Here is a 995853-nt window from a genome sequence, read left to right on the forward strand (position 1 = left end):
CCCCTAAGCCCTAAGCCCTAAGCCCTAAGCCCTAAGCCCTAAGCCCTAAGCCCTAAGCCCTAAGCCCTAAGCCCTAAGCCCTAAGCCCTAAGCCCTAAGCCCTAAGCCCTAAGCCCTAAGGGGTGGGTCAGGTTTCGGCCTGATAGTTTCCACTTTACTGGATTTGTGAATTCTGGTTTATCTCGACACATGTTAAACCCGCGTGATAGAAGCCAGTTTTTAATAATTGTAGTGTCTAGCTTCCATTGACTCCATTCTACTCTCTTTTTCAAATGCTACCAACCTTTTACTTTTCAATGTTCCAGTCATTTTTCCGAATTACATTATCTTATCACCCCCAAGGTTGTCATCCTCTGAAATTTCCAACAAGGTCCCCCCGAAGATGAAAAAGCACATTGCTAAATTTTGGGGCTTTTCCTTTCATATCTGAAAAATGCTGAAGATGGCAAGTACCTTCGACAATCATCATATGTTAAAATATCCAAAGTCTACGTCTCAAAGCCACGCTGTGGAGAATGCCGCGGTTTCAGAGGACGGGTATTCCGACCACAATCGGAGAATGTATGATAATCCCACTCTTGAGCCTCTGGCGCCCGCCACAAGGATCCCGTTGATGATTTTGTTGACAAACTAACAGAGCGGACTTTCGAGTTTTGCCCCTTTTGACCCTTGGGTTCGCTAGCTATCAGCTTGACAGAACCAACATTGCAAGCGCACTCACGGGGAACTTTGCATCCATCATATCGGTTAACCAGAACACTATTAACCTCGGGAATCAACTGATGTTCCTGGGTGTTATTGTACTTGAGATACCATCAAATATCATTCTACACAAGGTATCTAGTAACCCTAGTGAAATGATGCTCGATCACTAAGTTGACATAGATTGGTCCTCGTCAATGGATCAGTGCGCAAGTCTGCATATTTGGAATAGTAGCCTGCCTACAAACGCTTGTGCGCAACAGGACAGGTTTCCTACTCACTAGAACATTTTTGGGTCTTTGTGAAGCTGGATATATTCCTGGTGCAATGTACACACTGTCCACTTGGTATACGAAGGAAGAGTTGACAAGACGAATCGCCATATTTTTTTTCGGCATGTTTGGCGGAACGGCCATTTCTCCACTTCTTGGAGCTGGCCTCTTGAAATTGGACGGGAAAGGTGGTCTCTTTGGCTGGCAATGGATTTTCCTCGGTACGAATGGGACTGATTTGCCAAATATCAAATTAAGCTAACAAATCTGTAGTCGAGGGTCTCTTCTCCATTGTGATGTCTTTTTTTCTCTTTTTCTTTCTTCCCGAGCACAAGGAAGATTCTATATCGTCCAATCAAGTGCAAAGTGTGGAGTTTGGAGGGCTTCGCCCGATGAACAAACCATTGGCCCCCCCTGGCAAAAAGCACATATCACTCAAATTGGTCTGGAAGACATTGACAAACATAAGCAAATGGCCGCATTTTATTGCCACAGGCTGCGTCTTCGCTACATGGAGCCCTCTCACGACATATACTCCGAGCATTTACATGGAACTAGGGTTTCCTCGAATTAAGGCAAATGCACTTTGTGCTATCGGAAGTTTGCTCACTCTCCCCGTTATTTTAATTTTCGCGTGGATGAGCGACAAATCGAAAAAACGGGGCCTGATTGTTATGGTTGCTATCTTCGTCTACTTGATCGCGTTAGTAATTCTGAGAATTTTGATGCACCGTGTGGATAAATGGGGCAAGTTCGGACTCTGGACAACAGTCAATGCTTTAGCTGTGGGCTATCATCCCATTCATAATTCTTGGATACAAATTAACTGCAAGAGCTCTGAAGAGCGGAACATAAGCGTTGCGTGAGTGAAGTCTTTCCCACTGGTCGTTCGCTAAACAGATGAGCTAACAATTATCCTTCAACCTGAAGAATGTGTAAGACTACCAGCCCTATTTTTGGCAGACCACTTCTTTCCAAGAAAACTAACCCAAGGAAGTTGTCATGGCAGCTACGGGGGGGCTTATGGCTGGAACCCAGATATTTCGGGCAGACGAATCAGCCATATTGTACGTCCTTGATTTCGAAAATTACGCACATAACAACGCTAACGATCACTCTGTTGACGACATAGTTATCCGCGAGGGGTTTTAATCATGATTGGGCTTGTGATTTTGGGACTGATTTTCGCATTCTTACAAATCTCGATATACTGGATCCAAAATAGGGGTCTCAAAGCGAAGTCTCCCAGTAGGGCGTTAAACATTTTGTAGTGAGCCCAGGGTGGCTTTTTTTGTCAGGTCAAAATTCGCACATTTCTCGTGTACGATCAAATCCTCCATATACAGATCCACAAAATTCACATTGCTGGCATTTAAATGGTCAACGGCAGGAAGCAGAAAATACAGAGATACTAACAACCCTGGATATAAACGACACATTCGCCAAAGCGTCAATCACTACTTGTATTAAGCCTACATTAGGAAATCATGATGGATCTATGGAAAAGCTCACAACTACAGTGTCTCCGTCAATTGACCGACTTTTCTTTTTAGCCAACATGTTCTTCAAGAGACTCACGTTATCAAACAGTTTATCAAATTTATCTTTCACCACATGTCGAGGATTGTCTACGCTTGGTTTGACGTATGAAATCTGTTCACCTTGCGGCAGTCTTCCTCGGTTCCTTGTCAATGCATCAATAGTCCGTAAGCATCCCACTGTTGGCCGCGAGAGAAAATTACTGAGTCCTTATTCGTGGTTCTCCAGCGGCTGTGGTATATCCTAGCACTATGTTGCTGTGATAGTGCGGCCATATCGGCTATCCACCGGTTCGCCGTCATTGCGGCGAAGCTTACCCGCAAATCATGCAATCCTGCCTGAGGATCATTACATCAAGAGCCGAGAAAAAGAATGATACCCTCACTTGGTGATCCAAAGCCTTGGATCTACCCTTTGCTGATCTTAATTAACCCAATGTTCTATCAAGGAAGTGTATACCGACTTATCTTTTAGTTGACTTCGCTGGCACAACTCATTCTAATTACGACTGATTTTTACCTATGCTCTGTATGTTTACATAAGCTGTTCAAGTTTCGTTCTCAACTTGTCGGGCATGATCTCCAACGGTTTTTATCTCTAAGATCAAAAACACGCACCGAACAAGAGATTTCATGCAAGCATTAAACGGAAGTTGCTTGGCTCTCAAAGCTTGGTAAATTTTCAATACGACGATCTTTGCTCCTTAAAAAGAAGTATCTTGACTCTTCAGGATTTAGACATTTTCTTGGCACTGGTAGATTTGAGCTTCGGGCTCTAGGGTTGTAACTCCTGCTTTAAATTTACCAATAAGTCTTGCAAAATGTTTCTGAACCTGTGCTCAACACCAGCCGTTGGATGGGTGATCAGTATACCAATTGTAATTTTTCTTTGAACCACATTCACTTGTCCCGTGACAAAGAACCATCGGGCATCACGGCGAAAGTTCCAACTTAGATATGAATGTGCTGGCAGCCCTCTCGTTGCTTTACAATGCTAGATCTCTTTCATCAGATACATACTGTGTTGAGGTAAAATCCCACTAAATTTACCTTCATACACACCGATTTGAGATTTATGTGTTCCTCCGTTATTGACAATGCGGTTTATGCTGGGCGCGGTGGTCCAGTATCAGATCCAAGAAGTCTTCCTTGTGCCACATCTCTTAATGTTCTCCATGAACCCGAGACACACACGAGTCCGAGCAAGAGCTGTGTGTCTAGAAGAATTCAGCCAGTACTATATGCTTTTAAGGTGCCTGTAGGAGCGCTGGAAGTTGTGGTGAGAGTTCGTACGGATTTTGTGACAACGAAGACGTAGCGCGGCTTTGATGGACGTTTTCAATCCAGCCAACCCTAGACCCGCGACTAATTACAATCACTAGCTTATTGAAATTACCATTTTTTGGCAAACTCAAGTCTGGCCCGTATCCTCCAACGACTTGCTGATATTTTATTGCCAAGTCTCCGGTGGCTAAATTACTGTGATCGACATTTATAGGGAGTCTGAAAGCAGTGCTAGAGCCCATCGCACCAGCTATGGGTATAGCTTGAAATGATGGAGATTTTCAAGTCCAGCAAAGGGCAACCAATCTACCTGGTCAAAAAAAAGGCTCTGGGATCTATCCATTTCGAACAGGATCCACAGGTCAACTTTGATGCAGAAATGTTGTCACATCATCCAACACTTATTGGACTAGAGGCCATTGGACCGCTGCTGTTGCTTCGGTTGTCTTGACTCCAAGACTGTCTAAACTTATGGGTGCAGACATATTCAATAGAGTGTAGAGCTTGAGCACGATCTCTGCCAATTCTCAATCTGTGATCTTGGGTACACAAGTTGCCTCTCTCGTCGCTTTTGGACCGGGGGGGAGAGGTTGCAGTCCCCGCGCCGACCAAAAGCCTCCAAGTCCAACAACGGTTTTCTGGGTGAATTTTCTAGGTTTGAACGTGAAGAAGACAAATTTCATGTATTCGATTAATGCAGTAGGTATGTGATCGACCTCTATATGATGAAAATTACTTGTACAATATTGCCACTCGGGGCCTAACGTGCTATCGTGTCGTGCAAATTCATCCATCTCATGACAAATGTGAATCCAAAATGCAACACCAGTTGAAAGAAGAGACGAACTTGTTGGTTTTTTGGTTTTTGAAAAAGCCTTTGCACTCAAGCGATCTCCGTGTGAAGGGTTCCCTGTGACTTGCGACCATACGGGTTCTCATCCGCGATCCAGTCCTGGTGGCGTTCGGGAATCTGGTAGTCGCTGCTCTTCCAAGGAACAACCTTGTTGACATACATCCAGTCAATCTCCTCGAGCGTGCGACCCTTTCCTTCAATGACGAAGAAGTAGATAACGCCAACAGCCACGAAAAGGCAACCAGCGAAAACGTATCCGTAGGCAAAGTCAATATCTTTGGTGATGAAGGTTGTGAAGAAGCTGAGGAGGAAGTTCCACAGCCAGTTGGTTGCGGTAGCTAGGGCCATACCCTTGGCACGGTACTTGGAGGGGAAAAGCTCGGCGATAATAGTCCAGATCATCGGGCCCCAGGTCATAGCAAATGCCGCAATAAACAGACAGGTGACGACAATCATACCTTTGCCGGCATTGGGAGTGTTGGAAGGTGTTTCCACGTCCAGAACAAAATGGCCAATGGACGCGAAGATCATGAACATGGCAAACATCCAGACCGCTCCGAACATTAAGGACTTGCGACGACCGAAGTTCTCAACAACGTACAAGCCGCCAAAAGTCGTGCCGAAGTTCACAGCACCGAGGATGCACTGGGTCACAAAGCTATCCGAGATACCAGCGCCTTGAAAGATAGTGGTACCCTATCAAAGATCAGTGATTTTGGCCAAGAATAAAAGTTAAAATTGCAATGGCTGTAGAAACTGACATAGTAGAAAAAGTAGTTAGCGCCGCTCAGCTGCTGCAGTGACTGCAGGACCATGCCAAGTGCAATGCGGTAGAGCATACGAGGAGCAGTGAGGAATTCATTCCACTTCTGGTCATCAGATTCGGCTTCGAACTGCTCACGAATCTCCCTCATCTCTTCTATAATGCGGACATGGTTCTCTGGGATGCCATAGAGCTTAGCTAGGGTGCTTTGGGCACTCTCGGCCTTTCCATGGCGGAACTCATACCGTGGGCTTTCCGGGAAGAATGCCATACCGCCGCCGAGGACCAGGGCAAAGAGGAAGGTGAGACCGAGAGTGATGCGCCACTGAGCAGTGCCATCAAGGGTGTGAGTACCCAGGTTGATGCAGTAGGCCAAGAAAATACCGAGGGTGACGAACAACTGGTAGCAACTGATCATGGCACCACGGATGTGACGGGGGGCACTTTCACCTTGGTACATGGGCACGAGCAACGAGCAACCACCAACGCCAAGACCCGTGACCCAACGGCCAATGACCATCTGGTACCAGTGGCCGTCAGGAGAGGTAATTTGAACAATTAAACCGACGTTGAGGATCATACACCAGAGAGTGATGGACCACTTCCGGCCCAACATATCAGCGATGGGAGCTCCAGCTAAGGCACCGATCAAAGTTCCGATGGACAACAAGCCGACAATGAGACCGGATCGCACACTGCTGAATTCGTAGGAACCATCTTTGTTGAGCTTACCATACCGCTCCAGGTAGTTGCTCATTTCCTGGAAGCCGGAAATCTGACCCGTGTCATATCCGAACAGCAGACCACCCATCGAGACAAAGAGGGCCATCACCAAGGATCGCATGGTTATCCGAGGGATTGGGGTATCGATGCCTACAGATTGTGTGGGTTTCTGAACGGCACTATTTTGGAGGGACGAATCGAGGTGCGGCTGTTGAGCTGGGGTGATGGACTCCCCATAGTGGGAAGGCGCTTCGACACCCATGGTATAGCTTGGGGGGAGACTGTTTTGGCCTGTCCAAGAGTTTGGTTTTTCAAGTTGTATTCAAGGGGAAAAAAAGAGGCAGGAGGACCAGCTTGTAAGAATAATGAGAAGAAAGAGGAAGAGAGGGAAACAAGCCCATGGAGAACAAAAAACCTTGGGGAACATGGGGGAACAGGGGTCTTTTTGTAATTCAGCAATCAGAGGGGAAAAAATTGCAAACCCTGGAGTTGATGTGGGGAGAGAATTGTGGAGAGTCGATTCGAGCGAGATGACGATGCCCATGGCTGCTCCTCTGTACTCCGTATACAAAATAGGCTGACAACAGTTAACAAGCCGGCAGAAGCCGACTTGCTCAGACACTCCACCAGGGGGAAAGGCCACATAGGGCAGGTTCCAAGCGATGATCGGCTCTGGTTCACCGTTTTCTGGTGGATAGCCGATTTGTTGGGCGCAAGGGTCGGGAAGTGGCGGGTTCAAGTTCGTAGGCCCAAGGCCGTACCGACGAACTGATTCGGGATCAGCAATCTTAGTCGGGACCGAGGAAGAGGCTGCGAACGATCTCTCCTTCGGTATGTTGTTGCCGTATCAAAGTGCTTTGTGAATAGTCACAGAAGAGTAGATTAAAATTCGAACCTATACAGCATTGAAAGCGTAGTGGGCCAGGAAGAAACTTTAAAAGAAACCCCGGCCATTCCCCAGGCCCGGGTTCTCTCCGGGTTCTCTCCTGACTTAAGTGAAACTCCTTTCCTGATCGGTATGCCGGTGAAAAAATCCACGAATACTATCTACTCTAGACACTGAAGGGGGTTTTCGAGGGAAAATGCGGAGTCTGGAGGGGATATACTCCATAACACTAAGTTGAGACATTACTACTAATTCACTGGCAGAACAGTGTTTTTACAAATGACCTTACAACATATATATTCTCCGTGCATAGCCTGTGTGAGGGCCAATTTCAATCCCGCGAAAAAAATTCAGCAAACATCGACACTGCTTTTGATACCCCGATGCCGAGTCCCGAGCTCGTCAGTGGCGGGCCTCCGGGCGCCACACCCGTCGTCCTACGTCATTGAAGAATTCTCAATCCTCTAATTTTTTTGGGAAAAAAATATTCTTTCATAATTTTATGTAAGTTGTGTGAAAATTTTCACATTGGCATAATAAATTTCATTATTATTATCTTTTGCATTAAAATCCAAAGATCCAGTACCCCTTAAGGATCCATGGACTTCCCTAGACCATTTCCTAAACAAGCAGTTCATGAAGTTCTTCCATCAATCCACTCACCTCCTCGCTCTAAAACCCCGGCTTTGGAGTCAGCACATACCCCCAACACCTATGGGGCAGGTATCGCTTAATATGTCACCCTCCGTGGTTCCCCGTAGTTTCTCCAACCTCAATAGTTACCTACAAAGTAGCTCGGCTCCGTTTGCCGGTTGATCCGCCACCCAAAATCCGGCATCCATGCTGGGATATTCGATGACAAGTCGGGGCATTTTTTTCCACGAACTTTTTCAAACTTGGAAACATGTCCCGCCTAGTCTTTCAGAACAGAGGTACCACAACAGTGGATATGAATGCATAGAAAAGTTAGGTCGCAATTCTGGAGTCAAGCTTGAGAGCTGTAGAATCGAGGCATCCTTCATTCTGTGCAAATCAACAACTCAAATAAGCTTGTGAGAAACATTATGGGAGGGGCCATAAAACGGGTATTTGTTGCGACTTTGTAGCACTTTTTGCCGAATACTATGTTGCAATGCAGGGTTGAAGACAGGGCATTGAAACCCGGAAAATCTTCGGATCGTCATCGTGGCGTACTCGGTATGGAGTAGCACTCCATTGAAATGGAAGGATCGGCGGAGAGCACATCCGTCCTAGTTTTGGAGGGCAAAGGCTCACAAAAACAATAAGAGGTCTTGGCATTTTGGGTTATGAATGGCTGATATCGTTGCTGTGTACCTACAAAAGACAAGGAAGCTCTCTACAGGAAAGTCAGAGTCTGTCACCACAGGGTGGGGGCCTGTCACATGTCACCGCATGTGATAACCGGTCACATGTCAAATACATTATTGTATTACATAATAGCATCTTAGCACGATTTAATAGTTAACTAACTAGTTAACTAGTTGGCAATTGAAACCGGCGGAATTTAGGATTAAAAGCCAATAGAAGAAGAGTAATTATGTGAGCGGTAGGTGTATTTGTCTTGGCGCTCTTCAACTATTGTGTTATCTAGGCAAATCAAGCCGGGAGCGTACCTGTCAATGTAGATCCTGCCGATCTTTCTGCACTAGTAATTTTGATATTTTGTTTTTTTTTTCCGAATACTGCTACTGTTGACGCCGTACTCCGTAGACGTTCTATGCAATACACCGCGTTGGCCATCATTAGCGTGTTCTTGGCGAAGCCACATTGTCAGAATTTTGATTGACTATGGAGCGTTCGGAGTAGATTCTTCCAAATTACTCCATACTAAAGCTTACAACAAAGGTGGGGGGGGGGGGTCCATTAATTGTGGTGTGAGTGTGTTATGTTTGGTCGACTTGGTCCGCACAGGTGGGAAAAGGAGCGGATTTTGTTAATTGAGTTAGAGTTGTACATATTCATTGATCGTGCCATACCGAGGGACAGATGCTAGAGATCTACTATGAAGCATTAGAGAGCTCTGGGAAATCTCTACAACACAGTTGCGCTGAAGAAGAGAGAGGCTATCAACAGATACTAGACTGAAGTACTGGTATGCAGCAATGGTATGACTACACATACCATTGTTGCATACCTGGATTTCTGTCACTTCTTACAATAATCGGCCTACCTAGCCGGTCTTCCATCTATAATAATTGAGTGTCAATGACTTTTCTTCGGCTCTCGAGGACAGCGGCTGAAACGCCTTGACCAATTGAGGCAAGCGTGTGAATACTTCGTCCGCATTTCCTTTTCTGCAGGACTTGCCTCCTCCCACAATTTCAGTTGATCCACGCGCACCCTTAAGTTCTTAGATACCCCGCGTACTAATGCAAGTGGTTTGGCTTATGGACTTTGGTCCTGCAAAGGCCGAATGATCGGTGTTTCGCAAGCGGACTACCGCCTAGATTACTCCGCAAAGAACACGGGGAGCGTGCGGCATAAGCTCGATGAGAACATTCTATGGCCTGATGTATTCTCTAGTCTATGGGATGATTTCAATTTCCTAGTTCACGGCGGAAGTCGTTCCCCGTCTGTAGACAGTCTGCCCACTCCCAGAGAGTGTATATATATTTTTCATATCCTCACACAAACACATAGGCATACAAAGGCGAACGACAGGTGCACTAGAAATCCAAGAACAACATGAAAACGCTAGCAATCTTATCTCTGACTGGCCTAGTCTCTGCCCAAGCTGCTCCATACGCTCAATGTGGTGGGAGCGGTTATTCAGGCCCTACAACATGTGTCTCGGGCTGGACTTGCCGACATCAGAATGACTGGTTTAGTCAGTGTCTCGCCTGTAAGTGTGCTAAGATGTATCTGTTTCGATGCTTTGAAATCAACTAACACAGAACCTTTCAGCTTCTAGTGGTGGTACCACTACTCTATCAACAAAAGTCTCGGTCTCTTTGACAACCACAACTAAAACAGCCACTACAACAAAGGCAACCACCACGAGTGCAAGCAGCACAGGTTTCCCTAGTACCAATGGACTGGACTTTGAGATTGATGGAAAGACAAGCTACTATGCCGGTTCCAATTCCTACTGGATTGGCTTCCTCACAAACGATAACGATGTGGATCTTGTGTTTGACCATATGGATGAATCTGGGCTCCGAATCCTTCGAGTTTGGGGATTCAACGATGTCAACACTATTCCACCTCCAGGGACTGTGTATTTTCATTTGCTAAAAGACGGGACTGCCACCATCAACACCGGTGCAGATGGCCTGCAGCGCCTGGACTATGTTGTTGCCTCTGCCGAGGCACGGAATGTGAGACTGATCATAAACTTTGTCAACAACTGGTCGGATTATGGAGGTATGGCCGCCTATGTCACTGCTTTTGGTGGCAGCCAGACAACCTGGTATACAAATACCGCGGCTCAAACGGCCTACCGTGCTTACATCAAAGCTATTGTTTCACGATATATTGACTCGCCTGCCGTTTTTGCATGGGAGTTGGCTAATGAGCCCCGCTGCCATGGCTGTGACACTTCGGTTCTTTACAACTGGATCCAGTCGACTAGTGCTTATATCAAATCCCTGGACTCGAAGCACATGGTCGCCATTGGTGATGGTATTTAGGCCCCTGAGATCTCTGCCACCTGGTCGGTTGTCTAACCCATTTTCTAGAGGGCTTCGGACTGGACGCTGGGTCGGATGGCAGCTACCCCTACAGCTACGGTGAGGGTCTGAATTTTACGATGAACCTAGGAATTGATACCGTCGACTTTGCTACATTCCATCTCTACCCCTCGAGCTGTGCGTATAGCCTGTTTCCATTACCCTTGTTTTAGACCTTGCTAATTTATTCACGAAAGGGGGAACCACCAATGATTGGGGTAACGGATGGGTCACATCCCACGGAGCTGCCTGTGCAGCAGCCGGCAAGCCTTGTCTCTTTGAAGAGTACGGCGTGACTTATGATCACTGTGCTATTGAGGCTCCGTGGCAGAAGACAGCGTTGGACACTACTGGCATTGCAGCTGATCTCTACTGGCAGTATGGAGACACACTGAGCTCGGGAAAATCTGCCGATGATGGCAACACCATCTACTACGGAACAAGCGATTTTACCTGTCTGGTGACGGATCACATCGCAGCCATTGACTCCTAGGGGCCAGAGCTGTGGGGTTGTACGGAGGAGAGAGTCCAGCAGCGAGTCAGGAAGCGAAGATCTGTTGTACCTACTGAGCAAGGACTAAGGACCATTTGTTCTTTGTCATGATTTTGAATTGGCTGCGCAGTTTATGTTGTGGACAAATCGCGCAGAAAGAACTATTTTGATTGGGTATTTAGGATTGTGTACGAGCAACTCGGTGCTTTTCTAGGATTATTTAGATTGGGCTGGCCCCGGAGGGCGTAGAGAGGTTGGTGTCGCGATGGATGAAGAGTTTCATGTTGCGAGGGCAAGAGAGGTTTGTGTTGCGAGGGCAAGAGGGCTTTTTGTTGCGAGGGCAAGGGAGTTTCATGTCGCGATGGCAAGACAAATTCAAGGGCTCGGTGCCTTCTTGGGGACTTCACCGTAGGCTGAAGGTTCAGGGGAATATTCATCCCGCTCTACGGCATCGGTTGGCGGTCCACGATAATTGTTGTAGCCCCAGACACCATACCAGATGGCAGCAATACCAATGAAGCCAGCGAACACCACCGAGGCATAGTTCATGCTCTCCTTGGTCACAGATTCAAGTGTCGGCATGCAGAAAAGAGGAATCGCAAGAAGACTCCAGCCTAGAAAGATCAGAACGGTTAGCTTGGGGCTTAGGGCTTAGTGACGGGGGGGGGGGGGGGGGGGGTTAGAAAAGCAACTCACAAAGAGCAACAACGTTAGAGATTAGGCCAAAGACCCCAAAGTTGAAGCGACCGTTCTTGATATCCTCACGACCACGGAAGATCAGGGAAACGGCGATCGGGCAGGCGTAGCTCATGGTCAAAAAAATGACACCAACACCCGAGAAGGCATTGTATGCAGCAGTAGAGCCAAAGTAGATCACACCGAGAATAATTTCCACGACCATACCCAATACTAAAGCGTTGAAAGGAATGTCGAGGGTCTTGTGGACAGTGCTCCACCAGGCCGAGCCGGGAATGCCCCCATCGCGGGCAAAGGCCCAAGTACAACGAGAGGTGGCGGTCACACAACCGACACCGCAAATAATACCCAGCACAAGGAGGGGAATAAGCAGACAGAATGTACCTGCGGAGTTGCCGATGGCAGCCTTGAAGATGGCAGGGGTGGGCTGGCCCGAAGCCAGATTTACCAGGTATGTGAGATCGGGAAGCACGAAACAGACGGGAATCAAGAAGAGAAGACCAGCAATAAAGTTGATTATGACGGTGCCGACCATGGCCTTCGGGACCATGACGGCGGGCTCTTGAACCTCCTCGCAGAGACTAACGGGCACCCCATGTTAGCGTACAGGGAACGGCCGACTTAGATTCAGGGTCGGACTCACGAGATAATCATACCGGTCGCCGATGTAGCGTAGGCGGCCTGCAAGAGACCGATGAAGAACGACCACCCCGCGGGCCACCCGGCCTGAGTTTCGAAGTGACCAAAGACCCATGACGCATCGTGACGACCTTGCTTGGCGATAGCCAACAGGCAGACGACAATGGCGAGTAAACCGGCCATAGTCCAGAAAATGGCGAATGTCTAGAAACGACAGTTAGGAATGTTGCTTCCTGGGGACAAGGAGCACGAGCAACGCCTACCTCCAACCACGGCAGCCATTTGTTGCCAAACGCCGAGATGGCGTGCGTCAGCAAAGTGATGGCTAAAAATATGAGGAAGGTCTGATAGGTCTGGAAATCATCAGTGATCCCAACGCCAGGCGATTTTTCGAAGACATCCAGACAAGCCACGAAGAGCAGGGCAGTCCCAAAATTGACAGCGAGGGTGATGGTGATATTCCCCGCCACGTAAGACCAACCACAGATCCACGATGCAACGCGACGACACCACAAGGGTGACAAGACGAATGTTTGATAGTAGACACCACCTGCAGTTGGGTAGACCGAAGTGATTTCCGCCAGTGAGATAGCCACACATAGAATCAAAAAAGTGACGATCACCCAGCCCCAAATGATATTGGCCGGCCCACCTGCGGCGAGTGGGTAGTATAGAGTTGTCGACAAGCCGTAGGGAACCGAGGAGAGAATGAAGCACATAAAAGTGACTTGCCAGATAGATCGATTGCGAGAGAATTCAGGCTTGTATCCCATATCCTCTAGGGTACGATCCGCATTGGAGGTGCTCACGCCTTGTTCGACCATCACCGCGGAAGGGCGACGGAATGCATCATCAGCAGCCATCAGGAATGAAGTTATTGAAAGATGTTTCTGATCTGCATATGGTAGATGCAGTTGTAGATATTAGGTAGGGTAGCTGACTACTCCGTAGAGAGGGTGCAAAAGAGATAAGAGAAGTAAGAGAAATCCCAAACCAAAATTCGGACGAAACAGAAAAAGAGAAAAAAAGAAAACGCCACAGAACGGGAATATGGAAAAAATAACCCAAAAAACATGACCGGCAGATTAAAATGCAAGCGAATGAATGGCATCAGAATCCACCTCGCTCCACCTGGCCCCATCGGGATCCACTGGACACGAGCGCGATTAACTTTGAGCCAGTCAACGTGCATGGAGAGACAGGGTGATTGTTGGTCCGACCAATCAAACTGCTTCTAGAATTCAAAATCTTCCAAGGTTCCTAGTGTCATCCTTGTTTCAAAGCTTTTGGAGAAGATTGGAACATGGGGGTTGTGTTGTCACCGGAGGAACTCTACAACTCTCTCCACGTACGACACAGGGTTGGAGTTGACGGGTTATACAAATCAGTTCTTACCTACTCGGTATCTAGGTACATAGATACACAGGGAGTGGCCCATAATCTATTTAACTCCCCATTGATATGTTTACTAGCTAACTTTAAAACCAGTTTTGCCATGAATGTCGTAGGCGTTGGTCCGCCGGCTCTGAGACCTAAGGAATGTTCTCCAGGCAAAACGGACCCCCAATTGTTTTGCAGACTCTCTGGTTTTTCTTCTGCGATATAGGGTATATTACCGGAAATCAGAAGGACTGATGGAATACGGAGGGGACGTGTGAAGTTGAACTATTCCCCTGACTCTATCAGGTTCCGATACCAGCCGTGTTCTGACAGGCCATCCCGCAAGTATTAGAGATACACCTCATTTAAAAAGGGGCACAGGCCCTCGGCGCAAATTCTCAATTGGTCACAGCTTTCTGGGTTATGACTTTTGAGTCAATTCCCTACGGTGTCCGGAGTAACCCCGTACTTCAGTCCATTTTTGACGAGCCAAAATCAGATGGCAACTGGGAGCGTTTGGTGCTAAAATTTTACCTTCTGAATTGGTTGGGCAGGAATCCAACTGTGCGATCCCTAATTCTCTTTTCCCTTTCATTGAGAGGAATCACATTTATGGGACGAAGAACTGCCCAACTTCATGCTCCATGACGGATCTATGTCCAACCAAACGGATAGCACTAGTGACATGTTGGTGCCTGAGGTGTCGGGCCACCAAGCTTTCCAAGGTGGTCTGGGCTATTTCTCCCAACAATTTCGGGCGCAAATCCACTTTCGTAGTATTGCGCACAACAAGAATCTTCGCGATTCAAGTCCTCACACCCACCATCTTCCGACATGATGGGAACGACTTGAGAGTCCCATCCATTCCAATGACCGAGTCAAATTTTGGTTGCTAATTCTGATCCATAGGTTGCTGCCGAACTTGTGCACCCCAAGCTTACGGGCTGTTGCCAGGTTTGTCTCGCCAATATCGACCGTCACAACTAAAGCGGGGTTGCATAGACGCGTCATGAGGGACCCTCCGGGCAGTGTACGGAGTAAATTTGCACTCAATACACCGCATTCGAGGCCCATGGGCTCGTAACCAACACAGTGCGCGTATGAACAAAACGGATGAGAGCTGGCAGTGAACGGATGGTATCAGTAACGTACTCGTATCCAACTTTTGTGTGCCGTCAATATTATCTCCCAGGGTCCACCCTCCAGTGGTATAGTGTGCAGAGATCCCCCTCTCCCCGCTAGCAGAATTGATCCAGACCGCATAAAACCATACAAAATCCCAACTAGTGGTCGCTAATCTATGTGGTGGGCCAAAGGTTGGAGCAGAGCCCAACCCCTCGGCAACTCCGACTCCTTCCTATCTCAAAACCAGCCCTAGCTATGCGCTAGTTATCTTGACGTCAGGGATGTAGAACTTGTTGCTTCAGGTACAGACATCAAATAGATGGGTGACAGCGTCAGGGTTCCGGGACGGTCCGTCGAGGGTTTTCAGAGTCTCCCACGGTCTTGAGTTTTGTGAAGACGGGCGCTTTGATTCGCAAGACCCTGGATGGGCGACCAAGTACAGATAACAAAGCAATACAGACGGCATTGACTGGGCTGTACATTCCATCTGGACTCTAAATAGGATTTCCACGGGATATGGGGCTCCTGGGCAACACGATGGGCCTCCCCAGTATTGGAAAATTGTAAAGGTAGTCGGGGGCTTAAATGGACTCTTTTTACACGACAATTGAAGCCGGCCTTACGGGGTCGGAAGGACGATTTGCCGCCTTGACGTTATCAAGGTATACTCCGTAGAGTCTTCTCGTCTCATCTCCTGAAGGAAAACACGGATGTACCCTCTCTTCCATAGGGTTCACTCTCTGAATTGGTCTTCTCTATCCAAATCTTGATTTTGATAGATTCAAAAGATGTATGTTGAGTTAAAATTGGGTAGCTGTATATCTGAGATATCAACCATTTTTGCTTCGTGTTCCTATTTCAAAATGACGTCGGTTTTCCACCTGAGCGTCGGCCCCGAAAAGGTCTCGCAAAAGAAAATTTTCGTAGTGGATTAGAACAAGTTCCAGTAGGTCTGCTGCATCAAGGCCTCATACAAAATTGTTATCCAAACCTAAAATTCTCATCGGCAGGAGACAAGAAGAGTTAACAGTATTATCCAACGAAAAATACACGTCGATGCGACAACTCATCACTATGAGACCCAAGTTCAGTATGAAAGCCCGCCAGAACCACCCACCCTGGTGAGACTTCAGGAGTGCGATGTCGAGCTTAAGCTACTCAACATTGAATGCTCCCAACACCTGGAGCGGATGGCAGGAGTCATGGAGTGCAAGCCACCAGGGTGCCTCGTTCATCAGTACACAAAAAGTCTACGGCACAGACCTAAACAGCTCTGGAATGTCGAACGGACCTACTGCCGACTTCGTGGCGGCTGCTGCGCTCGGGAGTGTGGTTGCTGTGAACGGTCTTGGCACACAATACGGAACCCTTCTGGAAAGGTTCGATATATGCACCGCATAGGAAGTTGTGGATGCTGCACCCGCCACTGCGGGTACTCTTCCGCGAGTATAGTGGCGAATAGATGATCTGCCATCTAAAATAAACGAGTTGTTGGTCGATGAACCCATAATAGGGTCCGTTCCTTTCCAGAGTTGTCTCCGACTTGTGAAACGGAGTGAGATTGGGAGGGTGGATAAATTGGTTGTCTTTTTGTTTGGATAACGGGCGGGTTTGGATTACTGGATTCTCGAGAGGATATTGCAAAAGAGGCGAGATGGATGTCATCCAATGATCCGAAACTTTGGAATGTACCACGTGCCATGTGCACTTTTTTGAGTTCCCGGCGCAGCTTGTTTGAGCCAAGTACGCTCCTTAGACTCGCACAGGCTAGAGCTATTATGGAACGATGGACTCTGATGATCCACGGGCATGGCGCCCAGAGGAAGTTGATATGCACACTAGGTTGGATGAGATTATTGGTGCCGCGCAACCACCAAAATCACGTGGGATTGGGTGGAAGTTGCTGATATTTAACATAGAAAGAATCGCCAGCCGCTCATCTTTGTCTTTGACAGTGTAAGAGTTTAACAAAGAGCCCATCGATCCGTTCCTGGATCTTCTTTTCCGATGTCTTGTACGGTGTGTTGTTGGATGTGTACGAAGGCGGCAAAAATCAAAGATTGTACAGACCTAAGGACATTTCTGTACATAAAGAGGGGAATCAATAGAGAGATTGGCCAACCTCAGAAGTACCGACGTATCTACCCATGTATGTAACTATGTAACTGCCAGCGACCCCATTAGATGGAGACCCCTGGACTCTCTGTTTGTCATGTTTGTCATGTTTGCCATGTTTATAAAAATCTGGGGAGTTTGCAATGTTTGGCAACTACTCTGTACATGACGTATCAAACAAATGAGCGGGAGTGTTCTTACCACTCACCCGCCTTATCACCACACTACCCTCCCGTCTATTGTCGACATCCAATGACAACGAAAATTTCAAAGTCTTATTGCTCCGTGTGTGGAATTTTGTTTATCAAAAGACTCGCTGGGGACAATAGCCATTGATAACCGCTTTATCATTCCCATCAATCCAGACATTCTCTCTCTGATTTGGGAGGAACTCGGTATACGCCGTTAACCGTCCACAATCTGGTCAGAAGAACCGAAACTTTAATGATCGGCCGAGAATTATAAAGACTCACTTGTAGATCACCTTATGGGCATATTTTGAGCTGCAAAACTGAAACCCTGAATAATCCGAAACCATGGCCATGCTACCACTTACCGTCCGCCCACTTCAACATCCTCCGGGCTCAAGCATTGATTTCGGTGTTGAGATCGAAGGTGTTGATTTAGAAAAACTCACTGGTTTGTGCACTACTGCCAACTGTTTAGAGCACAGGCTAACAGTCATATAGAGGAGCAGTTTGAGACGATTCGGAAGGCCCTCTACGAGTATCACGTCGTGGTGTTCAAACACCAGCAAGGGCTATCACCTAAAGCCCAGTATGAGCTGACTAAGCGCTTTGACCCAGTATCTGACAACTATGGACATGGCAAGACCATCGATGTGAAAAGAAGCATTCTTCATCCTGATCTCAAGACTATCCCTCATCAGCCACAAGTGCAGGTGATTGGAAATGGACACATTGATTCGTACGAAGGTCTCAAAGACATCACATTACGTCATCCTCACCACCGGACATTTCACCAAGATCACATCCCGGACGAGAAGGACTATGAATTCACCCGGTTCTATCGCTGGCATATCGACGCTGCGCTTTACGGCTTGTACCCGCCCCAGGTGACAACGCTAATGGCTGTCAGCGTGCCCAAAGGCCGCCGACAGACATTACTGTATGATGATGGAACCGGAGAAAAAATGGATGTACCACTTGGCACAACTGCGTTTGTTAGTGGCGAGCGGATGTTCGAACTTCTTTCGCCCGAAGACCAGGCGTTTGTGAAGACGAGCAAAATAGAATATGCCCCACATCCGTAAAAATTCCTGTTATGTACATTGCTTTGATCAAATGAGCTAACTATTTGACCAGGTATATTTGGATGAGCCAAGCCCATTCCCGATCCACGGGGCTCGGTATACACTCAGAAGGCCTTGAGTTATCCGACTCGGAACTGCCGCCTATTGACCCTAGTAAGATTATGGTCTTCCCAATGACCTGGAAAAACCCAGTGACGGGCAAATTGGCCTTGCAGATTCACCCCTCTGCCGTGCGCCGTATTCACTGCGCCGATGGATCCACGATCGATGACTTGGCCCGTGTGCGAGACATTGTCTATAACTTGCAGCGGCCGGCCATCAGTCCTCAGTATGTGTATCCGCATGACTGGGAAGATAACGACTTGGTGTTGTTCAACAATCGTGGCGTACTACATTCTGTGGTTGGTGCGTTCAAGCCTGACGAGGTGCGATTGTTCCGTCAATGTAACTTGGCAGCTTCGGAGCCTCCAGTTGGACCTTAGGGTTTTAGACTTTGATGTGGCAATGCTATGTGTTTGCACATTTGTGGTAATCGGGGGCATTTGACTGGATTTAGCCTAGATGGAAGTCTTTGTACTTGATGACTCCAGAGCTCGAATCAAATCTTAAGCAATGAAAAATTATATATATCGGATTATGTCCATATTGGGTATCTGCAAACGGGCCCACAAGTGTATCGTCAGTAATTAGCGGACTATATAGAACCCGTTTACAGCAACCTGGCTCTCTCTGAGCCCATCGGTGACAGAGCGAACTCCAACTAGGTGCAATGGAACTTGTTCAACTAATTTCTGTCCACGTGTGATGATATCGGTATACCCCTCGACAGTGCGATCAATCCAACTCGAGTTTTGCTGATGGTCTGGCATCGCTGGGTGTTCCGCGGCCCACGCAGGATGAGCCAGAGTATCCTGCACCACGGATGCGTCGTATACATCAGCGAGCAAAGCCGCCTCTGCAGCGGCCGCTTGCGCCTCAGCGAGTTCTTTGCTCGTGATCCCGGTGGGCGGTGGGATTTCAGCGCGAAGGTATCCCAAAACACGGATTTCAATTTTATTTGAATGGAGAGGAAGATCCTCGAGGAGGCGAATTGCGACCACACGTTTTGATAGCTGAGCCAAATTTACTCTCGCCGCCTGGAGGGGATCTAGCGCTCGCACAGATAAAATCGCTGGGCACCATTCATCAGTCGGGGGATCTTTGCTCGACCCAGTATCGAATCGAGCCCAGCCGAAGAAGTAGCCCCTTAACTGCTCCGTCACCCAGTCAGGCATTCTAATTAAGGTCAACTTTGGTGCGCCGTCAGGGTTGTTGCGGTACAAAAGTTCATCGGTTTGATAGCGAGATTTGAATGTCATAGGAAACGGTGGCTGAGGACCGGCATCGATAGAAACCGCGCTGCTTCCGACTATTTCCGGCGCTGCTGGATTTATCTTATATCGCCCAATGGGACCTTTAGGGCCATTGATAATACCGCCCACGCGGTTCTCGATACCACTAGTCGTGTAAACCTTTTGGGCCGCATTCTTTGTCACCCACGATGGACGCAATGCAACAGCTTTTGCGTGAATGGCCATGGCGGCCGGAGCTGCCGTGGTTCGGGCAGCAGTTTGGGCATAAAGGCTTACAACCATAGCCCCGACCTCCAGAGGCAGCGTGCTTAAGCTCGCGCCCCGGATCGAACTGGGGGCAGTGGATGTAGAGAGCACCCGGAACACGGGGCTAGTGCCAAGCACCTTCTTCCTGACCCCTTGGCAGAGAACTAGCTGAAAATAACCATCGCCGGCTTCGGCGGGAATTCGCACAACGGCAGTCTCACGTAGCTGATGTGTATCGCGCGGACGGGGCGGGGCCTTCTTTCGAAATTTCTTGATATCGCGTTGCCAAGCTCGTTCATCATCCGGAGTCACCTGGTCGGCCCTCAACGGCATACCCGGGGTCACGTCTAGCCAGCTATCTCGGAGACGGAGGAACGACTTAAATTGCATCCCGGTCTTCCCGGTCCAACCTTTGCTCTGTAACCATAGGGTATGTTCAGGTGGTAAGGGGGCATCGGAGAAGATCGATATAGCGACCGATGTAGAGGGTCCACGGTAAAAAACCAGTCCATGGGAATGTCGCAAAATAGTAACATGCTTGTTTGATTCTATCGGACGATTGATTAGACCGGTGAGGAAATGCCGAGCTTCGCTGTATGCCTTTTGAACAGACGTCGGCTGCGGAGAAGTAGAGGATGAAGTTGGTCCCGCAGTGCTTGGTCGCGGTAGTGAGCCCGGACTTACAGTCCTGGGAGGTGGCGGACCATAAAGGTCCGTATATGATGGGGGTACAAGAGACTGGGTATTGGTGGCATAGGCTGTTGCTTCCAGCTGATCTGCATGCGCCGTACCTCGCAAGTTCGGGTTTGATACGGGCTTCCGCCTGACGCGAAATGAATCTGGCAGATAACTGGGGCTTAAATATCCAGATGACATATCTCTATATGACCGTCTAGGAGCACAACATACCCGGCCCAGCCGTTTGGTTAGGGGGGGGGGGGGGGGGCGGAGTGGCCAAGAATGATAGATGGCCCGAGCTTGAAAGATGCCCAAGGCATGGAATTGATGCCTGACATTGTGTACAAATAACTCAACCTGAGGTTGTGTTGTCGAAGAATGTACAAAATGCACGCCTCCAATCTTGACAATTTAGATATCAGCCTCTTTATTTTACCATCAACTTTAGATGGACCGTATCTTTCGGGACCAAAATGTTATTTCTTTGACTTAACTGGTACATGGACGAGTAAGATCTCAACCTTGGCGGGCTCTCCCCTCCCATACCGTGTGAACGTCGCAAGAGTTTGACTTTCCAAGGCCCTGTCAACCGCTTAAGCACACATGCACTGTGCTATATCACTTTTTCTATAGTTCACTCCTGTTCATCTCCAACATTGATCCGTTGATTTACCATCGAGCAAATTTGCAGAGTGCTCAATCTCATTGTGCGAGAAACAAATATTCATGATCTTTACCATTTCCGCAGCTGTCACTGTCAGCTTGAATATTTCCAAGCATATAAAAGCAAGCATACCTGACATTCTATCGCCGGCTGCATCGTTCTCGTCCCGTCCATTCATCCGAGTGTAGTGGAGGACAAGGTCGACCCGTGGCCGACGACCCGTTTGATACATTTCAAGTCGCATGGGTATATCGTGCGATGTACTGCCATATGGAAGCAAGGTGGCGATGCTGACAGCATCTTCAATTGCCATGGCTGCACCCTGTCCCATGTCTATCGAGTTGTCAGTACGTGTCTCGCACGCGGTTTGTCAGATTGAAGCTATTCAGTTGCTTACATGGCTGGAAAGGATGTGCTGCGTCTCCTAGAAGAGCAGCGTGACCTCGAGTCCAGGTCGGGAGTGCATCCATATCGTACAGATCCCATACTTTGAGGGTTTTGTCCGCGCTCGCGATGATTTGTTGAACTCCGGGTGAAAATTTAGAAAAGGCCTTGACAATTGTAGCATTATCTCCAACTGTCTGCCAATCTATAGATTCCAATATGTCAGTGGCGTTCTATGTCAGCAACCAAGGAAACCCCATACTGTCACTCTGATTATCTGCGTGAACTTCCTCCAAAGGGACAAATGCACAAAGATTGAGGATTTTGTTATCAGAGCAAGGGTAGGCCACGAGTCGCCGGTCATTAGATGCCCACTCAATAAACAAGCCGGTGTCTCGCACAAAATCTACAGTGCTTGCATTTTGCCTTAATTGATCTGTTGGAAGCAGCCAGCGAAAACAAGACTTGCCGACGGGATATGGGGAGGGAGACCCCGGGGCGATACTGTCGCGAATTTGGGACTATGAAACAGTCAGAACAGGGAGATTCGGACAAACACCAGTGTTTATAATCTAAAATTCATACATGCAGTCCATCTGCACCGAGGAGCAGGTCGGCTTTGAAAGTGCGACCATCATCGAGGGTAACCGACGGGCAAGTCCCTTCCACAATGACCTCGGTGATTCTACACCGGGTATGTAGCGTTGCGGTCTCAAGGGCAAGTTTCTTGAGGTGATTGTGCAGCTCAACTCGATGCACGAGGTACCACTCCTATGATACATTAAATTGTTGTCCCGGCTGAGTCGGCTTCATTTGCCTACTGCTTGCCAATGATGACGAGTGTCGGTGAACTCTCTCTTGCTCATCAACTTCCCGTCAAATCCATACCGGTGTATCTGGATTAAGCGAAAAACGAATCAATTCAAATCACTTTGTTTTGTCATCAGACGAATCTGACCTCATGCAGCAATGTGCCTCCGAAATCAACCGGATCAATGCCCATCCAACGTAGTAAGGCAGTGCAATTTGGTGGCAAATGGACTGCAGCACCTGTCTCCTTTAAAAAAGCAGATTTTTCCAAAATCTTAACGGCGTGAGAAATTGACTTTACAGCAAGCTTGAATGTTGTTTCTGGGAGCATACCACAACGTGATGCCCCTGTTTTCCAAGGGCAATGGCTGTCGAGAGACCAGCAATGCCGGCGCCGATGACGAGAATGTCAAGAGGCTGCTTTGAAGCCGTCATAGGGAAGAAGAACCTGTTAGATCTTCAGATGTATCCACTGGTCTTCTGTCACAGATCTCTGAGATTGGTAGCACTGTGCTCTCTCCTCCTAGGCCCTGATTTGGAAATCTCCGACAATATCTTCGAGTCCCTTGAGGGGAGTGGTTTCTTTAATGCTAGATTTTTCTTGCAATCTTGATTTGCATAACTTTGGGAATGAAACGGAAAAAATTTCGATGCGTAAACATGGGTGCATATTGTTGGGTCGAGGTGATCAACAGTGCATTGTTGGGCACCTTCACCGTCTATGATGATGATGATGATGATGATGATGAATTCATTGACCCGATTTAGTTCGCTTTACATACATGCTGCTATGCGGGGGTTGCGTCCCAGAGCCCGCTCCCGACGATAAATGGTGGTGCATTCCCAGTATGCAGATCCACCCTGTGAGCAGGACTCGATTTCTCGAGGTTCTGCCACCTGAAAAGTAAGGCCACAAACCGGCCGGCGTAATGCAAACAAGACAAAAGAAATGTAAAGAAAGTCAATCCATCTGCCCGGTGTAGATGGTTTCCCGTAGTCCCCGCGGGCGCAGAGTGTCCCCTTCTTTCTCTGCAATGCACCTTCCACTTCTTCACTTCTCTACCTCCACTTCTTCATCCAGCTCCCCGAGTCACCGAGTCCCTGTATCACCAGGACTGCCAGGTCTACTTGCTGCATCACTCCGGCAGGTCGAACACGAATGCCTTCACCGTCTATCCAATCTTTCCCTTCCACCATATACAGGCAAGGGGAAGCGTCACATAAATTTAGGTATCATCAGAGATTTTCACGGCCTACGAAGACCGTTCTTCGAATTAGAATCTCATTTTACGGTGCAATATCCACGACTCCATATTTCGGAGACAGTCGTCGTGCCGCTGTCATTTCAGGTAATGTGTCTAGGTGCGTTCTAACCCAGAGCGCTCTGACCTGCTCCAGGATCGCTTCGACGAGGGTTTCACTCAGGCGTTCTCCGCGAGTATCCTTGAGAACGTATAGACGCTTCATCTCGCACCAAATAGCAGAGTCGCGCTGGAGTGCCACACATCCGAGGGTTGAGGGGAACTCTGGGGGAGATATTTGAGTCGACCCGTTCGAATAGTGTTCTCGAAAATCCGTGCCTACCCGTGCGATCAACAGAGACTCTCCTTTTGATGAGGCATGTTTCCCAAGTAGGGAATCAAGTTCCATTTGGAACGTAAAGGTGAGGTCAATACAGAGGTGTACGGCATGGCCAGAAACTATTGAGAGGATAGAATCGGCGTCTTTGGGGAATTGCGCCAGCTCGATCTGGATTTTCAGGACAGAAAAATGAAGGCTAAATTGGGACGTTTAAACGTCAACAGCAAAGGCTTGAGGTTGATAAGCAACCCTGGTGACTTACAAGTGGCCGTTCACCGTCTCTCGAATTCACTTCTTCACAGTCAACCTCTTAATTAGGCGATAGGATGGTGACCCCCATCTCACGAGACTAACAAGCTGTATACAGCCAGCGGTGTCATTCGAAAATATGCAGAGTTTTCAGTAAATTGAAATCAAAGGAATTCTCCCTGGTTTTTGAAGGAAAATCTTCTCTTGTCTCGTTGAATTTCACCCATAGTACAAAACGCCGAATTTGTCAACTCCTAAATCAAAAGGCTGATTTGTATGTATATACAGATCACTTTATTGGTAGCTAACAGAGAAATGAGTGTCACTCTGGATTTCCACATGGGCCTTCACATCGCCATTCTGCTGGATATCCAGAACGGCAGCGTTTTTGACACCATACTTCGTACCACCAGCCTCGGCCCGGGCACCGGTAAAGTCGACCGTGCCAAAATTAACCAAGGGAACCATGCTGTTACCGGTATTGAAGTCCTCAACTATCCATTCAGCATTCTGGCCAGCAAGGGTTGCGGAGCTGGAGGGAGCAGATAGAGTCTTAGTAGCTCTTTGGCCGCTCGACTTGTTCTCGATAATAGCAACACCCTTGCTGGGTGAATATGACTCGACCTTCGCGACGATAACATCGCCTGCGGACAATTCAAGGTCAAAGTTCTCCGCACTCAATGGATACCACTCGTACCACGCGTCAAATGTCTGTTTGCCATCCTGGAGATAGGAATCGATGCCAGTCTGTAGGATGGCCTTCGTATAAGTATCACCATCAATACCGACCCAGGCGGATACAGCCTGGATATCACCAGAGTCATCGGTGGCTGTAGGCTCGGGGACATTGAACGTTGCAGACACAGCGGTGTAGGTAGCACTGGCAGGTGGATTCGCGCGCACTACTCCAGCCCAATTCTTACTGTATTGTACATTGGCACCTTCGGTTCCCTCCTTGAGTAGAACACCCTTCTTTTCAGCAGGTAGTGACTGACGTGACAGAGCGCCACGGGCCTGCAGGCGGTCAATAAGGCCGCTGCGCGGGGCAGCCAGAGAGCCGCCTGCTAGTATAGCGATAGTCAGGATCGCAATTGTGAACCTCATGATGATGACGGGAGGGAGATTAGGCAGATCTTGGAACGGTTTAGATAGCAACGAAATATGGGCATGACATGATTAGCCTGGTTTCTCTCGCACTTTGCCATGATGGTACTTATACCCTGAATCTCATGCTTGGTGCATCCGGCACGACATCATGCCCAGTCCGCATGGGGAAACGGAGCTTGTGGCAGTGGTGCTGATAACCCAAAGCGCTAGATGAGAGACAAAATTATGGACCCACTCGAGTGGATACATGGAAAGGGAAGAAGAGCAGGTTAATCATAGGCATCTGAGTAGCGTCGGTGTATGACCTGAAATTTGCGCGGTTGTGTTGATCCTCTCTCTTTCCCACCGGTTGCTCATGATCTAAGCCAAGGCCCTTTTTCCGTTATCGTCGTTCTGGGTGAGACTAGAATCTAACGAGCAGCTCAGCAGAACTTGCTCGTTTCTGTGACGGGCACATTCCTGGCGACAGAAACATCTGACAGCGGAGCCACGATTGGATCAGACGAAGACCAGCGACCCCGACATCTGCCACGAGGCTCACCAAATTCAACTGACACGCATCCCATGGAAGATTTGCAATGAACGCTGTATAAAATGCCGACATTCGAAGGTTTTGCGGCTGTTCCATTTCTGTGGGTTTAATGTGACCACTTCGTGCCATTGACCCTAGCATCCTCAACATATCTCTACCGATGTTAACGAGCCTTTCTCCTGGAAGACGTCATCATACATGAAAACTAAACTAAACCGGTGCGAGTAACAGAGCCTTTGAAACAGGAAAACTAGTGAGAGCGTCGTTACAATCTCACTGGGTGCGGTAACGCATACCTAGGTAACAAGCAAGGGATGACAACGTGTTCACATTCCTGTGTCTGCCATAGTCCAGCCTCCGAGAACAGTACAACCTGTTAGCAGTCGTCGCTTGACATGAAGCCAATTAGTTCCGTGCAACAGCTGCCAGATCAAACGGCATGACACTCGTGTGGGATGAAAGTTGACGAGGCAGAAGCAGGTCCCTTGGAAACAAAACACAACCGCCTTTTGCAAGAGCGAATAGGAAATTAAAAAGGTTCAAGCGTGTTCAAAGCGATACACAGATAGTAAATCTTGAGATTAGAGTCAAAGTGTGTTCCTGAAGAGAAATCGGCAAAACTTGCTTTCGACGTTGCCTGTGTTCTTTATCATCACATAGGAAGCCGACACATCTCGGCAAGAGACCAGAATTTGTGCATGTTGGCAGCTCCAAGAGGTTGAACCTCTTGGTCCAAATATGTCCACAGAACCTTGCCAAACCCTTCCATCAGCCGCTGGACCTCTTCACGGCGCAGATCTTCCTCACCGGACCGACACTTGTCAAGATTGTTTTCGAGTTTTTCAATCCCCGCATGAATTTGACTGTGTTGACTCAATAGCTCGAGCTCCTTTCGAAATTCAGGCATCTTTTTCGCCAACACGGGGAAGATGTGCTGCTCCTCGATTGAGTGATGGAAGTCCAACTGCGAGCAGAATTGAAGGCCCATCATGATCACCTGGCGGGCCGAGAGTCCTCGTTTTCCAGAGCTTCCACATGCCTTCCAGAGCTGGTTCCATGTTAAACGGAAATGATTGTGCTGCATGAGAGTTAGTGGAATTCTGCAGATAAAAAGCACCCAAGATGTCCTGATGTGTGGTAGTTAGCTTACAAATCCTTCCATTTGCTCCTCCATGCGATTGTAAGTCCGGAAATCACTTGCGGACAACGGAGAGTCGCCCAAGTCCCTAGGGGAAGAGGCCATCTTGCTGGAACCCATTGGATTGAGAATTCGAGGTAGTAAAGAGGGTCGAGGGATACATGTCAAGAGTAATTGGCGGGGAAAGCGAAAATACATGGGACAGCAAATGGAAGCAATTTACTGCCGAGAAGCAAAAGATGTAAAAGACACTAGCACGAAGTATTGCAGAGAGGTGATCTGGAGTTGCTATCAAAAGCAGAGACTTCTGATTCGGGGCTTGGTTCTCCAGTTCCGTCTAGTGCAAGATATATGGGGAAAGGTCAGGACAAGAGAGTCAGTATCCCAGCGCTGATTGGTTTCATTTCCTATAGTCATTTTTAAGATGCACGAATTGACATAACGGAGTATTCCACATCTTTAACGGATGTTTGACACCTCGGGCGGACCGCTGGACAAAAATCTACAAGCTGGCGGAGGAGAGGATTCTCCATTTCGATATCAGCACCTCTTTGGCAAATTATCGGCCATAAGCGGGACATGTCGCAATCTGACACCCGTGCTACTGAGGCTGGTTGGTTGTAAATGTGAAGGTTGGTAGGTGCGCCAGGCGAAGAAAGAAGAAGAATTCATGTCATTATCAATACACATCGGGGGCACCCGGGTCGGGCAAGAAAATAGTAAGACAATGTGTCGCCGGGAGGGGGAATCGAAAATATCAGACAGTAAAGGTCGTAACGCCGTGGATGTGAGAATAATAAGACAATCAAAGCTCCTGGTGTTCAAGCTGGTTCTTAACAGGCGGCCGGAAGTGGCCGGACATAATTTCCTTGAAGGCAAGGTCGAACCGGGCGCCCATCATCCAGGCGACGAAGACCATCAGACTAGCTATAATAATAACGACAACGCCCATAAGAGCCATTATGAAGTAGACATCATTCTTGTTGTCGTCGTTTTCTTTCTTTTTCTGTAGCTCGGCGGCAGTGAGCTCACCGGAGACCTTACGGTTGGCAGCCTCGGCAGATTGCGTCGGGAAGATGGTCTCGATGAACTTCTCGATCTGTCCGCAGACAATGCTGATCTTCAGGAAATTGGGATCCTTGGGAGTATTCTTCTTGTGAATTTTTCGCGTGTACTGGCGGAAGCTGTCGCACAGGACTGACAAGTTTTGTGTGGACTTGTGCATGAGATCGCATGCATCTCCCTTGGTGATCTTGATATTGCGCTTGAAGATTTCGGGGTTGCGGAAACACAACTCCATTGTAGCGATGGCCATGGACTGTGGGATTGCACAGAAGTTGAAAACACTCTGCTCTCGCATACCAGCCAGGTAGAACAGACACTCCTCGGCGTGCTCCAGCGCGTTCAAGACCATCTCCGAGCTGCAGTTAAGGGCTGCGTCAAGGTGCTCTGGCTTGAAGAGATCCTCAAAGTTGTCAACGTGCTTAGACCAAATTTCCTGGGGCCAGAATCGTCGGTTGTCATCAAAGTCCTCCCGGATGTCACGGATGATATTGGTCTTCTGGAGGAAAAGACCCATGGATTTGTGCAACTTGGGGCGTTTCAACAGAGCCGGGTTACCAAACCCGGCCTCAACAAAGAGGCGAGTGAGGCCTTCGCCAACCAATCCAGCGACATAGTAGCAGTACAGATCATACTCCTCCTTGGTTTTAACGCTGGCATCGTCATTCTCTGCCTTCACGGCATAGTCAGCCATGCCATTACCCATCTTTTCAGTGATGTCCTTGACGATAGCCTGATATTCAGGCTTCATGTTCATGAACTCCGTGATGACGTGGTTGAACCGAACCAGCAGCTCACGGTCCTTCTCCTCCGGCCGATTCCCCGTGAAATTCCAGCCATCCTGCGTGAGGAAATCTTTGAAGTTCCGGAGGAGAGGCTCCTTGGTGGGCAGAGGGATGGAAGTGTCATCCTCAATGGTATCCAGCCCACGGAGGGCCAAATAGAAGATGCAGATAGGAATCAACAGTTCGGGATGTAATTCCTTGATGACAGCACTGAAGCTCCGGCTGGTTTTATCCAAAAACTTTAAACAGATCTTCTGGTTCTCGGTCTCGTTCTTCTCGTCGCGCTCATGGGGCGGGTTGTGCCAGACTTTCCTATACGACGTTGGTGATGAGCTTTACAAGCCCATGATGGATTTCGCGAACTCCAGAACATACCATTGGATGATTGACCTCAACTGCATGGGGTGAAAGGAGTAGTAAATGGCATTGCCGATGAGACCCATTATGGGTGGAGGAGAGGCGCAAAAGCCGAAAATTCGAGGAATTGTTACAAGGCAAAGTAGCCCAATCTTCAACAAGTGAAGAAAGAAGAAAACAGGGCCCCGAAGAAAAGAAACCGAAGCCGAATACTGACAAACAACAAAAGAAACAGAACCTGGGGGAACGGACGGGAGTGGGAAAAGGGGAAAAGGCCAGAGCAGATCAGGTGAAGAAATATGTGTCATGTGATTACAACAAACTATGCATACAACCCCCACATGATATCAGCGCCAACTTCCGAAAAATATCGTGAGGTTCTGCCTGAACAACACAGGTTTCTGTTTTTTCCCTTCGGGCCTTTGACTCTTGAACTCGTATCTTCTCTTAACCCCCTTTGTTCTCGAATTAGGCTCGGTCGCTGCGATGGTTGCCGATACTGCCTACTACGATGCCCTAGGTGTGCCACCTACGGCGACCGAACTAGAAATCAAGAAGGCCTACCGGAAGCTGGCTATTGTCACCCACCCGGGTATTACCACCTCTGATCCAATATTTCTTTGAATATCTTTCTCACCTGGTTCCACAGATAAAAACCCTGGAGATGAAACGGCGCACGAACGCTTCCAGGCGGTATGATTGCGCAGCCACAGAAATCATGCACATAGCATGAGGCTGATATTCTTCTACCATAGATCGGTGAAGCGTACCAAGTCTTGAGCAACGAAGATCTCCGGAAGCGTTACGACAAGTTTGGCAAGGAGGAGTCTGTGCCTGGTGGTGGTTTCGGTAGGTCAATCACATGCCTGCTGCTGTCCCGCACAAAGTTTCTGATTTGTCTTGTACAGAGGACCCGTCCGAATTCTTCAGCATGATCTTTGGCGGCGAGGCCTTTGTTGATCTTATCGGCGAAATTTCCCTTATGAAAGACCTTACCGCAACTATGGACATCACGATGCAGGAAATGGAGGAGGAACAACTGGCCCAGTCTGCAGAAGAGAAACTCAACATCCACGATGAGGAGGTGAAGACTGCAGCTGGTGATTCGGCTTCTCCTCACGAAACCCACGAGGCCGCGGCAGGAGCCACACCTGCAGCTACAGCTGCTGGCCCCTCCGAGAAGCCGACCTCTGACCAGAGCTCTGGTACTAGCACTCCCCGACGGAACTTCGGACAACAAGCTCTTATGGACAAATCCGAAGAAGAGGCCCGCATGGAGGCAGCCGGTCTGTCTCAGGAGGAGAAGGAGCTGCGCAAGAAGGAGAAGAAGAAGGGTCTGTCCAAGGAGCAGCAGGAACGCCTTACCGCATTCGAGGATGAACGCAGAAAGGCCCGGGAAGACCGTGTCAACACACTAGCAAACAAGCTAATCGATCGTTTGAGCGTTTGGACTGAGACAGACAAAGGGAAGGATGTGTCACAAGCCTTCGAAGAGAAAATCCGACTTGAGGTCGAGAACTTGAAGATGGAATCTTTCGGTCTGGAAATTCTCCACGCTGTCGGTCAAACCTACGTCCAGAAGGGTACATCCTTCCTCAAGTCACAGAAGTTCTTAGGTATCTCTGGCTTCTTCTCACGCTTGAAGGACAAGGGCACCCTTGCAAAGGAGACATGGACCACCATCTCCACTGCTATTGATGCACAGATGACTATGGAGGAGATGGCCAAGATGGAGGAACGCGGTGGTGAAGACTGGACCGACGAGAAGAAAGCTGAATATGAAAAGAGAGTCACTGGCAAGATTCTTGCTGCAGCGTGGCGTGGCAGCAAGTTCGAGATCCAGAGTGTCCTGCGTGATGTCTGTGACCAGATTCTGAGCGACAAACGGACCCGACTTGAGAAACGCATTGAGCGGGCGCATGCGCTAGTGATTGCTGGCAATATCTACGCGAAGGTACAAACGCGTCTTCTCCATACACGATCCCATGCTAACCACTGAGTTTTAGGCCGCACGCGACCCCGAGGAAGAGGGTGATTACATGGCCTTCGAGCAACTTATGGCCGAGGCAATGAGCAAAAAGGGCAAGGATGAGAAGGACAAGAAAAAGAAGAAGTCCAAGCACGACTATGATGAGACCCACAGCGGAAAAGAGCCGGTGGAAGAGACCACTGCTTGATTGCCTCCTTCTCCATCTCATGTTTCCTTTCTCATTTTTCTTGGTTGGGTTCCATCTTGAACCGGGCCTTTCTTGATAGCCGGTTTATTATATCCTGGACATACATGTTGGGTTTGCTTTTCACCTTCTCACCTTCTTTATCGGGCTTGACGATTCTGCTTTTTCATGGCGACTGGATGGTTACGGGTTGCGACACGCAGGTTTTTCGAGCGATAGATTGGACTAAGTATCTCTGATGCTATTTGATCAGTCGCAACAGCCCGGCAGCGGTTTGATGCGGGTTATATGGACATAGATGCTCTTCAAAATCACATTGAAATAAACGTTGACATGACATCGCATCAGTGCTGCAAGTGGTATAACGTCGAAAACACGCAGAACCTGTAATCGATTCCCGAGGATAATCATTCGCCTTCCTTACGAAGGCCACGACCATCACCACCGTGAGATCTCGGACCGCGGTTATGCAGGACTAGTCTCAGGCGGACCTGCACGGTGAGTGGGCTAGCACCAACCTGGTGTACACCAACTTCATTCTCCTTCCAGGGAGGCTGATACCCAGCCCAGTCAGAAAATCAAAACACCTGGCAGGTCAAGAATGGTGAGTAAGACAATGGCAACACAGAATAACCTGGATATAATTTGAACGTCAGGTCCGTTTCTTGTACCGCGTGTGGGTTGTCTCGAGACTCCCTGAGGAACCTCGATTGGTAAAAGGCAAAGGATGTAGATCGCTAGGCCCAAAGATCAAAAGGACCATCAGAACGTATGTTTGTCTTTTGCAGCGGTGTACATATCTTAGGCCCTAACATTCGTCAAGGACCACAGTGACAGTTATGAGAGGTCATACGTTCCCTCGGCCTTCGTTCCCAATTTTCGTCGAGTTGAAATGCAAAGTCAACTTTGACACGCTGTCAACGATAATCTCGTCTTTTCTCCGACGTTGATATTCCCGCTTGGACTCGCCAAGCATTTCCCCCACACGTTGGCTATCGAAATCTCGGGATCACCGCAACTCAATGAGGTTAATCTTCAACATCTCAGGACTGTCATAAGATTACATCGTGCCAGATAGAACAGCAGAGAGGAGCCTACGCGATTCCATATAAGGAAAGAGATTTGGTCGATCCTCGTTTCCACTCCCCACAGGGCAGATAACAAGTCTTTTAACAAGTCATCGATTCCTCGAATTGTTTTCGCTACTTTGTCGCATTCATACAACATAGGGGGAAAAAACACACCTCCCCCCCCCCACCAAATTCAAAATGGCTTCACTACACTCATCTGCCATGGTCCTATTGGCCTTTGCAGGCAGCATTGCCGCCATGGCTACAAGCTCCGCGGCCGCAGCCGGCCCCACCGGTCTCTCATATCCGTCGGGGTTTGATATGAAAACAAGCTGGGCTAACCTCAGTCCCTATACCGATGCACTAGGGTTCAATGTCTCCAAAGGGTTTCCGTTGGAGTGTGAATTGTCGCAGGTGCATGTTCTACACCGCCATGCCGAGCGGTATCCGACACAATGGATTCTCGATGGGGAAGGCATGGAGAACTTCGCCCAGAAACTAGTCAACTATACCAGGAAACATCCAAACAAGAAGATCGGATCTGGATCCCTGGCGTTCTTGAATGGTTGGGAGTATTTGCTTGGTTTGGACACTTTACTCCCAATTGGCGCCGCTACCGAGGCCACTGCCGGTGCGCGATTCTGGAGTCAGTACGGCCGATTGCTCTATCGCGCAAAAATTAGTGATGCGGCCTGGGATGCATCGTTGAACGTGTATCCCAATGGTACCGCGCGCCCAAAGCCGACTTTCCGCACCACTTCGTACCCCCGGATTTTGGAGAGTGCTCGCTGGTGGCTGAGTGGCTTCTTTGGAAACACAGGAGCCAACAGCTCCTACTCGGAATACAGTCTAACTATTATCCCCGAGGTTCAAAATTTCAACAACACCCTGTCGTCGACCGAGTCCTGTCCGAATGGTATGGAACCGGGTGACAATGCTGCTCAGGTGTTCGCCTCGGCTGTTGTGAAAAGCGCCCGGAAGCGCCTTGCGGCCCTCCTTCCCGAGGATTTCAAGCTCGATACCGCCGATATCCTGGCGATGCTCAATATGTGCCCCTATGAGTATGCGACTTTTGGCCAGTCCTCGTTCTGTGCACTCTTCACCGAGCAGGAATGGCGCGACTTTGAATACTACATTGATCTCCAATTCTACGGTGACTACGGTTTCGGCTCCCCCAGTGGTCGCGCCCAGGGAATTGGATATGTTCAGGAGCTAGCAGCGCGCCTCCAATCCAAGCTCATCACGAGTAGTGACAGCAGCATCAACTACACGTACGATGACAACACCAAGACTTTCCCACTCGACCAGCCACTATACATGGACATGTCCCACGACGATATCATCGTGTCCGTACTGGCTGCCTTGGGTCTAGAATACTTCAAGTACGGCCCTCATGGCCTGCCTGTCTCGGTGCCACACGCCCCGCCCCGCAACTTCAACCTGAACCAGATGACTCCCTTTGGCGCACGTCTCTTCTCGGAAGTTTGGACCTGCCCCAAGAAGGTTTCATTCAAGAATCTCCAGGTGCAGAAGTACACGAACCCCGATCTGTCATTGGAGCCTAACACTACTGACTACATCCGATTTGTGTTGAACAATGCGCCCGTGCCTCTGGATGGTCTCAAGGTCTGCGATGGGTCTGTGAATGGGTTCTGTAAGGTCGACCGATTCCTTCGCGCTCTGCCTGATCTCAACAAGCAGGCCATGTACCAGGAGGCTTGTTATGGTGACTACAATATCACCAGTCAAGTAGGCAATGGGCAACCGAGAAAGCCTTGAATGGTGATGGGCAGCTTGCTCATAGCGGGACAAAATGCACCCGGCTCTGATCTGGGTTATCTTGAGATATGTACATCTTCTGTTAGATTTCAGCGGTAATCTCCTGCCGTATCTAGATGGCCTGCTCTGGTGGGGTATATGATGGAATGCTAGGATGTAGACCTGTGTGACATTTCTTCCCTCTCCCGTCTGCCACCCCAGAATCAAATGACTTGGTCAATATCATGTAATTAGCGACTAGAAATTTCTGAAAGCAGGCCGTTACAAAGGGCGTGAAGTGGATCAAGGTTGCTTTTTTCATGACGCCCGAGCACATAGACGAAACAGATGAAAGACACAAGAGATGAATGAATCATGCTATTTTGGTTCCACGCACACTAAACCCGTTCGCCATTGATCCAATTTGGTTCGTAGAACAATTCGAGTGGGCGCTCGGGCAACCTTTGCCTGGTAATAACGGCAAAAGGTGTTACCCAGACAGATCTCACACCTGTGATCTAGGAACCAAGTATTTGGAAGGCAAAAGAGACATAGAATCAGAGGGGTTTAAGGAGACACTGCGTCAGCAGTGGACAGGACAGTGTCCATTTCCCTGATGTTGGACTATTGCGGTGAATTCTGTTGATCATGTTGACCACGATATGAAGTTGCAGACTGTGATAGTACCCATAGGAGATTCTGGTCTTTCGTTTCTGTATAATCAAGAAAAATGAAGAACACAACATTAAGCCAGCTTAAACAGAAATCTGGCATCGTCAAGCGTTCAAGTGAATTGGTGCACAGTGAGACAGTGGACAAACACGAGACAAAATTCGAAAATCGGGTATCTTTCAAATTAGCCAAGAAAAAGCGTCCGAGATGGACAAGCTGATCAGGTGTGGAGGTCTATTATTGACCACCCTACCCTGTCTGGTGGAAATGAATGGCAAACGCAATCATATAAATAAAAGCAGCCCAGAGTCGCATAATGCAAGTCGCTAAGCCCAAACGAGTGAAAAAATGGCCTGTATCAATAAAGAAATAAAGGGGCGTAAAGAAATAAAGGGGCGAATTTAAAATGAAAGGCATCAAAAAGGGGTATTGTGTGAATGTATGAACAAGCAGAAAAAAGAAAAAAAAAAAGAAAAAAAAAACCGGATCGTCCCACCGGGAGACGAAGGTAAGAAGTGGCATCATGTACTCGGATCAGCAGATATAGAGGGTGTAGGAGATAGTGTTCCAATAGATGGCGATTCAACAGATGACAATTCATAAGCTTCCACGGGAGAAAAGACGGCGTTATAGTCGGTTGAAGAGCTCAAAAGACCACGGCCACTCTCAGCAACTTCACCCAACTCTTCAGGCGCTAGAACTCGGCCACCCAGCTCAACGTCTTGAACGTGGACATTGTACTCAAGGGCTCTCTGTCCTTCCTTTATGAGTTCTTCGGTCCATCCGAGACAGCGCTTGAGGCTTCGGTTCATTCTCTGGCTGTCCACCAACACCTCCTGATGTCGCGCCAAGTCGAGCATGACGTGTTTTTCATCACTGACACGGTGCTTGGAATCATGCTCGACCAGCGAGCCTGGACTCGAGATGCTTTCGTCCGCTGTTGAATCCTCGTCGCTGATGTCGGACATATCATCTTGTGACTGGTTGGGGATCTCGCTTCCACCTTCATCCAGTTCACTAGTTACTGATAGTGCCGCTCCGGAGGAACGGGTGGAAGGTGCCATTGAAATCCGCCCCGATCGGCTCAGTCGCCGGAACCGCCGAAGCTCTGCTTTCTGTTGCCGCATTTCACGCTCCAGGGTACGATTGATGGCTAGTAGTGAAGAGTTACTGATTTCCAAGTCCATGATCTTGCGCTCGGTACGCGCATTGAGAGCTGCCTCGCTCGGACCGTCGGATTTTCCGGGACTGAGCGGTGCCGAAGGGTAAGTATCAGTTGAGGTGGTGGATACATTGCTTAAGATCCGAGGGCGAAGGGTGATGATCTGTTCAGACATCACGGACGCTGTTCCTTCAGCAACATAGCTCCCGGATAGGATGAATGGACTTGCTCGCAAGCTTTCTTGTGAATAATTGCCATGGAGACCTGAGTCGACACTTGAGGACTTGGTATGTCGGATCGGTTGCAGTCTGGGTTTCTCGTCGATTAAACTGGACGATGGTGAGCCAAAACGGGGGGGAATTCCTAGTCCATTCTCGGCGCTGACGATATATGGCAACCTGAGATCGTCCGGCGGGTGTGAAGCCACATCTGAAAGACCAGGAGAACTCAGGCGTGAGCAGGAAGATGTTGGTTTGCTGGCGGGGAGAGGGCGTGAAATACCGCTCGATCGACGTTTGGCAGAAGTGGATGTACCATTCGACTGTTCCCCTGGTGAATTTCGCTCTTGGTCTCCGTTTGCATATATGAAGCTGGAGGCTGGGGATATTTTTCCCTGGGCCCTAGGGCGAGGGGCATCTGGCGGCTCAGAAGGATGAGATGATCGTGCATCGGACGCATAGAAGAACAGCGGAGTTCCCGATGTCATATCCGAGAAGGAATCGGGACGTGATAAAGGCTGATTCTCTGCCGTCAAGGTCTTCGCCCTCATACTTCGGGATTGTTCCGGCTTGATCCCGCGAGCCGGACTGCGGTCTCGACGGCCGTAACCGATTGTTGACTGGGAGTAAGGTGCATGTGGAGAGGGAGACGGGGCATGTGAGATATTTGTGGGGGAGTAAAATGCGCCATCTCGCCGGGTTGTTCGAGGGCCAGATCGTGGAGTGATATTGGCGCTTAGAAAGGTCGGGACCGCGGGGGAGTCGTCTTTGGAGGGGGTGGAATAGGGGTGGTCGGAATGTGCCAGGCGGCGCGGAAGTCCTGGACCTGAACCTGGACCTGGATTTGGACTTGCAAGTTTTGGGGTGAGCGGAGCCTTGTTACTCCGATGAAATGTAGCGCTGAGGGTGGGTGTAAATGGTTTGGCGAGACTGCCAGTATTTTGTTTATCGTAGGTCATAGTTGCGGGGGGTGCAAATCATGGCATTGCGAGGTGCCACACTACATGAGCATGGTGGCACCGGCCAATTAAAAGAATCTCCCGAGTGGTTTTCGTTGTAACAGGGAATTTGTGGGCTGATGGAAGGGAAAGTCAAGAAAGTCGAGGAGAAAGTCGAGTGACGAAAACAATGCTACCCGATTGGGTTTAGGGCACCGCTTCACCGCAACGTGGAATTCCTTGCTTCGACGAGCAAGGGCGTCGAAAAAATTGAGATTCTGATCTTAGAAAACTTGTGAGACCTCTCTTGTCCGCGAGAAATGGTTCTATAAGGCTCTCGATTGACTTGTAATTGCCAACACGCCCAAAGGTAAAGAAACCCCTGTTTCCTTCTCCCTAGATGTCCCGCTTCTATCCCGAATCTGGCGGTTGTCAAGTGGAGACTTGAAAATCGGTGAGCCTGCAATAAAACAATAATCGCTTCATGCCGCATTAAGATTGGGTCGGTGGAGAGAAGGAGCTCAGGACTATTCTGTTGGAATGACTGGCATTTTTGACACCGAATTTTCGTTGAGTTTCAACCCCGTCCAGGTTGATGGACGAAGACATCTGGGGAAAAGAGTCATTGAAAAAAAAGCCGCTTTTGTTTTGGGTCTATTTCAGGAACACTAGCCAGTGACGGCGTCTTCCTTTTTTTGGAACTGTGGGGTATCAAGGATGTCTCTTCCGAGGTGTGCTGCGCCACTTCCAGAATCGTCTGCCGAGAGAGACAGAAGTCCACATGCTCGTTGAATGAGCGATCATCTGCGACCTGTGGCCATGTACAAATGGGACAATCCCACATCGGGGGTACTTCAATCACTTCTGGGGCCGCAGAGGTCTCTGGCTCACGAACGATAGAAAGATTGGGCGTTTCTTGACTCAGCCGCTCTAGATCGTTCATCTCATCCTGGATTTCTTGGCGAGCCGCTGCCTCGAAAGCCTCCTCTGCACAAATCTCGTGATCTATATTTACACCAGAGGCCAACATAGGAGTGGGCTCAGAAGGAGACTCGGGAGCAGGTTTTGGTTGTGTCGCTATGCCGAAAAAGTTGATCCCAACCTTCTGAGTGCTGACCAAATTCGAGCACCGAAGACCCAGAAGCCGTAGCTTTAGGTTCGGAATATCCTTCTCAAGCTTGGCAAGCATGGGCAAAGCGAAGGAGTACAAGTCTTTTGCCAGGGAGACGGCACGAGATGGAGCTGTCTGACGCGTGAGTACTTCGAAAGTATGCAGTTTGACTTTCAAGGCAAGCGTGCGACCTTTGAACTGAGTCCGCGCCAGATCCTTTGCAAGCTCCTGCGCAGCCCACCATAATTTGGCTCGCAGTTCCTCCTTGTCTCCAATGTCATGAAACGTGGTCTCTGTACTGACACTTTTTCGGACCTGGGTCTCGACAGGTTCAATTTTGGTCCGCCCAAGACCGAGATAGCACTGGGCCAGGAATTGGAAAGCCTTCTCTCCGAATAACTTGGTTAAAAAAGCACGATGATGGAAGATGTCACCACATTTTTCGATGCCTATTGATTTCAGCTCGCGCTCGAATGCTCGGCCAATTCCATTGACTTTGCGGACCGGCAGGTCACACATGAAGTCCATGATTGCCTCTCGCTCATTGGGAACTTGAAATTGCCCGTTAGGCTTGTTGAGGTTGGAAGCAATCTTTGCGATCTTTGCATTAGCACCAATTCCGGCTGAAACAGACACCTCAGTTGTTTCCAATATCTCTGCCCGCAGTCGCTGAACAACCTCATCAGGCTCTCGGTGGTTTTCGTCGCAGTAAGCTGTGATATTCAAATAGGCTTCGTCTATACTCGCACTTTCAAAAAGAGGGTCATATTCGGCTATGATAGCGCGAATTTCCTTAGCCTTTGTGGTGTATTTGTCGTAGTTCGGTGGCAAAAGAACCAGCTGCGGGCAGAGCTTTTTCGCGACAAACGAAGCCATACCACTTCTAACGCCAAACTTCCTCGCCACATAATTGCAGGTTGTCAGGACTCCTCTACCCACCGCCATAGGCACTGTCTTCAACTCGGGCCGGCCAAGCTCCTCAACAGCGGCAAAGAATGCGTCACAATCCACATGAATGACATATTGAGAAAGATCTCGACTCAACTCTAGCTCGGTGAGATATTCATCGGCACATCGTAGATCACTGCTCAAGTCAAGACGTTCTAGCCGTGCCTTTTCTTTTAAAATGCGTTCGATTTTCAGAGTAAGATTTCGATCCCGATCTTGCTCGTGATTAAAGAATTTAGAGCCCTTGGAGGCATTGTAGATAATCTCCGATACCTGGAAGCTCGAGCTCAGCTTTAGCTGAACAAAGATACAATCTCATCAAGCGCACCTTTAGCTGATCTACTGAGTCTTGGCCCGCTTTGGTTAAAGACGGACCGAGTAGCTGATATTTCAGAGTGCCAGAATCCTCACTAGGAGCCGGTTCAGGCAGTGGACCACAGGCAGGACTCTTCTCTGATGACTCCATTCTTTTCCAGTGTCCCATCGATGACTGATGGAGGATCCTTCAGAGGAGAGAGCGCGGCATTTAATTTGACGCGTAGTCACGTGGATTCGTGTTCAATTTGAGCGCGCCTCTCAGCTACGTAGCCTAACGCTGAACAATAAACCCCGGCGGACTCATCGTCATGTGGATTCTCGATTCGACCGGTGATTTTCTGGAAGGTGGGGTTTTAAATCTAAAGGGATCGATCGATCGCTAAATCCTCATAGGGAAGCGTGTGTGGCTGCGCCCTGGAAAGAAGTATTTATTCGGTCGATTCCATCGAGATGGAGGTATGGCCTCATTCAGTTTGATGATCACACCTTTTACCTGACCTCTTATCGAATAGTCCGCCATGCTGTCAATCATACTTCGATATCCCGCAAGCATATGACCATTGAAATCTCACCGGTGAATTCGAGAGATGGGGTACGGTTGATTCCCCCGCGAAAACATACATTCTCTGGCTAATTCGGGCCCAGTTATCACCACGAGCACGATCCACTATTACTATAACCGATTTGGACTCGAAGAAAGGAACGGTCGTTGATGAAAGGAGAATCCATGGAGAATGCAAGTTGGACAAGAGGGATGAGCATGTCATCCAGCTCGCGAAATACCGGCATACGCTCCGGTGTGTATCTCTGTTTATGATTGATTTGAATTCCAGCTGATGATTTCGATAGTATCAAATGGGAACCCGTGATTCTAACTTTGTCAGCCTCCTCCAAGCAGGTTCGAGGTGAGGATCCTCTAGCCCATGTTCGCTCACGTCTAGAGGACCTCGACATTAAGACCATCATGGACTACATTGTCGATCACACAACACATGTGGTACAGCGTAAACGAAATACAGCCAAGGGTCTTCAGGCGCTCGTCAACGGGAAGTATATTGTAGATGATTCATACATCGATGCACTCGTCTACGCGGCTACTCCCGCTGATCTTGAGAACGACGAGTCACTCTGTCCTCTCGAAATCGACTTTAAATTGGCGTGGCCCGATCCAAATCAACATCTCCCTCCTCCTGGAAAAGAGCCAACTCAGCGCCCCGCCGCTGCTTTCGCTCCGAACTCCGCACGTCTTAATGTCTTCGAGGGATATACGTTTATCTTCGGTGATCCAGCCCAGTTTGAGAATCTGCAAGGTCCAATAAACAATGGCCAAGGAAAGACGCTTTTCTACCAGGTTGAAGATGGGGTCACAACTGCCCCAGACATCGTTCGGTTCATGAAAAAGGCAGCAGGGGGGAAGGGCGTGGGAGGTGAGCGGCACGGTTCCGGTGGCGTCGTTCTTGTTCGCTTTCGATCAAAAGGAGACCTCGAACAGTGGTCTATTGACGTCGGTAATGAAGTTGCCCTGATGACGGACCAACGCGTGATAGAGCAACGAGAATTCCTTGACGCCATCCTGGGAAATGATGCATCGCCCCTCTGTCGTGCCTTGCCCGCGGAGGAGGGCTCTAGTCAGATCTTCGCATCTACACCAGCAGTCGAGGCTGTGCAAACCAGCCAACGAGCAATTTCTGTCGTGCCCGTCGTGTCCGAATCGGGATCGCCCCCTGATCCTAAGACTAGTCAGCCCTCAGCAGCTCGGTCCAAGATCCCCCGTGTGCGTGCATACGTCAGTAAAATGAAAGCCTTCGATGACGGATTCGACATGGAATCTGTCCCAGTCTATGCGCCTGAAGGAGAAAACATCAATATCAACTCCACCCAGACCATGGACATCGAAACGCAATCACCGTCCCAAGCACCCCAGTCCCTTGATACAGTAAAGGAAGATCCTGAGGAGGATACGGTCGCTGATCTTCTCCCGGGCGCCCGTGCAATGAAGCGTCGTCGTGCAGAGATGACTCGCCACTACCCACAGGGTGAAGCCGTAGTCACCGAAACGGAGGCCCCGAAACGCAAGCGACCTAAACTCGACGTGCTCGAGGCCGCGCGAAGACACCGAGAAGATGAAGAGCAACAACGCAAGGCCGAGGAAGACACCCATGCAAGCGACATGGGTGATGTGGATGTGGACCAATTGAAGAACCTGGCCATTGTGGAAGAAATGGAGATTCCCGCCCGGAATGCACCGGCCCGCGAGGTTGGCAGCTCGAATCGATGGGACGACCAATGGAACGGGCGCAAGAACTTCAAGAAATTCCGGCGAAAAGGCGAGCCGCGTGGTCGAGCTCGCATCCAGACGGTGATCGTTCCCCTAGAAGAAGTAACCCGCAAAGACTATGGAATCGGCGATCACTACTGGGGCGGCAATACCACCGAGACGAACTCTCGAATCGAGCTTGCGGATCCGGGCTCCGAGGATCGTCGTGGTGAGCTTGCCCCATCATGCTCCGAGCTGTCAACGACTGCACGCACCTCTCCTGAGCCGACTCCAGACCCAACTCCAGCTAGGCGCCCGAAGAGAACCCGCGAGGAGCGCGATTCAGATAGTGATGATGGCCTTCGTTTCCGTTTCAGGCGCAAGCGTTAGCTTCCGCCTTATTTTTCTTTGCAACGGTTTTGTAGCGTCTATTCTGCATCGATACCCTTCCCTTCATTTGCTGATGTGTGCCTTATGTTTTTCTATGGGTAAAGTTTTTCAGAGCTGAATTACAATGACTAGGTAGAGATCATCTCTGTCAAGTTTCTACGGCATGACTGTAGAGCCAAGGGTGCTCTCACGGCCGCACATCGTGTTTGAGACGATAATGTTGCAAATCAATACATGTATAATGTAACATACGATCTATTTGAATCATTCATGTTTTAAATCTTTATCTGCGTTCGTTCTCGTTCTCTAAAGTCAGAATAGAAAGTATTCCTACAGTTGAAAGGGTCCGTGTCGCGCAACGTCTCTCCTCTTTACATTCAACCTCCCCCAATACATCGCCACATCCTACCTATATCTTTGTACTTTTCATCTATTTTCTTCTCTATTAGATGATCTGTTCCATTTCATCTTCTTCTCCTCTCTTCGCTTACGGCCGGGTTCGTCTCTCACCCTGCCAATCCCATCTAATCCGCCTCCCTAGGCTCCCCAACAGCTTGCTGGGCGAACCCCTCCATTTCTGTAACTTATTCCCTTTCCTCGTGAATTTGATCCACTGGAATCTACCGCCTGTATTGAGACCAAATATCGGGCCAATGCTGCTTTGATATCACCACCCAAACACAGTTGTAAGGTGAGTACTGCCGTATATGCATGGCGCCGGCAAGACCTGTTTGCTCACTGACATATGCCAACCTCTAGCCACCAGGCTGCAGTTTCTCTTCTGAAGTAGAGCAAGTCGCACTAATGACCTCTAACTCCCCTGATCATCTCCTATCTCTATCTCTACCGCTCCTCAGCATTTCCGCAATTTCTCCTCTCTGGTCAGTGTCGGTCAATTCAATAGCCACTGCACCCGTTGTATTTCCTGCAATCGTAGGGAAATCAGACTGCAGCCCCGGTGCAAAATTTCTTTGCCGGCATTTCTTTGAAAACCACACCTCCAGTCCTATCCCTGCCAGTGAGGGCCAATCTCAACTCCCCGCAACAGTCCCCGCATTGACTATGTCAGCCCCAGCCCAGTTGGGAAATCAATTCATGGACCTCCCAGTTGAGATCCATGAGATTATTCTGGATCATGTCTTTGGCAAAAGAGCCTCTGCTGGTAATCATTCATCATATGGTAAAACTTCTGCCCAGAACTGGAGTAAGGCCCTGCATCATCCACGGCGGAAGGCCCTTTCCAACCTGGCCTTGACTTGCCGGGTATGGACTGGACTTGTTCAAAGCCGAATCTACCGCCATAGTAAGCTTTTTCTGACTGGGAATCTAAAATTTTAAAACGATTGTACGGACAACTGACTTTTTGCATAGTCAGAATCAAGGGCAGCAGAGAAGAATTGGCCAGCTGTGTGCGGTGGTTCAAGAGAAACCAGCATTTGATTACTTACGTCTGCCACATTGAGATTTGGATGCCTATCTGGGGAGATCGGGCTCTTCAGCCTGACATTTCTCGCTTGAATGCGGAGCAACATACTGCTCAGGCAGCCGCTGGGCGCGTTGTATCGATGCAATTGAACCATGATCATCAGGGAAATGACATGTTTTATTATCACCGCGTGACGAACAATGCTTCCTTGGAGGAAATTTTTGAGCTGATTCGACGATTTTTCCCTACTGCCCGAGTTCTCACCCTGGAGGGTGGCCACTGCAAAAACCCGCCTATGATCCGACACTTCCGCCACAGTCGTGGCATGTACAGTCTGCAAGCTCTCATTCCACGGCGTCTACCTGTTCTTGAACACATACAGACATTTATAATGCGTGGCGCCTGGAACCTGATGCGACAACTAGACGACTGGCACAATATTTCGCGGGCATTGCCAGCTTTGAGTGAATGGCAGTGTGCTTGGGCTCAACCCCATCTGAATGCGTACTTCATCATGATCAACATCTTCACTCGCCCTCCAGCTACAATCCGACACATCAATCTCAGCCTGGAGGGATTTGACACCAAAAATACTTTGCTGACTGGGCTTTCTGGACCTCGAAGCTCACTTCCTCCCATCTGCAGCCTGCTTGGCGAGAGAGCCGCGCACTTGGAATCTTTTGCCTACACCGGTCGTGTATGCTGGTACTTCTTTGAGACACTAAAGCAAGGGGCTACAGCATTCAATTCTTGTTCTCCGCTCAGGTACTTGGACCTTGTAGTCAAGGCGTGCTGTCAGAAGGCGGACAAATCGCATCACTGGTCGCAGATGAGCCTGGGGATAAGCAAAATTACGAGCCTTGCGTTTATTCGTGCGTTCGAGGCAATGGTGGTCAAGGCAATCGAGTGTCTATCTGTACTCCCTGCCCTGGAGTATTTGCGGATCCGTTTCATCGATCTTGACTCAAGATGTCCACCTCTGAACCCTTATTTCCAGCTTGATAATAATAAGTGCACAGGCCTGTGGAGTGAAGACATTCTGGAATCTTTGCGCAGAAACCGACCATCGGCCTCATTTATCGCGCTTACAGATGGACTAGCCGCGGAGTACAGTGACCATCAAATTGTGGGCGCCTTGATGCCCCGGGCTCGCCCCCTGGGCATCCAAGTGAACACGTACAGTCTTCTTGCGGACAGCTCCAACTCTCACTAGGCTCACAGCTTGCTTTGGTCCCCTTTTGGGTATTCTGACCTTTTTTCGCCTTGTACTTTCGTAGTTCACTAATACCCTTTCATCGTTTCTGACATCTCAACGAGTTTCTTGTTCAGCATTCCACACTTGCCCTTTTGTGACATCACGCCGGTGGCTGTCATATTCAAGCACATATTGGCTGCCACTTGCCGTTCTGGCATACTCTTTCTCTCGCTTCTTTGTTTTTTCTCCTTCTTCTTTCTCTTAAAGTGTCAGAGTATGCAATCGTCTGATGGGCTGCAAACTTCTTCGATCCAGAGAAGGGAAACAAAAACTGCGCTCAATGCCACTTTTCTTGTCGCCCGGCTTTTCCGCTCTCGACTAGCCGTCTTCGAGAGGGCAGCCTGCTTTTTGAGTGCAAAAGCACTATCCTCTTTCAACGCCACTCGTGGATAAGAGTACTGAATCGGGGGGGGAATCGGAGAATCGTTCTCTTGTGGTTTTGCCGGTTGGCTTGGTTTTCTCGGTCATACTGACCCATAAAATGTCTGCTGGATTGGGTTGTATTTAATGTACATGGTTCAATGTCATCCTGGTCAATCTTGGTTGCATTTATCTCAGACCCGTCACTGTGAACACATCTCCATTAGATAAATGTAGTTCCCCTCTCATTTTGGTGCATTTGTGATCTCACCAGCATCGTCCCCACCATCCCGAACGATGATGCCCAAAATCCAGACATTCACGGCGAAGAAGAAGAGCCCTGCGAGGAACAGCCCAGGCACAAAGGATGGCAGCCCTAGGAATTCGAGGTTGTACCCTTGGTGCAGCCAAAGGGCCTATATAGTATGTCAGAGCTGTAGTCTGAACATTGTGACATCGGATGGTCAGTAAATAATACATACCTGTCCAGCAATCCATAGCATGGCTGCTGATATGCCAAGAGTGGGCTTGCGAACAAGCGAGGAGAAGGGTAGGTAAAACGGAAGCAGGATGAGGTACCAGAGGAAATACTAGACAGGTTAGCTGCCAGTATGACCAATTTCGGACGAAATCACATACCTGACTAGTACAGACTTTGTTGAAAGTTACAAATGTAAAGGTTTGCGCGAGCATCGCAGTAGCCAGGTTCTTCTTTGCTAGAACAAGAGGCAAAGCAACAACCACAAGGGTTAACTGCGGGAGGAAGGCCAGCGCCTCAAAGCGAGTTTCCGCTCCACCGGCAGCAGACAGATATAGCAGTGTACTATATGGGGAGAAATTGTGGCGGTGATCGATGCGAGTAAGGTGGTGGAAGAATGTGTGGTGTAGGAATGGGTGGCCGTACTGGAGGTACATGACGAGATTCAATGCCACGAAACTGGCCAGTGCTGCGACAGTGAATTTCACCCGGGACGGCGTAATGAACCCGAATACCTTTGACAGCAGACTTGGGCAAGCCATTAAAGACCCATCGCGCTCAGCATCCCACCACCAGAGAATGGAGACACCATAGATGAACGGATAAATTTTGAAATGTACAGCAAAACCCAGTATAACCCCAGCAAGGGTAGGCTTCTTTGTCAAAGTTGCCCATAGAAGCGCCGCAACAAGCACGCCGAGCATTCCCTCGGAACTACCACGGGTGCTGATATTGGCAACCATGGGGTTCCACAGCCAAACAGCGGCCACATATCGCAGCGCGCGCTCGACAGGAAAGCGATAGCATTGGACAAGTAGCTTGACAACAAGCCATCCAGCAAGTACATCAGACAGTGCAAAAAGCGCCTTTCCGAAGGTGAAAGTCAATGCTGACCAAGGCGTGGCAGCCTCCCATGCAGTCGGGAGAAGCATCCATGCCAAGAGTGGCGTGTAGCGGTAAGTATCGCGAGCATAGGGCGACTCGCCATTTGCAACGTAACGGGCAGCATCAGTGAACACCATGTAATCAATATCGGTGTATTTCACAGCGGAATGCGCGTCCTGCCAGCCTCCATAGACGAGGAGGATGAGGCGAAGAACGATTGCGGCGAGGAAGACTCGCGCTGACGAGTTGAAGAGAGCCATTCTCTTACCTTGGACTTTAGGTCTTTCTTTTTTGTACTTCAATAACAACCAAACGAAGAAAATCAAAGGTTGCTAGATTGTCTGTTTCGGCTAGCTCGCATAATTGGGCGTCTTGATGAACCCCTTAGCGGATGTCGTGGGAGGAAGCAAGGAGCTATACATCCAACTAAAATTTTTGGCGTTGAACCCTGTAATGACTGTGAACGTGAATTCAATCACTGGATTTTTATTCCATATGATTCGTGCCAGGTAAATCGGATGTTTCGTGGAAGATGTTGATGCCACCACTAGCCCTGGAGGCCTGATGTCGCGCTGACTCAGCATGGTCCGTGTCCAGTGCGATATTGCCTAATCGGGACGGGAAGTATACCTTCAGGCGATGAACAAAGTACATACAATTAGAGGCATTACAGCCCCCTTAAGACCGGCTTGTCAATTCTTATGCCTTCTTTGGAATTGAAAGTTGGAAATTGTATGTTTTCTGTTGATTTCATAGTGTCCCCCCACAGTTGTACACTGGTCCCTGATTTAAACACTGAGGCCCGGTATTCAAGCAGATAGAAGGCGTACATAGTATGCACATGTACTATGCATATAATCAAACTGAATAGCTCTACCTGAGGTCTTCACCTCACTAAAACAAGTAGTATTTACTGGTCCACGTTGGAGCTGCCAAAAGACGGGGAAAGTGGCCAAGGAATTGCGGGGATTTATAACGTCCCTGCAATGCTTCGTATTCTATACACTAAAAATTCAACCCGAGTAAGTGCCAAATGTCTATCCTTAACTATCCAAAGACTTTGAAGATAAGTTCAAGCCAGTCATATCAGATGCTTTGACGTCTTTGGCTGATGTCGACGTTAATGCTGCGCCATTGAGAGTAGGTTCTGGACAAGTCCAGTGAGACCCTGAGACCAGACTTAAAGTACCTTTTTTCTTTCAAGTTGGTTGACCGAAATGCCCACAGAAGGTTTCACGTAGAAACGCAGAGAGCCCGAGGGAATTTCATGCTTCTAGTCCGGAGTTGCACGTTTATACCCCAGTTCCTGGTCTTGATGTTTCAACTATCCGACATCTGACAAATATCACTACACTAACGCTTTTCAATTGTAGCTATCCATCTTATTATTGTAATGACAGAAACAAGACGTCTGAGGAAATCTCGACAAACGCTGAGGTTGGTGATACTTTTGAGATCGCTTTTTGTGCTGATGATATCCCCGTATCTAAGATTGCATGAATATCACCAGCTGTGATGATCGGAGATCTAGAAGCAAGTTTATTTACACTAAGCAAGCTGATAGCTACCACCCACCCCAGGGCACTTAGATTGAGATTGAAGGCATGTGAGGCTTAGCATACTCCCTGCCCAGTGAGGCACATTATGACACCTCGGACCTGTATTACTTGAATCACTTGGGTTAGAATTCATCGTCCGCTTTTGAAATTTGACTGGCCAAGTTGGGACTACTTAATCTGATAGGTTAGATGCCGTCAGATGATGTGGTCTGATTTTATACCAAATGCAGTATGACACCCTAATTTAAACATGTCTAGTTCTAACCGTGGCCACCCATTTCGTTAGATATGGACTATAAATTTTTTCCAAGACCTATCATTTTACAATAGCATAAGGGGGCGATCCCCCGCAAAAGAAGCGAACCTATATCGTCCACCCAATTATCTCCCAGGTCCATGGTATCTTCTGATAGACATATGATAATTTCATGAGCGTTTATTAAATATAAAGGTAGATCTCTTGAGGTGTTCTTCTCTCCATTACAGAAACTTCAGCATGGCGCTACGCATAGGAAAGTATATTATCGGGGTCAATCGAGGGCTTCTCAGTCCAGGGACCGATGAGACGGCAAAGCTCGAGAAGGTCAGCTCCTCAATGAGCTCGATCTCGAAAAAGAACAAACTTCGCCGGCATTTCAGGAGATTCTGGTGTCTGTACCTCATCGCCAATGTGATTTTCTTGTCGATTTTCTTACCAGTTTTGTACGCCAGAGTGCTCTTTTACTTATTCTCCTGATGATCATCAAACTGACTCTACTGAAAAAGCTTTCTGGTCGCGATTCCTGCTATCGCTCAGCTAGTCGTCAACAAATCGGATCTGCGAATTGTCAATGCCGAAGTGATGCACCCAACAGCAGAAACAGTGCGGATGACACTAGAAGCTAAAGTAAACTTGAAGCTTGCACTGGGCGTTCGACTCGATCCAGTCGTCTTCTATACCTTTGTGCGCTCCGCTGGCTACAAAAATGCATATGCAGGAATCAAGATCCCCGGACAAACTATCAAGGGGAATTATTCACTCGGCGTCATGGACCAGTTGACACCCATCCTCAATGTGACTTCCTGGGAAACCTTTGTGAGTCAAGCCGTTCTCCAAAAGGAAACAGCATTATCGCTCTATGGAGCGACCACTGGATATCTCGGAGTCCTGAAAAACCACTTTGTATTGGATAAAGATGTGACAATGCCAGGTGAGTACGTCACTATTGTCGACTTCCATGGCTAATCTCTGTAGCCTTAAACAGGTTTGCAGGCTTCTCCGTTGCAAATAGCACATTCCTCTTACCAGCAGAGGATGATGGATCCAACCTCGTTGCCAATATTACACTTCCAAACCCCTCCGTCCTCAGCTTTGAAGTTGGCACCATCACACTCGACCTCAAAAGCGGCCATACAGACCTGGTCATCGGCAAAGCAACGGTCAAAGGCGTCACTCTCAGACCAGGCAACAATACATTCCCGTTGACAGGTGTGATCGATATCGGCACAATGATCGGCAACCTCACCGAAGTTCTCAGCTCACAGGGTCCCGCCATCAGAAGAGGCGCACTGAGCCTGACAGCTGTCACCAGATCAATTGTATCCAATGGCACTCTGATCCCGTACTATACAAAGGCTCTTGCATCACTCCCCCTAGTAGCAAATGTGAGCATTGGTGATGTTCTCAGGAACTCGCTCGCTCACCTGGGCTCGAGTGAAACAATGTCAGAACGCGACGAAAAACGCAAGAGAGGCCCCGTGCAATTGGACGGCCCAGTTGGATACGGTGACTTGTATAGCCAGGTTGCAAGTCTGAAACACAACAGACACGTTCAAAAGATTTTTGAGGATGAAGATCCCAAGCGACGAGACGCTATGATAGATTCGCTGGCTCGGTATTATGCTGCACTTTGAATGTCTGATTTGAATTAAATTTAACGAAATCTCCATGACACTTGTTCTGTCTGAGTTCAGTTTTCTCAAATGGCTTGCTTGGGGGTTGACCAACCGTTGAGGCGAATGAGGTAGATCCATGTAATTTGTACTGATCAGCGCAACAGCTTCGAAGCATTCAAGAAAATGTGATGGAGTAGGACCCCCATGTTGGTGTCAGCCATATCATTAAAATAATGGGGAAAAAAATTTGAGAAATTCTACAGTATATTGATATACTTGAAGCGTTGAGACGAAAATAAAAAGTCAAGTCTGTCATACATTCATTTCCCACATATGCCCTATGCTAACATGCTGGATCGAAAACTTTCTAAGTAAATCAAAAGAATAGAATAGAGAGGAGAAGGGAACAAGCTCTCAGTAATAAATTCCACCATTTATAAAATAACCAGGATCCGGCATGGGATCAAAATACGCAGGTTGTTCTCCAAATTTTGGGCCTTTCTCAAAATCGGGGGTCAACAAAGTCACATCGTTCCTCTCATCGGTATCAGTGACAACCCCTGGCCACAAGCTGTTGTCACTCCAGCTCAAATACTCCCAGAGATGCTGGCCCCCTGAATCATCCGTGAAGGGTGTAGCAGCGAGAGGGTCGAGGAATCCATTCTCGCTCATTGCCATGTTACCCTGACTCAGTCCGGGCGCCGGGAGCCTGAGTGACATATCCCGACCAGCGGGATAAGAGGCACTCAGAATACTCGCGGACGAATCAGGATCAGGTAGGTCCTGCCCCCGCTTGCTAGCCTCGTAAATACGCGAGATAGCATCCAGAGATCGCTTCGCCGTATGGCCAAAGGACTGCATACGGGCCAGGGTCATCATGGCCATTTCCACTTGCGCCTGACAGGACTCAATGGAAGCGCGGGGGTCATTTACCGTTGTATCCTTGAGGAACAGTCCCACCAAGGGAACCAGAGAAGCCTGGAAGGTCCACCAGACAGCATTCCATCCGCATAGCTGGTTTAGCTGCGCCGTAGCAGCAATATTCTGAATTGATTCCTCTGCAAACTCACGACATTTTTCGATCGCGGTGCGCTCCTCGGATCGCAGTGCGATATAAGGTACGCGGCGCATGGCGTAGCTGAGCAGTGTTGGGCGGTACAGGAGGATCCGCTGGTTATAGTACCGCCAGCGCATGACTGTACGGACCGTGTTTATTGACTCAGAGCAAGGCTCATGGTCTTTCAGGACGGAGGGGAGATTGTCCCACCACTCGAGGAGCTGTGCATCTGCGTGGGCCATTTCTTGATGTTTAACAAGCGGTGCTGCGGCGAGGGACTCTTGAACTTGGGTTGCGATCTTGGCGAAGCGAACATTTTCCACCAAGGGGAGGATCTCGAGGACGTTCCCCTATTTGAATCTCAGTTTTTAAGTTATCATTCTTTCTGGGGAGAAAAAAGACCTACCTTGTCTCGGCAAAGGGGAGGTTTGACTGTAATATTTGAGCCTATCCGACCCAAACTAGGACGGCCCAGGGTCATGCCAGCCCAGGTATCCATGCAGAACAATGACCACCAGACGCGACGCTTGAGATCCATGGATGCTAGCTTCGCTGCACTCGGTATTTGACGAGTCTCGGTAAACTCTTTATGGAGTCCCAAGGCAGCCGCCATACGCAGCGCAGCGCCCATAAGGGAGTATGCCAGATTCGGCTGGCTAATATAGTGGCAGTACCAACCGCCCATCAGGCCCAGCGCCTGGATAGTCTCAATCTGGGAACTTCCCAAGGAAGTCAGAGTTAGGTGACCCTTGCACCGCAGGAAGTATGTTTGGTGTGTCACATCATCGGGTCCTGTAGCCGCAATGCAACCGAGAGCGAGAACAATGTTCAGCAGAGCAAGCCAATGGTCATCTCTGCGACGACCGGTGCAGTAGGCCTCGCGGAAGGAGCGCTCATCGATCATAGGAGCGAAGGCTTGGAAGTAGAGGAAGTATGCATCAAGCATTTGCATCTCTGAGGGTGGAATGAGGGGTTGTGGGGGTGTAATAGGCCCATGATGTGGCCATCCTGTCGGGTTCTCCGGTTCATTTACAGGAGTTCGCGAAAAGTATGAGGCACAGCCTGGATCCAGCCAGACAATGACCTTGATCACGGCCTGGATAGATGATACTCCAAGGTAAGATGAAGGCTGGCGAGCCGATAGCGATAGCCCATTAACATCATCCGAGACGCTCTCTACTAGATCCGAGGAGTTGGTATTACGGCTATCCGGGATTTCCTCAGGCATAGTTTGCAGAGCCTCGAGGTTGTCGTCGTCATTTGACAACGGTGATACGTGAGCGTCCACGGAAGCCGATGTAGATGGTGAAGTGGCATGATGTGATAATGTTTGCAAGTGAGAGCTCGATGGAACGGTGGTGAGCTCAAGGAGTTTCTCCCGCGGCAAATTTGCCAGCAACTCAGGCGAGAAGTTTGGGAACAACTTTCTCAGGATACTTCGATACTCTTCTAGAGTTGTAGATAGCTTTTCAACATGTCTGTATAAAATCAACTGGTTAGATGGTCGTCTGAAGAAAATGATCGAAGGTCTCACCTCCGCGACGGCCGCGGGTCTGAATAGTGGCACTGGTCTGACTTCTTATACCACCGACAGGCTTCACATGGCTTCTCGCCATCACACTTGATCTTGCGATGGCGACAAGATGTACAAGCACGCAAAGTTGTCACACGGCGACTAATGGATTCACGTCTCTCACTAGTAGACCGGTTGCGGGCAGAAGTTGCAGCCGTAGGGTTCTCAAACCCCTCGAATGTATGGAACATTATTGATGTGATTACAAAATTCACAGCCACCTTGCGGTCACTGAGTGAGCGACATGGATGTGTAGAATAGTGATTTTTCTAATAAATAGTGAGACGGTTGATCCTTCACATTGCTGAAAAGTGGCAAGTCATCCGTCTTGGGGGACAGAACAAAAGTAGATTAAAAAGAAAAAGCAGACTAAAACCAAAAAAAAAGTAGGCTGATCCGCTTAATCCCCTCCCTCCCCCCCCCCCCCCCCCCCCCCCCCCGCATTTTGGTGATGGATTTGGACTTGTGCAAGTCTTTCTTTTCCTGTTCAAACACAGTCAGGTCACAATGATTGGTCGAATACATTAGGGACTATTGTAGGCTAGTGATCTCTGGACGATTCGTTGGAAATGGGAAACCGAAATCTCTCTCTCGGGTCCATTAAGGGGAAAAGAAAGAAGAGAAAAAAGCCCATCAGCCTCCGGTTTGACGTGAAGATACCCCTTCAGTAACCCTCGGCATACAAGACCAACAAGGGACTTCATGTGGCCAAGGGTTTCGAGTTTCGAGCGACCATTTCAGCCGAGAATTGTCACGCATGAACAGGGGTGCAGATGTCTGTCATTCACGGGAAATTTCCTGTTTCGCTTCCAGGTGTTCACACGCCACAGAACCTGCATCACAGGGTACTTGGCGCCCCATACGGAGTAGTGTGGCATGGATTCTCCAAAGTGAGGGGCAATTTCCCCAGACTCACTTTGAAAAAATCATGAGCCCTGCAGGACCAGACGATCATATGGGGAAGAGAACTAGCAGTGCATGCCCGTTGCATGGGGGGATTAGTTCCAGTGCTGCGTAGTCCAGTACCACTAAGGTTCCCCTTGGACCGGATATTCCAACCTGTTTTACCAGTCAAGAGGATTAAACCGTTTCATTTCTATGACTGTCCTCCGTGTCCTCCGTACGGAGCATACCGTAATCGCTCTAAGCCCGACGCCTGGCGCCTAGAATGAGGGATTTTCACAAATCAGGGGGCTGGTGCTTATGTCCACTTGTGCTTACCCCATGTATCAGGAGGGGCAGTGTGCCCATGGAGCACCTTGCCACGGTGCACCTTGCCACTGGGGGTCCGGGACCGAGATATTTTCGCGCCAAGGTCTCTTTCAAGTCAAGGGGCCGAGATAGGGACATAGGGCAGCTAGAAAAGGTTGAATTTCTCTGATTCTCCAGGGGGAAGAGGTCTAGAAAGACAGACTTCGACTGGCAAATTTAATGCACGTCTCTACAGAGCTCCTAGCTCTATTCACTCATCTTTAGGGAGATTATCGGAATATGCAAAGCCTGTGAGATAAAAGGGCGCCGAAGGATGCAGAATGCCCGTCTGGTGTTCGACCGACGTTCAACGGCCATTGGCCCAGTTGGAACTTGTTGTCAAACCTCAAATACGGCCTCCCTGGGCCATTAACAGGAACCTTGGTTTTTGTCATGGTCTAGTGGAAAGCACGCTGTATTTCGTTCAACACTTGTGACCACTCATGCGGAATAACGGCAACTAGTGCAACCAGTGTAAGACTGATTTAAGTCCCTAGACCATCGATACCCGACAGAGGCTGCTGGCGCCAGGGAAAAGTAGATGATGGGTGGAGTACAGGTGAGTCCAGTGAATCACCAAGTTCATGATAGTAGAAAAGGAAGAGGAAGCCAGGTATCAAAAATGGCATGGACCCCAGAGGGTTCGCAGCCGACTCTGAATGGTGGGGAGACCTTGTAATAAAGAATTGCAAATTTTCATTCTTACACTGTATTTGAAGAGCACCACTTGCAAACATACAGAATCACGTGTTGCACTAGTCCCTTTCTGACACGGCCAGTTTCCTCTTTCCCAAAAGGGAAAGGGGCTCTCCGGGCTTATCGATAAGGAGTCTGTGTATAAATCCGGGGACAAGGCTATCTTCGTCTTGCCAATTTCAGAATGGCTAAGCTCGTCCACTCTCTGTCTTATGGCTGGTCCTTCAAGGATTGGGATACAGACGAATGGTTGCCTGTAGCTACGGTTCCATCCGTGGTACAACAGGATCTCATTGCTAACGATAGGTGAGCTGTTTTTCTTCAACCGAAATGTCTCAAATCCAACAAAGTTCACCCAATAGGCTCGATGATCCTTATATCGGGTTCAAAGAATTGGATGCCCGCTGGGTCAACGAAAAGTCATGGGTCTACCGAAAGGTGGTGGAGAAGCCATCCGCCCCCGCCGGTTCTTCAATTGTGCTGGTCTTCGACGGTCTTGATACATTTGCCAAGGTCAAGCTGGACGGACAGGTGATCTTGGAGAGTGATAACATGTTCCTGGGTCACCGGGTGGATGTAACTAAAGCATTAGAAGCAGAGGGCGAACACTCGCTCGAGATTGAGTTCGACTGTGCACTCATCAAGGCACGCAAGCTCCGATACCAGGATACCACACATAAATGGGTCGGTTTCAACGGCGATCCATCGCGCATGGCTGTGCGAAAAGCCCAGTACCACTGGGGCTGGGACTGGGGTCCCGTGTTGATGACCGCCGGCATCTGGCGTGCCGTGCGGTTTGAGATCTATCAGGCCCGCGTGGCCAATCTGTGGCCCCAAACTCAGCTCTCGGTAGACCATCAGACTGCTGAGGTGACGGCTGTTATCAATGTGGAGAGTGTCTGTGATGGGGAATATACGGCCCAGTTTAGCTTAGGCTTAAAAGGGAACAAGATTGCAAGCAAGGTTATCCCAGTGTCTGCGAAGACCGCCCAAGTAACATTCCCGGTCAACAAGCCGGCTCTATGGTGGCCCCATGGATATGGTGAGCAGACGCTGTACGATGTTTCGGTGTCGCTACTTCGCAATGGGGAACAGGTCGATCAGTCATCTAAAAAGTTTGGTATCCGGACCGCTGAAACAGTTCAACAGCCGGATAAACATGGCAAGTCCTTTTTCTTCCGAATTAATGGGATGGATATTTTCTGCGGCGGTTCGTGTTGGATTCCAGCAGACAGCCTCCTCCCTGCTGTAAGTGCTGAGCGATACCGCAAGTGGATTGAGCTTATGGTCGCTGGCAGACAAGTGATGACTCGGTACGTTTTGGTTTCTTTTTGGTCTATTATTTATGTGCATTTAGCTAACGATAAACGATTTAAAAAAAAAAGTGTCTGGGGTGGTGGTATCTATGAAGACGACTCCTTCTATGAGGCCTGCGACGAATTGGGCGTGCTGGTCTGGCAAGACTTCATGTTTGGATGTGGCAATTATCCGACATGGCCCGAAATGCTCGAGTCTCTGCGTCAAGAGACAATCTACAATTTGGAGCGTATGCGCCATCATCCTTCGATTGTGCTTTATGCGGGCAACAACGAGGATTATCAGGTTGCAGAGTCGGAAGGCTTGACTTACAACTACGAGGATAAAGATCCCGAGAGCTGGTTGAAAACAGATTTCCCGGCACGGTACATTTATGAGAAGCTGCTCCCAGAAATAGTGGCCGAGTATTCACCTGGCACATTCTATCACCCTGGAAGCCCATGGGGAGATGGCAAAATCTCGTCAGATCCCACTGTTGGCGATATGCACCAGTGGAACGGTAAGCATTCCCCAACAGAATTGGAATTCTTACACTTATCACCAGTATAGTGTGGCATGGAACACAAGAGAAGTACCAAATCTTCGACACTTTAGGCGGCCGATTCAATAGCGAATTTGGAATGGAGGCGTTCCCCCACATCTCTACCATTGAGCACTTTGTCGAGCACCCGGAGGACATGTTCCCTCAATCCCATGTTATCGACTTTCATAACAAGGCCGATGGGCATGAAAGAAGACTGGCGACGTACCTCGTAGAGAATCTACGGACTGCCACAGACCTCGAGGTGTGACTACCACCACGATGACCATTCGATACAGGCTAACATGTCCAGACCTATATCTATCTCACTCAAGTTGTACAAGCAGAAACCATGATGTTTGGCTATCGAGGCTGGCGCCGGCAATGGGGCGACGAGAGACACTGCGGTGGCGCCTTACTTTGGCAGCTGAATGACTGCTGGCCGACAATCTCGTGGGCCATCGTGGACTACTTCCTCAAGCCGAAGCCAGCATACTATGCTGTGAAGCGAGTCTTGAGCCCCATCGCCATCGGTGTCCGACGCGAGCACCACGACTGGAGCGTGGCGCATGCCCAGCCACCCAAGACCAGCAAGTATGAGCTTTGGATCGCCAGCAATCAACCAGAGACTGTCCAAGGCAGTGTCGAGCTGCGATTCCTATCTGTCAACACAGGCCGCGATATTCGGCCTCCGATCGTGCGCGAAGACATCACTATTGCTGCTAATGGTACCACCGATGTCATTACCGACGGTGTTCTCGACCACGTCGCCGAGCCAGAACCACATGTCCTTGCCGCCCGGTTGTGGGTGGACAACCAGGTTATGGCACGGGATGTCGACTGGCCACAACCATTGAAGTATCTCAATCTGTCTGAGCGACAGGTGGAGGTCAAGAAGCAGACAAAGAAATCTGGTGAGACCGTGGTAGTGATCAGTGTCCGCAAGCCAGTCAAGTGTCTGGTTTTCGAGGAGCAAGAAGGTGTACAACTTGAGGACAATGCTATTGACATTGTCCCTGGTGATGAGCAAACAGTCATAGTTACTGGCCTTGGAAGTGAGCCTCTGAAATACCGGTACTTGGGACAAGCATCTTGCGAAGTCGTTGAATGAGTGGCCAGTACATATGATAGCAGTAAATCCAACTATTTCAATGAGCAAAAGCACTCATACCGGACATAGATTTTTGCAAAATATCCATAGATACAAAAATGTTCGATGAAGTCGACAACCTTGACCCTTGACAGCTAGAAGATCATCTCACAATCTTATCGGGAGATCTGAACTTGACAACCTCCCAACTCCAACTTTTTGCCAATGGGTACCAAACGCGACTGGGAAGGCCAGCCACTCGAGCTCAATCCTCACGACGAAAGTATGGCAGAGGCAGAGGCAGAGGCAGCACCTTCAATCCTGTCAATCTTTGAAAACTTTCGCGATGAGCTGGACGAGCACCATGACCGCCGCGAGCGTATCATCAAGAAAAGCCGCGATATTACCGCCCTGAGCAAGAAGATGTACATACCTCCAGCTTCAGCTAAAGAAGAGTATCACTAAATGAGATTCTTTTAGTATCTTCGCCCTTCAACGAGTCCGCGCAACAAACCAACCCCTCCCACCCAAAATCGCCCAAGAAAACCAAACCCGCTTCGACCAAATCCATGCACTGTTCGAAGGTATCATCCCCGAGCAACTAGGCATCAATGGCTGGCGATACCAGCGCCAAATAAGTGCCGGAATTCAAGAATTTATCGAAGCCATCTCCTTCGACCACTACCTGCGCACGCAAACGCTAATCACCCACGCCGAGTGCTCCGCCCGCGTCCCACCGCAAATCCTCGTTTCAGAAGAAGACTACCTAATGGGCCTCTACGATCTTACAGGAGAGATGATGCGCTTCGCGGTTTTATCACTGAGCTCTGGAAACGCAACTGCTACCCAGGCAATTAAGAACACAGGAACCGACATCGAAAAATCAGCGGTCGCATCGTCGCAGGGCGGCATCGTGGTTGATCTGCGTGCTATGCGCGCAGGTTTCGAGGCGCTCAGTGTGCCACAGCGGCATTACATGTTCCGAGATATGGCGAAGAAGTTGGACGTGATGCAGAACAGTGTGGAGAAGGTTGAGCGAGCAGCGTATGGAATTGTCGTTCGGGGAAGTGAGAGGCCGAGTGGGTGGACGCCTGATATGTCGGGCTCGGTGGAGGTGGCATCCTATTAAGAGTCTACATATCATGAGGTATCCAAAAATGATCAATGGCATTCGAAAGACAGCTGTACATCGATGTGGTTTGGTATGGTTCGGTGGACTTTGCATGGCTTTCCCCCATGGCAGGAGCTATGTTTAATTTGACGATCAAGTCAGTCTCTGTCCTTAGGCCCCTATGTCCCCCAAAAGATTCCCCATGCGTGGCTCACTTCTCCATTTGTTGGAAATTTGCACATCCCATTTGACATTGCTATACATGTGCGTCACAGTGACATCATAAGTTCGGTGAAGACAGAAAAGCCCGTTGCAGAAATATTTCGAATTTGGGTGTAAAGAAAAGGATGAAGCATTTCCAAATGGAAGAATTGAAGAAGAACGCCCTCGTAAAACGATAGTATCGCCCATATTTCATAGCACCAAGAGCCAAAGCTGTGGCAACGTTGACTCAATAGGCCAAAATTATACGGGCGAGCGTGGGTTCTCATCCTCGGAGAGAATACCCTGCGAAATCAACTCTTCAGGCTGTGGCCGATTCTGAATTTTATGCTCGAGGTTATCGGCCAGCATATGCTTCTCGAGTTCACGGGCGTGGGCCTGCAGCGCTGGGGCAGCGGAGGTTGCGGGGAGAATGTTACCTTGGCAGATTGTTAGTATACAACAATTGTGCTGAGAGGAAATCCAGGTACCAGTATCAGGTACAAGAGAAAGTAGGAATCGACAATTGGGATAATCAGAATGAAAAGGAAAAAAGAAAGGGAAACAAACGCTCAACTAGCTCGTCCTTCTCTGGCCTCTTCTCCAGGTTCTTCTTCAGACTGTCTGTAGCACGCTGGCGGTCGAGCTCCTGGCGGGCAGATTGAAGAGCTCTGTCGTTGTTTTAGCAATCATATCTCAAGAAACTTTGGAGTATTCCCAGGAACACCCACGGGGCTACATTGGTGTCCAGCAGGATGTGGCGATTCTTAAGGTCTTGCATTTCCGGGCGGGTTTGGAGGTGTTTCTCCAACGAGTTGCGACGCTCGTGGGTCGGAGGAAGAGATTGTTCGATGGAAGACATTGTAAAAAAAAATAATGGTGGTCGAATTGTAGTCTGGAGGTGAAATCAGTAGAGGAAGGAAATCCTTTTTAGTCCTGGAGAAGGCGAAAGTCAAGTGATGTTCCGTGGGACAGTCACGCGGGGAAAGCGGCGGTCTATACATCTACATCATACTTGGGGACAACTGCGCAACCACACAACCATACAGAATTAAAATCATAAATTCACTTGGAAAAATCTGGAACTGGATTGCTAGTAGATCATAAAACCAAAAAAAAAAATTACAATCCACTATTCTACCATCTCCCAGCGCAAAGAAAAAAAAAGCAACCGTCTCAACGTCTCCGCATTTTGACGACCTCCCATCTCCATCTCCTAGGGAAAGGGTTAATAGGGGGGAAAAAGGGGGGGTGGGCACAGGGTTTCCGAAGTAGACATATCCAAGCAGCGCATCACAGCCGCGGGTTGAATCCACCATGGGATTCATGTCCTTTCGTGTCCGAGATCCGAATATGCCGGGATTTTGGGATGGATTATGCCGGGGAAAGAGGGAAAACACACTCTGCGGGCAATCACGGCAACACAGATCCAGATCCAGATCCCCGCATTGGGGGGGTTGTTGCATTCCACCAAAGAGAAAAGAGACACCCCTGTCCGGATGTGGATGCATTGGTTCACAAAACACTCCAGTCTACTATTATCAAGAGATGACGTGGAGTAGACCGTTCTGCTCGTGCTGATCAAGGGACCCAGAGCTTACCACGGCCACGACCATTGCCTCGTGCACCGCGCGAAGATCCACCACGGCGACCATTGGACGAGCGGCGAGAGGCTCCAGCCTTACCACGGGAGCCACCAGTAGCACCGGCAGCACCCTGTTGGTTGCTTAAGTCCACAGGGGGTGTCTTGGTTGCACCGCTCAGAGACCGGCTGAAAGAGTCCGGGTCGATGGGCTTGGTAGGAACATCCACGATAGCAGTGGGCTCAGCGGGAGGTGGTGCAACCTTTCGCAGACCACCACCACGCGAGCCACCTCGGGGAGTTCCTTTTCCACGACCGCGGGGGACAAACACTAGCTCATCCTCGTCACTTTCTTCCTCGTAAGACAACAAGGTCTTCGGCTCGGCGGGCTGAGTCTGAGTTTTCTCGACGTATTTGCAGCGGTTCTTGTACTCGCGCTCCTCGTACTGGATAGCGGTGCGTAGCTGCAGAATGTTCTTGACACCAATGCCAAACTTCTGAGCCCATAGCTGGGTCGCACGGTCATTGGAGATAAGAATGCAGGACTTAGCAGAGTTTTCGGCATCGGGCCCGGTATGCAACCGCCAGAGCAGGGCGCTCAGCAATGGGCGCAGAGCGGGTGGTGCGGTCGGGATGACGGATCCAGAGGTGGTGCGCCGGTGGCTAGCAGCCTTGCTCTTGGTCTTATCATTCTTGGCTATTCCATTTCTAGACTCACGCTGGGCACACTCAGGGCTAGTGTGGGAGCTGCGAGAGGACGTGCGCGATCCAGGCCCACTGGGAGTGCCGGCAGAGGTGATCGATACAGCCTCCGGGTCCTTCTTGAAGTTCAGCTTGGACAAGAGCATCTGCGATAGATCATCCGAATCGTTCTTGGTCAAAGTATCATCGGCGCTGGGTTCAACCGCTGACTCATCATTGGCAAGGGCCTCGTCAATCACTTCGGGCTCTTCTTCGAATTCCGGTAGGAAGAATTTCTCGGCCTCCTCCCAACGCTCGTACTGCTCCATGGGGCCCTGGAGGAGAACTCGGTCGGCAGCAATATGATCTTTGCCGGATGTGACCCGGTCAAGGAAGCGGACTGCTTCACGGGCGTTGATAGCGACCTGCGATCCGGCTCGTTTCAGTGCATGGAGTCGTTCAAGTGCTAATCGGAGGATGGTTAGATCGGCAAGTCCTGCAGTGAGACAATCATGGTCTCTTCAATTTCCTGATACTCACTGTAGAGAGGAACCACGAGATCGATAGCACCATTAGTGGTCCATTTCTTGATTTCGCTAATATTGGTAGATAGGGCCGTCTCGTCCACGGCACATCGGAAGACCTTGCGTCCGGCCGACATGGCAGATAATTTTAAGGAGTGTATTCGCGTGTTCGTAGTGAATGAAAGATGCAGGGCAGCGTCCGCCCTATATCGGAAGACTGGAAGTGTAGACAACCGCGACTGAATCGGAGCCGGTCAGCACGGGCCTAGGGCTGAGGAAGGAGGTTTGATGATGGAGGGACCTGGAAATGTGGGGGGAGGGGGAGGGAGCAGTGGGATACTGGTTAATGGAGCCAGTGTTATTTTCACTCACGATGAGAATCCAGTTGACAGGGTGTTTCCATCTGTAGCATCTTTGTAACAATACAGTCTGCTTGGGGCCAAAGAACACACACCTTGAGAAATGATGCGATGGGCAGAGATGGAAAAAATGCTGACTAAGCTTGCTTCAGGAACAAGGCCGACTAAACAGATAAGTGAGGGTTTCTATGTATCGAAGAAGGATACAGCCTAAGGGAAGAGAGAAAGAAATAGAGGTAAAAAAATATCATGTTCGTGTAGAAAAGAGTTCCAGAGCCATCATTCCAGCTTATGACTTCACCTTCTTGATGAGGCCATCCGATTCCTTGACTCGTTGCGCCCACTCACTGGTTTTCATATTAGTACTAGTAGCAACGTTTGAATTTCAAGGAACTTTCTATACTTACGTCCAGCTGCCGTCATATACCCGACGCAGGTTTGGGTCCCCATATTCCGCCTCACTCAGGGCTGTCTCAATGATGGAGGCAGTCACACCAGTACCGCACGAGCTGATGATTGTTTGATTTGGATCCACCTTGTGATCCTCAAAAATCTTTCGTAGATCTTTAACAGGCAGGTACGCTTTTGTTTCAGGGTCTAGCAGTTCATGGAAGGGCAAGTTCTTGGAGCCAGGAACGTGGCCCGATGACAGGCCAGGGCGCGGCTCTGGATCGGTTCCAGCCCAGCGACCATAGGAGCGTGCATCTAGGATCTCTATTTCCTCTGCACCTTCTTTGCCATAGTCAAATGCTAACTCCTTCATCTCCCGGAAGGAGATCACGAGTCGCGAGTCGTATGTCGGAACAGGGTACTTGGACTTCTCCACCACCGCTGGTTCCCCACTCTCAGTCGGAAGGCCTTCTTTGACCCACAAACGATAATTGTTGAGTACGTGCACATTGGGATGCCCGAAGACGCGGAGTGTCCAGCCTACACGGGGCGCACTGAATATGCCCAAATCGGCAGTGTCGTAGACCACCACCGAGTCGTCGCGACGAATCCCCAACTCGCTCATAGCATCGGCAAAGGTCTCGCACGTGGGAAGCATGTGTGGATAGGGTGAATCTTGATCTTTAATAGCGTCAAGGTCAAAGAATCTGGCCTGGGGAATGCGTGAGTTGCGGAACGAGTCAATTCCCGTACGGCTCTCTGGGTCGTTCGGCATGAACCATGCTGCACAGAGGGGAATCACACGCGGGGAAGTTGATATTTTCGTCGGGGGGTTCTTCTTGAGTGCTTCATCCAGCTGCTTTGGTGTCACTAAGTACGAAGAAAAAGAGACATTGCGCTGAGTTTGAAGCCCTGTGGAGATGGACATGTTGGGGCGGAAGAGACGAGCAGGAGCAAAATATCTGGCTGCAAAAGCCATGGTGGAGAGGAAAGGAGGCTTTTAAAGACCAATTTACATAACTAGATAGCAAAGCCTTGGGGAATTATGCAAAATGCAAGTCAGACCAACGAGTAAGAGGATGCGGAAAATCAGGGAAGAGCAATAAGAGGAGTACTATTGCGTGTTATGGCGGCATATGTGGAGGTGCGGAGAACATGTGATAAGGCCGATAAGGGATAAACGGCTGTTGACCGATGGATTTCCCTCTCTTCACCTCTTCAGCTTGCCTCTCCACTATCCACTCCACAATGAAGGTCGCCATTAAAGAATGGAATGCCGTCGCTACTTGGCACTGGGATATTCCTGAGGATGAAGTATGTGGTATCTGTCGTGTTCAGTTCGATGGCACTTGTCCAACCTGCAAATTCCCCGGCGACGATTGCGCGCTTGGTGAGTGACCTTTCGACTCCCAGCTCCCTGCTTAATACTAACTATGATGACTTTTATAGTGCAAGGAAGATGTAACCACGCGTTTCATATGGTAAGGCCGCGAAGTGAACCTCTCAGGCTAGGACTGGACTGATCAACAATTCTCAAATAGCATTGCTTGATGACCTGGATTGACCTGGAGTCTTCCAAGGGACTATGTCCAATGTGCCGACAAAGTATGTTTTCTTTGTGATGTCCAGATGATATCGAGCTAACCTGTCTCCAGAATTCGAATGGAAGGATAATGAATAATGGCCTCCTTTTTTTTCTTCTCAATGGCAGTTATTGAGGTGTTGTTAGTCTAATTTGAGATACCCTTTTTTGTTTTTATTGGGCTTGATTGGAATAGTCGGTGGAACTTCTGTCTCGACTGAGCATCAAATTAACATGGCGGTTGGAGCGACTTTGATCAATCGATCGACACGAGATTGGATCACACTCTAATACTTTACTTTTACAAATTAAGGCTATTCCTACTAGGAGGGCCATTATTCATACTTGATTGGTTTAACTTGCTTGATGTTTACCATAGTGGTCATAGTTGCCTCAGCACGAACACATACAGAATGTTCGATGTCATGTCAGATGTATATAATTGCAGATCGGGCAACAGATAGGTCAACATACTTTATACCTTAGCAATCTATCAAATACCAAACTATCATCTTGAAGTATTAAGAACAACAGTAACACCTCAAGGATTAAAACCTGTCCCAACATCCAAGTCACTTGATCCGAGCTCAACTACACCGTTCGCTGCCACTTTTGATCTGATCGTCACGTGGGGCTATCGATAAGAAGCTCTCCGCACGCGAGATAGAACCTCATCTCATCCCTTATCCCAAGCTCTTCTTCAGAATGATGTAACCTCGGCTTATGGAGATGTCTCTGAGCAACTCTCTCGGCCATCCTCCCTTGGCATCTTCCATATCCCGTCAGTCACTACATAAAGAAACACCCTCTCGGCCTGGCACCGCCTCTTCGCGACCAAGTGATCGACACTCAAGAGGGCAAATGCCTGGGGGCCGCCCAGCAACCGAAGAAACTCATCAACTCCCAGGAACAATTGATTCATCTTGCCAAGACGCTACTGTGGGTGAAGCTCAAGACCACCACGAGGAAGGCCAAGAACAACCTCTCTCCCACCCCGCATTCCAGCCGTTCTTCACTTTGATCGAAGATGCTCATACCTCAGACTGCCACCACCCAACGGTTCATTACATATTCTCCGACGATGACACCGATATAGTGACAGAGGCAGCCCTACGTAGCTTGGCTGTGCAGCAAGAAGCTCTCTCCAATTCCAAGAAAGACCAGATCGCGCAGACCCAAGCTCCCAATCTCCAGGACGAGATCAAAGACCTCTCCACTCCAGACCTAGCCAAGACCACCCTACTTCCACCGACTATTGCAGGAGTTCGGGATAACTATGTCATTCTCGATGTAGAGCCCTCACCACATACACCTGGGGCAGCGCAAATCAGCCGGATAACCGAAAAGCAAGCACCAGGCAAAGGCGAGAGTGGAACGAAGTCCATATCATCGTCGCCGGCGAACATTTCCCCAGTCCCACAGTATCAAGGGCAGCTACACCCGCAGTATCGCGTTACCGCAGCGCAGAGTTTCTCATCAACATGGCAGGTCCTCCACACGGAAGTTGTGTCGGCGCCCACTTTCGAGAACAGTAATCCTGGCGAACTACCAGGACATGGGTTGATGCTGAAAATTCGTGGCACAGATGGGCTGCCAATTAAGGTGGGTGGCATGGAGAAGGGTAGTACGCTTGAGGAGATGATGGATCAATTTGCAAAGCGGATGAGCGAGTTGCAGGTTGTTATCGATGCTGCAGAGGCTGCGGACTCATCGAAGGGAGAAAACGACGAGGAAGAAACTATGCCCAATTTCTTCTCCCCAGAGACAGCTGAAGAGACTTTTCAGGGCGACGGGGATGGTGCGGCCTATGCTGCAGAAGTTGGGGTGAAACATTCTTGATTATTAATTAACGCTGCTTTTGGCACATCGAGGAGAAAGCATCGGCGTTTGCATCAAGTCTACGACCAGGCTAGTGCCCGATGAACCTCATGAATATACTTTGAATATAAGACGAATAAATCCAACTCGGAGGTCAAGTATGGTATTAAGATCTATCATCCCTATAGGGATATCAATGTAGTCAAGCCAGAAACGCCAAGCAGAAATGTCTTTCCATGGCGCTCAGACAAAAGAAGAGATACAGGAGGATAACCCAAACCAACCATGTTTTCTCAGCCAAAAACTCCAACCCAGAGTGGAAAGCCGAGCGACTATCGGGTATCAAAAATTGCAAGAAAAAAGAGCAAACCAAATAGGAAAAAAAAAACATGAAACCCATCTAATCAGACGTGCGGTTTCTGAACCTTCGGCCACTGGCGATGGCTGAAGGGGGCAAATTTTCGCGCCCCTCCTTCAAGCCAGTCATCCTTTTTGAGAGCATGGTTTTGGGGAGTTTGGACTCCGTATTGATGTTTGAGTTAGAGCGTCGCCGTTTGCGGGAAGGCTCAGGCTCTTCCTTTTCTGGCGTCTCGTCCAGGTCCGCGGATGTGACCATCGCGGGGGTTTCCCGCTTGGTAGGAGGTAGTACGTCGTCGCCATCAGACACAACCAGTTTGGCGACGTTTAAGTCGACTTCTCTAAGGCCAGTATTGGGAGGTGGGACTGTGGATGGTGGAAGAGAATGGCCTTCCTCTTCCGGAGTATCATAATACACGAATTTCTTGGGCGGTGAAGCCTGGGGTGAATCGCGAGCAGGGGAGTCCTGTTGCTCCTCCTCACTGAATGGCAGAGCAGTAAACTGCTTGGATGTCCGGTGTCGAGTGCGAAGGCCGTCATGAGCTTCCGTTTGGGGCATTTCCAAAGGGTATTCATATCGTCGCTTCTGAGGTGTAATACCTGTTGGGACATACTCTTTCAGGGGGTGGCTCTGGATGTTGGACCGCAAATTCAAAAGTGGTTGGCGGACTTCAGCATGCAAAGGTGCAGTAGTTTGTTCCATGTTCTCAGTATGGAAATCGACATCCTCCTGCAGTTGCTTGACACGTCCAGTAAACCCATTGAGTTGCCCATAGATGTTTGAGCGGGACTCTCGGGCATTCTTAGCCATGGCGTTTAAACTATCTAGGTGTGATTCATGGAAACGGCCATTTTGGAATCGTGCTTTCGCAACAAAGTCATCCAAAGCCTTCATTTGTGTACCCATGTCGCTCATTTGAGCATCAACAATGCGCACAGTCTCTTGATGCACAGACTCCGTTGCGCGATGAATTGAGGCATTACGCTGGTCGAAAGTCTACTATCGTTAGTTTCCTTTCGCAAACCAAATGGTGTCAGTTAGTCTTACCTCCCAATCATTCTGCATTCTGGTTTTAATTTCATCTTTGGATGAAGTGATGTCTTTCGCAAACTGTTCCTCCTTGAAAATCCATTCATCAACGTGTCTGTCGTGCTGCGCAGTTGCTTGCTCAAGAGAGTCGCCTGATGCCGATATGCCGGTGCGTAGGGTATCAAATTTGCTCTTAAGGCGGTTGTTCTGTTTATTACTTGAGTCCTCAAGAAGTCCCCGAATATGAGACATTAGAGTCTCACGCTCGGCTTGTGCACTCGCATGTTCCTCTTCCAGAAACTGTGCTAGATTGGATGAAGCTTTTCTACTGGCCTCTATCGTCTGGCGATTAGCTGCTTGCAGCTGGAGACGTAGTTTGTGGACTTCGGATTTCTGTTCATCAAGGTGCTTTGCCATGTCCTCAAACATGTTCTTGAAGTCCTTGCCTAAGGTGCTGTATGACGAATGAAGTTGGGAGTGGAACTCCGAGAACTCCCCAATAACCTCTTCGGAGATCCGAGCAGCAGCAGCTGACAAGCCATTCAGGCCTTCACCAACTTTAGACTTGACTTCTTCTCTCAGGACCTTGATCTCCTCGAGAACTTCATTCATCTCGTCGTGGGCAGTGGAGGTGTTGTTCTTGGCCTCTGCCTCTGCCTTGTCAAATGAGGCATCAAGATCCGTAAGGTGGGAGCGGGCAAGCTGCACAGTGTCCAATTCATGGTCTACAAAATGGTGTATTTTGCCAGACATCTCCTCTAGCAGATTCGCATGCTGCGATAGGAAGATCTGCATGCGAGCATCCACCCGTTCTGTGACATGCGATACCTTGCCGGTTGATATTTGCCAGGTTTGCCGATTATCGGCCTCTAGGTTGTCTTTGCGATCCAATTTCGCATGCAGTCCATTCACGTCTTGAATGGTACCGTTCAAAGTGGTCACTAGGCCGGCACCGATGTGACGAAGCTGCTTTTCCGTGTTTTGATGGGCTTTCCGCACAATCTTCTCTTCGTCCAACTTCTCCTGGGTGTCCTTCCAAAACTTTTCTGTTTCGTTGAGAACATCACGTGTTTCTTTGAGCTTGGACAGAGTGTCCTCATTGTCATTCTTTAATGAGTTGAAGTTGCCCGTGATAGAAAGTAGCTCTTGGACCTTGTGGCGAAGGCTTGCCTCCATCGACTCGATCTTGGCACGCTGTTCTTCGTTGACGATTCGCCGCGATTCACTTTCCATCGTCATTTCTTCGTATGCATCAGGCGTCATATAGACTCCATTGCGATGTCGGGTGGCAATGAGCTCGCTCTTGAGCTTCTCAATTTCCATACCGATATCACGCAGGAGCTTGGTTTTAGAAATGATAGAATTAATCTGAGGTTTGTTGCGAATGTTCTTGGCTCGGAAGGCATAATCCAGGGTAGAGATTGTCTCCTCTAGGTTGTTGCGGGCAGGCGAAACAGTGGCGATGATACATGTCTTTGTTCGTCCTCCAAGTGAATCTTGTAGCAGTCTTGTGAGTTTTGACTCTCGGTAAGGAATGTGCGAGCTCTTATCTACCAGAGCGTTGATCACTCTCCCAAGTGTGAGTAGACTCTTGTTGATAAGGCCTGCCTCCGTTGCCCGTTTATTCTCTGCACCGCTCCGTCCGATGTTTTCGCTACCTGCGAGATCAACTAGATTCAACTTGCCCGAGCTAACGTAGTCTTCGCCAGATTCGGTCGTGCGCTTTGTGAGAACGGTGATGGTGAAAATTGTATGACTTCGGGAACTCAGGTCGTTGCATTTCGTGGCTGCTACTTGGCGTTTGTGGCTGCCTGTCTGAAGTAGTCTGATTCCGGTGGACGCCGAGTCGATGTAAGTCTCCTCCATGCCCTGAACCATTGTGCTGTGTCCTCCCTTCTTCTCATTTTCGAATATCTTGAGCTTGGTACTATCATCATATGAAAGGAGATCTCGGAGTTCCTCGTTGTAAAGTTCGATAAAGGAGCATTTCACTGTACTTTCTGTGTCCTCGAGCTTGTTAAACAAAGCGTAGAGGGTACGTGGAATAATTCCTGCATCGTCGGACAGGATTCCTAATGTGTCTGTCATGTCTCCTGACATGGTATATGTCTTTCCCGTTCCAGTCTGTCCGTATGCGAAGATAGTGCAATTGTAACCTGCCAACATCTGTAGGGAATTAGCGCGCTCTTTATATGTCATACGCCATGACCATACTAACCTCGTCGAGGACCGGTACAACCACATCATCGTAGACAGTGGTTTGATCGGCGGCCGGGGAGAAGACCTTATCGAAAGCATATGTCTTGTTTGAAACCGCATTGGGTCCCATCGAGAGATCGAGGGTCTTGCCTTTCACACCTTCCGGTGTTGACAAGACAACGCCGTTGTTGTCTTTGATCTCGCGATCGCTGCGGCCACGACAGCGGACCACCACATGAATGCTTGTGTCCTCGTTGATTTCTCGTTCAAAATCTTTCTCTTTCCTTTTGTTCGCGGAGCCCGCCTTTTCGGGACTTCTCGCCACACGGGGTGCACTCATAGCAGTTGACCTCACTGAGGGTGTAGACACTCCAGGTGGTGCATGACGTTCTGGGACTGCTGAACCCGCTCGTCGAACTGGTTGGCGCAAACCCGACCTCCTCGTGCTGGGGAGGGTGGACGGGGGCCTTGGTGGGCCAGCCATGTTGACAATGCGACACTCGAAGATGATGTGCTTAGTAGCAATATCCGAGGGTTAGGTTGAAAGTCGTTTTGATCCTTTCATCAACTGTGTCGGAGTCTTTCAGGGTTGTGCATGTCAGTGGAACTTCATCTCAAACTGGAAAACATAAACAAACCTTACATAATCAAGATACTTCCCCTCTCACATGACTCGGTCGGCTGTGCCATCGTCATCGCCCTCTTATCGCTACCCCTACCCCCTCACAACGTGTTGACTTCCAAGGTTCCCCTATATTTCTAGAGCTCCCACCTCTTTAACTAATAAGCACAGATCGATCATTGCATGGACTGTAGTCCTTCCCTAGTCGCCGGTCTATGAGAACCGACCACTATGACTTCTTCTACTTCTCCGACGCAGCCGCAAATATTCCCTGGCAAAGGACTCGGTTTTATCAGTATGTGTCTGACGGTATTTCCAGCGACTCTCGCTAATACATGACATTGAAAGCCCTGGGCGCTTCACTCCACAATGTCCTCACCCGTGTCAAGTCCTACCCTCAGACCTATCCCGCCATCGACCTCGCCTACTCTCCCGCAGATCCTCTTCGCAAGCCAGTGGTGTTGCAGCTACCTTCAAATGGCCTGCGCCTTCGATTTGACGGTCCTGATCAGAGGCTCCGTTTGATCGAAGTTCTCGAGTTCTCTCGAGTGAATCTGGTTTACAAAAACCAGGAGGTCCTCAAAGGTGTAAAGTCAGCCGAACAACCCTTATCCTCGCATGGTCCCAGCTTCCGGCACGTTTACAATCGCTTGTTTGGTCCCTCATACCCAGGAGAATACGTACCACCGGCAGATCCGCAATCGCCATATGGCACCTATGTGCTCTCGTATCCCGGGGTTGCATTCTCATTTCCTCTTCAGCACTCTGCCTGGTCCGACCAGTGTGATTTTGTAGCATTGTTATCGTCCTCGGCTGCCCTTTCAGCTACATCTATGTCAATATTCCAAGGATCATCATGGCCTGAGGTCCGAGCCAAGTTGTTCACACAACAGGCACAGTACCCACGCTCGTCGGCTTTGATTGGCAAATCACGAGAATCATTGGCGGATGAAATTGAGGAGTGGCACGTCCTGGGTGCTGGGAAACTTGAAGTGATTCGCAGGACGTGCTCTCCCTTATACATAACACTGGGAGAGACGACTCCCCAGGACTTGATTGCAGACTTCGGTCCACCTGACGCCATCTACCGTAAGAACGACCGACGAATCTCGATTCATCGTGCAACTGGGGGTGGTGATCTACACCTGAGTCCCTCTCCAGGCAGAGGAATCGAGATTGCGGACGGCGATCACTCCTCTACTAACAGCGTAACTGATGATTCAGACGAAGAGGTGGCGACCTTCAATCTTGGAGACCCCGCTTCACTGCCCGCGGAATACTTTATGAATTACTTCCACCATGGGTTTGATGCCTTCATCTCGTATCCAACAACGCCTGGACCGGCTTTCCCTGCCTCAGGCCTTCCGGATCCCTCGCCGCAGCCACCATCTTCTCAGCTGACAGTGACAAAGATTATTCTTCATGGGAATGTCCCAGGATCCTATCCATTTAATCGTCATCGCCGAAGTCGCTGGCAAATTTCATTGGATGAGTCTGGTGACAGTTTGACGTCAGAGTCGCCCTACGATGAAGTCTCGGAGCGGCTGCGCACTACTTGGAAGGGATCTTACGCCAGCCCCGCCGAGGAACGTGCTCTACAACGGCCAATGGTGCTGAACCGTGGCTGGGGAGACAGCCCTGAGAGCAGTGTTGAGTTCCTTGGGGGCTGGGAGGAGAGCACGGCCAAAGGTCCTCGGAGTGGCGCTGATGGTCAAGATGGAGGATTAGGCAACACCGAGCTTTTCGGGTTTCCGGGACTTTTATTTGAAGTTCTCAAGAATGGCGCCGTAAGTTGTCTGACAGTGTACTGATTTGAGACTATTGTACGCAGCAAGTTTTTTCAACTATATTTCAATGCATGATGAATCACGATCTTCCTGGCTATGTCCATGTCAGACTGTAGCCGCTCAACACACAGTATTTTGTAAATGTGAATTGTGGAACTTGGCAATTAGTATAGGAGATAGTGAGTTAAGAAGCCGAATTTGACCACTGTGCTGATCGTCACTTTGATCCCTCTATTCCCAAAATTATTCATGTCAGACACCCTACTCCCCCCAGGGCCCCGAAAACCACAGAAGATTTGCTATGCAATCCCATACTACAAACCATTCGTCTACTCATCTTTCTTCATCACATCCTTCACTTTTGCTTGGATAGCCTACCTCTCAACAGGCTGCCAAATGTGTCTGTGGATCGGGTTCGTCACACATTCATCGATCTGGAGAATTTGTTTCGTGTACGTCGTCCACTAGGATCTATAACATCCTTGGACGATAGGTCCCTGTCGGTCAATGTTTTGGTCTTGATGAGTTTTTCTTTTTCTTTCTCGATTCTCTTTTGTTTTTGTTTTTTTCATTTGATATCATTCTGCTTGGGTATTGTTCAAAGATATGGTGTAATCATAAATCAGGTGTGATACCTACAATCCATTGATCACTTCGCAACTTGTGTCTGATACTCTCCTGCGTTCTCAAGGATGGCACACATGTTTTCATCCTTAATCATATCATCTGCTGCTCGACTGATCAAGAACCTTCCAGAACGAGACAATCACACACATCATACACATCATACAGAAGGGTCCGATTCCACCAGAATAAATGCTCGGCATCAGAACCTCCCAAAGCAGATCAAAGCGATAGCCAGCCAATCCTCGTGGCACTAGTGTTGAAAAGCTGGGATTTTACGATCGACTCGTAAATGAGTTAGATAGGGATATTGCTTCATAGAAGAGAAACATCAAAGTTGGAACTAAGCAGGTTTTCTTGCACCGGTTCTTGAGTTTGCTGCGTCTGCTGAAACGGTCTATTTGATCCACGGAGTAGCCTCGAAGGTCCCGACTGCCATCGGATATTAGATGAGACATGATGAACAAAAGGCCACGCAAGGTCACAACGGTCAAATTTCAAGTGGCTTCTCCAAACTGTTGCCACATCGTGTCGGTGTGCTAGCCGGGGGAGAAAATTGCCCTCAGTCTGGCCAATCCCAGTCCCAATCCCAATCCTTTGGGATGTAGGCTCCTAGATTAAAAGTAGATACTTTGACCAGCTATTCTCCAAGACGATTCATACTTCGAAAGAAATAGTAAGCAGGAAATAAATCAAATATGATGACCCTAAGCATACGTTGATGTAGATAATGGTTCGGATTACGTCCCGAATCAGACTTCGATCCCCAATCCTGGATGAAAACACGAAGCTCATCAGAGATATGAGGGGGTTATGGGGGCGTATGTGGATCTGCATAGAATTGAAACGAATAATAGAATCCGCATTCGCTCTCATTGGTGTCAATAATGCACATTGATACTTTCTTGCGGATTATTAAAGGGAATGTGAATCCTCCCGAAAGGACTTCTACTTCTACTCTGTATCAACCTTGAGTATGGACGTTTATGAACCACCAAGAGTCAAGCCGACAGACGAAACCAAAGATGATCCTGCTATAAAGCCCACGCAAAATACCACTCATGATGTTGTGTTTGGAGAAATCACAGAAGAAGGACCAAACTACCGCAATGTGCATATTAACGAGTTGAAATTGCACAACCACTCTCACACCAGGCTGACCTCTCTTTAGGTTGGCTTTCTAGGAACTGTGATTCTGATGTTAAATTCTCAGATTGGATTGGGGATTCTCTCTATTCCGACTGCCTTCAATTCACTGGGGATTGTTCCAGGCGTGATTTGCCTGCTTGCCATCGGTGTGATCACTACGTGGTCTTCAACCACCCACCATGCCACCAATTCGTACTCAATCCTCTCGAAATTCAATGGAGCAGGAGGGTAGCATCTTACTAGCTATCCAGGCCTTTAAGAATCAAGAAATCTCTTCAATTCGTGAAGTGGCGCGCCGTTTTAACGTCCCAAGATCCACCCTTTCTACCCGCCTGAATGGTATACAACACCGCGCGATTTCTCGCGCCAACTCTCGTAAATTAAGTGAGACTGAAGAGGAATCACTTGAAAAATGGATATTCTCTATGGACGCTCGTGGTCCAGCTCCACGACCTTCAATGGTGCAAGAAATGGCGAATGTTCTACTTTCGCATCGCGGAATCAACCCATCATCTACAGTCGGCAAGAATTGGGTCATTAATTACATTAAACGACATCCCAATCTATCCTCGAGACTCTCCAGACGTTACAATTACGAACGTGCTAAATGTGAAGATCCAAAAATCATTAGTGAATAGTTTACACTTGTTCAAAAAACGATTCTTCAATACGGCATTGACAACGATGACATTGATATCTTCGATGAGACTGGTTTTGCAATGGGATTAACCGCAACTGCTAAAGTCATTACGAGATCTGAATACTACGGTCGGCGATCACTTTTACAACCTGGAAATCGCGAATGGGTGACTGCAATTGAATGTACAAATGCTTCAGGTTGGGCACTACCATGCATTATTTTCAAAGGCAAAGTATTCATTGAATCTTGGTTCGACAATATTCCAAATGATTGGCGCTTTGAAGTCAGTCCTAATGGATGGACCTCTGATGAAATTGGCCTTCGATGGCTTGAAAAACTATTCATTCCATCGACTTATTCACGGACAAATGGTCAATATCGACTTTCTAGTCGAGGTAGTGAATGGGAGCCAAAAACACCACCAAATCACATTCAATTATTGAAACAAGCATCCTCAATCAAAGCATTACTTCGTCAAAGATCCCGAAGCCCGCCAAGTCCACTCAATTCAGCGATAAACCAGGTTTTGAAAGCTTGCCAAATGACGATGCAACCAGCAGCGATTCTTGAGAAAGAAGTTCACGATCTACGATCGGAAAACGAGAAAAAGAAGCAGAAAAAAACTCGATCTCGAAAGCAGATACCTGCTACAGAGGGCTTATCAGTTCAGGAAGCTACTGCTTTAATTGTGCAACCAGAGGAAGTGATTGAACCTCCCCGCCCCCAGGTCCGCGCGCACAGGGAAGCACCTTTATTACCAAGAACAAGGGCATTACCGAAATGCGGTGCATGTGGAAATCAGGGCCATAGAAGAGATGCATGTCCAGATAGACCTAGAATTTAGCTGATTGAATCTGATGGAGTTTTGGTTGAAATAAATGCGTTTAAAATTAATAGGCTGGTTGGGGTGGCCAGCTCGCTTGGGAATTACGTTATCCAACAATGTTGTCGATGCAACTGATCCCTGTCCCGGCCCCGCTAACCCGAAGGATATCCGGTAGGGAACCCGGGGGACGACATCCTTTCATATCGAATCGAAAAGCTCAAATTAGCTGGTGAGGTGAAGCATTCGGGCCCTCGGCCCGTTCCATCCTTCAATTTATCTTGAAGTGATGTTATGTCTCTACTTTCCCCTCAATGGAAGCAGGGTGTATATAGCCGATGGTAGCAATAAAGGTATCCAAGATGCAATGCTTCACTCGATCAACATAGAAGCCCATTAGCCCTAACACAGCTTGTAGATAAGAGTCAGCATGGCTGGTTAGAGCCCGTAGTGTACTCGGTGCGATCAAAGAATTGCAGGTCTTTATCATGCCATAGACGACTTGCTTCCGGCATTTTGGGTTCCTTGACTTTCCCCTATCTTTTCCAATTGCTAAAACTATCCCGACTCAACTGCTTCTCCGAGCCTGATCTTGTTGTAGTCAAGTAACGGTACAATCACCTGTAAGTGTTAGACTAGCTGGGAAACTCGACGATGAGATCGTGGATTAAGGCAAGTTTAGCAGCCTGCTATGTCCAAGACGGCTTCTCGAGTGGAGATTTTAGCTAAGATTTTGGCAGTCAAGCCATCACAAGTAGTGAGAGGTACTAAATTCACAACGTGAATATCTCACCAGATTATCCGCTCACAGATGTAGCAAGTAATACGCACATTTTTTCTCAGCAATATCTTTTTCATCTGTTTCCGAACCACAGAATGTCTGCCATTCGTGCGCAAATGATCCGATTTAGATCCTGGATCGGTAAGAAAATGTAAGCGAGCAAACCAAGCTACAGTATCAGATTCACAATAGAGTTGTATATACAAGCGTCCGGATGGTCCCAACACGCCAACACGCTCATGGAGAGGCAGTCCTCACTCGGAAGTCTGATAATTTATAAGAAGAAGATCGCTTATCCAGACCTCCAGGTATCGACAGAGCTACTCCGGGCGCGATTTATATGATGAAAATGTCTCCGGAGATCTCACTCGAGTAATGGATTGACTTTCTTTACGTTATTTCTTTTGTCTTGTTTGCATTACGCCGGCCGGTTTGTGGCCTTACTTTTCAGGTGGCAGGACCTCGAGAAATCGAGTCCTGCTCACAGGGTGGATCTGCATACTGGGAATGCGCCACCATTTATCGTCGGGAGCGGGCTCTGGGACGCAACCCCCGCATAGCAGCATGTATGTAAAGCGAGCTAAATCGGGTCAATGAATTCATCATCATCATCATCATCATCTCACTCGAGTCTCCCCAATCCAGACCCTAATGCTGTCTCGACTTGTTTGTTTGTGATATCTTCTGGTGGGAAGGGAAGTTCTAGTTCCACAGACTGGAAGTCGTGAATAAGTGTAACTATTAGGACACTCCGGTCCTCGAATTCCTTCGATTTTTGGGGATAGTTTGAAGACCCCTCTTCCATTTTGGGGGGGGGGGGGGGGGGGGGGGGGGGGGGAGTTTCTCCTGGAGGACCTTAGCGGAAAAACCGTTCTAGTGCCGCGTAGAAGAACCAGCGGAAGCCTAGCCGGCCACCATAGCCGAGTTGGCTACGGATAATGCACTTCTCAATAATGTGGCCAAAAAGACTCACACTCACACGGAGAGTCAATAAGTAAGTTGTGGGACAATGAACTGACAGTCATGTCGGAAAGATTTGCAAGTCATCCTTGACACTGAGATAAAAAGAATGTAGTCGACTTGCGTCCGAGGATCACTCGAGTCCTGGTCAAAGTTTGGTGATTCCTGAGGAGAAGAGACAGACTGTTTGAAGAGCTGGGCTTGCTCTGCTGGTTATAGCAAGCATTGCCACCTCTGTTAACCTATGCCTGGTATTTAAGGTCATCGTGTGATTCCATCTGATTCAAAAGGAGCCCGAGGCGGGCTGAGTGGGGCGTCGAGCACATGCCCAATAATGAGCATCCCAAGCTCAGATGGAAGATTGAGAAACAGAGACATGAAGTATTCGGGAGAAATAATGACCCCAAAGAAGTTGAGGATGATGTCGAATTCTGTGTTGCAACACAAGGTCGAAAATAGGGTCTTGAAACTCTCGAGAATAAGTATACCACTATTTTAGTAGATCCCTTATTAAAGGACATCTTGAGGGTAGTCGGATGTTCAGTGAAGTTTCTGTTCAAGTCATTTTTGTTGCAGTTGTGAATATTCATTGATCGTACCATACCTTGTCGGATACTGCAGGGAACAGGCACTTGCAAACTTTTACTCCCGCAGGGACGAGGCTGAAATTCACGACCCTCTTGATTACTTGAAAACTACCGTGAACCTCTTGACGAAAGAATCGAATCGACCATACGGTCTGACTGTGTAGGAATGTAGGAGATCAGGGTTATAGACCAGGGCGGAGTCTAAACCCCTTTGGGCAGAAGCCATATCTTGGAAAACGCCAAGACTCTTCTCTTCTTAACCTCCCATTTAGCATTCTCTGGGATATGCTGGACAATGCCCGAACTGGCGCGGTCAATACCCCGCTCATGGACCTCGACGTTGAAACTTCCTAAATCCTCATTCCCTCCACGTGTATCGCCTGTCGATCGGACGAAATACCTGAAACGATGCACCGATGATCTCTACGCCTGGCAACGCCGCGAAAGGCCCGCCGATCAACCATTCGTCTTGCACGATGGTCCACCATATGCGAACGGTGACCTCCATGTCGGACATGCGCTCAACAAGATCTTGAAGGATATCATTTGTCGTATACAATTGGGTCGCGGGAAGAGGGTGCGGTACGTGCCGGGATGGGACTGCCATGGACTGCCGATCGAGCTCAAAGCGCTCCAAGGCCTGCGAAACGAGGATCTCGCAAGCGGATCAGTCAGCGCCGCTGTAATTCGTACTTCCGCGCGGAAACTGGCAAGACAAACCGTGAAGGAGCAGATGAAAGTGTTCCGTGGCTGCGCGGTCATGGCCGACTGGGAGAATCACTGGAAGACCATGGATAAACAATTCGAGATGCGACAGTTGGGTATCTTCCGGGGTATGGTGGACCGAGGCCTCATCTACCGAAAGTTCAAGCCGGTTTACTGGTCGCCTTCAACGAGCACCGCTCTTGCGGAAGCAGAGCTGGAATATAAGGATGATCATATTTCGACCGCTGCCCTGGTTAGGTTCCCTCTTGTCGACATCCCCACACATCTCTCTGAGAATCCTCTTCTCCGTGGAAAGGATGTGAGTGCTGTGATTTGGACCACTACTCCCTGGACGCTGCCTGCCAATGCTGCCATTGCAGTCAGCGAGTCGTTGGAATACACTATTGTCTTGTCGGAAAAACATGGCCATCTTCTTATCGCTCAAGCGCGGTTTGAGTACCTCCAGAGTATGCTGAAAGAAGATCTCTCTGTCATTGTGCCGTCTATTTTGGGATCCGAGCTAGCAGAGCAAACTACGTATCGACCTCTTTTCAAAGGACCCGAAGCTCAGCCACAGCCAATCTTCGCTGCGGACTTTGTGACTGCTGATTCTGGCTCTGGCATGGTTCACTGCGCGCCTGGTCATGGAATGGACGACTACGAAGCATGTCTTGCACGTGGCATTCCTGTGTTCGCTCCCGTCAACGATGAGGGCCAATTCACAGACAAAGCCATGCCTCTCGATCCTACACGTTTAGCCGGAAAGCCTGTCTTGGGAGAAGGTAACACCGCAGTGTTGGAATGGGTGGAATCATGTGGTCAGTTGCTTGCCCAACATAAGTACGAGCACAAGTACCCTTACGACTGGCGCTCAAAGCTCCCGATCATTGTTCGGGCAACCGAGCAGTGGTTTGCCGATGTGGCCGATATCCGCACCAGTGCTCTTCGAGCATTAGAAGATGTCCGGTTCGTCCCCGAGACTGGAAAGCACCGACTCGAGAACTTTGTGAAGAATCGGAGTGAATGGTGTATCTCGCGTCAACGCGCGTGGGGCGTTCCAATTCCTGCAATCTATCACAGGACCACTGGAGAGGCCGTCTTGACTAAAGATAGTGTTTCACACATCATGGCCACAATTGAAGAGCGGGGAATCGATGCTTGGTGGACTGACAGTGCGGACGATGCTGCATGGATTCCTCCGTCCTTGCGGGACGAGGCTGGAGCGGGGTATCGACGTGGAACGGATACTATGGACGTTTGGTTTGACAGTGGGACTAGCTGGGCAGAAATCGATGTTCCTATGGAAGGTCGGAGTCATCCAGCGGACGTGTATCTCGAAGGTACCGATCAACACCGTGGTTGGTTTCAGTCTGGGCTTCTCACATACATCTCACACCAGCACGGCTCGGGTCAATCCACGACGCCTGGTGCGCCATTCAAGAATCTCATCACCCACGGTTTCACCCTGGATGAACATGGGCGGAAAATGAGCAAGTCGATTGGCAACGTGATGTACCCGCAGACCATCATGGATGGAACTCTGCTGCCTCCTCTTAAACCCCGCAAAAGCAAAGGAAAGAAGCAACCGGAGAACCAAGAACCCGTGTACGACGCTCTTGGTCCCGATGCGCTTCGCATGTGGGCGGCGAGCAGCGACTACACGCGCGACGTGGTGATTGGAAAACAGGTACTTCAGACTGTCAACACCAGTCTCCACAAGTTTCGTGTCACCTTCAAGTTGTTGCTGGGTGCCCTTGCCGATTTCCATCCAGGAAACATTGTCCCATACGGACGGCTGCAGCTGGTCGATCGAATTGCACTCAAACACCTTTCGGACATGGTACTCGCGTCGCAGAAGGCATGTGACAACTTCGAGTTCTACAAGGGTGTGAGCACGATGAACCGGTGGGCCAACCTCGAGTTTTCTGCTTTCTACATGGAGGCGATCAAGGACCGACTCTACACCCTCGGTGAAGATAGCACGAGTCGCCGGGCCGCACAAACAACCTTGTTCTACATTTACAATCATCTTCAAGAGGCATTGGGTCCCATCACACCTGTGCTTGTGGAAGAAACTTGGGAACATACTCCCGAGTCCATCCGCACCCAATCTGAGCACCCCCTGCGGCGTATCGTTTCCGCCCCAGCTCCGGAGTGGCAGGATATAGCCCTGGACACCACCTACCAGGAGCTGACCGTGGTCCACTCCGCCATCAAGACCTTGCAGGAGCAGGCCCGTAGCAAAAAGCAACTTGGCTCCTCCCTGCAATCCTTTGTCCACCTTGTGCTCCCTAGCAACTCTGAATTATTCCAGCAGTATCTGTCGGAGCTACCTGATCTCTTCATTGTGTCTTCCATCACCCTAGGATCCCCCAGTGAAGCACTTCCAGCCGAGATTAACAATGCTGAATGGCAATATGAGGAGATATTTGAACTAGGTGGCCAACCGGGCAAGGTGTATGTGTACGCGCCACAGGCCTCCAAGTGTCCACGGTGCTGGCGGTACGCCATTCCGGAGCCGGTGGCGATTGAAAATGCAATCTGCGACCGGTGTGATGCAGTGATACATAAGGCAAACGCCTAGAGCACGGGACAAATCTGTCTACTTACATCTCATGTATTATATCGATCATCCCCTGATAGGACATGGCCCATTCTGCAGCTGCAGTGCAACCGATCATCACCAAACATTCCTAAAATAAGCCAAGCTGAAAGGAAATCATCCATGTATAACATCTTTTTGTATTTAGTCTATTTAGTCCAATGTACTCCGTACTATGTCGTTGAATGTTTTAATTGGCTATGACGACAGTACTCAGTCAATGACGGTTGTCCCAATCATCCCCCTCAATCCTGTTTTGATGTAACAATCGTCATGCCCATATAGTCTTGCTTTTCTTCTCACGGATGTTCAGCCTTTACTCATATTCTCCAATTCACCATGATTCAACCGCCATTTGATCAGTTTGCTACTCTAACGGCCCCGGCCACCACGTCTTCAGTGGCGCCCATTCCCACTGTCATTCCGGGATCGGAGGTTTACCAGGAACTTCATGATGTGGGCAAGAGGACTTTATGGTACGTAGATATTCTCAATGTTTAGTTGCTTAATGGTTCTAACATTTGTAGGGTTGTCACTGTGTTGATGGGCATCTCCTCGCTAGTGTTCTATGCTCTGGCTGCTCGTGCTCCTCTTGTGAGTACTACTCTCTTTCTATGCCCCTATCTTCTCTAATATCGATATCTAAAATCTACTCAGCCTAAACGAATCTTCCATATTTTAACCTCCATTATAACCACCATCTCCTTCATTGTCTACCTGGCCCTTTCAACAGGCCAAGGCATAACAACCAAACACGCCAGAGTTTACGAGTCCCATAAACATGTCCCAGACACTCACACAGACTACATCCGCCAGGTCTTATGGTTGCGCTATGTAAACTGGGCATTAACGACGCCCCTGCTCTTCATCAACTTCGCTCTTCTATCCGGCCTGCCAGGCGCAAACCTGCTCATCGCCATTGTCGCCCACCTGATGATGCTGGTAACTGCTCTATTCGGCATATTTGCAGGCCACGGCCGCGAGCGCTGGGTCTGGCTGACCCTCACGTGTATTTCCTACTTGGTCGTGATTCACCATATAGGCTTCCACGCGCAGCGAGCGGCAAAGGGCAAGGATGCTCAGACAAAACGGTTCTTCGGGTCTATTTCTGGTTCTGCTATTGCAATGCTAGCTCTATTCCCCATGTGAGTTATACATCGACACAAGTGCATCATTAAGTCAACCCAATAGGAATGCTAATGTTGAGTAGTTCCCTTGCGGCGGGTGCTCTTGCGCTGAGGGTGAGCGTTGACACTGAGACCATCCTCTTCGCTATACAGGATGTTTTTACGCAAGGCGTTCTTGGATACTGGCTTTTGTTGGCTCATGAGAGCGCGTCTGGAATGTTAGTTTCAAACCGAACATTTGGATGGAATGATATGCTAATAACTGCAGTGCTCTCTACATGGAGGGATTCTGGTCCCATGGTGTCGGCAACGAGGGAGCTATTCGCATTTCTGACGAAGAGGGTGCGTAAGTATTCATTAACATTCAGATTGGATTTGAGGTGATGGCAAATTTGTTTTCTCTTCTTTTTTAAGTTGACTACCGGATCTCTCACTTGCGGGTCACTTTCACCTCTCTCTTAATTTCATTTCAGCTTTAGTGTGAGTTGTGAGATATGGGCATGATGATGTTGATGTTTCGATTTTGCTCTACTACTTTACACGTATTCCATTTATTCCGTACTCTACATAAGAAGCAAAAATGACTCAATCATCGGTGTTTTTTTTTAAAAAAAAACTTTTGGGGGGAGGGGGGGGGGGGCGTTTTCTTTCTCTTCTACTCGTACACAAACAGATAATAATATTTTCCGGGCGCCACACTCCCCAGAACTCCCTGGGGAAGGCTCTGGTGAGTGTGCCGCCATCGATGAACACAGACACCGTCCGTTCACATCTTCGAGGCCCCCAGGCCTCTCACCGCAGCGGTGAGGTCAGCAAGTTCCTCCTCGCCGAGCTCCTCGGTGGAGCAAGCCCCGGAGGGCCCATCCTCGCCCCGGGCCACTCCGAACTCGTTCGAGTGGCGAACTCGAACGTCTCGCTGGGCGCGAGACAACCAGAAACCGCAGTCGATGCAGTCCTTCTTGAAGTGAACCTCCTCGAGGTTCCGGAACCACATCCCGAACGAGTCCCCATCCACGGCGAAGCCGGTCAAGGTGAGGTGCTTGACCGGCAAGTAGGGAGGAACGGGGCACCGGGTGCAGAGGGCCAGCATCTTTCCCTTCTCGATGCAGTACTTGTCAAGGTACTCACCGTACCCGATTTTGCTCGAGATCTCACCGTCACCTTGGCCACTACAGTTCAGTCAGGTTAGCAAATGTCACATCTCTCGCTTTCACATAACTCTGAGTTCGGTAAAACTGACTAGTAAACGGGGGCGGCACGCGACTTCACATTCATTACCCACCCCTTCTTGATAGGCTCCCAGCCACTTGGACCCTCGGGCTTGTTGATGTCCAAGCCGACTGCCATCTCCAGCTCGAGGGTGGTGAGCTGGGGGTTCAACCACACCGCCTGCCAGATGATGGGCTGGTATGATTTCATCATACCAACTAGCCTCAGCACACGCAGGCTGCGAAACTCGAGCAAGGGCCGCACCTGCTCCAGGGTGAGAATGAAGATTCTGATCTCCCCCTCTTGCTTCTTGGCGGAGTGGTGGGCTCCGTTGTTGTCGGCGGCCTCGGTGATCAGGTGGTCACCGGTAGTCAGCTCTTTGGTAGCACACTCCGTGCTGAGATCAATCTCGACAGGGCCCTTGTCAGCAGGCCAACTTTCGGCGGCAGAACCCAGAGTCTCAATCTCGGCCGTGGTGGCCTTCTCTGTGACAGAGCTCTCGATTTCGAAGTCTGTCATGGTGGCCTTGTCGACCATGGTGGTGTGGGGGGTGTTGGAAGAGTCGAGGTCAGGCTCGGTCATGGTGGACTTGTCAACCATGATGACATCGTCAGTTATGGTAGTTTTATTAATACTCTGGTCATCATTGAGATCAACAAGGCTCTTGCGGGAGGACACCTTGCGGGCATCAAAAAACATGTTCAGTTCTAGGACTGAACGGGTGCGAGAGATAGTATCCCAGGTATCACCATCGTTGAGGTGAGCCATCAAGCTAATGCGGGAACGGTAAGCTAGGTGAGGAGCGGTCACCTTTTCAGTTTCAGGGCGAGGATCACTTTCTCTCTCAAGCCACTCTTGAAAACTGACAATGCTGGGTCGGCTAGGAGAAATTATGGGGAGGGGTTGAGAGCCCCCAGGAGGCCTGGTTAGTGCAATGTCCAAGTCGGCTGCAGAGTTTCCTCTGTAGAGAGACCGAAAAACAGGACGAGGGGCTTTGGGGATGGGAGGAAGAGGAGATTCAGGCCGGAGGAAAGTAGAGGGAGACAGGATTGAAGGACGAGTCTCCTGAAGTAGTTCAACAATGCCCCCAGTTGATGCGATGATGGGATCTCGGCGCTTGAGACTCAGATTCTTGAAGGAAGATAGACTTGGAAGACGTAGGCTATTCTTCTTTGAACTCTTCTCACTCTTTGCGGGACTCTTCTCAGGTGAGGTTGTAGTATCGGTCCCTGCGGGGGAGGTGTCAATGGTGTTTCGGAGCCGGAGACTATTGAAAGAAGCAAGCTGAGAGAGTTGGAAGTGACTAGTCTTCTTTGAACTCTTCTTGGGAGAACTTGTGACTGCAGTCTGAACAGGTTTCTTAGAAGGCGACTGGGTGGGGCCTTGTTGTGGCAGTTCACTAGTTAGGGCTAAATGGAGATGAGATCATTAGCACAAAGCGCACATCAACGGGCACACGCTTTCACTTGAGGCATTCAATGGAACCAAGATGCAGCACATGTAAAAACATACCTTGTCCCTCACTTGCAGCAAGCTCCTGGGCATCTCTTGTCACACGGTCCCAGAACGGCGCTCCCATGAGGCTGGTCTCCCACTGTTCACGCATCGAACGCTCATAGCGGTTTTCCATGTTGATTTAAGATAGAGAATAATAAATTCTGGATGAAAGCAATCGCTAAAAGGATGGTAGGTGTGTGAGAGATGAATGAGGGAACGAGAAGGAGGAGGAGGAAAAGATACTTCTCACCAGTTCTCTTCAGGCGTGCTCTCGTCGCGTTAACGTGTACTCGGCGAAGGTACCATTCTCGCAAGTAGTATCCGCCGAGATTTTGATCGAAGGCTCCGGTTCAATCCTGCGCGCTCGCTCTAGTATTTCTTTTGGTGTCGTCGAAATAATCCTGACTCTCTACGAGCCTTGATTCTGAATGAGCTGGCAAGGCTCGCTTTCTTGAATCTCCGCGCTTAGGATGGAACATATGATGAACGAAGAATTTGTAGACCAGCTCTACTGGCCCCAATCCGTCGACCACGATGGGAAAAAATCTAAACAGCACCCTGCCTTCTGCCATAGATTTGCAGAAGGGTACGGATACGATGCAGACTAGGACATCCTCATGGTAGTATTCAAGTGGGTGAATACCGCATTCTCTAGTCAGCTTTGTAGCCACCAGATAGGATAACAAAAGTTAAACTGGCATCTAATAGATTGATACTGACTTTAAACACCATTTCACCCGAGATGATAAATGTATTCCCAGTCGCGTAATCATCGGCGACATAGTAAGCGGCAGCAACGCACCGGATACACTTCTTGTACAGCTCGCAACGGCCAACGCACTCGCATAGGACCCATACGCGTTGGCGAGATAGTTGATCAGCGCCCTAAATATGCGCCGAAAGTCTTAAAGACATGACCAGAGATTAGCGGTCTCATTTGAGGGCCTAGTGTAGCAAACTTTTCAAGTGTTTCAACCTCCAGAATCATAAGATGATCATAAGATGGTCTATAGCCACAAATCCAGTCATCGTTCTTCCCCTTGTCTTCGGGTCAGAAAATACATCGGCATACAATCCACCTATGACAACAGGTGACGAAGAAGCAGAGATATTGAAAAATAGCCTGAGGATAAACAATAGCCATAATCTTCAGCGCAATAGCACAGGCGAGAGTGAAGATTGTATATCCCAAGAATGTCCATATCATCACCAGCCGCCTGCCGTATGTCTCTGATAATGGACCAAAAATAACAGGCCCGAGAATATAGCCGATCAAGAAGGTAGTTAACGGTATTACGAGCAGTTGCTCATTCTTCCAATTATAGTCAGCCGCGATGGAATCGACGGCATCGTTAGGAAAAGCTGATTTGAGCTTGCTATTCATGACTGTCACCAAGCCGGTGATGAAGACAAATACCTTTTTTTTGTATCAAGTCAGAGTGTAAGCTAGTTTAATACCGAAGGGGATCATGATCGACTATTGTTCAACTGTACGAACAAGGACTGATTTCTTCGATCATATCGGTAGAATGGTCAGATATGCCTTTCAATTCGTCAGAGCTATGTAGAATGTAGAAGCCTTTCGCTTCATCTCTTTAGCACATGCTAACCAAAAACAACGTTCTATGTACCAGAAACAGTACTAGCAACAGTACTAGTTAGCCTGATGTCGCTGCCCAAAGACTACCGTACATAGCCAAACCGACATTGGTTCCTCCAAAGGTGGAATGGTCTAATACTTCAAATCCTTGAGGTAGGACCCGTCGATCTGCTTGTCCGTTTAGGTTTTGGCTAGTGACGGCCCGCGACGGAGGTCCACCCCCAGAACCTCCCCTGGGCAGTTGATCTAAGACTCCGATGTCGGGGCTACAGACTTCATCTGATATGACCTTCTAAACCTACTAGAACTTGGGTGTGTTCGATCAGACTAAAAAAGACGGATAACATAGTACAGCAGCAAGAGCAGAAAGACATCTGGTAAGACAACCTTTGCAGCGAAAAGGTGGCCCCATTCGTTGTAACTTCAACTGAAACGCTTCTTGTCCAGCTAGACCCCAAGCCTACTGGTAGGTCTGTAAATGATAATCTTCAGGCCTAGATAACAAGATCGATGAAATCCTCCATATAGGCTCTGGGTCCCTATGTCAAACGGATTGTGGAAATCGACGGCTCACCTAAAAGAAGACCTATCCACACATTGAGTCGCCTGAAGTCAATAGCCAACTACTTGACCAAGAGTCCGACTGCATAACCGGGAGGTCTGACAAGGTCGTTTCGAATGCTGCCTTGCATTGGATTCTGAGTGAACCTGAAACCAACTCCAATTTCATCAAGGGCTATTTTGAGGCGCTCAAGCCGGCTGGTTTTCTGATCGATGAGCCGGTGCGCTAGGAAATATGGCCGAGGTGCATTCTGCAATAACCAGCTGTTTGGTCACACAAGTTATTCCGCTTTAGCAGGCACTAGAGGCACCGCCGTGGTGGTTCCCATCGCAGCAGGCTCTGAAGGAGCCTATTGAAGGAGCGGGCCTTAACTGGGTCAGGAGGGAGGTCCAACTCAGACCGACAACGTTGACAGGGAATATGAAGGACAGTGCTGAAGGAAGGTAGGTCTGGCACTAATCAGCCATTGACTTGATAATTGATGGCGTCTAGAATTCGTCTGTTTGGTGAGCCCTTTCTTGAACTCTTCCCGACAAATGAGATACGCGATGCAGCGATCAAACCTGCATCAACAGAGTGCGTTCTTTGCCCGAACCATTGATGATGTATTCTGACCCGGAGTGACAAGTCTAGGATATGTAATCCGAACTCTTTAATGGAAGACTTGTGCTGTGGGAGATTGCTTTACTTGGGTCCATTTGGGAACGCTGCCCTCAAAAATCCACATCTAGAAATGAGGCTAAGAGACTTGATTGAGCTGAAGCACAAGGAGACCCAATCCGGCGACCCGCTTAGTGTATATGCACGTGATGTATATATAAAAATAAAAGAGATCACTGTAATCCCATTCATGCCATGTTTTAGATTTCTTGTTGGTCATCTTTCCAAGTGTCTTTCCAAACGTCCACAGGAGCTTAACAAAGAGAGAAAGCTTTGCTTGGATCGTTATTGTAGATATATTCCTGCTTAAATTTGACAGCTCGTGTGCCCCAATGTGGGTACATCAAACATCCCTGCTGGGCTTCTAAGACACCTGGGGTATGAGCTGTCTCTCCCCAAGGTTGCTTCAGGGATACATACGTATGGTGGCATCCCATAGCCCATTCCAGACATGACAGTCTGGAGACACTGGACTAGAATTTGTTTGCACATTGAGCTGCTTGGGTGACCCATCCATACACCTGTCATTTCCATGTCGTAGGGTGCATTTCGAAAAAGTGAGCTTGTACAATGGATTGGCACGTTGCAAAATGAATGCCTGCCACTTGAAATCCCTTACTACCCTACTGCATAAAACTACGGCGCAAAGAACCGTGTGGCTGGCAAATGGCCCGTGGACTTCGCTATTTTGTGTCCCTCCCCGTGATAAATACATCCAGAGTAGTGCGGAGATGCCTCTCGCACACACGAACCATCTTTTAATCGCCAAACACAGAGGGAGAAGTTTTAAAAGAAACCCATTGGAATTGTCGAACAAAAATCATGCATCATCCGTAACCTAGTACTTCTTGCCCTGGCGAAGGACATCACCGAACTCCTCCAGAGGGCTGCGGATGAGCTTGTTCTCAGCCCACAAGTTGGGAGTAAGGAAACCGTAGGTGTTGACGACAGCGACGAAGGTGGCCTTGAGGGTGTTCTCGAGGGTCTTGGTGGAGCCGGAAGAGGAGGTGTAAGCGTCCTGGACACCGGCGAGCTGAAGCAGACGCTTGACAGCGGGGGAAGCGACAAGGCCGGTACCGCGGGGGGCGGGAATGAGCTATCATCCATTAGAAACCATCTCTGCAGATGAGTAGCCCCAAAAAAGGACCAAGAACAGAGATAAGCCACGAGACGAAACTTACACGGACGGAGACGGAACCGCACTTTCCACTCTGCTTGACGGGCAGAGAGTGGGGCTCACCAAGGTTGGTACCCCAGTAACCGCGACGGACGGGGAGAACGGCGAGCTTAGCGATGGTGATAGCGGCACGGATGGCGGTGGCGACTTCCTTGGAGGTCTTGATTCCGAGACCGATGTGGCCCTCGGAGTCACCGATGAGGACGATGGCCTTGAAACGGGTACGCTGACCGGCACGGGTCTGCTTCTGGACGGGCTTGATCTGTGGGTTGAAAGTGACGTTAGTCTTATAGTCTGGTTTCGATGTGTTCGTTGTTCCGCTCGAGCTTCCACTGCGCAATTGCGTAGAATTGTCGCATTCCGGTCGAATCCCGCTGAATCCACCAATTTCAAAATGAGTGTGCCGTTTCGTACCTTCATAACCTCATCCTTGAGCTTGGGCAGGAAGAAGTCGACAATCTGGTACTCCTTGACGGGCAGAGAGTGGAGGTAGATCTGCTCCATGGAGGTGATCTTGCCGGCCTTGACGAGACGGCCGAGCTTGGTGACGGGCTGCCACTCCTTCTCCTCCTGCTTGGGGCCACGACGGCCGCGACGGCCACCACGGCCACGTCCACGCTCACCACCACGGTCGCCGCGCGAACCGAAACCACCACGTCCACGGGGAGCAGCGTCAGCCATATTGATGTTGTTATGGAAAGCGACGGGGAGGGTTGTCGGGATTGAGTTGGTCGTCGAGGTTCACGGCGCTGAGCACTGTTTGCCCGAAATTTGCGCGGGTGGGCTAAGCGAGCGGGCAGCCCTAGTGAAGACCCTAAGCCCTAATATCCCAATCGGGATGGTGGTACGTGCACTTAAGGTTTCCAGGGCGGTGTCACCTGACGGGGCCCAGAAGTATATCGACTGATCGTCGCTGTTCAGAGGAGCATTAAGGCTGTGAAAACGGGAACAAATTGATGTTGTAGTAATTTCAAATTCTTGAGATATAGCAGAATTAAACAGTATCATCGGTTTCTATGCGAAGCTGAGTCCTCGTAATGTTGTCATTTCCCCCCCTACGTCATTCTAAAATCTGCTCCAGGCGGATGCACTTCCTGTTTGGGCAACGCTACAGGACAATCTCGACTCCGCAATTTCAAGATTGTTCCCCCCAGTTTCCCCCCAGTTCAATTGTTTTTCGGCACCTCTCCTCTGCTCCTCTGCTTTTCGTTCACTCTTTGCATTCTTCTCTGCTTGTTGCATCTTTCATAACCATTAAATTGCAGTTATGTTACGCTGGTAAATCTTGTTTGCTACTCATCTCCTTGAATCGAAGCTCAAAACACTCTTCAACCAGGTACCAATCCAACTTGGCAAAGAGGCCCATCCTCACCGCAAGCATCACCAGTGCCGTACAAATCTCTCTTTTCCCCTTCCCCGGGTCCAGCTCCTGATCCTCTTTACAACAGTTTCTATTCGGCAGTGGTGATGTTCTAGCACAGCAAGCTGTAGACCGGAAAGGTCTCCAAAAGCACGACTTTGCCCGCACTGGGCGAATGGCTCTATACGGTGGAGGTGTGTTTTCACTTCTCTGGCCTCTTGTATACTGCTGATCAGCATCTTTTCCTTTTAGCCGTCTTCGGTCCCGCTGCCACTGCCTGGTTTGGCATCCTCCAGCGTCATGTCGTCCTCAAGAGCACTGCGTCCACAACTGCTGCCCGTGTCGCCGCCGATCAAGTCTTCTTTGCCCCGGTCCAGCTCACCTGTTTCGTATCAGCAATGGCTATCCTGGAAGGCGTTGATCCCGTTGAAAGGTGGAAAAATGCCTTTGTTCCAGCTTATAAGGCCAACCTGATGGTCTGGCCATTTGTACAGGGTGTCAACTTTACATTTGTCCCGGTAGAGTTGCGCTTGCTGTTCGTCAATGTTATTAGTTTGGGTGAGTACTTTGCTTCCAAGTGTTGCTGGTTATACTCCTTCAGTCACTAACAACATAACAGGCTGGAACTGCCTCCTTAGCTTGATGAACAGCAGCGAGTAACTAGAATTCCAAGGCGCAAATTGAGATACCCCAAAAGTTTTCATTATCGGCTTTCCTGATTATATATGGTTTTTTGGTTGTCGGATTGTTTGGTCCTCAGGCATTGTGCTCGGGAAGATTTTTTTCTGAAATTTTCAGCTTCGTAGATTCTGGATGGTTTAAAACCCGAATCTAGATATTCCAATTGAAAATTAGAATAAATGTATCAAATGAGATACGAAGTAGAAATAAGAGCAAAGTGAAGATCGGACACACATCTAGTTAGTTAGCACCTGGGCAGGAGATATTGATTATGTTACGGAAGAACCCAAAGAGGCAAGGCAAGTTTTTGTGGCTCGAACTTCAAAACTTCCACTCTTTGCAGTCGATTGTCGCCCACCTCCATTCTCATCTCACACTGCCTGGAGCAGACTATTACTGCTAACTCGATCCAGTCTCGGATTCCTTTTACCTTCTTTGTGCGAAAAGCCCCGATTTGCGCTTTCCCTGAAATTCTCGCCCCTCCGACTTTCCCAACTCGATCGTCCCCCTCCCCCTCCATATCCATTTATCATGGCTACCGTCGCAGAAAACGGTACTCCGGCTGTTGCCGATGAGAACTCTGTTCCTGTCACTGAGACTCAGACTGGTGACGCCGTCACTGTCTTCCACAACCCCGATGACTTCAACGTGAAGCACCCTCTTATGCACGAATGGACTCTTTGGTTCACCAAGCCCCCCAGTGGCAAGGTAGGAGACACCATTTTGAGATACCGACATCAACATTCTTACCAATGGAAATTAGGGCGACAACTGGAACGATCTGCTTAAGGAGGTGGTTACCTTCAGCTCCGTTGAAGAATTCTGGGGAATCTATGTATGTTTAATCTGAAATCTCCCCCGACCGACCATCACACTAACCTCGATCGCTATCAGAACAACATCACGCCGACCTCCGAACTTGGCCTCAAGGCCGATTACCACCTCTTCAAGAAGGGCGTACGACCTGAGTGGGAGGACCCCCAAAACAAGCACGGTGGAAAGTGGTCATACCAGTTCAAGGACAAGCGCTCTGTCCCCATCGACGAACTCTGGCTGCACGCGCAGCTGGCCGCGATCGGCGAGACCCTCGAGAACGACGACGACAACGAAGTGATGGGAGTGGTTGTGAATGTGCGCAAGGGCTTCTATCGTGTCGGTCTATGGACACGCACAGTCGGTAAGAGCATCCAGGGCGATAAGCACACCCGCACACAGGCGCAGGGCAAGGAGATTCTCGAGGCAATTGGTCAGCGTTTCAAGGACGTGCTGCGGCTCAACTTGGCGGATGTGGTGGAGTTCTCCGGCCACACCGACAGTGCACACAGTGGTAGCACGCGTGCGAAGGCCAAGTACACTGTTTAAGGGTAGTAGGTTGAGACGGCGATACGCAGACGAGGATGAAAAACGAAATACAGGGGGCGGATGGCAATGCGCAGATTTCACGATTACGGACGACACACGAATTGAGGTGAATTGACTCGGCTCGATGTGCGGTGCTGGAAACTGGGGGTGATTCACATAGGGACCGAGGTCCCTTTCCTTTATGCCCGCCTTGCTGCATAGTTCTGCAGGGACGACCTGATTGCTTGCGCCTTGTATCTTACTCTACCAAACACATCTTACGGGGCTTATGCCGTGGTTGAGGTCGAGGTCGTGCCAGTATGATGGCATTTTCCCCTTACATTATTCTATACAAATATGACCTGTTCACGGATGCATTCAACTTTTGGCGTTGGTGTGTTAAGTCGGTTTTGGCGACATCAAGTACCCGAGCAGAGCTGCTCGTTTTGGATGGTGCTTATGCTGGGAGGTCTCGGTACATCCGTTGGTGTAGTTCGGCCGCTTAATTGTCTAAACCCTGTCTCATCGGTGTTTGATTCTGATCTCGTCTGATCAGCTTAGCGAGTTGGAAGGCTTTCTCTTCGCCTACTCCATCCATTTTCGGTTCTCGCAACCCCTAATCCCTCCGCCAAATGCTCATCAAATAGAAACACACTCGATGTACGCACTCAGTTTCCCCCAACCTAGTTTGGCCCGAACAGCGAACTCCAGCCCCCAACAGGTCTCCCATTATTTCGCTACCTGCGGCGCTCTTGTGGGATATTCGGCCATCATACCTTCAATACATCATCAAAGGATATCATCACTCTCCGATCAGGATCTTTGAAGGGTAAAAGTGGCCTCAGATGATAGCTTCAGTATGTATTCCGTAAGCAGCACTGTACACCACTGACTGATATATATACTTAGTGTCAACAGTATCTGCACTTGATATTGATCCTCACTGACCCGGATGTTCTTGAGGGCTGGGGAACGGCAGAAACCACTTTTCCCAGACGGCGTGATCTTGGATCCGCAGCGGACCGGCTTCCTGGAGTGTATGGCCACATATACTTGACTAGTAGACATACCAACCATAGAAGCAATTATTAGGGCTCTCGGTTCTATTGACATGTCGGGTGTTGACATCGTTTCCTATTGTGGCCGGTGCAATTTCGGCCATGCTGATCACAGGATTATAGACAGTGATCCAAGTTGAGGTACACAAGCTCGAGATTGATGCTAGTTAGACAATCGAAACTCGTGAGGAAGTTTGTTCAAGCCACGATGCACGAGAAACAGAACGGTTAGATAATGGTGTGCTAGATATATCGAGCCCTCCTTTGGGATTCCAAAGCATAGCTAGCCATAGCAACTTCCATCACGCTTCGGATCTCGATTTGGAAACCATGACAGAGCTTGTGGCATTTCGAGTCTCACATTACGCTCAGCAACCAAAATTAGCCGCCTGTCATACACTGATGACCGCAAATACCCTTGCGGGATGCTGCTGATAGGATCTCCGTGTACACGTAGTCAAATGTGACCTAACCGCCAAACATCACATCATGCCCGGCTCTTGGTTCTAGTAGTCTGTCGTTGACCACCAAAAACGATACGCTAAGGGGGTTGGTGATTAGAATCACGGGTACACATATGTGATCTAACCCCTCCAACGTCTTCCCACTCGGTACACTTGTTACTAGCCACTTATAATCCATCGCTAACCGCCAACAGCCTTAGGGTCGTTGGGTGTTTGGTAACTGAAGGTATGATTGGTGAAAGGAGTCACAGGCACATGTACCACCTCCAACCGTTGAGACCACGCTTACTCTTCCCACATTTTTCATAATGATAAAGGTGAGAAAGCAGCTGGACTGCTTGGGACGTGACCTCGTGGCTAAATATCCAGGAAGGCCCTCGGGGCAAACAGAGCTTGTAAGTTGTCCTCGTTGGAAGGGAATGGAAGGGTTGCTCCTAGGTTTTGCTTTTATATCTGAGAATTGGATATCGATCTTCAAAGATCAGGGGGTTGAGCTCACGCCCACAGAGATGTCCTAATACAGTCGGCTGTTCAAGGGCAACACTGAATTTCATTCTGGCGAAACCCCAGACCTGGCAGTGTTAAATTGATCCTATCGAATGCACATGCAAGACTGGTTAGAGAGACAAAAGGCATCCAATTGCCGGAGTAGTCAAAAGTTGTCTGTGGGTTAGCCAATCGGACACAGTTATCTACAAACGTAAGCAAGCTGCTTTCATAAAATCTCTGATCGGGACTGATACTTCTTCCAAATCTCAACTGGGACAAAAATCCCATGGTCAGAATACCTAGAAACAACACCTCAAGATACGTCCGTATTTCTTCAAGGCAGTTCATGGATGGCCATTCTTATAGCAAATGCTCCGTTCTCTGTACGAAGTCCAGCCACGGGATTTTCCTCGGTTAGCAATAGGATATAGCTCGGATACGATCCATAGCGACAAGTTACGGAGATTTACCGCGCTGCTCCGAGTGGCGCCTTGTGCCGCAATATCAGAATCTCTACTCCGTACTCCGTCTCCTTGTAATCTTGATTGGGGGCCGACATCGCAGCATGTCTTCCGGAATGTTGATAATCTCATATTGGCTCAACCACTCCATACAGAGAGTGGTTCTGGTTACTGAGTAGTTCAATCGGAAAGTCGCAGCCGGATCATATCGGACTTGGATTGAGATGAAGACAATCGAACCCGGGGACCTGATTTTACAAGTCAGGCGCCGATGTCGGGACTGACATGCCAACATCTTGAAGCAGTCTTGGAGGAACTCTTTCAAAAAAAAGCGTTGGTCACTTGGCGGAGCTCAAGGCTTGGAAGCTTACGCCATTTGAGGGTGAATGTTGGTGACAAGCTCTCCTGTTGGTGGACCTGAAGTCCTCCACAAGCGAAGTCGGAGCTCGAAGGGCGTGGATGACTCTCTTGGATATATGAGCGGTGTCCCTCTACTACAGAGTGATCTTTTGATCTTTTCTTTTTTTCACTTTCCCACCTAAAATTGACCTCTTTGATTAGGAGATGACATTTGATGTCCAGAGATACACATCTACACACTAATGAGCAAGACTAACAGAAACCTCTCCTTATCTTTTTTGGTCTTGGCATCGAGCACACATCAGATCCACCTCCCATCTCCTCTCCTTGACACTTTTTTTACGAGAGAATAAATACCCCAGAACCAAGATCAGACCTGACCAGACCACGATTGGACTGAAAATGGTTCCTCTCAGGTCATCGCTGTTAGATGACAGTGAATGGTATTGGATATTGCCAAATGGTGCTGGGGTCAGCGGGTAGCGTCAAGTTTTGAGACACACGCGACGGGAAAACGGCCCCAACGTTACATTTGACGAGAAATGCTGGGGAATGTGAACAATCATATGGTGAATGGTGATGATCATTGACCTTCAAGGGATCCCCTGCTCAAACATGCAATGACTGAAACCGGATTTGTTGCCCCGGTCCAACCCCTGCCTCACCCGAAGACGTTCAAGGTGGCCAACGCGCCAACATATGATGTGAGATCTCGGTCAAGAAGATTAACCGAATATATTCCAACTACACAAGGGCGGAGCATCGACTTGACTCCGGCATGGGAGGAAAAAAAAAAACATACAATGTGAATTTGCCCTCGTGGCGAATTCCACCGGAAACGCTCTCTGGGAAATTTTCCACCTCACCGGCAATCTCCGACTGGAAATCTCAATGTGATTTGACAACACGAAGTGGACTCGGACTGGCCCTTCCAGAAATCCCCAGATGCCAAGATGCAAGACCTGTTTATTCGCTGCTCTAATTGACCCAAACCTGATACAAGTCCACTCCGTTCTTGGCGTTTTTGCTTGGCTATTCGCCTCTTCGTGCCGTCTGGTTGCATTCGTGGGTCATTTTCCTCTAGTTCAGCCATTCGCAGTAGGACGATAACTACTGCCGATCGCATCCACGGTCGACCCGCGCACAATGGCCTATGTTCGACCTTCTCAGATGAACCTTAGTGGTACAGGGGCATGGGGGATGGCGTGCATGTTGAAATTTTTTTTTTTAATTCCTTCTTTTTTTAATTTTTTTTTAATTTGCTCGACAGTGCTCCGGTCCCGCTCAGCAGAGGTTGTTGAGGAAGGAAAAATTGCATATATAGCATTATTCACACCCTTTCTTTTTTGGCCTATTTCTCTACTCTGATTGTTAGTTTTTCTTGCCCTCTTGACAGAGAAGGCACCATCTGGTCTTATAGCCATGGCGTCCACAGACCGTGAGATTGATACTACTGCGTAAGTATCATTTTGTCTGGAAAAGCCCAGAGCGCAGCTAATACTAGCTTTAGAGCTCCATCCTACGATAGCGAGGAGGTCACCCAGCACGTCGTCTTGAATGAAAAGGCTATGGATGCCGATTTGGAGAAGGAGAATCAGATCACCCCGGATGGCGGCGAACCCACCATCTTGGAGAAGACTTCCTTGCGCCATGTCGCAGAGAACCTGCCCCTCTCCGCCTGGCTGGTGGCTGTCGTCGAGCTGTGCGAGCGTTTCACCTACTACGGCATGTCCGGTCTGTTCCAGAACTACGTCCAGCGACCTCGGGATGGTAGCGAGGGACGTGGCGCGCTCGGTATGGATCACCAAGGTGCCACCGGTCTTACGACCTTTTTCCAGTTCTGGTGTTATGTTACCCCTATCCTCGGTGCCATCGTCGCCGATCAATATCTCGGCAAGTACAAGACTATTGTGCTGTTCTGTATGGTCTATATGGTTGGTCTGCTCATCCTCGTCTGCACCTCCATCCCCTCTGCCCTGGATCACGGTGCGGGTCTTGGTGGCTTCGTTGTCGCCATATTGATCATTGGCCTTGGTACCGGTGGTATCAAGAGTAACGTGGCTCCTTTGATTGCGGATCAGTACAAGCGGAAAAAGATGGCTATCACCACCACCAAAAAGGGCGAACGCGTGGTAATCGACCCGGCCCTGACCATCCAGCGTATCTACATGATCTTTTACGGATGCATCAACCTCGGTTCGCTATCCCTTCTCGCCACTCCTTACATGGAATTGTACATCGACTTTTGGCCCGCCTACCTTCTTTGTCTCTGCATGTTCATGGTCGGTACCGTGGTGATTGTTCTCGGCCGCAAGTACTACGTCGTTCGCCCACCCCAGGGCTCCATCATCACCAACGCTTTCCGCGCCCTTTGGATTATGATCAAGAATCGCAACACGGATGCTCCCAAGCCCTCCTGGCAGAACGAGCACAATGGTGTGTCGGCTGTCGACTGGGACGACCACTTTATCGATGAGCTGAAGCGTGCCCTGGTCGCGTGCCGCGTCTTTGCCTTCTATCCGATCTACTGGGTCGTCTATGGACAATTCTCCGGCAACTTCGTAACCCAAGCCGGCCAGATGGAAGGCCACGGCATTCCCAACGATCTAATGCAGAACTTTGATCCCATCTCCATCATCGTCTTCATTCCCATTCTTGAATCCTGTATCTACCCCCTGATGCGCCGCATGAAGATCCCCTTCCCCCCCATCACCCGTATCTCCCTTGGCTTCATCGTCGCCTCGCTTGCCATGATGTACGCCGCCATCGTGCAACACCTGATCTACTCCGCCGGCCCCTGCTACGGCCACCCTCTGTGCGCGGCCTCCGAGGTCGATGGCTCAGCCCAAGGCAACAGGGTGCACATCGCCATTCAAACCCCGGCCTATGTCTTCATCGGTTTGTCTGAGATTTTCGCCTCCGTCTCCGGTCTCGAGTACGCCTACACCAAGGCGCCACCCAGCATGAAGTCCTTCGTGCAGTCGATGTTCCTCCTCACGAACGCGTTTGGATCTGCTCTCGCCGAAGCCCTCACCCCCGCCGCCTTTGATCCCGCCATCATGTGGATGTTCGCCGGTCTTGCCTGTGCATCCTTCTTGTGTGGTTTCATCTTCTACGCCCTCTTCCGTCACCTGAATGCAAAGGAAGACGACATGAACGCCCTTGATGTCGAGGACAACGAGCCAGAAGCTCCGCTCGGTACGGAACCGCGCCAGTCCAAGCCCGAATAAGCATTGTCACTGGTATTTGTGTCATCCTTTGTTTTTGTTGTTCTTTTTGCATTGGCTTTGCAAGTTTCTCTACACTGGGATTGTCCTTTTTTTTTAATTCCCCAATTGCTTGCATCAGAGCAGGACCCTCTGTGTTCTATAACTGCTGTGCAGCTCATGAGACGTGGCATGATGTGATGCTTTAATTTACCTGTAGTATATATAACTCATAAAGATAAATGAAAATATTCAAATTAATCTGTTCCAGGCTCACCAGCACTTTTGTACCTAGTTTTAGTGTCCCTTTATCCGATCACACATTGTTACGAGTTGGTATCTCTTATTTAGCTACATCAAGGGCGTTCATGTCGTCTTCCTTTGCATTCAGGTGACGGAAGAGGGCGTAGAAGATGAAACCACGCAAGAAGGATGCACAGGTAGATGTAGTGATCGAGACACCCGACGGTGAAGGCGACAAAGCCAGCGAACCCTTGAGATGGAATCGGGTTCAAGGACTCCAAAGACTCGGATCCTGCCCAATACTTCTCTAGATCGGGCAATTGCCCAAAGTTCTCATCAATTGGAGGGCCGGGAGTGACCTCTCCGTTCGTGGGTGTCAATCCCCCGACGTAACCATCCCAGGGGTGCGCATGAAGCTCGATCAGATAGTCCGTCATTTGGTGGACCATTTTAGTGCGGACCTCTACGGACAGCGTATGGTAAATCTGATCAATACTCTTCCCGGGAGCCTTTTCGAGCAGCGAGAATTCATGACCGATAATGTTCTTATCGGTCTCATCATAGCGAATGATGGCGGGGATGGGAATGCTAGTATTTTGACGGACCCCGGCCATGACTCCGACGTTGGGTCGAGGTTTTCTCTCATCGTGCCATTAAAGAAGATTGGATCTTGGGCCAATCCATGAGTGCTAAGCCGCCGTACGGACCGAGGAATGGTACTCAGATCGATGGCGTCTATGCTGATTTGCCCTTTGGTAATAGGGGTGAGGTCCATCAGCGCCGCAATGATGGTCGATTTGCTTTTACGCTCTGGGTGAACTTACTAGTTCGACCTTGAATACTAATTTTTGCTCCTGAAAGCACGTCTAGACTAAAAACCTTGTAGCGAAGGTGTGTCTCTTTGAGCATAAGTAACTGTGACATCGGAAAACAAATTCCCCTCAGAAGGCCAGATTGTATGAAGTGTTGCACGTAAGGATGGATCAGCCTCCTGATCAATACCATGAAGATAATGGGCGAGACGCTCGAGTGAGATCATCTCTACCTCTAGATTGATCAGTGCCCAGAGGAAAGTGTCTAGATGTGTTGAAATTGTCATCACTGAGCTCAATATAAGACCAGCTTGTACGATGCTTAGTAAAACCCGTGGTGGAAAGAAGACAGGTACTTCCGAGGAGGAAGACTGAGATAAGTTCGACACAGAGAGTCACCCAAGTTTCGAGGGAGTCTCGAACACCAATTCCCGCCATGGCGAGAGTAAGGGCTTCCTGGTACCTTGATTCAACTGGGCCTCCCGCTGCATACACGCGGGTGAAAGGTCGATCAGACCTGGTGTCGCTAAGAACGGGTGCGCAAGTCAGCTCGGGAATACTGGGAATGAGTGAGCCACGAACAGCCGTTAGAGGATACTTTGGCTCATTTCCAGAGTTCCAGTAGCCCCAAAAGACCAGCAAAGCTGAGTGTTCAGTTCGCATTCCATGACTGAAGCGGTCTACCGACAGAAATCAAAGGTCAAAGGATTGAATGTAGACCTATAGACGCTCTTTCGCGTGGAAGTCATTACGATCTCATCGTCCACGTTGAAGTTGTTTCTCGCCCACCCCGCGTCGGTTTTAAGTATCGCACGACCGTGTTGTTGATCAAAATGCTCTTCGAGATCTAACTGAGTAATTTACAAACACGATGGAGTATATTTGCGGCAACCAAAACAAGCTTGAAGCTTCAGGCTCGCTGTCACCTCGGCAACCTGAAAATGAAGAACAAGCATCCACGCCAGTCGAAAATCATGCCGGGGCATTCTAACAAGAAATCTTATGGAAGGAACTCTGCTGATAAAGATTCGCGCTCATGGTCGAAAGGACACCGACGCACACCTTGAGAGACTGTTGGCGGTCTATGGTGAATCTATTCAAGTTATCACTACACTAGACGAAAGTGGAAGCTTTGATATTAACCAACCATTGTCATCTCTCCAGCTCTTGAGCGAAAACCAGTGGCAAGCCCTCAAACATTTCAGCCAGGGGTCATCTTTTCCAGTAGACCATGAATGTACATCATGGCAGCTTCTCCGTCGCATAGTCGCAACAGTTCCCCGGAAGATTGCTCTCGAATACCACGATCGCCAGTCCACCCAAAGCCTGACCTACGAACAATTGAAAAGTCACGCTGAGATGACCGCAGCACGTCCTGCCACTGCTGTGGTTCAGCGTACAACGCAAATATGTCTCTATCTCGATGAATCAATTTCACTGGTGGCTTCAATCTTTTCAGCACACCGAATGGATTGTTCATACGTCCCATTGGACCTCGAGAGCCCCAGGAACCGCCTGGAACGGCTATTTGCGGAGATTCAACCATCCGCAATCATCACCAGCATGGAACTTTGTGGTCAGCTGCGCAACGGGTTATTTACCAGCGCCGACCATTTTGGAGAGCTCACTATTCCAACAGCATCACCACCTCTACCACCGTCAACGGCAGGATTGGACGATCTTGCAACTATTTCTATTCACTAACGGCACCACTAGAGGCCCAAAGGAGTAGCCATGCCTCATCGCCAGGTAGTTGGATTCGGAGTCATGATGGCACACGCACTGAACTACACTCCTTAGGATCGAATTTTCTTGTTTGCCCGGTCAAGATTTGACATGTCCCAAAGTGACATATTTGGTTGCATCTTTGCAGGGGCAACATTGGTCATGACATCTCACGTAGAGGCAATGTCTCGCTTTTCCATGCTGCTCAAAAATCATGCCATCATCACAATCAGTGTTACACCTTCGGTTTCATCGGGAGACCAGCAATTGGCATGTCTGTGTACATTTTAGATGAGAATTTGCGCCTCGCCTCAATAGGTGCTCGTGGAATGATATGGGTCGCTGGCCGTCAATTGTCTTGTGGATATTTCGGTCGCCCCGATCTGACAGCCACAGCATTCCGCCAAAATCCATTTCGTCAAGGGTTGATGTATAGAACCGGTATGTATTTGGAATGAACCATTTCCCAATTGATTTTGATCAACCACAATGGTCTGACACACTTGTACTAACATTTTTCTGTTTCTAGGCGATTTAGGGATGTGGTCAGATTTGGGAGACCTTCTTTTCTTCTCGCGACAGGATCGTCAAGTCAAAATCAACGGACGTCGAGTGGAGTTGGATGAAATAGAACGTTTCATCTACCTCTGAAACCCAAGTAGCCACTGTGCTGCATACTCAATCAACCGGTAAGACGGCATAAGTGGTATTCTACTCAAATCAAACCTCAAGGGATGCAAAGGTGCGGGTGGTCTCGTTGTCACCTGTCTCTTCTCGATTGGCAGTCCAAGCCCAGCGGAATCTTTCCGCAGATTTCATTCCGCAGCGTATCGTAGGGCTTTCCTGTTTACCTCTAACTGCGAGCAACAAAGTTGACTACCGGCGCCTTCTCCTGCTAGCTAAAGATGTGTCTACTGATCAAACTTCTGCGGCATATATCGCAGAAGAAGTGGTCACTTCAAGCCTACTTCCCGACGACAGATTGGAGGCTGCCCTAACAGAATCATTAATTTCATTCCCAAACATCACTCCGCTATACAACCAAGGTTCCAAGCGCATTCAGCTTTTGCTTCTTTTTGCCGTGACGAGGGTGTCTATTCAATATCGCAGCTTAGCCCAGCACTTGCGCTTATATGAAGTGATTGGAGTGGACAACATCCAGATCGACCAACCCAGTGCGTACTCGTGCATAAGTGCCATGGTGAGAGATCACGCAGCACTGATTCGTCGCAAGCAGCCTCGAGGTCCCTCCAATGAATGTGGCTTCTCGTTTGGCGGGCTTGTCGCGTGGTCTGTGGCAGCCCACCTAGAAAAGGAAGGAGAAACAGTTCGACTTATCCCACTAGACTCTGAAGCCCTTGTGACTATGTTGTTGCATCATTAGGCTAGATCGGGCAGTGAGACTTCTCTTAACATTCTAAGAAGAATCTCCAAAAAGGCATCCGGATTACCGTTCTACCTACGTCCTGAACATGTACATCGTTGATGCCTAACATGAGGCTCATGGACCCTTTCAAACGTCCTGATTGGCCAAGTTTCATCGTTTTTTTCAGTCTTCAGCTCTTGGAGATTCCCCTACGCATACTATTTCCGACTTGCCTCCCTGGCAGCATTGGATGGGACTGGAATATGTTCCTATTGAAATAGTTACATATGTCTTTCATCGTCCATTATAATCATGACGTGCAGACTCGCGTTGCCACAGACCCTTGGTTAAGTACTGGCTACTTCTTTAAAGGTGGGTTCTTCCTAAGAAAGCCAAGTACCCAGTACTCCGTCCCTTGGAAAATAGATCCCACCATGCCGATCCACTTTGGGCCAATCACGATCTAACTGTGTCTTAAATAGAACAGACTCAGCCACACTGAATGGTCAATCTTAGCGGACTCCATCAAATCGCAAGGTTGTATCCGTACTTCGTACTAATGTAGGAACAACGGTGCACTGTCCACTCTGTAGGAAATTATTAAAAAAGGGGACCCCTAAGAAAATCGTAAATTTGAAGACCCATGAAACTTATGAAACCCACGAAACCCCATCAAACCCCAAGCTCATTTAATTCCAACGAAATTAATGCTAAATTTTGCTTTTCAGCGCGACTAACACCCGGACCTTATTGGCTTTGCTGCTCTGACACCGCCAGCGCTTCTGCCGTATCCTCCACTTCTCCCGTCTCACCCTTCCCTCCTTCATCCCTCCCCCCCTTCTATCATAGTCTTGTTTCACGGCTTTGAGAACTTGAGAATCTGCACATCATGAGTGTGAGTGAATCAATGGCAACCTCTTTGATTACCTGAATGTGCTTTCTGACGCGACTTCCCCTAGTACCAGAGCTTAGGGGATTCTAACGCAGGCGGCTACGGCCAGTACAACCCATACGGAAGTCAACAGCAGAACAATCCCTATCAGGACGAGGAACAACAGCAGGGCTATGGATACGGTGCTGGTTATAACCAGGCTGGTGCCGCGGAGCAGGGAAATGGTGGCTATGGTATGCTGACCCGATAACCGCGCAACCTTGCATCGACTCTAATTCCCCGACAGAGATGTCCAACGTCAACCAAGCCTCATCTGGCGGTCCAACTGCGATTTTGAACAAGTGCAAGGAGTTAAACGAGGGCATCAACGAGCTGACCAAGAAGCGCGAGACACAATTGATCGCTGCCCAAAAAGCTCTTTTGGACTCGAGCACCGGCAAGGAAGACCAGTCCTCGCGCCAAGCACTCGACTACATTGAAGATGAGATCAATACTGCGCTGCGCTACCTGCGCGATCAGTTCAAGCGCATCAAGGAGACTCCCGGATCTGGCGACTCGCGTGTGCAGGGCCAGGTCGAGAACGTTAGCCGCAACCTGCGTCGTGAGATTGAGCAATACCAGCGCACACAGAGCGACTTCCAGAAGCGTCTGGAAGAGCAAGTGCGCCGCAGATTCGAGATTGCCAACCCCGACGCTACTCCCGAGGAGTTAGAACAGGGTGTGCAGAATGTTCTCATGGGACAGGAGCAGAGCTTTGTTGTATGTCTTGCCCGAGTCAAATCTTCCTTGGTGGTCTATGGCTAATATTTGAGGAATAGGTTCCCGGTACTCGCACTCGCCAGGCCAACGATGCCCGTCAGGCTACTCTGCAGCGTTCCGCCGCCATCCGCAAGATCGAGCAGGATTTGATCGAACTGAGCCACCTGTACAATGAGGTCGCAGAGCTGGTGCAACAGCAGGAGCCTGCAGTCCAACAAATTCAACAGGGAGCCGAAGAGACACACCGCAACGTCGAGCAGGCCAACACCAAGCTTGACAGCGCTATCGAGAGTGCCAAGAACGCTAGGCGCTGGAAGTGGTATGCATTGCTTGTCATCCGTGAGTATTTACTTGCCTACCCAACATTATGAGGCCGATTCGCTAATCTAGTTATCCAGTTATCATTATTGGTATTGTCGTCGGCGTGGCCGTCGGTGTCACCAGCAGCAACAAGAACAAGAACTGATCTGTTTGTTGCACTACATCTCCTTCCTTCCTCCTCTATGTACGACCTTTCCCGGGGATTGACGCATCTCCGCATTTTCCCATTTGTCTTTGTCCCCTCGTTATACCACCCTTTCGCATTTCCTTGTGTAAAAGCAATGTCTACCAACTCCTGTTTTCTTTGTGTCTTTGCCCACTCGCTGTACCTGCGTGTTTTGGTACAGCTGCTCGCCTAACATGCGATGGCCCTTGATGATTGTCACTTCTTGGCTCGTGATGTCGCGGCGCATGGATGTATATACTAGATTGTTGCTTTCCTCGGCCCCTTGTTTGGCGCTAGAACCTATGTAATACTGTCTAATAATTGATCCCTTCACTCACGAATCTGATATATACCACTGTAGCTGAGTATCGGAACCGCAGGCGCCTTGTGCAGTATGATGTGGTGCATTTCGAGTCATCGTCTGGGGGTATCTGACTTGACAAGACTCATTTCAGAATAACGAGCACCTGAGCGCCCTTACAATCCGTTCTCTATGCCTTCTTCTTCATTTCCTTCTCGCGCTGGTCCTCTGCAGGTGTCTTCGTCTTCAACTGCAGTGCGTGTAGTCCACCCTCACGAGCCATCTCTTCCTTGAACAATGCGTAGACCATGCGATGCCGAGCGGGTTGCATCTTCGATTCGAAGGAATCAGAGACGATTGTCACACTGCGAGAGATTAGATGCTCGCTAGTACACCGTGTCTGTTCATTGGTGGGGGGACGAACTGGAAATGCGTCTCCTTCGACACCGACCCTTCCATTGCAGCGTGGTGCGCATGAAGGTGAGAGTCATTCCGGATCTCGAGTTTCGAAGGTGTGAAGGCGTGAACGATCTATAGAAAGAGGGGAGAGGTATGAGCAATGGCAGTCAACAACATGGAATCGTGGCTCGCCTTATCGCGCATGACATCCTCCAATGGCGTACCGGAGGCCATCCTAGCAGAAACAGAGAAGAGACGGCGAGGGAGGAGATTTGGAAGGCTGCGAGGAAGCATTTAGAAGAAAAAAAGACAAGAAGCGATCAAAGGAAAAAGCGAAGAGGAGAGAAACGTCCGCAAATGAAGCCAATCGGATGTTTTTGATTTCGGAACTTCACTCTGATGACATCAACCGATCTTCTGCTCGACACCTCAATTGCTTCTCTTTTTGAATGTGGTATATGCTGTGAGATGAAAACCTAAAAAAAAATTTATCTGAAATTCAAAGATGTCTGGCAGTTTCCTCTCGCTGCTTTCGCGTTCCAATGCGCGCAATTGCCTCACTCCGCGGCGAACGTCTCTCGGCGCGAGACTCTTGTCGACTCTCCCCAACACACATATCTTCCGCGCACTCCAGAACCATGCCCCTGATAGTTTGGCTGTTGTGCATAGCGCCTCGTCCCGATCATTCACATACGGTAGTCTAATTGCCGATGTCGTCCGCGCCAAGGACGACCTGGAACAGAAAGCTACGACAGCGCAGGGCCAATTGGCTGGCGAGCGGATTGCCTTCCTCGCGGAGAACAGCTATGACTACGTAGGTACTGTTGTCTTGAACCCAAGGATAAGTCTGGAATACTAATAGATACATAGTGACTCTGCTGGCGATCTTTGCTAGTGATGCCATTGCGCTCCCACTCTCGCCGTCTTTCCCGACTGCAGAGCTGAAATACATACTGGATAACTCACAGGCTAAGATGCTGCTGACAACCGAGAGGTATGCCGATAAAGGGATGGAAATCGTGCGAGAAGGATTAGAGCATGGGCCTCTATTTGCTATCCGCAATCAGCTCACAGAGGGCGGCGCATCGAGCCGCGAGGGCGTAACCCTGTATGATCTGAAGCAGCCTTCTTCCGGTGGGATGATGTTATATACATCTGGAACCACAAATCGACCGGTGGGCTCATCTGGTTCCCTGCACATCAGGAGCTACTGCTAACTCGAAATAGAAAGGTGTTCTCATCCCTCAATCGGCACTGGCCGCGCAAGCGTCTTCTCTACTAGAAGCATGGAAGTACACACCAAACGACCGACTGCTTCATTTACTCCCCCTCCATCACATCCACGGCGTGGTAAACGCAATCGTGGCACCAATCGTAGCAGGCTCCTCAATCGAGTTCATGTACCCCTTCAACCCGGATAAAGTCTGGAAACGACTCGCAGCACCCTTCCTCCCATCCAACACTTCAGAATCCGCCATCACATTCCTCACTGCCGTCCCAACAATCTACAACCGTCTCATGGCTACCTTCCCCAAACTAACCCCAGAGCTCCAAGCAGCCGCCAAAGAAGGACTATCTCCACGAAACCTCCGCCTGAATATCTCCGGCTCCGCCGCCCTCCCAACGCCCACAAAAACCGCCTGGACAAACCTCAGCAATGGCAACGTCCTGCTCGAACGCTTCGGCATGACCGAAGTCGGGATGGCGATTAGCTGCGGCCTCGATGGCGCAGACCGCGTGGACGGCAGTGTCGGCTGGCCGCTCCCCGGTGTCGAAGCCCGACTCGCCGATCTCGAGACGGGTGCTATTATCCCAGTCGAAGAAAAGACTTCCAATGGCCGAGAACGCGAAGGCGAGATCCAGCTCCGCGGCGAAACGATCTTCGGTCATTACTGGGGAAACGAGAAAGCCACACGCGAGAGTTTTGTCCCGAGCGATGATGGAGGCAGAGCGTGGTTCTGCACAGGCGATGTCGCGACTCGGAGGATCGTTGATGGAGCCGGTCGTGGAACGAGCGGAGCTTGGGCTCAGGGACCGATGTATTTCATCCAGGGGCGGAAGAGTGTTGATATCATTAAGACTGGGGCTGAGAAGGTCAGCGCCTTGGAGGTTGAGAGGGAGTTGCTTTCACTGTAAGTTGTTTCTTTTCTGTTGGACATTCACGTGGAACATCTGTACTGACGATGGGGCTCTAGTCCTCAAGTCACCGAAGCTGCAGTCGTTGGCCTCCCATCTGAACAGTGGGGTCAGAAGATTGCTGCTGTGGTTGTTCTGTCTCCTGATGCGGCTGCTTCAGGTCGTAATGGCCGATCTTGGAGCCCGATGGATATGCGACGCGCGCTGAAGGGCTCTCTTGCTTCTTTTAAGATCCCGCAGGAGATGAAGGTCTTAGACGCTATTCCGAGGAATGCTATGGGGAAGGTTAATAAGAAGGCCCTTGTGAAAGAGGTCTTTGGTGTTTGAAAATTGAAACAACCATACTGTACAATATTGAAGATATGCCAGAATCTCAGAGTTGAGGCGAGTGATGGAGATTTGCGGGCTTAATACTCTTGACTTGGGAAAATATGTACAACGCTACACAGCAAAGATCATTAAACTGTTGACTCATTTGTAGTATTGAAAAAGCAAAATTGCTAGCTATTAATTTCAAATTCGTGGCATTGTGTCAAAGCCCTTTCTCTCTGGTCCTTCCCTCCCCCCCCCCCAAAAAAAGAAAACCGAGATCAAGTTCTCAAAGTCCCTAGATCTGACGGTGAAGACCTTCATTATGAGCACGGGCAGCATCCGAGTCGACACGGGGATCAAGCTTGTTGGCGATGCTCGAATCATGGGGACCAGTGGTACCAGGAGCTGTTCCAGTGGCAGGGGTATTGTAGCTACTACCAGCAAGAGTATCGTGGTGCCCAGCAGCAAGGCCGGAGCCACCAATTGCCGAGCCAGTGGGAGCAACAGTAGCACCGTGAGAGTGGGTACCGTGGGTAGTAGTACCAGGACCAGTACTAGCGAGACCAGAGTGCTGGACACGGCTGTCACGGTCCGAGTCAACGCGAGGGTCGAGCTTGTTGGCGATGTTGGAGCTATGGGGTCCAGCATTGGTGCTGCTGCTGCCGGGGGTGGCAGTGGGAGCGCCGTGGGTAGGACCAGTTCGAGAACTCAGAGTCGAGCTGTGGGTGCCAGGGGCGGTGGTGCCGTGAGTAGCATGAGTAGATCCAATACCGGTGCCGGTGCTAGCACCGGGGAGACCTTCATGGCGAGTACGGTGGTCATGGTCAGAGTCAACACGGGGATCGGCCTTGTTAGCGATGTGGGAGCTGTGGGGGCCGACATGGGTGTTGCTGGTGGTGCCGTGGGTAGTGCCATGGGTAGTGCCAGAACCCAGGGTCGAGCCGTGAGTGCCTGGAGCAATAGTGGCGTGAGATGTTCCAAGACTAGCACCGGTTCCAGCACCAGTGAGACCCTCGTGGCGAGCACGGTTGTCGCGGTCCGAGTCAACGCGGGGGTCCAGCTTGTTGGCGATGTTGGAGCTGTGAGGACCAGCGTTGGTGCTGCCAGTGGTGCCGTGGGTGGATCCGAGACCAGCACCGGTAGCTGTCGCACCAGATGTGCCGTGGGTAGTGCCAGAGCCTAGGGCCGAGCTGTGAGTGCCTGTAGTGGTGATTGGCGCATAGGGCGAGCCAAGACCAGCGCCAGTCACATCGGTGTGAGCAGCACGGGGGTCACGGTCAGAATCCACACGGGGGTCAGCCTTGTTGGCGAGGTTGGAGCTATGAGGACCAGTGTTGGTACTACCAGTGGTGCCATGAGTGCCGGTCACACCAGTGTTGCCGTGGGTAGTGCCGTGGGTAGTGCCGTGAGTGCCAGTAGCGGTGGCGGTGTCGTGGGTTACTCCAACACTAGCGCTAGTCCCATCAATGTCGGCAGCACGGTGATCTGAGACAATCAGTATCATTTACTCTTGTGAAGGAGGAGGGATGTGAGATGAGGGTGAAATGACATACCTTTATCACTGTCGACACGAGGGTCAAGCTTGTTAGCCAAGTTGGACGAGTGAGGTCCATGGTTGGAGGACTTGGTCGACTCGTGCGACTCAGTCTTCTTGCCAGTCAAGGCCTCTTCGGCCTTGCGTACAAACTGCATGTTGGTCTTGGTCTTGGTGGGTTTGATGAAAGGTGAAGTTGATATCAAGTAAGTGTGGGATGTGGAGGAAAGATAAAGATTGATTTCCCCAGGGGGAAGAGGGGTATTTATACCTCCTTTGTCCTTTGACAGGACTCCAGCAAACATTGACATTCATGACGTTCGCGTATTCCACCCGATGGTGTACAAACACGAAGTATAGCATACGCCTTTTAGGTGCCACGATCTGCGATTTACAATCCACAGAGTCAGCCACTTAGAACAGGGTATGGTCATAAAAGAAGCTAAGTTAGAAACCATCGAAACCATTGAAACCTGACCATCATCCTTGATCTACGTCGATCAAAATCCAAAACAATTGCGTCATGGCTCAAGCCCTGCCAAGAGACATGTGCCAACTATGTACATCTGGAAGTTGTACTGACTACGTCTTAGTTCATTCCATAGCCAACCAGCATATACTGGAATGAGATCTTGGTGGCTAAAATTAATCTTCTTACACCGTTTTCTCAGCTTTGTTGTACGCAACGTTGTACTCGGGACTTGTGGTAGGGCATTGAAGTTGAAATGAACATGACTGATTACTTCAGATCAGTGCAATTACTAAATAACTTGCACTCGAAAACAAATCTACACTGCATGTCTTTCGTTCTGCAGTCACCGCAGACAGTTGTTGGGGTCTACGTCATCGAAGCCAAAAGATATACTTCGCAATCACATGACTGAGATACATGCTCTCTTCACTTCAACCAAGACAGTGACAGGCAAAGAGGGAAGTGTACACATCCCCAGCTCTTTTTTTTTGTTTTGTAACAGTCGTACAATCTGAATCATGTTGCATGGTCCTTTGGACTCACTTGGTGCCTTGGCACTAGGCCCTGTGAAGAACAAGTTCCGAAGACCGATTTGAAGAGCCGCAATCATTGGTAAGACCAATAGGAGGCCTTGGACTTGGTTACCCAATTTCGGTCGTACAAGGCTATAAGGCTACTCTATTTTCGACCGACGAACGGTGGAGTTGGCATTCCCGCCAAAACTTGAATCGGGTCCGCATCGAGACAGGCTCCAAGCGAGATCATCAGCACTGGAAGCTCCAATCAGTACAGTACAAAGCTAAAGACAGCTCAACCCTCTCTCTTCTAGGTCACTTATCCCCGTTGAACTCCGCAATTCCCTGGACGCATTTTCAGCGCTTCTCGTCGCAGGGTCTTTCAAGAAGCACCATGTCCCGACGCCAAGCCCAAGGACTTCTTCACTGAACAAGCAACTAGACTCAACATAAATCTCGACTTGAGTCCGTACCCTTCAGAGGGTTCGGTTTCCCGATGCAAGTATCACATCACCCTCTAGTTCAGGAGTGCACTTGCCGCCGCCATGGAAATTGACGGGCTAGCTCATGCGGCGATGACCAAAATTCTCATCATCACATGTACACAAGACTTCTCAGTTGGAAATCATCTAGAAGAGATAGATTTCTTCCAAGTTCTGCACCTTGATCACGCGACCGCCCTCCGGTCAGTGGAAAATGGGGTTGAAACAAACTCCCCGAGGCCAACGAAGTGCTGATGTCAGCATCCGGTTTATCCGGTTCGGGGTGCGTCCGAGATGGAAGCTGTCTGCGATGAAGTTACATGGAATATCTGAATTCGGTAATTCAGATCTGTGGGGTTGCATTACTCGGTTTGCTGCCAGGCGTGGTAGACCAGCCATTTCTCCCTTGTTTGCAACGCCTGGCTTTTCACATTCATGATTTGGAGCGATATTTAGATTGAACACGTTGAAAGGAGTCTCCCCCCCTGGCAACCAATCATAAAGACAAGCCTCTCCCAACCAACACGTTCTTTTGGTCTGAAGAATCCGACCCCACTGGTCGCACAACAAAGCCACCATGTGGATTCTCTCGTTCTGGGTCTTCCCCGTGATATCCGGGTGCATGTGGATAGGTGAGGGTCAACACACGAGGGATGGGGGCTTGCTTGACTGACAGTCTTGGAGCCACACTAGTAGCCATGCTGTCCACCTGGGCGGCGGATGGAAAGCCAATATATTCCACCATGAGCAATGGGCTCACCATTCCGTGAGTCTGAACTGATCTGCCATCGGCCAACATAGACTGAATCAAGGGAACAACCAGTTACATTTCCCATATCGGAGCCGAGGGACTCAAACCGCTGTTCATCACAGGCAGTGTAGTAACCGTCGTATTCATGGATCTCGGTCTCCTCTCTGAGCGTTGGCTTCGCCATGCCGGGCAACTAGCCCGAAACAAAGGGAGGTTCGACAAGACTTGTGCGGTTGGATCGATCTTTTTCTCGATCACTGGGGCTTTAGGTCTCATTCTTCTGTCCATCTTCGACACCAAGCATCACCATAACCTCCACGACGGGTTTTTGGGGATGTTCATAGCGAGCTATGTGGTCTGCGCCCTCCTGGTGTGTCTGGAATACATCCAGATCGGTCGATTCTACCATCCACAAGCCCGGATCTTGATAGTCAGCTTCGCCATTAAAGCTCTTTTCGTCGTCTGCGAACTCGCGGTCGGGATTACATTTGCCGTATGTGTGAAAGCTGGAAATAAAAAGAACGCCGCAGCCGTCTGTGAATGGGGTACGTTCCAACCCTGGGTGACTGTGCGAGAGGAAAGCTAACCCACGCAGTTGCCGCCCTTATATTCGCATTCTTTGTTTTTTCGTTTGTCATTGATCTCCTGCCATCTGTTCGTACCAAGAGACATGTTCCGCAGGGTGAAAAGTATGCTCGGCCAGGTGTGGAGGAACGTCCAATCGACTTCTAGGCCAAGTCTAGTTTATAATTATTAATCCATAAATACCCATGGGACGTGAGAATTGCTGTTGCCAATAAAAGACCAGTCATGGACTTTGGCCACATGTGGTGATCTCATCCATTTGGGGGGAAACGAAAGAAAACCCCACAACTCCTTGGAAGAGAACCTCGAATAAGTCAAATGCTGGTTGCAAGAAATCGATGAATTCAAATCTCATGCAACATGGGCTTCTTCAAACACCCCTGTGGTTCAATCTCAATCATCACCCATATCATCCAATGCATCAGTTCATTGATCGTCCTCGCCATCACAGCCTGGGCAGTCCGCGACACTAAAACCCTTACAGTGATTTTCTCCTTGGTGGTGGTACATGTCTCTTGCCAGATCTTAATCTCTCAACGTGTAGAAATTCTAAATCCTTACAGGCGGTCCTGACTCCAATTGTCTACGGCACAGCACTAAGCACCAGCTGTGTCAACAGACGTCGCAGATGGCACGTTCTCCCTCTACTGGTGGCTGATGCAGCACTATCTTACCTGTAAGTATAACAATACGTCAATGGTAGTCAATGCTCATCGCTCATCTAGCTGGCTCACGTCATTCATCTTCCTGGCTCTGAATTTTAACAACGTCAGCTGCAACGTCCACCTCTGGAACGGAGAGGAGGTGTGTAGCCGGAAGTATACGGCCGAGGCATTCGGATTCATTGCATTGTAAGCGACATTATTCTGAGTACATTGAGTCCATGGGCTAATTGCATGGCAGCTTCGCGACATTGATGGCTCTGGTATTCGAAGTTTTGTATACTTACCTGCCGAAAAAGGATGCCTCTATGCAGGAGAAGCAAAATGGGGTGACGACCTTGGAGGATAATCTACGGGGTGCCGGGGTGTTAGACCCTTGATCTCAGAATGTCTGCGAACGCTTCATAGGGATGTTCTCCTAGGCGAAAAATCCTTCAATGATTTGATGATTGGCGATGTTGATAATACAGTATTGTACAAGGAGTTACTCAATCTCAAGCCCATTCACCCTTCCTCTCAAATGGCTTCACAAACCCAGTCGCCTCCATAGTCACCTGTAGAGTCGCCATATCGATAGCAGTGATATGGGCTTCAACCATGCAGAAGATATCCAGCTTATCTTTATCTGGGAAATCCTGGGGGATGGTGACCGAGCAGTTCACGCCAAGACTGGTGATGACGCCGGAATACTCCTCGTCCAGATGTCTAGGCTTGGTGCGTGGGGTGCGTAGCAGACACGGGAAGGTGACGGGGAGATTGCACTCAGAGAAATAGAATGCACGGAAGAGGAGCATACAGGCCCAGTGCTGTCTGGAGTATCTGTCAAGATTTCTGAGACGTGTGCGCAGGGGCTGGGAGTAGATGAGGTGGGCGTCAATGTCGGATTTGGAGAAGGGGAGGGGAGAGGTGGGAGGGGTGTATGTGTCATTGGTGGTGATTTCAGTGGCTGCCTCTGCTGGATCTGCCGCTGTTGGATCCGTCTCAACCAGATCGAATTCTGCAGGATCAGGACTATCAACAAGAGCGTCAAACTGACGGCCGTGTTCATGCTCGAACCGCAGTGTTGCCTCAATCTGGTAATGCGCAATAACATCTGTATATCTGCGCAGCGGACTGGTGCTCTTGACGTACGTATCCAAGCCAAGGGTTTCGTGCTTGGTTGGGGTTGAGGAAGAGTAGGCCAACGGTGCGCTGAGCTCATAGAAGCCCTCACCGCCGAAATGGGCCAAGTTTTTGTTGGTTACGCGTCCGTACTCCGGGTCGTACCAGGTGCCGTCGTAGACAACGGGGATATTGCGTGCGGCACAGAACTGCCCAGAGACGTGCCCGGCTAAATTCATGATCAGGGAGATCAAATTGTCCCGCGATTGATCACGAACGTCGTATGGATTATGTGAGTGCACATTGAGCCGGATGACTGGGTCACCGAGATAGTGGCGTCCAGTTATGGATTGTAAATCGTATGGCGGCATCGGGGCATCGCCAGACTGGACTGAGACCGAAAGCTCTGGGCTAAGAGGGGTGAGGTCCATGGCGCCATTCCGTCTGCGGGTTTGGCGGAACGCGAGCATAAGTTGACGCATGATGTGGAATCGATCTTTATCCTCGGGCCGCAGGCTTTCTTGGATTCTTTTGCCGTGTGGCATTGGTGGTTCGGTGAAGTTGCCTCCTACGGTGAAGGATTCCAACTGTTCTTCGGAATCGGGGTCAAAAAAGTCGCGCAGTGTTTTGTGAGTGAGATTGATGACATTGTGAATTGTCCCGTTTTTGATCTCACTATCCAAAATCTCCCCTCGAAGATTCATCTTCGCACTAAACGTGAGTACTGGCCGACCAGCTGCCAAACTGAAGTGGGGCTCCGTGAGAGCTTTGGGAAGCATGGGATAAGTGCGTTCCGGGATGTAGGTGGTGAAGAGTCGTGAGGCTGCATACTGGATGATGGGGTTGTCATGCTTAATGAAGGCTGTTGGGTTCGCGACGTGGACATGCACCCAGAATGTATTACGAGATCCTGGGATGGGCTCCAGCGATATGCCGTCATCAATTTCTTGCGCCGTCACATCGTCCACACAGTAGACTGGCATATCTCCCCAATCTTTTCTCAGGTGTCGCATAGAATCCTGCAGCTGATCAGCAGTAAGTTTAGAGCAAGATTCATCAATCTCTTCCAACTCCATGTCCTTTGCGAGGGAAATGCCATGCCCAGGAAGCATCAGATACTGGTCAAGAGGTAGAAGGTTCTCCCAAGGCGCTATGATGCCGATCTCTTGCAATAAAAGACGTGTTGAAGCCTCACTCAGACCAAGAGTATTGTACATACCCGTGGCACGCATGATATGTGTTGCTGTGGATCTCAAGGTGCCTGACGGCATGACAATGGCAGGAACCGAGTACAGCTGCAAATATTCAATGATCATTTGGTCATCTGCACTGAACTTCTCGGTGGAGAGTTCACGGAATACCAATGGGTTTCCATCCTGACCAGGCGAATACCTGTTAGAGGATGGACCCACGCTGGACATAATAGTCGGAGAGCGGAGCCTTCTGCTAAGGCGAATCAACCGCTGTGCTTTAGTGATAAATCGGTGCATTGGGTGGTCTTTAAACCCTGGGGTATCTTTGCGCATTGTGGCTCGAACACATTGTTCTTGGTGTTCATGAGTCCAGTCAATGACTTGTTTGACAATGTTGGCGATCCGTTTTGGCTGCACAATATACATCCGACTGAACAAGGAGCTACCATCTTTTTCTATGAGGAAAGGGTGCCGGCGAACAGCTTGATGAACAGCAAACAAGTTGACGCTGGTCAGTTCAGATTCGTCAATGCCAAGTGCAGTTGTTGTCAAGTTTTCAAGGCTCAAGTGGAGAACTTCGGTATCGTCTGCCACCGTATCATGAAGATTATCCAGTATCTGGGAGTTTTCTCTATAGAATTTCAAGATGTGACTCTTGAAATTACCCATCATCCTCAGAAGAGGAGCACCAAGCGGCCTCGGAAGACCTCCCTCGGGGGTCAGCTGAATGTCTTGGCTTGCGACAGCCTCGCCATCCGGGAACCATGGCGTGAGAGGCTCAACAAGTTCAGTAGGTGCAAATCCTTTGATAACGTAGTCGAGCTCCGCGTTGGAGCAAATGCGCCAGTTTCCATTGCCATTGTAGAACTGCTTCTGTTTGTGAACAGACCGCACGTAGATTCCATAATTGAACACTCCATCTGCGTTCAACCGGGCGATCAAGTCACCCTGCTCGAGATGTTCACCTTCGAATTCATCTTTATCCATAGCCTCTTGGTACCTGTTCGGGTCACCCCAAGCATCGATCGTGTCGCGACCGTTGGGCATTGTGCCAATCGATTTACCTGGTAATTCCAATGGCCGGTTCTTGGAGTCGGATCGGCGTACTGGGTCCATATTGTTAGGATTTGTATCCTGCCATTTCCGCAGATACGTTCGAATGTCTCCATGCAATTCAAATTGGGACCGAAGGAGGATATTGCCATCGATGGGAACTCTTGGGGGCTCATCTTGCTTGGAAGTTTTCTGCTGAGATAAAACAAATGTTAGCTGAAATTGAAGCCTGTTTTCCCTTGCAACATACCTCACTGTCGGCTCGGACAGCTCCAGCTGACTCCAATGTTCTCGTGGTAGTCAAAAAGCGTCGCCCCCCAGACAACACCGGAAAGTGAGCTGCGGACAAAGTTGACGAACATCCTGCGCGGTTCTGTCGCCATTTACAGTGGACAGGTGAAAAAATTGCACCAGCCCGCTTCTGCAAAGCCCTTATTCTTGTAAGTGCCATTGCCAGCGCTTGAGCAGAAAGAATGCGCTGTTGGTTCGAAAACAGAGTAGATTCTGCCAGCAGTTGCCATACCGCCAAGGGCGGTATGGAAGACTGTCCCGTGATTTCGGAGATAATTTCGCCCAATCACATCGCAGCATAGAAGTATAGAACATGGAATGTTCACAAGGGGAGAACTGTGCTTGAAGCATAACCCAAAGACTCGACTATGATTCTCCTTAAAGCCGTTATAGGCCGCAATGTTAGGATGAGGATTTTTACAAATAATTTCACATGCTTCAAGTTCGTGAGCAGTTTGCTTTCCGAGATTTCCATCGAGATCTTGGTGGTTACATCATTTGACCGTGAGGCCATCATCTGGAGAGAAGGCTACCGACTGGACAAGTTCTAACTTATCCTTCGAGAGTTTTTTTGTTCCCAGCTCCAGAAATTGTTCTTCTGTAATATATGCTGATTGTTCCAGCTTTTTCGCCTTCAAACATCTTTCTGATATTGTTCTCCCTTGACAAAACAAAAAAAGCTGAACAGTGGAATTGAAATAGAGCGATCTCAATCATCTCTAGACATTTAAGGTTAAACAGACTCGTATTTTATTATCATTGCTCAAACTCGTAGCTTGTGTTGCTCCATTTCAAGTCAATTGGCGAGCTTTGCAATTTCGATAGAGGTGTATTTTTTACATTTTTGACGCAGTTTGTCTATTACACCATCCGGTAAATTGAGCACAAAGGGACGTTCATTCAGTAGGACTGATTTTCGCCTCTTGCCAATCAAGAAGCTTTCTAAGGGCATGGGCCGAAAGAAGTGTAGCAAGAAGGATGATCACCCCGACTGAGTGATCCCCCTTAAGGAAGAACACGGGCATTTGCTTTGTGTTGACAGAATATCAAGTCCACGATATGGACTTTCTAGATTATGCTCAGTGATCTGTCTCATGCGAACAACCGGGGAAACATCGCCAATAGCGCTCGGTGAGCCTCCTGCTACGTAGGCGCTTTGCATCTAGTTTCACAGCCCAAAGACATATCCTGTATCGCAGCATTTGGCGTTGACATAAGATTCAAAGCCTCTGATCTTGAGATATTGAGAGCAGAAACGTGAACATGTGACAAACTTCGGCTGCACAGTTACTCCGATCTACATTCAAAACCACTTGATCGCCCTTGCTTTCCCGTTCAGCCACGCAAAATGTTGAAACGACAATTGCTTAACAGCCTAACAGTGTGTCCTAACTCAGTATTGTCATTTTAGCTGAGAAAAGCTGCCCCTTCACGAATCGGCCTAAGCGAGCGTACTATGTATGGCTGATCTTCGCTCTCCCTCGGAACCGCGCGTCTTCCCTTCTTCAGGGTGGGATGCGATCGATCCTTCTTTAAAATTTGAAGAGGAGTCAATTCCAAACTACAAACCCAAAGCATTTTACCCTGTGCATATCGGTGAGGTTTTCAATCACCTATACCAAGTGGTGGGCAAGTTAGGCCATGGATCTAGCGCGACAGTGTGGCTCTGCCGTGACTTACTGTAAGAGCAACCATTTCGTTATAGACTTAAGCTAACTAGCTACAAACCACCGTTACATAGCATTGAAGATTTACATGGCTTCAAAAACAGTGACTCGAGTGGTCGAGATTTATAACCACCTACAAACGATACAATCCAGTCATGCGGGTCAGCCGTGCCTGCGACCATTGATTGAGATTTTTCAGGCCCAGAGTCCCAACGGACTTAGTAGTCACAGTTGTCTAGTATATCTACCGCTTGGTATCAGCCTCGGCCAGCTCACCCGGTTACTCCCGGATGGGGTGGTGAGTAGTACTATGGTAAGAACTACGATACGCAATATCCTTGCAGTTCTAGACTTCCTTCACATGGAGGCACGAGTTATACATACTGGTAGGTATCATTTTGCGCAATAATGCCCAATAACGGTACTAAAGATTAGGGGTTAGTGACTAATGACATGGATAGATCTCCAACCAAACAATATTCTCCTTGGCACTAAAGACGACTCGATCCGATCCAAATTCAAACAGGCCGAATTTGAAGCGTCTGTGCCGCGAAAGATCCTCGATGCTCGTACCATTTATGTCTCACGTTCACTCCCCATCTCTTCTGGGACGCCCGTTCTCTGTGATTTAGGTGAGGCTCGACTAGGCACCGACCAGCAACAGGGCGAAATTATGCCAGATATCTATCGGGCCCCGGAAGTTATCTTAAACATGAGATGGGATAGCAGGGTCGATATCTGGAATGTTGGGATGGTGGCAAGATGACTTTCCAAATCTTTCTTGAAGTTTACTTGAACCCGTGTTGACACTAATCGTCCTAAGATTTGGGATCTGTTTGAGCGTCGCCACCTTTTCGGGGCTCGGAATCCCGCACGCGAATTGGATGATGGAGATCATCTTGCCGAAATGCAGGCGGCCCTAGGAAGCCCACCCGTTGAGTTCCTTCTTCGGAGCGAACGGAGCTTCTTATTATGGGATAAACATGGTTCGTCTGGGCCTCTTTTCCTGTAATTTGACTACTGACTATTGTTGACATCCCTATCAGGTAATTGGAAAGGTACCGCTCCAATCTCGGATGACAATCTTCACAGATTAGAGGAAAGGCTCACAGGTGATGAAAAGGACGACTTCCTGCGTTTTCTCCGACGAATGTTATGTTGGCTACCGGAAGAAAGAGCCTCTGCAAAAGATCTTCTATTTGATCCTTGGTTGATGCATGGTCTCTTCAAGTGATACCAGGTATGGTCATCCTAAGAAACATCAACCTTCAAAAGCGTTTGTTTCTGAAAATGGGTTATTCCCAGCAATATTCACCACTGGCCCTGACACCTCCTTTTCCTGCTCTCAGACCATTTCTTGAGGGTGTCGATCTAAACTCCCGCGATTTGTAAAATCCTCCGTCTAGCCGAAAGGATTGATGGTCGTAATTTGCGGGAAACGGATTCGTCATCGTGTATTCCTGACTTTCGGTGGCGGGTTGGAATGGATTCACATCAGCTCCCGGAGCGAAGCATCCCTCTGAATCAAATAAGATTGTTGACACCCACACGAAAAGCCCACCAAAAACATTAGACGGATCGCGGGTATCAATTCCCAATTGGTTTTGAGCGAGACCTGTATGGAGTACTCCGTACTTCGTACAGCATCAGGATTTCTCGGGATCTCATGTCAGGGGCAATTCTCCAAGTTTTCCGGTTCAAGCCGGGAGAACTTCCACTTGCTGATCTCTTTTATTTTGTCTCACTTGGTTGGACTAGCTTTCTTGATTTCTGTGAACGTCAACTATGTACTCCGGACGGATTCCTTTGTACTTTGTCCTATCTGCACCTTATTGGGTTGGTACTCATAACTTCAAACTAGCCAAGCCCCGTTCGTCCAGAATTAGCGATTGCCTGGGCACACGAAAATCAAGTGATCGGTAGATCACTGGGGCTGAGAATTCGGACAACCTGTCAACATGGGCATGCATAGAGCATTCGAGATTTTGTTTTTTTCCCGGTCTGATGCCGTGTACTTCACTCACTCCATCTGCAGAGTGCGCAGTATCCATTTTCGAGCCAAATGTATCACCGAGCATGATCACAAACTCGCCCCAAACAAGTGTTCGATCTGTGAGCTCTGCTGGAGTCGATCAGCAGGAGTACCTGCCCCATCGAGAATTGTGTATACCGACCCTGGTCTGTATGCAATGGAGTCCCTGAACAGTGCGTCTGCAAGGGATGTTTCTCTTAGGTCTGGTGGCATGGCTTCCGATCCTGCCGGACCCACTATCCAAGAAGAGTGCGATCAATGGCTTGAAGAATATCCTCCGATAATGGAGTTTCCTAATCCGAACCTATCGAAAGGCTATGTTAAAGGAGTCTACGGGCCCGCGCGTTAGAACTGATCTCGAGGATTTACATCGGTCAGGGCATATCTTCCGACTCTTGGCCCATTTCCAGTCCCTTCGTGAGGCCAAATTCCTGTCCTTAATCGATCGTGGCATTAGTAAATAGACATCTTTCTCTTCTTTCGGTTGATAACATGGTCTCCAGCAACGGATGGCGCGCTCTGGCACTGTCACTGGCTCTTGTCCCACAGGCAATGGCAGACATCTGCGCGACACTCGAGGCCGGTGGCATTGACATTGAAAATCGTATCTCATTGGTTTACAATTATGATCTGACCGAGTATTGGTCCACGGCATGCGGCGATCTCAAGCCAACGTGCATTGCAGCTCCATCCAGTGCAGCGGAGATGGCCCAGGTTGTCAAGAACTTGCACAATGTGGATACTCTCTTGTTTGTTCTCTCTTTCCCATCAGCAATGATATCGACTAACCCGAAGCAGTGCCATCAAGAGTGGAGGACATAACCCCAACAATGGATTTGCGAGTATCCAAGATGGATTGCTGATTTCGACTAAGAATTTGGATCAGGTTGACTATAACCCCGAGGATCACACTGCTATTGTCGGTCCTGGGCTTTCATGGGAAGAGGCCCAGAAAGGCCTCGCAGGAACTGGTCGGACTATCGTTGGAGGACGAATGGGAGGAGTTGGAGTTGGTGGATATATGCTCGGCGGTATGTGGTTCAGGAATCGGCGTCGAGCTCACCTCTGATACTGTGTAGGTGGTATGAGTTTTCTGAGTACCCAATATGGCTGGGCTGCGAACAATGTCTTGGACTACGAAGTTGTCCTGGCCAATGGGACCATTGTCCACGCATCTGAAAATGAAAACCCAGGTGACTGATATCATGCCAAGGTAATCGTCGAGACGCTAATACTCGGCAGACCTCTTCAAAAGCTTAAAGGGGGGCGGGAATAACTTCGGAGTCGTCACTGCATACACCCTACAGACGCATCCTCAAGACCACAAGGTCTGGGGTGGCAACTATCTTTTCACGGCCGACAAAGCCCCCGAGATTCTTACGGCGGTGCGCAATTTCACCGATGAGTATCCCGATGACAAGGCCGCGATTATCGTGACATTCGAGCGCGGTCTCTTGCTGGACCTCTGTATTATGTTCCTCTTCTACGACGGCCCCGAGCCCCCCTCTGGAGTCTTCGACGAGTTCACTGCGATTGAACACACCTCAACGGCCAAGACTTTTGACAGCTACTACGACCTTCTCAAGCACAACGACTTTTTTATTCTCAAGTAAGACGAGCAAGCCTCGGGCATTGGATCGCTGTCTAACTAGCTGTTAGGGGGCAACGCTACAACATCGCCACCGAGACCACGCCTCTTCCCAACAGAACCGTGGGCATGGCCCCACTCCAGGAGTACTATGACCATTTCCGCAACGTGACTGAGTCCGTCCTCGAAGTGGCCGGTGTCCTAGGCTCAATTGCCTTCCAGCCCATGCCCACGACGTTCTCCCAGAAGGCCAAGGACCATGGAGGAGTAAGACTTCCCTTCCCTACGAAAATGAGAAACGGGATCACATCACTCACAACCTCCCAGGACCTCCTCGATATTCCCTCGGATCAACCGTATATTATCCTTGAGCTTGACTTCTCCTACGGTCTAGCCGTCGACGACGGCAAGATTGACGCAGCCACCATTGAACTTTACCAAGGACTGGATCACCTGGTCCACAAGAACGTCGACCAGGGCCTTCTTCCAGACGTGCATCGGCCATTGTTTATGAATGACGCATACTACCGCCAGGACTACTGGGGTCGTCTTAGCCCCGAGTCCAAGGCGCTTGCTCTGAAGACCTGTAAAGCGTATGATCCCCAAGGGTTCTTCCAGAAGCGGACCAGTGGAGGCTGGAGATTGAGGGACTAGTGGCTGATAGTAGCCTTGATCATAGTTAACTATCTTTACGAGTGCTTGATCCGTTGATTTTCGTAGACTACTCGAATGAAACAGTGCTGGAAAGTAGATGTGTCTGGGATCCGTCCGTGATCTCTATTGTCGCATGAGCTTGCCGTTGCTCAATTTCCTCGTGGCTCCGAACCACAAACACCCTTGCTGGTTATTAAGCCTAAATGCATTGCTATCTTAGTCCAGAGGTAGATCCAAAGTAGGCACCTGTTTCAGCGTTGCAGACACTCCGGGAACGAGTGACTGAGAGCGACTCGGGGCCAGATAGCGTTTTTCTCCAAGCGCCAGAGTAGATTTCCTCAATGCCCTTTTGTTGGTGATAATTTTATGGTCACTATTCTTCCCGTCTGTGTTGTCTGTCGTAAAGAGCTATGAGCTCCCATCCGGTCTGCAGTTACTGTTATGGAATTAAGCTGGTTGTGGTAAAGATGATCTTATTACTATAGAGTTGTTGCGTAGGATAAGTACGCTGCTTAATAATACGTATGTCATCATCCATCCCTCACAGTTACCCTTCCTGCTGATCGTTGTCTGCGACAGATGGCTCACTGAAAGTCCATTGCAAGCTGGTCGTGCGGGGAAAGGGGCGTCTGTGGTTCAACCACCATCCGGTGGGCTAAGTACCGCAGCAAGTAGGCCCAGGTCATTGTCATCAGCCACATCATCTGTAAGCGAACCGCTGTGATCCTCAACTAGCCTGGATTCATCACCAGCATCAGTTGTCGCGTCCCCGTCAGAGTCCGTGGTAGCGAGACTGCGGGCGCGTCCACGTCCTCGTGTCTGACGTGGGCGACCTCGATGAGATCCCCTTGCCGAGCTTGGGGGGGTTTGAGCCAGGGTTGGCTTCTGAGGTGTTTGGGGAGGCATTGGCTGGTTAATGGGTTGGTCTTGTTGAGGGTAGCTCTGGATAAAAAAAATTGATGAAACAGTGATAGTTCTGATGAAGAACTGAGAGATGTGAATGGAAGAAGAAGTAGCAAGAGAAACACATGAGAGTAATAAAACAAACAAACAAGGAGCGGGCATCAGCAAAGGGTATATCAAATATGAACGCTAATATAAACAAGCCCGCTTCAGATGTATGATTAATTTGTGAACTCCTGCGTATGATGCAGGACGTCTTGGAGGTATTCTAGGACCTTTTCTTCTGCTCCCACCAGGTTATCCTCATCCAGCCACTCCAGGTGTTCATTCCCCACTCCGGACCACCGGACTAGGTACTGCTTTCGTCGACCCCGTCCGCGGCCTCTGTGTCGCATATCCAGGACCGCGTCTACGTCTGCACGATCTGTGTCTTCTGGAAAGCGTGGGTCGAACGTGGAGGGAGGTTCAGCTGAAGAGAGATCGCCTTCTTGAGGGGCACGTTCTAGGTGTTGTAATGATACCACTGGGTGAGCTCCAGCAAGCTCTGGCGGCATCTGCAAGCGATATGCCAGGCGTCCGACGCGTTCAATGACACGGCACTTGATATGTCGCTGGGTAAGTTTCCTTGTGATGTTGCGCGATGGCCATACATAACCTGGCTCAGTCCCTTGCGCAAGACGTAAGTATACGAAGTCATTCTTCTGGAAAAAGATAGGCTTGTGACGGCTATCGTATTGCTTCTTCATCACCATAGCCGCGTACTTGGCACATTCGTCAGCGTCCTGTCGGCTCGCTTGGGGAGATCCGACGAAAGCCTGACGGAGGAGATTCCATGGCATACGTAGATCGACACCGAACATAAGTTTATGTGGTGAGTCGCCAGTGGATACATTGACTGAGGCATTCAGTGAGGCTTGCATTGGCGCGAGACCTTCGTCCCAATCCGCTTCTTGGTGGATATTCTGCCAGTGGCGTAGCCAGATTTCGCCTGTTTGGTTCGAACGTTCCGATTGGCCGTCCGCCTGTGGGTTATACGCCGCCGTATATAGGAGCTTAGTGCGTAGGGCAGTAAATATACCCTTCCAGAAGCCTTGAACAAAGCGCTTGTCCCGGTCGGAGATCCACACCACGGGGATCCCCCAGTCGCCCTTCTGGAGGTCACGGAGGACCGCGATAGCCCATTCTTCACCGCTCCAGGTCTTCTTTCCGGGCGTCGAGCCGATACGCTTTGTGGATTTACATGTGTAGATTGCCACCGCATCGAAACCCTTCTTCGTGCGTGGCAGGCCGGTAACAAAGTCAATTGTCAGCGTATGAAACGGGATCGGTGGCGCGAGAATCGGCTGAAGTGATCCGTATGGTTTGTGAAGATGTACTGCGTTTTTTTTGCACTCGTCACACTGGTCGATATACACCCGGAGCTTTTTTGCTCCCTTGTGTATGACAAAGCCTCGCATCTTCTGCCAGGCGCGATGGAAACCGAGGTGTCCGTCACCGTGTGCCATTTCGAAGATATCATCTTTGATCGCCTCAGGAATACACAGCCACCGGTCGCCGTCGGCCTGCGTTGAATACAGCAAGCCGTCGTCGGTTTCGTAGGGTAGACGTGGCTTGATAGGGTCGGGGTCCTGTGTCACCCTTTGGAGCTCGTTGAGGACAAGGCTCCATTTAGGGTCTTCCTTGTAAGCTGTTCGCACACGTTGCTTGAAATCATCGGAGAGCTGTACGTAGGGTCAAGGTCGGCAAATCGCTCTCCTACTTGAGAGGTACGCCGCTGGCAGAACTGGGCGATACGGATGCTACGTCGTATGCTATGGTGTCGAGGCTTTCCGAGTTACCTTGCTAGTGTCAGTGGGAAGATAGATGATAGTTCCTGGATTAGGGCTTCCAAGGCGATTTGGATTGAGATGAAGGCAATCTGGGGTTTGAGTATTGGGCTTTGGTGAGTGCTGCTTCTGGTTTTTTTTGGGATTTGTGGGCTTTTGCTGACTTTCGGATTGGGTTGAGAGCATTCTCTGTTTCTTCTCTCTTATTTGCAATGTCTACCTGTGGCTACAGAACAGGAAGGCTCTTACGGTGAAGAGTGTAGAAAGAAAAAGGGAAAAGATCAGGTGGTGTCTGAGGCTGGCGGATTGGAGAAGCGTATCTCGGGAGCTAGGGGAGGCATGGGATGGACGAGATGGATCAATGGCGTCGTGATGTCTTTCTTGACGAGGATTCTCGCCACGCATGCATGAATAACCCATTGAGATAAAACCAGACACGTCCACATAAATGAAGCACATCCAACATGCACAGAAGTTTTCAACGGAAAACCTTTGACCTCTACCCCGAACTCACAGGCGGGATAACAGCCACCTCTCCCCCAGCCTGGATGAGAACCTCCTCATCCTCCTGGACATCAACATACTCCCCATTCAGACTGACACCACAAGTGGACAGAACCTTGTGGACAATGCCAGGGTATCGCTGCTCGAGTTCGCCAAACAGAGCGGATAATTTCAAGGGTGCGGGAAGCGATTCGGTATTTTTGGATGTGTATTGGGATGCTGTTGCGAAGTAGTGAATTGTGAATGTTTCCGACATGTTGGGCAAAACTGAGGAAGAGAGCGGAAAGGGCAGTGGGAGAGGTTGTGATTGAAGCCCTGGAAGTGCCGATAAGAGCAGATTGGATGACCAATAGAATTGCCCCCGGCGGGGGAAATGACCAAAGGTTGTCTTGGAGGAGATTCGAGTGGGATCAAAGTCCTGACCAGTGTCCCGCTAGGCATTCGATCTAGTCTACCCTATGTTGTACTTGAAACCATCTACTTCGCAAGCTCATGGAATGCCCTCGCCATGTCGGCCTTCAAATCCTCCCAGTTCTCCAACCCAATACTAATCCGCAATAACTTCCGATCAACCGTCGCATCAGTCATAGTCCTCCACTCAATCAGCGTCTCAACACCGCCCAGACTAGTAGCATGTTGGAAGAAATGCAATTTACTCGGCAACTCACGAGCGAAGCGCATCTCCTTCATGACGATGGAGAAAACAGGCCCAAATCCATGAGGCATCTGCTTTTGCAACCAGTCACCCTCAACCTTCTGCAGACTAGCATGTAAGACCTCACCGAGAACAGCCTGCACAGCCGCCTCATCGCTATTAGGCGTGGGGTGCGGCGCATGCAGGGCAGCGTCAAGCCAAGAAATGAGATGGGCCGCATTCTCGCTCTGGCGCTGCACACGGATCTCCAATGTGCGCAGACTGCGGACGCCGAGCCAACCCTCCATGCTACCCATGACGGTTCCAATGAACAGACGGTCGGATTTTAGCTGAGCGGCCCAGTCGTCGCGGTTCGTGGCGAGGACACCGCACAGCATATCGCTGTGGCCACCGAAGTACTTGGTACCTGAGTGCATGATGATGTCTGCGCCGAACTGGAATGGCTCCTGAAGGCCTGGTGGGGCGAAGGTGCTGTCGACGATAAGGTATGCGCCGCGGGCGTGGGCTTTGGCGGCGTAGGAGGCAATGTCAAAGGCAGTGCCTTGGGGGTTGACGGGTGTTTCGAGAAGGATGACGTCTCCTTGTTCGAGCTGGTCGGGTGAGCAGTCGAGGGGAAGCTTTTGCAGGCCTGTTAAACGGGTGAAGAGGGCGATGACGCCGTGACAGCCGTGGTAGCCATCGCCGACGGAGATGCGGCGAGGGTTAAGGAGGGTCAGGGCGCCGTGCAGGGCTGAAAGGCCAGAGGAATAGCTGATAACTTGACCGTGTAGGAGGGAGGAGAGAATTGTCTCGAAGCGGGTAGGATTCGGTGCGGACATGCGTGAGTAGATATGGGAGGTTGGATCATAGTCGGCCTACATTGGCTATGTGTTAGGCGAGGAGACATACAAAGCGATTCAAGATGCATACAGGGGTGGCATCGGCAGCCGGTACTAGCTGAGTTGGATCATGGGAATAACGAAATGTAGTAGAGAGATGCATAGGAGGAGCGACATCAGTAACGAGGTTCAAGGCATCATCAGCATGCAGGGAGCGCGTGGAGGCGCCAATAGCTTCGCTTGAGTGAGACATAATAAAAAAAAATGCTAAGTTTCGTTCTTGAAATGTATGCACAGAAAGGGCCCGTCAAGCAAGTTACAGTACACCCGAAGATGCGGAATCCGATCTCGGGAGGAGGGGAAGATGGGGAAATCACGTCATGAGCTACGTCACGTGTTGAGAAATCACGGGGAGGATGACAGGAGATGGAGAACAAATGAATCTATCGGCGAATGGAGCCCATGCGAGATGGTTCTCGCACTGATCCAGGAAGAGCTGCCTTGAAGCTTGCACGTGCTACCGAAGAGAAGTTAGCGAGAGCGCAGCACAAGCCAGAGAGATATAACCCACAAGCCTCTGTGTCGAACGTAATGGTGAGATCGTCGTGCTCGATGGGATATTCGGGCATGTCGAGGCACACAAAGTTAGAAGCTGGATCATCGTCCTTCTTAGGAAGTGCAAACTTGGCATCTACCATACGAATGCCGAACTTGCCGGACCGGATGAAGGACTCCATGATATCGGTGCCCTTAAGAACAAAGTTCATACATGTGCCGTGCTGGAAGTCCCCGAAGAAAACAAGCATTTGAACGACTTTCTCTTGTCGAACGACCTGGACTCGTGCCAGGGCAGCTTCCCATTTCTTGTAAATAGGAACCATACTCCGCCGGCGGGAGATGGTAAACGATGTCGCCATGCTAGTTAAGTTAGCAAGTTCTTGATTAGATGGCTAGATATGATAGACTCACCCGTCATACAGTACCTGGAAGCCAGTAACAGCTGCCTCGAAGGCATGAAGATCTACAAGAGGATTAGCAAAGCCAAAGAAAATGGCGAGAAGCAGACTTGCCTTGGATGGTGGGGAATTCCAGCCGGCGAACCATAGGCTTCGTGGCAACCTTCTCGAGGAAGCTAGTTAATTGCCCTGCCAGCTCAGGGCGAATGAGGTTATCCGCAAGCGACAGAGTCAGATCCTGCTGCGCAGGGCGGAACAAGCTCATGCTCGTCGTGCTCTGAACATCCAAGCCAATCTTCAATTCACCAGGCCCTACAAACAGTTAACAACGCGTCTCAAGCCAAAAAGGAAAGAGAGAAGCCCCACCTAAGTTGATACGATCTGTGACAGAGCCCCATTCAGTAGCTACAAAGGCCCTCAAATGTTCCGATAGAATTGTCGGTCCATAACCATGTTCGACGTAAGCATGCTCCTGGTCGATAACGGAAACACTTCCGGCGGGGAACTGAAGGTGTTTGACTGTGGGCTGGCCAGTGAAAGGATCTTCGGGCTGCTCAATGCAGTATGACTTGAGAGCGAATTCGGGCGACTTGGTCTCTCCCTCTCGTGGAATTATACCGAGCAGCACGGAATGGATTTTCGTACGCTCGGCCACCTCATGGAAAGTCATCAACAAAGATCTCGTACGGCCGTCCTCGGTCACTTTAAGGAGAAGAGCAGGAGAACCGTCCTCTCCTCGTAAGAGACCGAACACTATCGGTGAGCCGTTACCGAAGATATGGCGAATGCTACTCAAAGTCTTCACCTTCGGACTAGTCAGAACAGCTAGTCGGAATCCGCGATGCGCATTGCGAGCACCAGTGCCTTCTGTCACAGTGACAGATCGCTCGAACAAACGGACTCGACATCTTTCCGTGGGTTCGGAAGGGAACGCTTTTGGTGTGCCGGGATCCATATATTGGAAAACCTTGAGTGTATTCTCAAATACTACAGTCTCACCTGCCTCCGGATGAAGACTGTTCTCCGATTTCTGGGTGTACTTGACGATATTCCAAAGAGTCTTGAAATCATCTTCCTTGAACGTGACATCCAACTCGAATCCTCGGGGGAGTTTCACTTGCATAGAATTGGACCGTACTTGCCAATCCACATCCTCCCAAGTCGGCCCCTGCTTGCGATCGGACTGAATCAAAATGTTGATAAGTTGACTTTGGCTAGTAATTGCCGCAAACACGTACCAATCCGCTCGTTCGCGGACGATGGTCAATGCGCAAGGCATGGCATATTGCTGCTGTCCATCATCATCACTGGAGCTGACGCAAACTTGTACGAACATGCTACCATAGCTGAAGTATCGACTTGTGTCACCCAAAGGCATCATGTGGACCAAACTTGGAGTCTTGCCCGCGTTATCTACCAGCATTGATCTCGTTGCCGCACCAGATAAGACTGCTGAGACATCGGGCGCATAGAAAGGGTAACGCAGCCAAACGCAAGTATCCACCTGGATGGGAGAGTCTTCGTCTGAGGCAACCACTGCGAGGATGTTGTTTCGTTTGATGGACATGGATAGCGATCGGAGGTGATTGGTGAGGGTTTGATGAATACCCAGAAGATCAGCCAACTCCTTATCGCCGGTCGTACTTACAACGGCCACTAGGGCGTCAACGCCCAAGGCACCGTATTGAGAGAGTTCGTGATGGCTGGGCACAACATTCTCATTTATCCATAATGCCTTTCCAAGATCGATCACGGCTTGCTTGGCGTGAGTGGGTGGCGATGTCGAACGGGAACGAGCATACGCTTCCAATCGTGTCTTTCCTCGCAAAAACCACCAGACCGCAGCCCGAATCCATTCTGCTAGCGATGTTTCTACCAATGGCTTGACTTCCTCTGCTGCGAGTTTTATAGAATTCTCGTATCGTGCGTTGTACTTTTTGAATTCAGAAAATGCGGTATCACCAACTTGGTTGGCAATGTTTCGAAGAGAGAACTTGGGGGGTTGGGCACTGTGTGGCGGCTCGTTGCCTTCGCGACTAGGAGGTGATGTTCGTTCTGATGCAGGCAGTGCCTGGGGTGGCGGTTTGGTCTGTGTTGGTGAGAGCTTGCCGGGGCTACTTGGGATAAGATTCGTGGGCATTCGTGGATCAATGGGACTGAGCTTGGGGGGTGCGCGATGTGTAGAGGGGCTTGAGGGGCTCCGAATCGAATCGACAATAGACTTCATCGACATAGAAATAGACGGCGCGTGCGGAAGCCCCGCGGTTGGGGCTGTTTCGTGGGTAGATTCAGCGTTGTAGGCTTTGATGGGCGGTTCCGGGCTGGTAGGGCTGGGGGGGCTGGGTGGAGGTGAGATATCATCGTCTTCAGCTCCAGGAGACATTATCTCCTCCTCATAGTGATGATGCAATGCACGACCTTCTTCCGCTTGCATCTTGTCGCGGACACGTTCTGCGAACGCAATCGCCTCGGCATCGCCACGGAATGACAATCGAGAGCCGTTGCCGCTAGGCAACGTCCTCAGGAATTCTGCATCCTGAGGATTGCGCATCAGCGGTGGTTTCCAATCCGATGTATCACGCAGAGGCGAACAAGCTGCCTGACGGGATCGCGCATCGCCATCGCCCAACGATGTATTAAGTCGGAGATTTGGCAGATGCGATCGTGAAGGGTCCGAGGGTGACCCAGGGGTGTTGCCAGACTGGATTCCCCTGCTTTCCGACCGTGCTCGACCCCGCGAGATCTCAACTGTTGGCGATTCGGACTCATCGCCTCCTTCACCAATCACTTCTGGAGGTTGAGGGCTGAACCCTACGCGTAGCCCTTTGCCTTTGCGACCACTGCGCTGAGCAGAAGGAGTGGGAGCGGACACGGCAGTAAATTGGTCTGAGAGACTGAACGGTGCATAGTCCTCGCGAGGCAAGACTGGCGCAGATGCTGGAGCCGGCGCAGTTACTGACTTGGGGGGAGGATATCCGGAGACGTCTTGTGAGGAGGGAAAGCGGTGAGCGTCAATGTTTTGCGGAGGAAGGCATCTGGGGTCATTAGGTGGAGGAGCTGGAGTTGATTCTGCGGGGCGAGAGCTCAGAAAGTCTGCGATTTCTTGATTTTGCTGCGACGCAGTTTTGTTCTTATCTTTGGAGAACAGTTTCGATTTCCAATGGGTCTTTTTCGCGGGTTTGGCCTGCTCCGCGGGCAGAAAGGAGAATGGGTCATCGGCAGACATGACAGGAAAGATGGCGAGTAGACGCAGTTCACATCGCACTCAATCACACGCACATCAAGGATACTATTCTAGTCCTCGTAAAATATCCCCTCTCCCTGTGTTGAAGGATCGACAGGGGCTTTAGGCCTGATCAGGATTAAGGTCGAATATCGGAGAAGGGGAGAGGGGAGAGCAGGGAGAATGAGAAGGAAAGTTGAAGGTTAAGTGTGAAGTGCCAAAAGGATTCGTGTGTCTCAAAATAGTCCGAAGTGTCAAGTGTCAAGTGTCAAGAGGAAGGAGGGGTGGCTAATCGTAGCGCCCGTGCTTCCAAAGACTATCTCAGAAACAAGATTAGCCCCAAATTTTAAAGTCGAAAAAAAAGCAACTACTTCGGACTCCGTGGATTAAATTGGTATTGTAAGCTGGACCAGCAGCCTGAGACAGATGGTAAGAAGAACAGAAAGTACCAGGGGGGGAGAAGTAGGCCTGGCGATACTCCGCAGGTACCAGTTGCCGCAGCGGAGTCGGGGATTGAGTGGATCTAGCACATAACAAATATTAACAAATATTAACCGGGTTAAAAAGGCTAATATGTATATAAATAGGAAGGTTAAGATCCGTTTAGGTGGTTACAAGGTGTTGAACATGGACATGTGATCCAGTTCCATATCTATAAATCTATGCAATCCCACATTCCTCAAACACCCAAAGAACGCCTTTCAAGCCACCCAGGGCTAAATATATCCAATCAGCTTAGACACCGCTCTCGTCTCATAATGAAACCCCACTAGGCCCAATCAGAACGTAGGATCCACTGCTGACGAGTTTTTTGGAGCTTTGAAGATCAAAGATATTCCCAAATCACACCACTATGACATGGATAATTTGATATTGGGTTTCCCTACCTGCCATGCTGCGTCGTTGTGCCTCTTCCCCACTCTACAGTGAACACTGTTTAAAAAAAAAAAAAAGGGTCGATTGTTTCCTAATCTATCTCACCTTAATCTCATCTAGGGGCTTCTTAGCGCCCAAAATTTGAGACTAATCTAGTTAATGGGGACTTGGATGATGTGGCTCATTTGTTAATATGCCCTATTTCGTAATTCTCCTAGCCTCTTTCCAGACAGGAGGCTTGGCTTAAAATGTGTCTTCCTCAATTTGGCTTTTGGTCAGATGTTCGTTGGTCAGCTTCCCCCTTTGGTCCTCCCGTTGCCACATAACATACATAGAGTGACATGCAAGATTTCGATTTAGCTTCAGTCTCCATGTTGTAATTTATTATCCTCATCGATCTATGGGATGTCCACAAGCTGGCTGCGAGTTGAATGTCCTTTGCTTACCACCGCTATATTTCTGGCTCTTATCCATGCTAGTCACATCACGTGCGGCTTTTCTCTAAATCACCCCCATTGTCCTATCAAAAAAAAAGAAGTTGCGTCGTCCATGCGACCGTTCGCTCTAGACCTGTCGACCTCCCACTTCCAGCTTTGCTCCCAGGATCATTTCATTAATTTGCCCCACAATGACCCTTCGGGATTAAACCTCTGGTAGGATGATGGCGAGTGTGCGAATCGACTTGAGAGGTCTACAATATTATCCTGTAACAAAATAAACCGAGGGATTTTATGATCAGTACAGCAACGAGATAGATCAGTTTAATACTTCTTCTTTCCAATGAGTGTACAAATGAGAAGGCCTGTCCGAGCGTATACTGTCAATTTGTTTTCGCCATTGTTGAATGAGATTGATTGACCACCACACGCTCCCAGGAGCCTGTGTTGCATTATAATTCTAGAAATAAGGCTCGCAGGAAATTTTCTCAGCCTATCATGTACTTGAGCTAGGGGGGGGAACTCAGAGAACTCCCAGGAGCATCCACCCCTACCCGTCTCACAATTCTGCCTGAAGTGATATCACCGCAAAGGGGAAATCCGCTCTTTTTCAATCTACGCGGACAACGCTGACTAAACATGACATACAATTTGGGTAGGCCACACCAACATGGCGGTCTATGGATTTTCCGGGTACTCCACCCTGTTTTCAACCATGGATTGCACCATGGGTTTCGACAGAATGCATGTTATGGGAGATGCTAAAAAAAAGGATGCTATTCCTATGAGCTAGCTAATGGCAATACATATGGGCAAGGCGGTCGGGGGATGGTCAATTGACCATCCCGTGACAAAGCATTTTGCCGGATGCTACTAAAGGAGGAAACTCTAGCGGTAAAATCATATAGATGTCTTCATAAGCATTCTCAAATCCGGTCCCAATCGGCTGCCGAAGATCTTACGGGAAACACAGGTCGTGGGGGGCCGTGCCCCAATTCACCTTCTAAATGGCAGGTTTCAAGATATTGCATAAATTCGAATCATCCGGCAGGGCTCAGCGGCTTCGTGATGGGCGTCTCGCCGTGCATTGCAACCTGCGCGTGAAAGCTTAACATGTACACCTCTGATATACACTCCAATCAGTGTCAAACGTGCATTTTGGCGCACGGTACCTTCCATGCACGCCGACACATGCAATACCCAACTATTCATGATGAGGTCTTTCGTGTTTCTGTTCAACATGTAAGTAAAGAGACTTGTACGGGTGTAGCAGCTCTCATCAGCAAGACCTCGACAGCCGTTCTTAGTACCACAACATCTTAAACATCTTCAAATAGGTCTTTCAGTGTATACACGGCCAAAGACCTTGGTGCGCCTAGCCATGAGGCCATTTACATTGAAATTAACCCCACCGCCCCACGAATGTCTGAAGGAGGATGTCTCTATCATCTCACTGGAAATTTGCTCCAGGGTATGAAATAAGACCCAAGAGGTTCCTTTAACCCTGAGTTGTCGGCGTCTTCTGTCCCAGCCACAAAGAGATTGAGTGGATCCATTGAACAGGCAGATTTGGCCAGATTCGAGACGGAGTGCTGCAGAGCAGTCGAGGCGCCTCGGGCCCAGTTGACGCTCGGGGGCAAGCAATTGTATCCTGGTACACCCCTTTATCGGTGTGGAGACTGGTTAGGAGATGTTCAGAAATTGGCATTTGAAAAGGGCACCTTGAAGCGGTAGAATGATGTAATTCCGGTAACCCCACTTGTCACGGTACAACCTCTGAAAGAATGAAACCGAAAGCTCGAGTGCTGATTCTTCGGCCCTTGAAAAATATGTTCTTTCTCCACCTGAACTTATCTTCCAACATGTCACGAATCTGAGTTGCAACAGTCTGAGCTCGATTCCGTTGCCTTTCTTCTTTCCTCCTGTCCCCGCATCAAATACGTCATTCCTACCGTATGAATGAGAGCTTCATTCTATTCGATTTCTCATCTCTGATTTGTGACATTCAAAAAAAAAGTCGTGGGGTTGATCCTGAGTGCTAAGAAATTGCAAATGCAGAGAATGAATGAAGTTTTCCCAATCTACCATTAGTTAAAGATCGATGAGTAGATCACTTGCATCGTTAGGTATTCTATCGGGTATTGGTCAAATGTGTCCGGGATGAGCTCGAGCCAATCCGGTTTCATCTGGCAATACAACGCTGAATTACAAAAATCCTAAAACTCGGGGTCCCATCCTGATAGATTCCAATCGATGAGTGTTGCTTTGAAGTCTGCGTCTCTATCACCGGAGACCCCGCTTCGCTCCACAATTATGTTCTTTGATTGCAGGTCTCCATGAGTGAAAATAATTCGAAGGTTCTTGAGGGTGCAGCTAATCATTTCTTTCAACAATCGAATGTAGTGCGGTGACTGCGTTTGGCCCAGTCTCTCTAGTATTCCTTGATTCATCTGCTTCTGATCCTTGAATGGCCTAGAAATCACTGGGTTATTGTCAGGAGTTGAAAGAACACCGTCGATATAAGGCGTCCCATTCAAGTTCCCAAAGTAGTCAGGTGATAGCAATATTCGCAGTTCATTGATCGCCTATTTGATCCTCTTACTGATCGTTGTCTTCTCGATTGGGGTGAGCGACGGCAGTAACTTTTGCAAGTCTATGCTAGGGACAAAATCCACAACGATATATCTTTTCTGGGTCTCTGGGTCGATAAAGTTAGCGTAAACCTTTGGCATAGGAACCTTGCTATCGGCTGCAACACACTTTATGTTCTCAGCTTTCAAAGGCGGGATTGAATACCCAATCTTGACTGCGAAGTGTTTGTCAGAATACCAGGTGCAATAATAAGGTGTGTTGGGCGCTTGGCACGATTGTATGATCTTAGAGGTGTAGGCGTGGACCCGGGGTGGACCCTTACAAGTTCTCTACCGGCATTCCTTCGATCACCTCTTTCTTTTCCCAGTGGTACCGACGCTGGTCAGACACCTACGAGATTGATTCACTGCCGGAACTCGAACTCCGACGACCAGCGCTCCACCGCTGGCTTGCCCTCCGCTCGTCGCATGGCGACTTCGACTGGTACCACCGCAAGTTCAACCACGAAGACGCCAAACTCGACTGCTCATGCGGCCGCCGAAAGTCACCAGAGCACCTCGCTCTCTGCCACAAAACCCAGAGGTCTTTCCGACATTGGCCAAAACGCCCCCCGACATCTCCAACCGACGGGATAGAGGCAGTCGCCTACCTTCGCAGCCTGGACCCCAAGCAGTTTGTTGAACTACTGGAGCTCACAAGCTTCTGCTCGCGGGTCTGCACGAGGTAACTCACTCATTTGTATCCTCAACAAAGTCTCTTGGCACCCGCCAATCACACACCTGGACCCCCCGGGACCCTCACCCCCATGATGGCCGGCTCACACATCGGAGACAGCCGTCACCAACTGGCTACTCAGCCCTCGCATTTACGAATGCATGAACTGCAATCTGTGGAGAAGGATCTTTGTATAATAGAAACCATAGTATTGCACGTCCCAATACCCCATGGGAGGTCGCGGGAGCAAGCGAAAGCTTGCTCCCTGCCGGGCGTTCATTAAATCTACCTACCTACCTACCTACCTCTTTCTTTTACGTGTGTGTTGAACACTTCCTCTCAAAATGCTAAGAGCGCTCAGAAATTTTACTACACATCGATATAGTAGATCTAGATCGTCTTTATCGATAACATGTCGAGGTAAGAAGGGAAAGGGGTTTAGTGCAAAGGCAGCTACTTTCAGTTTCTGATTGTTCAAATAGGTGCATCCATTACATAGGAGGAGCTTTTCGCTTACACCAATGGCCATTTTCTTGCCAACGAAGAATACCAGCTAAACAGAATGTATGTCCGATTCGATGTGGATGAGCTTTGCAATACTACTGCAACAGTCGGCGGAAAGTTTAGTCCGGTCACAGCTATTGACTAAATGAAAGGAGGTTTCAGCAAGGCTTTCTTGATGAGAGAGGAAAATGGATCCGAAGTGATAGCGAAAATTCCTTGTCATATTGCCGGCCCGCCTACCTTAACGATAGCTGGTGAAGTCGGCGCTCTCGAATACTGTACGTTGTATTGGTATAATTCTACTTCTAGTGGCTAATATCCTATAAAATAGTTAGAAAACACACTAGTATCCCCATCCCTCGTGTTCTTACCTGGTCTTCGAATAACTCGAATGCCATCGATGCAGAATATATCATCATTAGAGAAAGCCGCTTGTGTTCCACCACTTTAAGTTTAGGGTAGTATGGCCGAATTTGATTAGCTACAGTTAATTAGAAACTTGACCCAGATCGAGGCTCAATTATCAGCTATTCATTTCCCTGCTTATGGAGGACTGTATCTTCGAACGGATATAGAGTAACTAAACAAGCCCCTTGATGATGAACTTGATCGATCTTTCTGTATTGGACCTTCTTGTGATCGAGGATATAATCCTGATCCAAGTCTAGACTTTGATAAAGGACCTTGTGAGTCCCCTGCGTATTTTGATAGTTTATACACTAACTATTTATAGGGTATTCAATTTCAACCCTCGGGGTTTCTATTGCAAAGTGCGAAATGCTACGAATATTAAAGAACGGCCAGCAAGATTAAGCACTCTATTATAAAGGAGATATCGAAGGGCTTAGGGCTTAGGGCTTAAGCCGATGGTATGGTACGTCAAATTCCCGCGCTAGCTGGGCGATGTTAGGCTTGTTAGCCTGGGAGAAGGCTTTGACTGCAAGCTGGATTTGGGTTTCCATTTTTTTGGTTCGGTCTGACATCGTGGTGTGGTGAAAAATAGGTACAAAAGTGATGATAAATTGGAAATTTTGTGTTTGGTGGGGCGCACCAACTACCCAGGATGGGTGGTTGGGCGCTTGGCACGGTTATGTTCGAGTTCGGCAATTAATTATCCATGACGGGGAAATCTTAAAAGTGGTGACTACACCCCATCTACTGAACAATTAATTATTGCTCTACATCGCTATCTCCAGCCGCGGAAAGCAAATCTCTTATCGAACAAGCGACTGCCTTTCGTTCCTTTCTGAAATAGAACTGACCGCTTTACATCTGCTCCTGGCCTCAGCACCAGCCGGCCAAAAAGGCACAACATTTGTCAGCGACCAAAAACCCACTATACTCGAACTCTGACAATTTCCCCGGGCCGTGGTTGCGACACGGACATAATACAAAACATCGGTTCTAGATTGCATGCCATAGGCCTAGAACTATTGTCCCTTCTCCCACCTCAGATTTCAGCCTGTCTTGAGCTTCCGACAACCAATCATAGCAGCAACGGATCTCGGATAATATCTTTGCCGAAATACGGATCAACTGATAAGCCAGCTAGCGCCGGTCGCACCTGGATAGGTATTCCTAATCCCTCTCTTCCTTTCGACGACCCAATGGCCAATAACAGCCCCACCGATTATAAGAAACTCTTTTTGCAGGAAGAAGAGAGATGGAAGCAGGCTGAAGAGAGACGGAAGCAGGCTGAAGAGAGATGGAAGCAGGCTGAAGAGAGACGGAAGCAGGCTGAAGAGAGACGGAAGCAGGCTGAAGAGAGACGGAAGCAGGCTGAAGAGCGTAATCGACAAACGACATTTGCAGAACTCCTACGCTTCTGCCATAGCTTACTTGCCCCACCATTGAGAGTCGAAACACTATCTCGCTCGACTACAGGGAACATACCTCTTCCCACCGGAAAATTCTGTCCGACACGACTAGCACTATGGACCGATTGTTCATCTCGACAGCAAAAGATATATAGCTCTGTGTGTAACTACCTCCAGCCAACCGAGGAAGCCCGAGCACAATTGTTTACCCCCTTGAATGTGCTTAAGGAGAATGCTAGACGATTCGGTCTCCGCCCAATCAGTAGTGAACAAGATCTCGAGAACTACGAGCAAATCGCCGTGGAAGATCACGTCCGTGATATCATTGCAGAGCTATGCAAAATCGACGCTGCCCGAGACGAGTTCGGACTTGGAGACGGAATTCGGTTCGACCATCACACCAACTTTTTCAATCCACAAGGCGGTAGCGAAGCAAATGCAAACCAACCATCAGGCATACACAACCCCCGACCTGATCAGTCCTGTATCCACCGAGTCAACGGCAACACTGACACCCTCCTCACTACGGTCGAATACAAGCCGCCCCACAAGCTTTCTGTCGAAGCCCTTCGCGTGGGGCTTAGGGAAATGGATCTATGGAAATGCATGGTTAGAGCAAATAAAATCACTACGGATCACGCAGAAAAATTGAAATACAATGCAGAGCGGCTCGTCTGCTCCGCCATTGTCCAGCAATACCACGTGATGATCCAGGAGGGACTCGAGTACTCTTATGTAACGAATGGGGTCGCTCGTGTCCTTCTCCGCGTTCCATACGACGATCCTAGCACATTGTACTACTTTTTCTGTGATCCTAACAGCGAACAGAGTCCCCAAGAGCCGAAGACGTCTATCGCTAGGGTTCTGTGTCTGTATTTGATGGCGTTCCATTCCCCTGTTCGTGACCAGGAATGGAGAAATACTGTACGGTCGCGGCTCCATTTGTGGACAACGAGCTTCGACCACGCTCGTTCTCAGATTCCCAAGGAAGTCTTGCAGCAAATCGCTCCGCACTCCGACAGTACCAACTCAGAGTATGTGAGTCCAGAATCGAGTTCGGACTACCAACCATCGTCGCCTCCACTGGAATCTCCGACAGCGGGTCGCCGTATGCCCACGAGGTCTCAAGCCAGCTGTGCGCCCTCGGATGTGCGCCACCGGACGCAGTCGCCAGACTCGTCAGGCTCCGACTCGAATCAAGCGACGGGACGTAAACGAAGCTTCAGCCAGGTCAGATCTTCCCCTTCTGCGCAACGAGCGGCTCGTCAAATCGAGGCTGCGAAAGACAAAGGCAGCCATTCCAAACGCCATGATGCACAATTTTGCACCCAACGATGCTTATTCGGGTTGCAGACTGGAGGTATCCTAGACGACAGTTGCCCAAACATGAAGCTCCATCGTCGGGGCCAAGATGTCATGAAACATTCCATCACCTCGGAGGATTTAGTGGGGTTACTCAAAGCACAACTGGATGAAAACATTGATCGATGTACGCCCCTTGGAAATTGCGGGGCATACGGCGCGCCATTTAAACTCATTTGTGATAAATATGGCTATGTTGTCGTTGGGAAAGGGACCACGTCGGGTCATTGGAAAGAAGTCTCCCGCGAGGCGCAGGTATATCAAGTCCTGCGGAAGGCTCAAGCATCCGCTGTGCCTGTTTTCCTTGGTACAATCGACTTGAAAAAAATTTATTTTCTTCATGGGGCTGGAGAGATTCGTCACATGCTCGTTATGGGCTGGGGGGGCGAAAGCACAGCAACGATGGAGCTGACGCCGGGGCTTCTCAAACATATTAACAAATCGAATAAGGAAATCGAAGCTTTAGGAATCTTCCACGAAGATTTTCGGCGCGACAATATCCTTTGGAATGAAGAGCTCAGGCGGGCATTGATTATCGACTTTCATCGCTCTACATTGAAATGTCGGCCAGCTCCAAAGCGATCACGAGCAAAGACACGATTTTTGCGAACAGAGTCAGGCGATGTAAAGCGTTAACGTGTTCTCTGAGAGAATCGGTTGCATACAGTCTGTTTTTTTTAATGAGAGATTGCATATTGCATGATAATAAGCGTTTCTACCACTAGCACTGCGCACTTTCAAAGCCTTCGCCAGAACAGACTCGTCTTTCACAATGCCATCTCCCTGATCCACGTCAGCATCGGTCGCCAGATTTCCGAAGAGATGTAGTCCTTAGCAGATTGCCCTTTTGCCCCTCCATTCCGTTCGCCCTCTCTTTCTCATGTTTAACATTCGCTTCCTTGTACCCAAGAACCCTCTCTCTTCATTTATTAGATTATTCGGCTGATTCGAGCAAGAGCAGAAATTTCAAGTCCCCGTAGGGTGTTGGCTATCACCCAAAAAATCTCGGTCGGCAAGTCTAGGATAGTGGCGTGTAACTTAGTGGCGTGTAGGTCATTATTAGTCTCTATAAGCCTTGGTGAATAAGCATAGCTTCTTGGAACTAACGACTATCAGATCATGATTGTTGGTGGTCAGTTCTATTTCGGAAAGGAACGAAAAGGCAGTCGCTTATTCGATAAGAGATTTGCTTTCCGCGGCTGGAGATAGCGATGTAGAGCAATAAAAAAATAGTTCCGTAGATGGGGTGTAGTCACGGCTTTGTAGATTTCCCCGTCATGGATAATTGATTGCCGAACTCGAACATAGGCATTGTCTTGCATAATCTAAATGGTCATTTACCGGCCCTTCGCTCCTAGGGCCCCACCTATAGGTTCCCGGGAGCTTAGGGGCTCCTGGGACTACCCGTGTTGTTCCTAGGAGCATCCATCCGGTTTCTAGGAGCTAGTATCAGGCTCCCGGAGACTGATGGTTCCTGGGGGAGACAACGTCATCTGAGGATGTCTTATTGAATTTAAGCCATTCTCTTTAGGCAACGCAAGATAGCTGGCTTCATAACGTTGGAACCTGCAGCACAGAGCTAATCCAGTAAGCACCCGGGCATAAAGTCAGCTGAAGTCCCCGTTTGTTACGGACCTCTCCGTCACCAACCAGTAGTGACCCACAAGGCACACCGATGGGCCACCGAGAGCCAACCAATCAGTCAGCATTCACGTGCGGTACGACCGGCAGAAAGGGAAGGACTGCAGGAAGGCAGCCAGTTTCGGCCTGCGACAAGCAAATGGCAATTCTACTCGATGAGAACTTGGAGTACCCTTGACCACTCAGATCACATCCAGGACCAACTTCCCGACTCAAACCGAAGAGGACCGTGCCATTATCCGGAAATTAATCGAGGATTATATGACTGACAAGCGTACCATCATCCTGTAAGTGAATCCCTGTCAGAGGGTCGTTGAAGAATTGTAGGGCTTACATATCGTTAGCGCAGTTATGGATGCACGTAATAATCTTGCCAACCAGGAAGTGTAAGGAAGGTGCTCACTTGTACTAGGTTTTCAATGGCACGTGCCGCTGACCCAGCAGGTAAACGTATTGTTGGAATTGTCACCAAATGTGATGCGCTGCAGGCAAGAGATGAAGCTGGTGTAAGTGTCTGATTATGTTGAGGTGAACGCCATGCTGAAAACGCCTCAGGTTTTGCGCATCGCTAAAAATGAGGTTGAGCGTCTCACTCACGGATGGTTCGCTGTAAGAAACCGCTCCACAAAGGAAATTCAAGAGGGTGTAACTATCGAGGGCCGACATTGAAAGGAGAAAGAGTTTTTCTCAATGGTGCATCCCTGGGCGGAACTCAAGAAAGATCGAGTCGGTATCAATGCCTTGAAATCCTTTCTGGGCCACCTTTTAATACGATCACATTCGCTCTGGATTTCCTGCGGTTGTGGCAGATATCGAAAAGCTTTCTCTGGACACGCAAAAAGAGCTGGAGATTCTCGGACCTTCTCGCCAAACCCCTGCCGAACAGATAAGGTTCTTGACACGTCTAGCATCTACTTATCGAAACGAAGTTGATAGAGCATTGACTGGGAACTATAGTGTCGACTTGGAAGCACAAAGCCCGCTCAAGCTTCGTATGCACCTGCGGCAGCATGCAGATGATTTTGCTACATCAATGGCTACAGGGGGTCATGCCAAAGTTTTTCGTACAATTCAAGATGAAAACGATCCGGAATTCAGCAGACCAGCAGGTGACTTGGAAAATATTTACGACTGGATACGACGTTACTACCTTGAATCGCGCGGCTCTGAACTACCTGGCACTGTCAACCCTGTTGTGCTCCAGAATATGTTTCGACAACAATCCAGTCCGTGGGAGAAAATTGCGATAGTTTATCTCGAAAAAAACTGCCTCTGCAGTGCACTCCTTAAACCAACAGGTTTTTGCAAAAATCATCACCGACAACGATGTGCGAGAGAAAATAGAAGGGGTTCTATCTCAACCCGGAGAGGAGACATACCGCCAAGCTCACGACCAGCTGCTGATGATAGTGAATGACGAACGAGGAGGAATCCTTCAGACCGTGAACCACTATTTCGCTGACACTTTATCCTCGATCCGCCAGGAAAGAGTCATAGCCAGACTTGAAGGTCTCGGGCTCCAAGACGGCTTTGGTTTCGATATGAAAATAGTATTGAAAGGTGTTCACTTGAGCAACGATCAACAAGCCGTTTTTGACATACACGATATCTTGAAAGCATACTACAAGGTGGCTATGAAGCGCTTCATGGACAACGTCATCGTTCAGGTTTCTGAAAGATATATAGTAGGGGAGGAAGGCCCAGTGAAATGTTTTCACCAGATCTCGTCGGCGGCTTTGATGATGATATGCTGACGGATCTTGCGGGAGAGAACTTCTCCACAGCAAGCCGGCGAAACGACTTGGTATCCATGGCTGCACGGTTGAGAGAGGCGTTGGACATTGCGAAACGCGCTGTACTATGAGCTCAGGTATACTGAGTGGTATTTAGTGGTTGGGGATCCTCCGGATTTCCACAACAGCGAGGCTGATTCAACATCTCCGTTTCGGGTATTTTGTGTGTAGTTCTTCTGGGCATAGGTTTTTCCCCACTGGGTTTTCCTATCCCCCAGCGCGAATGCGGGAAGATTTTTTTTTTTGTTGTTGTTGTTGCACCTGCGCTTGTCTATTCACGCGGTTTACATTTTTTTTCTGCTTTTTTCTGTTTATTTGAGGTTTTTTGTAATCATCTCCATGAAGTGGAATTTCACAGTACAGACTACTACGCTACGACCTGTGGCTTAAAAATCCCTCAAATCAATTCAGCCGCCGATAATTAGCCAAAGCATTTCCGATGTCCATTTGTTTCAAGTGTGGAGGAGCATTATGAGAATCAAAAGTTACGTGACATGCCGGTTCTTCGACTGCCTCGAAAGAGAAGCCCTCAGTTTTGAGGAGTCACCGTACCACATATCGGTCGGATTACAGTAGAAACGCTCTAGCAACAACCCAGACTATTCAACGTTAATACAGAAGCTATTTTTATCTTGTCATTTGTACAAATGTATTGAATTACTGCCAAGACAGGGGTTCAGGGGAAGAGTAACTGTGATAAGTATAGCGCGTTTATCAACGTATCCGAATTTCGCTCGTGCCATCTCGTCTACGTTGATGAATCTGGATGTGATAAGCGAATAGGATTCAGACGAACTGGCTGGTCTCCTTTTGGTACCACACCTGTCCAAGCATCGAGCTTTCATCGCGATCAACGGTATCAGATTCTCCCTGCATATACACAAGATGGAATTCTACTCTCCCGTACCTTTCAAGGCTCGACAGATGCCTTAGTTTTTGAAGATTCTATCGGGGAACTTTTAGAAAATTGTGGGAGATCTCCTGAGCCTAAGTCGGTTCTCATCATGGATAATGCATTCTTTCATCATTCCGAGAGGATTGAGCAGATGTGTCTTGTCTTGATAAGGGGGTCGAATTAGTGTGTTTACCACCGTACTCGCCGGACCTGAACCCGATTGAAGAGTTTTTTGCGGAGTTAAAGGCGCTCATTCGGCGGCACTGGCAGTCTTACGCAGACGATCCAGACCAAGGGTTTGATAGCTTCCTTGAATGGTGTGTTGGCAAGGTGGGAGTAAGGGAAAAAAGTGCAAGGGGCCATTTTCGAAACGCTGGTCTCGGTATTGAAGAGCTATAACAGGGGAAAAGATGAGTGAAATGCGAGATCGAAGATGATTATCTATGAGAGGCCAGTCGAACAAATCGACCTTTTTGCTGGATTGGCGTGGTGTAAATTTCTAGTGTCTTGCTTTCACGGTATATAGTGGCATAGAACTTACTCGGGGTTGAAACCAGTATTTCCATATGGAAGGCAATAACGGCTGCGACTGTAGCCTGTCAGGATAGGCTCCAAAGTCGCACTCGCCTTGTACCGTGCCTCAATCTGAGATGTGGTCCGTGCACAGGTCAGCCCCTCCCAACACGTCAAGAAGTAGAGACAGCTGTCCAAGCGCGTAACATCAAGTCCCCATAGGCCACGCCCATCTAGAAAGTGATAGAGATACACTAGCGTTTTTAATTCGGTCTATCACAAATTCACCAAATTTAATTGAGAGGTGATCACTTGAAACGAAAACTCGGCCATCTGCCCCTATTTATTAAGCTCCTCTCCACACCAACTAGGACCTGAGTTATACTAACTAGCGATACATGGAAGCATCATCAAAACAAACGTCAGACTGAACAACTCAACGATTATTCGAAAGTACATCTTTCTGTTAAAGAAATGAAATTGCGTATTGCGAAGTGACTATCGTGCCTCTTTATACGACTTGGGTGGGAGATTGAGCTGTCAAGAGCCTCGGTTGCGGATTAATAAAAAGCCGATATAGTTCGGACGGCAGAAACTTAGATACTGTCAAACCTCAAAATACGGCCTCCCTAGGCCATAAACAGGAACCTTGGTTTTTGTTATGGTCTAGTGGAAAAGTACGCTGTATTTCGTTCAACAGATACCAACTAAGGATCTATACATGTCGCTTCCTGAGAGCTTCCACTTTTCATTTTATGGGTGATTCGGGCCAGTCACGCATTTTACAAAAGACCCTCAAGGGTTATTTACACGCCGTTACGTTATACAGTACTCATTGCGTCAGTTTGTGTATTACATCATGATGATGGCATTGCTCTTTTGGCCGTTCGTCTCAGGTGATTTATCTTTCGTAGTTGGTCATCTCACTATTTAAGCAATGATGGAACGACCATTACAGTTGTTACAGTCTTTGTGTTGGAAGGCCACGTGACCACCACTGTTTGCTCCCAGTACTTAGTCTCAGTCATAGCATGTAGATAGTTTCTCTCTCTCTCAACGCATCAAGAGATTTCCAGTTACATCTACATTCATCGTAGATCTCTAGTATCTCTAACACTTTGCTTATCAATTGTTGAATTAAGCCTCAATAACTTTCTACAATATGCCCGACGATGAAGGCACGGGCCAAAATTCACCTCCCACCCAAGCCAGGCAGATAACTCTGCAGGTGGGGGAGCGCCGATTTGTCACTACTCTTCAAACACTAGTACCTGAGAGCAACTTCTTTGCCTCCCTGTTGTCCGGACGGTGGGACGATGCCCGTGCCGACGGTTCCTACTTCCTTGATGCAGATCCGACTCTATTTGAACATATCCTACGTTATCTTCGGCGTAGGGTGCTTCCGATATTTTATGATATCGGCAAAGGACACGACCACGCGCTGTATCTAGCCCTTCTTGAAGAGGCAAAATATTTCCAAATTGCTCGACTCCAAGATTGGCTTGAGAACAAACAGTATCTCCATGCGCTATCTGTAGAGTGTTCTATCGAAGAAGATGAAGGAACCCCATGTCGTACAACACTGTCCACGGATACAAGCGTGAAGTACTACCCTGGATGGGGAACTAAAAAGGTGTATGTATGCCCTAGGGGAATTTTGGTGCATAGGGGACAACCTGGAGCATGTGGTAGGCAATGCTTGAAGGCAAGAGGAGATGCCGATGCAGTCTATGACGAGGAACCAGTGTCGAGGTGGCTGGTGGTAAAAAAACGGACAGTCTTTGATATGCAGGCTTGTGTGGCTGGTCGGTAACTAAGCACTATCTATGAGCACCATTCAGAGGTTTCTTTGTCTCAGCCTAATTTCCAGGTTCGAGATTGACATTGGTATGCGACGTTGATCTCTCGCTCATAGTATACAACCAAACATGTTCGGCTGAGTGGTTTCATAGAAAGCAAACTCTTCTCTGATATCGAAGAAGGATCACATTGGTGCCCAGAGCTCGGTGGATGGTATGACACTGATGAAGAGGTCGAACAAAATAATATCAACGAAAACGGAATTCGTCTCATTGAGGAGAATAGCTCGTAAATCCAGGCATTATTAGTGATGGTACTCATTGATTAATTGCTAAGATTCCTTGATATTTGGCTTCCATCAATCACTTCACTGACATCACTCAGTTTGTGTGAAATGTCATCATTCCCCTTGAAGTCACGGGAGAGTAGTTCTATGGGTGTACCCTATTCAACGCACGCACGGCACCCTCTTTTAGCTTCATAACTGTTCCAGTTTGGATAACGTCTGGAACATTTACATGATTCTTTTTTGCTTCTATTACTGCCAGATATACGACTCTTGCTTCACTATTTTTCGATGATTGGTGAATAAAACCAAATATGGATGTCTGGGATGGATGTTCTCTATTCACTGTATAAAGTCTGACCAAATTACGAAAGCTCTTCATGACTGTTCGTGTCCCATGTGTTGCTTCACCCAATCGCTAATGTCGCTAACAAAACGTCGCGCTGCCCCCGCTTTCACGCCGTGCTTCACAAAAAATCCAGGATCTTGATCTTGGTGGATCTGCTTAAGATCGAGGCAATTTTCAAGGGCCACATCGCGGGCTTTTTGGATATTCTCCTTGAAGGGCTCACTGACCACTCGCAACTGATGCCAGATAGCATACTCCTCGACCGCTTTATCAAGGAGCCCAGGGATATCAAGTGATGCAGTTTGCTGAGAAGCTGGGTTCGTAAGTTCAGAACCGGTGGGAACTGAAACTTGGGAGGACGTGAAGGTGGATCGGAGGACATGTCAATCCGCTTGCAGGGTTATTCGAGCTCTTCTTCTGTCTTTCGAGACGCTGATTCTCCTCGGCATAAAGCTGTTCGCGAAGACTTTCAGGGATGTCATCATGAGTCTCCATAACCCCCCCTTGTTGCACATACTTGACGAGACTCTTCAGGTGGTTCGATCGTAGTTTATAATGCTTCTTTCCGTCCGGGTCCTGCCCAGAGTAATGTCCTTCGTGGCGGCATAGAGGTCCAGGACATCGCATAATTCTGTAAACATCTCGCCAAATTGATTGCTGACCGGAAGCCTGTTCGACGTCAATCTCAGCGTCTCGTACACCGAGCATCCTTTTGGTGACGGATGATTTTCCTCTTTTGTCGACTTTGGACGAATTATCCTCTACATAGTTAATTAATATCTGGAGTAGAAGCTGCTTGCCAAGGCGGTATAGATGGGCCCACGATAGCAGCTGCTTTTCCACTATTGTCCAATCAATACTAGTGCCCTCAAAATTCTTGGTAAGATCTCGTTGGGAACTATCATTTACAGATACGACAACAGACGTATCGTCTAGTCTTACACGTCGGTCAGAGGCGATTTCCCGACGTAAACGATCCGCAGCTTCCTCTTTTATCTTCTGCCAGTAACAACTAGGTGGCAGAGCCGGGCCTTGTTCGGTGTCCTTTTTCACAGCCCGGTTATTCAGAGTAACCTTCCACTCGATTTGGTAGTGAACACAGTTAGAAATTGTCCATCCCATGTTCCTCTATTTTGTTCAACGACTGGCAGTAGTTTGTTGGATTGTGATGGCTGCAGGTGAGATGAACTTTCCTCGGGACCGGGCGAGGGGCAGAATATGGGTGGGGTGCATTGATGGTCCAATTAGCCGGGGGTGGGAGCATACGAGGTAGTCCGTTCCCAAAAATCGGGTAGTTCAGGTCGGTAGGTATCTTCACAACCAGAAGGAGTGTAAGTCATCACCCTAAGGCAGTAAACGCCACTGAGGAGCCTACTCGTGGTACCATTGCATCGAGCAAAACGAATTGGTGTCTGACAAGCTTAGTACAGTGATCAGCTGCAGAATCATGAGTATATATGCTGTAAGCACGTAAGGAATGCAGATCCCAAAGATCCAATCCGTGCAGTTTGGTTCGGAATAAGCGCTTAAGATTGCCACTTGGTACAAGGAAGATGACAGGTAGCCAAGTATGTAAGATCCATTGCGCCAGGTTTTGTTTGACATGGTTTGTATTTAAAAGAACGTTCTAGTCTCTTATGAATCGCTCATACGCTTACGAGACGTAGGTACGTAACTTATCTTCGGTAAGATCTTGTATTCGGAAATATGGAATATCAATATTCCGATAACTTCCTCAATATGGAGTAACACATCTTGGCATTACGAGCGGAGAAAAACTGAAACAGTGCCGGTGGTGACACCAATTTCCGGAAGTGCACCGCTCAAGAAGCCGAATAAAGGTGACTACACCATTGCAAAGGCATGGAGGCCCATCTCACTCCTTGCGACACTCGGAAAGGTATTGGAATCAGTGGTTGCAGAAAGAATCTCACACGCGGTGGAGACGCATGGGCTGCTCCCGACGAGCCATTTTGGGGCCCGGAAGCAGCGTTCCGCAGAGCAAGCCTTGCTGTTCCTGCAGGAGCAGATCTATGCGGCATGGCGTGGCCGACGAGTGCTGGGCTTGATCAGCTTCGACGTCAAGGGAGCCTACAACGGAGTATGCAAAGAACGACTGATCCAGAGGATGAAAGCCCGAGGCATGCCAGAGGTGTTGCTTCGTTGGGTCGAGGCCTTCTGCTCGGAACGAACGGCGAATATGCTGATCAATGGGCAATTATCTGAGACTCAAAGCCTGCCGCAAGCTGGACTGCCGCAGGGCTCGCCCCTGTCTCCGATTCTATTTCTGTTCTTCAACGCAGACCTCGTGCAAAGACAGATCGACAGTCAAGGAGGAGCAGTCGCTTTTGTGGATGATTTTACCGCATGGGTGACTGGGCCCACCGCGCAGAGTAACCGGGAAGGAATTGAAACCATTGTCAACGAGGCGCTCAATTGGGAAAAGAGAAGCGGAGCGACATTCGAGGCCGACAAGACGGCCATCATACACTTTGCTCCCAAGATGCGTAAATCGGACCATTCGCCATTCACGATCAAGGGGCAGACGGTGGTACCCAAAGACCTCGTTAAGATCCTGGGTGTCTTGATGGACACGAGGCTCAAGTACAAGGAGCATATCGCGAGAGCAGCGTCCAAGGGTCTCGAAGCAGCGATGGAGCTTCGGCGACTCCGAGGCCTGTCCCCAGCAACCGCGCGACAACTATTCGCATCGACGGTAGCACCAGTCGTGGACTACGCCTCCAATGTCTGGATGCACGCGTGCAAGGATAAAGCCATGGGGCCGATCAACCGAGTCCAAAGAGTAGGCGCGCAAGCCATCGTGGGGACATTTCTCACGGTCGCGACTAGTGTCGCAGAGGTGGAGGCTCACATGGCTACGGCACAACATCGATTTTTGGAAACGAGCCGTGAAAATTTGGACAGACATCCACACCTTGCCGGAAACCAATCCTCTTCGCCGGTGTACAGATCAGATCAGAAAGTTCAGACGATACCACCGCTCACCACTATATCACGTGGCTGATACGCTCAAGCACATCGACATGGAGACATTAGAAACGATCAACCCTTTCACGCTATCCCCTTGGGCGGAACGCGTGCAGACCGACCTTGATGGGCAGCATGCGTCCCCGGCCGAAGCGGGCGGGTGCATGCAGGTCGCGGTCAGCAGCTCTGCACGGAACGAGCTGGTGGTGTTTGGAGTGGCCATCGAGAAACGACCACCTCGAAATCGAAAGCTCAAACACAAAGCGCTATCCATCACCTTGGCTGCAAGAGCAGAGCAGAATCCATTCTCTGCAGAACTGGCAGCCATGGCACATGTGTTGAACACGGCGACAGGACTGAAAGACTACACGATCACGCTGCTCACAAGCAACAAAGCGGCGGTTCTCACACTCAGGAACCCCCGACAACAATCTGGCCAGGAGTTCGTGTGTCGGATATACAAGTTGATTAAAAAGTTGCAGAGAAACGGAAACCATGTTCAATTGCGCTGGGTTCCTGCCAGTGAAGACAACAAGCTGCTAGGTTTGGCTAGAGAACAGGCAAGAACCTCGACACAAGAAGATGCCCTCCTACAAGAACACGCCCCGAGGATGAAATCGACCACACTAAATCTCGCACGGTCTCAAACAGTCCCCCGGAATACCTTACCGGCGGACGTCGGAAAGCACGCCAAACGAGTAGATGCCGCACTTCCAGGTAAACACACGCGACTGCTGTATGACCGCTTATCGTGGAAAGAAGCGACTGTGCTAGCCCAACTTCGGACTGGCATGGCAAGACTGAACGGATACCTCTTTCGAATCAACGTGGCCGACACGGACCAGTGTGCGTGCGGACAAACTAAGGAAACCGTGGAGCACTTCCTCTTTCGATGTCGGAAGTGGACCGCACACCGGATGGAGATGCTACAATGTACCGACACTCACCGAGGAAATCTGTCCTTTTACCTGGGAGGGAAGTCCCCTTCCGACGATCAAAAGTGGACGCCAAACTTAGAGGCAGTACGGGCCTCAATACGATTCGCCATCGCGACAGGCCGACTCGAGGCCACCTAACCATGCCGACGAGCATAAATCACCCCTTTCACTCTCCTCTCACTCTAGCCTAACCCACCAACCACCTCGTGCTACCCACGGTGGACGCGCTTCAACTGCCGAAGATAGGATGTTGAACACTTGGAGAAACGCCTTCAAGCCAGTCTGCTAACCGCATTACTAATCCACGAGCATCCGCTGCGACACTGCATGCTGAGAATGACAAATGCGCCAAGGTCTTGTGTATGGGCTCCAATGAGTCACAGAATTGTATGTGCTATGACATGTATAGTAGTTTAGCGATAGTTGTGTTATGACCTGTTCTGTCAGGGTGCGGGCTGGCAGGACGGTATGATAGGTGATGACTGGTAGGAACAGGTCATAACAGATCAGATTCCACTTGACAGGTACAGGCAGGGGCAGGCTATTATACAAGACGTAGCTCGAAGAGCTACAACAGGATCTAGAACTGAAGTTCAGATAAACAGGTCGGAGATCACGTGCCGTGATCTTCCTCTAACTAAGCATCACGGTTCGCACCGTGACACTTTAACACTATAATTGAGCTCACTTTGTCACGGTGTGAACCGTAATGCTTAGTAAAAGGAAGATCACGACACGTGATCTCCGACCTGTTTATCTTGAACTTCAGTTCTAGATCCTGTTGTAGCTCTTCGAGCTACGTCTTGTATATTAGCCTGCCCCTGCCTGTACCTGCCTGTCAATGTGAATCTGATCTGTTACGACCTGTCCCTGCCAGTCATCTCCTATCATACCGTCCTGCCAGCCCGCACCCTGACACATCTCCTATCATACCGTCCTGCCAGCCCGCACCCTGACACACTTAGGGTGCTAGACAGGTGCTAAATGCCATAGAAAATGACGAAATAGGGGAGACTTGTATTATTAACTTTCTTAAGTCCATTTAATAGTACGTATTAAACTCTCTAAAGTGGAAAAAGCCGTAGGTTTAGGTTAAAAAAAAGTTTGAAGGATATGCCTCACAAACATTCTTCCGCTCGGCCAAAAAACCATAAAATCAGAGCTCTCGCTCTAATATGCCTAGGACCAATTATATAGCAGCGCACTTGGTTTATCTGTGAAATATAACGAACCCCGCTCGGTCCGATCCTGTGGTCAGTCTAATGCGTCATTGATCAGTTGATCCCTTTCCATGTGCTGTGAGGATCTTTGTCCGTTACACACTAATCAAAGCCTTTAAATCGGAGACTATCAAAACTAGCTTCGGGGCGGCTAGCTTAATACCTTTAATGCTCGATCGAGTGATCTCGAAGCTAAATATTCACCATCGAACCCCAACCCCCCCCTCCGAGTAGGGGAGACACACGGAGACAATCAATGTTGAAAACTGCAAGGGCATGTGCTAGTACACAGCAGTCTTGTCGAGCATTGGAGTAATAGCTGTTAACGCCAGCTAGGAACAATGATAGATCTAGATTCAATGATTGGACCTCATGCTGGATTCTTCACGGCAATGCCGAAGATTCAAGAGAGTGACCAAGGACTGTTGGTTGAGTTGGCACAGTTTGTTTGGAGGGATAGAGAGACAGTGTGCTCCACACTCCGTAGATTTGGCAAGCGGCTTTTAAATAACGGGGCTAGGTTAGTTTAGGTAACGTTTTGGGATGAAAATGAGACTATTAAATGAGAACTCCATGTGGCGTTAAAATTTTGATTAGCAATTTTTCATGTCGCTTATGTACGGAGTAGGGAGTGAAACATCGTATGTTGTATAGCCCTATAAATTGGTTGTTTATTGACTCGGTATGCTTCCAAATTTCCAGAACTATGTTGTACATGCATGTCTTAACCATCTCGAGATGAACATTTAACACCATGGGGTAACCGGGATCTGACCAACCGATTCGATCTTCCGTCCCGGCACCTAAATTGTATATCAAACATATGAGCAGTAGTGCCACCGCACTTGTCTCACTAGAAACCCCCAGGGCCGAAACCACCAGTGGAGATAGGCAGCTAATGCAGGGTACTAGACCCTGAAAGGCTTCCCATCATCTGCAACGTCGTTCTGAGCTTGCCACTCATCTGATGCTGTCCGATTTGTTCGATGAAATCGACCAGGCTCATCCCGTTATAAAGCAATGTGGCAAGTTACAACCTATTCACCACCCGGGACAAGATCACCATATAGTAACCTCCCAAACTCATACTTCTACGGCATAGCCGACGCCAGGTCTTGCCGGAAACTGATCGGCAAGGATAAAAGCCTTGAGCTTCGGGTATAACGGGGTCACCATTCAGCAACTGAGACATTCCATTCCGCCTTGGTCGATTATTTAGAGTCGGCCATGACACATGAGGGGGGAGTGCTTTTACAACACATAAAGATGATAGGATCTTAATATAGAAAGACACGTCTTCCACTCATCGAACACAATATCTCGGTCCATGAGTTTGGCACAAGGAGAGTAGTAAAATCAAGTCGAGAGACTCAGGGTCTCAGTTGGTTGTTTATTTCCCGGGGGGAGTCGGCTTTAACCGGCATAGTGGGTGCAATTACGATGGAATTGAATGTCCTAAAAAAGACTGATTTATCATCTCGTTTGTCCGTATTTAGCTCAAGGTCGTAATTATTTTTAAATGAGTGAAATAGAGTATAGCCTATTATTAGGATGGTCGATTAGTCAGCCGTCAAACTCAGGGCCAGACCAAACAAGGCGCAGCAACAAACCAACCTGCCAAAATTTAGCCACTTTTTCCCTTCCTTTTGTTTTGCTTTAACTTGGACTTTTGATCGTCCTCCGGAATATGCCGTGTTTGATGACTTAGCGGCCGACTTACAACGCACAGATTAACATACCTCCAGGTACCGATCTAACTTCGAACCACACCCCCCCCCCCCCCTTCCCCTCCCTCCCAAACCCATCGCACGAGACTTCAGTACCCTTGCTTCATTCTCTGCAGTGAGATACCTATCAATCTCGAGTGGCTATCGACCCTGAGAAGGGGTGCGGACGGTGGACGAGACCCCGACGCTGACCCATTGCCAACACAACGTGGATTCGATTATTTACGCCGGGGGTTGACCTCCCCGAGGAGGTCATCCCGGATGCCCGAAATAGACATGTACAGCTCGACGGAGATTGAGCTGGATGAAAATTCATCATCTCGACAGAATGGAACGAGGTGGCCGCGACGTAGTGGATTGCACATCTTGCAAGGTCGGCCATGGCGCGACACTTCGAATCGCCGAGCACAACCATGGAGCCCCGCGTGGTGGATTGCACTGGTTTGCTTAATAACTTTTGCGGCGCCAGCCGCTGCTGTTCTATTGGACTTTGAAAACTGTATATCAAAAACTATCCTCGAGTCCGACCCTCTACAACTTCAATTCGTCCCTACCAACGTGTCCGTCAAATTCAACCTTACCAACCCTCTACATCCGCTCACCATCACGGTATATGGGAATGTGTCAGGAACCGTGTCTCGAACCGCACACTACCCCGCACCGGATTCCTCCGTCTGGACAAATCCCAATTGGACCGATGGGAAGATTCAGGATGTGAGCCGCACCAACAACAAGTACAGCACGCTGATGACGGATCTCAATGTACTCAGCTTCACACCCTTCCACAATGCCTCTCGTTTCCGTGACTCGGTCACGCAAGGTACTCTCCCATTAGGCCCAGTCTTCAACTACAACCTGTAAGTTGTTACTGAAACAGATAGGTCTTTGTGCCTTTAAACTGACTCATTCTTCCCGTGCAGGAGTGACTTGGAAACATTACGAGCGTTCACCGTTGAACATAATATGCTTTCAACCTACCGTTTCGGGACCATCACACCGTTATTATCGGTTCGCTCTGGAGATGCATCCGCGGCTCAGCTCGCCTGTATTTCATTGAGCGCTACGCCGGACCTAGGAACGCCTCTCAAAAGTGCCATCACCTATGTGCCTCTTGTAATTTTGATACTTGTGGGGATTGCGACCATCATCGCCGCCATGTATAGCCCTTGGGGCACAACTGATCTATTTCGGTGGACGAGCAATTATGGCCGTGATGAGGACGTTCTCCGGCTCGTCACTCCTGGGTTTGCAGATTGCCTGCAATACCTCCAGTTCGCAGTCTTGACGGGTTCGCTTTCTTTGGATTACCCAGGTTTCTTCCAGCCTGCTGTAAGTCAGGGAGCATGGTCTACTCTCATGTTCAACCAGAGTTTCGTGAGCTCTGGAATGGGCCGCGATCCCGTTGTTGATGGCTTATATGCTATCAACGGAACTTATGGCCTCGATCGAATGAACCATCTGGTTGGTATGGCCTCGTCCCAGGATATCTGGCCTGGGATGATGATATGGGTGCTTATAATTTTGGCGTGTGTGACAGTGCTATTCCAGATTGCATTCGCACTTCGATGGCTGTATCGTGAGTTGGCAAACAATACCGATCAAGATCTTCGTGCCAGAAACATGCCGTTTACCCTAGGTAACCTCATTCGCATTGTCTTCAATTTCCTTCTCTTGCCGATTATCTCCCTTTCCTTCTTCCAGCTGGTTATTGCTCGTCAATCGACCGCTTACAGTGTTGCCTTGGCAGCCGTCGTGCTTATCATTCTCGCTTGCTTCTCCATTTGGGTTATTCGAGTGATTCTTACCACACGACCCAAGTCTCACCTCTTTGATGATCTTCCTACGGTGCTATTGTATGGGCCACTATATAATACATACTGTGATGATGCAGCAGCCTTCGGTGTCGTGCCGATAATCTTGAACATCGCTCGCGGGATAGCCATTGGTGCTCTGCAGCCATCTGGCATTGCTCAGGTGGTAATGCTGGCCATTTGCGAAGTTGTTTCCATACTAACCCTGCTGGCTTTCCGACCTTTCTCAGGACCGACTCACATGAACCTGTACCACTGCCTCTTCTCGATTGTGCGTTTCTTGACTGTAATCTTGAGCGTCATATTTATGCCATCATTGACGGTTTCGGATGCGGCGCGAGGCTGGATCGGATATTTGATCCTTGTGCTACATGCCATGGTTCTAATCTTTGGGTTCTTCCTCAATGCGATGCAAACATTGATCGAGGTCCTGGCAAGATTGGCTGGTGCAGGCGGTACCACTCGTGGTGGCTTGACCAAGGTACTTGGTATGCGTCAGCTGTCCAGGCGCACTCCGCGGCGTGATCTTACTCGCCAGAGCATGGGGTCGGACGCTGCTATGCTTGGCCACAGCGATGACCGTATGTCGTCTCAATTTGATGGATCGCGTCCCCACAGTCTCTCTGGGAGCTCCGGTCTGCTTCTGAACCGTGCCACAGCTAGTGATGGCAGAGCCAGCGCTGTTTATGATTATCCCGGATCGCAAGGGGGCACGCACAGTTGTGCTCCCAGTGGAGGATTCCCCACGCCTACCTCGACTGCCTATCAAGGTGCCGGCTTCTTTAGCTCACCCAGTAGTGGTACGATGATGGGAAAGAACCCCCGCGATCCCTATTATCGACCACCCCGCCCGGGGCGAAGAACCCCCCCGGAAAGTGCTGCTCTCGAGAAGGGGAAGAGTCCGTCAAAGGGCTTCTTGAAATCAAGAGCAAGCCGCCGAGCAGTCAAAACCGAAGACGACCTAGGAGATGGCACCATGTCTGGCCGGGCCACACCTGTCCCAGCATATCTAGCAGCACCAAAGGATGATATGGAGCTCGATACCCCACGCAAGCCGAAGGATTATGCTGTTCGTGAGGTTGATTTCTACTACGGTGTTCGAGGTCCACCGCTCTCTCACAGCGGCACCCGAAAGTTAAAAACTGGCCCAGCTGACCCCACAGGCCCAGTCTCCTCTGCGACGGGCTGGTTCCGAGGCTTGCTCCAAAGGAAAACCAAGGATAATGCCAAAGGATTTGAGGTGGTTCGAAGTGCTCGTGCGCCTCCTCCAGGTCTATTCCCGCGAGGAGGAGACTATAATGATCAGGATCAGGATGATACAGGCACGCCATCTGCCGGCCATTCTCGAAATGTTTCTACTAGCCATGTTCCCTATCAGGATTCAGATAATGACCAGGATCCCGAGCGGTCAAGTGAGACACGCCCGCCAGCACTACCGCCACTTAAAACTTCAATTGGTGGTGGCATCGAGTTGCCGAGTCGAACGGGTTCTCACCATACAAAGGCACCTGGTGAACAAGACGCAGATTTGACTGGGGTTGGTCTTTCAGTTCTGACCGAAACCCAGTCGCACAACTCTGAGGTAGGCCAGCGCTCCGAGCACCATCTCCAGCCAGAAGGCTCCACCACCGCGCGCTTACCTTTCAGTGGGAGTAGCTCGCCATCTCGTGAACGAGGTCTGTCTATGACCTCTACTTCAAGGTCAAGGTCAAACTCCTCGAGCAAGCAAACGGGGCCTCGAGCTGGACGGCCCTCGAGTATGGGCTATGTTCCTCAATACCGGGCACACGACCACATCCACGAGGCAAGCCCCGATGAGATGTCGTTTACAGGCAGCTCAGCAGAACTTGTTGATGAAACTGCGCTGGGCAGGCACGAATTCTAGAAAGACAAAAAAAGGCAGCCACATCTATTTTGAACCAGTACATTCCTCTTCTTCAATATCTACCTCTCTCTCTGTCTCTGTCTCTGTCTCTGTCTCTGTCTCTGTCTCTGTCTCTTGTCTCTCTCACAAACTATGGATTCCCCCCACCTATTTCCCATTTCCCTCTATCGATATCATCACCACGTCTCCTCTCCGAAATACTGGCGAATTGATGCAACCATCACGAATTTCCTTGCTGTCTGTCCGTCTAATTCTTGCTTTGTGTGTCTACATAAAATTGCTGCGACGGCGTTCTATCTCTGATTCCGAGGTACACTTGATGGGGAGTGAGCTATTTGGCTTTTTTTGTAATCTTTCTGGCTGTCGCTAAATTCAGGCCACATGCTGTTTTAATTTTGGAGGCTTTGCATCTTTCTGTTCCTGTCTCCTTTCGCTCTTCTTGTATTAATCTCAGGATACAATAGTTCCAAGGCCATAATTAATTATTGAGTGTTGTTCATCAGTGCTCTGTCTTAGTGGTGATGTCAAGTCTTCGTTAAGTCTTGAGAGATGGATACAAATATTGAATACCACATGCACATGTAGACAAGCAATGTTTCTTTGCATCGTCACGCAGGGCTTCGCTGTCTTTGTGACAATTTTATGCAAGGGTCCTGCGGCTATGCTTATGAAAAACAAAACCTCCTTAGCCATTGATATCGAAATGTAGACGCAGTGAGTTTCTCTGAGATTACTGTAGTAGAGTTGATTGAGTATTTCATTTGAAATATGAGGCCCAGGTCAAAACACTGAGACTTCGAGTAGAGGGCATCAACAAGAAATAGCCGAGGCCGATGACACAGGCAGATCGGGCCGATTCTGTCAATCGCCACCGCCCTCACCGCCCGTCCCCACGATAACAGTTGTATCTGGACCAAGCATGCAATCATCTGCAATGTTTCCTCTATTTTCTCTGTGAGTCAATAGTTACTCTACTGGTTTTAATCTTTTCCTCTTTTCATCTGTCCCTGGTATCGCTATTGCGGTGCTGGCATCCGAGAGCATAGTCACGAGACTCTCAGCCTCATCCATCTCCTAAATCTGACCCCAACAGCCTTGGCTCCATGATAAGCATCATTTTGTCATTCCTTGATGCGATCTTCGGCAAAAAGCGTCAACGTCATTGAGGCTGAGCCCAAGACTGTATGATAGGACTCTCCATCTTCTACGCCGATTTCTTCGACTTCCCCGCCGTCCATTCCCCTCACCATCGCCACCTAGTTCATGAAGACTCTCATCCCAACGGCCGAGATCGATCTCGTTGCCTGTGTTGAACAGAATAGTACAGACGGTCAATACCATTTGACCCAAGAATAAATATGTCTGGATCAAGCACGGCGTCGTCTAGCCCGATTCAGTCAAGCCCCCCGCCGAGGATGCAGGCAAGCACCAGACCAATCGAAAGACCGGAGGGACATGGCACAATCCAATCTGGAAGCTACAGCGGATATGAAGGAGGTAGCTCCAGGGTCAGAGCCTTTCCTATTCGTGCCGGGTCAGAACGTAAAAGGCGGTTGACCAGTACTGGCGAGGATGCGAGGTTGCATTGGAGACAGTCTGGAGGCACGGCTGGCCCGGCCCGAGACAATGGGGGATCTTCCAGGAGTACCTTGCCGCATAGATCTGTTTCAATGGTACTGCCTTCATCCCGCGCCAGGACCTCCATTCCCGCAGCACCTGGCTCTTCGTTTGCAACAGCAATTGCAATATCTTCCTCTCCCCCAGGGACGCCTCATTCGTCTACTTCTGGCGAACAGCTGCCGGGTCTCTCTCGACGGGAGAATCCAACACCCTGGATTAATCAATCCCGCTCCATCACCCCTCTTCCTAATAATATATCTTCGCCATTTATGGATATGGCTCTCCCTAAATGGCAGGCAGATTCAGATGTGTCAGAATGTCCTATCTGTGGGATAGTCTTCAGCTTCTGGCACAGAAAGCACCACTGTCGAAAGTGTGGGAGAGTCGTTTGTGCATCATGTTCCCCACATCGGATCACGATTCCCAGAGAGTACATTGTCCGCCCTCCTGAGTTTGTTGGTATCCTCTCCAATTCTCCGCCAATGTCTTCCCGTCCTCCACCAGTCGTCGATCTCACAGGCGATGACCCTATTCTGTCATCAACGCCAGCAACAGCGACAGAAACAACGACAGTCAATCCTGCTCTCGGTGGAGGCGAAGAAGTACGACTTTGCAATCCTTGTGTGCCAGATCCAAATCCGAATCCCCCTGGCTACAGCACCGTGCGGGCACACAGCCACCAATCCACTCATTCTCTCTCATCCACAATGGCCAACGCGTACCATGCCTCATCAGTTAGTTCTCCCCTAGCACTTTTTTTTTTTAAAAAAAAAAAACCTGGACTGACACGGAAACACACAGGGTTCGAGCCAAAATCCTCAAGGTCGTCAGGAACGACGAACTGTGGGTGCAAATGACCGCCCACACTTATTGAGCGAACTGAACTCGCAACCTCGTCAAGTTCCTTCTGCCACCGGCATCGTGCGGCCATGCCGTTCTTTCTGTAGCCGCGAGGGCAACCTGCCGTGCGGGCCATCCCTAGATGAGAGTGATTTCTGCCCCGTATGCAGACGCCAATTCCTTCCACTGAGTCCCGACCGGCCGCTTGAGGCGCGTCAAGCTCACACCCGGGCATGCATTGAGGGCTATCTGAGACCGACTCCCCCATCACGAACATCATCCGTACAACTGGGTCCTCCACTGCCGCACCTTCCACCAGCAACCCACATGCTTCAATTCGTGGCCACGGAGAAGGACTGCCTAGGTGAAGATGGCCAGGCAGCGGAGTGCACGATCTGCATGGAGGACTATGAGGTTGGGCAGATTCTGGCCCGGCTTGAGTGCCTGTGCAAGTTCCACAAGCACTGCATTGTCGATTGGTTTGAGAGAAAGATGGAGTGCCCTGTTCACAAGCTTTCCTAATAATGTGCACGTCTATTTAGCGTGAATTTTAAAAGATCTTTTTGTTTGCTCAACTTGACTTTTTGCTTTTTCTACTTTTTGATTCACTGTGTCTGGGAATTTTGTTTTTGGTATCCTCGCTCAGCGTCTGACTTGATCTTTACATAATGATAAACGAATCTCACTTACTCTGAATTTAAAATCAATCAGGTGTAAAGTAGATCATCTGCCGAGGTGTCCATTCGTGGCCTGGCTGGATTTTGGTCACGTGGCACTGGACACGTTAGATGAAACTCGATTTTCAAAAGCACTTCGCTTCACTTCCGGCCTAAAACCGACGAGCAATTAAAACAGGACTGAGGGGCATTCTGAGAGAGAGAGAGGTAAGCAATGATTATACATGTGTTCATTCCCCTTGCTTGACAGAACCCACCCCGCTGAGGCATGTTGATCATCCGCATCGGTGATCGGTGTTTGTGATTACCGTTCTCCGTGTGCATCTCCCGTCGCAAAGCCATGCGAGCCGTGAGCGATCACGACAATGAAACAATGGCAAAACCAGTGTGCACACTTACTGGGGAGCGATGCTAATGTGTAACAGTGATCTAGTCCTCGAATCGACGTTTGAACCCCGCGCTGCATGGAAATCGACCCGCAGCTGCAACGCATGCGAGACGGGGGTCCTCAACGGCCCTTTTACGCGCCGACCCGGCCAACAATGGGCACAGGCCCGGAATACCCAGAGCCACCCTCCCATTCACCCACCCACACCTATCAAGGCCAGAGTATAGATAGTGATGGACACAGCCATGGGCTCGGGCATGGGGACATACGCCCACCATTCGAGATGGGTCCAGACAACAATCAATACCCAGAGCTGCATAACGTCCCAGGCGAAGCCAAACGGTCGCGGGCGTGTGAGCCCTGCCGACAGTTGAAAGTGCGCTGCGACCCAGATCCGGCGCACCCGGAAGGGTCATGCAAGCGGTGCGCCAAAGCGCGGCGGACGTGTGTTGTGACAGCGCCGACGCGCAAGCGTCAGAAAAAGACTGACAGCCGGGTAGCGGAGTTGGAGCGGAAGATCGATGCTTTGACAGCGACTCTACAGGCGTCGAATTCGACTAGTGCGCTGTTCTCTGGTGGAGCGAGACAGCAACTGTCGCAGCCTGGGCAGCGGGATGAACAGCTGGCTGATCGGGGGTGGATAGGCGGGGAGTCGAAGATCGCGGGGAGCAAGCGACAGCATACCGGCGAAGTCAAGGATTCGTCTAGCGGATTGCTGGCGCCGCGGTATTCGCGACCGGGTAGTCCATCTGCAGAGCAGATTCCTAGCCATCCGTCGAAGCATTGGCGCAGACCTGTCAGTGGTGATTCTGCGCCGCCACCGCTGCCAAGACCTGAGGCTGGGGATGAGTTTTCTGATATGATCGATAGGGGTATTATAGATTACAATACTGCTAGCGCGGCTTTTGAGAGGTACATTAACCAAATGGCACCAGAAATGCCGTTTGTTGTTTTCCCGCCGGGGACTACGATGGGCGAGGTTCGGCGCAATAAACCATACTTGTTCCTTGCGATCATCGCCGTTGCCGTTGGTCCCTTTAATCCCGACGCGCAGCCGATCCTTGTGAATGAGACGTATCGTCTTATCGCCGAGCATGTTGTTGTCAAAGGCCACAAGTCGCTTGAGCTGGTCCAGACTATAGTTGTCTGTTCTATCTGGTATCTACCACCAGATAACTTCGACGAGATCAAGTTTTATTCTTTGACCCACATGGCTGCGGTTATGGCAATGGAACTTGGATTGAACCGTCCCACTTCCGGAAGTAGACGGGGCTTCAATATGATCCGTGAGCTGATCATGAAAAAGCCGACGGGACCAGCATTTGATCCAGATGGACCGGAGGCAAGGCGGACGTGGGTTGCTTGTTATTACTTACCTGTCCAGTGAGTTTTATGGGTTATCCTGGCGTGGGAATCGGCAACTTACCTTTGGCAGGATGTCGGCGGCTTTGAGGAGAGCACACTTGGTCACCTGGCAGCCATACATGGACGAGTGCCTTGAGATTCTAGACACCCACCCGGATGCCCTTCCCTCCGACCGGGGATTGAAATGGTGGGCAAAGCTGGGACTGCTGATGGAGGATGCTGGACGTCGTTTCTGTGCGGAAGATCCTGGAATCATTGCCACCTTCGCAGACAGTAAGGCGTGGTATAATATCAAGTTGTTTGAGGGTCGATTGGCACAGTGGAGAGAAGAGGTCCCGCGGGATCTTTACCTTGGTAAGCGCCGATCTTGAGGATAGTCTTTAACCTCGTACTGACATTCTCCTAGGTCCAATGATTCACACCGAGCATGTCTTGAATCTTTTCGTCCATGAACCTGCAATGAGCGTAGACTACAACACTGGCAACACCTCTCCAGCTCACGACAATTTGCACAAGTCGTCAATTGCGGCGGTCATCGAGGCGTTGACCACGGCCATCCGCTGCATTCATGAGAGTCTGGACCTCATTTGCGCCATTGAGGTTGACCGACTCATTTCCTTGCCTACAACGACATTAGCGCGGACAACATACCCCGTGGTCAGTTTGATCAAAATATACACATTGTTTATGTCGCCGGACAGTCGAATCAGGCAGATTCTCGAGGTGGAAAGTCTCAAACTCGATTATTATCTGGACAAAGTCATCGCACATTACCGTGCCGCCGCCGCGCGTGATGGCGGCCGAGGAGCAGCGAAATTTGGAAACGTTATGGTTCTGTTGCGCAATTGGTTTATCAAAAAGCGTGACCAGGGAGATCAGGGCCGGGAATTGAAAGAGGCCTTTTCACGCGATCAGAATCCCACCGAGCACCGGCAGACACATCGGAGTCATGATACGCCGACCGTGACGCCTTCCAATCCAAGAACGCATGTGGCACAAGGCATGACGCCCCTCCATTTCCTCAGCGAAGTAGCCATGGGCGACCCAGCGCACCGAGCGAAGAATCCCGACTCTCAACACGCAATACCTGGACAACCTCGTTCCTCAAACCACAGTCCAAACTCAACAGTCAACCGAATGGCAACACCAAGTTCATCTAGTTTCGGGCCAGACCTACCCCAAACCAGCTGGTCATCTGGGGCATCATACTCAACCACTCTCCCGAGTTCAGACTCGAACCCGATCGAGACGAGGGGGTATTACCTACCCTATCCACATACCGACCTCACACAGAACTACCCAGACATACCACCGAGTGCGCAGACTCAGGGATACCCGGACATGTCCACTGTGGCTGGTATGCAGCTCGCTCCTCCGATGGGAATGGCACCTGAGGTAGGCATGGACCCGAATCTTGGGGATCCTTGGTATACATTGGGAAATATGATGGATGGAGGACTGGTTGCGTTCCCGCTTTCTTTTGATGGGAACTTCGGACTGTTTTAGTCTGGATTGTGGTTTGGTTGGGTGTTGTATTTTCTCCTCCTATCTTATACCCGTTTCAGTTGTGAATTTGTATCCAATCTCACTCACCTCGCAATCTTTGCCCATCTTCCCCGCCTTTTCGAGGATTGCTTCCCGATTTCGAGAGATTTCGAGAGGGAAATTTGCCACGTCCCTGCATTGATTACGGGATGCTTGGATCTGCCCTATGACCTCTGGCACTGATCGTACGGGGAACCAGCGGAAGATGTCATTTCTTTCGAGTGGATTCAGAGCAAATCCACCAGGCAAAAAGATGGAGGGTATGAAGACACATGGTACAATGATATGTGATCACCTCTCGAACCCATTGCAACCCAGCAGACGTTTTATTTAAGCCCGACCACGCCCGAAAGCGCAAGGACCTCTCTGCCGCAAATGCTCTTCACAACATAGATAAATGGAAAGCGAAGATCCGCTGACAACTAGGAGAAACGAGAGGCTATGAGAAGATCGAGGAATTCTTGTTTCCTTGTAATCTGCTTAGTTCATTCAACGAGATAATATAATCCGATCACTCTGGTGACATACTAAGGACAGAGGTGACTATCTCTACGATGAACAGCATCCCCGACGTGTTCCGTGGGACTCTTCAAATGACTATGGAACCCCCAAAGCTCAGTCACTCATCAACCCCTTCGCACGAGAAAGCTCCGTTTGATTTGATTACAGAACTGCATGGGCCTCAACAACTTGGTGATGTTGATGTCTTCAAGCATAAGGCACCCATGTGCTACGGGACCCTCCCCCATCGCTGCTGTCTCACGGGTGTTACGGAGCGATGGTGAAGAAGACCGAGAGGAGGAAGAGAAGAGGAGTGGAAGTTTTATATTGTCACGTCCTATATGCCTTCTCAACATGGACCAACACATACCTTCCCTGGTCCAATGTCACAGGTCAATCAATCCCTTCACTTCGATCAACATCTCACTGGAATCTGTGCCCGGATAATTTTATTCTCCGCAGCTCCGCTGTCTGAGCTTAATCCACATACAACATACATCTCAGGTCGAAAATCACAATATCAACGAGAAACCCCCCCCCCCCCCCCCCCCAATAACCGAGATCTGTAGTCATTAATTTGACTTGTCTCCAGTCAAGATGACCTCATATGACCCCAACCGCATCGCCAGCATCATGCTCTCATGGCACTCCCTCGACCTCGTCTCATGCACCAGGCTGCAGACCCTGTGGGCCGGGTACGGCCAAATCTGCGCCCTCACAGCGAGAGCCACAACTTCCCAAGCCGCCGAGCATCTCAGTAAGCTGTGTGGGGTAGAACCAGGCGTTGCGGGAACGACATATCCGCTCATCCTGAAGCTCATCTCACCGCCCCGCAAAAACACCACCGTAGATGAGGGTCATCTACGAAAAATGCTCAGCTACGAGGTAGAGCAGTACTTCTATAGCGAGGTAGTTCCGCAGCTGGGGGACGACATAGCCATAGCCAAATGCGTTGCCTCGACACGCGACATGGACGACGCGGAAGGCCCGTCGGAGCTGAAAGGTATTATGGCTACCATCATGGTCGATTTGCGTCCCGGGTTCCCTGTCGCTGGCGAGAAGAGGGGGGCTCTGAATGGCACACAGGTGCGTGCGGCGCTAGACTGGCTGGCTGGCTTTCATAGTCGCTCAAGAGGACTGTTGCCAGCTAGTCTTGAAGGGTATGTTCTACCGCCGCTTGAAGAAAGCCGTAGACGACAGAAATCGGGCAAAGGTGTTGGGGGTGGGCTGTGGCTGAATGGAGGATATACGTACCTCGCGACACGGGGGACAGAGTACGCATCTCTTGCGCAGGACACGGATTCGGAGTGGTCAGATGCTCTGTGTAAGCTTTCGGACGGGAGCTCCCGATCGGTGGCGGAGATGGTTGCAGTATTTCTAACGCCCTGTGGACGGGCGATTGAGTCATATCTCCATGGCGATGTCAAGTCAGAGAATCTCTTCACGACGACTAGTGGAGACAGTGTGGCGTTCTTTGATTTCCAGTACGTCGGACTAGGTCTCGGAGTCTGCGACCTTGCTAAATTGTTTACCTGCTCGGTTCCGCTGCATATGCTGGTGGATGGCAATGGGATTTTGCCCGAGCAGCTGTCGATGTGTAATGGTGAGAGGGGACTGCTAGAGCGGTATCGGATGAGTCTCCTCCCGAAGGAGGAATCTGATGAATCGGAGCTATTCAAATGGGAAGCGTTTAAACGACACTGGGAGACGGCTTTGGTTGACTGGTGTAGATTCCAGGCTTCGTGGGGATTTTGGGGAAATACAGAGTGGCTGGAGGCCCGTGTAAGATCTATCTTGAATGACCAGGAGTGGAGAGATTGGTTATCTCAGAATATCCGCAGTCGAGTATAGCTTCGCTATTCGTATAGCCCAAAAAAAGGCACGAACCTTTTGCTTTACTTCCACTGTACATCAGGATTGCCTCTACACCGTTAGTTCAGGACTAGACCCAGTCCTTTTTTTTTTAATCCAGGCTATCCTAGCCCCTACATAGTTACTGAGGTAAAACAAAGAGTGCTGTAGTATCATCTAGCATAGTCTGCTCGAGAGATCAAGCAAAAAGTAAGCACGAAACGTAATTAGGAGTACAGCTTGTGTGATTGTCGCCTGCGGAAGAAATACTCCATGTAGTATGATCAGATGTGGACCTGCCTGGGCCTCACAGCACGATCGGCGCCCACGAAGAGCCATTCTAATTGGTCGATCTGATATCTGTAAATCCACTGGGTGTAAGACTACGTCGACCTCCACGCTTGCACAACTTGATTGTGCACATATTCCCACGGCCAGCCATTTTCCCTTTCCGTTCGACGAAGAAGATCAATCAGCAAACCCTGTACGACATGATCTTCCACCCATGAACCGCCTATAGCCTTATTAGTAAACTCTCAAGTCTCAGATTCGAGCGAAACCCACAAGCAAAAAGTGCATGGCAAGCTGTGATACGCAGTGAAGGATCGTCATCGGCAGATATGGCGATTCCGAACATGAAATTCAGCGTTTCGGCGAGATCGTTCTGTCAGAGTCAGCATGGAACAGAGAGGGTTGGAGAAAAGGAGCGGACCCTTAGTTTGACAGGCTGCTCGAAATTCAACATGCTCCGATCATAAAACTCGAGTTCACGAATGAGCATCAGCGATTTGGTGAGACAGATGTGTTGAATCGCAGTAGCTGGACCCGGAATTAGCAGATCATCCACCGCCGAGATCTATCACATACCATGCCACAAACTCGTATACCAAGCAACAGGGAAAGGCTTCCCACTCCCAGGATCCGGCGGCGAAACATGCAACGGCATAAACGTATCAGGTCGGCTCAGCTCCCAATCACGAATTCGATGCCGGAGCGCAGTCTCCCCCGGGCTTCCGAGTCTACCGTCGTAACTTCGGCCCGAGATATTAAAACAGAAATCGATAGTCTCAGCCAATAACCATATCGCCCGGTTTGTCCAGTCTCCATCGTTGAGGGCAGGTTTGGCAGCCCACCATCGTCGCAGGCGGTCATCGAATGGGGCGAATGTTAGCCGCAGGCATTTCTGGTAGGTGAGCGCGAATTGAATATCTTGAATGACGTAGGCCCAGAAGGAAGCCGATGCCAGTCCGCCCGAGATAGCAGAGTCCACGTGGGAGCTGATATACACTGAACCGGCTAGGAGATGGTGTTGTTGGTCATTTGGGGGACTATGGGCTGTTTGGTGGATATTAGCCAGACGAAGTAATTTTGCGTGGAAGATGGTGGTCCACGCACAGGAGATTGATTCGAAAAACCGTAGAATGACCGTTGAGGAGAGAAGGATGTCGATTCCGATTTCGAACTCGGGCTTATCGAGGACCGAGAGCATGATGGAGATACAGCGCTCATGGTATCCGTGCGCGACGTTGTCGGCAATAGAATTTGTTGTTCGGGATAGGTGACATGCAGAGACTGCTAGACATGCATACAGTAATAAGGGAGAGTGAGTTGCGCGCTCAATGACGTCTGTAGAGAAATGTCGTTCGGGGTTAAATGCGTCAAGCTGGGTTGTCTTAGTTTCATAATGGGGAATTGGGTAAAAAAGGGTCAACTTACCCACGGCGCGAGGTATTTTTGAAAATGCCGCAACAGAAAGGCTTCGGTAACATTTGATAGCTTGGACTGGCCAATGGGCGTGTTAGGTGCACATGGGGAATTGATCGAACCCGATCTGGAGCCCAGTTGAGATCCTGCAGTATAAGCAGGAATGAGGTTGGGAGTTGCCAACGAAGAATCCATCGTTGATGGAGGGGTCGAATGTGCAGACGATGACCTCGAAGTTGACACCTGCCTAGTCACCGGTATCACATAGTATTCAGCTGCCGTCTGATCTGTTTCATCCTTGAAGTCGACTATACGAAATTAGTATATCGATCCACAATCAACACGAGCCTAATCCACGTACAGTTGGAAGACGTCTCCACCCAGACCTGGTCGTCCGGAAAAGCAAGATCACTCTCGCCATATCTCGGGGGCCCCTTTCCACGCAGCGATGGATTCTGGCCGTGTCGGAAAGAGACCTCCTCAGATTTTCCGGGGGCAGGTACACATTCGCGGCCAGAGCGTTGACAGCGAAGACATTTCGAGCCAGATTTATCACCTGATTTCGGTTAACATGGACGGTAGAGATGGTAGAATCCATACATTTCAGATGGCGCAGACGACATGTGAGGCTGAAAAGGTGGATTAGTCGAGGTCGAAGATATGGACTTTAAAAGAACTGACCACCCCCTCATTACGCAGTCAAAAGTACAGTCGCAAACGAAACCTCCTCGAAAGCATATTTAGAATGACAGGCGTAGATGGATAAAGAAGAAAAGTCCAGTGTGCTTCAACTCATGATATTCGTTGAAGACCGGAACCGGGGATGGGGAGTAAATTGCCAGAACAACGGATTGCAATTCTCTCTTTTTTTTGGGGGGGGGGGGGGGGGGGAGGGGAGGAGGGGGGTATATCCAGCGGCTACTCCATTTGGATTTGGAGATTTGGAGATTAGTTTGAGAGTAGCGCTAACTGTGATTGAAATGTAGAATAGCGGAGGGGGGATTTTAAGGTAGAAATTCGCTGAAGTCTCAGAAATATAGCTCAACCTGGAAACCATTCACTCAACACGTCCTAAAGGGACCTTCCATGAAGTCTAGGCTGAGTTTCAACTGGGTCGAATTGACACGACTCCACCTATTGGACTAAGATTGAATCGATTTCTGATCTTTTACCTAACCAGAAAAGATCTTGGGACATGTCATGGAGACTGCGGCTTTTATCGGGTTCTCGGCATGGGAGTCGGCCGATGCCAAGTCGTATGGCCGAGACCCCTTTTTCCTGTGTTTTCTGTGTTTCCTGTGTTTTCTCTTTCCTCTTTTCCTCTTTTGCTATAGTCTTCACTCACGGCGTAAAGGAGTGTCTACCCCTGGACAGTGGCCCATCTGAAAAACGGACCGGGACTCCATCCAAAGACTCCAGAAATTGGAAACCGTCCATTTGTCAACTTAAAATAGACGTGAAAAGGCGTTCGACAAGCTTCGGAGTGAAATCAGGAACGAAATTAACATGGAAGTGATTGACCTTTTTTTTTTCCGTTGCCGATTGGGTCTCACCGGGCCTGATTCAGGAACCCGGAAGAAAAAAAAACAAAAAAAACAAGGTGGTCCAACCAGGTGAGAGAGGTCTCTTGAACAGGGACTTGGTTATTATTCGCTCGATGATACCGGTAACACTGTGTCTGGATTGGATTGCCTGGCTTTGTGGGTCAGCTTTTGTCGTGAGATTTGGGGTTTGTTTTTTTTAAAAAAAAAAGAAAAAGACAAGAAAAGAAATGCTTAAATCCGTTGTGTGGAAGAAAGTACTCTGGACTAGCCTGTCGACCTTGAGGTTACTTCCCCGAAGTGTACTTCCGTACTAGGAGGTTAAAACCAAGTGATTTGCATCTGGATATGTGGGGTACAATTCGTTATCAGCTGCCTATTTAGGCCAAGTGCTCCGGAGAACAAGACAGCCCCAATAGATTCATTTGATCAGTGAAGTATCTATCCATGGTTGGAGCGAAGGGAAAGGAGGATGAGTTGTGGGGAGAGAAGAGAGAGGAAAGGACTTGTTTTATAGTGATGCCTGAGATTGATGCCTTGGACGCCTTGAATAGAAGGCATCCCTACATCTCGAGCTCTTCCCAACTTCCAAGGTTCTTGTCGTGGGAGCTCCTTGCTGGCCTGGTAGCTCCTAGAGAGCTTCAAATTACAAACTTACTCGGTTGAGTATTATTGTGAATCTCAGTACCCCATCACTGAATGAGAATGCTATTATCATGTCCCTAAATCGTATCTCCTTCCTGGAAGGATGGGAGCGCAACCCCGCAGCCTTTCTCAGCAACCCAGAATCGGAGGATTCGGATCCGGACTCCTACCAAGATCTGCCCGAAGGATCCGTGGCATCTTCATTTCCCTCCACATACGGCATATTGAATTTCAACCCGTATTCGGGGCCAGGTTGGAATGAGAGCCCGGAGGAGCCACATGAAGATCGATTCTCGTTTCTCGGGCCCTCGTTCCTTGGACTCTCACCGACGAGTACCCGTGACGGACGTGCGGGTGCATGTTCAGCGCAGAGGCTGGGATCTGCAGAGCGGACTGTGCACCCGGATCCAGGGACGACCGTTGCTCGGTCGCCTTGGGTGGATACCACGGGTGCCTATGAAGTAAGCACTGTTAGAAGGATTGGTAGGTGAATAGAACTCTCGCTTTTTATACTTCTTTTAATTATACAGGGACATGCTAACTTGTCAAAGCCCAGGTTTGGACGGCAGTTGTATACTGTTTCCTAGCTGCTGGAGTCGTTTTCGGCTTTGCGGCTCTCAAGCCCATCCTGATTCGAGAGAAAGTATATCGCAACCTCTGCTCCGAAGCGGAGCTGAAGGAAGATGTCGATGTCTGTTATGGACAGGAGATCCGGTATGTTTAATACCCTGATTTCAGAGCTTATATACTTACACGTAACAGATTGAACCTGATGTTTACCATCGCCGCTGTAGTAACCAATGTCTCAGCCCTGCCCGTAGGAACCATCCTAGACACGTATGGACCACGAGTCAGTGGAATTATCGGCAGTCTCTGTCTCGCCATTGGAGCAGTGCTCTTTGGGACAGCCAGCACGCTTCCATTCGATGGATACATCCCAGGTTACTTCTTTCTCGCACTGGGTGGACCATTTGTGTTCATTCCATCTTTCCATCTCTCAAATGCTTTCCCCACCCGATCCGGCCTGATCCTATCAATGCTGACAGGGGCTTTCGATGCCTCGAGTGCTGTATTCCTGATTTTCAGGCTGTTAAGCGACCACACCGGAGACCTCGTATCAATCGACAATTTCTTCGCGGTGTACCTCATCGTGCCAATGTTCATCATCGCAGTACAGATCTTCATAATGCCAACAACATCGTACAAAACCGCAGGTGAGCTCGTGCAACAAGCCGAAGCGCAGGTCGCAGATGAGATGCACGATCGTATAGACGAGTCCAACGACCGCAGCGAGAGCGAGCGCCAGCGTTTAAACCGTCGACTCCATCGCCAAAACATCGTCAGCAATATCCAAAATCTGCTAGACAATGGGACAGCATCTGTGTTATCCGGAAATACCATCAACGACGCCGTCTTCCACACCAACATCGACGCACCACTCGACATCGATACCACTACTAGAGGAACCCACGGGACTACAACCCCTCACTCCCACACGCAAGAACAACAACAACAATCAACAACCCCCAATCCGACACCAGGCGGGATCTGGGGCGTTCTTCACGGCCACAGCGCACTGTACCAACTACGCACACCATGGTTTACACTGATAACAACCTTCACAGTTCTAATGATGCTACGAATCAACTACTTCGTCGCAACGCTGCGCTCACAATACACCTACCTGCTCTCCGCCGAGACAGCCGCACAAATCAACTCCGCCTTCGACATTCTCCTACCAATCGGCGGACTCGTTTCCGTCCCGTTGATCGGCACGTTCCTCGACATCTTCCAGACACGCACTGTGTTATTTATCCTGGTGGTGCTGGCAACTACCATTGGTGTGCTGGGTTGTATACCCCATCCGACCGCGGCATATGGAAATATCATTCTCTTCGTGTTATACCGACCGTTCTATTACACCACTGTATCAGACTACGCGGCCAAAGTGTTTGGATTTGCGACGTTTGGGAAAGTGTACGGGCTTATCATTTGTCTTGCGGGTGTTGGGAATTTTGCGCAGGCGGGACTTGATGCGCTTACGTTGAGGGTTTGGAGGGGGAATCCTGTTCCTGTTAATATTGGGCTTACGGTGTTGGTTGCTGGGGTTGGGGGTTGGCTTGTTGGGTTTGTTGCTTATCAGACGGGTCTTTTGGAGGTAAAGAGGAGGGGTAAGGGTGATCACCCTGGTCAGAGTTCGGATGCGAGGGAGAGGGAGCCCTTGTTGAGAAATGAAGAACGCGGGAGAGGGTATGGGGCTTGAGGTTCTGGGTTTAGTTGATGTAGGAGAGTCTAGTTAGCTGTGATATTTCTTCTCACCAAGTATACAAGAATGAACATGAACATAAGTGTAACCGCGATTGGATGTCGGTATGTATGTCTAGTGTGCGAAGAGAGGGGAAAGACTAGTAACTGTCATCAACATCAAATATCCAATCCTATAAATCTTTAGAATAGAACCTCGAAAGGTTGTGGTTTTTTTTCTTCTTCTTATTAGTTCCAACCAAAAAAGAGACATGCTATGTACGGATGCATCCCAAACATCCAAAGGCGACATCCAGGCGTAAAAAAAAAAAAAGCCACAGCCTTGGTCGGGTAATTTCAAAATCCAAATCTAGATCTCAATTTTTTTTTCACTATATCCATAATAATCCAGGAAAGGAAAAAAGAGTAACGCCCCGTGTGGGGGGAACCAGGTGATACTGTTCGGTGTTCACAACACGGCGGGTCTTGGACAATTTTATACAAATCCGATATCCAGTATGGCCGAATACATTGACGGGCATATCTACGTATGCCCCATCATCAAATTTCAGCATGTCACTGGTGATTGTCATAGTAAGTATCCCAGGGAAAGAAAGCCCAATTTTCACCATTTGTCCATTTCAGAGGATGACAACAGTAGTGAGAATGAGATGGTAGAGACAATGGTAGGGAGGCGACAGGGAGGATGAACTGCGTCATTGCAGCTGACAGCAGACCCGGAGAGGAAGCGAGTGATTCGCGCTTCTAGGGATTTGGAGAATTTTCACAATGCTGGAATCGGAGCTGCTCACTGGATGGCATAGGTATACCTGCTAGCGTTCTCTTGCCAGAGGGCCTCCGCGGCAGAATCGCAGGCAACGTCGTACCATAACATGGATGCGAGAACGGATTTGATGCTTTCCCATGACATCAATCCAGTCCCGCGGGTTATATCTCCCAGAGCAGTGGCGAACCAGGTGCGCTCGCGGGTATCGTTCGCTGCGATACCGCCGAGGGCCAAGACCCAGATAAGAGGGAGCCGCGCGGCTGGGGAAGTCCACAGGTCTGCGGAGGAGGGTTGAAGGAGGACCGATTGGATAAGGCGCGCTAGACGATTGAGGGGGGTGTTTTGTGCAGGGATTGGGAAGAGAACACCCACCCCGAAGACCAATGCCGCTAGGCGGCAGGCTTCGTAGGTGGCTGCGTGCGTGGGATGGGCGAAGAGCAGCTCTGAGGCCGGAGAGAGACAGAGGAGAGTATGTTGGGTTAGGTTGCGCTGGTCGACAAGCAAAGAGACATCGTGTGTGGAAGTCGGGCTCGCTTTGATGATGCCGATGTAAGTGTGCACCGCTTGGAAAGCTTCTGCCATTTGACGGGTGACGCCAATTTCCTGCAAATGGCCGAATCCCTGGGCAACATCTGATGGGCCGAAGCCGAGCAGCTCTTGGACGGACAAGCCCCTTCGGCAATCGGCGAGGGGCCAGAAATCAAAACATGGGTGGACGGAGAGGATACTGCAGCTCATGATATCCGAGCTGTGAAGGGTCAGTACGGTCAAGATGAAACAAGAAATCAACCGAGACATACAAGGAAATCGTCGCGGCTAGGCCCTCTGTGTGGATATTTGCCAAGCCGCCTCGCATTTTGATCAATTGCAACAATCCTTTGACATGGATCATGTTCGGTGGCAGACACCCGTAGACATCTATCCATTGTAGTCGCGGGAACGGCGGATTAAACGGTGTTCTGCGGTGCTGTTGTGCCGATTTCTCCTCTGCCTGATGATGAGCCATGCAAATGACACTGAGGAGAACAGCATCGCTGACCACGCGATCGGGATCGCGAACAGCCTGGTTGATCAGTTTGATCGATTCCATTTCACACAGCTGCAGCGCGCGACGTTCTCTTTGACCAAATACTGTCCCCGGCACCCAATTATTCTGCCATTGGACACGAAGGTGACACAGCGAACCAAACATGAACGCTGTAAACAAAGCCGGGTCCGCCATGGATAGATCGAACCATTTGCTAGCCGCGGCTCTAGTACTCTGTGGCCGCGGAGCGAGTCCCGGCCACACAACACCAGTGAGATAGCGCTCGGATAGATTGATCATATCTGGCTCGAAGTTCCTCGGGGCGGGGTATGTGGCGAACGGGTCGAAGACCCCAGAGAGGTTGCGTTCCAGCCGTTCCGGGGAAGAACGATCATTGAACCGGATGACCGCAAGGGCCTTCGAGGAGAATGTTGTCACAGTACTCGCATCGTCGCTGCTACTGCTATCGCTGCTATCGCTGGCCTGCGACGGTGGAAACGGCGAGTCTCGGTAGTCAGTCTGGTTGGGGCGGGAGACGTGCGTAAAGGTGAAGCTTTGACCGTGGTTTCCCTCACGATGGGAGCTTGAGGGGCGCGAAACGATGGTAAAAGAGGGGCCGAGACCGGCGTGATCAATGGTGGGTAAGGGGGGCACGGCGCTGCGGACGGGTCGGGCGCGTGGGTTAGAGTGGCCAGCGGATCGGTCCTTTGTTTGATCTGAAATCCAGCGTCCGACATGAGCACGCACCAGACGCTGGGCTTTCAATCGTTCAGTCTCGGAGGTAGGTCTAGCATTGACGAAATGGATGCCATCCTTCTTGGAGGACGGTTGTTTCTTTCTCGACGCCATTTCAGATCACATCACCGGCTTGGTAAGCGGTGAGAGATGAAGTATGTGATAGCTAGATGCTGCATGATCTTCAGAAGGGGGAGAGGTTTGAAAGATACAGTTCTAAACAGGAAATTGAAGATGATTTTGACAAGCCCTACACTTCGTATGGACTATCCCATTTCTGTCATCTTGAATTTGACAGCTCTGAAGGTGTTGGAGTGGGGAAAGATGAAGCAAAGAGGGAAGCTTGGGAGCTCGTGACCCGCTGATCTTTTTTTTGTACTTTTTTTTTTTATGCTCCTTTTTTTTTCGTTCTTTGGTCGATTATTTGATTCTGATTCTTCTTGTATTGTACTTTCACTCGATGAGTTGACTCTACAACATACTTCGTTCATATCTACGTATCACTATTCCGTGCATTTCTGATGATCCAGTCGTGTCTGCACTAGCCCTTATGTACATCAACGTACGAAGTACTCCGTACATTGCACGGAGTTTTTTTACCACAACATTCGATCTAAAAAGAGCAGACACCTCTCAAAAAGTTCAAAAACGTCTACTATGGTCCTATTCTAAAGTATTAGGAAAAGAACTCCGTCTAGCCGTTGAAATCCAACTCGACCATCCTAGCATATACGGAATAGTAAAATTGCCAAACGGGGGGCTGCTCCTTTCCATAATCTTGCATGGCCTAGACCGAGTAATATCCCCCTCGTTCCCCAGGAATCCCAGTATCTTGGACACAGATGGCTAGTCCGAGGAGAAATAATCCAGAATGCCGGACTAATACCTCACAAACAATATCTTGCGCGCGATAATACTGTCTGACGTTCCTGTCAGTCCCCGTCAAAATTCTACCAGACTCCCGGATGTGAAACCCCCTGTCCTTGGCAGTGGTATGAGGGTGCGAAGACTGGCCGGCTATACATTTCCACCTGTCTGTCGAAGCTTGACGGGAATATTAACCACGGCCTTTAAGCTTCTCTGACAGGGTCCATAATAAGAACCAAGAAAAGTGGCTCTTGTCGGTGGACCCCGTCGATCATGAGTTTAATTGTTCACAAGTGGCCAATCTGAGTAGGATGGCGACTGGAGGTTATAATTTTATCTAGATGTCTAGTTACTTGGAAACACTATTAAGTGTGTTTGATGGACTCCGTTGGTACAAACTGGATTCATTTGGAATAATTACCGTTAGGGGGCTCTTTTATGCAGCTACTTCACCCGAGTCTGTCAACCTCGATTTCCTTTGTGATGGAGCTGGGGGGAGTTTTTTTTTTTTTCATGCGCGCTAAGCGAAATATGAGACAAAAGCTGTATCCCAACTCAGTATACTTGGCGATGTTCAAGTCATCTACACGGACATCGAGTTAGCCCCGTCGACCGAACTCCACCGCCAACAATAACGATGTCGACATCCCGACTAGTGCACGAAGTTCTTCAGCGATTTTTTCCACCTGTAGACTTCGAAGACGAAAGACAAGGACCTTGCTTAGGGTCTGCCAATCTGCAGCTCACGACACCAATTAAACCCCGATTGACTCCGAAGTCCGAAATTGCGCAGATGGCGCCGAAAATCTCTCATCCCTGCAACACCAAGATGAGTGGGAATCATGAACAATTAGTACCGAACAGAAAGCTTGAAGGCTGGTGGGTGAGTCTAGACAATGCACAGTTCACTAGCGCTGGTTTCGAAAGTCGAACATGATGAATCCATGATGTGTACAGGGGGGTAGGGTTAGCGCTGACAATATCTTGGCAGGGTTTGCCTTGACTAAAAGACAAAGAATGATAGGTCCACTGGCATTGATTTTTCAAGATATCAATTTGGATTAGAGATGATCACATCTAATAATGTTGGTAATGAAGGGGAAATGATGAGACGTGTGTGTGTTGGAGGGGGGCAGATAGACGATTGGATGAGTGGGAATTTCAAATGCAAAAGCTGTCAAGTCCAGACTGGATGTGTAAAAAAGACATGGTTTTCTCGTGCAGATCAACGCAGAAGAAACCCAAGAGCATAATCCCCACAGACATGACCTCAACAAGTAGCGCCCCCCCCCCCCCCCCCCCCCCCCCCCCCCCCGCGCACACTAACACGCATAGCCCTGTTACACCGCAGTCAGCGCGCGACTGAAGAAGTTAGACCTGCAGAAGATACGATAGGGAAGGAAATCATTTGGGACAACTCGAACGGTTTCATGATCTTGGCCACGGCGCAGCTAGGAATCCAATAAAAGTTCAATAGATAAGCATATGCAACCATGCCATGTACAATCGAGCTACAGAAATGCATGTACGAACGGATCATCCAGGAACAAGATACCAGTCCTAGTCCGGAAGAACTACCCGTCGAATCATCGCAGTGCGGGCTAGGCCTACTTAATCAATTTCCAAGAGGGTATACCGACAGCTCTCACCGGTCTGTGGATCGGTGTATTGGTCAAGTGCCTTCTCCACAGCAGCCATGTACCTGAGAACATGCTCTTCCTGCCAGCGGCGACCGACGACCTGCACGGCAGTGGGGAGACCAGCCATCTTGGCCGAGTCATAGTGTTTCCACGCACCGCGAGCAATGCCGTGGTTACAGCCCAGACGCTTAAGGGCGGTTTTGTACGGTGCGGCGAGGGCGTCGCGGATAGGGTCTACATGTCCAACGGGGATAACACCGGCGGAGTAGTCGAGCAGGTTCCAGAGAAAAGTGTAGCCACACGAGGAGACGGCGTCGTGCATGGCCTTATGCGGGAGAGCCGGGGTAGCGTTGACAGGACACAAGATGAAATCGAATTGCTGGGGCTCGGCATCCCACCACTTGTGCCAGACGGCGCGAAAAGCTTCGCGCTGGGCGGTTAGGGTCCACAGCTGAGCGGATGACTTGGGACCGAAGTCGCGGATGAGAGTGGCGGAGACCACGTCGCGGCGGACATAGCGCACGTAGAGGTAGTAAAGGTAGCGGAGCGGAGCGGGGAGGTGAGCGATGCGGGAGAGTTGGATGGCGCCTGGGTCGGAGGGTTCAAAGCTCTTGAGGTTGGCGTTGAAGTGGTGGCAGCCATCTGAGTTGAGGAGTTGCGAGGCAAGGTGCAGGCCGGTTAAGGGGTCTGCATTGGGTGGGGTGGTGATTTCTGAGACTGTGTGGCCTGCTTCGGTGAGGGCGGCTACTGTTGTTGCGATGGCACGCTCAATAGCTGGGGTTGGGGGAACGACGCCTGGAGATCTATGAGTGGCTGAATTACGGGATCGGGGTGACATAGATCATACGTACCATCCGAGGTCATCACTCCGACGCGAAGAGGCTTGTTTTGAGCCTCGGACTCGATCTCACTGCGCCAGGCAATGGGGTGCACAGTGTGGTCGTATTTCCAAGGCTCCATGAGAATTATGGCACGAGTGAAGTATGTCAAATCATCCAAGGTGCGGGCCATAGGACTAAATACACTGGGAATACCCTCCTGACCGGGCATGCTGGTATTCACGCCGCCCTTGGGCCAGCGGCCAGTACTGCAGCGGAGAGAATAAATACCACTCCAGGCGGCGGGAACCCGCACCGAGCCAGCCACATCGGATCCAATACCAATACGGCCACCCTGCGCCAGCAACGCTGCCTCTCCACCGGTTGAGCCACCCGGCGAGTATGCTGGGACATGTGGATTGCGGCATTGACCCCAGAGGCCGTTGTCTGACTCAAAAGAGAGTAGAGTGATTGGGAGAGCAGTTTTAGCGTACGGAACAGCCCCTAGGAAAGTCAGTACTCAATCCAGCGGGTAACAAAATTGCCTCTTCAGAATCAGGATCTTACCGGCATCTTTCAAGAGCTGCACCATAGGCCCATCTTCCAAAATAGGCTTTCCAGCCAGAGCTGCGTACCCCACACTTGCATCGAATCCCTTGACGTGAATAGAATCCTTTAAAGAAACCGGAATACCAGCCAATGGACCCTTCAGGTTGATCTCCGACTCCAGCCAAGCCTCGGCCTCGGGCAGCATCAGCTCGGTAATACAGTTAGTCCGCTCCTGGGCCCTTTTGGCTACCTTTCCATAGGTGCGAAGGACATCAAGTGGAGATACAGCTGAGACTTGGACCTCGTGAACAAGTTCCTCGATGGGCCGATTGATAATCTTTCGGTCCTGGTCAGCAATGCGGAGATGATAGTGGTGTGGAAGACCCGTAAACCGGAGTTCTCGTTCGGCTCGTTTTTGGTTGCTGTAGACATTAGTTCCAGATCAGAATCCAAGAATTTTAACGAACTAAAAACTCACCGTATGCGACGGTAGGTAAGGTAATCGAAGGGAGGCAACATATTGGCGGTGTGTGTTCCAGAAGAGAAGGGGGGGGGGAATCGGGGGTCTTATTCAATGCGGGGAAATGGAGAAGTGGAGAGAGCGAGAGGGCCGGATAGCCCCGAGATTAGCCGTGGATACATCCTTTGATAGTACAAGCTACGTGTGTATTGATTTTTTTTATGACATATTATAGGCCTACTTCACATTCGACCTGATGTCTGCTTTTGTGGAAAAGTCAGGACGTTGAACCAAATCCTTGAAGGCAACCAAAAGACGACGATTTGTCCGAAGAAGAGATGAGAAGCTACAGCCTCAGATACGCCGTGTCTGATACGGCAAGTGAAGCATGTGAAAGGGGAGATTTTTAGATCGACGATCTCCATGAGATAGACATAGAGGGATGCTTTAAATTGCTCTACTGGGTTCTACGTAAAAAGACCATCTATAAAATTTGCCAAATGCCGTGTGCAAGCGTGGCGGGTATATCTCCAATGCCATGCGAACTCCAAATCAACGCTAAACTTTCAAATCAACTCCTTCCACTAGCCAAAACAAGCTATCAAGTGGTACCCGGCCGGGGTTTGAGCCAGTTGTTCTTGGCAAGCCACCATAGAACCACACAGACAATGATAATGAGCACTACGCCACAGAAAATGACGAAGCCCCAGATGATGGAACGCTTGCTCTTTCGTCGTTCGCGGTCAAGCCATGATACCCTAGAGAGGTGAGCTGAGGTTCACCAGAAATATCGTAGCCTTGCAAATGGGAAGCGTCTTACTCATCTTGTTTTGAGTGTACTCCTTTGCCAACTGCTCTGGACTCTTCGTCCTGGTGGACCGCAGTTGAGAACCGTTTCCAGAAATATGGGTCTCGCACAAGAGCCATGATTGTACGTTGTGTGATTGAGCGGAGGTGGATGTGGTGGTGTTTATGGTCAATTGGATGTCACTAGGGATAGCCGCGGGACTAACTGGGGAAAGGCCAATCACCAATGTATGATGCAGGAATGAATCGTATGATCTAAATTCAAGTTTATGTCCAATTCATGAAGGAGATGTGTTCAATAGAAGTAGGGGGTTGAAAATGAACAGCAATTCACCGGCTAGCAGTAGAAAATCGTCAACAGGAAGTAGTTGGGCTAGAGGTATCAGCTGCACTTATCCTCTCCATAGATAGTCCTTAGGGATCAGGTCTTGCGTGTGGAATTCTGACTGTTGACACCTGAACATGCTTCCCCTAGGGCTAGAATACCAATCAAACCAGGATCGGCAGCCTGCCAGTTGCTGATTCGTGTAAAACATGCCCGAGGCTAGGTGATGGCCAAGAAATCAAGGCAGATAGAAACTCCGATGTGGGAATGGAGTGCTAGTACTGTTTATTATTGGGGGTGAATTGCAGTTCAAGCATGGCATGTCGATCACGGAATGTTGAAAACTCAAAATGTGAACGATGGAATTGTTGATCGCCGAGATTAAAGCAGTGAGAGTGGTCGATAGGGGTTTAGGAATGTGGACTTTGATTCGCTGCAACAGGGTTGAAGTTCAATCTTAAACGAAGAGGACCTTGTGGTGGAACTCGAATATGGGGTTGTATCTGAAATCAATTTCCGAAGCTGTTTCGCTCGGCCAACTGAGTGATTTCTAGACGTTGCATCGCAGAATGTTCGACAGCATTGCCCGAACAAAATCATATCACAAATGGGCCATGATCTGTAACACTCTATCGCTGTTGTGTTATCTCTTCATGCAATACAAATGTTGACTTGAATAGACACTGATATGGACGGTCTACCAGAGCTTTTCCATGTACGCAACGGACGAAGTTTTCTTAAGGGCACAACCCAGAGAGACCAAATACAAATCAAAAGTGAGCGAATCTCGTCTATGGGCAGGCAATAACATGCAAGCCTCAGCCGATGTAATGAAGATTGGAGTCCCCTTCTTCTTAGGACTTCCAGTCGAATTTCGTTCCTGAGAGAGGGTATCTAGATGATCTACTATGAAGTTGTACACGGCCTATCAAAGTAACCTATAGGTTTAAATTATGGTTTTGGTTATTTAAAAAAATGAGGGGGTTTAAATTTCATATTATACACTTGGTTTAATAGAGAAGAAGGGACTTTTACTATATCGGACGACTATATACTAGTCATGAGGGGTATTAGTTAGAAGCTCTGTGACTTCCCCGTTTGCTCCTAGTACTTAGTCTAGTAAGTGCCTATAGATAGTTTCTCTTTCTCTCCACGCATTTAGAGATTTTCCAGTTACATCTACATCTTCCTTTGTAGCCTATACATCATCTCTATCACTTTAAGAGAACCCTAAGTCTCTGGTAGCAATTCATTATAGCAGTTTTTTCTTGGTACAAGGGTGCAGGAATACGAGTTTTTTGTTCAGAGGATTTGCATAGGATGTGTTGCTTCCTGATTTTTCTTCCACCCTCTTGCCTTCCCATTTTGTTACCTCAGCGTAGAGTTGATGATGTAGATTATCTACACCACTTCTAGTGACCATAATGTGAATTTTTTTTGGACGTGTTTTTGCTGGATTTGGTGATTAGCGCATTGGTTATGTGAAAGGCTGTGAATGGAAAGCTCCCCGGGGACGACAATCTTGAACGGTATTGGATCACTTTTGCAAGGTTTGAGGGTACTTGCATATCAAAAGTACTTAGGTATTCAAAAAGGGCTTCAAGGGCCGATTGAGGCCTCAATTCATAAAATGTCTATTCGTTGTGGTATAAGTTTCTGGATTGTGTTTGCTCCGTACGTTTGCCAAATATAAATAAATATAAATAAAAGCAAGCCCGGTCTATGTGTCTAAAAGAAGAGGCGGCAAAGCAATTGCCGAGTCAAGCTAGAAGAAAAGTACTGTTTAGTGCAGCTAAAAGGTCTTCACCCGAGATTTGATATGATCTGATGCTCGACCTTTCTGTCAGCATAAGTTGTATATTCTTTAATATTCAGAAAGCTCTCTCTACCTAACCTCTACACATGCAGATGAGCTAGAAGATACTGCCTACAGTTCGTTTATGAACAGACAAGGAACTTGTAAATTGAATAACGAAGTTGTATAGCCTTGGAGACTAGACCCGATGCAGATACTCCGTATAGGTAAATAGCTTTCCCGTTCTGTGTGCAGTGGCATATAGACCAATCCACCATCATTGGGTCAACTCCTTGGCGAAACACACAAGACTGCGTCCGGGTGGCATATGATTTTTTAAAGGCAGGAAGCTCGGAATTATCATAGGGATCCCCGCCAAGGGAAATACGTGGAATAAACGTGGCGTAACAAGGTGTTGCGTAGAATTCAATCACTTCGACATAGGCTAATACATGCTTCTGATTGGTCCCTCTTAAGGTTTTCAAAAAAGAATTCATCTTTTTAGCTCTTAGGCGGCATCTATTTGTCGAAGAACAAAAGGATGGAGGGGCGGAAGATAGCAGTTCAAAGGAGTTAACGCTTCGTTTTTCTTCTTCTTCTTCTTCTTCTTCTTCTTCTTCTTCTTCTTCTTCTTCTAACACCAAGTTATCATGTATCAAAATGCACTCCATCACAGACGCTTCCAACTAAAAAGAGTAGCATAGAATAGAAAATGGAATTCATGTCAGTAGGATGGAAGCATCTAGACTCAAATCCAGTAGGAATGACGGGGCCAGGGCCTTGCTCATTGGGGAATAATCTATAAATCTATGGCCTCGACTGATCTGACATCTATTTCCATTACAAGGATTGAGTCAGGGTAGGTCTAAAACAGTTTAGTCAACAAACTTGTCCTCCCGCAATGCCGTTCTCTCGACTCGTCTAGAACATGCAAGATTTCGGGTCTCCCGTGCCGAGATATTTAGGCTGTTAAAAACTACAACTAGGTATTACCATCTCTTAGCTTATCTCCGGTGCTACCTTTCAACCCCCTCGATCTAGAGGTAATCACATGTCATCACAGTTCCGGATGTACTATCAATAGCACTTTCTTGTAGCCGGCGACCGCCGTTCACCACTACATGACGTGTGTAGCAACTCAAAGAAGTGTCCTGCATCTAGATAGCCCAATCATAGTAGTTTAGAAAGATAATACCTCAAATTCAAGTTAAGGGATAGGTATATAAAGTGACACAATGTCTTCAAAGAATGGCAAGAGGGACAGATGAAAGGTTTTAAACTTCAATTATCAAGTCCTATAAAGATCGAAGTCAATATTTCAACATGGATCATGTGGTGCAAAGTCTCTCGAGTGATATGGAATGCTCCTCTGAAGAGTTTATCGCGACTCTATTGCATGGGAAGCCCGAGCACCAACACTTGGATGTGTTGACCGACTTGTTGACCAAAACTTCCGAAATTGATGAGCGTGTTGCTTCATCCATCAGTGCCGCTTGGCACTGGATCTGTCAGAAAGACCTTTGGTCTACGAGGTACGAGAGCCTCAGCGACTACCGGAAGGCCATTGGATACACGGAAACTGTACGACCGATCGTGCAGCGACATAAGAAATCGGAGCTAGCGAAAAGATCAAGTATCCAAACAATCTTTCGCTACTGGAGAGTTCCATTCGACGAAGCTCTTCCGATTGAAACTCGCCCCTTAGCTTGGAGCAAACACTTGCTCTCACTGACAGCATGTTTGAGCAAGCACAGAAATCATTCAGAGTCACTCTTGCTGCTTGAAAAAAGCATGAAGAACAGACCAGAACGCGGACGCACTAGAAATCGACTCGTGGCAAGTGACGTTCAACGGGCACTGGAAAGCTTAGGGATACCACAGACACGCTTAGCAAAACGGGGATGTAAGTTGTGAAAGACTCTAGTTGGACCCCCTAAGAATACAGCTAACAATGTTTCAAGCAAGATCACCCCGAATCTCCTCAAGCTCAGCTCAAAACACAGGTACCGATCATGCCACCGAGTCTGACTGTTCGCCTTCTACCAACCAATCGACACTTTCTTCCCTTCACGATACACCATCGCAAAGCCAGTCACCGTCGGGAGTCTCACCGACACAAAGGCTACAACTCCACAAAGATTCAAATGAATGGCAGTGGTGCGGATGTATTCCTGTATGCTTGCCACTGATCGCACTAATCACTACCCCCCAAGCGAGATTCGATACGAAGCTTCTACTGGCATTGGTGATCTGGGCATACAAAATATCATGGGGTAGCTTTTGCTCCGAGCATCTGATGCGTTTGGCCCGCTTAATTCCCACAGAAGGCCCACTTGATAGAAGTAGAGCGGATATTATTCAAAAATTGGAGGCTTTCTGCTGCTCCCAGGGTTCCTACCTTTCCATGAGTACGGCCAGTTTCTCCTGTACAACTGACTGATGTATGAGATGTTCAGTCGGTGCCATAAATCTGCTAACTTGACGTTTCTGATAGGCGACCATATTTCTACCTCTACCCCAAACCTTTGTTCAAATACGGAGCTGTTATGTCGCTATACTGGGTCTGCGGATGCGTGGTGGCGTTGGCAAAGGGATGGATATATCCATATCCCCGGGTTTTTTTCCTACATGGAAGAGCTTGGTGTGTTTGAGCGGGTCCAGACATACCTTGATAGAAGCGGTACTAAAGAAGATACAAACCCGGCTATCAATCGAGTTGCCATCCAGCAATGCTACAGGATGATATCTCAAGTGGTACAACGTGACCCGGCGTATTATGCTGTGCTAGCCGCATGCAGACCGGACCAAAATCGAAAACTCATCTATCGTCCACCACAGTACCAACGAAGCACTGTTCCCCAATGTGACGATGTAGGACTCAGTATTTCAATCGATCATACTAAGTCCCTAATGCAAGGAGAAGGTACAAGCGACATCCAGAGTACTATCATATTGCCGACCTGTGAGACTGCGCAAAAGATCCGACTAGTCCCAGTGTTCCATCGGAAATTCAACTCATGGTTGCAGAGCCCGCTAGGAATGAAATATGGGGATGGATATAAAGTATTTGGTAAAGCCCATGATATTGCGGTACAGCCGGGTGATTTGGTTATATGTCTCCCGCACATTCTCCGATGGCCAATGACATTTTCCTCAAACTTTCTCAGTCTGTCACAGATCGGACTGGACAACAGGTTATCCAGACACCTCGAAGAGAAAAATGAGAGTTATGGTACGAATAATTATGACAGGGTCTTGGAGCAGCCAGAGCCACAGTTTCACACGGCCAAAAGAACAGCACACGAGTGGAATTCGACCAAAAAGGACCTCACTGAAGACAGCTGGTGTAGTGCCTCTAGTGCCATAGGCCAGGCAATTGAAGGTCGTCTGGATTGGGATAGTGACAGAGCAAGAGAAGAAATGAATTACGTTCTTGGTTCCAATGAAGCGACAGCGGTCGAATTTGTCGCGAAGTCACGAGCACAATTGACGAGGCAATTTCACAGGCTTTGTGATTCCATTGGGCAGGGCTCTGAGGTTAATTCTGGTATGAAGCATTCTTTGCGGCGTATGTCAAGAATAATTACTGAATTGGATCCAAGATTGCGGAATGAGCAGCTATGAGGAACGAGATGATGCACCGGAACCTTTCCAAGGTCTGAATGAACATTTTGAGACGCCGGTGTCTTTCGTCGATCCTTTAACTTCAATTTCACCGACATGGAACACTCCTTCTTTAGATGATATGATAGCAGACTTGGACCCTACCTTTTCTCGACAGCATTTGTCTTTCGATTTACCTTGAGGCTGCATAATCGTTCAGATTGCTCTCACTTCGGATCACTCCCACCCTATCAAATTAGGCATTTGGCCTTTGGCCGCTCTGCCCCATCGCACCTAGGATCCCCGACTAGGTCGGCACACATGAATCCCAGCAGAATAGCCATACTCTTGTGTGCATTTTCGTTTATGGAGAAATCATAAAGCTGGCTCTTCTTGATCTTCAGACCTTGGTAACTGAAATTCGCTTCAATCACTCGGGCTTTCATCTGACCGAAGATTGTGATCGCCATGGCCTATGTTATAATAGATTGATATTAGCATGGAGGATATAAGTGTATTAAGGCTATACTCACGGGAAAAGTAATGCAGTCTAGAAATGCCTCGCCTTCTAGTCGAGTGATCATCGCTGCGGTGAGGGTCACAACCTCTTCCCGGAACAGCTCTTCGCTAGGCTCCTCTCCAATTACAATGGTAATCATAATGTACGGGGGTACTCCTGACGGACAAAGGAGTGTCCTTGGCACAAGCACATTGCCTGGTGACCATCGAATGGATCCCCAAATAGCTGTGTAGAACCTTCTAGCAAAAACGGACCGCACAATATCACCACGAAAACGCGTACATTAGTATCAGTGTTATATTGTAGAGGCCATAGGTCTCTTACCATTCTAGCCATTTCAATAATTGCGAGAGCTTAGGCGGAACTCTACTATCACCGGGGGTGTAGTACTGTCGAGGGAACTGGAAGAGCATCCACTCCAAGCATGAAAGAACATACGATGCTTGGGCTTGAAGGTCCTGAACCAATGGATTTTCTCGAATGCTCTCCCAGCTTTTGGTGATTGACCTTAGTCGTCTTCCGTGTTCGGTATTGGGAATTAAAGGGCGGACCCACGAACCACCTTGAGGTTCAAAGAAAATCGGGGCGGAAGGATCAGAGTTTGGGGGATCAAGATGGTTTCCAACATCATCTAGCTCAAGTAATCGACAATCAATGCCAAGAACCTCGTGGGAGGAGGGCTTAATCTGAGTGGTGCTGTGAATTTCGACCTGGTTTTAAACTTCACAAATAGCGCTAATCAGTTGGCTGCGGACTTTTTGGTTTTCTGCAGCGCATCGGTGGGAGCGCAACGTGAATGTGGGGGATTTGGTAGGCATACTGGTTGACTAGGGTTACAGATAAATAGCAAAAAGGATGTTCGATGGAATGGTGTGGTGGTTGGTTAAGTGTATCTGGTGTCCTCAATGACCAGGTAATGTGTAATACATGCTGTCTCTCTTTGGCTAGTTCCACTACTCTTAATGTGAATGGTGGCTGTCTACCCTCATCTTCCTCCTTTGGGGTTTCTAGAACCTGTATCTCCTCAACGCCACATCTGCATATTGAAGTATGAAGTACTTCTCAAATATCCCGAGCATCGATGGAGCTGTCAGAAATCAGACGAAGTCCATTATTGACCAGCTCGAGGAGGCCTATCGCGATGCGAGCTTCGCTGATTTCGTATAGGCATGTGAATTCTTTACTATCTCCGCGCTTGGAGAAGCATATTCAGCGCTCTCAACCCCGAGCGTTCAATTTAACATCCTCGGCGTGGCTTATTACGTCAATGCGATGACGATGATGACCATATACCCATATTACCGGAACGACCAAGCCTGGGACATAATGAGCCCCTTTTACTTTTGGTAAGGTATTTAGCCATCATTGCTTGTAGCTCATGAAATAACGATAACAGTCCCTGTTTTTTTTTTTTTCTCTTAGACCGAAGTCATTCGGCATTTCTGCTAGTCGGCAGTGCTATGCGTCTGGGCTTAACTGTGAGTCTGAATCGCAGTATCCCACAAAGCAAGTGCCCAGACCCGGTTCAGCGCGAGCATCGAACTAGACCATGGCGAGCGATATATGTATTCAACCGAATTAATGGCTTGAAGGTAGGCTTGCCGATTCTAATTTTCGACGCGGACATCTACATTGACATGCCTTCAAATGTGCCTCACTCCTTGAGAGAAATGAGCAACTTTTGCCCCCGCTGCAAGAAAGACTCGGGGAATCACTTTCGGCTATACACACGGTCAATGACCTGACCTGTGGTATTCTCCAACTCTATACTGGCCATGAGTAATTCAGCCTCAGAGGTATGATTGCACCATTGGAAGAGGAATTCAAAACAGTACCTTTTTCACTGCCATTATCGGCCGAGTATAGGCATCGAGCAGATATTTGTTGCCTAGATAAGTTCCCCTTGATTGAGAGGTAATTGGTGATTAGGTTATACAGCGCCATATTGAGGCTTCACAGTCATGCAACAATGGGTATGGATGACATCAAGTCACTTGTATCTTGTTTTTGTCTGAATTATCTAGATATGAGGCATAAAATCATCCTGTTGTAACTTAAATCTTATCATTGTTCATCTATCGATCTGATCTATATCAGATCAACTTTCATAGTTCGCAGTTCTTTGGTTTCCCCGCAGTGGGTCCCATGTGTGCCTGACCGCTCTCTTCACTCTCTTCGCTACTGTCACCTCTCTCTTCACATGCGCCCAACCTCAAATCCCGTGAGATGAGATGCTTCGATGCATCTTGCATGCACTTCTCAATACATTATACCCCACATTCATGGCTTCTGCGGATATTCACTGGGGTACATTGATCAATTCAGACAAGAGCCCAGCCCCACTGCTCGAACAGCTATGTTTGGGGATCGCCCAGTTGATGGTATGCTCTAGACCCTCTGAAATGGAAACCATACTAACTTATCCAAAGTGTACCTTTGATACCAACATCACCACCGATATCACACCCGAGAGAATTGCTACCTTTTACCGCAAAGTCGGCGGCAACTACGACCCTTTATTCCTTGAGACCAAGGGACAAGCTCTGTCATTTATCTACCAGTCACTAGGTTGTTTCCACAGCCTTCAGCCCTCAGTCAATCCCTACGAGCCCCCATCGATTCCCTCACTGCTACCGAATGGCTTCGTGCGATGGCAGACGATTCAACTGTTGATGGGCCCAGATGAACACTCGGTGTACTTACAAAATGCGGTCAATCTTTGGAATATTGCAGATGTCAATGGGGAAATCTTTCCAAAGACTATTCCTCGAGACGCGTTTCCTTCTGAGCCCGACCCAGAGATGCTGGAATGGCATGAAGGAGTGAGTCGGCGATTGGAGCGTGACTATTTAAAAAGACACACGAAGCATGCTTCGCCGCCAGACTTTGGGACATTTCATTACCATTTTAGTGGAAAGGATCCTTTGCCCGATGAAGATGACTATTTCTCCCATCCACGTCGGGCGACGTCAAAGCGTCGCAGTCATGTGGAGCCCGATCGGCCCAGCGACCATCGCCATCACCGCCGAAATTACAGTGGGGAATACCCCGCATTTTCTACACGTAGACCTGGAGCAAGTCGACCGGGCTTTTCAACCCCGAGAGTTCCGTCCCCTCCCCCATGGGGAGAGCGTTCGGCACGTTCAAGTGGACGAGACCAAGGGAGCCGGCACAGTCATCCACTAAGCCCAGGGACAGGTGAGGTCCCTTCTGTCTCTGATGTGTCTTCAGATGAGTCTGTACGCCACCGCAAGGGTCGTGCAACCCCGAATAGGTGCCAAGATCGACGTCATCTATCACCACCTTCCAATAGTAGTGCTAGACGCCACTCCCACGAAGCCTACACCCGCCGACCATTCCGAGATCTTTCGCCCACAAGTCCGAGCCGACAGCGCCGCGGGCACGAAAGCCATCCGTCCCGATCTAGCAAATCTCATTCTGAGCCTTCGCCAAAGGTGCACCCAAGGGATCATCCGAGAAATAGGGATCCGAGAGATTACCTAACCGAAAATCCAAAAGACCGATCTCGACCATGCGCAGCAGGTGTCAAATTCCGCGAATTCAAATTTGGCGACCCGGCTGCTGCCCCTGCTGCTCCAGATCCACCATCCTACCGGTCACCAACTCCTCCTCCACCACCACCAAGAGCGGTACCGAGACATCTAGGATCTTCTTACGCCACAGATGACAAGAGAAGAGGAAGCTACAGTGGTGGCAGCACAGGTAATAGTCGACCGAGTAGTGGAGTAAGCGGGTCTGAGCGGCAGCGATCATACAGCAGTGCCGGATTCCACCCCCACACGACCGGATGGGCGAGCCCTCGAACCTCGGCTTCAAAGCGATATACCCCAGCGACTGTGCCTGAGGATGATGAATACTTCCCCTCGCGGAGAGTCCCAATTTACGAATAATTCCAACGACTGATACACGTTGACACATTGAACGAATCTCTTTGCCATGTTTTCTCATCTTTTAGAGCATATGAGCATCTACCTTCTTTTGGCTCTACCCCCTATGTTTCATCATGTCTCCAACCCTTGCGTTTGGCATCTCATCTCTATCACGACAGATCTAGTATTCCACTCTCGTTTTTGGGAGCCCTTGAAATTTGGTGATTGTTTCTGCTGATCAATTTTACATCTTTCTCACTAATGACACTCCCACTTGCAATGAACATTAAATTTCAAGCTCAAAATAAACCATAGCACACAAAGTAAACCTCATGGCACAACGTGTAGATCCCGTGATGGTTGAGACTACATCGCGAACATAGATCAGGGTACATCGCATGATGACCAATCTCCAGGAGTGATGAAAGTTAGCTGTAATAGTTGCGCAATCTTATCTCTATCGGCATAAAGTTGTCCAATGGAGCGATTTGATGTCTGTCCTATTTCTGGGGCAATTGATTTTGAGCAAAGAGCGCGAGGGAATCCCAATGCTCTGAGCCGATAGTTTCATGTGGCGACGATCACGTCACGGCGGTTGGAAAGTTTTCCCCCGTTCTAATCTATCACAGCCGCAGTGCCTTTCGTGAATGCACCTCCGGACAGATAAACAGCTACGGGGCGAAGCGCGATGTTCTGCATATCATCGGGAGGCAGTCCTTGGACGTTTCACCGATGGGCACAACGCTAAGGACGGAAGGAGATTGGATACACAAATCTCCCATGCTAGTCGCATCGATGATTTTCAGACCTGTGCAAGCTTGCGGTGGAGCAAAGCGCACGTAATCGACTGGGGGGGACTAGCAAAGAGCTCGCCGAGGAAGCGGAAGGATCGCACCTCTCGATATCTGGTTATGTTATGCTCATTGTATATCACGCTCAGCTTTGTTGTTTCCCTCGTTACTTGATCGAGAATGGTTTTGAAGGACGGGGTTTTAGGTACAGAAGGCTGATAACCTCTCTCTACATTGTTTCTGTTTAACCTTGCGATGGGAGGTCGAAAGAGCAAAGCCATTCTTGTAAGCGTCCTGTTCGGTCGACAACCACAGGTCACTATCGGCTCCTAGCTTTTTGTATATAGGAGGTAGTCCAGCTCACAATTGGTTTCAGTTTGACTGCCGTTTTGCCTCTAAGACCAGGAAAAAGCTTCTCGCCGATGGTAGTGTATTTTGCTGTGCACCAGCATGGCTTGAGGGAATAGGTGCTAAAACGGCTGATGTGCCATTCCTCTGAGGGCCAAGGTTGTAGTGCAGAACTACGAAGGACGCCACGGAGTGCAACATGGGGGTGGCGCCCCTTGGCCAAGTCCTAGCTGAGGAGAGAAATTGCGAGCAAGACCGACTTGGGCCTCATCTCAAGAAAATTTTATGAAAGGGCTGAGTTTGATGGATAATTTAGATACCTTTCTAGAATTTGGGGGTGGACCCGCGCTTAGTTGCGTTATACTTCACGGAGGTTCCGGATTTAGTCACAGTCGTCTTCCTCGGCCTTGACCAGCTATGAAGCACGTTGAAGCGGTAGGGATTCAAGTGAAGTTTCGTTGCTGGTACAAAAGTGAAAGTACAATCGATTTTGCAGTTACTAACCTTTACCTAGAGGTCATGGCTTCGAAAATCCCATCCTTGTAGTGCCCGATTGTGTACTCCATGACTCGACGAAGGGTTCTCAAAAGAGACGTGATATGTTTTACACTTGTGATGTGGCCATCTAGGTCAGATATAGGACCCCAAAGACGCTGCAGGAGAAGGATTTAGCCATAATGACCAAGTAACAAGAACATACACTTACTACTTCTTTTAAGGTACCAGACTCTTCAGCTCCGACTGCTATGTAGAATTTCCAGTCCTCTCCAACAGCAGTACAACCAATAAGTGGAGGTAGGTCTTGTAAACTCCTACGCTGTGTAAAAGCCCACATCAGCGTCCTGTCATCCATACCCTAAGCTAGACCTACGCTTCTACCGAATTCCTATCCGCAGCTTTAACCTCAATACCAGGGCCTAGAACACGTTTCCCAGTGTGTGGATGGGTCGTATGGCTAAAAGATTTCACGGGAGGATGGAGCCCTGCCTTTTCATATTGAATTTCCCAAGCGTTCACGGGAAGCCCGACAACCAAATCAATTTTGCGGTGATATGAATCTCGGGCTGTATAGCGAGGTTGGTACTGGGGGTCAACCGACTCTTTTTGGCTGCGGGAATTAAGTACAAAGTAGGGGAATACGTTGTCTTCGTGGAACATACATGCTCCAACATTCTAACGGCAGTTCTGCAACAGCGCCCTCCACTGGCGACAGTGCTACCTTAATCACCCAAGAACCTTCACTGCGTAGTTCGGTGACACATTGGCATGAGGCATCCGAGATTTTCTGACCCACATCGGCATTAGCAGCAAACTCAAAATCTTGAGTGAAAGCGGCTAGTAATTGGCTCGCAGCGAGGCTTTTCGGATCAGCAGATTCGTGTATGTAGACAACCCGGTAGCGACCGCTAATTCAGCGACCGCTAATTCAGCTTTCACGCGTGATGGGCTTGATGAACATGATCGCTCACCCCGACTAGCTGTGGAACTTGATGGGGCTAGAGAGATGATATCGTCAGGTAGACAGACGGAAACCGTTGATGCTGTTTCGGAAGCAGTTCGGTGGTGTCTCTTGGTAAGATCCGATTGCGATATCGAATTCTCGGCATCAGACACCGACCTTTTGTGTTTGTGCTGAAATGCTGGAGTTGAAAAGTTGCCCCTCTAGAGTTTCAGTCTTAGGCGGGGGTTTGGGCACGCTCCTTGCAACTTCTTCTACCCAAGACAAGATCGCGGGGATTTGCCCAGCAGATATCAGGGCGAATGGAACGGAACATGGTGTGCTGCCATTTTCCTCTACTTTTTCGCACTGGGGAACTCGTCGTGAGTGACCAGATAAGTTGACTATTTGAAAAATTCCCCAAGATGGTCGGAATGGTAAGAGCGACGATGATCGTGACTGATCACGTGGTCTTTCGAAGTACCAGTGTGGTCCCTAACGAATATTAGGGCCTAAGATATGGAGTAGATGCCGCTGCAATGACAAACAGACGTTTCTGTCCTAACGGGGTTAATGGCATATCATCCTGCGCTCAACTTAGACCACTAGGTGACGTAATTTACCGAACCCCATGTTACAATACTTTGAAAACGGAGGATGAAACCCCGGAAAAACACACGGACCGCGGATTTTGTCATTTTAGTTGGAGATTTAAGAGTTTATTTATGCATCTCCATAGGACGTTCTATACGTTGTCATAATTCACAAGCGAGTGGGCCACCCCAGAAATACACACATCTTGCGTATCTACAACATACGGAGCACTACATAATTTTATTCTCCGTCTAGGGAGAACAGGTCGTGTCTGTTCTTCATCAATGGCCCTTTTTGTAGGAGTCAACCATACCACACTTTTCGTTAAGAGTCAACCAAGAGAGTACTTTTTAAATGAGATTCGGATGGGAAAACGTGTCTCAGGATTGTGTATTCATCGAAAATCAAAGAGAACCGACACGCGATCGGTCCTGGAATAGGTTGTCTAAGCATTTTCAAAGCCATCATTTGAGGACTAGCTCGGGATCAATCGTATGCACCGGATGCCATGAATATATGCCACCACACATTGTGAAGAAAGACGTGTGACCTGAATACAAAAGACTTTTGGAAAATTTCCAAAAGCTTACATTGATATTCTCAAGATCGGCGATTCAAGAATGTACATTTCGTTCCTCATGACACAACCGCCAGTTTGCTTCGGACAGGCTTGTTCTCTGCCATCCCGGGCTCTGGGAACCCAGACACATAGACCCCCTTCCGGAAAAGAAGACAATGTGTCGAACCACCAAAATGGAACATACCAAGTTCGTCTCCTTTCTTCAGTCTATCCCCTTCTTTGACAGTAATATCACAGGTCGAAACTTCGGCCATGCCAACTCCAACAAATGCCACTAAACCAATGCCTGGCTCATCGGCTTCAATGAAAATCAGTGCCCGCGTGGCCGTTGACGTAATATATCCCTGCGAAGTAACCTGACCGGCCATATCAACATCTTTCTGCTCGATCTCCGGGTTCCCAACCCCCTCAAACAGCGGTTCCGAATAGTAAGTACCGTCAACAACATACGCCTTGACAACCTTCCCACTAACAGGTGAATGCCAACGGTGATAGCTCAAGGCACTAAGAAATGCCTGGTAAATAGTGCCGCCCACAAACAGCGGCGCAAACGCATCATGACCCAGCATATCAAGCACAGAGTATGGCTGACTCTTGATCCAGAACTTGTCACGGGCATGAACATGGCGCGCGAGCCGATACGGTTTCGCCTCACACGCGTTCGCGATAACCTTTCCATCCTCCGGTTCCTCCACGGGACGTATCCCGTCTTTCAAGGTGCGGGTGAAGAAGTCATCCCACGACTTGAATCCATGATTTGGCGCAGATGGGTCACACTCGAACAGATCGTGAAATCGCAAATCTGTCTCGGCCAGATGACCAATCTTTGCAACAGCTGTGAGATCCCGATGACCAGTTTTACCAAACCATCCGTGGGCAGTCTCGTTCAACACGTCAGCAGATTTGGGCGATCGCAGGAACTCGGCCCACACGTTCAAGATCTTCTTGATCATCGCATTGATCTCGGGATCTAGGAAAGCCGCATACCCACTAGGTGTACCCATCGGCCAATCTAGGACGGCATTAATAGGTAAACCGACGAGCCCAACACGGTGTGCCTTGTCGGTCCAGGAAGGGGCAGTAGTGAGGAGGTGGTTGATGACATGCAGGAAGTGGGAATAATCGCGAATTTCGGGATTGCCTGTTGGGTCGTGGCCGTATCGCTTGTTCCGTGGGACTTCCTTGAACATTGAACTCAGGAGCATGTAGATGCGTGTATTGGATTCGATGAGTTCTTTAAATTCCTCCAGGACTGGGTGAAGGGGTTTCTCAGAATCGTCTTCGACTTGTTGGATTATTCCTCCTAACCATTCTTTGTGGGCGTTGTGGTCTGCTGGCATCCAGTTGCCGACACTTGAGAATGTGAGTGGAATGGGGGGGGGGGGTGGTTGAGGTCGGATGAATGCCTTACCCGTGAAGGTGGTGTTGGGAACTAGTTTGTGCCATCTTTGAGGGGGGGGAGTAGGAACCCAAATTGATCTCAAGAGCTTGACTATGACGATCCACTGGGGGATGGTTGGTGATATATTTATACGGCTCTACAGCATAAGCTCAACCCCCATGGGTTAAACTTACATCAGTATGATGCAACGGGGAAGGAACGAGACGAAATAGGGCTTCGAGTTGATTAAAAGAACCTTGCAAGTGGCTATATCCGAAAGTCAATGAAGTCATGATGTCCTTGGGCAACCCACACAGACCGGACAAGTTGCCGCCCCTGAGCTATTTGCAAGGTGATCAAAACGATGGTTGCGCTTTCTGGTTCACCCAAGGCGATGAAAATGCAGAAACTTCAATTAATTCGTCTTTTAGGACAATTTGAAACTCTAAGAACCATTGAACTGTGTTTTATATATGAGAGGAACATTTGAAGACATCAAAATTCAAAAGTGACAAAAAAGAAATAGATAGCATGTCCTGGTTTCGATCCAGGGTCCTCCGGGTTATGAGCCCGGCGCTCTTCCCCTGAGCTAACATGCTGATTGGTTGAAAGATACGCACTTCAACACAATATCCACGAACATGTTAACAAAACCAAAATTCAGATTAAATATTCATATGCTGTGACCTTGGCTAAGAAGCACTCCACACACATACTATAATTCTCTGTGGCAATGGTTCGCAGTCTGTCACCAGCTCCTGGCCAGTTTTGGAACTCCAAGCTGTGGGTGGTAAACTTGGAGTTGGTATACTTGAAACTGTCATTTTGGGGGCATTACCATCTATGGACGGTAATTCAATGAAAGTGACCGAAGCACTCCTCGATAGTGAGAGATCTGGCTTTTCAATTCTTAACAGCTAGAAGCAACGATCGGATAATTATGGAACTTGCTGTCGAACTGCCGCTGACTGCCAAATTATAATTAGAACTGATTGCCCCGTTAGTTCGAAAAAAACTTGAACCATTCTACTCCATATGGAATATAAAACTCACTTCACACATGTCCACAGCAGCCAGAGGAAATTCTCCCATAGATTCCGCACGCGCCATTGCGTGGGCTTGTTCTGGTACTTGGTTGCCGAGGACCGTGGATTTTGCCCGTTTGAAGCTAACTCGACGCTGCAGGTGATATATTGGTGGAACCATCAATGCAGACGGAGCCCCAACACCACTGATCACAGATTTGTATTGTCCTAAATTACAGTGACAAGCTGGAACCCGCTGCCACTTACGGATTTGATGAAACACGTGTGGCTCTGAAAGACTCGTCGGCATTCTTCACCAAGGGCGCTTCTATGTCTGAGAATGGTAGGATGATGCATCGAATTATGCAGATGTTTCATCCCAGAGAATATGTCAGCATCTCTAATAAACAAAATAAGGAATTCTACGCGAATCAAATTCTGCATCGGCCGTGAAAGGCGCCTCAAATTATTGGCACCTGATCCACTCATTTAAAGGTAAACCCATCTACAACATAAACATTCAGTGTAGATCAATCGAAACATTTTTTGACTCCTACTTGCCTGGATTCATTGAATCAATGTGCCGTCAGGTTATTCTACAACATCCTACTTTCCCAAATTCTGTCTGGCTGCTGAAAATCTGTAATATATGTCACGGGCCCGGGCAGCAACTATCAGCACATCACCGCGAATTCCTTGCTCAGAGCACTCCACCTCCCTATGTGACCGTCCATGGCCACCGACCTTTTCTTCACGATGGATATCGTGACATGAGAGAGAAGATCCAAGTCGAAGTGATAGAGGGTCAGACAATCGAGAATGGAGTACATGACTTGAAAATTGATCGCGCCCGTAGCTGGTACGCCACTGAATCGGGAAGCAGTTGTGATGCAACACAAACAAGTGGCAACATGAACCTCGTTGTGGATGCCAAGGCGACAGACAACATCTGCACTACAACGGCTGAAAAGTCTAGTAATTTTTCAATCAATTCATGTCTTCCTCCAAAACGGCTGCAGAATTATTCGATCGACGCGGTCAATGAACGACCGCCCGTTGCCTCACCCCACCGAGCGTTGAATCACGTAGTCGGCGTTATCACGCATTGTGTAACGTTTTGCAGGTCATTTGACTCCAACCATACCGGCCTTTCGGCAACATCTCTAGGTCTACTCCGTACAGAGTATGTTGTAGTCCCCTGATCGACACAAAAAACTACTCCGTACAACAATCTATGGAGCATGCTTGTGGGACTCACCCACCTCCACCTAGATTTTTTTAGCTCAGAAATAGCGTAGAATATAATTCAGTATTTTATACAGATTCCAAAAAAACCTCGAATTTTAAACAAAAGGGATCTAAACCCTTAATTTAACAGATAGCAGGGCCCCCCGAGCATAAAATGGCCTGTAATCTGACTAGAATTCAATGAATTAGCAAATCCAGGCAACTGTAATAACTAGAAGACGAATTCGAGGAATTTGGCAACTTCGACACAATACCAAATGCAGGTTCGATACTAGAGACGAAAATTGATTTAGGGACAATCAGGCAGATCCCTGCGCCACAGGAAAAAGTGAGTGGATCCCACGGGTATAGACAGTTGTACCAAAGTTGTTGGATTAGCCCACCCACTTTGAAGCGGTCAAAATGATAATCATGTTACTTTCTGACAAAAATCCAGGTGTACAGCAAGGGATGGTACGATCAATGAACATGCACAACTCTAAGATAACTCGGACCGACATTTCACTGGATAATCTGACTAATCTCAAACGCGTTTGAGGATCCATCAACTGGCGGTCCGTAGATTTTCCGAGAATTTCAATACCTAGTTTTCAACGATGCACGACAACATGGTGTTGGCCACTTCCTGATGAATCGCAGCTTTGTGCATTCAACTTGTTAAAGTCTCCCCGACCCATCTCTCCAAAGATTAGCATCTTACTAAACACCACCTAGTTTGATGTATCTGGGCTTGGTAGTCAAATAAGGATCATTTCATAGATCACGGTATTTTAATAGTTTGTATGATGTTGTAATAACATGCATTAAAGACGGACAAAAACCTTGACGCTAGCAGATCCACCGTGGAGGTGGGCTAATCCCTGTTGTATGTGCTTTATCCACTCCCTCCATCATCCTGTCTCTATGCCACTGTCTAGATTTTAAAGTGCTACTCCGTACTCCTAATCCAGTTCAAACAGGTCGCCAATAATTGATTCTACAATCTATATGTGCTCGGAACGACGCCGAAAACGTGGTTCTATTCCCCCCTTGACTCGTCGTGCGACCCTTATGTTGCACAGAGATGTATCGAAGTAGTTTAGCTCGTCTGGAGTTACAGCACGTCTTGAACCCCAGGAAATTTGAAGCTACAATAAATACAATCGTTGAGAAGGCCTTTCACACTACTTGCTCCATGACGGAAGACAGGGTTTTAAACGGAAAGGGAAAATAGATCCTCGCTGCAATGCCTACAACACATCAATGCGGAGGTGAAAAGGTAATTGCCTCGGTGATAGAACGCTGTAGCCGGTTTACTCCTCTGATTTATGCCAAGATGGAACGAGTAACAGGGGACTATGGTAAAAAACAGTGCACAAAGGTTACTCGTCTAGTGCAAAATACGTATCATGACGTGAGACAGAGCGCGCCCCGACACTATGGCCGGATCAGCCGGTTGACAACTAAGTCAGTGGAGACAATATGAAGTTTATTGCAGAAACATTTTCGTCTCCCCATGGCACACATCTAAATCTAAGGGGAAAAAGATAAGCGGGCTCACAAATTTCGAAAAGAGGTGGGATATGAACCCATTGGGGACGGTCAGGACATCCAGGCACAGGCTTTTATTGGACATGGTCGAAGAAATGGATGTGGATAGCCGAGGATAACCCAGCCAATCATAGTCTCGGCATCGATTTGGTGGCAAATCTCGGGCAATCTACTGCAATCGGACTCACCGGGAAATATCTTGGGAAGAGGAACAGGTCCCGAGTGGGTCACTCCGAAGCTTAATTTTGAAAAAGTGAACAGTTAGAACTTCACTGAAAAGTTGAATGGCGAGGTAAAGGTGTCTGATATCATTTCCCAATTTGTGAATTGACACTGAATGGGTCTTTGCTGAACTCCCACGCGTTGCTCCTCCACACTCCTCCACTCGGGAACTTCATCCGAATTAAATACGGCATGCCGACCCTAACTTGGAGATGTGGGACAGCTGGCCAATCACATCAATTCGGCTCGGGAGGTTGTTCGGACACTCGTCGGCGATATGTGAAAAATTTAAACCGGCACCTGTCCGAAACACGAATTCCATGGTCTCGGCGTCGCGTGTTGTTGTAGGAATCTAAACGTGGTCAAATCGTACCACCTGATGTTGAAGAACAGAATTAACAAAGACGAATAGGATACAGACAACACAAGGGAGAATTGGAGAAAAATTTGTTGGTGCAAGCTTTCTTCCAGTGATCTTAACAGTTCGTGTCTGCAACCTAGGAAGAGGAAAGGTCTTAGACACGAGGGGTTCCACGTAGTTTTCGTTGTATCCACTTACTTGGAATTCCAAGTCATTCATTGATCACCAGATTCTTCCTCGGGCTTTGTGCTTCCAGCATAATCGATCACATTACCCAGAATCACCCTTCCCCACCCCTCCGTATAATCCCGCAGCCCCGGTTCTCAGAAAATTCTGGAGTCCGGAGCATGACGCACATCGGGCGACTTTTGAGCACGAAGTCTTAAATATAATAGAGAGGACCCAACCCCGTCTATTCCCTCCTGGACACGTTTCCTTCCATTCACCCTCCATACAATGAACAACATGAAACCCTCCAAGAATTCTCAGCCTGTATCGGCTTCCCATAACGAGAATGTTCTCTCCCTTGACACTGCTCCAACTCACGAGACACACACGACGAAAGGTCTTATCGTTGGAGGAAAATACCGGAACGAACTTTCAGAAGAGCAGACCCAGCACTACGATAGCAGCCTGTTGCAAGAGATCGACGTCGATCTTCCCCTCACAGCCACAAAGCCTGTACATCACAATGGCCAAGAATTAATCGTGCTTGAGTTTGTGGATGGGGACAAGGAGAACCCCTTCAATTGGAGTTCTGGCCGCAAGGCCTTCATCAGTACCCAGCTTTGCCTCATGACACTTTTCATCGGTCTCGCAACAACAGCATACAGTTCTGGAATTGGACGCATGGCAAAGGATCTCGGAACAACGGAGTTGATCGGAAAGCTTGGTCTATTCACCTTCAACTTCACTTGTGCAATTGCCCCCCTTTTCCTGGCTCCGTTCTGTGAGCTGGCTGGTCGACGAGTCATCTACATCGGTGCCTACGTCTGCTTCTGTCTTATGTTCATTGGTCTCGCCCTAGGCAAGAACATTGCCACCATCCTTGTCTGCCGTGCCCTGCTCGGTCTGTTTGGTTGTGTTGGCACAATTCTTGTCGGCGGTACTTTTGGAGATATGTACACACCAGAGCACCGTGCCATCCCCATGGCTTGCTTCGCCTTCATCGCCATCCTCGGTACAGTCGGTGCTCCCATCTACGCCGGCTTCATTGATCAGGCTCTCGGCTGGCGCTGGCTCGAGGGTATCCAAGGGTTGGCCAACATTCCCCTTGGTATCGTCATCACCCTTTGCCTCCCTGAGACTCGCGGCAGTGTCTGCCTTGCCAAGCGTGCGAAGGTCATTCGCGGTGCTACCGGCGATGAGCGGTTCGTGACCAGCAACGACCTTGAAGCCCCTGGAATCAAGCAAATGTTGCACAACTCCTCTGTCAAGGCCGTGAAGATGCTTTTCACCGAGCCCGTCGTCTTCGCCTTCGGTCTCTGGATCAGTTTCGCCTGGTTCCTGGCCTTCCTCTTCCTTTCTGTGATCCCGATCACCTTCCAGGAAAAGCGCGGCTGGGGCGAGGGAGTGGCAGGTCTTCCCTACATCGCACTCTGCCTCGGAACTACACTCGGCTTCGGTCTTAACTTCTTCCAAATTCGCAAATACAAGTCCCTCTCCTCCGACCCGAACATTCCCGTCGCACCAGAAGCTCGGTTGTACGGTGCCCTTTGCGGAGCCGTCTGGTTGCCCGTCGGCTTGTTCATCTACAGTTTTACCCAGTACAAGGGCATCCACTGGATGGGTCCCGTCGTTGGACTGACCCTCATCACCCTCGGTATCTACTTCATCTTCGAGTCCTGCTACAGTTACACGGCCGATTGCTACGGAGAACACTCTTCCTCTGCCATTGCCGGTCAGGGTTTCATGCGAAACACCCTTGGTGCCGTGTCACCTCTGTTTGCGTCCCAATTCTTCCACAACATGGGTAGTCAGTACGCTGGATTGTTGCTGGCATTGGTCGCGACAGTCTTGACGTTGATTCCATTTGTTTTGTTCAAGTATGGCCCTGCACTGCGTGCTCGGTCTAGACTTGCATCTGCCACTACGAGTGGCTCCAACTGAATGTTTTTGAAATTTATGTGAATCTGCATATCAGCACGCGTGTAATTATGGTATTATAAATGTATATACAGACTATATATGAGGCCTCCAAGTATTTTGGGGGCAGAATGACAACAATCCTTCTCGCTTTGAAGAAGACCTAGACCACTGAAGACTCCTCAGGCAATGCGTAGAGACCATGAATGCAAGAGAGCAATATAAGATTGTTTGGTAATTTTATTAGAAGATTCTAGGAGGGAGGGTGACCAGTTGAACAATGTGGAACACGGTGTGTTAGTGGCTGTCTCATTGGAGCAGCCACAAACAGACCGAAGAATGGTATCTACCTATTTCAAATATTGATCTTCACACGGTCGATGCTCAGCAAATCACATCCCTAAGCCATCATTTTGGAATATACTGGGGGTGTTACCTGTGAGCAACCTTCACAGAACCTCCGGAAAATTCCGGCATTTGGCCTGAAATAGCAGGCACCCAGAATCGGTGGCAAAAATGTCTTGGGCGACCAATAGGAATAGACTGGGGAGTACCTTGCAGAAAAATGTGCAAATTCAGCACACGGTATGTCCGAACCATGTCATCGGTGTTTCCCGGGGCTATCCACCTACGGGCAGGCTTTGTATCTTTGATTGGATGATCCCATTTTGGTAAATAAAACTCTGAAGGGATGAATTCCCATGTGTATGCACAGCATGTATACCTATTTGAGCCTTGAACTCTACAGCTCACGTGGTTGGGGTGTTGAGCCATGTTGTGCGGGGTAGATATAGTCCCCGCCAAAAGCCCTAAGCCCTGACAGGTGTGTGTCAACCATCCACACTATGACAATAACACTTTCAATAACACCTTTCGAAGTCAGAGCGGTACTTTAACATTCGGTTTTCCAGATCAAATCCAGTTGATTCGTATCGGACCGCCAACTGAACACCTTATCATTTATGATTGAAACCCTAAGAAAAGCTACACTATAATGCTGAGAATTTCTGTCAGGCTAAAAGGGGTCTTTGACAAAGACGGGTAAATGAGACACGTGGATCTCCCGTGCTCCGCCCCACCCCGCGAAACAGCCAAGAAAGCCAAAAAAGTCAAAAAATACTGGTAAGTCACAGGAGCTCGTGCCATGGCGGTACCGAGAGTGGAACCAGGTACTAGAATGTAAATTCGAAGTGTGCTGGCGATGGGAGTGGAATGGTGTTTGGACCGACCTCCCATCGGAAATATGAGAGCAATGTAAAATAGTACAACAGACATCGACCAATTTGCGAGCTTTTTTTGTGGAATTCAGCTCCATACCGAGTTCGAACATTGTAGGTTACTGTCACTTTGGGTTGATGTTTTGTAGACTTTCCTTGAATCTTAACCTCATCCTATATTGGTTCTCTGGTCAATCAAAATTTTCGACAATGTTGGCCGCTTACTCGATCATCTCCAGTCAATGGGGGAGCTTGACAGCAGATTTGTCATGTTCATGTCGGATCACGGTGTCGAGGGGGCTGCCTTAGAAACTATCACAGCAATTATCCCGCTATATAGTGTTATTGGCTAATGACGATTATAGAAGATAGCAGAGGGGTAAAATTTCGAATCAATGATTGAAAGCACTACTAGAAAACTCTGAAGACTACGGGAAACAACGACCCCTTTATTTGGTACGGTAGGGGTGGACTCAATGATTTTTTTTTCATCGACGTTGATCCAATAAATGTGTGAGTACGCCCTAGATAGGCGGGTGCCACTAGTGCATCCTTGCAAGGATTCAAATGGTGGATCACCGAGGGTTGAATACGCTGTCCCTGCAATGTTCGATATTCTCAATTCCAACAATCCGACCTGGCTACAACGCACTCTTTTTCAAGGGTGATGGAATTTTTGCCAACAGCGTTCGACCTAGCATTGATTTCCCATACCGGGACTCGCTTTGGTAGTCGTAATGGAGCAGCTCTACGAGGAAAGTCATGGACAGAGCATCTGGGCTCAAGTTATTTGGGTAAATCGACCTCCTTCCCTTAACAATCAATCAGGAGTGAAGTTCTCACGCTATATATGACAGAAAAAGCTCCCATCCACGGAAAAGACGCACAAATCTACGTCTGGGAGCTCTTTGGATGCAGAGCTATCTGGGAGGGCTGTTGGAAGGCAACATGGATGAAGAAGCCCCAGAGTGAAGATGGCCGGGAGCGACATAACCCTCTATCTGATCTCCGTGAGATCAACGATATATTAGAGGTTCGTGGCTGGTACCCGGCACTGGGATAATTACCATGTCGAGACTGCAATGGTTCCGACTCCAGTTCTTGGGATTACAAAAGGCAGAATGTGAGTGATCATGTCAAGTGCCGAGATTCTCCTCAAAATTGATAGTCCCAAGAGCAGCATGTCCTTCCAATCTAGTGGAAAAGTACGCTGTATTTCGTTCCACAGAAACCTCAAGCTTCGGTTTAACAAAATGCTTCGCAGCCTTCCACGTGACACGGACAAGACCCCTGCAAGGTGCCATTGCCACAGACCGTCCTTTTCTGACATGGGAAAATGCACATTGGAAAACCCCTCTGACACAAATGCGCCCATCTATCACGCCATCAAAGAAACCAATCGAAGTTGGGGGAAAAGAACGGAATTCTCCAAAGTTAATGTACAAGCTACTGCATGGGCTACGATTAGATGCATGGAGTTTTCAACCTGATCAGGGTTAGAGCGAGAATGCAGACTGGCAGGGTATAAGCGCTCGCGCCCCCACCATGCCCTTACCTCATTCCTCTTTCCTATCTTCTGTTCTCAAAACGACATGCCAGAAGTGACCAAATCGCCTGGCCTCGAGCCAACGGCGACCGAGCGCCCAACTCTCCCCCGAGATGAAAGTCCCGATGCGAACTACAGGGCCAAAGCCGAGATTCTCAACAACGCGATTCAGATTATCGGCATGGGCCGATACCAGTGGCAGCTCTTCGTGGTAATTGGATTTGGCTGGGCGAGCGACAACCTATGGCCAATCGTTACCTCCCTGATTCTCCCGGCAGTCTCGAACGAGTTTCATCCCTCGAAAGCGCCGTTGTTGACACTTGCACAAAACATCGGACTGCTAGTCGGTGCTGTGTTTTGGGGATTTGGATGCGATTTTTTCGGTCGCAGATGGGCGTTCAACTTGACGATTGGAATCACAGCTGTGTTTGGTCTGATCGCGGCCGGATCACCCAATTTCGCAGCCATTTGTGTGTTTGCAGCTTTGTGGTCTGTCGGCGTTGGTGGGAATCTGCCAGTCGATTCGGCCATCTTTCTCGAGTTCCTACCTGGATCACATCAGTACCTATTGACTATCTTGTCGATTGACTGGGCTTTAGCACAGGTGGTGGCCAATCTGATCGGTTGGCCACTGCTTGGAGACAGGACTTGTGGTTCGGCAGAAGGGTGTACAAAAGCCGATAATATGGGATGGCGATGGTTCATGATCACGATGGGTGGCATCGCGATGATCATGTTCGTCGGTCGGTTGGTGTTTTTCACGATTTACGAGTCGCCCAAGTACCTCATGGGGAAGGGGAGGAATGAGCAGGCTGTGGAGGTCGTCCATGAAGTTGCCAGAAGAAATGGGGAAACCTCCGATTTGACGAGAACCGAGCTCGACGCCTTCGACCAGGGCGAGATACAACATTTCACTGCGGCAAATGTTGTCCGCCAACGTCTAGAGACCGTGCGGTTTGATCATATCCGCGCTCTTTTCGACACTCCCAAGCGAGCATGGGCTACAACATTGATCCTCGTCGTCTGGGCATTCATTGGTCTCGGGTTTCCATTATACAATGCATTTCTTCCATATATCCAGGAGACCCGAGGCGCTGAATTTGGTGATGGGTCGACATACATCACGTATCGAAACTCGTTGATTATTGCCGTGATGGGCATACCAGGCTGTCTCCTAGGCGGAGTGCTGGTTGAATTACCGGGCTTTGGTCGGAAGGGAGCTCTCAGTAGCTCGACAGCTATAACTGGGGCCTTTCTTCTTGCATCGACAACAGCTACCACCTCAAATGCTCTGCTAGGTTGGAACTGCGCCTTTAATTTCATGAGCAGCCTCATGTACGCCGTATTGTACGCATACACGCCTGAGATCTTCCTTACCAAGGATCGGGGTACGGGCAACGCCTTAACTGCGTCTGCGAACCGGATCTTTGGTATCATGGCTCCCATTATTGCCATGTTTGCTGACCTCACGACCGCTGTACCTGTTTATGTTAGCGGAGCACTGTTCATCGCAGCGGGTATTCTTGTGCTGTTCATGCCTTATGAATCTCGTGGAAAGGCGAGTTTGTAAATATGTCGATGGGATTTGCTGTTCCTCGTTACGCCCACAAGACTTCAGACACAGACACTAGTCTGGTCTCTACAAGAAGTGTTGATGGCCCTGGGACCTTATGCTTCTGAATCGTAACTAGCCTATGTGATCGGAACCAAGTTACCCTTGCAAACAATCAATCTGCTACCATTTACAGTAAATATCTCCTGGTCAGGTCCACTTGATCGAAACATCGAATACTAAATGACGTCATTCCCCTGGACTCTCCCAATTGGAAACGACACAACAACGAGCCCTCACCAGTCATCCATCATTCGCCACAGAGATTTTATCTAAGAGACTTCCTAGAAAAAAGTCTCTCAGCCACCCTCTACGAGCGACTGGACAATTTCAACCATTAATGACATCCCATTATCCACTTGCGGGGGACATGGGGTAGAGCTATACGTCAGATGGATACAGCCAAGAGATAGAGCTCGATCGGTGGCTGCCCGAAAGTAGTGGATGTTGCACGAATTATATCATGGCTATGTAACTGGTTTTAGGGCTTGGCGTTGATATAAATCAAGACAGCGATGCCTGCGACTCGGCCATGCACGACCGTCAACACATTGATTTTATCCATTCCTCAACTTCCTACAATTCAAACCACATTTAACCACACCATGTCCAATGAACAGAACCGTACGTTGCCCATGAACACACCCAAGCCCACTCCCAATCCCAATCCCAGCTAACCAAATATCTATAGCCGGACTCCTCGGCGGTCTTGGCGATACCTTGGGCAAGACAGTCGGTGGCGTAACGAACACACTAGGCAGCACAGTCGGCGGTCTCGGCTCAACCGTAGGCAACGCAACATCAGGCCTTGGACAGACTGTGTCGGGGGCGACGGAAGGGGTCGGAAACACAACGAAGAGCGCCGGAAAGGGCGTGCAGAGTGGTGTTACTAGTCTTGGGGGGCAGAAGCAGACCGGGGACAACCCGCTAGAGTTGAGTCAATAGATGATTGATTATTTTGGGTGTTGTCATTGGTCAGCGAATTCATGATGCAGGCCGCCTTGCCTCTCTTCATTTCTTACGATGTGTTGGAGATTTTTGAATACACATGCTTATAGCCAAGCTGGTAAGATTGAATTGTACCAGAATTCTCAGCGGCGTTGTGAAGTCTTTTTCAAGAGATGCGAAGGGGATAAAAGAGTCACGCTTTTGTATACGGACTCCACGCGGTCCATGTCCTACTTGAACGTCCCACCAGCGGCACATGGAAATTGAAGTCCACGGATATTGGAAGCGATTAAAATGGAAAATCGACTGATGGGAGCAGGAGAACAGAAAAACCAATGAAGTTATTTCACGCTGTGGCATGTGAAATTTCTTTCCAAAATAAGATGTCATTTGGGATAGACAAGCAAGCAGCCATCTCACAACTTTTCAGTGCAAAAACTTGGAGATCATTTTAGTTACCATACATGCGTAGGGTAATCCCGCTCCTGTCATGATCTTTCTCATAAATCTCGTCCTGGACTGAGAAAACCGAAACCAATGTATTAGTAGGTAATCGACCGGGATGTCAGAGGCCCCAGTTCCAATTTCTGCTTTTTAATTCAATCAACATGTACGAAAGTATAGCAACAATCCTGAGGCTACCAAGCCAGCTCCGGTTTGGCGATACAAGTAGACGCCTCCAACTGTGAACAGAAGCTCTCATCTGCTGAATTGTTCGACAACCGAGCATTCGGGGTGGCCGGCCAAATCTCAGATCCTCCTTGCTTTTCTTCATTTTGTCGATGTTCTATCACCATTTTTCTGACGCTGCTTTGGAAGTGTATCGGCCCCTAATTTCTACTTTAGTAACTTCTTACAGGTTGACCATAGTGAGCACTACCTTCTCTTTGTCAGGGTGCAGTTCGCCATTCGTAAAAACTTTAGCACCCAGGTTCTCCTGGGTTCCAACACAAAGCTCCTTATCCTCGTCGAGGACTTGCCTGTAAAATGCGTTGATATTCTCGAATTCTCCATCAGTGGCATCCCGGTGACGATAAATCTCATTTTCGATCCTGCTCGAAGTGGCCGATACAGGAACCATGCGCTGGATATAAAAGAATTTGTCACTAGGTTTAGTCCGCTCAGCCAACGGCCAGCTCAAAAGAGGAATATACTACTCACGTCACTGTGACAGAAGTCGTTGGGTAGAAGTACGTGATGGCCCGTCGGAACTGGCTATCGGATCCCTCCTTATTGAAGATATGATGCTCCATATACCGGGCCTTGGGCTCAACCCGATATTTGGGCAAATCCGAAATGCGTTTGATCAGTGGATGAGAAGTAGCGCAATGGTAGCACTCATTGTAATTGTCGATGATGCTCTTCCAATTAGCATCCAATTCCATTTCCCAGTAATGATCGAACTTGTACTCGGCGGCAAAATCAAAGTCCTGCATCCTAGGCTCCTCATCGACCTTTCCATAATCATCTTCCCATTTCACATCAGTCTCACCAGCCTGCAGATTGACCCACACAAAGCCAGCCTTGTCGACATGTACATGGATTGGGTATAGCGAGTGCTGGGTTTTATCAAAATTAGGTACTGTCTCGAATCGTGGAGCTTTGGCAAGATTGCCCTTCAGTCCATATGACCATCCATGGTACTTGCAGCTCAATATGGGCGCTGTGCCGGAAGGGGATTGGACAACAGGGAATGCGCGGTGGCGGCAGATGTTATGGAAGCTGTTGATTGTGCCATCTCGGTCCTGAATGAGGAAAAAGGAGAAATTAGCGACTGTGAAAGAGAGGTAGTCTCCTGCTTTCGTGAAGCGGCTGGAGTGGGTGAGCAGCATCCATCGCTTGGAGAAGATTGCCCGTCTCTCCAATTGGTACATTGCTTCTGAGCGATACCATGATGCTGGTAGACTACGTGGAGAGTCTTCTTTTGCTATGGTTCCTGAGCCGAAAATTCGCCACATTTTGAATGGATAACAGTACGTATTTGGGATCAAATTGGGGATGGGAGAAACTATGGCCCTCCCGTCTATATAGCGTGGCAGTCTTGCATATCGTGAGGGGATTGAAAATGGGGGAGTGGGGATGCACATATGGGGGAAGATAAGATTCTATTTGATTTGATCGTACTAAGTTGGACTTTTTTTTCCTACGCTGACTCCAAAATATCAAAGATGGGGGTCTACAGCTTTGATCCGATAACGCTGCTCCATAGTTCCTAACGATCTACCGCATCGCAATAATGTATTCACAGGTCGACCATGTGTAGGTCAGATTTTGACCGGCATCAGTACAATCATCTGATTTCCAGGTTGTACTTCTGACGGGCATGAACACGTTTTTGTCTGCTAAAATGTTGATGGCCAGCTCATGAGAAGAGGGGAAATTACAACAAGGAAGATGATGAGATGAGGCGCCTCTGTTTGAGCCTGACTACATTTTACCTGTAGTCTGGTAGAATGCACAAGAGTATTTTTCATTATTCTCCAGCTCCCAAGAAAGAGGACCAGACTCTCTTTCAGATCAGGGAGAGACTATCGAGGCGCTTGAATGAAGTTGTCATGGTCTCCTCGGTGAACGAGTCGTTGCTTGCCTCAAATCTTAATCTTGACGCTGAACTAGAGAAACAGTCCGGGATTTTAAGACTAGAGGTTTCTGTTAAAGCTGAAGGATTGTTTGCAGGATGTATTCGCAACATCGCTTCTACGAATGGACCTTTTTGAAACTTCTATGCTAAACAAGGATCTCGTAGTAAGAGAGATGTTCCTCGGCTGTAATTCAGAGAGACATAGCCCGTTATTTGTTGTGATCAATATTCAGACGACTGGTGTACTGGAAATAAGGAGATTTGACAGAAACGGGAGGGTGAGATAAATAATATGTTAGCGAAAGAAGATGTTCCAATCGATCTGAAATGGAGTCCTCAAAGCTAGTGATAAACCACAAATTTTGCAATTAAAAAAAAAAAAAAAATAGAGCTGGTCCAATGGGATCTTTAGATCGCATTCTAGGTTGTTCTGTAAGTACCGTGAATTTTGCTTAAATGATCTGTGTGCAATTTGTGCTGAGATGATTTCGCAAAACACCCGAGGAATGCAGAGGATCCTTGTTATGATCAATAAGTAACTGCTAGATCGGACAGGAAAAGCCACTTAACAGCCTCCTTGAGTTCATTATCTTGCCATTCGGTCAATTCTCCTTTTGGAAAAAGGTAAGATGTTCCTTTCCCTTTTGCCTGTTGGAGTACAGACAACATCCCACCATCATGTGCTATGATCACGAGCACATTTTCACGGGCATCAAGTTCTTGGACGCCTTCCACGCTCCACTGGGATTTATCGACGTCGTAAGTAAACATTGCAGCAGCCTTGTAGATCGGTGACCGTTCGATATCTGACTTTGTATTGATTTTTTTAGCAATGTTCCCGGGGCAAACAGATGTTTGTTTCGAATGTACCGCGACATGTAAAGGAGTAAGATCTTTAGGAATAGGAGCAATCTTCGAAGGCCGAAATTCTCCGGGATGATGGGCGCAATCCTGACGTCTGTTAGCGTCGATGTTATTGATCGTATCAATCAACACTCACCCCGCCCATCAAGATGAAAGAATCCGGTTTCACGCGAGCAAAGCCACAGAGATGACCAACCGAACGACCTGGTACATCGAGCAAATAAAAACTTCCATCTTCAAACCAGTCAAACGCTTTGAAACGTCCGATAGAGATAGGCTCTTGATAACTGTCGAAATCCAGTTCAATCACTCGGCGCCCCTTCAAATCAGCCGATTTCACTGGTGAATCCGGGTTATCTGGATACCCGGGGGTATATGCTTTGGTGAATCCCGGTCCGACAACTAATTCTGTACTGCTCGGAAATTTGGATGTATCCCCAATATGATCAAAGTGTTGAGTCGACCAAAATATCGACTTTATCTCGTGTAGTTCAATTCCGTTTGCGATCAGTGTATCGGGTACATCCTGGGGCACTGACACTTTCCATTCCAGCCTTGGGTTGTTTATACGATTCACCGTCACCGGGGCGAGATTCTGAAAGTCCTTTCGCAGAGACAGATCAAATAACACTCTGCCTTTCGATGGGTGGTTTATGAAAAATGAATACGACGGGATTCGAAGGCGCTCGTGGCCTTGTATATTTGGAGATAAGAAAAGTTCTGCTGGAAGATCTAGACGAGCACCACTGTAGAGAATTAGCGTACTTCGCATGCCTAAAAATTGAAATTCAAGAAAAACCGAGGGAATGAATGTACCAATCAATCAAGGAAACGGAGACGGTTTGCGCTGACACCGGAAACCCCAGAATGGGGTGAAGTTCCGATCCCATACTTCTGCAGCTTAATGAATCTTCATAGATACTTCGGGTAAGTTAAAGACAAGGGATTGCCCAAAGGTGGTGATAATGCGATGCCAAGAAGGTTAGAGCGCATTACGCATATGTGATGTTGTAGTCAAATAGCTTATTGCGTCACGTAATCGATTTTTGATGTCATGATATGCGCGACTCGATCATAGAATGCTCCCGTTGTTAAAAATTTCGTTTATAAGATGAGATCTAGTTTCTTCATAGAGGCCTTGTCATTGGAGAAGAAACCGGAAAACTTCACCGTCCCACTTCAATTAATTGACGATTGAAGCTTAGGTGGTATGATTTAATGGAGTTTGAGTACTCCAATATAAATGTAGATGTTAAGATACGCCTACAGGCGGACGGTAGAGATCTGCAAAAGATTCTTACTCTTGCCTAAAGATGATCTTGTTGATGCCGGTTGAATGACTGAATACCAAATTTTAGATAGCAGAACATGTTTCTGTGATATACAATTTATACTGAGTTAAAAGAAAATGATGAACACAGTTAACATCAAAGGAGACCTAAAACAAGAACTCGGATGTGGTTCCGAGCACCGTTGAATAGTTTATAAGTTGTCGGTCCATGTGGCCTTGATAGTCTTTCTGATATTCATTTGAGTCTTTTTAGAAGTCGTCTTTAGAAGTCCTTACAGATATTTCTGCCTAAAAAGTCTCGTGGCCAGCATATAATCTTTGATGTAGTTCCATGGATGAGTATTTCCTATCTTTTGTACCCCATTTTCGGCACTTTAAAGATGGAAGACGATTAGGAGAGTGTGAGAGGAATCAGATTCACCACATACACACAGATAAAGGCATGTCTTTACAAAGGAGGAAGGGGGGGGGGGGGAACTTAGGCACCACATGCCTTATCTGGGTATTGAGTCAGCGTGTATTACACTTCGCCTGGTCACTGTTCATTGTCCATTGTCTATCACACTCGTAATCAATCGCACGAATTTTCAACTCTGCAACCAATATCGATTTTAACATTTTGCTTTCACTATACCGCCGTCTAATCAGAATGCCTGCTAGCTTCTCCACGCTAAGGCGTCGTGAGCGCCAATGGGCCGCTACCTACTTACAGGCCCGCAGTAAAGTCATTACCGCTATCGATGTGATTTACAAGCGAGTCGAAATCTACAGCTCCGCCCAAATTGACCCGGCCTCCTACAAATCTCTTGGCATTGATTGTCAATTGCTTGAGCTAGATGATGATGGGAAACACCTCCAGCCCTCAAACTCCGATCCCTCAGCTCCGATTTTCTTTGAGCCTCGAGGGGTAACGTGGGTGGCCCCCGTTCGTATTACCGACGTCGAATGCGAGGAAGAATTCAAGGAAATCACTGACGGATGGGAGAGCGCCAAAGATGATCCACTAGTTCAGAGCTTTCATTCCCAGGTTTGGTTTGTCTATCTGGGGTTGGAGCGGATGTTTTTCCAATTCCGCCGAGAGTTCTACCCCAAAGGAGATGACAGAGTGCCACCTAACCTTAGGCAAATATCGAAATGGGTAAAGAGGCAAGAGATCTAACCGACAGGCTTTACAAAACTCTTGGTATACTAACGAATGCTTTTATAGTGGGTCCATAATACCATCTATTTTCGCCGAGAGATTTTACTCGGCTATCTGGTGCTCGATGCGATGGTTGCCGGTATCTGCCTTTGTGCCAAAGAAACTTCTATATCCTGCAGGAAAACCGCATACTTTAATCGTCATTTTGATTGAAGATGAACCCGGCGAGGAGCTATTCCGCGCAGAAGTGATGATCCTTGCCGCAGCTATGATTACACGTCTCGAGGGAGAGGAATGTTTGGAATATAACACTATTCCTGTAAGTATGGATTAAGGACCTGTTTATTCTTCTTGAAAGATAACATCTCTTTTTGAAAAATCTAGGTCATGGCCATCACGATTTTCGGACGAATGCAGGCTCGAGTGCTCGAAGCTCATTCCAACCAGCAAGAACTAGTCGTCAAGAAAACCCAGCTTCTAGATTTCTCGACCAACGAAGTCGCTAACAAGAATATGGACATTCTGCTTGGATTTATGGCTGGTGACCTGGTCGGAGATCCTAGAGGACCCACAGTTCCTATGGATACATCAACGGTCGGTTTGAGCTACATATTTGATAGACTTGGCAAGCACGCTGACCACAAGTAGACTTTATCGAAAGTAGAGAAGATGGACGCGGCGAAAGGAGGAGCCCTCCAGAGAATGTTCCGGAAAATACGCCCACGAGCCAGGGCAGACACAGAGTTAGAACAGTCGGAGGGAGTTACCAGGTAATCGAATTTCCCAAGGGGCCCTTTTTTTTCTTCTGCCACGGTGCCAGGGGGTTGATTAAGCAGCTACTTCGGGTCCTAAGTCACATGGCAAGATCCAAAGACAGCTAGCTATTCTATAACCGACCTTAGCCTCTAGTTGAAAGATCAATAAAAGTTTATTCGAAATTGATTTCATCCGCCAAAAGGCCCTGGCACCATCTATAAGATGAAGATAGAGACTGAAGAAAGTAATTCCAACAGTTGGTTTGCACTTCGTAAAGTAGACAATGAGCAAGGCCAGTGAGTTCAGGCTACTGGCTTGACAATGGAGATGGCTGCGAGAACAATCCTACCGAACTCATGCATATCCTTAGCTGATCCTGTGTGGAAGGGGCCGAATGTTCTCATGACGAGGAACGCGTCAGTATCTCTTCCATTGCTCAAGTAGTCTTCATAACTACTCCTCGAAGGGCACAAAGGTGATGAAGAGCTCATGCCGGTCTTGTGAAATCAATAGGAAGCTAGAAGACAAGTGCAACTAGTTAGTCAAATTTTTTGAAAGCCACTGATAAGAGATCGAATATCTAATAACTGACTTACTGCCCGTTGAAGTGGGCCATCTGCCCATGGCAGCTCATCAACCACCCCGCGACTTCACAGGCCTCTTGCATGAGGATGGTTTCGGTTTTTATCCAGAAGACTCTCTTCTTTACTTCTACGATGGCGAAGATATCCATTGTTCTCTTAGACCGTAACGCACCATCCGTAAACGCGTTGACCTTGGCCTGGTTGAATTGACTCACAAAGTGCACACGGTTTAGGATCCACTCTAGCTTAGAGTAGGTTAAGTGAGAGATATTTTGAAGAAGGATGATGGCAGCGGCATTCGGTGTTGCTTCATCCTCGGCATCTGGGAGCTGGCCCATTTGCTCATCGTCACGAACACCGCAGACCGTCATTGTTTGTTCCTGTAATCTTCTCACGGTGGAGAAAGACCCTGGCCATTTATCGCTGGTCTCCCAGATATCGTCAATTGAATCCTGGGTGTCGAGAAGACGTAGGTATCGGGACCATTCCGCCGAGGCAGCGAGGACGTCTGCAGCTGCGTCTAAGGCTTGATTGGTGAACCCAAATCGGTGGGATTTTTCCTTGAAAGACGTGGCACGGGACATTGGGGGCGAGTACGAGCGGATCATCGCATATTGGGCCTCGGTGGCCTCCGAGGCGGACGTAACCCAGTCAGCTGGGATGGTGTGGATTGTTTTCCATCTCAAACCTGTTTTGCGGGAAACTAAATCATTCCAATCCTCCTCATCTGCTGGGATATAGAAATCATCAATTTGAGCGAGTTGGGCAGCAGTTGGCTGTTTCTGGGCTTGGGTCTGACTGGGAGCCATCGTGAAGATTTGTACCGATGTGGAACGAACCAGTGGCGTGCTCCTTCTGGTCACTTTGTAGTGTTCTGATATTGTCTTCCTTGTTCTCAAATTATTCAAATTGCGTGTCAAGCTGGCTATGTTGAGAATTCTAGGTAGGTTGGTGTCTACCAGTGAAACGTAGGGGAGAAGACACGGACATAACAAAAGCCATGGGGCCGCTGCCCCCTGTTCAACATAGAACCTTTCCCGTCTCTTCCCTCTCCTTGTTCTTCATCCTATTCACATAGCTACCTCGGCCTGAATATTACAACGCCTGTTGTTCAATGCACCGCTACATCTCGTTTAGTGATGTGGAGAATTGGGAATATCAAATTACAGTCTCGACTCAACAACGCTAGTTCTAATTGATTTACCCCACCGACGATTGACCTAGCAATAATCAGTTAAGTCCAGAGCTGGAGAAGCGGGTACTTACGTCTGTGATATGATTATATCCCAACAATTTGGGTGCTAAACCTGGGTCCCGCCAAGCCAACGCTTCTCCCTCGGGCGTAGGGACCATCTGCATCTTTCGATCTCGTTCCTGCTGCTCGGCACCATCATGGAGGTGGTAGAGATATTGCTGGATATTTCCTCGCTCGACAATCATCTTTGTTCGTTGCTTACGACATTCCTGGAAGACGGTAAGGGCATGTTGCTTGGCTGCCAGGAACTCGGCCGAGCTTTTGGAGATGCTGGGGCGGCTCGGGAGTCTGGAGAGGCATTCGCCTAGAACTGCTCCATCCTCAAAGGACATTCCCGCACTGCGGACTTTAGATAATTTCGACTGGTAGAAACAAGGCAATCCTACCCAGAGGCCAAATATGGCAATGTAGCGTGGACTGCATCGCCCAACATTACAAACGCGCCCGAGGGATGAATCCAGTCAAAATCTCCAAAGCGAATGCAAAGACGCCATTTCTGGACTGACTCGCAGAGCTTCAAGAGTTTGGGGATCCTATTACAGTCAGCTACCGATGTAACCTTCTATGGAGATGCAGAAGATACCGAGGGTCCCAGTCTTTGAACAACGCGCACATCTCTTCCACATTCCCTTCGATCGTTGATGCCAAAGACTCTTCTGGAATATCGTCTGGGACCAAAAGCACCATATTGAATAACTCCCCGCCACGAAGCACATAGTTCACTATAGAATTAGTAGTGGAAACCGAATCATGAAAATAAGTACGTACCTGCATGAGCATCCGGACCCAGCCAGTAGTTGACCTGGGGATCTGTTACCATTTCTGCAAGATCAGGATCCTTCTTCATTTCCTCTGTCGATAACAGCAAACGGTATGCGAGATCGCCAGTCTTGACCGGTGGGTCGACTCGACCCAGCAATCCCTCCGTCAATTTTCCAAACACCCCATCAGCTCCAACAACAAGATCTCCAGTCCATAGTCTCCCATCCACTGCAGTAGCAGTAGCTGTGGTACCATCTTTGCTCACAGTGACATCCGCCACACGCGCATTGCAGATGATATTAACTCCCAACTCGAGCGCCCTCTCAACCAAACATTGTTGCAAGTCCGCGCGATGGAAGTCACGATACCAAGTGCCAGGATAGTCACTCTCCGATGCGTGAAAGTCCAACGACGAAATAGGATTTCCCTTCCATCCAAGGAAATTGCAAACCCGAGGGATGGTCATGTGTGGTGTCAAGGCCTTTGCGAGACCCCAATGCTGAAGTACACGCGAGCTGTTGGGCAGGATCTGGATACCTGCACCGACCTCTTTGATTTCCCGTGTTGCCTCGAGGATCTGGACTTGATGCCCAGCGAGCGCACAACTGATCGCAGACCCGAGACCTGCAAGGCCTGCGCCGACAATGAGGATATTGAGTTGACATGACGGAGAGCGGATTTCTCGCTCTTTGATGGGAATCTGGGGTGCCATTGTGATATTGTGATGGGTGTATTTCAATTGTTGAATACCGTCCGGTGTACTGTGAGACAGGACTACTTATGATAGATAGGCACATCAGATATGGACCCTTCGTCATTACTCGACTATCCTCCAACGTTGGACAAAGATGGGGGTTAGCTTAGGCCAGTTATGCCGCCATCCGATAGCTTAAAAGGCAGGAATGTCTGAGGGGAAAGAGCATCGCTACACAGCAAGAATACCGTATTGATCTACACTACGAAATGTCAAAAGTAAGTCTTGCTACTTTTGACTCAATGATCCCAGCTAACTGAGAAAGTTTTCTCTGAAAGGGCGCACGGCACTGGTGACGGGTGGTGCTCGGGGCTGCGGGCTAGCCTTTGCGCGGGGACTCGCCGAAGAAGGCGCTGATGTAGCAGTATTTGATGTTGCTTCACCAGAGGAAGGATTCCATGCTATTGAGAAGGATTATGGTGTCCGAACCGCGTATTACAAGTGGGTCGATTGTACATTTGAAGGGACCATAGTTAACAACAGCAGAGTCGACGTCTCATCTCAGGAATCTTTGCAAGAAGGCTTCGCCAGCTTCCAGAAAGATTTCAACAATGCCCTGGATATCTGCGTTCCATGCGCTGGTATTAATCGCCACCTTCCATTCTTAGAGTTTACCTACAAAGATCACCAGGATCTACTGTCTATCAACGTACTCGGACTTTACTTTACTGCCCAGCTCGCAGCCAAGCAAATGATTGCGAACAAGACAAAGCACGGCAGCATCGTGTTGGTTGCCAGTATGGCGAGCCATATTGCTGTACGCAGCCAGCTATGCTCGGCTTATTGTGGCACAAAGGGAGCAGTCAGATCAATGTGTCCGGCGATCGCGAAAGAGGTGGCCGAATACGTAAGTTTATCGCAATTTATTCTGAACCGAGGAGACTCATTCTATATGCCAGGGTATTCGAGTCAATTCCATTTCTCCGGGATTCGTGCGAACAGAAATGACGGCCTCAGTGAGTCCCCATCCAGGCGAAGAAGTACCTGGAGCATGCGCTAATTGCTAGTTCCCCCATCTCCTCGACGGATGGAAATCCGAAGCCATGAATGGCCGCATTGCCGAACCAGAAGATATCATGGGGGCGTGTGTATTCCTCGCAAGCGACGCAAGTTCGTACATAACCGGGTCGGACATTGTCGTGGACGGTGGGGTGACACGATGGTGATAACACCTATAATGAAGAGTGGGGGTTTCCCCCCCGCAACGTTGATTTGAATAAATAGAGAAGATAGAAACGAATCAAGGAACATGGGTCAATCCAGAAACTGAATTTCATCATGTCACCGAGTGCAGACCACGAAGGCTACAGAATTGGCCCTGTCGATGCTTCCACTACTGTTGTGGTGGTGGGCGCGGGACCCTCGGGGTTGATGCTAGCGTATGTCAAATCCTCTTCTTCAATTGAGGGAATCCTAAAAGCTTTGAAGGTGTAATCTCGTTCGCTTTGGAATCGCCGTGGTGATTCTAGATGATCGTCCCGACAAGACATCCACGGGCAAGGCCGATGGAATGCAACCCAAGACCATCGAGACCTTCAGACAACTTGGGCTTGCAGATCCATTGCTGAAGAATGGAGCTCGAGTCTACGATATTTCCTTCTGGGTATGCTTCGATTCAAGTGTTGCTACTGGGTCTGACTAACGAAGTGCCAGGAATCAACAGCCAAGGAGTCCCTTAAGCGCACAGATCGCAAACCCCACTACCCCGAGCACGTCGGTGCCTCCGATCCATACATTTTGTTAGCTCATCAGGGGATGGTGGAAGAGGTCATGATTGATGATATGGAGGCACGGGGTGTGTTCGTCACGCGCAATAGCAAATTCGTGTCATGTTCGCGGGTGGATGGAACGAGCCAACTAGATATTGTGTATGAGGATGTTACTACGAATACGCCTCACAAGATCAGAGCGCAATATCTGGTTGGATGCGACGGAGCTCGATCGAAGGTTCGATCGTTTATCCCGGATGCTGAGCTCGAGGGAGAATTAACAAACGCGGCGTGGGGAGTGCTAGATGGTCGGTTTCCCCCACTCTATGAGGAGAAACTGCAGCTGACTAAATAGGTGTGATCGATACGGATTTCCCTGATCTATGGAGTAAAGTTGCGGTACGGTCTCATTTTGCTGGCTCGATCTTGTGGATTCCGCGCGAGAGAGGCATGACTCGATTATACGTCGAGTTAAGCTCGACTGACGGGGAGCGGGTTGAAAAGACAAAGGCTACAGCTGACTATGTCATGAGCTGCGCCAGGGAGGCAATGCATCCATTCAAGCTAGAGTGGAACACTGTGGAATGGTTCGGAACATATGTTGTGGGCCAACGGGTTGCGAAACGCTTTATGGACTCGGACGCACAGATCTTTATTGCAGGTGATGTATGTTTGATTGATTTCAGCCCGTATGGGATATGTGACACTCATCCTAACAGATCATAGGCCGGCCACTGTCATTCGGCTCTTGCAGCTCAGGGTGCCAACACAAGTATGCACGACAGCTTCAATCTCGCCTGGAAGCTCAATCTCTTGGTCCGAGGACTGGCAAAACCATCCTTACTCAAGACCTACGAAGACGAACGGCAAAAGATAGCATACGACCTGATCAATTTCGATGTAGAGCACTGCAAAGCGTTTGCAGCAGGCGATGAAGAACTGGTTAAGAACTTCGACGACAATATTCGATTCATATCTGGTATTGGAGCCGAATATGCTCCAGGAATGTTGACGCAACTGCCAGCCACCACATCGCGTCTTCAACCTGGAATGCTTCAACTCCCAGCTAAAGTAACTCGCTATATCGACGCTAATCCGGTAAACATTGAGTTGGATATTCCTTTGCTGGGTCAATTCAAGATCTATCTTTTCTTGCCTGATGTTCGCCACTCGGGGACAGCACTGGACAATGTTTGCCAACAGTTGCAATCTCTTCTTGCTGATATCAGTGTGAGAGCCTATCAGTCATATGGGAAACAACCAAGGGGAGATTGTACCACAGATGGATTTATCCAGACTCAACGCTACACGGGTGTCTCCAATGTTTTTACTTTTGCGATGGTTACGCGGTCTGCTCGGCCTGAGTTTGAGATTGCTGATCTACCGGAGATACTACAGACTAGTCGCTGGACTTTGTATCTCGACAATCTTGGAGGGCCAAGCTGTACAGAGAAGTGGTTTGGAGGTTTGAACCGGGGGAAGATTGGGATCGTTGTTGTGAGGCCTGACGGATATGTTGGGGCTATTGACACTTGGGATGTCGAACAAGTGGGTGTCATAGGGCCGTGGGTGCAGGATTATTTCTCTTTCATGGTGTGAATTTATTAGATTATTTCATTGGATATGTGTTTTCAAAATACTCATATCCATTCCATACCTCTGACATGGCAACTCACTAGAATCATGCCTTCTTAATAATCTGACTGTTGATCCTATTTGGACGAATTGGATGTTTTAGCAGTTCTAATAAGAGCCATCGCATCGTTCCTATTCAAAATATTTTCTGCCTGATTCATTAAACAACGTGAACACCTTGAACGCTGAGAAATTTACTTCGAGAGTGAGGTTAAGATATTGACGATTTAGTCTTTTAGTTGTATATGTTGAACGAAATACAGCGTACTTTTCCACTAGACCATAACAAAAACCAAGGTTCCTGTTTATGGCCTAGGGAGGCCGTATTTTGAGGTTTGACAGTATACTGCATTCTCAACACAAATACTACCACACCTATACAATAAAGAGTGCACAATTATTGATTAAATCTTGTACTCACAATCGACAGGATATTCATCTCAAAAGGGAAGTGGAGACGAATGCTCCAAGGTGGGGGGGGGAGCTTAATAGTGGGGGGGGGGGCTAATCTGCTTTCTAGATTGCCCACCCTCAACCATCAAGCCTCATCCCACTATTCGAGCAAATCAACGATCCCACCTTCACCGCAGAATCCAAGAATGGAAACTTCAAGATTGGAAACTCCAAGAATGGCGCAAAACTGCCCCTCCAATATATATATGTATCTCCCTAGCAAAAGCCAAAATGGGCGAATCACAAAACCCATATATCCTTGCAAATGGGTTCAATCGCAATCACTGATCCTTTGTTCGAGTCCGTCCGTCTGGGCGCCCTGACTCTCAAGCACCGCGTTATTTTGGCACCATTGACGCGCATGAGAGCGGGCAAGGAGTCTGAGGGTGTGTATGTTCCCAGTGAGCTCAATGTCGAGTACTATTCGCAGCGAGCTTCGGAGGGGGGGTTGATGTTGACCGAGGCTACTCCAATTAGTAGACATGTTTGTGGATTTTCTTCCGACCGAGGAGTTTGATTGGGTTATGAAACTAACAGCCACAGGCCGCTGGATACCCAGGAGTCCCTGGAATCTTTACGTCTTCCCAGATTGCTGGCTGGAAGAAGGTTACCGATGCCGTGCACACTAAAGGGGGTTATATATACTGTCAATTGTGGCATGTTGGCCGTGCCACGGTTTCTTCCCTGATTGAAGGAAAGGAGGTTCTTGGAGCCAGTGAGATTCCGCTCGCCGGAAATGCACTTGATGGATCTGAATACGCAGCGTCGCCACCCCGTGCTATGACTGTTGAGGAAATCCAAGATACAGTGAAAGAGTTTGCGGCAGCAGCAAAGCGAGCCCGCGATGCAGGATTTGATGGAGTAGAGGTTCACGGTAAGATTGATTCCTTTTCCTTTTTTTTTTATGTGCTGTGGCTAATAAACCAGGTGCCAATGGCTATCTCCTTGACCAATTCCTCCACGACAACGTCAATACCCGCACCGACGAATACGGCGGCAGCATTGAAAAGCGTTCTCGCATCATCCTCGAAGTCCTGAAAGCCGTCAGCGCCGAGATCGGAGCCAACCGCGTCGGCATCCGCCTGTCACCATACAATTATTTCCAGGATACACGGGATTCAAACCCCAACGAAAATTGGCTTTCGCTGTGTTCGCAGATCGCTGGACTGTCCGAGGAATCACGCCCTGCTTACGTGCACATGGTCGAGCCCCGTTTCGACGAAGTTATGGATGAAGCAGCCAAGATTGAGTCCCTGCCTTCGGATAAACCGTCACTGGATGTTTTCCGGCCGATTTTGAAGAAATCAGGAATCTCTCTGCTGGCTGCTGGAAGCTTTAACGCTGAGAATGCGGGCCCTAAGCTTGCAACTGGTGGAGCGGATGCGGTTGTATTTGGTCGTTATTTCATCTCGAACCCTGATCTGCCCCGTCGGTTGAAGGAGGGTTTGCCTCTGACTCCTTACGATCGCACGACATTTTATGGTGCCGATCCTGTTGAGAAGGGATATACGGATTACACTTTCTATGGTAAATAGATACAGACATAGATAGACCGCGTTTGCTCCGATCAACGTGTCGGATAAGATAAAACTAGATGTTGACTATCAAATGCAAAACCTATGATGACAACCTCATCAAAACTTTCATAGCATCGTGAACAACGGCCCATCGGACTGTCGCTAGTTGTTTAGCCATTGCCGCTGCCAAAGGGCGAGGACAGTATTTGCCCGATAAAACCGCTAGCTCGGGTAAGCTGGGAGAATTGGTTAACATCACGATCAATGAAGATAGATCGGTGTTGATCCGGTTCTCATCAGAGGTGAGATTCGGTCCACGATGGAAAACCCAACAGGCCAGTGTGCAAAGATACAAACACCAGGGGAAATGGAAGGAATCTGCCTGATCCCAGTCATGAAGACTCAACACCGCGTCTTGGAGTAACGATGCCGCTTGTTGTGCAGTTGTACAGGCTGGCCCGGATTCCTCCTGTAGCCATCTGGTGATATTCCGCAGCGACCGTGCCTGATCAGCTTCAGTGACGGTACGTCCAAGGATCTGACTGGCCCCGGCGACAATCTGCAAATCGAGGACCTCGATATTCAACGCGAGATACGCTGCATGGTAAAGAGCATACCCGGAGATCTTGAGCCCTGTAAACTGTCGAGGACTGGCAGTCCGAGCGAGTTTTATAGCAAGACAATCGGCATCGAAGTCTACTTTCCACAAATCATAGGACCGACCCATGCGCGGCGTCCAAGCCCCGACACGCTCGGGGGTCTCCGACCGTAGGGTTGTTTGATCGCGACGTTTCAAATCCGCAGATACAGACATCAACCCGTGCAGCACAACGATCCGGGAAAAGACATTCAGATCTCGCGGTCGCGCAACAGCTGCCGGCGTGATGTATCCTTTCAAAACCGTAAGGAATGGTCGGTTCTCTTCCCGAAAGGCGTGCTGTGACCACTCTCGTGCAGAGGATGCATCCCAGGCTGCAGAACCACAGGGCAAGGCAGATCTAATCTCAAACGCAGACATACACAGTGACTGCGAGAATAGCACGGCATGCTGTGTATCCCACATGAAGCAATGTATAGCGACCCTCTTACGTTGCTCTTCCTCCATAGCCCGTCGCCACATTTGATCCAGATCCCCTGATTGATTCACGCCCGACAAGTCGCGTATGCCACAGCAGTTGCTGCGCCTGATCATTTTGATCAAGACGCAGTGAAATAGCTGCGCGCGCTCGCGTTGTTTGGGGCCTGCTCTCATCTTGCCAAAACAATCGATCAGAAGCATGGTCTGTAAGACCCACAGGTCAGCTTGCGGTGAGAAATCCGAATGACAGAGCAGCTGGCTTCGCAGAACATCGTGGACTTCCACTGCCAGTTGGTGGGCCTCGCGCGTGCTGTATGTTGCACCCATGAATAGAATCGAGGCGAGGAACACCGGGGGCGCCTTATTCGGGTTGAAGGTACACTGGTGGATCAGAGGGTATGCCGTGTTGAAACGACCGAAGAACATGTCGCAATAAGCCTGGAGAGCAGGGAGTGTCAGAAGCGGCGAATCCAGTACCGTGGGATGTCCATCGATGCTTGTTGGATGTGCCTGTGACACGATTGCCAGAATCTGCCTTCTCGCCTCCTCGGATATTCTCGGTAGATTCGTTGGAGGATTCGGATCTAGTGTCGTCGCACCAGACATCCAGTCCAGGTCTGGGAAACTGGGTAATGCAGAGGAGTTAGTTTCCCCTAATGCTTCGCCTCTATCCATGATTGATGCCATGAGCAAGGCCGATGGGCCATCGTATTTATCTATTAATTCTGTGGGATGGGAATCGAGTCTTTCTAAAATCGGGACTGCATCGAATCCGAGAGGGAGATTGAATTGATGAAAAGCATCGTCCAGCGAGGAAACGTCGAAGAGCCAGTTGTAATTGGATATGGCTGCAAATGGAAGATTGAAATCCGTCGCTACTGAAATTAGCAAATGAATGATTAGTGAACACGTCGTGTCATCCATACCGGTGTCCATTCCAAAGTAATCGCCAATCCCGTCCAACTCCACACCAAAAGACCCATCTGCTGCATCAAATTGTCCAGCCATTGGCTCAAAATGCTGCTCAAAAGAACCAGCTGGAACCAACGAGGCCAGGAAAGGATCTGTATCATCCATTGAGATTGACGTTGGACCAGTGCCTGAGCCAGGTGGGGACAATGGGACACCATCATCAAAGTACTCTTCCTCATCTCGTAAGTCCGGTATCTGACTGGAACCATTGACCGAGATCGAAGATTTCGCTGCAGCGGCTGTTCTCAACTCTCGCTGTGAAGGACGCACAATAATCGAACCATCCTCAGCTCTTCTAGTCCTCTTTCGCGTCTTCAACGTCCCCTGTCCGGGTCCTCCAGCTTCGAGATCCCGTTTCTCGTGTCGCTCCATATGTCGCGCTGCACCTATCAGTATCTTTTCATAGATTAGAACCAGCATATCCCACCTAACAAATCTGAGCGTTGAAAGTGAACAGAACAACGCTCGCAGGTATGCCCATTTTGTGCCTGCTCGTGGTTGAGCGCATGGCGACGTAGGTGCTCCGCACGCGTGAAGCTCTTGCTACAGCCTGGGTGTAGGCAGGGGTGTTTTTCCGGAGTTTTCATGGTCCAGTTGCCCATGTGCGAAAGTAGGTCTGGCTGCCTACTTCAATGTCTTTGACGGTGATTTACTCGGAACCAACCCCGAGGTCTACTGATAAGAATGCGGGGACGCGATCAAGTTAATGGCTGATTGGTATGATTTCAACGAGATGGGCAAAGCTCTTATCGGGAGGATTTAGTGCCACTGGATATTTTAGCCACTAAGAGCTCTGGAATTGGCTCACCAAGGCGGGGGCCATAGCGGGAGTTGGGGGTGTTCTCCGAATGTCGCAGGGGACATGGTGTGATTCTGTAATTGTAATGGTTGAATGCTCAAACTAGACCAGCAATAGTGCAGTTTACGAAAGTCGACTGCCGCCAGTGTGTCAGTAAATGTTTTGCCAGCAGTGCTACTTGAGGTCTACGTATTTTTTTGTGCAAATTCGTTGCATGAACATCGTGCTAAGGATCTGTAGAACTTGTAGAACTTCAGTCGAATTCTCGATACTCGGATTCTAAATGCTAGAATTTATCGCCAGAACTTGGTACTCTAATTTGATACTAGGGGTGTAGATCAAGTACATGAATTCTCTCTCAAACGATAGAATTGATCCACACTATTTAATCCATGGATATAGTAGGTCGGTGTGGAAACGAATTACATGAAATTCTTGTCGTTACTGCGATTCTCTTTAACTCTAAGGATTAACTAAATGATTTACATATCAGATCTAACACGGATCATTTCTCAAAAATCTGGTACGAGGATTAGTTCCACAAAATGTATTTAGGAGCGTAAAGACCGTCTGAAAAAGGGTTTACACATCAAATGATCAAAAATTGTGAAAAGCACGCTTGATCTTTCTTACCAAGATTGATCTAAAGTAGTGGAGACTCTACTTGTACTCTATTTACCTTCTTGGTCCTCCCCAGCTATACAATATTAAGGGTCAAGAAGATCATAGCTACGATGATGCGATGGTACGACGTACAAGTAAATTTTGTGGAGAGTTACTTGAGCAAAGATGCTAGATGATGCAATTAACTATCTAGTGATTACTTTCTTCGCTGAATGTGTATTCCTAGTCTTTATACTCTATGCCAGTTGATGAATTAATCTGGGTACTTGGTACACTGGCGATTATAGACTGCTGTCAATATGCTTCCGTTCCCCCAAGCCTCCAAACGATGTAGGAGCCGAAGAATCCGATTTATCTGGCTAATCAGGATATCAAGGGAAATACCTCCACTCTGGACTCTTTTCACCCTCCTTCAACTGACTAGTATCAGTCTGATCCTCTCTCAATCTTACTCCCTGTTTGCTATCTCGCCGGTGATTTTCTATGCGCATCCAGCTTCCCAACCCAAGAACAAGGACAATGCAAACTGCATTGCAACAACAAGTTGCAATCAGAGTAGGCAGATACCTATTCAGTTAGCGGTGGGTCTTCGTGGGACAGCAGAGTTCCTTACTTTGGAGCATATTGAGTTCGGAATGTGGCCGCGCTCAACACTCCAGCGAAATTGCCTAGTCCGACAAAAAACCCCGTATTGGCAGCTCGCGAATTCTCGTGTACGTTGTTATTATTGTGCCATGCGTGGACGAGACACGATGGAATATATGATCCTGCTGCCATCAGGAAACAAGCAAAGTACGCTACCCCCTTGTTCCTTTGAACGTCAATCGCAATCAATATAATCATTCCGACCAAGGAAACGGTCAAAGAAAATACAATGTGGAGTGTTCGTTCGCGGAAATAGTCGGATGACTTGGCCACACACAGCAGGAATACTGCCCCGACAAGATTTGGCGCCACCGTCCAGAGATTAGTCTTGATCACGGAGTATCCCAATCGTTGAACAATCTGCCATCGTTAGCCAGCTATCGAGGCCGCGACGCTCATCAAAACCCACCAATGGGAAGAAATTCATTGCCGTGGCATAGGCAACAGGGTATGTGAACGTTATCAGACACCACACTGGGAACTTCCAGTCGCTCCATGACTCAAAGGCAGACTTGAGATCAAAAGGTGTATTAACCTCCAATGAGGTATCCCGAAGCAGACGTGCTGTCGCTACTGCCCTCTCTCTACCAGATAAAAACCAAGCACTTCGCACCCCATCGGGCAGTAGGAAAAATGCCACAGCTCCGATGAGTAGTGTCATCGATCCCTCAATAATGAACAACCACTGCCAGCCTTTCACAGCAGGGTTGTTGATTTGGAAAGCCCCAAAGGAGATAAGTCCGCTAAAGGCAGACGCCAGAACTGCAAATGACTGCATAATAGCTAGGCGGAATCCCATTTCTCCGCGGGTATAGAACAATGTGAGGTAAAATGTAGCTCCGGCGAAGAACCCCGCTTCAAAAACACCCAAGATGATGCGAATCGCAAGTAGAGAGCCGAAATCCTTAGCGGCACATTGGCAGAGGGCTAGAACTCCCCACACAATGGACACTATTTAATCAATGTCAATAAGTCCCACCGAGAGAGTAGAATAGTTGATGGGTCTCACTAATAGACAGCATAAGTCTGCCTGAATATCTCTTGATCAGAAGATTCCACGGCAAATCGAACAACCCAAACGGGATGTAGAAGAGCAGAATCAATAGAGAATAGTCATTCCCCTTCAGATTCAAGTCCTTGTCCAGACCATCCGTCTTTGCATTTGCCAAATTGCTCTGGATTGATTGTTAACACATTTTGCGAAGATAATGTCATTGTCTAAGTACTTGCCCGATCCATGCAGTCAAAGAAGTACATCTATACGATGACACAAGCCACAAAGTTAGCAATAATTTCCAATAGCTGACTGTATCTTGTTAAATATTTACCAAGCATAACGTTGGAAGCACTATGAAATCTATTTTTCTAAGATAGGACCTCTCGGCCTCCGGATCTGTGTACACCGTGCTTTCGACGATGTTTACTTCAGGGTTGGGCACCTTGGCCATTTCGGATGATTTCAATTCAGAAATCCTAATAGATGATTGAACTGCTGGTTTTCCAATAGATACCGCAAAGTAGTCGGGCGGGTTCTTATACTGAGCAATATCTTCTCCCTCGCAAAACATTCCAGTCCCAAACGCTCACGGTTATATACACAGAACAACAGCAAAGCCAGCCATTTCCAAATAGCCAACTGGCGTATCTTGCTTGATCTTTTTCCAGATAGGAGATAATTTGCAGTTTTTTTTCTTTGTTCACCCCACATCTTCCCCGCGCGGCCTTATCGCAGGTAATTAAACTGTTGCCCCCATTTTTGGGTGCATCCTTGTCCTTACCCCCATCCTTCATCGCAAATGCATGCTGGAGCTCCAGCTAGAGCTGGATTGGTTGGATTAGCTGGAATTGAAATTTCGGACTTCCTTGCGAGGTTGAACAGTCTTGGGGGTAGCTCAGTTTTAATTGCGAGCAAAGATCTTGAACGCAACGCGATCTTATTAGGCGAACGCAAGCACAATCCATCGGTTTAGTCTACACAATGTCTCCCCCCGCAGCTCCGCCTGTCTTGGATTTCGCTCCATTCTATGAGAAGGATAGCGACGCGAAATCCAAGCTGATCGAAGAGGTGCGCGAATGCTGCCACTACAACGGATTCTTCCAGATAACTGGCCACCGCGTCCCCTTGGGGTTACAGCGCCGCGTAATGGATTGTTCCAGGCGCTTCTTCGATCTCCCTCTGGAAGAAAAACTAAAAATTGACAAGAGTAAGAGTCTTATCCAGCTATCATGATTTCTACTAACTGAATAGATCTCAATTCGTTCAACCGAGGCTATGAACTCCTCCGATCGCAAATGCTGGAAGTGGGCACCGGACCAGAGCTGAAAGAAGGCCTATACATTGGCGAGGAAATCCCTACAGACCACCCCTACTATTTGGAGAAGAAGTTGAACAGCGGCCCCAACCAATGGCCACCTACCGTTCCCAACCGGGACGAATTCGAACAAACAACCATGGAATACTATCACGCAGTCTTCGATCTTGCAAAGGATGTTTTGGGAGTACTGGCTCAGACGCTAGGAGTAGAATCATCCTTCTTTGACCCTCTCACAGACGGAGCGGTCGCGACAATGCGCTACCTGCACTATCCGGCACAGCCGCAAGACACCGACGAGAAATTGAACCGCGGCATCGGAGCGCATACCGATTTCGGATGCATCACTCTCCTTCTGCAGGACGAGGTCGATGGCCTACAAGTGCTGGATGCACCATCGGGACAATGGCTGGATGTAAGTTCCAAGTATAACAATCTCTTAATCTTCATTCTGACAGAGATCGATAGGTCAAACCAGTTCCCGGAGCTTATGTGGTGAACTTGGGTAACCTCTTCATGCGCATGGCAAACGACAAATACAAATCCAACACCCATCGTGTGATTAACAAATCCGGTCGAGAGAGATACTCGATTCCGTTCTTCTTTAGTGGAAATCCGGATTATGTCTGCGAGTGCTTGCCTAACTGCCGTGAAGAGGGTGAACCTGCCAAGTACAGTCCAATTACTGTGCAAGACATGGTAACGGCGTCTTACAAAGAGAGCTACGGCCGCGCTGAGGCATTCAAGAGGAATTTGGATGTAACGAGGGCGCCTGTAACCCCGGCTGTTGCTGTGGTCGGTGCTTAGTGTAACTCTTTTTCCAATTTATAGAGATATTGAATTTAACGATCCGTGCCAACGAAATTGAAACTGCGCAAGAGATCAAGAATTTTCTCTATGCAAAGTTAGAATTTCCTACTCCGTATAGCACACGACAGGTAAGATGACTCAACAACCATCCCTGGATGGGTGGCTTAATTGGTCGACAAGCAACAAGTGCAGTAACGCCACAAAGTAAGATAAGTATTGGCCCGGTATAAGCTGTTGTGATATCACATGTCCAAGGCATCTATCCCAAGAGTGGGATAGCACATCGCGTTCTCTCCACTCTTGGTCGCCGTATCAAGATGGAGTATGCGGACTATCAGGCAGGATTATCAGATTAGGAGGTACATAGTAGCCCTAAAAGAGAAGAACAAGTGGCACTGATCTGCCTGAAATGAGAGTAAGCAATTTCTCGCCAAACTACCAATTGTAAGATGGACGAAATTCAAGTTGAAAAAAAGCAGAGCCAGCCAGGGGAGAGCAGCAGTCCGGACTATGAAGTTGCTAAATTGACGACTATTGATGATTATGAGCTTGAAATTTTTTACGGATCCTCGACTACCAAGGCATACCGCTTGAAGTCTGAGCTAGTTGGAAAATGCATGGAGGAGATTGGCATGGGCTGGTATTGACACCTCTCAGATCCAACAGCTTTAAGGAATGGAGATATTGACACTACTAGGTTTCAATGGAAACTCTTCGTTGTTACAGGTTTTGGATGGATAGTCGACAATGTCTGCAAATGCTCTCCTATTCTTCTGACACTCCCTTTTCCTGACATCGATTTCAAATAGTTTGCCTCGCAAGGCATAGGCAGTGTTCAACCCCCTATCAAGCAAGAGTTTTCCGGAATTGTGCAAGTCAGCTACAGTTCAGTTGCCTACTACATTGGGCTCATTCTGGGTGCCTCATTTTGGGGTCTGTCTAGCGATCTCATCGGACGCAAGCCAGCATTCAATTCTACGCTGCTCATTGCTGGCATCTTCCTATGTGCCGCCGCTGGATCGATGAATTTCATCGCATTCAGTGCACTATGGGCTGTAATTGGAACTGCTGCTGGTGAAAATGTGCCTGTTGATTCTATGATATTCCTAGAATTTGTGCCAGGAAGGTGAGAAAACAGGTAGTTGGCGACATTGATGGTGATCGTTGCTGACCCAAATCCTCCCAGTCATCAGTATCTTCTCACGGCTCTCTCAGCATGGTGGAATCTGAGCCAACTAGTTGTTTCCCTGGTTTCTTGGGCTTTCTTAGCACACTTCAGTTGTGCAACCGATGCCACCCCAGAGACCTGCCCCCGAAGCCAGAACATGGGATGGTAAGAGTCACAAGATTCACAACATATTTCATCGCTAATACTCAATCACTAGGAGATATACCCTCATCACTCTAGGTGTTTTAGCCCTTATCTTTACCTTCGTTCGCATTTTTGTTTTCAAACTCCCTGAAACCCCCAGATATCTCCTCTCCCAAGGAAGAGACCAGGACGCGGTCAACGCCATAAATTACATTGCCAAACAAAATGGAAAACCAGAACCCCTGACGCTTGAATTGCTTCATGCAATCGATGCTCGCTTTGGAAACATACTTGGCGAAGAAAGAGAGTCCAACCAAATGTCGAAAAAAGACATCGTGACGGAGAACCTTCAAGCCTTCCGAGGGAAGCACTACAGCGCGCTATTCGCAACTCGAAAACTTGGAAGACAGACATTGATTATCTGGGCTATCTGGTTGACAGTGGGTGAGTCAGGGGGTGTTGTTTTTAAAAAAATTACTATTATATCCCTACTTACCCTCACATTCAGGAATTGCCTACCCGCTGTTCTTTGCCTTCTTGCCCTCCTACCTGGCAACCAAATTCACAGAAAAATCTTCTCTCTCTCTAACATATCGAAACTACTGCATCACATCGGCTGTTGGAATAGTTGGACCCCTGTCCGCCGCAGTATCGGTAAACACCCGCATGGGCAGAAGATGGATGATGGGAATTTCAGCTGTTGTCACAGGCGTATTCCTATTCGCATACGTCGGTGTCAATACTTCATCGGCCGACTTGGCATTTTCCTGCGTTACCAGCCTTCTGGCTAATTTCGGTGAGATTAGATCACGTCCAATGATTAATTTCATAGCTTATTGATCCTACAGAGTACGCTATCATGTACGCGTTCACTCCAGAATCATTCCCGGCTCCTCATCGTGGCACTGGCTCTGGAACAGCGGCTGCCCTGCTTCGATTTGGAGGACTCGTTGCTAGTATTATCTCATCCCAGACTGGTTTTACAACTGCGCCAATCTATGCTAGTGCGGCATTGTGGATTGTTGTTGGCGTGTTGTGTGTAGGATTGCCCTTCGAGACCCATGGACACGATGCGCTGTGATTGAGTGAGTGACAGAGAGGCCTAGATGATGTATAGCATTTTGGTATACCTCCATAGGGTCTCAGTGAGAAAGCTAGTTATTCGACAAATGACTTGCTTGTGGTCAGATTAAGTTATCAATGCATTTTCCCATTAAATCCGAAGTGACACGGTCTTACTGGGCAACAAATCCTCTACGCTCGTATATCCCAAGTGCCCCGTCAAGTTGATCACCCAATCGAGATGTTCGAAAGCATGCGGATCTTTAAATAAACGAAATCATTAAACTACGAAATTTCTTATGGAAGGATTCAAATTATCCACTGCAATGTGCAAACTGGTCAAAATTGGGGGTGCTCATATCTGAATTGTAAGATAAGGGCTCTGATCCTTTCCTAGGCCAAATTTTTCTGTGGTAATTGATAGCACAGCTATTTATATACAGAAATCATAAGTAGTTAACTTCTAGGAGGTTACAGGCATCCTTGGAAGTCATCCTGGCGGATCACAGGCAATCCTACGCTGGGGAGGACGGGATGCCACCAAGGAGTTCGACATGATCCATCCTCACGAAACCCTGGAAAATATCGAGCGGTCATTCCTGGGCACGGTCGAGCCACGAGAGCGTCGAATCCCAGATTCTGCTGCCGAAACGATCATCCAAGCACCACCGAGCACATGGCTGAACCTAGATGAGATAGAATCGGCCGCCGCAAAAATCCTTAGCAAAAAGGCATGGGGCTACTATGTTTCCGCTGCCGATGACTAGATATCAAAGCACCTCAACACACTAGCTTACCGTTCAATCCTGTTTCGACCACGGGTGTTTGTCGACTGCCGCACGTGCAAATTGGAAACCAGCCTTCTAGGCCACAGCGTTGGTTTACCGATCTTCGTCATTCCAACTGCAATGGCGCGTTTAAGACACCCCGCAGGAGAAAAGGGCATTGCGGAAGGTTGTCGATCATTCGGGGGCCTCCAAATCATTGCAAATAACTCCTCACTCTCTCCGGAGGAGATTGTCGCCAACGCGCCGTCAACACAGATATTTGGATGGCAGCTTTATGTCCAGTTGGATAGGCCGTTGAGTGAAAGCATGTTGGCACGTGTTAATCGGCTGGCTCAAATCAAGTTTATCGTGTTAACACTCGACGCACCAGTGTCAGGTAAGCGAGAGGACGATGAGCGGATCCACATTCAAGCCAATAAAACAGCAAGTGTCAGCACCCAGCTCTTTGCTGGGACGGGTCCATCGCTCACTTGGGCGGATACTCTTCACTGGTTATCTCGGCAAACAACCAAGCCAATTGTCCTCAAGGGAATACAGACACACGAAGATGCAGTTCTGGCCGCTCATTATGCGCCTTTGATGCAGGGGATTGTTCTGTCCAACCATGGTGGGAGATCGCTTGACACAGCCCCTCCTGCAGTACACACTCTCCTTGAACTTCGAAAATATTGCCCGGATGTGTTTGACAAGGTTGAGATTTGGGTAGATGGTGGCATTCGTCGCGGTACAGATGCCGTCAAGGCGCTATGTCTTGGGGCGAAAGCTGTTGGGGTAGGAAGACCGGCTCTCTGGGGTCTCGCTGCTGGTGGAGTCGAGGGTGTTGAACGAACATTGAAAAGTTGGTTCTCCTTCAAAACATCGATTATGATGCCGTTGCTAATCTAAGAATGTCCACTCCCTAATTCTGTCAGAAGAGATGAAAACGTGCATGCGCCTCCTTGGTGCGGAGGCAGTTGACGACCTTGGCCTTCAACATGCATGTACCCCTTGCTGTTCTTTGGTGTGCTACTTTCCTGACACTCAACTCCTAGATTAACACGGCGATTTTGCAACAACAAATCTATGGAGGATCTTCGTATCTGGCAGACAGACGTTTGGGTTTGATGAAAGGGAAACTCTGAAGGACTGGAATGACTGCCCAATTGTGGAGAGTTAGCTTGGAAATACACAAAAGCCATGATTTTATACAGTAGGCTCATTTATCACTAAAACCATTGATGTCTCACCCATTGCGACTACTTTCGTAAACATCTGTTCTAGCCTTGGGCCAACTTTTATGCCTGAAGTACCAAGGCCAGAAAGCACGGCTCTCTCCCAACTCTTCCTTCGTTTGCAACTCCCTATTGGAGTATCCATAACAGATCTTTATTTAGTTCCCAGCTGTAGCTCCTGTGTTTAATGTGCTCTATTCCACTCAGCAAGACTGCAAAATATGAATGAATCATCCAGACAGTAACAAAACCACGAGCTAAAAGAAACTGCCTCGAATAGGGGCAATTAGGTTCAGTCATGACTAGGACAAATGTTTATATCTTTTACTAACAGGAGCTTTCCTATCTCCATTTCCAGAATCTGCCATCCAACTTGTTTAGGGATCCCCCCACCTTTGTCTGTCGCGGTACATTGTTGGGGGTACCCATAGAGGGGGACTATATTTAGGTCAACAGTACCCCTCCTACACTTAGTTCCAATCCATTTCAAATGAAAGAATTTTGTTTTCTCTTAGACTAGACTTCAAGCTTCCCCGTCACCAGAAACACCTCGAATCACAATCATCATGGGCAAAAAGCGCGTTCTTGTCGGTTACGGTGTTGACATTGACGCAGTAGCCGGCTGGCTAGGCTCATACGGAGGAGAGGACAGCGTAAACGACATCAGTCGAGGTGGGCCAGATGTTTCTCAGAAATGACTGTTAGCACACTAACACAATCGCCCAAAGGTCTCTGGGCAGGACACGTCGGCACACCCCGCGTGCTAAAACTATTCGAAAAGTACAACATCAAAGCAACATGGTTCATCCCAGGACACACGCTGGACACCTTCCCTGAAGAATGCGCAATGGTCAGGGATGCCGGCCATGAGATCGGGTTACACGGCTACTCGCACGAGAATCCCTGCGACTTGTCCACTGAGCAACAACGCGATATCCTCGACAAGACATACAAGATGTTGACGGACTTTTGCGGAAAGCCACCGCGCGGAATTGTCGCGCCGTGGTGGGAGGCCAGTGCAGAAATGGTTGAGCTCTTGCTCGCTTATGGGATTGAATATGATCATTCCATGTCCCATGAGGATTGCCAAATGTACTGGCTGCGGACTGGAGATACGTGGACAAAGATTGACTACAAGCAAAAGGCCGAGACTTGGATGAAGCCTCTGATCAAGGGTAATTCAACGGGTCTTGTGGAGATTCCAGGTAGTTGGTATATTGATGATTTGCCACCGATGATGTTTATCAAGAATTCAGCGAATAGTCATGGATGGGTAAATCCGCGGGATGTTGAGGATATTTGGAAGGTGAGTATTTTTAATTGTGTACAAGAGTACGAGGAGATTGAACTGACACGATTGCTTAATACAGGATCACTTTGACTATTTCTATCGAGAGTACGATGAGTTTGTTTTCCCTATGACAATTCATCCTGATGTTTCTGGTCGGCCTCATGTGTTACTCATGCACGAAAGGTATGTTCAAATTCATACTATCAGAGATGATTGTGTTGTTAATGTCCTGGATGCAGACTTATTGAATATATTAACAGCCACGAGGGAGTGGAGTGGGTGACCTTCGAGAAAATGTGCGATGAGTTCAAAGGAAAGAACCAGCCACCTCCAGGTGCACTCATGCCAGCTTCTCCCGGTGCGATTGCAAATGCAGAGGTAGAGGGAGAGAAACAGAAATAAACACATACACTAGCTTGAAGCTAGATTTGATCAACTGCCGCCCAAGAATTATGAGGTCACCTAAAAGTATTCGCCCCAGTGAGGTAAAACTTTCAATTGAATCGGCATTGACAAAAATCACCAACTCCTTCCGTAGTTGACGTATCACCCAGGACAAATATTTTCCAAGGGAGGCTATACAATTGGTTTTGTTTCGGAGAGTCAAAAGATCACACACGACCCAGTGCTGCAGACAGTGCACTTCTTGCCCTGAAGCGCCCGAACAACAGCGTAACACCCCAGTTGAACCTCAATAGTATAATGGTAAAAAAAAAGGCCGCGCCTTCCCGACCTTCAAAGGCTTCAGGCATCCCAGAGTACTTATCATCAAAGTCCTAACCAACAATGCCAAGACAGCGAAGTCATCAAAACCGGCAAAAATGCCAACTGTCTTAGTCGTAGTCTTGGCAAGAGCAAATCGGACTGCTCGGTCGAGTGTTGAGAGTTTTAGCTAACTGTCAACAGGGTTGACTACTCTTGAACGTGGTATGGCATGGAGATCAAAATAGCAGACAGGGGGGATGCCTGGGTAAATGACATCTGTCATGTGCTGGTTCATGATTTACCGCTTGTGAAGATCATGTGATTGGCTTTTGTTTACATCCCATGGCAATCTAGGCCTCTTGATGTTGTTTGACAAACCTATATGGCAGTTGCTTGGTTACTATCGAGACGTACTGTCCACTTGAAGAGGGTCTCACGACTTCGCCTTTTCTCCAAATCCATATCTACCCACCCAGACAAGAGTCAGATTCACCAGCCCAGTTACTTTTCCCCCCTTGATGCAGAACCACTTCATCACTACCGCCAAGGCGGCTACCACCCCGTTAATTTGGGGTAATGCTTAAAGTTCGGAAGGTACAAGATGCTACATAAGCTAGGATGGGGAGGTTACTCGACGGTGTGGGCGGCGAGAGATCAAAGGTTGTACAAAATTGGGAGACTCATAGTAGTTCTAGCTAACGGAAAAGACTCTCTGCAGGAATGATACGTATATTACTGTTAAAATTTGTGTTGCAGAAAGCCATGGTGGGGAGACACGAGCTTCCAAATCTGAACAAATTGGCATCTCGTCACCCTTATCTCGAACATTCGGTGCGCCTTTTTGACACTTTTAACCTCAAGGGCCCAAATGGATCTTATAATTGCCTGGTATATAAACTTATGGGATCTAACATTCCAGACACAATTGATACACACTTTTCCGGTAGGAGACTCCCTAGAAAGCTTGCCAAAGTCATTGCCAAGCAAAGCCTAGTCGGAATCAATAGCTTGCACCAACAAGAGATAGCACATAGAGGTAGGCCATTCTATTAGGATTGGTTTGAACTATTCTAACATAATGCAGATCTACATACCCGCAATTTGGCCTTCACTATACCTCGGATAGACAAGGTGACTAAAGAGAAATTCACCGAGACTCTAGGAAAACCAGAAATTGGCTAGATCCAAAGGAGTGACGGGAAAGACCTAGATCCTGGTTTACCTAAGTACATCGTAAGGCCTACCTCGCATCGGAAGCATATATAGAACTCAGCCCAGTCGATCAAGATACTCGACTTCGGCGAGTCATTTTCACATTCTCAAGTTCCTCGAACCCTACAAACACCTCTACCTGTCGCACCTAAGGTTATCTTTCAAGATCAAATTGACGATCGTGTTGATTTATGGAGCTAAGGATGCATGGTAGGTGAAGAATTTCGACGTTAAACCCCATAACATAGTTATCTGATAGGTGTGATAGCTCTTTGAAGTTTTCGTTGGCCAACCAACTTTTGACACCTTCATGATAACGCCTACACTCCTTGTTGGTCAGATGCAAGAGATGGCAAGTGATGACCTGCCTAACAGATGGCATGAGATATGGGACAAGATGAACGGAGATAACGACGAACTCACAGACAACCCTGCGCCCACTTTGCAGGAATGGCTAGAAGAATTGTACTTCGGTAGTCCGCAGAGTCTTGACCTCACCAGAGAGGATATCGTAAGCCTAGGGCGAATCATTGGAAAGCTATTGCGGTTTGAACTGTCAGCAAGAGCGTCAGCAAAACAAGCTTTGGATGACCCCTGGTTTGATGAGCAAATTTTATTAGGGTGATGACTTCGAGAAGCTGTCTGGAGAGCTCGAATCTGTAACGAGACTGTATCTAAAGATTTGCTGGACTTCCTTTCAATCTTCCAGGCGTGCATGCCGAAGAAAGAACTCGAGTTTGTGTGGTTCACTCATATTTAACATCCCAAAGACACCATTATACTACTGCCATACTTCCATAGTACTATCGTACTTGTGAAAAATCAATGGTAGATGATCCGGCCATTCTTTGTCACTGAAAGTCCACTGCTTCTGGTAGGCCTCCTAGTATCTAGGCAGCCACCTAGACTGTTCCTAGTCAAAGGTCGCCAGGATGCGATGTGGTTTGTAGGACGTAATGATAATATTGCTCCAGTGAAGGTCACTTTGAGTGAACTTGCAAGTACTATCATTGGACAGGTCATGCCAAAGGGTTGTATTGGGACAAAGTGTGGATAAGGCATACGTTTGCGATAGAGATATGTATGCCAGTCACAAAACTCATGAACTGCATTAAACGGCCCCACCTCATCCGTGTGGGCAGTGAATAAGATGGTATAGATAGATTTACGTGCTTAATTAACTAGATGAAAGTTGGAGTTATCAGTCATATACGTAAGGTATAAAGCCGGCACAAACCTATCAGCTTGTCGGAAGGATCTTGTCCCATCTGGCAAAGGCTGCCATGACAAGACTTCTGATGGTTTGCAATCTCTCATGGGATTATTAACATCTTCACAATCCGTTTAATGCTTGTAGATATTTAGGTACTTGCATGCTCACATGGCATGATTTTGTGTTGTTGGCCTGAGGCTAGATGATTGCATACTGTACAAAAATGAGACAGGACTGTCCGACACGGTTTGTCCATAGTCAAGTACATCATTATCTCTTCAACTCTTGGAGACTCAATCGCATCTTCTGAATCTCAAGATCCTCAGTAAGAATTTTGCTCGTAATCAACTATTCGCAGATAATACGTTAAGTAGGATTTGTCAACCTAGACTTCAATCGTCCTATATTCCACTATTCAAAACTGCAAGGGCCAAGGGAACCATCACCAGGCTTTAGTTGAAGGATAGCACAAAGCGGCAACGGCCAAAAGGAATAGAAATACACTTCATCGGTTCCGATTCCATTCGCCGCTAATACACACTCCCACTCAAATCACTTCTCTGTTCCCCTGGTGATTGGCCCAGCACTAAGCTCAAACGAGAGTAATAGGCTCAGTTCCGAAGAACACAGATACATTTGCATAGTCCTCGCTGCACTCAAAGTCCACCATCTGACCCTTGGTAAAGTAGACACAGTCTCCAACTTTGAGGGTGAATGTTTCTCCACCATGAACATGCGCCTTGATCCACCCCGCTGTCACATAACTAAATTCGTCACAGGGGTATGTCATAGTGGCTGTTGCAGACTCGCGGAAAGCGCCAGCAACGCACCTGCCATCCAGTGAGCGGAATATGATGGCTTTGGTACCCTCCCATTCCGGAAATTCCTCCCAAGAAAACGAGTCCCATTTTCCAAACGGGACTTTGCTGGGCTCATCGGAGCCGGTGGGATTGGCTTGGGACTCTGGCATATTAGGTAGCAGACTGAAGTAGTGATTTGAAGACCAGTGGGTGTTGTTGACGACAAGAGGGGGGGGTTGTCTTTTTTAAAGACAGATTATGCTTCTACATCACGCACTCTTATATCCCGTCCCCTAAGACGCGGTGTACTACGTGGTCGATGCCGATGGTGCACTTACATTCCTCTTAAATATCACTATGTGATACTTACGCACCCACCCGTTGACCTTTCTTGGTCTCGTGGTTCCGTTGACAATAGCAGAGTTGTTTTAATTGACTTCTTATGTTACACTTGAGCTATCATCATTCCAGCACATACATGGCTGTTCAGTGATTGGCTGCTCAACGAAGGGCTGTGTTGGAACTTGAGATAAATGGGGTGCAGGCATGTTAAATACGCCTAATTCAAGGTTTTACAAACGAAGTGCTCAGGAATCTGAACTTGCATATCTCAACCCCCCCCCCCCTTCCGCCATCCCGAGATGACAGCAAAGCAAGGGTCTAATCATCGCCAGTAATTATTATCGTTCAGCTGAATGGATTTATGAAGATCCAAACGCTCGAAATGCTATGGATAGGCTGATTCATGATTCTAGCCGCCGCCGCCGCATATAACATGGTAGAGTGGTAAGCCTAGGTTGTCTACTCCATACTATTGATTGTTCACATCCCTGGCGCCACATGTTATATTTTTCTATCTATAACACCGCGAAGGAAAAAAAAGGTATCGGAATGTTATCTTACACCACAACTCTACTTGACGGTTAATCAGCTGCCCAAAATGACTACCTTGGACGCCAGGGAAGGATTTAGACAAAGCAAATATCTTGGAATACAAAACTTTGGGACTTTAGCTCGGAGAGAGATTTTGTGGTCGGGCTTTGCGTGGTAGTACAGCTACATTGGTCTCCTTTCTGTGGTAGGTTGTGTGAATTGAATCGACTATATGGCTCTTTTAACCAACTTCGTTTTCCTTACGTGCATTTACTGAGCATTTTGAATTTTTTTCTCCTTTGAAGGCCTTTGTTCAAAATTTATTTGGTTCCTTCTTGAGGCTAAACTTGTGGTTTAGGCCCTTGTTGAAGGAGAAAGCAGGTCTTTCTTGCTCCTTATCTTCTCTTTAGTTTCTTGCTCTATCTCTCCTTTCGTGTGGAACAAACCTTTAAGATAGACACCACCTGTATGTGGCTTACTTGTTCATGAACGTGACTCTTTTTAAGATCGGGATCGGAATCAGATACCTAGGCAGCAGACCTACAATGACCAAACTATATAGTGAATCCTAGAATTTTTCCTGATAATTAAATCAATAAAGAGCTATTAAAAAAGATGTCAGGAAAAGTGTATTATTGGCAACCGAATATCAGTTGATCCAAGATAATCTCGCGAGTCTTCCCTCCAAAGCCACACTTTTCTGACAAATCACACCTCACTTTCAATGTCGGCTATGCACAATAGGTTCTGCCTACTGGGTGACATGAGCCCTAGTTCGAATATTCATGGCGCCCGTTATCACTTCGCACGCAGAGAGAATTGAAACATTTGTTAACTTAGTCCCAAATCAGCATAGAAGGTCGAGCAATCTCAGCGTGAATGGCTCAGCAGGCAAATACTACCACCTTGTTGTCAATCTAAGGTTATCTGAATCGGCTCCTCCTCGTTACGGTCTATCCCAATCATGCAGTCTTATACATGATCGCGCTCTACAATTATCTATACGAAGCAACTATCTCTTCACCAGACATCCATGATAGGTTCTAATAACACAAAACCTAGACTTCAACCTTGAAGAGATTTAGATATATCGCACTCCTATCGAGTCTGCCTACAGCATCATTCAGATCCAGGTTCAATATCTATTGGTGAAAATTTTCTCATATGTCTTGATTGATGTTCTAACACACTAAGCTGATTGCGATAAATTCCTTCCGGTGCTTATAGAACGGCCGTGTACTTCCACCGAAGCCACCAACCAGCCGCTACTAATAGCCTCTAAACTGTACGGAAAGCGACCATGCTATCGTGGGCACACGCCGAGAATAACGCTTCTTTCCGCTCGAAAGTTAGAAGCACGCTCCTCATAATATCGATGAATTTACAAGGACTATGAGTGGCCATCGGGCACCGTTGTTAGTCATAAATCCGATTCCGGCCCCGGTGGTGCGCCTTGCTCTGGGGCACAATCAGAATTGCACTCCGAAGAGAATTTGAAACCAACAAGTGGAGGGGATCAATTGGCTTCTTCTAAATGACATTTTTTTTCAAAGTTAATCCCCTGACTCACCAAAAGCTCGCTTTACAGCGGGTCTCCTGGTTTGCTGGCTTATCTGGCAGGAGATAAACCCGATCAACGACCAACAGGCCAGAAATCATGACTGTCTACACGCGGGGTTTTGTGATCTGAATCGACTGACTCCTTGGCTTATTGTGGTGGGATTGGTGGGTAGGAGACTAGTGGCGCATGGCACATTCAAAGCTCAGAATGGCGTGCGATGTAGTTATCTACCCACCACTCCCGGCCACAAGGTGCAATACTTGGGATTTACAAGCAAGACAGACTTCGAAGACTCACACTTTCACACCTGGAACTGTTTTGCAATTATGGTCGGACAGGCATTGACATCTGTTGCTATTGTTGGTGGCGGACCCGGAGGATTAGGAACGGCGATTGCTCTCTCGGAACTACCGTTTCTGAAGGTGACTCTGTACGAGAAAAACACAGAGCCCCGAGAAGCCGGTGCCGGCATCAGCTTGAGCACGAATGCGTGGAGAGTTCTGGATTTACTTGGAGCTAGCGAGGGAGTCAAGGGTGGCTCCAAATCTAACACACACCAAAGGTAAGCAGTCCTTTTAAGCCACAGTACCAACCGACGCAATCGTTGACCTTGTACTCTCGAAGAAATGCCTATACAGGCAAGGTTTTGAACGTCACTGAACATCCAGAAAATTCGGCTGCAGATTCCCGCGGAGCAATCCGTGCTCGCAGGACCCGACTGCAGTCAGCTCTCTTGTCGAGAGTGCCCGAGGGCTTGATTCAATTTGATAAGAAGGTTGTTTCTTTGGAGAATCTTACAAGTCGGGGAGTTCGTTTGGTTTTCCAGGATCAAACAGAGGCGATCGCAGACATTGTCGTCGGAGCGGATGGACTACACTCTGTTCGTCAACCCTCCTGTGCGAGAATAAGTATTTGTAACTGATGCAGATTCGTGAAATAGGTTGTCCGTAAGACCTTGTTGCCTGAACACCAGCTTCACTTCACGGGCAACAGTGCGTTCCGTGTTCTTGTTCCGAAATCTCATCTGGCTCATATCCCAGATATCACGACTACAACGTCATGGTGGTGGGGTGAAGCCGGCCATGTATATCTCTCCGATGTAGATGATAAGGAAGAGATCAAAGATCCGCTGTTTGAAATCACTGTTCGCTCCTATCGTGAGCCTGAGGTCTCCGGGAAGACGGTCTTTTGGGGCATCCCTGCAACCAACGAGAAAGTGGGGTCGCGTGTTGAGGTATGACATAGCTTTGGAGAATTGAGAGAGGGGACGAATTGCTAACATGTGGAAAAGAAATATGATCAAAGACTAAGAGACGCAATAAGCGCGGTGACTGAAGGGGAGTGGAGGGAGTTTGCGACATTCGCTGGTCCTCGTCTGGATAAGATTACCTACTGGGATAAAGTCGCCCTCATCGGAGATTCCAGCCACCCTCTTTCTGGTAAGTCCAAGTGGTATCAATTTAGGCTTATTATCAGGTCCAGCGCTAACGGCGTTCCAGGCGCGTTTGGCTCTGGAGCGACATTTGCCATGGAGGATGGTTGGATCCTCGCCCGCGCACTTGAACTTACGCAGCTTTTCTCTCGTCCTGCACGGGATGCTCTCAAAATCTTTGACCAGATTCGGTCTCCGTACTATACTAAGATGTGAGTCTGGACCTGAGACTGTGAGCCAAATGGATTGTGTCTGACCATGCTTTTCCGACCCTTCACAGGTATCAGCATCTAGACGAAATCCGCGATAAGGCGCGAAGGCTCCAAGCAGAAGAGAAAGATTTTGATGTCCTTTTGCAAGCCAAGATTGACTCTTTCCTCTATGGAGACAAGGATTTTATTTATCAAAACGACATTAAGAAAGTGTGGGAAGAATATCTCACAGCACAGCAGGCAGGGTTTTAGTTCGCCCAGAAACTGCTTCAAATCTCCATTATATACACCAGGCCTCTCTTACATGTTTCAGTTGTTGCCAGCATAGATTTTAGTCCCGATGTTATTGATTGATTTGCCCACATCTCTGGTTATAGTTTTTCGCCACTATTGTATATTTTGCCTTGCATATCGTGGAGTGATAAGCCTGATCATAAAGCAAGAAGAAAAAAATACAATTGGAGTGTGATCTTACGTGTAGCGTCCCTTGTATCATCTCGGGCCAGATTATCAAAGTGTTGAACCGTAAAGGGCACAGGCCACATCCACAGTCGATTACTTTTGTTTAGAGTCGCAAAAAAAAATTAATGACTTTGAATCAAAAATTTTGAGCATTCCCTGAAGGATAAGATCTCAAATCTCCTTGATCTACAATATAGTGCTCGGCTAACTCTTTGCAGATCTGCCCCCTATTTGTGGTCGCATTGTGGGTCATCGTCTATATTGGCACTTTGTAAGGGGCTGTTTTCTTTTCAAGCTTTTTTTCGCCTTGTTTGGTAGATCTTCGGGTAGTGGAGGACAAGGATTTTGGGGAAAACAGCATGATGTCTGTATAATTTTTAGGTCGCACGTAATTTGTGTAGTGCTTGTGAGTGGTGTGATTCTATACTTTGCAAGGATTGCGGAAGATAAGCAGATGACCAGGTTTGTAAGGGAGAATCTTTACGAGTTGGGGAGTGATATGAAAATGTAGAAATCCATACCGTCAGCACCGCAGAAATTCAGATGGTAAATGAATAGAACTCTGTTACTTAGATGGGTAGAGTGTCTTATAGTACTCCGTAGACTTGCGTATGCTCTGGGCTGGAGGATCACGTGATGCGGAGAGGAGAATCTGAAAATTTCGTTTTTTCCCAATTTCTTTTTTTTATTTTATTTTTTATTTTTTTAATGTTTTTTTTCCTCGCCATCGAGGATTCCAGCCCAGCGTCATCCACTTTATCTCCAATCTACTTCTGCTGGGCCCTGTCATCCGTTAAGGACTTTAGCAAATAGATTTGGATCACCTTCGCTGCCTCTCTGGATCCCTTCCAGCTGGTTCCCTCCCCTGAATCCCTTTGAGCGACCGTCGACTCGTTTTCTCAAACTGCGCTGACCGACTCACCTCGGTCTCCGTAGCCGCTAATCCCACTTGGGAATCAGTGGGTTGCTTTGTTGCCTTGTTGCCTCAGGCCGCCAGGGAACAACAAACACGCGGCCTCGGCGCGACTTGGGTGGCGATTCTCCGTATAGAATTATCAGCGGCGCTGGCGCGACATCAGTGACAGTATTGGTTAAAACAGCCCTTCTGTATTTTACATTTCCATTTTCAAGCTAGCTCGCGATCATTTTGACTGTTCACGCCCTTGCATGCTTCGTGGTTGAAAAGGATCACTCCATTCTCTGCCGCTTACGGCCAAGGGCCAGCGCATTTCTAAAATCAAGTCAAAATGATGAACTACGGTGGTCACCCATACCACCCTCAACAATCGCAGCAGCCTCAACAACAGCAACATCAAGCTGTCCAACCCCAGCATCCATTGGGTCCACAGCCTCAACGTCAGCATGCCCAGTCGCCTTTGCTAGGTGCTGGGCCGACGCTCCCACAGCATGGCAGTCCATTCCCAGGCAACAAGCCAATTTTTCGGGGGCAAGCCCAGCAGAACTTTACTGCATCGCAATCTCCCGACATGCGCAAGATGACCCCGACATCGGGATCATTAGGTGGGTACCCTACCAGCAGTAGCTTTGGCCAATTTCCGGGGCAGTTTGCGGCCCAGAGCTCCCCGGATCTGATGTCTCGCGGCCCAGATCCTATGGGGCTGCAGAACCTACAGCGTGGATTTAATCCGATGGCTCACCTCCGGCCGCAGCCGGGCGCAGCTGGTGTCACCCATGGTCATCCCATGAATGTCCCTTCGCCACAGCAGGTCTTGAATAGACTACCCCATGCAGGCATGCAACAGAGGGATGGCCACACCTCGGCCAGTCCGTCTATGGCTAGCACCTCTATGTTCGCCATCAATCAACAGCGACAGACTCAGCCGCAGTCACAACCGCAGTCACCTCAGCAGACACACCAACAGTTGCAACACCAGATCCAGCAGCAGCAGTTCCAGCAGCAAAGGATGGAGCAGCAAAAACAAATCCAGCAGCAGCGTTTAGAACAGCAGCAGCGTTTAGAACAGCAGCAACGCTTAGAACAACAGAGGCTCGAGCAACAGAAGGAGTTGGAACAGCAGAAGTTAGATGAGCAAAAGATGCTGGAGCAGCAGCAGCAACGCTTAGAGCAACAGAGGCTCGAGCAACAGAAACAGCATCAGCAACGGGTGGAGCAGCAGCGGCTTGAGCACCAAAAGCAGCAATTGGAGCAGCAGAGGTTGCAAAAATTGCAGCACCAAACCCAAGCACACAACCCATATCAACAACAGTCACCCTTTTCCCAACACACCCAGTCTCCGTTCCACCCATCTCAATATCAACAACATCAGGCTCAATCGCAACATCAGTATGCCCCACACCAAACGCAATTCTCTCAGCCGCAACAGACGCAATTTCAGCAATCTCCGCACCAGGCTCAATTCCAGCATTACCAGGGACCGCATTCGGGTGGCGTACCCTCATCCCAGCCACCTGCGCCGGTTGTACCTACGGTCACGGAAAGCCCGGTGATGAAGACTGACGAGTCAAGTCCTGCACTGAAGAAGAAAGCCAAACCTAAAAAGGCTGCTCCGGCTCAACCTCAGCCTGTTCAAACCCAGGCCCAGCCCCATGCTCTGCCTCAACTAAATGCCCCCATGGCCATTCCTAGCGCCATCCCCACCCAGGCCAATGGACAGGGCCAGATCCCTGCCGTAACCGCAGTTGGGGGTGACCAGATTGCCACTCCGCCTGCGAAGCGTCGTCGGGGAAGACCTAGGAAGGAGGAAGTTGCCGCCAGGCTTGCTGCGCAGGCCGCACAGGCTGCCCAAAATGGCGAGTCTATTCCAGGAGTACCTCAGCCAGGCCAGGCTTCATTCACTGCGAATATGACGCCAACTGCTCCCGGCTCCGTCGCAAACATGATAACTAAGGGGACGCCTATCCTGGGACCGGACGGGACTCCTTTGAAACGAAAACGTGGACGTCCTCGTAAGGCTGATCAAATTGCGTGGGCAGCTGCAACGGGTCAACCTTTGCCGCCGCCCAAACCAAGAAAGCCAGCTTCGGCCAAACCAAAGGCACCTGGCACCGGCCGACCGCGCGGGAGACCTCGCAAGGCTGATGTGGCTGCTGCAGCCGCCGCCGCCGCCGCCGCCGCCGCCAGTGGAGAACAGACGCAAGCAGAGGCCAACCCCCAATTGGGCGAGGGCACAGATACAACGACGGTCTTGAACCGTGCAACCTCTTCGATCGATGAAGAAGCGCATAAACGGCCCGGCCCGACCCCACCGCAGATGCTTCAAGGCCAGTCTCTGCCGCAACAGCAGAACCTCCACATTTTCCAGCAGAATCAAGCATCACAGGCCCAGGCAAATCAACATCTTGGGCAGCCACAAGTCCAGCATATGCACCAGCAACAGAATCAACACATGTCCTCGCAACCTGGCTCTCATATGCCACATAGTCAATCACTAGCCCAGCAGCCTGGCCAGCCACTCTCCATGCCTCACATGCAAATGCATCACCATTCTCCTGTCCACCCGCCGCGGCCCCTTCCTCATCAGCCATATCTTCAATCACCGATGCAACAACAGATGCAGCACCCGATGTCGTCCGAGTCCCCTGTCCACGGGATGCCAGGACAACAGCGCAGACCTCCGATTCCACAACGGAGCCAGGCCCCTCCCCCACCCGCACCACAGCATGAACATCAGCATACCTTCCAAGTCCAGATGCAGCCGCAACCAACCTAGTGCTGAAGATTGTTAGGGACATGGTTTTTCATCCAATTAATGCCACATTCATTGACCGAAGGTTCTCTTCTGACCAGTATATTTTGAAATCTTCATTCTAAAGAACATCGGTGTCTATATCATATCATTCCTGGGCTCTGTCACGTGTGTTTTGTCGAACGTTTTACGTCCAGGAAATCTCGTATGAAGTCTTTTCGTGGGCCTATTATGGCGTTGCGCGCTTTTGTGTCATTGGCATTTCTTGTTTCTCTCCATCGTTTACTTAGCCTGTGTTCCTTTCTTTTTTTTTTTCTTACATATCTAATGTTCTCAATTTAGTACATACTCGGTCCCAATCTCAGATTGTCAGTTGTGCACCACTAGCCTTGTTTCACCTCGCTCTGCATGCTCAGGTGGCGTACAGTCGTTCACACTCTATTCACATCAGATCTTTCCCTACGTAAGCATGCACACACCGATTACCTTCGTCAAGATGAGATTCCGAAAGAGTAAACGAGATATCGACGAGTGCAATAGATAACCCATGTTCCAAATTTGTGACCGAGAGCACCGTGATAAAAGAATGCTGAATGGAAAGAGAAGTCTCATAGAATTCCAGTTGTGTAGCGTCCACGACATGTCTCCGGGCCAAGTAGATAAATAGGTTTAACAACGAAAGGGGTATTTAAAGAGTTCAGCTTGTCGATTTTGTAGATTGTTGACACATGCACACCACTGAAATTCCGACCTAGATTCTTCCACGGTGGACTCCGATTCACTTTGAAAGCGGTCGATCTACGTGCCACTTTTCTGTTGTATTGTGCAATCTGTATCAATACTGTTCAAATGTAAAATAGGCTTCATCGTGCGATGTTCTGTAGTTGTTAGGTAGTCCTTGACCCGTAGAAGGGGCCCGCTAAAACAAGTTGGATCAGCTCTTGCCAATTCAATTGTTGATTTACTATCCAGTCTGAGTGTAACATAGTTTTAGGAGGTAGTGATGTTGATCAAATCCGGTAGAAGTGATACGCTACTACACTGAAGTGCCTATATACATCGATATGAACCCAGAGTACGACAATAACTGTAAGACTTCTTTCTTTTGTTGCAAAACTGGGTTTAATCACTTTTGATATTTATGTGGTAATTTCAACTCCACATAACTCCAGTTATCATGCTCCTCCCCTTCTTAGTTTATACTTCTTCTAGCTCCTGTCCATTGAACAGAGCACGAAAATGGCAACGGGCCCATAGAATTTCCACAGATGTTTACTAGGAAAAGAGGACCCTCTAGCACCTTTCTACGAGTGGCTTTATATTTTTGCGCTGTTCACAGTTGGTGGGATTGAATTGGATTTCATCTCACGAACCAACTTTGAAATTCTATTGCGGTAGGACCCTTTCGTCTATGGCAGTGTAAGTATGTCTCGTCGCTCTCGTTCTATCACAGCGGTCTAACACCCCCACTCTTCGATTGTACCCATGCTTCGTTTCCTGTTGATGGGGCCATAGCAACATGAATTCCAAAGATGGCAATTTCTAGTCTATGTCTTCATTTCCCGGGAAACATTGTTGACTGACTAACTTTCTAGCTCCAAAGTGGTCATCGGTTTTACTGGCAACTCATAGCCTTGCTCTTTTACTTGACTCTCGTGGCCAAGTCTAAACGCTCAGAGCATCAACCCTTCACCCCTCAACCAATCGCCCAACACAAACACGCACAGGGTTTCTAGCATACATGTAGGACGATGTATGACACACACCGTGTCGCTATACTCCATTCCACACTAGCGCAAGTAATACAGCTGATCCGTGTTAGTTTATACATACGTGTCTGGCTCCGAATTCACCCTCCCTACTGTTGTAGCCACAAGGCAAGCATTCTGCTTGCCTAATTTTAGCTAACCGCAAAAGTTCCTAACTTGATTTATTCCGGGTTCTCCTGTCTTCCCTTTCCGGCGGGGCTTTCCTATCGATACTGCCCTTTTATGAGGGTTCTCCAGCTTAGGCTTACCAAGTGGATGTTCGCACGGGGTCAGATCAATGATCATGCCGAGGCCAGATGTAGAGAGCTATGATAGAACGACTATACAGCTTGTCATTGGAGTGGTGTTATCTTTTAGCCGCTCGAGTAATAGCAGTAATTGGCCCAGTGGCGCAGTGGTTAACGCGCCGTGCTTGTACGTATACGAACAGGAACACGGAGACCGGGGGTTCGACTCCCCCCTAGGCCCATGTCTCTTTTTTTTTTTTTTTCTTTTTTCTTTGTGTACTGTGTGGTATGAGCTTTGGTATCAATTTGATCAGTCTAGTTATCAGAGGTGTCATAAACATTTCTTATATCTCTTCCATAATGGGGTAACGAGTGGGGCAACGAGGTCTTTGATACAGACTCAAAGAGTACAGTATGGCTGGTCCCACGTTGCAAGGAAGTAATCCAGCGGCGAGTTAGGCGGTCAACTGTCGTGGCGGTAAGAAGCTGCGAGGTAGTTGCCCTCCTTCTGTCTTCATGGCCACACGTTCATTGACATCGTTCACGAGGCACACGCAACGTTGGGTTTACAGTGAACGAGACAGAATAGGCCATCTCTGCCAAAGGAATTCGGGGATATGAATAAGAGGTACGGCCTGGGAAAAGGCTCGTCACTGTATACTACATGTACACCACAGGCAGACTGGTGGTAATGGAGCGTCACATGCCACAATACTGCAATGTGATGTCCTCACAGACGTAGGCATTCGTTGATCAGTCATGTTCTCATCGGAGCGAACAGCTATAAGAGGGGGAAGCATGCTCGACTTAACCCTAACACACACCACCTTCAAAATCAACCAACTCTTCAAAGGCCTCCATCCCACTCCCACTATCAAGCCCATTACTCCCGCTACCATCCCCGCAACTCCCATTCCAATTTCCACTGGATCTCATCGACCTCTCCTCCCTCAACCCTTCAAAACAACTCCTATCAGGCCACTCACTCAAATCAATCCCCAGCCCAAGCGCAATCTTCCTGACAATCCCATCACAGAGCAGAAACGCCCTCCGCGCCGCCGGATCCACCGAAGCAGTCGTATGAAGCCAAAAAAGCGCCTTCTTCGCCGCCGCAATAGCCGTACCTAACCCCGTCTCCAGCAGCGGGGGGTAGCCCCCCTGCGGGATGGACGGGGCAGTAGCATGCGATAGGAGTGGATTTGCGCCGTCCGGGCTGGTCGACGCATTCTGGCCAGAGCAGTACGATAAACCTAGCAGGAGAGCCGTCGTCGCCTGCATGAGGAAATGGAGAATACTCCACCAGGGTGCGGCGCGGGCCAGCCAGGTCATGTTCGGATCTTCGGGGAGAACGGAGATAAGCGCGCAGGAAGCTTGTAGACAATGGGTAGCCATTTCGGACCGGAGTGTTCCGCGTGCGGTTGGTTCGCCAACGGGTGAGGCGTGGCGCAGGGACTGGTGGATGTGGCTGAGACAGGGTCTGCAGAGAGTGATGCGGGCGGAGTAGTAGTTCATTGCTAGACAGACACGTTCACGGACGAAGGGGGCGGCGAGGTCGTCTCGTGGAAGATGGTGTAGATGCCAGGAGGTAGCGTTTGGTAGGGTGAATTGGTAGCAAAGGGGAAGTTTGGAGAGCCAGCGGTCCATTTGGAGGCTGAATTTTTGGACGTGGTATTCTACTTGGCTGGAGCCTTTGCGGAGGCCTTCGATGCTGTAAACTTTGTTCATGAGGGCGTGGGTTATGAGAGTTAGGTCGAAGAGGAAGTAGAAGAAGAGGGATGGACAAGGTGGGCAGATGGTTACCCATGCGGGGGAGTGGTGTTGGCGGGGGGCTTCGAAGATGGTTGGGCGGAGTTGGGCTTCACGGAGAACGGGATCTTGGAGCAGGCGCTTAGCGTCGGGTTGGTCAAAGGTTTCTTCGTCGTAGGGGAGGGGTGCGGGCACGGAGCAGAGACCTTCGCCGACGCAAGAGGCGCGGCCGGTCATGGAGGTGATAAGGTGCTCGAGGGAGTAGATAGACCACCAGAGACGACCGCGGGTTTCTTTGGCAGCGTCTTTGGTGCGGTCATCTGTGAGACGGAGGTTGATGCCAAGGGATAGGGCTGAGCGGAGAGCCATATTGGAGAATTTAGATGCTCTGCGTGGATGGAGAAATCAGGATGATGCTCGGGGAATGGAGACAGGGGACCTACCGATTAACCTGTCCTATACAAAGCAGGTAAACTGCCACGAGAAGTTCGAGTTGAATCTGCTGGAGATCGGTGTGCTCGAATAGCACATTACCATGTAGACCAAGATGGCGCGCCCGGGTCAGGTAGAGCAGGTCTTCCTCGCGGGTGCTTTGAGGGTTATCTATGAGTCGACAGTACCGACAACCAATAGCAAAAATCATGTTCAGAATGGCCAGCCATTTCCGGGGTGGCGTCGATGCATTATTGAAACATGTCTGATACTGGGAGATGAAGGTCATCTTTCGAATTGCGCTGAATGTCGGATGAACGTTGGTCAGGTAAGCATCGAAGTATCGGTCTGCTAATTTCCGTGGGGGCACAGCCAATGGGTCGCAGGGTTCAATCAACGGAATTTCCAGGCTATCAAGATGATAATCCATCATCGAAGTCGGAATTTGCTTTTCCAATGCCTGTTGCTGCTTTTGCATAGCCGCCGAATCACGATGACTCTCAGTATGGAAAGCAGTTGGCCAGTTTTCCTGTGGACTCTTCATCCCCACGCCGCTCTCCAGCTTGCGTATCCAATTGACCTCCGAATTTTTCCCAAAGAAGCCCGCAGCTCGGGTCTCCTCGTTCCGATTGAGGTCTTCGTCAACCTGGTCGATAGCGTCTAGTGAGCCCATCGATGTAGAGGAATTATCGGAGTCGACATGATTTCTAGCGTTTCTAGCGGTTTTCCCATTTTTGGACTTCATTTGCCAAATGACAGTCAGAGTCTGAACTCGGGACTCAAATCATAAGATCCGAGTCTCGAGTGAGACCCGAACTTCATCTGACATTGACTGGACTTACCTTGAGCGCTCGTTTGATCCTTCGAGCGGTCGGAGGATCCACCTCGGCTTCGAGCTCTCGAAGAAGAGCTTCGTATTTATCCACTCGCTTGACTAGGGAGCCCAGTCGCTTCTGGTCGCGCACTCGTTTGACGTCCTCGTAGGAGCAAGAGTGATGGTGGTATGCACATTGTCCGCACAACGGCCGGACACCATCACATTTGATTTTTCGCTGGCGACATGGCTCACAGGCCCGGGCTGACCGTCGGCGCCCGTGCAAAGTGTCGGGGTTTGCTAGGCGAGGTATTGCTACCTTGGGCGCAGTACTCCCTGTGGATGTTGACGGAGCGGACACATACGGTGAGAAAGCTTGGGCGGGAGGCAGGATTGGCGAGAACGGGATAGGCGTGGCAAACTGCTGTTGAGGTACAGAGGCAGCATTGAATGGCGTCCAGTCGTAGTCATCGACAGTCGTGTCATCTTGGTTTTCTGAATTATCCATCTTGCGTTCGAAATCATCGACATGGAAGAAATTATAGAGGATGATGGAGGGGAAGTTACCAAAAGGTTGGACAAGCCCATCGCCAAAAAAGAAAAAGAAAAACAAGGATTGGAGATCTCTTTTTCAGTGGGTTGGTTTTGACACTTTTAGAAATATTGCCGTGGACATTGCATTGCCATCGCCACTTGGTGGGTCGACGAACTGACGATTTGACGTCAGAGCACATCTCCCCTCCCAACTGTAAAACACATCAACTTCCAGAGATGATCCCCAAAGTTGTTGTCAATGGCCAGGAACTGTCTCATTCGGCTGAAGTCTCCATCTGTCACCTTCAGTATCCTGGATACATCTGAACGATCTATATCTGTGGAGCTGATCCATACAACCTTGTCGCCACTTCATCCCGGCGAATTGGACTTGTTAAAATATGACGGAGATTGGAAAGAGATGACGACAATGACCATGGCAGTATACATTGTATTATCTCCATCCTTTCCCCTCATCTTCCAACAGGCCGATACCTCTCCACCAAAACATCATCCTTCCCCAGACTAAGACTCTCATACCGATCTAACATATCCGAAAGTCCAAGTCCCGGATAGTCCTGCAACCCCTTCCCCTTCCCCTTCCCCTTCTTCTCTCCAATCCCATGATACTTATCCTTCTGATTCAGCTTCTCAAGACCATCGGCATACTCATCAAACCGACTACACCCCCTCTCCTTCGAAGCCTCATCAAACAAATCCTTCAACTCATCAGGCACAGAACTCGCCTCTCGAATCCGATACCCCTGTGCTTTCGCCCGAACCGACTGCCGGAAAATATGAAACAGGTTCCTCCCCAGCGCAGACCGACTCGCGATGACAGAGAATGCACTTGCAAGAGAGAGGAAATCCTCATCTAGCACGTCGAACGAGTCTTGTTCAAGCATTGTAAATAGCGCAAGGTTGATCGCATACATCGCAAACTGGTGCGCACGACTAACCCCGAACTCGCGTCGGTGAAGACGCGTTAAGGCTGCGATGTCGCGCGCAGCGCTCTGCGTTACTTCCCGCGCGTTAGATTTCGTCTCGGGAGTGTGACGCGGTGGGCTTTCAGGTGTTTGGGGCTCGAAAGGAATGAGGGGGACTTTGTCGTTGGGGATGCAACTGAACAGGTTTATGATGAGGGCGTTGTAGCGCATTCTGTTTCAAGATGAGCATCGTGTTTTTGCTTTCGCATGGAGACGCTAAGAAAGACGGGATTCTGGTACGCTTTCTACTCACTTGAGTAAGATGATATGCGGAGCTGGTCTATACCGGACATCAAAGTCCTCCGGAAGAAGCTCGTGCCAGCGACAAATACGGTCATACAGATCCTCGCGGCTTTGGTGGTGGATAGGACCGAGGGCAATGTTGCTCCTGTGGTCTGCGAACATGCTGCGTGAGATATCGCGCGCAATCGTCGACAGGTTGCATGCTTCATCAAAGTACTGACTGAAGAATGACGGGCGCGGGTCGCGGTGGGTTGGATATGGTTGCCAGAGGGATTGGTCTTCGGACTGGTTGATGTCAATCCGGGCCATGTTGACGTGATCGATGAGACTTGGCCGGAGGAAGGATGTGTGTACCACTCTGTGGGGGTATCAATGTCAATGTCGGTTCGAAGGGGGAGTGTTAGCCGAATTCACTTACGTGTCAACGTTGAACAGACCCCAGGCTGTACGCTTGCATGAGATGTCCATGTCCTGGGATAATTTCCCAGACGCCATTTGGGGTCCTGTGCTGCCGACCAGACCCAGTGCCTCGCCCATTCGGATAGCCTGGTGCAGCATGATATAGCCCAGATCGTCTTCACGGGACAGTGCATATCTTTCTGTGTTAGAACAGCCTCAAGCTGGGAGATAAGCTTTCAATACAAACCGTTCATACATCAACAACGTCCCCTGTAAACCTGCCAAACTGGGCTGCGAATTCTCCTCGCCCCTCAACTTCTCGGCCTCGGCAAGGAAATCGCACCCTTTCGAAGAGATGTCACCAGGAACAACATACGCCTCGGAGAACTCAGAGAAGTACTAAACAAACCAGTCAGCCATTGAACCAAGACGAGCACAACTCCGACCAGCAAACCAAAAGATCAGAAACAGAAGGAGAGAAAACTTACACAGGCATTACTGAGCACCGCATTAACCAAAAACGGGCTACAAAACTCCGACCCAAGCACGCCCCTCCTCATGTGCCTAACAAAAACCTCTTTGTCCAAAACCGCCGTAAACGGCCAATCCCACGCAAAGTACAACGAAATAAGATGCGATACGAGATCCGCATCAGCCGTAACCCTCGTCCACGGCGCCGCAGGGACCTCACAAGGCGCGGAGTCACACAGATAATGTATATCCATCACTTTTCTTCTGAACGTCGGACCCGTACCCTCGACATTGACGAGCCGACGCATATCTTCAAGCTTAGCAACGGTTTCCTGTTTGTGCGCTGCAGAGGTTGATGTTGACGATGTGAGGGATGCAAGTGCTTCGTTTATGTACGCGCGGATTTCATCGGCGGGGGCATTCTGTCGGATGATCGTTAGGAGGTGCAGTGCGTCTGACTCGTTTGCTTCACGGACAAGCTTGAAGAGGTCTGAGAGGAGGTCGCGGTGGTAGGAGAGTTCATCTGCCGTTCTTTTTGCGGCGACGCGGCGGCGTTGATCGAGGGATTCGTCGAAGATGCAGACTCTTTTGAAGGTCTGGCAGTTTGCACAGGGGGATGTGCCAGAGCACTTGATTAGTTAGTTAGTTAGGATGGTGCTATCATATGGGTGTAGATGAGATGTCGATCTGATGTAGAGGTAGGTGTCGGATGGTATATTGATCTCACCTTCCTCTTCGATTTCTTACAAGCCAGACAAGCTGTCGAAACCCTCTTCTTCCACGTCCCAGAACTCTTCCCTTCCTCGGCGGGTGGACTACTGTTGTCGTCATGTTCATGATAGTCCGGGTCCGGGTCCGGGTCATTCCCCGTAGATGAGGGACCTGGTACAAGACGGCGTTGATGCCCCCTCATCTTCCGACATGAGCAGGTGGAATATGGACTGCTTCTGCGTTTCCGGTTTCTTTCAAAGGCAAAAATGTTAAAGGCAATATATGGACAAGACTGGACCGAATATGTGAAGAACTGTATGTGAAAAAAGAGGGATATGTAACAAAGCGAGAGGTACAGTCAAATATGTACTGTTAGCAATATACAAGAACCCCCAAATTTAAACTGTACAAGATCAGGGAGGCATATTGTTGCAAGGAATATCCTGCTTTGAATATTGGTAGGGCGACATACTTGAGATGCCCGGGGTCTGGGGTTTAGTAGGGGCAGGGGTGGTTTTGCCGCGAATGACGTTGCGAAGATATCATGGGGAACTTATTCCCCGCCTATGATCTTGGGGGGATATTTTGCCTGAAGGCAATGGCGCATTCGGTGTTCTTTACATCTCTTTTGACCTGAATTTCGTGAGATCGAAGCTTGATGAGGCAATTTGGCGCCTTTGCGGTTGGACAGTAAGAAGGGAAAGCAGAGCAACGAACCGGGACATGGCCATCAATCGACACTCCATTAACTACACAATGCGAATCTATACTGTATTGAACGAATTGAAATGGTAATGCATTGAGAATGGTCTGGGCAACAGTCACAGTACTTGGGAATCAAAGTCAGGTCTAGACTAAAAACCCAACAAGAAAGAAAGAAAAAAGACGCTGGATTATTGTAATGTAATACAAGTACTTCTTTTGCATACTCCATGGGATCCATAGCCTCGGGTGTACCAATTAAAACGAGAAAAAACCAACCACTGCAACGGATCGGGTAATTAACAAGACAGAAGAATCACATGAAGACATCTAGTGCTCGAGGATTCTCAGGCTGCCCTGAACAACACAGTTCTCAAGCACGGATCCAGGGGGAATGTCAATGGTGCTGCCCTCGGAGGCAACAATGATAACAGTGCCCTTAAGTGTGACGTTGCGGCCGAGATTAACAGGTCCAGTGATAGTAAGGTGGTCCAGCTCGACAATGCGAGGAATGCTGGTAATGCGCTTCTGGAAGTCGGAGACCTTCTTGAAGTCGGAACCGAGCTTGATAACGGGGACACCTCCGAAGCGGTTGGGGTCCATGACCAGCTGGCCGTGCTCGAGACGGTACAGGTCAGACTTGACGACCATGAGGTCGGAGCAGGTCTTGACGGGCAAGAAGCGACGACGGGGCACGTTAACACCGTGGGCGTTCTTGAAGTGACGGATGGCGGCACCGACAGCGGTCTCAAGCTGGTAGATAGCCTGATCGGCCTCACCCTTCTTGTCAGCGGGGATGGACTTCTCGTTAGGGATGATCTCCATCTCCAACTCGTTCTCCTCAACGACACGCTTAATAGCCTGGACATTCAGCCAGATGTTGTTGGTGTTGAAGTACTTGAACTTCTTGATAGACTTGAACTCGTTGACGTGCTCCTTGGGCACCTGGGCGATCTCAAGCAGGCGGACCTTACCATCGGAATCAATAATGGTACCACCCTTGACGTCAGCCTTGGTCTTGTCAGTCAACTCCATGATGTACTCAGCCCCAGAGTCAGCCATGTGCTGCAGGATGCGGAGGTCCACCACGGCACCGAGGTTGTCGGCGTTGGACAGGAAGATGTACTCGATACCACGCTCAATCAGCTTGTCCAGAGTGCCGGAGTTGTACAAGGACTCGAAGACGTCACCGTGTCCGGGAGGGTACCAGTCCTGGAGGGGGGAATCGAAGCTCTTGGGGGCGGGCAAGAGAGAGTCCTTAATGATGCGGGGGTAGCGCGACTGGTTGAAGGTGATGATATCGACGTTGTGGCCCTCGTACTTCTTGATGATGGACTGGGTGTCCTGATCGGTGTTGAAGGAGTTCATGAGGACGAAGGGCACGTTGACGTTGAAGCTACGGTTCAAGTGCTCGATCTGGCGCACAGAGAGATCGAGGAAGGACATGCCCTCACGGACCTCAATGACAGACTTGGGACCAACGCAACCCATGGATGTACCGAGACCACCGTTCAGCTTGACCACTGCGAGCTTGTTCAGGAACTCGACGGAGGCATCAGCACCGAGGTCATCGTAACCAATAACCTGGGAAGGCTGGGGAGGGGCGATCTTGTCCCAGTTGACAGCGTTGCCCTTGGCCTTGTCGTTCAGGAAACGGCGGAACAGGGCGAAAAAGTTGTCCATCTCAGCCTCGAAACGCTTCTTCTCGTTGGGGTCGGCAACGGTGTCGCCGAGGGCGTTCAGGGCATTACGCATTTGTGAAGCGGCGACGCTAGTGGAGGCATTCTCGAATGCCTGGTTGGAGGTTTCACGGGTCAGCTCAGGACCAAATGGGGGGAACAAAGTAGCCATTGTAACGAGAGGAAGAGACACAATTGAAAGGGAAGGGGGGGAATGGGGGGTTTCCGACAGTACAAGAAGATTGGGTGAGAGGACAAATAGAGCAACGATGATAACAGTAGCGATGGCAACAAGAGGAGAAGAGGAGGAAGTTGTCTCCTGAGACGCATCCAGGAAAGCAGCAACGAAACAACCCAAAACAGGCAGGAACGGCCAAAAGGGCCCGAACGAAGCTTCCACGATTTGAGGATTTAGGCATTCACTGCCTCCAGTGAACTTACCATGTGTGACTGAGACTTGCCATGGTGCTTTCCACCGAAGGCCTCGCTCTCGGGAGCCCGAAGGTGGGTGGGAAGAGCCTTGGAGCCCATTATGAGTTGTAATAGGGATGTGGATATGAGATGGGGAACTAGCTACAAAGAAAGTGAACAGGTCAGTGACAGATTCCGGGTGAAAGAGGCAACGTGGCTCCATTTAAGCAGCTCAAGAGCTCTCCAGAATAACCCAAGGGACAAAAAAGAGGGGTTCATTATTGCCACTTGGTTCCATTGGATGTCAAGCTGCCGTCATAGGTAGGGGAACTCACAGATCAATTCCTAAGGGCACAGAGGTAAAGAGGGGAAGAAGGAGAGCAAGGTCCAGTTATAAAAGAAAGGGAAAGGGAAAAAAGGGAGGAGTGGGGGAGAAAGACCCCGTGATTTTTCATGTTATTTGTTGTACCTATTTAGGCATATCGACATTTAGGATTTCGTTTCTAGTACGATGGAGTGTGTAAGAAAATAATCAAATCTCCCAATCCGCATTCTCTGTTCATCTGCCGTTGCCATTGCTATGTCCATTCTCTTATCTCGGTCCTTGCATCCCGATGTCGTCAGTCATCTTTGACATGCCGGGCTGGAGCTTCGGGTACCAACACCGCAGGACAGAGGACGATGAAACCTGGATAGAGTAAGTGGTGGTTCTACAGTATTCTCATTCGAACCATTCAGCATGAGCTATGCTCTTAGACCCCTATGTTGTATGCCCGGAGTACACAATTCCACTGCTAATCCAGACCCCTTTTCCCTCTCCACCTTAACAGAGCTAGTCCCTATAAATTGGATTAGACCCCACCAAAAATACAAGCTCTTACCCTCCCCTTTTGCCTTGTTTCAGTTTCAGGTTTCAATGGTTTGGAATAAACTCAACTGATTCGTTCCGACTTGTGTTGTATGTCAATGTGAGATTGCAAGACGTTTAGAATAGGTACAACATACATAGAATGTTCACCTGACCTCTTTTAGATCAAATAGACAACAGAACTCGCCAAGGCTGTTTGTACGGGGTACTGATTCAAATATACAATGGACCTAGCTTGATACATTGGAAAGCACAAAAATGCAGGGAGAAATTGGCTCTTCCACCTATATCCCCTATTGTCACCACGGAGTACAACGAACACATAGGCTATTACACAGAGTGTCTCTTCTAATTCTTCACTAACTGTATCCTAAAAGAAAAGACCGGTCAAAGTGGTAACTGTGGGACACGCAAACTATCGACCCCACCACGCCTCTTCCCTAAATAAATGAGGCTAATGCACTCCGTACTCTTTACGGAGTACGGATATCATAGAAGAGATCTAAAAATAATTCGGCAACTGAATACAGAGTACGGAGTACTCCGTACTCCGTACACATCTCTTGGATCTCCTATCCCGACCTCATCATCTACACTGACATATATCTCCACACTCAGTAGCACAGATGTGATACAATCGAGGTCCCTGCTGGGCTCTTTAAGAAGCCCAAGCATCAAAGCGCAGACCTCTCCGGGCTGTGTAGACCAAGTTTCGGGAGAACAGGATTCGGGTGAAAGAGGAGGGCCCGAGACCAATTTTATTTTTTAATATAAAGCCATGAGAATGTGATGAGAATGCCATTTAATCGTGCCAAGCCCACCACCTACCCGGTGTTGGTGGGCCCCAGCGGATAATCACTGCTCACCGGATCACAATTTGCAAAACGAAGTATCTTTGTTATGGCAACTCAATGCTAAGGAGACTTCCACGCAACATCATTGTATAACCGTAGGTTTTGTAATCCTCAGACTCGCTCAAGCAAAAAAGAAAAGAAAAGAAAAGAAAGGAAAAGAAAGGAAAAGAAAGGAAAAGAAAAGAAAACGAAACGAAACGAACAGAAGCTAAGACTCGTTCTAGAAAATCAATGTAGACGTGGACTCCGGATGGAGTAAAGAGCTTCTTTGAAAAACACTGTATATTTAATATGATAGATTGAGACAAAGTGATCACGACTCCATTTACACTCTTAATACCTCCTTAGATTCAAGCCCTGTTGGAGTCTGGAAGGGTGAAGAAAATCGCGGTTCCGACAGTTTTACGTACAAGTATCTTTTGTATGTAATTCACACATAAAAGAGACTTACCTCTACAATTTGGGATTCGGGTCATCCGCTGGGGCCCGGGTGGACTTGGCACGATTAACTGTCAGTATACGGAGTACTCCGTAATTCGAGAAGCCTCGTCGGGAGCCCCTTTAAAATTCCGAAGTGAGACATTGGGTCGGAAGTCTTAGACTCAGCCTTGTTTTCGGCTTTTTAGTGTGGCGTGAACTATTGGCTTTGGACTATTTTTATGTTGTACTCGGCTATTTTCAATTCTCCATGCTACGTCGCATATGTGGTATGTCTCAAAGCATCCGGCAACCATCTCAACAATTGAATTCATATTGATGCGGTGGAAAAAAAAAAAAACAACAACAACAGGATATCACAGCAAGCACAACAACAACAACAACAACAACAACAACTGATTAGTAACAAGCGAAAGCAATTCATATTTTCATATACTCTTCAGCCTGAATAGGCAAAACAATTCCAAAGCGGGTAATTAAAGTTAAAGAGGTGATTTAAACCCCGCCAGCAGACCTCTTACTCAAGAAGTTGCGACGGGACGTCTTTCTCGAATCAGGACTTCCCGGACCATCATTGGCTTCGGGGGTACCGGAGGTCGAGTGCGATGTAGTAGGCCTCAACGCACCATCAGAAAACGCAAAGCTGGAACGAATAGTAACGACACCGTCGCCAACGGTAATGGCCTTATCCTGGCCGGCAACGGAACCTTGGTCATCAACAAAGAACGGCGCTTCGCCAAAGATAGCGTCCGAGCCGAAGGTGGCGTGGCCAACGACGCGAACCTGGTACTGGGCGTCGGCAGAGGTGTTGGGGACGCGGAAGGACTCGTCGAAGGTGACTGTGCCAGAAGGATTCTTGTGGACCTTGGTCTTGTGGACATCCTTGGCGCCCTTGGAACCTTGAAGACGGATGATGACGCGGAGATTGGCGTCGGTGGGGAAGTTGGCAGCGGAGACAATGGTGATGCTGGCGGAGCCCTTCTCACTGGAGCTGCCACCGCCGAAGACGCTTAGGCGATCACCGAACTGCGAGGTTGTGCTGCGGTTGCGGCTGTGTTCCTTCTGCGGAGTGACAGGGGGAGGAGAGCTATCGACGAGGGAAGCGGCTGGGGTGAGACGGTCGCTTCTGACGGAGTCAGGTTCCTCAATGCTGTTCAGGATGGAGGCGGTGTCGTCGCCTTTGTCCTTGTGGATGCGCGACATGAGGCCGTGCTTTAGGAAGGAGGCGCCGCGGACGACATTGCCACCGACGAAACCAACACCCTTGACGGGGGCGCCGACGATCTTGCCGGGGACGGCGAAGGTGCCGGAGAAGGTGGAGGAGCCTTGGCGAGCGCGGATCACATAGGTGGGTTTAAAGAGCAGGCTCAGGCGGATGGCACCTGATTTGCCGTCCAGGGGCAGGGTGACCTCCTTGGCTTGGAAGGGCTCCAGGGATTCCAGGTCGATTGGTGTGGCACCGAGGAAGTCAGCCTTGTCACCAAAGTCCCAATCGTACACATCCACATGGAATTTGGCGCCGATACGGGATTTGATGGGAGTTTCAAAGTACTCGTTCCAGGCCGGGTGCAGGGTCTTCTTCTGAACTTTTGTCTTGAACACCGTCTCCTCGTCCAGGCGGAACTTGCAGAATGGATCACTGAATCCATTGCGGTCGGCGGCGGGCAGCTCCGTGGCATCGTGGACGTCGACGCGCAGGGTACCCATGTTGTTGATACTCTCTGTAGGGTCGAGTTTCATTTCCGTCGGAACGTACCGCGCGCTGACGGTGACCTTGCTCACCTCGCCGGAAGGGGAGCGGAGGACGAACTCGGTGGGCGTGTACAGCATACGCATCAGGGTGGGCAGTGTGTCACCAGTCAGCTTGGCGACTGTGTGCTCCTCGCTGGAGTCTTTGGGATCGTCCTTGTTGACTAGACGCAACGTGAGCTTGGAGAACTCGAGCTCACGAACAAATGCCTCGCCGACGTCACTGAACTTGGCGGTCGTGGTGTGGATCTTCGATGAGACATATGCGGGGAACATGTAATCGTCGATCAAAACTTCCAGTTGGACATTGGGAACGGCAAGCTGGCCCTCGTGGAATTTGAACACAATGAAACCGGATTCTGTAGTCGATTAGCTTTGTACCGTTGCCGTGAACATCGCGAAGCAAATCATACCATATTTCGAAAGATCCTCCGCACTGATGAAAGTGCGGGGAATGGACTTGACGGAATGAACAGACGCGGTCTCAGACTGGGTCCCAGTCATTGGGCGGGATGTAGTGGTTTCCAGACTGGTGCGGCCGTTAGGAGCCGGCTCGCCGTTGGTAGTTCCGTTGGTGATGGGTGCAGCGCCGTTAGATAGAGCCTTGGATGCCTTCGAGTCAACGCTAGAAGACTTCGCGTGCAAAGCCTTCTTCGGGAGTTCGGCGGAGTCCGGACCGGGAGTGCCAGGGATCTCTGAGGATTCATCCTCCTCTTCCACTTCATCCTCGGGGTTGACGACTGGCACAGATGGGAAGAAGGAAACAGTGTAGTGTATTTCTCCCTTGGCAGCACCGCCGCTAATCTTCAGACTGCTGGTGATCTCTTGCTTCTCGTCATCGATTTCATATTCACCACTCGTCGACTCGCGAACAAAATCGGAAGCATTGAGGTCGCACCAACCAAGAGTCCGGTCCTTGTTGATAGTCTCCTCATCCATGACCTCCACGGTCAGCTTCTCGCTTGCGCTCCGAATGGGCACGTAGACAATCTCGTCCCATTCGGGATTGAGGTTGTTGCGGAACGTGACAGTGCGACCACGAGTCACACCGGAAAGCAGCACGCGAGCATAGGGATCCGATTTGCCCATGGCTTCTAGGTTACGCAGGTTAGACGCACGCTTGAAGTGGAAGCGCATGACACCAATGGGATCAACGTAGCCAGCGCTGCCAATCCCTCCCAGCGCGACAGGCTTCCACTGGAGAGTCAACTTGACACGTCCATCCTTGGCGCCGTGAAGATGGAACCACTGCTGGCCACGTTCCATCATCTTCAGCATGTCGTTCATCTTGATCTGGTAGCGGCCGACAATGGGATCCTGCATGATGTCGCGATCGTCCTTGAGGATAAGACCCAGACGGGCATTCTTTCGGTCTGTGACGAGGAACTCCTTGGAGGCATTTTGGAAGATGGGGTTGTTGGTGCGCTTGAGCTTTTTCGTGGTATGAATCTCCTTTCCATTGAGAAGGAGCACACCGTAAGGGTTCAGCTTGCCAACCATACTCTTGCTTCCGTCGAGGTCCTTGGCCTGTTCTACAGTGAACTGAGCGATACCGGTGTTGACTTCAGGGGCAGGTTCAACCTCGCCAGCCTCGTTCTTTCGTCCCTCGAGAACAGGGAAGAAGCGGATATCAGCGTGGATGGCACCGCGGTGGCGGCCACTAGCTTGCACTTCCAAAAAGAGATTTTCATGGGAGGGTTCCTGCTCGAGTTTGTCCAATGCAAAACTAGCAACACCCATTTCCTTATCCTTGCGGTATTCGTTCCAGTCATACGCAGCAATAGATAAGGCATCGGAGAAGGAGGTAATAATCACGTAGATGGTTTCGTTCCAGCGAGGGCTGTCCGTATCGTGGATAGTCTTCGTGCGGCCCAGCTCGTTACGGTTGTTCAAAGACACCACGGCGTACGGATCGGGTGTGCCAGAGAACTTGTCGGGGTTCTTGAGCTGCTGAGCACCGTGGAGGGTAATCGCCACCACTCCAATAGCCTGGTCAACGGGGTTTCCAGCAAGCATCTTAGCAATCTCAATTGGGAACACATTCGGATCATACATCATGGGCTGCAAGTTGGCGTGAATCTGATCCTTGATGAAGGACTCCAGACCGGGAATAAAGTTTATATCGAATCCAAGGTGATCACCACCGAGGGGTTTGCAGACATAATCGAACTCGGGCTTGTCCAGGAAGCAGACATCCACACGCTCGATGTGGGGGAAGGGAATCTGAAGCTTGACCTTGACACGCATCAAGCCCGAGCAAGCCATGTCCTCGACAATGACGTCGAGACCCTTGCTCACAACACCCTTGCCGACACGCACCTCCAACACGACCTTGGGGTTGATCTTGTCCTTTGTCTGGCGCGCAGTCAGATCCATAGTGTCGTTCGGGGTGAAGCTGAACTTCCAGTCCATGATAACGGTATCAGGGTCGGTCTTCGGGTAGGTCTTGACATGCTCCAGGCGCGGGGGCTTTGTACCGAGGATGAAGGTTTTGAGGCGCAAGCTATCCAAGAATGCGGGGGTAGAAGTACTGAGGACCTGGTCAACAGTGTTGATGATAGTGTCGCATAGAACGGGAGCGTAGATAGGCCAGAACTTGACGAGAAAGCTGTTGATCCACTCAAGACTCTCGGTGTCGGTCTCGAGGCGCTGCTTAGACATTTCACGACTAATATCGTCCCGGAAGTTCCGGCGCACTCGTCGAATGGAGGTACGGTAGTAGGTGCTGCATGCTGCCATGACCATAAAAACCCATCCCAAACCACCGCCTAGCATAGCGACCACCCACGAGGCCAAGCAGGCGAAGATGATGACCCCTGAATTTTGGTACCAGTCGCCAAAGAATTGATCGGGAATTCTGCCCTCCAGGAACGTCTCGTGATCCAGCAATGTGCCTTCATTCGCCAAAGTCGCCGCCAGCTCTTCGTCGACGAACTTCGGGGCCCAACCGGTTCTGTCGCGCGCCCACCGAAGATCCTCGTCGAGAGGCTTACCAAGACTTTCTCGAGTGGCTTCCTCGGCCATAATGGCGTTCGCAGACTCCGGTGGAGGGAGATCATAGTCTGCTTTGCCATCGGTCTAAGTAGGGTTAGCATGCGGACCGCGATCGGATGGAGAACCCCGGTCAATCGCACCTTATCCGTGATTACAGCAACGCCTGTGGCCCTAAGGGGATTGTGAAAATCAGGCGGCAATCGCTAACAGCAAGACACAGTAGTTAGCAGGGTAATTGCGTCGACTGAAACTCGGGACATTTTGCGACACGCACTTCCTTGGCAGCACTGGCCTTTTCTTCGGGCGAGGCATCGGGATCAAATTGGTATGCAGCAGCACCAGCCTGTTGAGCCTCCTTGACAACCTTTTTCTCGATGATATCCGGGTTAACGTATGACTGCGGGTCCCTGTGCAATTCCTGGGCGGCCTCGATAGTACCCTCCATCTTCACCTCGGTCTTCTCCGCGTCGGCGGACGCCATATCGGTTGGGTGTCGTTTTCAGATCAGAAGAATTGGGAGAGCCGGGGATGTTCTGAAGGAGGTCAGATTGGATCCATGGGTGGGAAGATTGAGGGGAGGGGAAGAATGCTGACTTTGGCAAACGTCTCTGAGTTCACGTACCGGGATCAGCGTGGGGGGGGGTGGTCGTAGGAGGAGTGACCTGGTGTGTTTTATACCAAGGTGTAGACCAAGGTTAAAAGCTCTACAAGAAGAAAGAGAAAGAGAAAGAGAGAGATAGGGAAAAAAAAAATAAACCAGAGAGGGGAGGAGTGGACCAAAAGCACAGCTAAGGTCGCCCAGCCGCTTGCGTCAAGGGGAACTGTGGCTGGGATTCTTACGATACATTGAATATTACCATTACATACCTTTTATAGTCTTTTGTGTCAATTACCCTTTTAATTAATGTTTATTATCATAAGACCTCAAATAGAAATCAAAAGAGACTAAAAAAAGGAGCAATTGGAAAGGTTGAGGTCGAAGATCAGTGACGTACATCGGAGCTGGATCAAATTCGTGTATTCTTTTTTGGATGGTGGATGTACCTGAAAGTCTACAATATCTGATTCTCTCTGACTTGGTCTATCCTACTACATTACTACCACCTGTTCAATAATCTTGTAATCTCGTCAAACTCTGTCAAGGATCAGGGGAGTGATAGGGTCAACTCCGACTATTAGATTTGACCCGAGCTTCGAGCTTTCAGCACCGCCACAGAGGGTCACTAGAGGGTCAGGGGAGTCAAGATATGATCACTCTTCTACCACGGGATCTCTTCTTATGGTTCTAAATTATCTCTTGGCTTCACTGCTTTTGTGGAGATTATGTCTTTCCAAGTTGTCTCTGGGAATGGAGTCCTCCGTCCTTTTGAGGCCATCGTTGTCACAATCCCTACCCCTCTAGGCAACGAGATCTGCTAGGGGAATGTCGGCGCCTACAGTCCATACCTGTGGGATTCACACCCACTTTCTCCTGTGGCGTAGGGATCTGTCTAAATTTCTCTCATGAATCTTAGTCTCTAGGTATGAAGCCTGTATTTTGGATTCTATTGAACTACCCCGTGGTCGAATTCCAATCGGTCTCTTCGAAATTTGCGAATCTATCGTACGTCAGCCAGCTGATAGGCCTGATGTTCGGGACCTGCCGTAGGTTGAATTGAAGGTTCAGAGCCCTGGTGGAGATGAAATTTATTTCCATCTGAATAAAATACCAAATTACATACCACGCTATTTACGAGCTAAAAGATCTGGGTGGAGGTGAGTGAATCCTACAGGTATACTCCGTGGACTGTGATCTGTACTTTGTACTCTATACCCTGTACTCTGTACTCCGTATGGTATGTTATCATGGTCGACAACTTAGTCAATTCCTTCCAATCTGAACAATCTAGATGTACTCCGAACACGTGGCATGTATCCAACCCATCGCACACTACTGCACATCATGCCCTATGCCCGATTAGGTAGATCGGCTAAATCTTAAAAGGTGTGCTGTGGCTCTATAGAGAACGGGTTGAGTGTACCGAACCTCTCTAGAGTACTCCGTACGTGCTCCATACCTTGTAACGTCAATCTCATCGACAATTAAAGAGCATATGTTAAACTGCACAGGTACTCCGTATTAAAAGTACATTTGCACCATCCATACGGAAAAGTGATAGACAAGCTTAGCTGCATGAATCGATCCATCACATCACATCTGGCCTTGCACTTGGTCATTCTGGGAGGTTATTTCCACACCAACTCTGTGTGTTGTCCGTAATGTGGGTTTGTGCTACGCGATAAAAGAAAACCCAGGATACTGAATCCCCCCCCCCCCCCCCCCGGTGGTGATGTTATGATTGGGTAGATGCAGTAGTTTAGTAAGATGATCTTTTTTTTTTGGCTGGGAAATCCCCCCCACTCATCCACTTGCGTGGCGCTTTTTCGTCTTTTTTCACTTTGGCCTCGGGTTAAATTCTGCCCAGGTGGATTAATTCCACGCGTCCAGCGAAAGCTGAGGTTTGACAAGAGCAGTCTCAGGGCTGGTGTCCGCTACTTGTGTTGTACAATGCAATTCTGACTGAGAGGAGACGTAATGTTGCGAAAACTGGTCTGGAGGGTTGCATTGTAACCATTGCAATTTTGCTGCAAGTAGTCCAAGACACAATCTTGACAGGTACTGTGGGCTCCTAGTTGAGAGTGTTGGGTACTATTGGAAGATTGGTGCATGAAAGCAGAATGGAATTTTAGCAAGATGGAACTTAAAAAAAAATATGCTGGTAAAGATATATCGTGTCAATTCGTATTCAAATTCTCGAATGCTCCACACCCTTAAAGCGTTTACCGCCCCATGCGGATAACACCAGCAGCCATCAGCTTCTGGATCTTCATCCGCACCTGCGAGTTCTTCATGTGCTCCTGCAAGGCGGCGGGATCGCTTTTAGCCTGCTGGAGAATGCTCTGCATAACGGGGTCCTGGAGGACGGCCATGATCTGGAGAAAACATTAGTTTAATTCAAGCTTAAACCACTTCGTTCAGGGCGGATCTTACCTCGGGGTCATTTTGAATACGAGCCATGGTCTGCTCCTCAGTCTCACCAGCGCGAGCGCTGAACTGGGCATCCAGGCACTTCTGCTGCTGCTGCTCGATCTCGCGAGCGTTCTTGCCGTCGTCGTGGTCAGAGGCCTCGGTGAAGGTATCCAGCGCACGGTTGTATTCCTTCATGGCGATCAGGGCAGCACCCTTGCGCATGTACGCGCGGATGAACTTGGGATCGCGCTTGATGGCCTCGTCGCAGTCCTGCACGGCACCGGGGAATGCCATGAGCTTGATGAGGGCAGCGGCACGGTTGGAGTAACCACGGGGGTCATTGGGGGCACGCTTCGTCATCTCGGTGAAGGCGTCAACGGCGCCAGGCCAGTCACCTTCCTGGAACTTCTGCTGACCGAGCTCGCGGGCCTTTTCAGCCTCGGCAGGGTCAATGTAGGCGTTCTTCTCGGTTGTGATCTTGATCTTCTCAGCGTTGCGGAGCTTGGTCAGGGTATCAGGGGTGCGATGTTCCATAAGCGACTTGTTGTAAAAGTCAATTGCTTTGGCGAGGTCGCCGAGCTTCTCGTGTGAAGAACCAATTCGGGTATAGGCCTTGGCCATCAGCTTGAAGTCGGCCCGCAACTCGCGACCCTCCTCGATGGCATTTTGGCAGGTCTCGATTGTGCCTTCATAATCGCCCTTCTCGAACTTGGCAGCACCAATGTTGTTAAGGTAGGTGATGTCCTTGTACAGATCCCAGGCCTTGGTGTAGTGCTCAATAGCCTCATCAAGCTGCTTCTTCTTGTAGAAATCGTTACCAATCTTTTTCTCGGCATCGGCAGCCTCTTTGGCTTGCTTCTTCGCCAGCGCCTCCTCGTCGATTGGTTCGGGCTCCGGGGTGGGCTCCTTCTTGGGTTGCGAGGTGGTAGGTTTAGCGGCAGGGGTAGGAGGCTCGGCCCCCTCCCCACCGAAGTTCATATCAATACCGAGAAGGACACTCATGACCTGCAGGAAGCGCGGGTCGCGGATCTCCTCTCCAACACTGTTGGGGTTCTGTTGGATCTTCTGCAGCTTAGCCATGAACTCAGCATCTCCCAGCAGGGAGGCGGTCTTGGGGTTGTTGGCCAGCTTCTGGAATAGAGCCGGGTCGTTGAACATGCCACCAAGACCTCCTGTTGGGTCTCCACTGACACCATCTGCGGTAGCCTCCGCGTTGATGGCGCGCTGGGTCGCCTCCAGACCGGACTTGGCCTGTGCGTTACCAGGCTCGATCTTCAGGGCCTCGTCGTAGGCATCGTGCGCAGCCACTGGCGTCAGTTAGCACCTTCTCACAATGCAACTTGTTCCAACAATTTTTGCGCAACCAGAATAACGTACAAAGATCTCCGAGACCGCGGTGCGCGGCACCCTTGCGGACATGGCCCTTAGACCAATCGGGCTTGATCTCGATCGCCTTCTCGGCGTCTTCAAGGGCTTTTTGATATTCGTTCTGGGCGGTGTAGACAGCGGAGCGGTTGGAGTAGAGGATATGGTTTTCGGGCTCGATGGCAATGGCTTGAGAGAACTTCTCACTGGTTTTTGTCAGTTTTTGCTTTGACGGTGTCAAATTGTTGAAGGTGGGGTAGCGCGTACACAGCAGTAGAATAGTCCTTAGCAGAGAAGGCCTTGTTGCCCTCTGCCTTCAAAGCGTCAGCCATTATTGTAGTGAGATGGTAAGTTGCTCAAATAAGGAGAGATGCAGATCAAAACAAGAACCACAAGGAGCTGAAAGTGCTGAGGTCAATAGCTCAGTCGGTCGGAGCTTCTCGAAATTTCCGTTGCGATCCACTGCCTCAGGCAACAGATACCTCAGGCATCAACGCTGCCATTGGAGCTCCACAAAGCTAAACCCTTTTAGGTCATCCCCGTCCCCGCCGAGAAAAAGTCGCCAAAAAAAACACCATTTGTGATTCATTCGTGACTAAAATTTACCGACACCGACGCACCATGGTCCTCTAGCTTACTTTCCGGCTTTGACACACTCCCTTGAACATGAAAAACCACGAGCCCCTTCAAATGAACCTTGATTTTGCCTGATATCTCTGTCGCATTTCCAACAATGGCCTCCGCGGGGTCTCAAGTGGCCGAGCTTGCCTCCAAGCTTTACGATGCATGCGTTAATGAATTTGAGCCCGATCACCTGTTCTATCAGAACGACTTTCTCAATCTCAAAGTGATCCCAAAGAACGACGTTGCGCTACTGTTAGAATGCACACAGAGCCTCGTCAATCAAAATCTCTTTCGACTCCTCCAAAAAGATGGAAAGCTCACATGGAAGCTCATAGACCGCGAGGATGCTGAGAAGTAGGAAATGCATGCATTCTTGAATCGGTAAACCAGAAAACTAATCCCTGCTCCCCTTTAGGCTCCGCAACCTCACCCCGGACGAGGCCATGGTCTATAATGTCATCCACTCCACAGAACGAACAGGTATCTGGGTGCGGCACATCGGAAACCGCACGAACCTGCACAAGTCAATCCTCGACCGATGCCTGAAAGCCCTTGAAGGAAAAAACTACATCAAATCCCTCCACAATGTCAAATACCCCAGCCGAAAGATGTATATGTTGGCTGGGCTTGCTCCGAGCGAAGAAGTAACTGGAGGAGCGTGGTTCACAGACGGTGTACTGGACGCCAACTTTATCAACAGCGTTGCAGGCTATATCGAGTACACCGTCAGCCGGAAAAGCTGGTACGAAGTCCCAGCCTCGGACCGCAAGAACAAGCGCATCAAAACCGCCTCCGGCAAGGCGGACGTCAAGTCCGATGAGAAAACCTACCTCCCCTACCCCCACGGCTACGCCGGATACCCGACCGTGGCGCAAATCACCTCGGCTGTCAACGAAAGTGGAATCACACCGGTCCGGCTGGGCGAAGAGAGTGTCGTGCAACTCCTCGAAATGCTCTGCTTCGACAACAAGCTTGTTGCATTAGGCAACGGCGAGTGGTACAGATCCCTCAAGAGCCCCGAGGCCGTCAAAGCGAACCAGTCCCGCAAGCCGCCCGTTGATGGTGAGGATCTCTCCGCTGCAAGCAAGCACCTCGTGAAGAACGGCATGACCGAAGCTCCCTGCGGCCAGTGCCCAGTATTCCGGCTTTGCGCTCCAGGCGGCGCAGTGAGCCCCGAGACCTGCGAGTACTTCGATCCATGGCTGAGCAATGGCCTTGGGTTCTGAGTGGATGGGCCGGCAATGGCTTTTCCACAAATATCTGATTTCTGACTTTCGGCGTACTGTGTGCGCCTGTGTGCCAACAAGTTTGCATGGAAGAAACAAAAAAGAAGGGGGATATGTGCATAGCGATGGCGTTTTCGACTTGATTTGGTTTGGCTCCGGCTCACTGGTGGCCCTGGGAAAATTGGGCGCTGGATGGGCACGGCTTGGACATACGCTGGGCTATAGCTGGGAATGAATATCTAGGGGGACCTTTTGCCATCTGATTTCCCCCGGGGATTAGTGTCAGTTTTTCTCTAGAATAGGCAGAATTATGGAAATTGATTCTGTTTTAATATTTTCATATTGCAGTAAAACTAAAGGATGTCTTTGTCCAGCGCAGTCCAGCCTAATAACCATTAAAGTCCCTCAAACGCCGTGGGTATCTATCAACCGTCATACAGATCTTAGAAAAAGAAGAAAAGAGGTAATCACTTGCCTAGAGTACGCCTGCACTCATCACAATACCAAGTCCCAACCGGTTCGCGTGTCAATCCAACACACTTCCAGTGAAACCACTCATACGGACACTCGTCATTATCGCAAGCCACCATGTCCCCGTGGCTAACAGTGCGGCAGGTACAATAGACCTTCGAATCCTCATTACCCTCATCTTCATCATCATCGTCAACATCCTCATCAGCAGCACCATCACTCTTGTCGGAGTCCGATGTATCAGCACTACTGAGCATGGAGTCATCATCCTCGTCGCCTTCTCCATTGGGAGATTTCTTCGAAGTCTTGATACGGCCACTGGCACTGGAAGAGCGCTTAATCAGCTTCCCGCTCGCCGTCTTCAGCTTCTTGACTTGCTGGTGCGGTGCGACCTTCTTGGTCAACGCCTTCTTGATGCCGATGCTAGCACGGGGGCCGACACTGCCCGCACGGCTGCCAGCCGGTGTACCAGGCTTCGGTGTACCAGGACCCATGGAAGACTGGCGCAGATTCGACGAGGCTACTGGGAGGGTATTGAGGGAGGGGTTCAAGCGGCGGCGCTTGCTGTCCACGGCTCCGGCAGAGGATTCGCGTTGGCGTTGCTGGAGGTGTACGACGGCTGCTGCTGGAGTAGCCGGCGCGGAACTGCGTGCTGTGATTTGTCCAAGCTGGGCTGCAGATCCAGTGGCGCGGGGAGTTGTAGATTGGTTCAAGCGCTGCGCGGCAGCCAGGATAGGATTGGCATTCCCGGAAGTCGGGTTGAGGGGTGTTGAGTAGGCAGGGGAGTCGGATGGGGTGGAGTCAGGGAGGAAGATCTTGGGTGGGTTGCGATATTTGTTTTTGGAGTCGAAGAGCGAAGGGAGAGGTGGGTCGTTGGTGAGGAGACCTTCGTTGACTAGATCGCGAATGCGCACGTCGAGTCGTTTGATCTGGCGATCAAGGAGGACGCATGCCTTCTCGCTGAGCTGGATCTTCTCGTTCTGCAACTCGTGGGATCTGTCCATATTCTGTAGGATGGTCTTGCTGTATGACTCTTCCTTAGGGTTTGGCGTCAGACTGCCGTTCAGCTTGATGAATTTCTGGATGCTGCTGTCGCGAGAGTTGATTATAGCGCGGCACTCCTGCATGACCTTATCCTTGGCCTGAATTTCTTCCATGAGATGATTGATCTCGGCTGGAAGATTCGCCACATCGTGGACAAACTGCTCCAGGACAGTTGCGCAGTCCTCTGCGCCGTGTGCCATTTTGAGTTCGGTCGCAAGGCGGGTTGAAGGTGGCTCCTATTGAGATGCTGACAGAGGGATGTGCAGCTCAACCAGGATCGATGTAAGAGCTTTATCGAAAGTTGATCTTGTTGTACTCAATTTGGATGACTGATGAACGCCTGTCCGTTGCTCGCGTCGATATTTCGACACCCATCCTAGGGGCCAAGTTGATTGCAGTCGGACGAGTGCTGACTCATTGGTGACTCATCATGAGATCGGCGCCGAAAAGGTCCGAAGTATAGACGTCTCTTCCAGCTTAGATTTTTGCACCACTACTATATTTAGGAAATCTTATGTCAGTAAATTATTCTTATAAAGCAAGAAAATTTTTCAGCTTCATTTGTGAAATGCAACACCTCTTTGGCCTCTTTTGGAGCGGATTTGGTGTCTAATGTCAACCCAAGAAGTAGGCTCCCTCTAAGCCACAAACAGAGACTATGGCTTTTGATGTGGTCTAGTATAATATTTCCAACATCCAAGACAAGTTCACCAGGAAAAAACAGGGACTTAAGCCTGATATCCTTTGACTGAACTTTCATCAAAGCTGGACTAATCTTTGTTAGTGTAAATAACGCTGGGTTATGGCTTTCTGCAGGCTGTTCAACTGCCAAGGATTTCTATAAATACCTGAAAAATTTGGTACAAAATGTCAAACCTCAAATACGGCCTCCCTAGGCCATAAACAGGAACCTTGGTTTTTGTCATGGTCTAGTGGAAAGTACGCTATATTTCGTTCAACACAAAACCTTATTATTAGGGGCTTCGTGTGGAAAGAAAGTGATGTTTTCATTGCCAGTGGTTCATATCCCACGAGAAAATCCCAAGTTAACATTTACGCTTTTAGCGTTTGAGTGTGCGCCGCAGGGTGATAGAAGACGGCAAAAGGGGTAAACTATACTATGGACATTTCTATTTACAACCCAACGGGGATTAAGCGGCAAGTTCTACATCTATCAATCTCTCTATAATGTGTTGCCAGAAATTTACAAGATTGAAATGAGCGAATATTCTCCATCTCCATATGATTGTGAGCCACACTTTGCTAATCTGAGGATTCCGATGTAGGGTGGGAAATCTTTAATCGCCCTGTGACCTTCGTGTTAGACTCATGCCTTCCACTTTATCAAGCTCACGATCTCGAGTTCTCCCCCTTGCTGATTATGACCCCTACCATAGGAAGGTCCAAGTCATCCAGAACAGCAATACCTACTACGTGAAGTAGTTTAATTCCATAGCGGCATGCTGACACTTCCCGTCATATTACCAAGCAACTGCCACTATGAGATTGAGAGACCTCTTGTGGCTTGGCAAAACCGTTTAGTTCCTGCAGTGATATCCTGGAAGTGATCTGACCGAGTCACCAACATAGCCCCACGGAGGGTCACAGTTGCCGGTAGCATGATTGAAGAGATAAAAATGACCTATCGCCCATCTAAGTGTGTTTCGCTCAAATTGGTCAATGTACGCACGAGTTGATAGCTCTTACCATTTGTACACTGACAGAAGGTGCCAGCAACACCGCAATGAGGGTCTGCACTATAAAACTGTCAATAATTTGCTCGATATGGTCTGTATGTGTCAACTTACAATGGATAGCATCCACTTGCCGAGAGGGGAGCTTTGGTCTTCAATTCAATGACCGGGGTCGCCATCACTATGGCTCCATTGACAGAAACAAGGAAGAAGAGAGCTGCCTTCATTCTGTAGAAGAGAAAATGGCTGGTGATTTTGGATACGAAAGAAGTCCTTAATGGAACCGGAAATTGGGGGAGCGGGATCGGGCTCTCTTAATAGCTTTTGGTGAAGGAATCTGTCAGCAGGGCGAGGGTCAACGTTGCAATTCGTCAAACTAACTTCGATCCACTAGATTTTACCATCCTCCTTCTATCTGTTTAGGTACCAATTGACTCTCTGAAGGATAGAGCGAGATAGAAATCTAGTCATAGGTCAAGGGCCGAATATAACGCTCTAAGTCTGCTATTGGACATTTGATACATTATCAACTTTGGCAGGCATATATGTCTGTAGAATACCATAGATCAACATACCACCGAGACGAAGGCCCTTTGAATGAACACAGGTCGGCACATGTTGTTCGTTGGAGAGTTTTTGCATTCCTAGAGTCAATTCAGTTCACCTAGGGCCGTTCTTGATGAATCAACCAGGTGTTCTAGATCCCGCACTCCCTGATTTGCTCATTTGCCAGGCAAATTGAGAGTGCTAGTTTTGTATGACTGAGAACTCGGTAGCTTCTTTCTTTCAAATAGCAATGTTGGCTTGCAACGAATCGATTGCCAGACACTCCCTGTCATACACAAAAACTTCGCTATTAGTTCGGAGTATCCTTGGGCCGAAATAGGTTGCCGGACACAAGCTAAAGTCTCGGATCTGGGGCCACGAAATTAATGAAAGTCCGTATCTTCTGAAAAAATATTGAAAAAAAAAATAGCATGTGCACATTGAACCCTCTTTGTGTGCAAATTCCACTAGCTTCTCTGAGAATCTTGTAGTTTCTCCTTGAGTCCGATTGATTTCATTGTGGCCTTTTTTTTTCTCCACGACCTTCCGTGAATCCCACTAAAGTACCTTCTTCGGATTAGCTACAAGGTTATTTGACGGCAAACGGGGGCTTTTAATCCCAAGGCAACTGCCCTTCCTATAACGAATGCCGTGCTCGATTGTGCCTATTCTCTTTCACTTCACTTCACATCACTTCCAATGCTTTTTCATTTCCCCATGGCCAATTACATACGTTGTGGATGTGGGATTTGTCTACCTTCTCATGAGTCCGGCTCTACACGAATGGATTTCTGTGGATTACATGAGTAGCCGCTCATCTCAAGTCGGGTTGGAAAGGAAATCTTCACACATAAATACCTCATATGCTTCAAGACAATTCCAGCAATCAATAGATTTTACTCAGACTATACTCTGGAGTCCTGAACTTCAGTTTTGTGGTTCGTTTGCTATTGGGTATATACATTGGGAAACTTGATCATCAGTGTGGGCGTCTAGAGGGTGTATATATATATAGAGCAGGTGACTGGCCGGGCTAGCTTTTTGGGTGTTGGGGTGGTGTCAAACTCACCCTGTGCCTAAACTCTCCAATTATTGCTCGTCGGATAGAAAAGACAGAGGAATCTTAACAGGGGATAACCGAGTTGATTTTGGAGTACATACCAAGATGCGCCCTCCCTCACAGTCTGATGGCTAGTATCTTGTCCCTGTCCAACCTTGGTAGATTGGAATCAAACATACGCCTACCGTCTTTTATTCTCGACCACTCCCCGGTAGATGGCTGACGCTATAGATATTATTACACAGACGGCTAGGTTAGAAGGATTAAATGGTAACTAGTATCTCTATCCACATAGCAAAGTCACTAATGTAGTCATCGCGACCACAGTCATTAGACCCCCCATCGATTAGCTTATAAGCCGTCGCTTACAAGATGGATAGGCTGGCTAGAAAGACAAGAAGAGACACAAAAATAAGACGCCTATCCACACAATTTAGCAGATCCAAAGATTTATCCCTGATCAAGATGGATCCATCACTCTTTCCAGCTTCAATGCTGCGACTCACTGCCCAACAGCCTCACACCCCTCGTTACCGGAGCCAATCAGGCAATCAGGCAATTGGGGGACAACGGATTTCCACCTTCCGGTCACAAGTCCCATATGGAAGGCTTTTCTTTTTCTTCTCAGAATAGAGCGATCATCGGATCAAGGCAGACCAGGCAAATTAACGGCAGGATCAATCGGAAAGGAGAGGTCGGCACTTCATCCATATGGCACGACATCTGTCCCCATCCCTGTCAGCCTGCAGCCTGTGATTGACTAGGTCTAGTGCATCTCATCCCGCGTCTTAGTCTCGGCAGGTTTTCAACCGGGAAGGACTGGTGACGTTTCTGATTCGGATATTTTCATCTCGGGGAGTACATCCACCGGAGCGAAATCGGGTCTTGCCGGTTCTCTCTGGGTTGGCATGAAATCTATCTTCCCACGTTTCCATTCACTTCCAGCCCAGGTGGGAGTTGAGACCGTCTGATCTCAAGGCTCTCAGTCGAGACATGACAACACAGACCCCCTCTACAACCAACTCAATGAGGCTGAGAACGTTTTCTTCAGATGTCGAATCCTCTTGGACGTCCAGAAAACTCTTGACTTCGGTCCGAGCGCAAGCGTCAAATCCCAGTTGGTCATTGGCCACAGCCATAAGGGCAGCACATCACAGTGCAACCTGCATCGAACCAACCAATATCGTCAATTACCCGCCCAACTCCAGGAATTCCGTTGCTGCTGATCGAATCGACCTGCTTAAAAGAACCTCATAGCCACCTCAAGGCGGACTTCTCTTTTTTTTTTTCTTCTTCAGCGAGTGTTTGTTTTTTTTTTTTTTTTTTTCATCTCCAATTCGAATGATCCTGAGCACTGGTTGCTTGGACCAATTGGCTTTTGTTTTTTTTCTTCGTTTTTTTCTCTTTCTTTATCTATACTATTCTAATTCGTTTCTACTCTGTTTACCCTCAAACGAGCTGTGCTCTTTGAGATTCTGCCTTGCTACGGATTTCGACGAATTTTACAACTTCAAAACAGTTTCCCTTGTCGCCGGTCGACTTGCTTTCGCTGTTCAGATATCTACAACCTCAACTTTAATATAATCTCGCTCAAATCTTCTTCTTTCTATCGTCGGACCGGTTCCCTATAGATCCAGAGTCCAATCTTCAAATCAATCTTGACAATCACACTCCGGTAGTGTGGAGTTGTTCAAACGATCACAAAGCTCTTGATCCTGTGCTCCGACGACACCTTCTTAAACTTCCAATTTCTCGATCCCTTTGATTCATCATGGCCGCAGTTCAACTCAAGTTCTCCCTCCGGACCTCGTCCAATGTCAAAACCGTCCACCTGGTCGGTTCCTGGGATAATTACCAACGCCAGATCCCCCTCTCCAGAGAAGACAAGCCCGGCGCCTGGGTCGGCAAGTTCCGCTTCCAGACCTCTATGCTCCAACTCGGAGCCCGATACTGGTACTACTACATGATGGACGGGTACCACGTGTCGCACGATCCCGCCGTCGAATACACCATCGAGCCCACCACGCGCCGCAAGCTCAACATCCTCGATGTGCCCGGTGGCAAGCCCAGCAGTCGACAGGCCGCCCCCAAGACCAGCCGCGGCAACATCGTCACCGGCCGCGCCCTGTCCCCCTCGCGCATCCAGCACCCAACGCCAACAAAGCACTATGCTTCCCGTCAACTCCGCGAAGCAGACTTTGCCCCGACCGTCGACGACCTCACCCACCGCTTCGCCGGCTCCCGCATGTCAGACGAGTGTTCGTACCCGAATAGCCCGCCCAGCTCTGCGGGGTCGTCTCTTTCGTCGCGGTCATCCTCGGGCTCGACTTCGCCTTCTTCACTCTCGTCTATGAGTGAGCCCCCCGTGCACTGCCGCTGCGAACGCTACGGTATCACTCGTAAGGGTGACCGCGTCAAACTTGACTGTGGTGGTGCCCGCTGTGGATACGTCGAGTCTTCTGATGATAGCTGCTCTGAATCTGAGTACGAGAGTGAGGACGAGTACTGCCGTGCTCGCAACGCTGTTCGTCGTCAGGGTATCGTTGTTCGTCGCTAGATGGGGGATTCTAAAAGGCAGGGTTCTGGAACTTCCTAGATTGGTTGCTTGATTTCGTCTTTCGCTTGACTTGTTTTTGGTCTGGTGATACTTGGACGTTGCATTTGTTTGTTTGTTTTTGTTTTTATTTGATTTTTGAAAACGACCAAAAAAAATAACCCAAAAAAAAAAAAATAGCCCAGGCCGCGGATGGATTGGTTTCTTGCTGCGGTTGGGCGGGGACGAAGATTTTCGGTGTGGGGAGAGGAGGAATTTGGGGAAATGAGGGGAAGAACGAAGCAGAAGCCATCGATTCAAATACCCCGGTATTTCGATGTGGGCAGTCTTCACTCTGGATCATCAACCCCAGCCTCAAAGACTCTGATAAGCTTATCTTGAGCCCGTCTAGGTTCCGATTTGACCAGCACAAGCCATAAGATGACAAGATCTGTCCTGAGCCTCCTGGATCTAGAGGCCTGACCAAGATGAAAAACGGTATCTCGTTAACCAAAGAACATCCCCGGGGTGTCATGGATCTATCCATGCTTTGGTTTAGGTCTTACTCTGAAATACCAATGGATAATGAGATATGACCTGCATCCCCCCTTTTTTTTTTATGTAGATTGAAGATTCCTGTGAAGTAGATGAGGGCACGGAATACGACCCTCAACACCCTTTCGATGATGAGCACCCTCCGAACAAGGCTTAGGGTCTACTCGCAGGATATTTTAGAATGAAGAGTGAACGCGGATTATTACATGGGGGATAAATTTCGGTTATTTTTCAAGTGGTCTCCTCTGATTATTTTTTTTTTTTCTTTTCTTGGATTCAATGTTGGAGAGTCGGAGAGTAACCAGGTTGGCTCGGATGTGGATGGCAACAGGCGACAAGACGTCTCAAGGGTAGGCAAGTCTGAATGCCGAGCATGTTGAGCATCAACTCGAATTACAGATCTAGGCCTGGGGGGAAAAACAACACGTATAGTGTTTCAATTCAAGTATGTAGGGCCGGTTATTGTAATGCGATGGCCAACGATCCTCCGAGACGCCGTAAAATAGGCCAAGCAGATGCGCATTTTTCCAGCAAGATCATTAAAATACAAATGGGAAGATAGCAAGAACCGTCGATCAACGCACCGACACCCCAGAGCGATCGGTGAACATCCGAGCGGCAATGTTCATGGAGGCCAGCTCTTGGAACAACAGCTTGGCAGCGTAGGGGATATGGACTTGCGAGATGCGGTGCTTGTTGTTGCAAAGACGGCACTCAAATAGACCTTTCTTCAATTTCCTACAAAGACGGTTAGTTTTCAGTGCGACGGGAAAAAAAACAGTAGAGAAGGATTGGAAATACTTACGCAACAGGTGTCATCAGGCCGCAATCGTCGCAAATATGAACACGGAACGGATCAGAAACGTCAAAGAGACGCTCCTTCAGGAAAGCACTGGCACCGTGGGCGATCATACAATCACGCTCCATCTCTCCGAAACGAAGACCACCATCACGGGCACGACCCTCCACAGGCTGGCGGGTCAAAATCTGAGTAGGACCACGAGCACGGGCGTGGATCTTGTCGTCCACCATGTGGCGCAGACGCTGGTAGTAGGTAGGACCCAGGAACACCTGCGCCACCATCTTGCGACCAGTGTGGCCATTGAACATGACCTCGAAGCCACGCGACTGGTAGCCGTGCTCACGCAGCAGACGGGAGACCGAGTCGACAGTGACATCGGTGAAGGGAGTAGCATCACCCTCGAATCCACGAAGAGCGGAAACCTTGCTGAGTTGGCATTCGATCAAATGGGCAATGGTCATACGGGACGGAATGGCGTGGGGGTTAATGATCAGATCGGGAACGACACCTTCCCGAGTGAAGGGCATATCCTCCTGTCGGTAGGTGATACCAATGGTACCCTTCTGACCGTGACGAGAGGCAAACTTGTCACCAATCTGGGGAATCTTGGTGGTACGCATGCGAACCTTGACGAACTTCAGATCGTCATTACCAGTGGAGACGAGAACCTGATCAACGATACCGTTCTCGGTGCTGCGCAGAGGCGTTGATACGTCAATCTTTGTGTGTGCCTTGGTGCGCTGGCCAAGCTCCTCCGCATCAGCAGCCAGGGGAGCGGTCTTGCCGATAATAATGTCTTCTCCAGAGACACGCACACCGGGAGCAACGATGCCGTCCTCGTCCAATTTATCATAAGTACCCTTACGCATACCAAGGGTGTCAATGCGCATAGGCTTTTCGAATCTCTCAACAACTTGCAGTCCCACCATCTTTTCGGTATCCGCATAGGTGCGGTAGAAGAGACTGCGGAACAGACCACGATCGATACTGCTCTGGTTCATGATAACGGAATCTTCCTGGTTATAACCAGAATAAGTTGCAATAGCGACAATAGCATTCTGACCGGCGGGCAGCTCTCGGAAACGCAGGAACTCCATGGACCGAGTAGTGGCCAAAGGCTTTTGTGGGTAGTAGAGAATATTAGCCATAGTCTCCATACGCTGCGAGAAGTTCGTCAAGAAAACACCCATGGCTTGTTTGCCCATGGCAGACTGATAGGTGTTACGTGGCGACTGGTTGTGATCCGGGAAAGGAATAATACTAGCACAGACACCCAAGATCATACTAGGATGGATTTCGCAATGCGTCCAGGTGTGGGCGCGCTGGCTGAGAATTGACCGAACACGCTTGTTGGGGTCACTGGTTTCGTCTTCGGGCAGAGCGTAACCGGCCTGAAGCTGTCTGGAGATTTCGAGATCCTCGGGAGTCATGACAATCATGATGGTTTCCTCTTCTTCGGCATCGACATACTCAACTGCTCCAGAACGCACCAGACCGTCCCATCCGAAGTATTGTTCACGACGTTCTTCTGGGCCCAAGTCTGGTGGCAAGTCTTTGTCGGCCTCGAGCTTCCGAATGTGTTCTTTGTTGAGGACCAATCCGCCCGAGTTCTCACTCTTGGGATCGTTGTCGATAACGAACAGTGGCCGGCAGACACGTCCAGTATCGGTGAAAATTTTGAACTCTCGTTCACGAATGTCACGAATCAAACTGACTTCGTGGGAGATCATGTTTCGTCGACGCAGATTTTGCATCGTGGTAACAAGATGGGAAGGGTCCCGGTGAATACCCACCCAGACACCGTTAACAAACACCTTTGTTGCGTTGGGCGTCACTTGGGGTTCAAACTCCTCGAGAACTTCCATGTTGCGCTGAATCATGAAGTCCACGATGGGTTCGGCAGGTGTACCAACAGTGATGTAGCACATCAATGCCAGGTTCTTGACGAGACCACAAGCTTGACCTTCGGGTGTCTCAGCCGGGCAGACCAGGCCCCAGTGAGTATTATGGAGTTGGCGAGGTTTGGCAATTTTTCCATCTCTGCCAATTGGGGTGTTCGTTCGGCGCAAGTGAGACAAGGAGGAAGAGAATGTGTAACGACTCAGCACCTGGGACACTCCAGCCTTGGCGGAAGCTGCCTTCTTCTGCTCGCCCCAGTTACCAGTAGCAAGGGCATACTTCAATCCACCGGTCAAAGTGCTAGCCTTGATACCAATGTTGAGATAAATTTCGCGATTGGTCTCAACGCATCGCTGCACGTAACGCTGGAGATCCTTTGTGACTCGGGTGAAAAGAGTCCGGAAAAGACTGGCCAAGAGCGGACCAGCCAAATCGAGTCGCTTCTTTCCGAAGTGATCTCGGTCATCGACATCGCGGCGACCCAGAGCACACTGAAGAAGTCGGTGCACCATATATCCAAGGAAGAAAGCTTTGCGGGTTTCGCTGCCCTCGCTCTGCGAAATGTGAGGCAACAATTCCTTCTGCATAATATCCCGGGCGTAGCGCACACGACGATCGTGGTTCAGGTTCGACTGTGACGATCCACGCTTGGCAATGAAATCTAGGGCAACTTCACGGTCCTGAATGACAAAGCCCTCCTCAATACACGGCTTCAACATCTCCAACATGGGGGTATCGTTGCGGTCATAGCAAATGTGGTTGAGGATATCTTCATCGGAAACGACGCCCAGCGCACGGAAAACGACGACGATTGGAATATCGGCCTTGACGTAGGGAAGAGTAGAACGAATAGTCGGGCCGAACCCTCCTTTAGCGCTGTCGCCCTTGGCGAAAAGTTTCAAAGTAAGCGACGAAAGCATACGCGAGCCCTTCTCGACCGCACTTCGAATTTCGGCAATGTAGGGTGTCGGGCTGGGGGGTGCCTTCTTGAAGACCTGGACGATGTTGCCTGCACTGCGCTCCTGTGCGATTAAAACCTTTTCACTGCCGTTGATGACGAAATAACCGCCAGAGTCGTAGGGGCACTCGTTCCAAGCGTAAAGTGACGCATCGTTCAGATCCTTAAGGATACAGTATTTAGACTTCAGCATAATTGGCATCTTTCCAATGAAGACTGTTTCCTCCTTCATCTGCTCCTGGGGCAGCTGCTTCGTTTCCCACTCGAGGTAGGTGCCTTGTGTTTTCGGATCAGTCTCCCCATCATTATCATCATCGTCGTTGGGCTTGCCCATCCTCTCACGACCTTCCATAATCTTCTTTGTGACACCGAGGTAGAGCGGGGAGGCGTAAGTAAGGTTTCGTAAACGAGCTTCTTGGGGCAACATGATCGTGGTTGCACCATCGCCTTCAGTAACAGATGGGCGCGAAAGCATGACAGTGCCAAATTTGAGCTCGTAACGGCGCACAACAATCGGCTCGATTTCGTCTTCGGAGGGGGGTAGAGTCTGGTCGAGAACCACCTGGCCTTGCTCCTCCACAAGCTCCTGCATGGTCGAGGAGATGAATTCATCGAATGAGTCCAACTGCTGAGAGACAAGACCCTTCGAGTCAAAGAAGGACGTGATCACCGTCCAGCAATCCTCGGAGGTGATGCCCTCATCCGCCTCATCGTAAAAGTCCTCCTCATATGTCTCGTCGTAGTCGGCCATGGTTGCGGCGAACTGAAGTTAGATATCGATCCAATTATGGAGATGAGGAGTAATAGGAAACAAGAAAAGCGCAAGGCGCGTCGGCGTGGGAGCAGCTCCGCAAGAATCGCCCAACGCGCTGCAACGCCCGCCTGTCAACTTCCGGAAGTAGGGTTATCAGGAAGTCAAGAAGTCAGAGACAGATGCAAAATAGCAAGGCTGACAAACTGGGGCGGGCGGATGAATGAGAGGCTCCCCGATATTATTCCGATGAAGGGACTGATCTCCAGACGTTTGGATGCTTCTCAGTAAGGCGCTAGTCCCGATGGAGTGGACTACACGTGATTTTACTTCACCGCCCTGACATTTGAGGGTACACGTGACTTTCCCGCCCAAGTAAGCGTGGCGAGATGGGAGAGCAAATGTGACTCTCGGAGAATTCTTTAAGTAGTATAAACCATGTTTGTGGTCAAATAATTAAACTAAGCCGTGATGGTCGTAGGAGCGTTGCAAAATTTGAGTTCTGTCTACCCACACATGAAATGTACATGTCGAAGAACGCAATTTCCACACATTCCCCGACAACCTTGCTCTACATTTTCCAACTTCCATCCTAACTTCTAGAAATGTGCCCAGCATGTAAACATCTCTTATAACACAAGTAGTGGGATATAGGGGTTTGAGAGCAAGATCTTCAATCAGAATGACATGCTACATCCTACAATATAACTATGGAATCTCTGTCAACGTCGGCTCCGAGGTGTTGACCCTGTGGATGGGATTTGTTGATAGCATTGATATTATGGTGCATTACAACTCCATCGTTGTTCAAACAAACTGCAAAAGAGTACTCAGCATTTCCTTCAAGTCCTTATGGCCCGGCTCTTCCTCTCCAAGACCTTCGATTTGTTCTACTCAAGTTAGCATCTAGCAAGCATAGAGCTGTGGGTTTCTTACCTTGCAAGGTGCCGCGGACCAGGGATAAATCTTCATCACGGTCTGCAAGAAGTGAAGCGATCTTCCCCTTCGCTCCATCATCTTCGGCAATGAGCCATGCCAGAATAACATCGATCGTCTGGAGTGGTTAGCAAATAGCCTTGTCAGCGCAGAGAAGGAATCGTACCTGTAACGAGAACAGACCTGCATCCAACCTCCTCGACAGCCATTCGCCAGCCATAAGTTCTTGCTCATTTTTGTCAAACGTTTGGCGCTCTTTTTCAATGGCTTGCTCGACAGGTAACACGCGCGCGGCATACTCGCGCCGGAGATTGACGAGCTTCTCGATTCTCGCATAGTCCTTCTCCATAAACTTGGCCAACGTCCGGATGCGAGTAGCAGAACCACCCGGCAACAGACGGAGAAGGGAGGCGAAGATTCCTAAGAAGTGTTCAATGGTTTGTCCCTCTTGCTAGATAGATATTAGCACAACACAATCTGACTGTGAAAGACTGAGCTGACCTTCTTCAGGAACATTCCGAAAACTGTCTTCAGGCCAGCTGCCTCCACCAACCTCTCGCAGGCCGGACCGCCTCCCACTCCACCCAAGGCGTGATCAAGAACTCTCAAAGCACGTGGCTTACTGAACTTGCCTTCCTTGAGCATGATCAGCGCAAGCTCAACTCCTTCGGCCTCGACAAATTTTTCTTTCCCTGCGTCTTCCTCGACAAGACATATCAAAGCATCAAAGAGATTCTCCACGTATTCTTCCTCGTCAGATTCCTTGGTAGGATCGCGTTTGCGGTAAGCACTTAGCAGCTGCAGCAGGATATCGATGCCGTCGAGCTCAATAAACTTTGTGCGATTCTTTATGGTAGACTGTAAAAGGATTGCCAGTATTTCTGCGGCATACTGTTTATTTTGGCTGACAGTCGCTTCTTTTCGTTGAATACGGGACAAGATCCAAGGCAATATTGCAGCGTCCTGTCCAATTTTCTCCGCATGTGAAGCCTGGGAGGCTAGGTTTTCCATTACACCTGCATTGAATTAGCAAATCGTGACATATTTAATTCAATTAGAATACTCACCCAACACATAGTATATTCCCGCTCGATCTGTCTCAGACCCTTCATCGAGTCGGGAGAGATTTTGGGCCAACAATTCGATGAGATCCGCATCCATCTGTTAGTCTTTGTTAGTACTTGTTACTGATAGTGCCATACCACAACATACCATTGCGCTAACAAGAGCATCCCAATGTTCCTGCTTTGCCTCAACGTCCTCGTCTGTTAATTCACTGATTATCTGGACGACATCTATTGCAATATCCGCATTTTCATGGGACAAGAGAGAAGTCAAGGAAGCGACGCATCCCATCTTCGCAAACTCCTCGTACAGCTCAGAATGCTCCGACAGGATGGATAAGCCTTTGATCTCAGTATCCAAGTCGGCCTCGGAAGTCATGAATCTGCAGAATCATTAGCAGCTGATGAATATAGCTATTCCGGCATCCACGTACTTTTTTGGATCGCTCTCAAACTTTGCTCGTAGTTCAGCGTTTTTGGAAATCTTCCTCTCGAAATTCAATGCGAAACGGCGCACCCACGCAGAATCGAATTTCTCGGGCTAGATGAGCATGCTGTTAGCACCTGGACAAGTATCCCGTGTACCACGAATTCCATACCGGAGCATCGTCGTCCTCTTGCTGGTCAATGTATTCCATTGCTTGAGCTGTCTTGTGCTCCATTCCACCTCCAAAGAAGCGGCCTTCCTCGTCGTCTGGGACGTCCTCCTCGAAGTCTGGAGGGAGCTCGGGTCCAGCTTCACTGTCGTCAATCTCGTCCTCTACCATTGGGGCTTTCCCCTTTGATCTTACATCACCACTCAGATCTAATTTTGCTGATTTGTAGACCTCATCTGTTGAGTACGTCAGGATTTGCGGCCAGCGCATTTGCGGGGAAAGGGCGTACTTGGATCTTGGACAGGCTCGAACTTGCGCTTAGCGCTCCCTGTGGTGGGGGGTTTCTTTATACGTCAGGTATGCCTTCAATTCAGTAAATGTACTTCGAACTCACTTTGAAGAGCTCATCGACGTTCGTCATGGTAACTGCGGCTAAGACGCCTGTTGAGTGGACAGTATGAAGACAACCAATCTCTGAGACAATAGTATAAATAGCATGTAAAATGGGATTGTTTTTTGAGGGAGATCTTCAAAGCAACAGTAAGTAAAACATTAATATCAGGGAAAGGCTAGAAGACGCTGTCGCATTGTCCTTGACTGCGCGGGCAAAATAAATACGGTTGCCAACAGGAGCTAGAGGCGCAGTGACGCCAAGAGTTTCGAACCCGCAGATTTCTCGACGTGCAATCATCACTCCAACATCAACATTAACATACGTCCTCTACCTTCGTTCCTCATATCACCTACGAAATGGCCCCCAACAAGCGCATCGTTTCCTCTGGCTCTCGGCAACAGAAGGGCTTCGTCAGCACCCTCTACGACGAGGCCACCAACCCCGAAAACAGGACCATTGTCCGCAGCATCGTGATTTTCGGTGTACGTTTTGGCTAATCAACAATGTCAACATCTCAATTCCATTCAGGAAACTGAACAAATCTGTTTTAGGCCGGCATCGCGTTCCTCCACTCCAGCTTCGGAGAGTTCCTCCTTCCTCCGTAAGTCGAGCCAACCCAATACCTTTCCATCGAGATCAACCGTATGGACATCATCTAACTTGTGCAGTATGTAAAATGATTATGCCCTCTATACCATGCGATTCGGGCTCCCTCTTTTGAAACTATGGAAGCATATCGGCGTCGGTCAAAGGAAAAGATGATGCGTGGGCATCTTTCGCTCGGTAGTTCTTCGATTGGATAATTTGTACAATATTAAATTGGCAGAGCATGTATTATCCGACATGCTATGTCCTGTTTTGAGATTCATGAATATCAGGAATTTTGCCATTTGCTGGATGTCCGGCTGTGGTATCATCCACTTTTTGTTCCATTATGAATATGACTAAGTGTCTGAAGATTAAGAAGACGCTAGGATATCACTGACCATATCACACCACGCTTGGCAACAATAGAATCTACCTTTGCGGCGTTCTTCGGATGTGCGAAGATCAAGAATCAGAAGGAAACGCTCGATAGGTGGCGATCAGCGACTGCAACAAGCAGAGACAGATGTTACAGTTCTTTGCCTAGCGCATTAAATCTATGGAGATGCTCTCTTAATGGAGATGCTATTTTAAGACGAAAAGTACGACGAAATATTTTAGCAAAGATTCCAACCTTGAAACACGCAACGATGTTACTTTTGATGACCATCTTGGCAAGACATTCCAAGGTTGCAAGTAGCAACATACCACTGTGTCGGAAATTCCCTTTCGACCAAAAAGCCTACAATTGCAGTATTCGAGGTTGTTTCCAGTATTTCCAACACCAAGTACCACTGATCTGGTAGTACCTTCTTTCTGGTCGTTGGCTACACCTATCTGTTCCCTTGCAGTCTCGACAAGCACACCAGGCACGACTGTTTCCGCTGCAGCTCTGACCCACCCTGCTTAGCATGTCGTCCCTGTCAACACTATCATAGCGCTGGTTATGAAGCTCATGCATTGGGGACACTCTGCGTTTCCGTAGGTGATCCCGGGGAGTCCGGTTGCCGGCTCGTAGCATGTTGGGCAGACATTGGCGCAGCTGGATGGCATTGCGGAGTGAGGTTGCATTGTTAGTCAGCCGAGGTGATTGTATCAGTGCGGTTAAAGAATAGGGATTGGGATACAGATACACGGATACGCTTTTTCGTCGTGGGGACATATTGATATTGTGTTGGCGCATGTCTTTTAGATGCTAGCGGTTCGCCGTCGCCGCATTAAAATGACTATAGGCAGGAGAAATCCCGATGGCCAACAAGGACCAGGCCGTCAGCCACCAATCAAGCAGCGATACTATCTACTTCCAATCGAGGCTTGAACCATATGTTATCAGTGGTCATCTAGGCTAGTGAGATGGATGACCTTCGGATGCAGCAGCACACTTGACTATGCCCTGGGCTCACTTGCGGCTGACTCTCAGTAGGAACCCGTGCATGTGGATGAACATAGACTTTGACACTTCCTAGAGGACTAAAAATAATTCTCATGCTACGTATACTATTTTGGTCTTATGGATGTTTCAACAAGTCTCTTAGATAAGATATTTATCTAGTTATGTGAGGGTTAATAAAAATCTAGCGACCCTTTTCTGGTTCTTTGTAGCGCCTCTCTTTAGCAATCTCGTCTCTTTCGGCAAATTATGATTCTTTACCCACAACAGAGCAGGTACAGGAAGATGGGGAACGATAGAAGTGAATATGAACCCATGAGAGGGAGAGTGAAGGCCATGAAAAAGTACATGTAATATAAATTAACAGTGGGTACCAAATATTCCATGTGGCATGGACTAAGTGCTTAGTGGCCGTGCGTTTATTACGTACCTTTACCAAGTATTTACTCGGTGAGCCTAGTTAAAGCGGCGCTGAGATAGGAAGCCCCTGGCAGAGGAAATTTCATCCTTTTTTACGCACAGTCTAAACACATTTGTGATGTTCATTTCAAACAAGTCATAACAAACAAGTCATGGTGGTCTATATTCACATCGTTATAGATCTAGACAACTAGATCTTACCAATTCTAAATGCCTCAGGACAAGAAGATGACAAACCAAAATTCAGAAAGGGGACGATCACCCCAGGCGCCAAGACCCCACATGACGGCCCCACCTTTCCCCAGTTCCGAACACCGCCTTCTTAGCGTGGGCGTTGCCATCTCTGAAGGAAACAAAATTGCATACTTCTGTTCCCAGATAGTTCCTTATGCCACATTTTACATGAGAAGTCATGTCTTCTACTCCCGGTCTTAAGCGCAAGTTTGCAGAATCCCAGGAGCCTACGCTCAAGCGCCACCATCTTCATGGATACGATCCGCACTCCCCATGGTTGCACGAGTCAGCACCCGCCGGGATAGGACGGACACGTGGAAATTCCGGTGTACAGTACTCGATGCCCCTATCAAATATGGTGTCTGCCGTTCAAGACTTGATTGACCCGTACTTTGATCCACTGACGGCGATGCTGGGCGATGAGCCCCGATTTCTAAAACCCTTACCAGCTCGCATCGCCCCAGAGGACTTGGAGTTCTTGAGATTCCGTGGTGCACTCTCAATTCCAGAGAGCGGGTTGCGGGATGAGCTTCTTCGCTGCTACATAAAATGGGTGCACAGTTTTATGCCTGTTCTGAACTTGCAAGAGTTCTTACGCTGTGTCGCTGAAAATGACCCAGAGGGAAATGTTAGCATCTTACTCTTTCAGGCAGTCATGTTTGTTGGTACAGCCTTTGTCGACCTCAAGCATCTGCAGGATGCCGGGTATTCGACGCGGAAAAGTGCGCGTAATGCGTTCTTTACGCGATTAAGGGTTTGTTCTTCTTCGAGTGCTCGCCATCTCATCCAACTAACTTGCAACCAATAGTTACTCTATTTCCTCGACTGCGAAGAGGATCGCATCGAGATTCTCCAAGCATTGCTATTGATGACCTACTGGGCTGATTCGGAGAACAGTCCTCAGCGAGATATTTGGGATTGGATTGGAGTCTGTAACACGCAAGCACATTCGATCGGTTTAAACAAAGACCCTTCATCGGGTGAAATTAATATACGGAGCCGAAGGCTCCGTTCTCGACTCTGGTGGTGTCTGTACTCTAGGGATCGCCTGATCGCCATGGGCATGCGGCGTCCGCTTCAGGTAAACGATGGAACAAGCAATGTCCCGATGCTCAAACTGGATGATTTTGATTTTGAACCTTTCTCTCCTCATGTGGTATCAAAGTTCTATTGCCGCCAACTCCAAGATGTCTCTCATCAGAAACGCCTTGCTACCATGTTTATTGAGAAGGTGAAGCTCTGTCAATGTATTGGAAGGGTTATATTCGCGCAATATACACCATCTCAGCGCCAATTTGGAGCTACGGACCGGACTACAGTCACACTTGTCCCTCGACAGGCTTCCGAGTCTGAGTTTGCGCGATGCGGCCAGAAACTTGACTTGTGGCTTAGCGCGCTTCCTAAAGATGCACAATTCATCCCGAAGTCTGGGAAGAATTTCCATGATGGCGAGGATGTGCTACTACTTCATGGTGCGATGCTACGTATGCTCTACCATGCTACTAGTAGCGCCCTTCACCGGCCTTGGGCGAGTACCTCAAAAGGGACGGGCTGGCGCAATGCTGCCCGTATTAAAATGAACGATGCTGCTGCGGGTATCACACATATTATTAAAGGCTTAAACCACCTTAACCTCACAAGGTTCCTACCACAGTCTGGGGTGACTGTCATTCTACCTGCCGCGGTGGCGCATTTAACCAACACCATGTCTGACGACCCCGCTGTCCGCGAAAGCAGTGTCGACAATTTCCATCGTTGTATCCAAGTCCTCCACTGTCTTAAGGACATCTATCCAGCCGCCGGGCAAGAATTTGCCAACATTGAGGCCGCCATTAAAATGCAGGCAGGTGCCTCCAGTACATTTTTCCAAGTCATGGAATACAACCTCGACGCTCCTGCCACATCTTTGGCGACTAGGAAATTGAGCAATGCCAACTCTATATCGCACACCCAACCACATTCACTTGTCAGTGTAACTGAGGCTCCCAAGCGGTCAACACGGACTACGTCTACGCAAGATCATATAATGCATCAAACAAATTTCAGCATGGGAACCACATTTGAACCTGCGCAACCTACATTGCCCATTGATTTCGACCATTATTCCGACCTCAGCATTATAGACAACAACTTTTTCAATTATCTCTCCATCGACATCGACTCCTTTTCAGACATCCAAACTCCCAATCCAATGAAGTCCCACAACCCAGATAAACCTTATTTATCACCACCACCCCAAGACCAAGACACCATTGACTGGGCACAAGAGCTATTCCAAGAAACCGATTTGAACCAGTATAGCAACACAGAAGCCTTTCGCAACCCCGAAAAGACAACTCCTCCACTAGATCGGGATCCAAACTATGACCCTTCATTCTATTTTACTTTGAGGGACACAGATAACTTTGGCTCCGTTCATTCCCGTCATCAGTCAATGAACGACGCAAGGTCCGAAATAACTGGCGATCTGGATCGAGACTTGGGGTTCCAGTCTGATGATGACATGTTCTAGTAGATGTACCAAATTGAAACATGATTGCCGTGCCTCGATTCATGCTCTAGTTTTTTGATATATTTAAAAACAAACTAACGAGACAATTCAAGAGACAGAGAGGTTTATTGGCTGGGTTTAAATGGAAGTAAATGGAATGAAACACGAATGGGTCTACCTTTGTCTAGATACACTAGGCTGCGCAATGGTCTGCAAGGCCGAAATCAAGTAAAGCAAGTTTGAAGTGTGAATACGCTATCATTTTTGTGAATCAGATGCCTGGCTTTTAACCAGCAGCGTAAAGATCTGTACACATCCAATTCCCATGGCCACCATGATTCATGTGATTATCTCCCCCTTCCCTCCACACCATCATCCCCTAACCATCATCCTCCATCTCAAGTCCGTCATTCTTTACCCATCTTAATCTATTATAGGGGATTCTTCCATCAAGGTACATTGGCTTCTGGTAATCATCTTACTAGCCCGCACAGGAGGAACTCCACTCGCTCTTTTCACCTTTGGATGCAGCCCTGGAGGGAAGGTGCGCACTTATGTTGAGAGCCCTACAACAAATACCGCCTCCTTCTCTGGACTCCTCTTGGTCTCTACCTACGGCTAGCAAGACCTAGCCTAGAGTCAACTCTTCATCCAACTGTATCCATTTCGATGAAGAGTACCACAAGCCATGTAAGTAAAGCATACCCCTGCACCGAATTGTTTCTTGCTGTACACTTTTGTAGACCTAGTAAAATCCACCAACACCTCGGCATCCCATGCACGCTGTGCTTGACGAAACACCCATCGTGTTCCCTAGACCTATTTGAATACAACCACAAGTCAACTTGCTGGTCTTGAACACCCGTTGCCACGTGTACGCATCTCTTTTCATATATTCTCTGGCACCTCGGTCTTTGGCCAATGTCGAAGTACCCGGCACCTATGTGTCTTCCGATTTCCAAATGTTATGGAACACAACGTCAGCGGGAAAGACGTAAACCCCATCGACGGCATCTCATCTCTATCGGAAACTACACCGGGCCCTCAAACCCAAGAAAATTAACAAATCCCCACATCAATTAACAAGGCAGTTAGCACGAGTGTGGACGTGGCGGTGAAATTAGCAGCCATGCTGTCTTCAGCACACAAGGTGAGCTATAACAAAAAGAGAAAGCTCCTGGCCAAAAAATACCAAATCACTGGTCGTTCTAAGGCTGAAGACGCTTTCAAAGGTTTCTCCTCTGTAGCCTTGAAATCTTCGGGGCTATTTTGGGGTTCTTACTTGCGGTCAATCCAGCCCATGTCCTTGTGTTCTCACTCACCTGAGCTTTCAAGGCGCTCCTGGGCCAGTTTCCACGGCATCTTTGTTCACAGCAACCAGCGGGTAACTGGGGTCGAATTTAGTAAGCCCATGCAGTTTGACAGGAATTGAGGATAGCTCGGGATGTTACCTTAATTTTCTGCACCCTGGCTGTTGATATACGCATTGCCTGGGACGTTGTCAAATCAGCTGCCGTGACCGTACCCATCGTTTACAAGAAGCACAGAGCTACTCCTCGTTCTCTTTCTCGACATTGCCTCGATCTAGGCCTCGTTTCTTCCTTGGATAGCTATTCTTGGCTTCCGGGCAGTTGCTCCTCTAGATTATTGGACCCGTATGGAGTCTGTCGTTGTGCTTGCCTGCTATGCTTCTACTTTGCCGGCTTTTGCACGCGAGTTCTCACCGATATGCGCCCTCCATACGGTGATTCCGCTTAGTGGTCGCCATCACACACCCGTCTTGAGCAATCTCTGACTCGAAGAGGACGTCGCCTCAAAAGAGCGAAGCAGCTATGTCGTTTGGACGCAGGCCCATTTGTGGCCTCCACTTCTGTGGACGTGGAAAAAACCCCCTAGAGCAGTCCAGCCAATTTGAAAACGAAATTCCGTCCCGCATCCAACGAAAGCCAGCATGTGAGCTGTATTTGACCAAAGAATTGTACAAACGGCCTTTTAGGATGAGGACTACGATTTCCGCCTACAAGGGAGTCTTTTCTACCTGCCGTGTGTCTGCGTGCAGGCCTATGTAGGATAAGGGAGCAGTAAAACTGCATCGATTGCAACTTGGATGGGAGAGCCACCGTCTCTTATTCTCTGATTCAGAAGCCCAACTGAATTATTCTCCAAGAGCCACGATTTTTTGGTGCAAGGGAAATCTTCGGAAACGGTGTGCCAGGTAATTTCGTTCCGCGAAAATCATCACCAGACCCAGTAATCCTGAGACACTGTGTATGACTGCGTCTATTTCGCGTTATTTTCCCATTTTCCCAACGCGAAGCGGTCCATCATGGCCATTCTTCGCTCAGGGGTTGGCGATTTAGAGCCTTTTTTGCATACAACAATGAATTACGAGGGAGTGTCCGAAGTGCCGGGCCTATCAGAATTCTAATGACTTCACAACGGTTACTCTCCTTGTCGAGCTCCATACAATGGCTCCCAACTAAAATTTCGACCTTCACGGCTTGTTTCGGAACAATCCTGACTGAGTGCTGGCTTTTCCCTTGATATCAACCCTGCATAGAGACCCTGTTGAAGGCGTTCGTCAAAGCCAGTATTCGTGTGATCCTCTCTCCAGACCATCCCAGACCATCTTGTTCTACTGCAAACACCACACTAACCAATTCCCACGATTACTATCTCCTCTACACATCCCAGACCCACGCACCGCTACAGACAGCGGAACCTCACTCATTAAATTGCTTCTGATAATGGCTCTGACATCCAGGTTATCCCAACTAGCCGTTCGAAAGTTGGATACTTTATCCGGTTTGCCTAAAATCCGTATGGTACTAGCTTGTCCCTAGGCAACTACAATATAGCTCCGCGCGGCCCTCTCGGACCCATCGCTGCACTTGCCTTGCTTTGGAGTCAGTGAAGTCTGTCTCTTTGTGTGTTACCCGTGCCTTCTCAGGTCCTGCCATGCTTCGCCATCGTCGCCCATTCCGTGTCCCCGCCTCGGAGTATTTGTGCGAACACCGCCTCGCCAGTCTTCTGGCCTGCTTGCGTGCCCCGAGTGCAGTTGAAAAAGACCTGGCAAGTAGCCTACTACGGACTTCACTGACCTCCTGAACCCCATCATGCTACAATAAGTGGTAGACAACCTTCTGGGCAATCGCCCATATTACCACTGCAACCGATATGAATTTGAGCCAGTCCATGGAATGGAGTCAACACGTCTTGCAGCCCCGCGCGTGGTGCCACCCTAAAGCAGCTCTAGAATCTGAGAGAAATCAAGCTCTTCATCTTTTGGTAGCTCTCTGCTCAATGCTTTCCCAACGACCTCACCTTTACAACCATCTGCGAAATAGGGGCACCTTTGAGAAAAGGCTCCCAGACTTCCAGACTGTCTCTATTCTAATCGCTCAACCCTTCCGGTGACCCTCCCATCATGGCTGGTCCATCCACCCCCGACTGTCCCATGGACGCGCGAAATGCCGAATACACTCGGCCCCCCGACCCCCCCTCCCCTACCAACCTCAACACGCGCGCTGGAAAACGGATGAAAGCACCAAAGGGCCAGCTGCCCCCCGGTCCTCTCCCAAAAGGTGCCAGCGCCATAACCACAACCGTGTCCGCCTCTGCTGCCATCACCGAGCGGCTGGACGCAAAGGCCCGAGAGGCCAAACTCCTGAGGGAGGTCTTTGAGACCTTCGCCAAGACGGTTGACACCTTCGTCGCCTCTTGCAAAGACGACAAGCGACCCATCGCACACCAGATTAGCTCCCAGGTGGTGAATTTCATTTCTACAACCTACTTTGCGAGCACCGATGGCAACGACTTCGCCTCGATCAGGGCCCGAAGCGACCCGGAGACAACCTCCAAAAAACCCACAACCTGGGCGGGGATCGCCCAGACCCCGAAAAACCCTGACATCGAATCTCAGGCAAAGGGTACCCACCGGGTAGCCATATCCAGTAAGGCCGCCCCGACGTCGGCCCGGAGTGGGTCAACCCTCACCTCCCAACAAAGAGACGACCCTCGCATCCTGGTAGTCCTAAAGCAGGAAGACCGCCTTGCTCGCAAGGAACCATATGCGATACGAAAACAACTCGAGAGTGCCCTCAAAGGAGTCGCACCTCACACCGACATTCCTAAGATCACCCGCACTGCCACAGGGTGGGCGATCACGCCCGGCCCCCTAGCCCGCCCTAGCCTCATCACTGAACAGGGGCTCAATGCCATCAAGGACGCACTAAACGCCCACAGCGTTAAAGTCCCCCAGAAATGGTACAACTATGCGGTCCCCGGAGTACCCCCCTCGATACAAGCCTGGGACGGCACCCTTATCCAGACCGGCTCTGTGATTGAAGATGAGGTCTTCGCGCAGACGAAGCTTAAGCCAGTCAGCTGCCGTGCCTCGAGGCATGGAGCCAGCCCCACCAACCACAACATCACCTGGGTGATCTCTTTCCTCAGCCCAGTTGCCCCATTCACGCTCTTCAGCTGCAGCAGCGTCGCCAGGGCCATTCTAAAGAAGCCGCAGATCCAACACCATAATCCTGGCTGCCAAAGCTACTGTCTAGACTTCCGCACGACCCAGTTTGGGTCGAAGGTCTCGACCCAGAACCCAACCCAGTCTGGGTCTGGGTCGAAACCTCATAACCCAGACCCAACCCAGACCCAGTGACTGGGGCCCCAGAAAACCCAGTATAGCCCCAGTTCGACCCAGTTTCTGCATAAAGTATGGCATAAATATTTAAATAACATACTGTCATTTTCCCCTGTTATGGTTTCTACATCGAAATGCTACACTCTCTACCAACAAGGCAAAGGAAATTTTAAGAAATAACCTCGTTCTCCAAAGTAATATATCTGGTTCAAGATTAATTACTTCTTCAAATGCTTTATTTCATAAGGAAAGGTGGTATGTGTTGGCTGCTGGTTTTCTCAGGCGTAGGATTGCATTCCATTTAAAATACAAAGTATACCCCAAGTTGCAGATATATATATTCAACACACATCAACATAATATATATTTTCATCTACAGAGTAAAATAATTTTTGAATTCATTTATTTCTCTTCTTCTGTTTAATTCTAGAGCTTATATAACTATGGATAGATATCTAGTAAACTTTTATATTCAAAACTACTTACTACCTCTTAATCTACTTGGTATATGCGACTTGAAGGGAGGGTAGGAAGAAATATTTTGAGAAGGATTAATGGAACTGGGGTGGGAATTGGGGTTTGACTGGGGTTTTACTGGGTTTACTGGGTTCTTACTGGGTTAAATGGGTTCTTACTGGGTTCTTACTGGGTTAAATGGGTTATGACTGGGTCTTGACTGGGTCTTGACTGGGTTATCTCAGGGGTATTTCTTTAGACCCATATAATTTTAGTATAATAGACCAATCAACAAGAGTAGGATGATTTACTATATTTGATATATCAATATTCCTAGACACTTCTACAACTTTAGTGCATTTCTACCTTTGTACGTTAAAGAATTTCTCCCCTTACATCCATTTGTATATATTATATGTCATTCTCATGTTATGTCTCAAAGCCAACTTTCCGACTTTGCATCGTCGCTCTATGGTGGTGATCTTGACGATCTCTCATATATTTCAACTGGACAAGTCACACCATCCGCAAGTCAACACACAATCGACTCAAACTTCCGAAGACCAGATGATCCCCTCCCAATCCCCCCTTTATTGAAACGCGTTGGACCCGACCGTAGGAAAGGGTTTATTCTATACGATACAATGTCACATAACGATTTTGTGGACTGGTGGTTAGAGACTGACTACGGGAGGAAAAGCAAGCTTAAATGGGATTCGAACCGCCATACAGAGATCTGGAATAGCTACCATCAGGTAGCTCAGGGTATTGATGGCGCACCAAAGGTTATGTGCAAGCGCTGTGGGAAGATCCTAGAGCATCCTTATACACTAAGCCCGAACAGCACAGGCAAAGCGCAGTATCATGGCACATCAACCATCCAGAAACATCGGAAAACGGCTGGTTGTTTACGGTCGGAAAAGGGGAAGAAAGCGGAGATTACAAACTTCCTACAACGAGAGGTATATTTTCTATCATAAAATCAAGTAACTATACTAATTTATTATTATTCTAGGGAGAAGTTTCAGCAAGCATACCCTTCTTACAAGAAGATTGGGAGGAGGATCTCCTCCAATTTCTTACTCTCAACCGGCTCCCATTCCATCTGATCGAGCATCCATCATTCAAACGCATCATCAATAAAGCTCGTTCCGCCCCATCCCCTCCAGTGATCCCATCTGCCGATACCATCCGTCGCCGATTGGGCAGTCTAGTCAAAGACCGGCAGCAGCGTATCCTTCGTACGCTGCCTTCTGGCTCAAAGATATCCATTGCGCTTGACTGCTGGACATCTCCATTCTCGCAGGCATTTATGGCTATTACTGGCTATTTCATTGACAGTGATTGGGTATATCGTGAGGTACTACTTGGGTTTAAGCCGCTTCATGGTACACATACCGGCTCTTACCTGCGTAGTGTTCTTATAGAAACCCTAGTGGAGCACAACATTGAAGATAAAGTATTCGGGTTGACAACAGATAATGCATCAAACAACAAGACATTAGCTACTGCTCTCCAACAGGCTTTGTCAGATGATACTATTATCACCCGAATACCATGTCTTGCCCACGTTATCCAGCTCAGCCTCAATCAGCTTCTTGCTCGGATCAAGGCAGTTCCATTAAATGAATCAGCCGAGACAAGGTGGACAGAGAAGCAGTCAAGGCTAGCCCAAGAAAATGCGAAGCAAAGTCAGATCTCCTCCACACTGAACAAAGTCCGTTATCTTGCGATTTACGTCAATGCAAGTCCCCAGCGCAGAGAGACCTTTTACAATCTTCAGACAACTAATATCAAGATCGTTCCAATCCAAGATGTAAAGACACGATGGAATTCTACGTTCCTCATGCTTCGCCGGGCAAAGAGGCTACGTGCTATCTTCTCTTTATTCTGTACAGAGTATGATTGTGAGGAGATGCTACTCAGCGAGCAAGAGTGGCGTCAGATCGACTATCTTCTTTGTATCACCGAGCCCTTCTTTGATTATACAACACAGCTATCAAAGACTCGAGATGTCACTGCCCACTATGTGTTTAAGATCTACAACAAACTGTTTGATCATCTTGAGCGATCACAGGCACAGCTACGCCGAAAGCGTGTCCCATGGAAAAAACAGATGCTAGAGGCCCTTGAAGCTGGTCGGTCTAAGCTTGATGAGTATTACTCCCAAGCTGATGATCTTCGAGGGAATATCTATGCAATCAGTACAATGCTTGCACCGGTGAACAAATTCAAATTCTTCCTCTCCAGTGATTGGGATCAGAAATGGCGAGATACCTATCGACTTGCTTTTGAACAAGCCCTTGTTCCATATCAAGCACAAGTTAGAATAAGCAGTCGTGATCTACAAAGCTCTCTAACGATAGCCCATCCAAGCTCAAGGCTAGAGGAGATGCTTGATGGAAGGGATATACAACCACGAGCCATTACTGATGAAATCAGTCAATATCTTGACAGCGGTAAGTAAATACAAAGAGTATGTGTGATAATAATACTAATATATATATATAGATACTGTTTCTGTTAGGCCGCTTACTTTCTGGAAAGAGCACCAGGCTCGCTTTCCGGCCATTGCTGCCCTTGCACGAGATACACTCTCATTTCCAGCAACTGGCGCAGGAGTTGAACGCCTCTTTAATACCGCTCGAGATATTTGTCACTATCGTCGTGGTAGAATGAAGAGTGAGACTGTCGAGGCATTAATGATGTTTCTTTGTACAACGAAATTTGATATGGAGGAGCAGGAAGCAACACTTCTTGAGAAATTTTTCTCCCAGGATGAGCTTGAGGCGGCAAAAGAGGAGAGGGAAGAGAAGCTCAGTGAGATTGAGGTTGATCCAATTAGTGATACAGAGGAGCAGGAGGATGAACTGGAAGATAAACCAGGGGATGCAATTGAGGTTGTAATTGAGGATAGACCAGAGGATATACCGGAGGAGAGGCCCTTACCTACAAGTGAATATGGTCGTCCTTGCTCGCCATCATTACCACCAACCTGTACACAGACACGAGCATCAGGGAGAAAACGTAAAAGCAGGGAAGATGATTTATTTGAATACCATTAGCTTGCTTGACAAAGAATCCTCAATTATACGCATCTCTTTTACCCTTTTTACAAATAAAATTAGATATAATCAAGTAAAGCAAATACTCAAAATTACCGCGAATAAATGCATAAGTTATACATTTAGAATCCTTAGCATGTTTGTTTAGTTTGTAACCCAGTTTGGGGCCCCAGACCCAGTACTGGGTCGAACCCTCCGACCCAGACCCATTACTGGGTCGAAGGGTTCGACCCAAAACCCAACCCAGACTGGGTTGGGTCTGGGTTGGGTCTGGGTTTTACTGGGTCGTGCGGAAGACTACTACTGTCACGCAGCCCGGTGCAATCGTACCCCCCGCTGCTCGAACTGCGCAGCCCCAACGAACGAGCATAACGGCCCCTCCGGGGCTAATTGCACTAACCCGGTTAGATGCGCCAACTGTCACGGCCCACGACCTTCAGGGCACACTGACTGCCCAGTCCGCCCTTCTCGCACTGCGAAGGGAACACTTAGCTTCCCCTCCCGAGCTGAGGTTGATAAATTCCGACGATACGGCGACAGATGGTATAGAGATGCCCACTCTACACCTACTCCACCACAAAACGACGACACCTCCCCTACGGCACACACCAGCAAGAGGAAAGTCCCCCGGGTCGGGGAGGACGGTTTCCAAACTGTCACTAGGCCGTCCAGGAAAGCAGCCTTTAAAGGCAACTTCGCGTGGACGTCGCTTAGGGGAAACAACGAGTCCCCACCTAGCTCCCAAGTCTCTATCCCGACACAAGAGATGGACGTCGACAACAGCAGCCCCGCCTCGTCTGAATGATAGGACACCCTAATAGACTCAGACGCGCGCGGCGCGTACGACCCTCGGTCCCACGGGAGGTCCTAGTCTTCTGGGCCAACGTCCGAAGACAGACGGCGTGTCACACAACCGCCCTCCAACTTGCTTACGAATCCGCATGCGATGTGGTCTGCATCCAGGAGCCCTACGTCTCTGCTCCAACAAAGAAAACGGGACACCCGGCATACGATTGCTACGCCCCGACCGACGAATGGGATAGCTCTGACCCTACCTCCTTCGAATCGGAGAGACCACGAGTTCTTACCTACGTGAGGAAAAACTCCGGCCTCAATGCCCAACAACACCGGTCTAGCCAAGACCGAGACCTCCTCTGGGTCAATGTCAATGGCTTTCTCATACTCAATATCTACCGCCAACCGACCACAGACAAAGTCATTGACTATGTAACCAACCTCGCCCCCCCACAGAACTCCCTAATCGGAGGGGATTTCAACGCTAGGAACGAAGCCTTCGAACCCGGCGTCGCTAACGCTAACCGCGGAGGCGAAATTGCACAGTGGTCAAGCGACAGCGGCCTTGATTTCATCGGAGAACCAGGAGTGCCCACTCACCAGGCGGGACACGTCCTCGATCTCACTTTCTCCAACATACCCTACGCCTCGACAGTCGTCAGGGAAGACCTTGCCACCGGGTCTGACCATGAGTCCCTCGTCACTCGCATCCCGGGTCGCGGCAGGGTCCCCCTCGAACAATACAACTATAGAGTTCCCGAGTCTAAGCTACCAAAACTGTCTTCCCTCATCGGGACTGGGATCCGCTCCCTACCGGACCCAAGCAGCATCGAGACCCATGATCAACTAGACCAGTTCGCGGCGACTCTCACAGCACTTTTCCAGGACGCTATAAAGACAGCCGGGTCCCTGAACCGCACTCATACCTTCACCACCCCGTGGTGGACCTCCGAATGCCAAGCCAAGCGCCAACAGTGGCTAGGCGTAAGACACACGGATCCAGATAAGGCTGACACCGCTAAAAGAGCTTTTCTCTCCTGTGTACGCTCCTCGAAAAGGGCCTACTGGAGGGACCGCATTGACAATATCAAAACGGACTCTGACCTATACAATATCATCAGCTGGCATAAATTGGGCACCGACCTTAAGGCCCCTCCCCTTCTCGTCGATGGCCTCCCTGTGGAGGACACCATGGAAAAGGCGGAGGCCCTACGCCGCGCAGTCCTTGGCCGTTTTAGCCCAGACGACGACCTACCAACGGACCCTATCCCTATCACCACAACCTCCAGCCTTCCATGGCTACAATCTGTCACAATGGAAGAAGTTGAGGCTAACACAATTGGCGTCTCCAGCACGTCGCCTGGCTCAGATAGGATAACTGTGCGCCTACTCAAAGCCTGCTGGGAACACCTCAAAGACATAGTCCTCTCTCTGTTTAACCGATGCCTCGCCCTCTGCCACATCCCCCTGGCCTGGAAGGTCGCGGAGGTGGCTATGATACCCAAGGTCGGCAAGAAGGATAAGTCCTCCGTGCGCTCCTGGAGACCGATCGCCCTCCTATCCTGTCTCTCTAAGGGACTAGAACGAATCATCGCGAAAAGAATTGCCTGGACTGCCCTCACCCACGGCGTCCTCAGCCCCCAGCATGCGGGGGCTCTACCCAAACTTTCCGCCACAGACCTAGTCGCCTCCTTCACCCACGATGCCGAAATGGCACTCTCACAGAACAAGCAAGTCACCCTAGTCACGATGGACGTCCAGGGTGCATTCGATGCCCTCCTCCGGAGACGACTTCTCAAGCGCATGGGCGAGCAGGGCTGGCCACGAGAACTGCTACTTCTTGTGGACAGCTTTCTCACCGGACGCAAAGCCCGCGTCCGGCTGGAAGGCTCAACCACCCCTGAGTACGATGTGGTCTGCGGAACCCCCCAAGGCTCCCCATTATCACCAGTACTATATATGCTCTACCTAGCCGAACTCCTCAATATGGACCAAACGCTCCGTTTCGGGTATGCCGACGACCTAGCTCTATACCGAGCCTCCCACGATCTCACCCAGAATGTCAGACTCCTCGCTAAGGACGTTCAGAGCATTCTTGCCTGGGGAGAATATAATAAAGTGGCCTTCGCCCCCGAGAAACTAGAGATGATCCATATCACTAGACATCGAGGGGATGAGTCCCCTTCAATTGTAGTCAACGACCGGCTCACCATCGACCCCGTTCAGGCCAAGAAACCAGGATACACACCCACTCTCCGCTGGCTGGGAGTCTTTTTCGATAGAAAGCTCACATGGAGAAGCCACATTCTCGCCCGGGCGGGCAAGGCACGCGCTGTCGCACAACATATCCGCAATCTGGCCCGCACGACCTGCGGCCCGCCCGCGAGCTCACTTCGCAAAGCAGTCATCACCTGTGTTATACCCTCCCTAACGTTCGGAACTGAGGCCTGGTATGGCGGCCGGAATAGGCCCGCAAAACAGGCTAGCAAGGGCACCGTCAGCGCCCGTGTTGGCTGGCATATCAATGTCATCGAGTCGACCCTGGCACTCGCCATCCGCGGCGTCCTCCCTGTATGGCGCACCACACCAACTCCCTCGCTCTTTAGGGACGCGGGAATCCCGTCTGGATACGCCACACTTGAAGAGGCGAAACTACGGTTCGCTCTAAGGCTTAACACCATCCACAAAGGTCACACCCTTGTCCGTCGCATTCGACCCCCGATGATCACCCGAGGCCGCGGCACCGGCACCCGCCAACCGGCAAAGACAATTATCCAGAGACTTGGGAGCATCCTCCCGGAAGTCCCAAGACCGACCCTCTCCCCCCCGCACTACTCACCGGGCTGCAGAATAGATCCTACAGGGGGTATAGATAAGGCGACCGCGTCTAAAGCTTTCCAAGTCTGGCAGGAATCACTCCCACCCACAGATATCTGCGTCTTCTCAGATGGCTCCGAGCAGTGGCAGGAGGGCATCAAGTACGTAGGCTATGGCTTCGTACTTATGGCAAACGGCACCCAAATCGACACTGGCGCTGGCGCTATCAACTCACGCTCTCATGTTTTCGACGCCGAAGCAATCGGAGCCTGGCGAGGGCTCGAACGGGCAATCGCGGTAGCTCCGCCTAGGTCGAAAATCTGGCTCTGTATTGATAGCACATCCGTTATCTGGTGTATTAGGGGGAATGCCTCGAACTCCTCGCAATGGGCATTTTTAGCCTGCCACCGGGCTATGGAACAGCACAATATCAGTCTCCGATGGGCCCCTGGGCACACTGGGATCGAAGGGAACGAAGCTGCTGACACCTTAGCCGGTGAAGGCGCGCTACGCGGTAGTGCTATAGGGATGGAAGCCGAACCCACGATTAGCGGGATCCGATCCATCTTCCGGGAACTTCGGAACGAGGCTCGCTTGCGCTGGTGGGACACGGTCTCTCAAAAACTCTCCCAGTGGTACCGACGCTGGTCAGACACCTACGAGATTGATTCACTGCCGGAACTCGAACTCCGACGACCAGCGCTCCACCGCTGGCTTGCCCTCCGCTCGTCGCATGGCGACTTCGACTGGTACCACCGCAAGTTCAACCACGAAGACGCCAAACTCGACTGCTCATGCGGCCGCCTAAAGTCACCAGAGCACCTCGCTCTCTGCCACAAAACCCAGAGGTCTTTCCGACACTGGCCAAAACGCCCCCCGACACCTCCAACCGACAGGACAGAGGCAGTCGCCTACCTTCGCAGCCTGGACCCCAAGCAGTTTGTTGAACTACTGGAGCTCACAAGCTTCTACTCGCGGGTCTGCACGAGGTAACTCCTTCATTTGTTTCCTCAACAAAGTCTTTTGGCACCCGCCAATCACCACACACCTGGACCCCCCGGGACCCCCCGGGACCCTCACCCCCATGATGGCCGGCTCACATGTCGGAGACAGCTGTCATCAACTGGCTACTCAGCCCTCGCATTTACGAATGCATGAACTGCAATCTGTGGAGAAAGATCTTTGTATTATAGAAACCATAGCACTGCACGTCCCAATACCCCATGGGAGGTCGCAGGAGCAAGCTTTCGCTTGCTCCCTGCCGGACGTTAAATATATCTACCTACCTACCTACCTACCTACCTACCCAACGACCTCGATCGTCAAAACAGGCCAGTCCAAGTCAGACCTGGAAGGTTGTCTGAGCGCTAGCATCGCGATACTTCTGGTTTCCTCGACCCAAAACCAGACATCCAACAACGTCTTTTCATGATCGAAATGACAGGAAAAGGTGGAAGCAGCCAGGTGAAATGCATACAACGCAAACAGATGGAAAGGTCGCTCAAATCGATGTCTGTCTCGCTCCCCTTTTGTTATGTAGATCATCACTCCACTATCAGATAACGGGTGGGAAACTTCTCATACCCATTGTGTGCTGTTGAGAAGGAACACTATGGCGGACACAGACTAGTACGTGAATGCAAGTGATAGAAACGATGAAACAACATCACATCTGATTCGCGTTTTTTTTCCCTGCTCATATCCACAATTCATTTTCAATCTGACTACTCGAGTCTTCTCTCATTGAGGAAACTCATGCACGGAGCTCTCTCGAGAACTTCATTCAAACGGGCCAGCCTTCTGCTTGCTGACCATACATACTTGTGAAGATGACGCAACAAACAGTGAGCTCACTTTTGATTCTATAGTAGGTTATCCGGATACTAACTCGCTAGTTCTACAGTTACCACCTGTTTGAGGCTGATGAATGTGGATCTCATCGAAAACGGACGAATGATCCTGGAAAAACGTCATTTTGCGCAGATATCAGCTGCTTCAATCATGGATTTGGATCAGCTACCAGCCTCTCTGCTTGTCACCACAGACTGTGCTGTGTACAGCCCGATATTTCTATCGTGTTGTAGGACCTCGCCAGAATCCTAGTCCATCTGATTGTTTCAATACGATTCAGCCCTCTGTCGTGCAGTGCTATGCCCAGACTCATAACGGCATGAACTGCAAGTACTGCAGCTAGCTGCACAAATCCTGCGAAATTGTATGTTTTCATCATTGTTCCTGTCTATTTTGTGGTAACGATTAGTGCTGACTTCGCCTTCTTCCAAGGTTCCTGAGGGAGTCGAGAAAAATCCCTATTGCCCTTTGACCTAGTCATGGAAGTTGCGGACAGTGTTGGACACCTTGTCGTGAGCTTTGACAACTTTGTGAAGACTCATCGTCGTACCCACTCTCTTCCCGGCACGCACGTTGCTCAGGTAGGTTCCTCGCCTTCTTAACATGTAGACCAGTATCTTGTTTTGAGGTTAATACCTTCTCATGATCAAGATCCTCTGGCTGTGGGCAGAAAATCATTTTCCGAGTTTGCTCGTCACCGTGAAGCACTATGTCCCTCGCAGCGAGCATTTTAGCCACCTATTTGGTAGAAACTTCCTCAGTCTCTCTCTCTTGTTCTGCTAAGAAGGCGCGTGACTAAGTCAATGGCACTATTCCTCAGTCGAAGAGGATAGAGGGTCGTGACTGAGACCGGACCTTTATCTCGAAATTCAAAATTCGAATGCAACGTCTTGTGATAATCAAGTGTCTCTACAGAATCTACTATTCTCCACTAGTTTTTGGACACAGAACTAGATAGCCTCTAGATAGCCTCTTTCTTCTAGACCCCAGAAGCTCTCAAACACATCACTTTTATCAAATCCGTTGGATATTTCCCAAGAAGAACAACTACATGGTCAAAGTCCCCAGTCACTCGCGTTTAGATAGAATGTTGTGGTCCCGCTCTGGAACTCTGTAGATCAGCTTGGTCGTTCTGTGTATGAGCTCAACATTAACAGCGTTTGCTAGTCTTTTGATGCGCTTGGAGGATCCTGCCTACCTCTTCTCTCGATTCCAATTCATCCTCTTCTTCCCATCCACATAGTCCATGCACTAACCCATCGTTATTGTTTCATGCGACACGCAATCTATGCACGATGAATATCCCTCACCAGAACGTGAGTACCTACATGCATGCATGCATCGTAATCGCAAACAAAGACCAGCTAACACGTCCACAGCGCAGCATGACAGGCCATCTTATCCGCCAAGTCCGCAGACGTAGCTACTCGGATCCAAATGAACGCATCCCACCGGGTGTAGAAGAAGTGATCTCGCGCGGCTCCTGCCATGTCGGCAAACTCAACGACAGCATGGTCCTGAAATACGCCTCCGACTTCAATGATCCTGGCTATCTAATGAGCATCAAAGTGGAGAACCGCATCCTGCAAATCATAGGCCCGCACCCCCGGATCATCGAATCCAAGGGCCTGGCCGAAGACGGTCTCATCCTGAAGTACTATCCCAACGGCACGCTCCGCGACTACATCAAGAACCACCCGTACGAGACGCTCGAACGTCGCCTGGAATGGTGCAAGCAGATCACCGAAACCCTGTCATTCGTGCACTCCAAGCGCGTCATCCACTGCGATATCTGTCTGCACAACATCCTCCTCGACGAGAACTTCGACATTGTCCTCTCGGACTTCCAGGGTCTGGTCATTTCGCGCGAGACTGGTATGACCATGCTCGATGGATTGACGCGCGAGTGCGCCAAGTCGTACATGCCACGGGAGAATCTCTATTCTGCGAGCTTTCGGACTGATCTCTTTGCCGTCGGATCAGCCATCTATCATCTTATTGCTGGTCATGAGGTTTTTCCCGAGTTGGATAGCTTTGATGATGAGAAGATCATCAATGCCCGTTTTGTCAATGAGGAGTTTCCGAATAATGATTATGTGGCTAGTCATATCGTGGAGAGGTGCTGGCGAGGGGAATATGCCTGTGCTGCTGAGATTTCGGCGGATCTTTCTGAGGTTCAGGCTGCTACGAAGGCTGTTGATGAGGCGTTGAGGCAGATAGGTGAGGTGTTCGAAGATGAGGAGCGCGTCGAAGAAGAGCGCGTTGAAGAGGAAGATCATGTTGAAGAGGAGCACGTCGAAGAGGGCGAAGAATCTCAAGACGACGGGGAGGAGGACGGAGACTACGAAGAGGACGAAGAGTCTCAAGACGACGGGGAAGAGGACGGAGAGTACGAGGATGAGGATGAGGATGAGGATGAGGATGAGGATGAGGATGAGGATGAGGATGAGGATGAGGATGAGGATGAGGAGGTGTTGTAAGCGTTGAGTACGCATGACTCAGCTGTACTTCACTGGAGAGACTCGTCGCCGAAGAATGGAGTTGAGACGTCTCCAAGGATATCATGTATTCATGTCCACTGTCGAATTGGCAGGTTATTTCTAGCAAAAATCGAAAACAGCCTCTCTAATGCAAATGATCATGGCTCGTGTTCAGCAACTGTTTAGCAATTATTCTAGGATTCGGTGGGAACTTTTATGGCAAGGAAAAGCAGTCTATGCCTGCTTCGTCCAGCGGTGACTCTCGTCACCCTCTTCCCACTCGTGCTCGACATAGCCCAACTTCTTCTTGACTTCCTGGACCTTGGCTGAATCGCCCATATTTTTGCCCAAATTGTCACTAAGCTTGACCGCGGGACTGCCGTTCGCGGTGGCGATCTTGATAACAATGTTGAGGGGCTTAGATTTCTGTCCGGTTGATTTATTGATGAAATCGTCTGGGAATCTCTTAGCGTTTGGGTTTTGCGCTGTAGGATTATCAACCTCAAAACTTACTGGTAAAGAATGTTCCCACTCCAAAGGTAGGGTTAAAGCCTGCCTTTTCGGCAATTGCCTTGTACTCCAGGCAATGCTCAATATCCAGCGAATCTGAGAATACCACTGTCTTGGAGTCGGTGATACCTTGGCTATCATAGAAGTCCCGGACCATCTTGACGAAGAACGCTGGGTCACCTGAGTCTTGGCGGACGCCGGCGTAGCTCTGAGCGTAAGTCCTCGTTTTCGGTTGAATGTCACCCTGTTGATTTGGTACTGAAATAGGCTTGCTGAATGCATCCAGGAAAGCCGGTGTGCCAAAGGTGTCAGTGAGAGCGATTCCAAGAACCTGTGTTTCTCGAGTTAGTCCGTGGCGTTTCTGAATACTGGGAGATTGAAAATCACATACTCCCTCTCCGAAACAGCCAAGCCAGTAACTCAATGCCAACTCATTGGCCTTCTGGTAGTCATCCGTGATAGCTGCAATGGTCATGTACCATTCGTGTGCCACAGTGCCGACAGCACCCTTATTGTATTTCATAGCAAAGTGTACATTGCTGGTTCCCGCCATCATACCCGGCCAGCCCTGCTTCTTTCCCTCCTCTGCCGCACGGCAGAGTCCCTTCATTACCAGGTCCTGGGTGTGGTAGTCGCGGCGACGGCGCGAGCCGAACTCGGAGAACACACAGCCATTCTGGAGTAAAGTGCATCCTTTCTGATATGCCTTTTCCTCCTGATTTTCGTAATCCCAATCTTTGTCGGTGAACATGAAATATGCCTGGCTAGTCAATGCCAGTAATGGGATTTCATACAAGATCGTATCAAGCCAGAGACCATCGACAATGTACTCCACATTGCCCTCGTCACTATCACTGCCCGTATCATGTTCCGGAACAAACTTGATCTTGATATGCTCGGAAGGTCTGAGGTGGAAGGTCTCTAGGAAAGCGAGGTATTCCTCATTGAGGTAAGGACACTTTTGGCGGAGCCATTCACGCTCTTCGGCGGTGACGCGAATTACAGCCAGCTCTAGACTCACAGAGGTTACTAGCTGTGCTATTGTGACCAAAAAACGATATCCTTACTGTCCATCTGCTCCAAAAGCCATTTGTATGCCCCACGTTGTAATTTCATGTGCGGGGTCCGATTCGTGTAGCCGTAGGTCACATCTGCACCCAGATCAGCTCCAGATCCCACATTCCTCGGTTGGGGTTACTCACAAACATCCGGGAAGTATTTGAGGACCGCGCATTGCATCGTCAGCTTGTACAAATCTGTGTCCAGCAGAGATGTGACACCCTGTGGTGGGGACATGTCGTGGCCCATCTTGTTGTTTAACCGGGAGTTCTGGTCTATCGGTGATGTTTCAATTGAAAGATGTAGATCGCTAGAAGTTGGAGGGCAAGTAAGACAGCTTTCTAGGTGACAATAACCGGGTGGTTGTGGTTTCTTTTCTTTTATTTTTTTTTTTCTATTCAGTTGCGCAATCAGCTCACAGCGGGGAAACATGCCGATATGCTGATGATCTGTTTGCTCTGTTTGCACTCTTTCTGCGTCTAAAGAACGGTGCACTCGAATGTGTGACGATGCCCAATGTTCTACTCGGATTAAGCAAAATAGATGATAGAGCAACCACTGGGAAAGATCCCAGCACAAGCGAATCCACCTGTTGTGCTCCGATCACTATCGTGAAAATGTAGGAATCGACGATGGTGTCTTTACGCACATGAAAGGAAGAAATTTGAAATACCAGCATAAATGCGGCCGAGAGCTACTGCATTCCTGTTGGTTGACAGCGGGCTTCCGGGGGAAACTGATGCATGCAATTTCGACTGGAGACCTTTTTTTTCAACCCCAAAAAAAAGCGAATGACAATTGATTAGAACAAAGTACGTCTTGAAAACAAAAGGGAGTGACTACTTCCATGTTGAAGTTGCAACGCAAAAAAAAAGTAATTTTGCATCATCCGTGAATCGAACACGGGCCTCGTCGATGGCAACGACGAATTCTACCACTAGACCAATGATGCTAGTTGATGTGTAGTAACAAAAAGTTGCACATCATAATCAAAATGTGATTGCAATTTTTATTTCTGAATTTGGTGCTACAAAAATTTTCGGATGTGTTGATTTTGACCAAGTTAATTTGAAATAAATATTTCAGTGTTTTTCTATGGCTGTTATTCATAGCGAGGTAAAAACTCTAAGCCCCTATATGAATGATGCTCTAGATATATACAGAGAGCGCCACCAGCACGCTGTAAATAGATTAATAGAATAAGACAAAAAGTGGGATTTGGCTTCCTTCACAATAAGCTCAGGGGTAAGCAGTGGGCATATGTAAATCTTAAGTGTATTTCTATAACACCGTAGAATATAGCATAAGTAATACAAGTCTATCCAAGATAGATTCGTTTAGGTGTCTTTCAGGGTTGCTGTGTGTCATTTTCTATATTTGCCAGGCAATGTAGAGCCTGTCGCATTAGTACAGATTCAAATAAACTAGTAGAAACCATTGTGGTATTCGAGTAACTCTTAGGGCGCTGCAGGGTCCTGCTCGATCGTCTAACCATCTATCCAAGGTTTGCCCGAACACCCTTGCCACCAGTAACTTCGGCCCATGGCTGGCAATCCATTTTTCATTGAGCGGAGGGGCCCAAGTCTTGAGAGGGCATAGTTTTCTCTGATTTTCACAATCGAGAAAGGGGCAGATGAAGATAGTTAGTTTCGTCACAAATGCAAGGAATCACAACCCCCTAGGCGCTTTAGGGACGAAGATGGCAAAGTGAGTAGCGACGAGAGAAACAGTGAGGATGGTAGATGCATCAACCATGACTTTCAGATTGGGGCTCCAAACTTGGGCGCATTGCCCACCAAATCCTACGAAACGAACGAGGACACTTGGACTTGTCCCATTTTTGAATCCCGAAAACCGTAAATCAGGAATTGGATCAGTGAGCTACGGGAACTACAAATTAAGGTGGAATTTCTGAACATCGTATGAACCACCTATCTAGGTAAGTCTGATCTGATCCAAATGTGGCACCTGGGCAATGGGCTGGTTGCTGGAGTTCGCTCCTTCCCAAAAGCGTCGTTCTCATGGGCTGGTAAAAAAAAATTCAGCATCGCGTGGAAAGTTTCTGTTGTCATTTCCTACGTGCGCGTCTATAATGTCTCTATTCAGCATCCAAGGTCCATCCAAATACAACCTGGTTGAATTACCTTTTCGGAACTGGTATCTTAATTGCCTTCATATTAGTATCGCGGAATATGATCCTCAAGAGAACAAGCCCTTTCAAGTCAACTGTGCTACCACTGAAGACGGAAAGGACTCTTCCCGTGGGCGTTGTAAGGAGCGGAAAATTACCTGTAAGACGGTAAGTCTCCTTCCCCTTGCCCTTCAATCCTAACAAGGAAAACAAGCCATCTATAGGAATGCTAGGGGACGTTTATGACTTTTGCGCGATTCTGGAGTGGGCTAGTGATTTTGGGGTTCGCTGCATAGACTTATACTGGAATTTGGCATCTCGCCTGGCTGTTTGTGAGGCCACCAAATGAAATGAGCCATCGCCGCCACCATATGTTGAGCGGCATTGATTGGGACGATACAAGCAAAGAGCAAGATGTATGTTTCTTTCGCATTGGAACCTTCCACGTGTAGTTCATTTGCTAACTTTAAAGTCATCCCAGACCGATATCAACAACTATCGAAGCTTCCTTGCTCAACGTCGTGCCTCGCTACATGCTTTGACACCCCCCACCGCCGGCATCATTAGTCGTCAGGACTGGATTACTTACAATCCGGAGAGACTGTTGCGTCTCTGCAGAGGAGACACTGGTTTCTTGGTGTGGTCAGAGGCAAAGACAGAATTCCTTGATCATATTCAGCGGGAATCCATTTCAATGCACGGTGGTGAGGGATCTAACATCGGAGGGTAATGACTGGCGTTCATTGAGGGCACCTTCCCCGCGAATCTGGAGTAGATTCAACAGAATGACGGCTCAGTTGCCATCGCTGAACTTGGGAACTTCTTCTTACATCGTGCTAAATGCTTTCCACATAATCAACCCTTTGACTTCGGATTAGGTGCGCATCTACAATTGTTGCTCGGGTATATGGCGGATTGACAGGGTGGCTGTGTGTGGTAGAATCTGTTCGCCTGCTCGCAATGCGTACTTTCATCCCCTGACAATTTATTTCTGCTGTAACCACAGAACTGGCCCTCAAATGAAGAGAGACATAATTACATGCACCCAAGCTTGAGCGCATGATATGTTCACGTACTTCCTTGTACGGGTCTCCCCAAAGGCCAATGCAAAAAGCGGCGTGGCGCCTTCATGGGTAATTTACATTTGACAGAGCAAGGCCTCGGGCATTTAAACCATCCATCCTTTCTCGTTTTCGTCAGCAACACTCTCCCGGTATGGATGGTTCTCGATCCATTCCTCTGCGCCGATCACTTTAGCGGATTTTTCATAGAACTCGCTGAGCACATCATTCAGCTCTGTAAATCGTCAACACCCGCCCAATCTCCCCCGTTGCTTTTCCTTGAACTTACTTTCGATTTCCATCGGACTTGAAGGTTGCAGGGAGAATCGAGAGACGCCTTCTCTCCATAGTACCAGCGCGGATGGGATGGGAGTACCTAAGCTCATAAGCGTCTATTTTTAACTGACAATCAAACATGGGAACGATCACACCTCGTGGAATGCAGATAACCGTGGGGTCCATCGGACATTTGCCGTCGCCGATCTCTTCCTGGTACCGTTCAAAATCAAAGCGCAGCATTTGCTGCATGAGACGAGAATTCGGCATGAAGATTGGCCCATTAGAGTCTAGTTTTTGCAGATATTCGTTAGACTCGATTATATCAGAGCCAGACAGGAGTCTACAGACAGGGGCTTGACTTCGAGATCGATGCGTGAACCAACCCATCAGCGGATACATTGACGGCATCTTTCCTGTGACGGGTCTCGTCTTGGGTCACATCATATAGTGTGGCCTTGCGCTCTAGCTGGTATCGATACAATGTCGCGGGGAATGACGCATGGGTAGAAAGTAGGGAGAACCTTCGCGCTTGGTTGATGTTCAGCCGGGCGGCTGGTAGCCAGTGAGTAGCGAGCATCGTTGCCAAAGTGTATAGCTGACGCTATAGTAAAACTTTTGAGCAGTGTGCGGTTAAATTAACGTGTAGAGAAACACGGGTCCATGACGTGATTACAGTGGACAAGGTTAAAAGTGGATATCACGTTGCTTGGAAGGTTCCTGAGCTCTTACGTTGCTACACATGTTCTTCGCAATTACAATTTGAAATCCAGGTTGGTTATTATATTCCATCGTTTCAATTGGGATCTTGACCAATTTATCCTTGTGTTCTGACGCCGGTCGCCGACGACCACAAGACACACCCATCCCCGACTGGAACCTGTGACCGCAATTCACTCGGAGAGCCAATAACAGGCACGGAAATGGCTACCATCACGTGATACCGGATTCACACATTAGTAATCCCCCCAAGTAAAGCATAGCCGTATCACATGACCACGTCGTTTTGGATATGTTAGGGCCTAATATACTCCTCCGTACATGCCGCTACAATGATAAAATAGACGTTCTGTTCGTCCTTATGATCATTGAGCTTAGTTAACTAGGCAGTTCTTCGCTGACAATACAAAATACACACAGTGACGCAGCAAAAGTCGTATGAGATACGCCATTGTTTGACGATATTCGGAAGCCGGGCGGGACACGGAAGGCTTTATCCGCTTCCGGGGAGATCGGCTAGCCTCGGGAATTTGGGTTAAACTTCACTCGCTACATTGAAAGATGATGAAGATCGAAGCATCCTCTGTGTAATGGCAGCATACGAACATTCTTCCACTGAGATCTACTCCCTGTTTAATCATTGTTCCCAATCGATTTAGCGGTCGAAAGAGATTTTCTTCAGACACACAGAGTGGGCCCGGAACCGGAACGGAACCGGAGCTGTAGCATTCCCCTGCGAAGACGCCAACAAACCCTTTTCGAGGTAAAATTAAAGATTAGATTCTTATTCGTTCCAGATACACTCCACCTAATGCGGGGAAGAAGTAAGAATCTTGGGTGTTTTTTTAGATCTTTGATTGGGATGCCAGACAATCTCCAGGCACAGGACCCAATGCCTCTAAAAGAGACTCTCTTTCCCGCCGCCACGTATGAAGAATCCAATCGGTTGATTAAAATTGTATCTCTAAAGTCATACGTCGAAGATGAGGCTAGAAATTCCCAGCTTCTTGATTTACATCTTTCAACCATTGCTTCACTCTGTCTGTCTCGTAGTTCTCTATGTCTGTACCAAGACATAGTGGGGCCATGACAGATTTTTCTAAACGTGGCCATCGGTACTCAATGAGTCAACGTCAACTTGCAACCGACTCTTTAACCAGACCAACATGGAGAAAAACATGGATAATACCAACATGCAAAAGGATCTGGAGAAAGACATGGATCTAGAGAAGCCACACGATCCCTTCGCTGGAGAAGATGTTGGTGGGGTGCGGTACAGGACAATGAAGTGGTGGTAAGGCTACAATTCCAGGGGGGGTAATGGGATGGTTAATGCAGAATGCTAATCCGGGTTGGATCCAGGAACTGTGCATTTTGTACATATACCCCAATTTCGACAATGTTCACTCATGGAAGACCGCTAAACAGCCACTAGTGATGATTGCCCAGTCCGTCTCCTTAGGAGTTCTCTCCCTCCCGTCGTCGATGGCAGTCTTGGGTCTGGTCCCGTACGTCTGATGGAGCTTCTCCAAACGTTCTTCTGGCCTCGTGCTAATCCTGACAGGGGTTGTATCATCATCATTGGCCTCGGAGCGTTGACAACTTACACTGGATATGTTGTCGGCCAATTCAAATTGCGATACCCCCAAGTCCATAACATGGCAGACGCTGCAGAGATCTTGTTTGGTCCGTGGGGTCGCGAGATCGTTAATGTTGCCCAGGTCATCTGTTTTATTTTCTTGATGGGCGCTCATGTCTTGACATTCTCCATCATGATGAACACGCTTACCGACCATGGTGCTTGTACCATTATTTTCTGCCTGGTGGGAACCGTCCTCTGTTTCGTTCTGACGCTCTCAAGACGGCTGGAGGAAGTGTCATATCTAGGAATTATCTGTATGTCAGAATTCCTTTCTGCCGCTGAACCTGACACTAACACACCTCCTAGCCTCGCTCTCGATCTTCACTGCCGTAATGATCACCATGATCGCTGTTGGCATTGAAGCACCGGACCCCCGAGCATACGCTATCACCCACCCAACTCTGATGAACGGCTTCTCCGCCACTCTGAACATCGTCCTTGCTTATTCCGGCCATATGTCATTCTTCAGCTTCCAGTCGGAGCTGGCAAATCCAAATGACTACCCCAAAGCGCTGATCGCCTTCCAAGCAACGGACACAACCCTGTATCTTGTCACGGCCCTGGTAATCTACCGCTACGCTGGGCCGAACGTCCTCAGCCCCGCCCTGCTGAGCGCCAGTGAACTCATTTCGAAAATCTCCTTTGGCATCTCCATCGGTACGATCGTCATTGCCGGAGTGGTCATTTGCCACGTCGGTGCAAAGTGCATTTACGTGCGGATCTTCCGCGGCACCCATATGATGAGCGAAAGGTCTTTCCGTTCGTATGGCACTTGGGTGTTGATCACTTTCCTCATGTGGGTTACCGCGTGGTTGATCGCAAACGCGATCCCCGTGTTCAACGATCTGCTCAATATGATCGCGGCGGCATTCTGCAGCTGGTTTTCGTTCGGTCTGGAGGGTCTCTTTTGGTTGAAGATGAACCGTGGACAGTACCTGGCAAGTAAGCGGAAGATGGCTCTAACTGCACTCAACGTCTTTCTTGTTGCCCTGTGCTGCCTGATTGTAAGTTTGATCGTCTTGGATTCTTGATGATTTGAGGCTAACGAATTAGTGTGGGATGGGTCTTTGGGCTACAGGAACGAGTATTCGGATCAATTCGCGGAGTGCACACCCATCTTTCTCCTGTGCATCCAACGCCTAGGCGACGCTCTCGCATTTTGGTCTTGATGGAAGACTCTTGTAGATGACATGGCGACGATGTATTTAGAATGTGCAGTTACTTGCTGAATTTCATGGTCCCAATTAATTCCCTCTTTCAGAACCCGAATCATTCAATGTGCCAAAGGTTGCCGGGTGCAAGTTGGGGGGCTCTGACCAGATCACCTTTTGTATTCTCCATGTCCCCTATGTTGGCCCAACCCAGTTGAGCTGAGAGGGTCAGTGCCCCCACGCAATAAGGGTGAATCGAGACCGTGAACAAAGACCCGATTCTTATAGGGGTATTCAAAATAGAGGGATGTGATGGTATCAACACCTCGTCCGCGGCCTTGGAGTGGGCCAGGGTGATTCTGAAGCGCTTAGTCCTGCATGCTTGGCGCTTGCTTAGGGCACACTTGCTACGAGCTAAAAGGACAGGACCGATGAAGATCACGAAAATCACGAAAATCACGAAAATCACGAAAATCACGAAAATCACGAAAATCATGAAAATCAAGTCAGGGGAGCCGGAGCAGCCGGGTAACTCTGCACAGTCGTTGGTGGGGTCACACTTGGCGGGGATCAGACAACTGCGTGATAGGAGGACTTCCCAAGTTGTATCCGCAAACTATTTTTAACGAATCATTCGAAACGCAGAGGCGTAGGACCCATTTAAGGGGTCCCGCTTGAGGTACTCCAATGAAAATTCGACTTAAAGCTTCGCCTCGGCCAGGCTGAAACATTTTGCTTATTCAGATTTCCAAGTCCCTTTCTTTGAACTCGGCTTGAATCCCTTGGCTACTCTCGGCAGCTGGTTATCTTGAGGATGAGGTTGAAAGGTGCTGGCCATATGGCCATAGCGGCCTTGCGCATGTTACCGTTTCTCAGTCATGTCCACGCGATTAACCTGGATGTTAACGATCAGCGTAAGAGATTGAATCGCGGGGATTATTCTCCTATCTTTATGGCTGAATTGCTAATGACCAGGTTCCTTTTCGTCGTGTAGAATCGATCAAAGATGCGGGGAGCATAGCGGCCTACAACATGATGACATGGTACAAAGAAAATGGAACGGATAACCCGGGTTTTATCTCAAGATCTTGGTGGACGGGAGCGGCCTTGTTTCTGGCATGTCTCAACCATTGGCATGCGACGAACGACACCACATATAACGAAGAAGTCAGTATCGGCATGCAACATCAGGGAAGTCCGACAGGAGACTTCATGCCTACGTGGGCAATCGGTATAGTAAGTGTTCTGTTCAAGATCTGTTCCTCGCCATTCTGACCGGTCGATAGGGAAATGACGATCAAATGTTCTGGGGTCTCGCGGCGATCACCGCAGCTGAATACAAGTTTCCGAATCGGCCAACGGGTAACACCTGGCTCACCCTTGCCGAGGGTGTGTTCAACGATCAGAAAGCTTCGGATGGGAAAGGATGGGATACGACTGTTTGTGGAGGTGGCATTCGCTGGCAGAAGGAAATCTGGCAAAGTGGCTATACCATGAAGAACGCGGTGTCCAACGGTGGATTTTTCATGCTTGCCGCACGTCTCGCTTGGTTTACCCAAAAGAAGGGGTATTCGACGTGGGCCGAGAGAGTCTGGAACTGGTCTACCTCTGTGAATTTGGTCAATGATACCCTCTGGACGGTAGCAGATAGTGTCCGAGAGGGGACTGGAGGTCCCAATGGCTGTAGTCTTCCTGACAACACCCGGTGGACTTACAACTATGGTGTCTTTGCGTCAGGTGCTGCGTACATGTATGCCTATGTGAGTCCTGTCCCTTCATCTCCCCGCCCCTTCCCTAAGAAATTTCACATCTTGGTTGGGACAGGCTAATGACCAGCCTGCTAGACAAATGATACTAAATGGCTTGACATCGCAAACAACCTAGTGGATGCGATCTTTGCTACATTTTTCCTGCCCGAACACGGAGGCGTGATCACCGACTGGGAATGCGAAGCGTCGGGTGAATGCTATAAAGACGCGAACGGCCCACTTTTCAAAGGCCTTACGGTGTCATGGCTTGCAGATATGGCAATGGTCGTCCCTGCCCTTAAGGACAAGATCCTACCCAAACTCCAAATTTCCGCCGAGGGTGCCGCAAATTCATGCACGGGAAACAACGAAAACATCTGCGGAAACCGCTGGTACGGCGGATATGACGGACAAACTTCAATGGAGAATGCAATCAGCGGGAGTCAGATTATGAGTGCCGTTATGCTGAAATTTCTAGGCGCATCTTCCAGACCAGTCTCAACAGTAACAGGAGGAAATGGCACAAGTGATCCGAATGCTGGCATTAGGAAACCCATGGTTGCCGTATTGCCCCCCATAACAACGTCAGATAGAGCAGGAGCTGGACTCCTGACCTTACTTTTTGTGGGTTGTATTCTAGGTGGGACGGTCTTTTTGTTCATGGACCCCTGAACCCTAGACAGGGAGTCTCGATGCCAGTCAAAGAGGCATCGGTGAAGGTTTACAGGTTGATTTATATATGGAGTTGACATAATAGAATTGTTTTTCTTTTTCCTGCGCACTTGCAGCTTGAGCGTCGAACTATCGACCCCAAAGATGGTTGAGAGCACTCAGACCGAGCCTCATAGTTCCTGGTACCTCACACGTAGAGAAATCACCCAGTTCAATCCCACCGCGAATACGCTGCACAGCTTCAAGAGCAATCAACGCCCTCGACCGAATCGTGCTTTTGAAGCATCTGCCCCACTCGTGCTACTCCCACCGCACCCGACTTCCCCACAAGCTTCCCTCGCACGCCATCTAGGTTAGTCTTGTAGAATATGGAATTTCACGGACGCTAAACAGAAGCCCCTTCAGCCTGGCCTATTTGTTGATTTTTTTTTTGGCACTGGGGCTCCTTACCCTTCGCTAGCGATCTATTTATATCGGGCTAGGACTTGGAAGAATAGAATGTGAAGAGTGAGTCAGAGAGCAACTAGGACCACAACTCCAACGGGAGATAAGTAGCTCCTGGAGAGAGAATCTATAGACGGCTCTAAGAAGTTATTGGATAAAATCCACCGTCTTTCTCCTCTCCACGTTGCTCACCCTCTCTAATTGATTCAATGTTCACTTTTTCTTAGAAATTAGGCTTACTGAAAATTTTATCCTTTAGGCTAATCGTGTTAGTGTTTTACCCGCTAAATCTGCAGCTCGTCCAAAAAACCAGAATGAATGTCGACTTACCCGATTTTATCATTTCCGAGAAGAATACACTAATGTTTTTTTTTTTAGAGGAGGGGCGTCCTATACAGTTTGAATTCGTCTCTTAGTAATTTCCGATCAAATCCCAAGACCCATGCCTGGTATCACGCCAGCACCTCGCACCCGGCGATACTGCACACATCCCGCGTCCTGAATGCTTGTCACAAGTATAACCAACCAATACAGTCTTTTCCTGTATTGCATGACCGCGTTGTCCATAAGCAGAGCATGGGTCAATCGAGTGCTCGAAGTAGAGACATTTGCAGACGGAGTAGCGTTCGACGACTTTGTAGCACATTTCGGATGGGTTCAGGATTGGCAATCAGCTGGTTGAGGATAGAAGAAGTATGGTTTATGTTTTCGGTCGAAAGCGAAGCAGTGAACCCGTCGATGGAGTGAACCGAGAGCAGACAAGGATAGGAAGAGACGCTGTCTTGCGAAAGAATGACCCGAATCGACATGAGAAGGGGTATATAGAGGGACTGGGCGATCTATGGACCGCAATTATAGAACGATTATGTCGATAATGAATGTCTTCCCAAAAGGCGTTATTTTGCCAAAATTGAAATAATATACAAAAAGAACCTGTCGATCCAAACCATCTCCCGTCAGCCCTATGAGTTGTAGCCCCAGGCAGAAACCACGAAATCAAGCCGGGCGCGCCCAATCGGCAAATATGGCTGAAAGTAAGTCTGAGTAGTACTCCACTCTGGCAACAGAAACTGGATGTCGACATGGGTCGAGCTTGGCAGAAGGGGGGGGGGGGGGGGGGGGTGATACATAATCAAGTGAAGACGCCCACCAAATGAGAAATCCAGTACGAGTCGGTGAGCCACAGGCTGTGCAGCCACAGCACCGTGAGGAAATGTAATTCTCACTAGAGGAATATCAGATCACAGAGATAATTGGCTGAATGACGTAAATCAACCAAGCCCAAGTGGCTTGGGGGATCGTTTTTGAGTCAGAGACTCCAACACAGCCCCTGTCACTTCCAGAACTAGTCTTGCGGCTCAAGGGGTATAGGGCTGTTTGACCGCGTCTTGACAACGACATCCCCCATACTAAATTTGTCTCTTCTCTTAAAAGATGTAGTCAAGCGGTGACAGGGTGTTGGGGTGGATTTTTAGGCGCCCACGTTCAGCTGACGCTAAGACTAACAGAGTCTGTGTGCGGAGAACGGAGCACGGAGTACGGAATACCGATGTAGTAATTCGTAACAACCGGGGGGGGGGGGCTTTTTTTATCCTTTTAGCTTGACGCTAATCACTGTCGTTGAATGGCAAATGTACCTTGTGGGTTAACCGTCAGAGGCCGTAGGGCTGAGGGCTCGAGCCCACTTCCGCTGATGCTTACCGATTTCGGCCAGCAGAGGGTCAGGAATGGGAATTGGGTACGGACACGCATTTCCATTGAAGATGCACTACGACATATGCAGGGAAGCTGGGCACTGGCTCTCAAAGGATGAGGTAGCAAAGTAGGTCTGATATCGTACAGTGTCACAAAGACAAAAGGCGGGGTCTTGAACAAGTCGATGTGTGTGCAAGTGGGTGCTAAGCTAAATTCAGGCCCCGGATTTTAAAAAAAAAAAAATCACCCATTGTCCAAACTCAGCTGCCCTCGTACGCTAACTCCGTAATTTCAGATTGATCCCATTGCCCCGTGACTCAACCCGCGTGCCAATCCCATTCGGAGCATCTGGAGGATGTCCTCGCCCTTGGCGGTCTCGGGAAGACCGGCCCGCCAATCCCATCCGCGATCGGCGACCTTGTCACCTGGGGCGGGCACCAGGACGCCCGAACTGCCTACAGAGGTAGGACCGGATCCTGAGCTGGAGCGTGTGCGCGCTGACTCGAGCATGTCGTTGCCGATGAAGGCGAAGCTGGAGGCGGAGAAATTGGACACGGATTTCTTCAATAGGGCGCGGGGGGAGGGGGGCCCATCTGATCCCCCGCGGATGGAGGATTGGTATTCGAGTAGGGTAGAGCGGAAACATTCCTCGCACTGTGCGTACACACGCGGGGTGACGGTTTCCAGATCTTCGATTGCGGACAGGATGGTGAACTGTTGGGATACGGAGAGGACTGCGGTGGGTTCTGATTGGGTATTAGTATGAGGAAAGAGAGTTGACGGGCGGAAGTTTGGGAGACTCACGGTTCACAAACACACAGGCTTCACCTAGAAGAGCCAGCAGTCCATCCACCTGCACAGCGGAATCACGATCTGGGTCGTAGAGACCTCCGTAAATGTTATCCGCCGCACTCCCAATGACAGCCGCAAGAGCTTGCGCAGCGGCGCGTCGCCGGGCCAAGGGCTTGTAGCGTGGTCGCTGGCCCTTTTGGAGTTCGAATTCCTCATCGCGAATCTCGTAGAATCGGCGCAGCGTCGCGTAGCCACTGAGATAGAACTGAAGGATCCGAGCAGCTTCTTCGTCGACTTGAGCAATGGACGAGAGGCATGCTTTGGGTTCCTTCATCAGAGAGTGCAATTGTTCATCTAGGTCGGCAGTCGCAGGGTACGCGCGTGATTGAACCAAGCTGTAAGAAATCAAAAGGTCGACAACGGACTTGACCTTGCGTCGGCTCTGGGCACGAGCATAGCAGACGAGGGCCAGACCAAAGTTTTCGGATTTCGAGGTCAACATGTCGCCAAATCGCTGTTAATCAATAAGCGTTTGGTCAGATAGTCAAACGCAATTCCTTTCTACCACTCACCTCAGATACTCGACGGCCTTGTTCCTCCAGCTCAAGTTCCGAGCAGAGAACCACTAGTTTGTCCAATTGATCAGGGCTTTCCAAAGGAAGTTTGTCCACGATCTCGGACACGGCCTTCTTCATCTGGCTTGCATCGTCGAGGCGGCTCAATACCTCAATAGCCAACTCCCATCCTTCACGGGAGCTGTGCTCGTTCTCAATGACGGGAAGATCATACAGCCCGAATGCGTAGCTGCGAAGAATATCGTCCTTATGCAACTGGCGAGCCGGAGACTTGTTGTCCTGTCCGTACGAAAGAACCATAAGATCATTCTCAGACAGCCCAGGCAGCGTCTTTTGGCTGCTACCGGACTCAAACCAACCTCCTAGGCTGGCAACTTCTGCGACAGCGGCAGCCACGCAAAGTGACCATGTCTGTATTAACTCCAATACACCCTGCACGTTGCCTTCGAAGACAGATGCGAGTCCAACTTCCACGCTGCTGAGCGTATTGGGTCGGAAATCCGCGTTGTCGGACGGGTCACTAGTAGTATGGCCGAGGGCTAGTTCGAGGCGGTCGAGGTATGCGCCACGCATGTTGCGATCAACAGCGCGAATGTGGTTCTTTGGGCCGCGCGAGCGCAAGAAATCCTGGAAGTTGTCGCTGGATGAGGTTGCGCCGAAATTCATACTGGAATCGGTGTCATCCTCACCATCCCACCATACTGTCAATGCAATGGTCGCCTCCACCCAGTCTTGAGATTTGCCCTTGATGGCAGATGGGTCGCCCAGAATAATTCGATAGATAGATCTCAAGCTCTGGTAAATTGACCATGGAACACGGCTTTCTGCCATGCGAGCCGATTGAGTGAATGAGATTGGCTTCTTGTCTGAGTTAAAAGTGGACAATCCGAAGTTAACAGCCTGAAAGCGATTCTCTGGAACTGGTACAACGGATTCATCGCGCTCCTGTCCCTCGGCGAATTCCTCTAGATCAGTGACAGCCGAAAGCACTCGTTTCCTATACTGAGACCAATCAAGGCCGGTGATCTCCCAATCTTCAGATTGGGTTCCAGGGCATGATTCAAGAATTTGAAGAGCCTTGTTGACGCAACGCTGGATATTTTGCAGCTGTGCGCCGCGGTAGCCCGGTTGTGAAAGTCCATCCTCCAATGCTGATCGGGCGTAGTTGAAGTCCGCCAAACGGAGAACATCTGCGGCATCAGTCAAGCGACCACGCAGCACAGATGCAATGGTAATATCCCAGAAATTTGAGGATGCGCTAGGGTTCGGTTCCACGTATTTCAATGCCTGGAGTTCCTTGGTCTGTGATGTGTGGTTTTCCCTAAGCCAGCCAAGCAAAACCTGTGGCAGGGGCTTAGGAACTGGGGGTCTCGTGGCTTTCACCATACCAGCGGCCCCGGTGCGCATAGGGTTGATGTTGGCAGTTGAGGGTGCTTCCCGGGAAGGGTGGTGAATTTGCAGCAGCAGCGAAGCCAAGAAGGTAGCTTTCGCGAGGTTGGAAGCCTGCTCCCCGGGCCCGATGCCAGAGTGGACACCGTAAGGCCGGTCGAGCCCACTTTCATTGGCGCAAGCCTGCCAATTCTCCGCCAATTCTTTTGATACTTGAGCCAATACAGCATCGAAATCAACATGTTTGAATTCTGCGGCTTTAAACTCATCGGAGAGTTTCCCCAGGGTATCCTCTGTTTTGATGATTAGCTCACTTGGCTCTTTAACAATGGCAATACGGGATCTGGCAGCAAGGTTGTGAAGAATAGATGGCATCGCAGACGGCTTCTTGGGGGCCAAGTTGGTCTTGCGGATGGGAGACTGATGTGCCCAGTGCTCATCAAGCTTCGGTCGCTTGGAATCGCTTGGATTCGAATAGATCGGTTTGCGCTGCGCACCCATGGAGGGCTGGGACGCGAAAGGGTTTCCAAAAGCCGAGTCTAAGAAGTTGAAAGTGTTGGTCTGATTCTGGGTGCTCAGGTCCATTTCCTCTTCAACTTCCTCCGCCTGTTCTATCCCGTCTTCCGGCTCTTCATTGAAGTCACTCATTTGGGATGAGGCAAACCCATTAGAGTGTCCGAAGCCCATCGAATCCCCAAACCCGCCTCCATTCGGCACACCGAAACGAAGACTGGAGTTTGCTGCGGGCTTTGTAGAAGGAGCTTTGGTTTTCTTGGGCATGGCATAATCCGTCGATCCAAAGGACGAGCCAAAGATGCTGTCATTTGTATTGATGTTGCCGGATTTGGTAAAGATGGAGTTGGAGAAGTCATTTCTCGAGAATGAGTTCTGGTTTGTAGAATATGCGTTGTCATTTCTGGAAAGGGAATTGATGCGCGAGCCACCATTGATATTTGATGTAGAATGCGGTATGATTGAGCCTGCAGTCGACGGCGGCGGGCCAGCAGGAGTTGTCGACAAGTTACTCCAGAGGCTGCGAGAGTTGTCTTTCTCTGGGGTCTCAGGTGGACTGGACTCGTAGGGCACTTGGAACGACATCGCGGTGTGGGGTTGATCACAGTGAGAAGAGACGGTTTGACGGCATCAGAGGATGCAAGTTTTAGGTCGCAACAGCTCTAAGAACTGTTAGATGGAACAAACGACAATCTCAATCAAGAAAGACTGATTCGTCAAGCAGCGATGAAGGTCGATGCGGTGGATTGTATGCCGGAGAAGTTCCCTCTTCTCCAAGCTTGCTTGTTTGTCTTGCTCTTCACTTTCCGCTTGGACGCGACGGCGAAAGTTATCAGGCACTCAGGCAACGATGCTCAGATCATGTGATTATTACCGAACGCGAGTCACGTGAAGTTGATGACTCAGAGCGGTCTAGACAGAAACCTTGAAGATCGGGCCAAACAGTCCACCACGTGGCGATCGCTCACCACAACTTGTCCGTTGCCCTGCATACCCCGGGGCCATCAGGCAGGCCTCAGCAGTCGGAGGCCAAATCTGGTATATCTGGCTGCCTGGGGGATTGAAAAGCATACTTTATGGGATGAGCCTGCAAAGATGTTTGCCAAAATTTCTTGTTCAAAATAAGGCTACGCCTTTCATTGATCCGAGAATCCAGATATACCATGAAATCAGTGGTCTCGAGTTATCAGGAAACATTGACAGATTCATTTCCAACGGTACCATTCTCAACTTTACTAAATTCAGGTGCCCAGCATCACAGCTCCTATTACCACAACTATGATGTTAGCACAACTAACAAAACACACCTCTTTCCCATCACCAACCCCTCCTTTGCACCGGGAAAGCTAGATCTTACTTTCCAGAGTAGCCCCGACTCTAGTAGACCCGTTACGGGGGAGTATGTATGGAGTAAGTTCGGACACTTCTGTCCGACTGTCAGATGGATTGAGGGGACGTCGGGCGGGTCAATAAGATGGATTGGGAATACCTCCACAAGGAAGGCTTTCCGAAGCGCCGAATTTAGTTCCGCATATCGCTAGACAATCGGCTAAGCAAATTTTCAATCAGGAATGAAACTGCTCGCTTGAGGGTTGATATCAAAACCCCAAACTCGCTATGTAGACCAGCTAGACTGTGATGGAAGTCTTTTCTTCTCGCAGCATCTTTTTAAAACTAGCTCGCAACTTAGATATATCACCTCTAGCACCACGGCTCCACTTTATAACAATCATCTCGGGATTTACCTTGATCGAAAAAGTGAGGCGTGCGAAACAAAGCTTGGTGGGGGCTGGTGCTGGCGCGGCAGGTGGGGGACGATCAGTTTGGTAGGTCGAGGCCTTGGAAATGTCATTAATGGCGTTAGCTATACTCCGTAGTACACAGCTACGAAGTCATGATTACCTTGAACACGTGCAATTTAGATAATGTCATTTTAGCCATGATAGGGTACCCTTAGAAACCCTTAACGTAGCTGCCAGGTTCTGAAAATTGATTTGAGCACTCCGTACGGAGTACTCCGTACTTTTTTCAAAATCGACCACTTTGACTTTACGGTTAAATACAATTGAGACCTCCGAATGACCAAAAGTGAGGCATAGCATAGGACATGGTTTCAGATAAGCCTTTTTTTCGGTTTGATCGACAGGGTTCTATTACATAATCCTATACTGCCGGCCGAGGTCCCCGACCAGATCGAATCCTGTTGCCTGCCCTTAAAAAAAGGTAAAACAACCCTAAACATGAAAAGAGCCTCGGCATTTTTTCCTTCTTTTATACTATGATCCAAATATTACATGAATATGGCGCTCCGACGACCACATCGGAAATCTCGCCACGGCTGCGTGGAATGCAAGAGGCGACGAGTGAAGGTATGAAATAAGAGAGTAGAAGAAAAAATGCAGCACACTCATCCCATCATAGTGCGACGAATCCCGGCCATCCTGCACCAACTGCGCCAACCGCTATTCCGAATGTGAGTACGGGTCGTCATCCTCACTACTGTGGGCAAATGAAGGGCCCGATAGTGGACAGACAGGCGAGCCAGCATCGGGACTTTGTTCACCGTCGAGTTCAACCATAGGAACGGGGGCAGCAGAGTCCCTCGGAATCCTAACCCAACTCGGGAGCGAAAATGCCGTAACCTCAGCCGGGTCTGCGCTGAACCTCAACGACCTGGAGCTGATGATACAGTGGTGCAGCACGACATTCCAAACACTGTCACGCAATGAGCGCACAGATCCAATCTGGCGCACTATAGTGCCTGAAGAGGCGCTCTCGCACCCATTTCTTATGCACGGCATCCTAGCCCTATCATCGCTGCATCTTGCTAGAACAGGGCCTGAGCCAGCGCGTCGCGCATCGTATCTCAATCGCGCTGTCGCGCACCAGAATCAAGCACTGGCGCTGTTCCGGGAACTACTGGGGGACGTGAAGGAGAGTAATGCCAAGGCGATGTTGGCTTTTGCAGGAATTGTGGTTATCTACACGTTTGCATTCCCACATACGCCGGAAGCGCAGGATCCATGGGACTGCGTCGATGATTTGTACCAGGTTCTTGTTTTGACCCGCGGCGTGCAACAGGTTATTCATGCGCCGCAAGATTTTACGAGTTTCTTAGGAGACAGTTCTTTTGGTCCGATTTTGCAGGTTGAGGAGGCTCGGGGTACGATACCTGAGGATACAACTGCCATGCTCACACAACTGCGTGAGGCTAACAAAATCTGCGGGGAGCGAGATCCGAATCATGAGATACAGGTCTACGAAGGGTCCATTTCGAATCTCGAGGAAATGCTCAGTTGGTGTTACAGCGGGATGAGGGCAAATACGATTGCCGGGAGGTGGGCAATCCGCTTGCACCCTCGGTTTATGGAGCTGCTACGCGAACGAGACCCCTTGGCGCTAGTGATGCTAGCGCACTATGTTGTGCTCTTGCAATATTTGAAGCATCGCTGGTGCTTTGACGAGTGGTGTGTGAGGGTCTCCAAGGCTGTGTGGGCAATACTGGATGACCAGTGGAGGCCGCTGATCCAGTGGGCAATGAAAGAGATTCTCGGTATCAACTATATGGAGCAGGTTGACACTTGATGTTCTGAAGCATTTCATTGGTACATTCAAATTCATATTCATATACCCAAATTCAAAGCGTTGAAACAGCGGGAGAAATTCTATAATCAATCAAAAGAAACACAGTTCGAATCTCCACCTGAAAATTTTCAAAAATCATCACAACTAATCTTGAACCTAATCCGCCAAGCCTCGTTTGAGCACTCCATGACCTTCAGCCTACCCATAGCGGTTACGACTTTTCCTCTGCCAAGAAGATACTTCACCTCGCTAGGGTGAATGATAGCGAAAACTACCAACAGAGTTAACATCAACATTCCATCGAAGACACATATTAAAACCTCATGCTCCGTGAGATAACCATTCGTGCCCTGGGAGTACTCCACGACACGGATGATGGATCGAATGAGAACAAGGATGATGGATGACTGCAACGCCCACATGTGCTTGCGCCATGGGTACTGGTCAGCCACCGCAAGACATTCGGAATGAGAGTCTAGGCGCTTCTGGGAAACGACCGCACTAATCAGGAAGAAGCCGAAGAGCACGATTTGCACGATGAGGCCGCTGATGATGACATGCTAATAGAGGATGATGGGTCGGTGGAGCTTGAGCCGATACCCATGATTCCCGCACCTGTGGGGGTATTAGCATTGAGTTTCAAAAGAGCCAGGTGATCTACACCAGTCGCGAAGAAAAGGCAGAAGGACAGAAACATACCAGAAGCCTGCATTAAGAAACTCAACACATCACCCGTAACGAGAATCTTCGTCATCCAGTCAACCCGAATCAGAGCAAACTGCTCCCCCTTGACTATAACGATAATCCGACTCAATTCCATGTGGATACTGGCTGCGAATAGCGGCGCGATGAGAAGTAATGTGCTCTGCATAACATAGGGTCCGATGGTCCAATTAGGCGATTCTTTGGATGACATGACGCGGCCGATATACCCAACTAGCTCGACTGAGTTTTTGAGGGGGGAATTAGTTCTGGAGAAGTCTGGATTTTGCTTGGATCTGGGTATGAGGTGGTAAATAGAGTATCCGCCAATCATGAGCGGGATGACGAACCATGTTCTCGTGCGGAACATATGAAATGTGTGCATCAAAGTGACAATTGCAAATGAAATGATGAATACCACTGCTGTGCCTATTGAGGGGTAATATTCGTAGGCGGTCCAGCCGGGGTGCGAAGACATCTTGAGTGTAGATTGAGCAGTTAAGAGGCAAGGCCAAATTGAATTGCATCAATGACATGGAAAACTAAAACGATAGACCACTCTCTCCATTCTTATATATGCTCAAATTCAGAACGTCTACCTAAATCTCAAACAGGGACCGAATAGTCTTTGGAAAGGGAAAGGAGAATTTGTATACAACATGCCCGTACCCGGTCCTCGCCAAGTAACCCCACCCCCTTCGCTACACCCGAAGGGGGTGGGGTTACTTGGCGAGGACCGGGTACCTTCGTAATGTTTTCCCGATATGGATAAATGGATACCCCGCTAGACCCGCTGGGGAGCCCAGTACGAAATACGAGAGTCTAAAAATTCTTATCTAATCTAAGTGGAGACCCATGTGTTTGGCTGAGTGTACGGTGCACATCTCGTACATTTACGAAGTAGAGAGGCTGGAAATTACATCTGGGCTCTACAATCTCGCCTGCTCACTTCCATTTTGCAGCACATACCGATATCTCGCTTTCCGCTCATGAATATCAACTAGCGCCTGATTAACATCCACCATATCCCTCTTCTGAATCCAAGGCAAGACCCTCTTCTCTGCAGCCAGAGCCAACATAGCCTGTATATCACCCGGGGAACCAATATTTGAACCAGTGACCTTAACACCCTTCTGAATAAGACTTCAAGCCATAAGCGGCGGTAACGCATCCTCCGGTGCCCCAATCTGCACAAAAGTCCCATCCCGCTTAAGCAATCTCAAATACTGCGCAAGCGGCATATCATGCGCCGAAACCGTACACAGAGTAACATCGAGCGAATGCGAGTTTTTCTTCGCCCACCCCTTCTCCTCGCCCGTAGCGATAAACCCATCCGCCCCAAGCCCCCCAACAGCATCCGCCTTCTTCCCAGACGAGCGCGAAATGGCAACAACCCGATCCGCTCCAAGCGCATTAGCAAACAAAATCCCCAAATGACCCAGCCCCTCAACTCCAATAATCCCAACTGTCTTCCCGGGCCCAACGCGGCACTTTCTCATCGGCGCAAACACAGTAACACCCGCACACAGCAGCGGCGCTGCCTCGGCCGAGGGTAGAGCATCCGGAATCCGGAATACGAAATGTGCAGGCCCGCGCCATTGATCAGCAAATCCACAATACGATTTCGACTTGTCGCTATACTGTCTGTTGTACGTGCCTGTCATGCGGGTGCAGTAGGATTCCTCGCCGTCGGCGTAGGCTTCGTAGTCTGCGCGTAGACAGGCGCCGCTCTGCGCGCCGACGCCAACGTGGTCACCCAAGTGGATTGTATTGGGGTTAGATTTGGATTTGACGGCGCTGCCGAGACGTGTTACTATGCCGATTATCTCGTGGCCGACTACGCAGGGGTAGTCGGTTGGTCCCCAGCCTGAACGGAGGGTGTGGATGTCGGTGCCGCAAATACCGCAGTGGGAGATAGAGATTTCGACGTCGGTGGGTGTGAAGGGTTTCGGGGTATAAGTTGTGTAGGATTGGGGGCTTTTGGCGTCGCGGGCGACCCAGCCCTTGAAGGTACCTGGCTCCATATGAGGGGACATTTGTTGGTGGCTGTTATGCTGTAGAGATGTGCCGAAGTAGAAGTGGCGCTGAGGGATGGAATGAGTAATTGGAAGCTTTTTGGTAGGTTCCTGAGGTGTGTGGAACTGGAGACCTCAAATTTAGTTATTAGGTTGTTAGTTATGAGGTCGAATAGTACAAGGTAAATGCATGAAAGAAGCAAGCTCGGCACAAGATGCGGAAAAGTCGAAGGCAAGTTACCGAGGTCCATTTAAACTAAAATTAGAAAATACACAAGATTTCATGTCCATCGTACGCAATTTTGCAAAAGTGACTACATATTTACATGCACTCGCTCGAAGTATGTACAGTGCAGACTAGTGGGGTAATTTATTGATCTTTCACCGGGCCATGCCCATCAGATCGTCAAGCTCATCAGTGGTGAGAGTACTCCGACGCCGGTTTGCTGGCCTGGAAGCCTTCTCGGGTCGGTTTCTCTTTCGTGACTCGCGCTCTTTTTGCTCATTTTGAGCGGCGCGGGCCTCGTCTTCAACAACGGCCAGTTTTTGGTGCACGCTTAGTGATTCAATGGGTTTTAGCTGTAGGGCGAATTAGTCCTCGGATCTCATTGGGCACATCTTGGAAAAACTCGGGGGAATCTCCTGGGAAAGCGTTCTCGTTGCATACCTGACGGGGTTCCTTTGTTACAGTCTTTCGCCGGGTAGACCTGCGGGTCACAGTCTCGGTTTTGTAGGCTTTGATTTTGAGAGTATCGTCGTCGGTAGTATCCATACAGGGTGAGCCCTGTAAACCTGGCGTAAATGAGACCTTCCGGTGACGTTTTGTCATGAGGTTTTCATTGCGTTCCCTCAGAACGCGATCGGGCCGTTCGGGTACTTTGCGAACCTTGGACCTCATCTTCGAAGGATTGAGCGTCTCGAGGTCTGGTACTTTCTCCTCCGATTCACTAATATCGTTCTCCTCATCTTGGTCCTCCAGGATCGTCGGGATGGGGTTAGAAACTGGCAAGCTTTGCAGGCTCATGTCCTCGGTTGAGTTAGTGCTGAGATCGAGATTCATGCCGCGCTTCAATTCATCCGCTTGAACAGAATCTCCCCCATCTGCAAGACGACGCTGCCATCCACCCATCATGTTAACTGCCTGTTCCCACCGGGACTCCATCTTCACCCAGCCTTCCCGAAGTCGTTTGATCTCCTCATCCCTCACTTCAACCTCCTCAAGAGGCACGAATGAGGGGTTGGTAAGCAATGTTCGTAGATGCCCTAGCACTGCTTCCATTTGAACGGATAATTCTTCGCACGACGTTGGAAGCGAAGTAACAGGCCCCGAAGAAGACTTTTGAGCTCCTACGCTCGTAGCCATACCCGATTGCTCATTTTCGCCACTTCCATTCTCAGCCTGCGTCAAGCCTTGTAGATCCTTCAAAGTATAAACAGTACTTCGCGCAAGCTCAATTAGAGTATCATTCTCATCACTGAGATGCTGACATAACTCGGTCAAGAAGTTGGTGGTCTCCTGCTTCAAGCTATATCCAGGGTCATGTACTCGCTCTCCACCGCTGGCCAGAAGACGAGATCGATCCCACGCAGGATTGATGTTGATAGTAGTCACACTCAGACCCTCGCGCTTGCCTCGTTGTCTCTCAGCCAGGTGCGACTTAAGCTTTTGCATTTCCAGATCCCGCTTGCGAATATCATTGGCGCATTGCGCTCGAACTTGTTGGACGGTACTCTTCATGCGCTGGACTTGTTCCTTCAAACTTCGGATGTTCGCTTCGGCACGGGACATGTTGGACTTAAACGTGCGCTCTTGGGCCTCTGCCAGAGCTAGCGAGCGGGTCAGTTCGGACGTTTTCAATTTTAGTTTTCCCTGCACAATCCATAAAGGTTAGCGCGCTGTGAGACATGAGTAGCGTAAACATACGATCTCCGTGGTCTGTTCCGCCTCGGTGGCTTGCAGCGTGCGAATCGTCGTGGATAAGTTCTCACGGTGCTCGGACTCGCGCTAGAATTTGTCAGTCGCTGGTTGAGTCAGATTCTAGTGCAGCAAACACACATCTCGTCTCAACACTAAATCATTGACCAAGTTGATAACGCGAGCCATTGTGCCGTCTATCCCTCCATCTTCATTTTCTGGGTCGGCAAAATCGATTGCGCGACCACCTTTCAGCAAGCCCCTTGCCAATAAGATGTTGTTGACATAGGTCGAAGCTGCCTGCAGGTTATGCGACTCCATGGCAGCGATCACTTCTATTGTCACAGATGACCCCAAATGACGAATGGGGAAGAAAGTAAACACGGGAGGTGCGGGGGCCCTTTCATGCCAAGTGTGCAGTTTATAGGCGGTGAGAAAAGATAAGAGATTCTGCCCGTTTTATTGCGAAATTGTTTCGCGAGGCGTCAGTGCTTGGGTATTTTCCGAGAAGATACCTATCAAGAGCTCTTCGCAACAAATGTCCATTTATCGAAATGCAAAGGAGCCAGCCTTGCTAGCCAGAAGCAACTGAATGATATCCTGATGGTAATCTAGCGTGTTGGAATTTGCATTATAAAGAGTGGGTATAAACCATCACCCAACATCTATGTCTTGTTTGTCCCTTGCGTGGCATTAAATCTCTCGCTGCTACCCCACTACTTTATTTGCACCAACTGCCTTTGCATCTCCTCTTCAACATGGCTTCAAGGCCAGGTACGCGTGTAATACGCGGAGTAACACCTAAAAAGAAAGCCGACATGGAGCAAGCCGCTGCTCTTCAACGAGCAGGCCAAAATGCCTATAAAGTTGGAAATCTTCAAGGCGCCATTGACTCTTTCACCCAGGTACGCTCTCCTATCTTGTATATTCCATCGCGACTCATTTTCATCTGTTCATCTAGGCTTTGGCTGCAAACAGTGAAGACACTGGCATTTTGGATAATCGCGCCGCCACATATTGCAGGCTGAAACTATACAGCCAGGCCCGTGCTGATGCTAGAGCTATGGTCAAGCTTGCACCCAACGACGACCGTGTAACTACTCACCCCATCGCTTCTTTCCAGTTGTGGATTCATGGCTCACTCTAAACAAAGGGATTCCTGCGCTTGGCCAAGGTCTTGTGTCTAGATGGTAACTTTGACAAGGCCCGCGATATCTACGAATATGCCCTCCAGAAACTTCCAGCTGATCACACAGGCCGCAATGTATGTCTTTCTTTCTTTGATTTTCTGATTTTTGATGTTTACAATTTACTCTTGAATGTGGCATATCTGTCGTTATTTCTCTTGTGCCCCTTCCTACCTTACATTCTAGTGTTATTCAATCTTTTTTTCCTGCTACTAACCATTTCCAGGTCCTCGAGCAGTTGCTCAAGAAACTACAAGATAGGCTAGCAGGAGGAAACCGACGCGATCCATTTACGATCTTGCCACTTGAGATCGCAGAACTCACGCTTCGTCGCTTTTCCTTCAAGCAGATTGTGTAGGGTATCCATCCTCGCCGCTGAAGCGCACTAGCTCATTACAGCATATAGGGCAATCCTACGCGTCTGCAAAGGATGGAACCAATTTTTAGGCGGTCTGGCCAGCCTCTGGATGCATGTTGACCTCACCGGTGCTAAATCTCGTGTACCTTGGACATCCGTCCGAAACTACATCCATCGATCACGAGCGCAGCTGACCAGTGCCACCATTATAAATCTCGTGCCCTCTACTACGCCTAAGGTGCTTGACATGTTAAGCAGATGTCCCCAACTAGAGCACCTGGAATTGATGGTTCCTCATGACCAGCCTAAAGAGTTCTATCTGAAAATTAAAGACTTTCGACGCCTAAAGAGTTTTGTCTGTGGAGCAGACATCAGCCTTTCGCATGCCTGTGTTGGGAGTATATTAAGGAGCCTCTCGAAACTCGAGAAAGCTGCTTTTCTCCATGTTTGGGATAATCCTACTAGAGGCCCCCGACCCACGTCGACATGGCCTCAGCATCTACCAAATCTGAAGAGTCTAACTATTGCATCTTCACAAGAAAATGCTCACGGGTTGAGCTTCCCGGATGTACTCCCGGGGTTGGGATCGGTATGATTTCTGTGGATCTGATACCTAAGACTTGTGCTAACACAATCTAGTCTGTGTATCCCAATCTAGCAGAGTTGCGGCTGGTCTGGGATCCTGCACGATCACAATCATACCGATTTGATCCGGTGCAAGAGGAGGAACATCTCCCTCCAATCCGCATGCTAGATCTTCGTGGTGCGGCCGTCCAACAAAATTTCTATTCAATCCTTCCTACTAGCCTTGAAACCCTACGCTTTTTTTCAGGATCCATCGAGACTTCCCATCTTGGTGGAAATCTGTTCACCCCGGGAGAGAATGAACTCCCAAACCTGAAGACCCTGATATTCAATGATACCCCCTGGGTCAACCACTCCACACTCTCTCTATTCCTGATCCATTCCAAAGCTCCCCTTCGAACCCTTCATGTGAATCTTTGCCATAACATCAACAGTGAAGACTTCATTAATCTTCTTAACGATCCCGATGGAGCGAACCCAGAATTGAAAGAATTAACCGATGTGGGAGTCGCATGCATGGCTGGCATGGATGATTTGGGCGTCGGGAATCTGTCGGCAGTATTGCCAAACCTGAAAATGCTTGACCTGTCGCAGACAAGAATTACCGGCTGTACCATTCGCATGTTTGCGGATGCCCGGAACGATGAAACGGTCGTTGAAAAGCTCGAGGGCTTAATCATTAAAGGATGCGACAATGTGTCTCGTGATGCCATTGACTATGGACGACAACAGGGACTCAAGATTATCACTTAGTGTCTTTGCAAAATTTCGGAAGATTTTTCTCTTCGGCTTTTTGATTATAGAAAACTGCCTCGGGCATCAACCTTGTACAACACCATGATGAGAGATGCGCAAAGATACCTGGATTTGCATGAGAACGGCAAGTGAATATGAATATGAATACGAACTTGATCTCGAACTCCCTTGTTCGTGAATTGAATTTTTTTTTGACCATATTGTAGCCTCGCGATTGAATAGATCGTTCTGGAAATGAAAATGTGGTCAAAACCAGCTAGCGCAGACCCCTGGATGAGCATCAGCTGATACAATCCAAAAGGTCGAACTCTCCCGATCTTGTCCCCACAGAAGTACAGCCCGGCAATTGGTATTTCTTACTGAGGAAAAGAAACAAAGTCCGATTCTAGCGGGTGAAACGCTGGCTTGAATCGGCAAATAGACAAGAGAAATTCGGAATCCGACAGTTTTACACACGGGAATAGAAGATGACAGGGTCTTACTATCCCAAGAAATGCATTATTAAAGCCAGAATTTGGCAAAACTAGCTACCTAAACCCCCCGTTCCTGACACCACCGCTCAACCTCTCTAGCCAACTTCTCCTTTTGATCACGCACAAGCTCCATCATAGGCTCAACCTGTTTCCTATGCGAGGCAATAAGATCCTCATTGCCATTGGCAACAGCCACACCATCCTTCGGCGCAAGATTGTCATCATAGATTTTGACCATAAGCTCCATAACAGCGGAGAGCTGGTTGGGAAGCCACTGGAACCAACAATCAGCACATTGACATCAAAATCAGAGAAAGAGGACTTGTACTCACGGTAACAATGGGACTACCACCAGTAGCAGTAGGATGCGGCGTGCGACGAATGATGTACTCACGTGCGAACAACCAGTGTCGCCAACGGAAACTGCGGATGTGGTTCAGCGTGCGCAGGAAGAGGACTGCGGTCTCGGAGTCTTGGATGGCGTATTTCTGAACGCCGATTTCTTCGGATTTTTCGCGGATGTAGGTGAGGAATTCGCGGTGTGGGAGGGGGCGGTAGGCACGGAATTCATGGAGGATTTTGGTGAGTGGTGTTTCTGGCATGGGGATCTCGCAAAGGTGGTCTAGGAGGGGAATCTGGTATGCAGTTAGTTCGGGTGCGGTCCTTATATTTGGGTTTGCGTTTGGGTTGATTGGATTGCTCACAATGCTGTCGTTTGCACCGCTCTCACCGCGGAAGTAAAGAGGCTTGTTGTTTTCGCAGCCTTCGTAGATCACACCATTCGGGAACATGGATTGGTTGGTGATGCCAAAGATGAAGACGCGGAAGGAGAGATATTCTGATGGCTTGGAGTTGCCCCACATGTCTATTTCGATGTCAGTTTGGACGATCTGGAGGATGGGACTATTGGCATGATTTGGGGGGCTGCATACCTTCCATAGATGCTTCGATTTTCTCCATCGATTGCAGAATCTCTCGGAATCCGTCGTTGATTTCATGTCGGGAGCCATGCTGCTCAAGGGAATCAACGACCTTCAAGACACCTCCAATAAGCGGGCCGGTCTCTTTGACCATGTCGACGTGAGTCAGGATGAAGCCTGCCTCGGAGCTCTTGGGGTCGAGACCTTTCTCGAAAGAGCGAATCAGACGAAGGTTTGAGTACTCGCTCAGACCTTTGGCAGGGTCAGCGACGGTGTAGTTGAACAGAGCATATGAAGCCGCATATGACATGAAAGGTGGTAGGTCCAGGCTGGGGATGGTTGTTAGTGATAGTGTTGTTGCGAAGACGTGTATGAATATGATCCACAATATGGCGAAGTAAGACAGGAAGAATAAGAAAAGAGAAGACTTACATCTCAGCACAGCGATACATAGGACGAGCAACGGACTGGGGCAGGACATCACGACCAAGTCCATAGCCACCTTCCGGGTCTTTATTCCAGTGCTCCCAGCAAGGCTCGAGCAGGTAAGACGAGGCCAGGAAAGTATAGTCACGGAAGACCGCAGCAATAGTAAAGCGATCATGCGAGCCATCCGCGAAGACCAGCTTCTCAACCTCGTCAGTCAGGTCGGTAAGCTCAGCCTTGACAGCAGGGCCAAGCTCATAGGTAGCTAACAGACCGGGCTTACCATCGAGCCTGACGACAGGGAGGCGGTTAACCAGAGACAGCAGGGCGCTGAAGGCTTCTGGTAGCTCAGCAGGGGCAGTCTCATAAGGCAAGAAGCCAGTCTTGGTAGTGATGGTGAAAGGGTCTAAGGAGTGGGAGATCGATGAAGGGTCATCATGGATGTGAGGGAACCGCTTCAGGGTAGTAGGGGAAGGGTAGGGCACTTGGGTTCGAGTCATGATAGTACAATATGAACCAAAGGAAATGATGGAAAATTAGTCTGTGATGTGTGGGGTGTGTTGGGCTAGTGTAAGAAATAGTGTAGATGTATAAGCCAAAAGGCAAACGAGAGGGCCAAAGGCCAAGTCAAGAGGCTCGAAAGTAGGGAAAATCGGTAAAAAAAAAAGAGGCAAGGAATAACCCAGGGGACCTTGGGAGATGAAAACAGAATTGGAACTTTGAGGTTCTGGGCGGGTGAGGAGCACATTCTTATAACACTTTGAGGCCGGTAACAATTCCGGCCTCAAGTCCACATTACGAAAGAGAGTAAAAGATAGCGTGGGCCCGGTGATATCCGGTACTGCATGGTGTAAATTGATTCTATCTATCTTATATAGCATTGGAGGCACTTTACATGAGTATATTTAGCCAAAATAGGAGATTTTGACATACATGTCAACATCTATTTGATCTATAGAACTGCCCAGTGAGAGAGGGCAGAGGAAGGTCACGAGGTTGCGCTAGTCCCGATACAGCATTTGTTCTTCAAGGCAGTTTGACTGGTTTACCAGGGACTTCATGGACTTTTGTGATGGTGTATGTTGAATTAAATGTTTCAAGCGCTTATAACGAAGAAATTGACCACTCGATGATGATATATTACGGGTTATAGACCAAGATTGTCAACTCAAGTCATGATGTGTGCTCTATAGTTCATACGCTGCCAAGCATTGATCACCAGATTCCCCCTTTTGATTGGACGATAAGCCCCAATTTAACTTCCCTAGCGTTCGGAGGCCGGAATGCTACCGGCCTCCGAGAGTAGCCGACCTTGTTATATGTCCCGGGCAGATTTGATATAGGAAACGGCCTAAATTGGAATGACTTGTGTGATTTCTTGCGGTGATCCTCGTGATCCCCGAGATCAAACGAAAATCGGCCTATGAGCAGTTTCATCAATTTAATGCTTTTAGTGCTATGTTATTCGGCAAGCTTCAAGTCGTCTCGAAATACTTTTATGACAGGTACACAAGAACCTATCGCGAATTTATGCCCCAAAAGTACTCAACTTATTTGTGACCCTTGTATGACATACTCTGTGATTGAATGTAAATGTAAAATGTTTTTCATGGTTGATAATCTCACAATCCATCGATCACTTGCAGAAAGTTTTCACGTAAATATACGCTCAGTTCTATTCACCACCATAGTCCGAGAATTGCGATTAAAAATCCCATGCAACTGCGGCATTAAATACTGCAAGACTGCATCTCCCGCACCAGCCGGAAGCGAGCTCTTGTCGCCCCAATAGTGCCTCACCAGCTCCCCAACACATCCGGTAGCTGCGACCTCAGGGCACCCATTTGCTTCTCCACAAGACAAGACTCGAATATCTTCCGATCTGTTAAAGTCATACCTAACATAGTTCCCAAATGCGGATTGCTCGTGTGGCCACTCCCCACTCCACCTCCCGCAGTTTGGATAGCGCGTTTCGTTGGGACAATTCTCCCATGCCTCAAAGAGTTCATGGGTACGAGAGCTTTGCTGGGCAATAATAAACCCAGTATTGAGAAATGTGCGACCGTTCCAATCCCGGTTGTGGGGTGCGTCTGGATCGAGCGCCATGGCAACTAGAGTCTCCGGAGTGATATCCCAGTAGTTGAATAGCCATTCCATGGGTAGATTAGGATAGGGCATCATGGAATCTGCATCCAGGAATACAACGTATTCGTAGAGTTTCAACGCTTCCTTGATGGCAGTTACTTTGGTCCATGTCCCAGATCGTCCGACTGCCCTGGGGATTTGAACTAATCGGTAGTCGTAGCCATGGATCATTGCTAAGCTCATCAGTCACACAGTAGAAACATGTAGAAGCTTAAATACATACAGAACATGAAGTGATTGAGTCTGCCACTGGTATCTGGGGGAAGTTCGGTCGCGTTCAATGGAGCCTTGCTCAAAACACCCTTCGGGCCATCAAGATGGCGGCTGTCGACGTCCAAAATTAGAATTTTTTTTCCTAATGGTTCGGTGAACCTCAATGGTTCCGCAAGCCAGAAAACCTTCCCTGTGCGGCCATTAAATATAGGTTTAGAAATGGGGTGTATATAGGGATTGTAGAGCTCGTGGGCCGTGGAGAAATATAAGGGGCTCTTGACGGTCCATCGGATGGTTTTCCTTTACCAGAGTCAGTGTTCAATTTCAAAATTTTGCGTTAGGTGGGCTCGAACTGGGATGGCTGATCAATCAATGCATTGTTCAAGCAGGAGTAGACCCAGAGGAGCACACAGGCCATCAGAGTCGAAGTAAAGATGGCGGTAATCCGGCGAGGAAGTATGCGTCCTAACCTTGAATGGCGCATTGGGATGATGTATGCATGTAAAATGGAGTTCTAATATGTAGATTTGGCGTAATAGGCGTCGGTTGACATGACATAATGTTGATGAAGTAGTTATGGAAGGAATACTTACTTTCCCGTGCCATTCCATTTGAGCGCTCATCTCTTGCTGCTTTTTGCCCAGTCGACTAAACACGATACACCTTCATTTCACGATGAAGCTGCTGCCAGAGATGCGTTGTAGTTCCCTTTCCGAAGACTGTGTAGCCATTTGCGGCACATTTGATCTTGAGGGATGCACCATATGAGTCGCACTTGTTGAGCGGTGTCCAATTTTGAACATTATCTATATGCCAAATGCTAGTTCCGCTGGCGAGGAAAATCGGGTGCCGTGATCTGGTGTTTGTCACTTTGGCCTCGTGTATGCAAAGCCAAATTCGGAAAATTGTCTTCTAAGATGTCCTTCATTCTGCTAAATCCCAAGCAAACACCTTTGGGTACAGAACTGCGACGTGTGTTGTCGGCATCGATCTCCTGGGTTGCGACGAGGACCTCCCGACCGCGACGATTCCTGAAGAGGTGATATGACCTGGCTAAAGTTTCGCTTTCGTCTAGGTTCAGACAATGCCTCGCTTGGGTCAGAGTCCGAGCATAAATCTGGAAGATGGTTGATGTTCTGTGAAGACACACGGCCACTTTCAACATATGCCTGAGCCTTAGGCGTGGTTGATTGCAGAGGAGATGACGGCGGTTCGTAACCAGAGCCCGCATATTCTGAACCTGATGGGGTTTCCTGTAACTCCATGTCGGGGATTTGTGACCGTACAAGAGCAGAGCTGGTTGCCCTGGTATCTCGTTTGGATTGAGCATGCTTTCGCCTGGTTTTGTCACGGATTTGGGATTGACAGCTCATTAGAGCTAGACAGAGAATTCTAGCGATAGCTGTGGTCAGTTGTCGGTAGTTCAAGTCACCCTTTACCTCCATATTGGGCTCTTACAGGATGTGTAAAAGGGCATTCGGGGCTTCAAGCGCAACAAAAAGAAGAACTAACGTAAGGCCAATAGTCAAATAGGTTATTCAAGCCCTTCGCAGAACATAGTGTGATACTTCTGAACAAGGACCGCCCCGGGGGGACTGTCTGTTTTCTTCATGTGACTTTAGAAAAAGAGTCTTGTAGTCAGGAGAGCATTCGCAATCCATCTAGACTAAAGAATTGGATTTACCTGAATCTTGTGGACACCCATGTTGTCGGAAGTCCGGGAACCGAGAGGCATGTAGTCAGTCTTATGTCGGAGACCGACAAAAGTGAGATAACAGTGTGTAGCATATAGACCTCTGAGATATGCAGTATTGAAATTTTCTCAAACGGGAGTGTGACCAGTAAGATAATTGGCTTTTATCTATCTAGATTTTGAAAGCATTTATCCAGAAACGTTTTGAACAAGCTCAGAACTAATTATGCCTTTCAGATTCAACGGGAATCTTCAACCAAAGCCTATACCATCTCAATCAACGCATTAAGATCCTGGAGCCGTTGCTGTACTAGCTCCATATTGTCTGATTTCTCATGCAATGCGCTCTTGAGTGCACCGACTGCCTCCTTGGTAGTGTTTACAGACACTGCCTCCCCAGACTGTAGTTTCTTTTCCGCCGACTTGATAGTTTCCTTCGCATTTCGCATCTGCGACCAGTACGTTGCCGTCTTGTTGAGATATCCAGTCTCCTCAAGAGGCAAGTTCCACCCTTGAGGAGTCGTCTCGACAATATCCAGCCATTTGGCCATGTGCGGCCATCGGCGCTCCTCAAGACCCGGGAAATGCACGAGCAGATCCCCTCTCTTGCCTTCATAGGCCCAGTCCCATTCATATGTGTTGATCCATGGTCGTGGCAGGTAGGAGACTCCGTCGGCGTAACCTTTTCCGTTAATCCCCCCAGTGGTCTTATTGAGCACACGTCTCATACTCTCCTGATCGGCAGATCGACCGAGGTCAATTTGAGGGAGATATATAGGGTAGCCCATTGTTTCGGTGAGGAAATTGATCATCCAAGGATGAACATGGAGGAACATAATTCCCGTGTTAAGGCCATTTTGGTCTTGCGTTGCCACCAGGTGGATATCTTTCAGATCTGATGGCGGAAGGAAGATCTCCACGGGGATTTCGTTGTTCAGTATAATTGAGTCTGCATCTACCCACCTGCAAGAGTCAGTACTTCTCAAGTAAATTTACAGAAGAAAGCCATACATCAACCATTCCATTCTCTCGCCGGCTGGCTTGGTCAATTCATTGATCACCAAGGAGAGCAGATAGCTCGGTTTGTTCCAAAATCCGACTGAAATATCCTGTCGTAAGATATGCATGGGGTATCCCCATCGTTTTCCGTGGCGTTCATGGCTTTGCAGCGCTCTTTCGTACATATGGTTCGTCTCTCCGTACAGCATGGACACTTTGGCAACTCTTTGCAGCTTGTTACTGGGGACAAGATTTGATTGGGGAATAGGAAAGACCTTGTAAGACTTGTAGGTGACCCAAAAAACACACATCACCGATAGAACTATCAGAAAGATGTTCAAGGGCCGTTGTTTGAATGCCATTTGGTGTTGAATCATGGCAGGAGTCACCTCAGAGGTGCCAGACTTTTCATGGTAGACGAAAAGATGAGATATAATAGTTTCTTGAGATAGAAGAGACTATTGCTGGATTTAGAGTTGATAGTGTTTGATTGGAGGCCCGTACTGCCGGATTGGGAACACCGTTTTCGTCAACTCAACCACATCCAATAGATAGCAACAGATGAGTCCAATAACCCTGATGTATCCATATGCATTAGCTCAATGGTTGTAAGAAAAGCCTCATATATCTAAAACCGACGAAAATGAGCAACGTTGCGTACGGGTACGGCCCACTGCCTATTTGCCGCGTGTGAAGACCGCAAGGGTGATGTACTTCGATGAGGTTTCTGCGTAGATTGATTATAAATATCAATTTTGCAGGATCCACAAACAAAGGTTTTACGGCTGACGGCGGCATCTAATAGATTATATGAAGACCTTCAACCGTCTAGACTATATGGGCCCACAGTACATCGTATGTTGTAGACCAAAAAATCACTATAGCACATCTGATAATTTTCGCTGCGACAGTTCATTTTTCATTCGACCCTGAGCTCTGCTATGGATAAGAAACTAACTTAGATTAATTGGATACTACAGCATGCACTATAAGATGTGACCAGGCAATGCCCGGACTGGGTACAGATGAGGGTATATTTTACACCAAATGTTTTCAAATATTTGTACAACGTCACAGATGCAAAGCAACTTTAACTCCTTGTTCCCATGCATCGGCGAATTGGGCGCCGTTAGGTTCATTGGTATGGCCAGAGCGCATCCAGATCAAATCGCAAACTGGATCGCGCAAAAGAACGCAGCACGACATCCACAGCCAAACACCTGCATCACTACCCCGTATTTTGACTGGTTGTATTTGAGTCGTCCGTGGTGCTGTGTACCGTCTGGAGCTTGAGGTACTCCTGCTCGAGGGTCTTTTGCATTTCAAAGTCGGCCTGGCGCTCTAGTCGAATACGCTGCTTTTCCATATCACGTTCGACACCTCTATGCATGGCCTAACATTCAAAAAATAAGCATATACCAGATGTAGAGGATCGAAGTCGTAACATACCGCTCTATCCGCCTCTTGTGCCCAGTGAACAAACCAGACAGTACCCATGGTGGCGAGGCCAGTGACTGCCAATGTAAACTTTGATGCGCGAGACATAGCAGAAAAAGTGAGAGCGCAGCTCGACACAGATGTTCAGCAATCAATGGTTACAGATAACGTTTAAACTTGCCGGCTGTCATCACAACGAGTGCGGGATCATCATCAGTATCAGTCCATCGTTCACCGGGCGGCGTTTGATGGCAGAACTCCCACCGCTCTGGGGCGATGTGTGGCTCCGATCGACCTGGGCTCAGAGCTCCAGACTCGCCGTTTAATCGTCCCTTTCCAGCCTTATTTGCCCTGTACCCTATTTCTAAAGCGAGGTCTCTAGCAAATATGGTAAGTAACATATCTCGGAATTGGTGGCCAGCTGCTAACGGTGGACATTAGTCGGCTCAGAACTCCGCTGGCATTCAGACTCTCCTCGATGTAGGTCTTGGTTATATGTTGAGCGCAGTGTGGAGATACTAACCACCGAACTGTCAGGCCGAGAGAGAGGCTCAGAAGATTGTGCAGAAAGGTAAGTCCATGTTGTGCTTACCCCTCATCGCTGCCTATCACAGACACTAATACGTCACAACACATTTAGCCAGAGAGTGTATGCAACACAAATTACCTGTCGACATTCGCCCCATTTAACTAACCATTTCGCAACTATACAGACCGTACTCAGCGGATAAGAGACGCTAAGTCAGAGGCCCAGAAGGAGATCGAGGAATACAGAAACCAGAAGGAAGCGGAGTACAAGAAGTTCGAGGGCGAGGTGAGATACAGCTTTTCCACGGCTGCCCTAGTAGGATGTCCTCGCAGTACTAAGTTAACCGGTCTCGATAGCACTCAAGCGGATACAAGGCATCCGAGGCGGAGGCCGACAAGGAAGCCGAGGTCAAGCTCCAGGAGATCAAGGAAGCTGGCAAGAAGCAGGGCGACAAGGTGGTCGCAGAACTCATTCGTGTGACGACCGACGTCAAGCCCGAGGTGCCTGAGAAGATCAAGGCATAATGTAGATACTCTGGGCTATCTTTTCTTTCCACGCGTGAATGCGCTTGCGTGTCTGTTCATCGATATCCAATTGTCGGACAATATGAATTTCTTCTTTGGTTTAACCCTGTGTATGTGATGTGGATCGAGCCTGTATGAATTCTGTTGGAACACACCTGCCGGCCTCCTGCATGGTGTTACTGGAGGTTGGCTTGAATCTCGGCTTTTCGATCTGCGGCAAGTGTGAGTGTTGATGTATACAACAGAGTGATCCGTCCGTTTCCCCCGGACTTACTATGAGCTTGTTGTAGAGGGCTATGCTTCGGTGAACCTCAAATGCATCACCACCCCGCTAAGCCAGACAAGACCCCCCTGATATCCGTCTTACTCAATGTCAAAGGATGGTAACCTGAGGCACAGGATGATTCAATGGACTGTCTGAGCCACTGAACAGGTTTCAGTACTGATGGAATTCGAATAGATCTTAGTGAAACGAGTCACTGTTGGTGCTTATCCGGGCGCTAGTGGCACTGTTGATTGTAAGGGGTGTGTTTACCACTCCATACATGTATCGGGCATAGATTTATCAAGAACGGGTTTATCATGTTAGGGCTTGACATGCACGTTGAATGATATAAATGGCCCGGCGGTCGCCCCTGGTTATCTTTCTGTGCATGTGCCATGGATTCATCTTCAATATGTGCCGATGTACCTTGGAATGATTGATGATTGTTTTGAATTCTTTGCGCGCAAAAGAGGCGCTTTTTTATAGTCCATCGCTGCCTGAAGAGCTATTAGAGGTCACAATTCTTTTCTCGTAAATAGGCCATGCGCTGGAAGAAGACTGATGTATGCGTTGTGTTGGCCTGAGGCACCAACAATGTTTCCCTGTTGTGTCATTCCGTGCCGGATCTCATTTGACAACCTATCTGCGGGCGAAGCACAACAATGAAATATGCAATTCTTATGCAGAATACACTCAAAGGGTCTTCAATGGCCTGGTACTCATACGGACAGACTGTATGTCGCTCGAACAACAGGTGGTATCACGGGTCTCCGTGCAGACCCAGGCCAAGTCTCGAACCGCGATTAGAAGACCACGGCAAAGTAATTGTCGATGAGTACTCAATCATACGTGATACATATGGTATGCTACTTTTGATTTGAATAGTGCAGTCAACTGCTGACTCACCTGCAGCTGCACCGAAATACCCTGTCGTTCTCGCCCATGGCTTGCTCGGGTTTGATGAACTGCGCCTTGCTGGCCCATATCTCCCCGGTGTTCAGTACTGGCGCGGAATTAAAGAGGTATTGGTAGCGCGAGGTATTGAAGTTATCACGGCGACAGTGCCCCCGTCGGGCTCTATTGAGGCGCGGGCTGAACAATTGGCTCGAAATATCGAGGCCGAGGCTAAAGGGAAAGATGTTAATATCATTGCGTATGTCACCTTCATTTGCTGATTCCATATATCAGCATCTTCTGACAGGTTTTTGTATAGACATAGCATGGTAGGACCCATTAATCATTGCGATAGAGTTAATACTTACCTGTTATTAGGGGTGAGACATAACGAGAGGACCATACTATACAGCGCAAGCTAATTAATGGCTTGTAAAGTGGTCTTGATTCGCGATATATGATCAGTCACATACGACCGGAGAAGTTCAAAATTTTGTCACTGACTACTATCGCGTCTCCGCATCGAGGTCTGGCGCAGCATAGCTTTTAATTTGCCTTTCTACTAATTGTCTGACAGGCTCATCTGTGGCGGACTATATATTTGATCAAATTGGAGGTTCGTCAATGTTTGCTTGCTTACTGACATAGCTCAAAAGATAACATTATTTTCTATCCAGCCGATCGCCTACCTCAGATCTATTATGCTCTTCATCGACTAAATGTCGAGACGGGTGCATTTTCGCAACTAACACGAAAATACATGACGGAGACCTTCAACCCCACTACCCCAGATATGGATGATGTTAGGTAAGTGCCCTGTATTCTCTCCACTTTACGCCCTTCTAACATTCTCCAGATATTTCTCCTATGGAGCAGCTGTGGAGCCAGGTGTATGGTCCGCTTTTCGGCTTTCACACCGAGTACTTGCGGAGATTGAAGGGCCCAATGACGGCCTAGTCAGCGTGTCTAGTAGCCGCTGGGGAGGCGATGCAGGATACAAAGGAACCCTCATGGGCGTGAGCCATCTAGACCTGATCAACTGGACCAACCGGCTCAAGTGGCTAGTCGGAGAAGTCACGGGCAACAAACGGAAGTTAGTTGATTGCATATTGTATTTCGGGAATTAAGCTGATCTTAATGCAGGTTTAACGCAATTGCACTTTACTTGGACATTGCAGGTATGTGTTGCGGTTCTATTGGGTTATTTGGGACTAATAAGTCGCCTGTTCACTAGACATGTTGGCAAAAGAAGGACTTTGACGAAGTGAAACTGGATATAGTTGAATTCCCCCTCAGCCCTGTTGTGGCTGGATCCTGATTTGATATGGAAATTCTGGTGCCTGAAGTTGGGAGTCCTGGTTGTTTTCTTCCTATTCTTGCATCCTATAAACATTTATTTTGTATAGTGAGATCAATCTAGTAAATCTGTCAATTGGTGAAATAGATGATTAAATTTCAAGATAGTATATCTGGTATCGAAGTATGTAGCTATGAAAGAGTGTACAGACACAGTTAGACTTGTCCGGGAAATAGCGGAATTGTTTTTTAAAGTGTGGCTGTGGTAATATTGAGGCGCAGCATAAATACCAAATCTGACCTTGTAGACCGCGAGCCTTTGATGCAAAAGTCCCTGAATAAGCACGGCGAGACTGCGGCAGTTGCATGTTGCTTGGCAATCAGTTGATCCGCAAACGCCCAAAACGTCATTCCAAGATCCTTCTCATATAATCCGCATTTCCCCTCATCTTACGGGCCCAGCATCTTTTTCGCACTGAGCTTGCCATATTTGCAAGTTCCGAGAGCTTGATAACTTTCGTGCAATTTTTCTAGCGACCGCGTTTCCCCCTTTGACCTTTCAAACACCAACCGAAGAGAGAGCCCCGCCAGGGCCAGGGCGCCCGCCGCCATGTCCGCAAACATCATCTTGGACAGCCGCCACACCCATTATACAAATTTGGACTTCCTCAAGGGCAAGGTTGTGCTACAGCTACCGACTGAAACAGCCATTGGGGCAATCCAGGTCAAACTGGAGTGTGAGAGCCGCACCCGTCTATCCGGTCCCAAGAATCCCCAAAATGCGCACTCGGATAAAAAGCGAACTGAGCTTGAGGTTCATAAGGTAAGAAGATATGGTCTATCGTACCTATCGATGAGGCAAAATACTGACTGGAGGATTGGTTAACTAACGAATATAGATCTTGTACAAGGTTGCTACCGTCTTCCCGACACCGGGTGTGATGCAGAAGGGATCCCCTACGCCTGCATATACCTTTGCCGCAGGGTCATATGAGTACCCTTTCGAATTCAAGGTAAAGAGGCTATCATATTGCAGTTGGAACACTTTTAACGCTCTACTAGTTTCCCTTCAATAATTCGTGCAGCACCGCCAACAGCATGCTCACCAATCTAAACTTTTCTGGGTTAAAAGTCGAGGTAGCTAAAGACACCAACCGACACGTCCGAAAGACCCTCCCACCGTCTTTAAGCGGGTTTCCGGGCGTAGCAGATATCAAATATTTCGTCAAGGCCACAGTCATCCGGCCGCAGTTCTACAAAGAAAACATCAGATCGGTAAGTGATCTCTTTGGATAAAACGCTATCATTGCACTCGCTAATTGATTTCTCAGATTGTGCCTCTGAATTTCCTTCCAATTGAGCCACCAAGAGTCGGGAATCCCAATGAAGAAACCTACGCCAGGCGGCAACACCAATTCCCCAAGATGCATGTACCGCACAAGAAAAAAAGTATCTTCTCACGGGGATCTTCTGCACCCCGAATATCATACGCAGAACCTCCTCGGGTGTCTGTGGATGCTCGACTGCCGAACCCGTCTATTCTCACTTGCAACGAACCTGTCCCCCTCCGTCTCATCGCTAAAAGGCTGACCGAGGGACCGGACGTAATCTTCCTCCAGATGTTGCAGGTGGAACTAATATCCTTTACGAAAATTTTGGCCCATGATCTTAACCGCACCGAAATTAACTCATGGCTTATCATGAGCCGCAGCAATCTGAGCATCCCATTGGGCAGGCCAGAGGACCCCGTAGGCACTGATTGGACCATTGATCCAAACCTTTGGAATCGGTCTCCCTTACCTAACTCGGTGGCACCGTCATTTGAGACATGTAATATTGAAAGATCTTACGAGCTGGAAATTCGACTGGGCTTAACTTATGGAGTCCAGGTATGTTGAATCACCAACCCCTAGAGTTGTCTCTTGGCTAACCATGTCATAGCCTCAGCTTAGTGTTCTGCCCCTGCGATTGCCAGTCAGAGTGTTCTCGGGAATTGCCCCACCGCAGGCCCTCCTGGATGCGATGGCCGCTGCATCACTTCAGTCATCTGCCTCTAAGATGAAACCCCAGCCCAGCTTGCCAATAGAGGCGGGAAACAGCCGACCGCCCGTGCCACCACGGCCAACAGGCGAGCCTGTACCCGTCAACTCCGGAGATATATATGACGATGCACCACCCAGTTACGAGGATACAATGGGAGACCACCTGAGTCCAGTGGACGGACCGCGCCGCGAGTATCACCCACCAGAAGCCTCATCACAACGCACACTAGAATCTGGAGCTGATTCAAAGTCCGCAGCCCAACCGGGCAAGGCGCTTGAGGATGCAGAAGGATCCTCATCCTCGGCGCCTCGTCTCCGAGGCAATCGTGCTTCCTCAGAGTCCTTCGACATGCTACCTACCACACCACCGGAATCCCAATATGGATCGCCTCCCGCATCCCCCGTGAGACGTCCAGCGAGTATGATGAAAGTTCCTCGAAACACCGTTGATGAAGAAAGCCCGCCACAGTATGAGCCTGTTGCGGGGGATCAGCTGAACCCTCCCCAAACTGTGCAACGCCAGCCTTCATGGAATAATCTTCGTCCTATGAACTTGGGTGTTCCTAATCGGAAGCCTGTGCCACGAAGTCCGAATCCTAAAGGCTAATGGGTTCAATAGGTTGTTTGATTTAACTAACTTGGTCACATTCTTCCCTCTTACACGCTCAGTATCCGGGTTTGAAATTAATTGGAGCTCCATGGCACTTGACCAGTGTTTATTCCAGCACTCACAGCATTGCCCATCAAATCATCTGCGTTATTGCTACCTTCAAACCTTGATACCCCATCAAATTTCAGTGTTGAAAAGTGTGTTTACAATTTCCCTTGTTCTTGAAATACACCATAGGTCTATGGGGACGTTAGTGCCTGGTCAGAGAGAAGAAAAAAAAGAGAAAAATTACCCAATTCAACAAATCAATTTGTCCTTAACTCTATCCTATCTCCAGAATACACTAGGCTACTAATAGAAAAAAGAGAAGAATTGAAATGCCAATTATTATGCAGCCACCTCATAGTTCATATTAGAATGTGCGAAGGACAAGATAAGAAATAGTTGAGAAATATAAGAGCTTACCTAGTGACGGGACTACTCGTATCATGTAGGTAGTCGTAATGTGCAGTGGCAAGTAATACATTGATTGTTTGCCCTGTGATTCTGCAACTTCTCTCTCTCTCTCTCTCTCTCTCTCTCTCTCTCTCTCTCTCTTAGCACCAGTCACAAATCGCCATTAAGATTCCTCTTCTCTTCACATAGCCAAACCAACATGACATCACCCCTTGAATACCTCACTGACCTCGAAGGGATTGAGATCACGCTTGGTGCTGTTGCTGAAGAGTCGTTACACTTCCCTGCACAGACCTAGGGAATTGTCGAAAAGCTGAAAGAGGATCCAGACTGGTTGACTCAAAAAGATGTCACTGATGGTATTGGCATCTCATCCACCTCAGCAAAGTTTCTTTGTCGCCCCGCCGGTCTCGACAATCACGAAGACAGAAATCCGGGCTAGGCAGACGGTTGAGGGGCGAGGCAACCGTGAACTGATCGCCCCGAAGTCATTCATGGTACACGGATGTGAGGTTGTTCCTAGGCTACTCGGCTATTAGGAAAGCAAGCAACGGGAAGACGACATGGTTCCTGGGGGCTTGGTTACCTACATTGTCCGGAAGAAAGTTCCAGGCGATTCCTTTGACCTTATCAAATTCTGGCTTGGACCCTTTAGCGAGAGAGAAGTTATCCGCAACAAGTTTCGTCAGGTTTTCGCATATGATTACGAAGCCTTCTTGTGGTCACTTCCAGCTAACATTAAGCAGGAATTTTTTGCAATTCAGGTCTATGCCACTCATGGCTACTCCATCTAACATTATCTATGACGAATCTTCTGGTTAAATGTATGCCTAAACTATCATTCCAAAATAGGGGATCATTATCTAACACTCCATAGGCACATCTCCGGGTTTCAATTCGCTTATCGTCCCGACAACCCGCAGGAGTGGGGAGATCGCTTCTTTTTTATCAATTTGCACTTGCCCTCCAAGACCGGAACCCCGGTACTCTTATGCCAGGTATCTCACGCAACGAAGCGGATTGGAGGGAAGATGAGAACGGCTGCATGTGGTAGGAGTATTGGTCATGCAGATTGCTATGAGTGCTGTGAAGAACCAATACTCTCTTTTTCTTGTCCTTTCAACTGTCAAATTACGTTTGGCTCTAGAACCCACGTGTGGTACAAGCTGATGATGGCTGGAAAGATGAACCTATTTCTGTCTCACTAACTAGCTATGTAATCCCGTAGGCAAACCAGGCCGCTACTCCTGATGGATTACTTAAGACCATGAACCCGCTAGGCCAAAAGATCATAGGGACAAACAGAAAATCCGTTTGTCATTGCAGCGACATAGATATTAGGCCCTAATGTCGAAACCAATGGGTGCAATATATGGTTGAAAACAGGGTGTAATACCCGGAAAATCTATGGACCGTCATGACAGTATAGCCCCCATAGATTGTATGATAAATTTAGTTAGCTTTATCCGCATAGATTGGAAAAAGAGCGTATTCTGTCATTTTTGTTAGAGGACTCAGAGTATTTTTTCATGTCCTATCTATTGGTAGTTTCATACAGTGTTGAGACCATAGATCTCTTTCATTTTTATACCAAGCTATCAGTTATCCTCTACATTGTTAGGGAATGTTTAAAAGGACAACTCCGTCACCGAAAGGACAACCCGCTACACCCTAGAGGTTGACTTCGTTAGCCGTTTTGCCATTTACGGGATTGAGATGGTATTGCTCTGAAGTGTGTACCGTCTTACGCAAGTGGTGTGTGAAGAGCACTGCTGGGTTTTCTGTAGGAGAAATTTACGTCTTGAGGGACATCGTTGGGTGTTTAGCTAGACTGGCTAGCGAGACGTCGATTCTCCAAAATAATGAAGCCCGAGAAGGTGCCGATCAAGCATGTGCTCAAACGAGTCAGTGTGAGAGGGACGAAGGCCATTGAGCCACTACTGAATACCGGGATTGATGACCGCACGCGTTGGCGAATTTGGTGTATGCGGTACGCCACTTGATCACGAACTGTCACCGAGTGGTGGCGCCATCGCAATTAAGGGCAACTCACTTATAGAATTTCTCGAAGACGGTGCTATAAGTGTGGACCACAAAGGTTTTATGGAGGCTTTGATACGATATGAGCGTTAAGAGCCATTGATATAGGGTGTGGGAGACGGTGAATAGCAGAGTGAAGGTAAAGAGGAAGGTGGCAAGACTGCGAGTCCACTCGTTAAGAGATAGACTCTTGGAAGCGGGCTGGAACTGTTTGCTGCTGAGAAGCTCAAAAAAAGCACACTGAAGTGCGATTGACCACGACGCGAAATTGGATTCGCCGATAACAATTGGGACGGGCTCTGAGAACTTGGGGTCCGCGAAGCTTGGATATCTAAAACATCACCTTAGAAGGTGAGAAGATGCGTTGTAGGAGAGAGACGCTGGTAACGATAGTTTGGCGCTTCGAAGAGGGGGGCAGTTGGTGTGTTGCCTGGTAGAGCCCGACGGTAGTCTACAAAAGTAAGCACTATCAACAACACAGTACCACTTAAGAATCTTTAGCCCAAACTCATCTTCATCCCACACAACCACTATCCTATTTACGCAACCGTGAGTAAGAATTTAGGGTCCAGAGGTGTTGATGTTATCTGTGTATATTTACCACCGTTTGATGCAGAACACACCAAAGCAAAGATGCCGCGCTCCCTGACGCCCCGTGATATCATCGAATCCCCCCTCCCCCCCTCTCAGAATTAGTGAGAAGAGGACAAGTTCAAATACTCGAAGCCCAATTCTTTTCCGAGGGCCACTGCGTCAGTGGCCGAACTTTGCCAGAGATGTAGAACAAACCTACACGCGGCAACCATGGAGAAGATCTACAATTCAGATCGACCTCATATCGTGCAGTCTGGCTGCTGAGAAGTTTTTGGTTGCCGAGGAAGCGGGCGTACATGGTCACATCGAGCAAAATTTAGGACAAGTCCTCGGGGCAGTCTTTGAGGTTCAGTTGCTCAATACGATCTTTGCAGACTTTAAGGCTAGCGGATTACAGTATACCAAGTCTCCTGATATGGCCATGATTTCAAACCTTGATCCACAGAATCAACATACTCATCATTGGCGCGTTCTGGGAGAGGTCAAAGTACCTTGGGTAGCAGCACACCAGATCACACGCGCCCTTCAAATTAACATCAAAATCAGGCATCTTCTAGGCCAACTGGTTGATTGTATGCTGTAACTTCGCTGTAGATACGGCTTTTTAACCGTTTATGAGGAAAGCATTTTCCTTCGACAGGTGCTTGATGGAAATACCTGGTTTGTTGAGCATTCGCCAGTTGTGCGGTCAGATACCACTTACGTTCCATCCAACTGGGTAGATCCTTTGAGCGTTCATGCATTGACTACCAAACAGTGTGTTTTTCACCTGGCAACAATTGCAGAAATTCAAGGACCCGTGCTGAACCAAACACCACGACGCCAGGATACAGGACCTGTCTTAGCCAAGTTGATGGAACATGATATGCGCTATTCCAAAAAACGGTTAGCGTACCATCCACGCGGGTTGATGTCTGATCAGTCGCTTTCTTCTTCCACTTGAGCATATGTCCAACCTTACGGGCATCTATCCTCACTTTCAATCTTAATCCAATCTGTTAGACCAGCTCTGGGCCAACTGGATTTACCCAGCATCCAAAAATTGCCTCCAAATACTCGACTCGAAACCTCCCCATTGCAACACGAAAAAGTCCGCTCACCGCGTCCATGATTTAGCTCGCGACTAGTCATCCACCATGCGTCTCCACCTTGTTATTTCGCGCCATGGCCTGCCAGTCACGCGCATTCTCTGGACGACGACTTCGTCTACTTCGATGCTAGGCGAATATGGGACTCAACGCCCTGCATCAACCGCGGCTGTCGCATCGTCTCGCGCCCCGAACATCGCCTTCTCGAATGGTGGGTACACGGTCGCACAGCTCCTCGAGGATGTGAACGAAGTTGTGCCGCTGGAAACGGAGCCTAGTATCTTGGACGCGGAATTCAGTGGCCAGTGGGGATTGGAAGATTATGTTGTCGAAGTTGCTGGCTCGGAATGTCTCCATTTTATGGAGGTCGACGGCTTACTCCGAGATGGAGACGAAGTTGTGTATGTCATTTGACAACATTTTCATATCGTACAGTGGACTAACGTGTCGCGTTTTAGTATCCGCGCCCTTCAACTAGCAGATCTCCGGACCAGAAGACTGTGTGGTCGCCACCAAATTACTGCCGAAGGTAAGCATCTAATCGACGGGGTGCCTTTCGGGTCACCGTTCTTGAAAAGAACTACCTCCACACGTCCTGCAATTACCATACCCCCAAGGAAGAAGCGGCGGACCGTCTTTTCTGGCTGGGGGCACGCTCCAGAGTTTGTGGCCGAGGGAGCCCACGCTGACGAGGAAGGTGATGGAGAGTGGCTTCCACCTCAAAACACCGGGCTCGGAAAGGAGCTTTCGATAATTCCCGCCGAGCATGAAGACTCCCTGGCTACGGTTATTCGTCACCCTGTTGACCACACCGCGGAATCTGACAGTGAATCGAGTGTATCTGACATGCCTGAAATTGTGGAGGATGAATTGGAAAGCGAACTCCAAGCGCTCAAAGATGACTTCGAAGAAGCTTCTCAATTTGTTGATATCAGGAATCAGACTCGGAATGCTAGTGGACACCCACTACGTGCTACCTCGATAGTCAATCGGCCAACTTCCAAGGGGTCACTTGCAGCTGCCTCGTCTCTCTCCAGCAAGCGCTCTCGCGCAGACGACTCACCTCCTAGGATCTCCAAGGCTGTGAGGTTCAACAAGGGAGATGACCAGGAGGATGAGAATTTGCCTGACCTATCAAAACCAGCGCAAGTTCTGCAGGCCCTACATATCAAGGATAGTGCTGCCGAAACTTCCGATTCTGATTCTTCTGATTTATCCGATTCATCTACGTCTTCTTCTGACAGCGATTCTGAGGAAGATTGCAATGATAAATCTGACGATGTTAACTCTACAAGTGAGGTAAAGCCCGCAGGGGAGGCGCTTGAGTCAGATTCATCTTCAAGCTCCGAAGAATCTGACTCATCTGACTCGGACTCAGATTCCGAAGAGGAAGCTGGCCTACCTGTAGAAAAGGCGCAACGGCTGGTTTCAGTGGGTGCTCCTGGCGAAGGGTCCATACGCACCAAAAAGAGTAACAACCGCATGAAACTACGCCGCCGTCTATCCAAGCTCAAGGAGCTAGGTGCTCTCCCCCAACAAGCAGGCTTTGATGCATTGCGGGAGTGGGAGGACCGCCACGGAGGCTGGTATACTCCGGAACAAAATCTTAAGCCCGAGCAATTGGTAAAACCCCAACAACCTGTGGAACCGGAGCAAGAGTCTACTGAATCTTCCAACAAGAGACAAAAGAGAGAGAAAAAGGAACAGGAGCAGAAAGAGTTCGAAGCCAGACGCCAGAAACTGCTCCGCGCTCTTGCGTTGGGTAATGGTGTTGATGTAAGCGAAATATCAGAGAAAGGAAATCTCCCGCCTGCTACATCTACCGTTGGGGAGACCCCTATTTTAGAAGAAGTGCCCGGCAAGGATCAGCCGGAACAGGAACCTTCGAACCGACGTACCCTGGACATAGCTAGCTCACGACGCATGCTCTTTGGATCTCTGGGAATGCGAACCCCGAAGACCAAGGAAGACGAAGAAGAAACGCGGAGAAAGATCGCTGCTAAAGCTAGTGCGTGCGGGCCCCGACACAAATTTTCCAAGCGAGACACCCAAGAAGAGACAGACCACATACAAGAGGAAGAAGATGCATCCGACGTTGATTGGCAAAACAAACTTGTTATCTGTGCTGTCGAGTGTCTCTATCCTCAAGTTGACATGACCGCGCCTCCTTATCCTTTTGTTCAACGCTGGGATCAAGAAGCCAATGCATTGATCCGTGAGCTCAAAGGCCCCAACAAGAAGCGCAAGAGAAAGCAGCGTGTCCAGTTTTACGAAGAATATGAGGAGCAAGGGGAATACGATGAAATTGGGACTTACTACGGCCATGATGAGCAATATCAAGGCGGAGATGACCAAGCCAATCACGTGAGTCATTACGAAGGTGAGGCTGATCCGCAATATGGGGGTCACTGGGAAGGCGAAGCTGCTCCTTACTATGAAGGCCGTTATGCAGGCGAAGCTGAAGGAGATCAGATCAACTATGACGATGCTCCTGAACCTGAAAGGGCCACCTTCGATGACCTCCCTCCGCCTCCCGCCGACATGAGTTCTGTACCTGATTTGACTGAGAGCGAAGCGAGGGTCGGCGCAATTATCGCATTCCGACAGCTAGACTTATCCAAAGCCACGAACTGGCAGCCTCAGCTGTCTGAGTACCGCGTAGCTGAGGTACGCTCTGTCAAAGACAATGGGGTGATTAATGTACTACTGGCCAAGCGAGACCGAAAGGCACCTTCCGCATCCAGCGAGTTTGACGAGCCCCGTCAATTCAGCAAGTTTGAAGTACCAGACCTAGCCAACGACGAAGGAGAGGATGATGGCTATCGCGAGCTTGCCTTTGCGGAACTCAGCGATCCGAAGCTTCTCCAAGCTGCAGCGCGGTCGGGTGCAGATTCTGAGGACCAGAACAAAAGCCGAGAAGGTAGCATGTTAGTGAAATAAACGATGCTTGAAGGCTCATGCTTACATGCCCAAGTGTCTCTGTAGTTCAAGAATCCGCTCCGAATGCCCAAAAAGCCCTGTCTGACGAAATGTATCTTGATGACACAACCTTTGCCACCATCGGAAATGAAGTCAGCCGTCTTGAATCCCTTCCTGAATCCCCGGGTATGCCCGATGAACCTATCCAACAGACTCCTGGCAGAGGTGTGCCACAGATCCAAGTCCAGAGAGGATCCGATGAGCGCAGCATTACACCTCCGATCCCTTCGCCCTCTTTCACTGGATTCCACTCCGCTCGATCCTGGCAGCAAATGACCCCTGGTGTTAAGCTCAGCCGCGAGCTTGAAGGCCAGACCCTCATTGGAGGAGAAACACCGTCTGCTCAATTCAATCGAGGTGAGGATCCTTCGGTATTGTCATACGCTTCTGCAAATCAATCCTTCGCAGTCCATTCTGAGGACCAAGACATGGCTGGGCATCAAGAGCATGAGCGGCAGGTTGTTAACGAAGATCTCGCGCCGCCTGGCGATTCCGGGGACAGCGGTCCTCAGTCTGGCTCACTTTTGTCCACCATTGACCACAATGGTAATTATGGTGCATCTGATTCTAAGTCTCTTTCTGTGAAAAGAGATACGAAGAGAGATAAGGACAATGCGACCCCCAACAGTTCTTCTGAATCACGGAGAGATCTTTTGAACAGATTAAGAAATGGGCCATCAGAGCTAGGCGATTCACTTGTCACTAGCGAAGACAACAGCGAAGCCGACGTCAATAATGGCAATCAGAGTCCTGAGCGGTTAAAAGACAGTGTGCAGAACTCCTACCTGGACCTCAATTTCTCGCCGCTTGACTCCCCACGGGCATCCAATTCGCGCTCTCCCAACCCACCAATGAGTGCCCAACAGGATGCCCAGTCTCAAAAGCAAGCCTCACTCCCTTCGGCATTCGATACAGAATCCCCCGTCGCGTCTACTCGCTCCAAACTCTCTCAGCTAGTACATGAATCCGAACCCGCCTCCCAAATACCCGCCTCCCAGGCATCCGAGGTGATTGACCTCACTTTCAGCCCACGTGAATCTCCGGAACCCAGCACCTCCGACCAAAATCCATCCCAGCGCTCCAAATTTGCAGTGTATGGGAAGTCACAAGGTGAAAAGGACATTCCTCGCTCGTCTGGACGTCCACCCCGAGCTTCTACGGGAAGACTCCAACATATGGTGGAAGTTAGTATTAGTCCTTCCAGTCAGAAGAAGAGGCGCTCCTCGCGAAAGTTCTAAAATACGGTTTATGGGTTACGTTTTTTTAATTGAAAGTTGAAGAGACGAGGATGTATTGTTGGCATTTTTATATTGTCTGTATATGTACAGGCGCAGAGCGATGGCGTCTAGGCTTGCACATTCTTTTTATTCCTGAACATAAATTCATTTCGGTTCAATACCAAATGTTCTATTATTCTGAATGTTCTTGCAGGTCATGAAAAGAAAGAACACTGTCAGTAATGTCATAGCATCTGTATCCTTCAGCTCTGGAAAGTCGCCTTCGAGGGGAATTATGCAGGCAACCGCACTCCTCCGACCAATCTATAACATTTGTCCTTCCAACGGGCAGCCCGCTTATGGAGTTTGAGTCATTGCAGTTAGATACGTACTGCACCATCGCGGGTTTGTTATTCGATGTTTATCGGACGGGTGTTGGGGTAGCCTTGACTATGCCGGTTACTATAGATGAAACCCCGGACTGGATGGATCCATATCTCTGTACCTCCCTTGATTAACTTGATTTGTGGCATGCACTATCCCCCTACACTTCGTCGTTTTTAGTATGCCCTCACTTTATCATGCAGGACCATCATCGACATGCTGGATATCAGAGACATGGGGCACAATTACACCGAGCATGTCATGGGTAGGGACATAGCCGCCGCCGAGCTAGACCCGCTAGCTATGCGCACCAGCGGGCTGCTGGTCCGCTCGCCAAACGTGGCGACGACAAAAGCGCCCCTCTCGAGAAGTTGCTTGCCTATTCTTTGATACCCACCACGGTGTTGTCTGGGATTATCACACAGGTAGCGGCTCTAAAAAAACTTACAGAGATTTGCACCTTCGAACTTTGAGCTCCATATGGCTGTGTACACCAATTTGACTGTGGTACAGAATAATTTGTCCAGGAATTTGCCCGATTACGGGACTACTCATGTTGGGTAAAGTTGCGAATTAGGGCTATATACACTTGAGACGTCTTTGTCGTTTGTTGACGATAGAGACTATGTTGTTGAGGTTATGAACTACCCCGAAGGTCCCTTAGCCGAACGTGAAAGCTGATATAAAATGCTGTGAAAGGATCATCTTGGCAGCTAGAGTAGGTATTTCGAAACTTCAATTGCTATTCATTTAGGACGGGCACGCGTATACTACTATTAAGCATCCACGTTGTAATAATATTATAGTTGATAGAGATCCCTAGTTGAGCATTTGACTCAGAACAATCAGGTTCACTTCATCTTTCAAGATATCCTTGGCATAGATCTAGTGCAAGTTGTCAGATCAAGTCCCTTCATTGACCTTCCACTAGTTAGCATCATCATGCCTCTAAGCCAAAATTTATATGGCGTATATGTACGGATACAGAGCTATGATGTCTATAATCTTACTCAGTCCATTTAATTCCGGTTATTTGATTTCGGGCTCACAGTTAAAACAAGATTTTTGAATGTTGTAGATGATAAACCCCTGCTAGTGATTGGTTGGATTCATGAAGTGATGTCACGATGTATACTTCAGAGGTGTTGCATATAACTTGACATCTCAGTCAAAGTAGAGCAGTCAATTGAATCAAGAAATTGACTTCATGATTAAGCAAATTTTCCCTCTTTTTCCATTTGAATCCTGACCATGCACCGTCTAAGTACGTGGCCATCTCTCCAAGTCTCCCGGCGGTGTAACTGTCTACTCTTGACATTACGCCATATTCCCTCCCCCCGCATAACCAGCTTACTCTGGACCTCTTCTTCTTCTACTTCTTCTTCTCTTTTTACTACGTTTTCTTCACTTTCTGCACTTTCATCTTCTTCCAAGTCAATCCAATCAAAACGCAATCTATCACACCTATCCACAATGTCCAAAGAATACAAACTCAAAGATATCTCCTCCTTCACATCCCTCAACTCTCTAGACAAAATCGAGGCTGAAATAGAAGGAATTGAAGATGGGAAAGTTCTCCTCGTCAAGCTGGACGGCATAGTCCATGCCCTTAGTCCGCGGTGCACGCATTATGGAGCGCCACTGAAGAATGGCGTCGTGACTGGAGATGGAAGGCTTACATGTCCCTGGCATGGAGGTAAGTTTCTTGGTTTGGATTTCAATCAAGAAGAAGAAATGAACAAAGAGTTACTTACTAACACATACAGCCTGCTACAACGTCACAACTGGCGATGTTGAGGATGCCCCAGCCCCCAACGCGCTGAACAAGTTCGAAGTCTTCGAAAGAGAAGGTGGCGTGTACATCATTGCCAAAGAAGAAGATGTAAAAGCAGGACAGCGCAATCCAGTTGTGAAATGTAGCGTGTCACAGCCGAAGGAGAGGTTGGTTGTTGTTGGAGGGTAAGTCGCACTTTTTTTTTAAACCTCATCATGGTGCACATTTCGCGTGATATATCCCACTGCCCGGTGTGTCTGGATGGGCGGGCATTTGGTCAAGCGGTTGTCGTTGGCGACGATTGGCGCACCGCTTGTTTGGAGCCAGCCCGTCCTCAGCTCGAGTGCTGCTTGATCTCGAGTTGCCGGATCGCCCCCGGGCGATAACTTTTTTTTTTTTTGCGCCTTTTTCTTAAATCTCAGGGATGCTGTGCCCTATGGACCAGTTATATGCTCGGTTACTTCACGGTTGCTTTATGGCGACCCTCCATATTTCATACACCCTCTACACATGTTTCTACATACCCGCTCATTTTAGATTATCAGATCCCCACGCTAACACCAAACAGAGGAAGTGGAACTCTTGGCCTGATTCAAGCCCTCCGGGAGCTAAAATACCCCGGATCAATTACTATCATTTCCCAAGAGCCCGATCTAATCATAGATCGAACCAAGCTATCTAAAGCCCTAATCACAGACCCAGCGAAGATCCAATGGCGGCCACGAGAGTGGTACACCGAAGCCGCCATAGAAACCATCACAGATGAAGTGACAGCCGTGGACTTCGAACAAAAATCCATCACCACCAGATCCGGCCGAAACATTTCTTACACAAAACTGGTTCTAGCAACAGGCGGTGTCCCCCGCAGACTCCCGCTACAGGGCTTCAAAGGCGAACTGAACAATATCTTTACCCTCCGCACAATCCAAGACGTGGAGTCCATCCTAGCAGCCGCCGGCCAAGAAAAAAGAAACGTAGTGGTGATTGGCAGCTCCTTCATCGGCATGGAAGTCGGCAACGCACTCTCAAAATCCCACAACGTGACAATAGTAGGCATGGAAACCTCCCCAATGGAGCGCGTTATGGGCACTCAAGTCGGCCGAATCTTCCAATCAAACCTAGAAAAGGCCGGCATCAAATTCAACCTCTCGGCAAACGTGAGCCACGCAACAGCGTCCCCTTCAAACACTCACAGCGTCGGTGCAGTTCACCTAAAAGACGGAACAACCCTCCCAGCCGACGTCGTCATCCTAGGCGTCGGTGTCCGTCCAGCAACAGACTTCCTCCGTGAGAACAAATCCGTTACCCTCGAAAAAGACGGCTCCATCAAAACAACTTCCCACTTCCTCGTCCCAGGACTGCAAGACTCTGTCTTTGCAGTCGGTGATATAGCAACATACCCCTACCACGGCCCTGGTGCTGATGCTGCCGGCTCGCCAGTCCGTATCGAGCACTGGAACGTCGCGCAGAATGCGGGACGTGCGGCTGCACGCGCAATCGTACATGCGCAGCGCGGTCCGTTGTCGTCGTTGAAACACAAAGCGTTTATTCCGGTGTTTTGGTCGGCGCTTGGGGCGCAGTTGAGGTACTGCGGAAATCCAGTCAACGGGTATGATGATGTTGTTTTGCAGGAGAAGGGGGAGGCAAAGTTTGTTGCCTTTTATACGGCTGGGGAGACCGTTGTGGCGGTTGCTACTATGGGGGTTGATCCGGTTATGACCAAGTCTGCGGAGTTGATGAGGGTTGGGAAGATGCCTGGGAAGCGGGAGATCGTTGGTGGTGTGGATGTTTTGGCGGTCAAGATTTGATGGGATATAAGAAAATGATGGAGGATTTGAAATATAGATCTTTATGGATAACCTGTCAGAGATGGCTTGAAATGAAGTGTTTTCTTTAAATGTTCAATTGCCATATACACATTCGAAGTCGACCCTGAAAATAAGAACAAGCAAACCGGAACGCCCATCCAGGATTTAGTCAACAGTGATGTATGATATCGGTGCTCATGCAGACATGTCCACAGAGCGAATTTATTCGTCCTTGGTCTTCGACTTGGAAGACTTGGACTTCTTTTCTTTCTTTTCAGTCTTTTCAGTCTTTTCCTTCTTCTCTTTCTTCTCCTTCTTCTCTTTCTTCTCCTTCTTTTCCTTCTTCTCCTTCTTCTCCTTCTTGGGACTGGGCTCAAGGTGCACATCCACAGTCGAGAGCTCCTGCACCGCCGACGCCGCCGGGACGCTCATCACGGGGATAGAACCAGAGACCTTCTGATGCGATGAATAGAACGAGGGAGGCAAAGACTGTCCCTGGCGCTCAGACTCCAAAAGCTTCTCCTCCTCCTCAACGGAAAGCATAGTTCCCTCGATGCTGAGGAACCCACGATCCCGCTCAGAACCGGGAATAACATCCACATCAACAACACGGAAACGCACAGATCCATTCACACGGTGTCCGGAAACAGATTGGAAATACCCAGTGTGAGCAGACTCATCCTCCTCGCCGTCAATCGGGATCTCCTCCGCAGAAAGTGTAGTAGGCCTGAAACATTCCTTCTCAGCGTCGAAATCCGCCATGTCCTTGTCAGAGCCTGAGTCATCATAGGCCACAGCCGGCGTCTCAGCCTCCTCACCAGGCGGAACCCATTTCCAGTTCGAGGGCAGACGCTTGCGCTCAACGCCGACAGAGAACAGATTGAACACGACAGCGCCGAGGAATCCCTCCGACTGCACATTCACCCATCCATCAAGGGTCTGTCCGCGCTTCGGCCGGAACACCAGGAATGTGGCAGTCAGGTAGACGTACAAGACACCGTACTCGTCCGCTGTTGTAGCGAGCGTGAGCGGCTGCGGATTCAGATCAAAAGAAGAGCGGGGACTAGCCGGCGGCTTGCTGGAAATTGAGGCATTGGAGTAGGCCAAGACGACACCTTTCAGTGGTGGGAAGTAGGTCAGGAGCAGTGGCGAGAGATGCTCGGCCAGCAGCGAGGCCAGCGCGTGCGTCGGCGAGATGGAGATGGGCGACAGGGGCAGGTAGAGGGTTGCTGTTGTGAGGGTGAAGGGAGACTCGGGATTTGAGCCTTGGACTTGTTGTGGAGTTGCTTTTGAGGAAGAGGTTTGCTTTCGCTTTTTGGATGGTGATGCGGCGGATGCGTCCTTCTTGGACTTGCGCTTGCGCTCTGCGTCCGCTGTGCGTAGCGGCAGGCTATCGATTTCCATTGCGTCAATTGCCATCGTGGAGGCAATTTGGGCGCTCCACGGAGCTTGTCGTGTCGATGTGGAGGGATTGGAGTGCTTCTTTTTTTTTTTCTTTTGGGCGTCGAGAACTTTTTTTTCATCTGACTTTTGGTATGACGAGATGGGAAGGCGGTGGGGCTGGGCGGTGACAGAGCGAATGAACCCCTCGGGACATGTTGGGGAACTGCTATTTGGGGGTCTACTGTTGTAAACGCCAAATGATGCTTAGGATCTCTATCTTGATCTTTTAAATTTCTGGTTATTTTTGATATGGTATTTTTGGGATTACTCAGGTGAAATCTCTTAATCACCATGGCCTCGCTTCTTCCTTTCTTCGGATGGGCTATTCTTCCCAATGTGAGTGGAGCAGCTATTCGGAGCTTCGGAGCTATACAACACGTGGAATGGAAGCTGACATGAATAACAGTATGCCACATCGTTCCTGCAATCCGTCTACTATGGCATCACTATCCGTGCTGGCGAACCCAAGCCACTCCCTCAAACTCCACGATATGAGCGTCATCGTCGCCGTATCTTCATCTTCGTAATCACAAGCTACCTCCTCTATACACTCTACGAGACCTTTTACCAGGTACAACTTGCAGGCGATTACTACCAAGCCCTGGGTGTATCACCTTTTGCCAACGAACGCGCAATCAAGTCGCGATTCCGCCGGCTCGCAGCTCAGTATCACCCCGACAAAGTCGGGCTAGACAGCGGATCCGATGCTTACTTCCTGTACCTTCGACAGGCGCAGGAAACATTGGTGGACCCGGTGAAGCGATTTGCGTACGACCGGTTCGGGACAGATATGCTCGGATGGGGAGAGCAGAAAACCATGCGTGACTTCTTGATGACCTCGTTGGTCAAGTCGATCGTCCCGCAATACATCGGCGGGCTTGTCACAATGCTTGTACTTAACTGGCTGTGGTGGGCGAATTGGGGCCGTTATGTGAGTACATTACATCATCACGAGAAGAGATTCACTTGCATAAGCTGACTCTGTTGTTAGTGGCGCTTCTACACGTTCGCCGCATTGCTGACCCTCGAACTTGGCTTGATTACGCATCCCCAGGCTGTGTTCATGCCCACTGCATACCTTCCCGTCGCACTACAAGCTTGGCTCCCGAAGAACTCATTCTACCTCCTTCCCTTCCAGATCCTGACGCTAGCACGCCGCGCCTCCATCATGCTGCACATCTTCATCTCGCAGGCCGCACCGCCCACCGCCAAAGTTGCTGGAAATGGGAATGGCAAAGATAAGATATCACCGCAGACTGTCCAGCAGATCAGAGAATTGATCCAGTTGACACGCAGCACGGATATGGAGGCGACGCGGATGCTGCAGATGGGTCTGGCACCTTTCCGTGGTGACCGTGCAAGTATATCAACCCTCCGGCGGGGTATGAAGGAAGGGCTCATCCTCGGCGGAGTGCGGTCCAGTCCTGAGGTGCAACGTGCCGTGGCACAAGTAGTTGAACGACGCAAAGCTGAGGGTGACAGTAAGCGCAATTGATTGGATTTCAGGTGTAGACTTGACCCGAGAGGGTTAGATAGGTGTATATTTTATCTCAAGATACTGTATCCATGAATTCTTTGTAATCGACAAGTATTTGTGCCTTGTCTGGACGATCCCTTGGCAGCGTCGCGTAATTTGGCAATTCTTTTGGTTCACCCGTGGACTAATCGAAGTTCAAGTTTCCGAAGTGGCGACCCGTACTTTGTAGGGGCTTCGTGAGAAGACTCGTGATACCCTCACCAGATCCGTTGCGAATGGGTCCACTTGGACTAGATCTCAAAGAGATGTGAGGTTCTTCTGATTGTAAAAGACCCAAAAGAGGGAAAAAAAAAAGCGCATCTCTCGAGACATCATGCGGTCAGTGAGTTATTTTCGGGACACAGCGGGTGTGGAATGAGATCCATCAACGGGTTAGGGTTGGGTTGTTTCTCACATTGGAGATGAGCTAGAATGTCAAGTTCCGGTCTAAGTAAGAGGCGAGAATACCCAGATGGCCTTGAAGATCTTGAATCTCTCAGCATTCCACCTGTAAATGTCTTTAATAATCAGAAGAGAATAAAAGAGATGAAATGAACGAAGATGTACTCCGTACATATATCGGTACTGTGGTATTGTATTGTCACGTCCAGGTATTAAGCTCTCCCCGTTGGTCCCGAAGCGGCTGGGCCAAGTTGTAAGAATTGAAAATGACAGTACAAGGCCGAAGTCCACACCTTCACATATCCCCTGTGCTTCACCTTGAATGAGTTTTTCTACGATGAGAGGGCCCACGATCCCTTTTTACTTCGCCCCTTCCTTGTCCTTTTCCCTTTCCCTTTCCCCTTCCCTTCCCCTCTTTCCATCATTCTCACACCGGACTATGCGATCGACTACACATACTTCTTCTACATCTATAAGAGACGGGCGGTAGAGACATACACACCACGTCACGGTGAATTGCCTACACTTCCGTCACCAGAAATTCCCCTCTCGACCATCCAACCAATTCCGGTACCCTCGCGCAATCCCCTCTCACCACCCCCCCATCATCTATCATGCCCGCCGCCACTCCAAATGGTCGCTCTCGCGCTGGAGCTAAGAATTCATCCAACTCCTTGATGGTGATTCTCAAGCTATCTGGAGATGCTCTCCAGCAGTTCGCCAGCCCCAAGATCAAGCTCAGCCAAAATAATACCCCCAACAATAAACCCAACGACAACTTCTCACCAGCCTCATCCACCGAGCTCCCTCCAGTCCGTCCATCTTCTGCCGACAATGGTTCAGACGCCGACGCCATGTCTACACCTGCTACGGGGGCAACTGCAGGCGATACACCACGTCGGAAGGGCGTTCCGGGTCCCAAGCCCGGCAACAAAAGAACAAAAGAACAAACCGACCCTACTGCAAAGTCACGGGGACGTCCTGGCCCCAAGAAAAAGCCCAGACTGTAAGCAAACCCAACACACCCTCCAATGCAGCACCTCAATGCCAGAAAAAAAACCCCCCACAGAAAAAAATCTAATATGAGAACTATCCTAGTGACGAAGGCGACGCCACAAAAATCCCAGCTGCACAGCGCCTGGGACCAAAAGCCAATACGGGAGCCATTAATGCCGGTCTGCGCGCGCTAGACCGCACCGGAGCCGCGTGTCGTAAATGGGAGCGCAAACCCCTACAACTACGCAGTTTCACCGGCATTATGTGGCAACTCCCATCCTGGCGCACACCAGGCATATCCAAGTCCGACGACTCGGTCAATGGCAAGGTTTCAGCAATGCAAAGTGGCGATAGCGACACCAAGCCTATGCTCCATGCCCCCGGCACTGACACGGCCAATGGCAGCAGTGCTGTTCCTAGTGAGAAGAGTCACTCCGGAGATGGCGATGTCACCCCCGCTTCTCATATTGTTGAGCCCTCGTCGCCGGCCATTGCTATGACAGCTTGAATATGACCGTGACGAGTTCGGATGTGGTTCTCGTGCTGTACTTATAGATTTTGCGCCTTTTCTGTTTCTTTCTTTGGGTTTTATCTCGGGTTTTGGTTTCGGCGTTGGAGGAAAGTGTTGATGGCTAACGGCTTTTCTGTTAAAGGGCTTATTTTTTTCTTATGTGCACGGGATTGTTAGCTGGGGATCTGGCTTATTTCACTCGGTATGTGTGTACTGTATTATAGCCCTTTTCTTTTTCTTCTTTTTCCCCCTTCTTCTTCGCCTTCTTCTCATTCTTCTCCTTCTTCTTCTCCTTCTTCTCCTTCTTCATTCTTCATTTTCTGCTGATTACCGGCTATGTTTTCACCTTCTGTTCGAGGATCTTTGCTCTGGGAGCACAACACAGTTAATTTCGCCCAAGTTCTGTTTAACTCAAACGGTATAGGGCTATATACTTGGATCTTCCTAGGTGCCAAGTACCTCAAAGTATACATGTGAACAAAGTCCTCGTCTGCCCGACTCCTAGTAGTACAGTAGCTGAGCAATAATGTCCAAGTCAACATCAGCTCGTGACATTATACATTTCTCCCCTCTTTCCATCTCAACTCCGTATAATCTCCGGACTCCTTTTTGTCCACAATCTATGCATCAAGGCGATTCGTGAGTTTTTCTCGAGATCTAGCTATTTTCGCTATGACTAGGCTCTACAGCTCTTTGTTAATTTTAGATCCTCGGATCTGACGGCTTCGCATTTCTCTTTTGGTAAAATAGTAAGGTCGCGAGTTGGCAAGATCTGCTTGCTGCATTCAGACCTGTCACGCAACGTCACCTTTCTGCCGTGAGCGTCTTGTTCCCACGAGTTTTTTCACTTAGCTCGCACTTGTCTCGAACTTTTTAACGCACTTTTGTGTCCCAAGAAGAGCTTATTGCCACGCACTCCATACGGTATCTTCGATTACCACGCATAAGGTAGCTGTCTCCACAGGTACCACGATTGTGGTTGGTCCTTACTACCACGCACTTTTAGAATCCCTCACCTTGGGAGCGCCAGTCCCCAAACGAAATCAGAACTGTGGACCCCCAAAGCCCGAAGCGAACAAACAGGAACGGAGAAACGGTTGCCTTGATTTCGTGGCATCATTTGGGGGGCGACCCGCGAACATCATGGCCGATGCTCCCTTCCCCCCATCCGGTGGAGCTCAAGCTCCGACCTCATACCCCAGCATATCCTCCATCCCACGCCGCTCCTCCTACGCCTCAGTGGTATCTGGCAACGCATTTTCCCCACTAATCTCCAGTTCCTTCTCACATCTCCTCAACAATTCCCACCCAATCTTTTACCCCCCGCCCGATAGCCGAGTCCACCGGGCTCCGTTCGGCGTGGATGCCGCAGACATGCACATGACCTCCGCCTGGAGAAACACAGGTTCAACAGAGTCACTTCCTCCCTGGTCTCGCAAGTATGCCGGGTTTCTACGCTCGGCCGAATTTCCGCACGGCCTAGGCCTTACCGACACCCCGGCCTTCATCACCCCATCCTACCTCCGCAACTCCCGCTACATCGCCCGTCTCGAGACTGCCCACCGCGCTAAGATCGCTGCCCAACAGCGAGACCCCTCATCCGCAACATCTAATCCTCCCCTCTCCGCCTCTTCCAGCAATGTTCAATTGCCCCGCATTGCCCCGTCGCACCGCGGCATGACATATGAGATCATAGAGAGAGAACCGTCTGCCCCGGCTGATCGACTCATGCCGCTGCCCAGTCAGTGGAGCTCTGCAGATAAGTTTTCCGGTCTGGAATTGTCAAATGAGAACTTCGATGTGCGCTACACTGGTCCTATGCACAAGCATGACCATGAAGCTGCTGCCTTGCGCGCGGATCACCCTATGCCGCCGCAATGCGGGATCTATTACTTTGAGGTGAAGATTGAGTCGAAGCCGAAGGAGGGGTACGTGAACAGATTACAGGTAGAGAGTAATGATCTTAATTGTCGAGGCTGACTTTTCCTGTCTAGCATGATTGGCATTGGATTTTCTAGCCTCAAGGCGTCCGTCGAGAGGCTTCCCGGTTGGGAGACGGAATCCTGGGCTTACCATGGCGATGATGGAAAGTCGTTCTTTGGTGAGAGTCCAGGACAAGGTCGAACATATGGACCAACTTTTGGTGCTGGTGATACAGTCGGATGTGGTGTGAATTTCTCCACGGGATCTGCGTTCTTCACTAAGAACGGGGTTTTCTTGGGTAGGTTCTGATATAGATTGTAATGAGGATAAATTAGGCTAATTTTGACAGGAATTGCGTTCAACGATCTGCGCAATACGAACATTTTCCCATCTGTCGGAATGAAAAAACTACCGCCAGTACATCTCAAAACGAACTTTGGACAGGAACCTTTCGTTTTTGATATCGACGGCATGATCAAGGTGCGTGCTGTCTACTTTGCATACCTAGAGATTGTCAAGCTAATTCCTACCAGAAAGAGAGATACAGCGTGCAATCAGAGATCAATAAAACATCCACGGCCGGTCTCCAACCACCGTTGGACGAGTCGACACTTCTGCAAGAATTAGTTGCGCAGTTCTTAGCCCATGACGGCTACGTGGACACAGCCCGTGCATTCGCACAAGAGGTAGCCACCGAAACTCTGGCTCTGCAGAACGGCCGCAACGAGCCATTGAAGAAATATGAGGTCGAGGAAGACTGCGAAGCCATCAACCGGAACAGTAAATCTACCCCTCTACATTCCTCCCCGCGCCAAGATCCCACTGACAGCCTATAGAAATCCGCTCCGCAATTCTGGACGGCGACATCGACAAGGCCCTCAAGCACACCAAAGCCTATTATCCTAACGTCCTGGAAAACCACCCGCAAATCCACTTCAAACTGCGCTGCCGTAAATTCCTTGAAATGATGCGGCGTTCCAACGAACTCTCCGCGGCAACCGCCGCGAAGCGCTGTCGTTCAACATCGTCCAATGAGCACGAGCACGCCGTCTTCGGCCAGGAGATGGAGCTTGATGACGGGGATGGTGACAGCTGGGTCGCAGACGGCATGGACACCGAAGAACCCGAGGTCGTCGTGCAGTTCAACCAGCTCCTGACGGAGGCAGTACAATACGGCCAACAACTCCGTACCGACTACCCCACCGACGAGAACGGCGGCGACAAGAAACTGCTGGATGATATCTTCTCGCTGGTGGCATACCCTGATCCGAAGAGGTCTGTGCATGGCCATTACCTCGATGCTGAGGGGCGGGTTGCTGTGGCCGAGGAGTTGAACTCGGCTATTCTTGGTATGTAGCTTGGTCTATTTATTTAGCTTCCTTGTTTCTATTTCTATTTGCAAGCAACAACGCTAACAGCACTGTGTAGTCTCACTGGGCAAATCATCTGCTGCGGCGCTGGAAAGGCTCTACCAGCAAACTGAAGTGCTGGTTAACGAAATCAGTGAAGACGGCGGCGCTGGGGCGTTCATTAATGTTCGGGATGATATTCTGCTTTGATTGGCGCTGGGTAAGGGTCTTGTCTATCCCTTTTTGTTTGGTTTTCTTCACTGATGTTCCTTTATTGTGGGTAAAACTACCCATCCCAGATGTTTCGTGTTGATCTACTTTTACTTCCATGAGTCTCCACTTCCTTTTGTCCAGATTTTCTTTTATGTCAAATCAACTTCTACGTATCTCTTAGCCAGAATGATGAGTCCCTTTAGGATTGCTTTTGTATGACTTGTTCCTAACTTTTGGCCTTTTATTTAAAAGAGGAGGTACATTCCCTCGAGCACATTATTTAGAATACCTTTTTTCAGCTTACCTAGGTCTAGTACGGAGCATGTACATAGCACATGCTTGTTGTTTGGTTCTTTGTGACGTCAACTCATTCCACACGTGCATAGGCGGTGAAACATGGCAATATAAAGCGGTAAGGCCTCGTGAACACCTGGAGGCTTATCTCATCACAGCTGGATTAGGAGATCTCTGCCTGTTAAAGTCAAATGGAGTCTGTGATAGTCTACGAAACCTCGAAGCTTCAAGGTTTTCTGATGATAAGGCCTCTCCACACACTCAGCTCCCCCTAGGGGCCACATTCTTAATGGATCCTCCACATAGCGCTGAGATCATCAGCATTCCTACCCATTCAAGCGCTTCCACCACCCTGCACTGCTGCTGTGGCCGCAAAGATTGTGCTTTACTCGAGCATAACAATATAGCTCTCGAGGGCTTGGAGAAAGATCTGGAGACTGCTGCTAGACTAGGTCAGGTACGTGTTCTGTAGAGCTCCTCAAAAATGATGTGCCGTTGGTTGAGTATGACAAGACGCCAAGCTGTTACCAGGCTGAGCTATGCATTTTTATTGTTTGATACATCAAATTCCTCTCACAACGCTTTTCACCTTGTTGCTTGTTTTTTAACTTTTCCCCTTTCATTTATCTAATTCGGACTACACATTCTGCATACCTTGTGCAGACCCCACATCATTTAGAACCAGATGGCCTCTCTTGTATCACTATCTCCCGTTCTCTCGCACTATGTTGGCGTCTGTTGGCGTCTGTCATGGCTACATTTCATGACTATGCTGCTACGGTAGCTTGTTGTGAGGCATCGTCACTGACTTTTGCTCTACAGGCCTTGCTCCACCGCCATGAAAGCTACATGGCTGAAGCGGAAGAGGACCGCCATCGGTTGGTCGACAGCATTGACGATCTTGAGCGCGAAAAGCAACAAGTTCAAGCAGAAAATGCGCGTATCATTGAAGAGAATCGCAGTTTATTGGAGCAACTTGACAGTTTGAATCAAGCGGTCGCCGAGTCTGACAACCAAATTAAGTCCCTAACCATTGCGTTGGAGCAGACGGAGTCGGAGTTGCGACGATTGACGGTGGCTGCATCGCGTGCCGCAGAGCTTGAGGCGCAACTAGTTCTTATGGAGGCCGAGCAGTCTAAGCTCCAGGAGAGCCTTGCATCAGTTCGCGAAGACGAGAAATCGGCCGTTCAACGGTGGAGACAAGCAGAAATCACCTTGCGAGGCCTTCATGATCAAGTCGACCGCATTGAGAAAGAAGCACGCGAGGAGAGGGATCGACATACAGACCTCGTTCAACGCATGGAGCGCAAGAGAGCTGTGGAGCGCGAGCTGGACAATGCAGCAGGGCGTCTCAAGGGTGCCGCTGCCGCCTCTGAACTCAACCGCAACGCAGGTGGTACGAACGTGGTCTCTCGCTTCGTCAAGGACATATTGCAAGACAACGCCAATCTGCAAGTCGGGATCATGGAGCTACGCGACATGCTTCAGAGCTCGAATGAAGAAGTTCAAAATCTACGAGAACAGGTCATATCTCATCAGCCGCTCGCCGGCGTGGATAAGGAGGACAATGTACAGCCAAGATCTTCCGCCACGTTGAGTGAGGAGCTACGAGCGAAGGAAGAACAACGCGTGTCTCAGGAATTACACATCCATCATCATTTCCACACACCAAATCCAGCTCCAACTGCAAAGAAAGAGAAAGGCACGCTCAACCGTCGCATGAAAAAGCGCCGCCCTGCTTTGGGGAGCCCAGTAGCAATGTACTCTGTGATGCGGTCCCGGTCCCCCCGAAGAGCCCTTCATCGCTCCCAGTCATCTGGATCCTCGATGTCAACCATTATTTCGCAGCCCTCTGTATCCATCCCACCCCGTTCATCATCCCGCTGCTGGTCCTCACAGTCACATGCTCCGGACTCGGTAGCAAGCTCTCCTCAGTCCGCGTTCCGGACGTCATCGATTTTTGATCGTGTTGAACGTGGCACTGATTTCTCTCAGCCTACCAGCCCGGAAAGCACCGTCTTCTCTTCGCCTTGGATGCAGGCACGGAACCTGAAGGGTCTTGACACACCACACCGGTCAATGGGTGGATTTGAAACCCACAATCCACCTGACGACCTGTCCGCATTTGAGGATGGTTGCTACAGCCGCCAAAACTTCTCGAACCCGGGTGATAATGCCACCAGAGAACCAGATATTCCAGAGGAATCCGAACCATCTACATCGGCGGCATACTTCTCGCCTATGGGTGAGCCACTAACGCCCACCGACGACCTTTTTTCTACGCAAGTACAGCCTTCATCTTTACGCAGATCTTCTTCTCATGATAGCTTGCTCTCTGTCTCCATTGCTGGAATGGACATCCATACACTTACCAGTCGCCACAAGCGAATGGGCGACTGGCATCCCGGCATGCGGATTCCTCGGCGCATCTTATCACCCAGTGTCAAACGACTATCAACACCTCCGGTAATCTCAGCCCCGGCTATCACAGCCCATCGTGCAAAGAGCTCAGAGTATACATCCCAGTCATTGCTTGCTTCCATGGCTGCAGGAAATCAAACCAAGTCCGACACGGTATCTATTCTATCTACAGACAGCTCCAGCATCGACTCAACCTCAACCTCAACCGTTGGGCCTCGCAGGGCTACTTCGTTGGGTCGCCGTATGGGAGGCTGGGTGCTAAGCCGCTGGCGCGAGGCCCCGATCCCATCCGACAATGACACTCAAGATCCGACGGACTCGGCAAAGATGTTTAAGGCATTGTCACCTTCTCCATCTACATCTACGCCCAAACCCGTTGACCTGCTAGCTCCCCGCTTCAGATACCCAGGTGTGAACCAGAAGGGTCCGATAATGGGCTTGCGGCCTCCGCCTCCTGCTCCGATCTCAATTCATGCCGAAAGCATAGACGAAGACTTGTTGCGAGAGAGTCTAGCTGATGATAATCGCTAAGTTCCTCGCAACGTAAATATCTACACACTCATTGTTCTTTTGCGCTTACATTCGTTTCAGTCTCGCGTTTAGAATTCCGTTTTTTTACTTTTGCCTCCTGCTCTCACCGTTTTGTTGCATTTCTTGGATTCCTTGTTTGGAATGGCGCGAGTTGCGATGATACCCATACTTTCACCCCTGGCTTTCAAACTTGTCTAGATGATACAATTTACATTCTTTAGTCCTTTCACAATTTACTTTTGTTTTTCACCGGAATCCTGGAGCTTGGACTTGAGTTCATCGAGTACCTCAATACCATTGAAGTTTTGCTCGTCAAAATGATCGAGTTGAACATTGTAGCCTACAGTTCCCTTAGAGCTGGAAATATACAGTAGGAACAAGGTTCTTGTAATCACTAACTTTTGCATCATTTGCATGATATCACACTCTCTACTCATACTCGTTACCTCGTGATGTAAACGCAGTTCAAGTGACTGCTTATTTCGTGCGTGAAATCCGATACGTCCGGATTGGGATGCTGGTGGAATGGAAGAAACCCGTCTGGTCTTCTGATGGTGTAGACTCGAACGAGAGGGTTTCAACATCGAATGAGTTGGTTTCTATGGATGTTTAGCGCTGTGTGGAATATATCATCAATGCTGTGGGTTGAATTCGAGACTCACCACAAGCATTCAAGAACGTGCGGAAAGTATCCTCATTGCGCAGAGTCGCAGCAATGATAAACTTTTCAATGTGGTAGTTCTCAAAAAGATCCCGCACAGTAGAAAGGAGTAAGGGAACAAGGTCGGTATCATAAATCTAGACATGTGAGCACGAAGACCAAACAAACAGTCCATAAGAACACCCACCAGATCAGCACCGAGGGCAACATCAAACCTCAGCCCAGTCCCCTCCTCGCCCTCATCAGAACCCAACTCAGCGAGATCCCCCTCCCTCACCAACGGAGTCCCCCACTCCCAAACGGCAGGATAAATAGGAATGGACTCGAGTCCCTGCAAATTCTGCCTGACACAATCACGGATGTTATCAATAAGGGCCGGCTCACGATCAGTAACAACAACAGAGCGCACACCAAGATGGCGAGCACAAACAAGCGACAGAAAGCCCGTGCCAGCACCCAACTCAATAACGCGCTTACCACGCACAAGAGCCTCGCCCGCTGCAGACGCCAGGAACGAACCGAGGTGCAGAGCAGCCTCCCATGTCCGATTTCCAGTAGTTCCAGCGGACAGAATCAGGCCGCGGGATTCAGAAGTGATGACAGTGCGCTGCGGGCAGGTTCCCGTACGGAAAGTTGGCGTTGTATACTTGACTAGCGACAGCTGCTGCGCTTGCTGCAGGGCTGATGGTCTTGGTTGTGAGACTAGTTGGCTCCAGCTTTCCATGAGATCATCGTTGATCTCCTGTGTTCATAGGACGGGGAAGAGGTTAGATAGGTGAAAAATCATGGAATATTAAAAGTGGGATTTGATTTTGCATTGGTGTGAGGTGGATGTACATGGGAATAGAAAAGGAAAAGATAGGGAAGTTTCAAGATGCAAAACGTAAAACAAAAGGATTCAGAACACGTGGGTAAGCATACATCCTCCTCCGGGTTTGTAATAGATTTTTCGATGCGAGAGAGAATCTGTTTCAGCACTCGGCTTCGGTAGCTGTCTGGTGGGATAGGGAAGACAGCTTTTTCGTTGAACATGCGCTCGTATAAGGCTGCTTGCACGGCTGGCTGGACCAGCACAGGGCCTGGTGGGAGAGCCAAGTGCTGAAGCTCGACCAGCTGGAAATATTGCGCCGCTAATTTATCAACAGAATCGGTCATGGTTGTTGAATGAAGATCGTAATGAAATTGATATCACAGGAAATCAATGCGGCAGATGTCATTGGAGCCCGGGCGAGGGCGGATGAGTCAGGAATGAGATAAGCAAGGGTTGATCGGGACCTTGTGCCTCAGGCACCACATTCATTAGTCATTCAGCCTGAGGCAGATAGCTCAAATAGGCTAGCGTCCACCCTAGCCGAGCCCACACCACACGAAAATTGAAAGTTCGACATCCTCAGAGACCCCGTCGACACTTCCTCCATCCAACGCACACACCAAAATGGCCGACTCTCCCGTCACTCTGCGGACTCGCAAGTTCATCCGCAACCCTCTGCTTGCCCGCAAGCAGATGGTCGTGTAAGAACCCCCTTGATTTTCCCCTTCGTTTTGGATCTGTGTGTGGGAAATGCATCGCAGGCGCGCCACATGGAAATTCGACAACCACCCAGCACAAAAAGAAAGAGAAAAAGGAGTACAATCGGAACACGCAATTCGCACACACACACACACACACAGAGACACAGAAACAAGCATCGAAAACCCAGAAAACCCCGATCTGACATCTTTTCGCGAATATCTAGGGACGTCCTCCACCCCAACCGCCCCAACGTCTCCAAGGACGAGCTCCGTGAGAAGCTGGCCGATCTGTACAAGTCCAACAAGGACCAGGTCTCCGTCTTCGGTTTCCGCACACAGTACGGTGGTGGTAAGAGCACCGGCTTCGCTCTGGTCTACGACTCCTCCGAGGCCCTGAAGAAGTTCGAGCCCCACTACCGTCTCGTCCGTATCGGTGCCGCCAGCAAGATCGAGAAGGCTTCCCGCCAGCAGCGTATGTCTTCCTCTACACGGCGATATTCAATCGCAAACACCATGTTGGATCCCCCTTTTTTTAGCTAACCCTTTCTCCCTACAGGCAAGCAACGGAAGAACCGTTCCAAGAAGTTCCGCGGTGTCGCCAAGGTCAAGGGCCCCAAGAAGAGCAAGGATTAAGCGCCTCATCTGTAACTACTCGCACGATTCAACATGGACCGATGATGCGGCATGGCGCGATGGGAAAGATTATGGCGGTGACGGCTTTGGCTCTGGAGTTTCCCACCTGGTTATGGTCTGTCCGGACCCAGGTGCGGTCGGTCGTGTGTGGGGGGAGTGGTTTATCTTCCTTTTCAGCGAACATCAGACTAAAACCCAAAATGATGCCCGTTGAATGGTGAAGATCGTGGACGGATACTCTTTTTTCTTCCTGTGCTTGTTGGAGCTGGTGATTCCCGAGAAAAAAAAATGACCTGGCGATCCCTATGGAAATCTAAAAACAGGGCGTCAGTGTTGTGGTTCTTTGTGTGTATGTTTTTTTTGGGGAGGGGATCATCAGTCTTCGTGAAGACGGCTGGGGTTATGAGAATCCGGGCTTCGGCTGTTTGCCCGGGATGAAATTACATTTTACTTGTTTCTCTTCACTCGGTCTGGCGGTCTTGTAGCTGTACTTGTACGGGGCTTTGTCTGACTCTGGTGTAGTTGGATCCGGGGACAGTAGACTCAAAAGACCCTCTGCGGCGTCGTCTAGGCTCAGTCCATACCACGCCATACCCCCATGTTCTATGCTTCAAATGCGGAGTACATAGTCGACAACACATGTTCAACTTGGAACACTGTAACAATTAGCCCTCTTGTCAATACCAATGCCCCCTATCTCAATACACAAAATCAAGAACCGTGCGTCAAGCCGACATGTACCCAGCAACATTCCACGCCACCTGTTCTATTCTTTCCGAAAAGACAGGGGCATGCTGATCCTGCAAATACTGAGATTTCTTCTCCCAATTCTCCCTTCTTTCATCCACACGTGCATTTTACATTTCCAGCACTGAGGGGGGGGGGGGCAAAGGGAATGAGACGAGTTCGTCTTCTCTGATGTCTTCAACGGCCAGCCAAAGGAAGCCGGCCCTGTATTCTGGGAAGATACACGGTAGTGTCGAGGTGAGATTTATGGCCCAGGGTCGGGATGAGGGTATTCAACTGTCATCGTCTCGACTGTTAACTCTTCCGACTCGGATGTGGTTCTGAGTATAAAATTAAATGTTGTTTGTATGACTGTCGTTCTCCCAGACTCCGTGCATGTTTCCTCGGAAAAAGTGCGCTACATCTCGCCTCAATTCTGGATGAAATTGAAGGAGCTCTAGACTTGGGATTTGGCGGCTGAATACAGCATGAAGTTTGAAGAGTCGGGACGTCATTGTTCGTTTAGTCCGTGCGTTCACGTGGAGCGTTGGTAAGGGGTGTGGTGTCTACGGGTGGAACGTCCATGCCGACAAGTACATGTCATGAGGGTCTACGATCCTGTGAGTCCCAATGCAGGCGTCCATAATGCCTGGATCCTATTCTATTGGGACCAACTGTGGTGGCAAGGCATGGGGGAAAGGAGTGTCCATCAACGGAAACCCTAACTGTGTGAGCGAATGGTCCCCATTTTCAGAAAACAAATTCCAAGTAGATGCAAAGCATGCCAATTCGATGGTTTTTGCATTGCTGGGATATTCATCTTCATCTCGGAAAAGGACATCGTGTAAAAGCCTTGGGTTACATAGGCAAGTTGAAAAAGTTGCCAAGGCGCCAAAGCCCTAATTCAGAGTCAATCTTCGTGTTATAGACCTGCTGAACGTTCCAGCTGACCATTGCCCGAGAAAAACCACTTGTGATTCAATGCAAGGATTTTTCAATAATGGTAACACTTTAACCAGATTTATAGAGTAAGCAAAAGAGATAGCCCGGGAATGTCTACCTACTTGTACAATAATCTACCTGCCAGCATAGCTGAACCAGCGGAAAGCAAACTGTTCCCTTAACTAGTCACTCATCTATCGGAAAATAATTACAAACCAAAACAGATCATGCAGGAACCAACTTCCGAGACTAAACTATCACATCCAATAAAGACCTCGAGCTGGGAGGGGGCGGTGCAAGGATCGCTTGTACAATGGGGCAGATTTTACAAGAACAAATTCGTTTTCCCTCAAAATGTTCCCAAGATTCCCTGTTTCTACAAGAAAATACCAAATCCCAATTCCACGTGGATGTATGCTGTTCGGGATACTGGTCGTCTGACTAAATGTCAGAGACATCTCTACTACCGTGGGATTTCTAGCAGTCAAGTACCCGGACATATCCATAGCAAGGTTGCATACGGCATGGCCGACTGGATCATCGTATCACTGCATCCGAGTTCAGGGCGGAAGTCAGGAGTTCGCTGATCTGTAGATTTGCGTGCTACTTTCTGGTTAATTGGAAGGATCCTGGTGCTGGTCTGGAGGGGCAGGCACATGGCTAGCCCTCGTCCTTGATTTTCAGTATGAGAATGGATGGGGATGTTGTTTTATTGTATGTATTGTGGTCTTGGAGGATGCGGTCGTGAATTGGGAGGTTGCACTTGAGTGCTGAGGGAAAATTGAGATACTCGAGTAAGGGCAGATGGATTAGACACATTAAAAGATATTCCTTAGCTAGGCCGTACAAGGCAATTAAGAAACATCCGCCACGCTTTGAGGAATAGGTAGAAGATGGAAGACTAGAATGAACAAGTTCTCCCAAGTCATTGTCTGGTTAAGACACAGACATCACATTTCACAGGTAGACTAGAGAGTTATCGGAACGAGAGAAATAAGACATTCCACCAAAGACTAAAGACAGATGGCGTGAAAAAAAAAAACCAAAAAAACGCAGGATTTTGGAAACAGACATAGAGCCACACAGATTTAAATCACTGCCACTCTGGGGTAGGAGGGAGTAATCTAGGACGGATGTGACAGGATGGGCACCGCATCAACGTCCCTTGGGTGTCATTTCTTTTGGATGAATATAAGCAGACAGACATGGATGAACGAGCAATACAATCAGAACAGAACAGAATAAACACCAACTAACCAAAGCGACGAACCCCCCTAAAAAACCAAAACTGACATAAGAAAGACAATACATGGGCAGAACAAAGGCAGAACAAAGGCAGAACAAAGGCAGAATAAAGGCAAATGTAAACAGCCTTGATGTGGGTATCTCTTTTGTGTATCCTGTGGGGAAAAAAAGAAACCAAGCAAGAGACCGACCAGGAAAGAGAAATGAGAACAGGGTATGTTCCATGCGACACCAAGCCATCTTGAAGTCAATTCAATACGCCCCCTGATGACCCAAAGGCGAAACAGGCGAGCGATGGAGATGATCAACCGACCGCCCATAATCCGACAAACCATCAGCCAAAAAACCATACGGCAGAGCAACCGTCGAGTCGACATGTCGAACACGCGTGTAGGGCAACCCATTCACAAGCGTCGGCGTCGAGCAGCGCACCTCACTCTCAACAACACCCCTAGACTTCCGGCGCTCATTGCCCGCATGCGAATACACATCGGGCGCGCAGTCAGAAGTCAGCGCGAGCAGACGCTGCCCGGCGTTGGTATCGCGCAAAAACGTACGTCCTAGACGTGCATTTGCTGTGTGGTACTCGCCCACGAGAGTGTTCTCTATCGGGTCCAGAGCTGGGTAAAGGGGGTTGGTAGCAGAGGAGGCCATGGATGATGAGGACGAGGCTGCGGGGAGCGGGGAGGGGTCTTCGGATGTAGACATGGGGATGTACCCGAAGACAAGGTCGGATGTTCCGTCTTCCAAGTCGTTGGACTTGATGCGTGAGGAGGGGCTAATGTTGTAGAGACCATTGCTGGGGACGGCGGGCATGACGACTGGGCGGCCATCTGGGATTGTTGCGTACCGCGAGTTCCAGCCCTTGGGATCAGCGGCTAGGGTCATACCCGAGAGGCCGTCGGGGAGAGTTGAGAGGGTGATGTTTGATTGGGGCTGGCTTCGACAGGTTGGGGGTGTTGGGAGGGTGCGGTCTACGGCGTCTGTGTAGGTCGTCATGGCTCCTGTTGACTGAGGCATTCCGGCGGACATGCCTTGGCCGGGAAGGACAAAGCTGTATGCAGCTTGGTTCAGGTTGCTATGTTCTTCGAAGAATTCGCCGTTTGTGGTTCTGCCGGTAAGATCCCAGGCGCGGTTACCCCACGCGGTGCCATAGTCGAGCACTGCTCCCAAATTGCTGGACATCATATACCCGGGTGATGTCTGGCCGTGGTAGTTGGCTGACTGGTCATCATAGGAGTGATCCATGCCGACGGGATGCCGTGAGAAGTTGGACTGGATCTCCAGTTCATACTCGTCTCGCTGGTAGGGAGCCCGCATTTGAGGGGAGCCCATGAGGATGGATCTTCCCTGACTCTTGGTTGCATAGAGTCTCGCTGCTTCTCTGGCAGCGTCTTCGGGGGCCAAAGAGTTGACCTGGAGAGGAAAAACGAACCACGTCAGTGGGACTCTTTCGCCGTGGATCTTGTGGACTCGGGCTTACTCTGATGTACTGGCATTCGGTAGCTCCAACACTACGGCAACTGGAGCAAGCCAGACCAGTGTTGAGATCCCCGTTGCACTTGATTTTCCTCTTCCGGCACCGGTTGCACTGATAGATGTTAGCAATCCCCGGAGAATCAAGCTGGAGAGAGTCCTTACTGCGACTAGAGCTCGCTTCCTCTGTTTCCGTGGCTTTTCATCTCGCTCTACAACGAGACTTCGCTCCTGCTTTGCCACACGCATTGATCGAGCCATCGAGATGGTCGAGTTACGTTGGGCTTGGTCTAGTCCAGACATATTGTCGTATGTGTGATCCATGTTGAGAGCAATCACCTGTTGCACGATTCAGCAACGTAGAAAAGATCCAAAAGTAACGTTTCCTGTGAATGCCTTCAAGCCACTGTTCATAAGAGGAATGTAAGTAGAAAACGAAAGAGATGCCTCTGGGAAATAGGGCTAGATTTTAAGCCATGTTTTGCTAACAATCGGTGTGATTGCCTTTCCTTTTTTTTTTGGATATTTATAAAATTATCTAAAATATATCGATGTGATTTTTGCCCCCTTTTTTAATTTTTCCTCTGTGTATTCTTCTTCGCTATATGCGTGTTTAGATCCAAGTAGAGAGAGAAGACATACACAGTACATAGACCAAAAGTACCCTGGACCTGGTTTCTGGTTTTTTTTTTTTATTTTTTTTTTCTTTCAATTTCTTATTTCCTATCTTCTCAGTGTTTCGTATTTGTCTTTTCTTTTTTTTCCCCCATTGGAAAAAAACTGATCTGCAAAGTTCCGGATTCCCTCAGTTGCCAGTTGGATACCGAAAGATGTCCGTTTTGAAAAGAGGTTTCACGAGGTAACGTCACACAGACGAGAACAAAGTCCGGTAGTGTTTCAGCCAATTTGAAGGGCTTCCTTTTTTTCCTTTCAGAGATCCAGCACTGGGGGTAGAAAACGGGCAACTGCCGTACTGTTTGCAGAGACACCGCGGAGTATAACCCGAGGTCCGGAAATGTTTGCTCAATAGATCTGCAGGTCAAAATAGTCGGAACTTCGAGGCCTGGAACATTATACTCTATCTTGCAAACGGTAAGAGAAGAGAAATAGGGGAGGGGGGAAACAAACGCCTGTCTCAGGTTGCTTCAAATGTCTCAACAGAGAAAGAGAAGAGAAAAAGAAAATATAGGACTAAACTCTCTCATGGCACCTGTCATTTTGACAAGCGCACGACTTGGCTTCCCCGAGTCAAGCGCGCTAGAAAAAGCCAGGGATCAACGATCTACAAAGAAGGACTTGGGGAGGGTCGATCCTAGTGTTCATGAGCGCTTCTGGTAACTAGATCGAATTGGAAAGGGGGAAAAAGCAAATCAGGTCCATTAAATGAGGAAGGGAGATATAGTACTCAGCCAGTATGTGGGAGCACTTGTGGGACATCCACCAGATCTTGATCATCGATCGACGCTAAGAGACTAGAAAGGGGGAATCTAGAAGTGCCGACTAGGATGCGTGAACTTCTGGGATACTTCCAGGGTTCACAGATTGCTACTGGGAGCTAATGTGGAGAGAAGTGGGTTTGGGGTTACGGTTTGACATGGGCCAAAGAAGAAGGAGTTCTCCAAGATTACCTAGGTAGTATCATAATTCCCCTTCCAACTCATCGTGCACCGAAAGACATCCAGTGTCAGGACACGAGAGACATGGAAAATCCAAATCCGGTGGGGAAGGCAATCAGAGGCAGGGTTTCAAAGACAGATCTAGACTCCTATGCAGTCTCTAGCAGGTCTTTAGACAAGTGACGGCAGTTCAAGGGTTGACTATGCACGACATCCGGGGGGGGGGGGAAGAGAGAATTGCGATTCAAGAGTCAGGAGAAACAAACCCTGGCTACGCCGGCTGACTCTGAGTTGACTCGCCAGGAACACATGTTGGGATTGAGACTGGCTTTCGTTGCAGACGATACGGTGGAGGCAACCCCTGGCTGATGACCGGCTGGAATCGAGAAGGCAAGAGAGGAAGGTTCGCTCAGGATTGATCATATCCCATTCCACGTGTGTGGCTCTTTTTCAAAAAAAAAAAAAAAACAAAGCTAGTATGTGATGATGATAACCCGTTGAATCGTGCTGCAGGAGGCCGGCCGTTACCCCTTCCCAACGTTTCTGTTGTGGAACAGCTCACGGGGGAAGATGGTACTGTCCTAGCAAAGGGGGACCGTGTACCTCCCCGTCAAAGCTGCGAGACGTTGCCATGATCTTAGTGGGGAAAGAGATAGAAGGCGAAACAGTACAACAGGGTGTGGCTTGGTCTCTCCCAGGATTTGGCATCCAGTGACAGTCACTCTCAAACTTCTGTCAAGAAATGATGCTTCTTTTGGCTGGGCCTGCTGCTGCATGAGGGATATAAGCACACAAACAGCTCAAACTTGGAATCCCAGGGTCGATCAAGGCCCTAAATAAGATCCGCTGCACGTCGATCTCAAAAGCGTAAGGTTCTGTCCATAATATCCAACGGGGACATTCGGAAGATATGCAGCTTGATTGACAAACGCCGTTGCACAAGTCTCCCGGGTCGATCATCCGGAGAGCCCTAGAGCTGTTGCGCAGCACGCACCCATCGGTAGATTCGTGGGAAATCTGGTGTGTAAAAAAATAGGGAGAATGGAAGAAAAAAAAAAAAGAAAAGGAAGTAAAAATAAAAGAACAGAAACACAGAGGCTCAGTTCCCTCCGGTTGGGGATCCCCGCGGGCGGTGATTGGTCGAAGCTCCGGTGATCTTCTCGTGCATTTCGCATCTCCCAGACTTTCATTTTCAGCTGTCTCTGTCTCTCTCTTTCTCTCTCTACCTGTCTGTCTCTACCGACCTCTAATTTAGTATCAAAATTAGGGGGTGTCCAATTTTATCGACCAAGCGCTTAATTCGGTGTCACGTACCCGATTCCCCGCCATGAGCGTGCTTTTAGAGACCTCCCTGGGCGATATTGTAATTGACCTGTTGGTCGATGATGCACCCAAGGCGTGTGACAAGTAAGTGGCTCCATTCGTTGGCTTTTACAGTCTGCTGAAATCTGAAACTAAGCTTATTGGGTGTGCTTTTAGCTTCTTGAAGCTATGCAAGCTCAAGTACTACAATTTCTCACCCATCCACAGCGTCCAAAAGAATTTCACCTTCCAGACCGGCGACCCGCTCGGCCCTGATGCACCTGAAAGTGATGGTGGATCGTCAGTTTGGGGTCTGCTGGACGGACCGTCCAAAAGAACCTTTCCTCTCCAGGTGTCGCGCAAGTTGAAACACTTGGAACGCGGCACGGTGAGTATGGCGACGGTACCGGCTAAGAATGACCCCGATCAACGGATAGCCGCCAGTCAATTCATCATTACACTTGGAGAGAATCTAGATTATTTAGATGGCAAGGCCGTGATTTTTGGCAAGGTCGTCGAGGGCTTCGAGGTCCTGGAGAAAATCAATGAATCTTTTATTGACGACCGAGGTCGACCGCTGAAGGATATTCGTATTCGTCACACCACTGTCCTTGATGACCCCTTCGATGACCCGCCGAATCTGGTTGAACCGCCTGAAAGCCCGGTGCCCTCCAAAGCCCAATTGGCCACGGTCAGAATCGCAGACGATGAGGACTTGGATGATGATATGGATGAAGAGGCTATGGATAAGCTACGTCGCGAGCGCGAGGCTCGTGCGCAAGCGCTGACATTGGAAATGGTGGGAGATCTGCCATTCGCCGATGTCAAGCCGCCAGAGAATATTCTTTTTGTTTGCAAGCTCAATCCGGTCACACAGGGTTTGTCGCCTTCCTCTACGGAACTGTAAGATTATGCTAACCAATGCTAGATGAGGATCTGAATCTTATTTTCAGTCGCTTTGGGACGATCTTGTCTTGTGAGGTCATTCGGGACAAGCGCACCGGTGACAGTCTACAATATGCCTTTATTGAATTCGAAGAACAGAAGGACTGTGAACAGGCTTATTTCAAAATGCAGGGTGTCTTGATCGATGACCACCGAATACATGTGGATTTTTCACAAAGTGTAAGAGCCCCTGAGCCTCTCATCACGATTGCCGAGACCTATATGTTAATCCATCCCAGGTATCCAAGTTATCCGAAAGCTGGCGCAATTCTACCGTTACCAAACGCCGAGAGCGAGGTGGATTTGGTGGTGTTGCAGATCTTGAAGCGAAGCGTCAGTACCGAGAGCTGGACGACGCGCCTCTCGATCAGGATGATGCTAGGTACCGGATGATGTTCGACAAAAATAAGAAAAGGGGCGCTCCGTCAGATCGGACTCGCGTTCGTCGAGATCGAGGGAGTCGAAGCCCCCGTCGAGATGGACGGGATCGATACCGCCGTCGATCCTATAGCCGGAGCCCACAACGGGATTCACGAGGAGATTCACGGAGAGAAAGAGGCCGTTACGAGAACCGTGAACGACGATAGTATTCAAAGATCCCCTATTCTCCAAACTAAAGACGTGCTCTGAACATATCCACACTTCGCCCCCTTACCGTAGCAACAAGCCAAGGCCCCGCTTGGACCAGTGGCATAACTTCCAGTGGGCAGGTCTCACTCAGCGCTAGCCACTTTTTATGGACAGCTCGTTATTATTCGCCTCTGCAGATCCCTAAAAATAAATAGGAGCCCACTAGGTGCTCGTAGTCCGAGATGGATTAGCCAACTGGAGCATTTTCACCGTGTGGTGGCATGGATTTTGAGGTGCAACTCAAGGTACTTAATCAGCTTGGAGCTTCACCCCACGTTTTTGATTTTTAATTACTCTTCTTCCTCTCTTACCTTTGCTTCCTCCCAATTCATCTCCCTTTTCGTCTCTCGATCATCTCCAAATTATCCACCAAAATGGCAGGCGTAATCAAAGATACTGTCTCCAATGTTCTTGGAAAGCTCCAGGGCACCACTCCAGAGGTTCCTCGTGAACCCTCAGTGGAGGAGTTCCAGGCACTACAAAAAAAATACACAGATGCTGGACAAGGACATGTCTTCGCTTTCGTCGAGGAATTGACCACCGTCGAGAAGTCACAGCTCTTCCACCAGCTGTCCAACTTTGACCCCGCTCGGATCAACGAGCTGGCTGACAAGGCTCTCAACCCTCCACCCGCCGAGCAGGGGGCCGTGACCCTCGAGCCCTTCCCCGAAGTCGCCTCTGCCTCCATCCTCGACTCTGACCCCTCAGATATCCAGAGATGGTACGAAGTCGGCCTAAAGGAGGTGGCTGCGAACAAGGTGGCCGTGGTCTTGATGGCTGGTGGACAGGGTACCCGACTCGGCAGTTCTGCCCCCAAGGGCTGCTTCGACATTGGTCTGTTGAGCGAGAAGTCGCTATTCCAATTGCAGGCTCAGCGTATCCTCAAGCTGCAGTCTCTCATCGGTGGTCAGAACGTGGTCATCCCCTGGTACATCATGACCAGTGGGCCTACCCGCAAACCCACGGAGGAGTTCTTCGAGAAGAACAACTACTTTGGTCTCGACAAGAGCAATGTTATGATCTTCGAGCAGGGTGTTCTTCCATGTATCTCCAACGACGGCAAGATTCTGCTCGAGACCAAGGGCAAGGTATGTAACATGCGGGTGTAGCTCAAAAACGTGTCAGGGGAGATTTGTTGACCCTAAATATGTAGGCCGCTGTGGCTCCTGACGGAAATGGCGGCATCTACCAGGCCCTCGTGGTCTCCGGTGTGCGGGAGGACATGCGCCGTCGTGGTATCGAGCACATTCACCTCTACGGAGTGGATAACTGCCTCGTCAAGGTGGCCGACCCGGTCTTCATTGGCTTTTCAGCCTCCAAGAACGTTGACATCGCAACCAAGGTGGTGCGCAAGCGCAACGCTACCGAGTCCGTGGGCCTGATCTTGTTGAAGAACGGCAAGCCCGACGTGGTCGAGTACTCGGAGATTGATAAGGAGACCGCCGAGGCCAAGGACCCCAAACAGCCCGACGTCCTCAAGTACCGCGCCGCCAACATTGTCAACCACTACTACTCCTTCCAATTCCTCGAGTCCATCGAGAACTGGGCGCACCAGCTGCCCCACCACGTGGCGCGCAAGAAGATTGCCTGTGTCAATACCGAAACTGGTAATCTTGTCAAGCCCGAGAAGCCTAACGGCATCAAGCTGGAGCAGTTCGTCTTCGACGTGTTCCCCATGACACCCCTGGAGAAGTTCGCCACCCTTGAGGTGCACCGTCACGACGAGTTCTCCCCGTTGAAGAACGCTCGCGGCACTGGTGAGGACGACCCTGATACCAGCCGTGCAGACATCATGGCCCAAGGTCAGCGGTGGGTTGAGGCTGCTGGTGGTATTGTTATTACTGATGGCGAAGCGGTTGGTGTTGAAGTTTCTCCTCTGATCAGCTACGTATGTCTCTTTCTCTTATCTTTTTGACTACTCAACTAACCTACATCTCAGGCTGGTGAAAACCTGGAATTCCTCAAGGGACGGGAAATTAAAGCACCGGCCATCCTAGAGCGGGAAGAGTAGATTAGATGGGATCTAACCAGTCGGATCTCGCGGAGATCTCATTTGGAACGAAGAGATGAATTGCATTGTGACTTTCTTTTGGGGAAGAATTGATCTGTAGGAATGTAGGGATACGGTATTTGTCTTCCCATCATAATCACAAATCCATCACTGATAGAATAGATTGTAGAATTCATAACAAAAAAAATTGTAGACTAGAAGATCCAAGCATCCCTTCCAGGGCTAGTATTGAAAGTAAACGCCTTACGCAATACGGAAAAGCCCGGGAGCTAAAGCCGTTTGACGAGTTTGTCTTTTTTCCACTTTTCCTCTCTTCTTTGTGTGCATTCTCGTTTTTTTTTTTGAAGGAAAAGAAGTTGGAGTTGAGAGAGAGGTTCTTGAAGTTGTTGAGAGTGTGAGTTACTTTTTAGTCTTCTTTTTGTCTGATATTTTTTTGCTTTTTTTTTTTTTTTTTTCTGTGTGGTTCCCTCTGATGTCCCACTTTTTTTCTTCGAGTAGGCTGTCAGAAACGTGCCTACTTTTCTCCAAGGGTTCTCAAAAAGCTGACCAAAGGGGTATTATAGACTTTTGACAAGGGTTTGAAGAGAGTTACTGTGAGGGTGAGTGAACTATATGACGGTTTTGTCTTTCGCCGTTCGAGCTCGTGCTCTCCCCCGCCGATCTACGTCTTCCCCTCTTTTCGCCTGAAGTTTTGGGGATCGCAATTGATGCGATTCTGCTGGACTTGGACAACGTTGGATACAATATGTCCGGGAATTGAAGTCAAAACAAGACCAAGCGACGCATCATCATCACACAGTTCGACAATTCCGACGGAGGGGAAGACGCTGCTTATCGACGGAATTGTCCAAATAAACCCGGCATCGGGCTGACTCACGATGGATAGATTACCGCCAGAATGATGTTGTCTCGTCGCGCATGCTACAAATGTGGCACCATTGGCCACTATGCTGGTTAGTATAGCTGGAAGCTTCGTATATCTGGGGTAAAACTGATTCCTCGGCAGAGGTCTGCTCTTCCACTGAGCGTCTTTGCTACAACTGTACGTGAATATATCCCCGAGAGGTCAAGTCTTTGTCTTACTGGTTGCTAATGTATCTCATCTCATAGGCAAGCAGCCCGGTATGTTCGATCATGAGTCAACATGATTCAAAACAAGCTTCTAAGGTTTTTCAAACAGGCCACGAGTCGAGCGCCTGCCCTCTGCCCCGTACCACCGAGAGTAAGCGATCACTCAATCTGCCTCCGGCCATATCAGATTGCTAATACCATCCAGCCAAGCAATGCTACAACTGCCAGGGTCTCGGTCACGTCCAGGCTGACTGCCCCACCCTGCGTCTGAATGGGGGTGCCAACGGCCGCTGCTACAACTGCAGCCAGCCCGGTCACCTTGCCGTAAGTTCCAACTCCCAAGCCCAGGTCTTGAGCCTTCGAGCCAGTTACTTACCCCACTCCAGCGCAGCTGCACCAATCCCACTGCTCCCAGAGCCGGTGCTCCCCCTACCGGTCCCGCCGCTGGCCGCGGTTCCGGTGGTGCTCGCGGTGGTTTCCAAGGTGGATTCCGCGGTGGATTCAGCGGCTACCCCCGCGCCGCGACCTGCTACAAGTGCGGTGGTCCTAACCACTTCGCCCGCGACTGCCAAGCTCAGGCCATGAAGTGCTACGCCTGTGGCAAGCTTGGCCACATCTCGCGTGACTGCACCGCTCCCAACGGTGGCCCCCTCAGCTCCGCCGGCAAGGTCTGCTACAAGTGCGCCCAGGCTGGCCACATCTCCCGCGACTGCCCTACTAACGAGGGTGCCGCTGCTCCCGTTGCTGCCACTGAGGCTGCCCCCGTTGCCGCTGCCCCCGCCGTGGCGGCTGCCCCTGCTGTCGTCGCCACTGAGGCTGCCACTGAGGCTAACACTGTCCCTGCTGCGGCTCCTACTACTGCCGTCGCTTAAGTGTGTTCGGCTCTATCTCTCCATTGTGCATCTACCATTGGAGGAATGCCTGGAGTTCCTTTTCTTCCTTGATTCTGCTTTTCGGTCACTTCCCCTACACCTCGATCGGTCCTTTCTCTCCGCGTTTTTTTCCTTTGCACATATTTGAATCAAACCCTCTGTTTTGGGGAACGGGGTCTGGTTTTGGACCTTGAAAAACAACGGCTTTTGATTTCCCTTTTTTCACCCCCCCCCCCCCCCCCCCCCCCTTGTGGAATTGTTATTTTTTTTTCTTAATCTTTTTTTTATCACCCTATCATGTATACGACGGACAAACAGAAAAAGTTCTTTTTGGGTTTTATTTTTCGCGAAGTCACGACTTGACTTTCTCAAGTCTTACGATTGGCGTCTGTTGTCTATTCTCATGGATTATCTTTCTTGGTTTTCGATCGACTCTTGGTTGCGGTTTTCCCGGATGAGCCCAAGGAGAGAACGAGGAGATGAAGTGTGGCAGGGAGAGGATATGTTGGAAGCTGAGGGGAATTAGATTCGGGGACCGTTGCAACGGGAGAGAAAGAGGACTCCCAGATGGGAGGAGTCCTGAGAGTATTTCGAGAATTCAAAAAAAGAAATATCTCAATCATCCTGTTCTTGTAGTATATAGATGGGGTGTGTTCAGTGCTTAGTAGCAGTCTAAACCCGTGACCTTAACCACCCCAAGTCTCCCTTCACGTCTATTGTTCACTCTACACTTTCCCACATTTTTCATCTTCACTTAACCATCTCCAATTGATCCAATCAAGATGCCAGGCTCGGTGGGAAGTGATGAATTCGACGATGATGAGGTACAGTGTCACTTACCCCCATGCCCACGTCCCAGAACTGCCAATCTAACCAGTAAATAATCTACCAATATAGAACTTCATTCTGGACATTGACGGTATCCAAGCCCACGGCATTGGTGCAGCCGACATCACTAAGCTAAAGGCCAATGGATTCTACACCGTTGCTGTCAGTGCCTTTGCCCTAACCCTCTTGTCTTCAAGCATAGCCAAAGCCCATGCCATCCAACAAACCTAACCACTTATCCAGTCCGTCCACGGCGCCACCCGCAAAACCCTCCTAAAAATCAAAGGATTTAGCGAGGTCAAAGTCGAAAAAGTCAAGGAAGCAATCCAGAAATGCCTCCCAGCGGCCTCGGGTTTCATCTCAGCAATGGAACTCCACCACCAGCGCAAGAAAGTCGTCCGTATCTCAACTGGCAGCAAACAATTCGACTCAATCCTCAACGGGTGAGTACAGTACCTCCCACCACCAGCCCCTATTCAAAGCCGCAGTCAAGCCCCATCTAAATCCGTACCAGTGGCTTCCAAAGCATGAGCATCAGCGAAGTCTTCGGAGAGTTTCGCTGCGGCAAAACACAACTCTCGCACACGATGTCCGTAGTCGCTCAACTACCCAGAGAATCCGGCGGAGCAGCTGGTAGAGTCGCCTATATCGACACAGAGGGCACATTCCGACCTGAGCGCATTGCTCAAATCGCCGAACGATTCGGGATCGACCCAGATACGGCGCAGGAGAATATTTCCTATGCGCGCGCGCTGAACAGCGAGCACCAGCTCGAGCTGCTGAATACCCTTTCTCAGGCATTTGCCGGTGGCGAGTATCGGTTGCTTGTCATTGATAGTATCATGAACTGTTTTCGGGTTGATTATTGTGGGCGTGGGGAGTTGGCGGATCGGCAGCAGAAGTTGAATCAGTTTTTGATGAAGCTGGCGCATATGGCGGAAGGTGAGATTCTATACATAGGTTTCTACACTTTTGCGGGTTTCACTGTGGGCTAATTTGGTTTGACTTGCAGAATTCAATGTTTGTGTCTTGATGGTGAGTGCGATCTTATGTGTTTCGAGGTGAAGTGGCTCACACTTCGTGGTAGACAAACCAGGTCCAGAGTGACCCTGGTGCTAGTTCTCTCTTTGCTGGAGCTGATGGTCGCAAGCCCGTTGGTGGACATGTTCTTGCTCACGCTTCCACTACTCGTGTGCTCCTGAGGAAGGGTCGTGGTGATGAGAGAGTTGCGAAGATTCAAGATTCTCCTGGTGAGTACTTCGATATATTCCGGATTTTATCATTCTTCTAACATCTGTAAAGACTGCGCTGAGCGTGAAGCAATCTATATCATTACCAATGGCGGGATCAATGACCCTGACAAGGCTTGAAGATGATGTGGTCGAGACAATATTTCGATGTTGAGGGAAGTGCTCTGAGGTCACGAATTCCATGATGTATTCGGTTTGAAGCTGCGATTATCTTAAACCATTAATCAATTTCAATAATAAATAATATGTTAAAATGCCAAAGAATTCAAGTTGTGTTCATGTCGATGTCATCGAAGCCCTACCTAGCAAGCTCACCGCCCGCACCGCCGCTCTGACACCCCGGCAAAATTCTGTGCCTAGAGCAAATCTGCAGAAAAAGTTCAGCCCAATCAACGCAACAATCCAGCAATCAAACCTCCATTCAAAATGAAAATTGAATCCGTGCAGGTAGAAGGGTACACTACCCTACCCGTGCAGCTCCCATCAACACCCCTCTTCCTCAAACCCGCAACACACTACCTCTACCTCCGACCACACGAGCCCCGAATCCCAGACCCAGATTCCACCCGCTCCCTCTTCATCGTCAACGTTCCAATCGACACAACAGAAGCCCACCTCCGTTACTTCTTCGGCACGCAACTCGCCGCAGGCCGCGTAGAAAAAGTCCAATTCGAAGATGTGCAGACCAAAAAGCGCGCAGCGGCAACAACCACAGAAACCAACCTAACCCAATCCAAAAGGAAGCGCAAGCGCGTAACCGCCGATGACTTCGAACGCCACCTAGAAGACGTTACCCTTCCCTCAACCTGGGACCGCAAATTGCAAAAGAGCGGCGCCCACGCAGTCGTCATCTTCGCCGACAAGCCCAGCATGGAATCCAGCCTGAAAGCCGCCGCCAAGGCCGCCAAGCGCGGCACCACCATCGTCTGGGGTGAGGGCCTGCCCACAGACCGTCTTCCGGTCCTCGGACTGAACCGGTATGTCGCGCACGAACGCATGCAGTATCCCGATCGGGGCACGTTGCTTCGGGCGGTGAATGAGTTCATGACTACGTTCACACAGGTATCTGAGGCGCGCAAGCGCGAGGATCACAAGCGTCTTGCTGTGCCGGACGAGGATGGATTCGTTACTGTTTCGCATGGACCGAAGTTGAATTCTGTGGCGAGGGAGGAGGAGATGAGGGAGCTCGTTGAGAAGCAGAAAAAGAAGAATGAGGGACTTGAGGACTTTTATCGGTTCCAATCTAGGGAGAAAAGGAAGGAGAGGCAGAATCAGTTGCTTAGGCGCTTTGATGAGGATAAGAAGAAGTTGGCGGAGATTAAGGCTCGGAAGGGAAAGATTCGGGTAGGTTTTCTTTTTTTCTCTCATTTGTTCGGTTGGTTTTTGAGAGTGGTGATACTGACTTTTATTATAGCCTGAGTGATCTGGTGCATGGTAGCATGGCGTTCTGGGTGTCTTTTTTCGATGACGGGATAAAAGGTTCGAGGTGGTCTACGTTCATGTGAGTGTTGCTATTGCTTTTGCTTTTGCTTTTCGTTATAATCGCTCCGAGGATGAACACGCTGGGGCCATAGTAGCGAAACGCGCTTTGCCCGCTGTTATGCTATGACTGCAAACACCAGCTTATCTATATCTTCTCGCCTTCTGACCTGGAGTTTATGTCTTGTTGGGATTGATGGTTCTTCTTGGTGTGGCATCTGCTGATTGTGGATCAAAATAGGTCGGATACAATTAAGTTGTCTCAGAGATCGAGATTTTAGAATCTAACTATGTATACATACATGTAGTTCAAATTGTCCATACTGTCCATAGCCAACCCGTAGATGTCTTAATTCCGGCTCCGCACAGACCAGCGCTTGGCGTTACATCCCACCTCTGGAGAAACAGTGCGTCTTCTATGGATGGGATTGATAGCTCTGCCAAAGTATCGAACAGTTTGAAAAATATCAGAGACTAACGGCTACAATCGAATGTATCATGTGATACTACTCTCGGCTACATCGCATTCTCCAGGCACGACCTCAAGCAAAAGCTTCACAAGATATATCCAGCGAAAACAGCCCTACCTCACCGGCACACAGCACCTCTTTGAGGATTTCTCAACCATCTTTTTTTTTATCAACCCCTTATCAGAACCGAGTGTGTTGATCATTGGACCCAACCTATTCGATCTATACCAAAAGAAAACAAAGCAACCCCCAAAATGTCCCCTGCCTCAACCCGAAACGAGCAAGACACCGACTCGGACTCTGACGTCGAGTTCGAAGATGTCCCGATCTCCCTCTTGAACCGGTCCAGAAACAGGGAAAACACCGAAATTCCGATCACCATCCACTCAACCCCACCACCACGATGGACTCCAACTCTATTACTTCCACAGCAGCGAAGCCACCCTCTCCCTTCTGGCTCCGAGGAAGAAACTCAACTCCGAGGCCAAATCAGCAACCGAATCGAAAGAGTCACGTACCGCAAAATGAAATCTGACATTGGTATGGATGCACCGAATACACCTGCTTCAGAACGTAGGTATGATGGCTTCAAAGGACTTGCTACAGATGTGGAGGGTCTTGTTGATACGCTTTGGGCGTCGGCAACCCGTGAGTTTTGTATTTCAATTATTTCAAATATACATCATGCTGTAGAAGTGAAGTTGACATTGTTTCACAAGATGTTCCTTTCTTTGTCATCTTTTCTACCCCCTTCGTTTTCTCTCCCACATGTATATCTACATGTACATCATTTACATGTACCTCTTCCATTCTAACCCATTTATCCAGCGACGATCCAAACCGAAGCCCTCATAACCCTCGCAGGCCTAACCCAAACCTCCCTTGCAGCCTTCCCCTTCGATGCCCCACCAACCCTAAACATTCTCCACAAGCTCGACTCCATCTTCGCAGCACTGTGTACAGGCATCCACCCACTCACCGGCGCTGTTCTCCCCGGCGCACAGCCGGGCCAGTCTCTCGTGACGGAGACGCAGAAAGTGCGGATTCGGAGTTTGGCGGAGAGGACTCGAAGTCAACTCTTTTCTTGTTTGGCCAATTCTAGTAAGAGAGGTATTGCTGCAACTGTTAATGCTTATGGTTATGGATCTGGGCATGTGGATGTGGATGACGACGAGGATAGTGGCGACGAGGTCGATGATCCATGGCTGTTGGAGGCCACGCGGGTTTATGAGAAGAGTCTTATGCTACTTGCAGAGCAAGATCCTGAGGTGGAGGCAGGGGATGAATTGAATTTGTAATACTTGTATTCTATTCGGTTGCCTGATCTACGGAGTATATATTTTGTCTCAGCTCCAAGTGAAATAAATCGATGAAGAGTATTTTAAGAACGAGCCTCTTGCAATTACGTCGGTGTACAATCCTCTACAAGACAGACGCTCAGGCCACACACAAAATTATGACATAGCTGAGAAAGTCCCACTCCAATTTGACATGGTGCCCAGTATCCGTAGAAATTTTCTTTACTCCGTATGTTGGACTGACATCGGATCCAGAAGATTTTTTTTTTCTTTCTAGAAACTTCTAGCTCACGAAAGAAAAAAAAACATTCTTGACTGAAAAGGCCAAAAAAAAAACCAAGAGCCGGTGGGGTCCAGGCAAAAAAAAAAAAAAAAATAAGAGGTTCATTTTATTCACTCGCATACAAATGCCGACTTTGAATCGGGTAATCAAGTAATGGAGTATACAGTAAGCGTTCCCGTACCTTGAATTCAGGTATCGGTCACAGACAAGGCTGGTATTTTCTTTGGCTAGAATGGAGTGAACTAAGTGGATGTGAGCCCTGAAAGTGGGGGCCATTGGGGCCAGCTAGTGGCCTGGGGCTGCGCAGCTCGGGGACTGCAATGGCCAGTAGGATGTCCGAGGGGCTCTCAATTAGATGTACGATAAACTTTTTTACATCGTAAACTTGATTGTGCTTTGACTGGAACTTTTTTTTTTAAATGTGAAATTGAATAAGATGGTAACCGTGTTATGAGGGGAATATCCATCTGCGCTTTGGATGGTATTTCCGGTGGAAATGAGTTCTTTCATTTCCATGGTTCGTGTGGGTGTAACTTGGGAATATGAGTTGGTACTCCTCCAGGTGCATTTGAGCTATAGAATGAGTCACGTTCATAGTCCATTTAGGTTACAATATTTAGGGCTACTCTACCTTCTTCACTCCAAGGAAATCTATACAAGGCTCCCAGTCTGCCGTGTCTAACCATGCAAGGGTTGGATTAGCTTCCATAGAGCAGAGGGGTTAGATCTGAAACCTAACGTCCCACCGTTGGTAAATATCCCTTGCACACAACCCCTTCCAGACGGATAAAATGGACAATTTACAATTTACAAAAGTATATGATAGGAAACAGATTGCTGCGATATAGTTCTGGGTGACTGTTCAAAACGCGCCGCGTACCGAGCCAAGTGAAATAAACCAACAACTTGAAATGAAAATCTCTGCTGGTAAAGCAGTAATTCCAATACGAGCGGGCCCCTAAGTCCGGCCAATCAGAACATGACTCTGCATGAGATGCCTTCCATGGTTCTGATGGAGACTTTCTTTTTTTTTTTTTTCTCTTTGACGTCTTCCAAGGGTTTTTTTTCCCTGGTCCTATTCTTTCATAACCGGACGTGCGCGGCTGACGTATTTTGAAATACGAAGAGTGGTTGACCAGTTTGAAAAGTCCTTACTTGCGGCTTAGGGCATAGGTCATGGATTAGAGAACCTTGCTTTGAGAAGAGAGCTCGCTATGCTGTCTACCTTCAGCTTCAGGGCTGCGCCTAGACAAGGACCCGAGTATCTGGGGTGACCTGTATTGAAATGATATTACCGTATGGGCTTTCATGGTTTGGTGGCGTCCGGTCTCCAAGGGTTGTCTTGCTTAATTTTTTTTTTTTAGACGGACTGTGGACTACTCCGTACATACAATTACTATGCATGGCCCTAGTTTCATATATATAACATGAGATATCAGATTCATCAACTGCCTGTGAATAGGTACCCAACAAGTACCTAATCCTGCTCCGCTTACTCCGTAATCCGTACTTACTCAACAGTGACCTCGGGAGAGGCCCACACAGACCTATTCGGTTGACAAGTCACATTGCGCGGACAGCGACAGGTCCTTGCAGATTTCATGCATTGGGGCTTCCTGCCCCTTGTTCTTCTGTCTTTCACCGAGATTTGATCAGAATTTGTTTACGTCGTTTTCTTTTCTTTTCTTTTTTGGTTTCTCCTACATGTTTGCTGTGTCTAAACATATGGAAAGGCGGAATAACCGACTCCAAAAAGGCTAGGGTTGATCATCGGCAAAGAAATTTCCAAAGTTGGATGTAAATCTCGGGTCAGAGGCCATGATGTATCATCCTCAATTCTACCGGCCTCCCGGGATCCTGGAACGATGAAGAATCTAGCAAGCCCCCACATGACTGATATCATGCAGCGTTGACAGGAATCTGGGGACAGCTTGGGTAGTCATATAAGTTAAGTGTACTCCGTGGTCTTTATCTTGGAGGTGTTTGGCCTCCGGCCCCAAAAGGAAGTTCTGATCGGCAGAGGCAAGGCACCCTATACTACGGGTTCAAAAATGTGCGACCAGTTGATAGATGTCATACTATTGATACCGTATACTGATATATGAAACGTACCGAGCACATGTGTACATACACAACGAGGTTTGATGTCTTATTCTACGGTAGTATAGCATTACTAGTCACATTGTATGTTAATGACTACATACTTCAACTCTGGAACGGAACATACCTTACCCTGTAATACACATACCATACAAAGACTCACGTAATGCGTTTCCCACTTCCCCTCTCTCTTCATCTCGCGAGATTTCCAATTCTTCATTTTCTTCTTTTCCCCTCTTACCTTCCCCTCCCTTTTCTTATTGTTCGAAGATCTCGGTTTCAATTTTCTGTTTAGTTATCGGGAGTTCTGCTTTTCCTCCCTTGTTGCCGATTACTCTTTTTTTGCCTCGCGCATTTCCAGTGTTTTCCCAGGTTTTCCTCAAATCATCTAGGTAAGTTGGTTTGTCTTATTCTGTCGCATATCGCATCTTGTCTTTTTGAATACAACCCAAATTTTGCCTCCCCCATATCTATATCGTCTGGCGCAGATTAGCCCTAGATCGCAAGCTTCTTTGCATGGTTCTCCACCCTTCTAGTATGGTGATTCGCCTACGCTTCGAACGCCCTCGCCTTGACTAGCGCTTTCGGGATAGCCAATTATCTACCGATCGCACGCACCCCAACCTCGAAAACTTCGTCAATGTGAGGGAACGGTCAGATCTGGATGTCTGAATTACCCTAGAATTGTGCTGGAATTGAGAGGGTGGACGGTCGCATTCGGACATCAAACCGGGACGACGAAAACGGTCGACGTATGATGATCGCCTAGCATCCGAGTGGGAACAAGTTCTATATTCGTCTCCCGTATCCGATTGTCGCCCTTGGATTGTTCGTCTTCGGCCAATCCACCCTCTAAAGCATGAGTTGCCATCTCATTGAAATGAGATGCTGCCTAAAGCGCTGGTCTTGGCGAGTTCCGTCACCACTTTTTGAGGCTCGAAGTCATTTATGCGCCTGAAGAACCCGTCTGGCAAAATGCTGACTACCCACTTTTTTTTTTTCTTCCGCATCGTTTCATTCACCTACCTTGATTGATCCGTCTCACTTCTCACTTCTCATTCCCAGCTCTTTACTTGCGCCTGTGCAGATCTTATAATTTTAATGAAAATTGATCACATCTAACTTCTAACTGCAGCCTTTTTACGCCCGTCTTTGCTTGGCTTCGTTACGATTTGATCTCACGCCGGTCTTTCTTTAACGACTCCACGAAGTTCTAGTCGCTCAGCCATCTTATATTCTTACATCGACCTTTTCGGACTTTGATTATTGCAACCATGTCTTACAACGGCTACGAAAACTTCCCTCAGCAGGACCCCGCCGCCGCTGGCGCTCCAGCTCCTGTTGATACCACCATGACCGGCCAGGCTGATCCCTCCGCCGCTCAGTTCCAGGGCCCCCCTCCTGGTGAGCCCAACTCCGCGCCCGTCCCCCAGCAGGGCGCTGATGGCAAGACCACCCTCTGGATGGGTGAGCTCGAGCCCTGGATTGACGAGAACTTCATCCGCAACCTCTGGTTCCAGATGGGTGAGCAGGTCAACGTCAAGATGATCCGTGACAAGTTCTCTGGGTAAGACACTACAGTGATCATATGAATTACCAAGAGTGTTTCTAATGTGGGTAGTAGGAGCAATGCTGGATACTGCTTCGTCGACTTCGCTTCCCCTGCCGCCGCTGCCAAGGCCCTTTCTCTGAACGGAACCCCCATGCCCAACACCAACCGGGTCTTTAAGCTCAACTGGGCTACCGGTGGCGGCCTTGCTGATCGCAGGTTAGTGATAATCTCATTCGTTCGGCTTCCTCCCGGCCCTAAAACTGACCCCCTTCCCAGCCGTGATGACCGTGGCCCCGAGTACTCCATCTTCGTTGGTGACCTCGGCCCCGAGGTGAACGAATACGTCCTCGTATCCCTCTTCCAGAGCCGCTTCCCCTCTTGCAAGTCTGCCAAGATCATGACCGACCCCATCAGCGGCATGTCTCGTGGCTACGGGTTCGTTCGCTTCTCCGATGAGAACGACCAGCAGCGTGCTCTCACTGAGATGCAGGGTGTCTACTGTGGCAATCGCCCTATGCGCATCTCCACCGCTACCCCCAAGAACAAGGGTCCCGGTGTTGGTGGTAACGGTGGTGCTGCCATGGGCATGCCCGGTCCCGCCGGCATGTACCCTCCCATGGGTGGCCCGCCGATGCCCTTCTATGGTGCTCCCCAGCCCATGAACCAGTTCACTGATCCCAACAACACTACCGTTTTCGTCGGTGGTCTGTCCGGCTACGTCACCGAGGATGAGCTTCGCTCTTTCTTCCAGGGCTTCGGAGAAATCACCTACGTTAAGATTCCCCCTGGAAAGGGCTGTGGCTTCGTCCAGTTCGTCCAGCGCCACGCCGCTGAGATGGCCATCAACCAGATGCAGGGTTACCCCATTGGCAACTCCCGTGTTCGTCTGAGCTGGGGCCGCTCCCAGAACAACTCCGGCCCCGCCGGCAGCCCCTACCGCCCTGCTCCCCCGCCGCCTCCCATGTACCCCTCCATGGGCATGCCCCCGGCCCACCAGTATGGCGGGTTTGCCCCCATGAAGGTGAGCGATCACCCTGGCAGCCCGATCCCGGATCAAATGTGAAGCAGGCGGTCGGCTGACACACTCTTCCAGTAAGCGTTTCCCTTTGATTGAAAGCACCAGCAGGAGTTATTTGTGTCATTCCAATGATGATTCTATTGTGTAACAAATTCGTTCCCTGGTTTCTTGGCCAAGGCTATAGCTCTTGATGAGCATTTGTCTCCTGTGCTACGCATTTCCTTTTTACGTGAGCGCTATTACCTTAGCAAGATCTGAGCTTTATCCCCTTTCTGATCTGTCTTGTTCTTATGTATCTTTTCCTTTCTTCCCCCGTCTTCCTCCCACACACCTCCTTCGCGCCCTTTTCGTATTTTATTATTTTTCTTTACCTTATTTTCGATGTCTCTCTGCCCTTATGATAACGGGGTTTCCCGCCACTGGGCCTTTGTCTGTGTGTAATGGAAGTCCGAATTGTCTTGCGCTTCTTTTTCCTTTATACTCCTTGGGCAGGCATTCTGCGAAAAGTTCCATTTCCCCCCACCGTTTACCATCTTGTTTCCTTTGTTCTTTTTTTTTTCTTTTTTTTTCTTCTCTTCAAGCAGCTAAATTGAACCATGTTCGCTTTGAGAATCTTTGCGTTGTGCCTCTTAAATCCTTGTTTCTTCTTCGTTTAGACTGATTGCCGGCCTGTACAACACGCTTTCTTTCGTGCGCCTCAGCGTTTGTCGATTCTAAATTCCTTTGATCGTATGCAATAATGTCCTGTCCGCTTGTTTGGTGTATGCCTTACATTATCAGGCTCTCTCTTCCTGATATTGTATTGTCAGCCCTTTGCTTCTGGATCGACCTATATCAACGTTGCACCTATGGCTGGTCCGATAGGTGGAGGGTTCGGTGGACTTGAGCATACCTGGGTGCTCTGGTAGTTGGTCCCCGGTGGTTGTCTCGCTGTCTGCTGTCTGCTCTCTGCTCTCTGCTCTCTTGAGAGTCTACCATGTTAGGGCTAAGATTTGAGCTGGTCAGATTTTGAGACAGAATCCTTCTAAACTTCATGTATCTAGCTGTGGTTTCCATTTTTTCTAATGCCTGGTGTTCGTATGTGATTGCGGTCTTAGGGCTAGCATTTACCGCATGAGTATTCCTAATCAGACCATAACCGTGCCAAGCGCCCAACCACCCATCCTGGGTAGTTGGTGCGCCCCACCAAACGCAAAATTCCCACCAAACGCAAAATTTTCAATTTACTATCACTTTTGTACCTATTTTACACCACACCACCACGTCAGACCGAACTAAAAAAATGGAAATCCAAATCTAGCTTGCAGTCAAAGCCTTCTCCTAGGCTAACAAGCCTAACATCGCCCAACTAGCGCGGGAATTTGACGTACCATACCATCGGCTTAGGGCTAGGATTCATGGCCGTCAGTCCTATACCGACCGTGCCACAATAACCAGATCCCTAAATTCAATTCAAGAAAAGGCGCTCACTAGCTGGGTTCAATCCCTAGATAGTGCGTATACATTACCTACCGCAGAGATGGTTGAAGGTGCTGCAAATGCCATTCTAAAGAAGGCTGATGAAGATCGGGTTGTCGGCCACAACTGGGCCTATCGCTTTATCACAAGACTACCCCCTGGATTCAACTATATCACCCAACATCTAAAGGAGAAATCGAGGGTTGATAGTGAGGATTACGGCGCCTTGCTTCTTTGGTTTAATAACCTTACCCAGGTTATGAAGCATCACCAATTTCTTCCACACGAGATCTTCAATTGGGATGAAACCGGCTACCGAATTGGCAAAGGTAAAGCACGTAAGGTTATTACCTCGCGTACAACCAGTTATATTGCTACCGGAGGCCAGTCGGAATCAATTACTGGTATTGAATGTATCTCTGCCGATGGCTGGTTGATGCTACCATGGTTTTTACCTAAGGGTAATACCCACATGGAGGAGTGGTATGAGAATATCACTACTACCGATTTTCGAATTAAGCCTACTACCAATGGCTGGATTGACGATGAAACCGCCCTTCAATGGCTATTCTCCTTTCATGAAGCTACTATTAAGTTAGTAAAGAAGGGTAGGCCAAGGCTTCTTTTAATGGATAACCATGGCTCCCATCTTACATTCGAATTTATCGACTTTTGCACACAAAAAAACATCATCCCACATTTCTTTTTACCCCATACAACACATCTCTGTCAACCGCTCGAAGGCCCAGCATTCCAAAGCCTAAAACATCATTTTCGTACGATGAATAATGAGATTGTTATGTGAGGTGGAAGTGCAAGCAAAAAACGGGATTTTTTCCGGATCATTCAATCGGCTAGAGATGAAGCTTTTACCCAAAGAACAACAAGATCATCTTTTAAATCTAGGGGTATCTGGCCCCTAGATCCAGAGGTTATTCTTAAACCTCTACGCCAAAGAGATCTTGAAGCTGAAGGGTCCCCCCTTAGGATTCTTACGCCCCCCCCCCCCCCTCGATTTTACAAGCTCAGCCACCAATTCACCACCAGATACAATTGAGCGGGTTAAAAAGCTTAATACTAAGCTTCTCGATGATCTAAAGAAGATTGAGCCTCTATCTCAAAGCGTTCAGAGGCATATTCGACGGAGTGCAGATGCAAATACGCTTTTGTCCCAAGAGGTTGAATTGTTAAAGGCCTCTTTGAAGAAGGCTCAGTTCCACAAATCAACTGCAAATACACCAAAAAATGGGAAATCGCTTCTGAGGACTAAAGGCAGTGTCCTATCACCTATATGTGCAAATATGATGATGGTATAAAGACAGGATGCCGATACTAAGAAGCTAAAGCGGCTACAGGCAAAACAGGCCAAAGAATTGGAAGCCCAACAACGGGCCCAGGAAGCAAGGGATTTATTAGAAGCTGAGCAGGAAGCTTCAATGGTGGCAAGAGATAGTCACAGTGGAAATTGGTATATAGATAGTCATGGTGGTTACATGTAAATAGTATTTTTATTGAATGAGAAATTGAAAATTTTGCGTTTGGTGGGAATTTTGCGTTTGGTGGGGCGCACCAACTACCCAGGATGGGTGGTTGGGCGCTTGGCACGGTTATACCGCCTACTTCTTATCGATACGGCTATCGATAAGAATAGAACACCGCCTACTATTCTCGAAGCTCTTCCACTGGATGCTTTTGGCAACAGCGACCCATATGGTATACCGCCTACACGACTTGCCATAATTGTATATACCTTCGAAATGGACAAAACCATCTTCTTACCACGCTACGCAGCATCATGCGCTACAGAAATTGGGATGTCCTTCTATTTCCGGAAGGTTCAAAGGTTCCTATCCAAGAGTTTAAGACACAATGCTTCGTGACCAAGGACAAAGACTCGCCCTGTCTACACAGTGCAATTTTCCTTGGCCATCATGCCCATCATCCCGAACCAGGCCTTTTTAACCAGCTGCCAGTTCTCACAACATTCATCCCGAGTATGCCCAAAGACAGTCCATTCCAAGTTTCAGTTCATAGTTGGGAGAAGCCACGCCCCAGCGTCCAGATCGAGTCCAATATGGAACCTGAGGACGTTTTACTCTTCGAGGTTCGGATCTTCATTGATGGAATTTTCGCTGCGTGAGTTTACAATCTATGCACCCTGACGATGATGGGATTGAGCTGATTATTTCCAGGGGTAGTATTTATGGACAGAGAACTGTTTGGCCACAGATAATGGGTAAGTTGGGTGCGCTTATGTCGGCGTAACGTGGTTCTTGAAAATTTCTCCTCGGCTGCCTGAATTCGTCTTTTCCTATCTTGTTTTCCACTTCAATAAATAGCTACTGACTCATTTTGGCAGATCTGAGTTCTAGTATGGATTTATTCCTTGCCTCTTTCTTTGATTACAACCTCTTACAGTCCAAGCAGATCTTGACCGAGATGGAAACCAAGACGCCCTTCGATTCCCTCAATTTCATTCTGAGATACTACAACAGAAGCATTGGGATGCCGGGGACTCTCAAGGTAGAATCAAGATTGTCATTGCAGAAGGTTTCTCCCGCCCCAATCGCTCACCCCCATTCGAACGATACAAACATGTCATCGCTTTTTCTTTCCAACATGCGCCACTAGATGTGTTGGAATTCTCCGACATTGCTTGGCCCAATCCCAATATGTGGCTTGTCATGCCGCCGAACGCCTCCCGGTATGGGCCGGCAGCGAGATATGGTACCTCCAAGATAGTTGGCGATGGCGCCCATGGGCATTCGCCAAGCAAGCCCAGTAGACCCGAACATCGAATTACAATCACGGCTAACACGAGTAGTCAGATTAGCAGCAACGCAGCTACTTACAGTGGCAGTAATTCATCAACTCACAATGCTTGGACCCCTAATCGTGGATTTCCCATCCCTTCCACACAGTGGAATGGCTATGCACAAGAGCCTCGATGGGACCCGCAGGATGCCTACATCGTGGAACCTGCAATGGACGCCTTCATTGTTGATGATAGAGCATGGCGGCAGCGTGGCGCTCGATCTTCCCGCGAAGACATCCCAATGCCCGATTATGCCTCTACCGGATCGACCAGCAGCCGGGCCATCTCTTCCAGCATGACTGGGATGAGTTACGAACACAGCAAGCAGCCTAGCATCACTTCCTATCTTGATGATGAGCAATACAATGAGCTGATCCAAGCTCTGACACCAACGAAGGCGCCTCCAGTGGGTACTCGCGCACCCTCCAACACTCCATCCACTGCCGCCACCGCAATTTCTGCCTCAAAGCCTTCGGCTGCAGCCGAAGCTAGATCTGCGGGCTACAAGACTCGAAGCCGGCGTGCATCCGCACTCAGAGAGCTGTCGCAACCAAGCACCCGTCATGTTTCGGGATCGAGCGAGCCTAAGAACTTGACTCCATCCAGGATTGGAGCGAGTCTAAGCGATAAAGTCCGGAGCAAAAAAGAGATTCATCAAGAGACTAGCCAGGAGAACCCCAAAGCGCAGTCTGAGGGGAAGGTAACTGCGAAGGAAAAATGCAACTCCAAGGACGAGGAAAATGCTCAGGACGAGAATGAGTCGGTTTTGTAAGATCGGACTGGCCATGATGATGATGCTCCTCAACTCATACTTACCTATTTCATTCCTTGTGTTTTAAGTTCAGTCTTGATATGAAGCCGACATGTATCTTTTATGCGAGCTTCAATCAACTCCAATTTTTACTCTGTGGACTTCCAATAAGTGTGCCGTTGTATACGAGGTTCAATCGATATTTTTACTCTGTTTGAAGCCAACACACACTTCTGCGAACCTTGATCAACCTGTTACACATGAAGCTGACAGGCAAATGTACAAAAGTTCGTTCGAAGAAATTGATACGCTTTCTTCTAATTTAACACGCACTCCGTTATAAATGGACATCAATTTCCTACATCTGTGAAGTCAACATGGTGGACCCAGTGCCCTGTCTGTTAGCCAGCCAGTCAACCCGGGGGATCTTCACCATCCCAGGCCAGTCAGGCCCATCTTATGGTTTTGCTTCTATGCGGGAAGCCGAGGATTCTGTTGACGAGACCATAGTAGCTCCCTCTTTGTTGATTGATAAGTCAAGCTCTCTTCTCTTCTCATTTTGCTCCATAGTAGTCAGATCATAATCAACTACCATGATCTTACTTCAACTTCAATTCTCCTTCCCGGTTCGATATCCTAAGGTCGCCATTGGAAGAACGGATGTGTCCCTCAGTTGCGGGTCGAGGAAATGTCTGCCGAGATCGAAATCACCGACATCGCGTGGAATCGCCGTGCTTCCACTCCACTCGAGTTCGGCACAGTCAATCTCAGTGACACTGGGGCCGTCGGAGATCTGACAACAAAACAGGGCATCACGTACATCCTGAACTTGATGAAGGGCAGAGTTAGCCTGATCGAATTGGATTTCTTAAGAGAAATTCTCGACCCTTAATCGCCTTTCCACGGAAAATGTGCATCACCAGACTTGCCTGAATCACGTTGCCATACCTCTCGTGGGGGCGATTTGAGGCTGCCGTGGTCTTAAGTGCTCGATGGAGGTAGGTTGGCAATGAAATCTTTTCAACAGAACCTGCAAGACACGTAGTTGGCGCTACCATATTTTTGCACACTTTTCACGGCCTGTTCTAGCTACAACCAGAATAAGAGGAGATCTCATTGGAGATGGGCACTCAAATACACGTCGAAGGACTTCAAGGCTTCAAAAAGGACAAGGCCACACACGTGGCTGACTATACGATCTAGAAATCTTCCAACGCGGTGCTTTCAACAATTCAACGTTGATGGTGATCAGAGCAAAAAGTCTTGGGCAGCATGGCAAGGCACTTACACCATTTTCAACAATTGTACAGATCTTCATTGCTAGATCGAGAGAACAGCTTGTGTTTCGCAATATCTCCAAAGGCTATCAATGGGAAAGTCCAGGCAAAGTTGTCCCAATATTATACTCGGGTTCCAAGTGTTAGAAGAATGTAATTTTTTTACAGAAGTCAAAGAAAACTAGGATTGATTCAAACTATCTAAAGCCAGGGGGCTGTCCCCAGCGAAAGGTTCAATGGTTCAAGAGACAAGACAAACAAGCAGACCGAGGTCATACTTGCAGAGTGGAAGTATCCGTCTCAGGAGATTCAACCAATGAATCATGATCTTGAAAATGCCCTCAGAGTTCTCTTCATGGGACAATCAGAGTGCTGTCTCTGGTGAAAAAGTTCCAAAGATTTGTTGATGGCGTCGGTGGCCACCGAAGGATTCAGAGAATCCTTGCAGATTTGCCCTCAGAAGTACTTCTTCGGGACCCACGTGTATCCTCCGCCTCCCATCTCGTAGGACGATATCGATAGCCCCGGTGGGTGACTGTCCTATGTATCCTCCCCCTGTCTGCCATCGGAGTCCTCCCCCTCTGGGACGAGGCCACGCCGGGTCTCAGATAGCCCATCCTTCACATCCCCAAAGACGTGATACGCTTGCGCGCAATCAGACGTCGATGGATGCCCTCAGAGTTCTCTTCACAGGGCAAGGTCAACTCGAAGGTTGTGTCAAGGATTGGTTGACAGGTGTACCTGTGAAAGGAGCAATTTCAGTCGTGTCAGTCATGTGTTGTCTTGTGAGTGAACGGGGACTTGTCAATGATTTTTTCGGTGTCACAAAAAGACTCCTGGTCCAATCAGAGCATGCAAGCATCGACGTTGAAAGTTCCATCAATGGCAAGCGTCGGAACAGGAGTCTCATAGTGAAAAATTTACCCTTAAAGGGTTGTCTTGAGATTTGGCTTCAACCAAAGGCCAAAGGCCAAAAGAGATGAGGGTGCCTAATTTACTAAAAGTGTCAACCAATTGTCGTCTCATGTGCAGGAAGAACGTACCCTAGATATTCCAGGTATACCGCAAACTGACTGATGTCTCACACAATTCCTGTGTCCAGAGAAGATGTCAGAGAATGCATGTATCAGCACAGTGTAGTATGATGGGGAAAATCATCAGAGCAAGACCAACAGGAAAACACTCATAAAGTCTGGGGGAGGAGGGGAATAAAACACCAAGAGACGCAAGACTCAAGGCACTATTGAATGGGTTGCAGAGAAGAAGGTATTAGACACAGACCAGGACAAACAAAGGGTGTTCCTCACAGGATGGATAGAGGACAGATGACAGAGGATAGGGGATAGGGGATAGAGGGGAGAGGGGAGAGGGGAGAGGGGAGAAGAGAGAGGGGAGAGGGGAGAGGGGAGAGGATGAAGAAGGAAGATGAAAAGGAAGAGAAGAGAGAAAATGGGAGTCTTTTATATTTGAAGCCTGGCCCCTTCCCAATTAGGGAAAGTAGCAAAATAGCCTACCTCCGACATCCAAAACAGTAACACAACAGAATGACTTACGTGAAAGATTACGAAACTGACAAATGTCAGTGGACAGCAATCAAGACCCGTATCAAGACCAAGGCTAGATTGACTTGCTAATGTCACTATCACGCAGGCTATGTACATGAATTCCCAATACTGGAGATTGGAAGCTGGATGGAGAAAGGTGGTCCACATGAATTCGGATCCAAGTCTTGAGACTGGAAAAATAACATGAAGTGCATAAACATAACAACATTGAAACTTCTGGAGTCTGCTAGTAGGGGAATATCCAAATCCAACATCAATCCGGTCACATCCTATCAACACACCAACACCAGCAGCTACAAGTAGAGTCGCGAGATTCTGGGTTCCTTTGATTTGATTCCTTCTGTACCAGTACCAGTTGCCCTCTGGTCACTCCTGTGCCCGTTTTCAGTGACGACACAGGCTGGAGGGGGGTACAGGGTGTCCGGGTCTGATCCAAGAGCACAGGCAAAGTGTGGAGATAAGAGAAGAGAACCACGGGCCATTCATCCTGGCTGATAGAAGTGGGGAGATGGAAGAGTCCACTACCAGTGAAACTGGTATCAAAAGACAGGTAAAAAAGAAAAAAACGGCCGGTATTTGTTGGACGATTGTTCGAGATGAATCAAAAGAGAGATGAGCGACAAAGAAAAGAAAAAAAAAAGGCAAATCATTGGAAATGAAAGAAGAAAATGCACGGGATCAGCCGTAGGGAACTGGACTTCATACTGAGAGGTATCAATGAATTGTTGCCCGTACAGAAAAGGCAAGGAATTAAGTAACCACATCCACAAGTAATAATAGTAATAGTAGAAAGAAAGGAAGAGAGGCCAAGAAAACTCGTAGGTCACAGTGCACTAATCTCGAATACAGAAGAGCCCCGGTCAGTCCAAGCAGTCCCTGGTATCAGTTGGTGGATGCTGGCTTCTTAAAGCAAGGGAAAGGGATAGGAGAGGATGCGGTGGACAAGATGCACCAATGCCAATCTCACAACAGCACATGCGCAGAACACACATATCCAGATAATTGGGAGACAAGAAGAAAACAGAACAGATCGAGTATCCGCGAAAACGCACTAGAGCAATGATCAAATGTACAAACAAGGGTATATCGGAGGTGAAGCACCTGAGGAACCGTCAAGACTTTTACACGTTCACAGGCCGTCACCGGCACCTGTCTCAACACCATCGGCTGAATAGGATATACTAGGGTCGAACCCAAATCCAGTGGCGTCGGCATCCGTGTTGAGGAATGTGTCAAAGTCGAAGTTCTCCAGAATGTCTGGATTTTCCAGTGCGCTGAAGTCAAGGTTGAATGCGGAAGCCTTTGACAGAGTCAGTAAGTGTATACTGGTAGCAGATAACTTGGTAGATGAACATACATCAGGAATGCTGAGGTCAGTAAAGGATTGCTGTTGGTCAGTGGGCTGCTGCACCATGTTCTGAGGAGCTGGTGCCGAGGTAGGCTGTGTCGGTTGAGCTGGTCCGTTCGCTCCATTAACTCCATTCTTAGGATTGAAAGAGCTCGGATGCTGCGGCGTGACGGGAGTGGATGGAGTTGGGGGCTCTGCGGCATCGGTGGATGGAGTCGCGCCTGCGGCCGCACTGGCAGCAGCAGCAGCAGCTTGCTTCTTGTTAGGTCGCTGGAATTCAAGTTAGCGGACACAAGATTACAGCAGCATTTGAGAATTTACGAACCTTGCGGGTGTCCTTAGCTTCCTTTTTGCCCTTGGGTGGAGCTTTAGTAGTCTGCTGAGGCGTTGGTGGTGCGTTCCCAGCCGTCTGAGGTGACGCCGGCTGGCCACGCCCAACGTTAGGACCGGTGAGGGGCGGCGCCGAGGGCGGAGGCATCGCGCTTCGTTCCTGCGGGGTTCCAGCCTGGGGCTGGTTCGCAGGCGAGTGCTGCGGAGGCATCTGCTGTTGTCCTGGCTGCCATTGTCCACCAGGCATACGCTGGCCGGCATTGGCTGGAATCGGCTGACCCATTTGAGCTCCAGTGAAAGCAGGGTTGGAGCTAGGAGGTCGCATATTCGGACCAGAGAAGAACTGAGCTGCCATCTCTGGGGGTATCGGACCACCGTTGAGGTTCATGGACCCCGGAGATCCACGTTGGGACATGTCGCCGGCGCTTGGCGACCCGGGAAGTCCAGTCGGAGGCATCTTAGGCGTGCCTCGTTTCATTTGGTCGCTGGGATTGGGAGACGCGCCCGCCCTGCTGCCCGGGGAAGTGCCTGGCGGCAAAACTCCCTGGCCGGGCATCGAGGGCTGGCCGTCAGCGCGGGCCATGCTATCTTGCTCTTGACGAGCCATCATCAAACGCCGCTTATTCTGCTGTTCAAGCAGCATAAGCTGCATCTGATAATCTTGAAGGGCATGGTTACCATGCTGACTGCCAGGTGTCTGTAAACTACCGGGTCGGACCTGGGCTAGTTGACCATTTGCACCGTAGTACTCAGGACCACCGGCCATAGGATACATTCCTTGACCATCCGGCATCGGCACCAGATCCGCCTGATTCGCCATAACACCGGGATTCATCATGCCACCATTCGGGATACCCTGGGAATTCGATGCTGAGCGAGAGTGATGAAGGGCCAAGTTTTGAGCATATACCTGCATAGATTTCTGTTGCGCAGCTTGTCCTTGGAACTGCTGGAATTGCGCCGGAGTCATTCCCCTCTGCATTCCGTTCTGCATCATTATAGCCTGCGGGTTGGGCTGTCCTGGCATTCCTTGTCCCTGTCCGCGGCCATTTGGTGCCAGCTGCTGTCCGTTGACAGAGCCTTCAAGACGTGGGCGTTTCGACGGCGAGGGGGCGTTATCGGCGGAGGCTGGTGACTGTGGTCGATGTCCACCCATCTCCATGTCCGGATCCCGCTGCATTTGCTGTATCATTTGCAAATGCTGGGTTTTCTGGTACTGAGCCATTTGTTGTTGCTGTTGCGAGCTAGAAATAATCCCATCAGCACGTCCACCCCAAACTTGACACTCAACATGGGGAAGAAGATGTTCCGATAGAGCATACAGTCCAGTGGTATTATTCTGCAGCACTGTTTTCTGCAGGTTAGGAGGCACCATGCCATTCTGTCTCCGGAGCTGGTTCATCTGGCCGGGCATCATGGGCTGTGGCCTCATTAATTGATTCTGGTGGCTTTCTCGCAGACGCATCAAGTTCTAAAGTTCAAGATTAGTCCACGATCCACATCCCCGACACGAACAACCGTTCACGCACCTGGTTATGCTGAAGGTATTGCCGAATATCATTGCTATTTCCCTTCTTACGTTGAGCCCAGAAGAACTCCCAGAAAAGGCTGAACCAGTCAAGGAGGAATGAGGAGGGGCTTTCATTGGGAATAGTTGGACGAGGGAGATCATCTGGGATCTTGATCTTCTCACCATCCTTCCCATCGGTCATCATAGCATCAGGGTCCATACCATTGACGTCGCCATCACGCCGATTACCTGGACTCGTCTTTGGGTTATTGTCGGTGTTGAGTTTGATGTTTTCATCTTGCAAGAGAGCGCGGGCGCAGTCGTGGTACCCACGCTTCAAAAAGTAATCATAGATATAGGTGTTGAGGTTGTTTATCATGATTTCGGGGTTGTTCATAGTGCCGTCATTGCGAGAAGCCGTGGATCCGTTGTTGATCATAGGAACTCCACCCACAGGGCCCCCAGCCCCGGGGTTCATCCCGATATTCATTTGGTTCATGGTGGCGAACGGTGGGACTGCAGCCACCCTTGCCTGTTGTATCGTAAGTTTTCAAATCGGATGTAAGCAGCTTCCGACGCGCGACCTCCGTTTCAGGCTATGAAGCCTAACGCGGGGTGATAGAAGCGACGCGTGGGGATTGATGCGGAGGCAAAGCAGTCAGCGCTTTCGAAAGAATATCGAAGACTCGTGGGAACGCGTGTGCGTAACAGCGCAAATCAAACGGGTATAAGATCGCAGAATATGAGCGGGTTCAAGATCACCGGTGGCGTCTTCTTCCGGAAAAACCACGCGACGGAGTAGAAACGAGAGGATGGAGGCTCAGAGGCTCGGAGGCGCAGACGAAGTATGCTCGGTGTCTCTGACTAGAGAAATTGGTGAGCACTTGCCAGAGCATTAAACACTTCAAATGGCCAAATACAGGGACGAGTTCGCAGTCTATATGTGCGTAGACGATAACGGAGGTACAAGGAGGTGGAAAAAGCGCACAAGTGAGGTGGTTGGTATGGGGGGGGGGCGGCGCCAGACACCCGATCGGGCAGAATCGCGGACAGGAGATCACCAAGCCCGTGTACAAAGAAAAGGGAGTCCCAAAGACAAGAAACGGGGGGATAAAGAGCAAATTAAGAATGAAAAGGGGGAATCTAACGGATGTGGATCTCACAGTGTGAAGAGGAGGACGGACTCAGTGAGAGGGAACCGGGGGGACGTACATTGACAGGCGCTGCGCTCTGCGGGAGAATCGCTTGTTCGGAGCGGATCAACCTGGTCGGAGGTCGGGGCTGGGGATGGCGCTGTCAAGCGTATTTCTGGGAATGCACCGATCTGATAACCATTGAAATTGCGGTCTGTGACACAAAAAAAAAAAGAACATGAGTCAGCAAATCAGCGAGAAATTTATGGGAGATCTATGTGGAAATAGGGTGGTTTATACGGATAAGAGAGGAAAAATAGAAGCAAGAAGGAAAGTCAGAAGGGTGATATGATACCTGATGGGCCCTGCGATGGATCCCAGCGGGAGTCTAAAAAGTAAGGTAAGCCACTATTTCGCGACCACCACAAAGGCTGTATTTACCGAAGGTCGAGCGACGTAGGAGAATTGAACAAATTTAAGAGGAGAATCAATGTCTGTGGAAAAGTCCTGTCTAGGTAGAGGTTGAGAAAAGATGGAAAGGAGGGAGATACGATCTGTAAAGAGTTGAGGGGCGGCGGAGATGACAAGACAAAACCAGTATGGCCTTACGTTTGTACCATACAGTACTTGACAAATACACAGCCTTGGATGTTCCGTAAACTGCTTTTTAGGTGCCAACAGTGACAACATATACTTGACCAAACTGCCTATTTACCTTACAATACAGGTTTGCTTATAACCATACAGATCAAGCTCCTGAGCGGCAGATTCGCGGATCTACACGCATAAAAAGGGAAAAAAAAGGGAGATCATGCGATTCCTATGGACTGATCGTAACTTAACCACAAACCTTGCCCTAATCCCAGTTCTTCTACGGAGTACGGAGCAGATCGAAAGATTATGATCTACCGCCTATGCCAGTGAAAAATCGCGTGGTTCAGGATATATCATAACCCTAATTTACTGAAAGACAGGTGTGCCAAAAAAATGATAGTCGGAAGTAATAGTAACGAATCAGGGCCAAAAAAAAATCCCATCCCTCTAAAAGACATAACCAATGATGAACCCCAGAAACGCCCATTCTTCAAGTAGCGTAAAATGCACAAGATCTCGTAATGTTATTATTCTTCCTCCGGTGGCATCTCATCCTCAATGTATCGTACAAGGGAGACCCGCATCTCTGTGGTGTCATCTCCGCGCAGCACGTCACTGACAAAGTGCGCCTCGATCTGCATTTGGACCTAGAAGCCGGGTCAGCGATCGGACCCAGAACAAGGGAACCCACTCCATTTGACTGGTAGCTTACCATCTCCAGAGACCCTCGGAGGACGCCACACAGAATGTTGGAGAACCATAGCTCATCCTGAGCCCGCCCATCATCGGGAAGCTCCACAAAGTCCGCCAAGGGGTTGTCTTCAAAGATAAGAGAGAACTGGGTGTTGTCACTCGTCCAGTTTGTGACTATAGGTGTGACGTTCAGAAAGATCTTAAAGCCAACCTGATCGGGTTGTCAGCCATAATAGCTTTATTATCTCCATCTTCTTAAGTGAATACCACCTTCGCGATCATGTCAGCAGTCTCCCGGAAGTTGACGCATCGGCCGACACCTGACTTGGCCAGGAAGTCTTCAATGAGTCGCATGCCGATGTTGTATCCCATCTTGTCCAACTGCTTGTTGACATCCTGGTAGTTGCTATCGTAGTCTTGGCATAATTGTGCGACAATTGTTCCGTAGGTTAATGTGACCAGCTCCGCGTTGACTTTATCGACTCTTGTTCTGTGCACATGAAAGCCGATTAGTTCGGGTTCGAGGACGGAGACACAACGAAGTCAATTTTTCATGGCTTCTCGGTCCTAGTTTTCGGGCACTGGGGCGTACTAACTTCCATATTCTGTTCGAGGGTCATTGATTAGCAGAAGGTCCACTGGATAAGCCATCCGGCCTTGGGAGTCCACCTACTCTTCTCCTATTCTTGAGGCTTTCGTCGACGACATCTTTGAGATTATGCTTTGATAGCTCTGATTGTAGGCAGAAAAGGAAAAGACAAAATTTCCAGGCAAGCACAGGCAAATGTGACTGTCAACTGTTGATCAGGGTGCTTGTGGGGATTCCACAGATATTGGAGTTGCTGATTGTACACGTCGTGCTACAGCTGACGAAAGCGACCATGTTAAACTTTTCCTTGATTGGTTTATCTCACTCGCCGCTTTTCTCTCCGCTTTTCACTGTGTGTTGTTGTACGTGGTGAGTAAGGTGACTGAGCGTGCTGTTTTCTGCCGGACAAAATCAACTCAAAACGATCAAGTCTCGATGGTCGCTTTCATCTGCTGGACACAGCCCGCTCACCGCCGACACCAAGTGGGATTATCGTTCTTCCCGCAGCGTCTCGCCCTGAACTTTTGCTATCACTACTTTCGCCCGAAGACGCGATTGGTCACCAATCAATTCTTTTATTTCTCCAAACTCACCGAGGCGCTTGCTGTGACAATGTCTGGTGAAAAGCGCCCTGCTCCAGAGGGGTTTGGGACCTCGCACCAGCTCGTGGTCAAGCGAAACAAGGCCGCCGAAAATGCAGGAACCGAACTCGTAAAGAGCTCTTCCCAAAATGGAGCTCTCATTCAATCTGTATGCGCTAAATTCGCCCTCGAAGTCCAAGGGGCTTTCCCGGAGCATAGCCAGCTAATTCCAGTCTACAGGTTCCTCGCACAAGTGGTTTAGATGCTCCTATCATGGAGCTCACAGGTGAGGAACTGCCGCCAATATGTGTCGCTACACACGCGCTAACAGGAGGAACCTACTAGGTCACTCTGGTGAAGTCTTCGCAGTTCGATTCGACCCTACCGCACAACACATCGCATCTGGATCCATGGATCGTTCCATCTGTACGTCCCATCTTTTTCTGAGAATGCGGCGGCCGATCATGTCACTGATCGAGATTCTTTGAATAGTGCTGTGGAACACATACGGACAATGCGAAAATTACGGCCAATTGACAGGTCACCGGGGAGCTGTGTTGGATCTTCAGTGGTCACGCGATTCGCGGGCACTGTTCTCGGCATCCGCAGATATGACCCTCGGGAGCTGGGACGTCGAGACCGGAGAACGAGTACGCCGTCACGTGGGCCATGAGGAAATCATCAACTGTCTTGATATCAGCAAAAGAGGACAAGAGCTTCTAGTCAGTGGTAGTGATGATGGGTCCATCGGCATCTGGGATCCTCGGCAGAAGGATGCTCTGGACTACCTTCAAACTGAACTCCCAATTACCGCAGTGGCATTGTCCGAAGCAGGCAATGAGATTTACAGTGGAGGTATTGACAATACCATCCACGCCTGGGATATTCGAAAGAAGGCCATAGTCTACTCGATGGCTGGGCACACAGATACCATCACATCGCTACAAATCTCGCCAGACTCACAGACATTGCTGTCGAACTCTCATGACTCTACTGTCCGTACATGGGACATTCGTCCTTTCGCCCCTACCAACCGACAAGTGAAGACCTACGATGGCGCTCCTGTCGGACTGGAGAAGAACCTCATCCGTGCCAGCTGGGACCTCAAGGGCGAGAAAATTGCTGCTGGCAGTGGTGATCGAAGCGTGGTTGTTTGGGAGGCTAAGACTGGTAAATTGCTGTACAAACTTCCTGGTCACAAGGGCACTGTCAATGACGTGCGCTTCTCCCCCAATGATGAACCGATCAGTGAGTCTCCACCCTATTTGCGAGCTAACCCACAACTTCTAACATTGTCCCAGTCGTTTCCTGCTCCTCCGATCGCAACCTGGTACTTGGAGAGCTGGGCAAATAAACATAAAAGATAGGTATTAATGTTTTAATGAAGATCAGCGGGCGTCAAATTCCTTTTTTTTTAAACATGCCATGTGCATTGGCTCCTGATCTGGACGTTTGCGCTATGTTAGAGAGCATCTTCTGGCTTTCAGCGGCGACTTGTCCAGCTATGCATCCGGATCTATGAATTGTACAATTAGAACTAAGTTTTACAGCAATCCTGCTCTTGGACATGTCTTGTCTACAAGTCTACAAGAACAGTCTTATGCGGCCTCTCTACTGGGTTGACCTTAGGACTGTGTAGATGACAAACCATTCTGCTAGTTGGAGATTATACCAAATATCTGTGGACTACTGTGATGCCTTTTCCAGCATCTTTTTCTAATGCCAGAACAATTGGCAAACTGTAGAATCCAGCGAAAAGCACTAGATAGAAGGGTATACTTTCTGGGCTACACCTATCTGAAAGGTTGCTAAAGTACTTGAAGCATGCAAAGCGTTCAAAATCTACATAAAGATTAGAAACCCTTAATTTCAACATCTCTAACCCAACCTTTTTTTTAATATGCAACCTTCTATAATTTGTACGGACATACCATGAAGAATGGTGCAAAAAGCGGGAAAATAAAGGACTCCCCAGAGGCTTATCTGGCCGAATCCCTTAACTTCCCACTCCACAACAAGAGGGTGACCCATTTAAAACAGTCTCTTTTCAGAGAGGCCTTAAATAAAAGGCCTTCTGGCGCTCCATCCATGAACCTTACGGCGCTCAGATCTGCTCGAAGCGCACGCGACGGAGGTAATGTTCAACCTCCGCTCCGCCTGGATGGTGGTTTGGGCCATCTTGTTATGGCTCGCTGTCGTTCATGGCATGCGAAATAGCCAAGTCAAAGAACTAAGGTATAACTACCCTTGGTTCTCTTCAAAAGACCATAACTTCAAACTAATACACCCCTGTCCTCCCGCAGACAAGAAACTGAGCGCATGTTCTTCCATGGCTTCGAGAACTACCTCCAATACGCGTTTCCCGAAGACGAATTACGCGCCCTCACATGCGGCCCTCTTGTTCGCGACGAGAAGAACCCGGAGAATAATGATGTGCTGGGGAATTATTCTCTGACCTTGATTGACAGTTTATCGACGCTGGCCATCCTATCCTCGAGCCCGGACAGTGGCGAGCGAGCCTTGGCGCATTTCCAGAATGGTGTCGAGGGATTTGTTAGGCTGTATGGTGATGGCTCGGACGGCCCTGCTGGTCAGGGTGAGCGGTCGAGGGGCTTTGATCTGGATAGCAAGGTACAATTGTTCGAAACTGTGATCCGGGGACTGGGTATGACATCCCCCTTCATGACTTATCAATCTGTCACATGTGCTCGACTTCTGGCTTTTCATATCCTCCCGCTAAATTGCTTTAGGTGGATTGCTCAGTGCCCATCTTTTCGCCGTCGGCGAGCTACCCATCATCGGATACGAGCCATCGGAACGAGAGGCCGCCTTTGCCAGCGCTTGGGATAAAAGTATGTTTATAGAATGTGACCACGGCATTCGATGGTCCAATGGCTTTGTTTATGATGGCCAACTACTTCGACTTGCTGTGGATCTGGCCCACCGTTTGCTTCCCGCATTCTACACAGAGACGGGCCTTCCCTACCCTCGGGTCAACCTACGCCACGGGATCCCATTCTACGAGAATGCGCCTTTAAATCTGAAGGCACGAGATGCTGAGGGCAAGCGCAAATCTAAAACTACGGCATCTGAGCCCGCTGAAACTTGTAGCGCTGGTGCAGGTAGTCTGGTCCTTGAATTGACCGTCTTGAGCCGACTCACTGGTGATGGGCGGTATGAGGACCTGGGTAAGAGGGCTTTTTGGGCAGTCTGGAACCGCCGGAGTGACATCGGACTACTTGGATTTGGCATTGATGTGGAGTCTGGGAAATGGGTTGGACCATGGGCCGGAGTAAGCAGGATTTCTTTTGACAGGTACAAGCATGAACTAATTGTCAGTAGATCGGCGCCGGTATTGACAGCTTCTACGAGTATGCCGTCAAAGCTCATGTTCTTCTCTCTGAGGGCGAGCGTCTGCCTTTCAACCCAGACAGCCCTTGGGCGGCATTGGACTCGTACTATACTCCTCTGACGGACTACCAGAATACCGCCGAGGCCTTCCGACAAGTTTGGGAAGAATCGCACACCGCAATCAACCGTCACCTATTCCGAGGTGAAGGTTATCAACATCCCCACCTTATTGTGGGAGATGTGATCACCGGTGCCACGAGAGCGTTTTGGATCGATAGCCTAAGCGCTTTCTATCCAGGAGTTCTTGCCCTGGATGGAAAGCTAGACGAAGCTATTCAGATTCATCTGCTGACTACTGCCATTTGGACACGCTACTCGGGCATCCCTGAGCGATGGAATGTGGCTACTGGTGACATTGACAACGGTATGCCATGGTATGGAGGTCGGCCCGAGTTCATCGAGTCCAATTACTACATTTATCGCGCAACTCAAGATCCTTGGTATCTGCATGTTGGAGAGATGGTTCTCAGCGACCTTAAGCGGCGTTGCTGGACCAAGTGTGGCTGGGCTGGTATTCGGAATGTTCTGACTGGCGAGCTCATTGACCGGATGGAGAGTTTCTTCATTGGAGAGACAGCCAAATACCTCTATCTGCTATTTGACCAGGACCATCCATTGAACAAGATCGATGCACCGTGGGTTTTCAACACCGAAGGCCATCCTCTCATTATTCCGAGAAAACCGGCATCTGCGCCTCGCCAGCAGCAAAATCCACCTCAGGGCCAGGACATCGCCGGGGGAGTATGTCAAATCATTCCTTCTCCATTCTTCGGTGTGTCCTCCACTGCATCCCGAACAGACATATTCCATGCTGCCAACTTGGCACGGCTGGATCTGATGCCTGACCGAGGAGTGGCCGCAGGCCCTATTTTGCAAGACTCTCCTGGACATCAAAGTGTTTTTGTGTCTGACCTTTTATCACCAACCAACTATACATTCTACCCATGGACGCTGCCACCTCAACTGGTCCCATTCAATGCCACCAGCGCGCCGATGGCCGTTCGGCCCACCCTCGACATCTCTTTCCCATCACTCCCAGGCGGGGTAAACATGGGACCTGGAGCGCTGGAACGTGTCCAAGACGGGGTGCTTGTTAAAACAATTGGAGGACTCCGATTGAGCATGGTTCAGGATGTACGGTTGGAACCCCCGACGGCTACGACTGGGGAAGAGGAAGACGGGTACCGGGTACAGGTGATCAACAATGTGCCACTAGGCAAAGATGAGAAGGTATACCTCTCTCGCCAAATCACCTTTGATGTGGTCGATCCGTACGATCCGAACTTCACCCGTGTTCGTGACAACGCCATGCTTGACCTCGTCATTGACGTTCTCCCAGAGCCCTCTCGCCGACGTAATGATTCGGCTCATCCACGAGATGAAGAAACTCAACCAGAGAGTCCACGCCCGCCAGAGCCCCGTCTCGCAGGCCACGGCCCCGCCTCCTCTGTCGACGATGCCGCAATTGTCGACTCCCCGGACTCAACAGTAAGAGCCATGCTATCGTCTCTGATGCACTCGGTGTCCTCATTGCTTCACAACGAACCCACCGAACCTGCTCCACTCAGGTTGACTCTCCCCGCTGCCATCTCTTCCGGCATCGGGGCTAGCCCGCTTCCAGATATTGAAGATGCAGTTACTATGTCCTTGCTCGGCGACCCTGCCACAGACCGCCTGTCGTGGTCAAATATTTATTTTGCCGGCGAGCTCTGCAACAAGGGAATCTCCCGTGAGGTCGCCCATACCCACGAAGTCCTTGTTATCAAACGTGGCAGCTGCACCTTCTCGGAAAAGCTCCGCAACATCCCCGCATACCGACCAACGCGATCCGCGCTGAAGCTAGTTGTTGTCGTTTCATATGATGACATTCCACCACCCGACTTTCACGGGCAGAAGAGTGAATCAACGGATCAATCTGGGTCTCGCTCTGCCCTCGCCGCCGTCCGCGCCGAGCCCACTCTCATCCGTCCATACCTCGATGAAGCCCAAATGACAGCCAGCGGCATTCCGCGAAACTACCTCATCGGCATGGTCATGGTCGGCGGCGGAGATGAAACATACGAACTCCTGCGCCATGCAAGCGGCATCGGAGTCAAGAGACGATATAGCATGCGCTCCCGCGGCGTCCCAATCACGAATTTACACATTGTTTGAATGTTCAGCAGATATACTATACCATTTTGGAAGACTCTCGAATCGCTTGTGGCGCTTGTTTCATGTTTCGCAGATGTACATAGGTCCAGACGTGTATAGTCAAACCTCCGGTTCATCGATAACCGAGCTGGATTCATTTGATCACAAATCTACATTCACCATCCAACCCTAGTTCTAAACATATTTCACGCCTTTCAACTCAACAGCCTCGATCTATCCTCCATCTCAACCTGAATCTTTCTCCCCAGACTCAACCGCCCTCCTAGCCCGCCATCTCGGGACTAACCCTCTCATCCCTCATCCTCCGATCAAGATCATCCATAGAAACCCACTCGCTCAAAATCAACGTCAACAATCTACGCCCTGACAAACCCCCACAACAGGCAAATCCACCCCAAACTCAACCACCAGCAAGTTGCTTTATCATCTCAGTCTCACAGTGTAAGATCAAATCACATCTCCCACCTAACAAGTTCAACTGCGGTCAGTTCGATGGTCTTTCCATCCGGGTTTCTTCCCTCGCCCAAATTCCTCACAGGAACGATCTGTAAAAGATGAGGTGCTGTCCCACGCAGAGTCATCCAATCCCACATCGCTAAAGAGCTGCTTGGGCCACTCATTATTACCACTCTCCACACCACAGATTCCCAAGAAGGTTGAAAGTGTAGAGTATCTCCATGTCTGTAAATTCAATTTCTGGGGAGGATTAAGTCTGCAGAAGTGTGACCTGGCTATGTTCATTGGGTTCAATCTCTTTAGGATTCGCTGCATCTAGAACTATAGTGAACAAGGCAAGATGCTTATTTCCTTGGGTTCCTCTACCTATGCCACTTTTCGATTCTTCATTTCTTCAATTCTTCGATTGTTCGATTGTTCGATCTATCATCTAACGCAAAGACAGTGAGATGGGTTCATAACTCCAACGTCTGTAGAATTGGATGGGGGACAAAGAAACGCAATCGCAGCTAAAAGCGTATGCATCTGCCCTGTACGGACTCTTGACGCATTCCAACCTCTTCTCGTCTCCCTTCAATATCTAAATACAGACAATACTTCATGATCGTCATCAGGGGAAAAACAAATGCCTTCCGACCCAACCATCCTCCAACCAGCAGAAAGACACACCCAAGTCCCAATCCCCCCGCCAATCACAAAACCACCTCAATACCCAGATTACCTCTACTTCGCCTACGGCTCCAACCTCTCCCCATCTCAAATGAAAGCCCGCTGCCGTATAAACCCTACCCACTCCGCCACCCCGGTAGCGATCGCAATCCTCCCACAATGGCGCTGGTTAATCTGCGAAGCGGGCTACGCAAACGTTCTCCCACCGCCTGGTCGACGCGTCGCGAATCAAGACTCCGAGACCGCACAGAAGATCCCTATTTCTGGGTCCGAAGATGCGGTCTACGGCGTTCTTTACCAGATGGATGTTGGCGATGAGAGGATTCTGGATGGTTATGAGGGCGTTGATACAGGTGCTGCTGGTGCGGGAGCTGAGGATGGTGTGCCCGTGTCGATCAGGCCTCGAGTGCAGGGAGATGGGTCTTATAATAAGTGGGTTGTTGAGGCGGATGTTGTGATGTGGGTTGGATGGGACGGAGGGGGTTAGGGCGGGGCTGGAGGATGAGGGGAAGGTACCGGTGTTGGTTTATGTTGATGAGACTTGTGTTAGGCTGGCTGGGCCCAAGTTTGAGTACATTGCAAGGATGAATCGGGCGATTCGGGAGTCTGTAGCTTTGGGAGTTCCCGCGGAATGGGTGGAGGATGTTATGAGGAAGGTCATTCCTAGGGAGTAAAATTACTAGATTTGATATATTGATGAGATGGATGCATATAGAAGCCTTGTCAATCCTTAGTCACGTCGGGGTAATTGCTAGACGGCTACTCTAGATACAATAAGTGAGATTAGCCAGTTTAAACAAAGATCAAGTTGCATTGATAAGAAAGCTATTTGTCTATGGGATATTATCCGGACAGCTCTGCGCCAGCTGTAGCGGGTGCCGTCGACCAGCGAAACGGGGATCCAGACTCAAAGTTCGAGTCAGTTGTTTGATTGGGCCCGGGAGGAGCGGATGACAGACGCTCACCGCAAGATCGGGTGTGGTCGGGCTTTTGAAAGGATGGGGTCATTATAATCGGCAGTTGGGATCATCGCAGAAAGAAATGAGAGGTTTTTTTTTTCGAGGCGGTTTAATTTAAGCCTGGCCAGAGAGGAGAGTGTAAACCGGCGCAGGGAGCTTGTCGCGTCCGTGCAAGAACTCCAGTTCGAGGAGGAAGATGAAGCCGAGGAGCTCGCCGCCCATCTTCTGAATCAGCTCACCACCGGCCTTGGCGGAGCCACCTTAAAATAGGGTTTCAGTATGAAGCATCCACTTGGAGGTTCTCATCGCATACCAGTAGCAATAATGTCGTCAATGACGAGGACCTTCTGGCCGGGCTTGATAGAATCGGCCTGCATCTGGAAGAAATCCTGACCATACTCCTTCTCGTAGCCCTGAGTCTCACAAGGACCGGGGAGCTTGCCCTGCTTGCGCACGGGGACGAAGCTGGCACCTAGACGCAGCGCCAGGCTGGGACCCATCAGGAAGCCACGGGCCTCGAGACCGACAATGACATCGGGCTTCTGGCCACCGTGGTTGGCGATGATGTGAAGTTCCAGGGAGCGGATCAGGGCCTCATGCAAAGAAGGATCGGCGAAAATAGGCAGGATGTCCTCGAACAAGATTCCCGGAGAGGGGAAATCCGGGAACTGGCGTAGGGCGGCACGCAGTCTTACCTTAAGACTGGCGAGTTCGGCGGCGCTGGTGGCATCGGAGGCGGGGAGTCCGACTTTGGAGGCATCTGGGAGAGTGGAAGACATGATGATGAAAGGAAGAGAAGAAGAGGGGGGGAGAGGTCTAGAAGTAAAAGGGTTTTTTAAAAAATTGCCAAAAATATTTGGAGGGGGAAAAAAAGGAAATGGGTAAAATTACAGATAAAAGCAGATTATCGGGTTCCTTACCCCTCAGGTCTAGATCGTTACTGGTTTTTTACCTCTGAAGTATTTTTATATACCACTTTTCAATGACAGGCATGTTATAAATTCATTTGTTTTATTTGTTTTTTGGTATATTCACGACTCTTTTCATGTCAGATAGATACATATATAGAGTATGGATTCAAATCTCTACTCCAGGTACAACTCAGCGATCAAATCTCACTCACAGACTGTGGTCACGCAATTGTATAGTCCTCTAGAACACAGGTAAAACTACCGTACTGACTATTAGTATACTGACTATACTTATGTTTAACATACATGTACAAAGCACAGAGTAGCTTGTAGATATACCCAACCAGGGTCAGATCTGCAAAGACCCTAGTTAAGCCCCGTGAACCTAGTGCTCCGTCCCCTCATCGTCATCCCTGACGCTGTGTTCAAATTCAAAGCCTAGACCGTTGGACTACAAGGGATTGATGGTTACTTTAAAGGTCCAGCGGACAACAGGCAGAACCCGAACTAGAAACCAAAACTACCAAGCTATCAAGAGGTCATTAATGACTCACTCTGGGTATTGTCCAGACCGGACGTTGAGAACCGCATTGGATCAGACCATCTCAGCGGATGTGCACCGTGTGGCCATCTTTGACACATCAGACAGCCATTACACTGAGCCCCGGCCAATAGAATGTCTCCGGCGACGACATGATCTGAAACTCGTCACAGTGGCTTTACTGGAAACAGACATGCGTGCTGCATGCCAGGATGTCTGTTGTGCAGATGATGGGGGGAATTGTCCGTTGTCTGTACAATCGCAAAATGACTCCTCGTTTTTGGACGGGAACAAAAGTGCAGAGAGAAGTAAAACGCCAAATACCATAGACAAGATAACATTGCGAAAAAAAAAAAAAAAAAAAAAAAAAAGAGAATGTTTAGATGTAAATCATCGTTTAGAGAATAAGCGGTTGGAAAAAAAAGAAATCTCAGGTTTCGTTTGTAGGAATAGCCGAACGCGGGGGTCGAACCCGCAGCCTTAAGATTAAGAGTCTTACGCTCTACCGATTGAGCTAGCCCGGCTGGGCTGTTGATTGTGGTTCCCACATTATGCTACATAAGCAAATCACTGTGTCCAGGAGGAAAACCCCTGGCATCGATTCAAAGTCAGGCCTTCTTCTGTGAGTTTGCGACTGATCATTCCAGAAAAATCTACATCTGTGGATCATGACTCATGCTAATCACTTTTTTAGTCTGCCCCAGAGGAAACTCACATTCAGCGTCGTGTTGGCTGCAATTAAAACCAATAGTCATGACGCTGGATTTGTGTGGTTGGACTAATTTAGCTTGAGTTTTTGCGTATTAGAATTTCCATGTTGTACCCCGGTTTTAATTTTGGTTCTCAACAGGTCTCCAGTGATATTCTTTGCAATACATGCTTGCTTTGGACTCCCGATGTATGTCCAACCTTCGATGCATGAGTGTCAGCTTCATGATGTTGGAACTACATGCATTAGGTTACAGAATGTGTCGCCCAGAAACTGGTGTCAATGTTGCAAAAAAGATCATAAATTCCTTCAAGTAATTTTAGACATCTCTCAAGTGGACAGGTTGACTGTGCTGACTCATCGTCTCACACTTTCACTTTACTCGACACCATAAGCCCTCGTCATCCAGACTCCAGGAACATGGTCACCCATATGTGCCTGCATGTACCTGCATATACATATTAAATTCAATGTAAGGGAGGTAGATCTATGTACCCTTGTGTTCGACGTCGAAGTATACTCGGCCTTGACACTAGCCCAAAACGGGATAGCACTTCACATGATGAGCACAGACCATCTCGCTTCAAGTTTTTCCGATGTCGACCCAATCTCTCTCTATAAATCCTCCTGTTTTCCTCTTTCTCATCTCTCACGCTTTTGAAGTTTCAGAGCCTCAACAGGCCACTTCGAATTCAGATGAATTTTATCTGATACCCTGTAATACTTTTACTCATGTCTCCCGCCGTGGTTTCCGAGATGCAGCCGGATCTGCATCATGACAAGCTCGAGGCCGTCGGCAAAGCCTTCGATGCGCTCTTACTAACCGTGTACCGGCTGACTCATAGACAAAATGAGCTGTTCCAGCACATGGATAAAGTCTTCAAAGAGGTAAATACACACCCTGACCCTCTTCCCCCTGTTTCCACATCCTGGTCTTGCATGACGAAGAAAAGCTCTAGATCAGGAGTCACTTTTGTGGCGATGACGGATTAACATGTATTATCTGATTAAGACCAAGATTGCCTATCTACTTTGATAAACTACAAGATGAAAATTGCTAACTATTCTCATTTTACAGTACACAGATGTGATAAATATTCTGCCTCCTCAAGATAGACATCGTGCATCTGACGTTCAAAACAAGCTGCTCGCTCAGCTAGAAGATTACCGTCAGGGCCTCGTACACAGCAAGCCTCGAGTTGAGGAAGAACCGTTGAATTCCATGCATGTAATCAAGACCCTTGCTGCGCATCAAAATGTAGACGAAAATACTTTCTCGGCCATCAGGAATGGAGTCAAAGGGTGCAAGTACCTGCTCCGTTCACAAGATAGCCTCTCCCAATTATCCTCCAACTCGTGCATCCTCGCGCAAGCACCGACTCCAGCAATCGCGCTGGAGAAGGACTTCACTACGAATGGCACCCAGGGAAATCTACACTGTCCCTTCTCCAAACCGAATAATATGCAGAGCGCAAATGCCAGCGAAGCTTCCAGTGGGAAAAACTCTGTGCCGAAGGTCCAGATCGAAGCTACCTGCGGCCACGAGCATCTGGACCCTGTCAAGGCTGAACTTGAGGACCGACGCTCTAGCCACACCCCATCAGTCCCGTCGTCAAAAGGAGGATGCCCCGTCTTCCGATGCCCGATCCGATTCCTCGATCAACACTCCCCAGAAGAAATTGCTGAATACGTCGAACGACACAAACACGAGATCCCCCGCAGCCATGCAATTTGCGTCAAGCGTTATCAACGAAACCCACAGGACATGAGACAATTGGATGCCAAGTACGGCGGCCTAACCAGCATGATTGCTGGCCTAGGTGTCAAGCACCAAGCCTTCCTGCCTGACCGCCATGCCAGTGGCGAAGCTCACTCCTCACATTCTGCGTCGAGCGAACGTGTTGAGAAATGGGCCGAAAACGTGGATCTCAGTACGCACAGTGCCCAGGACGAGGAGAACGAGGAAAAGAACGAAGAAAAGAACGAGGAGGATAAGAATGAGGATGATAAACGACAGAGTCACTTCGACCGTCCCCTCCGTGAAGTCCGCGTGGGCGAATCCCCAAGCAGGCCTTGGGGCATTTCAGTGCCTGTCACACATCTACCTCCTGCCTCAGTACCGCTCTCTGGCTCAGCGTCCATCCCCACATCCTCCGACCCTCGAGCTGACAAACCCGATAACCCCACCTATGCCGACCTCCTTGATGCTAAGCCTGCTGGCGGCTGTCCATTCGACCACGGCAAACCAAAGCCTGAAGCCCCAAAGCCCGAAATTGAAACACCTCGACGTGATGAAAGACCCAAGGACAATGATGTTGCTACACCAAAGAAATCCGGCTGTCCTTTCGACCACAATAAACCAAAGGCTGAAGTTCCAAAGCCTGAGTACGAGACCCCTTGGGCTGGTGAATGGCCTAAGACCTGGCCCAAGGACCAGACCGTCGCAGATCAAGCACCTGGTCGCCAGGTCGCTCCAACTGCTCCAACTGCTCCTGTCAGCGAGGAATCGACTACAAAACCCGACATTTCCTCATCATTTTCTACCCCCTCTCACATCACCTTCAACGGTCCCGTCTTCTTCGGGTACTCCGTCGAAGAGACTGCCAACCTATTGAAGCAGTTCGGCAACCTAGGTAAATCATGACCCCAAGGTACTTCTCTTGTACAGTATGTTCATGGATGGCGCATGATCTTAACACATTACGACGAAAACGACTCAATCTTTTCTTTTAGCAAGTAATGTCGCTGGATTAGCCCAGTTTGAATACTGATTTAATACCAAATTTAACCTCTTCTAATATCTACAACAGTTATAACAACTAAATCCATAACAAGTTACAGAATGACTTGATCGGGGAGCATCGACCATCTCCGAGGGAAACTTGTAGAGCGGGGCACCTTCGTTATCATCACGACCTTCCTATAACTTCCCCTCTCCCCAATGCTGCGAGCTACTCCTCGATTTCTATCTCAATCTCGAATCCTCCGTCCTTCAATCCCACTCAGATCCCAATTCCCATCTCCCATTATGTCCGCCAACATCTCCATCATCTCCGCCAAGGATGCCTGCCCTCGTAAGTCAAGTCCCGCCAGCTATGGTTCCTTCGCCGCCTTTTCGACAGAGAAAGCACTGTCAATCCCAGAAAAGGAATCAAAGGAAACAAATAGTAATTACTAACTCATATCTTCTATAGCTGCCGGCCCTTACGTACGTCCTTCCCTCCATCTGCAGCTCCATCTACCTTGAAAGCTACCCCTCTATGCCGGAACAATCCACTCCAAAACGCCCATTCTTAGCCACGCCTACACATATTGCTTTATACAAGCACCACCTAACAAAATAACTACAGTCCCAGGCCATCCGCGCCAACGGCCAGATCTTCGTCTCTGGACAGATTCCCGCCGACTCCTCCGCCAACTTGGTCGAAGGAAACATCGGTGCTAAGACACAGGTTTGCTGCGACAACATCAAGGCTATCCTGACCGCCGCTGGCTCCAGCGTAGACAAGATTGTCAAGGTCAATGTATGTGGCTTGCCCCTGGCTTTCTTGTTGTGGCGTTTCTGATCCCGGCTTGGCCAGGGAGAAAGAAGTAGACACAAGTTATGAGGAGAACGTTTTGCTGATCTTGATTTTCCAAGGTTTTCCTGACTGATATGGCCAACTTCGCTGAGATGAACGCTACTTACGAGAAGTTCTTCGTTCACAAGCCTGCTCGTAGCTGTGTTGCTGTTCACCAGCTGCCTAAGGGTGTGCCTGTTGAGATTGAGTGCATTGCTCTGGAGTAAATTTTGGAGTTTATTTAATCCAAGTCTTGCTTCTATTTGCGTCGATGAAAACGATATAAAAGACAGGTTAGAATAAGAATAAGAATGAATTCGAACAAATTATGTTGAGGAAATCCTCGGGGAGATCTTCGTCTTGATTATTTCCAATTCCGATCCCCTTACCCTCGAGGAACATACATGCACGGGCACAAGCAGAATGCCAAATTGGGAATCATAAGAGACAAGGGTCCATGTGTCATGAGACAGAATGCAAGAGACGAAGGAACTGGAGAAGAGGGAAGAAAAAAATGAACACAACATTGCTGGCTTGATGGAGAAGGGAAAAAAAAGAGACATTAAGGTTGGAATGTAGGAGAGCTTGCTAGACGTGTGCACATTCACCTGCTACGGGGAATGATACTGCTCATGCGGCTTCCAGCACCGGCCATCAGACTCTGTTTCACGATTGCATCAGCAGCGGCGGCGGCAGCGAGTCTTTCCTTCTGACGACTACGGTCGCGAAGATAGCCGGCAGCTTCGGGGCGCATGCGCAGAATGCGCAGGATCATGTCGTCGTTCGGATCAGCTTGAGCCTCCCGCCGCTTCTCTTCCTTGGCTTTCCTCATCGTGCCCAGGTTGCGGGAGAGCATGATGCTCTTGGCACGGCGGGCAGCAGGAAGACCCAAGCCGCCGAAGCCGGCACCTGTGGCGCCGAGGTGAACAGGCGCAGAATTGCGGTTGCGGGCCGCTTGTTGGCGGTTGACAGTCGCCGAGGCCATGCGCTCGGAGGTGCGAATGAGATGCTCCGTTGGTTCAAAGTAGAAGAAATTCAGAGACTGAATTTCGTGATATTTGGGTGATTTCAGGATGTCGATTGGGACACCGTTTGCTTCACCAGTTTCATCGTCAACCGCATGGAAGAAGTTTAATAGTAGCACGAGCCAGCGTGATACGATGTCGACTTCTTGAATGGTCAATGGCTTCTGATGAGATGGCTTGTCCGACAGAGGCGGTACGAGTAGACTCTCGATGGTAGCGAGCACTTCCTTCCACAGGCGAGCCATCACCATCTTCATGGCTTCGGGTGTGAGGGTTTTGTTCATGATGGCGAAGTTGTCATTGAAGTAATTGAACAAAGGAGTTAGTGCATTTTCGACGTCTGCCGAGGTGGGTCCGGCAGGAGCTGGTTGCGCTCGGTTGCGATTCAAGAAGCTCGAGACACTAGATATACTGAGTCCGCGAGAGAGCAGTGACTTTAGTGTTCGCCGGGAAAGACAGTGACTGATATATGCCGAAAGCTTCTCTGTGATCTTTCGAGTCATGTCCCTTTCAGTTCGTTTAAGTGTACGGAAAGCCTTGCCGAAGTAGAACTGGATGTCGTCTCGCTCGCCTTCCATACTGACTCGGAGCAGAAGCCGACCCTGGGTATCCAGGTCGAGCCAATACTCTCTTGGCAAGAAGTCACTGAAGTGCACAGGATCTAGCTTGATTGACGTGCGACCGACATAGTCGTGATCGCCCACTGCATCCCAGTCCCAGATGGTAGCGATGATATTCAAAGGGCCCTGTGTAGTAAGATCCACTGAATCTTCCCATCGGGGATTAAGATTATTGTAGACGATGCGAGTTTTGGCAATTCGTTTCTGATATTCGTCCGTCAAGACGACGTATGGATCGCTGCCACCACCAATGTCGCATGCTTTCAAGTCCTCTGCCTCCACTACCTTGATTGTAAAGACATATGTGGTAGACTTGCGGACTTTCTTGAGTTGCGGTGGGCTATTTCTTGCAATGACCTCGGCGCAAGCGTCGACATTGATGTCACTTTCGAGCTTGTCGAGCTGAGCAAGTGCATACTCAATGTTGTTCAGTTTCACCAGAGACTATGGCGTTTGTTAGCAGCAATATTTGCCTAGTCGCAATGAACAATAACACACCTCCGATGAGAATTGGAAGGGCTCGATTTTTTCCTTATTCGTCCAGGTGTCTTTGGCGAACTGCATCAGTTTTTCCTGGGTGGTTTGATTCAAGGCTGCCTCCTGTTCGGGCGTGAGACGATCCATCTCCCGCGTGAACATCTTCTCCAAGGAGTCACAGTACGTTGCCACACCTTTCCCAATTGAATTAGAGAGATGTGTCATGAACTTCGCATATTGGAGATCATCGTCCCACTCAAGTTGCACCATGCTTTCAACAACTTGGTTGAATGATCGGAAAATGTCAATTACTGACACACTATGACGATCGTTTTCCGCCGCAAGCTCCGAACGAACGGCGAACGCATCTTGTCTTGTAGCTTGGCTGACCCAATCCATGATCTTTTGGTCAGTTAAACGAAGCCATCTCCAGACGAAGTCTTGAAGGAGACCCTCCACATGGAAAGGGAATGGAGCACTAAGCTGGGTTAGCTAGTTCCAGAGGAACAGTTAGGGGGTGCGGGGGCTTACTCCTCATGGGTGTTGTGGAATAACCGTCTGATAGTGGCGAGCTGCTTGTATAGGTCGAAGCCGTCGTCAATAGCGATCTCCTCACCTCTCGCTTTTGCTTGCTCGAGAATTCTTATGATCATTTCATGTGCATCCTCGGCGAACATGGGGAGTACATTGTGACACAAGGTAGTATAGGGGTTCACACTATTTGCAAGTTAGAGACTGATCAAATAGACAGAGGAGAAAGAAAGAAAGAACCCACCCCATGATCTCCGGGTTATTGCGGTAGCGTTTCTGAATCTTTAGCGCAAGCTTTGATATTGCATCTCCAAGCTGAATGACATGGTCGGGATCCCAAGCCTCTTGTTCCACTGGGATTAGTTGGCTAAGAAGGCTTTGATACTTCGTTGTTGCTTTTTCGGCAAGTCCTTCTTGCACATACGTGCTGAATCGATTGATGTCTTCAGGGTCCTCAATGTAGTTGGGATCCATCTGGACGTGGGTGTCAAGAATGTACATAATAGGACCGAGTGGGCGGGGCTTTGCCTCGAAGCAGTCCATCATAGCCTCATATAGCTCGCGGAGCAAAGCCTCATGAAGCTTGGACAGCAGCATTTGCATCGTTTGAAGATCATGTACAGTCCATCGTCGCCGATCAAAGACCGTGGAAGGCGCAAAGCTACTGCGTTTGCGGTTCTCTCCGAAAGGCATTTCTTTCACAAAAATAAATGCAGAGTCCAGAGTAGTGAGATCAATCTCATTGTCAACAAATTTAGCCTGAGCCACCTCGAGGAACAACACGACCCGGGAGAAAGGTGGAATCCGCCAGCGGAGACACATCTCATTAAGCATTTCCGAGGACTGCTTCGATAGCAGTTTGATTAAAGGCACGTCAGATGTGGCCTGCGTAGCTTCAAACTCCCTGTCCCGCAGATCATGGGTCAAGGTCTGGGTCAAGATGTATTTGTACAAAGATCTAGGGTCAGACGGTATGAATGTGTATGTATCAGACTCATCTGACTGTTCTAAAGAAAGTCCACTCAAATCAAGAGGCTGATCAATAACATAAGATGTTCTGTCAGCCCGACCAGACGATGTCCTTGACAAGTCGGAATTCTCGTGAGGACTCGAATTAAACTGAGGAAGAGACCCGGGCGTGTTTTTGGCTAGATCGGGATTGGATTGCATGATTGCGAGCATCATCTGTGAGAGATCAGGGCCTTCGCTCTTTTTCCAGCCATCATAAGCCTCGTCCGATTCAAAATCATCTCTTGACAAGGTTTTGTGTGTCTGGAGGTTCAGGTGAGCTTGGTAAGTCTTTAGGTCCTGCAGAGCGGCCTTTTCAGTCCAGGTGGACTTGTTTTTATCGATTTCGGACTGTGCTTCGGATGTGGTCATCCCAAAGATACTGGCCACATGTTGCACCAGGGGCATATCCTTCACGTTATAACTCAATACGCCAACACTCTCTGTCGTAGATGTAGGCCCATTCGATTGCATGAGGTCCTGATCTTGCAGGAGAAGCTTGTTTTCCAGCACCGTTAATCGATTGGCCAGTTCTGGGCGGTCTTTGGACCACTCGTGATCTTTCAGGGTGAGCGCAAGAAGTCGAACAAAAAGCGCAACATGCCGATCCACCATGAACTTCCAACCGTCATCTTCATCCTCTTTGCCCTTGCCCAACTCTTTGACAGCGTTAGAGTAGAAAATCAGGAGCAGATCTTCAGCCCGACGGTCCTTCTCCATGCGTTTTCGGAACGAATCCTCCTTCAGAACGTTGAGAAAGACAGCAAATGTTCGCACCACCAGGTGATCTTGATATTCCTTCCTTTTCTCTTTTCCCATCAACACACCCGTCAATCGCTTCTCCAGCTCGGACACGAAGCCATGGGGAATCCTGGTGCTTTTGGAATCTCTGACCAAGGAGAAATCACTCATTAAATCATGCATGGTGACTGATCGTTTTGGCCGCGCCGGCGCGACAGGGGCATTTTGTATGCGACGAGAGCGAGGGTTAAGGAGATAGGCGAGGTAGGCGACCCGAATGGCATGACTGTATGCCACGTTGGCGCTTAGGGGGCGGCGTCGCGATAGGGAGGAGTTGCGCGAATGGCGACCCTCATTTTGGAGGCTGTTAATCCGTCGGTTGACTCCTCGGGATTGGGTAGAGGCTGTCGACATGGAGTTGCCAATTAAATTCGTGCAACTTTAGGGGACAGATAGCGTCGGACTATGGAGAAAGGTGGAAAGCACCCAGCACCCAGAAGAAGCTTTTCAGAAAATAAAAAAAATTTCTTTCAGTCCAAAGTGAAATGCCGTCACAAAGCTGGAGGGGTGGATTGTTAATTGAAGGGGGAAAGGGAGAGGGGTGGAGGTGAAACAAAAAGCTGCCGAACCAACTGACGTAGAGGCGTCCCGTGCAAAAACAAAGCTATTAACCGTCTAAAGTTGTTACCGAGTTACTATGGGGCTTTCTTCCTTCCATTCTACATGCAAGTGCTTAATGCACATTGCTAGTCCAAGGAACTCTTATCCTTGTTCTCCCAATATGGGCCCAAAGTTGTACAGCTGCAAGGGTTTGGTGGTTTATATAGTAGGATCAATATTGACACAAAGTCAAATCTATATGAAAGAATAGCTTTGAAGATTCTTAGAAGAATTTCAAAAGATGTCTAGAAAGGTATCCGAAAGACAACTAGAAAGACAACCCAAAAGGACATTGTAGAGTTATCTCAAAATACAACGTTCCATATTATCAAACGGATTAGTGCAAGATATTGGCACATGCGATAAACATAAGAGTGGTTTTAATCCAAATTCATTCCGAGCATACGATCGGGCTTTTTCGGGCTTTGATGAAACACGGAACTGGTGAGTCGACCACCAATCCCCGAAGACGCCGAAGATAGAAAGTCGTACTGGTATTTACACAAACAAAAAGAGAGACCAGATGTGAATCACAACTTGTCGCCGGACTTGTGAGCCTAAAGCAAATAGTTAGCTCTTTGCCCTTTTGAGACATTCAGTTAACATAATGCCCAGAACATACCGGCAAAGCATTGGGGCCGCCCAACTCCTTCTCCAGACCATCGACATATGCCTTTGGAACACTCGGCTTGTCAGGGTAGTTGAGGCTGACAATTCCAACCAGGCCAAGGAAAGCAACGACGAAGCAGCCGAGGTGGAAGAAACCCTTGCCGGCCGTGACGTGGGTATATTGCTCGGGACTGAAGACACCGAGGATTTCGTTATCCTCGTGCACAGGCTCACCAAAGTTGCGCTTCTCTTGCGCATCCCACCAGCCACCGTGAGGGTCTCTGTGTGCCCGCTTCACTGCGGGAGGGTTGGGGTAATTGTTGTTCTATCTCGGGGGTTAGATCCCGGATACCAAGTAGGGAGACGGCATCTGTGCCATGCGGATTCTATACCTGTAGAGCCTCATCAACAGTAGCAGCACGGAGAGCTGGGATCTGGGAGAAAGATGCGCGAGGAGCGATGGCTCGGGCGGCAACCTGGGGCAGGCGCCGGGACAAGATCCGTTGAGACAGCATCTAGGAGTACTTGAAGTTTAGAAAGGCCGGGGAGTTATCAAATATAAGATGGAGCAAAAGACACTCACAATTGTGCTGAAAGACAAGCAGCAAATAAGTTGTGAAAGGAAGGCAAGAGAGCCAATTGGGTGGAGGGGGTTGAACATCGATGATGAACGGATGGAGGTTTGCGGAATGTTGTGGCCTGAGGCAACCAGTCACAAGACTTCAGGCATCCACGCGGCGCGACCAGGTCATTGCTCGCCCGAAGGAAAAAAACCACTCTCCACGTATTCTCATCATCTCCGTTGTTTTTTCGTCCCCATTCACGCTACAGGGCCGATAAGCATGTCAAACTTCGTGTAGTATCTCTACTCGATATTCCCTATTTGTTGATGCTAAAATCTTCCATTTCAACTGCGTCATTGTTGGGATAACTGGGGTCACCTGCCGCCAACGGCCCCTGTCGTCTGCGGCTACAAGTCATGCAAAACGGCACCTCCAACGGCCCATCACCCCAGGATGAACGTGTAACGCCTGTATCTGATTTGACACCCCTCAGCGGGTCTTTAATCGAAAGCTCATCGGATTCTGCCCCGCACGAGCCAATTCCTTCCAAGCCGAAAGACGTCGAAGCTGCTCATCAACCGGAAGAACCCCCATCGAAGAAACGAAGACTCACAGATTCCTCCTCGTCGCAACGTTCCACTCCTAGACCACCATCCCCGCCTTGGAAAAAGGCTGGCTTTGAGGGACCCACATCGTTCTTCTCTGAAGGCAAGCGTAGGTCTTCGCGGACAAATGCCGTCCCAATCGAGCTTCAACCTGGGTCGGACAAGAGACACACGCGGGGGGCTCAGAGTAAGAATGTTGGCAAGTCTGCTCGTGATGGGAGCAAGCCAGCTACATCCTCGCCGCTATCAGTAACGCAGTCACGCGCCGACGTCAATGGGAAACTGGGTGGAAAGGTCACTGCCAATGGATCGCCCAGAGCGCCATCGCGCGCGAGCGCCAACAAGCCGCCGCGTATCTCACAGACTTCAGCACCAAAACCAAGTTATTCGCGCACCAAATCTCGCAGCTCGGCTACCCTTCCTCGCCTTTCTAGTACCAACGTGAACGGTACTAGTTCTCGCTCGCTGCGCGATCGCCCATTCCTTTCGAATCTATCACATGAGGTCGACAGAGCTTCAGATGATACCAGCGTGGATGACAGGGAACTCGAACAAAGGTCGTTGAAAATTCCAAAACTGCGCATTAAATTGAACAAGCCTGTCCTTCCTATTCGACACCCCGGTCACATACCGCAGCGGAAATTTACATCTTTCAGAGAATGGGTATACCAAAACGACACTGCGAATATATTGTCAGAGGATGAGGCCGCGGTTGAGGCACGCAAACGGCTCGAAGTTGTGACTGCCGCTGAGCCCGGTGGACCGTTGAGCGCGCAAGTTTGCTCGGCATACATAACGGAACAGCAAGAGGAACCTCCCCCACAATACTCGCATCAGGATCACTTGGTTTCCCATGCGCTCTATTTCCAGAAACTCCTCGATAAAGAACACAAACGCCACCGGCAAACAGCCAAATTATTTGCGCAGTGGTGTGCTGACGCTTACCGGAAATGCCACAAGAACCCCGAAGACATTCTCCGTGAGCAGCAGGAGGAGATGCGTGGGAAACGCAAGCAGCTATCAAAGGATCTTCAGAAGATGTTCGACTTGACCCGTGCTGACATTGATCGGGTCCGCCTAGCACGTTGGGAAGAAGAGCGGAAGATGGAAGACCAGCAGGCTCTTGATCGCGCTATCAAAAAGTCTACTATGCTCTTTGAGAAGCGTCGATCGGAGATTTTGGGTGAATTGCCCAGTGATGCTCCGGTGACAAGTGATGATGAGGATAATGCATCGGGCTTCTCTTCTGGCCTAGACGAAGAAGACGAGAGTAACATGTCAGAATCTGAGTCTGGAACCGACGACGAAACCAATGTGGACGATGATGCCACATTGACCGCGGAAGAGCTCCGGCGGAAGTACGCCAACTTACCGGCTGAGGACTATACCGACCGGACTTCTATAGCCTCGGGCAGCACGGCAATGACCAACCCCAACGAATCGTTGAACCCCGAAGCTGTTCTAGATGGCCTCGATTCAAACGCTATCCTCGAAGATACTCAGCTAGATGACGTTGATTCAGTGTTGATGGATGATAGTGATGCCTCCACAGACATGGATGATGATATGGGTGATAGTGACGAAGACGAAGAAGATTTAAGTGACGAGGAGTCAGATGAGGATGATGAGACCAGATCTGGCTTGCTGGGTTTCTTCTCGAAGAATGAAACTCCTGTGCTAGAAGATGGCGAACAAGCTTCAGCTGTTGGCCATGAACAAGACATTGATAGTAAATCGGCATCTGGGGGTGAAGATGACGTTGATTTCGAAGATCAAGATGAAGTTTCTCTCGTGCCAATTAGACCAATGACCAGCGAGGGCACTTCAACGGAAGGCACACCTTTCTATATCGCCAATGCTTCTGAAACCTCTCCTGCCACTGGAGGAGAAACACCTGCCATTGACACCCCGATGGAAGAAGAGCTTGCCAAAGTCGAAGCTGAGGATGCCGCCACTGCTGCCCCCGCGGATGACAATGATCACCCCCAGCCTATGGAGTTAGATCACGTTCATGACGGCCGACTGAGCGGGGAGATGTCTAGTGAGCCATCGCCGGGAACCTTTGCAACCAAGCCATCCGAGCCTGAGTCGGTCTCATCGCTTGAACCTACAATCGAAAAGGCATTGCAAATAAGCCACTCACCTGCCCCGGGCTTACAGACACCCATTCCACACATCCTGCGTGGCACACTACGTGAATATCAACACTACGGATTAGACTGGCTTGCGGGTCTCTATAAGAACCATATCAATGGTATCCTGGCAGATGAGATGGGTCTGGGCAAAACCATTCAAACCATTGCCCTTCTTGCCCATCTTGCTGTGGAGCATGGTATCTGGGGGCCTCATTTGGTTGTTGTCCCCACAAGTGTCATGCTCAACTGGGAAATGGAGTTCAAAAAATGGTGCCCGGGGTTCAAGATCATGACTTACTACGGCAACCAAGAAGAACGCAAACAGAAACGCCGAGGCTGGACAGATGACAACGCCTGGAACGTGTTGATTACATCGTATCAACTTGTTTTGCAGGACCAAATGTCTCTCAAGCGAAAGGACTGGCACTACATGATTCTTGACGAAGCACACAACATAAAGAACTTTCGCTCACAGCGGTGGCAAGCCCTTCTTACGTTCAAGTCCCGTGCCAGGCTTCTCCTAACGGGTACACCACTCCAGAACAACCTCACAGAACTGTGGTCTCTTCTGTTCTTCTTGATGCCTTCTGATGGTACTAACGGTGGCGTTGATGGGTTTGCTGATTTAAAGGATTTCTCTGAATGGTTTCGGCGCCCTGTTGAACAAATTCTGGAACACGGCAGGGAAACTATGGACGAAGAGGCCAAGGGTGTTGTCACCAAACTTCACACTGTTCTCCGCCCGTATCTTCTTCGTCGACTGAAGGCCGATGTCGAGAAGCAAATGCCTGGCAAGTACGAACATGTGGTTTATTGTAGGCTATCGAAGCGTCAACGATATCTCTACGACGGCTTCATGTCGATGGCCCAGACCAAGGAGACGCTCGCGTCCGGAAACTTCCTCTCCATCATCCACTGTCTGATGCAACTCCGTAAAGTGTGTAACCACCCCGATCTCTTTGAAACCAGACAAATCTCCACCTCTTTTGCAATGCCGCGGTCTGTGGCTATGGATTTCAATCTCAAAGAATCCCTCGTTCGACGACGACTTCTCTTTGAACATCCACTCACTAAGATCGACTTCGATTTCCTCAACCTTGCACCCGTGTCACGGGAAGACATCTCACGACGGCTGGCCGACGATAGTATCCGGCTGATGGCTATTGGCCCGTTCAAGTCTCTTCGGGAACGCCAGTACAACCGAACCAATTGGGAGATGGAGTTTGATGGGTCCAATATGCAGACCGTCTTAGAGTCATTGGAGAATGCATGTCGCAAGAGGCGAATGGCGGAATTGGAGCGGTGTCTCTACTTCGAGTCCAAGCGGCACGGCCGTCGGCCCATATACGGTTGCAGCCTTGTTGAATTCCTTCGGGCCGGGACCAAGGAACACGCGCTATCCAATGCACCGCTGCGGAAGCGCTCAATGGCCGACTGGTTGTCAAGCCGGTCATCTGTCCTCGCGTCGATAATTCTGACCGTTGAGGAACGGGCGCTTGAGATGCATGGCTATGTCCAGAGATTCGCCTGCGTCACCCCCGCTGCCGTCGCCGCGGGCATGAACGAAGCCGCCCTGACCCCCGTCGAGACCCGGCTTTTGACGAATAATCGCCCAAATCCGCCTTACGATCCTTTTCACGAAGCACGGATGCGTCTTTCTATTGCATTCCCGGATAAGAGATTGCTTCAATACGACTGTGGCAAACTGCAGCGCCTTGACAAACTCCTACGTGACCTCAAAGCTGGTGGTCATCGAGCCTTGATCTTCACTCAAATGACCAAGATGCTCGATATCCTCGAACAGTTCCTCAATATCCATGGCCATCGCTATCTCCGACTCGACGGAACAACGAAAGTCGAGTCCCGGCAGATGCTCACGGAACGATTCAATAGCGACCCCCGCATCCTCGCTTTCATCCTATCGAGTCGATCTGGTGGTCTCGGCATCAATCTCACGGGCGCCGACACGGTCATCTTCTACGATCTAGACTGGAACCCAGCCATGGACAAGCAATGTCAGGATCGCTGCCACCGCATCGGTCAAACACGGGACGTTCACATCTACCGCTTCGTATCCGAGTATACCATTGAATCCAACATCCTCCGCAAAGCTAACCAGAAGCGCATGCTCGACGATGTCATCATCCAAGAAGGCGAGTTCACCACAGACTACTTCACCAAGCTAAACGCGCAAGAGATAGCCGAACCCGACGAGCGTGACGGGCAAGACGAAGCAAGTGCTGCCATGGACCGAGTCCTTGGTAACCGCGTTGGCGGCGGAACCCGGGTCTTCGAAGCTGCCGAGGACAAGGAGGATCTGGATGCGGCAAAGAACGCTCAGAAAGAACAGGAGCATGCCGACGATGGCGACTTCGAGGAGCACAGCACTTCGCACGGAACACCGGCCCAGGTTGGAACACCCTTGGTGGAAGACACCGAGCCGGTTCCGCTGCAGGTGTCTGACCCCGATGCAGAATTGCAGCCTGGTCACATTGATGACTATCTTTTGCGCTTCATGGAGTGGAATATGAGGGATGAACCCCTGGTTCTGCCAGCGGATAAAAGTAAGAAGAAGTCCAAGAAGGGCAAGGAGCACCATCTCAAGAGGCGTCGCTAGAGCCATTGCGAGATCAATGCCTTTCCTCCTTTTAACTCCACTCTTGTTTCAAGTTTCAATATTCCCCTCAAAATTCCCATCACGAAGTCATCCTGTTTTCTCCCGGCTTGTAATAGTCTCTGTGTATAATCTATAGGCGTTGAAGATGTTAAAATGTTTATCGTCTTTTTTCCTCCTCTCTTTTGATTAGCTGTCTTGATTACTTTCAACTCTTCTCTTATGCTCTACTCTTTTTTTTTCCCTATCTCCTTCCTCCTGTTAATTCTTTCAGCATCAATAGACTCTCACCAAGGCAAAACTAAATATTCTCAAATTCAATAGTCTATTTCCCGGAGATTAAACTTGACTAGACAGGTGGATCGGAATCCATCCCAGGTTGGCATAGGCAGATCCTTTTACTCCAACTGTCGGACCCTTGGATCTGGGAGGCTATAGAGATTTAGTTCTTTATACTCCGTACGGAGTAGATTAATATCAATAGTGTGAAAACCGCGGGATTGTCCTTTGTTGTATGGAGCACGGAGTGCATACGAAATAGATTGCAGTGGAGTCAGGAAAGGGGGATACATCGCATACTCGGTAGTCATTAGTGAGCACTGTTTCTAGGCTGTACCTCGGAACGTGTTAGTATGGTAAGGTTGAATGTGAAGAGAGTAAAATATTTACATAACATCTAGAGAAAGAGGAAGAGAACCAAGGCCAATTCTCTCGGCCTTCATCTCCTATTCTCCTTTCCGATATCCTCGAAGAGTCCAATGAGGGCTCCCCCCCCTGCCAATTCTTATTTGCCTCCTCGGTATGGGTTCCCCGAAGGATAATAATTGAACGAGAGCGACCGCGTGGTTGAAGAAATAATGGGGACGGCCTGGGCCATGAGGACGTAGGAAGTGGAGCCTCATTCTGCAGTCATGCCTCGGATACGACTGGGATACGCATATTTCTCTGCACATGAGCTCAAGGGAAAGAGTGGGGGATACTGAGATTGTTGCCGAGTATTCACCGACATCGACGTTTTGACTTTTTGGAGTCGGGGCTCCACCAATCTTCTCTCCAAATCCCCCTCGAACTCGGACGGAAAAATTACATGTCCAACATGGGAAGTTAGGGCTTTCGCAGAGAGATTCCGTACTCTATTAAGCTTTGAAAAGTGCCTCGTTGGAGGTGCAGCAGATCCATGGTGATCCGGGGGATCTCGATGCGATTTACAACTGAATTGATAGATCACTGTTTGCCGGATTAAGTGGATGTTTTGAACTGTCGATTGAGATAGATGGCATTTCGCTATTGGACCGGAAAGGAGAACCCAGAAAAAGAAAAGAGGACAAGGTCCCGAACAGATATTTCAAATGACATTTCTTTGTATCGGGCGGCTGTAAACACGTCAAAAGGGATCTCCCTTTTAGTATGGAGGCGCGCGGGTGAACAAATGCCGAGGCGCTATGTGTTGGATCCAGTCTCACGGCCTCCTTTTAGGAACCCCGGGATTGGAGATGTTGTAAAACAAAGAGAGGGTTTCTCGTATCCGGCCAATGGCATACAAATCCAGAGACTATCGGCATTTCTCCAGATTTTCATTCCCGAAGTGGCGGATGGGACGGGATAAGAGTTTCTCACCCATGGAGGTCCTATAGAGGTGAAGATATCCAGTCCTGGAGATTCAACAGCCGAAGATGGACATCTGCAGTTCGCGAGATGTGACATATGCAGGCCGAAGAACGCAAGCGATGATTGGCACTCGTGGGCGCTTTTCATGCAGTGTCGGGCACGTGCATTTTTGGTAGATCTACATGTCTCTCATATTTTTTCTCATGTTGATAGAGGTGATGGTACGACTAGTGTGAGAAATCCCGTTTAAAGGGAGAAAGAAACTCAGCTTGTCACCAACGTGGAGTTCAAAAATCCACTATTGAGGACCCGGGCAGATCTTCGCCGATCAATTTGCCAGATCGACTGGCACTCGCACGAACTGGTACTCCACGGGCGTGACACCCATTGGTGTGAGTCAAGAGGCTTTACACTAGTTCTGACACCATGTGCCTTAGCGGGTTCACCTCCAGCCGTAAAAAAAAAAAAAAAAAAATTTAGTGCCTTGGGGGTCTGGGGAATAGGCACCGCTGTTTCCCAAGTCATGGCCCGTTCGGATAGTGTTGGAATCTGAGCGTAGAATATATACTTCGGGATTGGATTTGCACACGGTTATTTCCATAACCACAAAAATTTTGTGGTTCTCAACGGCTCTGCTTTTGGATAGACGTCCGATGCAAAACCATTGGAACCGTCAGTACCGTCCATTGAGGATCCCGAGGTGGCGGTGATCGGCGGCCATGAGGCCTACAAGATAAGACGCCATCCGCGGGTGAGAGGAGGGCTTATCTAGTTTGGAGTAGGACCGGACCGTATTGGGATAAAACTGGGGCTTCAGCCGGGCCCCAATGCACAGTAAATCACTCCTGGGGAACTATAGGCCGTGTGTCTTCGCATGACCGCTGTGCTGGGATTTCCCCCGATTTCTGTCGGACTGAATCAGGGTAATGGAGTCAACATGGGATATAGACCTGGATATCTTCTCGATAGGTCAAATGCAAGCAAGAGAACAGTGAACACCCGTACACCGCAGGGAGCGAGATGATCAATCGAATTCCGATATTCGCTTTGTTCAAACGCGCCAAGCTCTCAACTGGGGATAGTAAGACCTAGCAGATGAGCTGTTCCGCTTGGATGATGTGATCCACTTGAAGTGATGACATCGCCCTGATCGTCGAGACCTGTAACCAATGAAGGTTACTCTGTGAATCTCGTTGATGATCGCCGCGTGCTGGAAGCCACGGACGCTAATGCCCAATGGATCCCCAAGGGATAGATTGGGTGAGGGTTCCATAATGACAGAACCAAGACAATGGAAATGTGGAGGTGAAGTGGGCAGTGGGTGATGTTGAGAGGTTAGACGTGTGGCCCTAACAAACCAACTTTTCATGTTTTATTTCTTTCCCCATTCCTTCTCCGTACTTTCCTACATATAATCGTCTCGCCCGTTTCCTGTCTTATTTTTTGTTGATCACCTTGATATTCATACTATCCCTCCCCCCCCCCCCCCTTTTTTCACTCAATTGGACTGTGCGTCAATAATGAAGACTTCCATCTCGTCCGATGTATGGGAGAAGAAGAAGGCGTTGATCTCCAAGTTATATATGGAAGAAGAATGGCCCTTGAAGCAGGTTATCAAGCAGATACGTACCGATGATTTCAATCCCAGGTGAGGATTTTCATGTTCACATCCATTCCATGTCCGATACCGGACCCTATCAAGGACTATGACCTAACCTCTCCAGCGAAACCCAACTACGAAGCAGACTGAAGAAATGGCGAGTGACCAAGCCATCCCGTCAGACTCGAAAGAAGAGTCTGGCTTCAGCTTCTGGAGGAGATCCAGACTCAGATAAGGATACGAAGCGCACGGCATCCATCCAAAGACCACTGCCATCAATACCAACAAGTGAGACACCAACAACCCGCCATGAGTGGCCCATGATACGATCCAGCTACGGACATTCATCCACCCTTCACCATCCTGTCCCAGATCAGGACCGAAAATGGAGCTCTCCTATGATCCAACAACTCACCCCAAGCCCCTCCGGCGAGCACACCCCCATCCCAGACCGCACACCAGCCGTCTCTTATTCTGACCCCAGTCCAACAACAACGTCTTTCGACCAGAGCCACACCTCCCCAGTCGGCGAGGGTTCCCTGCTAAACACAACCCCTGCCGTGGCCTCATCCTACCCAGCCTACCCACTCTCACCCGAATCGTGCCTCCCGAGCCCAGGCACGGCAACGACCCCCGGCGGCATTGGCTGGTCACCCCGCACCGTTTCAGTAGACTACGGCCTCAACCCATCTCAGTGGTACTCACTACCCTTTGAAGCTATCACTCCCCCAGCCGTCCCCCAGTCCACGGCTGCTCCAATGGCCCCTTCAATGAACGGCTACCTCCCTCAAGCCCAGCTCTACCGTCCCCAATACCATCACCACTACGAGATACCTGATTACACCCATGGTTATGATGCCAAGAACTGGAAGCGCGCTATGTCATTGCAGTATGATATGGCTGGTCATCTGGCTGCCCGGCCCGAGCACGATAGGAAGCATATACTCGCACACACACAGCTTCATGTCCAGCCGCATCCTATGGCATCACCCCCGCATACCCAACTCGATGGGCCTCATTGTGCTCCGATCATGCCGTATATGGGCTATGATAATTATGCGCAGAAGCCTCCGGGAGTTGGATACTAAGTGGTAGCCTGCACTGGCGCTCTTGGTCTGTTAAAAACCTGTGATACCTGGTTGCATTGTTACCTTGATACCTTGATACCTTTTGTGTAATATGGGTGGTTTGTTTGGGTTTGGGGGAGTTCGGATGAAAAAGAAACCATGTATATTGATACCTATGGATTAATTGACGATACTAAATCATGTGTATCTCCACTTTTTCCTACTTGTGTATGGAAAAGGTATCTGTACAGTTTGAAGTTCTTTACCTCGTTCATCTAGAAAAGACATCATCGGAATTTCGTGTAATGCCCCAAATCTTGAGCTAAGCACATCGGATTGTTAAAGACGTGCGTTGTCAACGATGATTTACATCAATATCAAATATAGAAATGTACAAATAGACACATTGCTCTACAAATGCCAAGACCCAATCAGTTACCCGAAAAGGGACCTCGGTATCTCACGGGAAAAACCCCATGTCTCAGCCCTTCCAGAGCTCATTTTGTTTGAATCTCTTCCCTTCTATCTCTCCACTCAAATTTAGAACCTTTCATCTCAATCTCAATCTACATCCCCACTACCGCCAAAATGCGTGCCGTCCAAGTTAGCGAATACGTCCAAGTATCTATAACCAACCCCCAAACTTCAACCCCAACATAAACCAACCACTCCTTACAGGGACCCCTAGATTTAAAAGTAACAACAGTTCCAACCCCAACCCCAGAAGCGGATAAATACCTCATCAAAATACACTTCGCCGGCACAAACTTTTTCGACATCCTCCAAATCCAAGGCAAATACCAAAACCAACCACCGCTCCCCTGGATCGGTGGCGCCGAATTCGCGGGTACAATCACCGCCGTGCCCACCTTCGCAAACACCCGCTACAAACTCGGTGATCGTGTCTTCGGCGCTACACAAGGAGCCTACGCAACACACGTCCTAGCCGCAGAGCAAACCCTCCTCCCTGTGCCGGAGGGGTGGAGCTTCGAAGATGCCGCAGGGCTGTTTGTCACGGCGCCGACATCATATGGCGGTCTTGTTCAGCGTGCTGGCGTGAAGGCCGGGGACTGGGTTCTTGTTCATGCTGCTGCGGGTGGAGTCGGACTTGCTGCTGTGCAGATTGCCAAGGCTATGGGGGCGACTGTCGTTGCTACTGCAGGAACTGAGAGGAAGAGGGAGATTGCCAAGGGTTTCGGAGCGGACTATGTGGTAGACTATACGGATAATGCGTGGCCGGAGGTTGTGAAGGGGATTTGCAAGCAGAACAGGAAGGGAAATGGGGCTGCTGGGGTGGACATTGTTTATGATCCTGTTGGGATGATTGAGATGAGTTTGAAGTGTGTGGCATGGAATGCACGGTTGTTGGTTGTCGGGTTTGCGGCAGGGAACATAGAGAAGGTTGCGCTTAATCGGGTGCTGTTGAAGAATGTGAGTATTGTTGGCTTGCATTGGGGGCAGTATGCCAAGTTCGAGACAGAGACTGTTGGTGAGGTTTGGCAGGGGATCTTTGACCTTGTTAAGCAGGGGAAGTTCAAGGGGACCGCATTCAAGGATGAGAGCTTTGTTGGATTGGAGAGTGTGCCCAGGGCTTTGCAGGCGTTGGGTGGGAGGGAGACTTGGGGCAAGGTTGTTGTGAACATTGTTGGTGACGCGAAGAGCAAGTTGTAGCCTATGAAGACAGATAAAAATGTGTGAAAGTAATATAATCGATTCGATATAAACTGAAAGATGTAGATGCGCAAGGAGTCATGCTCTCGTAGACAAAGTGAAATCCCCGAAGGGAAAGACTCGAGCAAGTATAACATGAACTATGAAGGCCCTTTGATTGCTCTGGCAACTTTTGTTTTTCAAAGATGAGCAAAAGCACCCGAAGGTACCCAGCTCGCAATCCAGCTCCAGTCGGTCACGGCCACAAGACGTAGCGCTGTGGTGACTGTTCTCCAGAAGGAGAGCCCTTGAGTATGTCCAAATGGACTGGGACAGCTGGATTGATGAGTTGCGGATGTCAGAACGTGTCTAAAGTTTGATATATACCTGCGATTCGGTTAGTGTAGAGTTCTGTATTCATAGGCACCATAAATCAGAATAACATTAAATTCCAAGGAAAGGTCTGAGTGTCCAGAGAGTGTCGCAGAGAAGCGTAAAAAAAAATGTTGAGGAAAAGAAGAAAAAAAGTGGGAAAAAGTGGCGATGACTCAGCATGTCTATACCGCCCAACTTCCGCCATGCATGGGGTAGATCGCCCAGTTGTGCTCCATCAAGGCTTTTTGTCTTGTATTCAACTTGGCTAAAGACGCGATGTGTACTAGCAAAAGACAGTGATGCACACGAGCTAGCATAGCTCTTTTAAAAATGATCATTTCACATTGCAAGATATGCAGACAATAACATATAGCCAAATTACGTCTGGATAGCGCTCTATAATCAGGTATTTTCTATCCATTTTTCTAATAGTCTTTCTGATTCTTTTTGCACCGTGGACTTGTCGTGGAACATTTTACATTGCCATTGACGAGAGGGTTGTCTCTGTTAGCGTTAGATATGGGGTTCGTGCTATTGGGTTTCCACTTATCAGCAGGCAGTCCAACCCCCAATACGTCAGCAGCTATCTCCATGGACCTGGTGGTATGAGATGGTAACGCGCTGACTCTGAATGGGCTTGCGGGAATCCGTGAGGTTAGTCTTCAACCTGTTGGTCGAACCTTTTGCTCAAATGTGCTACATTACTTGTCTAGCTCCATGCCTCGGCTTTTCAGGCCATCGGGGTGTTCAAGCCGATGTGACGGACCAGATTGGCACCTTCATGTCCACTTTCGCCTTTCAGCCTCCAGATTTGTCGCTCCTCCAGAAGAACATCTTTGATGCTACAGCGTTGACCTTTAGCTTTGGCACTTCTAAGTTGTTCAATATCGGTATGTTACTACTTCTAGCCCCCAACCCAACAGTATGCGAGATCTAATGTTTACCCAGCCTTTAAGCAAATGGAGAATGTAAATGCCAAAGCCATTATAGCGGGTATTATGGGATCGATCTTTGGTATAGCCCACTTCTTCTTACAAGGCAATAACAAAAGGGAAGGAGCTATAGGCGAAGTTATAAATAACATTAACCTCAACGGTACGAGCAAGGATGCGACGGCGACAATACTCTAAATGCTAAAGCGACTTCTGGTTGTAAACTCATGGCATCATGACCTCGCGGCCATGGTGATCTAAAAATTCACAAGGAACTTCCACTTTCTTCTTCTTCTTCTCAGCCCTCTCGACCACCATCACTTCGCAGCTCCCATATCATTATACTATGGGAAATTCCCAGATCTCAGATTTGAGATCTGGCCTCTGATTGGTCGAGATATTTGCCGGTCACAGACCAGCCCTAACCCAGTCATGTGACTAGTAAATGGTGGGTGGGATAAAATTGACATTAGGCAAGAGTTTCCATTACGGTGTGGTAACTCAACACCCGAAGGGGGTGGGGTAACTTGGCGAGGACCGGGTATAGCATAGTTAGCTACTAATATAGTATAATTACTAATGTAGCTACAGGCCCTTCCGTAGGCCTTATTCAAAGCGGATTAGATTTGTCTCCGCTTCGCTCAGCAAATCATTACCCGTACGCGTATCCGCCCCCGGCGGTCGCTTACGGGTGACTGGTATTACTGTGACGATCTGGGAGGATTTCTGCCGGAAGTTTCCGTCTTGACGAGGTTTGTATTGTTTGATTGTTGGATCGTGACAGGACCCCATTAAAGGTTCCTGTCTCGCAGGTTTCTTTCTTTCTTTCTTTCTTTCTTTCTTTCTTTCTTCTTCTTTCTCTGTACTTAGTATTCTCGTTGAAATGCACTCTTTTGTTCAAAGAACTGGCTGGTAACAATTACTAGATAGGAGTCCCTTAGCTATTAGGAAGTAATAACCGCTACTAAGGGGGGTATTAGCTTTGCTCTACATAGCCCATTTATAAATCTTCTTAGCCAACTTAATCTCCCTTAGTATCCTCTGATATAGGGTTTCGTAGGCGCCATCATAGATTTTTATATTAATCTCAAAATCTTATAGAGTTCCGCCAGCGAAACTTCGATTAAGGACAAGCTATTACTTCTCATTTATAGGAAAGAAGGGAGAGGACCGGACCCTACTCCTTATCCCTATTTCTAGAGCTATCCCTAGAAAGCTGCTTAGTTGTTCAAGTTACTTTTAGACTGCGACATCGCCCGTCCATGGGCACTAGGAAGTGTCCACGGCTCGTGGGCCTTTTGAAATCTGACGCCCATCGCCCACTGTTATGCAAAAACAATGCAAAAATCACCTTATTAGGCTATTTATGTACATAATTAGTTCTTGGAAGTATCCACTTTGCCAAGAGTGCCCGCATATGTCTTGGCGACGCTAAAAGTGTCTCCACTTTAATGGGCGTTGTCGCAGTCTAGTTATTTCAAACTAATAGCGCTATAGCTTTTTTAATAATTTCTATTCGCTAGTTAAGTTTTTTGAGTCCCTGTTGTTTTATCACAGACAAACTATGTGCGCTACTATATATGTTGGTCCTGGGCATGTCAGAGCTCTCGCTCTGATATAATGATCTTTTGGCGCCGAGCGGAAGAATGTGCGCCCAGGCATATCTTCACATATATTTTTTCTATAAAATACGATTTATTCCCCTTCGGAATGTTAAGTTTATGCTACTGTATAGATTGACTAAATTAAATTATAAATATCTTACCTATCCCCTTATTTTTCGTAGTATTTGGTGTTACGCACTGCCTAACTGGTCACAGTTATGTTAGAAGCTTTCCTGGTTATACTTGCCTGTGCTGGTCCTCCAACGTCAATGATCTGTCTCTCAACCGAGCTGTTGCTGCGCACAGTCTTATTCCAGCCTAAGTCCTTTTGAGGGTATCAGGGAACGATGCCAGGTAGAGCGCCGAGCAGATCTATACCGCAGTATTGGTCTGTTCGTTGGTGTTGTCAAGTGATAATATAGTAAGTGAGTCAACAAGGTCGTAAGGTAAACACAAGTAACAATGTATGATTGAAGACGAAGAACTAAACTAAGTACATGAGAGAGTGTCCTTATATATCCTTCGCTTCCTGGGGTCGCCAGTGCTCCTGGGGTATATCCTACCCCCGGGGTAGATCGACCCCTCTGAGTATATCCTACCCCGTGCAGGGATATACTCCTCCTGTGATCACGTGGTTGCTTGATTGGCTCTCGGTGGCCCATCTGTGTACCCGGTGGGTCACCACTGATTGGTGACGGGTAGGTCCGTAACATTTGGTACCTCCCTAGCACCGTAAGCGAGCTCGTTTATTGCGCTATCTAAAGTAGTTACGTGGGGTTTTAGTGGTATTTAGAAACTTAGTTTTAGGGGGCGAATCCGGGTTTCTTCTACTACTAGCGATAACTATCCTTTAACGCCTATTAAATGGACCTAAGGATAGAGCCGGAAGTCAGAAGTTTTGTGAACAAATTTTGAGAGCCTCACGGCCCTTGGTTGGCGAGATATAACAAAAATTAGATATGGGCAAAAGGAGTTGTTCATTTACATGGCGGATGTTTAATCACATCCTCTTTCATTGAAGAGCTAGTTTCAAGTAAATTCGTGTTTCGATTCACATACATTTGATTCAATTACTCTATGGGAAACTGTCGGTAAGATAGCCCAAAGATCGTAACCATCACGGACAGGTGTAGAAATCCCAAACACACAAGACATGGAAATGAGAAGACAGGGGAAAAGAAGAAAATCATAAAATCATGGTAATCGTTCAGATCATATGTAGCTTTCAAATGTTTTCAATAAGTGTTATCAATGCCTTGATGCCCCTCACACTCAATGATGACGCTCACGCATCTCAACAACAGTGGTCCAACCCTCACAGCAAGATCGGCTCATGTTGTGGCCACACCAGCAACAGGTCACCTTGCGAGGTAGAAGAGGTGCAGGCCGTAGATCGGGTATGCCATGGGTAGGATGGGGAGCTGGGAACTGGCCGAACGGCAGCGATCGTGATCCTGTTAACTTGCGCATACCATTGTCGGGTTGCTTCTTTGAGCGGGACCCTCCCAGTTTGGAATCTGAGCCTAGACGCTCGGGGCAGGCGAGACGCGCATAGACTTCGGAGGGTAGATCGTGCCAGTACTTGCAGCGGCAACAGATGACGAAGATCTTGGCGATGGTTTGTGGGCTGTGGGCTGCTTTTGCTTTTTGGGATCTTCTTTTGAGAATGCTCATTGAAACTGGTCGGCTTTGGGTGCTGCTGGGTTGGGTGCTGGGTTGCATGCCGGGATGAATGCCAGACTGAGTGCCAGGTTGGGAGCTAGGTTGATAGCCGTACTGTATGCCGCGACAAGTATCGGGATGAGAGCCAGGCTGTTGGATAAGCTGAAAGACAGGCTGGTTGCTGAGTTGGGTGCTGGGTTGAATGAGTGGGCTAACGGGGGCTTCCTGTACGACTGGCACTTCAACGGCAGAGATCGAGGGAGTGGTATCCACGCGAGTCAGCGGGTTGCGACTGAATCCAGGAGATTCAGGTGCATCTTCGTCAGCAGTGTCATAATTAGAATGACCGTCATGGGAGGAGGTGTGTGAGGGAGTGCGGCTATGTCCACGTATGAACCCTCCAGGTCCTCCAACAACGGGGACATTTCCAGGGAGCTCGGTGGAAGTCCGAGAAGCTCGACGGGGAGATCTCGCAGGAACAGTGTGACTGCCATCTGAAAGGTCTTTAGATGTTCGATTGTTTTTCTCGCTGGGCGAAACACTACCTGTATGGAATGGAGATCTGACGGCTACCTGGAAAGGAGACGCCGGGATGTCTTTGAGCGTATCGGTTGACGTGGTTGGCATTCTCCGAATCTCAAGACTCCGTCTATCGCTCTTAACTGGGATCTGGGGCAGTTCAATCGACTGTGGGGTTTCTTGAAAGTTTTCCTTGAAACGACTTGAAGTTCTTTTGGGGGTGTGTGATGAAGCAATAGGCAATCGGCTTCTTCCCCGATCCTCGAGATGAAATTGAGCGGGGGATTGTAGTGGTTGGGATGGGTTCCCATGGTCAAGGTCTTGTGGTCTTGGAATCTTGGAATCATTCTGAGACGATTCATCCGTGTTTGTAGGACTCAGCGCAAGGGGGGACGACTTGTATGCTCGCGGGAAGGGATCCACTCGGCTCTTTCTAGCAAGTATTAGTGCTGGGTTGAGTGGTGGTGGATACGGCCTGGCACTGGATGGAATGGATGGATTGTCTGAAATTTCTGGAGGTGTTAACTCCTGCAACTGACGAGCCGTGGTAACTTGGGCGGGCAAATCAGGATGACCGAACGAGTGGAAGTTAGGCTGGCTCATACTTTGCGACGTTGGCATGCTCGTAGCCCTGACAGAACGGTCATGGCCAGTCACACGATCAAGAGAATTATCCACCGCAGGCAGACTCTTCCTGTCATGCTTCAGAGCTGCGGAAAACAAGTCCCTATCTAGATCGGCCGAGGCTGCTAGTGTCTCGCCGGTTCGAGCACCATTTCCAATCTTGGACCGACTACCGTTGGGGATTTGCTCCGACACTGACTGGCTAGCCTCGCGTCCATCCTTTGTCTTCCAGGCTTCAGCCATCTTCCAGTTCTCACGAAGATCATCAGACTTTGCCGAGGCGTGCAAACGGTTGTGCTGGGTTGGGTTGGATATTTTGTGCGAGGCGGATAGATTTAATGCGGTGCCATGCTTGGACTGTAGCTCTCGGGTGATGGCCGTTCCAAACCTTTCCGGTAGAGTTAAAGGCAGAGAGGGTGGGATTGTATCTGTCCTAAGCTGGCTGAACTCGGGAGACGGAAAGTCTTGCTCACTCGATTTGGAGTTCCGGCGTGATCGCCGGAATAGTGAGGACAGGCCACTTGACGATCTCGAACGCTCTGCATTTGCACTGGAGCTTCTACTTGAGCTGCTCACGGGTTGTTTCTTGGTCAGACGGCGAGAAGACCTTTCATGGACTCCGAGGTCGGCCTTGGATTGGGCATCCTCAAGCGCTAGCAACCGCTTCCCGAGTTCCTTTCTCTCGAGTTCCAGGCGCTTCGTGACACGCTTTTCCTTTTTTTGGGGTTGGTCCCAAGTTGGCGATTTGCAGATTTTATCTACATCTTCGTTGGGACGGCTGGGTGAGGGTATCATTTGTTGGGTCGGAGTATCATTTTCCATGGAGGCCCTGTTTGCGACTGATAGACTTGATCCAGGTGTACCGGTCGAGGGCAAACGTGAGTTAGAGTAGTAAGAGACCGAGCTAGGCCCGGTCTCATCGTACAAAGAGTGCCTCGCATGGGAAGTATTGTCGGTTGCCGCCTCATGTGCGAGAGCTTCGCGGGCGAGAAAGGGAACTGGAGGGACAAATTGGCCATTTTGACTTTGCCTTTTCTTGAAGGGGTCAAATGAAGTTCCTCCACTTTTTTATTGTGGTTCACTTACATCCATGGATTTGCTAAAGACGCGGTGGATGTGGCCCGAGATGGATGATCGTCGGGCCCTGCGGGGCGGATCGGTGGAGATGGCCTCCATTGGAGTTGAGTTTAAGCGAATGTCTGACATGAAAAGAAGCGAGTGACATTGAATTGGGAAGTCCAGAGATCGAGGGTTCGTGGATGAGGTGTGAGAAGTAAGTCGTAAGTCGTAAGTCGCAAGTCAAGTAGAAAAACAAAAACGAGGGACCAAGGCCCAAGGCCAAAGGAAAAAATCTACAAAGAGAAAAGAGAAAAAAAAAAGGAAGGAAAAAGGGAATAAGCAGCGTTAAACAGTCGAGAATCGAAGAAATTCCGAATGTGCTGGAATTGGCTGCAGCTAAAACTTCTAGAGCTATTCTTAGAATTGAATTTTTTTTTCTTTCTCATCTGATCTAGAGATTGATGTTGGGATAGATTGGTCAACTTGTAATTTCTATTCAATTAACCTGAAGGTGATAATAATCCAAATGAAAGAAAGAAGAAAAAAATTACAACCAGGAACAAACTCTTTGCTAAGAAACCAGCTTCAGTCCAATTTCAAACTCGATGAATTGTGAAACTGTCAGAGAGAATCCAAAAGTCCAAAGAGTCACACCCCTCTCCGCTTGGCATCAAAAATCCCAACTCTCACCTCTACATCTCCCTAAGAATCTGAAAATCCGACAAGACTCTGCACAATCAGTCTTAAAGCTATTACCTATTACTCGGTAATACAACCCCAGAGAATACAACGCCCAGAAGCTACACAATGTCCAATCACCTCCACAACGATTGCCCGCCAAGCTACGATGCATCACAACAATCTTGGGGGATGTCCGACACTCAGCCACAGACCGATGCTTCAGCCTCAGGCAACCCTCCATATCACAACTGGCAAGAAATAGTCCCAGACACAGCCACATTCCCACCTCCCCCAATCACCGGCTATCTAACCTCAGGCACGGGGAACGCCTCTGAAGATGACGCCCAACGGGCCCATGATTTCTGCGACTCCATACCCCTCTGGCTCCCAACTCAGCCCTCAACTGCTGTCTACCACGACGTTCAGACCTACGATCTTCGACCCGTGCAACCGGCCGAGCTGCGTGGCAATGTCTCGGCTGTTGCGCGTGGCCGCTGGCGTGGACACAGCGTTGACGGGAACGGGGATTGTGTCGTGCTTACCCAATTGCCCATGTACTTCCCTGCTGCGGATTCGCCGTTTGTGCGTGAGCTGAAGAAGACCATCTACTTTGAGATTAAGTTGGTGGCGCTGAGGGCGGGGCCAACACCAGAGGATTGTAGTGGAATCTCGATTGGGTATGCTGCGCAGCCTTATCCGTCGTGGAGATCGCCTGGTTGGGAACGAGGTGGGCTGGGGGTGTTTTCAGATGATGGATGTCGATTTGTGAATGATTCGTTTGGGGGCCGGGATTTTACCACGGTGTTCAAGGTGGGTGAGACGGTTGGGTTGGGAATGGAGTTTGAGCTGCCGGAGAATATTTACAGTGGGGATATAAAGAAGAAGAGATGCAAGGTGCAGATCTTCTTGACGCGGAATGGATGTCGATCTGGGGGTTGGGATCTGCATGAGGAGGTCGATGCGGATTCGGGGGGCGTTGAGGGCTTGGAAGGGGACTATGACCTCTATGGGGCGATTGGGTTGTTCGGTGGCGTCGATTTCGAGTCTTGTTTTGACCCTGCAGGATGGCTATGGAAGCCATGAACGTGTGACATTTGCCATTTTAAGGGCCGGGTCATAGGGCTACCCTTTTTGGGGGCTTTTTTTTTGGAGCTCATGGCTTACTACATGTGATTTTATCGTTTAAGTGGCTTGATAATACGAACCAAAGATCGGGTTGAATATGCGCTCAAATCGGAAACACCCGTCAAACATGGAACATACAACAGCCAACAAATCAACTAGCATCTGTCCTAAAATGGCACAGCCTATTTCAACGGCCAACGCCGAGGCGACATACCCTGCATTGCATAGCATAAACGAGATCCTGCACGTGTATTCTAGAACGATTCTTTTTTTGGAATTTCTTTTTTTTCTCACTTTTCTACAAAATTCCTGGTAACTGCAGTGCATTAGGGACCGGGGGGATGCACAAGGTGCAGTTCCGCTACCACGGCCCTATGTATGAGCAGGTGCATCTCTGCCGCTTTTCCGTATGGTCCTCGATCTATGCTAGCTGCATGAACGGTAGGAAATTGAGTTATTTGACATCAGGATGCGTCGAGGGCATTGCGATCTTTGTCTTTTTGCATGTGTAGATTTTGGCGTTGGGATACGAAGGTTTGGGTTCGAGTTCTTTGTATGCTTAGGTTTCTTCCTACACAGCTATATCCGTATGGCAGTAAAAAATAGAGATAGGATGAGCAAGATAGACATAGATGGTATGAGTGAGGAGAGTCCAGGTGAGGCTAATGCCAATAAATATACCACATGTAGCTAGACTTGACCTCGATAGTCCGTACAGCCAGCATACGGATTACACAGGAGTGATGCGCACGGTAATTGGATAAGCGCTCGGTGCTCGCAATATCTTACGAATCTGCGTTTGTTCATCCGTCTTTACAGTCCATAAGACGCGGTAAACAAGAGCCGCCGTGGCTCAGGCCGGACCGAGAGTTCACATTGATAAAAGCCATAGGGCAAGCCCATTTGATTGCATGACATTGCTGATGTAAATCTGACCGGAGAAGCCGGCTGTGTGTTCTCCCACGTTGAATATTTAACATTACAATACGTAATTTTTGAAATACAAAGCCAGTGGGGAACCGAGTTCGGTGATAATCCCGAGACTACCAGCCACCAAGCCCATAGTGCTGCAGCTAACCCACTAGAGAGCGGCTAAGAATGGCACGGATGTTCCCACCTTGGAGACCAGGAATACCCCGGCCAAGCTCCTATAGGGGAAATATGGCTCGATAGTAGCTCTAGCTATTACGTTTATCTATATATCTTTTCCGGTTGTCTGTTAAATGAGGATGAACCAGGTCAAGTCTATTTTGTTTTTTTTTTGGGTTTTTTTTTGATGTTTTTTGAACTAGCTGAGGGGTAAATCAGAAATCACAATGGGGTTGTGTAGTATTCGATCCACTAAAGTTACGAATCCCCCCCACAGCCGATCTAAAATTACGAATAATAATAATACTCCGTATGCACCTCAAGGTACGGAGCATGTTATAGTTGAACTAGAGCTGAATGGGGTAACGGAATATCATCTCTTGAAATGGGTTTGGCTGAAGGGGAAATGTCTGATCGACTGCATGTCATCGCCCCTTTTTCCCGTGACAGTCGAGGATCCCGTTTAGCCCCCCCACCTGAGCATTTATTTGACAATCCCGGACTCACTTCGGGTCTATGCGTCAACCCACAACCCCCCCCCTCTCCCACTCTTTCACAAATCATAACATGGAAAAGGAAATAGAAATCCGGCCATTCCCGGCTGCCGGTGGAGTTGGAGCGGGTTCAATACATTACGGGGAGTCCGTGCAGCCCGAGATACGCGTCTGTTTCACTCAAGGCATGATCTGGCCACGGCCGGAGACCGTGGTTTAATCTGCACTTTTCAAAGAGTCCTCTTCGGCCGGGAGATTTAGAGAAATACCGCTAAATATACAAGGTACAGAATATGCATATGCAGAGAACCCAGATGGAACTGTTGCAGATAAGAAAAGAGAGAGAGAGAGAGAGAGAGAAACACTCCCATGCATTGCCACTTGTAGAACCCTATGAAAAGAACAGAGGTCTAAGCCATTTCTCAAAAGTACTAGATTGCGAGTTTTAACGATCACGACTAGAGAGATATCCATATTAGGCCTTTTGCAGATCTATTAATTCCATTTTCTCCGGCCGGGCCCCCCTTTCGCTAAGGCTGGAACGCCTTTAGACGCCAAAGCGACACTGGCGCGAAAGTCAGCGGTTGTTATCTGTGAAAGGAAGGAGTTGACTGGTGATGAGAGTGCCAATCTTGATCCTCGTTTCATGGGGGGATGTGTTTGAATTGAGCATATGCTACGGAGTACATATACCTGTTACTTACTTTGTATTGTGGGTGGTGTCTAGCAGCAGTATAGGAGGTAATAGTATAGGGATCATGGGAGATTGGATATTCCATATTAGATATGCCAATATGAGCTATATTCCAATATAATAATAAACTGAGCACGGTCCAGGTTCGCTTTCACTTTCACTTTCACTTTCACTTTCACGTTCACGTTCACGTTCATTCACTTTCCAGTACTCCGTACATAATCGTGACCGGGATATTTACCTTCACGCCACCGAGGCATCTGGTTGCCCTTCGGCATTAAACGCGCAATCAGGCGATCTGTCGACACTCGCTTTCTTTTTCCATTTCGCGAATTTCCTCCATTGCCCCCATGTCCCATTTTCTCATATCGTTACAAGCTCCTAACAATACGGAGTACAAAACTCCCATCTGAGCATACCGGGTATTGCCCCACTGTAAAGATGAACACGCCGTTACACGGGCACCTCAGCGATCGCCACCAGGATTACCCGTTTTTTTTGGTTTTTTTTTTCACTTTATTGTTTTGCATTGCACACAACGTGTAATAAGCATCTGGCTCCAAATTACTTTGGTACACCTAGGCACTTTGTTCTTGTTGATCAATTTCATTTTACAATTTCGTTTTTGAAGGAAATGAAATAAACCCCCCCCCAAAAAAAACCAGAGAGTCTCATTAGCCCGGGTACTTTTGGCGGATCTTCTCTAGACTCCATTCGACTGCGGCCCACGCTAATTAGGAATGGTGTCTTGCCAGAAAGTCGCAATTGTTCCACAAATCACCTTTTTGTCAAAGCTATGGAACATTATCCAACACACTCCTAAGAGACAATAGATGACAATAGCGATATCTCAGATCTGTGTCCAGCTAGGAGTTCCGGTCGTCGCCTCCAATGACAGGTTCTTCGAGTTCCGAGGCAAAAGGCACCGTGCATGATCGGATATGTTCTCCCATTTGCATTGCTTTTGTGTTGCCATTTTGCCGACGATATACAAAGAAAAATAAATACATGGCATGTGTGGATTTCATGGTACCTGGAAACAAAGTACCTTTCGTAGGGTTGCCTTGCTTGGAAGAACCAAACGGCCAGGTATCCAATATGCATCTAACCCAAATGGTTGCCTATTATTATCCACGATCTTATGTTTTGGATCTTATTCTTACTGTAGACCAGGTAAATCACTAAACGAGTTAGTTTCATTAAAAAGGAAACCCCCCCCCCCCCCCCCCCCCCCCCCAAAAAAAAGCAAGAAAGGTACATGCATATGTTCCCCACAGGGTGAACATGTTGAGCATGCTGATCAAGCTGATCAAGCTGAACTTTCAGTTGATTGTGAATATTGACATCAGTAGACTCTGATGTATTCCACATGACATAGAAGACTATGTATTAACATCTCGAGGTATGTAAAATACGTAAAACAATACTCTGCATGGGCCTCCAAATTCCCCTCTCCACTCATAGACGGCCTCTAGATCCAGGGTCTCTGACGCACGAGGCAAAAACTACCTGCAGCACACTCAAAACGACAACCAAGACTGGGGCATAGCTTTTTTAGTTCGACTTTATTATTTATTTTTGTAGCATTTTAGGATTTTTTTAGGAAATTCGTTTTTGGATCTTTTGGATCAAAAATTATTCTACATTATCCTATTTATTTTGTTTAGTTCATCGCATGTGCTGCCGTTCTTTCCTACTTTAATCTCTCCATCCCTCAATCAAAGTACTCAACTCTTTTTCTTTTTTTCTTCTTCTATTTTCCTTTTGAACTGAAGGAAGCATTGTCTCCTTGACATTCGTTAAGACTTGGTTTGACTAAGCCTATAAAGGCAATTGACCACACCTGGTCAATAGGTAGAGCGCGTTGAATGCCTTATACCTCTTTCAAAAAGAGAATCATCCAAAAACTGGTTAGGCTTACGTCGGGCCAGTCAAGTTTCACACCATGGCCTTCCCCTTCATGCGAGCATTCGTCACACTCTTGTGAGTACATGTGAGGAGCTCAATCCGACCACTAGCTAACGAGTAGCCAGTCTCTATCGTTATACCCGGCTCGTGTTCAACTTATTCTCCTTTTGGTCATTCAAGCCAATCCCCCCACCGGAGAACCCCAAATTGACATCGCAAGATGTGACGGTGATCATTCCATCGTTGGAGGGGTGTGGCGATGAGCTGGTGGAGACGATACGGACAATTCTCGATAATCAACCCTTCGAATTGCTTCTGGTGACAATCGAGGCCAATCGGACCAAGGCTGAGCGGATGTTGAGCGCCATGCCCGCATCGAAATCTCGAATCCGTTTGTTCACAGTCAAGCATCCCAACAAGCGTCGTCAAATGACCGAAGCCATTCCTGAGGTCCGAACCGCCATTACCCTTCTCGCCGATGACGACGTGAGCTGGCCACGGACTCTGCTCCCCTGGATTCTGGCCCCCTTTGAAAAGGACGAGAAATATGGTGGGGTGGTGACCTGTCAGCGATTGCGCCGGGCGATTGCACCGAGCCTCTCACAGCGCCTCTGGGGTTTCCTGGGTGCCTTGTACCTAGAACGACGCAACTTTGACTGCGGCGCAACTACCCATGTGGACGGTGGACTTCCCTGCATGTCGGGACGGACGGTTGCGTATCGGACGCGAATTCTGCAGAATGAGGCCTTCACCTATGCCTTCACCAATGAGGAGTGGTGGTGGGGCAAGTACCAACTCAACGCCGACGATGATAACTTTATCACCCGTTGGATGGTCTCGCACGGATGGGAAACTTATATGCAGTACCACCCAGAGGCAGAGGTGCTGACAACTCTCGAGGACAACCCTCGTTTCTTGAAGCAATGCGCCCGCTGGTCAAGAAGTAATTGGCGGAGCAACCTTACTTCGATGTTTCACGAGAAGCACATTTGGCAGTGAGTGCAACATTTTTCCTTTCCTTGAGTTGTCTTGCCTGCTCTTTTACCTTTTACCTCCACCGCGGTGCCTTTGATCTTGATCGGGCCAAAATGAGTTCGAATCTAGGCGTAAGGTGTTGGTGCGACCTTGAGGAAACAAAGAAACCAAGAAACACCTTTTGCAGAATAGAGCTAACCTTTCTATAGTCGTCAGCCCTGGAGCGCTTATGCCGTTCACCTGACCACTTTGTCGCCGCCTGCCTTTTTAGGCGACATTTTACTAGTCTGGCTGTGCCACAAGGCGACTGGATCTTGGGGAGAGTCATTTCACGATCAATCTATGACTGTGCTCTATCTCTGGATCTTTACTAGCAAGTGGATTAAGCTGTTGGGTCATTATCTTCGCTATCCAGTTGATGTGCTGTTGCTACCAGTCTCCATCATCTTTGGTTATTTACACGGCGCAATCAAAATGTATGCTGTGATGACATTGAATGTGGTATGTTTAGTTCTTTTTTTTCCCCCATCATCTTTCCTGTTTCTGTTTTCTGGGAGGTTCCCCCCCCCCCCCCCAATATCTGCATATTCGCCGAGTGTATCCCAGCGCTTTGATCGTCTCCCGCTTGCAGCTCGGTGTGCCCACTGCTCTCCCATTTTTCCGATTGTTTCAGATCAGTCATCTGCCTTCTGCCTTTTTGAGTCGAACGTTTTGCAAATTTTTTTTTAATGCGCCGAGCGCCGAGAGCTGAACTGACTGTGACTTTTTTCCAAAAAACAGACAACATGGGGTAGCCGTGATGGCGCCGATGATTACGATGCTGAGCGTATGAAGAAGCGGACGGATGCCGATCGAATGAAGCAACCGTACTATCCGCAATATCTCATTAAATGAATTATTCGGTATTTACCGAAGATCCATTGCCTGTTCTCTTTCCCTCGGGGTTCGGTCTTCCAGATCCCATTATACTGGGAACATGGGAGAACTTCTAGCCCATTGGCTTGGCCCTTTATATCATGACGAAACGCCGTTACGACATACGCTCTGCTTTGATTTTAGATCTGCCTTGACCTTATCCTTTTTTTCCAACCCCCGGCCATTTTTTCCTGTATCGCCAAGTTGTCAAGAGTGTGATACGAGCTTCGAAATGGCAGTGCTCTTCCTCTCCAACGTCAATCTTTAACTGATGAATGATATTACTTCATCGTGGGCATCTGCATCTTTACTTCTGCCCTCTATCTTTCTTCTCTTTGCACATGATTGCCTGGTTATCACAAAAACAAAATGGTGGGCTCGATTCATCGAGCCTTTTCCCCTTCTCTTCTTGTAAATTACAAAAGCATGGGCGGATGTCGTTTTGGAATTTTTCTGTGCTTGACTCTTTGCGTCTCAGTTTGCTTTTCAGCTTTGATTCCCCTGAGTTTTCTATGAGAGCTTTTTTTTCCTTTTTTTTCCCTTTTTTTTTCTTTAGATGCATGGTGGTATCCTGAATTTTGTTCTTTCTTCTCATGTATTTTGATTTCCCAAAATGCAAATAATTTCTAATTGATTGGAAAATATTCATGCTATCCTGGGATTTAGATAATAGAACTCTTAGAGCTACTTCGAAGCAAAGGGTGCGTGTCATAGTTTCTAATTTTGATGCCATGCAGATCATCTGATCTAGAACGAGTTCAAAAAGGCTTGAATGTGGTAAGAAAATAGCGTCAAAGCAAGCTGAACATGGTCAATTTATAATAAGAAGCTAGACCAGGTACTCCGTGCTATGTACTCTTTTTCCCCTTTCGGATTTAGATGTGGCGCGTGTAGCGAGCCAAGACTTTCTGTGCCAAAATGTTCGAGTTCCAAACACTCCGACTTTGGGATCCATGAACCAATTGTCCCCATTCAACCCCTTCTTTCTCTACTATATTCCATTGCCAAGGGTTCTTCGTTTAAGATATGGTCGCCTTTGCTCACGTTGCGCTTCCGTCGCAGCTATCCGCTGTCGCCCGTCACTCCGTCTCGTTATGCCGGCACATCCACTCGTCTCCCTTCAGATCAGCTATTGCACACCCTATCACTGCCCACGGCCCTCCTCCTAAAGCTCCGGCTACCCCGTCGGTAGAGTTTAAGGAGCGTCTAAACTCGAGCGATGCAGAGCTCCCGGTCTCCGAGGGTGAAGCGTCACGACACAAACTCACTGCTGCGCTGAAGAAGCGGTTTTGGAAGGATGTCCATGTGCATGGAAAGTCAGGTATGAGCGGAACGAGCAGTGGCTGTATTTCTCATTGATTGGTCTAGCCCCCCGGGCAATACTCGCCGACTAACCCATTCACTTCTCTTATTAGACGAGTACCAAATCCTGCTTGACAAGCGACCCGTCAGAACTCCGGCGAAAGAAGTCCTATCTATTCCCTCCACAAAGCCTCACCTCGCTTACGCTGTTGCGCTGGAGTGGGATGTGATGGCCTCTGCCCAGCAGGCTCTCAAAAGTCACCTTATCCCCATGACATCCCTCGCGGCCCGCGCTACCGATATCGCCCGCGAAGATGCCGAGGGCAACGGCACCACCAGAAAACAGATTATCACAACTGCCATGCGTTACCTAGATACCGATACTCTACTCTGCTGGGAGCCCGAGCGACAAAGGCACGCGTTGGAACGAACGACGGCCGACGGAGAGCCCATCGAGTCTCTTCGCCAGATTCAAATGAGGGTCGCGGGGACCGTCATGAGTTTTTTGTCCACCAAGGTCTGGCCTGGCCTTGAAATTATCCCTATCCTCGATACCAACAGCATCCTTCCTCTCTCCCAACCGAAGGGTACGAAAGACACCATCTGTACCTGGGTTTCGGAACTGTCTGCGTATGACCTGGCTGGTCTTGAGCGGGCAATCCTCGCCTCCAAGAGTCTTCTCATCGCGGTCCGCCTAGTGGTGGAATGGAGTGAGAACTTCCGCCACATTCAGCGACCCGAAGTGAAGAAGTTCGGTATCGAGGAGGCAGCTGAGGCGTCGAGTCTGGAGGTGACCTGGCAGACTAAAATGTGGGGTGAAGTTGAGGATACTCACGATGTTGGCAAAGAAGACTTGAAGCGACAATTGGGTAGTGTTGTGATCTTGGTGAGTGGGGAGACCCGATAAACTACGGGCGTCTGTATTATGAGTATACTGTATGATAGATCTAGATGGCTTAGATGGCCCGTATAGCATGTATGGGCTTTGTATAAATGCGTATATCACAAGGAATTTTACCATCCTGAGTTCGCCATATTCTGTGCAACAAAAATGACTCGAGGGGTGCCCTCATGCCAAGGCGGGGATCAGCATCATTCGCCCCTCAAACAAGAGCCCGAGGACCTCCCCCCTTCCCCGAATTTCAGTTTCAAGTTCTCCTCCGTGAGCTGACAACCTTTGATGTATTGGATATAGTCCAGTGTCCGCTACAAGGATGTCTGATAAACCTGAAGGGTAAGTGTCCCCCTTCCAAGTTTAGCACTAGGAACTCTCGATCCATGGTTCATCATGCATCATGACAGCTGTGAGGCCCCGGGGAATACCTGTGCTTCAGTGCCTTGGTATATTTGTCCTGAGCCTGTGGCCTTCGAAGCAGTCACATGTGAATGGTGTATAAGGTGCACGGACTTTATACTGATATGCCACTGTCTTTCAGGCACAAACATAAACGCTCTCGAAGCTCAATAGCACTTGCGCTCCTCCACCGTGACAAGTCCAGGGGCGAAGATAGAGACCCCGATGACAACGGAGACACCAACTCCGTCGCTTCCGCCTCCTCAAGCCCCGGCTCGTTGAAACACACCCGCAGCAGTAGCCGCCACAGCCGTCGCAAACAAGGCCAGGACTCGAGTCCGCCACCAGCCATTCAAGAATCCGCCGAGGATATGGATGCAGTCGAAGACCTGCCTTCCTTGAACCAAGTGGAGACTGATAGCACGTCACTCGAGCAGTCCGTTCGCACCTTTCGTCTCTTCGAGATCTTGCGCAGCGGCGATACCACCGCCATCTTCAATGCGATTAAGGAGACGACCGACCCACAGGGCGTGAGTTCTCTTAACGGCACGACAGTCCTTCATTTGGCTCTGCAGTGCGCCGAGCCTCAGGTCGTAGAATATGTGCTGTCCGCCGCAGAGGACCTCGATATCAACTCGCGAGATAGGGATGGAAACACGCCACTTCACATTGCCGCTCAACTGGGGCGGGGTCCGCTCGTTCGCGAATTGCTGAACCGTCTGTCTATCAACGATGCGATTGTTAACTACCGAGGTCAGACGGCTCTCGATTTAGCCCGCACCCCTGAAATTTTCCAGCAACTTCAGCTTGCGCGGTCTCTCTTCATTGACACTAAGAACCAGGAAATTCAGGCTTTGATTGGTCACTCTGATTACAAGGGCTTGGAGGCCTTGCTCGAGGAACCTCGAGTGGAGGGCATTATGGATGTGAACAGCTACGACCTGGTTACCGACCCGACGACAGCCCATTTCGGTGGCACGCTTCTGCATGAAGGTGCTAGAAATAAAGATACGCAGCTCATTGAAATCCTCCTGACACATGGCGCTGATCCCTTTCGTCGCGACAAGAAGGGAAAGCTACCGCAGGATGTTACGAAAGATGATAAAATCCGCGCTCTCTTGAGAAGATCACCCGCTGCTGTTATTGCTCAGCGCGGTATTCAGGAAAGAGCTATTCTCGGAAATAGTAATGCACAGGGCCTTGCCGGGCGCGGTTCGGTTGGTGATGCACCGCTTGCAGGCAAGGATGCCCGCGAGATGAGAGGTTACCTCAAGAAATGGACGAATTACACGACGGGGTACAAATTACGCTGGTTTGTTCTAGAGGATGGAGTTCTGAGTTATTACAAACACCAAGGTAAGTCAAATATCTCGTCTGCCTGGTCATCGCCCCTCGTGCCATCGGCCCCTAATATCCTGCTCTATAGATGATGCAGGCTCTGCCTGTCGCGGTGCGATCAACATGAAAATCGCTAGACTTAGCATGGATGCGCAGGACAAGACGCGCTTTGAGATCCACGGCAAATCGTCGGTCAAATACCACCTCAAGGCCAATCATGTTGTGGAGGCAAAACGCTGGTTCTGGTCCCTCAACAATGCCATTCAGTGGGCCAAGGATGAAGCGAAGGAGGAGGAGCGTCAGCGGTCAAAGAATGCTGAGGTTCTTCGCCAGGCTAAGATGGATCAGACAGAAGGACGCCCTACGGATGCACCATCGGAGTCTGGCCTTTCTCACAAGCCCAGCACAAAAGGTCTCGCTGCTCCGTCTTTAGGCGGCGGTAGTAACAGCGGCACAAGACTCAGCAAATACACATCCCGCACGACTCTCGATACTGCAGCCGGGGACGAGGATAGTTCCGCTTATGGCGGTTCCTATGATCAAGTCCTTGCTCCAAACGACATGAACCGAGCAATCTGTCATATAACATCTGCGCCGGATGGAGAGGGCGAGGATGAAGAATTTATCGACTATGGTTCAAGCCACGAGAATGAGATGCCAGCCGCTGATAAGGATGCTCTCAATATCACCGCACAATCCGCGAGGCTTCAGTTGGATCTTCTTGCAAATGTGGCTGCCTCACTACAAGCCGAGAAGTCTAGGAACCCGGAAATGACCATTGCGGATCCAGCCCTCGAACAGGCCCTCCGCGCCTATGAAGCTGCAGTCAGCAGCCTCAAGGATCTAGTTCAGAATCTGCTCAAGATCTCACGGGACCGAGACTCCTATTGGCAGTCCCGTCTCAGTAGAGAGGAGTCCATTCGTCAGATGTGGGAAGAAAGCATGGCCCGTGTGGCTCGCGAGCACGAGGAGCTGCAATCCAAGATGGGCGAGTCTGAAGAGAAGCGGAAGCGGACCAAGCGAGCTCTGAAGGAAGCCCTGGAGAGCGCAGCAGGTAGTAGCCGTTCTATCGCCGGTGGGACACCCCGTTTGGTAACAGATAGTCAGAATCTTGAGGTTAGTCAAACTGAAGCCGGGGTTACCGAGACGATGAATGAAGCAGACCAGTCTACACACCAACTTTCCACGATACCCGCACTCAGTCGCAACCCATCGACCTACTCCAAGCTCAGCAGTCTCTGCGGTTCGGAATCGGACGGAGAAGAATTCTTCGATGCTATTGATGCCGGTGAAATCGAGGTTGAGGATTTCAACAACGCCGAGGAGAACGATACGAAACAACCTAAAGATGAAAGTGCTGAGCTTCGGGCTGTGAAAAGTATCATCATTGCACCCTCCTTCAAGGGCTATGAAGATCCCGTTAGAGAGCGACTTAAGATGGATGCTGATGATCGGCCAAAGGTCTCTTTATGGGTAAGCTATGGTGTATACTTCTTTCTTTGTCAGTGCTAACTCCCCCGTTTTAGAGTATTCTAAAATCTATGATTGGGAAGGACATGACGAAGATGACGCTCCCGGTGTCCTTCAACGAACCAACCTCACTACTTCAGCGAGTGGCTGAGGATCTTGAATATACTGACCTCCTTGACATCGCTGCTGGTCGGACCGATTCAATGGAACGCCTAGTCTACGTCGCCTCCTACGCCGCAAGTGAGTATGCTTCGACCATCGGCCGTGTCGCAAAGCCATTCAACCCCCTTCTGGGTGAAACTTTCGAGTACGTGCGTCCGGACAAGGGCTATCGATTCTTCGTGGAGCAAGTCAGCCACCACCCGCCGATTGGAGCTGCGTGGGCCGAGTCGCCCAAATGGGATTACTGGGTAAGTGCATCCAATTTCGTAACCGAATGTCTGTTATCAGATCTAAACTAACAAGAACTGCGTAATCAGGGTGAATCCTCCCTCAAGTCCAAGTTTTACGGCAAATCATTCGATATCAACCTGCTGGGCACATGGTTCCTGAAGCTGCGACCTTCCTCCGGCGGAGAGGAACTCTATACCTGGAAGAAAGTGACCTCATCGGTCATCGGCATCATCACTGGTAACCCCACAGTAGACAACTATGGTCTGATGGAAATCAAGAATTGGACCACCGGCGAAATCTGCTACCTCGACTTCAAGCCCCGTGGCTGGAAGGCCTCATCGGCCTACCAGGTGACAGGAAAGGTCGTCGACAGCAAAGGCTCACCCAAGTGGAGCATCGGTGGTCGCTGGAATGATAAGATCTACGCCCGTCACACCCCCGGCTTTGAGGCACCTGTCTCCGGCCAGGATCCCGAGTCTGCCAAGACCTTTTTGGTCTGGCAGGCTCATGCTCGTCCTACTGGTGTACCTTTCAACCTGACTCCCTTCGTCATCACGCTCAATGCTCTCCCCGAGAGCTTGAGGGAGTGGCTACCTCCTACTGATACCAGGCTGCGACCCGATCAGCGTGCTATGGAAGATGGTAAATATGATATGGCTGCCGAGGAGAAACACCGAGTTGAAGAGAAGCAGCGTGCCAAGCGTAGAGAACGCGATACCAACGGCGAAGTCTACGCGCCGCAGTGGTTTATCCGTGACAAGTGTCCTGTTACTGGAGAGGAGTTCTGGGCTCATAATGGAAAATACTGGGAGTCCAGAGATGCGCAGGATTGGAGTCGATCCGAGGATATCTTCTGAGAGGCACATGACTTGTTATTTTGGCTTGACTGCTTTGCACAAGACTCTCAATTTTTAACAAATGACCGAATGAATTCTGAAAAGCTTTCTCGTGGACATGGGCTTGACGGAATAAAATCATACAGTTTATGATATGATATTCGTAAAACATGCCCAACTAATACAATAAACCTGACAACTCCAAGCCAAAGTAGAAGATATCTTCGTTTCATCGACGGTCGTTATCAGTCACGTGTGTCGCCGCAAAAACATCCCCAGAGCTATCCGTGGTCTGATCAGTTCCCCTCCACAACCAATTGACATCGCAATGACAGGATACACTTGTGTCCAGTGTCTACAGGTTCTCCGTCAAGGGGTTCGGGCCTCAGCTCCTCAGGCTCGCCTGCAGAGCCTCGCTACCGCGCGGAGAAGAAGCCCCATCTCTCCGTCTTTCATCCGCAGCTTTGGCTCGCAACGGAACAGTCAATCGCTGGGCAGCTCCCCAGAGCAGCCTAAACACACACACAGCCAGTCTTGCTGTGCTCCCAAGTCATCACCTTCGTCCATTGCCCAGCGGGCAGCTCACACGGCAACCGGGGCCTCCGTCAACCCTCAGGCCGTCCTGAAACCCGACAACCTGTTCCACTCTTTCTCGAACTCGCCCTCGCCAGCACTCCGCAAACGCGCCGAGTTTATCAAGCAAAATGCCTTCTGCCCCCACCCCAGCCACCAGCAGACCCGCGCGGCCGTCTCGCCGCACGACCCTGAAGCCAGAAAAACCACCGATGATGCGAACCTGCCCCCGGCCCATTCGCACTTCGAGTGCCCCGACTGCGGTGTGCCAGTCTACTGCTCCGAGGGCCATTGGATGGACGACTTCGAGGCTCACCTCGAGATCTGTGACACTCTGCGCCAGATCAATGAGGACGACCACGACCTGAACTCCGGCCGCTTCTTCCCTGAATTTCATTACCCCGGTCCTCAGGATGATAACTTCGTTATCAACATGACAAACTGGGACACATACCTGTACACCCGTGAATTCGCGGCTATCAACGATGACCGCTCCATGCGTCAGGTTACCCGCATGCTCACCTACCCCCAGACAATTGGCAGTGTCTTGCACGAGCTCAGCCCCTACAGTGTTCGTTCCGGTGGACGGCTCACGCCGGAGGGATTAAAGAGTCTTAGTGGTGAGTCCCGACTCTATTCATCAGCAGAGGACTACTCGCAATCTTTCCATCCAGCAAACTAACCCATCGCCAGCTCTCCGCTACTCTCTCCACCCCCCTAAAACCGGCGAAGGCATCGACGTCAAAGGCCTCCGTCTGAAAGCGCCCCCGGTGCGGATCTTCATCCTAGGCGCCCGCGCAGAGTCCTCCCTTCCCCGCGATGTCTGGCTGCAGCTGCAGTATATGTACCCGCGCGCCCTGTTGCACCTAATCTTCATCGGGCCGGAGAGCATGGCGAATCGCGATGGAGAGTATCCGCTTCCCGAGCGCACACCTGAGAACCCCTTCGGCGGCATCGTCGAGGACAGACTCGGTGGCCAGATGAAGATCACTACTTACGTGGACTACTTCCATACCATGAATAAGGCCCAGTATTTCGGTCCCTTCGATCCTTACCTGGATTGCTTCATGCTCTTCCACCCCGGTCTGGGCCACCCGGCTAGCTCGCATGAGTGGGAGGAGACGTTGCCTCAGTTGCTCGAGACTAAGGTTCCTATTATCTGTACTGGGTATACGCAGTGGGACCTGGAGCGTGATATTAACTGGGTGAGTGAGAAATGCCGTGGGGAGTTTGATGTGCTTCTTGAACCCGGGGAGAACATTTTCCGCAGTCTGCGCTGGGATCTGAATGATCAGGATCCTCATGATGTTTCATGTGGAAACTGGGGATTGTGGGCCTTCCGAGGCAAGAGGTATGTGGTATCCTTTGCTGAGTGAAGAGATTTTAGCTAACTTGCTCGACAGATACGAGGCTGCTTTTTCCAAAGAGGAGTAGGCTAGTTGTAGTTCTCCTTTCTGTACGATAGTTTCATGGTGCCCGTTCTTGGGGTCGTTGTAGTAGATAAGATCAGTTTCAGTTCATTCTCAACTTGTTCACGATGATCGATGCGCTTGATTCAGCCAGTTCTTTTTGTCAGGCATACGCCGTAAATAAAGCCACAGCTAAGCTTTCGTCCAGAAGCTCGAAACTCATATTAGATGTCAAGACTATACACTTCGGCCACCATTGAAGATGACAGAAAAAGTGAAAATTGAAATGTAGCCATAATGAGATGTATGTCAATTGCATAAAAAAAAGTAAGCTCGTTAGTCTTACACTCGTTAAGTAACAGTGATATGACATCCAAGAGTAAAGATGCAAGCATCAATATGGAAAAAGAATCCAAAGTCAACCAAGACAGACAGGAAGTAGCATGAAGATCAAAAAGATCAATCAAAAAAAAAAAGCTTGGATGAGATCAAAAGGGAAAAGAGAAGGGTATAAACATCAGAAACTGAACATCGGAAAATCGGAAGACACGTCAAGACTACCGTAACCAGAAAGTAAGAAGGTTAGAAAACGGTATGTCAGGAAGAAAGAATATGTAGAGTAAAATATATCCCAACAGTGAAACATAGGAGGGATCAAGTGGGGGAACCATTCTAGATGGTCGAAGCAGTCCAGTACCAATGTTGGATGCTATGCGACAGAAAGCCGACACCAAGATCGGAGTGACTTGAGCATTCACTCTTTCAAACGATCCAATTGAATTTAAATCACAAGAAGTCCGGCAATGGCAGCTACGCCAGCAGCCATGAAGGCAGGGAGGTGGATTGAGGCAGCACCGGCAACAGCAGGGGCAGAAGGAGTAGCCCAGGCACTCCCACCAGCCGGGGTGCTGCTAGCCTTGATCAGGCGGGTGGAGGAGCTGGCAATACGGCTCATAGAAGGAGTAGAACTGGAGGAAGGAGTGCTAGTGACGACAGGTGTCCAGGTTGACGAGGAGATTTCAGTCGCAGTTGAGGTTGAGGTGGGAGTCGAGGTAGACGACGGGGGAGGAGTGTAGCCAGAAGGCACCAGAGTGATGGTCTGAGTGACACAGTCGGCTGTGGTAGATTCAGCGGCGAACGCGACGGGCGCGAGGGCCGAGAGGAAGAGGAGAGCCTTGGTGAACTGCATTGTTGATGTTTGGTTTTGAAGCTGTTGTGATATTGGGAATTGAGTATTGAGAATTCCGAATTGCGCAGATAGTATAATTTGAGTCCAAAAGAGTGAGCGCAGCTGATTAAAGAATGTAATAGCTGTGAGAACCAAAGAGTGACACTGTTTCGAACAGGAGAAATTGCAACTTCAAGGGAAAGGGGAGTTTTCAAGGCGCTTATACACATTACCCCCTAGAGCCCCACCCAGCTCACCGCCACTACCTGTACCGCCTACCTAAAATGGGAGAGGAAGCCCACGCCCCACTAGATTGGAATTCATGGGGGTTTTAACCGGCAGTATATTATATAAGCATGGTGGTGTGGGGCCAGGGGTGTAGATACTATGTTGTACGGAGTACTGTATCGCTTGGGGTACGGAATGGGGATCAAGGCACCAAGGCTCTCTATTTCTCATCCAAAAAGAGATCTAAAAAAGACACACAAAATGTGTCCATACATATAGCACCCCTAGTATCTCTTCTATGGCCAACTTCAAAGACGAAGAAGGGGATGAATCTATCAAATCGTGACCAAAGATGATCTAATGTAGCCATTACAATCGATCCAAGACTACAGTTGATATTCTCCTTATCCCTACAAAATACAGCTTCAGGTCCAATTCAATATCGCCTTTACATTATTATCAGAAGCCAAGCGCTTATGGATATAGACAACACTGTTGTACAGGCCCAAGGGCAAGTTCTCAAACCAAGGTATCAAAGTCACAAAGCAAATATCCATCCCAATCATGTTTTGGCATTAAGGCTGGTCATCAACACAACCCAGGTAGAGCCGTAATAGCCCAACAGTCAGAAAGCAAAAAAGGAGAAAGCAAAAGCATAGTGGTCAGCATTTAAAATCCCCAGACGGCGGCCACTACCACGGCAACAGTCACCCAGTACCCGCTAGCATGTAGAACCATCGCGACTGGCCCGGATGCCGAGGAAGTGCCGGTCGAGCTTTCGTCAGCGGCAGTGGTACCGTTGGCCAAGGTGCCGTTGATATAGATGGTCTGAGTACCGTTCACATCGACCACGCGGACAAGACTGGAGTTCTTGGGCACGGTTCCGTTGAAGAGGGACTCGTAGTAGGTGCGGTTATTGTTGTTGTCGCAGCCACACTCCGAGTACTCCTGGCACACACAGACAATAGGAAGCGACTCGTTCTGGCGGTCATTGTCATTGTAGTAGTTGTAGTGTTGATTGTAGGGGTAAGCGTAGGCGCTGTATAGCAAAAGACCCGGTAAGAAGCCCAGTGCAGCTCCACCGAGAACGTAAGGGGCGATGCCTCCAGCGGACCGAGAGCCAGACCTGTAGGGAGTGCGCGCGCCGCCGGCATAATAGTTGCCTCCGCCGTAGGTTGCTCGAGTGCCAGAGCCGCCACTAGTTGCACCGCCGACATTGCTGCCTGAACCACTTCGACCGCTTCCACTGCTGCCACTTGAACCGGTGCGGCCTCCACTGCTTCCACTTGAGCCGGAAGAACCGGTGCGGCCTCCACTGCTTCCTCCGCTGCTGGATGAACCGCTGCTGCCACCTCGGCCTCCACCACCACCGCCGCCGCCGCCACGCCGTTTTTCGAGGGTTACAATATCTGAGGTTTCTTGGGTATAACCCAGGTCCAGTGAGTCAACATCTTCAAGATCGGTAGGCTCGATTTGAGGAACAGTGAGGGACGCAACTCTTGTAGAGAGTAAAAGGAGCGATGTCGCCCATGTGAACTTCATGGTAAGATTGAGAACTAGAATAGAAGGTCTTTAGGGGGTAAGATCAAGGAAAGTGAAAGATCGAAGTAACGAAGGGAGGAAGGGAAGACGGGAAATACCAATATGACGAAATTCTGATGAACTCCGACTCCTGAATTCGCTTTGGAGATCTGAGAATGAGTCGGAGTCCGAGTACTGAGATTTAAGCCAAATTCCAAAATACTCAGCCTCCATGGCCCACCCCCTTTGCCTAAATGCCTACAACATATGTTGTATATCCGAAGAGAGTGGATTATTGGACACTACCAAAGGAGAATCATATTCTTTTCTAGAACCCTACTTTCGAAAGGGATATACGATATTAAAATGGTCCAACTCCAAATGTATGGCGAGTACCTTGTTTCTCCTTGTTTCTTCATAGCCGGGGAGATCTTCTCAGGGTCTTACCCAGCCTCATTCTGTGCCCGACTAGTTATATGACCCAACCTCAATCTCATACCTTCGAAGCCCTGTCATTTGCGGGACTGATAGAAGTGAGTAGCACTAAAGTCGAAACTCTGGTCCGATAGATGTAGAGGGCGGTCTCCAAGAGTTGGTTAACTGAGCACTTGAGTATCCCTATTTCGTTTATCTCGATCAGATCATTCTAGTATGGTATTTCAAATGTATCAAATGATCAAATGATCAAATGATCAAATGATCAAATGATGAAGCTGATAGTTCATAGTGATGGTTAATAGCAACAGTGGGAGATCACCCGGTCGGGCACCCAACAGCTAACCTCCCCAAAGACAAAGCTACCTTCTCTCATAATTCCCCTCCCCCCACCTCAATTCACTTATTTTCCTACGGTCTCTCATGTCACGTCAAAGAGGTCTTTCAAATGCCTCTTCCACTTCCTCGCTCCCAGACCAGGTACATAAATCTGCTATCCCCAACGCCTCGGGAGACCGCTAATGCAATGCTAGGAACTGGGGAGCATGTACGATTACCTCGCCAAAGTCATCCTCCTAGGGCCAAGCGGTGCTGGAAAGTGAGTACTAACAATATCAATATGGTACATACAAGCTTAGGTCATCTGCTGACATCGGATTGAAATACAGGTCTTGTGTACTACACCGCTTCGTGAAAGATGAATGTACAACCACCCATAGACCCTTCCTCTACCTCTCTCTCTCTCTCTCTCTCCCTCTCTCTCTCGCTGACCAGTCTTTTTTTTTTCCTTCTAGGGAGAGTGCTCTCCTCCCAGACCATCGGCGTGGAATTCGCCTCGCGCATTGTGAAACTCGGCACCGGTTCGCGCCGGAGACGCATCAAACTCCAACTCTGGGATACAGCAGGCACAGAACGCTTTCGATCCGTCTCAAGATCATACTATCGCGGCGCAGCAGGCGCAATTCTCATATATGATGTCGCTTCTTACGCTTCCTTCACCTCCCTCCCGACCTTCCTCATGGACGCCCGCGCCCTCGCTTCCCCGAACCTGTCCGTCATCCTGGCCGGGAATAAAGCTGATCTGACCTCCGACGCCCAGTCCGATTTCGAAGATAACTCCCGCCGGCCTCCAACCCCGTCTAGTATTTCCAGCAGACAATCGTCTATCCCCTGGGATGTGAATGGGTCGATTCGCTCGACCAGCCTGATGGGGACGGGGACTAGGTTGACTGCTACTCGTGCCTCGGAAGGCAGAGAGGTTAGCTCCGAGGAGACATCCCACTGGGCTGCTAAGTCAAATATACCCGTCGCTGTGGAGATCTCAGCTCTGACGGGGGATGGCGTGGAGGAAGTCTTTAATCGTTTGGCGCGTATAATCTTGACAAAGATCGAGCTCGGTGAGATCGACCCCGATGACCCGCAGAGTGGCATCCAGTACGGGGATGGAGGTCTATACGGTGGCAGCGATGCTTCGAGCATCAGAAGTCGGGCAACGTTGGACGATAGCTCCGTACCCCTCCAGCGCAGAACTCCCCGTCGAAAGGGCAAAGCTCCTGGCACACCCAACTGGAAGAGCGGGATGAGGGAATGGGAGGATGTATTCCGCTTGGGCTCTGGAAGTCGCCCAAATCAAGGGTGTTGTTAGTATCATTTGTTGTATCACCCTGCGTATATTTTGCCTCTTTTTTGGGTTTTGATTTGGACTTTTCGTTTGACTACACCGCACGATACCCCCTCGTTGACCTTGAACATTTCTACATCTTACTTGATTTACCCAACAGCTCAGGCCTCCAAGAGGAGTTGTTACATCTCAACCTTTTGATTCGTCTCTCGTTCAAAATCTGCTTTAAAAAAAAAACGCCCCGTTTACCCCCCATGTTTCGGTTCTACAACGGCTTTACACATCAATACCGGCAATCAAGGTCTTGATGCCCTTGCCAGCCTTGACTTCAATAAAGGCCTGCTCAGCTTGATCAAACTTGACCGTGCCGGTAATCAACTTCTTAACGTTGACCTTTCCGGAGGAAACCAGCCCAACGGCAAGCTTGTAGTCTCCGCTACCATACCGGAAGCTACCCTTGATGGTCAGCTCCTTGGAGCACGCCGCCATGATGGGGAACTGGATCTCGCTGCGGCCCATGCCACCCTGCACGTACGTGCCTCCGTTACGTAGAACATGGATTCCCGTGTGCACGGAAGGCTCAGCGCCCGAAGCGTCAATCGCCACATCGGCGCCAACGCCGAGCCCATTCTCTTCTCTCAGGCGCTCGGCGTTCTCAGTGGCTGCAACCTTGCTAGGCAGGAACGTCGACGTCGTTGCGTAGTCCTTGGCAAAGTCAAGACGCTGCTGCTGGATATCCACGGCGATGACCTTGGAGGCGCCAAACGCAGTCGCCACGGCGCAGCACAGCAAGCCTACGGGGCCGGCACCGAATACAACCACCGACTGACCCGGGCTGACGCCGGCTTGGCGCACAATATGCACAGCAACACCAAGAGGCTCCATAAGCGCCCCCTCCTGCAGGGAGATGTGCTCGGGGAGCTTGTAGCAGAAGTCCTCGGGGAGAACATAGTACTTGGCGAGGGTGCCGTCATAGGGTGGGGTTGCGGCGAAGCGCATGTCCTCGCACAGGTTGTACTTTCCGGCCTTGCAAGGCTCACATCGGCGGCAGGAGGTTCCCGGCTCCATAGCGACCCGGTCGCCCACCTTTAGGGTTTTGACGGCTGATCCGACTTGGGTGATGATGCCTGCTGACTCGTGTCCGAGCACCATTGGATCTTTCAAGACGAATGAACCAATCGAGCCGTGTTCCCAGTAGTGGACCTGTTTCGGGGATTGATTAGTCTGGATCAAGCTGTTTCGAGAGCATATTACATACATCACTGCCGCAGATGCCGGTGTACTTGACGTTGATGATCACATCGTGGGGATTCTTCAGCTCGGGAACCGGGCGGTCTTCAAACTTCACCTTATGGATTCCCTGAAGGACGAATGAAAGGTTCTGCATGGCTATCAGACTTGTGTCTCGTTCAATGCTGAGTCGGTTCCTACCTGGGCTGCGGCCATTGTGTATGTAGAGGGGCAGTGGTGGAAATCGGCAACAATGCGGGGGAATAGAGAGGAGGGCATGGGAAAAAGAGAGATTCTACCAAGCAAGACTAGCGGGATATATATAGAGAACTCCAAGATTAAAAGTATATGAACCGGAAGAATCCAGTCGAAATGAATTGAACCGAACAACGCAGAGCTCCCCGCAGGTCCAGAGTTCCACTTCGATGTGGATCGGCCTTTTTTTCTCTTTTCTTTTTTAGCCGCGATGATATTAACCGGGGACTTTTTTTTTTTTCTGTCTGGCGAGATTATCTTCCCTGAAGTCACAAGAGGCAAAAATGATCAGGGCATGTGACCCAGTCCTTTTTTTTTTTTTTTTTTTTTGGGAGTCAAGTGATGCGTAATTTCGGATATAGGGAATGTGTATAGTATCTATATTTTTGTCGTGGTCTTTGTAGGATTTAGTACTCGATTATAAGAGATCGGATGATGTTGAGAACATAACACACCCATTAAAGAGACTACAATAGACTGCTGTATACTGCTATATACTGTTCTATACTACTATACACTGCTCTATACTACCATTCTACCATTAACTGAATACACATGTATCTTCTCCAACTACTATATCTCTGCGTTTAAAAAAAAAGCATCGGCCCGGATGCCAAGACCCCGGAACTCGGTCCGTCCTCCACACCTCTCACCTCTCTTCTCTGAGAGCTCTGACAGCTCTGACGTCTGAGAGCTTCACTTCGTCTTATTAGTTGCAATGGTCTTTAATGTCCTCGCCCTAGGGGCGCGCAGTCTCCGGAGTCGACCATCACCCCGCCTTCTGCGTCATTTTGCATACTCGGCCAAGCAAACCAAGGAAAACCAATCATTCAAGAGTCAACTATACGAAAGTACCCAACAGCGTTTGAAGCGCGAGCGTGCCGAACAAGAAAAGTTTGCTCAATACCAGACACAGTCCCCCGCAGGTCGCTCTGCCGCCCTGGTCTTCGGTATGTGATGCCGAGATAATCTTGCCTTTTCCTCGGGATAGGTCATTGGCTAACCAAACCTGCAATCGCGCTGTAGCTTTGGTTTTCTTCTCAACTGGTGCTTACTACCTCGGATCCCTCAAACCCGCAGCTCTACCCCCTTCATCCACGACTCCCCTCTCTGAGATCGAGGCCCCGAAACACAACGTCTCTCCCTCTAACCTCCAAGCCGCGTGGGCTGATTTCGTCGAGATCTTGGGCAAGGAAAATGTCTCGACTGCAAGTGGCGACTTGGAATCGCATGCTGGATCTGATTGGTCCTCCTACTCCCAGAAAGAGGATGAGAAGCCCTTCTTGATCCTCTACCCGTCAAGTACCGAGGAGGTCTCGCGCATCATGAAAGTCTGCCACCAGCGCGTTATCCCCGTCACCCCGTACTCCGGCGGCACGAGCTTGGAGGGCCATTTTGCTTCTACGAGAGGCGGAGTGTGCGTGGATTTCCGTCGTATGGACCGCATCTTGGAGCTCCACAAATGTGACTTAGATGTTGTTGTCCAGCCTGCGGTTGGATGGGAGGATTTGAATGAGGAGATCGCCAAGGATGGCCTTTTCTTCCCGCCGGACCCTGGTCCTGGTGCAATGATTGGAGGGATGGTCGGAACAGGATGCTCGGGAACTAATGCCTACCGGTACGGGACAATGCGTGAGTGGGTGCTGTCTCTCACTGTTGTCCTCGCTGATGGCACTATAATCAAGACCCGACAGCGGCCGAGGAAGTCTAGTGCTGGTTATGACTTAACCAAGCTCTTTATCGGCAGCGAAGGCACTCTTGGTCTGGTAACGGAGGCGACCCTGAAGCTGACAGTCAAGCCCCAGAGCGAGAATGTCGCCGTCGCAAGCTTTGGCACTATTCAGAGTGCTGCAGAGTGTGTGACCAATGTGGTGGAGGCTGGTATCCCTGTCGCTGGTGTTGAGATTCTGGATGATATCCAGATGAAGTGCATCAATGCCAGTAAGACTACCCGCCGTCAGTGGAAGGAGTCTCCCACCCTGTTCTTCAAATTCACTGGCACTCCAAATGCGGTTAAGGAGCAGATTGGTATGGTGCAGAAGATTGTGTCTAGAAGTTCGGGCAATACCTTTGAGTTTGCCCGTGGCAAGGCTGAAATGGCAGAACTCTGGAGTGCTCGCAAACAGGCGCTGTGGAGTGTTATGGCTATGAAAAAAAACCCAGATGACCACGTCTGGACGACCGATGTCGCGGTCCCGATTAGCAAGTTGCCCAATATCATGGAGGCAACCAAGGAAGATATGACCAAGAATGGCTTGTTGGCCGGAATTTGTGGCCATGTTGGGGATGGCAACTTCCATGGTAAGCTATTGCCTTGATTTCGACATGCCCCAAATTCATTCGACATTTATTAACAGCCGCCAGCGATCATCCTCTTCAGCGACAGTGAGAAGAATGTAGCCGAGGGAGTTGTGCACCGCATGGTGAAACGTGCTGTGGAGATGGAGGGCACTGTCACCGGAGAGCACGGTGTTGGTCTTGTCAAGCGAGACTATCTTGAGCACGAGTTGGGTGAAACTACAGTTGACACAATGCGCCGGGTAGGTCTTGATATACATTCTCATTCAACCTCCAAATCCAAAACATACCCTTATCTACGCCCATGGAGCACACCACTAACACTCGTATCTGCATTCCTAGCTGAAATTGGCTCTTGATCCACTCCGCCTGCTCAACTGCGACAAGGTTGTTCGCACCGAACAACCGGCTCCCGGAGAAATTAAGGAATGGTAGATGTCTGTGTCGGTCGTCCATTGCAATAGGATCCGTCACTAGCTCCGAAACTATTTTCGGGGAACTGCTGAAACTACCTAATCCGAATCCAAACCAGATCGTTCATGGTGATGATGGTGATGATGGTGGTGTCGATGGTGTCGATGGTGTCGGTGAGAATGTTCCTCATCGCTGCCCTCACCGCGAGAGCCCGAACGGTACCTGGTGCGCTCCTCGTCCTCATATTGTCGCTCGGCGCGGTATCCATCGCCGCCCTCTCGCTGACCATAACCCTCTTGTGGCCTATAGCCAGAATTCTCAAATTCATTGTAGCCAGGCTGCGGTCTACCATACACAGAGGACTCCCTGTATATTGTGGTCAATATAAGAGACTAGCCAATTACAAAGAATGAATTTAACTTACTGTCCATATTCCTCGCGAGAAGGTGGGCCTCCGTATCTATAGTGTACCTCTGAACGCTGATATTCAGATTGGCCACTTTGGTAGGTCTCCCATGTCTGCTCCTGATAGTAACCCTGGCTTTCCGAGTGGTATTGGTGGTGCTCCTCGCGGTGGAAGTTCTCCGCTGGAGCTGCGTAGCTAGAGTACTCATCGCGGCGCGGAGGCGGTTGTTGATAGACAGTTTCACTTTGATATTCGTATCCGTCGGGACGAGGACGGTATTCTTCGTGGTGAACCGGGTACTGACCGTAGCCTCCGTAGCTTGGTTCGCTTGACTGACTAAATCCACTATGGCGAGGAGGCTGTATTTGACTAAATGAGTCCCCTCCATATTGCTCGTGGCTCTCATGTTGGGGTCGACTCTGGTAAGAATTCCCACTGTCATAATTCTGAGGCCCTGGGCTCTCCCGATCAGGGTTTGAGCCGGTGTTATTGAGAAGCAAAGAGCCCATGCCTCCTACGAGTCCACCGAGTATACCGCCAATTGCACCTCCTCCCACAGCCTCGGCGGCAAAGTTCCCAATGACAGACCCACCGGACCCACCGGACCCTTGGCCTTCACCGGAGCTGCCGTGAGACTTGGGAAGAGCGAGCGGCTTGCCACATCCATGCCCGCAATCTTGCACGCCGTCTTTATGATTCCTGCCTTCAAGGACACCATCGCGGCTCAGCTGCTCGCGGAGGATATCTCGTTCCTCATCATTCTTTTCGCTCCACCACTTCTCAACAGTGGAGAACATGATTTGATGCATGTCAGCAGCTCCATCACGTCCAGATTTACGAAGAGCGGGATGATGGAAAACACCAGAAATGATTCTGTCAAGAGTTCGGTCGATATCGGCATCCTCATCGTCCCAGCATGACATGAGCTGAGGAACCGACCATTTAACAACAGCTGACGCAACACGACCAGCGGGCTCATTCAGAATGTTTGAGAAGTGGTCTTTTGAGAGCATTGAGTGAGTCGGGTTTGAGCAGTCATCATCGTTGAACACAATGTGCTGTTGCTCCTGGCTGCTCTGGATCACTTCGGATGAACCTGTTTCGAGCTCAGACTTGACCTGCTTGATAATGGGAAGAATATAAGGAGCTAATATAGAGAATACAAAAAGGGTAATTTGGTCCTGAATTTGCTCAATCAGGCCAGGCAAGATTGGGATCTTTTCGATGGCCGCATTTATCTGTTTCAGTAGGTTGTCGTGCCACTCGAGGACTGGGTAGATCTGCCTCTGAACATTATTCAAGTAAAGAGTCCACTCTTCAGGTTCACGAGGATTGACGTTCTCGCCGTCATGTTTGGCTTCATCTGCCTTTGACTTGAAGCCATCCATCTGGCCAGTTTGGTCGTTGCTGTCACCAAGTAGACCATCGGGAATCTTGCTCAGTAAAGTCTGCAAGAAACTCTCAGAAGAATCCTGGTTCTCTGAATGGGCAACAATATTCTCCAAGGACTCAATTTCAGACTGCATTGTTTTATCGGACAACTCTCCCAGCACGGAATGGAAGAAATCCACTCCACCAAAGGTACCAGTCACGATTGGATAGACTTCGTCGGCGACACCGTTGACCTGTAGTTTGGTGTCGCGTCCGACGTGAGGGAAGACATCTATCTCTCCAAGTTCAATCAGACTGAGCTCAGTGTAGTTAGAGTGGGCAGCGTAATCTTCCAGGCAGTGCAATCCAGTGCCCAACAGTCGTAAAGCTTCATACAGGTCGTCCTTGTTCCTAGACTGGCCATAACGACGACCCATCTGAATTGATTGACCGAACACACGGCGAATCAATGCAGCCGAGGTGTCGATGCCTAGGTCCTCTGTTGCAATGTAGTGCTTCAAGCCTGTGTTTCCGGCCGTGTTAGTCAAATATCGACTACCGCATGATCGATCTTCATACCGGTGCGGGGGTCCACTGAAAGCTCTCGCTCTTCGTCAACGGGGCCACGCAGTCGACGATCGTAGTCACGCGCATCCTCGCCTGTGGCGTATCCCAAGGGGTTATCGATATGCTCCGTGGGTTGATAACATCCTAGACGTTCCGTCGTAACTTCAAACTCTCCGGTTCCGTATCTTTCCCAGGTCTCAGCGAAATTTTACTAGTCCCGATATCCGCTTTCACGACTCACCCAAAGCTCATAAAGCCCAGCACCCAGAGTAGGATACGGATGGCTTCGGCACTAACATATTTGACGGTACCCACATCGACTGCTTGGCTGTAATCACGCAACCAGTTACCGAAGTAGACGCGCTTCACGTCCAACTTGCCGAATTTCTTACCACCGGCGACTCTTGCCATGTAGAGAGTCAGAAGGACATCCTCAATATCTCCATGACGCCAGTTTTGACCTTCAAGGCGGGAAAGAGAGGCGATGTTACCAGCGCCAAATGCATATGCTTGACTGGAGAAAACGACCAGAATCAACAAGGACAAGCCCAGGTTCTGAAAAGACAGACCCATGGCTGAGAATGGTACAATTTTGGGGGATAAGTTATATGTGCAAGAAAGAAGAGAAGGAATGACAAGAAGAGAAGAAGACAAGAAGACAAGAGAAAAAGAGAGAGAAAGAAAGAAAAATCATCAAAGTCATCAACCCCACCCATGTACAACACAGAACGTCAAACACTCGGTGGGGGAAGATCATGGGCTTGGCTTGCAGGTCTTGGCATTTCCTTGGCATGAGTGCGTATAGATACGCATACATACATCGATGTATGTATACGTAAATTTATTTGAGGGACAAGAACACCCAGTCGGCCGCTTATGCAGCCTTGTGATTGGTAGTCAGTTGAGATGTCTTTTTTTTCTCCCTAGAAAGGTTTCCTCTCATTGGTGGTGTAGCTAGAAGGATACTCACTTCTTCTAACGCAAGAGTCGGCCGCTCATACGGCCTTGTGATGCCTTTGCAGTTGGTCTTTTTAGATGTCTCTCTAGATATATGTGAAGGTGATAGAAAGAGCATAGTTACTTTGTGTAAGAGACTTCTCTACAATTTCCAACCTTCGATTCGAGAATATCTTATCATAGGGAACATTGCAAAGACGGGTGGGTGGATTACGGAGCACAGGGGGAAATAAATTAAAATAAGATGAGACTACTCCGTATATGAACTACACAAACTAATCAAGCTGAACGAACTAATTTAAATTGAAATAAACTAATAAAACTAGACAGACTAGACAGACTAGAAGAAACAGAAGGAATTGGAAGATCCAATAATAGGAGAAAGGGGATAATATAAGGGGGGGATAAATTAGGAGAGGGGAAAGAAATAGGAGAGACAAGTCAAAGCCGCATGCGGTCTCGATCCCGTCTCCGGCTTCACCGCCGTCTCCTTTTTCTTGAATTATATCTATTCTATTCCCTCTCTTCTACCTACAGGCTTAATTCCTTTCTATCTCTTTCTTCTACTCTTCTACTCTCTCCCACTGACCACTGACCACAAATGTCAGATCCTTTATCCCTCCCGCCATAAGCGCTTATCTTAGTCTTCCATTTCCCCGCTGATGTGCTGATGCGCCACTCTTGATTACTAGAACTTGGGATCTCTTACCATATCTTTCCTCGCTTTCCCACTCATCCTCGGTCTTGAATTCTAAACACTCAAACTCTGGTCCTCATTCAGCTGGTGTTGACAATCATGCATCACACAGTTCGTTACTAAAAAAAAAAAAGCTGTGACTTCAAAGAGGTTGCGACCATGGCACGCGCTGACGATTCATACTCCCGTGAGTCGGCCTTTCCCGTCATGAAAAACCGACTGGCGGGGGAGTCTGGATCGCTCCAGCGTCCTAAAAAGACGAGACCAGGCATTGAAACTGGACGGGCTGCCTCATATCACACTCTTCCGTCTCGAGATCTGAACAACTCCCAAGATCAGTTCTCCTTTTCCGATATTGCCGCCTACTCGCATTCTTCTATCAAACTCAAAAAGCGCAGCTCTATGGCTTCAAGCATGGCCATACCTGATACCATACCGGGTGAACAGCAATGGAACTCAGAACAGGAGTTGATGAATGCTTCTGAACACAATATATCCTCTGAAGCTCTCGACTCTCGCTCTTACAAAAACAAATCCATGAAATCTAAGATCCATATCAAGCCCATTCTGCGGAAAATCTCCCGGGATGGTGCACCTTCGACCTCAATCGATCTGTCCCGATCGTCCACTGACCAAGAGGGGTTGGGCATTTATATGAACTTCGAGCGGGAGCACCCGCGCAGCGAGTCCCTCGCAGGTGTTCCTTACAAGAGAACACCTTCCGGTCTTCACAATAGATCTACCAGTGGGACATCTCAGTTCTCAAATGGCTCAGGCTCGGCTACGAGCAAGCCCGGATCACAGTACGTGCATCCCATGAGACAGACGCCTCGAGCGTACACTCCACCATTAGGCCAGTCCTATGAGGAGTCGAGCCATGATAGTGAAGAATTGGATGAAAACCTCGACTCGGAACCTGCGTCTATCCAAGAAGCCCGTACTTCTTCAGGCCCGGCTCTACCCCGGCTGTCATTGCAGATCCAAGATGATTCTTTCACCCGTCTCCCCGGAATTTCACAAACCAATGTGACCAGTCGACCGTCCTTTGGGTACTCGCGGGAGACCGATAGTACTGCATCTCCGATGTCTAGAACGTCTCTCGACTTTGTTTTCCGATCCCGAACCCGAACTAGCACCGATCCGATCTCCCGTGCCGCTACGGTTCAGGCTGCCCGTCAGGCATTTGAGGAAAAAGAGGCTGCTAAAAATCGTCGGCTTGAAAAACAACAGATCAAAGCCGAAGAGAGGGGCTCCCGACGTCTTTTGAAACGACACACGTCGGAAGATCCTGAGTCTCCTGTGCAGTCCAGAGAGGAGATCTCTGAGAAGCCCCAGAGATTCATCGTACATGGGAGCGAAGAACCGTCGGCCTCGTGGAAATCCCAATCCAAAAGCACATGGGTTCTCTTCATGACCTGGCTTCGAACTCGAGTGTTCAAACTGCGACGAAAGATCAAGAAACTTAACTGATTCTGACATATTTCGTCCCTTTTTCATATGTTTTCCCTTTGTTTCACCGCTTTTCTTTGTTTTGTTCCAAGTTCATTCTTCCAATGAGCGAGCGGTTGATTGTTCTTCTGGTGTATGACCTAGGAGTTTTTTTTCCACCTTCATGGGGATATCGCTCAATATGAGCAGGATACACGGCGTCTTGATTGCTGTCTTTGCAACGCATGCGTTTGCCATCTCTAGGCAATCGCAGGTCGAGTGTCCTAGAGATAGGGACATAGTATTTCTGAGGGCATGTTTTTATGCATGGGAAACGAGAAATGTGGGATATGATTCCCCAATGTTGCCCGACCAAATTATGAAATGAAATTCATACCATTATTCATTTGTTTGTAACTGTAACCATCTAATGTTGTTTAGGGTCTATGGATATCATAGTAGTCACGTGATCAAGCTGCGCTGTCCGCGTCGTCCCCAATTTCCCGCAAAGACTACGGCGCACAGTAGCGACAACAACCGCCTGATAAGCTCCACATCTTCCAGCTCTATCTATTTCTTTCAAAAGACGCACCTCCAAGGAGGGAAGCGTCTCCTTTATCATGGTGTACGATTGGTCTGGCAAGCGGGATATCTGCTTCCAGATGTACATTCAGGAAAAGAAGGCGTTGGAGGAGATCATGGACTACATGCGAACGGCCTGTCAATTTGCGCCAAGGTAAGTTTATCAACTTGCTTTTATCCATTGAACGCCAATTGATTTTTGTCACTTATCTAGCAAACGTGCCTTTCAAACCCAGTTCAAACGATGGGGCTTTCCGTCAAAACAAAATCCAGCGCACAAGAATATCGAGCTCGTCGCCCGAGTCAAGCAGCTTTGGGAACGGAACACAAGCCAGCGGGATATGCTTCGCATCTTGAATGATGAAGGCTTTGAGATTAAAGAGAGGGAATTAATGAGAGTGCGCGCAAAGAATCGCTGGCTGCTGCGAGTCCCCAACGGAATGAAGTCGCAGTCAAATATCGAGGAACAAGTTATTCCACCGGAGGATGAGGGCCTACTCGCCTTGCAACAGGAGGTATACAAGGTCGAAAGCGCACTCGATGATCCGCATTCTCTCCATACACAACCCGATGCTGAACGCCCAACCACCGATTCCCCTGCTCTTTCACCGGAGGTCATCGCAAAACGCCAAGAGCGACTTGACCGTCTAAAGACTGAAAGTGCAGAGCGTTGGGCATCGCGAAAACGTCGTCGTCGAACTCGAGGATGGGCCGGGCTGCCAGCTGATCCTCCGGGGCCTCCACGCTTTCCGTCGGAGACAACGATTGATGAGAGCAAGCAGTATCTCAACTTAGACAACACTATGTACCGCCAGATCAGAGACCATTTTCAGCGGATTTGTGAAGAAGCGGGCTTCATCAAGAAAACCGCAGCTGGTCCTGAGAGATGGCAAGCTGCAAAAGACAAATTGATCCAAGAATCCCCACACCTCCAACATGTGTTTAATACAGATCCTACTCAACGCGATGCAAAGGCTCTTGCCCTCGATGTTGTATGCACCGATGTCACGAAACGAATGCGGACTCTAGAGAGACGTATGACAATCGCAGAGGCGAAGAATGCCCTGGGGATCAACCCGGAAGAAAGTCGGCAGATCCGAAATGCGTTCTACGACACTTTGAAGGTGGATCATTTCACAAGCAAGTTAGAGGCCGGCGATGAACACTGGAGAGAGCTCAAAGAGCGATGGATTGCAAACTCGGAGCTGCTTCAGCAGATACTCGCGCCTGGGCCAGCTGACCCAGATCACGGCAACAAACTAAAGGCTCTGGAAGTACTCTGCCGGGATGTCATGAAGAGACTTCGAGACGACCAGACTAAGCGAGATCCGGCACGTAAGAGATCCTCGGCACGTGCCGAGTCTCGGAACCGAACACCTACAACCTCCTCTATGGGCAGCATGCTAGGCAACGAGATCAGCAATGGCATTAGTACTTTGGCCTCTCAGGCGCTGGCCAGTGCACCAATTACGGCTACTGAGATTGGCGAAATGCAAATTGACCCTTCACTACTCCAGGCTGCGAATGACCCATCCTTCTCAGCCAATCCACACCACGGCGCAGGCAATGGCTTTGAATATGTGGATCCCATGCTCAGCTCCACACTCCTACATACCCCCGTATGGCTCCAGGTCGGTTCGAAAGACCAGTCGCAAGAAACAACCCAAAAACCCTGGCTCGAAAAGCTACCCACACGAACCGTGGAAGAGCTTCGGCAATTGATCGGCGCCAGGTATCCCTATTCAATTATTACCCGAATCGAGGGCATTGACAGGGATGAGGAAGGGAATAATATTCCATTCTCAATCGATGATGATCACGAATTGGATGCATACTTGACCCATGTCCACGGAAGGAAAGCGTTGCTTGAATTCACCTTGGGGCAGATCTGAGAACTACCTGCCCTGGTGGCATGCGTAGATTCGGTTTTGCTAAACAGCGTTATTACCCCCATTTAAGGATATCAAATGGAAATTTACTTTAAGGAACAAGCTAAATAAGAGAGACAATGTTCTTTCTTCCTTGGGTGGTTGGGGATCCATCAATCTCGTAGATTCAAGGACGCATTGTAGTACAAGATGGTCGACACCACCATGAATTGAATAGTAAAAATGGATCATGAAGTTATGAGCGGTACCTAAGGTGGCCATATACATATACTGCATTTTTCGCCGTCCACAGTTCCAATATTTAAAAACAAAAAATCCCTGTCAACCGCTACACCTGTGCACCGAATAAGAAACCGCCAAGGACCACAACCATCAACTTAGTTAAGAGCCGAGTGTTTGGACCACGTTCCTGAAAAGGACCCCAACAGCTGGCAAGGAGAATGATGGAGTCTCACCAAACACACTAGCTAGTCCCTTTGTTTGAGCAGAAAAGTCCTCCACGTCGTCAGATTGAGCGAGGAGCCTCTCCGGTCCGCGGTTGAAGAGAGTTGCCAGTCCATTGTCAATTTGGCCGGTCACATCACGGGACTGATTGTTGTGGCTCTTCTGTGAAGCCTTGCCCAGACAGCCAAGACGCTGCACAGTTGCTGCAGAATCAACGACGATGTAATCACCAGAATAAGCATCAGAGAGCAGTGCAACCGGGGAGGTATGCAGGGTTTCCTGGAAGACTACCTCGAACGATGGGACGTCATAGATCTTGATTTGGAATCGGACCTTACGTCGTTTCTTGTGTGACGAACTCGTAACAATTGCCAATGAATTCGTTCTGGCATTCACGGCAATAAGCTGTGAGGTCCCGGCAGGCGAATCCACAGACTCTGACGACTGGATAGTCTTGACAATATCGTCGACTGTGTCCCAGACAGCTACCGAGTGAGTAGAAGCGACGATCAGATGGCTTCCCAGGAAACTTGTTGAGCAGGGGTTTCCAAGAAAAACACCGGTGCGTCGGTAGTGCACAGAGCAGTTGTGTGCATCAATCAGCAGAACAAGACCGTCATTTGCAGCCGATGTCGACGGCAGACAGACGGCCAGCACTGAGCCATCTTCGGAGAAAATCATACAAGCCGCATCCAGAGGAGAATTTTCGGTGGAATTGAGACATCCCTTAAGGTCAACAGTACCACGACACTTCCACGTGTTCAGATGCTGATCTGTTTGATCTTTGGCTTTCAGCCCACTTCGACATTTCGCAGTTGGACACCAGAAGCGGAGAATAGAGTCAGCACCTAGTGTTGCAAACTCGTGGGCACCGGGCCGAGAAGCTAGACCAAGTACAGCTGAGTGATGATTCTTGGAGAAATGAGGACCGTCAACACGAGTGACCAGTTCCCATGTATCAGAGGAAGCGTCCCACTTCCAGAACTTCAAAAAGACCTCCGGACGAAGGGTGGCGGTGGATTTAGCATTCACAGAGCGATCTAGGGCTTCCACATCTTGAGGATGAGGGGCCCAGGTATCAACCGTGGCTAACCACTTTGCATCATGCACAATATCCAAGTGCTTAACATCGGGTGCGACGATTTGAGACCCTTCAGGGCCGACGCTCAAAGTTGTCGCATTGGTTCGCGCAAGGGCTTGGCGGGAGATATTGGTGTTGACGCGGATATCATATGTCTGAAGCACAGCCGCATTTGCAGGCTGAGAGCCATACTGGTTTTGAGTAAGCTGGTGGGATGCTGGGACGGCCACAATCAATCGCTCTGGTTGCTGCGGGTGCAATTTCGCCACAACGGATCCCTTTGAGGATTCCACAGAGCCTGACATATCTGGGCACAACTGCAATCCTGTGATGGTAGTGAGAGGTTGCAATTCTCTCGTCGACAAGATCATGACTGAGTTATCGGCCAGTTTAACCACATATGAGCTGCCACTGGTAGAGACGACGATGTTGCAGATAGGGGAGGAAAGATGGGGAAGGAATTGCTTCCGGCCAGTGTCCAGTTGCCAGAGAACCATGACTGACTCCTGGCCACCCGAAATAATGTAGTTTCCTGATAAGATGTAAGCAAACTCTCTCTCGGAAACATGTGTATGTAAGTAGACATACCGTCTTTAGACCAACGCACGGTGTTCACAGAGCCGCGGTGCCAATGCAACTTCCTGGGCGAAGACCTTTTATCGCTGAAATCCTTGTCGAGGAGACCATTCAAGACATTTTGGTAAATCAGGATAGAACCGCCGCTTTCTCCTACCGCCAGATCGATGGATTCCGAGCCTTGGATCTGGATGTCAAAGCAAGTAGCATTGACAGGAAGGGTTACCTCGCGCCAGGCATACTGGGCGGTTTCAAGGGTTTCAAGCTCTGCGCTAGTAGTAGCACCCACAAAAAGATGCTTACCATCACTGGCGATGATCACTCGGCCGTCAGGAGTTACCTTGATACTATTGATCTTCTGGCTGGTCTCTAGGGCGGTGGTGGTGCCTTGGATCTTTTTGTCCCCCAGTGTGTTGATCGAAATATGTCGTTTTCCATCTTTTTGTGAGATTATGGAAAATGAAACGGCAGCTGTGCATCCTTCTTTTCCCACAGAGGCTAGGCTTGTTGAAAACGTTGTGCAGGTGGTCTCCCAGCGTGCGATGCGCTTTCCGGAACTCCAATTCCATTTGCTAGTAGAGCCCGAAGACGTGAAGATGTAGAGGCTTTCCTGGTCCTCGGGGCAGATACTGAATCCAATGATCTGTTGGCCAGACTCCATTTGCAATGTGCGTGACAGGCGAGAGGTTGAGGTTGCGAATACTTGAACGGCCGTGTCAAGTCCCACCAGGAGATGTCTGGGATAGAAAAAGGTCAGAATGCGTCTCACTATTGTTCTACAGAAAGAGTCCTCACGTGTCATTGTGGGTTAGAATTGGATCCAGGTTGTTGTAACGACCGCCAACAGGACGTGAGAAAGACCACGGTGCGAGGCTTTTTTGCTTTGTCTCAGCATCTTGTATCTGCACAACGTCATTGGAACCCTCCTTCACACCGTCGGTTGGCTCGACTGTCTGAAAACTTTGGTTTTCGTAGACTCCGGAGACTCTGCGCCTTTTGGACCGCTCTTCATTTAACCGGGCTGACTTCTCAGAGGCCGCATCGCTAAGCCGGGATCGTTTTTGCTGTCGTGCTGACTGATTGGCCGCCATTTTTGCGGGTGAAACAAAATTGAGAAAGAGAAAGAAAGGAAAGATATAAGTGTAAGTTGGTGCGGCTCACACAATCGCAGTTCTTGCAAATTGGGGCACAGTTGTAGAGACTTAAGTGCAAAGACTTGGGTATGGGGATATCCATGGTCTACTTTTTTTTCCCAAGGTAAAGTCAAAGCGGGGATATTTGGCAGAAAATTACAGTCCTCCTGATTGGGTTAGATCGACCTTCGATATTCGCGGGAAAAAAAAAGTCTGGCTCAAAGCGACATCATTCACATCTAATCGACCTTTTTTATTCAATTCTCTCATTCTCAAAGTCATCTCCTCAGTCGAGTCGCCAAAATGATTATCCCCGTCCGTTGTTTCTCTTGTGGCAAGGTAAGCAGCTGTTTTTGAGTCTGTGATGTATAATCTTTGCTAAACCCCCGAATGTAGGTTGTCGGTGACCTCTGGGAGCGCTACCTGCAGCTTTTGGATGACGGTGTTCCAGATGGGTATAGCAGTCTCCAGTCTATCGCATCCGTCTGTGGCTAATAAACAATTTCACAGTGACGCTATGGACCAGCTTGGCTGCAGACGGTACTGCTGCCGGCGAATGATCATGACCCACGTTGATCTGATCGAGAAACTTCTCCGGTATGTCTCTTGTTATTTTGGGATCTCATTTACCGTTGCTCATTTTTTACAGCTACAATTCTGCCGAGAAAGATCGCTCCAAGGCTCAAGTATAGGCCAATCAATTTCTCACGCTAGTCAACCTGTCATCGACTCAAGCCGAAGCTTTCCTGTCGAGAACCACACAAACCCCTATTTCCCCCTACCACCAGTTCAGGCCGACTTTTTACGTTCTGTCGGCCAGAAGACATTGGGAGCATACTGAAGTTTGCAAAAGAAGAGACACCATCATCTTAAGCTTAATAATCAGGTCAATGGTTTTTGCTTGGTCTCTATATTCAAGTGCTGCCAGGTTTGGATTTCTCTGGGGGCAGTGAAATGGTTTGAGATGCGACGGGTGACCCAGGCACCAATGAAGATGGGACGAAGTTCCTCACCGGTGTTTCTTCTGGTATTTGCATTAAGGGCGGCGTTGCACTCTACACATATGGCGTCAAAGGAGGTATCTGCGTTCTGATTATTATCATCTTCAATGGATTTTAGAGCTCGACGGCTTGCAGTCTGACTCACCAACAGTGTAAAAGCAGCCATTGTAACCCAACCCTACCCTGACTTTGCTCAACCGCTACTGCTTTGTTCTTTGTCCCTTTAAAAATCCTTGAGCTGTTGTGGCCAGTTTCTCTCATACATCATGGCCCTCTGTCGGTTCGAAGTATAGTCGTTGCTGTCAGACTTGCAGAGTGAATCAATTCTCCAGCAGACTCAGACATTGGGGTCATTGTTATGTTCATGGTAATGACCAGGTTGTTTGTTACCTGAAACATAAAGATGTACACCATATAGACAAGGTAGACTAGTACTCCGCACGAATTATTCATAGAATGAATTATCCCTAGCAGTTTTGCCCGATACAAACGGGCATGTTCCCCGCTTGGGCGCGTCCGATATGACCATAATAGCCGGAGACCCATTTTAGATCTGCAGCATACCTAGCATGAATTAATCTTCTGTTTAATGGGCATGCACTGTAGGTTTCTACTGAGTTGGGTAGATCTTGTCGCAAACCAAAGGCATCTAAACAGTTTCTAGATTCTTGAATTTAGATACTCGCAAGTTCGTAATTTCGTAATTTCGTAAATTCTTACCCGAGGGCTCAAATAGGCGCCGTGATGAGCATGCATCTTGACCTCCATTGGCCAGTCATTTCGAGGGGAGCTGCATGGGAACTATACCGCATCCAGGACAAAAGCGCTTCCATCGGTCACAGCCAATCAGATGGCGAAGATGCATGACAATAACAATAAAATCTATGCAATTGCTTCACGGTGCACATTGCTCAAGAGGCCTTTCTTTCTACAATTAACTCTCAGTTCACATATGGAAATAATGTAAATGTGAAATTGGTACTCCAAGTTCAGCGCTATATATAACATATTTCTCCTCTGTCATCCTAACCATCCAAAATATGAAGATGTATTGAAGAAACTAACATCACGTGTAGTATGCGCTAGGTAAGCGATTAGGGACTGGGCTCAGCTCCCTCAAGTGTTGCTCCCCGCCGCCCCCCCCCCCCCATCGTCCTTTTTTTTTTACTCCCTCTTGGTTGAGCTTTGTTTTCTTATATCTCATGCACATTTGGCCATGGCCGCCAGGTCGCCGCCATCTGTCCTACCATACCGCGTCAACTCCACAGCTCCGGCTTACTATTCTTCACGCTCGGCAATGTAAGACAACTACTGGTTTCCCTAAGAGCACCGCTGATGCGTAAACAGGTCTCCTGATGGGATCATCGATGGGAATGAGAGGGCCCACTTCTCCGCTCCCGAGCTGATAAACAGCTTATCGGGGGCCAAGGCCAATGAAGAGGATTGCAATGATTGCGATGATTCCAGCGGAGATGATAGCTCTTTTGAACCTTTCCGTGGATCTGGGGTTGCTCCTCAGTCAGAACTAATAGTATGTTCAGTTTGCGGGCTATGTATTTCAGTTGGGCTCACACTAAATAGATTCAAACCGAATACCAAAATCATGTGGAAAGCAGCACAAGATCGGATGACGATGAACCTCCGCAGTCGGTGATACATGCTCCGCCAGGATTTGGTGATTTTGTAGGAATCCCACTAGGACTGTTGCCGCGTTGGCTAATGATGAGTCTATCTAGGCGCCAATGCAGCCCAGTTACAAGGGCACAGAGGAGTCACAGTCGCGATCAGTCAGTTCTGATGAGCAAACGGATAGAATAAATGTACCTACAAGGCCGAGAAAGGTCATTTCATAATAGTCCTCGCCAGTTCATATATGCCGCTAATGACCTTTATCCATACAGTTCGGCAATAGTCCAAAATCGCCGCCTCTATTGATAACATCCCTCAGCCTCGAAAACGATTGTACCGAGCGAGCGACACCACGTGCACAAACAAGACATGAGTTTGAAATACTTGAGAGACGCAATCGTTCAAGTAGCTTACAAGGTACTATAGCTGATTTCTTTCAAGTCATGCTTTGATTCATGATAGCCCTTGCTGACCCTTTTCCAAAGATATCCCCGAAGGTATAACCATGAACGCAAATGCACTTTAAGTCTAGCAAATGTGACTAATTTAAATCCAGGACTAATCAGCAAAGAGGCCGAAATCAATGCCCTAGGAGCGGCTCTCAACGAATGCTGGACACTATGCAACACGCTAGCCAATCTTAGTTATATCCATCGAGAACGTCTACTCAAGTCCCACAATAATGATATGCAAGAGGATGCATGGCGGTCATGTTGGAGACTTTGCCAGAAGCTCTATGACACACGAGACGACGACTACGCATTACAAATCCATCCGACTCTTGATCTCTGTCGAGATTTTTGTCAGGCGCTGTTTGAAGCCCGTATTCGCGACACCGACCTATCTGACTCGGTCTTACGTGTGAGTTTTGAATTAAATACCCATCTTTACAACACTCACGATCGGAACCTTCCCGATGCCTTCCGCGAAAGAACCTTGGATTTCTATATTACTTTGTGTCATCGTCTCATGAAGCAGCGCACTCGCATCATGGAGACAGACTCTCTGCTGAGTGCATGTTGGACATTAGCTGAGATGCTGTTCAGCATTCGCCAGAGCAAGAGGGAAGAGAAGCCACTCGATGAAGAGCTGTTGGGATCTGCGGTTCAAGCCTGCTGGGAGCTTTGCGATCTCTTCCGCGAGGGCTGGACCCTCCATTGTTTGCGGAACTCGGATCGGGGAACACCTCGACCGAGTCAAACCACGTTTTCTCAGACATTTCATCAGACTTCACGGCAGTCGGAGCTAGATCTCGGTGATGAACCAATGAGCCAGCTCGGCAACCCCGAGACTCCAACCACCATATTCGAGGACACTGCAACGGCTTCACCCGACGACGCTCTGATTCCAAATATACTGGTATTAGGTTATGGGAACGGGCATACTAAGCCTCATACCAAGTGGTCATCCAATGCATCCAGCATTTCGGAGCAGTCCCGGTCATCCGGTCATACAGTATCCTCAGCCAACACGGTGACCACCATCTCAGAGGATCAAAATCTCACGCGACTAAGGATTCTGATCACCAAGGCTGCCATCAGTAGTGGTTATCAACGGGGCGGGAAGCAGAATCTCTCATCTTTTGTGAAATCGCTTCCCTCGGATGCGTTTGGCTCCGCGGCGTGGCAGACGTCGTTGTTGAAGAACTATAGAAAGGTCGTGGCGTTTGACCCGACATTCAGAAGTGCTGGTCTGCAGGCCCGGGTGGGTGCCATTGATGTCGCGCATGCATGCCAGGCAATGCTGCAAAGCGGCCAGTACTCCTGGCTTCGTGACCTCTACCGGCTCGTCTTTGGATTCCATATTGAAGAAGCAATGGGCCGCAAGGGTGCAACTATCCAAACTTAGCGTCTAGGTCAATCACAACTCGCCATCTTATATACCACTATGGAATATGCTCGGCCCCGTAGAGGATTTAACAAATTCAACCTCGACGTTTGAAGTGGGGAATTAGGGACGTCATCGCGTTCCTGTTGTGTACAGAACTACTAGTGATTAAATTTTTCTTGTTCTTGTTTCGGGATGTTTTGCTAGGGTTTGAGCTTATGTTATGGTCCCTGTCGGGAGGAAAGTTTTTTTTACTTCTTTTAGGGAATAGTCTCTCTTTTTTGATATGGAATAATACTTAGGACGGAGTTAGCTAACCGCCTCTTGGAGGCGGTTAGCGTTGCCGTCGGGCTAGGACTATAGTCCTACCTACCCATTATATTTATTAGTTTCTAGGAATCTGTCTACGAGTTCGGTTTTTTTTTCTTTTAATCCATTGGATTTTAAGTTTTTATCAATTTCTTCTATCAGAATTAGTAAGTAGAGTGGTCCTTCTAGAAGGAGCTAAGTAAAGTCTAGAGGAGAGACTAACTCGCGGTGATAGGTTAGGTTTCGGCCTATTAGAGATTCTTAGTGGTTCTAGATGTGACGATCTGGGAGGATTTCTGCCGGAAGTTTCCGTCTTGACGAGGTTTGTATTGTTTGATTGTTGGATCGTGACAGGACCCCATTAAGGTTCCTGTCTCACAGGTTTCTTTCTTTCTTTCTTTCTTCTTCTTTCTCTGTACTTAGTATTCTCGTTGAAATGCACTCCTTTGTTTAAAGAACTGGCTGGTAACACTAGAGGGGGGCTTTCTAACGCTACTAGTAGACTGCGACATCGCCCATGGACGGTCGGGTGGGCACTGCCCACGGGCCTTATGTAAGCGGGAATGGGCCCTATGGATACGCCTATGGACGGGCCCTACCCTCAGGGCCTATAGGCCTTGGGCGTCGTAGGCGCCCGTGGGCCTTTTTAGTAAGTAGAATTTCTTAACCTCGTGATGTATATTATTTATGCATTTTTTTCTCTATATTTTCAAGTAATTCAATCATTTTGCTTCGATTCGCTCAGCAAATATACAATACAATCAATTTCTTAATTACTAACCGGCCCCTGAATTTTTTTTTCAAAAAATACGGACCCTCGCAAGCGAGGGTCTGCCACCCATTTGCAATACACCACCCAAATGCAAGTTTTTTTTCACATTTTTCTCTTTTACTTTGATCGTCAACCACACCACCAAGAATGCCTAAAACCAATAAAGACAGAGAAACAGCTTCAGCTTGCTCTCGATTCTCTATCTGAGCAGACAAAGCCCAATATCACGAAAACTGCGCGAGAATTCGCGGTTCCTATGCACCGACTACGCCGGCGATGGAAAGGTGGAAAATCCCCTTTTCAACGAGCACCTAATGGTAGGAAGCTCAATCCTGAATAAGAGCAGGCTTTATGTGATTATATTGATTACTTTGACACGGTCGGAGTATCGATAAACCGACGCCAAATTGCAATTGCTGCCGATTCAATTCTTGAGAATGACCATACCGATCCCACTACGCCTGCTCCATAAATTGGTGCCCACTGGCTATCACGTTTCCTGAAAAGACACACTGAGTACTATGTACGACGCCGGCGAGCTCTTGATATCGAAAGAGCTACTGCACTTGATAAATTAGTGGTTGAAAGGTGGTTTGAAGACTACAAGCAAGTGATCACTGAGCATGGGATTTGCCAACAAGATATCTACAATTTCGACGAAACCGGCTTTCAAATTGGTGTTGGACGAGACCAATTTATCATTACAAGGCACCTAAAAAAGAAGCTATTTAACGGCTCAGTTACTAATCGAGAGTCTGTTACAGTTTTGGAGGCTGTTTCAGTAGATGGTTTTGTCTGCCCGCCGCTTATAGTTCTAAGCGCTAGGTAGGTATTACTACGCTGGTTTGACGCTATTGATAGCGATGAGTATCTAGCTATAACCGATACCGGTTATATCAATGATACTTTAGCATATCAATGGATTCAGCTATTCCATAAGTGGACAATTGGCCGTACAATTAGTATAAAAAGGCTTGTTTTATGTGACCGTTTTGGATCACATTTAACACGCCAATTTATACAATTTTGTGAGAAGAATAATATGATATTGTTCTTCTTACTCTCGCATACTAGCTATATACTATAACCTCTCGATGTCGGCGTGTTTAGCGTGTATAAGCACTGGCATAATGAGGCAGTTAAAGCGGCTACAATGACTGGATGCCGCAAATTTTCGAAGGATAAATTCCTATACGCAATTGGCGAAATTAGGCGTAAAACCTTCCGGCCACATATTATTAAGCTTGGGTTTAAATTAGCTGGCCTTTGGCCTATTAATTCCAAGCTTATTACCGATGAATTAGAGTCATCCAATCCATTCGATGATAATTCATCCTAGTCAAATACACCTTCAATTGCCTCCCAAAATACCGAGTTTAGTACGCCAAAAACCGCTGAAAGAATTCGAAGGATTAGCTACCGGCTAAACCAATACGATCCTACCTACCACAAAGCGCTTTAAAGAAGGGCTTGCAAAGCTTGCAAAGGGGGCTGAAGCGCAGGCTATACTAGCTCTCCAGCTACAGCGGGAGTTCGACCAAACACAAGCTATTATGGGGGCACGCCATGCTAGGCATGACACTTCTCGCCGTCATATACCGATCACTGGTATCATCAATTCCACCCAAGTCAAAGAAATGAAGTATAAAGGATACAAATTGAGTGAAAAAGCCCATCAAGACAAAGTGAGGCGGTAGGCTATATAAGTCTCTAATATTAATAGTAAGAAAACCTAATAGAGGACTCCCGATTCTATGTTGATTTCTGGAGACTAAACGCAATTATAAAGAAGGGACTATTACCCCCTACCATTAATTAACGAGGTGTTATAACGAATAAGTAAGGCGAAGATCTATACGAAGCTTAATATCTAGTAAGGCTTCCACCTGATTCGTTTAACACTAGGAGCGGAGGACCTTACTACATTTCGTACGAGATGTAGATCCTTTTAAGTCTAAGGTGACACTATGTAGTTTAACAAACGGACCAGCGACCTTCTAGAGATTTATAAATAATATTCTTCGAGAATGCTTAGACAAGTATACAGTCGCCTTCGTGGATAATATCTTGATCTACAGTGAGAACGTCGAAGACCACCAGCGATAGGTTAGAGAAGTACTCCGTTGTCTATAGAAAGTAGGGTTATAAGTGGCCCTATTAAAATCCGAATTTTCAGTGAAGAAGACTAGGTTCCTTGTATTTATTGTGAGCACCGATAGTATAGCCGTGGATCTTGAGAAGATTCGTGTATTTTAATCATAGACGATACCGACCGCAGTGAAGGGAGTATAGTCATTTTTAGGATTCTACAACTTCTACCGACGATTTATTATGGGATATAGTGCTATTTCGAAACCATTGCATCGACTAACAAGATAAGATATTCCGTTCGAGTGGTCAGAGAATTGTGAAAAGGCATTCCAAACTCTAAAGAAGAAGTTAGTTAGTGCACCGATCTTCCGGCACTACGATCTAGTTCGACAAACCCGAGTTAAGATAGACGTATCTAATAGAGTTCTAGGAGCGGTGCTCTCCCAGTACTTTATATAGGAAGATTTCTGGCACCCAGTGGCCTTCTATTCGAAAACAATGCAATCCGCGGAGCTATATTATGAAGTTCGCGATAAAGAGCTTCTTGCAATTGTTCGTGCTTTATAGGAATAGAGACCTAAACTTAAAGGTCTATCCCAGAAGGATCGTTTGAGATCCTCACTGACCATCAGTCACTTGAGTACTTTATGATAACCCGATAAATGAACCAACGATAGACGAGATAGAATGAGTTCCTATCTTCCTTCCGTTTCGTGATTAAATACCGTCTCGGGAAGAAGAATATTATTACTGATGTCCTATCACGAAAAGAATCTCCTTGTGTAGACAATGGACGATAGTTTGTGATGCTTCCGAAAGACAATCTTGAAGGAGTCTACCTAACTTATCTAGCTCCTATTCACTTAGAAGAAACAGCGACGATTGAGATCGTTAAACGGATAAAAGAAGCTAATTGTTGGAGCTCGGATTTAGATAAATTCCGTTAGATGGCGTAGGATAGAGGCAGTTCCCGATAGACATTATTAGATAGATTGCTTCTTAACGAAGGACGACATGAGGTTCCTAATTAAGGAGACCTTCGTGCCCGACTACTTGATAAGATACACCGTTAGCCGCTAACCGTATATCCTGGTATCGAGAAACTGAGGAAACTAGTATCTATAAGATATCACTCGTATATATAGGTAATAGACGTAAACCGATACATTAATAACTATCTAACCTATAAACGTACGAGGACCTAGAGAGATCGAAAACTGGGATTGTTACGGCCTCTACTAGTTCCTAAAAGACCCTAGTAGCATATCTCGATAGATTTCCGAAGGATAATTATAGCTATAAAACTGTCCTTGTTATAGTTAACTAACCGAGTAAAAGACTAATATCTAACCCTTATTATAAGGATATAAACGTAAAACAAATAACCCGACTGTTTATTGACTATGTTATTCGGATTGCAGGAATTCTAGAGACAATTATCTCCGACTGTAGAGGTTAGTTTATCTCCAAATTCTAGACCGAATTTTATAGGATCCTTACTTAGAATTAAGAGGAAACTATTAACTTTATATCACCCCTAGACGGATAGGTAGAGTGAGATCGTAGATTATTATATAGCCTAGAGGTTGCGGCTATGTATCGAATAGAATTTGGATAACTAGTTAGAAATCCTACTAACAATTAATTTCGCGGCCTCGATTCTTCCATAGGATATAAGGAAGAAATCACCTTTCTTCGTAGAAAGGGGATATAAACCTTTAATAATATTCGATTAGAAGGACCGAGGGATAGTGACTCCTAACGAGTAAGACGCGGTATAAATAAATACTCTCGGAGTTATAAGATATCTAGACTAAAACTATAGAGTAAATCACGAAGTTATAACAGCTATAGATTCGACAAACAAATAAGCACCGATAGGAAGAGGATTTTAGGGTTAGAGACTTGGTGTTTATTACGATAAAGGACTAGCTTTAGGATCGGCTAAGCAGAAACTTTCGCACCTAGCGAGTGGACGATGTAAGATTATCGAGAAGGTTAGAAACTCCTATAGGATAGATCTACCGGAAGCGATTCGAGTACACCCTATCTTCCACCTAAGTAAATTACGAAAGGCAGCTACAATAGAGCCCTTAGAAGGACAGTATGTGGATCCGCCTCCACCAATATAGGTCGGAGAGACAGACGAATAGGAAGTCGAGAAGGTCCTAGACGCTAGGACACATTATTGGAAGCTACAATAAAGAGTGCAATAGGTAGGACATAACCTTGATCTATAGTGGTATCCTGCCAGTGACATAAAGCATACACCGAAAAAAGTACGGGAGTTCTATGTTCAGTAGTACCCTTCGAAACCCGGTCCCCCTATGTGTCTACAGGAGTGGCTTAATGCAGATAAAGAAGATCGAATCCTCGAGGACCACGCTGACGATCTAGGAGGATCTCTGCCGGAAGTTTCCGTCTTGACGAGGTTTGTATTGTTTGATTGTTGGATCGAGATGGGTCCCCACAAAAGATCCTGTCTCGCAGTTTTTTCTCTCTCTTCTTCTTTCTCTCCTTGTACTTAGTATTTTCGTTGAAATTCACTCTTTATTTGAAGAACTGGCTGGTAACAATAGCTAGAGGACTGTGCCAGTAGTGATTCGGGCTATGCCAACAGTGTTTACCTATTTATAATCGTCCTTTACCTTTGATTCTTTTTAGCCGAAAAGACAGTCTTATCGGTCAATGTTGGCTTAATGAAGGTTTAGCTTCGGTTTCTAGAGAATAGCAGTAGGTATTTTCCGAGATTAGCGATCAGTATCGGAACTTATCGCTATACTCTACTATCTACATAACCGTGCCAAGCGCCCAACCACCCATCCTGGGTAGTTGGTGCGCCCCACCAAACGCAAAATTTCCAATTTATTATCACTTTTGTACCTATTTTACACCACACCACGATGTCAGACCGAACTAAAAAAATGGAAATCCAAATCTAGCTTGCAGTCAAAGCCTTCTCCTAGGCTAACAAGCCTAACATCGCCCAACTAGCGCGGGAATTTGACGTACCATACCATCGGCTTAGGGCTAGGATTCATGGCCGTCAGTCCTATACCGACCGTGCCACAATAACCAGATCCCTAAATTCAATTCAAGAAAAGGCGCTCACTAGCTGGGTTCAATCCCTAGATAGTGCGTATACATTACCTACCGCAGAGATGGTTGAAGGTGCTGCAAATGCCATTCTAAAGAAGGCTGGTGAAGATCGGGTTGTCGGCCACAACTGGGCCTATCGCTTTATCACAAGACTACCCCCTGGATTCAACTATATCACCCAACATCTAAAGGAGAAATCGAGGGTTGATAGTGAGGATTACGGTGCCTTGCTTCTTTGGTTTAATAACCTTACCCAGGTTATGAAGCATCACCAATTTCTTCCACACGAGATCTTCGATTGGGATGAAACCGGCTACCGAATTGGCGAAGGTAAAGCACGTAAGGTAATTACCTCGCGTTCAACCAGTTATATTGCTACCGGAGGCCAGTCGGAATCAATTACTGGTATTGAATGTATCTCTGCGGATGGCTGGTTGATGCTACCATGGTTTTTACCTAAGGGTAATACCCACATGGAGGAGTGGTATGAGAATATCACTACTACCGATTTTCGAATTAAGCCTACTACCAATGGCTGGATTGACGATGAAACCGCCCTTCAATGGCTATTCTCCTTTCATTAAGCTACTATTAAGTTAGTAAAGAAGGGTAGTCCAAGGCTTCTTTTAATGGATAACCATGGCTCCCATCTTACATTCGAATTTATCGACTTTTGCACACAAAAAACCATCATCCCACATTTCTTTCTACCCCATACAACACATCTCTGTCAACCGCTTGATGGCCCAGCATTCCAAAGCCTAAAATATCATTTTCGTACGATGAATAATGAGATTGTTATGTGAGGTGGAAGTGCAAGCAAAAAACGGGATTTTTTCCGGATCATTCAATCGGCTAGAGATGAAGCTTTTACCCAAAGAACAGAACAACAAGATCATCATTTAAATCTAGGGGTATCTGGCCCCTAGATCCAGAGGTTATTCTTAAACCTCTACGCCAAAGAGATCTTGAAGCTGCAGGGCCCCCTTAGGATTCTTACGCCATCCCCCCCCCCGATTTAAGAATATATATATCTATCTACCTAGGTATCGACTTTTCCCTGGTCGCTATATTTATTACTGTTAAGCTCAATAACACGAGGAGAGAGGTAGGCTATAGCAATAGTACTGGTTAACTTCTTCTTCGGACATTTATAGGTTATGGTAAACACTGTTGGCACAGCCCGAATCTCTACTAGCACAGTCCTCTAACCGTATTAGGTTTAAACCCCCATGGCAGTCCATTTTCAATACGAGTGCAATTTCATATGGTATCGCCACAGTAAAAAAACACTGGCCCCTAACCACCCCAGCCATATACTACTTCTCTGCTCGGCCCCACATTAATTTAATGCCTTCATAATTATGCTTCAATTTTATCCCTCTAATAAAATCACATAACCTACCTATATAGGGCTAATTAACTAGGGTTAGCCGAGCGTCCCACACAGTGAAAACTCTGAATACCAATTATCGTCAATTAATTTTGATCTCCTATAGTAAAAGCTTCATTTTTGGATGTCAATTAATTTAATTTTACGGCGGAAACGGGGACGGGGACGGGGACACTGAGATCTGTATTAATTTCTGGTTTACATGGTAAAAAATGCATGTTGATTGACGTTTTCATTGGATTAAAATTGGCAAGTAAAAATGGCATAATTAGTATGTGTACAGAGCAGATCAATGTGGCTAATGTGGTTGGGGGCATTGTTTTTTACTGTGGCGATACCATATGAAATTGCACTCGTATTGAAAATGGACTGCCATGGGGGTTTAAACCTAATACGGTTAGAGGACTGTGCTAGTAGAGATTCGGGCTGTGCCAACAGTGTTTACTATAGGTTATATATCCTTACTCCTTATAGTTAAGGCATCGACCTTCTGTTATCAAGGTATCTCGTTTAGAATTCGAGAGTCTACTAGGGTTAGAGCTTTCTTTACGTTTCATATAAGGAGTGTACGTCGGCTTTGTAGTCGTTACTACTCCTACACTACTACTAAAAATAGTAGCAACTTGTATACGGGATGTAGTCTTTGTGATAGAGATATATTACAGTTTCTACTATAAAGTGTAGATATCACTGGAATATCCCTATTATGCGTTAAGAGAGAGGGAGAAACTATCTACAAGATAGGAAATTAAGTACCAGGAGCATATAGTAGTATATAAATATTCACATACTTCTACACCCCCCACGACTAGTACCTTAGTTGTCCTATATAGTGAAACACCCCATTCTCTATAAAAAAAACCAGTTTATACCATGAAATAACCCCCCATTTTTGTATATAAATCGAAAATCAAGGCTATAGGTCGCTTTTATAGGTTATTAGACCCACCTACGTCACCCAGCGCTTAAACATCGTTTTTCCGAGAGGCTTTGTGAGACCGTCGGTAGCTATTTTAGCTATCAGGATTTTGACTAATTTAATATAACCAGCGGCAACCTCCTCGCGAAGGCAGGTAGGTAGGTAGATTTAATTAACGTCCGGCAGGAAGCAAGCTTTCGCTTGCTCCCGCGGCCTCCCATGGGGTATTGGGACGTGCAATGAATGCTATGGTTTCTACTATACAAAGATCCTTCTCCACAGATTGCAGTTCATGCATTCGTAAATGCGAGGGCTGAGTAGCCAGTTGGTGACGACTGTCTCCGACGTGTGAGCCGGCCATCATGGGGGTGAGGGTCCCGGGGGGTCCAGGTGTGTGATTTGCGGGTGCCAAAAGACTTTGTTGAGGAAACAAATGAATGAGTTACCTCGTGCAGACCCGCGAGTAGAAGCTTGTGAGCTCCAGTAGTTCAAAAAACTGCTTGGGGTCTAGGCTGCGAAGGTAGGCGACTGTCTCTATCCTGTCGGTTGGAGGTGTCGGGGGGCGTTTTGGCCAGTGTCGGAAAGACCTCTGGGTTTTGTGGCAGAGAGCGAGGTGCTCTGGTGACTTTCGGCGGCCGCATGAGCAGTCGAGTTTGGCGTCTTCGTGGTTGAACTTGCGGTGGTACCAGTCGAAGTCGCCATGCGACGAGCGGAGGGCAAGCCAGCGGTGGAGCGCTGGTCGTCGGAGTTCGAGTTCCGGCAGTGAATCAATCTCGTAGGTGTCTGACCAGCGTCGGTACCACTGGGAGAGTTTTTGAGAGACCGTGTCCCACCAGCGTAAGCGAGCCTCGTTCCGGAGTTCCCGGAAGATGGATCGGATCCCGCTAATCGTGGGTTCGGCTTCCATCCCTATAGCACTACCGCGTAGCGCGCCTTCACCGGCTAAGGTGTCAGCAGCTTCGTTCCCTTCGATCCCAGTGTGCCCAGGGGCCCATCGGAGACTGATATTGTGCTGTTCCATAGCCCGGTGGCAGGCTAAAAATGCCCATTGCGAGGAGTTAGAGGCATTCCCCCTAATACACCAGATAACGGATGTGCTATCAACACAGAGTCAGATTTTCGACCTAGGCGGAGCTACCGCGATTGCCCGTTCGAGCCCTCGCCAGGCTCCGATTGCTTCAGCGTCGAAAACATGAGAGCGTGAGTTGATAGCGCCAGCGCCAGTGTCGATTTGGGTGCCGTTTACCATAAGTACGAAGCCATAGCCTACGTACTTGATGCCCTCCTGCCACTGCTCGGAGCCATCTGAGAAGACGCAGATATCTGTGGATGGGAGTGATTCCTGCCAGACTTGGAAAGCTTTAGACGCGGTCGCTTTATCTATACCCCCTGTAGGGTCTGTTCTGCAGCCCGGTGAGTAGTGCGGGGGGGAGAGGGTCGGTCTTGGGACTTCCGGGAGAATGCTCCCAAGTCTCTGGATAATTGTCTTTGCCGGTTGGCGGGTGCCGGTGCCGCGGCCTCGGGTGATCATCGGGGGTCGAATCCGACGGACAAGGGTGTGACCTTTGTGGATGGTGTTAAGCCTTAGAGCGAACCGTAGTTTCGCCTCTTCAAGTGTGGCGTATCCAGACGGGATTCCCGCGTCCCTAAAAAGCGAGGAAGTTGGTGTGGTGCGCCAAACAGGGAGGACGCCGCGGATGGCGAGTGCCAGGGTTGACTCGATGACATTGATATGCCAGCCAACACGGGCTCTGACGGTGCCCTTACTAGCCTGTTTTGCGGGCCTATTCCGGCCGCCATACCAGGCCTCAGTTCCGAACGTTAGAGAGGGTATAACACAGGTGATGACTGCTTTGCGAAGTGAGCTCGCGGGCGGGCCGCAGGTCGTGCGGGCCAGATTGCGGATATGTTGGGCGACCGCGCGTGCCTTGCCCGCCCGGGCGAGAATGTGGCTTCTCCATGTGAGCTTCCTATCGAAAAAGACTCCTAGCCAGCGGAGAGTGGGTGCGTATCCTGGTTTCTTGGCCTGAACGGGGTCGATGGTGAGCCGGTCGTTGACTACAATTGAAGGGGACTCGTCCCCTCGATGTCTAGTGATATGGATCATCGGGGGGTTCCGCAGACCACGTTGTACTCAGGGGTGGTTGAGCCTTCGAGCCGGACGCGGGCTTTGCGTCCGGTGAGAAAGCTGTCCACAAGAAGTAGTAGTTCTCGTGGCCAGCCCTGCTCGCCCATGCGCTTGGGAAGTCGTCTCCGGAGGAGGGCATCGAATGCACCCTGGACGTCCATCGTGACTAGGGTGACTTGCTTGTTCTGTGAGAGTGCCATTTCGGCATCGTGGGTGAAGGAGGCGACTAGGTCTGTGGCGGAAAGTTTGGGTAGAGCCCCCGCATGCTGGGGGCTGAGGACGCCGTGGGTGAGGGCAGTCCAGGCAATTCTTTTCGCGACGATTCGTTCTAGTCCCTTAGAGAGACAGGATAGGAGGGCGATCGGTCTCCAGGAGCGCACGGAGGACTTGTCCTTCTTGCCGACCTTGGGTATCATAGCCAACTCCGCGACCTTCCAGGCTAGGGGGATGTGGCAGAGGGCGAGGCATCGGTTAAACAGAGAGAGGACTATGTCTTTGAGGTGTTCCCAGCAGGCTTTGAGTAGGCGCACAGTTATCCTATCTGTGCCAGGCGACGTGCTGGAGACGCCAATTGTGTTAGCCTCAACTTCTTCCATAGTGACAGATTGTAGCCATGGAAGGCTGGAGGTTGTGGTGATAGGGATAGGGTCCGTTGGTAGGTCGTCGTCTGGGCTAAAACGGCCAAGGACTGCGCGGCGTAGGGTCTCCGCCTTTTCCATAGTGTCCTCCACAGGGAGGCCATCGACGAGAAGAGGAGGGGCCTTAAGGTCGGTGCCCAATTTATGCCAGCTGATGATATTGTATAGGTCAGAGTCCGTTTTGATATTGTCAATGCGGTCCCTCCAGTAGGCCCTTTTCGAGGAGCGTACACAGGAGAGAAAAGCTCTTTTAGCGGTGTCAGCCTTCTCTGGATCCGTGTGTCTTACGCCTAGCCACTGTTGGCGCTTGGCTTGGCATTCGGAGGTCCACCACGGGGTGGTGAAGGTATGAGTGCGGTTCAGGGACCCGGCTGTCTTTATAGCGTCCTGGAAAAGTGCTGTGAGAGTCGCCGCGAACTGGTCTAGTTGATCATGGGTCTCGATGCTGCTTGGGTCCGGTAGGGAGCGGATCCCAGTCCCGATGAGGGAAGACACTTTTGGTAGCTTAGACTCGGGAACTCTATAGTTGTATTGTTCGAGGGGGACCCTGCCGCGACCCGGGATGCGAGTGACGAGGGACTCATGGTCAGACCCGGTGGCGAGGTCTTCCCTGAAGACTGTCGAGGCGTAGGGTATGTTGGAGAAGGTGAGATCGAGAACGTGTCCCGCCTGGTGAGTGGGCACTCCTGGTTCTCCGATGAAATCAAGGCCGCTGTCGCTTGACCATTGTGCAATTTCGCCTCCGCGGTTAGCGTTAGCGACGCCGGGTTCGAAGGCTTCGTTCCTAGCGTTGAAGTCCCCCCCCCCCGATTAGGGAGTTCTGTGAGGGGGTGAGGTTGGTTACATAGTCAATGACTTTGTCTGTGGTCGGTTGGCGGTAGATATTGAGTATGAGAAAGCCATTGACATTGACCCAGAGGAGGTCTCGTGTTACGCACTGCCTAACTGGTCACAGTTATGTTAGAAGCTTCCCTGATTATACTTGCCTGTGCTGATCCTCCAACGTCAACGATCTGCCTCTCAACCGAGCTGTTGCTGCGCACAGTCTTATTCCAGCCTAAGTCCTTTTGAGGGTATCGAGGAACGATGCCAGGTAGAGCGCCGAGTAGATCTATACCGCAGTATTGGTCTGCTCGTAGGTGTTGTCAAGTGATAATATAGTAAGTGAGTCAACAAGGTCGTAAGGTAAACACAAGTAACAATGTATGATTGAAGACGAAGAACTAAACTAAGTACATGAGAGAGTGTCCTTATATATCCTTCGCTTCCTGGGGTCGCCAGTGCTCCTGGGGTATATCCTACACCCCGGGGTAGATCGACCCCTCTGAGTATATCCTACCCCGTGCAGGGATATACTCCTCCTGTGATCACGTGGTTGCTTGATTGGCTCTCGGTGGCCCATCTGTGTACCCGGTGGGTCACCACTGATTGGTGACGGGTAGGTCCGTAACATCTCGGTCTTGGCTAGACCGGTGTTGTTGGGCATTGAGGCCGGAGTTTTTCCTCACGTAGGTAAGAACTCGTGGTCTCTCCGATTCGAAGGAGGTAGGGTCAGAGCTATCCCATTCGTCGGTCGGGGCGTAGCAGTCGTATGCCGGGTGTCCCGTTTTCTTTGTTGGAGCAGAGACGTAGGGCTCCTGGATGCAGACCACATCGCATGCGGATTCGTAAGCAAGTTGGAGGGCGGTTGTGTGACACGCCGTCTGTCTTCGGACGTTGGCCCAGAAGACTAGGACCTCCCGTGGGACCGAGGGTCGTACGCGCCGCGCGCGTCTGAGTCTATTAGGGTGTACTATCATTCAGACGAGGCGGATGTGCTGTTGTCGACGTCCATTTCTTGTGACGGGATAGAGACTTGGGAGCTAGGTGGGGACTCGTTGTTTCCCCTAAGCGACGTCGACGCGAAGTCGCCTTTAAAGGCTGCTTTCCTGGACGGCCTAGTGACAGTTTGGAAACCATCCTCCCCGACCCGGAGGACTTTCCTCTTGCTGGTGGGTGCCGTAGGGGGGGTGTCCTCGTTTTGTGGTGGAGTAGGTGTAGAGTGGGCATCTCTATACCATCTGTCGCCGTATCGTCGGAGTTTATCAACCTCAGCTCGGGAGGGGAAGCTAAGTGTTCCCTTCGCAGTGCGAGAAGGGCGGACTGGGCAGTCAGTGTGCCCTGAAGGTCGTGGGCCGTGACAGTTGGCGCATCTAACCGGGTTAGTGCAATTAGCCCCGGCGGGGCCGTTATGCTCGTTCGTTGGGGCTGCGCAGTTCGAGCAGCGGGGGGTACGATTGCACCGGGCTGTGTGACAGTAGCTTTGGCAGCCGGGATTATGGTGTTGGATCTGCGGCTTCTTTAGAATGGCCCTGGCGACGCTGCAGCAGCTGAAGAGCGTGAATGGGGCAACTGGGCTGAGGAAAGAGATCGCCCAGGTGATGTTGTGGTTGGTGGGGCTGGCTCCATGCCTCGAGGTACGGCAGCTGACTGGCTTAAGCTTCGTTTGCGCGAAGACCTCATCTTCAATCACAGAGCCGGTCTGGATAAGGGTGCCGTCCCAGGCTTGTATCGAGGGGGGTACTCCGGGGACCGCATAGTTGTACCATTTCTGAGGGACTTTAACGCTATGGGCGTTTAGTGCGTCCTTGATGGCATTGAGCCCCTGTTCAGTGATGAGGCTAGGGCGGGCTAGGGGGCCGGGCGTCATCGCCCACCCTGTGGCAGTGCGGGTGATCTTAGGAATGTCGGTGTGAGGTGTGACTCCTTTGAGGGCACTCTCGAGTTGTTTTCGTATCGCATATGGTTCCTTGCGAGCAAGGCGGTCTTCCTGCTTTAGGACTACCAGGATGCGAGGGTCGTCTCTTTGTTGGGAGGTGAGGGTTGACCCACTCCGGGCCGACGTCGGGGCGGCCTTACCGGATATGGCTACCCGGTGGGTGCCCTTTGCCTAAGATTCGGTGTCAGTTTTTCGGGGTCTGGGCGATCCCCGCCCAGGTTGTGGGTTTTTTGGAGGAGATTGTCGCCGGGTCGCTTCGGGCCCTGATCGGGACGAAGTCGTTGCCGTCGGTGCTCGCAAAGTAAGTAGGCTGTAGAGATGAAATTAACCACCTGGGAGCTAATTTCGAGTGCGATGACTCTCTTGTCGTCTTTGCAAGAGGCGACGAAGGTGTCAACCGTCTTGGCGAAGGTCTCAAAGACCTCCCTCAGGAGTTTGGCCTCTCGGGCCTTTGCGTCCAGCCGCTCGGTGATGGCAGCAGAGGCGGACACGGTTGTGGTTGTGGCGCTGGCACCTTTTGGGAGAGGACCGGGGGGCAGCTGGCCTTTTGGTGCTTTCATCCGTTTTCCAGCGCGCGTGTTGAGGTTGGTAGGGGAGGGGGGGTCGGGGGGCCGAGTGTATTCGGCATTTCGCGCGTCCATGGGACGGTCGGGGGTGGATGGACCAGCCATGATGGGAGGGTCACCGGAAGGGTTAAGCGATTAGAATAGAGACAGTCTGGGAGTCTGGGAGCCTTTTCTCGAAGGTGCCCCTATTTCGCAGATGGTTGTAAAGGTGACTCGCGAAGGCGATGATACCGAATAGCGATATATTTTGTTACTGCATAAAACTCTAGATTCGACGCTAAGGCAATCGCACTATTGTTATCTATATAGATAGGAATAGGTTTAATAAGAAAGCTATCAATTCCAAACTCCATAAGTAGCTGGATTAACTAGATTGCTTCCTATATAGTAAGTGCTTTAGTTATATATTCACTCTCTGTGGTATAGAGAGTAATATAAGGTTACTTCTTTGAGGTCTAGGAAATAGCTCCACGAGCCATTTTAAATAGAAAACTAGATATTAAAAGGCCTTTTTCACTGTGTGGTCCTACCTAGTCGGTATCGCAATAGCTAGATACCGCTACTTATTATACACTAGTATTAAATGAAATATTAAGGAGCTTTATACAGGTAAGGTAATAAAACACCCGTTTCAATGCCTAGAAGTGAATTTCACCTAGACTTTTAGTATACTTTGCAAGCTTAATAAGAGAATTACTATTTGCACACCCCTTAGCGTCATTTTTTGCCATTTGCACACCTTTAGTCCTTTTTAGGTATAGCCTTTCTTGGCTAACCGTTTGTCATCATTTGTGTAATTTAATATGGTATTCGCAAAGTAAATGACACCCTCATCACCTGACTCTTGGCCACATATAACCCTATACCAAAATGCTTAGCCGAGATCATGTGCCTGCTCCACAATTCATATCGCACAGTAGCAATTCCACCATACCATAATTAATTTTTTGAAGCTATTCACAGATCTCATTATGGATCCTTACTATAATACTCCTCCCCTGCCTACCGAAGTATATGAACCATGGGAATCGCCTCCCCCGATTGACCGATTTGCCACCCCAGAAGAGGCCTTACCGAGCTCAACAAGTAGACAGCTACCCTGGGGTTCTCGGGGGGGGGGGGGGGGGGGGTTATCGGGGAGCGAGGCAGTCAAACCAGGCCAGGAATATGTAAATTAAGTGATCAATTGCAGGATACAAAATGAGATCTGTGAATAGCTTCAAAATTAATTATGGTATGGTGGAATTGTTACTGTGCGATGTGAATTGTGGAGCAGGCACATGATCTCGGCTAAGCATTTTGGTATAGGGTTATATGTGGCCAAGAGTCAGGTGATGAGGGTGTCATTTACTTTGCGAATACCATTTAAATTACACAAATGATGACAAACGGTTAGCCAAGAAAGGCTATACCTAAAAAGGACTAAAGGTGTGCAAATGGCAAAAAATGACGCTAGGGGGTGTGCAAATAGTCAAACTCGCTTAATAATAGCAAATGAGATATATAGCCTAGTAGACACTATTAGCTAGATTAGTACACCGATCTTGGTTTAATATTTAAGGATCGATCCTTTTATCGCAGTGTCCTTAAAAGGGAGCAGTGGTAGCTTTTCATCTCTTAGGGTAGCCACTGGTTTACAATTCTAGAGAGTGAAGCGGGTAAGGATTTTATTAATATAGTTGGCTTATAATAAATATATTATCCCGTTGATATCGGTATAGTGAATATTGATTAAAATGTATCGTTAAAGCTTACCCTTATCGGAGGTATTAAAGTGCTTTGAAATAGTATCTTAAAGGGACATGCAGTTTTACTACTGGCACAGCAGTCTAACCTAATGAGGTGAAGACTGCCTTGGCACCAATTTTTCAGCCTAAGTGTCATTTATTAAGTATCGCCATCGTAAAAAACACCCCCTTTAAAACCACATTAGCTACACTAACTTAGCTCTATATATATGGACTCGGTCCTATATTAATTTATTGCCTTTATAATTAATTATGCTTCAATTTTATGCCTCCAATAAAAACACAAAACCTATATAGGGCTAATAAATTAGGGTTAGCCGAGTGTCCCACACAGTGAAATAGGGTATACTCGGTGGCGGCAGCCAGGGTATACTCAGTGGAAGCCATATATATTATATTGTATGCAAGAATGGTATGTAAAAAAGGCATACAAAAATATCGTACAAAAATGAAGCTTTTACAATGGGGGATCAAAATTAATTGACAACGTATGGGACACTCGGCTAACCCTAATTTATTAACCCTATATAGGTTTTGTGATTTTATTGGAGGCATAAAATTGAAGCATAATTAATTATAAAGGCATTCAATTAATATGGGGCCGAGCAGAGAAGTACTATGTGGCTGGGGTGGTTGAGGGGCAGTGTTTTTTACTATGGCGATAATCGTGCCAAGCGCCCAACACACCTTCGTGTATTGGTGCGCCCCACTCAACGATAATTTTTCAAGTTCACATCAACTTTCTTAGCGTTTCACATTCCACCACGATGGCCGATCAAATTGAAACTCTCGAGGATCGAATTTCAAAGGGCATCAATGCATCTCGTCAAGCCAAAAATCCTAAAATCGTATCCAGGAAAGGGCATTCAAAACCTGGATCGATACCCTACATATGTCTCAAATAGGGATACCCCCATCCCTCATTGAAAAGACTGCAGATGCAATTCTACAACGCGCCGGCAACGATTAGGTAGTAGGCCCAATGTGGGTATACAGCTATATGCAAAGATTACCACCTGAGATACCCTATATCAACCCATAAATGGCCGAAAAGTGAGGGTTGATAGGGAGCAATACGGCCCAATGTTACTTTGGTTTAACAGCCTCCGTATGTTGTTTAAAATCAATTCTGACCCCATAAGATCTTTAATTGGGTTGAAACTGGCTACTATGCTGACCGAACGAACTAGTGGTCAAAAGGAATCAATTACCGGTATTGAATGTATTAATGCCGATGGTTGGGTTATGCTACCTTGTTTTCTACCTAAGGGCTCTTTGTATAGATGAATGGTACGAAAATATTCAAACCCCTAATTTTCGTATTAAGTCTACACCTAATGGCTAGATCGACGATGAAACTGCTTTTCAATAGCTTTATTCATTGTATGAAGCAACGAAACTCCTAATTTAAAAGGGTCGGCCGAGGCTTCTTTTAATAGATAATCATCGATCCTACATACCATCAATTTCATTGAATTTTATAACCAGCATTTCTTTTTCCCAGTCTTTTTCTTACCCTATATAACAAATCTTTGCTAGCTGCTAGATGGTCAATCTTTCCAATGCCTAAAACATCATTTTCGTATAGCGAATAATAAGGCTATTCTATAGGGTGGAAGCGTAAGCAAAAAAGAGAGATTCCTTCCGGATATTTCAAGAAGTACGATCCCAAGCTTTTACCCAAAGGATAATCAGGTCATCCTTTATATCTAGGGGTATTTGGCCCCTAGATCCAGAGGTTAATTTTCTTTACCTTCAGAGATAACCGCGATTAGAAGAGTTCGGATGTGTACCTTTATAAGCTATTTAGGGGCCCTATAGCCTAAAAAGCGACGAAATAAAAGATAGTTATAACGTTAACTACCGAAGTAGAGCTTCTTACCTTAGTAGAGGTAGGAAAAAATAAACAATAGTAGCGCTAGGTATTAAATTCGTTAGGATTCTAACTAGATTACTAGCTCTCTATAATATATAATAACTAGTAAACTATCGACTTACTTACGAAGGAAGGGGCAGGTACTTATATAAAGCTTCGGTATATAACGTGTTCGGTAAGCGAGCTGGCCATGTAAGCGAGCTGGCCACCCCAACCAACCTCCTAATTTAAAATGCATTTATATCAACCAAAACGCCATCAAATTAAATATACTAAATCATCTATCTAGGTAGGCATCTATTAATCTTGTGTCCTATTTCTCCATAACCACTACACTTTGGCGGGATTCGCGTACGTGGTTGTAAAGCCGGCGAAGGGCTTCTTCGTGGAGGGGGAGGAGGTGCTTCAATTGATTCCACCGGCTCAGTAATCAATTGAGAAGCTTCTTGAACTGAGAGGTCTTCTTCAGTGGGTATCTGCCTCCGGGATCTAGTACGCTTTTGCTTCTACTTCTCGTTGGCGGCGCGTAAATCCATGTTTTCTTTGGCGAGTGAGATAGCACCTTGCATTGTAAGACGAAAGCCTTTTACAAGCTGGTTTAATGCACGATCTGACGGGCTAGGTGGGCTTCGAGATCTTGTACTAAGAAAAGCTTTGATTGAGGAAGCTTGACGACGTAGTTCTTTCTCCGTAAAGGGGGTTTTTGGGGTAAAATTCCGGCTTGATTCACTCCCCCGGCTCGCTGGGGGAGTTGGGGTTCGAAGCCGAATGTTAAGCTTTGAAAACACTCGGTTGGGTGCAAATGGTACTAAACTAGCTGCTCCGAAGCGCCAATTCTCTAGGAGGCTGTTAAACCATGAATTTATAAAGACTTTGCCTTTAAAAATTATACACGGAGTATGCACCTACCCAGAAGCATTCGTACATTCAACCACCGTCACCCATTCACGATTTCTAGGTTGTAAAACCGGCCTCCGACCGTAACATTCACTCCTCGTAATAACCTTCGCAGTTAACGTCAATCCTATTGCAAACCCGGTCTTATCAAAGTTATAGATATCATTAGGGTCGATTCCAAATTGAAGGATTGTCTTTTGAACCAAATCAAACCACTCCCCAATGATTTTAGGATCTTCGCATTTCGCACGCTCGTAGTTATATCGTTTCGAGAATCGGGAGGATAGGAGAGGATGCCGTTTCACGAAGTTATATACCTATTTCTCGCCGACCAAAAGAACCGGGGTAATCCCACGCTTTTGAAGAAGAAGATCTGCCATTTCTTGTACCATAGAGGGCCGGGGGGCTGATCCATGAGAATCCATAGAGAGGATCCATTTCTTAAGAGATTACTCTTCAGCATCGGTCAATTTATAAGAGTTGGCGCGAGAAATCGCGCGGTGTTGTATACCATTTTGGCGGGTAGAAAGGGTGGATCATGGGACGTTAAAACGGCGCGCCACTTCATGAATTGAAGAGATTTCTTGATTCTTAAAAGCCTGGATAGCTAGTAAGATCATACCCTCCTGCTCTATTGAATTTCGAGAGGATTGAGTACGAATTGGTGGCATGGTGGGTGGTTTAACTAACTAAGATCTAATTCATGGACGCGTTTTGGTTGGGGTGGCCAGCTCGCTTACATGGCCAGCTTGCTTACCGAATACGTTAGATATTAATCGTTACTAGATAAAATAGGAAGTTAGCGAAGGTCGAGTCACTATTAACTAGGTATTAACGGCGGCTATACCGGTAGATAGTGTTACCAGCCAGTTCTTTAAACAGAAGAGTGCATTTCATCAAGTACAGAGAAAGAAGAAGAAAGAAAGAAAGAAACCTGCGAGACAGGAACCTTTGGGGGGTCCTGCCACGTCAGACAAACAGTGCAAACTTTTATAAGGCGGAAACTTCCGGCAGAAATCCTCCCAGATCGTCAAATAACCCCCGACTAAAACTGCATTCAGTCCCTGAATGCTGGCTTGTTGTCATCATCAATATGGTCCTCGAGAACTCGATCTTCTTCATCCGCATCTAACCATTCCTGTAAACGCATAGGGGGACCGGGCTTTGCAGGATACTGCGCATGGAACTCCTGTACTTTTCTTGGCGTTTGTTTCATATCATAGGCAGGATACCACTACAGATCGAGGTCATATCCTAACCACTGCACTCTGTACTGTAGCTTCCGGTAATATGTTCTGACACCTAAAATCTTCTCGACCTACCATTGTCTGTCTCTCTAACCTGTACCGGTGGAGGCGAATCCATATGCTGTCCTTCCAAGGGCTCCGTTGTGGCTGCCTTTCGCAACTTACTTGGATTAAAGATGGGGTGTACTCGAATCGCTCCCGGTAGATCTATCTTGTAGGAATTGCCTACTTTTTCGATGATCCTGTATGGTCCACTGGCTAGGTGTGAAAGCTTTCTACTTGGCCGATCCTGAAGCTAGTCCTTTGTTGTAACGAACACTAAGTCACTAACCCCAAAATCCTCTTCCCGTCGGTGCTTATCTACTTATCGAATCTATACCTGTTATAATTTCGTGATTTGCTCTTTATTTTCAGTCTAGATATCTTGCAACTCTGAGAGCATTTATACCGCGTCTTACTCGTTAGGAGTCACTATCCCTCGGTCATTCCAATCTAATGTCATGGAAGGTTTATATTCCCTTTCCACGAAGAAAGGTGATTTCTTCGTTGTGTCCTAGGGAAGAATCGAGGCCGCGAAATCAACTATTGGTAGGATTTCTGACCAGTAATCCTGGTTTTATCTAACGTACGGCCGTAATCCCTAGGCCATATATTGATTTACGATCGCACTCTACCTATCCGTCTAGGGGTGAAATGTCGTTGATAGTTTCCTCTTGATTCTAAGGATCCTACAAAATTCGGTCTAGAATTAGGAGATAACTAACCTCCACGGTCGGAGACAATTGTCTCTAGAATCCCTATGATTCGAATAACATAATCAACAAATAGTCGGGCCATCTATTTAGCGTTCGTATGTTTGTGACAAGTGATAGATATTGGTCTTTTGCTTAGTCGGTTAACCACAATAAGGATAGCATTATAGCCATAACGATCCTTTGGAAATGATCGGAAATCGATCGAGATATACTGCTAGGAACTTTTAGGAACTAGTAGAGGCCCTAACAATCCCGGTGTTCGATCTCTCTAGGTCTTCGTAGGTTTATAGATCAGACAGTTATCAACGTATCGCTTTTACGTCAGTTAACTATCTATACCAGTCATATCTTATAGATACTAGTTTCTTCAGTTTCTTAATCCTCACCGGCCCCTGAAATTTTTTTTCAAAAAACACGGACCCCCGCAAGCGAGAGTCCGCCATCCATTCGTAGGGGATCACCCAAACGTCGGTTTTTTCCAATTTTATCATTTTGATTTTTATCCTCTACCACGCCGCCCACTATGCCTAAAACCAATGAAGAGATAGAGATTGAGATTTAAAAAGCAATCGACTCTCTCTCTAATCAATCTAAACCTAATATTGCAAAATCTGCGCGAGAATTCGCGGTTTCCGAGAGCCGGCTACGACGACGATGGAAAGGTGGAAAATCGCCTTTTCAACGACAACCCAATGGCCGTTACTCCTATATAGGAGGCTTTATGTGATTACTTTGATTACTTTGACGCGGTCGGAGTATCAAGAAACCGCCGTCAAATTACTATGGCAGCCGATTCAATTCTCGAAGAAGATCACTTTCAAACCCACCCTGATAGCCGCGAAAAACCCCCTGAAACTAGCGATCATTGGCTAAAACGTTTTCTTAAACGTCATTCTGAGTACTATGTTCGACGCTCGCGAGCTCTTGATGTTGAAAGAAGTGCTGCACTTGATAAATCAGTGGTTGAGAGGTGGTTTAAAGACTACGAGCGGGTTATCACTGAGCATAGGATTTACCAACAAGACAGACATCTACAATTTTTCTTACTCTCGTATGTAAGCCATATACTACAACCTCTTGATGTCGGCGTATTTAGCGTATATAAGCACTAGTATATTGAGGCAGTTGAAGCGGCTACAATGACTAGATACCGCAAATTTTTAAAGGATAAATTCCTACACTCAATTGGCGAAATTAGGCGCAAAACCATCCATCCGCCTATATACAATTAAGCTTGGTTTTAAAATTAACTGGCCTTTGGCCTATTAAAAATTTACTCTAAGCTTATTACCGATGAATTAGAGTCGTACGACCCATATGATGAAAATCTACCCCGGTCAACTACACTATCAACTACCTCACAAAACACCGAGTTTAGCACTCTAAAAACCGCCGAAAAAGTGAGAAGGATAAGCCTACGGCTTAATAAATATAACCCTACCACTCAGCGCTTCAAAGAGGGGCTAGCAAAGCTTGTGAAAGGGGCTAAGGCCTAGGCAACATTAGCTGTTCAGCTACAACGAAAATTCGATTCCACACAAGCTATTATGGGGGCACTCCACGCTAGATACGACGTATCTCGTCGTCATTTACGTATTACCGGTATTATTCATTCATCCCAAGTCAAAGAGATGAAACGAAAAGAGTACAAATTGAGTGAAAAAGCCGATAAAAAAAACGAAGCGGAAGTGGAAGAAGGTGTTGATTGAAATCAGGAAGCATGGAAGGGCCAAAAAACGTCGTGGGGATCTACAACTTTGTATTCTAGTATTAAATTTGCCATCGAATTTGTTTCTTATTTTTAAATAATTATTTTGCTACAAAAAAAGGTAGTCAGTGGTGGTTGTAGTAAAATGTATGAAAAAACCGATGTTTGGGTGATCCCCTACGAATGGATGGCGGACCCTCGCTTGCGGGGGTCCGTAGTTTTTTGAAAAAAAAATTTCAGGGGCCGTTAGGATATACGGTTAGCGGTTAACGGTGTACTTTATCAAGTAGATAGGCACAAAGGTCTCCTTCATTAGGGACCTTAAGTCGTCCTTCGTAAAGGAGCAACCTATCTAACATTGTCTATCGGGAACTTCTTCTGTCTCGCACTATCTAGCGTAATTCGTCTAACTAACTCTAAGCTCTGGCGGTTAGCTTCCTTTATCCGTTTAACGATCCTAATTGTCTCTGTTTCTTCTAAGTGAATAGGAGCTAGATAAGTTAGGTAGATTCCCTCTTCAAGATAGTCTTTCGGAAGCATCATAAACTATCGTCTATTATCTATACAAGGAGATTCTTTCCGTCATAGGATATCAGCAACAATATTCTTCTTCCCGGACGGTATTTGATTGTAAACCGGAACTAAGATAGGAATTCACTCTGTCTCGCCTATCGCTGGTTTATTTTCGGGTTATTATTAAATTCTTAGGTGGCTGATGGTTAGTGAGGATCTCGAAACGATCCTTCGGGGATAGACCTTAGAGCTCGGGTCTCTATTCCTATGAGGCACGGACGATTACGAGGAGCTCTTTAGCGCGTACTTTATAGTTTAGTTCTACGGGTTGTATAGTCTTCGAGTAGAACGCTACTGGGTGCCAGAAATCTTCCTTCTCGTAATACTAGGAAAGTACTACTCCTAGAACTCTATTATTAGATACGTCTTTCTTAACTCGAGTTTGTCGAACCGGATCGTAGTGCCGGAGAATTAGAGCACTAACTAACTTCTTTTTTAGGATTTAGAATGCTTACTCGTAATTCGCTGACCACTCGAATAGAACGTCTAATCTTATTAGCCGATGAAGTGGTTTCGAAATAGCGCTATATCCTTAAATAAAGAGAATGACTATATGCACACCCCTTAGCGTCATTTTTTGCTATCTGCACACCTTTAGTCCTTTTAAGGTGAAGCCTTTCTTGGCTAACCGTTTGTCATCATTTGTGTAATTTAATATGGTATTCGCAAAGTAAATGACACCCTCATCACCTGACTCTTGGCCACATATAACTATATACCAAATACCAAAATGCTTAGCCGAGATCATGTGCCTGCTCCACGATTCACATCGCACAGTAACAATTCCACCATACCATAATTAATTTTTGAAGCTATTCACAGATCTCATTTTGTATTCTGCTATTGATCACTTAATTTACATGTTCCTGGCCTGGTTTGACTGCCTCGCTCCCCGATAACCCCCCCGAGAACCCCAGGGTAGCTGCCCACTTGTTGAGCTCGGTAAGACCTCTTCTGGGGTGGCAAATCGGTCGATCGGGGGAGGCGATTCTTCATGGTTCATATACTTCGGTAGGCAGGGGAGGAGTATTATAGCAAGGATCCATAATGAGATCTGTGAATAGATTCAAAATTGAGCCTTCGAAGATGGGGACAAGATCTGGGAATAGCTTTAAAAAAAATTAATTATGGTATAACCGTGCCAAGCGCCCAACCACCCATCCTGGGTAGTTGGTGCGCCCCACCAAACGCAAAATTCCCACCAAACGCAAAATTTTCAATTTCTCATTCAATAAAAATGCTATTTACATGTAACCACCATGACTATCTATATACCAATTTCCACTGTGACTATCTCTTGCCACCATTGAAGCTTCATGCTCAGCTTCTAATAAATCCCTTGCTTCCTGGGCCCGTTGTTGGGCTTCCAATTCTTTGGCCTGTTTTGCCTGTAGCCGCTTTTAGCTTCTTAGAATCGGCATCCTGTCTTTTTACCATCATCCTATTTGCACATATAGGTGATAGGACACTGCCTTTAGTCCTAAGAAGCGATTTCCCATTTTTTGGTGTATTTGCAGTTGATTTGTGGATCTGAGCCTTCTTCAAAGAGGCCTTTAACAATTCAACCTCTTGGGACAAAAGCGTATTTGCATCTGCACTCCGTCGAATATGCCTCTGAACGCTTTGAGATAGATGATCAGTCTTCTTTAGATCATTGAGAAGCTTAGTATTAAGCTTTTTAACCCGCTCAATTGTATCTGGTGGTGAATTGGTGGCTGAGCTTGTAAAATCGGGGGGGGGGGGGGGGGGGGGGGATGGCGTAAGAATCCTAAGGGGGGACCCTTCAGCTTCAAGATCTCTTTGGCGTAGAGGTTTAAGAATAACCTCTGGATCTAGGGGCCAGATACCCCTAGATTTAAAAGATGATCTTGTTGTTCTGTTCTTTGGGTAAAAGCTTCATCTCTAGCCGATTGAATGATCCGGAAAAAATCCCGTTTTTTGCTTGCACTTCCACCTCACATAACAATCTCATTATTCATCGTACGAAAATGATATTTTAGGCTTTGGAATGCTGGGCCATCAAGCGGTTGACAGAGATGTGTTGTATGGGGTAGAAAGAAATGTGGGATGATGGTTTTTTGTGTGCAAAAGTCGATAAATTCGAATGTAAGATGGGAGCCATGGTTATCCATTAAAAGAAGCCTTGGACTACCCTTCTTTACTAACTTAATAGTAGCTTAATGAAAGGAGAATAGCCATTGAAGGGCGGTTTCATCGTCAATCCAGCCATTGGTAGTAGGCTTAATTCGAAAATCGGTAGTAGTGATATTCTCATACCACTCCTCCATGTGGGTATTACCCTTAGGTAAAAACCATGGTAGCATCAACCAGCCATCCGCAGAGATACATTCAATACCAGTAATTGATTCCGACTGGCCTCCGGTAGCAATATAACTGGTTGAACGCGAGGTAATTACCTTACGTGCTTTACCTTCGCCAATTCGGTAGCCGGTTTCATCCCAATCGAAGATCTCGTGTGGAAGAAATTGGTGATGCTTCATAACCTGGGTAAGGTTATTAAACCAAAGAAGCAAGGCACCGTAATCCTCACTATCAACCCTCGATTTCTCCTTTAGATGTTGGGTGATATAGTTGAATCCAGGGGGTAGTCTTGTGATAAAGCGATAGGCCCAGTTGTGGCCGACAACCCGATCTTCACCAGCCTTCTTTAGAATGGCATTTGCAGCACCTTCAACCATCTCTGCGGTAGGTAATGTATACGCACTATCTAGGGATTGAACCCAGCTAGTGAGCGCCTTTTCTTGAATTGAATTTAGGGATCTGGTTATTGTGGCACGGTCGGTATAGGACTGACGGCCATGAATCCTAGCCCTAAGCCGATGGTATGGTACGTCAAATTCCCGCGCTAGTTGGGCGATGTTAGGTTTGTTAGCCTAGGAGAAGGCTTTGACTGCAAGCTAGATTTGGATTTCCATTTTTTTAGTTCGGTCTGACATCGTGGTGTGGTGTAAAATAGGTACAAAAGTGATAGTAAATTGGAAATTTTGCGTTTGGTGGGAATTTTGCGTTTGGTGGGGCGCACCAACTACCCAGGATGGGTGGTTGGGCGCTTGGCACGGTTAGTGGAATTGTTACTGTGCGATATAAATTGTGGAGCAGGCACATGATCTCCGATAAGCATTTTGGTATAGGATTATATGTGGCCAGGAGTCAGGTGATGAGGGTGTCATTTACTATGCAGATACTATATTAAATTACACAAATGATGACAAACGGTTAGCCAAGAAAGGCTTCACCTAAAAAGGACTATAGGTGTGCAAACAGTCATTCTCTTTCTACAAACAATTTTCTTCCGAGGATTATATCGTATTTTCTGAGATCGGCAATTAACATCGGAACTTGCTACTATATCATTCCGTCCACACGCATTGCAAGAAAGGTAATATATATTATCGGCTTGCTAAGCTTCCCGTTAAATCCTCGAATAGGATATTCCTATCCTATGCTCTCTAATTTCAATCTAGATCGTTTACCGAGAAGTACACTTAATTCTCGGTTTAGAAACATGTATCTATCTACTCTAGTATCACTGAGCGCTAAGATAGAAAAAGAGCGTCTATCGTGCATTAGTCTAGCATTCAAAACTAAAACTATCCCTAGGACCTCCAATCAACTTATATAAATCCAGCGAGCACAGTGATACTTTCTATCCACCTAGATAGGAGACTTGACCTAGGTATCGGCTTTTCCCTAATCGTTGTCGAGTTCAATAGTACGGGGAGAGGGTTAGGCCAAAGTAACAATGCTAACTAGCTTCTTCTTCGGGTAATCACGGGTTATATATCCTTGCTCCTTGCAGTTAAAGCAACGACCTTCTTTCATTAGGGTATCACTCTCGGAGTTCGAGAGTCTTCCGGGGTTAGAGCTTTCTTCACGTTTCACACGGGGAGTGTACGTCGGCTTCGTAGTCGTTGTTGTTCCTACACTATTACCAAGAATAGTAGTAACTCGCGTGCGGGAAGTAGTCTTTGCTTCTTATTGAAGGTTGATCTCGTGAGATATACTCTGGCAGGTCTTAGAGAAAGATTCAAACGTCACCATATCCTAGTTAACCGCCAACATTACCTAGCTCTGGAGCAGGTATAGCAGTTTCGAATATAAGTCACGCTTACTGTTCTCTTTAATCATATTAGCTTCTTCAGTAAGCTATATAAATTGAGTTTGACTATGAGCTTGACTATTTGCACACCCCTTAGCGTCATTTTTTGCTATCTGCACACCTTTAGTCCTTTTTAAGTATAGCCTTTCTTGGCTAACCGTTTGTCATCATTTGTGTAATTTAATATGGTATCCGCATAGTAAATGACACCCTTATCACCTGACTCTTGGCCACATATAACTATATACCAAATACCAAAATGCTTAGCCGAGATATGTGCCTGCTCCACGATTCACATCGCACAGTAACAATTCCACCTTACCATAATTAATTTTTGAAGCTATTCACAGATCTCATTTGTATACTGCTTGATCACTTAATTTACATGTTCCTGGCCTGGTTTGACTGCCTCGCTCCCCGATAACCCCCCCGAGAACCCCAGGGTAGCTGTCTACTTGTTGAGCTCGGTAAGGCCTCTTCTGGGGTGGCAAATCGGTCAATCGGGGGAGGCGATTCCCATGGTTCATATGCTTCGGTAGGCAGGGGAGGAGTATTATAGTAAGGATCCATAATGAGATCTGTGAATAGCTTCAAAAATTAATTATGGTAAGGTGGAATTGTTACTGTGCGATGTGAATCGTGGAGCAGGCACATGATCTCGGCTAAGCATTTTGGTATTTGGTATATAGTTATATGTGGCCAAGAGTCAGGTGATAAGGGTGTCATTTACTATGCGGATACCATATTAAATTACACAAATGATGACAAACGGTTAGCCAAGAAAGGCTATATTTAAAAAGGACTAAAGGTGTGCAGATAGTAAAAAATGGCGCTAAGGGGTGTGCATATAGTCATTCTCTTTTTTGTCTAATTTGGCGGATTAAGCGTAGTAGATTATCCTCTAAATCTTTCTGGTATCTACTTTTTGTAGCCGCTTTAAATGGCCTTACAATACTTATACTTATTGGGGCCAAATACGCTAATACAGGTCCAAACTTTTCTTTTTTTTCCCTTCCCTCTCTATATCTGGTTGTTACGCACTGCCTAACTGGTCACAATTATGTTAGAAGCTTTCCTGGTTATACTTGCCTGTGCTGGTCCTCCAACGTCAATGATCTGTCTCTCAACCGAGCTGTTGCTGCGCACAGTCTTATCCAGCCTAAGTCCTTTTGAGGGTATCAGGGAACGATGCCAGGTAGAGCGCCGAGCAGATCTATACCGCAGTATTGGTCTGTTCGTTGGTGTTGTCAAGTGATAATATAGTAAGTGAGTCAACAAGGTCGTAAGGTAAACACAAGTAACAATGTATGATTGAAGACGAAGAACTAAACTAAGTACATGAGAGAGTGTCCTTATATATCCTTCGCTTCCTGGGGTCGCCAGTGCTCCTGGGGTATATCCTACACCCCGGGGTAGATCGACCCCTCTGAGTATATCCTACCCCGTGCAGGGATATACTCCTCCTGTGATCACGTGATTGCTTGATTGGCTCTCGGTGGCCCATCTGTGTACCCGGTGGGTCACCACTGATTGGTGACGGGTAGGTCCGTAACACTGGTATCCTCGCCGAAATGCACGCTTTTCATTGAAAGAATCAGCTGGTAATAGTCGTTGTCAACGGCGTTATTACCGGCGTTATACACGGCATTGGAAAATGGCACCCTCACCCGCATAAATTTTAAATCAAATTTTTTCAATACCGGGACCGAGAAATCTATCAAATGAGATCATCTCGAAAGTACATATGTAGGGCAGAGATAAACAAGGCCTAGATCTCCATTCTATTCACCCCCGCGTGCTATTATCCCACTAGAACAACATACATGCAGCCGAGTTGTACACCTAGGGACTTTAAAACACACTAGACCCGTGTGAAAAAGTAAAGATATGCGGTTTTCTTCATCGCTTCGACATCTTCAAATTTGACAACTTTTTCATCATTGAACATTACCCATGAAAGGCCGCTTTGATCTGCCAATGTTTTGCGAATCACGGCAACATAATGCCTAGCATATGTTAGTTCAAGTCAAGGAAATGAGAACGGAGACATGCCAAGCCACTCACCCTGCATGAACAGATGTGCCTTTGTGGCATACGATTGACCTTAATTCATAGCGAGCAGGTAAGCTAGTGAGCCCAACTGAGCCATTATGAGACTGTGCGTCGTGGTCGTCGGCATTTGGCTCTTCCTCTTCCACCACATCATCCGGGTGAGTGAAAACCCAATCAAGTGCCCTATTAACGTCGCCGTCCGTCGCAGCCAATGCTCGCTGTGCACGAGACGCCTCAATACCCATGTCTCCTAGTTGGGCAATTTTTGTCGCATCTTGTCCAGTAGAACTAGAGGTGCTGATTCTATCAAGGACCAATGGTTCATCGATTTCTGGATCTTCCATGTGGGCAAACAGCCAATTCATAGCAGTTTCCGAATCCAAGTTACCAGTGGCATGTAGAGCTTTTTCACACCTCACAGCAGGGAACCCCATGCCCATCAGTTGGTCAAGTGCTTCCGGATTCGGGACAAACGCCGTAGATTCTTCAATATCGGGAAGTTGCTCTTCACCCGCATCATGCTTACCAGCAAGGTAAGAGCTGAAATCTAATGGCTTGTCGTTGACCAGCACGGGGATATCCAACTTTGTAGGAACCCAGTTGACGAGCTCAAACCGACGAGCATTGACCACTAATTCCCGAGGCAATGTTTTGAAAGACGACTGCTTCGAAAAGCCACCCTGGCTACCACAAGCAGGACATGTAAGCTCGACGACCTCCGCCGAAGTAAAGATGTCTAGGCACTCCAACAAATCCACAGATTCAAATCGCTTTCCTGTTTCATCAGAGGTGGTAGCAGGACGTGCGGGAACAGCAACCGAAATGTTATCTTGCTCATCCACTTTATAGCGGACTTTCTTGCAATGCAAACACTGAAGACGCTGCTCAACCTGGAAGCGAAATTCCTGCACTGGGTTAATCTGCGGACTGGTGTGTTTCGATAGGCTGACCGACTTGAATAGATGAAGGAGGAATTCAAATGCATCCTGCTGTCTCATGGTTGCAAACTCCTCATGACCTTGTCCGATAAGATACTTGAACATTGCTGGTGCTAAGCCTTTTTGATGAGCAACTTCTGGAATTTCTGCGGATAACGTTATGCGAGAATCAGGTTGAGAGTATCGGCCTGAGAGTAAACCGTCGGCAAGCTTCCGCAATTGTGTCTCAAGGTCCTGTGCTGGTGCTTGACAGAGTGGTGGTTCTTCCGACAGCTGATAATATCGCTCACGAAATCCAGCCACAGAAAAAATGCATTGCATTATACTGGAGAGATAGCAGCTGTTTCCAAGATTCACTAGGCCTGTAAATGCAGGCCCAAAGACTGGAGCCAGCTCCCGGCCGTCCTCGGTCGTCATGGAAAATTCCCATTTCAGATTGTGCTCGACCTGCATCTCCATCAGACTCTTCTCTGTCTTCTCACGTCCAGCCAAGTAGATTCCCCAGTGCGCAAGGTGGGTCGCCAGTTCTGGGTCTACTCTTTCTTCGTTGCACTTGTAACAGTAGACATCAGCGGAGCCTTCTGCCGTGATGGAGCCGAGCTTCACAGCCACAGAATGTGATGTTGAGTCTGCGTGAGTAAGTCCATGTGAGTTTCCCTTGCTTCCACCGAATTGACTTCGCCCGCAACCCTTGTTCCCACATTCCAGACACAGCCACAAGTTCTCGCCCAAATCACAATCTGAGCAATGGTTTAAATCTGCAATTTCGTCAGCACTGGCCCCAATTGAGTATTGCTGGGAATTAATACCCGTCGACGCGGCTTGCTTGTTGTCCTGTTGAACCAGACAAAGTGTATGCTCACAAGGAACAAACTCTTGCTCCCAGGCTTTGACCTCTTCCTTTTTTGAGAAAGTCATTGCGGTCATAACACCTTCAATGACAGCAGGAAGCTTGCCACTGGCTTTATCCACGTTATTCCGAGAGCATGAATAGCACACCACTGACGTGGCAATGTCATATCTATCCTCTTCTGTTTCGGCTGCGATGGAAAGCTTTGAAATCTTCGGCGGGGGCTCGTCGCGCTATGAATCAGAGGTGTGAGTATCATTGGTCACAAGCTCAGCAAGTGTTTGGAGGCTGTACCTGCACTTGCTTTGGGGTCCTTCGGATGTTCAAAGCCAATGAATGGCCAAATCTCTTGTAGTGAAGCAGGGCATGGTCTCTATTTCCAGCACATCCACCATTGAAGCAATGGAGACAGACATTTAGACCGGCATCATTGTCCTTGCAAGGTCAGAGTCAATCGAGCAGCATAGGGACCAAGGTGGCTGGCATACAATAGAATCAAAGCACTGAGTGCAATCTTCTCGATAAACTGCCTGAGATGACCCTGGTGGATTCAGATCTATGAAGTAGTGTTCTCCATTAGCTCGATTTGTCCTCTGAAAATCCAGGTGATGTCACAAACCCGCAGCACCAGCATGGACACAAGAGGCCATATTCAGAGAGAAAATCTCGGGCATTCACGAAGTGCCAACAAATTTTTTTTGGCTTTTGACAGAGACCTCACAAGACGTGACAGTATCCCATTGAAAGCAAATATGATAAAAGATAGATTGTCAGATACCGCCGATCAAGCCAAAGAGCTACGATGCGTGGGGTTGCTCCTCACCGCCTGCACGTGCTGTTATCAATGAGGCATCAAGTCATGTGGTGGGGGCGGCTCGTGCCACTTAACGCGTTATTTTTCTCAACACGCGTTCTAACCTTGTTCTACCACTTTGCAACTTGATCTGGATTTGCTTTGTCAAATTCAGTAGTCTTTTGCTTCTCTACTTCTACTTCTTCTTCTGCTTCCTCTTCTTGTTTTCTCTGATCCATCCCTTAATTCCATTATTTTCAGTCTTTTCCCAATTCTTCTTCCTCGACAGTGTCAATCACTGAAACTTGAACTCATCATATCATGGCTTCCGAGGCTGCATCTCAAGTCACCATTGGAGCTCTAAGGTTTGTGTCTATTTTGAGGCAAAGATTCTGTGTGGCAAAATTTATGTTAATCGCGTGTTTAACAGTGCCATTTTTGATGAAACCAAACCCCAAGTACGAGAGCCGATTGTTCAATGCGTTCAGATCAAGGCATTGCCAGCTCAGCCGAACCAACCAGAACGTTATCGAGCTGTTTTCAGTGATATTGCAAACTATGTTCAAACCATGCTTGCTACTCGTACGTGTTGTTTTCGATACTCTTTGTGCTAACTGGGCTTACTGACTGCTTCAAGAAGCCAACTCCGTGGTGACGGATGGATCTCTCCGGAAAGGTTCTTTCGTGCGACTTAAGTCATTTCAATCAAACTCTGTCAAGGGGAAGAAGTATGCGAGGGAATTCAATTGATTGAGATTGTGCTAACTATCATAGAATCCTCATCATCTTAAACCTTGAAGTATTAAAAGAACTGGGCGAGGCTGAAAAAATTGGTGAACCCAAACCACTTGAAGTCAAAGCCGAGGAAGAGGAAGTAGGTCAACCGACAACAATATCCAGCAATGGGTTTTACGGCTCCAAGACAGGGGGGGCACAGGCTCAGCCAAACAGCCGAGCCCAGCCAATGTCTGCCTCCATGTCCACTTCCTCCGCCCATGCCACAATCTACCCGATTGAAGCAATCTCCCCGTATTCCAACAAATGGACGATAAAAGCGCGATGCACAAGCAAATCCAGCATCAAAACATGGCATAACAAAAATGGTGAGGGTAAACTGTTCAGTGTGAATCTGCTGGACGACAGTGGTGAAATTCGTGGAACCGGTTTCAATGATCAGTGTGACATGCTCTATGAACTCTTCCAAGAGGGCAGTGTTTATTACATTTCGAGTCCCTGTCGGGTCCAAATTGCCAAGAAACAGTTCACAAATCTTAACAACGATTATGAACTTACCTTTGAGAGAGATACCATTGTTGAGAAGGTAACTTCCCATTTTTTTTTTATTAAACTAAATGCGTCGCTCACATTTTTATAATAGGCCGAGGAGCAAAATGATGTCCCTCAGATTCGATTCAACTTCACCACCGTTGCTGATTTGCAGACTGTTGAAAAAGACACGACCACTGATGTCATTGGCGTGCTGAAGGATGTTGGAGAGACATCCCAGATTACATCAAAAAGCACTGGCAAACCATATGACAAACGTGAGCTTACGCTGGTCGATAACACGGGATTTTCTGTCCGCTTGACAATCTGGGGTGCATCTGCGAACAATTTTAGTGTGGCGCCAGAGTCTGTTGTTGCTTTCAAGGGAGTCAAGGTTTCTGACTTTGGCGGAAGAAGTCTGAGTCTTTTGAGTTCGGGCTCAATGACTGTTGACCCTGACATCGGGGAGGCTCACCGACTCAGAGGTTGGTATGACGCTCAAGGAAGGTCGGAGAACTTCACATCTCATGCTTCATTGTCCAATGCGACAAACTCCACGGGCAAAACAGATCGGTTTAAAACCGTTGCGCAAGTTCGCGAAGAGCAGCTTGGCATGTCTGAAACTCCTGATTACTTCTCCCTGAAAGCCACTGTAATCTACATCAAGCAAGATTCCACCTGGTGCTACCCCGCCTGCCTTTCTGAGAATTGCAACAAGAAGGTAACGGAACTTGATCCAGGACAGTGGCGGTGCGAAATGTGTGACAAGACCCACCTTAAGCCAGAGTACCGCTTCATCATGCCCATTAGTGTCAGCGACCATACTGGTCAGCTTTGGCTCAGCTGTTTTGACGACACTGGAAGAAACATCATGGGCATGTCTGCCGATGAACTGATGCAACTTCGCGAAGACGATCCGAGTGCTTTTGGTGAAGTTTTCCAAGGAGCCAATTGCCAGACCTGGAGCTTCAGGTGCCGAGCCAAGATAGACAACTTCGGCGACCAGCAGCGGTAAGAATCATGCAGTGGCTATTATTTCAATGATGTTCATATCATACTAATTATCTAATCTAGTGTGAGATATCAGGTCTCGTCCTCCCAGGCAATCAATTACTCGGATGAAGCCTCTCGCCTTGCCGATATCATTGACTCCTACAGCATCGAGTAAGTTCAGGCAAAGTGAAGAAAAGCTTTTTTTTCAGCCTTGTACTAGCTATACTACTTCTACATGCAATTGGAGCTTTTCAATTTTCATGTACACCTTAGTCGAGCTGTGCCATGATCATCTCATTTGCGGTTTGTTACCTTGGCAGTCATTTCTCTCTCGCCTATTCAGTACTTTAAAAAGCACAACCAAATCTTTTTCTTTATCGTCCTCTCGTTAATGAAATATTTGCAATCGGGGCATCACTCCAGGAGTTCTAGAATGTGAATTATGTATACACAGGTTGTTCTCCGTACTTATGTACCCAGGTAGTTAGAGTTGCAAGGCGGTAAGCAAAAAATGCGGAAACCAATGGCAATACACTGAGCTTTTTTCTTTTTTTTTTCATCCGGTTTTTCTGTTGGAACAATCCAGGCAGAGAATTCACTCTCGTGCTTCTTTTCATCTTTGATTCCAATTATATTTTCTTATATCCTACTTTTAGAATACTCGTCATGGGTAAGCGAAGCCATCTCGAGCCAACGGAGCAGCGACCGAAGAAAAAGTCCAAGTCCGAGAAGCCCACAAAAGCTTCCAAAGACAAGCAGGAAAACGGAGATGAGAAGACTACATCCTATTCTGACGCGGCCGCTCTTTCTGAGATCCCCCAGTCAGACATTGACAGTTTCTTGACTAAGAACGTGATAAAAATATCTGATTCCTCCTCACCCGACGCCTCCCAATTCCGCCCAATCCTTTCGTTTGATCACCTGCCTGAATGTGACGCGGGTCTGTATACTCAATTGAGGTCTTTCTCCGCACCAACGCCGATTCAGTCCTCTACCTGGCCGCTTCTTTTTGCTGGACGTGATGTGATTGGTATTGCAGAGACTGGAAGTGGCAAGACCCTGGGTTTTGGCTTGCCTTGTCTGAAGAAATTGATTGACTCCAAGTCAAGCAAACCTTGTCAACCCAAGGCAGTGATTATTTCACCAACGCGAGAGCTTGCAATGCAGATTTATGACCAGCTTGTTAAATTCGGCGACACTGAAAAGACTCGGGTGACATGCATTTACGGTGGTGTGGGTAAAGATGAACAGCGTCGGGCTCTTCAAAAGGCTGCCATTGTGGTTGCCACTCCTGGCCGTCTCAAGGATCTCCTGAATGATGGTTCGATTGACCTTGCAAAGGTCACCTATCTCGTCTTGGATGAGGCAGATCGCATGCTTGATAAAGGATTTGAACAGGATATCAAGGACATTGTCAAGCCAATGCCCGTCTCCAGGAGACAGACTGTCATGTTTACGGCAACATGGCCCCGGTCTGTTCGAGATCTCGCAGCATCCTTTATGAAGACCCCGGTAACTGTCACCATCGGCGGAGACCCGTCTGCGGATCCTCGAGCCAACACAAGGATCAAGCAAGTCGTTGAGGTTATTGATGGTCGGGAGAAGGAGGGCCGACTCGTACAACTGCTTACTAAATCCCAGCGTGGTAATCAATCGCCCGAGAAAGTCTTGGTTTTCTGCCTCTATAAGAAAGAGGCTATGCGCATTGAGAATCTCATCAGAAACAAGGGATTTGCAGTCGCCGGCATTCACGGCGATTTGAACCAATCAGATAGATTCCGAAATCTCGATGCTTTCAAGAAGGGCAATGCTACCGTTCTTGTCGCAACCGATGTGGCAGCGCGTGGCCTTGATATCCCGAATGTGAAACTGGTGATTAATGTCACTTTCCCTCTTACCGTTGAGGACTATGTGCACCGGATTGGAAGAACTGGACGTGCTGGGGCCGATGGCCTTGCCATCACCATGTTTACTGAAACTGACAAGGGACTATCCGGCGGGTATGTTGCCCACGTTTCTAATTTCTTCGACGAAAACCATTGGGACAATGCTAACTGTGAATAGATTGATCAATGTTCTCAAGGCAGCTAAGCAAGACGTGCCAGAGGCGCTGTTGAAGTTTGGCACAACAGTGAAGAAGAAGCAGCACGATGTCTACGGTGCCTTTTACAAGGACGTTGATATGGAAAAAACAGCGACAAAGATCACATTTGACGATTAATTGGGTTCATTCGGACTTGGTACCTTTGCTGGGGGACCTGGAAGATAATCTATGACGAAGCCTTGTCAATTGACCCATTAAATATTCCCTCTCTACATAGACTCTATTATTTTGGTTAGGCGTGAAGAACAAAACAACATCAGACCAGACCAGTACTCACATGAGGAGAGCATAGCTGCCACTCAAGACGCATGCTTTGATAATTCCCAATTGTAGGCCAAATCCGCCCAAGAACAAACTCGCCAGAGCACTCAGAATAAAGCTAGCAGGTCGAATGGCCACTTCTTTCGTGTACAGGCTGCATCCATTTCGATGGAGGTACGATTTGATAAAACTGTAACTCCAAAAGGTTCGAACCACCATATTCACAATGTTGGCCAAGACCAATCCATACGCACCCAAGTTCCCTACTTCTAGGAACATATACGCCGCCAAGGCATAACAGGCGGAAAAGAAACCCATCCACGCCGTCTGCTTCCGTATCTGTTGCGAATTTGCTGCAGACGACACGAACGCTTCGGTAATCCCATTAAATGCCAAAAATGGGATATAGTAGCAATAGACAGAGAGCAGGTCCCTGGTTTTGGGGGAGGCCCATAGACGACCTCCCAGGATATGCAACAATTGGGGAACCATCATTGGGCCCAACGGAAATATCAAGATTGACATCACTTGGTATGCGCGTAGAATATCTACAAGGTGATTTTTGGCAGTATGGATGTGGACATTCTTCAGCTTCCCATCCACACCGCGGCTCAGTAGGGCCGAGAATAGGTTCCGGCTGCTCTCCTCCAGTGGCTGGAAGATGATCCGTGCAATGAGCCCGCCATAGTTCGACGCAAGAGAATATATTCCCTGATCTTCCAGCCCTGAAAGGGCTACAAGCATCATAGTGTCGCCCTGTGTGAGCAGATGCTTCACCAAAGATTGGAAAAAGACATTCGCAGCAAGCGACGTTAACTCGCGTGAGAACCGTCCCAGAAAGTAGTTTGAGGGGTTCCTATAAATGGTTACCGTGTCGTTCTTCGTGCTATAGATTGGACAAGATAAGGCCAGTCTTACCTGGATTGTATACGTGTCAATGAGAAAGAGAACCGGGTTGTGTTGGTTCCTCTGAGTAGGACCAGCGAGTAGCCACAGATAAGTGCCAGTGAGTAGCTGAGGTGACCAAGAGCAAATGGTAGCACACCGAGGTCATGGTTGACTTGGGAGGCACATATAAAGGCAGAGGATGTCACCGCACTTCTCAGAAAGGCCGCTGGCATTTCAACAGCAGCGCGTTTCTCGTAAAGCATGTGTTGTTGCACTACCGAGAAAAAAGGCTCGATGCTGAGTTCCATGAGAGATGAAGCCCCGATCAAGATGACACTGTGGTAGAAAAAGGCGGTATTTGATGCTTCCTCTGGGACAAGGCACTGGTAGAGCATAGTGAACATTAAACTGGCAGGAATCCCAAGGGCGAGGCTCAGATAAGACACATTAACCACTGCTTGAGATGCTACAGATTGCGAATCCGTCACTTCAAAATCTGCTTCAAGGGAAATTTTTTTGTTGTCAGGCGAAAATGGGATAGGCTGCCTTTGGATGGCCATCCGAATACTTTCCCTTGAGAAATACAGAATCGAAACCTGAAAGAGCTCCAGCTGTGCTGCTATTCCCAATACGACCGGTGAAAGAGTGCGCAAGATCAATTGGTTTGAGGCAAATGTAAAGATCCTGGATGCTAATTGAATCAAAATCAACAAGCTTGTGCCCGTGGCTGATGACGCCAGAATCTTGCCCATACGGGCATCGTCAGGATTTGCCATGGTCGTTATTGAACCCAGCTATGACGGTGCAATTAGGTGTGCTCGAATTCAGGAAGTCAACAAGACTTCAAGCCAACCTGGAAAGGTGGGGGGGTGAGGGTTCATACGGGAAAGGGTTGTAAAGGAAAGGATGCGAGAACACTGGGTGGGGTCGTACGGGCCTGACCTTTTATTCCGAGGAATGGAAGATACAATATATATACCAGATGAAGTCTTAGAAAACAAAAAAGAAAAAATACCATCGTGAGTTTATGAACTGCCTGTAGAAGACATGTTACTTATCTGCAATATTTATATGTTTAATCAGTCTACTAATATACTTGCTACGTGTAGCCCCCAAAGTCCCCCATGGTCTCTCATCCTCTCACCTCTTAAGGCTAGGTATGGTTAGGTGTGCCTAGAGGCTATTCGTGATATTTATAAAAGAACCTTCTGTGATGTCTTTGGTATGCAAAGTATTTCATAGCAAAGGAAAGGAGGCAATATGGGTCAAAATCTGCACAGCACCATGCTTCCTACAAGTGGTTTTGATCCATCTCAACTTCTGTTTGTCGTATACAGGACGCCCTGGAGAGATCTAGCCACTGAGATATCAATGATCATTTGTAGATCAAGATGTTTTCCATGTGTTGCCGTCTTCGGACAGTTGGGCAAGTAGACTCTTGAATGCTTTTAGAACGGAGGCAGATAGAATGGATAGCCACCATTCTTGGTTTTGAAGACACTGATAAGGAAGCTGTATGTTGCAAAAAGAACAATTGCCCAAGTCAAGACAGCCAGCTGTTGTCCCTTGACATCTTCTATCCGGGGAACTTTCAGTGCGAGTGCGATCGTAGCAAAGGAGAGAACAGCGTCTGTGCGAATATAAGGTTAACTTAGGAACTTGGCATGAACACGATGATCACTATTTACGAGGCTCATGGTTATCACTTACATATGGCAGCCACAATTTGAGTCTCCATCCCGAACTGGTTCTGGAATCCACCTGCAAAATAGCTAATACCACCTTTGCCATCACCAGCAACATATGGAACCTTGCGGATGTGGTTGAACATTTGACCACTTGTGAACAGAAGAATAGCGATAAGGCTGATTGCAGCCCAGAGGTTTCGGTTCTGAATAATTGGCAGCAGGTAGGGGGAAAGAACTGCAATCGCAGTCACAGCTGCCATCAGGATTGTGATCGCGGATACAATTCGCATGTAGTTGATGGGTCGAATTAGTTGAGGCTTAGGACCTTCCGGCAAATGACGTACAATCCAAGAATAGACCTGGTCAGCTGAGATCGGGCTGTTTGGAATTGATGTGTTAGTGAGATAGGGGCTGGGCGCAAGAGCCTAAGTAGAAAAACGTACCCTGTGAAATCAAACCGGAGGGGGTTTCCTTCAACCCGTGCAAATGGACCGATGGTAGGAGGGAAGACAAGGAGTACAGGTGCAGTTTGAAGCATGAGCTGCTCAGATTAGCTGAGTTTCATACAGCTCAGTCTTGAGTAAAGACGCCCTACCTTTTGGAAAACGGCCTTGCCATTATCAAAGTCCAGTGTTCCAAACACCACCTTGAGATCATCAGGCTTGGTGCCCTTAGTCCAGCTTCGGGCGATCAGGTTCCATTCTGATTCGAAGTCACGGCATAGGAGGCAGCCAAAGCGAGGATCTGTGGCAGTCAAGATAACTACAGCATAGTAATCTCGAGGTGTAGAGGTGAGATCTTCATATTTCGCACTGTCCAGATCAACGGGCCCTGAATGAGACAAGGATTGATATCTTGCAAACTTGTCCGGTGTTGAACTCGCAGACAGGACACCGGACACGACCGAGAAAAGGAAAAAAAGGGCTGCCCAGAGCTTCATTTTGGCATGACAAAAAGCTGGACAGCTTTAAAGAGGGTATTTATAGAGTGCAATTGATTAAAAAACCATCAATCGGTTGCAATTGATGATGTTTGAAGACGTTGAGTTGTAAAGTCCAGGTGTCCACTATCAACGTAATCGAGCATATATCGGCTTACTTAATAAATTCCGGGCCCCAACACCAAAAACACCGGCGCGTCTTCCTTGACAGTTTAGATTTCGTATTTTGAAAGCATTGAAAGTTACACCACGTATCCTTACATAGGTTTTCCCTTTGCTCTGGGAAGGCATTTTTTAATCTAAAGGCCTTTCCGTTCTTTTCAATTGTCTCCTATCTTTTTCCGGACACTGTCGTCATGGCAATGGCCCAAGAAGCATTTGCCTTAGATGTATGTAGCTTTCCTGGATTGATGGATATATGCTCAAGTTGCTAACTTGATCATGCAGTTTGAAATGTCCATAAGGACTATGCATCTAGACAAGGAGTTTGAAAAGACTCTTTCGGATTCTGCTCGCCTTCTGGATGGCGAGAGGGATCGCGTACGGCGCATGGAGCTCTTGATCTCGAAATTCGAGAATGAAGCTCTCCGGTTGGAGCTTGAGGAAGCAAATGGGCATCTTTTGGGATTCACAAGTGCTGACTCTGAGGCATGTGCTCAACTTCAGGAGGCTTGCCAGGAAATTGATCACTTGGAGCTTCAAGCACGGGCATCCTCGAGCGAGATTAACAGACTCAAAGTGAGTTTTAACTCAATCTGGATACTGCACATATTATCCGTTGTGTTGACAGCAACAGGAAGAAATCTCGACCCAGAAAAATAATTCGGCCAGTTATAATACTATCCTTGCAGAGAAAATTCATATCTCCAATGATCTCTCGACGCTACAGTCAGAGCTTGAGCAGCTAAGAGCGCAAAACTCATCATATCAAGCCATCATTTCCGAGAGACATGAGATGGAACGGCAAATAGACTCTCTGGAGCTTCGACTTGAGAATGAAAAACATGCCCATGAACGTACTCAGGCCAAGGCATCACAGCAAATGGCAGAGATTACCAAGCTTTCTGCTCGAGTTGAAGAGTTGCGGAATGAACTAGCTGGAGAATTGCGAGCCAAACAGCAGCAGAAACTGGACAGCTACAATCAGAACTCAGCATGGGCTAATCAGCGGGCGACGTTTGAGGGAAATATTGATTCACTCAAACAGCAATTGCGGTCAACCAAGGACAAGCTCCAGGAAGCCCAGGTTGAAATTCAGCAGCGAAGCAACCTCATACCACACGCAGCAAATGACTCTGAATCCAGTTCTCGAACAGTCCCACTTCAGCGCCCTGGCCCGAGTGGCCATGTCGGTGTGACTATTGCAACTCCCGGGGCTGTACGTGTGCAAAAGAAAGCGAAGAGGGATTCGGCTGTGCCTGGAGATAAGTCGGCGTTTTCCATCACTCCATTCTTGAACCGCACAGGGGCACCTTCGAATTCACCAATGAGCTCAGTCGGAGACGAAGACGAGATTCTTGGGGATGTCGACACTCCTCGTGGACTACTTGGCAAGCAGAGCACTTTTGGGGAACCAAGGCGTATCGGTTCTGCCCTCCGGCGCCAACTATCTCCAACAGAAGACCGCATTCCAATCACAAAATCCATGAAATCAAAGGCACGTGATGGATCAGTTCCCGTCTCAGCACTGGAAAACGAGTTCAAGAAACCAACGCACCATTTAGATCGCAGGGTGCCACCCACTGAAACTGATGAACTACATCAGCAATTTGAGCATGAACAGACCAAGCCGAGAAAACGCAAACTTGGAGGTCAGCGGGATCGGGGTTTGTTTGATGACGAGGACGAAGAAGAGCAACACCCCAACAAGAAATTTGGGCGAAAACTCGCAATAGGAAATGTTCGGGCTTCAACATTGGGGAGTAAAACACAATCTAGTACCAGTCTACCACGTGCGCTAGGGCTTGGGGCAGCACCCGTGGGTTTCTCTCCTTTGAAAAAAGACCGCAGAAGATTTTAATGGGCATGAATCAGAGAATCCAGCAGTTCGTTTTTTTGGGGAGGGGGGGGGGGGGGGGGGGGGAGCGCAGACTTTGCTCGGGTTTAATACGTACAATAGGGGCTCACCGCTCAGTACTTAACTAAGAAGCTTTCTATATAGTCAAGTCTACTTAAGCTAATACTAATTCCGGGATCTAGCTCACTTTTACTTCTACTTCTTATTGATAGCGCGTAAATCACTAACTTCTCTCTTAAAAAGAGCGGTGGCTATGTAGTGATCTATTATACCTTTAAGGGACATACTGTTGGCACAGCAGTCTAAACCCCTTTAAGATTTTAGTCCTTGGCAGTCCATTTTCAATACCAGTGCAATTTTATATGGTATCGCCACAGTAAAAATCAATGCCCCCCAACCACCCTAGCCACATAGTACTTCTCTGCTCGGTGTCACGGTGCGAACCGTGATGCTTAGTTAGAGGAAGATCACGGCACGTGATCTCCGACCTGTTCATCTGAACTTCAGTTCTAGATCCTGTTGTAGCTCTGGGAGCTACGTCTTGTATAATAGTCTGCCCCTGCCTGCCGATACCGTCCTGGACAACTGGTCTGGCTTAGACTGCGGCATATCCATTGGAGCGGATATGCCGCAGTCTAGCTAGGATAGCAAGGGACATTCTATCTATCCCTGCTAGTGGTGCTGGTGTTGAACGACTATTCAATTGTGCTCGTGATATCTGTCATTACCGTCGTGGTCAATTGAAGCCGAGTACAATCCGTGGCCTGATGCTGCATCAGTTTGCTACCAACTTTGATCTTCGGCAAGAGGAGCTGGAGATTATCTAGTCTTCCGCACGACCCAGTAAAACCCAGACCCAACCCAGACCCAACCCAGTCTGGGTTGGGTTTTGGGTCTGGGTCGGAGGGTTCGACCCAGTACTGGGTCTGGGGCCCCAAACTGGGTTACAAACTAAACAAACATGCTAAGGATTCTAAATGTATAACTTATGCATTTATTCGCGGTAATTTTGAGTATTTGCTTTACTTGATTATATCTAATTTTATTTGTAAAAAGGGTAAAAGAGATGCGTATAATTGAGGATTCTTTGTCAAGCAAGCTAATGGTATTCAAATAAATCATCTTCCCTGCTTTTACGTTTTCTCCCTGATGCTCGTGTCTGTGTACAGGTTGGTGGTAATGATGGCGAGCAAGGACGACCATATTCACTTGTAGGTAAGGGCCTCTCCTCCGGTATATCCTCTGGTCTATCCTCAATTACAACCTCAATTGCATCCCCTGGTTTATCTTCCAGTTCATCCTCCTGCTCCTCTGTATCACTAATTGGATCAACCTCAATCTCACTGAGCTTCTCTTCCCTCTCCTCTTTTGCCGCCTCAAGCTCATCCTGGGAGAAAAATTTCTCAAGAAGTGTTGCTTCCTGCTCCTCCATATCAAATTTCGTTGTACAAAGAAACATCATTAATGCCTCGACAGTCTCACTCTTCATTCTACCACGACGATAGTGACAAATATCTCGAGCGGTATTAAAGAGGCGTTCAACTCCTGCGCCAGTTGCTGGAAATGAGAGTGTATCTCGCGCAAGGGCAGCAATGGCCGGAAAGCGAGCCTGGTGCTCTTTCCAGAAAGTAAGCGGCCTAACAGAAACAGTATCTATATATATATTAGTATTATTATCACACATACTCTTTGTATTTACTTACCGCTGTCAAGATATTGACTGATTTCATCAGTAATGGCTCGTGGTTGTATATCCCTTCCATCAAGCATCTCCTCTAGCCTTGAGCTTGGATGGGCTATCGTTAGAGAGCTTTGTAGATCACGACTGCTTATTCTAACTTGTGCTTGATATGGAACAAGGGCTTGTTCAAAAGCAAGTCGATAGGTATCTCGCCATTTCTGATCCCAATCACTGGAGAGGAAGAATTTGAATTTGTTCACCGGTGCAAGCATTGTACTGATTGCATAGATATTCCCTCGAAGATCATCAGCTTGGGAGTAATACTCATCAAGCTTAGACCGACCAGCTTCAAGGGCCTCTAGCATCTGTTTTTTCCATGGGACACGCTTTCGGCGTAGCTGTGCCTGTGATCGCTCAAGATGATCAAACAGTTTGTTGTAGATCTTAAACACATAGTGGGCAGTGACATCTCGAGTCTTTGATAGCTGTGTTGTATAATCAAAGAAGGGCTCGGTGATACAAAGAAGATAGTCGATCTGACGCCACTCTTGCTCGCTGAGTAGCATCTCCTCACAATCATACTCTGTACAGAATAAAGAGAAGATAGCACGTAGCCTCTTTGCCCGGCGAAGCATGAGGAACGTAGAATTCCATCGTGTCTTTACATCTTGGATTGGAACGATCTTGATATTAGTTGTCTGAAGATTGTAAAAGGTCTCTCTGCGCTGGGGACTTGCATTGACGTAAATCGCAAGATAACGGACTTTGTTCAGTGTGGAGGAGATCTGACTTTGCTTCGCATTTTCTTGGGCTAGCCTTGACTGCTTCTCTGTCCACCTTGTCTCGGCTGATTCATTTAATGGAACTGCCTTGATCCGAGCAAGAAGCTGATTGAGGCTGAGCTGGATAACGTGGGCAAGACATGGTATTCGGGTGATAATAGTATCATCTGACAAAGCCTGTTGGAGAGCAGTAGCTAATGTCTTGTTGTTTGATGCATTATCTGTTGTCAACCCGAATACTTTATCTTCAATGTTGTGCTCCACTAGGGTTTCTATAAGAACACTACTCAGGTAAGAGCCGGTATGTGTACCATGAAGCGGCTTAAACCCAAGTAGTACCTCACGATATACCCAATCACTGTCAATGAAATAGCCAGTAATAGCCATAAATGCCTGCGAGAATGGAGATGTCCAGCAGTCAAGCGCAATGGATATCTTTGAGCCAGAAGGCAGCGTACGAAGGATACGCTGCTGCCGGTCTTTGACTAGACTGCCCAATCGGCGACGGATGGTATCGGCAGATGGGATCACTGGAGGGGATGGGGCGGAACGAGCTTTATTGATGATGCGTTTGAATGATGGATGCTCGATCAGATGGAATGGGAGCCGGTTGAGAGTAAGAAATTGGAGGAGATCCTCCTCCCAATCTTCTTGTAAGAAGGGTATGCTTGCTGAAACTTCTCCCTAGAATAATAATAAATTAGTATAGTTACTTGATTTTATGATAGAAAATATACCTCTCGTTGTAGGAAGTTTGTAATCTCCGCTTTCTTCCCCTTTTCCGACCGTAAACAACCAGCCGTTTTCCGATGTTTCTGGATGGTTGATGTGCCATGATACTGCGCTTTGCCTGTGCTGTTCGGGCTTAGTGTATAAGGATGCTCTAGGATCTTCCCACAGCGCTTGCACATAACCTTTGGTGCGCCATCAATACCCTGAGCTACCTGATGGTAGCTATTCCAGATCTCTGTATGGCGGTTCGAATCCCATTTAAGCTTGCTTTTCCTCCCGTAGTCAGTCTCTAACCACCAGTCCACAAAATCGTTATGTGACATTGTATCGTATAGAATAAACCCTTTCCTACGGTCGGGTCCAACGCGTTTCAATAAAGGGGGGATTGGGAGGGGATCATCTGGTCTTCGGAAGTTTGAGTCGATTGTGTGTTGACTTGCGGATGGTGTGACTTGTCCAGTTGAAATATATGAGAGATCGTCAAGATCACCACCATAGAGCGACGATGCAAAGTCGGAAAGTTGGCTTTGAGACATAACATGAGAATGACATATAATATATACAAATGGATGTAAGGGGAGAAATTCTTTAACGTACAAAGGTAGAAATGCACTAAAGTTGTAGAAGTGTCTAGGAATATTGATATATCAAATATAGTAAATCATCCTACTCTTGTTGATTGGTCTATTATACTAAAATTATATGGGTCTAAAGAAATACCCCTGAGATAACCCAGTCAAGACCCAGTCAAGACCCAGTCAAGACCCAGTCATAACCCATTTAACCCAGTAAGAACCCATTTAACCCAGTAAGAACCCAGTAAACCCAGTAAACCCAGTAAAACCCCAGTCAAACCCCAATTCCCACCCCAGTTCCATTAATCCTTCTCAAAATATTTCTTCCTACCCTCCCTTCAAGTCGCATATACCAAGTAGATTAAGAGGTAGTAAGTAGTTTTGAATATAAAAGTTTACTAGATATCTATCCATAGTTATATAAGCTCTAGAATTAAACAGAAGAAGAGAAATAAATGAATTCAAAAATTATTTTACTCTGTAGATGAAAATATATATTATGTTGATGTGTGTTGAATATATATATCTGCAACTTGGGGTATACTTTGTATTTTAAATGGAATGCAATCCTACGCCTGAGAAAACCAGCAGCCAACACATACCACCTTTCCATATGAAATAAAGCATTTGAAGAAGTAATTAATCTTGAACCAGATATATTACTTTGGAGAACGAGGTTATTTCTTAAAATTTCCTTTGCCTTGTTGGTAGAGTGTAGCATTTCGATGTAGAAACCATAACAGGGGAAAATGACAGTATGTTATTTAAATATTTATGCCATAATTTATGCAGAAACTGGGTCGAACTGGGGCTATACTGGGTTTTCTGGGGCCCCAGTCACTGGGTCTGGGTTGGGTCTGGGTTATGAGGTTTCGACCCAGACCCAGACTGGGTTGGGTTCTGGGTCGAGACCTTCGACCCAAACTGGGTCGTGCGGAAGTCTAAGATTATCAAAGAGCATCTATCTCAAAGTGAAGCTGCTTTGCTAGATCAAACTCGGAGATCATTACCACAGCTTGAGGTCTTAGAGCCTATCAGTGATAACGAGGAGGAGGATCAAGAGACTGGACTCGAGGCTACCCAGCACACTGAGAGCGGTGATAATGACTCGGATGATGATAGGGCTGAGCGATGTAGACGGGCAAAAGGAAAACAACCTCAAAAACGACCATGCGAGGCTGTTGAAGAGGATGATGAGCTTCCAGAGATGCTGGTCGATGGGAGTATTCCAAGTGGTTCAGGGCGGATTCGAAAACAGCCAAGGTTACCAGATGGCTTCCAGTTAGATCTGTAAATAGCAAATAGGTCCTAGAAGATTCAAATTCATAAAACCCCCCAAAAAAGCATAGACTGAATTTCTGACCGTGGTCAAAGACTAGATTTGCGACCGTGGTCAGAGATTCCAATTGTATACTACTATAAGTAGAGCAGTGCTTAACCGTCTACCCATAATTTCTGACCTCGGTCAGAATTTCCAATTGTATACTACTATAAGTAGAGCAGTGCTTGACCTTCCACCCATAATTTCTGACCTCGGTCAGAAATTATACTTACCTGGTGATATTCAACAACCTCGAGTACCAAGTATTACACGAAAAATACATAGGAATGTATAATAATAATGCATACCCCTTGAGGTCACGAGTCTAGGCATGTTTGTATTGTTTGATATCCATATCCAAATCCTCAAGGCTGCGGATATGGATTGCGGATATCCGCGGATATTGCGGATCGTGCCGCAGTCTAACGGTATGATAGGAGATGACTGGTAGGAACCGGTCGTAACAGATCAGATTCCCATTGACAGGTACAGACAGGGGCAGGCTATTATACAAGACGTAGCTCGAAGAGCTACAACAGGATCTAGAACTGAAGTTCAGATAAACAGGTCGGAGATCACGTGTCGTGATCTTCCTCTTACTAAGCATCACGGTTCGCACCGTGACATGAATCTGTATAGAATTGGATGAAGGATTGGATAGAGGAGAAGTATGGAGATCATGGAGATCAGTATATGACGCCTACTATACTCCGAGGTGTCAGGGTGCGGGCTGGCAGGACGGTATGATAGGAGATGACTGGCAGGGACAGGTCGTAACAGATCAGATTCACATTGACAGGCAGGTACAGGCAGGGGCAGGCTAATATACAAGACGTAGCTCGAAGAGCTACAACAGGATCTAGAACTGAAGTTCAAGATAAACAGGTCGGAGATCACGTGCCGTGATCTTCCTTTTACTAAGCATTACGGTTCACACCGTGACACGAGGGGTTGTTCGTGATGCTTGGGATGCTGTACCGGAGGATTTCTTGAATGGGCTGATTGAGAGTATGCCTGCTCGGTGCTAGGCGGTTATTGATGCTTAGGGGGGTGCTACTAAATACTGTGACGATCTAGGAGGATTTCTGCCGGAAGTTTCCGTCTTGATGAGGTTTGCATTGTTTGATTGTTGGATCGTGACAGGACCCCATAAAAGGTTCCTGTCTCGCAGGTTTCTTTCTTTCTTTCTTTCTTCTTCTTTCTCTGTACTTAGTATTCTCGTTGAAATGCACTCTTTTGTTTAAAGAACTGGCTGGTAACAAATACTAGGTGTTGTATATAGTAGTGGTATTGTATATGAGAAATTGTTGTATGTTGTATGTGAGAGAAATGGAGAGTTGAAAGGTTGAGAACCCTGGGTTTCAAAAGAATAATATAGTATCAATTTGTAAAATACCATACTATGCTAATTTATACGCTAGTACCGCCACTGTGGAGGTGGTGAATCTTTATAGGGTAGACTGTTGTAGACTGTTGTACATCTACAACTTCATAGTAGATCATCTGGATACCCTCTCTCTCAAGCCCCTCAACCAAATAGAAATTCATAGGCCAATTCTCTATCTAATTATATTAAATAAACATGTATTTACCAACTTAGTGGTGTGGAAATAGACTTTTGAAAATGGTTATTAAAATCTCATGAGTTGTGGGTAAAAACCTGCTGTCGCACGACTTAGCCTCATAGGGTTTACCTAGCCAAAATGGATGCGACAAGAGCCGTCCGACTTGAGGGCTCGGCGGTCCCATCTGTTTTGCCGGCAGAAAATAAAAAAAGCTTCTCAATGCTCCCGAGGCTCCGGTTATTTCCGCTGATATTGATCTATTCGCACAATGTTCACTTTACATTCAATTCGATTTTGGCGGAATGCCTGTCATAAGCAGGCGATTGGTCAATCAAGACATGCATCATCCAAGCGCTGGCAAGCCCGGCAGCAAAAGGATCAGTTCACCAGAGAGGCAGCCGTCCAAGGACTGAAAAGCCGTGCTGCTTTCAAATTATTGCAGGTAATCCAGCATCGATTTTACTAGATTTTGCTGGATTGATCTGACATGCCGGTGCCTATGGCTAGATCGATGAGAAATATCGAATATTCAAGGCTGGGCAGACAGTGGTTGACTTGGTATGCTAGTCGTTCCACCTGAACTCCGATCATTGCTTAATTTGCTGCAATTAGGGTTATGCTCCAGGGTCATGGTCTCAGGTGTGTCGACCATTTATCTTTTGCCTTTGACTTATCCCTTCTTTTTTTCCTGTCAAACGGGCTGTAACTAAATGCCAGAGAAGGTTGCTGCAAGCCGTACCCAACCGCATGGTCGAGTCCTTGGCGTCGATATCATCCCAGCCCAACCACCGAAAGGAGTGTCCACAATTCAAGGCAATTTCCTCGCACCCGAAATTCAAACGTACATCCGAGACTTTCTCCGCAGTCCAGACAGAGGCAGGCCGCGCCAACCTGGCTTTCTGAACGATTCCAGTGCCAGTCTGTTGGAGCCGAATTCGGATATCGAAAGCACCACCGAGACCGAGAAGATGGACATGAGGGGCGATAAAATACTTGAAAGAACGGTAGATGTTGTTCTCAGTGATATGTCTGCTCCCTGGCACCAGACCTCCGGTTTCTGGAAACGAAGTCTAAGTGCTCCTTATAACAGGATGATGAACACCAGCGGTGTCACTTTCAGAGATCATGCTGGAAGCATGGTATGAATTCTTGTTCCTTGATTGATAAGTGTGAAACCATTCTGACTTTGCGCAGGATCTTTGCCATGCGGCTTTGCGCTTTAGTTCGGATGTTTTGAAGGCGGGCGGTCATTTTGTCTGCAAATTCTACCAAGGCGCCGAAGACAAAGAACTGGAGGAGCAGCTGAAGGAATTATTCAAAAAAGTTCACCGTCTTAAACCCGAGTCATCTCGCAGTGTATGATCTGACTTGTCCAATCTAAATACACCCACCGACTAAAGCCATTGGCAGGAATCAAAGGAGGCATTTTTCGTTGGCCTGGAGCGAAAACCGTGAGATCAAAGCTATCTCGGGCTTATATGCCGGCATATCACAAGGTAGCCGAAGAGCCAAACCATGCTATTTGTCTAAAGGATTTCAATCTCTTCATTTTCAGATGTCTCGTCCCAGTCAATATCGGCTAGTGCTGCTTCCGCCTTCTCATGAACCTTCCTACATGTCAGTTTGGGATTTAGTTGTTTTTAGGCACCGACTAACCTCTTTTAGTCCACTCAATTCTTCAACATAGCCAGGTTCATTCAAGGCTCTTCGCACAAAGTCCCAACCCTGCTCGCGGTATGCACTCACAACTTTAATCGAGCATGCGCTGCAGCTCGGATAACTTTTTCCAGTGACAGACATGTTCTCGAAATTGGAGAGGAATCCTCGTATTTGATGGGGCACATTTCCCAAGGGATGGTCATCACGCTCGGTATTGCGGGCCACAGGGGCCGGTGCGCCAGCGCCTTGGGGGTGCTGGAGGAGTGACACAAAAAGCTCCACCAAAAGTGCAGAGGCTATAGGAGCCACCCCAGGGCGGGTCACTGTACACTGCTGGTCGAGAGTTTGATCTTTGATAGACTGCCTCGCAGTCAGTTCTGTAAAAAAGCAGGTCACTCGTTTGGATATTCTCACATTAGCTGGTGCTACCACATCGTTACAGAAATAGCACCCAAGCTCTGCTGGATTTTCATCCTCAGTAATACCATGTCGCATCACCACGAAGGAATCAAACCCTAGGGCTGCATTCATCACGATTTTCCCTGCCGCCTTCCCCATCACTGTGGGCAGCCATCGTGATTCTCGGGTATCCATAAGGAGGAATACAGCATCGTGTTCGTCAATAAGTGTTTTGAGGCGATCAAAATCAGCCCTTGTCACCCCTTCATCCACAATAGCATGACCTGCCATGGGCACCGAGAGCGCATGACCTGCCGTTTTTACTCCTGGGTAAATTTGATTTAGGGCTTCTGATGCCCGGTGTGCTTTTCGGACGCCGCCGTTCAAGCAGTCTTCAAAATTGAATAGTGGCTGCCGAACAGGATTTGAAAAAGAAACGGTTCCGTTGTCGACGAAAGTGATCTTTTTCACGCCCCAGCCCTACAGACATAATAATTAGAACAATGGTTTTTTGAGCGCGAAAGTTGGCGTCTACATACCAGCAGATTCCGAGAGACGTAGCTACCTAATGTACCAGCTCCTAGCAAGAGACATGTTGTGTGCTTAATTTTCTCAAGATCGAGCGTCGGGCTGATCCGCCATTTGATAAGTTTGAGGTTAAGATCGACCGACTGATCCGCTAATCTTCAGAAAACAGTTAGCTTCCTTTATCGAGTCTTCGGGTTGGAAATATCCGAATTTGCGCCATACCTCTTGGGATCCATGTACTCTGTAAGAATGACAACTCTTCCGGCCAATTTCCCAGTCGAGTTACGTTCCCAGCCGGTAACCTTTGGCAGCGGCAACGACCCTTGGCTTTGTAGTGATCTTGGGGTCTGGGCCTCTTGTTTTGAACTTGACTCCAGCTGAATTACTGTACTGCGCCCCTGGTCACGCTTCGCGTGCACGTCACGGTAGCGTATCAATTGTACCCGTTCGATGCCCCATCGCTGCTTGATCAAAACTAGCAGATTTCGCAACATCCACCCTGGAGCCTGTTCATAATTTGATGGGTCTGAGAAACAGAAATAGCGGTCTTCAGCAGCGACATTTTTGAAAAAGCCATTTTCATATTCGGAAAGTGACGCTATCTGCCAGTTGTAATTAGATGCATCGTCTTTTTCGGCAGTCTTCGTCTCGTAATCGCCTAAGGATGCGTAATCGGAATGCTGTCTGGCTTTTCGAGCCAAAAAGAAACCTCGTTGTCGATGATCCACAATATATAACCACGTTTGTACCGCTTCCACTAAGGCAGTGCTTTCATGTGAAGATAAGTGTATTCCATTCAAGTTGCCAATATCATGATCCGGGCGTGGCTGGGATGCTTGATCTGTTGGCCGCACGGGGACCCACTGAGGATCTGAATGGATTGCTGGGAAAGCAAACCAGTAGTGAAACTTGAATTTTTTGAGGTCTGCGAAAGATACAATCACAAAACTGCAAAGCAAGGAGGGGCAAGAAAGTATTGTTCCATCGTGGATGGCATCCCATATCTTAATGATTTCATTAGTATGTATGTATATCTTCCTCTCTTTCACCAAGGAAACTGGTTGTTATTCTTACCATCTGTCCAGTTTGATGGAGCAGCTGGGATCTGTCCATGTTTCGATATTCCTCAACAGTATTGACATTCTTTATCATGCCCTCTGCTCTGTAAAAACCAGCTGGGGCCCTGGGTTGCTGTTAGCAGGGCTTCTAGAAACAGTTCATTTCATCTCACTCGCTACAGGTGAGCGCATTTCCATGAATTTGGACTCGACATGATGCAGCCTCAGGATCAGAAGGACGGATCTCATATAAGCCTAGAACGGGCCGGGCGGAGTCATCTAACTTGTCATGATTGATCTTATGGGAAGCCAGGGAAGTATAGAAAGGTAATTCGATGTCGGAAGCAAACGGTGTGTACTGCATCTTAGAGGAATGGGGGAGAGAATGAGAAGAGGAGACAGTGAATGATACAGACTTGGGTGGTTGGAAGGGGAGGTGAAAGGGTCTGATGTCACGAGAGAGGGGCTTATCGATAATCTCCATGCGTTCTTTAATTTCTTACAAGCTCTGCGAGATCTTTTTTTGGAATCTTAAACCCTTCATAAGATCTCTTTGCCATGAACATACTTATATAGATTTAAATATGTGTGTATTAACCCGGGTGCATAGGTAACTCTTGGATCATCAGGCTATAGTCACCCTTGTCTCATGAGATTACCAGCTGACTTGTGCTAATCACACAATCTACACATACATATTTTCCTATGGGGTATGTATACTCCATACACTAATTAAGAAACTTACGGAATACTTTAAGATATATGGTACATTCTATTTCTTCATCCCAACCTTGAAATTCCAACATTCCATGTTAGGTCGATAAGATCAGGCTGATAAGATCGCGTCGCGATTCTCACTCTGTTCTCTGCCCCACTGCTTCTTTTCTTTTCCTCTTTTCTACTCTACAAGCATTCAACACCTGAAAATGCTCATCGGTTTATGTGGAGGTCAGCAGACAATTGTCGCAAATCAATCCCTCACTCCCACACCGTATGAACTAACGAGGATATACGTCCAAAGGTATCTGCGCTGGCAAGCATGCGATTGCTGAGTATCTGATTCAGCAAGGGTTTCAACTTCTTGAACTCGCTGGCAAATCCCAATTACACATCACCGAGTTGGGAGATGACCTGCGACTGCAAGCGTCGGAAATCAGAAAGAAAGAGGACCCCAAGTCGTCAGAACTTACATTTCAAGATGCCGACTCTCTACTCGACTTTGCGACAAAAAGATGGCAAGAACGCTGGGTTACCACAGACATTGCAGATACAACTACCCTAGATCGATTCCTATTGCGTCCCTTCTTCCTCCTCGTGAGTGTCGATGCGCCAGTTAGCCTCCGATGGAAACGATTTGCCGACAGGTTCGTGATGATACATGTGACTGAAGTCCGAGAGCTGACTGTTTTTTAAAAAAAGGTGTTGGAGAAGACAACTCGATCCACCTGAGCTCGAAAAGTTCGTAATGTGGAACGACCACAATCTTTACGATAAGGATTTTGGACGTGTATACTTGATTGACAAGGCCCAATTGCGCCTATTCAACTCCTCATCGTCTCTCGAAGAGCTACACTCGGCTCTGAAAACCCTCGACCTGGCAGACGAACAGCGGTTGAGGCCAAATTGGGACCAGTATTTCATGCAGCTGGCATCTCTTGCCGCTCAAAGAAGCAACTGCATGAAAAGAAGAGTGGGATGTGTGCTTGTTCGAGAGAGTCGTGTCATCAGCACAGGATATAATGGGACACCACGGCATCTTCAGAACTGCAACCAAGGTGGATGTACGATACAGGCCAGAACTGAATAACCCCAATCGCCCTACTGTTCATTTGACTCACTTTAAATCATTACAGGTCCACGGTGCAATCGCGGGGATGGAGGAGGAGTTGGTCTCTCAACCTGTCTTTGCCTTCACGCCGAAGAAAACGCATTACTGGAAGCAGGCCGAGAGCGAATTCGAGAGGGGGCGATCCTCTATTGTGACACGTAAGTCTACTTCATTCTTCACTGAACTGTACCAAAGACCAACAAATCTTACTATGGATTGTAGATGCCCTTGCTTGACATGCACTGTCAAGATAGCCCAAGTTGGAATCTCGGAGGTTGTTTACTCTCAAGGGTACAACATGGATAACGACGTAAGTCAACGTTTGTCCATTTCAAGGGTTTTCATTAAGTAAATTAATCTAATCTGAGTGTACAGAGTGCAGCTATCTTGGAAGAAGCAGGCGTACGGCTACGTCAATTCCACCCGGTAGCCAATCTTCTTACATCCTCCCCTCTTTAAAACACAACTGACCATAAGCCTACAGCCTACAAACGGCCTCATCTACCTCCATGCACCCGATAGGCACACAACCGAAAACCAATAACCTACAATATAATAGTCAAAGCGCGGGGCAACCCAATTTTTAGTGAAGAGAATTATGCACCACCCTCTAGGGCTATGTCAAAGTTGTTGTACAAAGTAACGCAAGTAGTCCAGATAAAATTTCACTGAAAGAGGTCCTTAATTGAAGCCAAATATCCCAGGGCTGTGTAGTATGCATATTCTACGTATGACTCACAGGTACACATAATTACAAAAAGAACTTGGATTATTTTAGTAACCATACGTCTTGGAAAGATACCCCAAAGTACCTTTTTTCTCCGCATTTTGCCTGGCAGAAAAGAAAAAGAAAGTATGACTCAGCGTGAGAATTTTGGCGGGGTCCTCGAGAACCCCCGACGGTCTTTTATAGCTAGTTTCTTCACTGTGTTGTTAGCTCAACCTCAACGGTCTAATACCTTGCACGCCACCAGCTGCGATCACTGTTGTGATATTGGCCCAAGCCCCTACAGCCATGCCTACCGTTCACTTGTTAGACTATGTCGCGGGAAACATCCGTTCATTGGTTAATGCTATTAACCAAGTCGGATTTGATGTCGAATGGGTTAAATCCCCAGAGGATGTGAAGAATGCTGATGTTAGTCAAATGCCCGAACCAATTCCACCATGGTTGGTTCACGATCGTGCCGTGTCGTTGCTAATAGAATTCTAGAAACTCATACTCCCTGGCGTTGGCCATTTTGGCCATTGTCTTTCCCAATTGGACAAAGGAGGATTTTTGGAGCCCATCCGACAGCACATTGAAGCGGGAAAGCCTTTCATGGGGATCTGTGTTGGTTTGCAAGCTCTTTTTCAGGGCTCAGAGGAGGATAACGACGTTCCAGGGCTTGGCGTAATTCCTATGCGCATTAAAAAATTCGACGACACGTCCAAGAGTGTACCGCACATTGGATGGAACTCTGCAATTAACACTGGATCCGATGTCACAAAACACGAAAGCTTTTATGGTCTGAGGCCGACCAGCAAGTATTATTACGTCCACTCCTATGCGGCCCCATACAACCCGGGTGTATTGGAAAGTGACGGCTGGTCTGTGGCTACAGCGAAATATGGCGAAGAAGAGTTCATCGGTGCTATCAGCCGGGGCAACATCTTTGGCGCCCAATTTCACCCGGAGAAGAGTGGCGTGGCTGGGCTACGGGCCATCCGCGCATTCTTGAACGGCGATCAATTCCAGTCGCTCTCACAGGACCTGGCCACTGGAAAAGAAAATGGGCTCACTCGTCGCGTTATTGCTTGTCTTGATGTTCGGACAAATGACTCTGGTGACTTGGTTGTCACCAAAGGGGACCAATATGATGTCCGAGAGAAGAGTGGAACAGACGCCGGCGGCAGCGTTCGCAACCTCGGCAAGCCTGTTGATATGGCTAAGAAGTATTACGAGCAAGGAGCAGATGAAGTGACCTTTTTGAACATCACCTCCTTCCGAAACTGCCCCATTGCTGACACGCCCATGCTTGAAATCCTGCGACGAACATCGGAGACGGTCTTCGTGCCTTTGACCATTGGTGGAGGAATCAAAGACACCGTCGACACTGATGGCACCAGGGTCCCTGCTCTGGATGTGGCAACGATGTATTTCAAATCTGGAGCCGATAAAGTCAGCGTAGGCTCCGATTCTGTCTTTGCCGCCGAGGACTATTATCACGCTGGTAAGAAGTTGAGTGGCCAAACCGCAATCGAGACGATATCAAAGGCCTATGGAAAGCAGGCTGTTGTGGTGAGCGTCGACCCCAAGCGGGTATATGTTAATAAGCCAGAGGATACCCACCACCACACAATTAAGACACAGTTCCCCAACTCAAATGGGCAAACCTTCTGCTGGTACCAGTGCACTGTCAAAGGTGGCAGAGAGACTCGCGATATCGATGTGCGGCAACTTGTGCAGGCCGTTGAGGCAATGGGTGCTGGTGAAATTCTTCTGAATTGCATCGATAAAGATGGAAGCAACAGTGGATTTGATCTGGAATTAATCAAAGATGTCAAAGCTTCGATTAAAATTCCAGTCATCGCTTCAAGTGGGGCTGGCGTACCTGCACACTTTTCAGAGGTCTTCAAGAAAACTACCACTGATGCAGCATTAGGAGCAGGAATGGTAAGTTTACAATATTTCAAACAATCTTTTTCTCACAACAGAATCTCTGACCTTGTCCCAGTTCCACCGCGGTGAATTTACCGTGACTCAAGTGAAAGATCACCTTCGAACCGAGGGATTCCTGGTTCGCCAATTTGAAGTTGAGATCTAAAGACTCGGCTGCATCTAAGGTAAGATCTTTCCACATGGGCACCTTTTGCAACTATGCTTTTTTTGTTTTAACACGAGAAAAGAGAATAGAGATCACGAGGGCCGAGCCCACCAACCAAGATGCTGTATCGTTCAAAGGAACCACAAAAAAAACCCCAATTTAATAGAGAATGTTGGAGTCTATGCCATGGGTAGTTTGATAAGCCTCGGTCCTTTGGAGAACATAAAGCAGCGAGGGAATGATGATTGAACAATTAAGATACATATTCATTTGAATGCCATGCAAATGACAGTTGTGGGGCTAAGAAGGTCACGTGTTAGGATCCAGCGTCACTGACCCAAAGCGGTCTGAAAAGCGGTGGAAGCAGGCTCAAATCATCTGACTTTTCCTCACTCGCCACTTCACTCTCTCATCTCCCCAGTTAATACCTGCGGTGCTACAAACAATTTCCAACCTCACCATCCTTGTGCAGCCATCGTTTCTCCCAATTTTTCGCTTGCGGTTAATTTTGGTCCTCTACTTCACTCTTTATTGACACTCTGTCTTGCCGTGATCACCAAGTCTCATTACCTAATTACTGCGAGACCTCGGTTGTCTTTGTGTGACAGTGAAATTTCTCATTCCTAACAGGTCTGTCTCTCTATAACTTGGATTTGGTGCCTACAAGGATCTCTAGACAGGTCCGATCACACAGGTCAGGGTGCTAGGGTGGCTCTACGAATCACTTTGAAGGACGGGGCAGACCATCAAATCTCTCTTGAATACACCTTTTTAATTCAGCGCCAGTGTTCGTTTGATCATCGTATTCATCAATTCTTTGATCTCCATTTGTATGCAGTGACCTGAACACTCACCATTCAGCATTCAAAAAGAATCATTCACACATTCCATTGTCTCAGTGGTCCATTGATCCCTGCTTTCTTTTTTTTTTAAAAAAAAAACTATCTCGTGCTTTCTCTGTGATTTGAACAGATTATATCTGCTTCCCTACCAAATCTTTGTTGTGACTGGTTATACACCAGTTTCACTTCATCTCGCGAGTTTTTCTTTCATCTCTATTATCCCCTACTGCTCACTGTACACCGCGGCGCGCCTAAATCTGGGTCTTAATACACCCACAGCCATTTTTGTTGCATCACTCCCCTCCCAAATTGAATACAATGTCATCCTCCGTTCATTTCAAATTCAAGTCCCAGAAAGAACCCTCAAGGGTCACCTTCGATGGCACTGGTATTTCGGTCTTTGAGCTCAAAAGAGAGATTATCAGCCAAAGTAGATTGGGCGATGGGAGTGATTTTGAGCTATCGATCTACAATGAGGACACCAGAGAGGGTATGTTGCTCTGTTCCAATACGATACATTTGCTCCTGATAAACAGGGACCCTTCTGACATCCAACAGAATACGACGATGACACCACCATAATCCCTCGGTCGACTTCCGTGATTGCCCGCCGATTGCCCGCAGCTCGCCCTGGCAAGGGTGGTGCTGCTCGTTATGTCTCGGGCAAGATGCCAGTCAATGCTCGCAGTGCCCCTCGCAACGAACCCTCGATGAGCCGAATAACACCCGGAACGGGACAATCTGTGAACAACAACGTCCTTGAACTCAATAATGCCCAAACAGAAGAAGAGAAGATCAACGCTTTGTTCAACCTGCAGGCTAGCCAATGGCAGGAGCAACAACAAGAAATGGCAAAGTAAGAGACACGTCAACCGTAATTTCTGATTCTGTTGGAGGTATTGATTTAATTCTAGCGCAACACCGGTACCGTTTGGTCGTGGCAGAGGGAAACCCGTCAATGTACCCGACCACCCTCCGCCTCCAGGGTATCTTTGCTATCGTTGCCGGGAAAAAGGTATGCGCCTCTCGCCAAGTTGCCGCACTCATTGACCGCTAACCTTAATACATAGGCCACTGGATACAAGCATGCCCTACGAATAACGACCCCAAGTTCGACGGCAAATATCGAGTCAAGCGATCAACTGGCATACCACGTTCACTTCAAACCAAAGTCGACAAACCAGAATCCCTGGCCCCGGATGGCTCCACTGAAGATTCAAGGAATACAGGGGTCATGGTGAATGCTGATGGCGACTTTGTCATTGCAAAGCCAGACAAGGCAGCCTGGGAACTATACCAAGAAAAGGCGAAGGCATCGGCGGCAGCTGCAGCCGAAGCAGCAGCTGCCGAGGAGAGCAAAGCATTGCAAGCTCGAGGTCTGGAGTGCCCGATTGACAAGAGGATGTTTTTAGAACCAACAAAGACACCATGTTGCCAGAGGACATATTGCAATGATTGTATTTCAAATGCCTTGATTGAAAGTGACTTTGTTTGTCCGGGATGCTCTACGGAAGGGGTTTTACTTGATAACCTCACTCCCGATGATGAATCCGCATCAAAAATTAAGGAATTTGAAGCTGACAAGGCTGAAGCCAAGAAAGAGAAGGAAAAGATCTCTGTCAGCCCGGATGGTGCTCCTGTCCCTGAAGTCTCCGAGACTGAGCTTAAGGAGTCGTCCGCTAAGAAAGAGCAGAGCCCGCCCAATCAAATTCAAGAGACCGCGCTCACACAATCCAAGAAGAGATCTGCCGAGGACGAGTCTACCAGCCGGAGTGAAACTGCAAACTCCGAGCTGGGTAACGTGTCAAAGAAACAGAAAGCAGATGACGGCCATTTTGACGGTCTGACCCAGGCTAGTAACGTCCAAGACGGTGCCCCTTGTGTTCCCCCAGCAAATTTTAATAATCAGGATATGCCCTTCAACAACTTTGGACCAATGCAAGGCATGCCTATGATGCCTTTCTCGGCTTCTGGATTCGGTAATGAAGCTATGGGGTTTATGAACCCCATGGCGATGGCGTCTGCCAATGGCTTTCCCAGTGGCATGGGCCCAGGATGGAATCTCATGAACATGCCCTTCAATCCTCTTCAAGCCGGAATGTTCGATCCAAGAAATGGTAGCATGCCCAACGGATTCCCCAACATGTTCAATGGAGACCCTTCAATGATGTTCCCCTTGCCCCAGAACGGTTTCCAGGGACCAAGCTCGGGGATGAGCAACTTCTCAAATCAGCAGCGAACAGCTTTCAGCACACCATACTCCCGTGAAGAAGATTCGCCGTATTTCCGTCAACCCGTGAATCCCCAACGCCATCAGGCTAGAAACCGACGAGTTCGGCCTAGTGATTACAGGGAGCTTTGAATAGATAAGCGTTGGCTATGGCTCATGTGGATTTGCTTCATGGTTTTCCCAGTACACTGTGTATAACGCATGTTATTTATAGCGGCCTTTTCTTCTTCTTCCGTTTTGTGTCTTTTCCTCACTCTCTCATCTCATCCTGAGGAGTTTCTTTTTTTACCTTCAGAATGTGTACTACTACCATAGCCGCAATAAGAATAATATAGCTACTCATGATTTCCCACTTCTTAACAGCTCCCTAGGGCTTGGTAGGACTTGAGAATTAATGCTTCTACTACTTTGTAGCTTGGCTTTGGTCGCACCCTCCTGATAGAATTGAACAACTGCTAAACATCTTGTAAAAGACCCGAAAAGGAAATAAATTTAAACAGTAGTAATCCTCAAGTAAACGAAGAAAAGAGAGGATTTGGTAAAACTAAAAAAAAAAATAATTCCAGGTCCCAGCTATCGAGAGACAGGGTCATGTGACCTGGGAAAAAACGCCCCCCATTGACACCATCTTCACTTCCACATCCGCACCACCGTCCAATTCCCCGTTCAACGTCAATTAGACCACTCGAATTCTTCCTCATCAAAACACCAACCGACTTCATCGTGTCTTCTAAACCTACTTCTATAATCAAATTTCGACCTAGTTCGATATCTTGACCTACACCGTTCATCAAATCCCTCCCAGAACAATTGCCCGAAAGATCGAATATCATGGCGAAATATATGAATAACCACAGTAGTAATTGCAATCAAATGCAGGAGTTCCTCGACAAAGACTCCCAGAGCACTGTTCTTGCTACTTGCTACAGTGTTGAACCGTCGACCTCCAAGGTCCACGGCTTCCACTACTGCACTACCCCGGGCGCCGGTAAGTATTTTTGTAACCCCAAATTGCGTCCATGCTGCTAGAGATCTAACTTTTGAACGTAGGGGTACAGTGGTATCCCTGAGGTCCCTTCGGGGACTAAATCATCTATTTCAAGTCCTCCCTACGACATGATCGATTCCCGCGCGGAACGAACCTGGCCTGGAATTAGGCCAGAGTACAAAGGGGAGGCAACGCATAACATCCCGGAAGAGTGTGAGAGGCTCTTCTGTGACAGACTGTCTGCGACATTCCTGGGTGAGAGGAATTCCGCGGGACAGGAGTCACTGGGGATGGATGCGTTCCAAAATATCCAGTCAAACCAAATCGGGCACCGGAATGATCGAATCAAGCGATGGACAGAAGTGTGGGACTACTCTAGTGATGCTATCTACCGCGGATTTGTGGCCGAACACAATAAGGAGCGGACATTGTTTGTCTTCTTTGAGGACCGTGCAGTTGAACACGGCCTGAAGTCAGGGTATGTATGCTTCTTGTGTTTCTTTGGACATGCCAAGGCTTTCCCCTTTAGTTTAGTGACAGGCCTCCATGTGTCTTGGATGCACCTGCTGACCGTCGCCCGCCTCAGCTTGCTTGCTCTGTTTGAACTTGCCGATATTGCCACCTTTGGGTGCTCGCAAATAGTTGCTTGTGTCAGTCGCTCTCAACCCTCAGATGAGATGGAGCTCGTGCGAAGTCTAGGATGGTGTGGATTCAGCCTCACCACCTTGGCACCTTGGGTCTCACGCGGTAACCAAGGGCCATATTTCAGTACTAAATGGCTTTTTTTGGTCGCTGAAGTCTAGCGACAACATCATTGAAAACTCAATTGCATGATCCGTCTACACTGTTTAGATTGTAGTCAAGGATATTGTTAATGTCTTGATGCTTGAGTTGTTGCGCAAGAGGAATTTTCCTTTCATTCAAAATATCGACTTTTGCTCGACCGTTTACATTCAAATATTTTAAATGCGTATTTTGTTGCACAGTTGCATAGTATTACAGTATCACTTGTTTTAAGTGTTCTGATGAGAATGTCACTTTCCCCCGCTTTCGCGGACAAAAAAGCTGCACAGATAAGATAAGAGATGGGTCATAGATGACCTCACTTGCAATCACCTTTACCTTCAATCAGCTGGGCTTGCATCCCTTCCAACCTTGGGAAGCCCTCTATGGTCCTCTCAGAGTAAGCCTCCTTTTTAAACATCCCCCAGAATGTCTAAGGAGCGCGTCAAAACTTTCCATTTCCCCAAATTTCTACTTCCTTCTGTTTCTTCCACCATACACAGTGCGGGGCCCTCTTCAACAGACCATAGACCGCAAAACACGAAGACCGAGAAGTATCTCGACGGCCATGTTTCCTATCTGTGCTGTGCAGGCTGTGCCTCGCATCTTTGCTTGACCTCTCAAATTATTAGCAAAGGGTTTACAGGTCGCCACGGCCGTGCCTATCTTGTGTCGGCGGAGCCAGTGGCCACTGCTGTGTCGGTCAGCGCGTCGTCTTCACATACAGCCTCACTCCCCAATACAATATTGCAGCGCCCAGTTCCTCGCCAGCTTGTTACAGGGGTACATACGGTCAGTGATGTTAGCTGCACATTCTGTTACAGTGTCCTAGGCTGGAAGTATGTTGCTGCTGAAGAAGAGTCGCAGCGGTACAAGGTTGGCAAGTTCATTCTGGAAACCAAGAAAATTGCCGCCTCTTCATGCTGGGAATCCCCCTCCGGTGTGGATCAGACTATGCAAGCCGATCTCCAAAATGAAATCAAATCTGGCCCAGCAGATACTGAGTTTGACAGCCAGGACGAAGATGAGTGTGAGGACTTGTTCGCTGGAATCTGGAGCCCTGGACTTGCTGCACGTCGAAGAAATCGTGACATCAAACGTCGTACTGCGATGTGGGGAATCTCATAAGCTGCAGGAAATCCTGGGGATGGACCTTGTGGAATGAGGTCATTACACAACGTGATATGATACCCTTTTTGACAACCTTGTTGTCTTGTTTTTTTCTATTGTCTTTTCTTTCCGATCACATGCATATTAACTATCATATCAGCCAACAAGAGCTCGCGGTCTTTTAATAATCTTTTTGGGAAGATCGGCATTTCGCACGAGATTGAATTCATTAACACCCTAGTAATTTACAAGGGTTCTAGAGTGCATAAAAATAGAAAGAAAGAGAGTTATAATGCAGTCAGAGGACACAATACCACCTCGTTTACGAGGAAGCATCGTCAACGCGAGACCGCTTGGAGCTGTTCTCCGCAGGTCCCTCGGCAGGTCTTTTTGAGGCAGTTTCAAGTTGCTGGGATGACTTTGCAGGCTTACGTTTGACAAAAGCAGACAGGTCTGTTGCTCCCTGGCTAACTGCTTCAAGCTGAGCTTTCTGGTCTGTTGCGGACTGACCGATAATCTGACCCAGAAATCCCTTTAGCATAACCTCGTTGGCTTGGTCGTTCTGCTGAGCTGAGACAGGTGGTCGGCGCAGGTCAACAAGCTGATTTATTTCAGTATCAGTATCAATAAAATCGATCAATCTATGGAAAGGACTGGCAAGGGAGAAAACACTTACCCTTTGCTCCATGTCAATCACAATCTCTTTGACATTGGCGATCTTTCGTCTTGTTGTAGTTGCCTTGTCTTCATCCTCATCTTTTTCGGCCTCGAGTTTCTGCTCCTCCTGGGCCATTCGGACCCTGCAGCTGGTAATGGCATATTCCATCTGGATAGCAGCTTCTTTCCTCATCTCTTCATCAACCTTGGGTTTGTTATTTCCATCCTCCTCACCACCTTGTTGGGCCGAGGCGAATTCTAGGGCGAGGGAGAGCTTGTAATGGCACTCAGCAACAGAGGGATCTTCTGGAGGATATAGCGAGTTTCTCAATTCGAGAACAGTTCTCAAGTCAGTAACTGCTTCACTAAATCTTTCTGCTTCCAGTGAAATTTCTGCTTGAAGATCGTGTGTGTCTGCAATTCTTTCTTTAATGTGCTTGACATCCGAGGACACCACAGCCGATTTTCCTTTGCCTCCGTCGTTTTCCTCTGCAGCACTCAGCTTCTTAAGGTACAAAACACGGGCGAGATCCAGGACCTCAAAGGCATTGGCGAAATCGTCGTCTTCTTCATCATCCTCAGCAACCTCCTCATCCTCGTCCTCGGACTCAACAAAGTTTTCATCTCCTGTAAATTGGAAGAATGGCTTGGATTCTGTGGGCTCTGGTTCTCTGTCTGCACGCTTCGTGGAAGATGACTTATCCGCCATAGAATGGGCGATCGCGTCTTGAACAAGAGAATCACTGGCGGATTTCGACCCAGCAGAATATGTATTTGTTGAAGATGTAGTGCCGGATTGCGGTTTCTGCTCGCCGGCTACCTTGGAGCCAAGGACATCGCTTTTACTTACAGCCACGTTGTACAGTGACTTTCCATAGGCATAGAGTAAATCCGCATTCTCCGGGGACAACTCGCCATTGAGTTCGGCCTGAAGTTCGGTAGCTTGGGAGTACATCTCGGAGGCAGAGTCGTAGTCTTTGGTCGCATCCTTTGCAGCAGCACGTGCAATCAGGTCCTCGAGTTGGGTTCGTTTCTCTTGCTCCGAAACGGCAGATTGAACATCTAGTGGACCAGCCATGGTGAATGTGATTTTGATGAAGAGTGGTGAAAGGAGGAAGAATCAAATTGAAAAAGAATGGGATAGCCTTCTTAAGAATTAAAAATAAGACTAAAGAAAGGGAGCCGAATGAAGTGAAAAGAGAGAGAGGAGGAAGAGAGAAAAAGAAGAAGCCAAAGCCCCGGTGCGCGTGTCACGCGTCTTCGATTTGATTGAATTCTGGATCTCTCTCTCTCTCTCTTCTTCTTCTTTTCTCTCTGTCCCCTCCTTTCCTCTTATTATGCATCTACTCGGAATTTCCACAAGAGACATTTTATTCTGAATTGATAATCCCTTTAACTTCTGTACTGATCCCAAAAGTCTAAGTCTTTGTCGCGTTTCTTGAAATCTTGATAATATGGACGCCTCAACACCGCGACATCCTGATCGCTTCAGAATGGCGACAGGGGACCCTATTCCTTCATCCTCGCCTGCATTTGGGACACCAGCACGTCCATTTCGAATACCCAAGGGAAATGCGCCTCCCAAAACTTCAATCTTACCAATCCTGCTCCCTCCATCAACCTTACGTCCAGTTGCTTTTCGAACTTTCACCCGCAAACACAACCTCACAATATCATCCTCTGCACTTCAAACACTAGCAGTGTTTGTGGGCAAGAACTGTGGCTCGGGATGGCGCGAGGAAGGCCTAGCAGAGCGAGTCCTAGATGAGGTTGCTAAGATGTGGAAAAGAGCCGGTGGAGGCGTGATTGTCGATGAAGGGAAGGGAGCGTCCCTAAAGATAATACTGCAAACCCTCGAGGGCAGTATGAGTGGCGGGAGGATTATTGTTGGGAAAACGACATCCCAAGATGGTTCCTTGAAGGCATCCACCCTGGGTGTAGATGACGGGCGAGTTGAAACAGCAGGCAATACCTCTAAACAAGGGACTGCCCAGGAAGACGACGCACAGCTGCCACTTCATCCAAGGAATTGGCTCAAGGTGATTGACGCGTTTGATCTTCCGCGCTTGACATATAACGTCGACAAGAAATACTTCGAAGTCATAAGGTCAAGGCCATCCTTGTTTCCATCACCATCTTGCAAAACTGCACTATTCCGAGATCGATATAATCTTGTATATCAGCGACTACTCCGGAATGAATCTTTTCAGAGCTCATTGGGTGTCGCTGGTGTTCCTTCACTGCGACGTTCATCATCCAATCTCGCCCACCGACAATCCTATAAAATGACACCGATCGCAAATTTGCTGGGCAGAACTGGAACCTCGCACCTACTATTAGGGCTGCTTGGAATTTCTCCTACTGGAGACTTGTCCTTGGTGGACTTGACTGGAAGTGTAGCATTGGACTTGAGCCATGCCCGAATGATACCCGAAGATGGCGCGTGGTTTGCGCCAGGCATGATTGTACTTGTCGATGGAATCTATGAAGAGGAAGAAATGGTTAAAGGTGCTGCATTGGGAGGGAACACAGGAATCGGGGGCGCAATCGGAGGTCAGTTTGTCGGTATATCAATCTGTGGACCCCCTTGTGAGCGACGTGATATCTCACTAGGAACAAGCAACCTCCACGGCAGCGGACAGCTGAGCTCTAGTGGTGGATTTGGGTGGGTTGACTTCCTCGGATTGGGAAGTGAACGTGCCCAGGGTGCACGAATGAGAAGAATCCAGGAAAAATGCCTACGAGGAGACCAGGAAGCACCGGAAACCATTAGGCTCAAAGTCGCCATCATGAGTGAAGTCAATCTAGACAACATGAAGACACTTGACGCCCTGAAAAAGGTCTTCAACACCTACAATGATCTGTCTCTTCATGAACGTCCACTAGCCTTTTTATTAATCGGAAATTTCGCACAAAAAGCCATCATCAGTGGAGGTGGCCGAGCCGGGAGCATCGAATACAAGGAATACTTCGACTCATTGGCGCTGGTTTTATCTGATTTCCCAGCGTTGCTACAACACTCGACCTTTGTCTTTGTGCCAGGCGACAATGATCCTTGGGCATCGGCATTCTCTGCTGGTGCAGCCTCAACAGTACCACGACAACCCATTCCGGAATTGTTCACCTCTCGAGTCAGACGTGCATTTGCGACAGCGAACTCAGAGCTGAACAGGTCACAAAACCCTACACCGGCGGGTGATGCAATTTGGACTTCAAATCCGGCACGTCTTTCGTGGTTCGGGCCTGTGCATGACATCGCCATCTTTCGAGATGATATCTCGGGAAGACTGAGACGCAGCGCTGTCAACACCACCCTTGACACCGAATCAGATGTTGAAATGCAGGAACTCTCGAGCAGTGGTGCTGGTGATGCTGTCTTGGCTGCGGGTAAAAGCCAGATCGAAGACATGGGCCAGCAACAGGGCACCAAGGCTGAAACCGCCTCGTCTGGAGCGTCAATGGCCCGAAGACTCGTCAAGACCATCCTGGACCAAGGGACAATCTCCCCATTTCCGCTACCACTGCGGCCCGTCCTATGGGACCATGCCTCAGCCCTGCAGTTGTACCCTCTGCCAACCGCATTGGTACTTGCAGACCCCGAGACCGCATCGTTTTGCATGACCTATGAGGGCTGTCACGTCATGAATCCCGGGCGCTTGCTACCAGATGGTGGTGCTCCCATGGCCAGATGGATCGAGTACGATGTGTTACGCAATCGAGGGAAGATCAGGGAAGAGCGCTGTTAACTTGGTTGTAGGAAGGATTTGAATTAATTTCACGCAGCATGAACAAAAATAAAAGTTGGATGCTATGTCATATCGAGACCTAGGAATACATCACGAAGAGAACATTGTAGTTGCTCTTGCATTCAAACGGAAAAGGCTTATTAGAAAGTATTGAGCTACGCCGAGGCCCTGGAGATGACGGGGATGGAAATCATGAATGGATAATCAAAATGCTTAATCAATGGTAATGACATCGGTATTTCCCATGGCTTGTGGAGCGACAGATGTCGAGCCTTTGATGTGCAATTGGTTCGGGATTTGCTCGGGTTTGGCTTCCACCTCTCTGTCGAGCTGAAGATGGGGAGCATTAAGGCACTCGTGCAGCTCGAGTATGAGGTTCCCAACCTTGTTGATGCTCGCTACCGCTCCATCTCCAAGGCCATTCCAGCCATCGCCTTTTGACTGGTAGAGTTTCTCTTGTATAAAAGCTGCGATCTGGCCCCGACCAGACTGATCCATTCCGTTGGCATCCCTTAACATCCAGACCAAGCGGTCCTGGTGCATCACTGCACTCAAGTGGAAACGAGACTTCAGCTGAGGATAGTGAATTAGGTATACAGTCGATTTGCGCGCGATGATTTGTACAATTGACAGATCCGTCTGATTCGATTGAGCAGTGATTTGATCTAATGACCGCAGCAGAGGAAGTGTGGTAGCTAAGAGCTGGAGGGTTGACTCAACACCAGCTTCAGTGAACCGCTGGTTCAAAGCCACAGTTAAGGGCTCTTGAATTCGGCGATGAGGGCTGGAGCTTTTGAATTTGATGCCCAGTTTCAGTTGAAAAAGAGGCTTGGTCTTCGAAACAGCATCTGCAATGTCAACGTAGTCGGACAAAGAAGGCCCTTCGGCGCTGATATCAAAGAAAGCAGAAAATTTGTTCTCGGGCCCGTACGCAAAATCAATTCGCGACAACGACAGAGATTTAGGCTCCATTCCCTTCCAGATGAGGGACTGGAGAATGGAGAGAACACCCTCCAGTCGCTGTAAGAGTTCAAAAAGACAAGCGACAACAGAATGTCCGGCTGGCACAAGCAAACGAAGTGCGAAGCCAGCACCCTTATCTTCAATGATCAACGAAGAATCCATATTTGAGACGAGTGGGACCAAGGATTTGACGCGGGTTTTCAAAGCGCCGTGAGCCATCATTATGACAGAGCGACTCTGGCTGTCTATTCCATGGAAAACCAGTCGAATCATTTCTTTGAATTGCGACTGCTTCTTTATCCCAAAAGGCAAGGCGACCCGGAAAGCAGGTGGAAGTGCAGTCGAACTATAGTTGAATAAGAGATCCGAGACTGTGAAATCCGTTCCTAGGTGCAATTCTTTCAATGATGGCCAGAAGTGCATGGTTGGCAAGTCTGCCAGATAACGCGCATTGGCGTGGATAGCCAGGATTCCAGTGAGCCCATGGACCAGCTCGGCACACGTTGTGTAGTCGAGTCGTCTTTGCGGAGGAACGAGAGTTTCACTGACCACATGAGCCTGCGGAACCCCCATGCAATGGTCGCCAATACTATACGATGATACCGTTTTCGCTGCCTCGGTTGGCCGAAGCTCAACAAGCCACCAGTGGTCACCATCCATGCTACTGGTTGCTGCAGCGACCCAGTGCCGGTTCCAAAGCCGATGGGTGAAGAAAGCGGTCCGCATTACACCAGGAGGGAAGAGCTTGCGGGGATCAAGCCCAAGTACTCGTTGATTCACAGGTTCGAGACCGAGTGCCTTTGTGCCGAACTCAATCTCATCAACCGCATTGATACATCGCAGGCGGGCGACACGAGATAAAATTTCCTCTATCGATGATTTATAGAGCCCCCGATCACCGTCGGGACGTTCAAGCACATGTGGTGTCCCCCATAGGGTAATGGACCCTGACATGGGTTCAATGGAAACCCGAATAGAACGCGAGGCTGTGAGTTGCACATCAAGGAGACAATCTCCAGGTTCTGTTGGTGATAGTTGAGCCTGTATTGATAGTGTGTGATTCGAGAAAAGAACATGCTTTTTAAGGGTGGTAAATGCGGTAGAGAGAAGATGTGACGCGTGCAATGCGATGACGCTTCTTAGTATAAGCTCCATAGATAGATCATCAGGGTTGAACCTAATGGCATCGCTGCTGACCTGCTGGCCGTCGCGCATCCATCGGAAGCCGAGATGAGATATCCCAGGCTTCGGGTCGCTAGAACTACCACCGCGGTGACCACTCTTGACTCCGATTTCAAGCCAGCTCTTCGGCCCCGATCTCTGAGGCCAATACTGAACGACAAGCGTACGATGTAGTAGCTCGATATGTAACGCATCTGCCCAGAGGCCCCGAGAAAGGTCCACGGCTTGCTTGAAGAGAATGTTGATTTTATTCGTAAGAACGAGACCATGAAGGAATTGGAAACATCCCACCAAACCATCATCACGGAGTAAATCGTTAATTTTACCATCAAGTTCATTGAATATTCGACCCTTTGGGATAGGCGATGATGGCGAGAAAAGGAAGCGAATGTCCACAAAGAAAAACTGTGATGTTTTTGACTCTTCCGCGACTGAGAGATCAAGTTCAAATTCATTAGAAATCGTGAATGTCACCCGGCCATCGTGGACCCGGTAGTTGCGCAGTGGCGGCGGCACTGAATCGTGTAATGCCAATCGCACGCTAATAATTCGGTTGAGTTTGAGTAGCTTTTTGAGTGTTACTCGTGCTGTCAGTGGCCTGTGAGGTTTGTAACCAAGCTAAGTAATGATGTTAGATTGCTAGAGGTTGTGAATCCAATAGGGAAACTCACATCAGGCAAAGAGGCCACTCGTCCCTTTGATAGTACCTCCACCGCAGTTTTTAAATCCGGGTTGGCGACCTGTGCTCGAACAAGATCTCGTTTCACTTCACCGACATACTGGAGAGCTGCGTCGTATGACTGGTGTCGTGTGCGAATAAACCCTTGAATATCAATGAGTTTGCTGACATCTGCAGCTTGTCGACTCCATTGCGAGAGGACTAGGAGTTTGATGAACTCGGCTCTCTTGGAATGAGCGAAATCCAAGAGTCGCAATTTCTTATGCACATTCTCCGATGACTGGTTGCCGGCTGATTTTCCATTGTTTAGCATCGAACCACCCAAGGCTGGCACTTGTATCGTAGCCAGCTCTGTAATCAACTCCGAGAGCTCATTCCAACATTCTTGCACTGAGCGATTGACCAATGTCCCGAACGGAAAGAACCCTTGTGTGATATGTGGCAGTTTGAATGGCGATGTCGGTACGCTTTCCGCTGTCGAAGCAGCAATCCCACTCGATGTGCCATTGACATAAAAGGATCCATTCATACCAGAGAGAAGATCATACTTATCTGGATGATCAAAGGTATTAGGTGCACCATTTCTAGCCTCATTGAGGCCTGGCCGGCGCACAGATCCCTCGATGTTGACATTGTCCATGACGACACCGGGCATTTCTGGAAGCCCAGCCTAGCTGCTTTGTGGGTGTCCGTTGAAGCTTTCCCCTCCTCGGCCTCTGCACGGCGCAGAACAAGCGACGCAACAGAGTCACTGCTCCGGGCTCGATCCAGTCGGCGCTGGGGTAGGAAGGGAAGCCGAGAACAAAGATAAGGCCACAGGTAAGTCCTCAATCTGATGCCATACGTTTCACGGGCCGTGCAAACAGAAGGCCACGCTCATAATCGGAGGAGCTTGGCGCACGACTTTGGGTTCAAATGAGCCTCAAACGGTCGGTCGAGGCTCGGGCGAGGATGGCAACGGATCGGGATCGGAACCAGTGAAAAATAACTCCAGATCGCACAGTTTTCAACTTCGAACTGTCAAGTAACTAGCTATGATGAGCGTTGCGATTGGAGATCTAGAAACTTCAAGGATGATGGCAGGGTTGTCGCAATGCGAGGTAGCAGCAAAACAATCTGGTGGGCTGGCAGGAACGAGGGGCAGATTGACTGTCAAAGTGACTGAGGCAAGTTTAGAAAGTTTCATATATCGTCTGTAAAAGAAGCACCTAGGAAGAAAAAGAGTGCCCAGAAGAGGACTGGGTTGAAGACATCTCAAGCCCAAGATGATTTGATGAAAGCGCGATGCGCTGCATGCATTTACCTTACCGCCTTCCAATCAATGCCTGAATGCCTTAGTACCTTGATGCCTGGTATTGTGATGTATCACTTTACACATTACAGTCACTGTGCAATAGTGTCAATACCCCAAATTCTGCCGGCAAAATTTCTACCAATAAAAAGTTAAGTGAGAAAGGACGGTCTGTTTTTTTTCAAAGGGGCGGTATGATAAGTCAGGAGGGCGGTAGCAGAAGGGGTATTAACACTTTTTGCGGAGTCACTGTATGGTAATGAACACTGTATTATTGGAAGTACTGCTACAACCACTACAGTACAATTTAACATGGGCCATGAAGTTCTCAGTGACTTCTCGGTACCATACCTTCCTTGTAAGAGACCTCACCCCTAGAAAGTCAACAATGGCCCTTCAATTGACCTCACCTCTTTCATACCATCACCCAACACTACCACCTGGGCATCATTAACCCATGTGACTTTCACCTGAGCTTTACTGCCTCACAATACTGTATGCCTTCTTGTTTGATACATTCCTGGCCATGAATTTGGCTTTCCCTTGCCTGCCATGAGTGTACAAGAGAATGTTGAATCTCTTCCTCAATATCCTGGTGATGACACCCGGCCTACCAGCAAGAGGGAGCTTGCTGGCTGGTATTGCTACGGCTGGGCTGCCGAGGTTTTTGTAGTATGTGCTATGGGTATGTGTATGATCCTACTTTCATGGATCCCTTTTTGTTGTCCCAGACTTTATCTGATCCAAGAAAGGTTCATTTCTTCCGATAACGCTGGAGCAGATGGCTCGGGATCGGGGCGTTTTATTGTCTGACAAAACCACACCATGCAGCGCAACTTGGAGCCCCTCGCTGCCACCGCCAGGCTTGGATGCACCAGTATATCTTCCCCGGGTGTCAGACGGTGGCCAGTGCATCATTTACTTCCTCGGCGCTGAAATCAACACGGCAAGCTTTGCCTTATATACTTTTTCTTTGAGTGTCATGGTTCAAGCATTCCTGATCATTACAATGTCAGGAGCCGCTGACCATGGAACATATCGCAAGAAACTCTTGATTGTTTTTGCTCTTACTGGTTCGATTGCGACCATGTTATTCTTGGCTGTGGTCCCCAAAGTTTACCTCTTAGGTGGGCTGCTTGCTATCATTTCGAATACTTGTTTTGGTGTGTCTTTTGTCCTTTTGAACTCGTTTCTGCCTGTTCTGGTCCGCCACCACCCATCGCTTAAGGAAAGCGAGGAGCCGAGGCTATCAGGGGGTAATGTAACGAGCACTATAGTCGGCTCTTTGTGTTATTCCACCGAGGATATTGACCACACAAACGTGGACGACTCGACGCCGCTACTCGGGCCTACTAGGGACGCTACGAAGACGTCTGCTGCCACTATCACCTCCCTAGAGCTAAGACTCTCTACCAGAATCTCGTCCAATGGCATCGGTATAGGCTACATCGGTGCAGTCATTCTGCAGGTGCTTTCTATCCTGGTTGTTGTGGTCGTGCGCCCACCAACATTCTCATTACGCCTTGTGCTCTTCTTGATTGGGCTATGGTGGTTTATTTTTACCATCCCAGCAGCCTTGTGGCTGCGCACTCGGCCAGGCCCGCCTTTACTGGGCATTGACGGCAAACCGCTTCATTCGTGGATCGGATATATGGCCTATGCCTGGAAATCTCTTTGGAAAACCGTGACGCGGGCGCGGCAACTGAAAGATATCGTGATATTCCTTGCTGCCTGGTTCCTTCTCAGTGACGGAATTGCCACAGTCAGTGGCACTGCTGTGCTGTTCGCAAAAACCCAACTGAACATGAAGCCTGCTGCCCTGGGACTGATCAATGTGATCGTCATGCTTGCAGGAGTATTCGGTGCATTCTCTTGGAGCTATATATCGAATTTCTTCAATCTACGAGCCTCCCAGACAATCATTGCATGCATTATCCTGTTTGAGCTCATTCCGCTGTATGGTCTTCTTGGCTTCATCCCAGCTGTGCAACGCGTGGGGCTTGGTCTCCATCAGCCCTGGGAAATGTATCCTTTGGGGGCTGTTTATGGTCTTGTCATGGGTGGACTGTCATCATACTGTCGAAGCTTCTTCGGGCAACTCATTCCCCCAGGCTACGAGGCGGCTTTCTACGCCCTTTATGCAATTACCGATAAGGGGTCCAGTGTTTTTGGGCCAGCCATTGTTGGCGCCATTACGGATCGCTACGGTGAGATTCGACCGGCGTTTATGTTCTTGGCAGTTTTAATTATTGTGCCACTCCCACTTATGCTTTTGGTAGATGTTGACCGTGGGAGACGAGATGCTTTAGCGTTGGGAGCCGAATTGGATGGCATCCGGCAAGGATCCGAAGTTGGGACCATATCCGATGGTCAGACCACACAGGATGCGATTGAGGGTGGAATATGAATGCGATGTGATGAGTAGAATTGCTTTTTGTGTGAAAGAGGGAGAGAGAGAGAGAGAGCGTCTATATGTTGGAAAACTATTTTCCATCTTGGACTAGAAGCAATGGAAGGCAAATAAGGGTATTGCCATATTTCAGGATGTTCAATAGGGGACATAAAGTAGTTCATAGCACATGGCTAATCACGATGTAAAGGCCACTTGTCAACAATGTGCATGCATTAAAGATCAAGGGCATGTCTCCGTTGCTGTTGTAGACTATTTGTACTATTTGTATTATTTGTATCTGCGCATTGTGGGGATAAGTACCGAATACTTTCAATTTGCATACAATTTAGTTTGACTGCCAAGGTACCAGGTACCTGAAGGGGAGGCCCACGGGTCCGCCCTTGCAGCCCTGCATAGCCCAGTCACAAAGCTCCACCTTTAGTGAACAAGCTGTCCTCAAGTTCCCGTTCCCCAAATAAAATCTTCTTTCTCTGAATCTTTTAAGCTTGTCTCTTTCTCCTTTTCAACTAGCATTTTTGGCTTTTGTTTGATTTAGATCTCTTCATTATGCGGTCTTTCGCCCCTCTGGTCCTTAGCCTCCTTGGAGCTACTGCGGCAGTTCATGCTGCTGAGCCTGAAGTTGCTGATGCCGATGCCAATGTCGTCACATTGACAACCGATACCTTTGATGACTTCGTCAAGGAGCACCCTTTGGTGCTTGCTGAATTTTATGCGCCTTGGTGCGGTCACTGCAAGGCCCTTGCCCCCAAGTATGAAGAGGCTGCCACAGAGCTGAAGGCCAAGGATATCCCCGTGGTCAAGGTGGACTGCACCGAGGAGGAGGAGCTGTGCCGAACCTACGAAGTTGATGGTTACCCTACTCTGAAGGTCTTCCGCGGCCCCGATTCACACAAGCCCTATGCTGGTGCCCGCCAGTCTGACGCGTACGTCATTCTCAATTCCTGGCTATTGTGCTTTGGAAATTAACGCGCTTTTTTGATAGAATCATTTCATACATGACCAAGCAGTCCATGCCCGCCGTCTCAAACGTGAACGAGGAGAACCTGGAGGAGTTCAAGGCCTTGGACAAGATTGTGATTATTGGATACGTGGCTTCCGATGACCAGGCCGCCAACAAGAGCTTCACTTCGTTCGCTGAATCTCAGCGCGACAACTTCCTCTTCGCTGCCTCCAACGATGCTGCTCTCGCCAAGGCCGAGGGTGCCAAGCAGCCTTCGATTGTCCTCTACAAGGACTTTGATGAGAAGAAGGTCGTGTATGACGGAAAGCTGGAGGATGAGGCCATCCTCGAATGGGTCAAGACCGCCAGCACCCCTCTTGTAGGCGAACTTGGTCCCGAGACCTACTCCAAGTACATGGCGGTATGTTTAGCTTCTTCTGTTCTGTTTTTGAGCAAAAGAAGAAACTGACATCCTATCACTACATAGGCAGGTATTCCTCTGGCTTATATCTTCGCCGAGACTCCTGAGGAGCGTGAGCAGTTCGCTACTGATTTCCGTCCCATCGCTGAGACCCACCGTGGAGCTATCAACATTGTTACCCTCGATGCTAAGCTCTTCGGCGCTCACGCTGGCAACCTCAACCTGGAGGCCGAGAAGTTCCCTGCTTTCGCTATCCAGGACACTACCAAGAACGCCAAGTACCCTTACGACCAGAGCAAGAAGGTTGATGCCAATGATGTCGGCAAGTTTATCCAGGACGTTCTTGACGGCAAGGTTGAACCTAGCCTCAAGTCCGAGCCCATTCCCGAGACTCAGGAGGGCTCTGTTACCGTAGTTGTTGGCCGCAACTACCAGGAGGTCGTCATTGACAATGAGAAGGATGTGTTGGTCGAGTTTTACGCTCCCTGGTGCGGACATTGCAAGGCGTAAGTTTGCTCTACAGCTCATCTGCAATTTGTCGCATCTCTAACTGATTATCACCAGCCTTGCCCCCAAGTACGACGAGCTTGCTGCGCTTTACGCCGATGTCCCCGAGTTTAATGAGAAGGTCACTGTCGCCAAGGTTGACGCCACTGCCAACGATGTGCCCGACTCGATCACTGGCTTCCCCACTATCAAGCTCTACCCCGCTGGTTCTAAGGACTCTCCTATCGAATACGCCGGTTCCCGTACCGTCGAGGATCTGGTCACTTTCATCAAGGAGAACGGCAAGTATCAGGTGGACGGCCTGGCCGATAGTGTCAAGAAGCCTGAGGAGCATGCCGAGGTCACTGAGGCCCCCAAGGCCACTGAGTCTCCCGCTTCCGATGAGCAGGATATTCATGACGAGCTTTAAGCGCTCACCCGCTTTTTGAACGTTTAACTTCATGTGTTGTATTCTTTGTCTGAACTCAGACCATATTTGATGCCTTCTATTCCCCGTAGATTTAAAGATTGTTGTGTCAAATTCTGGATCTGCAGTGACTGGTAAATTAGTAAACTATTCTAAAATTCTACAAGTTCTGCCCATGTAGATTTCCCCAATCTCAGCCTAGCAGATCAATCGCGTCGCGTAAAACCCGTCAATCTCTTATCGCCCCGGAGCTCCCGCCAACTTCCAACGTTCTGACATCTCTTCAATCTAAGGTTTCATAGTTGCCCACCATGGTGAGCCCTGCTATAAAACGAAAATCGGAGCATCTCTCCGGCCCTGACTCCAAAAAAACCAAAGGTGGAAGCATTACTGCATTCTTTGGAGCTCCAAAGCCGAACCTCCCGAGTAACAAAGCAACTTCAACTTCAACACCAACCTCACGGCCAAGCAGCTTTATTAAGGCAAAATGGGCTGCTACCCTAACTCCAGAACAAAGGGAACTATTGCAGTTGGAAATTGATACCTTGGATGAGAGCTGGCTCGCTCACTTGAAGGATGAAGTGGTCAGCACTGAATTCTTAAACTTGAAGCGATTCCTGAAGAAGGAGAAAGATTCCAATGTTAAGGTCTTTCCACCAGAGGAGGATGTGTACTCTTGGTAAATTTGATCACTCTGTTTGGCCAAGCCCGTGTGCTAATCAGACCGCAGGTCCCGACACACACCTCTACACAACGTCAAAGTGGTCATCATTGGCCAGGATCCATATCATAATCACAACCAAGCTCATGGACTATGTTTCTCCGTCCGTGCCCCTGTACGAGCCCCGCCATCATTGCTCAATATCTACAAGGGCATTAAGATCGACTATCCCGACTTCGAGTCACCGCCCGATAAGGGAGGGCTGCTCATACCTTGGGCTGAGCGTGGCATCCTAATGCTCAACACTTGCCTTACCGTCCGTGCCCACCAAGCTAACAGTCATTCCAACAAGGGCTGGGAGAGATTTACACAGAAGGTTATCGATCTAGTTGCTCGGGTCCGAACCAACGGCGTTGTCTTTCTTGCTTGGGGCCGTCCTGCCGGAACTAGAGTTGCAAAAATCAACAAAGAGAAGCATTGCATCCTACAATCTGTGCATCCCAGTCCTCTTAGTGCGCATAATGGCTTTGTGAGTAGACCATCCTCTAGTGACTTGTGCCCCAAACCTTTTTTGCTGACGGGATTGATCTATAGTTCAAAAACGGACACTTCAAGAAGTGCAATGATTGGCTTGCTTTGCGGTACGGAGAAGACGAAATCATTGACTGGAGCTTAGTGCCATCCAAAAAGCCTCCATTGGCTGCTTGCGTTTCTGACAAGGAAGATTCGACTGCTTTGGCCAACAAGGTGCCAGTTGAGCCTCGATCTGCCACGACTGAGGATGTCAAATTCCAGCCTAGCAAGGTTGATGAGTTCGATGATGATGATGCTATTGAAGCCCTAGTAGCGGCCGAAGCAGAAAATTCTTCAAAAACAGTCTAGGTTTCTTCAGCTGCATGCATACCTGTCACCTTCCTGGCCTAGAAGAGCGCTGATTTGGCTCTGTGTGTTTTCCATATTGTTTCAGCCGGGAGATATCTAACCAGTTCAAAAGAAGCGGGCGCATCCAAAGGGATGCCAGATCGATTTTCAGACCCATTTGCACATTTACACGAACTGATTGTCACATTTAGTTTGTTGATGTGTCTATGTAGGTGTCTACGCACGGAAATCCATGCATATATACTCTGTACACGATTAGTACACGATGTTTGCTCAAGTTCATTGGTTGACTCCCAATCTTGGAAGCTCCTTATCGATAAGCCTATCTAAATCTCCTGCTGCTGCTGAGAAATCTCCCCTATGAAAACACCCCATGTAAATGATTCCATAGATGGAACTCACTTGGCTTCCAGATATCCCTCAGTCGCGGAATCGCACTCGAGCCTTGCGAGCTTGTCCCACGTGCCAACGATCAAAGGTGCGTGCACGATGGGAATATTGAAGCAATCCTCCATCTAATTTCGCAACAGAAACAGTGCCGACATTTGTTTCCCAAATGGGAGCCGCCCAATGACCTGAATCGATGATCACCACCCCAATGGAGCCATGACCCTGGGAGGGCCATCCGCATAGACAAATCTAATCCCGAACAGCTTCCTACATCCGCGCACATGTACCGAGCACAGACAACATCCGACAGTTCAGCTTCGTGTTCGCTCCCTGCCACCGAGCGATTCGTAGGCGATCTCAATCTAGAGTCCCTGATTCGTGAACGATTAGATGAATCAGCTGGGAACCCTCTTCGGGATCGGATCGGGCTCTGGATCAGCTCCCCAGCTGCACAGAAAGCGAAGCCTCGGAGCGTGCAGAGAGAACAAGCCACAGGTAAAGAACATGTTATCAATACCCCGGCACAGGGGCAAATCCATGGCCGAGCCATAGCATCGTTACTTCACCAACGGTTTGCAGCGGGGATACAAGCATGCGAACAACTACCCCTCGCGACGCGCCAGTCTTTGTCCGCTATCTACTTCTCCAAAATTGATCACATTGTGCCAATAGTCGACCAGAAAATTTCCCAAGCTCAAGCAGAAGGTTCGGCATCGGTGTTTCTCGAAAAAGCCATGTGTCTCTCCGCTGCAAAGACACGCGCGGCCAATCCCCACTTACGCCTTGTGCCAAACAGCCCAATCTTATCGTCACGCCGATTCTGTTCTGAGATTTACAAGGGACTGGTTGCTGCTATGGAAGCAGAGCTAGAACCGGATCGGTTGACACGAATCCGCATTCTTACACTGATGTCCTTGCACTGTAAGGGCCTTGAAGGGGCTGAGGCGGCATCTCTACACCTCTGTCAAGCAATCCACCAGGCCCAGACGGTAGGATTGCATCTCAGCCGGTCGAATCAAACCTCCATGGACTCCCTGACTAAACTCTTCTGGTGTCTATGGACATTGGACAAGATCCACGCAAGTATCGGTGGCCGGCCGGTTCTTCTAGCTGACCGCGATATCGGGGCCGTGAACCCCAATGTCGGCGCTCAGACGTCATGAGAGGCGTTTGAGGTGTGGCTTGCTGTGTCAGATCTGCTAGCAATTGTGATCTCGTTCTACCCTCCCTCTGCAGAGACCACTAGCGGGTGGGAAGAGGGGTTCTTTGCATTTGAGGACATTGTGGGGGGCAATACCAAAGGTGATCTGGATTTTGCAACCCTAGGTATGTTCATCATAGAGATGTCTGCTGTGTCATTGAAGCTTCGAAATAACCGCAAGCAGGATTCTTGGAACTTTACTACCATTCTGTTGCTATTCTGTTCTGTCGGTATAAACCTACCGAGAACATAGATAGCACAAGGCTCTCGTTGGTCAGACGAGGACTAGCAGCTGTTCGAATACACTCCATCGTCGCATCGGAGTGTGCAGATGAACTACCACCCCTTCCAATCGTGCCATACTCTGTCACCTTGTCGATGGGTGTCTCGTACCGCCAACTCCGCTCGAGCAGACTTATCACGCACGTCGACTGAGCAAAAGCCAGTCTTGGGGCGTGCCGTTCTGTTCTAAAAAAAACCTAGTCCCTACTGGTATTCTGCCGAGGTGATGGCCCAGCTGGGCCAAAAGCCTTGCACCAGATTCAAGGGAAGCAACAATTCTTTCGGGCCAAAGCTACGGGCCAACGGCTTGTAGCACAGTCCTTGCACAAACAAGTCAACACCAACAGCTCGGTAACAGGGGGACTAGAGATGATGATGCCGTGCCCCAAGGCAATGATCCTCCACAAGCCAAGAGGCAGCGCAATACCAGCCAGAGAGTTGCAGCTGAATCTCCGGTACCGGAAATCGCAACAGACGTCCTCCAACCTCCGGTAGACGATCTGGATACCTCTTTGCAAGAGGGGTTTGCAGACATTGACACGCTCTTTGGAGACTTCCTGGATATCTCTCTACCCACACATTTCTGGGACCCTGTTTTTCTGGAGACTCAAGGGCTACCAACGGATCCGTAGTCATAATCATCATCATTATAAAAATATACTGTGTATAAAAAAGGGTTGAAAAAAAAAGTACATGATCCAGCATAGATTTTTTATGCCGAGCCATTCACCTGTGCTACCTTCCAACAGGTAAGATATACCCGGAGCACACAAGAAGCTATCCATCGTATTTACAGGCCAGAAGCTGACTGTATCCAATCCTGAGTTGCCTCTCGAATATGGTATTCAGTCTTAAAGCTTCATAGGCTCATGCTCAGACATGCTGTTGTCCGCCAGATGGGCGAAATCAACAGCATTAGGATCATTAACAAAGCCCATCATGTTCACGTTACCAACGTCGAAATCAAAAACTTTTTCCAGAACCGGGGCACTGTTTGCACCGTTTTGCTGGACATTGTCATCAGCAAAGAAATCGGTATTGCCCGTATCGTCAAAGTTAATGAGGGCGTCGAAGTCATTCTGGTTGACCTCGGCATCATTTGCCAGATCCATGAGTTCGGTGAGACTCATTTCAGAGGGCATAGTAAAGGCATCACAATCCTTATTGTGGTTGACATTCAGATTGAGGTTATTTGTGCTGCCGTTTTCGCTTTCATCGGAGTGTGGTGGCGTTGAAGCGAAAAAATCTTCGGTAGATCGTCCCCCTGCGGAGGGACCAGTGAGTTTGGGATATATAAGGTCCGGGATTTTCTGAGCGAGGGAATCCGGCGGAGGCGTCAGGGCGTGCAGACGAGAAGGCATGGTAGTGGTGGTGTCGAATGAGTCTGAGGATGTGGTAGGTTGGTCGCGGGGATGTGATGAGGCAGAAGAAGAAGACTGAACTTCTTGGGGGGAAACGGTGAGCTGGATGCCTGCTTTGCGGATTGCGGCTTCGAGAAAGGAGGTGGCGAAGTCTGCAGAAGCGTAGATCTCGCGTAGGCGCTGGAGGATTCGCATGCATTGATAGAAGCGTTGGAGGCTTGTCATGCGGATGCTCGGGTCAGTGGACTTGATGTCGAGGAGATGGATGATGACTGCTGGTAGAAGGACTGTGACACCGGTGGTAGGGTAGTACCGGGTCAGATCGAGGCAATGCAGATCCTGGGCGATGGCAGTGATCTCGACTGCGGCGAATCGCACCTTGTTTCGGGACATGTCTTGGAGTTCGGCGTCGGCGGCCGGGTAGGGCATGGCAGGGAGGACTTGTGGGCGGTGCAGAGCGCTGGATGTGGTGAGATAGACCATTTTCAACAAGGCACGGTGGGAGTGAAGCACTTCCTCTGCTTCAGATAGCTTTGATCCACAAGACGCTACATATTGAGTTTCGACAGGGAGGTTGGCCAGCCAGTCCTCCAATTCCTGGTCACAACTTCGTACCTCAAAGGTCTCGGCAGTGGATTTCTTCGGGACAAGCATCATCGTGGTCTCCATAGTGCCGCCAAACTTGTGGCTGAGGACCGAGTACTGAGCAGATAATACATGGCTAACACAGAGGCAGAGCTTCGCCTTCTCGATGAACATCAACGCGAGTTCGCGCTGGTGGCTGACATTCTGGAGGATCTCCGAGTTACCCACTATGGCCACAATCTCGGGAGAGAAAGGGTGAAATTCAAAGTCATCCAGACTTAGCATGGGCACATCACAGTCGTCGTCCTTGACACGCATGGGCCGTCGCATGCCCAGGGCAATCAGTCGGTCACGGGTGTAGGTGCTCCACCAGATCCGCTTCCACAGGCGTTGGCGACGCACTTCCATCCGCGAGTTTCCGGGGTCCCGATGTAGACCGATCGTGTGGGCCAAAGACAGACTGACACCCATCCAATGCCAGGTGTCTTTTTGGTCATCGGGAGTCTCGTACCAGTAGGTCATGAGCAGAAGCGACTGCACGAGCGAGATGCGGTCCACCTCGTAGTCGAAGTCGTACAGAAGACGGGCACGCTGGAAGAAGACTTTCCGGGCAACCTTGCGGGTCTGGTAGCCGGCGGCCTGTAGATGCTTCATATCAATGAAGGCCACGCCGGCGAACATGACGGCCTGGAAGAGCAGCAGACTAATGCGGTGGATTCCATCGTTCTGGACGATATTCTCCAAAAACTCCTCCAGGTCGAGCAAGGGCATATAAGTGTGAACATAGTGGATGTAGCTCTTCAATAATTCGTTCCGTAGTGTCACGTCGGGGATGGTCAAGGCACCCTTGACGGCTAAGTAGTCAATCTCCTCTTTTTGGAATCGTGCGGGGAGTCCTCGGATATAATCCGGGAGGAACCCACTGGCATATCGTGTATTGCCAAAATTGGGGTCTAATAGTTGTTGAATTTGCGTGGCCACATTGGCTAATGGCATCGAGGCAGGAGCTGCTGGGCTCGGGGCCATATGGCGTCGATAGTGGTCATCGGTGCCGATGCGATGAGCCTGATTTTGATCTGTTTTTGGGTTTTTTGCTTGTCAGCCAAATGGAGTGCCTGTAAGTTCTGAGGGAATGGACGAACATAGCAGATGAGGCATATGCTGACCCTGGTCAAAATCCACCGAGGTCTGTGAGGGAGACGTTGGCACCAAATCGGCCAACCCTGGAAGACCACCAAGTCGGTGGAAAGAATTCTCCTCTGAGGCTTCCGGAGACTCGGAGTGGTTCTCTACCTCAACGCGAGATTTCCTAGATGACAGGTTAGTGAGTTTTGGAGGCCAATTAATTTTCAACTTCACGAACTTTCTGCGTTTACTCTCCGTGACCACGCACTCAACCTGATCTAGACGGCAATTTGTGCATGGAGAGCCATTTTCCACCACATCACAGCGCACTTTACGGGCACGGCAACAGCAGCAGGCTTTTGAGGCGCGTCTCTTCACGGGACGGTTATGACCGGGGAGTCCGGCTGTGGAGGCCTTTCGTTTCCCAGATTCGGTATCAGTCATGTTTTGTTATTGCGTCTGGGGGGCGAATGGAGGACATTCGAGTTATAAAGAGACACTGGACATATGATAAAAAGAGCGGGAAAGGGAATGTCACGATGTGTTAACATATGAAATGGGTGGGGGGGAAAGAAAAGGAATAAGACAGAAACAGAAATGGAAATAGAGAGGGATCCCTTTATTTTATTTTTTTTTAATTTGAGAGGTTTAAGTATGCCCCAGGTTCCCACAGTTTCTCTTACCATGGTTGTAAATCCACAAACCATGGTTTGAGGGGACTACTATGTACTTTGTAGATCTGCTTGGAAAATAAATTACCGTTTCAATCATGTATCATGTATTGTAAGAGTTACCTAGTTGGGTAATATGTCACTAGCCCAGGGTGGGGTAGGTTGAACACTATCACGGCCTTTGTTTGGCCCTTGTTTGATCTGTACCGTCCTTCGGCCCGGTCACGTTACGTGTCTTGGTCTATGATATCATTCTCTTCAAATCCTTTTTTTTTCTTTACACAAAGTATGGAGTACGGAGTACTTCTAAGTAGTGTTTTCAAATACCATCTGCCCAAGTCGGCTACGTTCGTATGCCTACGTCGTATAAAATTTAGATTTGTTGTTATTATTCATATCAAGTATCTTCATTTACATCCCTTTTATATTTGCTCCTTTTCCCTTGCAAAGTGGGCCTCGCATCGTCCGAGAAACACCGACCCCCCCCCCCCCCCCCTTCCCCCAAAAAGGTCGTGAAGATCCTAAACTGCGGGTCAACGTGGGAAAAAGGGGAGAGTGTTTAGGATTTTCGCACATTCCCCCGACCGTCCCAGACTTTTCGGCCAAGACTGGAGAGTGTTCTCCAGTCTCCGACAAGCGGAGCCCATGCGGAGGGATTTTAGCTCTTTTGAGGCGCATGCCTGAACGTCTGGACCGATGAGTAATACGATCAACCCTCTTGGTTTCAGCATTGAAATATATCTGGACGACATTCATATTCTGTACTTACTCCGTACTCCGTACATTATAGACTAATGTAGTCCGCAGAAAAAAAAGTTGACCTATTGATCAATGCCTGAAACCATAGAATTTCTATCATTAATTCCCTCCGTGTAATGCCATACTCCGGCTAACCCTGCGTAATGGCACGGTCCTACAGGCTCCATTTTAATACAGCTCTGTTAAATTATTATAAATCTTCGAGTCCAGGCCTTTCACAGTGGAATGACATTTTTCAATCCTGTGAGACAAGTAAATGATTGTACTTTGTATCCAACCGAATGATGACAACAAACCCGGAATCATGGAGTACCCCTGAGGCCAAAATGAAGACATATCCCGCACCGTGTTTCATCCGGCCTGCCGATTTAACCCTCACGTGGACCCAAAGTGCCGATTTTCGGAAGAACGCAACATTCTTGAAGTACTCCAAACCAAAAATCATTAATGTACCTTGTACTCTACGGAGTTCTCCCTTCTTTAATTTTACTTTCCTGTCCATTCCATTCAAAAAGATGTCACTCTCGGAAACCCTCAATGCCTGGAATTCCAAGTCCAATGCAGAGACATGAAGAAATGGGAAATTTTCTCGAGCGGATCTTGTGGGACGCCAACCACGAACATGGCAAAGGTCAATGCTGTACGGAGTAGAATATCGTTTATTATGGTTCGTCAAAACCGGATCTTCCCTTTGGAAATTCTATTTCTGCCCGGCATATTCCGTCCAATGAATCAAATCCTGGGGTAGAGACTACTAGAACCTCTACTCTGTAGATCGTGACTACGTTCCTCTTTTGAATTTTCGAACCGGACAGAAACCAAATTGAATACCTTACTCCGATGTATTGCCGACTCTGCCGTCCGAATCGGAACCGTTCGGTTCCAACCTCGGAAGGTGACCAGGTTTTATATGCATGCATGCATAATTTTTTTCTCTCTAAATACCAGGGCTTCGAGCCCGATGATAGATCCAGTCTCTAAACTTGACCCAGCGCTTAGAAGCAGGCAGAGATGGCTTACATCCAGGCTCGGCCCAAGGCCAAATTGAAGATTAAGTTCCGGAAAAAAAGCAGGATAAAAAAGATGCGGCACCACATATTCCTGCGAGACTTGCGCAAATGCAACTCGAAAGAATCATGGCTGCAGGACTGCGGAGAATGGGGGTCCCCCTCGGATTTGTCACCGTCATTATTTGATTGACAGATTAAAGAAATCAACTGATTGAGAACGACATATCGAGTCCAGTCAAATTGCCAAGCATTATTTCATCCAGTAGCCCAACAGAGTAAAGACCAAGACGGAAGTCGGGCATGATTTCACCCCACGTTTTCCTAGTCCGGGGGAACGCAGCCACAAACCAAACTATGTCAAGATCGCATCCTCTTCCCATGAGAATCGGGGTCATGGGAAACTTGCCTCTCCAAATGCGCGTAAATTATTGGCTAAGGTGGCTCAGGAGTTGTGAGATAAACCCCCATGTGAATTAGTGTATTTCTTACGCGTGACCAGAGGTCAAAGTGCTCCGTAACCACACCCCGCGAGAAATTATCATTTCCGGGGAATTTTTTTTTTATACTTTGGTACGGTGGCAGTGGTTCCATGGTTATACAATGTATATAGTCCGGTATTTCAAAATTACTTCTGTATTGAAACAGGACCAATAATTGGCCCTGTCCTGCAAGTCTTCTTGGGACGTTGCAAGAAAAGAAGCGACAAGCACACCCGGAGGCGTGAGTGTACCTAGTATCACCAAACTGATAAAAGTTGCGAATCTGCCACCCGCCGGGGTAAATCATACATGAACGACTGAAACCCAGCCGCCAAAGACCCTACAGACAGGGGGTTCGCACGACCTCAAATGCGATAGTAGCCTTACAAAGAAAGTGGCACAGCAAACCTGCAACAATTCCCACCGGACGAAATTCAAGAAACATCAGGGGCGCTACGATGAGGGTGAAAGTGATCCACCACGCTGTAATGGCGGCCAAGATTTTGCGCCTGATTAGCGAGGCTATACCATATAGTTATGGGCAGGCTAGACGGGAGAGCCATTGTAGGATATTTGTCTACCAATAATCCCAGAAACGCTCTGGCGATAGCTAAGGAACACCCAATAACGAAGCGATAGAGCCTTGCGCTAACGGTCGCCGTTTAAGTGAAATGCGACCTCGAAATTAAGATGCTGAATGGGTTCATATTGCTGATATCATACAGCGGAGATAAATTAGAGGAGAGGAGAGGGTGATAAATGTTCTGTGTGTCTCAATCGTTCATGTATGAGCTGGCTATATCTTGATATTGCTACCTTAAGAGCAAATAAATAAAAACTAGGGAACGGGGCTCCCAAAAAAAAGGACTCAACATTAGAATGAGCACAAGGGACGTGTAAAGAGACTGCTGACTTGGCATCCAAGATCTCTCGGATGTTCCCTAACAGCACAGCAAGACCAAAGCCGCTTTAGCACTGCCTAGGATGACCTTGAAACTCACAAATGGACCTATAGGAATCGTTACATCATTTAATAACACTGCCGAGTGATCCAATTTCAATAAAAAACCCCATGCGTGGACCAATCCTGACAGACACCGAGAAATAGAGGAGACATGAACATCATAAAAAACCAAATAGAGGTAAACCGCAAATCACATCTGCCGGGGAATCAAGATGAGAATGACTGATGAAGAAAAACAAAACACACAACAACCAAAATCGGACAGGGAAATCCAAGTCAAGTCCATAAAACCACTAAACGCCGCCACGGCCCATCCTCTCAATTGAACTCATGATCCCGCCTCGGCCGGGAGTAGGCATTGCAATGCCAGATCTGCCACCGATATTACCACGAGTTTGACCCCCGGGAGCACCGTATCTAGGGATGCTCTTTTCCGTAGTGGCAGGGGGCCGGATGCTTTCAGACACAGAACGGCCGATACTGCGACGGAACTCGTCGGGGGTGACTTCACGAGATGGCTGAGCTGGCTTGTCAATGTGGTCATTGTGCACAGAAGATGCCACAGAGGGCTCGCGGTCTCGAGGCTGAGATGGGACGGGCGCCTGCTGCATGGCTAGCCACTCATCGACAGCGGCAACAAGCTCGCTTTTCTCGGCGCGTTCAGATTCCAGGTTTGCACGAGTTCGCTCGGCATAATCTTTCAGAGCAGCCATTTCTCGCTTCAGACCCTCGATCTGGGCCCCCAAGGCACGCTTTTCGGCCTCGTGCTCGTCATTCTCGCGAGCGAAGGAACTGGCGTTAGCCGTGGCCATTGAATCAGATTGCGCAGTATCACGTTCGATACGGAGATGTTTATTTTCCTCGCGTGCGGCGGTAAGTTTCTTCTCCGCCTCACGCAAACGCTTCTCCCAGCGAGATTCGTAGCTCTTCTTCAAGGCCGCAACCTTGGTCTCATGTTTGCCCTTGTAGAGCACATGAAGCTCGCGCGCGACCTTTTCAACAGCATCCTGAACTTCTCGGGCAGTATCTTCAGCTGAGTTAGAAAGCTGGTGAGATGGGCCAGCTTTACCAGTGCTAGATACAGTCGCAGCACGTGCAGCAGAAAGCTGGCGTTCGAGTTCGACAACTTTGCTTTCTAAAGTCTCCTTGCGTTTGTCGGCCTCTTCCGTCTTTCGAGACAGACGGTCACGCTCTCGCTCTCCCTCGACTAATTCGGAGCGGGCGGACCGCAGAACAGTTTCCATCTCATCGACTCGACGTTCCAACTCCGCTTGTTCAATCTCCAGTACCTCTCTACCGGCAGCTTCGTTGTGCACTTCTTCGAGAGCTTCGCCGACACGTCTCTCTGCGTCCGCCACTGCTTTCTTGAGGCTGGCAACCTCGGCCTCTTTGCCACTAAGAGTAGCTTTGAGCGAAGATATGTCAGATAAGAAGCCGGACTTCAATGACTCCAATTCACGTGGAGTGACTGTGGGAATGGATCGAGGAGTAAGCACAGCCGGAATATCAAAGTCCAACAGTGACGACATCTTCCCGGGAGATCGAATGGATTGCCGGGCCGATCGCATGGCCGAACGCCGCGAGGAAGAGAAACGGGCACTTTGAATGGTCTGACGAGGGAAGAAGTTCATTTCATCAGTGAAATCAAACAAATTGGTAGAGTCGACGGGATGAGCCATGTCCCGGGGGCCTCTAGGTCTCGGAGTAGGCGATCCCATTGGTGAATGTGCATCTAGGTAGGGACTCGCTCTGCATGCCCTACGCCCTGGGCTCGGGGTGACCGGATTGACGCTGTGTCGGTGCCCGTCCACAGTGGGAGCCGGGCTGGGGGCGACACTGCCTCGCACCGACTTCATCGGCGACTGGGTGCGGAGTTTTGCAAACGTAGTCATATCAGGGATGGCGGAAAATGTGCTTAAGCAGGTGTCATCCATTGAGTCCTCAACCATCGAATTGTCGTGTGAGACATTCTCTTTATCTCCATTTTCATGAAGTACTGTGCTCATCCCTTCATTATGTCTGTCCTCCATCATGCTGTTGCCGATGGCTGATCGGTCATGCATGGCACTTGTAGCGGAAAGGACGCTCTGGTCATGGAGTATACTAGGCTCCTCTTTGGCATCGATGTGAATCGTGGGTGCATCGGGTCGGCTCACCATACCTTTCTTATGGCGCTCGTTCATCTGTAAATTGTCCTCCAGATCCTGAGGTGTTTGTTCGTAAGATCGTTTGCGGGGAGTTGCTGCAACCGAGCGCTGGCCACCCAGCCCAAGGGATAAACGAGACATCCGGCGCGACTTATGAAGATCGAGGGTGGTTTCCTTGGGACTTGGCTGGAAGAACGAAGTAGGTACTGGAATAGGGGAAGAGGAGTTGGTAGCTGGCGGTGGCTCCGCATGCGCATGTGCCATGGGAGAATCAACTGTCTCTGGTGCTTCGTCGTAGGTGGGCAAGCTCAATTCCGTAGCAAGGGATGGACGCTTCGATGCTACCGGTGAGTCTTGCTTCAACTCACGTAGCTTCGGTGAATCAGCCGCTGTCTCTAGCACTTCAGTGTGGATAGGCGAATCCAGTGCCACAGTCGGCGAAGAATACTTAGACACCATTGGTGAATCGTGTTGCATCTCATCTGGTTCCGAGGAACCGACTGTCGCATTTTTCGCCTCATGGTGGAAAGTCAAATCAGCGGGATCAGGCAATGGCCGCGCTTTGGGAATTGGCGAGTCATTCTGAATTCCGCGCAAGCGATCAAGGTCAACCGTCTCTTCCCGCGCATCGGGGCGGAATGGGGAGCTCGCCGGCTCCTCTAGAGCTAGCCGCCTTCCCAATCCAGGAGACATAGGCTGGACCTCGAGCAGTTTTTGAAACCCCGCTGTCTCTTCTCGGAAATGAGGTCGGGACGGAGAACTTTCGGGGCTCTCCTCCTCCAATGACTCAAGTTGTGGGTATGGCAGAAGAGATGAATGTTGCTCCGGCTGCAAATCTTGGAAGTCCATGGTATCTTCACTGGCGTTAGGACGGAAGGGAGAGCTCATTGGCTCCCCTAGAGCCAGCCGCTTTTCCAAGCCTGGGGACATGTACTGCACCTCGCGCAACCCTCGAAAATCAACTGTATCCTCCGTCGGATGTGGACGAAAGGGAGAGCTTACAGGGCTCTCCTCCTCTAGCGGTCCAAGTTGTGGGTGTGATTGGGACGAGGTCTGTCGCATTTCGCGCAGCTTCTGGAAATCTACGGTGTCTTCGCGTCCCACAAACTGAAATGGTGAGCTCGCACCTTGTTGGTATGATTCGACATCGTTGAAATCGTCATTATCGTGTTCATTATCGTTCTCGGGTTCGTTATGGTAGTAGGGTTCATTTTCATCATAGGCATTCGGACTCGGCGCAGCGTGGTTTGTCCACCCTAGATTCAATGAACTTGAGGTAACAGTATGTTCCGAGGGCTGACCAAGGGTCTTGTGAAGGAAGGGCGAAGAATTCGCCAATTGACATTGTGCGCGCGCGTTCTGGTAGGAGGATGAGAGGGGCGAGAGTGGATTTGACATTATGAAAGCAAGAGTATCCCTGGAGAAATGAAGTGGAAAGGGTTAGCCGTAATTACTCGTCTCCGGTCTGTTTTAAGGACCAGTTCAGTTGGGCCAGAAGAAAGCAGAGCAATGCAGAATTTGTGTATACAAGAAGAGTTGCCGTGTTGACGTTGTTGGGTAAACAAAACTAGTCCTAATTGGGAAGGGTGCATCCATCTAATCAAAGCCTCGAACGCTGTCCTTGACGACACATAGTTCAGGTTTATAAGGGACGTTATATGTAAGATATCACTTCGATTTCTTTTTAGCCGTCGATCCAAATGTGTTTTCAGGTGTCTCTTCCGACGTTTTTCTAGACTATTTTCAAACGTCTTTTTAAAAAAATTTTGCGTACTGGCATTATGAGCTAGAATGAAATTGAATAGTAGGATTGTAGAATCGACAGAACGCAGAACTTCTATTTAATAATTGGTAACATCCCATGACCATGAGTTTAGAATCCCAGAGAAAAAAAAAAACAGCACTGTTCGACCTTAGCTACCTAATTCGATACTATCACTGCTTCTGTCTGCCCATCATCTCCATTGACAATGATATGAACGATGTCGTCATGTGGCTGCTCTGGAAGAGCAACATTATGTCAAACAACTGCTGGCCCCACCGTTGCTGATGAACGTTTGTCGCGCTGAATAAACCATAGCTGTAAAGCACCAAATAAAGCAACGAGACTACTCCCCCACCAAGCAAGAGCAGTGCAGCCAATCTCAGCCCCGAAACTGTAAAGCAAGCCAGCAATTGGAGGAGCAAGAGTTCGAGATGCAGCCCCAGCGGAAGCAGCGAGGCCATTGACTTTGCCCATGACGGAGTCTGAAAGACTAGCTTGCTTGACAAGGATCAAGAGGATAGGATAGTCAACAATGGACAGAATATTTCGAAAAATTAAACAAGAATAAATACCGACATAGATGAGCTGACGTGGCAAGAAGACCAGGAAAGGCACAATAAAGTATGCGACTGGATGGAGCACCGTCACGATGACAAAGAGCCGCCAAACTCCCAGATATTGTGCTAAAACGGGGAAAATGATGCTTTGGATCATGAGGGCGATGATGCCATCGGTGGACATGATCACACCCACAGTTCGAGTTGAAAGACCGACTCCGCCCGGGATGTCAAAGAGCGAGTGGCGTGGATGTGACAGCCCTCGGGGGTCCTTATCCTGCAGGAAGATGGGCAAGAGATGGTCATATGTCATCGAATGATAAGTGAAGATAGCTAACGCAACTATAAGTATGGTGACTCGCCTGGTGAAAGCTTTGGGCTTCGGTAACTTTTTCCACGTGGGCGAGGAGCCATCAGCTTGCACACACCAATTCTCATCATTACGCAAGTGACCTCGATTAAAAGTCCGTAAGACTCCGCTCGCAGGTCCACCCCAGCATTAGCAGTTGTGCCAGATGTAACCAGCAACAGCTGCGCAGCTACCTGGTCTAAATGTTCATGGGCCTCGCCAAATTGCATGCCCGGATGGGTCTCTTGCAGGAAGAGACAGCTGCCAACAATGCTAAGCAGAAGTAAGACACAGCACACCAGGTTGGGCAAAAGGTAGGGAAATTTTCCAAAGAGGCCATCGGCTGGGAACAGGAAGGGAAACCCTTCAGCGGGCTTTGCAAGCAAGCCTCCAATAGCTGAGTGAAATTAGCCCTTGCAGTAGAATTTAATCATGAGAATACAGAGACTATACCTACCTGGGCCGATAATCGTTCCAATTGACCATACAAAAGGCATGATGGCGTACGCTCGAGCTGGATACAAATAAATCTTTAACTCCGCTAGAGATGAGAGCATGGCGACAGACTCACGTTAATGTTCAGGTCGCTTGACAAGCTCACCAACCATTGTCTGGATTACTCCAATATTCCCATTCAGGGCTCCACCAAGAGCTCGACCGGCGAGCGCGACCCAGAAGTTAGGGGCCATCCCCACCAGGATCAAGGAGGCCGTAGTGCCCGCGCAGCCGGATATAAGGATGGGCTTCCGGCCCACACGGTCTGAAAGAGCACCCCAGAGCATACCGGTTAGAGCCTCTGCGAGCGAGAATGCCGAAATCAGAATACCGGCGTAGAAGGAGGCATTGTTGCCATTATCCACGTGGAAGTCCTTGACCATCACCCATGAATAGGGGAATATAGAAGTCAAGGCGATAGGCTCTGCAACCCGGCATATTGCTGTTGTTGTGTTGGTTGTTGCCAAGTTCAAACCCGGAGCATTCATAGCATACCTAGAAGGAAGAGCTGTGCTGTTGGAAAGCTGTCGGGAGACGAATGGGATCTTGCCTGTGGTGTCAATGCTATAGCTCTTTGGAGGTAGTTAAGTTCTCAAGACTATCCACCCCGGCAGTGTTGAGTTGATCTTGTCGTCGTTTCACTCACTCGTATCTTACGAGCGGAGCGGCAGGTTTGCTTTCTTTCTGGCTTTGTTTTTGATGTCAAGACAGTCGATTCCGATGTTTTGTTGGAGACATAAACCAAAAAAAGGTGGAAGAAGGGGTTAGGTTGGAAAGTCGGAGGGGGAGAACCTTGGAAAGAGACTTGGGACTTGGATTCCACAGCCGAGGATGGACAGCTGACCCTGTTCCCTATCTAAAGCAATTTAGGATTTTAAATCTTACATAAATCGCATCGCAATGTAATTAGCCATATGAATAAATATGGATCCACATAGCTTATAATTTGGGAATCTTGAATTACATGTAGGCTTGTACCTTTTCCTACAATGTGACGAAAGATTTTGGTGAACCATGTTGCTTGTGGTATTTTGGTAATGGCCTTGGACATGGATGTTGTTCGATATTACCTAGTTATCAGATCAATCACATTTGCTACCATGGCATAATTTGATATAACATATAAGTGATGATGTTGTATAAGATGACAACCTTGGAAGAAACAAACATGAACAAACATGGAAGTCCAAGGTTTCCCCACTCTGCTTTCTTAAAGCCTCCTACAGCCAATCACAGATCACAGAATAATTTGAGTTAGATCCGCAGATCAGCCGCATATGTTGTATGTACCGGGAGAATTCCGTACAACATACTCCGTACATTCACTGGTTTACACATCTCATAAGGAGAAAAAACCTTTTTTGTCCAAAGATTTATACAAACCAAAATGTAGAAAAATAAATGAACATGACACCCCTTGCATCACCTTAAGTCAAATGGGTCAGATTACCAAAATTCGTTGTCAAGGACAGCATAAGCGGCCGACTGTTCAAGGTTAATTATACATGACTATCATTGTTGCCCGTACTACCCGTAGGCATATACCTTACATGGATTGTCAAGAAATCAGAAATCTCACTATTCACCCATCTGAATGCTAAACACAAAGAAGTTCTATCCTGGGCCAGAGAGTAAGAAATGATACGAAAGTTCCAGGGTGAGAGTAAGGAGAAAAAAAAAACAATGAGCATAGAAAAAGATAAGCAGAGATGCCTTCACCGATGACCAATCCCTTGCGCCGGCTAATCCACACATACCATGCGGACCGGATTGTGTCTAGATACCAAACAAAGAAAGTCAAACTGGAAAAACGAAACGAAAAAAAACAACTGTATCACAAAGTAGCCTCCGGATGTGTCGAGGAATTGGTGATTTCGACAGAGCGAGTCTCAAGTTCCTTAGGAAGGATACCAGAGTGATCACGACACTCCACACGAGACTCAATGATATGCGTCGATTCAGGGTTCACATCCGAGAAAGGCTGATGAATCGACGGAGTTGCACTCGAGGAAGAGCGCTCTGTTTGTGGCTTCTTGGAGGTATCCTCGACGTGTTCCGTAGAGTCATCCACCTTCTCCTCGTCTCCAATAACGGCAGCTAGACTGCGGAAATTGTACATTGGCTCAGAAGAGCCGGTATTGCCATCTCCAGCAGCGGCACCAATTGCGCCATCCTCTGGGGTAGTTTCCATAACAGATGAGAGCGATGAAGAGGCGCTGGAGACCTGTCGCAGGTTAGATTGCCGTGACAGCTCGGACGGATCCGCCGATTGACCTGCCGGTGCTGCTGGATCAAGCAGCGGAGGGCGGTTTGTTTCTTCTGCGGTCGATGGCAACGCACGGTCAACTCCCTTGCCTTTGCTACTAGCAGCAATATCTTCACCAATGACATCCTCGCCTATAACAGAGGATGAACCACTAGTCTCCCTAGCTAAATTGGACTCAGCAAGAATGTCCAAAGCAGAGGCGCTAGCATTATTGCCGTACAAGCCAGTCTTGCGAGCCACTTTATCCGCCTTCTTAACCTCCTTCTCCTTCTCCTTCTCCCTCTTTTTGGCCTCCTTTCTTGCCTCTTTCTCTTCCCGCTTGAGGCGCTCGTCTTCGCTGGCCAAACTCAGTCGGATAGCTTCCATCATCATCATTTCCTCAAGATCGTCAATTCGATTGCGCCTCGAGCTTGATCGACCAGCCATGTTACCCACTCCTTCTTCGGCAGAAGCAGAATCGGTATCATGTCCAATTGCTCGAGGTATCCGATCAGCACCTGTACGCTCCGTCAAGAAAGCCAATGCATTGAGGGCGGGTGACGCGGTCCGGCCGCCATACCCTTCTCCGCCGGTAGCTCTGCGCATTCCGCGTCGCCCGATGCCAAACCCGCGCGAGTCACTCCCAGATGCACTGGGGTTGATCAAATACGCCGCAGTGTGAAGGGCAGTCGCTGCTGCAGATCGACGTGCCGCATGGGCTCGTGCATTCGATAATTTGGTCGCCCAGTCCGGTCGAATCCTATCCGTTGTGACTACCGTGGGATCAGTAGCCGATAGTGAGGTCGCACGGCGGCGACCTGGCACAGCTGCATTGGCAGATGATAAAGAGGAGGTGGAGGATACAGGAGAAGTGAAGTTAGGTGAGAGCCGGGCGGTGGGGTCTGGAGCATAAGTCAGGCCCCGGCGGAACGAGGGTGGGGCATAAGTGACTCCGAACTCCGGCTGGACACAGAAGGGGCATGCCGAGGGCTCGGAGACCAGTTGTGACTCGGTCGACTCAGCCTGCTCTCCCTCAGCCGAAGGCGCATTCGCGTTAGGCTCCCCATGCTCCGGGGGGTGCGGGTCCGGGCGTTTGATCTGCACGAAGCACTCAGAGCAAATGGGTTGGTCGCAGCATCGGGTATGATTTAAGTATGGCGGATAGTAGAGAAAACAGATAGGACACTCGCTTGCGTCTTTGTACAAATTGACTTCGATCGGCTGCCCGTTGACAAATGGGTCCTTGGGAAGCTGTAGTTCCCGGGTGGTTGGATCTGTTTGTGAGTTTTGCTTGGAGGTGGTCAAAGCAGCCAAGGTCTTCGCTCTTGTTCGAAAAAGAGGTGAGGTGGATGTTCCGGATGCGATTGGAGATGCTGAGGGTAATGATTGAGGGGGGTTGGAGGACTGCGAAGCATCTGAATTGCAAGATTGCGACCTGGCCGTGATCGGCACTGTCAGATGTTGAATATTTGTCGTATCCGCTGAGGTTTTGTCTGTGATCTTGGATAGTTTGTACTCTAGCTCGGGCGGAATCTCATCAGGCAGGGGAATGGGCATGCCGCGTGCAGCCGCCATAATCTGATGCTCAGCCCACGACTCCGAAAAGTCATCAAGACCTCTCCAGAAGGGAGCCAATCGGCGTTCAATCTAGTTCTGGTGTCAGTATTGGCTACTTCGCATCGAAGGGAATTCCAGGCAAACCTACCATCAGTTGGCGCACCACGGCCTTGTTGTAGTCTTCTATCCCCACATACACGCCCTGTGTCACGAGATAGCCTCCATCGACATGCTCTTCCTTCATACTGCGCTCCCTTTCTTTGAGACGAGCCACCCGTTCCTTCTCCAAGCGGCGGGCTTCGCGCTCTTGTTTTGTCTCTCGACGATTTTCTAACGTGACCACCTCTCGATCATGACTGCCGATTCCCAGAATCGAAAGGTCGGGCCTGCTGCCTCTGGCTGACCGAGAACCATGATACGGTCGACTTGAGGAATCAGAAGCGCCCGAGGATAATTGACTTCGACGACTTGACGGGGCTGTGGAGCGTGACTCCTTGGTCTGGGAGTTTCCCATGTTAGAGCCCAGATGGATGTGAGGGGAAGGATGAGGTATGGGTTAATCCACAGATCCGACAAGTCACGATGATGACCCCGAATCGGATATGGCGGAAAGGGCCCCCAAGGGAGGGGAGGGCTTTATTGGTGAGCAGTAGAATTGGGGGAAGGGTAAAGGGGAGAGGTTATATGCGAGAAAGTTGCAATGCTAATAGTAGAGAGAATGTGTGTTTGTGGAGGTAAGAGGAGTAACTTCCAGAGCGGGGAGTTTGTGATCTGTCCGGAGTAACTGGGGAAGTGAGATCGGTGAGGAATTTACTACACTCCCCCCGATTTCACAGTTCCAGATGTTGACAGATTCACTGATTCAAAATTTCCAGAAATAAAGATAGAAATATCGGATGTGGCGGATGTCAATTTTTCTTTTTCTTTTTTTCTTCCCATTGGGCAAAGTATACCTGTTCATCTTCTAGGTCTAGACTATGTGAATTGCTATCTATAAAATTGGATTCTTCCAAAATAAGCATTATAGATAGATATGTATAAATGATACAACTATATTAACTATATAAAAAGCAAGCTTTCTAATAATTCTTAAACCTGTTGATCCATCGTCATCGTAAAGTCATAGATTACACATGACTTCTACTTTTAGTCGTGCGATGTATGTTGTATATAGAAATCATGAGCCTTTACTTTGCAGAATTCAGGATATTAGCTACTTAACTATATGAATTGGGACATTGCAACATTGTGCATGGTTTCACCGAGGGGATTCCAGGGAGAAACTGGCAATTTAAGCTAACTAGTTACTTAGTTAACTAGTTAACTAGTTAGTTAACTGAGGCCAATTCAGGCCAACATCTAAGGCCAAGATGTGATCGCCTACCTCGGAACCCTCTCAGCCAATAACTATCCTCCATCAAAGGGCGGTGGCACAAAATTAGCTGTACATTATTTCTGCCCCCCAAAAAAGATGGAAGAGCGGTGTTGAGGCTTTGAGAATCTTTCCCAAAAAAATACTTCAAACCTTGACATCCCACAGTCCATGCAATAGTGATAGCCCTACTCATTCCCACCCCTTACCAAGAATTTTCTGGCAATGACTGAAACGACCAGACTACATATCACGCCTTTCACCCAGGATATCCTTCCGTCAGTGCTACCGGCATCTATTCGCAAATTGGCCACAGAAATATCATTCCACGAGATTTCCACCTTTCCCGAGAACAACTACGGATACGTGACTTTGCCAAACATGGAAGCAGAGAAAATCAAGAAGAAGTTGAACGGCTCCATTCTCAAGGGCAAGAAGTTCAAAGTCGAGGCGGCCCGCCCTCAAAAGAGACACCGGGAGGAAGAGGATGTGGTGCCAGAAGCCCCCTCTAGTGCCAAGAAGAAGTCCAAGAAGTCCAAGAAGCACGTGCCCGAGGACGGTGTAGTGGAAGGCTTTGAGCTTCCCGCAGACCGCAAAGTGAAACGAGGCTGGACCGAGTCTAGTGACGCCAAACAGGAAAGACGAAAATCGGAGAAGAAAGAGAAGAAGAGCAAACAGGAGAAATTGCAACCCAAGTCCAAGTACACCGACAAATCCGAATGTCTGTTCCGAGCAACGATTCCACCCAACCGAGCATCCGACGCAAGTTCCGATGATAAGAAAGCAAAGAAAAAGAAAAAGTCCAAGGATAACGTCATCCATGAATTTGAGAAAACGGTGGCCCAGCCAAGTTTCCTACGCACCGCGGAGGAAAGCGTTGCGCCTACGGCCACATTTGAGGATGGGAAAGGCTGGGTGGATTCTACCGGGAATTTGAGAGAACCCGCTAGTGAGAAGATCTCGAAGGACAACTATCGACCTGGTCAGATTCTAGGGGCCAAGGAGAAGCTCCGAGCTGCCAAATCGGCCGCCAAAGACACGAAAAAGCGCCCACGCAAAGAAAAGACCCCAGAGATATCTTCCGAGTCTGAAGATTATACCTCATCGAGTGGCTCATCTTCAGAGGGTAGTGACTCGGAGAGCGAGGTGGCTGAGAACAAGGCTGATGAGAATCCTGAAGATTCATCTGTATCTTCTGATGAGGAGGATGTTAAGCCGCAGTCCCAAGAAGAGACCAAGCCTCCAGAGGCTATTGACGGTGATGCTGATACACCGAGCCAGCCAGACTCGAATGAGATACCCACGGAGGCTGCGCAAGAGATGGAGCAAGAAACACCCGCCAAGGAAGTCCATCCCCTGGAGGCTCTTTTCAAGCGGGCTGCCCCGACGGCATCCGATAACCAACCGACTCCCGAGGCTGAGGCTGGATTCAGCTTCTTCGGTAATGATATTGAATCCGAAGACGAGCCTCAAATGATTGAGCCGCAGACACCCTTCACGAGGCACGACCTACAAAACCGAGGCCAGCGCAGTGCAGCTCCCACCCCAGATACTACTGCCGCCACTCGCCACATGACATGGAATGAGAGTGAGGACTCCGATGAGGACGTTTCTATCGACAGCCCTGTCACAAAGGCTCGCGCGGACGGTGCAACCATGGAAGAAACCGAATTTGCAAAGTGGTTCTGGGAGAATCGTGGTGACAACAATCGCGCCTGGAAAAAGAGGCGACGTGATGCTGCTAAGGAACAGAGACAGAGAGACAACCGGAAGAAGGGAATCAAAGGAAAGTCATGAATGCGAGACCCAGTTTTCGATGAACTTGAGTGATATACATATACGAGGTTGTCAGTAGCCTTTCAATGACATAAACTGCCAAGTACTTCAAGCCAACTGCCTTTTTCTAAGATAGGTCAAATATAAATATCCATCAAAAACACCCCTCCCGACATGCTCCACCGCCAGGTAGTCTTTGGTGGAATGCGTATGCAGTCATGTGACTCGCATTCCATCGTCATGAAACCCAGCCAACCCAGGACTTGTCGCGTCGTCCACTGCATGCCCAGGATGTTTTCTACCTGGTTCCCACAGCGCAGCATACAGATGCTGCTGCTCTTGACATTTTGGTCTCTCACATCATTGGTAGCAGCATCCAGTAAGTGCTAACCTTTCTTCTCCGGTGCCTCATCTCGCCGAGTAGGCGATGGAAAAGCTACCATCTTCGCGTCGAAATTTGTGTGATCCTAATACTCAATGTTTACAGCCCCGACTTCCTTCTGTAAATGCACCTGTTTCTCCAATAGTACGATCATTCCCCTCAATCCTGCCAAGTCCGAAACCTCCTCCGGCATCGACCATGTCCTCCGCTTTTACGAGCGCGACTCGCTCAGCTCCAAGGTTGAGCATACCGATGAATACACAAAACGAGCTCAGAAATACCGATCCCTGAATTGCAACGATTGCAATCGCAAGTTCTGTCTCGACTACGAGCTACCGACATGCAAAGGCGCTAAGGAGGATGATGTGTACACGACTTGCTTCCGTAAGTGATTTGCTGGATCCGGGGAGCAGCTCAGGGAGGAACCGAATTGGACGTGATAACAGATGTGCTGACGGGGGTCTGCGATACCAGAGCGTGATTCGCGGAAAGATGAGGCGGTGGTGTTTATTTTTATTTTTGCTACAGGTGGACTACTGGCTTGGGCTGCCTGCAAGCCTTGGATTGAGCGATATGTCGAGGTAGGCTAAGGCTCATACATATGTGAGCAACTGACTCACCTAATTTAGGCTGCACGAGAACGCAGGTCGTATATACCCGTTGCTGAACCCGATCTCTCAACATGAAATGAGATGAATTCTTTACTGAAATCTTAGGCGAGTGACGAGTGTTGAAGTTTCAGAGAATAGACATGTCAACGGATCACTTGAAGGATGACGAGAATTTGAAATGGACATATGATGGATCCAGAAATCTATCAGCCGGACCAAAAAAAAAAAAAAAAAAGGATTCCGGAGTACAATATCAGTTCAGGGGCACATGAGCACTAATCTCGTATAGTCTGCCAGCTCCTCCAGGTACAGAGTAGATAGATCGATTTTTCTTAGCGCCGTCAGATTTCCACAGATCCAATCCCCACTATCTGAAACAGAGTACTCCGTACAGGATCAACCAATAGATCGGGTCAATTGGAGGAATGTGGTTTAATAGGATCCCTTACACAACTGATACCATATGTTGTACACACTGGATCGGCCAACTGGGCTAATTCGAGTGGATATTCAGAGAAATCTGGTTGATTTCGCCCCCCTCCCCTCCTCCTCCTCCTCCTTCTCCTCCTCCTCATTTTTCTACCTTTTCTCCCCTTGAATTGGTTTGTCTCCCTTTTCTTAAAGAGGATCTGTCCCCAGATCCCAATATTGGAACTGGTGGCGTTGATTTTGGTATAGAGATAGTATACCCGGAGTACTAGAAAATCGGCAAATGGCAATATTCGACTCAGAGAAGCGCCCTCGCGGCCTTCGGGTGCCCTCTCTCGCAGCACTAAGGTCTTCAGCTTTCCAAAAGAAATCTTCTGACTCGGTGCCGTCCGACGAGTCAACCTTCCCCAATCCGGCAGCCTTCCCTCCACCAAAGCCGGCCCCTCCGCCAAACAAGGAACTCCCACTCCCCCCCAAAGTGGATATTCCACCCTCATCTAATAACCCTTACTTCCCCCCGATCCCCTCCGGAGATGCAATCCCAGAACGATACCCAATTGAACGGGTCCCCGTTCCAACGCAGTCGCCTCCCCCTCAGATGACAGGCATGCGCAGCAAGAAACCACGGCCCAATTTCCATGCGCTTCAACAGCGGCCACCTCCAGTGACTTACTCTGCCCCGCCCCAAGTTCCAATCCTGGTCCAGGTTCCAGTTCTCATCGACGAGGCCTACTCTCCTCAGCCGGAAGACTTTATCCCGACCCCAGACAGCGCCGATCCACCCTCAGTGCCAGACCTGCCTCGCGAGGAGCTAGCTCTCTCGCCCTTTGTCCCTCCGGATGTTGAACCCGTGGCACCGAGGTTGAATGAGATCCATCTAACATGCTACCAGCAGCACCGCGCTATGCCCGTGGCGCAGAATACGTGGTGTTCCATGCCGTGCATGACCTGTCAGAAATTTGACACTGAGATCCGACGCCGCTGCGTGTTCTGCTGCCTGCGCATCTGCGAGTCATGCTACCAGATCCTGCAGAAATGTAAGAACCGTTCGGTGGAGGCGCTGGTTAATCAAATTGTCGCCTGATTTCTTGATATCCTTCTCAGTTTAAGGTGTTGGTATGGTCGTGGTGCGTTGATATGAGTGACCTCGAGAGCATACATTGCATGAACACTTGTGCAGGAGGTATAGGTTCTGTTAAGGCTGCGTGTGTTACGTTTTCCTTTCTTTTCCTCTAATCTGTATACTTTTGATGATACCAACCCCATAATGTCTAATGTGGTTCAACCAGGAGAACTGAAGCTGCATATCTATAATCTTCTTTTTTTTTGCATTTGTGACATAAGTGTAGCATTTCGTAAAGAGACATTCGGAAGAGGTCGCGCTATGTGCTATTTTTGATGCCAGATCGTCAGCCCATTACTGTGTCTTGCCGTGTCAAGAGGATTCTCATATGATACAAACGGCTCTGATCAATCGTGATCTTCCTCGGTCAGGCCCGGACACCCTTCCAGCCCAAGATCGGATTCGTAGGCATATTTACACCAGAAGCAATAACGATATCTCTCGCGCAAAAAGAGAACCAGCTTACGCAGTCGCTCAGCTGGCTCTAGCGCATTGAAGGCATCGAGCTCCTCGTCGTCTTCTTCCAGCTCTATTTCCACCGCGGAGGTATCCTGATCTAGATCACTGTCAAGGGCCTTTTTATCCTCCCGGTCCATAGTCGGGTCATCGAATTGAGGTAGCCGTGCTCTGGGGAAAAATGATGAAGGGAGTGAGGATTGGAGGGCATGGCGCGTTTGGCGGTCACTGTCGTTTCTTTCGCGCTCACGGATAAGACCTCGGTAGAGAACGTTGATTTGGGACGTGAGCTTGATTGGCTTCTTCTTTTTCGCAGCTCCGTCGGCTCCATCGCGTAGTTGAGTGGGATCTGTGTGATCACCACCTTCTTTGTTAAACGTGCTCGAAGACCCCGTTCCTTGTTCTTTCTCTTCGCCAGTGGCAGCCCCACTCTCGGGTTCTGCATCCAGCCTCTCTGCAACTTTCTGCGCAGCGCGCACTTGCGCTTCAGTGCGTTTCAACTCGCGCTCTTCACGAACACGATCTCGGTAACTCCCTTCTTCATGTTTGATTCTCTTTGCTGCTTCTTCTGCTTCCTCGCGAAGCTTACGCTTTTTCTCCGTGTCTAGCCCGATTCCGCCGCGGTTTTCTTTCAATGTTAGGTTTAGCGGTACAGCGCGCGGCTTTAGAAAAGAGTCGGTGGTTTCAGAGTCGCTGGCGGTAACGGGTTTGCCAAGTACACCACCAGGCTTATACCCAAGTTTTGCCATCATTTGGAACCCTTTGTTGGTGGGGTTGAGGGTGCTTGTGGCCAAGGCTTCTTCTCGGCGCATGGCTTCCTGAGCGGCGCGTTCAGCTTTGGATGGGACTCGGCCTCGGGCCTCGGCCTGCATGTGGAAAAGAATGTTAGAATTGGGTTGGAATTTAGCCGGAGACAGATATGGCGTTGGGTTAGAATGTGGAAACGGTACCTCTCGTAGTTCACGGCGCTTTTTTTGGGCGAAAGTCTCTTTTTGAATGGGCTCCTCGATTACCATGTTCATATAGTCGTCCTCATCTTCCGAAGCCATTGTTGCCAAAAGTCAAGGGATGGTTTAGAAGGTGAAGAGGGAGAGATCCGCAGACGGAAGAAAACGCTTTTGGGTTTTGCGGGGAATTGTGGGTCCTCGGATGGGGCTCCAAAGCACACTTACACACTTTACACACTGTGAAATATGATATCACATCTATCATGGGATTTGTAGTATTCCTTGTAGAGGATGTCAGATTTAAAGTCAATTCGTCGGTCTCTTACTGGGCAACGGATTTAGAAGGCTGGAAAAAACAAATCTACATCTCTACAACATAAACAAAGAAGCTATCTAGGTATCTATGCCGAGGAAAATCCCTCTAAAATATGTCTATATTAGTTTCAATACAGGCTGCATTATTTAAGATGCCTTTAAATGTCTCACACTATCATCTCTCTTGCCCTTACAGTGGATGGTATAGTGCATTGTACATATGACTATATAGTTTCTTGCGAGTAACATCAGGTGGAGACACATATAAATCATGGAGCTGCGTTCCTACTGTCTACTTCTGAGGCCGAATGGTCTGACAATTGCTGGAATAACCTACATACAATGTCTTCAATGGTCACTGTTCTTCCCTGTATAGCTCCCTAGCTGCACATGTGACACACCCCCGCAAGCGTCGAGCATGCATGTCCCAATGAAGCAACAATGGCGCAAGGAATTTGTCATTATGAGTTCTATGCGCTGTCACCGTGACTTCAATGGACAAGGGTCAAATTTTCTTATTACTCCGTGGAGCCCTTTATAAGCCCATGGCATCGACCGGTTCACAATCAGACTATCAGTTACCATGGCGATTCTCTTTGCTGTCTGTTTCTTGCTATCCCTGGCATCAGCTTCTACAGTGGTAGATCTGGGCTATGCTAGCTATGAGGGTCGTACAATTTCCACCGGAATCACGCAGTGGCTTGGCATGCGGTTTGCTGCTCCTCCTGTAGGAGATCTGCGATTCGCTGCCCCGCAGAATCCTTTGTCTGTCGAGGGAATACAGCAAGCAACCGAGGTATGTATCTCTTGTTCTCAGCTACCCATAGATGGCTGCTGACCATTCACTACTAGCATGGAAGTATATGCATCCCTACAGCAGCAAGTGAAGGCCGAGCAGTCCCAGCAGGAACCTCAGAGGACTGTCTGTTTCTAGATATATATGCTCCCACAGATGCAGTAAAAGGTTCAAAAAAACTGCCCGTCTTCTTTTGGATCCAAGGAGGAGGCTTTGCAGTCAATTCAAATGCCAACTATAACGGCACTGGATTGATAAAGGCATCCGGAAATAACATGGTAGTGGTCACTTCCAACTACCGAGTTGGACCCTACGGATTTCTTGCCGGAGAAGAGATTGAAAAAGGAGCTAGTCTGAATAATGGTCTGAAAGACCAACGCAAGGCACTGAAGTGGGTTCAGCAGTATATCAGCAAAGTAAGTCAAGTCGACATTCCTTGTTCCTCTCCTGGTTTCGTTGTTGGTGTTGACACTGTCTCTAGTTTGGTGGAGACCCTAAACATGTTGTCATTGGTGGTGATAGTGCTGGTGCTGCCTCGGTGACTCTCATGCTCTCGGCGTATGGTGGCAGAGACGAAGGCTTGTTTGTTGGAGCTGCTGCACAGTCCCAGAGCTTTGCCCAGATGCTCAACGTTACCGAAAGTCAATTTGCATACGATGCCCTGGTAACTGCGACTGCATGTGACAGTAGTCAAAATACTTTGGCGTGCCTGCGCAACCTCGATGTCAATGCTTTGCAGCAGAAGAACGTTAACAGACCCAACCCAGGAGCACAAGGGAAGCCTTTGTACCTGTACGGACCCACAATCGACGAGGACCTGGTGCCAGACTACACGTACCGGCTCTTTCATGAAGGTAAATTCATCAAAGTACCGGTATTATTTGGCGATGACACCAATGAGGGCACGAGATTCGTTACCAAGAGCACCTCCAATGTCGAGGAGGCAGATACGTTCATCCGGAACCAATTTCCAGCAATCAAACAGGCCCATCTTGCCAGGATCAACGGTATATATCTTACTCCAAACCAGACGGAGGAATTTCCTGGCGCCGGGTCCTACTGGCGGCCGGCAAGCACGGCGTACGGCGAAATTCGCTACATCTGTCCCGGAATTGATATGTCTTCTATCTACGCAGCGGCAGGTGTTCCAAGCTGGAATTACCACTACGCAGTTCAGGACCCCGACGATGAGAGCTCAGGATTAGGCACACCGCACACTGTCGAAGTGAATGCAATCTGGGGTCCGACCAATACTGGCCACAAAGCTCCAGCTTCATACTACACCACCAACGCAGGCATCGTGCCTATGATGCAGGGCTACTGGGCAAGTTTTATTACGTCTTTGGACCCCAACGCCAAACGTCTTCTTTCGAGTCCAAAGTGGCAGACTTGGGGTCAAGGTAGTGATGCATACCAGCGGATCTTCATTCGAACCAACGAGACTAGAATGGAGACAGTGCCACAGGGACAAAGAAACCGATGTAAATATTTGACTAGCATTGGTCTTGATTTGAAGCAGTAGCATATAGTACTTATACCCCTCGGAAAGAAATGAAATTGTGACCTTGAACTAATCGGTAATTTACGAAACTGGGACTAGCGAATTTTGTAGACTTCGTAGATCTCGATGAAGTTGACTTTTCTCCCCCCCCCCAGCCTTACGCCAGACGAACAGTGATGTTTATACCAGCCCAACAGGATGTACAACCAAGTGCGATGTATGAAAAACAGACGTGGAAAAGAAGTCGAAATGCAATTTGCGAAAAGCAAGATTACCGCTTGCCACGCGCCCGCTCGTACTCGTTGGCGGCACGTCCCTCCTGGCTCTGAATCTCCGCCACAAGACGCTTGTACTTCTTCTCGTACTCGGAGTCGCGCTCCTTCTTCTCGCGTAGCTGCTCGCGAGCAATGAAGCTGGCGTCCTTGCGGAGCTCGCGCATGGCGCCCTTGCGCTCGCGTTTGAACTCCTTCTTGAGACGGTTGGACTCGGCACGCTCGCGATCTGGATCGTAGTGCTTGTCTGGGTTGAAGTTCTCCTCGAACTTTGGAATGGCCGTCTTGATGGCCAGGGGTTTATGGTCGTGCAGGAACAACGGGCGACGAACAAGACGAGCCTGTGCAAGGTGGGAATCGATCTTGTCCAAGGTGCTCTGCAGGGGCTCTCGGGCTGCTGCGTATACCTTGCTCTTGAGGGATTGGCGGAGGTACTGCAGAACGGCACGGACTGGTGTAAAGATCTCAGTGAAAGCAGATTTCTCGGCCCAAACATCAGAAGCGGAGCCAAGGAGAGACACCAAAGTGGTGAGAAGGGAGATCTTGAGCTCCTCCTGCGCCTGAGGATCAGAAGGAGAAGTGGTCACATCGCGGAATTGCAGCTTGCGAGGTGTGACCTTTTCGGAGGGCACGAGCTGAACTGATTCCTGTGACTTTCTGTAAGGAAAAGCTCCAAACTTGACAGTCGGCTCCGTCGGAGCAAGATTGCAGAGAGCATTTAGAGTGTAGTTGACAAACTCGGGCATATACCTCTTCGAAGCCTTTTGATATTGGAGGCAAAGACTTGCGGCAAATGTGCCACTTGCAAGGTCTGCGAGCGAGGTGGTGGTGCATTGGCCCAGGTATCGCGCAAGGCAGAGATGAGCGGGTGTGGCTGTGGTGTGGAAGTGATCCGACGTGGGGAAGAAGGTTGAGAGGCCGGTAAGCAAGATGAGGTCGCCAGGCAGTAGATTGAGTGGGCGTTCCTTGCCAATCTCACGAAGTTGCGCTCGGCATGCGATTGTCACGTTCAAAGGATGGGTCTTAGCTAAAGAATGAATGTGACGAATGATATTCTCCAAAATAGCAAATGGAGGATGCTCAGTCTTGTTACCCATGTAAGAAACATGTTCAATAAGAACTTCAGCAAATCGTCCAAGCTTGTCCTTGTTGCCAGGCTTAAGCCGGGGATGATGCAATGCTCGAATGCGCTGGATGACTGTTGGGATTTCCTCGACAGGCACGTTCTTTGTGATACCCAGAAAGCTTTCGTGGTCCTTTGGACAAGGATACGTGAATGCGAGCTTTCCATTTGCGTCTTTGTTAACCTCGGCAGCTGTTGAAGCGGCAGCGGAATCTTCTATCGGTAGCGTCATTCCGTTGATGTGCTCGTCCTCCCCATCTGGCCCGTCAGACTCATCGCTTGACTCATCTTCCTCCTCTTCCATATCACTATCACCTATGGCAAGGCTGGCATTTGAATCTGTCTCGACCAAATCTTCATCGATGATGAAATCGTCTTCATCTTCGACACCGAGTTCAGGGCGTGTTTCAGTAGGGTAAGATGGAAGGCCAAAATGCATAGCATCGTCAATTTCCGACTCGTCATCCTCGGGTGTTTCGTCCTGATCCATATTGTCCTCCTCGTCATCAGTGAGCTGCTCTCCACGCATACGTCGAAGGCGATCGTTCTCAAGTTTCTTGAGTCGCTCGGCCTCTTCCTCTGCCTTCTCCTCCTCGGTCTTCGTACGATCTGTAGGCTTTGATCGTTGATCGAATGTCATCTGTCTGAGTCGCTGATCATATTCCTTCTCCGGATCTTTGCTGTTTTGTGACTCTTCCAGCATGGCAGCACGCTCTGGGTTCATCTCTGAGAAATCATGCTTTGGTGCCTCTGGCTTGGCTGGCTTGGCTGCGGGCTTGATGCCCCGCAGAGCCTCGAAAAGATCAGGAAGTTCCTTATCCAAGGCTTCCCGTAGATCTTCGTCATCATCTTTGGCCTGTTGACGTTCTGCTTTGTAGAACTTGGACTTGGCAATGACTTCTTTCATGACCTCGGCCTTGGTCTTTTTGCGCCCTGGCTGTTCTTCGTCTCCATAGTCGATGAAGTCTTCCTGGTCATGATCCTGACCCTGGTCTTCATCGCCATCGGGGAATCGCTTCCGTTTCCGCGACGCTTCCTCGTCGGATTCAGCATCATCCAAGTCTCCGGCCTCGAAGTCGTCTTGGTTTGGTCCGTCGAACGACAAGGATTGACCCATGTGAGTAAGCTGCATCTCATCATCATCGTCCTCGAGGTTGAACATGGACTCCTTCCGCATCTTTCTCTGGCTCTCTCGCGCAAATCTCTCGGCGGCCCGTTCCTCGGGTGTCATGGTGGGATCATTCTCACCGAATCGACGATCGACAAGTCCACCGATCTTGTTTCGGCTGTTCATTTCTTTCAGAAGAGTGGCGCGTCGCTAGTTAAGTCAGCTTCATAACCGTAGTACTTGAGGAAAGCAGACAAGCCTACTCTTTCTTCACCCAGTGATTTGGTAACACCTGGGCGAGCGCCACCTCCAGCGGTCGTATTGCCGTCTCTGGTTGTGACATCGAACTTGCTGGATTTGTTTATCGTTTTAATCTCGAAAGGGTTGAACCTATCTCGAATGGCTTGCAAGGCAACCTCGCGCTGGTTGCGATTCTTCGCACCAACTCCGGTTTTCGCATTTTGTCGTTTTTCTCTCTTAGACTTCTGAGGAGCAAGAATTCCATTTTCACGGAGCGAGGCCTTCAGCTGTTTGAGCTGAGAAGGCGGCATTTTTTGCTATTGGGTATGAATTCGAGAGTTGGGAGTTTTTTCCCCCCGTCGTGATTCTCATCAAAAAAATCAGGTACACCGCCTCCGCGGCCTGCGCTGATCAAGGTTCTGCCGATTGTGTTCTCCGCATCTCTCCAACCCTCACAACCACTATGGCTCCCTTTTCAGGGGATGGTGTGCTATGGCTATGCCTGGGTATGGACGCATTTGCTTGAACAGTTGAGTTAGGCTCGGATGATTAACTTATCTAGGCGTCTCACTGTTCTTTGCTGTCCGCGGCATCGCCAGAGACCTCCGCCAAGTCGTCGACCTTACAGAAATCAAACATGTTGAGAAGGAAGACAAGATCATCAGCGAGGGAACTGAAGAAGGTGCGCAAAGCTCTAAATTAAATATCTTACAGTACTAACAAACCCTAAAGCTCTCAAGTTAGACACCCTCTTGAAGCTTTCTCAAAGCACAAGCCATGACCTCCGAGCTGCGTACGCTTTGACAATGCTATTATGAACTGCTTTGTGCGTCGGCTAATTTTCCAGGGCTTTGCGCATAATTTCGGAACGATCTACCAAGGGAGATGCTCGTGACTTACTATTGGAGGAACTGGCATCTAGAAACAAAATTCACCAACGGCGAGCTCTAAATGCAATGAACTTCCTAGTTTCAAACCGAGCCCGTATGCCACCCGATTTGCCCCATATTGACAGTATATGGATGTTTATTTTATTCTACAGTCACTCGAACCTCAGTTTGCACTCGACTCGCCGACGTACCCACATTTACTGCCATTATCAACTGCCTTTGCAACTTACTAGAAGAGCACTTAGAGAAGACATCTACGACTAATTCGCCCATCTTGCCAAAGACCCGGCCGATCGGAGAGAGGAAGGCGTTGAACATTCTGAATGTCTTGTTGCCAGAGAACATACCCGACGCACTGGAAGCGGGGATCATCAGTCGATGGCTCTGCAGATATCCATTCCCATGTGCAATAGCCGAGCCTTCTCGCCGGCGGGACGTGGTAATTCTCATGAAAACATGGTGGTCAGATGATGTAGTCATGAGCGCGATTTTCAGCGCGCTTTCCTCGCACCCGGATGGGATCAAGCAGCTGCGGAAACATGGCCTGATGGGCAGCATGATTGAAGAAAATGACCACGACGATGAGGATGACGCGGACAGTGATGTATGGATGGTAGATGCGGATGAGGTAGGAGGCTCCTTTGGACGAACTCCTTCGCGCAGACTTCAGGAGGGGAGTGCCGACGAGCAAGCACTTCGTCGCCGCAGGAGAGAAGCTATGGTTTTGAGTGACGGTGAACGGCCAATTGGAAATGACGACATAATCCAACGACCCATTGATTGATCACGGTGAATTCGTGCTCTTCATGATCTTCAACGTGTCTGCATCACCAGACAACCAAGTCTCAAAACTAGCTCGTCAGCTACTGTAACTTTATGTCCATGATACCCCATTCCAGAAACGTGATATGCAATGAATTTTGATTGAACCTCAATTTAAAACTAAAGCCCCATCCATGCTGATTTGGCCAAATGATCAGTCTTCTTCCGACTGTTCTTGATCACACCGAACGCCTTCAATTCCGAGAGAGCGCCATAGAACAAAGACATTACGGCTCGGTCATCGCAGCCATCAGCCTCTTCGGTTTCAAATACACCATAGAAAGCCTGCCAGAGATCATGAATATTCACCAGAGCGCCTGAATCAAGGTACAACTGATAAAGGATTGCGGTGGCAGGTTGCTTGGCCGAGACCTTGGTCATAGTGACATCTGACGAGGAAAGCAGGTAATCAAAGGGAGTAGCTAGGGCGCGCTCGATTGCAAAGCGCGGCCGAGGGGCAAAAGTCTCCTTGATTGGATTTCGCAGATCAAACAAGAAGGCTTCGTGTAGAAACAGATCTTGTGGGTCGATAAGGGTTTCTGTGAGATGCACTTGCAAAAGAGCAACCAATCGGTCGACAATGTTTGTATATTCCACAGCTTGTTCCGAGAGATCAGCTTGCCCCTTGCTTAGCCGGATACGCTGCTGGACGACTGTTGTTTTTGTGACGGTGCTGTTGATATTGTATCCACTGCGCAATGGACCGGAGTCCGAGCACGTTTCCAACAAAGTCCTGAGATCTTCTTGGATTGCTTCGGCCTCCGGACTAATAAGAATCCCCTGGAGACGCACAAGGAGCTCATCCAGTTTGTCAGAATCTAGAGTCTTCGCCGTGGCAACCATTTCGTCCACAATAGTGGAATCGGATAGTTCACCAGAAAGTGCGCGAATGGAAAGGTCCGACACATTGGTTTTTCTCGCATGCTGTGTGTACTGAAGGCAAATATGTACTATGCGCACTGCCTGGAATATGTTTCGCATTCTTTGCTGGTTTGCATCCAGGTACTTGGGCGTCTCTTGAATAAGATATTCGTCATCTTCTAGCATATCTCGGACTTGCTTGATGGAGCCTTCTTCGACCAAATCCTCGCAGAACCTTTAATCGTCTTAGTTGATATGCAACTTGAGAGTCGGAAACACCTACATTCGGAATGATGGCAGGTTTCTGACGGCCTCACAAAGCTTATTTTGGGCGAGAATCGTCGAATCTGGGTTGGCTAATAGTACTGCCAGAGGATTTGCGAAGAAATGAGACATGTATGCATACTGAATGAATTAGATATCTGTTTTTGATGCCATTAGGGATGATTCTCACCTTGACCATGCGACTGAACGCCTCCGGACTTTGGAAATAGTCATTTGTGTTCTCAAACAGAGTGCTGGTAACGTTACGACCCAGCCAGAGGCTGGTTTCTGGATTGGTCTGGAGAGATTCATAGATGCGGTCGACACAGTTGCCGGCCTCTTGGACCTCAAAATGCTTTCCTTGGAGAAGAGCAACACATGAGCGAGGCAGTCTACCTTCGAAAAGCTCTACCGAAGTAGAGATACCCAATAGTACTATGAATGGTATACGGTCAAGCCACGATCTAGTAGAAAATAAGTTAGGAGATCGACCAAAGTCTGGAATGTCAACCGCACTTGAATAGAGACAAAAGATCGGTCAAAAGGCCAGGGTCAAAAGCCTCGCTATCTCGTAGAGCTAGAACCAATTTGTTGGTCCCCTTTCTCTGCACATAGTCGTGAAGAAGGTCTAGATCGTAACCAAGAAGTCGGGGACCCTGGTGAAAGGTTAGTACAACAACCCGATGTTTTTGATGCGATCACATACTGCACGATCTGTGAGGAACTTTTGATATCCATCATTGCCATCTGTATTTGTTACAGCAGCTCGAATGATGTTCTTCAACGTTGTTTTCAAATTGGGAGCATCGCCTGATTCCAACACCACGACACTGCCTTCTTTGGTCGATATCAACTGACCATTAAGCCGTGAAAGCAATCTGCTGAGCGAGGACACATTTGAACCAACTGTCACCAAAGCAGTAGGAATACATCCATCGCATCTAAAGCCCTAGTTAAAGCACGTTCGTGGATCGCAATGGGGTAGGGACGCACGTCTGAGGTGAGGACTCTGTTACAAAGGACGACACATCCGTCAAAACTCCAGCATCGACATCATCAAGGATGTTCTTAAATTCTGGTGAGTAAGTTATCGCTATTTCCGCCCATCAATTGCCTGACTGACCTGGATCTTGTGCTCTTGGTTCAACCAGAGCTCCTGGTAGGCATCATATCGCAATTGGGTGGACTCAGGGGTCTCGTCTCCGCTCAAAAGGGGCACAAAGCTCTGTAGATCAACCTTTTCGTCCTTGCCGGCGGTTGACGAGAATTTGCGGCGCTTCAAAGGTCGCTCGCCTGCTGATTTTCCACATTTGGGCGGTTGGTAGATGTACGCACCCTGCGATGATTCGTTAGCGCGCAACCCCAAGGGTCACATTAGATCTCAAGACAAACCAGGTTTTGGGACTTGTCATTTGCCAAGCCCAAGGCATCGTTCAGTCTATCAGCATCCATGCTGCTGCTCGGAAGAACTTGGTTGTCGCAATGGGGATGACTTCAAGGGCGGAAGCGCGACAAGGCGCTAAACCTAATCAGGAGATAATTGGTTCTCTTCCGAACTTGCATCTTTTCACTTCTTCAACTTTTCCAGTCGCATTCGATGACCGATTGACTTCAGACTTCATGCTGCGCCAGGCTATTCAAGGAGCCCGATGGTGTCAGCATGTGGCCCGCAGCCCATCGACACGCGCTCCACACCGGGCCTTCTCCGCCGTAACTCCGCGGCGTCTTAATTTTGGCGGACAGAACGACAAAGTCACATTCTACGAACAAGAATCCTCTGAGAGCAAAGCACGACGCAGAATCGATCCAGAAGCCGAAGATAATGAGGAGCGAGATGAGGTCAAAAAGGAGCTCGCAAAGCTCCAGGATGAGTTGAAGTTTTTGGAGGAGGGACCTTTCTCTCCCAATAGCCCTTTCATCAAGAGTTTGCCAGAAGAGGACCGCAAGGTCGCCCTAGAAGCTCTGAGAAAATTTGACGAGGAAAATCCCAAGCCCGCAGACGAGCCTGGGCTGGATCAAGTTTTCGACAAAGAGCTTGATGAAATGCTCCGAGAGGAGTTTGAAGGCCTCGCGATGGAAGAAGAGAATTGGGAGGATGGCGTCAGGAGTCGGCGAAGGCTAACTGCCAGACGATTTGCGGTAGCAAAGCGTGCAGGGGTGGAATCTCATCCTCACGCTATAAAATTCAAAAATTCCCTACGACAACTCCAAGGAAAGATGTCCGACGAGCGGGCTCGACAAGACTTATGGAAGTGGTACCGACGATGCAAGCAGACTATCCCAGAATTTTTAACTTTAATGCCCGAAAGGACACTCGAAATCATTTGGGATGCACAAGCAATCGGAGAATCCGACCAGGCTACACGCTCAACACATTTGCAAATCCTGGTCCAGGACGCTAAATCTATCGGCCAAGAACTGGCCACCTCTCAAATCCTGTTTTATATCACAACTCTGCACGAAAGTGGCTCCACCAACCTTGCGCTGGAGCAATGGGAGGCATATCAAGCAGAGCTGTCGCAGAAGAAGGAGGATTTAGAAGAATACTGGAAGCTTGGAGTACGATTATTTGCTGCAGACAACAACCCACAACGAGCTCAAGATATTGCTTTGGCTTTCCTGGCAAACGACCGAACTCGTCAGCCGCGTGTGCTCATTCCTGTCATCACAGCATGGGGAAGGCTGCCCGGAAAGGAAGCTGAAGTAAAGGCTTGGGCACTTTATCTGCAGCTGAAGACACTCTTGGGCGCAGATATGAACATGGAAGACTATGATCAAATCAGCATTGCCCTTCTCACGGCTGGTCGATTGGACACAGCAGTTGCAATCTTCAAGGATATGATGGTGACTGGCAAAGACCCGGCCAACGATTCAACCGCTTTGTACAAAGCCGCGTTGGGTCTGGCAGGTAATCTTCATGCATCGAGCATCAACGAAAACGAAGTTAACAAGGTCTCTTTGTCTGCGCTTAAGGTGTTGCCTCGGCAGTTCCAGAATCGGTTCTTCTATGCAAGTTGGATGAAGAAGCTCATTGGTATGGGCGAGGTCGACTCTGCTGCTCTGGTCATTGAACTTATGTATGAGCGGTGTGTCAAGCCTGATAGCAAGCACTTAAATGGAATTATTGCGGGCTGGCTCCGTGACGGGAATACAAGTGCACGCGACAAGGCAGAGCGACTTGGCTGGGCCATGATCCAGAAGCGCATTGATATTATGTGGAGGCGATACCAACCAGCCGAGAATACCCCTCAGCTTCGAGTCAGTTCTGAGGAGACTCAGTCTGTACGCATGCCCCAGTTTATGCAGAGAGAGGTTCCGCCTGCGAGCATCGAGACCTTCTCTATCCTTCTTCTTCATTACACGCGACGAGGTGACGACGACATGGTTAAATACTTAGCCAAATGTCTTGGGGATGCACATATCAAGCCAAACTCTTACTTCATGAACCACCTTCTCTACGCAGAGCTCCGAAAGCAAGACGTGAAAAATCTTTGGACCAAGTTCCAGACAATGTCTACCACCGTTCGGCCCGATGTGGAAACATATGCCTGCCTTTGGGACTGTGCCAAGCTCCAATACGACCGCGGGCGTACTGCCTTCGATGCGGGCTTTCCATCAGCACGTCAGCTCTATGCAAACATGATGTCCTGGTACTCCCGGCTATCTCCTCGCGCCCAACAAAAAACCCAAGCGCAGATTCCTAGAGCTCTATTTGAGCAGATTGTACGATGTTTCTGTCTATCCAAAGACCTCTCCGGCACATTGGTCGTCCTACACTCGATGCATTCAGCTTTCGGCTTCGCACCTGATGAAACCACCGCTCGCATGATAGTCCTTCAGATTGCGCGACTGGCTGGTGTACCGGCCGACACTCCCAAACGGCGCCTTCGCCGCTTGTCTTCGACGCCACGAAGCAAGGAAAATATTGGCCAAGTCAGCCGCTTGCTAGAACTGTTGGGTGACCGCAAAGCTGAATACCTGCGATTGCAAGGGTTGAGTCTTGAACAGCTGGATCCACGGGAGATGGAACAGTATCAACTGGAGATCATGGCTAGTCTACTTCGGATCGTAATGAGTCGAGCAGATGACTTGGATCCAGTTCAAGTCGAAAACAAACTCGAGATAGCGGCAAAGGAGATGTTGGTCGAAAATATCGACTTTGGGGCGCCCCTAGGGGTAGACGATAGCAAGCTTCTGTAATTGATCATGTAAACATGTCAGTCACCGAGCTGTTCCAATATTCCAATGTTGCTGTAGTTTTTTTTGGGTATCTCCATTGCATTTGGGAACTCACGGCGTTTGAGGGTTTCAGAGTTTATTTTTGGGCCAAATTAGGGTTGTGTATATCATTTTGTGTGTGGAAATGTACTTCTAGTCGAGGTCTACCCTCTCTACCGTATTTCTGGTCTGAATTTTGTTGAGCCTCTCTACCCTTCCCATTATCTTAAGCTTAGTGGATTGCCTTCTTTACCGTATCATCGAGCGCATCCCATGATGGCGCTATGCTTGTTCGAACGGCGTTGGACAGCTTTCAGATCGCAAAAGGACTCCATCAGTGCATCGAGCACCAGCCTCTACGCATCAGTCTATCTAAGCTTCGAACTTGACTCGCAGCCGAAACACTTCCGAAAAATTTGGCGAAGTTGAGTGTATGGCATCTCCTACTTGCACTTGAATATCTCCACATAGAAGCTGGCAATATTCAGGCCGGTACGATACTTCCTAACGTGTTGCCCCCATGTATACAGCCATACATATGCCGGGCTCCTGAAGTTGTACTATGGGTGTTTTAGGATAAAAAGGTTGATATTGGCACATTGATAGGTTTTCTGAGCATCGTAACTTTACCCGTGAGATAACAGGTATCGAATTGTAATTCATGCAAACCCCGTAGCCGAAAAAAACTAGCAATGAGAGTGTATTCTGAACCGCAGATAAAAGTACAATTAACAGAAAAAAAGAAAACTATTTTTGTCTAGTTGCCCATGGCCTTCTTATCTGCGCTTGGCGGAGAACCAGGCACATTCGAGGTTTCGGCATCAACAAGAACAGCATCGTCATCACTGCCCTGGACAGAACTTCCGGCAGCAGGGGTTATGGATGCGGCCTCAAGGGACTGAGCCGTGGTTTCGGTAGTCTTGGCCTCGTGGGTAGAAGCAACCGAGCCCTCATTCAACTCCTTCATGAATGCCTCCTGGATACTCATCTTCTTCTTGTTCCACCACTGGCGCTCCTCTTCCAATCTCGTTTGTTGATCATTCATGCGCTTGCGGTACATATCGTTATTCATCATTTCGTTCGCGGACTGGAAGATAGTCTGGCCCCAGCCGGGAACATAGGCGTTTGCCTGTTCGATTTTGATTAACAAAGCACAAAAGAAGATGCAGTCATTTGTTCGCCGGGAACAATTGTCTGTTTGGCAACGGAGCGCGGAGCTGATCATACCTCCGAAACCACGTCCTTAACCTCATCTTCCATCTCCTTCTCCGCACGCTGGAATCGCTGCCAGAGATCATCACCGACACTACCGCGTTGAACAAGTGTTGTGAGAGCTTGCTTCTGGCTGCGCAGTGTCATGATACGATGGATGTCTTCGGCTGCGCGACGGAGAAGAGAAGCCTTGAAAATAGAGTCTGGGATAGCGGGAGCCTTCTTCTCTTTTGTGGAGGTTGCTGAGGGTTCAAGGTGGAGGAGAGAGAAGTAGATATCGCGCTGAATGTGGGCTGGGAACCATGGCTCTAGAGATGATGCCTTGTCTATAACGATTCACAAATCATCTGTTAGCCTTCAAGGACAGTTGGACATATCGGTGCACGAATGGTTGGACGTTGAGAGCTCGAAGTTTTCTAAGAACTTTTCACGTACGGGACTTGCGCTTGCGGTAGAGGGAGGAGAATGTGGCAAGCGATCCTAAGAGGATGCCTAGGTAGGCAATTGGGACGGCAAGACTGAGCCAGTCCACGTCCAACATTGCGGCGATGTGGCTTTTGGGGTAGGTTGTAGGGATTGAAGGTCCGAGAAAGAAAATGAGATGTAAATGGTCAAACTGTCATTTACGAGTGTGAAGGTGAAATCAAGAAAAAAAGGGTCCTGAAGTGTGAGATGTGGTCAAGCTCGAAAGGCCAGGGTGTTTAGTGGGTCACGTCACATGTTCACTCCCAAGTATAAAAGTTTAGAACTTGCAGGAGTTCAAGATTTACAATTACGAAGAGACACAGCAGTTTAGACTATATTCGGATAGTCTGCATCTATTTCTCATGTCAAGTAACCCACATGAACTAGCTTGTGCATAGACAATTAAGAAATTTGGGTAATTCTCACATTTGCTCCAACTATCCATCCATCTCGCCGCAAAAAAAAGGAAAGAACACAGAAACAACCATCGCCAGATCAAAGGGGAATATGAAACAAGTCAAGATATTGACAAAGTAAGAAAAGGGACAAAAAAAAAGAAAGGGGTGAAAGTATGAAATACCCATCAGTCAGCTCTCACTGGAAACTCAGGTTGGCCAGGATATTTTTTGTCTGTTGGCTGATGGGCCCGATCTCCTGCATGTCCTGCATGTCCTCTAGGACTGCGTTGTATTTTTTACCGAGACCATCAACGACGCGTGTACGGTTCCATTCTCCGCGCATGTGCCACACGTAGTCCATCAGATTGGTGTTGATTTGCTCCAACTGCTCCACTGAGAATCCGCTGGTTGACAAGGTTAGCTGCGTGTGCAGACGCTCAACAACCTCAAGATCGAGGACGAATGGCTCATGGCTTTTCTCGCTCAGGATCGACTGCAAGTTAGCCGAAGAATTGGTTGCTGGCATGTTGGGTGCATCGAACAGTGGAGGTTGTGGCTTCGACTGCGACTGGCTTCCGTTCAAACCACTGTTTTCCTGGGTGTCTGTGTTGCTAAGCAAAGAGTCCCGGAGATTGGTAGAAGGCTGGCTGCTGTCGTTTTGCTGCGTGTCGGGCAGGTGGTCTTCCTGCGACACGCGATCGGGGTATTGAGTAAGGTCGGGGTATTCGATTCTTGAGACATGAGGGCTTTGAGTGTGGTAGTTTTGATTCGACAGATGCTCAGAGGACTTCTTATCAGAAGTCGTCTGAGTAGTGGATGCTTCATTGGTGTAATCAGCTGGCTGAGATCCCGGAGCCATTGGAGTCATGGGGCCCCGCTGAGAGAAGCTGGAAAGACCAGATTCTCGACGAATCTGCTGAGAAGGTGCAGTGTGAGAATAAGGAGGCCTCGGCTGAGCAGATGGCCCGAATGAGCTTCCCTGTGTGTCCTTGCTACCTGATAGATCATCCGAATTGGACATGAAAATATCGCCGTCTCCATCTCCATGGGTACCATTGCTCGCGCCGACAGCATGGGAACCAAAGCCATTGAGACCCGAACCACTGCCGTGATGATCTCCATTGGCGAAACTCTTGAACTGGGACATGGGGGTCACGGGGCGCAAAGCTGCTTTTCTATGATCCCCATTGTCGGGGAACATTTCGCCGAGTTGAATTGGCCCAGTCAATAGGTCCGACTCAGTGTTGCTGTGCGACACGTTATCATGCTCAGCAATGGGAGGAGCTGCGTTCTCCGCCTGGGTACGTTTCTCACGCGCCGCGGCCTCCTTTTCACGAGCCATCTCACGCAGATAGACCTGTTCACATTCTGCCATGAGAGCTGGTTCGGCTACAAGAACACCGGCGATATCAACTTCAACATTAGTCAAAAGTTCACTTGACCGCAATATGCGTTCCGGGTCACCGGTCTGACGAGCATCTTTGACCATTCGCTTGATATCTGCCACAAAGTCGATGGCACGTTTGTAGTATCCATTTGCAAGACGTTTTTCGATTGTCACGATCTCCAAGTTGTAGTAGAACTTCCCAGTGGCAGTTTCACGGAGACCTAACACACCATGTTTGTCGTACGCTTTCTCATAAGGCCGGAAGGTGTTTTGCTGATCCGGGGGAAGATCACTGGTAACAATATTGGGATTTTCTTCCTCCCACAAGTATCGAATTTGAGATTCATCGATCACGCCCGACCTGAAACGCTTGTATCTCTTGACCTGATCCATGATAGGTTGGATTCGGGTTTTCAAAAGATTCAATGAAATGTAATCTTTCTTCCTCTGAGCCTTGATCTCCTCCTTAGTGAGTTCTACCTCGGGCTTGGGAGGCGGAGGTGGCGCGATTTTCAACTGTTCCAGCTGGCGAAGTTTGCGATTTTCAGGGTTCGGGAATCCTTTCGGGGGAGTTTTCACGAACCCAATGATTTTGCTGAAGAATTCACGACGCGCATCTTGATTTGGAGCAGTAAGATCATACAGGTTCTTCTTGGAAAACCCGAACATGTTCTTCAGTAGACTATCATCCACTTCCTCCTCTTGTGATTCAAGAACACCAAGCAAAAGAACTGGATCAGAAGGTGGTATCGACCGCAAAAGACTCATTAAGGTAGAAATCACAGTGGGTCCGACAGTCTGGAACCACAGTTGAATGTTGGGAATGTAAATCACACTCGGCTTGTGTCGCTTGACCTCCGTAAATAGCTGGATTACGGCTGCCTCTGGGGAGCGGGTTGAGTCACTCAGCAAAGTGGGGAGATCGAAGGCCTGCACATGCAGGCCCTCAAACACATGCAGTAGCGCGGCCGCGAGGTATTGCTGGCCCATGCCGTGGGGGCCCCGAAGGAGCAGTCGGGGTCGGAAGACACGCGAACGATCAAATTCTTGCAAAAGGAGCTCTCGGGTGAAGCCTGCACCATCATCGGGCTCCTCATATTGAGCCTCCTCAAGAGCAGTAAGTTTCTTTCGCTGTGGAAGAATCTCGGACAGCAAAGATTTGATTTCGGATAATGGATGACGAAGCAGGGGTTCAATGTTCGGAGGTAGGGCAGTCGCGCCAGATGCGGTAGACCGCTCAGAAGACGGCACCATCTTCTTGATTGCCATCATGAAATCTTTGGGGGCGACATCGATTGTCTTCGGATCAATCACGAGCTTTTGATCTGATTTGTAGATTTGGGGGTATCTTCTTTGCACAGCATTAATTGCGGCCTCGGTACAAAGCGCTCGCAAGTCAGCACCACCGTAACCCTTGGTCAAATCGGCCAGTTCATCTTTAATTTTGCTTGGAAGAGGGGGATCCCATTCCTTGGTGTGGATGTCAAGAATAGCTCGACGTGCCTCGATATTGGGCAGCGAGAAATAAAATTCACGGTCAAAACGACCGGGGCGGCGAAGAGCAGGATCAACAGAGTCAGGTCGATTGGTAGCACCGATAACTACCACCTGACCACGACCATCCATGCCGTCCATCAATGCAAGGAGGGTCGATACAATTGAGGCATGGATTTGTTCTTGTTTGCTGGATCTCACGGGAGCCAAACCTGGTATATAACATTAGCGATCGTCAACTATTCGTCCAGAGTGGCAAGTCTTACCGTCAATCTCATCGAAAAAGATGATGCTAGGCTGGTTCTTGCGGGCTTCTTCGAAAAGAAGCCGAAGTTGTCGCTCGGCCTCACCGACCCATTTGCTCAATGCATCCGCACCCTTTCTCATGTAGAATGTGACCTTGCGTCCTTCTGAACTGACGCTGTTGGCCAAAGCACGAGCCATGAGCGTCTTTCCAGTACCGGGAGGACCGTGGAATAAAACGCCGCGAGGAGGAGTGATCTTAAAACGCTGGAAGATTTCCGGGTAGAGTAGCGGCAAAGAAACCATTTCCTTCAACTGGTCAATATGTCCTTGCAAACCACCAACATGGTCAAAATTAACATTCATGTCAACCCCCAGGGGATCCGCATCAGCCAAAGCCTGTTTGTTATTGAACTTGCCAAGGTTTGCAGGTGTTCCAGCCGAGTTCTGACCAGGGTCAGCTGACTGGTTGTGAGTAGCTGCAACACCAAGACCAGGAGCACGATTTGGCTGTTGGGCACCTTCGTCATCACTGCTATCGCTGTCTGCTCCTCCGACTGCAGTAGGGCCACCAGGAACACCGAGAATTGCTGAATTTCCACCACCACCGAATGGGCCCAACGTGGAGAACAAAGTACGCTGCCAGCCTCCACCTGCACGACCACGCCGGGACGGAGAACCTGTAACTTCGTTGTCGGTATCTTCGTTAGGCTGAAGTATTTCGGGTCGGATGATGCGATAATCAACGTCCTTTCGATTGCGACGCGGTTTCTCGTACGCAACCGTTTGTTTCGCACGGCGACGGGCACGTCCAGTGAGGTCTTCCAATTCTTCGGCGAGTTCTTCTGCCTCCTCTGAGGGTGCACGAGTTCGAGAAGGCCGTTGGCGTAGACCAGGGCGCCGACTGGCAGAGCTATCCTCGGCTTCTTCGTGAGCTTGAATTTCTTTGCGAGGAGAAGCTTGCGAATCAGGCTCCGAGTCATCCTCCTCATCATTTGATGGCTCCTCCTCTGGCTCGAAATCACTTTCTTCGTTTTTGCTTTTCCGCTGCGAGCTTCGAGGCGGCTGCTTACGGCTGGATCGGCGTAGCTGCGATTCTTCATTTGTCTCTGCATCCTGCGTGGCACTCTCCTCCTGAGGTTGCTCGTGGGAGAGCCTGCCTCGTCGCCGAGTTGTTGGGAGTTCATCGGTCTGTTCGGAGTGGTCATTCTTCGCATCGCCATTTTCTGATTCGGGGACCACGTCTTCATCTGGCATGTCTTCGTCAATTGCGTCGTGGTCTCCATCATTCACTGGCAATGTATCACCTTCAGCGCCGCCTTGAGGACCATCACTTTCCAGTACCTCCATTTGCGAACCCAGAATAGTCGTTTCGTTGATAACATCCTCGACATCATCTTGTCCTTCGGCGTCTTCATCCTCTTCATCGATAACCGTGCGCTTGGCCATGCGGTCGACTCGGGCAATGCGGCGAGATGGTGATGGAATTTCGGCTTCTGGAGTACGTGTACCTCGTTCAACGGTTTGTACATGACGACCAGAGTTGGTAAGGGCGTAGATATCCTCTGAAGCGTCACGGTTACGGCGGGTTACACGTTTAGAAAAAGCCAAATAGTTGGGCGGAAGTTTCAACTTGATGACGGTGCTCTTGCGTGGAGGATCTCGAGTCTCATTGTCACCATCATCGTTGAGCAGCTCTTCCTCCGAATCTGGTTCCTCATAGTGTGGACGACGGCTCTGGGTGGTTCGTCGACGTGCCGTTCCTCTGACATTGCGTTCAACTTCTTCCCCCTCCGATTCTTCTTCCGTCTCATCGAAGTCGGATTCCTCGGACAGCTCTTCCTCGTCCGATGTGAGACCATCGTCGTCTGAGCCGCGCCGTCTCTTCTTGGGGGCCCGTCGCGACTTTTTCTTGGGGCTGGGCCTCGACTTCCGGCCGGTCGAACGTGAGTAGTGAGCGTGATCGCTATAGTCCTCGTCGTCAGAGTCAGACTTGTTGGCAACCTCGTCCAAAGTACGCTTTGCGCTACGAGCCATGGCGCAGTTTTGCGAGTGATTCAGCGATCACTTTGAACACACAAAGTCAGCATGAAACGCTCCAATTTGAGAATTACAATGAGGATACAGCCAAGTAGGCTAAATTCCCAGATAACAAGGGAGATACAAAGAGGTTAAAAAGGCAGATTGCCAACGTTGCGCGATGCGGGCAGGACAACACTTACGAATGATTCAGTAGTCGCCAGCAACAGCCGGACCACTCGATCGAAAGAAAAAAATTGTTCCGTCACAGCAATAACCTTGGCACTTTTTTCCCGACAATTGCTGTTCAATGTGTTAGCGGAGACGGGTCGGTGGTGGAGCGCAATTGGGACAGAGGTGGAAGGGTCTCACGGACTCGGGAACGCGTGGGAAAACAAATGTGTTGTAAAGCTATCAGCCACCAAGACAAGCGCAGTACACAGGAAGGGTTGTTGAAAGTAAAAGAACGAAGCAAACGATGGGAACTCGAGGAACAAAGACTTCAGGGAAGAAGGGCGGAAAGGACTCGCGCTCATTGGGGCGGACAGCCTGAATGCATCAGCCATTTAGTGTGGCGCACCAATTAGTCAACAAAGCGCACGTGCCACCCTCAATGGGGGGAATTGCTTCAATAGCCATTGTCACCCTTCAGCCCATGAATCAAGTTCCCAATGAATCGAGCTATTGTAGTGCTCCATTCTCCCCTTCAAATAGCTAAATGGATTCTTTCGGCCATTTTGATGCCCTGATACGGCACTTGCAGGGTTGCTGGGGGTGTGAGGGAATGTCATGATACAATGATGACAGGAAGGTGTCAGAAGGCAATTTGGGACATGAAGAAGACGAGAATAGGGCCTTTTGTTTTTTCCTTTGAGTTATCTTTTTTCTGCGACGCCTTTGACCGGACCTGATATCATGTGCCGATGACTCAGCAGTGGCTCGTGCTGCCCTGAAGACATCTGGACAATACTCATCTAATCCAATTCAAGCCAAGAAGGAATATTTTGTCCTCTTTCTAATACAGTTTGTCTTGTTCTGGATCTCATAACTTGATAAATTGACATTATAGTTAATTTTACTTTACTCCTGTTGCACTAGAGTACCTATGAAGCCCATGAAGACTCTCTAATGTATACCTTGGCAAGGCCTCTTGCGTCACCATCATGGCATGAAATAACAATGGTGGGATTCTTCTTTTTCTGAGCAGGTCTTTTTCAAGTAGGAGCGGAGTCCTTTGATTACATGTATATGTGTGTCTATCATATGTGTACCGCTAAATCTTCAACTTTAAGTAAAAAAGTGTCACAGGCATCATTTCACAGGTAGTCATCTACTTCCTACAATTTTTCCTCCATTTAGACCGCTTTGGCACCGACTCAACATGCTCGGTATTCTTTTCGACCTTCTCGTCCCTTAACATGTAAGCGCGCGACAATGTGAGAAGATAAACTCTATCCGAGCACTGGAGAGTCGCTTTCAGCGTGTTTCTAATCCTATTCTTTTATGTTGTAGTGAGCTCACATTCTCGAAAGCTCAAGCAGCATGCGCACCCAGTGGTGTCAGGCTCACATTTCTCATAGTACCCACAGCCACGACCGCAGCAATCACCTCATCCAGCACAATCCTTGATCAGTTCCTTTTGCCTATGCCATGTCGGATCCTTCTGAATGATCTATATGTCAGTTTTATAGGGCCACTGGGAATGCTGCATTGTCAATTTTGGAGCTGCCACTACTGGTGCCAGTATTTCTTCCGGAGCACCTCTTGCTCTGCGTTCAGTTTTTGAAGCCCTGCTTCGTCTTCGTCGGTGTTTCGCACTTTTTGAAGTGCCCGGCCCTTTTTTCTCAGTGATCCCTCATGCTGAGCGAGTTCTCCGACATGGTAGTCAATTTTGACAAGCTTTACGAAAAGATCGAGCTGACAACGAGCTCTGTTACTGCCTTTGCTGTATATGAATTTGGATTGCCCTGCCCACAGGATATGTCCGTGGTTTTTGGTAGCTTCAATCTACAAAGAATCTGATTGACAAGCCATACTGGAGGTAATGGTTTTGGAGATGAAGTGAATGTACAGCAGGTTACCTACCTACCAACCCCTTTGGTCGCTATGCATTATGGAAATATCACATCATTCAGTGGTCAAGCGCCGACACCCAAAAAGATCAGCTCACATAAACACTGGAAGAAACCGAACCTAGATCAAAGAGATGGCTTGCAACCACTTGACGATCGATATAAGCACCCTTTTAATGTTGGAAGAGTCACTCGAGGCCTGGGGTGTAACCGAAGAGCGGATTCTTTCAACCCCATTTCTAACAGAAGTGTGCTGTTCAAAAATAAGCACTCACCATTTATCTCGACTTGTTCCGGGTACAGCCTGTATAATTATATGAGAAAGGCAGCTATGAGAATGGCAGCGAGAGACGATGTGCTAAATTGAAACCTGAGGAATAAACGCCAAGACCGCTATGCCCGAAATGGAACACGAACTTCAAACATCACCCTCGCTCACCTCCTCGGATATCAGAAAGAAGGCAACCTTCTTAACATCACTGAATGTTTTCACAATCGGCTCGTCGGTTGACACCGGCTGTGATGTCTTTTCAATCCGCTCGAGCTCCTATGAGCCGACGCACCTTCACCTCCACACAAGCTATATTCAACCTATCACAGAAGCCAAGTGCATACAAGGAAGGGGTGTGTACTGTTTTCCTTTAATCTGCAGAACTAAAATTCAAAGTTCTTATTATTCATCTAGATGAATCAATATCGAACCTTTACTGGCCCCTTCGCCAAGGTTTTCTTAGGGGGCGTGTTCGTCTATCAAGTCTTTTACTGGACCTGGTTGAAGCTGGAGATGGATGAGACGAAGGTGGCAAAGAATGGTGAGACCAACGAAAATCAAAGCATTACCCTATTATGGATGTTGCTTACCCTTTTCGCAGAGCAAGTGGCCCTGCTAGAGAAAGAGGCCCGGGAGATTACTAGCACCCAGAAATGAATCCGATCTTGAGAGACATCTTAAGGAAACCTGTACCATACTATGTTTCATTGATGCCCAGCGCCACATTATGTCATTTCAATTCTAGACTTGGATAGTTATGCATTGTCTTGATGATCATAATGAACCAAACTTTTGCAGATTATTCTTATAATATTACGGAGCCAGAATTCCGGGACTCTAACCCCCTGACACATCATACCGCAGCATACTTGCGTTTCAGATCGCTAGTCATCGCAGCCTTTCGGCCGTGACTAAACGTCTGTACGGGAACGTCCTTGGTCTGATCCATAGCATCTCCTTCAAACGACGAAGACGGAAACCGCCAGTCCTGACCCCTTTCCCCTTTCTTGAAATGCTCAATATCAATATGATTGAACCTCTCGTCCAGGGCCTCGGGGCCAAGATTTTTTAATAGGACTCTGTGATTACAGAACCCACACCAGAAATGCGACTGGCCAGCCAGGTCCAGCCGGTTATTACCAGCCAAAGCTGCGACGTGATATTCATGAATCCCATGCTGGTGCAGGTGGTGGGTATATGTGTCGGCTCGATAGAAAAGCCGCTCGCACAAGGCGCCTGTTTGCATATCGTGTTCTGTGCAGAACCAACTTGGCACACCGAGATGCTGGGAGCTCTCGTGGCGCTTCCAGTCGGCTTTGCTGCCAAAGGATTTGGCACAGTGGGGGAATGTACAGCCGTAGGGTCGTTCATGACGCTTCTGGTGTTTTCTGATGGTGTCTTTGGTTAGTACCCTGATAGGAATGTGGAAAAGGTTTAGGGTGGCTTACTTCATTTCACAACGGAGCCGGGTCTGCTTTGGGCACGCATCACATTGGAACCAGCCCCGCTTTTTGCTACCAGGATCTTGTGCGGTAACTTCGTTGTCATTGGATAACCGTTCCAAGGCCACCGAAAGCACCTTCTGCAGCATTTGCCGCTGGGGCTGGGAGAGCTGAGCAGCGTCATTTTCGAGGTCGATTCCCTCGTCAATAGTTTGACTTGATCCCCGCCCGCGGTGGTTCATCATCTTCGTCATGGCATTGATTAAGTTATTAGCTGCGTCTGCTACCGATCCATCGGGCCTTGTGATGCCGCGGTCACAGGACATATCTTGATTCGTTGCTGGCAACCCCAGGGAGCTAAAAGCGGGGAATTGAGAAGACGTCGAGTCTGCAAGCGGCGGCGTACTATGCTGAGGAGGTCTCGGCGTGGCAGCGCCAAATCTAAAGATATTAGGCCTCTCGTAGGACATGGAACCGTGTTCCTGCTCAAGATCGGTGGTCGACTGGGCGGACGCCTCGTCTTCTTCCACCTCCAATATCGACTCATCTCTTGAGCTACGCTCGTCGAAGCGCTGTTCTGGTTGACGGAGGATGAAAATTTCATACCAATCCATGGACCTATACAGAGATCAGTGCTCGGAACATTAACTGTCTCATCTCTAAACTCACTTTTTCAAGAGCGCCTCTCCATCCTCTTCATGATGCATCCGGTTCAGGTGTTGCTTGAAGTTATCGAGGCGCGGCCACCTCTTGTTCGGGCGCGGGCAGTTTGCCCCGAAACACAAGTACATCATCTTGGGCCCACGCTCGGGCTCTTTATTGTGAACGCATTTCTTATGACGGGCAAGATCGTTAATGGTGCCAAACCCGTCCTTCCGTGGGCAATTCGGCACGTCACATTTGAAGAGCTTTTTGTGGCGAGCCTCGTGTTTCCTAGTGAAATTAGTTTCCTACTATCACAATTCAAATGGCGATACAACCGACATACCTTTTATCCGAAGGACATTTCCCAACCCAGTTGCATGATGGATGCTCGCATCGCATTGAGACATCCTCAAACTGGCATGGCGAGCCCATAAACTCCAATGTGTAGGATAGCTCAGACACAGAGCCGTACTGGGGAGGATCAAACGAAGGCCCCGACTGAGTAGACGTATTCTCTGCCATGTCGGTCTGCGGGCTTGAGGAATCCACACCGGACGAAGAAGCCACAACTGATTGCGTTGCACAGCTGGTCCCACCGTATCCTGAATCAGCAGAGTGATAGCTATCCATATACTGACTCCCATTCTCGGAGGGCTCGCTATAGTGATGTTGCGAAAATCGGCAGTCCTGGTCCGGCGTCTGGGCAGGCATGTTCATATGCGAGATGGGAGAAGTGTCCGGCACACCGGTGGCTAGCAGCGGATTCCAGGCATCTTGGTTGCCCGTCACATAGGAATGAGTGTATTGGGAGTTATATAGGCCTCGGGGATCTGAAGCCCATTGGCTTAGGAGTGAGTGGTTAAGTGTTGGAACAAACGATCCGAGTTGCAGGTCTTGTAGCGGGTTTGCCGCATCGAAGGGAAGATTTGAGGACTTAGGGTCGGATAGACCATGTTCTTCGTGTCCAACCATGATTCCTTGGAGGATGTCTGTGGAGTAGTTCCAGTCCAGCTGTGTTTCCTGGGGTGGAGTTAGTATATTCTATCGATTCATTTGGAGGAGGGCCGCAGTGGTGCATCGAGTAAGCAGAGCACGAACCTCCATGGCTAAATGAGATGGTCTTTAATATTAAAAAACACAACGTGATAAATTTCGCAAAGTTGAGAGAGGATGGGCATCCAGTCAAATGGGAGGGGCAAAGTATTTAAAGGCTCACGATGCATGCAAATGTCAAACCCTACACGCGGAAGACACAATCTCCACACCCTCGCCCCGAGCCGGTTGACTTCACCACGCGATAAGTCATTCAAGGGTTGGAATGTGTTAAGGAAACATGCTGAATATGCTGACAAAGTATTTACACAAAAAGGAAGAAATTTTCTTGAAAAAAAAAACCCTCAAATATGAGAGGCAAAAGCTAAGACAAAAAAGTTCACCCTCGCGTGTTGCCAGCGTGGAATGCAACATGTCATCCCTTGATTGTACAGCCCCTTCACCCGGGTAAATATTAACCTGTACAGTGCGGTAAATAGGTGCTGCCATCTTCTATAACATGAGGCTGATATGTTAACATCTAATGAACTAACACTACGGAGCACCTTAATCCAGGTCTGATTCATGATCGGCGACACCTTCCCTCATCACCCGGGGCACCCGGGGTTGATTCAGCCCATTTCTAACACCATGTCAGATAATTGTGTAGATTATACGTATCACACACCTACCCCCACCCACATTGAAAATGTCGGTAGTCCCCCTGCACGAGGCATGTAAGACAAATCCAGCCCCTCATGGAGATCGTGAGATGAGTCTCTAAAGGGGAGGGAGCGCAAGGAAGTAAGGACCGGATTGGGCTATGACAGGACATACGATCGACATAGCTGATTGAAGATACTCGCCGGCCATGTTCGTGCCGCAAGAGACCAATGAGATAAATGCGCACGTTTATACGCGGTACATGCTATGCAGTTTCGGATTTAGGGGTCAAGGCATTGTCAAACTTTGAAACGAAAGTATTTGAATTTAAGATCTTGACCTGAGAGATGCTTCGTGTCTCTCGGTCACGTTTGTCTCGTTTGTCTCTTTTGTCTCATATGTCTCATACATCTCTTTGGTCCAGTTTGTCTCGTATCTCTCGGATCTTTGATCTCCACAAGTACTTTACCCTGCCACGACAGCCCGGCCGAGAAGGGACGCTAATGCATGCACGCCACATGTAAAATATAGGGTATTATTTCAAATGAGTACAGAAGAAATTGTACGCCACATACTACTTAAAAGTTGATTAGTAATACTTGATCAGTACTGGTATTACCAGCAAAAAAAAGCAAGTACATGCATATATACATTAGCCCCTTCTCGGCCGGGCTGTCGTGGCAGGGCATGTTCCTAGGAACCATGGAACCATGTCTTAAGTGGGACCAGCCTAGTACAGAAGAGGAAAAGCCAGAACATAAATCTGCTCTCTCATATGCCATGCACATCGCCGTTGAGCAAATTACGCTATTCGGTCTGAAACGGAATTCCTAAGCACCTGAGATATGTACAGAGACATTGAGAACACATAATAAATCATCATAGTCATCATTCCAGAAATGCACAAGATTGGAACCTGTTTACATAACTCTCCTGATACTAGAAAAATACAAGTACAGGAATTTCCTCTGGTGATCACGCGCCATCTTTTACGATGCAGCAGATGCGGAAGATTTGATCGCAGAACGGAGAAGGGGAATATACAGAAGTGAAAAAGAGGGGGCAAAAAAGGGAAAAGACCATCTCAAGGGAGAATCGGATCTATCATCACATTTGGGAGGGACATCTAGAAGAGTAGGTCGCAGAAGTGTAGGGGATGTTATACTCCATGGGTTGGCAAGCCGGGTAATTCTCATCCGGGTATAGAGAGGGATGGGGGAGAAATTGAGAGAGAGAAAACGAGGGCTGCATGAGATCTGCCTCCGAAGATTTCGATCTCGGAACGGCGTTATAAGGCGGTGGGTACGTCACTGAGTTCTGATGCAGGGGGTCGGCCTGGGCCTGGGAGGAATGGTGCGTAGTTTGGCCAAAATGATCTGTCGTGTGCGTGTATGCTGAGAACTGATCCGAGGCAAGGGAATCCGTCATCGACTCAGGCTCCATGGAAAGTTCGCCGCCAGAGATGGTGGAGTAATTTGTCAGCGGAACGTTGTTGATTGAGAACGCAGGGTTGGTTGGCGTGCTATTGTTTCCGATCGCATATTGCCGCTGCAGATGGGTGGGGGCCGTTTCGGGTCCGTCGTGTCTAGGGTGATATAGCGCGACAGAGGGATGGGTTGCGGCCGATGATCCGCGATTCGTCTCCACTTGGTTGGGGTTGACGACATGGTTTGGAGTGCTGCTCGGATTCGCTAATCGCAAAACGGGCAGAGCTAGTTGCTCCAGGTGTTTGCTAAGGTGGATTGACAACTTTCTCCACTCACTACAGACGTTTCCGCAGAAGCGGCATGGCTCTTGCTGGGGGGTTTGTGCGGTGTCATGCCGACATTCTTCGACCATCTGCCATAAGCGATCAAGCTCTTGCTCCCTTCGGCTATTCGGCACAGCCTCAGCATCCATAGTACTAGAGGCTAGGCCCGTCTTTTTGATCTTGGGCTCTGGCATTTTGTGTTCCCGCACCAAATGCTGAACGAAATTGTCCTTGCGGTAGCATTTGTGGTCGCACTCGGGGAATGTACACGTCCACCACTCCAGGTGCCGGTGTTTCTCGTTCTCATGCCGAACCCAGTCTGCTTTACGCTTGAATGACTTAGGCTCGGTGCATTGGGGGAATGTGCAAGTAAATGGCTGCACATCTTCCTGAACATGTTTAGACCAGTCGGATGGTCTATGAAACGTTTTCACTTCGAAGCAAATGGGGCACTCAAACCGGGCGGGAAGACGAGTGACTGGCGGAAGGGGCACTCCGGGAGGGAAGTGTGCCGCGGCCCCCGTGCCGTCACCTGGAGAATGCTGTTGCCCATGTCCATGGCTGAAACCTCTCACTTGAAACTGGATATATCCTGCCTCGGGAGAGTTGGAGGCCTTGGGGTCCTGCAACAGAGCGGGTTGCCCTCCCTGAACAGTGCAATATCTGCCAGACTTGCACGTGTGGTTGGCAGCTGCAATAGAGTGCTTCTGCTGCAAATCAATCAAGATCTTGTATCGACGGTGTTGCTCACGTGCTAGGCGGTGAATCAAAGCCGGTTCAAGCCTTGGGTTCAACTGCATGATCTGCGATTTGAACCCTTCGATTGTTGACACTGGGAGGCTCTGAGCAGCAGGGAAATCCATAACCACGCCATCGTTGTTATCATTGTTGCTGGTGTCAATATCATTCTCAACTCCAGCGCCTCCGGTTTCAGGGCCCAGAGGTGTACTTGTGGGTGCTTGGTCAGCATCCGAACTGACTCGAGGCGATGTGATGTTTGGAACCGGTGGTCCACTGTAAGCGGTCATAGGATTCATTAGCCCGGAGTTACTTGACTGAGGGAGCTCGCTTCTGCTTCGACCTCGGCCCTTGAATTGGATGTTCAAAGAACTCCTCTCCTGATTCGGTGAGGGTGCAGACGACACTGCTCGGACAGGCTGACTACCCCCAACAGCGGCCATTTGACTGGTCATTGAAAGAATTGCATTGCTCAGGCTTGGCGACCGCGAATGACGACGATGCAAGAAGCCATTTCGTGGTGAGAAGCTTGGCTTGGCCGGTGAGTCCTCTGCATCACGCCGCGAAAGCCCAGGGTAGCTTTTAGATTGGCCAATGGAAAGGTCCGACGCTTGTCGCTTCAGAATCGAGGATGCCTGCAGAAATTGACGTTTGAACAGACTGGTACGTTTCTTGGGTTGTTCGGCACAGGAAAGGTTTTCGAGAGCTGCACCAACATTGATGATGCTATTGTTGTCAATTGTTGCAGCGAGCGATGCCGTTTCGAGATCCCGCACACGTCTGTTAAAGGCTATCATAGCTTCGGTAGAGCTGTCCGGCTGCATCGCTTGCGATCTAGGTGTCGAATCGCGAGGGGGGTCATGCCAGGGGTAAAGATGGATACTTTCCTCGGCTTTAGTCGGTGACACAGGTAAATAGACCTCAGGGGCGCTGCGATCATATCTGCCAAGTTCATATACATAAGCTGAGGGCTCGTCGGAATGTGTGCCAATGCTTGCTTCATCCTCGCTGAGGTTATCGCTGCTTTCGTGAACCAGTGCCCCGGGTCCAGGGAATGATGCGTCTCGGGTGCGAGATTTCAGGTTGAAATAATCTTCTTGTTTCAAGGGGGGATCCCCGGTACTCTTTGCTCGAGATCTCCTGGGAACTTGGTGTGGGCGTGGATGCGGTGGACTAGGCGAGTCCCCACCGGCGTCACTGTTGGCTGCACTCACAGAAACAGACCAGTGAGAAATGTTCTCATTTTTCTCGTTCCTTTCCCGCTGAATATGGATGTCGTTAGGACTTGGCACGAATTCGTCTCCGCAGGACCTTGAATCAATGCCGGCTAGATGGATTGATGAGCTTGGAATCCATCCGCCGTCCTTGGATCGCTTCATGGGAACAGACGAAACCGAGTGACGATCGCCATCTTCTTCGACTTGTAGCTCGCTTGAATTAGCAGATAGGTGTGCGAAGGACTGACTGAAAATTCCTTGGGGTGACGTGCTACGTTCCTCGGGCGAATCGCCTCGAGTGAAGGTTGTAATCTCGACGAGGGGGCTTCTTCCCCTGGTTGCACTCGACGTCAGCTCGGTGGTCAACACCTCGTTGGTCAAGACACTGAGTCCCAATGGCTTGGCACTTGCGTCAAAAACAACGAGGCCAGACTGATACGAGGTGGGAATTGGTTGCTGTGTGCTAGCATTGCTATGAGGTTCTAGACCTGCCAGCGTGGATGATGAATTCGAGTTCGGGCGGTTGTCAGAGCTCTTCCACTGAAAAACATTAGGTGCCATGGACGAACCCCATGCCGGATCGATAGGCACGCTGTCCTCCCCAATGCTGTACGATGGCAGTTTTTCATTTTGCCAGGTCGAAGCATTTGCCAGTTCGATGTCTTTTGGTTCCACGAAGACACTTGCATCAGAAAAGGGGGAGGTACAAGTGCTTCGGTCCGTATAATCATTTGTTCTCGGGTCCAAATAGCCCTCAATTGTGGAATCGATCCGAACATCCTCGTGTGGGGATGAGCCAGGTCCCGCAATGTGTCCAGGACTCCCCCACAATGGCGTTCGTGTTAATCTAATGGCGCTGGTCTGAAAGATGATCTCCTCTGGATCGGATGCGGCTGATAGGTAAGGATCCGGAGCATATCGATCTTGGGTCGCATTTGCTGGTGATTGCCCCTGGGCGCTGAATGGGGAGGCGCGCGACATGCTCATACGGCGGCCAATTAGCTTGAAATTGACCGCGAGAACGGGAGGTATCAATTTAAGATGATTAAAAGAACATCAAGTGGGGATGTTCGGTATAATGAATGCCAGCAGTCCCGTGATTATATTGGAGTTGGTTGCCCCGTTGTGTTGTCCTAGTGTCCTAGTTTGGTCGACGCACCCAAAGTACACAAGGTCCAGATTGCGACTGGACAGACAAGGTCCCAGATAGTTGAATCTGATAATCAAGAATCAATGAGTAAATGAAGGAGGAAGGCTAAAGGTGGGGGAAAAAAAAGAAGAAGCGATGGGGGCCGAAGATCAGTCGGAGATGAGGGGGACAGCTGAACAAGCGCCGGGCGCATCCCTCCACGTCCAATTTTATGCAGTACTTAGAAGAATAACACCCATAAGTGTCAGGGTGCGGGCTGGCAGGACGGTATGATAGGAGATGACTGGCAGGGACAGGTCGTAACAGATCAGATTCACATTGACAGGCAGGTACAGGCAGGGGCAGGCTAATATACAAGACGTAGCTCGAAGAGCTACAACAGGATCTAGAACTGAAGTTCAAGATAAACAGGTCGGAGATCACGTGTCGTGATCTTCCTTTTACTAAGCATTACGGTTCACACCGTGACAATAAGACTAAGATATTGATTCTTAGACTGTGGCATAGGTAAGGTCAGCCTTGTTCAAAGAAACAGAATACCAACAATGCTCCGCTTTTTAATCACGGAGCCTCACTGGGGAACGGCTTGCAAAAAAAGGGGTGGCTGTGCTAGTTGGATTCTCTCGGTACATCATGATCGAATTATGGAGTGTGACTTGATATTATAGAGTGTTATTCTATATGAAAGACTGAAGTACATATCTGCACTAGGGTTATTGTTGTAGAGTAGGGGGGTCGTCAGGTTGTCAGGTGGTATTTTACTAGTCGCTCCTAGTAGTATTAGGGTTGCTTCTAGTAGAAGGTAGATAGTACTAGTGGGAAGTAGTAATGAGAGAGATGATTTTCAGTCTACAAATGAAGCCGTAGATGAAACTGGAGATCTCTGGATGCGTTGTAGAAGAGAGAAGCTATCTACAGGTTTAGCTAGACTAAGTACTAGGAGCAAACAAAGAAGTCATGTGACTTCTAACAAGTAAAAATAAATTACACCCAAAACGGCTGTCAGGTTGTCAGGTGAGCCCTACTAGTAGACTTCCGCAAAGCCCAACTTTGGGCCCAAGGTCCGGGCTCGAAACCCGACCCGCAACGAGCTGGGGGTCGAACTTTTCAAGCTCGACCCGGACCCCGGCTCGCAGGGGAGGGGGCTCGAAATTGCATAAAACATGGTCTTGGCGTTCATAAAATGGCTGAATCACCCAAATCAATGACCGTCTTTTACCCATGTTTTGGTTTATACATGGAATTCTACTCGATTATCATAACAAGGGGAAGGATTTGGAAATTCTAGTGAATAGATACATGTCTTTGATACATTAGCATTATAACTAAGCTTTATGACTGTACATATCAGTTTGTTTGGAATGTTCTACGCTTATGAGGTACTACCTATAGAGATATATATTCTGTACTAGGAACTCTGTGTATCTTTATGGTCGAGTATCAATATCAGACCAATTTCAATTACAAGTGGCTTAACTTGTTCGAATTTTGTATTAAAAGAAAGTCTACACATTTATCATTTCTAAGAGCCTTTTATATTACTAGTCCTGATAGTTTTGGATGAGCTACCTATATTTAAAATTTTCTCATGGCTAATCAGTTAAAATATTTTGAGGAAAATCAAGTTTCAACGAGCTGGGAATGGGCCGGGAATGGGCCGGGAATGGGCTATTCATGGGCTTTTTACGGGCTATTAATGGGGTTTTCAAGCTTTCGTCGAGCTTTCTGGGTTTTTTTTCGAGCTTCAGGGGCTTTTTTCGAGCCGGCCCCACTTATTATATACAATTCAACTAATCATATACTACTATCATCGGCCCCTATTTTGATATATCGATTATCGATATAACTAGTTAAGTAACACTTCTAGGTGGTAGAGCTTCTTGTAATGTATCGACCCTCCTTTATGCATTCTCAAAAGCCCTTTCTGTTATAGGTTTTATTAACTCTACAAATGTCCCAAAGTCAGCAGTCTGAGTTTGCATCATCACAATTCGGTGGTGACTACGATAACTTATCCTACCTTATACCCTCCAATTACCCAGCCACGCCATCGACAAGCCAACAGACTTTTGATGCATCTGTACCGGCTTTTCTTCGACCGGACGACCCTCCCTTACTCCCCCATTTTGAACGATTTGAACGTGTCGGACCCGATCGGAAAAGGTTATACTTCTTGTATGACAGAATGAATCACCAAGAGTGGGTAGAGTGGTGGTTACAACCCGATTATGGATCAAAGTGCAAGGTCGCATGGCACTCAAATCATCTTTCACATGTCTGGGACCACTTTACCCAGGTAGCCCATAGCAACGATGGCAGCCCAAAGGTCATGCGTAAGCACTGCTCTGCGATCCTTGAGCATCCTTATGCTGCCAAAAAAGATGCGAACAGGAAGGATGCGCGTCATGGTACAACTACTATGACTAGGCATCTCAGGACGTCTGCCTGTAAAAGGGCTGTAAGTGGAGGTCAGCAACGAGGGGGACCCGATAAGTTTATTCAGTCAAAAGTATGGATATCCCTTTAGTACAATTCGTACCACTCATATAATTGAAATAGGATAATACTATCCGAGAGCCATTCTCCGAGGCAGCTTGGGAGGATAATCTATTACAGTTTATCACGATCAATCGACTTCCCTTTCACCTTATCGAACATCCAACGTTTCGACGGATAATATCACAAGCACACTCGGCCCCAAGCCTCCCATCTATCCCCTCTGCTGATACCGTTCGACGTCGAATATCTGCTCGTGTTGAAGAACGCCAACATTCTACACTCAAACTGCTTCCAGCAGATGCCAAAATCTCAATTGCATTGGATTGCTGGACTTTACCATTCGGACAGGCATTTATGGCAATCACTGGCTATTTTATTGACATTGATTGGTCCTACCGGGAGGTGCTTCTTGGGTTTAAACCCCTTGAAGGTACTCACACTGGTGCTAATCTAAGTTGTGTTCTCTTATAGATACTTGCTGATCATAACATCCAGGATCGTGTGTTTGGGATAACTACGGATAATGCATCGAACAATAAGACCCTTGTTGACTCGCTACTACAGGCCTTGTCGAGCGATATTCATGTGATCCGAATACCCTGTCTTGCACATGTTATCCAATTGAGTCTGAACCAACTTCTTGATCGCTTGAAAGCAGTCCCTCAGAATGATACAACTGAGACCAAATGGTCTGATCGCCAATCAATACTCGCGAAAGCAAATGCCCAAAGCGAAAACCACAGTATATCTCATACCTTGAACAAGGTACGGTATCTTGCTGTTTATATCCAGGCTAGTCCCCAACGTCGCGAAGCATTCGTTAGTCTTCAGCCCTCAGAGCAGGCACTTATGCCACTTCAGGATGTGAAGACTAGGTGGAACTCAACGTTTCTTATGCTTCGCCGGGCAAAGAGACTCCGTGATTTCCTTGGTACATTCTGTACAGACTACAACTGCGAGGAGATGGCACTTAACAACGATGAATGGCGCCAGATCGATTACCTTCTTTGTCTCACAAAGCCATTCTATGAAGATACTCTTGCGCTTTCAAAGACTCGAGATGTGACTGCACATCTAGTATTCCAGATCTACAATATGTTGTTTGAGCACCTTGAGAAGTCTATCAAGCAGCTTCAACGAAAGCATGTCCCATGGAAACAACAGATGCTTTCATCCCTTGAGGCTGGTCGATTGAAGCTTGATGAGTACTATTCGCAGACAGATCATTATCGTGATCATATTTTACGCAATTAGTACTATGCTGGCGCCAGATTACAGGTTCCAATTCTTTCTCACCGATGACTGGACAAAGGAATGGCGTGATAAATATCGAGCCTCAGTCCAAGATACTCTCTTACCTTACCAAGAGCGTCAAGCTACTAGTCAAGGCCTAACAGTCTCTTCTCCCGGATCAAGGCCAAGCACAGCTCTTCATAATCTACTTCGCCCAAAGAAACCCAAAGCGAAGCCGGTTGGCGACAAGATAACCCAGTATCTTGATGGTGGTAAGTTATACTCTTCTTCAAGTCTTATTTCGATAAATAACGGTTGCTGATTTTATATAGATGTCGTTGATTCCGAGCCGCTACCCTTTTGGCGAGAGAACCATAGCCGTTTTCCTGCGATTGCTTCGCTTGCGCGGGATATTCTTACAATTCCAGCAACTGGTGCAGGTGTGGAACGATTGTTTAACACTGCTCGCGATATTTGCCATTATCGCCGCGGTCGTATGAAGGCTGAGACTATTGAAGAGTTGATGCTATTCCTTTGTACATCAAGATTTGACCTTGAATTACATGAGGCAAAGGAGCTTGAACGATTCTTCTCTCTGAATGAGATCGAAGCACTGAGAGAGGAAAAGGACGATAAGCTTGATGATGTTGAATTTGAACAGATCAGTGATACAGAAGAACAGCCTGAGATTTTAGGGGTTTGATTGATGTTGATGATGATAATACTGGTGATAATGATGCTGGCGATCCTCCATTGCCAAGTTATAGTACTCAGCCACGTATGCCAGGGAGGAAAAGGATGCATGTAGAGGATGATATGTATCAGTCTCATTAGTTTACACGGAAATTAATCACAACACTTTAATATATGCTTGATCAAATCAATAATTTATTGAATTTGAAGTGAACGATGTAATCGAAATACTCAAAATTACTGGGAATTCCTGCATTATTTGTGCAGTCACGAGAAATTGGCATGTTTGCATTGTTTAGTCGAAGGGGGGGGGGGGGGGGGGGGGGGGGGCTCGGGGGGCCCCCCCCCCTCCGAGCTGTGGGCCCAAACCAAAAGCCCGAAGCCCGCTGCGAGCTTCGGGGATAGGCCCGAAACCCGACCCTTTTGAGGGTCGAGTCGGGTCGGGTTTCGGGCTTTTGGAGCTTTTCGAGCTTTGTGGAAGTCTAGTCAGATCACTCTATCTTTGTCAAAAGAGAGTATAAGGTTCCACCTCTCTATATTATGGTATACGTTAATGACTTTCTAGTCCTATCTCCGTCAGAGACTATGATTCAGCAGTTTAAAGATACTATTTATAAGCACTTTGACACTTCTAATAAGGGCAATCTTTAAAGATATCTGTCACGGTGTGAACCGTAATGCTTAGTTAGAGGAAGATCACGTGCCGTGATCTCCGACCTGTTTATCTTAAATTCAGTTCTAGATCCTGTTGTAGCTCTTGGAGCTACGTCTTGTATATTAGCCTGCCCCTGCCTGTACCTGTCAATGGGAATCTGATCTGTTACGACCTGTTCCTACCAGTCATCTCCTATCATACCGTCCTGCCAGCCTGCACCCTGACAATATCTTTCAATCAATATCCACTATACTAATGGCATAATATATTTGTTATAAGCGGCTTTATTGAAAAAATTCTCGCCCGTTTCGCTCTTAAGAATTGTAAACCTATCGCTAAACCAATGGATACGAAGTAGGCCTTACTTCCCTTTCAAGGCACTGCCACATAAGTAGACTTCCGCACGACCCAGTTTGGGTCGAAGGTCTCGACCCAGAACCCAACCCAGTCTGGGTCTGGGTCGAAACCTCATAACCCAGACCCAACCCAGACCCAGTGACTGGGGCCCCAGAAAACCCAGTATAGCCCCAGTTCGACCCAGTTTCTGCATAAATTATGGCATAAATATTTAAATAACATACTGTCATTTTCCCCTGTTATGGTTTCTACATCGAAATGCTACACTCTCTACCAACAAGGCAAAGGAAATTTTAAGAAATAACCTCGTTCTCCAAAGTAATATATCTGGTTCAAGATTAATTACTTCTTCAAATGCTTTATTTCATATGGAAAGGTGGTATGTGTTGGCTGCTGGTTTTCTCAGGCGTAGGATTGCATTCCATTTAAAATACAAAGTATACCCCAAGTTGCATATATATATATTCAACACACATCAACATAATATATATTTTCATCTACAGAGTAAAATAATTTTTGAATTCATTTATTTCTCTTCTTCTGTTTAATTCTAGAGCTTATATAACTATGGATAGATATCTAGTAAACTTTTATATTCAAAACTACTTACTACCCCTTAATCTACTTGGTATATGCGACTTGAAGGGAGGGTAGGAAGAAATATTTTGAGAAGGATTAATGGAACTGGGGTGGGAATTGGGGTTTGACTGGGGTTTTACTGGGTTTACTGGGTTCTTACTGGGTTAAATGGGTTCTTACTGGGTTCTTACTGGGTTAAATGGGTTATGACTGGGTCTTGACTGGGTCTTGACTGGGTTATCTCAGGGGTATTTCTTTAGACCCATATAATTTTAGTATAATAGACCAATCAACAAGAGTAGGATGATTTACTATATTTGATATATCAATATTCCTAGACACTTCTACAACTTTAGTGCATTTCTACCTTTGTACGTTAAAGAATTTCTCCCCTTACATCCATTTGTATATATTATATGTCATTCTCATGTTATGTCTCAAAGCCAACTTTCCGACTTTGCATCGTCGCTCTATGGTGGTGATCTTGACGATCTCTCATATATTTCAACTGGACAAGTCACACCATCCGCAAGTCAACACACAATCGACTCAAACTTCCGAAGACCAGATGATCCCCTCCCAATCCCCCCTTTATTGAAACGCGTTGGACCCGACCGTAGGAAAGGGTTTATTCTATACGATACAATGTCACATAACGATTTTGTGGACTGGTGGTTAGAGACTGACTACGGGAGGAAAAGCAAGCTTAAATGGGATTCGAACCGCCATACAGAGATCTGGAATAGCTACCATCAGGTAGCTCAGGGTATTGATGGCGCACCAAAGGTTATGTGCAAGCGCTGTGGGAAGATCCTAGAGCATCCTTATACACTAAGCCCGAACAGCACAGGCAAAGCGCAGTATCATGGCACATCAACCATCCAGAAACATCGGAAAACGGCTGGTTGTTTACGGTCGGAAAAGGGGAAGAAAGCGGAGATTACAAACTTCCTACAACGAGAGGTATATTTTCTATCATAAAATCAAGTAACTATACTAATTTATTATTATTCTAGGGAGAAGTTTCAGCAAGCATACCCTTCTTACAAGAAGATTGGGAGGAGGATCTCCTCCAATTTCTTACTCTCAACCGGCTCCCATTCCATCTGATCGAGCATCCATCATTCAAACGCATCATCAATAAAGCTCGTTCCGCCCCATCCCCTCCAGTGATCCCATCTGCCGATACCATCCGTCGCCGATTGGGCAGTCTAGTCAAAGACCGGCAGCAGCGTATCCTTCGTACGCTGCCTTCTGGCTCAAAGATATCCATTGCGCTTGACTGCTGGACATCTCCATTCTCGCAGGCATTTATGGCTATTACTGGCTATTTCATTGACAGTGATTGGGTATATCGTGAGGTACTACTTGGGTTTAAGCCGCTTCATGGTACACATACCGGCTCTTACCTGAGTAGTGTTCTTATAGAAACCCTAGTGGAGCACAACATTGAAGATAAAGTATTCGGGTTGACAACAGATAATGCATCAAACAACAAGACATTAGCTACTGCTCTCCAACAGGCTTTGTCAGATGATACTATTATCACCCGAATACCATGTCTTGCCCACGTTATCCAGCTCAGCCTCAATCAGCTTCTTGCTCGGATCAAGGCAGTTCCATTAAATGAATCAGCCGAGACAAGGTGGACAGAGAAGCAGTCAAGGCTAGCCCAAGAAAATGCGAAGCAAAGTCAGATCTCCTCCACACTGAACAAAGTCCGTTATCTTGCGATTTACGTCAATGCAAGTCCCCAGCGCAGAGAGACCTTTTACAATCTTCAGACAACTAATATCAAGATCGTTCCAATCCAAGATGTAAAGACACGATGGAATTCTACGTTCCTCATGCTTCGCCGGGCAAAGAGGCTACGTGCTATCTTCTCTTTATTCTGTACAGAGTATGATTGTGAGGAGATGCTACTCAGCGAGCAAGAGTGGCGTCAGATCGACTATCTTCTTTGTATCACCGAGCCCTTCTTTGATTATACAACACAGCTATCAAAGACTCGAGATGTCACTGCCCACTATGTGTTTAAGATCTACAACAAACTGTTTGATCATCTTGAGCGATCACAGGCACAGCTACGCCGAAAGCGTGTCCCATGGAAAAAACAGATGCTAGAGGCCCTTGAAGCTGGTCGGTCTAAGCTTGATGAGTATTACTCCCAAGCTGATGATCTTCGAGGGAATATCTATGCAATCAGTACAATGCTTGCACCGGTGAACAAATTCAAATTCTTCCTCTCCAGTGATTGGGATCAGAAATGGCGAGATACCTATCGACTTGCTTTTGAACAAGCCCTTGTTCCATATCAAGCACAAGTTAGAATAAGCAGTCGTGATCTACAAAGCTCTCTAACGATAGCCCATCCAAGCTCAAGGCTAGAGGAGATGCTTGATGGAAGGGATATACAACCACGAGCCATTACTGATGAAATCAGTCAATATCTTGACAGCGGTAAGTAAATACAAAGAGTATGTGTGATAATAATACTAATATATATATAGATACTGTTTCTGTTAGGCCGCTTACTTTCTGGAAAGAGCACCAGGCTCGCTTTCCGGCCATTGCTGCCCTTGCGCGAGATACACTCTCATTTCCAGCAACTGGCGCAGGAGTTGAACGCCTCTTTAATACCGCTCGAGATATTTGTCACTATCGTCGTGGTAGAATGAAGAGTGAGACTGTCGAGGCATTAATGATGTTTCTTTGTACAACGAAATTTGATATGGAGGAGCAGGAAGCAACACTTCTTGAGAAATTTTTCTCCCAGGATGAGCTTGAGGCGGCAAAAGAGGAGAGGGAAGAGAAGCTCAGTGAGATTGAGGTTGATCCAATTAGTGATACAGAGGAGCAGGAGGATGAACTGGAAGATAAACCAGGGGATGCAATTGAGGTTGTAATTGAGGATAGACCAGAGGATATACCGGAGGAGAGGCCCTTACCTACAAGTGAATATGGTCGTCCTTGCTCGCCATCATTACCACCAACCTGTACACAGACACGAGCATTAGGGAGAAAACGTAAAAGCAGGGAAGATGATTTATTTGAATACCATTAGCTTGCTTGACAAAGAATCCTCAATTATACGCATCTCTTTTACCCTTTTTACAAATAAAATTAGATATAATCAAGTAAAGCAAATACTCAAAATTACCGCGAATAAATGCATAAGTTATACATTTAGAATCCTTAGCATGTTTGTTTAGTTTGTAACCCAGTTTGGGGCCCCAGACCCAGTACTGGGTCGAACCCTCCGACCCAGACCCATTACTGGGTCGAAGGGTTCGACCCAAAACCCAACCCAGACTGGGTTGGGTCTGGGTTGGGTCTGGGTTTTACTGGGTCGTGCGGAAGACTACACATAAGGACAGATACTGTCAGGGTGCGGGCTGGCAGGACGGTATGATAGGAGATGACTGGTAGGAACAGGTCGTAACAGATCAGATTCCCATTGACAGGTACAGGCAGGGGCAGGCTAATATACAAGACGTAGCTCCAAGAGCTACAACAGGATCTAGAACTGAATTTAAGATAAACAGGTCGGAGATCACGGCACGTGATCTTCCTCTAACTAAGCATCACGGTTCGCACCGTGACAAAACTGGGTTTTCATGGAGAAGAAGGGTCTTTTGCTATGCAGGACGACTACATGCTAGTCGTGGGGGGGGGGGGGGGGGGGGGGGGGGTGTTAGAAGTCACATGACTTCTTTGTTTGCTCCTGGTACTTAGTCTAAACCTGTAGATAGCTTCTCTCTTTTACAACGCATCCAGAGATCTCCAGTTTCATCTACAGCTTCATTTGTAGACTGAATATCATCTCTCTCAAATACCCAACCACGACCAGTCGCAACTTCGTCTCTGTGCACAAGTCTTCATTTTACTTTACTAATCTTCATGATGATATGCTTTACTACCTTGTTCATTGTTGGTCAACGCTTTGGATTTCTCCTTGGTCGAAATCTGCTACTGAGCTTTTGCTTCAATATGTGGAATGTCTATACCACTCGATACTGAATCCAAGTTTCTCTGGCTCTCCCAAAGAAAGCATATGAAGAAGTCCACGCTTCTCCAGGTTCTGACATAATGTTTTTTTCAGAGAGAAATCCTCTGCTGAGTCGTGTCGTCCGATGCCACCGCTATAGCCATCCGGTTCTCCACCATTAGCTTCTTCAGGCTTGGTTGCCTCTCTAGTGCGATAGAGCACGAAAACCCACCAAGATCTAAAACTTTTCCATAACCCGCGAATAACGCGGCCTATAACCGTACGCCATTGCGGGGTGGATATTCTTTCGGTTTCGGTGTCTCTCCAGTTATTTCTTCCAGGAAGGAGCGTCTCTGTGTATGCGGCTAATTCCGCAATCGTGGCATATTTGTTGTACCAACACTTGATGATGATATCGTCAATTAACGGATCACCATCTAACTTCGGAAATTCCATGTTCTGCAGTAACTCCACAACTTTGCGTCCATGCTCTTTAGGATCCTCGGTAAGACGTCGATCTCCGTAAACCTCAAAGCCGGAGTTTATGAGGAAGTACAAGGAGCCCAAGGCAAATTGTTCGGTTCGAGGACCTAGGAAACCGGAACTCCCACGTCGTCCTTGATCCTGCTCGTCGCTATTGAGTATTCTTCCATACGGGGCGATGCAAGCTTCAAAATCGGACCCAATTTCAGCCGTACAATCAAAATCTGACAGTTTTAATCGGTTACGATCAAGTAGAATGTTTTCGGGTCGTAGGTCGCCATGTGCGAGATTGAGCGATTCTAGAAAAGCAACGGCTTGAGCGAGGTCGTTCATCCATTCCTTCCGTAGGGATAGAGGTTCTAGTTTCTCCACTTTAGTAACCATAGCTGTTTGCTGGTCGCGAGTATGGTTATTTTGTATTCTCGAACAGAGGGTTACGTCTAATGAGGCGGTTAGTAGACACAATTGTCAAACACCGATAAGGGTCGCACCTCGCATGTACTCGAGGAAGATACCGTTGTTCGCGTAGAGGAAACACTGGACTATGGAAGGGCAGGGCGGATGTTGAGAAAAGATCTCATAGATCTTGAGTTCTTTCCGAAATTGCTCTCTCTCAAAGTCGCCAGATTTCGGGATCTTGACCACGATGCGAGGATGGACCTCATAGACAAAGGAGATGCCTCCTTTCCAGACCCAGTGCACATTAGGGAACTGCTGCCGGATATCCATAATAGGAATAAAATGTAACAGGTTGGAAGAGGACGTGCAGGGAGGTGAACAGAGAGAATAAAAGGGGGCCAAGGGAGGTTCGGTAGCTGGATTTAGTAGTTAACTTGTAAACTAAAACTGATTATTCTTGGTGTCTTAATTTCAAGGCATGAATATCCTTGCTGCAGCAGGATAGGTGGAGACCCGGAGCAGGAAATACTGTATGTCCGCAAGATTAGTCATGTATTAGAGCCCACGATTGCCAGATACGGGCCTTTTAGCAATTCAGGCCTGTGATATCCTAACGGAACGTAGCGAAGTGGATCATACGGGTGCTCCAATGAGATGAACGACAGGTCTGAATTGTGAAAAGGCCCATATCTGGCAATCGTGGGCTCTAATACATGAATAATCTTGGCCGGAGATAACTATCATATGACAGAAATCTGACTGTATGAAATGTATTTGTTGAAATGACAGGTATCAAATTCTCTGACTAACTAAAAATGACAAAAATCCCTATTTATGCAATCTGTGTGGGATCTAGATTACTAATCTTCATTCTTTTGTTGTGGGTTTAGCCGAATCCACCGAGGTCACATGTGGTTTCCACCATGTATTGCACCTGGTATTCCGACATCATATCCTGCCTTCGAGTATCCACCTATTCCTGTTGCATTGTGATATCTCCGTCGCCCAAGTTTGCTCAACGGATGTCTTCTCCCTTTACCCATTGAATTCAGCTAGATAATAACACTCGGAAACGGTCATAAGTGTAATACATAAATGAAATCCACAACAGAATAGTGAGAGGTCAGTTTCTTGCGACCGATTTTGATTAATTGGCTTTCGGTCCTTTGCCAAAAATCATTGCTCACTCATCGGTAGTGTTCTAAGCCTTCTCCCACTTTCCATTCCTCTTCACCCAGAGACCATTGGCGATACAATCAGGGCATGGGTCCCTCTTAGTCGTCTTGCCCATTTGTTGTGTTTGCTTGATGATGCCGCAATTGTTGCAGCCATTGAGTTCAATGACACTGCCGGGGGAATCGATTCTACACCCGCATCTGTGCTCGACCGTTTCAATGAGTCGTTGACACATGTTTCTCCTGAGGTTTGCCCGTGTTAGCTACGGCAATTATATCAAGCAGCGATACTCACGCGATGCCAAGAGATAGTATCTAATATAGAACGAGTTATGGAAGATTGGGTGGTCGTGGCTTTTTTCCCTTGCGGTTTGGTGCTGGGGGAGAAATTCCAGGAGCTGAGCATGGATATTTATACTGGAACGTTTCATTAACCCAAAGAATCACCTGCAAAATACCTAAACTCGCTCACGGACCTTGCTCAAATCTTGAACCTCAAGTTGCCAACATCATACGTGAACGGCGAGGGACTTCCTCGGACAAGGATTAACTAAAGTACTGCGGGATGCTCTGGCAGTGGCCCGTTAGCCCCCACTTAGGCGGCTCCTTGTACCAAGTAATTTTAGTGACGGCCTTTTTGTGTCTGACCATGCATGGGAGTGCAAAGAATTGAGTCAGAGCTACTCTTAACTCTATGAAACTATGGACCCCGCTTGGGTTGTATTATTAGACTGGCGCGTCGATTAAGTGGCTCTGTATGCCGAAACGGACGGGGCTGACATGAGAAATAGCCAATGAGCGCCACGGCTGGAGAGAGGCAAGCTCTTGCAGGTTATTTTGACTAACTCGCCGAAGACCAGGATGCTGGAGTGGAGAGAGTTATGAATGAACTCCAGGAAACAGCTAGGAAGAACCTGTAAATAGCGACGTAATCTTTTTCATAGTATAATATAGACTTATCTGGCTCGAAATGATAATAGGTATCCAGATTAAAATTCGATGCCTCAGTTCCGCTGCATTGCGTTTCCCGACTTGTTGGCAACGGATATTCAGCTTGGTGAACGCGCATAAGTTCCAAAGTGTGCGGCGCGGTGGTCGTCAGGTTGTCAGGTGGTATTTTACTAGTGGCTCCTTGTCACGGTGCGAACCGTGATGCTTAGTTAGAGGAAGATCACGGCACGTGATCTCCGACCTGTTTATCTGAACTTCAGTTCTAGATCCTGTTGTAGCTCTTGGAGCTACGTCTTGTATATTAGCCTACCCCTGCCTGTACCTGTCAATGGGAATCTGATCTGTTATGACCTGTTCCTACCAGTCATCTCCTATCATACCGTCCTGCCAGCCCGTACCCTGACAACTTGATCCCTTCACGCGCCCACTAATGTACGCATATGTACGCATATACTACAGGGCTTATAACACCCCTTGATAAATGCCTCTAGAGTGCTTCAATATCAGAATCCTAGGGATAAAAAAATCCTAGATTCGGAATTTTAGTGTCAGACTCCTGCTAAGAACTTGTACCAAATGAACATCGACACTTCTTCGGCCAAAGATGCAATGACTGAGATTCACGCTTCTATGTGCCAAATCTCAGGTTGAATTGAGGATAAGTTCAATTCTCGATTCGGACTACGGGCTAGTGTCTGTGTCTCAGTTCTCCTTTGGCGTGCCCCGCAGGCAGTAACCTCTCAGCCTCAATCACAAGAAAGCCCCACAGCTTTTATTCTAGCCACAACAATCGTCCCCTATGGAGTAAGGTGTAAAGATATATAAAGAGTCTTAATCTGGTTTATAGTCATGATGTTTGTTCGGTTTAGTGGTGCAGTACACCGTTTGGCTGCTGGTGTTAACAATGGAAAACGATGGAACTATTGGGGACCTTAGATTATTGTTAGAGATACTAGAGATCTACGATGAATGTAGATGTAACTGGAAATCTCTTGCTGCGTTTAGAGAGAGAGAAACTATCTACATGCTATGACTGAGACTAAGTACTGGGAGCAAACAGTGGTGGTCACGCGACCTTCCAACAATTATATACTAGTTATCTGGAAATGTTGGGTCCTGGGTTATCACTATATTCACTTCCAATCCAATCCTTCCTTGAATTTTAACAAAGACCATTCCGTAATATTTTCGGGACTATTCAAAGTCCAAAGCATGCGTAAAACCACACGACAGGTCTATCTCCAGACAAGGTAAGCGTTTGATAACAGCCAAAGCCCCAGAGGGATGTCAGATCCGGGGGTCAGGATGAGAACAAGACATAATCAGATAGTTGAAACTCCACGAGACACGCTGTCTCGGATCCTCACTTTAGATCAGTTCAGTTCAAGTCCGTGTGTCATAAATAGTTGATCTGACAGTCCAAAAAATTGAACGGACTCCAGGATTTCCCATGATCTGTGGGCGATGACCATAGATTAGAAAATCCCTAATGATGTGATGAAGTCTTTGCTGCTTTTGTTAATAGAAAAGATGCTTGGGTCTCGCTATCCTAGCTATAATGAGCCCCGTGAAGGTCCGATCTGCTAAAAGGATACATGTGCTGTAGACCCCTGAACCAAGAATTTAGGACCGCGATCCATCATAGCTCTCATCAAGGCTGACGGTGTAGGTCTAATATGACAGAAATGAAGCTTGCACACAGCTGACACAGTCATGGAACTTAGCTTGCGTTCAATGCGTCTACCCCAATGGGTGGAAATCCACTCAAGATCGATGTAAATGCCTAAGATACGGGCCGAGTGGAACTATACCTACATCTTCTTCCGCTCAATCACTGCTTGTTTCAATATTCCGGAATCGGTGTTCTATACAGTGGCCTTGCACGGAGAAAACTAGCGCCGGCATCACTCTTTCAGGCGTTCAATGTTGTGGCTGTGTTTCTTAAGGTCTTCTTCAAACCCCACGCATGTATCTTACTTGAAAAGATCTCACTAGAACAAAGTTTCAATGAGAGCGTTTTGGGGCTACTCGTTGGCCTATGCCCGGGATGTAAGTCCATTCATTAGAACCCTTAAGAACTTCGGTGTGAAAAGTACGATGGTAGCACCGCCGCCTGGCTTAGCCAATTTCCTAGAAGTTTTATTCTGCTCGTACACAGAAAGCAGCACCTAATAGCCTAATGCGGTGGAATCAAAGCTAATGGAATCTTGTGGCAGGTGATGATCGCTGTCAGCGGAGCATTCTAACGAGGCAACATGATGCCTTCGTTGATCTCCAGCTTTTGTAGGACGAGTATCGTCTACTAATCCCTAGCCAATTGAACCTGGAACAGCAACGGGTGGCTGTTTATTCACCCCTATGAGGTCAAGTCCTACGGTGGTGGTGTTTTGCCCACAACCCATGAGATACATAATATCACTTTCAATCGATTATTTCTGCACTTCCATTTTAGTTAACATATGGTGATTTAACCTGAACAGATTAAGAATTGGCTAATTAATGAGAATTTAGTAAATTGGTATAGGGGCTCTTTACTTTGTACATAGCAAGCGATCTCCTAGGCACAGAGCGGTCAATTACATCTTGATCAAGTGTATCCTATACAGTATATGTAGCTCGCTTTGAACACGCCTAATCCATCTTGTTCCTATATGTTTAAACGATTTCGGAACATAGCGTTTTAAATTTACCCTTCAATTACTATCCTTGGTGCTTGATAGGGCTCGTGTCGGGCAGATGTAGAGGCCAATCCCCGACGTCTAACCAGTGTTCTTTAAACCGCTCTCCCAAATTCTAGTGTTTTTTACGCGTTATCCTATGTATGTTGGTAGCAGACCATATCCAAGAAGAAAAAAATTGAAAATAAGGTGATTAGGGGGGGGAGCTTGCAGCCCACGCTTCAAAAGTAGGGTTTGTCGCAGGACTTGAAACACCGGATGTATCTTCACAAGAGGATACGTGCATAGGCCAGGATGGAATTAGACCCATTTTAGATCTAAGACAATTTCAGGGGCCTATAATCAATCATCTGCAAAGTTTTTTTCATAGCTAACGGACCGCAGTAGTATAGGAGAGCTTAGGAGAAGACGCCACACCGGAGGCTTGAATGCGGACAAATCGCAGACATGGCCGAAACACGGAATACATAGACTTGGCGTAGACATATATGACATGGCAGAGACAGCCAGGGAGCAGGAACGACAGTGGTGTCATACAAATAAGAAAGGATCCAAGAGCAGAAAAATGCGTGCCCGTAGTCGGAGAGAGGAGTCGTGCGCTAAGCGGACACTCGCACTCACGTACATATTTGTAGATTGTTGAGGATTTTTAACAAAAAAGACTAGACACATTTGGTTTCTGCTTCTGAGATTCAGTACAGGCATCTATGTTTCAAGTGACTTACCAGATGACTTGAGTGGACAATTACTTAATATTGCCTCCAATTTGGTATACATACAGAGTCCTCTGTAGAGTCCCTCATTCAAATTGACCCTTTTTGTTTGTAACCCTTTGTAATTTAGACAGAAAAGGTGGGCTTCCAGATTGATTTGCATAAATAATCCCATCGTCAAGAGCGCCAAGACTATACCTAATTAGGCTGGTCTCCCTCTGTATTACATACAAAAGGTACAAAAGACGCAAATTCCTTCAAATCCATTTTTTTAACCCTTGAGCTTGCTAAAAGATGAACAAGAGTGCTAGTAGATAACGTAGGTCTGATTTGATCGTTTTGACCCTACGACTAGTTATAACTGGTGTATTTGCACCTTTTGTATGGGTGTGCCGTACATAATGTACATGATGTATGTTGTATGTTGTATCTAATTTCAAAATTTATCATTGATTGGGGCGCACTGAGACAGGGATGTGTTGGCGCTTGGCACGTTTAATTGCAACCAAAACTTCACACAAACCGAAAATGCCAAGACTTGTCATTATTTTGTGGTCCTTTGCAACTTGGAAGAATTTTTTTGCCGTCGATCCTTCGATTTTGACGAGGTGTACTTCGTAACTGTAGGTCGGTCTGAAAAATCTGTCTGCTGTATACTCCATATGGAGGGTCCGTATTCTATTTTTCCGCTGGCAGATGAAAAAAATTTGAATAAATCCTAGCCGCTATTTTCGGGGCTCCGGGGCACATGATGAAAAGAAATCAGAGCCGGAGACTGAACGACAACAATGTTTTCGGGGCGTCGGAGGTTATGAAAATAAAAAAAAAAAAAATAGAGCCGGAGGCTGAGCTATTTTTGGGGAGCCGACGCAGATGCAAAAACTAAATTAGAGCCAGAGACTGGGCTATTTTCGGGGTGCCGGGGCAGTTTTGTCGAAGCGGTGTAATCAACACGCTCGCCTCTGCTGGCGCCGTTATCTCCGCAAATGGCGAGCGATTTGGATTCATCCTGTCCTAGCAAGAAAACAAGTAAAAATCACAGCTATTAAGCCAAACATTCCTCCTTCGTTCCTAAGGGGGCCTGTCTTGTCGAGTTCGTGGACGGCGGTGGTAAGATCTAAGGCGACCAATTAATTCAATTCATCAGCAAAGGCTTACTTGCAAGCCGCGATGACTAGTTCCCTCCGAAAGAGGCCCTGAGCTAGTCACGGAACACACTTTGAGTGTCGGAGTTGTCTTCGCCGAACCTGTGAATTAAACTCTGTGGATCTCTCGCTTTCTTTCCTAGCGCGCCACAAAGATCACGCTAGGCTGTATTAGGTTTAAATGCACTAGGTGACAGCTAAGGGGGTACCAAAAAATCGCAATGGCGGTCTATGTTACGTGCGTGGCGTTGATCGTCATCATCAAAGTCCGGCTGCAACATTCTCTGATCCCTGCTCTGCATGGTGATCTTCCAATCGCTATCGATATACAGAGTAGAAACTCTAACTCAATTACCGGAGTTGTGGGCCCATCAACGGTCCATGAGGAACAATGGAGTGGTGAAATTTCAATGTGATCCGTGAGTTGCACGATGCCTCATCCTCCGCCCCCTCTGCCCGCCACCAGCGATCCTGCCCTAGCAGCGACCGAGACCAAAAAGGAGCCGACACCGCAAGATGGTGGCCAGCGTGTTGTTTCCATGGGCGATGCCCTCTTCATTGGCGGGCCCAACCCTTGGAGCCAATCCTTCTCTTGAAGTTGAGAATCCCCAAATCTAAAAATTCGTCGCAACGTCATGCATCTGGGTACGGGCAGCGCTAACTACATCAATCTCTACTCCGGGTGTATTGTGTACTATAAACTAGATCCCATTTTGAAAACCTAAAATCGTCGCCACGTTGTACATCTGGGTGCGAGCAGCGCTAAACATTTCTACTTTAAGCCTCATCCCGAAGTTACGGATTCCTTTCCAAAAACCTAAATGTCAACACTGTTCATCGTTAAATGTTTCTACTATAAACCTCATCCCGAATGTTTTTTAAAATCCAAAACATCGCAACTTCATGCATCTGGGTACGAGCAGTGCTGCGCATATATATCTATGGAGTGGGGACTATACGTACTAGAAATCGGATCCATTTTTAAAATTACTGGTACTTGTCGCCACGTCATTCATCTGGGTGCGAGCAGGCGCTAAACGTTTCTACTTTAAGCCTCATCCCGAAGCTACTTTCAAACCCCCAAACGTCGCAACGTCATGCATCTAGATACGAGCAGCGCTTAAGATCTCCACTCAATGAATGTGATTAGACAGGCCTGATGCCTCCGCTCCAGAAAAGTGTTTGTCGATCTTATAAATGTCCAGCTGCATCCGGGTGTTAAGAAGCTGTTAAAGGTGTAATAAGTGACAAGGCACATGGAATAAACTGGGGGGATCGGTGCGGTTTTTACGGAGTAGGTTCTCTTTCAGCCAGCGGATGAAGAAAATCAATCCGAGCTGAAGACCGAATTATTGCCGGGGCGTCGGAGCGTTTCGTCGAAGCGAGGATACAGGTCCCGACAACACAAGCAATGGATTCGAATCGGTAAGCTTGATGGGACGTATTTTAGTTTCGAGACGTATCGTATGTTTTACATCACCTTAGCTAATTGTTTACACGCACAACCTTCAAAAAGAGCATGTCTAATATTACTTAGGTAACAGACTGGTATGATTGATTCGATTCAAGGTGCATGACTTTTTACAAGTGTTTACCAAGTAGAGAATGGAAGAGAGCAGATGTTTGAAGACACGTATTTTATTAAAGCCATGTCAAACAGATGAAGCTAGTTCTCATTAGGCAATTAAATTTTTTCCAAAGCTGTCGATGTGGGTCTGTGTTGATCGTCGGGACCTGCAATCTGCGCCGGAGGAAAAGATCGGAGCGATTTATAGTCCGGTTCTACCGACAGATTAAAAAATTTTAAAATTGAAGCCAAACTATCTCTGGGGCGCTGTGGCATGTGGCAATTCCGTCGAAGCCAAAAATAGGAGAATATTGGATCTACTAAATTGTATAAAAGGGAACGTTCATGCTCTAGAATTGTAACATCATCAACCCCTTCTACAGCAGTGAGCAATCACCAATCCAAACCCAATTGCACCTTTGTTACATCATGAAAAACATCAATCTCTCCGCGTCTTTCGCGGTCCTTGCCACCATGGTTCCCCAACTGGCATTGGCACAACACTCCCACACTGAAGTCACCCTCGATGCGACATTTCGCACGCCCGCACCGCCGAATGATGCCTTCGCGCAAAACAGTCGTCATGTTTTAATCTCAACTTCGGTCATGTTCGGTATCGCTGTGATCTTCATGTTCATTGCCTCCCTCGATGGCAAGCGCTTCAAGTCTACGGTTCCGCAGGCAATGGTCCTTGGTGCGGCGTTTTGCGTCGTCCCAGAGGCCGTCGACAACTACCTGGCCGGTTGTTACTGGTCTCAATCGCATGCTCCCAACCAGCTTCTATTCATGCTCATGGGTCGTGAGTATGACTATTATGTTGGTGTGATGTGGTGGGCATTCGGCGCGATCCTGGGTTACCTTCTGTATGCGGTCCTCCTCCGTGAGGTTAAGACTGGCACTCTCTGGATCTGCTTGGGTCTCTCGGGACTTGCCGATATCGTTCTTGAGGAGATCTTGCTCGGCTATGGCGGTATCTACATGTACTTTGGCCACCAGCCCCTTGTGTTGATCAACAAGTTCCCATGGTGGTGGCTCTTCTCCAATGTATCCTCGCTGTTCCTCAGCGTCACGATCGCGTATCGCTACCGTGAATGGTTCAACGGCTGGAGAAGTGTTTTCATTCTTGCCCTGATGCCATTCTGCTACATCGGCGCCTTCACTCTCTCTGGCATGCCCGCTATCTTTGTGATCCAAGGCAATTTCTCTCCTCTTGTGACTGAGTTGGCTGGCCTCCTGACATGCGCCATCGCTTTGATTCAGACTGCATTCATGATGCATCTCATTCTGGAACGCAATCCTTTGGTCTTTGATGCGATCCCATCCCAGGAAGCGACATTGACGAACAGCAAATCTGTTGCTTCTAGCATCGCTAAAAGCTCCTCTCATGTGAAAGGCCCTGTGGTTCTCAAGGTTTGAGTTGCCATATTCCTTCAGTTTTCGCTGAAAATCTTGATTGGCACACTCCCCTCATAGTGTCAGTTTTCGAGCTCTTGCCGGCCTAGGCAAGAGTCAAATCTCCCCGTCGGGAACCGATTTCATTGTCTTTCTTGTTATGTATTATTCTATCTTGTTTCATACCATTCTTTCTTCTTGTCCATACTGTTCTTTCTTGTTTCAAACTGTCGGCGGCCCTAAGCGATTGTGTTTATCAGAAACCATCTTGTACAGAAAGGAATTGTTCTCCCTTTTCTCTTCTTTCTTCCAACCACCCTCCGGAAAACACGGACTATCCGAGTAGATAAAAACCGACGCAAAGATTTACTATCTAAGTCTAGTGCTTAGATGATAATATGTAAACCGGGGCTGTAAACGAACAACTCTTCCTACGTAACCTACCCTTTCTTGATTTCGCCGGCAGCGGCCCGGTTCCAAGTCGCATCGAGCTGGTCGGCGTTGGTTTATGCCTTTTTTTGTAGGGGAAAGCGCATGATTGTTGACCAGCCTTCGCACGCAAAACTTCACAGCAGTTTTTCAAACGTGTGGGTCTTTGTCACCTGCGAGTGTCCTTAAATAGGCAGGTTCCTGGTAGTGGCTCGCGGGAAACGAAAACGTGCCCGGGTTTCAGCCTCGTCTCGTGACTTCAATCATAATTCTGTGTGGAACGAGTGTCAGGGCCTGATACTATTCCATACTGTTATAATGATATACAGACGTTCTGCTTATCCTTATGACCTTTTGGCCTGGTTGTCTAGTTAGCGAGTAGCGGGGTGATTTGTTTACGAGATTTTGTCTGTACAAAGTCGAACATGTACGGAGTAACCTTGTCTCGGGTCTGTCAGGTTTTAATGTTTCTAATTTAATCTCGGTGCCTTTTCGTCATATCTCTTTCTTGATTCCTGGTGAAGTAAGGTGATAGTAGTATACATCAACCAGTATTGATATTTTGTATCAGGAGACGACATTCAAGGTATTTTCTAGGTGCATTTTTTATACCATCACAAGGATAATTATCATTCTGGCCATAAAAATAGGGGAGAAGCCTTTGCCAAGAAATGCCCTTGTTCACCAAGAGTGACGCAACGAATCTCCGGCTTCCAAGGCCGGGGAAGGGAGGGGCTGACGTATTACTCTCTCCTCTCGGTCTTCTAGTGTAAGCCCTGTGAGGGTCCTTTTCCCAAACTGCATTCCCTGATGACAAGGCTGGAATACATGTCCGCCTATATTTTACAATGTACGCCACACGCCATACAGGTGTACGATAATAAATATGTTGTAGTGAAGTTGCGGTGGTCGAGGTCCAAGTGAAGCTGTCCCTGTCAAGAATAAAACAACGTAATCAGTCTGCATGCCGCAGTGAGACGTGTACACATCTACAGAAGTAAAGTGAGTGTATGTGGTACATTAGATTATAGAAAATTGTAGATATTCAAATGTTACCATGTTGTCATTATATATTATAGATATTTTTGTTGTACTGCGTACAACAACGATGAAATGATTGAAAAAAAAATTAAAATTAAAATTACCAAAAAAAAAAGGATTATTACACGGAAAGTTACATTACCCTGAAATAAACCCCACTTTCCTGACTTCAGACCAATCTGGGCCCATGTTGCCACTTAAAATTCCTAGTCCGGCCCGTCATGTTTCGTACCGCCCCGGAGTCGTCGCGTCCAGGCCGCTTTGGGCAGTCTCCTTATCTTTCTTGGCTGGGGTCTCACTCTCCTCTCTCTCTTCCCTTTCTCAAGTCTTCTTTACTTCCTGTCATTCGTTTATCACATATCTTTGCACTTTGATCTGAAAGCTTGCCGTTTGCTTTACTTTTAAGAAATCTGTCATGATCTGCGAATAATCAAAAGTCCAAATGGGCAAATGTATGGAGTCCCACCTCAACCTTTATGATGCGGAAAATTGACCTTTCTCTTAGGGCGTTATGGTGTCGTCCTGGACGCAGGCTCCTCTGTATGTTGACCTAGTCTCGAAGACTTGAAATTATCTCACTAACCAACCGCATAGGGGACTCGCGTACACGTTTACCGATGGCTACGAAACGCTGCTGCACGAAAACAAGCCCACGCGAAGGAGTTGAAATCGCTACCGGAAATTAAAACTAAGGAGGAGTGGACGAAGAAGATTCACCCTGGTAAGCCTTCCTCGAGCCAAACAAACTCGCCAACAATCCGACACTAATTCACCTGCACAAAAGGTGTTTCTTCATTCGCCAATAAACCCGAATTAGTTGGATCAGACCATCTCGCTCAACTTTTAGACCACGCCAAGGGAATCATTCCTGTCGAGGATGCCAAGGATACTCCCATATTTCTCCTCGCCACTGCGGGCATGCGACTGCTAGGAAACCTCGAACGACAACTGCTTCTGGATCAGATCTGTTCATATGCTCGTGACAACTCGAATTTCTTGCTTCCGGATTGTGGCGTTCACATCCAGGTGATTCCGGGAGTGACCGAGGGACTATACGGATGGATTGCGACAAACTACTTGATGGGATCTTTTGTTGCCCCAGAAAAACACGACCACGGAAAGGGACACAACACCTATGGATTCCTCGATATGGGTGGCGCATCGGCCCAAATTGCGTTCGCTCCGAATGTTACGGAGACAGAGAAGCACGCCGAAGACCTCAAATTGTTGCGATTACGGAACATTGACGGATCGGTTCAAGAGCACAGGGTTTTTGTCACTTCATGGTTGGAGTTCGGCGTGCACGAAGCCCGACGACGCTATTTGGATGCTTTACAGGCGGCTACTGGGCCAGATATCAAAGAGTTGCCTGACCCTTGCCTTCCTAGTGGATTGCGGACTACGCTCGACGGCATAGTGGCATCGGCAAGCGAGACGGAACCCTATCTACTAGGTACAGGAAAATTTGATGAATGCCTCCGCCAGACATTCCCATTACTAGATAAGGATGCTCCGTGTGCGGATGAACCGTGTCTGCTAAATGGTATCCACGTACCAGCTATCGACTTCGATGTTAACCATTTTATTGGGATCAGCGAGTACTGGCACACGACCCACGAGATTTTCGAAATGGGATATAAGGACAAAGCATACGACTTCAACACCTATCAAGAACGGGTCCAAACATTCTGCTCGCAAGACTGGGACTCAATTGAGTACGGCCTCGAACAGCACAAATGGGGAAAGAAGGTTGATCATCAAAAGGCCCACGAAGTATGTTTCAAGGCATCATGGATCATCAATATGCTACACGATGGCATTGGGGTCCCTCGCGTGGGCTTGGAGGACACAACTGGCTCTTCGCACAACGGCACAAAAGAAGTCTTGGCTCACGGAAAAGAAAAAGGCTATCTTGATGCTTTCCAGGCGGTCAACAAGATTGACTCAACTGAAGTGAGTTGGACCTTGGGTAAGATCGTCTTGTACGCATCTTCTCAGGTGCCACTCGAGATCGAAGAAGGCCTCCCAGTAGGCTTTGGCAGCAATGTTCCTGGGATCCCGGCCGACTTCCAGTATCCCAGTGTTCAACTACTACCAGATTCAGACAGCTTCCACAGTGAGCACTGGCATGATACACTATTCGACGGTGATTCACCGCGCCGGATCCCAGGCTTCGTCCTCTTCATGCTCATTGTTATCTTGGCCGGCTTTTTCTTGTGCAGACGCAGCCGTCGATCGCGGATCTTCAACCGCGTGAGTAACATGTTACGCCGTGGTGGGCCGTCACACCCCAATCACCCGAAGAAACGAAAGGGACTCAAGTCGATGTTGCCATTCATCAGTCGAAGCGCCCCCTCTTATGAGCGAGTTCTCGAGGATGGTGCTCCAGATTACGAGCTTGGTGCCATCGAGTCCGACGGGGGCGAGGATGGTGGACGCGCTTCCGAGGCAGAGTCGGCTAGACTGGAACCACCGAAGCGAGCGTCGAGCTGGGGCAGCAACAGCAACACTCCCAGTTTCAAATACGCGTTGGATAACAGTTCGACTGGGACGATTGGTCTTGGGATCAGCGGTGGTGGTGGCGGCTCGGGCATCGCTATAGATCGAGCAGGCTTGGTAGTCAGGACGGAGAGCAGGGACCACCTGGCTCCCATTGCTCTAGGCCCTACAACCAACGGCCGTCGATCAAGAGCTGGCAGCCCCACTAGATCTCACCAGAAATCACCCAGCATGACGCCCCTGGCCGATGACTAACGCGACATATACACCTGATCCGAATTATGCATAATAACTTACCCTGCATTGCATTTTCACTTGGAGTTTGATTGCTCGACAAGCGCCGAATGGAGTCGGCGCTTTCGTTTTCTGTTTTAATGCAAAGAGAGTTCATCTTTTAATCGAGCTGCGTTAATTGTGGCCAGCTGCTTTTGATTCTTCATATTTATATTTCAACTCTGTGCTCTGGAGTGTTTTTTTGGGGAAGGGGGGGGGGGGGGGGGGGGGGGGGGGTGGTTGCGGTGCTTTGATCTCAGGCCGGCGATTTACACGTAATGAGTGTACTATTAGTGTGATTAAGAAAATTTTCCCTGAATATAGAATAATACATCGCCGAGGTCTTATCAGTATTGAACATTTTCACTTTCATGCCGAGGAGCTTCTTCATCAATTGACTTACGTATGCCAACTACCTGGTAACGTATTTCACTACCGAGCTACGTACACCACTAAGCTACGCACCCCGCCCAAAACTAGACTACGACATCGCCCGTCCATAGGCACCTAGGAGGTGCCCATCGCCTGTCCACGGTAGGCGGTGGGCTATTTAGATTTTCGAGTGCCTATCTATAACGCCTACGGTCTACGGGTATACCTATCCCGGGTATACCCACTATACCCACTATTATATAAAATCACCCAAAATAGATGTATAACTCGCTAACTTTATACATTAAATAACTGTCAGGGTGCGGGCTGGCAGGACGGTATGATAGGAGATGACTGGTAGGAACAGGTCATAACAGATCAGATTCCACTTGACAGGTACAGGCAGGAGCAGGCTATTATACAAGACGTAGCTCGAAGAGCTACAACAGGATCTAGAACTGAAGTTCAGATAAACAGGTCGGAGATCACGTGCCGTGATCTTCCTCTTACTAAGCATCACGGTTCGCACCGTGACAATATAGTATTTTTATCAACTTATTAAATTATACTATAATAGTTTAAAGATATATATTTAAGTTAGTGGTATATATGTCACGGTGCGAACCGTGATGCTTAGTAAGAGGAAGATCACGACACGTGATCTCCGACCTGTTTATCTGAACTTCAGTTCTAGATCCTGTTGTAGCTCTTCGAGCTACGTCTTGTATAATAGCCTGCTCCTGCCTGTACCTGTCAAGTGGAATCTGATCTGTTATGACCTGTTCCTACCAGTCATCTCCTATCATACCGTCCTGCCAGCCCGCACCCTGACAGTCTTAGTCAATCCTAAATTAAAGAATAGTTCTTTAAACAACATTAAACCACCCCTAAATAATCTTTAGGTCTTCGTATTTCGCACGCTCGTAATTATATCGTTTCGAGAACCGGGAGTAAAGGAGAGGGTATCGTTTTATATAGTTCGTAACCTAATTTTGGCCGACTAAAAGAGCTAGGGTATTTCTACGCTTTTTAAGGAGAAGATTCGCCATTTCTCGTACTATAGAGGGCCGGGGGGCTAATTATAAGAGTCTATAGAGATTATTAATTTTTGAAGGCTTTTGTCAGGGTGCGGGCTGGCAGGACGGTATGATAGGAGATGACTGGCAGGGACAGGTCGTAACAGATCAGATTCACATTGACAGGCAGGTACAGGCAGGGGCAGGCTAATATACAAGACGTAGCTCGAAGAGCTACAACAGGATCTAGAACTGAAGTTCAAGATAAACAGGTCGGAGATCACGTGCCGTGATCTTCCTCTAACTAAGCATCACGGTTCGCACCGTGACAGTACCCCCTCCCTTAGAGCCGAGCTCCGTCGAGGCGAGGCTTGTGCGGGTATCTTCGGTGGAAGTTCCGTACGATCTCGCGGGCGTGGTCCAGGTATTCAGCAGGCTCTTCAGTGGGTTCGTCGTAACCAATCCATTTGACGGTGTACTTCAGACGCGGGCCTCCTCGGCCTCGTCGTTCCCAGCGGGAATCTAGGATGTCTTCAACTTCCCATTCTTCCAGTCCTTCGACTTCGACAGGCGGTGCGGGTTCAGTAACTTGTCCATTTACCGGGTTCGTGGCGGCAGGCTGTAGCAGGCTGACGTTAAACACAGGGTGGATCTTCATACTAGCAGGCAGTTCGAGCTTGTAAGCGTGTGCACTTATAGCTTCTAGGACCTTAAAGGGGCCTAGGTTCTTCCAGTCCAGTTTCTTCTGCGGGCGGAGGGTTCGGATATTCCTGGCGTTCAGCCAGACCAGTTGTCCAGGACGGTATCGGCGGGCAGGGGCGCGGTGACGGTTCGTTTGTTCTTCGTATCGGGCTTGTGCGGACAGTATCTCGGCGCGGACGTACTCAGTCAGTTCTTGCATTCGTGTAGCGAACTTTTCCGCGTCTCGGGTCGCAGGGTGACTGGCAGGCTGGGATGGTTCGAACCCGATGCGGGGGTGGAACCCATAGTTCGCGTAGAACGGAGAAACTCGGGTGCTCTCGGAGTAATGAGAGTTTGCAGTGAATTCGGCCAGCGGGAGCCATTCAGACCAGTCATCCTGTAAGTAGGACACATACGCTCGGAGGTATTGTTCCAGTACGGCGTTCGCGCGTTCAGTCTGGCCATCAGTTTCCGGGTGATAAGCGGTTGACAGCAGGTTGGTGATTCGCAGGCGCTTTGTCAGGTGTTTCCAGAATTGGGCCACGAACTGGGGTCCTCGGTCAGATACAACGGTATTCGGCAGGCCGTGCAGTTTCCAGACATGACGGGTGTACAGGCGGGCGACTTCTTCAGCGTTGCAGGTTCCCTTGCAGTGTATGAAGTGCTTCATCTTGGTCAGACGGTCTACCACGACTAGGATGGCGTCGTAACCGTAGCTCAGGGGCAGGTGCGTGATGAAGTCCATGCTGATATCTTGCCAGGCTCTCTCAGGTACGGGCAGTTGTCTCAGGATCCCTTGACGGACTTCTCGGGCGGGGGTGATACGGCGGCAGGTATGGCAGTTCTTAGTCCAGTCGCTCACGTACTGGTATACTCTAGGCCAGTAGTATTCTCGGGACAGCAGTTCATAGGTCTTCGACCGGCCAGGGTGTCCCACGGTGGGCTTGTCATGACACAGGCGCAGTATTTCAGCTTTCAGTTCATCGTTGTCAGGGACGTACAAGCGGTTCCGGTAGTAGAGGTAGTTGCCTCTTCGTTCGCAGTCGGCAAGTGTAATCTCAGGGTGACGGCTAGCGTTCTTGTCTAACGCTTCCAGGATAGATTGTACTACTTTATCTTGGTTGTAGGCTTCCAGCAGTAAATCCTTGATCGTAGATGGTGGTTCGGGCAGGTTGTTCTCGATGAATCGGACTCTTGTTTCAGGAGCAGCGGTGATGGGCGGATCGGTGATAATAGGCGGGACTTCAGCGGTAGCAGGCGGTTCTTCTGGCAGGTCTGGCAGTTCAGGTGGAGTGGTTGTAGTGACTCCGTTTCTCTGTCGTGTTGTGACGTTTATCTGTAGGTTTTCTTTCTTCAGAACAGTCTGGCTCTGATGCGCTAAGCGCTCATCCCCCTCTTTAGGGATATCCTCTGACCTCCTGGTCAGGGCGTCGGGCTTTGCACCTTGTTTTCCGGGACGGTACGTGATCTTGAAGTTAAACCGGGACAGGAATTCAGACCATCGGGCTTGGCGGCGGTTCAGGAGTTTCGTTGTCGTGAAATATTCCAGATTGCGGTGGTCAGTTATGACCTTCACGGGCGAGGGTGTGCCCTCCAGTTCGGGACGCCACTCTTCGAAGCAGCGGATTATGGCTAGCAGTTCTTTATCGTATATCTCATAGTTACACTCGGCGGCGGAGTGTTTTTTCGAGAAAAATGCGATAGGGTGCAGTATTCCAGCGTCATCGTACTGAGACAGTACACCGGCAGAGACAAAATCAGACGCGTCTGTTTCCAGGACTATCTCCTTGGACCAGTCAAACGCTTTCAGAACCGGGGCAGATGTAAACGCCTTCTTCAAGGCTTCGAAGCTCAGCTGGCAGACAGGTGTCCATTCGAAACGGACGTCTTTCTTCGTGAGTCTCACGAGCGGGGCGATGACTTTCGAGAAGTCTCTGATAAAGCGGCGGTAGAAGTTGCCGAAACCAATAAAGGCTTGCACATCAGTCAGACAGGTCGGTGTTTTCCAGTTCACGATCGTTTCGATCTTGTCGGGGTCCATACGGATACCATCTTCACCGATGATAATACCAAGGAACTTCGTCTCGGACACACAGAATTCGCATTTCGATAGTTTTGCGAACAGGCCTGCCTCTCGGAGGCGCTGGAGGACTTTTCGTACATGTTCTATGTGTTCCGCACGCGTGCGGCTGTAAATCAGGATATCGTCCAGGTAAGCAGTACAGAAACAGTCCAGGTACTCTCGTAACGTGTCGTTGATAAATCGTTGGAAGGATGCGGGGGCTCCAGTTAAACCAAATGGCATCACCAATGATTCGAACAGTCCTAATCTCGTACGGAAGGCAGTCAGGTATTCTTGTCCCTTCGCAATTCGCAGATTGTTGAAGGCGGAGATGATATCAATCTTCGTAAAGAACTTCATCCCTTTCAGGTTATTCAGGGTTTCCTTGGTCAGCGGCAACGGGTAACGGTCCTTAACAGTGATTGCGTTCAGTGCACGGTAATCCACGCAGAAGCGGAGACCTCCGCCGGGTTTCTTCACGAACAGAACAGGCGAGGCAGCGGGCGAGGAGCTGGGCCGAATGAACCCTTTCCTCAGGTTATCTTCGATCCAGTCTTTCAGGACCTCGAGCTCATTTCGGGACATGGGATAGAGGGGCCCAAAAGGTAAGGGTTTGTCCTCTTGTAAGACCATCTTGTGGTCGTATGATCGGTGGGGTGGCAAGCGCTCGGCTTCCTTGGGTGAGAACACTTCGGCGAAGTCTCTAAACTCTTCAGGCAGTGCAGACACGGGGTCAGGTTCAGTGTCGGTCTTGGGGTTCAGTGCAGTCTCGATGTCCGCGGTTGTAATTGCGAACATGCTGTATTTCTTTCTTGCATACGCAGCACACGCAGCTAGCGATACGGCTGCAATGTCTCGTTTCTCGAGACCAGTTGGTCGTGCAGGCAGGTTCCTCGGACGGGACTTTACAGGTATCTCGTGGAGCGCCTGGATCTTCGCGCTCCGCAAGGGTATGTTGCAGTTCCTTCGGCAGTAGTCGCTGTTAAATTCAATGCTGTGTTCAGCGAAACGGACATAGGGGCCGTGTACTTTCAGCCACGGAAGGCCTAACACGATCGGGTAGTGTGCCAACTGGGTGGCCAGGAAACAGGCTTTCTTCTCTCGGTGATCGCTGATGCGGATGTGCATTTGGACATAGTGGGTGATCGGCCCACACTCAGCTTCTTGTCCATCGAATCCTTCCAGTTGGATAGGTTTCGTCAGTGGTATGAGTAGACTTCCGCACGACCCAGTTTGGGTCGAAGGTCTCGACCCAGAACCCAACCCAGTCTGGGTCTGGGTCGAAACCTCATAACCCAGACCCAACCCAGACCCAGTGACTGGGGCCCCAGAAAACCCAGTATAGCCCCAGTTCGACCCAGTTTCTGCATAAATTATGGCATAAATATTTAAATAACATACTGTCATTTTCCCCTGTTATGGTTTCTACATCGAAATGCTACACTCTCTACCAACAAGGCAAAGGAAATTTTAAGAAATAACCTCGTTCTCCAAAGTAATATATCTGGTTCAAGATTAATTACTTCTTCAAATGCTTTATTTCATATGGAAAGGTGGTATGTGTTGGCTGCTGGTTTTCTCAGGCGTAGGATTGCATTCCATTTAAAATACAAAGTATACCCCAAGTTGCAGATATATATATTCAACACACATCAACATAATATATATTTTCATCTACAGAGTAAAATAATTTTTGAATTCATTTATTTCTCTTCTTCTGTTTAATTCTAGAGCTTATATAACTATGGATAGATATCTAGTAAACTTTTATATTCAAAACTACTTACTACCCCTTAATCTACTTGGTATATGCGACTTGAAGGGAGGGTAGGAAGAAATATTTTGAGAAGGATTAATGGAACTGGGGTGGGAATTGGGGTTTGACTGGGGTTTTACTGGGTTTACTGGGTTCTTACTGGGTTAAATGGGTTCTTACTGGGTTCTTACTGGGTTAAATGGGTTATGACTGGGTCTTGACTGGGTCTTGACTGGGTTATCTCAGGGGTATTTCTTTAGACCCATATAATTTTAGTATAATAGACCAATCAACAAGAGTAGGATGATTTACTATATTTGATATATCAATATTCCTAGACACTTCTACAACTTTAGTGCATTTCTACCTTTGTACGTTAAAGAATTTCTCCCCTTACATCCATTTGTATATATTATATGTCATTCTCATGTTATGTCTCAAAGCCAACTTTCCGACTTTGCATCGTCGCTCTATGGTGGTGATCTTGACGATCTCTCATATATTTCAACTGGACAAGTCACACCATCCGCAAGTCAACACACAATCGACTCAAACTTCCGAAGACCAGATGATCCCCTCCCAATCCCCCCTTTATTGAAACGCGTTGGACCCGACCGTAGGAAAGGGTTTATTCTATACGATACAATGTCACATAACGATTTTGTGGACTGGTGGTTAGAGACTGACTACGGGAGGAAAAGCAAGCTTAAATGGGATTCGAACCGCCATACAGAGATCTGGAATAGCTACCATCAGGTAGCTCAGGGTATTGATGGCGCACCAAAGGTTATGTGCAAGCGCTGTGGGAAGATCCTAGAGCATCCTTATACACTAAGCCCGAACAGCACAGGCAAAGCGCAGTATCATGGCACATCAACCATCCAGAAACATCGGAAAACGGCTGGTTGTTTACGGTCGGAAAAGGGGAAGAAAGCGGAGATTACAAACTTCCTACAACGAGAGGTATATTTTCTATCATAAAATCAAGTAACTATACTAATTTATTATTATTCTAGGGAGAAGTTTCAGCAAGCATACCCTTCTTACAAGAAGATTGGGAGGAGGATCTCCTCCAATTTCTTACTCTCAACCGGCTCCCATTCCATCTGATCGAGCATCCATCATTCAAACGCATCATCAATAAAGCTCGTTCCGCCCCATCCCCTCCAGTGATCCCATCTGCCGATACCATCCGTCGCCGATTGGGCAGTCTAGTCAAAGACCGGCAGCAGCGTATCCTTCGTACGCTGCCTTCTGGCTCAAAGATATCCATTGCGCTTGACTGCTGGACATCTCCATTCTCGCAGGCATTTATGGCTATTACTGGCTATTTCATTGACAGTGATTGGGTATATCGTGAGGTACTACTTGGGTTTAAGCCGCTTCATGGTACACATACCGGCTCTTACCTGAGTAGTGTTCTTATAGAAACCCTAGTGGAGCACAACATTGAAGATAAAGTATTCGGGTTGACAACAGATAATGCATCAAACAACAAGACATTAGCTACTGCTCTCCAACAGGCTTTGTCAGATGATACTATTATCACCCGAATACCATGTCTTGCCCACGTTATCCAGCTCAGCCTCAATCAGCTTCTTGCTCGGATCAAGGCAGTTCCATTAAATGAATCAGCCGAGACAAGGTGGACAGAGAAGCAGTCAAGGCTAGCCCAAGAAAATGCGAAGCAAAGTCAGATCTCCTCCACACTGAACAAAGTCCGTTATCTTGCGATTTACGTCAATGCAAGTCCCCAGCGCAGAGAGACCTTTTACAATCTTCAGACAACTAATATCAAGATCGTTCCAATCCAAGATGTAAAGACACGATGGAATTCTACGTTCCTCATGCTTCGCCGGGCAAAGAGGCTACGTGCTATCTTCTCTTTATTCTGTACAGAGTATGATTGTGAGGAGATGCTACTCAGCGAGCAAGAGTGGCGTCAGATCGACTATCTTCTTTGTATCACCGAGCCCTTCTTTGATTATACAACACAGCTATCAAAGACTCGAGATGTCACTGCCCACTATGTGTTTAAGATCTACAACAAACTGTTTGATCATCTTGAGCGATCACAGGCACAGCTACGCCGAAAGCGTGTCCCATGGAAAAAACAGATGCTAGAGGCCCTTGAAGCTGGTCGGTCTAAGCTTGATGAGTATTACTCCCAAGCTGATGATCTTCGAGGGAATATCTATGCAATCAGTACAATGCTTGCACCGGTGAACAAATTCAAATTCTTCCTCTCCAGTGATTGGGATCAGAAATGGCGAGATACCTATCGACTTGCTTTTGAACAAGCCCTTGTTCCATATCAAGCACAAGTTAGAATAAGCAGTCGTGATCTACAAAGCTCTCTAACGATAGCCCATCCAAGCTCAAGGCTAGAGGAGATGCTTGATGGAAGGGATATACAACCACGAGCCATTACTGATGAAATCAGTCAATATCTTGACAGCGGTAAGTAAATACAAAGAGTATGTGTGATAATAATACTAATATATATATAGATACTGTTTCTGTTAGGCCGCTTACTTTCTGGAAAGAGCACCAGGCTCGCTTTCCGGCCATTGCTGCCCTTGCGCGAGATACACTCTCATTTCCAGCAACTGGCGCAGGAGTTGAACGCCTCTTTAATACCGCTCGAGATATTTGTCACTATCGTCGTGGTAGAATGAAGAGTGAGACTGTCGAGGCATTAATGATGTTTCTTTGTACAACGAAATTTGATATGGAGGAGCAGGAAGCAACACTTCTTGAGAAATTTTTCTCCCAGGATGAGCTTGAGGCGGCAAAAGAGGAGAGGGAAGAGAAGCTCAGTGAGATTGAGGTTGATCCAATTAGTGATACAGAGGAGCAGGAGGATGAACTGGAAGATAAACCAGGGGATGCAATTGAGGTTGTAATTGAGGATAGACCAGAGGATATACCGGAGGAGAGGCCCTTACCTACAAGTGAATATGGTCGTCCTTGCTCGCCATCATTACCACCAACCTGTACACAGACACGAGCATTAGGGAGAAAACGTAAAAGCAGGGAAGATGATTTATTTGAATACCATTAGCTTGCTTGACAAAGAATCCTCAATTATACGCATCTCTTTTACCCTTTTTACAAATAAAATTAGATATAATCAAGTAAAGCAAATACTCAAAATTACCGCGAATAAATGCATAAGTTATACATTTAGAATCCTTAGCATGTTTGTTTAGTTTGTAACCCAGTTTGGGGCCCCAGACCCAGTACTGGGTCGAACCCTCCGACCCAGACCCATTACTGGGTCGAAGGGTTCGACCCAAAACCCAACCCAGACTGGGTTGGGTCTGGGTTGGGTCTGGGTTTTACTGGGTCGTGCGGAAGACTAGGTATGAGGGTAAGACCATTCTCTCGAGCCCATTCTTGGTCGACGAATCTCTTCCCCTCAGCTCCGGAATCTAGCATAGCATAGCTCGGGAACTCTTCTTCTCTTTGGTTCAGTGTAACAGGCAGTTCTTCAGTGGTAGCAGGCGGATCTTCAGTGGTAGCAGGCGGATCTTCGGTGGTAGCAGGCGGTTCTTCAGCGGTAGCAGGCGGTTCTTCAGTGGTAGCAGGCGGATCTTCGGTGGTAGCAGGCGGTTCTTCAGCGGTAGCAGGCGGTTCTTCAGTGGTAGCAGGCGGTTCTTCAGTGGTAGCGGTCTGCTCAGGACCGGGTCTACCAGAGTTCAGTTCGGGGGCTTTCGGGGCGGTTCAGACATTTTCAGACAGTCAACTCCTAGGGGTAGGAGCTACGTAGTGTCAGGGTGCGGGCTGGCAGGACGGTATGATAGGAGATGACTGGCAGGGACAGGTCGTAACAGATCAGATTCACATTGACAGGCAGGTACAGGCAGGGGCAGGCTAATATACAAGACGTAGCTCGAAGAGCTACAACAGGATCTAGAACTGAAGTTCAAGATAAACAGGTCGGAGATCACGTGCCGTGATCTTCCTCTAACTAAGCATCACGGTTCGCACCGTGACAGCTTTCCTCTTTAAACTGGGTTAATTTATAGGTGTTAGCGCGAGAATTCGCGCGATGTTGGTGGCCACGGAGGCGGTCTTATGTTACCAGCCAGTTCTTTAAACAAAAGAGTGCATTTCAACGAGAATACTAAGTACAGAGAAAGAAGAAGAAAGAAAGAAAGAAATCTGCGAGACAGGAACCTTTATGGGGTCCTGTCACGATCCAACAATCAAACAATACAAACCTCGTCAAGACGGAAACTTCCGGCAGAAATCCTCCCAGATCGTCCTCCCAGATCGTCCTCTCTTAGAGAGTCGAATGTGGTACGCTAAAAATACGCGCCAGCTCACGAATTGAAGAGATTTATTAATTCTTAAAAGCCTAGATAGCTAGTAAGATCCTACCCTCGTGCTCTATTGAATTTTGAGAGGATTGAGTACGAATTGGTGGCATGGTGGGTGGTTGAACTAAATAAGATCTAATTCATGGACGCGTTTTGGTTGGGGTGGCCAGCTCGCTTGGGAATTACGTTAGCTAATTTGATGCCAATATTTTCAGGCAAGCAAATATCATGTGATGATTTTGTCACCGCCTGGCAAAAATGATGTGGAGAGAAACTGGCACAAGTAGCTTCCGATTCCCTCGTTGCATTGATTCACCAAGCTTGTTTAATATTCTTCCACAGCACTCTATCTATGCCGTCGCCATAAAACTTACTATCCCACACACCCCTTACTCTCGGTAAACGCCACCACCGCCACCATGCGCTTGACCGCTGAGCTCATTCAAAGTTCCCTAACATACATCAATCCGCTCACAGATCGTGAGCTTGATCTCCGAGGTGCGTTCACCCACTACACACCTGCCTGAAAAGAACAGGTGCTACACTTATGATTAAGAGCTGGATTGATATCGTCTTTTTGTGTGGTCGTGTAGGTCACAAGATCCCCGCAATTGAGAACTTGGGTATCGCCAAAGTAAGTGCTATGGTTCTTTAAATCCTTGAGGCATATTTGTCTCTGATGTCTCTTCAATTTGCTATTAGGCCAATTTCTGAGTCCGCACTCAACTCAGTAATGCACTTGCGAACCCGATGTTGACAGCTCCTAGGATCAAGATGCGATCGACTTCACCGATAATGACATCTCTTCCCTTGGAAACCTCCCCCACTTCCCTCGCCTCCGCACCCTCCTCCTCGCCCGCAACCGTATCAATCACATCCAACCGGCACTCGCAACTTCAGTGCCTAACCTGACGACTCTGGTCTTGACTGACAACAATGTGTCTGAACTTGCCGACCTAGATCCGCTGCGCACCTTAGGACGGCTGACACACTTGTCCCTCCTCCAAAACCCGGTGACACGTAAAGAGGTTTGTCTAGCCTTCCATCCATATACTAGTCAAATTTGGCTATATGGTATGGTCTGGACTACGTCGGGAGCTAAGCTAACCGGTTCCTACAGAACTACCGTTACTGGACTATCTGGCGCATTCCCTCCGTCCGCTTCCTTGACTTCCAGAAAGTAATTGACGCCGAGCGCGCCACTGCGAAAGAGCTTTTTGGCACCTGCGAGGAACCCTCGTCCCTCGCCTCCAAGATTATGGGTGTCAAGTCCCGCACTTTCGACGTCTCCGCCCCGGCTGAACGCACCCCCGCCGAAAAGGGTGTCCGAGTACAACTCACCGACAAGGAGCGCAAACGGGTTGAACAAATGATTCGCGGCGCGAAAAGTCTGCAGGAGATCACTAAGTTGGAGAAAGAGCTTAACGAGGGACGGATACCCGGCGGAGCGGATGCCGAAGGTGATGAGGCCATGCAGATGTGAGAGATGAGATTTGGATCTCTGTCCTGGGTTGTGCCGCGGATCATGAACATGCAATCACGCTTTGTTGTATTCAATTTCTTCTCTGGAGCCTAGCTTTCTGGGGTTCTGTTCTGATCGTGTGGGGTTTGGTGTGTATCGTATCTGGGTAATTCCTGTGCCCCTAGTATGGGATTGGAAAAAGATCCCGACTATGAATTGTGAGCTTATCAAATCTAAAAGATCGTTTGGTGCTCCAACAAAAATAATTGTGCCAGATATTTCCATTGAAACTAGCAGAAAGACTACGACCATTGCTCGCCTTGCCTCTCACCTTACGCTAAAAGGTTGATTCCCCATTCCTCTTCAGCTCTATGCACTTATTTGTGAACGTGATCATCTCCCCTGGCCCACGACTTGGCACCATGCCAGAGCACCCCATGAGCCTTTTTTTTTACCGTATGCCCCGGGCCTTTGTTGATGTTTTTTTTTCGGATTCTCAACATCTGACACATTAATTGAAACATATGGGAACATACAGTCTCAACTCTTATGGAACACTGCGCTTGCGACGACAAATGCTCCCACACAAAGGATTCGTTCAAGGGCATGTGGGCTGCCATCAGTTGTTCCTGACCAGACGACGTCGTCTATGGTCGTGTACTTTTGCCCTGATTCGATATTGATCACGTCAACTTTGCTCCCTGACGCGGCGACTAAGTCAACCAGGCTCTGCTTTGCTTTCTTGCGGATTTTGTTCTCAGAAAGATCGATCCAAACGCTCTTTTGCCAGGGTCATTGGCTCAGGTCGGCAGTAAAAAACCAATAGCTGGCGTCTTTGCTCCATTTGGAAGCATCTCGTGGGAAGATTGGACAGACTTGAAGTGCTGATTGGCTTCATGTTCAGTCTCATGTCTGCGCAAATTTTCCAAAAGTTCGCCAAGATCTGCCTCAGAGACGCCCTCACAACAAATTCCGGGATGGCTGCAACCGAGATAAGAAACGACAGATAAGATGTGACGAAAGTAGACTTGCTTTGCAAAGCTCGAATTGCAGTGTGTGAATACACTAGTAGGCTCCGTGACATTGCAAAGAAGTGCGATCCCCGGGGTGTTTTCCAGACTCTTGTGCCTGGTGGATTCAAAGGTTTAGGAAATCCTCGGGATGTGTCTGACTCGGATGGACATCAACATGTTCAAAGAGAGCATCTATCGATAGGATTTATACCTGTTTCACAACTTTCCGAGGGTTTCCAGCAAGTGATGAAATCCATATTCGCGTGATGGTGCCAAGTATCTGGGTTTCATAGCTAATAGATAAATTACAGCAATCGAGTTCAATTTGGCATGGGCCAAGCCACAAGTAGGTACACGATGACAAGATTCTGACACACTTAGACGATGAAGTTCTGGAGTTGTTTCTTGTTGAGAATTTCTCCTTCCACCAATCTCCCCGTCTCGGTGACTTTCCCATTGACTTGCTCATAGCGTACCAGTGCGGGAATGTTTTTTGTAGCCCAGGTTGTTCGGTAAACATTCCGAGGGTTGCTCCATCTGATAGATATCAGCTTAGTGCATCGAACACGTTTTGAATGGAATTGGGAAAATCAATCATTTCCGGCCCCATGGTAGAACTTACTCGGGCTTTTGTCCAACCTCGATGATAGCTAATTCCGGCGCATCATCTCCGGTAAATGCTTTGTTGATATGCGGCAAGGCATCCCGTACATCTGGGCACCAAGGTTGCTTGGTAGTTGGATCTGATGAAGAGATGAAGGCAATGAATAACTTCGAGCCTGGGCTCAGTGCCAGCTCTTTCGCCGAACTGGGCAGTGTGAAAGTTTTGGTGATTGGCATTCTTGTGGCTTTGGATATAGTTCGAGCTTGCAAAACGTGGACAGTAATTCTCCGCAAGGGGCCCCCTAGTTGATCGCATGACTAAGCAGCCTTCGTTGGTTATCATCAAATTCTTCAACATCAGGATCACCATCTCCCTTTTTCTCATAGAAGCGCTCTTATCTGTCGAGAGATGTATAACAATCTTACACCTCCATCAACCACAGCTACAGGTTTCAATTTTACCTATTCCCGTAGCCTCAGGGTTCCTTACCCTCTCCACCTAGATGTCTCGATGCGTAAAACGATGTGTTTGTCGTACTTCGTACTTATTGTCGTGTCCTGGGGACTTGTATTGCTGATTAAATTGGACTTGGTACATGTGGTCAGTGTTAAATTGTGGATGTGCTCGTATTCTGCACGTTGACGCAATGTAAGCGAAGTTCAGCCGCAGACTACAGTTCCTCCCCTCGTTTAATACTGACCGCCGTAGAATCCAACGTTTTCACGAGTATGGATAAAGCAGCAGCCAGCTTCCGCGCACAGTGGGTCAATCCATCAGACTTATTCTCAATCCTCTTAATTATTGGCGGAGATGTGATTGGCCTCGCTCTGGCAGCCCTCTCCGGTGGCCCTATCACCCCCGTCACCTTCTCTTTTGGATGGGTGTCGTACGCTATCTCAGCGTTACTCACTGCTCAGAGCGAGGACCGCCTGATGCCTCCGAGTCCTGACTCTTCGCTCCGACTGATCAACATAAGCACGGGGTATACGCGGTTCAACCGATCCTGGACTTTAGGGCGGGTGTTTCAGAATTATGAATACTGGATGCCGGCAGAAGTGGAAAACCATCTACAGAACCACCCGGTTTTGTACCAAGATGAGGAGTCCGGGGTCGTAGACAAAGACACCTCGGGGAAGCTCACGGTACCGACAGAAACATCTTCCGATTCTCGCAGATTTGTGAGCCCTCACCAGGCACGCCTTTGCGTCGCTGTTTACGAGTGGGCGCTGGATGGACGTTATCCTGTGGCCAAACCTGGTTATGACTGGGTGCATTGGCTAGGAATCATCGTGACAGTGCTTCAACTAGGCATCAGTGCGATCCCGTTCGCTCTCCACGGAGACTGGAGTATCTTTCTGGTGACGGCGGCCGGGACAATTCTGGCCTATGCGTCTGGCGCGCTGCCGCAGTGGCGGAAGGAGAAATGGGCGTGTCGAACGTTGGACAAGCGCAAAGACATCGCGTTGACGCTTGGTAATGGCACGCAGCATGTGATCGTGGTGCAGGGGGCGAAGGGCGGGTTGGATTTGGAAGACATGGCGGGGGGACAGTTACCGCGCGACGAGGAGGGGCGGGCACGTCGGGGTCCGTTGATGCGACTGATGACCCCTAGCAATACTACGCGCATGATGGCATTCCTGTTAACGGTACTGTGGCTCATGCTTCTTCTTAGCAGCACAGGAATCAAAGATCATGCGTGGTATCTACTTGCGGTGGGTGGTATTGGCATGATGCAGAATCTCATCACGGCTGGGGCTCCGCGTCAGCCGGAGATGTTGGGAATACCGATTCGGCTAGCCATGCGTTTGAAGTCAGGAAACGAAGCAAGTCCGATACCAATGGTTTTCGCCGAATTCAAAGTCATGCATACGCTGATGGAGCTCGAGTTGGACTTCAAGGGGGCTGGCCGAGCTCTGCTTCCAGAGTTCTTCCCTGGAGGCAGTCTACAATCGTGGGAAGAAAAATGGTGGTCTAGCAATGAACCGGACGTACGACGCCAGCTACTACGGGCGGCGAAAGAAAAGGAATTTCATAAACAAATGTGCAGGACGCAGGCTGAGTGAAAAGGGCCTACGATACCCCAGAAAATGCCTTTTTTTTGGCAATTTTCTATCCGGCGCGCGGTGGTGTCTCTTGTGGGATGACAGGTTGGTACTTCTCTACTGTGATCGAAGTACAGGTCAAAGAACCATTGTTGCATGCATTGTGCCCCAAAGCTTTGCTTTCCAAATCCAAACGGCTGCCGTGTTTTTCTTCGAATAACTACACCCGACTATACACATCTGCCTTCAAGCTTTAATCGGGGCCAGGATCTTGTTGGGTTCGGGTCTTCAAATACGACGTAGGAAGCACAACATATCAACCCACAAAAATCACTGATCGTCCTTGGCCTGAAATTAATCATGGAAGATAAAACCCTCGAACAACAGAGGCCGAATACGACTATGAGGAAGCATGAAGCCTAGAAGGTAGATTAAGCAGATGAGAAGCAGTGAAAAGGAGCATTAGAACAGCAAGCGAGACGACGTGAAGAGCAAATACGAGAATTTCTTGGCACGGAAACCAACCAACCGGTACGAGACTAGCGTTTTAGGGCTATGTTGCCGCGGGGCTTCATTTGACTGAAAAAAGTGCAACTCTCAAAGTCCCTTAGGAAGACAATCACAATGGCAGAGCATGTGTTCTTCCCTGATGAACCCCCAAGGCCTCTTCGGATCAATTACAACGGTTTACTATATGATGGAGGTAACTGGGAACAGTTCCCGATTCGCCATGGCTGGAAATTGGACACAGGAGCTGAAAGGTTCCCTCCACGTGCGATCCCGAAAAAGTTCCACTCTGGTATAGAGTGTTGGCTCTACTTCGGCATGCTTCACTGTGTTTTCGGGGACCAGCTAAATCAGTCCGATTTTCTCCTGCACAGAGAAGACGACCCCCAGCAGTATATAACAACAAAGCATCTTCATAAATACATCGACGACGCCAAGAAATGGAAGACGAACAAACTGGGCGAGCGAGCCGTTGAAATTGTCAAGAAAGTCTGTGAGCAACTTTCGATATACGGCAATCAATATGTGCGGGATGACATGTCATTGGCCATTCGGCTGATTTGCAATGTGCTCTGGAACATTGCTGTCAAGCGAGACGGCCCTCAAACCCAGACCCATCATGTTGAGCTATGGATGCTCACCGGAGAAACCGAGATCAAACGAATGGTCACAGAGGGATGGTGTCCCTTGGAGGCAGCGAAGTGTCGCGTGGCTGGTGGTGGAGTGGACACCCCGGCTTTTCTGCTTCAGTTAATGCGTGTCAAGGCTGGGTGGAACACGATAACGCATGGTTCCTGCACGAATACAGAATGTGTGGCGAACAACATCGATGAGAGCGATTATGTTACTCGACACGTACAAGAAGAGTGCACCTGTTCGCACCTCCAGTCAAATATCGAGCAGCTGCATGAAATTCTCCTGGATGGAGGGGTTCCCCTGTTGATGATCATGCCTAATGGCGAGGACAAGCTGGGCGACCACACTTTCAAGATTGAGATCGTGAGAAAGCGAGTTGGTAAGCTATACTTGGCTATCTCGCATGTGTGGTCCGATGGGTTGGGCAACACGGAGGGCAACAGTCTCCCGTACTGCCAATTAAAACTACTCTATGAGGAGGCAAGGCGTGTCCTCACTAGCGGTGAATATGTCCCTCGCTATGAGGGCGGCCCATTTGGGCCACTACACACTGGCGCGGCTCGATTTGCCCATTTCGCGGGCAGCCAAACTCTGCGTAGAGATGATTCGGTACTGTTGTGGATTGATACCTTGTGCATACCACACCAGCCCGACGTTCGGAGTCTAGCGATTCAGCGCATTCGTGAAGTGTACGTGGATGGTCAGTGCAAACTATCTATAAATTACTGGACGTTCTTAGATGGTAGCCTAATCGACTACAGCGTACCGGACGATTATCCTTGATTCAGAAATGAGGCATGTGAGTGCCAGCTCTACAAGTCACCTAGAGCTTCTGCTTAGGGTGTTGCACTGTTCGGGCTGGATGCGCCGGTTATGGACGCTTCAAGAAGGGCTGGCCGCTAAGAGCCGGCTGTACGTGTTGTTCTCTGACAAGGTAGTCAATATTGCCACCATTGCTGACGAGCTCCTAACTAAGCTTGGCCGAGGAAAACTGCCCATCATGCAGGAGAGGATTGCCAACTTTGCCATAGGTGTTTGGTTCACCTTCTTCAAACATACCATTGACTCAACATCCAAATTCGAACGTTTCGTCAGCATGGTTGCTAGTCCTTTTGAGAAAAACGATATCACCAACGATCAATTAATTAGATGGAATTGGTTTAATGTGGCCACACGAGCCACCAGCAAGGCAGCCGATCGCCCAATCATTTTAGCCGGTATCCTGAATCTCGACGTGAAGGAAATTCTCGACGTCAAGGGCTCTGATGCACGGATGCGGAAGTTCTACAGCCTAGTTGACAATTTTCCACAAGGCGTACTGTTCCAGCCCGGACCACGGTTTGAAGAAGAGGGAATGCGCTGGGCGATGAAGGTGTGTCAATATACGGAAGAAATCCAATACCTCTCGGGGGGTCCCGGAAAGATTACACCTCGAGGACTTCAGATCACATTATATTCGTCATGGTTATTCTCCTCCCGCATAGTGTTCGACATCGGCCTCTTCGATATTGACTTGAACTGCGGGCAACAGGCTTGGGAGCGATGGATCAAAGAGCACAATCTTGAAGATGCCGACAACATCTCTAGTGTCTGTCTGCTGAAGACTAAAACCCCCGTTGTTTTCGAACCAAATGGAACTTACGGGGTTATTGTGCTCGGGTCAGAAGGCTCTCAGCCTGGAGCATTGAGAACTTGCGCAGTGGTGTCACTGCGCACGACAGAGGATTCAGTCTACTATGCACAATATGAAACGCTGGGGGACATCAAGTCTATTGCCAGCCTTCTAGAATGGCCGGACAGGGGTTACTTTATACCAGTCGCCTGGGATGACCGGCAAGATCGTGAATGGATTGTTGGTTAACTGGATGGATTTTTGGTTTGATTGAACAGTTGGCTATCTGAAATCCAACCTGGGATTGAGCCACGCATAACAACGTTTTCAAAGCGTTGAAACTCTTGTCGTAATCTTGCAGCGTGCTTGAAAATACGAATCAAACAACCTCAACGACTTCAGTTACCCCCCTGTATACCTATAGGTAAGTCCCTCTCAGTATTTAATGGCGTTCGCAAAAAATGAGGCACGATGCTATTTCTAAACATCGGTCATGCGAAGACTGGCCCGATAGGCTCTATGTTGCATCCTAAGCAACATTAAAGCCAGAAACATGCTCAATTCCAGGTAGTCAAGGATTTATGATGACTTTGCTACATATGAGATGTGTTGAAAAAAAAAAAAAACAAAGAGTCAGTCCATCACCTCTTGCGTGCACAAGTCAAGGTCCTTAACATGAGCCACATAGGCCACTGAGTACAACATCAATGAGCTCGATGGTCCAGAATTTGTTTATTTAACAGACCTGTTCGCTTTGATCTTCAGTCTCAGCGCCATTCTCCTCATTGCCCTGTGCCCACATGCGATCGGTAGACTCCCCAGGCCACAAGGTGCTACAGAGGTCACGAGCATCAGCCCCGTCTTCATAGCCACCATCAGAGCTATACATCATTAGATTGGATTCTTTAAATGTATGTACGACTCAGCATACCCAAGATCAAGGTTCTTCGGTGCCAGTATCCAAATTCTGAGAAGGATGGATGTAATGTGAGAGGAGAGTAGGGGAAGAGGTGAACTTTGGGCAGCCACTTTAAGAAGTCACCTGCCAAGGCAAACTACATAATTTCACAACCTTCCGGAAAAGATGCTCTTTCAAGAAGAGAGAGCGAAGAGGTCCTTTGGGATGAGCTTTTTTGTTTTACGGCATCTTAATCTTTGGCCTGAGCAAAAAGGTGTCTCAAAGCCTCCAAGTCTCTTAGCACTTCATCTTCTATCTTAATTCTCTGTCTAGCTCAATCCATCCTTCAGTCTTTCACAGAGATGGCTGAAGTGAGTATATGAGCCTGACTATCTAGATAACCTTGAGATGATTACGCTAACATGGCTTCTCTGCCACTTAGTCTACAACCGATGAGCAGTGTCTAGCTCCAGAGCTTCGCCATGCTCTTGATGACCTGAGAACAGCTGTCCATTCGGCGAATTGCTGTATGACTACCTCCCGCTTTCTGGACTCGTTCCCGAACCTCAGTACCCAGCACTCGGAGATCCAGAGAGCTGTCGAAAAGGTGGCTCGGTTTTCGCGGGACCAGGACAATAGCGCTGCTCAGGCCGTGCAAAAAGCCCGATCAGCATTCGAAGCTCTGTCTCCTGAACATCAGCACTGCTTGATGCAGTACTATGGGGAAGATCTCGGATTTTACCTCGAAATCCCCACTCCCCCGGACCTGTCGCATACTCCCACCTCAGTCAAGGAATTCCAGGTCTTGCTATTTGATATAGAAAATCTCCACCGTGCACTCGCCCGGGTACGTGGAGTAGAGGCGAGCATCACCAACGTCTTTTTTTGGCTACCGTCCATCCAACGACTGATGCGGGAAAATCGGGACGAGGAATTGCGGTTGTTAGAACTACGCAGCTTGGCCGAGACTCAACTCCGTAGGCAATTCTTTGCCTTGGATCGGAAACAACAGGATGTCCTCTGGTTATGGTATCACGATTCTATGGGGATCAGTGGGATCCAGAGGGATGGCAATGCGCAACACCCTTACTCAGCTAGGAACTGAGACGGAGATGACCATGGAGATGAAAGGATTGCCAATTCGAACACCGTTACAACGTGCAATCATTGACGCGCGAAAATGAAGGGGAGGACCAAGTAGGGAAGAGGAATATCATCATCGGGTCACTGAAACATAGTCCACCCACTAGCCAGATATCAGTTTTGCACCTAAGCCCTGTAACATCAATCATCTTTTCTTGGCTCATCTTGAATTCTTAATTCCTTCGGATAACGGGCCAAATTGGTGATTTTCGGGGAATTGTTCCTTCCTTGTCCTTCGAAGGTCCACCCCTCCATGGAGCTCCGTGTGACTTTCAAAATTGATAATAAAGGACTCTGTCTCAAATTGACGACGTAGAAGACGGGTCAACGACGAGAACAATAGCATGGCACACCGAGAGCATGCATGATTTATCTGAGATGACGCGCATTTACTGACTGGGCTCTAGATTCGATCACTGCAAGGTGAGGAAAAGAATGCGTGTCGAGGCGACCTCGTCAGCGGTGCTTCACGAGTAAGTTGGCCTGCACATCTAAAACGTGCTGATTCTATCAGCTTTGAGAAAACATCCATCTAACATAGGACAGGTGAAAATCGGCTTCTGTTCAAGATACGTCTAGTGACCTCTTTGGGCCTGGCGTAGCCGGTGCATCAAGCAACGGTCAATCCCAGATATTGGGAGATGATTCCAGTCAGAACATCTACTGTCTCCGGCATCATCTTTCTTCCAAGTACTGGCTGAACATCTTGAAGGTCTATCCAAAGGGGTCCTCTGGTCAAACATTCTCTCCCGTCTGGAGCTTTGTCGCTAGATCCAGATACTGCTTCTGAAGTAAGAGACACGATCGCCATACAGGGTATGGGTGTCGATCTTTTGATTCTCAGTTGATACCAACCAACAGATCTAAGCATGCGAAGCTACCAAAATCACTTTGCCCATCCTAGATGGCACCCCGTTTTTTCTTAAATTCTTCATGCATCGCCACTTCAGTGACTCCATTACTTTTACATGTCAAGGATGTAAAAGGGAAGAGTCAAGTTTCCCCTCATTCGTTGGGACATCACCCGCTTCAAACTTGGACCCGGTCATAGCTAGCCTATGGGTGTGGAGACACCATCCATCTACTCTTGATCAACCTCGGGTTGCATTCGCCATGACTGTACCCCGGGGTCATGAGGCCCAGAGCCAATTGACGGTATGCACACTTAGTGTCTCATGTTAAGAGTTCAGACTCTACATTCACTGAGCTATCCGAGGTGGACTTGGACGTTAATAGGACATCTCTCAAGTAACTTAAATGAGATTCCAAAGGAAAATAGTGCTAAATTAAGTATCACCTTGACACCGTGATCCTATACCAAGTAGATCCGAGTGTTGAAGGCCCTCGTGTTCAAGGACAAAGGTTACAGAAAAGGACGATGATTTTTGTTCGAAATAAACAACACTTGTTCTAACACTATTTACTATGCATCCCTTAATTCCGATAAAGGCCACGATGCCACATTACAACTGTCCCTTGATAATATCGGCCGCACGCTCAGCAACCGCATACACAGTGCTCTGAAGGTGACCGCAGACCTGGAACGGCATAACCGAAGCGTCCACAACACGAACGTTCGAGGTTCCATAAACCTTCAGCGATGTATCGACAACACCACCAAGCTCCTTAGGCAGCATGCCAGCTGTAGTAATCGGGTGGTAGTTTGATCGGTCTAGCGAAACGAAACGTTAGCAATGGAAGCCCCTCCACAAATCGATCAGTAAATTGAGGAATGCACGTACACTTGCTGTAAATGAACTTAGACCAGGCCTCGTCATCAGCACCAGCAGCAATAGTCGAAAGACCGGGGGTGGTTTCAGCGCCAGTCATATCAGCAAACGGCTTAGTCTGGAAGATCTCACGAATGAACCGAGCCGCCTGCGCCTGAGCGTGGAGATCAAAGTCCAGCATGAAGTACTTGGGGTCAATGATAGCCGGCGCCGTGGGGTCTGCGGAAGAAATGTGAATGCTACCGCGAGAGAACGGAACAGAACCCCAGTATTCACTGCTGTATGAGGCTCCAGAGGCCGAGAGCAGGATCTCTGCGACAGGGATTTCATCCTTGAAGATCAGATCCCACTGGATCTTGAAAAAGCGGTAGATGTCGCGGGCATTGGTGTTGTTGCCGTTGGCGGATGCAACCTGAGCTGCATAAGCGGGAAGCTTGCGAAGAAGCTCGGCTCCCAGTGCAGTGGAGTTGGGGAAGAGCTGGTTAGCTGAGGGGTAGGCGACGTAGCTAGCACTCTTGTTGGTGCCGTAGGTCTTCTTTGACTCGAACTTGAGACCGTTGTTCATTTGATCCTGCAAGTTTTCACCGACAGTTGGCAGGTTAATCTTGGTTTCGATTCCGTGCTTGGAAAGAATGCTGGAGAGGTTTTTGGTTAGCAATCGTCAAATATTCAATCGAGGCGGGGTCATGCTTACTCTGGGTTTCCGACACCAGAGAGCTCGAGCAGGACGGGAGATCTCAATGCACCAGCAGCGAGAATCACTTCGCGGGTAGCCTTCACCACGGTTTTCTTGCCGCTGGAAAGAGTGACCTCGACACCATCTGCGGTGGCCTCGTGACCCTCCTTCCAGGTAAGCTTGTTGGCGTGTGTGTTGAGCCAGACATGGAGGTTGGTTCTGTTCTGGTAAGGGTAATAGTAGGCACGAGCAGCATCTTCACGGATGTTGAGATCGGAGTTGACTGTCTTGGGATACAGACTGTATCCAACCATGTCACCGGTATTGGCGTCCCGGTTGTAGGGAACAGGGACGTCGAGGTTCTGGTAGGTGGCGTTCAACGTCTGAGCGAGACCATCGTTCAACTGGACTGAAGACCAGCCAACCTTCAGGGGCCCAGTGAAGCCGTGGTAGGCAGGATCAAAGGCAACACCTGATCCATCCAAGAATGGGTACTTTGTCGGATCTTGCAACTGCTCACTCTTTTTGAAGTAAGGGAGAAGAGTCTTCCAGTTCCAGCCCTTGTTGCCGATGGTCTCCCAGGCATCAATCTGGGCTGCCTGGGCACGGAGGTAGGCCATGCCGTTGATGGTCGATGTTCCTCCGAGTGCCTTTCCGGCACGCACGATTTGTGAGAATCCACCGGCATATTCTTGGGCTGTCGTCCCGTAGGCCCAGTCAATGTCGGTCCCGAAGGCTTTGCCGTATCCCAGAGTGTCGGTGACATTTGGGTTGTTATAGACAGAGCCGCCAGCTTCGATCACGAGGACGGTGGTGTCCTTTTGCTCGGACAGTCGGTTGGCAACAACGAGGCCACTGGTGCCACCTCCAACGATGATGTAGTCGTAAGTCGAGTCTGACTCTGACTTGTGTGAAGCATGGGGGACTGCAACTGCTAGTGGAAGCAGGGCAAGGCCGATAAGGCTGCGCATGATGGATATGACTATGGCGCTGAGAGAGATAGTTCAAGGAAAGTAGTCCACGGGATGTATAACAGAACTTAGTGATTTTTCCTAACGGTTTTCGTCGAGGCTACAGGGATGATTTATACTTATCCCAACAAGATTTACAAGCATGGAACACTCCCATCAGAGTAATCCCTCAACACGCGACCTACGTACCCCGTTACTCCGGACTCCGTGGAAAAAGGACGAGCAGAAGAATCCACTATCTAACACTATCTACCAAGTGTTCCATTCATCCCGAAATCGGATACATAGCCAAGTGTAAGCCAAGCGTAAGCTCAACAGGCGAAACTAGAAGTAGATCCTCCTCAGGTTGTAATTGTGGATCTAACGGGCAATGCTGACACCTCAAATCTCCGTTGTTTTCCCGTTATAGCGCCGGTAAGGAAGTTAAACTTCTGAAAGCGTCTCCATGTCTCTACTCGATAGTCCCTATTTGCTGATGCTATGATCCTTGACATAGATCCACTCGGCGAAAGGTGGCCGCAGCAACCTTGGAAGTCTTACTCATTTTTAGTCAGAAAGGCTCGATAGATTAATAATCATGGCATGCCGATCTTATTCGGAATGGGGCGGTGCCGAATCTCCACATCCTGCACTCTCGGCATGCCTAAGACACAAAGATAGATCCCGACTCGGTGGTTCTGAGCTGTTCTATGTTTCTACGCTTATACATCCTCTATGTTGTACTGTAACTATTTCTGGTTTTACTGGTTTTTTTTTTTTCTTTTCTTTTCCTGTTATTTCTTTTTTTGGGTGAACTTTAAATTCACTTTTTGATCTGATAAAAAAAAAAAACTGGTGAATTAGGTTTCTCCCCTTCAAATGTTAGAGAGCAAATGGCACCATTTGTGGATACAGTGCGGAGATTTGTGACCCTGTTGAGTCAAAGTACTCCGTACTATATCGTGATTGGCAAGTAGTCTACGGAGAGCTCCGTACAACAGTTTTTTGTCAGATTTTGGGACTTGGAATCAACTATGGAGTAAACTCCAGCGTATACAAAATCCATAGTTGCCTATGTTGGCACACTCGCAATCTATCAATACCAACCTGTTAGCAGTGACGGACCAATCCCTCAGGCTAGGGTATGAAACATCTAGACTAGCACAGCCCAACCCCTAAATTTAAGGAAGCTCTTCACGAATTAAACCTGCCCACTGAGAAAGGTTGTGCTTATCGTAGCGGAGTTCGAACCTTCTAGAAGACTGGGCACGAAAAGATTATTCTTAGCAATTTGTTAATCCAGTAGTATCGAGGATCTGCAGTAGACGGGCGCAGATGAGAAGGAATGATTCCGCAGTCGAGCACGGGGTGGTGGAGGTACATCTAGCCTGGTGGCCTCCTCTCGGCCACAAGCATGAGGGTTGTTGCGGATAGAAAGAGAGTATACGTAGTAGCAGGAACGCGGTCTCAATCAAAGAGACCTTCAATAGTGAAATAGCAGTAAGAAAACAGGTAATTCAGATATTAAAAAAAAAAAAAGGTGGGAAACAGGTCAGGCACTGTCTCTCCACATCTTCACCTTCGATTTGAACATGCTCGTGGGTTTTACTTGTTCATGGATTTCAAAATCTCACTCATTAATTGTCCTACACTGCGCGACAATGCATGTATTCAAAACAGATCTAGTCGATCAGCATCCGTTCCCTAAAAAGTTCACCCCCGACAGATTCAAAGCATCTATTGTCTCCTCGTCACCCAACCCATCAAGATCCTTCCGCAGCCAAAATGACCGGAACCCCTCCACCAATCTCTGGGTAAAAGGTGCCACCTTGTCAACCTCCATCGGGGCAAAAGCAAGACGAATATACCGATAAGCTTTCTGGGCAGACATAGGTGTCGCAGCGAACATCGATCCAGGACCGACAAGACAAAGATGAGGCTTCTGGGTCAAATGAATCCAAAGGGCCTGTGCGAGTCGCTCGGGAGAATATTGAGAGCGCAAAGGATGAGTCTCAACCCGAGTCTCAACCCACACGAACATGCCCCCGACCGGCCAGACAAAATCATACATCTGCACTCGATCAACGACTTCCCAACCATCGACGTGGTCATCACTCGATCCATGGAAGAGATACTTGTTCTCTTCTAGAACCGTGCACATAGCCAGCATGCGCGCTTCATACCCGGCGCGTAACCCTTCCAGCCATCGTACCCAACCATCCATGTGCCAGCCCGAAGCGATCGGTTTGGACGATGTTCCAGATGTGTCATTCTGTTGACCAACGATCATCTCCGCTATTAGTGATTGAACAAATCCGGATGGTTGTTGAGTGGACACTTCTGTGATGCGAGTGAGACGTTCGATGATAGCCGGCTGTGCTGTGATCCAGCCGAGACGGCTGCCCGGTGCAACGGTCTTGGAGAATGTGTCAAGTCGCACTACTCGACCCTCGGTGTCGATGGATAGATATGAGGGGACAAGTGAGTCCAGGAAAGGATAGCCCGAGGATTTGCCCTCTGCGTTGTAGTTCTTGGTGTATAGATTTGGCTCCAAAGATGAGCCACGGTAATGAACCGTCTTTTCATAAGCGGATGGGAACTGCAAGTTCCAGTATGGCTCGTCCTCTATAATGATGACATCGTATTTCTGGCAGAGGGCGTAGATCTCCATTCGGCGTTCGAGAGAGAGTGTTCCACCAGTGGGATTTTGACCAGTTCTGTCATTCTGTCAGCACCTATTCCGATTACTGTTATTTTTTTGGTCGAAAGATACTCACGATACAGTATACATCAAATGAGGCCGTCTACCACGCCGGAAATCCCAATTCTCCAACACATCCTGTAACCCGCCTTTGCCACTGGCAAGCATACCCTGAGCATCCATCACGATACCGGCGACATTCAAGCCACGAGGCAATACCGTTTGAATAGCATTCATATAAGCAAACTCCTCACACAAGACACCCTCCCGCTGCTGGATCCAATCCCGGTCGGGATTCCATGTATTCGTGAATGCTTCAATAGCCTTCGCAAAACCATCGGTCGATCCACAGGTCAACAACACCTCGGGACCACCCGCATAGGGCACGTTTGGATGAAGATGGTCTCTGGCGAAGGAGCGCAGAAAGAGATTTAAAGGGGGTAATCCATCGGCGGTGCCATATTGGAGGGCGGTTGTTAAATCGATTTTGCGAGTGACATCTGACGTAGGGCTTTCCTTTGGGACTGTCACTCGGACGGAGTGTGAATCTGTGGTATCTTTGGCGCCGGATTCGAAGCGCTGGGGTAGAGCGACTTTTGCTTCGAGTGTATCATAGGGAAAATAGGATGCATGGGGCAAACCTAGTCGAATTAGTTCTATGCAGAAAATCAACTGAATTGTTTACTCCGTACCTCCAGCGAAATTAGCAATTCCGGGGATCTGGAAGTACTTATAGAAACCCTTGACACTGCTGGGTTTCTTGTTTTTTGTCGCGTAGGACAAGTGATGCGACAGGTCCAATGGAGCTGTCATGATTGCCGATCCAACAGTCTTACAGGAGGGGGATTGTATATGAGGATTCCCTTATTGAATGGACTCCCAGTCTCTGGAAATCATTTGGAAAAAGACGTTTTTTTTCAATCGGAAGCTCTCGGTTGACCCCCGCATTGCTTGATAATCAGTGGACTCCAGTCTCCACCGGATCTAACTGCATTTTGACTTGACCGGGTTTGGCTATAAGTTGGCTTAAAAATTAGGAAAGGAGATCACCAGAAGTAGATCCTCTTATTGAATAGAATATAGAGTACCGATTGACTCTCAAGTGAATGCGTTCTAATAGAACGAGCTTATCGTAGCAGAATATGTCATCAAACAACACCTTTTAGCAGTTGACAGGGGTTCATCGCAAATTTTTTTTTAGCGCTTATTTACTTCATGGCTTTGTTTTAACGGCATTCGATGGCACCTGACTCCGGCCATGGGAAATGTTTCTGAGCAAATCTCTTTTTAGATCTTCACCACTTGTTGGTATTATAGCTAGACGGTAGTAACTAGCCACAGAATCAAAGGCCTTGGTCGAAACGTCGGAGGCATAAAAGTATGCTTTGTACTAACCATGAAGAGAGAAAGCCAAGAATGAGGAACCGTTTGAATCAGTTATGATCTGAATGGGGTATAAAAAATTGAATAGTATTTGGAAACCAGATCATCAGTCTTCTTCTCTTCTTCTACATCATTATCTCATTCCTCTCGGGACATTTTAGACCAACGCTCTATCTCCGAACAAACAGATCTTTTCATGTATATCTTCAGTAGTTAGTATTGATGACTGAAACTGTTTCATTCTCATAGACTGCGTATAGAAAGGAAAGAACGATACTTAGTTTAGTAGCCAGGAACAAGGAATAAAAAGGATATCGTAGCAAGTACACGCTATATTCAGAAACCTGTCAATCGTCACGGTAAAGAAATCCGTGATTATTCCACGGACAGGGCCAGGATCAATGGTCCAGCCTCAGACGGTTCCCTAGGTCCGCAGGGAAAAAACACCACAAGGTGCAAAACAATATCCTGAACAATTTTAAAGCAAAGCCTAAAAACTAATTCAAACACCCCGTCGCTATGAACTTGATAAAACATATGCTATTCGCCGCAAAGATTTTTTCAAGCGATGTCGGCGGGATTTGAGGACAGCTCAATAATATGCTGGTGACAACCTGCAAATTATTGACCGGGTCATCAGATAGGAGTTATCACCTGGTAGATCTTTGAAATGGTTAAATATCTAGCAATTCGATCCCTCCAATGAGAATCTTAACCTAAAAAAAAGAGACACCTCCTACCTCTGATTTTTGTGATTCCAACTAGTAAAACGCAAATACTCCATCAACACGCCACATCCCAAGAAACCCTTCAGCGTTGTATAGAGGAATACCAGAAGAGCTTGCATGGAATGAATTGAGGTGAAAGTTCTTTTGTCAAGATCACCGTGTCCAGCTAGCATGATAGTCTTCTCCCCCATCTACCTCCCCACTATCATTTATCACCCAGCTCAGTCCTTCTTCCCAGTCCCTTTAGGTTCTTGAGAATGCTCATAATTATCTCCCGCTGTGTCTGCATGTCATTAAGCAATGAAGTGAGAGAGATGATCTTGGCATCAAAATCTCTAGGCTGACGTTCAAGATGAGAGTGATCGTGAGCATTTTCAGCTCTTTTGCAGTCTGGACAGAAGATTTTGCTGCTACCCGTGGGAGTTGTGTTTTTAGTAGTTCCTTTGATACTTTGATGGTCTTATAACAGTTCGGCTCATTAGGTGTGCTGGGCTTTCTGGGGTCTTCCTCGTCCGCGCCGATCTTTGGCTTGTTGCTGAAGCTCGTCTAAATTACAATGTGTATCCTGTACGCCGAAGTGGCAATTGGTGCAAACCGTTGGTTTGTCTGAAGATTTGGGGACCATTGACAAAGGCCAAAGAGCGGGCCGTGTCCTTTGCTGCAGCGTCTTTTGTCGTCAAGCTTGGATCTACCACCTGTGTGTGAATGGCCTTGATGTTGTCTGTCTTGTAGCGAATTATAGTATCACGCTGATCGCCACTTCAAGTCTTGAAAAAGCCGAGGCCAGGCTCTCTACGGTGTTTCATTTGTTTCATGTTGTTAAGCAGGGCTTCTTGTGTCGCATGATCATGGATTCCTTTCGACCAAGGACGTGCGTTGGTTCGCTGTGCCCAGTGCCCTGGAACTTGTTCCGAGTCCAACCCAATGCTTATGTTCTTGATTCAGCTTGTCGATTCTTCGTCGGCTGTTCCGCATTCTCATGAATGCTGTCTGGTGGTTCGTTGTTGTTGGACATGACTAAACACTTACTAGCTTGTCTTTTCAATTTATAGACCTCCCATGATATCCGTTAATTGCTTTGAAGCCCATACCTGATTTCTCAACATTCTCCTTGGGTAATTTTGGTGCTATGACCAGACAAGATGCAACGTATCGGCCGCTGGACTTTGCGCTTGTGAAAATGTTGAGGCGAAGAGAATTGGCGTGGAAGTGAAGCACTGTGAAGAAGAGTGGCATGGATTGATCTGAAAAGAAAACAAGCTCGGTCATATTTGAGTACTACAATTCTAAGTCAAAAGCATGCTAGTTCCGCAGCCTCAACTCAAGTCTACGTGGATTATGCGTCCCCTGCAGATTGTCCCAACTCACTCAGCACGATTCCATTTTATAAATTTCCAGGTCAAATGCCGTCAGATTAGTGTGCTTCGACGGATTTCCGTCTGGGTACGCGGCTTGGATTGACAAAAAGGCCTGGAACTCTGCTACTCAAACAAATGTTCACATAGATAGAAGCGAAGGTTTCAGTTACTCATTGAACTTGCGTCAAGATAGATATGATCCGGAAAATACGACACCTCATTGTTGATATCGCTGAGTCCACTGACTCCACAACTCAATGCCGCACATCAAGTATGCTAGACCTTTGATGTACATCTCAAGTTCAGGTGTCAAGCTTCCCATGCTTTTGTGTCGCATTTCATCAGTGGATTGCTTGAGAGCGAGCTCCAATTCTCGACAGTAGCTATACATCAATCGCTTGCAGGCTGAATGCGGCAGTCCTGTCTCGTTGGCAAGAATGTAGATGGCGGAGACTAGTCGGGCACCATCGGCTGGGTTCGCCTGGTATGCTTTCCATTCTCGCTCCCAGCTATAGATATCATTCATAACACTGGCATGCCGAAATGCGGTGCTTTCTAAAGCGGCGGTCTTTTCGAGTTCAGCGGTAGTAAGATCGAGCTTGGTACCGAATCTGATAAGAGCCGTGTAGAGTCTAGATGGTTGTCAGCACTCAACAATAAAATCCAAAAATGAATTACGCAATAGTGCATACGGTCTGTCCACATCGATCTCCCTGAATTTGAGATATGATCCGAGAGTTTCAATTTTGGTCCTCTCCTGAGATGTTTGGGCCTGCAGAAGTTGACAAAATCCCTGAGCAACATCATATGCCAGAACCTCATCCATGCTTCGCATGACCATGACAGTATCGTGAATCATCCACTCAAGACAGATACTTCTGTCGGGGCTCGCTGTTCCAAGGACAATTTTCATGACCCGGTCCCAATACGACAGCACTTCTGTTAAACTCATTTTTTCAAGTTGATCCATCTCCAAGGTCATTAAATTTCCACGCCCACCCTCCGGCCGCGAGAACTCACCGTCAATAAGTAAAGACAAGTAAAGCATTTTGTATGTCACATCAATGCGATCATCTCGCGTCAACGGAAAGAAGTAACTAAAGGCGCGGGATAACCCAAGACAAAGGAACCCCTTTTTGTCCTTCTCGCTGGCAAAATTCCAATTGTTGCCGAAATAGGGCTCAACTTGAGCTTGAATTCGTACCCATCCTAGTGGATGGGTTTTTGATTCTAGTTGGCTCACTGGAATCTTGCAAGGGACATTTTCAACTGTAGAAAATTGCCTGATCGGTTTGTCGATCGAGTAGACATGGGATGAAAAGATCGGTCGACTAACAGCCAACACCACATCAAATAGGCGTTCATTTGAAAATCTTTATCAGACACTCATTTTTTGAAATTGATAAATTGCAACTTCTATCAATCATTCTACATGGCTCGGCCTTTGGTTTGCGATTGCGAGTCTTTGTAACAGACGCTACACACCTTAACGCACGGACCATCAAACGTGATGTCACCCATCTCGATCAACCGTGGTCCATGTCAACTCTTCTTTTTACGCTTACTTCTAATTCTCCCATGTACAACATATGTACACAGAACATCTATTCGGCATTCTCTCCGTATTGCTATCTGATCTTGCAGGCTGAGTACGATATCAGAATTTAGTTCTCCCCCCCCCCACCCGATCCGACCGTCGGCGTTTGCAAGGCCAAAACCTTCGCACTAAACATATGGTTCTAGCTTCGGCTTCTGTCGGCCATCAAATCTCTCTACAGGCCTTAAGGCACCTCATTGCAATTACAGGATATAGTGGAAGTTCTTCCAGCAGTTCTTTGAGTCTCTCAACAAAGGCAGCCACAATGAGCACACTGTCAGAGAACTCACGTGCCCCATGGCGCGATCTCCTTGACTCTCATCTCAAACAAACACCTGGATATGAATTCACAGTGGCAACAATTGGTTACAATGCTCAACAACGTCCTGTGCCTCGCCTGCGGACTTGCGGCTGTCGTGGTTTCTTCCCAGAACTCGAGCTCCACCCCAAGGGCCAGGAAGCTATGGATCAGCAAGTGGAAGGCGGAGGTAATCCGCCGGTATTTGAAAGTGACATGATCTCATTTACCACTGATGCTCGAATGGACAAGCTTCCTCAACTGGAATCCTCGGGTCATGCAATTGAGGCCGTGTTCTGGCTGAAGGGTCTCATGACTCAGTGGCGTATCAAGGGGTCGGCATATGCAATTGGCAACCCAAGTGAAGAGGATGCGGAAGAGAAGATATCTCGAACCGAGATAAGAAAAGCATTAAGGGTGAAGGGGGATACTGACAGCGACCTTACGAAGTGGACATGGGAAAAGGCTGTCACAAAGTACTTTGCAAACCACTCCCCTGTTGCACGAGGTATGTTGTTTCTATCTTGCTTCTTGGCTTGCTTGTCATCTCCCATCCATAATGACCGGGCATCTAGGTTCTTTCCGAAACCCTTCCCCTGGACAACCTAGATCCTCAACTCCCAGCCAACTGGATCTCAAACTAGGTCAACGGGTTTTGGACCTCCATGACCCTGTTGCACGGGCAAATTTCCGAGTTGTCGTCATTCGACCCGAAGAGGTTGAGCGTCTAGATCTTACTGAACAAGAGAATTGCAAAAGATGGAACTGGACATTGACTGGCGGAATCGACGGTTCTCGGTGGAATGAGATTGAGTTATGGCCGTGATTCTACCAAGAACTGTAAATTCATTTTTTTTTACGTTTGGATGAACTTGTATCCACACAATATTCCACCGCTGCCTTGAATTGATAATTACATGACTTAGGCTACCTGGGTTAGAAGTTTGTATCCTAGGCTTTAAGGCTCGGATCATCTCTAAAGAAAACAAAGCAAAGTGTTGGTACGTGGGTGTTTGTAAGAAGCTGCATCTGGTGACTGGGATTGTCACATATGCTTGATCTGCTTGGTTTGAGGTGGTCATTTTGCTCTCTGGCTGTCGCGCGCTTGGAGGCACTTTCACTTCTGCCAACTCGTCGTACCTCGACCGCAGCGATTAACACGCGTCACACGCATAGTCAATTAGCTTTCACTTCTCAGTTCATCTTCTTTCATTAACAAAAGTGACTCCCCTCAGAACTAATCTCTTAGCCCGCCTTGTCCAAACATAAAACTGACCACCGACACGCTCAAACAGTGTCTGACACCGAGATGCCCAACGATAACCCTGCTTGTGCTGACTGTAAGGCCAAGAAGAAGCGGTGCATCCACCGCAACCTACCTGCAAAGGTCACCAAGGCTGACGTCCCAGCCAACATGCCTTCCCCCTCCGATCCCACTCCCCCTCCCGTCCCAACCCCTGCTCCCACCTCCGCACCTGTCACTGCTCCCGGTGCCGCCACCAGAGGATGCCGCAAGGTCGCTGAGGCCAAGCTCAAGGTATGTAACATTGACCTGCCTCTGACTTCTCTTTAGCTTTCTGGCAAAGCTAATACATGGATATAGGAGACGAGTCCCGCTCTCGCCGACTCCAGCGACGAGCTTTCTTCCGTGCCCTCCGAGACCGAGCAGAAGCCGGTGGCCAACAAACCCACCAAGAGTAGTCGCCGTGCCAAGCCCGCCGCCGAGCCCCAGAACGGGGCCCTTAACCTCCCCGCCGATAACCTTCAGGCCGCTTCCACTATGTCCGTCCACCGCATCTGGGCCCGCCAGCTGCAGGACGACCTCCAGGAACTTGAGAGGAGCATGGAGGCCTTCACCGAGGCTCACCATGATACCATGGCTGCTGCCCAGGCCATCCAGCGTACTGTCGAGGGCTGGATTCAGACTTGGGCCGCCTCTGGTCGCTAAGCAATCTCGACGTTCATCATCGCACCTTTTCAACTCCTTGGTCCTGGTTTCTTTCATTCTGATGTGTTGGGATAGATATTTGCGGTCGGTTGAGATGTTACTATTTTTGGTCTGAGGTGATTCTTCCCTGATATGGGACGTGCACGATCAGGTCTGGATGATTCATGTGGCTTCAAGCCACGTGAGCCTGGTCGGCACCCATGGATTTGGTTTGTGTTGTTTTCGAGAGCGGTGTTCCGTTCCTGGGCACCTTTAATCCATGGATTTTCGAACTCGAATCGTTGTAATCGCAAATACCTTTACGTTCGACTTGTATATTCCCTCGTTGTAGGCTGCCATGATTCGCTCCCAGCCTTGGATTCCACAAATTCCCCTTCACGATCGGTGCTGATATGTCACGTGTAAAGTCTAGACCTTCAATGTCGTTAAAAAAATCTATTTGGAATCGAATCTGGAGGGTCGGGCACCTGATATGAAAACAGGGAAGTACCCAGGACTATACGGAGTATTCCGTACATTGGATTGAATGTGCATTAGGGGAAGTTTATGATATCAATCCCTGACTCTCAATTAACCCTCAACCAACCGTTGGCTGCCAAAGTGGGACCCCAGTCACCAACCAGGGACTCTCCCGGGTCTTCCGCGGGAGGGATCGTCCGGCCCCCAATGGTGTACCAGAATCTCCCCATTTGTTGGTATTTGAATTTCACAATACACAGTCTTCTCATATTCTCTGTGATCCCCGAGTCCCCGATTTTTGGTCCCCGAAGTGGACTGTGGCGTGTCAAACCTTTCAAAAACATGTGTTGATATCTACAGGGTTCTGGGTGAAATTATCAGTCTTTTCTGTTCCGGCCTGGCCTAATTTAACAGTCAGGAATCACCCCATATCTTTCCGTTGCCGGGAGACTTGACTCTCCGAGGAATGGCTTAGATGCTGTCTTTGGATGATATTGGTCTTCTGTCACACTGAGCATCATGAAACTCTTTGGAGCCTGTGCAAAACTTATTACGTCTGATGGTCAACCTACTCCATACATAGAGTCAGCTAATATGGTCATGTTGCACGGAGTTCTCCGTTCGCTCAGTCCCTCTAGTCTGCATTTACTGACACTGACACATGCAGCAATCTATCTCACCGCTCGAATGACTATGGTACAAGCGATCCAATCACCTAAAAATCCTAAAAAGAACCGAAGTTGCAGATGCAGTTGGCCCTATGTGCAGGATTCCGGCTATCAAATACATCTCGTACCATAACTGCGCCCCATTTTAAATTTTAATCAAAAAGGGCCCACCGAACAAAGTATTTACCATACCAATACCAATACCAGTCCTGTTCTCTATTTCTGTGCCTGTTCACTTCCCCTCTTCACACTCTGCTTCACCGTCACTTGCATTTTTAACTGCAGATCCTATCCAACGCACAACTCATTGAGGGGTTACTAAACACTTCTCTTCCACCCGCACCGCGATCTCCCTCGTCCGTCACTTTTTTTTTCTCTCCGCGAACATTAGCGATTCTGGTTAAACTCACGATTTACGACGAAACGAAACTCGGAAATACCTGCTCGAATTTAATACTTTGACTGTTGATACTTTGGATACCAAACTGTGGATGTACGACAACCCCCCTCAGGGATTCAACCATCAAATTTGCTATCATGGCCACGGCATCGATGGATGCACTAGGGGCCTTCACCCACATGAAAGACAATATTCCTGCATGGATCACTCGCGTCTCGGAGCTCGCTACACACACTCACAAAAGACACAATGAATACTCCGAAGCTTACAGACGCCACGCAAATTTGAAGCTCCGCCGACGCAAAAATAGTTCTATTCGCTCTATCCATACTAATGATCTCGTCCCGATCGCACAACGAAAGGTCCCCAGCCCAGAACCACCGGCAGTTGAAATACCACAGGATGCGCCCGAGCAGATTCAACGTTCAGATCGCAAGCGCACTATAGATGAGGCTCCATCAGTCGAGTCCAACAAAGAATACAACATGTTAGTAAGCACACGGCACAATGTCATCATTGAGTATGATGGTCATACACAGCAGACACTCGAGACGATTGCACGCGATATCGGAGTGGCCAGGAACAATCTCCGCCGAGGGCAGATGTCCTTGATGCCCCGTACAGGGCTGCGCTCGGGCTTTTTGAGCAAAGGCATGATGAATATGCCAGGTGGACTAGGACAGACAGGGTCACTCTCTTATGTTCGCAGCACCCGGACCACAAGTGGAGTTGTCGGCATCTCTGGTACCAGTGCACTCCGAAAAGACTCCACATTTGACTTTGCAGACAAGCAACTGGAACTTGCCCATTCGCTTTGTGAAACGGCGGCGTACCAAGTCCTTCGATCTGGCGACTGTGGCACGGAACTGGACGGCGTGGAGGAGAAATTCAAGATGCTACTTGAGGCGGCTATCAACGAGGTCGACCGTCTTCTGGCAGAGAAGAAACACCAAGAAGAACACAAGCAAAAGCAACAGGAAGGGACCGCGGAAGGACCCCCCAAGCCGCTCCCTTCCCCCTCGGCGGCCCGACTGGCAATGGTTGCTGCCATGGCTGCGAACAAGCCCTCAATGACCACGGCAGGCGCCATTGAAGTCGATGATAACTCGTCTTTCTCGGCTGAGTCCATTGACATCTCTGCGTTCCGATCCTCCCAGATCCGAGTCTGAATACGGCGCAACCAATACTTGACCTCCTATTAGCGATTTTAGCGTTTGTTGAAATTCTTCCAGCAAAAATCTTTCCAGCCGGCTGATACCTTTGATCTGTTGAGATCATTTTCTTCTCTTTGATTAGCCTCCTTTTTTTCATTTGCCTTGGTGCATCTTTACTTGCGAACTGATTTGCAGTCACGGGCGCGCATACCAATTCCAACCCTCATTCCCTAATTTGCGATCCATGTTCTACTCCTTGCTGTCTTACATCTTTCGACATTGCCGTTCTTGTTTGGGGTTCATATCTCCTGCCTGTCTCTTGCATCAGCTCACGACTCATTCCCAAGGTAGCACGGCGTTGGAATCGGCGTTTTTTGTTCTTCTTTATACTTCTACTTCTGTCTTTGCCCACTGAGTTTCCTGGGCCTCTCTGCATTCATACATTCGTTCATTCTTGGGTATATATATTTATTGCAGCAATTTGAGTTTTCCATGGATTTTTCAGCTTTGTTCGTCAGATTTGCATGCATCTATAGATTACTCTACCACATATGAAGAATTGTACGCGGTACGGAGTACGGACTTCTCCGTATTTTGAAGGCGTGATGGCCCCGGCACTCCATGACCAATTGAGTCAAGTTTCAGCCAATAATGTGAAATTTACAAATGACCCTCGGTTCCCCTTACCAGGCTTGATTTCCTTGTAATACGTCTGGGCGTTGCTTGGCAATGGTCCCAATGCATGACCGTTGCGTCTCGGTACGGGACGAAGGCAACGGCATGCAGATCTTTCGGTCGATTCGCCAAGCAAGCGAAGTCGCTATTGGTGACTGCTCTCTAACCTTCCTAGTTAAGTAAACAGTCTGGTAAGATATCTTTCAGCGTGGAGACCACCTTTGCAAGTGGGGGGAACCTTGGGGGTTTAAGTTCGATTGTCTACTCCGTACACTCCGTACACTCCGTATGGAGTAATAAACAACAATCTATTTTGTGCTCCATACAACAAAGTATCACCCGTGGGAGCTGCCGCTCAGATCAACCTTTTGTTTCCCCACGGTCGGCAGCCACGAGGGCTAAGGCGGTAATCTCCTCAAGTGTCATATTACTGCTTTGCATGTAAGCTTGCATGGCACATATTGCTGCGGAATAAGTTCCATGTTACATTATGCGACCCTTTAAAGGTGCCTACTTCATGCGACTAAGGAAGCACCTATCTAGTTTCCGGTGTACGGAACATTTGTGGACATGATATTACGCATGGTCTAGACTCATGTTCTTTCGGTGGATCACGGTGTGGCGGCTGTAATAATACAATACATGTGGATATTACACACACCACCTTACAACTTGAATATTACATGCCTGCAAATGTAGAGGGATCTTGCTTCTCGAACAGAAGTACGTACGAACGAACGGATTACTCCGTACAGCGTAACTCGCGCACATCCTGGAATACAAGTATAACATTCCTTCCTCGTCTAGAGATATCAGAAGATCTCAATGCAACCGATCGTTTGAAAAAAAGAGAGAGAAAATTAATTGAAAAATGATCAACATCAAAGCTGACACAATTATTTTTGTGGTAATACTTCAATGCAGTAATTTAGCATGTACGGAGTACTGTTTACTAAACCCCCGCTCATCTCCTTGGATGCCGATCAACTCGCTGTCAACTTTACCTTCCCGTTTTGGGTGGTACTGATCATTAGTCGTTGTTTTTTTTTTCGGGAGAAAAAGTACAATGCAGGAGGGAGGGGTGGGGAGAAAAACTCGAGTTTTCCAACTCCGCACATATAAAAAAATGTTTTTAAAGACGATCTGCTATGTCGAATACAAAATGCTAAATCTCCAGGAAATAAAGTCTGTCCTACCCCTTAATTGGAGATGCCATGATGTCTAAATGTTAGGACATGAACAACAACCAGCGTAATTTCAAACCTAACTTTTTATTCCAATTTGATATTATCGTCCCCATCCCGGCTAGCCAGAATTGACGGGCGTCGAGGGATATACGGGAGGGCCCCAGTTAAACCCAGAAAACCAAAAAAAATCTTTCATAACGCTTGACAATGGCCCTTTGTATGTTACATACAGAGTATTCCGTACTCTGTGTTTAGTACTACTTTCACAACAAGGATGTAAATAAGGTACAGATCCCATAGTAGCCTCCTGCCTATCTGAGCAAGAGGATCCCGGGATTCTGTAGGTTGCTAACAAACAGGGAATATTCTGTAAGTTTCCGATTATTCCGATTGTTTCAGGGGATATATGTTTGTAATTTTGGATGTGATGTCTAAATTGTGGCAGGGTCAAATCTCGCTTGTAAATTTACTCGGAACTCCATACTCCATACAACATGGCGTGATGGTACACAACATAAACTTTGTGCGGGTACTTGATTGTCAAAAGGTAAAATCCACTTTAAAGAAGCTTACTTGCAGTGGAATGGGGGTGAGAAGTTTGATTCTGTGGTCTGTGGATTAAATACGAGCGCTGACAGCAACCCAGTATCGGTGACCTCTGTGGTCCCTGACAAGTAATCGTGCCAAGCGCCCAACACACCTTCGTGTATTGGTGCGCCCCACTCAACGATAATTCTCACTCAACGATAATTTTCGAGGTAATGAATGCATTCAACTCCATATTTACATAGAACCACCATAACTATCTACATACCAATTTCCACCATTGCTATCTCTTGCCGCCATTAAAGCTTTATGTTCAGTATCAGCTGGATCCCTAGCCTTTCGGGCCTGTTGTGTAGCTTCTAAATCCTTGGCATGTTTTGCATGTATGCGCTTCAACTTTTTAGAATCAGCCTCTCGCCTAGCCACCATCTTCCTATTTGCGCATATAGGTGATAGTACCGAGGCCCTAGATCCAAGAATAGATCTACCATTTCTCGGGGCATTTGCAGTAGAAATGGCCATACGAGCCTTCTTTAATTCGGCCCTTATGTTACGCACTGCCTAACTGGTCACAGTTATGTTGGAGCTTCCCTGATTATACTTGCCTGTGCTGATCCTCCAACGTCAACGATCTGCCTCTCAACCGAGCTGTTGCTGCGCACAGTCTTATTCCAGCCTAAGTCCTTTTGAGGGTATCGAGGAACGATGCCAGGTAGAGCGCCGAGTAGATCTATACCGCAGTATTGGTCTGCTCGTAGGTGTTGTCAAGTGATAATGTAGTTAACGAGTCAACGTGGTTCCAAAGGTAAACACAAGTAACAATGTAGGAATTGAAGACAAAGAACTAAACTAAGTACATGGAATGGTGCCCTTATATATCTGTCGAGATGTGTGGTGCCACCATGAGATGGGTACAAATGCCTCAATGGTGCCACCTCTGAAACACCAAACGTTTCAGAGTTCTTCGCTTCCTACTCCCTGGGTGACTCCCCTGGAGTCACTGCTGACAGATAGATCTATTGGCTCTTGGTGGCCCATCTGTGTACCCGGTGGGGCACCACTGATTGGTGACGGGTAGGTCCGTAACACCTTAGTAATGCATTTGCTTGGGATGAAAGAGTATTTATATCTATCAATACCGGTAATTGATTCCTTTTAACCACCAGTTAGGTTAGTATAGGTAGCAAAAGGTGCTAGCACCTTTTACCGTTTGCCTTAGCTAATTTAGTAACCAGTTTTATCCCAATTAAAGATCTTATAGGGTCGGAATAGATAATTTTCAAATAGCATACGGAGGCTAATAAACCAAAGTAATATTAGGCCGTATTGCTCACTATCAACCTTCACTTTTCGGCCATTTTTGGGTTAATATAGGGTATCTCAGGTGGTAATCTTTGCATAGAGCGGTATACCCACATTGGGCCTACCACCTGATCGTTACCGTGTCAGGGTGCGGGCTGGCAGGACGGTATGATAGGAGATGACTGGTAGGAACAGGTCATGACAGATCAGATTCCCATTGACAGGTACAGGCAGGGGCAGGCTATTATACAAGACGTAGCTCGAAGAGCTACAACAGGATCTAGAACTGAAGTTCAGATAAACAGGTCGGATATCACGTGTCGTGATCTTCCTCTTACTAAGCATCACAGTTCGCACCGTGACAGAAAGGGTGGATCTTGGGACGTTAAAACGGCGCGCCACTTCACGAATTGAAGAGATTTCTTGATTCTTAAAAGCCTGTGTAGCTAGTCAGATCCTACCCTCCTGCTCTATTGAATTTCGAGAGGATTGAGTACGAATTGGTGGCAAAGTGGGTGGTTGAACTAAGTAAGATCTAATTCATGGACGCGTTTTGGTTGGGGTGGCCAGCTCGCTTACCGAATACGTTAACTGGTCTTATGTAATCCATCCAGAGCAGCGGCCTGATTTGCCTACGGGATTAACCTCGGTCTCGACAAAAGTACCTACATGTCACATGTGTACAGGCTGTACCGTTGTAAAACACGAAAGAACACTGATTGTGTCTACAAACGATGCATTCTTATAGTACCAAGCACTCGAGGATGCCTCAATCATAGAGAGCCAGGATACTGGTGGACTGATACTTTTCCATCCGGTGACTGCATTATTCGGTTAGAGGCATGCAGTACCCGAGGTGCCATCTAACGGAGTAAAAGTATCGAACAAGAAATATATAAACGCAGCACAGCTCGAAAATTTGAGCAACCTCATGGTGTTTGATAGACTTCTTTACAGTCGGGACATTGAAGCTTGATATTCAGACTATGCACTCCCGCATGCTATTAGAGGAAGATCCTAGTCGGTACAATGAGGATATTCTTTCCAAATATATATAGAGTTGAGTCACAGGCCAACCGGACCGGATGTAGGACTTGATATCCATGTACGGATGCCATCGATTGGAATTTTTTTTTTACTTAGCTATATTAGTTCTTGGGCCACTGACTGTGCAAGAAAAAAAAAATAACCAACAGACAGAAAAACCATTGCAATCGTCCCAGTGGGTTTGAAAACCGGGGGTTGATCCAATCAAAAAAAGAGATTGCATTGACGGGGAATCGAACCCCGGCCACTACTTAACACAACACCTCAGAAGAAGTGACATGGAAGAGTAGTATTCTACCACTGAACTACCAAAGCTTCTTATTGATTATGCAGACCCAACCGCTAATGTGACGTCCTGGAAAATGAGCCACAATCCCCTTTGGAATATGGCAGGGCTTGGAGTCGGGAAACCTTCCAATGAATAACCATCTACTTCCCTCACCATACAACAACCGAACACGACCACCAACATGGCTGGAACTTATAATACAGCCGCTCTGGGATGTTTTATTAGGAGTACTTACACAGTCCATGCCTCGGAAATCATCAACGCCAATTCATATTCCAAACAATTCAAATCTCCCTCCAATCCGCATAAGTTGCATCTCAGACACGCACAATGCAACCCCTCCTCTACCACCCGGTGATATCCTGGTCCACGCGGGCGACTTAACGGCATATGGAACCTTTGACGAGGTGCAAGCGCAGCTCCACTGGTTGTCTTCTCAGCCACATAAACATAAGATTGTCATAGCAGGAAACCACGACCTTATCCTCGACGAAGCAAGAGAGAGGAAGTTTCCTACGCGCGAGGGAATTAGTGCCACGAAACGGAAGGAATTGGATTGGACCGGGATTCACTATTTGCAAGATGAAGCAGTAACGCTGGAACTGCCAGTCTCCCCTACCGGGGAGCAGCAAGTGCGCAGGGTGAAATAATACGGGTCTCCAATGACGCCGGAATTTGGCCTTTGGGCCTTTCAGTATCCCTCGATTCGCGATGTGTGGACTGGACAGATTCCGGATGATACTGATGTCCTAGTGGTGCACGGCCCTCCGGCTCTTTATGGTGACGGCGACGGCGAGAAGGGACCAGATGGAAAGATCAAGGTCAAAGGAGATGGGTATCTATTGCGAGAGATATAAAGAGTAAGACCCAAGATGGTTGTCTGTGGGCATATCCATGGGGCCTGTGGTGTTGCTGTCATCCACCACGATGGAATCGAGGATGTTAGGAACGGATTACAAATGCAGGGGGAAGGTTACAATATATTTGGCGCTCCCAAAAAAACTCTGTGGAGCAAGATCACTATGAGGAGGAATGTTGAGCTTCCGGAAGAAACACCTGTCATCAACGCCGCCGTTGCACCGAATGCGCCGAGAAGCGAGGAAACAAGCCCAATTGCTATCGATTTCCACTAAGCGCAAGGATTTACAGGAGCAACCACTCATCACGTCATAACTCATTGCAAAAGAAAGCCCAACAGGTTTCGCCGTTAAATAAAATGAATATGCGGTTGCCAATGCAGGATGTTTTTCGCTGCCAGCTGCTCGCTAGCCCTTTCCTCTGCGAACGACCCAAGAGTCTGTTCGGTATCATGTGAGATTACTAGGGTCTCTTCTAACCGCGCCACCTGGTCTGTCCACGGGTTGACTCCTATATTCTGTCCTCCTTTTGGTACCAGTCCATTTCTTCACGTGACGTGATGGGATCAACTTTCCGTGGCAGACCTAGCTCGATACGCTGGTTGAATGAATTCGACCAACAGGGGCGGTTTAGCAGAAAGAACCGCGTAGCGTGATCCAGAGGGGTCCTGTGGATCGGGAATAGAGGCTACCGGCCATTTCGCGTACCAGATATGCTCGATTTCATTTCGCAAACCGATGTTGTCATTCAAAATCAAGCGCTCATCGAGTCGACATAGTGAAAATAATGGGCAATCTTCCAGTTTGTCTTTAGGGGTTCGGTAGGCGCGTTTGGAGAGGCGTTCGCGGTAGACATCGGGACGAGCGAGGAGTTCTTCGGGCTTTGGCGGGGGAAAGATGGGCTATTTTATCAGTTGAATCACTGTGCCATAGACATTTCAGGAATTCGGGAATCAGCCACATGCTGTCAAGTGGGATGAATTATGTAGACCAGATATTCCTCACCGTCAGGTAACGCAGTATAAACTGATCTAGCCAAGATGGAAAATCACACCTCTCAGCACTCTCGAGATCGCCAACGCCACGTAGGCGGAGATACAGGGTGACCTATGAACATTTCAGGGCTATCTGGTGGGCTCCAGATGATTCCGACTCCCCCGAGGGATGGCACTGGCCGGCCGGTCATTCCCGGATCGTTTGAGATCAATCGAGATCAGCTCCTCCTTGCACTCCAATACAGGGCAGACTATCTCCGCGAACAAGGCGTCACTTTGACCATTGATGTAGCCGGAGGTGCAGTCAATACCATTTACCTTCGTTCTAGACACAGTACTGGCAACGTCGACTTTTTTTTTTGGTGCAGACGAGCAAAGTCATCTTTTTAAAAGACGCATCCAAACATGCCCAACAGCAATCAAAATCTCAACTCGGCGCATACAGGTTCAATAATTATATGTCGTTATTCCTAAACCGCGTTCTGGAGCATGACCTCATGGGGACCTCCCATTATCAGAATGTTATCCTCCTCAGCAAGCCCAGACTCACAGTCTATGTTGTCCCCTGGGAATACGCTCTGTGCGGCAAGACGGATCCGGCTGACAAAACCGAACCAACGTCTATACGACACTGCAGACGCCGTCGCTTATCTTTGTCAATGTGTCAAGGTGAATGGCGAACGTGCAATTCAGGCACAGCAAAATTGAGACGTGGGTACGGAAATACAACGAGGTGGTTTCTGCCACAGTGCTGGTGGAGATTGATACCTTGTATCCGACCAAGCATAGTTAAACACGGTATATGTTTTTGACCGCTCCCACTAGGCCACATCAATACGACATAAGGATATCGTGACCCTCTCATCCAGGAGAACATCAAGTTTGAGTAAATCTACAGGTAGTGTAGCCTGTGCTTGGTGATCCAACAAACCCCCTAATACAGCGCATGTTGGAATAACTCTCGGCCCAAGTCCGAGCTAGCTGTTCGTTATTACAGTGGGACCGCCAAGGGATTGGGCGGAACTTTGCAACTCCACTTAGAAGGCGGTATGTGAAGGGTCTCCGTTGGAGGTCTCACTGTTCTTTCTCCATAGACTTTGTGTTCTTGTCGAGGCACATCGCACCTGGAATTATATGTATGTTGTAAATCCTTTTCCCGCATCGATTCCAAAAGTCGGCCGTGTTCTGCAACCTCTGTCCTCGAGATTGACGGGATCCAGTAGTCGATGGTAATCTGTTCAGATGTCTCTTTCTGAGGTGCTCCGTATTAATCGACTCTCCTTGGCGCCGCCTCAGGGTCCACACTAGGGGGTTGCACCTACAACGTACAACCTAAACTCTGGGGAGTATAGGGAGTTCCCCAGTCCTGCATAGTAGTACTTTACTCAGAAACCACTTAATATGTACATTACATAAAAGTCTAGGGTGCTACTATGCGACGCTATAAATAACACTCCTTTCCGAATGAAGACAATTCCCCCAAATGTCTTAAAATAACACGCTCATCAGTGGATTGAAAAAGAGTGGAGAACCTGTTCCACTCACACTGGGGGGGGGGCGGCATTAAGGCTTTCGGGATCACGCCTTCATCATAAAAGTGTCATCCTTGACAGCTTAAATCCGGGGTATCATCGAAAGGTTATTTTCCGGTCGAACATACATGGACAAGGACGAGCATTCTGGACATGCACCATTCGTCGTTTACGATAGACGTGCCTGGTAGATACACGGAGACCAACCCTTCTCCAAACGACAGTGTCTCAGTTGAACTCTTGACTATCTTGACCCCGTACGGAGCACAATATCTTAAAATACTTCGCTATACGGGGTATGCTCCGCAACCCTCCACGACTGTTTTTGGAGAATTGAAAGACAACTATTCAGACGGTCTTCCCCACTTCGATGACCCCTGGACGTGGACGCTAGAATCTTCCTGTCGTCGATGCTGGGCTCGAAGGTATAAAAAGGGAGCTCAAGTCTTGCCCAGAAAGAAGCATCCAACATCCATCTCTCACTTTCTTCCAACCCACTTCCAAAAACACCCTCACCAAACTTCAAAATGGTCCGCCTCTCCGCCCTCATCACTCTGGCTCTTGCCACCGTTTCCCTGGCCGCCACCAACGCTCAGTGCCAGAAGGAATTCAACTCCTGCCGTATCGGCGTGGATGCCAACCACGCCGAGTGCGCCGCCAACCACGCCGAGTGCTGCTCGAATGCCTTCGATACCTGCCGCACTGGCCCCGACGCCAACCACGCTCAGTGTGCCGCCGACAACGCCGCTTGCTTTGGTCAGCTCTAAGCGCCACATCGGCCAATCCATCGGGTTCGATGATGAAATGTACAGATCCCATTCTGGTGTACTGGTCGGACATGGCCCGGAACAGCCCTTTTGGTGCTGATCGGATGGTTCTGCAAAATCATTGGAGGAGGGGGCTTCTATTGTCGATAAAATGGGAAATCATCATGTACATATCCAATCTTGAATCCGTTTCTTTGTATCTTCGCCCGAGCATGATTAAGACGCATCGACTGAGTAGCCTGTCCCCCGGGTAATTTCGCGTAGAAGCCTTTGTAGATGAACTATCAGCATATACAACGTCTTTCACAAGCGAGCTGGCCACGTCAAAACAACAGAGTCAATACGATGAAAATGAGCTTATCGTTCGCTCAGCCGTACGAAGGCCATAGCATCGAGTGTGACCTGGCGCCAACCGTGGCACCAAACATGAAGCTCCGAGTAACACGGTTTGATTGACGTCTGGGGCCGGGTGAGGTTATCTCCTGGTGGCAAGGGACTGGAGTTGACTTGAACTCCAATCAGGCAGATGGTCCATTCTGACCGTGAACGAAGTGAGCCAGTCTAGAAGCAAGCTCTTTACCGGTCTGACGATGAATTCGAATCCTGTTCTGGAGTCTCCAATGTGCGACAGCTTCGGATTTATCTTGATGTCTGCCTTCTCTGCTCCCAGAGAATTATCTTTGACCACCCTCGTTCGTCTTCTCGCCATCACCTGTGTCTCAAACGGAACAGCAACATTGAGTAAGAACCACTTCGTGATGATCTCGAACCTAGACCTGGTCACCACGAACCTGGCCCTAGCCAAAACGAGCACATCGGACCGTAAAGGCTGGAGTGAAGATTAAGAGACTCGATCACTGATTTTTAACAGATCCTATCCTGGCTCTGCGCACTAAACAACTGAGGGTCAAAGTGCCCTCCCGTCTATTGCGATCGGCAAAGAAATTGGTAGTGACCAGCAGATAGGCGACCCAAAAATGGATCGAGTGGCGTAAAGCAAAAATGCAATACAGGAAACCCGAATGAAGTCAGATCTTTCAAAGGATCGAAAAAGGCATGGAAAGCCAGATCAAGCCATGCCTGCGTGCTAGGGTTCGGAATCCTGTTTTCGGAGAAGATCGGGCTCTGATCTCACATTCTCTTTTAGACTTCAATTTTCCTTTTTCTGATATCAGATTGAAGAAAATTAACATAGTGTATGTTGTGATGTGGACGTGAATTCAGTATCTTTCAATGCTTCGTTGAACGTAAGAACTAAATGGATATCATTCGTAACCCCCCCCCTACTCCTTTCTATTTTTAACCCATTGAAAATACCCAACAGAGCCCAGCCCTAGAATACAGATAGCACGACAGAAGGAACAGACCAACATAATCAAACGACAAAAAGTACAATTTCGTCTCACATCTCCTCGAAAGCGCAATCGGGATGCATGACGAAAAGGACCTTTCCGTCAGTTTGCTGAGCGACATCGCCAGTGCCATCCATGAGACCAGACCCGGAGATACGCAGCAGAATTTTGTCCTATAAGAAGAAGTTTGTGAGTGCCTGAGAGGAATGGTAGATATTGCCAGAGTAAAGAGCGACTAACCTTGACCATGCGTTTCAAAACTTTGCCGGTCAACTCCCGCTCGCGCTCGTAATCTTCTTCGGTGTTGAGTTCACCCTCAATTTGTTCCAAGTACCAGAGTATAAGATCTTCTTGCTCGACACCTTCGCCCGAGTTCACCTCGTCCTCGTGTACGCGCCGGACGATCTGGTTCAGGATCTTGGCATACTTGTCGTAAGTGATCTTGGTCTTCTGGCGTTCCGGCTGGGCAGGAGCTTGAGCCGGCTCTGCGACATCGCGCATGGGACTGTCACCCTCGTGATCGCCATCGGCCATCTCCTGGTCTTCGTCAACGCCGTTGGCGCGAGGGGGCACATCATCTTCAATCTCGACATCGTCTTTCTCAACCGTGACGATACTTTGGCGGAGAAGATCGTATGCCTCGATGACGAACTTGGGAATGACCTCTTCGACACAGTTGGCCTTGGCGACAGCCTCGGACAACCGGATCAAAGACTCAAGCTGACGAACAGTGATACGGTAGGAAGAGCGGCCCACGCCGCCCTGGGCGTCATTGGAGCGCAACTCCTTATATTTCTCGACCAGCAGTGTCTTCGCTTCGTCAGTGAAGACGGGGCGGAATGTGCGCGCGAACCGGATGTAGCGCTGCAGTTGTTCTGTGCTCAGTTCGGGTTCAACAGCCTCATCGCGGTTCATGTGCACGTTGACAATGTGCTCGGCCAAACTGCGGTCAACAGACTCCTTGGGATCATCGCGAATAACAAAGAAAACATCGAAACGACTCATGATGGGAGCGCTGAAGTTCAAGTTGTTCCGAAGGGTTTGCTTTGGGTCGTAGCGACCATTGACGGGGTTGGCCGCAGCGAGAATTGATGCGCGAGCGTTGAGAGTAGTATGGATACCAGCCTTGGCAATAGAGATTGTCTGCTGTTCCATGGCTTCGTGAATAGCGACCTGGTCAGCGACATCCATCTTGTCGAATTCGTCAATGGCACAAATACCACCACCGTTCTATAAAGAAAAGGTCAGCAATGAATCCACACGGGATTGAAGCCCATTTTTGGAACATACCGCGAGCATCAGGGCACCAGCTTCAATAGTGAACTCCCCTGTCTCGGGATCCTTCACCACCGAAGCGGTCAAACCAGCCGCCGAAGAGGCTTTACCACTGGTGTACACTGCACGAGGGTGCAATGAGCAGACGTATCTGAGGAACCATGTCAGCAACCAATGTCGATGTGTGAAGCGCTCGCAAAACTCACTTCAAGAATTGACTCTTGCTGGTCGATGGATCACCAACAATGCAGATGTTGATGTCACCACGAAGTTTCAGGCTCTCGGATGATGTCGACTTGCCGACACCACCAATTAACTGCAGAAGCAGACCCTTCTTGATTTGACGATGACCCCAGATCATGGGCGCAATCGAATCCACAAGACGGGAGTAAATATATTCGGAGTGCACCAGTCGCTTGAGATCCTGGACTTCAGCCGGGGTGAGACTTTGCAGGAAAGCTTCTTGGGCTGAATCATCCCCAATTTCAGCCTCCTGGTTCTGGTTCAAGGAAGCCAGGATGTTATTTGACTGGCCACTCAGCTGCTGTTCCGGCTTCTGGCCAGGAGTCGTTGTGTCTGGGGTAACCATGCAAGAAAGGAAGGCCAAACGGTAAGTGAGATCGCGCACGCCCAGAGATTTCAATCCAGAGACTCCACTACCACCGACTTCGTTACCCCGGAAGGAATTGTTATCGCGGACGGCCTCGGGGCGCACACCGGGAAGACCCAATTGACTGACATCAGGAACGACAATCAGGGTACCCGTAAAGACGCAGCGTTCACCGGCCTTGGCGCGGTCAACCATCTCACCACGCAAGATGACATCCATTGTCCGTGGCATACTACCAGTCGGGATTTCATGCGACGATTCCTGGAGTTTGACTTTTTGCCAATCGACGAATGTACTTTTTCCGATATCCAGGCGCCATCCCACGCGGTTGCCGCAGGTGTTATTAGGGCACTCCGTTGGTTCCGTATATTTGAAAGTCTGCTCAACATTCGGGACCACAGTTTTGCAACCTTCGCAGATAAAAGTTCCCAACGACAATTCCGGTCTAACTTCTGAAGTTCTTGTGACGGTACCAGAGACGGAAAGCAATCTTCCGATCTGATTCGTCCGAAGTTGTCGCAGTCTGGAAACCAAAGGTAGATTGTAAAATGCAAGGGCAAACAATTTGTCAGTTTGCTGGTGGCGAGTCTTTTCGCGGATCTGCCGCTCGAGGTCGGGATTGTCTGAAACACCCGCATATGCCGAGGCAACCGAGGTACTGGCTCGCGAAGAAGCGCTGGCAGTCATTCGGTGGGAAACGAAATATTCTGGTTCGTACTTGGCGATGAGATTGTGAAGTCCCTTGGTGAGAAAGGGTTGGAATCGATAGTATTGGCCGGCAATGGCATCTGCCAAGACGGGATTGAGGATGTGTGTGAAATCAACGTAAAGAGTTGACAGCTCGAATTTTTTCATCCCCTTGATCTGAGCAATATAATACTTGTCACTAAGAAATTCTCCGGATGAAGGGGGCGCAGAAGATGAGGGTTCATCGATATATGACTCGAGCAGCTCTTCGAATGCCTGCTGGACTTTCTCTGCCGCCTCATCGACCACCGGCGGAGGGCCAGGGGCATATGGATTCCGCATACGGCTGATTGTCGAGCTTCCTGCTCCGACGACTTGGTCATCTGGGAAGGCATTCATATCACTCATAGGACCATTGCTCTCGGAGCGTCGGGAGCTGGGCAAATTGTCGGATCGGAGATTTTGATCACGAGAAGGCGCAGAGCCTAGCTCGGACTGGATCACGGCGTCGAAAAGGGAAGACATGACAAAGAACCGATGGCCTGAAGCTGGCCAGTGTTAAAACCAAAGGGTATGAAGCTCCCACGTCTTGAGGGGGAAAAAAGGGAAATGTGGAGAGACGGTATCGTAGACTCAATTTGCTATCTTAGTTTTTCGTGGGTCCTTCGCGGGTCTCCTTGGGCAACTTAGGCGCGACGCGAACGCGTTCTCGGAATAATAGTTGATCCTACACCGACGCGTTAAGTGGTTTCCTTATGTAACAGATTACGCTAACCCATACAGGCAATAGGTCCTCTTCATCTTCACTGCAAATAACATCTGCTTGGCGCCCCCACTACCGCTCATGTGAGGCGCACAAATGCTAACTAGCTCCCGAGTTTCCCGAGCTGGCCCAACCTCTGGTCTTTAAAACTCGAAACATGTTCATCTGATATATACCTATGAATCAAAGGTTCAATGGGGTAGTATGGACTTGAAAACTGCAATGCAGGCCAGTTTGGCCTATTTGGTCCGAATTACTTGTCAATCATAACATAAGAGTCATAAAGCAATACCCCTTTTCACTGGAGATATGTGACAAATAGGGAGATATGACCGTGAGCCCCTCAAACAGAAACCCACTTTAAATGATATATCCCAAATCCTTGGTACTTCACATCTCGGGAGTATACTCCGTAGCATGATCTATATTTGAAATGAAATGTTCCATACTCTTACTGTAAGTCTGAGATTTTTTGAAGCACAGAGTGGGACAGTGAACAAGTCAACAACGTAGTGCTAGATGTGATCTACCACGCATGTGTGCATATACTCAGTGGGCCATCTCGGAAATAATCAACTGCCAGTTTATCAATTGGGTAAATGGTTGATGCTTGGCGCTTATCTAAGAGCTTCTCCGCCGGACTTGAGCATCTGCATCCCATCAGTTCCCGTGGAATTATATTTCCCCTCGCGTTGTGTTGCCTCAGAAGTTAGACTATTCTGTGCTAGCGTGCTTTCCGCATCACCCTTTCCTCCGAACGGATTCTCCGTGACCCTCTGACACTATCATGACATAGAACTTGTATGTCTTGCGATGGTCTCTTCCATATCCCGAGTCCTTGGCTGGAGGAATCTTGGCGACTATCGGTTGGTTAAGCAGTCTTAACTGCTCTATTGTGTTTGACAAAAAGAATCTATTTTAAATTTTTTTCCCAGCTCGACATGTCTGAGAACGAACGACGGCTAGTATCGACACTGGCCAGGCCCAACGCTATCCCGCCGTTGGGCCCGTCTGACACGGATGCATCGGGTACGCCTCCCTGTCCGTCTTAACAAGCCAATCTTTCAACTTGTATGCAAAAATCGGCTAAAGCTTATCAAGCAGCACCATCTGCCTCTGGGCATGGCCCTCAAATGGCCAAACTTGGAAGGCGACGACGTGCCGCCAAGTCGACTAGCACACCTCCCAAGAACCAGCACTTCTACTTTGTTGATCAGAACTCGTCATCCAAAGAAAAGCGTGCGCATGTTATGCGCCACCATGTACAGGAAAAAAGGAAACAGCGCAAAATTTCGCGGTGGACATCCCCCACAGAGCAAATCCCAGGTTATACCACACATGTGGTGAAGAATGAGGCAGGAATTATCGAAAAGACACGACTGGAGTCGCCCCCTACATCTGCGCAAGACTCTCACAACGGAGAAAATTCGGTATGGGAATCACTTTCCTCTAATCAAGTCTCTAGGCTACAGCCAAGGCTAGCATATCTAGGTGTAGGCTTCGCTGCAAAGATGATGGGTCTAAATGCTAATATCACGGTGTGGCACAGCTAAAAATCAGATTCTCCAATTTGAAATCACAACCTCATACATCCGCGCTACCACACATTGGCTCGCCAGTCACCATGCTCGACGCTTCGCGAAGGGATCCGTTTGCTAGTCTCCCAATTGAGTACGACAGCCTAGATATTGAATTGGCTGATTATTGGAGGAATAAGTTGACGTACTGGTCCGGACAAAACCTTTACGTTAAAAATCAGATTTTCCGCACAGCTATGGGAAGCCCTCTTTCATTCAAGGCAGTAGTCCTATCATACTGCGCGCGGTGGAAAGCACAACTGTACGGCCTGTCCGACAGCACCGAAATCCAGCGTCATGTTGGCCAAGCTGCGAAACTTATCGATGACGCCATGTCAGGCTCGGTGCTGGTTAGAGCGGATGATCTTGCCATGGCCTTGGGTGGAATGGCCTTGCACGAAGGGCGCTTCGGGAGCAAGCAACTGGCCCACGTGTACGTTGACCGGGCGGTCCAGGTCATGCGACCGAGAACAGGAACCAACAGGCCCGTGGAAGTATTCATCCACTACGTCCGATACCTTATGATGCCAGAAGGCCCCGAGATCAGTTTGACTGAGCAGCAATGGCTGCTCACTTTTCTACACGGAGCCGAAGATCTCATGCGGCAACACAGCTCCCCCGAATACCTCCTCCATGCACCTCACAGACTCAAGGCTTTTGAGATGGAATGTCCTTTATTTTCCCTGCTGTCTAGTGGACCACGGCCCTCCCAGGTGCCGTATGAGTCACGTATCTATGTGGTCCGTGATGCACATACTCAAGAGGTCACCCGAACGGCGGCGCTCATTTATATTACGGCTGCACTGTGGGATTTCCAAGAGTCCCCAAATAAGACCGATCGGTTCCTTCACTTTTTATGTACCGTGGCCACACAGCATCACCTCGATCGGGATCCAGCTTGCGAAACCCTTCTGTGGTTACTGCTGGAGGAAGGACACGACTCCGATTTACAAGATCCCGAGCGTGGATGGTCCACTGGCGAGCTGCTCAAGGCACACAAACGGCTACGGCCGGACCTCCAGTTCCAGTTTAATGAGATTCTCATGAGTTTCTTAACTTTTCAGACACCTCTCCGTGGGGTCACTGCGTTTGAAGAGGAGCTTCGATATAGTGCACCCCGTTCTCAATGAAAATTCTGTAATTTTAACTCAGCATAGCTACTCTAGGCGGAATACAACCATGGTGTAAACACCAAAGCCAGGCACGAGTGGAATGTCTTGGCTGTCCTGAATGACCCGAGCATCGGGATAAGTCTAAGCGTCATTGAGTTCACCCCAGTGGAGACTACGGGAAAACCTTGGAAGCTCCAGGACTGGTTCCCCCCCGGTTCCAGATTTTCAGACCTATTGATATTCTCTCTGTTGTAGTACATCAACGTAATCAATGTAGAGGGAAAAAAAAGTTCCATGATTCTTCAGACGTTGCCACACCACTTGGCAGATCAGGTCTCTATGAGCCCCGAGCGCATGCGTAATGCCGAGGTATCTCCACAACAAAATTGTCCCGACGTACATGAGTGCTATCCGTCGGCGTTTCGCGTCGCCTCCATCCACGACTTGTGAGATCGATCGTCATGCAATTTGTTGGCTGTGACTCTTAGGTTACAATGTGAGTACATCGTAATAGTCCTGAATTAATTTATTGCCCATGGTTCATAAAACAGCCCTGGAATCTTATATGGAAACAATTTTTTTTGTTTTTTCACGAAGGCGTACGGAGTGGTTAATGCAGCGCTTGTTGTCTGGGGGCGCAGCTGAGGTTTCAAGTTGTGAGAATGTCAATCCTTCTTAGAGCTCGCTAAATTTACCCACCAAACACCACCCTAATATTCCGTATTCCGTGACGGTTACCAATTTCAACTCGCGAAGGGGGTTTCATGCAAATCTTGGCCCCACTGAAAACACCGATCCGAGTCAATAGTGTAGCCCACTAGCTCGCTTTAGCGCTCTTTGTAGCGACAAATCACGATCTACAAGAATTATTGGATCCATCTCAGGTGCTCCGTACTCGGTACTTCGCGTGAAATGATCATTTGACGATCACCTCCTGACTTAGCGGGAATCGGTGTGCAATGACTCGGCAGACTGCAATGATGTTCATGGTCCACAGACAAAGCAAAAAGTTAGAAGCTGTAGCAATATGAGAGCACTAACATCCTAAGCGACCTTATGTCCGCCTGGAGGAGGACTGTTATCTGTGGGGAAGCAATGTACAACCCCCCCCCCTGGATTCTCCAAGGGCCAACTGACAAAAATTCTCTGGGGCTTGCTCTAATTTCGATTATGTGCGACCGAGGATTTTGTATTCTGCACGTTGTACACCATACGTACGAAGTATTCCTAGAATTTTTGTTTAACTCACAGCATCCCTTGCGCAGTTAACTACAAAATTAACAAAGCTTATTAATTGAGCGTCATGATCTTTATCAAGTGAGTTGTGTTGCACGGAGTACGGAGGACGTGAAGCTTATTCAGGTACAACGGAGATGTGGCTGGGTGGTGTGGCGGACATCTCCGAATGGAAAAATTAATCAAACGCAAAAAAAAGAGAAAAGAAAAAGAAATTACTGCATGTGATTGAATGAGAAAATGGGGCCACCCGTGAATTAGGTCATTGCGAAGAGGAACTTTGGTTCGCGATCATAAGGAAAGAGTCTGGATTGCCCATTTGCCATGGATTGACCAGCGCTAGATGTGACATTAGGTTCGTTTACATTCTATTTTTTTTTTTTTTTAAAAAAAATTTTGAAGAAAAAAGAAATTCCTTTAAAATCCCAAATAGGAAAGTAATTTAATTAACACGAAAACACAATCTGAAGTGCTCCAATTACGCAGACAGATCGAAGATCCTGGCCCCTCTCCTCCCTGCTGTCCATGGGCCTTTACTCAACTTTAAGCTTCTCTTTTTTTTTTTCCCCCTCTTGTCTGTTATTTCCCTCTCACACCTGGGGGAGACTCAAACCCCTCCCTCTTTTCCTCTTATACTTTCACCCACGTGAGATTGAATTGTGTTCTTGAACATTTTGGATATCATCTTGCGAATAAAGTCAGAATGGCCAACGATGCCGCTCACCGGCTGGTTGCCAGGGACTCGGTAAGCCCTATCGCACACCTAGGTACGGAGTAGCTGGTCCTTTACTAATGATACTAGAGCAATGGCCTGCAGGACACCACGCCAACACTGTCTGGCCTACTCACCACCCTAATCCCTGCCCTCATCTCCTTCGTTGTGATGGTGTTGCTCTTCGTCATTCTGCGTAAGAGCAATCGCAGAATGTATATGCCCCGAACCTACATTGGATACCTTCGTCCCTCGCAGCGCACCCCCGAATCTCCGACCGGAACTTGGGACTGGATCAAGGCCATGTACCAGCTACCCGACACGTATGTCCTCCAGCATCACTCAATGGACGCCTACCTGATGCTTCGTTTCCTCAAACTATGCTCGATTATGTTGTTTGTGGGTTGCTGTATCACTTTTCCCATCTTGTGGCCCGTTAATGCCACTGGTGGCGGTGGAAAGATTCAACTGAACAAGCTGAGCATTTCGAATATTCACGAAACTCAGTACGGTCGTTACTACGCGCATTGCTTCCTCGCCTGGATCTTTGTCAGCTTCATCTTCTTCATGATCACCCGCGAGCACCTCTTCTATATCAATCTACGCCAGGCATACCTTTTCTCGCCTGCCTATGCTGGCCGCCTCTCGTCTCGCACCGTTCTGTTTACGACCGTTACCCAGGACCTTTTGAATAAGGACAAGCTTCGCACCATGTTCGGCCGTGACAAGGTTAAGAACGTCTGGATAGCAACCGATACTAAGGAGCTCGAGGAGAAGGTCGAGGAGCGCGACGCTGCTGCGATGATGCTTGAGGGTGCGGAGACCAAGCTCATTGTGCTTGCTAACAAGGCGCGCAGCAAGGCTCTGAAGAAGCAGGGCTCCGCTGAGAGCCCCGAGACTGACATTGGCGATGGCCAGTTCGATGATGAGTCTGGCTCCGTTGCTGCTCGTTGGGTGGAGGCCAAGGACCGTCCCACGCACCGTCTCACGATGCTCATTGGTAAGAAAGTCGACACTATCAACTGGGCCCGCTCGGAAATTGAGCGTCTCTCTCCCGAAATCGAGGAATTGCAGGCCAAGCACCGCGCTGGAGAAACCAAGCTGGTCTCCTCCGTCTTTATAGAATTCTACAATCAGTCCGATGCCCAGGCCTCCTTCCAGTCTGTGGCCCACAACCTTCCCCTGCACATGAGCCCTCGCTACATTGGTTTAGATCCCACTCAGGTTATCTGGTCTAATCTCCGCATCAAGTGGTGGGAACGCCTCGGTCGCTACGCTGGTACTCTTGCTTTTGTTTGCGCTATGATCGTCTTCTGGGCCATTCCCACTGCAGTCGTTGGTGCTATCTCCAACATTGACTCGTTGACCAAGATCGTTCATTTCCTGAGGTTTATCAATAGTGTGCCGTCATGGATTAAGGGTGTTATTACCGGCCTTCTGCCCACCGTCATGATGGCTGTCCTCATGGCACTAGTTCCCATCATCCTTCGCCTGATGGCCAAGCTGGGTGGTGCTCCCAGTTTGGCCGCCGTTGAATTGACTGTCCAGAACTGGTTCTTCGCTTTCCAGATCGTTCAGGTCTTCCTGGTGGTGACCGTTGCCTCATCTGCTACCAGTGTCGTCAGTAGTATCATTCACAACCCCTCCTCGGCTGCCTCCCTGCTGGCCCAGAAGATCCCTACTGCGTCCAACTTCTACATCTCGTACATCATTCTGCAGGGATTGTCTTTCAGCGCCGGTGCTCTTCTCCAGATTTCCAGCCTTATCCTGGGAAAGGTTTTGGGCCGGTTGCTTGATAGCACCCCTCGCAAGATTTACACTCGTTGGTCAAGCTTGTCTGGTCTCGGATGGGGCACTGTTTACCCCTCCTTCACTTTGTTGACCGTTGTTGGTATGTCAAATCCCATGATGCATTTGGTTTAATTATGGTACTTACTTTTGTTCTAGCAATTGTCTACTCTTGCATTGCACCACTTGTCATGGGCTTCGGTACCATTGGTCTTTACCTGTTCTACTTCGCTTTCCGGTACAACCTGTTGTACGTGTCGAACGCAACCATCGACACCCAGGGTCGGTCCTACACCCGTGCTCTGCAACACCTCACTGTCGGATGCTACCTGTCTGTGGTTTGCCTGATTGGTCTGTTCGCCATTGGCACTGGCGCCAACAGAATGGCCCTCGGTCCCCTGATCCTGATGATCATCTTCTTGGTCTTCGTTATCCTGTTCCATATCTCGATGAACACCGCCACGGATCCTCTCCTCAACTACTTGCCCAAGAATCTAGAGGCAGAGGAGGAGAGTCTGCTCGCTGCCGAGAATGCCAACATCAGTACCTTGAACGAAAAGTCTAAGATCGAGGACCTAAACGGCGCCAGTGGCTCCATCTCGGCCCCCCGCGACAGCGGTGTCGCCAACATGGACAACGGTCTCGTCGACTCCGCCGAGAAGGGTCTCACCGAGAACTCGTCGCAAGCGCCCAAGCCGAACGTGTTCACAAAGTTCCTGCGTCCGGACCTATACCACAACTACTACCAGCTGCGCAAGCTGGTTCCCGGATCTTCGGAGGTCCCCACCTACTCTGCCGAGGTTGAGCGTGATGCCTACTGCCACCCTGCCATCAACTCGCAGCCTCCTCTTCTCTGGATTCCCCGCGACGCCCTCGGAGTCAGCTCCCAGGAAGTCGCGCACACCTCCCGGGTCATCCCCATCACGGACGAGGACGCCTATCTTGACGAGAACTGCAGGATCCAGTGGAACGAGGAAAAGGGCCAGCCCCCTATCTACGAGGAGAAAATTGACTACTAAGCGCCATCTCTGCGTTCTTGGTTTCCATCCGGTTCTCGTTCGCGTTGGAGTGTCTACTCAATGGTCTGTCTCACCGGCCAGCGAATGCACTCTGTTCATATGCCTGTATACCGGCATGCCATCTCCAACCCGGTTTCTTCTGTGATACCCAGCCGGCTAGTCCACTTGACTCGCTGGCTCTTACTCGGGCTGTTCTATATCTTCGTCCTCTAAGATTGGCCGGGAGGTTACATAAATCCCGGGCCTTTCGCTTTTCGTTTCTATAATCTTTAAAGTAATCAATTGGTGGTGTTTCTTCATGTCAATGTTATATTGCGAGGATTTTGCCATGAAATTGAAACCTTCTCTTCCAGTATTTGTTGCATGATGTATCACATTCACCGGACCACTTTTGGTTAGGGCTCTGAATGATATGAATCACTCTTCCTCTCTCTTGCTACTACTTGCTCCCTTGCTTTGACTCTCAGTAGATGTTTCCCGGGGCCTACAATGAGGTGGCTCTCGCGATTAAAGACGGAAGACGATTCAAGATTTGAGGGCTTGGGATTTTTCAAGTCCTCTACACGGTTGATTCTTTTTTTACTGACTTCGAGGACATCTTAACAGACCACCTGGAAGGCCATCCGAAAAGAACCAGTACGAACACTTTGGCATGCTCCTATATGGATCGGATCATCAAAGTCTAACAGGGGCCGCCGCCGTCTTTGCTTTTCTAGTCTAGTGGAATTCATGCTCTATGTAGACTATAGACTATTGACTACAAATGAGTTTAAATTTTTATCAAGTCAAATGAATGTGCATGTGCCTGTCCAGGAAAACCATCAGGGCAACGCATGAGAATAAATGCCCCTTCGCAGCTGAAACAAGCCGCTGCTTAAATCCATCGATCTGCGCCTTTACCTGCTCCTCCACATCATATTTTTTTCTTTCTCATTCCTTTTCTTCGTCATCTGCTAAATAACCTTCTAATCCTCTTCCAAAGAATCCACCACGTTAAGGATCCCTGTTTCAACACACTGTGCCCAGGTGTGGGCATGGTTGTTTTCCTTGCTAGTCAAAATGGAAAATCCACCATCTGGCTTTTCATGGATATCCCCAGAGAAACCGAGGATCTCCTTGAGCGAGTCCGCACTAAACAGCTGATGGATATTGCGGGTCTTTTCTTTCTGGAGATTGATCATCCATGTGTCAATCGATCCTTTAGCCACAATCTGGACGTATTCCACAAGGCGCGGTTGTCCAATGCGATACAGACGACAGTACGCCTAGCAACCTATCGTTAGCTTTATAGTGACCTTTCAACCCTTTTGAAATCCCAATATCGACTCCTTTACCTGGTCTTGAATTGCTTCATTCCACCAAGGATCCACGAGGATGCACTTGTTCGCCATGGTCAAATTGAGACCGACACCACCAGTCTTCAGGGAAGAGATCATGATCTTGATGTCTTTGTCCTTGCCGAATTTCTCGATTTGTTGATCACGCGAGGTGGGAGATACCTTTCCTGTAATCTAGATCGAAGTTAGTAATCTGACTCGATGGGTGTTTCTTCTTCCAGCCTTGACATACAATTGCGTATTCCCAGCCCTCTTCATCGAACATGTACTGAAGAATCTGAACAGTCTTCAGGAACTGAACAAAGATGACGATTTTCACGTTTTCATCTTCTTTCATCCACTTTGCGATGAGATCCAGAATCGCTGTAGTTTTTGCTGAAGGCATGCGATTGCCAATACGTGCGACCCAATCATCCGCATCCTCAACGGGCTCATCCCACTCATCATCTGAAGGATCTCTATGCAGAACTTGTTTCTTGAATGTTGATCGAGGACGCTTCGCGAAGATATTCTTGCCCTTAGGCTTCGGCGTGGACTGCTTTCTCTTCATTGGCGAGCCCTTCTTTGGTGAAGTTTTTGGAGAATCATCGGAATACCCAGCCTCCTCAATAGGTTTCTTACAGGAGCTGCAGACTCGAGTGGCAGTGTCAATTTTTCCGTCTTGGTCAGGAAGTCCGTCGAAGCACCCTTTGCAGTAAAGATGATAGCAGGATGTGATAACAAACGGCCGGTATTCCTTCACAGTCTCGATGCAAAGGGGGCAAATCTTGTACGAAAGCTCCGCATACACTCCCTCTTCTTTACGGACCTTCATCATGTGTTTGTGATATATTCCAAGCAGCTCGGAAAAACTTCCTGGAGGCTTTGGTCGGGGGGCAACCTTGTCTCCCATAGCCAGAATCAAGCTGATGATGATTCCAGATGGGGTCTCAGCAACACCTTTCTCTTCTGCCATAGCTTTGAGCGCTTTGATCACACCTTGATTAAGAACGACCTCGAGGAACTTCTGAGCGAGGAGCGGGTGGCTCACAAACATTCTCAGCATTGTAATAACGGCCAAGATGCATCTTGTTGGCCGTTCTTTCGTTTGGGCCAAGCCTTATGGGCTGTGTTAGCGCTGAGTACTTCGTCACCAATGTTTCCAGACCTACCAGTGAGCATCGCAATGCCAACATCTTGAATCTCTCGATAAAGGTGCCTCTCAGCTTGGCAGAGCTCAACCTCCACAACCCTGTTAATAATGCCGGGAAGTGTCACGATAGGCCTGCCAAGTATCTGGGTACTGTATGTACTGCGGTGCAGTACGGTCTCAAGAATTTGGTCCAACCCCTGAGTAGAAGGTTAGCTTTGGATTTTGAAGCAAAGGCTCCGCGAGACTAACTTTAGAGTACTTCTTCAAGAAGGTCTGATACTCCATTCTTTCCGACGTAAAGATGAAATGGAGGTATGGGTATAGTTCTCCCACGCCGCTAGAGGAGATAGTCAGTACAAATATTTCAGTCAGTTCAGAGCGCGCCATCGGAACTGATTCTTACTTGTGCAAAGGCGTGCCACTCAAAGCCCATTTGAATTTGCCATTCAGGGCTCGGATAGCAATCGAGGTGGCGGAATCCTTGTTCTTAATGGAATGTGCTTCTGCGAAGCAGAATTAGAACCAACAGCAATCGATCTCTTTTAATAGTAACGCCATGTACTAACCATCAAGGACAATTCGGTGCCACTCAACCTTGTGGAGAGGTCCAACCCTGCAATTGAATTCTTCTTCCCGCCAGGCTTCCAGCTCTTCAGGTGTCTTGATCGTAACTGGTGGCTTTAGCTTCGGATATGAATTGCAGACTTGCTCATATGTGGTGAGCCTATTAGAGTCAGTGGCAATAAAAGTCACTGGTTTCAAAAATCGTCTTACACAATACGTTTTTGTCGCATCGCCTTCGCGACATCTTGCCGTCTCGTTTGTGAACCAGCAAAATGCTCGAGGACGTCCTTGCTTATCTTTTCTACACAATGCGTAGAGATCTGATCGAGCCTATAATGCTAGAGGTCAGAAACACAACCCTTGTCTTTAGATCAAAGAGTGAGACATACCATTGTGCAACCAAACTTCTCGGCACAACAATTAGGGTGGGAGCTTTTGAACGAGGTGGGAACTTTTCGTTCGCGATAATTGCTTCCGAAAAGGTAAGCTTTCTGATACTGTGTCGTGATCATATTCCTCGTTCTTACCGAGAGCTGTAAGTGTTTTCCCGAGGCCCATTTCGTCGCAGAGCAAGCCTCCATTTGGCTCTTCCTCCGAGCTTTCGCGGTCGAGCTATGCAGGTCAGCTCACCATCATGTCACAGCCCCTATATGGTCAAGCTTACCATCCACGCAGCTGCCTTGAGCTATTTCAATCGTTAGTCACGTATCAAGATTGAAATTGATTAAATCAAGAGTCAAACCTGATGATGCTTCAGCAAAGTGTTGAGACCCCTAACCTCCCAGTTCATGGTGACGATTTTCGCGGAAGGCGTGAACCTCTTGGAGCTCTCAATCAATTCAGCTACGTCTTTTTTGGCCTGCAATCGGTCATTCTTTGGAAGCTTTGCAATCACCTCCGCGAGCGCTTTCGACTTGTCCTTTTTCTGGGACCCAGGTACATCGCTCGCATTTGCATTGGCGTTTGCAGTGCTCAGAATCTTGCTGCTCATCAGATCTTTGACCTTCTCAGTCAAGGCGACTGAGGTCTTGGCCTTCTTTTTTCCTTCTTTCCGGGGCCTCTTCTTGGTTGGCTTCGTAATGTAGTCGATGGGATCAAAATCGCCATCATCGTCAGACGACCCCGAGTCGGAGTCACTCGGGAACTGATCATCCGAGGCAAATTCGAACTCCTCGTCAGAAGAAAGCTCATTGTCGGATCGTTCGTTTGAGCTTGTTTCATCTAGCGGTCCCTCTTCGGACCCTTTGGACAAATTATCTGGCTCGGGGTCATCGTTGTCTTGCACTTTTGAATCGGGGACGAATGCGCGCAGTTCCTCGTTTGGCTTAGCAGGTGGGGTGCCGATTTCAAGATCTGGGACGTTGGCCAGATTGTTTGGTGGACAGTCTGGCTCAGCTCTCACCTGCGTATTATTGGAATTATTTGAAGTCTCCGATGGGGTCTCCTCCGATGGGACCTCATTAATTAGGAAGGCAGCGCTTTCAGTTGGTTGATCCATTTCGACGGGTTGTTGCATGTTCAGATTGCGAGACAGATCAGTGGCGCTGCCGGAAGATTGGGCAGTGAAACAAATGGGGAACCCTCACCGTATTCTTGACTTGGGTAAGGAGAACTATGATGAGGAGAATGAAAGATTTGGTGAGGAATGTTGAACAGAAAACTTGCAGATGCACGCACTCGAGATTGGGATGAGGCAAAGGACCCCGGTATATTATCCTAGGGATGAAGTGATGACTCGAGTGAAGCAACGCAGAGCACGAAAATGAACCTGGTTGATATAAAGAAAACTTTTCAAACGCAGTCGACGACCACAGTCCAGTTGAGTGGGTTGAAACAGCGGAGGGCGAGAGAACGATGACTGGAGATCACAGAGTCGGAGATCGCAGAGTTGGACGATCAAGGAGCACATGTGGAGAAAGATCAGCGTTCACCAATAGAAGGAATAAGAGATACAGATTGGGTACGGAGTAGAGGAACAATGAGTAAGTGAATGATGATGAATGTGATGATGACAGAGATGGCGAATAGATGCCGATAGAGTAAAGGAGAACAGAGAAAAGTTGAGGCTTTTATATATAGAATATTCAACTAAGAGAGACGGTTCATAAATGAGAGGAAGAGGTAGTTCGAAGGCAAGATATAGGATGCCCTCGAGAGATATCCGAATTTGATCAGGCAGGTTCAATGAAGATCATGTTAAGATGAAGTTTGTTAAGACACAAGATCTTCTACTGTTGGTAAATGTTGATGAAAGGATTGAGTGTTAACTAGAGAACCGATATCCAGGGACTGTATGGATTGAAGTACAACAAGGACCACTCGACATGCTCTTCTCATCAGCATCTTGTCTGATATTGTTCATGATAGCTACCGAGATATATATTAGATTCAGGAGTTCCCCTTTGAGGCCCAGGGCGTTGGTTATTAAGGTACCCTATCATCTATTTGGGCCCCAAAACCCCCGAGCCGGTCATCGTCCGATTGTTTCGCCTCTCTATGTTGCATCTTTTGCCCTAGGGTGGTAGTTATAAAAGGGGTTTACTTCCTTCACACCATATAATCTCCCTGTCGCCTTCAAATTCTCGTTGCAATAGGATTCTCTAAAACAACGACCAACCCAAGCCACTTATTACCTAGTTACTTTGTTTTGTCATATATCTAGGGAGCCATAAAAGGCCTTCGTCCCCTTCGCAAATTCTTCCTCTCTCCTTCACACACCCATTGCAATTGCAACCCCCCTCCCTTTTCACCAACACGAGTTGACACCTTTTCGATCTTCAATCTACCTCGTCAGAATTTGTTTCTCTTCCCCAAATCCTTGACACCAGCAACATGAAGGGCTCAAACGAAGAAGAAATCCACAAGGACAGAGCTGAAATGGCTCAGTCCCAGTTCAAACTGAGTGATCGCCACCTCACTTTCGGACTCCATGATGAGATCCAGGACATGTCTTCAACCCCGTCTTATCCTCCAGCACAGAGCTCGGGGAGTGAACAATCGACTTCTGGTCAATTGAACTGCCCGCAGATCAAGAAAGAGTTCCCCAAGGAGAATGAACAGGGCATGAAAACCTGGGGTAGATACAAGCCGTTGACCGTCAACCAAACACCCAATATCAAACAGGAACCAGAAATTAAGGTGGAACCCCAAGAGTTCAACAATGCAGAGCAAGTTCAAGGGCGTTTCATGATTGATATCACAGAAGAGGTCGACGATTCCATAGCTCAAAAACGGCCTATGCCGCGTGCCAATTTCTTGATGGCTCTCCACCAGCACCACAAGGCTGTGAGAAAGTCAATTGAAAAATTTGAATGCCCAGTTAAAAGCTTGTTCGTGCAAGACGATGATTCCTCACGTTCTATCAGCTCCAATACCAGCGACCCATCCCTCGAATTAGGGGAAAATGACATTTCTGGGTAAGTGCCAATCAATACGTGAGAAAAATAATAATCTGATGAATCTAGATTCAATGAATACAAGAAACAATTTCAAAGCCTGCGATCTCCTTCGATCGAACAGCAGATTGAGGATGAAAAGCGGAAAGAAGAAGAGCTCGAACGAAGAAGAAAGATTAAAACTGACAGGCTTTGTAAACTGAGTGTCCAACTGACATCGGAACCGGAGCCCGAGAGTGAGAACAAGTCCTCTCCTGGCTCGGAAGCACAGTCTGAACCCAAAGATCCTCCGTGCAAAGCGCAAAACGAGACAGATTTGAAGAAACCTGCTAAAGGAAAGCTCGCAATTACACGAGTCGCAAAAGCAAGGGTTCAAAAGGCCAAAGAAATTGGCCTTGCTCAGTTGCTTTCGAAGAAAGGGGCTCGAAAGCAACCTACGCCTGAAACCGAGGAAGCACAAGCACCTGGCGCAAAGGGACAGCAGAAGACATATCGATATCCGCCCACAGTACTGACAAAGAAAGAAATCCGAAGTATTTTCCACAACGATGGTGGGTTCAGAAAAGGGAAGGATTCGTTACCCCCCGGGTTGGTCTCCACAGAAAAAATCAAGCAAAAGGCCTTCAGAGAGATGCTTGCCAGTATCCCAGCCGCAGAGAAATCTGGAGCACGTGAAGATTTATCTATTCTGGATGAAGCCACACGGACTTTCAATCCATCAGCAAGGTCAGACGGCCAAGGAAAATGGAAGATCATAGTGCTCTAATAACAAAATGATAGGCGTTCTATCGTCTTTGGCGTCTTGGCCAACAGCGCGATGTCGAATGTGTCATGCTCATGGTCAACCGTTCCATTGATGATTGGATGGAGATGACCCAGAAGAGAAAATCCAATGAGATCAGTGAGGTCATGAGTCAAAGTGTGCTAATGGACCGAAAAACTATCAAAAAACTCCTGGAGATGTTTGGTAAAGTCACCGATGACCCAAAGGTCGGATTTAGGGTCCAGTTACCGTCCAAAGATGCGTGGACAGCCGCACCCAAAGCCACCGTCAAAGCTATTTCCAGCGGAAGATCTACTAGATCTGTGCCTGCTAAGTAATGCAGCTAGCTTGCTGTAACCATTACAGCAGAGGCATGGGCAAGAGAATGGAGAGTGGAACACCAAGAATGAAAAAAAAAAAAAAAACTAAAAATTTTGAAAACAAGAATCCCACAAAACCAAGGAATAATATGGATCACGGCACTTTGTATGGCAGGATGGATTTGAGATGAGCTGCTTATGGCAGAGATGAGCATTCAATTTGAAGTAGAAGTCCTTTCTAGGAGACTCAGTGTATTTACAGAGCAAGAGCGATGCCAACTTTTTGCTGGTCAACATGAAACACGCCCGATATCACAGTAGGCCTAAACTACAAATCCGATGAGGACACAAAGACTGCTAGCTGTATCTGTCTTATTGGGAGCATCTGTGGAAGAGTCTTCTTATGGGAATTGTGGATTGGCATGCGATTGACTCTTTTGATGAGATTTTTAAAGACTTTTGAAACGATTTTTAAGATATCGTTTTAGAACATCCCTCAATGCAGGTATATATTGCGTACAACTATGTTTGAGATTGGCTTTCTTCCCATTCACTAATATGTAGAACTACAGTGTTTCTATGCTTAGATCTACGAGAATGCTTACGCGGGATGCACTTTTTGTTGGACAAAATAGCATAGATTCATCGGCTATCAATAGGCTAGTCATACATACCGTGAATCGTTAAAGCGTATTCGAAGATTAATCACAAACCTGAAGATTGCGGATTGTGCTGAACAAAGTGGAATCTTCACAAGATCGAGAGGATATCATCAGGCGATGGAACAATCAGATCGCGAACAATCTCAGAGCCAGAAGCCGTAAGTTTCCCATATCACTGGTCTTGCTCCTGTTCCTGCTCCGGCTGGTGCTGCTGGTGCTCCACCTCGCTTTCCGCGAAAGTGACAGAGCGACGACCCTCGTTTCCCTCAGCGGTAGCAGTGGGAGGATCATCGATTTGCTGGAAATCAAGGACGCGGCGAACGTCATCATCAAAGTTGGCCGGAGCCTGAAAGGGGGCATTTTCACGCAAAGCAGAGGGGCGGTTAGGGCGGAACATAGTTCGTCCTCGTTGGAAACCTTCCTCAATCTGCTCAATCTCCCGAAGCTGGGCGTCAGTCAGAACGTTATCATGCAGCCGACCATTATCTTCCTCGGCAACTTGTGTCTCATCAACCCAGAGGGTCCGCAGGACCTCTCGACCGCGGCGCATGTGGCGCTCGGGGAATGGCGTATCGCGAGGTCGGACGAAATCTGACATTTCATGGTTGAGGGGGAGACCGAAGGCATCGCGAGGGCCAGCGGAAGCTTCATTCCAAGAGAGGTTGGGCCGAGTGCCCTGTTCATCTTCATCAGAGGTACCATAGTCAGAGCTAGTGAGGAAGATGTTCTCTTTATTCTCTTCGATCGTGTGGAACCCCTCCTGCAAAGGGCTGACCCTGGGGCTCTCCTGGTCCTGAGGGTCTTCGTAAATGGTGAAGTTCAGATTGGAAGGACGGTGAGATTCCCAAACGCGCGAGCTGGGGTTGGGGTTGGGCGGAAGGCCAGGCAACTCCGAGGGCTCTAGAGGAGCCATGGCACCGAGATGAAGCTGACGCGTGGGGGGTGGGGACCACACAGACCCTTCAAGCTCCTCGGTTCCTAGATTCGGAGCAATGAGTTGCTTGTCCAGTCATTTGGGAATAAAGAGAAGGTGAGATGAAAGAAAGAGACTTACCAAGCCGAGTCAGACGGGACTTGTCAATTGCAGGCGAAGAGTCTAGCGAGTTACTGTAGGCAGAATCTAGGTGCCAAGGGAGGGGGTCAATGGTCCCAGCAGATGAATGTGCCTGCGTGCGTGTTGGGGTAGTGACACGCTTGCGCTTCACTCCGGTAGAGACGGACGCAGTGCCAGGGTCTTCGTCGAAGTTGTCTTCCACAGAAGGTAGCACGTGGGGAAGTGCAGATTCAGTCTGTATGTGGGAGACCTAGATGGTGAGCGCGGAGAGCGTCAGACATTAGCTCGACGGAACACAAATAGAATAACGCGTGCGCAAATGGGGAAAGCGCTGAGACATTGACCTACCTTATCGTCGCCCACTTCAAGACTAACATCCACGTCCGCGGGATCCATGTTGGAAGACTACTCAGCGATTCAATTAGCACACGATTCCATTGAGACGCAAGTCTTTCCATTGCGAATGTCTCCAGCTATCCAATATATCTAACTTGTGGGGGACTTGAAGGGAACTCCTACCTTGGAGAAACACATGTTGCAATGTCTTTGATTCAGAAGATCAACTATGGGTACTCGCCGTTTGGCTCAAACACCTTGTCTGTGTTTTGAGGATGTTAGCATAGGACTAAACGGTAGCGCGAGAGCTGGGATCAACATGGAGTATGTACTTGACTGTTTAAAATATTATGAGGCAACTCGAAGCAGTGTCAGGATCAATCCTCGATGCTCGGTGGCCGAATCCTGTACGGGGTTGTGTCAAGGTATCGTGGGCGCTGTGTCGGGTGACGACAAGGATGAGATCAGATATGGATACATGGAACTACATACCCTAGTAACTGGTCTCATCCAGGAAAGAATGAGTCTGTTCTGCGCTTAGTCGTGATAGATGGTACGCTTAGTCGTCGGTCCAACAGGCCGGGGTCTTGGGTAAGTAGTCTCGCGGCGTTAGCAGTGATACTTGACCTTACATTACTTGGATTTAACCCAAGTGTATTTGAACATTCAAAAGCACTACGTCTATTCCCAAGTTACCGAAACTTTCAATTGAGATAAGTCTCCATCTTTGATTCAAAAAAGATACCTAGTCATTTTATAGTTCGTCTGATAGATCGATGGGGGCAAGGTTTATCACGTGGCTGCACGTGGCTACATCCAATCAGCTTGCGCACATCCTACACTCTTATTCTAACTGTGTCAGTTTTTCCGGTGGAAATCAGTGTAATGTGTCCATTATGATTGGTTCCAAAATCACTATGTGCGATACTTGTAGTTTGATATGCGCTAACTATACCTAGGTCCAAACCAAAATCAAATACCAGGCGATCCAGTGATCCAGTTCCGCAAGCACCCAGTAACTCGCGTGCCCAACGCCCCTCTAAGCCCCAGAAAGGGTTAATGACGGAGGGAAAGGGCTAGGTAGCTTGTTTGTGGTGATTTTTTGCAACTAAGCTTTAAAAATATGCTTGCTATGCCTTGTAAGGCTGGATGAATATCTCATCAAATAGTCTCGTCCTGCCGTGAAGGTTTTACTTCTTCACAGAGTGATAATTCAACAGCATATGTAAATTACTGTGCTGGTTACTGAAACCGTGTCTGCATTTACAGATCTTGCTCTGAATCGCGCTCGAACGAAGGGAAGAAAGAACAAACACCTCTTTGGAGACTTGTGCATGATGCATGGGTAGTGGCAATCACACCCGACGAGATTCAACATCTAGCATTCACAGAAGTCTAAGATGACCAAGGGAAGATGTGCAGATATATCAGAAGGGAAAATGATCGATTAAGACTCTGAAGAATGTAACGAGAGCGAAAGCGAGACAAGGTACCCGGTACATCAGAGCCAATGCGTAATTAGAAAAGGAACACACTAAGACCGCCATGGCAAGCAGGTGAATCAAAAGAGTATAGAGGGAAGCAATAGGCTGCCTTGTTCACAATGGAGAGAGAGAGAGTCTTATATGTATAGTGAGGCATTGTTCCTGAGCAGGGAGCATTAATTCACAAACAATACTGACAGAATAGAAAATGTCACATACTACTTGAGATCAGGCCGAAAAATCTTAGCTACTGGCCACTCATCCATGGATCTAATGTATTTTAAAGAAATTGACAAGGATCCTAATCTCGAAAGTGATGGATAGAGTGAGGTTGGTCAGCTATCTATAGAAACAAAGCATGGGTCTACTGACAACTAGCAAAGAGCAGAGACCCAGTTAAGTCATAGTCAAGGACCACCCATCCACCAGCGTTTCAACACATATTGGCAACCCCCAGTTGCAGTCGTCACGACTACACCCATCAGATCCAGCACCAAAGGCCACAGCACAGACGTATCGCCTCTGGAGAGATTTCAAGAACACCGCGAAAATATGAAGAGGGGAGGTAAAAAAAGAAGGCCCGGTAAATCGATGCAGCAAAATCACACCAGAGAAGCCAAGGCCAACGCAGCAAAGGCTCAAACGCGGAATAAGGGCAGTTATTGAACACGAGCATCATTTTGCCGAAGGGGCATGAGCAAATATATCAAGGAAAGAAAGAAAAACAAGAAAATGGGTATTTTGTTCTCTCCAAAGGAAGTGCGACGTTGCCGTGGGATCTGGGTGGATGGCAAATGAAAAACGAAGATCACGTGCCCCTGTACATCGGCTTCACCAAGCTAGCGTAGATAATCATAAATGGTTAATTGGGCTGTGGTAAATGGTGTGTAAATGTAATCGAGGGGATAGAAATTCATTTCCAATATTTTTCTGATTATCTGAACTGGCCGGGGCCGACCATGCCACCACGGATGTCACCGCCATTGACCTGGCCGAACATCTCCAGAAGGTGTCTAGACGAGGGAGGAGGACCCTGAGGGCCATGATTACCAGGTCCAAAGGGAACCTGGGCACCGGGACCAAGTCCCATCAGGGCCTCAGGGTTTGGCGGCATGGGAGGGAAGCCAGGAGGAGGGCCGTTCATATAACCCGGAGGTGGCATCATGCCTGGAGGCAGACCGCGAGGAAAGCCTTGACGTTCATTCATTGGAAGCGGGTTGCCGGGCATAGGAAGCATGCCAGGAGGGAAGTTAGGGTTCACGCTGCGGCCCGGTGTGGATATTCCAGGAGGGCCCATAGGGCTTGGTACATTTCCTTGCTGCGGGACAGGCTGGCCAGTCCATCCAGGGGGTGGCAGATGCTCAAGACCCGGGGGTCGCTGAAGCAGCATAGGAGGTTGATTTGCGCCTTGAGGGCGCGAGCCACCAGGGGTAATATGACCACCCGGGGTCATAGGGCCTTGATTACCTTGAGGGAACGGCATATCGTCAAAGAATCCCATAGGCGGACCATTTGCAGGTCGCCGGCGGAGGTGCTCGCTATCTGGTCGCTGCATGTTCGCAATTGCAGGGTCATCAAGGAAAGTGGGCGCCTTTTGAGTAGAAAGCCCTGGTGGAGGACGTGGCATGCCTTCTGGCATCAAACCTGGAGGAGGGGCAATACCCGGATTGGGAGACTGCTGTGGTAAATGACCCGCCGGTGGTGGACCGACTCTGACTTGCTGCATCAAACGAAGCAAGTGCGCCCTCTCCAGTGCCTGGGAATCCTTGGGGCCAACTTGGGCCATAGGATTCTCGGGACCAGCGCCCCTGTAATCGGATCGGTGGGGGTGTTCCCTGGAAGGAGATGACAGAGATAGCGCGGTATGTTGCTGCTCGGAGTGCATCATGGGAATGTTCCGTTGCTGCTGAGGCAAACCCACCTCGTGGGGCGTAGAATTCTCCGAACGTTGCCCACCAAGCATCTGCAGAATGCGTTGAAAGCCTTCTTGGTCCGCATTGTGGGATGGGAAAGGCATACTTTCAGGCGCCGGCTGGGCCTGTTGATAAGGTTGATGTTGGGGCGGGGCACTGAAGTAAGGCATCGGCTCGGGCTCTCTGGCAGGGCTCTCTGGCATGGGGCTGAAGAGACCTGCAAAACGAGATGACTTTCCAGACTTTCCGGGAAAGGGGGAAGGTTCTTTTTTGGCGACTGGATCGGCAGCGATGGGAGTGCTGACTTCTGGAGTCTGTGGCTGAGCCTTTGAATCACCCAAGAGCCCGAAGAATCGTTCCATCGATTCGTCGGACATGAACTGAGCACCGGAATTGCTGAAGATTTCACCATCAGTACGGCGAGTTTCCGGCTTTTGCTCTTCAATGTGTGCTTCTTTCTTCTCCTCCACATGTGCCTCGGGTTGTGTAGATGATCCAGATCCAGCCTTCATACGCTCTTTCCACCGCTCAAAGTCCTCCTGAGTATGTGCTCGTCGTGGCTCGTCTCGGTCGTTGGCATCAAGCCATTCAGGTTCTTGTTCAAATTTGGCGCCGCGGTTCCACTCACGTTCGTTGCCGTTTCGGGTCAGATTTTGGCGCCATTCTCGGTTGCGCAAAGGCGTTTTATCTTCATCAGCATCAGCGGCCTCTTGGGAATGTTCCTCGCGGAACCAGCTTCCTTCATATTTGGATCGTGGGGGTTGTCCTTCTTTCCGATTGGTAAATCGGCCATCTTTCTCACGGGGCGCACGTTCAGCAATAGGATCGCGGGCTCCTTCTTTGTTTTCCCATCGGTCAAACTCGCCGTTTCGTCTGGGCTTGCGCTCCTGTTCATCCGGGCCGAAGGTGCGACGTGGGCGCCCGGAATTCCAGTCTTCTCTCTCTCCACGCCGGGCAGCTAGTGGTCCTGGCTTGGCCTCCCGTCGATCTAACTCTTTCTCCGGAGCATCGCGGTCCTTGAAAAACTTATCTCTGAAATTGAGTCGTTCATTCTTTGTTTCATCCAAGTCGTTGGGCCGCGCCGCTGGTCGGTCTGTCGGATCGAACGAGCCTTTGCCACCAATGCGGGATGAAGCGAAGGCCGTTTTCGGGGGGCCGAGTACAATGTCCTCTAGAAATAAAAGAAATCCACGTTAGCAAGTGCTTCCATTGTAGATCGATCAGGATGCTTGGTGATCAACAGAAAGGGAGATAATAATACCAGAATTGGACCCCCGAGAGATGTGTTTGGGTTCAAAAAAGCTAGGCCTTCTGTTTGTGGCAGTAGGCTCAGCCGGATTGTTGGCATCACGAGTGCCATGGGTTTTGCGTTGTGTGGTTGTTGAATCAGGTTGAGGCCTAGAGGTTGCGGTCAGTCTTGACGTTGACAGTGCGGGACGGCCGAAGAATTGCGACCATTCGGGCCAACATACATCCACTCTTCAATAGGAGGTAGGCCAGAAGGCTTTGCGACAAGGGGCGAGCCACGGAGCCATATCAGCTCATCGATCTCGTACCGTCGCGCCATGGCGGCTCGGTCTGTGAGATTATGTGTGTGCGGTCTTCTTCACGGCGATGATCAGTTCATTGGTTGAAGGAGTAGTAACTCTGGATAAAGGGATCAAAAAGAATATGTGACAGTTTGGAAAATTTCAAGCAAAATCCGGTGAATAGGGAAGCAGGTAGCGTTGGGTGGTTATGGGAAAAGAGGTTGGATGAGGAGAAGCACACAAGCCACCTTGTGGCGATGGCGGTGACCAGAGTCCTGGGAGCCAACTTTCCACTCACCAGTTGGTATTCATGAAAGGTATAAATATTTTGGATATGTAAGTCCTTTTTGTCTTGATCCTCAAGAGAAAATCTAACGGCAACTACTAAATGCTAAATTCGACTGATTAGAGTACGAGTTCCATACAATTTGATCGCTTTTTGCTTTCATCTTTAAAGATGAATCTGAAGAGCAATGATGAAGGTTAAATGCGATCTCTTATAGTGCGATTCTCTCATGATTAGGTCGCGTTTGATCTTTGTATTTTAGAACGAATTTAAATTTAACATTTGAATGGTAGATACGATCTGTAAGAGTTGTGAGTCCTGCACAATTGGGTCGCGTTTGATCTTTTGAAGAATTCATCCAAGTGGATGAGATCTACAAACAGCAGTGCAATTCCAAAACAATTGGGTCACTTCCTATCTCAAAAATTATTTCCTGCTTAGCGGCCAATGGATATTTCCACGCAAGTGTATGTGCCTTTGACCGAATTGAGAGTTGTATAGAGAGAACTCCTTTCCACAAAGCCTATTTTACCGCATCTACACTCTTAGGAGCTTAAAACCCAACAGTCGAGGAAGTATCTAAAGAAATCATCGTGTCATCTTCTCTCCCCTCAGCTCACGGGATTAGAATACCATTTTTCAGTGTTATGTAGAGGCTATGTGAAGAAAAATTCTGCATTTTGCGAAAAGAAGGGGAGGATTGCTTGTTGAAAGCAGCCGGCCGAACGACAATGCCTTCGATCCGTTAGACCACAAAGCCGCTCTGACACATCTAAAGATGCAATAGCTAGTTGAATAGCATCGTCTTCTCTTGCGAGAAGGGAAATCTCAAGATAACATAATCTTTGTTTCATCCACCAGCTAGATTTTAGACCATCTCAAAAGCACAGCAGCGATGATGACGGGCAGCACGCTGATTAGCTCCCCCAGCCCCGCAAACTGAGGCGGAATTCGGGCATTCACAAAGGCCCCGGCTGCAAGGAGTACGGCGAATGTGTTGTAGATAAAGCTCCAAGCAAAGTTGAATTTGATGCGTCTCACAGAGACCTTGCTAGCATCCATCATGGTGAGAAGACCAGACAGATTTGGACGCATAAGCACAATATCAGCTGCAGACTGAGCAACATCACTGCCTTCGTTCATGTGAACACCGATGGTTGCTTGCGCGAGTGCCACGGCATCATTGGTGCCATCTCCGCAAAAGATGACAATCGGCACATCACCATCTGAACAATTGCCCAGGAGATTTTTGACATAAACTTGTTTATCTGCTGGAGAGCTCCGAGCACGAACGTTACTCTCAGGGATTCTTAACTTTATGGCCACATTCTGCACGGCGCCTTCGTCATCACCCGATACCACATGAACTGAGACGCCGCGTTTCTGTAGAGTATGAACTACGTGGGTTGCATCGGCTCGGAGAGAGTCTTCGAGACCAAAGACCGCAAGTAGCGCCCCGTTAATGACGAAGCAGAACGCGGTGTAGCCTTGTGTAAGCACCGGCTGCACCAAGGGTTGAGTGGAAAGCTCTAGCCAGCGAGAATTCCCAGCTTGTAGCGTTTGATTAGCTAGTTTCGCTTCGACACCTCGGCCGGTTAGGCTTTTGATGTCGGAGAGAGCCGTTGCAACAACTCCCTTGTGCCTAAGATGATTACTAACAGCAACCGAAACCGGGTGCTTGCTGTCGCCAACTAGGCCTAAAAGAAGTGACAGAGATGCTCCACCATTTCCAAGGTGGTGCTCAACGGCTACGCTGAGCTTTCCCTGAGTAAGGGTTCCTGTCTTGTCAAGGACCACGTGGGAGGCCCTATGCGCGACTTCGATGGAATATGCAGATTTGAACATCACACCTCGCTCCGCCGCGATACCGCTGCAGATTACAACCACCATCGGTACGGCGAGACCAATGGCGCAAGGACAGGAGACAATAAGCACGGTGATGGCGTAGGTGACAGCCTGAACGGTTGCTTCAGAACCGGCCTTCCCTTGTATTGCTTCAGAACCGGCCTTCCCTTGTATTGCTATGCCGACAGCCACCCAAATGGCAAATGTGATGACGGTTAAACCAACAATGACTGGAACGAAGTAGGAAGCCACCTTGTCGGCAAGTTCTTGGATCTTTGGCTTAGAAAGCTTGGCTTCATCGACCATGGCGGCGACAGTGTTAATAGCATTGTCACCCGGGAGGCGAGTTAGCTTGACATACAGGCTTCCTGACCCGTTGATTGTCCCTGCAATGACACGCGATTTCGGACTTTTTTCAACCGGTCGGGACTCTCCAGTGAGCATGGACTCGTTTACTTCCGATGAACCAGATGTTACAGTTCCGTCGGTCGGGATTCTGACATCAGGAAGGACTTTGAAAGTGTCTCCGTACTGCAGTAGCCTAACGTCAATTTCCCGAGGCTCAGAAGAGTTTGATTTGTCTACAAGAAGGGCTGTCTGTGTCTGAAGTGACCGAATGGAGATTGACTCCACCGCTTTTTGTCGGGCAAGTGTGGCGATATATCTTCCGAACATGATCAAAGTAACCAGAAGGGTGCTTGTCTCGAAGAACTGGCCAGTGGAAAGAGGGCTACCAGCGACGAGAAAGCCGAAAGAGACCACAGAGAAGATGTATGCCGCGCTGGTACTCAACACGATAAGAAGATCCATCTCAATGACCCGCGAGAAGATAAGAGCCTTCAATGCTTTAGGGTAAAAAGGCCCTGCTATCACAACCTGAATGACAGTAGCTAAAGCCAGCGAGGTAGAGCTATAGGCGATTTCTCTCTCGGGGATGGGGGCCCATGCCATGACTAACACTGGAATTGTGAGGACTGCAGACAAGAGAGTCATGAAACCGGAATGGCGGACATGTTTGCTTCCAGCTGCGAGTGCTGGGTCAGCGCAGATGGGCGCAAGTTTTGCAATCTCGCCCCAGTGTTTTTCAATGAGATCTCGTGCCCCAACCACTTCCGGGTCAAAGGAAACGCGAAGAGTACACTTTTCGATGAGCGATATGTCACTCACGCCTTCCGGCCAAGCCTGGTTGACAATCAAATTTGGATCCCCAGAAACAAATATATCCATAGCCGACCCATTATTGGTGATGATCTCACATTTGAACTCTGTAGTCCGCTCCAAGTGCCTCATAACAAAGTCTACAGTAGAGAGATTGAGGTCCAAGTCGAACTCTGCTCGAGACAGAACCAGACTAGTCCGCAGGTTCTTAACACCTACCACTGTTGCGAGGGTTCTGTTGAGTTTCGTCTCGCAGCCAGTGCAAGTCATACCAGATATCGATAGAACCACATGCTCGACACCTATGGCCTGACCCTCTAGATCAGGGTCAATGCTAACAGTTCCGCTCTTTTTGTACTTTTTGGAGGCGCAGCAGATATCAACGCACGAGCCACTCGGGGACTGAGTTTCTTTTCCCCCAGGTTTGTTGTTACAGAGATCGATGCGTTCGTCACTGGAGGTAGTAAAGTTGGATTTACAGCAAGATTTGGTAGCGCAACCTTGACTGGCACTCTTTTTGACACCACATTTATGTTTGTACGTTTCGCCATGGTCGGTACTTCGAAGCGGCGATCGACTTGTAGACGTGCCGACTTTGCGGAGAGATTCAACCGAAATCCACGGGAAAGACTGTCTCAGTGGTCGTTCGGAGAATTGCCCCTTATCCAGAGAAGAGCGCTTTCGAGGCTCGCAGCATGATTCTTTACCTAGCGCAAGAAGAGCACGGCAGACACATCCGAGAGCCATAAGCTTAGTCGCATACTGCTCTCTAACCGAGCGATTGTGACGATCGCAAGCTCTGCGGTTGAGCTTTGCACCTTCTGTGGGGGTCGATTTCGAAGGAAGTGCTGCATCGCATCAGAAGTCAGCAGAGTGACATGACAGTAAGCCATTTCTTTCGACATACAGTTTCCAGCTGCTTCCATGCAATGGGTGGTTGATCCCTTATCACATTCACGCAAAGCCAGGCGGTCGAGGCAGCTTTCATCACAGCAGGGCGACGAAGACTTGCCCTCGCAGCACATTGCCTCGGTAGGTTCATCCGAAGTCGCAGATTCGCTTGACCGTGAGGTATCGGGAAATGAAACACTGCGTTTTAGCCTTTCAGCTTTGGGGTTCGAATTTCCTGCACAACTGGCTTCCTTAGAAGCAGAAGCACCGCAAGAAAGGACATCCATTTCACCAATGGTCTCGCTAGACTGATCGTCGCAACAGCCTCTCTCGCAAGCCGTGCGTCGAGCCTTTACCTTGCAAATATCGGTAGGCTCCTGGTACCAGGCGTCTGCGGCTTTAATTTTATCGTTCTTTTGGACATCGTCGTTTCCAGACGAGTTCCCTTGATTGGATGTCTCCGATGACGCACCGCCACCAAAATTCACAGAGAAAGAATCTGGGGTTTTTAACACAGCCTTGTCAACGGCATCTGCGTGATTGAGCGTGTTTCCACAGCAAGAGCGTCCCATGATGCTGGTTCGATAGCTCTACGTGGAGTTGTGAAGGAATGTGGGGATGGAGGTCCACGGGGGTTGTGGGGTATCACCCCACTTGCAGAATTTCAGTCCATCGGCTCTTACCGGATGAGCAAAAACTACCACAACTCTCAGCTTTTACCTGCAACTTGAGGTCCTAGAAGAAACAAAAAGGAAATGTACTGTCAAAGATATAGGCTATATTCGAATTTCTTAGGACTTCATTTTCTTCCACTAGAAACCCTGCCCTGTCCAACAATGCCCCTATCAGCCAAATCAAAGTGAGCCCCTCACGTTAATTAACAGATGGGCCAAAGTTTTATTTTATGACAAAAATCGAAGATTCCAAAATAACGAGGCGAAAGTAAGATAAGTTGCACCCCTCAATGCGGAGTTGCCAACATGTTTCAGTCGTCGAACACGGTCTAGTAGATATACCCCGTGTGGCTTATAAGTGCCGGCAATGCCAAGCACATCAAGTACATACACGCCGCGGGTAGGGAGACACAAATTATACCGAAACCTTTTGTTCCACCTCTCTCACGCACAGGGGTGCCGATGCGTTAAATGATGATCAATACCATAGACTATCTGTCCCTTCGACCACCCTAGCATGTCACATCAATTAGAGATGCCTCCCTTGTTCCACCGGTGCCCAAAGACTCCTGGTTGGCTATTGGCCATTTTTTTCGGACAGGATATCAATAGAGGCATGCCAGGCCAAGGAAGCCCCAGACAAAGTCGGTAGCTTACGAGTCGGGTACACCCTGGCAGGTTACGGCTAAAATCGATGAGTCCGGCCACACCAGCAGCGATAACCTGGGGATATCGTCCATCAGGCGGCAGTAGGCCTATAATTGCAGCTCCTAGGTGTCCTCAAGGCAATCATGACGCTGACCCATGCATGTATCCGTCTTGCCGACCCAAAAATGCCCAATAGAAGAAAAAAAAATTACTCGGGCATGTCTTGAAAGCCAATGAATTTCTCGACCGGATGCAATCACAGCCAAGGCAGGTGCCACTAACTGGCATTTTCCACTCAAATGTTTAAAAAACACTAGACATGGGCAGAACAAACACCTGTGTATGTGTCATTTTTCCTTCAGACTACCAAGGTACAAAGATATTAGCAAGACTGACACCATCAGATCGGCACAATCACAGTCACTTTGACCGTTATGAGCGCTACCACTTTGTTACCTCGTTTCTTGGTAAGAGTAGTTTTGTATTCAACTACTGGGAAGAATTGGTCACGTTTTATTGAGCAGGTAGCTATATTAAAAAGGCTAATTTGGGTGCAAGTTCAAGCGATTGAGCCTTTTCACGCATACGCTTTTAGCCATCAAATGTAGCGAGGTTATACTCTCGACCTAGAACCTGCACAATAAGACGGAGTGAGGCCTGAAATGACTACACACATAAACCGGAAGCACAAAATAGCTAAATGTTCTTCACAATACAGTTTTATAATTTTGGTAGGGGTTTGATAGTATGGAAGATTGGTATCGACGTCCCATGACCTTGTAATGCGATAGCGCTTCGAATTTGCCAAACGCTTTACAAGGTTGCCATTCTTAGGGTGAAGCTATTGAGAATGAAACGAGTATGGTGAATTGAATGCCACACCGACAGATATCTAAGTCTGAGCCATTTGCAATAAAGGGGTTCGTTTTAAATGCTTGTCGATAGTCATGTTCGGAAGTTATCCTGCACTACTCCGTGGTTATCAAGCAATGCAAACGATGTACCTGACTAAGATCGATTTGAAGACGTCGGAAAATGGAAAGGCCGAATGTTTCAGATTATAAATCAATCTGCTTAGCTAAAATCCAAGCTACTCCACATTGGCAGGGTTGGGAAGGTGCCCAGAAAGGTTTTTAGAAACCACACATGTCTCCCCCCTTGCTTTTTCCGCTGTAAAAATCTGCTTGATAATAACTTTAAAAATAACCTTCCAAGATTGGAAGAATCCAATTTTACATAAGCGCGGGATAGTTCCGTCTATAGTTAACTATGTTATGATTTACATGAAGCTACAAGTTATATAAACAACTGCTGCATGGGTTCTCTCCCAAGACATCAGAATACACGTTTGCTAAGTCTTCTCGACAGTTGAGCTCGCCTCCACGATTAAAGCAGCTATGAAGATTACCAGACAGCCCCTTATCCTCAGCCTTTTAGGCCTGGTCGACCTTGCTCGCTGCGGCGTACTGCCGAATTGGAACTCCTATCCCAGCCATGATCCTGCCATTGAGAATCGCACTTTGGACGAGATCTACGCCTCTGCTAAACACGAGATGGGTGACCTCATTGTGCTTTGGGGAGGAGATGGTAATATTTTCACCTTTCTTGAATTCTGGACACACTCTTACTCACACGGTTGAAAAGCTGTAAGCCAAGGTGTACCAACGATTGCAGCATGGCAAGCACGATTCCCCGAAATCAAGCTCAATCTGACTGTCGACGTTTCAAAATATCACGACAGCCGAGTGAATCGTCAGTTCCAGCGCAATGGAACCGACGGCGCAGATATCGCAGTTTTGCAGACGCTGCATGATTTCGGTCGCTGGAAGAGGGAAGGGCGGCTGTTGCCATACAAGCCGTTGAAATGGGAGGATATTTATTCCGCTATAAAGGATCCTCATGGTGCCTTTGTGGGAGCATATATATGTGAGCACCCTGATGATATCTTGTCCCTTCGTAGATTATGTCCCATGCTGACATTTTCGATTCTTCGTCAATTAGACCAATTTGGAGATCTTATTTACAACACCGGACTCTTGAATGAGTCTAGTGTTCCATCTTCATATGGAGAGTTCGTTCGCCCAGAGTGGAAAAGCAAGCTAGCGTTAACGTATCCCAACGACGATGACGCTATCACTTATCTGTTCTCTGTCATCATTGACAAATATGGCTGGGATTGGTTCGAATCACTTCTCGAACAGGATGTTCAGTGGGTCCGAGGAACTGGCGAACCTGCTGACTATGTTGCCGAGGTCAACTCTACTCGCTCGTTGTCTTTCACCACCAACTTGAACACGGCGACAAACCTGGCTAGCAAAGCACCTGAAGACGCCCGCCTGCTGTGGCCACAGACTGGTGCTATTTTTGCCTCCACTCCTCGCCCTGAAAGTGCTAAATTGTTTATGAGCTGGTTGCTTAGCGACGAATATCAAGAGCAATTCGTCAACAGCCAGACCTACTTGGCACGGAAGGATTTGCCTTCTAAGCTAGGAAATGTGTGGGATGATGAATTCACGGCGCTCACTCAATTTGCAACTTTCATGGAGAACCGTGATTTGGTCGAATGGTGGAGACTCCAGTTTGAGACTTCCATCGGGACTGCTCAGGGTCTTAGCCCGGTGCTTTCATACTATGGTAGCCGCTAGACTGGGCACCATTCAATGTGGCTTTGCATTTCATTGCGTGGTTGGGTGAATGCAGCTGGTGGTTATCTTCACATGTAGTATATGGCTTCCATGTCTGTGTCTTTGATGTGCAGGGCCACGCCACACACTATCAATTTGTATTTATATTAGATGTCATTGTATATCATTTCAGAAATAATATCTTACTACACAAGTCTCAGCGTTGGGAAACCCGAGAATGCTTTTGAAAGCAGAGCTTCAACCATTAAAGACGAATTGCGGTCTCTTTTAAGCTGTTGTCAAACTCTATATTGCAACTTATGGTTGAAAACAGGGTATTAAAACTTCCGAGAATGCTCAAGCCGACATGATGGCAAGCAATCACAGCTTAAACAGGACAAGGGACACTTGATTTGTACTTGCACGGCTGATCTGTTTTAAGCACCACTTCTGAAAAGTTGGATTCCCGACAGACGCTATCCTATTTATTCCAGTTTAAATTCCCAGTTTTGATCTGTATAGTCCACTAAGACGAAAGGCCCATACTGTTTTTGAGTTATTTGTATTTGTTTTATGAATGTCAAGGAGTTGACACTCTAGCTAGTTAGGCAGAGAGACAAAGAAGACTACTTGAATATGCGATGTAAAACAGTTCCTCTCGCTAGCATCTGTGTGAATCAGAGGATCAAAAATTTAGGACAAGTTGGGACAATTTGAGAACTTTGCTACAAGCAAAGACAACCATTGAATAGATCCTTGGTAGGGGTTTAGGGTCTTGCGAAGATATTTTCAATTGCTCTCGCCCTGGACTTTGAAAACTCCGCCATGCCCGGACTCTTCAGTCAGTTCGAAACCTAGACTCTCTAACTCCTCGTGCATGGACTCCCGACTAGCATTTTCCTGGAGACATTCAAAGTACAGTACTGCATGTTGAGATGGCAGGAAAATGTCCGCTTTCTTAGTTCCCTTTTGCCAATTCGAGGTATTTTGGCTGCAACAAAGTAGTAAATAGACTGTATCTGACTGTCATTCTCTTTTTCGAAAGTAGCTTCCTATCTGAGCAGAAACAGGTAGCTCGTGTGGCCGGCTTTTACCCTCGCCACTCAATCTCCATATAAGCTATGCTTGTTCACACCATCAAAATTGCTCTAAAAGCTGTCTTACGTATACACTTTATCTTAAGCCTCGTATCCCTATCTCGTGCCTCTGGTGCCGATGTAACCCTTTTTAATACCAAGTTGATATCTAACACACGAAATTCCGCGTTCCACTCTAAAGGTCTTTTTATCATAATTAAAGTGTACACGATCCTATAAAGTTGAATTTTTGATTTCGGTCTAAGTCTACTAGTTAAGCTTGCGGGAGTCTATATAGTTAACGTCGGTAAGCTAACGTAGCCTAATTAAGAGGAACGATCGTAATACGGGAATTTTGTATAGACTTGTTTATCGATTATATTCTAGGCAAGGCCTTAAATAACCTTAGTTAGTTTAATTCAGCTTTAGTCATATAAAATTGCTTTCGGACTAAGGCGAGAGTCCGCACTTAGGTTTCCGAAGACCACTAGAGGTAATTAAAATAGCAACTCTTCTAAATTAGGAGGAATTTAAACCCGCCGAATTCGCCGTGAAGACTATATACTTTAGTATATAATAACGTTATAAAAGTTAAGTAGAGAAATATCAATGGTAAGTCGTATCTATAACAAAGTATTAAAGAGGTTTATTCTATACGAGACTACCCTCTGACACTAGTTGAGAGAATTTACCATTTATCTTAATCGAAGATTCATTTATCGAAATTTGAACAGAGAATGTATGTCCAGACTATACAATGCGTCAAACAAGAGGTTTTCGATCTGGAGATAGCTTTTCTAGCAGTTCAACCGATTACATGTATGTGATTGGGACTCCGTACAGCCAACTTGCCTACTGCTTGGTGGTATGATACCTTCAGTTCTAGTTATGTAGGTGCCGAGTGCTTCAAGGGAAACGACACGGTCCAATGAAATTCTGCTTATGTTCAGCTGAAGAGGTCACTGCAGTGGTCGCACGAGTTGAGTGGTTCTCACCCCGATTCTCACCCTATCTATAGCGCACTCACCCTTGTCCCACCGGTCGCACGACCGTAAAGCGGCATTTACCCATTTCTCACCTAGGCGACACCCAACTATTGACTGCACATAAGCCACACACCAGTGACTTGGTAGTTGCGTAGGTGACCACCAGCGAATCCTCACTGTATGTTTTTGATGGATGTTGTTTTAGTGTTGGATGCCCGGGCAAAGCTACATTTTAAAATCTGTCCATTAGTGCTCAGCTTACGCTTGGATCTTAGAAGCCCATGTCTATGTGCTCTTGCGACATACGAAACTAATGTGAAAGAAGACGTAAGATAATATGAACAGTCGCATCTATTCTAAGTGCCGACAAGCCGTTATATATTCCTATTCAGTACCAATCTGTTCCACATAAGAAGAATGGCTTAAGGGTATCTTCCATGAGCGGACTTGTAGACATACATGTCTAGTGTGCTACACGTGGATGTGACGTTGACCTTGGAACATAAGTGAGGACCTCGGGAGCGAGACTTGGTCCCTTTACGGATTTCGTTTGGGTTATCAATGGAGCCCAAGGTCCCTATTTAACCGAAGACATTCCACCAGAGATCTCTTTCGGTTGAGACGGGCTCGTGCAACTTCTGAAACCACGTGAAAGCTTTCGGCCGAACCGGCAATATATCGGAACCGGCCATCGGCGCCGGCAGTTCAACTGCCAGGCACATCTGCATCGTTGGACGATCGGCAAAGAAGCTAGTCCGAAAACACCCCCGAGATCCTTTTTAACACTTAGTCATGCCTTGCCGAAAACTCGTTGCAACTTGACATCCTTTTTGCTCCCTGCAATATCTCTTGGGAGAGCGCTGGAGCATTCTACAACACTACTTACTAACCCTTGAGGCAGCAGGAGCGCAACGTGGCTTTAAGGGCTGACTACTGAGCCTCTCGAGGCAGATTATCTACCTTGCCTTCAACAAGCACCACCGCAGGTTTTTTTTGGATTGGATTCTCTGGTAGAATTGCCAAAAGAATGCACTGTCCAGTATGCTCTTAACGACGAGTTGTTCGTGCCCAAAGACCTCAGCAATACGATCAATTGATGACGACTTGTCCGGCAAGACTACCCTAAAAGCATGCCGTCATTGATCCTTAATCCTTTGCTAGTTCTTTTTGATCCAACGCTGTCCAAGTGAAACACAGAAACACATCGCCATTTGGGGGCATTCTCTCTCTTTCTCAAAGAATCGCTCCATTCATTCCATGGATCTCTCTCCCATTTCTCTAATCGACAACCGGACGGAGATTCTTCATTTTCAATCCATTTTCGTGCTACGTGATATGCATGGTATCGATAGCATGCAGAAAGAAAGAAACAAGAAGCACAACTGATTGATAAAAAGGAAAAGCCGAATATGACAGAGATCACCTACTGCCATGAACCCATACAGATGGCTTTATGGAGATGGGGGAAACAGGCCAAAGGAAAAGTCAGAAAGATACAGGCTGATAACAACAAGATGCACACTAGATTCGTGGCAGTTGATAACTGTGAATGCGATCACTTAATGTTCCGAACTGGAACCCGGGGACAAACAATATATTTTCTGCACATCCGCCAACTCAGCTTCGAAATCGATCTTGAGGTCTTTCAGCAGGCCGTCGCCGAGATCAAAAACCCATCCATGAACGATGGGGTACTGATTTTCCTGGTAGCTTTGCTGGACAGCTGCAGTCTTGATGATGTTCCTACAGGATTCCACCACATTGAGTTCAATCAAACGATTGTACCTGGCGTGCTCATCGGGAATTTCGTCGAGTTCCTTCTCGTGCAAGCGATACACGTCGCGGATGTTTCGGAGCCACGGGTTCAGCAAACCCAAGTCAGCAGGTGTCAAGGCCGCCTTAACTCCTCCACAGTTGTAGTGGCCGCAAACGATAATGTGCTTGACTTTCAAGTGCCGCACAGCATAATTGATTACAGACATCACGTTGAGGTCGACATTGGGCACTAGGTTGGCGATGTTACGGTGAACGAAGACCTCGCCAGCCTCCAGGCCCATGATCTCGTTGGCAGGGACACGGCTGTCGCTACAGCCTATGTACCTGATGGCCGTTAGTCGCGTTCCGTTCCGAAAATTTCAAAGCCACGTTTCTTACAGGTAATCTGGGGATTGCCCAGCAGAAAGCTTCTCGAAAAACGAGGCATCTGTTTCTTTCTTCGATGAGACCCATTTCTTGTTGTTTTGGAAGATATGGTCAAGCGACTGCTTGAGATAGCGATTGACATTGGGTTCGGAGGGCATTTTGTCAGATTCTGCAAAGGCTATGCAAAGGTGAATGGCGATTCGAGGTTCTGGTCGTCTCAGACAGGGCTGTAAGCAGATCTTCCGAATTCGTTGGGACCTGTCGACCTCGGAGGGGTTGTGCTTATATAAGCACATGCCAAGACCTTCCGTAGTCAAGGTATGCAGCTCTGGTGGCTAGATATTCCACCAAATCATGCTTTACAGCCATCACAATTGATTGTTTTACTCCCAACTATAGTTTGCTAATTCTTTCCGAGGCGACTCTTCTACAACCCCAAGGCAGACAATGTCCAACAATACCAAATGCGTGCAATACCTAGAAGTGATGCCTGCACAACTAACAGCACAATCGAGCCTTCGTATGATCCTGCGTTACCTTCTCATAGTCTCGATCTCAATTTCCATCAGCCTCGTGTAACCAGACACCTGTAACGATCGCGTCTCAGCTTGGAATTCCACTGGCTGCTCATAGGTGTCCAGTTCCACGGAGGGCAGCTCACCTTCGTCAAGCACGTTATACACGGTGCCTCCATCATTGAAAATTCTGACGGCCAGCATCATGCCGGCGCCACCACTGAAATCCGCCGCAATCGCGAACCTTGTTCTATCGATCTTCCGTGTTACGCCGCCCCGCCGGTCTTATCGGAACGGCCCACAAGCAGGTGACAGTCGGGTGAAATGGCGAGGGCGAACAGACTAGCAACATGCAGAAGTGAGTATACTACCTGATAGGAGGGCAGCCTTTTTTTATGGCTTGGACTTAACGGACAAACTGAAAAGGCAAAGCTCGAATATAGTGTGTTTGCCTCAAAAATGTGCCTTTTCGCATCGTAGGTTACTATATCGCTCAACCTATGTTCCAGTGTTTGAAGTCCGTTTTATGCAATATTTGACCCGGAATGAGACTTTTTTTTCCCCAACAAATACATGCGAGTGCTGGTTAAACATACCCGGGGTTTAACCAGGGCAAATCAATAAAATTGTCCCCAAATTGACCAAAATCTTGAAACATCGGAAACAAGTTCGGGCATCCATGATCGAGAGGCCAATTATTCATCGGAAAGACATTTTGGCCATCTTCGCCGTATAAGAGGTCGTTTAATGCACGATCATTCTCTGTCTCAAAAAGAGAGTCGAATGGGCCCATTGTGTTTTCTGGCGTGTCATAAAGAGACACATTTGATCCAGAGCCTTGATCTGGAACATCTTGATGACACTGCTTTTTTGCCGGAGCATCAAAGTCACCAGTGAATCCCATCTCGAGAATGGAGCTCATATCCTCCGGCAAGGCAGATTCAACATTCCATCTTCGGGCTAGGAAATTTAACAAATCAACACATTTCTGCGAACAAATGGGCCAAAACATTTTGATTTGAGTGAAAAGAGCGAGACACTTGCGAACTGAACGTGTACTGAATCGCCGCAGTGTGTATGATGTGGTTGTTGCATTCATCATATGAACAATACACGCACTCAATAGATGGTGGATGAGGAGCGGACTGGACCTCGGGAAGCCGTAGATTTTGTAATAATCTGAGACAAGTCTGACCATCGCTGTTGCTGCCGCTGTGAGAGATTGTAATACGGCGGGCATTAGTTGCGACGTGTTTGGTTCCTCGTTCCGCATTTTCGAAAATAATCGGAGAAATGGTGGCATTGTTACTAGAATTGCCATTTGGTATGCCATGTGAAAGAGAAAGACAGGTTTTTCGGTTGCGCCTCGCTTTATTGCGAGTCTTTGATCTCGTGACTTAAAGAATTGACTGAGGTTTTCGTGCGTTGCTATCAATAGACTGACTTGCTCGGGTGTGGTAAGGGTTTCGAAGGTAGAAGAGAATCTGGAAACTGTTAGTGAGTGCATTACCGGTGGATTGTGAGATGGGGAATTGGTGCTTGCATTTTATCCATGTTTTGGTCATGCATGTACCATAGCTTGCATTGCCACGCAAAAGATATTTGAGCCAGACTTGTCCCATCGCTTGGGAAGCAAGTTTCAATTGCGGGAACATTCACACGTCGCCAAGGTAGCATGCAGTTCCTTCCTAGGATTGAGATTGAAGTTCTATCAGTCATGTAGAATGACCAAAAAGTCTGCACATCTGCGAGCCCGGCACCAGAAGTCGACATGGTGTCAAATTCATCAAGTGCCAATACGTGAAGCCGTAGTTGAACAGCCATCCCTGCAGCCATGGAGAGGAATGTCCAGCCAAATTGATCACAGCCCGAGGCGAGGGAACGCCATGACAGGATACTTAAACCTTGAATGACGTATATTGACGGGGACTGTCGAAAACATTTGAAGACGAGAGATTCACTTAATTCAGCAAGTTTATCACTGATCTTGAGGGAGTCCTTCTTGTTTTCAAATGCTGCTCCAGCTGCTAACATGGCTGCATGAAGGAAGAGATGATCCGGAGATTGGTTAGGGAACTGAAGAAAAAAGTCCGAACTTTCATACTGCGTGAATTGATGATCTTCGTTGATGCATTTGAGAAATAGAGCAGCGATTTCATAAACACGAGTGACTTCCCCGCATATTTTCAGAATCTGAGGTGGCACTTGAGGCGGGCCCTCGGGCTGAAGAATGTTCTCCCCTGTTGGAGGGTTCTTGATTGAATGTTTCTCCTCCTCAGCCACAGCATCTGCAAGATTCGTTCTCCACATCATAACGCTCAATTCCTCCATGGCAGTTTGCGACTGATGAGAAGGTTCATTGTCAGCCACGTTATTCAGAGGCGCACAATGTTCCTGTTCGTGTGACTTCCCCAGCGGAGGTAGTAGGAAGGTCGAGTCTAAGATGGCATTGGCAGATCTTTTTGGTTCAATATGCGGCAGCGTATTGGTGCTACTGCTATTTTGAAGAGCTAGCAAAGCCTGAACTTGGTTCTCGAGGGATTTAACATAGTTCTCATCCCAATACTTTCGTCTGTCTATCGTGTTAACCCCATGGGTTTCGTTGCAGTTTAGGATGGGCTAATACTTTCTAACTTTTTTCTCATCCGCATATTCGCATTCTTTCGCCGTTCGTTGACAATATGAGCATTGTGGTTTCGCACCATCGCACTGTCAGATATATCAGCGATCAACCCCACGTCTCCTAGCGCATGACGTACTCGGCGTTTTGAGGCTCGACACTGACGGCATGCAAAATGAACTGGTTTCATAGGCTGATTTGACATTTCAATTACATATCACACCCAAAAGAGAAGTTTGGCACTAAAGTTCCCCGACTCTCAACAAGAAGACTGTGACCAGGGAAGGAGTTTACGATTGCCACTTTCACGTAGGGATCATGTGATTTGCGGGAGACCTTGCAAAGTGGGGTTCTACGGACCATCTCTGAACCTGTTCGCGGGGCCTATAAGTTATGTCTTGATGAGCCAAAGTCTTCTAACATCACTTAAGAATGTTATTATTATGTATAGTTATTCTGTATCATATAGTGCTACTTGATTACCCATTATGAGCTTTATATACTAGCCTCTAATAATACATCGATTCAAAATTGTATGCCCTGTCCAACAAACACAATTGGGTTGAAACTAAGAAAGACGAACAGTCTTATTTGAACAAAACTAAAAGGATAGAAGGATTGCATATAAGCCTCCTCGATTGTTTTTAGAATCATAGGCTCGCCATTGGACTGAACTATTCTTAAGATCTTCCTGGCGACCAAAATTCCCCATCACATCAGCGAACAAGTTAGTAGCAACTATCTAGTCTATATCTAATTATGCAAAGGTAAATATCTCTGTCGTAGTATCTACCTGATTTAGTTAACCGTCTTCCATCATAACTAAAGGCTGTAGGGCTGCCACCCTAGTAGAAGAAATCAAGCCTTCACCACCTATGCCTATTTTCTCCACGCTCTTTCAGTAATCACAGCTGAATAATGTAAGACAAAGTCTTAGGGTATAAGTCTGGGGAAGATAATGGTAGCCTAGTTACATATTAATATCTCCTATGAAACACGATTCGGCGCACTTCAGTAGACGTAGACCGAGATCACTCTTCCCTGAACGAGGAGTTAATACTTGGCCATGTGGAGATATGAATAGCTATATTACTCTTGAAAGAATGTGGAATATCTTAGCAGCGGCTGGACATATTCCTTGTGAGATAAGCGAACTTGACCGAGCCGAAGCTCCGCAACGCTAACAATGCATCCTAGACCTATCACCAAATAATGTACTTTCTATGAGATTGGGCTTCATTTTCCAGCCGTGGATTTGGTACCTCTATTAGGCCCAATTTGCACGTGGGCGATTTAGATAGAGTTGTCGTCATTTTCTGAAAATCCCAACGACACAGCCAATCTGTTTTGATGCATAATTGGATCTACACATTATCTCCGGACGGTGGAGTAGAAGTGAGTTCTTGACCTAAACGGCGTTCATCCAGCGTCGAGCAAACGGCTCCTTGTACTCTTTGGTGTGCTTTCTGGAAGAACATTTGCACCAGACAAACTAGATATAGTATGGATAACCATGAATTCAAAAGCGATGAGTTGTGCCTTGTTCTGCGCCGCTTCTGCGATTAATTCGTAGGTTTTGTTGATTCTAGCGGTCAAATCCCGCTGGAATCAATAGGCTTGGACGAAAGCGACTGAATGCGAACCGAAGACATTGCGGAAGTCGTGAATATGTGATGAAATCAATTGGAGATTCTGATCTTGAGCTCAACAAGCAGGTACGGTTTGAATTCCAAATTTATGAATTTGATTAAAGATCGTAGACTTTTTGATGTTACGTTATTAATTGCAGAGAGCATGGAAGTCAATGATTATATTCGATTGTTGCCTCTTGAAATTAAGAGTATCCATCAAATCTTTGCAAGAACCGTCGGCCACTTATGCGGCCTTATAATGTCTTTTTGGTCTTTTTAGACGGACCGTCCCCCTTCTCGGTGTTGTAGATAGACAATATAAAGGCGATAAAGGACATTATTTTTGAAAGCGACTTTCCATGAAAACCCGGTATTGACGTGCCAATCCACCACTGCGTACGGAATAGTAGATCCCCAATTTTAACCAGATGCCCCATTCTTAATATTAGGAAACTTTTGTATGACTTGCCTATACAAGGATACTTTCAAGTGTCTCGCAGGTACCATATAACCCTTCTTAACCCTGAAGCTAATTAAGGAAGATATAAGAAGAAATTTCTAGTTTGAAGAAAGTCCTTCTCATAGAATAAAAACTTGGTCAGGAGCATCAAATAAAGGAAAGAAAGCACCTAGTTAGGATATCTCTGATTATAGTGTCCTATTTTAAATTGTTGTCCTTCTTCTACGTTAGATATCGAGAATTAAAACTAGCACGAAGTACTAGCATTAACTAAATTAATCAAGCCAGACTTACGTTCAATAAGTGTACTCCGTACTGTTTCACTTCCTTTTAGCTAGTTGGATAAGAAAATACACATGGTGCCTAAGCACCCTTTATATAGGCAATTCATGTAAAACGATACTTACACGCAATATCATCATAAGACTTAGACTAGTTAGGAAGAACTTAAGAAGTTATTTAGAGTGTAAAAGAAGTCGTAATCACCTACGGAGTACGGAGTAGGATCCAAACTACAAAGGATTACCCAAGTACGCTTAAAGTACTCCGAACTCCGTAACTAAGAGAATATTTAAATTTTTACATAAGTTGTGCATATGTTGTACAATGTTTCAAACATAGTGCATTTCAAAAGACGCTCTTTTATGTTGTTGCATTCCGTGTTTCCGTACTCCATACGGAATACGGAAACTAATTTCTAGCCTCTCAATTACGGAGTACATCTGACCTAAACTAGAGTTTGTTGGCTTGTTTCTCTTTACGGAGTACTTAACCTAGTCTTAAAGGATTGAGAACAATACACTCACGATAACCGGGTAAATATCTTTTGTATAGCGATTCCATATCAAAGATACTTCATTTTGCAATTTGTTATCAATTTGTTATCTGCTGGGGCGGTGTGAGGTTTGACCAACGGCCTAACGTTAGGCCGTTGAGTCGCCTTCCCCTTATCTGTGATAAGAGCTGCGGCTGTGAAACCTCCGCAACCTAAAACGGCTCGTTTTGTCTCGGAGCCACCATTCCGCAATTTTCGATAAACAATCACTAAGATTCTAATTGGTCACTGATAAGAGAGGTCTTGGTAGACCCGAAAAATAGCATGCGCGGGCGGAACTATCGCTACAAACCCGGGTTAATCGCTGGTCCTTGTGCCATTTGTGGCTTCTAGTACGGTTTTGTGACAATCATTATCGGTCGGTATCGGAACCTTATTTCCTATATCTTTTGCATTTGCGGTTGCCATGAAGTCCGACGGGTGGGTCCCAGGCAGGGGGCTTGCAGTTATGCAGAAGTCGTGGCACGTAGCTTAAGTTATAAAGTTGATGTTAGTGACCCGGAAAGATCACTCCTTTTGTCCACTATCAACACCCTTCTTACTCAATTCTTCCTCGAAAAGAATATTAGCACAATGTGTAGTGTGCAACTGGCCGACGAGCCTTTCGTTTATGCGGTTTTCGGAATCCAATATCCAGCCGGAAATCCGACAGATTCCCAGAAAGCTCTGACAGGGGAGTTCGACGGTCTCATTTCCGGCCACGCGGCACACATTGACACACTCTTGCAAGATGGTTGTGCCACTCCAAACACTGGGAAGACGTACGTTTGGCTTACGTACTGGAAGTCTGTTGCGGACTACCAGAAGTGGTGGACTCGAGAGGATGTGTCTCAATTCTGGGCAGATCTTCCTCTTGACGCGGGCATATGGAGAGAAGTCATGACCCCATCCCCTCGACGAAGTCAATACGCGTCCAGCCGGGTAGAGCCCTCCGGTCTGGGAAATTTGGGCAAACCAATCAGTCTGGGCGAGAAGTCGGGCTACTGGGGATGCTACCGCCATCGAAAGTCTGATCACACTTCGGATAAAATGGTGTCTCCGGTGCAAGAGAAGTTGGTGCCTCATCGACCTTTGCACAGCCCCTCGGCGGAGACATCGGGTCCTGAGATTCGCCCCGGTCGGGTTCACCTGACGCAGTTCCCAGACAACATCTGTTTTGTCGTCGAAGGACAAGACCATTCCGCCATTACGAAAGAAGAACAAAAATTCTGGCTTGGAAACCTTGATGATTTGGTCAATAATTGGATCAAAGATCTCATTGAGGCAGGACCTGAGTCAGGGATTCTTGATGGACGGATATGTTATGATCCCGAGGGTGGCCGGTTCCGCGATGGAGAGCCTAACGCACTGGGGTATAACAAGAAAATCCAATTGTTCTACTTCCAAGATCTAGGCCAAATGGAGAAGATTGGACGACTGAATAAAGGCCATGTTGAGCTGCGAAAGAAGATCTTTGAGTCATATGGCCCCGGGGGGGAGATGATGGCCGGGAAGATTATGCTCCAGGTCGAAACGACTGTTTTGAAATCTGGTGAGATTGATTGTGAATATGTTGGATGTGCTGAAGGAACCGGTTTTATGGCCTTTGGTTCCTATCCGCAGCATATCTCTTAATTAGATAATCGAAATTACACTCGCAGCTTTTGATAATGAGGTCTTTGAAATAATTCGCTGAGGCCATCATAGCAATGGCAATGAAGAGTAAAGGTTTTAAATGTCAAGCTGTTACAGGTGCCAAAACTGGGCCTTTTAATATGTTAGTTTCTTTGAGCTAACAGCTCGGGTAGACTCCAGAGGAATAGCAAAGGCGTGCTTATACAAGGTAGAGCCCTTAACTCCCTAATCTTGACCCGAATCCTTGCAGCCCTAATTTAAATATAACTTAAACTGAAGGGCCCTAACAGAGAACATGGTGTTGCAGAGGTGATATAAAACATGTTAGAATCTGTAAGCATAGGCCTTTGGTTCGGTGCTGTAACACCAAGGCTTAGCAGCACCAGACACTTAGTTCGGTGCTATAGTGTAAACACGACTCAGGGAATCTAGAAAATATCTGAGAGAGATGGTATTCAATCTACAAATGAAGCTGTAGATGAAACTGGAAAATCTCTGGATGCGTTGTAAGAGAGAGAAGCTATCTACAGATTAGCTAGACTAAGTACTAGGAGCAAACATGGAAGTTATATGACTTCCAATACCCCCCACGACTAGCATATAGTCTAGACTGCGACATCGCCCATAGACGGGCGGGTGGGCACTGCCCACGGGCCTTATACAAGCGGGAAATAGGCCCTAACGTGTTCGGTAAGTGAGCTGGCCATATAAGCGAGCTGGCCACCCCAACCAACTTCTTAATTTAAAATGCATTTGTCTCAACCAAAACGCCATTAAATTATATATACTAAAATCATCTATCTAGCTAGGCATCTATTAATCTTATGTCCTATTTCTCCACAACCACTACACTTTGGCGGGGCCCGCGTACGTGGGTATAAAGCCGGCGAAGGGCTTCTTCGTGGAGGGGGAGGAGGTGCTTCAATTGATTCCACCGGCTCAGTGATCAATTGAGAAGCTTCTTAAACTAAGAGGCCTTCTTTAGTAGGTATCTGCCTCCGGGATCTAGTACGCTTTTGCTTCTACTTCTCGTTGGCGACGCGTAAATCCTTGTTTTCTTTGGCGAGTAAGATAGCACCTTGCATTGTAAGACGGAAGCCTTTTATAAGCTGGTTTAATGCACGATCTAGCGGGCTAGGTGGGCTTAGAGATCTTGTACGAAGTAAAGCTTTGATTTATAAAGCTTAAAGACGTAGTTCTTTCTCCGTAAAGGGGGGTTTTAGGGTAAAATTCCGGCTTGATTCACTCCCTTTGGAACAACATGGTGAGATTGCACCATGTTTCGTCTTCTTTGCAAGTCAGGATAGTAGCTTTATTTCTAGTCAAAGCTTGCATCCTAATGGGGAGCATCTTAGGCAATGGAGAAATACGAAAATTTAGTGGATTCCACAAAAACATAATCAAGGCCGATCCCCTGTGGTGCAATCTATTTTCCCCAACCTGATCCTGACGCGGACTTTCAGATCAAAAGCACTCTGAAATGAGATGCTTGATAGAAGATTGTAGAAGATAGAAGGGTGGATGTTTGACAGATTTAATTTTAGCTAAAATACACATGACCAGAAAGGCAACAACGCCATTGATCCAATCCGCTATCGTAAAAAATTCCAATATCTTAAACCTGCGCCTGGAACTCATCAACGACCCGCCCAAGAGTCCCATTACTCCAACCATCAACCCGCTCCCGGTCACACTTCTCATACAAAGCACGTGCAAGGGCCGCAAGTTGAGCAGATTCCTTCGCATCAGCTTCTGCTGCTTGGATCTGGATCCAACATATGACACCAGAACGGGTGATCAGAGTAGTACTACCGCCGACCTGGGCGGCGCGGTACACAATATGCAGGATCTTACGTCTAGCTCCTGGGCCCAGGGTTGGGGACTGGTAGAGGGAAAGAATGCGCTCAAAGACATTGGCTCGACGGTAAACCTCCATGTCCTAGATTCGAGGTGTTAGCAATTGGAATTTTGGAGCGTTGAACTACAAGGTCGAAACTTACAGCCTCGGTGCGGAGTGCCTTAATAAACAGGTTCAGGAGCCAGTCGATTTCATCGAAGTACCCATCATCCAACTCAGGCTCGTGCAGGAGGATTTTGTCAACCCAGTATGTTGGGATCTTCTCTACTTCCCAGGCCGGTGCCTTCTGTAGGAACTTGTTGACTTTGCCGTAGACCTTGTGGAGGGGGTCTGTGAGAACCTCCAGGCAGTTCGAGGCGCACTCGCCAACAATCCAAGGAACGGGCTTCTCCATGCCGATGTTGTTGACGGTCTCGAGGAGCTCACCGGCTAGAGTAAACACTGTGCGCCATTCTGCGTAGGTAGACTCCTTGAGTTTTGCCATGAAGCGAATAATGTTTGCGAAAGCCTGTCTTCGGATTTCTTCGTGCTGAGAACAAAGACAGAGCATCAACTCGGCGACGTGACCCTGGTCCACTGCTTCTGCAATGTCCTCTCTTTCCCATTTGTTGAGAGCATTGTGAGTCGTGCCTTCGGTAGGCAGGGATCCAAAAATCTCATCGAGGTCAATGGCAGAGGCCGTATTGGATGAAGTAGGCACGTTGGAGCCAGAGTCAATGTCCATCTTGTCCTCAGTGTCGACATCATCTGCCTCTTTCAGGGACCTTTTAAGGAGAGACTTAATCTTCTTGGTCTTCGTTGCTTCAACCAGCGCATCCCTAGCAGCCTTTAGGACCTTAGTGCTTTCACCCGCCTGCTTCAGGTTACCCAGAAGACTTGCGATCCAGGCTCCAACAGAAGCTTCTGTGGATGCATCCCCACTCTTGACAACAAATGGCCATTGCTCAACGATGGCAGCAACAAGCGCGCTAGCAGTTCTGGACACATCCTCGGATAAGGACTGTAGCAGATCCTGGTAGTGAACGGGCTTCTTGGCGACACGTGAGACACAATTATCAAAGAAGACCAGTTGTTGGTGCAAAGCATCAGCCTCGAAATTCTCGAGGCTTGACAAGACGGACGCAAATGCGTGGGGGGAGCTTTGCAGAACAGAGTTATCAACCAGAATGGTCTTGAGCAGGGTGGAGATACTGCGCGAAGAGGCCTTATCCGAAGTATCCATGAGAACCTTGAGAATCGAGGTGAAGGGCGAATATTGCATGGATGCTGGCTTTTGCCACCAACGCAATGAAGCGGATTGCTGTGCGATCTGGAGGATACTCTGAAGTTGGCTCAAAAGCGATTCAGAATCGTCCGCGCTGACGTCTGGGGCTTCCAGTCGCTTCAGGACATCCACCAAGACCAGTGAGACGTCAAAGTTTTCCTCTAGAGCAATGTCCGGCATCACTTCATAGTAACAGGTCAAGAGCTCTGCAACAGCCTCCTGCTGGGTCAGATCATCCTTTTCTGTTCGTCGGAACAGGACAACAACATCCTTGACAGCAGGGCAGCGGCGGGAGAACTCTGCCAGCAATTTAGCAGAAGCCTGATTCCAGAATAGCTGACCTTGGCCGTGATCCGCCTGGAAGATTTTGAGGACAGCTCGCAGCTTAGTGAACGCAAGGGTCAGGATGCGCACGGCAAACAAAGTGACAATCTCCGCATTCTGGTTGAGACAGCGGGTCATAATTTTCTGGCCAAGGGGCCGAGGGAGAACATTTTCAATGACGATAGAAACCGGCGGTGGCAGGATAGGCTGCTTGTCCTTCCAGCCACAGTTCGTAGGGACAGGCAACTGCACAGTTGAGAAAAGGAATGCGGATTCCGCCATCCATGAGGGGGTAACCTTAGGGTCTGAGATAAACATGGTTTTCCTCGAGAAGTAATCGGCAACAAGCTCTGGCGCCACCCTGAAGATGGACACCAGCAGCTCGATCTGGAGGCTATCTACATCGGGCCGAAGGCACTGAATAAGGAATGAGAGGGAACCGTTCCGCACGGGGACAGACTCTCGGTATTTGTCGACGTAGATGGGGGAATCAAGGCCCAATTCAATGCATGCATCATCATCAACAGCCAAGGTCTCCGGATCGGCTCCGACGGGATACCAGCCAGTCTCGGGTAAGAGAACACCAAGCCCGGCAGTTTTGCACACGTTCATCATGACTCGGTGGATCTCATTGGCAATTACGACTCCTCCAGCATTAGGTTCATTTGACTCTCGATCATAGCCGTATAGTGTCACCAGTCGCTCAAGGTTGTGTCTGTTGAAAAACTTGCTCTTCGATTTGCGGGACAGAGCAGAATCTTGCACGATATCTCTCTCGATAGCCTTGATAATTTCTAGTACAGTGTCCCGCGGGTCCTTTCGGATATATTCGAGGAAAGACCTGGTGATCTTGTGCTGTTCGATGATATCATTCTTCTCGGAGGCATGCTGAACTCTCAGGTTCGCTAGCAGGTATCGCTGTGCGTTGCGTCTGAGGGTCGATTTGCTGGACTCATCTTCCGAAATCTCCTGCGCTTTGTTGGGGGTCAAGAAAACCTCCAGTCGCTTAAAGGTTATGTACCGCCGAAGGTACAGCTGCCGTGCCACTGCTCCTCCGTCAAAAGTCACAATCTCCGTAAGCAAACGGAGACATGGTGAGATCAAGTGTTCTTTAGACTTGGTTGCTGTCAGACCGCGGTTGAACAATCTCAGCTGGTCTTTCTGCAGCAGGTGCTTGCAAAGGGCGATTCCGAATTCCCTGAACTCCAGTTCCGACGAAATCGTCTTAAGGAAGATCGCAAGAACAGAAGGGACACTGGTCAGTAAAGGCTCATTGTTATTACTATCGCCAAATGACCACGATTGGATGATGTCTGCAAAGCACACTGAGGTCTCATCCTCCTTTCCGGAGTTGGTGATTTGCTTGTCGCAATAATCCTTGAGGACACGCAATTTCTCTGCTTTCTCGCTATCTCTTTCTGTGTGTGCAATTGACACCAGGAACTCTTTAAACTTTATTATACCTATCTGCTAGTCAGTTTTTGTTTAGCCTTGAAGCTTTGCAATCTGCCTCACCTTGCTTTGCCAACGGGGCGTTTTGCTGGACAGCGAGCAGGTCGCGCAATGAAGCAGCAGACTTGATATTGGATGTGACAGTTGCTTTCTCTGGCTTGAAGTCATCAAGCTTTCTTCTCTTCGCCCGAGAGGGATGCTCTGTGATGTGCGACATGATTTGATGGGTTGGTGTTGTAACTTATTTTTTTTTAAATCGCATCGACACTTTCAGCTTGCTGATTGGCCAGGGCCTTCCCGCCCGGTGCAAAACTGTGGATACACCGCCTCTTTCTGTCGGATGAATGTCGAGGCGGTGTGTCATAAGTCTCCATCAAGTGGAGACTTGATCATCTCCATCATTTTGCTGTGAACAGACAATGTCGATTTGGCATCTTGGAAATGACAGTTAATTCTCTACTGGTGGTGAGATCAATGGCCCCGATATATTTAACCTCCTTATCATCTGGCAGTGTCACATCTGACAGGCCCTTCAAATCTGTGTCTAACACAGACCATTTATTAGCCTGTATACCGCACGAGCGCTCCGCGATTGACTCGGTCACATTGCCCAAAAGCAGCTAGGCTAAGGGATACGCGGTAGAATTTGACAGCCGCCTCAGAGCAATTGCTTAACATTAGTCTAGGATTTTATTAAACTCCTGTTTCTCCGTAAGATTCCACAGGTCTTGTAGCGAGCATTATAGATACTTATCTCGCTGACCCTCACTGGGGGGTTTCTATAGGATATCCTATCTACTAAATAAATTGTTCCTAGGGCAATCGAGTGCGTTTCTTGGGATCCAGTGTGGGTCATAGGGGGTGAAAACTAAGTAGAAATAAGAGGAAGGCCGGATAAAACAGAGACGACCGAACTGAACATGTAAATGTCTTTTGTTACGGAAACGAGAAGCAAAAACGAAGTTCCAAAAACATACAACAGTGAGGATTCGCTGGTGGTCACCCACCCAACTACTAACTCACCGGCGTGTGGCTTAAGTACGGCTGAGCGGACGGGAAGCCCTGTTTTCCACACCCTATGGTCGTATGTGTTATATCAAACCATGAAGATCTTTATGATAGAGATCTGCTAGTTGGGTTTCAAACAACCCAGTGGTGAATGGAACAACCAGTAGTATTCACATCTAAATGCCATACAAGAATTAGATCCAAAAGAAGTAACTCCAATTTTTTAAGCTAAATGATTCAGCATAAAGTAGAAAGATTTAGAACGCAAGAAAGGAAAGTACAATTGCAGCCATAGCTGGTATATTGGAAACATAACAAAAATCAACCCCAAGTTCCACCACCGCCACCTCTGCCCTGCCGCCGCTGGGCAGAAATACGCCAATCGTCTTCGCCAGCAAAGCGATTGTGCAGAGGCTGGATACGCTCCGCCTTCTTACGCTTCGACAATCGATCCGTAGGTGCAACCTTGAAGAACGTGGGCGCCGCTTCTACAAGCCATTTTGGCTCAATGGCAGTAGTGCAATGCATGTACTCCTTGGTCGTGAGGACCAAGGTGTGGTAGATGACATGCTCGGCCGGCTTGCCGAACATCGCGGAACTGGGGTGCATGTATACGGGCGTTCCTTCGACCAGGGTCTTGTATCCTTCCTGGGGGTCCTTGCGCGCTGCGTTGCGGAAGAAGCCGGTGCACAGGGACTGTCGCACCTTCATGGTATCCCGACCGCAAGAGACGATACGGTGCTTGTAGCGGTTCATGATGCCCATCAGCTGCTGGCGCACATCTTGGGCGCGCTTGATTTGTCGTGCTTGGATAAAGTTCTCGAAACACCAGGAATTGTTGAAGCCTGCGTTCTTCCACCCATTGTAGACGTTGAGGAGGGTCAGATGATCGCCGTGCGGATCGTGGAATTTGGCCTTCTTCTGGTCTGCTTGTTGTTGCTTTTCCTTGGGGCGGTAGAAGACAGACTGAATTGATAGCATGGCGACAATGCTAAGCATTTCGTCGGAGCAGCCTGAATCCACAGATGCAATGAGCACCTTGGCAAGCGCAGGTTCCATTGGGAAATCGGCCATCTTTCGTCCGAGTCGAGTTAAAAGACCCTCATCATCAAGTGCTGACAAGGCATATAGTTCCTCGAGGGCTGTCAACATGGTGTTTGTAGGCGGTGGGTCCATGAAATCGAAGTGGAGGAGGTCGTTGATGCCCATTGCCTTGAGCATGAGAATGGTATGTGAGAGGTTCTGACGCTGAATTTCGGGAATGGTCGTTGGAAGCATTTCAGACTGATAGGCAGCCTCTGTATACAATCGGAAGCACTTTCCAGGTCCTGTTCTTCCAGCACGACCAGCTCTTTGCTTAGCTTGCGCTTGGGAAATTGGAGTCACCACAAGAGAATCCATGCCGAGCTTCGCATCGTAGGCGTTTTGTTTCACAAATCCGGGGTCAATGACGTAGTAAATCTGATCAATTGTGATTGAGGTCTCTGCAATATTGGTTGCAATGACAACTTTGCGTCCGCCTGGGGGGGCCGGATCGAAAATCCTACTCTGCATCTCACTTGGTAGTGCAGAATAGACAGGTAGGATGACCAACTCAGGAACGGTGGGTCCCAAGGCTTTCATGCGCTCGAATAAGATCTCACATGCTGTATCAATCTCTTCTTGGCCCGTTAAGAAAAGCAGAATGTCACCTTGCGGTTCTGTCAAGTGAATTTGCATAACAGTAATGAGCGCAGCATCCAGATAATCAGATTCGGGCTCCTTGGAGTACATGACTTCGACAGGGAAAGTTCGGCCAGGAATGGAGAAAATGGGACAGCCATGGAAGTATTCAGAGAACTTTTCAGCATCTAGTGTGGCAGACGTGATAATCAGTCTAAGGTCGGGTCGTCGTTTGACTGTCTTTTTCAACAATCCAAACAGAATATCAGTTGCAATTGTCCGCTCGTGCGCTTCGTCAAGCATGATAACGGAATATCTCTTGAGGTCTGGATCCAGAAGAATTTCTCTCTGAAGCATTCCATCGGTCATGTACTTGATCTTGGTATCTGGGCTGGTACAGTCCTCGAAACGGATGGTATATCCTACCTCTGCTCCGAGCTTGCAACCAACTTCCTCGGCCACACGTTTAGCCACTGACATGGCAGCAACGCGGCGAGGTTGTGTGCAACCAATCATTCCAGTATTTCCATATCCGCCCTCGGCCAGGTACTGCGTCAACTGCGTGGTTTTTCCAGAACCCGTATCTCCGACAACAATCATCATTTGATTGTCCTTCACTGCATCCAGCAACTGCTTCCGGAACTTGTATACGGGCAGACTCTCGCGTTGTTGTTTCATGGACATGGTCGTGCGCTTTCCAAAAGATGCGTTCTTGCCCATCGTTGCTCTCTTCCACTCTGGTACAGCCTCATCCTGCTTGGGCTGCTGAGCACTCCGAAGATCAGCGGCAAACTTTCGCTCTTCCGGTGCAACCATAGGATCCTGCCATTGTGCATTGAGATCGACATCCGCCGCTTTTTTGGCCGCCTTGTCCTGTGCTTCCTGCTGTTTCAATTCACGTCTCTCCTTAGCAAGGTTGGTGCCTGCCATTGCAGAACGGTTCATTGAACCATCGGGGGCCTTGACAACACGAATAGGAGAAAGTTCGAGGGATTGCTTCGTCTGGCCAGCCAAGAAAGGAGGCTCCTCGTCTTTGACCTCGATGTCGACATCTTCCTCCTCTTCGAAAGTGCCTTCGCCGGTGAGCGTTGCATTATATTCCTCGTCAATGTCCGGATAATCTGCTGCAGAGGCAACACCGGAGGCAATCAATTGTCTGATCTCCCAGCGCTCTGGCGAAGTCATGCGCTTTCGGTTTCTCATTGGCCGACCTCCAGACCCTTCAATAACGGGCACATCAGAGCCGAGACTGCCGTACCGGTCATCGGCGAATCCGCCATCGAGACGCTCCATATTTGCACCGGAAGCAAGGCGCTTCTGGGGAACAAGATCCATGCCTGTCACTTGATCCACCTCCTTCATGGACAGTCCAATGCGAGTGCCGTCGATGCTGGCCACTTTGACTTTGACTGGCTGTCCGCGCGAGACCAAATCTGAAGGATGATTCACTCGTGCTCCTTCTTGCATTGCTGAAACATGGACAAGACCATCCACCTTCCCCTTGACACCCTTCAGATTCACGAAAGCACCGAAATCTTTTACGCCCGTCACGGTTCCATCATAGATCTTGAAAAGAATGGGGTGATCATCCAGCTCGATAGGGGGGGGATGGCGGAAATCATCATCCTCATGGCGATCACGATGTCTCCGACGGTCGCTATGGCCGTTGCGACGGCTGTCTTCCCGGTTGCCGCATTTTCCAATCGATCTACCGAACTCGTCCACGAGATCATCGGTCTTATTATACCGCTGGGCACTTCGAGACCTTGATCGCGAGCGGTACTTGTCTCTGCGCCGTCCCCGGCCATAATCGTTGTTCTCAGGGCTGCGGCTCCGCTTCCTGGTTCCACGGGCGTTCCTCGATGCATGTGGCTTGTCCTCCTTCGCTTTTCCTGCCAGGCCCTCAAGCATGGCGAAAGTGTCGTCCATCGCATCTGCTTGTGCATCAGCCTCGTCTGCCGCTTCGCGATCTGTGTAGTCTTCTTCCGCCCAGCGCTTCTCCGTATCGGGGACCGCAAGGCCCTTGAACACGCGGGACTTTTGCTCCAGAGCATCAAGTAAAGCCATGTCGTCGTTTGCACCAGAAGTTCTCTTGTCGTTCTCTGCTTTCTTTCCCTTGTACTTGGGGTGCATCGTGAGCACCATACGGTCGACACTCTCCAGGAGACTCTGAGGGAATTCGCCGCCCATGTCGTCGAAAAATTTCTTGAAATCGGAAAACTTGCCATTGCATTTAAGGTGCTGATCGATCACAAACTCTGCAAGGGTCTTGTCGGCGATTCCTAGGTGGTTCTCGAACTCGTTCGTCACGCGCGAGACGAGCGAGAACAGCTCCAGAGACTCGAGGTCATCCATGACGGGCGGCGGAACAAAAGAGATCCAACCAAATACCAAATGAGGCCAGCTTAGCTGGACAAGTGACGTGTAAATTGGCAGCCGTGCAAAACACTGCTACCCTGTAGCTCTTCGGAGGCCTGTCGCAGTCCGGGATCTTGAAGGCGGAAAATTAGTGTGGCCGAAGTTGCCACCGATAAGATAGGGGGGGTACGCGCGATTTATAGCACCTGAGCACCCACCTATCCACGGTCAGTGAGATTTCATTGTCGATTCATACTGTATTACAGTAAACATCAGAGACATTCAAACCAGTTCAGTCCAACATTCAACGCAAGTCGAAAGGGACACAAAATAGATCAGAAAGTAGCACTATAGAGGTCCCTACGTATTAGGTAGGCATTGAGCATTGGAGATCGGTTTTTTACATCTAATATACACATATCTTGTTATACATATTCATCACTCTTTAGGGACTTCTGTGTCATAGTAGGACTCTGTTGGGTCAGACTCCGAGTCGTCTAAATCGGAGGATAAGTTCTCTCCCTTGCCCTCTGCCTCCGGTGAAGACTCAAATAATGAGAGCTCGGCGTCGGACGATTCACCCTCTGCAGCCTCCGCAACCTCCGAGGCAGCTTCTTCCGGTAGATTGATTTCCATTTGCTCTCCTTCACCCGAAGGTTTCATCCAGTCTCCAGCAACTCCCATCCGTTCCTGCTCCAACAATTGTTTCTGCAGCGCAATCTGGCGCTTCAGAGAAGCACCCTTCCGCAACCTCTTGTTAGCGGAGAATTCAGTCAATGCCCGAACCATCCGCTCTTCGACAAGTTCTTTGACATGGCTTGCCAGAGTTCGGTCAGTGAATACACCACCAAATCGGAAACTGAGCCACAGGTACAAGATAACTGCCCTGTGAAGGCTCTCAAGATCATGCAAATAATCATTGCTGCCAGAAACGGGCTGCTCGATGACTTCCAAGTTGAGATAAGCAATGTCCAATAGCCGTCCTTCAAGGTGCTCAGCTACGCAGTCCGCCATAGCACCAGTAACATCACGCGAGCCTGAACTTTTACGGTCCATTGGAGAAACCATGAACTTTAATTGGTCCTCAAACGGTAGTCCTTTGACAGTGTCGATAATTTCAGCGTTTTCCAACTGACTGGAGGGGTCACACAAGAAGAACAAAGGGTTGACCTTGGCAATTTCCAAGACCCGCTTGATCAGATATTCGAAAGGTACACCTGGTGGGAAATAAGCCGCGAATTTCCGGAAGACAGATTCTGGGGGGAAGATGCCCGCCGCACTCAGCGGTGGGGGCTCCAATTTCATAGCCTGCTGGATGTATGGAAGGTCAACCTCTTCGAGGCAGGAGATCAGGCCCACGTTAGGCTCTTCATTTGTGCTTTCCGTGGCGTTGGCTGGACGATATCGACCAGCACGGCCACCGATTTGTTTGATTTCAGGGACAGTAAGCCGTTGAAGTCCAGTCGGGACACGCTTGACGAGGGTGTCAAAGATAACACGCTTGCAGCTCCTGTTGTGGGTTAGTATAGAAGCGCAAGACAAGCAGCGAGGGCAAAACTCACAGATTAAGACCCATGCCAATTGCGTCGCTTGCCACGAGGAAGTCATAGTCATTATCTGGGTCATTGAACAGATTCGCCTGTTGGGTCCGAATCTCTGCTGGCAGACCACCATAAACGATGGCCGCGCGTCTTCCAGTGGTCTTCTCGATGTCTGCTTTCATAGCGTGTATACCTTTCCGGGAGAAGACGACTATACAATCACCCTTTTCCAGACTATTGAGATTACCCTTCAAACTGTGCGGCATCACTTCCAAGGCGTTGAGACGTTCGTAGCGGTGAACCTCCAAATTATCTCCCGTGAGTGCACATAGCTCCCGAATCAATGGTACGGCTCGGGTCTCACCGCACAGGTGCAGTTCGGCTACCTGGGCACCAAGGAAAGCTCGAGTCCATGCCCATCCTCTGGATGAGTTAGCAATCATTTGGATCTCATCAATCACGCCAACATCGTATTCCTGCCCCAGGCTGACCATTTCAACAGTATTACTGGTGATGCGTGGCACTTGATCATCATCGGGAAATTTGACATCGTCACCAGTGACAAGACTGCACGGAACTCCATCTGCCTTGAATCGGTGATATACTTCTTGCGCGAGCAATCTCAGTGGACCTGCGTAAAACCCATTCTTACTTTTTGCCAGCCGTTGTAATGCATGGTAGGTTTTCCCGGAGTTCGTTGGCCCAACATGAAGATGGATTGTTCGCTGCATCGATCGTGCGCGCGGATACCACTCGGCTGGCCATCGAAGGTCGGCCACTTCCTGCTGTGCTGCCAAAATGGGTGCCGAAAACCTGGCTGTAAGATTTTCCGAGTACTGCATATATTCTACCTCCTCCCGCAGACCCTGAAGTCCGGAGGCGAGGTAGGCCTTTTGCAGCGCTACCTTTATATGCCGAAGGGGTCCCCAATGTGCAGATGCCTTCTTATCATCTGATTTGCAGGCATTTTTGATTTGACGTTCAAATTGAATCCATACTTCCAGTGATTCTCCTGACTTATTCAGCTTGCTGTATATATCACGCAGGGTTGCTTCCACTAGTTCGTTGAAATCTCGTGCGGCCGCAATATCCTGTCGGACGGACCTTCCGGAGGAACCTCCAACAGCTGTTTTGCCTCTTTTTGTGTCCGCTTTCCTATCTGTGGAGATATCGGGCTTGGACTTTTTCGATCGCTGTAGAATTGAGGTTGTGGTGAAGGGTCGTACAGCGAAATGAGTCAAGGGTCGGAAAGCGCAGAGAGAGCGACTACCGCCAGTCCATGGCTGCATTCCTGGAGGACGGGGACTCCAATCCCGTAGAGTGGTACAATTCTAGAGCAGAACAAATCGAACAGTTGAACAGCTTGTACCTAAGAATTGGACGGGGAGAGAGGAAAGGACAAGGGACATAGGAGAGACAAAAAAGTTCCCTTATCGACCTGATCCACTTTAAAGCTCTAATGGTGGGGAACACTATCTTCTCTTCATATACCTCAGACGGCCACCTAACAACTCCTCCTTCTCAGGGCATTTAAGCTAAGCATCTAGTCAATCTTCGTTGCTATCTGCCTGCTTTTTTAATTGCTCTTCCATTTTTGTTCCAGTCCTCGCCCTGAAGCCCCAAGTTGTGGGCTGCCCGCCATCATGGGCTCCTCGATAATCAACATTCAACGCGACTGTGAGTGACTACTCCTATTACCTCCTGCAAGAACCCTTGGCTGACCTTCAACTGTCTGGAATAGTTATACTGAACACAATTCGCAATACCGGTGGCAATGAGGTAAGCCTCCTCCGATTAACCCCTCTGCCGCGGATACTGACGGTACCCTCCCCTTAATAGTGGAAAGTCTTGGTGGTGGATGAGACCAGCAAGAAATTGATTGACGGAGCTGTGAAGGAAGAAGAAATTCTCAACCTCAATGTTTCCAGTGAGCTCATCTTATGCTTTGCGACTCAAGCAATTTCACTAATGCCACTCTGCAGACGTCGAGCAGCTCGAACATCGACGACTGTCCAATCCCGATATGGACGCGTTGTACATACTATCCTCGGAATCTTACGTGGTCGATTGCCTTATGGCAGATTTTGAGGTGGGCAGATACAGAAAGGCATTCCTGGTGTGGACTTCATGTTAGTGGGCTAGTGAACCCGAGGCCTTTGCGACGTCATTCCGCTCACACAGCTTGTAGCCCTTGACCCGCAGCAGCGATCTCGGATTGACCGATCCCAAATTGCGCGTGAGCGCATTGCCGAATTTTACACCATGAACATCAATTTCTACCCCAGAGAATCACACTTGGTCACATTCCGGGATCCGTGGAGCTTCCCGATGCTCTTCCACCCGGGTTGCAACAATTTGATTCGGCACCATTTGGAAGAATTAGCCCAAAAAGTAAGACACGCCCTACGATTATTCCGGTTTAGCTTGCTGACATTGAATCAAGGTTGTCTCTCTATGTGCTTCTCTGGGCGAGTACCCTATAATTCGGTACTACCGGCCCCGATCTCCGACCCACGAGGCCGCAGTTATGTGCTCTCACTTGGCACGTTTCATTCAAGATGAATTGGATCAGTTCGCGCAGCATCAGCGTGACTTTCCGCCTCAAACAAACCGTCCCCGAGGCGTGCTGCTTGTAGTAGACCGTTCCATGGACTTGTTCGCACCTCTCCTTCACGAGTTTACATACCAGACCATGGTCCACGATCTTCTTCCTATCACGGATGGGGACAAGATCACCTACAAAACGGTTGTAAATGAGGGTGCAAACAATGAGGAGGTCAAGGAAATGGAGATTGGTGAGAATGATCGAGTCTGGGTAGACTACCGTCATATGCATATGAAGGATGTGCTTGGGAAACTGGGCGAGGACTTTGCCAAGTTCCGAGCAGCACACCCTCAGTTTGCAGACGAGTGAGTTTCAAACGGTCATCCCTATACGGGAGTCGCACTACTAACTTGGGATTTTAGCAACGACAAATCTAATGTGAACACCATCAAGGATATGCTGGGTGGACTGACAGAATTCCGAGAGGGTAAGGATGCCTACACGCTGCACCTCAACATGGCACAAGAGTGCATGAACTACTTTCAATCTCGCAAACTCTTAGAAGTGAGCTCCACCGAGCAGTCATTCGCCACTGGTCTGGACGAGAACTACAAAAAGGCAAAGAACTTAGCAGCGCAGCTCGTGCAGCTCCTCGACGACGACTCAATCGTACAACCAGATCGGCTTCGACTCATACTTCTGTACATCATGCATCGTGGTGGATTGTTAGGTGGTGACATTCGCAAACTCATGGCGCACGCTGGACTCCCGCCAAAAGACGGCGGGGTGATTGCCAACCTCGAACTCCTCGGGGTTCGTGTCGAGAAGCCTCTCAAGGATGAAAAGCCTTCGGTGCATGCTCTTTTCGCCCGACGCAACCCACCACCCGAATCAGCGGAGCTCAGCCTGAGTCGGTACGAGCTAGCTATCAAGCAGATGCTCGAAGACCAGATTCAGGGCAATCTAGACACGACGTCTTTCCCCTTCACACGCCCGCATACTGAGACGGACAGCGCCATGGCTGCCCAAGAAATGCAGTCACAGCAGGCCTCCTTACGCAGCGCAAAACCGACCTGGGCACGCACAAGATCCGTCGACCAGCCTCGACAGCGCATAATTGTCTTCATGGCCGGCGGTGCCACCTACGGCGAGTCACGAGCCTGTTACGAAGTCTCAGCGGCACAAAACCGGGACGTCTACCTCGCCACGACGCACATGCTGACCCCGGGACTGTTCCTCCGCCAAGTCGGGGACCTCGGTGTTGACCGGCGTCGTCTTGACCTCCCATCGGATCGCCCCAAACCTACCGCCCCAGCCTATCTCTTCGAGCGCGAGGCCCCACCAGCTCCCAATCTACCACCACAGAAGAAGCCCGTCTCAACAGCACACCTCAACCCCCCAGCTCCGCCAGAGGCGTTGATGGCTGGTATGTCAATAAGCTCAAACGGAAGCGGAAGCAGCCCCGCCTCATCGGGCAGCGGAAAGCACGACAAGAAAGACAAGAAAGACAAGGAGAAGAAGGAGAAGAAGGAAAAGAAATACCGTTTCTTCTAAGATTCTGCATTACCGTGTCACTTGATCCCATCCTACATCCCGTGTCCTACCGTCCCTGTCCAGCGCTTTTGTAACACCATTCTTCTCCTTGTTATTATGTTGGTCTGGTCTGGTCCCGAGCATTCAAGGCGCTATTCTCAGCGGTTTTTTCTATATCTTTCCTACTATGAGTCCTGTTAAGACTCAAGTCATTGGGAATGTTTTCATTGCATTACAATTTATCTAGCTAGAATCTGGACACCGGTTCCAAGTTACTGTACCTAGTACGTAGTTAATATCCAAGTCAATCTCTCAAACGGAAACAAATGCTGTATCTTCATCATGAACTCACATCCACACAAAACCATATCATTAAATAACAAGAAGGGGTATCATCAAACACAAAAAAAAAACATCAAGAAGTATATCCGACCCTCCACAATCCATCTATCCTTCCATCCACTACACTCCCTCCCCAAGATACTTCAAAACCTCATCATTCTGATAAAAAGCCTTCCTCATCCTCTCCGCCCTCTTCTTATCCTCCGCGACCTTATTCCGCACCTGCTTCGAATTAAGCTTCTGCACCTTCGCCGGCGGCACCGGTCTAGGCGGCAACGGATCTCCATCCCGATCAAGCCCAGTTCCCAGTCCAGCAGTACCATGCTTGACGCGAGGTTTGATAGGTTCACGGATACCCTCACGGCCCGATGCGCCAAGCCCAAGCCTGCTGTCAGGATCCCAGCCGTAGGTAGAAAGGTATCGAAGACCTGAGCGCGTGCGGTCGAGGTGGGATGGCGGGTGGGAGTGGGCGAGACAAATCTGGTGTGCGAGAGAGGCTTCATGGGGACGTGATTTTTTGTCTGTTTCGTCTGCTGCGGCTTGTGATGGGAGAGCCAGATTGCACACGCCGCAGTATTCTGGGGCTGCGGGTAGAGGCGGGCGGGTTATGTTTTGAGTTGGTGGCGCGGAGTGTATGCGGATTGGTGGTGCTGGTGGGCGCTGGGTTGGTGTACTCGGCGAAGTGCTTGCGACTGGCTGCTTCATCACGATAGAGAGGTAGGTGTCTGCGATGCTGACGCCGGAGGAGGAGGAGGGCGTCGGGGCTGTTGTTGTGTCTAAATTGGAGGAGCGCACGAACTGCACGCGTTTGCGGCGAATACCGGAGCTGAAGGGGCGCTGTTGCTCCGGTGGGAGAAAGTAGTCTTCGTCTTCGGACGCCATGGTTGGGAATGGTAGAGCTGTGAAAGCAAGGAATGAAAGAGGATGAGGGGGCGGATCGGTATTAAATGGTGGCTAGGTCAAGAACAGATTAAATGAGAGAGCACTTGATCTATTCTTGACCTCTCTTCAGTGCTCTCTATGAGGTTCAATAGGGTCAATGGTAGAAAGCGGAAACTAGACAAAGCACAAGAGTAGGGAGTACAGAGATGTTGACTTGGGCTGATTAACGTGTATTCAATCCCAGAAGTTATCCCGACGGCCAAGAATTTTAAGGTTAAGATTGTCATAGCCACCCTGCCTGACTTCTCAGGTATCCCTTCCTAATTTGGTGCCGTTTCTGCCGGTGGCTGCCTTCACCGCCTTTGGATCTTGCACACCGCCTTCATGTTCAAGTCCCTACAACATAGACATTGTGGCCACAGACAGAGAATGCATGTCGTACCTTTAGCATCCAACCCCTAACTCAAATCACTTTTGATCCTCACTTCGTATACTAAAGCACCTCACTGAGTAGTTGTTGGTTCTATTTATCTATCTTTAATCCCTATATTCCATCCACCATCATCTAGAAAATATATAGGCCTGTAGGATAATCAACTACACGAATGACGGCTGAAACAGGCACCTTGATTTAGATGGGTTCCCGTGCGCTCCGTCAGTACCCACCTATCTGCGTCTATATCTTCAGACTTATCTTTCTGCATATGCACCACGAGTCCTATGCCTGGCCGAGTGCTTGCTCTCTTTTTCCCCGACATGCCCCCGCATGTGACCATGTCTGTTTGCTATCTATATCAATCTGGACTGGAATGTTTTTTTAAAGGGAAAAAACTGCGTAGGTTGATATTCTCTAGCTTCATGACTGTTATATGAGATATTGATTACATATAGAATCCACTTGTATTTCCAGGCGATAGTAAATCAATGAACCAGTGATAACTGCATGTATTGCATAGTCATGGGATCCTAATTGTCGTACAGAGAGTCCAGAGCTACATATACGGAGAAAGTGACCTGTCTTTTCCAACTATCCAGGCATGTCTAGATCTACATGGTGTGAACGATGTAGCATACAAGACTTATCTTGGCCTAACTAATTTCCCCCGGATCGTCAATTGATATTGTCTCTCTGGATTTATAAAAACACTACAGTATGGAGTCTTTAATTACTAATTCAATAAAGTTTTTTTTTTTTTTCTTTTTCTTTTCCTTGGACCCCAAAAATAGGGGAAATCTGTTGAGTGCAGTTTCAAGGCCATTCAAGGGCCAAGAAGTCTCTATTGGGCTTGCAGATCCCATTTTGCCTTCTCTCTCTTCAATTCAAAGACAATCGAACATCATTTGCGGGCGTAGGTAGAGTACCTGTACAGCCAAATCCATTCCATCCACCCTAGTTGAGGTCTTATACTGCGCCTCCCGCTTGATCTTGACTCCTCACATTTACATCTCTCCCTCTATTTCCTCCCATTCCTCTCACGGAATACCCTTCTTTTCCAAACCCCTCCCGTTGACAGTTCCCCTATTCCAACGGGGAAAATTCAAATCGTTATCTGCCATCGGGGCATCCTAAAATGTCTACAATCAATCAACCGGAGTCGGGGCCAACCTCCACCAGAGATAACCAACCCCCATTCACATCTTCTCCGCAGGATCTACAGCCCACAGCATCGACCACAGAGCTCGAAGCCAAATCAGACCTCGTCGCTGATGCGTCCATCTCATCTGTCCATGGCCAAACACGTGCAAACCAGGCCCAGATTCACCCCGCAACTGGCTTCAGTGGCGAAACTGAATTCGCCCCCGTGACAGCACCACCTACAACTAACCCTCCTCAGACTGTCGATAACGCACCCGCGGTCGCGCTGGCACAACAACACGCACCACCTTCAATGGATACTAAAGAGCCAAAGGCTGCGCCCGAGAGCTCAGCAGAGCACTCCGATGACGGCTCCAGGAAGGAAGTCGAGGAGGAGGCTGATGCAGGCCCGTCGCTGGTGATCACCCTGCTGCTGACGACAGGGTCGCGACACCCGTTCACTATCGATGGGAATTATCTAAGGAAGCGATCGGTGAATGTTGAGAACTTTGATCCGTTTTTGATGAGCGTCTACACCCTTAAGGAGTTGATCTGGCGCGAATGGAGATCCGGTAAGAGTTCACTCTGACCTAGACTTCTATGTGGGCATCGGATGGGCGGAACACATCTTGATGTGTGATGTCGTGGAATGCGAGTAGCTAAGCTAACACTGGTGTCGATGCAGATTGGGAAAGCCGTCCGTTGTCACCGAGCTCTATCCGTCTTATCTCGTTCGGGAAGTTGTTGGATGATAACTCGCCTGTTTCTGGTACGTTTTCATCATATTTGCATAGCTGCTATGGTTACAGACTTTGATACTAACCAACCGATTAGACTCTAGGTTCAGCAAGGAACATCCAAACGTCGTCCACATGACCGTCAAACCACAAGAAGTCGTCGACGAAGAAGACGCCAAGGGAGCAAAGCCACAGTACAGCCGAGATGGCGAAACCAGTGAGCATAGTCCTGGATGTCGATGCGTGATTCTATAATCTCGCCGGCCCAGCTACGGGTCTCAAGTGTGGACGGCCTGCCACTGCCTCCTGACAATGCTGTTGTCTGCTGCTTCCATCCTTCCATCCTCATACCCCAACATACCCCTCCCCTTCCCCTTTGTCCATCTTCCGCGAATTCCTCCACTCCATCAATCTGCTATTGCAGTGATAAATTTAATACTGCCTGGACGCAGGATCAACATCCCGGTTTTGTCAAGCCAACATGGGCGCTCTGGAAGCGGTGTTTGGACATTTCTTTCCTCCTACTGGATCTCTATCCTGGAACTGTGGATCTCGACTAATTTCTTCTATTTCCATGCCATTTCTGGGCCGTTCCCCTGTTCTCTCGTTGCCAAATCGTCTGCATGCGGGCCTCATTCATCTATCCATGAATCTTCTCTACTGGATTGCTCCGGGTTTTATTCGACCTGTGTCTTCCGAGGGCTCGATCTGAGGTTCATCCTTTGCTGTTCGCATTGCTGTCACGATTCTTCTTATCCCGTTTTCTCGATATATACCCCCTCCAATCCGACTTTCCTTTGCTTTGTGCTCTATCGTTTTCCCTGTATGGTTTCTTTTCTCATGGATTTTCATGTACCTACGACTTTGACCCCCTTATTTCTCTCTCTGTCCCTCTTTCCCTTGCGCTCCGTTGCTTTTGCTTGCTTTTTAAACTATCTAAGGGTGATTCCTCGTAGTGTACAGGGTGTTTTGGAGAAAGCCCCTAGGTTAAATTTCTTTGTCAAATATTTCATAACCTTTACAGTGCCCACATACTTCTGCGGTCGTGGTTAGACATACTAGTCAGGCACTTGGGGTCGACAATCAATAGAGATAGATATACAAAACTTTTTTTTTAAGGCTGGGGGGTGGTTCTGCAAGACTACTTGGTAAAAACAGATCATGGATGGATTCAGTATATCGAGAGTACCGCACTGCCTTGATAACAGACAGAAGCATCTGAAACACCCAAGTCCAGTGATCTATCATTCTATTTGACGACAATAGGTAGGAGGATGACGAGGGAACGTTAGAGGAGAATAGTAGAACACATCGACATGGAAAAGCAGAGAAACAAAAGAACACCATATCATCATAGCCATTAGAAATCCATCTTGAGCCTCTTCTCCATCTCATCGTGGAAAGCAGGCGGCTCACGGAGATCGTCACCTTGAGCAGACGCAAGTAAGTTAGCCAAAACCCATCCAAACCAAACACCAAAAAGCACCATATAAGAACCAAACATACCATGGTAAATATCTTCCCACTGAACCTCACTATCCCGACCTCCAATAACAAGAATATCCTCATGCACATTCCCACCCCGCACACCGCCAAGCACAGCAGGCCGGAAAGTCCCATCCCGAACGATCTTCAGCTCCATCCCACGACGAACAGGTTCCGCAATACCATACGCCCGACGCAATCCCTCCATCTTCAAGGCGTCCTGTGTGGCCCGCCATGCGAGAAGTCGCGCCTCGAGAGGGTGCGTAGATGTCGGAACCTCGCCGCTGGAGTTCGTGGACGACGCGTGCGCGGTGGCGGCCTGCGTGAGCTTGTTGCGGAGAGTGTCCGGTAGGCCGGGGGCTGAGGGAGCGCCTTTAGATGGGCGAGGTGCTTGGAGGCCTGCTTGTTGCCGGGTTGTGAGGTTGCTCGTTTGTGTTGCGTTGCCGCTTGGGGGGGCGATGCGGAGGGACTGGGGAGGGGGGTTTGTTAGTTTTGTGTTTGAAACAGGGGGCAGAGGTAGATTGAGAGATTCAAGGGCAGAGAGTTGGTGACGGTAATGGTGGTTCTAGATGCTTGCTTATGGGCTGGATTCCAGGGTGAGGTCCCGGGTCCATAGCAGCTTAATGACATACCATGATGACGGATGGATGCTAGGACTTTGGGATCAAGGCTCGAAAACACAGATTGGACAAGGTCGGGTGTGTATTCAAAGCTCAGAAAGGAGATAGAAAAGTAGAAACAAGAGCAAAGGGAGGATGCAAGGTGACAACCACCGATGATGCTTCAGGCAGAGAGAAGCAGCGCGGCCAGCTCCTACGACAGACAAGAGAAACCAACAGCGCAACATCCCCCAGCACCATCCAATCACGTGCCATGCTCTTCCGCCGGGCCAACTAAATTCTGTCGCGATATTCTCCAACGAAAGAGGAACCAAATCGCATACCTCACACCACCCAAGATGACTCAATTATTCTCCCCAATAGCTCTCCGGACCCTACGGACTCTTATCCACCGTCCTGCGGTCCCCTCACCCCTCTGCCGCACAATCACCACATCACCCGCTATCTCCTTCGCCTCGAAACAATCCCCCATTAACTCCCACCTCAACTTCCACCCTGTCTTCCGCACAGCCGCTGTCGGCTTCTCTGCCGTGCCAAAGCGGCAATTTTCTAGCTCACCGATCATCTGCGCTACGTACAACCAGGTCCGCCGCGGTATTCGCACTGGACAGCGGGCTCGTCGTGGTGGTTCGCCTGCGCTGAAGGGTACACCTGGTTTGAAGGGTGTTTGTCTGAAGACTGGTGTTACCAAGCCTAAGAAGCCTAACTCTGGTGAGAGGAAGGTTGCAAGAGTGCGGTTGAGTTCAGGGAAGGTTATCACTGCTTATATTCCTGGTGAAGGTAAGATTTATTTGCAATTTGATTGAATGCAATTGATGGAATGGGATTCTGTGGACTGTCCCGGTACTGGTTTTTTTTTAACGGGAATCTTGGCTAACTTTTTTGTACAGGCCACAATATCCAGCAGCATAGTGTTGTCCAGGTCCGTGGTGGACGTGCTCAGGATTGTCCTGGTGTGAAGTATACCCTTGTTCGTGGTGCGATGGACTTGGTAAGTCTTTTTTTTTTGCTTCTGTTTGTATATCCCTATTTTAGGGGTGTACATTCTTCTAGGCCTTTTGCTGATTGCATGTGACTAGGGTGGTGTTGGAAGCCGTATGACGAGTCGCTCGAAGTATGGCGCGAAGAAGCCGAAGACCAACTAAGATGGATTCGGAGATAAAGGTTGATTGTGATTGACCTGCTGTGAGATTATACAATTTTGGCTGTGTATGATCAGTTGCTGTATAAGAGATGGCATCATTGGGCTACTTGAGTTTGGCATTTTGTGCCTTTTGCGAGGCAACTTCTGTTCATATTTGCATGTAACACTACGGATTGCGTTTGTTAATTATCATTTTGTTTATCTCTTTCGATATCCAGGCTCTTCAAGTCAAGCATAGTGATATCTTTGAAATTTTTGAGGCATAGAAAATGGTTCCGGTAATGTCTTCTTACTCCGGACCCATGCAGCATAACAAACCCCAAACAAGAACAAACGCTCGAAATACATATCAGACATCGAAGTAAAACTTCTTGTGGGTAACCGCGATAATGGGAATCAAAATGAAACAGTTGAATAGTAAACGTGCAGCTTTTTGCCCAAGCGTGGTAAAATCAATAGCATATTGCTTCATCCAGGTGAAATATCCACCACAAGCAGAGCAGTGGGGAAAGTGCACGGTGAATTTACCCGAGGTTTTATAGTTGCAGCGCAAATGGGTGACACTGTCAGCCTTCAGAATGCGCAGCGCTTCGTATCCAGACGAGACAACCGACCCGCGCATTGTCGCCAATAAGGAAACGACTGGGCTGTCCGTGGATATACCCAGAGGGATCGTGAGCAAGATGAGTAAATCAGTCGTATTTTTTGTCCCATCCGTTTGGCTTTTCCATTTTGGTGATATCGAACCAACGCTTAGTGCCTGTACTACAATTAGTTTCGTATTAGAGGTATAGATCGGAGCGTTTTAGACATACAAGAGTAACCTTTCCAGTCGAAGTTGTCTTTTGGTTGGCAAGAACACCTCAAGTCTAGACGTTTCTTTTCATCCGAAGGGCAATGCGTGAATGGGACATGGTAGTATGCGATATCATCCCAGAAGTGGATTTCCTCTTTCTTTAACATCAGAGAAGCGGCAATAGAGTGAACCGGCGCGTCGCCCCATCGCTCATAGAAGAAACCACCGTCCTTGTCCAAAGATGTGAAATAGTCAATGTATGCGTCGGATCGCAGCCACTCCAAGCTGCCAATTTCAAAGTTTGACCACTGCCGGAAAGGTTAGCGAGTTTGAAGTTATGCTCGGTTGGAAGTACTTACGAAATGGCAGTTGTTGTAGGTTTCTCCACCATCATCGCTGATGAATTCCATAGCATTTCCCTCGGAGATATACTCGGGGTGATTGCCTGTGAACTTCTTCACGCTATCCCACAGGGTAGGAATGGTCGCCACATACTCGTAGAGACTGATGACAAAACTATACTTCTTGTTGTTCTCCTTCATGAAGCGGAACGGATCGGAGTCGACATCGCAGTAGAGCTCAATGCTAGGTTCGACGCGCCAGTAGTACTCAAAGTTCATCATGAGCGGGTGGCGGAAGAAGAAACCGGACTCATATCGACACATATGGCGGTAACTCTCTGATCCGCCGTAAATGATCTTCTTGCGGTCCATTTCCTGTCGCGCATCTTTGGCCTTATCTTGGTCGATCCACTCTGGGTATGACCAGTGTTCTTCGGGAATAACACCATAATGAGTTTTGCCCGAGACTAGTGCGGTGGTCAATTTCTTGAACTCCTCGTCGAACTCCTCGTCGTTCAGGAACACCCAGTCGTAGTTGTAGTTGTGGTTGAAACGGTCTTCAACGGTTCGAATGGACCTGACCATATCCCAAAGGTCGGAATTGCGCGCGAGAGTGACAAAAGTGGCATTGACCCGTTCGGAATAGTGTGAGCCGATAACTTGCGGTTTTTGGGACTTAACCGAGTCGTATGTGGGGGTCTTGGGTGTAGGAGTGGTTAACCCGGTGGTAGGCATCGGGATGGAGGATTTTGAAACGAAGAAGAAAACCGCCAAAGCCTACCCACCGTTAGCAACCGACCTTCGTAATAATGGAAAGAAAGACTCACCACGACGGCAAAAAGTAAGTAGCGCGCATATCGAATAGTGATAGACATGGTAGTGTGGGGGGGAGGAGGAGGAGGAACAGTGATGATTCCCCGTCAAGTGGCAAGGCAACAACAAAGGTCAGACCGGCGCAGTTGGAACCAATCCAGATTATAAAGCGAGCGACATCAATGGAGAATAGGACGAAAGTAAAATTGAGGAGCAACCACCGGAGAATCCGAAGGCTTTTAGGGGGTGGAGGGGAGATTAAATGTGGAAAAGATGAAAGGCCGCGCAAGACAATGACAACCGCTTTCAGCCACTTGGGGTGTTACCCAACTTGAGACATTCTAGTCAGGAAATATTATTGGGGTACCGGGGGTGGGTTAGTAAGATCCACGTTCATTCGATCTTAGAGTTGATGTCAAATCCACTTATGTTGTATAGAAGATAGGGAAAGGGGGAGTGATTCTTGTTTACTATGCTCAAGAGTACCGTCTCTGATCGACTTGTTATTGTTACTATCCGAGTATGTACATTAATGTACACATGTAGTTATAGAGCCCAAGTATTACCAGGTAGACTCTACGGCCTTAAATAGCTCTGCAGTATCTTATCTTCTCTGAATATTTGATCTTTCTTTGCATATCAAAAGCTGAAAGCTGCACATCTGAAGAGAAGATCGACGATTGCGGCTTGGCAAAAAAATGACAGCGTTTCTGCCTGAGGCATACGCACTCCAGAACTTCCCGTCCATCGATCGCACCTTTCCACAACCTCCCCCCCCCCCACTAAGCTATTCACCTCCCCACCTCTTTCCCATCCTTACTAATTAAGAGGATGGCTTTCTTTGGATTTGACACAACCCTGCCTAGGGGGCGTGATAGTACGGGAGCCAAAGGGTTCTTCGAGAACCCAGATCCCTTTGCCGATATTGCTCGAGCTAATGCGCTTGGAGATGACGACGTGTGAGCTTGTCTTTCTAAATGGCTTGGAATGGGCCATTGTACTCATCATCTTTTAGGATTGATTTCGAGGATACATACGATGGTCTCGGAGACCAGCTTTCCGATGACCAGGACGAGTTCAACGATGACACGTTTGGCGGCGTCGGCCCCGATACATCTGTTGGTAGAGACTTTGATTTCTTTGGAAAAACTGCTCAGGTTTCCGACGCTATTGGCGAGGAGCAAGTTCGGTTTAGTCTACAAAATCCCAATGCAGGTCGAGTCGCTCCCCAACCCACCCAAGTTCCTGTTCAGCCGGCCGCCACCCAGCAGACCACCAAGCGCTCGGGCTATGAGAAGTACTCGGATCCCGGTTATATTCCAGATTTGCAAGCCAAATCTAGTGTCTGGGGTGTTTCGCAGAAGAAAGCCGAACCTGCTGCCGCTCTTGCCCCGAGCCGGAAGATGATGAGCTTGGAAGAGGTCGAAGCACAGATGCGTTTTCACGGCCATACTACCGCAACACCAGCAGCGGAAGCCTTTCTGCGATCGATGGTGGAGCAGCCTCAGTATCCACCTCAGCTCCAGCACCTCCAGACGCTTCCTGATGGGTTCCCTCCGGTGCCCCCAGAGTTCATCCAAGCACAGATGAAACAGGGTCACCTACCCCCGCAAATACCGCACCCCCCGCCTGGTATGCCAGACCTCTACGGTGGTCCTGGGCATATGCAACTTGGCGGACCGTTGCATATGATGCAGAACCCCAACCTACCCCCACAAAATATGCCACTTCCTGGCTCGCGCCATAGCGGTTTACCCCAGGCCCAGCGCCCTCAGCAATCCCAGCAGCCTCAGCAACTTCCTCAACATCAGCCTAGCCGGGCCTCCAACAATGGAATGCCGGTGATCACTAATCCGCAGCAACTCATGCATCTCACAGAAGAGCAGCGTAACGCTTATTTGGTGGAGGATGCTAAGCGGGCGAAGCGCAACCACAAGATTTTCCTCCTGTCCCGAGGAAATGGTCTGATGACCCCGCAGGACAAGAATTTCATCACCCGTATTCAGTTGCAACAACTGGTTGCGGCTGCAGGAAATGTCGCAGATTCGGATCCCGAGGCCGTGCTGGCGGAGGACTTCTACTACCAGGTCTACAGCCAGATCCGTGGCGCACCGCGCCAACACCCCCACCAACCCCTAGGTCACTTCGCGCAGACTTATCTGCTCCAGACCGGTAACCGGCTCGGCGGGCATCGTCGGGGCAATTTCCAGAGTGCCGACAACCACATGCAGCGAATGCAGCAGCAGGTCCAGCGTGCTGTAGAGGCGGCCAAGGCCAAGCCCAAGAATAAGCAGCTCATCATTGAGGGCAGCTTGGGCAAGATCTCCTTTAGCAATGCCAAGGCCCCTAAGCCGATGCTGAATATTAAACGCCCTGATAGCTCAGAGGGACCTAAGCCCAAGAAGCAGTCGGATCTCAGCCTCAGTGACCGCAAGTCGATCCTTACAAATCTCGAAGGTGTTTACAGTGCGTTGATGGCAATGGAAGACATGGAGCGCACGATGCCGCCACCCCCCGAGGAAGGTGACGCCGAGGCAATCCAAGAACATATGGAATGGAGACAGAAGCTTCACTCTCTCAACCAAAAGTTGTGGCGGTCATTGAAGGTGATGGAACCTATTGTGCCCAACTCGACGATACCACACCCTTTTATCGCATTCTTGTCATACCCTAAGGGCAAGAAGGCCATTCCTCGCATCTTCCGTCACATTGACCAGGAACAACGTGTCACCATCCTCACCATGATCGTCGTCCACTTGGATAGCCTGGATGTGGTCCGTCTTGCCCAGCCCGTGCCAGGCGAGGCTCAGCCATCGCTCGGTATGCGCGAAGCCATTGATCTGTTCTCGCTGGCCGTCATGCCCTGCCTGTTGGGGTACGTGAACGAGGCGCCCTTCAACATTATTATTGGTCTTTTGGGATTGGTCATCAACCAAACCCATGTGCAGACCGTGGCTCGCACCAAGGTTGGGTTGGGCATTTTGACCATGTTGCTCAGTCGTGCCGAGATCGTTAAGGAGGCCGGTCAGGCTTCCGAGCACGATTGGCAGCAGTGGGTTGAGAAGTTCAATGTGCTGTTTGATACATTGGAACTCGGATTGAGTGACATTTTCCCTGGATCAATCAGCTCCGGTGACGATATGTATGTGTGGCAGTTCCTTGCCGCCGTGGGCATCGGTGCCAGTCCTGAGCAGCAACAGCGTCTGGTTATTGCCGTTAAGTGAGTGTTTTCTGTTTTGATCTAGGGATGTACAGAAATCGGGCTAATCAATTTCTTACAGGGACCGTGTTATGGAAACTGTGGGATACAGTAAGACCCTTCCTGCCGACATGGGTAGCCAGCGCCTGAACAACGTCAATCTTTTCATGCGGGCCATTGGTCTGGATGTTGAGCTCCTCGGATAAAACAATTGCCAGCTATTTTCCCGGGCAATTTCCATCCTAAGCCTTAGGTATATACCTTTGGCATGTTAGCCATCCAGGGAACACGGGGCCGGCAAAACTCAGGTTGTATTGTTGGACCTGAACCCGGTTTATTTTACGCCTTTTTTTTCCAATACCAATTTCACTTCCATGTTCTATGTTCAATGTGTAAATAAAAATATGCCGAGAGTTCCCCGGGAACGGGATCCCTTGCATATGTCCCTGTTCGGCAAAGGTGAAACGTTTGCAGGCAATTTAGGAGTTTCAGGGGATTTCGGAAAATTTGAAGGATTTCTCCCTTGCACATCTTTGCCTGTTTCGAGACCGAGAACGGCTTTTACCACCAAATGGGTCAAATTACATATCCCATGTACATACCGCAACATTCAACAATGGTCTAATGACCTCCATTAGGAGGGGAAAAAGGAAATTAGAGGTGGAAGCGTATCGACCAACGGGAAATTAATTCTCCGTATGGAGTAACAAAACAAGAATCAGCACGAATATCAAACCACACGCATCATCACACATCCACGACGGGCCAGGGTCCCCCCCCCCACCTCCAATTTTCCCCTTAAAACCTGCCCCTCGTCCGCTTCTTACTCCGGACTCTCCGTACTCTCCAACTTCCTAATCGTCACTCGGGATTTAATCATGTCTGCTGGTTCAGTTCTTGTTGCCGGGTAAGTGGTTGATTGCCCTATTTAGAATCTTATATCGGAACTACAACTAATTCCCCACTAGTGGCACGGGCTACATTGGCTCGTTCACTGCCCTCGCCCTCCTCGAGGCTGGTTACAAGGTTGTCGTTGTTGACAACCTGTACAACTCTTCACGTGAGGCTCTCAAGCGTGTTGAGCTAATCTGTGGCAAGAAGGCCGAGTTCTACGAGCTGGATGTCACCGATGAGAACAGCTTCGACATTGTGTTCGAGGCCCACCCCGACATTGACAGTGTTATCCACTTCGCTGCCCTGAAGGTGTGTATCTGATGAAACAAGGAAAAATATAAATCGCGTAGTCCGATCCTGATTATCTAATCCAATTAATTGTCCGAATCTAGGCTGTTGGCGAGTCCGGTGAAAAGCCTTTGGACTACTACCTGGTCAATGTCTACGGCACCATCAATCTCCTGCGCTCTATGGTCAAGAACAATGTTACCAACATTGTCTTCTCCAGCTCCGCCACCGTCTATGGTGATGCTACTCGATTCCCCAACATGATCCCCATCCCTGAGGACTGCCCTCTAGGCCCCACCAACCCTTACGGCAACACCAAGTTCGCTGTTGAGAACGCCATCACTGACGTGATCAACGCCCAGCGCAACAACGCGATCAAGGCCGGTAACGAGGCCGAGGCCAAGAAGTGGAACGGTGCTCTGCTGCGCTACTTCAACCCCGCCGGTGCTCACCCTAGTGGTATTATGGGCGAGGACCCCCAGGGTGTCCCCTACAACCTTCTCCCTCTGCTCGCCCAGGTTGCCACCGGCAAGCGCGAGAAGTTGATGGTCTTCGGTGATGGTATGCAACCCTTTCCTGCTCCCTTTCGCATTACCAAAGCCCTCAATCTTACATCTCATCCTAGACTACGCCTCGCACGACGGCACCGCCATCCGCGATTACATCCACATCCTGGATCTTGCGGACGGCCACATCAAGGCCCTGAAATACCTCCGCGCCAACAACCCTGGTGTCCGCGCCTGGAATTTGGGCACTGGCAAGGGCAGCACCGTCTACGAGATGGTCCGTGCCTTCTCCAACGCCGTCGGAAAGGACCAGCCCTACGAAGTTGCCCCCCGTCGCGCTGGTGACGTCCTTAATCTCACTGCCAACCCCGCCCGCGCTCACGCCGAGCTCGGCTGGAAGGCCGAGCGTACCCTCGAGCAGGCTTGCGAGGATCTCTGGCTCTGGACTAAGAACAACCCCCAGGGCTACCGCGAGGAGCCCCCTGCTGAGCTACTCGCTCAACTGAAGAAGTAAATTGACTTCAGCTAGTAATGTGATCGGGTTTTGCGGCTTGTGATGATTTTGCCGTTGTTAATAATAGTAGCTCTAGTTCTAGTTGGCAGAACAAATGAAACGAATTTCCTTATTTTTTTTAAAAAAAAAAAAATGGATGCTAGGTCTTTTAAATATGAGCTTATTCTCTTTTATCGCGGCAGAGAAGAGCTAGCAACTCGATCTATGTAATCGTATCATACTATTTACCTACACAACAGGTATGCACATACCTTCACTTATTTCTGAGCCTTCCGACTCCTCCTCGATCCTTCAGTCTTCTTCCCCTTCTTCTCAGCCACCTCCTTCTTCGCCTTCTCAACCTCAGCCTCCTTCTTCTCCAAAGCCCTCAGAACAGCACTCTCTTTCTCCGCCTCCTCAATCATCTTTTCACTAAACTCCCAAAGCTTCTTCCCCACTTCGTCATTCCCCACGTCCGCCCGCGCAAAGTCCATTTGCCGACACTCCTTAATCAACCATCCACCCCCACTCCGTCCATACTGCTGCTCCATAACCGCATACAGAATACTCTGCGCACCCTGCGCAGGCGACTTAAACAACAGCCACCAAATAGGCCACGTGAGCAAGTACAACGCAAGACCCCACAGTGACCCACCACTCAACCACCGCCGCATCCCCGGAGTCCGCGTGAATCCAGGATCAACAACGATCACCCGCGTAGAAGGCGGCAGACCATCCGGCCGCTCATAAGCATTCAAATGCCGCTGGAACGAGTGCGCAAAGATATTCAAAGCCAGCTTGCTGAGCGCGTAAACGCCTTTGGGCCGCGCGTACAGCGGCGGAGAAGTCTTCGTGCGCTTCTTTACCACCATTTGCTTGCCGCGCGCCACGGAGTCCAAATCACTGAATTTGCCGCTGATGTAGCTCGCGCACGTTGCGAAGACAATGCGCACGTCGCGGTGTGCGGGCTGTGCGCGGAGCGCCGGACTGAGGATGCTGAGGAGGTGGAAGTTTGCCAGGTAGTTGATTTGCCATTCTGGGTCAATGCCATCTGTTGTTAGATTGCGAGGCGAGGAGGGCTCGGATGTGCCGCCGGCGAGGATTACGCAGTCTAGTCGGCGGGGTGGGATGTTGTCGATCCATTTTGTAGCGAAGGTGCGGATTGAGTGAAGGGAGGAGAGATCAACCTGTTCGGCGTAGATTAGAGGGTTTTTGGTGCTAGCGCGCAGATCGTCGATGTATTCGGAGAGGTAGAGATCGGAGGGTGGTTGGCGGGTAAGGAGGATAACTTGAGCGCCGCGAATTGCGAGCTCCCGGGCTACTTCTGCGCCTATCCCGGAGGTTCCACCCTAATGGTTTTGATTTTTTGTTAGCTTGGGAAATTGGTTGTACGGCGAGAGAGAAGTGTCGTACCGTCACCATTACCACTTTGGATCGCATCATGCGCTCGGAGCGGTTGCGGGCTCCTTCGAAATAGTATTTCAGTGCCGCGAAGATTAGCACCCATGGAGCTATGCGGATGAATGTCCAGGCATACGGGATGGACGAAATGCCATCCCGGATAGCCTGGGCAATGATGGGGATGGGCATATTTAAATAGGGATGTAAAGATGGGAAGAGAAAGGACAGGTGTGTCCAAGGGGATTTCTCCAATGTACACGTCCACCTCCGCTTATCTTATCAAGAGCACTTGATCCCCGAGTCTTGACCTCTCTTGATTAACAAATCTCTGACTCAGCACTCTCCAAATGCTCATGTTCAATTTACAGGACAGGGACGCCTTTTATAGTTCTATCTCTTATGTTAGGCGCGTAGTAGGTCAACACTTCAAATCGCAATAATATAAGGGGGCTTGCTAAAAATACAGACTAAAGCTCGATCACATGATCTGAATTGATGTGATTAATCTATCCTCCGTACGCTATATTGTATTAAGTTGCTCAACAACATTGTGGTGCTAACCTTACATTTCCCACCATTGAGTACTGTTGGGGCCGACTATGAGGAACCGTGAATTTACACGTAGTCCTCACGATAGAGTGGTTTGTTTACTCGAATTCTCAGTCTATCTCCTATCAATCTAAGAATGTAATTTATTAAAGGGCCGGTTAGCATCTATGATAAGTCATGGTGGGCTGGGACACCGGTTGCCTTGGCTTAAAACCAGAGGGTAACCTAGACCCAACCGGCGTATTGCTCCAGCATTTCATTTTTCGCACCTTCGGATCCGTGCTGCACGCCTAGCAGTCGCACATTGCCGATTTGGCCTCCAAAGGCATCTTCGATTCTGCTTGTCCAGTTCGCAAGATGATCTTTCAGACGTGCAATGACAGCGGGGTCATCCTGGATCAGGAGCGCGATGGCATCATATCCTCCAGCCCCCGGGACGACGCCACCAATGACACCTTCGACCTCTGAAACACTGTCTAGCAGCTCGGTCTGTACACTCGGTTCAATGGGGACGCCCGTCCGGCGGGTCAATGTGCGAATATGCTGGCGTGTTCGCTGAATAAGGGTACGAATATCAGTAAAGTCGCCTCCAGGATTGGCATCGGGATGTTGAGCCTGGCGCTTGAGCTCTTGACGCAATCGCTCGTTGTTGTTTTGGAGGCTACCCCAGAGAATATCTGCTTCCTTGCGGTTATTATTTCGCCATTCGAGAACCTTCTTGACCATCGAGGGTGTCTGCGAACCACAGTCCACGTCGCACAGAACTAGCTGCATCCCACGGGGGAGCTGCATGCCAAAGTCAACACACTCGGTGTCCCATGGGTGCTCGGGATCAGAATCCTCCACGATGGGGAACAGGCGCTCCTCAAACCCAGCCGAGCCTACATCGCCGAGAGACTCCAGGATTGACGGCGAGAAACGTCGGTAGAGGCATGAACCGTATACAGCGCTAGCAACGTCGAATCCAGATCCGACCTTACCCTGCGCTGCGCAGTGGGCCGCTTGAGCGAGGTTGTGGAGTTTATCCCGACCAGCACCGAGGTCCTCCGGCTGCATGGTGCGGTGAATGACCAAGGCAGAGACAAGCGCAGTAACCAAAGCAGCCGAAGAGCCCAATCCTGTCTTGTGGGCTTCGAAAAGAGGAACACCGAAATTGACAAAGCGCCCACCACGCCCCTGCGACGCTGGGCCTTTGGAGGTAGCGGTTTCCGAGTAGTAGTCGCTATCAGCCATGATGGTGACCGACAGGGACCCGAAGTCCTTAGAGTCAGCAACGTAACTGATGTAAGTCAATGCATAGCTGAGAGAGGTCTCGACAAAGGGGTTGCGGGGTCTAAAGAGAAGCAAAGTAAAGTCAATCAACCATTTTTTTTTCGCGTAAAGAGAGAGCAATAGCCAAGCATACCCATCTCCCTTCTGGATAACCTTGACACCCCCACCATTCCCACATCGCTGCACACCATATTCCCACACCGCATCAACAAATTGCGGGGAACGCACAACAATGGTGTCCTGCTCGTCCTGGTCCTCGGCACCCAAGTTAGCCAGTGCCTCGGCGCCAACAATGGGCCCAGATCCTGATGTCCCGCGGCGGTGACCCCTCCTCAGTTGTTGAACAATCACATGGATGCGGGCGTCGAGCGCAAATACGGTGCCCGTGTAGCCGCGGTCTAGAACAAGATAGCCACCGGTTAAAAGCACTTTTCCCGGCGCAGACAGTGCCGTGACGGAAGACGGTAAAGGAGACATGGAGGACTGATAGATTGGAGATACGGCTGTTGTGGAGGAAAAAAAAGCCGAGATCTACGGGGCGTTTGGGGGGTTATGGAGGGACTGCTCCGCGGTCACGGGGTGGTTGGGAGAGAAAGATCAGATTGGAATGGTGCAGATAATTTATGCTGGGCTTACGCTGCCATGCAGATGCAGCTCAAAGGAAAATTGAACATATCTCTGATTCTAGAGGGGTGCAGGGGTGTATGGAATTCTCCTAATAGGGACTAGTGAGGATGTTGCTGGAGAGCCAGGTGTTTCCGGAAAGTGGAAAGTGGTCTTGTGTAACTAAAATGATGCTGATCTTTCATTCAATGGGTTCTGTAGTGTAATGGTCATCACTCTGGTTTCTGATACCAGCAATCCCGGTTCGATCCCGGGCAGGACCTTTCTTTTTTCCCTTTCGCTTTTTTTTCGGATTCATAGGTTAAATGTGCTCTCATTTCACCCTTTTTTTTTGGTTTGCCTGTTCTTTTTACTCATTAAGCTTCTAAAAATTGATTTTACTTGGAACAAGATATCTTTGAACATACTATGTGTTGTGAATGTAGATTCAATTCCCTGCATGAAACGCATTGCTTAAGAAACCACTGTAAACATAGACCAAGAAAATTAAAAAAGAACAACTGAAACTCCCTAATGTGTCAAATCCGACAACCTTTTAATCCGTTGATTGTAAATGTACAGGGTATGTGTGTCGAGATGTCCAATCCGATTTGTGAGAGGCGATATTGGCGTCGAGGTGGAAAGGGGGTGTGCTCTGGAGGTTCTCGATTCCATCCCACTTCCTCACACCTCGAGTGCTGCCGAGAACCCGTGATCCAAGTCTAAGCCTTGGGCTTCTGGGCGATAATACGATAGCTCGTCGTAGCCAGACGCATGCGGTCCATCTTAACAAAAGCCTGACCATCTAAACAAAGACGGTTTATCAAAGTCTTGAAGTGTTTTGGCAGCACATGCACCTTGACGAGTGCAAGGATCGCCTGGCGGAGGGTGCGGAAATACCCATCGACGGTATCGATGAGTGGGGCCTGGAGACCATCGATACTAGCATTCTCCGACCGCACCACCTCAAACCCGGCCCCCCTCAACGCCGCCTCGAGATGTTCCTGCGTGGGTGTACCGACAGCACCGATGAGCGGCTTGACGCGGCGCATGAGTTCCGCATGTTCCGGATTACTAGCGTCGTAAGCCGGCAAGCTGATCCAGTCCAACAGGGAGATCTTTGAACCGGGTTTGACGACACGGAAGACCTCGCGGAACAGGGCGGGTAGATCCTGGCACAGACTCAGTGCTTGAATCTGGTAGAACGCGTCGAAGCTCTCGTCGTCGAAGGGGAGAGGAAGGTCATTGAAATCTTGCGTGACGAAGTTATTCTGGAGTCCGCGTTCCGTGTTGAAGGTCGTCGCCTGCTCGACCTGGTTCGGGTCGATATTAAGGCCCGTTACCTGGGCGCCGGTGTGTTGCGCCATGTGAGCGGCGACCCGCCCGCGGCCGCATCCAAGATCCAGCACCGTCATTCCGGGCTCCAGGCCGATGTCTTGTGCAATTGACCGCTCGTATAGTATCTGGTTCTCCAGCACGCTGGATTTGGGGTTCATCCATGGTGGGATGTACATTTTTTCGACATCGCCCAGTGCGCACAGGTGGTTCAGGACTCCGTAATAGGACTTCAAGCAATCGCCGACTTTCTGTTGGTAGTTGGGGCCCAGCGATTCGGTCATTTGTTTTTCGTCGGACCAGTCCAGGTTATAGATGACATATGACGCCATGAAATCGTCAACCTGTTTCGGGGTCAAGTGCGCCAAGTGTCGGAAAGCCGTCCAGAAACTCTTCCACCGCTTCGGGGATGCCGAATTGTCGAGGTCCTTTCCATGATGGCGGAGTGTTGCCGCCAGCGCATTCTGCTTCTCCTGCGCGATCTCATCTAATGAACCATCACTCTCCGAACCTCGTCCACTGCGCCCGGGGTGGTGTGGTGTCTCCAAGATTGTTTGTGTCATACTAGAAGAGCTTTGTACAAGCTATTGACCGTATAAAATTTAGATGTATTAGGTATAGTTGCCTAGGCGGAGGAAAGGGGAATGCGTATTAACCAGCGGCCTCAGCCCTGTCGGGGATATGGCACGATTTATAAGCACTACAGTGAATTCCTTTGTCCAGGATCAACACGAAAAATCATTCGCCAAGACAGATGTCTGGTCCGTAGCCACTTTGTGGATTTCGTCACCAGACGTGGAAGCTCTTACCGGTTATCCCGGCAATAATGGGTTGATCCGTTTCAGACGGCAGAGACTCGAAGAATGATATATTTCATTTGGACAACCAAGAATCATATTTCCCAATCCATCCTCGTCTAGGGTCATCCGTTCTATCTCCGAATTTGAGATCTAGCTGTGGCGGAGAAGATAGGAGGCGGTTATACGGAGTACGGAGTATGCAACGACGAGGATGTCCAGGCGCGGATGACGCGGGCCCTGGAAGGGAATGAGCATCGTCATTGGAATGGCGACCTAGGCCCACTTTTGTAGCGTGAATACTGTATTCTACGTAGGTAAGGTATCTGGATATAAAATCGGGTTATCAAGATAATCGCACGGAATACATGTTGACCCCTGTGTCAACAAAATATAAAAGCCGTGGTCCCGGAACTTTCCCCCGTAACATTATACAACGTCTGAAGTGTTCCAGAACCTCTCAGGATATTCAATCTTGGAGAGGCTAATTTTTTTCAGGATCAAAAAGTCAAAAGCAAAAAGGAATTAAGCCTTGCGAACTATGAATGTGATGGAACAAGATATGAGGGACTTGATATTGGAGACCCACATAGATCGTCGGGGCAGAAATCCAAGCTCCGAGTTCAAAAGACCCTGATTCCCGTATTCCCGTATTGCCCGGGCCACGGTACCCAGATAGAGTATCATGTTCCTATGAAGAACACTTGGCATTGCTTCTATCTCCGGCGCAGCCGAAATTTATTAAGAGGTTGGGCAATTTTTATGTAGAGCCGTGGTAGCATAAGGGAAGCGCATTAGAACGTGTGAGTCACAATGAACATCTCTTCTAATTTTTCTCAAATTTTTCTCAAATCATAGTTCAAGCCGTGCATGGCTAGTGGATCACAAAATACTCTATACCAACAGATGCAAGTACCAAGTGGGGGGAAAAACCGAATCAAATCAAACTCTTTTCGAAAGGTGAGCAGTTGAAAGCTTTACATCTCGATCCAGCGTAGAGATCCAGCAAGCATATCAGCTTTCTGAATTAAAAAATCACATTGTGGCTGCCCGTGAATTTCCTTTGGGCCCGGAACTGCCTTTTTCGGCCAAAAGAGTAATTCGCCCACTCTTGCTGTGCCGCTAGGATGAAAGAGGAAGTGGCTTGCATAGTACATAGTATGATTGATGCAGAAGAAAAACCAAACAGTGGTCTCTGACGAGAGGAGTCTTTATCACCCTACCACTTCCTGGGATGATGATTGTGACTTACTGTCGATTACCTAGGCAGAGAGTCCCTCTACGTAGTTGGTAGACTATCGCAGACTCATAATCAGAATGCCGTTGCCGTTTTTCAACTTTGTCGCCGGCCAACTTGCGAGGTAAGATATCAGTCAAAGCAGTTCTGGGTGAAGCTCCATATGTGATGGACTTTTGTTTCGACGTGAAGCGCTGTAAATGTTGCGTGACTGCCTATTAATAGTGTGGTAATGTATGAAGTCATTCCATCAACACACCTTTCAATATCATCAATTGCTGGATGTGTCCTTTCTTCATTCCTCCTCAAGAATCATACGATTTTTTAGATCTATTTATCATGGTGGATATTATCACTCGTTCAATACCAGCAACAAAATTGGAGATCCGGGGCTTGTTGAGAAAAAGAAAGGCTACGGCAGGGGATCTTTTTAGGATATGACCGTACTTAAGCTGCTGGCACACTTTAGGTTTCTATGTAGTATGCTTGATGAGGCTGAGAGATTGGGAAGAATCGTTGAATTGCTCGTTTAGACCCGAAATTCAAAAATCATCACAGAGAGACCACAGCCCCTGAGAATCCTAAATCTCCCATTCGAATGGGGCCGTCGCAGAAATATCATGAAATGAAGGGTCCTACCAGATAAGACAGCGCTGTACGGAGTGAAAGTAGTATAAAACAGTCATCTGCTTCCTGATTGGCTAAGCCTTCTTCCTAACTAGGTAAGGCTATATATCTAAGGGTCTTCCCCAGAGGTCGCTAGTTTAACCCACATCTTTAGAGAGCCCCTCTCTAAATTTGCCCCGCAAAGCACCAGAAAGCCGTTTGCTAGCAGAAATGGCCTCCCCAAAGTCCAGGGAATGAGGACCTGTCCTGCCAGCTAGAATCTGGAAAGGACAACTTTGAAGATTCGACCGAAAACGCGGCTCCTTTTCATGAAATGCAGATGATGCTGGCGCCCTGTGGAACGCTGAGTTGACCTGATCGCTGGTGTTGCCGCAGCAGGTTTTCCCCCAGCATTGTCAACTAGAAGCGCGATGCTCCTTAATATCCGGACAGCACGCAGAGTCAGCGAGGCCTTTGACGTGGTCTGCGACCGATTTCACAAGCTGGATAATTTTGCTCTGCGCGTGGACCCATTAAAGAGTGTCATCCTCAGTGCGGGGACGAAAACAATCACCGAGAAAGGGTTGGGCTAGTTTCCCGACAGTTTGCGCGGCGTCACAAAATTACTTGCGCCGTGGTCCACTCAAGGCGAAACTTTCAAAGTGGGCGAAGAATGTATTTGTAGAAGACACGCTCTTTGTCATGGGAGCTGGAGGAGCTGACAAGCCAGGAACATACGATGTGTTCTGCCCATGGGCTCAATGTCGTCCATTAAGCTCTGAGGAAAATCGAGGAATTGCTTAATAGAGAGGATAAAGAGGATGACAGAAAGAACCACGAGAGACTGGACAGGTCAAAGCAGCATTTTATCCCACATTCTCCATTAAAAGTCAAGTTTCAAACGTCGTTTCCTGAACGACGCTCGTCCATGAGATGGTAAATTCCTCATCATACATTCCAAGAGCTGCATTTCTATTTCCAGACAAGACAACACTGCAGTATCCTAAACCAAATGCCCCACCTATCAAAGAGACTTCCATAGTCTGGCCGCATGTGTCGCCGATCCAATACCGCGTCAGCAATTGCGTGACATCGGTGTTCTTTTGCATAAAATCGTACAACCTAGAAGCGCACATATTAAGGATCTCTCCGCCAAGATCAGCCTCCTGTACGCGAACATGACGAGGACCCATGAGAGACAGGACCAGCAACTACTGGAACAAGATTAGTACATCACTTACAATCCACCATGGGAGGTTGTCTTACCGGGGCAACAATATGCGAGCCCAGCGACTTGGACCTCAGACGAGTAGTCATGATATCGGTGATGGTCATGATTTCTCCACGAAGCAGTCGATCATCCCCGTTCGCATCACTTTCCAACATGACCTTGAAATGTGGGTAGTTTCCCGCTAGATAATCGGCTACTGACACAGCATACCAATGGAAAACTATACTCTCTAGCAGTTGGCCAAATCTGTAATCTCGAATTCTATCATCAACAGTCAGCAGGCAGGACAAGGCAAGATAGCTGTATGAGGTAACACACTCTCGATATGCGCCAGAGGATAGAGGGTTATGGGAGTACTCCTCCGATGCATATCCCCAGCTCTCATTCACATGTGATTGTATAGTTCTAACCTTATTTCAGGACCCATGGTCTTTGCTCCAATGTCAGCTCATGAAAGTGGCGGGTAAGAAATATCTCCATAGCTCGAGTATCCCGCAGGATGTGATCCGGGTCAGGTTCAAATTTCAGTAGCTTGTCCTCTTTCTCCTTCGGTGGGAGAGGTAGGTCTTCTTGGTATGGTTTGAAGAAGCGTGGATGATGCTGGGTATCCCCTTTAAGGGACAAGGGAAGGTGGCGGATACTGGCCGCTTTCAGGTCGGAGGATTCAACATGCTGACTCGGGGTTTGCTTAATTATTCTCAATCCTAGCTAACGTTTGGCGGTGAGCACACCGCTTCAGTGTGAGAGCCTCGTCCATCTTAAATTTGACGACAACATGTGAGGATCTAAACCTGGTTAGATTATCAGTAAAAAGAGGAGAGCGATTCAAGGACCAGCAAGGTTGATAACTAGATGGAAGATGAGACGGGGAAGTCGGTTTGCTTGTCTGCATGAAGGGCGAGATTTGCGGCCTGAGGACTAAGAAACCAACGGTCATGCTAGTTGTTTGGCAACGTCGAGCGATTTCCTAGTTCGGCACAACGTCTCCGGTTCGACCATCCATGATGCCATCCTTACCTTTGCAACTACCATCAGGGAGGGCCAGTACTTGTTGCTCCAGGTTCTCTGGACCTCACAAATCAACCAAGAGCATAGACTTAAACAGCACGAACTGGAGACAAGGAAAAAGGAAGCGGACAAGTTGCTTGCATTGTTCAAATCCTGGGCCGACTATCGAAAAGGTTTCCCCAGTGGCCTTATCCGTAGAAACCCCATCGAAGCCAACGGGAAAACTGCCAGACTCATTAGAGGGTGACGACACTCTAGATGCTGGAAACTCACCCTTTCATTCCTCGGAGCCCGAGGAGATTGTATACTTGATGTATCTACACAAAAAAGATGGGCAGATTGTCAACACTGGCTAGTGGACTTCTTCAGTGCGCTAATCATGCTATCTCCCCAGGCAAGCGGCTAGACATTAAACCTCAAATCGTTCAAGGCAGCGTTCCAAGGTACTACCTGGGAAGCACCAACTGATGGGTATCTGGGGGACGGAGGATAGAGAGGGTACGGATATTGATTGGAGTGAAGCCAATGTTGAGGAAGAAGAAGAAAATTTCACTCGTGTATAACAGGCTGCATAGATGGTTGCGTGGATAAAATCAAATCCTGATCCCCAGGCCGGTGAGGTTACCTTCTACCCTAAGGCCCCCAAACCACTCGACCGGCTATCATACTTGTAGGTCTTGGTCGTCTTTATATATCATAGGACCGTCACTAAATATTCCTAGGATAGGTCCCATAGATAGCGTATTCCAAGCTGAGAAGATAGTCGTTGGATATGTAAAAGCCCACTTAAAGGTTCAAATTTTCGGTGTCTCCTAAGTTTGAACACTATCTAGCGCGATATACGCCATCTAGGTACCATGTGAGTCAACTTTCCTAGCATGCCCTTGAGAGAAGATTTGCTACGTCTCCTTGCAGCTATTTGTTCGGATGCAAGATAACTGCCTCTCTACTGCGGGTCGCTCAGGAGGAGTCTGGTCCTACACCAACCACAGTATCTGCACCAACACTACATGGGACACGATTCGCTTTCGTTGGCAGAGGGTAGGTATGATGTAGAACTATATGGCTAGGATGGTCAAGTGAGATGGCATGAACGCGCACAAGCACCGGGTTCAGACTCCATTTCGGCCTGGCGATCACCCTATGTTCAAGAGAGAACAAGTTTCAAGCCAAGTGTTTCCAATCAAATATATACTGTAGTCGAACCACTAGTAGTAAGCTATAAGAACGATGTAACAAAGCAACAGGCTCATACCCACTTCACTTAGTTTTGTCAGGGCGTTTTCTCGTAGATGTTAAATCACAAGTCTCCCGTTTGTATTATTTTACAGTCCCTACAACCCTCTTTGGACACATTGCACGCACTTTCGTATAGTGCAATCCTAACATTTACGATAGCTTCCACTCTACCTTCGGGCTTGACCGTGCTGGTTACCGAGATTACTGGCTACATCGGCTCTCATGTTTCTGACCAGTTGCTTCAGGTAGGCATCATAGTTCGCGGAACTGAACTGTCGAAAATGCCGCGGGTTTGCTCAAGAATTAGAAGTGCAAGTTTGGCACAGGGCAAGTAGAGTTATTGTTTGCCTAGAACACATCCGAGCCTGGCGCTTTTGGGGCGGCATTCAAAGGTTGTTCAAAAATAAGTGCATTCTGCTTTCTAACGGAGCCGGTAAGATCGGTTTTTAGGCGTCTCTGGAATAGCTTATGTTGTCAGCAATGTGATCTTCAACCCCGATCTCAAACAGTTTAATTTACCGAGAATAAACTAGACGTTAACTCTACGCCTAAGGTAGGTGATCATTAATAGCGTTGGTAGAAAATGGCTTTGATCTATTTCTAGGTATATAGGTTAGCTTGCCGCGCCTTTAAATAGAGAAAGCGTTAGCATATGATCCGCTGACATCATGTCGGTGTTTTTCGTAGGTAATAGCAAGATTGATTTTTAACTGGGCAGTAGTGTTCAATTGACAAAAATGCTATATAATATGTGCGGTAGAATCGTCTTATATGTCAAGATGGCACAGCCCCCAAATCCCCCACGAACCGATCATCCACATCAAAGGAGCCCAAAAGGCGCGCGAAAACAACACCCAAACCCCTGAAGAATAAAGATTGACGAACTAAAACCGAGACAACGTATAACACAGTATGGCCAATGGTGGAGGAAGGTATCGGAAAGCACGAAGATCCTGAGGGTGCATGAAGATGGCACGTGGTTGAAGAGCAACTATCCCAAAGAAAAAATAATTTGTCATCACCTGGATTGACCGGCGATCAGAACGGCACACCAGGTCCAGGCCACACGGAAGGCAGGCAAATACCCTGGAAAGTGGTTTGAGGGATATGAAATACACTGCAAACTATCAAACCGCTAGACCAAGGTGTTTACTATACCTAGGGGGGTTTAAACAAGCAACGAGCTAAAACACCATTAACACATTCCCGGCATACACTTACTTTTCAATGTATCTGACCTTCCTGTGAGTTTGTTTCACTCCTGCCTCACTTTCAGCTCACTTCTACAAATCTGTAACTAGCATCTACTACAAATCAGGTATTGTTGATCGTTACTCTTTCGAACTTTCACTTGTGTCGACCCCAATGGCTTGGGATTGCTGAGATCCGAATATAGACAAGACAATGGTAAAGATGCAACTCATTGAGGATATGCTAATTCATTTTATAGGAACCTGGGCCTGTCTATGTCGTCATGCTTTCCATCATTCTAAAACCAGAGTATCCTGTCCTGGTGTTGCGGACGGAGCCGAGACTAGATCTCAGAAAGCCATGTCATTGTGCTCCTCTAGACCGGACGTATGGATGACACTAGCGATAGCCGCGTTCTAGCCTCGGGAGTTGATATTGCGGGTTTTCATAGACAGACGTGACTATCTAAGGGAGATTATAAAGTAAACGCACATCACATAGGGAGGAACTCATCGCATGTGCATACCATCCTGTAATCTACGGGTGTCCTTCGGCATATCTAGACATGTCGCGCAATAACTTTGGGGTGTGGTGATGGCGAATTCAACACCGGCTAGGAGCTAGCTAGCTAGGCTAAATTCTTCAGTGGACCAGGCATCGCTGGTGAGAGGGGATGTGGAATCCCTTGCAGCGGACGTCAGCACTATTCCCAAGGCAATTTTCAGGAAGTCAGCATCGATAAGAATCTTTGCCATAGCAAAATGACAACGGAGCAGCTTGGGGTTTGGCATAGCTACAACATTAAGCTTTCTATATAAAACATTCGAATAAATCAATCCCACATGATTCCAGACATCACATGCCCCACCAAATATTACATCTATGGATATGCTGTCCACGTCCAAAGATTTTCCAGACCCTCATGACAAATAACTTCTAGACTCCTGAAAAACATGCAGAACAAGGTAGATTAGCTCGTCGTTTGAGCCTGAAAATCACCCAAAATCGGTCTAACAGAACCAAGGTTACCCCGGGGAACATCACCATTAGGAACCAAGTACCTTCCAAGCCACACTAAAGACCAGAGTCTCATGGAGAAGTGGTTATAAAAAGTGCTCGGCCTCGGGGGTAAGATCCGGATGAGGTCTCAACAGTCAAAAGAAGTCCAATTTTGGGCATTTTCAGGCCCAAACAAGGAGCCAATCCACCTCGGTATGACGTCAAGTATATCGAATCGAAGACAATGATCACAAATCCGAGATTTCATGTGGGAACGCGCAGGGTACGCAGGCCCCCTCTTTAAGAATACAACTGAAAAATCCCTCCGGATTTGCAGGTTACAAATCGAATGGCCAGATTACCTTTTGACCGCCTACATACTTTTTTTCTGCCGTCCGTTAAATCCGTCGGCCAGTCGGTGGTCCCAAAGGGCCGGGCTACCGGGGAAGACGACGAAGTTCCGAAAAAAAAAAGGAAAAACAAAAGAAAAAGAACCGGAAGGAAATCTTGACTCACTTCCAGGGAGCCCCCCTTTTTCCAAGGTTGCAAGGGAATGGCTGGGTGCTGATTGGTGTCGGTACACAGTCTTACTTTTTGAGCCACCTGACCTACATATGTATTCAGCTTAGTATGGACGGACGAGAGTGTTGGATACTTGCCTATGATGTATCCTCAAGAAGAACCGATAGGGACACCTCCCTCCCCCCACGCCTACAAGGAGGATCTGATATGCCAGATACAATGCATGAATGTACCAGTACAAACACCTCGCTAACACCAAAACACATGGGAAATCGAAGGAATCAAATGCTGCCGTAGATTGAAGCGGAGTTGCCTAGAGGATTCTCCGGAGAAGATCGGCCCTAACCGACTGGTCCACGGTGAGAGTCTATCACCTTCCAGAAGTCGGGAATATTATGAGTTGGCCCCCCTCGCTCGTGTTTTTCAGGGCTAACATTCCTTTCCTTCACACAACTTTTTTTTTTTCGGGCCCTGTTAAAAGGTCCTTTTTAATACTACTCTCTTAATCTTGCATTTTGCGCGTTCATTGGCGACAGACGGTCGTCAAATGAACCTGCACTTTTGATAATTATCTTGAGTGCAAGGTATGGAAACAGGCACGTGAGAATGAATTATGCACACTAACTTGGGTCCAGCATCACCTCTTTCTACTAAAGAGGTTACCCCATCAGATAAATGGTTTTCAAGCCATTCACCCACCTCGCACGCCAGAGTTTCACAAAAGCCTTCACTCACGGCTATGCTCAATCCGTAGTCGCCGCATCGCAGTCCTACGCGTCGACAACCCCATTTAACCCGCTTGCTCAGCCTGCCAAATTCTCCCGCACAACTCAGTTACAGAATGCTTTCGCCAATGCGTCCAGTTCCTCCGGCGCTGGCGCCAAGACAAGCCAGGGAGGATCTGGAAATGGAGATGTGGGTCTAGCGGCCTATTACGCCGCATGGCAGAACGCTCAGCAGACTGGCGATGACAGCGATTGGACTCAGTTCGAGTTCAGGCGCCGTATTGGCTGGAAGCCAACGGAGGAGGCTGACAACGTTAACGAAGACCGAGCTGCGTCCGATCTATCTCCCCCTCATCCTACCAAGGCTGCCGTGAATGAGGATGTTAGTGCGCAAGTGGAGGAGGCCGTGGCTCGTGAGATTCGGATCCAGGAGGAACAGGCACAGGCCGAGGAGGCTGCGCTGGGAGTGGAAGCGAGTGTCGAACCGATGGTTGAGGATGTCGTTTCGGAGGTGTCTGAAGCCAACCACATTGCGTCGGACCGCATCGTGCAACTGGCCAAATCCAAAAAGTTCGCAGAAATCCCCGTCGCGTTCGAAACTCTGCTCCGAGAGGGATACACTCCGACTGTCGTGGCATATAATGCTCTGCTGGTCGCTGCCATCCGTCTTCACCCTGATGCAGTCCAGGCCATCCCCAAGGCCCTCGATGTCTACTCTGATATGCTTCGTCGAAGGGTAATTCCCGATGAAGATACCTATGAGACTCTGGTTCATCTTCTGGTCACCCGGGCTCACGACATCATAAAGGCCAAAGAGGTATTAGAGCAGGAACGCGTTCGATTCGGTGGCATGGAAGAGCCTGGCAAATTCATGCTTCAGTCAAGTGAATTGGAACGGGATCTTCTCGCTGAGGATACTTCTCTGTCCATTGCTGTCAAGCTCTTTGATACCGCCACCGCGCGACACAACCGACTCGTGTTCCCGCTCGAGACGTACCGTCACTTAATCATTGCCTGTGCCAAGGAAGGCAAGGTGGAGGATATGATCCGAATTTACGCCCATATGGAATCGCAGAAGATGACTCCGCATGCAACTATCTTCCCGTCTATGATCACCGCATTTGCTTCCACTGGTGATCTCAGGAGTGCCGTGGAATGTTACAATGAGTACCGAGGGCTCGCAGTCTCCGATGACAACGGCGTCTTCAGTATCGTTCAGCGCCAGGATGGCCAGGTCTATGCTGCGTTGATCCGTGCTTATCTGTCCTGTGGTAAAGAGGAGGGCGCCACCCAGTTCCTTGATCGGATCCGTTCGTCGTTCGATGAGGTAACCGAAGGTCGCCAGGACCGATGGTCTGCAGTAGAAACTGTGATTGTCGAGGATGCACTAGTGCAACACTCGCTCAACATGGGAGACCATAGCATGGCATTGGAGCAGGCTAAGAATCGGTTGCATGATGAAGCTCGGAATCATGCCATCTCCCGCATCTGTATTGCTGCAGCCGACGCGGGTGATCTCCCCACCGCTTCTGAAGCTTACGATAGTCTGCCCACTGCCCCTGACGTACGACAGAACCCAGCCATTTCGCTACTGGCCCTTCATGTCCGCCGGGGCAATGTTTCCGCTGCCCGTTCCTTATGGATCATGCTGAACACGGTGGGTCAGGCAACCCCGGATCTGGTCCAGCCGACCGCTATGTATGCGGTCGCTCTGCTCAAGAGTGGAAATATCGAGGAAGGTCTTCACCAGGCCCGCAATATGTTTAAGCGTATCCGCAACACCACCCAAGATCAACACGCTGCCGTCGCCAACCCCGTCAGAGAACAGATTACTGAGTCACTTCATCTCTTCGGTCGCGTCCTCATGCAGTCGGCCGCGATTCTCTCCCCTCAATCATCCATGACTCTGCTGTGGTCCATGCTAGAGAACGGTGGTCTAGTGTCTCCTCTCGCCGAGCACGCTGTCGCCAACCTGGGCCCCATCGGTATCTCCCAGCTCAAGGCTGCCGACCTTAACCTGGCGCTCCAAGTCCAGGCTGGCATGCTGATCAGCAGCGGCCCCATGCTGTTCGATGTCGCTCATCCCGTTCGCTTTGCCCACATGCTTGATGTCGCTTTGTCTTCTGCCCTTCCTCTGGACCTTTACACCACTGGTCTCGTTGACCAGGCTGTTGGCAAACTCTTTGTCAGTCGCCCTGATGTCGTCAAGAAGTGGCAAGATTACCTGGAAGCGAGCTCCCAGACCTCCGTTTCGCCTTCTCGGATGTTCCTTTCGTCTGATTGCCAAAGCCCCGTCTCTATGGCGGAGACTTCGATCACCACCCCCTCTGCGGCCCCCGAATCGTTTGATCCTTATGCTCACGCGACCGACTTCCGCGGATCCGCCATCATCGCCGAGGAGCTTGAGAAGACTAGCGGGCGCATCGAGACTCACCTCAACGAGGCTCTGACTCGTCTGAACAACATGCGCCGCACTGGTCGTCACCCGCGCTACATCACCTACGCTAAGCTGATTACCGCCGCGGCCAAGGCCGGTCGCATGACCCTGGCTCACGACATCCATAGTATGGCACGGGCCGATGTGCCCCTCGATATGAACTTTAGCGTCGTCAAATACGGCTGGGTCTCCATCCTTGATGCCATGGTTGCTGCTTGTCTCACCCTTGGCGACCGCAAGTTGGCTGCTCAGTACCACCAGGACCTTCTCACTCTTGGTTCTGCACCCTCGGCTAACACTTTCGGCTTGTACATCACCTCCCTCAAGGAGTCTACCAAGACCTTCGACGAGGCTACCGAGGCTCTCAAGATCTTCCACCGTGCCATCGCTGAAGGTGTGGAGCCCACTTCCTTCCTGTATAATGCGCTGATTGGCAAGCTGGGCAAGGCTCGTCGCATTGACGACTGCCTTGCGTACTTCGCCGAGATGCGTTCCAATAACGTGCGCCCGACCAGTGTCACCTACGGAACCATTGTGAATGCTCTCTGCCGTGTGAGCGACGAGCGCTTCGCCGAGGAGATGTTCGAAGAGATGGAGTCCATGCCCAACTACAAGCCGCGCCCCGCGCCTTACAATTCCATGATCCAGTACTTCCTCAACACCAAGCGTGACATCAGCAAAGTCCTGGCTTACTACGAGCGCATGCAGGCCCGCAACATTCAGCCGACCCTCCACACCTACAAGCTTCTCATTGACGCACACGCCTCCCTGGAGCCGGTGAACATGGCCGCCGCCGAAGCCGTGCTGGAATCCATGAAGGCGGCAGGCCACCAGCCCGATGCCGTGCACTACGCCTCGCTAGTGCACGCCAAGGGCTGCGTCCTGCACGACCTCGCGGGCGCACGCAAAGTCTTCGACACCGTTGTTTCCGACCGCCGTGTACGCCTTCAGCCATGCCTCTACCAAGCTCTTTTCGAGTCCATGGTCGCCAACCACCGCGTCGCCGATACCGAGGAAGTCGTCCAGGACCTGCTCGCACGCCAGGTCGAGATGACCGCCTACATTGCCAACACTCTGATCCACGGCTGGGCCGCCGAGGGTAACGTGTCCAAGGCCAAGGCAATCTACGACAGCATCGGCATTCAGAAGCGAGAGCCCAGCACCTACGAAGCGATGACTCGTGCGTTCTTGGGCGCTGATGATCGAGTCAGTGCCGCCACAGTCGTGCAGGAGATGATGTCACGCGGTTACCCCTCTGCGGTGGCCGGTAAGATCGTCGATCTCATCGGTGGAGCTTCTGCCTCTTCATAAATTCCCTTGCCCGTATTTGTGACCAGGTGATGCCCATTTTAAAATTTGTGTTGCACCCTACAATCTCTCTGCCAGGGCTGGATCCCTGTGTTGGGATCTATTCAGTTCGGCGTCTGCAGTGCGGCAGTTGGATATACCTGGTGAGATATCTATTTGTTTGGTTTTGTTTTTTTTTATAAATTTTGGCATCCAGCGAAGGTTCGGCGTTTATTTTGGCGATGAAAAAGGGCGTCGTGCATTGAAGCACTGTATACCACTGTGATTTTTCTTGGGTCCATAGATACATCTCAACTCCACCACTGCGTCATCGACGCAAAAATCCAAAAATGCAAAAAAGTGAATGAGTCAAAATCTGTTCTGTAATCCAGTGTATTTCCTTTTATAGATTCCAAGGTGGTTCTCCGACAGAATGGCATGACGTCTCGGGAGTTTCCGCTGAGACCAAGACATCTCTTTTCTAGAATTCCTAATCCGGAACTTGCAACGTATGTTGTATGTTGTACTTCCTGGAGGTTAGCTCTATCTCTTCAAATCCCTGTCAATTGAGGCATTGCACGTATTCCGTCCACCATCTTAATGCAGGCCCGTTTACACTTCACTTGCCGTTCAGCCGTTGACTCATTCCTCCGCACTGTTCCCCGCCAACCCCGCCAACTTCGACACTGCTCAACCAACCAACCCAACAATCGCAAACTAACAATGGATCCAAACGAACATCAGACAGACGCCCCCCGGCGTCCGAAGAAGCTCATCTGTAAGTTTACATGTCAAACCATCCCTGCACAACGATTTGGCCAAACGCTCCCCCACCCAGACGTCACGTTAACATACCAATCCCCCCAAGTCGCTCCTGGGGACATTGCACCAACCTCCAACGAGCCAACCCCAGAACCGCAACCCCAAGCAACCCCCGCCCCAACCGCAATAGAAGCCCTACGCACCTCAACCTCAACCCCGGACTCGATAACCGAAACCGAAGTCCTCTCCAACGCCGCACGCGCCCACCAATTCGGCACAAACCCACCTCTAACCATCTCCCAAATTCACGGCACAAACCCACTCCACCAATTCAACACCTGGTTCCGGGATCCCCGGCTTTCAGCCTCCTCCGCCCCAGAAACATGCACTCTATCAACTGCGTCGCTACCATCCGGCCGTGTCAGCGGGCGCGTGGTCTACCTCAAAGAACTCGACGAGCGCGGTTGGGTCGTATACAGCAACTGGGGGAGTCGCGAAGGCAAAGGCGGACAGGTCTTCGGGCTTAGCGAGAACGCCGATATACTAGACGCCATGCCAGAACCGGGCTCAGAGCAAGCTACCATCACTGCCGACGTCGGGTCTGGAAATAAATGGGGCGCGTTGACATTCAGCTGGGCGACTGTTGAGCGGCAGGTTCGCGTTGAGGGTTTACTTGAGCCACTTAGTCGCGAGGAGAGTGAGTTGTATTGGCGGACGCGTGAGCGCGGGAGTCGGATTGGGGGATGGGCGAGTTGGCAGAGTCGGGTTTTGTGGTCTGCGGAGCCGGAGCAGATGGAGGAGAACCAGAGACGGAAGAGTGTAGTCAAATTGCAGGCGGTTGATGGGGGTAAGACTGTTCCTGTGGATATTGATCAGACGGATGTTGAGGATGGTCGGGCGTTGCTGGAGCTGAGGGTGAAGGCGATGGAGGAGAGGTTTGCGGGTGTTGAGGATATTCCACTGCCGCCGTTTTGGGGTGGTGTTAGGCTTGTGCCGGAGTCTGTGGAGTTCTGGCAGGGACGGCGGAGTCGTTTGCATGATCGGTTCCGGTATGTGCGTGTTAATGGGGAGGGAGAGGGTACTAAGTGGCGGGTTCAGAGACTGTCGCCATAGTGGTAAATTTAGAGCCATTGCATAAATACTGTTATTGTACTTAGCATTTCAATTGCACCATCGCTGTTTGAGCTGTACAATGTATGTGATGTTTCGCGTCGATCATCCATATCAGCCAATCTTATCCTTATTTATCACTATCAGTCTTGGCACGCGAACTCCTTCAACATCACTTTAGAACATTAGTCCGTGAATCCTGCGCTACTTGGAAATAGTCTACCATCCTATATTAAAGAGTCAGGTAAACCACCGGGTCTACATATCTTAACCGCAGCCATGTCCACCTCAACGCCCCAATCAATCCCTCAATCCTCCACATCCCCCTGGATCATCCTCGCGATAACGAGCGGCGCCTTCGCTGCGTTGAACGGTGTCTTCGCGAAATTGTACGTGGATCATCCACCCTATAACTAAGGCTCGAAGCAATGCCATGCTGTACATACAAGCTACACATATAAGCTATAAGCTACACGATCTGTGTAACCAAGTTAACCTTGGAACGTTCCACAGAACCACGGACGAACACACGACGGCCTTCGCGCAATCACTCGCCCACCTCTTCGGTCTGGATTCGTCGCCTGTAATTGAGATGCTTACTCGGGGTGTATGTTAAATCTCCCTTTTCTTTGTATTTGGACTATGCCGGATACATTTCAAGTCCGTGTCGAATTTTAATCCATTTATTACAATACACATGTTTGACTGACATCTATATCCGCAGGCCTGCCTCGGGCTAAACGTCCTCTGCAACATTATAATGTGGGCACTCTTTACACGCGCGCTAACAGCCGGTCCCTCGACGGTCAAAGTCTCCATCACGAATACGGCGTCAAACTTCTTGGCGACGGCGGTGTTTGGTATGATCATTTTTCAGGAGGCTGTTGGGGGGCTTTGGTGGCTAGGTGCTGCAATGATGGGTGCTGGGTGTATTTTGGTTGGGATGAGAGAGGGGGCTTAGATTTTTGAATCTATAATTGGGCTATAGTTTATCTAGACTTTTGGATATTTCGATGGGCTTCCAGCATTGGGTTTGGCTTTGATGGTACTATGTAGGAAGATGAGAGTGGGTGTTTGTAGATGCCAGATGGCGAGAATTGTTGGCGGTGCTGTGGTAGTGAAACGGAAGTAGAATTCAGTACTTTGTGCCGATACTCCGACAAGGCGGAGTTTCTGAATGTCACAAGTGATAATGTGTACCATTCGTCGAGTAAGAATTTGCGGCGGAGATTGCGAGATCTACAGTGGACTACGAGAGCCGCTAGTTGTATGTGCTGGGTTTGTGATGGAGCTCGACAGCTTTGGACAATGCAGCAAGCGTCGATTGCAATCCTTGTTTGGAAATACGGGAGATTTGTCAGAATACTAGATTCCTAGGAAGACCCTAAGATCATCCTAGTTATGTGCTTTTATGCGTCATATGGCGAAATGACAGTTGAGCCCTGTCTATTGCCCGCTGGCTGATGGAGACTCGAAGGCATGCTGTGTCTGAATGAATGTCACATAGTGGATGTTCTCCTCGTGGCTGGGATTCGAAATTGATTCTCTGAGTTGTGTCGCCGTTTTGAGAGCACCGAGAGGTTGGAAGCGTGATGGGTGTAGTATACGAGTAGCCCTATGGAGGGTTAGAGCTAGTGTAATATTATCGCCATTGGAGGGAATCATAAGTTGGCAATTCTTGGTCCGGATGATATCTTCCCTTACCGGAGACCCGGGGGCTGTGCTACCTATGTTGGTAGATAGTGTCGTAGATTTCATAGATAATCTGCTGAGGGAAGAGAGAGAACCGGGGAATACCGAGCGTGTCTTGTGATAAGGTAAGACTTGATATGGTGCGAGATAAATACAGAGAGGTGAAGCTGTTGAGGCTCCTGCCTTGGTCTGATCTCTCTTCTCTCACCATCTCTACTTGTTGCATTGTTCGAAAATGTTCCCTACTCTCCACAACCATTGAAACATTCGAGATGGACATGGAGACTTGGACTTATTTCGTTTTTGACATATCAACAAGGCAGCGAAACCCCTTTCAGTCCCCAGAAAAGACTCAACACAGCCAAAAATGTTCGACTCCATGTAGAAGCCTTTTTCCCCCCGGAGCGCCATCCAATACCCCTCATGGAGTTCACATGGGATGGAGATGAGATTAATTGGATATACACCATCTGATGGACCAAGAAAATTCACTCATCTTGAACCCTTTCAAAGCAAATGGTTGAAATTAAGACGATAAGCACCCAGAATCATCCATGTAGCTGACACCTATTACCACAGGATTTGCAATCAAAGTGCCAATCTCCACTCTTCAAAGACCTTTTCACAGTCTTCCAGCACATCTAGACCAAGAGTTTGTCCCTGTCGGAATGAAGACAGCCAAGTCCAATCGCTCTTCCGGGTGACTCCTGCATATCCCAACAGTAAATCCCGAATTATTTGCAGAAGCCCATCCGCGATGTGGAAAAGCTTTCGATTCATGATTGCTCCTTGAACATTTCGGGCTGTACGTGCTTTCCGGCATTTTTGGTAGAGTGCTAGCACAGCGGCCGTGAGATCTTGAGCTGTGGATCGCGTTGATATCGAGGGGTCGCTTCCAGAGTTTCTAGGGTCCATTAAATGGGTCTGCAATAGGCCAAGAAGCTTGCCAATGACTGCTCCGTCTTCAACGGCCATCGCAGCTCCTTGTGCCTGATATGGCAGAGTGGGGTGGCAAGCATCACCGAGTAAAGCAACAGATCCCTAGCTCCCCGTTAGAAAGTTCGTAATTGGAAAAACATGATGGTGTACCTTGGTCCAAGATTCCAGCTCGGAGAGATGTGTTAGTTTCCATTTATATACCGATGGCACACAAGAGACTAGCTTTTGTAATCTAGAAACGCGAGAAGAAAATTAGTTGGGAGATTGGAATCGAATACTTTGTGGTCCTCACGTTTCATCCCAGCCGGCATAGCTATCTCGCATCTCATAAACATCACCCTGCTCTCTTCGAGAGTTTGGTGGTAGGTTATCCGGCCGCATGAGCACAAGATTGAACTCCTTTCCACTACGGAGGGGGTAGAAAATGGTGTGTTTTTCGGGTCCCAGCCAGCTTGTGACCCCAATTTTCTGACACAGTTCTTTTACTTTTTTATCACCCAAAGCCTCCAGTTGCTCTCGGGAAAATGTTGCCCGATAGGCCATGTCGCCTGTTGGCACCGGAGAACGAGGAGATCCAAGAACAGCCCCTCGGACCGTAGACATTTGACCTTTGTTTGTCAGCTAAGACAGTCAGACACATAAATGGCAAAAGATTGACCAAATTACCGTCAGCACCAATTACAACATCTGCCGACATACATCTCCCATCAGCGAGAAGAACAGCAGGCTGCTCGGTGTAAATATCCTCTACTTCTGCCCCGAGTTGAAGGACCGCACCAAGTCGGATTGCTTCATCAAGAAGAACGCGATGATAGTCCATCCGATGAATAATTCTGTAGATGGGGTAAAAGTGTTTGTAAAGATCAGGGTTAGGTCAATCACTTACATCCACGGCACACCGAATTCCTCCGTGATATCATTCCCAAATGGCATTGATCGCAGAAGACGACCATCCTTGTACCTTCGAAAGTCTACTTGCTGCACTTGACTTCCATGCTCGAGAATTTGGGAAAGAAGGCCAAAGTCGCGCATTATCCTACCGCCATTTGGTGGGATTTGGATGCCTGCTCCGACTTCGTGAACGTTGGGGGATCGCTCGAAAATTTCCACGTCAATTCCTTCACGGCGACATGCAATTGCACAGGCTAGGCCACCTAGACCTCCTCCGACAATGATAATCTTCATGATCTCCGTTGATGTCAAAGTGATGTGCCCTGGACTGCGCTGGGTTCCAAATTAGGACTAGTGGGGACTTCGAGTCAGACCACCCATGCATTTCGGATGCAGAAAATGTGTCGATGAACCTATAGAATTCCAGTTTAGTCCATGTGAAACGATATCCATAAGCCGTGTCCGAAGATGTGTTTGTCAACTTGGAAATGAAAGCTTTATCCGAAGAGGTGATGGATTTCGGGGGAAACCACCCAAGGCTGTCCCAGATGCAGCCACAAGTAATATCCAAGGAGACACGACCTTACGGAGACATCAAGCAATCCCACGGAAGATATCCTGCTGTCGCTGAATTTTTCTTTGAAAAGTGACCCCAGAGTCTGTGTGACAGCACGTGACTGAGTGATTTCCCTGCTCATTTCGGATTCTTTCACTGAACAACTCTTCTTGTCAGTATCTTGAAATACACATAATGCAGCTATTCTCTTGGCCTCGATCACACCTTTTAGAGATCGGGGATCAAACCTGGTGCCCATCGTGGCTTCACCAGCACGAACAACTGGTTCTCACCCAGCTGTGGAATCTTCAAGTGCCCGGGTGGAGCCATGGAAGCCTCGCCAAACAGGCATGTGCAGTGTTTCAAGAGCATTTGAAAGATCTTTCCTCCTACAAAGTTCTGGATATCTGTGCTGGTGCCGGTGGACCTACGCCAGTCCTCGAATCAGAGCTCAACAAAGAACTTGAATCCGAGGGCAAGAGCGCTGTTCAGTTTGTTTTGAGCGATCTTTACCCCCATATTGAAGAGTGGGAGCGAATCTCGAAGAAGCAGCAGAACGTCACGTATATTGAGAGCCCGGTGGATGCTCGAGCGGTTCCTCGATTTGCAGCAAGTTCGAAAAAGGAGTGTCGGGTCTTCAATATTTGTTTCCACCACTTCGGAGATGAAGATGCAGCGGGAATTCTGAAGAGTGCAATTGAGACCGCTGACGCGTTTATGCAAGTTGCGAGCCTATCAATTTTGTCTGTTCTGTGAGCTAATTCAATTCCTATTAGCATATTCGAAATCACATCACGCGATCTTTGGACTTGTCTATGCTCGCCTCTAGTCTTCTTCTGGACTTTCTTTGTAACCCTTGTTTGGTACTGGGAGTCGCCGATCCATCTCCTTTTCACCTTCATTCTACCTGTGGCTCCTCTGACTATCTTTGTTGATGGGCTTATCTCCTGTCTCCGAACCCGCACTGCAAAAGAAACCTGGCAACTGCTGGACCAGCCAGATCTTGACCTTTCCAACTGGACATTTCACAGTGGGCAAAAGACCGTTCAATTTCCTTTCATCACTTTGTATTATCATGTTGGCATCAAATTATAACGGGGAAATGGTTGGGCTCATCTAGCTTTAATTCTCTTTGCCGCCTCTACCCAACGATCCAGGCCTTCACTCATGTCGCTCTAAATATGATTTGATGTAACATCGATTTCGATCTTGACTCCCTTTTCAATAGTAGCTATAATGTGCTATTGTTCTATTTCATAGTCTGGTAACGCTACTATACAACTGGACATTTAAATCCATGTGAGTCTGATGCCTTATAGACCAAAAGAGGAGCGGCCTTGGAAGTTTGACTGATGACTAGTGGGCATTGAGATCCATGTCCTGCTTTTTATATTGGCTTTGTCAATAAACATTTTTCCTAAAACAGCACCGGAGCTTCAATTTCGTCTGTCCTTTCTTGCTCTTCCAAGTCGCTCTCTCTTCTTTTCTCTTCTGTCTTTCCTCTCATCCCTTCTTTCTCGCACCCATCTCTCACTTCTTGATCCAATTCCTCGCCCTATTCTTTCATCCGTCTCTATCTCATTCTCGTCCTACTAGTCCTATACCCATATCCTTTGTCCCAACTACTTAATTTGTTTATCAAGTCACCTACTTCCCCTTTCAGCATGGACACCCACATAGCACGCAAATCGGGTATCCAACTGCCGATCCTTTAAGCTGCGCCATTCAGTTCACACAACACCATCTGCCGGCAGCGATGGCATCACGCTTGACGAGGCCACTGGTGTTGTTCTCGAAGCCATAGCTACTGTGAACATTCCGATGGAAACTATCTCGGTAGATTTAATGACTTATTGAAAAAGAGCCCATCGGGATAAGGGTGACTGAGCGCAATTTGCTACCGCCACTTTTGGGATCCTAGCCTTTGCCAACCTCAAAGAACTGAGTCTTGCTCTCCTAGATGCCGAGCGCGAGACTATCGATTGGATGGCGAAAATGATCCAATGTGCTAAATCTCTCAGAAATCTGACGATCCTCTTCAGCTGGAGGTGCGAAGCAACTTTACTTCCTCGCCCAGATTTCGTCGGTTGAGTGCCTGCCGGAACTACAAGAATTGACATTCTCACGGATGTCATTCCAATCATCGGCTGCTTTGGCGATCTTTCTTTACAGCATCCAAAGCACCCTTTGCCGTGCGACTTTCTCTTTTGTACAACTGGAGCTTGGATGCTGGCAGTCCATTTTCCGCAAGTTGGGCGGAGGCATGTACCAGATTGACAGTGTGACACTGCATCGTGAACTGGAACTTGACGATTTTTTGAGCTTTCGGAAGATTTCAGAATACCCACTCGTGAACGAGTCCCTAAGAGACCATATCGTCCGTTCCAATTTTGCATTGTTGCTCCGAAGGATGTGGGCTTCGCCTACTCGGGTCCCGTCTTTACAATTGGTTTTACAGAGAGTGGTTGCCCTTGCGGAGCTATACTAAGATGAGTCGGAGTAAAGTTTTACTATATTTCTGTACACTTGTTTTGTTTTTGGGTTTAATTCTTAAACGATTGCATCTAATATATTGCACCCCCTATCTCTGCTGGTGGCTATTAAGCTAAAAACACGACTGAAACAACTGGACTTGTTTTTCCTGTTCCTGAGGGCCCTGATGGTTATTAGCCCACCAGGAACTGTCGTGGTAGACTGTGTGAAAATATCAGGTTAGAATGGATCGAGGTTGGCCTGGGATTGAATCTGGTCTTTCCGATCATCTCTGATAGGGAAAGAGATGAATGTTGCCGTACATCGAGTTCAAAACACGTCGGGCCGACCATAGGTTCATTTCTCTGCCGTGGGCAAGGATAGTCTTTTTTTTTCAATGAGAATCCCCTTCCTGGGTTGACATCGCGATCACCAAAAATAGTGACTTTCGAGGCTTCGTCGATCGTGTTGAGCTGGTCACTAACGGAGGTCTCTGGCCATGTTAGGGGGACGATCTAGATAATTCTAGAATCTTGCTCAGGGCGTTCATTCCGAATTGCCTCAAGCAAGTATCCTCTCCGATCCTGTTCATCCCCGAAAAAAAAAAGGGGTTCACTCGGGGGGAATGCTATGCACCTGCGCTGATCGTCGCAGCACAAGTTCATAGCCAGGCTGCGGCTCAGACTGCAATGCCAGTCAGTACTCCTCGGCCATCTCTACTAGTTTGGCGTCATTGTAGACCTTTATCTGGCCAGGCTCGGGAGTGACGATGATATCGAAACCCGCGAGACTTGACAAAGAGGGAGAAGAGGGAGAAGAGGAAGAGCAAATTTCCGTGATTTACCTCTGGCAGGATACGCTTCATAGGAAGTATCCATATCAGCACTTTCTTGATCAAGTTATCTTGACGGCTTTTAGAGCGTTTGTACCTGGGCTGCTTAGAGAAGCAGCTATGAGTTCCTTTCATTATCAATCTATCGATTCCACCCTTAACCCTAACCATCCCCTTGCCTTGCATTTGTGTAGAGAGATTATCACAGAAAAGTAACAGTTCAGCGTCACCTGCTATTAATTCTCTCGTTGGGGTGCACGGGGACTTGGTAGGAAATGTGCCCGCGATGGTGGATTGTAAACCGTTCTCAAGCGATCGACATAAATAGAGACGACGGTGAAATACCATCTCGACGGATTCTGTACCTATGACAAGATCCCCGACGGTACAGAAAATCGTAGTCCTTGCCAAGTAGAGGCTGTCCAACATGGACAGACTTTTAGATCCGATCTTGTACCTGAACGGATCCCTGCACAATTTTGTGTAGCTTTGGACTTGCTCTCTCGGTGAGAGAATACGATCAACAGCAAAGCGTCCTCCGAGTAGCTACATGGATGGCTTCCAAGACAGTTCGAGATTTGCCACATGGAGCTTTGCGTTTTGGAGTTGTACCCCAACTCCTCCTATACTGACCCAGATTTAGGAGGCCTCTGAGGCGGAATGAATCAAGTCCCCGATCTGTTGTCTAAAAAGAAGAGCTAAATAGAGGTTAGACATGTCACATTGTACCTGAAAAACAGCTCCCTGCGGATCCGTTCCCGTTGCTCCACATCCCCACTGACGCTTGAAGAAGTCCGAAATCCAAGCCCTGAAGGTGATGCAATTAGTGAAAGGATTGACATAGTGGAGGAAAAGCTAAGCACAAAACCCCACTGGGAAAACCCAGTTTTTAAAAAACCAAGGACTAAGCGTAGAGGGGTTGATGTCACATGTTCCCCCGCTGGATTTCCTTGATCTGGACCTCCCCATCTTCTCTCCACCTCTCCCCCAGCTCTCCCCACCAGACATGTCTTCTACCATTGACAGCTCAAAAATTCCCACCGATGGCACAGGCAAGCTTGAAAATCCTGGTACTTTCATACAGAGTTCCAGTTCTAATTCAAAATTAGGTGTTATCCAGCTAGATCCTTGGTTGGAACCCCATCGCGATGTCTTGAAGCACAGATACCAGGTAGTCGAGGACTGGGCCAAGACCATCAATGAAACAGAGGGTGGCTTGGATAAGTTCAGCAAGGTGAATTTATCTTCAGTGATGGGTGTCTTTTGTACTAATGCACCTATCAGGGCTACGAAACCTTCGGACTGCATGCACAACCCAATGGAGAGATCAAATACCAAGAATGGGCACCAAACGCACAGGAGGCTTCTCTGGTCGGCGAATTTAGTAAGTTGTGGACTATCCATACCTGGGGAGCGTGACTGAGACTGGCAGATAACTGGGACGTCAATGCCAACCCCATGACGAAGAACAGCTTCGGCATCTGGAATACAACCGTACCGGCGAAAGACGGGGCGGCCGCTATTCCCCACGACAGCAAGATCAAGGTAAGCACCTCAGCCCTACACATGGACAAAACCTCAAACTAAGAAACGCACAGATCACAATGGTGCTCCCCAGCGGCGAACGCATCTACCGAATCCCCGCTTGGATTAAGCGTGTGGTTCAGGATCTGAACGTATCACCTGCATACGATGCCGTTTTCTGGAATCCGCCCGCAGAAGAGGTGTACAAGTTCCAGCACGCGCGGCCCAAGAAGCCCGAGAGCCTGCGCATCTACGAGGCGCACGTCGGCATCTCGTCGCCGGAGACTAGAGTTGCTACATACAAGGAGTTTACGAAGAACATGTTGCCCCGTATCAAGTATCTGGGATACAATGCAATTCAGTTAATGGCCATCATGGAGCATGCGTACTATGCTAGCTTCGGGTACCAAGTGAACAACTTCTTCGCAGCGAGCAGTCGCTATGGGTCTCCAGAGGATCTGAAAGAGCTTGTTGATACTGCCCACAGCATGGGGCTGGTTGTGCTGCTAGATGTGGTTCACAGCCATGCCTCCAAGAACGTCATTGATGGACTCAATGAGTTCGATGGAACGGATCACCTCTACTTCCATGGCGGCGCGAAGGGCCGTCATGAGCTGTGGGACAGCCGTCTGTTCAATTATGGCAGCCACGAGGTGCTGCGTTTCCTCTTGAGCAATCTGCGCTTCTGGATGGAAGAGTATCAGTTTGATGGATACCGCTTCGATGGTGTGACCAGCATGCTCTACACGCACCATGGTATCGGAACGTATGTGCATTCTTCGTCCCATGTTGTAGATAAACCTGCTAACTAAGCGAAACAGTGGCTTCTCCGGTGGGTACCACGAGTACTTTGGACCATCCGTCGATGAGGAGGGCGTCACATACCTCACTCTTGCGAACGAGATGTTGCACGAAATTTACCCAGACTGCATCACAGTCGCAGAGGATGTCTCCGGCATGCCCGCACTCTGTCTACCCCACAAACTAGGCGGTGCCGGCTTCGACTACCGTCTCGCGATGGCCGTCCCAGACATGTGGATCAAGCTCCTGAAGGAAAGCACAGATGACGAGTGGGACATGGCCAACATTTCCTTCACGCTCACTAACCGGCGCCACGGCGAGAAGACCATTGCCTACGCCGAGAGCCATGACCAAGCGTAAGCCCAGCTCCCCACCAGCCTCTAACCCCCGTCTATCCACTTGACCAACTAACCCTAAACCCACAGCCTTGTCGGCGACAAGACCCTCATGATGTGGCTCTGCGACAAAGAGATGTACACACACATGTCTACGCTGACCGAATTCACCCCTGTAATTGAACGCGGCATGGCTCTACACAAAATGATCCGCCTCGTAACACACGCCCTCGGCGGCGAGGGGTACCTAAACTTCGAAGGCAACGAATTTGGGCACCCAGAATGGCTCGATTTCCCACGCGCAGGGAACGACAACTCTTTCTGGTACGCTCGTCGCCAGCTAAACCTAACCGAAGACCCGCTTCTACGGTACAATTTTCTGAACGAGTTCGACCGCGGGATGCAGCTAGCCGAGCAGAAGTACGGATGGCTTTCTTCGCCGCAGGCGTATGTCAGTTTGAAGAATGAGAGTGACAAGGTACTTGTCTTTGAGCGGGCTGGGTTGCTTTGGATCTTCAATTTCAATTCCACGAAGAGTTTTACGGATTACCGTGTTGGGGTTGATGTTCCTGGTACGTATCGTCTTGTGCTTGATACGGACGAGAAGGTGTTTGGTGGGCTTGGGAGGAATGTGAAAGACACGCGCTTCTTTACTACCGATCTGGGGTGGAATGGGCGGGCGAATTTCGTGCAGGTTTATATTCCTACGCGGACTGCTTTGGTATGTTGTCTGGCTGCTTCTTCTGCCCCATCTGCCTTTAGTTCTTGTTTGCTGACTTTGGTGTGTTTTCCAGGTGCTGGCGCTGGAGGAGACTCTGTAAGGTGAATCGTCAACCTACGTCTATCTTCCACGCCGCTGAGTTGAAGATTGAACATCTCCTGGTATTGAATGTTGTTTTCGGCGAGTGCAGGTGGAGTGGGTTAGCCTGACTTCTTTGTGTAATGTCCTGCATCTTGCTTCCAATCACGTCTATCTATCTCGCAACGTCTCGTGTCATTTATCATTTACACACTCTTTTTTTCATTTGGAATATAGATTGAATAGAGAGAGAGCGTCGAGGATTATGTCATGTTGCACGGTTCTCTGTAGGTAGTATAGAAAGGTCCTGAATCGCATGACTTGAACAAGGAGAATGACCAGGACGAACAACGAAGTTCATGCAGACAAGACCAGCCCGAAAGATAGAGTTGAATTGAGTAGCCTCCAAGAAATGAATGTACATCTTCGAACCAAGAACTACACCAAACACCCGTCAGTCCACCTACAATTGACTACAACACCCACTAGAGCCGACTACACAAAACCCAAGGGGCAGTCACAAAGAAAATGATGTCGAGAATCAGGTTTTGAACTCTAAGTACACAAAATAATGAAACACGCCGGTCAAGGGGGGGTTTGTGTAAGGTATCTCCAATCCAGACCGGCTTTAAAATCCTATCAACTCGCTAAGACAAACGCATCATGAACCTCCTCCAACCCAGCAACAAGCAACCCCAAAACTTCTGAACTCAATCCCAGACACCACGATTCAGCACTCGGTGCATCGTCAGACATTTCATTTTCCCCTGGCTCGGGTTCCTTTCGGATCGAGTCTAGAAAGAACACAAAGAGAACTCCCAACGTTGATGAAACGACCATGCACTGGAAAATGGATGTGAAATCAAATCCCTTTCTTGTTGCATTTTTGTTTTTCTCTTAGATCGGGTAATGTACATTGTAATATACACGCCTCGAAGCAAGGAAAAAAAGATGTTGTCGCGTACAACATTGGAACATTTGGAGTGTTCTGACAAAGGGAATTAAATGAAGACTGAGGGAACCACTGGAGAACAGGTGAGGAATAAGAGGGAAAGGAGAGGGAGAGCTTGAAGATGAAAGGGGGATGTTAAGAGGGCGCTAGCTAGCAAATGACAAAATTACATTTAGGCCTTGTTCTCAAGCTCGGCGAGAATCTTCTCACCCTTGGCGCGGGCAGCGTTGATGTCACCAACCATGTAGAAGGCGGCCTCGGGGAGGTCGTCACCCTCACCAGCAATGATGGCCTTGAAGGAGGCAATGGTGTCCTTCAAGTCAACAAGGGTACCCTCGATACCAGTGAAGACCTGGGCGACGGCGAAAGGCTGGGACAGGAAACGCTGGAGCTTACGGGCACGCTCGACGGTGAGCTTATCAGCCTCAGACAACTCATCCATACCGAGAATGGCAATAATATCCTGGAGGGACTTGTACTCCTGGAGCATCTGCTGGACACGGGTGGCGGTGTTGTAGTGCTCGTCACCGATGATACGGGGGTCGAGCATACGGGACTTAGAGTCGAGAGGGTCGACAGCGGGGTAGATACCCAACTCGGAGATACCACGAGACAACACAGTGGTGGCGTCCAAGTGAGCGAAGGTGGTGGCGGGGGCAGGATCAGTCAGATCGTCAGCGGGCACGTAAACGGCCTGGACGGAGGTGATAGAACCCTTCTGGGTGGTGGTGATACGCTCCTGCATGACACCCATGTCAACAGCCAGGGTAGGCTGGTAACCGACGGCAGAGGGGATACGACCCAGAAGGGCAGACACCTCGGAACCGGCCTGGGTGAAACGGAAAATGTTGTCAATAAAGAGCAGCACGTCCTGACCCTCCTCGTCACGGAAGTACTCGGCAATGGTCAGACCGGTCAGGGCAACACGAGCACGGGCACCGGGGGGCTCGTTCATCTGACCGAACACAAGGGCGACCTTGGATTCACCCTCAAGCTGGATGACACCGGTCTCCTGCATCTCATGGTACAGATCGTTACCCTCACGGGTACGCTCTCCGACACCACAGAACACGGAGTAACCACCGTGGGCCTTGGCGATGTTGTTCTAAAGGGTCGAAACATGAGCTATTTGCGCATTTTGATTTTGAATATAAGGGAAAGAGGGTAAATCCTTACAATCAGCTCCTGAATGAACACGGTCTTACCGACACCGGCACCACCGAACAGACCAATCTTACCACCACGGGCGTAGGGGGCGAGCAAGTCGACAACCTTAATACCAGTGACAAGAATCTCGGCAGAGGTGGACTGATCGACGAACGCAGGGGGGTCGGCGTGAATTGGGGCGAACTTGGAGGCCTTGACGGGACCACGCTCGTCAATGGGGTCACCAGTGACGTTGATGATACGGCCGAGAGTGGCGGGACCGACGGGGATGGTGATGGGTGCACCAGTGTCCTCGGCGATGACACCACGGGAGAGACCCTCGGTACCTTTTAAATGGCGTTAGTTGAAGCTCCCAGAGACAGTAGGGCCGCACTCGATGGGTTCCCAGATCTGGTAGGGAACGACACGGTGGCCCGAGCAAGGGAGAGGAAGGGATGAAGCTTACCGTCCATGGCAATAGTACGGACGATGTTCTCACCCAAGTGTTGCTACAAGGAAATCATTAGCTTTGTTGCGATTTATATCAAGGTTCAGCCAATCGGATCACGTACAGCAACCTCCAGAACGAGCTTCTGGCCGTTGTTGGTGGTGGTAATGGCGTTGTAAATGGCAGGAAGCTTCTCGCCACTGAACTTCACTGTAGTATGGCGAAAAGAAAGTCAGATACGGGTTTGATGATGATTTTGGGGTTGATAGCGATGGTTTCGGTGATGGATTGGGTCCAGGAAAAAGATTTTCGCGTGGTCCTCAATTCCGTTAGGAGTTGACAACACGTACCGTCAACGACGGCACCAATGACCTGGTGAACCTTTCCAATCAAAGTAGCGTCGGAGCTAGCGAAACGGGCAGTGAGAGCCGGGAGAGCATTGGAGCGGATGGGCTGGAAGGCGCGGGCGACGGGGGTCGTCCGGGCAAAAGCAGCCCTCCCAAAGGACCGGGCGAGACCGCTATAGAAAATTAGAAAATTAATTTCAATTTGAAAGGAGCAAGATGATTGAATGAATCATCAATTCGTACCTCTTGAACATAATGACGGTGTTGAAGAGCGAGATGTGATGAAAGGAAGAGGTGAGGTTGGAACGGGAAAAGAGGGAAGAAGAGGAAGGGAAGAGGTTGGTGGATGGGGACTGGTCGCCCTTAGCCTTTCCGGGGCGGTTTTGCCGACGATCCCGTGATGAACCGAGCACCAACTTGAGCTTTCTACAGGAAAAAGAGCTTCATTTTCTTATTTAGAATGAACTTTCTATAATCTCAACTTCAACTCTATCGTTTTTAAACATCCATTGCCAGTAATTTCGTGTGGTGAGGTGGTGACCAAGGGAAGCTGAGCCCGTTGCCCTGGAATTCGCGCGCACACACCGGGGCTTGGCGGCCGGGTGTAGGGGAGCCACAGCGTATTTTCTTCTAATTGACATTCCCCCGGAGAACCTTGGAAACCTTTGTGATATTTAAAGAAGTAAGCTAGCAGTTACAGTGTTCAAATGGTCTATATCAAGGAAAGTCAATGGCCCTTTGGTCCGAAGATCGGAAAAACTCTGACGTGTTGGGTCAACCACATCCGGGTAGAAAACATAGGACTTGGACGGAGTATAAAAAAAAAAAAAAGATATGCACCCAAGTGAGGTCTACCCTACATTGGATTCATAGAATTTAGAAATTTTGTTCACTAAATTCATTGTAATGATTTTGGATTCATATTTAGATTGCTCTGTACGGAGTAGTTTTATTGCACATCTCCATAGAAACTAACCCTTATTGTGATCCTGTTACCCTCGAAATCGGGTTCCCGCAGGGATTCTCCGCACTTTAGTTGGTTCCGAATCACTCCGTAGACCACGCCATGTCGGAGTGTAGGGCACATTACACGCAATTTAGATTCTATCATCACACCAAAATCATGCTCTATGGCTACAAAAGAGATACATTGATTATTGCACAGTACGGGATACACGCATTTCTCAATGCTTGCCAAAAAAGATGGAATGGGGGACCAGTCGAAGACCGCGCGCACGGGCGGAGGCCCTACAAACACATGTCGAACATGGCTATGGAAAGAGTAGCTTGTAATAAAATCGACATTCTCGACGTGCGATGGGTGCCGCCGTCCGTCCTGCGTGGATATCAAATCATTCCCGGTCAGGCAACTAGTACACCTATGACTTCTCAGCAGGGGGGCTCTGGATGAAGCCCTTGCCTTCGTAACCCTCTTTGCTGACGCCGTGGATGGGGTTGATGTGCTCTTTCTATAGTCAGATAGGTTAGCATCGGCGAAGTCCGCTGGGAACAGAGACTTCTCCCGACCGTCGGCGAGAAGACGGAGTGATACGCACCTTGGCATATTCGTTGGAGGCCTCTTGCCACTCCTTGGACATAGTTCCAGGCTGCTTGCCGGCAAAGGCGTGGGCGGCGTAGAAGACCGCGACGGAAGCAACAAGGAGCTGAGTTACCTTGACAAACACGCGGAAGCCCTCACCCTTGGGGGCCTGGGCGCGGGGGCCGTGGGCGCCGAAGGCAATGTAGTAAGCTGTAGTAGAGGAGGTATTAATGTCAGCAAAGAAAAAAAAATTTTGACTACTGGTAAAGACAGTTGTGGAGGTTCGGGGTGGTCGGGCTATCCCGAGACACATAGCCTCGGAAGCCTTAGGATAGTCGAAGCGAGAGGCTGTCTTGAAAGCCCGCCCGTTCTAGGGATACCACATACCGGCCTTCTTCTCCTGGAGGGTCATCTGTTGCCAGTCGATCTTCATGCGGTCACGGAGCTGCATCCAAAGTTCGGCCTGCTCCTGAGGCGGCATGACCTCCCAGCGCTTCTCGATGTTGGCGAGGGTAGGGTTGGGGACAGCATGGCCCGAAACAGCGCGGGTCTGCAGGGCGTTCACAGAGGCAGCCGGGGCAGCACGGATGGCCGCGGTGCTGCGAGGGACAGCGCGAGAGACGGTGCGAAGATACATTGTGCGGCAGGCGGGAGGTGGCAGCACCACGTCGAAATCGCGTTCAATTGAAGGAATTAGAGGGAAATCGGAAGGTTGAAAGCCAGAGAGCACGCCAGGGCACGGCTTAGGAGAGAGTGGAGGAGGTTCGTGGATGGGGTAATGACTTGAAGACGTTTCTTGTGGTTTGAGATGGAAAGGCGAGGATCCGGTCGGGACTAGTGCGGTTTTGGTTTGGCCGCCTTCTCATTGGCTCCTCGCCCAAACCGGCTCTCCTTGCCAGTGAGCTTCATCGCCATTCTCAGCCATATGGCATGATGTTGATATCCTTCGAGTGGCTTATGGAGGTTTTTGATTTAAACTTTTGATCTTTCTCTATTCGCAAACTTCACCATCAGTCAGCCGCTCAAGTCTCTTGACCATCGTCGGAATCGTTAGCCGCTTAAAAACTAGCCCAGGCAAGCACTAACTTCGCAGGAAAAGCTAGGAATTGTCCAGTTGCTTAACTATTTTACATTAAACACCACACATCCCGAAGTCTCGTCGCCCCCTCCCCCCTTGTGCAATATGACCAACAGACAGCAGGATGCGATGGCCAGTTGACCAAATACCCTCAATTTGAGGTGGAAATCCAGAAAGAACGATGGGAACAAACTGGAAGCGAAATCAAGACTTTTAAGGCCTCTCGCGAAACGAATACAAACACGGGCCAAGTCGTAACGGTCTTGCATTGCAACTAAGAAAAAGAAGTGGGAGAAAGGTGTGCAGAGAAGGTTATGAATTGATCGTTCCGCGGCGCAGTCAAGGGTGCACCCCTATCAGTCGCGCAGCCCGGATCCAGCCGGCGCTATCATCTATGCCTTTCCACCGCTGGCCTCCTTCAGGACTGTCTTCCACTCGATATCGGACTTGTCATCGGCGTGGATGGAAGTGACGACGTTGAGGGCGTTCTTGAGAACCTCGCGGGTGCTGGCATAGATCATGGACCACTGAGAATGAAATTAGTTATTGATAATTAGGTCTGAGGCTGAGCTTGAGCCAGGATCTGGTGGGGATCTTACAAGAGTGGGGGTCTCGCTAGGCACCCAGGAGATGAAGACAATCTTGGATCTGTGAAAACAATCAGGTCAGCAGGGTGTCTGAGAACAATTGGGAGGATGGGATTGCGTACCGCTTGCCCTCGCCGGCAATCTCGTACTCGACATCGTAGACAGCGTAACGAGGGGAGGCGCGGCCCTGGCTGTCCTTGGCATCGGCGAGCTCGTTGCGGAAGACCTCGTAGTCCTGGTCCTTGCCGACGGAGTCTACGACGACCGACTTCTTGTCATCGGCGATCTTGTAGATGATGTACTTGGTCTTGCCGTGGCTCCGGCTGAAGTCTTGGAAGGCAGTGATGCAGTCATCCTGGATTTGAACACTGTAGGGGGCAGATGTCAATAAATAGTGAAAATGAGGGGAAACCGGTTACGAGCGTGGGAACTGATAGCGACTTACCCGGATGCGAGCTGCGCGATACCATAGTCAGCACTGGATGTTGTGTACCATGGGTTTAGGGGTCAATACTAACCGACATGATGGCTTTTGTAGATGAGGGAGACAAAAAAAGGACGGGGCTGTCTAGCGCTATGTCAGTGGCTGAGATGGCCAAACTCAGGGGGTCCCTCGAGGTTCTTGGGTTTGACAGGGGAATTCAAAGTAATATGCACACCAATGACTTACAGGGATTGAAGGAGGCGGATATCAAGCAATGGAGACGGATGAGACGGGGAAGATGGAGTTTGAGGGGTGAATTGTTTCCCAGGTGTTGCCATGGCCATAGTGGGGTGACTGCACGTGATATCAGACTTTTGATGTTAAAAGTGCTCGGTACCTGTTTACCAGTTTAATGGCGCGTAGGCAATTGACCTACAAGGGTTTGTCTTTAATGTTTCTAACATTTATGAGGCTGTTGGGGGATTTCCCTCGAAAATGAATGAGTTGATTTTTGAATGGTGGCTTTGTTCTCACGGGTTCTTTTTTCTTTTACGTCCTCAAAGTACCAAGTACTTCGTACATTACATACATCCGGGGTTGATCTCACATCATCTTGGCATGTAGATTGCATACCATTTACGGAGTACATCTGTTTGAAGCCTCTCCAATGTGGGTGTCTGCGGGCTAACACTGGCCTTCAACCATGGGACACGTCAGTGGCTATTTTTGTCCTGGCCCACCATGTACTTGGCTTTGTACACATTGAGTTACTGTGTCTACCTCTTGTTTTGTTGTTTTCTTCTATTTGAATATATAACTTGGCAAGAGTAAGAATATAGCTTCACTGCCAAAAAAACACCCCCCTATATTAATATGTTAAATTGCAACCGGGTACAACATAGTGTGGTTATGTAAAGCTCCATACCCGACCAATGTGTACATACGACCGACAGATCTCAAGAACCGATAGATTTTATATCCGAAAATAAAATTTCTCATTCCTCACTTTATTAACGACGTTGAATAAGGTCCAGCCCAAGTATGCAGATACGTATCACCCCCAACCCCGGCCCAAGACCTAGATGCATACATTTGCAACCCAAACCTAAACCTTCGCCGCCGGCGCAAACTTAGCCCTCATCTTATCCGCAACCAGCTTCTCATCATAAATGAAATTAACACTCTCCTGAGCAATGGTCGCTTCAGCCCAACGCTTGAACCTGGGAGCCTGCTCCAGCAAAGTCAACAACTTAGCAGAAACAAGACCATGCTCCGGCTTGGCGAAAGTCAAAATCCGCAATAAGAATGAGCCGGACTGAACCTCGGCCAGAGTCAGCTTCTCACTACCACCAAAGAACGGGCCCTTGCCATCCGTGTCTGCCAAAAGGGGCTCAATCTCCTTCACGACGGCAGCGATGAGCTGCTGGGCGGCGGCATCGCGCTCGGTTTCATCGGCAGCGCGGATACTGGCGAATAAGGATGGCAGGACTTTACTGAAGAAGGCGTCGACGAAGAAGTTGAGGCGGGCGCGGTAGAGGGCGTTTTCAATTGGTGATGAGGGGGGCAGGAGGTGGGTTTGGTGGGCGTCTGCGAGGAATTGGGTGACGATGCCCGATTCGGTTATGATAGTTCCATCGTATGAGATGGTGGGGACGAGGCCGCGCTGTTGAGGATGTTAGTATATAGTTTGTAGATGGATGCGCAAGTATGTAGTGTAAGTTGTGTGTATATGAAAGAGTGCACATGTGAGCGTTGGGAAGAGTGTTTGTCACTTACCGGGTTGATCTCCAAAAACCACGGCTCGCGCGGTGTAGTCAGATCGATTGTGACTTCTTCATACTCGAGGCCGATTTCCTTGAGGGCGATGTGTGCGCGGTGGGCCCAAGGGCACATGCGGTTGGTGTAGAGAATGATCTTTGGGGAGGACATGTTGGATTGGTATGCGTCAATCATGCAGGAGTATAGGTTAAAGAAGATAGATAAATGGAGGAAGAGACGCCATTATAAAAGACATTGCGAATCGAGGGGTTGGATTAGTAAAATTAAGTTCGATTGTTAATCAGTCGCGAAACCGAGCGTTAACTCCGTTCTTCTCCGTTTCCGGCCAAGAATTGTGATGTGGGGGACCTGAAGAAATTGTTTCAGGGAAATTGTTTGGTTCTTTTTCTACATAACTAGGTTATTAGAGAAAATGTTGCACCTTAAAAATGGTCTTTGATCAAATTGGTCTAATTGAGTACATACATTAAAGCGTGCACTAGGTGTCCGATATCTTCTAACCAAACCACCTTCAGCGGCGGTCATCCATCGGGGGTAAAGAAGTAGTGTCATGTGGCAAATCGATGTGTAGTACCTAAAAAGACCGGAAACGTGTTATAAGAGCAAAAAGCACATTGATCGAGCCCGATGCGCCAGCGACCAGTTTCACACGAATCAAGTGGGAGAAGATAGTTGTAAAAAATTGTCAATATAAGGAGGGGGGGTATATCAAATACGAGTATTAAATGAACATTGGGCCAATCGCTGAGATCGTTCACGAGGAGGATGGCCAATCGGGGCGTAAAGAGTACTGGAAGACGAAACATAAGAATCAACACGCTGTCGTTAAGACGTAATTTTGCATGAAAACGAAGAATTGAAAGAATTGAGAACCGTGCTCAAACTTCCTCTTCTGCCTGGCCGCCGTCGATGATCTTGTGCCAGTGCTGCGGTAGACAGATACAGACCAAGGGGAAAGCCTTGATCTCGCCTGATGGCATGGGCGACGAACGACCATACATACGCGAGCCACTCGAGACACCACTGTCGCGCTGTTCGCGACGATTCATGTATTGGTCCTCGGCACGTTCGAGGAGTCGCACACCCGTCGCCCAGCCATCGTCCCAAATGCCAATCACTCTCAACATCTCACCTCGGTCAAGTTCGAATTCGTCCCCTGCGCGTGGCGAATACGCCCAGAGAACGGCAACCTTGTCCCCGGCGTGAATCTCATCCTGAGAGTAGTAATCCCGGAAATAGGACAGCTGCTCAGATCGACCACTGGTCACTGCTTCGGGGGAAGAGTATTGGTTCGTCGGACCAGAGCGAGGCGAGCTGTCGCTTTCTGCTCCGGCCATAATCGAGCTGCTCGAGAGTGAGCCATGGCGTTTCCCTGTCACTGGGGGGATTCTCTTGGACATGGCTCCTGGACTGGCGCCCCTTCCTTCAGAGTCTGACAGGTCGCTGTACTTGGTCGCGCCGCCGTAGATCGCCGCGGAGGTGCGCGAATAGGCAGGCGATGATGAACTGGGCATTTCGCGCAGTGCAGACATCCGTGTGACTCGGCCTCCTGGAACCATATTATACGACGTTGGACTTGGGGGCTGTTGCATTAATGGCAATCCACCCTTTCTTTGTGGGTTTGGTTGGTTGAGCGTAGCTTCATTTTGGGTCTCACGACGACGGCGGCGCATGGAAATGCAAAGGAAGGCGAGGAGAGCACCTAGAATGGCGGCTCCTACAACGGCGCCAATTACAATTCCAGCAATTGCGCCGCCGGACAAGCCGTGACTAGGTGTTCTAGTGGCGGAGGGCGAGGGCGTAAGAGGTGGTAGAGTAACAGTCGGTACTGCGACACCGCGACAGCGGCTTGTGGCGTTGGATTTCGTGCAGCAGCTATCGGTGCCGTTCGCACAAAAAGTGCATAGACCAATGATATTGGTCGCAAAGCCGCAATTGTCAGGCTCATTTACGGCTCCCTCGACACAACCCCCAGAAAGGGCATTGGATGGTTTTTCGCAGATAGTCAATTCGGCATAGATTAGGTCCGTGTAGTTCTTGTCGCTCTTGGTGCACAAGTTTGTATTTGCCATAGTCTCCTGCTCACTCCGGGCCCAACGTGCGCAAGTATCGACACAAATTGGTACCGAGTCAGCCGCGGAAAGTTTGCAGGCAGATATGGAGCTTTGCACGACACTGCTACACAGAACGCTAGTTGTATACTGGGCATAATAGTTGTTGGGCGCGCTCGAATTCATGCCTTGGCATCCCAGTAACTCATCATACCTGGGAGCGTCTGTTAGTGACTCTACTCCCGATCCATTGATGCCAACACATACTTTATCGTGATATATGATCCGTTGACATATTCCTTTAATGCATTATCGAAATCCGTCAGATTCGATACGCCTTTAAGGAAAGGGCTAGCAGCGCACTATTAGCAATTGTTTCCCCCATGTCTAGCCAGGTGGGTTTCCACTTACAAGTCCGCATATAGACTAGAACTGGTTGAAATGGACGAGCTGCTCCAGGCAGAACAGACACTTGACCCCTCGAGGGAAATGCAAGTGTTCGACATGCCGGACAAAGTTGGCGGTCTGCCTTATGAATGGACCCCTTTGGATTCAATTGGCACGGAATGAGTCAAGTTGCGATTGACAAATATCTCAAGCGGGATGCAAATCGAATATCCGAATCGGAGAATTGGATCGAACGCTCAACCCCAGGTCGAAACCCAAGCTCGATAAGAAAAACGCGCCAAAGGTAGGTAAACGAGTGACTCGGGGTTCTGCCCGGCAGAAAAGGTCAACCGCGCCCCGTAGGCCTGAATTCGCAAAGGGAGAAAGAGACGACAAGACGAAGTTCTAAAATCGGAAAGACACGATCAGGCCTTCAAGATGGTCTGGGCTTGTGGGTAACAGGGGGGGGGAGATGAACTGCTGGGAAAAAAAAAGGCAATTATGAAACACGGGAAACAGGCATAATCGGCTGTACAGGTCCAGACACGCTAAGCTCAATCTTGCTATTTTCTGTACGGAGTAGAGACAAGGACGAAGTAGAAGACCTTGATGATAAAAGGGGGTGGGGGGGGGAAGTAGTTGTTCCGCGTTGACCTTTTTTTCCTCTTTTTTCTCCGGGCTCTTTGGGTATCAAGACTCGATTGGGACTGAATCTCTACGTTTTACGTACGTTATACTAGAAAGTACAACAATAACAACAGTTCTCGAAGTCTGTGATTGGCAATGGCTGTTGTCAAAGTCCGAGTCCCTCTGTTCATCACCAGCCTCGCCGTTAGCGGCTCAGATAAGACAATCGACATCACCCTATGTCGGGAAAACCTCGAAAATCTGGGGAGGGGATACATTAATTTCCCGAATTTCCCTTGCATCCTGCACAGAGTTTCGCAATAGATTTAACACATTTCAACGTTGTGGGCTATCAGTTGAGAATGCGAGGGTCTGATGTACCGAATCACGGAGTACAGGGTACCCGGCTGCAAGGCAGCAGGTACACGACAGTCGCATGTACAAGATACATTACTAACGGGGTACGTGTCAGTCAAAGCTGCCCCCCGCTTGGGCAGATATCTGACAAGTTTGATTTTTATAGATCATCAGATCAGTAAAACGTGCTGTACACTTTACTTTGAATCAGGTAGATTGAGTATATAAACAGACATACAATCTGATCAACTACAAGGCCCTAACTAGTTGACTGACGGTGTAGTTGTAGGGCTCTGACTGTCCAAGATCATGTGACCATTGACATCATCTGATCTGGACCAGGCTGCCGTCAGACAATCTGCGTCTAAACGGTCGAGAATCTCTCTGACCATTGCCACAAACTTCCGGTGTACAAGATACAAAATCTCAACTCACATTTCCTAGATCTTAGAAACACTCTGAGCCATGTGTAGCTCCGACATCTTCCTGGCGGTCCTCGCCGTCTTCTTCCCACCTATCGCAGGTAAGTTCAAACCCGTAAACCAATCCGCCTACGCTCGATAATCTTAATGTTAACCAAACCCTTGCCCCAACAGTCTGGATCAAGACTGGATTCTGTACCGCAGATTCGATCATCAACATAACCCTCACTCTACTCTGCTTCTTTCCAGGCCTCATTCACGCATGGTACATCATCCTCAAGTACCCAGAACAGAACGATGAAGATGTAGCCTACGAGCCTATCCCCGGTGGCGAGAGTCAGCGTCGCGATCTGGAGAACGGCAATGCTACCTATTACTACGTCTCTCGCCAGCCTATCCAGCACCCCTCACAGCGCGGATATGGCACCGTCAACCCTCAAGGCCAGGCGGCTGCTCCGGCGAACAAATCCCACAACCAGACTGAAGACAGTGGGAATGGGGGGAGCAGCAGTGCGCCCCCACCACCTACCTATGCAGAAGCCGTGAAGGGTGATCATAAGGTGCAGAGTCAGGATTGAGAATGTGGCTCGACTCGTTGGCTGTGCTTGTCGGTGGCGTCCTCGGCTCGCCATTGTCTCTCATCACGTCACTTTGCTCCCGACGCGGTTGTACTTTCCATACCCCTCCGCTTCGCTGTTCTGGTACACGCACTTCCTGGGAACTGCATCGTTATGTTATGACTTGACGAAGGAATGTGCTATGTAATTGAATTTTTGATTTTTGTTCACTGGTTGTGCATCGTCATCGATTGTATAATTTTATTTTATCCTGCAAGGCTGGGGGGGCGTGATATTACCTTAAAAAATTTATCATAGCCCTAGGAGGCATTTTAGTATTTATTGGACCTCTGGTTTAACAAGTCTTGAGTTACCAATTACTCTAAAAACGCTACCTAGATCATTTCCGCGCCGGCGACTTGCTATCTGGTCTCTGTGTTCTCCGCATGTTGCGAAAATTTTCGATGAAGCTTCAGGATCCAGCCTCCTACATTGGCATTACCTAGGGCTGAGGTTTCACACTTTTCACTTGCGAGCCGCCATCTCCAGAGCACCTAGCAAATGCGATATATTCTATGTTTCAACCTCAACAACCACGTGCTTGTTCTATCTAACAACTCAACGATGGCTATTGACAAGACTTGTCAGCAATATAAACAACTTTCAAAGCCATCCAAAAGGTATGGTATCATTGTACCCAGAATTACACCAAGATTCACATGATTATAGGCTAGAGATATATGTCTCAAACAGTGACATAAACTTCCAAAGAGGCTACATAATACCCAAAGGGCATTGAGCTAGAAGGAAAGGATATTAGAGATCGACGTTTTTGAGATATCAATTTGTAATCTATCGCAACTACTAACTAGTTAGTTAGGTCGTTCGAGGTGGCGGCTGGCTTGTGACAAACGTGATTTAGCCTTACATATGCCAAGATAAGGCGGGTCAAGAATTGTGACGTTTAGCGTTCGCTAACACAGGATTTTTATCGCGACTAGAACTGGCATCAGAGAGCGAAATGAGTCTGTGTGTGGTACAAAAGGTGACTGCTTAGGTCCTAGTGTCACCCTATCTTGGACCACGTTTCCCCTATATTGGTTTCTACATGAACAAGCCTTGTTCAAGACTTGAGCACATCTGATTTCTGCGATTTACGAAAACAACACGTAAAGGCACAGATTTCGGTCGCCGAGGACTCGGTGGCTGTCACGCCTACAAGGAGCGATTTCGAAAGGATTAGGTCTGTGGGTTACTTCAGCGCCAGCTTGACATGCCATTGTGGCTCCCTTGGTCATCAGCCTTGTTTGCATCTTGTCCTCAAATCTTTTAATGTGCCAAACCTGGGGATGCTTCTATTAAGTCGCTTAATTCTGCGACTCAGGCTTCCGGTAATGCTGGGGTCCTTTTCCTCGAGGAGGTCAACCGTGGTGTAGATATATTATACGGCGTGAGTTTAGGGGATGCACTGTTGTTATGCTTAGCCATGGGCTCGATATGGTTGTGGATCTTGACAAGGGTTTAGTAATGAATGAAGGCAGGCTTGTGGAAGAGGGGAGCCGATGCAATTGACGAGGGGGGCAGTCGGTGTCGAGAGCTGTGGATGGTTGGGAAGCATGGAATTATCTCGGCATCTGACTAAAAGACCTCTGTTGTTTTTGCTCTCAGCCTATATCTGAACCCGATGATTAATTTGTTCCTCTTTACGGAGTACTACAGATCCTTCTTCAGAACTTGAGTGTTTTTGCTGCTTAGTGTGTGTCTTGGCATGTGTGTTGTAGCCGGAGCTATGGATGTCGGTGGCAGACCAAATCCGAAGTGGGACAACCCAGGGAAAAAAAAACGGATTCACTACCAAGTCTGAAAAAAAAAGGCAATTGGATTTAAAGATAGTAAAAATTAGAATTCATTGGAAGGGTAAATTCACAGTAACTTGCGAAACTTGCTGCGATGACCTACAATCTGATAAGGCTATCCGAGGCCAAGTCCCGTCCCGAGATGATCCTCAACCCTCTCTTTGCACCACCACCTCTTCCTGCCACAACCCTGTGGCCCTCGTTTTGGCCATGCAGTCTATGCCACAGCTGCTTAGGCAATCACTTCGGTCAAGCCTTCAACTCACAAGCACCTCCTCCCCCGTGCGAGCGCACTTCCGCTCTGCATTCTCCGTCACCAGCTTGACTCCGCGGAGCTTCTCCGCCTGCGTACAATGCCAATTCCGCCGACAGCTAGGCTTACACTCGGTCTTTAATGACCGGCAGAAGTTTTCCGCTGATACCGAGAGGTTAATCAGGGAAAAAGAGAAGGAATTGGCCGATCTGGAGCTCGCCTCGCGCGACCCGGTCCCCATCCCAGGTTTGGAGGTGGGCAGTTCTCTCGATTCGGTACCCCCTGTCACAGAGACCGATCAGACCACCGTACAACCACAAACAAAGGAGAATGAAAAGGACCAATCAGCTCCACAAGAGGAAGATGCTAGTGCTGCTGGTATGAGGAGCGGAGGCCTGCCTTCTTACCTGGAAAGCCGTCGGTCCAAATGGTCCAAGCAGTTCAGCACAGTGATGGACAATGTGCAATCCAACCTTTTCGTAGCAGGCCAACGTTTAAATGACTTCACTGGATACTCCAGCATCGAAGCTCTGAAGAATGATATCCAGTTCCACGGTATGTCGCATAGCACCACAGCCCAAACCTGATACCGCGAGACTCAAGACACTTATCTCACGAATATATACAGAGAACCGACTCCGTACCGTCCGAGAGAAGGTCAAGCAAGCAAAAGAAGACTACACTGCAGCGATAAACCGCCGCTCAACCTCCCAACGTGAAGTAAACGAGCTCCTCCAACGCAAGCACGCCTGGTCCTCAACAGATCTGGAGCGATTCACTCTCCTCTACCGCAATGACCACACAAACGAGGTTGCCGAGACCGAGACTTCGCACGCACTATCGGCCGCAGAGCGCGAAGCCGAAGAAACAGCCGGCCAATTGAGCAAGAGTATCCTCTCGCGATACCACGAGGAGCAAGTCTGGTCCGACAAGATCCGCCGCATGTCAACGTGGGGAACGTGGGGTTTGATGGGTATGAATGTCCTGCTATTTCTTGTTATCCAAATCCTCGTGGAGCCGTGGCGTCGGAAGCGACTCGTCAAGGGCTTCGAGGATAAGGTGATTGAAGCGTTGGAGAAGGAGAAAGTCCTGAACCGGGCTACGTTTACTGAGAACGTGGCTTCGACCTCGGCGCTGCCGACTACCACTACTATCCTTCCCGAGGTTCTTGATTCTACCGATGAGAACTTAATCGAGATCGCTCCTTCTCTTTTGACTGAGCCGAAGCTTGCTACGGCGGAGATAGATGCATCTGCTACTGGGTCTACTGTCTCGGTGACTGACGCTTCTGCCGCCCAGTCTCTCCAGACACGTCTCTTGAAGATTACTACGCCCGTTCTGTCGCTCGAGTTCTGGAGGCAGGTGGCCAACGAGTTCTTCAGTAACCGCAGCATTGTTGCCTCCCAATGCGATCTCACCATTGTGGCTCTCCAGAGTGCTGCAGCTGGCGCAGCTGTGACAGGCCTACTCTTCGCCCTGATCGGGTCTAGGTAAATTAACATTTCCTTCGAGCATGTTATATTGCATTGCCAGCGAGAACTGAGCATCTGGTTCATGTTTGGGATTGTCATTTTGATAAAAACTTGCCCTTTTGCTTGGGGTGGTTAAACTTGTACATACAATTGAGAAAAATAGATAAGCAGTTGGATATGACCTTGGCTACTTCAGCAATATCTGGAAGGTAGATCCATCAAAATAGCGAATCATGGGTCTTGTTGCTTTAACAAAAGAGAACCAAGGAAGTAAACCAGAACAAACGAAATAACATGACTAGGTGAGACACTAAATAAAAAACCTATGTACTTAAGGAGACCATAGGGCATTCTCTGAACTCCACAGCTCGTGCGTTTGCCATGGAGAAAGGCCAAGATCCAGGAAGATAGGGACAAAGGAAGAAAGAGGCTCATTTTTTTGTCCACATTAAAACACAGGTCTCTTAATCTTGACAAGACACACGGCCGCTCTGTCTAAAAAAAGGGAAAAACAACACAAGCACAAGCACATACACAGATAGATAGGACACACAATCCGTCCATCTTATCTCATTGACACATCTAATGAGACAATCCGCCTGTTGGAGGCGATAAAAAAAAAGGTGTATTCGAAACTCACTTAACCGATAACCAGGGTGTCATCCTCGGGGAAGCTGTAAGTGGGAACCTCCAGGTTCAAAGGGGCAGGGCCCCTGCGGATACGACCAGAGATATCGTAGTGGGAACCGTGGCAGGGGCAGAACCAGCCGCCGTAGTCACCGGCCTCACCGATGGGGACACAACCCAAGTGGGTGCAGACACCTATGGGAGGAAGTAAGGTTAGCATATTGCTGCTTGTTTGTTGCGAATTAGATATTCACTTACCGAGCATGACAAGCCACTCGGGACGCTGGACGCGGTCCTCATCGGGCTGGGGGTCACGGAGACCCTCCCACTTGGCCTCACGGGCCTCATCGATCTCGCTCTGGGTGCGGTGACGGATGAAGACGGGCTTACCACGCCACTTGATGATGACCTGTTGGAAAGGAAGTTAGATAGGGATACCGGGTACTGAGATCTGTCGGATGAGATGGCGAATGGAAACACGTACGTTCTTGCCCTCGGGGATGGCACCGAGAGAGATCTCGACCTTGGCCTGGGCCAGGACATCGGCGGAGGCGGACATGTTGACCAGGAAATCTGGAGAGAAAGAATAATATCAGTCGTGTGTTCAAAGTCATCTGAATTTCCCCGATTATTCAAGAATTTTGTTCAATCGCTGCATTCCATGCGAAGTTTTGTTCCCATCTCTTTATGATTCGATGATTCCACAAAAACCTACCCTGGACAGTAGCCTTGGCACCGACAGCGGACGCCAGACCGAGGGAGCCGGCCATGAAGTAGGAGAAGACCTGGTTGGAACGGGGCGAGCTGTTGGACTTGTACTTGCTGAAGTTGGGGATCTTCAGGGTCGAGCCACGCTCGTTAGCGCTGGCGAAGGGGGATTCGAAGGACGACTTCGCATCGGCAACTCCCCTCCGCTGCTGGCAGGAGGTGACGGCGGCGCGGGAAGTGGGCAGCTGCTGCCGAGCGACGGTGCGCAGCAGAGTGCTGGAAGCGGAGGAGAGCGACATTGTGAGGGCAATTGACCACGGAGGGAATTGAGCCGCGAGTGGTGGAGAGCGATGTGAGGATAGAGGGTGGATGAAGGCGGAAGTTGAAGTTGGAGCCAGAGCTTTCGCTAGCGATCGGAATCACGGGGCTTGTCATTGGCTGATGAGTTCCCGTTCACTCCCTAACAAGAAAAACATTCTACTTTGATACCATTTGAACATAACTATATTTCAAGTTGTTTCTTTGATGATCTTGATTAATTATTGAGGTTTCTGCTAAAATTGGACCCGTCAACTGTACACTGTCTCATTTTCTTTCTTGTTGATATCTAGCCCGACCCAATGCGACCATACAAATCCCCAAACCAATGCGCAGGGAAACCCATCAGAAAACTCCTATGCAAATTTCAAGACTCAAAAGAACAAGGGACAATAGAGCGCAATCAGTCTTGCATTTCCACATCACGGTCTTGGGTTCCCATGGGGTCGACTGTTCGGTCTGTTATCAACGCGCTTACAGGGACCATAGGCCGAGGAACCGACGGAGATGTTGTCTTTGAGTTATCTCTTTGTGGGGTGATGTCTCCTGTGCCGGTACCGTTTTCTAGTGCCGGAGGTGCACCGGTACCGTTGAGTGTACGCTGGCCCTTCTCCATGGCGGTTTGATTCGCCGCATCCTTCGCTTTCTTCTCCTTGAATTGTTTGTAGGTCGTAGTCTTAGGGATCACGTCGGAAAGGAACTCAAGATTGTCGGTGTGTGATACTGCCGAAGCTATTGCACATTAGCATGCTGTCCGACCTCTTGCCAACCGTAGGCATGATAGGCGTAACCAACCGAGATCTTTGTACTGAACGGTCTTGCGTGGTTTTCGCTCGGATTTGACCACGTTGTGTCCCTGCTCAGCAAGGTATTGGATGAACATCTCCTAGATTCAGGATTAGTTGATGTTGGAGGGATTAGGTGGAGAGTGTGCCGCACGGTAGCCATTGCAATAACGAAGGTTGCGTTGTTCGAACATTGAACGATATCTTCGTCCAACTGGATGATCTTCTTAATTCGAGCAACTATAGAGATGCGTTACTATGTTAATCCAAAGTAGTCATAGTGTCTGGGACGTACTCGGAAGTGCGCTTTGTCCTGTGATCTCATCCGGTTCTCCCACTGTTTTTGGAGCCATGGTGTTTGATTCAGGCGGAAGAAAGTATTAGTAGGACAAAAGTATACAGGTCGCAGCATGCACCAGTCAAATATCCCCGTTGTAGAAGCAAGTGGGCGCGAGCGTGTAGTCGAGGAGGAGTAAAACGCGTGGCCGCGTTATCTCAGTACGGTCCCTGTTATCGATCCATGGGTACTTGGCGACTTCGCTTTGTCACATAATCTAATTTTAAGAGCTCCATTCACCTCTCCTGAATTACCGATTATAGAGGTGTTGAAGAGAAACACCCCGGGGGGATCTGGCTTTGAATTCGATAGTTCCTCCTCTCACAGCGAATTGCGCGACGTCCATCACGGACACATGACAGATCATCGACTCAACCTTAAATCGACTATGCTGACCCTACCTCCTCGATCAATGTCATGACCTCTTCACGCCCCTCTCCGGCCTTTGATGGGTCTCTTTCAGTTTCAAGAGAGCGGCGCAGCTCGCGAAGGCTATCTGGTCGTTCTATTCCCTCCCCAATCGACCCACAAGCAGACTCCGACAACCAAGAAGCACCCGCCATCCCAGAAGAGATCAGTGGGATCAAGCGATATGAGGATTTTACCACAATAGACTGGGTCCAAGATGCGGTCTACGAGCAGTCACGGCGGCGCGCGAAACGGCGCAGTGGCACTGGATTCTGGGATCAGGAAGGCATCTTTGGCTGGAGACGGAAAATGTTCGAGTCATACGATGCAGGTCAAGCATGGCTTGTTGTTACTCTTGTGGGTATGGCAATTGGATTGAACTCGGCTGTGCTCAACATTATTACGGAATGGCTCTCTGATATCAAGCTGGGCCATTGTACAACCGCATTCTACCTCAATGAGTCTTTCTGCTGCTGGGGTGCCGAGAATGGTATGTCCAATAGGTCTTACATCAAGAACCTTGCAAACTAACACTATTTCTTGATAGGCTGCCCCGAGTGGAAACATTGGACTTCATTCTGGCTGTTTAATTATGTTTTCTATTTCTTTGGCGCGGTAAGACATATCCCCGGCTAACACTCAAGAAACTATAAATTCTTAGTCTAATTTGCGAGATAGTTGCTACTTTCATTTATTGCCGCTGTCCTGGTCAAATCCTTTGCGCCGTACGCCGCAGGCTCTGGTATTTCAGAGATCAAATGTATTATTGCTGGTTTCGTCATGAAGGGCTTCCTAGGTGCCTGGACTCTTATCATCAAGTCAATTGCCCTTCCATTAGCTATTGCGTCGGGCTTGTCTGTTGGAAAAGAGGGACCCAGCGTGCATTTTGCTGTATGTACTGGGTATGTGATATCTCGATTCTTTGGCAAATACAAGCAAAACGCATCGAAGACGAGAGAAATCTTGACTGCCTCAGCGGCAGCTGGTGTGGCTGTTGCTTTTGGCAGTCCAATTGGAGGCGTGCTGTTCTCCTTGGAGGTGAGTTTAAATGGCGCGCTAGATCTCAGTATGAAAGCTGATCGTCAACAGGAAATGGCAAACTACTTCCCCCTCAAGACCCTTTGGCGCAGTTATTTCTGTGCACTGGTGGCAACTAGTGTGCTGGCTGTATGTTCCCCACATTGTGAATTGATTCTGGACCATACCTGATCCATTCTAGGCTGTCAATCCTTTCCGAACCGGTCAATTGGTCATGTTCCAAGTGGAGTATGATCGCACATGGCACTTTTTCGAGCTCATCTTCTTTATCGGCCTTGGTGTCTTTGGTGGACTTTACGGCGCATTCGTAATGAAATGGAACCTTCGAGTGGCCGCATTCCGCAAGAAACACCTCTCACAGTGGCCCATAACTGAGTCGGTTGTTCTCGCGGGACTCACTGCGATTCTGTGCTACCCTAACATGTTTCTAAAGATAAATATGACCGCAATGATGGAAATCCTGTTCCGTGAATGCGAGGGTGGCCATGACTATCAAGGACTCTGCGAGTACGAACCTACCTCTTCATACGCCCAAAACGGCACTACTAACTCATTCCAGATCCCAGAACAGATGGTCGATGGTCTTCTCACTAGCTATTGCGACAGTTCTTCGCACTGGTTTGGTCATTATTTCCTACGGGTGCAAGGTGCCAGCCGGTATCTTCGTGCCTTCAATGGCCGTTGGGGCTTCATTCGGCCGCATGGTTGGAATCATGGTACATGCATTACATGAATCATTCCCCCAATCGGCATTCTTCGCTTCATGTGACCCGGATGTTCCTTGCATTACACCGGGAACATATGCGTTCCTGGGAGCTGGGGCAGCCCTCAGTGGAATCATGCATCTGACCATTTCTGTAACGGTCATCATGTTCGAGCTGACTGGCGCATTGACCTATATTCTACCGACCATGGTACGTCTTCATTCGAAACGACATTGTTTCAATCAACCAGGCTGACTGTTCTTGTACAGATTGTGGTAGGCGTCACCAAAGCCGTTGGCGATCGATTCGGCAGTGGCGGCATCGCCGATCGAATGATTCGGTTCAACGGGTTCCCATTCCTAGACAATAAAGAGGACCACGTCTTCAACGTGCCTGTATCCCACGCAATGACCACAGGCCCGCTCTCAGTACCAGCATCGGATTTCCCCGTGCGCGAAGCAGAACATCTTCTAACCGACAACAAATTCCAAGGCTTCCCAGTCGTGGAAGACCGTACTTCCAAGATCCTAGTTGGATACATCGGCCGAACCGAGCTCCAATACGCCATCGACCGCGCCCGCAGCCAGGGAATGGTCGCGCCAAATGCCCGGTGCGTCTTCACCAAAGATGCAGCCGAGGCAGCCGTTGCGCGCAGGGCATCCGTTTCGCAAGGCCCTCAATCATTAGATACATTCGACGCAATCCAGAGAAGGGCAGGTGCTTCTTTTGTCGATTTCTCGCGGTATGTCGACCACACACCGTTGACCGTTCACCCGCGCCATCCTCTCGAAACGGTCATGGAGATCTTTAAGAAGATGGGTCCGCGAGTCATTCTCGTCGAGCACCGCGGTAAGCTCACTGGCTTGGTTACCGTCAAGGACTGCTTGAAGTATCAGTTCAAGGTCGAAGCCGAGGAACATACACTTGCAGCAACGAATTCGTCTGGATTCGGTGCGCTTGGTGGACATCTGCCCACTCCTGCCCCTGAAACACTGGAAGACCGCTTGTGGTGGCTCATTCAGAATGTGGCTGGGTTTGTGTCTGGTAAGGTCGCTCGCCGGCCAGTCCAGCCGCGTGGCCGCACTGTAGCTAGGCAATCGGGGTCTGCGGATATCTCAGAAGGGAGGGATGATGCGGCGGTAGAATTGGAGGACAGAGAGGATCGGCCGATGATTCTGTGAAAAGCGGGATCGCTCTGTTGACATGCTTATACGTTACGTTGATACAGAGTTATTTGCTCCATACCTGGCGTTGCTCACTCATCCACGTTCCCATCTATCATAACCTCTGGTTTGTTTAAGCTGGTGGGGCAAGGACTGGAATTTCCCATATCCCATCAGAGTAAGAGGCGCCCAATATGTTCTCAGCCCTATCGCACCTTGCTCCCGTTCAATTCGTTGATACTGAGGTTACCGGGACTAGCATCGTACTCCTTAACTTTCTTCCAAGTCCATCATTCCCTAGTTGTCATCAGTCGGCAAAGAGATGATGTTCGAGGGACAGGACCGGTTACGTGGAAAAATCAACGCAGCCCCCCTATCGAGATTCTTTCCAGCAGCTCTACAATGAATACACGATCATAAAGCTTCTGGAATGATTGAAGATTTACACGACCTTGCTTTTGAGTCAACGCAAGTTGATCCCTATGCTAAGCCCGAGACCGCTGCAGGGCTACCTACTTCTTATTCATAACTAATTTACAGTTCCGGAACTACACACTATGGTTGGGCGAGAGAAAGGTGAGTGTCCTTTGCTAAAAGCTTCAAAATTACTGGGAGTTATGTGCTGGGACCCAGTTGAGATGAGCAAGAGCTAACTAAATTTTCTACATTTCCTATATTATAGTACTTCAAGCGGTGTTGGATTGGCACCTTTTTTCCTTTTTAAGATTCTATATCTGGAGTCTCTCTTCCTTTCTTTCCCTCCATACTGCAGTAATAATCGGTTCTCCCTGGCTTCATCAGAACGAGTTGAACACCGGACCTATTTGATGCCAGGCGAAGGGACTTTAAAACACCGAATTCACAGTCTGGATTATCACCTAGTACGGTCATCTCATGTCTGTCCTCAAAAATGATGTGCCCATCTTTGTCTCCTTGTCCAATGATTTGACAAAGGATTAGAAAAAGACAGCACGTATGGTTCTTTGTTGATTTTAACGAAGCATTTGTCTACCAAACCCAGTCAACCACAACCGAAAATGCACAAGTAGATGGAAATTTCCTGTTTTCGGGCTATCCTTCCATAATCTACCAACATGGTTTCGAATCGATACCCTGCCACAGAGGAGGTCGACAAAATGAACTACGAGAAGCGATTCCTTACCGCATGCGCCTGCTTCAAGTCCTGTCTATACGAGGAGGTTCGATTCCTGAGTCTGGGAGACGGTCTCCGTTCCGATATCCTTCCAGTCCTCCACAAGCTGGCGAAGCTGCTGAAGGCTATCTTTGTCCTAGGCGAGGAGATGGCACGGACATGTCCGAACTGTCGCACTGTCCGTAATCGGCCGACGGACCACTTCCTGGCTCAGTTTGAGCGTCTGTGCCGCGATCGCATTATGGCCCCTTTGATGCAGGCCATTGCGGACCTTGAAGCGGATGAGATGAAGCCAGAGGCGGAGGCGAGCGTTGACTTTTATGTGTCTTCGGACTTGGATGATATTCGTCCGAATACTCTCTTGCTCTCTAGTGAGCCGCTGCCTCTAGACATGACTGATGGCGTTCAATTGTGCAGCCTTTCTCGCCCATGGGCTTCTTTTCTTTTCTTAATTTGTTCCATTGCTAATGATTAAACCAGGTGTATTTGCTCTCGTCTTCCATCTATACTCCCAGTGACACCAAGTAGCTATTTTTTTTTGTATCTCGAATTCCGAATCTCCAGTATGTGCCAACCAAAGTCCACACATAGTAAATAGGCGAAGTTCTAAGATCCTTCATTTCGAGAACTACTTTAGAGGTTACCTTGAAGGCCAAAAACATGGATCTGATCCCATTCCCACTTTCTTCTCTATCCCGTGACAATTCCTCGAAATTATGTCTAACTCGGTCTCTTTACTTTGTTTTCTACAAAACACACATGTCTCATATGAAATGATTGCCCAAGCTAAAATCGGACCCAAGATTCTCAAGAGGGGGCAGATGAGCCCCTCAATAACCCGGATGTCACTCAGCACATCATGTCTAGTCACATTGCTGATTCCAAGGCCCAACACCATTCCTCTACAACCGGCAGGGAGCCAACCACCCTGCCACCAAACCACCGTAGTCCGACTACTAGCCGACTCCCTATATAAGTCGACACGCGGGTCGACGGGCCTAACAAAGCAGGCCCAAGGCGAGCTTGGCCTACGGAGTACTTCAGGCCGTGCTAAGCGTGACCAAGACGTATCCTGATACAGATTCCAAACAGCATTTGGGAAATACCCCGAACCCTCACGAGCGGTAGAATTTTGATTTCGATCGGGGTCGGAGTGTTGAAGACAAAGGGACATTATAAGGATAATGCGCTGCGATATACCACGCTTGCATTTTGATGTATGTGATTTGCACTGTACTGTTTAGGAATTCTGCGTGGTCTCTAACTTTATGTACAATGCAAGGTATATGATCATCTTTCCCTTTCTGTAGGGACCTGGTATAAATGGAAATTGGTCGCAAATCACTTCGCATTCCGGCCAAGGGCGCTTGCAATGTCCGTAGCCGATCTCTGTGTTGGTCCCAGGTCTTGTCCGTACAGGATGCGAAAATAGACCTCGATCAACATAGCATTTTTACTCTAATACTGTAGAGTCCTCTATGCACATATACCGAAGAAGCACATTGAGCCTTGCTCTAAAGAACAAAAATTGGGGCTTGGACTCAGCATTCCTCAAGCCCGTCCAAGACAGTGCACGCATGGAATTCCCAGATATCCACTATGAATCACATCTTACTCGTCAGCTCTTGACGATCCTGTCGCTCAATTGTGATTATTTATCGTAAAATCTGCAAGGTCTATCAGATCTCACTTAAACCCATTGTCCTCTCCATTACACATTTGAAACATCTCGCATCCCAACCCAGACCACCTCTTCTCAATTCCCCAGCCTGACAACAGCAAGAATGGCAGAACACACCAAACACCCAGAGCCAACACCCAGTACGCCATCCACCCCTCACATTCCCATACAGCACCCAATAACTAAACGATTAGGACCAGCCTCAATCTTCAGCGAAGCACCAGAGGTCGTCTCCGCAGAGCATCAACACAAAGGCCCTGTGAGCCCCTGTTCCAAAACCTATTTACCAGCCGGCCAGTCCCTCATATCCACCCTGTACTCCAGCCACACCCCACCCACAATACATGGCCCCCCAGAAAAACAATACCCAGACCAGCCTGACTCACTTGGCCAAACACAGGCCCACGACGCGTTGACACCAATCTCTGCTCTACCCGAGAAGGCATACCAAGACCAGGCCCTGTCCCCGTACTCTCAGACACAAGCACACCTCCAGGGCTGCCCGCAGCAGTTCTATGCGCCTTCTGGTCATCCTAGTGGATATGCTACGGTCGTACCGCTGCACTGTGTCCAGTCTGCGCCGTGTCCGGTTGATTGTCCTGTTTGTGGAAAGCGGGAGATGACTAGTGTTGAGTTTGTTAATGGTGGAACTACGCAGTAAGTTGGGGTTTTTTTTCGTCCGTGGAAAAGTGCATTTGGTGGTTGACTCGTTGGTATAGTGGCTGGGCTGCTATTCTTTGCATGTGTTTCTGTCTCGGCTGTATCCCTTACTTGATGTCCTCGCTGAAGGATGCTGAGCATTCTTGTGGGAAGTGTGGTACTAAGCTTGCAAGATGGCATAAAAGTGGGCGTGTGAATGTTTTGCAGACTGGGGCGAGGAAGTGAGGGTCTGTTTAATTCGCTCGTCTTGTCTTTTTTGGGGGGCTCTTGATACCACTTTACGTTTGACGTCATTGGTGGAAGCTTGAGTTGGGCGTTCCATAACGACCTGAATTTATTTGAAAATCGTGTCAACTGGCAGATGTGGTAGACGTAAGAACAAGTGATACGCAAAGCCAACCTCGTATTCGATAGGGAATCCCTTTACGTGCATCTTTCGGAAAACGACAAGTCCCAGGTAGCTGTGGTCATCACATCAGTACTCTGGGCTATTGGAACTTGTCGTGGTCGGTCAGGAATGTTTAATCTTACTTGATTCTTTGTTTGAAATTGTCACCTGATCGGGGTACGTTGTAGTGGTGTGGTTCCAAGTTGGCTTGTTCTTCTTAAAGAATGATTCAGCAATGACCTAGCCAAGCGCTTGCGTGTAGAGAGCATTCAAGTTTCAAAATCGGTCTCCAATGTCCTCGTTCTATCGTTCCGAGCTCACAGCCATGTTCCCTAGATGAAGGGCCCACGAAACGTTGTGGCACCAGATCGGCTTCATGGGTGGCTGAATCTCCATATTGGATGTGGTAGCCTTGTATCTTCATGAATTCGGCACGTCTGTTCGGAGTTAGTACAATCGAAGTTAGCCAGGAAAACGGAAGGATGATGATGCTGCTGCTCACGAGATTTTGATTCCCATGTTCGATCTGGCGAACAGACATATGAATGAAGCACAAGGGCAGGATGGCTGTGTATTCTACATCTCCGAGTCTTATTGTGGGCTCTGATCCGGGGGTGTTTGTAGAGCAAACCTCAGTCTTGTTTCTCTAGGGGCATTTGGAACATTCTTCCAGCTAATCAGGAGTCTCAATGAGGTAGGATTCAAAGCAGCTTCCTTCTGCAGGCAGCCTTTGCACTCTTCTCGTTGTTTTTCCAGATGCTTTGAATGATTTCAGTCTCAAAGTTGGCACTAGTTTCTCCCTATCTTTATTTAACGCTTCCGATGTCCGCATCAGTCCGTCGCGACGAACTGCCTCACGGCGGAGAGCCATTGTTGAGCGCAGTTGGACCTGGAACCAACTTAGCGTTCATTTGACAGGTCTACAACCTCTGACATAGTAAAAGTGGGTTGAAAGTTGCGAAAGGTAAGTGCGGGCGTGCTTTTCGTCTAGCCAACAGCGGTTTAGAGAAAGGTGAGTGACTCCTGGTGGCCGGCCAGCTTGGAGACATATTTGTCACTCGAAGTCTGCCTGACTGTGATCGTAATGTCTCCCGTGCGTTACTTCTGAGCCATGAATGAAGGGTATCTCGAAGGAGCTCCTATTCCAGAAGCTGGCACCGATCAAAATTCATCGCCAAGGCGCTATCATGTAGTTCCGTATTGTCGCAAATAGGGGGCTAAGACCATGGCCAGACTTTTCAGTTCAGTTGGACATAGCTAATCACTTCAAATCTCCGCACATCAGTTCACCATCAGTGGCCGTGCGGCCAACAGTGTAGCCTTAGAAAATCAAGGTTGTGACAGTGTACATACTGGTAGAAAGATGAAGTGATGACGAGTTATAAATATGTAGGAAATGGAGAAAGATAAATGGGAAAGAGGGGGGAAGAGAGGAAGAAGAACATCTGGGAGCAGAAACTCCATTTGCCTCAGGCAGCAAGGCCTAACACATCATTGACAAGAACGTCTTGGGCATTAGAGCATCTTTCTCTCTGCGCCATCTGGTTTTGACCTTCATCAGATCGGGGTAAAGGAACCCGTCGAAAACCATTCCATCAGAAGATTAAAATGCTATGTCTTACAATTTGAGTCATCTGAGTCGGATACAATGGTTATTGTCGCCCAAGTGGACACAATGAAGATTGGAACATCACGTCTAATAGGCCAAAGATCCTTGAGAATTTGTTCTGCAGATAATTGTTCACAGACAGGAACAAAGAGTGTCGTCATGAAACCAAGACAACGCCCTAAACCCTATCTTTGTAGGATCACTTCCCTTTGTTCATCGACTCGGCTTTATACTTGCCTATTGGAGACTCCCTCAACCTCCAGATGAAGGGATATATAAAGCCCGATCCTCGCGTAGACCTCAGATGACAGCAGAACATTCATCTCATCATATCTCATCCCATCTCATATCCTCTGCGATATTCTCTTTGCTTTCTAATTCATCTGTTTCATTTCTCTGTTTCTAGAGAATGTGTGGACACACCTACCACCACTATCCCAGCTGCGGACACATTTCCAACTGGAGCATGATTAGCTGCCAAGAGTACACCAACAAGCTCCGCCTAGCCGGTCCAGAGCGCAGCGTATCCTGCACTCGGATCAAATCCTCTCACGACCTTCTCCTCTCCACCCAGCCCAGCATGTGCGTACAGTGCGAGAGGGAGTGGGTCGAGAACCTTTTCTCCCACGGAAATCATCAGACCCAAACCTCCACTTCCTACCGGAAAATTGAGGGCCTGGATGCTAACCAGATCATTGAAGTTAAGGCACGCATGGTGAGTGATTCTACCCACAACGACAGGGACACAGGTAGTACTGACCACAGCGACAATGGCCAGGTCTTCTTGGGTGCTGCCGTTGGTGATTCGAGCAATGGGGACGCGGGCGATGCTGGCCACAGTGACAATGGTCAGAATTGCTTGCGTGCTGTTGCCGACGAATCGGAGTCAGATTGCAGAAACCTGGCGTGTCCCAAAATGTCGTGTGCAACGGCGTTAAAGGTTGCTCGCACTAGTCTCGGTTTACAGGAAACAGCTGGAGATCGTGACTCTTTTGTGCCTACAATCGATCGGACCAGTCCAGATCATTTCGTCAACAGTGGGTCTGAGAAGGACAGTGTTGAGATTGAATCGCTAGACGCCGAGGGCGCTGTATGTACATCCCCCAGTGAGGCAAGCAGCTGCGACACAGAAAGTTCTGGCTCTTCGCTCTGCGGATCTTCGTTGATTAGGTATAATGCAATTAAGCTGAGAATTGAAGAATATCTCGAGAAGCGTCAACAACAGCGGGAGATGAACACTGACCACAAGCAGCCGGATGCTGGAGCCTCCACCATGGAAGAGAACTTTGACCATGCTGACGTAGATGACCCCCATGTTGCTCTGGAGGACAAGCCTCCTACAGACCCAGTTGATAACCCTGAAGTTGATCATCACTCTTGTGCCGAGCCCGCTCTTGACATTGACCTTGTGCAGCAGCGTATTGAAGCGACCATCCTGAAGCGCATCGAGGAAAACAACGAAAAGGAAGCCCAACAGGTAACCATCTCCAAGCTCCTAGACATCGCACTTCTAAAGAAGGACCAAGACGACCGGCGTGAGCGTGACCATGAGCTGGGCATCGAAGAGGAAACCCATCTCTGGGACACAGAGACCCTTGAAAGAATGTGGCAAGCAAAAGATTCCACCGCTGAAGCTACCGCTAACGCCAGCATCCCTGTCTCCCCCCACACCTGCACATCCCCCAAGAGCCAACAGGCTCCACCAACCCTAGATCTCCAGCCCCAGCCCCGGCCCCAGCCCCAGAAGCATATCTACATGGGCAGCATGTTCGCTGACCAAAAGTCCGCTTACCAACGAGGTCTGCGCGAGATCCGGCCGTACGGTAGTTACTCCGGTGAGTGGGAAGGGTTCATGCTCGCACATTCTGAAGACGACGCAAACCGCCAGGGCCTACTTGATCCAATTCACGTGCGAGGATGCTGCGCAGAGCGACGCGCCGACTTCCACCTTTACTATGGAGTGATGCATGCCCCGTCAGAGGTGCACGCAGAAAATCGTTGGCTGGAGGATATCCGCCGGATCCCTGGCGAGGATGGAAAATTCTACGGGCTGTTGCGGGCGGATAATCTGCAGCACGCCCGGGCAATGGGTCTCACTGATATCATGCATCCATGGGGGTGTTGCAAGGATGGGCTTTTTACGATGCCGGAGCGCATGCTTCATCGGTACACTGGGTTTATGTGTGCGGTCTCCCTAGAGGCGGTTGGACGTATGGGTCTCTGTGATGCAGAACCTGTTCCTGGGGAATGTGGTGACTACTATGGGGGGACTTATAATGGTTATGTTGAGGCTTATTGTGAGTTGGAGGCTTTTCAGATGGGATTGAAGGAGCCTGAACACGATAAGGATTGTTGTCCGAAGGCCATCCCCGAGGCGGGGCAGTACACGTATTACGGGTATATGTATGCAGGTTCGGAGGAGGAGGTTGTGAAGAAGGGCCTGAAGGATGTTCTGCTTGTTCCTGGATTTGATATTAAGTATTCTGGGTATTTGCTGGCGAACTCCGAGGAGGAAGCGAAGGCCTTGGGACTTTTTGAGCCCTCACATATTGAGTGATGTGCCATACGGGATATTCTTTTGGATAGCATTTTCTTTCTCCTCTCGTTAACATCTCTTTTGTATACTCAGGCAGAGAGTAGGCTATTCTCTCCCCCCCCCCCCCCCCCCCCGTTCTCTTCGTCTTAGCGAGAGCGAGAATAGAATGGACTCAAATTTGATCGCACTTGGTTGTGCCAAGCGATAGTCTATTTTAAGGGGCTTTTAAATGCTAACCTCGATTTGATACTGCCACATCCTGGCTGCTTTTGAACTAACTCCACGACTGGGCTAATATCTTGCGTCCCCATCTGATCCTGGGACAAGGCGCCGATAGTAAAGAAGATCTCTAAATTTGAAGTACGCACAAGACTGCGTCTGAAATATGCTGGAATCTGCGGGAATTAACGAAGAGAGGAAGTGCAAAAAGATTGACACTCATACACAATGTGTAAGTAACCTCAGAATATAGAGGTTTACCTTTTAGGGCTACGATCGACTCTTCACGGAACACTTTTTTTGGAGAAATTCAGTAGCGTCAAGGGCGGATTCAATACGCTGCGAAAGCTGGAAGACGTTTTTGGGAAACCGACGCGTCTTTCGTACGGCGAGGAACGTGATTGTGATCCCACTAGTCCTTTTGACAAGTTCGCTTTTGATCACCCGTCGCCGGATTCTGTGAACTCTAGGAAGACTATGCCGGCTGGGATGGTGGGGTCGATTAAGGACCGCGTGCAGTGCTGGGGTGATATTCCTGTGGGGTTTGAGGCTCCAATCTTTGATGCTGCTGAGGCTAGAGTTAAGTACCTTGTGCTTACGAATATCTGGCCTAAGTTTATTAAGGAGCACAGCATTTCGCTTGGTTCGATCGACACTATGAAGCCCGGAATCGAGGTTTAACCGTTTACTGTTTGCGGCATGCGAAATGAGTTCAAGTCGCTTTAAGATTTAGGTCGTTTTGTTAGGCCTAATGTCTTTCTTTTTTGTGTTTTTTTTCTTTCTGGCTTTGAGGTACCCCTATCTTTGCAAGGAGTCTCCTGGGCCACACACATACTAGTTAGTTCTCATGGATACCCACACACTGTGTGTTTCCTATTGATGATGTTTTCAAGTATAATTTTTTTTCAGACTAGAAGAGACCTAGCTTTCTGCCCAGTAGGGCAACAAGCTAGAATGGGATCTGGTAAAAGTCCATCGCTGGCTACGCTTGTGGCACGAAAAAGGAATCAGTTACAGCTTCAATATGGGGTTTGGCTGTAAATGAAATAAACTAAAAAATCATGACCTTTCATAAGTCGTCACTCATTCTTTGCAATTACACTAAGTCTCAAAAGCCTTCACCATACTGGCACTTCGCTCAACTCCCAACCCATACTTCTTAGCCATATACAACACACTCAAGGCAGCATTGCCAAGATGCAAAGGACAATGCAGATCGCGCGCCTTTTGTACAGCCTTCTCTAAACGAGAAGTAGCCTCATCAAGAGTCTCAGAGTCCCCATCCGCACCCTGTCCAAGCCCCTCAATCATTTCCAACCCCTTCGTCATAAATTGCCGACTAGCACCAGCAGCATCACTGACAAGAGTATAAAACTGCTTCAGATCGACCTTAAGATAGCGTGCAAAGGAAATCGCCTCCGCAGCGGCAACCAGGTTAGTTACCTCCATCAGATCCAACACCAGCTGCAACGCCTCCGCCGTCTCCTCCGACTGAGTAGAAGAGACCTTCAGAATCGGCTCAGCAAAGTACTGCCGCACCATAGACGAGTCATCAACGGGTCCATATCCCTGCAACAAAGCCGACAAGTAAACCTGCTCAGCAGTAGAGCAAAGTGGCGTCGGGAATTGACTTTGGCGCGCAGAGGTCGTGATTATCCCCTGATCGGAAACTCAATTAGCCAACCTCAGTCACAAACCCGAACCCACAAGCATCCCTACCACATCCTTAAGAATAATGGTCAAAGCGCTGGCACCCGGATGCCAATCCTCCTCCAACATCCGCTGCAACCGATTCTCATGCATCCAAGTCCAAGCGGGACTAGACTTGATCGCCTCGGATGTCTTCACTGCATCTAAGCCCAGTCGCGCTGCAAAGCCCTGGGCCTCACCAGCACCCAGAATATGAATACCCGCCAGTACTTGGTGCACCATCTTCATATTACTACCTGCGCCAATCCCGCCGGGGACAAGGTACAGCTTCTTAACATCCGACATCTCCTGTAGCAGGAACCGGCCTTTCTCTAATGCGGCATCCGGCGCACCGGCCATAATTGACAGCGTGCCCGCTGCGGCGCGAAGCGCACCACCTGACACGGGTGCGTCAATGAAGGCTATATCGCTTCTACCGACGGAGACAAGCTCTGCAGCGACGGATTGGGCGTATGATGCTGGGACGGTGGAGCAGAGGAGGAGGGTTGCGTTTTGGGGGAGGGCTGGTTGGATTGCATGAGTGAGGTCTTGCTTCCATTTGTACTATTACGATGTTTTGGTTTGCTTACCTCCGACAATGCCACCATCCCCAAAAAGCACACTCTGCACTTGCGGCGCTGAGGCTACCATACAAACATAGAAATCCTTTCCCTTTGCTGACTCCCGCAGGGACGATGCGGGGATTCCGCCCGCAGTCTTGAAGCGCTCTACTGAGGCTGGGAATACGTCGAAGCCGTGTACTGGGTAGCCCTCTTTCACGAGATGTGTGGCCATTCCGAAGCCCATAGCGCCGAGGCCGACGAAGCCGATTGCGGGGGTTGACATTGCTGCTTTTAAAAATTTATCGATGGTATCTTATTGACTAGACTGGTCTCGGGAGAACAGTTCCTGGCGAACTGTCAAATATTGATGTATAAGATAAATTATACGGACTCGGTCGGCGTGGGGGTTTTAATGAGGGGAAGATGTTTGGGGAAATGCAGGATGGTTCGGCGCAAGTCCGAGGGCCGAAGTTGATGGCCTTGCCACGGTCCGATTTTTAGAAGTTGGTGGTTCCTGATTCTAGGCCAGTAGAAGCGAGTCTAGTGAATCTGGTGAGTCTGATTCGTTTGATCAGTCTGGTAGCTCTGGCTGTTCTGTTGGAAGTGATCCTCGGCATGAGTTCGGAAGCTGGCCGATATCCTAGGCCATACATCACTTTTGCACTATTTGAATGGCTAATTAAGGGAGCCGTCGCATTCTTTGATAGAAAATTTGAAATTTCTGTTCAACATCTCCAATAAAATTAACCAGAAACATTGATTTGTCTACTCTCTATGTCAGCGAGCGTAAAAGGTGCAGAAGAGCCCACAGTGTTGCCTCATTCCAAGGTGAGCATCAACAATCAACTCAATTTGCTCAAATTTCTGGACAATTACTGTAAATTAATCTGCTACAAATGAAAGGTATTTCTATCACTCTTTTAGAGCTAACCCCAAAGTGAATTAATTCCCTTGGCCCTGGCGAATAGCTCCAAGTGACGTAGACGCGGAATAACTCCGACACTCGGACGTGTAGCGACTCAACATACGACTCCGACTACATATAACACTACACTCCGGTCTGTATAGAACGTCAAATCCATGAACCCCTCCTTTCACCCGAAACAAGCCTTTCGCTCTCACCCCCCACCCCCACCCCCCACCGAAACCCAAAATGACCCTCCAAGAAAACCGCGCCCTGCGCATCCTAGATCATGCCTCCGAAAACCACTACGGTATCCCGGCAATGTGTTGCTACAATATGGAAGGCATTCTAGCAACCGTCCGCGCCGCAGAAGTTAAACGTTCCGCAGCCATGATCCTCCTCTTCCCCTGGGCGGTCCATTACGCCGACGGACTCCTCGTCCACGCAGCCGCCGAAGCCGCACGCAAAGCCTCCGTGCCGATAACCGTGCACATGGACCACGCGCAAACACCCGAGATAATCCGGTACGCGGCGGACCTGGGTGGGTTCGACAGTATCATGGTTGACATGTCCCACTACGAGAAAGCAGAGAACCTTTCTCTGACGCGCGAGCTGGTGGAGTACTGCCATGCGCGGGGGATCGCGACGGAGGCAGAGCCTGGTCGGATTGAGGGGGGCGAGGATGGCGTTGCTGATACGGCCGATCTGGAGGGATTACTTACGACGCCGGAGGAGAGTAGGGAGTTTGTGGATACGGGGATTGATTGGCTTGCGCCTGCGTTCGGGAATGTTCATGGAGAGTATGGACCGAGAGGTATTCAGTTGGAGTATGAGCGTTTGAGATCGATTAATGAGGCTGTTGGTCGGGAGGTGAGGCTTGTGCTTCATGGGGCGGATCCGTTTACTGAGGAGATCTTTAAGGAGTGTATTGGTTGTGGGGTTAGCAAGATTAATATTAACAAGGTGTTGAATAATGAGTATGTGAGGGTGCAGGCGGAGATGGCTGGGAAAGTACCTTTGACGACGCTCTTGGAGGAGGCGACCAATGCTATGCAGAAGGCTGTGGAGGGATGCATTGATCGGTTGGGATCTGGGGGGAGATACCCGGGAAAGAATTAGGGATTGTATCCCAGGCTTGCCCTAACTGCCTCGCGCAATTGAGTATGGGAAAGCTTACGATCTTGACCCATGGGATATCATTCTCCAATTCAGTCTCTACTAAAATTCCCAAGTTTCCAAACCGGACTAAAACCAGGTGAATGGGATGGCCAATTGATAGTGGAAGCCCCACGCTCAAGCTCATCAATCGCTAGAAGATTTCGATGTGAAGACGCCCCATCTCCCATTAGGGTTAGGGGCATACCTGAATCACGACACATTGTTACTATTCTATCGATTGATAGCACAAGTCGCGCTATACACGAAGCGCTATTAATTGAACTTTATTCCCTCTCCAAGAACAGACATGACCCTCGGCTGGCCATCCCCATCTGACATATTGGTCGTAAGATACAACACCAGGAAGTTGAATACGCGGCTACAACTGTTCACACAGATCTAAATAACCTTTAAAAAAGACTATTAAGTTGCCTGTCCATTCCATCATCCTCGGGCTCCTAGCGGCCATATGCAGCTTGCAGAACGGCGTCGTAGCCGGTACCGACATTACCTGCGGAGGCCAATTCCCCAAAGCAGGTGGCGGCCTTGCTAAACGCACCGATGGCTGCTCAAGCTGGGGCGACAACCCGGCCCAGGTACGCGACAGTTGGGGAAGTGCAAACTTCAGGGGCGTCTGCGACGAGCACGACCGCTGCTACTACACGATTGGCGCCAGTGTCGATGGATGCAACGGCAACTTCTGCGGAGGCCTCAGGAACGCATGCCGTAAAGCGTATTGCAAGAAGATCCTTAGGGTAACAGTTTGCGAGCCTGTGACTTACGAATATTGTTCGCAGATTGCTGAGACGTATTGTGCCGCGGTCAGATTAGTGGCGGATAGGGTTTTCGCGAAAGCGCAAGACCTTCAAACAAGATATGAGACGTATATCACGGAGAATGGTGGAATCACCCCGCCAGTGCTGTGCAGTAATGGAACGCTAGAAGGCGCATTCTGGAAAGAACGCGAGGCTGGCACGAGTGGTTCCCAAATAGGATTACAGTGTTCTTTGCATGAAGCAAACACAGTGTAGGTAGCCTCGAACGGAATACCTGAGGCGGTTAAAGTATCGACGAAGGGGTTGCGGATAGCCTGGACCTCGGCTGAGGTCTTTTAAAAGGCTGTGGTCGGTTTTAATATGGGCTGTGTCTCGATAAATAACACACACCCATTTTTCAATTATCAGCCACGCGAGGAAGAAAAACGTGGAATGCTGTGATCGCTTGGCAGATGGGGCTGGAGATGAATAGGCAGCGGCGAACTGCAGACCAGCACCACCGATCATGGCATTTGGGTAAGCCCTGACAGTCATCGCGGTTACTACGCCATGTGTATTAACTCCACGGCCGCTCAGGACAATTGGGTTAGGTACTAAGGTTGAGGTGTTTCATTTTTGATGTCTTGGGAAGAAGAAATATATGATTTTGTCCTAGATGATGAACGCACGCATGAAAAACGCCAAAACACATTGTATAAATTCAAGTTATTGGATACATGAAGGATGGTCAGAGATAGGGGGAAAAAAAAGAGCGAAAGGGATCATGATCAATATTTGATACGTAATGTAACAATCCACACCGCACCAACATCACATCAGGCGGGCACAAGTCTCAACGACGGAGACCGAGGCCAGCCAGGGGACCGTGAACGAGACCTCCAACAATGGGAAGCCCCCCGGCAAGCTTGCGAAGGGGGCCAGGGGTAGCAGGTTCGCTAGGAGTGGGAATGGCGGTAGGGGCAGCCTTAGAAATGACAGGAACCTGCGAGGAGACAGGGGTTGGGTGGGAGAGACTTGGGGCCTGAGAGATGGCAGGAGCTGGGAAGTTTGCAACTCCGTGGACAAAAGTGGGCTTGGCCACCACGGGGTGGGTAGTCGAGGAGTGCTGAGCGGCCTCAGCGGACTGTTGCTTCTCAGCCAAAGCCTGATGCATAGCATCGATGGCGGAGGGGAAGTCGTCGAATCCATCGTCGCTGTCCTCGATACTAGAAGAGCCGGTTGGGTTGAAAGGGAAGCCGCCAGCGGCCTTTCCGATGCCATTGCTAGGCTGAAGGGTAGCAGGAGCTACGGGAGCGGCGGGCGCGGCGATGGAGCCGATCGCGAAGACCGCTAGGGAGATGTATGAGACGTGCATTTTTGTGTTGTCGCCTTGGTCTTTGGAATAAATGAGGGTAGATGGTCAGAGAAGCAAATGAAGGACTGGCTGGCGATTCGACGAAGGGTTACAGTGACGCTTATGTAGGCGATGCAGGGCTCTGGATGGACTGTTGTGGTTAAATCATTTCCATCTTCCATGCCTCGCGTTCATATAAGGATCAACATCGCTGGGGCAACGACCACATAGCAGGGAGCCTGGGCCTATCGGGTGTTTGTAAAAGGTCCCATGTGCTACGTATGCTCGGCTCCTGTGGAATGATCGCCTAGGGACCTGCGCAGGAAAGAAAAGCTTGTCAGATACTGAAGGGCAAACCCAACGATCGACGTCGCGCAAGCGGGCAAACTTGACGGCTGAAATAGGAGGTAATGTGATATTGTAATATACAAAAAGCGTCTTTCAGATCCTTCCTAATGGAAAGTCAAGAGTACATAATTCTAACAGTCCGGAGCAACAGTCCGGAGCATAATGTGTGATTGGCTTTCCTAAATAGATTGTGGTGAAGTTCTATCATGTTGGGTTGAGGGTCCCCAGAAAGACGTTACTACACTAGGTATAGAATGAAGTCTTCCTTCGGGGAGCTTTCGGATGCCCGAGCACACAAAAAGCGATCAGATGCTGTCTAATTTTGCTTCTAAGGGCGATGAATGTTTGTGAGATGTCCTGGCATGCAGGAGGCATCCCCTGGCAACCCTAACCGCCCCTTGCAGTGCCACTCACCGTCCACGATATGTACGAGCTTACTTTGCATTGAGACTAGATACATGTACTTGTCGTATTGCTACATTGTAGTGACATATTCGCAGGATCGCGTTAGATCTGATCTGCGTCTTTCCATTTGATCATGCATATATTAAAGTGGTCTGTTAGGGTGCATCGAGCATGATCCCGCTACTAGCTCTAGCTTGACATTTTTTCCAATATTCGCAGAGGCTGGCTGGTATAAAAATGCATCTGCCACTCAATTCATTTAATGTTCAGTTCAATAAGTCGTCATTTAGGGACGTAAGGGGCGAATTTACAATATGAGTTCATCTACATTTAATTTTAAAAAGGACCGCAGCAGCAAGATTCTTCTTTTAGCTAGACTCAACGAGAGAGAGAAAGAGAGCGAAGAAAGAATCAAAATCTTTCAAACTAGCAAATCCAGGGTTTATGTACTCGTTAAAATTTATCTCAGAGTAGCTCAGTCAGCCAACAACCATCTATGGGATGGTCCAATATTTCTAATATTAATGACGTGCTTTGCCAATAGACAAAATCCCAGTGGGCATTGTGAGGGACGAGAATTGTATACTTTGATTTTTTTTCTGTTTTTAAAGTGAAATTCCAATACCGAAGACGAGTCCAAAGAACAGTTGAACAAACATGCTGTGATAATCAGTATTTTTGAAAATTTGGAGATGTGTTTATGCAGACGGAGGGTTCAAACCCCCGTTTAGGAAGGAGCTTGATGCCTGAATGCCTTGATGAGCACCGCTTTTCACACCGCTTTTCACAGTGAACTAGAAATGATCTATGTCTTTAATACAGCTTTTAGCACTATGCAAAATTGAGATGTGTGAGTTTGTATGGTATAAAAAGTGGGTTATCATACAACGCCAGTAGAACCACTATACTATGATTATTAGGGCATATGTAATAATTCAGGTGTTTGAACTTTTCTGCCGTTGTAAACGAGGCATCAAGGCATCAAGGTATCAACTCCTTCCTAAACGGGGCTTTGAGCCCTGAGAGCCATCTGCCTGCGTGTGTGTTCCCTTTTTCTTTTGAACGTCATTTTGGAAACAACGCTTAGAACAAAAACCGGTATGCTGAAAGAGCTCTTGGGAAAAAATAGCCGAAGATAAAACCACATCTAATTTTACTGTACATAAACCTTTTAGTGACAGCTACAGTCACACTTTTACCACTTTATTGGTTCTTGTCAACCTTTTTGTGTGGCAGTTGATTGAATCAATTTGCGGATAATTATCCCCTTACACCAATATGATTCGAGGTTCATGCCTAGTTGGGACTGGTCAAACGACGTTGACTCGCATGAATAACTTCGCAAGTGTATTCATTAGATTCACAGTTGAAAACATTCAAACCAACCGAAAATTTCATCAATATCAAGCCATGAAGTATTCCGAGTACATATCAAGTGCAACATACCCCACAACACGGTTACCTGCATGGCCAAGACGCACCTCAAATAGCACCACAAAAGACGCTTATTGTCGACAAAAGTACAAGCTCCGCTCTCATACATTCATAATCATCACGATCGTCATCACGAAGGAAACATCAAGGACTCACAGTGGTGTCACACAACCTTACTCTTCCACAAGACCCACTACTGTAGCCCTAACACCAAACAAACCAATCTTCGGACACCCAATACCCATATCACGATAAACACAAATGTTATCGGTGGTGGTCTCATAGAGTTCAAAATCAAAGCGACGAGCAATGTGGGCCAAAGATAAGTAGATCTCCGCATAGGCGAGACTATGTAAAGTCTTAGCATTCAAAAACGTACGTGGCGCATAGGCACAGCTTACTTCATTCCCAGACACTGTCTGCTTCCCTTGGTAAATGAGACAATAAACCGACTCAGATACTCCCCTTTCTCCGTCGCACGGATCCAACGCTCCGGGTCGAATTTTTCCGGCTGGGGGAAGAGTGTGGGATCCATATGGACGAAGTAGTTCGACTGACTGACCGGGGTCTGCAATGCGCATTTTTCAGCAACTTTCTCTAGAAATGAATAACCAAACCGGAGTATTATAGCCCATGAGCCAATGCAATTTACTCACCCCTGCAGGGATAACCCAATCCTGGTAGAGCATGGGTTCGTTCGGTGAAACACGAGCCAACCGGGCTGTCATGCCATGACTGAGACGCAAACCTTCATTCACGACACCCGTCTAGTGCATAGAAAGACAAAATCAGCAATCTGTGACCGAAGTAAGAACGAGCACAGAAACAATGACCAACCAAATATGGCAATTTCTCCAAATCCACCCACGATGCCTTAGACAGTGGTGTCACCAGCACAGTCTTCAACTCCGCGCGCAGCTTCGTCATAATCTCTTTGTTGTGGATGAGATGAAACATCGCGACAGTAATAGACCTAGCCGTAGTCTCTGTACCAGCGCCAAGCAACAGCGCAGACTCATCTTCTAGCCGTTCAAGCGTTCTCTCATTCTCAGGCAACTCCAAACTCGTCAACGCATCAAATATAGTCAACCTCGCCTCGGTATCAACCTTCCGCCGACCCTGCTTCTGTAGAGTATCATCCGCCTGCTGTCTTAGCCTAGCCTTCACATCAAACAGATCCGCCATCTGGGGCTGCAGCCAGCGTAGTAGGTTAGGCGGCGCATTTCTGAAAACAGAAATAAGGAATGGGAAGAATCGGTTAATGTGAATCATCACCATCAGCCCATTAACCGCGTCGACAAGGTCGTTGCTCTTCGACCCCTTCTCGCCGTCCAGGTAGCCGTAGCTCCAACCGTAGCAGTAGTCGGTAATCACATCTGCAGTCAGCGCGGCGAAGTCTAGTTGCAGGTGGAGCACGTCGCCAGCTTGGTGGGCTTGCTCGAAGCGCGCAATTAGCTTGTTGACTTTATCGTGGATGGATGGACCAAGGTCTACCACCGAGCGCTTGGAGAAGTAATTGCTCAGCAGGCCGCGGCGGAAGCGGTGGTGGTCGTGGGTGATTGTTCCAACGAGGGAGTTGGGCGCGCCGAAGGCTATGGCGTATTTGGGATCTTTGGAGCGTTTGCGCGCGCTGCCGGCGTGGATTTCGTCGTAGTAGTTTGAGTCTTTGATGTGGATTTCTCGTGGATTGATGCGCACGATTGGGCCTGGATGAGGTATCAGTGGCTTGTGCAATTTGGGTTGTAGTCATCCGATCTATGTACTCACCATACTTCTCGTGCATCCGCTCAATCTCCCAGATGTACATACCGCTTCTGATCACATCGTAATAGAACTCGTAGAGAAAGGTCGCAGCAGCGAGTTTTGGACCGGGGAATTTGGACAGCGGATGGAAGTACAGATGGTACACAGTGCGCAAGGCCAGCAGTCCTAACGGCAACGCCAGCACGTACACGTATATTTTCAAGGAATCCATAATAGCCAAACTATCTCACTGATAGCGGGGAAGAGGAGCGAGGGCGGACATGTATTAAATAGAAGGGCGACGACAAGGGTTCGATTTAAAAACAAAAAATACAGAGAGACGACTCACGAAGCCGGTAGTGCGTGGATGCTACATGGTGCATACATATTCATTTACTGAAAAAGAATCATCTCTTTCCTGATTCAACACGCTTTTATAGACAATGCAAGCATTTCTGGATCTTATGACTGCCCAGGGGACCGCTAAGGTGCTTAATGTAGCTACCATTCGTCGAGTACTGTCCGATTTCACCCACCGTGCAGCTGCAGGCGCATCAAAAGCTAGGGTCGGGTCGAGCACAATCCTCTTTGTCCTGAGGCCAGGAACAATGGATCACCCCTGGTTTGAAAGGATTGTGATGTGTTAGGTCGATGCACGGCCGACAACTGGGCGGATACACCCACCCTCCGTGCGCTGGAACGACCCAATGAATCACGGTGGTTGGTGTTGGATTTCATAGCCCACTTCTAGTTGCAGCTGACTAGTAGACGAAACAATTAAATCCAAGAAAAATGTAGGAAATTCAGCCAAAAAAAAAAGCAAGGCAAAATGGACTATCTGGTAATCGAAACCAGGACCTCCCGCACGCTCGCAATAATGCGAAGCGGGCGCACTACCAACTGTGCTAACAGCCCAGTTAAGTAATCACTTAAGTCCGCAGGATGATTTATGAAGGGATTTTCTTGGTGGCTTTTTTAGCATGCTGGTGGTCTTTATGTGGGCGGAACATACAACCGAATGAGCCTAGCCTTTACAGAGGTAGGTATATTAGAATTCACTTAGCAAGTGTTACGAGGGAAACAACATGCTGTTGACCAAGATAGATTTCAGACATAGAGATTTATGTAGTAATATCAGCCATCTCGATTGATACAATACAAAGGTACAGGTTGCGCTATCGTCATGCAGCCGAATGGACTACCAGTGCATTCCTGCAAGAAACAAACGTCCACAATTTACACCTATAGAAACATCCGTGAGATAGTCGGGGAAAAAGTTAAAAAAAAAGAGGAAAAGGAAAAAGGAAATAGAGAAACAGAGGAAAAGCAACTGGAAAGGCATTGGACAGAAAAGAAAATTCCGTGGTACTCCGTTTTTTATCCACAAATCTAGACAGCCAACATCTTCTTGATCTCGGCAATTGCGCGACCTGGGTTCAGGCCCTTGGGGCAAGTCCGTGTGCAGTTGAGAATGGTGTGGCAACGGTAGACGCTCATGCTGTTGTCGAGAGCGGCCTTGCGCTCAGCGGTCTTCTCATCACGGGAATCGGCCAACCAACGGAAGGACTGGAGCAGGATGGCAGGTCCAAGGTACTCCTCGCTGTTCCACCAGTAGGATGGGCAGGAGGTTGAGCAGCAGGCGCACAGAATGCATTCGTAGAGACCGTCGAGCTTCTTGCGATCCTCGGGGGATTGACGGAATTCAAGACCCTAGCAATTGTCAGTTTTTGTATGCCATCTTGGCATGTCAGATGACTCACGTCTTCGGTGGGGGTATCGCGCTGGAGATATGGCTTGATAGACTTGTATTGCTTGTAAAAGTGGGTCATGTCGGGGACCAAGTCCTTGACGACGTAAGTGTGAGGCAAAGGGTAGATGCGGGACTCGGTCTTGGTATCGGTGGGAATGCGGCCTGTACAGACAAAGTATTAGCTTTCATTCAGAAGTTGTCGGATGCTTCGATATTGCGCGTGTGCAGGGCTGGGTGCATACACAAGCAGGCGAGAGTGTTGACACCGTCGATGTTCATGGCGCAAGAACCGCAAATACCCTCACGGCAAGACCTCCGGAAAGTGAGGGTAGGGTCGAGTTCGTTCTTTATCCGGATAAGCGCATCCAGCATCATGGGTCCGGTCTTATTCAGGTCGAGGTCGTAGGACTGCATCTGGGGCTTCTCGCTGGGCTGGTCCGGGTTCCAACGGTAGATCTTGAAGGTCTTCATCTTGGGCTGCTCGGAGGGAGTAGGCTCAACGGTCGCATAGGTGCGAGCGAAGGCAGGACGGAACAACGGCCGCGATGCCGCGAACAATCGCGAAGTGGTACGGAGGGAGGCCATGGCAGGTGATCGGAAATGTGAAAAAACACCGAAGTGAAAAGGAAGGAGAGGATGGAGACGGTGGAGGGAAATGGATTGATGGCAGATAGTCAAAAATAAGAGGGGAGAGTTTTCAACAGTTTGAAGGTAGCGACGGCGAAGTCGAGTTTCACAAACCAACAAAGATCCTCAACGAAATGAAGTCCAAGGAGTCTCTTCGCTAGTAACCTCGGGTTTGACGGGTCGGGTGTGTAGATGCTGACATCAGCGGAGCTTAGCCAATCATCTTGAAGGTGTTTACAAGCCTCGGGCGGACACGGCGTCAACTTGGAGAATCAGGGAATTGTCTACTGCCGAGACTACACTCCGCTATGGTCATGCATGTGCTAATAGTGGTCAATTGGAAATTTCAATCTGATGTGATTGATAAACTATATCGATCTTTCGTCTTATCTACTCCAACCCTCCATTGATGGTTGATTTCCCCATTCAAAAACCCACACAAATTGGTGCCTCAGGCTCCAAGGCCATTCCCGGTCTGGTTGCCGAGACGGGATAACGGCTAGTCCGGTCGACTCACATACCAACTGGAAACTGCTGTGTTTTTGAATTACATTCAACCACTAATGAATCAGCCAACTAACGGCGATTTATCTGGTTTGTTCTGAAGCCACTCATAGTCTCGACTACCCATCAACATCGTCCGAATAGCCTTACGCGGTGGCACAGGCTGTCGGTCCAGCAACCCCGGCATGAGTGGATCAATCGTGCACGTTTCCCCCTTTGAAATGCCCTCATATCACGATTAGAGCGGCTGGGAGAATCCTTCCAGGTTTCCCCCCTCGTCATTGGTCAAATTCAATCGCACAAACTCCTCCGGCAAGACAAGCTCCAACTCGACATGTTTGCCGGTCGTCTCGTTGATCAGATCCACGACCTCTGAAAACGTGATAGTCTGCTGTACGGTGAGCAGCACAATCTCTCGATCGTGTTCACCTTGAATCATCAGTCGCGCACTCGCCTCCGCTAACTCCGACCTCAATGTAAAGGCAACCGGTCCGTTGGAAGGGAGGTGGACAGTCGAGATGCTTGGATACCAGCCCATGAATAGCGGGAAAGCATCTGTGCATAAACCATCACGGATAGAGGTGAAGGTGGATTGTCACGGTCGGGGCTTGGCTTACTGTTTCATCATGTCCTCTGTCATCAGCTGGTCTTTTTTGGACAGCCGCCTTGGAGTCGGAACTATACCCGCCGAATGCGAGATTTGTATACCACACCTACGCCTTTTAGCTGGGATGGCTGCATGGGGAGTTTGGTGACTTGCATATTTCATGTTCATCTTCTTCGCTGCAATTACGAAGTTTTTGTGTTGCTTGCGCCTCTTCACGATGTTGTAGGTGTTAATGCTAACAAAGAAGAGGTTCTCCACGCCTTCTAATGCGGTTTTTAGTGTCTCGGGGTCGTCTGAGCTTGCTACTCGGAATGCGATCCCTCGATCTTCGAACTGCTTGCGAGTTCCCTCTCTTGAGGATGCGGCAGCGTACTCTGATGCCGATATATACGCAGAAAGGTAGGATAGAACCCCTGCACCAAGGTCTCTAGTCGCACCTATGATGAAGTACATGAGTGTCATTGTAAAGAATCTTAGAGATTGAACGTTTTTTTTTTGTCAAGAATCACTGAAACAAGTCAGTGTAGTACATACAATAGATGGAGTTGATTTTTTTTGGCTCTAGAATACTCGATATTCTTGTTCTTCCATACCTGAGGTGTTCACTAGATAACAACTCGATGATCATCCCCAGCTTTGCATTAGAAGTAGCTTGAGTTTTATGTCAGATCGGTAAGCACCAGAATTGATAATTCAACGGCTTGAACTACCCTTTAAACGAGGTTAGGACATGCATTATGACAAATACCAAATTTTCACTTGGCCAGCTTGGGGCCAGGAATTCTAGTGATGACAACACCCAACGCCTCGCACCTTGGTCAGTCCGAGGGACCGTCAACCGATTTTTTTGTTCAGGCCTGAGGCTAAACTGGCCATATCACGAGATTAAAAGCTTAGCCTCGAAATCTGGAAGTCCAGGTCATCTGAGAATTGCATTTCTAAACTGTGGAGATGTCTTTCACGGAAAGGGTAGGAATACCGAGAAAGCTTCGCCTTCCACCATTCTCCCTTTTAACACAATTACACATCCACATATGGAGTATTCGGTTCAGCGAGCTCCACTTTGTGCCGTCTCAACCCAAGAGAGTATAAGCACCGACTGATCATACCACGGAGGCGAGAAGAGAACCCCATTTCATGTCTCACTAAACAACCTAAGCGTCACACTATTCAACGCCTCCAAAGACAAATATGAAATTGCCAACGCCATCCATTTCCCGGAACCAAGCCGCGAGAAAAAAAAAAGGATTTAAGATTATCACGTCTAATCTTGGGTTTTGACGCATTTGAAACGGGGGATTTTCACCAGATGATTCCTTCGGATGCCATCTCCGCGGATTGAGGAGACTGGGGTCCACAAGCTCGTTAGTCGGATAAATGCCCCGAACCGACGCTTGCTTTCAATCTCGGTAGCCTCTGTGTAGCAAATCCTCTCTTTGGAATAGTGCGTAAGGGATAGATCAAATTGTGGGATACCGTCTTGTTTCTCTGTTTGGGGAACGAATTTGATTGAAAAGACAATCAAACTGTCGAGAATCGCCGAGTAAAGCTCGTAACACCGTTTGATCCATTTAGGGAAGTGGATGCGACTTTCACCGTAGCAGGAGATATGGGTGCATCCAGGTCCACTTTGAGGTGCGGGTGTGACGTGCCGGGTAGAAGTGCTTGGCTGGTGGGATCTTGAAGCCATGGTACCGACGACAAAGTGGATATTGAGGTTGAAGGGTTTGATAACTTGACGTGAACTCAGACGAGAAGACATGAGACTGAGGATTCTGATGTGCGCCCATGTCAAACTAGCACACTGTATATATTTAGAGCCCCAGCTATTGATCTTTCAGCTGATTTTCGATCTCGCACTGTCTATGTTCAGACGATCCAACAGTGGCGGTAAGACGTTGGACCTGTCTGCCAACGTCTGTTGATTCAGCAGCGAGTTCTCATAAATGAAAGAAAAAGACACAGTCAATGCTGCGTACGGGAGGTGCAGGTAGGATACCATGATAAGGTCTAGACACGAGAGTAGTCCGGTGTATATATATACAAATTTATATAGAGAGAGAGGTCTGTTAGAAGCAGAAAAGAAAAACGAAAAGAAATGAAAACTAGCTGTCCCTAGACCCGGGCACTACAATCCTCACATCACTCCCATCATCTTGAATGATAACCTCATTCGTAACCCGGATCCCTGGACTACTAGTACCATTCCTCTCCTCCTCATTGCGATTACTCCTCCTGGACCCGCTTGTAACATCCCTCGAAAGAGAGGCATCAGAAGGCATCATCTCATAGTCGTCCTTCCCAATCTTTGACCAACTAATGAGACGCTTGCTATCCCGCTTGCTGGAGCTCGCACCAGTGCCAGTAGTCTTAGAATGGCTGAGACTGGTTATTTTGGTCGAGTGCGAGCGGGTGCGACTGGACGTGTACTCATTTATGCGTGTGAACAGGCCCCCGAAGACTGGTTTCAGCGCTGGCACCGAGAGAGCGATTAGAGTCCCGGCGATCTCGGCGTTCTCAACGCACATCATTGGGTTATAGGCCCAGCTGCCGTCAGGGTCCCATTGGCCCTCTGCTACGAGCCAGATGCGGACGGCGGAGATCATGATGACGCTGTGTGATGTTAATTTCGCGGGGAACTTGGGTGGCTTGGAATTGGAGGGGGAAGCTACTTACAGGACACCGGGGAACATCACGATTGATAGCTTGATTTTTTTTTCTCGGGAGACGTGCAGTCCTCTGATGAGTGCTGCGGGGATCACGAACATCATCAGGTCACAGGCGAGAGATAGACCCGAGTTCACCGAGTACACGAGTCCCCATGAGAGACATGTGTAGGTCTTTGGCTCCGGTTGCCACTCGTAGGGCCACAGCCCTGTGACCGGTTTGCAGTGGAAGATTAAAAGAAAGATCTGGGGTAGGTAGGCGGCGAAAAGGAGCGGCGCGGCGATGATGATGCTCATGTGGAGTTTTGTTGAGCGGGCCGAGAGCCGATAGTAGAAGGCTAGACCGGAGAGCCGACATAGGAATAGAGTTGTTGTGTAAAGAACGTGGGCAGCGAAGTCGAGGATTTCGGTAATGCGGACTGTGGGAAGTGATAGCACATACTGAATGTATTCCATGTGGCGGCCACTTCCTAATTTGATCAGGATGATGGAGAGGACGACAAAGGCAATGTACAGCATCTGCCGTGGGAGCCATTGTTAGATTCTGACTATATTTTTGATCACTATCCACAAGCTATTCTGTGCATGATATCCCATGCACCTTTAGTGCAGTACAGGGCTGGGATGGAAAGTGGATGACCTTACCATTGTCAAGACGGCCAATGCATCGTCCAAACCAATCTTCTTCACAATAAATGCCCGAGCATATAGACGTACAATCATCAAAAGGCCCGTAAAACAGATCAAGAAAATGATTCCCACAATGGCGGACTTATCGCGGGACTCTGCTAAGTATTCGAGTGAAACCCCGCTGGGGATTCTCCCTGCTGCATCTGCAGCAAGGATGTCTTCGGGGATAGTCATTGCAAATTTCAAAGGAGTGGCATTATCGGACATAGGAAAAGTATAGAGGTATAGGTCAAGAAGGCCTCTCACATCATCTCAGGATGTTAGGCAAATCGATACTCCGAACACTTCTCTAAATTCTCTAAATTCTTTTTAATCTCTTGAGGAAAGTGGACACAGCGGGTCTGACTTTCAATAATTTCCAGGGATCCCGACACCCGAGACCAACGGGAATGCCGTACCAAAACCAAACATATGAGCCTTTTGGAACGGACACGGAGTGCAATGTTTGTGGAGAAGTTGGATTTTATCGAAAGAACTACAGACTTAGCTACAATCACCCAAATTCGAGGACCCAAAACCCATTCAATGGCCATGATCTATCACCTGTCAGAATTTCGAGCGGTGAATTAGCCCTAGGTCTGCAGAACTAAATTAAGAGCCCTAAGTCTGGACTAACGCGATCTACTCATTCCACGTGGATGAATAATCGGTCAGCATGCGAGTTGACGCTAAGTGACTTGTATTTCAATACGGGTTTACGGAGCTATCTGGAGATTCTGAGATCTTATAGGCCCCGTCGCTAATATATAACATCCTCCGTCAATGAAAACATGCCGTGTGTGGTACAATGCCCGAGCCAAGCCGAACTAGTCGTACGATCTTTCACACCGAAGTGGCCGTCGCGCAAGGTAGCCCATCAGAATGCTCACAAAAGTGGATAATGATCGATCGAACGGAGCGCAGCTCGGTTCCGGTGGCACTCGATGGGGTCCGGCAGATTCTTCGGATCTAGTTATTTGTGCGGTTATACGCAGGTGTTGATCCCAAAGATCTTCCGCGCTTGAATATAGATGAAGTAATGCCAAAAGTACATTTATTGAATGGTACCTTTCAACCAGTTGTGAATCTTTTTCACGAAGATTTTCTACTGAACAAACGCCACTAGTTCCAATGGTTTGGCTGAGAGAGTGGACTGAGATTAGACCAAATTGGGAAGTGGTCTAACGGAGTACCAAAGAAGGAGACTAAGTGTATAGATTGAAAAATATGAAAAATGTCTTGGGAATGCCGGGTTGTCGGGTCCCGTTAGTCACTCACCGAAGGGCTAGTATATTCTTGTCGGAGGTACGGAGTATAACTGCACGAATGCCCCCCCCCCCCTCCCCGAAAAAAATTGGAGTTTCTGCCACATGGAATTTTGGCGGGGGTTTTCAATCTAGTATCAATCATGGCACCTTTAATCCAGACCTTGGTAAGCGGTCTCGCCTTGGTGAACTCCGTTGTTGCTCAAGAGTCCGACTGCTTGGTCGACTCCCAGATCCTCACCGATCCCTACCTCTATGACTTCCCTCGTCTGGGCGGTGATGGTGCTGCCCAGTTCCCCATGCGTACCTGTCACGGCTTTCAGCTGGAGGAGGCCACGGTCGATGAAATCCAGGCCGAGCTAACGGTTGGCAATTTCACTAGCGTTCAGCTGCTGGAGTGCTACATGGACCGTGTCTACCAGACCCAGCCTTACTTGAAGTGTGTGAACGTGCAACCTCTGTCATAGAATAATTAATTAACCACCTAGCTAGTGCCATTCTGCAAGTGAACCCAGATGCTTTCTCCATTGCCGAGCAGCTCGATGATGAGCGGACTTCAGGCATCGTCCGTGGTCCTCTTCACGGTATCCCCTTCATTGTCAAGGACAACATCGCCACTAAGGATCGTCTGGAGACCACTGCCGGCAGCTGGGCTCTGCTCGGCAATGTCGTGCCCCGTGACTCTCACGTCGTCCACGGTATGCGTAAGGCTGGTGCTCTGCTTCTTGGGAAGGCTGCTCTGAGCGAATGGGCCGACATGCGCTCCAACAACTACTCCGAAGGCTTCAGCGCCCGTGGTGGCCAGTGCCGCAGTGCTTACAACTTCACCGTAAACCCCGGTGGTAGCAGCACTGGCTCTGGTGTTGCTGTCAGCGCCAACCTGGTACCTATTGCTCTTGGAACCGAGACCGATGGCTCTGTCATCAACCCTGCTCAGCGCAACTCCATTGTTGGCATCAAGCCTACTGTCGGTCTGACCTCCCGTGCTGGTGTCATCCCAGAGTCCACCCACCAGGACACCGTCGGCACCTTTGGTAAGACCGTCCGTGATGCCGTCTACGCCCTCGATGCCATCTACGGCATTGACCCTCGCGACAACTACACCTCCGCCCAAGAGGGTCTCACCCCCGTCGGTGGATACGCCCAGTTTCTGACTAATCAGACCGCTCTCAAGGGCGCCGTCTTCGGTATCCCCTGGGAGTCCTTCTGGGCCCTTGGCGACGCCGACCAAATCGCCCAGCTCCTCGAGCTGGTTGAGCTGATCGAGTCTGCCGGCGCCACCGTCATCAACGGCACTGAGCTGCCTCACTACAAGGAGATTGTTTCGCCCGACGGCTGGAACTGGGATTACGGTACTACCCGCGGCTACCCTAATGAGTCCTCGTACTCCTACATCAAGGTCGACTTCTACAACAACCTGCGCGACTATCTGTCCGAGGTGGAAAACACCAACGTTCGCTCCGTCGAGGACCTCGTCCAGTACAACATTGACAACTACGGCTCCGAAGGTGGTCTTCCCGGTATCCACCCCGCCTTCGGTTCTGGCCAGGACGGTCTCATCGCTTCCCTCGAGAGCAAGGGTGTCATGGATGAGACTTACTTCCAGGCTTTGGAATTCTGCCGTCGCACTACCCGTGAAGAGGGTATCGATGCTGCTTTAAAGCAGGGCAATGTCACTCTCGACGGTCTCCTTATTCCCCCCGATGTCGCTCAGAGCGTTGAGATCGCCGCCCAGGCTGGATACCCTGTCATCACTCTGCCTGGTGGCGTCAGCGATGTCTCAGGCATGCCCTTTGGCCTTGCTCTCGTGAACACAGCTTTCTCCGAGGCCACCTTGATTAAGTACGCCAGTGCCATTGAGGACCTAAAGAAGAACCAAGGCGCTAAGTGGGACCGTCCTCTTCCTGAGTGGCGTGGTTACCTGGAGCGTCCTCTGCCCGTCGCCTTCTAGGAAACGTTGGGGGTGGATTCTCTTTGGAGGTGGTAATCGCTGAACAGAGGGGGGGTTTTTTTTTGGTTGGATAATGCACATCGTCACATAGACTTTTGAGTACAAATTTAATATATGTAATTCTAGAATTTTATCTAGGGAGTACGGAGTGCTCCTTTCCATTTTCCTATCATCTTTAGATGAAACCAGTCTACCAAATTTGGTCACATGAGGCTTCTCCATCCAATCCCCGAAACAATTCGAACAACAGGACATGTGGATCTTATCTGACAGCTCCGATGGGTAATATATTCAAATTCAGGGTGGGTGATCTTCCAACATTTGCCATTTAGGATATGATTCTCATTGATGCGATAACCACGGAATCCCCATTGAAGATCGACAAAGGAATGTCCCCCATATTAGCCAAGACGGAGAAATTCTCCGCATATTTCATCACTTCATCCTCATGCCTCAACACAGGATTAAGAGAGAAATCCGAACCCCCCAACATTGACCATGAACGTTCTGCCAAAAGGGAGAGATGATCAAATTAGACCCTCGGAGACCATTCTCATCCGAGTAAAGAGTCCGGCCAAAAAAAAACTAACAAGCTTACTCCATGCAGTTACAAATGTGGGGAACATCCGAGAAGTGAAACATCCTCATGCACCGGTCCCAATTCTCCAGTGCCGGTTTGATTTGCGACCGGGATCATTCGATTGGAACTCCTGAAATTGCTAAGCTTGCATTACGCCACTGAGGACCTTGTACACGAATATGCAGAGACACGAATTATGCCATTGGTACACGATCATTTCACGTGGCACGTGTCGGGTCAGCTGTTTTTCCGGATCCTTTTCATCCTTCCCAACATGGCCGGGCTATTTTTATTCGCCAAATTGTGGATTAAGCGCAACCTTAACATATTGTCAAGCTTGGCTTCCACGTTTTTTGATACTGGAGCCAAGATGCCTAGAGCTACCAAGGTTCAGTCATTATCCACTGGGTCATTGTTGGCGTACCAAGACGGAGATTACCATGGGTGGAGAGAATTGATTGTCAACCATCCTTAGGTCTTGGCCCGGATTCGCTCGGAATGCTGGCTGAATTGGGTTGCTTGTTCATCCTATATAAGATCAGGTCAACCGCGCTCCAAAATGTCTACAGCTTCTCATTCCAACCATTACATTCTTTTAAACTCCCAGCTACAACTATCATCATGAAGATCGCAGCCATCTTTGCAGCACTCGCAGTGCGGGCCGCTGCCGCCGGTGTCACCGGTGCCGCAGAAGGTTTCGCCAAGGGCGTCACTGGTGGTGGCTCTGCCGCCCCTGTCTTCCCCAACACCAATGCCGAGCTGGTCTCGTACCTTGGTGACTCTTCTCCTCGTGTTATCGTCTTGACCAAGACTTTCGACTTCACTGGCAGTGAGGGAACCACCACCAGCACCGGCTGCGCCCCTTGGGGAACTGGTGCTGGTTGCCAGGTTGCTATCAACCAGGACAACTGGTGCAAGAACTACGAGCCGAACGCTCCCACTACTCCTGTCCAATAGTATGTTCAAACTCCAAGCCCAAACTCCATTGTTCCAAGCAATTCGAGAAGGCAGAACTGACCAACCGCTCCTAGCGACAACGCTGGTACCCTTGGCATAATCGTCCAGTCCAACAAGTCCATTGTCGGTCAGGGCAGCACCGGTGCCATCAAGGGCAAGGGTCTCCGAATCGTCAGCGGTGCGAACAACGTCATCATCCAGTAAGATCCTTTCACCTGCTTCAAAGCCGCACCAAAGCAAAACATTGAAACTAACCCTTCCACCCAGGAACATTGCCATCACCGACATCAACGCCAAGTACGTCTGGGGCGGTGATGCCATCACCATCAACGACTCCGACCTGGTCTGGATTGACCACGTCACCACTGCCCGCATCTCTCGCCAGCACATCGTTCTCGGCACTCTGGCCTCCAAGCGTGTCACCATCTCCAACAGCTTCCTCGACGGTTCCGGCAGTTACTCCGCTACCTGTGACGGTCACCACTACTGGGGCTTCTACTTCGATGGATCCAATGATCTCATTACCTTGAAGGGCAACTACATCGCCCACACCAGTGGACGTGCCCCCAAGGTCCAGGGAAACACTCTTTTGCACGCTGTAAGTTGGATTTTGCTCTTTCCTTGCCCCCTTTTGGGGGTTGATGCTTTTCTGGTGTGGATAAGTCTCTACTGGAAATATTGCTAACACATCCCCCCCCCCCCTTCAGGTCAACAACTACTGGCAGGACAACACTGGCCACGCCTTCGAGATCGGCGCCGGTGCCTACGTCCTCGCTGAGGGTAACGTGTTCCAGAACGTCGTCGCATCTACCCAGACTCCCATTGTTGGACAGTTGTTCTCCTCCCCCGATGTCAACACCAACGCTGTCTGCAGCTCTCACCTCGGACGTGTCTGCGAGGTCAACGGATTCGGATCTTCCGGAAACTTCGGTGGCCGCGCTGATACTGGATTCCTTTCCAACTTTGCCGGCAAGAACATTGCCTCTGCTACCCCTTACACTTCTGTTGTTGCCAGTGTCACTGCCCACGCTGGCCAGGGTAAGCTTTAAGCTGGACCTGTTGTGATCTAATCCGAGGAAGAAGAGGGGATGATATCCCTTCTGTGGAAGGGGTTGACTCTGGATGGAAGTTGTAATTTTAGAATCGTCTGTCATTTAAATAATAGGTTTCCTATGTGATATACTAGCTTAATTGTTTAGGAAATCAAGAGCTTGATTTATTGACAAGAAAGAGTGAAAAGACCAGAACTAGTTACAGTTGACCAGAAGCACGACTTGCGCGCGCAAGGCACTAGAACTGCTAATGATAGTCATGTGCGTATGTCGCGAGCAATCAGCCAGAGGCGGTTGAGGATATGGTTCTAATCAGTTGATGATGAAAATTCCCGGCCCAGCGAGAGTGGCGTTTGCCACACTGTATGCATTTGTAAATGGTCCCTTGGTTGTGGTTACCGCAGCGATGGTCAACCCGTTCAATTGATATGCCTCATAAGGAAATAGAGCTTCTGCAACGATCGTTTTGGTATCCTTGGAGATAATCCGGAGAGGCTCCACGATCGGCAAATTCTGCTGGTTGATAAAGGTGAGCCACAGCGTCTCTTGATCAATCCAGTCGTGAGCGTCGAAGGAAACCTTGATGTTTCTGGTCCCCGCAGTAGTCGGGGCTGTGCTGACGTTGAGAGTGGCAAAGGTTTTGAGTGGAATGGAGCCAATGTTGGGGCAAGTGCCAGGCACGACGAAGCTCTGAATGGCAGTGAAGGCGAAGTTGAGATCGCTGGTCGTCAAGAAGGGCAGTTCACTAGGGACCTTGCCCTGCATGACGCGAAACCATCCCTGCTGTTCTCCCTCCTGGCCAATGACGGAGGAAACCTCGCGTGTCAGAGCGAAGTCACCACCGAGAGCAAATCTCTCCACAACGTCCTGCAGAGTACCCAAAACCACATCTGTGAAGGTGGTGGCGAGTACAAGGGCCGAGTCAAAGTCATTGATGGGGAAGGTATATTGGCAAGGCTCGATGGGGTCAATGCCAACATGGGCCAAGGCGTTGTTGGCGTCAAGGGCATGGAGCTCTTCTTGCTGTGTCCAATTAGTCACTATCATCAAGCGATATTCGATAGAAATATCATCTCTTACAGCCAGGATCGCCCGCAAGCCGTTCAAAACAAAGTCATAATCCCCTTCATCAGTGAAGCGATAGCCTAAAGCCTTGTCGGTGATGTTTGTGATCAGTTGATGAAAAAAGGCAATTTCAAAGAGTTCGTTGAATGCGATTAGCTTGAGATTCATGATTCCTCCTTCACTGATCCCGATTGGAGGAGGACCATTTGGCAGAGTTCCATAGGAGTTCAACTCAATTGTCTCCAGCTCACTGGGGCTTGGATTAGGCATTCCATCCGGAAGAGGGTGAGTCGACACGTTCGGAAACGGAGCGGCAACAGCCAAGTAGATCACGCCCAGAAGGGCGACAATGTGGAAGCGCATATTGATGTTTAAAAAAGGGATTGGCAATGAGAGACACAAGTATCAATGGGGTAGGATGATATATGAAAAAGTAGAAAATGAAGTTAGGAAGTTGGGGGAAGTCGAGGAAAGTTAAAGCGAGTGGCAATCAACAGGAAGGAACAGCCAGGGACGGCGCTCATACATTTACACATCCATTACGTGTAGATACAGGTAGTTCTGGATGTTTGATGTGAACCTGCCATTCTGCACACTGTCAAGTAAATCCCACTCTTCGGTTCTCCCTGTTGATGCGCGTGGACAAATTACCGGGTTCGAAGGATCGATGTCAAAACACGCCCTGGACTGTTGTCTCTGGTCTCCCTCGTATGAAACAGAACACGCATAATCAGTTCAATGGGAAGGGCAAAAATGCGCGTAGACTAGGAGAGATTGAAGATGGTCTAAAACCAGTAGACCCTCATATTAAGGATGATACCAGACAGATGACACGAACCAATTGCGACCAACTTCCGTTAGGCGAGGAAATTCAAAAGAGATGTTCAAACTCAATGAGATCCAAAAAAATCCGCGACTGAAAATCTTTGTCAAAGAGATCATTGATCCGCTATATATGCCATACCATGTAACTACCGCCATCTAGTCGGCTGGAATCGAGGGACATTCAGAGAAGCGGTGACAAAGTCATTTGTAAGTAAGGAGCAAAAAGATCATAGTCTGGCGACAACCGACACAAAAGTTTGGCCCGTGGACATCTTTTCATAACGGCACAATCAAGCTAATCAAGCTTATTCCCTGTGATCCAGCGACTCCTTCTCCGTGATTTCAATCTCCTTTTCGACCTGCTCGAGATCAATATTCACTACCTGGGCATCATCGCTATCGACAATCTTAGCCAATTCCTCAAGAGTAGAACACCGAATCTCAATGTAAAAAAGAAATTGACGAAGCAAAGCTCGATGAAGATCCAAATCGTATAGATCAGCGACAGGTTCCAGTGGCGAGGAAGGCTCTCCTATGCCATTGGGTTGGACAGCCCGAGGCCCACAAATCCAAAAATCCGGAGGGGCCACAGTGCATATAATTGACATTTCTCTGTTTTGATCAGCTGTTTCGTCGATGGGTCTGTTTTGTTCAAGGCTTCGAGTTCGTGTTTAGCGTTTTCTGGGTTCCAAACAGGGTCGGACTCCAAATAACACGCCATGTGCCGAATTCAGTAATCTAATAAGCCTGGGCACCCTCTAAAGGCAAATGAAATGGGGTGGGATAAGTCGTGATACCAAGATACCGGGGGAAAAGCTAGCGGGGAATTCTTCATTTGCGGGGGACATGCACTAGGCTGTGCTTGAAATCCAATCTTAGCAACGCCATCTGTTAGGGGGTTAATAGGCCAAGAAATCTTGTTCAGCTCCAAGCAGAGGCCATCTGTGGAAGAGAAGACACTCGGCTGTTTAAAGTAGAACGTGACCCGAGTTCACCGCTTCCTTCTTTCAGTCGGGTGCTTCTGACCGCCTCCAGTAAGAGAAAGAAGGAACAGCTTCTCATTGGTTCGATCCAGAAGATCGGCAGAACTAAGGACCCAGTCACATAAGAGGCACCTTCCTCAAGTAGGGAACTGCCAGTGCACGAATCAATATCTCTTGTTCTGAAAATTTGAGCTCATGCTGTAGTTCGACTTCGGAGAACCAAGAAACGATGCCAGAGAAACCCAAATACAAGCTTTCAAAAGAGCAAATTGACCACTTCATGAAATATGGGTACGTGCAGCTACCGGACTGTTTCTCAAAAGAGAAAGGAGCCAAATGGGCAGGTGATGTGTGGACTAGACTCGGTGCATCACCAACGGACAAGTCAACATGGACAACCGAAATTACCTACATGGAGGATACCAAGGAAGAACCCGTCAGGACGTTCGCCCCCAAGGCATGGGCGGCCATTTGCGAGCTTCTCGGGGGCGAAGACCGCGTAGCCCCGGAATCGGCTACTTGGAACGACGCCTTGATCATCAATCTAGGCTCCCCGGAGTCCGAAGGCACATGGCCCCATCCCGCTGATCTGCCCGGGTGGCATGTGGATGGCGACTTCTTTACCCATTTTCTTGATTCGCCTGAACAGGCCCTGCTCGTTATACCCCTATTTACCAACATCCAGGATCGTGCAGGTGGCACCATGATCTGCCCTGAGGCGACAAAATATGTTGCCCAGCATCTGGTGGGTAGCCAAGTCTCTTGTCCCACTTTTTGTGTCTTTCTGACCCACATTTCTAGTACAACCATCCGGAGGGTGTGACACCGTATATGTATCCCCGTGGCAAAGACCCTGCTGGGAACCCTGCGGATACGCCGTTTTACTCAGAGATTGTTAAGAATTGCAGCGACTTTCACCAGATGACTGGCAAAGTGGGCGATGTGATTCTTCTCCATCCTTTGATGTGCCACTCGATTTCTGTCAACAGTTTGAGACATCCACGTGTGATAACCAACCCACCAGTAGCATTAAAACAGCCCTTCAAGTTTGACCGGAAGGATTCATCCAAATACAGTCTCGTTGAGAAGAAGACGCTAGAGATGCTTGGCAAAGATCGACTATCTGGCTGGAAAATCAAGGGGAAGCGCGAGTTCGTCGTTCCGGAGAGGCTCAAGGATAAAAGAGGATCGAGCGAGAGCTAGAAAGAGTAGCAAAAATCACGAAACAACCCACATCAGCCTGGCTTCCACGACCTTTACCTTCGCCGAGACAGCGACCTTTATTCTTATGTCGAATTAGCCTTTAGTCTGAAATCCGAGTTATTACTACCAGATTATAATAGATGCTTTGGCCTCTTGCTCTAATTTTGCCGGTCATGACCTTATAGGCTAGGTGGCCGTGGCCTTTGGAGACAAAAATCCTGTGATGGCCAACTCCCATTGAATTCTGACCCGGTTACTTTTGACATTCAATTTCTTCGCCACAGGAACGCAGACGAAACCCCCCCGAGGACAGCCACACCCGTTAGAAGACCCCATACCCCTTGAAATGCCGCGACCGAAACAAGTGTAACCGCCTTCCTATGTTCATTTGTCATGCTCTCATCCTTCATCAGAATGAGATACCCGTTAGAAGAGTTTACCATGTCTCGACTCAGCTCAACACTCGCGAGTCCACTAACGAACCTGTTCAACAACACAACTCCCCCGACCGGGACTGCGACTGCCATACCCCAAGCTCGCGTGTAGTAAGACATGGTTGTTGGCAGAGTGGACAAGGAGCCATCCCCGTCCTTGGGTAGATTATGGATGCGAACATTGTAACTCGTAAGCAGCAGACCATGTCCAAGGCCTGCTGTTAATAACAAAAATACCCACTCTACGGCTGGCGTGGAATTATCCAAGAGGATGGAGCATCCACTCACAATGGCAGTCAAGCCCCAACCACCAGAGATAATCCACTGGGTACATCTTAACTCTCTCGCGAGAATAAGACCAACAACTGTGGCTGGCGCTATCGCGAGCCCAAGCATGGCTAGCAAGGCGATACCTGACAAGGTGGCGGACATGTAATGGGCAGAAATGAAGTACAATGGAAAGAATTGCAAGTGAGCGAACACCTAGACTGTTCTGTTAGGCACCATGAACCAACTGAAAAGAAAATGCCTACTGACCACAAACCCATGCAGAAAGCACCCCAGATGAGTCATAGCCATCATCCTCGACCGAAATGATCTCCTCCCAAACTGTGGATGCACAGCCCACTTAGACTCATAAAAGAGAAGCACAAGAAGAATCAAAGCACCCAACGCAATTGGAATCATTGTCTGCCAGTCCCCCCAGTGATAAGAGCTCCCACCACAAGAAAGACCGACCAGGATAATCGCAAGACCCAAAAAGGCCATAGTGGCACCCGTCCAATCCAACGTGCGCAGTTTGTGCATCGGGATATATTTCAACGCGCGAAGATCCACAGCAAATGGAATAGCCAGCAAACCAAGCGCACAGAAAAGGAAGTTGAAATGAAAAGCCCACCTCCAGTCAGCATTATCGAGAAACAAGCCTCCGATAACGGGGCCTAGGATGCCGCCACACATGCGTGTCAGCAGGATGTAGCATGAATACCGTGAGTGCATGGCTTTCGATGCCGTCCCGGTCATCATCACATAACATAGACTCATTGCGCCGCCGCCGCCAATGCCCTGAATTATGCGGCCGACTATCAGTTCTGCAAGACTCATTGAACCGCTGCAGATTCCTGTGCCGATTGTTGCGAGGACTACGGCGATGATCCATACGGGTCCGTGGTTGAAGACTTCGCTCATCATTGCGAAGTAGAGTTGGCTGCTTGCGCCAAAGAGGAGGTATACCGTGTTCACCCAGAATGTGCTTGCTAGTGGCTCCGCGAAGGTGTTTGCCAGGTCCTGGATTGAGTATCTGGTCAGCTAGGGTATAGATGTAGAATGCCACTCGGGGATAATGCATATGCCATACAGGTAAAGCTGGAATCAAAACAGTCGCATTGAACGAATCCATCATTGCGAGGATCACAATGCAGATGAAAACCAGCCACTCTCGCACTTCGATTCGTCTTTGTTGTTCTTTGGTTGAAGGGTCACTCTCAAATAGTTGAATTGAGCTCTCGAGTGCTGGGTTGTGTGTTACATCATCCAAGCTTCGGACGCTGCCTGGTACGCCGAAGTTGATTTTAGACTCATTATCGTAGATTTCTTCGGCTATTGAAGGACGTCCCATTGTGTTGATCCTGGACGTCGAAAGCCTTCTCGAGGTATCAAATCCTTGTTTTTAGGTTGTCGTTCCTGACAGGAATCTGGATTTGTTGTATCTGAGTCAACTTCTGCATCGGTCGAGACTGTACAGCTTATCCCCTGAGGAAAACTCATATCTAGCATTACAAGGTTACCCACGTGAACGTGGGATGGAAGAACTGTGTAAGAAGGGCTCCCCTCCACCCCTTGGTGGTTGGAAAACCTGCAAAGGAGACTCCTAGGCGGATTCCACAAAAGAAGGGATACATAGTAACTACATTACAATTGGTCTGAAGTTCAACATATTCTTGTTCAAACCTTTTTTCAACGGGGAAAAAACTAGAGCCAGACCCCTGGGAATGATGGACTTAAGGACGCCAGGGTCTAACCACCGTTGGCATGCTGGCCTTTACACCCCTTGTTGATTGTCGTGATGTAGATGCATCGAGCATTCCGTAGATGACGTGATGTACGAAAATTGGCTACCTGAATTTGACACAAATTACGCTGTCAGTTTGCTATACTCAACTAATATCACACAGGTCAATATGTAATGTCCCAGGTACGGAGTGGTAGAATGGAAAACATAATGAATGAGACTAGTAAAACTAGGCCTTACCCTAGTCCCAAGACGATCCTACATTTTTTAATATTAATAGTATTATGTCAGAATACCAGGTACAATATATAGTGGAAACCATGTATAACCTCGGTGGGCTCGGCTATACCATAATATTAAATGTCCTTGCTCCTTGTAGTTGAAGCATCGACCTTCTTTTATCAGGATATCTCGCTCGGAGTTCGACAGTCTTCCGGGGTTGGAGCTTTCTTTCTTTACGTTTCACTCGGGGAATGTACGTCGACTTCGTAGCTGTTCCTACTCCTATACCACCACTAGGAGCAGCAGTGAATCGCATACGGGAAGTAGTCTTCGCCTCCTACTAGAGGTTAATCTCGTGAGATATACTCTAGTAAGTCTTAGAGAAAGACTCGAATATCATCATCTCCTAGTTAACTGCCTATATCACCTAGCTCTAAAGTATGTACGGTAGCTTTAAGTACAAATCACGTTTACGGTTCTCTTTAATCACAGTAGCTTCTTTAGTAAGCTATATAAATTTAGTAAGGAAATCGGTAAAGCTATCCTTCGGCTAATGAGCGAAGCGAAGCAATTATACTAAATATTCAATTTCTTAATTGTCAGAAAACCAGGTGCAATACATGGTGGAAACAATATTGACCTCGGTAGACTCGGCTATCCCACAACAAAAGCACGAAGATTAGTAATCCAGATCCCACACAGATTGCATAAATAGGGATTTTTGTCATTCTTAGGTAATTAGAGAATTTGATACCTGTCATTTCAAAACCATACATTTCATACAGTCAGATTTCTGTCAAATCTATCTACTATTTGCAAGGTCCAGTATTGCCAGACCAATCACCATGTTCCGTTCCGCCAAGCACCAATCAAAATGCAGAGTTACTCTTTGGCACACTTACCGCTTTTGGCCGAGCACCAATCAAAATGTAGAGTTACTCTTTGGCGCACTTACCGCTTTTGGCCGAGCACCAATCAAAATGTAGAGTTACTCTCTGGCACACTTACCGCTTTTTGCGCCGTGGAAAATTGCAAAATTTTAAATGACAAAGGGCCGTTTCGAACATCCAACCATTGTGGGTGTGTTTGACCACTAGGCCACGTGGGCATTTTCTTGATGTCATCATCTCAAAAGTGGTCTATGTATAATTTTTCTGGACTGATTCCAAGTCACATAATCTTTACTACTTATTCTTTACTACTCATGTATACCCTTCTTCACCTAAAAACCCTTCTTCACCTATATTTATATGCATAATTAACTCCATTTCTTTGCAAACTGGATTTTATATCCTTTACACTGCTATATAATTTGTATATTGACCCCATTGTCTGAATATATATATCTAAAAAAAAAATTAATATCCTGCATATATGTTACACATTTGTACACTACAATATTCCAATGTATAATACATATACCTTATCCACTGATTTTATCCTCTCATTTATTTAGTGTAGTGCCTTTCGCTCCACCTATACAGCCGAGGGCTAGGGCTTGCCTACTAGATATAATTGCCCACGACTCACTTACTTCCTCTATCAATATACCTTCCCTGATACTTCACTTTATCCCATCCTTGGAATCCTTGGAATAGACAATGCCAACCGTCTCAAGTATCTTTTGTACCCGCTGCGGTTCTTCTACTTCCTTCGCTGGGTTACCAGATGAGCGTCGTCGGGTCCAATCGGCCAGATGTCCACCATGTACTACTGCCGTCCGCCGCGGCGAAGACAAGTGGATCACCAGAAACGGTGAAACCCGTCACTGTGCCAGTTGTGGCATTGGCTTTCCTGCCCGTTCGAAATATGCGAGGTGCCAGCCATGTCGTACGCAGGATCAGACTACTCTGCCAGCTCTGTTCACTATCTCTTCTACTCCTCGAGTATGTGATACATGTTCCAATGTCCTCCCACAGTATGAACAATCCCGTCGTGTCTGCCACCGTTGCCGCCGTCGGCAAGTATCCCAACGTTCAACTGCCAATACCCCTCTACCTACCCCTATCGAGACGCCTCTGCCAATGTTAATACACGCTCCCTCTTCGCCATTCCGGCCCATTGTCCCATCCCCAAGTTCAAGACCACCGGCGACGCCTATGACACCCGGGTGTCAGACATTCCCCTCTCCCCGGACTGGAACACCCGGAACACCAGTGCCGCCCCCTACGCTACGTTGTTGCAACTCATGTGGCGTTCGCCTTCCGCTGTCCCTTCAAAGGTACCGGTTCTGTGGTCCCTGTAGGGCAGTTAACCAGCGTGTACGTCGACGGGCGGGGGTCCCACGTGGCTTTCGGTCCAGTTTAGAGATACCTGATGCGTTAGATATTGGGGACTTGGTCGTGGAATGTTGTAAGTGCCATGCCCTTTTTTTCAAGAATGAGGTTCAAGTTACAATTGATGGCATTGAAAAATGCTGTATGCGGGGTGCGATTTTTGATGAATTGGATCCCCTATCGCTACCGGGCACTGTTTCTGATGATATTAAGCGCCTGTTCAGTACAAATGACACTGATGCTGTTCATTTTCGGAAGCACATTATGCAGCTGAACCAAGCATTGACCTTCACTTCGGTTTCTGCAACCCGTGATAGCCGTCTTAGTAGAAGTGAGGCCGTTTTGACGTATTCCATTGAGGGCACGAATCGTCATTTCTCGGGACCTTTACGTGGTATAGTTGATATCTTTTCCCGATTACCAATGATTCCTACTAATATTCTTCCAAGGTGAGAGCCCGTCATACGCTGGACTGTATATGATTGATCCTAATACCGCGGATGATATTCGCTCGAACATGAATCCAAACCTCCAGACCGCAGGGCGCCGTGTTATGTCAAAGATTAGCCGCTGGGTCGAGGCGAATAACGACTTTGTGCCTCTTTTTCGACGTGCACGGATAGCCTTAGAGGAGTCTCGCTTGCCCCAGTTACGTTTGAATGCCCAGCTACGACTTATACCAAATCCACAGGGTGGGCGCCAGTATGATCTACCGGTATCTACCCATGAAATTGGTGCTTTCCTTCCTGAATCAAATCGCCTTCGATACATTGACGCTGAATGGAGTCGCGAAAGTGGCCGTGATATATGTCTATATCTCCACGAACGACCAGATAGTCGCATAGATGCAGACTTCCCTAGGATTTCTGACTTGGTGCACGAAGTCGACGAAGTGTTAGGAATAGATGGACGGCCTCAATACCTTGCTTTGATTCACCAATCCCACCCTTTATACCTTCCCCTTCACTATGTGCTTTTTTGGCCAGAGGGTGGTGTAGGACATCACCGTGCGCTACGTCTTCGGAATACAACACAGTCTGGTGCGAGAAGAGTCCGTGATAAAATCACTCCGCAGATGTGGGCAAGGTTCCTACTCTATACCCGGTCAAATTCTTTCAATATCGTTCATCGAGGTGGGGCTCTCTTCCAGCAGTTCTTGGTTGACCTTTACCTTATGGTAGAGAAGGGACGTTTGGAGTTCTATTCTGCCCCGAGGAACCAGAAGAAGTTCCGTGCTGAACAATACACAAAGTAAGTATACTTTGCTTTACCTGAAACTATATACTAACCACTATATATAGGATTATCCAGTACCGCCGCAATGCTATGGAGCAAGGCATTCCAGCGAAGGACCTTGGGCGCCCAGTCATTTTACCCTCTTCATATAAAGGTGGCCCCCGCGATAGGACAAACTCATTCCGTAACTCTATTGCAATCATACAGCAGTATGGAACACCGTCTCTATTCGTTACATTCACAGCGAATCCCAATTGGCCGGAGGTCCAACGCAATCTATACAAATATACAAATGGTGACCCATCACAACGACACGGGGACCGCGCAGACCTGATTGCCCGGGTTTTGAAATGAAGCGTAAGCAGTTGATAGATGACTTTCTTAAGCATAAGATATTCAGTCATTGCTAGGCATATGTGTTTGTTATCGAGTATCAAAAGCGAGGCCTGCCTCACTCTCATATCCTTTTTTGGATCTCAAATTTCGACCATCATAACCCACGTGTTATTGATGACTTTGTCTGTGCAAAACTCCCGGACCCTGATGAAGATCCTATGCTTTTCGAATTGGTAACGTCTTACATGATGCACGGCCCCTGCGGAGACCTTCACCCCAATGCCGTCTGTATGGTCGAAAAGAATGGGCGGAAGGTATGCTCAAAAAGCTTTCCGAAGCCTTTTACCAATGAGACAATTCCACCAGATAACGCATACCCCATTTACCAACGCCGTCAAGGGTTCAGTCACACAGTGAAGCAGCCATTATATCGTGATCAAGATATCCAGATTGGTAACGAATAGGTGGTTCCTTTTAATCCATTCCTTCTCCGTAAATATCGCGCACATATCAATGTTGAGGTCTGTGCTGGGATGTTCGCTGTGAAGTACTTGCATAAGTATTTACACAAGGGCCCTGATCGGGCTACTGCGGAATTGACGCTAAATAAGGCAAAGGACTTGATCTCCGGCCGATACATTGGATCATCTGGGACGAAACCCCTATGACATATCGGGATGTTTTTGATGCGGTGGATAGGATGCTTCGTGATATTCGCGAAACTGACTACCCTGGGGCAAGCCAGCCACCCTTTGGTGGTATTCCGACAGTCTTTGGCGGTGACTTCCAACAAACGCTACCAATTGGTCCTCAGGGTAGTAATACCCGCGCCTCGATTGTTCAATCCACTCTACAGTTTGCCTATGTCTGGGATTCTTTAATCCAAATTCTCTCATTGGTTGAAAATATGCGCCTTCGCTCAATAAATCCTGCCAATGTCTCTCTCACCCAATGGCTTTCCCAGCTTTGTACGGATGAAGCGATGGAGGGGTTGATTCCGGTACTAGATTGTCTCCTCCCAAATACAGGCTATAAGGTAGATAAATTTGTGGACTCAATTTATCCCGAAGATGACTTGCATCGGTTAGCTAATGTGGCCGATCCTATAACTCTCTCACGTTCCTGTCGGTTCTTTGCGGAGCGCGCTATTCTAACAACAAAGAATACTGATGTTGATGCCTTTAATGAGTCTATTCTTCCGTTTCTCCCAACCGAAGAATGGAGTTTAAAGTTATCAGACTCATGTGACCTTGGTGCCGGTCTCAATTCTGATGTTGATCTACGGGAAGATTTAACACCGCAATATCTACGCACTCTATCTCCGAATAGTTTCCCATTAAGTGATATTCGCGTAAAGAAGGGAGCTCCGGTAATGCTGCTTCGGAATATCGATCCGCATAACGGCCTTTGAAATGGTACCCGTATGATTGTGACCAATATCCGTCCTCGATGTCTTGAGGTATCAATTATGAGTGGTTCATGCCTTGGGGAAACGCGCCTGATCTTCCCTATCACCTTGACCTCAAAGGACAATGACTATGCATTTATAGTTAATCGTGTGCAGTTCCCAATACGGCTAGCCTTTGCTATGACTATCAATAATTCACAAGGTCAATCGCTTGCTAGGGTAGGCCTCGATCTCCGTATATCTCCTTTTGCGCACGGCCAGCTCTATATTGCATTCTCCCGCTCATCGGACGCAAGTCAGGTATAGATCCTTTTACATCCTGAGAATATTGAAAAGGTTATGAATAATGTGGTTTACCGTGAGGTTATTACCCCCTTTTTACAACTACCCAGGTTCCCAGGATATCAGGGCCCCCCTCTCTCGCACATTAGCAACCCGTCGGCGAGCTTTAACTTTATGTAGAAGAGTATAGTATACTACATTGATTGAGTACATATATCTCTTACTCGACATTGTGTTTTATGATAAAGGATGATCTTTATATTCCGTACTTTCTTTTTCCCGGTCTCCGGAATAAACTTTGAACAATTCTTCTTTTATATTTATTTAACCTCTATTGTCCCCTACTTTCTATCTTCAACCTATCTTTCTTTCTCATTTACTTTATCATTCAATATATCGAGTACCTCAGGCCCTCTTTCTTCAGCTACTACGTAGAATACACATTGTTTCTTTGCGGGGATTGTTATGATTGGTAGCTCCACTGCAGACTCAAAGGCTATCAGGATGAGTTGTCTGACTTCATCTCAAGGGCCGACATACCCTCATCTTCGGATATGATTAATCCCTTAGATGGCCTCCCTCTCACAGTCGATTACTGTAACCGGTGGAAGATGATGCGGTAGCAATTGTTTAGGGTATACCATCTATCCGTACACCCGATAACGGCGCCCCGTGTGTCTCTGTGCGTGCAGACCAGTTCGTTCCGTATATATTAATCTCTCTCCGCTCTATAAATTTTTACTTATATTATTATAGTATTCCTGGTGACCCTAATGATTCGGAATACGATAGATACGCACCTGCTATGGCCAATGGTTCGTTATCTTTCATTGGTACTTTTACCAGTGGGACAACTGATCCTGGCGGTAGCCGAATCTTCGTTCTTAGTACCACTGTGTACAATAACGAGAGGTCCCGTGCCTTGGATAATAAGCCTGAGATGTTGACTTCTTTCAATGTTGTCTGTGCGTTGCCGAAAACCGAACGCTGGCAGAATTTCCCCACACCAGCTCCTGGGAGGCAGCTCCAGGCCTCAGATGATTGGGTTGGATATAGTACCTACCAGAACCAGCAATGTCTCTGTATGGTAGTTTCATCTCTCTCTTTTCTGTCTGGGGCACTGTCCACAGCGAAGGCTGCTATACCTTCCGTTTCGACTATACCAGGCCGACGTCGTCGCCGTGCGCTCGGTGAAGGCATGTCCGAGGCTCCAACGCCAGATGAGCCCTCAACCCCTGGGACTACCATATCACGTAATGAATCCCCCACTACTAGCCCTTCCCCTCGCCAGGATACACCTTCACCACAAATCCGAGCGGCTTCTATACCTTCTTCTCCAGGTGAATCTTCCGTTAATAATGATTATGATCCTACGTCAATAGACGGGTCTCCACCTCCGGAGTCCCCGAAACGGCGGCGCTCTCCGTCTCCAGTCCCAGAACCGGAGAGGAAGAAGAAGAAGTCCCGGAAGTCAAGGAAATCCACGGCCACTGCTGATAATGATGGTCATGCTGACCGTTAGATTGCAGTTGAAACCGAGACCGACGACACGTCTAAGAGGCGTAAGCGCCGTTAGCGAGGTTGGGATATGTATAGGGTATTCATTGCGTGGATGTAGACTTACGTTGGTCCTTATCATGGTATGTAGCTGTAGGTCTTTGCTCATCGTTAAGGCGTCGGGATCCCTATTCCCAATGACTTAACGCCGAGTAGCATGTAATGTAGCCAACTGCAGAACAATATGCTTACATTACCCTCTATACTTTTAAAAAAAATACCGACATTTGACCTATGCCTACCTTTTGTTCATTGACATGTATCTGTGCTATATACAAATTGACTGGGTTATGTCAGGCCGAAACCTGACCCACCCTCAGCGAGTCAGTTTCCCCTCCAGAGATCCTTGCCAGATGCCTTCCAGATGGACCACTTTACTGATTTCCGACAGAAGGGAAGATCCAAAGGACTTGAAGCAAACTGATGGGTGAAAGAGATTAACTGAACTCCTAGGATGGATTCTTCTCTTCCCCAACTAATAAAACATGAAGGGTAAGAACATATAGTCCTGGCCCGACGGCAATACTGACCGCCTCCGGGAGGCGGTCATTAAACTCCGTCCTAATTGCTATTTCATACATACTGATGAGAAGGACTATTCCCCCTAAAAAAATCTTTCCTTCCGACAGGTTACACAATTATCTTCTTAAGAAGACGGAGGATATACCTGACTTTGCAAGTACAAGGGCTATAGTCCCTATAGAATTAGGTCTCCTAGCTCCAAAAGAGAAGACTATAATGGATAGGCCATGAGAAAGGAGATAACTTGCTAAAAATAGCAGAAATGTGGTTGTTTTTTTCTCCAATATATGTTGTTATGAAAGAGATTGTAGAACACTGAAATGGTATGAAAAAATACTCTGAACTTCCTCTAAAGAATGACAAAGTGCCTTTCTAAACAATCTGTGCGGACAAGACTGACTAAACATCACATGTAGTTTTTCTGTCTCAGGGTGGCACCACACATCTGGACATGTTAGCTTAATTTTCTATGTACAAGGGTTTAGCAAGGGAGGGAGGCCGCGCTATGCGCGGCCCAAAACCTTGTAAAATGAGATATTCGCACCGATAGCTAAGATTGCCCAGCATCGGCCATGCTCGGTATTAGAACTCTCAAGTGCAGTTTCGAGCTGTTCTATCGGGAATTTCTCACCACAACCTCCAGCCTTCCATGGCTACAATCTGTCACAATGGAAGAAGTTGAGGCTAACACAATTGGCGTCTCCAGCACGTCGCCTGGCTCAGATAGGATAACTGTGCGCCTACTCAAAGCCTGCTGGGAACACCTCAAAGACATAGTCCTCTCTCTGTTTAACCGATGCCTCGCCCTCTGCCACATCCCCCTGGCCTGGAAGGTCGCGGAGGTGGCTATGATACCCAAGGTCGGCAAGAAGGATAAGTCCTCCGTGCGCTCCTGGAGACCGATCGCCCTCCTATCCTGTCTCTCTAAGGGACTAGAACGAATCATCGCGAAAAGAATTGCCTGGACTGCCCTCACCCACGGCGTCCTCAGCCCCCAGCATGCGGGGGCTCTACCCAAACTTTCCGCCACAGACCTAGTCGCCTCCTTCACCCACGATGCCGAAATGGCACTCTCACAGAACAAGCAAGTCACCCTAGTCACGATGGACGTCCAGGGTGCATTCGATGCCCTCCTCCGGAGACGACTTCTCAAGCGCATGGGCGAGCAGGGCTGGCCACGAGAACTGCTACTTCTTGTGGACAGCTTTCTCACCGGACGCAAAGCCCGCGTCCGGCTAGAAGGCTCAACCACCCCTGAGTACGACGTGGTCTGCGGAACCCCCCAAGGCTCCCCATTATCACCAGTACTATATATGCTCTACCTAGCCGAACTCCTCAATATGGACCAAACGCTCCGTTTTGGGTATGCCGACGACCTAGCTCTATACCGAGCCTCCCACGATCTCACCCAGAATGTCAGACTCCTCGCTAAGGACGTTCAGAGCATTCTTGCCTGGGGAGAATATAATAAAGTGGCCTTCGCCCCCGAGAAACTAGAGATGATCCATATCACTAGACATCGAGGGGATGAGTCCCCTTCAATTGTAGTCAACGACCGGCTCACCATCGACCCCGTTCAGGCCAAGAAACCAGGATACACACCCACTCTCCGCTGGCTGGGAGTCTTTTTCGATAGAAAGCTCACATGGAGAAGCCACATTCTCGCCCGGGCGGGCAAGGCACGCGCTGTCGCACAACATATCCGCAATCTGGCCCGCACGACCTGCGGCCCGCCCGCGAGCTCACTTCGCAAAGCAGTCATCACCTGTGTTATACCCTCCCTAACGTTCGGAACTGAGGCCTGGTATGGCGGCCGGAATAGGCCCGCAAAACAGGCTAGCAAGGGCACCGTCAGCGCCCGTGTTGGCTGGCATATCAATGTCATCGAGTCGACCCTGGCACTCGCCATCCGCGGCGTCCTCCCTGTATGGCGCACCACACCAACTCCCTCGCTCTTTAGGGATGCGGGAATCCCGTCTGGATACGCCACACTTGAAGAGGCGAAACTACGGTTCGCTCTAAGGCTTAACACCATCCACAAAGGTCACACCCTTGTCCGTCGCATTCGACCCCCGATGATCACCCGAGGCCGCGGCACCGGCACCCGCCAACCGGCAAAGACAATTATCCAGAGACTTGGGAGCATCCTCCCGGAAGTCCCAAGACCGACCCTCTCCCCCCCGCACTACTCACCGGGCTGCAGAATAGATCCTACAGGGGGTATAGATAAGGCGACCGCGTCTAAAGCTTTCCAAGTCTGGCAGGAATCACTCCCACCCACAGATATCTGCGTCTTCTCAGATGGCTCCGAGCAGTGGCAGGAGGGCATCAAGTACGTAGGCTATGGCTTCGCACTTATGGTAAACGGCACCCAAATCGACACTGGCGCTGGCGCTATCAACTCACGCTCTCATGTTTTCGACGCCGAAGCAATCGGAGCCTGGCGAGGGCTCGAACGGGCAATCGCGGTAGCTCCGCCTAGGTCGAAAATCTGGCTCTGTATTGATAGCACATCCGTTATCTGGTGTATTAGGGGGAATGCCTCGAACTCCTCGCAATGGGCATTTTTAGCCTGCCACCGGGCTATGGAACAGCACAATATCAGTCTCCGATGGGCCCCTGGGCACACTGGGATCGAAGGGAACGAAGCTGCTGACACCTTAGCCGGTGAAGGCGCGCTACGCGGTAGTGCTATAGGGATGGAAGCCGAACCCACGATTAGCGGGATCCGATCCATCTTCCGGGAACTTCGGAACGAGGCTCGCTTGCGCTGGTGGGACACGGTCTCTCAAAAACTCTCCCAGTGGTACCGACGCTGGTCAGACACCTACGAGATTGATTCACTGCCGGAACTCGAACTCCGACGACCAGCGCTCCACCGCTGGCTTGCCCTCCGCTCGTCGCATGGCGACTTCGACTGGTACCACCGCAAGTTCAACCACGAAGACGCCAAACTCGACTGCTCATGCGGCCGCCGAAAGTCACCAGAGCACCTCGCTCTCTGCCACAAAACCCAGAGGTCTTTCCGACACTGGCCAAAACGCCCCCCGACACCTCCAACCGACAGGACAGAGGCAGTCGCCTACCTTCGCAGCCTGGACCCCAAGCAGTTTGTTGAACTACTGGAGCTCACAAGCTTCTACTCGCGGGTCTGCACGAGGTAACTCCTTCATTTGTTTCCTCAACAAAGTCTTTTGGCACCCGCCAATCACCACACACCTGGACCCCCCGGGACCCCCCGGGACCCTCACCCCCATGATGGCCGGCTCACACGTCGGAGACAGCTGTCATCAACTGGCTACTCAGCCCTCGCATTTACGAATGCATGAACTGCAATCTGTGGAGAAAGATCTTTGTATTATAGAAACCATAGCACTGCACGTCCCAATACCCCATGGGAGGTCGCAGGAGCAAGCTTTCGCTTGCTCCCTGCCGGACGTTAAATATATCTACCTACCTACCTACCTACCTATCGGGAATTTCAAGGAATCCGTGGGGCGCTTTGCCTCAACAAATTTATGGTCAACGACGCCCCGATCTCCTGAGAAACAACGTTGAAGACTATAGAGGATCATGTCTGGAAAGCTGTCGTTTCGGTTTTGTAGACCGTAGCCCATGGCGGCAGGAAAGCAATGACTAAGCGTTATGGAAAGCATTGCTTTCACGTTGTCTTCATATTTCGAATCGTTCTCAACGAATGTGACAAATTCATTGATGATAGGAATGGAGATATAGTTGGACTTGATTGCTTTGTTTCGAAAATGGGTTAAAACTTGGTACTCTTTGGCTTGTTAAAAAGATCCCTTTATATAGACGTAGACTAGACATTATTATGATGTTAGTTGACATTGTTGGAGATTGCCAAGAGCTTAGGCGCCCTTTGTGCAAGCGGCTCAGTTAAATGATGCATTAGTGATTCTCTGCCAGACCCAGTGAAGTGTGAGAATATCTAAGATTACGGCCAACTCTCACACATAGAACGTAAAAGCTACGCAAATTGGCTGTCAAAGAAAGAATACCCCACTTAGTATGCACGTGTTGGGAATTCCATACCAACGGGTAGTCCAGCGCCTAATGCTGAAAGCAATTGGACAGTCCCAGGGGAGCAGTAGATATTCCGTGGAGCTCAAGCACTAGCTTGCGAGTTTCGTACTGGAAGGAAGGAGCTCACTGGACTAATCTAGTGCGAGAAGAACCTCTCAATGATATTACCCAAGTTCCATGTGTGAATGTTGGTCAACTCTTGGAAGAAGACTACGCATGAGTTTAAATGGTATCTCCCTACTCTGGTTGTAGCGTTCATTGGATCAGACCCTGTGGTTTTGTTAGCTTCGTCGCCTGAACATAAGAATCAGACTCATGACTAATTACATTAAAGTGCCCCAAACGACCAGGTTAGTTACAAACGTATCGAGTAATCCTGATCCAACAATCTGTCCTGTCAGCAGCTCACCCACAGGTCTGGATATCACGCACATGTAGATGGAGTCTCAAACCCACTCAGGCGCTACATGACTGGACCTTAGTTAGTGTCTAAGGAATACAATAATGTGGTATAATGAGACCACCATATACGTAGGTATATTCTAAGGTTCCATTGAAACCTGTCAGACGGGGATATGACTCACCCTGGCCTAAAAATTAACCGAAGAGGGCGCTAAAAAAGGAGTTCATCTTGGGCTCTCATCGGGGAGACTCGGAACTTTTTAACAGGTCTCCCCGAACTGGGGAGAAGCCGGATTCCTGAATCTTGGATGAATCTGTTCCAGGCGGAGATTCCCGGCATACTTAAAGGTTCATTAACCCCAGTCTGTCCTTGAACAACAAAAAGCTTAACTTTCTATTATTGATGGGTACTGTTTTGACAAGAATGGATACCCACATCAAAACAGCTACGGTAACCACCGCCAGGTGCTGTAGTTAGTGGTATCAGGTATCTTTAGGCCTCAATATTCCTATCTTCGAAATTAGTTCTTGTAAAGTGAGAGTGGATCTAAGTTACTACTGGCAATACGAACCAGTAAGAGAGTTATGTGCCGGTGGTATACTTGGTCGCCCGTACTAGGCACAGAAATATATTCTGGGAGTTCATAAGCGCTCATGGATACATCTGTTGGATAAAAAAGCCGAAATTTATGGCACTAAAAAAGTAGTTCGGCGCCTTCTCAAGATTTGAAACAGCCAGGGTGGTTTGCAGCGCCCTTCTAACTTCTCATGAAGCTATATAGTACAGGTTCCCAACGCTTCTATCTGCTCAGAGTCTGCCTCTGCTGAATTGTTCAGTTACATTACTCCAGGTATGATATTCGTTCTTTGAACATATTTAGCATTAGGCCAGTGGCTGACGATGTTATAGCGTTCCCTAAATGATAGCCGCCTATCTATTTTTGCCAGAATGCCAGGAACTGATTGAGTTCGTCGAAAATAATTCCGTGAATGAGGACTCAGTCAAGGCATTGGCAAACTCCATGCTTAGCTACTACTTCCCCCTCATCAATGGCTGGATCAATGCGCCGAAGCAAAACCGAAACAACAAGAGAAAGCACTTATAGCGGCGATTAAGCAGGTGCTAATACCCACCCCCCCCCCCCCCCCCCCTTATAGCTAAACTTGGCAATTTTTAAAGCTATTCCTAGATACTATATTATACTGCATCTATTGTATTTCACTGATAATATAGAGAAGTATATAAAGCCCGCAATGTATACCCTTATCAACCGTACTAAGATCTATAAAGGCTACCGTAGATTTTAAGAGGAAGTTGATATAGTGTGGGATAAAATAAACGGATAATTAGTATACGGTAGTTAATTTATACTGTACAGATAATAAGAAGCCCGATATCCTAAGCCTAATTTCTAGGTATTCCTAACTAAACACAAAACACAATTTAGATTGTGGTCTAGTAGTTAAATTGGCTGAATTTTTTTTCCACATCTAACCTTCGTTATAGACCATACCACGTTACCGCTGCGCGCATGCGAACGAGTCCGATTGCGAGAATTTGTGAATTAATAAATTGAACCAGTCCTGATTAGCTTGAAAAAAAGAATACTTGTCTCGATATGCTCGATAGCTTCAAGCCGACTTTTAATTGGAGATCAGTGCCTCGATAGTGCCTCATCGCTAGCCGTTCGGGATCACTTGAACCAATGGGCGGCCTACTGAGGATCAAGGCATCCCGGCGCGTGACCAAGTACCACGTTGGCTATGACTATGTCGACGTTGCTGAAGGTCGTCATCGCTGCTTCGAAGCATGTTGTTAGATCTGGGAGAAGAGAGCTTGGTCGAATTTGACATCATTCATACTAGTTTGTTTAGACTAGGCAGGTCTGGATATGCAGAGGAACCAGTTGCAGAGGACTATGTTGCGGGGTAGTGTTGATGGCGAAATGAATTGCGATGATTGGTATTACTCTGCGCTGATGAAGCCAATGATATATTGGTGCTCGTCATCTCATTATGTACACGTCACGTCAATAGATGTGCGAAAAAGTTAGCAATCGCGCACATCCCGAGAAGAAAGACAGCGAATCAATCTTTCTTGCGCCGATCACCAGGTTGCGATAATTCGTACTCGCCCAGATCCACTCTCGATCCTGCTCGAGAAGGCATTCGCGACTCTGCCATTGACTCTCCTGTGCTCACAGCGTGGAAAGAGAAGTCCAATTCGCCAACCAAGCCTTTGACAAGCCTTAAATGAATAGTACTGTTAGCAAATCCGGCTAGGTCGAACAGCGGGGGCGCACTATAAGCCTACTTCAGTAGTCTGTCCATATCACCGACAATGCAGCGGGTTGAGATCTGCAAGACTGCAAACGCCGCGAATCCTGGCTCGGCAATGTGCCGGAGGCTCAGAAGGTCACTGTCAAGCTCCATCAGGCGCTTCGTGAAGCTATACGGTCGAGGTGCTTTGAGATACGGCGGCAGAGGTTGTCGGTTCGTAATGCTAGCAGAAAGAAGACAGAGTAAAGATGTAACCTCGTGAGTTGTCACCTTGGCAGTATTGATGAGGCGTCGGAAATCTGTCATCCAGATGGCATCTGCTGGATCTTCGGCGTCGTCAATAGACATGAGGGTATCGGATGCGTAACCTAGCAAGCTGAGATAGTTCACGATGCTAGAAATGTAAACACTGTTAGAACCTGAAAAAGACGTGGGATAACATGTCATACTTTTCTACACAGACAATAATTGAATCATACTGCTTCTTGGGAAACCGACCACCAACAGGAACCTCCCATCGAAGAAACCCAGAGTATGTTCGTAAACCGGCTAGCATAAGCATCTGCTTTGAAAACACTTTGCGTCGCGCTTTCTCCAGTTTGCGACCCGAAGAGGTTTTGAGTAGGTATTCGCCCTTGTCACCACGCATACGACCGGAGATCGTCTCGTGAATAATCGAGTAGTAGTTTGCGAGAAGATACAACGATGCTCCTAGACTCTGACGGAGGACTGAATGCTCTGAGATTGGATATGGAAAGAACGTCCAAAAGAATGCGACAGCAATACCGCCCGCCACAACAGCCAGTCGATAAGGTGCCAGAAGGTAAATGGGGTAGTAGGGCTGTCCATTGGATGTCGCGACTGCCTCACCGACTCGGCGAACTTGGAGCTCATAACCAATGATCATGCTTGTAGTGATGATGCTGATGATCCCGACCGCTCGGAAGCGGAACATCTTGATGGGGATGTAGAAGGCAATGGAGACAAAGATAAACAGGAAAACAATGATACCAGGTGTCTGTTTACCTGGAATATACCAGATCAGAAGACATGCTACCATTGCAAGGAATGTACCCAAAATCCGCAACACGAAACTAAAAATGCTCTGTCCTGAGGTGGGAGACATGCTGAGATTGATCATGATCAAAGCCCACACTAATCTTTGCGCAGTGAAAAAGGTCTGTGTATCGCGTAGAAATCCAACGATTGCAATGGTCATGGTGGCACAGGCGACACGGAAGCCGTAGGTCGACTCAAACGAGCGCAGAAACCCCGGGAAGACACGAACTTTGTCTCCCATCCTCTCAAAAAGAGTAGTCGGTGGTAGATGCTCCGGGTCTTTGCGCAGTTTATACGCCTCGCCAAGCTGAAGAATGTTGTTTTGTGTATGAATGTCACCCATATTATCATCTTCGTTATCCTGAGCACTCAAAAAGGACTTGGCCCATTTCCACACTCGCTTGCCACCAGGAATAACGAGTCGGGTCTTCAGTAGCTTTCCCTTAGCCTCAACATGATTGGCATAACGGACAAAGTCGAGAACAGTTTGGCCAGTCGAGTACAGCAATTGTTCCATCTGGAGGTTAAGTTAGCTTCAATCAGATTAACTGGCCCGTAGAAAAAGGCTCACATAGAGAAATAGATACAGTTGTCGTCGGCTTCGCTCTTTTTGAGTAGCTGAGGTGTCCAAAAAGTCAGTGTTCAACATTTCAGGGTGATCGAAAAAGTCGGGCGGGAGCGTGACTCCCTTCTCCTCAGCCCAAGTCTGCAGAGCAAGGCGTTTTGCGCTTCGAAATTCGCCAAGTTTCTTTTCAAAATGCTCCGTGAATGCTTTTTCTCCCGGAGCAGTGTTCTCGGCTTTGGCCTCCACATCTTCGCACCCCTCTGTTGAATAGCCGTTTGAAGATTTCGCTGCAGCTTGGCGTTTTGGTGGTTTTGTTAGTCCGAAGACATAGGAAGTGTGCAGCAATCCCTCATCAATAGTTTGGATCATCACCGCAAAGGGATCGTGTACCGCCCTCATGATATCATTCCACTCTTGAACAACGCGCTGTCGGATATCCTCTGGCACCACAGGCACATTTAGATCAATGGGCTGATTCCATCTGTTATAGTCCGACAGGCGCTGAAAGATGTCCACCACGAAGCTCAAACCCACGACCGGGATCATAATCTGGCGAAGATGACGGAATATCGCCTGAAGATCATCAGGTCCCAATTTTCCTAATGCAATCTCACGCTTCGCAAATGTAAGATCTCCATGGAGCTTGGCATGTATATCTGTAATCTGTCGGACCGCACCGCGGATAGCTTCTGCCTCGGGACTGTAGATCTTTCCCTTCTTGCCAAACTTCTCACGGGCGTCATCATAAGTCTCCGTGCGACCAAACATGTCTTCTCTTTCCAGTGATTGGAAATACAAAGCATGGGCATTCAAGGCTGAGCGAAGTCCGCCAATATAGCCTGCCATTTGTTTGAGGACGACCTGCCGTGATGTCATCGGAAGAATAAATAGCGACGTTGCTGTTGAAATACCGAGGCCAGTAAGGCAAGCTTTGAGTAACTTGCTCACCATATTAGACGCAGCAGTCATGTTCTTCATTTGAGGGGCGTATATTGAAGAAATGTTCGCGAAGATTGCGTAAATAATCACGGGGAATTGCAACTGCGGGTATTTGGCTCGAAAGGTGTGAACCATCCAGATTTGGATGAACAACCACAGACCACTGACAGCAGAGGCGGAGGAGTTGTATGCCTCAGTAGGGTTAGTAGCGGTGTGTTGGCGCGCCCTGACGCTGCAGAACATTGTCAACAAGGCAAAACATGCTGCTATGCAGACCGCAAAAACATCAAAGATCATCATCTGAATGAACTTAGCCCGGGGCATAATGGCAAAGCCCAGTATAGAGACAATGGCTACGAGATAGCCCAAGGTCGTATACTCGTCGGCTACAGGCTTGGCTTGGCAGCTATATAAGGGTCAGGGTGATTCTGATAGGCCGAGAACTTGCAAGGCTGGTTACTAACATGGAAATGGCTATGGTGGGGGAAATACCACCCCTAGAGTAGCTGTTAGAGATCTTCTGCTGTATCATAAGAGAAACTTGATCTTGAACTCACTTCATCATCAAGAGGACTGTGGGCCTATCCAACCCGGTTTTCTGCCACATTTTTTGGACAAAGTCGATGAATGATGATTTCTCCTTGCTAGGGTCATTTTGCACATCCTGAGGCGTTGGTGAAGACCCGAAGGATGAGCCCAACTCATGGGATCGAATTTGCGCCATATTCACCAGGATCACGCAGTGTTGTGACTCGGCCCAGCCTCAAAATCTCCGAATCTTCAGGAACGCGGCATAACCCACGTGACTTTAGAAAGAGGGAATCTGCAAGGCAGGCAAGAACGCGACGGATTGAGTGAGTCTTACAAGGCTGGTTGAATAACATGACAGAGCACCGAGGTCGGATTGAAATCCCGATCGTGGACATTTGCAGTACACCCGCCCTTCAATGATTGGCTGCCGTATGTGGGGGAGGAACGCTCTCCGCATATAAAATTGGAATGTTGCTGCCCGATTTGTCAGGCCTAATTCTTCACAACACAACTCTTTCGTCTAGTAGACTCGAGATAAAATTGCTGTGTTTGTTGCCTTCTTAAGCCTTGCAAATTTAGAGCTATCTGATCGCGTTGACTAGAATCAGATGAGCCAGTTCTATCGGTCTGCCATCCGATCGCCGATCGACCAACTATGTCCACATGATTGACTCACCATGGTGCAAAGACCCGATGGAGGTAGCAAGTTCAAATGAACGATCTAGTGCTTCTAGTCAGATATGAGAAAAAATTATTGAGGCTTAGTAGACTAGGGGGATGAGTTTTGAGATCCTGAAAATGTTCCAAACATCAACACACTGCGTATGATATGGGTGAAATATTATACCACAACAAATGTCAAACAAATTGAGCCAACCATATACTACCTAATTGTATGGCAGAGAGTACGTATAGTCTATTATTTAACGTAGCCTTTTGGCCATTGGGAATCCGTCTAGGTTTTTCCCAAATCCAACTATTTTATTTGAACCAGTATATAGAAAGTCCGAGCCATAACCTAAAATTTTCCAAGATTGTTAAGAACACTGCACTTACCATGTGTTATGTGATAATGGGAACACGCTCTAATAGAAGCTTCATTATAGCAGGGAAGCTTGATAAAGCAACGTCACAATAGAGAGATCGGATGCCATCAATGATATCAGCACACGTCTTCCCATGTGATTTTTTAGTACGCTCACTTTTATGCGACGTGACACCAATCCGAGAAGCCAAAAAAAGGGATTGTTCCACCAGTATAGAATAGGATCTTAATGTAATTTGAGAATCACTGCATCAAGTTTGTGATGATCAAATCGGCTCCCCTTGTCGTTCCTTGTGAGTTGTCTATAAATAGCTAAACGAGGAGCGTCTTGATTCCAGGACACAAATAAAGATAAGAAGGCTAATTGTATCAGTGTTATTTTTCTGATCAGTGATCGCACGTTCGGGACGGCATGTCACTCACTACCTATGTTAGGATGAGTGTATGTGGGAATAGCTTCCGATGAAATTTGAAATTGTTTTCAGGAGTAAATAAAAGCGCGATTACCTTTCAAAGACTACCATCGGAAATCCTCTGCTACTCTCCAATATTTAGGAGTGATCCGTGGTAGTTACGCAGGGTGACTTCGTCCAGGAAAATTGTGGACAAAAAGGACTTCTGTCTCTATGTATTCAAGTTCTTCATCCATGCGGGATTAAAATTTTTGGGACAACTTCTGACATATACTCCCTTACTTGGACTTTTCCTTTATCGAATGAAGCATAGTGGCATTGAAGTATATTTATTTCATCATACATAACAACCCTACTGAACAGAGATCGATCTGGATGAACAGATATCAGAAAACCCAAACATCTTACAGACAAAGATTCGAGATGCATATCCTTGTTGAAAAAAAATTTAGGACGGAGGGTTGTCTTGTACAGAGTGTATTGTATACAGAACGAGTCACGGAGTGTATCCTTCCTTTTAGGGTTATGTCGCTTCCTCCTATCTTCCTCCTTCTCGTACATTGTAAACTAGACAGTGCCCCTATAGTCTTCACAACAGTTTTAACGAGAGATTCAAACGCACTATTGCGCCAGGATACGGTAATGTTTGGATAATCGAGAATGTGTCAATAAGTGCTGCTCGCTTTCTACTTTTTCTGACATTCTGATAGCGACAGCCCAAAAGTTCCATCGAAACACTGCATTCACTCCAGTCATTTCAGATACTCCGATTTAGTTTGTTGGTATTTCTAATGAAACTCCGCGGCATTTAGTTGAATGTAGATCTATACACCGGTCAAGGACAAAAGCTCTTCACGGGAACATGTTATAAACGACGAACGAATCCAACCTTGACCTGGAAGTGACCAGCAGAACCATCACTTTTGATAAAAAGAAAGAAGCAGCAGACCAGATAATGACTTCCAACGCAATCTTCGAGTGCAAGGCCATCGCCATGATAGAATTTCTCTTTCTCTTCATGGGATTGGCAACTGGTGCTCCCATGGATCCCCTCGAAGCCATCACTTCTCATAATACCAGCCTGTAAGTTAACAGTCACGTACTCGTCTATCCTTTTAATTCCTCTTCCAATGTACAAATCCACGATCCATCGAAGCCCATGCTGACTCTACCCCACTCCTAGCGCGTCAAACAGCACACACATTCCCGCCACAATCCAGGCTACTGGTGGCGATCTAACCTGGTATGACACCGGGCTTGGAGCATGCGGTTGGTTTAATAACGGGTGGGACCACGTCTGCGCCGTGTCTCACATTGTGTTTGACCGGGCAAATGTAGATGGCAACCCCAACCACAATCCACTTTGTGGACGGTTAATTCACATTCAACGGGGCGACAGGGGCATAGATGCCACTTTGGTAGACCGTTGTGAGGGATGCAGAGAGTTTGACATTGACGTCAGCCGTGGTGTTTTTGAGAGACTCGGTAATCTCGATGAGGGCCGGGTTCACACTGATTGGTGGTGGATATAGATGGAGCCATGATTTGGTTAATCTCACATGGTCATTGAGTGTGAGAGGCACTTCGAGACTGGCAGATTGGTCACAACAGGAGAAGGAAGGAATGTATTTCGGACAGTAATTGTACGTGAGAATCTAGCAGCCTGATTCATTTAGTATTCAGGCCACGAAGAATCCACCTGTTCTCTCCATGATCGTAGTCCTCCGCGAATGTCACCAATGAACCTCTTTCCATGCTGATCTAGCCCTAGCTCTTTCATTTTCTTCACGACGATCTGCGAGTCGTTTCCTAGACGGCAGACGACGTAAATTGGGTTCGTAGACTCAGGGGAGACAACCTCAGACGGTAACCAAGAAGGTAATTGTGCAGCCTGTGGCCCATTATCACACCCCTGTAGTGTAGCACCATAACCCGAGGACAGAATATTGGAGATTGGAATGTTGATGCTATTTTTCAGACTGCATATCCCAAACTGAGCTTCATCTCGGACGTCAATTATCGTGTGGAGTTGTGGCGAATCTGAAGTAAGATTTGGGTGTCTCTCGTTGTATTCTCGAGCAGAGATACGTTCCTCGGGACCAAGTAACGAGGGTGGATTTGCAGATCCACAGAAGAACACATAGTCCGTTGACCCGGATTTAATTGTGTCTAGTGTGACAGTTGCCCCGGCAGAACACACGGCACAATTGGCCCGGCGCGAACGAAGGCGGATTGTACGGACGAGGGGCGATGAGTATGCGGAGAAGATGTGTAAAGACGGGTGATCCCGTGGACGAGCAGCGCTCATATCAAAACCTCCATCAATGTCAGGTACAGTGATAACCTTGATCGCCTCCAGGGCTTGCAACACCCCCATCGTCCCAACAACTGGCCCTATAATACCCCCATCCGCACAACTGACCACGCTATCAGCTGGTGGTGGTTTCGGGAACACACATCGATAGCACGGTCCTCCAGACTTGTCGCCTGGTGCCCGAGGCGGGTTGTTCAACACCATCAGCTGGCCCTCGGTCCGCAGCGCGGATGCAGAGACCAATGGTTTTCCGAGAAGCACTGCAGTGTCCGAGATCAGATAACGCGTTGCCGGGTTATCTGTGCAGTCAAGAATGATATCATACTCCTGGAAGACCGCGGCTGCTGTCTCGGGCGAGAGGTGTGTTCGATGAGGAATGTACGTCAGATGCGGATTCAGTCTGGTAAATGTCAAGAAATCGTCAACGCCCAGCTCAAAGCTCCGACCCGAATTGACTCACTCTCGCAAGGACTCGATTGCACTGTCCACCTTGTATTTCCCCACATTCTTCGATCGGTGTAGCACTTGGCGATGGAGATTCGATACCTCGACTGAATCACCATCGATGAGTCCAATCGTGCCAACGCCAGCACCAGCAAGATACTGCGCAGCTGGACATCCCAGCCCTCCAGCTCCAACAAGTAGAACTTTCGCCGATCGAAGCTTCAGTTGGCCTGTGGATTCATTGAAATCGCGATTAGTCACACTGCTCAAGGGAGGTACTTTCCAAATTTCCGCCAAAACGGAGCCATAGCTTACCATTCAACCCAACTTGCGGAACTATCATCTGGCGTCCATATCTCTTATATTCCTCCTGGAGCAATGGCCATTGTCTTACTTCGACCTTCTGGTCCTCAGGATGGATTTCCGCAGCTGTTGCCGTCTCTGATCGCGCCGCTTGTTCGGCGTTTGCTAGGTCGCGTTTGAGCTCAGTAAGCTGTGCTTCTGTCGCGATGATTTGAGCGCGCAAAGAAGCGCAAGTTTCGTTGAACGATCCCATCGAGATTGTTGGCGTCGAAGGGTGCGGAAAGAAAAATTTAAGCGTGAGGGGAAATCTCCCCGCGGAATTTATTGTGGGGCTCTCGGCGATGAGGTGTGAGAGCTTATTTGCATCCCAACTTCAAGATCCCCATCAATATCCACAAGGTATGTTTCCGTTTATCTATGTATACACTATGTAACAGTATTCGATCCATTGACATCACAACACGGGATCCATCATCTATTTCACTCCTTCAGCTCCGCAGTCTCTTGTGTTCCCTGCATTCTCTCCATGCATGATTTGAGTCTTTTGCAATGTGTGTTCCACATCAGTGTTAAGATTCGAAACACGAGGAGAGTCATCCAGGAAACATCAATAAGAGTGCGAGAAGTTATCTTGGTGATAAAGAATTTGAACAGCCATTGCGTGGCGGCACCGAAACTGGCACCGAATGCGCGTAGACAGGTTGAGAGCATTTGCCAGAATAAAAAACTATAGTCGACTCTTACGGACGACGATTTATAAATCGATTCACTGGGATGGCAAAGATCATTGGCGAGTATCTGCGGCCCGGTCTGTCGGTAATGCCGGCAGCGAAGATAGATCCATGTCAGGATGTAGACCCGATAGATCGGGAAAGTCAGGAAGACAATTTTGAAGAAGAGCGGGTGATCTGCCCAGCCAGGATACCACCGGAAATAGAATACTGAATAAATCACTTCAAATAGGCCCTTAGTGGTGGAGTTGGATAGAAGAAAAGGAAAGCAGGCATTCAGTTCAGATGACAGCTGGATTCATACTGGACTAAGAGATCAATTGGTCTCATCACACGACACCATGGAAGTGACGTTCTTCTCAATTCGCCATGTTGATATCCCCTCGGAGCTGCCAAGGTACAGGGCCAGTTGGGGAAATCGATGACGGGGATTTAGGTTCCTAGTTGAGGCAAGATCTTGTCTAAAAGCCCTAAGGATGCTTTATACATCCAGGTAGTGTCCAAGCTCAGGGGAAATGGCGTCACGTTTTGCGGAGCCAGGACGGCTATCAAAGTGCTCGGGTCGGTGATTTAATGAAGAGATAACTCTACGCCTTTGTCATCTCCACAAGATTGAATTATAGTGATTTTGCAGACGATTGTCTGATGTGACCTGATTTCTACATATTCAATTACGCTACCACTCAGTAGTCATTATTTGGGGTGAAAATTCCAGATTTCGTGCAAGACTCTATCCGGAATTGCTATAGAGTGTCTCTAGTTACCGATGCATTTGCACCCCCAAAAAATTATGGCGGAAAAGCCACCAGGCTGGAACCGGACAGTCTAGATCGAATTACCACAGCAGTCGGTTGGAGATGTGGCAACTTTTAGGCATCTCTTGACATCTGGTCAGGCTCCGATGACAAGTTTCTCAACTTGTACAAGGATGTCGCTTTTTACTCGTGCACATCATAACCACAACTACTAATTATCGATGGAACGTTTATTTAAATTCATGCTCGCGGCGCTACAGGATTCAAATAGTCATTGCCAAGAAGCCGAAAGAACTTTCGATTAGTAGGAATGAGAAGATGGTCAGCTACCTTTTGTAATCCCAACGAGGGTTTTCGTTCCCAACTCGACGGGTTCTTATGACCAAACAGCCGTCTAGCTGACTGTCTTGTCACTCCTACCAATTGAACATCGAATAAGAAAACAACTAAATCAAAGTGATGGGAAATCACAGGCAAAATAGAAATGGGCTCCAGTAATTCTGTTGAAGGTTCCTCGATAAAAGCCAACAACACGTTGAGGTGTGTTTGGCGTCGAAAGGTTGTACTCAATACACTGGTGGTAGTTCAGTCGTCTCATAGATCTCCCCATTTCGGTAATCGTGGACATCCAGAAGTACCCAAATCACAAAATTCGAGTTTGCAGCGTCTGAAAATATTCCTTGCAGTACCTTCCACTGAGTTCGGAAAGCGTCGATCTCATAATAACAATTTTCTGTTTCCGCGCAATACGACAGCTTCATGTCACACAAGTTCAATCCATAACCACCACAACACATCATATGTCGAATGAGATCCCGAAAAGATGCGCCTGTTCTGCATGCCCGAGGGTCTTGTGTCATCATTTGATCTCTCTGGGGGAGCACCTTCCCGTCACGTGCGACAGCTGTGAGGACCCGACACAGATTCATGTTTCTGTGTGTGTTGTCGTTCCTGTCCCAGGCTACCTTGACTTGCAAAGGAATAGGGGCTTTAATTCTTCGCTCGAGGGATGAAATGGGACATTGCTGAGATAGTGTCAGGTGGTTGGGTCGTGGTTTCGGTTTTGTCGGTATTCCGCTGTCGTAAATGATCGCCTTGCTTTTTGACGATGCGAAAAATCCCAGAGCCGTTTCCCAGGATTTTAGGTAGGGTATCCACGAGACATAGCCCAATATTGCCCAGCAACGATTGAATTTGTCGCTCAGTTCGTTTCTCCAAGTTACAAGCTGGGGGCGAGGATGGAAAATGTTGTCCAGCGGGATATCGAGCTCCAAAATCGCGCTGAGCTCACCGCGATATCTCCGTGTGCGGTGAAAATTATCCAGATCACTGGACCCGATGTACTCTCCAATGTCCTTGGACATCTGCACCAGATACCATGCCATAATATGGGCAACTCTCAAAGAAGCGCGCTCCTCCGACTCTCGGGGACGTTGCGGCCAAATTTCGTGAGGATCTTCGATGCAGGCTAATTCTTTGCTACCATAGATAATAAGGTTTATCTGGTCTTTGAGCGAGTTTGTCTGCTTATATGGTGCCCTAATCCACGTCTTGATCACAGGCCAGGACAAAGCGAAATGTCTGAGGTCGTGTTTGTGCTGAAGTCCAAGATATACGGCAAGCTTTGCCTCGTCCCGGGAGTCACATAGGAACTTCCTAAAATCGCCAAAGTCATCGAATGTCTGATCAGGATGATTCGGCGCACTCGCTTCGGTGGGCCACGGTGACTTTTCTCCCCGTAATTAGCGTTTGTGAAATGCAGAGAGTTTTTTTGAGGATTTCTCACCGCACCATGAGACTCCATATGGGACTGTGGATGTTGAGATAAAGATCCCTTGGGAGATATGTCACCAAGATCTAGGGGGTTAGCTTTTCCCTGCTTCTCAGTGTGAACACAACATATTCTGATAGCAGTAGCGAGTCTGACCTTGAGCGATTCAATCCTCGCTGACTGCCTCTGAGGGGGTTTGATATCCCCGGACTATCGAATCGTGGATCAGCGACATGGTTTCATACACAGACGTAGAACGTTAACCTTCTTAGACTCTGGGTCTTGAGAGGGAGACTCGGGTCGCTTTCTCTTTCCCTTGTCATCAGTTGGGCGAATACCAGACGGGCTTGCTTCGGAGCTCATGATTGTACTTTAATAATCCGAATCGATGAGTCAAATGTAACGTGATGGTCTCAAAAGAATCCGTAAAAAGGGCAAAAGGCCTGGCATATAATGAGGAGTTCCTATAAAAAAATCGAGAATAAGAATTGACCGATATGATAAGAGGCAAAGTGTGGTTCTGTACAAGGGGAAGGTGCACACAGGAGCCGAAGAAAAGGCTGATTAAAAGGGCCCTAGATGCTTCTCACATAATCTCGCATCGCGATAGTAGCTACTTGGACTGCTCAAGAATTTCCCTTTTCAGTCTTGTTTTCCGCTCGATTGAAATGTAAATAGATCAAACTCTCTACAAAAGGTGCATGTCATCACAGGTTGATTGTAACCCTATGCCGCTACTTACGTTGCTTCTTCTTTTTGAAAAGGGCATGTCTAGGTTACTAGAGCCTCCGGTACAGGCAGGAAGCCAAAATGCAAATTTACTAGCCATCTTACCAACATCGACGGGTGAGCCGACACAAAACGGAGAGGCCTTCTACAAACATGGCGAGTTGTCACATTTACCTACGATGTAAATCTGGAACAAAGCTCATACTGGTCACTCCGAGAAGGATGCCAAAGCAAATAACCAATCACGTTGTCCGAACCCGTTTTCCACGCCTCGAGAGTAAGATCCTCGACGGCTGATCTTGCTGCAACGAGCAGCGCAACGTGCATGGACTAGAAAAGCCCAAGATATAGAGATACCAACAAAATCACAAAGGGATGATTGGTCCATCCACTCGCGTTTTTGATTTTGCCTAAAAACGACATGAAGAAATGCATCTCAGAGATCGGTGCACGCCAAACCAAGGTTCGTATTATGGATAACCATCAATTCGTCAAGTTACCTAAATAGAATGAGCTGGGACTTAGAGATCAGTCACGTAATTCTCTGGGCAACTGCCTATCTCGCTTGAAGCTGCAGAATGGGGATTGATTCGAGCCAAACACCACGTCGCATCTCAGCAAACAGACAAGACACACAACGTCACTGACTCCGCGCAGCCCAACCCAACAGAGTAAGCCACCCACGCAGTTCCGGATCATAACGAGAGCTCCGCACCCGAGCTAGATTGATTGGCAATCCTGATCTGGAGAGAGCAAAGCACAGCCTGAACTAATCATTTGTCGTCTCATAAGACTCCTTCTCGGCCTTTCGCTGCAACATTCGTCGGTACGCAAAAAGGGCCATGATTCCAACCACAACGAGGAAGACGATGCAGAAGATGAGCACCACTCCGCGGTTCCGGTTCGCCCAGTTGCCCTTTTTGCCTGATCGTTCCACAATGGAATGGAGAGATAGGGATGCGGACTTGGTACGGTGGATGATTTTGATCGGTGCCATATAGCCGGTTGTTAACAAGGGGGGTTCTGTTCTATAGATCAGTCCCCGGCTAGAAATTAGACCTGTAGGCTGTCTCATGCAAGCAGAGATGTGGGGAAATGGCCCAAAATTGAAGGATTTATTCTTACTGGATGTGGAGGCTCTGTGGCGATGTAAATCGAAGACTCGGCTAGAGAGAGCAAATTTCAGCAACCGTTCAAATCTCGCTGCAGCAGAACTGAATGACCAATAAGAACTTCCAAAGAAGGCAACGGTCGAAAGGAATATCTTGATGGCCTAGGGAAAGATACTCACTTTCACGCCGATAACAAGCTAGTTGAAAGAGACGAATTTGGACCACAGTGAGATTCAGAATGTTGAGTTGAAACGGAGGCTCTAAGATTTATCTAGCAGACGACGGTGATGTTGTCGGGGGAATCTCGAGACAAGTGCTCAAGCCCGCCAGCGTGTTTTTCGTTCACTAGGGGAACCTCCGGCACGCGGCGGACAAGAAACATTGCCAATTGATGATGCTGGGTCCCCTGGTACATCGCAGCATCTCTAGCTAACCTCCAACTTGAGACTGGCTTGCAATTTGATTGGATCAACGGCAATTGTGTACCATGGACAGTGCATTTGGCAAGTTAAATTTGCGAGAAGACAAGCTCCGCAGCGCTCCGAGATCCAAGCACCAGCTCTCCTCACCAGCATGAGCCTATGCTGTGCCACAAACTATAAACGGTCATCCTTCGCCATCTTCACCACTTGCAAATACAAGAAGAGTGGGATCCATTTTGGTAGGCCACCTACATGTAGCAGCGAAACTACTACATCCAAACTAGTAACTTTGGGCATCCCCTAAGGCCGTACCAGTACCGCTGCGTCACCCATCAATCATGTTGAATGCTCGGCTTCTCGGGTACCTGGTGAAAAAGCCGTTCAATGTAACTGGGGCTTTCTGTTGAACAGCGGCGATAAAGTCTATCTTATTTGTGCAAGCCATTGAGCAGATCGCTAGCCATGGAGGAGATTTGACTGATTCCGATTTCCTTGAGAACAATGATGCTCAACTGCATTCATTCTAGAACTGACCTTGTGCACATCATACCTTTCAAACTGTGTTTTGACGTCACCTCCAGCGGCAAGAACTGTCCAACTTATTGTCAACTTTTTACGACCACTCTTCTCTTTTCATTCATCACCAAAGAGATTGTCGACGTCTACATTCAATAAAATGCTGCTATAAACTGGTAATTTCCAATAGCCGCAACGGTCTACTAACTGTCCCGCCCGACGCATTGAAGGTCGAGCCTTGACATAGAAGCCACAGAGACAGAGTTGTGAGCTACATTCGATGTTTTTTTCCGGTATAGTCGTGAGACTTGGAATTTCGATTCTTTCGATACAGTGACAGTTCCATCCCAAAGTGGTCTCCCGAAGGACCCTGTGTGAACGGTCAGCCACTAGAGGCCAGACATTGACTTGCATGGTCTTTCATGCCGTACTGCCACGGGATCAGAATTGGGTTCAATTATAGCTTTTTAAAACTGTCGCTACCTGAAGAAGCAGCCTGATTCCCCTGCGATCCACACGACTTATTAGTGTGGGAGTAATATCCCATTTTGGAGATGCGCTAGGAATCGTGCTACTCACCGTTCTAAATTAGCTTCTCGGTCTTCAGTCGTTGATTTCTCCACTCAGTAAAGGTCGACCGCTACAGTCTAGTCCGACATTTCTCGATGTCAAAAATTGACTTGCGTTCCAATCAAATCCAGAAAGGTTGCCAAAGGCGACATAAATTTGAGGGAGAAAATGCCCCGGGGTACAGGTAGAAATCAGGCACATTCACCCATGAACCGTTCCTTCTCGCCAAAGCAGACTAGATAAGCAGGAAGAGCCAATGTCTTCCAGATCATCAAGCCCTCTTTTTCCCTATTCCGTCGTTCTGCCTACCTGTTCTGATTCTCACCCTTCCTACTCAAGCAGTACTCTTAATTCATGATGCGAAGCTTCCTGTAGCAACCCCTCTCCGGTTCCTAATATTATCCCTTTCGCCACTTCATTTCCACTACTGACGCTCTCCCTCTACTACCTCTCACCGCGTGAGGCTTCTTTCTCTGTTTCAGCTCCTGTGGGCCAAATGAGCGTGAAATGCCTCTTTTATGGATATCCTCTGGCATCTGGCTGCTTGGTATTAGTCGAGCTTAATTTCCGTCACCCTGGCTTGATGTAATCTTGATGAAAAAGGAAGATCTCCGGTTGTTGTTGGTTTTTCCTTATCGTTGTGATTTTCTTCCCACGTAGTCCATATCATGCTGATTCTTATGTATTGCTGCTTTCTAGTGAAGATCGTCGTTGTAGGTCAGGTGGAGAGAGAGCCGCTAGTGGGGACTTTCACCCCCAACCGAGATGAAAACGCTCAGCTGCACGTTGTTCTCGGAATAGATTCCCTCTGTCGGGTTTTCACTGTCGATTTGTCTCGGCAACCTATCCTGCAGGGTACAAATGAAGTCTTCAGAGAGGAACTAGTCCTGTTGGAGTGGCCGAGACAGAGGTACTAAATCGGTTCTTCAAACCTTTAAACAACACCCAAGTATCAGCTATTAGAATGGCTAGCCGCGGATATGGCTTTTTCAGGTCTTTTTTTGGCACCTCTTCAGGGTACATGTAGACGTCTTCTTAGATGTTCTTCTTTAACGTGTCCCCTTACCCCCATATTGGCGTTGTGAAAGCGGCAGCATTCGAGAGTGTAGTGGACGTTTTTTTGGGCATGTATTGACTTCTCATAAAATGCTAAATTGTGACTCTGATATGTGGGGGGAAAGGATCATAAAGTCGTACAGATGTCTCATTCCCAAGCCAGATTCGGCGGAGATCAATGATCACTGAGACTGCTATTCTTGATCAGCTACCACCGATGGATATCTATTGTTGATTTCAATAATATGACCTTTCCTTTCTTGAACCAAGAGGAAAATCTTGTGCCACAGTAGTCAAGGCAAGGCGCCCAATCTCAGCCCCAGGCTGGACGTCTCCAAGCCAAAGTTTCTTGTCTCGCATGTTCTTTGTCCATTCATCTGAAGTCCATATAGAAGAACCGATAATTCCGTCGGTCTTATTTTGCAGCAGGGCAACGGAGATCGATCCTAGAAGATCGGGGGCGATCGTTTTAATATGGAGATAAGCCGCCATCACGGCAATGCTGAAGATAACCACCGATGAAACAATAAGGACGGCAAGCCAGGGACGGTGACACCTGACGATATTCCGTAGATGTGTAGTTTGGGCAGTCACTTTGAACGGGGTATCCTTAATCGTGCTTCCTTCCCGTGTGAATTGCATCATGTCAACAGAGCCCGTGAAGGTCGAGGGATTGATCCCGAGGTAGAGCAAGGAATTCAAGAGCTGTGATAGACGCGTACCAAAGACACTTGAGGTGGTGGTCTCAGGCGACATAAGTGTCTCGCTGAAAAAGGTTCCGATAGCCTGAAAAGGGTCTATAAAATATCCAATGACGGGCTGGAGGCCACCGTTTTCGTCCATGTGTGGAAACATCGTAGTGAGAAGATCAAAGACTCCGTTGTTATAACCTTTCATCAACTGAAAATTCCCTGGGGGGTTTATATCAAAGACAGTCCAATTTTGGTGGAAATGGGATCTATCTACCGATCGGCGAGCGGCGAGTAGGTCGCAAGTCTTTACGGATTGCTTCCCGTCTAAGCTCTCGCAGGTCACATTGGCATCGACATAGGTCGTAGTGATATCACAGATAGCTCGCGTGATGGGGGATCTATCCCTTACATCGTCTGCATAGCCGCGGTCCCATGACTCCCATATCAGCTTGCGGGCATTCCGAGTCCTCGTCTTCGATGCGTTGAGTGCGTTCGAACATGGCTCTGAGAGGGCAAGCTGGAATTGAAATCCACCCCATGCGCTTGTCCAGCTGCAATCGTCGCCATTGCCGGGGGATGGAGCATCTGGCCCGGCGAAATCGGTAAGATTGAGAGTGTGAATTGTGTCGAAGACAGGACAGGAGATGGATAAATAGGAGCCAGGGAGGATGAATGATGTGTTGCCGGCACTAGGCAAGCCAATCACCGGCACACCAACCAGAGACGCGTACGTCAAGTTGTCATTTTGGGGTACATGCATCCATCCTGTGCTGGTTTTCTCGAGATTTTCAATCGCAGGAAATCGGATGTTGCCCCAGAGATCTTGATTGCGGGTGGAAAGTAGCGAGGCCGCCGACATCGAAGCAGTCATGGGGATGGCGACTGATGTTTTGGCCATCGACATCACTTGGCTGTAGCCGAACTGGTACGCGGTGAAGGTGTTGAAACTGGTCAACTCGATTGGATTGGCTGGGTAACTCGGGACGATGGAAATGATCCGGAGCGATGCCTGACTTCCCAGCGGCGATAAACACCACAGAAGGACGATAAAGACGGCAACGAAGTTCATAGTACGCAGTCTAATCTGAGTGAGAAAGGCTCCTGTAATGGTCTGGCTGCCAAGGCACTGCTCTACTAGCCCGATCGTTGCTCCTCCGGTGGTTTGAATGCGCCACGATGCGAGACTTTTGATGCTGCTCCCGGCAATAGCAGCAAAAAGAACTGGGAATACAGTGGGTGCCTTCAGGTGGAAATAGGATGTCAGCGAGATTTGACGATAATTGAGGAGGGCGAGTGTCGGAGCAGGGGAAGCTAACAAATCGAGAGACTTCGAAGAGTTTAGAGCCTACAGATTCTGGACCGGCCGGTTTTCCATCCATCCAAGAAACCAAAATACCGAACAGGGCAAAGAGAAACGCTACAATCGCAAGAATCATGTCCCATAGCAAACGAAAAATTCTATCCAACTGTGAGCGCTTGAGAAGCTGCGGTTGGGGCTTCTGCTCGTCAACTTCGGGAAACTCAATAGTGGTATAATCTTGAAATTCTGAGGATGACCTTGAACTTGAGTGATTTTCCTCGACTGCTACAGCGCCGTACGGTAGTCGTTTTGAGTGCCTCATCTTGTCGGGTTTCTTAGTCCAAAATCTTCGTAGTTGCGACATGGGGATCTTCTTGGCTTAAGCGGTACTCACAGGGCAGACAATCTGTCTTGTTTATTTATAAAGCGGGCACTAAAGATTGGGGCCATCGTGAGTGGCCCCGACGTAAAGCGCTGCATGGTTCGCAATTGGGCTCCAGGGAATCTCCTGACAGAGCGACGCAAAACCTGCGCTTTTCCCGTCATTTCCATTTTTAAAAGATAGGGGTAGCTTGTTGCTGAGATTTCTATGATTGGGGTAAAAGCCCCAACACAGCCCCCTCCAACTGAGGGGTCATGGTTCTTATCACTGATTCAGCCCTTCCTTAACGTACATTTTGAACTACACAGTTGCCCGAACCTTTTGGCGCAGGATCAAAATGTTTGAAGCATTCCCAAAGGTACTACGATGGCGACACATGAGAACATAACCTGTATAGCTAGGCTGAATGGAGATCACACACTCTTCTTCTAAGCACACGTTGGACACAAAAATGTTTCCCTATCATGAATCTTTTTTTTTTTTTGGTTGCGAAGACGAGATTCCCACCGAAATGAAAAATGACCGATCAGATTTTAAGTGCCATTGCAACCGTCGATCGGCTTCACCCAGGTGAGATTTGCAAGCAAGGTGGCTAACAAGACCAGGATAAGTTGCGCCAAACTTTGTACTCACTGTATGTCTATCAGTACTGTACCTGATCTTTTGGATCGGACACACTCCAATCTTAACTTACAGGTTTCGTGTGAGATCGCATGTTGTCCGACTACTCTTCTTGAGTTTTCGGGGCCCACATTTTTATGGAGTTGTCCCTATCCCGGGCGATCACCACATGTTCCGATCTCTGAAGATGCTCTCCAACAATAAAAGGTTGGCGCTTTTCCCAAACACTTCAATGACCCTCACACTCTCGTAGCCGATTCGTAATATGAATCTATATCATTAAAAAAAAAATCAAAATCGAGACAGTTCATCACACCCAAACTGACTTCTCCACGAGTCAAACCATGGTTTACTCACTGGGGTCCGGAACATATTACCTCGTTAGGACGTCACGGCAGTCCACTGCGGCAGCAGCGGACTCCCGTAGCCCTTCGAACGAATCAACCGAGGAAAAGCAACACTCAATGACGCTATGCGCTACCACCAAATGATGAAACTGGCTGTTCGATCCTAAGCAGCAAATCTTTTTGGAATGCTAACCTTGGGAAATGGTTATAAATTCGTCTCTAGAAGTCCAGTGCATTCCATACTATCCTATCTATCAGCATGTCTCACAGCCCACGCGATCCTAGCTCTAATGGAACCGAGGATGACCTAAGTACTATCATGACGAGGCCCGATCGCGGTGGGTCGGAAATTGGATCTCTGCGCTCCGGGACCCTCAATCGCCGTCAAAGCAACCCGAACGAAGTCGCGCTAGAGCGAATCAATACTTATCGACTTCAACATCGCTCAACCGTTGGCTCCGTTGCAGGAATTACACCGCGTGAAAAGTGGCTCCCCCTTGGAGCTGGAAAGCCTCATCCTCCATCTCTCCCAGATCCAGAAGAATACATCGTCGAATTCAACGATGCAAATGATCCCATGCACCCTCAGAACTGGTCCCTTAAACGCAAAATCGGCATCTCAGCGACCCTAGCATACACGACCTTTGTTTCCTCTTTCTCCAGCGCCATCTACTCTTCCGCAGTAGGACATATCAGTGGGCACTTCCACATCAGCACGGAAGTCGCCACCCTCGGTGTCACCCTGTATGTCCTAGGATTCGCCTCGGGCCCGACAGTATGGGCACCGGCAAGTGAGCTCATCGGGAGAAGATGGCCCATTTGCATTGGCATGTTCGGCTACTCCCTTTTCAGCATTGCAGCAGCGACTAGCAAGGACGTTCAGACCTTGATGTTGGCGCGATTCTTTGCCGGCTTTTTCTCTGCTAGCCCGATCGCTAACGTTCCGGCCGTGTTTGCCGATATTTGGAGTAACCAGACGCGGGGCGTGGCTATCGCTATCTTTGCCATGGCTGTGTTCGTGGGGCCTTTTGCGTCTCCATTCACTGGAGGCTTCATCACGATGTCTTATCTGGGGTGGAGGTGGACCATGTACATATCGTCCATTATGGGGTGGCTGGCCACTGGTCTTTGTCTGCTTTGCTTGAAAGAGACGTATGCACCCGCTGTCCTTGTGGAAAAAGCGGCCCTCTTGCGACGGCAGACACATAACTGGGGAATCCGCGCCAGGCAAGAAGAGATCGAGCTCGATTGGGGTGAGCTAATCACCAATAATTTCAGTCGGCCGTTCCGTATGCTTTTCACCGAGCCCATTGTTTTTCTGGCAAGTCATGCGTGAAGATCTTGAATTGATCCCAGCTGACGTTCCTTTAGATCTCTCTCTGGATGAGCTTTGTATATGGTCTGATGTACGCGCTTCTCAGTGCGTACCCCGTTGTGTTCCAAGGAATTCACGGAATGAACCTCGGTGTTGGAAGTCTTCCATTCATCGGATTGATTATCGGCGAGATTCTAGCTGGCGCCTATATCCTTCTTGACCAGAGATCGTATACCAAAAAGCTGGCTGCCAACAATAACATCCCCGTTCCGGAATGGAGACTTCTTCCAGCTATCCTTGGGGGTGTTTGCTTCTGTGTCGGGTTGTTCTGGTATGGCTGGACTGGATGGACAAAGGAAATCCATTGGATGGCCCCGACCGCCAGCGGAATCGTGACTGGATTCGGCATCTATGTGATCTTCTTGCAGTGCTTCAACTACCTGATTGACTCGTATTTAACATTGTAAGATTCTCTGTCTGCATTTCACTGGTGAGTAATACGCTGACCTTGAAATCCAGTGCCGCATCGGTTTTTGCTGCGAATACCATAATTCGATCAGCGGTGGGAGCTGCATTCCCATTGTTCTCAAAGCAAATGTTTGTCAACTTGGGTGTGCAATGGGCCGCCACACTTCTTGGGTGTCTCGCGCTCATCATGATCCCGATTCCCTTGTTATTCATCAAATGGGGACCAGCGTTGCGCAAAAAATCTAAATTTGCTCCAATTTTGGAGTCTGCTCGGGCAGCATCGGAGAAAGTGGACGTGACAGTTTAGGGGTGACTTTTAACAGTGTTAATTTTCAGACGTGATATTTCTTTGTGATGTTCATCAAATCCAAGCTCTCAAAATGGCAATTCTCGCTCAAGAATTGTCGCCGTTGCGGACAACTCTTGAGAACCTTCGCACACGGCATTTTAGGTTCACGAAAGGCAATAACTCCACCTAGATCACCAACATTGGTGATCAGGGTTGAGATGTCGGCATCGTCCAGGAGACCATGAGGATGTTGAAACACCAGACACTCAGGAGCACACTTGTCGCACAGAACTCCATGGATCCAACTGACAGGGCTATACTCTGAAGGCATGGTAATATCACTGATCGAGTCGCATTCCATAGAGAATAGGATATTGGCGGGTTGCCAACCTATTTACAGTCAGTAAAATGCCATCGACACCCTCCCAGCATGGACGAAGCTTTCAACAAATGTTCCAAAGAACAGATCTTCTTGAAGAGAAATAGCTCGTAAGTAGTCATCGGAGCCTGTTGTCGGCCGCCCGCTCATTCTTTCACCATCGGATAGCATAGGTGGGAAGATGAGCACTAGATGCAGATCATTCGGCCCCGCGTATTCAACATTATCAAAGAGATCTATAATGTGACCTTTCTTCAAATGAGACTTTTCTAGCTTTGATAGTTGAAGCAGGGCAAAGAGTCTCTTTGCTGATTTTGGAGGCGTCTGCTTCAATAGCTTTCAGCTTTCAAGGTGACGTCCTTTTGTAACCTAGCAAGCACACTTTTAGATCGGAATGCCGCGTTGACTTCGCATCGAAATGGCTTAAAACCTACCATAGGTCTCTTGCTATCCATTGTATTGAAAACGTGCCGTAGCCCCATTTCCCAATGATCTGATAGCGCTCGTTGAGAATGTCCCCAAAGTGCACTGGATGGTAGCCCCCGACGCGGGATTCCTCAATGGGCTTGGCAGCGTCATTGATTCTCTCAAAGCAGCGCATCATTGATAGATTGGAAAGATGCTGCGATCTCTCAATCTATAAGGAGACTGAATGAAGGAAACTTAACTCAAGGTCGACGGGTGACTTCATGGGCTTCCAACACAATACCATGACAGAAAGCGGTGAACGCAGCACGTCAGTACAACGCGAGGTAAATCTGTCTATGATGGACCCCTCCTCTTTTCCGCATGTATTCAAATATCAAGATGCGAGATAACTAGCAAAATTGGAATTCTACGGCCTCGTGACATTTCTCGATGTCTTCGCCCGTCGTACACTCACGTGGCATAGCCCCTCAACAACTTCCGGCTAGCCCTCTTTTTCTCCAACGGGCAGCGCATGCGCATGCTACCAAGTGGTGTAAGCACCACTGGGATAGACGAAAAACTTCCTATTCTTTCGGGTGAGATTCGGTGATGGCCCACGATCGAGTATGGCCGACCAGACATCCCAGAGCCATCGGATTGGGAATGTTTGAATGCAAAAGAACTTCAGATTACTTCTGTCATCCGGCCTCCTTTGTTGACTAACTATCGAGAAGCACATTCTCAAGCACACGATACAACATAATTGAAAAGATAGAGCTCTGAGCACAGAGTCTTGGCGTTTGGTCTTGGCATTACAAGGCTACCTGTCTGCAACATTTTTGCCAGCATTTGCCTCTTCTCTTTGAACATGCCAGCGTCATTTGAACGCCATTTCTGTGACTTGTGTCAGTCTCTTTTCTTCAGTCGCCGGCTTGCCGAGTCTTGACCCATGGACGACCTTGAACAAAATGCTGTAGGCAAACACTCAGCCAATTAGGGCCTCGACACGGCATCTCACGGGTGAAATGAGACCCCACCACCGCTGCCAAGTCCCCAAAGACCCGGAGGTAGCTCAAATTGGAGGCGAAATTTTTTTTTCTCGAGTTCTTATCAGCAAGATGTGGTTGGCCAAGAGACCAGTTTTGAGATTTGCCCATCTCTTCCTTCAAAACTATGCTCTACCACCTACCTTGACTAGAACTTCTTTGCATACTGCGTCTCAACGACGACAGCGTCTTCGGAATTAGCTGTATCTAAAGTACACCACCGTGATACTCTATCGCAATGGGCTTAGGTAACTGGGTCCACGAAACCAACGTGCGGGTTGCCCGCAGTCCCGTGGGGAAATGGTTTCGTCTGGAGGGCTCCGGCCATGTAAGTGATGCTGCCTTCTATGCGACGTGTGATCGCTTTGTCAATACCTTTGCAATGTGCGAGGCTAAACCATGTCTTAAGTCTCTCGAGCGGAAGGGTAGCTACTTTTTCACTGAAATTCGCGCCGGTCTCGCCACCTTCTTTGCCATGGCATACATCATCTCCGTCAACAGTAACATCACTTCTGTGACCGGTGGAACCTGCGTCTGCCCCGCGGAAGACATGGGAGATTTCTGTGCAAACAATATCGAGTATGCCCTGTGTACGCAAGAAATCAAGCGTGACATCGTCACCGCCACTGCCGCCATCGCCGCCCTCTCAACATTTTGCATGGGTCTCTTTGCGAACCTTCCTATCGCGCTCGCCCCTGGAATGGGATTAAACGCTTACTTTGCCTACACTGTTGTTGGAGTCCGTGGTAGTGGCATGGTTTCGTATTCGACTGCCCTCACGGCTGTCTTTGTAGAAGGATGGGTATTCCTGGGCTTGACATTGATCGGTATGCGACAGTGGCTGGCGCGTGCGCTGCCAAAGTCTATCAAACTCGCAACGGGTGTCGGCATTGGTCTCTACCTTGCATTGATCGGTTTGACATACAGTGCCGGCATTGGACTAGTCCAGGGTGGCTCTGACACTCCCATTGAGCTGGCTGGATGTGTGGCTAGCCAGTTCGACTCTGAAACGGGCATGTGTCCGAGCAGTGAGAAGATGCGCAGTCCAACCATGTGGATTGGTATCTTCTGCGGCGGCATTCTTACGGCTTTGCTAATGATGTACCGTATCAAGGGTGCGATCATCATCGGCATTTTGTTGGTTTCTATCATCTCGTGGCCTCGTACTACCTCCGTCACATTCTTCCCCTATACCGAGCTCGGTACTAGCCAATTTGATTTCTTCAAGAAGGTGGTCACTTTCCATCCTATCCGGCATACCTTGACTGCTCAGGATTGGGGCCTGGCTGGCAAGGGCGGCCAGTTTGGACTGGCTTTCATCACATTTTTGGTACGTCGCTAGCTTTTTTATATCGGCAGAGATTGAAAACTAACCTTTTCCGCAGTATGTCGACATTCTGGATACAACAGGTACGATGTACTCCATGGCCCGATTTGCCGGCGCAATCAACGAGGAGACCCAGGATTTCGAGGGCAGCGCCGTCGCTTACATGGTTGACGCGATTTCAATCTCGATCGGATCCCTCCTCGGCAGTCCCCCAGTCACAGCATTCGTCGAGTCCGGAGCCGGCATCTCCGAAGGCGGCAAAACCGGTCTCACATCATGCGTCACTGGCATTGCATTCTTTATCGCTGTATTCTTCGCCCCGATCTTTGCTTCAATCCCACCCTGGGCTACGGGTTGTACACTTGTGATTGTCGGTACGATGATGGCCAAGTCTGCCGCCGATATCAACTGGCGGTACTACGGCGATGCGATCCCCGCATTCCTTACCATCGCCATCATGCCATTCACATACAGTATCGCTTACGGTCTGATCGCTGGTATCACTAGCTATATCACCCTCAATGGCTTTGCCTGGTGTCTTGAGAAGATCAGCCGTGGTCACATCGTCCCACCGAACAAGGATGAGTCTGATCCTTGGTCTTGGAAGGTCAAGGGCGGTTTACTCCCACCCTGGGTTAAGCGTGCCGCCCGCGGGAAGAAGGACTTCTGGAAAGCTGATGAGGAGTATGCGGAGCCGCGAACTGCCACTGTTGAAGCTGTGTCTTCGTCGTCCTCGTCGGTGGACCGGGTGCCTCTTGAGAAAGGTCATGTGCCTACTGCTGCAGCAATGAATTAGGCGTGAGTTTTTGGAAGATGAAGGAGAGGCGGTGTGAAATAGTTGATTTTTTTTTTTTTCAATTTGCAAGGCAATACAGCGGATGTGTTCATTTTGTTTACCTCTTTTAATGTATTTATTGAAAAAAAAAAAAATTTCAAACCTATCGTTTTTCCAGAGGTGTTGGTTGTACATGCCACAGAATGAACATATTGTTTTAACACCACACAAAGTCTTGACCAAGTGCGATTTTTATGACCAAGCAAATGATGCTAGATTTATCGTGGGCAGGAGTATACGACATTACAGTGGCGGAAACAATAAGGGAGGTAGCGTGAGTATTGACTAACTAGCTAGGAGCTTCCCGATTGGTATGTAGATTCTTGATGCCGAGTTTGGGGATTTGAGGAAGTGAGGGATAGTTCATCATGCCCAAGTTCGCCTTGAATGAAGAAATTGGTGCTTTCATGCCCCTGTCATGCTCTCGAGATAATAAGCGGAATTTAGAAAAAGTGATGAAATTGTAAACACAGATTACAACAGGGGTATTGATGTGGGTAAATAAGAAAAAGAGGTGATTATGATCAGACAAAATGTAATGTTAAGGTACTATTCGGAGAAAGGTGGGATGCTGATGGATGACAAAGTTGTAATGGTTAGTTATGAGTCCACCAGATACAACATAGGTTCCAGGAAGATGACGTGTAATTATGCCTCTAGGTGCATCGAATATCAGCCCCTTTGAACCAGGTTAGTGGGTTCTAAAGGGCACGGAAAGACATCGCTACCACGAATTGATCAATGTGAACAAATTAAAGTCGCTCTAGGCTTATTTTTGAACGTTGAATTTTCTCTGCATAAGATGCACTCAATCAGACAAATAGAAATGTTTTGTGCGTATCCAAATGATCGCTTGTTTGGCGAGAAGCAATGGACTGGTATACTGGAAACGAATTTTATTTTTTGTGAATTGGCCTTTTATTCATGCAGAATATTTCTTTAATTATGCACACTTTGAATGGACTGTTGGTGTGGATATCGTAACTGAAAGTTGTCTACGGAGTACTCCGTAGTGCATGGATTTTTGGTAGGTTGTGCATTAAATCTACGTACCGCAGGACTCGACATTATCCACATTGACTGTTCCTATTGTGGTAATGGATGCGTGTGTTACGTTAATCTTGAGATCGGGACTAGCTCATTGGATTACGAATGAATCTAGAGTCCCCGCAGTGAGCACTAAGATGCCGAGGTCTCCTATAATATCTTGGAGAACCGGCTATAAATATGCCGGCTCCAGCCTCTCACTACTATGTTGGTTATTCTAAGTTACCCAATTCCCCAGGAATCTTTAAAGATCCAACTTCGACATAAAGTAAGAGCGAGGCGACGATTTTTGCAATGGCTGCCACACACGGTTTCTGTGACCCCACATTCAAGCGGGTCCGTGATCTTTTCGAGCAAAAGCTAGCATCGGGAGATGAAGTCGGTGCCTCAATCTGCATCAACATCGACGGTAAGAATGCCCTCGATATCTGGGGCGGACATGCAGACGCCGCCAAGACGCGTTCATGGGAAGAAGACACTCTGGGGGTCGTCTTCTCATCTAGTAAGGTAGCCGTTGCCCTCGCCGCACTCATCCTCGTTGATCGCGGCCTGCTCGACGTCGAAGAGAAAGTGTCGAAGTACTGGCCGGAGTTCGCAGTCAACGGCAAAGAAGACACAAAAGTGTGGCACATCCTCAGTCACTCCTCTGGCATGCCCCATTGGGACACGCGGGTTTCTTTGGAGACCATTTACGACACTAAAAGTTCCACCGAGATGCTCGCTGCGCAGGCTCCGTGGTATAAGGCCGGGGAGGCATCCGCCTACCAGATGGTTAATCATGGACATTTAGTCGGCGAGCTGGTGCGACGCATTAGCGGGAAGTCTTTGAAGAAGTTCATTGCAGATGAGATCGCGGGTCCATTGGGTGCGGACTTTGGTCTCGGTGTGGCCGAAAAGGACTGGCTGCGTACGGCGGATATCATTCCCAGTCCTCCTACACCTCTGCCACCGATCGACCCGCAAAGCGTTGCGGGTAAAGTCTTACCCAACCTTATTTTGGACGCTGAGGTGTCCCAGACGCCCGGATTCAGGGGTGCAGAGGTCGGTGCCGCGAATGGGTTTTCAAATGCGCGTGCACTGGCTCGGATGGGTTCGATTGTGTCCTTGAAAGGGACAGTTGATGGGAAGCAGTATCTTGGGCTTAAGGCCATTGATCAGATGCTCCAAGAACGGATTAGCGGTGTCGATCAGATTTTATTCTTCCCCATAAGATTCGGGTTGGGAGTTGGCCTACCGGTGCCGCAAATCATCACTTTTATCCCCGAAGGAAAAATTTGCTTCTGGGGAGGTTGGGGTGGATCAATTCTGGTCATGGATCTGGATCGCCGCATGACTATTGCTTATACCATGAACAAAATGGGACCAGGAATCATGGGCAATGACAACACCAAGGCATATCTCGAGGCGATTTATGAAATCATGGCAGAGAGAAAGACTCCCGTGTCCAATTGAGATGAGAATCTTTTCCCCATTCTTTCTCTGCACAGATTGCGCGAATGGTCTTGCATGTGGAATGATACGAAGGCCCATCGTGAAAATTCAAAAATCTCTTTGTAAAAAAAAACATTTAATTTTAACATCATTGGTAACCCGAAACATTCATTCCATGATTCTGCAAAGAATCATCCATCAGGTGGACTTTTTGGCCTTCGAAACCTGCTGCTTGCAACGATCTGTCTCGGTAAACACCAGCTCATCTCTCTCCCAGATCAACTCGACCGCAGTACCTGCAGGCCCAGCAAGAAGCGTCAACAGAGCAATCTTGACTAGGAGACTGGGCCACGAGATATAGTTGAGGATATGCTTGTGAGCAGTAACGTGCAGCGAGATAGCCCAAATCAAAACACCAGCAGAACCAGTCATATAGTCCCATCGGAGGAAGATATGGACACCGTCACCGACATTATCAACCGTCAGCCCGGACCAGGGAAGAGGAAATGAGAAAACAGAAGTCGGGTGAAGAGAGCCTAGGAAATGGTCTTCGAATAGAACTGGCACAACAACGGTTGCCAAGGAAACAACCCATGACACAATGTGCGACAAGGCTGCATTGGCAAACGCAAATGCATAGACCCAGCGCAAGCTAGACATGGATACCCGGTGGTTGTTTGAGTAGAAAGGAGAAAGAGTAAAGTAAGCGATTGAGGTCAGAATTGCCACGTATGCTGGCCAGGGTTGCCAGATGGCAATGGCGATCTGCTTCAGGTCCACGGAAATGACAGATGGAGCGGGCAATCCCATCGCCACGGTCGGCACAATGTATCCCACAATGTAGATCAACGGAAAAGCTGCAAGAACTGCTCGTGGGATACGAATGTTATCTGCGTGAGGGCGGCGCGCAGTAATAGAGCAGCCCAGCTGAAGACCACATGCCAATGGGACTCCAAAAGCAAAAGTGAACAATTGAGCGATGAGGCCAAATATCGTCGGGCTAAATCGATCAGTAAGTCTCATACAATATTAAGACGCTGTCCAGTGGGCATAACGTACTAAGCAGCTATTGTGCCGGCATTGCCCTTTCTCCAGGATTCCAAGACGATCAGAGTCCAAGTTGCACCAAAAGTTCCACTAAATCCAAAACTGTGAAGCAGCAGACCAGGATTATGGCCGTCGAGCATTGGATAGAAAAATGTTGTCAAAAGAGTGAATACGTGGTCGATTGCCTCGACTCCCGTGTAGACTGTGCGCAAAGGTGCATCGATGCTCGGGAGCTTGCCGGATTCAATGGATTTGCGGCTTAGCGCATCAAGGCCATTTATGGAGGCAAAATAGAATATAGCATAGGGCACCCATGCGCTCAAAGCAAAGAGTACGTATCTCATTGTGAAAATTGTAAGAGCTGGCGCGGAATCTACAAATCTTGGCACACAGGAGCACTCAGACGTGTAAATTTTGGGGGCCAATGGTCTGTGGCAAGGCCAATGGGGTGTGTGATTCCGAGACAGATAGCGAGACGAAGGTTGTGCAACTGCTTTCAGATGATCTTTCACGCTTGCATTCACATGCGGATGAGTTGTGAATGGAATTTGACGCCTAAGAGGTAATGTCCAGGTGTGGTCAACTCACCATCCTGCATACCCAAATTGGCTTAGCGTGCCTCACTTCACACCTGAAGTCTCAGGCACAAACTCCAACTTGTCTGGTCTCATCTCTATCGATCAACACTCACTTCGTTCGCCATGGCTGAATCATTGCCCCTTGAAACTCTTCAGCATATATTTTCATACCTGCTAGATCATCTGACACCCTGTGCTTGTGTCTGCAAGCAATGGCAGGTTGCTGCCGAGAAATTCAACTTCGCCGATTTGCGAATCAATTTGGCGGACCTCGAGGACTTCCGTCAGATTTTTCTTTCTTCCCACTCCCGTCATCGATGGTTCTATGTCAAAAGCCTAAATTACAAGATTGTTATCCCTGAATATAGTGTCGCCGACCGGGGCCACTATGAAAATCAAGATGATTGCGACCGCAATAACAAGGTCTTCACACAAGCCATGCTATCTCTCTTTGAAATTCTGAGCTTATTGCCCAGTCATGATCGAAAAGCAATCTCATTAAAGATCTATGCCAGGTCCCCAAGTGACTGGCAGGGGGAGCCAGACTGGGATACACGACGTGCCCGGCAACAACGAGGCTATGCTTTCCCAGAGGAAGAGCTGCTAGACCGAAGATACCAAGATTCCTATCTACGACTGACGGGAAATGTATCTTTATCTAATGTCTATTGCGTTACTTCATTCCAAGTGATTGGCTGTGATAGTTTCCGCAATGTTGCACCAGAAACTTTGTCCGAGATGGTAGCCCATCTTCCACAACTGCAGAATCTCCATGCCAGCCTACGTAAACAATACAGTATGAACGCTGCAAGTTGTGAAATTTTTGAAAGGGGTGAGTTTTTCTATTCCCATTCTCCGTAAAATTTCATTCTTTCAACATATAAACAGGGTCTGATAGTGCAAATAGATTTCTCTACTACCATGTGGCCTCTCTCCCTGAAACATTTACAACTGAGTTACATGCCCAATCGAGTCTACAGAGAGGTGTGCTCCTTGTTATCAAACCAAGGTCCTGATTCTGTGTGCCTTGCTATGCACCAACTGACTCAGCAGTTGGAAACTGTTCACTTGTCAGAAATCATGATCAGCTCTGAATTGTTCTGGCCGGCAGATGCTAGCACCACTCCACCATTCTGGCCAAAGCTTATCAAATTTAACATAAGCTGTGCATATGCTTCCACCTATGCTACTAGTCCCGTCAGTGTAACTCCAAGATTGGACGAAGATTCCTCTTCGGTGTCATCGGATGACTCAGTCAGATCACTTGATGATCAAAATCAAAATCAAAAAGGGTGTGTATTCCACAAACTGCTTATCAAACGATTAGATGAGCTGTATATCGCTGCTGGGCGCGCTGCTCAGCACATGCCACGGCTTAATTCCATGGCCATCGATGTTGGCACAGCTCGAGTGCCGAAGTCCCTGTATTTATTCACATACAGCGCAAGTTTAGGTGTTGCTACATGGGAGACCCCCAATGAGTTCTGCGTATCGAATGAAGTGCAAACCGCATGGGATGCTGCGGCAAAGGGACATGGACATGGCCAGATATGTACAGAGGTTCGTTCATATTCATCGACATGAAAATAGAGCTTTGAAATAAAATCTAGAGAAAAAGAACATTATTGAAAAAGTCTACCCAAAAAACGATTTGAAACGTCTGTACATTACAGTCCAGTCTTTTCGTTCTCTCTGGTTGGAGTTTTGAAGGCTTAGAAATCTCTATGCTTTTACAACGGGAAAAATTCGGGAGTTGTGCACTGATGATAATAGACTAGGGGGGGGACAGCCAACTTGTATCATGAGATACCCTCCGTATAAAATTGTAGCAACTCAGCATATTAGTTTTTCAAAACAAAGACATCTACCATGGCCTCCCGGTCATTGTCACGGGAGCAAATGGCATTTCTGGTAATCATCAGCTGAAGCGAAACCCATTGTCGGTAGCAGAAGATCTACGATTTGTCAAGAAGGCCGCCGTATGGTTCATGGCACGATCATGTCAAGTAAATTTCGGGCGATCTGTTAAAATCACCACAAGCCATTGCGGCAGAGTTGGCCAAGAGAGGAGTTTGTGCTGTTGATGTCTTTTTCTTCGCGCATGCCCAACCGACCTCCAAGGACGGAGAAGCGGTTTGAAGTACAGATGAGCTAGTTTTCATTGATATTAAGAAAAGATAGATGTGAAGATTTTTAATGCTATTCCCAGCTAAAGATAAACGAGAAGAACTACTGGTCAACTTTCACGAGGGCTTGGAATTGAAAAACATATCCCCCAAGCGTATGCTATAGCAGCTAGGCGCGAAGTATTACGGAATCCATTACGGTCCTAGGATTTGCCCATGGATAGAATCCAATCCTCGAATCCTGGGCACACCCAACTTCTACTATGACCAGGAAGATTAATTGCAACACTGCGCTAAGAAACACCAAATCGGCTGGAATACTACCCAACCGTCGCACATTGCAAGAGCAGTCCCAGATGCCGCCATGAACCTTTTTTACCCCTTGTCAATTTACACCACTGTTCAGAAATATCTGAACCGGCCTCTGGAATAACCCAGCGATATCAAGGATCAAGGCGTGGGAGGCGAATATGTCCATCTCAAACTTACGGGCGAATGAATATCTCGCAGAGTGGATTGTATTGACCGAGCAGTCCAATGACGAGAGCTTCAACGCATCAGATGACTGCCTCTTTACATAGGGCAAGTTCTAGCCGAAGCTCGCTGAGCGTTTCCAGATGCCTTGTGTGGGTCCTGATGCAAGCGACAACGCTTCCTATGAGACTGTTACCACTCCATACGATCCACCGCGCGGTCAAGGCCCATCCGGCATGCTCCGATTCCAATTTCAACTTGCGGATTCAAAAAGCATGGGCGGAGATTGCGGGGAAGGGTTGGTTGCGCAAGAAGAAGTCTCGGCATGTTGAACGCGTCTTTGGCTTTACTGACCTGTCCATTGCTATCGATTTTTCCGCTTTCTTTGAGGTAAGTGAGATCACCACCTAAAAACATCAATAGGGCTGACTGTGCGACAACTCACAGCACGACCAAAGTCAAGAAGATGGGATATTTTGGGTTTGTTATTTCAACGGAATTGAATTTGGATCGCAGGACTCAAGATTCTTGACAAGCACGTGAATACACACGGTTGATGGCAGATTGAGTTGTAAATATAGCCTTGCACTAAGGCGCCGACTGACCACCAGGTATCAATCGTTCGTCGGATCTACAATCTAACAGATGGGAGTCACAGGCTAGCTTGAAAGTCAGTCGTGTGATGTGTTGCCTGGGAATTGGGCATCTCCATGGCAATTACTGTTATTCCAAGTGATTACAGACTTAGTGGGCGAACTGCGTATATTCCGCTGCTGTGCTTAAGCTTTTTGCTTCAGTGTGAGCTTAGATGACTTGTTTATGAATGGGGTCTGTTTAACCAGAAAGGCCCCTCTCCACCTACAGTAGGTCCCAGAAACCCTCAAATACTTGATCGACCACACCAGCTAGCCACTGACCAACGTGGCGAACCGTGCAATGGATCTTGGCATGCTCCCAGTGCTCCGGGGAAAAGCCTACAATCTCACAATCCACGATGCATGTAATCTTGCCTTTTTCATTGACGATGACCCTTGGATTCAGGTCTCCTCGCTTCAAGACGATTGCGTATGGGACGGCATGTGAGTTAACCGCGTATCTTCTAGTATTCTCCGTCACGTTTCTATTCAGATAGTTGTTAAAGCCGGTTTCTGATTTGAAGCAAAATTCCTCCAAAAGGCTGTCGCGGATATGCCAGCCCAGGATCCCGCCACATTCCGAGTTGGAAATTTGAAATTTGCCGACTCGGCTGGGGACCACCCGTAGCTGGGCTACATGCCATTGAAGGTCGGTTACAACATTTTTCACTTGCTTATATCATTGTATCGAGCATCTGACCAACTAGATGATCTGGACCTTGGGCCATGAGCAAGTAAGAAGCACTATACTAGGTGTTTCCAAGACACCGATTGCCCTTGGCGCAGGTGATTGAGTGGATTTCTCCACCACTCCCAGAGCATGAGCCTCTGCCGGACATTGAGCCACCCATTCGGGCTCTTCCTCCTAATAATGCCCCTGGAATGGAGCGGTCTGGACGTGGCAGCTTGGTAGTAGGTAGGATGGCTTGGTATTGAGGATATTGAGGACTTTTGTAGACCTGATAGAAGAGCTGGGAATCCGAGCCCTGGATATTGCAAGGAATTGCCTTGATAGGAGAATTGCGCATTTCCCTGGAACATGGGACCAGCAATCACGTCCTGACAGAGGGTCAGACAACGTAAAAGGAAGAACGAAGAGGAGAATCAAAATCCCGCGAACGAGAAAGCAATCGGATGAAAGCCTAAGATTTCGGGCGCTTGGGTTTTGTTTAGCTCCCCCCACCGTTCAGTGAGAAGTCTGTCAATGTTGCTCCACCAAAAACAGGCTAATTTGTGCTAGCGCTGTGTATTGTACATACCGTTTTCACCATTTTGTAGGTTGTAAAGTGTGGAAAATACAGTATTCAGAAATTAAAAAAGCTTCCATCTTACTAGTTTAAAATGATCGGCATGATCTACATTGACAGACTTCTTAGGAGGGGAGTAAATTTAGATCGACAGGGTCACATGATGCTGTATAGCATGCTGAAATTGGACACATACGGCGAAGAAGAATGTGTTCCCAAGAATTTAACCTGAAATTGAAAACTATCTGAAATCAACACGTTCTGTTTTCGCTTCCTACTTAGACAGCGGTTGGTGGCTTGTTTGCAACAAGCTGAGCAAGCGTTCCAGATATCGGAACTACTTGTATCGGCACGTGTAACCGAAAGTATGGGAATCAAGCTTCTTCGGACCTTAGTCTTGCATATCCCAAAAAGCATATTTTGACATTCTACTGGCCCTAACCTAAACTCATAGGTAGTGGATTCGACAGGTGAGCAGGACCAAGGGATCCTACGTGAAATCCAGGATCAATGAGAATGAACGACAGGACTATTTTGTAACTAAATGGAGCGCCGTTTTGTGTCCGTGTATGTTGTGTTGCATGTGATTTGCAACTCGGATTGGAGTGAGACCACTCGGTTGAACAAATGGGTCGCGTAGGCGCTAGTCCACTTGAGGTGATTTCTGTATGGGGTGCCACACGTGACAGGACTAGCGTTCCAGGGCTTCGCATTATCCACCTGGTCACCTGATGCCTAACGGCCATTGACCGCCCAACACACCAAACAAACAGACAAACAAATTTCCCCACCATAGCTCTTCATCTCACCTCACAGCTTGGAAAATCGAATTTTATCTTTTTAAATCTCAATCGAATGCTGGCAGCTTGCGTTGAATCAACTTGGCATATGGGAATGGCACATGCCGTCCCGGTACCTCCGACAAGATGCTGAGGGATTCTGATATAGATTCCTTGAACGGGCATCTAGCGTCCTTATCGCGTGAGCAGCAGAAGCAACATGACAATCTGCAGGACTTGCTCAGCCAGTTCAAGAGTCTGTTAGACGATTACAGCTCGCTCAAGAGCGATTACGAAGAGGTTAAAGAAGGCCGAGAGAAATACAAAAGGCAGGCCAGAGGTCAGGTAGGCGTTGATAGGCCTACAGAATCCCCAAGAGTGAAAAAACTGACCATCAACCAGGACCGTAATCCATTTGTCCTTGTCCTTGTAGATGGAGATGGATATCTTGTGAGATTGTGTTGCTTCTCTGGGTGTCTAATCAGTGAACTAACCCACCTCTTTAGTTCAAAGAGCATTTCCTAAAGCATGGCAGCGAAGGTGGCATTAATGCAGCCCGCGAGCTGAGCGATTCTGTTAAAGAGCTTATGCATTCTACAGTGGGAATGCAAGCGGAACAGTGTCGAATCATGGTTCGTGTCTATGCGAACGTTCTCGGTTTGTCGAAGGCGCTAGCACGAGCTGGACTTATGGGCCACGAGGCTCGATCGATGTCACCATTTACTTCGTCATTTACCCGTGCACAAGAGCTATTTGATTATGTCGATGCTGCAGAGAAGAAGGAGGGCAGTGATTTCAAGATCAGAGGTAATGAACAAATTGACAAAAATAGTTTTCTTGTTGTACTGATATCTTCTGTGACATCAAGAAATGTTCCGTCTCTTCGTTGATCTCAACCAATGCCGCCATATTTATTTTGCCGGCTGCCACGACACTGGATACGGTTCCCTACTGACGCCCTATAGAGGCAGAGGTGACCGTATCACCCTCATCAAAGCTGCTGGTTTCCATCGTGAATTTGAGGCCTTGGATCTCCCCATCAGGGAGTTGCCTTCGGTGTTTATGTCTACTCCTCTGCTGAACAGCAAACCGCCGACAGGCCCGGCGGTGCCCCCGATTGTGACCAAATTCAATGGTGGAAACGGCGTACACCACGTTTCTAATGGCGTAAATGGTGTGAATGGTGCAAATCCCATCAAGCCAATCTGCAAGCACTTCCAAAAGGTACTTATTCCCGATGAAATGATGTCATAGCGAGCAAGTCGTTGACCGACATCGACCTAGGGTATCTGCAAATTTGGCAACGGCTGCAATAAACAGCATGTTATGCCGAACCAGTCTTTGAATCATCAACTGTCCCCTAAGCATTCAGGTGCCTGTGATTTACCTAAACTGTTGTGGTCTTCCCCTACAGTTGTCGGTCGCTCCGAGGATTTCCTTAGATCCACGCTCCCCTTGCCGAGCATCAAAACGGAAGAATTCATTCCAGTCAATAAAGATGGCGACCGCATCGACCCATACTATCCTCACCCGCCGCCCGAAGCCTTTGATGAATATCACGCTCGAGCCAAAGAACACAAAGTCTGCAATAGCTATCATCTGTCGGGAGAATGCGGTGACATGAGCTGCACATATGACCACAGCGATGTCTCTAACGTGATCGTTGAGGTTCTGCGATATATGCTCCTCCAACACCCCTGCACTCGGGCCGGTGCTTGTCGATCAATCAAATGCTACATGGGCCACCTGTGCCAAAAGCCGGGATGTAAGGCCGTGAAGAGCTGGCAGTGTCGATTCAACCAAACCGCTCACACCCTTGATCTTCAAATCGCTCGATGGGACGTGCCAAGCGACCAGAGCGAAATTGATCAATGGTCTGTCAGCGACGCTTCTATCGGTGCAAGATCGACGTATGCTTTCTAATCGATCACGATCCCCACGGAGAAGAAATTTGCAATCCATACCTACGGACGATCTCGCTTACCTGGGATGTCTTTGTATGTGTGAAAAGTCTGTGACTGCAAGGACAGTCGCTTGACAAAACAACTGAGTCGATGGCTAGCATTAAACAGACAGATTAAAGAAAGAGATTTCAACGGGCTAGAAAAAAAAGGTGAAGACAGTTGTTTTCCACAAAAAGTTTGAATAGTTTGGCAATCACATCTATTTCCTGATTTATCTTTATAAGCGATTATCTATGTGGTTAAGGGTGTCAAAGCTTATAACTACACCTAGTTATACTAAAGAACCTAATGAGCTAATTGAAAGAACAAACCTTACTATATTTAATAAGGCAAGGGTAGTACTGATTTAATCTAAAAGCCCTAACTATCTAAGGGGGAGGCACTCTAAGCTATAGCCTATATTTATAGCAGGACCCTATAGTGCTTCAGGTTTTATTAGGCATTGACAAGTCCCGCAGCACCAGTGCTACGGCAGCACTAGGCCTTTGGTTCGGTGCTACAGCTAGACCTGGCAGTGACACGCGGGTGACCCTCACGACCCTCAAACCGCCCCGCCACTGGGGCGGTTCGAGGGTCTAACCTTCCGACTAGGCCTTGATAAGTCCCGTAGCACTAAGGCAATTTTAGTGCTGCGAGGTGCTACGTGACTAAGCCAATTTTGGTGCTGTAGGACTTGTTGAGGCCTACACATAATAACCTAATAGCCGTTTTGGGGATAATTTAGTTTGAGTACTTCTCACTAGTATTATCTACCTTCTACTAGAAGAAACCCTAATCCTACTAGGAGCGACTAGTTAAATACCACCTGATAACCTGACAACCTGACGACCACCGCGCCGGATTTCTGTTGCTTGTGGAAGGTGCAAGACAGTGCCAACAATAGGAAGGTACGTGGGATGTGACCACATAAAAGGACACTTCCAACATTTCCCCTTCTTCTCTCCTCTTCTCCTCCCCAGTCCTCTTTCGTAAAGGTAGATGAATTTTTCAACCTTAGCAACGTGACCAGCACCGTTCCTTACCTCTCAGGATATACACCAGACCACAGTGGTTACAAAATAGAAATCAATGTTCTTAACGGGAGACGTTTATGTTCAATCCGGATGCTGATAGTGACGGACGTGACTTTCCATGTGGCGGTGCTCGAGAATATTTCCACTCGATTGAACGCCTTCTTTCTTTCTCACCAGAAACGATTTTTTTTGCAGGTTATGGTTATCCCCCATCCAATGAGAACACTGCGCGGGATCCATTGCTGTATTACATGGTCGGCGAGCAGTAGAAGAGAAACAAGCACGTCAAGAATGACCTGAAAGGTGCTGAGTTTGTGAAGTGGGGACACAGTTGACAGGCAACATGATGTAGATTTTTAAAATTGCATTCTGCATTTTGATTTTTTTGAGTATCATGAACTGTCCCAATGGCCGGTTAATTCTTGTTCCCATACAAATTGTGCCATCGTAACATCTCCATTCTCAAAGCTTACTTTTTGCCTTGAATCTTGATGTACGCTTCCTGGACTTCTTCTCGCGCCGCCATGAGCCCAAGCCACTTCTTGATCAAGGGATAGTTATCAAGCGAAAGGCCAGCAAAAGAATACAAACGCACCCATGGCTCGAAATGATAATCAACGGCAGTGACACGACTGGGCACAATGCTCTCACCGTGAGTCTTCTTCAACTGTTCCTCAAGAACGTCATAGCAGCGGTAGGTCTGCGCTGTATATCTTTGCAGCGCATCCTCATTCTTCTGTGGGTTCAAGTGTCTAGAAAATCGAGTAAGCACTGACCGGGGATTTTTCCCGAACATAGGCCACCAACCTAAACCAATTTGTCTGTCCGCTCATGGGACCCAGCGTCGATAACAAGAAATACTCCCATTTTTCAAAATCTACCAGATCTTGCGCCGAGGCACCCGACGGACCGATAGTATTACCCTTGTCATACACACGGCGAATGTAATTCATACAGGCCCCGGATTCCCACGCGATGACGCCGGTGTTTGGATCTTCGATGGCAGGAACGCGCCCGTTCTCATTTACTTTAAGATACTCTGCGCCTTTCACGCCGGTGTTTGGATTGTCGCTAAAGTCCCACTGCTTCACTTCAAACGGGATGTGGAGCGCCTCGAGCGCAATGGCGATCTTCACCGGGTTTGGCCCAGTGGCATGGGCATGCAGGAGGAGTGGCTTGATATGTGTGGCCATGGTTTTATTATGGGGTTTGATCATTAGTATTTTCTGGGGGGTGTCAACGAGAAATCTCATCTTCAGTGGCTCAGAATAAACCATATGACACGATGGCAAAATGAGATCGCCATGATGTAATTTGACCCGTAGAACCTGCGGCAATCGACTGAGGCGATTTAGGCTGATTTCCGGGTATGGTAGAATTTAGAGGTGTTAAACTCCATGTTGTTTAGTTTTATTGTAGCGGAAAATATCGACAAACTGTTGTTTTGCCGGTGCTTCGATGGTGCTCCGGTTAATTGAAGAGATATTCCTTCAATGGGATCAAAGCTAGCAGCCGGATTACTGCATGGGGTATGCGGAGTCGGTCTCATTGATGCGGGGGAAATCACTTTGAGTTGCAAAGTTCAAAACCGGAGAAAATGCTAAATTTCCGAATTTCTGTTTGTCTCGATATCACACTCGACTACCTCTCGAGGTGCCCATTAGCGAAAAATTATAGTTCATAGTTTGCATGGCAATTTCAACCACCACCTTTGAAATATGTGGTTCATAACGACAAGAATTTTCACTCTACTTTTTGGACTTGCAACTTTAGTGTCGGCCTCCAGCAATAGTCATGTTCAACCCGAAGCAAATGGGTTGCAGGACCTAGTGAGCCTACAGCCACCCCACCCTGGTAATACCATTGTACTTACGCCCTACAAATAGGTGAAATGGGACCAGCATTCTGTAATAGTTCGCGGAGAGCGGCTTATGATATTTTCTGGGGAATTCCACCCCTTTCGCCTCCCAGTCCCAGGTCTTTGGCTCGACGTATTCCAAAAAATTAAGAGCATGGGCTTCACCGGCGCGTCATTCTATGTGGACTGGAGCCTTGTTGAAGGTAACCCGGGACACGTTATAACCGACGGGATATGGAGCTTGGATGAATTCTTCGATGCGGCAAGCCAAGCTGGTTTATATCTCATCGCTCGACCGGGACCGTATATCAATGCAGAAACTACTGCTGGTGGAATCCCTGGGTGGGTTCTAAGACAGAAAGCAGTAATCCGGTCTGACGACCCCGAATACTTGAATGCGACAGCAGAGTACATGTCGACTGTGGGTGCGATCATTGAAAGGGCGCAAATTACCCATGGTGGCCCGGTGATCATGGCTCAGCCAGAGAACGAGTTTTCCACGTGGCCTGGGGTGACTGACTTCCCGAATGACATGAATCGGGACTATATGGCATACGTTGAAGAGCAGCTGCTTGATGAAGGCATCAACGTACCTAAAATCGTGAATGATAACTCAGTTAAGGGATATTTTGCACCGGGTTCAGGGCAAGGCGCAGTCGATATTTACGCTATCGATGCTTACCCAATGCGCTATGATTGTAAGCCTGGTTAAAACTTCCCTAAATCCTATGTGTTTTGTCATACTGACATCTCTTCCTCCTTAGGCGCAAATCCCAGTGTTTGGCCTACCTACCGGTTTCCGTATGATTGGCAAGTCACGCACAAACAGCAGAGTCCAACGACGCCCTTTGCCATAGCTGAGTTCCAAGGGGGGTCGGGTGAAGGATGGTAGGTCAAAGATTTTCCGTTTCAACCCGCGGAAACTAAAAGTCTCTAGGGGAGGTGTTGCTCAAGACATGTGCGGCCAGTTAGTCAACGAAGAGGCTGTCAGAGTTTTGTACAAGAATAACTACAGTTTTGGAGTTAAGATCTTCAACATTTACATGGTGAGTCTGTTAAGCATTTTGATTTCCTGCTTCCATTCTCATTTTGTCATTCTTGTCAGACTTTTGGGGGCACCAACTGGGGAAACCTCGGCTATATGGGCGGGCATACATCATATGATTACGGTGCAGCCATTACAGAAGAAAGGGCGATCTGGCGTGAAAAATTTAGTGAACAGAAACTTGAGGCGAACTTTTTCAAAGTTTCACCAGCTTATCTAACGGCAACTCCCCATCTCGGAGTAAATGGAACCTATGGTGCACCCTTCTCGCTAGCAGTGACTCCTCTCCTTGGAAATGGGACGCGCACAAATCTCTATGTTGTCAGACATGCCGACTTCACTTCAACCGGTAGCACTCAGTACACGCTCACTCTGTCGACAAGTGTTGGACAAATCGAAATTCCTCAACTAGGAGGCCACCTGACGCTGAATGGACGTGACTCCAAATTCCATGTCACGGATTATGATGTCGGCGGCATCAATCTGATCTACTCTTCCGCAGAGATATTCACATGGGCGCATGGTTCGGGGTCAACGCGTGTATTGATTCTTTACGGAGGGGCCGGCGAAACGCATGAGTTTTCTTTGCCGAGTAATCTTGGAAAACCAACCGTCCTCGAAGGACACGACCTCGAAATAAAACTATGCGGATCTGCTTGGGTTGTACAGTGGCATGTTACACCAGCCCGACGCATCATTCGGATAGCAGATCTTTGGGTGTATCTGCTCTGGCGGAACGAGGTATATAACTACTGGGTGATGGAGTTACCAGCATCAAGTCCGATTGGAAACTACTCATCACCGTCGAAGAGCCTGGTAGTTGTCAAGGCTGGATATCTTATCCGGACAGCTGAGCTGACAAACAAGCAGCTGCGGCTGACGGGAGACGTCAATGCCACAACACAAATCGAGATCATCTCCAGTCCAGCTGTTGGTTTGAACGGCATTGCTTTTAATGGAGAAGTGTTACAGACTTCTAAAATGTCCAATGGGAATCTCTGGGGAACTGTCAAATACGACCCACCAAAGTTTAAAATTCCCGATTTGTCCAACCTGGAATGGAAGTTCGTTGATTCGCTGCCTGAGATTCATGCCTCGTACGACGACTCAGCCTGGACAGCCTGCAAAAAAACCTCTACACACAATCCACGGCAGCTGGACACCCCGAGTAGTCTGTACTCCATGGACTATGGATATCACACAGGGTCTTTGTTATACCGTGGTCATTTTAACGCCAATGGCCAAGAATCCAATGTGTGGTTGAATGTGTCGGGCGGGTTAGGCTTCGGACACTCCGTGTGGTTGAATAACACATTCCTTGGCTCGTGGGTCGGGTCTAGTATCAACTCCTCAGTCGTTCACAACATGTCGCTGGCCTCCGTTTTGTCGCACGGAAGCCCGTATGTAATCACAGTTCTCATTGATCACATGGGCCAAGATGAGGAGGCTCCTGGCACTGATGCAATCAAGGTCCCACGAGGAATTTTGAACTATGGCATTTCAGGTCACGCCCAATCCGAAGTCTTGTGGAAGTTGACGGGCAACCTTGGAGGAGAGCAGTATCAAGATCTCGCCCGTGGTCCTCTCAATGAAGGCGGCATGTATGCGGAGAGACAAGGATACCATTATCCTAGTCCACCAAGCTCAAAATGGAAACTATCAAACCCAGTCACAGATGGCTTATCACAAGCAGGTGTTGGATTCTATGCTGCATACTTCCAGCTGAATATCCCCAGTGGATGGGATGTTCCAATGAGCGTGGTGTTCAACAACTCATTTCAGAATAGTACTGAAGATACTAGAGGCAGCAACTACAGATGTCAGCTGTTCGTTAACGGATACCAGTTCGGAAAATACAGTATGTACCCCGCTTAAATTTTGGTTCATTGGACATGGTGCCATGGTTCCGACCTATGATCCACCAACTCTAAATTATCTAATTTAGTCAACAACCTCGGCCCCCAAACAGCTTTCCCCGTTCCAGAGGGTATTCTCAACCACGAAGGGGAAAATTACATAGGCTTGACATTTTGGGCACAGGATAAGCAGGGTGCAAGTCTGGGAGGATTGGAATTAGTTCCCACGTCCAAAATTTGGTCAGGATACAACAGACCTCACGCCGCCCCACAGCCAGTCTGGAAGAAGCGATCACAGTCATACTAGATAGAAAGCGAGAAGAGATGTTGTGAAAGTTGAACTGCTAGTTGATATACATGTAGAACGAAAGAATCCATGTACATGAAATGGATCGGAAAACTCGTGGACTTTAATGACTGAAACGAGAAATGAAGTGGCGGTGGATTCCATCGCTAGGTACTCAATGCAGCAACAGCCGCGACTAATGCATCTAAGGCAGAGCTGTGTGTGGAGGCATCAACCACTGCCTCGATAGGACCGGCCCAGTTGACGCCGAACTGTCCCTTTTCATTACGATCATAATCCCAGATGCTGTTTGCACAGCTGCTTATCACATTCTGGTAAATATCTTGAGGGGATACTTCCTGCAACATCCGTAAGTTGCGAATGAATATTCCCTTAAATTGAGTGCCATCTGGAAGGCATTGCGGCTCACAGAATTCATGGACAACGTTGTTCGTGTCGGCGAGTGTCGCAATGGCTGCCTTAGCAATCTTGTTGGCCGATGGTAGATATGTATTATTGGGCGCCGCTCTGTTCAATTCAACCAGCCCACCGAGGACAACACCTTGATTGTATGACCATCTGAGGGTGGTTAGCCAAAAAGATAGAGAATTCAGGAAGTGAAATGCATACACAGCATCTCGATTGTTCTGGCAGTTGTCTAAAAGGCCATCATTGATGGTGCCGTTTTCACCGATAAAGGCCTGGGCCGTGAACCAGTCCCATTCCTTCTGCGCCCAACGGACATAAGATTGCTTTCTCTCAGGGACTCGGTTTGCCAGGTGCGCTGCGACGGAGAGAAATAGCTCGTTTGTAATTGCGTTGACGTATGTACTGGTCGGATTCCAACGAAGACCACCACCACCGCAATTTGTGCCCCATGCGTTTGCCTAGGAAAAATGAGCAAGCCTCCTAATGCAGATGAGTCTTCAAGGCTATACCATACTAGACTTTCAAAAATTCCTTCGGCCAGTTCCAAGTATTTTGCCTGTTTTGTGACATCGTATGCAGCAATCCATGCAAGAGCCCACCATCCATCATCGTCATAAGCTTGATCGAGCCACTGGGTGGCATTGACGAAAGTCGATGGTTGATTATCGCGAGTATAGACAGCCTTGTGCTCAGGTCCGGGATTTGGATTGGACACCGGCCCCACGTAGAACGTGTTATTAAAGACATATGTAGCTGTGTCCATAACTGATTGGTCTAGCGCAGCTAGATCTGCAATTGTATTCATGCAGCTTGCAGCATCCCACCAACCACAGGTATCCCAAATGCCACTTTGGGGATTATACCAGCCTTGAAGAGTCTGGAGCGCGTCGCGTGCTCTAGTTCTTGCGTCATCAGCGACCGCGTTTTCCGTCAGAAGCAGCGAAACAAGCGAAGGGGCCAGAAGAACGTGATGCAAGAACAGCATGGTGGAGGGATTTCAAAAGCAAGCGATCTATCCAAGCGGAGATGTGAATTGGCAACTCCAGTTCCCTTTAAATAAGACAGCTGCGACGTTCAGACCCGGGTGCTAGACATATCTTAACCAACTATGTATTTTGCATTCTTGGGACTATCGACCCTTGATTGGCGACCAAAAGCAAACTGGCCCACCACAGCGGATCGCTAGACCCCTGATCTCCTCATTGTGAAACTGAAACCCGCCCAAAACCGCGAATATGTATGCAGAGAGACGGTAAGCTATGGAACTAGCCTTTCAGGAAGAATGATCCGATCTCAGTCAATTTATCAATCTTCCTGTTTCCCTTCATCAAGTGAGGTATCTATTCATCCGTTTGCCGCTATACAGGCGTTTTTGTTAGCGCCTATCCCTTGCAACATGATCCCCGCTCTTTATTCGTTCAAATAAACCCAGTTGATCAAAAAAGAAGATGTTCATTAGTACTCTGTGGCCAACTCATTGCTCTCTCGGGCCTGCTCTGGGTTTTTTCCTCATCCAAAAACTAGAACCTCATCGCCCAAAGGAGCCCACCCAGGCACCGTAGGTTGGGTTCGGATTTAGCGATATTTGTTCATTGGATGCGATTGGTCGATTGATTTGTCCATTGATCAACAAGTCAATTTTAGCTTTGATCAGTCGGCCCGACCGAGCTTACTTGACCTTTCTGCAACGTCAAGTGGATTTGGACTGCATTTAGTTTAGCAGATTGATTCTCTTTTTCTCCTGCGCAATTTTTAGGCTCTAGTGTTGTTGTATGAGACATACATTTTCTGAACTACGTGGCATTTAAATCGGACTAATGCTGCACTGACATCAGTAGCAGCTGAATTCCAAGGTTGTCATCCCCGTGGAAAGCAGGTATCTTGGCATATTTTTAAATGTCTCTGCAGCAAATTGTCAGCGAATGGTAGAGTTAAATCTTCTGGTAAACACTTGAATTCTATTTATAAAGCTGGCTGTCGGGTGAAGTGAGAACCGGAGAAGTTTCCATTCCCTCTCAATGCAAGTATCTCGAGGTCGGGTTGGCACTGCTCGCTAGTTAAGGTATTGAGACAGGCGGGCCAGTTTGGAGATCTTTCCATCATTGAATCGATGAGCAACGTCACTTTCCACTAGTGGTTCCTCGTCGAGTTGAGCACTGCCTTGCTTTCAAAAATGCGATACTCGCGCTATCTTCCCGGCATCTCTGTCTTCTACCATAGCACACTGCAATGTGCAGAAGCGTTTACCATGGGCAGGTTTTCCTGACTTAACAAGTCGATGTCGGTTGAATGAGTGATAAAATGCATTCCGGAATTGATCTAATACACCAGGAAAATTTGCTGGCAGCCATTGTGATTATATGACCATATGAAGAAATGGAAGAAGAGATGCAGGAAGGAGAGATTGATCACCATGCCTATGATCAAGTCAACGTCCTCACCATCACTCAAGCAATTGTTGACAGAATAGTTTTAACTCCAGTTGATCACTCTCCACCGAAACCTACTGGATTGCTATCCGAAAGGAAGTCTGTTATGCTTTGACAGGGAAACGAGCTTCGTAGCTTCGTTTTGACTTAGAGTGCTGTTAAAACACTTGCGTTACCACTATACAGATGTTGTTTGTCATTGAGATTGCCAAGTTGCGCTGATGGCTGAAATAGCCCCATCAAGAGGGTAAGCTCTCGTTTACATTAATCATGATGCAAGTGCTGGTGTCAACGGACTAACGTACCCCATCACACTAGAGCAGCATGATTCAAAACACTAAAATTTTAGCTATGTGTCATTATTCTAAATTTTCTAATGCGAAATTCAGGCTGCAAGACCTGACTGTTGCAACGCTCCCAGGGCTCACATTCCAGAATCCTTAATCGTGAGCTCATTCAACAGAGGTGGCGGATTAATAGCATCCTCGTCCATCTGTGCTTGCCAGAGAGCAAAGTTAATACCAACACCCGCGCCTTCAATGAAGAGACCAAATATGGTAGCACTCTTCCAAGCGTGTTCGTTGCCTCCTCATTGAAGTGCCAAACCGATCACGATGATTACAGGAGCAAAAAAAACAGCGCCTAGTAAGTCTATGTTTTGGAGTCTATGAAAAATTGAAGGACCTCTAGTTGATTCACTTGTAGGCGGCTTCAAGAAGAAAAGCAGTGAGAGGACTTTGACTGCCCCGATTGGGAGATTGATTCAGAAACACTAGCGCCACGTCGCATGCTTTGTGAATGTACCACCTAGTACGGGTCCAATAATGATGGCAATAACAAAGGTTGGCTGAAGGATTCCAATATAGAAGGGTCGCTTGACAAGTGAAGAACAGACTGCAACAATACTGAAGGCTTCTGTGAAGCACCCAGCTGCCTCAAATCCGGCCATGGCATGCCCAATGCTGAGCATAGAAGTGTTGATAGCAAGGGTGCAGAGCGATGAGCCAAGCTCGAAAACGGCATGACTTCCGAGAAACATGGTCTTACACTGGTAGTATGATTTCATTTCCAGGTGTGAACTTAGACAATCTCACTTTCATGGGGAAACTTCCAAATTGACTACCTGCAACAGGCTGCAAAGCAACCATCGCAAAGGAACACGCACTTCCTTATCAGCCAATAAATATCATCGGTGAAGAATTCCGACGTGATCCTAGGAATGGCCGCGGCACTGGTGGACGAGTCTAGTGACATGAGAAAAATGGAGACAGAAAGTCTGGTAATGAGAACTAGCGGAATTCCAGTCAGCTCGTAGTCGCTTGCAACGTCTGTTCGAGAACAGTCGCTGTCGCCAACGGACAGGCTGTTCGCCTTGGGGGCATGTAGGTGCTCAATGGGATGTTTCCGAGCCACTGCTTTGACACTTGACGACTTGGTTTTAGTCACAGATTTAAAAAAGATAACAACCTTATATCGCAAGTGAACTACATGGTTGATGGTTCCGTAATTACTCCCCTTCCCGGGACGTAACTACCTGTTTTAGGGTTAGCGCAAGTGAATCAACATGACTCATGAAGGCTTGAGAAGCATCATTGGTCCGCGGCATCGACCCGCCGCAATTATAGTTCTCACAAGCCTCCTTCATTGGCTACTTGTACATGGAACACCATGTTCAGCTCCACATTCTTAATTCTAATATTGATCACTCACAATTGCTCGCTTTATTTCTATGCCGGGGCCTCATCGACCGCTTTCATTTGTTCTCGGAACTCAAGATTCGGCAATCTCTCCTGTTGTTATCAAGATCCAGGTGCTTCAAAAGGTGCTATCGATTTTCACAATGTCTACCTTTAGCACATGGAGCATGGGATCATAGAGATTTGCTGCAACTGAAATAACGTCCGGCATGCTGGAGGCGCCAAGTTCCCAAAGGTTCAACCGCAGACCTCCACTGCATGGAATTTCACATGAGGAACGGGCTCGTCCTTTTTCAAACTGTGTACATACATAAATGGTTCTATCATAGAAGATGGTCAAAGGTAAGAGTGTAGAGAGGCTTCAAAAATGGGAGGAGTAGTGAGGGAAAAGAAGAGTATCAAATGAGACATTAAACAGTTACGACGAGATTGCGAGGAAAGGAATTGATTTTATAGCGACAGAAAATGGGCATCGAGGGCATCATACCACTGAAAAAGATCAAAGGTCACATTTCAGATGCCTCGGGGGGGGAAACGAAAAGGATAAATGTCCATGAGAGAAGTTCATCTCAGCCATCTTGAGTGAGGCGACCCAGGGGAGAAGTCCTCCTTACTAGAGCGCTGACTGGGGGTTTCAGTAGAATATGCTGGTTCATGCGTGATTTCAATGGTGGTTTCTTGGTACACTTTAACGAGGGAGTTCCTTTCAAAATCATGGCCGTGGCGGCCCATTTTGCTGGGTGGAACGATGTTATCCGTTGAGCCGTGACGGCCAAAATCATCAATGAACCTGTCGCCCAGTTTGCGTGTATTGTCAACCGTGATGGTGTTTAATTGGGTATCGCCGCCTCTCTTGGCCTTGCTGCGGGTAAATATGTTGTAGGAGCGGTTTGGATTGGGTTCCGAGTCGAGGATCAGGTTGCGGCGGGTGAGAGTGTACATAATGACATCGACTAACCCAGAGCTGGTAATGATGGCACCGGAAAAGCAGAAGAATGTGGCACTGGGTGGATTGCCGTTGGCTGCGGCCATACGACCTGCTGCGAGGGGCATCGACAGGATGATGTAGACGATTGGGTAGGTAGTCATATAACCTACGACACGGCGTAGACGCTTGAGGCTCTCCAGTTGGCTATTGCCAAGGATGGCGGAGGCGGCCATCTGCCGGCGCAGCTGGAAGAACATGACGGCGTAGAACGCGACTGTGCCGAATTGAGCAACGAAGATCCAAAAGTAGTGAGTCCACAAACGGATGGTCTTGTATTCATCGTTGATCCAGCACCAAGCCCCAGACGGCACGAAAACATCGAACCCGTGTAGTGCTATTGGGATAATTACGATTGTAACCACAAAGCCCCAGACACCGAGGATGTAACAGATGAAGAACTTGTGGGACATTTTGCGTCCCCAGACAACTAAAAGGAGTGTGTGGAAGGCAATGGCAAACACGAAAAGACCACTGCCGGGGTCTCCAATTTGAAGCCATAGCCCCTGGAGAAAGCATCCGGTGGAGCCAGACTGGACTTTGTCTTCCAAGATCCATTTTATACAAATTATAAAAGCAAGTGACTGTTGGAAATCTGCCAGAACAAGGTTGTAAATAAGAATGATGTACTGGTTGTAACCGATGTATCGCGCGTAGGTCCCGCGCCAGAAAACAAGTCGATAGGTGATGAAAACGAGGAGCATAGATGTTGCAATGAGAGAAAGAGAGGCCATGATTGCGATTACTATTAGACCTCGTCGATGCGATTTTGGGAGAGGGTTGATATCAAGTTCCGTGAAGGGGGTGAATCGAGTGGCCAGTGACTGCTCGTTGCCTAGAAGAATCAAGCTCTTGAGAATCATTGCTGGCATGGTGAAATTTCTTCTCGGGTTGTTTCACTTTCAAGGGTCTGCTACCATTGCCGAATTGGGTGATGAAATTGAAGGCTGAAAGGTGACGATCCTGGGGTGCAGAGTCTGATAGACGCTGGGCAGCAAAAAGCGATATATAAGGCCGACGCAAGTACCCAAGAGTGAGAAGTTGAAAGTGTTAAACACAATACCTACCCCATGAGTTGCCGGCAATAGAAGAGAATGAACAGCTCAGAGAGGGAAGGGTAACCACGGACATAAAAACCTGGAATCCAGTTGCAGGCAGGGAGAAAGAAACAACACCTAAACAATTGGGATTGATTGAACTCGAAAGTTGATAGGCAAGACCCGAAAAATGGGACTTCAACCAACTCGGCCTTTTTTGTCAGTCAGCAGCTAGGTGATCCACGACAATTTTGAGTAAAGTGTGGATTTCTCCGTATCAAATATGGACAACCGGGAGAGGGATTGCTATCTCTATAATAGTTTACGGTCCAGATCCGTGAATCCCTGTATCCAAAGCACTTTTTACCCCACTTGCACCATTTAGCTCACCTTTGGGCCAAATGTGACACCCTGGTGGGTCCCAGGACGCAGGTTTACCACGAGATGTCGAATCAAACGGATGCGAACTTTAGCTAAATTGGTATACTCCATACCAGCCCACTCGCTGAACAAGCGGAACGATTTGGTTGCATGGTTTACAAACAAAAGGGCAGATTAAAGAGATTTACTTGCAGCGTAGAAATCGCGTTGCATGGGGGAGGAGAGGGGGAAGCCCAACATGGCGCAAAATTCATCTAGATCCTACGATCTCTGTTATTTCTGTCCAGTTCAAAGCGCACATTGGCACTTTGATAGGGGGCTTCGATCGCTAGGACATTATGTCCGCTGCACGAGCGAGGCTTTTGGAACACTAGCGGGGATGAATTGGGACAAGTGTATAGTCCTCGTACGGAGCACTCCACGAGGTTGGAAGCATCACCATATTTTTCTACCAAAACCACCAGTAGCCTCTTTCCTGAACCGCTTAAAGGCCTTTACAATATTAGGTCGATCGGCAGGGAGCCATATCATATTCAGGACCCTCAAGTTAACAAAGAAAATAGTACAAATATATGAGCAACCAGGGGGTGAACCAGGAGGTGCCCTAGGAGGAAGGAATGATTTTATGTGTAATCCACCCCGCAAAAAAAATATTGAAAAAGCCTGTGGACACGGGAGAAAGTGATAATTGAAGGGGGGGGGGGATTTGAAAGGGTTGTTTAGATATAGTGGGCATTTGTGGACACTTGCCTTTCGGGTTAAGCTTCAATCCGCTTTTATATCTCCAACTACAAGTGGAAGCCACCGGTTCTTAATGGAGTCGACGGGACTAGACCTGAATGCTTTCTCTGACATCCGCCTATGTTGTGAGAAACTGGATGAACAGAATAAAAGGGGCCTGTTTATATTCGGTTTGATTCTCGCTAGCACGGACTAGTGGAGAATTCCCCCCTATCGGATGAGATTAAAAAGCGTAGAATTGCCAAAAGAATGATTCCGCATCGCAGTCTGAATTAGAGCCGCAGCGAAAGTGGAGTTGGCGATCATGGCCCGCTAAGAAGGAACCTTAGCCCCGAGTTAGGGCAGGATCGCCCATGGTGGGAGTGTCTCTGATATGCTTCAGGGGTAATCATGAATATCTGAACTTATAGGGCACAAAATCTCGATGAACAGTTTAGGTTGTCAGGCCGTCGTAGCTGAACGTCAAGCGGGACTTTGACATCCTTGTTCGTAGACTCCACGCGAAGCACGAAAGATGTTGAATGTACTTCGGATATGTTCGAAGCCTCCCGGTGTCAAAGCACTCTTAACGCCATGTCTCAAACCGGATTTCTTCACACGCCTTTCCTCCTCGCCCCGCTCGTTGTCGATCCAAATTCTAGCGCCGGCCATGTGATTAAGACAAGGCTCGGGGTTGGGAAAGCATCACATTAGAATGAGATGAAAGCTTTAACGATCCCAAAAAAAACCTATTCACGGTTGTTCTGTTAGCTTCCACCGGTGGAATTTGGGGCAAAACCCTATCCCTACGGATCATGTTGATGCGAGAAGGGCATTCCGAGGTCCCCGCTTGTGCTTTTAGCTTGCACGATGTGATTTTCCAAAGCTACTCAATTCGAGGCTTTGTATTGAAGATATCTATATCATGTTCAATCGCGTAATTTTAAATGCGCCCGACACATCGCCAGTAAAATGGCCAATGATCCTATTTCATTTTTTGGGGGGGGGAATCCATGCTCGCCCTAGCTTTTGTTTTTTGTTTTTTGTTTTTTTTTCGAGTTGTGTGCACACATACGACACAGCCTGTCAAAGTTGAAGATTCGAGCAGGAAGGGGAAGAGGGGGCAAGTTTCTTCTTTTGTTACCAGACACCAAACCAATAAACTTATGATCTCGACTTCGTTTTATCTTTCACGTAAAAAATCCTGCATAATCAATGGCACATGATCATCTCCGAGATATCCGGATTCTGCGACCCGCGCGATTAGTGATCGAGACCAACATCCTCTGTACCCCATATATACGGAGATTTTGCACCGTTGCGATCGGTAACGAAGAGACTAATCGTAGATCCCTTCTAGCGATATAAGTGTCCTTTCGCTACTGACCTGTGTGACATGTGATCGTTCGTGGTCATCCTTCCGAAGTGATGATTGCTCCTGTACAAAAGGAGAACGGAATTGCATACGGTCAGTAGGCTGAAGAGAAATCAACAGATACCCAAAAGCCAAAAAAGAATAAGAGGATCCGTTACCTCAGGACACACTAGTAATCTATGGTCTCCACCAGCCTAACGGTAAGAATATATGAATGATCAACAGCAGGTGAACCCTGGCTCGTCACTGTCGTACAAAATGAAGTATCGGTGAGGAGGACTATTAACCGTCGTAGCTAGTACAACATAGTGGGACTCGTTGAAGCAACTTGCCCTGTCGACAGGGGATGAAGTTCTCCGTACGGGGAGTACATGGCAGGAAATAAAAAGGATGCCGAGGTCCAGGATGGGGCGAAGTAGGATTTCCAATGAAGTTCACACCGGGCGAAACCCACAAAAGATTTCTTTATAAGTGAATATTTACACACCGTACACAAGAAGAATCCAGTCAAGCACGGTCAGTCTTGCTGCTTGAATTTGCAGAATCCTCTTTGATTCTTCTCTTCTCCTATAGTAACTTTCGACCGTAAATTGTGGATAATTGTCAGTTTCACCTTCTTCAATTGAACTATTAGGATCAAACGTAGTTGTGATTTAATGCGCAAGGCCTGGAAAATCCCCCTTTGATAGTTTCGATTTTTCTATAGAGCGCTCACTGTAATTGAACTGTCCAATCAACAAAAAGCTTCAATACAGAACGACCGAGATCGATAGAGTCCATGCATTCTTTCGCCCAAATAAGTCTCTATCTGGTTCCGTCTATTCGAATTTTTAATTTAGTGGTTTAGCACCTAGCATATGCCTGTTTGGTTTAGATGCGGCAGCGAGCTGGGAGGGGTAGCGGGGCTTTGAACAACAAGTGCGTTGATGTCTTTTTATCCATTATTGCCATTATTGGCATATGAAGAGTCGCGACATAATGTCAATTGCAAGAGTTTTCACTCCTAGAGGGATACGTTGCAAGGATAATGGTAACTGACTGAACAGCGCCCGTCATCTGCAGCGTGATGTCTCGATGCTGCTCAAGAGCACAATACTTATAGTGGCTCAGTTCGTCCCGCCATGGAAATCATCCTGTCCCATCGGCTCTTTGATAGAATGGTCTATCTCCGACATCGTCGGCCCCCATCGAGCTTACCGATCCATCGGCAAAGACAAGCTGGAGATGGCCGTATTTCACTTGTTCATCAGACCGGAGTTCTTCGCTGAGACCAACTTCGATGCCGCGCACTTGCACAGGCCCGTATCCGTAATTTGAAACACAAGATCCATGGGGTGCACTCCACAGTCAATTGCAGGGTTCTTTACATCCTGCAGGATACGCTTGTGGACACCCTAAGTGTCGCCGCTGGAGCGCTGGTTTGAGCTCATCGGCATGACAAACAGTGGGCCGAGTTGTCGAGCTTAGCAGCTGAACTCTACCCAACTCGGGTGATATATTTGGTGTGTGGTGGGCAAGCGCATCCATAGACGTTGAATATCGAGCGGAGAAATATGGAACATGTCAACTATACCACAACACCCGTGGATAGCGAGGTTCGGCAGAATACGTATGATCTTCAACGGTTAGTGCCTAAGTACCCCATAGGTGTGTATATTTACCTTGAGCCCAGATGGAGGAACATGAGTCATACTAATAGCATCCATGAAGTATACAGTAAAGCGATTTTACTGTACATCCCTACCAGCATGCCCCCCACCCCCCATCGCGCCATTTAAAAAAAAAAGGACCGGGAGACCAGCTAGACAGGCCCGAGATGATTGTACGTCTATTGCCCGACGCACTGGGTCATGGTTTCGTTTGATTCGTTTAGAAATTGTCTGTAGGCTCCTTAAGATCCTCGTATTACCTAGATCTAGTTCGTTCATATTGCACAGTACTAACAATTCAACCGCTGGGATATGCTAAACAAAACTTGTATCATAGCCTAAGCGCACGGCCAGGCGTCAGGTCGTGGGAGTGAAGCTCATGGCATTCATAAATCATCAAAAAAGCAAAATTTAAAAGAGGGTCGGTAGGACAAGGGCAGAAGAACCATGCAAAAGTGCAAGCTGGAAACACAGAGGAAAAGCCCGGGACAAGAAAGTAAGGGGGGTATCATGAGTTCGCCAAGCCCATTGCAACAGCAACAGTTACATCCATATCCCATTCTATCCAGCAAACAGTCTTTGAAGGATTCCAGCGCTGCATGTAGACCATCAATCGAAAAGAACGCATCCCATCCCGTCCCATCCCGCTGCCGCTCTATCTCCGCCTCGAGCTGCGGGTATCCCGACGGCCAAGACCGTCCTCTTCCTCGTCCTCTTCCTCGACAGGTGCAGGGGTGCGCCGCTCTGTGCGTCTCTTAGGCCGACGGCGTCGGTTCGAGCTGATGTTACTCGCCGAGTCATCGGGCGCAAGAGAGCGCTCGTCATCGAAGAAGTCGTCTTCGCCACCGCTTTCCCATGTGCCGACCCCAGAAAAGGGCGTGCCCAGACGCGCTTCGACGAATGAGCCCCGGCGGCTTTGGTTCGCAACAGATAGGCCTGCGCCGCGTTCGCGCAGTGCGCGCCGCACGGCTTCGGCTTTGCAGTGGAGCGCTTCGAAGGCGTCTTCGAGAGCTTCCATCCCGAGAAAGATGTCGCGCTCAACTTCTGCTAACGCGGCGATTTCGGTCTCCTCGTCTAGTGCGATCGGGCCGCCGAATGAGGCTGGGGTTGAGGATACGCCGTTGACTTGGCTGGAGGGTCGGAAACTGCCGTCCATGTAGTTGGGTGTTGGTCCTCGGGAGATACCACCGCCCAAGGGTGTGGTAGAGCGACTGCCATTCCAGCGAGACCCGGTGGGAGTGGCACTGGGGCCTGTGTCTTCGGCACCGCTGCGGAGGAATCCGTCGAAGCGGCCGGAGATGAGGATTTCCCACTCATCATCGCTGATCGCGGAAAGGGTGGCGAGGACATGGTGGATGGTAGGGTTGTTCAACATGTACATAGCAGTTTCCGGGTCGCGAGGGAGGGAAGATAGTCGATAAAGACGCTGGATGGCCGAGGCCGACGAGACAAGCGCCAAAGGTTTCGGTCTGGGCTTTTCGTCATCGGATCGCGGGACAGGAGTAGAAGAATTGATGCCCAGCAAAGAGCAGAATAAGGAGCGCTGGTGGGGTTCGAGATGCGTAAGCATAGCGAAGGTTAATGTCTCATCGTCAACCTCGTGAGGGGCACTAGTGCCTGGATCATTCTGCTCATAGAGCCATTTGTCGACGGCAACCTTCGTCTTTCGACTCTGCCGGATGAAGTGTTCGTGGTACTCTTCAGGAATGTCGACGTCAAGCTTCTGCATTGGAACGTGCTCATCGCCTGGCGCACCGGTATCCACGGCGGTTGGCGCCATAGTGAAGGGAGGCCACATCGGAAGTTCCCTGCGGCCGGACACGAGCTCCAAGACCTCGCCCCAGCTCACGCCATCCGGTCGGTTGTCTGACTCCGCTTGGTCACATATCTGGCAGCTACATGGCTCAGATGAGATATCGCGCGCGAACACGGCTTCGAGACGATCCAATAAACGCCGGGCGACAGACCGGTACCCTGTTGCGACGGCAAGAGATCCATTCTTACTCATAACTTTCTGGTAGTCGTCTAGCAAGCGGTGGTATGGGTCGAAGATTTTGCCAGCGATAGCCCGGGACTGAGGTTGTCCTTGCGAGAGGGGATCCTTCTGCCCAAGGCTAGCCAGCAGTGCTCTCGAGACCTTATTTTCCAATCCACCATTTTTCAACAAATAGTCGACTCGAGGGATAGTAGCAGGCATTTCGGGCGGCGGTGGCGGCGGTGGGGGTGCACCATACGAGTTCGGATTCACTGGTTTCACAAAATCGATCGATTCGTTGCTAGCAGTACGGTTATGGGACATGGCCGATCGGTTCTGGGTGCGGGAGGGAGGCTTTGTAGGCGGACTCAGCGGTTTTCGTGGCATCGAATGCTGCTGGTTGGGCGCAATAGACGTAGCATCGGACCCGTTGACTGACTCTGCGCCGACATCACGAAGCGTATCGTTTGACTGTGAGGCAGACATTGTCGAGCGGCTCGAACGTGTGGGCAGCTTTCTGTCATCGGGAACCTTCGTCTTGGACTTGTAGCTCGATGACCGAGGCAAAGCTTCACTTTCATCCTTCGATCTGGATTTGGTAGGGGTCTCTGTTCGCGACTTGGACTTGGTGCTGTCATCGCGGTTCAACCTGAGACTCGAGGAGGACCTATTGACTTCGGAGGCTCTAATTCTTATACTTGTTTTCTTCTTAGGTTTCTCTGTGTCCTTCTCATCCTCGTTGACAATACTACCCTTCTTCGACTCTTGGTTAAGGCCGGTCAGCGGCGGACTAGGAGGCGCATGGTGATTCTCACGGTGACTGTTCTTCCCCTCGTCATGTGTCAAGTCGGTCGGGTCCGGTGTAGGGATGCTCGCTCGAACGCCTTCCTTGCTGTGAGCCTTCGAGAAAGTAGGGTACGGTAGACTAGTTCTCGACTCAAGGAACGAGGCAGCCTCCGACCTCTCAAGTCCAGGCATGGAGGACCTGCGTTGGGAATTTGATGAGCGAGCCGTGGGAGGATCCTCTGGGTCCTTGGTTGAGGTCCTTCCGTTTGTTTTGTTTGTCTTCTTGGCCTTGACGGTCTTGGACTTCCTATCGTCGCGGTTTAGTCTAACAGGAAACATGGCGAAATCCGTATCGAGTTGTGGACCGCGCGAAAGGGTCAGTCGTCTGTTACCTGTCTAGACTCGCACCGCCACTGAGGGGAATGTGATCCTATGTCTGTCTCCAATTCTTCTGGCGCTTAGCTCGGGCCGTTGTGACTGGTCACTTAACGTCGCAATATGCGGGAACCAATCCGGCATTCCGTGTATCTGGGGTCTGGGGAAAGAAATGGGTTCAGTTGAAAAAAAATAAAGGAAAAGAATAGCCTCAATCAGGTACGACGCATGAAATGGTTTGAAGTGGAAAAAAACACACCATGCGACTATGCGGTGAACGATCTCGGCCCCGCTTTTGCCAACTGACGTGGTTTTGCTGCATGAAAGCCTGAAATCAGATCCTGAGATGATCCATGAAGAGTGGCCTTCTCAGCTGAAACCTTTCTGGGAACACAGATTCTACTGCCTGAGGCAACTATATATCTAGTAAAAGGGTTTGAGTACTTGTTATTCAGGATCATGTACATCGACACTTCGAATCAATCTGATTCATGCAAATCATTCACAGCCTTGACAGGGGAGGTCTCTAGTACCCAATTCCCCTCTTCTTCATGGGCAATCCCTCCACTCTGCGCAGCTCTCATCATCTTGTCGCTTGCAAGTGTCAGATCACCCGTGTTGTAATCCCAAATCCATCCTTCTTTCAGCCACATCCATGTAAGATAAGCACGTAGCTCCTTGTCATGTGGTAGAACGCACTTCCATTCAGGTACAAACCCAACCTCTGTCGCTTCCGTGCCTTTCCAGTCGGAGGCTTTCCCTCGCAACTGATCGCGACAGAAGATCCTCCAGCTGTCAAGGGAATATGCTCCAACTCCAGGTAAGTGTGCGATCTCCCATGCGACCCGCATATCTTCTTCGTCAATGCAGTCTTCACGACCAATGTTTCGACCGTCCAATCTTTGTGGGTAGTGGAGCTTGCGATATCTTTTGCCTTTATTCGGGCGGTCCAATAGCCAGGTTTGGGCCAACGTGATACATTTCCTCGCACGTTGGTTCTGAAAGCCTAAGCAGTTTATCATCGACACCAGTTCCGGTAGGTCTGCTTCTGCCATCGCCTCGATCGTAGGGTATCGTTCAAAAACCTTGAACAAGACCGGTAGGGCAACACCCCCACGGGTTCGATTGAGAAAAATTGTTGCAATGAGTAAACGAAAGGGGTCATGTGCAAGCTGTTCCTGGACGAGCCCGAAAGAAGGCGCGTCAATGGGGGGAAACGGGAGGCAAGAGTCAGGATCAACTAGCACACGTGGGAAATAAGGAGAATGCTTCAGGGGTTTGGCTTGAGGGATTTTAACGAGTTCTGGGTTGATAAAAGAGGTGGATTTCACCGGCGTTCGACGCTCAAGGGTTGTAGATTGAGGGACAAAATAGGGGCTGTCTGGGGATGAGATCTTGATCTGAATGCACAACAGGGGACTATCAAGATCATCCCAATCGGGATCGAAATCAAAATCGCTCGGCGCATCACTCAAGGAAGAATCTGACGACAAAAAGTCCAGGGGCAGATTCAAATCTTTCAACAGCTGTCGGGTTTGGGGGGGGATAGACAAATCGTGCAGCGAGGAATCCGGTTCCCGCTTGTTTTTCGAGCCAACTTCGAGATGGCCGGCTCTTAAGAAGTACTTAGATTGAACCTCATCACTTGGAATCACACCTGGCAAATCACTGGTATTCAAAAATCCGTGTCCCATAGAGATGGATCGGCCGGTAACGGGAGCTGACTGGGGCTCCGTCTCCTTTCATTGGGGCTTCCCAATGGGGTTTGTTGCGGAATAGAAGGTGGAAGTTGGCCTTGGTCTGCTCGATCAACGGAGGCGCCCTGGGGCTTTTTCTCTGCCCCGCCAGTGGAATCACCTTGTTTCGGTTCACTAAAGTTCAGTCGATTTTTGTTGCGCTCCCTTCTTCGTTCGCGCTTGCGCTTGTTCTTTTCTCGCTGTGATGCTTTGCCTGGTTCGCGACGTTTCGAGTGCATTTCTTCTACCACTTTATCAGGTAACGGGCTCTCAGGAATCACCTCTTGCCGGAAGTTAGGTGACAAGTGAGGTGTAAGAACCTTTTTGTAGCTCTCCTCGAGATCCGTGAGCCCTCTGATGGAGCCAACGCTTCGGTTTTGGAATGGAACCCAATCAGCTCCAAGCACGAACTCGTCATAAGGGGGAGAGTCGGAGAGGCCGATGGGTGTACTGGGGCTACCCCGAATGATGTTCATGGGCATTTTTGGTGGATCCGGCGTGTGGTCCATTTGTTTCGGTCCTTGTGGCTCAGTGTTTCCATTACCCTGGCTATTAGAAGGAACATCTGGGACAAGAACTTCTGAAGCCTTAGTTGGCTCATCGTGTTGCATAGCATCATGGCTGCGCCGTCTTGTCTTATCCGAGTGACGTCTCTTGCTTTTCTTGTGCTCTTTGTCCTCGGGTTGATCCGAGCTGCTCTTACGCCGTTTTCGTTGCGCGCTCTTGGTGTGAATTTCTTCTGTGCTGTCCACTTCATCCCCGAATGCAGAGCCAGCATTATCAGCTGCCACGATTCCACGGTCCTCAAGGTAGGTTTTTCGAACATGGTCAATCAAAGAGTTGATAGCAGTGTCATTCATTCCAACCTCCGCGGCGATGCCGCGAACTTGGCCAGTAAATTCTCGCCTGGCCGAACGTCGAACAGGTTGAACTTGATCCGTCATGAAAGAGTGTGACACAACGAACTTCAACACCTCCAACTGCTTTTCTGGGTCCACCGAAGCAAAGATCTTCTCTTCCGCAGTAATTTCGTTGTCACTGGTTGGCATTGCGGGATTTTCGTTGGTTTCTGGAATTGCATAAGGCTGACCACCAGCCTTGTGGATGGGATAAGGTTCAACTCGTATGACTTCCTCATTCTCAGGTTTTGTGGCGTTTTCGAGGCCCCCAAGAGCTTCACTGTGCCCACTGACATCCTCTATTGTCACAGTATTCCTATTTCTAGAAGACCTTCTCGGCTTCGGTTTCTTTGCGGAGGTGGTTGTAGCTGAGGAGGTCGAGGACATAGAAAAATGCGGCGAGGTGGCTCCAGTCCTTCGGCCTCGACGAACGTTGAGCTTCGAGGAGTCAGACGCACCATCATGACTAAATGGACTCGAGATACCAATATCGTCCTCCATCATCTCGTCTAGGGATTCTTCGATGCTCGCCTCCTCGGACAAGATGTTGTCAACGGCCCGGTCAAAGCAGTGTTCGTCAAAGGTCTTGAGGGGATCTATGTCGAAGGATGGGAGGGGAACATCAACAGAGACTTTGCTGAGTCGAGCCATTGTATTCCTGATGCCACAGTAGATGGTAAGTTGTCTAGGGTAGGAAGTCGGGGAAGCTCAAATGATTCGTTGACATATCGAGGTAGATGTTTCTTCGGGTGTGGACTGCTTGGGTGGAAAGATGTCTGGTTAATGCAAGCTAAAAGACAGCCAAAGAGCAAGAAAAATCACCTGCAAGCGTCTTATGCCGGTGAAATCCGTGCTGATCTCGGGGAAATCGCGAGGAAAGCTGTCTAGCTAGCTCTCTTTGACACGGGTGGGTCGTTTCACGTGTTAGTTTGACAAGGTGACGCGATATTGTGTTGATAAAACCAGCAAACATAAAATAAAGAAAGAGACAAGTTCAAACCAACTTTTCATGTCACGGTAGACTTTGAACAGAGAAGTAAAGATCAATTGAGTTGGAGCTCTCTATAAGAGAGGGAATCTCGAAAGCACAGACCATCAGATTAAGGAACGCCAATCTCCAACATACGCTTGCCAAAGAATCTACAACAAAGAGCCGTAGTTGCAAAATACGTGAATTTGCTAAATCAGCTTATCTACATACAATGGATCGTTTGTACCGTGACACGATCTTGACAATGTGTGTAGTGTGACATCCACACTACCAATGTATCCTATTCTATACAGAATAACCAGCCGAATTGAGTTGTCTCGGCTCACCAGCAGCATCGAATGTTCCATTAGGCAAGACCCGAATCAGCTGGGCAGAACTCTGTCCTGGGGCAACCCAGGTAACGTTGTGGCCGCGCGCCTTCATGGAAGCAACCGTTGCGTTGTCGTAAGTGAACTCGAAGCTGACCTGGTTTGGCACTAGCTGATCATGCAGACGGGGTTTGGCCAATGCTTTGGCAGCGGAGAGTCCTTGATCAATGGAATTAATGACACTCTGAACGGTGGCAGTGATGATACGGCTTCCTCCTGCGGATCCCGCAATCAAAAATAGCTTGCCATTGGGTCGCTCAACTATCACGGGCGTGATGGAAGAAAGTGGACGTTTTCCAGGGCGAATGTAGTTGGATGGAGATGGGATGTATCCAAATGAATTTGATGATCCTGGAATGGAGAAGTCTAGGGAAAGTTTTGATCAACTCCGGGGCCTAGGACTGGCTTTCTCAAACATACCGTTCATCTCGTTGTTCATGATGATACCGGTTTCTGGGACCATGACATGGCTACCGAAGAGCAAATTGATTGTGGTGATGACTGAGATTGCAAGGCCAGTGTGGTCGGCCACTGCGATATGGGAAGTTCCAGGGCTGATGCGGAGTTAACCTAATGTCAGAGAATCATGCACCAAGTAGGACCTACGTGTCCAGGCTTTCCAGCCCGGCTGGGTTATAAGCAGATACGTTCTGAGTTCGCACATCCGAGATCTTCGATCGAATATCATCAATCGTAGACTGCTTCAAAATCTCCTTCTCATACTTGGCCATCCCGTCAACAAATAGTGGATCGCCAAATTTAGATCTCTGCGTTTCATGTAAGCGACTATTGACCAGAGTCCGCCAGTGAACTCAAAGCTGGCTGTTCATACCTCGCCATAACCAAATCGCATCGCCTCGTCCAACCGATGGGTACTCAGATCCACAGACTTTTCTGTCGAAAAGAAATCTTTGTATGTCCCGAGAATCTTCAAAATACTCATAGCGATACTACCACTCGACGGTGCTGACGTGCTCGTGATCTTGTAGCCACGGTAGTCAATCTGAGAGATATCCCGAATAGCCACAGTATAGTTCTTCAGATCTTCAAGCGTCATCGTCCCGTTTTCGCTCTGGACTGCGTTGATCATAGCATCCGCGATGGGGCCCGAGTAGAATGCATCCGCGCCACTCTTTGCGATAGCCTCAAGGGTATCCGCATAGCGGCGTCGGGTAATTGTATCACCCAGCCCAAGCCTGGTTCCATTCGGAGCAAAGTCAATTGCCCACGTGGGGTTCTTAGACAGGAAGTCATCTCCACTGCCAACGGCAGATGCCATGTATCTCACAAGATCTTCCGTAACAGGGAAACCGTCACGGGCTGTGCGGATAGCCGGCTGCACGACAGTTGACCATGGAAGAGAGCCATATTTCTTGTGGAGGTGCTCGAGACCTCGCACTTCACCTGGAACTCCACTAGAATGATTGTTAACCTTGACCCCCATCCGCTCCGCGCATTTATCCTACCTTGCCAGTCCGCCGTAAATGGAAGCATCCTCGTTGTTTTTATACATATCCTCAAATGCCGCGGCTGGAGCCGTCTCTCGGAAATCGATAAACTCGTAATCACCCTTAGCTGATCTCACGAGCATGAAGCCACCTCCGCCGATTCCACTGTGGTACATTCCTATGTCGGTTAGCTATGCTTAACTGTAATTATTGACTGAATGAATGTAGCCTCACCTATGACACCAATACAAAATTCAGTTGCGACCAACTATGTGATTGTTAGTTTCGAGTTTAACCCCAAGCCCACCTGGATAGGCATTCTCACTGCGTCAGCAGCATTTCCGCCCATCTTCAGTATATCAGATCCATGGCTGGAGCATATAGAACTTTCGCTAGCGACAGCACCCAGCTTCCCAGGGCTAATTCTACCATGCGACTCGAGGCCAAAATTCGGGTTCCGCACTGAGAACTCCAAGGGCGAGGTGATTGCATTGGGTAGATGAATTGTGATCAATAGCAACGACAAAATCGCCAAAACTCCAAGTCTTAACGGTTGCAACATGTTGACAAGAGTCTGCCTCCAATTTCTTTGCGGAATGGAATGATGCGCACAAGTAGATCCTGGAGAAGAGGCTGGCATAACCGCAAGCTAATGTACCATCCAACATTAATATTTTCAAACCTGGCGCGAACTCGGTAGTAACGAAGAGGGGGAAAGATAGCTTTACCTGCTTCTCCACATCCTGGCCGATCCGACAGGGGTGTTGCATTTCACGATTGGCAACCGTCCAGGTTCTCTCCGGGCGCTTGTGTAAGGGATCAGCGGGCTCCAGGATGCTCGAATGCAACCAGCGCCAAGCGATAAGCTGTGATGGATTGGAAATAAGGAGACATTTCGAAAGGCGGCCTCTTCCAAGACTGTTGTGACTCTGTAGCGGTGTGTCAAACCCCCGCTGATAAGCAACCGGGCAGCTTCCGGGGCCAGATCAAGCTCGGAGGATTTTCGGGGTCATTGGATCAACCTCTTCACTCCGAACGTTCAAGTGTGACCTACTATCTACCTTTGATTTGATTCAGTGATTTTCCCGTCTTTTGTCAAAGAACAAAGATTGAAAATTGTAATACATACTGGAGGGCATGGAATATTTACTTCAGAACCCATCTCCACAACTACCCATGCAATGTCGTCATCCTCCGGCTTGTCTTGGCCAAGAAATGGTCTCCCCTCCTGAAGAACCTTACCCAGTGCTTCCAGTGCTGCTAATAATAACTGACTACTACAGTCGCGCACATACTATCGATGGCACAGGAGACGCATAGCTATGCCAAAATGCAGAAACAGAACCAGGGCCATGCAAAGGATTTTCACGTGGTCTGATTTTGGCCACGGCTCGATGGCCTCTCATGAAGCTGCTACCATGTGGCTTGGTAGATCGGTTGATCCGATCCTTTGGTTGTTTCAATAATCGAGCGAAGTCGACCCAGCGACCTCACTATGGCTCTGCATTGATCACTAGCTTCAAAAGCCCTACCTAGTCACTTCGTGCTTCACTGAAACATATTTGTGCAGGCTGAACACTAGAAGCGTGTTTTCGACCAGGGTTGCCGCTACTATCTCAGATTATCATTCAGGCTTCGCCAGTGGGCTAGACATGAGGACTTGATCATGTTCTCCAGTTTCAAAGGTTCTTGTATGTTAGAAGCGCACAGCCATCCATCCAGCTGTGAGTCGACTCTAGCTTCAAGCATCCGGAAATGAAGTATGACGGGGCCAGACATCAATATGCGAGCCCCAAGAACCGCCGAAATCGGATCCAGTGGTCTTCTTGCAAGAGACAATACTGGAGATTCTATGGCGAAGAGCTTTATGATGATAGAGGGGACAAACTTTTGTTTGTGATCTAGCAGCGAGGTTTCTGGGAGCACCTTGCTCAATCCTTTGCATTCCTTGTTCTGATATCGCACGGCATGATTCAGCTACAAAGTCCGATGATCTGTTTTAACTGAGGCCAAGTGTAAGGCCGAGATTGCAAGGATAATTTCAAGCAGATACGGACAAGATGCGGCCATGCTGCACTCTTCGTGATGGGCTCCGGGTACCGCCGTAGAAGATAGCGTTAAATTTTGGTACAACTTGTGGCAGATCTACTGGGCATACGGTTACACCAATACCATGTGCGTTGTGCGAACAAACCTTGCCCTGCAGAAGCTTAGAAGCCAAGATCGACGTCCTTTTAGAAGATGCCAGCTACGACTCAGTCCACAGAGTTGACTCTTGGAGTTGTAAATACATGCACAGGTAATTTTTAGGTTGAACGACCCTTTTCACCAACCAACACGCTTAATCAGACTCATCTTCAACATCACTCGTATCTATAATCCGAACTACATAGTGCAAAGACGAATCTAGACGCATACCAGTCCGTTCTCAACACGAGCACTGATACCCGATCAGAAAGTCAACTGGAATTTAAAACTCGTCATAACGCGTTCGCCATAGACCAAAAGACGACCTGAAATGCACAAAACACCAGAGTAGTGAGTCCAGGCAGCGAGTTGCCCCAACCACCCAAGAGCAGCATGCATCTTCGGACCAGCAAGTGGAAGCACGGCACCGACGATAGAATATGCCACTGTGGGCTTCCGTCCTGACGTCCAGTTGAGAACTCTGTAATATACAGCTAAGGTTGTAATGTAGTGAGATATGTATATACTAGCATCATTCATCTTCAATAAGATACTTACGAGAAATAAATGTTGAAAGCAGTGACCCTTACTCTGCACGGCAGAGGATGCAGCACAGCCAAAACAACGCGACACATGAACAAAATTTGCTAATTCGTGCGCCAACCGGACATATTGTGCAGTAAAAACCCTGTTCAGAATATCATTTCACCCTTGTTCTGCTTCCGGTTTACTTCGTAGTTCTTCCAGGCCAGAATGCAAGGAATTGTCAAAGCCAATATGGCAGTAGAAGCAATGCAGTTCAAACGCTGAGCATAGCCCCACGTATACGCAACAGCTTCGCGAAGAGGAGTTCCCCATGGGTAAGTTGACTGCACAGTGATACCACCAAGGTAGATCTGAGTGGCATTGGCCTTCAAATTGTCCGGCAATCGTGCTGTGAGAGTATCGACGAAGACATTGTTGTAGATAGCAGCGCCAACAGCCAGGCCGATCGCACCGCCAATGTTCGAGAACAATCCAATGAGGGCCAGCATCATCGGGGTGCCCTCACGGCCACCTGCCGCCATTACAGCCATGTCTTCGCCAATGACGAGGGTGCCGCCGGCGAAGGCAATGAAGATCTGGCACATGACGACGTAGCCAATGCCATGGTCTGCGCCGCGGAAGTAGATCATCAGCCCGGAGCCCAGGATCATAAGCGGGGCTCCGAAGAATAGACAGATGTATTTAAAGCGCGCAGTGGCCCAGATAATGGCTCCAATGACGGGAGAAAAGAAGCAAGAGCCGACGTTATAAATCTGAATCATGTAATTTGCATGGACTGGGGAAATGTCGTAGGAGATCAGGACGTAGTTGTAGAAGTACTGATCCCAGAGCTCGAAGCTGAAAAAGAGTACGGCGGCCAGGATGCATGCGCCTAGAATGGTCGGCCGCTTGATCAACTCGTAGCGGATAAAGTGAGTTCGAGCCACCCATTTCTCCCATGCTGCAAAGACCCCCAACACGACAACTCCGAGGATGAGGAGAACAATGAATTTTGCGCTTGAGTACGTAGAGCGGCCGTATTGAGTTAAACTGAATGGTAGAAGGAACAAAACCCAACCAGCCATGAGCAAGAAAGCGCCAATAACTAGCAACGTAACGTTAGTGTCAACACCCCGACCTTCGGTTTGGGTATTATTACCATCAAATTCATGGATATAATGGATGGCAGACTGTTCTACAGTACGACCACTGGGCTGTCGTCGGAAGATGCCTTTCCTTTCTGCCTTCTTCTCGAAGTATTTGAAAGCGATTGCGAGGGGCAAAAACACAAACGGCATCACTATGCAGAAGATGCCATAACCCCAGCGCCACCCGTACTTGGCGTAGATCGAGTTTGCTGCAAGACTGCCTGTGAATGCAGTGCAGATGAACGGCGTCTGCATAAAGCCAAAAGCGAACGCTCGGTTCCTTAGACCTGAGGTATCGGCCACAAAAACATTCAAGATCAGGTATAAGCAATAGTAGCCGATCCAGTACAGCACATATCCCGCCGCATACCCATTGGGACCATCACATGCAGCGAGGATGACCATGCCAAGAAGGTAAATGCCTGTCGAGACCACCAGAGCCTCAGCACGACCCCACAAGTTCAAGGTCTTACCAAGCGGCAGCTTAAGGACGCCGCCCACAATGTTCGCGAGGATATAGGAGGTGGAGACCTGCGGTGCGGTCTTGAACCCTCCTTGGATATAGTTGATCAGAAAGCCGCTTATATTCGAGTGAAATGCCAACATAAACGTGCAGATCCAGATCCTGCCAGTACAACCCTAGTCAGAAGAGAGGTTTTGTCCCAAAAGCAGGAATAGCCAAACCACGTTTCACTTACCAAGCATATATTCCAACCAAAGCTGGCCGGTTCCATGCGAGCGCCGCTGCTTCCGCCTTCTGCTGACCTAATTGAGCACCCTCCGTGACACTGTCGGGGTGCTGTGCTAGTTCCTTCTCGTCATCGAATATATCGCCTGCGTGAGAGCCGTCCGATCCGGGCGGTGATTCGGGACCATGCTGTGATGGATTATCGCCATTAGTCCCGCGTGCCTTCATTTTATCAATTTGCAAGCCATGTGATTCCTCTCCAACTATAGTCCGATCGATGTTTTTGCCGTCATCGCGACCTTCAGCCGCCATGGGGAGACCCATCACTGTATGTCGCCTTCGTCCGGCCACAGGAACTCAAACCAGTTGCCAAGTCCCCAGTTGCTTCCGGAGAGACGATATGAGGATTGACAAAAGTTGAGTGTAGAGTGTTTTGCAAGGATGGAAAGAGAAGAGAGGAAAGATCTGCAATACTGGAGGGGCTGTTTTTTCTTGTTATCTGGCGAGTGCACTGGGAGACTCCAGGCAAGAATTTCCTGAGTGGTCCAGACACAGTCTCCATTTTTTTTCCCCTCGCCTCGCTCTCGACGGGAGAATCCGATGCGACGAGGATCAGATAATCTCGGGGTAAGCGGACCGGGGCAATCTGATAGTTGACCCAATCAGGGGTTGCAGTGGCAGAGACAGCGTGGGGACAAGATCCGTGATTGGCCGATCTCTGACTTTTTGGCCTATTTTGGACTAGCGTTCCTCTCCTCTCCCAAGTTCCCAGGCTCACATTTCTCTCTTTTCAGTTGCCTACTTGATGCGGCCACCCCGTTTGCGTCAACTACTTTTACCGCTTTAAAGAGGCGGACATCAAGATCTCACATTTCGATCCGAATTATGCGATCATCTATCTCAATCTATTCTTTTTTCCCCTTACTGCCCTTTCACCAGGAAGGCTATCTGCCTGTATGTCCCTTGCATGAGCACGCGGTTTACTCCATACTCCATACTCCATACAGCCAAAGTTCACAGTTGAGAAGCTCAAAATAGCAAAAAAAAAACTAACACCTTTCTAGCCCCCAATAGAAAACCAAAGGAACAAGCAACTATTGGCCTCGTGCATGAATCTTCTAATCTCCGAGTCTCCGAGGTCACCAGCTCACCTCAATTGAACTTCGTGGAACAAATCGCCTTCGGCTCCTCGGTCCATGGACACATGCCGCAATTTGACTTTTACTCCCTCTTATCTGATTTCTGATCTATCTGATTTCAATCAGATATGCTCAACCTAAATTTATGACGCTATTAAGCTAAGCTTCCCATGTGTACCCTTGGCTTTGGGGCAAAGCTAAGCCTAGTTCCCTGTGGGGCTGGGTCGTGTTTTCCCCCAAACGCTCTAGGCGCTTCACAGTATATGTTGTTTACTAGTCCCAACCGTGTTCTTTTGTGGGATTCCAACGGCCCACTCACTCAGCCTTTAACATCATCCAACGATCGCGCACGACCTCCATGCGACCGCGCGAATCAGGACAAAAACCCTGCACTGGCAGTAACGGACAAAAGTCTTGGATAACCCAACAATAATTCCAGTCTGCGGAGACTAGATTATCAATCAGACCAATCACTTTGGTTCATCTAATCTAATCTTGACTTTGTCCAACCCACTCATTTTCCGAAATGCACCCATCGATGATTTCTTCCAATGTGAATGAGGTTGACATCCACTGCCACCATGTGTAATCTACTGCTCCCGGGATCCTCGTCGAAATTGCCGTTCAGTCTACTTTGCAAATACTCTGCAAGGATCCTGTCCGTTCGTGTCCGTTAGCTTGCGCAATATCTTTCAGTAAGTCCTTGGTCTAGAATCAGCGAACAACTTAACCTACGGGATATCCCTCTAGGTGAATTGGAAAGTCTTGGTCAATTGGCAGCTATACCGAAGTTGGTGACGCAAGCAAGCCCAACCGGTTTCCAATTAAATTTCCCTCGGCTAAATGTCCAACCATAGCACAACGCGCAAAACGATCTCTGTTACCGTGTGGCTTAGCAGTTCCCGTGAGGGGGGCCACTCACTGGAAGACAACCTAGGCTAGCGCTGGCTAATCTTGCGTCCCTTGCCGGTAGCGAGCTTCTGGTTCTCTTCGATGATGGCTAGATTCTTGCCTAAGTTCTCGCCTTGGAATGTGGAGAACACTCGAAAGGAATTGTTCTTGCAATCTGTCCAGCCATGATGAGTAAGCTTGCGGGTGGGCAGTTTTGTACCGTTTCGGCGGAAATCGTCAGGGGGTAAGGTCACCTGGGGACTTGTAAAAAAAGCGAACTTTCTAGTCATATTGTATAGCATCAAAAGGATTGGAAGATCTCATTCAACTTCATCACCTGGATTCAAGGAATTGGACCCAACGTATCTCTGTTGTACACACATGGTGTTATATATGTCTGCCGCATAAGTCCGTGTCTCAATTTGCCGTGAGGTATTGCATTCATTGCAGCGTCCTTTGCCTTGGGGTTTTGTTATCGTGTCATAGCGATATTTGTTCATGAGATTGTCAACGACAGAATTTAAATTAAAACTATAGGGCTATATGCATTCAATTGTGCATGGCATCATCTTTAAGAAGTGGCAATAACAGCGATAAGTTCTGCCGCCTTACTACTGCCAGCTCTTGTGTTCGTAAGTAAAGGCTCGGAGGGCTCGAGTAGATGTGAGTGTCAACTGACAGTAAATCTTTCATTTGACTACCTTCAATTTCTTCTCTATCCTGCGATTTGGTAGGCTTCAGCGCTTTGTCCGTGATAGGATTGGTTCTCGCCTCGGTATAGAGCAAAGGCTCAGCAGGGATCCCAAGTGAAATTCCGTAGTAGAACCTTCGCATGGCAAGTTGAAGATGAGCAAAAATAAATCCTGTGATATGCGAGGCTTGGATCATGTATAATACAAAGAGGCCATCTGAGGCGATGCACGCTATGGTCTAAGGACGGACTCTACGCAGGCTGGAACTTAGAATGTGGGACTTGGTAGAGCGACCTTTTGCCAAAGATGAAGTCGTAGGCAAGCGTGACAGAGATACTACTGTGGGAAGTCACGAGAAAAGTTTGTCAAGAAAATGAGTCGCGGCCCATCATCGAGCCCCCGCGTGCGGCTCTTTGGTAGGTTGTGGCATCCAGCTACCAAGTAACCCAGCAATCTGAGGTTGTCTAAGGCGAGACAAGTTGTTTGAAATCATGAGCAATAGCTCGAGACTGAGATCGGGCAGGGTTTTTAGCTTTTGTTTGTACATCTTGAAGTCTCCATCAGTGAAAGCTGAGTGGGGCGGTGCTCCACTCGATTCATATGGGACCCAGACGCATGTTGTAGTCCGGTGATCACTGAGATGTATTGGATTCCAAAAAGACGACAAGTCAATTTGTAGACTCTGTGTATAGGGGTTGAAAATCAAAAAAACATTAACCAAAAGCAGTAAGGAGACAATATCCAGACGCAGAGATGACAAGGTCAAGTGGACGCTACAGTTAAGGTTTGATAGTTGACGAGTGGATCATATGATCCACACTAGATTACACAAGATTAGGTAATTTTCCTTCACTCTTGTTACTTGGATCAGCGGAACAATCTAGTGTAAGATGGAATATGTAACGTTGCGTATAGAGAAACTTGATTTCAAGTACCAACACCTATAATGCAATTCCAATTCACTACCTTGAAATGGCCTAAAGGGCCTCTGTGACCTTTCATGCAACAATGCGGAACTTCAAAATACGCTAACCCCGCACACAAAGGCCGCCCTTGTATCCAGTACTAACACCGTTTTGGCAGTTGATCGCACGAACGATGCGACGTTACAACACGGTGATGTGAAACACACCTTCCTCGCAGGAAAGGTGCTCGCTAATTCTTCCCGCCTTCTGTATCCATCGTGTTATTCACAGCCCAGACCCACAAATTTAACGCGTGGTTACGCGTGGTTCGACTAATTCCACCACGCCATGGCATTTTTGCAGAAAAACACCTTGTTCAGTTTGTTACTTCTTCAATTTGCCCTAAGTATAGTGGCAACCCAGGATAACCTTCGCTATGTCAATCCCCTGATCGGATCGACCAATGGCGGAAATGTTTTCGCAGGCGCAAGCCTCCCATATGGCATGGCAAAGCCTGTCGCTGATGTCGACGGCCAGAATACTGGAGGCTTCTCAACTGATGGAAGCAATGTTACGGGCTTCTCGCACATGCATGATAGTGGTACGGGCGGAAATCCCTCGATGGGAAATTTTCCTCTGTTCCCTCAGTACTGCAAAGATAATATTGTGGAGAATTGCAAGTTCCCGAAAGCCGCCCGCGCGGCTCACTATAAGAATGATTCTGTGGTTGCGCAGCTTGGCTACTTTGCCCTGACGCTCGAGAATGGCATCAAGGCTGAGATGACTGCAGCGCGGCGCACAGCATTGTACCGATTCACTTTCCCAAAGGGACAGACGGCGGATGGAGACGACCTCAATCCGTTGATCTCGGTTGATCTAACTGATTTGTGGGATAGTCGACAGAATGCTTCTATTAGCCTTGACGCTGACAAAGGTCGAATCAAAGGCAATGGTACTTTCTTGCCGAGCTTTGGGGCTGGCTCTTACAAGTCATATTTCTGTGCTGATTTCGGCGATGCTGAGGTCGATGATAGCGGAATCTGGGTGAATGACCGAGCTGGGTCAGTGCAGGAATTATTTGTCACTCGCGGTTTCAACAACTTTTACCTACAAGCTGGAGGCTATATGGCCTTCGACCGTCCAAATAGTGGGATTGTGACTGTAAGGGTAGGAGTCAGCTTTATTAGCTCAGATCAAGCCTGCAAAACCGCTGAAGTGGAAGTGCCTGAACCGGAAAATGCCTTTGATGGTCTGCGCAAAATTGCCGAGACGGCATGGAAGGAAAAGCTCAGTCCTATCAAGATCAGGCCGGGTGGTGCTAGCAAAGACCTGATCGGCAGTTTCTGGAGTGGTATCTACCGAACCATGTTATCACCTCAAGATCTGACTGGGGAAAATCCACTATGGAAAAGTGATGAGCCATACTTCGACTCTTTCTACTGTCTATGGGACGCTTTTCGGGCGCAGCATCCCTTTCTCACAATCATTGACCCAACAACACAGTCGAAAATGGTCCGTAGCTTGCTGGATACCTTCAAGCACGAAGGATGGCTGCCCGACTGCCGCATGAGTCTCTGCAAAGGCTGGACACAGGGAGGTTCCAATGCCGATATTGTTCTCGCAGATGCCTACGTGAAGAACCTTACAGGTATTGACTGGGAACTTGCCTACAAAGCTATGGTCAACGATGCAGAGAACGAACCACTCGAATGGTCATATGAAGAGCGAGGTGGTCTGCAGAGCTGGAAACACCTCAACTACATCCCATATCTGGACTTCGACTATATAGGCTTTGGAACCAATTCACGGAGTATCTCGCGAACGCTAGAGTACTCGTATAATGACTACAGCCTATCAATTGTAGCCAAGGGCCTCGGCAAAAAGGATTACATCACCTATTTGTCTCGGTCTGGCAACTGGCAGAACTTGTACAAAGAAGACCAGATATCGCTGCTTGGGAATGGTACAGATACTGGCTTTACTGGGTTCTTTCAGCCAAGGTACATTAATGGAACTTGGGGATATCAGGACCCGATTGCCTGCAGTGCGCTGGCGTCGTGGTGCTCTCTTACCTCGAACCCTTCAGAGACATTCGAGTCCAGTATCTGGGAGTACTTGTTGTGCGTATAATCTTCCCTGTCCGGGAAGCCTTCAATGCTAACCCTGGATAGTTTCGTCCCTCATGACATGGCAAAGTTGATCAAGATGGTCGGCGGCCCGAGGTCCTTCGTGTCTCGGTTGGATTATTTCCACACCTCTGGCTTGGCAGACATGGGCAATGAACCTGTCTTCTTGACCGTGTACGATTACCATTATGCTGGACGCCCTGGTCTGTCCGCCAGCCGAGTCCACGCTTACATCCCGTCTTCTTTCAACGCCACGCACAACGGGCTACCTGGGAACGACGACTCGGGAGCCATGGGTTCCTTCCTGGCATGGAGCTTGATGGGTCTCTTCCCGAACCCCGGTCAGGATGTGTATCTGATTATTCCTCCATTCTTTGAGGCCGTTGCAATCACTCACCCTGAAACCAATCAAACTGCTACCATTCGGAATGTCAACTTCGACCATACCTACAATAAGATATATATCCAGAGTGCAACGCTCAATGGGAAGCCTTACACCAAAAACTGGATCGGACACGAGTTTTTTACTCGGGGTATGACGCTGGAGCTGACACTCGGGGACAAAGAGAGCGGCTGGGGTACAGGCAAGGAGGACTTGCCCCCGAGTTTGAGTGATTCGGTTGCTGCAGTTGGAGATCACGATAGGACGTAGATAAGCATGAATCGAACACAACATTGTACTAGTCAGAAACCTCGCTCCCAACAACTGAAAATGCTATCTGGCAGTCTATCAACTCTTCTGTGCATCCAGGCCAAACCCTGCCACTTCAGAAGTAAAACCCCTGGAACACACCCCGATTTCGGTTTAGAGGGGTTGAGTCTTCGAGTCGGAGGCGTAGTATAATCAGCATAAATGAAATTTCACCGAGCAGGGAGACACGTTTTCCAAATCGTGTGATCTCTACTGATCAATCGTATGATACACACTTTGGAACTCTTTCTGGGCAAGTTATAGTTACTCGCGGCCCCGCACTATAGGAGGCCCGGCGAACCCTGACTAAGCTGCAACTTACCCCGGGCCCAAGTAGGTAACTCGTAGAATCCCCTTTATAGAAATCTCCTTTAACACTCATTTCTCAAAATCTCTCCTGAAATCTTCAATCTCGTATTCTGCACAGGAACATTCCCTGTTCACAAGTCCCAGGTGCTCCCGCGACCGGACGCTTGGCGACATTACTTTTTCCCTACCATCACCATCTGCTCGCAAACATGGCGAGCCGACAAATCACACGGCGCATTGTCACCAGCGCATCGATCGCACTATGCCTCATCTTCTTCCTGTTTATTCGACCACAGGGGCCACCGAGTCCCGCCATCCGCGCCCCAGGCCACATCGACCACTCGGCACCGGCATCCGCACCGGGGATAACCATCCAAGATAGCACACTGAAGGGCGATGTGATAATGCCGAAACTAGGCAATGAGACTGTCAAGTAAGGTACTCCGAGAGAGACCCATTGGGCAGTACACGAGCGTGATGGGACAATTCGCTTACGGAAGTCGTGGCTTTTCAAGGGCTGAACTAGGTCGTGCGACTTGGAAGTACTTCCACACTGTGATGGCGCGGTTCCCCGAGACACCCACGGAAGACCAGAAAGAGGCGCTGCGCTCTTATATCTATCTGTTTGCTCGATTATATCCTTGGTAATGAGACTTTCCCAAATGCTCCACTTTTCTGGTGCGATTTTCTGTGGTGGATTGGAAGCTAACGGTCGATGACATCAGTGGAGAATGTGCGGAGCATTTCATGCAGCATTTGAGTAAGTATCCGCCTCAGGTTTCGTCGCGAAATGCAGCTTCGGGCTGGGCTTGCTTCGTTCATAACGAGGTCAATACCATGCTCGACAAGCCTGAGTTTGACTGCACCAATCTAGGGGAATTCTATGACTGCGGTTGCGGTGGGGATGAGAAGGAGGGTGAGCCCAAGGAGGTGTCGGCTGCTTCTCGGCCTGATACTGGGAAGGAGGGCACAGGGCAACATGATGGCCCTGCTGTGGAGATCTCGAAGGAAGAGTTAGTGCCTTCCCGCTGTGGCAAACTGCTTATGGCTGTTTGATTGCTAACTTGCGATTTAGGACAACTCGCGGTTGAAGGGATGAATCTCCGACTATTCTTTCGATTTCGGAGCTCCATCTATCTACTCCATACCCGGTACTTGGATGCTTTGGGTGTCGACACCTTGTCTCTCACGCTTATGGAGCTGGTCTCCCTTGTACAATAATATATCGTCAGTTGACTACGTCAATATCAATCAATATACCCTTGTTGCGTTCTGCATGTGGCCTTTGGCATAAAGGAAGGTGTGTTCCTAGGCCCATATCTAAAAACCTATACCTTTGTACCGATGTAATAGATCCCCTTGGGCGCATCGTGTTTTCTGGCACACTCTCTAGGGTATTTCTTTAGGAGGTTGTTCAGGATCATTTCCGCATATTGGAGAGAATAGATACTTCAAGAGCATATCCTAATCCTATAGAATAGTGAGTTACAATAAGCTCTAGTGGTGTCCAAGTCCCGCCTCTAGATTGCCAATCTCATCAAAAGGCGTAACCCAAGCATTTTGCGCGCAAGTATCATTCTACCTGGTGATCAAGTGTGAGGATGGCGCGCATGACCACAGAGGCATAGCCAGTATATCCTTGACCAACAAAGCAGACTAAAAGACGCATTCCGTCGTACCAAGCTTGCCTGGTCAGAAAGTACCGGTCAAAGTCTCTTTTGTTCTTCACAACGAGCAACAGCAATGATGTGGTCAGGTTGCACTCTCGTGATACCGACGTTTCGAGAGATCGACTAGTTTCATGTGGCATGACCCTCCCAGGCCGGCATTTTTATGCATATTAGTATACATGAAAGGCCCGGGAAGAGTCTTTTAGGTCAAAGAGAGCAGGATAGCTGCCAACAAAGCACGTTACAAGGGCCAATCTACATTATCGGATTCTCCCCGCGTCCGTCCAACTGGGAAGAGGGGACAAATGAAAGCATGGGGCCTCCTGACAGGCATGCCATCCATGTCCGTGTGAGATCTGCGCCATTTTACACTGAAACATGTACCGAGTCAAGGGATGATAAAACAGGGGGTTCTCGCTTTCTTCGATTATTTTAGACAATGAATGTTCCCAAAGTAGTTGGAAAAGACTACACTTCCCGCTACCTTGATGCGCCCAGCCCATTCATCTTGCCTAATATAGCCTAGGGTGGCTCCCGATTCGGACTAGTGTGAACCTGCGCGCCAAAAATCGACGCGAAAAGAGAAAGGAAAAAAAGAGCAAAAGCTGCGATAGAGAGAACTTCGTATCAAAGCGAATTCCCCGCTTGAAACGCTTTTTACTAGCACTCTCTCAAGGAATTAGGGCCCCTTTCTTAAAAAAAAAAAAAAAAACTACGCCTTCAACCTCTCGTTTGCGCACCTGATAGGGTGATCTTTAGTGTCAACAATGGTCTCCTTCTCTTGCGAGGTGAGTTCTATCTGGTGTCCGAGGTGTATGCCTTGTCTTTGAATCACTGCTAACATGAAGTCTAGGCATGCGGGGATGTTCTCACCAAGAAAAAGCTCGACCCCCATCGCGGCCAATGTCGCGGTGCCTCCTTCACCTGTATCGATTGTATGGTGCATTTTTACGGAATGGAGTATAGAGCTCATACGGTACGTTGGATCCGCGTCGCGTTTTCGCATAATGCTTGTCGGGCTACTCTACTAGAGTCCCAGTCAAACCAACAACGGAGACATCCGCTAACGAGACCGGTCACTATAGTCATGCATGAGCGAGGCGCAAAAGTACCAGGGTGCTTTGTATAAAGAGAAGCCCCAGAAAGGAAAGAAGGGACAAAAGAAACAGAATCCAAACCAAACCCCCAACGGCCGCCACCAGCAACCCCATGTGGTGGACGCTCCTCCTCCCCCTGCCCCCACGCCCCCGCCTGCCGGCGAGGTGAGAACTGTCGCTTCTCCTCCCGCCAACAATGAGAAGGCTGTCAATGTATTCGACTATCTGGTCGCCGATGCAACTCCAAACGCATCCAAGGTCTCTGTGGCTGCGCCCAAGGAACAGATGAAGATGAACCCCAATGCCAAATCGGTCTTCGACCCCAGCGAGTCCCTCACTCGCGTCGAAACCAACCCCAACACGGATAACGAGGGTAAAAACTACGACATCGCATTCGAGGAGAATGGCTTTTCATACGGTGCTGGCCACATCTCGCACTCAGCCTCGCCCCCGAACGCGTCAACGACAGAGTTCGTCACACCCGCACCCAAGAAGAAGAAGGACCGCCGTCGCGAGGATAAGCCCCCCGGCACCGTCAGCGAGAAGAAGCGCAAGCGCGGCCAAGCAGATGTGCTCAACACCCCAGGGGAATTAGTCGACACCGCAATGATGGACGCCCCCTCCAGTATCATCAACAATGCCGGCACCCCCATGCTGAACCACTCCGGCCTAACCGGTGGCCTGAACCGAATGATGCGCTCTGCATCCCCCGACGGCGACGACAGTCCAGAAACTAGCCGTCGCGCCTACCAAGACACCTCGTCCCCGATCAAGCGCAGCCGCCGCAACGGCAACGACGACTCAGGTCTTGGCATCTCAATGAAGAACCGCGCCGGCCGCCTCGTCTCCTCCATGTTCGGCGGCTCGGCCGTCTCCAGCATCAACGGCTCGGAGCCCGGTTCCAAGACTCTTGTCCAAACCCGCCGCGGCAGCTCCTCTAGTGGCGACAGCCACCTCGACGTCCGCAAGAGCAAGAAGTCGCACCGCTCACACGCAGACGACGATGACTCCCGCAAGTCCAAGCGCAAGAGCTCAAACCCCACCGATGGCGACAGACCCTCCCGCCGTCTTAAGCAAGGCGACGAGCGCCGCGGCTCCGTCGACTCCTCCAACGGTCACCAGGTCACTGTCTACAAGCAGTCGCGGCCGCCGGCGCGCACGGATGAGGATCTGCAGCGGGAGCTGGGTCATCACTTCCTGTCGCTGGTGGCCAGCCATAGCGAGCGTGGCTGCTCCATTAACAAGGCACTTAAGCGCTTCCACCGTGAGCTGTCGGATGAGTATGATGCTGATCGTGGTCGTGATAATGGGCGCAGCCGGGCGGGTCGGGAACGAAAGGTTGATGATGAGAAGGATCTTTTCCGTGCGTTAAGACTCAGACGGAATGATCGTGGTGAGATTGTTGTGTTCATATAGAGCATGGACTCGGCGTGTATGATTTCAGTCAAATTGAAAGATGAGAATCTGTGGTTTGATTCTTTGTTACGAGGTGAAAGAGCTGGTCTTTTGCATAGCGCCATGTTTATTTTGGCACGCTGGTTTCGATAATCTGCATTTTGTCTACGTTAATTCAGAATTGGGACTAAATTGAATTGACAAGTGTGTTTTGGCTGTGTTTTCTGTTCTCGTTTCTTTTGCAACGCATGGAATCGATAGAGATCACCAGGTTTCCCTATGATCAACCATATTGCCGAAGTCTGATTGTGCTTTGAATAAGCCACGAGATGGTGTTTTAGACATGAACCTCCTGTGCTGGGTCTTTGATGTCTTGGCATAAAGTGGAGTCAATCACCCGTGGATCCTCACTTTGTGATTACATGCTTCAACCTGAATTGCAACAGTTCGTGCTATCCCTAACACGAAGCACGGCTTGAATGCATAGATCACCAACCTGACCACCAGGGGCCGCCTAGGGCCACCTGGGCACAGTGAGTCATGTTGTGCAACTCCCCTGGAGCTGACTCACACCTGAGCCGCTTGCCACTACGTCACCGCCTGCTGCACCGCCCAATTCTGCCAGGCGAGCTTTTATCGCCGTCTAGATAATTAATTGTGCAACAATTTTCTCTCTTCACTCTATAAGTGGGCTTCTGCCTTTGACTTTCTTTCTTGTTGCACTATTTAGTTTCTGGCTTACGCTCATTTCACCTTGCCCCACCGTTTCAGTCTACATAGACCCACACACTCAGTCGACCACCAGTTACTCTCTTCAAAACAAGCGCCAGTGAGAAAATCCACTGGAAGCATTGAAGTACGCAAGGATTCTCCAGTCAGACCCAGGTGCATTCTCGGTCATGGCAACACCACAGCCTGAGGCTTCAATTCCAGCCGGGCCACGGCCCCCACGTTCTTCCAGGCCATCTAGACGCAGAGGGCGGGGTTCGGCGAAGCGTGATGGTCAACAACAAATGCCTGCAGGTGAATCACAAAATCAAGCGGCGCCACTAGCACAACCTACCCAATCTCTACCACAGTCGAATGTAACACCTCAGCCCAGTCAACATGGTGGACCGTCCAGCTCGCGGAGGGGAGGGACCCGAGAAGGAAGAGGCCGGAGACAAAAGAACACTCCCCGGCAGGGACAGAGTCAGAATGGAAGACCTGAAAGCCAAGAGACGCGACTCGAGGCGCGAACCCGTGGAATGAGAGCGCGTGGCTTCGAAGCGAAGTTGACAAGACCAGACCAGGCCGAAAATGGCCCTCTATTGCACGGTGCAGGGCATTTACATGACCACTCACTAAGAGCCGATGTACCGGACTTTGTACCGGATTTTGCACCGATACCGTCATCTCAACAACGACAACCTGTTGAACCAACGCCATCTTCAAAAGGGAAAGGGAAAGCTAGACAGCCTAGGGCACCGCCACCACCTAAAGTCACGGCGAAGTCCACAGCCGACGACCTAGCCACCCGCATCCATGAAGACATCTCGCACAACTTGTACGAATGTCCTATCTGCTGCAGCGAGCTGGGCCGCAGGTCCAAGGTCTGGTCTTGTGAGCTATGCTGGACTGTCTTTCATCTGAGCTGTGTCAAGAAATGGTCCACGAATGAGGGTGCAGCTGCACAGAGACCTTCTGCTCAAGATGATGGGCAGGAAACACCCACTCCTCGCGCTTGGCGTTGTCCGGGCTGTAACCTTTCTCAACAAAATTTCCCCACGAGCTACTCTTGCTGGTGTGAAAAAGAGGTCGATCCTAGACCGCTTCCTGGTTTGCCTCCACACTCGTGTGGTCAAACTTGCTCAAGACCTCGCAAAAATTGCCCCCATCCTTGTGACACGACTTGTCATGCTGGCCCTTGTACGCCTTGTACTGCTATGGGCCCGATTCAAGATTGTTTCTGTGGCCTTAATTCGTCGCAGAAGCGTTGTCAGGATACCGATTATGAGAATGGATGGAGCTGTGGCGAAATATGCGGTGAGTTGCTGCCATGCGGGGAACATACATGTCCGCTTCCGTGTCATGAGGGATTGTGTGGCGGCTGCGAGGTTAGCATCGACGCCCGTTGCTACTGTGGAAAACTGCAGACGGAGATGCTATGTAAGTCAAAGGACGATGAGGAGGACAGTCGACTTGTCCGCGACGATGGCTCAGAAGATGAATGGACCGGTTGCTTTGACTGTGGAGAGACTTGTAATCGTCCATTTGATTGTGGCAAGCATTCATGCCAGAAGATATGTCATCCGCAAGATCCTCATCATGCACACTGCCCACAGTCACCAGACGTCATTGTCAACTGCGCCTGTGGCAAGACACCATTATCTGAGATCCCGGGATACACACCTCGGACCTCCTGCGAAGACCCCGTCTTGAATTGTCAAAAGCCTTGCGGGAAGACACTTCCTTGTGGTCATACTTGCGAGAAACTCTGTCACGTTGGATCCTGTGGCGCATGTCTGCGCAATGTTCACATCAAGTGCAACTGTGGTCGCACTAACAACCTGACAATATGTCACCAAGGCCAGAATGAGCCTCCCCAGTGCCCACGCATGTGCAAAGCGACTCTACACTGTGGTCGACATGCATGCACTGAAAGGTGTTGTCCGGGAGAGCAAAAGGCCAACGAACGCCAGGCTGCGCGTCGTAAACTCAGGCCCCATCTTCGCCCTGCTGACGAGGACATCGAGGCAGAGCATATCTGCACTCGTATATGTGGCCGGATGCTGAAATGCGGAAGGCACACATGTCCAGAGCTTTGCCACAAGGGTGCATGTAATACCTGCAGGGAGGCAGTCTTTGAAGAGATTCCGTGTAATTGCGGAAGATCTATTCTGTATCCCCCGCAGCCGTGTGGTGCAAAGCCCCCCGCGTGCAACTTGCCTTGTGAGCGTCCAAAGCGATGCGGCCACCCTCAAGCTGCACATACCTGCCACACAGACGAGGAGAACTGTCCCAAGTGTCCATTCTTGACCGAAAAGGCGTGTCTCTGCGGAAGGCGAGTGTTGAAAAACGTGCCCTGCTGGCTAGCAGATGCACGCTGCGGTCAAATATGCGGACGCCTGCTCAAGTGTGGCTCTCACTTCTGCCGTAAGGACTGTCATCGCCCGGAGGATTGCGAAGACGCTACCAAACCTTGCAGTCAGCCTTGTGGAAAGAACAAAACGATGTGCGGCCATCCGTGCACAGAGCAATGCCATGCGCCGTACGCGTGTTCCGAGAAGATATCGTGTTCGTCCAAGATTGCAGTGACATGTAGCTGCGGACGATTACGACAAGAAAGACGCTGCAATGCCGCTAAGGCCGTGACCTCCAAGGGCCAGGTGCAGTCGCCCCAACGCCACCCAGAGTTGACACCGTTGACGTGCGACGATGAATGTACGCGCCTAGAGCGGAACCGCTCCCTGGCGGGCGCTCTCGGCATCGATATCAACCAGACAACCACGCTTCAAACTATCACAGCCGAGAACCTCCCATACTCGGAAGAGACTCTGAACCAATACGTTCAGCTCGCATGCTCGGTGCCTCTATCAACACTCCAAACCTACGAATCCAATCTCCAAGCCCTAGCAGCAGCAGACAAACCCACCCGCTCATTCCGCTTCCAACCGGCGAAAGCCACTCTCCGCGCATTCGCGCACTCCCTCGCCGCAGACTGGGGCTTCGTGACGGAAAGCCATGACCCAGAACCCCACCGCCACGTTTTCGTCTTGAAACCGATTGCCTGGATGCCTCCCCTCTTTGGCATGGGGAGTGGCTCCACCATCGGTATCGGCAGCATGAGCGTGCGCGAGTGTGTCAAGCTCCGCGAGCGTGAGCGCAGCAAAGAACAAGAAGCGCGCCGTGTCGCTGCGCTTGAGGCTAAAGCCACCCGTGAAGCCGCCAAGGCACAGGCTAGTACTGGCAACGGCGGATGGGCTCAGGTTGCTTCGAAGAGCAAGGGTAGTAGTGGGGCTGGCTCGAGGACTGGAACTCCGGTTCAGAACTCGTGGGTGAGCAAGTCTATTTATGCTGCTCTTGATGGTGATGGTGCGAAGAAGGAGCGCTTGGTTCTGAGGTCTGGTGTCGGGGCTGGGAAGTCTATGCGTGCCAAGACCCCTGCGCCTGAGGTTGTTGATGATTGGGAAGAAGCTGAAGAGAAGGAGGAGAAAGAGGAAGCGGGGGAACAGGACCCGGACCAGAGCCAGGAAATATCCGTTCATGAGGACCCTGAGGGAAAACTTGAACTTGCTCCTGAATCTTGTGGTCCCGAGACGGAGACTCCGGCGGAAGATCGCCCCACTCAAGCTCAAGCAACTGTTGCAGATGATGTGCCAATCTAACCTTGTGTGCAAAATTTGATGATTGACGATCTGAGGAACAAATTCAAATTTTCAGAAGCGTTTAACTCGTCTCATTCTTTGCGAATTTACTTGCGTAACCCTCGGAGTTTGGAGTTTCATCATACATGACACGATATCGCATGTCGAAAGCATCACGCGAATCATGCTTCATGTTTTTGCATAGCTTGTAAGCAAGATGAAAGAAGGAAACCCGCAAAATTAGCTAGAAATTTTGAAACCGATCCTCGAAAAAGGCCAAGCAATCAATACGCAAATCTCAAAGAGCCAAATCTGTAGCGATTAATCTCCACGGATCCCAGCTACACACTCAAAACCTTAAACCCCCACTACTTTTTCACCGGCACGACCTTCACAAACTGCAGACATCCTTTTTTCGTCGCCCTATATGGTCCATGCTGGATCCCAGGTCCCCGATAGGCATAAGCTCCAACACCCCATGCCTGTCCGAGCGAAAGGTCTTCCAGTCCGCCACGCAAGGTGCAGACCTCTTCGATACAGTCATATGTTATTGGCTCTATCTGCGCAGAGATAGCATTTGGCTCCCACCATTGCAGCACAGCTTTATGTTCTCCATCGCCGTTTAGCAGGAATTCCCATACCCCCGGCGCGATGGAGTACCAGGGCAGTGCAGATGGAGAGTCCTTGGGTGTGCCCGCTGGGGGATGGGGTGGTGGAGTGGAAAATTCTTTTTGGTGGGCTGGCATTCTGGTTGGGTTTTCCTAAGTTTTCTTTTTGTGGGATGGGGAGATAGGGATGTGGGACATATGTTGTGTGGTGAATATTGGGAGATGAGGGGACTGTTTTTGAGGAGCTGGAACGGGTTAGAGGATGGTGCCTTTTAAGGTTATAGTTCAGGGACCCAGTCCACAAGGGCAACCTTGGTTGGGCAGTAAAATGCTGACAAATGAACACGGGTAGGCCCACCGTGATATCAATCTGGATGTCGAGAGGTGCAAGTATTAGAATAGACTATTTGCAAGTAATTACCCGGCATTTACATTATCTATTAAAAGCTGACCAAATTTTTTTCAACCCTTTTCATAGATACATCGATAGGGACCAATATTATGGAAAAATAGAGGTAGCAAATCAGAGCTAGTTGAGGTGTGGATGTTCTATGGGCTGTTGACGGCGGTTTCACTTTTTCCTTTTGGAGTTCTGATTTCAGGTCAATTCAGATGTGTTCAAAAGCAAAAAAGAATTGAAAAGGTAACGTTGTGATTGCTATTCACAGATCAAAGGATCAAAGTGTGCAGCTTGCCTAGCTCAACGAGGAGATTTACCAGATTGATATTATGCTGAAAAACTAGGTGTTTCTCATTTCAAATTTTCTAGTTATGGTATACTATACTGCTTGGTGGCTCTTTCTTTCATTTGGTAGGTACCTACTCTGAAGTCCAGAGGGTTTTAAAAAAGAAAGAACCTTCCTGATGCTGTGTTAAACGTATGCATCGGTCTCGCCGGTCCAGCCCAATATGGCAACTCTGCTCGCCCCGTCCTAAGCTCGCAGAAAAGCATAACAGCTGACAGTGTCTACCCAGTGCATAATATTGAAATGTCTATAGAGTATCCGGCAGTGAGTTAGATACGACCCACATGTCCCAATTAGGCAGTATTGATGCCTAATGCTGCTCACTTCTGCCTTTATTTCATGGCCATCAATAATTTGTTTATGTCATCAATTATGTCATCTTATAGTCCTGCTCGGCCTTTCTCTTATCTTGATATTTATTTTATTTGCTCTTCAGACTCAAAATGCCATCATTCCGACTTCAGGGATTCCACTCTGTGATCCGTGGTAACTCCCACCTGCTGCGTAATCAGCAGCGCCGATGGGCACAGGTCCACGATGTCCGCTTCCTCGCCTCGCACCACGATCCCAAGTATGTCTTGGAGAAGTATCGGTCCAAGCTGGACCAGAAAGCCAAGGAGTTAGCAAACTTTTCTCGACAACAATCACTCTTTCCGTGCTGACTGTTTTCTCCAGGGAGGGATATGATACAGTTGAGTCCTTGAAGGAAGCCTACAACGAAAAAATCCAAGAACTCCGCCGCACAGCATCCACCGCAGCTACTCCAGAGCCCGGAACTCCTACATCCACCACTGCCCTCCCAGGCACACCCCCATCATTCCAATCTCCCCCTCCTCCACAGGAATCGCGCACCGCCGAAGCCGCACGCGCCGTCTCCGGAGATTCCAGTCCCGTCAAACCCCTCAGCACCTACCTGGACGTCGAGAAGATCCGTGAGCTCCCACCCAAGGAGATTGAGGCGCTCTGGCGTCTCCGCTTCGCAGAGAACTCGCACGCTATTACTGCCGCGATTCCCCTCGACACATACAAGCGCATTATGCAAGCCGCACGCGAGAACCCGCAGTTTATTCTGCCCCTCCCGCGCGCGCAGACCCCCGAAGAGGCAGCGCAAGCGCCTGAGGGAGCTGACACCGTTGCCGACATCCATTTCCTTCAATGGGCTTTCCATCCACCTGCTGAGGGGTCCACTCTGTCGCCTTCCAATAACCATACCTCTACTGTGATCTTTACGAATCTGGGTCTTTATAAGATGCACGGCGCATTTGCCCAGCCTCACACTACTATCACTCACCACCTCGATCTGGCGGATGAGAAGGGGTTGGTCCTTATGCATGGTCAGATTATTCCTGAAGGTGGTGTATCAGCCCCCGAGGCTACTTGGCTTGTTAGCTGTGTGCAGCGCTTCTATGACTTTGAAGGACAAGCTTCTGGTCGGAAGAGTGAGCTTGTTCGCATGTTCACCCGGGGTGATGTTGAGAACTTCAAGGTTGAGGAATTGGTGGACGAAGCCGAGAAACTTCCGTAATTTGTTTCCGTTGTACTAAACCTTGTCACTTGTATTATATGTATCGCCCTGTTCCATTTTGCGTGATGGATTTGTAGATCTTCGGAATCTGGGCTTTCGTGGTTTCAATAATAGACGCGGGTGTCTACAAAGAATTGACCTTTGATCATGGAACGAATGTGTAAACCAAAACTTGGAGATGGAATTACAATCTACGTGCTTTCTGATATACAAAGAAGTGACCTGAACGTGTTTCTTTCTTCTGTGCATAAATTAGCTCTCGTAACTTGTTCAAAAGATGCAGTGGTAGATGTGTTATAGTGCAAAATCTCGAAATTGTTTCTGCTCGCTAGTAATTATCTTCTTTCTAGTGGTGTTTTGAACCCCTAGAGACACAGAATATCATCTGTTTAATATCATCTCTCTGCCAATCCCCAGACCCACCCCCAAAGTCGCCACAGTCTCAACCCCAAAAAATCAACCATGCACCTCCCACACCGCAACATCCACAGAACTCCAAAGATCCTTGGTCATCGGATCGCTGTGCCTATACATATTACAGCCAAGACTTTCCATTTCAAACAGTCCTGCCTGCTCCGCATTAATGTTACGTCCAAAAATCATAGAACCAGTAAGAACTTTCCCAGGCCGAGGAATAAGAGCCCGCTGCCCCTCAAGCCAAGATGCAAGAACTTATCCAAGTAAATCATATCAACAGGCCCACGCCGATCAGCTAAGAACTCCTCGTTAGAGATGCTCCCAGTGACAAGTTGGGCACCAAAAGAATCTTCATCTTAGAATCTTTCACACCCCAGTTGAATAAAATCACCCTCGACATCAGCTCCAATCGGGTTCATGGCTGATGACAGCCCCACATCAAATCAAACGTTGCGTAGATCCTGGTCGAGACAGCAGCTAGATCAGTTAGGGTATGTCCCTCGCGTGCACGGTGTATGACCTGCGCGTAGATTGGGGAAAGGTTTATACTAGACTTTCAGAAGCGGAAAATTCCAATGCAGGGATATGGGATGGCTGTGAGAAGTTTGATATCAGCCTTTCCATTGCTGAGAAGCTTATCGATTCCGGGATATACAGGTGTCTTGGTTACATCTGCCATAGTGTATCTTCGGAGTTCAGGTCTGTGCATTGTAGTAACAGTTCCACGTCTAGTGCAAGTAGCTTTTCTAGAATTGGTCGATGTCATTCAGCAGTATTGTATACTGTGGTCTTGATGGTTGGTCACTTGAAGTGTCTGGTTTGGGCAAGGCAAGGTTGATGAAGAGTAGAAGAACTCTTGGTAAACATGCCGAAAAGGTCTAACTAGGGTTTTTTTTTGTTGCCCTTCCAGCGCTGTGTTTCTCTATAGCCTTGGATAAGCTCCGTAGGGTCCTTAGCACGGAGCCTTGGGAGTTGGAGGGAATCTGCTGCAACCATGCACCTTTTCTGACAATCCAGGCACCGAGAACCCCCGGATACACAACTGGCAGTGATTGATGGCGCAATACCTCCTCTTCGAGAGTTTGTTTACGATGAAGCCTGCTCGAATCCGACCAAAAGGTGGCTTTCTAGTTTTGTACGTGCTGAGGCTAGAACATGGACGATTCTTCCCACCACGAGGGAAAACAAGGAAAATGAAGCGCCTTGAGAACGAATTTGGATCAACGGTGCTTACGTGCTGACAATTCGCTGAGTCTGCAGTCACCCGAGTGGTTAGTGGCCTCGCTCTTTAAATACCGAGTTTTCCGCAGCTTCTCCCTTGGAAGCCTAAAAGTTCCGCGGCGCATCGACGTAGGACTTGTCTTTGGTAGGTATCCCAGGACTGCACAGCGAGAGATTGATGAATCAAATAATTACATTTGTACCAGTTTTAAAGGATTCTCCCTGTTTGATGTTGGCACAGAAGTATGATTGCCTGAGCTAATAAGAAAGGGGAGAAGCAAAGGTCTGCAGAAAAAGAAACCGAGAAATGAAACACGCCCAGCGCCCGATCATGAGCCGATAATGAAAAACCGCGAATGTGATATCAGTGAGCAAGGAGGAAAGAAATAGACAAGAAGAGGTAGAAGGAAGGAAGGGCCATAAGCGGAAGGCCGTGATCGTTTGAACGGATGCAAGGGGTAATTCGTGTCTTGGTTATGTGGCAGGGGTATCATGGTCATAATTAACTGTTCCTGTCAATTGATTCTTGTGTTGTAGGGGCCGAAACCAGACGTCTAAATCGGCCGTCGAAGAGGGGTTCGACAGGCAAGCATTGGAGCAAAGCTTACAGCTTGAAGTTTTTGCACTTGTTGGGAGAAATAAAAACCTGGGAGGAAACGCTTGAGGCAGATGGTTCGCCAGAGGGGATTCGAAACTCCCAAGCAAGAGATGTAAGCCATGTCGTTTTACTGTTTAGGAGGTAGCACTTCTTCCGTAATGAAGGAAAGAATGTGTTCGAAGTAGCCTGGCTCAGCCACAGAGTCATTGTGACCACCGTTCGGGAGCGTACGCCAGATCTTGCATTCAGACTGGCAAACGGCAAATAATTGGGTCATATTCGACGGGCTAAGTTAGGTGAGCAATGAGAACGCTGCGCTTTTATTATACAAACTTACGGAACAAGCTCATCCTTGAGTCCACTCAGGAAAAGAACTGGAGTTTTGGTGATCTTAGGCAGCACATCTTCACTGATCCAATATTGGTGGCAGAAACGTGCCAGATACCGTGCTGGGGGAAAGACACTGGTTTTAAGTTAGTGTTGCTGCCCTGGGAAATCATGTTGAGAATTCAAAAACATACTTTGGGATCAACTTGCGAATGCTCAGGAAAGTGTTCTCTAAGATCAGTCCTACGATGTCACCTTTCTCCTCGTTGGTGGCAACTAGATTGATAGCCACAGCACCACCTAAACTTTGTCCGTAGATAACGATCTCGGTATCCCTTGTCTCTGAGCGCTGTCGTAGGTAATCAAGGCCAGTTTGAGCATCGATCTTAAGACCGGCTTCATCCGGCGTGCCTGTAGACATCCCGTATCCCCGGTATTCCAGCAGGAAAACATTGCACTGAAGCGTATCCTGTACGGCTTTGGCGATAGGGACGCGGTGGCCGATGTTTCCTGCATTTCCGTGGAACATTAGGACTGTCAGATTGCGAGAGAAACGGCCTGGTCGTTGCCGGAGGAAAAGGGCATGCAAGGACTCCCCGTCGGGCGTGGGGATCTGGAGGTCCTCAAAGTCGCTGATTCCAAATTGGCGAGGACTGGGGACATTTGTGCGCGCATCCACAGGGACATTGCGGGGGTAGATTAGTTCACTGAGGAAAGTGATCAGCTTCGTAAATATATATCCTAGATGCCAAAAGCGTACTTTTGCTTGAAGTAAAGGAGCCCACTTGCAACAACAGCCAGGCCAGACGACGCAAGAACTGGCAGTCGCATGAACTGCGCAGCACTGTTGGCCATGCTGCTGATGCTCCAAGTCGGAGGTGGAGGGGATTCGGACATGGCGCTCAAGTTGGCACTTTAAGAGTGGGGACCGGACAGAGGACGCGACAAAACGAGGTTCGGGAGATTCTGGTATTGCAAAATTATCGACTAGCAGATATGGTCAAAGCAACCAGAGACGGATACAGTAATTTAATAGGAACCACAGAAGAAAAGGGCAATTCAGCTTCAGGAGTCTCCCGGGGGAAGAAGGTAAGTCGATCGCAGGGGCTGAGGCCTCACCGCCCGAGCTGCCGCGTTGTGAGCTTCTGCCTGTGTTCATGATAGCATCACCTCTACTTCTACCCTGAACCTCCTTCTTTTCCTGGCCTTTTTAATCTGGTCTATTGAAGTCATCTTTCTAGTACTTAGATTTTTCTCCAACACAGTGCAAAATGGTCGCCCCTCATGGAACAACAGGAATGCTCGGTGAAGGTGAGCAGAGAGCTATCGTCATCCGCCGACAGCAACCCGCTAACACATCCAGATGGCATTCACGTCGACATGAACCACCTGAAGTCTGGTGAGGTCAAGTAAGCTAGGCTCATTATGACATTATCTGCCGTGGAGCTACGCAACGTATACTAACCCTATCGTTCTTCATCCAGCTTGGGAACCTCGATGTGAGTTGAGCTGGAGCTCCCAAACCTCACCATTTCCAAAACTTCCCATTAACGTTCCAACAGCATGGCTATCAACTTCAAAGACGGAGTTATCCTCGGTGCAGACAGTCGAACGACCACCGGTGCCTACATTGCCAACCGAGTCACCGACAAATTGACACAGGTGCACGACACCATCTGGTGCTGCCGATCGGGTTCCGCTGCAGACACCCAGGCCGTGGCCGATATCGTCTCTTACCATCTCAACATGTACGGCGTAACGAACGCCGAGGCCCCCACTACACAGGTTGCTGCATCACTCTTTCAGGAATTGTGTTATGAGAACAAAGATGCGTTGAGGTTTGTACCCAACTCTTCGGATCATCGGTCTTCGCTCGAAATCCGTGCTAATTGACCTATAGTGCGGGCATCATTCTTGCCGGATGGGATGCGCGACACGGAGGTCAGGTGTACTCGATACCGTTGGGAGGATCCCTCCACAAGCAGTCGTTCGCTATCGGCGGCTCGGGCTCGACCTACATCTATGGCTATACCGATGCCCACTGGCGGGAACAGATGACGGAGGAAGAGGGCATCGATTTCGTGCGGAGTGCGTTGCAGGAGGCGATTAAGTGGGACGGCAGCTCCGGTGGTGTCATTCGTCTTGTGGTCCTTACCAAGGCCGGTGCCGTGAGACATCTCTACTTGCCAGACAACGGCTACACCGGGCCGGGAGTGACGAATTAATAAGTGTTCTAATATTGTGTCAACCTCCAAATGAAATGGTTTCATGATCCCAGTCCTCCGGTCTTCGCATTCTGCTATACTCCCCCACCGGGAATGTACAACCACTATGTCTGAGCGCCAACAGGACAAGTCTGACACTAGACCACGGGTGCTGCCATACCCCCACCTTTGTCATCGGGCTCTGTAGGGAGAAAAGAACCGAGCAGTGCAAGAAGCACTCGATTGGAAGTCTTCGGCCAGCTGGCTATTGGGTCATAACTGCCGGATATTCTTGAGCCGGGAGGGACATCAGATAATTATACCCTGGTCTTTACTATTATGGCATGAGTGACTTGATACTATTGTGCTCTGTAGAACGCTAGATCGGCAATTTCCACTAATGCTACCTAGGCCTTGAGAGACAGGCCGGTAGAACCTGTCACATCCCACACGCAGCCTACAAACTGCCATGCTCTCTCCATTATTTAATGGAAATTTATACTCTGAACAAAGGGAAATGCATGGTAATTCTAGAAATCGGTATATCTTCCATTGGATTCTCAATATAGAATGTCATCCCCGGACTAAATCTCAAACCCCTTTTTGGTTAATGAGAGTAAATAGCGCTAAGACAACTGCCCAGTGTTCGAATCATCACTTATCCATGACACGGGGTCACAGATCGTTCTATCATTCGTCAATCTAGTCTGGCTTGGAGACTCTCCACACCGTCTTTTATATCAAGGGGAGTCTTTGCTTCCAAGATGACAGGTATTTAGTCTCTTTTGAAGTATGTAGGAGAATCGATTTCCATTTTCTTTTCTTTAATATCTTAATTAGTCCAAACATGAGTTCTATAAAAGTAAGAGGTTGAATGTCTGATTAATTGGATCCTGTTTCATCTTCCCCCCCCCCCCCCCCCCCCCCCCCCCGGAGCCACACTGACCTCACTGACCTCACCTGGACCCAAACTCCCTCTTCCCCAACTCCCACATATCTCCATATTATCTGCGCATCCATTCCCCCCAACCCTGTTCTTCTGTTCTGTTCTATTCTCTTTTGATCGTTTCTTTTTTCAAATGGATTCGATCGACAATTGTTGATCCCTCGACCTCTCCCTCTTTTTAGACCGGGGACTTTCCCTGATTCTGTGGTCTAGCCCTCGCGGTAATCAAAGTCGTATGCAGAAACCCTCTCTCTTTTCCTTTGTATTGCGTATATCATTCCTACTCCCTAGCCTCTAGCCTCTTGCATCTTGCCTCTTGCCTCTTGCCTCTTTCTAAATCCCCATGCATCCGGTTTAATAGTGGCGAGTCCGAGTTGCGACCGCCTTGCTGACCCGTGCTCCCGCAGAATAACAGACCACGATAGCCGTGACATGAGCTCCATCGTCGTCAACCACGTGCCGTCAGATCTTAACGACATGTTGGGAGGCGCAATCAATTCAGATTCAGTTTACTCTTTTGCCCAGCCAATGGACACCCACTCGACTTCTTCAAATCCCCCCACCTCTACTGCCCCACCGTCCGTAGGCTCTGCTCGGCTTCCTGTGCATGCGAATGATGTACCGGCTTACATCAACTCGTACACACCTTCACAAGCTTCCCGCGCTTCTTCCGACACTCCCAACTTTACCCCACGACCGCCCTCAATGACATCTCATCCCAACCATGCCCTTCCTCCGGACTCTTACTCCTCAGCACCTACCCCACCAACCCAGAGCGGGAGCAACTCATACTCTTCTGATCCGTCAGCGCCGGATTCACCTCGCCTCCAACCCACATACCAGTCTATGCAGTCTGTGCCAGGCTCCGAAGCCAATTCACCGAGTCGCATTCGCGTCCAAAGCTTGTCCCATATCCAGAGTCTCGCCAATGAGAACTTGATGGGATCGTGGAGCTCACACAACCCCGCAATTGGGCCACAGCAAAGACAGTACGAGATTAGCTCCATGCCGGTCACGGAGATCATTGAGATGGTCGCTGGGCTTTTGACCAAGATCACGACCACAAACGATATGCATCATGAACATGTACATCGCCACATCCCGCCACCCGAGGGCACCTCCAACCTCAGCCCACAGGCTACCAGCGTGCTCGCATTTCACGGAAAAAATGTCCCAACCATCACAATTTTGAGTTACTTGACTCGCATCCACAAATATTGTCCCACAACCTACGAGGTCTTTCTAAGCTTGTTGGTTTACTTTGACCGTATGACCGAGCTGGTCAACCGTGATCAGCTTGAGCAGCTACACCAACTAAGGGGCTCTGCCGAAGAATCCGGATTTTCATCTACATCTACAGAATCCCCAGGAGCCCACCAGATGCAGGATTCTCATCTGGCGACCCCACCCCCCTCAACCGGCTTTACTGCGCAGGACCCGCAAGGGTCGACAATCTCGCCCAGCCTTTCGCCTCAGTCGGATGCTGAGGAACTTTCACATTTCTTCGTCGTTGATAGCTTCAATATCCATCGACTTGTCATCGCTGCCGTGACCTGTGCGAGCAAATTCTTCTCTGACGTCTTCTACACCAATTCACGTTATGCAAAGGTAGGTGATTCTCATATCTGACTTGTGGATTACGACTAATCCATTATTGGATATGTAGGTTGGCGGTCTTCCACTGGTGGAGCTGAACCACTTGGAACTTCAATTCCTCCTTCTGAACGACTTCCGACTGGCCATTACCGTCGAAGAACTGGAGTCTTATGGCACAATGCTCGTAGAATTCTACGCACGAGAGGTTGTGACCCAACGGCAACAAAAGCACAGAAGTCTCCCCCGCGCGATTGGCCCTCCAGCGACCGATGCGTACTCTGATGCCATGTACATGCGATCCCGCGATAAGCCTCGCGGCCACGTCGAGTTCGGACAAACTCCGACGCCACCTTAGTCTGTTCATCGGATACCCGAGTTTGACATTCTACATGGCACATTCTGTTCATTTCTCAGTCCTTGGGCTATCCATCTTATCTTTTCCACCCTTTTTTTCTACACTCGATCCGTTGAGCGTTTGCTTATCTCATATCTCGCACTCGACCTTGTATCAATTCTAGTTTCTGGCGTCTCATACCCTCCCCCGTCACCTCATACACACACGCACCCCTTACTCCTCTCTGGATTTGTTTCAGCGCATTTACACGTCATGACTTGTATAGAGTTTTGGTTCTTAGGCCGGGCTTTGCGGGTTGTCTCTTTACAAGTATTCCCCCTTCTTGCAACATACATAAACATCTACTTGATCTTGTTACTGGTCTTGTAAGTTTGTGCTGTCTTCTCTTATCTCTTTCGTGGGTTGGTGTTATGCTGGCGCTTTTCTTGCATCACGAGTGTGTTTGCGGATTAACTTGTCGTCCTTCGGGGATAGTCTTGAAAATCTTTCTAACCTGCTTCACTTCTTCTATATTTTTTTGGTTATTGTGGTTGTAGTCCCGTGGATTCGTGGAGCGGTCCCAGTCTATGGATCCATCCTCGACCTTCGAGTTTGGGGAACTGTATGAAAAAAAAACACAACGGGTATTGATTGATATAGATACCAAGTGTCTGGCTTCATCTCAGACAATAGCATATAAGATAAATCATACGTAGAACCGCATGAAGTGGACCAAAATTGACCGCAGAAGACAACCACAAGGCAGATTTCGGCATCGGGCTTTGCGACAATTAGCCCTAAGCGACGAGATTCCCCGAAACACCAATCACTCATCTTTGTATGAATATAAAATACCTGATGTAGCAATGCTTTCATACTGAGAAAAATCAAAGGCACTTCTATCCTTAATTGGCTATTGGGAAAAGGCAAAAAAAAAGCGCAATCTCATTCTCTCCTTGATGAGTTCTCTCACTTTCTGATTTTTAGGAAAATTAATCGGTTGGGTTCAATCACCTTGCCTCTTTTATACACAACTTGCCGCTGTAGCAGTCTTCCTTCTGCAGGTTCTTCCTGCTGTGGCTCACATCTCCGGTAACTCCAATGGCTGTGCTTAGGCTTATCCTTGAGGAAAACTAGAACGTCAACAACCATTTCCCAGTCTGTCCATAGTTCAAACTGCTCTGGAGATGATCACTTCAGCAACAAATTTCCACGAACAAGAGCAACACGACCGGCACTTTGACGGACTGGGGGATCTGGCAATGCTCCAAGAAGAGCAGGCCAAGCACTGACAAGGATTATCCAGTCTTACTCGTGTCACTTCGACTGTGACCATCACCATCACCATCACTAGAACGAGCAGGTTGTGAATTACACTGAAAACTGACCCCACAGCTACAACCAGAAATCTCCCGGGGAGTGTCCTCAACGGGGTGAGATCTCTCTCCATTTGATGCTCGTGACAACGGAGAAATCAGGCACTTCAACAGCTATGGTGCCCGAAAATACCAGCCCCCTTGTACACACTGAGACCTTAAAAGTAAGTACCGAAGACCTAGAGTTGATCAAGGCCATTTCCTCTGGTAATTCCTGCACAACGACGGCAACTACAGAGCTTGCTGGTTCAAAACATTTATACCTTGGCAACTGAGGGTCGCTCGAACGAGAGCAATGAAAAGACTTTTTTTTTAAATCTGAGTCGTCTTCAACTATTAGAAGTGTCACTAGTCTCATCGGTAGCCATCTGCACAGCCCGTTTGATGCACTCCCAGACTACGATTGATCAGCACAGAGTCATGTTGGGGTGCTGGTTGGGGAAAGGACTGCCAACACTTGAAGGAACCAGTGGCTTACGAACGACAACATACATCTTGAAAAAGCATGTTGTGAATCGAATTGAGCTTTCCCTGGCTAGGTCTAGTGGTGACCTTTGGTACTCCTTTTTGAAACTTGATAGTCAATCTCCTGAGATGATGAACGCTTCTCAGGACTTTAGATTATAACTTAGAGTCAATATAGCTCTATTCATGTTAGAAAATTCTATTGTGACTCCGAGTGATCATAGATAATTCCCTTGTTTCATCCTTGTTTTAGCCATAGAGGGATGTACTTGATGCACGCACAGACCACTTGAATCTGCTCCGGGGCCTGTTCTCTCCACGCCCCTCGCACTGCGAGAACGCATGATGAAGAAAAAAAGAAAAGGAAAAAGGTATGAGGATGCCATCAGGCACTGAAAATTCAATTAGCGCAGCCAGAAATTCATAGAAAAAGGCATGAACGAACTTCTTTCGCCAAAAAGGCGAGCCACCACACGCTCTGCTGCCTTCCTCGCGTTCACAGACAGAAACGTTCGCCAATTATCCCCTAAAAGAAGGAGGGTCAGCATCAGATGATAACATGCGAAAGAGAGTGGCTATATTTACTCCGTAAAGAAAGAAGATGAAGCCACCACACGCTCTGCTGCCTTCCTCGCGTTCACAGACAGAGACGTTCGCCAATTATCCCCTAAAAGAAGGAGGGTCAGCATCAGATAATATCATGCGAAAGGTAGTGGCTATATTTACTCCGTAAAGAAAGAAGATGAAGCCACCACACGCTCTGCTGCCTTCCTCGCGTTCACAGACAGAGACGTTCCCAATCCCCTCCCCCCGAAGACATGCGGTTAGTATGTGGCCAAAAAAGGGAATGGAATCACATTTACCTTGAAGAAGAAAATGATGAAGCCACTGCATGTTCTGCTGCCTTCCGCATATTCACAGACAGAAATGTTTCATTCGATCGATTCGATTCGTCGGGGCGATACCCACCAGCCACATAAACTTGATCGTTATATTAGCTCTTGAAATCTTCAGACGCTTGACAAGTACATACCCTCTTCGTCATCCGATGGAGCTACCACACGCTCACGGACAGAGACGTTGCCCCCGTGTCTTCAATGTACTTACCAGATCCCTCAAAACAAAAAGAAAAATGCTAACAAGCAGACACGGAAAGCAGGTTCTTGGGGGGTTTTTGTTTTCACAAAATCAAACGGCAAAAGCCTCAGCAGATCAAAACAGAACAGGCAAAAGCAGACACAGAAAGCAGTTTTTTGGGGGGTTTTTTGTTTTCACAAAAGCAAACGGCAAAAGCCTCAGCAGAACAAAACAGAACGTGCAAAAGCAGACACAGAAAGCATCAAGAACAAGATGAGGGTAACAGGAAGAGGAAGACAAAGCAGCCGCGAAGGACTCTGAAGACACCGAATGCAGACCGTCAGCATGAAAAGAAGCACGTCCCATAGAGGAACAGGAATGCAAATGCAGCATAAGTTGCTGGTGCAAGGCATGGGAAGAAAGACCCCAGCAAAAGGAAGAGCCCACAAAGGTTGAAGAAGCCGGTGGTCGAGAAGGGGCCAACCTGGACGTGGGTCTGAACCGCACGTACATGAACCTTTGGGGGTAGATCGCAAGAGTAGGGAGCAACCATGGCCTTGGGTTCAGGCGCAAGAGATGATACTTCAGAGGGGGCATCGGGGTCTGGAAGCGCACGCATGGTGGAGGACATATCGGAGGCAAACCCACGTGGCTTGGGGGCAGCCTCAGGCAGAATCTCCATGAGCGAGCGCATGTTGAAGGTGTCATTCAGGTCCGGCAGGGCATCTTTCAGAGAGGACATGTTGAAGGCAGACTCATCGGAGTAAGGTGCGGACCGCGGAGAACGGGGCTCAGACGCATACACAGTGGCGAGATAACGGGCACGTGCAACGCTCGTCCATTGTGGATGGCTTTTGTACCGAGGCCCAGAGCTTTCAGGAAGCTTGGAAAGGAACCTCTGGTTGGTGCCCAGTGGATTCGAAGTGTACATGATGAACGATTTCGTCTCCGTGATCAGGCCTCTCTTGAGGATGGCCTTTTTGGTCTGATCTGGCCGAGCCGGAATTGTCCTAACCTGCTCAAGGGAGAGCTTATCGTCGGGGAAGTGTACTGTCTTCCGGACGTGAGGCTCTTTAGAGGGGGTAGAGTGCCGGTCTGGGTCCGACGCGGCGAGGCATGACTTCAGAGGAGGTGGGCGGTTTTTAGAAAGGAGGTGGAGGCGACAGCGAGAAGGACTAATCCTTTCGCCAAAGGAAAAGGAAGAAGAGGAAGGGTGCATTTTGAAAAGCCTTGAAAGCAATGAGAAATGGGTTTGGTAATCAATAGCAATTGCAAATGATAAATAGCCAGTGGCATGGGGAGAGAAGAAAGGAGAAATGGAAAAGGGAACTGGGAGGAGAGAAATAACGATTTGGATATTCCATGGCAACGGGCAAAGGCAACAGGAAGGTACGATGAGATGGTAAACAGAACATGAAGCTATACAGGAAGGCACAATAGGTGGATGGTGGCCATGGAAACCGGATATGCAGTTAGGGCTAGAAAACTACGAACTACCTGACCGGGGCAGGAGCGTCCATGATATAACTGCTGCAACTGTTTTATGCTACATGTGCGGACCTCGGAGCTGCCCCAGGATAATACACATGTATGGTCAACTCAGAGCTATCAAAAATGATCGGAGTTAGGGCTAAATTATGCATGGGGCAGATCCAACCTTCTCCCAATTGGAAACTATTGTCTTCGTCTCAAGGTTGCTTTGTCTCTGTTGTTTGCGCTGTGCTGACTAGAAGACAAAAGAGATATCGAAAAAGTAATCAATCAACCACGATATTTGATTAAATATCAATTATCAGGAATTAGATCAAAGACACTGGAAAAGACACACCAGCGAAGACGCCTAATGAAGACAAAAGATATCTAAGAGAATGCGAGGGTCTAGTTGGGTAGTCATGACGTGCCTGTTATACTTATGCCTACAAAATATAGCCCTTGCAAGGCATGAAAGCTTGGAATGGGCGGGCATCTCACACACGACGGATTAGATCTGATGCAAATGAATTCAAAGTAAAATCGCTCAACCTAGGAACCGCCAGCACTCCACCGGGTCATAATGATACATGCATTTTTTTCTCAATCTTCCAATGAGCACCAGTAGGGAAAAACTCATGAGAACAACGCTGATCGGGCGATGTGTTGGACTTCCTGCTCCTCGAACTACACTCAATTAGTCACATGATCATTAATTTAGTCGAATGGATTGCAAGAAAAGAAACGAAAGGAAAACGTACGTCCATGAAATCCGTCGCAGTAATCAGAGCCATGAATGTCTTGACTAGTTCACATAGTGTCTCGTGGTGGGCGGTTGATGTATTTCCAATCTTGGCAGATCGTTTGAAGATTCCCACCATGCATGGCCGGTTTTCAGCCAAGAATGTCCGGGTCTGCTCCTTAAGTTGTTCGTTGTGGATGCCTCGGGAGAAAACTGCATACACGATGACCTGGAGGACTGAAAGAAGAAGATCGTAATACCTCTGAAGCGCATCGGGATTATCAATATCTAAGGGACTTAGCAAGGTTCAATTGGGCCAGCGTGTAATTGACTAACCGATACCGATGTCTGGATCAGCAGCGAAAAGTCGTGATTCTTGCACGGCTTGGAAGAGACCAGAGTTAAGCACACAATTTGCTCCGCCCTTGGTTTGAGACAGCCGCTGAAGTAATGACAAAAGCGACTCATAGTATGCCAGTAATGCCGGGGTGTCTGGTTCTTGATTAGTTATAATAACGTGGCTGGTTCAAATGGGAAATGACTGACCGCTTCCCTGAGCATTTTGAAGTTCGAGCGGAAGAGACCGCAAGGCATCCAGGAATAGACTCAAATAGTTGGACCTGGAGACTAACTCGGCCAAAACACAATCAGTTTGGCGATCTAGAACAGCTAAACTGTTCAATAGCACAAGAGCGGATGCACGGCACGACTCTTGGCCAGTATAGGCGTCATCGCACATGGTCTCAATGAGGCTAGAGCCGGCCGCTTTGATGACATGTTGGCTAAGACGTCGTAGGTTTTCGTGGCCCTTGTTCGACGATGTTATGCGTATTATGTAGTGGGAACAAATGCAGTAAAGCGTCTCTCTCAACAACACATTTCCTGTTGCCAGGTTGGTACCTCGGATGCAGAGTTGAAAGAGCTGGTGGAGCTTTTCGTCAATGACATCCCCGCGTCGGGACGCGTCTGTTGCCGATGGCTCCGACGCAAGTCTACCGATCAACAATTCAGCCAATCGTGCCAGTTCAAGCGCCTCGGGTAGATCCGCCTCGATTGCCGTTGTGAGCTTAGGGAGAATCAACTGGATTGAATGTAGAATAAAAGCCGGCCTGCTTTCTTCATCGATGGCAGAGCAAGTGATCATCGTAGCAACAAGCTCTACCCAGGAACGAAGGGCGTGGTAGCGATTAGTTTGAATCAGGCTGTTCTGCTTTGTTGCAAGAATGAACAACTTCAGGTCATTGGCCTCGGCTAGCAACTGCTCCTCATCATGCGGGCGGAGCGGTCCATTGGCCATGAGTTCTGCTTTCCGCATCTGTATCATCTCCTCTACCCCCTCCATGCTGTACACGCTATCCTCCCGCTTGCTTTCTAATTGAAGAGCAACATCACTGAGCAAATAGAGCTGGGGAATGTTGAACTCGCGTCCAACATCAAGATCTGCGAAATCGAAAAGATCAAATATGGACGGACTGGATATTGGTTCACCGCTATCCGCTAGCGTGCTTCCGAGCAGCACCGAGAGAATTTGGGCATGTAGAGCCGGTGATCTAGCCTTTGCTGTCGAACGAACCTCGGTTGCAGCATATGTGAAGAGGTGACTTCGGTAAAGCAGGAATTCTGCCAGGGCAGTAGCAGCATCTGTGAGCCAAAATTCCTCTGAATCAATAGGGAATCCATTCCAGGCAGTGCTCGGGCCAATGATCGGTTGGTAGGCAAACATCTCGCGCAGGAAATCCTGAGCACGCATTTCACCAAGGGTGTAGTAGCTTGCCAGCTTCGATGACCACAAATGCTTCAGCACTTCAAAAGCCATCCGTTTGATATGTACTACCCAAGATATAATGCCGCCATCGAGGAATTCCGGATATGATTTCAAGAAATTCACGATGGCATGTAGCAAGGAACTTTGTTTCGCGAATAGCCCTTCTGATGAAACATCAAGAATGTTTCCCACGCAGTCGAAACCCAGCAGCAGATGGGCTACTGTTGGACGATCTGTGATTGTTCCTAGGCAGCTGTTCAATAGAGCGAGAAGGCTTTCCCGGATGACATAGCCGGCGGCGTTCGGGCCGAAATCAAGTTCTCTTACGTCAGGTTCCATTTGTAAGACAAGAGGCCGGGATATGCTGTCCACATCAACCTCGGATGCAAGCACCTCCACAATCTTGTTTGAGGATTGCCACTTGACGAGTTCCAGCGAAGTCAACTTGTTGAGCTTTCTGGAACTAGTAAGCTTTTCTAGTAAAGCCATAGAAATGACAGTGAGTTGTTCATGCGCCGTGCCACAATACAGACAGAGTGACGGGATGAGTGTTAAGTTGTTCAGTACGGTGTCCTCAAATGAAGCGAGCGAGGAATTTGCCACAATGGTCCGGGATGGTACGGGCTGGGAGTGTATCAAGGGCTTGACAATGTTAAAGTATGTCGATTGTAGGTCCACCAGCAAGTTCATAGCCTCCAGACTCCGGTGCAAGGTCAGAACCAAAACAGAGTCAGGCGACGCGGTAGCAACGTCCGAAACATCTTGTTTGGAGGCTGCAAACAGAGATTTGAGCACATCTTCGTTGAAAAGCCAGTCTACCACGCGGGCAAACGGGTGCGAGCGAACGTAGTTGAGCAGTGATGAAGTCTGCGTCGGAGAATCCGACACTGATGGCTGGCTAAGAAGTAACACTAGGTCTTCATTGAAGGATTTCAAGCTTGCCACAACGAAATCTAGGCAGTTGAAGGTCAACAAGCGGGATTGATACTCGTTAAGATCTTGAATCTTCCTTGAAAAGGCATGCCCCAAGATGAAATCAATGTAAGGTTCAATCCCAGACATGCGGTAAGTTCCACCTAAGGTCTCGGGGAAAGGCAGTGACAGTGGGTCATCAATTGAGTCAGATGAGGGAGTAGTAAGCGCGTTGATGAGAACAACAAAAGAATTTGTCTGGTCAAAGTTCTCTCCGATCTTTTGCAGGGCTTGTTGCTGGTGCCAAACGGCAGGGTTTGAAACCAAAGGCACTTTTCCAATGCCGGAGGCACCTGTTCCTCCTGATAACCACCCATCGAGACGAACCCACGTTTCTTTTCCAACGGTGGATAATTTGTCAGTCATCAATGCCGAGAGACTTGAAAACGTAGTTGCCCGAAGATGCGACGGAATCTGCCCACTGCACAGGTCTAACAGTGTACCAACTACATTGAACGATTCATTTTGCAGCATCCACTCTCGGATAGATCGACTCTGCTTGCACAGGTGGCCTATCAACCGAAGGTAGCATGTCAGCATTACTGGGCTCTCAGGCTCGTTCATTTCCACGGGCTCTGGTTTCCGTGGACGGAAGATCCCTGGCGGCCCTTGGGGGCTTGTTGTGGTGGAAGGCTTTTCAGTGACCCGAGATGCGTAAAGCTTCAGTTCAGCGAACATTTGCGACCAATTCATTGTTGTGGAACGCTTGAACTTGGAAGACATAAATTTGTCTTCCTCTGACAGGAATCGATGTGCCGCGGCTGCATTTTCTTCGCCTTCGGATATGGAGCACAGCATTTCGCAAAAAGCACTGACCCGAGGAACAGTCTGCCGTTTGGACGCCCACTGAAGGAAGCCATAAAGATTCCCATCGGGGTCAGCCCAAAATTCTTGAGCGGCTTCTTGTCGGTGCTCAAAAGCAAATGAGATGATCATAAGAAGGGACTCAAGGTGAGTTCGCACCTCTACCAAGCTACGATGGAGGTTAGAAGTGAGGCCATCTCTGAGTGCGGTGATCTGGTCTAGTCTTTGTGAGTCCTCTTCCGATTTCAGTCGTCGGACCGCGTCAGGCATATTTGCAACGCAAGATTCCACAAAAACTTCGAGGTTTTCCATCAAAAGCTCCTTCATAAATCCAGAGCATGGTTCTGGCTCAGGCAATGATACGACACTTTCCCTGAGCAGCAATGTCACTAATTCGCTCCGTGCGGGGTCCGCCCACTCTTCGGTGTTGACGCTGGAGCAGATCGCAAGCATAAAATCAAGGGCGCCATCATCAAGAGACGACATAAACATCTTCGTACGCTCTTCAGATTCCTTCTCCGCGTCGGCTGATGGGGATGAAAGACCATCATAGTACCATCCACTGTAGACTGAGAGCCACAGAGCAACAAGGGCGGCGTGGAAATTTGACAGCTTCCAGGCCTGATCATCTTTGGATGTAGTGATTAGTTTGTGCAGGTCTCGCGCCTCCTTCTCGGATCCAGAGCCCTCAGGAGAACCATGCTGTACAAAAGACACAATTGTGACTGGGATGTAGTGAAACAAGAGTCCGTCGAAGCGATCGATGTTTTTCAACTGACTCACAAGTATGCGAAAGTCTTCGCAGCTTGTGTATGTCCCTTTGAACATATAGAATAGGATCGCACCGAGTGACTCATGCTGCTGTTGCAGACTCGTGCGTTGGAATTCAATAGCCTCCATGATGTCGCGGTCATTTTCTTGCCCAACGACCGAGGCTTTCTGAACTTGATCTCCAAGGAGCAAAAGCCATTTCTGGATATCGGCCATGGAACTCAAGGCTTTTCGCGCGAAGAGGGAGGCATTCCGTAGAGGGCTGTCTTTGATTTCTAGAACGTGGGCCAGTGTTTCGTGCATGATAGGGTGGGTCATTTCATGTTCAGTGTCGCGCGATTCTCGGAAGATGAGACGTAGACACTCGAGGGTAAAAAGGCGACGCTCATGGAAGCTTATTATCGCAGCGATCAGCGGGGGCCTGTCCAGCGCTTGTGAATTGTCTTGGGCGGCCAGGAACATAACTGCTGCTTCCATTTCATCGATATCGAGCGCATCGGCAAGTTGCAGTGCGCCTTGTTGGAAATCCTGGTTCACCGAGTATTCAACGTCGGCCACGGTGATCTTCCCTGCGTTATCGCATTCAAAGTTAGTGGCTTGTGAAAACAAACGCAGGAAGAGTTTTTTAAGTGACCAAATTTCAAAGTAACCACTTACCCGAGAGAACAGCTTGACGGCTTGCATTGTTCTTCGCCGGCTTGTCTAGGAGTTTGCGGAAGTCTTGAATATGGATCTCCAATTCAAAACACAAGCGATCGACGTTTGGGAGTTGAGAGTTCGAAAGGGCAGAGAGATCCTGATACAGACCGCGGAGGCCATTCCGGGTGTCCTGGAGCTCTGCCATGACGGCGGGGTGAAGTTGGGAAGTGAAGCTCGAGCTCTCTGTTTGTTCCAGAGTCCAGGAAGGCGGAACGCGACAAAAATCGGGCGGTAAGACAGCTTTCCCAAGTACTGCCACTCCACTTTCCACTGCAATCACCTCGCCCTTATCGACTCAATTGTCAGTTCGCAGACTGCTGATTGATCCGAGATGTCTTTTTTAACCGGGTGCAAGAAGAGTTGTTGAGATTCGATGTTTCTAGGTCTTTTACACGTCGAAAAAAAGAATCGCAAGTAAGACCCCCAAAAGAGACGCGATGGGGGAAGTCTTTCTCGACAAGACGATTAGCCAGCTCTCGTCAGAGAAGCAGAAGGCCCGGTCGGATGGTTTGGCAGGTTTGATAATTTCCATACTATCTCATCGCAGAAGCATTGGTCCTAACTCACTTGGTAGACTTGAAGCACATCTTCCAGCAGAATAAGAAGAGTTCCAAGCTGTAGGCAGTCAACTACCCAAATTAACCTTGCAGGCTATCCAAGCTAACAAAGTTCCACCTACCTAGACAAACGCTCAATGACAAAGCTTGCCACAAGATCTTTGAATCACTATTCCGTTTCGTCGCAGCAGAGAGGTCGACATTCAATCGAGCTCAAAAGTCTACGAACAGCTCTTCTGCATCGCGGCTCTCGACATGTGCTTCCGTAATCCGAATGGCTGTTGACTTCTTTCTGAAAAACTTGAGAATCAAAACAGTGCGCGCCATCATTGACCACATTACTGAGACCATACCGGTCCCTGGGGAAGGGCTGTGGGAACCCCTGAGCCTGGACTATACCAAGTGTCTGGCATCGCTTTTACGTTACCGTCCTCACACTGAGCATCTTGACAAAGAAGACTGGGGAGTCCTCATAAGCTTTTGCCTTGCAGGTCTTAGCTACGGGGAGAACGAAGAAAGTCAATTGAGTATTCGAAGCGGTTATCGATCCGTTCTCGAAGATCTAGATGCCAGCGACAGCCATTCTACCCCCTTGAGAGTGACCGCCCCCATCCCAGTCAGCAGGGAAAGGCATAATGGCAATAGAAATGTCATTGAAGAAGTTGTAATCTGTATTCAGCTCTTGACAACAAGCCCAACCCCTCTTCAAGCTACAGCCCAAAGCATCCTTCACGGACTTTCCGATTTTGTTGAGTCATCTGTGGCTGGAAATGCACACCAGCTCGCGTTCAATAGCATCAATGCAGTCGTTACAAAAGTCATGTTTGATCAATCCGAGCTTGTCCGTTCCGTTCTCTTGGGCCTGATTCCAGTAATTCGACGCCTATGGGCCACTAAGTTACAGATTCTCAAGGAGGAGTTACTTGCCACTTTGATGCTTTCTATGATCGTTCTCGTGGACACTGCTCGAAAAGAGCCATCTGAATCTCTGGCATTTGATATCGAAGGACTGGCTAGTACACTTCATTCGGAATATGTGAGGCGATCAGAAAAAGAGATCTTACAAATCGACGAAACAATGCTCTACCAAAATGAAGCATGCCAGAACAGACCAGTGTATGGACCTTGCCTCGGAACTGCTAGATCGGAGCAAAACTGGACAGTCCTCTGGTTGATCGCAGAGCTTCTTAAGCTCTCGGACGGAATTCATAACCGAATCAAGTCTGGCTCAACACGCGAAGGCTCAAACAAAAGGCAGCGCTTCAGTTCTGAGATCCGGGACGTATTTAGAGACTCGGTCTCGGCCACAGGCATCAGGAGAATATGCGCATTACAACTCATCCCATTCCTCGAATCCGAGATTGACATTGAGACTAAGGAGCCCTTTTTCAAGCAGCTGGTTCTGAATGTCTCTGGCGGCAATGGCGCTGTGTCATCCTGGACAATGGTTGCTCTGACGAGGTACGTAAACGAATAGTTGCTGGAAAGAAAATTTGGAAAATGCACCCAGATGTACCTTACCAAAAGCACAAGAGGAAACGCCCTAACTTGAACCTAAAAACAGCATTGCAAATGGGGCTACTGCCAAATCGCCTGGATTCAGGGCCCACTGGCCACGAGTAGTCGAATTTACTACGCGTGCATTCTCATCTCCGGCGACATCGAGAGCTGCATGTAACCTACTGAGTATGGTTTTGCAGTTAGACTTATTGGATTACTCGGTAGCTGTGGAGACAACGCGGTCACTCTTGACTTCTGCCAGTAGACCATCTGCTATCTCAGACTCGTCTTTAAGGCTCTGGGCCTCAATTGCACGAATGATGACACAGTTTGACCCTGGGTCAACCCAGCAGACCTCTATACAGATATGTGGCTGGCTAAGAGAAGTTTGGGCTGGTACGACATACTAAAGGCTCCTTTTGTAATTCTGGATCTAACAGTTATTTTTGCAGGCTCGGTGACCGATCGAATCCAGACAGCTCGAGTCGCTGCTTTTGCCCGTCCGTTGGAATTGCTAGACCTTTTCTTTTCATGCACTAATCGATCCTTCGCTATTCCACGTTACCAGGTTACGGGGCCAACCGGGCTCATAGGCCGTACTTGGTTCTTTCAACTCGAGAACCGTGAACTGTTGGATTATTGTTTTCATACGAATTCTGCCACAATGAACCCCTGGGATCTACGGGAAACATGGTCCTTGAAGCAATTCTCTAGGCAAGACCCTGCTGATGTAGTGATCTTGGATTTGCTTCGAGTGAGATCTGAGTCGTTTTTACACGCATGGCACGCTATGAATGAAGAAAGATCACATATCACTCCTGATAACTTGCAGATTATGGCGTCCTTTTGTGTCGTGGTCTCCCTCTTCATGGCATGTCTTCCTCAATCAGTGGAATCTCAATCTCGATCACGAGATTTGAAACAGAACTACCAAAATCTTTGGAACGCTATATGCGAATTTCTGGCAGCTCATGCTCATGATTCTGCTTTCGTACAATCTTGCTTGGACTTGCTGTCGCCCCTGCTCGGTCCTTTAACGAGTTCAGACACCCCTCCTGCCATTATGACTAGCATTAAAGACCTTGTTGCTCCACTGTCCAAAACGCTTGAGCATTTCCGCCAGAGCTCAAAGATTCCATCTACAGATGATGATCCTATGGATTTGGACGACCGATTCATGGCCGAGGCCCCTTTAGCAACTGATGAAACTATTCTTGCCTTGAACCGGAATTCTCTGTCTGTCTTCCTTGATCCCGTCGCATACCAATGCTGTGTAACTATCCAACTTTCGATTTTTCTCAGAACCCAAGCAGACTGTGGCTTATCATCTGTCGTTGAATATTTGACAGGCTTGGATGAAGCCGATATTCTGGCAACCCAAGCTATTTTACCTGAGGTTTTCCAGCTTTGCTCGAAATTGGAGCCCTCAGAATTGCTCTCCATTATAGAACATTTTGGTGAGAAGTGTCTACAGTCTTATGAAATGGAGCGATGTGAGGCTTCACACTGCATTTGCATCCGCATGATGACCAGCTTTATCGGTTCCTGGACAAACGGGCCTGATGATACATTGAAAGAGTCGGCTATGGACTTGTATATTTGGTTCATGGAAGCGCTCCTGGCTCGGAAAAGGGCTACCCCAAAAGTCTACATTGCCTTAGCCGAGCTTATTCGGGGGGTGATTGGCACATGTCCCTCGTACGGCAAAGAGCAGTCTCTTCCGTCGCCACGAACAAATTTGTTTGCAATCCTTCGAGGAGGTGACGTTCAGGTCAAATTCAGCGTTGCGAAGTTTATCCCTGCTTTATTTGAGCGGTTCCTTCTTAAAGACCATGATGCCATCTTCGATGATGTATTGGAAAGCTTGCCACGAGACCCGGAGTGGATTGAGGGAATTGCAGTCCGCCTTTTCGTACTTTCGCAGTTGGCTTGCAGGTGGCACACGTTGCTGCGAAGAAGCATCTATCATTTATTTGAAACCCCGGCTCAGGTGCCACTATCACTATGGTACGCCGAGAGATGCATGGTCTCTGTTTCTCAGACCCTTGGTCTGCAAGATGCCAAAGAACTTTTTCGGCTTTTCTCATCTCAAATACTCTACACGTGGACTGAGACACAGAGTATCATGTCCATGCCCTATAGTATATTTGGGTACGACAGTCTTCAAAGCATGCTGGTGGACGTCAAAGATGAAATCGTTGGGCAAATGATGATGCGTGCCAAGGAACAAGAGACAATTGAGCTTGCGAAATACCTCCAAATTCCACATCTCGAGCTCCTGACGACCTCTTTTCACAAGGCCGAGTCATACAGCATTGCAAGAGATATCAGTACTCCTCCGGAACAAGGTACTCAGCCTAAGGGTGTTGAGATCCGTCTGCGGAAACTTCTCGGGGCAGATCAGTTCATGACACAAATCGAGAGCCAGTTCCCTCTGATTATTGCTACGTTTTTCAGATCCCTCGACTTCTATGACCAGATCGGGCGAGCATTCTCAAAGCGTGAAAACTTCGGTTATGCACTCGAGATCCAGGCGCAAATAATCAACAAAAGCACCTCCCAAAATTCGCTGCCAGCAAATCAACAGCCCTCCTTTCGAGCACGCTATCTCCTACATGAGATTGACTTTCTTTGCAGAAGCACTGGGTTTGAATTGGAATCAATATGGACGCCATCACTGGTTTCTTTTGTCTGCCGTTCGCTGCTTGAATCCATACATCCCGCCCTTGGCTCACTTCATGCTTGTTCCGTGATCCGCAAAATTAGAATCCTAACCTATGTGGCTGGTCCTGTCATACTTCAAGACTATCCTCTAGAGATGACGCTGAGCTGTTTGCGGCCTTTCCTTGGCGACATTCATTGTTCCGAGGATGCTTTGGGGATATTCTGGTATCTACTTGAGGCAGGGAAACCATATCTCCAGGTGACGCCAGGATTCACCGCAGGTATTGCTGTATCAACACTGGTCACTCTCCGCAGGATATTTTCGTCGTTGTCTGAGAACACGACCCAGGAAAGCCAGCTCAGAACAGTGCAGTATAATGCAAAAAAATTCTACCAATGGCTAGTCGAGCTCCTTAGAAAGCTAAGTTCGTCTGATTGGGATGCAGAGACGAAGACATCATTTGATCGGCTTGTCTGGCTAGCTGAGAAGTTCTTAACATCTGAGGGCTCTTCGGGCGGACAGGCTGGGAAGGATTTGGTCTTTGAAGTTCTCAAAGACCGAGATTCCGCGACTTCCTTGTTGAGCAAGCCTGTGGCAGATCTTGTTCTGTCGCTCTTATGTCCAGAATTCGAGCAGACATCAGACACTGAGAATTGGGTCTCGGATGAAGATTTGGACCCTGCTTCCTATGTTGTATCTCTATGGCACACATTTCAAAACTTCAGTGGAGGACCTCTATATCGACTTTGGGCCGCTCGGGTTATCGGAAGATCCTTCGCTGCCACTGGGAAAATTGATCAACTGCTCCTGCGAGAACAAGATCTCTCACTATTTCAATCCCCCGAGACCCCTTTGTCGTCTGATATTTTCTGCCATTCTAAGGCCAAAATCCTTCGGTTTCTTTGCGATATGCTGCACGCGCAAAAGCATTTTGAAGCTGGCCTGGTTGAGCGTACGTTGCAGTTAATCGTCAGCAACATAGCGCATTATCCTGAATTCCAAGGTTGCAGTGAGGTGATTCCCGAATCTCTAATGAAGGCCCTCATCTGGAACCCATACACATGTCCCGCCGTTGTACTCTCCAATTCGGAGCAGGAGAGATGCGAAAATGCAGCAACCAGCACTTCCGGGCAGTCGGTTGCTGATTGGGCTCGCAGTGTTTCCCTGTTCTTATCGAATGCTGCTCTAGAAGACCCAGTTATTGGATCTCTCCGCAAAGTTCTCAATGTGAATTCTGGCTTAGCAGTGCAGCTGTTGCCATACGTTGTTCATGATGTTTTGCTTTCAGAAAGGGGTGGTAAAGGCGAGAGAGGAGATATCCGAGGAGAGATCTCTGCTGCCTTCCGGCAGGTGTTGTCTGTGGCTGACAAGGAAACATTACCTCACGCTCAGCTTGTGATCAACTGTATTCTCTACCTTCGAAATCAACCTGTGCCAGATGAGTCAACTATAGTCCAGCGCGATAAATGGCTCGAAATTGACTTCGGTGAGGCATCTTTGGCTGCACATCGCTGCGGTTTGCATAAAACTTCTCTGCTTTTCCTGGAAATTCAAACTTCCAGAGTGGTCATGACATCTCGTCGGTCATCTGTCGTTAAATACGATCCACCGCCTGCTTTACTGCATGATGTTTTCAAAAACATTGATGACCCGGACTTGTTCTATGGTATTCAGCAGAGCTCATCTTTGGCCAGCGTCATGGAACGGCTAGATTACGAAAGCTCTGGATTCAAAAATCTCCTATTCCAGAGTGCAAAATACGACAGTGAAATCCAGATGTCTGACAAGGCAGGATCAAATGGAGTTTTGAAGGCTTTGAATGCTACAAACCTTCGGGGCATTGCCAATACGATGCTCTCTGCATCCAGCAGTGCAAATGATGCCCCTGTCGCCTTTGCGAGCATGTTGCAAGCTGCAACTAGTCTTCAAAAATGGGATATTCCAGTATCGCCTTTGGATTCCTCCCCATCTGCCACTGTATTCCGTACATTCCAAGGTCTCAATACCTCAGGCTCTCTGCTCGAGGTCACTGGCTCAATTGAAAGTGGTCTATTGACCACGCTGAGTTCTCTTCTACAGACCAGTGGGTCAGCTATTAAGATGCGAGAATCAATGCGCGCGTTGGGGATTATGACCGAGATCAGCGACACTTTGCACTTCGCGAGCTTTGATGATGTAGAGAAAGGATGGCAGAGTATAATGGCGAGAAGCAGCTGGTTGAAAACTGAGAGGTACATTTTCCCTTACCCAAATTGTCTACAGGATACTAAATATAGAGAGCAGCTATCATGAAGTCGGAGAAATCTTGTCTTGCCATGAGGCGTTATTTTCATCACTCAGGAAAAATGACGTCCTCAAATCACGGGCAAAACTGAATCTCGAGGATTCACGACTTCTAGAAGCGAAAGTCATTCGACAATCCTTAGAAATCACTAGAATTCATGGTATCTCCCAGGTGTCACTCAAATCTGCAATGAGCCTTTCGAAGCTCGCCGAGCCATGCGCAGCGTTGGGGATGAACATTGACGCCGCTGCAAAATTCGATCTTGCCAATGTTCTGTGGGATCAAGGAGAGATGACCGCGTCTATTCGCATGCTACAGCAACTGAAGGACCAGAATGACCTTCATAAGCAGGCAATCCCCCTCAGTCGGGCTGAACTTCTTGTTACTTTGGTTAGTTGGATGTCCTCTCAAAAAACCTCTGAAAGAAATTTCCCTAGAAAGCTATTCTATCTGAAGTGCTAATATAATCTCAAGGGCCACCATGTAGCCGAAGCGCGCTTGGAGAAGCCTGACTCGATTCTTCAAGAGTACCTATATCCTGCGGTCAAGGAATTGAGAGGAAGCTCCGACGGAGAAGAGGCTGGGCGGGTCTATCACGGGTTTGCAACCTTCTGTGATCAGCAACTACTGAACCCCGATGTACTCGAAGATTTCAAGCGAGTGGAACAACTGCGCGATCGCAAGGAGAAAGAAGTCCTGGGCCTGGAAGAGATGATGAAGAACAGCACAGGCAAGGAAAGAGAATACTTGAAGAACTATCGGGCTAAAGCAAAGCAATGGTTCGACCTCGATGACCGCGAATATCAACGTTTGTTGCGAAGTCGGGAGGCTTTCCTACAGCAATGCCTCGAAAATTACCTTCTCAGTCTGAGGGAAAGTGATACTTACAACAATGATGCTCTACGTTTCTGTGCACTTTGGCTTGATAAAGCAGACAGTGATACTGCTAATTCAGCTGTCTCTCGGTATCTCAACGCGGTACCTAGCCGGAAATTTGCACCATTAATGAACCAGCTATCATCTCGCCTGCTCGATGTCTCCGATGACTTCCAAAAATTACTCACTCAATTGGTATTCAGAATCTGCGTTGAGCATCCGTTCCATGGAATGTATCAAATTTTTGCCAGCAGCAAGTCTAAGGGAGGGAAAGATCAATCGTCTCACTCGCGTTTCCGTGCTGCAAATCAGCTTGTGGATCGTCTAAAGAACGATAGTCACATCGGTCAGACTTGGATTGCTGTGCACAATGTAAACATCAGCTATGTGCGTTTTGCAGTCGATAAACCAGACAGCAAATACAAAAGTGGTGCTAAAGTTCCACTGAAGAACTTGACTACTGGCCAGCGACTCGGACAAGATGCCACGACGTACCAACTACCACCACCGACAATGAAAATCGCACTCCGTGCAGATTGCGACTACAGTCGCGTTCCTACAGTCACGAAATTCCACCCTGAGTTCACGATTGCTTCCGGCGTTAGCGCCCCAAAAATTGTGACTGCCGTTGCATCCAACGGCGAGCGCTACAAGCAGTTGGTATGATCTTTATCTGAAGTACTGTCAACTTTCCTGGCTAAAAACTAACAAAATAACAGTACAAGGGAGGAAATGATGACCTGCGACAAGATGCCATCATGGAGCAAGTATTTGAGCAAGTCAGCAGTCTTCTGAAAGATCACCAACCCACACGCCAGCGGAGCCTAGGCATCCGAACATACAAGGTCCTCCCATTGACACCAAGCGCAGGAATCATTGAGTTCGTTCCGAACACCATTCCTCTGCACGACTACCTGATGCCCGCACACCAGAAATACTTTCCGAAGGACATGAAACCCAACTCTTGCCGGAAACACATTGCCGATGTTCAAACCAAATCGTTTGAGCAACGCGTCAGAACCTACCGACAGGTGACCGAGCATTTCCACCCAGTCATGAGATATTTCTTCATGGAGAAATTCAACAACCCAGACGACTGGTTTAGCAAGCGGTTAGCCTACACACGAAGTACCGCTGCGATCTCTATCCTCGGTCATGTCCTCGGACTAGGCGATCGACATGGACATAACATTCTTCTGGATGAGAAGACCGGGGAAGTGGTGCACATTGATCTCGGTGTGGCCTTTGAACAAGGCCGTGTGCTACCTGTTCCTGAGGTAGTGCCGTTCCGGTTGACGCGCGACCTAGTCGATGGATTCGGCATTACCAAGACCGAAGGAGTTTTCCGGCGCTGTTGCGAATTTACCCTTGAAGCCCTTCGCCAAGAATCTTACAGCATAATGACGATCCTTGATGTGTTACGTTACGACCCACTGTACAGCTGGACTGTCTCTCCGCTTCGGGTTAAGAAAATGCAGATGCAGGACAACCAAGCCAGTGATGGACCACCAGCTCTGCCTGGTGCAGCTGACGCTCTCGTCTCGAAGAGCGCGAATGAGAATGAACCTAGTGAAGCCGATCGTGCATTGACTGTCGTGGCAAAAAAACTGAGCAAAACGCTCAGTGTCACTGCTACAGTCAATGAATTGGTTCAGCAGGCGCGTGATGAAAAGAATCTTGCCATGTTGTACTGCGGTATGTTTCTTTTTCCACGTTTATCCAACGACTGCTTTACTAACTTTTCAATAGGCTGGGCGTCTTATGCGTGAGCTTTGAGGCATTTTGTGCGAGGAGTTTTGTTGCGATAACCTCTATATCTTCCGGGGCTTTGGTCGTGTGTATATAAGGGAATCAGGGTTAGCCTCGTAAGTCATCCGACTTTGAAATGAACATCTCCAAGCGCATCTCAAGCGATTTAAAACAGACATCTACACAGACACATTACTTTTCTTGTCTTCCACGGATGCCAATGTGAGCAGACGCAGGGAGTAAATTGGTCTATCTACCGCCTTACCGGACTTGAATCCAATGCCACTGTTCAATTCCACCTGGAACCGAGGTCACCCAATTCAAGATCGGAATCAAGCTCCAGAATAGTTGAAAAAGAACTCGGTTCTAATTTGCTGGAAGAGGCGGAGAGAGCCAATTTTACATGTCTTGAGAAACCAATTCATTACATTTAGAACACCCTCAAGTGGAAAAAGTGAGGCTTTTCTCACTGTTCTGCAAAGACTGCAATGCAACATGCAATTCTACATCTCTATATTAAATTCTGGATTTAAAGAAAGCTTTGTATTAATGCATGGGAATCATGAAGTATCTCTAACACAATCAAAATATGACCCGATCATCCTTATCGACGGCTTCAAAGAGATCCGGTCCTTTTCGAAAGTGGATTCCTTGAAAATATTTCTTCCTTTGATCCTGCACCACAGCACCATCGAAGCAAGCTGCCCCCCTGACAGTAGTGAAATTGATGTTCAGAAAAAAGAGCATCATCACCTCCACTCATCGCCTCATGCTCCACATCTTTATGCGCACAGAAAGCACAGCATACTGTTCGATGAAGGTGCGGCTAACGTCTGCCCAGCATGTCCCGGTGATGAAGGTGTATTTGCCCCACTTGGCACCTTTCAGTAAAGCGACGAGACTCTTTGCTACACTCCAGGCACTTGGGACATTAAACAGCTCGCGTCCAGTAATTGGGATGACCATTGTTGGTGGCATCGATTGGAAACGCAGGCCCGATGTCCTTGAGATGTTGATTTTTGCTCGGGACGACTTCTTCAATCAACCAGCCCACCGAATTCAATGAACGCGGGCCAGGCATTCCGCGCCAACTCTGCTTGCTCATGAAGCATTTGCCATACTGGCTCGCGTGTGCAGAAGTAAAAAATCAGGATTGTGGAGGTGTGTTTCACGGTAGCCACCAAACATCAAACTCAGATGGAATGAATCACTTGCAAACGCGGCTTTGCTTGCACGCCTCCGTCATGGCAAGGTGCACATCCACAACCCCCTTGAATAGTCGAGGATGGTGGATAAAATGGCTTTGCAGTCCGAAGTCGCGTTGACTATTCACTCCACTAAATAACCAATTACCGTCTATTTCAACTCTGGCCGACCTTCAAATCTAATCTTTCCACATCAGTGTTATAAGGCAAAGTGCCAAGGAATGCCAAGAGCGGTCATGTGCCTACCCGGGCTAGGGATGCAGCCGATACGCTCAGCTGGTGTGAAGCAGGCAGATTGAATATGTGCGACATTAAGGGTTAGATCTTGTTAAATGAGGGACCGATGAAAGTCCCTATAACCGACTTCTTGAGTTTCAGGTCAGGAAATTGCACTCCATATTTACTTCTTATGTTCCATCAGGGCGGGTTAAACTCGCGATTTAAATGATCTCGGCCATCTAAGCTTGCAAGGTTTACCAGCTGTAAAGCTCTTCTTGACGGCGCGATCAATTCCAGGTTCGTGTAGATCCTCAGAACTGGAATGTAGCCTGCGGATCGTCGCCTTTCCAGTGTGTATTAACAGTGGTCAATGCAATGCCAGATTCAATCGCCTTGCAGATGCCCTGGGCTATTACATCTTCACCAGCCACCACAGTCCCCTCTTTCTATCACCGTTAGTTAGTCCTTTTCAAAGGAAAAAAAATCTCGTCGGTATTGAATACCGTCAAGGACAATCCACCATTCTCTGTAACGGTTGTACAGCGTAATTACAAGAGCAATCTAGATCCACAGATGGGCCTATATGGCTACAATTCAATGTCAGCCTCGGCAAAAAGTTATTTTAGATGCGCGTCCAAGAGTCCCTGGCTTTTCTTCGTCGATTGAAAATAGACCCAATAACTGGCTGATGGGTTTCTGGGGCTTTGACAGCTTTCACATCTAAATTACCCCGTGTCATATACTTCTAACCTCCTTTTTGACCATTGTTGACTACCTAAACAACGGTGAAGGTTCATTCTTCACAGGTAGTCTTCCTCGCAAAAATCATCGAAAATCCAACTTTCTTGGATTCTTGTTTTCTCCTCTTCAGTTTCAGCCGCATCGAGAGCGTCCGTTTTCAGGCTTCTCTCTCTCTTTTTTGCCTCATCATAGTCTGATAGTGGTACCCAGCCCTCATACCCAACCCCAATCGCTTCCTGACACGCCTGAAATTGATCATCTGCTTCAGACTGTGCGTGTTCCAGTCGTAGACATTCCGTCAACCCATCATCAGAAAAATAATTTGGACAAGATGATCTCGCATCACGAGTTAATTCTATCCACTTCTTAGACAAAGTAATCAAATCGGCTTTTAAAGTCACATTGTCACCCTCCCAATGATCACGTGCATAGTAAAAAAGCCGCCTCAAGGTACTAAAAGAACAACTCTTTTTACCCAGATTGAATTTTTGTTCTATCTCGCTAGACTTCGGCAGAACTCATTTTAGGTCGGAACCTCTAACCTAAAACCTAATAGGTTAACCCTGATAACCTATTTAAACCGATTTTAATATTAAATGTACGTCTTAGCGTTTATAAAAAATACCAAGTCATTTAAATAAATAACTACTTTTTTGAAACTATTCAAGTTTGTGTATTGAATATGACTATATTATTATAACATTAATGTCAGGGTGCAGGCTGGCAGGACGGTATGATAGGAGATGACTGGTAGGAACCGGTCGTAACAGATCAGATTCCCATTGACAGGTACAGGCAGGGGCAGGCTATTATACAAGACGTAGCTCGAAGAGCTACAACAGGATCTAGAACTGAAGTTCAGATAAACAGGTCGGAGATCACGTGCCGTGATCTTCCTCTAACTAAGCATTACGGTTCGCACCGTGACAATTAAGTTAGAAATTTATATAAATACTCCGAATTTAAAGCTATAGGCTTTATATTATGTTAATTATTACCAGCTAGTTCTTCAATCAAAAGAGTGCATTTCAACGAGAATACTAAGTGCAGAGAAAGAAGAAGAAAGAAAGAAAGAAACCTACAAGACAGGATCCTTTATGGGGTCCTATTACAATCAAAACAATACAAACATAAGTTGAGGGAAATCCCTCCGAATCGTTTTAGGCAGGCGGTAGGAAATGGCAGAACCCTTCCTAAGCTCTGGATCGTCACATAAAGGGGGTTTTAGGGTAAAATTCCGGCTTGATTCACTCCCCCGGCTAGCTAGGGGGGTTAGGGTTCGAAGCCGAATATTAAGCTTTGAAATCACTCAGTCGGGTGTAAACAGTACCAAAATAGCTACTCCGAAGCTATTTTAATTAGTCTCCGATTTGAAAGCTTCAATTCGTGCAAGAGGGTATACTTTAAGGAAGTTAAGTTTATTAATATAGTTAATCCCGTTACGTATCTTAGTTTCAACTATCCGACCATACGTACGTTTTAACACCGTAAAATAACTAATATCTAAAGGTTATAAAAGATAAGATAAATACGCTAGTGTATAGCTTAGTTGTCACGGTGCGAACCGTGATGCTTAGTTAGAAAAAGATCACGGCACGTGATCTCCGACCTGTTTATAGACTGCGGCACGATCCGCAATATCCGCGGATATCCGCAATCCATATCCGCAGCCTTGAGGATTTGGATATGGACCTCATATCCATTGGATATCTGCGGATATCCAATGGATATCAAACAATACAAACATGCCTAGACTCGTGACCTCAAGGGGTATGCATTATTATTATACATTCCTATGTATTTTTCGTGTAATACTTGGTACTCGAGGTTGTTGAATATCACCAGGTAAGTATAATTTCTGACCTCGGTCAGAAATTATGGGTGGAAGGTCAAGCACTGCTCTACTTATAGTAGTATACAATTGGAAATTCTGACCGAGGTCAGAAATTATGGGTAGACGGTTAAGCACTGCTCTACTTATAGTAGTATACAATTGGAATCTCTGACCACGGTCGCAAATCTAGTCTTTGACCACGGTCAGAAATTCAGTCTATGCTTTTTTGGGGGGTTTTATGAATTTGAATCTTCTAGGACCTATTTGCTATTTACAGATCTAACTGGAAGCCATCTGGTAACCTTGGCTGTTTTCGAATCCGCCCTGAACGACTTGGAATACTCCCATCGACCAGCATCTCTGGAAGCTCATCATCCTCTTCAACAGCCTCGCATGGTCGTTTTTGAGGATGTTTTCCTTTTGCCCGTCTACATCGCTCAGCCCTATCATCATCCGAGTCATTATCACCGCTCTCAGTGTGCTGGGTAGCCTCGAGTCCAGTCTCTTGATCCTCCTCCTCGTTATCACTGATAGGCTCTAAGACCTCAAGCTGTGGTAATGATCTCCGAGTTTGATCTAGCAAAGCAGCTTCACTTTGAGATAGATGCTCTTTGATAATCTCCAGCTCCTCTTGCCGAAGATCAAAGTTGGTAGCAAACTGATGCAGCATCAGGCCACGGATTGTACTCGGCTTCAATTGACCACGACGGTAATGACAGATATCACGAGCACAATTGAATAGTCGTTCAACACCAGCACCACTAGCAGGGATAGATAGAATGTCCCTTGCTATCCTAGCTAGGGTCGGGAAGCTCTTCTCATATTCCTTCCAGAAAAGTCGAGGTTTCTGTCGCTCAATTCCACGAGCAAGATATCGTGCAATCTCGTCGTCATCTGGTTTTGTAAGCTCTTCCAATGGCTGGTTCTGGGATGCACAAGCAGCATCAAGATCACAGTCATCATTCTCATCGATGGCTACTCCAGAAGTCTCCAGTACCGCTGGGTCATTAGTATCATGCGTAAGCATCTTCCTATATCGATCGAACTCTCGGCTCAGGACCTCTTGATAACGATTCGCATAATCAATATCGCCCTGCCAATCAGTCGAGGAAAAGTACCGGAGCTTCTTTGATGGAGAGAAGATTGTTGCTAGAGCGTAGATGTCACCATAAGGCTC

General features: G+C 48.6%; 332 protein-coding genes and 8 non-coding genes across 340 annotated transcripts; 182 read left to right on the plus strand and 158 right to left on the minus strand.

The window, feature by feature from the left end:
- Positions 1–433: 433 nt before the first annotated feature.
- Positions 434–875, plus strand: Pdw03_7570 (Sucrose/H+ symporter, plant; the record flags this gene model as incomplete). Its single annotated transcript, XM_066101696.1, has 2 exons — positions 434–561; positions 638–875. The coding sequence occupies 2 exons, from the start codon at positions 434–436 to the stop codon at positions 873–875; spliced, it is 366 nt and encodes a 121-aa protein (XP_065956779.1).
- A 3804-nt stretch (positions 876–4679) lies between these two features.
- Pdw03_7571 (MFS monosaccharide transporter, putative) lies at positions 4680–6397 on the minus strand (the record flags this gene model as incomplete). Its single annotated transcript, XM_014677242.1, has 2 exons — positions 4680–5345; positions 5411–6397. The coding sequence occupies 2 exons, from the start codon at positions 6395–6397 to the stop codon at positions 4680–4682; spliced, it is 1653 nt and encodes a 550-aa protein (XP_014532728.1).
- A 3330-nt stretch (positions 6398–9727) lies between these two features.
- On the plus strand, positions 9728–11203 carry Pdw03_7572 (Glycoside hydrolase, superfamily; the record flags this gene model as incomplete). The annotated part of the gene is made up of 4 exons (XM_066101697.1): positions 9728–9884; positions 9947–10663; positions 10720–10848; positions 10908–11203. The coding sequence occupies 4 exons, from the start codon at positions 9728–9730 to the stop codon at positions 11201–11203; spliced, it is 1299 nt and encodes a 432-aa protein (XP_065956780.1).
- A 375-nt stretch (positions 11204–11578) lies between these two features.
- Pdw03_7573 (Amino acid permease, putative) lies at positions 11579–13401 on the minus strand (the record flags this gene model as incomplete). Its single annotated transcript, XM_066101698.1, has 4 exons — positions 11579–11817; positions 11900–12480; positions 12543–12742; positions 12802–13401. The coding sequence occupies 4 exons, from the start codon at positions 13399–13401 to the stop codon at positions 11579–11581; spliced, it is 1620 nt and encodes a 539-aa protein (XP_065956781.1).
- Positions 13402–14562: 1161 nt separating this feature from the next.
- Positions 14563–14905, plus strand: Pdw03_7574 (uncharacterized protein; the record flags this gene model as incomplete). The annotated part of the gene is made up of 2 exons (XM_066101699.1): positions 14563–14772; positions 14828–14905. 2 exons carry the CDS (start codon positions 14563–14565, stop codon positions 14903–14905), a joined length of 288 nt encoding a protein of 95 aa, XP_065956782.1.
- A 2789-nt stretch (positions 14906–17694) lies between these two features.
- On the plus strand, positions 17695–18913 carry Pdw03_7575 (Taurine catabolism dioxygenase TauD/TfdA; the record flags this gene model as incomplete). Its single annotated transcript, XM_014677245.1, has 3 exons — positions 17695–17797; positions 17848–18427; positions 18484–18913. The coding sequence occupies 3 exons, from the start codon at positions 17695–17697 to the stop codon at positions 18911–18913; spliced, it is 1113 nt and encodes a 370-aa protein (XP_014532731.1).
- Positions 18914–19117: 204 nt separating this feature from the next.
- Positions 19118–20419, minus strand: Pdw03_7576 (Monooxygenase, FAD-binding; the record flags this gene model as incomplete). Its single annotated transcript, XM_066101700.1, has 1 exon — positions 19118–20419. One exon carries the CDS (start codon positions 20417–20419, stop codon positions 19118–19120), a length of 1302 nt encoding a protein of 433 aa, XP_065956783.1.
- Positions 20420–21351: 932 nt separating this feature from the next.
- Pdw03_7577 (Monooxygenase, FAD-binding) lies at positions 21352–23000 on the minus strand (the record flags this gene model as incomplete). Its single annotated transcript, XM_066101701.1, has 8 exons — positions 21352–21455; positions 21504–21704; positions 21769–21960; positions 22018–22276; positions 22341–22526; positions 22577–22651; positions 22714–22839; positions 22899–23000. The coding sequence occupies 8 exons, from the start codon at positions 22998–23000 to the stop codon at positions 21352–21354; spliced, it is 1245 nt and encodes a 414-aa protein (XP_065956784.1).
- Positions 23001–23599: 599 nt separating this feature from the next.
- On the plus strand, positions 23600–24023 carry Pdw03_7578 (uncharacterized protein; the record flags this gene model as incomplete). The annotated part of the gene is made up of 2 exons (XM_066101702.1): positions 23600–23914; positions 23964–24023. 2 exons carry the CDS (start codon positions 23600–23602, stop codon positions 24021–24023), a joined length of 375 nt encoding a protein of 124 aa, XP_065956785.1.
- A 666-nt stretch (positions 24024–24689) lies between these two features.
- On the minus strand, positions 24690–25499 carry Pdw03_7579 (Aspergillopepsin, putative; the record flags this gene model as incomplete). The annotated part of the gene is made up of 1 exon (XM_014677248.1): positions 24690–25499. The coding sequence occupies one exon, from the start codon at positions 25497–25499 to the stop codon at positions 24690–24692; it is 810 nt and encodes a 269-aa protein (XP_014532734.1).
- A 1074-nt stretch (positions 25500–26573) lies between these two features.
- Pdw03_7580 (hemerythrin/HHE cation-binding motif) lies at positions 26574–27277 on the minus strand (the record flags this gene model as incomplete). The annotated part of the gene is made up of 4 exons (XM_066101703.1): positions 26574–26608; positions 26660–26785; positions 26842–27112; positions 27185–27277. The coding sequence occupies 4 exons, from the start codon at positions 27275–27277 to the stop codon at positions 26574–26576; spliced, it is 525 nt and encodes a 174-aa protein (XP_065956786.1).
- A 700-nt stretch (positions 27278–27977) lies between these two features.
- On the minus strand, positions 27978–29462 carry Pdw03_7581 (Squalene/phytoene synthase; the record flags this gene model as incomplete). The annotated part of the gene is made up of 2 exons (XM_014677250.1): positions 27978–29331; positions 29395–29462. 2 exons carry the CDS (start codon positions 29460–29462, stop codon positions 27978–27980), a joined length of 1422 nt encoding a protein of 473 aa, XP_014532736.1.
- Positions 29463–29862: 400 nt separating this feature from the next.
- Positions 29863–31553, plus strand: Pdw03_7582 (Molecular chaperone, heat shock protein, Hsp40, DnaJ; the record flags this gene model as incomplete). The annotated part of the gene is made up of 5 exons (XM_014677251.1): positions 29863–29968; positions 30026–30069; positions 30132–30225; positions 30285–31330; positions 31383–31553. 5 exons carry the CDS (start codon positions 29863–29865, stop codon positions 31551–31553), a joined length of 1461 nt encoding a protein of 486 aa, XP_014532737.1.
- Positions 31554–32818: 1265 nt separating this feature from the next.
- Positions 32819–34399, plus strand: Pdw03_7583 (Histidine phosphatase superfamily, clade-2; the record flags this gene model as incomplete). Its single annotated transcript, XM_014677252.1, has 1 exon — positions 32819–34399. The coding sequence occupies one exon, from the start codon at positions 32819–32821 to the stop codon at positions 34397–34399; it is 1581 nt and encodes a 526-aa protein (XP_014532738.1).
- A 1172-nt stretch (positions 34400–35571) lies between these two features.
- Positions 35572–37389, minus strand: Pdw03_7584 (DNA polymerase kappa; the record flags this gene model as incomplete). Its single annotated transcript, XM_066101704.1, has 2 exons — positions 35572–36641; positions 36714–37389. The coding sequence occupies 2 exons, from the start codon at positions 37387–37389 to the stop codon at positions 35572–35574; spliced, it is 1746 nt and encodes a 581-aa protein (XP_065956787.1).
- A 601-nt stretch (positions 37390–37990) lies between these two features.
- On the minus strand, positions 37991–39893 carry Pdw03_7585 (DNA-directed polymerase kappa, putative; the record flags this gene model as incomplete). Its single annotated transcript, XM_014677254.2, has 2 exons — positions 37991–39700; positions 39756–39893. 2 exons carry the CDS (start codon positions 39891–39893, stop codon positions 37991–37993), a joined length of 1848 nt encoding a protein of 615 aa, XP_014532740.2.
- Positions 39894–40053: 160 nt separating this feature from the next.
- Pdw03_7586 (DNA damage response protein RcaA) lies at positions 40054–42392 on the plus strand (the record flags this gene model as incomplete). Its single annotated transcript, XM_014677255.2, has 5 exons — positions 40054–40090; positions 40139–40201; positions 40258–40337; positions 40391–40542; positions 40595–42392. The coding sequence occupies 5 exons, from the start codon at positions 40054–40056 to the stop codon at positions 42390–42392; spliced, it is 2130 nt and encodes a 709-aa protein (XP_014532741.2).
- Positions 42393–43454: 1062 nt separating this feature from the next.
- Pdw03_7587 (F-box-like domain-containing protein) lies at positions 43455–45031 on the plus strand (the record flags this gene model as incomplete). The annotated part of the gene is made up of 2 exons (XM_014677256.1): positions 43455–43695; positions 43764–45031. 2 exons carry the CDS (start codon positions 43455–43457, stop codon positions 45029–45031), a joined length of 1509 nt encoding a protein of 502 aa, XP_014532742.1.
- Positions 45032–45622: 591 nt separating this feature from the next.
- Pdw03_7588 (Mannosyltransferase (PIG-M), putative) lies at positions 45623–47056 on the minus strand (the record flags this gene model as incomplete). The annotated part of the gene is made up of 4 exons (XM_014677257.2): positions 45623–45639; positions 45705–45849; positions 45916–46023; positions 46073–47056. 4 exons carry the CDS (start codon positions 47054–47056, stop codon positions 45623–45625), a joined length of 1254 nt encoding a protein of 417 aa, XP_014532743.2.
- Positions 47057–48851: 1795 nt separating this feature from the next.
- Pdw03_7589 (cytochrome P450) lies at positions 48852–50248 on the plus strand (the record flags this gene model as incomplete). The annotated part of the gene is made up of 3 exons (XM_066101705.1): positions 48852–49057; positions 49121–49549; positions 49600–50248. 3 exons carry the CDS (start codon positions 48852–48854, stop codon positions 50246–50248), a joined length of 1284 nt encoding a protein of 427 aa, XP_065956788.1.
- Positions 50249–50644: 396 nt separating this feature from the next.
- Pdw03_7590 (Fungal transcriptional regulatory protein, N-terminal) lies at positions 50645–53051 on the minus strand (the record flags this gene model as incomplete). The annotated part of the gene is made up of 3 exons (XM_014677259.1): positions 50645–51637; positions 51694–52765; positions 52822–53051. 3 exons carry the CDS (start codon positions 53049–53051, stop codon positions 50645–50647), a joined length of 2295 nt encoding a protein of 764 aa, XP_014532745.1.
- A 1940-nt stretch (positions 53052–54991) lies between these two features.
- On the plus strand, positions 54992–57755 carry Pdw03_7591 (Glycoside hydrolase, family 2, N-terminal; the record flags this gene model as incomplete). Its single annotated transcript, XM_014677260.1, has 5 exons — positions 54992–55113; positions 55170–56120; positions 56193–56623; positions 56674–56909; positions 56958–57755. 5 exons carry the CDS (start codon positions 54992–54994, stop codon positions 57753–57755), a joined length of 2538 nt encoding a protein of 845 aa, XP_014532746.1.
- A 204-nt stretch (positions 57756–57959) lies between these two features.
- Positions 57960–58863, plus strand: Pdw03_7592 (Translin-associated factor TraX, putative; the record flags this gene model as incomplete). Its single annotated transcript, XM_014677261.1, has 2 exons — positions 57960–58159; positions 58215–58863. 2 exons carry the CDS (start codon positions 57960–57962, stop codon positions 58861–58863), a joined length of 849 nt encoding a protein of 282 aa, XP_014532747.1.
- Positions 58864–58867: 4 nt separating this feature from the next.
- On the minus strand, positions 58868–59256 carry Pdw03_7593 (uncharacterized protein; the record flags this gene model as incomplete). The annotated part of the gene is made up of 2 exons (XM_014677262.2): positions 58868–58980; positions 59061–59256. The coding sequence occupies 2 exons, from the start codon at positions 59254–59256 to the stop codon at positions 58868–58870; spliced, it is 309 nt and encodes a 102-aa protein (XP_014532748.2).
- A 54-nt stretch (positions 59257–59310) lies between these two features.
- Positions 59311–59908, minus strand: Pdw03_7594 (RPEL repeat; the record flags this gene model as incomplete). Its single annotated transcript, XM_014677263.2, has 3 exons — positions 59311–59486; positions 59617–59717; positions 59778–59908. The coding sequence occupies 3 exons, from the start codon at positions 59906–59908 to the stop codon at positions 59311–59313; spliced, it is 408 nt and encodes a 135-aa protein (XP_014532749.2).
- A 719-nt stretch (positions 59909–60627) lies between these two features.
- Pdw03_7595 (Rhodanese-like protein) lies at positions 60628–63561 on the minus strand (the record flags this gene model as incomplete). The annotated part of the gene is made up of 6 exons (XM_014677265.2): positions 60628–61775; positions 61850–62072; positions 62206–62236; positions 62288–62329; positions 62489–62539; positions 62600–63561. The coding sequence occupies 6 exons, from the start codon at positions 63559–63561 to the stop codon at positions 60628–60630; spliced, it is 2457 nt and encodes an 818-aa protein (XP_014532751.2).
- A 269-nt stretch (positions 63562–63830) lies between these two features.
- On the plus strand, positions 63831–64263 carry Pdw03_7596 (Anaphase promoting complex subunit Apc11, putative; the record flags this gene model as incomplete). Its single annotated transcript, XM_014677266.1, has 4 exons — positions 63831–63972; positions 64032–64063; positions 64124–64187; positions 64238–64263. 4 exons carry the CDS (start codon positions 63831–63833, stop codon positions 64261–64263), a joined length of 264 nt encoding a protein of 87 aa, XP_014532752.1.
- A 762-nt stretch (positions 64264–65025) lies between these two features.
- On the plus strand, positions 65026–66003 carry Pdw03_7597 (Anaphase-promoting complex subunit 11; the record flags this gene model as incomplete). Its single annotated transcript, XM_014677267.1, has 1 exon — positions 65026–66003. One exon carries the CDS (start codon positions 65026–65028, stop codon positions 66001–66003), a length of 978 nt encoding a protein of 325 aa, XP_014532753.1.
- A 379-nt stretch (positions 66004–66382) lies between these two features.
- On the minus strand, positions 66383–70052 carry Pdw03_7598 (Kinesin family protein (BimC), putative; the record flags this gene model as incomplete). Its single annotated transcript, XM_014677268.2, has 3 exons — positions 66383–67336; positions 67388–69535; positions 69588–70052. The coding sequence occupies 3 exons, from the start codon at positions 70050–70052 to the stop codon at positions 66383–66385; spliced, it is 3567 nt and encodes a 1188-aa protein (XP_014532754.2).
- A 369-nt stretch (positions 70053–70421) lies between these two features.
- Positions 70422–72001, plus strand: Pdw03_7599 (Uncharacterized protein family UPF0183; the record flags this gene model as incomplete). The annotated part of the gene is made up of 2 exons (XM_014677269.2): positions 70422–70485; positions 70539–72001. 2 exons carry the CDS (start codon positions 70422–70424, stop codon positions 71999–72001), a joined length of 1527 nt encoding a protein of 508 aa, XP_014532755.2.
- Positions 72002–77836: 5835 nt separating this feature from the next.
- On the plus strand, positions 77837–80830 carry Pdw03_7600 (Isoleucyl-tRNA synthetase, putative; the record flags this gene model as incomplete). The annotated part of the gene is made up of 1 exon (XM_014677272.1): positions 77837–80830. The coding sequence occupies one exon, from the start codon at positions 77837–77839 to the stop codon at positions 80828–80830; it is 2994 nt and encodes a 997-aa protein (XP_014532758.1).
- Positions 80831–81187: 357 nt separating this feature from the next.
- On the plus strand, positions 81188–82325 carry Pdw03_7601 (Opsin, putative; the record flags this gene model as incomplete). Its single annotated transcript, XM_014677273.1, has 5 exons — positions 81188–81324; positions 81376–81442; positions 81506–81993; positions 82059–82193; positions 82244–82325. The coding sequence occupies 5 exons, from the start codon at positions 81188–81190 to the stop codon at positions 82323–82325; spliced, it is 909 nt and encodes a 302-aa protein (XP_014532759.1).
- A 416-nt stretch (positions 82326–82741) lies between these two features.
- Positions 82742–84814, minus strand: Pdw03_7602 (uncharacterized protein; the record flags this gene model as incomplete). Its single annotated transcript, XM_014677274.1, has 3 exons — positions 82742–83144; positions 83216–84593; positions 84697–84814. 3 exons carry the CDS (start codon positions 84812–84814, stop codon positions 82742–82744), a joined length of 1899 nt encoding a protein of 632 aa, XP_014532760.1.
- A 3527-nt stretch (positions 84815–88341) lies between these two features.
- Positions 88342–89361, minus strand: Pdw03_7603 (40S ribosomal protein uS5; the record flags this gene model as incomplete). Its single annotated transcript, XM_014677275.1, has 3 exons — positions 88342–88599; positions 88685–88942; positions 89095–89361. 3 exons carry the CDS (start codon positions 89359–89361, stop codon positions 88342–88344), a joined length of 783 nt encoding a protein of 260 aa, XP_014532761.1.
- Positions 89362–89947: 586 nt separating this feature from the next.
- Pdw03_7604 (Mpv17/PMP22) lies at positions 89948–90700 on the plus strand (the record flags this gene model as incomplete). The annotated part of the gene is made up of 5 exons (XM_066101706.1): positions 89948–89958; positions 90017–90071; positions 90129–90234; positions 90293–90598; positions 90660–90700. The coding sequence occupies 5 exons, from the start codon at positions 89948–89950 to the stop codon at positions 90698–90700; spliced, it is 519 nt and encodes a 172-aa protein (XP_065956789.1).
- Positions 90701–91252: 552 nt separating this feature from the next.
- Positions 91253–92083, plus strand: Pdw03_7605 (Translation Initiation factor eIF- 4e; the record flags this gene model as incomplete). The annotated part of the gene is made up of 3 exons (XM_014677276.2): positions 91253–91429; positions 91485–91556; positions 91616–92083. 3 exons carry the CDS (start codon positions 91253–91255, stop codon positions 92081–92083), a joined length of 717 nt encoding a protein of 238 aa, XP_014532762.2.
- An 820-nt stretch (positions 92084–92903) lies between these two features.
- Positions 92904–93175, minus strand: Pdw03_7606 (uncharacterized protein; the record flags this gene model as incomplete). The annotated part of the gene is made up of 2 exons (XM_066101707.1): positions 92904–92954; positions 93011–93175. 2 exons carry the CDS (start codon positions 93173–93175, stop codon positions 92904–92906), a joined length of 216 nt encoding a protein of 71 aa, XP_065956790.1.
- Positions 93176–96316: 3141 nt separating this feature from the next.
- Pdw03_7607 (MFS peptide transporter Ptr2, putative) lies at positions 96317–98124 on the plus strand (the record flags this gene model as incomplete). The annotated part of the gene is made up of 2 exons (XM_014677277.1): positions 96317–96351; positions 96405–98124. 2 exons carry the CDS (start codon positions 96317–96319, stop codon positions 98122–98124), a joined length of 1755 nt encoding a protein of 584 aa, XP_014532763.1.
- Positions 98125–98456: 332 nt separating this feature from the next.
- On the minus strand, positions 98457–98957 carry Pdw03_7608 (Aminoglycoside phosphotransferase; the record flags this gene model as incomplete). The annotated part of the gene is made up of 1 exon (XM_014677278.1): positions 98457–98957. The coding sequence occupies one exon, from the start codon at positions 98955–98957 to the stop codon at positions 98457–98459; it is 501 nt and encodes a 166-aa protein (XP_014532764.1).
- Positions 98958–100157: 1200 nt separating this feature from the next.
- Pdw03_7609 (tyrocidine synthetase 1) lies at positions 100158–100859 on the plus strand (the record flags this gene model as incomplete). Its single annotated transcript, XM_066101708.1, has 1 exon — positions 100158–100859. The coding sequence occupies one exon, from the start codon at positions 100158–100160 to the stop codon at positions 100857–100859; it is 702 nt and encodes a 233-aa protein (XP_065956791.1).
- Positions 100860–103135: 2276 nt separating this feature from the next.
- Pdw03_7610 (t-SNARE) lies at positions 103136–104363 on the plus strand (the record flags this gene model as incomplete). Its single annotated transcript, XM_066101709.1, has 5 exons — positions 103136–103141; positions 103212–103371; positions 103425–103897; positions 103957–104236; positions 104296–104363. The coding sequence occupies 5 exons, from the start codon at positions 103136–103138 to the stop codon at positions 104361–104363; spliced, it is 987 nt and encodes a 328-aa protein (XP_065956792.1).
- A 512-nt stretch (positions 104364–104875) lies between these two features.
- Pdw03_7611 (BolA protein) lies at positions 104876–105378 on the minus strand (the record flags this gene model as incomplete). The annotated part of the gene is made up of 3 exons (XM_014677280.2): positions 104876–105050; positions 105110–105216; positions 105277–105378. 3 exons carry the CDS (start codon positions 105376–105378, stop codon positions 104876–104878), a joined length of 384 nt encoding a protein of 127 aa, XP_014532766.2.
- A 211-nt stretch (positions 105379–105589) lies between these two features.
- Positions 105590–107547, plus strand: Pdw03_7612 (AMP-binding enzyme, putative; the record flags this gene model as incomplete). The annotated part of the gene is made up of 4 exons (XM_014677281.1): positions 105590–105902; positions 105955–106259; positions 106312–107216; positions 107280–107547. 4 exons carry the CDS (start codon positions 105590–105592, stop codon positions 107545–107547), a joined length of 1791 nt encoding a protein of 596 aa, XP_014532767.1.
- A 280-nt stretch (positions 107548–107827) lies between these two features.
- Pdw03_7613 (Putative DHN1) lies at positions 107828–109224 on the minus strand (the record flags this gene model as incomplete). The annotated part of the gene is made up of 2 exons (XM_014677282.1): positions 107828–109017; positions 109086–109224. The coding sequence occupies 2 exons, from the start codon at positions 109222–109224 to the stop codon at positions 107828–107830; spliced, it is 1329 nt and encodes a 442-aa protein (XP_014532768.1).
- Positions 109225–111112: 1888 nt separating this feature from the next.
- Pdw03_7614 (FK506 suppressor Sfk1, putative) lies at positions 111113–112018 on the plus strand (the record flags this gene model as incomplete). Its single annotated transcript, XM_066101710.1, has 4 exons — positions 111113–111167; positions 111220–111301; positions 111359–111831; positions 111882–112018. The coding sequence occupies 4 exons, from the start codon at positions 111113–111115 to the stop codon at positions 112016–112018; spliced, it is 747 nt and encodes a 248-aa protein (XP_065956793.1).
- Positions 112019–112231: 213 nt separating this feature from the next.
- Positions 112232–112913, plus strand: Pdw03_7615 (Integral membrane protein; the record flags this gene model as incomplete). The annotated part of the gene is made up of 4 exons (XM_014677284.1): positions 112232–112375; positions 112435–112547; positions 112597–112722; positions 112775–112913. 4 exons carry the CDS (start codon positions 112232–112234, stop codon positions 112911–112913), a joined length of 522 nt encoding a protein of 173 aa, XP_014532770.1.
- Positions 112914–113027: 114 nt separating this feature from the next.
- Positions 113028–116331, minus strand: Pdw03_7616 (Mitochondrial exoribonuclease Cyt-4, putative; the record flags this gene model as incomplete). Its single annotated transcript, XM_066101711.1, has 2 exons — positions 113028–116075; positions 116131–116331. The coding sequence occupies 2 exons, from the start codon at positions 116329–116331 to the stop codon at positions 113028–113030; spliced, it is 3249 nt and encodes a 1082-aa protein (XP_065956794.1).
- A 1481-nt stretch (positions 116332–117812) lies between these two features.
- Pdw03_7617 (protein kinase, putative) lies at positions 117813–119165 on the plus strand (the record flags this gene model as incomplete). Its single annotated transcript, XM_014677287.2, has 8 exons — positions 117813–117852; positions 117913–118224; positions 118300–118568; positions 118662–118824; positions 118885–118896; positions 118962–118995; positions 119070–119078; positions 119144–119165. The coding sequence occupies 8 exons, from the start codon at positions 117813–117815 to the stop codon at positions 119163–119165; spliced, it is 861 nt and encodes a 286-aa protein (XP_014532773.2).
- Positions 119166–120362: 1197 nt separating this feature from the next.
- Positions 120363–122112, plus strand: Pdw03_7618 (FAD dependent oxidoreductase, putative; the record flags this gene model as incomplete). Its single annotated transcript, XM_066101712.1, has 6 exons — positions 120363–120619; positions 120669–120901; positions 120950–121063; positions 121113–121479; positions 121530–121725; positions 121786–122112. The coding sequence occupies 6 exons, from the start codon at positions 120363–120365 to the stop codon at positions 122110–122112; spliced, it is 1494 nt and encodes a 497-aa protein (XP_065956795.1).
- A 636-nt stretch (positions 122113–122748) lies between these two features.
- On the minus strand, positions 122749–123018 carry Pdw03_7619 (uncharacterized protein; the record flags this gene model as incomplete). The annotated part of the gene is made up of 1 exon (XM_066101713.1): positions 122749–123018. One exon carries the CDS (start codon positions 123016–123018, stop codon positions 122749–122751), a length of 270 nt encoding a protein of 89 aa, XP_065956796.1.
- A 218-nt stretch (positions 123019–123236) lies between these two features.
- Positions 123237–125601, minus strand: Pdw03_7620 (reverse transcriptase; the record flags this gene model as incomplete). Its single annotated transcript, XM_066101714.1, has 2 exons — positions 123237–124736; positions 125356–125601. 2 exons carry the CDS (start codon positions 125599–125601, stop codon positions 123237–123239), a joined length of 1746 nt encoding a protein of 581 aa, XP_065956797.1.
- Positions 125602–125822: 221 nt separating this feature from the next.
- Positions 125823–127071, minus strand: Pdw03_7621 (Pyridoxal phosphate-dependent transferase, major region, subdomain 2; the record flags this gene model as incomplete). The annotated part of the gene is made up of 2 exons (XM_014677290.2): positions 125823–126854; positions 126910–127071. 2 exons carry the CDS (start codon positions 127069–127071, stop codon positions 125823–125825), a joined length of 1194 nt encoding a protein of 397 aa, XP_014532776.2.
- A 190-nt stretch (positions 127072–127261) lies between these two features.
- Positions 127262–131000, minus strand: Pdw03_7622 (Cys/Met metabolism, pyridoxal phosphate-dependent enzyme; the record flags this gene model as incomplete). The annotated part of the gene is made up of 7 exons (XM_066101715.1): positions 127262–127335; positions 127390–127736; positions 127788–127839; positions 127889–128086; positions 128141–128957; positions 129013–129065; positions 129116–131000. The coding sequence occupies 7 exons, from the start codon at positions 130998–131000 to the stop codon at positions 127262–127264; spliced, it is 3426 nt and encodes a 1141-aa protein (XP_065956798.1).
- Positions 131001–137727: 6727 nt separating this feature from the next.
- Positions 137728–139935, plus strand: Pdw03_7623 (Protein kinase-like domain; the record flags this gene model as incomplete). The annotated part of the gene is made up of 1 exon (XM_066101716.1): positions 137728–139935. The coding sequence occupies one exon, from the start codon at positions 137728–137730 to the stop codon at positions 139933–139935; it is 2208 nt and encodes a 735-aa protein (XP_065956799.1).
- A 483-nt stretch (positions 139936–140418) lies between these two features.
- On the plus strand, positions 140419–141330 carry Pdw03_7624 (dynamin; the record flags this gene model as incomplete). The annotated part of the gene is made up of 5 exons (XM_066101717.1): positions 140419–140431; positions 140877–140886; positions 140967–141017; positions 141138–141227; positions 141285–141330. The coding sequence occupies 5 exons, from the start codon at positions 140419–140421 to the stop codon at positions 141328–141330; spliced, it is 210 nt and encodes a 69-aa protein (XP_065956800.1).
- Positions 141331–141359: 29 nt separating this feature from the next.
- On the plus strand, positions 141360–142804 carry Pdw03_7625 (Interferon-induced GTP-binding protein MxA; the record flags this gene model as incomplete). Its single annotated transcript, XM_014677293.2, has 7 exons — positions 141360–141446; positions 141496–141549; positions 141761–141831; positions 141898–142166; positions 142219–142490; positions 142558–142568; positions 142627–142804. The coding sequence occupies 7 exons, from the start codon at positions 141360–141362 to the stop codon at positions 142802–142804; spliced, it is 942 nt and encodes a 313-aa protein (XP_014532779.2).
- A 2499-nt stretch (positions 142805–145303) lies between these two features.
- On the plus strand, positions 145304–146233 carry Pdw03_7626 (Potassium channel tetramerization-type BTB domain; the record flags this gene model as incomplete). Its single annotated transcript, XM_066101718.1, has 4 exons — positions 145304–145776; positions 145834–145950; positions 146012–146028; positions 146094–146233. The coding sequence occupies 4 exons, from the start codon at positions 145304–145306 to the stop codon at positions 146231–146233; spliced, it is 747 nt and encodes a 248-aa protein (XP_065956801.1).
- A 7477-nt stretch (positions 146234–153710) lies between these two features.
- Pdw03_7627 (Integral membrane protein) lies at positions 153711–155505 on the plus strand (the record flags this gene model as incomplete). The annotated part of the gene is made up of 5 exons (XM_066101719.1): positions 153711–154306; positions 154370–154910; positions 154987–155029; positions 155086–155426; positions 155491–155505. The coding sequence occupies 5 exons, from the start codon at positions 153711–153713 to the stop codon at positions 155503–155505; spliced, it is 1536 nt and encodes a 511-aa protein (XP_065956802.1).
- Positions 155506–155567: 62 nt separating this feature from the next.
- Positions 155568–157145, plus strand: Pdw03_7628 (Integral membrane protein; the record flags this gene model as incomplete). The annotated part of the gene is made up of 1 exon (XM_066101720.1): positions 155568–157145. The coding sequence occupies one exon, from the start codon at positions 155568–155570 to the stop codon at positions 157143–157145; it is 1578 nt and encodes a 525-aa protein (XP_065956803.1).
- A 2327-nt stretch (positions 157146–159472) lies between these two features.
- Pdw03_7629 (Zinc finger, RING-type) lies at positions 159473–160715 on the plus strand (the record flags this gene model as incomplete). The annotated part of the gene is made up of 4 exons (XM_014677297.2): positions 159473–159499; positions 159567–160084; positions 160461–160489; positions 160708–160715. 4 exons carry the CDS (start codon positions 159473–159475, stop codon positions 160713–160715), a joined length of 582 nt encoding a protein of 193 aa, XP_014532783.2.
- A 238-nt stretch (positions 160716–160953) lies between these two features.
- Pdw03_7630 (C6 transcription factor (War1), putative) lies at positions 160954–163541 on the plus strand (the record flags this gene model as incomplete). Its single annotated transcript, XM_014677298.2, has 3 exons — positions 160954–162053; positions 162106–162389; positions 162442–163541. 3 exons carry the CDS (start codon positions 160954–160956, stop codon positions 163539–163541), a joined length of 2484 nt encoding a protein of 827 aa, XP_014532784.2.
- Positions 163542–164678: 1137 nt separating this feature from the next.
- Pdw03_7631 (Protein kinase-like domain) lies at positions 164679–165932 on the plus strand (the record flags this gene model as incomplete). Its single annotated transcript, XM_014677299.1, has 1 exon — positions 164679–165932. The coding sequence occupies one exon, from the start codon at positions 164679–164681 to the stop codon at positions 165930–165932; it is 1254 nt and encodes a 417-aa protein (XP_014532785.1).
- Positions 165933–166315: 383 nt separating this feature from the next.
- Pdw03_7632 (Fungal transcriptional regulatory protein, N-terminal) lies at positions 166316–168328 on the minus strand (the record flags this gene model as incomplete). The annotated part of the gene is made up of 9 exons (XM_066101721.1): positions 166316–166446; positions 166497–166596; positions 166645–166751; positions 166800–167267; positions 167328–167595; positions 167649–167944; positions 167998–168192; positions 168237–168265; positions 168318–168328. 9 exons carry the CDS (start codon positions 168326–168328, stop codon positions 166316–166318), a joined length of 1605 nt encoding a protein of 534 aa, XP_065956804.1.
- A 1565-nt stretch (positions 168329–169893) lies between these two features.
- Positions 169894–171870, plus strand: Pdw03_7633 (MFS transporter Fmp42, putative; the record flags this gene model as incomplete). Its single annotated transcript, XM_066101722.1, has 4 exons — positions 169894–170305; positions 170374–170536; positions 170585–171799; positions 171846–171870. 4 exons carry the CDS (start codon positions 169894–169896, stop codon positions 171868–171870), a joined length of 1815 nt encoding a protein of 604 aa, XP_065956805.1.
- Positions 171871–172874: 1004 nt separating this feature from the next.
- On the minus strand, positions 172875–174729 carry Pdw03_7634 (Oligophrenin-1; the record flags this gene model as incomplete). The annotated part of the gene is made up of 2 exons (XM_014677302.1): positions 172875–173601; positions 173654–174729. 2 exons carry the CDS (start codon positions 174727–174729, stop codon positions 172875–172877), a joined length of 1803 nt encoding a protein of 600 aa, XP_014532788.1.
- A 2364-nt stretch (positions 174730–177093) lies between these two features.
- Positions 177094–179008, minus strand: Pdw03_7635 (Acetamidase, putative; the record flags this gene model as incomplete). The annotated part of the gene is made up of 4 exons (XM_014677303.1): positions 177094–177917; positions 177974–178444; positions 178508–178911; positions 178968–179008. 4 exons carry the CDS (start codon positions 179006–179008, stop codon positions 177094–177096), a joined length of 1740 nt encoding a protein of 579 aa, XP_014532789.1.
- Positions 179009–179550: 542 nt separating this feature from the next.
- Pdw03_7636 (amidase signature enzyme) lies at positions 179551–179876 on the minus strand (the record flags this gene model as incomplete). Its single annotated transcript, XM_014677304.1, has 2 exons — positions 179551–179707; positions 179770–179876. 2 exons carry the CDS (start codon positions 179874–179876, stop codon positions 179551–179553), a joined length of 264 nt encoding a protein of 87 aa, XP_014532790.1.
- A 3323-nt stretch (positions 179877–183199) lies between these two features.
- On the plus strand, positions 183200–185681 carry Pdw03_7637 (uncharacterized protein; the record flags this gene model as incomplete). Its single annotated transcript, XM_014677305.1, has 4 exons — positions 183200–183779; positions 183838–184284; positions 184371–185423; positions 185479–185681. 4 exons carry the CDS (start codon positions 183200–183202, stop codon positions 185679–185681), a joined length of 2283 nt encoding a protein of 760 aa, XP_014532791.1.
- Positions 185682–185730: 49 nt separating this feature from the next.
- On the minus strand, positions 185731–186138 carry Pdw03_7638 (RNA polymerase Rpb2, domain 7; the record flags this gene model as incomplete). Its single annotated transcript, XM_066101723.1, has 2 exons — positions 185731–185952; positions 186013–186138. The coding sequence occupies 2 exons, from the start codon at positions 186136–186138 to the stop codon at positions 185731–185733; spliced, it is 348 nt and encodes a 115-aa protein (XP_065956806.1).
- Positions 186139–188281: 2143 nt separating this feature from the next.
- Positions 188282–189910, plus strand: Pdw03_7639 (uncharacterized protein; the record flags this gene model as incomplete). Its single annotated transcript, XM_066101724.1, has 2 exons — positions 188282–188380; positions 188429–189910. The coding sequence occupies 2 exons, from the start codon at positions 188282–188284 to the stop codon at positions 189908–189910; spliced, it is 1581 nt and encodes a 526-aa protein (XP_065956807.1).
- A 1624-nt stretch (positions 189911–191534) lies between these two features.
- On the minus strand, positions 191535–192803 carry Pdw03_7640 (putative integral membrane protein; the record flags this gene model as incomplete). The annotated part of the gene is made up of 6 exons (XM_066101725.1): positions 191535–191681; positions 191735–191840; positions 191900–192136; positions 192189–192363; positions 192498–192668; positions 192746–192803. 6 exons carry the CDS (start codon positions 192801–192803, stop codon positions 191535–191537), a joined length of 894 nt encoding a protein of 297 aa, XP_065956808.1.
- An 893-nt stretch (positions 192804–193696) lies between these two features.
- Positions 193697–195086, minus strand: Pdw03_7641 (Phosphatidylserine decarboxylase family protein; the record flags this gene model as incomplete). Its single annotated transcript, XM_014677307.2, has 2 exons — positions 193697–194993; positions 195052–195086. 2 exons carry the CDS (start codon positions 195084–195086, stop codon positions 193697–193699), a joined length of 1332 nt encoding a protein of 443 aa, XP_014532793.2.
- A 462-nt stretch (positions 195087–195548) lies between these two features.
- Pdw03_tRNA119 lies at positions 195549–195620 on the minus strand. The gene has a single exon. It is a non-coding gene; the product is annotated as a tRNA-Met (tRNA).
- A 4243-nt stretch (positions 195621–199863) lies between these two features.
- Pdw03_7642 (Major facilitator superfamily domain, general substrate transporter) lies at positions 199864–201516 on the plus strand (the record flags this gene model as incomplete). The annotated part of the gene is made up of 1 exon (XM_014677308.1): positions 199864–201516. One exon carries the CDS (start codon positions 199864–199866, stop codon positions 201514–201516), a length of 1653 nt encoding a protein of 550 aa, XP_014532794.1.
- A 2785-nt stretch (positions 201517–204301) lies between these two features.
- On the plus strand, positions 204302–205825 carry Pdw03_7643 (Sugar transporter, putative; the record flags this gene model as incomplete). Its single annotated transcript, XM_014677309.1, has 1 exon — positions 204302–205825. One exon carries the CDS (start codon positions 204302–204304, stop codon positions 205823–205825), a length of 1524 nt encoding a protein of 507 aa, XP_014532795.1.
- A 647-nt stretch (positions 205826–206472) lies between these two features.
- Pdw03_7644 (Herpesvirus Glycoprotein B) lies at positions 206473–206812 on the plus strand (the record flags this gene model as incomplete). Its single annotated transcript, XM_014677310.1, has 2 exons — positions 206473–206491; positions 206559–206812. 2 exons carry the CDS (start codon positions 206473–206475, stop codon positions 206810–206812), a joined length of 273 nt encoding a protein of 90 aa, XP_014532796.1.
- An 856-nt stretch (positions 206813–207668) lies between these two features.
- Positions 207669–208773, minus strand: Pdw03_7645 (Aromatic-ring-hydroxylating dioxygenase, alpha subunit; the record flags this gene model as incomplete). The annotated part of the gene is made up of 2 exons (XM_014677311.2): positions 207669–207921; positions 207977–208773. 2 exons carry the CDS (start codon positions 208771–208773, stop codon positions 207669–207671), a joined length of 1050 nt encoding a protein of 349 aa, XP_014532797.2.
- A 3427-nt stretch (positions 208774–212200) lies between these two features.
- Pdw03_7646 (RNA polymerase Rpb2, domain 7) lies at positions 212201–213340 on the plus strand (the record flags this gene model as incomplete). The annotated part of the gene is made up of 3 exons (XM_066101726.1): positions 212201–212583; positions 212759–213011; positions 213077–213340. The coding sequence occupies 3 exons, from the start codon at positions 212201–212203 to the stop codon at positions 213338–213340; spliced, it is 900 nt and encodes a 299-aa protein (XP_065956809.1).
- Positions 213341–214040: 700 nt separating this feature from the next.
- Positions 214041–214841, minus strand: Pdw03_7647 (alcohol dehydrogenase, putative; the record flags this gene model as incomplete). Its single annotated transcript, XM_014677314.2, has 1 exon — positions 214041–214841. One exon carries the CDS (start codon positions 214839–214841, stop codon positions 214041–214043), a length of 801 nt encoding a protein of 266 aa, XP_014532800.2.
- Positions 214842–215195: 354 nt separating this feature from the next.
- On the minus strand, positions 215196–216761 carry Pdw03_7648 (monooxygenase, putative; the record flags this gene model as incomplete). The annotated part of the gene is made up of 5 exons (XM_014677315.1): positions 215196–215252; positions 215299–215626; positions 215674–215820; positions 215871–216009; positions 216056–216761. The coding sequence occupies 5 exons, from the start codon at positions 216759–216761 to the stop codon at positions 215196–215198; spliced, it is 1377 nt and encodes a 458-aa protein (XP_014532801.1).
- A 251-nt stretch (positions 216762–217012) lies between these two features.
- On the plus strand, positions 217013–217969 carry Pdw03_7649 (Pentachlorophenol 4-monooxygenase, putative; the record flags this gene model as incomplete). Its single annotated transcript, XM_066101727.1, has 4 exons — positions 217013–217021; positions 217069–217650; positions 217703–217759; positions 217811–217969. The coding sequence occupies 4 exons, from the start codon at positions 217013–217015 to the stop codon at positions 217967–217969; spliced, it is 807 nt and encodes a 268-aa protein (XP_065956810.1).
- Positions 217970–218081: 112 nt separating this feature from the next.
- Positions 218082–220111, plus strand: Pdw03_7650 (Pentachlorophenol 4-monooxygenase, putative; the record flags this gene model as incomplete). The annotated part of the gene is made up of 5 exons (XM_014677316.2): positions 218082–218182; positions 218232–218406; positions 218457–218820; positions 218868–219178; positions 219239–220111. 5 exons carry the CDS (start codon positions 218082–218084, stop codon positions 220109–220111), a joined length of 1824 nt encoding a protein of 607 aa, XP_014532802.2.
- A 754-nt stretch (positions 220112–220865) lies between these two features.
- Pdw03_7651 (12-oxophytodienoate reductase opr, putative) lies at positions 220866–222135 on the plus strand (the record flags this gene model as incomplete). Its single annotated transcript, XM_014677317.1, has 3 exons — positions 220866–221084; positions 221144–221474; positions 221528–222135. 3 exons carry the CDS (start codon positions 220866–220868, stop codon positions 222133–222135), a joined length of 1158 nt encoding a protein of 385 aa, XP_014532803.1.
- Positions 222136–222217: 82 nt separating this feature from the next.
- Positions 222218–224769, minus strand: Pdw03_7652 (Major facilitator superfamily domain, general substrate transporter; the record flags this gene model as incomplete). Its single annotated transcript, XM_014677318.2, has 3 exons — positions 222218–224070; positions 224122–224547; positions 224595–224769. The coding sequence occupies 3 exons, from the start codon at positions 224767–224769 to the stop codon at positions 222218–222220; spliced, it is 2454 nt and encodes an 817-aa protein (XP_014532804.2).
- Positions 224770–226199: 1430 nt separating this feature from the next.
- Positions 226200–227683, minus strand: Pdw03_7653 (Allantoate permease, putative; the record flags this gene model as incomplete). The annotated part of the gene is made up of 4 exons (XM_014677319.1): positions 226200–226595; positions 226645–227186; positions 227245–227410; positions 227564–227683. 4 exons carry the CDS (start codon positions 227681–227683, stop codon positions 226200–226202), a joined length of 1224 nt encoding a protein of 407 aa, XP_014532805.1.
- A 530-nt stretch (positions 227684–228213) lies between these two features.
- Pdw03_7654 (Oxidoreductase, 2OG-Fe(II) oxygenase family, putative) lies at positions 228214–229354 on the plus strand (the record flags this gene model as incomplete). Its single annotated transcript, XM_014677320.1, has 3 exons — positions 228214–228439; positions 228484–228962; positions 229016–229354. 3 exons carry the CDS (start codon positions 228214–228216, stop codon positions 229352–229354), a joined length of 1044 nt encoding a protein of 347 aa, XP_014532806.1.
- Positions 229355–229806: 452 nt separating this feature from the next.
- Pdw03_7655 (Sucrose/H+ symporter, plant) lies at positions 229807–231750 on the plus strand (the record flags this gene model as incomplete). Its single annotated transcript, XM_066101728.1, has 7 exons — positions 229807–229997; positions 230055–230106; positions 230167–230483; positions 230544–230690; positions 230743–231113; positions 231178–231465; positions 231518–231750. 7 exons carry the CDS (start codon positions 229807–229809, stop codon positions 231748–231750), a joined length of 1599 nt encoding a protein of 532 aa, XP_065956811.1.
- Positions 231751–232285: 535 nt separating this feature from the next.
- On the plus strand, positions 232286–232498 carry Pdw03_7656 (FMN-dependent dehydrogenase; the record flags this gene model as incomplete). Its single annotated transcript, XM_066101729.1, has 1 exon — positions 232286–232498. The coding sequence occupies one exon, from the start codon at positions 232286–232288 to the stop codon at positions 232496–232498; it is 213 nt and encodes a 70-aa protein (XP_065956812.1).
- Positions 232499–232639: 141 nt separating this feature from the next.
- Positions 232640–233404, plus strand: Pdw03_7657 ((S)-2-hydroxy-acid oxidase, putative; the record flags this gene model as incomplete). Its single annotated transcript, XM_014677321.1, has 1 exon — positions 232640–233404. The coding sequence occupies one exon, from the start codon at positions 232640–232642 to the stop codon at positions 233402–233404; it is 765 nt and encodes a 254-aa protein (XP_014532807.1).
- An 892-nt stretch (positions 233405–234296) lies between these two features.
- On the plus strand, positions 234297–235423 carry Pdw03_7658 (Glycoside hydrolase/deacetylase, beta/alpha-barrel; the record flags this gene model as incomplete). Its single annotated transcript, XM_066101730.1, has 4 exons — positions 234297–234402; positions 234459–235036; positions 235101–235204; positions 235261–235423. The coding sequence occupies 4 exons, from the start codon at positions 234297–234299 to the stop codon at positions 235421–235423; spliced, it is 951 nt and encodes a 316-aa protein (XP_065956813.1).
- A 904-nt stretch (positions 235424–236327) lies between these two features.
- On the plus strand, positions 236328–236908 carry Pdw03_7659 (CMGC/SRPK protein kinase; the record flags this gene model as incomplete). The annotated part of the gene is made up of 4 exons (XM_066101731.1): positions 236328–236386; positions 236445–236557; positions 236646–236762; positions 236811–236908. The coding sequence occupies 4 exons, from the start codon at positions 236328–236330 to the stop codon at positions 236906–236908; spliced, it is 387 nt and encodes a 128-aa protein (XP_065956814.1).
- Positions 236909–237145: 237 nt separating this feature from the next.
- Positions 237146–237558, plus strand: Pdw03_7660 (Protein kinase; the record flags this gene model as incomplete). The annotated part of the gene is made up of 3 exons (XM_066101732.1): positions 237146–237148; positions 237207–237449; positions 237499–237558. The coding sequence occupies 3 exons, from the start codon at positions 237146–237148 to the stop codon at positions 237556–237558; spliced, it is 306 nt and encodes a 101-aa protein (XP_065956815.1).
- Positions 237559–238743: 1185 nt separating this feature from the next.
- On the minus strand, positions 238744–239121 carry Pdw03_7661 (Cupin, RmlC-type; the record flags this gene model as incomplete). The annotated part of the gene is made up of 1 exon (XM_066101733.1): positions 238744–239121. The coding sequence occupies one exon, from the start codon at positions 239119–239121 to the stop codon at positions 238744–238746; it is 378 nt and encodes a 125-aa protein (XP_065956816.1).
- A 2590-nt stretch (positions 239122–241711) lies between these two features.
- Pdw03_7662 (FAD-binding monooxygenase, putative) lies at positions 241712–243281 on the plus strand (the record flags this gene model as incomplete). Its single annotated transcript, XM_014677325.1, has 6 exons — positions 241712–241947; positions 242010–242265; positions 242326–242619; positions 242677–242824; positions 242885–243029; positions 243098–243281. The coding sequence occupies 6 exons, from the start codon at positions 241712–241714 to the stop codon at positions 243279–243281; spliced, it is 1263 nt and encodes a 420-aa protein (XP_014532811.1).
- A 1457-nt stretch (positions 243282–244738) lies between these two features.
- On the plus strand, positions 244739–247183 carry Pdw03_7663 (A.T hook-like; the record flags this gene model as incomplete). Its single annotated transcript, XM_014677326.1, has 1 exon — positions 244739–247183. The coding sequence occupies one exon, from the start codon at positions 244739–244741 to the stop codon at positions 247181–247183; it is 2445 nt and encodes an 814-aa protein (XP_014532812.1).
- Positions 247184–249308: 2125 nt separating this feature from the next.
- Positions 249309–249396, plus strand: Pdw03_tRNA101. The gene has a single exon. It is a non-coding gene; the product is annotated as a tRNA-Thr (tRNA).
- A 572-nt stretch (positions 249397–249968) lies between these two features.
- On the minus strand, positions 249969–255693 carry Pdw03_7664 (C6 transcription factor, putative; the record flags this gene model as incomplete). The annotated part of the gene is made up of 10 exons (XM_066101734.1): positions 249969–251289; positions 251345–252099; positions 252176–252642; positions 252715–252773; positions 253177–253839; positions 253921–254268; positions 254329–254505; positions 254557–254708; positions 254798–255409; positions 255508–255693. 10 exons carry the CDS (start codon positions 255691–255693, stop codon positions 249969–249971), a joined length of 4740 nt encoding a protein of 1579 aa, XP_065956817.1.
- An 830-nt stretch (positions 255694–256523) lies between these two features.
- On the minus strand, positions 256524–258403 carry Pdw03_7665 (UTP-glucose-1-phosphate uridylyltransferase Ugp1, putative; the record flags this gene model as incomplete). The annotated part of the gene is made up of 2 exons (XM_014677328.1): positions 256524–257987; positions 258314–258403. The coding sequence occupies 2 exons, from the start codon at positions 258401–258403 to the stop codon at positions 256524–256526; spliced, it is 1554 nt and encodes a 517-aa protein (XP_014532814.1).
- A 2535-nt stretch (positions 258404–260938) lies between these two features.
- Pdw03_7666 (Tricalbin) lies at positions 260939–265667 on the minus strand (the record flags this gene model as incomplete). Its single annotated transcript, XM_014677329.1, has 4 exons — positions 260939–262551; positions 262606–265270; positions 265327–265389; positions 265461–265667. The coding sequence occupies 4 exons, from the start codon at positions 265665–265667 to the stop codon at positions 260939–260941; spliced, it is 4548 nt and encodes a 1515-aa protein (XP_014532815.1).
- A 2339-nt stretch (positions 265668–268006) lies between these two features.
- Positions 268007–269893, minus strand: Pdw03_7667 (Heat shock protein (Sti1), putative; the record flags this gene model as incomplete). Its single annotated transcript, XM_014677330.1, has 4 exons — positions 268007–268159; positions 268218–269503; positions 269574–269767; positions 269829–269893. 4 exons carry the CDS (start codon positions 269891–269893, stop codon positions 268007–268009), a joined length of 1698 nt encoding a protein of 565 aa, XP_014532816.1.
- Positions 269894–270294: 401 nt separating this feature from the next.
- Positions 270295–271411, plus strand: Pdw03_7668 (DNA-directed RNA polymerase III subunit Rpc34, putative; the record flags this gene model as incomplete). Its single annotated transcript, XM_014677331.1, has 2 exons — positions 270295–270539; positions 270601–271411. 2 exons carry the CDS (start codon positions 270295–270297, stop codon positions 271409–271411), a joined length of 1056 nt encoding a protein of 351 aa, XP_014532817.1.
- A 467-nt stretch (positions 271412–271878) lies between these two features.
- Pdw03_7669 (Zinc finger, PHD-type) lies at positions 271879–273126 on the minus strand (the record flags this gene model as incomplete). Its single annotated transcript, XM_014677332.1, has 1 exon — positions 271879–273126. The coding sequence occupies one exon, from the start codon at positions 273124–273126 to the stop codon at positions 271879–271881; it is 1248 nt and encodes a 415-aa protein (XP_014532818.1).
- A 1338-nt stretch (positions 273127–274464) lies between these two features.
- Positions 274465–274847, minus strand: Pdw03_7670 (uncharacterized protein; the record flags this gene model as incomplete). Its single annotated transcript, XM_066101735.1, has 3 exons — positions 274465–274568; positions 274634–274683; positions 274735–274847. The coding sequence occupies 3 exons, from the start codon at positions 274845–274847 to the stop codon at positions 274465–274467; spliced, it is 267 nt and encodes an 88-aa protein (XP_065956818.1).
- A 3150-nt stretch (positions 274848–277997) lies between these two features.
- Pdw03_7671 (GTP-binding protein EsdC) lies at positions 277998–278783 on the plus strand (the record flags this gene model as incomplete). Its single annotated transcript, XM_014677333.1, has 1 exon — positions 277998–278783. The coding sequence occupies one exon, from the start codon at positions 277998–278000 to the stop codon at positions 278781–278783; it is 786 nt and encodes a 261-aa protein (XP_014532819.1).
- Positions 278784–279889: 1106 nt separating this feature from the next.
- On the minus strand, positions 279890–283724 carry Pdw03_7672 (DNA-directed RNA polymerase; the record flags this gene model as incomplete). Its single annotated transcript, XM_014677334.1, has 2 exons — positions 279890–280052; positions 280120–283724. The coding sequence occupies 2 exons, from the start codon at positions 283722–283724 to the stop codon at positions 279890–279892; spliced, it is 3768 nt and encodes a 1255-aa protein (XP_014532820.1).
- An 807-nt stretch (positions 283725–284531) lies between these two features.
- On the minus strand, positions 284532–286741 carry Pdw03_7673 (Armadillo-type fold; the record flags this gene model as incomplete). Its single annotated transcript, XM_014677336.1, has 10 exons — positions 284532–284614; positions 284661–284778; positions 284827–285111; positions 285162–285676; positions 285728–285821; positions 285873–286107; positions 286159–286265; positions 286324–286556; positions 286610–286664; positions 286715–286741. The coding sequence occupies 10 exons, from the start codon at positions 286739–286741 to the stop codon at positions 284532–284534; spliced, it is 1752 nt and encodes a 583-aa protein (XP_014532822.1).
- Positions 286742–289521: 2780 nt separating this feature from the next.
- Positions 289522–291855, plus strand: Pdw03_7674 (C6 transcription factor, putative; the record flags this gene model as incomplete). Its single annotated transcript, XM_014677338.1, has 2 exons — positions 289522–290097; positions 290152–291855. 2 exons carry the CDS (start codon positions 289522–289524, stop codon positions 291853–291855), a joined length of 2280 nt encoding a protein of 759 aa, XP_014532824.1.
- A 3406-nt stretch (positions 291856–295261) lies between these two features.
- On the plus strand, positions 295262–296500 carry Pdw03_7675 (putative RNA-directed DNA polymerase from transposon X-element; the record flags this gene model as incomplete). The annotated part of the gene is made up of 1 exon (XM_066101736.1): positions 295262–296500. One exon carries the CDS (start codon positions 295262–295264, stop codon positions 296498–296500), a length of 1239 nt encoding a protein of 412 aa, XP_065956819.1.
- Positions 296501–297582: 1082 nt separating this feature from the next.
- Positions 297583–298474, plus strand: Pdw03_7676 (Zinc finger, BED-type predicted; the record flags this gene model as incomplete). The annotated part of the gene is made up of 3 exons (XM_066101737.1): positions 297583–297900; positions 297954–298179; positions 298461–298474. The coding sequence occupies 3 exons, from the start codon at positions 297583–297585 to the stop codon at positions 298472–298474; spliced, it is 558 nt and encodes a 185-aa protein (XP_065956820.1).
- Positions 298475–299330: 856 nt separating this feature from the next.
- Positions 299331–304608, plus strand: Pdw03_7677 (reverse transcriptase domain protein; the record flags this gene model as incomplete). Its single annotated transcript, XM_066101738.1, has 7 exons — positions 299331–299397; positions 299450–299460; positions 299716–299841; positions 300177–300546; positions 300812–302121; positions 302857–303776; positions 304167–304608. 7 exons carry the CDS (start codon positions 299331–299333, stop codon positions 304606–304608), a joined length of 3246 nt encoding a protein of 1081 aa, XP_065956821.1.
- A 2153-nt stretch (positions 304609–306761) lies between these two features.
- On the plus strand, positions 306762–307946 carry Pdw03_7678 (BR serine/threonine-protein kinase; the record flags this gene model as incomplete). The annotated part of the gene is made up of 2 exons (XM_014677339.2): positions 306762–306782; positions 306846–307946. 2 exons carry the CDS (start codon positions 306762–306764, stop codon positions 307944–307946), a joined length of 1122 nt encoding a protein of 373 aa, XP_014532825.2.
- Positions 307947–308180: 234 nt separating this feature from the next.
- Positions 308181–309764, minus strand: Pdw03_7679 (Nicotinate phosphoribosyltransferase; the record flags this gene model as incomplete). Its single annotated transcript, XM_014677340.1, has 5 exons — positions 308181–308401; positions 308460–308787; positions 308848–309467; positions 309524–309607; positions 309659–309764. 5 exons carry the CDS (start codon positions 309762–309764, stop codon positions 308181–308183), a joined length of 1359 nt encoding a protein of 452 aa, XP_014532826.1.
- Positions 309765–310396: 632 nt separating this feature from the next.
- Positions 310397–310467, minus strand: Pdw03_tRNA118. Its single transcript has one exon. It is a non-coding gene; the product is annotated as a tRNA-Gly (tRNA).
- Positions 310468–312814: 2347 nt separating this feature from the next.
- On the minus strand, positions 312815–313563 carry Pdw03_7680 (uncharacterized protein; the record flags this gene model as incomplete). Its single annotated transcript, XM_066101739.1, has 4 exons — positions 312815–312942; positions 312997–313083; positions 313139–313273; positions 313335–313563. 4 exons carry the CDS (start codon positions 313561–313563, stop codon positions 312815–312817), a joined length of 579 nt encoding a protein of 192 aa, XP_065956822.1.
- A 1306-nt stretch (positions 313564–314869) lies between these two features.
- Pdw03_7681 (Amino acid transporter, transmembrane) lies at positions 314870–316488 on the plus strand (the record flags this gene model as incomplete). The annotated part of the gene is made up of 6 exons (XM_066101740.1): positions 314870–314997; positions 315066–315079; positions 315139–315211; positions 315268–315599; positions 315652–316349; positions 316399–316488. The coding sequence occupies 6 exons, from the start codon at positions 314870–314872 to the stop codon at positions 316486–316488; spliced, it is 1335 nt and encodes a 444-aa protein (XP_065956823.1).
- Positions 316489–317310: 822 nt separating this feature from the next.
- Positions 317311–318774, plus strand: Pdw03_7682 (Six-hairpin glycosidase; the record flags this gene model as incomplete). Its single annotated transcript, XM_014677344.2, has 5 exons — positions 317311–317410; positions 317491–317732; positions 317783–318256; positions 318341–318636; positions 318723–318774. The coding sequence occupies 5 exons, from the start codon at positions 317311–317313 to the stop codon at positions 318772–318774; spliced, it is 1164 nt and encodes a 387-aa protein (XP_014532830.2).
- Positions 318775–321346: 2572 nt separating this feature from the next.
- On the minus strand, positions 321347–324909 carry Pdw03_7683 (Nuclear pore complex subunit Nup85, putative; the record flags this gene model as incomplete). Its single annotated transcript, XM_014677346.1, has 3 exons — positions 321347–321801; positions 321860–322361; positions 322420–324909. The coding sequence occupies 3 exons, from the start codon at positions 324907–324909 to the stop codon at positions 321347–321349; spliced, it is 3447 nt and encodes a 1148-aa protein (XP_014532832.1).
- A 1715-nt stretch (positions 324910–326624) lies between these two features.
- Pdw03_7684 (Aflatoxin biosynthesis regulatory protein) lies at positions 326625–327909 on the plus strand (the record flags this gene model as incomplete). Its single annotated transcript, XM_014677347.2, has 2 exons — positions 326625–326693; positions 326746–327909. 2 exons carry the CDS (start codon positions 326625–326627, stop codon positions 327907–327909), a joined length of 1233 nt encoding a protein of 410 aa, XP_014532833.2.
- Positions 327910–328414: 505 nt separating this feature from the next.
- Positions 328415–329089, minus strand: Pdw03_7685 (RTA-like protein; the record flags this gene model as incomplete). Its single annotated transcript, XM_066101741.1, has 2 exons — positions 328415–328524; positions 328609–329089. 2 exons carry the CDS (start codon positions 329087–329089, stop codon positions 328415–328417), a joined length of 591 nt encoding a protein of 196 aa, XP_065956824.1.
- A 667-nt stretch (positions 329090–329756) lies between these two features.
- Pdw03_7686 (Alcohol dehydrogenase, putative) lies at positions 329757–330647 on the minus strand (the record flags this gene model as incomplete). The annotated part of the gene is made up of 1 exon (XM_014677349.1): positions 329757–330647. One exon carries the CDS (start codon positions 330645–330647, stop codon positions 329757–329759), a length of 891 nt encoding a protein of 296 aa, XP_014532835.1.
- Positions 330648–331007: 360 nt separating this feature from the next.
- On the minus strand, positions 331008–332862 carry Pdw03_7687 (Afadin/alpha-actinin-binding; the record flags this gene model as incomplete). The annotated part of the gene is made up of 4 exons (XM_014677350.1): positions 331008–331205; positions 331294–332496; positions 332551–332631; positions 332683–332862. The coding sequence occupies 4 exons, from the start codon at positions 332860–332862 to the stop codon at positions 331008–331010; spliced, it is 1662 nt and encodes a 553-aa protein (XP_014532836.1).
- A 437-nt stretch (positions 332863–333299) lies between these two features.
- On the plus strand, positions 333300–335424 carry Pdw03_7688 (Tetratricopeptide TPR2; the record flags this gene model as incomplete). Its single annotated transcript, XM_014677351.2, has 6 exons — positions 333300–333446; positions 333503–333634; positions 333695–333805; positions 333955–334082; positions 334135–334675; positions 334726–335424. The coding sequence occupies 6 exons, from the start codon at positions 333300–333302 to the stop codon at positions 335422–335424; spliced, it is 1758 nt and encodes a 585-aa protein (XP_014532837.2).
- Positions 335425–335958: 534 nt separating this feature from the next.
- Positions 335959–337746, minus strand: Pdw03_7689 (Indoleamine 2,3-dioxygenase family protein; the record flags this gene model as incomplete). The annotated part of the gene is made up of 5 exons (XM_014677352.1): positions 335959–336174; positions 336233–336535; positions 336605–336765; positions 336833–337149; positions 337253–337746. The coding sequence occupies 5 exons, from the start codon at positions 337744–337746 to the stop codon at positions 335959–335961; spliced, it is 1491 nt and encodes a 496-aa protein (XP_014532838.1).
- A 1153-nt stretch (positions 337747–338899) lies between these two features.
- Positions 338900–340088, minus strand: Pdw03_7690 (Galactosyl transferase; the record flags this gene model as incomplete). Its single annotated transcript, XM_014677353.2, has 3 exons — positions 338900–339564; positions 339615–339904; positions 339958–340088. The coding sequence occupies 3 exons, from the start codon at positions 340086–340088 to the stop codon at positions 338900–338902; spliced, it is 1086 nt and encodes a 361-aa protein (XP_014532839.2).
- Positions 340089–340536: 448 nt separating this feature from the next.
- On the minus strand, positions 340537–341309 carry Pdw03_7691 (Protein kinase-like domain; the record flags this gene model as incomplete). Its single annotated transcript, XM_066101742.1, has 4 exons — positions 340537–340996; positions 341063–341111; positions 341173–341203; positions 341289–341309. The coding sequence occupies 4 exons, from the start codon at positions 341307–341309 to the stop codon at positions 340537–340539; spliced, it is 561 nt and encodes a 186-aa protein (XP_065956825.1).
- Positions 341310–341560: 251 nt separating this feature from the next.
- Pdw03_7692 (Galactosyl transferase) lies at positions 341561–342607 on the minus strand (the record flags this gene model as incomplete). Its single annotated transcript, XM_014677355.1, has 2 exons — positions 341561–342260; positions 342309–342607. 2 exons carry the CDS (start codon positions 342605–342607, stop codon positions 341561–341563), a joined length of 999 nt encoding a protein of 332 aa, XP_014532841.1.
- Positions 342608–343524: 917 nt separating this feature from the next.
- On the minus strand, positions 343525–343841 carry Pdw03_7693 (Cytochrome c oxidase assembly protein, putative; the record flags this gene model as incomplete). The annotated part of the gene is made up of 2 exons (XM_014677356.2): positions 343525–343689; positions 343746–343841. 2 exons carry the CDS (start codon positions 343839–343841, stop codon positions 343525–343527), a joined length of 261 nt encoding a protein of 86 aa, XP_014532842.2.
- A 279-nt stretch (positions 343842–344120) lies between these two features.
- Positions 344121–344786, plus strand: Pdw03_7694 (Vacuolar (H+)-ATPase G subunit; the record flags this gene model as incomplete). The annotated part of the gene is made up of 6 exons (XM_066101743.1): positions 344121–344123; positions 344175–344213; positions 344271–344304; positions 344374–344382; positions 344447–344547; positions 344619–344786. The coding sequence occupies 6 exons, from the start codon at positions 344121–344123 to the stop codon at positions 344784–344786; spliced, it is 354 nt and encodes a 117-aa protein (XP_065956826.1).
- A 927-nt stretch (positions 344787–345713) lies between these two features.
- On the plus strand, positions 345714–346329 carry Pdw03_7695 (Triacylglycerol lipase, putative; the record flags this gene model as incomplete). The annotated part of the gene is made up of 4 exons (XM_014677358.2): positions 345714–345912; positions 345964–346204; positions 346265–346274; positions 346324–346329. The coding sequence occupies 4 exons, from the start codon at positions 345714–345716 to the stop codon at positions 346327–346329; spliced, it is 456 nt and encodes a 151-aa protein (XP_014532844.2).
- A 73-nt stretch (positions 346330–346402) lies between these two features.
- Pdw03_7696 (Arrestin-like, N-terminal) lies at positions 346403–347205 on the plus strand (the record flags this gene model as incomplete). Its single annotated transcript, XM_066101744.1, has 6 exons — positions 346403–346472; positions 346523–346561; positions 346623–346752; positions 346802–347038; positions 347089–347123; positions 347180–347205. 6 exons carry the CDS (start codon positions 346403–346405, stop codon positions 347203–347205), a joined length of 537 nt encoding a protein of 178 aa, XP_065956827.1.
- Positions 347206–347851: 646 nt separating this feature from the next.
- Pdw03_7697 (Arrestin-like, N-terminal) lies at positions 347852–349562 on the plus strand (the record flags this gene model as incomplete). Its single annotated transcript, XM_066101745.1, has 6 exons — positions 347852–348064; positions 348141–348254; positions 348304–348516; positions 348573–349130; positions 349183–349475; positions 349541–349562. 6 exons carry the CDS (start codon positions 347852–347854, stop codon positions 349560–349562), a joined length of 1413 nt encoding a protein of 470 aa, XP_065956828.1.
- Positions 349563–349632: 70 nt separating this feature from the next.
- Pdw03_7698 (Arrestin-like, N-terminal) lies at positions 349633–349890 on the plus strand (the record flags this gene model as incomplete). Its single annotated transcript, XM_066101746.1, has 1 exon — positions 349633–349890. The coding sequence occupies one exon, from the start codon at positions 349633–349635 to the stop codon at positions 349888–349890; it is 258 nt and encodes an 85-aa protein (XP_065956829.1).
- Positions 349891–354119: 4229 nt separating this feature from the next.
- On the plus strand, positions 354120–358288 carry Pdw03_7699 (uncharacterized protein; the record flags this gene model as incomplete). The annotated part of the gene is made up of 3 exons (XM_014677362.1): positions 354120–354472; positions 354530–356998; positions 357046–358288. 3 exons carry the CDS (start codon positions 354120–354122, stop codon positions 358286–358288), a joined length of 4065 nt encoding a protein of 1354 aa, XP_014532848.1.
- A 1836-nt stretch (positions 358289–360124) lies between these two features.
- Positions 360125–362233, plus strand: Pdw03_7700 (AIF-like mitochondrial oxidoreductase (Nfrl), putative; the record flags this gene model as incomplete). The annotated part of the gene is made up of 3 exons (XM_014677363.1): positions 360125–360347; positions 360418–360610; positions 360994–362233. The coding sequence occupies 3 exons, from the start codon at positions 360125–360127 to the stop codon at positions 362231–362233; spliced, it is 1656 nt and encodes a 551-aa protein (XP_014532849.1).
- A 222-nt stretch (positions 362234–362455) lies between these two features.
- Positions 362456–363652, minus strand: Pdw03_7701 (RNA polymerase I subunit Rpa43, putative; the record flags this gene model as incomplete). The annotated part of the gene is made up of 1 exon (XM_014677364.1): positions 362456–363652. The coding sequence occupies one exon, from the start codon at positions 363650–363652 to the stop codon at positions 362456–362458; it is 1197 nt and encodes a 398-aa protein (XP_014532850.1).
- A 315-nt stretch (positions 363653–363967) lies between these two features.
- On the plus strand, positions 363968–365171 carry Pdw03_7702 (Membrane associated DnaJ chaperone, putative; the record flags this gene model as incomplete). Its single annotated transcript, XM_014677365.1, has 3 exons — positions 363968–364012; positions 364083–364607; positions 364668–365171. 3 exons carry the CDS (start codon positions 363968–363970, stop codon positions 365169–365171), a joined length of 1074 nt encoding a protein of 357 aa, XP_014532851.1.
- Positions 365172–366208: 1037 nt separating this feature from the next.
- Positions 366209–367098, plus strand: Pdw03_7703 (INO80 complex, subunit Ies4; the record flags this gene model as incomplete). The annotated part of the gene is made up of 2 exons (XM_014677366.1): positions 366209–366600; positions 366693–367098. 2 exons carry the CDS (start codon positions 366209–366211, stop codon positions 367096–367098), a joined length of 798 nt encoding a protein of 265 aa, XP_014532852.1.
- A 625-nt stretch (positions 367099–367723) lies between these two features.
- On the plus strand, positions 367724–370583 carry Pdw03_7704 (Ran-binding protein (RanBP10), putative; the record flags this gene model as incomplete). The annotated part of the gene is made up of 8 exons (XM_014677367.2): positions 367724–367740; positions 367808–367850; positions 368050–369029; positions 369096–369322; positions 369374–369504; positions 369558–369804; positions 369861–370373; positions 370453–370583. The coding sequence occupies 8 exons, from the start codon at positions 367724–367726 to the stop codon at positions 370581–370583; spliced, it is 2289 nt and encodes a 762-aa protein (XP_014532853.2).
- A 586-nt stretch (positions 370584–371169) lies between these two features.
- Pdw03_7705 (Nup85 Nucleoporin family protein) lies at positions 371170–373832 on the plus strand (the record flags this gene model as incomplete). Its single annotated transcript, XM_014677368.2, has 2 exons — positions 371170–371337; positions 371703–373832. The coding sequence occupies 2 exons, from the start codon at positions 371170–371172 to the stop codon at positions 373830–373832; spliced, it is 2298 nt and encodes a 765-aa protein (XP_014532854.2).
- A 477-nt stretch (positions 373833–374309) lies between these two features.
- Positions 374310–375648, minus strand: Pdw03_7706 (Methyltransferase-16, putative; the record flags this gene model as incomplete). Its single annotated transcript, XM_014677369.1, has 4 exons — positions 374310–374431; positions 374495–374630; positions 374681–375235; positions 375415–375648. The coding sequence occupies 4 exons, from the start codon at positions 375646–375648 to the stop codon at positions 374310–374312; spliced, it is 1047 nt and encodes a 348-aa protein (XP_014532855.1).
- A 280-nt stretch (positions 375649–375928) lies between these two features.
- Positions 375929–376638, plus strand: Pdw03_7707 (40S ribosomal protein eS24; the record flags this gene model as incomplete). The annotated part of the gene is made up of 3 exons (XM_014677370.1): positions 375929–376005; positions 376230–376477; positions 376562–376638. The coding sequence occupies 3 exons, from the start codon at positions 375929–375931 to the stop codon at positions 376636–376638; spliced, it is 402 nt and encodes a 133-aa protein (XP_014532856.1).
- Positions 376639–379803: 3165 nt separating this feature from the next.
- Pdw03_7708 (Fungal transcriptional regulatory protein, N-terminal) lies at positions 379804–381330 on the minus strand (the record flags this gene model as incomplete). The annotated part of the gene is made up of 3 exons (XM_014677372.2): positions 379804–380967; positions 381035–381142; positions 381193–381330. The coding sequence occupies 3 exons, from the start codon at positions 381328–381330 to the stop codon at positions 379804–379806; spliced, it is 1410 nt and encodes a 469-aa protein (XP_014532858.2).
- A 2640-nt stretch (positions 381331–383970) lies between these two features.
- On the plus strand, positions 383971–385477 carry Pdw03_7709 (Nucleotide-binding, alpha-beta plait; the record flags this gene model as incomplete). Its single annotated transcript, XM_066101747.1, has 4 exons — positions 383971–384050; positions 384123–384823; positions 384874–385070; positions 385130–385477. The coding sequence occupies 4 exons, from the start codon at positions 383971–383973 to the stop codon at positions 385475–385477; spliced, it is 1326 nt and encodes a 441-aa protein (XP_065956830.1).
- Positions 385478–385894: 417 nt separating this feature from the next.
- On the plus strand, positions 385895–389474 carry Pdw03_7710 (UDP-N-acetylglucosamine pyrophosphorylase; the record flags this gene model as incomplete). Its single annotated transcript, XM_014677376.2, has 11 exons — positions 385895–386608; positions 386674–387408; positions 387460–387527; positions 387901–387925; positions 388095–388130; positions 388418–388484; positions 388538–388573; positions 388642–388653; positions 388712–388753; positions 388808–388926; positions 388989–389474. The coding sequence occupies 11 exons, from the start codon at positions 385895–385897 to the stop codon at positions 389472–389474; spliced, it is 2340 nt and encodes a 779-aa protein (XP_014532862.2).
- Positions 389475–390256: 782 nt separating this feature from the next.
- Positions 390257–391672, plus strand: Pdw03_7711 (Meiotic recombination protein (Dmc1), putative; the record flags this gene model as incomplete). Its single annotated transcript, XM_014677377.1, has 7 exons — positions 390257–390298; positions 390372–390464; positions 390546–390745; positions 390817–391244; positions 391315–391337; positions 391390–391552; positions 391605–391672. 7 exons carry the CDS (start codon positions 390257–390259, stop codon positions 391670–391672), a joined length of 1017 nt encoding a protein of 338 aa, XP_014532863.1.
- Positions 391673–391978: 306 nt separating this feature from the next.
- On the plus strand, positions 391979–392975 carry Pdw03_7712 (Ribosomal small subunit assembly protein, putative; the record flags this gene model as incomplete). Its single annotated transcript, XM_014677378.1, has 2 exons — positions 391979–392896; positions 392967–392975. 2 exons carry the CDS (start codon positions 391979–391981, stop codon positions 392973–392975), a joined length of 927 nt encoding a protein of 308 aa, XP_014532864.1.
- Positions 392976–393755: 780 nt separating this feature from the next.
- On the plus strand, positions 393756–394799 carry Pdw03_7713 (ribosomal RNA-processing protein 7; the record flags this gene model as incomplete). Its single annotated transcript, XM_014677379.1, has 2 exons — positions 393756–394149; positions 394330–394799. The coding sequence occupies 2 exons, from the start codon at positions 393756–393758 to the stop codon at positions 394797–394799; spliced, it is 864 nt and encodes a 287-aa protein (XP_014532865.1).
- A 3657-nt stretch (positions 394800–398456) lies between these two features.
- Positions 398457–399830, plus strand: Pdw03_7714 (Nucleotide-binding, alpha-beta plait; the record flags this gene model as incomplete). The annotated part of the gene is made up of 4 exons (XM_066101748.1): positions 398457–398749; positions 398807–398950; positions 399011–399755; positions 399828–399830. 4 exons carry the CDS (start codon positions 398457–398459, stop codon positions 399828–399830), a joined length of 1185 nt encoding a protein of 394 aa, XP_065956831.1.
- Positions 399831–403206: 3376 nt separating this feature from the next.
- Pdw03_7715 (RNA-binding motif protein, Y chromosome, family 1 member F/J) lies at positions 403207–404797 on the plus strand (the record flags this gene model as incomplete). The annotated part of the gene is made up of 4 exons (XM_014677382.2): positions 403207–403346; positions 403403–403446; positions 403570–403581; positions 403638–404797. 4 exons carry the CDS (start codon positions 403207–403209, stop codon positions 404795–404797), a joined length of 1356 nt encoding a protein of 451 aa, XP_014532868.2.
- A 3950-nt stretch (positions 404798–408747) lies between these two features.
- Positions 408748–413934, minus strand: Pdw03_7716 (CAMP-dependent protein kinase pathway protein (Som1), putative; the record flags this gene model as incomplete). Its single annotated transcript, XM_066101749.1, has 17 exons — positions 408748–408918; positions 408976–409236; positions 409292–410152; positions 410207–410540; positions 410619–410767; positions 410826–411338; positions 411569–411670; positions 412019–412087; positions 412139–412153; positions 412295–412327; positions 412381–412450; positions 412655–412716; positions 413103–413180; positions 413246–413437; positions 413497–413716; positions 413823–413831; positions 413900–413934. The coding sequence occupies 17 exons, from the start codon at positions 413932–413934 to the stop codon at positions 408748–408750; spliced, it is 3174 nt and encodes a 1057-aa protein (XP_065956832.1).
- Positions 413935–414250: 316 nt separating this feature from the next.
- Positions 414251–415750, plus strand: Pdw03_7717 (U5 snRNP complex subunit, putative; the record flags this gene model as incomplete). Its single annotated transcript, XM_014677385.1, has 5 exons — positions 414251–414565; positions 414637–414682; positions 414742–414822; positions 414889–415644; positions 415698–415750. The coding sequence occupies 5 exons, from the start codon at positions 414251–414253 to the stop codon at positions 415748–415750; spliced, it is 1251 nt and encodes a 416-aa protein (XP_014532871.1).
- A 783-nt stretch (positions 415751–416533) lies between these two features.
- Positions 416534–419961, plus strand: Pdw03_7718 (ER glycosyl hydrolase (Edem), putative; the record flags this gene model as incomplete). The annotated part of the gene is made up of 4 exons (XM_014677386.2): positions 416534–416631; positions 416700–417061; positions 417147–417688; positions 417739–419961. 4 exons carry the CDS (start codon positions 416534–416536, stop codon positions 419959–419961), a joined length of 3225 nt encoding a protein of 1074 aa, XP_014532872.2.
- Positions 419962–421042: 1081 nt separating this feature from the next.
- Positions 421043–421573, plus strand: Pdw03_7719 (Butirosin biosynthesis, BtrG-like; the record flags this gene model as incomplete). Its single annotated transcript, XM_014677388.1, has 1 exon — positions 421043–421573. The coding sequence occupies one exon, from the start codon at positions 421043–421045 to the stop codon at positions 421571–421573; it is 531 nt and encodes a 176-aa protein (XP_014532874.1).
- Positions 421574–422159: 586 nt separating this feature from the next.
- Pdw03_7720 (Phosphoribosyltransferase) lies at positions 422160–422824 on the minus strand (the record flags this gene model as incomplete). Its single annotated transcript, XM_014677389.1, has 2 exons — positions 422160–422305; positions 422359–422824. 2 exons carry the CDS (start codon positions 422822–422824, stop codon positions 422160–422162), a joined length of 612 nt encoding a protein of 203 aa, XP_014532875.1.
- A 1124-nt stretch (positions 422825–423948) lies between these two features.
- Positions 423949–424021, minus strand: Pdw03_tRNA117. Its single transcript has one exon. It is a non-coding gene; the product is annotated as a tRNA-Lys (tRNA).
- A 917-nt stretch (positions 424022–424938) lies between these two features.
- Positions 424939–427057, plus strand: Pdw03_7721 (Lethal factor; the record flags this gene model as incomplete). Its single annotated transcript, XM_066101750.1, has 4 exons — positions 424939–425094; positions 425285–425293; positions 425351–426839; positions 427017–427057. 4 exons carry the CDS (start codon positions 424939–424941, stop codon positions 427055–427057), a joined length of 1695 nt encoding a protein of 564 aa, XP_065956833.1.
- A 177-nt stretch (positions 427058–427234) lies between these two features.
- On the plus strand, positions 427235–427993 carry Pdw03_7722 (L-PSP endoribonuclease family protein (Hmf1), putative; the record flags this gene model as incomplete). The annotated part of the gene is made up of 4 exons (XM_014677391.1): positions 427235–427280; positions 427401–427414; positions 427557–427730; positions 427847–427993. The coding sequence occupies 4 exons, from the start codon at positions 427235–427237 to the stop codon at positions 427991–427993; spliced, it is 381 nt and encodes a 126-aa protein (XP_014532877.1).
- A 377-nt stretch (positions 427994–428370) lies between these two features.
- On the minus strand, positions 428371–432582 carry Pdw03_7723 (C2 membrane targeting protein; the record flags this gene model as incomplete). The annotated part of the gene is made up of 4 exons (XM_014677392.1): positions 428371–429855; positions 429910–430366; positions 430420–430605; positions 430664–432582. The coding sequence occupies 4 exons, from the start codon at positions 432580–432582 to the stop codon at positions 428371–428373; spliced, it is 4047 nt and encodes a 1348-aa protein (XP_014532878.1).
- A 776-nt stretch (positions 432583–433358) lies between these two features.
- Pdw03_7724 (NADH:ubiquinone oxidoreductase, ASHI subunit) lies at positions 433359–434098 on the minus strand (the record flags this gene model as incomplete). Its single annotated transcript, XM_014677393.1, has 4 exons — positions 433359–433385; positions 433451–433762; positions 433830–433952; positions 434021–434098. The coding sequence occupies 4 exons, from the start codon at positions 434096–434098 to the stop codon at positions 433359–433361; spliced, it is 540 nt and encodes a 179-aa protein (XP_014532879.1).
- A 318-nt stretch (positions 434099–434416) lies between these two features.
- Positions 434417–439357, plus strand: Pdw03_7725 (Helicase swr1; the record flags this gene model as incomplete). Its single annotated transcript, XM_014677394.1, has 1 exon — positions 434417–439357. The coding sequence occupies one exon, from the start codon at positions 434417–434419 to the stop codon at positions 439355–439357; it is 4941 nt and encodes a 1646-aa protein (XP_014532880.1).
- Positions 439358–442482: 3125 nt separating this feature from the next.
- On the plus strand, positions 442483–443650 carry Pdw03_7726 (Clr5 domain; the record flags this gene model as incomplete). Its single annotated transcript, XM_014677395.1, has 2 exons — positions 442483–442610; positions 442687–443650. 2 exons carry the CDS (start codon positions 442483–442485, stop codon positions 443648–443650), a joined length of 1092 nt encoding a protein of 363 aa, XP_014532881.1.
- Positions 443651–444217: 567 nt separating this feature from the next.
- Positions 444218–445300, plus strand: Pdw03_7727 (Polyketide synthase, enoylreductase; the record flags this gene model as incomplete). Its single annotated transcript, XM_014677396.1, has 2 exons — positions 444218–444250; positions 444308–445300. 2 exons carry the CDS (start codon positions 444218–444220, stop codon positions 445298–445300), a joined length of 1026 nt encoding a protein of 341 aa, XP_014532882.1.
- A 1045-nt stretch (positions 445301–446345) lies between these two features.
- Positions 446346–446784, plus strand: Pdw03_7728 (uncharacterized protein; the record flags this gene model as incomplete). Its single annotated transcript, XM_066101751.1, has 2 exons — positions 446346–446544; positions 446603–446784. The coding sequence occupies 2 exons, from the start codon at positions 446346–446348 to the stop codon at positions 446782–446784; spliced, it is 381 nt and encodes a 126-aa protein (XP_065956834.1).
- A 2678-nt stretch (positions 446785–449462) lies between these two features.
- Pdw03_7729 (uncharacterized protein) lies at positions 449463–452171 on the minus strand (the record flags this gene model as incomplete). Its single annotated transcript, XM_066101752.1, has 5 exons — positions 449463–450346; positions 450398–450922; positions 450977–451423; positions 451469–452030; positions 452082–452171. The coding sequence occupies 5 exons, from the start codon at positions 452169–452171 to the stop codon at positions 449463–449465; spliced, it is 2508 nt and encodes an 835-aa protein (XP_065956835.1).
- Positions 452172–452861: 690 nt separating this feature from the next.
- Positions 452862–453818, plus strand: Pdw03_7730 (SPRY domain-containing protein C285.10c; the record flags this gene model as incomplete). Its single annotated transcript, XM_014677398.1, has 1 exon — positions 452862–453818. The coding sequence occupies one exon, from the start codon at positions 452862–452864 to the stop codon at positions 453816–453818; it is 957 nt and encodes a 318-aa protein (XP_014532884.1).
- A 4264-nt stretch (positions 453819–458082) lies between these two features.
- Pdw03_7731 (Glycosyl transferase, family 2) lies at positions 458083–459914 on the plus strand (the record flags this gene model as incomplete). The annotated part of the gene is made up of 4 exons (XM_014677399.2): positions 458083–458120; positions 458171–459040; positions 459230–459521; positions 459801–459914. The coding sequence occupies 4 exons, from the start codon at positions 458083–458085 to the stop codon at positions 459912–459914; spliced, it is 1314 nt and encodes a 437-aa protein (XP_014532885.2).
- Positions 459915–460961: 1047 nt separating this feature from the next.
- Pdw03_7732 (Oxysterol binding protein (Osh1), putative) lies at positions 460962–462144 on the plus strand (the record flags this gene model as incomplete). The annotated part of the gene is made up of 2 exons (XM_066101753.1): positions 460962–461256; positions 461351–462144. 2 exons carry the CDS (start codon positions 460962–460964, stop codon positions 462142–462144), a joined length of 1089 nt encoding a protein of 362 aa, XP_065956836.1.
- A 307-nt stretch (positions 462145–462451) lies between these two features.
- Pdw03_7733 (Oxysterol binding protein (Osh1), putative) lies at positions 462452–466589 on the plus strand (the record flags this gene model as incomplete). Its single annotated transcript, XM_066101754.1, has 5 exons — positions 462452–462471; positions 462674–463887; positions 463958–465342; positions 465396–465749; positions 465819–466589. The coding sequence occupies 5 exons, from the start codon at positions 462452–462454 to the stop codon at positions 466587–466589; spliced, it is 3744 nt and encodes a 1247-aa protein (XP_065956837.1).
- Positions 466590–466896: 307 nt separating this feature from the next.
- Pdw03_7734 (MRNA processing protein (Mss51), putative) lies at positions 466897–468575 on the plus strand (the record flags this gene model as incomplete). Its single annotated transcript, XM_014677401.1, has 3 exons — positions 466897–467761; positions 467835–468492; positions 468545–468575. The coding sequence occupies 3 exons, from the start codon at positions 466897–466899 to the stop codon at positions 468573–468575; spliced, it is 1554 nt and encodes a 517-aa protein (XP_014532887.1).
- Positions 468576–469331: 756 nt separating this feature from the next.
- On the minus strand, positions 469332–469739 carry Pdw03_7735 (uncharacterized protein; the record flags this gene model as incomplete). Its single annotated transcript, XM_014677402.1, has 1 exon — positions 469332–469739. The coding sequence occupies one exon, from the start codon at positions 469737–469739 to the stop codon at positions 469332–469334; it is 408 nt and encodes a 135-aa protein (XP_014532888.1).
- An 876-nt stretch (positions 469740–470615) lies between these two features.
- Pdw03_7736 (putative glycine-rich protein) lies at positions 470616–471488 on the minus strand (the record flags this gene model as incomplete). Its single annotated transcript, XM_014677403.1, has 1 exon — positions 470616–471488. One exon carries the CDS (start codon positions 471486–471488, stop codon positions 470616–470618), a length of 873 nt encoding a protein of 290 aa, XP_014532889.1.
- An 837-nt stretch (positions 471489–472325) lies between these two features.
- Pdw03_7737 (Small GTPase superfamily, Ras type) lies at positions 472326–473547 on the plus strand (the record flags this gene model as incomplete). Its single annotated transcript, XM_014677404.2, has 4 exons — positions 472326–472382; positions 472436–472500; positions 472571–472605; positions 472697–473547. The coding sequence occupies 4 exons, from the start codon at positions 472326–472328 to the stop codon at positions 473545–473547; spliced, it is 1008 nt and encodes a 335-aa protein (XP_014532890.2).
- Positions 473548–473799: 252 nt separating this feature from the next.
- On the minus strand, positions 473800–474969 carry Pdw03_7738 (Xylitol dehydrogenase; the record flags this gene model as incomplete). The annotated part of the gene is made up of 3 exons (XM_014677405.1): positions 473800–474726; positions 474782–474904; positions 474955–474969. The coding sequence occupies 3 exons, from the start codon at positions 474967–474969 to the stop codon at positions 473800–473802; spliced, it is 1065 nt and encodes a 354-aa protein (XP_014532891.1).
- A 757-nt stretch (positions 474970–475726) lies between these two features.
- Pdw03_7739 (D-lactate dehydrogenase (Cytochrome)) lies at positions 475727–477741 on the plus strand (the record flags this gene model as incomplete). Its single annotated transcript, XM_014677406.1, has 4 exons — positions 475727–475958; positions 476035–477309; positions 477373–477548; positions 477649–477741. The coding sequence occupies 4 exons, from the start codon at positions 475727–475729 to the stop codon at positions 477739–477741; spliced, it is 1776 nt and encodes a 591-aa protein (XP_014532892.1).
- Positions 477742–477818: 77 nt separating this feature from the next.
- On the minus strand, positions 477819–480637 carry Pdw03_7740 (NIMA-interacting protein TinC; the record flags this gene model as incomplete). Its single annotated transcript, XM_066101755.1, has 4 exons — positions 477819–478086; positions 478145–480020; positions 480077–480249; positions 480306–480637. 4 exons carry the CDS (start codon positions 480635–480637, stop codon positions 477819–477821), a joined length of 2649 nt encoding a protein of 882 aa, XP_065956838.1.
- A 1240-nt stretch (positions 480638–481877) lies between these two features.
- On the plus strand, positions 481878–483188 carry Pdw03_7741 (D-lactate dehydrogenase; the record flags this gene model as incomplete). The annotated part of the gene is made up of 1 exon (XM_014677408.1): positions 481878–483188. One exon carries the CDS (start codon positions 481878–481880, stop codon positions 483186–483188), a length of 1311 nt encoding a protein of 436 aa, XP_014532894.1.
- Positions 483189–483766: 578 nt separating this feature from the next.
- Positions 483767–485620, plus strand: Pdw03_7742 (Clr5 domain; the record flags this gene model as incomplete). The annotated part of the gene is made up of 2 exons (XM_014677409.1): positions 483767–483882; positions 483943–485620. 2 exons carry the CDS (start codon positions 483767–483769, stop codon positions 485618–485620), a joined length of 1794 nt encoding a protein of 597 aa, XP_014532895.1.
- Positions 485621–485998: 378 nt separating this feature from the next.
- Pdw03_7743 (WD40/YVTN repeat-like-containing domain) lies at positions 485999–488809 on the minus strand (the record flags this gene model as incomplete). Its single annotated transcript, XM_014677410.2, has 3 exons — positions 485999–487674; positions 487731–488455; positions 488514–488809. The coding sequence occupies 3 exons, from the start codon at positions 488807–488809 to the stop codon at positions 485999–486001; spliced, it is 2697 nt and encodes an 898-aa protein (XP_014532896.2).
- Positions 488810–489154: 345 nt separating this feature from the next.
- Positions 489155–489543, plus strand: Pdw03_7744 (DNA-directed RNA polymerases I, II, and III subunit RPABC5; the record flags this gene model as incomplete). Its single annotated transcript, XM_014677411.1, has 4 exons — positions 489155–489190; positions 489248–489306; positions 489362–489448; positions 489501–489543. The coding sequence occupies 4 exons, from the start codon at positions 489155–489157 to the stop codon at positions 489541–489543; spliced, it is 225 nt and encodes a 74-aa protein (XP_014532897.1).
- Positions 489544–491068: 1525 nt separating this feature from the next.
- On the plus strand, positions 491069–493329 carry Pdw03_7745 (Glycine--tRNA ligase; the record flags this gene model as incomplete). The annotated part of the gene is made up of 7 exons (XM_014677412.2): positions 491069–491151; positions 491200–491383; positions 491434–491535; positions 491589–491693; positions 491754–491898; positions 491967–491978; positions 492038–493329. The coding sequence occupies 7 exons, from the start codon at positions 491069–491071 to the stop codon at positions 493327–493329; spliced, it is 1923 nt and encodes a 640-aa protein (XP_014532898.2).
- Positions 493330–502333: 9004 nt separating this feature from the next.
- Positions 502334–503998, minus strand: Pdw03_7746 (putative RNA-directed DNA polymerase from transposon X-element; the record flags this gene model as incomplete). The annotated part of the gene is made up of 2 exons (XM_066101756.1): positions 502334–502892; positions 503166–503998. The coding sequence occupies 2 exons, from the start codon at positions 503996–503998 to the stop codon at positions 502334–502336; spliced, it is 1392 nt and encodes a 463-aa protein (XP_065956839.1).
- A 2077-nt stretch (positions 503999–506075) lies between these two features.
- Positions 506076–508086, minus strand: Pdw03_7747 (putative RNA-directed DNA polymerase from transposon X-element; the record flags this gene model as incomplete). Its single annotated transcript, XM_066101757.1, has 3 exons — positions 506076–506430; positions 506502–507586; positions 507745–508086. The coding sequence occupies 3 exons, from the start codon at positions 508084–508086 to the stop codon at positions 506076–506078; spliced, it is 1782 nt and encodes a 593-aa protein (XP_065956840.1).
- Positions 508087–522766: 14680 nt separating this feature from the next.
- Positions 522767–525395, minus strand: Pdw03_7748 (UBA-like; the record flags this gene model as incomplete). Its single annotated transcript, XM_014677413.2, has 6 exons — positions 522767–522911; positions 522970–524653; positions 524705–524978; positions 525040–525180; positions 525234–525301; positions 525365–525395. 6 exons carry the CDS (start codon positions 525393–525395, stop codon positions 522767–522769), a joined length of 2343 nt encoding a protein of 780 aa, XP_014532899.2.
- Positions 525396–525859: 464 nt separating this feature from the next.
- Pdw03_7749 (Nucleic acid-binding, OB-fold) lies at positions 525860–527972 on the plus strand (the record flags this gene model as incomplete). The annotated part of the gene is made up of 6 exons (XM_014677414.2): positions 525860–525903; positions 525969–526120; positions 526176–526266; positions 526313–526859; positions 526917–527815; positions 527879–527972. The coding sequence occupies 6 exons, from the start codon at positions 525860–525862 to the stop codon at positions 527970–527972; spliced, it is 1827 nt and encodes a 608-aa protein (XP_014532900.2).
- Positions 527973–528463: 491 nt separating this feature from the next.
- On the plus strand, positions 528464–530018 carry Pdw03_7750 (Nucleic acid-binding, OB-fold; the record flags this gene model as incomplete). The annotated part of the gene is made up of 2 exons (XM_066101758.1): positions 528464–529797; positions 529862–530018. The coding sequence occupies 2 exons, from the start codon at positions 528464–528466 to the stop codon at positions 530016–530018; spliced, it is 1491 nt and encodes a 496-aa protein (XP_065956841.1).
- Positions 530019–530174: 156 nt separating this feature from the next.
- On the minus strand, positions 530175–531826 carry Pdw03_7751 (RFT1; the record flags this gene model as incomplete). The annotated part of the gene is made up of 2 exons (XM_066101759.1): positions 530175–531018; positions 531081–531826. The coding sequence occupies 2 exons, from the start codon at positions 531824–531826 to the stop codon at positions 530175–530177; spliced, it is 1590 nt and encodes a 529-aa protein (XP_065956842.1).
- A 672-nt stretch (positions 531827–532498) lies between these two features.
- Positions 532499–533678, minus strand: Pdw03_7752 (Oligosaccharyl transferase subunit (Gamma), putative; the record flags this gene model as incomplete). The annotated part of the gene is made up of 4 exons (XM_014677416.1): positions 532499–532680; positions 532761–533116; positions 533182–533279; positions 533334–533678. 4 exons carry the CDS (start codon positions 533676–533678, stop codon positions 532499–532501), a joined length of 981 nt encoding a protein of 326 aa, XP_014532902.1.
- Positions 533679–534034: 356 nt separating this feature from the next.
- Positions 534035–535698, plus strand: Pdw03_7753 (Ribosomal RNA large subunit methyltransferase E; the record flags this gene model as incomplete). Its single annotated transcript, XM_014677417.1, has 3 exons — positions 534035–534067; positions 534126–534416; positions 534475–535698. 3 exons carry the CDS (start codon positions 534035–534037, stop codon positions 535696–535698), a joined length of 1548 nt encoding a protein of 515 aa, XP_014532903.1.
- Positions 535699–536794: 1096 nt separating this feature from the next.
- On the minus strand, positions 536795–537465 carry Pdw03_7754 (HAT dimerization; the record flags this gene model as incomplete). The annotated part of the gene is made up of 3 exons (XM_066101760.1): positions 536795–537082; positions 537338–537348; positions 537399–537465. The coding sequence occupies 3 exons, from the start codon at positions 537463–537465 to the stop codon at positions 536795–536797; spliced, it is 366 nt and encodes a 121-aa protein (XP_065956843.1).
- A 5154-nt stretch (positions 537466–542619) lies between these two features.
- Pdw03_7755 (Ribosomal RNA methyltransferase J) lies at positions 542620–543713 on the plus strand (the record flags this gene model as incomplete). The annotated part of the gene is made up of 5 exons (XM_014677418.2): positions 542620–542793; positions 542859–542909; positions 542964–542990; positions 543074–543490; positions 543546–543713. 5 exons carry the CDS (start codon positions 542620–542622, stop codon positions 543711–543713), a joined length of 837 nt encoding a protein of 278 aa, XP_014532904.2.
- A 164-nt stretch (positions 543714–543877) lies between these two features.
- Positions 543878–546359, minus strand: Pdw03_7756 (Molybdenum cofactor biosynthesis, MoeB; the record flags this gene model as incomplete). The annotated part of the gene is made up of 7 exons (XM_014677419.2): positions 543878–543958; positions 544008–544370; positions 544425–544889; positions 544949–545093; positions 545160–545941; positions 546012–546120; positions 546169–546359. The coding sequence occupies 7 exons, from the start codon at positions 546357–546359 to the stop codon at positions 543878–543880; spliced, it is 2136 nt and encodes a 711-aa protein (XP_014532905.2).
- A 562-nt stretch (positions 546360–546921) lies between these two features.
- Pdw03_7757 (Imidazole glycerol phosphate synthase subunit hisF) lies at positions 546922–548367 on the plus strand (the record flags this gene model as incomplete). Its single annotated transcript, XM_014677420.1, has 7 exons — positions 546922–546943; positions 547017–547359; positions 547415–547776; positions 547849–547981; positions 548046–548133; positions 548199–548249; positions 548308–548367. 7 exons carry the CDS (start codon positions 546922–546924, stop codon positions 548365–548367), a joined length of 1059 nt encoding a protein of 352 aa, XP_014532906.1.
- A 471-nt stretch (positions 548368–548838) lies between these two features.
- On the plus strand, positions 548839–550630 carry Pdw03_7758 (Imidazole glycerol phosphate synthase subunit hisF; the record flags this gene model as incomplete). Its single annotated transcript, XM_014677421.2, has 3 exons — positions 548839–548961; positions 549037–550479; positions 550541–550630. The coding sequence occupies 3 exons, from the start codon at positions 548839–548841 to the stop codon at positions 550628–550630; spliced, it is 1656 nt and encodes a 551-aa protein (XP_014532907.2).
- Positions 550631–551790: 1160 nt separating this feature from the next.
- Positions 551791–553834, plus strand: Pdw03_7759 (Zinc finger, RING/FYVE/PHD-type; the record flags this gene model as incomplete). The annotated part of the gene is made up of 4 exons (XM_014677422.1): positions 551791–551962; positions 552031–552328; positions 552387–552487; positions 552543–553834. The coding sequence occupies 4 exons, from the start codon at positions 551791–551793 to the stop codon at positions 553832–553834; spliced, it is 1863 nt and encodes a 620-aa protein (XP_014532908.1).
- Positions 553835–554533: 699 nt separating this feature from the next.
- On the plus strand, positions 554534–555493 carry Pdw03_7760 (Ornithine decarboxylase antizyme; the record flags this gene model as incomplete). The annotated part of the gene is made up of 4 exons (XM_066101761.1): positions 554534–554561; positions 554632–554690; positions 554753–555168; positions 555220–555493. 4 exons carry the CDS (start codon positions 554534–554536, stop codon positions 555491–555493), a joined length of 777 nt encoding a protein of 258 aa, XP_065956844.1.
- A 409-nt stretch (positions 555494–555902) lies between these two features.
- Pdw03_7761 (Yippee-like protein) lies at positions 555903–556601 on the plus strand (the record flags this gene model as incomplete). The annotated part of the gene is made up of 1 exon (XM_066101762.1): positions 555903–556601. The coding sequence occupies one exon, from the start codon at positions 555903–555905 to the stop codon at positions 556599–556601; it is 699 nt and encodes a 232-aa protein (XP_065956845.1).
- Positions 556602–556905: 304 nt separating this feature from the next.
- On the minus strand, positions 556906–558318 carry Pdw03_7762 (Tetratricopeptide-like helical; the record flags this gene model as incomplete). The annotated part of the gene is made up of 2 exons (XM_066101763.1): positions 556906–557184; positions 557260–558318. 2 exons carry the CDS (start codon positions 558316–558318, stop codon positions 556906–556908), a joined length of 1338 nt encoding a protein of 445 aa, XP_065956846.1.
- A 415-nt stretch (positions 558319–558733) lies between these two features.
- Pdw03_7763 (DNA polymerase epsilon subunit B, putative) lies at positions 558734–560986 on the plus strand (the record flags this gene model as incomplete). Its single annotated transcript, XM_014677425.1, has 1 exon — positions 558734–560986. One exon carries the CDS (start codon positions 558734–558736, stop codon positions 560984–560986), a length of 2253 nt encoding a protein of 750 aa, XP_014532911.1.
- Positions 560987–561199: 213 nt separating this feature from the next.
- Positions 561200–564465, minus strand: Pdw03_7764 (RNA polymerase II holoenzyme/mediator complex component Rgr1, putative; the record flags this gene model as incomplete). The annotated part of the gene is made up of 2 exons (XM_014677426.1): positions 561200–563749; positions 563803–564465. The coding sequence occupies 2 exons, from the start codon at positions 564463–564465 to the stop codon at positions 561200–561202; spliced, it is 3213 nt and encodes a 1070-aa protein (XP_014532912.1).
- A 1188-nt stretch (positions 564466–565653) lies between these two features.
- On the plus strand, positions 565654–567508 carry Pdw03_7765 (Major facilitator superfamily domain, general substrate transporter; the record flags this gene model as incomplete). Its single annotated transcript, XM_014677427.2, has 2 exons — positions 565654–565786; positions 565854–567508. 2 exons carry the CDS (start codon positions 565654–565656, stop codon positions 567506–567508), a joined length of 1788 nt encoding a protein of 595 aa, XP_014532913.2.
- Positions 567509–568060: 552 nt separating this feature from the next.
- Positions 568061–569791, plus strand: Pdw03_7766 (Protein disulfide isomerase; the record flags this gene model as incomplete). Its single annotated transcript, XM_014677428.1, has 4 exons — positions 568061–568437; positions 568497–568875; positions 568942–569381; positions 569440–569791. 4 exons carry the CDS (start codon positions 568061–568063, stop codon positions 569789–569791), a joined length of 1548 nt encoding a protein of 515 aa, XP_014532914.1.
- A 308-nt stretch (positions 569792–570099) lies between these two features.
- Positions 570100–571331, plus strand: Pdw03_7767 (Uracil-DNA glycosylase; the record flags this gene model as incomplete). Its single annotated transcript, XM_014677429.1, has 3 exons — positions 570100–570467; positions 570519–570978; positions 571044–571331. 3 exons carry the CDS (start codon positions 570100–570102, stop codon positions 571329–571331), a joined length of 1116 nt encoding a protein of 371 aa, XP_014532915.1.
- Positions 571332–572002: 671 nt separating this feature from the next.
- Pdw03_7768 (Uracil-DNA glycosylase) lies at positions 572003–572884 on the plus strand (the record flags this gene model as incomplete). Its single annotated transcript, XM_014677430.1, has 1 exon — positions 572003–572884. The coding sequence occupies one exon, from the start codon at positions 572003–572005 to the stop codon at positions 572882–572884; it is 882 nt and encodes a 293-aa protein (XP_014532916.1).
- A 1171-nt stretch (positions 572885–574055) lies between these two features.
- Pdw03_7769 (Fungal transcriptional regulatory protein, N-terminal) lies at positions 574056–576719 on the minus strand (the record flags this gene model as incomplete). The annotated part of the gene is made up of 3 exons (XM_066101764.1): positions 574056–576226; positions 576293–576459; positions 576514–576719. The coding sequence occupies 3 exons, from the start codon at positions 576717–576719 to the stop codon at positions 574056–574058; spliced, it is 2544 nt and encodes an 847-aa protein (XP_065956847.1).
- Positions 576720–580451: 3732 nt separating this feature from the next.
- Pdw03_7770 (Central kinetochore-associated) lies at positions 580452–583703 on the minus strand (the record flags this gene model as incomplete). Its single annotated transcript, XM_014677433.1, has 1 exon — positions 580452–583703. The coding sequence occupies one exon, from the start codon at positions 583701–583703 to the stop codon at positions 580452–580454; it is 3252 nt and encodes a 1083-aa protein (XP_014532919.1).
- A 622-nt stretch (positions 583704–584325) lies between these two features.
- Pdw03_7771 (Major facilitator superfamily domain, general substrate transporter) lies at positions 584326–585473 on the minus strand (the record flags this gene model as incomplete). Its single annotated transcript, XM_066101765.1, has 3 exons — positions 584326–584960; positions 585056–585373; positions 585434–585473. 3 exons carry the CDS (start codon positions 585471–585473, stop codon positions 584326–584328), a joined length of 993 nt encoding a protein of 330 aa, XP_065956848.1.
- Positions 585474–585548: 75 nt separating this feature from the next.
- Pdw03_7772 (Tetracycline resistance protein, TetA/multidrug resistance protein MdtG) lies at positions 585549–585959 on the minus strand (the record flags this gene model as incomplete). Its single annotated transcript, XM_014677434.1, has 1 exon — positions 585549–585959. One exon carries the CDS (start codon positions 585957–585959, stop codon positions 585549–585551), a length of 411 nt encoding a protein of 136 aa, XP_014532920.1.
- Positions 585960–587305: 1346 nt separating this feature from the next.
- Positions 587306–589787, minus strand: Pdw03_7773 (Protein sip5; the record flags this gene model as incomplete). Its single annotated transcript, XM_014677435.1, has 2 exons — positions 587306–589363; positions 589422–589787. 2 exons carry the CDS (start codon positions 589785–589787, stop codon positions 587306–587308), a joined length of 2424 nt encoding a protein of 807 aa, XP_014532921.1.
- Positions 589788–590870: 1083 nt separating this feature from the next.
- On the plus strand, positions 590871–592442 carry Pdw03_7774 (Nucleotide-binding, alpha-beta plait; the record flags this gene model as incomplete). The annotated part of the gene is made up of 1 exon (XM_014677436.1): positions 590871–592442. One exon carries the CDS (start codon positions 590871–590873, stop codon positions 592440–592442), a length of 1572 nt encoding a protein of 523 aa, XP_014532922.1.
- A 270-nt stretch (positions 592443–592712) lies between these two features.
- Pdw03_7775 (peptidyl-prolyl cis-trans isomerase) lies at positions 592713–593489 on the plus strand (the record flags this gene model as incomplete). Its single annotated transcript, XM_014677437.2, has 4 exons — positions 592713–592800; positions 592909–593187; positions 593278–593384; positions 593433–593489. The coding sequence occupies 4 exons, from the start codon at positions 592713–592715 to the stop codon at positions 593487–593489; spliced, it is 531 nt and encodes a 176-aa protein (XP_014532923.2).
- A 637-nt stretch (positions 593490–594126) lies between these two features.
- On the plus strand, positions 594127–594927 carry Pdw03_7776 (uncharacterized protein; the record flags this gene model as incomplete). Its single annotated transcript, XM_014677438.1, has 1 exon — positions 594127–594927. The coding sequence occupies one exon, from the start codon at positions 594127–594129 to the stop codon at positions 594925–594927; it is 801 nt and encodes a 266-aa protein (XP_014532924.1).
- A 386-nt stretch (positions 594928–595313) lies between these two features.
- On the minus strand, positions 595314–596471 carry Pdw03_7777 (D111/G-patch; the record flags this gene model as incomplete). Its single annotated transcript, XM_014677439.1, has 1 exon — positions 595314–596471. The coding sequence occupies one exon, from the start codon at positions 596469–596471 to the stop codon at positions 595314–595316; it is 1158 nt and encodes a 385-aa protein (XP_014532925.1).
- A 796-nt stretch (positions 596472–597267) lies between these two features.
- On the plus strand, positions 597268–599002 carry Pdw03_7778 (Triacylglycerol lipase, putative; the record flags this gene model as incomplete). Its single annotated transcript, XM_014677440.1, has 3 exons — positions 597268–597480; positions 597537–597896; positions 597962–599002. 3 exons carry the CDS (start codon positions 597268–597270, stop codon positions 599000–599002), a joined length of 1614 nt encoding a protein of 537 aa, XP_014532926.1.
- Positions 599003–599252: 250 nt separating this feature from the next.
- Pdw03_7779 (RRNA maturation protein (Nop14), putative) lies at positions 599253–602035 on the minus strand (the record flags this gene model as incomplete). The annotated part of the gene is made up of 2 exons (XM_014677441.1): positions 599253–601694; positions 601748–602035. 2 exons carry the CDS (start codon positions 602033–602035, stop codon positions 599253–599255), a joined length of 2730 nt encoding a protein of 909 aa, XP_014532927.1.
- Positions 602036–602187: 152 nt separating this feature from the next.
- Positions 602188–603398, plus strand: Pdw03_7780 (Armadillo-like helical; the record flags this gene model as incomplete). Its single annotated transcript, XM_014677442.1, has 5 exons — positions 602188–602230; positions 602287–602406; positions 602457–602517; positions 602572–602708; positions 602767–603398. The coding sequence occupies 5 exons, from the start codon at positions 602188–602190 to the stop codon at positions 603396–603398; spliced, it is 993 nt and encodes a 330-aa protein (XP_014532928.1).
- Positions 603399–603556: 158 nt separating this feature from the next.
- Positions 603557–606013, minus strand: Pdw03_7781 (Origin recognition complex subunit 3, putative; the record flags this gene model as incomplete). Its single annotated transcript, XM_014677443.1, has 8 exons — positions 603557–604532; positions 604581–604702; positions 604752–605025; positions 605078–605217; positions 605268–605502; positions 605555–605628; positions 605685–605897; positions 605954–606013. 8 exons carry the CDS (start codon positions 606011–606013, stop codon positions 603557–603559), a joined length of 2094 nt encoding a protein of 697 aa, XP_014532929.1.
- A 168-nt stretch (positions 606014–606181) lies between these two features.
- On the plus strand, positions 606182–608761 carry Pdw03_7782 (Pentatricopeptide repeat protein; the record flags this gene model as incomplete). The annotated part of the gene is made up of 1 exon (XM_014677444.1): positions 606182–608761. The coding sequence occupies one exon, from the start codon at positions 606182–606184 to the stop codon at positions 608759–608761; it is 2580 nt and encodes an 859-aa protein (XP_014532930.1).
- A 775-nt stretch (positions 608762–609536) lies between these two features.
- Positions 609537–610532, minus strand: Pdw03_7783 (Translocation protein (Sec66), putative; the record flags this gene model as incomplete). Its single annotated transcript, XM_014677445.1, has 3 exons — positions 609537–609908; positions 610007–610317; positions 610427–610532. 3 exons carry the CDS (start codon positions 610530–610532, stop codon positions 609537–609539), a joined length of 789 nt encoding a protein of 262 aa, XP_014532931.1.
- Positions 610533–611050: 518 nt separating this feature from the next.
- On the minus strand, positions 611051–616015 carry Pdw03_7784 (AAA family ATPase, putative; the record flags this gene model as incomplete). Its single annotated transcript, XM_014677446.1, has 2 exons — positions 611051–613947; positions 614002–616015. The coding sequence occupies 2 exons, from the start codon at positions 616013–616015 to the stop codon at positions 611051–611053; spliced, it is 4911 nt and encodes a 1636-aa protein (XP_014532932.1).
- A 2603-nt stretch (positions 616016–618618) lies between these two features.
- Pdw03_7785 (pantetheine-phosphate adenylyltransferase family protein) lies at positions 618619–618997 on the plus strand (the record flags this gene model as incomplete). Its single annotated transcript, XM_014677447.2, has 3 exons — positions 618619–618693; positions 618755–618881; positions 618942–618997. The coding sequence occupies 3 exons, from the start codon at positions 618619–618621 to the stop codon at positions 618995–618997; spliced, it is 258 nt and encodes an 85-aa protein (XP_014532933.2).
- Positions 618998–619193: 196 nt separating this feature from the next.
- On the minus strand, positions 619194–621531 carry Pdw03_7786 (Zinc finger, C2H2; the record flags this gene model as incomplete). Its single annotated transcript, XM_014677448.1, has 5 exons — positions 619194–619728; positions 619789–620400; positions 620452–620715; positions 620771–621447; positions 621526–621531. The coding sequence occupies 5 exons, from the start codon at positions 621529–621531 to the stop codon at positions 619194–619196; spliced, it is 2094 nt and encodes a 697-aa protein (XP_014532934.1).
- Positions 621532–623229: 1698 nt separating this feature from the next.
- On the minus strand, positions 623230–626808 carry Pdw03_7787 (Zinc finger, C2H2; the record flags this gene model as incomplete). Its single annotated transcript, XM_014677449.2, has 1 exon — positions 623230–626808. One exon carries the CDS (start codon positions 626806–626808, stop codon positions 623230–623232), a length of 3579 nt encoding a protein of 1192 aa, XP_014532935.2.
- A 10170-nt stretch (positions 626809–636978) lies between these two features.
- Positions 636979–638193, minus strand: Pdw03_7788 (protein kinase; the record flags this gene model as incomplete). Its single annotated transcript, XM_014677450.1, has 2 exons — positions 636979–637904; positions 637956–638193. The coding sequence occupies 2 exons, from the start codon at positions 638191–638193 to the stop codon at positions 636979–636981; spliced, it is 1164 nt and encodes a 387-aa protein (XP_014532936.1).
- A 900-nt stretch (positions 638194–639093) lies between these two features.
- Pdw03_7789 (uncharacterized protein) lies at positions 639094–639469 on the minus strand (the record flags this gene model as incomplete). Its single annotated transcript, XM_066101766.1, has 2 exons — positions 639094–639281; positions 639334–639469. 2 exons carry the CDS (start codon positions 639467–639469, stop codon positions 639094–639096), a joined length of 324 nt encoding a protein of 107 aa, XP_065956849.1.
- Positions 639470–646521: 7052 nt separating this feature from the next.
- On the plus strand, positions 646522–647508 carry Pdw03_7790 (uncharacterized protein; the record flags this gene model as incomplete). Its single annotated transcript, XM_014677451.1, has 1 exon — positions 646522–647508. The coding sequence occupies one exon, from the start codon at positions 646522–646524 to the stop codon at positions 647506–647508; it is 987 nt and encodes a 328-aa protein (XP_014532937.1).
- A 1888-nt stretch (positions 647509–649396) lies between these two features.
- On the plus strand, positions 649397–651708 carry Pdw03_7791 (Nucleoside diphosphatase (Ynd1), putative; the record flags this gene model as incomplete). The annotated part of the gene is made up of 4 exons (XM_066101767.1): positions 649397–649406; positions 649460–649494; positions 649549–649675; positions 649739–651708. 4 exons carry the CDS (start codon positions 649397–649399, stop codon positions 651706–651708), a joined length of 2142 nt encoding a protein of 713 aa, XP_065956850.1.
- A 9178-nt stretch (positions 651709–660886) lies between these two features.
- Positions 660887–661594, minus strand: Pdw03_7792 (Allantoate permease; the record flags this gene model as incomplete). The annotated part of the gene is made up of 2 exons (XM_066101768.1): positions 660887–661326; positions 661588–661594. 2 exons carry the CDS (start codon positions 661592–661594, stop codon positions 660887–660889), a joined length of 447 nt encoding a protein of 148 aa, XP_065956851.1.
- A 763-nt stretch (positions 661595–662357) lies between these two features.
- On the plus strand, positions 662358–663421 carry Pdw03_7793 (U2 small nuclear ribonucleoprotein A'; the record flags this gene model as incomplete). The annotated part of the gene is made up of 4 exons (XM_066101769.1): positions 662358–662436; positions 662532–662572; positions 662706–662966; positions 663059–663421. 4 exons carry the CDS (start codon positions 662358–662360, stop codon positions 663419–663421), a joined length of 744 nt encoding a protein of 247 aa, XP_065956852.1.
- A 1369-nt stretch (positions 663422–664790) lies between these two features.
- On the minus strand, positions 664791–665253 carry Pdw03_7794 (Thioredoxin-like fold; the record flags this gene model as incomplete). Its single annotated transcript, XM_014677454.1, has 2 exons — positions 664791–664950; positions 665036–665253. 2 exons carry the CDS (start codon positions 665251–665253, stop codon positions 664791–664793), a joined length of 378 nt encoding a protein of 125 aa, XP_014532940.1.
- A 492-nt stretch (positions 665254–665745) lies between these two features.
- On the plus strand, positions 665746–667080 carry Pdw03_7795 (uncharacterized protein; the record flags this gene model as incomplete). Its single annotated transcript, XM_014677455.1, has 1 exon — positions 665746–667080. One exon carries the CDS (start codon positions 665746–665748, stop codon positions 667078–667080), a length of 1335 nt encoding a protein of 444 aa, XP_014532941.1.
- A 603-nt stretch (positions 667081–667683) lies between these two features.
- Pdw03_7796 (Heterokaryon incompatibility) lies at positions 667684–670063 on the plus strand (the record flags this gene model as incomplete). The annotated part of the gene is made up of 2 exons (XM_014677456.1): positions 667684–668902; positions 668964–670063. The coding sequence occupies 2 exons, from the start codon at positions 667684–667686 to the stop codon at positions 670061–670063; spliced, it is 2319 nt and encodes a 772-aa protein (XP_014532942.1).
- Positions 670064–671074: 1011 nt separating this feature from the next.
- On the plus strand, positions 671075–671817 carry Pdw03_7797 (uncharacterized protein; the record flags this gene model as incomplete). The annotated part of the gene is made up of 2 exons (XM_014677457.1): positions 671075–671083; positions 671155–671817. The coding sequence occupies 2 exons, from the start codon at positions 671075–671077 to the stop codon at positions 671815–671817; spliced, it is 672 nt and encodes a 223-aa protein (XP_014532943.1).
- A 1501-nt stretch (positions 671818–673318) lies between these two features.
- Pdw03_7798 (Glucose-methanol-choline oxidoreductase, C-terminal) lies at positions 673319–675232 on the minus strand (the record flags this gene model as incomplete). Its single annotated transcript, XM_014677458.1, has 3 exons — positions 673319–673527; positions 673598–674220; positions 674280–675232. 3 exons carry the CDS (start codon positions 675230–675232, stop codon positions 673319–673321), a joined length of 1785 nt encoding a protein of 594 aa, XP_014532944.1.
- Positions 675233–676901: 1669 nt separating this feature from the next.
- On the minus strand, positions 676902–678725 carry Pdw03_7799 (Aromatic amino acid aminotransferase, putative; the record flags this gene model as incomplete). The annotated part of the gene is made up of 3 exons (XM_014677459.1): positions 676902–677928; positions 677989–678553; positions 678605–678725. 3 exons carry the CDS (start codon positions 678723–678725, stop codon positions 676902–676904), a joined length of 1713 nt encoding a protein of 570 aa, XP_014532945.1.
- Positions 678726–681598: 2873 nt separating this feature from the next.
- Positions 681599–682429, minus strand: Pdw03_7800 (Terpenoid synthase; the record flags this gene model as incomplete). The annotated part of the gene is made up of 2 exons (XM_014677461.2): positions 681599–682013; positions 682074–682429. 2 exons carry the CDS (start codon positions 682427–682429, stop codon positions 681599–681601), a joined length of 771 nt encoding a protein of 256 aa, XP_014532947.2.
- An 814-nt stretch (positions 682430–683243) lies between these two features.
- Positions 683244–684102, plus strand: Pdw03_7801 (FMN-binding split barrel-like protein; the record flags this gene model as incomplete). Its single annotated transcript, XM_066101770.1, has 2 exons — positions 683244–683784; positions 683852–684102. The coding sequence occupies 2 exons, from the start codon at positions 683244–683246 to the stop codon at positions 684100–684102; spliced, it is 792 nt and encodes a 263-aa protein (XP_065956853.1).
- Positions 684103–684585: 483 nt separating this feature from the next.
- On the plus strand, positions 684586–685224 carry Pdw03_7802 (uncharacterized protein; the record flags this gene model as incomplete). Its single annotated transcript, XM_014677462.2, has 2 exons — positions 684586–684813; positions 684880–685224. The coding sequence occupies 2 exons, from the start codon at positions 684586–684588 to the stop codon at positions 685222–685224; spliced, it is 573 nt and encodes a 190-aa protein (XP_014532948.2).
- A 1664-nt stretch (positions 685225–686888) lies between these two features.
- Pdw03_7803 (Fungal specific transcription factor domain family protein) lies at positions 686889–687920 on the plus strand (the record flags this gene model as incomplete). The annotated part of the gene is made up of 1 exon (XM_014677463.1): positions 686889–687920. One exon carries the CDS (start codon positions 686889–686891, stop codon positions 687918–687920), a length of 1032 nt encoding a protein of 343 aa, XP_014532949.1.
- Positions 687921–692880: 4960 nt separating this feature from the next.
- On the minus strand, positions 692881–692977 carry Pdw03_tRNA116. The gene has a single exon. It is a non-coding gene; the product is annotated as a tRNA-Gly (tRNA).
- A 3885-nt stretch (positions 692978–696862) lies between these two features.
- Positions 696863–697102, plus strand: Pdw03_7804 (uncharacterized protein; the record flags this gene model as incomplete). Its single annotated transcript, XM_014677467.1, has 1 exon — positions 696863–697102. The coding sequence occupies one exon, from the start codon at positions 696863–696865 to the stop codon at positions 697100–697102; it is 240 nt and encodes a 79-aa protein (XP_014532953.1).
- A 1402-nt stretch (positions 697103–698504) lies between these two features.
- Positions 698505–701551, minus strand: Pdw03_7805 (DNA replication licensing factor Mcm6, putative; the record flags this gene model as incomplete). Its single annotated transcript, XM_014677468.1, has 4 exons — positions 698505–698627; positions 698695–699684; positions 699745–699880; positions 699936–701551. The coding sequence occupies 4 exons, from the start codon at positions 701549–701551 to the stop codon at positions 698505–698507; spliced, it is 2865 nt and encodes a 954-aa protein (XP_014532954.1).
- Positions 701552–702592: 1041 nt separating this feature from the next.
- On the plus strand, positions 702593–704496 carry Pdw03_7806 (uncharacterized protein; the record flags this gene model as incomplete). The annotated part of the gene is made up of 4 exons (XM_014677469.2): positions 702593–702655; positions 702725–702818; positions 702894–703219; positions 703339–704496. The coding sequence occupies 4 exons, from the start codon at positions 702593–702595 to the stop codon at positions 704494–704496; spliced, it is 1641 nt and encodes a 546-aa protein (XP_014532955.2).
- A 1921-nt stretch (positions 704497–706417) lies between these two features.
- Positions 706418–709233, plus strand: Pdw03_7807 (DUF221 domain protein; the record flags this gene model as incomplete). Its single annotated transcript, XM_014677470.1, has 3 exons — positions 706418–706459; positions 706517–708317; positions 708374–709233. 3 exons carry the CDS (start codon positions 706418–706420, stop codon positions 709231–709233), a joined length of 2703 nt encoding a protein of 900 aa, XP_014532956.1.
- A 965-nt stretch (positions 709234–710198) lies between these two features.
- Pdw03_7808 (SNF2 family helicase, putative) lies at positions 710199–713764 on the minus strand (the record flags this gene model as incomplete). The annotated part of the gene is made up of 12 exons (XM_066101771.1): positions 710199–710498; positions 710568–710744; positions 710803–711668; positions 711722–711899; positions 711952–712039; positions 712106–712205; positions 712269–712426; positions 712477–712596; positions 712656–712737; positions 712794–712878; positions 712931–712951; positions 713009–713764. 12 exons carry the CDS (start codon positions 713762–713764, stop codon positions 710199–710201), a joined length of 2931 nt encoding a protein of 976 aa, XP_065956854.1.
- Positions 713765–715098: 1334 nt separating this feature from the next.
- On the plus strand, positions 715099–716762 carry Pdw03_7809 (Helicase, C-terminal; the record flags this gene model as incomplete). Its single annotated transcript, XM_014677472.2, has 3 exons — positions 715099–715682; positions 715731–716169; positions 716442–716762. The coding sequence occupies 3 exons, from the start codon at positions 715099–715101 to the stop codon at positions 716760–716762; spliced, it is 1344 nt and encodes a 447-aa protein (XP_014532958.2).
- Positions 716763–717578: 816 nt separating this feature from the next.
- Pdw03_7810 (uncharacterized protein) lies at positions 717579–718856 on the minus strand (the record flags this gene model as incomplete). The annotated part of the gene is made up of 3 exons (XM_014677473.1): positions 717579–718384; positions 718461–718710; positions 718809–718856. The coding sequence occupies 3 exons, from the start codon at positions 718854–718856 to the stop codon at positions 717579–717581; spliced, it is 1104 nt and encodes a 367-aa protein (XP_014532959.1).
- A 2358-nt stretch (positions 718857–721214) lies between these two features.
- Positions 721215–723760, minus strand: Pdw03_7811 (Topoisomerase II-associated protein PAT1; the record flags this gene model as incomplete). Its single annotated transcript, XM_014677474.1, has 3 exons — positions 721215–723364; positions 723455–723591; positions 723666–723760. 3 exons carry the CDS (start codon positions 723758–723760, stop codon positions 721215–721217), a joined length of 2382 nt encoding a protein of 793 aa, XP_014532960.1.
- A 1109-nt stretch (positions 723761–724869) lies between these two features.
- On the minus strand, positions 724870–728474 carry Pdw03_7812 (Copper-transporting ATPase, putative; the record flags this gene model as incomplete). The annotated part of the gene is made up of 2 exons (XM_014677475.1): positions 724870–727859; positions 727919–728474. 2 exons carry the CDS (start codon positions 728472–728474, stop codon positions 724870–724872), a joined length of 3546 nt encoding a protein of 1181 aa, XP_014532961.1.
- Positions 728475–730621: 2147 nt separating this feature from the next.
- On the plus strand, positions 730622–731869 carry Pdw03_7813 (ABC-type Fe3+ transport system; the record flags this gene model as incomplete). The annotated part of the gene is made up of 3 exons (XM_066101772.1): positions 730622–730811; positions 730869–731150; positions 731226–731869. 3 exons carry the CDS (start codon positions 730622–730624, stop codon positions 731867–731869), a joined length of 1116 nt encoding a protein of 371 aa, XP_065956855.1.
- Positions 731870–735469: 3600 nt separating this feature from the next.
- Pdw03_7814 (Carbonic anhydrase) lies at positions 735470–736210 on the minus strand (the record flags this gene model as incomplete). Its single annotated transcript, XM_014677477.1, has 2 exons — positions 735470–736010; positions 736065–736210. The coding sequence occupies 2 exons, from the start codon at positions 736208–736210 to the stop codon at positions 735470–735472; spliced, it is 687 nt and encodes a 228-aa protein (XP_014532963.1).
- A 397-nt stretch (positions 736211–736607) lies between these two features.
- Pdw03_7815 (Nitrogen assimilation transcription factor nit-4) lies at positions 736608–739392 on the minus strand (the record flags this gene model as incomplete). Its single annotated transcript, XM_066101773.1, has 8 exons — positions 736608–736639; positions 736714–736811; positions 736870–736909; positions 736983–737065; positions 737164–738051; positions 738111–739139; positions 739194–739276; positions 739327–739392. The coding sequence occupies 8 exons, from the start codon at positions 739390–739392 to the stop codon at positions 736608–736610; spliced, it is 2319 nt and encodes a 772-aa protein (XP_065956856.1).
- Positions 739393–742686: 3294 nt separating this feature from the next.
- Pdw03_7816 (heme-containing dehydratase) lies at positions 742687–743727 on the plus strand (the record flags this gene model as incomplete). Its single annotated transcript, XM_014677478.1, has 1 exon — positions 742687–743727. One exon carries the CDS (start codon positions 742687–742689, stop codon positions 743725–743727), a length of 1041 nt encoding a protein of 346 aa, XP_014532964.1.
- Positions 743728–745342: 1615 nt separating this feature from the next.
- Pdw03_7817 (Ribosome biogenesis protein Urb1, putative) lies at positions 745343–748842 on the minus strand (the record flags this gene model as incomplete). Its single annotated transcript, XM_014677479.1, has 3 exons — positions 745343–745666; positions 745728–748636; positions 748689–748842. 3 exons carry the CDS (start codon positions 748840–748842, stop codon positions 745343–745345), a joined length of 3387 nt encoding a protein of 1128 aa, XP_014532965.1.
- Positions 748843–749595: 753 nt separating this feature from the next.
- On the minus strand, positions 749596–749711 carry Pdw03_rRNA4. The gene has a single exon (XR_010715636.1). It is a non-coding gene; the product is annotated as a 5S ribosomal RNA (ribosomal RNA).
- A 243-nt stretch (positions 749712–749954) lies between these two features.
- Pdw03_7818 (RNA helicase-like splicing factor (HRH1), putative) lies at positions 749955–753650 on the minus strand (the record flags this gene model as incomplete). Its single annotated transcript, XM_014677480.1, has 1 exon — positions 749955–753650. The coding sequence occupies one exon, from the start codon at positions 753648–753650 to the stop codon at positions 749955–749957; it is 3696 nt and encodes a 1231-aa protein (XP_014532966.1).
- Positions 753651–754091: 441 nt separating this feature from the next.
- On the minus strand, positions 754092–756483 carry Pdw03_7819 (Mitochondrial ATP-dependent RNA helicase Suv3, putative; the record flags this gene model as incomplete). Its single annotated transcript, XM_014677481.1, has 2 exons — positions 754092–755163; positions 755216–756483. The coding sequence occupies 2 exons, from the start codon at positions 756481–756483 to the stop codon at positions 754092–754094; spliced, it is 2340 nt and encodes a 779-aa protein (XP_014532967.1).
- Positions 756484–756837: 354 nt separating this feature from the next.
- Positions 756838–759293, plus strand: Pdw03_7820 (Sec1 family superfamily; the record flags this gene model as incomplete). Its single annotated transcript, XM_014677482.1, has 7 exons — positions 756838–756871; positions 756936–756973; positions 757034–757121; positions 757177–757323; positions 757383–757585; positions 757638–758104; positions 758162–759293. 7 exons carry the CDS (start codon positions 756838–756840, stop codon positions 759291–759293), a joined length of 2109 nt encoding a protein of 702 aa, XP_014532968.1.
- A 441-nt stretch (positions 759294–759734) lies between these two features.
- Positions 759735–760496, minus strand: Pdw03_7821 (G-patch domain; the record flags this gene model as incomplete). Its single annotated transcript, XM_014677483.1, has 1 exon — positions 759735–760496. The coding sequence occupies one exon, from the start codon at positions 760494–760496 to the stop codon at positions 759735–759737; it is 762 nt and encodes a 253-aa protein (XP_014532969.1).
- Positions 760497–762067: 1571 nt separating this feature from the next.
- Positions 762068–763119, plus strand: Pdw03_7822 (uncharacterized protein; the record flags this gene model as incomplete). The annotated part of the gene is made up of 4 exons (XM_014677484.1): positions 762068–762644; positions 762758–762841; positions 762907–763026; positions 763079–763119. 4 exons carry the CDS (start codon positions 762068–762070, stop codon positions 763117–763119), a joined length of 822 nt encoding a protein of 273 aa, XP_014532970.1.
- Positions 763120–764169: 1050 nt separating this feature from the next.
- Pdw03_7823 (20S proteasome maturation protein Ump1, putative) lies at positions 764170–764929 on the minus strand (the record flags this gene model as incomplete). The annotated part of the gene is made up of 3 exons (XM_014677485.1): positions 764170–764237; positions 764316–764763; positions 764927–764929. 3 exons carry the CDS (start codon positions 764927–764929, stop codon positions 764170–764172), a joined length of 519 nt encoding a protein of 172 aa, XP_014532971.1.
- Positions 764930–765252: 323 nt separating this feature from the next.
- Pdw03_7824 (mitochondrial 37S ribosomal protein uS12m) lies at positions 765253–766059 on the plus strand (the record flags this gene model as incomplete). The annotated part of the gene is made up of 3 exons (XM_014677486.1): positions 765253–765694; positions 765805–765905; positions 765994–766059. The coding sequence occupies 3 exons, from the start codon at positions 765253–765255 to the stop codon at positions 766057–766059; spliced, it is 609 nt and encodes a 202-aa protein (XP_014532972.1).
- A 348-nt stretch (positions 766060–766407) lies between these two features.
- Pdw03_7825 (uncharacterized protein) lies at positions 766408–766680 on the minus strand (the record flags this gene model as incomplete). The annotated part of the gene is made up of 1 exon (XM_066101774.1): positions 766408–766680. The coding sequence occupies one exon, from the start codon at positions 766678–766680 to the stop codon at positions 766408–766410; it is 273 nt and encodes a 90-aa protein (XP_065956857.1).
- A 70-nt stretch (positions 766681–766750) lies between these two features.
- Positions 766751–768070, minus strand: Pdw03_7826 (Alpha-1,2-mannosyltransferase (Kre2), putative; the record flags this gene model as incomplete). The annotated part of the gene is made up of 4 exons (XM_014677487.1): positions 766751–766818; positions 766874–767162; positions 767214–767972; positions 768023–768070. 4 exons carry the CDS (start codon positions 768068–768070, stop codon positions 766751–766753), a joined length of 1164 nt encoding a protein of 387 aa, XP_014532973.1.
- A 769-nt stretch (positions 768071–768839) lies between these two features.
- Pdw03_7827 (Topisomerase II associated protein (Pat1), putative) lies at positions 768840–771413 on the plus strand (the record flags this gene model as incomplete). Its single annotated transcript, XM_014677488.1, has 3 exons — positions 768840–768967; positions 769024–771228; positions 771290–771413. 3 exons carry the CDS (start codon positions 768840–768842, stop codon positions 771411–771413), a joined length of 2457 nt encoding a protein of 818 aa, XP_014532974.1.
- Positions 771414–772085: 672 nt separating this feature from the next.
- Pdw03_7828 (NAD-dependent epimerase/dehydratase) lies at positions 772086–773409 on the plus strand (the record flags this gene model as incomplete). The annotated part of the gene is made up of 5 exons (XM_066101775.1): positions 772086–772114; positions 772176–772410; positions 772494–772626; positions 772681–772950; positions 773015–773409. 5 exons carry the CDS (start codon positions 772086–772088, stop codon positions 773407–773409), a joined length of 1062 nt encoding a protein of 353 aa, XP_065956858.1.
- A 257-nt stretch (positions 773410–773666) lies between these two features.
- On the minus strand, positions 773667–774978 carry Pdw03_7829 (Oxidoreductase, short chain dehydrogenase/reductase family; the record flags this gene model as incomplete). The annotated part of the gene is made up of 2 exons (XM_014677490.1): positions 773667–774737; positions 774802–774978. The coding sequence occupies 2 exons, from the start codon at positions 774976–774978 to the stop codon at positions 773667–773669; spliced, it is 1248 nt and encodes a 415-aa protein (XP_014532976.1).
- Positions 774979–775563: 585 nt separating this feature from the next.
- Positions 775564–777087, minus strand: Pdw03_7830 (Phosphomevalonate kinase; the record flags this gene model as incomplete). The annotated part of the gene is made up of 2 exons (XM_014677491.1): positions 775564–776671; positions 776744–777087. The coding sequence occupies 2 exons, from the start codon at positions 777085–777087 to the stop codon at positions 775564–775566; spliced, it is 1452 nt and encodes a 483-aa protein (XP_014532977.1).
- Positions 777088–777425: 338 nt separating this feature from the next.
- On the plus strand, positions 777426–777497 carry Pdw03_tRNA102. The gene has a single exon. It is a non-coding gene; the product is annotated as a tRNA-Gln (tRNA).
- Positions 777498–777935: 438 nt separating this feature from the next.
- On the minus strand, positions 777936–779111 carry Pdw03_7831 (S-adenosyl-methionine-sterol-C-methyltransferase; the record flags this gene model as incomplete). Its single annotated transcript, XM_014677492.1, has 1 exon — positions 777936–779111. One exon carries the CDS (start codon positions 779109–779111, stop codon positions 777936–777938), a length of 1176 nt encoding a protein of 391 aa, XP_014532978.1.
- A 2967-nt stretch (positions 779112–782078) lies between these two features.
- Pdw03_7832 (ER glycosyl hydrolase) lies at positions 782079–783176 on the minus strand (the record flags this gene model as incomplete). The annotated part of the gene is made up of 4 exons (XM_066101776.1): positions 782079–782399; positions 782455–782680; positions 782738–782824; positions 783151–783176. The coding sequence occupies 4 exons, from the start codon at positions 783174–783176 to the stop codon at positions 782079–782081; spliced, it is 660 nt and encodes a 219-aa protein (XP_065956859.1).
- Positions 783177–788053: 4877 nt separating this feature from the next.
- Positions 788054–791851, plus strand: Pdw03_7833 (Pentatricopeptide repeat protein; the record flags this gene model as incomplete). The annotated part of the gene is made up of 1 exon (XM_014677493.1): positions 788054–791851. One exon carries the CDS (start codon positions 788054–788056, stop codon positions 791849–791851), a length of 3798 nt encoding a protein of 1265 aa, XP_014532979.1.
- Positions 791852–792550: 699 nt separating this feature from the next.
- On the plus strand, positions 792551–793702 carry Pdw03_7834 (Pyridoxamine phosphate oxidase, putative; the record flags this gene model as incomplete). The annotated part of the gene is made up of 2 exons (XM_066101777.1): positions 792551–792605; positions 792696–793702. 2 exons carry the CDS (start codon positions 792551–792553, stop codon positions 793700–793702), a joined length of 1062 nt encoding a protein of 353 aa, XP_065956860.1.
- Positions 793703–793978: 276 nt separating this feature from the next.
- Positions 793979–794755, plus strand: Pdw03_7835 (Drug/metabolite transporter; the record flags this gene model as incomplete). The annotated part of the gene is made up of 4 exons (XM_014677494.2): positions 793979–794088; positions 794213–794306; positions 794424–794559; positions 794697–794755. The coding sequence occupies 4 exons, from the start codon at positions 793979–793981 to the stop codon at positions 794753–794755; spliced, it is 399 nt and encodes a 132-aa protein (XP_014532980.2).
- A 1224-nt stretch (positions 794756–795979) lies between these two features.
- Positions 795980–797515, minus strand: Pdw03_7836 (Monooxygenase, FAD-binding; the record flags this gene model as incomplete). The annotated part of the gene is made up of 5 exons (XM_066101778.1): positions 795980–796432; positions 796481–796562; positions 796623–796938; positions 796997–797163; positions 797217–797515. The coding sequence occupies 5 exons, from the start codon at positions 797513–797515 to the stop codon at positions 795980–795982; spliced, it is 1317 nt and encodes a 438-aa protein (XP_065956861.1).
- Positions 797516–797972: 457 nt separating this feature from the next.
- Pdw03_7837 (FAD/NAD(P)-binding domain-containing protein) lies at positions 797973–798872 on the plus strand (the record flags this gene model as incomplete). The annotated part of the gene is made up of 2 exons (XM_014677496.1): positions 797973–798496; positions 798554–798872. The coding sequence occupies 2 exons, from the start codon at positions 797973–797975 to the stop codon at positions 798870–798872; spliced, it is 843 nt and encodes a 280-aa protein (XP_014532982.1).
- Positions 798873–802087: 3215 nt separating this feature from the next.
- Pdw03_7838 (Glycogen branching enzyme GbeA, putative) lies at positions 802088–804562 on the plus strand (the record flags this gene model as incomplete). Its single annotated transcript, XM_066101779.1, has 8 exons — positions 802088–802133; positions 802191–802315; positions 802366–802465; positions 802514–802626; positions 802680–803371; positions 803427–803762; positions 803832–804462; positions 804536–804562. 8 exons carry the CDS (start codon positions 802088–802090, stop codon positions 804560–804562), a joined length of 2070 nt encoding a protein of 689 aa, XP_065956862.1.
- Positions 804563–805664: 1102 nt separating this feature from the next.
- Positions 805665–807687, minus strand: Pdw03_7839 (ATP synthase subunit beta; the record flags this gene model as incomplete). Its single annotated transcript, XM_014677498.1, has 6 exons — positions 805665–806597; positions 806669–806985; positions 807105–807147; positions 807211–807296; positions 807437–807606; positions 807677–807687. 6 exons carry the CDS (start codon positions 807685–807687, stop codon positions 805665–805667), a joined length of 1560 nt encoding a protein of 519 aa, XP_014532984.1.
- Positions 807688–808812: 1125 nt separating this feature from the next.
- Positions 808813–809610, minus strand: Pdw03_7840 (Cytochrome c oxidase subunit V; the record flags this gene model as incomplete). The annotated part of the gene is made up of 3 exons (XM_014677499.1): positions 808813–808902; positions 808990–809183; positions 809361–809610. 3 exons carry the CDS (start codon positions 809608–809610, stop codon positions 808813–808815), a joined length of 534 nt encoding a protein of 177 aa, XP_014532985.1.
- An 833-nt stretch (positions 809611–810443) lies between these two features.
- Positions 810444–811162, minus strand: Pdw03_7841 (Cofilin; the record flags this gene model as incomplete). Its single annotated transcript, XM_014677500.1, has 5 exons — positions 810444–810578; positions 810651–810699; positions 810761–811006; positions 811084–811094; positions 811157–811162. The coding sequence occupies 5 exons, from the start codon at positions 811160–811162 to the stop codon at positions 810444–810446; spliced, it is 447 nt and encodes a 148-aa protein (XP_014532986.1).
- A 1005-nt stretch (positions 811163–812167) lies between these two features.
- On the minus strand, positions 812168–812991 carry Pdw03_7842 (Glutathione S-transferase, putative; the record flags this gene model as incomplete). The annotated part of the gene is made up of 2 exons (XM_014677501.1): positions 812168–812725; positions 812839–812991. The coding sequence occupies 2 exons, from the start codon at positions 812989–812991 to the stop codon at positions 812168–812170; spliced, it is 711 nt and encodes a 236-aa protein (XP_014532987.1).
- Positions 812992–813719: 728 nt separating this feature from the next.
- Positions 813720–815398, minus strand: Pdw03_7843 (Src homology-3 domain; the record flags this gene model as incomplete). Its single annotated transcript, XM_014677502.1, has 3 exons — positions 813720–815106; positions 815160–815243; positions 815304–815398. 3 exons carry the CDS (start codon positions 815396–815398, stop codon positions 813720–813722), a joined length of 1566 nt encoding a protein of 521 aa, XP_014532988.1.
- A 1330-nt stretch (positions 815399–816728) lies between these two features.
- Pdw03_7844 (Stress response RCI peptide, putative) lies at positions 816729–817263 on the plus strand (the record flags this gene model as incomplete). The annotated part of the gene is made up of 2 exons (XM_014677503.1): positions 816729–816786; positions 816860–817263. 2 exons carry the CDS (start codon positions 816729–816731, stop codon positions 817261–817263), a joined length of 462 nt encoding a protein of 153 aa, XP_014532989.1.
- Positions 817264–819308: 2045 nt separating this feature from the next.
- On the plus strand, positions 819309–820845 carry Pdw03_7845 (Mitochondrion biogenesis protein (She9), putative; the record flags this gene model as incomplete). Its single annotated transcript, XM_014677504.1, has 2 exons — positions 819309–819906; positions 819980–820845. The coding sequence occupies 2 exons, from the start codon at positions 819309–819311 to the stop codon at positions 820843–820845; spliced, it is 1464 nt and encodes a 487-aa protein (XP_014532990.1).
- Positions 820846–821463: 618 nt separating this feature from the next.
- Positions 821464–822457, minus strand: Pdw03_7846 (Ubiquinol-cytochrome c reductase iron-sulfur subunit; the record flags this gene model as incomplete). The annotated part of the gene is made up of 4 exons (XM_014677505.1): positions 821464–821645; positions 821709–821859; positions 821935–822023; positions 822166–822457. 4 exons carry the CDS (start codon positions 822455–822457, stop codon positions 821464–821466), a joined length of 714 nt encoding a protein of 237 aa, XP_014532991.1.
- A 422-nt stretch (positions 822458–822879) lies between these two features.
- Pdw03_7847 (Histone-like transcription factor, putative) lies at positions 822880–823614 on the minus strand (the record flags this gene model as incomplete). The annotated part of the gene is made up of 4 exons (XM_014677506.1): positions 822880–823208; positions 823272–823362; positions 823416–823501; positions 823557–823614. 4 exons carry the CDS (start codon positions 823612–823614, stop codon positions 822880–822882), a joined length of 564 nt encoding a protein of 187 aa, XP_014532992.1.
- A 401-nt stretch (positions 823615–824015) lies between these two features.
- Positions 824016–826929, plus strand: Pdw03_7848 (Voltage-gated chloride channel, putative; the record flags this gene model as incomplete). Its single annotated transcript, XM_014677507.1, has 7 exons — positions 824016–824496; positions 824554–824621; positions 824685–825044; positions 825096–825173; positions 825226–825551; positions 825604–825958; positions 826018–826929. The coding sequence occupies 7 exons, from the start codon at positions 824016–824018 to the stop codon at positions 826927–826929; spliced, it is 2580 nt and encodes an 859-aa protein (XP_014532993.1).
- A 1076-nt stretch (positions 826930–828005) lies between these two features.
- Positions 828006–828582, plus strand: Pdw03_7849 (uncharacterized protein; the record flags this gene model as incomplete). The annotated part of the gene is made up of 2 exons (XM_014677508.1): positions 828006–828435; positions 828545–828582. The coding sequence occupies 2 exons, from the start codon at positions 828006–828008 to the stop codon at positions 828580–828582; spliced, it is 468 nt and encodes a 155-aa protein (XP_014532994.1).
- Positions 828583–829848: 1266 nt separating this feature from the next.
- Positions 829849–830406, plus strand: Pdw03_7850 (LPS-induced tumor necrosis factor alpha factor; the record flags this gene model as incomplete). The annotated part of the gene is made up of 2 exons (XM_014677509.2): positions 829849–829885; positions 829940–830406. The coding sequence occupies 2 exons, from the start codon at positions 829849–829851 to the stop codon at positions 830404–830406; spliced, it is 504 nt and encodes a 167-aa protein (XP_014532995.2).
- A 2405-nt stretch (positions 830407–832811) lies between these two features.
- Pdw03_7851 (Carbamoyl phosphate synthetase, large subunit, ATP-binding) lies at positions 832812–834959 on the plus strand (the record flags this gene model as incomplete). The annotated part of the gene is made up of 1 exon (XM_014677510.2): positions 832812–834959. The coding sequence occupies one exon, from the start codon at positions 832812–832814 to the stop codon at positions 834957–834959; it is 2148 nt and encodes a 715-aa protein (XP_014532996.2).
- A 426-nt stretch (positions 834960–835385) lies between these two features.
- Pdw03_7852 (Regulator of G protein signaling superfamily) lies at positions 835386–835838 on the plus strand (the record flags this gene model as incomplete). Its single annotated transcript, XM_066101780.1, has 2 exons — positions 835386–835389; positions 835513–835838. The coding sequence occupies 2 exons, from the start codon at positions 835386–835388 to the stop codon at positions 835836–835838; spliced, it is 330 nt and encodes a 109-aa protein (XP_065956863.1).
- Positions 835839–836258: 420 nt separating this feature from the next.
- Positions 836259–837692, minus strand: Pdw03_7853 (Oxidoreductase; the record flags this gene model as incomplete). Its single annotated transcript, XM_014677511.1, has 3 exons — positions 836259–836816; positions 836877–837370; positions 837437–837692. 3 exons carry the CDS (start codon positions 837690–837692, stop codon positions 836259–836261), a joined length of 1308 nt encoding a protein of 435 aa, XP_014532997.1.
- Positions 837693–838562: 870 nt separating this feature from the next.
- Positions 838563–839432, plus strand: Pdw03_7854 (Ketose-bisphosphate aldolase, class-II; the record flags this gene model as incomplete). Its single annotated transcript, XM_014677512.1, has 1 exon — positions 838563–839432. The coding sequence occupies one exon, from the start codon at positions 838563–838565 to the stop codon at positions 839430–839432; it is 870 nt and encodes a 289-aa protein (XP_014532998.1).
- Positions 839433–839778: 346 nt separating this feature from the next.
- Pdw03_7855 (uncharacterized protein) lies at positions 839779–840502 on the plus strand (the record flags this gene model as incomplete). The annotated part of the gene is made up of 2 exons (XM_066101781.1): positions 839779–839817; positions 839891–840502. 2 exons carry the CDS (start codon positions 839779–839781, stop codon positions 840500–840502), a joined length of 651 nt encoding a protein of 216 aa, XP_065956864.1.
- A 577-nt stretch (positions 840503–841079) lies between these two features.
- Pdw03_7856 (uncharacterized protein) lies at positions 841080–841601 on the minus strand (the record flags this gene model as incomplete). The annotated part of the gene is made up of 1 exon (XM_014677513.1): positions 841080–841601. The coding sequence occupies one exon, from the start codon at positions 841599–841601 to the stop codon at positions 841080–841082; it is 522 nt and encodes a 173-aa protein (XP_014532999.1).
- A 2339-nt stretch (positions 841602–843940) lies between these two features.
- Positions 843941–845742, minus strand: Pdw03_7857 (Benzoate 4-monooxygenase cytochrome P450; the record flags this gene model as incomplete). Its single annotated transcript, XM_014677514.1, has 5 exons — positions 843941–844115; positions 844169–844335; positions 844424–844534; positions 844605–845473; positions 845535–845742. 5 exons carry the CDS (start codon positions 845740–845742, stop codon positions 843941–843943), a joined length of 1530 nt encoding a protein of 509 aa, XP_014533000.1.
- Positions 845743–846340: 598 nt separating this feature from the next.
- Positions 846341–846425, minus strand: Pdw03_tRNA115. Its single transcript has one exon. It is a non-coding gene; the product is annotated as a tRNA-Ala (tRNA).
- Positions 846426–846899: 474 nt separating this feature from the next.
- Positions 846900–847845, minus strand: Pdw03_7858 (Iron-sulfur protein subunit of succinate dehydrogenase Sdh2, putative; the record flags this gene model as incomplete). Its single annotated transcript, XM_014677515.1, has 3 exons — positions 846900–847220; positions 847271–847422; positions 847503–847845. 3 exons carry the CDS (start codon positions 847843–847845, stop codon positions 846900–846902), a joined length of 816 nt encoding a protein of 271 aa, XP_014533001.1.
- Positions 847846–851103: 3258 nt separating this feature from the next.
- On the minus strand, positions 851104–852528 carry Pdw03_7859 (integral membrane protein pth11; the record flags this gene model as incomplete). Its single annotated transcript, XM_014677517.2, has 3 exons — positions 851104–851611; positions 851675–852183; positions 852310–852528. The coding sequence occupies 3 exons, from the start codon at positions 852526–852528 to the stop codon at positions 851104–851106; spliced, it is 1236 nt and encodes a 411-aa protein (XP_014533003.2).
- Positions 852529–853741: 1213 nt separating this feature from the next.
- On the plus strand, positions 853742–855549 carry Pdw03_7860 (Amidase family protein; the record flags this gene model as incomplete). The annotated part of the gene is made up of 3 exons (XM_066101782.1): positions 853742–853765; positions 853832–854037; positions 854091–855549. The coding sequence occupies 3 exons, from the start codon at positions 853742–853744 to the stop codon at positions 855547–855549; spliced, it is 1689 nt and encodes a 562-aa protein (XP_065956865.1).
- A 1201-nt stretch (positions 855550–856750) lies between these two features.
- On the plus strand, positions 856751–858135 carry Pdw03_7861 (Pectin lyase, putative; the record flags this gene model as incomplete). The annotated part of the gene is made up of 4 exons (XM_014677519.1): positions 856751–857085; positions 857161–857286; positions 857354–857684; positions 857794–858135. 4 exons carry the CDS (start codon positions 856751–856753, stop codon positions 858133–858135), a joined length of 1134 nt encoding a protein of 377 aa, XP_014533005.1.
- A 315-nt stretch (positions 858136–858450) lies between these two features.
- Positions 858451–859566, minus strand: Pdw03_7862 (Sexual development protein (LsdA), putative; the record flags this gene model as incomplete). The annotated part of the gene is made up of 2 exons (XM_014677520.1): positions 858451–859161; positions 859219–859566. The coding sequence occupies 2 exons, from the start codon at positions 859564–859566 to the stop codon at positions 858451–858453; spliced, it is 1059 nt and encodes a 352-aa protein (XP_014533006.1).
- A 1674-nt stretch (positions 859567–861240) lies between these two features.
- Positions 861241–862214, plus strand: Pdw03_7863 (Ribonucleoside-diphosphate reductase large subunit; the record flags this gene model as incomplete). The annotated part of the gene is made up of 2 exons (XM_014677521.1): positions 861241–861756; positions 861813–862214. 2 exons carry the CDS (start codon positions 861241–861243, stop codon positions 862212–862214), a joined length of 918 nt encoding a protein of 305 aa, XP_014533007.1.
- A 451-nt stretch (positions 862215–862665) lies between these two features.
- Positions 862666–864266, minus strand: Pdw03_7864 (MFS multidrug transporter, putative; the record flags this gene model as incomplete). The annotated part of the gene is made up of 6 exons (XM_066101783.1): positions 862666–862688; positions 862744–862866; positions 862937–863131; positions 863186–863257; positions 863371–863935; positions 864006–864266. 6 exons carry the CDS (start codon positions 864264–864266, stop codon positions 862666–862668), a joined length of 1239 nt encoding a protein of 412 aa, XP_065956866.1.
- Positions 864267–866706: 2440 nt separating this feature from the next.
- Positions 866707–869146, plus strand: Pdw03_7865 (ATP-dependent DNA helicase pif1; the record flags this gene model as incomplete). The annotated part of the gene is made up of 8 exons (XM_066101784.1): positions 866707–866767; positions 866894–867102; positions 867207–867233; positions 867371–867551; positions 867607–868408; positions 868459–868522; positions 869032–869043; positions 869096–869146. 8 exons carry the CDS (start codon positions 866707–866709, stop codon positions 869144–869146), a joined length of 1407 nt encoding a protein of 468 aa, XP_065956867.1.
- Positions 869147–871224: 2078 nt separating this feature from the next.
- Positions 871225–871941, plus strand: Pdw03_7866 (uncharacterized protein; the record flags this gene model as incomplete). The annotated part of the gene is made up of 1 exon (XM_066101785.1): positions 871225–871941. The coding sequence occupies one exon, from the start codon at positions 871225–871227 to the stop codon at positions 871939–871941; it is 717 nt and encodes a 238-aa protein (XP_065956868.1).
- Positions 871942–873838: 1897 nt separating this feature from the next.
- Pdw03_7867 (putative RNA-directed DNA polymerase from transposon X-element) lies at positions 873839–875662 on the plus strand (the record flags this gene model as incomplete). Its single annotated transcript, XM_066101786.1, has 3 exons — positions 873839–873861; positions 873919–874830; positions 875104–875662. The coding sequence occupies 3 exons, from the start codon at positions 873839–873841 to the stop codon at positions 875660–875662; spliced, it is 1494 nt and encodes a 497-aa protein (XP_065956869.1).
- A 3370-nt stretch (positions 875663–879032) lies between these two features.
- Pdw03_7868 (Lipocalin conserved site) lies at positions 879033–882511 on the minus strand (the record flags this gene model as incomplete). Its single annotated transcript, XM_014677524.2, has 6 exons — positions 879033–879192; positions 879259–879618; positions 879674–880800; positions 880855–882193; positions 882252–882284; positions 882345–882511. 6 exons carry the CDS (start codon positions 882509–882511, stop codon positions 879033–879035), a joined length of 3186 nt encoding a protein of 1061 aa, XP_014533010.2.
- Positions 882512–885448: 2937 nt separating this feature from the next.
- Pdw03_7869 (Molybdenum cofactor biosynthetic protein (CnxF), putative) lies at positions 885449–887090 on the minus strand (the record flags this gene model as incomplete). Its single annotated transcript, XM_014677526.1, has 3 exons — positions 885449–886490; positions 886551–886764; positions 886850–887090. The coding sequence occupies 3 exons, from the start codon at positions 887088–887090 to the stop codon at positions 885449–885451; spliced, it is 1497 nt and encodes a 498-aa protein (XP_014533012.1).
- Positions 887091–888889: 1799 nt separating this feature from the next.
- Positions 888890–890457, minus strand: Pdw03_7870 (uncharacterized protein; the record flags this gene model as incomplete). Its single annotated transcript, XM_014677527.2, has 4 exons — positions 888890–890050; positions 890110–890202; positions 890251–890304; positions 890359–890457. 4 exons carry the CDS (start codon positions 890455–890457, stop codon positions 888890–888892), a joined length of 1407 nt encoding a protein of 468 aa, XP_014533013.2.
- A 4217-nt stretch (positions 890458–894674) lies between these two features.
- On the minus strand, positions 894675–897043 carry Pdw03_7871 (Ribosomal protein S2, conserved site; the record flags this gene model as incomplete). The annotated part of the gene is made up of 5 exons (XM_014677529.2): positions 894675–894693; positions 894750–896431; positions 896508–896813; positions 896886–896901; positions 896958–897043. The coding sequence occupies 5 exons, from the start codon at positions 897041–897043 to the stop codon at positions 894675–894677; spliced, it is 2109 nt and encodes a 702-aa protein (XP_014533015.2).
- Positions 897044–898100: 1057 nt separating this feature from the next.
- Positions 898101–899931, plus strand: Pdw03_7872 (MFS multidrug transporter, putative; the record flags this gene model as incomplete). Its single annotated transcript, XM_066101787.1, has 3 exons — positions 898101–899162; positions 899213–899619; positions 899676–899931. The coding sequence occupies 3 exons, from the start codon at positions 898101–898103 to the stop codon at positions 899929–899931; spliced, it is 1725 nt and encodes a 574-aa protein (XP_065956870.1).
- A 25-nt stretch (positions 899932–899956) lies between these two features.
- Positions 899957–900442, minus strand: Pdw03_7873 (serine protein kinase; the record flags this gene model as incomplete). The annotated part of the gene is made up of 2 exons (XM_066101788.1): positions 899957–900303; positions 900355–900442. 2 exons carry the CDS (start codon positions 900440–900442, stop codon positions 899957–899959), a joined length of 435 nt encoding a protein of 144 aa, XP_065956871.1.
- A 179-nt stretch (positions 900443–900621) lies between these two features.
- Pdw03_7874 (Protein kinase) lies at positions 900622–900893 on the minus strand (the record flags this gene model as incomplete). Its single annotated transcript, XM_014677532.2, has 2 exons — positions 900622–900661; positions 900727–900893. The coding sequence occupies 2 exons, from the start codon at positions 900891–900893 to the stop codon at positions 900622–900624; spliced, it is 207 nt and encodes a 68-aa protein (XP_014533018.2).
- Positions 900894–901984: 1091 nt separating this feature from the next.
- Positions 901985–903869, plus strand: Pdw03_7875 (Nucleoside transporter, putative; the record flags this gene model as incomplete). Its single annotated transcript, XM_066101789.1, has 3 exons — positions 901985–902074; positions 902156–903076; positions 903132–903869. 3 exons carry the CDS (start codon positions 901985–901987, stop codon positions 903867–903869), a joined length of 1749 nt encoding a protein of 582 aa, XP_065956872.1.
- Positions 903870–905249: 1380 nt separating this feature from the next.
- Pdw03_7876 (Beta-lactamase-like protein) lies at positions 905250–906407 on the plus strand (the record flags this gene model as incomplete). The annotated part of the gene is made up of 1 exon (XM_014677534.1): positions 905250–906407. One exon carries the CDS (start codon positions 905250–905252, stop codon positions 906405–906407), a length of 1158 nt encoding a protein of 385 aa, XP_014533020.1.
- A 177-nt stretch (positions 906408–906584) lies between these two features.
- Pdw03_7877 (AtmA protein) lies at positions 906585–907777 on the minus strand (the record flags this gene model as incomplete). Its single annotated transcript, XM_014677535.1, has 2 exons — positions 906585–907386; positions 907446–907777. 2 exons carry the CDS (start codon positions 907775–907777, stop codon positions 906585–906587), a joined length of 1134 nt encoding a protein of 377 aa, XP_014533021.1.
- A 357-nt stretch (positions 907778–908134) lies between these two features.
- On the plus strand, positions 908135–909595 carry Pdw03_7878 (uncharacterized protein; the record flags this gene model as incomplete). Its single annotated transcript, XM_014677536.1, has 2 exons — positions 908135–908843; positions 908919–909595. The coding sequence occupies 2 exons, from the start codon at positions 908135–908137 to the stop codon at positions 909593–909595; spliced, it is 1386 nt and encodes a 461-aa protein (XP_014533022.1).
- Positions 909596–913419: 3824 nt separating this feature from the next.
- Positions 913420–915195, plus strand: Pdw03_7879 (Zinc finger, CCCH-type; the record flags this gene model as incomplete). The annotated part of the gene is made up of 5 exons (XM_014677538.1): positions 913420–913617; positions 913675–913722; positions 913779–914079; positions 914141–914496; positions 914557–915195. The coding sequence occupies 5 exons, from the start codon at positions 913420–913422 to the stop codon at positions 915193–915195; spliced, it is 1542 nt and encodes a 513-aa protein (XP_014533024.1).
- Positions 915196–916718: 1523 nt separating this feature from the next.
- Positions 916719–917442, minus strand: Pdw03_7880 (Glutathione S-transferase/chloride channel, C-terminal; the record flags this gene model as incomplete). The annotated part of the gene is made up of 2 exons (XM_014677539.1): positions 916719–917001; positions 917057–917442. 2 exons carry the CDS (start codon positions 917440–917442, stop codon positions 916719–916721), a joined length of 669 nt encoding a protein of 222 aa, XP_014533025.1.
- Positions 917443–918261: 819 nt separating this feature from the next.
- On the plus strand, positions 918262–921315 carry Pdw03_7881 (putative beta-galactosidase E; the record flags this gene model as incomplete). The annotated part of the gene is made up of 5 exons (XM_014677540.2): positions 918262–918805; positions 918872–918995; positions 919045–919153; positions 919213–921010; positions 921098–921315. 5 exons carry the CDS (start codon positions 918262–918264, stop codon positions 921313–921315), a joined length of 2793 nt encoding a protein of 930 aa, XP_014533026.2.
- Positions 921316–921461: 146 nt separating this feature from the next.
- Positions 921462–922708, minus strand: Pdw03_7882 (Glycosyl hydrolase, putative; the record flags this gene model as incomplete). Its single annotated transcript, XM_014677542.1, has 3 exons — positions 921462–921873; positions 921925–922181; positions 922238–922708. 3 exons carry the CDS (start codon positions 922706–922708, stop codon positions 921462–921464), a joined length of 1140 nt encoding a protein of 379 aa, XP_014533028.1.
- Positions 922709–924924: 2216 nt separating this feature from the next.
- Positions 924925–925300, minus strand: Pdw03_7883 (Sucrose/H+ symporter, plant; the record flags this gene model as incomplete). Its single annotated transcript, XM_066101790.1, has 2 exons — positions 924925–925194; positions 925247–925300. 2 exons carry the CDS (start codon positions 925298–925300, stop codon positions 924925–924927), a joined length of 324 nt encoding a protein of 107 aa, XP_065956873.1.
- Positions 925301–926413: 1113 nt separating this feature from the next.
- Pdw03_7884 (Glucose receptor Git3, N-terminal) lies at positions 926414–927706 on the minus strand (the record flags this gene model as incomplete). Its single annotated transcript, XM_014677543.1, has 1 exon — positions 926414–927706. One exon carries the CDS (start codon positions 927704–927706, stop codon positions 926414–926416), a length of 1293 nt encoding a protein of 430 aa, XP_014533029.1.
- A 2478-nt stretch (positions 927707–930184) lies between these two features.
- On the minus strand, positions 930185–930720 carry Pdw03_7885 (uncharacterized protein; the record flags this gene model as incomplete). Its single annotated transcript, XM_066101791.1, has 5 exons — positions 930185–930220; positions 930360–930449; positions 930506–930516; positions 930571–930626; positions 930710–930720. 5 exons carry the CDS (start codon positions 930718–930720, stop codon positions 930185–930187), a joined length of 204 nt encoding a protein of 67 aa, XP_065956874.1.
- A 1931-nt stretch (positions 930721–932651) lies between these two features.
- On the minus strand, positions 932652–938418 carry Pdw03_7886 (Pre-mRNA splicing factor, putative; the record flags this gene model as incomplete). Its single annotated transcript, XM_014677545.2, has 7 exons — positions 932652–934735; positions 934787–935064; positions 935150–935170; positions 935243–935292; positions 935392–935460; positions 935639–936789; positions 936858–938418. The coding sequence occupies 7 exons, from the start codon at positions 938416–938418 to the stop codon at positions 932652–932654; spliced, it is 5214 nt and encodes a 1737-aa protein (XP_014533031.2).
- A 57-nt stretch (positions 938419–938475) lies between these two features.
- On the minus strand, positions 938476–941344 carry Pdw03_7887 (Gamma-glutamyltranspeptidase; the record flags this gene model as incomplete). The annotated part of the gene is made up of 10 exons (XM_014677546.2): positions 938476–938523; positions 938590–938651; positions 939085–939492; positions 939547–939680; positions 939733–939893; positions 939959–940541; positions 940593–940752; positions 940809–940842; positions 940900–941223; positions 941303–941344. The coding sequence occupies 10 exons, from the start codon at positions 941342–941344 to the stop codon at positions 938476–938478; spliced, it is 1956 nt and encodes a 651-aa protein (XP_014533032.2).
- Positions 941345–943025: 1681 nt separating this feature from the next.
- On the minus strand, positions 943026–945446 carry Pdw03_7888 (Major facilitator superfamily domain, general substrate transporter; the record flags this gene model as incomplete). Its single annotated transcript, XM_066101792.1, has 5 exons — positions 943026–943255; positions 943320–943346; positions 943471–944391; positions 944446–945059; positions 945133–945446. 5 exons carry the CDS (start codon positions 945444–945446, stop codon positions 943026–943028), a joined length of 2106 nt encoding a protein of 701 aa, XP_065956875.1.
- Positions 945447–947199: 1753 nt separating this feature from the next.
- Pdw03_7889 (uncharacterized protein) lies at positions 947200–947442 on the minus strand (the record flags this gene model as incomplete). Its single annotated transcript, XM_066101793.1, has 1 exon — positions 947200–947442. One exon carries the CDS (start codon positions 947440–947442, stop codon positions 947200–947202), a length of 243 nt encoding a protein of 80 aa, XP_065956876.1.
- Positions 947443–947723: 281 nt separating this feature from the next.
- On the minus strand, positions 947724–947986 carry Pdw03_7890 (uncharacterized protein; the record flags this gene model as incomplete). Its single annotated transcript, XM_066101794.1, has 2 exons — positions 947724–947775; positions 947832–947986. 2 exons carry the CDS (start codon positions 947984–947986, stop codon positions 947724–947726), a joined length of 207 nt encoding a protein of 68 aa, XP_065956877.1.
- Positions 947987–949097: 1111 nt separating this feature from the next.
- Positions 949098–951527, plus strand: Pdw03_7891 (Alpha-1,2-mannosidase, putative; the record flags this gene model as incomplete). Its single annotated transcript, XM_014677550.1, has 2 exons — positions 949098–950869; positions 950921–951527. The coding sequence occupies 2 exons, from the start codon at positions 949098–949100 to the stop codon at positions 951525–951527; spliced, it is 2379 nt and encodes a 792-aa protein (XP_014533036.1).
- A 557-nt stretch (positions 951528–952084) lies between these two features.
- Positions 952085–952966, plus strand: Pdw03_7892 (ERV/ALR sulphydryl oxidase; the record flags this gene model as incomplete). Its single annotated transcript, XM_066101795.1, has 4 exons — positions 952085–952308; positions 952391–952519; positions 952601–952888; positions 952951–952966. 4 exons carry the CDS (start codon positions 952085–952087, stop codon positions 952964–952966), a joined length of 657 nt encoding a protein of 218 aa, XP_065956878.1.
- A 1346-nt stretch (positions 952967–954312) lies between these two features.
- Pdw03_7893 (Zinc finger, C2H2, LYAR-type) lies at positions 954313–956058 on the plus strand (the record flags this gene model as incomplete). The annotated part of the gene is made up of 3 exons (XM_014677552.1): positions 954313–954333; positions 954399–954521; positions 954631–956058. The coding sequence occupies 3 exons, from the start codon at positions 954313–954315 to the stop codon at positions 956056–956058; spliced, it is 1572 nt and encodes a 523-aa protein (XP_014533038.1).
- A 3217-nt stretch (positions 956059–959275) lies between these two features.
- On the plus strand, positions 959276–960404 carry Pdw03_7894 (NF-X1 finger transcription factor, putative; the record flags this gene model as incomplete). Its single annotated transcript, XM_066101796.1, has 2 exons — positions 959276–959313; positions 959366–960404. The coding sequence occupies 2 exons, from the start codon at positions 959276–959278 to the stop codon at positions 960402–960404; spliced, it is 1077 nt and encodes a 358-aa protein (XP_065956879.1).
- Positions 960405–962180: 1776 nt separating this feature from the next.
- Positions 962181–963262, plus strand: Pdw03_7895 (F1F0 ATP synthase assembly protein Atp11, putative; the record flags this gene model as incomplete). The annotated part of the gene is made up of 2 exons (XM_014677555.1): positions 962181–962356; positions 962413–963262. 2 exons carry the CDS (start codon positions 962181–962183, stop codon positions 963260–963262), a joined length of 1026 nt encoding a protein of 341 aa, XP_014533041.1.
- A 2363-nt stretch (positions 963263–965625) lies between these two features.
- Positions 965626–966722, minus strand: Pdw03_7896 (Protein bem46; the record flags this gene model as incomplete). Its single annotated transcript, XM_014677556.1, has 4 exons — positions 965626–965785; positions 965836–965961; positions 966020–966532; positions 966586–966722. 4 exons carry the CDS (start codon positions 966720–966722, stop codon positions 965626–965628), a joined length of 936 nt encoding a protein of 311 aa, XP_014533042.1.
- A 374-nt stretch (positions 966723–967096) lies between these two features.
- Pdw03_7897 (Proteasome subunit beta type) lies at positions 967097–968050 on the plus strand (the record flags this gene model as incomplete). The annotated part of the gene is made up of 5 exons (XM_014677557.1): positions 967097–967136; positions 967189–967234; positions 967310–967324; positions 967388–967663; positions 967726–968050. The coding sequence occupies 5 exons, from the start codon at positions 967097–967099 to the stop codon at positions 968048–968050; spliced, it is 702 nt and encodes a 233-aa protein (XP_014533043.1).
- Positions 968051–969407: 1357 nt separating this feature from the next.
- Positions 969408–970926, plus strand: Pdw03_7898 (Cyclin-dependent protein kinase complex component, putative; the record flags this gene model as incomplete). Its single annotated transcript, XM_014677558.1, has 2 exons — positions 969408–970583; positions 970642–970926. The coding sequence occupies 2 exons, from the start codon at positions 969408–969410 to the stop codon at positions 970924–970926; spliced, it is 1461 nt and encodes a 486-aa protein (XP_014533044.1).
- A 3237-nt stretch (positions 970927–974163) lies between these two features.
- On the minus strand, positions 974164–975042 carry Pdw03_7899 (uncharacterized protein; the record flags this gene model as incomplete). The annotated part of the gene is made up of 1 exon (XM_014677559.1): positions 974164–975042. The coding sequence occupies one exon, from the start codon at positions 975040–975042 to the stop codon at positions 974164–974166; it is 879 nt and encodes a 292-aa protein (XP_014533045.1).
- Positions 975043–975929: 887 nt separating this feature from the next.
- Positions 975930–981191, minus strand: Pdw03_7900 (Nuclear pore complex subunit Nup192, putative; the record flags this gene model as incomplete). The annotated part of the gene is made up of 5 exons (XM_014677560.1): positions 975930–975980; positions 976055–976323; positions 976372–976527; positions 976582–980916; positions 981005–981191. The coding sequence occupies 5 exons, from the start codon at positions 981189–981191 to the stop codon at positions 975930–975932; spliced, it is 4998 nt and encodes a 1665-aa protein (XP_014533046.1).
- A 292-nt stretch (positions 981192–981483) lies between these two features.
- Pdw03_7901 (PIK-related kinase, FATC) lies at positions 981484–990697 on the plus strand (the record flags this gene model as incomplete). The annotated part of the gene is made up of 9 exons (XM_066101797.1): positions 981484–981562; positions 981621–981663; positions 981730–983064; positions 983369–983499; positions 983556–987999; positions 988052–988442; positions 988527–989588; positions 989648–990623; positions 990678–990697. The coding sequence occupies 9 exons, from the start codon at positions 981484–981486 to the stop codon at positions 990695–990697; spliced, it is 8481 nt and encodes a 2826-aa protein (XP_065956880.1).
- Between the last annotated feature and the right edge of the window lie 5156 nt (positions 990698–995853).

Source organism: Penicillium digitatum, chromosome 3 (genome assembly GCF_016767815.1).
Source record: "Penicillium digitatum chromosome 3, complete sequence".
In the NCBI taxonomy this organism is placed as follows: Eukaryota; Fungi; Ascomycota; class Eurotiomycetes; order Eurotiales; family Aspergillaceae; genus Penicillium; species Penicillium digitatum.